Source organism: Astyanax mexicanus, chromosome 11 (genome assembly GCF_023375975.1).
Source record: "Astyanax mexicanus isolate ESR-SI-001 chromosome 11, AstMex3_surface, whole genome shotgun sequence".
NCBI classification, from domain to species: domain Eukaryota; kingdom Metazoa; phylum Chordata; class Actinopteri; order Characiformes; family Acestrorhamphidae; genus Astyanax; species Astyanax mexicanus.
The window spans coordinates 3,101,087-4,254,519 of NC_064418.1; the positions used below are offsets into that span (position 1 = coordinate 3,101,087).

The 1,153,433-nt window shown below is 38.1% G+C and overlaps 17 protein-coding genes and 1 long non-coding RNA gene across 51 annotated transcripts; 10 read left to right on the plus strand and 8 right to left on the minus strand.

Moving 5' to 3' along the window:
- The first annotated feature begins 682 nt into the window (after window positions 1–682).
- Window positions 683–69,544, plus strand: satb2 (SATB homeobox 2). Of its 4 annotated transcripts, none has more exons than XM_015603402.3 (13): window positions 683–1,440; window positions 15,416–15,622; window positions 23,864–24,049; window positions 39,572–39,698; window positions 40,877–41,000; window positions 42,642–42,744; window positions 44,169–44,219; window positions 45,121–45,704; window positions 47,873–48,085; window positions 48,875–48,958; window positions 50,423–50,575; window positions 54,434–54,628; window positions 63,727–69,544. In XM_015603402.3, exons 2-13 carry the CDS (start codon window positions 15,454–15,456, stop codon window positions 64,345–64,347), a joined length of 2,610 nt encoding a protein of 869 aa, XP_015458888.1. In that variant the 5' UTR covers window positions 683–1,440; window positions 15,416–15,453; the 3' UTR covers window positions 64,348–69,544. The 4 variants fall into 4 exon arrangements, with proteins under 4 accessions (XP_015458888.1, XP_007227823.1, XP_007227821.1 ...); XM_007227759.4 differs by having other exon boundaries at window positions 687–1,440; window positions 48,872–48,958; XM_007227760.4 differs by having other exon boundaries at window positions 689–1,440; window positions 23,867–24,049; window positions 48,872–48,958.
- Window positions 69,545–153,789: 84,245 nt separating this feature from the next.
- Window positions 153,790–268,630, minus strand: plcl1 (phospholipase C like 1). The gene is made up of 8 exons (XM_022680644.2): window positions 267,767–268,630; window positions 180,675–181,298; window positions 176,938–178,632; window positions 168,892–169,254; window positions 165,903–166,106; window positions 164,753–164,828; window positions 161,553–161,662; window positions 153,790–160,667 (listed from the first exon to the last, which is right to left on the minus strand). Exons 1-8 carry the CDS (start codon window positions 267,944–267,946, stop codon window positions 160,500–160,502), a joined length of 3,420 nt encoding a protein of 1,139 aa, XP_022536365.2. The 5' UTR covers window positions 267,947–268,630; the 3' UTR covers window positions 153,790–160,499.
- An 18,704-nt stretch (window positions 268,631–287,334) lies between these two features.
- rftn2 (raftlin family member 2) lies at window positions 287,335–312,561 on the plus strand. The gene is made up of 9 exons (XM_049485001.1): window positions 287,335–287,927; window positions 299,391–299,571; window positions 301,746–301,854; window positions 302,332–302,509; window positions 304,247–304,465; window positions 307,005–307,111; window positions 307,609–307,712; window positions 307,799–307,877; window positions 310,292–312,561. The coding sequence occupies exons 1-9, from the start codon at window positions 287,789–287,791 to the stop codon at window positions 310,493–310,495; spliced, it is 1,320 nt and encodes a 439-aa protein (XP_049340958.1). The 5' UTR covers window positions 287,335–287,788; the 3' UTR covers window positions 310,496–312,561.
- Window positions 312,562–313,594: 1,033 nt separating this feature from the next.
- Window positions 313,595–319,515, minus strand: mob4 (MOB family member 4, phocein). Its single transcript, XM_007227762.3, has 8 exons — window positions 319,409–319,515; window positions 317,992–318,054; window positions 317,674–317,774; window positions 317,288–317,330; window positions 317,019–317,105; window positions 315,720–315,799; window positions 315,506–315,617; window positions 313,595–314,059 (listed from the first exon to the last, which is right to left on the minus strand). The coding sequence occupies exons 1-8, from the start codon at window positions 319,466–319,468 to the stop codon at window positions 313,907–313,909; spliced, it is 699 nt and encodes a 232-aa protein (XP_007227824.1). The 5' UTR covers window positions 319,469–319,515; the 3' UTR covers window positions 313,595–313,906.
- A 2,078-nt stretch (window positions 319,516–321,593) lies between these two features.
- Window positions 321,594–324,761, minus strand: hspe1 (heat shock 10 protein 1). The gene is made up of 4 exons (XM_015603537.3): window positions 324,428–324,761; window positions 322,182–322,343; window positions 322,001–322,090; window positions 321,594–321,772 (listed from the first exon to the last, which is right to left on the minus strand). The coding sequence occupies exons 1-4, from the start codon at window positions 324,428–324,430 to the stop codon at window positions 321,722–321,724; spliced, it is 306 nt and encodes a 101-aa protein (XP_015459023.3). The 5' UTR covers window positions 324,431–324,761; the 3' UTR covers window positions 321,594–321,721.
- Window positions 324,762–324,981: 220 nt separating this feature from the next.
- Window positions 324,982–334,437, plus strand: hspd1 (heat shock 60 protein 1). Its single transcript, XM_007227764.4, has 11 exons — window positions 324,982–325,137; window positions 327,499–327,674; window positions 328,301–328,636; window positions 329,339–329,434; window positions 329,544–329,637; window positions 329,891–330,059; window positions 330,853–330,952; window positions 331,061–331,306; window positions 332,130–332,304; window positions 333,257–333,435; window positions 333,569–334,437. The coding sequence occupies exons 2-11, from the start codon at window positions 327,501–327,503 to the stop codon at window positions 333,722–333,724; spliced, it is 1,725 nt and encodes a 574-aa protein (XP_007227826.2). The 5' UTR covers window positions 324,982–325,137; window positions 327,499–327,500; the 3' UTR covers window positions 333,725–334,437.
- Window positions 334,438–336,829: 2,392 nt separating this feature from the next.
- Window positions 336,830–347,072, minus strand: coq10b (coenzyme Q10B). Of its 2 annotated transcripts, XM_022680641.2 has the most exons (6): window positions 346,923–347,072; window positions 341,665–341,817; window positions 340,054–340,246; window positions 339,865–339,966; window positions 338,543–338,675; window positions 336,830–337,603 (listed from the first exon to the last, which is right to left on the minus strand). In XM_022680641.2, the coding sequence occupies exons 1-6, from the start codon at window positions 347,021–347,023 to the stop codon at window positions 337,503–337,505; spliced, it is 783 nt and encodes a 260-aa protein (XP_022536362.2). In that variant the 5' UTR covers window positions 347,024–347,072; the 3' UTR covers window positions 336,830–337,502. The 2 variants fall into 2 exon arrangements, with proteins under 2 accessions (XP_022536362.2, XP_022536363.2); XM_022680642.2 differs by having other exon boundaries at window positions 336,830–338,675.
- A 5,851-nt stretch (window positions 347,073–352,923) lies between these two features.
- On the plus strand, window positions 352,924–368,691 carry sf3b1 (splicing factor 3b, subunit 1). 5 transcript variants are annotated; one of them, XM_007227766.4, is made up of 25 exons: window positions 352,924–353,028; window positions 355,126–355,298; window positions 355,443–355,544; window positions 355,656–355,770; window positions 358,208–358,287; window positions 358,385–358,570; window positions 359,033–359,285; window positions 360,033–360,245; window positions 360,343–360,464; window positions 360,555–360,752; window positions 361,739–361,840; window positions 361,925–362,104; window positions 362,209–362,295; window positions 362,417–362,687; window positions 363,229–363,374; window positions 363,505–363,651; window positions 364,499–364,624; window positions 364,744–364,965; window positions 365,059–365,241; window positions 365,376–365,487; window positions 365,626–365,746; window positions 365,855–365,986; window positions 366,807–367,079; window positions 367,787–368,003; window positions 368,120–368,691. In XM_007227766.4, exons 1-25 carry the CDS (start codon window positions 353,001–353,003, stop codon window positions 368,276–368,278), a joined length of 3,948 nt encoding a protein of 1,315 aa, XP_007227828.1. In that variant the 5' UTR covers window positions 352,924–353,000; the 3' UTR covers window positions 368,279–368,691. The 5 variants fall into 5 exon arrangements, 4 of the variants coding, with proteins under 4 accessions (XP_007227828.1, XP_007227830.1, XP_022536361.1 ...); XM_007227767.3 differs by lacking the exons at window positions 352,924–353,028; window positions 355,126–355,298; window positions 355,443–355,544; window positions 355,656–355,770 and adding an exon at window positions 355,920–357,904; XR_007441177.1 differs by lacking the exons at window positions 359,033–359,285; window positions 360,033–360,245; window positions 360,343–360,464; ... (14 more) ...; window positions 367,787–368,003; window positions 368,120–368,691 and adding an exon at window positions 357,850–357,904 and having other exon boundaries at window positions 358,385–358,493.
- A 2,148-nt stretch (window positions 368,692–370,839) lies between these two features.
- ankrd44 (ankyrin repeat domain 44) lies at window positions 370,840–412,625 on the plus strand. 3 transcript variants are annotated; one of them, XM_022680637.2, is made up of 28 exons: window positions 370,840–371,343; window positions 382,189–382,272; window positions 383,862–383,940; window positions 384,831–384,901; window positions 385,730–385,930; window positions 387,401–387,488; window positions 388,213–388,355; window positions 389,028–389,240; window positions 390,345–390,423; window positions 390,585–390,699; window positions 390,925–391,007; window positions 393,507–393,624; window positions 395,016–395,084; window positions 395,346–395,486; window positions 397,396–397,461; window positions 398,602–398,713; window positions 399,587–399,658; window positions 400,032–400,233; window positions 400,355–400,442; window positions 400,641–400,758; window positions 402,203–402,422; window positions 402,525–402,612; window positions 402,703–402,786; window positions 403,864–404,009; window positions 404,163–404,245; window positions 405,020–405,102; window positions 406,162–406,253; window positions 406,690–412,625. In XM_022680637.2, the coding sequence occupies exons 1-28, from the start codon at window positions 371,317–371,319 to the stop codon at window positions 406,917–406,919; spliced, it is 3,195 nt and encodes a 1,064-aa protein (XP_022536358.2). In that variant the 5' UTR covers window positions 370,840–371,316; the 3' UTR covers window positions 406,920–412,625. The 3 variants fall into 3 exon arrangements, with proteins under 3 accessions (XP_022536358.2, XP_022536359.2, XP_022536360.2); XM_022680638.2 differs by having other exon boundaries at window positions 393,561–393,624; XM_022680639.2 differs by having other exon boundaries at window positions 406,787–406,940.
- Window positions 412,626–413,940: 1,315 nt separating this feature from the next.
- On the minus strand, window positions 413,941–459,217 carry pikfyve (phosphoinositide kinase, FYVE finger containing). Of its 8 annotated transcripts, none has more exons than XM_049485317.1 (43): window positions 458,950–459,217; window positions 455,175–455,365; window positions 454,374–454,412; window positions 454,011–454,175; window positions 452,509–452,618; window positions 451,018–451,189; window positions 449,342–449,549; window positions 448,815–448,841; window positions 447,813–447,902; window positions 447,575–447,710; window positions 446,631–446,788; window positions 446,099–446,210; window positions 445,860–446,007; window positions 444,413–444,631; window positions 443,872–443,934; window positions 442,632–442,761; window positions 441,322–441,502; window positions 441,133–441,207; window positions 440,921–441,028; window positions 440,082–440,222; window positions 439,723–439,849; window positions 438,025–439,253; window positions 424,654–424,754; window positions 424,470–424,541; window positions 424,207–424,378; window positions 423,899–424,077; window positions 423,170–423,283; window positions 422,840–422,948; window positions 422,495–422,649; window positions 421,526–421,625; window positions 421,321–421,381; window positions 421,086–421,232; window positions 420,177–420,297; window positions 419,964–420,059; window positions 419,483–419,566; window positions 419,261–419,355; window positions 419,094–419,153; window positions 418,349–418,525; window positions 417,577–417,680; window positions 417,332–417,460; window positions 416,133–416,394; window positions 415,972–416,046; window positions 413,941–414,515 (listed from the first exon to the last, which is right to left on the minus strand). In XM_049485317.1, exons 2-43 carry the CDS (start codon window positions 455,353–455,355, stop codon window positions 414,400–414,402), a joined length of 6,348 nt encoding a protein of 2,115 aa, XP_049341274.1. In that variant the 5' UTR covers window positions 455,356–455,365; window positions 458,950–459,217; the 3' UTR covers window positions 413,941–414,399. The 8 variants fall into 8 exon arrangements, with proteins under 8 accessions (XP_049341274.1, XP_049341270.1, XP_049341273.1 ...); XM_049485313.1 differs by lacking the exon at window positions 458,950–459,217 and adding an exon at window positions 456,333–456,783; XM_049485316.1 differs by lacking the exon at window positions 458,950–459,217 and adding an exon at window positions 456,333–456,782 and having other exon boundaries at window positions 444,464–444,631.
- Window positions 426,103–437,476, plus strand: LOC111194948 (TOG array regulator of axonemal microtubules protein 1). 6 transcript variants are annotated; one of them, XM_049485324.1, is made up of 7 exons: window positions 426,127–426,403; window positions 426,528–426,810; window positions 426,972–427,077; window positions 427,208–427,443; window positions 427,579–427,734; window positions 427,833–427,855; window positions 436,911–437,475. In XM_049485324.1, exons 1-7 carry the CDS (start codon window positions 426,160–426,162, stop codon window positions 437,003–437,005), a joined length of 1,143 nt encoding a protein of 380 aa, XP_049341281.1. In that variant the 5' UTR covers window positions 426,127–426,159; the 3' UTR covers window positions 437,006–437,475. The 6 variants fall into 6 exon arrangements, with proteins under 6 accessions (XP_049341279.1, XP_049341280.1, XP_049341278.1 ...); XM_049485322.1 differs by lacking the exons at window positions 427,579–427,734; window positions 427,833–427,855; window positions 436,911–437,475 and adding exons at window positions 432,107–432,262; window positions 432,361–433,021 and having other exon boundaries at window positions 426,103–426,403; XM_049485323.1 differs by lacking the exons at window positions 427,833–427,855; window positions 436,911–437,475 and adding an exon at window positions 432,361–433,020 and having other exon boundaries at window positions 426,103–426,403.
- A 3,353-nt stretch (window positions 459,218–462,570) lies between the features above and the next one.
- cfap97d2 (CFAP97 domain containing 2) lies at window positions 462,571–466,079 on the minus strand. Its single transcript, XM_007227772.4, has 5 exons — window positions 465,914–466,079; window positions 465,675–465,755; window positions 465,298–465,416; window positions 464,465–464,645; window positions 462,571–463,504 (listed from the first exon to the last, which is right to left on the minus strand). The coding sequence occupies exons 1-5, from the start codon at window positions 466,007–466,009 to the stop codon at window positions 463,349–463,351; spliced, it is 633 nt and encodes a 210-aa protein (XP_007227834.2). The 5' UTR covers window positions 466,010–466,079; the 3' UTR covers window positions 462,571–463,348.
- Window positions 466,080–486,213: 20,134 nt separating this feature from the next.
- On the plus strand, window positions 486,214–689,147 carry fgf14 (fibroblast growth factor 14). 3 transcript variants are annotated; one of them, XM_022680632.2, is made up of 5 exons: window positions 486,214–487,024; window positions 630,527–630,637; window positions 637,504–637,607; window positions 680,399–680,597; window positions 684,060–689,147. In XM_022680632.2, exons 1-5 carry the CDS (start codon window positions 486,934–486,936, stop codon window positions 684,203–684,205), a joined length of 651 nt encoding a protein of 216 aa, XP_022536353.1. In that variant the 5' UTR covers window positions 486,214–486,933; the 3' UTR covers window positions 684,206–689,147. The 3 variants fall into 3 exon arrangements, with proteins under 3 accessions (XP_022536353.1, XP_022536354.1, XP_022536352.1); XM_022680633.2 differs by lacking the exon at window positions 486,214–487,024 and adding an exon at window positions 517,755–518,010; XM_022680631.2 differs by lacking the exon at window positions 486,214–487,024 and adding an exon at window positions 613,193–614,825.
- On the plus strand, window positions 578,068–580,308 carry LOC125805026 (uncharacterized). 2 transcript variants are annotated; one of them, XR_007441300.1, is made up of 4 exons: window positions 578,068–579,501; window positions 579,982–580,041; window positions 580,082–580,110; window positions 580,193–580,308. It is a non-coding gene; the product is annotated as an uncharacterized LOC125805026 (long non-coding RNA). The 2 variants fall into 2 exon arrangements; XR_007441301.1 differs by lacking the exons at window positions 578,068–579,501; window positions 579,982–580,041 and adding an exon at window positions 579,828–579,901.
- Window positions 689,148–690,264: 1,117 nt separating the features above from the next.
- itgbl1 (integrin, beta-like 1) lies at window positions 690,265–780,782 on the minus strand. The gene is made up of 11 exons (XM_022680630.2): window positions 780,478–780,782; window positions 774,908–775,110; window positions 754,513–754,659; window positions 750,601–750,723; window positions 748,097–748,237; window positions 738,615–738,755; window positions 736,765–736,911; window positions 715,802–715,918; window positions 698,401–698,547; window positions 695,185–695,298; window positions 690,265–690,734 (listed from the first exon to the last, which is right to left on the minus strand). The coding sequence occupies exons 1-11, from the start codon at window positions 780,567–780,569 to the stop codon at window positions 690,646–690,648; spliced, it is 1,461 nt and encodes a 486-aa protein (XP_022536351.2). The 5' UTR covers window positions 780,570–780,782; the 3' UTR covers window positions 690,265–690,645.
- A 1,836-nt stretch (window positions 780,783–782,618) lies between these two features.
- On the plus strand, window positions 782,619–901,437 carry nalcn (sodium leak channel, non-selective). 5 transcript variants are annotated; one of them, XM_049484687.1, is made up of 45 exons: window positions 782,619–782,789; window positions 785,511–785,610; window positions 787,215–787,355; window positions 788,768–788,950; window positions 790,573–790,656; window positions 790,788–790,927; window positions 794,743–794,871; window positions 798,686–798,837; window positions 803,533–803,675; window positions 805,134–805,238; window positions 811,716–811,802; window positions 824,910–825,041; window positions 827,713–827,880; window positions 833,987–834,178; window positions 837,399–837,536; window positions 839,493–839,567; window positions 866,152–866,288; window positions 867,075–867,216; window positions 867,441–867,514; window positions 872,616–872,717; window positions 874,577–874,646; window positions 874,737–874,828; window positions 876,263–876,385; window positions 876,525–876,581; window positions 877,479–877,599; window positions 880,344–880,475; window positions 882,010–882,177; window positions 883,255–883,359; window positions 883,452–883,558; window positions 885,258–885,378; window positions 885,470–885,568; window positions 887,010–887,103; window positions 888,888–888,994; window positions 889,087–889,161; window positions 889,290–889,409; window positions 889,513–889,581; window positions 891,600–891,748; window positions 892,671–892,764; window positions 893,054–893,186; window positions 894,514–894,629; window positions 896,159–896,316; window positions 897,449–897,599; window positions 898,784–898,933; window positions 899,027–899,141; window positions 900,270–901,437. In XM_049484687.1, exons 2-45 carry the CDS (start codon window positions 785,584–785,586, stop codon window positions 900,410–900,412), a joined length of 5,220 nt encoding a protein of 1,739 aa, XP_049340644.1. In that variant the 5' UTR covers window positions 782,619–782,789; window positions 785,511–785,583; the 3' UTR covers window positions 900,413–901,437. The 5 variants fall into 5 exon arrangements, with proteins under 5 accessions (XP_049340644.1, XP_049340642.1, XP_049340643.1 ...); XM_049484685.1 differs by lacking the exon at window positions 782,619–782,789 and adding an exon at window positions 785,770–785,831; XM_049484686.1 differs by lacking the exon at window positions 782,619–782,789 and adding an exon at window positions 785,770–785,831 and having other exon boundaries at window positions 899,030–899,141.
- Window positions 901,438–901,878: 441 nt separating this feature from the next.
- On the minus strand, window positions 901,879–948,363 carry si:ch211-168k14.2 (phospholipase D1). 2 transcript variants are annotated; one of them, XM_022680628.2, is made up of 27 exons: window positions 948,140–948,363; window positions 942,989–943,181; window positions 939,957–940,087; window positions 939,681–939,826; window positions 937,002–937,119; window positions 936,746–936,811; window positions 935,081–935,139; window positions 934,148–934,240; window positions 932,791–932,943; window positions 931,799–931,948; window positions 931,386–931,469; window positions 930,857–930,938; window positions 929,679–929,789; window positions 927,570–927,779; window positions 921,337–921,517; window positions 920,549–920,680; window positions 920,202–920,327; window positions 919,212–919,330; window positions 913,866–913,979; window positions 912,563–912,673; window positions 912,061–912,146; window positions 910,963–911,076; window positions 909,134–909,183; window positions 908,152–908,286; window positions 905,380–905,533; window positions 904,232–904,349; window positions 901,879–902,684 (listed from the first exon to the last, which is right to left on the minus strand). In XM_022680628.2, the coding sequence occupies exons 2-27, from the start codon at window positions 943,122–943,124 to the stop codon at window positions 902,460–902,462; spliced, it is 3,204 nt and encodes a 1,067-aa protein (XP_022536349.2). In that variant the 5' UTR covers window positions 943,125–943,181; window positions 948,140–948,363; the 3' UTR covers window positions 901,879–902,459. The 2 variants fall into 2 exon arrangements, with proteins under 2 accessions (XP_022536349.2, XP_022536348.2); XM_022680627.2 differs by having other exon boundaries at window positions 921,337–921,520.
- Window positions 948,364–950,003: 1,640 nt separating this feature from the next.
- On the plus strand, window positions 950,004–968,631 carry tmtc4 (transmembrane O-mannosyltransferase targeting cadherins 4). Of its 4 annotated transcripts, XM_049484690.1 has the most exons (19): window positions 950,018–950,038; window positions 950,309–950,487; window positions 951,904–952,127; window positions 952,319–952,434; window positions 954,050–954,266; window positions 955,868–955,952; window positions 956,086–956,186; window positions 957,038–957,130; window positions 957,215–957,376; window positions 959,007–959,209; window positions 960,555–960,729; window positions 960,891–961,022; window positions 961,702–961,781; window positions 962,542–962,649; window positions 962,761–962,902; window positions 963,081–963,195; window positions 967,764–967,876; window positions 968,089–968,158; window positions 968,379–968,631. In XM_049484690.1, the coding sequence occupies exons 3-19, from the start codon at window positions 951,966–951,968 to the stop codon at window positions 968,525–968,527; spliced, it is 2,223 nt and encodes a 740-aa protein (XP_049340647.1). In that variant the 5' UTR covers window positions 950,018–950,038; window positions 950,309–950,487; window positions 951,904–951,965; the 3' UTR covers window positions 968,528–968,631. The 4 variants fall into 4 exon arrangements, with proteins under 4 accessions (XP_049340650.1, XP_049340648.1, XP_049340649.1 ...); XM_049484693.1 differs by having other exon boundaries at window positions 950,004–950,487; window positions 960,894–961,022; XM_049484691.1 differs by having other exon boundaries at window positions 950,004–950,487; window positions 951,912–952,127.
- The last annotated feature ends 184,802 nt before the right edge of the window (window positions 968,632–1,153,433 follow it).

Genomic DNA, 1,153,433 nt, shown 5'->3' on the forward strand with positions numbered 1-1,153,433 from the left:
GGAATTGAGGAAGATGGAATTGGGAATAAGGGATGAGCTTTATTAGAGGCAGGTGGGAAAATGCCCTCATGAAATTTTCCTTATTTAGTAACACATACAGAAGTGTATTAACACCTACTGAATTACTTTTTTATACACTTCGGGTTGAATTAACATTAATATCTTAACCTGGAATCATTCATGGAACATTGCAGGTGTTCCATCAACTGTACAGCAAATTACTGTTAAACTAACACGGTGTCAAAAATTAACACTTGGAAAATGTCCATTGCGTGCTGGATCTTTTTAATGTGGATTATTTTTTAAATAGTGCACTCTGTCACGTGATCAGATTTATAATTTTCTTGTTTTTAAAGCTCTTTATTTTTTCTGTTATTTTAAGTATATCTTCATGTTTCTGTTACTCTTTACGGCTTTAATATCCAGAATGTTTTGATTCTGCCTTTATCTCTCCTCAATCTCAGACATGGGAAACTAATACAAACAAAACGTTTCTAATTTATGTAATGTTTTAATATTAATACGAGCGAAAGAATAGAACAAATAAATTGATAATGGTCATTGTTTGAGCTTTATTATCTATACGGGAGGACAATGCAATGGAGGAATTAATAAACGGACTCTATCTTTCTCTCCTCCCTCTCGCTTTCTCTCCCTCCCTCCCTCTTTCCCTCTTCCACGTTTGCTCTGTGTTCCTCCCTCTCTCTCACCTCCCTCCCTCTCTCTCTCTTTCTCCACTCCCCCTCTCTGTCAGTCAGAGCGGTGCTGCGCGCGGACAGATAGAAAGTGACACACTCTCACCGTCGCTCGCGCTCTCTTTCTCTTTTACCTCCGCGGTGTTTATCCTTTTATTCCTCTCTCTCTCTCTCTCTCTCTTTCTTTTTCTCTCGTGTTTTGACTGGTTACGTCTCGTGCGCGCGCGCGAATGAGAACCTCTCTCCTTTACTTTGTCTTTTTTTTTTCCAGTGACGTTTTGATCGCCGGCGCGAGGCTGAAGAGCTCGAGCTGAGACCGGCGAAACACCGCTGACTTTAAGACTGACACACACAGACACACACACATAACGTTGCACACACCCGCACACCATCCCGCACACACTCGCCATCCCGCGCACACACACACCGTCCCGCACACACTCTCGGACGCACTGAACCATCGATGCCGGGAACTAGTGGCATTCTTGGCACTTTTGCGCACTAAAGCGTCTTTCTCTATCCCCCTCTCTCTCACACACACACACGCACGCACGAACACACACACGCGCACGCACACACACACGCTCTGCTGTGTTGTCGTCTCCAGTCTTCTCCACACACACCGCCTCTCAGTCGCAGTGCAGAGCGCTCCGCAGCTGACCCAGTCCAGCCCTGGATTCTCTACTTTTACTCAATGGACAAAGTCCTGTCGACGGCCAGCCCCGGTACCAGCACTCCATAAGCAGTAAGTTCTCCTCCAACCTCTCCAATTCTCTACTTCTTATTCTAAACACACTTACACTCACACACAAAACACACTAATCGTTGAATAGCCTACGGCAGTGTTTTTCTCAACGCTGCTCCTGGAGGCACCCTGCTCTGCACATATAGCGATTTTCCTGCTTTAAAATCCTGATTTGCCTCCAGGATCAGGGCTGAAAATGACTGGTAAATAATAGAGCTGCTGCATGCTGCTGAGAGTGTGTACGCTGCAAACGTGCTTTCAGGCGAATAAGAAAAAATCAAACAAACAAAAATCCTGGCTAAATTCAACACGAGTCCTAATGCTCATTAAAGTGACTCCAGGCGAACCGATTCTTTGCTGCACGTTTATACACTCTATATTATAAATATATTTGAATACACTCCACGTTAAAGCGCTGTCATTCGCTTTTATTTACTCCAGTTGTTCAGACCGGGAGTTATAACGCCAGCACTGTGATTTTACGATGGATTTCTGTTCCAGTTCACGAAGCTTCTAATAACTAAAAGAGAGTGTAAATGGCACACTGAAGCTCTGATGGAGCGAGATGGAGCTCACTGCCTCCTGTATTACTCTTGGCTCGCTGTGTGAGCGTCAGTGAAGTGGAAAACAACTTTTATCGCTGTAATTTTACTTTTGATTTCTAAAATTTTCAGTTATCACGGATATTTTTTCTTGTACTCGCTCACACTTTTATCTTAGAAAGGCAGCTCCAATAGTTTATTGCTTTTAGATACTATTGTGTGATGTTTAAATGTATTTATTGTCGTATAAACACTGTACTGAAGTATTTGTTTGACTATTTGAAAAGCATAAGAGAATAATAGATAGATATATGTCGGTTATTATTATTATTATTATTATTATTATTATTATTATTATTATTATTATTATTATTATTATTATTTACAACAACAGAAATAATTTCTAATCATTCTAATAGTACTTAATAAGTTAATTATTTAATTTAATTGATTCTTTATAAAGCTTATTTTTTATTTAACATATTAACATATTTTATGTAGGTGTTTCCTACTAAAATAATTGACCAACAACAGAAAGATTATAAAAAAAAGTTAATTAACAATGTTTAACTACGAACGTGCTTCTTAAATATTAACCATGTAGGTCATAGACGTTTGGTTGACTTTTTATTAATTAGTTTATTTAAAGAAAACTTCATATTAAATATTAGTGAATTAATACAATAGAATTACACACTTTTCTTATAGTTTTTATGTTTTTTTAATTGCGCTTTTTTTAAAAACCCAATACGCCTCGCTCAGTAGTGTTGAAAATTTATACTATTGATAAAATCAGTGTTGGGAAATATTTATATTGTTATTCATATCAATACTGTAGAATATTGACATGTAACCGCCTGGTCCAGGGGTGATGTGGTTTAAGGTTTCTGAGGCCGGAGTAGAGTTCACTTACTAACCCCACATGCACAAATGAAGCCCACTGACACAACACACACTCAATGTGTTTGTGTGTGTGTGTGTGAGTGTGTGTCTATGATACTGATCTGTCGTATTCATCATTATACCTGCTACACTTGTAGCTTGCAGGAACAGAAAAAAAGCTGTGTTCTCTCTCCATCCAATCCGCTGTTTATAAGCAGTCAATGTATTTCTATTGCATGTGGTGGAAATACCCTTTTTAAAAGTTTCAGCAGTTTTCGCAACGTTAAAATCGTTAACATTACTAGTTTTTCTTCCATCCATTAAAAGAGGGAGAGTTAAAATTATTTCCGAACAATCAAATTCATGTCTGATTTGGGCCTTTTATATAAAATCTGGACTTCACACATCATATTTAGTGTAAATGGGCATTTTATGCTTTAAGGCGCAGTCAGAAACAAGTTATACTACCTAATGAATCAAATCTGTGTTTTCTGCAGATTTGATGGAGTAGTCGACGTTCTGTGCATGTAATGACATAGTTCTTAATCAGTCTATCCCAACTTTGCATGTTTGAAAAAAAAAAATATATATATATATATGTATATATATATATATATATATATATATATATATATATATATATATATATATATATATATATATATGAATTGAAGCTTAAATTATGATATTTATTTTTTAGTGAAGAACACGATTTTTTTTCAACAGCGAAGATTATGTCTTTAAATTTGTTATATAAAAGTGTTTTATTGTATTTTTCTTACAGTTCAACAGGAAAAAAATAACTTTTTTGATAACGCTTAATCTCTCTGTTAAAAAAAGTTAAAAGCTAAAAAAGTAGATAAAAAGTATGCAAAATACAAATTAAATTATATTCATAGTTGATTTCATTTTAAATGTTAACGCGCACAACCGAGAAGACAACTTTTAGACTACTAAAACATTAAAGGCGCGTTACAAGAAGGGATTTAATTCTTATTGCCAGTAGTTACCAGTATCTTATTCCCAGTGTAACTGATACGTGTTAGGTGCTAGTCTACTTTTTTTTTTTAATGGAGTTTCTCTGAAATAAAATATTTCTTTTCTTTAAACGTTTAAAAAATACAAATCATATACAAGCATTTTAGAAGTATAAAAAAAAACACCGAAAAGCAAACATAACTACATATAGTTATTCACTTCTACTTATCAGTGGACCAAACTCTCAAGCAGCCAAAATAAATCAAATAAAAAAGCGAAAGCACATGGAGAGAGTCAGATTTGGTGTCCTGTTACCTCTGAAATTTTTGTCCTGTCAGTTCAGGTCCCGGTTCATGGAAGTAAACTGTATATGAGAAGGCACTCCTGCAACTTAATCCTGGGGAAAAAGAGAGACAGGCATGTTTAAGGCACCGTATCCATCAGAGTATATGTGCCACTCTTTCATCCATTACCTGTTTTAAAGCTGTATTGTGTCAGAATTGATTTGGGTAAACTCAGCTTCATATTGGGTTGCTCTTTTTTCTTTTTTCTTCTTCTTGGACTTCAATGAAGAAAAATACTAAAACATTCATTCCAGCAGCAGAGTTTTAGTGTTTTTAGGGTTTATCTGATGTGAATCTTTAAGTACTTCACTTCTTCTGCCGTCCAGCTCCGGATTTAGAACATCTCCAGGTCAAGTTTGCGTAATGTTTTTTTTTGTTTCAATACATCTGGTAGTCAGGCTGTGTAGTAAAACCAAATCCAAAATCATACTTTTAAGCGTTTTCTAGTTTTAAGACCTCAATCATAATTGCTGAAGGGCCTTCAGTACTTCTACATACAATCATACAAAAAAGTGATATTTTGAGATGTTTGGTGTTTACATTTTTTAAAGCTCTTGTCAATGATGCACAGCGACATCAAAATTATATTTAAGATGGAATGCACCTTTGAATGATATTTAAAATCGACTTTTGCTGATTATTTAGTATTTAGTGTACACCTGAAGAGCAGAATGAAGAAGTGACGCTTATTTAGTTGCATTTTATGATTTTGAGTACTTTTGTAATCTTCTCCAAATGAGTGACCCTAAATACACGTTTCCATTTTGTTTGTGATTTTTATTTAATCATTTGAAAGCAGTCATAATCCAAGCAAAAGTTGCGTTTTATTTTTTATGATGAATAGACCATATAAGAGCTTCAAATGGCACAGAATAAAATCTAGTTGGATTCGATTAAAATTAATAATGTTTTTTATCCTTGCCGTGAAAATAATGCTTGTGAAGTTCCGATACGGTATTTATTTATCTGCTTATTTATTTAAGACATACATACAATACTAAGTTTTACTGTAGCAGGAATCCAGATGAATCTATCCAGATCCCGAATTTCTACATTTTCTTAATTTTTATGTACTCGTATCTTTTGAAGTGAACATAAGATTTTTTTTGCCTAATCGGTGTTTTTTAATCTAACCAGTGTGTCTCAAGTTCCAAGCTTAATATAAATGAGTCGCATATGATAAATCCCACTCTCTCAGTACTTGTGTGTCTCTCAGCCTGTGTGTTAAATTAACTGAGTGGTAAATAGAGTTGATACTCTCGTGTTGAATTTGTTGCGGTTGTTATTGACTGTTATTTTCTGTCTACTTTCTGTGCACCAAAATGCTTCACAGTGCAGAATATACAGAAGAAACACACTGCTATGAAGCTCGAGGCGCGTGTGTATGTGTTGTTTGTGGCTCGTGAATGTGTGTGTATGTCTATGTGTGTATTTTGCAGTTCTCTGTCCTGCTCAGTGTGCTTGTCTACCATGTGTGACAACTGTGAGAGTTATTCCTATGAGTCAGTGTGTGGTCCTTGGAAGTGTCAGAGCAACGAGACTGCTCTGTGGTTAGTGTGTGTGTGCGCGCGCGCATAAGTTCTTGCCAGTGTGTGTGTGTGTGTGTGTGTGTGTACGCACAGAATTGAGGGAGTGCATAATAAAGTCTTGCCTCCAACTCTTTATCTTTTGCTATTAAATTAGATGTTTATGATGGAGCTAAACGTGTTCTCCAGCGGGGCCGCCGCCAGCACCCCTTTAGCTTGTGCCACTGATTGTGTTTCCCTGGTGCACTGGTGCACAGCATACAACACACCACGTGTGGCCATGCCGACATATATATATATATATATATATATATATATATATATATATATATATATATATATATATATATATATATATATATATATATATTCTACATATACAGTACTGCGCACATGTTGTAATCACCTGTGGGATTGTTAGCAAGAAGATGTTTTAGCTTTTCATCTGTAAAGTAAGTGTTTATTGGCTCAGTAAAACATTAGCATTTACAATAAATACAAACAGCAGTTTTACAAAAAAGCATTTAAAACATCATTAAAACATATCATAATCTCTCCTCATCTGAGTTTAATACAGTTATTTCTAGTTCACTTCATATCAACACCTGGTTTGGTAAATTGGTAAATGTTGTAAATCAGGTGAGCTGCTGACTGGACAATCTGGAACTACACTTTGTTCTTCAGCTTGGCTCACAGGATATAATATACTTATAGTTAAAAATGAGAATTCCTTGTTGCGTTTTACTGTATGTATGTTTATTTGCATCTGTTCAAAATCATATATGTTGCTTTTTTAGGCAAAAACACTTATATTGCTAAAATAAATGGATTAGTGTAACTTTCTTTGGTGCTTAAAACTTTTGCACAGTATTGTATTTTAGCTTCGTCTTTTCATCTATTTTATTTTCCCGACTCAACTTAAAATGTATTGTTGCTTAGACTTTTGTTACGCAACTTTGCGGAATCGACATAATAATAAAATGACAACTCAAACTTAACAAAGTTTGAATAGTCAATTTTTACAGAGTACCAAACATAAACAAACGACTCACTCCTTACCAAGTTTGACTTATACCCTCTCAGAAACATGTGCGCACATGGACTTTATTTCTCCATTATTACAGGCTAATATACTGTAATTGAATCTCTTCCTTGCTGTTGTCTTGTTATATGTAAACCCGTTTGATTATCTCTTCTGGTTTACGCCGTGATCTGAAACGCTGATAAGTTGTTATCTGTCTTTCCTCGTCCTTCCTAACACACACCTGTGCAGAAGAGACACCACAGGGGCCTTCAGTGACGTTCCTCCAACCCTCTACGCATCCTTTATCAGTGCTCCAACTGGGCCCATGTTTTAATAACCCTGCAATAAATGACTATCATTCAACTATTCCCTGGTCAGCGAGGGTAACGCCTTCACACGTCGCCAGCATGTAGATATGGACTAATATTGCAGAAGCAGGACAAGCAGGGCTTTATCTCAGCCTTCATTCACGGCTCTGTCTATTAATCGTTATTAGGACCCGGGTAAAGGGTCATTTTTATCATTTGGCTCGAGGAAGAGTCGATGAGCAACGAGTTCAGTGTTATTCTTGTTTCCACACATCCTTTTTTCCTTTTCTTCACTTATTATCAATGTTTTTTTTTGTATTATTTTGTTTAAGCCCTTGTTCTCTAGGTGAATTATTACTTTATTAATACTTTAATTTCATATAACCGCCTTATAATCAGCGTATATACAGCAATACTTCTAATATACATTCTTTTTTTTACACCTAAAAGGTACACCTAAAAGTGTAGCTGTGGATTCAGAATAAGTACCGCTATTCTTTTACGCTTTCGCTACTCTGGAATAAAATCACCATGTAAATTAGTTATGAGAGGATGTATTGAAAGCAAAAGTCTGCACAAAGACCACTAAAATTGGGATTTCCAATACGAATATTAATATCTAAAAAGATAAAAGGCAACAATCAATAATGTCTATGGAATTAATTTATATGCTTGAATTGCCTTATAGTCTTATGAACGTTATGAAAAACCCTGATTTATAACCATGGGTAAAACTTGTAAAATAAGTTTTAATAATAAATTTACTCAGACTCTCAATAAAACTAAAATAGACTTTTTTGTTAATCCACAAGTTTGCTTTGTTAGCTATGCGACTATGCTAAACCAATCAACAAAGTCACTTTATGACATCTAATGTTTTATTTATTATTTAAAAAAAATAAAGATAAAAAGCACACCAATCGATGTCACATATGGAATTGATTGATAGAATCGAATTGCCTCAGGGTCTTACGTGTTCTATAAATGGTCCTGCTTTTTTTTTTTTCTTAGTCAATCATGTGACTGTGTTATGCTAGACCAGCCAACAAACTCGACTTAATTTAATGATTAGTTTTTTTTATATGAAATCTCTCACGACCTAAATTTGAAGGACGGAAAATAATATCAAAACCAATGTTCTTAGGGCAGTACCACTGCAGCCCATTGGTTGAAAACCACTGCTCTAGAGTATCTGTCCTTTTAAATAATTCATCTTGTAATTTACCCTTGTTGTTTATTTAAGTAGCATTACAAGTGAATTGGTATTTCTTGCTCCTGTGCTCCCCCTGTAGAAGGGAAGTGTAATTCACCTTTTAACCAGCATGGATTGAGGGAGTAGAGTAATATTACTGGATCTACACAAATATAACTCAGGTTACACATACATACACACACATACATTTAGAAACATACTTCCTACTTCACCAAAGTTACATTGTGCAGTGCAGTTAGCAGCATGCCCAAGTTTAGCAAAAGACATAAAGCTAATGCAGCTAATACGTAATGACAGCTTAAACCCCAAAAAATAACACTAATTGTGACTAAATTGCACCAGACAGAGCATGTTGTTTTAGTCTAATTAGTCTACATCTAAGTTTACCTTTGAAACTTGCATTGTAAGTGTTATAGGGAACATCATAAACAACTATTTTTAACGTGTTAATGTTTGATTTTAGCTTACTTTGATTTACACAGACAGTGTTAACGCATTGTGATTCCAGCACGTAGTGTAGAGTTTACTACCCTCCGTTTCCTGTGTGTGGCAGGCCATTCTCTCTCTCTTTGCCAGAAGAACGAGAGGTAAAAGGATAGAGGAGTGCTAGAGAGAAATAGAGAGAGGTAGGGAAGCAGACTGTACCGTGTGGTCGTTGCAGTTTGGAAACCGATGCCTCTCGGGATGTGAATTCTGTTCCACTCCCAAGCCTGGCTTCTCTCAGCCAGCACCAAACATAACAGCCGCTGGGCAAAGCTCTAATGTGTAGCTGCACTCAGTTCTTCAGATGAACTTAGAGTTCTAGGAAATACCTTTAATTAGTGTATAAACTCTGCATTATAGCAGAACTTCTTAAAACGTTTTACAAAAAAAAGGAATTTATCACACACTTAAAAAGTTCTAAAAAGTTCAAAAAGTTATTTTCAACTTCTCTTTCACCATCCTCCCCCAATGACCGTTCACACACTTATCACAAAAATACTCAAATTATTTAGTAGCCTTTTATTCGTCTGAAGATTCCCTTTAATCGTTTATTAAGATTTAACTTTTATCTTCCTGACAACTTATCATATGGTCTGTCTATTATTGTAGAAGATAACGCACAGTGATTGCAATTTTATCTGTAAGGCTTAATCTATTGAACTGATATCAACCTGTTAAAAGGTGTGTGTGTGTGTGTGTGTGTGTGTGTCATGAACGTAATCAATAAATTTATATAAGCATTGTGTTATGGCAACTGTTTCCCAGTATTAGACATTGTTGAAAGTGTTGATAATAGTGCTGTTAGTTATTGATTGTTAATAAGTACAGTAAATGTACAGTACTTTTAGCCCTGGGCGTGTCATTATCATGTCTTTGAGACAAAACTTTATTTTTTACCTCCATTTTTGTCCTTTTTTTCAGACAGATCATGCAGATCATACAGATTATGCTTTATTGTGTGATATAGCCATTCACTATGTATACTGTGATCTTTTTATCACCATTTGTGAAATATGTTTAACATGCAATATTTGTATTTTATTTATTTGCTATTTATCCACTGTTTGTCCTTGTGCATTAATACTGGTCACAACATACCATAATCATATCTCCTCTGGCCTTATCTTAGATGCACTAGATGTATATATTTTTCCTTTATTATATTTTTAGGATTTTTATATATTTTCTGTAATATTTTGTATATATAGATGTATTATTATTTATTTATGTATTCTGTCCTTGCCTCTGTGCTGTTGTAACATTGAAAATTACTGACAATTATCTTGTCTTATCTCATCTTATCTTATAATATAACATAACATAACATAAAATAACATATACTATAACTATTAAAAGTTAAAAACTTTAAAAAGCAATTCTTAATTATGATGGAAAGCATGTTTTGTCTTTATTTGACATCTATTTCCAACTGAACAGTTGTAAAGAAATATATTTATTTAGTTTTTGCTCTTTTTATTTGTATTTTATTAATGAGAACAAGATTTTACAACTGTAGAGCTTGTTTTTATATGAATACGTATAAAGCAGTCTCAGTAGTTTTTTTTTTTGTAATGTTGGAATTTGCAAGTATTTTAACATCACTACAAGCAGTCTGCCTTTTTTCATGTGTTCTTAACAGTGATAGCGATATTCAATTAAAGTTAAATTCTTTAACTGAGCTTCTATGAAGAGTGTGTATAAGTACTGTATTTGCAGATTATCTTACTTAAGAAGAAAAGTGAGTTAAAAGGCAGAAAATAAATCATGTATATTGTCGCTGTCCAATGAAAAAAAAAGTATCTCCATTTCTGTTGATTTTTAGTTATTATTACATAATTTGAACACAGAAACAGTCCCTTACACTGAGCCAACATTTCTTGATGAATGGACCAATAAATAAATACTTTTTTTACACATTGACTTCCATTGAAAGTTTAGAAGGTTTTTTCTATCTCCTCTAAAGTTGCTATTTTGGAGATTTTTGGAGTTTTTCATTGGACAGCGACAATATACAGCGTTTTCCCATTTCTGTACTGTCCAGATATAACCTCAAGAATGGAGAATAAATATCTGAATAATTCCTCAGCAATATTAGAGATACAGGAACTGAAATACTCTGCTAAATATTTGCAGCTTAAAAAAAAGTGAATTGGAGAAAGAAAGAAATACAGAGAGAGTGAGACAGAGAGAGTGAGACAGAGAGAGGGAGAGAGAGACCAGCACACTGATGGAAGTTGAGATCCAGACGAGTTCTTGATTGGGATCAGTGGCCTCATTAGGCTCAGACAGGTCAGGACCTGTGCTGTTCTGAACAGGAACAGAGAAGGAACACGAGGATCAGCTTCAAATCAGCTGATAAATACATGAAAGAAGCTGAGAAAACGTGCAGGAGGATGAGGATAATGGCCGATGAGAGCGTGAGATAGAGAGGAAATAAGATTTCATCACCTTAGCATCATTAAATCTGTTTTCTTTTACTGTAATGTTCTGATTAATATACTGTAAACTGTAAAACAACACTTGTTTGTATGTCTAAATGTATTTATATTGAATTGCATTTCATTTGTATGCATTTTGTGTTTTTACAACAAAACAAACATAAAACACACACACACACACACACACACACTTACTGCACCACTAAATAATTTCAAACAATCGACACAAGACCTCCTACTGGCCTTCAAAACATTCCTTTTCTCCCTCAGATCCAATAAAGCCTCTTAAAGATGTAGAGCTTCTTCTTACTAAGTATTTATGGAGGCTCTTTATGAGGCATCTGGGATCTCTATAGTCTCTATAGCACGCATAGACAAACAAGCATGAGCACTCTGATTATTCAGAGCATATTTTTGACATACTAAATGTGTCTTTAAAAAAAAAAATCCCTCAAATGCTGCTGATTGACTCTGTAAATACAGTACCAGTTATTCTATATAATCTTTAAAAAGTGTTAAACAAAGCAAAAGCCACCCAAAATCCACACAAGGTGGGATCCAATCTGGGGTGCCGTTAACTTTGCGCTTTCTGAGACTGGTAACTCTGATGAACTCTGATTGCTCGTCCTTTCCTGGGTCGCCCTGATGAGTGCCAGTTTCAGCATTATAATGTTTCTGATGGTCTTTGCATTGACTGCACAAATTCTTTTTTCCGATTGACTGATCTTCATTTTTTAAAGTATATTTTTTCTTTATGTAGTTGAGTATTTCTTGCTTCTAATAATCTGAATTAGAGCATTACTCAAATTACATTACTCTTCACTACTTTACTTTAACTGATGCTCTCAAACACTTTATTACTTTATTGAAGAGAAATTCAAGTAATCAACTCTTGATGAGTTCAGCACAGCTGTTAACTGAAAGCCTGAATTTCAGGTGACTCCACCTCATAAAAATGGCTGAGACAATCCAGGCAAGATGTGGGACCTGTCCAGGGTAGACTAGATTACACTAGATTTTGGAGCATTGCTGTGAAAATTTGATTGTATTCAGTGACAAGAGCATTAGTGAGATCAGGATATTGGGTGAGTACACTTAACCTCATCCCCAACTCCTTGACTCATCCTAAAAATACTGAATGAATCACCATTATTTCAGAAAATAGAAGATTCACTGTTTCACGGCTCAATTCTTGAGGGCTTTACACCCCTGTAGCCCATGTCTGACATTAAGCATGATGCAGAGGGCTTTGTCCTATTTTATTTTGTAATAACTCATAATAATTTATCTGTGCATAAAGTAACTTTAAGTCTCAGAATGCATTCATTAGAATAGTTTGTGGACACCTGCTCATCTAATGTTACTCTAGTGTGATACTTTTTATTCTAAAGTCATTTTAAAGCATTTCTATGTCACTCATTAAGACATCTAACATCATGTAAATAACAACTGTCAGATTAGCATGATATCAGAAAGTGAGAAGCGAATTGAGATACTGAGATACTACTTGAGAAGGGTTTTGGCAGGATGTCAACGAAATGCAAAATACAAAGTGAGCAGTTGCTGCTTTGAAAGAATGCTGTTGTACTGTAGCTGTTAATTCACTGCGCTGAGAGTCACTGCTGTCTTTATGTCTACAGTAGTTTTAGCCAATGAGAACAGGGTATAGTGGTGCTGTTAACCCTAGAACACTGACGTTAAAATGATAATAAAATAAAATAACCTTTACTGTTACAACATACCACATAACATCACATAAAATATGTGTGTGAAAACATCTGTGTGAGTGCATGTTGGTGCAGTGTGTGTTGGTATCTAGAGCCTTGGAATGACACTGGATCTTAACCCTCCTGTTTTGTTCCGGTTCAATTTGACCCGTTTTACAGTTTGAAGATTTAGGAAAAATAGTTGAAAGTAGTTTTTCAGGATGAAACTTCTTCTTCTTGCCTTAATTCATGTAATTAACTTATAATATGAAAATTGTTCATCTCACATATTTGCAATCACTCCCTTTAAAAAACTAAAAACTAAAACTAAAACAAAATTGCAATGTTATGTTTTAATGTTATATAAAACTAGTGTTGTTTTTTATATGTTGGTCTTTTCAAAGTAATAAAGTAGTGAAACAGTAAACAAGTTTGAACATGTATTTTATTGTTTTTAAATGAAAAAAAAAAACAAGTGAATTATCCTAATTGAAGCTTTACCTGTTAGAGATAAGGAACACCATTGCCCTAAATATTGATAGAATAATTAGTAATGGAGTTAGTAAAAATATTTACACTGCTTTTAAGGATTTTTTTGGATAATTAAAGATGCACTGGGTCAAATTAACCCTGGAGCATCATTGCTGTTCCTGACAAATGAACATAATAGGAGGGTTAAATACGTTTATGTATTTCCCTCCTTTATCTGGCCACTCATTTTTTCCTGGCATTGTTGGTGTTGTAATCAGAGCAATAATATAAGCAGAGGCTTATGTTTTTTATGTTTTTAATTTGTTATACTGCATATTTTGCCTAAAACATCATTCTTCTTCAGTGTTTTATTCTGTTGTTGGTGTTTTCACCTTTTGGCTGCAAAGATGGAAAAATGATTCTGAGCGAGTGCGAGGAGAAGGAGGTACTATTAACAAAAGATAGAGTTACAGTGAAAGGTTTGTTCCACTCTCTTGCTCTCTTGTTTTTCCTCAGTATGGAGATGGAGGGAGTGATATGTAAATTTGGCTCCTCCCCCTGTTGGCCGGTGTGCCGCTCAGCCTCTCACAGTTGGCCGGAGATCCTGGCTTTCACTGTGATGGGCATTACCAATATTAAAGGTTTGGCTGGTAAACAAGGACCTTTGGAAGGAAGCCCAATGGAACAATCACTTACACACACACACAGAAAAACACACACACACTTATACACACACACACACACTTATACACACACTTTTGTGGAGCACATACAGCCTACCATACACATGTACCCATTTTTTTTTTTTTACTACTGATGCCCACAGGGCCAGAGCCAGGGTGGTATCGGTGCCAGTGGGACATGGTAAACTCTAAACACACACATTACCACACACACACACACACTTACACACGCACACACTCACACATACACACAGCTTTGAGTTGACTAAACTCAAAACTTTTTAAGAAATTTTAGGTTTTTATAATGTCATTTTTAGTACAGTGAATATAACAAATGCATATACATATTTATATATATATAAAAAAAAGATTTTCCTGAACTTATATTCTTTATTTATTCAAGTACTGTATACTACATTGTAGTATTTTATTAAGAATTACATAATTGATATAATTTCTGCCAACTTAACCAGAACACAATATATATATGATAGTATATCAATTGCTTGCATAATGATTCTACTTTAAATTTCTTTTTTATTTCATTCAACAATTTCTTTTTCATCAATACTCATAGAATAAAGTAGATGACGAAAGAAAAAAAAACAGAGTAAAGAAATAAAAGTACTGAGAGCACAGCCAACACAGAGTTGCAGCAGCAGCTCACAAAATGAAGCTTGTTCTTAAAGCCTACAACACAGAGGCCAAGCAGTTATTTATCATAATATATGAGCTTCAAGTTTACCTAAGATAGCTCGGGGAGGGGGATGACTACACACTGATGGTGAGTGCATCCAGTATGTAAATAGATTATGCCAGAAGAAGCCAATGGAAAAGAAGCTGCCAATGACAACAGACCAATGACAATTCAGTTATTATGAATTGGTTCTCAAAGATCCATTTATAATATTATATTTATTTGAGTTCAAAGGACTTCTGGGTTTACAGTGATAGTTTACATTCTCAGTAGACGCTGGTGCAGAACGAAGCAGTGGGCCTCAGCCTGAGTGTTTGTTGATAGCACTGATGATAAGCTAGCAGTGCTGTGGGTTGGAGGACGATGCCCTCAGCCTCAGCCTCATCTCTCTCTCTACACTTTACCTGCTCTGAATGTCCAAACTAAAGAAAAGAAAAGATGCTAAACTGTAATTGGGATATTTTAGATCTTCTGGCGCCTTCCTTGATGATAAGCCGTGATGCAGAGCTTGTTGTGGAACTTCTGTTATCAGAATGACGCCAGTTGCACGCTAGTGAAGGTTTATATTGTATTATGATGAAGGTAGATACTCACAAAGCAACCATAGATAATAACAGCTTTTTCTCTCTTTCTCTCTCTCTTTTTCTCTCTTTTTTACTCTCTCTCTCTCCGTCTCTCAGCTCCATACTCTCTGGCCGGTGTTCCAGTGTGGAGGGCGATGGAGAGATCGGAGAGCCCTCGTCTGCGGGACAGTCCTGAACGCCGTCCCTCCTCCAGCCCGGACCTCAGCGGTCCCCCGCCGGGGAAGATGAGCCGCCTGGAGCTAAACGGAAGCCCAACCGGGCCCCGCATTCGCCACAACGGAGCCCCACACAGACCCCTCGGAGGTAAGAAAAAACCCAAATGGACCCAAATGGACTACAGTTCTGTCTATAACTTTTATCATTAATATATTTATAACTAATGATCAGTAGATGTGAACAAAGTTAAAAAAAAAAAAAATTGTATATTAACAAGTGCTCACATATAACACTGATAACTCATCAGAATTTGAACATTAATAAATCGCTAGTAAATACAAATTTTAAACAAGGCAAATGTTTATCAATTGCATGCAGTTCATGTTGCCAATGCGTTCAATAGTATTAAGTTTCATAAAATGTGAAAAATAACAGTTATTAATCATTAGTTAATGGTATATTAATAAAAGTTATTATAAAGGGTTACCAGCTTTTGATTAATTTTTTTTACATTCCAAAATGTTTTTTTTTTGCAGTCCAAGAGTATAAATATATATATTTTAAACTTCAGTTTTGTTTTGTATATCCTCTTAAAACCCAGACTTTTGCTTATTGTGTATTTTTAAATTATTTAGCTATTTGTGATCTATTTGAGATTAGCAGAACCTACCAAATATTAAAAAAAACTTCGTCTTTATACAGGAAATCGTTTTTGCAAAAAAAAAAAAAACAAAAAAAATGTCCTTATATGGGGAGAGAAGTAAAACAATAAAAAATTATCCTTGCCATTTGGGATCAGAAGGACCCAAATCACAAATTCAAACATTACTTTAAATAAAATTCAATGAGAATTTTTACCTGGAATATTTATCTGCCTAGACTGGCTGTAAAAACGTTTGATTGGGATTCCCTTTTTTTTCTTTTCTTTTTTTTAATCAACTGAGTATAATGTTGTTATGTGAACACTAGTTGTCATGGGCAGTATCACTATTTGAAGCCAAAGGGTCAATGTTTAAAAAAAAAAAAATATAATTATTTATGATCATGGTGCAGAGAAGCAGAAATTTAATGTCCACTTATGAGGACGTAGGGTCTCATAAGTATATAGTATGTTACATTCTAAAAGGATATAGAATAAAATCTGACTGTTTTTCTGCGTGAATCCACCAAAGCTCATAATGTGACTTTTGGCAAAACTGCAGGACAAATTTAAAATATCATTTTTGAAGAAGCTGTGTTCGTTTTTTTTAAAGAACCTTCTTGTAGCATATCATGAAGAAATGTCTTGGCTGTAGGTGGATGTTTACAGAGCTTTCTTTGGTAGAAAATAAAACAATAAGACAGTAAAACTGCTAAAAAGTGTTGAGAGCCGTGCTAAACAGCAGTCCAGGCTTTCACATCTGCTGTGTGCCATGGCTCCCCAGCCACTTTATACACTTCCCTCTAAAGGCCGCCAGGTCTATTTGAGTATTTTATTAGACTAGATTAAAAGGCGAAGCACAGCCCAGCATACAATATCAATCAATTCCATCCTATACACTAATGTGGCCCCAGTAGTGTCGTGGGAACTATATAACACCAAGCGTACTTAATAAAGCGGCACTGCTGGAGCCTGATTTATTCGCCTGGGTCAGTTATTGATCACGCACACACACACACACACGCACTCAGACGAACACACACACACACACAAACACGAACACACGCACACACACACAAACACACGCAATGTAGTTGCAGAAATAGAATTGAAATATTGGGTGTGGTCATGACTGTTACTGGCAGCTATTATTCCATCACCCATATTTTTCTTTTCTTTTCCAAAAGGAAAACACACACACACACACACACACACACACAGTGTCAATCCTCAATCCTAACACATTGATTGTATCTGCACTTCATTCCCTGCCATTTCACTGGGAGTTTATTTAATTTGATGCACTTGATGTTATTTATTGAGGCAAACTGTCATCAATATCAATTAGCTGCCTGCCATGACAGTAAGTAAGCTAACCATAAAGAGTGACATGACATAGCTTACCACTTCTTCAAGATGTGTGTGTGTGTGTGTGTGTGTGAGTATGTTTTCATGCTTTTTCAGTAAAAAAAAAACTTTGAAAAGAATGTCTGCAAATACAGAACTGTACTGATTTATTTATGTATTTATTTATTTATTTATTTATTTTGTTTGTTTTTATGCCTGCTAAGAATTAAAGTTCATTCCTACAAACACAAATAAGCATAAATACTGAATAGTCGATAACTATAATGACTATATAAATGTGATTATAAATGTTTCCTGTTAGAAGAGCACTGTTAAAAAAGCTATTTGGGTTGGTTTATAGATACAAAACATATCATCGCTATCCAGAGAATTTTTTTTTTACACTTTCAATAGAAGTCAATGGAAAAGGGTTTACCCACTCAGAGAGAGCAAGGCCAACTGTGCTCTCTCGGGGCTCTGGTAGCTGATGGCAAGCTGCTTGAACAGGATTCAAACCAAAGATCTCCTGATCACAGTGGCAGCACTTTAGCCTGCTGACCACTCAGATCCTCTAGTATATTAACATTAATTTTTCATATTAACATGTGGCTAAAACTACTGCACAGCTCTTTCTTGAAGAGAAATAGAAAGAGATAAAATTAGAAACTAAAATAGAAAAGCGCTGTTAGAAAAACAGTTTGAATTGGTTTGTAGATACCAAACATCGCTGTCCAAGAGAAAAAAAAACTTCTAAACTTTCAATAGAAATCAGTGTAAAAGAGTTTATTTCTGGAGTGATGAGGGGAAAGAGCACCATCTGCCCACTCAAAGCAAGCTGCATGAACAGGATTCAAATCGACGATCTCCTGATCATAGTGGCAGCGCTTTATATTAGCATTAATTTTAATATTAACACGTGGCTAAAACTTTATTTTAGCAACATCTGAAGAGAAATTAGAGAAATAAGAATTAAAATGAGAAACTTTCTGAAAGGTGAAAGTATGCGCTTCTCTGTACAAGTGTGTGAGTGTGTGTGTGTGTGTGAGTGTGTGTGAGTGTGTGCATGGTTTGAGAGGAAGAGAGGGAGAGGGCCTTTTCCTGTGCCCTGGCAGCCGGGGTCGATGGTTAGTCCTAATGAGAGGTTGTCTTTGAACAGAGGAAACTCAATGTGTCTCCTCCAAACCACAGGAGAGCACTAAGGAGAGGGCCACACACACACACACACACACACATATACTGACACACACACCCCCACACACACACACACATATACAGTATACACACACATGCATCTCTATACATTATATGTACCAGTATACACCTAATATTACCTTACTATTACTAATTACTAGACTTTCCTTGTTAAAGAAAAGTGCATTTAAGTATATTTAACATGGAAAAGTGCAAAAAAAAGTTAAACGTACTTAAATACATACCAAATTTACCATATTTGAAAGTATATGAAGGTATATTTAAATTGTAAAGCTATATTTAAATACAACATAAAAGCTTTAGATTAGATTGTGCCTTTGAGTGCAAACTTAAGTTTGCAGATATTTAAGTATGTGTTTTTTTAAAACATCATTTTAAATATACTTGAAATATATTGTAAATGTACTACTTTGCGTATTAATGCATATGTTGTGTATATGGTAATGCTACTGGGAAAAAAAAACTACACTAAAGTGCACTTTAAGCAGTATTTATTGATTTTTAATTTGAATCATATTACTTAGAAATACAGTTTATAAAATATACAGAGAAAGTATATTTAATGTTTTAAATATGTTTTTATAAAGTATATTAAATTGCAAATGTACTTTTGGTATTCTTTACCTAATTTAAACCTACTTTTAATACTCTTGAGTATACTTCCTTTTCACAAGGGTTAACCTCTACATTTTCCATTAAACTCAATATATACACACAATATATTACTATATTATCCACAACATTACACATTCACACACAAACACATACAGTGTGTTCATATTCACTCATCTTCAACTACTAAAAATTGTTGCACCCAGAAGGAATAAAGGGGTAAAAGTGACCAGGAATAATAAATTATTAAATATTGAGACTGATATGAGCAATATTTACTGGGCTACAGAACATACAGGACATACAGGACATGCAGGACATTTAGAATATGGGTTGCCATGTTCATTAACACAAAACGCCAGACGTCTCAGCATGCAGTTGTACAGCTGCCTAATGGTGTCCTGCAATGAATCTGGCAGCACACCATTGCAGTCTTTGGAGACATTGACGTGGTGTTAAGGGCAGTCGCCGCAATTGTCTGCGTGCATATATTCCTGCGTCATGCAGCCGTCTGCCAATAGTGCTGGTAATAACAGGATGATTTATGAAGGGTCTGTTGCCTGTTGGTTCATTCAGCATATGTTGGACAATCTGTCAGTTCTCCCGCTCTGTGGTTTATGTAGGACCCCCAGATCCTTTATGTCAGTGGTACATGCCTTCTTCTATTTTCTATCAATAACCACTAGCAGTTAGCCTCTAATGCTAATGCTCCAGTTTTAGTGGAAATCTGGAAATTTACGCTAACTGTGCATAAACAGAAGCACTTTACTCACTCAATTAAACCTGTACTTACAATTTGCATCATTTTGAATAGTTACCATATTTTGCGCACTATAAGGTGCGCTCAAAATATTTTAATTTCCTCATAAATCATCAGTGAGCCTTATAATCTCGTGCACCTTATGTATAAAATTTAATAAATACCAGTCAGGTATTAAGGAGCAGTAAAGCCACTCCATTGAAGTACAGCAGTATTAGCTTTAGATGATGAACATGCCAAGCGCTAGCTCTTTTGCTATTCAGAGGTGAGTATCATCTGCCTGTAGCCTGCTGCTAACCTCGGCTAGCACTGCTGGAACAGCATTAGCATTACCCGCAATCTGTGCTATGCGCTAGCTCTTCTGCCATTCATAGACGAGTATATCGGACTGTGAACTGTGTGTTTACTGTGTTAAAACAAGATATATGGGACAAACCGCTAGCTGATATCAGCCTGGCTTACCCTGGTTTATCACTCAAGGTTCCTCAGTATAGCGCTGTTGGGCGGCATTAACCGCTAGCGGGTAGCCGCTAATGCTTCAGCTTTAGTGGAAATCTGGAAATCTAAGCTTATAATAAAAAGAAGTGCTTTACTCTCTTAAATAAACAGTTTTTAGGAGGAAATCTGTGTATATAAGCATTCAGCACTCTTTTGACTTGTCTGAGTCATCTAAAATGTTTTTTTAAAGAATTACAGTTTTGTTTACTTAACTTACCTTAGCTTTACTTAGCTTTTACCCCTGTTCCTTACTAGTGTTGCATAAAATACGCCTTATAATCGAGTTAACCTTATGTATAAAGATATAATCCGGTGCGCCTTATAGTACGGAAAATACAAAAACACACTTACTCCTTACTTACTATATTGGAATCATTCGCATGTATCACAATGTCAGACCTACACACCAAGATTCGTTCCTGATGGTTGATTCTTTCGGGTGCGTCTATTCTTTCTTTCTTTTCTTTTTTTTTTCTTTCTTTCTGATGATGAGTGTATATACTGACACATATAGAGAGAGATAGTGACACAACTCAGCATTTTCACACAAACACTACAGCTATTCCCACACACATACTGCACACAGATGTCGGAACAATGTATTGTGACGAAACAAGACTGATGAACCTTGGGGACAGAAGAGGGAAAGAGAGAGGGCAAGAGAGAGAATGAGAGAGAGAGAGAGAGAGAGAGAGAGAGAGAGAGAGAGAGAGAGAGAGAGCTGCTGGGAGCTGTGTGTTGACAGTTATATTTCCCTGTTGGGGTAAATTCACTTACTTGAATTGGCACAGGCCCATAGTGTGTAATTCACTCCATAAGAGCATTCACCATTCTGAACTGGGAGCTGGGATGATTAATGGGGAGGAAATAGAAATATAGGAATTGACTGATTAAAACAAGAGGCTTTTGGGGGGTGTATGTATATGCATGTATGTATATATGTGTGTATATATGGTGTGAAAGACAAAAAAATGGAACAGAGCTATTGTGTGTTTAGAGTATATATATAGACATATAGACTATATATACACACACATATGCTTGTACTGTTTGTTCCTGTGTGTGTGTATGTGTGTGTGTGTGTGTGTGTGTATGTGTGTGTGTGTGTGTGTGTGGTTATTATTAGTGGCTGGGGTTTAGCTAATGCTTTCAGTCCCTCTGTTCTTTAGAGACTTTTAATTAAGAAAGCTTTGGCTCTGTGCATAAAGAATGAAAAATAAGAGAAGGCCATTTCAGCCTGATGGAAATATGCACATTTACTGCACACATCCAGTAAGTGCTAAAAATATTGGCTTAATATTCGCTTATTAATTTTGAGGCCTATTATGAATTACTTTAGACACTTTAGCTGAAAGTATTACATTAAACACAGAACGATTCCTTTACAAAACCCTATTTATCTTGAGAAACTTAGAAATAAAGACAACCAGGCAACTAAAAGAACCTTAATACCCTTTACAAAGGCTTATAAATATCTTTAAATGCTTATGTTACTTAATCATCCCTTTGCAGTTTAAAGTGTATGCCATAAAATAAACTAAAAATGCAATATAATACAACGCGATACAATGCCCTTTTACATGTGTAGGAATATTAATATGAAACATGTAGGTTGATGTAGATTAGAACAATAATTAGAACAATAGTTGGCAGTCAGAAGTCCTCATTGGAAATTCCTACTTACTGTAGGTTGGAGGTCAGGTAATTACGACCTGACATGTGTTCGATTGTCTTTTTGTTTATAATTTTGTTCTATTATCCTAAAAAACAGGAGGTTTATTTCTCCTTATATTTTTATCCTATTAGAACCGTGAATCATACTAAACTTTTACGCTAAAAACATGTTTTTTTTTTTTTTTTGTTTAAACCTGTACAGCTTAAAACTGTTGCTTACAAGCTCAAAGTTTTTTTTTATCATTTAATGTATGAGCTGGATCCATACTGGAAGCCACCATGACCTCTTGTTACTGACACACCCCCAACTGAGAAACTCGGGGCTTATCTAAAAACGTATTAATTAATATGTATTAATGAGTATATATATGCTATAGAATTTTCTAAACATTTTTCTCAGGTGAGTTTTTTCAACTAACACTGAAAAAAGAACCATTATCTGGGTTGTTGTTTGGATGCAGGTAGGATATTAACTCCTCTAGTCTTGCACTGTTAAAATTACTCAAAAAAATTAGAAAACACATTCATTAATTAGAGCAATTAGGGTAGAAAAAAAGAGAAAATATTAAACAGTATTAGTTAACAACACCTGAGAAAACTGATTAGAAAATATGTTTTGTATAGTATACATACTCAATGCTATGTATTATTTAATAGGTGAAAATAATTAGAAAAGTCAGTTAAAAACAACTTTACAAAATTAATTTTTTTTCTAAAGTGTTTTTTTTTGTTTTTCTCCTTTCCACCCAACTGCTGTAAAGAATGTGTTTAATCATATTGTGGGGTAATTTCTACAGTGCTAAAAAAATACCTGTGCTAAAAGATTGAGCTCAGCAGGCCACCGTAGTTTATCAAAACTAAGCAGAAGACATTTGATAGGAGATTATGGATAGTTAATTAGTTATTAGTTATTAGCAACCGTAAAAATGAATTTGATGTAAGTAACACATTAAAGTCTGAGCCTGCCAGTCTTTAACATGAGTTTAAAGTGTTAAATTACCCAGAGCGAGACAGTGAGGAGAGATCGTGGAGAAGGGCAGCGATCCACAACTGTGTTGGATGGAAGTTTGCATATCCGTTGCCACTTCCAACTAATTCCACTAAGTGTCTTAACCGTTAGCTCTTAGAGCTGTATCTTGAGGAGATATCAGCCCAGCTTGTAAAACAGAGGGAGCAGCAGTGGCTAGGCTGGGGCACCTGCTGATAAATACTCAAGGGGTTGGTTTGATAGAGCATTAAGGCAGTTTGCTTAACTCTGGATATTTGCATGAGCAGACTGCACCGTTACAGGTGACCAGCCCTGAGTTTCTCATTCAAAATTACAAGCGATTATTCTATTAATAATTAATCGTGAATCATTTCTAATACAGTGTTCCCAAAGATCAGAACTAAATAATACTCTCTCTCTCTCTCTCTTTTTTGTTCTTTTTTGTTCTTTTTTCTTTCTCTCTCTTTCTCTCTCTCTCTCACTTAATCTATTTTATCTATTTTACTGTTTTTTCTTCGTCTGTTCCCCTTTCTTCCTCTTTTCACACTATTTTCTCTTTTTCTTTTCTCTTTTTCTTTTTAACTCTCTCTCTCTGCAACTATCTCTCTCTTCCTCACCCCTCCACCCTCCTTCTCTCTCTCTCTCTCTTTCTCTCAGCAGGTCTGATGATCCCCGTGTTTTGCGTGGTGGAGCAGATGGATGGAGGGATGGTGGTGGATGGAGAGGGTCGTGAGGAGCATGCAGAGTTTGTTCTGGTCAGGAAAGATATCTTGTTCACTCAGCTGGTGGAGACGGCACTGCTGGCCCTCGGTTACTCCCACAGCTCTGCAGCCCAGGCTCAGGGTGAGTCTGAATTCTGAATTGCATCTGCATATCGTCGCTGTCCAATCAAAAACAAGTGTCATTATTTTTGTCGATTTTTAGTTTACTGCATAATTTGATCAAACAAACTGTCTCTTATACTCTGCCAAAATTTCTTAAAGAACAGACCAATAGAAACTCTTCAAAATGACCTGAAATGAACTCTTTTTACATTGACTTCCATTGAAAGTTTAGACGTTTTGTTCTCTCTCCTGTAAAGTTGCTGTTTTGGAGATACTTGTTTTTCATTGGACAGCGACGATATGTAAATTAAAAACATATAAAAAAGGTTTATTAAATTATTTTGATTATTTGATTATTTCTACACACTGAAGTTATGAAAAGTGTTGAGAACTGAGAACTGTGTTTTGAATAAGGCACAGTAGAGAGTAGCCATTTAAAACAGGGGGAATTTGCATATGCAGGTCTTAAAGGCAGAGTAACAAAAACAGTCTCCGATATTTTTCCAGAAAGCAAAAAATATATATGTATAACCAATTACTTATTTCAACAAATTAACAGTTTAATCAGTTATGAAAGCAGCATTTATTATTAATATGCATTATATTTTTGTTATTCAGACAGACTTTATAACACTACAATACTTCTATTTCTATGAAACGTGCAATGTTTTTTGTTCCTGAGTTGGAAAAGAAAAACTGCAAATAATAATCATCTCAATCAACAGAAGACATAAAGAAAAACAATTATATCACTAAAAACCGTGAAATCAAATTCAGATTTGTTTCTATTTATATAGACATTGTCACAAAGGAGCTTTACAGAGATCTGAGTCAGAACCCCAAGTGAGCAAATGAGAGGAATAAATCTTTCAAGAAAAATTAACAAATGTGTGAAATACAGAAATAACTAATAGACACACAGTATTAAAGAAGTGATATTAATGTTGCATAGAATTACTGAAATTTACTTAAAAAATTATGCCAGATGTCAGAAATCTAGCAGGGTCCTTTTCTTCATTCAGTGTAAAAAAACCTTGACTAATTCTCTCAAAAACTCTTTTTGAATGAAATATGCTTTTGATTAGTGTTCTTTATGTTCTGAAATCAAGCACTTTTAGGTTTAGTTTCTGGCTCTTTTCTCCCTATTGGTTTAACTTAAAAACAAACTTGTACAGTTTGCATTGCTTTGAGTGTAGTTATCTAAAATATGAGTATCAGCATATGCGTATATATATTTATATGGCCACCCCTATGTTCAGTGGATTAAAGTTCAGGCAAGGCACTATAAGGTGCACCTAAAATCCTTTAATTTTCCAAAAAATCTTATAATTTAGTGTGCCTAATGTATAAATTCTATGAGTCAGGTATTATAAGGAGAAGTAAAGCCATTCTTCTGAAGTAAAGAGTTACAAGGATGAGTTTTCAGTAAAGTTTCTCCAGCACTAAGGCTGGGTGCAGCAGCATTAGCATTAGCATTAGCCGCTAACTGCACCACTAGCTCTTTTGCCATTAAGAGCTGAGTATATCGGACTGTAGTCTGCATGTTTAGCATGTTAAAACATGCTAAATGAGATGAACACTCAAGGTTTTTTTTTAGTCTACCGCTATTGAACGACATTTACTACCGTTAAACACTGCTGTTAAAAATTTTGTTTGCATCTTATTTATTAAAATAGACCAGATAATAGATGTTCATTGATAGCGTGCCTTATTATACTGTTGTAAAATATGTTAACTAAATAAGAAATGCATATTTCCCACTACTAGCCTGCGTTTCAGGCTGGTTCAGTCAGTGTGTAAGGAGTAACAGAGCTGCAGCAGCAGGCCGGAGTGTGAGCGAGCTGCTGACAGGAGCGAGGCTTTGATAAACTGTTTGTAAGAACTGTCGCGAGAAGAAAAAGAGAAAGGCCATTTGTTCAGAGCAACAGAATCACAGCCTGAAAACTCATTAAAAGACAACAAAGGAGACAGAGAGGGAAAGAATGTGCTGTGTGTGTGTGTGTGTGTGTGTACTGTATGTGTGTGTGTAAGACATTTATATTGGAATTTATGTTTGTGTCTACATGATGTCTTTGTAGTGCTCTTCTGTGTCTGTCCACATCTCAGTGTTACTGTGTGTGTGTGTGTGTGTGTGTGTGTGTTAGTGTGTGTGTGTGTGTGTGAAATACTAAGATTGTTTATGAGTGTGTGAGCCAACGAAGGAACATAATAACACTTTAATTTATTGTTGTGCACATGGTTGTCATCTCCTGGAAGGCTGAAAAGTTTACTTGTATTCTGTAAAGTATGCAGAAAATTTAAAACAGAAATTGCGCAGAGTTTAGCTACGCTAACAATAGACATCAGCAAGTATCTGAGGAGCGAGCCCGAACTTAAACACAGATAAACACATTCTGATCTCATTATTTTCTCAAAGGTAGGGTATCCAGTTAATTAGATAATTCTGCCTTTTCCCAGTTCAGAAAATATTTATCATCTGGTGAGATGAATGAGCTACGGGTTCGTAATTAAGGCCTGTGTGACGAAGTGTTTGGTAATTTAACTAGGTTTAAGTAATTCTACAGAAATAACAGACTTCTACAACTGAAAACATGTGCTTTGGCTGCACGTTTTAAATACATTATAATCTTATTTTCCGTAAAAAAAAAAGAAGTTGAGCTCGTTTCAGTGCTCCCTGTTGGTTTGATGAATCGAATTTGAACTACAGGGTGAAGATTTACGATTTGATACATATAAAAGGATGTTTTATAGCTTTCTCAAGTGAATTCCATGTAGACAATTAATTTGTAGAAACAGGTAAAGTCACCGCTGTCATATACAGTAAATACCTTGTCTGTCTGTTTTTACGATGTTTTTGTACAGTTTAACAAAACGGGAATTGTTATTTAACATTATGTCCAAAAGAAATGCTTTAAAAAACATATTTACATCGAAACATTTGTATTTTTCCTTTTCTTCCATAAAGTTACAGGGTTTTTAATATGACACCCTTTTAAAATATGCAAGGTTCCTTTCTCTAATGCTTCTCTAGTAAAATAGAGACTAAAAGTTAAAATTAACAAAATTGAATACTTCAGTGATTCATTGTCTGTTTAAATAGTTCTGGTTTAAATTGGTTATGTATTTTAAAAGGAAGGATTTCACTGCTGTTATGTGTCAACGATCCTTGTCATTTGCTTTGAGTGCTTCAGCATTTTCTCAAAACATACAAAAAATGCCTGTAAACTAAATCAAATAATCAAATAAAGAAGTGTGCTAACACAGTGGTAGCACAATAGTTTTACTGTACAATTGAACTACTTTACTACTGTATGAAAATGAGATATAGCATGATTAGTAGTACAGGTATTTGTTGTATTGTAAAGCAGGATTACGGAGGAAGGAAAATGATTTAAAAAATTATAATTTACCTCTGAAACAGCATTAAAAACAAGAGAGAGACTAAAAAGACTAAATGAGTCAAACAGTTTACAGACAACACGATCCACTCCACACCTACCTTCAACACCATCAACTCATCAGCCCAAAGAAAAGATAAAGAGAAGGAGAAGAGTCTATTATATAGTATATAGTGTAGTTAATATAGTAATTTATAATTTATTACAGTAATGTATTGTACTCTCTCTCTTTATGCTCTCTTTATATATTCATCTGTTTGTCTTCTATTGTCTTATTTATCCAAATACAGCTTTACTTTACTAACTGAAGAGTCATCTTCTAATGAGAGGGAAAGAAAGAGAGAAAAGAGAGGGAGGAGCAAGATAGAGAGAGAGAGAGAGAGAGAGAGAGAGAAGGAGAGAGAGAAAGAGAGAGAGACCTCATCTCAAATGAATACTTTTTGTTTTTTAAAATAAGCGTTTATGTTAAATGAATAATTTCTGGCTTAAATTATACATTTTTTCCTCTGCGGTTCACGACCAAAATTACACAGAGTCCCGGCTATTTTCTCCCTGTTTGAATTGTGTCCTGCATAGCTCCCTTCCAGCAGTGTATTTAAGCTCCTCTCCCAGCACCGCGGCCTTTCTTTAATTAGCCTGGCCAGTAATTAACTGGGAGATATTGTTTATTTCAATTATAAGGGTCTGAGGATTTTTATAGAAATGCGCGGACAGACCTGTAGTTTAGGGCTTCAGACAATTAACAGTGGTGATGGCTTACAGAACCGGCGCATTGTTGCCCTGCCACGTTTGACATGCGGCCACTGAGGGTCAAACCACCATCTGGGTCAGTTTGATGAAAATATGCACTATTGCTTGATATGGAACCAGCAGGCATTATTTCAGCGCTTTGAACTCGGAGCAGATGGCTTGTTTTTTAGTGTGTGTGTTTGCTTTTTTCTATGGTTTTTAGGCATTTTCCTTCTTACTTTGCAAAGTATTGGGACACCTGCTCACTCATTGTTTATTCAAAAATCAAGGATTTTTAAAAAGAGCTTATCCTGCTCTACTGGATTAACTTCTCTATTTCGGTACCACTTTAAAATAAGACTACCTTTATAAAGGCTTTATAAATGGTTTACAGTTAGTTTATTAATGATTACTAATTAGGTTGTAAATGCCTTAAAAATCATTAATAATCAGTTATAACACATACGTAGAAAGGGCAACAATGACCTGTTGTTTGCCACATAGTAAACCCACAGCCATCTATATTGTTGCCCTTTCTACGTATGTATTATAACCAATTATTAATGATTTTTAAGGCATTTACAACCTAATTAGTAACCATTAATAAACTAATTGTAAACCATTTATAAACCCTTTATAAAGGTAGTCTTATTTTTATGTGGTACCATTTTCTCTACTATCCAGAAAAAGGCATTCTTCTCAATTATGGAGCATTTTTGTGAGGATTTGCTTGGTGTTAGATGATCACCACCCCAACTCATTCCCAATATTCTGCTCTACAGCTTAATGCTGAAGGTCTGTAGACCACACATGTGAAAAAAAAGCTTTATGGGTTTCTTCCACAGAGAGTACTTCTGTTTATACAGTATTGTGCAAATGTTTTAGGCACCTGTAGGACTTTTTGTAAAGAAAAAGCTTCTTATCCGTGCAGTAAGTGTTTATTAGCTCAGTAAAACAATTTTACAAAAAGCAGAGCTTTTACAGCCCTGTTTTCCTTAAAACATCTCCTAATCTCCCCTCATCATCTGAGTTTAATAGAGTTATTTCTAGTTCTCATCATATTAATCAATACCTGGTTTGGTAAATTGGTAAATTTGGTAATTCAGTTGAGCTGCTGATGGAACTGAGCATAATAATATAAACATGCTAGCTGAGGAGCATCCAGGAGAAATCGGCTTGGCTCACAGGATATATAAACATACTTATAGTTAAAAATGAGAAATCCTTGTTGCGTTTTACTGTATGTATGTTTAATTGCCTCTGTTCAAATCATATGTGCTGCTTTTTTCAGGTAAAACACTCATATTGCTGAGATAAATGTATTAATGGAACTTTTGCACAGTACTCTATATACACTGCTTGGCCAGAAAAAAAATTGCCACCAAAAAAAAGATCACTCATTCTATATTTTTAATATTTCATTGGACCGTCTTTAGCTTTGAATGCAGCATGCATTCACTGTGGCATTGTTTTGATAAGCTTCTGCATCTTTCATAACCAACACACACTGAATGTATAATATATACATATATAAATAAAAAGTTTGAAGTAAGATTAATAGGTGAAATATAACATCAACATAATTTGTAAGATTAATCACTCCACAAACTTAACTAAGACTAAACACATGTAAATTGGTTTATTGTTTATATTTGCCCCGTTTATTTCATGCGTGTGTGTTAATGCTATTAAAATAAGTCAGTTATCTGTATTACAGTGTAAAGAGAATTCAGTTATACTGTAGAATTGAGATAAATCTACCGGACAGAAACACTTACAGTTGTGGTCAAAAGTTTACATACACTTGTAAAAAAACATAATGTTATGGCTGTCTTGAGTTTTCAATAAGTTCTACAACTCTTATTTTTCTGTGATAGAGTGATCGGAACACATACATGTTTGTCACAAAAAACAGTCATAAAATTTGGTTCTTTCATAAATTTATTATGGGTCTGCTGAAAATGTCACCAAATCTGCTGGGTCAAAAATATACATACAGCAACAAAATTTGTCAATTTTGGTGATGTAGCGAGTTGTGTCAATCAAATTAGCTTCATGTCATGGCCTCTTCACTTCTTGTAAGTGATTCTGATTGACTACAGCTGTTGACTTCTCATGAGCCCATTTAAATAGGGCTCATTTGACCCAGTGATTAGACTCAGCTACAAAAGCTACAATGGGAAAGTCAAAGGAACTCACTGTGGATCTGAAAAAGCGAATTATTGACTTGAACAAGTCAGGGAAGTCACTTGGAGCCATTTCAAAGCAGCTACAGGTCCCAAGAGCAACTGTGCAGACAATTATACGCAAGTATAAAGTGCATGGAACAGTTGTGTCACTGCCACGATCAGGAAGAAAACGCAAGCTATCACATGCTGCCGAGAGGAGATTGGTCAGGATGGTCAAGAGTCAACCAAGAATCACCAAGAAGCAGGTCTGCAAGGATTTGGAAGCTGATGGAACACAGGTGTCAGTCTCCATAGTCAAGCGTGTTTTACATCGCCATGGACTGAGAGGCTGCCGTGCAAGAAAGAAGCCCTTGCTCCAGAAAAGGCACCTTAAGACTCGGCTGAAGTTTGCTGCTGATCACATGGACAAAGATAAAACCTTCTGGAGGAAAGTTCTCTGGTCAGACGAAACAAAAATTGAGCTGTTTGGCCACAACACCCAGCAATATGTTTGGAGGAGAAAAGGTGAGGCCTTTAATCCCAGGAACACCATGCCTACTGTCAAGCATGGTGGTGGTAGTATTATGCTCTGGGGATGTTTTGCTGCCAGTGGAACTGGTTCTTTGCAGAAAGTAAATGGGATAATGAAGAAGGAGGATTACCTCCAAATTCTGCAGGAAAACTTAAAACCATCAGCCCGAAGGTTGGGTCTTGGGCGCAGTTGGGTGTTCCAACAAGACAATGACCCAAAACACACATCAAAAGTGGTAAAGGAATGTCTAAACCAGGCTAGAATTAAGGTTTTAGAATGGCCTTCCCAAAGTCCTGACTTAAACCCCATTGAGAACATGTGGACAGTGCTAAAGAAACGGGTTCATGCAAGAAAACCATCACATTTAGCTGAACTGCACCAATTCTGTCAAGAAGAGTGGTCAAACATTCGACCTGAAGCTTGCCAGGAGCTTGTGGATGGCTACCAAAAGCGCCTAGTTGCCGTGAAAATGGCCAAGGGACATGTAACCAAATACTAATGTTGCTGTATGTATATTTTTGACCCAGCAGATTTGGTGACATTTTCAGCAGACCCATAATAAATTTATGAAAGAACCAAATTTTATGACTGTTTTTTGTGCCAAACATGTATGTGTTCCGATCACTCTATCACAGAAAAATAAGAGTTGTAGAACTTATTGAAAACTCAAGACAGCCATAACATTATGTTTTTTTACAAGTGTATGTAAACTTTTGACCACAACTGTATCTGTTAAACCTGCCGCTATAGGCTGAACTGAGAGCGTAATCTCTCCTCTTCTACCTCACTGATTTGGATACAGTTTGAGACGTAACGCTGCGCTGTAGTGATTGACAGTGACGGTATGTGTGTATCTGTGGTGTCTGTGACTCATACACACACACACACACACACACACACGTTGGGGCTTTCCCCTTAGCACAGCCATGCCACTGAGAGCCAGTCAGGCGTGTGCAGCCAGCAGCATCTATCACAGCTCATTCTGTTTAACAGAGTGTGTGATTGCGTGTGTGTGTGTGTGTGTGTGTGTGTGTGTGTGTGTGTGTGTGTGTGTGTGTGTGTATGGAGAAACAGAGAGATAGAGATACAGAGAGACAGAGAGAGAGAGAGAGAGAGAGAGAGAGAAAGAGAGAGAGAGAGATCATTTTTAAAACTGTGTGTGTGTGTGTCTATGTGTGTGTGTGTGTGTGTGTGTGTGTGTGTCTTTGTGTCTTTGACTGTATATGGATGGGTACACATAAGCTTAAGCCAAGCCACCACTGTGCCACATGAAAAGCCATCACTAGGAGCAGGAATTTTAATGTGGCAATGGGAACAATGGTTTGAAGTGGAGAAAAAAAAAAACGACAAAGTCTAAAGGCTTTTCCAACTTAAAAATGATTCATTAATGACCTTACCACAGGCTCTCTCTGTGTGTGCGTGTGTGTGTGTGTGTGTGTGTGTGTGTCTGTTTGTGCAACGTTAGCGCATACTGTAAATGAAAGTCGACTTGCCCACAGCTCTTGTCTTTTTCTCAGCAAAGTTGTTGAACCTTCCCAGAACAAGGCGGTTTTACCAGCTTATTTTTAATGGGGTTAATAATGGAATTGGTGAATGTGGGTGCACATTATTCATTATTTTATCACATTTTATCACATAATCTTATTCTTATCAATATAAATTAGATATTAGTCTAGTAGACGTTCAATAATATGTAAAAGTATTTCATTGCTAAAGTTTTGAAGGTCTCATTCTGCTAAAATCCACTTTTTGCCTGCAGTAGCTAGTAAAAGAAAATCCTCAGAAATACGAGTTGATCAGAGAGATGTTAGGGTGTCGACTTCAACCAGTGAGTTTATGAGTTCACCTCGCACACCTCGGCCTGAGGACCGCCCACAGGCGGAGCTTGCAACTTTTGTTTATAACTAAAGCTGTATCTCTGAAAACATTTTGTCCTTTTTGAGTTTTAGAGCTTCAGTGCTGTTAGCCAGTCAGAGGCAATATATATTTTCATGTATGAATATTCATGAGCAAGAGCCAAAATGTGTCTTTCTGTCTTTCTTCAGAGACCTCTAATTCAGTGATCTAAAGCAGAGCTACATAGAAACACCTGAGCACATTTTTTCACTACACTTCATCAATCGCTTTATTCCTGGAGGAATTACATTCCTTTAGGATCATGATGCAACAAGGAACTAACAGTCTGATACGGACAACACGAAGTGCAGACATAAAGAAAGAAAATACAATAAAAATATTAAATATGGCAGACATTAGACAATTAATAAAAAGGAAAGTGAAGTGCCGACACTGCTCTATAAGGTATATAAAGTTCAGAGACGTCAGGATTCAAGCGTATCACAAACATGAACACATTAGTTACTGAGGTAGAGAGTATATAGTGCTTCACTAGAACATTAGTAGCAGCAAGGCTTAAATAAAAGTAATGATGTAAATAGTTCATTAAATACAAAGTTAGTTACAAGATTAGCCAAATCTACAGGTTATTTTCTCCTGGTTATTTCAATAGTTATTGAAACTATTGCAAGAGTCAGCAATGCTGTATTAATTCAAAATGAAGCTACCCATTGAAAAAAGTACTGTAACCTTGTTTTTTAGGTTCACTGTTAGCTTCAGTAAGAATAGCTGGGTGGCTCGAGCAGCGTTGCACAACGAGACAATGAGCAAAACAGACTCGTCCCACAGAAATCAAAGCACCACAGTAATATAAACACAGTCTGGAGAGAGAAAGAGAGCGAGAGGAGATCAGAAGGGGGAGTGGCACCACGCAAATTGTCTTCATCTGTTTCGCTTAGTCCTCTAATTCAGTATCTGGGGAATACATCTCTGCAGATACCTTTAGAGGAACGAAAGGAAAACACAAGACTTCCCGAAGGCCTGTTAGTTTGTAAGGGAGAAGAGCGTGAGTTAAGTGAACTCAGAGAGGTGGCCAGCCCTGTGCTGAGGATGCACAGTCCCAGCGGGAAAGATCGCGCCAAGAGGAATAAACTGGGGGGAGGAACAGCTCGCACACTGTGTGGCATGTTAGTTTGTTTCTACCAGTCAAAACATCAAACCAGTGACACAGAAGAGAGTGTAGCTTCTGGCTCTTAACAAAGACTCAGCAATACTCCATCATCATTTTTAAAACTAATCTGTATCTGCTGTGAATATGGTTAATTATTATTTTTTGCTTTACATATTTGCTACACCACTCCCATGATTTCCTTTAGTACTTACTTAATTCTTTATCCCATTTTCTTTACAATTTACAAGGCCAATTACCCAACCCACTTATTAGAACTAGATGTGCCCCAACACCAGGAGAGTGAAGACTAGCACATTCATCCACCAACACATATAAAGTCAACCACCGCCTCTTTCGAGCTGTTGCTGAACTGCCGAATTGTATCACAGTGCCTTTGGAGAAAAGCGCAGCAACTCGGTTCTGATACATCAGCTCACAGATGCATTGAGCCTTGTGCTGACCCACATCACCCTTTGGAGTGATGTAGAGAGAGTGAGAAAGAGAGTGGTATCTACTGTACTCACCCAGAGAGAGCAAGGCCGACTGTGCTCTCTGAGGGCTCTGGCTGCTGATGCCAAGCTGCATGACCTGGATTCGAACCAGCAAGCTCACGATCATAGTGGCAGCGTCTTAGTCCGGAGCTGCTGTACTGTGTATAAGAGTGTTAAAAACGTGTTATAAAAGGGTTTTTCATAAAAATTAAAACAGAGGTAAAAACCTCGAAAAATACGTTCTCTATAATTTGTAATCAGCTGCAGATATAGAGAAATGTAGCAAATAGAGGCTGGAAAAACAGTGGAGTATTCTTCTAACTTCCCAGCGCTAACTAGTGTTGGCAGACAATGGAGGCTGTGGTGTGTTGACTGGAATAAGCCAGTCAATCTGTGTGCACTTGAGCCACTTCTGCAACTGGAGCTTTTCAACTTACAGAAACAGCCCGAAGGCCGAGAGAGAGAGAGAGAGAGAGAGAGAGAGAAAGAGAAAGAGAAAGAGATAGAGAGAGGGCTGGTCCATTCTGCATCTGGCTCTCATTTACTAAACAGTAATGTGATTTGCGTTGTTTAGTTTTCACAGGTTCAGCCTGTCTCTAATAAGACTTGGAGAAGCCATACCACCGCCTCCCCCCACCACCACCCTCATGGGCTTTCTGTTTTTTTTCTACAGTACATCTGATCACGCTACGCATGCGCTTGCTGCACATATCCAGAGTATACAGTACAGGCCAAAAGTTTGGACACACCTTCTCTTTTTCAATGCATTTTCCTTATTTTTTTAATGACTATTTACATTGTAGATTCTCACTGAAGCATGAATGAACACATGTGGAGTTTTATGTACTTAACAAAAAAAGGTGAAATAACTAAAACAAAAATTTAAATTCTAGTTTCTTCAAAAATAGCCACCCTTTGCTCTGATTACTGCTTTACACACTCTTGGCATCATTCTCTCAATGAGCTTCTTCAAGAGGTGGCCACCTGAAATGAAACGTTTCCCAACAGTCTTAAAGGAAGGAAGGAGTTCCCAGAGGTGTTTATTAGCACTTGTTGCTCCTTTGCCTTCTTCACTCTGTGCTCCAGCTCACCCCAAACCTCAAATCTGGATTGGGTTCAGGTCTGGTAACTGTAGAGGCTGTGGAGGTCATTTTTTGTTAAGTACATAAAACTCCACATGTGTTCATTCATAGTTTTGATGCTTCAGTGAGACTCTACAATGTAAATAGTCATGAAAAAATAAAGAAAACACATTGAAAAAGAGAAGGTGTGTCCAAACTTTTGGCCTGTACTGTAGGTAGAGCAGCATATGTACGAAACAGAGGAGATCTTCTGTGTGAAGATCGTGAAGAGATGCAAGACGTACGATGCAAGACGCCTCTTTTTTAAAATACGTATAAAAAACAGTTAGGTAAATAATGCAACGTGCAGAGGGTCCGGTTTCCATGTGCGGCACCTCCCAACGAAGCTCGTGACATCTGGAAATAAATAGAGCAGAGTCAATGATAGATCCAGCTCATGTATTTTTAATGGCTCGGCGTGGTTCTTAAAAAATAAATAAATAAAAAAATAAACTGCAGGAAGGGCATTATGAGAGGTGTATAGCTGATGCTTCTGCGAAATCAGAACAGAAATATTTATATATATATCATCGCTATCCAATGAAAAACTCCAAATCTCCAAAACAGCAACTTTACAGGAGAGAGAAAAAACCTTCTAAACTTTAAATAGAAGTCAATGTAAAAAGAGTTTATTTTAGGTCATTTTTTAGTATTTAAGTATTTTTATTGGTCCATTCAACAAGAAATTTTGGCACAGCATGAGGGACAGTTTGGTAACACTTTAAAATAAGACTACCTTCATAAAGGGTTTATAAATGATTTATAAATGAGTTTATTAATGGTTATTAATTAGGTTGCAAAAAATGTTTAAAACCCATTAATAAAACCCATTAGTAAGCAGTTAATATATGACATACGTAGAAATAGCAACAGTGAGCTGAAAATTAGCAAAGTAGTGATTCCACACTCGTTCCACATAATGTCAAACCTCAAATCTTTCTATATACTGATCTTACTTTGTGTTTTCCATAAGTCAGCATTAAACTTGCCATATTAATATATTTATAAGTATTTTAACTATTTAAAATACATTAAATAATAAAAATAAAAAGTTGCCACTGTTGCTTTTTTTAAGTGATGTGTTTTAACTGCTTTTCAATATTCAACTGCTTTATATATATATATATATATATATATATATATATATTTATTTTTTTTTTTTTTTTTTTTTTTTTACATATTCCAGTAAAAGCAGAGATGTAGAAGCGCTAATCACTGAACACTAAGCCCATATACTGGATGTACTAAAGAGATAAGATAGACTAATCATGTGAGCATCATCACAAAAAGGCATGAGAAAGTTCAAAAGTGCTAGAGGAGATGAGCTTTATTGCTTTTTTTTATTATTATTGATCTGATTGACCTGTGGTGGGAGCAACCTTTTTTTCTAATATGGCGACAAATGACATTTGATGATTTCCCCAAATCATCAAATCATTACGGCTATCCAAGATAGTGGGCATCTATCTCCCTATACGCTCAATCTACGTTCAACCAAATGAGGAATCTCAGGGAAGCTCAGGGAAGCTCAAGGTCGCTCAGGGACAGCCTCCAAACATTTGTAAGAGACAATCAGATGACACTGGGATGACAAACATGGCCGCCACTCGTGTCTATCATGGGCAGCAAGCATATACAGGCCTTTATGGACTGCTCCTCGGCCATAAACGGCTGTCCCATCCTTTGCACAGCGAGAGGCATTTATAACGGTCAATTTGGGTTAATCAAACAATCATTGACCGGTGTTTATGGCGGGGCCATTAATGGAGGGGGGGCGGCGTGGGTGTCCGTGTGGAGCGTTGCCGCAGGCGCGTTAGCCGCTCCCTGCACGTCTTTGCCGGCTGTAAAAAAAAAAAAAGGCGGCAGCGGCGCCCCAGGGAGCTGCGCTTAATGGGGCGGCCACCAACCAGCGTGTCAGATGCCTCTTCCCTGCCTGATAAGACTTTAATAGATAAGGCCTTATCATTACTGCCATTGTTCCCCGCTGTCTGCTTTTATAGCCTGGGATGAACTGTTTCATAGGGACAGAGCGACATAGAGACAGAATAAGAGAGAAAATAAAAGAGAGAGAGAGAGAGAGCCCTCTATACAGTTTCCCATATTCATGATGCAATGCCCAGAGACAACAGGCACATTCATAAAACATAAATAGTGACTCATCTTCCAGTATCCAGTATCATGGTATCATCTCATCTATCTATCACTCTAATACGGCATGTAAAAACATGCAGCAAAAATTGCTGTCCGCAATAAATACAAGGCGTTTACACGGGCAATGGGGCAATGTTTATATGTCAGTTTTAGTTTGTATGTCAGCTTCAAGTGTCTTCAAGTCTTTTTTTCTTTTATCAGCTTTATCTGTTGATGGCATCCCTCATGTCATCACTGCTTCTCTCGACTGAGATCTTGAGTGTAACGCATTAATGCTTAATGCTTAATTTTATTTTTTGTACTGCCAACTTTGTTTTACATGTTTGTAATAGAAATAATAGTAATAATAATGGTAATAATTACAACAAAAATAACAAAAACAATAATAATGATAACAAAAACAACACAAAAACAATAACTAAACCAAAAAATATATGATTAATGATGGTGGTTTGATAGAGTGGGGTGGCAGATTTTCTGTATGGGTGGACATACTGTATCCAGAATGCATGAAAATAAGTATCAGGTACAGTACAGGTCAAAGGTTTGGAGACACCTTCTCATTCAATGCATTTTCTTTATTTTCATGACTATTTACATTGTAGATTCTCACTGAAGCATCAAAACTATGAATGAACACATGTGGAGTTTAATGTACTTAACAAAAAAAAAAAAATCCAATTCAATTATCCAAATTATCCAAAAGCAGTGTGTAAGACTGGTGGAGGAGAACATGATGACAAGATACATGAAAACTGTGATTAAAAAACAGGGTTATTCTACCAAATATTGATTTCTGGGAAGTAAAATGGTCAGGACAAGCTTAAAAGGAGTGGGTCCCAAAAACAGGTGGAAAGCAAAATAAAAGTCCACACCTATTGTGTGGAATTTGGTGGGAAAACAACAAAGGATGCCAGGGAGGAAGCTAGCTTCCAAAGAAAATATGAAAATAGAAAAACAAAATAAAATGATTCCTCCAACAAAAAAAAGGAAAAACTAAAAACTAAATTGTTCCTTCGTTCCACAGTTAAATGTAAGTTTTTAGCTGATGTTCTTTTTTTGTTACTTTAGTTAAACGAGCTTAAAAGACAGGAAAAAAATTCTAAAGACGCGAGTGCTCAAGGGAAGTGAGAATATCAGCCACTCGGCTGTTCACACACATTTACACAGACATAAAGACAGTGGAAACGCTTCCCTCTTTTAAATCCAATCCACTATATATATATATATATATTAGTTTCTTCAAAACAGCCCCCCTTTGCTCTGATTACTGCTTTGCACACTCTTGGCATCAATCTCTCAATGAGCTTCAAGAGGTGGCCACCTGAAATGGTTTTCCAACAGTCTTGAAGGAAGGAGTTCCCAGAGGTGTTTATTAGCACTTGTTGCTCCTTTGTCTTCTTCACTCTGTGCTCCAGCTCACCCCAAACCATCTGGATTGGGTTCAGGTCCGGTGACTGTGGAGGTTCAGCTCATTTTTTATTAAGTTCATAAAACTCCACATGTGTTCATTCATAGTTTTGATGCTTCAGTGAGAATCTACAATGTAAATAGTCATGAAAATAAAGAAAACGCATTGAATGAGAAGGTGTGTCCAAACCTTTGGCCTGTGCTGTATGTCTAGGGTGCAGTATGTGCATATGTCTATGTCCATTTGTGCCATTTGATATAATTTATGTTGTGTCATATGCAATCTGTGTATTACTTTATATTGAATCAGCTGGAGATTAGAATTTTTTTTTATCTGTGATAATAATGTAATATAACCCACAGTCTGCATATAGTCCCCGGCTTTGGGCAGAGCTCGAACTTGATTTCATTACAGCCATTTACTAACAGTGGAGGTGAAGCTGGTCATCAGCTCTGATGACGTAATGGGAGCTACAAATGAGATCAAATCTGGTTAATGAAGTCTCTTTGTCTCTTTGTTTCTCTCTTTTACAGGAATCATTAAGGTTGGCCGCTGGAACCCGTTACCCATCCACTGCCTGACAGACGCCCCAGAGGCCACGGTGGCCGACATGTTACTGGATGTTTACCACATGGTCACACTCCGCATCCAGTTGCAGAGGTCAGACATCCTAATACACAACAGAGCAGTACACTACACTGTGTGTCTGGTATGAGTGTGCACAGCATCAACTCTGCACATTCATTTGTAGACAGTGATTAGTTTATGTTATTTAATTTGTGTGCTCAGTCTGGAAAAATATATATATATTTTTCAAAACAGAAAGTTTGTCCCTGTATTTTTAAAAATATTTTATATTTTTTGAGTCACAAAATCTGAACGGAACATTAAATGTTTGTATCAGAACAGAATTTACGTCGTCACCCTTTAATAAAAAATGAGTATTTCCAAAACAGCAAATTTACAGGAGAAATAAAAAAAACTTCTAAACTTTCAATGGAAGTCAATGTACAAAAAATATGTTTTATAAGTTAACTTCTTCAAACTTCTTCCACATTTTGGTGAGGATTTTAATCCCATTGTCTTCATGAGGAAGAGTCAGCTGGAATAGTTTTCTCAGCCTCTTGAAGGAAGGAGTTCTTGGAGGTGCTGAACTATAGTTGCTGCTTTTCACTTTTCATCCAAGTGTTTGAGGTCAAAATTTAGAATTACAGATCATTGCTGAGTTTTATGTTTGTAGTTTTGTCATAGTTTCTATGATCCGGATCAAGTGATGAGTTCAGTTATTTGGAGCTTTTCTTCCTTTGTTTGGTTTGGTTTCACACAGGCACCAAAAAAATCCCCAATAGAAAAGCACCAATAAATCATGTGAGCACGTTGTCTCCTCTGATTGGTCAGAGCTGTTTGGTGCAGGAGCAGGAAAGTAAATGTAAGAGATGTGTGGCTGCAAGCAGTGAATGCAGCACATACTGCGCTCATTGTGTAAACAACATGGAGCAGCAGAGACAGTGTTTATTCATAGCTGTGGTAATTAGCATTAATAAACTGCACCTAATCAGCAGTTAATAAAGCTTAAAGACTGGATCATGCTCTCTCCACATCTGCTCTGTTTTACACCTGATTGTTTCTTAAAGGACATTAAAGCAGAAAGAAAGAGCTGAAACTTTTATCTTCTTCTCTACTCCGAGAGGTCCGGGTATATGACTGTGTTGTTGTGCACTATCCCAGTGTGTTTCCGTGTGTCTCCATGGCAACGGCCGCTGTTTCTCTGTATCGATCAGCTGACAGGGAGCTGTAATGTATAGAGAAACAGGAAGTGATTGTTTCTATGGTTACAGCTTCGCCAAGCTGGAGGATCTGCCCTCGGAGCAGTGGAACCACGCGACAGTGCGCAACGCTCTCAAAGAGCTGCTGAAGGAGATGAACCAGAGCACTCTGGCCAAAGAGTGCCCACTGTCCCAGGTACTGTAACCTACTGACCTCCAGCATTCAAGGTTTAATGTCTGAAAGATATAGACAAAATGTGTGAAATACACATTTATAATATGCCATACAGTTTAATAACATGAAGAGAAACAAATGATGAGATCAATACTTTCATTGTGAGGTAATATCTGAACTTTTTGGAATTAATTGTAAAATAAAACCATTATATCAATGTTTAGGTAGAACCTATTCATCATACCTAGAAAACAGTGTGATTAAATGATAAACTTTCTGTTATATTTCAGTTTTCAGTTATCTGTGATTTATTGTAGCATACTATAAAGGTTGAGACATATATGTAATTGAACAGATAATTAATAATAAGATCAGGCTACCAGTATGTACCTATAAATGTTCCTGAAATTAATTTAGAATTTTTAAAAAGACCTAAGAAAAAAAAAATAAATCAATATCAGATGTTTTAAATTTCTTTAAATGTCTGAATCATTGCAATAAAAGGGACTGGGATTTAAAAAGAAATATTTCTTTTTTTTGTTTTTGTGGGGTTTTTTTTTGGAGGGAGGGGGAATTAAGCCTTTATACATACTAATCTTTATTTTTAATAAGATTTATGACAGTAATAAGCACAAAGCTGTTAAGTAATGTATCTGAACTAATCATTTATTGACACTATATACAACTTTATTGAACATTACAAAATTTTAATGCTTGAGAATGTTGTAAATACTGTAGAAAAAGAATTATGAGACATTAGTTAAACATTTGGTAGTGACTAATAGTGTCTTTACTAGTGACAATTAATAATTACTTGAGTTATTCTGTCGTACTGTTAATCAATGAACCCTCACTATATAGTTTTATCAAATATAGTTAAAATGTGACAGAAATTGTTTTGTTTAATAATTGCTTAATACACTAATGACAAGATTGATATAACCCCAGTGATTTGTACCATTTGTACCATTTTTCTAAGAGTGAAGAGGATGGAATGCACAAAGAATGGCTTTATTACAAATAGTGCTACTATTAAACTAAACAGTTTATTATTGAATAGTTTAATATTTGCTCTTTACTCTCCTCAACTTACCCCTTTAAACCCCTCTGCTTTTTACTAAGTGTTATCAATCTGCTTTGAGTTTGTAATACAGAATTGATCAAACTTTTGAATAAAGTCTTCCATATAAACACGTTTCATACTGCTTTGTGCTCGGGCTGAATTTATGAGTCATTTCTAACGCCGCAGAAATTACTTTAATAGTTCCACAGCAGTTATGTGCGTGTGTGAGCCTAGCGTTGCATGTTCACTTCCATGCAAAAGAGCAATCAGTGAGATTTATGTATCTGTGCATGCTGTGTTTAAGTGGAGCGCTCTGTGTGGGTGTTGATCCTCATATCAATTGCTTGCATATGTGTGTGGCTTTCTGTCTCTCACTGCTCTGTGTCACTAAGTCTAGGAACATGTCGCAGTGCTAAAACTCAGCCATGCTCAGGTGTTTTGGGTATTTTCACAGTAATGCACTTTATAGAATCGCTTATCGTCTGGGTTTTAACAGCTTGGCTATTCACATGTTATATTATGTCAGTTATTCTATAGATATAGTGTGTATATATCTCTCTGTATTGCCGTCATTTTTCTTTTCTCTTTTAATTCTGCAGAGTATGATCTCCTCTATAGTGAACAGTTCCTACTACGCTAATGTCTCCACTGCTAAGTGCCAAGAGTTTGGACGCTGGTATAAGAAGTACAAGAAGATTAAAGGTAAGATCTGAGCTGCTCTATATCTTTATTTTTGAACTACTTCACTGACTTTATACTTGATAATAAAACACAGTGGATCAACATCAGCAGATGACAGACATGTCTCTCCAAACCATCACTGATCATCAGTAAATTTTATTTTACATTTCATTTGTAAATGAAGGGATCAGAGTCTGGAGGAAGAGTGGAGAGACACACAGTCCAAACTGCTCGAGGTCTAGTGTGAAGTTTCCACCAATCAGTGATGGTTTGTAGAGTCATGTCTGTCATCTGCTGGTGTTGATCCCCTATAAATGAATGCATATAAATGCATTCATTTATAGTCTCCAAATGACAGGTACTATCATTTTTAGGGTTTAGTGATTTACAAATGTATCATACTGTTCAATGTGACCATGCTATTTTTTTAACGCAGCAAAAATAAAAAAGGCTAAAAAGTTGCTTTATATAAATGTGTTAAATTTTTTTAAGATCATAATATTTTTAATTAAAAGCTGTGCCAGTTTTTTTGAAAAATGAGTAAATTGTGCTAATTGACCCATTACCTGTTAGAGGTAAGGAACACCATTGCACTAAATATTGATAGAATAATTAGTAATGGAGTTAATAATGAAATATTCACAATGATTGTTGGGATTTTTTTGGTTTTAGACATTTTTTAGATAATTAAACATGAACCAGTTCAAATTAATCCTGGAACACATTTCTGTTCCTGACAAATGAACATAATAGGAGGGTTAATCTATTAATCAGCAGAGTTTCCTAACGTGACCCCACTCATCCAGTTCAGTTGGGGTTTTGGAGGCTGTGGGTGATCCAAAAAAAAACACCACCACCACCAATACATTTACAATATAGGTTCTCTCTTAATGCCCACTCTCCTCTTACCCTGGACGGCAGAAACACAATCCCCCACGCAGTGTAATGGAAAGCACTCCGCCCCCTCCCCGAGGCTGCAGGAGGTCTCACTACCAGGACGTCTTCACCGCTGGATCGGTTAAGCCTCTTAGCATCAAAATGCCTATGACAATTTTCCTCCTGCCCTCCTGCCCCCTCAAAAAGCGCCATAATTACACAGAGAGACAGATCAAAGTGTCGCCCAAACCCCGAGCGCAGTGAGACAGAGAGAGAGAGACACGGTGGAGAATAAAGAGGTCTTCAGCGCACTGACAGAGCCAGCAGTGTTGGGTTACACTGTGCCTCCACTATTAGTTCTGCTCACTGCTTCCCAGAACCAAACACACGGCCTCGCTGCTCCAGATGTGAGCGGCATCATGGAGGCCATCCTACTGGTAGACGCAGTTATCTATCATAGGCTTCATTGGACGATAGTAAAGACTGTAACTTTGGCATGTGTGCTTCAGTTGTTGTCAAAAATGGGTCCATAGTTGCTTTGTTTCACTTTCTTCTTCTCTGGCTCTCAGGTGACTACTTTGAGAAGATGTGGCCAGCCCGAGAGAATTCAGAAATTAAAGGTAAGGGATCAGTTTAGGCAGGGGCAATGCCTGGGTATGTAAAGATACAGGGCTCAGCCCATTTAATTATATTAATTGATATGATATGTAATGTTAAACATGTTTATTAGCTGATCAGTTGGATCTGGTGGAAAACATACAATTTTAGGGCAGAGACCAGGGTTAAGAAACTCATTTAAACCAAGTATAGTACTAAATTCTGGCTATCCACAACATTCAGCTTCTAGCTAACTGGTTATTTTCGTTAATTATAGCTTACAGTAAGTCATGCAATCCTAAATTAATAAAATAATTAGGGCAATTAGGGCAAGTTAAAAATATATAGTTTTTTTTCTCAAACCTTGACTATCTATCTATCATTCAGAGATGAGTCTTTTTAACCAGCTATCAGAAACAATCTCATCACAGTTTACATGGTTAGCTCTGTTACCTTTCTTTTAGAAAAATCGCCGTATATCCATATATGTTTTAACATCAGCGCTGCAACCCACTACAAGAACTCAAAAACCCTCAAATATCCTCCCAGCGAGGCTTCCTTCCTAGCCCATCGCGTTCCGCAAAACCAGCAAGGTGATTGGCTGTTTCTCCTGAAAGGCGGAACTGTTACATTCAATAGAAAATCATTTACTTTTAACTTTTAGTTCAATTGCATTTAGTAGACATGCAGTTAAAGGTTAGTTAAATGATTAAAGTTGAGCATCAACGAGGCAATCAAATGGACCATCCAGGTAAAGTGTTACCTAGTTTTCCATTCTGACACTTAAAATCCAATCTGGGGGTAACTGCATTTTTACGAAAAGTGTATAACCATGGTTTTGGTCCTTTAATCTTTACTTTTTGGTATTTTTATAGATATGTTTACCAAATAGCCTCTTAAATCAAATTTCTTCTTTCCTCACAGTGGAAAGAGACAACCTAGTGGACTTCTGTGTGTTAGGACAGCGTCCTCCCCCTCATCTAGCTGGCCTGGCTCAGATGGGGCAGCTGGGCAGTGCAGGATCCCTTGTTAAGGCTTCTTCTGGTGAACCTCAGAACACTTCTCAGTCTCAGCCTCCATCCCAAGGGCAACCGCAGCCACCCTCCTCCCACGCTGGGCAGCTTCACCACAGCCCACCACTGCGTGCCCAGGTGGCTCCTCCACCTCCTCCAGCAGCTTTGCAGCCTCTCCTCGGCCCCGGAGGCCTCCTCTCGCCTCAGCTCAGTCCGCAGCTCGTGCGGCAGCAGCTCGCCATGGCTCACCTCATCAACCAGCAACTGGCCGTCAGCCGCCTGTTAGCCCACCAGCACCCGCAGGCTCTCAACCAGCAGTTCCTCAATCACCCACCCATCCCAAGACCTGGCAAGTCTGGAGGACCTGTGGAGCCTGGATCCAACCCTTCAGCTGCGGAGGTCTCTTCTGACATCTACCAGCTGGTCCGCGATGAGCTCAAGAGAGCCAGCGTCTCACAAGCTGTGTTCGCTAGGGTGGCTTTCAACCGCACACAGGTACGGAGATTTCAGCTTCAATTCAACTGAAATCAATAAAGAAATTAATTTTCAATTAATCAACAAAAAAACTTTATTTTTTTAACATTTTGTCACTGTTGATCCTTGTAAATCTGTACAATGTAAAAAATGTCATCTATTCATAAGTAATTTTAAAGAATTTCTAGTGGTCCATTAATTATTAAATAATTTTTGACACAAAGTAACAAATACTGTAACTGTCTGATTCAAATTTATCAAAAAAGTAAAAAAAAAATGAAGAAACAAGTTTTCTGTCCAACAGCAATGATTAAAAAGTCATCATTAGTGGTCAACAGTGCTTCTGACAATGCTACACTAAAAACAAAATATACTTTGGACTAACCTAAAAAAATTACTCTAATTTGTTACACCCAAATGTATTAGTTTTTTCAAGTTTTTTCAACTTTCAACATGATTTAATAAGAATCTAAAAATTTAATTAAAAATCAACACATATGTTATTTAACCCACGTATCAAAAAGTTATTTGAAACAAAGAAAAAAATGATTTATATTAATACCCTTTTTTACACAATTTTTTAATCTAGAAAAATCAATTATTTCTATTACAGCCATGTATAGTTTCAGCTTTGATTACACTAATTAAAATGTTTAAACTCTGTTAGTTAATTTTTTATAAATTGTCTGTAATTTCCTTTTAAGCCAAAAATAAAACCTATTAAATTGCTATAGTAACTCAATATGATTTGCTATTCTAATATTAAATAACAATTGAAGCTGGACAAACTTTTTAAAATTTCAAATTAGGCTTTTATTCTTTAATTCACCACACAAAGACAGCATAACTGTGCAATAACACAACTACGAAAACAGCAACTTGCTCCTACAGCCTACAACACTGCATACAAGCATTTATGTAAAGCATTATATAAAACTTCCCTCAGCAGCTAAGAGAAGATAATCTGAGGGGAACAACTTCACAATGATGGTGAGGGAGGTCACACCTTCGTTTAGGTGTGACCTTAATAGTGGTGACGGGAACCAATGGGAAGAGTGTGAGGCTGACTGACTGAAATATATTATTTATTTGAAGTTGTTTTAATAAGGAATTGATTTGCTTTCAGGCAAACTGAGAAAAACAGTGACATGGTTGTTACACTTTTTTTTCAGTGTAATAAATACATAGACTGATCATTTATTAAGCTCTATCTCTACAAACACCACACGCCGCACTCAGCTCAGCTATTTGCAGAAATACAGTGACACGCTTGTGCTTAATTCATCCAAGTCAGTCAACATTTAACATGGAACTCAAATATTACAGTAGCTGTAGTTGAGAAGTCAGGCCAGAGTTTCCAGATCCACAGGCCACAGCACTAAAGCCCAGCGTGGTGGCTCCAGCCCCTGGGACACTTCCAGTCTCTTCTCCCGCCCTCCCAGCAGCCCACACACCTGGCACATTGAGCATCCGCAGGCCAGAATTACGCCCCATTAGAGCCCAGCCACTGAGTGGGCGGTAGATGATGTGATGCAGGTGAAGACCAAGTGGGATTAAGTGTGTATTTTCTTGCCTAAACTTTTTTTTGGGGGGTGTATGTTGATATGTGTATAAGTATATATGCATACAGTAACGTGTTATTACTGTTAAAACATGCTGACACAAATTAATGCAAAGGCCACTTTTTTATTTTTTATCCCATTTTCTCCCCAATTTACAAGACCAATTTCCCAACCCACTTATCAGGTCTCCTCCTATCACTAGTGATGCCCCAACACACCAGGAGGTTAAGGACTAGCACATGCCTCCTCCGATACATGTGAAGTCTGACTCCGCCTCTTTTGCAATTGCTGCTGATGCAGCATTGCTGAATCACGCCACTCTTGGAGGACAGCGCAGCGACTCAGTTGTGATATAACAAATGCCAAATTTAATGGGGTTAAATTAGATGCCAACAATAAAAATTATTTCTGAGATGATGCAAAACCTGTAATTCAGGCTCAATAGAATATTTAGAAATGTCTATATATCTCTCAGAATTTGCCAAATCCAATTTGACAAAGCAAATTTGAGATCATTAATTTATTATTATTTTTTTTTATAATAATGTAAAACAGCAGTAATATGTGGATATATTAAAGGTTTGCTGTGACCTAATAAAAAGCTATAAATATATTTATAACTAACAGGGTCTGCTGTCTGAGATCCTGCGGAAAGAGGAGGACCCTAGAACAGCCTCTCAGTCTCTGCTGGTCAACCTCAAAGCCATGCAGAATTTCCTCAACCTGCCCGAGGCCGAGCGAGACCGGATCTACCAGGAGGAGCGTGAGCGCAGCATGAACCCCCCTGTAGGCCTGCCCCCAACCCCAAACTCCGGCTCTGGGCCTAACCGCCTCTCTCAGGTACCCTATTAAATACTACTCCCATCAAATTTAGCAACTCACTCCCCTCTCACACTTCCTGTCTTCCTATGTGACCAAATATAGCAGAACCCGCGCTGAACTTTAGTGTTGTGTCTGAGTTTCCATTGTTTATCTCTATGCTTTTGAGACGGCTGTGGTTTCCATCTAGATGAGTGTTTTCTGTTTAGCTTTTTATTTGGGTTTACATCATTATTGTTGTTTTAAACTATACCAGACTTTTATGAAGTAAGGATCCATTTAAGCCAAAGCAGAAGTTCAGCAAGTTCAGTTGTATAGATAACTTATCAAAGGACAAAATGCTTTCGATGGGTTTGTTTAGTTAAAAACTCGCAAAAAATGCATTTTAACATCTTCATATCATGTTCATTGCTTTATTTGCATCAGTGATTAAGTTAAATTGTAAATAATGATCTGAAAACACTTCTTGCTTTTTTTAACAATGTCATTTATAGGGTCTTCTCATAGTATCTACATATAAAGACGTGTGTCTAAGAAACTTTTAATCAATAATATATATATATAATTTTTTTCTTCTAAGTTTTTGCTTTTAAAAATTCAGATCACATTAAAACAGACAGAGGATGAAACATAAATAAAGTACAAAGTGACACATTTTTTAATCTTATTTAAAAGAGGGTAAAAAAAACACTTCCTGATTAAATAAAAAAAAAAAATTGCATTTCAGTAAAATGAAAATTCTTTTTAAAAATGTATTGTGTTAAAAGTTTGCCATTTCTAATTCTCCCCCCATGCTACTCTGTGCAGAAGGTGTGGGAGCGCAGCATGGACGAACAGTTAACCCCTGATGCCTGGGCATCAATTTGGAAGAATAAGGCCAAAATCACTAACTCGGTGAGAATTACATCATCTCTCTGCACATTTGCTCAGTGAAATATATATATATATATATATATATATATATATATATATATATATATATATATATATATATATATATATATATATATATATATATATATATATATATATATATATATATTTGTATATGTTTTTGTGTTTAAAGCAGATGGAATAATCTTTCATTGACACATTGTTCTGACTTCAATTGAAATAGGATAAAACATCAATGCTAATGGGTTGTATTTGGAATATTAACCTTTTTAACAAGCAGCTGTTATCTGTATCCTGTGAAAATGGATAGCTTTAAGTTATAAGGAAACGTACTGTATTATGTGGTTTCTTTAAATTAAGTGAGCTTAAGGCCTCTTAAGGACTCTTACATTACATAGTTTCCCACAAAATAAACACTGACAATGATATCGCAATTTAAAAAAAAATGTCCATATCCTAAACATAACATTAGAGGGCCCAGTATAAAAAAGTTTAAATCTATGCTCCTAAAATGAAGGTTCTTAAACTGGTCTAAACTGGCTTTAATAGTATCTACATATAAATATCTGTGTAAATCTATATAAATAATATTTAAAAAAAAAAATCAGATTACATTAAAACAGACAGGGGCAAATATAAATAAATGCAGTACAAAGTGACACAATTTCTTCATAAAGATAGTAAAGAACAAATATTGCTCTTAGATGCCTCCTGATTAAATAACCAGTTACTACACGTATTTTTAATAGTAATAATCACAGGTAGGCACTGGATTGTAATGCTTTTCAAAAGAAGTGTGTTTTTTTTTTTTTTTTTAGTGTTTCAGAAAAGACCACATAATGTGCCAGAAGTCCTATAAATATAAATTAACAGCAAATCAGCTCATGGCTCAGCTCATGTCTCAACCTGTTTATATTAAGTAAATGACCTGTGATGAACTGTATTTTTTTTCTGCACCACCTTTGTATCATATTGCATCACTGAAAAAAGGACTGTTTGCAAACCTAAAGCTTCCATCAATAAAACAAGGGCAGATAACAGCATCTCTCTGATATGAGAAGACAGAGTCCTCCTTCTTTATTCTGCAGGAATGCAGTTGTGTATTATTATTATTATTATTATGTCTGTATACAGTTATCTGCTTATCGTTTGTGTTGGGGAATGTGAGATTAGCTTGCCTGTGCCTGCAGAGCAACTTCAAACACTGCATGAGAAAAACACGCCCCCCTGAAATCAATACAACATAATTCAAACATAAACCACAAAGCAGATACAAGAGAAGGCCTTAATAACTTATCTGCCGAGCGTCTTACTGTCTTCCTCTGCTCATCATCAGCTCTCAGCTTTTTGATATGTATATTTGAGGAATATTGAGCTTTACATTTGTCCGAAAATATTTCTAAAAGATTTTTTTGTATGTTTGTTTTGTGAATTTAAAATTTCCCAACTCATGGCTTCCTGTAGCCCAAGCCCTCTGGTCCAAACCCTGATCTTCCCCTGAAGCTGGAGTCACTGGTCAACATCACCTCGTCCATCTATGATGAGATCCAGCAGGAGATGAAGAGGGCCAAGGTGTCTCAAGCGCTGTTTGCCAAGGTTGCAGCCAATAAGAGCCAGGTAACCCCCGTGTACACACTGAAAAAAAAAAAAAAAAAAAAAGTAAAAAAAGTTTAATTTAATTTCAGATACTTAAAATATTTAAGAAACTTGAACTCGGTTTCAGGACTAAAATGTTACATAGAGTAAATAAGTCAACTGAACTTCAGCCAATACTGTCTTTTAGTAATTTATAATATATTATAAATCCTGAAATTTAAATATTTTTAGTTAAAACCAATATATTACACTGTCTCAACACATGGAAGGCATGTAATACATTCTTTTAAAGAATGTAATGTATTTTGATTGTTTTCTATTGTTAATAAAAAAACTTTGTGCATTAAAGCTTCCAACGGTATAGGATTATAAAAGTATACAGAACAGGCCAAAAGTTTAGACACACCTTCTCTTTTTCAATGCATTTTATTTATTTCTGTGACTATTTACATTGTATATTCTCACTGTAGCATCAAAACTATGAATGAACACATTCAAAGAGTTTTATGTACTTAACAAATAAAGGTGAAATAAGTAAAAAAAATAATTATATTCTAGTTTCTTCAAAATAGCCCCCTTTGCTCTGATTACTGCTTTGCACACTCTTGTCATCATTCTCTCAATGAGCTTTAAGAGGTGGCCACCTGAAATGAAAAGTTTTCCAACAGTCTTGAAGGAAGGAAGGAAGGAGTTCCCAGAGGTGTTTATTAGCACTTGTTGCTCCTTTGTCTTCTTCACTCTGTGCTCCAGCTCACCCCAAACCCTAAATCTGGATTGGGTTTAGGTCCGGTGACTGTGGAGGACAGCTCATTTTTTGTTAAGTACATAAGCACTGAATGAGAAGGTGTGTCCAAATTTTTGGCCTGTACTGTAAAGCTGAGAGTAATCTACATAAAACATAAAACTAAGCCATGCTTTGCATGCGTTACTTTAAGCTTTATATGAAACATGAAGTTAAGCAATGGCTGTTCTTCAGTAGGCGTGAGTCTTGGTATCTGATCAAAGCACATCTTTGCAGTTGGTAAACAACAGCAGTGGCAGATAGACGTGGTTTATATTGCAGATGGCCATCTCAATGCTTTCCATACGCCCCACCATCACCAACTCGTCATGTAGATCCATCCCAAAGATCTCGTCCTTGGTGACTCACTCGTAATCTGATTGCCCCCCCACCCCCCACCCCACGCCACTGAGATAGTCGTGATTACTGGCGACATACCTCTGCTCTTCACACTCGACTATGTGTGCAGAGATATACAATTCCGTTCTGATTCTGATTAGATTGCAGGCAGTGAGAAAGAGTTGCATTTTTGGGAGAAGATTTCATAGCTACACTATTAGGACAAAGCTTTGGGACTCATTTAGAATTTATTTATTGTTTCTTTTAAAATTAAGTGCATTAAAGGGGATATACCATATTATACCCTTGGTTTGAATAAGTTAGGATAGCGTAGGTCTATGGTCTATACAAAACATGTTCATCAAACACACAGTTTTTTAATAAAGGGGCTAGGCATACAGGAGTAGTAGGGGACAGGCAGGGTCAATAATAGGGCGTAGTCGGGCAAAACAAGTACGAGTAGTCGAAAATATACAAAAATAGTCGGCAACAGGAGCAAACAATAAAGAGTGCAAGGCAAGAATCAGTAATATTAAACAAAAACAGGTCAGTAACCAAGGCAATAAACAAAGCAAACGCTTTGTAGAAGAAATAGATAACTAGATTAAAAACTCAGCAAGGGACAGGGAAAACAGAGGGGTATAAACAATATATACATGACAGACCAGGTGAAAACAATCAGTAACCGGGAGAGTAGGAACTCCGTAGCTTCACAATGCTCAGCTGAGTCATGAAAAGTCCAGCGTGAGTGCGTGCTGGGAATTGAAGTCTATTTGCTGTGTAGTTAAGAGTCTAGAGCATCACAGACTGACCGCATCAAGCATTAAGACGTTGCTGACCACTCCTCATGACAGTTTACATATGCTAAATGTATGAATATTGTATGAACATCAGGTTTATTGCAAGAATTAGGCTGCAGAAATCATAATGAAATGAAATGAAATCAAATGAAAAGTATTTAACATTTAACAGTTTAGCAGATCAAACTTTTTGTTGTGTGAAAACCTACACCAGGATCTCACTACCGCATCATTCCTGATGGTGTATAGTCTTTGAACAGTGGTATTTATCTGTGAGTGTTGATTAGGAATATTTTGGAGAAAAAAAATGATCTGCTGGACCGTTTACAGATCCCCTTCCCATTTGAGAGCAAAGGGAGTTAATTGATTTAGTCAAATCTGATCCCGAGCCCAGCTGCGCCCAATTCTTCCCATGAAATAGAGTGTGGGTGCGTGTGGCCCATTCACAAAAGCACTGCAAACACTGTGTATGTGTGTGTGTGTGTGTGTGTGTGTGTCTGTGTGCATTTGCAGGTGTTACTTGGTTCAAAGGTGTTTGTAACATGCATGTACAGTAGTATTGTAAGAATGCGTGTTTGTGTGTTTGCGCATGTGTGTGTGTGTGTTTTGTGTAAGTGTGTGTGTGTGTGTGTGTGGGGGGCAGATGCAGTTGGGTCTCCTAGGTACAGGGTTGGGTGGGGGGTCATGGCTGAACGCACCCATCTGCTGCAGCTAGAGAGACTAAGACAGAGAGAGGAAGAGAGAGAGGAATAGAGAAAGAGAGAGACAGAGAGAGAGAGACGGGGAGAAAGAGCTCTATGACTAGGTTATTAACACTGGATGCTGGAGGAGGTTGACTGCACACAACAGCTGGTGTCAAAGACTGGCCCAGTCTAGCAAAGATAATCGAATCTTCCTCTCCTCTCTTCTCTCTCTCCATTTCACTCTCTCATTCACTTTAGATAAAGAGCCACGAGGCTAAAGCTTTAGCATAGCTAACAAAACATCTGTTGAAAGTTTGACAAGAAAGTGCTCATTATACTTTATAGACATGTAATACATATATAAGCACTAATGTACCAACTAGTATCATGTCGTATTTTTATTTATTTTTTATGTCCCATTGAGACTAAGCAGGATATATATATGGGATCTCCTGCATTGAATGGGGATGTGATTTCAGCCAGAATTTTAGAGGACAAACACATTTAGAGGATCAAGGAATTATAAATACCAATATAATGCAATCTCCCATCCATCTGACGTCCACTTCAAGATCTTGCTCAGACTCCAATAATTCATGTCACCTTGCCATGAGCATACTGGCCAGTTTTTAACCCTACTCACAAGATAACACCTCACAACGTATACTTGTATGGGAAATTCCAATCCATCCCCTAATGTAACACTTCAAGATTAGTTCACATATGGCACTAGGTCCAAGGATTTTTGAATGTCAGAGCAGCAAATCCAACAGATAAAGTGCAAGGCAAAAGAGTAGTCAAAAATACAAAAAAAAAAAAAAATAGGTTGGTAATGGAAACAAAAAATATTGTGGGCAAGGCGAGAGATTGGTAGTCGGAAACAAAAAAAAAACAGGTTGGTAACAAAAGCAATAAACAAAGGAAATGCACTGTATAATCGCTAGATAACTAGATTTAATACTCTGCAAGGAACAAAGCAAACTGAGAGGTACTTATACTAGTCCAGCCAGGTGAAAGCAATCAGTAACTGGGAGAGCGGGAACACCGAAGTGTCACGTGATCAGCAGAATCAGGGAAGTCCTAAATGAGTGTAAGCTGGGAATTGAAGTCTTTGAGTAGTTCAGAGTCCAGACTGAAAGCGTCAGGACTAACATTTTTAAAGAAACATCTTTTTTTAATCTTTTTTTTGATTATGGTAAACAGTTTATATATATATATATATTGTTAACCTCTCTCTCTGTCTCTCTCTGTCTCTCTCTTTCTCTCTCTTTTACAGGGCTGGCTCTGTGAGTTACTACGCTGGAAAGAAAGCCCCAGTCCTGAGAACAGGACCTTATGGGAGAATCTGTGTACGATTCGTCGATTTCTCGCTCTCCCCCAGGGCGATCGGGACATGGTGTACGAGGAAGAATCCCGCCATCACCACAGCGAACGCCTTCACACCGTCCTCCACCTTCCCGCAGAACCTCAGGTCAGCACAGGTCACCTCTCACCACCTTCACGCCTGCTGGAGTCTGAGTTTATGAGGGTTTAAAGAGGGTTTGGGGGTATTTTAACTGTGGGGTATTGAGCTTATTAGCATATCATAGTGAACACTCAAGAAAGCCCAAGAAAAGAGCTTTTTTGTGTAAATTTGCTTTATATGGTTTTGCCCCATTTTGTGGTTTCTGATATTTTTCCATATTTCTAATGGTGCTGTGGAGAAAGAAATGAAGGCCAGAGATTGTGTTACACCGTGTGACACACACACACACACACGTCTTTGGAGCTTTTGTTTTAATATCAAGGCCTCTAATGCAGGGCCACTGCCAACCTCTAATAACCTAATACACCCAGCCCTCTTTAATCATACACACACACACACACACACACACACACACACAAATCCAAATAACAGAGTACTGATTAAATGGACTTTCCCTTTCGCCAGCCAGGGTCATTACAGTATACACTAAAGACACATACAATCCAGACCCCCCTCACACACACACACACACACACACACACACACACACACACACAGACGCACACACACATTCATGTATGTAAATGCATGCACTCCATACCAAATGGTAACCCCATAAATCTCCTTTTTTTTCTCCAAACACTTTAGATATTCAGATCAATGCTTTCAGATCTGCTCTATAAGCTTCATTGGGTACCTAAACTTTATATAACATATACAGGCTATATTTCTGTTTATATTTAGGGTTTTATTACCATGCAAAGAGAAGCATAATAAGAATGATCAATATGTGTCAAAAAAAAAATATATATATATTATTTACTTATTTGCGCTTTCTCTTCTCATCCCCCTCACTCTGTTTCTCTTTCTCTGAGACTTGCTCTCTTTTATGTTAGCGCTATAAATGCTGTTTAAATCTGTGTGTGTGTGTGTGTGTGTGTGTGTGTGTGTGTGTGTGTGTGTGTGTGTGTTTGGTTGTACTTATTTATGTGATTTGGGCGCAGTAGGAAATGCCCCATTAGGACACACCCTGACAGTCAGTGCCACCACAGCCCTGATATTATTAATGACGGGAAGAGCCGCAGTGGAACACACACACGCACACAGACACAGACACACACACACACACACACACACACACACACACACACACACACACACACACACAAATAAACTGTCTCTCTCTCTCTCTCTCTCTCTCTCTCTCTCTCCTTCTCTCGCATGCTGTGTGACTCATGGGAATACTTTGTAGTATGGCCTATGGTTACTCTACAGTGGCTTTGGCCCTGAACTATTGCACAATATTATTGACCATAAAGACATTGACACATCTGGGAAGCAATGTTGCTGCCCTGTAGCTAAAAGTAGCACGTTGCTCAAGGCGAATGGCATTACTATTGGTTTTTCTCTGCTATTTCACTGAAAAAAAAAAAATTATTGGCTAAACCTAACTCTAGTCTAGTCATCATTTAATTTTTTTTTTTTTTAATCTGAAAAAGTTGTACAAATTTCAATTTTAAGTTCATTCAACTTAACTCAGTAAAGTTATTAGTTTGTCAAGTATCATGGGCTTAGAAACTTTAGTTTGTTTGATATAAATATATTAATATATATCAAATAATTTAGCATCTTTTTTTAATAAAAACTGCCAATACTGACAGCATAACACACTCTGTAAAGAATAAACTCTATAGTTCCAAGCCAACTTACTCTGACAACTAGGAATACAGACTAAAGGTAACTTGCTCTTACAGCCTACAACACTGAGGACTGGCAATTAACATATATAGGAACCTATGGGAAAGCTGTATGAACCAACACTATAGAAAGAGCATTGACAATTAAATAATGACAAATCGCTGAATTTAAGGTGTGTGAAGACTTTTGATTGCACGGTGTCCCTAATTGAAGTTTTCAGTCACTTGAAGGCTTACTCTACCAGTCTTTTCTTCAGCCATTCTTTCTTCTACTCTCTCTCTCTCTCCCTCGTTCTCTCCCTCTTTATGTATCTGCGTGGTATTAAATGCTCATCGCAGGAAGGAAACTGTGGTTGCTCCATTAACACATTCCAGGGCTCCTCTGACATTAGGCCCAGACGAGCCACCACACAGAGGACAGAGACAGCTATATATAAAACTCACAGCAATCAAACGGTTGATCCCAGAGCATTTACTTTGGGAAAAGTGGGAAACGAGACCTAACTCTTTAAATAGGACAGTAAAAAAAGAGGAATACAAAAATGACTTGGAGATGACTGAGTGATTTTATGTTCAGAGTAGACACCGCAAATGAGTTGTTTTACTCGTCAAACTGCACTTATATACGGTTCCACAAATCAAATCTGAACTCTTTTAACTGCATATAAATTACATAGTGATTACTGAGTAATACATTGTAGTTACTGAATATATGAGTCTTAATATAATAGCTGAATAACAAGCCTGCAGTTTAACGATTAAAGGCTCGGGTAAACTGTCAGTGTTCAGCATGTAGAGACAAAACTTTCAGAGCAGAATCAAGTGTAGGTCTCTCTTGTCAGTGTTTGTGTGTGTGTATGTGTGTGTCAATGAGTGTGTGTGTGTGTCAATGAGTGTGTGTGTGTGGGAGTGTGTTTGTGGGTGTCCCCATTGCTGTTGTTGTTTTCTTGACACTGTAATGAGGGCCCCTCCCCAGATCAAACTACCCAGCATCCCTCAGGCTCCAGCCAGCCTGCCACCACAGACCACACATGTGTCCCAGCTGCTAATGCACACACACACACACACACACACACACTTAAGCACATACATACATTGAGACATACACCATGGCACCCTGAAAATGAGGCACATGTTTCTGACATATACACTATGCAATATTATTCAGTTAATTCATTCACCTATCTATCTATCTATCTATCTATCTATCTATCTATCTATCTATCTATCTATCTATCTATCTATCTATCTATCTATCTATCTATCTATCTATCTATCTATCTATCTATCTGTCTGTCTTTCTGTCTGTCTGTCTGTCTGTCTGTCTGTCTGTCTGTCTGTCTGTCTGGCTGGCTGGCTGGCTAGCTAGCTATCTCCACCCATACACCCACCGACAAACCTATCCACCTACCCACCCATCTGTTTTGTTTGTCTGTCTGTCTGTCTGTCTGTCTATGTATCTATCTATCTATCTATCTATCTGGCTAGCTAGCTCCACCCATACACCCACCAACAAACCTATCCACCCACCCACCTATCTATATTGTCTGTCTGTCTGTCTGTCTGTCTACCTATCTAGCTAGCTAGCTATCTTCACCCATACACCCACCAGCAAGCCCATTCACCACCCACCCACCTATCTGTCTGTCTGTCTGACTGTCTACCTATCTAGCTAGCTAGCTATCTTCACCCATACACCCACCAGCAAGCCCATTCACCACCCACCCACCTATCTGTCTGTCTGTCTGACTGTTTGTCTGTCTGTCTATCTATTTATCTATCTATCTAAACCAATTGTAAAATCAATCGATTTTTCTAGTGTATGATGTCAGGCACAATGCTGGAACTGTCACAGCATTAAGCCCCAAACCCCCCCCCCCCCACCCCACACACACACACACATGCATACACACACACACACACATGCACAAACCTGTAAGAGTGACCCAGGTCTGTGCCCTAGCTTCCTCAGCACTATTTGTGCCGCGCTCGTGGCCGTAAGTGCCTCCCGCTGCTCATTTGGCAGAACTCTCCTTATGAATAATTTCTCTTTTGTTTTTGCTAAATTGGATGCTGCTGTGTGCCGGGCACTGCCCCCCCGGACCCTGCCATGTGCCCTGCGACCCCCACCGAGTGCTGGATTAGAGAGGGAGCTGATAGTGTGCTCACATCTTAGCGCAAATATAGACACGCCTAAAAAAGGAAGACCTTGAATGCGCGGTCGAAGGAATGTTTGTGATTTGTGAGTGAAACGTCTATATAAATATATACTGTCGATATTTCCTATAACCTCAACTTTAAAAGCAGTTAAAGGTTCTTTAACAAATGCTTCACTTTACATTTTACCCACAAGGTAACGATGGACTGCAATGCTACAGTATTTGGATGGAAAATAAAGGTTACTAGTAACAATAAATCGTAATAGCATCCCATCAGATTTTTAGTTGATGCTGTCAATCCAGCTGCAAGGTCTTTAAGGCAATTTCTTGAAATGGCAGCAGTATGTGGATGAGCATTGTCCTGTTGAAATGGCACTCCAGAGAGGTAGAGTCACCAGTTGGTTGCGAGATGCATGAACATAACTTTAGCCTCTTAAAGACCAAAGGTGATCTGACATCATACACCTCATACAATGTCATTCGTTGGGGGACTTTTTAATGAAAGATTACTTTGTTTGTACAAAGTTTAACTTATAAAGTGCCTTTCTAGATACCCAAAGATGCTTTACAGTTTACACATATTACAAACAACCATTCATACTCAGCCCTCATCCACACACTGGTGAAAAGCGGCAGCCAATAGCGCACAGCGTACTCTCAACCGGAAACAACCGTCCACCTGGACGACTGCATCGGGCACTACAGCATTTACATTACACCACACATACCACAGACTTTACACATAGCCTACACACCAGATCAATTTAGTGTATTTTCATTACTGTTTGTTTCATTCTTTTGTTGCAACTATTTTTTTTAAAGATGAGTTTATAGCACTTTTATAAATATTGACATGTACAGAGAGACACAGTGGAATACACACATACTCACAGTGACTCATCCGCTCCCTAGGTATTCCAACGAGGCCAAAGGAAGGCGAAGGAAAATTAGTATGCACGCCGATAATTGAGGAAGGTGAAGTCATGCAAAAGAAAACCCAACAGAAAAGTGTCTTTATCATCATTACATATTTATCTGTGTGTTAATGGCGTCTCTGGTGGCAACAAAAGCCCCCCTTCAGCTCAGGTCTGCATCCTCTCAGGAGGACCAGCCCTCATTAAGAATCAACTGAATCTTTTATGTTCTATAATTCTTTCATACTTCTGCGCTGAAATTCGCCCTGATTAAAGAAAAAAAAAAGAAAGAAAGAACGAACCAAAGTGAACTTTTTCATCTTAATGCAATGAACTCACCATCCCGTCCCTGGTCGGAATTAAAAAAAAAAAAAAAAACGCAGGGAATGCTTGGGGTTCAATATTGAATTATGTCGTAAGTGCGTGAGGGCAGAAAGTCTGTGTCCAAACAGACGCTGTGGTTAAGCAGACATGGGGGGGAGCGGTAAACGAAGTGGACGAAGGGAGAGCAGAGGAACGAGGGGGGGGGGGGGTGACTTCATAGCTTTAGCAGCGATGGAGCTGATTTGGAGATGGAGTCATTCTTCTGGCTTAGCGTAGAGTCTTTTCATTAGCGTCCTTCTCCATTAAAGCACTTTGCTGTGGACGGTCTGTTGGACCAGAGCCGCACTCTATGGTTCCTGCTTGGCCTGTGCCACCACTCATGGGCATGGGCATGATTATTAGTGAGAAAGAGAGAGAGAGAGAGATTAGCATTGTCCACAAGCAATTTAGTATAAAGTGTGTGTGTGTGTTTAAGTGTGTGTGTGTATGCAGCTGAAGTACAGAACTTAAATGAGTCATAGTATTAGGCTTTAATGTGAGCTGAATGTGAGTAGAAACCAAGTCAAAACCAGGAATATTGATGAAAGTCAGAAACATCTTAACTTGTGGAAACCAGAGAGAAACAGAGCTAAAACACAGTCCAACAAAATGCCCAAAAGAGTTATTTGCACAATGCTGTATAAGACCTCTAGTTTAGTTTCACTAAAAATTCCTTTGGTTCCTTTTAGAATAAAAAAAAAACAATAATACCACTTTAAAATAAGGGTTTATAAATAGTTTATAAATGAGTTTATTAATGGTTATTAATTAGGTCATAAACCATTAATTAAGAGACAGAGCTAAAACACAGTCCAACAAAATACCTAAAAGAGTTATTTGCACGATGCTGTATAAGAACACTTTTGATTCACTAAAAATCCCTTTGGTTCATTTTAGGAAAAAAGTATATATTGGTACCACTATAAATTAAGGCTCCTTTAAAAAGGGCTTATGGATAGTTTATAAAGGAGTTTATTAATGGTATTAATGGATATTTATTAGGTCATACACCATTAATTAAGAAACAGAGCTAAAACACAGTCCAACAAAATACCCAAAATATTTATTTGCACAATGATGTATAAGAATTCTAGTTTTGTTTCACTAAAAATACCTTTAGTTCCTTTTAGAATAAAAAAACAAAATGGTACCACTCTAAATTAAGGCTCCTTTATAAAGGGTTCATGAATAGTTTATACAGGAGTTTATTAATGGTTATTAATTAGGTCATAAACCATTAATTAAGAAACAGAGCTAAAACACACAATCCAACAAAATACCTAAAAGAGTTATTTGCACAGTGATGTATAAGAACACTTTTGTTTCACTAAAAATTCCTTTGGTTCCTTTTAGAATAAAAAAAACAATAATACCACTTTAAAATAAGGGTTTATAAATAGTTTATAAAGGAGTTTATTAATGGTTATTAATTAGGTCATAAACCATTAATTAAGAGACAGAGCTAAAACACAGTCCAACAAAATACCTAAAAGAGTTATTTCCACAATGATGTATAAGAACACTTTTGTTTCACAAAAAAATCCCTTTGGTTCATTTTAGAATAAAATTGTCGCTGTTGTCCTTTCTATTTAAGTGCTTATTAATCTTTTTTAAAGTATTTACAACTTAATTTTTATAAGCATTAAAAAACTCCTTTATAAACTATTTATAAACCCTTTATAAAGAAAGCCTTATTTAAAGTATTTAAAGTGGTACCAAAACAATTATATATTAAGAACACTTTAAATATATATATATATATATATATATATATATATATATATATATATATATATATATATATATATATATATATATATATATATATATATATATAAGGAGCCTCCAAATAATGCCATGATTGGCCATTTCAAGTGGTTCTTTTAAAGCATTCCTCAACAAAAACAGGCACACTTTTAAACAGTGCACAACAATGTTAGGATCAACAAAACTAAAGCTAAATGTATATGTTTTTTATAGTGCTTTTAAGAAAATTATATGTTTCTTAGTAAGGCAGTTTAAGCCTTTAAAGTCTTTAAACCTTATATGTAGGACCACATTTTACACTTTACTAGTATAATTTTCAAATAATTTAATAGGCCAGAGAATAAAACCCTGTGGCACTAAATACTGCAAATGTTAGTACATTACATTACAAAGTCTTTGCATTGGGGATTCATCTTTAAAACTTTATTTTGGCTACTGAATTTAATATTTGGGTTTAGTTTAGGTGCCAAAAACAAGGTTCAACTCATAAGGCATCACTTATAAAGTTTTATAAGCATATACAGATTTACATAACATAGTGTATATTGACTTAAATTGTACATACGTAATATATGCCATAATGCAAACACACATACACAATCAAATAATTATTATTTTTCTAATGAGTTGAATGGGAGTCTGTACTGTTCAATACATATGTAGTTAAGTATGTATAACACATGTATAACACCTATGGCAATGGTACTGTATGACAGTCTCAACCCAAAAATATTTTTAGTATATATCAGTGTGTTTATGTAATGCTCTGTACGCTGTAGTTTTGAGTTCTGTTCTGTGTGTGGTCTCTGTGTGTGTGTGTGTGTGTGTGTGTAGGCCATCAGATAATCAGATACCGAGTGCTGATCCATGTGGCCAGTTTTAAAATCCATGTTTCTAAAATTCTCTCCAGTCCCAGCTTCCCAATTCTTTTTTTATTTTGTGGCCCCTGTTTGTTTTTCTCAGAAACATCAAAAATAATACAAAAAGAAGCAAGAGAAAGAAAAAGCCTACACACTTCCTATAAAGCACCAAGCCCCAGAAAGCCCCCACAAGTGAAATCGGAGCAATTTCATGGTCTGGCCTGCCCTCAATATTATAAAAAAAATACCCTATTATTATTGAGTGGAGAGAGCAAGAGAGAGAGCAAGAGAGAAAGAGAGAAAGAAAGAGAGAGCGAATGAATGACTATTATCTTTATGCAGGTCCTTTAATTTTAATGCACCGCAGATTTATAGCTTAGCATTCCATTGCGGAGGCATTGGGCACCCCACCCTGGTCATAAACCCAGCGGGACAGCGCCACAGACTCCGATAGCTCTGCTGTGACACGCTGCACCTTCCACAGCTACAGAAACACTAATTCCCTTTCCTGCCACCCACCTTTTTACTATTTACACCATTATCGCTATTTACCACACACTTTCTGCCTTCGTCTTGCCTTCCCCGTCCCCTGTTTAGACTCTAGTCATGCCCAAATGGCCAAAACATTCGAGGGAATGGCTGATTTATAAAGACGAACTGTGCCAACGCCTCCTCTAAAACAGTAATGCTGAGTGTTTGGTGAATGCTAATTTGTATTGTTGTATTTGTATTTTTTAACAGAACAGCAGCATGTGTTTACACTTCCATGAAGATGTCTGTATTTTGAAGCCCCTTTATTGTTCAACTCAGTGGTCAATTATAAGTAGAACACGATTTTGATGATTTTGAAGATTTTAAAGAAATTTAAATGATGGGATTCTGCTCTCTCTGAACTTGACAGATTTAAAGCTCTCTTGTCATTGGACAAGTTAAACGGTCATGAAATACTGTATGTTTTACTCATAACAGACTCCCTTTCCCATGTGTTTTATTTCGGGTATTGTGTATATTTATCCAGTGTTCGCCTCCTGTGGATTTTTTCGTCTGGCTTCCCTTTGTACTCTTCTGAACATATGGTTGCACATACTGTAGAGTCCTGATGCTGTTAATGATCTCAGTGTCAATATTGCCTTAGGAATGACAAGAAAAAAACATTCCTGTGGCGTTTGTGTAATATTCTTGGTTAAACAGTCAGAGATTTGGGCAGTGTGGTTGGAATTTTACTAGAGGTGATTGGACATTCTGGTCAAGTGTAGGAATATTTGTTAAAGAAAACCTTTGTTTAATGAGTGGTTTTGCAGTTATGACTCATTTAAATTTTTTTTTCTTCTTTTTTTTCTTCAGGTACTCCACAGACAGCCCATTGCACCACTGAAGGACCACTCGCCCATGCGTGAGGAACCAGTTCCCAACTCTGGGATAGAAGAGACCCCTCAAACAGGTGTTTGTAGCGGCAACAATGGAGGAAATGGTAATGTCGCCAAAAAGCCACGCTCCCGCACCAAGATCTCACTGGAAGCTCTTGGCATCCTGCAGAGTTTTATCCAAGACGTTGGGCTGTACCCCGACCAGGAGGCCATCCACACTCTCTCAGCCCAGCTGGACCTACCCAAGCACACCATCGTTAAGTTCTTCCAAAACCAGCGCTACCACGTGAAGCACCATGGCCGGCTGAAGGAGCTGGGAGCTGAGGGTAGCGTAGTGGATGTCGCAGAGTATCGAGACGAAGAGCTGCTCTCTGGATCAGAGGACGCAGAATCGAGTGAAGACGGCCACGAGGAGATCTACAGTGGACAAGACGGTGTCTCAGCAGGAGCCACCCTCTCCGCCTCAACGCCATCCTCCACCTCAGGCCAAGAAGAGAGCAAGGACAAGAGTGGGTCTCTAGGGTCCAGCCGACCCAGCTCCCTGCCCCCCTCCAGTTCATCCCCCAGTCCCCGAGACCAGGCTGAGTACCAGAGATAAAGCATTTCGACCTGTGGAGAAGAGGGGGAAGGTTTGGAAAGAGGAAGAGAGAGAGGACATTCTGCTTGAACATCTGGAACAGAAAAAAATCTAAAAACTATAAATATCACTGAGACGGTTCACTGCATTCTGGCAGCGGTTCAAAGACTACATGAGAAAAAAAAGACACAGGGTCGAATGCAGACTTGTTAAAGGGAAGCCAAAAAAGAACTCTAGAATTGTATTTAGAAACCGATCATTGTGGAAACCAAACATGCTGCCACAAAAGAACGCCCAAGGTGAGGGTTGACAGAATTTAGAAACAGAATTTAGAGAATTGCCCTAGCAATGCAATGAAGTAACCTGATGCTATCAGTCAGGAATCATTCATTATTTGTTAGCTACAATAAGAAAGAGTCAGACCCAGATTCTGAAGAAAGTGGAAGCATATTTCTTGGTCTAAAACTCTGGCGAACACCACCTTTAACTGAGGATTTCTCAAGCTAAGATGGCAGTAAGCCATGTTACGCAAAGTTTAAAGAAAGCTTAGTCAGGCAAGATTCCCAACAACAAGTCCCCAACATACCCAAGCATCCAACCCAGGGGGTCTGTCATTAGAGACCACTAGAGACCACTGTACCGTCCCACCCTCCCTCCTCCATCTCCACAGCGTTCAGAGTAATGAGTAATGACAGAGACTGAGCTTTAGACGAGTTTTTTAGATGAGCCGTGGAGCTCCGCAGGAACCCACGTATATCTCTACTCCTGCCTGATCAAGGAGCCTGGTGGGTGGCTGTGGCTTCCTCCCTCTTCCTCCCCTCTGTGATGGGGCATTCTTTGTGTCTCCAAGAGGTGGCTGTGCTTGGCTATTTAAGCGGTTGGTTGGTTGGTTGGATGGATGGGTGGGTGGGTTGGAGGTAGTGATGAAGGCTGTGGTGTATACATCAGCCTAACCCAGCACCCACTCTAAACACATGTGGTCTACTGAAAGGTCCACAGTTAGCCCAGTAGACCCTTTGAAGATAGAGCCATCCCTCCCACAAACAACCACATCATTCCATCATTCCAAATAGTATTCGTATATGTATGTGGCTGGACGAACTGCCGCTCTACCCTGGTACCCAGGCACGCCTTACGTACTGGACTCTCCTCGACACTGCTGTCTGTCAATCAGAAAAAAATAAATAAAAATACTAATAATATCCAGAGCGCTTACTTTGTACAAAATATATGTGTACATTAGATCTTGTCACAGTCTTGTCACAGAATCATTTTGTACTTTCTTTGCACTTAGAAAGGCTAGTGAGTGTTAAATAAATGGAAATAAGTGGAAATTACAGTCAGACTGCCTCAATCTGCCTTCGACCAAGTGGAGGAAAAGTATAGGAATCATAGTCCAACAGCTTGTTGTCATAAGTCATTCGTCGCTTTATGTGCGGTAGCCCCACCCCCCTCCCTCCCATTCCCACCCATTCATCCCTTCATCCCTTCATCTCTTCTTCTTACTGGCACCCACAGTGTCCTGGTTTCAAACCAACGACCCACACTTTCCTATTCCACATCTCTATTTATTGCTATCTTTATCCACAATTATTATTATTATTGTTATTATTATTATTATTATTGTTATTATGGTTGTTCTTGCTGTCATTGCTGTTATTTTTGGCTGTTTTTTTTGTTGTTGTTTTTTTTCATGGTCTAATATCAGCTTTTGGCTCGAAGCTGTTGTTTTGGTGATGAGAGACTTTATATATATATAAAAAAAAAACAGGAGGGGAACACTGCCAAAACAGAGACGAGAGAGAGAGAATTAGAAGCAGTTACTGAAGTTAAAATGAATGAAATTTTGGAGTGAACCCTGTGATACTTGTTGTATACTGCCAGTTCTATATACTGTACACACAAATACTACATACTGTCCCAAAGAGAACGGAGATTGGAGATTGGACATTGGAGAACGGCGACAACATGCGGACCTGGAGTGGAATCCAAATAAAATAATAATGATTTTAAAAAAATTAAAAAATAGAAAATGTACTTTTTTATTTTTTTTCTACAAATGTTGACAATCCATTTTTTTGAGCCAATCGAAACTCTGTATCCAAAATGGCAAAATGGAAGCGTGTGTTGATCCGCATCTCTGGGAATGGACAGAGCATGAGCGACATGGCTTCTCTGTTGCAAAGCTGATGTGAATATATCATAGCAACACTCGGGTCCGGGGTCCTGATTTGCTTTTTTATTTTATTTTTTTTATTTTTTAGAATCGGCTGCTACCTTTTCATTCTGGATAACAGAGCAATTCATTGTCATTGTTAACCATACACTGACCTTTAAACTGATTTCTTTCTGTGTTCATTAAGTGATGTTTATGGTCTATGTGGATGTGTCGTCTATTGCGAATGGAAAGATTTACTTTATATGTCTTTGATCGCCAAACACAATCCAAACACGCGTTATAGTTTGGTTTCTGGGGTTATCAACTAAACTCAACGGAACGAGAACTTCTTCTTTTACTCAGCAACTTTCAAAGGACATTTCAAACACAAGAAGACATTAAAAGTAAGACTATGATAAACATTTCACTTTGCTGTTTGTAGCATTATACTGTGTGGTCCTTCTCCTGCTCTCTTTAGGTTTTTTAGGTTCTCGGGTACGAAGCCCCTGCTTCTCTGAGCTGCCAATGCAATGCAAAGCAATGCAGCTGCGGCTGGCCTGCGTTTCTGAGTCCTATTCAATTAGAGGCCTGGGTAAAGCCGCCAGGACTGTGGCTCTCTAATAAGACGTATGTAGAAGTGACAATAATTCACATGGAAGTGCTGGAGCTCACAGAACGGTCCTGCCGTCCCGCAGGGAGCCCACCGCATTTCACACCGAACAAGCTGTGACACAGAGGAGCCTCCACTACACCGTTAGTTGTGGAGTTTTGAAGCTGCCTGTGCTCTTTAATAGGCGATCTGTAACCACAAATCATTATTCAACCATCATTAATGAGGCCTATTTCTGCTTAAAAATATACTAGTCGTTAGATTTGGATTTAGATCTGTTCCTGTTTGATCTAATGCAACTGATCAAACTTAGAGTAAGTGGCTCAACCGATAATTAATTGAGGAATTTAAATCTTAATAATGTACTAAGAAACTGTTCCTGGTAACCTTTTTTTATTTATCTTCCTCCCAAATATCATTGCGATTCAATTCTTTACTCTCCATTTCTTTAAAGATGAGTGTACATGTAGCTAGGACATATCGCCGCTGTCCAATGAAAAACACTTACAGTATCTCCAAAACAGCAACTTTACAGGAGAGAGAAAAAAAACTTTAAACTTTCAATTGAAGTCAATGTAAAAAAAAGTTTATTTCAGGTCATTTTGAAGAGTTCCTATTGGTCGGTTCATCAAGAAATTTTGGTACAGTACAGTTTGTCTGTTCAAATTATGTGGTGAACTAAAAATCGACATAAATGGAGACAAGCATTTTTCTAAGGACAGCGACAATATGCACCATATGTTCCTAAATGTGTCAGCTCTCATTTACAGTATTTACTATAGTAATTTACCCCATGGTCCCCACTGGCAAAGGTGCTAAGAAGAAGTCTCTAGAACTCCATATATCCAAGCAGGGAATGTTAAACTCGTGAAATTTTTGTTAAGGATGCACATCAATAATTGTTAATAAAAGTTTCAGATTATAGAATAATATCTTTGGACACAAGAAAAGTACAAACGGTTAAAAGTTGATACTATTATCTACTCAAGGTATGAGATATGACTGATGAAGTTTCTCATACGACTAAATTTCAGTGGCAAGATGTTCAATGTTTTGCTTGAAATTCCTGCTTTAAATGTCAGATATTTGCAGGCTTTGATAAAAGTGTGTAATAACACACTGCTGATTGTTCGCTGGATCTAAACCTTACTTAAGCTTGTCAGTCACACGTCGCCCTGGGAGGCCAAGGCCCGCCTCTGCCATTACCATCCCCTCATGCCTTCCTGGCCCCGCCCCCTGCAGCGTCCACATCAGCCTGAGACAAGCGGCTCTGATGAGTCTGTCCGTGCCATCCTCCCAAATTATCCGCAGTCCTGGTGAGACGAGTGAACGCGTACGCTAGACTGGTGTTTAACCTGCCGCAGGGGTGGCCTCCCACACGTTCGCCTCCTCCGTCGCCTCCTCCTCTTCTCCTCCATCCTGCACAGAGTTTAGCGCTGAAACGAGACGGAGGAGAAAACAATGAAAATCCGCCAAGTCCCTGATGAGCGGATAGGTCAGGGTCACTGGCCAATTATCTGTCGTTTTCTTCTTTTTTTTTTGTCGTCTCTGCCTTTTCAATTTTGCGCACTATGTCTCATTTTCTCCTTCGCCAGGCAGGAAGACAATCACTCTCGCTCACGCTGTGCTGCCAGGGTTAATTGGAAGTGATCACGTCCCCTTGTGGGGAAACAAGTGGTTCCTAGAGAGCAGGCCAACTCCTAGAGTGAAGATGCCCCAGGGCTCCTCAGCTCTCGCTCACCACACCACTGATTTAGGCAAAGTTCTGTGGAATTTCTCAAAAGATCAGAACTCATCACTATTGGGTCTTTAAAATTGAGATGGAGCGAAACAATTTGATTCATTCGTATTACAATGATACCTCTCACTTTTCACTTTTCACTTTTTTCACTTTTCTATCATACAGTAACTATTTACAGTCAGACACAGACCAACACACTCATAGATAATTTCCTCATTTTCCTCATTTCTGTTCAATTCTGCTGTAACTTAGCACTTAAAAACCCTTTTTTTTTATTTCACACAAGGCAAAAAAGACAAACCCATCAGTAAATATATTACATTTGTCTGCGTTCTAAACAAACGGTTTTATTGCTGGGGTTATATCTTCTATCTTCATCATTTCTCTTCTTTTGTTCTTTCTCTTTTTGTAATCTTGCAGTGCCTCTTAACTAAGCACAATGCTCTGCCTGCTTGCTTTGGAGATGAAATATTTATCCTCATCAACACCTACAATGTGAATCAGGATTGCCACTCCAGGATTGGTACTTTTCCTTGTCAATCAAATGGATTATCATTATCACTAAGTGATAATAAGTTATGTGCATTATTTGGCTTTTTGTTTTTGGTTTATGTGTCTTAAAATGTTCTTTTATTTTTTGTTCGTTCGTTGTTTTGTTTTTTCTCAAATTGCTGTCATTTAAATAAAGTGCATCAATGGAAAAGCAGAACAGTTGTGAGCTTCTCTACTTGATTTCTACTTGTTTTACTCCACACCAACAAAGCTTCAAATCACAGATTCATTCTAAATACTGATGAAATGAAACGACTAGAGCGACTGACGCTCCAGCATGACTGCCTTGACTCAAAAAAAGCTCAGCGGTCGTCTTCAGAACAATGCGATGTTGTCTTTAGCAGAGGGACCAGAGCTCGGGGACAGAGAGTGGTACGGCCACATGAACTAAACACTCTTTCATTTCTGCATAAAAAGCAATCAAAACAAACCATAATAGGAAAAAAAGAGAAATGGCCACAGGGCAGCCTCTCGAACGATGTTACTGGAAATGATCAGTGACAGGGTCATCCTTCCCTTTTCATCCTTTGAGGAGGACCTTTAAATATACACATGGGCACGTCTGGGTGCCTGTTCATCATCTGATCTATTTGAATCTGAATCGCCTTTATTGTCATTATAATTTGCATTACAATGAAATTGGATTTGCTTCTCCAAAATGCCTTTGTTGTATAAATTAAACAATAAAAATAAAAAATAAAATAAAAATACTAATTAAATTAAAAGCAACTAATTTAAACTAATTTAAAATAGACAGAATTAAATGTAATAAAAACAAGATATACACTGTACAATCTATCTACAAAATATTGCACTTCAAATATATTACACACGTTATATTACTCCTGGGGTTTAAAATTGTACGTTTTTGTTTGCCATTGTTTTTTTATTGTTCAGTGCAGTGATGGCTCTTGGGAAAAAACTGTCCCTGAGCCTACTTGTCCGAATTTTATGTGACCTGTACCGCCGGCCTGAGGGTAGCAGGTCAAACAAATAGTTGCTGGGGTGGGATGTGTCCTTGGTGATACTGTCAGCTCTGCTAATGTAACGAGAGGTGGCAATATCCTCAAGGCTGGGCAGGGAACAGCCAGTGATCCACTGGGCCGTTCTGATCACCCTCTGCACCAATCACCAAATCACCAAAAAACAATGGCTGCCTCTTAATTATGCAATAAAATACAGAGAATACTTTTTTAAGGTGTATACTAGTGGTGAAATAACACCAAATCCAAAACTACAACCTTGAGTGCCTGTTGGAATCCATATCAGCCATACGGTAGGATGATGTTTTCAAATCAACAGCATTTGAATGCTAAAAAAAGCATTTAGCACTGTTTCGAATCCCAGTCATGCAGCTTGCCTTCAGCTCTGGCCTTGCTCTCTCTTTCTGGGTGGATAAATGGCACTTTTTCCCCCTCATCACTCCTAGGGTGATGTCAATCAGCACAAGGCTGCATCTGTGAGCTGATGTATCAGTGCCGAGTCGCTGCGCTTTCCTCCGAGCGTTAGCGCTGCGATGCTACTCGGTAATGCTGCATCAGCAGCAGTTCAAATCAAAAAGAGGCGGAGTCTGACTTTGCATGTGTCGTAGGAGGCATGTGCTAGTCTTCACCCTCCTTGTGTTTGGGCAATGACTGTGTGTTGGGTAATTGGCCTTGTTAATTGGGGAGAAATTGGGATTAAAAATGTCAATGAATGTTAAAAAAAAGGCATTTAAGAAAGCAAAAGCTGTATTTTTGTCCCTATTATCGCTTTAGTAGCAGAATACCATGCTTCTTACTCAACCACTGATAATTCCAGAGCGTTTTATTGTATTTGTGTAATATTGTTTCATCATGGTGTGGAAGTGTTATTGCATGCACCTCCACGTTTCCCTCTTGGGTTCTTCTTTCTCATCTGCAAATGCCAAAGCCTCGCCTCTCACTGACGTCCTCAAACCTCCACAGCTCATAACACACATTGAGTATTATGATGTGAGCTTCAGAAATGCGTTTAGTTGGATTACCCCAATGCACATAGCCCGGGTCTATTGGTTTTGTGTTGGCAAATTGCATTGATTTGGTTGGTGAGGACCATAAAATCCAAGTGCTTGTGTGTCTCTCTCTTTCTCTCTCCCTCTTTCTTTCTTTCTTTTCTGTCTCTCATGGTCCTCCGCAGTCACCCAGCCTGGGGTGCCGTCTCCCTCACACCGAGTCCCGTCCCTGGCCTCCTGCCAGGCCTCCCTCCCTCCTCTCCACGAGCAGCTTGCAGCGGTGTCCTCTGGTTTTCATTCAGCGCCAGTCCTCCAATCTCCTAATTGAACTTATTATTCGCTCAATTGGCTTGCTTTAACCCTTTCTTCCCTCCAGGTCTGTGGCTGGATGTCATTAAGTGGAGGATTTTTCAGCGGCGGCGAGGGTGTTAGGAGAGCTGGAGGGGTTTCGATATGAAACCGTAGCACTGGCATGGAGCTCCGCTGCATCCGCTACTCGCTGGATGCGAGTCAGGCTTCGTTCTGCCACTGTGGCGGGACTCGGACCACCCAGAGAGGAGCGCAGGCCAGTTTGTTTTCTGGCTGATGAGTTTCTGATCTCGGCTGACGGCTCGGGTGACCTAGCGTGGGTCTCTCTCTCTCTCTCTTTCTCTTGCTCTCTCTTTCTGTTTCTATTAACAGCCGGTACATTCTGTGATTGCACATGAACTGAGAAAGCCAAGCTGGCAAACAACACACCAATAGGCCATATATAGTACTGCACAGAGTACTATACTGTATAGTACTGTACAGAGCTATAATGACACATCTATTTCTATATTTTAGTATTTGTAGGGAGTAGGCAGGACATCAAGTAAGTTATTAAGCAATATTTCTTCCAAAAGTTGTGTATAACAAGTGTTCCTGAATTGGTTTGGAAGGAATTGAGACTGAACTGAGACAATAGGAGTCTTCCAGACAATAGAATTCTATTCTCTTCGATAGACAGAAAAGAGCCTGCATGTATCGAACGTACCTCTTGTTAAATTGAATTAAGTCTCAACCCCTATATCAGCCATAAAGTAGTAGTTAATAGTAGTAATTTTCTGAAGAGGTAGAGTCACCTGGTATTGCTTTCAGTTAACAGCTGTGCTGAACTCATCAAGAGGTAATCACTTGAGTTTATTGCCCGCTTAATATGTTTAAGCACAGTCAAGAAGCACCATCAAACATGGTGATGAAACTGGCTTTCATCAGGACCTCCCCAGGAGAGGATGAATAAGAGTGGATTTGGATTGTTTCAAATGTACTTTTACTACATGACTTACTTTATTGTCTATATTAATTTAAAATGTAGAAAAAATACCATAACTTTCCTGACTAAACTAATAATATTCAGCTCTAGCTGCAAAACTAGTATTCTACTTCCATATTAAACCTATAATACTGGCATATAAGCGCTAAAGTGTAAAAGTAGACTAATGAATATTGAATTGTTTGTTTTTTGCTTTTGTACCAAACTCATTTTAGACGAAGAAGACAATAGGAGTCATCCAGACAATAGAGTTCCACACTTCATTGGCTGTAAGCCATAATCAACAAGATGCACCTGTATATCTATAGTATTTGTGGAATTTATTGAGGTTAATATATCTCTTTTGCAATCTTGTCTCAATAATCATTCATTAGAATGTATAAAATAGGGCTTTAAAGCAATTTCCTTTCCTTTCCTTTCTATTCTTTAACCCCCACAACACCCCCAGAGCTCCTGCTCTGAATATCTACACACTATAGACATAGTCTGAGTGTGACATCCTACAAGCCATCTGTGTGGCACACTCTCTCTTTCTTTCTTCTTCTGAACAGAAAGTGCTTCTTACATGTCCTCTCTGATGCCATGTGGATGTGATTCACAAAAGCAGCAGCGATGGGATGCGACACTTCCTCTGACCTACAGCTCTTTAATCAGATAAATCCAGAATGACTGGGATAGTTTTCCAGCAACAGTTTGAGTTTCTATTGCCTGAGCAACTGGCCCGTGTGCTGGCTAACTTTCCTGACATATTTATATATATATATATATATATTTTTGTACAATAGATTTATTACAGCGACATTCATGCAGAGAGTAGCAAAACAATGTTCATTTCTCTTGTAATTTAGCTCTAATAACATCCATGCCGTACCTTTGAGGGCTTTTGTCGTCCTTCGCAGAGAATGAATATTTGCCTGTGACACTGTGTTGTCTGTTTATAATTATCAGACCACAGAAAAGTGCGTGTAAGGAAGCTCAAGGGGCCCATGTGGCTGAGGGCTTTAAGGGGACACAATAAAAGACATTGTTGCTGAAGGAAGGGTTTAATGTCACACTGTGCTTAGCAGAGAGCTGTGTGGCCGGCGCTATTTTCTGAATACTGTCTTCTTCCATCTGTTTACATCTTTCTCTATGTGTGTGTGTGTGTGTGTGTGTGTGTGTGTGTCTTTTCTTTGGATAAAAAAAAAATGTCTAGCTCTGTTTGTCAATCACATCTTCCAGTTTCACTGCTTTGATCACTGATTATTAAAACATTTAGAGCCTGAAACTCCTAATAAATCTTGGATGATTTAATGTTTTATTTTGATGTAGTTTAGATTTATTCATTTAATTTAAACTGTAAATGTCTGATTTCTTAATCTGATGACAGAGGAGTTGTGGAGCATGTTCTTCTTAGTTCCTACTTTTGTTTAAGTGATATTATAGTGCAGAATTATGGTGTCAAGCTTTTCTTGTTTATATTAATGTAAAGGTTCATGGGAGTTCTTTTAGAGTCTTCAGAGTCTTTTAGAGTTTTCAATAGAGCTTCAAATGTTCATGACATACATTCTACAAAATGTGGGAAACATTTCTAGTGGGTGTACTTGGAAATTAATGCATCAAAAGCAGAATAAACCCATTGAACAAACCAGTGGTTTTCAAACTGTGGTACCCGCCCAGAGAGAGCAAGCCTGATTGCGCTTTCTCAGGGCTCTGGCAGGTGATGGCAAGCTGCATGACCTGGATTCAAACCAGCGATCTCCCAACTAGAACTTTTTTTACGTGGTTCAGAATAAATAGAATAAACAGCATAATAAACCTACTGAATGAACCAGTGGTTCTCAAACTGTGGTACCCACCCAGAGAGAGTAAGGCTGATTGCGCTCTCTCAGGGCTCTGGCAGGTGATGGCAAGCTGCATGACCTGGATTCGAACCAGCGATCTCCCAACTAGAATTAGTTTTTACGTGGTTCAGAATAAACAGAATAAACAGCAGAATAAACCTACTGAATAAACCAGTGGTTTTCAAACTGTGGTACCCATTCAGAGAGAGCAAGACCGATTGCGCTCTCTCAGGGCTCCGGCAGGTGTTGGCAAGCTGCATGACCTGGATTCAAACCAGCGATCTCCCAACTAGAAAGTTTTTTTTACGTGGTTCAGAATAAATAGAATAAACAGCATATTAAACCTACTGAATGAACCAGTGGTTCTCAAACTGTGGTACCCACCCAGAGAGAGTAAGCCTGATTGCGCTCTCTCAGGGCTCTGGCAAGTGATGGCAAGCTGCATGACCTGGATTCGAACCAGCGATCTCCCAACTAAAATTAGTTTTTACGTGGTTCAGAATAAACAGAATAAACAGCAGAATAAACCTACTGAATAAACCAGTGGTTTTCAAACTGTGGTACCCATTCAGAGAGAGCAAGACTGATTGCGCTCTCTCAGGGCTCCGGCAGGTGTTGGCAAGCTGCATGACCTGGATTCAAACCAGCGATCTCCCAACTAGAAAGTTTTTTTTACGTGGTTCAGAATAAGCAGAATAAACAGCATAATAAACCTACTGAATGAACCAGTGGTTTTCAAACTGTGGTACCCGCCCAGAGAGAGCAAGCCTGATTGCGCTCTCTCAGGGCTCCGGTAGGTGATGGCAAGCTGCATGACTGGGATTCGAACCAGCGATCTCCCAACTAGAATTAGTTTTTATGTGGTTCAGAATAAACAGAATAAACAGCAGAATAAACCTACTGAAGAAAGCAGTGGTTCTCAAACTGTGGTACTGTACCTATCCAGAGAGAGCAAGCCCATTTGTGCTCTCTCAGGGCTTCAGCAGGTGATGGCAAGCTGCATGACCGGGATTCGGACCAGCGCTCTCCCAACTAGAACGTTTTTATGTTTTTATGTTTTTATGTTGTTCCTTGTACCAGGTGGCTAAATAGTCACAACTGTTTTAGCTAGGTGGTTGCTATGACATCCCAGGTGGTTAGAAGGTTTCTAGAGGTGATGCTGAAGTATTCCAAGTCATTGCTATAGTGTTACTAGGTCATTGCTATTAAGTTGCTATATGCAATCTCAGTGTGAAAGTGTAGATATTTCAAAATGTCATGTTTCTTCACAAAAAATACATATTAAAAGGAAAAAAATGGAAAAAAACATGAATGGGATTTGGTGTGTATGTGATGGACAGAGAGCAGGAAGGGTGATTGACAGCTTTCTGGCGGCAGAGCTGGGGCAGCTGCCAGGGCACTGCTGCTGGGGTATTAGGGCCTGATGGCAGCACGATTAGGGGCCATTAGAGGTGAGAGCAAGGGGGCGGCAAAGGACGCAGGTGCACCAATGCCAGCTATTACCCAGAATTCAGTGGGGTGAAGCGCAAACACACACCTGTGGTCTCCCGTTGGCACGCTGTCTCATTACACCCCCCCTCTATCTCTCCCACACATTAATACACACACTGATAAACACACTAATACCCAGAGCACTCTCTCTCTCTTTCAGTCTCTCTTTCTCTCTAATGTGTGCTTTTCTCCTCTTCCTGCTGCCAATTTACTCTTTTTTCTCTGCTTTTTCTCTCTCTTCATCTTTCACTTTCTCTATCGCTCTGTCTCTTAATTTAGTACGATCTGAAACTCACATATTTTATTTTACTCAGATTTTTATTTTATTTTTAGGAAGCATTGATTTAAAGCATCATTGGTCAGGGGTTTAGAACTGTGGGATCATACAGATGACTGATCTCAAACTGCATGGAACAAGAACACAAAGCCTAATTACCTCATCTGTAACCTGCATTTTTACTCATGCGTGAAAATCAGTGTCAAACTGTGACTGTTATACAGTACCTAGGACGTTTATGGTTTGGATCATAAATGTTAAAATGTATTTAATAAAAAAAGAGATAAAATATATTTTAATAAAGTGGACTAAGATGCTGCCACTATGATCCAAGGGGCTTTGGGTCGAATTCTGCTCAATTATGTTGTTTGCCATCAGCAGCCAGAGTCTGAGAGAGCATAACTGGCCTTGCACTTTCAGGAAGTTAGCTGATGTATCAGAGCTGGGTTGCTGTGCTGGGTTGAGTGCACTGGTTACCCAATGGTGCTGCATCTGCAGCAGTTTAAAAAGGGGGGGTCGCTGACTTTAAATGTATTGAAAGGGAAGGAGCACCTAGTGACCTGTTTATATGAACAAAGATTGGGTAATTCGTCTTTCGAATTGGGGACAATATTAGAATAAAATAAACTATACTCTATGTAAAAGGCTTGATTCTAGCTTGCTTCATTCCTTAATTTCACAACCACCACTTTTTTGTATGTTTAGAGTCATTGTGCTTTTGCAACACTCAAATGTGTCAACTGTCTGACTGACTATTTAAGGTCATGCTAAAGAATTCACTTTACGCAGTGTGCAAGATGCTTCCATCACCAAAACGCTACTCCTGATGGCCATTTTTGTGTCTTTTCTTCTCTTAAAAATGAGAAAAAAGGTAACACTTTACTTGGATGGTCCATTTGATGGCCTCGTTGATGCTCAACTGACATTCAACTAACATTCAACTGAATGTCTATTAACTGCAACTTAACCCTAACCCTAACCTTAACCCTTAATCAACCCAAAAATCTTACCCTAACCTTAACCCTTAATCAACCCTAAAATCTAACCCTACACCTAACCCTAACCCTCACCTAAACTTTAAATCTAACTCTAAACCCAACGTAATAATAATTATAAGTAAGTTCTTAGTTAAATTATTAAAGTTTAAATTATAAGGCTTTTTTCTAAAGGCGAAGATATCCTTGCTTGTGCTTCTGCAAGCCCAAAAATGAAGTATGCCAGTAAATCAGCAACATGAATCTCACATTCTGGCATAAGTACTTTAGACAGTGCACTCAATTAAGGCCATTGCCCCGGTACAGTAACGGAGGGAAACGGAGGGAAACGTGAGCCGTGATGATGACCTCCCGCGGGACACCAGGCTAAAGCAGGGCATCTGTCACTGGCCTGTATCAGAGCGTCGTACGCCAGCGTTAATGCACCAAACAACAACACTCACATGAGCACACACCCAATCAACACTCATGAGCAAACATTCAATTACGCCAACCGAGCATGAACATCAAAACTGTCTCCGTTTGATGAGCGCCCTCAATTACTGTGACGGCACAAGTAGAAATAGCTTTTGGCGAACATGAGAAGACTTTTTACTCCACATTTCCCAAAGTGAGAGGATACGTCTCATATTCACAGGCTTGCAGGAGAATAGCTGTCTAATGGGTTTGAAGATTTCATCTTAAAAATAAATCTATTGCCATGTTATTACGATTTTTTTTTCTTATAAAGCTCCCCAACCCCAAATAATTGCATAGTGAATTAAAATAACAAGTAAGTGTACCACAAAAATGAGACTTCTTTATAAAGGATTTATAAATAGTGATGAGGGAGTTTATTAATGGTTATTAATTAGGTCAACATGTAATATTTTTTTCCCATTGGACAGTATTAACATATCTGATAAAATAATAAAGAAATAGAATTAAGAATGTAATGTTTTTCAGGGTGCCTCCGTGTCTATGTTACCTTCTGGCTCTCTCCTCCTTTAGCTAGGCTGTTTTATTCAGATCTTCCATTAGAGTCATTAGAAAGATCATTTATATTCTCTGTTTTACATAAATCCAGTTAAAATTAATTCCTTATCTCTGCTTTTCTGTGTTTTCTCTATCTATCTCTTTTACATGTATCAAGGTGCCCTGTTCCTGATGTTGCCTGTTCCAGCCTGGTAGGTAGTCTTATTTTAAAATTGTACCCAAAACTGAATAAAGGAAGGGGCACGGACACGGTGGCTCCACTTTCAGGGAACAGGTAAGCAGCAAACAAATTATTTACAGTAAAAATAGCAACTTGCTGCTCTGTGTTCGATTTGTCTGATGGAATCAGCATCAAGTGTGGAGCGTAATATTCAATATAAGAGACCAAACAGCTGCTGCGATTAAAAATATATTACTCGCCGCATTTCTCTAAATCCCAGAATAACTAATCGACTCTGGAATATGAAACATGCATGAGGGGAAATGTAATGATTTCATCCATCAAAAACGTGAACAAACACACCAACTCCAACATCAGACACTCGCACACGTCTTTTTCAAACAGAGCGTGAATTTAGTGGACTTTCTTATGAGCAAATATTCAAATAATGTGGTGTGTCTCAAATGGAAAAATACAGGTATTTATAATATATGTAACATAATAAACATTTTTGTCGGTAGTATAACATACTATCATATAAGGAAATATGTGGATATAACAATAAACTTTAGATTTGCAGAAATCTGTGCTCCTTATGGATTACACATGTAAATATATATATATATATATATATATATATATATATATATATATATATATATATATATATATATATATATATATATATATATATATATATATGTTTTTTTCTATTGAGAGTTTCCTTTATTCCAACTTATCACTGGAATTAATCAGAAAAACGAGAAACCAAGAGAAGTCATGCATATAAGTTAATTTTGGGAGATTGATCCACGCCCCTTCACTCCTCCCACTCTTTGCCCTATATATAATACATCACTTCCTCTCTACCTACCTGACGAACAACTTTGCAACCACCTAAATAAACCACATAACCACAAAACCACATATTTCTTTTTTTTTCTTTTGTATACAATGGAAATGTACTTAGAGTATGTTTTCTTTTTCTTTTTCTGTGTATCTAAAATGTTTGCATGTTTTATTTCTGATGGACCCCAGGAAGAATAACTGCAATCATTATAGGAGCTAATAGTAATCTAAATAAAATAAATAAATACAAATAAACAGCCTATAATTAAAAATCACAGTGGAATTTAAACTGGACGCTACACTAAGATGCCACCACTGCCTTCCACACCCTCCACCCTCCCTTTAGCCCTTTAGCCAGTGGTGGTATGGTGACAGGTGTGTGGAGCCAGGAAGCCTGAGGGGGTCCCGAGGTGTCCCACTGCCCTGATGTCTTCAGCTGATGTCTTCTGACAGCTGTGGACTGCTAGGAGGACAAAGCTGCAAAATTCATACGGGTCAAAACATGGTACTTTTTACTTTTAGCCATTTCTTGAGACATCAATTAATAAAAAAATAAATAAAATATCCACTTACAGAGGCATTGCGATGTTTATTACCTAGTTATATTAACAAAGACTTGTTAATATAATACATTGCGAGTAGTTTTAATATTTAAAAAAATAAAGCACACACCTGCTCGCCAATATTGAGCCATGTGTTCTGATTTTAAAAACTTAAAAATTGGGAATTTAGACACAAAGCAATAGGCCATGTAAAATACAGGACAGAGCAACAGTTCTACAGTTAAAAACACACAATAAATGGAACTGTCACAACTAAGCCCATGTCTGTTTTGTGTTTTTCTTTTTTTCTGGTCCTTTCTATTCCTCTGTTCTCCTGTCTTGTGTTCTTAGCTATGTGCTCTGTAAGCACATGGCCCTGTTTCTTTATTGTCCTGTCTCCGCCCTAGCCCCACCCTTTCATTAGTGTTTTCATCTGTTTTGTTTGTTTCCCCGCCCCCTCGTTACCAGTCCCAGGTGTTCCTCATCCTCTGCATGTATACAAGCCCCTTTGTGTCTGTGTTCTTTGTCGAGTCTATTGTAAATCCTTTGTATGCTTTGGATTCCTTGTAAGCTGTTTGTTCTTGTGTCAGATTTGTTTTGTTTTAGATCTCAGTGTTATTTCAGCTTTTCTGTTTCTTTGTTTTATGTAATTTCTTAGTTTTCTTTAGTCTTTATTCTGGTCTTTTGTTATTTAGCTATCCTAGTCTGGTTTTCAGTTTAGTTTCTTTTGCTTTCCTAGCGTTTGTTTTCTGTTTTCTGTTTTTGCTTTTAGTTATCCTTTATTTTGTTCAATTAAATTATACCTACATTTATGTCCGTCCTTTCATCTTCTGTCCTTGACAGTAACTTTAACTGTGTTTTAGGACTTCACTGCTCATACAGCCCAGTGTTATTCATTCTGTATATGTCACTTCACATCAGTCGTAATGTTATGCTTGACTGATGTATGGTTCTTGGCATGACTATATTTTTTCTCAGCGGGTATTCATTATTTTTAATGTTTCTGTTTTCACAATTTTTAGAACAAAATCACACTTATTAATGATAAACAAGCAGAGATACTCACAGGGTCACAGGGTCTGACGAAGTAATGCAAAACTAGTTCCAGAGAAGTCAGACATAATGTTATTCAGATGTCAGTATGTTGCTATTGCATCATATAATGATTTGATCTACTGCAGTGATCTGGGTTTTATTTGAGTTTTGTGCGCTATCATTTTAACTCTTAAAGAAATTCTGTCATTACTGTAAACTATGTTGGAATTGACGTGATTTACGTTATTTAGCACTGTTTATAGCAGCTGAAAAAATTAAAAGATGATTAACTACCATATTGGTTCCATTAATACTCTCATTATTAGTTGTTACTATTAGTTTATTACAATTATAATATAAGCTAAAGTTGGGAAAGTACTCTATATAGAATATATATTATTAAAATAAGAGATAAAAGTAAATGAGTGCAGGTCTAAATGACAGTGTATTTGCTGAAAAAATTATATTGTTGCTGTCCAATGAAAAAATAGTGTCTACATCTTTAATTTTTTTAGTTTTAGTTTTGATAATTTAAACAAGCAAACTGTCCCCTACAATGTATCAACATTTCTTGATGAATGAACCAATAGAAATACTACACAAATGTCAGTATGCCTGCTTTGGACTCTGATTCACATTCTCCCAGCTTCTGATTGCTCACACCTGGTCTGTTTAGTATAAATAACCCTCAGCTTCCTTCGTTCAATGCAGAGTATTGAATCTAGTTAGCTAGCTCTTCTGTTGCAGCATTTAAGGTGGAATGGGAAATTAGCTAGCTAGCCAGCTAGCTACTGAGACAAACGCGATGAGCGATCTTTTTTTTTAAATGCTTGTTATGAATAATTCGGCCATAAAACATTGAAACGACACATTAAACTATGGTAATACAGTGCTAATCATCAGTTATAACAAGGTAAATTTTCACGTACATTTTTTGGGTTTCTTACCAGAGATTCTCACACCCCTCGGTTGAAAGTGTGCTTCTGAAAAATCTCTGTATGAAGGGCAAACAAGCCCTATCTCTTCCCCTAACCTATCCCTCCAGCCTAACAAGAATCGTAACAGGTAAGGGGTTTGTGTTTTTTTTTTTTTTTTTATAAATTTTTGTATGCTCTCTGTTTTCTCAAACTTTTCTGTGTGATTGATCTTTTCATGTTGTATATGTGTTCTATTATAATGCAGATTTTTAATTGTAAAATCAATAAAAAAAGATGTTAACTAAAGAAAAACGCAATAGAATTTTTTCTCATGTCTCTTTCAGTAAACTAAAGTAATGCATTATTGTTCGATTCCAGGCGAATGTCTGTCACTGCTAATCCCCCCTCAAACATGCAGCGACACAGTTTTAATAAATGATTGACCTGCTCAGACGTGACAGCGGCTCCTCTCTGGCATTAATCGGGCTGCGGGACGTGACTATAGGGACGGCAGGCCATCACTTATTGGCCGTGCGCTGTTTATCTTATTAAAAACTCACAGGTCGCTCACACTCTCTCACCCATCAGATCCTGTCTTTCTCAGGCTGATATTAAACTGGAAGCTAAAGTAAACATCAGCTTTTAAAGATTCACCATGCGGACAGAAACGTCTGTGTAAATAAATCACTGAAAATAATTCCCAATTAAACCAGTGGTGAGGAGTCTCGTGTCCTGAGTCCTGTGAAGCACATTCTTGTGTCTCGTACATCAGGCCTCTGTGGCCAAACCAGGGAGTTGCCTTTACACTGCGTTCGTGCTTCTACAACATACCATGCAAACCCTCATCACACACACATAAACACACACACACACATGCTCACGCCCTCTGCACAACCAGCCACGCTCTCAACCTCTAATGCGGCAGAACACGCAATATTCAATATTCATCAGCAAGCTGTCACATAATAGGCCTCTTCCGCCAAGACGATCATTCTGCTGCACTGGTTAACAGCTGACGGTGCACAGCAGCCCCAGACACAGATCTCACAACTCCACAGCTTCCAGCCACCCTAACCCAACCCAACCAAGCCACTGCGGAATGGAGGTTTCGGGGGCTTTTGGGTCGTCCGTCTAAGTTTAGCCTGCGTATAACTCTCGAACATCGCCTGAGAAAGCCACGTACTGCGGACAGTCGTGGCCGACAGTGCCTTTAACAAACCGTGGGCCACAGTGATTGTTGGTCACTAGCAACTGTGCAAAAATAGAGAATAATGATGGCCTTGGAGCTCATTGTGCCTCTTCATGGTATTAAAGGTTTGCGCTGCAGTGCGGGGCAAGAGACGAAGCACTCATAAAACAAAAAAAATGGAAAAAAGAAAGAAAAAATAAAATACGGGCCGGGAATAGTCCGCGCTCTTCTGGTCAACTCAACAATGCTCACCCTGTTCTAAAGTAAGAGCTTTTACACGAACCGGGTGTGAATTTGAGCTCTTTTAGGATTAAATTGTGCGAATTAGACAACGTCAACAAAGTGAAAGCTAAAAAAAAAAGACCTCATTAAGGTACCTTTTTTATAATTGGGCAGAGCTCTGGTTTTTGGTTCCTCTTTTTCTCAGGATAGCTACTGTACGTTCATTTGCACCATTTTTGTCTCGGCAGACGGCAGAGAGAAAGACAGAGATTTAGAATTATTGTAAGAGATTGTGTGATGTTTGAGTTTCTATGCTTAACTTCTTTAAGAGTCGCATTAAAACTTGGCTGTTTTAATTTTGGATTTTTGCCTGATGAGTGGAGACAGTGACGGCACAGAGGCACAATAGGTAGAGGTGGTACCTCACAGTAAGAAGGCCTGGGTTCGATTCTTGAATTAGGTGATTAGGCACTGTAGTGATGGCTGCCCACTGCTCCAGACATGTGTGTTCACTCTATGTCACTGTATGTGTGTGCTCAGTGGTGTGTATGGGTATGGAAGTGTGATCACTTTATAGGTGGGTTAGAGGCTATACATTCCACCTGTAGGTCCAGCACAAATATATGGATATCTTAGCAGTAAAAACATGATTAACTTAAGGTTTTTTACAGCTTTTTCTGACTTGTACTGTCTGAAATGTACATCAATTTGTGCAAGAAAAGACTCCTGACCCATTTTTAAACACTGACGACCAGTCTGGACATATTTGAGGCACTATATTTTGAGTTTTTTCATTATTTGCCTAATTAATTATGACTCATTGTTTGAGATTAAGCTGAAAAGCATTTACTTGATTACGTTGAGAAAGGTCATATTAATGCATTCTTCCTGACCATTAATTGCAGATTCAGATCATTCTATTCAATTAATAAACATAAGAGTAAAATAATCAATGCTAAACAGTTCATGGCTTGGACTAATAGGTTCAGAAAAAAACTGTAACATGTACAAAACCTTTGCAATACAATTTTTTAATGGAAACTCTGATGTTAGGCAGCGTGTTGTCGTCTCAGTAGTGCTCTAAACAGTAGTGTCTTTCCATCCTTTCATTTTCCCAGCTATTCTTGCTGTCTTTCCAACAGAGATTAATGTGTGACACATTGCGGTCAGCAGCCTGGGCAGTGTGTGTGTGTGTGTTTAAATGCCACTGCTCTCTGACCCTGTAGTGGTTAATGGTAAGTGGTTAAAAGTGTCAGTCATTAGAATAGCCAGTGCCATCAATATTAACTTTCTTTATTCAGAGGGGAGGTAAGTCGGGTCAGAGACAAGACAGACAAGGACAAAGATGAAGGTGCATTTTGCATGCACAATAAAAAAAAAAATTATTAATTGAATAATACAATTAATAGTTCTCAGAATATTTTATATGGTGCTTTTTGCAACTGGAAACTCATTGATTTTTGATCTGGGCATCAGAGGGGTGTAAAGCAGTCAGCATTCATTCATTGTCAGGCCAAATGGGCACCCATTAATTCAGAAAAGAGTAAAGAAATGGATTTAGCTCTGATTTGATTTGTGGAGTACAGAGAATGTGAACATTATGGTAGATTTGACTGTAACAACTAAAAGGAAAGAGCCAGAATGTAACATAGACATGAGAGCACCCAAAAACACTGGTCTCCAAACATGATAAAATGCTTAATTTAACTTAAAGTAAGTTTTGAGCATAGACTTAAACATGGAGACTGTATAGACTGTATTACAGCTCCTTCAGAAATAATAATAATATTAATAATTATTTATTTGTAAGAGTAGAGAACAATGTCACTGAGGTTGAGGTTTGAAGCAAATGTTCACCTTCTTTAACTGTAAGTTTATTATTCAGTTATTAATTTTTTAGGCTTGTTATTCAGTACCTGCTGTGAATTATTCACTGACTGTTACGAAACTGTACGCTACAGTTATCTAGTTATGAGAGTGGGAAATTGAAGTGTTGGCCCATGTTGGCAGGGATTAGAGTTTAATGGGTTTAACCCAGTACATTATTTACTGTACAGGGTTTGGACAATGAAACTGAAACACCTGTCATTATTGTAGTGTGGGATTTTAGGTTTCATGACTAAATTGGAACAGCCTGGTGGCCAATCTTCATTAATTGCACATTGCACCAGTAAGAGCAGAGTGTGAAGGTTCAATTATCAGAGTAAGAGAACAGTTCTGCTCTAAATATTACAATGCACACAACATTATGGGTGACATACCAGAGTTCAAAAGAGGACAAATTGTTGGTGCACGTCTTGCTGGAGCATCTGTGACCAATACAGCTCAACAAGTCTTTGTGATGCATCAAGAGCCACGGTATCCAGGGTAATGTCAGCATACCACCAAGAAGGACCAACCACATCCAACAGGATTAACTGTGGACGCTGTAAGAGGAAGCTGTCTGAAAGGGATGTTCAGGTGCTAACCCAGATTGTATCCAAAAAACATAAAACCACGGCTGATCAAATCACGCAGAATTCAATGTGCACCTCAACTCTCCTGTTTCCACCAGAACTGTCCATCACCACTATAATTTATTGTCGTCTAAATTTTATTTTAAAGTGTTTCTATTGGTTCCTTTATCGAGAAATTTCAGCACAATGTGAGAGACAGTTTGTCTGTTCCAATTATGTAGTAAACCATAAATCAACAAAAACGGAGATGCTTGTTTTTCATTGGACAGCGACGATATAAACTTTATAAAACATTCCCAATAAAATGCATGTGACTCTCTCTGTCTCTCTCTCTATTACTCTCTCTTTTTCTCTCTGTACGTGTTGAGTGTGTTGTTTGTTGTTTTAACATAACCATGTGTGGGCAACTGGGCTGTATTAGCTCACCTGTGTGGCTCAATGCGTCTCATCCCCTCCGTCACGCTCAATTAGCCTCCACTGAGCGCGTGCTGCGCTGCCTCCTCTGCTGGCTGCGATTGGCCGATGCCCGTGGCGATAGCATTGAGCCGCTGTCTCCTCCGCAGCCCCAACATGCTGCGCTCTGTCTGCAGATGGACAGACTGATAGCATTCACAGCTACACCACCGTTCTTTCATCTGCTGCACATCTCCCTGCCACACGGCAGCCGCGGGCAAGAGCGGGCACGTACCGGACCCTGCCACCCACTGCCAGGGCACCAGGGCCTGCCACGCGGACACTGGCACACACTGGATGACTCAGTGGGTGAAGATACAGTATCCTGATGACCCCTTTTCTAAACTCTAGTGACTGGTCTGAATGAAGCTGAATTCACTTACAATTATTTAACATATTATTTGGGATTAACGTAAAATAAAAGTCAAATTATGTATTCTAAACATTCATGTGCACACTCCTTTTACACCCTCCCCCCTTTTTATTTCATTTCTTTTATTCATTTCATCCTTTAATTTGTTTTATTAGTGTTTTTATTTCTTCCATAATTTTTTTATATTTGTTTAATTTTTTTATATGTGTTTATTTTATTTCTTTATTTCATTGTGTTTATATTTTATTATTATACTTATTTATCTTTGTGTTATTGCTTTAAATTTTAGCCTGTCTGCATATCCTTTTATTCTGAATTATTATTTTATTTCTTCTAAGTTAAATCTTACATTGTTTGAAATATAGGTTGATTGATTGATTGATTGATTGATTGATTGATTGATTGATTGACATTCATAAATATATTTTTTTTAATTAAAAGTTTCTAAATGGTTCTTAGCTTGAATAAACAATCACAATATTTCTTGAAATTAAAATACTTATGTACAGACCCATTAAAGTATACTTTTTTTTAATTGATGCCACAATTGAGGTATTTAGAGCTCTCTTAAGAGCTTAAGGCCTATTTTCAATGTTTTTGTTTTAAATCTGCAAATCTGGAGTTTCTTACATTTTTAATAATTTTGCTTCACACTCATTTTGTCATATAAGTTTCCTGTAAAGAATATATTATGCAATAGCACAATAATCTGCTTCAAAAAAAGGTCCTATACCAAAAAAGGTACAATGTTGTATAGAATCAAACTGACACAATTTGTTCAATTTTTTTTTTCTTTATTGTGGTAAATACAGGTTAAAATGCTATTATAGCATATTTGCCTAGACAATTTTATTACATTCCTTTAAGTATGATATCATGGTATCATTTTGTTCACTATGAGTTTATAAGGGTCAATGAAAAGAATCTTTTTCTCATTCCCATCACATCAGTGCCTTCTGTGTATTTGTTTCCAGTGCTTACAAGTTGTCCGCTGTCCAGTTTTATAAGGGTATCATTTATCCACCACAAAGTTCAGACTGTTTTGCTCTTGGTTGTCCATGGTTGTGTTTTGCCTCCCTTGGACATTTTGATTGTGAAAGACTGCAATTTGGGCTTTGCGCTGCACCATGCATCGTTTTCGCTGTTTATATTAAAAGGCTCAGAAACTACCACTAAACTACAGTCCAACTTTCTATTTAAATTCTGGAATTGACATTTCATTTGATTAGATGTTTGTGATGCATTTGTCTTAGTGGTTCCCTTTGTCAACTGTTTAAGCGTAAGTGTGCACAAGCGAGCGTTAATGATGAATCAGTTTCCACACTTGAGAAGCAGTGGTCCAGAACGGGTTTTTGACCGTTGACCTCTGCCTAATAGATGACCACTGAAGTAGTGACTGTTCACCCAAACATGCATCATTATCTGTGAATGAATCATTGGATCATTTATTCATAACACCTTGACTGGGGAAGAGGTTAAAGCCTGGGATTTATTCAGTAATGCTTTATAATACAGCCTGCGTTTTAGAGGGTAATTACTGTGTACTTACAGAGTATGAACGGTAAAACACTGTACACTACACAATACAGCCCAACGTTCCCTGTTGTTTCTGAGTACTTACTGAGTAAGTACTGTGTACTTAGTAAGAAGAGTAAGAACAGTAAAAATGATGTGAGGTGAGGTGTGGGTTTATTAACTATCAATAAATAAATAAAAACCTTGTGGCTTCTGTGTGTTAATTAATACATTTAGATTTTTTTAAATCTCAGCATTCCTGATTGTGTTATTGAAGATGACACAATAAATATTATTATTTTGTTTTAGTCTTGACATTACAAACTATACATTTTATTCCTACTCCACACTTGACAATTTTAAAGCATTAATCAAATTCTTAAAATCTTCTTTTTCAAACTCATATAAAATATATTACAATAATAATTCTGTGGAGTGTGACTGGAATGAAGCCTTTAGGGAAGTTTAGGGAAATAGCAGGTTCTCATGTGCTTTATTTATACCTACAGTACATTTTAGTATGAGTAGGACCTCATGAGTGTTTAATATTTACTGATTCATAGAGAACAGTTATCAAATCAAATCAAGTTACACTGTTAAGTGTTGGGAAAGTACAAGGTTTACAAGTACAAGTTTAAGAAAGTTACCTAGTTTTTACACTCTTATTACTGGTTGTACTTTATTTAAACGTAGAGTTAAAGTACCTGGAGGACCAGGTAAGTATTCTGAATGTACTGTACTGGTTCATCTAGAGAAGCTACGCTATGAGTAAAAGGAACTTAACCTCTAAAACGTGGGCTGTATTATAAAGAGTTACTATTTATTCTTGTGTTCTTCAAGCTCTTTCTAACTAACTTAAGTTTCCAAGCATATAGTAATTGTTTAATTTACATTGTATGTTCTCTTAACAGTCTTACGCTGCTTATCTCTCATCATCTGGGTTATGGTTTGAAGGTTCCATCATGTGTCCTCCTCATGCCCGTGAACCTTCCCCTTACTTTGCAGGCTGATAACACCTTATCAAGCACATCAGTACGCTACTTATCAGGCTGTGGATGGTTCTTTAGCCCCACGGGGTTGGGATGCCCACCCTCCAGGGCCAGCGCTCTCTCCTTTCCCTCCCCAGAGGTCCCCCTCTCCCTGTCCAAATCTGTAATTGTGGTCTAATGGCTGCGTTTGAAGCTGATCTGGTGCATAAACAGGGGGAGGAAGTCTTTAGAGCCATAATCACTCGATCCCTCCCTCCCTTCTTTTCTCTTTTCTCTCTCTCTCTCCTTTTCCCTCTCTCTCGCTCGCTCGCTCGCTTGCTCACCCTCCCTCCCCTTCCTTTTCCAGTTCGGCCCGATCAGGCCCCTGCCTCCCAGACAACTGCAAACAATTAGGCAAATTAGTGGCTCCACCATCACCATCAAGAGGCCTGCTTGTTTATAATTTAATCGAAGCGAATGTCAAAACAGTCAAGGCTTGAGAGAAACAAGATGCGTCCGTGAGATGAAATTTAAACTGCCAGCCAGTCCAAAATATTAAGAGTGTTTGTTTAATAGCATGCAACCAACTGGGCAAGGAGAGGGGGAAAAGGAAAAAGAGAGAGAGAGAGAGAGAATGATGGTGGGATTATTTCTTTTACTTCTAGCATTATTGTATAACTCTCATATAACACTCATACAAAGACACAGAGTCATATATATGTCTCTTTTTTATTTAATCTCCCTCTCTTTCTCTTCTCATTTTCTCTTCATACTAGGCCAGGATGTTTGTTTTGCATTGTCTGCCTGACATTACGCCACTAAATCTTGAGGATTTCTATTCAATTAAAGCATTACATAAAAAAGCTTTCCTGTTTGATGATCTATAAGGAATATTTCTAAAAAAAAGCATAATTGTAATTGTAATAGAAAATATATATAAAAACAATATTTAAGTAAATCTGTCAAAATATAATTAAGAAAGTCATAAAACTGGCTCTTTCTTGAACTTCATTTTAAAATCAATGTTTTCCTAAATATGCAAATTAAACAATTAAACATGTCCTCCAAACCTTTAGTTTCTGTTATGTTTGTCTAGTTTTTTTTTTTTATGTCTATGTTCAAACAATGTGCAGAATTTGGGTTGATTCCTGATTGATTGTTACTGATCTGGAATTATTAAATGGAGTAAAGAGAGAAAACAGACAGCTTCTCTAAGTGTCCTGTAGGAGATTTTTTTTAAAATCTGAATTTTTCAGAATGTAAATAAGTTATTTTGCTGCAGAAAAAAGGTTTTTTTTTGTATCACCTACACCTGTAGGAATCCTGTTTCTTTGCTGTACTTTTGCAACACACACTACTATACTCACTACTACCTACAATGAAATGTGCCAATGTGTTAATCTGGCTACTCAAGCAGCCGTTGTAAATAAGCGAGAGTGATCTGATGGAAATGTAAAAAGGGACTCGGCTCAGGGAGCCATCCGTTAGAGTGATGAATTAACAGCAGTGCTCTCAGCAGCTCTCAGTTCTCTGCCAGCACAGTGCAAGCTATACATCTATACACATACCGTCCACTTTATTAGAAACACTTACCACTTACCTTGTACTTACAATCACCAGCCACTTTATTAGTGAACATATCTTACATAGCTCCACTACATACACAAATTTACAGGGGTTGGACAGTGAAACTAAAACACCTTTCATCATTTTAGTGCGGGATTTTAGGTTTCATGGCTAAATTGGAGCAGCCTGATGTTCAATCTTCATTAATTGCACATTACACCAGTAAGAGCAGAGTGTGAAGGTTCAATTAGCAGGGCAAGAGCACAGTTCTGCTCTAAATATTGCAATGCACATAACGTTATGGGTGACATACCAGAGTTCAAAAGAGGACAAATTGTTGGTGCACGTCTTGCTGGAGCATCTGTGACCAAGACAGCAAGTCTTTGTGATGCATCAAGAGCCACGGTATCCAGGGTAATGTCAGCATACCACCAAGAAGAACCAACCACATCCAACAGGATTAACTGTGGACGCTGTAAGAGGAAGCTGTCTGAAAGGGATGTTCGGGTGCTAACCCGGATTGTATCTAAAAAACATAAAACCACGGCTGATCAAATCACGGCAGAGTTCAATGTGCACCTCAACTCTCCTGTTTCCACCAGAACTGTCCGTCACCACAATAAATTATTGTGGTCTTAAACAGCAGATATATACTCCAAATCACTCCAAGTCTTTGTCTCAGAAGGGAAAAAACACATACAAACAAAGGAATAAAAACATCTTAGTAGTCCAATAAAATATAAGCAGTTACTTTAATATTAAAATAGTATTTCCTCTATTGTGTAGTGATATAACAGGAAGTATTTTCCTGTGTTTGTGTAATAGGTAGATGGATGGGCGCAGGGCAGGTGAGTCGAGAGGTCGGCTCCAGAGCTAACGGCCCAGACAGACTCACAGGCTCTACCTATCAGCCGCCAGTCTGCACAGGGCCCGCAACTATCAGCCCTCTAATTGGATCAGCGGCACGAATGTGATTACCGCCGGCGTATTTATTTACATAATAATTATTACTGCCAGTCCCGTGGTGCCAGAGGAGAGAGGGGGGTCTAAAGAGACGGTCAAACTGTGTGTGTGTGTGTGAGGAGTTGTGAGACGTGCCTCCCCCCTCAGTGCAGAGCTGATCTGATGGTATTATTCTATTAGTGCTGCAGTGTGAAGTTTGAAATGAGCTCTGATTGAATTAGTTAACGGCGAGGACTAGATAGTGCAGAATGAGGTTAGCGCTCGCTCGCTCGCACGTGCAGCTCGGGCAGTCGTAATTAGGCATCTGTCCAGGGAGCGCCGGCTGGACAGGTGCCAGCGCCCACCGATGGCTCCGCCTACCCACCAATCATAGAGGCGCCTAACCGCATTCAGCACTTTCCTCGTATGTAGTGAATTCGAGGCTCTGGCGGCTGATGCTTTCGATTCTGGTTTTCTTGCTTTATCTTGGCATTTCCCTACAATGATGCTCCAAAAGTCAAAGGATGGCAATATATTAGTTGATCGTGATGGCTTGGCAAAACCAACACCTGTATAATTGTAGGTTGTGAGGTATTATCTTGTGAGTTTAGTTGAACATTGCACAGAGTGCTCACAGCTCACAAGAAATGTGAATTATTACCAGAGTTCAAGCAAGGACTGATAGTGGGTTTCAGATGAATGGCACGTTTCATTTATAGCAGGCATTACTACCCACAGTTGACAGTGCAGTGGGTGGTATTTAGAGATTTACTGTAGATGATTTGTGGGCGTTTTCGGGGCCAGTAACAAGCATCAGTCATTTTGGTCATGGTTAATATGGTCTGATGATGACATTTGTTAGCCCTGTTCTTTTCTGAGTCATGTACTCTCAAGAGGGGAATCTGGTTATTGGTGTTAAATGTCTTTGCTCTTCTTCCTCCAAATGGCAGAGCCGCCATGAGCAAGATCTGCTCTTCCATCCCTTTCCAACAGATGAACAAGGTCAATGTAATCCCTTACTTGCAAACATGATCTAAGGATTTCAGGACATCTTTTAGGATTAGGTAACTAAAAATATATCAACCACTTACTTTTTGCTTATTTTGACACTTGACTGATTTTTTCCAATTTTAGTGGCAATGATTGTGACAAGCAGTATCTGTCTAGAACTGTCCATCAGACTAGCAAAAAAAGCAAAAAAAGCATGCACATAAAAATTGTGCTTACAGTATGTATCAGTAAAGAGCTTTTTAGCTTCCATGAAACATGGCAAAAGTCGTAGAAGACAATATAAACCCCCTATGGCATGGTATTCCCCTTAGGCAACAAACCATTTGTTTCTGTAAATAATGCTAAAGCAGTTTTGGTTATTATCCCTCCCTATCTTCCTTAAAACAAGAAAAAACATTCATGCAATGGAGGGTTTGTTAATTCCTGCAACATGAATTTGACACATATTGCAATGCATTTTTTAATGTTTGGTTTTCATGATCATACCAATTTTTATTTTCTTTTTATTTTTTTCTTATCTCTCTCTCTCTCTCTCTCATTCTCATTGGCTGGAAGCAAACTGCTGATGCTCTGCTGGACAGGAGTTTGGTAGCGGTGTAATGGTGCTTAATCACTACATGCCTAAAACAGGCCATTATAGGAGCAGTGAGCTCTGGCATTACATGGCGCCTGCAGGGTCTGAACAAACCACCTCTTGTTAATAAGCCCCCATTAATCAGGTCCATTACGGAAGCCACGAGACCAGTGGGCCACACCATGCCTGATAAATACCCTCCAAACAAAAACAGTTTACTCACCCAGTCTAAACCTACCTCCCCTGCATGTGTGTGTGTGTGTGTGTGTGTGTGTGTGTGTGTTTTCTTGTGTATTTGTTTTTATATCTCTCTGGATGCACTATAAGCCCGAATAAGTTGAATTTACTTTAAAAAAAATTGAGGAAACCGGTTGCCTTAAAAAAGTTAAGTAATGGGTAATGAAAACTTAAGTTAGCATAGCTTAGAACATCAAGTTATTACAACTAAAGGGGAAGTTGATTTAATTTTTGTTATACTGTAAAAACGGATCAGAAAATTGAGTTTACTTAACTTCATTTAAGTCAACCAGTTTGCTCAATTTTTTTTAAGTAATGGGGTATAAAAACTTGAGTTAGCATAAATTAAAACATTAAGTTTTTCACTGGAAATTAATTTTTTTTAACTCAAATTACAACTACAGGGGAAGTTGATTTATTTCTAAGGTAGCCCTTAGAAATAATCACTACACACTGATGATGAGTGTTAGTCAGAAACTGTTGGACACACCCAGTATGCAAATAGATTGTGACAGAAGCCAATGGAAAAGAAGCTGTCAATAACAACAGACTAAACTCTTTATATTTATTTTAAGTTGATTCAACTCAAAGATCTGTTTGAATAGTACATACAGTAAATGTGCCCACAAATTCAGCTCAACTAACTCAATATAGTTGAGTTTTGTTTAGAAATATCCAATTTTATATAAAACAGACTTAAATCATTTGAGATCAAGCAGCGTATGGGTTTACAGTGTATCAGAACATGCATTAACAGTAGATAAATACGATTTTTTTGTCAGTGTTTGGTTGCTCGGTGTATGTGTTTGTATATATGTGCGTGTGTACACACAGTGGTCGGGCAGGGCGGAACAGGAACCACGCTCTTTGACTAAAGTGACCCAGAGGAGCAGTTGAGGTCGAGCGCTGGAGTTGCGCCTGTGGGTCGACGTGTCTGCAGACGGGTGTGTTTCCCCCCCTGTCAGCGCTGTGGCTCCTCCATACACACCCTTACGTAGACTAATCAATTATCTGGCAACCAGGCTGTGCTTAATGGGCCTTGCTTATTGCATCTAAATAAACCTTGACCACTGCAGGGAAGCAGGCCTAGTCCATTTATCAATCTATACATCTAAAATGTAACTTGCTTTATATTTACAAAAACAAAACAAAACATGAACCAATATTAAGGAATAATAATAATAATAATAGAGTTGGGCCTAAGACTGAGCTTTGAGGAACACCAGCTTTCAAAATTAAAAGACTATTAAAAGGCAAACTAAATACAAACAGCAATTGAGCTGCTGTATAAGAGTAGGAAAATACATTTTATAAGTACCACATTAATTTCACTATTAGGTTCAATTAAAATCTTAAAATTTTCCCAAAAATCATCAGGGCTCCTTATAATCTGGTGCACCTTATGCGTGAATTCTACCATTCAGATATTAAGTAGCAGTAAAGCCATAACGCTAGCTAAATTACAGAGATATACAGGAGTTTCAGTTTAGTTCTCCAGCACCGAGACTCGAGACTGAAGCAGTATTAGCATTAGCCGCTAAATGAGCTAAGACCTAGCTTTTTCGCCATTCAGAAGTGAGTGTTATTGACCTGTAACCTGCTGCTAACCCCCAGCTAGCACTGCTGAAGCAGCATTAACATTACTCAGTAACTGCACTAAGCAATAGCTCTTTTGTCATTCAGAGGTGAGTATTATTGACCTGTAGCCTACTGCTAACCCTCAGCTAGTACTGCTGGAGCAGAATTAGCATTACCCGCTAACCACGCTAAGCCCTAGCTCTTCAGAGGTGAGTATATCGGACTGTAGTCTGCATGTTTACCGTGTTAAAACAAGCTACATGGAACGAACCACTAGCTAATATTGCTCTGGCTTAACAGAACACTCAGTGTTCCTCAGTGTAGCGCTAACGGATGTTAGCCTTAGTTAAAATCTGGAAATCTAAGCTTACTGTAGATAAACAGAGGCTGTGTAGATTAACATCCAGCACTCATTTGACTTTAATAGAAGTTTTTTTTTTGTTTTAGGAATTAGAGATATGCTAAATTAGAAGGAAAACATGACTACACCCCTGTTCCTTACTATTGTGGCATAATGGGCCTTATAATCTAGTGCGCTTTATGTATGAAAATAGACCAAAAAATAGAAATTTATTAATAGTTCGCCCTATAATCTGGTGCGCCTTATAATGCAAAAAATACGCTATGATATAAAGCTTGAGTTGTCCCTAATACTGAACCTTGAGGAACTGCAGGTTCGACAGAATAATATGTTTTTATGTCATTGTTTTCTATACCTTTAACTAAAGGTATAACTAACTGAAATCAATTTGTTCTCCAGGTTTAACTCTTGGATGTTTGTCCTTCCCTACCTTGACACCGTCTCATTTGTTCCAGCATCTCCTTTTTTTTTCTTCCAACCCTTTTGCTCATTAGCAGCATTCTGTTCACTTTGTGATCCCACATTTGCACAGCCCCCCCTCCCCGCCACTTTCTCTCCTCCTTCAGTGTCTCTGGAGCGCCTGATGCCAGTGCTGGGATCTTCACAACAGATAACAACACTAATTTCATTAATTATAAACCAATATGTTACTGGAAGCCTCCAGAGACACTGGGCCCAACTCTGGCATCTGTGCACATTGTGTGGGGGGAGGGTTGGAGTAATGGAGGGGTTTGGGGAGAGATGGGTATAAACTCCCCTGTCTGTCCTTGCCATTAGCAGATAAGAGAGGGGTAGCAGTGGTTCTGGGAGGGGGGCAGGTCATATGATATGTTACTTGCTTGATTTGAGGATGTCACAAGCCCAATCCTCCATTATCTATAGATTATATATTATTGAGCTCAAAAAATGTAATAAATCACATATTTTTAAAGTCATGCAAGCCTGTATCAGTTTTCTCCAGTTTCTAAGAGTCTTTATTTGAAGCTGTAGGAAGCAGTTCTCACAGCTCTCTGTCTTCATCTGTAATTTCTCTAAAGAAAAGACTTCTCAGAGTTCTCTGTGTTTCTGTGTCTTTTTCTAGTTATTATGATGAAAATGTGAAAGTGATGTGTGTAAGCGTGTAAATGCTGCAGTAGAGAGTAACAGCAGTAACTGTTCCAGTATCTGTTTCAATACTGTTTTACAATAGACAAAGACTTTATAAATTGACATTATTGACTTTAATTGACTATAAAATGTCAATCAATTAATTGTTTCCTAAAAATCACTCCCTATTTTTTAAAGCATATATGATTTTTTGGTTGTTTTTCTTTACAATATACAATACAATAGTATTTCCCAAGCCTTTAGATTGAAAGGAAAAAAGAGGTGGGGAGACTTAAAAGATGGGAAGCATAAAGATGAAGCCCCCATTCAAGACAAGATACAAGAAGAGAAGAAAGAGAAAGGGGTGGTGAGTGTGAAGTTGATCAACACACAGGTAGAGAGGAAGCGAGGGTTTATATATATATAGGGGGAGTGGAAGGAGTAAAAAATTAAATTATTTTCCTCCCATATTACTCCACTTTTTAGTTTTTTGTTCATTTTCAAAATTTTATACACTAGATTTTGTACCATTTCTAGTTATCGACTGGGCCTGAAGAGCTTAAATGCCGAAAAAAAAAGGGAAAAGGAATGGGGGTTCTCTTAAACTTTAGACCAATAGTGTATGTCATCATTAATTACAGACAATCCAAGTCTTAACTCATTTTTGTGTCTTTTGTTTGTTTGTTTCATTTGTTTCATTAGTGTCTTATTAGTGATCATTCACACGGATAAGGTTTTACAGTAGTTAGAATAGCAGTAGAATAACATTTTTTTACAGCCTCACAATTTGCTTGTGGCATGCTAATAGCTGAATATATAAATATATATTTCTTTTTTTATACTACCCAGCGAATCCAAGATTTGATCAGTCCACTTTCCACCACACAAATTTGAATGGGCTGGTTCTTATTTCTTGATGCACTCTAAGTAACCATGACTAAAGGGGGGGCTGGTCAATCAGCTTTACTGGAAAATGTACGATTTGATTTTGTCTTCATAATCATTTTCGTCTTTGCAATTCGTTGCCAAATAGCCTTCATGTGACCGATGTCAAAACTGGCTCGGAAACTTCGGGAGCCTGCCAAGTGCTGTTATTCTCATAAACACATTTAAAACCCTGATGTGACGGCGCGTCAGACTTTACTGCGCTCTGGGCTTCTGCTCAGGGCATTAACTGCAGTGTTTTAACATACTACTGTATATGTAGAGCACTTTGTATTCTAATGTATATAAATATATACACGGAGGGTTGGACAATGAAACTGAAACACCTGTTATCATTTTAGTGCGGGATTTTAGGTTTAATGGCTAAACTGGAGCAGCCTGGTGGCCAATCTTCATTAATTGCACATTGCACCAGTAAGAGCAGAGTGTGAAGGTTCAGTTAGCAGGGTAAGAGCACAGTTCTGCTCTAAATATTGCAATGCACACAACATTATAGGTGTTCAAACATACCAGAGTTCAAAAGAGGAGAAATTGTTGGTGCACGTCTTGCTGGAGCATCTGTGACCAAGACAGCTCAACAAGTCTTTGCTATGTATCAAGAGCCACGGTATCCAGGGTAATGTCAGCATTCCACCAAGAAGGACCAACCACATCCAACAGGATTAACTGTGCACGCTGTAAGAGGAAGCTGTCTGAAAGGGATGTTTGGGTGCTAACCCGGATTGTATCCAAAAAAACATAAAACCACGAATTCAATGTGCACCTCAACTCTCCGGTTTTCACCAGAACTGTTCGTCACCACAATAAATTATTGTGGTCTAAAACCAGGTGTTTCAGTTTCATTGACCAACCCCTGTATATATACGTACTGTATGTACTTATGAGAGTAACTTGTTTTTCTGTCTTTTAGGGGGAATCTAAAGGACGTGGAGCTGCCATGGCAGGATGCTGGGTAGGCTAACAGGTGTGTCCCTCACGGTACGTTGCCTCCCAGTACACACAACAGCACCCAATCAGTCGCGCTTCACGTCCACACAACAGCATTGTGGGAGATAAATAAATAAAGGAGGCCCCTGTGTCTCAGGCATTAATAGTAATTGTGTGTGTAAACTGTTTCACATCGTCCTCCTCACTCACAGCTGCCCCATAATCAGTACCGAGCCAAGCAGCTGATGAGATGTGTGTGTGTATGAGTGTGTGTATGAGTGTGTGTGTGATGGAGAAAAGACACTAGGGGGAGGGGGTCTCTTGTTAGTTGGTGAAGTTGAATAACACAGGGAAAAAAAAATCATTGCGAATCTGACAACATCATGGGAGCAGCACATCTGGCCCACTTGCAGCTAAATGATTTTCCCACCTGCTTTCAGTTAGGTGAATTATGATACAGCACAATGAGAGAAAGAGGAGTGAAAGAGGAGCGAGAGACGGAGAGACGGAGAGAGGGATGAGAAGAGTCCAACACAGAGAAATAACTATCAGAGAAGAAAAAGAGAAATGGAAGTTCTGAGGTGGGAAAGTGCACAGACGAAAAATGCAGGGAGCAGAGACATGGTAAGCTCTCAGGGTGGAGATGATGATACAGGCCTGCAGCCACAACAAGCCACTAACGAGCAGTGTGATCCACGCCGAGCGCCAGAGTGACTGTCAGCGGCGCTTACAGCGCACCATCACTACCTGTCAAACCACCACTCTCACTGCAGTCACTGCGTCTCACTTTAATCTGCTTAAATCACATGAAAAATAATAAATAATAATAAATATCTCTGTGTAAGAGATGATGCCTTCCCCTAATTTACAAGCCAAATTATCCAATTCCTCCTATCACTAGTGATGCCCCCCAACACCAGGAGGAAGTGAAGACCAGCACATGCCTCCTTTAACACATGTGAAGTCAGACTCCGCCTCTTTTTGAACTGCTGCACTGTTGAGTAGCATCACAGCGCTAACGCTCGGAGGAAAGCGCAGCGACTCGGTTCTGATACATCAGCTCACAGACGCAGCCTTGTGCTGATCAACATCACCCTAGGAGTGATGAGAGCATCATGAGAGAGCATCAACTACCCACCCAGAAAGAGAGAGCAAGGCCAGTTGTGCTCTCCCAGGGCTCCTGCAGCTGATGGCAAGCTGCATAAACAGGATTCAAATCAGCGATCTCTTGATCATAATGTCAGCGCTTAGCCCGCTGCAACATCCTCATTTGTGCATCCTTAAGTTTGGTGTTAGGGTCTGTTTTTGCTGCCATTGATGTACAGTAGCAAGCCTTACACTTTATTCATTACAATTAGCAATACAAGTTTAGAATATGTTTCTGTGTTTCTGTAATGTCTTTAATATATATTTTGCAATGTCTATAATTTATAAAAAGAAAGAAAACACTTTTGACTGGTGGTGTATGTGAAATGTTGCTATTAATTTTCTACTAGCAGATTACAGATGTATTATTAATCTAATCTAATGCAATCAAATCGAATTATTTTTCATATGTTTACTGCAATAAAGGTTTCCAAAGTCATGATAAAGTGAAGTGAAGGCAGTAGAGTGCGGGAGTGTTTGCCAGGTGGATGGAGTTGATGGGTGTTATCAGAAAAGTAATAGCAGGTCATCTGTGCCCACACTGCCCCCTGTGCCATGAGTGAAATAACAGAGTCAAAGACAAATAATTTTACAAATTATTATATTAAAGACTGAATAAATCTCTTTACGATGTTAATAAATGGGTAATTGTCCTGAAAACGTGCAGGAATTTTAACAAATCAAAGAATTCTGCAAAATTGCATGAGTTGCATTTGCTTTTTGATGAGAAAGGGACAGAAACACAAAGGCAGAAATACAGTAAAAGTGCCCTTTGGACTTAGGGTTAATCCTTCCTCATAAACATGCTCATCTCATCCACACCCATAGAAAGACACACTTAGACACACACACACACACACACACACACACACATATATATGCAGTTGTGTGTGTGTAAACACAAAGAATCACACAGGGCACATAAATGTTTACAGAGGTTTTAGAGAGCCAGCATCTCATTGGATAATCTAACCCTTAATCGGACTTGGAAATCTCTGGCAAATTCAATGAAAGATCACTTTGGAGACTTTTTAGTGGAAACCAACTCACAACAAAGGCAGAGAAAAGGCATAAATGTATCAGCGGCAGACACAAAATGTTTCAATTTGGGTTTTTTTTTCGCAAACATGCCTGTTTAGTAATGAGAGGCTGGAGTAAAGAACAGCAGGACTGACAGGCCGGTTTAGTGTTTCATGGGATACCACGGCTTTCCACATTTGTTTGTGTAAGCCCGGCTCTGTGTTTTTTCCAAAGGTACCACATGTCATTAGGTTGTTGTGCAGTGTGTGTGATAGTTACCGCTGGAATCACGTCGCTCTATAATCAGACAGGTCACAAAAGGCCAGGTTTTTTAGATGTAGTTTAAACTGCGCTGTAGCTAAACCTCCTTTCATACAAGTGCATTAAAGAACAGACAAGAGACACACATACGGATGTAAACTTGAACAAACACAGAGACTGTGTGAGACTGTCTCTCAGCAAGGTTATAGAGCTAATCACAGGCTACACACAATGTCTGCCTGCTTATACAGTACAAATAGAGTATAACCCCTGTGGAAAGGCATTTATACAGCTGTGATTGTAGCTATATGCAGCTAATTTTATGTATATCATTGCTGTATCTCCATTTTTTTTCAGTTTTTTTATTACTGTCCCTTACATTGTGTCGAAATCTTCTTTAATATGATCTGAAATAAACAGTTTTACATTGGTTTCCATTAAAAGTTAACAAGGTTTTTTGTTCTCCCTTCTGTAAAAAGTTGCTGTTTTGGAAATACTTGTTTTTTTATTGGACAGCGACAATATAAAGGACAATGAAATCTAATTTTTTTGCTTCAGATTGTGTATAAATTAAGCAAAAGTGTTGTACTGTATATGGAGTTCAGGGTTTTGCTTAACTGTGATACTCTTGAGTATAACTGAGGGCTATACTGAGGCTAACAGGCTCCTCCAAAAATATAACTGTGATTTACTGTGAAGAAAATCAAACTTAAATATCTCTTATAGGATTCAAATGACTGTGTTACAGTATAGAGCTGAATTATTTATTGAACATTTATGGCATTTGGTTGATGTTCTTATTCTCAGCAACTTATATTTCAAACATGCTTCACAAATAGCCGGATGTAGTATTTAATTTGACTAGAATGGTTGCTTGCCTGACTGGTAAATCAAATATGCAGCACTTTTACCTCAAAAAAGTTGCTTTAAAATCACTTTTGGATCTACAGCTCTGAAAACAAATTAGATACCACTTCATTTTCTGAATCAGTTTCTCTGATTTTGCTATTTATAGGTTTTTGTTTGAGTAAAATGAACATTGTTGTTTTGTTCTATAAACTACGGACAACATTTCTCCCAAATTCCTAATAAAAATATTTTAGTCATTTAGAGAATTTATTTGCAGACAATGAGAAATAATGCAAAGAAAACAAGTTTAAATTAATTCAAAAATGAAATTAACATCTCGGTTATAAGACTTATGATGCTCAGTATGAAAGTGGTCTGCTGGGATTGGCTGTACTAGTGCACTGACCAGTTCTGAGGTTTAATTTGATGTGAACACACCCCCACCACACACACACACACAAACACACACACACACACTCCCCACCCAGAGCTGGGTTCTGGTGTCCTCTGTATAGTGCTTTGTTTGTGTGCCTCTGTGCAGAAATATTTAGCTGATCATGCGTGATTGTAACGTAGGGCAGCAACACCCAATTATTACCCCAAGAGGAGCCTTCTATTTAGGCTTATTCTATGGCTGCTATATTTACCCAGGCATGCCTTGATGCCGGCCGCGCCAAGGGCCTGACTCTCACATTCCTCTCTGCCCATAATGGAGGACTCAGTCTGGCCCAGAGATCCACCGACTCCCACAATCAGAGGCAGACACAGACTCGGAGAGAGCAGCAGGGCTGTACACCTATCCTGACCACATGCTGAACTTTGGTTGATCAGGTTAAAGAAGCAGCTGCCTTATTTTTAGCCAACAGTTTTCTTCTGTTAGTTAAGCAAATGTGTGTTAAGTGTGATCACACTGTAAAAACTGTCCTTTCAAAAATAAAGTAATTCACTTTTTTTAGTGTATATTTATATGTACAGTGCCTCCACTATGAAATATCTTGCAATTAACTGTTTTATAGAAAATCAGCATGCAAAAAATGCAACAAAATGCTACAGAATCGAATCAACCACTTCTGCAATAAAACTTTACAGCTATAAAATAAATCAGAACTTATGATGATGTACAACACCGTGATCAGGCAGCCAACAATTATATAATACATGGTGTTGATGGTTCCCCAAGAAAAGGTATCCCTGGTGGGCACAACTACACACTGATGGTGTGTGAGGGTTGTGAGGAGATTCGACATCATTATAAAAGAAAAATCATTTAAGTATATATTTTTAAGTATACTTAACATGGAAAAGGACATACTTTTAGCATTCAATTTAACACCTACTGAAATACATACTAAAAGTACTATTTTGGAACAACTTCAGGCAACTTAAGGATGTTTCAGTTGTAATTAAACTATATTTAAATAGAACATAAAGTGTTGGGTTTATTAAACATAATTTAATTTAATTTTATTTTTACTAAGCCACTTACCCAACTCACTCTTTACGACTCCCCGTATTACTAGTGATGCCCCAAGACTAGCACATGCCCCCTCCGATACATGTGAAGTCAGATTTTGTCTCTTTTTGAACTGCTACAGATGCTTAGCTTTGTCGAGTAGCATCACAACGCTAACGCTCAGAGGAAAGCGCAGCAACTCGGTTCTGATACATCAGCTCACAGACGCAGCCTTGTGCTGATCCACATCACCCTAGGAGTGATGAGGGGAAAGAGAGAGAGCGCCATCTACACCACCCACATCTACTGTACTGTGCTCTCTCAGGGCTCTGGCAGCTGATGGCAAATGGCTTAATGGCTTACCTAAAATAAATTGGTTCTTTCTATCATCGAAAAAGGGTTTTTTTGTGGTGCTATACAGAACCAGTTATAGACTTTATAAATGTATTTAAGCATTCATGGTTCTATAGATGAGCTAAACATACACAAAAGTACAAAATAAAGATTAAATGTGATAGTATAATAAAACTACCAGCTCATACATTGAATTCGATTTAACTTTATAACAAGTTAGTTCTGTTTTACGCTGAACTTCTGCTTCTATTGTAAGCGCAGCCCACTTAGGTAAAACACAGGCTTTTTTTTTTAAGTCGCCCACATCACAATTCTCACATACAAAACGCTTAATTCTGCAGTCAGTGACCTGACTGAGTTTTGGCAGAGTCTGCAGCAGGAGAGCGGAGCGGCCCTGCGGAGAAAGACTCGACACATGCAGCCAAACAGCCTGACGCAGCCCGAGCAGATAAAGCCCTATTTACTGATGTTCCTGCAGGCGCCGCTGCGCTAAATAATGCAGAGGCACCTTGATAAGTGAGGATTGGTGGTGGAAAGAGAGAGAAAAGAACATCAACACACACACACACACACATACACACACACACATACTTACACACACACTTACACACACAGAGTAAAAAAAAGCAGAGGAAAGAAGAGAGGTGAATCAAGTAATTTATCATTTGAGCCTAAAATGCACTCGTTCTTGGCTCATGAATAATTTGGCAACACAACACTAATTTTGCATTAGACTAACGATTCACAGTTCAGAAATACTTCTCAACTCTCCTGGGCTGTTGGGCCGAGTGTAGTGCCTCTCTGCCGTGGAAGTTGTGATGAATATAGGTCAGAGCGAGGGGCGCTGGGTGGTCTCCCGGCGGCCGCGCATGCAGACAGCGGGCCTTCACTATTAACACAGCCTCCGCCCGCTTAATATTTAATTGCGCTGATGGACTGCATCTGCGCTGCTCCGTGATGCAAACATTATTATACATACTAAGTGGTTTAATTGTAATTAGAGCTGAAAATTTAATTAAAGCCAACAATAAAGCAGATTGCAGTGAGTTTTTCATCTGCTCCCTGATGGCCCCGCGTTAACTCTTTGTCCTCTCTGTTCAGTGCATTTGTCCTATTTTTCAGAAATCGTCAAGGCAATTAAAATATGTCATATATAAAATCATTTACAATTTACTCAAACAGCACTTGTGCTTTTATCCTGTGATACAGCAAGAAAGGTGAAACTACATTTTAGACCACATGTGATTAGATCATAGGTGAAACTATGTTTTGGACCATTTATGATTGAATCGTTGGCAACAAATGTGCAAATACATTGTAGACCACATGTGATTAGATCGTAAAATACCAAGGTGCGACTACATTGCAGACCACATGTGATTAAGTCATAGCCAACAAAGACAAAACTACATTTTAGACCACATGTGATTAGAGCATAGGTGAAACTAAATTTTTGACCATATTTGATCAAATCGTAGGCAACAAATGTGCAACTACATTTTAGACCATATGTGATTAAAGCATAGGTTCAAATACATTTTAGGCCACATGTGATTAGATCATATGTGAAACTACATTCTCTGTGATTAGGCAACAAAGGTGCAACTAGATTTTAGACCACGTGGTTTAATCATAGGTGAAACTACATTTTGGACCACATGTGATTAGGTCATAGGTACAAATGTGCAACTATACTTTATACTACATGTGATTTGATTGAAAAATATTTGAAACTATTTTTTTCCGTGATAAGGCAACAAAGGTGCAAAAAGATTTAGAACATCTGTGATTAGACCATAGAAGGTGAAACTACATTTAGGACCACATGTGATTAGATCATAGACAACAGAGGTGCAATTACATTTTAGACCACATGTGGTTAGATCATAAACTACAAAGGTGCGACTACATTTTAGACCACATGTGATAATATCTTATATCTGGCTTCTCACCTGAATGCCCTTCTAAACTGCCCTATGAAACCACTCTATGTGAAACTTGTTATGAAATTGAATGATTGTGACAGTGACACTCGAAAAAAATATTTTAAACTTTTAGTTGCCAGATATCGAACCTCATCTTAGATCACACATAAGATGCTGGTGTGGAATAGATGAAGGAGGCAAACATTATTCTGTTAGAAAGGCCTTTTAGGAGTTCTGACCTCAACCCTTTGAAAACACCTAATTTAGACTGTGATTAAAACAAACCAACAAGAAACCAACAAATGTTACTCTAAAAATTACTCTTTTATAAAAAGTGATCAAGAGTGCTGAAACTTTAAAGCAGAACTCTACCAGAAGCTTGAAGTTAATGGCCACCAAAAGCACAATTCTATCAAAATACCTATAAAAAAAATGAAGGGTGGATGAAGAGCAACAAACAAGCTGTCTGCTGGTATTTGAGAAGCATCTCACATCAGTCCTCTTTATTTGCACACACATAAATACACACAACTCTCCCTCCCCCGGCACACCCCCTGCCCGTCTGTTGCTGTGTATTATTTATTGGTTGTGATGCTGTTGCTGGCCTGGGCGGTAAACAGCGGCGTTGGGCCGACATGCTTTTGCACTCTGTGTGCGGAGGCTGCGAGGCTAATCAGATCAGGGCCCCAAACACCCGCCTTCCACCTTACAGCCTCAAAAAAAGCTATGAAACAAGAACACAGGCACTTCCTGTCAGTCTGTGATGATCAGAGGCAGATAGAATAGCTTAGAGATGTGGCCCAAAAGCGTGAAACGTCTGGCCTGTGAGCTTATTTGCTCTATAATAAACGTTAATTAAGAAAATAAATAAATAAAATGCTTCTCTGGTGAGCTTTTGTTTACCAGCCTCCCCTGTCTCTCTCTGTTGCGCTCGAGTAAACTAGGCGTTCTCATTTTTCCGCCCGTTCTTGGGCTCTCTATCTCCTTATAAGGATGTTCTTTCCCGGCCATGTCCCAATTTGTGCATTGAGCCATGCCTTAAACCTAGAGCACTAACATTAAAATTAGTAACATCATCACTTTATAATGTTGGGTTTACACTGTATGACAAGTTTTGGAACATTTCTTTAATTTTACAACATATCATAACATCAGATACAATAAAATAAAATAAAAAAGGTACCATGGATGACCCTATAAAAAAGAAGAAAAATGATTGGAAAATCAGGTAATCCTTAACAGGTCATTTCTTAACAAAAAAAATAAATAAATAATGCTGCTGGGAACTTACTGGTATTTGGTCCACCCATTCCTTGGACATGAGAGTGCCTGATTTAAACACACAAACACTTTAAAAACATCAGGCAAAATTGCACCCATAAATATACTGTATATCACTCTCTATCACTAATGTCGGATGAAAATCACCTGAACACATTCCTCTTGAAAATAAGATTAAATTAACCACAAAAGTGAATTAGAAGCTGAGGAAAAATAGGTATTTATTGGCATTCTTGACATTTTGACACGTTAAACTAATACTAACTATAGAAGCACAAATTCAGCAAAGGCTATTTAAGTAAACTTAAGTCAAAAGTACTTAAAGCAGAAAATGTGTGTTTTTTTTTTTTTTTTTTGAAGGCATCGAACGAGAAATACCTCTAAGCTTTTTACTTGTCACTTAAATGAATATAGAAACTGCACCCAGGTAGGGACTTGAACCCAAGAGTACAGTTCTAAGAGGTGAACATGCTAACCACCAAGCTGCTGTGCTGCACAAAGGTTTTGTGTTCGTTTTTGTTCAGAGTAACAGAGATATGCGCTGAAGTGGAGTACAGTCCTTCTCAGACTTTCTCAAAATAGTATTTCTTAATGCACATCAACATATTAAATTAACAGTACTGAGACATTATATAATTAACAGAGAAGAGTAGATTAAATAGCAGAAATACTGTATTCTTTTCGCTATTGAGGTCAATGCTCCAGAATGATCACCCTGAAATATTGAAGTAATAGTAGGATAGTAGATTCCCTAAGCTATTAAAGCTCATCCTTCTGCTGCCTGTGAGAGCGTCTCTAATGCAGCTAGACCTGGGCACCCACTGTGAGTACTTAGGCAACAACAGGACAACAAGCGGATGTCTAAGAAACAAATAATGAATAAATAAAGAGCAAAGACATGTTCAGACCTTTCCATTGTCTCCCTGTTCAAAATGCATCAAGTAAACCAGGCGCAAAAGAACAGAGCGGCCCTCTTCACGCCGAGTGGAGCTTCAGAAACACCTCAGTGTGTCTACATTTACTGTAGCAAGACCTGCGGGAATTCCTCTACAGCATGTCAATCAAATCTCTCTCCTCACCCTAAATCTTCTCACTTACATAACCCTTGCACAACTGCAAGATTCAGCTGTGTGGAGTCATTATTCTCAGCTGAATGATGGACTTGTCAAGCAATCTGAATGAATAGCAACGTGCAGGATCAACTAGGAGTTTCCTAAATAACATTATGTCCAAAAGTCATGTTCTATTTGAGCCTTTCCATCGAAAATCATTTATTCTCCTCAAAATGTTTTCTCACATTGGGAAAAATCATTTATTCAGTTATAAGTCTTGGTTCGAAATTAATTCACGTACAGTACATAGTCATAACTAGCACCGAAATTGTTTGATTGGTGTGTCTGATCACACAAAACAAATATACAATACCTGTTCATATGTTGTGAATATGACACACCTTCAGATTCAGTGTTTTTTTTTTTTATTATTTTACAATTTTCTCCATTGTAAATCAATCCAAAAATAAATAAAGAAATGAAGAATGAAGAAAAACATATGTAATTATTTAGCAAACAAAAAGTGTAGATTAGTAGTCTATACTGTATATCAATAAATATATACAGCTCTGGAAAAAAATAAAATTTCAAAAATCAAAAATGTTTGAATCAGTTTATCAGATTTTGCTATTTATAGGTTTATGTTTGAGTAAATGAACATTGTTGTTTTATTCTATAAACTACAGACAACATTTCTCCCACATTTCAAATAGAAATATTGTCATTTAGAGCATTTATTTACAGAAAATGAGAAATGGCTAAAATAACAAAAAAGATGCAGAGCTTTCAGACCTTGAATAATGCAAAGAAAACAAGTTCATATTCATAAAGTTTTAGGAGTTCAGAAATCAATATTTGGTGGAATAACCCTGGTTTTTAATCACAGTTGTCATGCTTGGCATCATGTTCTCCTCCACCAGTCTTACACACTGCTTTTGGATAACTTTATGCTGCTTTACTCCTGGTGCAAAATTTCAAGCAGTTCAGTTTGGTGGTTTGATGGTTTGTGATCATCCATCTTCCTCTTGATTATATTCCAGAGGTTTTCAATTTGGTAAAATCAAAGACACTCATGGTTTTTAAGTACTCTCTTTTGGTACTGGTGTTTTTGGTGTCATGGTTTTTGAGGGTCTAACAGCTTCTCTTAACATCAGTGAGAGGAGGATGAGGGTCTGGAAAACAGTCGGAGTTAAGCATGAGGCTGATGAAGCTGGAAGCAGCGAAAGTGGGAGTGAAAGTGAATTGAATGTGACCTGGACCCTGTGTGTGAACAGTGTGTGTGTGTGTGTGTGTGTGTGTGTGTGAGGAAGCTGTGTGAAGAACTGCATGTGGTCTGGGCGGCGCAGGGCAGCAGGGCACAGGACTGCACATCTGCCACTATCTGGGGTGAATGCTTCTGCCCCACTGAGCTGCCCACAACACAGAGCAAGTGTGTGTGTGTGTGTGTGTGTGTGTGTGTGTGTGTGTGTGTGTGTGTCTGTGTGTGTGTGTGTGTGTGTGTGTTAGAGAGAGAGAGAGAGAGAGAGAGAGAGAGAGAGAGAGAGAGAGATAAACACTTACCTTGACTCACCAGCAGTGGTTAGTTCCCCTTGACTGCTGGCACACTGGTGATGATTAATGCTTCACTTGAATCTCTCTCTCTCTCTCTCTCTCTCTCTCTCTCTTTCTCTCTCTAAGGCTGTAAGACTCTAAGTCATTAGGCTTTCAGGATAAATAAAAAGCCTATAAAATGTTTGTTTATCATGACTGTTTAGAGTATTAACAGAGATGAAAATCAATCAAAAATACAGTTGTTTTGTCCTGTCTTGATCATTATTATTAGAAACAGATCATTCTTAAAATATCTACATTAACTTATAACAGATAGCCAAGCAATGAAACAATGCAACACACTGCAATACAGTAAAATACCCATTTTATATTCCAACAAATTAGGGTTGGAATGAACAAAAATACAAGAATTTCTTGCGTATATGTCTGCATCTCTCTGCTTGTCCAGAAAGGCATGGGTAAACCTTGCCCTTACATTTAGTACCACATTTCTTGGATGTAGCAGCAGAAGTTGAGAGTCAGATTTAACTCCAGCAACCCAAGGATCACATCACGACTTGGAAAAAGCCAAAACAGAGCTAAAAAAAAAGATCAGAAGTTCCATCCAAAAAACACTATCACAAACATGTAGCATGAGGGTGGAAACATCAAATATTTTAGGGATGTTTTTCTGCAAAGTGGACAGGATGACGGCATTGTATTAAAGGAAGGATGGATGGGGTCATGTATCGCAAGATTTTGGCCAACAACTTCCTTTCCTCAGTAGAAGCATTGAAGATGTGTCATGGTTGGGTCTTCCAGCATGACAATGACCCTAACACACAGCCAGGGAGAGTAAGGAATGTATCCATAAGAAGCATTTCAAGCTCCTGGAGTGGCTTAGCAGGTCTCCAGAGCTGAACCTTTTTTATATATATATATTCTGTCTCTCACAGTTGAAGTGTACTTACTTACTTATTCTTTTTGGGTAGAAAACTTGTACATCAAATATTTATTTCCCCCACTATAACTTATACTAACTGTAAAGAGACAATGTGTGTAAAATACATTAAATATGGACATTTATTTATGGCAGCTGAAGAACACTTAAAGCTAAATTGGCCAGGGACACCCCTGACATTTGTCTGTCTCACTGACTCTCTCTCTCTCTCTCTTTCTCTTTCTCTCTTTCTTTCTCTATCAGGCCATCTGTCTTCCTTTCATCCCCTTTAAATGTCTCTGTGGTAAAAACCACAGAGGTCTGAAGCTTAGATGCAACAGTAGGTTATTGTTTATCTCTCTGTGCTGCATGGCTTCAGCATAAATGTGCACGCAACCATAATTATTACCATCATCATCATCATTACTATCATCATCATCGTCATCATCATCATCATCATCATCACCACCATCAACACCGTCCTCATCCCAAGCATCCCAGGGCCATCGTACGGCCAAACTGGGGGACGGCCATGCTGCACCAATCACAACGCTCGCATAGACACACACGGTGGAAGATGTGGGGGGTCTGACACCCACACAGTGTGTGTGTGTGTGTGAGGGTGGAGGATGCGGTTGAGTGTCACCAGGTTGTCATTAGTTCAGCATCTGCTCCCATCACACATTCCATTATGCGACTGACTTGCTGTGAGGTACTCGTGTATTTATTGGACCCTTAATTAAACCATGCGGGCAATCAGCGCAGCCGCCTCACCCGCCTCACCCAAGTCTGCATCAGGACCCCCACGACCTCACCTCATCCTGAAGGCCTTTCATCATCACATCAGTGTCTCGTCAATAGCGTAAAGTAAAGCGTTTCCACTTCCCTTACAGGGCTTTTATACCTCCTGTTATCTTTGGGGTCAATTTGATCAAATTCAATGTTTAAAGGCTTTGAGAAATGGTTGATTAGTTTTGTGATTCATATTTATTGTCTTTTCTCAATTTGATACGACAATACATAAAAAATAATTTTCAATGTTCCAATGTCAATGTTTGTTTTATTGAGGCTGTTCTATAATCATAAAACATAAGAAATATCAATATTTTACACATTTTTGTGTGGTAATAATGTCACTGTAATATTTCATTTTATAATCTTTCTATAAAATGTCCCTACTTCACTTTAGGCCCTAACTAACAACATGTCACGCTTTTGCCCTGTTTTCTCTGTGTTTCACGTCTCCCCATGTGCTCCCCTGTAGTTTTCCATTCACGTGTACCCTTCCTTGTGTCTAATTTGTAGCTCCGCCCCCTCGTTACCTGTTTCCCCAGGTGTCTCCCATTTCTGTTTACTTTCTTGTCTATTTATACCCTTGTGTTCCCGCCTACCCTTGTCGGTCCTTGTATCTTCTCCCATTTACGTTCTCGTTTCTCCTAGTTTATTGTCCTTTGTTATTTCTAGTTCCTTGTTTATTTTCTTTGTCCTGTTTTGTTTATTCAGTATTGTTTTAGTTCCTTGTTTCTTTTCGTTTTTTTTTCTCATTAACCCTTCCCTTATGTTATTATTGTCTCTCATTTTTATGGTTTGTTTGTTTGTTTTCTTGCTTGTTTATTTGTTTCTTTATTAAAACTAAAATGAAAACTTCCCTTACCTGCACTTATGTCCGCCTCCACGTCTCCCTGCCTGGGCCTCCCTTGAAGAAAGACTGACGAGGATAGGCGGGAACACAGGCATATAAATACACAAGAAAGTAAAACAGAAATGGGAGACACCTGGGGAAACAGGTAACGAGAGGGCGGAGCTAGAAATTAGACACGAGGAGGGTACACGTGAATAGAAAACTACAGGAGAGGTCATGGGGAGATGGGAAACACAGGGAAAACAGTGCAAGGGCGTGACACATCACTTATAATACTTATTTAAGACTAATAAAGCATTAGAATAATGCCAGAACTGCTGATAATATCATCAAATAAACATGACATAACATAACTGGTAAATAAACTTGTTTATTTAAATTTAATTATAATTGTTTTATGGGGGTTTAAATTGCTGTGATCATATTGATCCAGAGAATTTTGAGGAAATGGTAAATTTGAGGATGGTTTGTAGGAGGGTTAATATCACATTTATTCTGGTATTAGAGGCTTGTTTAATTGCCAGCGTCCTCCAGTGCAGTAAACATACTTTATAGAACCCAGTGGAGATACACAGCTGGGAAGAATGACAGAGGACAATCGTGCCAGCAAAATGCGGTTTCAGATTGTTGAATGAGGCCTTTTTGGAGATAAATTGATTTTGACTGAATTATCATGGTTTATCTGATGACTAACAGATTCCAGCCTCAGTGTATTTTTAGACTACTTACTCTATTTCATTTAATGTATTTATTATTTTTACTTTTTAAGCATTCAAGCATTTCAAGCACAATATTAAATGTTTTGCACAGATAATCAGAGAATAGCTAATAAGTACTATAAGAGTTTGGTGTTTAAATTGTTTCTACTCCCCACATTAAACCTCTTTTTAAAAGTTAGATCCATAGCTTCTCTCTCTCCAACAAAACCAATTCATTACAAGATTACAAGATCCAAACGTTGGTGTGGTTTGCTACAGTTTTGCCAGCAGAAAAGCTAAAATGGTACCACCCTAAATGTGATTTCCCAATACATAAAATAGAGCTTAATTGGTTTTGTTGATGTATATTTAGTTTCTCTCTCTCTCTCTGTGGTTTTAATGCTGTGTTTTTTCTTCTTCTTTAAATTGTGCTCTATTTTACTCCAGTAGGGGAAAACCTACTGACTGTTTCCCATTAATTTAGAATGGCTGTAATGAATAGCTGTGAGTGGTACGATGTTTATGCTGTGGTCACTAATTTGCAATTGCACTGATGAGGGTGGGTCATTTCAGCCTATGGTCTTGTGTGAAGTCTTGTGTGAAAATTTGTGCACCCCTAGGCATATTTAACAACTTTTGTAGGCTTTTTAAGACATTAAGACATTATAAAAACATAAAACACTCATAAGTTACTCTGTATTTCAATTTGAGATAAATAAATACATTTTGGCCTCTGTAAATGTTTGGAAACCCTACATTTTGGAAAGGCATGCAACCAAATGTGTTCACCAACTGACTCCTTGAGTCTTATACTGCTAATTAACACTTATCAAACATAAGCTCTAAGCTCTGAGCAACTGTCTAAATATCTAAAAATGGAATTAATGGATTTAATAGCAACTTTTTTGGCTTAAACTTTCTAAAGTCTGAAATAGCTTTAAAAATGGCAGTTCAGGGGAACTGTGGAAGTCACATTAAGATCCACAAAACCAAGAAAAACTCTCAGAAAGAACTGCTTGTATGTTTGTAAAAAAATAATATATATATGAGAATTTAAGAGCTTATAAATCAAGATAAAGGTAAAACATGTAAAAAAAAGCACAATCAGCTCAAATTATAAAGAATTGGATTGGATTTCATGAAAAGAAAACCAACTATGCCAACTATGAAGCATGAGGCTTTAGAGGGTGTTGTGCTGCTGCCAGTGGCACTGGCAATCTTGCAAGACTGGATAAATTCTATAGAATACTGAAAAATCTGATTTTAATGCTCTCAATAAAGACTCTACTTCCCAGGATGCACCTGCGCACAATCTTCTAGACATGCCGAATTACGTAGCGCTTCAGCGTTACGGCTGTCCATGCTTCTGAGATTGCTCTCACCTGGTTTTCCCAGTATAAATAGCCCCTGCTCTCTTGCCCGATATTGAAATATTGTCTTCATAACTCTTCTACCTTGCGATTCTTTTCTTGTTTTGATTGTTTGTTATTGACAATTTTTGCTTATCTGACTACAATTTTGCCTGTTATTTTTTGTTAACCATCTTGTTGGTATGTTGTTTGTTTATGCTGCCCTTGAATCTTGGTTATTGACCCTGCCTGTCCCTGACTATTCTTTATATAAGCCTGATCCCTTATTATTTAATAAAATGCCTTGTGTTCGGCCACCATGACACCACCATTCAGTCATTGTGGTCGTGGTTTTCTGACCTAAACATAGATTGTACTACAGATATTTACATGCTGTGATTTGTGAACTCCAACATCTCCCGAATCGAAGGTGCCCAAAAGTTTAGATTGGGTAGATTGAAGTCGTAAAAACGTAATTTAGCGTAAGATTTTTTTCCAGATTTTGCAGTACTGCAAATTTGCAGACATTAGGACAGAGTTCTTTGATTCTTTTACATTTAAAAGATGGATATTCATAGATGAAGGATTCATTAAGAGAAAGAAAGTATGGTCTGAAGCATTTTAAACACCTTGATCTTTATGTCCAGACAAAGATACACCTACAGTAATAATAGACATAATTCATACAACGATTAAGAGCTGAAGCAGTTGTCCTATATACCCACTGAAATATTGCTCGACTTTATGAATCATGAACATAACCCTGTGTGCCGAATGTCTGGAAACCACAATGCTGGCAGAGGTACACAGCGAGTCTCTTTTTTCCCAGCAGGATTCTGTATTTACTTAAATACAACTTAGTGATGAGTGAAGATGTTATTTTCTCTAGTTTTGTCTGAAATAAACCCCAAAACTATACAGGGAGGCCTCCCGGGCTGTTTATGCAAACCGACAGCGTCCAACCCTCAAATACAAACAACACAAATAATACGTCTAAATTGAATGGCAGCATTTAACAACAGGCTGGATTAGCCAGTAATGTGATTTCAGAAGCCAATACAGCGTATGCTCTGGTTCTGGGTTGTATATTACAGTAAATAAATGCATTATCTTACAAGCCATATTATTTTTAATGAGCAAAAGAGAGAGACATACATTGAATCTGTGAATCTCTGCAGCGACGATACCCCTGAAAAGAGTCTCTGTTCACGGACTGGAAGTTACTCTGGTGACATTATCCAGGCGTTTGGCACCGATCGAACCAAAACTTCCCTTGGCCTTCCACTCTGAAGCAGTGAGAGAAGCCAGTGCAGTCCAGTGGAGCCACTGTACCACAGTTCCTGACTAACCCCTGCATACATACACACACACACACACAGATATATTCACACACATATATATACATATATACACACACACAGATTCAGCGTAATCCACTCCACATTCATGGCATTTGACTGATGCTCTTATCCACAGCGACTTACACATGGATTATGTTGCACAAATAGATGAATGTAGAATTTGGACTCTTACCCAAAGTGTGGTACCCCAGCCAGGAAATCGAACCCCAGTCTGCCACCTATATGTGAAACGGGAATCCAACCAACATCCCTCATAATTCTGCACTGACAGGAATTCCTCTTGGATTCACTGCAGTTCCTGTGTTTGAGGTGTTAGACCTTATATTATATATATATATTAGCATTTGAAGCAATGTCCTACAGTATTTAAGCACAATGTGAAGGCACTAGTGTAGATTTAAAGTAAAGTAGCACCTTTAGATTGTGCACCTGCCAGGTGTAACATGGAGTCGTAACTATCACAGGATAACACAGAAAAAAAAACCTGGTATATATAGTTTAGTTTAATAGCCTTGTTTCTGCAGGGCCAGCGTTGGCTGCATAGAGTTGTCAAAGTCGACAAATGCATTTCAACAATAGGGCTTTATTTTGGGAAAAAAAAAAAGAAAAAAAAAAGGTATTATTTTGTTTAATGTATCATTTCATGTGATTCTACCTGGTACTCAAGCCCAGCTCTACGAGCTTTATAGCTAAATAGACCAATTAACCTGTATTGACTTGTGTTTAGATGTAAAGGCCCTTCATAAGCATGACTTAGAGCAGCAATTTTTAACTCAACTGGTGGGTCAAAACCCAAAAGCTTACATACAAAATACATTTTTTTAATTAAATATAATTAATGCTCATCTGATTTTGAACTTGTCTTTTATATTAGGTAAAAAAGAGACAGAGAGAGTTTTTTACTAATGTACTCTGAATCCAGAAATATGCAGAGAAGTGAAATATCTCATTTTGTGGCCTTTTTCTGCAGTTTTGATATTTCATTTTACTGTAGTCATTTTTATACATGTAATTTTTTCATAATAAAATGCTCTAAAAATTTCCTTTGCATGCATACAGTATATTTGTTTAAATTGTTTTTTCAAGGCTAATTTTTCTAAAATAAATTTGCTTGGTTTGTACTCTATAAAAGTGCGTCGTGGCATAATAACTTAATGACTTAATGAGAAAATATGGGTCCCAGGATGAGACCAGTTGAGCTGGAACCACTGGCTTAGAGAGTATGAGAACAATGCTCAAAACATCATGTTTGAGATGCTAACACTTCTGTAGTGATGTTGGGTGAGTTAATGCTGTAGTAGTGAGTCTAATATCCCAGTTCTGATGTAGGCAATGTAATTAGCAATGCTAAAGGCATGGTGGCAATGCTAACGATGATGCTAATGGCATAGTAGTTATGCTGGGTGTACTGTAATGGTTTGTAAAGAATACATGTGTCATTACACCCCTACATTTTAATAAAGTTTGTACCGTTTGTTGCTTAATACCTCAAAGTTAGATTTTATTATATCATGTAATATTGTTTTAACCGTCCAACCTAGTTTCACTTAAAGTAGATGAGAAGCTCGTTTAACCAGGCCTGTCGATGTTTATTAGCTGCGTCGAGAGGAAAATCTTGTAAAAACAGCCCTGCAGATACCATTTGTGTAATGCCTCTCTGTTTATGAGCTTTTCAAGGTTTGTAATAAGTGCCATGTCAGTGTGTTTTGCCTTTTATTACTGTAGGAGTAAAGCACTGGTGAAGCACTCTTCACTTAATAAACGTCCTGCTTTATGGGAGCTTGTCATTACTCACCGTGTCACTGACTGGCATTTTGACCCCTGCCATTGCGAAAGATAAGAGAGTCACATGGTCACAAAGTCTTTATAATGTGTTTATACATATATATACATTATTTAGCCAGCGTTCTACAACTGATTAACACACATAAATATCATCAGCCTTCAGAATCGAACACCAGTCCTTCTAAAAATAAATAAAAATGCAAATTAACCAAGTGAAGTTGATTCAGTGTTTATTTTTAAGTCCATTTGAATATTCTTATGCAAAAATTGACTGTACCTACAAAATGTCCTATCGTATTTGTGACTTCAAGGCAGCATGTGGATGAGCATTGTTCTGCAGGAATAAGGCCACTAATTGCAGGACCTTAATAAAGAGCCCCTAAATCCTAAACCATATATATAAATACTAGCTGAAATGTGTTGATTGGAAGTAATGAAACATACCAGTCTAAACATTTCCTAATTAAAGAAAAAAAAACTTTTTTTAGCGTAATTTCTGCCTCTGCTGCGCCCTCTAAAGTTCAACTGTGCTTTAGGCGAGGATGATGTTCCTGTGTACTTTGGTACGCAAACGCATCTCAATATACAGATCAGTCAATCAATAATATCGCCCCCTATCAAAGCACTCCTCCTCTAAACCCATACATCACCCAGTGCCCCTCCCAACATACTTTAAATTTGACCTGAGGGTGAAAAAAGCCACAATCAGGGGTTTTAGTGCCTCTTTAATGTAACATTGGACATCATCTGAAATTTTGTGGGAGTGACTACCTACCAAGTTTCATTCCTGTCAGTTGATTACTTCTGGGTGCAACAATTTTTTGTAGACATTTGCATATCATCAGTGTACTCTTTACGTTTGGACATAATGAATCTGGCATTTGATTTTATGGGATTTTTTTTTTCTATCTTGTAAAGTTTGCGTTTTCATGGGAGCAATTATATGTACAGTAAGTACATCTCATACAGTATCTAGCTGCAGTATCTGTGATTTTTTACAATTATTACAATTAAATAGCACCTTTTTGCCAATCAAGAAACTCAAGAATGCCTACAATCACATTTCAAACACACTCAACACACACCAGGGGGAAGCATCAGCCAACTGCACACAGCGTACTCTCAACCGGAAACCACCGTCCATCTGGAGGACTGCATCAGGTACTGAAGAGTTGACTCACTATAGAGTGCCAATCCATATCTGGGCAAACAGTCACACACATATTCAACACACCAGGGTATTAAAACTCATCTCTTCACAACTTTAAAACTGATGCTCTCAAATACAATAAGAGACAAGAAATTCAAGTAGTTAACTCTTGATGAGTTCAGCACAGCTGTTAACTAAAAGCCTGAATTCCAGGTGACTCTAACTCATAAAGCTGACTGAAAAAATAGAGACATGTGCAGGCTGTCTTCTACCCTATATTTCAGAAGAGTATCCAAATGACCTGATCTCCATATTTTTGGACTGTGGGAGGAAACCCACACAGACACAGGTAGGGACTTGAACCCAGGACCTCAACACTGGGAGGAGGTCTTAAATTCTTAAATTCTCCAGTCAAAATGCAGCCTAATGTAGATGTAGTTATCATCATTACATTACACAGCCATATTGACCATACAGGCCTGTACATTCCCCATATGCATATTCATTTGTCCACATAGTCAAATTAACCCTGTCAAATTAAGCACGTCTCTGACTACATAGCTATTTTGGTCCAGCTATAGAAGCGGCTGATGATGCATCGTAATCGTTAAGCACATTATTAAGACATCCCATGTTAGCTGTTATTACACTGCGTACGTGTAATCAGATCTCCAGTGGCCAGACCTCCTCTCTAGCCCTTCATTAACCATTCATTTCAGAGTGGAAGTCAATGGAGGAGGCAGGCAATGAGAATCGATGAGGTCATTGGCGATGTCTGCCGGCCTGCTCGACTATCTGCTGTCGTTTAATTCCCTATTAAAGTCGTAATGTGTGGGAGAACATCATGTGCTCCGTCCTCTCACCCTAATGATGACAGTCATATGCTTCTTCACTGTAAAACAGCAGCGTCATTAAGACAGAGACACCACAGTCCCGGGCATTTCAGCCTTTTTTTCTTTTTTTTTTTTACAGCAACCGTAAACTAAGCGCGCTCTTTATAGCATTATTGTTTTTAAACAGCCACTAAAACAGTAATGATAAAGGTGAGCGCAGTATTTTATGGGCATCATTTTTGAGAATAAGGAGGCTGATTCTCACGCTAGGGCTGTCCAAAAGCTGCAGCTCCTTCAGTGCTTTTAATGATTTTAACGAGGCCTTTAAGCAGCCAAGGCCATGCTACACAACCCACACGAGGAACGGCAATTAAAGTCACATTTAACCCACCTGCATCATGCAAAGAGCTCAGCAAACATTAACATTAACAGGGAGCTGCTGACCTTCACTTTTCCCCCCTTTGGAACTTGTTTCTAATGCTTATGAAATAAAGAAATTGATGAGACGGTAACTGTTAAAGTGTGCCAAGTGTCAATGACAGTTTAAAACAACTTATCAACTTATCAGCAACTGAAATTTAAATCTGTATACAGTAACAATCAATGTTTGAACATACCTTCTCAATTAATGTTGTATTTTTTTTGTACATTATAAATGAACAGTGAAGTGATCCAGACTATGAAGGAACACATAAGGAATCAAGCTCTTTTCTGAGTTTCTGAATATGGTAACTCTGATGCAGCAGAGATAACCCTTGGTCTTCCTTTCCTTTTCTCCTGGGGTGGTCCTGATGAGTGCCAGTTTCATCAAAATGTCTTTGATGGTCTTTGCAACTGCACTTCATTTCTTAAAGACAAGTATACCAAGTCTACTCCTTCACAACTTTACAACTGATGCTCTTAAACACATTAAGACATTAAGAAACAAGGAATTCAAGTAATTAACTCTTGATGAGTTCAGCACAGCTGTTAACTGAAAGCCTGAATTCCAGGTGACTCTACCTCATAAAGCTGACTGAGGAAATCCAGCAGAGATGTGTAAAACTTATCATCTAAGCAAGAGGTGCTACTTTGAAGAATCTAAAATATAAAACATATTCTGGTTTGTAAAATATTGGTACTTGATGTTTTAATTAAAGCTAAAATTTCAGGTAAAATCTTCTCTTTTTTGTTTAATTTATTTTTAATTTGTATCCCATTTTCTCCCTAATTTACAAGGACAATTACCCAACCCACTCATTAGGACTCCCCCATCACTGGTGATTCCACAACACCAGGAGGGTGAAGACTAGCACACGCCTCCTCTGATACATGTGAAGTCAGACTCCGCCTCTTTTTGAACTGCTGCTGATGCTGTAGCATTACCGAGTAGCTTCACAGAGCTAACGCTCGGAGGAAAGCGCAGCGACTCGGTTCTGATACATCAGCTCACAGACGCAGCCTTATGCTGATCAACATCACCCTTTGGAGTGATGTGGGGAATGAGCGCCATCTACTGTACTGTACCCACCCAGAGAGAGCAATACCAATTGTTGCTTGCACATGGCTTGCAAGCTGCATGACCGGGATTCAAACCAGCCTTAGTTCGCTGGACCACTTAGAGCCCCTGTAAGAGGAGGCATGGTTACCAAGTGAGTGAGCTTAGCTCCCCCACCATATTTAAACACCTGCTTTAAAAAAAGCTTAAGTAAACTAGTGCAATAATGCATTCAAAGCAACTTTTTTTTAGCTTGTTGGAGTTGGTTTATTGGTATCATTTTCAAATCATAGATAGAATAATGTATCAGCACTTAGTATTAATACATGCACACTACTAAATATAAGGCTATATTTATTAGACTTCTATCTGATGTTGCCACTTTAAGTGCGTCCACACTGTAAGTGATTGACCGGTCGGATATTCAAAAGGAATCAGAAAGCAGGGTGTTGATGACATTAATATTTGTGTGTGTGTGTGTGTGTGTGAGTGCTTTTAGATTACATTCATCGTAAATAAGTGCTTGTTTAAAATCCACATGAATAAATTACCAGTGCGGTTTATCAAAAGTTAATTTCAAAAGGAATTCATTAATTGGCATTAACTAATTTATATATTTTATTTATTTATAATCATTGGGAAAGACAAATTGGGAGATGTGTACAAATCTGCAAGCGTCAATCTTACACAGAATGAGTAGAATAGTAATTAGGCAGGTGCAGATGAACAGGTGTCTGCATGAAAGCAGTGGAAAAAAACATGAACTGAATGGAAGATCAGGTAATGGTTAAATAAAAATCATGGTTCAGAGGTATAAAGTACATACACACACACACACACACACACACACACACACACTCAGAGCCTCTCCTATAACAGTGTGCACAAAGGCCAGCATCATTAATCAGAGATGGTTATCTCCATCAGCCTTTTACTCCTCATCCTCCTGCACCTGCTTATCTGAACCCATCAGAACGAGTATTTATGACAGTGTCATAAAGTAAAGGCCGCACATCAACACCCCTACACACGTACAAACACACACAAACACACACAAACACACACAGAAAGTTGTTTTTACATAAATGTTCCATGTGCACGATATAGAATTAATTTACTTACTTCCGATAAGCAGGTGTAAGTTGGGCAGAATACAAAACCTACTTAAAACTACTGAAAAGTTTATATAACTCATGTTAGAAATATGATTTTCAGGCTGTTATTGGCTCACCTACTCTCTCTTTCATGTGTTTGCCTAAAGGTGAATCCAGAATTTCACAGTTTCCCACGAGTAGGTCAATGTAAAAAAACACATCATGACATGTCTCACTGTGTGCAATCCACATATGTAAGTTAAAGCTGTATCATGCAAAAAACAAGCCAACTTGTTTAACTTGTTCCAGAAACTGTGATAGAAGCAAAAAAAATCATAATTTGAAATTAAAACTCATTATTTGAAAGGATTTATTTATCTCTCTCATCTGCTTACTTGCCACAGAAAAGGTACAGTAGATACAGATGCCTCAGTCAGACAAAGTCTGCTGGTTAATACAGCTGTGCTTCAAAGTGGTTCTATGCCCATTTCCTTATTGTGACATCATAATAAGGGAGCCAACCAAATAGCTTATAAAAGCATATGATTCCTGACACCAACATCTTTTTGCTGATTCACAGAAAATGTGAATGATTAAATGGATTTTTCATCGCTTAGGATGTTTATAGGCGCAGTTGAGACCCAATTTAAAATTAAAAATACAAAACCACACAAAAAAAGGCAGTTTTGTTAAATATTTTCCCATTAAAATAAACTGAGGAACATGGAAAAGTGTTCTGTCATCAGATAAACAGGTTTTTCAGTACTGAATCAGTCTTCTTTACTGTTTTTGTTCATCCTTTGCACAGAGATTTCTCCAGGTTCTCTGAAACTTTTGATGATGTTGTATAGTGTAGATGGTGGATATCCAAAGCTTTTTTAAATTGAGCAATATATTTCTGAAACTAGTCCTCCACACACACATACAGCTCATCCACAATGATCAATCTAATGTTGCTTGTCCCTCAAAGGTCACAAAGACATTTACACACACAATTGCAGGAATATTCATCATTAAACGTCCCCTAAAAAGCACTTTAGCCACAGCACTGATCACAGTAAAAGGTGGGAGTTATGAAACATATCCATAGAAACCCAACAGATCACCTGACCTCCTCACACATCCCATAATGCTCTTACGGACAGGTGCTCTCGCCCCTGCAAATATCAAATCTCCCATTTTGCAGTGTGTTTATGACTGCAGTCCCACACACACACACACACACACACACAGCTCCACCAGTGCACATGCATTTCCCTCTGCAAACCAGACACTAACCTTTAAAACTGATTTAGAGCCACACAAGCATTGCTGTCACCATTGCATTAATTACAGTGTGATATAAAGCTCGCAGTTCTGACTGCGCCGAGCAGCAGCACCAAACCAGCCGTGAGAGCTGAGTGTAACGCATCATTTACACTCAGAGGATTCAGAACCATCTGCCATGAAGACCAGTGACCACATGATTCTATTCAGACTCGCCATTACTGTTATAGGTAGAGGTTTCCTGTATTAATATCTGACACGCAACAACAATAACAACCTAAAAAAAAGAAAACATACTGTACATTATAGAGAGTGCAGTACATACTGCTGGAAAATAACATGTAATATACATTTTTGGTACATGCTCCTTTATAAAGGCTTTATAAATAGTTTATAAAGGAGTTTATTAATGTTATTAACTGATTAAAAAATTTAACATATTTATAAACCATTAATAAGCAGCTACAACATCACATACATGTAACATGCCATAGAAAGGACAACAGTGGCCAGTCATTTATAATATTAATTATTTTAAAATTGAAAAATCAAAATAACATTACATAACAATAATTAAACTGACTTTTTATATGATAAAATGTATATGATAAAAAAACTAATTAATAACTTGTTAATGATTTATATAGTATTTAAAACCTAATTATTAACTATTAATAAACTCCCTCATAGACTTTTTTTTATAAACCCTTAATAAAGGAGCCTTATTTTAAAGTGGTACCCAATGTTTAGTTACATCACTTTACATTACATTATATTTGGCAGATGTTTTTATCCAAAGCGACTTACAAATAATGATGTACAGCAGGATCAAGCAACTGTGGCAACAAGTTTAGTAATAGTTTAGTAATATTTTATTTTAAAGGCTTATTAAAATGCTTTATTGATTCAAGTTCAACTGATTCAACAATTATTTTGATGTTTCTTTTTCTCCCTAGGGCAGTGCAGTGCAGTAGGAAGGCCTACAAAGCCAAGATTTTTTTTTGTTGAGTATATTATTTTATTAGATAGGTTTTAAGGGAAATAATGAAAAAAAATAATAAATAAATAATATTACACGTTTTATGCGTTGTAGCTATTTATTAATGTTTTATCAAGCATTTAAGTATTTACAACCTAATTACTAACCATTAATAAACTCCCTCATACATAGGGTATTTATAAGCCCTTTATAAAGGATCCTTATTCCAAAGTGCTACTAAAAATAATAATAATAATAATAATAATAATAATGTGTAATAAAAATACAATGTTGGTACCACTTTAAAATAAGACTACCTTTATAAAGGGTTTATAAATGGTTTACGATGAGTTTATTAATGGTTACTAATAAGGTTATAAATGCCTTAAAAAATCATTAATAATCAGTTATAACACATACAGAGAAAGGGCAACAATGCTCTGTTGTTTGCCAAATAGTGAACCCACAGCCTTCTATATTGTTGCCCTTTCTACGTATTTATGTGTTATAACTGATTATCAATGATTTTTAAGGCATTTACAAACTAATTAGTAACCATTAATAAACTAATTGTAAATCATTTATAAACCCTTTATAAAGGTAGTCTTATTTTAAAGTGGTACCACAATGTTTTAAATCATGCTGTGTGGAATCTAGCTGAAGCATTGACAGTTGAGTCAAATATGTCTATATTTATATATATATATATATACCCCTGCCAGTGCAGAGTAAATATGTGTAGCTAGAGGTCATTTCCATGTGGGCACATGAAGAAACCCGACTCCTGCTTTATGTGGTCAGCTCTGTTTCAGGAAAGGCAGTGTGCGGGTCACTCTCTGGCTCAGCACTGTCCGGCATTTTTGACCCAGGCTGGCCATGAGAGCAGGCGCCTGTGTGGGGCCACCTAGGGCCACTGTGGGCCCAGCGGAGAGACCACGGACGGCCCCGCCCGCTCGGACCAGACAATCAGGGGCCGCTGGTCACTGTCGCCGTGGCGAGGAGACTGCTGGAGACTCCACCGCCATCGTTTATTTGTGTCCTCTCTCGCACTCCTCCCTGCATTCCTCTCGTTTTTTCGCCAAGACTGGGTTTTACGCATTTCTTTTGATATCTCGCAGCTCTTGAAGCACCACAGCGTGTCTTTCTGCCCGTACGCCAGCAGAGCACGCGACCTCAGCCTCGTCATCGTCCTCGCCTGCTGGATAAAGGGATTTCTGTCATTATTTTTTATTGTCTATAGGCTACATTACATTGGGTTTTATGCATTTGTTGCAGTGTCTGTAGTGGTCTGCCTATAGCTTTCCCTGCAGATGTTTTCTGATATGCGTTTCTCTCTGAACAGAATGTAACATAAAGGACAGGACAGAGGAGAGACAGGCTGCAATCAGAGTGAGTGGCTGTTTTCAGGTTAAGACAAATCTGAGTTCATGAAACAGGCAAGGGTCAAAGAACAGGCAGGCACGCGTAACAAAGGCTGATCCGAAATGCACAAAACTGGAATAGAAAACAAGATAAAAAAAAAAAATCCAGACACCAGACAGCAAAAATCAAGCAGGAATCAAGATATCGAGGGCTTACAAACTTTTTATTATCAGGTGTGCACCTAAAAATAGGTCTGGTAAAAAAAAAACAAAGCAAAACCCAGGCGCTTATTTCCAGTCATGCAAGATTGTTCCATGTTCCATCTGTTTGAATGGGGAAAGATCAAAATACTGGGAAACAAACATTGAATTACCATTTCCAAAATATATTTTAAATCTGATAAAACCTTATAAATAGTTTACAATGTTCGACTCATTAATACACGTCTTGTTATGGCTACTGCACCTGTTTTTAATACTATTGTCCATGCTTAAAGTAGCTCCACACTTCATTGGTAGAATCTGGAGAGTCCTGAAATTTAAAATATTACCATATAAAACTCAGTTAATTTACACAAGCTTAAGATGTGTAAGGACATTTAAAGGTAAAGTTAATGAAACATTGTCTAGTGTTAAGGACATTGCTGTTAAAGCTGGTGTGCATGGATACTGCTGAACATGTTCCAGTCTGGTTGTATTCTTTGAGCGGGATTTTGAAGACTGCTGTTGTACTTTCTTGCGTTGATTGTTACAGAATTTAAAGACGGCCTCTAACACAGTTTATCGATGCAATCAATTCTTAACCAGTTGTTGTCTGGGGGAAATCAATTGCTTGATTTCCCTGTCTTGTTGCAATGGGCACTTTCTCTTTCTTTTACCATACCTTTAATAGCTTAGTAGCTAAAACCTGTTTTTCATGCTCTCTCTCTCTGTCCCTCTTTCTCTCTTGCCTTCTCCCTCCAGCAGTAATTCATAGGGATTTTATTGTTTACGTTGAGGCAGAGGTTGTTGGATGAGTCTACGGTATGCTCGCCCACGTCTGCAATGGAGTGGAACTGGAAAAGCCAGGCTGGAGATTAGAGAGGCTGAAGGTTTTTGGGGCTGGACCACCAGTCCCACACCACAGACCCCAGTTCAGTACGTACCACTGCAGTTCCAGCCTCAGGAACAACACTCTCTGGAGGGGAACTGATCTGAGGTCAGGGCCTCAGGTGGGGGTTTGGTGTAGGTCAGCTCGGTTTCTGAGGCGTTCCACTTCTGGACACGAAAGTGTCACCTTCATTACTTTATTGCCCTGCCCACTTTCTCCCCGAACACACACATGCAACACGCCTTCTCGACACACTCGCTCATAAAAAACTGAGCCCAAAAATCCCTCCCTATACTTAGGGTGGTAATTACTGGTGCTATTTTACAGGGATATATATTTTGATTAGTCTATAATTTGGATGCTTGTCGTCGTCTCTGTGTGAACGCTCCAAGAGGCATCAACAGAAAACAACAGCGAGAGCACAGCTTCACCTAATGTTGATCTGAGACGTTTAAGTGTTTTTCAGTCCTGGTTCTGGGTCGTTCTTCAGTATTAGGGGTGATAATCACAGGGCATCTCATGATACAATATTATTTTCATGATAATGATGAAACCTGTGATGATCAATATATCGCAAGACAATGGGTTCTGTATATTTGGTTGGGTGTGAATGCGGATTTTGAGCCTGGGAGTGATCCAGATCCATCTGATCTCTGGTTCTCCACATGTGTGGGGTTGTGTGATTGGTTCATTTCGTAATGTGACTGCTTGATGGTGCAACTGACAACATTAGTGGTTGGTGGTTGACGTAGTGTAGTGGATAACACCACTACCTGCTGGTGAGCTAACTACCACATTGCGTAAGAAGACTGCAGTTTAATGCCGCGCTACACCAATAAGAGTCCTTGGGCAAGACTCCTCCAACACTTCATTGGTCCTCATCTTAGAATAGAAATAACCTTTTAAGTCGTTCTGGATAAGAGCATCAGCTAAACATCATAAATGCAAATGTAAATGCAATAAACATGTATCTCACACTGTCCTTTACAACTTTACAACTGATGCTCTCAAACACATTCATTAAGAGACAAGAAATTCAACTAATTAACTCTTGATGCGTTCACCACAGCTGTTAACTGAAAGCCTGAATTCCAGGAGACCCTACCTCATAAAGCTGACTGAAAAAATACAGCAGAGATGTGCAAAAGTGTCGTTTAAGCATGAGATGATACTTTGAAGAATCTAAAATATAAAACATATTCTGGGTGTTCAACACTTTTTATATATAGTTAGGTATTAATCTACAAGCTGATTTTTTTTTTTTTTAATAATGAGTGTACTTTCCTTTGAAAATGCTTCATAATATGGAGTGTATATTGGGAAAAATCAAATCAAGATGTCTGTAACTTAAATTAAATTATTAAATTACTTTCAACACAAGACCACCTGGACCAATGTTGCTAATTTCTTTATTTTTGTAAGCATTATTACTATAAATTAATATAATGGTTCTCATACCAGTGGACTGCAAAGAAGTCCTAGAGGGCCAAAAATATTAGATAGAGATTAGATCTCTTCTATATTTAATTTTCAGTTTTGTCCATTTATTATTATCTGGTGTGTCCATATGTAAAAATATGATATTAATACAATCACAGAAAAACAATACAAAAACCAAACTAAGTTTTTTTCTTTTCTTGTCACAGTAGAACTCACTATCCATAAATTGGGCCCTAAATAAAAAAAAGTGTAATAAATTGACCACATGGTAAAAGTGGACAATGCCTTATGACACTAGAGTGCAACAAAATTTCACAAGTTTAGCTTCCAACATCCAGACTTCAATTCCTTATTGACTCTACCAGGATGGTCTATCGACAATAAGCGTAGAGGTTCATTTATGTAGAAGCTTTAATCTAATTTGTCAAAATTTAATCCCAGACAGATTAAATTTAAATAAGATCAGCTGCTTAAAAAAACTAATTATTCCAAACATTAAAATGCTTGTGTAAAAATCTTTCGTTCTTATCCAGAGTTACTTAAAAGGTTGTTACTATTACAGAGTTGGGCCACTCCTACAGTGTTAGGAGTCTTGCCCAAGGACCCTTGTTGGTGTATCACAATATACTCACCCAGACCAGGAATTGAACCCCAGTCTCCCACATGATGTGGGAGCTCATAAGCACCACTGTATTATAACTGTCTTATAACTGTGTATTCACTCATTAAACAACAGGTCATGTTATAACACTGTAACTACTGGTACTGATAGTGGTATTCACTGTTTTATATGGATTCCAGTAGAATAGTTTACATAAATACACATGAGCGTATCAACTCAAGTTTTAAATGATATAATTCCTGTGCTACCACAATGAAGTATGAAATGAAAGAGTGACTCCATCACCAGTAGTTACACTGTTATGACTTGGACTGTTAATGTGTAACTACACAGTAATTACAGACACAGTATAAAGTGAGACCAAATGCTCTATACTTCAGTAACCTATTGAGGTTTTACAGTGGTGGCAATGGGAAGCAGACATCTGAACAAATGAACAGCCTCTAAAAGCTAAATCACAAACAGCAGATGAACACAAACACAGTGCACGAGACCAGAGACACTGTTTTATTCCAGTTTATAAAAGTAAAAGTAAAAGTATCAATATTTTAAAAAAAAATTAACAAAAATATAAATAAATTAAAAGTAAATAAAATAAGTCAGCATTATTGGAACACATGTTTTTTATTTGGATGAGACTGAAATACATTCTTGATGGAAAGTTGTTAGTGCAGATTGTTGCCAGGCAATATAGTTATATAGTAGAGAAAAACTTTTTGTGTGTGTGAAATTCATCACACATATATTGCAATATGGTAATTTTGTATAGTAAATAAATTGGCTATTTTTGCAACCATTTTTTCCTGACAGCACCTCTGCATAATCTGTATATTAACTTAATTGTGTCAGAATTGGAAAAAAAATAAATAAATGATGAAACTTTCTTTTTATGCCCATGCATACTATAAAAATAATCTCTTCATATTTATAGCTACTGTCATATTTGCTGTAGCCTTATATTTTATATTTAGCCTTATATACAGCTCTGGAAAATAAAAAAAAATAAAAGACCACTTAAAATTATTTATTTGATTTTACCAAATTGAAAACCTCTGGAATATAATCAAGAGAAAGATGGATGATCACAAGCCATCAAATCAAGCTGAACTGCTTGAATTTTTGTACCAGGAGTAAAGCAGCATAAAGTTATCCAAAAGCAGTGTGTAAGACTGGTGGAGGAGAACATGATGCCAAGATGCATGAAAAGTGTGATTGAAAATCAGGATTATTCCACCAAATATTGATTTCTGAACTCTTAAAACTTTATTTCTTTGCAATATTTGAGGTCTGAAAGCTCTGCATCTTTTTTGTTATTTCAGTCATTTCTCATTTTCTGCAAATAAATGCTCTTTTTTATTTGGAATTTGGGAGAAATGCTGTCTGTAGTTTATAGAATAAAACAACAATGTTCATTTTACTCAAACATGAACCTATAACTAGCTAAATCAGAGAAACTGATTCAAAAACTAAAGTTCTCTCTTTATTTTTTTCCAGAGCTATATTAGTGTCTAGAAGTGGAAATCATGAAGCTTGTGTGAGCTTTTTATCACATTCACCAATACCAGCAATTAGACTGGAATTCTAGAAGCTGACAGAAATAATTAAAACCTATTTTTACTGAATAATGCATGATTAGGTGAGCCTTAATACAGCTGCCAATGCATATAATGGTACACAGACATATAAACACACACTGTTTCAGTGTTTACGCTGCTCTATCAGTGGAGTGTGTCCGTCAGGGAGAGTTTCCTGTGTGGCTCACTCTGCTGATGATGGATCCTTCACAGCACAACACCTCAGTCTTTGCCAATAAAAACACCCCTCATATCTATACATATGACTTATATACATATACTCAGATACACACAGATATATAGAAGTGAGAAATGGCTGAAATAACAAAAAAGATGCAGAGCTTTCAGACCTCAAATAATGCAAAGAAAACAAGTTCATATTCATAAAGTTTTAAGAGTTCAGAAATCAATATTTGGTGGAATAACCCTGGGTTTTAATCACAGTTTTCATGCATCTTGGCATCGTGTTCTCCTCCACCAGTCTTACACACTGCTTTTGGATAACTTTATGCTGCTTTACTCCTGGTGTAAAAATTCAAGCAGTTCAGTTTGGTGGTTTGATGGTTTGTGATCATCCATCTTCCTCTTGATTATATTCCAGAGGTTTTTAAGTTGGTAAAATCAAAGAAACTCATCATTTTTAAGTCTCTTATTTTTTCAGATCTGTAGATTTTATTTTTTACGAATTCAGCAGATAGTCAGCAGAACTTACAAAGCACATTTAATAGAACCTAAATGAGGCCAACTAACAACACCAAGTGAATTTTTAAGTTGGTAATCTTAATAATAAAGTTTTTATCAATTAATAAACCTTTACCAAGAATTTACAAAATGAAAGGGACTGACAAATAAGTTTAAATTATGAAAACAAGCGAACAATATAAGATTTAATTAAGAAGAAATAAAAAAAAATCAGAATTAAAGATTAAGTAAGGCAAGGTAAAGCAATAAACCATAGAGATAAATAATTAGAATAATAAAACATAAACACAATTAGAAATAGAGGACTAAAAAATATTTTAAAAAAGGTAAATGATGGAACTAAAATAAATAACAATAATAAGTTAACATATGCATATATGCATATATAAAATAATTAAATGAACTAAAGATTTTTAGTAGGGATAACTGTCTGTTCTTTTTTTTTTTGTTTGTTTTTTACTCAAAACTCAACAATTTAATGCAGTTGCATTGAAATTTTGAGCCTTCTCAACTTTTTTGCCGTTTTAATCTTCCGTTATTATTCTATGCTCAGTAATTAAGTAATTTAATTTCATTGCTGTAAAATGTTCTGTATGAGGAAATGATCACACTTGTTCACACTTGTGTTATAGTGCTTTTTTTTACTGTGCATTTATATCAGACCCCAGCTCAGATCCTACAGTATATTTTACTATACTGAGAATGCTTTCAATTCAGTCAAATCAGAGCTTTAAACCCACAGTGAGGCCTGTTATTAAGTCTCTAGCTCCCTCTAGAGGTCAAAATCAAGCCTGTATCCAACCCCAACACCTAATGACAGTCTGCCTGCGCAGGAAAACTGCTTGTTTGCGTCTCAGGTTTTAGGATAAACTCAGACAGAGCCTCTCCTCTGTTTGCTGTTTAGATTGTGGTCCTTTCAGTGGGTTCACAGAATATAACAGTCTTCCTCCACCCAAAAGGGCCTGCTCAAAAACACTCCTCACCTCACACAAATACGCAGCCGCATTGTTCCGACTCAAGCCGAGCCGTTTGAAGTGAATGAGGCCATTGTCCAAATCTGTGTTTATCTTATAAAGAGGGTTTGCGCTGAGCGGAAGTTTCTGAACAGGATCAAATGAGAGTTTCAGAGTTTCAGAGTTTAATGAGTGATCTAGTGATGGAGCAGATACTGAGTGCATGCTTTATTCTGCAGAAAAAAGGACTTAATACATGTTTACACATGTAAAATGCAAAGGTTTACACATGAAAATGCTCATAAGGAGGCTGTCTCTGGAAGAAATAATGCATTTCTTATGATTTGTACTGCTGATAATGAGTGAGATATTAAATATGAACTTATTACTACTCACATCCTCAATAGATATGATAACAATATGACAACACAACCTGAAATACTAGTTTATCTAAAAAAAAAATCTGTAATATTTTAAGCATATATTTTATTTAATTGTTGATGATCTCAGAATATAATAGAATATTATATAAGATCAATTGGTACTTTTGGCAGTACTGTGGGCAGTGTTTCAAGTCCTGCTGGAAAAGGAAATCCACATCTCCATAAAAGTTGTCAGCAGCAGAGGGAAGTGCAGTAAGTGAAGTGCTGTAAGATTTTGCGGGAAAACAAAACTGCACTGACTTTAGACTTGATAATATAACACAGTGGATCAACACCAGCAGATGACAGACATGACTCTCCAAACCATCACTGATTGGTGGAAACTTTACACTAGACCTCGAGCAGTTTGGACTGTGTGTCTCTCCACTCTTCCTCCAGACTCTGATCCCTTGATTTCCTTTAAATGAAATGTAAAATTTACTGATGATCAGTGATGGTTTGGAGAGACATGTCTGTCATCTGCTGGTGTTGATCCACTGTGTTTTATTATCAAGTCAATCTTACAGCACTTCATGCTTCCCTTTGCTACTGACAACTTTTATGGAGATGTGGATTTCATTTTCCAGCAGGATTTGGCACACTGACCACACTGCCAAAAGTACCAATTGGTCTTATATAATATAAAAATTTTCTGAGACACTTATTTTTGGGTTTTCATTGGCTGTAAGCCATAATACATCTATATAATATACGAGTTTCACATGATATTCTAATTATTTTGGGATGCACAAGTATGTGTGATAAACTGTTTAATTTAATACTTTATTCCAGTGGACATTATGCATTTGAATCAAGTCTGTTTAATTAATAATTTTTATTCAGTGCATGAAAAAGTAATCCTAAAGTTAAAATTTCAAGTGTTCTTTATGCAAAACAATCTAAAAAACAAACACACACACACACATTCATGCACACCCCAGTTGATTTCAGCTCCATCTTTAATCAGACTGGGCCAGTGGTTCAGTGCTGGTTGGCTGGTGTTTACTGTTTCTTTCTCTGATTTAAATCAGGTCAGTTTTATTAGCGTGACTCCAGCGCCAGTAAAGTGAGCTCACCTTAAAACAGTCCATACTCTACAGAACAGACCCTCACACAAACAAATGCACTCATATCCACATGCTCACATAGCTTACCAGAACTGACCTGTGAACAGCACTCCTCTACACACGGAGCAAAACAGCAGAACTGCTTCATACAGTTAAACTAACGCAGGTCAAAACAGAAGCACACTGACTAATTAAGTGTTGGGAATACCAAGCTTTTAAATAGTTAGAATAAATATGTTTACTGTGTAGAGCGAACTTTCTGTTGGATGTTTATAACCTGATTAATAACCATTTATAAACTATTTATAAACCCTTTATAAAGGAGCCTTATTTTAAAGTGGTACCAACGTTAAACATTTGCTGCTGTGGTTTGAGTTGGACATTAATTCTATTTAAAATTGCAAATTGCAAATTCTCACTCATTGTCCACTGAAATGCATTGTCAAATTTAATACAAAGTCTTTTAACAGGCCTTTAAAAGGCCTGAAAACCTTTAAACATTTGCTGCTTTGGTTTGCTGATTTGGACTTTACAATACAACTTATTATGTAAACAATGATGTGAGGAATTATGCAATACTTAATTACATTAACTACATTACTTATTCTATTATTTATCTAATACAAAAAGGGTTAAGGGTGAAAATCCCTCATCTTTATATTAATAAAGTTCATTTCATGTTCAACGATATGATGAGCAGTGCAGTTATATAAAAACAAATGAGATGTTCTCATTGTTCACTGAGATTCACTGAAGTTCTTTGATTTTAATTGAAATTTTAAATTTGTTGTCAAATTGGATACAAAGACTTTAAACAGGCCTTTAAAAAGCCTAAAAACCTTTAAACATGAGCTGCTTTGGTTGATTGGGACTTAATTCTATTTAAAATTGCAAATTGAACATGAATTTAATTCATCACATAAACAATGATGTAAGAAATTATTTAAATATTTAATACGTCCACATCAGTTAACACATTGTTTAACTAATACAAATAAAGGGTTAAGTGTGAAAACACCTAGCCATTATGTTAAGAAAGTTCAATTTGTTCAAATTTATGATGAACAGTTATATAAGTTATATAATCCAAATGAGACGTTCCCAGCTTCCCCAGTCCTGAGTGTGTCAGTATTAACTATGTCCTGGAGCAGTGAGGCTCTGCAGGGCTGTGTGTGGGGGGTAAGGGGTTAAACTGCTCTTTGTGAATGAGCAGGACGGGGCTGCGCTGATTACAGCAGTGTGGCATGCACTCCTCCACAAACATCAGAGCCTTATCTCTCATTCTATCTCTGTGATCAGCAGAGAGATGGAGAGAGAGAGAGAGAAAGAGAGAGAGAAAGAGAAAGACAGAGAGAGAAAGAGAGGGAGTGAGATGGAACAAATGACACATACCCCACTCAGCCCTCTAACACAGGGTTCTGTTACCAATGAGAAGAAGCACGAGATGGCAAGTCAAAACTGTATATATGTATGTATGTGTGTGTGTGTGTGTGTGTGTGTTGGGGGGTGGGGGGGTTGCTGGGGCTTTACCAGGTGCTAACATTACCCCCTGTCTCCTTCTATTACAGCTCATGTCTGTGTTTTGCTATGGTCCGCTTCTAAGTTACCAAGCGATAATCTGTGTGAATGGATCTACAGCGTCTGCATGTGTGTGGTATCTTGTGGTCTGCAGTTAGTCTCTGTATAGTGTGTGTGTGTGTGTGTGTGTGTGTGTGGTTGTGTGTGTGTGTGTGTGTGTGTGTGTGTGTGCCTGCCTGCATGCAAAGAAACAAATACCTGATACCCAAAATGTACTTAATGTACTCGTGTTCATCTTTAAAGCATAAACAAAATAAATTGCATATGTTATATAATATATGTTACACATGTTGCATACATTACATCTGCAAAATGATCTCTTTTAGTTTCCCTTTCAGTGACGTAATAATATACACATTAAATTAAGTTGATTAAGTTTAAAATGATGCACATAATTGAAGTCAGTGCACTACTTTACAAGCTTGACTAACACAACTAACTTTATTTAAACTATTTTTTGTATATTTATATAATAGTAGCTAGGATATATTGTAAAAAATTCATGCATGTTATATTTACAACATTTTAAATAAATGCATACACTGTAATTACAGAATTGCACTATAAATATTTGTTGATAAGTTGATTAAGAGCATTAGCATTAACTACTTAAGCTCTGTACACAAACCTACACCTCACTTCTTTTATCATCATCAATGCACTTCATCTAAAATTAACCTCAATTAAATTTACCATACATTATAACCATGTGAGACTCTACAAAATGTGTTAACTCATCATTGTTTTAGCATTGAAAACATGAGCAATACCAAAATTATAAACTAAGGGTTGAAAAGAATTGATCAAAAAGGCAAAAATAAGCTTTGATATTTGTGAAAATGTGGTACGCACAATAATATTTTACACAAGATATTTTTATGAAAACAGTGCAAGAGTATTTAAATAATATTTTAGCTTATATATAGTAAATATTTTTCAATAAGTTCAGCCTTTTACTGTCATGATTTGACAGTTTTACACTGCCAATTATATATTTAATTTTTAAAGTACACTTCAGTAAAATAGTAGAAAGAAAGAAAGAAAGAAAGAAAGAAAGAAAGAAAGAAAGAAAGAAAGAAAGAAGGAAAGAAAGAAAGAAAACTGAAAACAAGATTTAGCAACATTTTAAGAAGTTTCCATAAACGTTGTTCCAGAAACATAAATAATGTTCCAGAAACATTCTGAGGACATGTGACATAATAATATTTTTAATCACAAAATTATAGAAAGTTTCTCACTTACAGTAACATTTTCAACTAAAAAAAAAATACTAACATTATGGAAATGTTAAAAGCAACATTTGAAAAAATGTTACCAGAATGTTTCAAATCATAAGTAAAGTTCAGAAAATGTCCATCCATAAGTGCTTTTACCCCTCAAACAGGAGAAGTGTGAGACTGACAGAGAGAAAAAGAGAAAGAGCAATAGTGAATGGATGCTGAGAGAGAGAGAGAGAGAGAGGTAGAGAGAGAGGTAGAGAGAGAAACAGAGAGAGAGGGGTAGAGAGAGAAAGAGAGAGAGAGAGAGAGAGAGGTAGAGAGAGAGAGGTAGAGGGAGAAAGAGAGAGAGAGGTAGAGAGAGAGAGAGAGAGAGGTAGAGAGAGAGAGGTAGAGAGAGAGAGGTAGAGAGAGAGAGGTAGAGGGAGGAAGGAAGAGACACATATGTTATTTATTTCTCTGGTAAACAGAATGGGAGGCAGACATAATCAATAGGAAACTCCAGATTGTAAATAGGCCGCTCTAATAGCCTAAACACAGAGCGCTATGGTTACAGCGGCCCAGAGAGCAGCGGCTCGGCCTTATTTACCAATAAAGAGCCTGATGATAAGATAAACACATCGGAGACAGAGCGGGGGGGCGGGGGGAGGGGAGAGAGAGGGAGGGGGGGGGGGGGGGCCTGAGCTTTCATCCTCCATTTACTGCTGCAGGACTGCGGCAGCGGAGAGCAAGACGGCCGGTGTCAGAAAGCATCAGAGTGACGCTGAGCCGTGACCCGACGACCCTGTGAGAACACACACACACACACACGCAATTACACGAAAACACACACACATGCAGTTACACAAACACATACACACACATACTGGCTGACAGACGTTTGGGAAAACTACACCTTGATTTGAAAAATTTCAATTATCCATTTGAACCCCTGGTTTATAATTGTGTTATTATTAATTATTTATAACCCTGTTTTTATTATTTGCAGAACTTTAATAAATTTACTGGTAACAGACGAGCAGAATATGTGGAGGATTCTATTGCACAATCAATACAATTGATGGTAATTATGAGAAAAATATAGTAATTCCGCTAAAGAACTGAGGTGTAGACTTTTGTGCAAAGTTTAAAAAGTATTAATAATATATCTTTTGTTCTATATCTTAAATCATATTTAATTAAACCCTAATGCTATGAAACTAGTTTATGGCGCTCTTTTTTCCCCTCATCACTCCTAGGGTGATGTCGATCAGAGATCCCAAGGCTGCGTCTGTGAGCTGATATATCAGAACCGAGTCGCTGTGCTTTCCTCCGAGCGTTAGCAGTGTGATTCTACTCAGCAATGCTACAACAAATAGCAGCAGTTCAAAAAGAGGCGGAGTCTGACTTCGGATGATCCCTTATTATGATGTCACAATAAAAAAATTGTGCATAGAACCACCCTGGCTCCACCCCTCACTGATCAATCCTCACCAGATCCCCACCTACTAGATCAGTTGAAGAAACACCATGTAGGTCTGCTGGTTGAGAACCTCAGACAGTACACAGCAGGATTAGCCAGCAGACTTCTTCTGACTGAGGGAGCTATACCCACTGTCCATTGGGAGAGGAGATTTAAGTACTTTAAACAATGAGTTTTGTGCTTCTATCACAGTTAAGCATGAACTAGCTTGTTTGTGTTTTGCTTAAACATTGGGCGTGGCCATAAACAGCTCATTTGCATAAAAATGACAGGGCCATTAAACATCGTTTTGAAAGGCACTGAAACTGGGCAAAGAACTTCATGAACATCTTCTAATTAGTGTAAAAAGAGTTATAATATGTATATAAAGTTCTTGTTACTCAACTAATAAAACTAAGTATATGTTTTAAAAGCTTTGATACTTAGTGTATGATCTCATGCATGCACACATACACACACACACACACACACACATTTGCAGAGGTGCCTGACTGTGGCTAGTTGAATGTTTATGATGCTGACTGTGGCGTTGTGGTGAGAGTGATTAAGGCGCAGACTCTGACAGTGTTGGTGGTCCTATTGTTGGAGTATTGAGTCTGCGGTGTGAAGCGTATCTCTGCACGACTACCACCTCAGGGATCACACATACAGCATGCAATCATTCAGAACATACAGCAGGAAAGGCGAGTGTAAAGTGGCCATGTGGTAGAAACTTCACTAAACAGGAGAAAGCATTTGTGAAAGAAAATGAAAGCAAAATGCTAACAACTCATTTATTCTTTAATTAGTGCATTATCTTCAGAAACGAATTTATTACCTCCCATTACTGCACATTGTGAGCTCCATTACTCAAGAATTAACTGTCTACAAGAAATACTGAATCAGTCAAAGTTTTTAGTTAGTTTTTTTTTTTTTTTTTAGTTATGAAAAGTAATGAAAGTGATGAAACCTTCAGGATAAATCTGAATAAATATTTGGAAAAACACCTGATATGGTGATACAAGTAAAATGAGTTTATTTCTCACAATCATGTCTCTTCTCTTCTACATTGTCTTATTATTTTCTAGGAGACACCTGTAGCATTTGAGGTAAAAAAAATTATGTAAAAAAAAAAAAAAATATATATATATATATATATATATATATATATATATATATATATATATATATATATATATATATATATATATATATAGAGAGAGAGAGAGAGAGAGAGAGAGAGAGGGAGAGAGAGAGATAATTTTTTTAATAAATGTAATAAAAATGTACAGCATGTTGGTATAGACACAGTGATATAGAGTCAGTATTATTATATGCATCACACAGCCAGTTGGAAAAAAACAGACTTTAGAAAAAAGTGAGTGAGAGAAAAGAAAAGAGAAGAAGAGAAAAGAGAAGAAAAGAAAGGGATGGGATGGGATGGAAGGGGAGGAGGTCCACGCCGCCCGTCTCCGCTCCGCTCTGCTCTCCACTCGCTGATTGTTGAATGTAACCATTAATTGCTGGTGTTTTGTTTGTTCAAGCCGGCGCTTATTTTGTCGCAGGAATGCAGGGCTGGGCAGCCGGAGAGAGGGATGCAGCACGGAACGGAGAACAGGACACGAGAGACAGAACGGATGGAGGGATAAAGAGAGAGAAGAAGAAGAAGAAGAGAAAGAGAGAGAGTGAGGGAGCATGGTGGAGGGGGGTAATAACAGGGCGGAGAGAAGCCAGTGTTTAGCCGGCTGACCGCGCAGGCCAGCACTCCTCAGCCACCAGACGCCCCGGCTCTGCCTGACCGCACCGCCTGTGGTCACACTACACACACTCACACACACAGACACTCACACTACACACACACACACTCACACACACACTCACACACACTCGGCAGTGTGTGAAGAGAGCGGCGCTGGACAGTGGAGATTGTTGGAATTTCAATTTTGCACTTTCTCATAAAATTGGCTCTTTTCTAAATTCATTTTAAAATCAGTATTTTCTTAAATTACAAATCAAACAGTTCATGTCTCCAAATCTTTAGTTTCGTTATGTTTGTCAAATTTTTACGTCTATTTTTAAACCTGAAGAATTTGGATTGATTCCTGTTACTGATCTGGAATTATTACAGTTTTTTCCAAATGTTTAAACGCATTTCTAGAAACTTGTTCTAGAAAATTCTAGAAACTCTAGCTGTTCTGTACAAATTCAAAGGCATACAAGTCCATGGAAATATGTTGGCTTTCTGTTCTTTATATTTATTTGGTCCCCCCCCCATATAGCATTACGTTAATACATGTATATGCGACACAAATGTTAGCTGTTTTTACTGTATGTAGTACATTGAAAAAACTGTAATTTTCACTTATGTAAGTACAATGAGCAAAATCACCAGGAAAATCAGTTCACATACAAAGAGGTGACAAAAAATATATTTATTATTATATTATATTATTATATATATATTATTATTTGAAGGTCAGTGATTCTCAGGTGATCAAACTCTAATAAATGATGCAGTTTGTGTTTAGTGATTTGTAAAGCTGTGATTTAGAATGATATCTAAGTGAGAACATGTGGAATTATGTTTAGAGTTTAGCAGTTTGGAGTCCCAATGTGAAGAAGAGCTTCGTGTTTTTGGATTTGTGTGCTTAGTTCTATATTTTGTGTTTAAACAATGTGGAAAAACTGTAAGTGGAGTAGAGAGAAAACAGGCAGCTTGTCCAGGTGCAAAAAAAGTAGCCCATATATGGGATTAAAGGGGTTGATTAAAGGCCTGTAAAGGGGTTAATGGTACGGCTTGACCTCAGTAAGCTTATGATCAGCTCCTGGCTTTCAGATACTGTGGGAGCAAAGCACCTCCAACCAGCCGACATTGCATTGCATGCACAATGCAGCAATGCATGAGTGAGTGACATCACTGTTCACTTCAGTTCATACTTTACACAGAATATTTACTTCCATCTGTTTTTTTCTTATATTATTATACAATTCTACACAGTCTCTCTTGTTTTTATAGTTACCATCATACATTACTTTTCTATGGGCTTTTATCAGGCATTGTGCTTTTTCTTCACTATTCCTATCTCTCTCTCTCTCTCTCTCTCTCTCTCTCTCTCTCTCTCTCTCTCTCTCTCTCTCTCTCTCTCTCTCTCTCTCTCTGTTATGTCTCTGTATTCACCTCCAAGTGTAATGGAGATATGGATCTAAAGACTCGGTGGGGAAAGACTGATCTGAGCAATTCTCCACTGCGGGACACAGCAGGAGGCAGCTGTCACTCACTTTATGCACGTCTATGTGTGCGTGTGCCTTTGTGTGTGTGTGTGTGTGTGTGTGTGTGTGTCTGTGTGAGAGGTAAAATGAGAACAAGGGAAGTCTTACCTGAACTGTCATTTAAAGTCATTAAAACATCCATTAACAACCTTTTTAAAGGTTTAAAGTACAGAATATATATATATATATATATATATATATATATATATATATATATATATATATATATATATATATATTCAACAAATACCTTAAAATACCCTGTATACCATCCATAATCATTATTTGTAAATAATCTTTGCCCACCTCTATCTTTAACCCATAATTATCAACAATCTTCATATCAGTCTTTCACGACTTTTTCTTTCTGTCTCATAGATAAATATTTAATAGATAAACAGGGTCTTTTGCAATGAAAGCATATCAGTCATTGTTAGTCTGCCATGATGGTTTTGTTGGATTTTTTCAGATGGTGTGTGGCCAAAAAATGGCTTTGAAGTCACTATAAAGAACTCTGTTCCACCATATATTTCCTTACAATAGTCAGTGTTTTTATAGTCAGTGTGTTTTTTTTATATATATGCTTTTTTGTCTTGTTCTGCCACTGTCATGATGCTCATTTATTTAAGCTGTAAGCACTACAATGAAACTTTGATTGGTTGTTCTGATTGCAACTCATTTCTAAAACTAGGAAACTAGAAAATAGGGAATAGCATGTAAACTCTGACATGCATTTTCTTTTTTTTTTCTTTTTTTTGTAAAAATCATATTAGTAAAGGCTCTAATGTGGTTATGTGGGTGTGGGTAGGTTTATGCACAAGTTTTTTTTAAAGGAGATAAATACTTTTTAACTCTTACCATTATTAGAAACACATCTCTATCTTAGCATCATGTGCAGCGTTCACCTTTACTCTGAGGGGGGAATTTGTAATGTTCTTTCACTTTTTCTAATTGCTGCGAGAAATGCCAAAGGCATGCAGTAAGCCCTCTCAATTAGCCAAGCTCGACTCCTGCTTCTCTTAAAGCCCTCTGTGTTTAGAGTGAAAGGCACTGGCTAGCCTCTCGCACGCTGATTTAGGCCAAGGCTCTCTCAGCGAAATCATACACATACAAACATTCATATTTCCCTTATGTAAGGCATCCGCACACACACACGTGCACACACATATAAACAAGAACACACACACACACAGGTTCGGCAGTTATATTTGGGCGCTTCACATTGTCCAGACGGCGCACTGTCAGAGGCTGAAATGAATGGCTGTTTATATTAGAGCTCTGGTTTAATGAATTAACCAGCTGCCTGCCCATGTCAAATACAGACTCGCAGAAAGCAGAAGGCCTTCTACTCACTCTGCTTCTCTCTCTCTCGCTCTCTCTCTTTTAGTCTCTCTCTCTCTTTTAGTCTCTCTCTCTCTTTTAGTCTCTCTCTCAGTCTCAGATGTGCAATCTTGTTTTATACAATGTCAGCGCATAATGTCATACACATGTATGTCATAAATGTAAGTACTTATATGTAAGTATGTATAATGTGCTCCATCTGTACTATACAGTATGTATGTATGTATGTATGTATGTATGTATGAATGTATGCACAGTATCTACACAGAAACATCTACACTGTTAAAATCGTCTACAGTGCAAAGATGTCTTATATGTGTAAATGTAGGTAAATGGGATTTACACTACTTGTGGTGGTTTCCCTGGTGGAGAAAATGGCTATAAAGTCACTTTAAAGAACTTTCTGTCATTCCACAGCCATTTCCCAGCCTCTGTTCCACCATATACTTCCTTTAAAATAGGCAGTGTTTTTTATACGCAGTGTGTTTTCTGATATATAAGATTTTTTACTTGTCTTCTGCCACTGTTCTGAACAGCTGATGCTCATTTAAAGCTTATTTGAACTGTAAGCATGACAATGGAACTCTGATTGTTTTTTCATATATATATATATATATATATATATATATATATATATATATACAGTTATTTTAGGCCCTTTTTGCCCACCTCTATCTTTAACCCATAATTATCAACAATCTTCATATCAGTCTTTCACGACTTTTTCTTTCTGTCTCATAGATAAATATTTAATAGATAAACAGGGTCTTTTGCAATGAAATCATATCAGTCATTGTTAGTCTGGCATGATGGTTTTGTTGGATTTTTTCAGATGGTGTGTGGCCAAAAAAATGGCTATGAAGTCACTATAAAGAACTCTGTTCCACCATATATTTCCTTACAATAGTCAGTGTTTTTATAGTCAGTGTGTTTTTTTTATATATATGCTTTTTTGTCTTGTTCTGCCACTGTCATGATGCTCATTTATTTAAGCTGTAAGCATGACAATGAAACTTTGATTGGTTGTTCTGATTGCAACTCATTTCTAAAACTAGGAAACTAGAAAATAGGGAATAGCATGTAAACTCTGACATTGCAAAGATGCGTCTACAGTGCAAAGATGTCTTATATGTGTAAATGTAGGTAAATGGGATTCACACTACTTGTGGTGGTTTCCCTGGTGGAGCGTCATTCACCCTCTTGGTGTTGGGTTGGATGATGGATAAGGGTCTCCACCCAAACGTTTTGTTGTGCTATAGGAGAGCCACTGCTTTTTTTTCTCTCTTGTTCTAAATAGAGCTTAGATAGGATTTAAAAAAAAATAATAATTTATTTTGTGGTTTAGCTCATATTTTATATGAGAGTTACATAGAGTTAATATATGACTCCATACGGTGTTATATTAACTCTTGTGGTAGAGTTATTTTAACACTATAGTGAGTGGGAGCATATGGCATCTAGGACAGTGTTTTAATTTTAACTCTGTCCTAGATAACAGAGTTAAACAGTTTTTACACTGTCAATTTTGGTGTGAATAATAACCATATAGTGTGCTGTATATGGAACAATAAAAACAAATGTTTCCCATATAAATTACATACAGTCCTGTTTAAAACGAGCAGTGTTAAACTGTGCACAATTATTATGCATTTCATAGCACAAATAAAAAAATTATCATAATGGTATCAGAGGACAAAAAGTTATGTTATATTTGAGCCACATATTATCTATAATATTTACATCAGCGGAATGTGAATGAGTGTTGACCTTATTCATCATAATAATTAGAAAAAGACACAGAAACACAGAAACTCTGTAACTATTTAAAGTAGAAGTTCTTTTCTTTAGAGAAATTACAGATGAAGCCAGAGAGCGGTGAGTAAGTACTGTTTCCTACACCTTTAAAAGACTCTGACCTTTAAAAAGACCTTTAAAAAGATGTCTGGCTGACCCACATGGAAACAGCTTTAGCCTTTAGCCCAGTCTCAGTTTTAGCAGTGAAGAGAAGAATTGGAGGTTAAACTGGTGAAGTGTAGTAATAAAGTAATTAATAAGATGTATGAATATGAAATGAAAAAGCAGCTTGTCTGAGCCATGAAGCACTGCTATTGACTATTAGTGTAAGATAAAAAATAATTCTAACCATAAACCCTAAATAACAGATGATAACTATATCTACAAATCTTCACAAAGGCCATATTATTTAGTAGGTTCTAGAGGTTGACTCTCTTTTTATCTGGCTTTTCTACAAAATCAGGACATTTCTATCCTGAAAATGTGAGAAAATAAACACACACACACACACACACAGTGGCACGGCGTGATTGCGTCCTGTGGGAGCAGGAAGGTGAAATGCCCAAAGTCTCTCCAAGGATCCACACTCATTTCGCAGAGGGCATCTGGCAAAAGGGCTACCAATCTCATTCACTCTGCCTTCCTCACTCACTCACACACACCATCTCTCTCTCTCTTTCTCTCTCTCTCTCTCTCTCTCTCTCTCTCTCTCTCTCTCTCTCTCTCTCTCTCTCTCTCTCTGCTGGTCTCGGTCTGCTTGTGTGGTTGCGTCCATTTTTCATAAATTGGCATATGTTTAAACAAATGGCAAAAATATGTATACAAGCGGTGGGCTCCACCATGTCTCGAGGCAGGCCCTGCTTTTTAACCCAAATTCTTTCATTTCTTTTCCTCTCTTTCATTCTCTTTCCACCCCTTTCTGCTTTATTGCCCCCTTCACTCTGGTATGACTTTGACCCAATGCTCCAATGCTGGTGTACCTGCTGTTTCTCCATCACCTACTACCAGCCTGTTTCTACATCACTGATAGAATCTTTTTTTTTCATATGCTTTAAAGATATAGTAATATAGTAATAGTAATATAGTAATATATAGTAATATAATAATGCTGTATAATATTTAATTGTTACAATAAGCTTCTGCAATGTTACATGATTTATTTAAATCCAGTGTTGCATTAATCCATTTTTCACCAAGATCTTGCAGCAGCATTGATGATGGTAGAGTCTGACCACTGCACAAAGCAGCTCTTCTCCATCCAGCACTCTATCCCAAAGATTCTCAATGAGGTTAAGATCTGGACTCTGTGGTGAACTCTCTCTCAATCCATGTGTGAAAATGATAAATGATGATCTCATGCTCCCTGAACCCTGAACTCTTTCACAATTCCAGACCCATGAATCCTGAATTACAACTAGAAGAACAACAGACTTGTTTTAATCCCCCCTCCCTTCTCTTATAGTTCTCTCTATCTTTCTCTCTGTCTTTCTAGCTTCGGAAATGAAAATGGTACTTGCTGTCACATCAGCTTCATGCACCCTTTATTCAACCTTTTTTTTTTCTCCCTAAATCCTCAATATTAAATGTATTAGTGATAGAATTAAAAATATATATTTGTGTGTGTGTGTGAGTGTGTGTGTGTTGATATGTGTTACCACCCGCTTCTACAGTGTTAGAGAATATATGTCATCTCAGACCTCCACCAACAGCCTTGAGGGAACAGAACTCCACTCATCGCCTCAGGAAAGACATGAACTAGCAGATGGAGGGAGACAGAAAGAGGGGAGATCAAATGAAATAGAGGGATAAAGAATGAATGACAGGATGCTCTTATCACACTGGAATCTAACTTGAAAGAAAAGTTCTGGATTTAACCATGACACATGAGCTTTGCATTTGAGCAACTCACAAACTCATCAATCAAAATGAAAAATAATTATTATAATAATGTAATTATTCATCATTTTTATGTTTTTTTTTTTTTGGCCTAAATATAATAATTTTTCCACTGTTTAAAAAAATCAGATTTAGGCACATTGTGATCATTTAACATATGTAAATGTAATATAATTCATGATTTTTTATGAATTTTATAATTGAGGGCATTAATTGGACAATTCACACCTTTGTTATACTTCTTATTAACAGTTCAACAAATAGTTGAGCATTTACCTGTTGTAGATTGTTGTAGATTGCCAATCCAAAACCCCATTAAACTGCATAGAAACTAACGCTATTTTTATTTAATTTTAATTAAATTGATGATCTAGTTATTTTTTGTTTGTTATTTGTTTCACCCAAAACTCCAGATAATCCAGAGCAATTTACATTTGTAATTAGTAAATTACACAGGTAGACAAATATGTAGAAATAAAACTTCCCTATACAGCCCAAGGACTTTTATTTTGCATATATGCCTATTGAAAATGAATGTATTAGTAGAATGTACATATATTAAAGAAGCTTAGGTGGCCATTTGGCTCGAAGTCTCTTGAGTCTATTGGCATGACTGTTACATCTATCACTAGTTTATTAAAATACCCTGTGTAAATGTCTGATATTTTAAAATCAAAATGTGACAACTTAGTGCTTTTTTTTATATAAAACTTTTATTTTGAAATAAATGTATGTCGAATATATGTCAATCACCAGCTGTAGCCTATTTATAGTAGACCAAGCACTATTTAAATAAAATGATAAAAACTTAAGTGCTAAGTGTTGCATAGTTGTGTACATTTTATATAGTTTTATATATTTTCCTAATTCAACTTAATTTAGAAACTTTGCCAAAAAAATTGTAGCATCAAGATAAATCATAAAGGAAGTATCTGTCATTTTTTTCTCCTTGATAAATCTTGATGAACCCACGGCCTCCTGCGAAGACGTTGGTGTTTTATCTGTGCCGTAAACACACCCGCGCGCTCGGCATGCCGCTCCCACATTAAATGACCAATAATAGCCAGTTATTACAGTTAAATCTCTCTCCTCAGCCGCCTTTGTTTTCCCCTGCAGCTTCTCCCTCTCCCTCCGGCCTCCTCCTTCAGCTTCTGCAGACTCCTGCAGGGCCTGGGCTCCTTTTAGGCTTTGTGTGGTCCAGGCCAGTGTGTGTGTGTGCATAGAAGAGTGTGTGTATGTGTGTGTGCGTAGATGAGTGTGTGTGTGTGTGTGTGTGTGTGTGCGTGTAGGGGGGGCTAAGATTGCAGTAATTACCCAGTCGTACCTGTTCATTAAGCGCACAGTTGGATCCTCGCTCATAAGCGGTTAGAAACCAATTAAAGCAGCGCACGCCATTAACAACTGCAGCCTGGCTCCACGGTACAAGAGGGAGAGATGGAAGAACGAGGGAGAAAAAAGAGAGAGAGAGAAGAGTCATCATAAAGAGCAGAGATAAAAAGCAGGGAAGACATTGTGTGCTAATGACAAGGCCCTCGTGTTTAGCACAGCAAGCCATGTTTGGGCGACTTGTAGAAGCGTAGAATCGACCATGTTGGATGAAGAGCAGTGGAATGATGACGAGTCCGGAAAAGAAGAGAACAGGACAGAAAAGAACAGAAAAGAAAGCAAAAAAAAAAAGAAGGCGGAGTCTCCGAATGCAAGAACTAGCACAACAAGTGCAGCTACGAGAACTCCAAGAAGTAACGCAGCGCCCAAATTAGGGGGTAAAAAAAGGAAGCCTGTCTAAATGGCTCATGAGATGGAGGATAATGAATCTCGCCGTGTAAAAGCTGAAGAGTGTGAATTGGAGTGATTATGATACAATAGTTCTTGGTGTGGAGTCTGATTGCAGAGGTATCCTCTCATCAGTAGGAGGTAGCGTTCAGTCCTCAGGGCCAGCGGAGGGGGCTAACTCTCACCAGCATCGATACAGTGAGACAATTACGCTCTCTCTCCCAAACAACTCTCTCCCCAACTCTACCTCATGCTTAAACAATGGGAAATGATTTAAGATTGACACGGAGAACCACGGAGGAACTGCCTTCCTCATTTAGAGTCGTCTTCCTCATTTACAGACTTCTCACATGCCCCTGCTGTTTCTCCTTTCTTTAAAGGCCTCGACTCTCAGGCTCTCAATCAGTGATCGACTTCTAGACTGGAGATGGATTAGAAATTTAAGATTTAGTGCAGTTGGTTGCCTTCATATACTTTATACCATATACTTAGTTAAACCTTAGCTAAACGATCCTATGCGGTACGATACCTGTACTCAATGTCCACAATGGCGACAGAACCTGAACTTAAGCTTGAACTGCAGGCCTGCAACAAATTCCCAAAAAGGTTGGAAAAGTTAATACTTTACTCTACCACTTTGTAATATTTCCATTCCTTCTCACAACACAAAATACAGTAGATCATATGGAATTGATGACACTGTTTTCACACTATAGAGGCACCAGATTATAAGGCGCATTGTGCAACACTAGTAAGGAACAGGGGTGTCGCCTTGTTTTTCTTCTAATTTAGCAGATCTCAAGCTAAGTAAAGAAAACTGAACATTTCAAGTCAAGTCAAACAATCGCTGGATGTTAATCTACACAGATTTCTCTCCTGAAACATGTTTATTTGGGTTTTGGGTTTACTTTGCTTCCTTTTATTTACAGTAAGCTTAGATTTCCAGATTTTCACTAAGGCTGGGTGCAGCAGCATTAGCATTAGTGTTAACGGTTAGTGCTAGTAAATGCAACCCAACAGTGCTACACTTAGGAACCCTGAGTGTTCTGATAAACCAGGCTGATTTATTATTTACTATTTGTTCGTCCAACATAGCTTGTTTTAACACAGTAAACTCACAGGCAATAGTCCGATAATACTCACCTCTGAACGAGTAAAGAGCTAGCACTTAGCGTGATTAGCGGCTAATTCTAATTTTGCTCCAGCAGTGCTAGCTGGGGTTAGCAGCAATCTATAGGCCAATAATAATAGTCACCTCTGAATGGCGAAAGAGCTAACACTTAGCAAACTTAACAGCTAATAATAATAATGATAATCATGCTCCAGCCTTGGTGCTGGAAAAACTTCACTGAAACTCCACAGGTGCACTAAAACTCCACCTGGTGTCCTGGTATCATTCAGTGTAGAGAGAAAAAATCTGCAAATTTCTTCCAATATTTTTAATATAATGCATTTTCCCAAATTTTTTAAATCATAATTTTTAACCTCACACATGTTTCTTTTTTTTTTAATTAAAGGTCTTTCAATTAAAGGCTCATCTATTCTTTTCAAACATGCAGCTTTTTATGGATACTGCTTTTGTAGCAGATTATACATATACTACAGTTACCTGTTGACATTACCTTTTTGAAATCACATCATTATTTACTTGGATTTTACCTCCTTTTTCTCCCTAAACTGCCCTCTTCCAAACTTTTTTGAAACGTGTTAGAGGCCTGAAATTCAAGAAACAAGAGTTATAAAGGAGTATTAATTAATGGAATGAAAATGGCCAGATAAACATGCTATCTGCAATCAATTAAATGTAAGATATATTTGAAAAAACACTGGGGCAGTTTTTTCAAACTTTCTGTCTTAACGTATTCTGATTTAGGGTTGTAATTTCATGTTAATATAGTAGTTGATTATGACAATTTTGCACACAATATGATGCTTTATTAGAATTTACTTTGAATCGAGTCTTTTCTAAACTTGTGGATAATACTGTATGTAGAGTAAAGTAAGTAAAGTAGAACCGTGAAAAGTTTACATGGCAAACTTTTCAATCTCAGCTCATCAGTCATCCTGCGCCACTTTTAATAGAGCCCAGCTAATGGCGCTGCTAATGGGTCACCACGCACCGTTAGCGAGGAGGAAACACGCCGCGCTATTGTCGACATGCCTTTTGTTGTGCTTAAAAAGAGGGGAAAATAAGATGCAATTTAGACACTTTTAAGAGGTGATCTTTTCTCGCTTCTTTCTTTCCCCTCCTCTCCTCCTCAATCACGGTGAAATTGCCGCTGGAGTAAGACTGTAATTAAAGCCAAAGTGGCTCTCTGCGGAGCGGAGCGGCGCGGCAGGCTGAAATTAACAGGCCCTATTTAGGCGGAAGTGCGCCGAGCTAGCGCCGCGGCTAAGCGTCTTCCCAACATGCCTGCTAAGGCTAACCAAGCACGAGGGGGGGGGGCTCCAGCTGCTAATGGCCCTGCTCACATAGGCCCCACCGACTGCTCTCATCAACCATGACGCTTTTTCCTGCGCGAGAGACAAAATAACTGCTTTGTTTAAGACACTTTAATGTTCTGAGCATTAGCCCATCAACCTGCTGCTTTCCTCTGAGGTGGACTTTTCAACGTCTCAGATACATTAACAACCTTTTATTGCTGTTACTTTAGAGGCAGACAAAAAATTGCTAAACTTACTACTACTTACTAAAATGAGAAAATGATATTAATACTAATAATACTGTTAACTGTTCATCTGAGAAGTAAGTGGTTATTTGTTTAAAAGACATTTAAATACATAGAGTACTATTCCTTTAATACGTTTTCTAAGAAGCTGCCGGTGGAACTGGAAACAAATCCATACAATAAATGCTTAGGAACACTTGAATGCCAGGGAACAGCTTGAAAACACCCACACTTATAGTACAGTATACGATTGTGAGATGTTATCTAGTGAGTGGGCAACATGCTCATGGCAAGGTTGTGTGGATTACTGTATCAGAGTTAGATGAATGGGAAATTCCATTCTTAAAGATCTTCGAAATTGTGATGGAATTTAACATCAACCAAAAAACATACAGTATTACATGTGTGAATCGGGAATATATATTATAGAAGACATTACCACCCACAGTGGACAGTGCTGTGAGTGGTAATAATTGGGACTGTCTAGAACAGTCTTTGGGAACAGACAACAGACTCATATCCACAATTAATCGTGTATTCTATTCCTTAATGCACAATATTCATTTCTGTCCCTTTAGTTGTATTTATGTTTGTTTTTACCCTTTTATTTCTATTTACTCTAGTTATTGTAGGGTTATTTTTAAAGCTGAAGTAATTCTTAGAGTTAAAACACATTAACTGTTGCTGCAAACAATCGTTGCAGTTTATGTTCTTATCAGCTTTTTTCAGTGCATGGGTTTATGGTGGGTCTAGAGCCTATCTGGAAGGTAGAAATATTTCTCTGATCAGTCTATAGGAAAGCACACAGTAGAGTAGACCTGGATACAGCAGTACCTGAAGATCAGGGAAGGTTAAAGATGGTTAAGACTGTTGTGAACAGTTTGGTGAACCTGAGTATTGAACCTACAACTACAACCCTTTTCACCCATAACCCAGTGCTCTAACCACTGAGCCTCTACTGTCCTAGGTAGCAAGAACACACTCCAAACTCCTCACAGATCAGAAGATATAAGATATAAGATATAAGATGAAAGCATGGTCCAAACCTACAGCCTCATACCCCTGGAGCTGTAATCTCCACGTCCACTCAGGACAAGTTCTAACATTCCTTAATAGTGAGTCTAAACTCTAATCGAATTACAGTCCCAGTCATTATGACTAAAGTAAATACAATTAGACCCTGGCTCTTGATTAAATATTTGAGATGATTTATTGCAATAAGAGTATCAGTTTCACGCTCCTCTGAAGTTCCAGGAAGTTCCTCTCGATGTGAAAGCAATCTTTAGAAGGTCAGAGTAAACCTGAGGTATATCGACCACCTCAGAAAGATTTGCAAAGATAACAATCTTCTAAACTTCGAATAACCAAACAATTAACCAGCGTGCGTCCAGCTGTTTCCAAACGTTCCCTTCATTCTTTGCCAGATGTGTCAGTTTGTATCGATATTGTTGAAAAGAGTAAAATCTCAGTAACCAAACATGAAAAAAATGGCGCTCAAACAACTTTTCAACAGACGTTTTCCTTAAAATAAAAATGAAAACAGCAGCAGACTTTTAAAACCTTTTTCTAAGACTTTTTTGGTTTTCTGAGATCTTTCCATGTCCAGTTTTACATGCACTGTAAAAATTGAGAAAACAGGTTGCCCTAAAAAAGTTAAGTAATGGGTAATAAAAACTAAAAAGTTAGCATAACTAAGAACATCAAGTTATTACAACTAAAGTGGAAGTTGGGAAAAAAGCGGATAAGTTGAGTTTACTTTTTTAAGGCAGCCGGTTTTCTAATTTTATAAAGTAATGGGGAATGAAAACTTGAGTTAGCATAAATTAAAACATCAAGTTATTACAACTAAAGGGGAAGTTGATTTATTTCTAAGGTAGCCCAGGGGGAATCACTACACACTGATGGTGAGTGTTAATCAGAAACTGTTGGACACACCCAGCACCCAGTATGCAAATAGATTGTGACCAATGAAAAAGCCAATGAAAAAGAAGCTGCCAATGGCAACAGACTAAACTCAGTTATTATTATTATTATTATTTAGTTGGTTCAACTCAAAGATCTCAGTTTGAATAGTACAGTATATGTGTTCACAAATTCATTTGTTCATCTAACTCAATATACTTAGTTGAGTATTGTTTAGAAATCTCCAATTTTATGTAAAACAGATTTCAAAAACTGTATTTGTTTACAGTGTGCAGCTCAGTGAAGACTAAACATAGGTTTCATAAGTGGTGAAATGACAGAACAGAGTAAAGCAGAGCGTAGAGGAAGAATAGTGGCCCCTCTCTTCTTACCCCCTCCAGACCCTGAGGGACCTCTGCAGGCGCCCTGCGAGCAGCATGGCCCCGGGCGACGCCATCACAGCGCCGGGGTCTGACACACGCCAGCAGCGGCCAGATGTTCCCTACATTAAGATGTGGCTTCCTGTCATGTCACCTGTGTAGCTACCACAGTGTCCCATCTCCTCACATCTGCTCCAGCAGGACCCGGGAGACTGGCGACCCCATGCAGGATCATCAGTGAGTGTCAGTGAGAGAGGCTGTGTGGTTCGGGGAAATTTTATGACATCCTAAAGGCACCCTATTATTAGATAGAGTGATATTTCTTGAATTAATACACACACACACACACTCTCTCCAATACACACACACACACTCTAATACACACAGCATCAAACATCATCAGGACAACTCCAGGGCCACTCCAGGAATTCAGCTGCCCATGTCCAAAACATTTCATCCCATCCGTCTTTCTCCTGTTCATCACACCAGCCATCAAAAAAATAAAAAAATAAAATCATCCTGGAGATACAAATTTTTAGGATCCAAAACTCAATTAAGCTTCTTTATGTTGGGGAATAAAAATGTTTGACCCGTAGGAATAAAAAAAAATACTTTAATTTATTTTTTGATCTCCATACGTGCCAGACATATAGTTTATTGCACTGCAAAGTGCTCTTTAAAGTTCACTTTATCGCAGAGATGCGAAGATAGCAGCATTTTTTTCCCAGTCGAAGTCCCCAGCTGATCATATGTTCATATATTCTGGGCTTGCCCTCAGCTCACTAATCTTTGTAATAGGCATAAAATTTCCAACGTCCTTAAGGAAGCCCTTTGAACTGCACTGAAAAAAAGTATTTATTGGCTTAACTTGACTCAGTCAAGTTATCATTTTGCTTTGACTCAGTTAAGTTGTAAATATATACAATTTTAAGTAAATATATACAATTTTAATTCTTAAGTGTGTTCAAAATATTATGCCAAAAATAAGTAATGATAAAAATTAGATTTAACTAAATATTGCTTAAAAATGTATAATAATGAAATTAACAGTAACTGTTTTTTTATTCTTAGGAAAGAAGCCTGATGTTCTGTTTTCATCACTGTGTTTTAAATCATTTCTTAACCTGCAGAATAAATGTATAAATGTATGGCAATGTCTCCATCCAGAGGAGATCCTGTTAATAACAGCTTCCACCGAGTCAGAAGCAGTGCTGCTCATCCCTATACAGCTTCTCAGTTAAATATGACATATATCTCACAGAAATCAGTGGAGAAAAGATAATCCATGTGTGAAAATGATGGATGATCTCATGATCTCATTCTCTCTGAACCATTGTCATCTTGGAATATGGCCGTGTGTATCATCAGGGAATAAAAAATAAATCCATTGATGGAATAAGCTGGTCTATATTCAGTATATTCAGGTAGTCAGCTGACCTCATTCTTTCAGCACATACTGTTGCTGAACCTAAACCTGCAGAACAACTGCAGCATCAACCAACCCCACATCATTTACTTACTTACAGTAAATCCAGGTAAAGACTTTTATTTTAGTGTATTTATCAATACACATCATGTTAAACAACGCCACCTGGTGGTTTAACACTGAAACTCATTATAGCAGCACAGAGAATTACAGTAAATAAAAAAAGAGCATGCATGTTAAGATCACATGGAAAAAACACTAAAAAGTAGACTAATTAAACACAGATTAAACACAGAACCAGTGGAGTAGTCAGTAAAAGATAGCTTTATTTAGTCTGGACACACCTGTGTTACATTACGTATGTTAATCTTTTAGAATACAAACTGGCTTTTCAAAATAAAAGCAAGGTCGCTTTAAAGTTTTTATTTGTTTAAAACACACTTTTAATAAATACTTTATTTATACAAGGACAACTAATGATAACAGTTAGACAAAACAAGAAGAGTTTTGTTGTTTAGTTAAAGGTCAGAGGAAAGGCAGACACGACAAAGCACTGAGAGAGAGAGAGAGAGAGAGAGAGAGAGAGAGAGAGAGAGAGAGAGAGAGAGAGAGAGAGATTAACGATAAACTATATAATCTGGACTCTATCGCTTCTCATTTAGAGAAATCACTTCTCAGAAGCATCATCTGAGAAGATCACCTTCACTTAATACTGCAGGGTCATCCGGCTAATCCAGAGATCAAAGTCAAATTAAACGATACGGTACATTTTTCGAAATGATTTACATGCAAAAAAGATCATAATCCTGCTTCCAGAAAACGAGCTGAAGATCAGCCACTCGTAGCATTAGCAGACTTTCGTGCTGAATTAGTTCATTAACGGTACTGATTAACCCTTTCAGACCCTAAATCAATTACAATAAACATAATTTATTAGTTTCTTTTTTCTAATGTTTTGTTGCACAAACTAGAGCACTAATTGAGACCTGTTGCTGTCTGTCAGAACAGATCATCATAAACCAGCCAATGAAACACGAGTTTAGCCCCGCCCACTGCACTGGACAAAAATAAATAAATCAGCAACTCAGTCATTAGAGCATGTCGGCACTACAGAACGGATACAGCAAAGTAATACAGCAAAGCTCATTTTTACTAATTCTTTGTGATTTAGAACACCTTTTATTATGTTTTTTTTAGAGAGATTTTATATTGGGATAGAAGTATCGTATTTTGTGTTCATTACTCACGAAAAAAAAAGCATTCTCATATTTGTCCATCACTGGAACTCAGGAATTCAGGTCTGAAAGGATTAATGTCTCACAGTAATGAAACACACGTCTAATTCTAAAAAAAAAAAAAAAAAAAAAAAAAAAAAAAGGACCCAAACACTAAGCGTGATTTTAACTCTTTAAAGCTTTTCACCGTTTTTGAAGCATCAGTACACTCCTAATATATTTCTAATTTCTAATCAATACAGGCCAATTATAATTTAATAAGTAACCCAGAAAAAAAGGTGTGCTAAGCTGCTCTTATAACTTGTATAACTCTAATAATTCTAATCTAATCAATTCAGATTTAAAGACAACATGTGGGTCATTTTTCATCCTTATTTTTAAATGTAAAAAAGTGGCATTTAAAACTTTGGAAAACTCAAATATCTGTTACTGTGAACAGCTATTCACAGTAGTTTAAGCTAGTATATGAAATTTTGTTTTGAATCATTTTAGCTGTAAAAATTACTGTATTTTCATATTCAAGCCTTTTTACAGACTGTTTGATAGTTGCTTCCAAAAAGACACCACTTAAAAAAATGCAATATAATCAAGAGGAAGATGGATGATCACAGGCCATCAAACCACCAAACTGAACTGCTTGAATTCTTGCACCAGGAGTAAAGCAGCATAAAGTTATCCAAAAGCAGTGTGTAAGACTGGTGGAGGAGAACATGATGACAAGATGCATGAAAACTGTGATTGAAAAACAGGGTTATTCCACCAAATATTGATTTCTGAAACATTTTCTTTCCATTATTTGAGGTCTGAAAACTCTGCAACTGTTTTGTTATTTCAGCCATTTCTCATTTTCGGCAAATAAATGCTCCAAATGACAATATTTTTATTTGGAATTTGGAAGAAATATTGTCAGAGAAACTGACTCAGAAACTGAAGTGGTCTGTGAATTCCTCTAAACCACAACTCACGGATATGATCAAGGCTCTGTGCTGAATATATTACTGCCCTCCTGACCTACGTTGATTTGGTGTCAAGGTGAGGGCCATGTAAACTGAAACAGAAAGCTAATACTGTGGTTGGGCATTCATTATTCAGCCTACCATTCATTACTGGTCCCGTTTACAGGTAAACAGATCCTGCGTAGGACAGGCTTCCTGACCAGGTCATGAATACAGACCATGTCGGGAAGCCTCAGGGCTCTACTCTTGGTCCACAACTGATTTGCAAACTGTACAGCAGGGGTCGGCAAAAAATGGGAAATGCTACAGAGTAGTAGCTCTCCAGCCCAGAGGATTGTTGAACCCAATTGCAGAACAGATGATCTCAAAGCAGGTAAACCCAAGAAGAAAGGTTAAAAAATGAATAAATTAACAAACACACTGCTCCTCATGCGGGATTGAACCCAGGTCGTCAGGGTCGCGATCCAATACACTACCACTGCCCTGGCTAGTGAATTGGGACACAGCTGGGAAAAAAACGTCCTTATAAGGAAATAGGGAGCCCAAGAACGGGTGGAAAAAACAAGAATGGGTGGAAACTAAAGTCACGCTAAGCGCGAAAGAGAGAGACAGGGGAGGAGTGTAAACAAAAGCTCACCAGAGAAGCATTTTACTATTATTTATTTTTTTTTTATCATCATTCATTATAGATCAAACAACCTCAAGAGCCAGATGTTTCACGCTTGCGGGCCACATCTGGCCTATTGCGACCCCTACTGTATAATATGTATAGTATTATTCGCGATGGGGCTAAGGAGGTTCAACCAAATCCTTCATACATAAAATAAATAACCATGGCTACTGCTAAGATACACATTTTAGCTTTGGGTACTTTGGGTACTTTTGCTGAAGGTGACGTATTCCAAGAAATCAAATAAAACAAAAATTTGCTCATATACTGTACCTTATACGCTACGTTACTCAATGGATTTGCTTCATAGTATCCAGAATTGGTCCCTCGCTCCAGGAATGTGTGAAAAATAGAACAAGGTCAATGGATTCAAACACAGGAAATGCTTTGGCAATGGGCACCACCGGTGAAATCTCACCCAGGCAAGGGTGAGAGAGGAGGTGTCTACCGTATAAACAATTAATGGAGTGTGGCAAGTGTAGAGTGAGAGGAAACAAAAGAAGCTGCTGTGTGGCGTAAGGAAAGGCAAGTCGACTGCAAGGCCTAAGACTAATCAGATTTCCCTTAAACTTTTATATTACTTTTATGCACATTCTTATGGAGGACCAAAACTGCCAAAATCAAAAATAAATAAATAAATAAAAAAGTAAGTAAATCGCTGAATAAATGTAATTTGGTGATTCAAACGTTAAAGAATAATTATAATTAATATAAAAAATAAATACATATACATAAAAAAAATAAATGTCTTAATTTGTTATTTATGGAATTGTCTGTATATGTATTTATTTTCATACTAATTATTATTATTCTTTACTGTTTTAATCACCATGTTACTTTTATTGAGTGATTTAGATACGTTTTAATTATTATTATTATTTTTTTTTTTTAATTTTGCCAGTTTTGGTCCTCTATACATTCTTGCTTCGAGAATGCAATGCCCCTTTGGTTTCTTAATGGTAAATCCAATGAGTCTGTTTCCCAGACAGAGATTACATTAATTTGTACACTATATTTTCTGTTAAATGGAGAAAAAAATCAAAACTTTAAAATGCAGTTTAGTCCACAACTAGACATAATAATCCCAATAATCCCAGTCTGGGAAACAAAACCCCATAGTCCCCTCAATCGATGTAGATAGAGTCCCCTCAATCAAAAACAATCAAAAACAATCAAAAACTATTAAATCCTTCAGGCAGCAGAAAAGAAGTTCTTCACATTCAGAATATGTATATATATATATACTTTTTTCCCTTTATAATCTACAACTCGCATACCTCCAACCTACACACACCTAGCTATTAGCTACCTATTAGCTACCAGCTATTAGCTATAGGTAGGTAAACTGTTCAGACACACACACACACATACTCATTGACGAACCTACTTGTCATTAATATTACAAAAAAAAGAAACAAAAAATTATATTTATCTTTATATACGAAAAGTCACATGATCTCTTCTTTTTTATATTACTTTTATGTGTTACAAAAAAAAATAAAGATGAATTCATGAAAATACATGAAAATGCATGAAAATACATGAAAATACATGAAAATACAGTCCTTCTGTGAGTGTTCTGTTTGAAAGCATTTGATAAAATACTGCACAACGTTTCCCTTCTCGATATCACAACATTGTTAATAAGTGTTAAACTACGTAAAACACCCCAGCGTTATCCTCGACGCCATTGGTTAATGCTCCAGTGTTCTTCAGCTTTCATGGGAGGGTTTTAGATGGTTATTTGGTGTTTTTTGTTGTAGCGCTGCTGAGATTTTATCCTTGTTCTCTGAATTGTTAGATGACATTCATATACAGCAATCGCCATCCATAGGCAAAAAATCTGTACATCTTTCCATCGTACTACATTTTCTCCAATCTTCTCTCATCTCTTGTTGGACTCACTGATCTTTTAGCCAGTCTGCAGACTCTGGAAACATGGTGGCCACAGGTCAAAAGGGGCATAAAGGGCTTGATCTGAAGGCTCGTTTGATGCTCTACACTAAAAAAAATGCTGAGTAAAATTTACTTTAAAAAGTTTCGCAAATTTCTGCATTTGCTTTTTTTTTAAGTAAATTTAATTTCAGATAAATTTAAGTAACTTCAACAAGTTTTAAGACTTAAATGTTACACAGAGTAAATAAGTGAACTGAACTTCAGTCAATCCTTTCTTTTAGTAAACTTTACTTCATTTATTTTTACTGAATCAATCCTTTCTTTTAGTAAACTTTACTTAATTTCTGCATACAGTATTACCTAATTACAATTACATAATTTATACAATATTACTTAAAATAATTGATACATTATATTATAATTCCTGAAATTCAAATATTTTTACTTAAAACAGACATATTACACTGTCTAAACACATGGATGACATGTATACTACATGGATTCTTTATACTAGTATACTAAAAAGAATGTATTACATGCCATGTGTTGAGACAGTGAGACTTGTTTGTCTGTTTACGAAAAAAATATTTGAGATAATGTGAGAATAATATTTGAATGTGTGTTTTAACCAAAATTATATATAATAATATTGTATAAATAAAGGAATAGTAATTAGGTAATATTGTATGCAGAAATGAAGTAAAGTTTACTAAAAGAAAGGATTGATGGCGCCAAGTGATCCAGCGGTCTAAAGCGCTGCCACTATGAGCGGGAGGTCGCAGGTTCGAACCCCTGCTCATGCAGCAGAGGGAGTACAATTGGCCCTGCTCCCTCCGGGTGGGTAGATGGCGCTCTCTCCCCACATCACTCCTAGGGTGATGTCTGCAGCACAGGGCGTCTGTGAGCTGATGTATCAGAACCGAGTAGCTGCGCTTTCCTCCGAGCGTTAGCACTGTGATGATGCTCAGGAATGCTACAGCTTCAGCAGCAGCTCAAGAAGAAGCGTTGGCTGGCTTCACATGTATCGGAGGAAGCATGTGTTAGTCTTCACCCTCCTGGTGTGTTGGGGCATCACTAGTGACAGGGGGAGTCCTAATGAGTGGGTTGGGTAATTGGCCGTGTAAATTTTGGAGAAAATGGGAAATATTTTAAATAAAATGATAAAAAAAAGAAAGGATCAGCAAAAATAAAAAAGTAAAGTTTACTAAAAGAAAGGATTGACTGAAGTTCAGTTCACTTATTTACCTTATCTAACACTTAAGTCTTGAAACAGTTTAAATTACTTAAATTAACATGAAATTCGATTTACTTTAAAAACAACAAACGCAGAAAGTTGCGAAACTTTTTTTTAAATTAAATTTTACGCATCATTTTTTTCAGTGTAACACTGGGAACTCATGTCCGCTCTCTGTAACTTTAATGAGACATGAAGCAGCTCTTCTTACATCCCCTCAGGTACGCTGAGGATCCCCAATCCACAGATGAGCAAAGGAATGTATGAGATGTTCCAGCGGGTGGTAGATGAGACTGAATGTGACGGAGCAAGCCATCTGAGAATATCACTGAAAGCAGACAGATGTGTCTGTCTGTCTGTCTCTCTGTCTGTCTGTCTGTGTTTCCTCCTGGCGGGCACCGGCTGTCAGTCAAACTGTGAAAGACAGCTCAGGAGGTGGAGCCCTGAGGTTGCAGCAGACACTGAGCATCTATCTAAAATCAGAAGCTGCATCATGTCAGCTGGTAAATAACGGCAGGATGATTCAGGAGCTCGCTGTGTGAAATTGCTGAAGCCCTGGGGATAAAAGGATAAAAGGCAGCTCACAGCTTTAGTATATGATCTGAATTCTTTGCTTTGTTCAACAGGGTTGCAGGAATGTTACAGATTAGACTCTTCTTCTTCTCCTTTTTCTTCTTCTTGTTTTTCTTCTTGTATTTCTTCTTCTTCTTCTCAGAAACTGTTAAAACATACATTTTGAGCTTTGAGTTGAGTTAGTTAAGGAATTCTCTCTTCATCTGAATCTTCTTCTGATCTTTACATTCACAGGCCTACAGTCTCGGCCCTTCAGCCAATCACACTTCACCTCAGCTCAGCTCAGCTGGTATGAGAAGATCTCATCTATTGCACTAAATGAAAAGATTCCCGCCTTTGGTGTCTATCCATTCATCCATCCTTGCTTCCATCCTTCTATCCATCCATCTCTCTGTATATCTTCATTAATCTCTCAGTCAGTAACCCCCAGTGTTGCCAGAAGGACTCAGCACTCAGATGCGGCCATTGCCGTGGCTGCTGCCCCGCCTGGGGGTCAGACTATGAGGTGTGTACTGGAGGTCAGAGGTCACAGTCAGGCCACAGGCCTCGCAAGCCAACACCAGCTGCCTCAGAGCGTCCAGAGCGTCCACTTTAGCAGTGCGCAGGAGGTCACACTGACCCTGAGAAAGAGAAAGAGAGAGAGAGTGAGAGAGTCAGAGAGAAACAGTACGAGCGCCTAACCCTGCGTTCTATACGTTATAACAAAGCTACTGTCACAAGATTTAAGTTCTTACGAAGTTGAGTTATGGGCTTATGGTAGAACATTATAGACCATAGACCATTAAAATCACTACTGTGAGTATTAGATAAACTGTTGCCTACATCAATTTTCAAAGGAAAATTTTCAGATTTTATTTATCCCAATGTTTTTTTATTTTTATTTTCTCCCCACTGTACAAGGCCAATAACCCAACTCCTGATACCACTAGTGATGCCCCAACACCAGGAGGGTGAAGACTAGCACATGCCTCCTCCATCATTGCTGAGTAGCATCACAGCGCTAACGTTTGGAGAAAAGCACAGCGACTCAGTTCTGATACATCAGCTCACAGACGCAGCCTTGTGCTGATCTACATCACCCTTTGGAGTAATGAGGGGAAAGAGTGCCATCTACTGTATCCACCCAGAGAGAGCAAGCCTAATTGTGCTTTCTCGGGGCTCTGGCAGCTGACAGCAAGCTATATGAACAGGATTCGAACCAGAAATCTATCGATCATAGTAACAGCTGTTTAAAATTAAAAATTAAACAGTCTAATGGAATGTAAAGACATCTATTCAGTGTACAGTAGCTTTAGCTTACAGGTAGTAGTAATTATCCAAATTACAACTCTTCTACATCTCTTAAATGGTCTCATAATTCAAAGGATACAGTGATGTACCCAAGAAAAATTCACAAAGTTCTGAACATATTTATTTACTACATAACTTAACAGAGGCAATAAAAAAAATAACGCTTTAGATTGAGAGATTATTAAAAAAGAAATCAAGCATGCAGAGCTTCAGACCTTTAGCACAGTGATGTTCCAGGTGAAGCTCTCCACAGCTTTGCTCTGCTTTCTCCCCTTCAGATTCTCCTTTTCCCCCAGTTTGGGCAGATCCTCATGGTAGACCATGCCTAGGAGAGCAGGATGAAGCACATTAAACCGAGCATTAAACAGAACCAAAAAACACAATAATCAGTTAGAATGTAATGGCAATATTTCAGTGACTGTTCTTATTATGGGGCAGAATGAGCAAATTTTTATACACATTTAACAGAAAAATAATGAGAATTATTAATAGGGATGCACTAAATATTCTGCAACCAAATGCACACAAATCTCACCATCATTCCATCTCCCCCAACCCCCAGCAGTATGTATACAGAACAGGAAGTGAGGGACAGAGCAAACAGAGGGAATCGACAGAGAGAGTTGACAAACGGCAGGTTTAAGTTCATTTTTACCCTGTATTCGTACTAAATAATAATCAAATAAATACAGCTTTCAGCACCACTTATGATGCTTGTATGTTTTTTTCAGCTGAAAGATAAAAGCTAGCCTTAGCTAGAATTAGTTTGTAAACCAAAAGACTAGCTCTTATTTCTCTGTGTAAATTGAACTAATGTGATTTAACCTTAACAGTCTATAAATTGTCAATTTTCTGCCTGACATTACACCACTGAATTTTGAGGATTTCTATTCAAGCGTTACATAAAAAGCTTTCATGTTTGATAAGGAACATTACTGAAAAGCATAATTGTAATTGTAATCGAATATATAACATTGGCTCTTTCCTGGACTTTTAGAACATTTTAAAATCAATATTTCCATGAATATAAAAAACAGTTCAGGTCCTCCAAACCTTTAGTTTGGATATGTTTGTCTAGTTTTTATATCTTTTTTTAAACCTGCAGAATTTGGGTTGATTCCTGTTACTGATCTGGAATTATTAAGTGGAGTAGAGAGAAAACAGGCAGCTTCTCTAAGTGTCCTGTAGGAGATTTCAAACCCTCACATTTTCAGAACGTCAAAAAGTTATTTTACTGCAGAAAAAAAAAAATATTTTGTATCACCCACACCTGTAGCTTGTATATGGGACAAGGCATTTTAAGGGGTTAAGTAGCACTGCAAAAATACATTTATGATTGGAATTGCACTACTGAGCATAATCTATGATAAAAATAGCACCACTGAGGTTAGTAAAACAGGTAAATAATTCAAAAAGTATTTTAAAAACGTAATAAAACATATTTTTGACATTCATGACCACTCAATTACTAATCTAAGTAAGCGTATGTATTTTTTTTACCCAGACATTTCTGATATTGGGCCACCTACTGAGAAAACACCATCTATAGTCACATTTTTGTAGGAAGTAATGACTGATATGTGTTTTGGCGGGTTAGAAAACACTGTGTTACTTTTGACAAATTCCCTCATTTTGTGACTCTTCTAATCTGGCCGCTTGCCTCCTCTATTCTCTCTTGTGCTCCACTTTAGTATTTCACCCGCATAAGGACATGGACACACACACACACACACAACACACACACACACACACACACACACACACACACACACACACACACACACACATACATTCCAGCTCCCTTCAGCTGTTTTTGACAAGGTTCATTTGTACACAAAGATACAAAGGAGATAAGTCCAGCTTAATGAGAAATTCCATCAAATGTGTGTGTGTGTGTGTGTGTGTTAGTGTGTGGAGAGAGAAAGAACATGATGATGTCCCAAAGTTTATCTCCATCTGCTTGTTAAGGATAAGCCTTTTCAGTGATAGCAGATGGGGGCATGTTGCACATCAGTTCTGAACATGAGCACAGTGTACCTTTTTATCTCATCTTTCCTGTGATAACACTCACAGTTATCTACTCTCATTAATAATACATCATATTTCAAAAGATTGGGCTCAGAGGTAAAAAATAAAAACAGTTTAATTGTGGATAAATATAGAGAATTATCACAATATACTACTCCTGTGAAAGCACACAAGGATCTAGTAATTGGAACAAAACTGCAATAAAATATTTTTTATGCCTTTGTTTGTTGTGTGTTTTACTTTTTAAATATATATACAGCACTGGAAAAAATAAGAGACCGCTTAAAAATGATGAGTTTCTTTGATTTTACCAAATTGAAAACCTCTGGAATATAATCAAGAGGAAGATGAATGATCACAAACCATCAAACCACCAAACTGAACTGCTTGAATTTTTGCACCAGGAGTAAAGCAGCATAAAGTTATCCAAAAGCAGTGTGTAAGACTGGTGGAGGAGAACATGATACCAAGATTCATGAAAACTGTGATTAAAAACCAGGGTTATTCCACCAAATATTGATTTCTGAACTCTTAAAACTTTATTTTTCGGTGCACTATATTTCTTTGCTATATGTCTTTGCAGATAAATGCCCTAAATTACAATATTTTTATTTGGAATTTGGAAGAAATGTTGTCTGTAGTTTATAGAATAAAACAACAATGTTAATTTTACTTAAACATAAACCTATAAATAGCAAAATCAGAGAAACTGATTCAGAAACTGAAGTGTTCTCTTAATTTATTTAACCGTATATATCATATTTTTCGGACTATAAGGCACACTTAAATTTTGTACATTTTCCCAAAAATCAACAGTGCTCCTTATGTATGAATTCTACCAGTCAGGTATTAAGGAGCAGTAAAGCCACTCCACTGAAGTGCAGAGTTATAAGGGTGAGTTTTTAGTGAAGTTTCTCCAGCACTAAGGCTGGAGCAGTATTAGCATTAGCCGCTAACCACAGCGCTATCTCTTCTGGCTTACTGGAACACTCAGGATTCCTCAGTGTAGCGCTATCGTGCGGCGTTTACTAGCGCTAAGTGCTGCTGCTAACCACGCTGTTGAAAATACAGTTTTGAGGAGATAAATCTACGTAGATTACTGTGCGACACCATTGTTCCTTACTATTGTTGCTTAAAATGTGCCTTAAAATACGGTGCCTAAAATACAGTATATAATATCAAATCTATATACTGTATATAGTATTTATTTAATTATGCAGGCACTTTGGGTTAGTGAAATGTATTAAAAATACACTGTAAATGTTCACAAAATCCAGTATAATTCTAATAATTGGAAGTATAAAGCAGAGTGATGAGGCTGTATCACCCTCCATTGTCTTTCCAATCCAATATCCGTCTTTCTTTTTTTTTTTTATCCTTGACCCACCTTCTCTCTGCACCTGAGCGATCCTCTCCTGCACGCCGTCCGCGTTCTCTATTAGCTGCTTATTGGCCGAGATCATCTGCGAAGGACACAAACACACCAACCACAAGATTATTACTCTCACACACACACACACACACACACATACACACGCACTTGCTGATACACACTGTGTTCTCGTCTCACAGTGAGCCCAGGCCCTGTCTGCTCTCTCCCACAGTGAAGATATTTATAACACTCACCCCGACCAGACAGCCAGGCCAAACTCTGTCTGTCTCCCTGTCTCAGAAACACCACGAGAAGCTGAGCCAACAGTCCACCAGGGAGAGAGAGAGACGTGGGCACAAGCTGGTAGAACAAATTTCCACTGCAGAGACGACGATAAAGCTAATAAAGCTTATAAAAATTATAAAAATGATTCTGTTTATAAACAGACAGGCCTGTGAAAAAGATCTAATGTACAAATTGTCTAGTATATACATTATTTATTATTATTTATTATATAAGTTTGTAAAGGGATCATCATTTCCACAGTTTCACTGCTCCACAGCTCAGTGCTGGGGGCTCCTCAAATATACCTCATATACTCATTAGGACTCCCCCACTATCACTAGTTATGCCCCCCAACGTCAGGAGGGTGAAAACTAACTAGAACACGCCTCCTCAAATACATGTGAAGTCAGACTCCGCCTCTTTTTGAACTGCTGCTGATGCAGCATTACTGAGTAGTGACTCGGTTCTGATACATCAGCTCACAGACGCAGCCTTGTGCTGATCCACATCACCCTAGGAGTGATGAGGGGAGAGAGCACCATCTACTGTACCCACCCAGAGAGAGCAAGGCAAACAGTTGTGCTCTCTCAGGGCTCTGGCAGCTGATGGCAAGCTGCATGACTGGGATTCGAACCAGCGATCTCCCTATCATGAAGCTTTGACTCATGTGTGTTGTCTTCTGTCTCCAGACTATGATTGTAAATTAAAACTGATACTTTTTATACAGTTTATACATTTTATCTAATAATAATAATAATAATAATAATAATAATAATAATAATAATATTAGAACAGCATTTAAAAACAGCACTTGATTAGCTTGCTTTTGATAATGTGGAAATCATGGTAATCTGTGTGTGAGTGTGTGTGTGTTATTCACCGTATCATATGCATTCAGGAGCTTGCGTGTGGTGTCGTTCAGATTGCCCTGAGGCTCCAGGCAGGGGTAACCATCCTTCAGAATCAGCGTGGCCCCCGGGGGCCCGTCAGAACCCTGAAGCCTGGTGGCCAGGCTCTGGATGCACTGCTTGAGTTTGGCCACCGGGGGGAGCCCACACTGCTCCTTAAAAGCCACTGTAGCGCTCTGCAGAAACGCACACAGAAATACAATACAGATGTTCAGAGTCTCAGCAGCTTAGAGATATACTGTATTAGTGCAACAGCAGACTATAACAAAGCAACAGAGCACTTAAAAATGATGAGTTTCTTTGCTTTGACAAAATTGAAAACCTCTGGAATATAATCAAGAGGAGGATTGATGATCACAAGCCATAAAACCACCAAACTGAACTGCTTGATTTTTTTTTGCACCAGGAGTAAAGCAGCATAAAGTTATCCAAAAGCAGTGTGTAAGACTGGTGGAGGAGAACATGATGCAAAGATGCATGAAAACTGTGATTAAAAACCAGGGTTATTCCACCAAATATTGATTTCTGAACTCTTAAAACTAGCTTTATGAATATGAACTTGTTTTTTTTTTTTTTTTTTGCATTATTTCAGGTCTAAAAGCTCTGCATTGTTTTTTTTGCTGTTACAGACATTTCTCATTTTCTGCAAATAAATGCTCTAAATGACAATATTTTTATTTGAAATGTTGTCTGTAGTTTATAGAATAAAACAACAATGTTCATTTTACTCAAATATATACCTATAAATAGCAAAATCAGAGAAACTCAGATTCAGAAATCGAAGTGAGCTGTAGAACTATGTTGGTGTTTGCTCTGATAAATAAAGCTGTCCATTTTTCAGTGCTGTTCAGTGATTGGCTAGCCTAGTTTTGGCCTGATCAGATTTGTAGATTTTATGACGTTTCATCAGAGTGTGACACACACAAAAGCCATTTCCCATTTTCCACCTGGCAGAGTCGAACACCTACTGCTGCTATTACCATAACCCACCTGGGGGACTGCATGTGTGTGTGTGTGTGTGTGTGTGTGCCTCAGATAAGCAGTTCTGTGGCATGGGAGGTATTTATAGATATGGAGCAATGCTCCTCTCCCTTGCGCAATTTACCTGCCCTCACAGTACACCTAGGTGGCATCTGATCCCACAAATACTACACACACACACACACACACACACACTGAGCATCACTACTATTTCAAATGCTCACCACATACCCAGGGACCAAGTACAAAGGAGCAGGGCTTACAGTATATATCTCATCAGTCTCTCAACAAGAATCTATAAATTATTTTTAATATTTAGGTCATAATAAATTCCATCCTTAAACCCTAAAATACATTTCTTTATCAATATCAGGAAAATATTAAACACTATAAATTAGGAAAGTTGGACAGAACACAGATTATTTTTTATAAAAAAAGCTGCAGTAGAGGTGTAATGAGACGAGACACAGTATTGGGTTAATGAGACAAGATTTTATCAATATTATATAATTATAATTATTATATAATATATAATTATCAAAATGCAAAACTGCACGTGATTTTTTTTTTAAATATTTTGTATTAAAAGTACCAGATTTTTCGCACTATAAAGCGCACTGAATTATAAGACACAGTATGTGACACTAGTAAGGCACAATGGTGTCGCCATGTTTTCCTTCTAATTCTATTCAGGTCTCACTGCTGGGTGGAGAGACCTGTAAAGCTAAGCTCTTCATTTAAAGTCAAACTAGCGCTGGATGTTAATCTACGCAGATTTCTCTTCTAAAACTGTTTATTTGGGTGAGTAAAGCGCTTCCGTTTATGTACGGTAAGCTTAGATTTCCAGATTTTCAGTAAGGCTAGGTGCAGCAGCACTGATTTCCCTCTTGAACTGTTTATTTTTGAGTAAAAAGCTTCTATTTATTTACAGTAGGCTTAGATTTCCAGATTTGTACTAAGGCTGGGTGCAGCAGCACTGTCAATTTTTGGGAAAAATAAAGGATTTAAAGTGCGATTGAGGATGAAAATGCTGAAAATAACAAAAGAAAATCACTTTTAAACATTTTTAATACTAAATTTAAAGTTTAATTGTCTTTTCTGACTCTGATGTTGCATGAAAGTGTTGGAGAGTCACAGCCAAGTGTATATTTACATTGCACACACCATTATTGTGTTATTGAATAATAATAAAACTTTTTTTATCCAATTAATAATCGACAGATTAATCGATTATCAAAGTAATTGATCATTGCAGCTCTACACTGAAAACATGATGCGTAAAATTTACTTAAAAAAGTTTCACAACTGCATTTTTTTTAAAGTAAATTTATTTTAATGTAAATTTGAGTAACTTCAACTCGGTTTCAAGACTTAAATGTTACACAGAGTAAATAAGTGAACTGAACTTCAGTCAATCCTTTCTTTTAATAAACTTTACTTAATTTTGCATACAATATTACCTAATTACAATGACTTAATTTATACAATATTATTATATATAATCGTAGTTAAAACACACATTCAAATATTTACATAATCTTAAAGATTTAGTGAGATCAAGTCTCACTGTCTCAACACATGGATGGAATATAATACATTATTTTTTGTTTAGTAGTATAAAGAATGTATTACATGCCCTCCATGTGTTATGACAGTGTAATATGTGTGTTTTAACTAAAAATATTGATATTTCAGGAATTATCATATATTATGTATCATAAATTATTTGAGTAATATTGTATAAATTAAGTAATTGTAATTAGGTAATATTGTATGCAGAAATGAAGTAAAGTTTACTAAAATAAAGGATTGACTGAAGTTCAGTTCACTTATTTACTCTGTGTAACATTTAAGTCTTGAAACCGAGTTGAAGTTACTTAAATTAATTTAAAAATTAAATTTAAATGCAGAAAGTGGCAAAACTTTTTAAGTAAATTTTACGCATCATTTTTTTCACCCACCACACCCTCTATAACTCACCAGAGCATCTTCTCTGAGGTCAGCAGCCTCTCTGAGTGGAGCGCTGGCCGGGCGGAAGGTGTCCTCCAGCACTTTAATGCCCGTGTGTCTGAGGGTGACGTACTCTCTCCCGCGCCGCGCTCCTCTCCTCACAGACAGACCTCGTCTCTGAGCCTTTCCTCCACCGCGCCGGTTAGTGATCGCCACGTGCACGAACAGGCTGGCGTGAGCTAAGGGCTCTCCGGTCAGACCTAACAGCGGCACGTTCCGGTATCCGGGCTGGAGGCACTCGAAGGCGATGCTGTACTGACCGATGAAGTCGTCTCCGATGTAATCGTCATCCAGAACCACGAACCTCAGCAGAGCCAGCTCCGGCATGTTCACCTACAGCGTACAGAGCATTTAAAATAAACATTTATAAAAATTATAGTTCAGGCCAGTTATAATCAGAAACTGCAAACGAAAAAAAGGGCTGATCAGAAGAGCTAAAGTTCATGTAAAAGTGTTTGCTACGGTGCTGATAGGTGGTATCTATGGTATCATAGGTGCTTGTGGTGGTGTTTTTAGGTGGTTGCTGGGGAATCCCAGGTGTTTGATACTTTGTTTCAAGGTGGTAACTCAGCTTTATGAGGTAGAGTCACCTGGAATTCAGGCTTTCAGTTAACAGCTGCGCTGAACTCATTTTCACACAATGAAAATCTCTATTGGAGTAATGTTCTAATTCATATTACAAAAATACTTTAAGAAATTAAGAGAATCAAGAACTTTGAAAGTATCCATATGTGCATTCGCGAAGACCATCAAAAACATTGTAATGATGAAACTGGTGCTTATCAGGATCACTCTAGGAAAGGAAGACCAAGAGTTACCTCTGTTGCACAGGGTAAGCTCAGCGTCAGAAGAAATGGCAACTTAACTTTTTAGAAGGTGTTAAAGATCTCAAATACATTCATTTATAATAACAAAATACAAAATATCTTAGGTTGATTTTGTCTGCAATCGAATAAAAGTCAAAGTAATTGTAAAAAACACTTATAATATATAAAATAAAATAGGTTCGGCCATAAAGTTTAAACACATATCAACACAGACACTAAAGAAATAAGGACACACACTAAGATACTGAGAAACTGGTTGCATTAGGGTCATCCAGTCTCTCTGTGATGAATGTTCTCAAGCAAAAGCACAAGAAAGAGGCAATAATCATCTATCATACTGTACCAGGGGCATGTTCTTCTATACTGTAGGCTGCTCCATATATGTGTGTCTGTGTATGTATGGATATATATATGTTTTACAGTCTTAGTCAATTGTAATATCAATTGTCTTTCACCCTGAGATGTACGACTGTAAAGAAGCTTCATCAACAGGTGTTATTTGTTCCTCAGTAAGGAAAACAGTTTAGAGTGTGGTGTATGTGAGAGTGTTAATGTAGTAAAGAGAGTATGAGTAAAGAACACCAGAAGAGCTCAGAAAAGGGTCACGTTCCATTCTGCTCACTGTTAAAACACTGAAATATTTGAATGTGTGTTTTAACTAAAAATATTAGAATTTTAGGATTTATAATATATTATGTATTATAAACTATTTGAGTAATATTGTACAAATTAAGTAATTGTAATTAGGTAATATTGTATGCAGAAATTAAGTAAAGTTTACTAAAAGAAAGGATTGACTGAAGTTCAGTTCACTTATTTACTCTATGTAACATTTAATCATGAAACCGAGTTACTTAAATTTATCTGAAATTAAATTTACTTAAAAAAAGCAAATGCAGAAAGTTGAAAAACTTTTTTAACATAAATTTTACTCCTCATTTTTATCAGAGCAGTCAGGTAAAGCAGGTCCCTCTAAATCAGCAGCAGGGCGAGGCGGACCTCATCTGCATCTCTCTTAATTACAGCGACTGAATCTGGAGCGCTATCATCATTAGATCTTCCTAAAAGAAAGGTCAGGGCTGCTGAAAAAAGGTTGGGGTAAATTGGCGCCCCGTGAGAAGAGCGTGCTGACGAGTGATCTCGACCGCAGGCTTGAGCTGTGATCTGAGGGTGCAGTGCCAGCAAGAGCAGCCATTACAGATCTAGGAAGAGATGTGTTGAGTTGCAGCACATCTGCGTCATTATCCTGAATCCTTAATGACGGGTCCTCTCAATTAACCACACTGCTTTTACAACACAGGTCAGCTGAAGCCTTAATTACACAGAGCTAACGTCCTCACATACTGTAGTATACAAAATACTAGTATCTGCAGGTAGGAGAAAAATAAATGTTTTTTTTTACTTGTTAAAAAAGTATTTTGATTTGTTTTTTAGTTAATTTAGGCCCAGATTGTGAAACTATATCTAATACACAACCACCTAAAACACATACACAACATATCAGATGTCTTACACTTTACATATGAACAAAGCGAACACTTCACCCAATACATTTCCATCCAAACACACAGCAACTCAACAGCTATTTCCCCACCACTACACTACACACCACTCTATTTTAAGCATTTTAGGCTTTTATTGTTGATGATCATGGCTTACAGCCAATGAAAACCCAAAAAATCAGTGTCTCAAGAAATTAGAATATTATATATTAAGACCAATTGGTACTTTTGGTGGAGAGTGTGGGCAGTGTGCCAAGTCCTACTGGAAAATGAAAACTGCATCTCTATAAAAGTTGTTGTCAGTAGCAGAGGGAAGCTGTAAGATATGAAGTGCTGTAAGATTTTGTGGGAAAACAAAACTGCACTGACTTTAGACTTGATAATAAAACACAGTGGATCAACAGCAGCAGATGACATGTTTCTCCAAACCAAATATATATATATATATATATATATTTGGTTACTATTCATCCGGTTAGTTTTGGTTTTACAGTAAGGATGTGCAGATGCCTCGCATAACAGAGATGGGCAGTATTGCCCTAAAATAATATCAAATATTTAAGTTTATGATATTTTTTCTGTATAAGTATTTTTGGCAACACTCTAAGAAATATAAGTACAGATTTGTACTTAAAAGAGTACAAAGCTTGTCGCTGGGGCTGTACCTTATATTGAGGCACAAAAAAGTACCTTTCAGTGAAAAAGTCCTTTTTTGTACCCATGGTTTTTGTGCCAGTAAAGATTATAAAGATTATAAACATTATCATCAACTGAATATGGCTCAAAAACTTGATGATACAAAATTGTCTGGCTTTCAAATAAAAAATGTGCAATGTAAATATATATTGTTCATTAGTACAGTGATGCAGAATACTGAATGTACCCTTTGGCTGGTTAAATGGTACAAATTTGTACTTATTGCTGTTAGAAATTACTTTGTACTTCAGAGGGAACAAATCTGACCCCGTAAAGACCAATATTGTACCTTTGAGAGTACAATTATAAAGAGTGTACCTTCGAGTACAAAAAAGTACTCATATCGTACCTCTGTTTTTTAGAGTGAATATGACAACCTTTTTTTTTTTCTAATACATTTTAAGAATATACTACAGCAAACAAAATAATAGTACAGTTTATTAAATATAAATATAAGATAAATAGATAGATACTTTTGATCCTGGAGGGGAAATTCAATAAAAAGGTTCATAAGTATCAGTAGAAACAAAAAAATGTGTCTATTTTTTTAAAGAGAATGCACTAAGACTTTGATTTTGTATAAAATTATAATAAGCTCCAAATAAACAATTCAGTAAGTAAATACAGCAAATATTAAAACAAATACAAAATATACAAGACTTTTTTACTGTGTTAAATTTTTTTATATTACTGCATTACAATTTTCTCTCTATTTCCTGTTACATGCAGTAAGAATCTACAATATCATCACAGTCCTGCATTTAACAGTAAATAGACAGAAAATAGACAGAAATACAAGAAAATGACTCAACCTCTCCAACATAACGTGAGTGGTGTCATAATGGACCAATTCAAATTGAATTCAACCTATTAGTATAACAATTCACATACGTGTGGGGATGCAGTGCAGAGCAGGCAGTGTTATATTAATAATGTATGGCAGTCAGGGTGTGTAAATTATAGGGGAAAATATTGCACAACCTAATGGTGACAAAATAGTATGTCATTTTAGGTACTTGTGTCGAAATAGAAACAGATTCAAGTGAAATGAAGTTGCCTTAGAAACACTACTAACAGATTCTGACAGCACCAGACAAAAGCCTTTAAATATTATAAACGTAGCTATTTTCATCACAAGTGTTTTTTGATTATAGTGTATAGGTCTCACAATTTCTATCAATATGATTAAACTCTCCCTCTTGTGAACCGCATGTTAACAGCTCATAAATGGGATTGAGCCAGGTCAAAGTACAGCCTATAAACGTTTCCTTTTCGGTGTATTTACGCACATATTCATCAAAATGTACAAAAGTTAGAATATAATATGTCCTGCAAATAAAAAAAAAAGATCTTCTTTATTCGTTTAATTTTACCTTATTGTTATTCATAAATATATCTATATATGTTTTTGTGCTGCTATTATCTATTCTAATTTGAGGTCAAACATAATTTTGATGCTGCTGTTTTTAATAATATTTATTTTTGATGCATTTGTTTTTATTATCAAGTTTGTGCAGGTTCTTAAAATTTATTTTTTGTTGTTTGAAAGAATTTCTACACAAAATCATCCAAACTATGAAGAAAAACATCTGAAATTATTTACTAAATCCAATTTCTCTTGCTTAGATTAGACAGTTTGGCACATCTCTGCATATCTCTGCTGGATTTTCTCAGTCAGTTTTATGAGGTAGAGTCACCTGGAATTCAGGGCTTTCAGTTAACAGCTGTGCTGAACTCATCAAGAGTTAATTACTTGAATTTCTTGTCTCTTAATAAATTTTTGAGAGCATCAGTTAAAGTAAAGTAGTGAAGAGGTAGAGTTACAGGTATACAGTGAATAGTGAATATTTGAGTAATGTTCGAATCCAGGTTATGAGAAGCAACAACTACTCAACCAAGTAAAGAAAAAAAAAAACCCACAAAAAAAAGTCACAAAGCCCATTAAAAACCTTATGATGAAACTGGCTCTCATCAGGACCAACCCAGGACAAGTATTTTATTTTGTTTTTTTTTTCACACTTTTAAGTTACTACATGAATCCTTATGTGTTCCTTTATAGCCTGGATTACTTCACTATTCATTTATAATGTAGGAAAAAAAAGAAAAGCTGTATTTTATTTACCAAATAATCAGTACTATAGTTTTTACTATATTCCATCAGAAATAAGCCTGTAGGTTATGCGGCCGTATCATGATAACATTAATTCTTATAGACCAAACATGTAATAAATGTGCTTCATGCCTTTCTATGCCAAACATACACCAGCAAAAAAACGATATAATCATATTTACATCTGTCTGATTATTTCTTCATTTACATTAAGTTCCAGTACAGTGATGTTCTGCATTTAGTCTCAGAGGAGTGTATGGCAGGGGGCTCAGGAGATGGATAGTTGGCAACAGTTTTCGAGCTCCGGTCGATGTCTGCGTCTCGTCAGAACTCAGAGCTGCTTTGGCCTCCAGCCACAGTGTGGTGCTCACTCAGATCTTCTTTAATTGTTTATGCCAAGGCCAGGCTGAGCAATAATATTTGTGTTATTGTCACACTTTAACACGACACCACCTCAGCTACAGGCCGTGTTTTTAGACTTTGTCAGAGCTGAGATGGTGGAATTTGTGCTGAGATGTGTGGTGCCTCGTTATAATAAAGCGTGAAAAAAGGGAATAATCAATGGGTAAGATTAGTGCTGTGCGATATGATGATAAATATTGTGGGGACGATATTGTGAAAAGTGTTTATCGTGCTACTTACCTTCTATTGTCTCTATCGTTTCTACAGTAATTTCATCAATTATTCATGCAAATATATGAAGTAGGCTACGATGAAATGTATTGACATGGTCACTTTGCATAAACTCAGTTTATATAAGTGATAATAAAGTAATCTTCGCAAAAAAAAGCTTCATAATGTGGTTTTGCGACGTGACGCTGCTTTACGTTATTAAACTCATGAGAGCTGAACGATGGAGACGCATTGTTCTTTTGAAAAAAATTGCTATTGCATCTACCTCATCTGTTTTCATTTGATACATATATATTGCTGCACTAAAAGGTAGTAATTCTCATTTTGTGAAAGTTGGGTTTAATGTCACTTTGAAATAAAGTTGGAAAAAAGTGAGCAATGCTATTATTTTGTCATGTATTTCGAAGAATAACTGAAAACATGCTTAAATGTGGTATATCATGATATATATATATATATTGTTATCGTGATATAAAAAAAATTCCATATTGTGATATATGATTTTTCCCACATCGCCCAGCACTAGGTAAGACATTCGAGTGTATACGGGTCTGTGAGGAGAGCTGCTGAGAGCAGGCAGCGCTACGTTAATAATGTATACTGTAGTGTCAGTGTGTGTACTGTATTGTAAAGTGTATTGTAAAGTGGCTCAATTGCCAGGTTCTCTCGTGGACTGAACTTCACAGATTAGGAAACGTGAGAGTGTTTGGTGAGAGATGCTGACGGTACGGTTAAAGACAGCAGACAACTTTACACTATTAGATCACCTCACTACATGTACATTTTTAACCACTTAATTCTTTACACTAACATTTCCCCAACCTCACTTACATTCAAGTACTTTTTTAACCATGATTGGGTATTTAAATATTCACAAATTCACTTTACAGAACTATATTTGTTATATATGCATATTAATACTTCTATGGCACATCAGTCACTTTTATAACTAATGTCATTGCACCTTTCACCCTTATATATTTTCTATTCTTCTGCGTTTAATTTATGTTGAATATATTTCTTATTGTATTGTGTTATTGCTGCTGGATGCCTAAATTTCCTTCGGTATAAATAAAGCATCCATCCATCCATCTATCAAAATATACTTTTTCGAAATTCTAACCAAAAAATACAAAAAGTGATAATTATTCTCAGAAAACGTATTTATTTAACAGCAGACATGAGTAATATCGTTCTCATACTGTCACCATAGGAGGCTACAATACTTTTAAATCTTGATGGCTTTATCCTCTAGTCCTGTATCAAGTGGTCACAAGATGCTGTCCACAGACAGCTGTGACTGATCCACTCATAGCAACCAGTTCATTAATAAAGGAATTAATGAATGAAGTTACACTTATATAGTGACTTTCTAGAAACCCAAGGGGGCTTTACAATCACATTTTTACACACAACCATTTATTTATACTCAGCAATCATCCAGTGAGAAGTGGCAGCCAATAGCGAACAGCGTACTCTCAACCGGAAACAACCGTCTACCTGGACAGAGTATTAGAGTATGATTTTTTTTCTGGGTAATTTTAGAGCATCCAATATATCTGAGATACATGTTTTTGGGGTCCCCAGAGGAAACCCACACAGACAGAGGGAGACACTCCACCCAGATAGGGACTTGAACCCAAGACCTCAATGCTGGGAGGCAAACATGCTACCCGCTAAGCCTCCATGCCGCCAATACACAATAACACACCACCACCATAATGAGAATAATGACCCACCACCCACATAACTGCTGCTCTGTGATGGCCTTGTGGGATTCTGACCATTAAAAAAATGGTAAAGGAGGATAATAAAGTATTTAGGGAAACATGGTTGAAACAGTAGTTGCAAAGAAACAGTTGGCGGCGGAAAACTCTGTACATCACACTACCCTTGCCTTTCAAATGACATTATTAAAGCAGATCCACAAAATAATTCAAAGCTTTCCAAATGCTGGGACATATTATTTCAGAGACCAGCCCATAATTAAAAAGTATTTTGAAAGAAATCAGTTTTCTAAAGCCTTCAGCAATCAATATGGAAATGAACCTGCGGTGATCTAATTCCTCTCTGCTGGTGCTTTTTTGTCTCTTAATAATTACAAGCCTGTCTGATTCCTAATCCCACTTGAAAAACAGCTTCACTGCAAAATCCCTCTTGTCAGGATTGGCTTTCAAACAAGGAATGTGTTTCTGAAGCAATATGTTATATTTAGGATGCGCCGAGGATTCAATCGTTCATCTCTTACCTGAAACTCAAACGTCTCGTCGAATAGAGGGTTGTCCTGGTTCTGGGCAGCAGTGCGGGTTCTCTGCTCTGCACAGTCCGCAGGTACTCCGTGCAGTTCCAGCACCACATATGGATCAATGACCTCGCCTTTGGCGCCGGATCCCTGGGGTTTGGGCAGGCTGTGGGCGCTAATCACCTTCACCCTGAGAGTCTGAGCTGGCACCCCGGGCACACAGCCCTGCGACTGGGCACTGAAGTAGGAGACCTCGTCTCTCATGACGGCAGGTCTGAGAACATAGCCGCTGCCACCGTTCTGGGAAAAGCGGCCTCGGTTCAGGTCCAGCATGGCACCGGGCGTCTGCTGGTTAAGTGCTACCAGCTGCACACCTCCTTTCCAGTAGCCTTGCGGGTTGGGGTTGCTTGAGTCCAAGCGGACAGAGCTGGGTCGGACTCTTGTCAGAAAGCGTTTGGTAAAGGTCACAAGCTCCTCTGGGCTCTCGCTGGCAACTCTGCCTGCCTCGCCCTCACCCAGAGAGCACAGAGTCCAGTAAGGTGATTCTGGGGAAACTGGGGTATTAGGAGTGGAAGGGGTGGAAGGCGGAGAAGGCTGTTGGGATTGCTGGGCATTGGTGCGATGAGCATAAAAACTACGACTCCCCGTTCGAGCCACTGCCACCAAGTCAGACAATTCCCGACGCAGGCGTAGTCTTCTTGGCTGAGGAGGTGGAGGAACAACCAAGACAACCCCAAGCTCCTCCTCTCCAGGAATGGTCATTCGTCGACCAGCCAGTGGACCTCCGCCACCAATCTCCTCATCTTCCTCTGAAACCTCTCCTTCAGATCCTTCCTCTTCCTGAAGCAGCTTCTTTCCCACTACCAGCACCCTTCCTTTCAGCTGCTCAGGAGATGGAAGGGTGGTGGCACGACCACCCAGACTGACTGGCACGGCTTCAGGTTTGTACAGCTTTGTGCCGAACACCTTCTTGAGATGATGAGCCAGAGTCCTCTGCTGGCCAGGGGAGCATCGCTGACACAAGTACAACATCAGGGGGTACTGGGAGGTTAGGAAGGCATACTTGTTGACCACTTCCAGGGCACTCCTCAAAGTCACCGGGCTATGATGGTGATGGTGATGATGGTGGTGGTGATGCAGGTGTTTACCATCTGTTCCATGGTCAACCCCGAGAAGAGGTTCCCCGTCCGGACCATCTGTCACGCCGAGCTCCAAACATCGGCATCCAGCCTGCAGCGCCCGTATGAGCCCCCCCAAATCAGCCCTGCCGTGCACCTGATCATCCAGCAGGTAGGAGCGGTATGAGGCATTGATGTAGTAGTGGCACAGGGGCAAGTTCATGTCCTGACAGACAAACTGATGCTCAGAGTCAAACAGCTGGCACTCGGCCGACTGTAGGTAATGCGTGAAGCCGTCGAGACCCAGGAGGCCTTTTTCGCGTCCGGCTGCAGAGGGTTCGAAGCGCCGCAGAAGCTCTAGACAGCCCTCGGCGGTGGCCAGCGGCAGCCCCTGCTCAGTCTCCAGGAAGAGTCTCAGATCCTGAGTGTCCAGGCACTCTCGGTCTTTCGATAGCTGCACTAAAAGGAAGTAGACATCGGGCCGAGTGCACAGCTCGCAGTAAGCCTCCTGAAACTCTTCTAACGTCACGTGGGATGTCAGCTTCTCCTTGCTGCGCTGGATCTCCTTGAACCGTAGTCGTACCTGAAAGAAGAATGTGGAAAGCAAAGGAGTAAGAACTTTTTTTTTCTAAATCAAAGCTTTTGTAATGTGTTAAATCTGACATATATTGTAATATACAGAGCTAGTTTAAACCAAAAATAAGGAGTATATAAATATCAATTTACTCAAATTATTGTGCATTGTGTTTTCTTATCTATCTGCCACTAAATCAAGCCACAGCAAATCATTTTCAAAAATCAGTCTCAATCTGTAACAACAGATTTCCATTGAAATATGACATTGCCATGCATATCCCAGATCAGAGTATAGCCTAGAGTGGGGACAATCAAATACAACTAGCAGGCCGAACTTTTCTGCCCTTTCAATTTGACCTCTTTGTCTTTGCTTGTCTCTCTTCTCCTGCCACATGAAGCAGATGCCTCACACCCCCTGTCACAAAGACTTGGAAACACAGCCCTGTGGCTCTTGCCTGTCCTCTTCCTGTCCTCAGCTGTCCACACACACACACACAGACGCACAAACACAGACACACAAACACACTCAGCATCCCTGCAGCTGCTAGATTCGCCCCCCTCCCCGGTCACTGTGAAGCTCAGCAGGGTTGGTTAATAAGCCTGGGTGAACTGTGATGCAGAGAGACGGGGCCTGGAATAACCCATTTGATTGGCTCTATTTAGGTCCAAGGCCCACCTGCTGCTTTCTTATTTCATCCCTCACACCTCAAATAATATAATAATATTTTACTCTCGGTTATGTAATGAGCAGAACCAACACGTTTTTCGTTTTTTTTTTCAGCTGTCTCTTTGGTTTCCCCATGTGGTCTTCTGAGCTGTAATGACACGTTCACATTTAAACACACTTTTAGGGAGAGAAATATGAAGAAATATAGGGCAGACAAAAGCAAGATTCTGGACTTATATGACCATAGTAATGAAAGAAATTTGCTTGTAGATTTCACTGACATGGCACATATCATTGGACAGTGTGACAACGCCCCTGGGGATAAGGACATGGCAACCGGCTTGGCATTCGAGAATCAGCAGTGACAGACACAGTTTTATAGACTATAAGGCGCACCATATTATAAGGCCTACTATCAATGAATGTCTGTTTTCTGGTTAATGGTCACCGGATTATAAGTCACATTTTAAAAAATGTTTATTTGGGTGAGTAAAGGGCTTCTGTTTATTTACAGTAAGCTTAGATTTCCAATATTCTCAACAGCGCACTTTGCAGTAGCACTAGCGATGGTTAGCAGTGCTTAGCGCTAATAAATCCCACCTGACAGCGCTACACTGAGGAACCCTAAGTGTTTCGGTAAGCCAAGGCGCTATCATCTAGCAGTTCTTCTTGTGTTTTAACACAGCAAACAAGCAGACTACAGTCTGGTTTTGTAGATTCTGAACAGTTAAACAACTAGAGCTGCAGTTAGCGGCTAATGCTAATGCTGCTCCAGCTTGAGTCCTGGAGAAACATCACTGAAAGTGTACCCTTAATAATGCTGTACAGCAGAGTGGCTTTACTGCTTCTTAATGCCTTACGGGTAGAATTCATACATAAGGTGCATAGGATTATAAGGCACACTGTCAATTTTTGGAAAAATGTAAGTATTTATATGCGCCTTATTGTGCAAAAAATATGGTTAATTAAGAAAACCTGCCCTCCAATGACTGCCAGGCCAGAGGCTATGGTCCTATCCCCAGGGGCATTGTCACTTTGGTGGAGAATACGGACACTGCTGGTGAGGCGCCTTACTCCATGACAACATGAATTAGTGTTGTGTGCCATTTCCCAATGAAGCTTAAGACTGTTGCACTGACCTATGGGATTATGCATGTGTGGCCTACTGCATTCTGCATGCGGATGTGATTTCTACATCCATTAAATTTCTCCACTTGTCTCTTTACATGGAGATTTCTGGAGAATATTCCAAGTGCATATGTTACAATGTAGATTAAGGAATAAAAAAGCCATCAAAACTTGAATGAATTCACATTGCCTTGCCATGAACACACTGGCCAGCTATCATACAACTATCGCATATCTTTTGCCATATCTCTTACTTTTGCTTCCTTGATTCCAGGGCAGAGTTTACAGATGGTGGCCACTGCTGTATCCTCAGAAACAATTCCATGTCCATCTTCATCCCCCTGAGCGAACTCTGCTGCCAGCCAGTCCCTCCTCATCCGGCTCCCAATGCTTCCCTCTCCAACACCACCCTCACCTCCACCTCCTCCAGCCAGGGCACCCGGGTGAGACACCAAATACCGCAGACCCGTCACCCAGATGTTGGCTACATCGGCTGAGAGAGCCACCAGGTCCAGCGACTGGTACTCATCCCCGTGGATGATGGAGAATGCCGCTTCTTCAGCCAGGTGTTCTGAGGGGCCGTTGTGGAGGAAGGTTTCCGTGCTTTTTCCTGTACGAACCTCCCGGATGGCAGAAATGTCCAGTCGAGCACGTTCCCCGTCCTTTTTCGAGGGCTCCCAGCGTAGGCAGGCCTGCTCTTGGTCCAGGGTGTAGAAGCGGCAGTAGACACGTGAGTTGGGACGCACCTTTTTCAGTTCACAGCCACCTTGCATGAAGGCCAGGCAGTCGGCAGCGCTGCTCACCTTCTTTTCTGAAGGCATGCTGCTGAAGGAGACGGTTTTCTTCCGCCCACCACTGACCTTGGCCACTGACGGATCCTGAAAGACAGATAATCCAGTGGTGAGTTACGATTCAGGAGACGTGCTTTAGTCAACAGAGATTACAGCAAGAAAGTTTTTCTTGCACTTGTGATGTTTTTAAGGTTTTTGTATGTGAAGGAATATGTCAAAACATGTGAGATAATAGTGGAACACAACAAGAAATATATTAATTTCTTTTAGATCTTTTAGACGCAAAAAAATAAATCGGTAACAAAGGAAATAAATAAAGTAAACACGTTGTAGAAGATCTAGATAACTAGATTCAAAACTCTGCGATGAACAGAGGAGACAGAGGGGTATATACAGTATACAACACAGACCAGATGTAGACAGTTAGAAGCTGGGGGAGCGGGAACATGTTTAGCAGAGTCAGGAAAGTCCAGAGTGAGTGCATGCTGGGAATTTGAGTTTTTGTTGTGTGGCAGGTAGACTGACAGTGTTACATGGTGATGGAAAACAAAGAATTAGATATTATCCACAGAATTTGCTCAAATGCTAAAAAAGCGTTTAAGATGACTAACATGGGCGTAAGCGTCTTTATCTCTTGGGTCCTGTACCGGGTTCACAGAGTGAGTATTCTCTTTCTGAGTGCACAAACGTTTGAAATGTAGGTGTTAGCCCTGCTTCAGCTGCCACACATGTACATAATTTAGGTGCCCTGAGTCTCCTGAAAGGAACACAACAGCCACACAGTGATATGAGCTTGAGGATAACTTTATCTGGCATCTGAGGTAGACTACCTAAATAGAAAACGGTAGTACGTAAATGATGACATATTCAGGACAGTGAACTTATCCACTCTTGTCTTGGAGGCGTTGGTGAAGGTTTGTTCCTGTCAGGACTGTGTGACTAGCTTTAAAATGTCAGCTCTCAGTACGGCACTATTTATATCACAAAGAAATCTTCTGTAAAAAATCCAAAAACAAACACATTATGTCACTGTTGCACTATTTAACACTGTTCTTTATGACATAATTGGACCTACATAGTAACACAGGCAATACAGGAGGTACAGACCAAGCTTTACTGTATGCCTGACCAGATTTCTCATTTCCCACTATATACAGATCTGTAAAAAAAATAAGAGACCAGTAAAAATGATGAGTTTCTTTGATTTTACCAAATTAAAAAAAACTCTGGAATATAATCAAGAGGAAGATGGATGATCACAAGCCATCAAACCACCAAACTGAACTGCTTGATTTTGCACCAGGAGTAAAGCAGCATAAAGTTATCCAAAAGCAGTGTGTAAGACTGGTGGAGGAAAACATGATGCCAAAATGCATGAAAACTGTGTTGATCAAAAACCAGGGTTATTCCACTAAATACTGATTTCTGAACTCTCTTTCTTTGCATTATTTGAGGTTTGAAAGCTCTGCATCTTTTTTGTTATTTCAGCCATTTCTCATTTTCTGCAAAAAAAAAACATCTAAATTACAATATTTGTATTTGGAATTCCGGAGAAATGTTGTCTGTAGTTTATAGAATAAAACAACAATGTTCATTTTACTCAAACATAAAACTATTAATAGCAAAATCAGAGAAACTAGATGCATTATATCAGCATAATTAATTTTACTTTATTCCTAGATATATGGAGATATTTGGAGTGCATTATTAGTATCATGACATTCTGGATCATTGACATTGTATGCAATAATAAAATAGAATTTTCATTTTGTTGCAGTAGTGTATTGCGTCTTGCAATATTCTTTTTATTCAATGTTTTTTTCATATCGCCAAGAATATCGTTAAATACCATGACGATATATTGTGATATTAGGGGATTTCAGGGCCATATCGCCTACCCCTAGTGTGTACATGTGTGTAGGTAGGAACTGTGCTACTATGTGCTTGTATGAGGGTAAGGTTGCGTAAATGATTAAGTACAGAAGTGGCGTAACCTGACAAGCCCGTACCCTTGTCTGATCAATAATACAGGCACTAGAATGGAACCTGAGCTTCCGGATGCTTCCTGAAGCGCAGGAGCAACAAGATCTAGGTGGATTTGGGTTTTACAATGATCTGGGAGACGACAGGGGAAACCTTCAGGCCCCTTCTTAAAGCTTTCTGAAGAGCAGCATTAGAAAAAGCAGGCAGGTCAAGATTGACAGGAATTGAGAGTCGCTTGCAGAAACGTGAGACTCTACGTTATCATTTGTCCATCAGATTGCCCTGCTCTTTACTCCACAGGCAGATGCCATTCCTCAAAAAGCATCAGGGACTTGTCTGGCTGATGAGCCGGAACCTGCAGCAGTGGAATCAGGTCAGCAGGTGGCTGGGAAGCATGTCCAGGAAGAAGTCAGACAGGTAGTGCAGCCTGTCTGTGGTGAGCTGGGACTGGTGACCGTGGCCTGGCCGGGCTCAGGGGAGCAGAAGCATTTAGCGCCGTCGCTCCCGAGAGCACCACAGAGGGAACAGGAAAGCAGGTCGCCTGCATCCTCACAAACAGCGGCCGGTCAGTATTCACCAGGAAACCATGGCGACCGTTCTGAAAAGCTCTTAATGCACCACACTAGTCTAAAAGCTGAAAGGTCATCTGCAAGGCTTAATCCTCCTAAGCTTTCTACTTTTAGTTTGTTTTTGTTTGTTGTTTTAAATATATATTCAATTAAATATATAGTAATTCAATATTTTCTCTATGCCCATATTTTGCAATTATTCAGCTCTTGCCAACAAGTGAACATTCCAAGGACCATTAGATAATGATAAGAGAAGAAGAGAAAAAGTGGGAATGACGTCTTGCTATAGGAAGTGGCAATACCTAACCCTGCTTTCACACTGGTAGCCGACAATTACTATTGTCTCAAATTTCTCTTTTGTGGGTTTGTTTAAAGCAGATTGCGTGAAAATGGGTGTCGGCATGGCCAGTTAGCATGCTGGCTAATCTAGCAAGCAATCTATTGAGCTATCCACTACCAAAGCCTTTACAAGCAAGTAATTTCACTTGGCAGTCTTCTCTGCAAGCCATAGTCCAGAGTTCCATCTCTTTGAATGGAGAGAATCCAAAATACTCAATACCAAATGTCTAATTACAATTTAAACAATCATCTTTTAAATCACTGATAAAATCTGACAAAAACATCATAAATAATTAGTAGCATTTGACTCGGGTCTGTATGGCTACTGCGCTTACACAGATCTCCTTAATTCTCCTCCTATTAGTTGAAGGGCATGACTTTATCCATATGGAGGGTGGATTATGTGTTACGAGCACTCCCATGCATATTTTAATCAGTGGAGCATAATAGTACAAATTACTTGAGCCATTTCTAGGCTCAATACCCTACACTGAGATTGAGTTACTCATTCTGATCCAAATGCTCAGCTTTTATCTAGACCAAGTGCCACGTACGTCAACATCTTCAATTATAATATGGTAATAAGCCCAAGCTGCTTTTGCCAATACCCCGGATGCTGAGTATAATGTGGAAATAGGCCCACACCACTTTTGCCAATTATATAGGTGCCGAGCACACAAGTCTCAGCCGATGCTACGATACATCAGTCAAGCTCAAGCCAATTCTTAATGCTATTGGGGCACTTTCTCGACTTTCCTAATTTTCCTCCAAATTGTCATATTATACAGAAAAAGAAATGTCAGTTATGAGCCACTCCTCCATATTTAGAACCAAAATACTTTAGTGAACAGCATACTGCAATACCCCATGTCTGCAATTCACACAAAGAATTAGTTTGACCAATCAGTTTAGAAAATTGCCTTACCACGCCATAATTGCTTTGCATACAGTTACGAAAATCTTAAATCGATTTGTTGCCATGTCTTTAGCTGCAACACATTGTAGACTCACATAGAAAACGACTGGTTGCTTGTAACCACTTTATCTGCCAGTGTGAACACAGGGTAAAGGAGCGCACAAAGGAAAGATATGCAATCTTGGTTATTAATTAGATAAATGAGTGAAAATTGCAGGTGAGCAGAAGAGTCTGTTCTCTTCATAATATAAATTACAGCAACATCACAACCCAACCCTCGTTTCATAAATATAAGAGGGATACCAAAGCAACAAGCACAGTGGAGCTGTACTGGGAGATGAAGTGTGGTTAAATATAGTCCTGTTCTTCCCATCTTCAGCTAATCAGGAGAAAGGAGGAGAGGAGGGGGGGGGGGCAGATGGAGAAGAATACCAGGAGGACAGAAGAAAAGCAGAGATAATGGTCAGTTAGGAGGGAGGTGGGCTTAAGAAAAGAGTGGAGAAGAGAAGAAAGGGGAAGAGAGGAAAAGTCTGACAGTGAGAGATATACAGACATACAGGGGTTGGACAATGAAACTGAAACACCTGTCATCATTTTAGTGTGGGAGGTTTCATGGTTAAATTGGAGCAGCCTGGTGTCCAATCTTCATTAATTGCACATTATTTCACCAGTAAGAGCAGAGTGTGAAGGTTCAAGTAGCAGGGTAAGAGCACAGTTCTGCTCTAAATACTGCAATGCACACAACATTATAGGTGTTCAAACATACCAGAGTTCAAAAGAGGACAAATTGTTGGTGCACGTCTTGCTGGAGCATCTGTGACCAAGACAGCAAGTCTTTGTGATGCATCAAGAGCCACGGTATCCAGGGTAATGTCAGCATACCACCAAGAAGGACCAACCACATCCAACAGGATTAACTGTGGACGCTGTAAGAGGAAGCTGTCTGAAAGGAATGTTCGGGTGCTAACCCGGATTGTATCCAAAAAACATAAAACCACGGCTGATCAAATCACGCAGAATTCAATGTGCACCTCAACTCTCCTGTTTCCACCTGAACTGTCCGTCACCACAATCAATTATTGTGCTCTAAAAGCAGGTGTTTCAGTTTCATTCTCCAACCCCTGTACAGAGATACAGTGCCTCTTAGAATAGAGCAGAACAGAACAGAAAGAAACAGCACAGCAGCAGTCAGAGTTGTTTTAGTTTGGTTTCAGCTCGAGAAGAACCGGCTCTGGCTGTTTTTAATAAGCGCTGGATCCCGGTCCTTAAGGAGGATCCCATTCTAAACTATTCCGACTCATCAGCTGTTTGGCAGGGAAAGGCTGCAGTGACATCAGTCCTTCCCTGGTTCCGAGTCCTTACTGAATCCTCCCAGCGCTCCTCCAGGCAATATTAATTCTCACATTCACACATCACACTCGTTAGAGCTAACATCTGCTCTGAGTCCACACGAGGGACGGTGTAGAAAGGCAGATATTACAGCGGATTTATGAGCTGAATACTCAGAGAGAACATTCTGTGTGAAAACGGAGATAAATGCGGCCTCGCGTGTCACGATGGACTTCACAGAGAGAATAATAATCTCAATGAAAAGGCTAAATGTCTGCTGGACGTGGGCAAGTGGGAGAAGATTTCAGCCTACACACACTGACAGTGGAAAGGCCAGTTTATATACAGTGATATTTCAAAGTTTGTAAATCCTTTTATCTTATTTTTCGATATTTCTACATAAATATGACCTAAAGGATCATCAATTTTTTAACCCAGTTAAACAAATGAGACAAACAAATATTATACTTGATTCAGTTAAAAGGTTTTGGAAGGACCTAAAACAAGTTAATGTTAGAAAACCCAGAAACATCCCAGTGTTGAAGCTGTTCTGCACAGTGAAAGTTTCTATTTTTAACTAAATAAATCTTATATTCTTCTCTGATAGGACTTTTTGTCTTACTAAGCATTGTGTAAGTGTTAGATTTTTTAGCTCATTTTAGAAAGAATTATCTTAATCAGTCTTACTTACTTTATTTTCACCTTATGTTCCTTATTAAACCTTATTTTACATCATTTGAACTCAAAATAAGCACAGTCAGCTCTTAAGTTATTCTGCAGGAAAATCTGTGATTTTTGAATGATTTAAGTTTTACTTGATTAATTTTGAAACTTTTTGGTACACTGTTTTTTTATCTTAGAAACTAAGCCCCTTTGGCATATTTGTTTTGCTTAAAATAAGCATATATGTCTTAATTTACATATATATTTGCCTAGTTTTTGCCAGTGGATTTTTTGCAGTGTGTACCGAGAAAATTCCTGAGCAACAGTTACGGAACAATATTGGAGACTTTCCAACTAACTTTCGTTCTTTCGAAAATCTGATGATGTTTTTGTTATATTTATATACAGGAGTTTTAGTTAAGTTTCTCCAACATCATTAGCATTAGCTGCTAAGCACAGCGCTAGCTCTTTCGCTGTTCAGAGGTGAGAATATTAGACTGTAGCCTGTGTGTTTACTGTGTTAAAACAAGCTACGTGGGACAAACCGCTAGCTGATAGCTTCCTGGCTAACTGGAACACTCAGGGTTCCTCAGTTTAGCACAGTTGGGCAGCATTTACTAGCCCTAAGTGCTGCTAATAACCCACCTAAATAAACAGTTTTCAGGTGAGAAATCTGTGTAGATCAACATCCAGTGCTCTTTTGACTTGTTCTTTACTATTGTCACTTAAAATGCATTTTATAATGCGGTGCTCTTTATGTATAAAAACAGACCAGAAAATGTGTTCATTGATAGAGCAATAATCTGGTGTGCTTTATAGTCTGTAAAATACGATAATTTAATCTGCTATTTAATCTGTGATCATAGTTACATTTTTGTCTATCCATTCATTAACCTACTTATTACTAACCCCCAAACTACAACCATCCCTATCCACACTGCACCCGCCCCCAGCCTTTACAACACCTGGTCCTGCACGTAATCTGTCCTGCATGCAGGGCAGAACAAAGCTCCAATCCAGCTTATGATCCAGCCTCTGGAAAAGCACCAGATTAGCGCTGCCCGACCCCCATCCCACCACTCCGGCAATGGCTAATCCGAGTCGGACGGATCGCCGGCGTCTTTAGGGGGTTACGAGGGAGTGGATGAGGATTAGCCCACAATTAGTTTAGTCGTCCAGCGATCCGAGCGTCCGACTAATTGAAAACGTTGACGTCCTGCTAGAAGGGGAATGGGAGGCAGTGCTGATCTCCTGAAACTGAGCTTATCTATAAACAGCCTCATATGCCATGATGATGATGCTGATGTGATAGAAAACAAGTGAACAGGAGCTGAAGATTATCATGCACCTGTTTGCCCAACAGTGATCTCAAACAGAGGTAAAGAGAATTTCAGAGACTTTAATGGTGAGTGTCTGTCAGAAACTGTTGGACACGCCCAGTATGCAAATAGATTGTAAGCCAATGGAAAAGAAGCTGCCAATGGCAACAGACTAAACATCTAAAGATCTCAGTTTGAATAGTACAGTATATGTGCACACAAATGTTCAACTAACTTGAAATAGTTGAGTATTGTTTAGAAAAATCTCCAATTTTATGTAAAACAGACTTAATTTATTTGAGTTCAAACAACTTCTGGGTTTAAAGTGAAGCAAAAAGAACTGCTCGAACTTCCAGGAACTACTAAGTCTTCAATGTTCTCTCTTAATTTTTAATTTCCTCTGAGAACTCCTTGATCAGATAATTTAATAATGCATGTAGCATTGGCGTGGTGTAAATCTTTATGTTTTTCTTCATGTTTTTGTCATATTTATGCAGAAATAAAAACATTTTTTAAAGGTTTCACAAACTTTCAAACACCACTGTATATATTATATTAACATAATTACACGTTAAATGATGTTATGTAATAACAAAAGTTTGGGAGAAGGACCACGCCCGAACTCTACGTTCTAACTCCACCCCGTATCAATCAACCGTCCTATAAATACCTCCCCTAACTAACTATCTCTCGTGACGAAAGTTCGCAACCCACCTCCTCCCCAACAACCCCCTTTTTCTACTCTTCCACTTCTCATTAAATAAAAGGGGGGGATATAACTGCACGCTTCTTCAAGCACGCAGTTCAGAACTCCAGCCCAAATTTCCCTGAGTTCCCTCCCCTTTTTTCCTTCTTCTTTCTCTACTTCTTTAGGCGTGGTCCGCACTTAGCAAACAATTCCATGTTTAAACTAACCTCATCTTTGAGCTAATGGTTTTATGCTATTTAAGAAAAATATCATAAAACAGCACCTTCTGGCCCATCCTTATGGACAAGACGACAAGACTCATAGAGTTTTAAACGCATGTGAATTTTTCAAACTATACTTTTTCCAAATTTTGACAGAGTGTCTTTTAATCCGGTGCGCCTTATGTATGAATTCTATCAGTCAGGTATTAAGGAGCAGTAAAGCCACACCGCTTAAGCACAGAGTTATACAGTTACAAGTTTCAGTGAAGTTTCTCCAGCACTAAGGCTGGAGCAGTATTAGCATTAGCCGCTAACTGCAGCACTAGATCTTTCGCCGTTCAGAGTTGAGGATATTGGACTGTAGTCTGCGTGTTATAAAAATTAAATCGCCTTCTCTAATCATCAACTGCCTTGTGAACAATATTTACATTTTTGTAAATATCCGCATTCGTGTGGACGGGGCTCAAAACGCTGAGAAGACAGTGTGGTAAAGTGAACTCCATCTGATTGAACAGTATTTAAAGAGCAGAATTACTTGCTAGCTTTAATCGTCCACAGAAGTCCCACCTTCCTTTTCTTTTCCTCAGGTTTTTGTATAATTTAGTAAATCTTTACTTGAACCATTAGATTCAAGAAAATTGTGTACTGCTCGCAGCAGACTGTCAGTATCAGTATCCTTGGATGTTCCAAGTATATGACTAAGCACTTTGGTAAGCCGCTCTGGATAAGAGCTTCTGCTAAATGCCTTTAATGTAAATGTATCAGGAGGTTAATCTACTGCAGAGTTAAACAGCTGAAGGCTTTAGGTCAGTAGTGTTTGTGCGCAGACCACCCAAGTGCACAAATTAGTAAGAACAGTTCAGGAATGTGGACTAATTAAAGAAAATACTATAGAACATTATGAAAATAATCAACTGCAGAGAAAATAACCTGGATCCAAATCATTTGGGTCTTCAGTTCCACGGGTCCAATTTGGAAAGTCAACAGAGGAGATTTGTAGACTCTGATTCCTCACTGTGTCTTAAATTGGTTTATAATGAATTTGTAGCTGCAGGGCTTTAGCATAGCTTTGAGATTTGAGGCCAGAGTTGTGGAGAGTCTCGTTAGGCAAGTTTCTTTAATGAAATCAGACGGGAAATCTTGGCACTAAAGTAATAGCAGCAGTGCCTTAAGAACAGATGTATGTATGAACGTGTTCTTGTTTTTTTTTACTCTAGAATATAGAGTTTTCTAAAGTATAAAAATCGGAATTACTAACTACTAGGGGTGTAACAGTACAGAAAATTCATGGTTCAGTTCACACCTCGGTATAAGCTCCACGGTTCGGTATTTTTTCGATATGTTTGCTGGAAAATATAAAGAGGCTGGTCATTCTGTATCCCCTCACCTTTATTAACTTCATAATAATAATGAATCTTCATATTAATCATGTTTTGTTTTTGGGATGAAATGTTGTAAAGGGGCTGGAGCTCTTTTATTAAATATTAAAAACCAGGGTTCTCTCCTACTGTCATCATGAGAGGATCCATCTTTTAGATCTTGTTGGAACAAACAAACAATGAGCCTGATTGTGGCACTTTACAAAGCATTTTTTTTTTCCTAAGCATATTACTGGATACATTTCAGCATTCTGTTTTAAGAAATATCAGCATTAGATTGTCAAAATTAAATTATAGTAGTGGTGTCATTTAATTAAAAATTAACTAAAATCATGAATATTTTTGAATGCTGGAATTTCCCAGTATTATTGTAATATTGTAACAATAGTGTAGTGTGGTTTAGGTCTGGCAGACCTAGAGAGAGAGAGAGAAGCGAGAGAGAGAGAGAGAGAGAGAGAGAGAGAGAGAGAGAGAGAGAAAGAGACAAAGGCACGTTGTGGAAGAAAGAGAGAGAGACAGACATGGCGTAAAAGAGAGAGAGAGAAAGACAGACAGAGACAGTGTAAAAGAAACAGAGAGAGACAAAGACACGACATGAAAGAAAGAGAGAGAGAGACAGAGACAGTGTAAAAGAAAGAGAAAGAGAGAAAGAGAGAGAGAGACAGAGACACAGCGAGAAAGAGTGAGAGAGAGAGACAGAGCCAGTGTGAAAGAAAGAGAGAGAGAGAGAGAGAGAGAGAGAGAGAGAGAGAGACACGGCGTGAAAGAAAGAGAGAGGGAGAAAGAGAGATACAGACACGGTGTAAGAGAGAGAGAAAGGAGGGGGTGAGCGAGTGAGAGACAGTACGAGCGCCTAACCCTGCGTTCACACTGGAAGGCAACAGGTGACAATTCATTTTCTTATGGCAGGGTGCAATTTCAGCACAGCTCCAGTTGTGGACAATTTAAATTATCTGCATTTCTGCTCACACTCTTTTTACACTAGTTCTGCATTATTTTCATTGGTTCCACAAGTCTTGTATTGTGTATTTTCCGTGCGTTTGCACGAACCAAACCGTGACCCCCGGACCATGACGGTTTGTAAAGACCGTAAAGAATACACGTACCGTTACACCCCTACTAACTAGAGTTTTTTTCATAATATTACTAAATATCTTTGGTGTGTTTTCAACATATATACTTACAAAACAAAACATATTATATTCATATCATTATTGCCTTTTTATTTGTTATATTAAGTTTGTATTGACATTCATTTTTACAGCTTGACTTTTTTTTAAGTTCTACATGATATGGGGTTTGGATTGTTGTGTGTGGACTCACACTTAAAACACACACTCAAATATACAGTACATCATGCTGAAGGTTAATAATAAGGCAATAACAAGTGCTGTATACACATCTATCTAGACACCACTACATGAACACGCCTATTCTGACAGTGAAAAACATTTTTGTCATCAGTGCTGCACATGACACGACTGGCCTTACCCTGGTAAAAATGCAGGATTTGGAGTAATTGTTGACGATTTTCACAATCAGCCTCTTATCGCATACTCTGTATGCAGCCTACATAACCTACACAGCTTCCACCAGCCTACACGGAGCTTCCACTCTGAAAACAATCGCCCACAGCCCCGGGCACTCGTCCAAGCAGCCCTCACTAAGAACAGAGCGAAGGCTCTGATGTGCCGCTCGCTCCAGAAACTGCTCACCAAGCCCTGTGTGCCAAGTGTGGATTTCCAAGCACTGTTTGTTTTGTACAAAAAGAGATTTTTTTACACTCTCTTCGAGAGCTGCCTGCGCCCTGCATCTCCTGCTTCACCAAAAAGACACATGAGCCTAAGAGAGGGTTAGAGACGAGACTTGGCTTCTGGTCATCGTCTTCACATCTCATCAGCATGATGAACAAGATGCTCTGTCATGCTTTGATGCATGAAGTCAAACAGAGAATACACGGTATGCAGAAAGCTATAGACCAAGCTAAAACACGAGGAGGACTAGACTAAATAAACGTAATGCATAAACAAAATTCGTAAGTGCAAGTTATACTCAGAAACTTTGGAAGCAGTAAGCTGTTAGCAAGTAAAGCAGGCGGTACCACTTTAAAATAAGACTACCTTTATAAAGGGTTTATGAATGGTTTACAATTAGTTTATTAATAGTTACTAATTAGGTTGTAAATGTAAATTAGGTTGCCCTTTCTACGTATGTGTTATAACTGATAATTAAGGATTTTTAAGGCATTTACAGCCTAATTAGTAATCATTAATGAACTAATTGTAAACCATTTATAAACCCTTTATAAAGGTAGTCTTATTTTAAAGTGTTACCAAGCAGGCTAACACAAGCAAAATTAATGACAGGAAAACAAAAAAAGTTTCATGTATGTATTTGAACTAGTGCTGTCAATGTAAAAGCGTTAACATTTTGGATTTATTTGGAATCAGTAACACATTATAATTTTTTAACGATAATTAATTACGTCACCCAGTTTGACCCCAACTTTTGCCATAAACTTTTGCACGCCCCCGCCCAATGCCCGGATACACAGACACAGAGTCTTTTTAAAGGGACAGTGTATACATTACTGAATACTGTAATAAATACTTATAATAATACATAATTTCCCCCTAAGCCATTTAAATGGTCATCCCCACCCATTGTGAGCATGTGTGCTATACTCAGCAAATTAAGTTTGATTCTAATTCAGATCCTCAAATCCTTACAACCAAGCTAAGATGTTTACACAAATAAACATTAAAAGTAAAACTAAAAATGAACACATGTGGAGTTTTACGTACTTAACTAAAAAAAAGGTGAAATAACTAAAAATTATATTTTAGTTTCTTCAAAATATCCCTCCTTTGCTCTGATTACTGCTTTGCGCACTCTTGGCATCATTCTCTCAATGAGCTTCTTCAAGAGGTGGCCACCTGAAATGAAAAGTTTTCCAACAGTCTTGAAGGAAGGAAGGAGTTCCCAGAGGTGTTTATTAGCACTTGTTGCTCCTTTGTCTTCTTCACTCTGTGCTCCAGCTCACCCCAAACCCTAAATCTGGATTGGGTTCAGGTCCGGTGACTGTGGAGGTTCAGCTCAGTTTTTGTTAAGTAGATAAAACTCCACATGTGTTCATTCATAGTTTTGATGCTTCAGTGAGAATAATCTACAATGGAAATAGTAGTTTCTTTATGAAAATAAAGAAAATGCATTAAAAAAGAGAAGGTGTGTCCAAACGTTTGGCCTGTACTGTACACTGTAAGTGTGTGAGATTCTCTCAGCTTCAGCTTCAGCTCGAGTCTGCCCAGATTTTAAGCTCTGCATGTCTTTTTATTTTGATAAACTCTGAAATATTAATGCTTATCTTGGACTGGATGCTAATATATATTTTGTTTGAACGTCATTTGGGACGTCAATCAAAATATTAGTTTCCAGAGTCTTTCAAATATCATTCATCAAAGGGTCTCTCGGCGCATCGCTAAGCCCAGAGGCTTTGTAGCTTCTCCTTGGCTTCTTGGCTTTGAAGGGCTGCAGGACACATCCTGGTTCCTCCAGGGGATCCTTATCCACAGCGAGACTGCTCTGAGGGAATCAGCAGAGCAGAGTAATTACGCCCAGGGAAAAGAGCTACGCTGTCAGGCTTTAACTTAACCGAGAAAATCACAACAGAGACAACAGAGGACAACGCAGGCATGAGAACATGCTTTAGAGAAGTGAAACTGAATTTTTGGCCCAATTGTTCTTTATAGATCATGTGTTTTCCCAGCATTTTACTTCAAAAATCACGTCAAATCAGAAGTGTTCTAAATACGTCAATAAGAAAAAAGTCTCTACCTGGATTTAACTGGGGTTGCTACCGGAATATACTGAATATTATAGACCCAGGTTATTCCTGGATCAATGGATTTAATATTTCTTCCCTGATGATACACACGGCCATATTCCAAGATGACTAGAATATCAGGATTCATGGAGCTGGAATTGTGAAAGAGTTCAGGGTTCAGGGAGCATGAGATCATCATTTATCATTTTCACACATGGATTGAGAGAGAGTTCCCCACAGAGTCCAGACCTTAACCTCATTGAGAACAACACTATAAACTGTTCTTTCCTAAAAATAACAGGCTGTCCTGATCTGGAACCTCTAAAATTGAGTTACTCCAAACGGACACACCCTTAAAAGATCTCAGCTTATTTTTTATCATGATGGTGAAACATAAAACTACCCAAAAACATCTCTTACTCCTCTTACAACCAAACAAATTACATTTTAATAATCAATTACAATTATCACAATACTTAAAAAAGTAATTACAAAATATAACATAGATAAAAAATGCAAAAATTACAAAAACTGTTCCTAAATTTTTTGTACCAAAAACGTTTTATTTCAGATTTAGTTTGCTTACAATTGCCAAAATTGCCTGATGTTGCTACAAAACAGTCAGTTCAAGATTATTTTCTGGAGACAAAAAAATCATTTGCAGGAAAAATACTGTAAAATGTACTGGTAAAAGCCTGTAAAAATGTTTTTTTCGTTGTTGTTTTTACAGTGCATCTTCTTTGAGGATGGTTCTCTAGCTTGATCCTCCTGAGGTTAAGGTGAGTGATGGAGATAAAGGAGGAGAATGGGTGGAGGTGGGTGTGAGGTTGTTAGTCACATAGCTAAGGTGGAACTGGAAGGTAATTGAGGAGCATCTCAAAAAAAAGTGTTATTACTTAACAACACTTTAAAAAGAAGCCTAAATGTAAAGAAGATACATTTTTAAAATCTTTTTTAAAACTCGCCACCCCAAAAAAACAAAAAAAAGTGCAATATTGTTTGGTATATATTATTATATGAGTCACTCATTTTCACTCATTCGGATGAAGACTGAATATGCCTTTTTTTTAACCATTTTCAGCTACATATTTTCTGCACCCATAGTTTTAGTGGAAAGTTTTCCACCAAAAAAAAAAACAATGTCAGCTGATTCTGTGGATACAAAAGAAGTTATGAAGTTAAAGTAGAATGGAAAAACTGTAAAAATCGAATTATTTTTATTGCCTGTCAAAAAGGACGTGATGAAATAACGCACGAAAGTAGAAGTAGGTGTTTCCAGGCACAAAGACTTGATTGAACCCAAGAACCCGAGCGATGCAATTAAACACACGAGTGTGAGGGTGACATTTAAAAGACTTGGCAGAACATCGCTTCCAAATGATTGGCAATTGTTCTATTGCCCTGCTGCCTAGCAACCCCGGGTGAAGAGCACATGCCCGGGCAATAAAACAGTAATGGCTGTATTTCAGTGGGTATTATCTTTAAAGGAAAAGATCTCTTCCAAGACTTATTCTCAATATATCAGCACAGAGAATCTGTTTATTTAAGATTAAGCGTCTCTGGTTTGACATTGGTGGTGTCTTCTTTTTTTAGCTGGTAAAGACGGCCAAGGACTCGCTGTCAGAAGTTTGCGGGGACACAGTAAAGCCCGAGCACAGTGACTAAGCTCCAGTCCTAAGGGTTCCTCGGTCCCTGAGGAGTTTCTCCTGGCCGTTAATTAGCAGAGCTCCATCCTGCCCTTGTGTTAATTACTGTAGACAAGAGGAGTCAAAGCACACATGGTGAATCCGAGCCACCGTCACAAAAGGAGCTTTAAAAGCAGGTCTCTAATGAACACTCCAAAGACAAACATGCTCAGGAGGGTCACTCTGGACTGCACAGGAATGTGAATAGAAACTTAATTCACAAAATGTACAACAGCAAAACACCAACATATTGGGACATTATTAAAAAAAAGGAATTTTCTAACCCGCAAATATGCCTTTGATACATGTGCAGCCTATGGTTTTGCATTGTCTTGTTGAAAAATGTATGAACACCCTTTCGAAAATCTCATCCTATAGGCAGCATTAGCTATTTAAAAACGTGCTATCAGGGGAAAGAACTCGGATACGCAACTGTCAACACCATTAGCTCAGCACACTGTAATTCCTGAAGTACCCTGTAAGAAACTGTGGTCCGTTGGGCTAAGTTAATTAAAGCTAAGCTAAGTAAACAAAACTGTGATTCTTAAAAAAAACTAACATTTCCTTTTAAAGTCAAATGAAAGCTGGATGTTAATCTACACAGAATTCTCCCCTGAAAACTGTTTATTTGAGTAAATAAGCTTATTTACAGTAAGCTTTGATTTACAGATTTCCACTATGGCTGGGTGCAGCAGCACTCGCCACAGTTACCACTAGTAAATTATAGGGTGCACTGATGATTTTGGGGGAAAAGTCGATTGAATAGAACATATGTCTATTTGTTATTTAAATATATATATATATATATATATATATATATATATATATTGTCAGGAATGACCCAAGCAGGGTGACGAGGAAAGCAGACACAAGTGCAGGTAAGGACTAAATAAATAATAATTTAATACATAAATAACAAATAAGCAAAGAAACAAGGAACGAGTAACACTAAACAAAGAAACACAAATAACCAATAACCAAAACAAACGAGCAATAATAATAAACAAACCAAACAGGGCAGGGAAATATAAACAAGGGAATAAACTAATAAACACAAAGCAGGGATATATACAAAACATAAAACTAGAGATAAACACAGAGACTAAGGCGTGAGGAACAAAGGCAATGAAACACAGAGAAAGACGAACGACAGGGGAAGGTGCAAAGACCGACGGAGACAAAGTGGTAGACGAGGGCTATTTAAAGAAACAGGAAACACTAAAATTGGAAACACCTGGGGAAGGGGCGGAGCTACAAATGAGAAACACATGGTGGAAATCTACTGACAGGAGACACAGAGAGGCACAGGTCACGTGGGGAAGACACACAGAGACATGAGACAGGGCTAAGACGTGACATATATATATATATATATATATATATATATATATATATATATATATATATATATATATATATATATATATATTTTTTTTTTTTTATATGCTTGTTTGAAAAAAATAAAAATGAAAATAGTAAAATAATATGTTATATAATCTTACAACAAAGTTTAAGATTAACAAATTGTGCTATTTTGCACTAATTACTACACTATTACACAATGATTGCTACAATCTTGATTGCTTAATTGTCAGGAGTTATCACATCTATGAGTTATGGCATCTATGAGTGCAGCCACAAGCTAAACACTGTCTGTATGAAACCCTGCATTTTCACTGTATCAAATGCCAAATACAATGTAAAAAAACTATGTTTTTTATAGCATTTTTTATACTGTTACAACCTTTTTTTGATTTGAGGTTGATTATTTGCAGGCCATGGTTTTAATACTCTGAGGGGTGTGTGTGTGTTTCTGTGTGTGTGAATCACGACTGGCTTTATTGCCGTTCACACACTAAAAACCCCCACCCAAAAATAACAAGCTTGACGCGATATCGTGTCACACCTGATTCCTGTTTGGGGAGATTTATTCATCCCTGTCAGGGAGCCAGATTTGACTGAAAACAAAACGCTGTGCTGTGCTGGAGGTGTGAGAGAGGGCACGGGGCTGAGGAAGGTGCTGGTATGTCTGGAGCAGACTGAGATAAAATATACCAAACAAGGCGGCGAGTCTGGAGCCATGGAGCCATGCAGCAATGCGTCTCCACCAGGCCTGGAGGCATAAAGAGTGGACGGGAGTGAACTGCTGGCTGGCTGGCACTAACTCACGCGTCGACAGCATGCTCTGCTCCATGCCTTCCCCGTGAAAACCGTGACCGCGAGTGTGACATGAGAAAGGGCAGGAGAAGGAAGGAGGGAGGGAGGGGGTGAAGCTGAGAGAAGAGACAGAGAGAAGGACACAGGGTGACTTCAGCACTTGCTCCTGCTCTTCCCCAGAAGTTTAATGGATAAACAGACCCGGGGGCTTTGGGAACGGATGGTCCGGCTCTGAGAACAGGCCTGGAGAAGCTAAAGGAACGAAGCAGGAAATCAGACACGCTCCTGAGTCCTGCCGCCACTGCCTGAACCATTACAACCTCCCTGCAGAACAGGCTTTCTGAGGGCAGCTCAGAGGAACCTTATCAGAAACTGACACTAACGTCACCCGATTTGCCTGAGGAACGTTACAGGAAGAGCAGAACAAGAAAGGAAAGTTGTATAAGTGCTTGACGGGGCTAAATCTGGATTTTATTCTTTAAAGTTTAATTCACTAAGGTCACAGTGTTCACTGTGTTGTAGCCTACTGAATGTGACTCACACAGCAGTGTGTACTGTAATCGCACCCGTATAAATATATACACAGCATCCCTGCAAACCTCCAGAACATGCCTGATTACGTGACACCTAAGCGATCTAACTCACCGTCCTTCTAATCATGTTTACCTGATCCCTCTAGCATAAATAGCCCCCATTTCTGTTCTGTTGCCTGGAATTGAATCTATATATTTGACTAATCCTTTTGCCTAGCAATTTGTTTGTTTGTTTTTGTTAGCTTTCTTGTTGCTGACCTATTTCTAATTTCTATTTTTTACTACACTTTTACCGCACCCTTCTACTCATTTTTTTTATATCCTGTGTATGACCTCCTTGCCTGCCCACTCTGGTGTGTTGCTTTTTTCTGTTGCCCTTTCGTTTCTGACCTTGCCTGTCCCTGACCATTCTTATATGTTTAGCCCATTACTTAATAAACTGTTGCTTGTTTGGCCCCCGTGACATCTGCCTAAAACATTACATTACATTTGTTAAAGAGTGTGTATTATCTTTTGAGAATCTTATATGAGGAGATGCTAAGTGTAAAAAAGATGAATTCTTCAAGTAAGTAAAAATCAAAATGACAAATTTGACTATTTACAGATAACGTGTAACAGAAAGAAAAATTGTGTCAAAACAAAAGTCCCTAAAGCAATCATTGCATTAACAGCAAAAAAGTTATAAAATAAAGACTAAAATTAGCGTTACATTTTAATGTTTTGAGAGTTTTGTTTAGCTTTTCAATCAGGCTAAAACAGGACATACTGAAGTGCTTCTTCTTGTGCACATGACTGCCTACTGTTACAAGCTTTTTATAAGTGAAGTGATAATTGTGAAGTGTTAAAATAACTGTGATGTTTCAGAAAAGTGCAACAATGTAAGTGTAAAGCCCTATTATTAGTTGAGTTTAAGAGGTCTAGAGCTACAGTATCTGTCTTAATAAGCTTTTAAAGGTTTTATCTTTACCGGTTTTTGAGGCACTTTACAAAAACGCTTCTTTTGTGTTTTCTCAGTACCATTTAACCCTAAAACTGCATATTTAAGATAACAGTCCACAGTCTATTTACTGTTTAACTAAAATAAAAGTAACATTGTAACTTTAACATTGTCCTACAATCATTGTCCTGGTTTCTCTCAGTGTTTCTTCTTCTTGATCAAAGACCATCAAAAACATGATACTGATGAAACTGGCTCTCATCAGGACCAGGAAAGGAAGAGCAAGAGTGTCTTCTTTTGTACAGATTAAGTTCGTTACAGTTACCAGCCTCAGAAACCTCAAGTTAAGTATTTTAGTTTGTTTAACACTGTTTTTAAGTTACTACATGATTCCTTATGTGTTCCTTCATAGTCTGATAGATCACTTCAATATTAATTTACTATATAGAAAAAATAATAACATTGTATGAGATGGTGTGTTCAAATTTTGACTGGTACTGTATATATATCTAATATTCTTGTATATGTTAAGATACATAAAATTATAATATTTGCAGGCAGAGATCATTAACAGCTATGGGAAACAGGTTAAAAGGTTATTTTAAGCAGAAAATCAGCTTTAATTAAATTTTTTAGGGTTATTTTTTTAGATAATGCTGATATTCTGCTTGTTAACTTATTTAAACAATATTTCCAGAGCTGTTTATAATCTTTCCAGAACCCACCAAAACATATGAATATGTTAAAAATTAGGGGTGTGCCATATCGTATCGTAGGCGATAATATCGCCAAAAATTTTGAATATCGTGAATGATATTATACCCTAAAATATCGCGACATATCACTCACCACTAATTATCACATCAGGGTAATACTTTTTTGCCGTTTTTAGCAAAATAAAAAATCACACTGTTCTCATTTCCTATTATATATCTACTAGAGACAGATTATATCTGTCCAATATCATTTATTTGACTTAAATCCTGAATATATGGAGATATTTGGAGTGCATTACTAGTATCATGACATTCTGGATTATTGACTTACAATACCTCAGTAAGCCATATCATATTGCATGCGATAATAAAATTCTAAATATTTTTTCTAATTTAGTGTTTTGTCATATCGCCAAAAGTATCATTATCGTGAAAATACCATGAAATATCGTGATATTATTTTAGAGCCATATCGCCCACCCCTATTAAAAATGATCAATTAAATCCCTGTATCTGTAGGAAAAGGATGTATCCACTCTCTTCACCACTTTCCCCCTTAGTCCCTTATCAGCTCTATTTTAGTAACTCTAGCAAATCTGTTATGCTGCTTTTGACAAGCTGATAATAAGCACTGAGCCAGACCCAACCACATTACAATACAGAGAGACAGTTATCTATAGAAACACCGCTGTGAATCCGGCTCTGGACCAAGGTTACAGAATCTTCAAATAAAAGTCTCCTCCACTCAGATCTGATACCATCCCGCCGGTCTCGTAACATCACAGAACATCATGTCTGAAATCCCGTACATGTAATGATCCAAGGCTTCTCACAGTCTGTTCTGTTCTGTTCTGGATCAAAACGTTCAGGCATTGTGCATCAGAGAGCTTCTCCTCCAGCTGCCGTGATGGAAAAAAAAAACCTTATCCAAGATTAGATATAATTTATGTTTACTACAACCCCAAATAAAAAAAGAAAGGGATGGAGAGAAAATGCAGGTCACACTTTATCCTGTCTCTGTCTTGTGTTTTTTTTCCTCTTTTGTTTCTATGTGCTGCTTCTGCCCTCTGTTTTCCTGTCTTGTGTTTCCAGCCATGTGCTCTTTTAAGCACATGGTCTTTGTATTGTTATAAACCTGTCCCCGCCCCAGCCATTAGTGTTGTTACCTTGTGTCTTGTTTATAACCCCGCCCCCTTGTTTACCGGTCCCAGGTGCTCCACACCTTCCTCGTGTATTTAAGCCCCAAGTATAGGTATTAAACTGGCCTGCCTGCAGCCCTCAGAATGAGTGGAGAACATGTTTTCAGAAATAATGGGATAAAATACCACTTTAGTAACACCTTAATAACACTTTAATAACACTTCATCGCTTGGTTTCCTCAGTGCCAAACATCTTTGGCTTTAGTGTTGTGAGAAGGAATGGCAACATTACAAGGATGTAAAATCTATATCGTTTAAGCATAATCACAATGCAGGACGTGCAAAGAGTAAACACAAGGTAACCACATGGCCTTCATCCACATGGTTGGGCACATGCTTGTAAACGTGAGCACATGTTAAAAGCTGTGCACCTCAGTCCAGCACAGTTTTGCAGCACAGATATTTCCAGTTACAGCTGAATTCACACTTTTAATCCCAGAAAAACAAACGCTCATATTTACCTTTTAAAAAGCCATTTAAATGCTGATTAAAGGGCCGATCACTGTTGTTTTGCTGTTTTCCTCGGGTTTTGAGTTGAACTCCGCGCTGACTCAGCTCTTTATCGGTCTGACGTGAGACAGCGCGGGTGGGGGCGGGGCTGGTGATGTCATGGGTCTTGCATTGTTTATTACCACAATATAGATATATATATACATGAAAAAAGGACATTTGCACTGTAATTTTTTTCAATATCATGCAGACCTGCATTATACTAATATTTGAAATGATAAAACATGACATTTCCTGTGTAAGCACTGTCTGCATTGTTTAATCAAGTCAATAACATGTTTGTGATTCTGAGTCTAAGTGTCCATTGTCCCACATTAGTCTCAGTTAGGCTCTCTGCTCCTTTTCTAACTGATCCACTGAATCACTGCAGCTCTCTAAGGACAATTTAACAAAAGGACTTAAAAATTTCCCAGCTTACAGATCCACTTACAGCAGGAATAGCTGAGGATACGTCCCTCATGCAGTTAATGCAGGGGGATTTGGGCCCACTTCCCACAGGCAAAGCCAGAGTCAGTGAATGCTGGATTGGACGTGACTCTGCGTGACACTGCGTTCAAGTGTGCGGCAAATTTAGGGTGTAAAATGAAACGCTGAACCACATTCCATCACTCTGATGATTCCAAACAGCTGTGAAATTCAGATGGAAAAAAGAAAAAGATTTTGTCCTCATATAACAAAGACACCAATTAACACAGGTTAATAACGAGCGGCGAAGCTCCAAATCCCCTTATCCATATTCTCTACAGTTAAATGAAGAGAGAGAATGACAGGGAAGAGATAAAAATGAGGGAATAGAGAGAGAGAGAGAGAAAAAGCACCAGGAGAGGGACAGAGAGTGACCATATCAAACTAAATATCACATTAACACACACTATAGACACACACTGTACACACAATTTTGAACAATTTTGGTTCATTTGTCTCATTACTTACAACAGTAACACTTTATTTTAAGAAACACAAATTATGCGCTTATTAATGTCTCATTATTTGCTTAATAAGGCCTTAATTACACATTTGTATATGATTTATTCACTACTTATTTGGCTTTATTCTGTGTAAGAGTTATTGATGCTTAATAAGCTGGTTTGTTATGTGGAAATATATATAATATATTAATAATGGCACAATAGACAGTTATGTTACATCTAACAAAAAATAAAACTGCTTAAATTTAATAGAGAATAGAAGTGCTAAAATGTGTTTTCTGTTATTTCATTAGGACAAATGCATTTTTAACATTCAACTTCTGCATTCTCTCTAATTCATCTCTAATTAGTGATGAACAGAACCTCACTTTAGAATATGGTGCACTTCTTGGTCTATTAGTGATTTATTAACCCCTTATTAACTCAATAAACTTACATAGATCAAACTGCTGCCAATTTCACACTAATAACATGTAAAATTAGCTAATAGTTAATGCTTAATAATCTGCTCAACAGGGCGCTGACATCTGACAACTGTTTATTGTGCACTATAAGGACTAATACAGCCATTTTTAATCATCATGTCCACATAACAGACTGCTAAATAAGCATTAATAACACTTATAACACAGAATAAAGCCTAATAAGTAGAGAATTAATAATTTACAAATGTCTAATTAAGGCTTTAATAGGCAAATAATAAATAATAAAACATTAATACGCGCCTAATTTGTGTTTCTTAAAATAAAGTGTTACCCTCACAATTATTATTGATTTTTGCACTATTTTAACAAGTAGAATCTGTTGTATTATGTTCTATTCCTACACTCTAGAAATTGTTAATCATTGAATCAGTTCACTTTACTGTTAAAATTGTATAACTCAGGATTTGGCAACACAAATGTATACTATTCGTCATGCTAATAAAGTACCTTGAATTAAACTGAATTGAATTGAGAGAGAGAGAGAGAGAGAGAGAGAGAGAGAGAGAGAGAGATGAGTAAATAAGTAAGTGAAGGACTGAAAGAACATGAAAGCTATAAAGTAAGGTCATTAAGAACAGGGAACGCTGGTCCCTGATGACACTGTCTCCACGTCTCCTCCGCCTGTGGGGCCGCAGACATAAAGCTTTTAAGCATCGTAATTGATCTTTTGCTCATCTGTATAAAGAGGAATAAACAAACAGAACGCAAATAAACAGCAGCAGAGGAAGAAGCAGCGGCCACTGAGGAATTACTGAGGAAGAATCATGAGAGAGAGAGAGAGAGAGAGAGAGAGACCAAAGCAGCCCTTATCTCTAACAGAGAGAGAGATAGAGAGAAATAGAGAGACAGTGTGTGTGTGAGAGAGAGAGAGAGAGAGAGATAAAAATACAGAGAGAGAGAAAGACAGTGTGTGTGTGTGTGTGTGAGAGAGAGAGAGAAATACAGAGAGAGATAGATAAAGAGAAAAAGAGAGAGAGTCTGTGAAAGAGAGAGAGAGAGAGAGAAAAGGAGAGATAGAGATAGAAATACAGAGAGAGAGAGACAGTGTATGTGTGAGAGAGAGAGAGAAATACAGAGAAAGATAGAGAAAGAGAAAAAGAGAGAGACAGTGAAAGAGAGAGAGAGACAGTGTATGTGTGAGAGAGAGAAATACAGAGAAAGATAGAGAAAGAGAAAAAGAGAGAGAGTCTGTGAAAGAGAGAGAGAGAGAGAAAAGGAGAGATAGAGATAGAAATACAGAGAGAGAGAGACAGTATGTGTGTGAGAGAGAGAGATATAAAAATACAGAGAGAGAGAAAGACAGTGTGTGTGTGTGAGAGAGAGAGAGAAATACAGAGAGAGAGATAAAGAGAAAAAGAGAGAGAGTCTGTGAAAGAGAGAGAGAGAGAGAAAAGGAGAGATAGAGATAGAAATACAGAGAGAGAGAGACAGTGTATGTGTGAGAGAGAGAGAGAAATACAGAGAAAGATAGAGAAAGAGAAAAAGAGAGAGAGTCTGTGAAAGAGAGAGAGAGACAGTGTATGTGTGAGAGAGAGAGAAATACAGAGAAAGATAGAGAAAGAGAAAAAGAGAGAGAGTCTGTGAAAGAGAGAGAGAGAGAGAAAAAAGAGAGAGAGACAGAAATACAGAGAGAGATAGAGAGAGAGAGAGGAATAGAGAGAGAGACAGTGTGTGTGTGTGTGAGAGAGAGATAGAAATAGAGAGAGAGAGAGAGAGAGAGAGAGAGAGAGAGAGACAGGTCCAGAGGGAATATAAGGGGACAGTGTGTGTGTGTGTGTGTGTGTGTGTGTGTGTGTTTGTATAGGTTGTGGCCAAAAGCACAAAGCAACAAATTGGGGGAGACATATTTGATAAATCTCCAGCCAAACTCTATCCATTACATACAGATTTGGACCACAGCCTCCCTTTATTTAGAGCACTGTCCTAATTTCTGCTATTTTTCCATTTTTGTCACATTTAAATTATCATGCAACTAATAACTAAATTTGAACCTCTTAACCACTAAATCCACCAGTGAACCAAATACAGTTGACAGTTTGGTTAATTTTCACTAACCTCGTGACTTTAAAAAATCGATTCTTAAACTTAAATCCATGATCGTTTAAAAGGTCTTCATATAAACTCAAAATTAGGGCTGCACAATATTGCGAAAATGTACATATTTTGTGCGATATTTAAAAATATAGAAATTTTACCAAATTTTGTCAGAAGTCAATAATCCAACATGTCATTATTATAATAATAAAGCAATCTGTGTGTCAATGATGGGAGTAAAATAAATGCTTTTAGGTAGATATTATCGATAAATTGGTTGATAATAATTTAAAATAGTTTTGAATATTAAGAAGAGCATGTGTATGTAACTATATTGAAGGAAAAACAATATATACATATATATATAGTATAAATAGTATAGAATAACCATGGTTTTTAATCACAGTTTTCATGCATCTTGGCATCATGTTCTCCTCCACCAGTCTTACACACTGCTTTTGGATAACTTTATGCTTTACACTAATGGTGCAAAAATTAAAGCAGTTCAGTTTGGTGGTTTGATGGCTTGTGATCATCCATCTTCCTCTTGATTATATTCCAGAGGTTTTCAATTTGGTAAAATCAGAGAAACTCATCATTTTTAAGTGCTCTCAGTTTTTTTTGTATAAGCCTTTTTTCTTACAACAGTAGCACATTTTCATGTGTTTCAGCTTTTCTATATATGTGTGTGTGTGTGTGTATCCACTGGCAGCTGTTTGTGAATGGCGCGGCTGAGTGCAGTGGGTTGTTGTGAGCGGCCCACAGGGAGTCCACCCCCAGGCCAGAGCGAGTCTCAGCCGGGCAGCAGGGAGCAGCCAGGAGCAGCCAGGAGCTTCCACACAGCAGGGGCTCTCGCACGGGGGGCACAAATGCCAAGAGCATGACTCACAGCCCACACACAAACAACCCACACACTCACTACACACACTCTACACACTGTGGACAAATACACACACAAGTCAGTACTGTGTTTTAAGTTGGGCAGCTGTGTGCCCCACCATTCACTATAGAATTCCTAGAAAGCAAATAAGGTCCATGTGTTTATTGATGGGTTTGGAGTTCCCTCCATTACCGACATCTACACCACACACTGCATCCGCAAAGCCACCAGCATTGTGGACGACTCCACCCATCCCTCACACAGACACTTCACACTGATGAGAAGAAAATGGCAGAAGATATCGGCGCATCCAAGAATCCAGTAACAGATTCTGCAACAGCTTCTTCCCACAGGCCATCAGACTCCCCAACACACAGAGACGGAACTGCATCCTCCTCACCACACAAACACACACACAGAAACATGTGCTGCCGATATGGCCAAAATTTATATCACGATATATTTCATGATTTAGCTCGATACAATATAAATCCAATATCGACATGAACAGTATAAAAGTAATGTAAACTAGAGGTTCCAAGTCGTCTAGCATGCTAAGCACTGCCACTATGATCAGGAGATTGCAGGTTCGAATCCTGTTCATGTAGCATGCCTTTGGCTACCGGAGCCCCGAGAGAGCACAACTGGCCTTGCTCTCTCTTGGTGGGTACAGTAGATCTCTCTCTCTTTCCCCTCATCACTCCTAGGGTGATGTGGATCAGCACAAGGCTGCATCTGTGAGCTGATGTATCAGAACCGAGTAGCTAGCACTGTGATGCTACTCGGTAATGCTGCATCTGCAGCAGTAGCAGTTCTAAAAGAGGCGGAGTCTGACTTCAGATGTGTCAAAGGAGGCGTGTGCTAGTCTTCACACTCCTTGTATTGGGGAATCACTAGTGATAGGGGTCAGAAAAAGTGGGTTGGTTAATTGGATGTGTAAATTTGGGAGAAATGGGGCAAAAAAATAAATAAAATAATTTTAAAAAGTTATGCAAACACGCACTGATAATGATGGGCAATATGGCAAAATGTTATATCATGGTCTTTGAAGATAATCCTATAAAACAAAATATTTTCCATGTTTTGACTCGCAGACAAAATAAACCAGGAATGGCAGATTTTTAAAAAGTTACTGTTTGTTTTCTCTTCAGGAGGAACAGAAAAAGCCTTTTCTCTTCAGCAGTGGGATTCTCCTGTGTTCTGCTGTTAGAAATGTCCGGGCTTTGGTACAGCAGACTCATCTCAAGGTCGCTGATGTCTGTTTCATTTTGCTATGTTTTGCAAACAATTGTAAAATATTAATAACATATTAATGTGCTCTCCTCCAGCAGTGAAACAGGCTGATGTAGCTGTTCTTGGCGCAGGAAACAAGGCCTTTTTTCTTCTTCAGGTTTTTGTGTTCAGAAAGCTGTTGAATGATTCGTCCTTCTCTAGTTAACCTTGTTCTTTTAGTTTTTAAAGAACAGTCAGTTTTCAGTGAGTCACTAAAGACCAGTTTATTTATACTTCATCATGACATTTTGCAAAGATAACTCCAGCTACATAAAATAGAAACTTTTCCTCTTTATTTTTTGCACTTCTACTAAAAAAGTAGAAGTGCAAAAAAGTCTCTTTAGAGAAATTACAGATGAATCCAGAGAGAGGTGAGTACTGTTTCCTACACCTTTAAAAGACTCTTGGAAACTGGAGAAAACTGATACAGGAAGAGTCACGTCTGGCTGACCCACATGGCAACAACAGCTTTAGCCTTTAGCTCAGATTTACATTGGATTTAGGGTGTAGTCACACTAGGCAATCCATGCCATGCCCGGGCACGGGTTTATCCCTTTAAAGCACAGCTTGATTGACTAGGTTGAGCCGAACGATTCATTCAGAATCGGGGACGGTACACATGCAGGGTGAGCACGGAACAAGATGACGTTAGTGATGCTCCTGCGATGTTCCTGTAAACAAACATGGGGGTTTTGGGTTGATTTCCCACCAGGAAAAGCACCCCTATGTATGTAACTGTGACTAAGATAACCGTGACTTTTTGACCAATACCCATACTAAGTAAATTAAAGCAGATTATCTGTGCTTTTATCAAGAAGATGCACTCCCGAGAGAGGGTGCTTTTCATGGCGGGGGTGCATTTGGCACAGCACAGGCTAGCGAAAGGGGCAGAACCGTGCTCCAGCACCATTCAACCAAATCGTGCTTAGCGTTTTTTAGCAGTAAAGAGAAGAATTAGAGGTCTGACAGTTGAAGAACTGGAGTAATGAAGTCATTACTAAGATGAAAAAATAAAAAAGCAGCTTGTCTGGACCATATAGCATTATAGCTACTGGACTACTAAACACTAGGGGTGTTCTAAAACTTGTGACCGGTAGTGTATTGCAAAATGTTTGTGGGGTAGATAAACATTAACTCACTGACTATATGCCTAATGCCAGGCATTGACTAGAGGGGTATAAAGACCTCCAGGATTGAGCTATGGAGCAGTGGAACTGTGTTCTCTGGAATTATGCTGATGGTGCTCCATCCAATATATTTGAGATATGTTTTGTAGTTGAGGATGAACTGGAATGGTGGTCAGCCTACATTTTGACTCTTGACTCCTGAAAATTGTAATATACTGTATTATCTCACTGAAAGCAATCAAATCCTCACAGCCTAGAAAGCCTAGAAATTCTTCGCTGAATAGTAGAGAAAGTCTTTCCAACAAAAGTAGGAACAACTCTTTTGAGGATACAGGTGATGCCAGAGTGGTGCTTCACATCAGTGACACTGCGTGTTCTTATTAATAAACAAATATTGGTTGAATTTAACCATTAGTTGTTGAGTGGTTTCATTGTCAAGGTGGTGGGGGTTTGTTGTTACCTAGATATCACTAGATATCGCTGGGGAAAAACCCTTTTACCTTATTTTTGCAAAGTTATCTATGTATAAATGGTCATATTACAGCTAATTAAAGTGGATACGAGGAGATATCATCAGAGAACATCTTTCTTGTGTAAACGCTTGATGTCATTTCCTGTTGTTCGTATAGCATTGATTGTTATGATTCAGACTCCTCTTAAAAATGAATGTTCCTCTGTTTCAGTGTTGATCTGCTATTGATCCTGATGCATCCGGTGCCTCTTTCATCAGGCTTCTGAGAGCTGCTGAAGAAACGGCTTCAAATGAAGTACGCAATCACATTTCAACTTCTGCTGCAAGATAAAAAACCAAATTAAATGAACGAGGACGGTTTCTATGACCACTTCAACTAGGAAATAAAACAGAAAGCCACAGAAAGGAACAGAGAAAGCTGATGGGATGCAAGTGGTGGTCTAAGTTTTTCTTTATTATCACCTTCCTGATGGCAATTTATAAATCCTCTTGAGACCCTGCAATCTTTATATGGGGCATTATAATTCCGCTTCTTTACACCATGATACTTTTTACATGTTTTTTTTTTTATGTTGAGTCTTTGGCCTTATATGGAGACACTGCATGTACCATCTAGTGGTCACATGACAACATTACACTTAACAGATTAATATAGAGAGCGGGAATCCCAGTCAAGTTTCTACAGCCGGTCCAGACAGAAACATGGGAAAGGTAAAAAAAAATTCTCATCAAATTTTATGTTTAAAACTTTTGTTTTTGGACTAATTGCGTGTTTCTGATTCCAAAAAGCAGGAATCCCACCTATTCACCTGCTATTCGGCCACGACACAAGGATGCTGGTGATGCCTTCTCCAGTCATTTCTTACACATTTTGAACTGCTGCTGATGCAGCTTTGGCAAGTATCATTTTTTATCTGAGCGCTCGGAGGAAAGCGCAGCGACTCGGTTCCGATACATCAGCTCACAGACGCAGCCTTGTGCTGATCCACATCACCCTAAGAGTGATGAGAGGAACGAGCGCCATTTACTGTACCCACCCAGAGAGAGAGCAAGGCCAACGGTGCTCTCCCAGGGCTCCGGCAGCTGATGGCAAGCTGCATGACTGGCATTCAAACTGGTGATCTTCCAATCATATTAAACCGCTGGACCATTGACGCACCAAGGATCATGTTTAATTGTTAAAATAAATAAAGACTTTCTGTACAAAGACAAAGTTTAGTTTCGATACTTGTTAGCTTTTACTAATCCCACATTAAAAATGAGAAATTAAAAATGCACAAAAAGTAAAAGTCTGGGTCACAGGAGGCTAAAGCATCACTCTGATACACAACACTTTGATTCAGTGTTTATCTGTTGCGGATGATACTGCTGAAAGTAATCCTAGAGGAAAAGCTGCCTTGAATTAAAGCTGACAGTCTTCACTTCAATCGGGTATTGATTGCTCTATTTCAAATTCACCAAGGTGGTGTAAACAGACATAATTACAAGAACTGTGTCACAGTCCATATCACAGTCCATATGTCCAATGAAAAACACTTATCTCCAAAACAGCAACTTTACAGGAGAGAGAAAAAAACGTGTAAGCTTTCAATGGAAGCCAATGTAAAAAGAGTTAATTTTAGGTCATTTCGAAGAGTTTCTATTGGTCTGTTCATCAAGAAATTTTGGCAGTTTGGGCGGGGGACAGTTTGTCTGTTCAAATTATATAGTAAACTAAAAATCGACAAAAAATGGAGATAAGTGTTTTTCTTTGGACAGCGACGATATATATATATATATTTTATTATCATTTTTTTAATAATAATTTTATTTCTAACTATTCCCATTTTCTCCCCTATTTACACAGCCAATTACCCAACCCATTGTTAGGACTCTCCCTATTACTAGTGATGCCCCAACACACCAGGAGGGTGAAGACTAACACATGCTTCTTCCGATACAGCATTGGCGAGCAGCATCCCAGCGCTCTTGGAGGAAAGCACAGCGACTCGGTTCCAGTACATCAGCTCACAGACGCACTGTGCTGTGGACATCACCCACGGAGTGATGTGGGGAGAGAGCGCCATCCACCCACCCGGAGGGAGCAGGGCCAATTTTTGCTCCCTCTGAGCGCCAGCAGCTTGATGGCAAAGCTGCATGAGCGGGGGTTTAAACCTGCGACCTTCCGCTTATAGTGCCAGCGCTTTAGACCGCTGGACCACTCGGCGATGATATATTTGTTTTTAACCTGACTGTATACTGCAATGACCAGACGAAAAATGGAAAGATCACGTTGTCTGAATTTGTAGCAATTTTAGACTAGTAAACTCGGTGGTTATGCAGTGAGTATTATCACTAGTCTACTACTAGGCCTGTGGTAATTTTGGCCACAACAGCTAAATCAGCAGGCAGGCATTAAGTGATTAATCTACTCATCATTCAGCACAGCTCTATTCATCTCCCAATCAGAGCTGTCCACACAGCAGCATGCAGCTGCAGACCAGAACGAAAGGTGAGGAGCCTGGACCAGCGAGACTGTCCACTGATTAATATGCAGATAAACAGAAAGACAGGTGGAGCTACGGGGGGGGGGGGGGGGGAGGCAGCAGCAGGGAGAGATAGATAGATAGAGAGAGAAAGAGAGAGAGAGATTATGACGGATGTCATTATACTCCCGCTTTGGCAGGCATCAGGAGGAGAATTGAGGGCAGATAGAGGAGAGGTCAGTGTGGAGCCGGCTGTGGTTTGAGTGACGCTAAAGCATCAGGAGACTCTGCTCTCCTGAACTCGGTGTTTAAAAGCTGTCATTCAGTTAGAGGTGAGCAGTTCTGGTTTAGGGCGGCACGATATATCGTTTAAGCATTGCCATTGCAATGCAGGAAGTGCGAATCCAAATGTCACATAAGGCAATTAAATCAAACCATAGACTGTGTATAGCTGGCAGAGCATCGTCTCTCAAAAGTGAAACCACCACAGGTCGGGCGCCCCCTGCTGTTCGGTTGCAGAAAGCTGTGTAACCCCACCCATCCCCATAGGTTTTAATGGCAAAACAGACAACTTTCAATCACGTTTTTTTCCCAATATACTGTAATTCTACCTCCATTATTTAAATGCAGCAGCTAGTGTAACCTCTGCTTATATTGTTAAATTTTTATATCCCCACAGAATTCGTTTTTAAAACGTTATTCAGCTCTATTCAAAAAGGTGTGGTTATTGGTGTGTAAAAGGGCCGGGGTGGGACCAATGACTGTATGGGTGGGACCATAGACTGTGTGAGCTCTGTGGAGGCAGCCCTCAGGGGCGGGGTTATTTAAATGAGTAGGCTGTCTCTCCACAGTCTCTCTCCCTCCTCTGGTCTCTACTGCGACTCAGACTCGGGTTTCAGGATCGCCGAACATGGCAGAAGATTTTGGCTTCATTTTCATTGAATGAATGGGAACAGCGACACAACGTCCATCTTTTTTACAGTCTCTGAATCAAACATGTCAGTCATGTTGCAATGGTTTGATTCTTGACACAAGAAATAGATACACAGCGCTGTCTCTGTGTCTATGTGAGTGACAGGCTGCTGCTGCCTGAGAAGTGTGAGAGGGATGAGGAGTGCGAAAGAGGTGGGCATCCACATGGCAGGGCACGTGCTTCTAAACGTGAGCACGTGTCGAAAGCTGTGCACCTCAGTCCAGCACAGTTTTGCAGCGCAGATATTTCCAGTTACAGCTGAATTCACACTTTTAATCCCCAAAAAATAATCGTATTTACCTTTTAAATCCATATAAATGCCTGATTAAAGGGCAGATTACTGTTGTTTTGCTGTTTTCCTCTGGTTTTGAGAGCTCGGCGCTGATTCACCTCTTGATTGGGGCTGGTGACGTCATGGTGATGCCCTGCAGTGTTTAATATCGCGATATATATAACATCGTCAAAAGAACATTTGCAATGTAATTTTTTTCAATACAGTTTCAGCCCTAGTTCTGTTCTGTTTATTTTATTTTTCTCATATCAGGCAGTCAGTCATCACCACGGCTGGATTTAGCGTTTGATTACAGCGTTTTAAACCACTTCAGACACATCAGCACACAATGGCTGGCAGTGTCTTTCATTTCCCTCATTGATCGGAAGAAAAACACAGTGATGAGTCTACTTGTGGAGACAATGAGACAATATTGATGTTGAAGGCTGAACTACCCATATCATTTCAGGCTGTTAGGCTCGGCACAATGCTATTGATTAAGTGGCAGATACATCTTGATGCAGGACAATGGAAGGGCAGGACAGGAGTTCATGTTATGAGACAGATCTATTGATTTCTGCTCAGGACACTAACAGCCTGATTTAGTCATATCAGATAAAAGCGCTAATTTGCATGTACAGGGTGTAAAACTGCATGTATATTTATTGGTCTTTTGGGTGTTTTAAATACAAGAACTGCCTGAGTTTAGCATACACTGAGTTATATTATACCCTTAAATATTGTATCATATCACCCACCACTAATTATCACTAATTATCAGGGTTCTACTTTTTTACTGTTTTTTAACAAAAGAAAAAATTCACACTGTTCTCATTTCCCACTATATATCTACTAGCAACAGATTATATCTTTCCAGTATCATTAATTTTACTTTAATCCTGGATATATAGAGATATGTGCATTATTAATATCATGACATTGTGAATAATTGACTTCTGTTACAAATCTGATAAATTCTTGTATTTTTTATCTTTGTTAGGGGTGTGCCATATCATATTTTATTTTTATTTTTTTGCAGTAGTAGTGTTTTTTGTCATATCGCTAAGAGTACTGTTATCGCAAAAAATATCGCAAAATTAAATATCGTACTATTATTTTAGGGCCATATCGCCCACCCCTACTGAGTAAATTGTGCAAATAAAAAAGAAGTTGTGTAGAATTTGCTTTACTCCTTATTTGGCAGCCAAAAACAAGCATTTGATCATTTAGGCTATTTTTATTTGCATTTAGAGGCAGTTTATCAAACTGGGATTAAACCTAGGTCAGAGCTTCCGAAATTAGGACATTTAAAGCTATTTAGGGTATTTACGGTACTTAGGAGATACTAAGTACTTTCAGAGCTGGTGAGATCTCCTTATTCAAGAGTGATTCAAAAGTATTGAATACGTGCTAAAAAAGTGTTCAGTTATTGTCCAGTAGATTCATTTTGTTATATCGTGGTTTCAGCCAAAACGCCAAGAACAGAAAGCTGAGGCTGCAGTAGGAACAGACTTTTTAAAATTTAGACAGCTGAAGACTGGAGAAACGAAAGCATGCTCTGAATGATTCTGATTTCACAAATGTACACAAATGATGAGAGGTCAACATTTGGTGCAAAAAAACTGAATTCTAGGACCCAACCTACAGGGGTTGGACAATGAAACTGAAATACCTGGTTTTAGAGCACAATAATTTATTGTGGTGACGGACAGTTCTGGTGGAAACAGGAGAGTTGAGGTGCACATTGAATTCTGCCGTGGTTTTATGTTTTTTGGATACAATCCGGGTTAGCACCCGAACATCCCTTTTAGACAGCTTCCTCTTACAGCGTCCACAGTTAATCCTGTTGGATGTGGTTGGTCCTTCTTGGTGGTATGCTGACATTACCCTGGATACCGTGGCTCTTGATGCATCACAAAGACTTGCTGTCTTGGTCACAGATGCGCCAGCAAGACGTGCACCAACAATTTGTCCTCTTTTGAACTCTGGTATGTCACCCATAATGTTGTGTGCATTGCAATATTTGGAGCAGAACTGTGCTCTTACCCTGCTAATTGAACCTTCACACTCTGCTCTTACTGGTGCAATGTGCAATTAATGAAGATTGGCCACCAGGCTGCTCCAATTTAGCCATGAAACCTAAAATCCCACACTAAAATGATGACAGGTGTTTCAGTTTCATTGTCCAACCCCTGTAGCTTGTGTCAACAATCCAGTAGAAGAATTAATGTTTACCAGTCTTTACTGACTTTACTTTAGCCCCGAGTTGAAGAACAACAACCAGAAGCAAATGCCAAACAGTGCTGGACCTTTTGCTGAACTTGTTCTCAGAGACACAGCGAGAGAGAGAGTCAGTGTGTGTATATGTGTGTGTGTATATATGTGTGTGTATATGTGTGTGTGTGTGTGTATATGTGTGCGTTCGTGTGGGTGTTGTGCGTGAGAAGTAGCACCCAGCTGTGGAAAGTATCCTAACTTTCAGCTGTCTGAATACACAGGGGCAGCCAGGCTCTCTCACACACACACACACACATGTTGTGTTAGGACTACAGCGAGTGTGGGGTAGAAAAGCTGCAGAAAGAGCTCAAGCTCAACCCAAGCAGCACTGTTTGTTTCCCTCCTTGAAAAAAAAAAAAAGCTCTTACATAATATAATCTGCTTATGCAACGTACAGCAGCCTCAGCTACCGCTGCACTCTCTCCCCTACTGCCTCTCTCTCCTCAGGGAAATGACCTATTCTGTACACACACACACACACACACACACACACACTACTACCACATACAGTGTGAGTAGACACATACAATGAAATTCACCAGATGAACTCAGGCGTTATTTCTGTACGAATTTACAGAAACAGAAACCCAAATACACACAGATGAAGGCAGGTTGGGTTAAACATTGGGTTTATCTGAACCCGGGTGATGCACAGCCATACACGTGCCCTTTCTGAGTGGGTACGACGCCCTCCCTCGACCCCCATCACTAAGTGAGATGCTTGCCAGGCCAGCGTGGGCTTCTGTTTGCTGTCGTAAGAGAGGCCAAGTTCAGCCGTCCAATGACATTGCATTTAAATGGTTATTTGCAATAAGAAATGTACATTTCATCTTGAGAGACAAAGCAGAACATTGCAGAAGCCCTGCACGATGACGCATTACCACCTTAAGTAATCGTTGTATAATAAAAGGTTAATAAAACCTTGAACACAATTGAATTTTACAGCACAACACAGAACAATTAGCTAATCATCACTTGAGCTACAGAATCATTCAGTAGACTGGCCTAAAGACTAAGGGTTAGGGTTAGGGTTAGGTTGGGGTTAGGGTTAGGGTTAGTCTATTGGCTAGCTAGGCCATGCTAATAGCAGTGTGGTAGCAAAGTCATACCTTAGTATAAGGTAGTAGCTGGCTTGCTAATGCCACTTTAGCAAATTGTGACAAGTCCTGTCACCAGTGTGCTAATGCTGCGGAAGTGATGTCAGATTAGCCTGGTCACAGTGTATAAGTGGATAAGCCTGGTCATTAGCATGCTAACGCCACTAAAGTGATGTCGGACAAGGCCCTAAATATTTAACTTATGGGCAAATTGCCCCTAAATATTTGTGCAAAACTGGATAATTTAAAGGAGAATGTAAAATAGCTACAGCCGGTCATTTTCAAAACACCACAGAGAGTTGTCTGCCCCGCCCACCCCTTCTCAGACACGAAGCTCACTCGGGTTGCCAAGTTGGGGAGGCTGAATCAACACAATCCAGTGCAAGACAAGTTCATAAACTTCTACCATGGCAAGAAATGATGAGTCATACTCTGTAAGGTAATCAGCTAATGAATACATTTGGATTGTTTTTTTTTTATTGTTTGCACATTATAAACCGGCTTATGTGAACTTTATCCGTAGTTAGCTAACCTAGCTTTGTGCAACAGCTAGATGCATTAGCCTAAACCAAGCGTAATATACCGGAAAAATCCCACTGCTCCAAAAATACACAGCCTAGAGTTGGAGTTACTACTACAGGTCCTAGTATAAACACTAGGCTTAGGCTGTTTAGCAGCTAAGGTTTCGGCTGAACCAGCCTGCTTGTTAGCTTCCATGCTGCAGCACCGCTCACTCGCTTTTGTGTATTGGCAACATCGGGGGTGGAGTTAGTGTTGGGGAATGAACAGCAGGCGAAAACAGAGGCCAAAAGTTATGGTTCTGTTTTTCTGTCTTTAATACATATTACACACATTATATTTGCACATACACATACATACATAGAGTAGGTAGATCTATGAAATATACTCACAACCTTTTGTTTAAGCACTCCAACCTTTCAATAAACAAACACACACACTCACACACACACACAGTCGATCCACCTGACACAAACACACAATGACACTTTAATAAACTCTCACACTCTAACATAAACACACTCGCATCCAGTGCAATTGATTGAACTTTGTCATACACATATATACACACACACACACACACACACATGAACACTAACATACACAACACACACACACACACACATTCCATAATGTGCCATAGATTACAGGAGTCGCCAGTGTGTACAGATTTAGAAGGAGGCTGTGTATGGTGAGGAATGCTGTGTATAGGAAGCTTTACACCAAGTCTATCTACTGCCGACCCTGACGAGCGCTGACTCCACCATTCACTCGCTGTCGCGCAGCCTCTCACTCCCACACGCAAACACACACTGTGTGAAGCAGCCACTCAAACACCCCCGCGCACACACACACAGAAAACAGGAGGACAGATAAGCACGCGGTGAGAGGTAGCCGGTGATGTGAGCCACACTGACACACAGAGTAATGCTACCCAAATACCAATGCCTCCTCACGCCCACATGACACGCTCAATAATCTAACTCTCACACACTCACACACTCTCACACACTCACACACTACCCTCTGCTCAGCTGGATCTGAGGCCAACTGTGTGCCAATGTGTGTGTCTGTGTGAAAGTGTTATTTTTTTTATATTTTTAGGACAAAATTTTGCAGTATGTAAAATGATCAACTGAGGTGTTAACTCTTTAGATAGCTTGGGAACACGCACACCTGTAACAAATTGCTAGGTGGTATCTTGTAATTGAGGTTGAACATATAAACTATAAACTACGGATGACATTTCTCCCAAATTCCAAATAAAAATATTGTCAATTAGAACATTTATTTGCAGATAATAAAAAGATGCAGAGCTTTCAGACCTCAAATAATGCAAAGAAAACAAGTTCATATTTATAAAGTTTTAAGAGTTCAGAAATAATCAATATTTGGTGGAATAACCCTGGTGGTTTTTAATCACAGTTTTAAACATGCATCGTAGCATCATGTTCTCCTCCACCAGTCTTACACACTGCTTTTGGATAACTTTATGCTGCTTTACTCCTGGTGCAAAATGTCAAGCATTTGTGATCATCCATCTTCCTCTTGATTATATTCCAGATGTTTTCAATTTGGTAAAATCAGAGAAAATCATGATTTTTAAAGTGCTCTTTATTAATGTTAATATTAGCTGTGCTACAACTTATATACTTCTACTATACATGCCCAAGGAATTCCTCCAGATTCTTTGATATATCTTTTGATGATATTATGTAATGTAGATATTAGGATATCCGAAGTCTCCTGTAGACAATTGAACTTATCTTTACTCAGATAATCACAAAAACATGACCTCACATCCTGACGTCGCCTAAAAACAAACCTACATTTGTGTGCGTATGTGTGTGTGTCTGTGTGTGTGTGTCTGTGTGTGTGTGCTTGTCTGTCTGGGGTTCAGAGTCAGAGCGCAACGTGGGAACGGGAGCAGAGGCTCTGTATTCAGTTCCCACAGCATGTCTCTTACACTACGGAAACCCGGAGGGCTCATTAGGCAAAGTCAGAAAGACTCAGACTGGTTTCAGGTGCTGCCAGATTACAGATCTGTCTTACAGTAACATATATCTGCATGCTTTTTCTTTCTGTTTCACCTTTTAATTTGGAATTATGTCTAATCAAATTTGGCTTTTCAATATATATATATATATATATATATATATATATATATATATATATATATTTTTTTTTTTTTACATTCAATTGGCATAATTTAAGTGAGCAACCGCATTAAGAGTCATACTCATATAAGCGATATTTTCAAATGCTTAAAAAATATATAGTTATTTAAGCATTATTTTCAAACGGTTATTTTTTTTTAAAAGATATTGTATGCATATGATGCATAATATTTGAGTTTCCAACTTATATAATATATAAAGACAGGCAGTACATGTGTACACGTTGTTTTTTATTGGGTAAATTCGGCAAACGTCTTAAAAAAGCCTTATTTGGACAATAAAGTCATATATCATGTGTTTAAGAACATAACCAGCAACAGTTACAGCCAGAAGCTAGACTGAAGCTAACGCCCACTTCCAGTTACATACAGGTACTATATTTGGAGCACAGTACAGCGAACCACAGACAGCCTGGAGTTCTCTGCATGGTCCTTCTCTGCGTTTACCTGCTGGAGCATCCTTGGACATGGACATTACATATCGTGCATATATACACACCGATACACACACTGCCCTCTAGCTCTATCCGCCATAGCCCTGATTATCTCAGCAGTGATATAAAGCCTCTCCTGCGTGTCTGACTGTAAGGGTAAATAATCCACTGCTCCGTTGGTCCTGGTTGTCCTGTTGATTACTGGCTCAGCGTGAGGTCATCACCAGGACCCCTCAGCCTATCGACTGGCCTGATGAGAGCCACAGCTCAGGGAGCACGGCTAGCTAATGAAGCGGCGTCCCTGTAGTGATGAAACAAGCGTCATTATAACATAATCAGCTGCAGCGCTAATTTGTGTTGTGACAGGTTTGATGGATGAGTGGAAAGTGGTGATTGTTGTTGGCTTTGTAAAAAAGATTCATTAGTCTTCTGCTTGTTTGCTGCTGGGTGGAAGTGAAAGCTTTCTTCACGGTAATGAAATTATTACCAAGCATTTAATTCACACGCATGGACACATAAATAAATAATAAATCTGTAAACATCACACCGGACACCCAAGCTCTGATTTTACATGGTGAGTAAGGCATGTACAAAACTGCCTGACCAAAAAAAAAGATCACAGACTCTAATATTTGGTTGGACTGCTGGGGGTTCGCCTCTGATTGGCGAAAGAGCTAGCGCTTAGCAGAGTTCGAGGCTAATGCTAATACTGCTCCAGCAGTGCTAACCTTAACCAGGGTTAGCAGCAGGCTGATAACTACAGGCTGATAATACTAAACTCTGACTCGTGAAAGAGCTAGCACTTAGCACAGTTAGCAGCTAATGCTAATACTGCTCCAGCAGTGCTAACCATAACCAGAGCTAAACTGAACAACTTCTATATAACACTGTACTTTAGCGGAGTAGCTTTACTGCTTCCTACAACATGACTGGTAGAATTTATACATAAGGGGCACTGATGATTTTGGGGAAAATTAATGGATTATAAGTGTGCCTTACACTGAAAAAAATTATGCGTAAAATTGACTTAAAAAAAGTTTCGCAACTTTCTGCATTTGCTTTTTTTAAAGAAAATATAAAGTAACTTCAACTTAATTTATACAATATTACTAAAAGCCTTACAATAATAGTGATAGGGGCAAAGCGTTAAGTACTGCAAAGAAATCACTGTTTTTACACCATTAACAAGCTCACAGTATCTCCACCCTTTTATTATTATTATTACACATTTATTATCTGATCAGAAACAGAAACGTTAGGGGTTGGATCTTTTCATAATCTCATATTTTTATGCTGCTAACTCAATCGTTATGTTTAGAATCTTGTTCTTTTAGTGTATTTAAATGCATTATGTAGAGAATAGTGGAAGGGAATGGGCTGGGCCATGTTAAATAATAATAATACTAATATAAAACTGTGTATATACATAAAACCTGTGTGAGTATGTAACAATACTGCTTATTGCAAAGCTCTCAGTTTTTTTAGCTTGAAGCAGATTTGCCTAATCAAGTCTAGAGTGCTCAATTCTTTAATAGTAGAGCCGCCGCATGAAACTCCTTCAGATCACAGCTTGCAAGCAGCAATTTCTCCACCGCTCTCAGAGACCTTAAAGTGTTTCCACACAGGAGACGCTTTAATCACGGCACAGGTTCAGAAAGCGCAGCGGCTGCTGGTTCAGCTTCTTATTGACAAAACAATCAGTTCCAACAATGTGAGGTTTTCCAGCAACAGTGCCGTTTTGATTTTTTACTCAGCTGATAACAATTAATGGATAATTTAATCAGGCAGTGTTAATTGTTACTGATTAAAATGGATTTAGAGGTAAACAGCAGCTTTTAAGCTTTTAAACCCTGTTAAAAATCAGTGTATCAGTTGTCATTCCCTTTAAGAGGCAGGTGAGCTCTGACTTTGGCGCGTTCGTATCTTTACAGCGCAGTGCTTTTACGCGTCTCAGCAGATACAGATACTGACCTGTGTGTTCACACTGTGAAGATACACCAGCAGCTCATTTAAGGGAACAGTAATGATATTTTATTCTTTATTCTGTTTATTGTTGAGGTAAAAGTCAGGGCCAAAATCTCTTGATAAACAGAACAATACAAATATTTAAAAATGACCTGAAATAAACTTTTACTTTCACTGAAAGTTAAGAAGTTTTTTTTCTCTCTCTCTCTTGTAAAGTTGCTGTTTTGGAGATACTTGTTTTCATTGGACACCAAAAACATACTCTCTTATTAAGCAGGCATAGAACAACATACAGCTCTGTAAAAAATGAAGAGAGCACTTCAGTTTCTGAATCAGTTTCTCTGATTTTGCTATTTATAGGTTTATGTTTGAGTAAAATGAACATTGTTGTTTTATTTTATAAACTACAGACAACATTTCTCCCAAACTCCAAATAAAAATATTGTCATTAAGAGCATTTATTTGCAGAAAATGAGAAATAGATGAAATAACAAAAGAGTTCACAAATCAATATTTGGTGGAATAACCCTGGTGGTTTTTAATCACAGTTTTTTTTTCATGCATCTTGGCATCATGTTCTCCTCCACCAGTCTTACACACTGCTTTTGGATAACTTTATGCTGCTTTACTCCTGGTGCAAAAAATCAAGCAGTTCAGCTTGGTTTGATGGCTTCCTCTTGATTATATTTCTTTTTTTTTATTTAGTAAAATTAAAGAAAATCATAATTTTTAAGTTTTTTGTTTGTTTTATTTTTATTACTGAGTCTAAACATTGGACTATTTTACAGTACAGAAACAGACAGACAGACAAATAGGGAACTAGCAAACTATGAAAAAACATAAATTTATCTGAATTGAAATCGTACACAGCACCTTTAACACCGTGTTAAAAATGAGTCAGATTAGACAAAATATTAAAACCACTGACAGAAGAAGTGCACAACATTAACTCTCATTACAAAGAGACAAATTGTGACGGCTAGATGCCCAAACACCTGAGCATCTCCAAAACATCAATCAGCTTGTCGTGTTGCTCTGTAAGGGTTACTAACACAGGTACAAACACAGCCAATCAGAATCCAGAACAGACTTATAAAGCTCTATTTATTTCACCAGGCACCGACTACCAGCTTCACTTCCCCACTGAGGCTATAAAAGCCGGTGGCATCATTTCCTCCTGCCCATCACTCAGATGCAGCTCAGGCCTCTCTGTCACTTCCACGCCCGCGCTCTGTCACCCGTAAAGACACACGCGCCTCAGCACACCGTAAATCCCTCCATCACTCCCTCCTGCTATAAAACCTGTACAGCGTGAAGCTTGTTCTCTTTTCAGACGCACTGCAAACTGCTCCCGGCCGCAAAAGCGGAACACTGCTTACGGGCTCCGAGATACCGAACCATTAATGACACTTTTACACAGACGGGGCTGTCAGAGAGAGGCTGTGAACGTCTAGAGGTCAAAGGTCAAGCACGGAACTGTGAGTAACTGTTATAATTAATTTATTAATTACGGAATATGATTTTTTTATACCTCTATTAAATACAAATGGCATGGTGAGTGTGTAAAACTTCAAACGCATGGGTAACAATATATAACAACTTTCATTGGTATCACTTTAAAATAAGACTAACTTTAAAAATGATTTATAAATGGTTTGTAAATTAGATTATTACTTATTATTGATTAGGTTGTAAATGCCTTAAAAACAATAGATAAGCAGTTAAAACTCATCAATTAAAAAAGCAACAGTGACAACTTAGTCATTTGATTTATGGTAAATAGTTAAACTAAAATACTTATAAATATATTAATATGGCAGGTTTAATGCTGATTGATTGGAAAACACAAAGTAAGATCAGTATCTAGAAAGATCTGAGGTTCGACATTATGTGGAACGAGTGTGGAATCACTACTTTGCTAATTTCAGCTCACTGTTGTTCCTCATTTCTATTTATGTTATATATTAACTGCTTTTAAATGGATTTTAAAGTATTTCCAACCTAATTAATAACCATTAATAAACTCCTTTATAAACCATTCATAAACCCTTTATAAAGGTAGTCTTATTTTAAAGTGTTTCCCTTTCATTAATATATTTTAACTAGTGATCAGTAGATGTGAACAAAGCATTAGTTCATCAGAACTGCATTGAATATTAACAAATGCTCACATATGCCCCTTTTTATCAGCATTGATATTTAAATAAAAATGTTAGCAAATCTTTCATTAGCTCATCAGAATTTGAACATTAATAAATCGCTAGTAAATACGAATTTTAAACCGGGTAAATGTTTATCAATTGCATGCAGTTCATGTTGCAATCAATGAGTTCATTAGTATTTACAAATGTGATAGCAACTTTTTAGCTTCTTACAATGTGAAAAATAACAGTTATTAATCATTAGTTAATGGTATATTAATGATTATGAATTATTATTAAGTGTTACAAACTTATGAACTGCAGAATTTCACCAAAAGGAGAAGACTTTATGTTTATAATTTATGTAATGATTCTTGTTCTGTAAGGGTGATGAAAATTATAATTTTCTGCCTGTTATTCCAAGCAGAAACGTTAAGATCATCCTGGTTTCTGCTGCACCTAAACCTTATCCCTTATTGACTTATCCCTATCAGGTGATGTTCAGTGCTGTTTAAGCACATTTCATTGTAAATGGTAGAGGTGAGTAATATATACCATATTTTTCGGACTGGATTATAAGGTGCATGATCAATAAACATATATTTTCTGGTCTATTTTAATATATAACGTGCACCAGATTTTAAGGCACATTATGTGACACTAGTAAGGAACAGGGGCGTCGCCATGTTTTTCTTAAAATTCAACAGGTCTCACCGTTGGGTGGTGGGGGATGGGATTAACTAATATAAGTAAAGTCAAGCTAAGTAAACAAAACCGTAATTCTTAAAAAACACTTTCTTTTAAAGTAAAACGAGCGCTTCTTTATGTGTCAGAATGTACAGTATTTTATTGCACCTCATTTCAACATTGTGTTTTTGAATGTGCAGCTCTAGTAAACACTATGAAATGCAGAAATGTAAGTTATGCACTGATACTCTCTGAAGTGTGAACCCATATATGAAGGCTTTTGCTGCGTTTACACATACTGGCACTGAAAAAAGTGCCTCACAGCACCTCGACGGTGAGTTACGTTGCTGATGGTGCCACGAGCAGCTGTGTAAATGTTGTCATGGTGACAGCATTAGCATTTATTCTTTGTATACATTTATTCTATGTATTATTTTAAATATATTTTAATACACATTTACTTCAACGCTCAGGTTTTACTGAGTATGACTGAGTTAAATATACAGTAACCATTCTTTCTGGTGGATGCACAATATTCCTGTTGCTGCTCTATGGAAAAATATAGTATATTGGATTTTATGTCATCTTTCTACATGTATAGCATGAAATAAAAACATCAGCTAAAAGCTCTGTATTTTAGAATATTAGGGTTGAGGTTTTTTACTCCTTATCATGTTTCACTTCACCTCAAGTGCATTTCACACTAGATTTATCTTTTAATTTTGAAGACATTAACTATAACAAAACACAATCATGATATTTATTTTTGTGAAGTTGGATCTGACTAGATTTAATGACCAAAAGACAGCAAAGGCATATTAAAATATGCTTTAACTATATTATAAATTGTCACACTTTTTGTGTGAACAATTATAGCTAGCTAGTGTTCTCAAACCACTGTTATTATCCCACAATATTCCCAAAACCTCTACTATTTCCATGGAAGTCAAAGTAAAAAGTTTGTTATTCCAAGTACATTGGTGCAGGTTATGACCAGGTTATTTCATCAATGGATTTTATATTTCTTCCCTGATGGCACGGTCACATTTTCCAAGATGACTAGAATATCAGGATTCATGGAGCTGGAATTGTGAAAGAGTTCAGGGTTCAGGGAGCACGAGATCATCATTTATCATTTTCACACATGGATTGAGAGAGAGTTCACCACAGAGTCCAGATCTTAACCTCATTGAGAATCTTTGGGATAGAGTGCTGGATGGAGAAGAGCTGCTTTGTGCAGTGGTCAGACTCTACCATCATCAATGCTGCTGCAAGATCTTGGTGAAAAGTGAATTAATGCAACACTGGATTGAAATAAATCTTGTGACACTGCAGAAGAAGCTTATTGAAACAATGCCACAGTGAAACATTAGAGTGTTTGACCTTTTGTTTGGCCAGGCAGTGTATTACAGTGGAGTACTCCAATGTTAAATGGAAAAAAGCTAACGTCTCACGCGTTTCTCTCTGCAAGCGCTGATGAAACGAGGTGTTGAAAGAACAGGAAGTAGCCTTCAGGTTGAAGGAACAGCAGACAAAAGAGAAGACTCAAGTGCCGCTGTGTGAGTATGAACAGGATCCCGGAGACTTTCTATATAAGGCCACAGTGCCGTCACTAATTGTTTTTTGCGAAGAGCTGAAAATGCCCAGGCGCCCCTTCACCCACCTCTCTAATGACTGACGGAGAAATAATTGGAGGAAACGCAATACAACATCTAAACAGAGAGAAAAATAATAATCCTAATGGAAGAGAAATGTCACGGTGCTGCAGCCGGAGGCGTGTAAATACACTGTAATACCAGAGCAGCTCATTACCTCACCTTTAAACCAACCAAACTAATTCACCTTCACCTTTCCTGTCTCGCACGTACATGTACACACACATATATACACACATATACAGTACAGGTCAAAAGTTTGGACACACCTTCTCTTTTTCAATGCGTTTTCTTTATTTTTATGACTATTTACATTGTAGATTCTCACTGAAGCATCAAAACTATGAATGAACACATGTGGTGTTTTATGTACTTTATATATATATATATATATATATATATATATATATATATATATATATATATTCTAGTTTCTTCAAAATAGCCCTCCTTTGCTCTGATTACTGCTTTGCACACTCTTGGCATCATTCTCTCAATGAGCTTCAAGAGGTGGCCACCTGAAATGAAAAGTTTTCCAACAGTCTTGAAGAAAGGAGTTCCCAGAGGTGTTTGTAGCACTTGTTGGCCCCTTTGCCTTGTTGTAGCGCTTGATGGTTTTTGCGACTCCACTTTCTTAAAGTAATGATGGCCACTCGTTTTTCTTTAGTTAGCTGATTGGTTCTTGCCATAATATGAATTATAACAGTTGTCCAATTGGGCTGTGGGCTGTGTAGTAACCTGACTTCTGCACTGCACAACTGATGGTCCCAACCCCTTATTGATAAAGCAAGAAATTCCAATAATTAACCCTGATAAGGCTGAACTGAAAATCACATTCACATTTCAGGTGGTCACCTCTTGAAGCTCATTGAGAGAATGCCTAAAGAGTGTGCAAAGCAGTAATCAGAGCAAAGGGGGGCTTTTTGTATTTTGTATTTTGTATTTTGAAGAAACTAGAATCAAATGTTTTAAAGTATAAAACTCCACATGTGTTCATTCATAGTTTTGATGCTTCAGTGAGAATCTACAACGTAAATAGTTATAAAAAAATAAAGAAAACGCATTGAAAAAGAGAAGGTGTGTCCAAACTTTTGGCCTATATTGTATATACACACATATACACATATGTACACAAACACACACAAACGCTGCTGGTGACAGACGCACACGGCGAGGTAATGAGGGCCCGTGGTTAAACCTGCAGGAGACGCGCTTTCATCAGTGCGGCTGGGTAATTGTTGCCATGGCGATAGGGGCCACTGTGCGCGAGCACGCAGATGCTGCCGCCCGCCTCAGGAAGTGCACCGCGCACCTTCGCCTCGGTCCAAGTGCTTATTAACTCCCGATTAAGCATCTCTGTCCTGCCCATTTGTCCACAACAAACCATACAAATGTCCAATTACAGGACTGTGACAGCAGGAGATTCAGACTCTCGTCCTGAGAGCTAGAAGAATCCATGTCATGTTCAAGTGGCGTCTTGCAAAGACGTGTTCTGACGTTTCGATATTCAATAGAAGCGGTCTGTCAATCAGTCCCACTGAGCTACCAGATTCTGATCTTGTGTTTTATTTGATGTTCTAGAACAGTTTCAGTTTCAGTGTTTCATTTTCTTTCTGACTATTCTATCTAAAGCCCTATCTGGACGGGATTACTGTAGTTTTTCAGGGGGTTCTGGGGTCATTTGTAATTCTTTCTTTTATAGGGGGTCCTCTGTGATTTTATTTCCGTCCAGAACGAACATGTACGTGTTTTTCTCAGACGTCTTCTGAGAAAATTACAGGCTGAACTATCTATTGTTTTTCTCTGAACTCCGTGGTCCTCCGGTAATTTTATTCTTTTATTTTATATAGAGTTTCTGTGACATCTCTTGTGTTTAATAAAACAACTATTTGTCCACTGCCACGCACCGTAATTACACTTTGGGCGCTTGGGCGTTTCCATGGAGAGCCACGTTAAAACCACAACAGCGTGTGGAAATGGAGGAGCTACTGAACGCGATGTCATGTGACCGAGAAAGCCTAAAAACTCACTGGGTAGAAGTGTGAAATATTTTTCACAGAAACTAATCCCATCCAAATTTCCAGGCTAGCGAGCTAACAGGCTAAAACTAGCATTCAGGCTAAACACACACACACACACTCACTCAAACACACACCCAATGCTCTTTCCACCTCACACAAACACACACACACACACACACACACACAATCAGCGAGCCTCCCTTCTTCTGCTCCACACACAAACACACTCACTCACTCACACTCTCTTTTTAGCTTCCAGTAAAGTGAGTTTTCGCAAAACTGTTATATTAAGGCGGCAGTAATTTAAAAGTAACTTAGAAGTAACTCATAAAGTTACTAAGTTACTTTTAAAAGGGCTAATCAGTTACCAGTATAAGTATAAGTACCAGTATTCAAAGTAACTATGCCATCACTGGTGTTGGCAAAAAATAAGTAATAGAATCATAATACCATCATGATACAGGGCTTACAGTTCAATATATTAAATATATTAATAAATATATTAAAAACACACACATGTTAAGTTTAAGTGGTGCATTGCATAGACATGTGCTGATATTCAGCAGCAACACTCTGAATGCTAAGTACGCTAAATATGCTTCAATAATGACAATAATATTGTTTATCGCAATAATTTCTGGTTTGATATATTGTTCACAAATATATATATATATATGGTGACAGGCCTATGCACTGTAGCCAAAAGCAGATCTTCCTGGTCCAGTAAAAACTCTAGGAATCTGACAGGTAATCCAGTCAGTACATTTAATGTCAGGCAACTTTTCTCTGCTGAGAAAAAACAACAGTAATGCTGCAGAAACATCTAGGAAAGTAGGCTACTTATGTCTAGGGGCAAAGTCTATGTTAAGAATAATGCGGTACCCCACACTGTTCATCCACTTGTTGTGATGTCGGCACTCACAGCACTGCACAGCACTGTTTAATCCACCTTTAGGGAATGTTCTTAAATGTGCTTTACAACAACTGTATTAAAAAAAAACTCTTTCAACCAAGGAAATAATATACCAAATATGTGGTGCATCTTTAATACAGAGTTTACCCAACATCTACCCAAGGAAATCTCTGTTATAAAACAGATAACGTCTCTAAAAGCGAACAGACTGAGCAAGCTGTTCAATCTTTAAACCACGCTAAGAGATTCAGTACCTGCAGCAGGCAGGTGTGATTTTTCACCCCTGATTTCCATCAGAACTCCAACGGTTCTGAGCGAACCTCTGCTCGGGCCTGCTGCTCATGTGTGAAGGTCAGCAGACCACCTCACTATGAGAAGAAATAGGCTTCTCTGTCGGCGTGAGGAACTGGTGAGAAAAAGGCTTGAGGAGATTAAACTAACCTCACTCAAACGTGGACTGGTAGAAGGAGAAGATGAAGAACAGTGAGGGAAAGAAAGAAAGAAAGAAAGAAAGAGATGGAAGGATTATTTGGCAGAGAGAGGCAGAATGACAGGAGAGAACAATACATGCGAGAACAGAATGAAAGAAGAGTAGCTGAAGAAGAGAAGCAGGTGATCCAGACAGCTGTGGATACTGATGGGAGAGATGGAGCAGCAGGGGGTTCATCAGAGAGTGACACTGAAGAGAGAAGATGGACATTTACAGCATCTATTAGCTTTGCTCTATGTATCATTTACTTGTCACATGTCATTTTCAGATGACCATGTTCCTACCCCTCTCTTTATCCTGTATCCTATAGAACTGAATCAACTGTTTATAAACAGGTCTTTAAGACATGCATATGGAAACGACAGCTGTAGTGACTGAAACACTCATTTTTAACCCTATATGACATTGATTCTTTTTTTTTGTCGCACTTACCTGCCAAAATTACTAAAAAGGGCATGGACAACTCATCCAGGAGGTCACAAAATAACCCAGAAGAAAGAACAGCAGATCACACCCGCCTTTGTTAAAGTCAGTGTTCATGATTCAGTAAAGAGAAAGAGATTTCATGGGAGAGCCCCAAGGCAAAAAACACTGCTGACCAAAAAGAACAGAAAAAGCCTGTCTCACATTTTCCAACAAATTGGGCTATGCAGCAGGACAATGATCCAAATCACAACAGCATGCCCACCTCTGAATGAGCCACCTCTCAGAAATAACAAAATGAAGATGAGATGAAAACCACAGTTTTAGCATAATTAGCCTAATAAAAATGGTCTGCTGCAACACAAAAAAAATAAATAAAATGTCTTTATATTGCTATTTATTTAATTTATTATTAGACCATTATCTCCCCAATTTGCAAGGTCAATTACCCAACCTAACGCTCGGAGGAAAGTGCAGCGACTCGGTTCCGATATATCAGCTCACAGATGCAGCCTTGTGCTGATCCACATCACCCTAGAAGAGATGAGGGGAAACAGTGATGAGGAGAGCGAGGCAAATTGTGCTCTCTCAGGGCTCCAGCAGCTGATGGCAAGCTGCACACTTTAGAGAATGAGGGATTGAGGTGTTGCATCATAAAAAAAAGACCCCAATTTACCTTTATAGTGTAAAGTCAAGGTCAGTAGAGTCTTCAGAAATATTATCATTTTTGAGTCAAGGTTAGGCTGCTTTCTGTACAGAGTCAGGTGACGCGACAACAGGAAAAGCGTGAAGAAATGCTTTATTTGCATAAAAAAACTGGTTTCTCGTTGCTGTCACATGAAAGTCCTGTATCTGGCATTGTTATATACTGTTGAGAAAACAGAATTTTACATTGTGTAAAAATGTCAGGATATATGATGAATGCACCAGTAAAAATGCTCCAAAATCACTTGAATTTGAATGAATAAAATCTTTAGCTGACTTTTCTATTAAAAGTTAAGGCACTTTTTTTTAAGATGGCAGTTTGGAGATGTGAGGTTTTGGGTTAAAGTGACTCAACACCTGGCATTTTTTATTTGTAAAATTGGTAATTTTACTGAATGAGATCATCTCTCTATAAAAGCAATATAAAGAAACAGAAGTTTGGGCACATCTTAAATTCAGTGTTATTTTCAGTATTTTCTCATTTTCTGCATTGTATTATATATTAATAAAGTCTTGCAAAATATGAAGATAAACATATATAATTATTTAGTAAACAAAACATATAAAACATTCTTTAAATTAGCACTTCTTTTTTAGATGATCAGTTTGTCTCTGCTGGATTTTCTCAGTCAGTTTTATGAAGTAGAGTCACCTGAAATTCTGATTTTCAGTTAACAGCTGTGCTGAACTCATCAAGAGTTAATTACTAATTTCTTGCCTCTTAATGTTATTTTGAGAGCATTAGTTGTAAAGTTGTGAAGAGGTAGAGTTACAGGTATACAGTGAATAGCTCTATTTTGTTCTAATCCTAATATTATGGCAAGAATTACTAGTAAAGAAAAATGTTATGATGAAACTGGCTCTCATCAGGACTGCCCCAGGAAAGGAAGGAAAGTGAATAGCCCTATTTGAGTAATGTTCTAATCTATATTATTGCAAAAATAATAAGCAAGGAAACAAAGAGCAAAAATCACTTCATGAAATGAAGAACAGTCAATATGAAGAATTTCAATAATAAAATAGTTAAATTATCATCAAGTGCAGTCATGAAAAACTTCAGTTATGATGAAACTGGCCCTCATCAGAAGTTTATCAGAGTTACCAGCTTTAAAAACAACCAGTTAACAGCTACCCAGATAAGAGTTTTGGTTACTTCATGATTCCTGGATCACTTCACTATTCATTTACTATGTAGAAAGACAATTTAATGGGAAGTTTTGTCCAAACTTTTGACTTAACATTTTAAATTAACATTGACATGAATTAACTAAATCTGTGCTAAACCTCTGCAGCATCTTGTCTCAAATGTTAAAAATGAGACGTAATTAACATCAAATCACATGTTCAAATCAAAGTTCATTAGTGGCAGCAGTATCTGCGATTTCAAAGTCACACCGCAGGACGAGCTTCGGGACGACACCAGAGGACAGTAGTGAAGGTGACACTGCAGATGGGGGCTGGAGTAGTGGGCGAGTAGCAGCTCTGAGTTAATCGTCAGCCTTTTACGCTCTGTGCTGTGAGCTTACACGCTCTGCGGTGCATGAAATGCGCGCGGCAATATCGCAGCAGAAGCATTTGGGCAATGTTGTGCATGCAAATCATACAGAGGTAAGCAGAAGACAGGAGAGGCAGCGTGTGAGGGCAGTGTGGCGTGGAGACGGGCGGTGGAGGAGGAGGAGTGCATCGTCATGCTCCAGTCAGCCAGCGCTCACAGATAAGAGGAAATAAATAAATAAACCCAGCAGCCTTCCGGACTTAAACACACACTTACACACACACACACACACACACAATCTCACACACACACACACACACACACACACACACACACAATGGCTGTTCAAGACAAAAACATCAATAAAATATTAATACTCCTATTAGCAGTGTTTCAAACAATGTCTTAATGTAACTTCATACACACACACACACACACACACACTGAACACAACACACTCAGACATATTCCATACTGTTGTTTACTGAGCATGTTTCCGATGTTGCTTAACAACACCATAGCAACCACTTCGGATTCCATGACAACCACCAACCCAAAAAAAAATTTAACACAAGGCTCTGAGTGGTCCAGTGGTCTAAAGCGCTGCCACTATGATTAGAAGATCGCTGGTTTCAAATTCCGATCATGCAGCTCGCCATCAGCTGCCAGAGCCCTGAGAGAGAGTACAATTGCTCTCAGCCTTGCTCTCTCTCTGGGGGGGTACAGTAGATGGCGCTCTTCTTTCCCCTCATCACTCCTAGGGTGATGTGGATCAGCAGAAGGCTGCATCTGTGAGCTGATGTATCAGAACCGAGTCTCTGCGCTTTCCTCCGAGCGTTAGCACTGTGCTGTGATGCTACTCGGCAATGCTAAAGCATCAGTCAGAGTCTGATTTCACATGTATCGGAGGAGGCGTGTGCTAGTCTTCACCCTCCTGGTGTTGGGGGGCATCACTAGTGATAGGGGGAGTCCTAAAGGGTGGTGTTGGTAAATTGGCCTTGTCAATTGGGGAGAAAATGTGATAAATAAATAGAAAGAAAAAAAAAAAAAAAAAAAATTGTACACGATGATAGTGATTATAGCGATATTCCTGAAAGTCTATTTTGTGTTTGTTTTGCTTTTGACTGTATTTATTACAGTTTATATGCATACACTAAATTTGCTGGTAGGATACATTGTTTTTTGTACTAAAATGTAGATTAAATATGAATAAGTCTCTCTCTCTCTCTCTCTCTCTCTCTCGCTCTTGTACAAAAGTCTCACTATTTAACCCTATTAATCCAACCAGATTGTATTCTGCACGTTGTTGTTTGACTGATATTTTATGGTGTAATTGTGAACTGTCTGTTTTAATGTTGAAACTGATGTTTAGGCTGCTGTTTTGACCAGACTTCCCTTAAAAAGAGATCATTGTGTCTCAATGCGAATAACCTGGATAAAAAGGTTATTTAACAAGCAACCACCTTATTTTTCAGATTTTAAATTATTTTTTAAAATTCAGCTGGTACTTAAACATCCAAAGTTAAAAAGATACAATTAAACTAACATATTTGAATATAAATAAACCCCCATTCTCTTAAATAGCCATTATTAAAAGTTTCAGTCGCAGAAAATGTGATTAATTGTGTGATCAATTTGTAATTTTTGCCCTAATGTATGCATTAAATATTCAGCATTCTCAATCAAACTATTTTCGAGTTACATTTCTCCTAAATGTTTGAACCCAGTGGATTAATTCACAAGCAGTTAAACTAAGTGTCAGTAAGTCATGTTTTGACTGGACGATTCTAGCTCAAGTAATGCTGATTTATGAAACACACTCCAGCTCTCTGTAGTATCGGCTGGCACAGCCTGGCACACACACACACACACACACACGCACACAGTACGCTGCACAATCAAATTGACTTTAATAAGAAGTCTAGACACAGAGACAGGATTCAGTAGAGGGGAGGAGGAGGATAGATGAAACTGGCCTCTTCATTTCTGATATTACCTCAGATACTCAGGGAGGTGATATAAATATTTCCATACGGTCAGAGCAGTATTACAGTGAACAATAACACACAGACTCTTCAATTCCTTATGACAACACTGACTTTGTCATCCACCTTCAGCAGACAGAGCGGATAATATGAGATCAAGAGCTCAGGAACGACAGCAGGGACAGAGAAAGAGAGAGAGAGAGAGAGAGAGCGATAGATACTATTATTATTACTATTATATTGATATTCATATATTGATAATTAATGTTACGATTATACAGCTCTGCAACATTTTTTGAGACAACTTGAGTTTCTTTGATTTTACCTAATTGAAAACCTCTGGAATATAATCAAGAGGAAGATGGAATTTTTCCACCAGAAGTAAAGGCATAAAAGTATCCAAAAGCAGTGTGTAAGACTGGTGGAGGAGAACAGTAACCACTGAACTGAACTGATAGAAAGAGAGGGAAAGAGAGAGAGTGAGAGAGGGAACGGGGAGGGAACAGCAACTAAATGAAAGTAGGAAGTGGTGTGAGGAGGAACGAAGGACGTATGAAAGCGAGCGAGAGACAGTGACAGATGAGTGGACATGCCTGGAGACGCAGATGAGTGAGCGCGAAGAGGGTGAGAGAAGGTGAAAGAGAGAGAGAGTGAGGGAATGGTAAGATGCCTGGGACATGTGAAAGAAAGTGAGAGAAAGAGAGAGTGACGTGGAGAGATAGAGAGAGAGAGAGGGAGGGAAAGAGAGATGGAGAGAGGGATGGAGGGAGGAGACACATTAAGTGAGGTAGAGTGACAGGCAGAGATGGAGAGGGACGATTAGAGGCCAGGCAGACACGCTGGACCACTAAATAAATCAACCTGCACTCAGATCAGAATAACTGTGACTGAAATGTTTACGCTGAAGCACGTGCTGAGATAAAGAGAGAGAGAGAGAGGGAAAGGAGAAAGAGGGGGACAGGAGAGACAGAGAAAGAGAAGGTCAGAAAGAGAAAAGAAGCTAAAGAGAAAGGGAATAGATGCTGTACAGAGAGAATGAGAGTCGAGGACAGAATAAGAAAAGGATAGCGGGTGAGAGAGACAGCGAGAGAAAAGAAAAGGAAAGAGAGAGGGAGGTGGGAGGTAAAGAAAGAATAAGAGCCACAAACAGAAGACAGAGAGAGACAAACAGAATGGCAGAAGGCAGAAAAAGATAGAGAGAAGGAATACGAGTAGGAGGAAGGAGTGTAAGAGAGAATGAAAAAGAGGGAGTAAAGAGGGAGACAAAGAGAGAACAAGAAAAGAGGAGTGGGTGAGAGATAAGTAAAAATAAATAGAGACACAATAATAAAAGAGAGGGAACAGAAAATCTCTCAACCTGAATTCAATTATTTTGAACTGAAAGATGAAAGAAGGAGGAAGGCACAAAATGAAAGAGAGCAAGAGAAACATTAAAATGAGAGGCAGCAGATGAGAAAAGATGATGGGAAAGCGAATAAAAAAGTCAAGGACAGGGGAAAGAGAGAGATTGGTCAAAAAAGAGAGCAAGAAAAAATCAATAAATGGGATATAGAGAGAGAGTGAAAAGAAACAGAATAAAAGGTCAAAACACTCTAATATTTGATTGGAATATTTGAATATTTGATTGGCTTTGGTTTTTTTACCGGTTAGCCTCAATGATAAGCGGTTTTCTTAAAATTACACATGATTTAATCTCAATTCCTTGAGTTCCAATCACACTGCAAATGTGGAAATGCTCTTACTTTCACTATTAAACATATTCCAGATTTCTAGTGCTGACTTAACCACATGTTTAAGGAATTGCATTCCTACCTCAAAGATAATGTCCACCACTGTCTTTCCACTTTTTAATAATGTGTTGGACAATCAGTTTTTCACCTGATTTTAGTAGTTATCCTTTAGCAGTCTTCTTGTTTTCTCTACTTGATGCATGCTAATAATTGGACCATTCTAAAATAAAATAACTTGATTTTCACAACTGCAGGATGTTTCTTTACACAGGTTTACACAGCTTCACAGCTTTCCACAGGTTGTCAACCCCTGCATTTACAAGCACATGCCCAGCCATGTGGAAGCTTCTCAGGCAGCAGCAGCCTGTCACTCACACAGAGACAGAGACAGCGCTGTTCACTTAGAAAATTAAAACACTGTATATCTACTTCTTGTGTCCAGAACGTGACGTGTTTGATTTAATTGCCTTAGGTGACATTGCACAATCTCGTATCGTGATGACGATGCTTAAACGATATACAGCGCATCCCTAATATCCCCAATATAAGTATTATATTATTATTTTTACTTATGATTTATTACAATGCTTTGGCAACATTGAGTTAAACACAGTCTCATTAATTATTACAGCTCTGTTAAACTGAGCTGAACAAGAGAAAAGCACAGACTGCCTGTCTAAGAGCGAGAGACAGAGAGAGCGAGGGATGGAAGTGTGAGAGCTGAAGGAGCAGAAAAGTGTGAATGAAAGAGAGAAACAGTCACACAGCAGCAGAACGCGACAGGCGGTGTGTGGATGACGGAGATGAGGACAGAAGTGAAAAGAACATGAGCTACAGTGTAATATGAATATATGTGTGCGTATCTGTGTGTGTGTGTGTGTGTGTGTGTTTATGCGTGTGTGTGTGTATCTGATCTACTTTGGCTGCGTGGCTCAGCATGATGATCAGCTTTAAGTGGCTTAGCGGAGCGGGGGCTCCTTCTGTATCGCAACAGCTCTGTCTAAATACACTAATGAAAGAGGTGACAATCATTAAAGCGTTAACCTATCCGCCTGTGTGTGTGTGTGTGTTCCTCCTATACACACACACACACATACACATACACAAAAGCACTAACACCTTGAAAAAGTGCATAAATACACATAAAAATACACATAAAGCCATGATTATTAATGCACACAAGGCCATGCAATTTAAAATCCTATTCAAGCCTCCACACTATTTTTACACAGGCACAACCAGCAACCATCAGCCAATAAAAACTGACATCTTATTAAAGCTCATGCATACTAATTACCGGCACAGCACCTGCTTGGTAGCCAACATAGACTGAATGTCTGAGCTAATTAAGGGATTATAACAGAAGAAGAGGAAGCAGAAGAAGAAGAAGAAGAAGAAGCATTATTTAATCCAAAAACAGCAAGAAATAACATTATACAGTACCATCTACATTGTAAATTATTACTGAAGTCATTCAGACTATAAAGGAGTCATGTAGTAACAAACCAAAATACTCTGTGAAGCATTTAGACAGAGAGACCTCTTGCTCTTCCTTTCCTGGTATTGGGACACCTATTAAATCACTGTAATTTTTTATATTATAAATTATAAATACCAATCCTGCTTTTGTTGAAGTAACTATCTCTACTGTCCAGGGAGGAATTTCTACTCGATTTTGAAGCATTATTGTGAGGAATTGATTAGATTCACCAACACCAACAGCATCTCCATCAATCTTTGATCAAGTTACACAATGCTATCCCATGACTTTTGTCTATCCCCTGACTCAGGAGGTAACTAAAAACCTTTTACCCAAAACTACACAATAGTAAAATCAATCAAATACAGTAGATATACAGTAAAAAGCAACCAAAGCTGAACAAATAAAAAAAAAGCTTTTTAGTTCTGATAAAAAAGTATCGACACCAAATAGGTCTTGGACCATCAATCTTCTATGGAGTAAAGGAAAAAAAGAGTAGCTGTGATTACCAGTAAATCAAGCATTACTCAGAAGAACTGAAAATGACTGAATAAGCACCAACATTTTTGGATGTATGATTTTCTCAAAAACATCCAGAAGTAATTGCCCACCCAGGAGAAGCTGTTCTGCTGCTGCTGCTGAGATTAAGGCTCTGCCAGGCTCCAGGAGAACTCCACAATCCCAGCCAGTGAGCTTATTATCCAGCTACTCTGCAGTGAGGAGATCTCTGACCCTGAAACTGTAAACCAGACCACCTACAATCTGACTGAGACCCCAAATTCTCTGGATGCTGCACCTTTTCAGAAGTGCAAAGAAGTGGGGCTGCTGCTGCCTTACTCTTCCAGCCTTTAAGTGCACTTACCTACTGCAGTTTAATTTACACATATTGCCAGGTACAGTCATGTAAGGTAAGGGTATTGTGGGCCAAAACTAGTGATGCTCGTTTCTTTTTTTCTATGGATGTACAAGTCTGAAAAAATTAAGAAATTCAGTTTCTCTGATTTTGCTATTTATAGGTTTATGTTTGGGTAAAATCAACATTGTTGTTTTATTCTATAAACTACAGACAACATTTCTCCCAAAATCTTTCAAATAATGCATAGAAAACAAGTTCATATTATAAAGTTCAGAAATCAATATTTGGTGGAATAACCCTGGTTTTTATTTACAGTTTCTTTTAATGCATCTTGGCATCATGTTCTCCTCCACCAGTCTTACACATTGCTTTTGGATAACTTTCCGCCTTTACTCCTGGTGCAAAAAAAATTCAAGCAGTTCAGTTTATATTCTGGAGGTTTTCAATTTGTTAAAATCAAAGAAACTCATCATTTTTAAGTGGAAAAAATTGCCTCCCACTGCTGGGGTCTTGGGTTCAAGTCCCTTACTGGGTGGAGTTTCTATGTTCTCCTGTGTCTGTGTGAGTTTTTTCTGTGTTTTTGTATGTATGTGAATGTGTACACTTACTCTACTTTCAAAAACAACAGAACAATTAAGAAAATATGACTAGGGTTACATTCACAAAGCCGAAAAAAGTGACCCAAATCCTAATTTCTTACCTAATCTAATATAAAACAATGCAGAAAAATACAATAGTCAGATAATGATCTGTTTTTTTAATAAACTCAGAGAATAAGACATGAATGCAGCGGCTGTTTCCATGACTACTGTAGTAGTAATTCAATTATAAACAGATTTTTGAGTGCTTGTAAAAGTTGTAAAATTACTAATAAGAAAGATATAATAATGTAAAATGCAGAGACATAATTGTGACTGGTGATTTAAAAATGAGGTACCACTTTAAAATAAGACTATCTTTATAAAATGTTTATAAATGGTTTATTAATGGTTACTAATTAGGTTGTAAATGCATTAAAAAAATCATTAATAATCAGTTATAACACATACGTAGAAAGGGCAACAGTATAGACGGCTGTGGGTTCACTATTTGACAAACAACAGGTCATTGTTGCCCTTTCTACGTATGTGTTATAACTGATTATTAATGATTTTTAATGCATTTACAACCTAAATAGTAACCATTAATAAACTAATTGTAAAACATTTATAAACCCTTTATAAAGGTAGTCTTATTTTAAAGTGGTACCGAAAATGATAATAATGATTTCTCGTGAATTAAGGCAAATTTGACTCAATCCTTTTGCTAATTGTATTTCTATGTTTAACTGAATCTCAAACTGCTATAAAGACTTTTACACTTTACCAAGTTCAAACAAGCTTCCCAGCGGTTTCCTGGCAGGAAGAGCACACATATATTTAACGTAATTGTCAGAAATGTGAGTAAATTGCTACGTGCCAAAATTTCTCAGCAAGCAGCTCTACAGAAGAATCAGATTGGCTGTTAACCCGTCTCAGATAGAGCTGCAGTGACAGGTTAGTCTAGACCTGTTCACACAAAGCAGAAGAGAAAGAGCAGCAGGGGCGGATCAGTCACTTCAGAAGAAGAGATTTTAGAAGAACAGATGAGTATTTTTAACACTTTTAACACTGTGTGAAGGTGTGAGAAGATTACACACTCAATTACAGGATATCCTGCTTTATATCTGTTACCCACTATCTCTCCCCGCATCAGTATCATGATTTTACTGTCTGAGGTAAGCTGAATTAACTGTGTTGATCTGATTAAAATGTGATGAGAAGCCCTTACTCCTTACAGAAGGTTTAAAATGAAAATTCAAACTAATTATTACTGTCACATATGTAACACCTCTGCCCCTGGTACATTTTTACATATGTTTTGGGAGTGTCCTGTAATTGTTCAATTTTGGAGATATGTAAACACAGTGTTGTCTGATATTCTTGAAATAGAATATAATTTTGATCCATGCTTGTGTCTCCTGAATGATAACTCCAACTTGGAATTGAAGATGACACAGGATTACACCTGGTCTTCATATGAAATCATTTTGGGTGGTTAATCTACTCAATATAGCAAAACTTGAATGTACTGCTGCTCGACTTCACCATGCTAAGCCCATAACTGTTGAAACATGGCAGACCTTTGTGTTGAGTATTTTGGATTTTCTGCAAAGTATGCGTTGAATTTAAACACTTCCTCCTGTTTATTTCTGTAAGGATGATTGTACCCATGGAAATTGTAACGTATGCTCCTTTTTTTTTTCCTCTCTCTTTTGCATTCACTCTTTGTGCCTGTCTGCTGCTCCCCCTCCCCTTGTTGTTGTTTGGAAATTGTATGAAAAATAAAAATTCTTGATCACAAAAAAAATGTGATGAGAAGCTATAAATTGAAAGTAAATCTGCAGTGTTAATCTGGTTTGTGGTCAGTGCACAACATGTGAGTGTAATAAGCAATACAGTATTTTTATAAATACATTATAACACTTTAAATAAACTACTTAATGATTATCACACAGTGTCATGAAAAAGTAAGTAGAATTTGAATCCCCAAAAAGCATGAAAAAAGCAAAAAATGAAAGCCATGCACCATGCAAAAGTCTAGGTCTCCCGAATAGATCTGAGCTCTCAGAAAACATTTACCAAGATTAATTAGATGGGGTGCACAATCATAATTAGGACAAAAAAATTATATGAAAAATAAATAAATATAAAAGAAATTATATGCAATGATAAATTAATTTTGCCCCAATATATTTATATATTTTTAATATTGTACATTAAAGTTGGTATTGAAAATCGTAAAAACAAACAGAAAAAACAAATTTCTGGTATTGTGAAATAAATCCCTAATAAAAAGACAGCAAAGACTGATGGAGCTCAAAATCTTTTAAGGTACATTAGAGAAGGTTTGTAAGTTTTGTAAATGAGTTCCACTGCAGTGCAGAATCAACTAAAACAAATGCAAATTTCATTTCAGTGCAGCTGTGAAAAGTCTAATTTGCAGTGTTAATCTGATTTGTGGTCAATGCACAGCAGGCAAGTTTAAAAAGCAATATGGTCTTTTTAGAAATACATTATAATACTTTAAATAAACTATTTATTGATTATCACACAGTGAAATGCAAAATGTTTGTTTAATTTACTGTAAAAAAAAAAGTAAGTAGAAGTTGAATCTCCAGAAAGCATTTTAGATCAGATTAGAGAGAGATGTTTTTTTATGTAAAGTCAAGAGCAGCAAAAACGAAAGTTGTGCTCCATGCAAAAGTCTAGGTCCCCCCAATAGATCTAAGCTCTCAGATAACATTTACCAAGGTTAATTAGAAGGGGTGCACAAGCATAATTAGGAAACAAAAACAAAAACAAACAAACAAAAAAATATATATATATAAAAAGAAAGAAATGATATTTAATGATAAAGTTGATTTGTTTTTACTTATTTATTTTTGGCCCAATATATTTAAATGAATAAAATATTTTTATTTCAAGTTGGTATTGAAAATTATAAAAAAAATCTGTGGTATTGAAACCAAATACTTACTGTCTGGTATTGTAAAATCTCTAATAAATCCCTTATAAAAAGTCAGCAAAGAGCACAGAATATATCATGATACATTAGAGAAGGTTTGTATGTTTGGTAAATAAGTGCCAATGCAGTGAAGTTTCAACTGAAACAAATGCAAATTTCATGCATAATGGTTTGCATCACATTGTTTTTAGAGCATTTCTTATGTTAAAAGTAAAAGTGACACACTGATGTTACCAGACTGTTCTATTAGAAAATGTTCTACAAGCCTAAAGATTGTATTGGGATTATATTTTATTCTATTTTTCTTACATTCAATTGCAATTGCAATTTTTCTGTATTAAGTACAATCTGTTTAATCAAGGCACAACTTTCTAAATAATTTTCTAATAAAAAACTTAGAATACACACTGAGAGCATTCCTAAAACACTAAAATCACCTCTGATTAATAATAATACCTTCACACAGACTCTACAGTTCCTCTACAGTGTACTATTGAGCTTATTTGGAATTAGCCTGTATTGTGCTTTTCTGTTGCTGAAACATCTGAAGTAAAATGATCCTGAATAACAAGCGATCGGAGGATGAAAAGGAAGGGTGTGGTTACCTCACTATTATTCTGTGTTTCAATGAAACCCTGTTTGGTCTTTTTCCAGGTAATGCTAACATCAATAACCAAGTGACCCACATTGCAGAGAGAGAGAAGGAGAAGAAGAGGACCTGCGGCTAAAAGCACACATTCAGACCACATTTCCCCCACTGATGGACTTAAATTATAGCCGGCAGCAGTCAGCTGTAAAAGAGCCTTTCTTTGTAGCAGCACTTATGGACGTGTATCTTAGTTCAGTCACCGTGGCCTATTGATGTTCTCTTTATTGAAATCATTTGTGAACACGAGCTTCCACAGTCTGCTATTTGACTACATTATTATTTCAGCTTTGTTTTGGTGCACTGAGGCTCGGGGTAACTGAAGCTCGGGGTATTATGAAAAGTTTAATATTCATAATAAAGAAATATATACCTTATTAGGAGTGTGCTGTTTCATATTGTACACAATATAGTGTCCTCATTTTTGAAACAATAAAAAATTCATATAGTGTCTTGAAAGTCAGTTTTTTTAACTATTTAGTATGATGCTTTAAGGGCATATTATATTAGTATAATCGTTTATGTTTATGCAGTTTATATGCATGCACTAATTATTCTGCACTTTAATATTGTATTACTTGTTACATTATATTATTTTGTAACATATTTTGTATCATTATTACAAAAACAACCTGAAATATATTTGTAGGCCTATATTTCCCACCCCTAAATTACATATTAATATAAATATTTAAACATAATATATATCATTGTGACCGTCCCATTAGGACTGGTCTTCTCTATGGAAATGGTAAGTTCTGTTCTTTCCATATTTTGGGTCATAATTATGTCATTTTGAGTAAGTAAGTTATGTTTCAGACTTGCTGTTGTTAAATTGAGTTGATTATTTTCTGTATAATCTATAGTACGAGAATGAATGAGAGAAAGAGAGAGAAAGAGAGAGAGAGAGAGAGAGAGAGAGAGAGAGAGAGAGAGAGAGATGGATTAAAGTAGAGAGAGAGGAGGGGATTGGGAGAGAGAGATGGGGAAAGAATGGGCAAATGAGAGAGAAAGGATTGGGAATGAGAGAGAGAGAGAGGGAGAGAGAGAAAGGGATTGAGAGATAGATGAACAGAACAAGGAACTGAGAGAGAAAGAGAGAGAGAGAAGGAGAGAGAAAGAAGGAGAGAGAGATACAGGACAGAACGAGAGAGAGAGAGAGAAAAAGGGATTGGGAGAGAGAGACAGAGAGAGACAGAGAGAGAGAGAAAGAGAGAGAAAGTTAAAGAACGAGCGAGCATGAGAGAAAGGGATTGGAAGAGAGAGTGAGAGAGAGGGCAAAGAATGAGCGAGTAAGAGAGAAAAGGATTGGGAGAGAGAGTGAGAGAGAGGGCAAAGAATGAGCGAGTAAGAGAGAAAAGGATTGGGAGAGAGAGGGAGAGAGAGAGAAAGGGACTGAAAACAGAACAAGCGAGCGAGAGAGAAAGGGTTGGGAGAAAAAGGGAGAGAGAGAGAGAGAGAGAGAGAGAGGAACAGACCGAGTGAGCGAGAGAGAAAGGGACTGGGAGAGAGAGGGATTGAGATAGAGAGAGGGAGAGAGAGATGTCAGCTGGTGTGTAACATTTTTAATAAAGCCAACTAAAGCCAGTGTCTGTCTAGTATCGTCTCAACAGCCTTCAGGCACAGGGATAAATCCTGACAACTGACAATTCAGCCTGAGCCAAATCATAACGAGACATCCTGCGCACTGACCTTCATATTCAGGATAATGCACATGTTTCAGCACACTACCCTTTTCAAAATTCAGTTTTTCATATTGAGAAGTAGAAAATACAGCCAGAAAATCCTCAATCAATCCTCATTCTGATTTATTCTTGCATGACATAAAATACAAAGAAATATATAAAAAATGTGGTCTGTACACAGAATATCGAGATACAGATCCCAAAAGCATGGAGAGAGTGTGCTCAGTTTTAAAGCCTACGTGACTGTCTAAAGCCCTATCTGGACTGGATTCGTTTCTCAGGGGGTTCTGGGGTAATTTTCTCTTTTACAGGGGTCCTCTTTGATTTAATTCTCATCCAAAACGACCATGTATGGGTTTCTCTCAGAAAATTACAGGCTGAATTATCTACTGTTTTTCTCTGAACTCCGTGCTCCTCCAGTAATTTTAGTCCCGTCCGGACTCACATCTCTGAGTTTCGTCTCCTCGCCTTTAATAAAATAGCTATTTGTCCAATCCTGCATACCATGATTACACTTTGGGCGCTTGTGCGTTTCCACGGAGATCCACGTTAAAAACACAGTAGCAAGTGGAAATGGAGGAGCTACTGAACGCGATGTCATGTGACCAAAAAATAAAAAATAAAACTCACTGGTCCGGATGCAAGAGTTTTATCACTGAGTAGAAGTGTGAAATATTTTTCACAGACGTCCCCCTGAGAAAATAATCCCATCTAGATAGTAGACGTAAACGTACCCCAGTATCATATTGATAGTAGGTGATGAAGCATTGCTATTCCAGTAATCTTAGCTCTGTTGCTGTGCTTGCATCAGTTTTATCTAAACTCTCGGTTGGTCTGGCTCTCTGCTGTGAGACAACGCGGGTGGGTGGGGGCGGGGCTGGTGCTGTTATGGGTTCTGTATTGTTTAATATTGCAACAATATCGCCAAAAACAAATACAATGCGATGTCAATTTTTTTCCAGTATCGTGCAGCCCTAGTGGTGGAGGACAGAGCAGCTATTTAAGGCTGAACGGCTTCTAATGAAGACTGAAATCCTGCAGCAAGAGAAAAGTCTGCGGGCCGGAGTCGCTCCCGCCACGCTCCAAAACCACTAATTATTTTAATGAGCCTCTTGTTTGCACTTGAATGGCAGCCCAAAGCGCTTTAGAGTAACGCTGCGCGTGCGCGGCTTCTGTCAGCGGTACACTCCAACATAAAGCGTAAAATGCGTTTGGCCACCAGCGCGCTGAAAAAGCGTGAGGAGCAGGAGAGCATCACCACCTCGACCTGCAAGGCCTTTCCTGATCACTGCTGTAGATAAACCACATACAGAAATACAAATAAAGATTCACACGCCTTCAAATTAAACCACAAACCCACAAACCTCAGCCGCCCGGGGGAAGAACATGTGGTCAGAACGGCTCAGCTTCAGCTTCACATCTTTCTGCATCATTTACGTCAACCATAAAGCGGAGTGACGTTCTGAAGCCTCTCTGTGTGAGACGATAATAGAACATATACAGATGCTCACAGGTGGACGTCATCATCTGATCATTACCTGATAGACCAACCACAGCACTGACTGACTGCCTCAGATGCAGTTATATTTCTGAATATAATGATATTAATATGTTTTGTTTTGCTGTGCAGTATATAAAATAATATTTTACACGGATTTTACACGATTAATGAAGAATTATTTAATATTTTCTACAAATGATGGGCAATATGACCTTAAATAAATGTTATGGTTAATTGCATATATATTATTTTGTTAAATACAAAAAATTAATATTTTTAGCTAATTTTTAGCTTAATTAATGAACAACTTACAGATGATTTGTAGAAATTGAAATAAACACACACACACACACACACACACAGATTGCAGTTTCTGTAAACCTGTTTCCTTTTACAGTCTGTTTTTCCTCACATTTATCTCCTTAAGGAGATTCCTTCTTCATTTTTCATATTTTGCATTAATGTTGTAAATTTTGTATTTGAAACTGACATTTATCTGTGTGAAAATATAAATTAAATAATTTAACCAACATATTCAAATTAAATAAAATCCCATTGTAATGATTGTACGTTGATTTGTTTATTTTATGTTTAACTATCCATTATAAAAGTCTTAATTTACTTGATATAATCGACAGACAGCCCTACAATAAATAAAAAAAAATATTTTAAAATGTCGGTTAATACTGCGTGATATGATCTTAAATCAGCATCATGGTTAATTGAAAACTTTTCCTTGATTACGATTAATGAACAATTATTTAAATGTCTCTATTAATGCTGGGTGATATGGTCTCAAATCTATATCTCTGTTAGCAGAACATTTTACTTTGATTACGATTAATGAACAGCTATATTTTCCACCCAATTTTGGTCAAAAGAAGTCCACTGATACAATATAAGCATTGTCTGATATTGAAATATATATATATGCAAAACATGTTGATTATAAATCAAATTACTACCACTACAAATCATTTCATTCTATTGAAGTCTCATTGAGCTGTTATCTTTCTGCTGGTCTGTGAGACACAGCCAGTACAGCTTTCAGCTCCTGTTCAATGTGACCCATTATCTGTCCAGACCATTTAAACTGTAATCAGTGATCTACTAATGTTCCCAACCACAGCAGCAACCATCTCCACACAGTCCAGTTTTATCAGCCGCTGGCAGCGGCCCCTGCCCCTGATGGATATCCATCACAAAATAAAGAGACTACTCCGTTTTCATCAAAAGAGAAATCTAATAGTTGTTCTGCACATTTTACTATGGAGCAAGGATGAGCCAGTGTCAGATTTCCGAAATGAGAAATAGTTAGTTACTATTAGTTGCCTTAGTAATGGTGGATATTGTCTGGTATCAATAAGTGATCAAATTTGTTCCACTATAATCTGTATATGAAGTGCAACGAGAGTGAGACCTAGTTCCAATGAGAGTGAGACCAAGTTACTATTAGAGTGAGAACAAGATCATGTCCAGATGAAAGTGAGACCAAGTTCCTATGAGAGTGAGACCAAGTTCCTACAATAGTGAGACCAAGTTTCTATTAGAGTGAGACCAAGTTCCTATGAGAGTGAGACCAAGTTCCTACAATAGTGAGACCAAGTTTCTATTAGAGTGAGACCAAGTTCCTATGAGAGTGAAACCAAGTTCCAAAGAGAGTGAGATCAACTTCCAATGAGAGTGAGACCAAGTTCCTATGAGAGTGAGACCAAGTTCCAATGAGAGTGAGACCAAGTTCGAACGAGAATGAGACCAAGTTCCTATTAGAGTGAGACGAAGTTCCAATGAGGGTCACATCAAGTTCCAAAGAGAGTTAGACCAAGTTACAATGAAAGTGAGACCAAGTTCAAATGAGAGTGAGACCAAGCTCCAAAGAGAGTGAGACCAAGTTCCAATGAGAGTGAGACCAAGCTCCAATGAGAGTGAGACCAAGCTCCAATGAGAGTGAGACCAAGTTCCTATTAAAGTGAGAAGAAGATCATGTCCAAATGACAGTGAGACCAAGTTCCATTAAGAGTGAGACCAAGCTCCAAAGAATGTGAGACCATATTCCTATTAGAGTGAGACCAAGTTAGAATGAGCATTAGACCAAGTTCCAATGAGAGTGAGAACAAGATCATGTCCAAATGAAAGTGAGACAAAGTTTCTATGAGAGTAAGAATGAGCATTAGACCAAGTTCATATAAGAGTGAGATCACATTCCTATGAGAGTGAGACCAAGTCAACACTAAGTTCAAATGAAACATATTCTAAATCAAGGCTTAATTAATCGAGTTCAAATGAGCCCTTAACCCCTACTAATTCACTTAGAATAAAATAATGAACATTTGCACTACTAGTTCTGTAATTGAGTAATATAATTCAGTATGTAATTGTAATGGTATTCTGTGCAGCTCGGATGGAAACAGTGTCATCTGTGAGTTGGAGAGCCAGAGGGTGTTCTATTAATTTGTCAGTTTTAATGTGGTAATTTGGGATGTTTGTCATCTCTCGTCTCATCAGCTTTATTTCACTGTCCGCCGCCTGCTGCTGCCACAGTGTGTGTGTGTGCGTGTGTGTGTGTGTGTGTGTGTGTGTGTGTGTCTGCGCCGCATCTGCCCTCCTGTCCGCTCGCTGGTCATCAGCGTGTCCGCGGCTGACTGGCTGTTGTGAGACGTCAGCAGGGGGAACAGATAAAGAGCAGGAGGATGAGGGGAGCGAGGGAGGGAGAAAGAGAGAGAGAGAGGGTGAGATTAATAGAGATAAAGCTCTGTGTTTATCTGTGCTTTAGTGATTTATAACATGTCTATTAGAAACTTCAGCAGCTCCCAGGAGAGTTTTCACACACGCACACACTGAGACAAGAAAGAAAGAAAGAAAGAAAGAAAGAAAGAAAGAAAGAAAGAAAGAAAGAAAGAAAGAAAGAAAGAGGGAGAGAGGCAAGATAAAGATAAAGAATTATAGATTTAATTTGAGAAAAAGGAAGAAAAAAGAAATAAAGAGTGAAAAAGGGTGAAAGATAAAACTTGCAAAAGAGAAAAAGGAAAGAGAAGAAGAACAAGAAAAAAATAGAAAAAGAAAAAGTGAGTGTGAGAAGGAGAGAGAAAACAATTGAAACGAAACAAAAAGCTGAGGAGAAAGAGATAAATCGAAAGAACAAAAATGGAGTGACAAAAGTGCATCAAAATGAAAAGAGAGAAAGTGAGAGGGAGAGGGAGAAGAAAAAAAGAAAGTAAGAGAGGGTAAGAGAGAGGGGGAACACGAGAAAAAGAGAACAAAAGAGCGAGAGTGTGAGAAAGAGAGAAGAAACAAGTGAAAAGAAAAGAGAGGAGAAAGAGAAAAAGGGACACAACAAAAATGGGGTAAAAAAAGTGGAACCAAATAAAAAGAGAGAAAAAGTGTAAGAAAGAGAGGGAGAACAAGAAAATAAAGTGAGACAGGGTAAGAGAGAAGGGGAGCAAGAGAAAAACAGAGAACGAAAGAGCGAGAGAGTGTGAGAAAGAGTGAGGAAACAAGTGAAAAGAAAAAAGAGTAGGAGAAAGAGAAAATGAGAAAGAACAAAAATGGGGTAACAAAAGTGGAACAAAATTAAAAAGGGAGAGAGAATGAGAGGAAAAACAAGAAAGGAAAGTGAGAGAGGGTGAGAGAATAGGGGGAGCAAGAGAAAAGAGAAAGAAAGAAAAAAGAACAAAAAAGTATGAGGAAGCGAAAGAAGACAAGCAAAAAGAAAAAAGATTGGAGAAGAAAGATAGAAAAGGAACAGAACAAAAATGGGGTGACAAAGTGGATAAAATAAAAATAGAGGGAAAAACGACAAAAGAAAGTGAGAGAGGGTAAGAGAGGGTGAACAAGAGTAAAAGAGAAAGAAAGAGAGCGAGTGAGATTAAGAGTGGGTCTGATAGAGAGAGAGAGAGAATTGGAAACTAGCCGAACAGGGTGAAAGGTCACAGGGTCACAGGGTCACAGGCACTCTGGCTCCCTGTGCTGCACAGGAAATGCCTACTACGTGTGAGCGGCAGACAGAGAGAGCGCTGTGAGGAAAAGGAGGAAAATAGGGGAGGAAAAAGAGAGAGAGCAGCGTCTGAGAGGAAAGTGAAAGATGTCAGTTTGAACACAGAGAGCTGGAATGCTGAGCAGCTCTCTCTCCCAGCAGAGCTAAATCCCTGTGCACTGGTTACTGTGGGAGTTCTCCCAGTCAACAGTCAACACTGTGCTGTTATGGACAGCGGTGGGCTTTAGAGTCGGGGAGGTCCGGCCGGGGGTCTGAGTCTGAACACGGCCGGGCAGACGGAAGTAATTACAGCTGTATAAAGAGTGATAACCGGCACAGAGCTCCTCACTGACTCCTTCTTCTTCTTCTTCTTCCCTGCGTCTGTCTGCTCTACTGTCTCTAACTGCACCTCCCGGCCTGTTCCGTCTCAGCCGTGCTGAGCTCCACTGAGTCCAAAGCTCCTGGAGTGATTCCTGATTTACTGGGTTTGGCTGATGCACATCTGGGAACATTTAGTGACAAAACTACATTCCATAATGACTGCTGTCAGATTCTGTTTAAAGACCTTTTTTAATGCTATATTACATTTTTTTTGGAGGAAAAAACAACGTATTGTGACCTATACAATTTTTTATCAGAGCCTGTTCAGTTTTCTGTAGTGACAGATGCGTCAAAATCAGGCTAACCAATCAGAGCTGATTGGATTCGTCAAGGCTGCAGACCAAACAAATGAGCCTGAAGATAGCAGCAAAACAATACAATAGCTTATATGATGAACAACATGCTAAATATAGCAGGGTTCATTCACCTTTTCCTAGATCAAATTCAAGCACTTTTCAAGTGTAGCTTCAAGTTTCATTTTTGAGCTTTTCCAGCAGCTTATATTGGCAGTGGTAAATCATATATAGTATATAAAAAAGTAAGGCTTTAAATTCTAATTTAACAGGATTTTGGAATTCAGGCTTTCAGTTAACAGCTGTGCTGAACTCGTCAGGAGTTAGTTAATTGAAATTCTTGTCTCTTAATGTGTTTAAGTCAGTTGTAAACTTGTAAAGAGGTAGAGTTGGTATACAGTGAAAAGCTCTATTTTAGTAATGTTTTAATATATATATATATATATATATATATATATATATATATATTATGAGAAGCAAAAACTACTCAAATAAATAAAGAAAATATGACTTTAAGGAATGAAGGTCAGTCAATCTGAAACATTTCAAAAACTTTGAAATTATCTTTAAGTGCAGTCAAAAAACAACATGAAAACATGGTGAAACTGGCACTCATCAGGACTGCCACAGAAAAGGAAGGCCAAGAGTTTTCTCTGTTGTATAGGATAAGTTTTTTTAGAGTTACCAGCCACAGAAACTGCCAGTTAACAGCTTTTTCACAGAGTATATTGGTTTGTTTAACACTTTTAAGTTACTACATGATTTCTTATGTGTTCCTTCATTGTCTGGATGGCTTAAGTATGGATTCATTAAAACGCATTAAATAAGAAGGTGTGTCTGAATGTTTAACTTACTGACTATAAAATATCCTCATATTGCTCAGCTCTAAATTATGCACTTATTGCAGTCTACTATAAATTAAAAAAAAAAAAAACTTTAAAAATCTGAAATGTCAGCTCTACAGGAGACAGAAAAAACTTTTTTAAATTTATTCAATTCCTACAAACCCTTTTCTACCTCATTATGTCACTCTTCCTCTCTCTCATCCTCTAATTCTCCCTCTTTCTCTCTGCCGTGTCAGAAGTCGTTTCAGAGGTTGAACGGCGGAGGGGACGCAGAGGCGATTAGGAGTGTAATCCTGTTACACACACTGCTTCCAAGAATCTCCACTCACTGCAGGTCTCTTTCTGTGTCTGACAGCCTCTGCATTAAAGCGATAGCAGGAGAAAAGGAGCTAATTAACAACCAAAACTTCCCTCCTGCCCAAAATCAGTCAACAGGCCAGCACAGGTCTGCAGTCTGACATTGGGTTCTTTAGCTCTGCTCTGAGGTCAGTGGCGTAACCAGTCATCCCCTGGCCGGCACGCAAAGCTCTTGAACAGGGTCCCCCTTAATCCCAGACACAAACACTCGCAATGCCAGACCAACAAGACCTGATGATGTCATGCAAAATCCTCACAGAGCCAATGTTCTAACGGTGGAAAACAGAGAAAATCTACTACACATTTCAGCAGAGGTTTCAGGCATTAGTGTAAATCAGTATGATGGAGCCTCGTAATAACAGAACAATTCTACAACCAAACAACTTCACTGTGCTCACACACAATGTTCCTCAATAAACCATAACAGCCACATCATCACCATTACTGCCAAAATAACAGAAAGTCAAACGAGCACTGTCCGTTAATCAACACAAATTTGTCTCATGAAAACTGTTTATCTGGGTGAGAAAAGAGCTTATGTTTATTTACAGTGAGCTTAGATATGACAGGGTGCGCACTAGCCACGGTTAGCAAGAGCTTATCCAGCCCCAGTTAGCAGTGCTAGTCACCCGCGGAATCCTGAGTGTTCAGGTAACCCAGGACACTACAATCTAGCGTTTTGTCTCATGTAGCTTGTTGTAACACTGTAAACATGCAGATTACAATCTGATATACTTGTCTCTACAGGGCGAAAGAGCTAGCGCTGCGGTTAGCGGCTAATACTAATGCTGCTGCATTAACTTCACGGAAACTACTGGGAAATTAAAGGATTTTAAGTGCGCCTTATTTGCCAAATGGCTACTTAAAGTAGATTCATGGATTCATCGCAAGGCTTGTCCACAAAAACAAAAATTGACATATAAGGTTTTCTTTTTAATCTAAGATGAACTTATCAAGGCAGCATTATGTGAGAGTTGGTATTTCTTGCTCCTGAGGTCCCTCTACAGTTGGGAGTTGACTCTGGTTCTTGAACCAGCTCCATTCGGGCTTATAAGAACCATAGTGATTTTCAGCGAATCAGCCTGCGTTTCCACCAGTTTTAGAGGAATCGTCAAAACGTCACATCATACGTCATCAACAGAGGGCGCTGCACAGCGGTTGTGCTCCTGTACAAACAGACATGCTCACAGATGTCGTCATGGTTCGTGCTTAAGATCCTCTTAATCATCGGTTCACACTTTAAATTACTGTTCCTGGTTCCGGAACCTACTTTTGTTGTAAAAGTGGCAAACTGGTTCAAACTTAGGTTCATAAACCAGAACAGTGCCGATTCCATGTTGGTGGAAAAGTGCTATCAGAGTGTGTGAGAGTGCAGGTGTGTAGTTTTTGAGGTCCATTGATGTGCTGCAGATGTGTGAAGTGTTAAAGTGCTGAATAGTTCCTGTCGTAACTCATCCCAAACTAAACCTCCTGTTCCTGCAGACATCTGCTGCACTCGGAGCGAGCTCAGAGCACACGCAGACGCAGACGCAGACGCAGATGCAGACGCAGATGCAGACGCAGTCAGAGCACGACCTGTTGAGCTGATCCCCGAGCTGAACTTTTGGGCGGGGGGTTACAAGCCGGTTGCCATGGCAGCCTGTTGCCGAGCCAGGGATTTCCATGGCGAGCCGCAGTGATGTCACCGCACTCAGACAGCGAGATTACATTCCTCCCTCCATGCGAGAGACTCCGACTTGCTATGTACATCCATAAATCACTTAAAGTGAGAGTTTGGCACCAAATCAAATACATAACAATGTTCCCCCTCACCACAAATACAGTGGATCAGAGCGGACACGTCTGCAGTCTGAGCGCCGGCTTCTCCAGGCCGAAATCATCACACTCGCCTTAAAAACCCTCAAATAAACTTACTTATGCAGTTTCTGACACTGCATGACCCAGTGTGCTCTATAAACACAGACAACAGCACTGATAAAACTCAGCCTTAAAAGGCTGCTAATACTGTACTAATACTTCAGCTAAACAGCATAGCCTGCATTTGTCCATTTTAAGCAGGGCTCTTAGACTGGCACAAATTTACCTCAGACTAAACACAGCTTGAGGAGAGTATGTGAAGGCTTTACATGCAGATTACATTACATTGTTGATAACGGGTTCTATATAAACTTATATTACTTCTTAGAAGCAAGAAGCTATCATGCAAAACAATAGAAGCAAACTGCTGATTGCAAATGTATTGTCTGATTGGTTACAATATGGCACAGACAGAACAATACATTTATTATACAATGTGAAATTTGTTGATCTTTACACTGTGTCAAACTTTTGTAAATAAACTGGATCAATAGAAATGCTATAAAATAATCTCTGTCCCATTTTCTCCACAAATTTGAGGGCTGATTACCCCACCCACCCACTCATTAAGCCTCCACATCCATCACTAACAATGCCCTCAACACATTTAAAACTGATGCTGATGCAGAATCAATGGGTACTAGACAGTGAAATCAGAGGAAAGCGCAGCACCTCAGCTCTAATACATCAGCTAATAGATGCCTGTGCTGTAAAAAAAAAAACACGCCTGTACAAAAATAGGTTTGGCAACAGTAAACAAACGATAGAAAGAGCAAGGCAAAAAGAGTCGTCAAAAAACACAAAACCAAATCAGTACTGAAATGCTTTGTAGAAGAGTTAGAAAACTAGATTCAATACCTGGCGAGGGAACAACAAAAACAGGGGGTATTTATACAAAGAAAGACAGGTGTGTGCAGTCAGAAGCCTGGGGAGAGGGAACGCCATAGTGTCGCGTGATCAACAGAGTAGAGTAAGGGAAGTCCAGAAGTCAAGTGCATGCTGGGAGTTGGAGCCTTTGTTGTTGACAGACCTTTATTGTTTTCATGTCTTCAATATTAATCTAATCTAATGTAGAAAATGTATTAAATAAAGAAATGAAGTAAAACATTTAATGAGAAGGTGGGCCCAAACTTTCCACTGGTGGTCTTTGAAAGTTAATTGGAGTTTTTTTTAACACTTGTAAACCATAAAGTGTTGCTTATTGATTATTGGGGTCTTAGAAACCTCAGAAAGGTTCAGCACCCACAGCTGTAGATATGAAACTATGCAGTTTCTCAGACTGAGAGGAACCGGACTGGTGTCTCTGTGTGCCAGGCCTGGCAGTGTTGGGAAAAGCTCTGACAAACTGCAGGCCGGAGAATCCAAGCCCAGCAGACTTAGGAGATGACAGCTTAATCCCAGCGATCGTTACTCTGGAGTTCAGGAAGAGCTGCTGACTTACTCAAAGATGTTTTCAGCAGGCGGCCATGCAGAGACAGAGTGAAGCAGAATGAAACAACGCAAACAGAATGGATTAGATTTTAATGTGCGGGTGGTTTAGGGCTAACCGTGTGTGTCTGTGTGTGTGTGTGTGTGTGTGTGGTCACTTCCCTGCTGGCCACTCTGCACCAGAGGTGCGGTTCATCTGGGTCGTTCTTACATTGAAAAAATGATGTGTAAAATTTACTTTCAAAAAGTTTTTGCAACTTTCTGCATTTGCTTTTTTTAAGTAAATTTAATTTCAGATAAATTTAAGTAGCTTTAACTTGGTTTCAAGACTTGATAATGTTACATAGAGTAAATGAAAAAGGGAACTGAACTTCAGTCAATCCTTTCTTTTAGTAAACTTTACTTAATTTTGCATACAATATTACCTAATTACAATTACTTAATTCATACAAAACTACTCAAATAATGTATGATACATTATATAATTCCTGAAATTTAAATATTTTTAGTTAAACACACATATTACACTGCTTCAACACATGGATGGCATGTAATAATTTTTTTATACTAGTATTTATTATACTAAAAATAATGTATTACATGCCATCCATGTGTTGAGACAGTGTAATATGTGTGTTTTAACTAAAAATATTTAAATTTCAGGAATCATAATATAGTATGCATCATAAATTATTTGAGTAATATTGTATAAATTAAGTAATTGTGATTAGGTAATATTGTATGCAAATTAAGTAAACGTTACTAAAAAAAGGATTGATTCAGCTAAAATAAAGTAAGTAAAGTTTACTAAAAGAAAGGATTGACTAAAGTTCAGTTCACTTATTTACTCTATGTAACATTTAAGTCCTGAAACCGAGTTGAAGTTACTTACAATTATCTGAAATTAAATTTACTTAAAAAAAGCAAATGCAGAAATTTTACTCATCATTGTAAAAACCCTTCATCTTCACACTCCTTCATCAACCCCAATCAAGGCCATCTGCACCTCATTCTTTCACCTTCACGCTTTTTCTTTCATTTTCCCCCAGTCTAACATCTCTGCTGCACTTCCTGTCCCCTTTCCATATCCTACTATAAACCTTCTCCACTAAACTGCTGATAGTTGTGCATCATTTGCATTGTATTCCGACGCTCTCTAACCCTCTCTGATTGGACGAGAGTTCCTTGTGGTGACCCTGGAAGAGCCTTTACAGTAACGTATTCTTACAGATACGTTACGCAGCGGCGCAGCAGCCAGCGTGAGTGAGAGCTCACACCAAACACGCTGTTCATCAGCGGCGGGTAGGGTGTTACTAAACAGGAAGCTGTAGATAACACTCAGATAACACCCCACCACACCCCTCGACCTCTGTTCCAGCATCTCTTTTTCTCTGTTACCATCTTTAAATAAATCCTAAAGTGTAACTTTTACAATACAGGCTATGACTATGTTATAACAGACACAAAACAACCACAAAACCAGTGGTGTTAACAGGCCTGTCACAATATTTAGGCCTCTAATAACTATTTTTTATTTCATTTTGGTCAAGATATTGGTTTTATGAGCATGGTCACACTTCAGAACACTTCAGATGATGTGGATGGGGTTAATACACTGGTGGAAGCAGGGAAAGATAGTGACATTGATCCAACTATAGATATTTACTGAAAAAAATGATGTAATGTTGTAATGTTGTAATCAATGTTTTTGCAGAATGATTTTGTGTAAGACTATAATCACTTTAATGCTTCTGGGAAGGCTTGTGTTTATGGGATATTTTTAACAAACCCACACCATGATCCCCCCTCTACCAAACTTTTCACCATGCACCATGATCCCCCCTCTACCAATCTTTTCACCATGCATCATGATCCCGCTATTATACCCCGAAGTATTATGCCATATCCAGGGGCGTAGCAGCAAATTCTGGGCCCTGTACACTCTCAATGTCAGTGGGCCCCTGTCCATGCCAGTACACAATGAACGTGGATTTTCATGGGCCCCTCTTTTTACTCGGGCCCTGTGTAGTCAGGTCCACTTTTCCCCCCACTACCACGCCCATGGCCATATCACCCACCCCTAATTATCACATCAGGGTTATACTTTTTGGCTGTTTTTAGCAAAAGAAAAATTCACACTTTTCACATTTCCCAATATATATCTACTACAGATATATACAAAGATATTTGAAGTGCATTACTACTATTATTAGTATCATGAAATTCTGGATCATTGATTTATCATTCTGTTACAAATCTGATGAAATTATTGTATTTTTAATATCTTTAAGTTTAGGGTGTGCCATATTATATCACATGCAACAATAAAATTTTATTTTCATTTTGTTGCAGTGGTGTATTCTTGAAATATTTTAAAATATCGTTAAATATTGTATTAAATACTATTTTAGGGCCATATCACTCACACCTAATTACAGTGTCACTGTTGAAACCCATGATGCACTATAATCTCATGATATAATATATAATATTGTGCAGTATTTATAAGGTTAATGTTACTGTGTTGTAAGCTCACGTGCAGTGATATATTTCCTCTCTCATTTCTCAGATGTTCCTCAAACACTAAATTCTCATGCATAAGAAAGCTAAGCGTGGGAAAAAATGTGAAAAATCTCAATAAAACAGAAATCATATAATACTGTCACAACCTTTTGAACGACTGCTGCCGTTAAAGTGACAGATCAAATGGATAAAAACGGATAAAAATCCCTCCAGAAGTCGGGTTCACTGTAGCGTCAGGCCGAGCTGAGCTCCCTGGCCTACTGGCTGTGTGTGTGTGTGTGTGTGTGTGTTTTTGCGTGAGTGTGAGAAATTTGGTCTGGGCTCCGTTCCTCACTAAAAGTTTCGGCACAAACAGTTCTAAAACACAACGCTAAACTTTGATCCAGATTACAAAAGGCACTGGAGAACATGGCCAAGCAGAGAAAGAAAGAGAAAAATAAAGAAAAGTAGCCAGATTTAAACAGCACTAACGAGGTAAAGCTAAAAGACTGCAGGAACCACGGTGGGAAAGTCTGAGCCACAGGTCAAACTCAGCGAGAGAAAACTCTGAAAACATCAACATTTGCATCTTCTGGTGCAAGCCTGGTTCCACTTCCTCTTCACGAGCGTGTGCAGGTTCACGTTTCTGAACTGCCATCTGCTGCAGGGAGCTCAACAGTGACGTCCTGCACGCATAATTCCGCTCTTTCTCTCGAACCCGTGCGACATCAGCGTGGGCAGCGTGGCTGAGGGGAGAGGAGTGAGTCAGAGAGTGATCGTGTGAGTAACCAAGGAAGGACATCACAACTCGGTACGCTGTGGCACCAGTAGCTGCGTGACACTGGAGGACAGAAGTGTTACTCTGCCCCCTGCCAACGTCCAGCCTGCAGCACACTGGCCCTAACACACACTTACACACACTTACACACACACTCACAAACACACACACACTCTCACACACACACACACACAATCCACAATACAAAAGCTCCCGTAACTGCGAGCCTGCACAAGCCGCCACAGTAGTTACATTGTCATTATTCTTGACCTGAAGCCAGGAGCACTCTGTAAACAGTCATTGTCCACAGCTGAGAACAGAGTGTGAAAACAACAAGATAAAGCAGACGGAGGAGATCACACTATTCTTCACTTCTCCTTTTTCTGAACTGAGTGATAAAACAAGATAAAGTGGGGTAAAGGTGGGTAGGGGTGAAACTATTACTCGAGTAATTCAAATTACTTAATTGAAAAAAAATTGATCGAGTAATTTTCTGTGCCTCGAGTAAAAAACTCACGCTTTAATAAAATAATAAAATAATTCACGCTTTTAATGTGACAACGCGCTTAGGTTTTAGTTGAGAAGAGGGTATTTTGTAGCGGCGAGGGGAAAAGAGCAACAACTTACGAGGAAAAAGGGCCAATAATAATGCAGTATATTAGGCTGGACAGCGTGTATTCGCTCTTGCCTCCCACAACAGCACTTCTTTAATGCTGCACCGTCTCAACCGCGTTCAGGACACGTTAGCGGTGGAGCGGAGAGAAGTTTAATATAACATAACAAAACAATAAGATTAACTAATACATTAATATACCTTAATAACATAAAGACAGCGCTGTAGAGTGATGACTATTAGGAATAATGTCTAATATGTGTGGTTAGTTTATAAAAACAGACAATTCTGGGCTTAATACAGGCTTTATGTAATCAGGAGTTTATAAACTAATACACATCACCGGCTCGGTGAGACGAACTGCAACATCTCTGCTGTTCAGACGCTCAGATACACAACATAATGCAAATGTTTATGCCTTTTTTATTGATTAATTCCCTATAGTTTTGATACTTACAAGAAATACTTGTTGAAAATAATTTAACATAATTTATTAAAGTACTAATTATTAAATTATTATTATTCCTTTATTCATTTCTATTTGTGTTTTTGAAGTTTGGAAATGTATGTTGTGAATTTAAAAATATAACTTATCTAAAAAAGGAAATCAAATGGTCATTCATTATTACGTGAAATGTCTTGTTTTCTCTTTAAGCAATCAAAATCCGATTACTCGATTAATCGAATCGATTTTTCAATAGAGTACTCGATTACTAAAATAATTGATAGCTGCAGCCCTAAAGGTGGGGTAACTCTACCACTATAATTCCATCATTTTTCTCACCATTATTTGCATTGTTTTAATAAGCAACAAAGTCACGTCACTGCAGAGAAACCCCTGAGCCTGTTACATCAAATGTTTTCAAACATGTTTTATCTCTTCCTGATAGAAATCAATGTGTGCTGTAATCCAGACCTCTTTACTCTGACCTCTCTTCAATTTTGTTTAGACTAAAATTAGATTCGCTGATTGATGTTTGTTCTTTTTTCTAATACGAAACAACAACAGGAGGAAGAGAGAGAAACAGGCAGTTGTCTGTCTGTCTGTGTGTCTCTCTCTCTCTCTCTCTCTCTCTTTCTCTCTCTCTCTTTTCTGTATGTGTGTGTGTGTGTGTGTGTGTGTGTGTGTGTGTGCTGGGAAGAGGAAATGTGTGTGTTTACAGAGAGAAAGAGAAAGATTTTACAGAAAACAGAGGAGACAGAGGAAAGGTTAGAAAGAAACAAATGACCCTCAATTACACTAAAGCACCAGCGACTAAACAAGGCTAGATTATAAATACATGCTACACTGTAGCAGTTAGAGAGAACTGACTGAGAGGTGAATTTCTTCGCTGTCTTATGAAAGGCACTTATTTCCATTTTTGTCGATTTTTAGTTTACTACATCATCTGAACAGACAAACTGTCCCTTACACTGTGCCAAAATTTATTGATGAACAGACCAATAGAAACTCTTCAAAATGACCGGAAATAAACTCTTTTTACATTGACTTCCATTGAAAGTTTACAAGGTTTTTTCTATCTTCTGTAAAGTTGCTGTTTTGGAGATTGGAGAGTGTTTTTCATTGGACAGCGACGATTTGTATTTGGAAATGAAAATGATAGTGAAGGTGTCCCTCAGGGCTCCATTCTTAGCTCCCTCCTATTTGTTTTCTTATCATTTTTTTACATTTTGATAGAATGAGAATCTAAATGTTCTTTATATCATATCGTACAGAATAATATCAAGGTACTACTTTTTTGTTGATTTTGGCAAAAGAAGAATTCACACTGTCCAGTATCATATATTTTACTTTAATCCTGGATATATGGTGATATATGGAGATATATGGAGTGCATTACTAATATAATTAGTATCATGACATTCTGTATCATTGACTTCTGTTACAAATCTGATAAAATTCTTGTATTTTTTATATCTCAGTAAGGGGTGTGCAATATGCATGCAATAATAAAATATACATAGACATATACATAGGTTCTAATGACAAAACTGCATGCCTTTACAATTCCGACAGTTTTTGTGCACATTTTTTATTCTCTTCTAAAAATCAGTTTTCACAACATTATTCTGCTATATTGTAAAAAGACAGAGTTACACTTATATAGTAAAATAAAGTGATTGACAGCCTTGAATGAAAAAGACCATCAATCTAAAAAAAATCAAGTTATCTCTGTGCTGTAAACTCAATGAAGGCAGTCTGAGACAAACTGAGTCTGGGAGAGGGGTGGAGGTCTTTCAAATGAGTTTAGTTTGACCTTTTTTAAACAGTCTCTAACAACACAGCAGATCAGTTTGGCTTCATTTCTATAAAACAGTAGAAAACAGAACTACAGCGATCATCTTTTTATATAGTCACTGAATGAGCTAGCTTTCTAAAAGTTGCTTATTCTGACAATGTTAGCTTTAGCTAGCCAGTTAGCTTTTGCTTGCTATGTTTGTTAGCTAAAGGCTAAATGATGAAGTACACATAGGGGAAGTTTCCCAGACAGGGATTTAGGCTATTCCCAGATTATATTTCCTGTTCAATGGAAAATCTCCAATCTAAATACACTAAGAGAAATTAAATATTTTAGTGATTTATTGGTTATTGGAACGCTACACATACAGAGAAACTTGTACATGTATTTCGCAGGCAAGACCAGCCTACTTAGAAAGAAAACATGGGTTTAGGCTCTCTGGAGCTTTTAATTTGTTAGCTAATTAAGTAATTATTAGCATGTTAGCTCTAAGTAACCTATATAGCAAAGATTTGCAGCAACCAAATGTTCTGTTTAGACCCTCAGGGGGGAATTTAATTGGATCCAGACTCATTTGCTGTTCTTCATTACTTGAGTGAAACCACTTTAATATAAGACACTCAGAGTCTGAGGTTTTGATGCTTATTTTAAACACAGTCAAAGACATATTGGGGTATATTTTCCCAGACAGGGATTAAGCCTAGTCTTGGACTACAGAGCATTTAGAATGGAGATTTATTTCCCACAGTTTATGATTAGGCTCAGGAAACAGATCCATTCAAACATGTATTAAGATCCACAGTGAAAACCTGCAGTACACTGGAATAAAAGTAGGATTTATAGGAATCATTAATACTACAGAGTTTATATATATTTGTTTACTACACAGCAGATTCAGATAACAGAACCTAAGGCTATGTTCACATTATCAGGCTGAAGTGACTCAAATTAGATTTTTTGCTCAATGTGGCTCAGATCTGATTTTTTCATGGCTGTGTGAACGTGCTAAATCAGTTTTTTTTTTTTTCAAATAAGATTTGAGTCACTTTGTATCCGATCCATGGACATGAGACATGAATGTGAATGGACAAATCCTGTGGAATTCATTCAGCTTTTTGCTTTTACGCATTAGCATTAGTGCTACATGCTTCTCTCTTGTATACACACATCTCCTGGTGCAGCTGTTCAGCTATAGCTGCAAAAAACAGCAAAAGCAAACCACCTGGCCTTTTTTCTTTCTTTTTTCACCTCCTTGACCTGAGCATGAACTTCAGACCAGCTGTTTGCTGTTTCTCCACTCCAGCAAAATATGTTCCACAAATGAGACTCTCAAATATAAGGTTTTTTTGTTGATGGTAAAGAAGGAAGACTATAAGTTTATACAGGTATAAGTGTGCGCATGTGAGGCGTTTTAGGGACAGATTTGTTTACATTACACTCAGATACAGATCACTTACATTTGTTACATTTTGATCTGAGCAACAAATCAGATTTAAGCAATGTGGATTGTAATGTGAACAAGTTAACGGCTAAGCAACAATTATCACAGTCTTCATTTTTAAGATTAGCAAACAGGTGATTTAGAGAAGTGGGCGGTGCCGAAACAGTGGACAATCTACTGTAGTGATATAAGGGGCCACAATGACCCTTAAATCAAGGCACTAAAGCTAAGGCCACATTAGAGTTCAGAGCAGATATACGGCTCTTTAATCCTGGTGACTTTGGCCCACCTCAGCCAAGGGCGCAGGGAGCACAAATCAATTGGTTGTTATTATCCATTCGGTGCTCGCAGGACATCTCTTGCTTTTCTAGGGCAACATTCAATTACACCTTTGCGCAACTGTGACTCAGACCGAAGCCGTTCAGTCAAATTACTGTTCTCAAGGATACGAGGAGGACAACATATCCTGGTGGTCACAGTCAAAACACGGGACATGCTGACTGCGATCGTAGTCTTGTTTGCTCAACAGCATATTTGGTGAATATGCTGGAGAGTCGAGAACTCACTGGTGACTCCATCAGCTGAAGCACGAAGCCTAAGTGTAGTAATGGATGACCAGTTATTATTCTCAAGTCATGTCGCAAATCTGACTCGGTCATGCCGATTTCTCCAGTATAACATCCGAATAATTTGACTTTTTCTCTGTCAGAAAGCCACTCAAGTGCTTGTGCAGTCTCTCTCTTGTCATCTCAAGACTTGAGGACTACAACTCTACTGGCTGGTCTTCCACTGCGAGCCACAAAAACCCTGCAACTAGTTCAGAAATCAATGTGTGCTATAATCCAGACCTCTTTACTCTGACCTCTCTCCAGTTTTGTTTAGACTAAATTGATTAGATTCACGGATTGATGTTTGTTCTTTTTTCTAATAAAAAACAACAGGAGGAAAAGAGAGAGAAACAGTCAGTTGTCTGTCTGTCTGTGTGTGGAGGACCAGTTATCATTCTCAAACCATGTTGCAAATATTTGGTCATGCAGATTTCTCCAGTATAACATTTGTAAAACATTGAATTCTGTCGTGATTTTATGTTTTTTGGATTAGCACCCGAACATCCCTTTCAGACACCTTCCTCTTACAGCATCCACAGTTAATCCTGTTGGATGTGGTTGGTCCTTCTTGGTGGTATGCTGACGTTACCCTGGATACTGTGGCTCTTGATGCATCACAAAGACTTGCTTTTTTGGTCACAGATGCTCCAGCAAGACGTGCACCAACAATTTGTCCTTTTTTGAACTCTGGTATGTCTCCCATAATGTTGTGTGCATTGCAATATTTGGAGCAGAACTGTGCTCTTACCCTGCTAATTGAACCTTCACACTCTGCTCTTACTGGTGCAATGTGCAATTAATGAAGATTGGCCACCAGGCTGCTCCAATTTAGCCATGAAACCTAAAATCCCACACTACAATAATGACAGGTGTTTCAGTTTCATTTTCCATGAGTCAATCAGGCAACAGGTCAAGACACCTACAGCTCTGGAGTTTAAAAAAAACGCCTTTAAATGGAGTATACATTAGAAAAGAGCTTTTGCCCGTGCTCCTATTTGCTACGGCAGCATCCCTAACGACTCTGAAACAATGCTGCCTCTGGATGCCATCTGAGAAGGGCTGGGCTCGTTGGCTTTGGCTGGGCATTACTCACACACTGGATCTAGAACAGCACAAACCCGTGGCCCAGGCAGGGAACAGTCACATGAACACCGCCCTCCCTTCTCAGCTTCCTTGTGCCTGTCACTGACATCATCATCCTCTTTGCCATCTGTCAATTACCCAGTGCCGCTTCCTGCCTGCCCCTGGTCTCGTACAAACCCTGTCAGCTACGTGAAGTCCTAGCTTCTGATTGGAAGACAGAAACGACGGGATGAGGTCCTCTGAAGCTGGACACCAGTCTTCACAGAGTTCACTTTGGCAGGACTGAAATCAAGCCAATCAATTAGCAGCAGATTCAACAGTTTATGTCACTATGTCAGTTACTTTCATTCTACTACCAAGCACAAACTAGCTGAAAAACTGTAATATTAATCAGCACATGTACTGCAAAGGTAGTTTACAAACACATTTACCTATGCCTACCAAATTCAGTTCACAACAGTAAAGTTAGTAAAGAGTGTTTTAACTCTGATTGCCTTTTAAAGGGAGCACATAACAGCACAACCAATAATAATAAAATATTTATAAATTTGATATATCAGCCTTAAAGGGAAAGAAACTAACACCACAGAAAGTTGTCTGCCTCGCCCACCTTCCCCAGCCACAAAGCTCACTCGGGTTGCCGAGTTGATGAGGCTGAATCTACACAATCCAGTGCAAGGCGAGTTCAGTAACTTCTACCACGGCAAGCAACGACGAGTCATACTCGTATTGTAAGTTAATCAGGTAATGAATACATTTGGAGGATTTTTATTGTTTGCACATTATAATCCGGCTCGTGTGAACTTTATCTGTAGTTAGCTAACCTAACCTGGCAACCTCGGGGGTGGAGTTAATGTTGGGGGATTAGCAGCAGGTGTAGTCAGAGACTAAAACAAACACAGATGGACAATGACACACTGCATGTTTCCTTAATATCGGTTGATACATACTGAAAATGTTATCATTTACTACTGAAAATATTCTTATTCGTCCTTTAAAATAATGAAATTGCGTTATTACATTATCATTATAACAAAGCCATTACATGACAATAAAACAATTGATGATGGGACAATTGGGACAAAACATCATCTGAAAAAGTGGTAATTAGAACAGGCTTATTTATTAACTGGGGTTTCAGAGCTTTCCTCTAACCAATAAAATGCTCAATGCGTAGTTAATGCTGCGCTGGTGGAAGTTGGAAAAGAGACAGTGTTGGGAGCATTGCTAGTGATAGGGGGAGCCCTGGTGAGTGGGTGGGTTAACTGGCAAAGATAAACTGAGGAGAACAAGTGGGAATATATTTTAAAAAGCACAGGATAAAAAAAAACTTTAAGAGAGGGTGGAAAATGTTCAGGTAAAAATAAATGCTGACTCTTTTTGTTACATAAACCCATAAACATCATAAGTGTACCTGGGGGGAATAAATAAAATATAGGAAAGAATGTAGGATACTGGACCTTTAATATGTGAATCATAACAGCCTTACACTTTTATGAGTCAGTGTGGACGGGGAGTTATGCAAAGTGCATTCAAATAGTCCAAAAAGCTATTTTTGAATGGTTGCAAATGAAATGTTAACTTTACAAATGAGGTAAAAAAAAAAAAAGAAAACAGATTCATTATTAATTGAGTATACACAGTATTCTATATTAATGCAGTGAATATTAAACATATATTAACATTAATATCTTACTATGGAGGTTTTAAAAAATTAAACTGAAAATGTTCTTGATATGAGAGAAGCAGTATGCAAAACGTATTAAAATAAAAATAACAATGAAACTAGAGTGGCTGATATTTTGTAATTATATATGTATATGTATATGTATATATGTATATGTATATATATATTGTATTGTATTGATATGTGGTGTCAAACATCAATATTTCTATTGCCCTAAAGTACCATAGAAAATTGTCTTGCAATATATTAAATATCACTGAATTGCAGTATTGTAATATCAGCGTTACAATTGGCAAAGTATAGTGATAATATTGTATTGTATCGTACCCTTATATATTATCAATATTTTTTCTAATACATTATAAGTTAAGATATTTATTTATTCATTTATTTGTATCCATCCCTACAAGAGGAATTGATAATAATATATTACAACCTGTATGGAATATGACTCTAACATGTTTTCTGTCAAATAAAGTGTAATTATGTATGACACAGATACCAGGTCTTATACTCAGGCACGCCTCATTAACTACTGTATAATTTTTCTCAAGAGCTGCAACAGAAACACTGAAACACTGTCCAATCAGACAGAGCATCAAACTTTTCCTCCATGGTAACTTTAAGATCCCACAACACAAGCACAGCTGCTGTTTTAGTCATTAGTGTAATCCTATCTTACGATGTTGCTCAAATGTTAGTCATTTGATGAAGTAAAATGTGCTTTCCTGAAGAATTCACTTAGTCATCACATAGTTTAGTCTTAGGTAACAGGACACAACAGGCAGTCAGCCTGCACCCTGAGCACAAAGAGATCTGTATATAATCGAGAAATGTTTCTTTAACGCTTGATACCAATGAAACAATCTACAAACTTTGATTGTTTTGGTCTGCAATGCAAAGTTTAATAGACCATCAGGTGATTCAGGTCAGTGTGTTGGATACGGGCGTGAGTGTCAGGCATGGAAACATTGAGTTGAGGTAAAACAGTGGGTTAAGACAGGTGTGTTAGATATGAAATCGTGTGTTTTAGGTATTGAACAAGTGTGTTGAAATGAAACAGTGTGTTAGATATGAAACAGTGTTATATCTATGAAACAGTGTGTTAGATATGAAACAGTGTTATATCTATGAAACAGTGTGTTAGATATGAAACAGTGTGTTAGACACTGAACAGGTGTGTTACAGTTAAACAGTCTTATATCTATGAAACAGTGTGTTAGATATGAAACAGTGTGTTAGATATGAAACAGTGTGTTAGATATGAAACATTGTGTTAGATATGAAACAGTGTGTGTTAAGGTGAAACAGTGTGCTAAGCATTGAACAGGTGTGTTAAAGTGAAACAGTGCAATAGATATGAAACAGTGTTGAAACAGCATTGATCAGGTGTGTTGCAGTAAAACAGTGTTTTAGACACGTACTGGGTTAGATATGAAAAAGTGTGAACAGGTGTGTTGCAGTGAAACAGTGTCTTAGATATGAAACAGTGTGTTAAACACTGAACAGGTGTGTTGCAGTGAAACAGTGTCTTAGATATGAAACAGTGCGCTAGAGTGGAACAGTATATTACCGGTAGGTACTAAAGAGTGGTTTAGTATGATGCTGTAATGTATGTAGGTGAACAGTAGCTAGGAAAAGTGATTTAGATATAAGGCATTGTTTTAAGGTATGAAACTTTGTACTGTTTCAAATATGGAAGACTTTTAGTTAGGTATGATATGAAACAGTATAAGGTATGTAGAAGTGTGTTGCCTATGCAAGACTTTTAAGAATAGGACTCAAGTGTTTTGGGTATGCAACAGTGCATAAGTTATAGAACTGATATAGGTACAAGACAATGTGTTGGGTGTAACAGTGGTGAAAGTGTAATATACAGCAATCTGCCTCCTCAGTCTGAATGAACACACTGATAAACCTGCAGTTCTGAAAGAAGGCAAAGAGTTCAATAGTCAAGAAGTCTATATCCACTTCCCCACTTGGAAGGAAGGATGGATGCTGTGAATGGATGAGTGTGAATGAGAGCTCATACTGTGTAGATCGAGCATTAATATTAACATTCACAACATTAATATTTACCATCACTATTAATATTTACTTCTCCAGAGGCTCCACCCTAAACCACCCATCCTCCCCACCCACCTCCATCTCTCCCTCCTCGCCTGTACCTTGATGATGCTGCTCCTCCGGGGCGCTGCCTTGGCTGCCTCCAGCAGCGCGGTGTCTGAGTCTCGCTCCCCGTGGAGGACCACTCCGCTCCGGCGTCCTGCGCGGCTCGCTCTGGGCGGCATCAGGTCCGGAGCTCCGTCCCCGCACACCCCGTCCCCAACACACTCCTTGTCGGACATCACGGCCGGCCACAGCGCCTTCACTTCACTTCAGATTAAAATCTTCTTCAGGGGAGAACTTTTTTTTTTGCTTTTATATTTGTGTATGTTTATGTGTTTTTATGTGGGTTTTAAGGAAACCCAAAGCTCCGATTCATCCCAATGTTTTTTTCTTAAGTTATTTGTTATATTTTTTAATCTGAGCTGACATTAATTTACTAACTAAAACTAACTTCAATAGTCCAAACATGTCGTTAAAGCGATATAATTGAGTTTAAAGCTCTTTAAAACCAGGTTAAAGCCTTTCAAAGTCTCCCTGAAAGAAGTCCACACACTCCGCCGAGCAACAAGTCTACTCTCCGGCAGCCGGAGCGAGCGAACCCCGCGACCCAGCGACCCAGCGACCCAGCAGCCGAGCAGCCGGTCTCAGACCAGCGGGTAAAATAACCACCGTAACCGCTAGTTAACTAGCTGGCTCTCAAATACGGGCGGCAAAGTTGAAGAAGACCGTCTCCGCCCGTTTCCACCGCGAGACTATTCACCAGAGCCCCGCAAAGCCCTCCAAACCGCCCGTCTCTCATTCACAGCCCGCGTACCGAAGCCCCGCGCCGGGTGTAGAGTCTGACCATCGGTCAGAAGCGCCGCCGATACGGGCTGAGTTTCACAACACGCGCCGGAGCCGCCGAGAAACGGCCAAACACAACACTGACACTGGCCCCGCCTCCAACCACAAACACGCCCCGCCCACCTCCACGCGATAGACGTCTCAGTCCACCAATCGGATGCTCGGATTGATTTCCAGTCGCCACACATGTAAATCTTCTGTCTGGCGTGCTGAGGGGCGTGTCTTAAATAAAAGCGTCCTCGAAAATGAGGATTGAAAACGCTGATTTTAAAGGAGAATTGAACGTCCTGACTCTAAATATGAGCATATTTAAGACCAGAGACTAAAAGAGTTGGCTGTGGCAGTTAGATAAGATCATTTTATTGTCAGTGCACAACGAAATTAAGCAACAAACCAAAGGCACTCCAGTTTAAAATGGACTTTTGTTAAAGTAAAACATGATAAAAAAGTTCTTACCTTTGATGAATAGCACACCTCCGTTCTCCCACAGCGTTCAGAGATCCAGAAATTTTAACAGTTTGTCCAAACACCCTTCAGACTGGGTGATACAGGGCATAATTTGCCCTGATAAATCACTTTTTCCACCGTTATCCAGCTCAAAGTAGCTCCACACATTGTTACTTGAATCCAGAGAGCCCTGACATTTAAAACGAGGCATTCATAACTTAAAAAGTGCACAAGAAGCTTATAAAGTGTCTATGTATATATATGTCTATGTTATTATCAGTTCCGTAATGGCGGCGCTCGGAGCTAAAGCTAGCATTATAGGATGTAAATATTGTTTTTTAATATGTTTCCGTGTACTTTGGTACGCAGACACATCAGAATATGCAGATCAGTCAATCAATTATACTATATCGTCCCCCTGCTGACGTCCAACTTTCTGCGTCTCACTTCTATTAGAGGCATACTGCTGCTGTTGCAACTCAGCCAATCTGCTCTCCCTCCTGCCCTGCCTCTAAACCCATACATCACCCAAACAGGCCCCTCCCAAACTACACCTCCCATTTAAAACTGCTCTCTCGAGTGTTTTAGAGAGAAAGGGTAGTAGTGAGACCGGTCTGTAGTTATCAACCTGGGCGGGGTTGAGAGAAGGCTTTTTAAGCAGTGGTGTCACATGTGCTTGTTTGAAAGCAGTTGGGAAAACACCAGAAGTTAAAGAGGCATTGATCGTGTGAGTGATAGCCAGAATGATTGCAGGTGCGATGGTTTGTAGTAAGTTTGAGGGAATTGGGTCAAGCGGACACGTAGTAGGACGGCTACGTGTTAGGAGAGCCAGTGTCTCGTTCTCAGTGAGAGAAGTGAACGAGGAGAGCGCAACGCCTTCGGTGGAGGGACACCGGGCTGCAGAGCATGTAGTAGGACTGCTACATGTTACATCAGTAAACTGGTTGCTGATAGATTATATTATATAAATATATTATAGAAATTATATAAATTATACATAGATTATATAAAAAATGTAATATTCTAAACAGACCATAGACAATGGAAGAGTAAGGTATCAATTTAGAGAGTTCACTAAACTATAAAATTACAGATTGTTTAAAAGCATGTGCTTGACTAAAACAGTTATTAGTTTACTTTTAACTTTTTTTTTTTAATTTTGCTCAGAAATCTCACAAAACCAGACGTCACATCCCAGAAGTAAAGTGAGGGCTTGTTTATGACGGTGTCTGAATCCACAGGGAATGCCCAGTCAGTGTATTATGGAAACACTGTAGAAGTCCTAGCTTGTGCTTGTTGAATAGATTAGTTCTATAGCCAGGATATTCATGCCAAATTGATTTTACAAGAGAATCTCTTTTCTCTTTCTTCATACTGGAAACCAGTCTTCCACTAATCATAGTTTTCTAGATGCCAAAAATGTTTTTTGTACATATCATTTTTATACAGTACATGCTTTAAATTATTTAGATTTGTTTCTGCATTGTAGATTAATACTTAAGTCAAAATATGTTTTAGATATATTTTAGATTCTTCAAACTAGGCACCTCTTGATTAGATGATCAGCTTTGCACAGCTTGGCTGGATTTTCTCAGTCAGCTTTATGAGGTAGAGTCACCTGGAATTAAGGCTTTAAGTTAACAGCTGTGCTGAACTCATCAAGAGTTAATTACTTGAGTTTCTTCTCTCTTAATGTTAGTTTGAGAGCATCAGTTGTAAAGTAGTGAAGAGGTAGAGTTACAGGTATACAGTGAATAGTGAATATTTGAGTAATGTTCTAATCCAGATTATGAGAAGCAAGAACTACTCAACTAAGTAAGATTAAAAAAATACTTTAAGAAATGAAGGTCAATTAATCTGCTCTCATCAGGACCGCCCTCGGGAAAGGAAGACAGAGTGTTCCCTCTGTTTCACAGGATAAGCTAATCAAAGTTACCAGCCTCAGAAACTGCGAGTTAACAGCTCCCCAGATAAGAGCAGCTACATGTTTTACAGAGTATTTTGGTTTGTTTGAACACTTTTAAGTTTCTACATGATTCCTTATGTGTTCCTTCATAGTCTAGGTCACTTTACTATTCATTTACACTGTAGGAAAACAAAGAAAAACATTGAATGAGAATGTGTGTCCAAAATTTTGACTGGTACTGTATATTGTTTGCATATTTCCTGAAACTTCAGTTTTGTCCTCTGTGCTGCTGTAACATTGCACATTTCCCTGCTTTGGGATTAATAAAGGATTATCTTATTTTATCTTATAAAGAGATACTGTATATGTTTGCTAATATTAGCCCAACTGGGATGAGAGAAGGGGCAGCAGTTTGATAAAGGAAATATTTTTTGTTTTTTATTTATATATTTATTTAGTTTGTTAGTTAGTAAGTACTAATTTTTGTTTTACTGGTTGTCCGTCCACATGAAACATTGAAACAAAAGAAACAACAGAGTACATACAGTATATCAATCAATTAATCAATCAATCAATTAATCAACCTTTATTTTAACATGGAAATATATTGAGGGCAACCCTCATTTTCAGTGTAGCCATTTTTTTTTTACAAATACAGGGATTGACATATTTAAGCAAATAATAACGACATTTAATTATTTTAAAATAACAGTAAATAAAAGATAAAAAAAAAAACAATAGCTACAAATAAAAAAATTGAATAAGAACAAAAATATAAAATAAAATATAGGTTAATTAATAAATTAATATCAAAAGATGATAAGATTAATACAAAATAGTTCAAATTAAGCTAAAACTAATTCTACATAGTACAACAAAAATACAAATAAATAAATAAAAAAATAGTAATAATATAATAATATAGTAGTAATAATAGTAATAAAAGAAACTAATCAAAATAAGACACAGTAAAAAGCAATACAAAACTATTAAAAAAAATAAAGCAATGATGAAATAAAAAGGAAATAAAGAACTAAGTGAGGAACAAAAAACAAGAAATAAAAGCTAAGAATAATTAAGATTAAGTAAAACTATATAATCATATAATTATGAAGGAATTGTTTACAGTAAAGTGTAAAGTCCTGTGTGTGTGCGCTGTGTGTTTGTGTGTGAGGTATACTGTGAGATACAATCCGGGTTTAAAACCTGAATAGCTTGAGATAAAAAGGCTCCACCCCTTCCTCTATGTGTTTGCCTGTTGCCTTGACCACAATGGAGAATAATAGTCCATTATTGGGATGCCTGATGTTCTTTACAATCTTCCAGACCTTGATATGAAAGCACTGAAAGCTGTAGATCGTCTTTAGATCCTACCTGGCCTGTTTGGTGCTGTTCCCAAACCAGCCTGAGATGTTCTCCAAGACATCACCTTGGAGGGCAGTCTGATGTCCCTCAGCATCAGAGGTGGTAGAGATGCTGACAGGCTTCTTTTCTGTTGGGAATTAATGTGGCAGGCCCATTACAGGTCCTACGAGATCTGAGCTCCAAGGGATTTGAAGCTCTAAACTTTCCATTGTACTCCCATTTAAGAACATAATAATAAAGCAATCAGGGTTTCATCCAGATGCATGCACTGTAGATACGATAAAGCATTGTCATATTGCCCAGCTGTACTATAAATCTATACAGCTCTGGGAAAAAATAAGCACCTACTTAAAAATGATGAGTTTCTTTGATTTTACCAAATTGAAAACCTCTAGAATATAATCAAGAGGAAGATGGATGATCACAATCCATCAAACCAAGCTGGACTGTTTGAATTTTGCACCAAGTTATCCAAAAGCAGTGTGTAAGACTGGTGGAGGAGAACATGTCAAGATACATGAAACATGAAAACTGTGATTAAAAAACAGGGTTATTCCACCAAATATTGATTTCTGAACTCCAGCCATTTCTCATTTTCTGAAAATAAATGCTATAAATGACAAATTAAATTTAATTTTTATTTGGAATTTGGGAGAAATGTTGTCCGTAGTTTTTAAAATAAAACAACAATGTTTATTAAATTCAAACATATACCTAGAAATAGTAAAATCATGGAAACTGAAGTGGTCTCTTAATTTTTTCCAACGCTGTATTTTTCAAACTTATCTGAATCAGGTGTGTTACAGAAAGCTCTACTCTACTGGAAGCTCAGCAGAAGAGGTGAGAGCAGGTGAAGGTTTAGGCCGAATGCGGAATGTAGGCACAGCATGAAGGTTATTAGCGTGGTTCGCTCAACTCTCACACCTTTCTGTGGCTGGTCTCTAGCATCTCAGTGCTACTGTTATACTGAGAGGTGTGTGGCGTGGATATTTTGAATATATGCAACATACTTGGTCTGGTGCTCCAATTTTCACCTAGCTCTGTCAGAGCTGCAATGTGATGTGGGTCATGAACATTAGCCCACAGGGGTCACTGAGGTCAGGCTCGGCGCAGAAATATGCAAAAAGGCCTTGGACGAGCGCTACAGCGGCGGCAGCGGGTGGAGGAGGAGGAGGAGGAGGAGGAGGGAGTGTGTTCGAGGCAGAATGTCTTCTTTGATCTGCAGGCTGGGCAAAAGTAGTGGCCTGGTGTGAAGTGGTGCTTGTGTGTGAACTGCTTAGGGAGGATTGAAATATGCTCACAGAATATATGACAGAATATCACATGCCTGACCACAAACAGAGAGAGAGAGACTTCTGGCCCTGTTTTAGAGTTGTATAGCACACCAGTCAATTGCAGATCGTGCAGCTTGATTTAAGGTGCATCGCTGTGTCTTAGTTAACATGAGAGCGCAAAAAATACGGCTTGCACAGCTCAAAACGTGCAAAAGGCATGTAGTAATTCTCTTAAATAATCATGGTTATGATCAAATTTGGGCGTAATGTGAAATAAACCAATCAGTGTGTCACTTCTCATTCCCTTTAAGAGCCAGGTAAGCTCTGACTTTGGCGCGTTTGTATCTTAACAGTGCGGCGCTTTTGCACGTCTCAGCAGAGGACGTTGACCTGCGCGTAAAGATACACCAGCAGCTCATTTAAGAGAACAGCAATGTTATTTCATTCTTTATTCTGTTTATTGTTAAGTTAAGCTGAGTTAAGTTGCATGGCGCTCCTGTAGGAATGGACTCTGACTGTGGACAGGGTTTTAATCAGTCAGTGGAGCACCTGCGCTTTGTTTTTTTTTGCCACCAAAATAGAAACACACAAAAAATTCACTTCTAGACCCCCACGGCCATTAGTGTAGATATTGTATATTTCTGAACTCCAGCTCTATTTTAACAGCGTGGGCGCAAGGTGTGAAAATAGACTGTAGACGGGGTGTGAGAGAGCAAAAAGCATCACAACGCACCCCTTCATGTACGAGGTCATAAGGTGAAAGTACATTTACCTGTCTTTTGTGTTCTCATGCCTGATTCATATCTATGGCCTCACTTAACTTTTTATGATCTCTGTTATCTATTATCTTTTTTTTCTGTCAACAAGCTCAGCCAGTTTTAGCTCAATCATTTCACTGCAGTCTGTGGCCTCTTTAGTGAGTGAATGGCCTTCTCTGTTTGTTCCCACCATTGTCGCACATTGTCATCCTTTTTTTTTTTTAAGAAATAACTGCTGCATTTCAATCACTGTACTGTACATACTGTACGTACTAACCCTGAGCGTTTTTACAGTGCAGGTGAGAGGTGAGAACTAGATAGGATATGAAACATCCATCATGCATCATGTCGTAGAGCTGTAATATAGCATTTATAGCATGCTTATGACATAGTATATATTCATCAATATGTCAGACAGATGAACATTTATACATTTATTACCCTGAGACCATGGGACGATGAGAAACTGGAAACAGTGACCTCAGCTGGTCCGCAGGGATATTACAGAGATAATGATAATAGTGTTTTTTTCTTTTTTCATTTATTTAAGCTTTCATGCTTTAATACTTCAAAAGTGTGTCATTGCCCGGCCATCCAACGTCTGGCCTTTCATACAAAATCTCTCTGAAAAAAATGGGGTTTTATTTCAGACTATATCTGCATTATTCTGCAAACATATGACCGGTAATTCTCAGATCCAGCTTACGTAATCTCATATCCAGACCCATATTTGTAGAGTTTCAGTGCTGACCTTGAGCTTCCTTTTAAAATAAGCCCAAAGCCCTGACCCTACACACCTTACATTAAAAGCAAAAGCTGCCTCTCCTCCAAGTAGAGCAATTCCAAGAATTCTGAATATCTGAGAATATCATTTAAAAACACTGGATTCAAAGAACTGACAGTGTGTGAACGTGTGTGCCCATCAGGGCTGTGCTGTGTTGTGTATTAACTGTAAATATTTAAACACAACACGACTTAAAACACGACCGAAAAAATATCCAGCATGTATTTTAACCCTTTTAGACCTGTTTTATTTCCAGTGCTAAAAAAAAACATAAAAAAATGTCTGCAATGCATTTAAAAAAATTCGGTCTGCAATGCATTTAAAAACAAGATTCAGTAAAGTAATAAATAGAATGATACATAAATAAATTGTTATTTGTATTTTTTATGTTTTCCTGCAGTAAATGAGTTTTTAAAGATTGTATTTTTATTCTCTGTACCTTTTATACAGTACAGGCCAAAAGTTTGGACACCTTCTCTTTTTCAATGCGTTTTCTTTATTTTCATGACTATTTACATTGTAGATTCTCACTGAAGCACCAAAACTATAAATGTACACATGTGGAGTTTTATGTACTTAACAAAAAAAGGTGAAATAACTAAAAATGCATTTTTTATATTCTAGTTTCTTCAAAATAGCCACCCTTTGCTCTGATTGCTACTGCTTTGCACACTCTTGGCATCATTCTCTCAATGAGCTTTAAGAGGTGACCACCTGAAATGAAAAGTTTTCCAACAGTCTTGAAGGAAGGAAGGAAGGAAGGAGTTCCCAGAGGTGTTTATTAGCACTTGTTGCTCCTTTGTCTTCTTCACTCTGTGCTCCAGCTCACCCCAAACCCTAAATCTGGATTGGGTTCAGGTCCGGTGACTGTGGAGGTTCAGCTCTTTTTTTTTTTTTTTGTTAAGTACATAAAACTCCACATGTGTTCATTCAAAGTTTTGATGCTTCAGTGAGAATCTCATGAAAATAAAGAAAATGCATTGAAAAAGAGAAGGTGTGTTTTGGCTTTTGGCCTGTACTGTATATTTTTTTTGTTTCACAAATCACTCCTAAGTGGTAAAATAAACTCTAAAATAAACATGCCTACATGGTGCCTCATTAGGCTCATGAGGATACTGCCATGCTTTACTTCAGTGTGGAGATTTTGATTGGCTGATAAATGTATCTTTTGATAGACAGCAGTTCTCAATCTGAGTTATGTAAAATAATTTCGTCGCTGTCCTATGAAAAACACTTATCTCTATTTTTGTCGATTTTTAATTTACTACTTAATTTGAACAGACAAACTGTCTCTAACACTGTGCCAAAATTTCTTGATGAACGGACCAATAGAAACTCTTCAAAATGACCTGAAATAAACTCTTTTTACATTGACTTCCATTGAAAGTTTACAAGGTTTTTTCTCTCTCCTCTAAAGTTGCTGTCTTAGAAATAAGTGTTTTTCATTGGACAGCAACAATATGCAATAAAAAAAAAATATATATATATATATATATAAAACATAATGTCTGAAAGGGTTAAAGTTGTTATGGGTCTGATAACTGAAGGATCTGGAATGTTTTGTGTTTAAGCTGCATCATGTCCACCAGCAGCTGCTCCCCAAACCACAACAACAGAGGCGTGGAGGGAGAGGTGTCAGATATGTGTCAGGGCCATGCTGTTTTTTATCCTTCCATCCTTCACTCCTCCACTCCTCCTCCCCTCCTCTCCTGCTGTTTTGGTGAGAAACGGAGAGATGAGCAGGTGCAAGGCCCTCAACATCCTCACGCTTCCTCCTCTGTGCAGCGTCTGAAAACGTGGGAGTTAAAGCTACAGTACACAGCTTCTTATTAAGCAACACTGTAGTAGAAACCTTTACGGGCTAGACTGTAAAAAGTTTTTGAGTAAGTTTTTAGAGCAAGTTTTGTCATAGAAAATACATAATAATACTGTAATTATTCTCTAAAATAAACACATGTACTTTAAATATGTACTACACACTAAGAAAAGTAAGTACAGATTTGTACTTAAAAGAGTACAAAGCTTGTCGCTGGGGCTGTATCTTATATTGAGATACAAAAAAGAACCTTTCAGTGAAAGTCCTTTTTTTGTACCCATGGTTTTTGTGCCTGTAAAGATTATAAAGATTATAAACATTATCATCAACTGAATATGGCTCAAAAACTTGATGATCCAAAATTGTCTGGCTTTCAAATAAAAACTTGTGCAAATAAAATATATATTGTTTGTTATTACAGTGGAACAGAATACTGAATGTACCTTTTGGCTTGTTAAATGGTACAAATTTGTCCTTATTGCTGTTAGGAATGACTTTGTACTTCAGAGGGAACAAATCTGACCCTGTAAAGACCAATATTGTACCTTTGAGGGTACAATTATGAAGAGTGTACCTTTGAGTACAAAAAAGTACTCATATCGTACCTCTGTTTTTTAGAGTGTAGGGGTATTTAGTTGTCAGTGAAGTACTGTAAAAATTAAAGCTAGCCACTGTAACACTGTAAATTAACAGTAAAATACTGCCAGTAGAAACATTGCAAAGTTACTGCATTGCAGTTCTCTGTCAGTCAGTCAACAGAAATTTGTGAGTGATGGGGATTTAGGGTTGGTGGGACATGCCCAGTTTACAATATAGGCCGATAGGAAAGATGTACCTTTTACACTAAGATATGTTTTTTGTATATTTATATATATATATATATATATATATATATATATATATATATATATATATATATATATATATATATATATATATATAATTTATATAAAAAATATATATATATATATATATATATCATTTTATATATCTGTTACTTTAGGTAATATTAATTAAAATATGGAATTAACTTTACCCAAACAAAGTGAGAGCAAATTGTTGTTTCACATTTATTAAGTAAATATCATATTTTACTTTTTACAGTCTATTATTGGGTAAAATGTAGGAGGTTTTCCATATTATAAAAGAAAATGATATTCCCACCAAAATGAATGCATTGCAGTAATGTTTTATTATATTTATTAAATACTATTACTAAATACTAATATATTTTATACTAATTTATACTAATACTATACTAAAATTATGTATCAGACTAGAAAAAAATGCAAACTTGCATATATATATATATATATATATATATATATATATATATATATATATATATATATTGCATATAACATATTGCATATATTGCAACTGTGTGCAGTGTAGCAGGGATCCTAAATTCAAGGAAATCAAATGATTATTTGGCTTTAATACTGTTTAAAACTATATAAAACTGATTTGAGTTGAGGCAGATATGTTAGAGCAGGCTATGTCCTTCTGGTAATATAAAGTGTAAGAAGGACGGATATTTTAGAGTGAATATCTGAAACGAGAGTTACTTGCAGTTATGTCTTGTTTAAAACAAGTTATAAATAAAAATATATAAAATGTATAAATTGCTGAAGGTTAACATTCCTTTATAAGTGTAATGATGTGTTCATTCAGAGACAATCTTGTATTGTATTGTATATCTGCGACACAAAAGGCCCGTTACTGTATATTGACCCGAGTCTAAGCCTGGCTTTGTGTTTATAGATCAGGGTAAGACAGGTTAAGACGTCTTAGTTAGGTGTAGATTTGTGACTCTGTGAAGTCCTTGACCCTGCAGTGCTCTCCTCAGCTGCCACTGCCATTATCACTTCCCCACACTGCGCTATAAACATAACCCAGAGTGTTAACTGCAGCAGCGTACACTCAGCACCAGTGTTTTGGTTAGAAATACCAGTGTGAGGCAGTGTGAGGTTCACTACTCAGAGCAGACCACTCGTGCACTTGTGCACAGTGTCCAGCAGCTACTGCAGCTTTCCAGTGTAAATCAGCAGGAGCACAGAGTGAACTCTCAGCACTGTGGTGAGAAATCGAACGCAGGTGTGAGTACCTGGGTCACAGTGACCACACCAACACGGATTACAGGCAGGTAGTAGAGAAAATAACAGCTGAGGTTTGTTGAGAGAGTGTAAGATTTTTTGAGGTGTTCTCTGGTGGACAGATAAAGCAGCTTTGAAACGTATCACAGTATGTTTCCATCTGCTGAATCTGTATTACACCGTCAAAACCACAGTGCACAGTGGTTTTAACACGTTCACTTGAGATTAATAAGGATTTGCTTCAGCCGTTTGAAGTTATATGTAGCAACATGTAGCATTTTCGTTATCAACAACAGTCCTTAAAATATTTTACTTTCAATTTTTTTTTAAAATTAATTATTCATATGAAACCAATTCCTGCCAACTAAAAAATCCAATATATATATTTTTTTCATTATTCCATAATTGTTTGTTTTATTTCTAAGTTTTATCCCTTTTACAAGGCCAACTACCCAACCCACTCATTAGGACTGCCCCTATCACTAGTACACGTCTCCTCTGACACATGTGAAGTCAGACTCCGCCTCTTTTTGAACTGCTACTGATGCAGCATTGCCGAGTAGCATCACAGTGCACTCGGAGGAAAGCGTAACAATTCGGTTCAGATACATCAGCTCACAGAATCAGTCTTGTGCTGATCCACATCACCCTAGGAGTGATGAGGGGAAAGTGCATCTACTGTACCCACCCAGAGAGAGCAAGACCAATTGTGCTCTCTCTCTTAGGGCTCCGGCAGCTGATGGCAAGCTGCATGACCAGGATTCGAATCAGATATCTCCCGGTCATAGTGGCAGTGCTTTAGTCCACTGTACCACTCAGAGCCCCCTTATTACGTAGAATTACTGTGAATTTCATGATGTCAAATAAGAAGACTCAAGAATTGTATAAAATTAAAACCTTTTGCAAGAAAGTTCCAAACAAGAGCTGAAACTACATGAATAAAAAAAGTAAATTTGCTTAAAAAAATAGATAAAAGGTCATTTTTATCTTCATGCCTTTGGAAAATCAGTTTATATTTTATTCACAGTAGCTATTCACAATAACACATACTATATTTTTATTTAGGGTTGCCACATTGTTTATGTAGTAGACTAAACATCAACAAAAACTGGAGATATTTGTTGTATATGTATATGAATGTATGTGTAATTATTAGAGTTGCTGAGTATGATTGCCTATTCAAAAGAATTCTGGCTGACACATTTTCCACATGATAAAATGACTGTTGTCTTATTATGGCCACAAGATGGAGCTGCTTTACCTGGATTAGAAATGTGTTTGGGCTTTGCTCTGTCTGTTCATATGAAAGGCTTTAAGGGATTACAGACTGTATTAGTCAAACAGCAGGACTTCAGAAAGCTAATCCCTCATGTGGAAAATAGGTAGAACCTGATATCTGACTTGTTCACTGTCAGAACCAGACTTTACACAGCAGACTAGATCTTCTCATATCAGACTACTGAATCTCATAGACTAGATCATCTACTCACACTGGATTAAATTCTACTCACGACAGACTAGGGGCCCTATTTTATACCCAGTGCTTACACCTCGTTGATTGTTCACATCCTGCTAAGATCTAGACTAGTTCTTTTCATAGTGGACGTGATCTTCTAGTAGACTAGATCCTGCCATAGCAGACTAGCTAAACTCATAGCAGTCTAGATCTTTTCACAGCAGATTAGATCTTCTCATAGTAGACTATATCTTCACATAGCTAACTAGATCCCCTCATAGCAACCTAGATCTTCTCATAATATATTGGATCATCTCACAGTAGACAAGATCTTCTTCTATTAGACTAGATCCTCTCTTAGCAGACTAGATCTGCTCATAATAGACTAGATCTGCTCATAGTAGACTAGATCTTCTTTTAGTAGACTAGATCCTCTCTTAGCAGACTAGATCTGCTCATAATAGACTAGATTCTCTCATAGTAGATTAGATCTGCTCATAGTAGATTAGATCTGCTCATAATAGACTAGATTCTCTCATAGTAGACTAGATCTTCTTCTAGTAGACAAGATCCTTTCACAGCAGACTAGATCTGCTCATAGCTAACTAGATCTTCTAATAGCAGACTTGATCTTCTCCTAGCAGACTAGATCTGCTCATAGTAGACTAGATCTGCTCATAGTAGACTAGATCTTCTTCTATTAGACTAGATCCTCTCTTAGCAGACTAGATCTGCTCATAATAGACTAGATCTGCTCATAGTAGACTAGATCTTCTTTTAGTAGACTAGATCTTCTCATAGCAGACTAGATCTGCTCATAATAGACTAGATCTTCTTTTAGTAGACTAGATCTTCTCATAGCAGACTAGATCTGCTCATAATAGACTAGATCCTCTCATAGTAGACTAGATCCTCTCATAGTAGACTAGATCTGCTCATAGTAGACTAGATCTTCTTTTAGTAGACTAGATCTTCTCATAGCAGACTAGATCTGCTCATAATAGACTAGATCTTCTTTTAGTAGACTAGATCTGCTCATAGCAGACTAGATCTGCTCATAATAGACTAGATCTTCTTTTAGTAGACTAGATCTTCTCATAGCAGACTAGATCTGCTCATAATAGACTAGATCTTCTTTTAGTAGGCTAGATCCTCTCATAGTAGACTAGATCCTCTCATAGTAGACTAGATCTGCTCATAGTAGACTAGATCTTCTTTTAGTAGGCTAGATCTTCTCATAGCAGACTAGATCTTCTTCTAGCAGACTAGATCTGCTCATAATAGACTAGATTCTCTCATAGTAGATTAGATCTGCTCATAGTAGATTAGATCTGCTCATAATAGACTAGATTCTCTCATAGTAGACTAGATCTTCTTCTAGTAGACAAGATCCTTTCACAGCAGACTAGATCTGCTCATAGCTAACTAGATCTTCTAATAGCAGACTTGATCTTCTCCTAGCAGACTAGATCTGCTCATAGTAGACTAGATCTATTATAACAGACTAGATCTTTAGCTTATAGCCTCTAGTTGCAGTCTAGATCTTCTCTTAATAGCAGTGTATGGGGCAGTTTCCCAGACATGGGTGGAGCCCAGTCTTGAACTACAGCATTTTTATGGAGAATTTCCATTCATAGGAAAATATAGAATATGGCTAGGCTTTATCCCTGTCTGGAAAACTGAGCGAAAACCTTCTAAAAGCAGACAATATCTTCTTATGTCTGACTAGATCTACTAATAGACTAGATCTCCTAATAGATCAGATCTTCTCATAGCAGTTTGAGTCTTGATCTTGATCATTAAATGCATTTTCCCTGTTCAGTCATCCAGGGCTCTGTTTCTACCCCAGCTGCTGGTTTACAGAGGGCATGGGTTTCCTTCCCAGTGTCCTCTGGGTGTGGCTCCAGAATGACAGTGGTTTCCTGTGGCGGCAAAGACCTGTTTTAGCGAAGCAGTTATTTTTGAGTACCAGCCTCACCCACACTGGCAGATACACAACAAGCACGGCTTTAGTGATCCACACCAGAAAGTCATAGCTATGAATGTGCTTAACCTATTTACTGTAGACAGAAGATATAAAGAAGATGCTTTAATTAGGCATCTAAAATAAATGAAATTCTCACATTTTCTGGAAGACTGGAAAGTGGTTCTGTTAGGTCTGTCACAATAATTACTTGACTGACAAAATACAATATACAATATATGAACATAACCTCAAACATTTCTCTATTTCAATCCTAATGTCCTAATATTCTCCATAATTAAAGTAATGTGGGAATTTAATATTTTATTATAAGTATCAGTGGAATAAACAGGTCTGAATATAACAATAATATACAGGCTCTGGAAAAAATAAGAGACTACTTATGAGTTTCTTTGATTTTTACCAGATTGAAAACCTCTGGAATATAATAATCAAGAGGAAGATGGATGATCACAAACCATCAAACCACCAAACTGAACTGCTTGATTTTGTTTGCACCAGGAGTAAAGCAGCATAAAGTTATCCAAAAGCAGTGTGTAAGACTGGTGGAGGAGAACATGATGCCAAGATGCATGAAAACTGTGATTATTCAAAAACAGGGTTATTCCACCAAATATTGATTTCTGAACTCTTAAAACTTTATGAATATGAACTTTTTTTATTTGCATTATTTGAGGTCTAAAAGCCCTGCATCTTTTTTGTTGTTATTTCAGTCATTTCTCATTTTCTGCAAATAAATGCTCTAAATTATGCTATTTTGATTTGGAATTTGGGAGAAATGTTGTCTGTAGTTTATAGAATAAAACAACAATGTTCATTTTACTCAAACGTAAACCTAAAAAAAGCAAAATCAGAGAAACTGATTCAGAAACTGAAGTGCTCTCTAAATTTTTTCCAGAGCTGTAGTTTATTGCAATAATTTCTGGGACACCAGCGCTGCATTATGCATAAAACAACAACAGGAAATCAAACACAAAGATGTTTTGGAAGGACGAATTTGACCCGAAGTGAAAACAAAGTTCTTATCAGCTCTGTTAAAACTGAAACATGTGCAGCGGCCTCTGGCTCATAAAGCAATTTACTGTAAAACACAGTCCGAGAAGTCAAACACTTCATCACCCGAGACGTTTCGGACAGGCTTCGGTCTGGTGGAAGGTTACAGTACTTTGTTTTTTCCATGCCATGCTGGACCCAGCAGGTGGGCATTGTGTGCAGCTGTGTGTCTGACAGGTGAAACAGTGACCAGCACTTCCATCAGCTCTGTGTTTTCTTCCTTCTCTTTCCGCCTGGACCTGCTGTGGGTCTGCTGTGGGCCTGACTCACCAACCAAAAGAGTATTAATAGATCTACACCCCAGCGCTCCTGTTGGGAGGGGAGGTGGACTCTTAACTGTGTCTCTTAACTTTCCTCCTCTGAGCTCCTTCCCTCTATACTGAGGCCTCTTTCCTTCCTTTCCTCCGGTGGGGTTTGTTTGTGTTAAAGCTTCAGGCAGGCATGACTGCAGCGGGCAGTGCTGGATTCAGGGCTACGAGAACAGAGGCTTTCAGTGTAGAACTATTGAAGATGTAGAAGATCATGATAGATAATGATGCCCAGTAATTTTAACTTTTATCATGGTGTTTCTTACATTTACTTTTATTTACAGTATATTTCATTGCAGACAGTATGAACCCAAGACATTTGATTGAATTTTTTGTCTACCTCCAATTTTTTTCTTTAAAAAAGTTGGGCTGGTACAGTATTTACCATTTTTTATTTCATTTTCATATATCATTTAAAAGATGTTTGGGCAGTACCCATAACTTTGGCAGCCATGACCAATGTCTTATTGAAAAATGAATTATCATCACTGGTAAAGAGTGGTAAAAAGTCGTCCTAAAGGCAGTTTGTTGCTTTAGGCAAGGCAAGGCAAGTTTATTTATATAGCACCTTTCATACACAACGGTCATTCAAAGTGCTTTATAAATTAAATAAAAAACATGTAAAAGAATAACAGTAAAAATGGAAATAAAAACGAAAATAAGAATAAAGCATGATTGATTTAAACATGATTAAAACAAAGAGAAGTAAAATTAAACACATGTAAAAAAAACAACAAAGAATTGGAAATAAAAATTAAATAAGAATAAAGCATGAAAAAAACATGACAAAAGTGCCGTTACAGAATAAAAGTGGGCGGAGCTGCAGTGTTTTAAGATAAGCTGAGGGCCTAATCAAACATGTAGGTTTTCAATCTGGATTTAAACATGTTTAGTGTTGGTGCTCTTCTAACACTTTCAGTCAACTGGTTCCATTATAGACCTTTAAGATGTTAAATGTCTCCATGAATAATGGCTTCAGAAAGTATTCTGACAGAATTTCCCACCATGACAGACTCTGAATTTTGCATGTGTTACTAAAAGCAGTATAACAGTCTATATTGTATTTTTTGTCCCAGAGAAAACAGTGTTTTTCTGATTTGGGTCTGGAAATAAAACACTAAAAGAGATGAAGAAACACTTGACAGACTCTCTTCCAGACGCTTATGTGTGTACATTCCCTCTGACCTTTCTTATTTGTATCCATTCATTCTTTCTACATCCTGTGTTAAAGGACAGTGTGTGTGTGTGTGTGTTTCAGGAGTGTGTGTTGGTGTAAGTCCTCATGTGCTGCTTATTGCCTAAGTTATAGAAACGAGACCCAGATGCTGTTTGAGTTATCAGCCTTGGCACGGCCCCTCATTACAGCATTATACTCTTTACAGCCCAACAAACACCCAGCAAAACCAGCCCAAAACCCACCAGACTGTGACCTAACCAACCAGATCTGCTATAAAAACCCGCTGTATCCCTCACTGACTCACATCATTTCACTAACCGAATGATTACTACTAATTAAACCACTCTACTCATCTGAACTCCCTCTCAGACAGTGGCTGTTAAGTAATAAATAAGTGTTGTGCTGCAGGATTTGCGTAGATCAGGGAGTAACTCTGAAGTTTATGTCATAACATATAAAGCAACTGTCGGCCTGAACATGTTTACGCCGTAAACAAGGAACACCCTCGTATAAATTCTCAGCTACAAACAAATTTAGAAACCACTCAGTCAGTCAGAGCAGATGTCTGTAGCGTTTCCATCTTCATATTCCCATCATGTGGTTTTGAGTCATGAATACAGAACAGATTTTAGCTTTTCCACTGTATGCTGGTCTGTTAGAAAAGGAGAAATGCCAGAAAAAAAGCCTTTATTTTTTACTCTAGCACATGATTTGTCATTTGTTCAGATTTGTACTCAGTTGGGCCACAGCAAGTCATAAGCTCCTCAAGCTCAAGCAGGGTTTTGCAGTAATGTCATGCATAAACTTTAAGTGTTGACAGAAATAATTAATAAATACTTTGTTTCCAATCATTTTTTCCCAATTTTCCTGTAGCTTTTTTTTTTTCCCCTTCTTGCACTGGACGTGCATTGTGAATTGTGCCAAACCGAGAATTGCAAAGGATACATCAGTTGCGGCCTTCAAATCAGCCAAGCCAAGTGTGTGTTCTCTATGAGGGCTAACCCAAAATAATTATCTTGCATTTCCTGGAGCACAATGAACTAGTGAACTTTAAACTACATTATTTTTCTGAGCTAAATTTGAGATAATTGTCCACTTAAAATGATGCTTGAGCCATTTCCAGCCACTAGAGATTTTACATTATGTTAATTTGTACAGGCCAATCATTATGCTTTACAGTATATTACCCTAGTATATACTGTATTTACAGTACCAATCAAAAGTTTGGACATACCTTAAATTCACATTTTCTCTAGTGTAGATTAGTCTACAAAAGTCTTTTGTACTCAATCTGATTTTATCAAGGTCATTGTTGCACTTTACTGCCTCTATCTAGTCTTGCGGTGTGTATTTGGGACGTAATGTATAGTGTCAACAGCACAGTTAACCGAGCAACTGTCAGCAAGAGCAGAGCTCACACGCTGTGTCCCAATTCTTTGCATTATGGCCTGTTAGTAGACGACTCCCAGTAGACGGGATTAAACTATTTGCAGGCTGCAAGCCCATATATGGAATCTTATATAACACTCAGTATGTGCAGAATATTCAGTGGTCAGCGGTCAATCTCAAAATAACGACTTACTATCATAATAAAACACTTGCTATCTTAAAATAATGCCTTACTGTCACAAAAAATGACTTACTATCTCAAAATTATTAATTAGATGATGGGAATGTGTTTCCATATAAAGCAACATTGCTTTCAGGTTTATTTAGATTTATTTTTTTTAATAAACAGAATGATTTGACTGTTTAATACACAGAGCCTTGGATCCTGATGTGCTGTGTATATTTACAGCTCTGGGAAAAATTGAGAGACCACTTCAGTTGCTATTTATATATACTCAGATACACACAGATACATAGAAATGAGAAATGGCTGAAATATCAAAAAGATGCAGAGCTTTCAGACCTCAAATAATGCAAAGAAAACAAGTTCATATTCATAAAGTTTGAAGAGTCCAGAAATCAATATTTGATGGAAAAACCCTGGTTTTTAATAACCACAGTTTTCATGCATATTGGCATCATGTTGTCCTCCACTAGTCTTACACACTGCTTTTGGAAAACTTTATGCTGCTTTACTCCTGGTGCAAAAGTTCAAGCAGTATAGCTTGGTTTGATGGCTTGTGATCATTCATCTTTCTTTTGATTATATTCCAGGGGGTTTTAGTTTGGTAAAATGAAAGAAACACATCATTTTTAAGTGGTCTTTTATTTTTTTTTCCCAGAGCTGTCTGCCTGTGGAAAATGATTAAACCAGGGTGGGCGGAGTCTGTGGGCTGGCTGTTTTAGCCCCGCCCACCCATTCATTTCTCCGCTCCTCCTCCTCCAGCCTCCAGCTTTTTAGGTCACTTTTCTTTTTTCTACTCTTTTTCTTAAAGCTGCAGATTCAGACTGAAGGCGTTTTATTTCAGCACAGGTTTTATAGAAGTTAAAATAATTAAATAATGCTGGATATTATATACAGCTGGATACTGTTTATTTAACGTTAGGGTTTATAATGTTTGATCAGAGTCTGGGTTAGATAGTTTAGGTTAGTTTGCTGGAACTTCTGGGATTTTCCCCCAAAACTGTGAGCACTGCTGCTTCAGGACGTCGTGAGGTTTATTTTTACCCCTCTGTTTTTTTTATTGGAGTCTGTAAACTTCCCCCGGTCCGTCTCTCCGTCTCTCCGTCGCCCTGTTTACCCGGATTACTGCTGCAGAAGTAGAGGATGCAGCTCCAGCAGCAGCAGCGGGCGCGCTAAGATCTTCCCGCCGGACTCGGAGCTCTTCCCGCGGTTACCTCCTCCCGCTCCCCCCGCTCCTCGCCATGGGCTGCGGGCTGCGGAAACTGGAGGACCCTGAGGACAGCAGCCCGGGGAAGATCTACTCCACGCTGAGGAGACCACAGGTCGAAACCAAGACCGACACCGTGTACGAGTACGTGCTGCTGGACTTCAGCTTAGAAGGTACAAATAGAGTTTACAAACTTTTATAAGGCTTTTGTTACTGTTAATGAGTTTAACAGAGACACAGGCACACAGGCATGTTCAAAAAAGCAGAAAAAAACAGCATGAATAAGCTGCTCAAGCTGGTTAAGTGCTTTAAACTGGTTGATTAGTTTACATTTGTACAAGTATGTGGATTTGTTTTTTATATGAAATTAATGGCTTAGCTCATTTACAAGCATGGCAAGACCAAGCTGGTTGGCTTGACCATCAAGACCAAGCTTTTTGTCCAATAAGACCAAGTTTCTTGGTAGTAAGACAAAGCTGGTTGACTTGACCATCAAGACCGAGCTTTTCAACCAGTAAGACCAAGTTGGTTGTCTGTACCATCACAACCAAGCTTTTTGACCAGTAAGACCAAGTTTTTTGACTTGACCATCAAGATCAAGTTTTTTGACCAGTAAGACCAAGCTGGTTGACTTGACCAGCTCCCAAACTTTTTGACCAGTAGGACCAAGTTGGTTGGCTTGACCGACAAGATCAAGCTTGTTGACTTGATCATCGAAACCAAGCTGGTTGACTTGACCATCAAGACCAAGCTTTTCGACCAGAAGACCAGGCTGGTTGACTTGACCATCAAGACCATGCTTGTTGACCAGTAAGACCAAGTTGGTTGTCTAGACCATCAAGATCAAGCTTTTTGACCAGTAAGACAGAGTTGGTTGACTTGATCATCAAGACCAAGCTTTTTGACCTGCAAGACCAAGTTGCTGGAATTGACTAGCAAGACCAAGTTGCTGGTTGACTTGCCTACCGAGAGCAAGCTGGTTGACCAGCAAGACCGAGCTGGGTGACCAGCATGACCAAGTTGCTTGACTTGACTAGCAAGACCAAATTGTTTGACCTGCAAGTCCAAGCATGACCAAAATCAAATGCATCAAAAACTATGCTGGTAAATTGCTGGTTTACCAGCATGCTTACCTGTATGGAGTATGTTTACATCTGGATGACTAGCTTTAGACCCATCTTCTTTATTCCCCACAGACTAGCTGAAAATGTGTGTAACCAACTACCAGCAAAAAACAGTCCAGTTAAGCTGGATATTTTTTTTAGCAGTTCACCTTGAACAACGCATGCTTTGTGTCTTTCCCACTGAAATTATGCTGAAATATTTATCCAGTAGACTTTTTTTTTCTTGTTTTTTAATATGTCAATGTGTCCCACACATTACCGTCTTCAGGTTGATGGATCAGATGGATTCAAAATTACACTCTGCTTCATCAAACACAGAAATAGGTCAGGAGTGCTTTTCTCCTTGTGTGACCTCAAGTGGAAAACCTGAACTGATTGTTTTGTTTTCAAACTTTTGAACTTTGAGGCCTGAGTCTTAAACGTGTCTTAAATAGTGAGAAGGTTTAAGTGTGTTAAGTTTGATTAGAAGCTTTAGGCTCTTAGACCTTCTGTTGTGTTTGTACAGTCCAGCCACGTGTTCAGTCTTTTTCACAATCAACATTAGAATTGACCATAAGAGAGAGAGAATCAACCAGACACCTCGACTCACTTTCTGGTGAAAACTTGAGGTAAAATCTTCCTCCCAGAGAGAATAACAAAGTTTTTTGGAGTGATCTGGTATGAAATGGTTAATTATAGAGAAAATTAAGATTTCAACAAATGCCGTCTGTACTGCTATTGTATGTTAAACTGTACAGAAATCTGCACTTATCCAGAGCATAGCACCTTCTTCCTGTATTTACTTTTTTTTTGCTACTGCTCCAAACAGGTCTGACCAACATTGTTTTTTGTGTCACGTTTTGGTGCTTCTTAACTATTCCCCTGTGTGAAAACAGACCAAACCAAGAAGAAAGAAATGAATTCATACGCTTGTTAACTGATTCAGACCAGAGCAAACCAATTATAGGTGTGAAAATACCCTTAATCTCTTTTACAATCAGGAATTTTACATTTAATGACTTGTGTATGTATGCATTAAATGTAGATTGGACCATGAGCTGTCTGTCACAGTTACAGTTAGCAGTCTTGTTATGGTAATACGGGAAATATGGGATGCATGTTAAAGATTTTAGGCATCTAAGCATATTATTTAAAACTATTTATCTCAGACTTATCTATCTTTGCCTGGAAAAACACCATGTATTATTTGAACAGATACAAATAAACATGTAAAATCTTTACTTTCTGTATAAATGTCATTGGTATTTAATATTAGTTAGTGTTTCACTGAGCTAATAAACACTTACTGCCAACATAAGAAAAAAAACGTTTTAATGTAATATTCACACGTTTACACAGAACAGTAGCACTGGAGAGCTAGAATGTTGAACTGATGTTAGAATAAACATGAGCTTCTTAAAGTATTTCTGTTACCTAATGGCTCTGAATCCACGTCCTATTAATTATAGATGAATATGAACACAAAGTGCCAGGTTGTTTTAATCATTAATTGGTAACAGTACTAAGAGTAGTTTTGGGGGAAAAAACGGTGCAAATATTGTATATTTTAACGTCACATTAGAGCTAATCTAGAATACATATTTAGGTAGAATGTGTTAAAAAAAAAACAAAAAAACACATGGAGCATAAATCACATCAACACATGTCTGTAGCTCCTCATTCCTGAGACACACCTGGAGTACAGATGCCTGAAGCTGTTGGATGCTGCTTGATTTTTGACAGGTTTGCATGACAGAATATCAGCCTGGAGTTTTCAGAGAAATCTTACACTTGCTCTGATTTATAAAGAATCTTTTAGGATGCACTGATATGGAAATTGTGGGCTGATTAGGATATCGGACATTTTTAATGTATATCTGTAAGTGCTATGCATGTCCTGTTCCAGTTCTTTGTTGTGATATGATTTTAGTTTATTTTCATGCTGAAAATCAGTCAATGTGATATGGTAATTGCTCTGTTGGATCTATGTCACATTTAAAAAGATGAAATAAATATTGGATTGGATGAGAAAATTAGATTTGGCCCACTTGATTAAAAGTGAATCAAGATAAAATAGAAAATAATCAATGTCTTTTAACATATACCTGGGTTTATAATGATTCGGCCAATTGACAAAAATGGAAAAAAACGTTATAATTTAATATTGGTATATTAAACATGCAAGGAAATATAATGGACATATGTAAATTTATTGTATGAAAAGTTGCTAACTTAATTATAATCACAGGCCTGATTAGAGGGACATTTTACATGAATCTACAATTTATACATTTCGATTATGGTTGCACAATATATTGTTTAATAATTGTCATTGCATGTGCTTTATCATTGATTTACCTCATATCTTCAATACACAGAGTGCATTATTAATATTGTGACATTGGATTATTCACTTTTGGTGATTCTGATCTTTTTTTTTTAGTATTGCTATTTATTGCAAAAAAGAAAACTATTCAGATTCTGACTATTCTGTCAGATTTCTTCCCCCAATATCACAGATAGATACTTATTTAGTGCTTAAATGTTCTGCATTTCTGGAGAACAGTGTATTAACAAGAACCAATATATTTACTACAAATCAACAGATTTTCTTCACAAGAGTTTCACTATCAGCAAGTATTGTAGTCAAGTTTGATCACCTAATCTTCACTGTTTGAATGATATCAGAGGCCAAAGCTATTGGCGCTATCAAAGACCATTACAGGCTTTAGATCAGTGTGTGACAGGATTAGGAGTGTTGTTCAAACAGTGCTTGAGAATGTGAGAAGAATATCACCCAACCTTTAAACAGTTCACATGACTGATTTGTAGATAAATAGAACAATTGGAACGAGCCCCGAGTCATCAGACTGGGGTCTGAGTGTACGCTCAGTTTCTGATGCTGATAAGAGAATGCTGGGATCCAGCTGAAGAGGCCTGAGGAGCAGTTCAACCCAGATTAAAAAAAAATACTGTACTCAATAAACCACACACGTATCAGCCAAAACGTTTTCATTTCATTTGTAAATCAGAGAGCAGAGTCCAAACTGCTTGTCTAGTGTGAAGTTTCCACCAATCAGTGATGGTTTGGGGAAACGTGTCATCTGCTGGTGTTGATCCACTGTGTTTTATTATCAAGTCTAAAGTCAGTGCAGTTTTGTTTTCCCACAAAATCTTACAGCACTCCCCTCTGCTGACAACTTTTATGGAGTTGGCAATCTTATATACTATTCAATTTTACATTTTATGTTTTTGATCTTACATATTTGAAAACGCTACTCATTTCTGAAGTGTTTACTGTCTTACCTTGGTTACCGTCGCCTCCCACAGACTAATGCGCACATATTTTCTTATATATATATATATATTTTTTTTTTACAGGTAAAGCTGGTTTTGAACCATTTCTTTGTCATCTGTAGTTTGATTTTTAGTATAGGGGGATTTTTTTTAGGCCATAATCACCCAGCACGGTGATATATTTGCGGTGATATTCAAATTTCTTTGAGATGCACTTGTATAGCCGTCAAAATTTTACCCTGGACAAAGTGGTTTAGATCCTTTGTAAATGTTTTTTTATTTTGCATGTTAGTGGTCTTAATGTTGTGGCACATTGGTTTATAGTAAAGTCTGTTGATCTATTATGGATCTATTACCAGGATTAGGCCTATAATTGTTCACTTTTTAATGCAGCCACAAAATTAACATTCTTTTTTACCCTCGACTCTAGAACACATGGTGCCCAACTAAAGGGCACCCAGGCAAGTTGAAACTTGACCCCATGTTTCATCTAAAAACACTTAACTCCAAACCTGAATTCATGCTGCAGGGCTTACCTTTACCTACACTGTATGCCTTTGCTTTTATCAGGACCAGCAGTCTGTGACCTAAATTCAGCACTTTAGTCAAAGGGGGAAAATGGGCCAGATACCATTTTTTTTCTATATCATGATATGACTGGTATTAAATCTCTGAATATTGCATAGTGAATCCAAGGCCCAGTAGCATTGGATTCTGTGGAATGCCAGATGTTGCTGTGTTGCAGAGCCAACAGACAGATTAAAACCGATTGGCCTTAATCATCTACCTTGGATCTGTTCCTGCTGAACAGCTGTGAACCCAAGGATTAGACCAACCAATGAGTTCAGTGACGTTGGATCGGAGTCGGTGCTAAAACTGGAGACTGACTTCCAGAGCTGCTCACGATCTGCAGTGTAAACGATCATCTGCCCTGAAATGACCGAAAACATGTCAGTGTTTAATGTTGAATCCCAAAACTGAATCCCATTGGCTCTCAGCTCTGCTCTGTATGTTCTTTAAGATAATACAATATGGCTTTGAACCCCAATGGTGCAGGAATCTAAATCTGCATGGATTCATATAGCATTTGACATGTGTATATATAATTGATTGTATAATTGATTGTATAATTGACTAATCACAACAATATTCTGTGATTACCCGTGATTAATTGCATTAATTAATTAATTCTTAAGACGCAAGGTTTCATAGTGGATATTTTTAAATGTAACTAAAAGAATGAATGTAAAAAATGTTAAATGCAATTATATTTATATTACTGGTGTTGTGTTGAATAAAAAATTAGTATATACTTGTATGTGTGAGGGGAAATAAAGCCAACGTGTGGCGCTGGAATAAAGAAAGCATGATAAATTGAATAGAGGAAACTTTTTAACTTTATTTTAAACATCTCAGCTTGGTTGTAAGTATTTTTGAATTAGATCTTAATTTGGTGAGTATAAAAGATCGTTTTCACACCTGTAGTTGTAAAAGTTTCTATGATCAATAGTCAGTTGATGAGTTTGTTTATTTGGAGCGTTTCTCCCTCTGTTTGGTTTGGTTTCACACAGGCATAAAAACCTAAACGCACCAAAATGTGCACCAATAAACCACGCAAGCACATCGTCTCCTTTGATTGGTCAGAGCTGTCTGGCACGGGAGCAAAAAAGTTAAAATATAGTGAGAAGATTCTGTGTTCCAGTGTGGAGATCTGTATCTATAGCAGTGTAAAGCTGCTTTAACACCGAACACTGAAAATATGCTCTTTTAAACACCAGTGTTTTAAATGAGAGGTGCATCGCAGAGTCGTGCAGCTGCGAGCAGTGAACGCTGCACAAACCACCCTTAGTGTGTAAACAGCATGGAGCAGCAGAGACAGCTTTTTTTGCATAGCAGTATATTATCTGACGAATATAAATCCGATTAAACTGCACCTTATCAGCAATGGATCGAGAGGAGATCACATTTTCACCACAAGCAAAGTGCGCTGGGAGGGGCGGGGCAGATTACAGTGGAAGTTGGGGTCAAACTTGGTGATGTAATTTAAATTAAATTAAATTTAAACATAATTACAAAGCTTTAAGGCAGAATAGTGTTTTGTGTATATTAATGCTTGTGCTGCATTTACTTGCAAGTTTACAAGTTAAATTGAGTATTAAAATTATATTTAATAAATCAAATATTAAAAATGATGCTCTATTTAATACATTTGGGTTGAGATGAAGATAAGAAGAGATTGGAGATCATCCAACATTCTGACCACACTGTGAACTTTCTGAAAAATCAGTAATATCAGAATAATAAGATTAAATAAAACCGTTTATAAAGATATGAAAGGTTAGGAGTGGTTAATAAGTTTATGAGAGGAATGCACTGAACTGATGATCTGATAAACAGCATGACATCGCTGTGCTCATCTTTCTCCTTGTGATTATTTCCTAGAAGCTCTACATGCTGCACCAATAATAATGGTGTTGTTCTGACCCTGCCCCACCTGGTTAGTCTGGCTAGAAATCTCAGAATGCACAGTGGGGGCTGACGGTCCACAGTCCCTCAATCTGGTGTAATCTCTCTCCTTGTTAATCTGAACGGGATACGGGAGCTGGTGGATTAAGAGAGATTGGGTTTGAGTGTGTTTTTCTGGTGTTGGTATTTGGAGAGAAATAGTGCTGGATGTAAAGCATCTCAAGAATACAAGTAGACGTGTTTTTTTGCGTAGGAACGGTGCATACACACCGAAAGTGACAAAAAAAATTACACTGTAGCTTCAAAATTGACACTGCATAAAGATGCAGCTCTGATCTCTGCTCAATTTTATGCAAATAAACAGTGATTTGTGGTGCAACTATCAATCAGAAAGCAGGTTTGCACATTTAAGGGTTTTTTACGGTCATGAAAAACCTGGAAATATCTTGGAATTTAAAAATAGCGATTTCCAGGTCTGGATAAGTCTGGAAAAATAAAAATACCCAGAAATGTTGGTCTACAAATCTTTGTGTTTCAGTTTATCGATGGCTAAAAAAAAATGTCCGCTTAGAGTTAATTCAGTAATTTAGCTCTACACAATGGAGCTCTCAGGATCTGACACTCATTTTATTATTAAAGATTGTGTGTCAGATTCATTTTAGGCCTACTATAATCAATTTTATTATAGTTTTAGTTTTTTAGGTTTTTGGTTTTATTGTCCATGTCTGCACTGATGTTTTAAAAATCGTATAATCATGAAAAAGTCATGGAAAATAAACGTTTAAATGGAATTTATTGGTTAAGAAGTGTATAAAACCTCATATTCCTTTGGAACTGCATCACTGACTTTAGTGCCTACTGAAGTTTTTTTCCACTCATTAAATGGAGTTAATGTGTTTTCGATGCTTGTAAACACATCAGCAGTCAGCAAGACAAGACAATCTCTCTTGTTGAGATTATCTAAAATAAAAACACTTTTATTAACCAGTTAACAATATTTAAATCTGTATTTTTATAGTATTCTTTTCTTTTTTCAAAAAAAAGATGCAGGAAGTTAGTTAACATGTAGCCAAATAGGAAACCTTTAGTGAATAAATAAAGCCCAATATATTATAATAATATTTATATATACCCTTTTGCTTGACGACACATTGATTGATTGTCATTGGTTCAGAATGTAGCCTGTCTGCCAGTAAAGAGCAATTTTATTGATTGTAATGTAAATGCAGGGTAACATGGATAAATAGCATCAAAATAGCATCATGCACATTTGGTAAATATCCTTAATAAAGGAAACTTATAAAATACAAAGAGGTTTAAAACATTTATATGGTAATAGGCTCTCCCCACGGACTTAATCTGTTAGAAACAAATTGTATCTTAAAACAAGTAATGTCTCTTAATACAGCAGGACAAATCAATTTCATACAGCCGTTTGTAGATTTGTTGAGGTTGCCTTTGACTGACGTGATTTGCCGTGACTGATGAGATTAGACTGCAGTGTAATCCGATTTATATTATGTTTGTATCCATCGTCTTTTATTGAGTAAATCATGTTAAAGCAGGTCATGTTTGTGTTTCAGAATCTTTATATTCACTCAGGTTCTAAAACAAGAACAGCTGTAGGTTTGTCACTCTCTGTACGTCTTTCGGCTTCATCATCCCCACACTATTTCTCTTTCTCACCCTTTTAAACGCTTCCTTTCATTACTCATGAACTCTCTTCCCTTAAACTGGGTCATAAAATCTGCTCATAAATTCTTTCTCCTCTTTCTCCTGCCTCTTTTTCTCTCCCTCTATCCTCAAACTGTCACACTGTTGCCCTTCCATCTTTATATTCTTTCTGTAAAATTGTAGCATTGTATTACTAACAATTCGTAATTTAATTATTAAAATCTGCGAGATATATGGAATGAAATATATATTAGCCTGCCATGAATTGGATGTGGTCGTTTCAGAGCATCTCCTGGGTTTTCACATGAGGTGAAATGTGGAAAGCGGTAAGTCATTCTCAGCACCACAGGGATACTGACATTCAGGCACATTTTAAAACATTTGGGGGCCTTAAGATAAAAAGATTACTAGCATTTACTCTACCAGACAGGTAGATAACATATCCAAAAAACATATATTTAGTTGTTATATTTAGTTGTCGTTTCTGTATAGACCTGCTTTATTTCACCGAATTAATGGTCTCTGAAGAAGGACAGGATTTCGACTCAGTATTCTCAATATGAATGTATGAATATTCATATATATACATGCAAACATATCTCCTCTGATTGGCTAACAGCACTGCAGCAGAGAACGCCTACCTGCCTTCCCCCACAGTCAATTTTACAGCTCTTAAACGCAAAGGACAAAATGTTTTCAGAGATACAGCCTCCCCTTTTTATCATAAAATGTGACACGAATGGCGCCCAAATGGACCGGTGTTCTGTCGACTTGTGCTATCTTGTCAAACTGTACTTCCCTAATGTATATTTAAGGTCTTGGTGAAACGCGAAATCAACTGGAGATCCGATGTTAACCTATAGTAATTTACACAAGATAGCTACTGCTAATATTAACTAGCTGGTGTGAACAGAGCTGTAAGCTGTAAGCTCTGCTGCAGCCCGGCTTCAGCTCTGTCTGTAGGCGGTCCCAAGGTAGGCGAGGCCATGAATACTAATTCGTGGGTTGACGTAGACGCGGTGCTTTTCCTGTTTGACTTTTTTTTTTTTTATTATTTCCTTTTCTTAGCTACTGCAGACAATGGAGTTTGACAAACAGTTTCATATGCAGCATCATAAACAACTCAGAGAGACCTACTGTATTTCACAAAGAACAAGAAAAAATGGTGATTTTAGTGGAAGGAGACCTTTAAAAACTTCAGCAGCACTGCTTTGTCTGATTCACTCCTGCCACTTTTATGTCAGGTGTCAGACACTGCATGATCCACCACCAAAATAATAGCTTTGTGGGGTCTTATGGGGTCCTGAATTTTCTATAACAGGGTGAATAAAGGTGATAAAAAAGTGTGCAGGGAAATAGATACAGGACTGTATAGTCTGTACCATTAATTATAGAACTAAAACATTAAAACATGCTCCTATGTGGACGGTGGGACTACAAAAAATGGTAAAAGTGGTAAAAAAAAACTGTGTATAAATTTATACACCTTTCTAGAACTTCCCCCCAGTTCTCTCTCTCTCTTTTTCTCTCTCCCTTCTTCCCTCTGTGTTTCTCTCTCCTGGGAACAGAGGGCTCAGTGTGTGAGCTGAGTGTGAGAGGGATGCAGGGAGAAGGGGAGGGAGGGATGGAGGGATGGATGGTGGGAGCGTGTTTGGGGAATAAAGGCTCTGGCCTCTCTGGGGTTGGTGTCATGCTTTGTGGTTCAGTGAATGCCAGCACTTTTCATTTCTCTTGGACTACAGACTCTACAGACTCAGTGTTTTGACTGTCTGGTGGTTGAGGTGAGCTGCTGTACACATGCAGCGCCTGAATGATGACGATACACCCAGAGAAAACCTTCCCATAACCACTCACTCATGCTCAAGTCTGGTCACTTGTCTGGAAAGAGTTGCTGTGCCAAAGCTGTTTTGTGTCCCACAGTTGCCAAGTGAGACCAGTCTTCTGATACAATCGCATGAAAAGGTCTGGTACCAAAGCTGTTTACCATTTAAGGGGTGTTTCAGAAGTGTGTGTGTGTGTGTGTGTGTGTGTGTGTGTATTTGGGGGTGGAGGAAAATGGGGTGAATATGGGTAAAAAAACTGAAAGACTGAATGTTTGCGTGGAAGTATGTTTGTGTTGTGTGTGTGTGTGTGTGTGTGTGACTTGTGGAATGTGCTCAGATTGGTGTGTGTGTGTGTGTGTGTGTGTGTGTGTACGGTGAACAGCAGCTCTTTGTGGACACAGGAAGTGTGTTTGAGGGCAGAGTGAGTGTAGAGGGGGGTCAGTGGGGATCCTCTGCCAAAGAAATACAGGCAGAAAGTCCAGAAATATATAAACTACAGACAACATTTTTTATCATTTCAAATAAAAATATTTAGTCATTTAAAGCATTGATTTGCAGAAAATGAGAAATGGCTGAAATAACCAGAAATAGCGGAGCTTTCAAACCTCAAATAATGCAAAGAAAACAAGTTTATATTATAAAGTTTATATTATAAAGTCCAGAAATCAATATTTGGTGGAATAACTGTTTTTTTAATCACAGTTTTCATGCATATTGGCATCATGTTCTCCTCCACCAGTTTTACACACTGCTTTTGGAAAACTTTATGCTGCTTTACTCCTGGTGCAAAAAAAAAATCAAGCAGTTCAGCTTGGTGGTTTGATGGCTTGTGATCATCCGTCTTCCTCTTGATTATATTCCAGAGGTTTTCAATTTGGTAAAATCAAAGAAACATAATTTTTAAGTGGTCTCTTATTTTTTCCAGGGTTGTATTACGAGTGTAACGATACATGTAATCGTACCGAACAATCAAGGAACACGGTCCCAATTTAGTTTTTTGTTCATTTTGCATTACCTGTATTTTTCACACTATTAGGCACACCAGACTATGAGGCGCACTATCAATAATTGTTTATTTTTTTGCTCTATTTTCATACATAAAGTGCACTGAATTATAAGGTGCATTTTATGCGACACTAGTAAGGAACAGGGGGGGTCACCATGTTTTTCTTTTAATTCAGCAGGTGGGTTTCTCATGTTCCCCGTCCAGATAGGGCTTTATTGCGAACAGTACAGTACTTTAATGTCTCCTGCATGTTCTCTTATTCCACAGGAAGTCGACCCACTGTGCAGTACTTGTCCTCTCTGTGTGATCTGCCTCAGGCCCTGCAGCCCTACTACACTCAGGGCTATGTGCTCGCCGCCCTGCATCCCATCATCCTCTCCGTGGGCCGCACACGCTCACTGGCCTGCAGCCTTCTCTACCGCGCCATCCTGGCAAGGCCACGACCGAGGTGAGACAGATACACCTTACACTCCCTTCTGTGTGTCTCAGCAGCTTCTAAAAAATTAATAAACTACTTTTATACAGCAGTTACAGGGGTTAGACAATGAAACTGAAACACCCGGTTTTAGAGCACAATAATTTATTGTGGTGACGGACAGTTCTGGTGGAAAGAGGAGAGTTGAGGGGCACATTGAATTCTACGTGATTTGATCAGCCGTGGTTTTATGTTTTTTGGATACAATCCGGGTTAGCACCCGAACATCCCTTTCAGACAGCTTCCTCTTACAGCGTCCACAGTTAATCCTGTTGGATGTGGTTGGTCCTTCTTGGTGGTATGCTGACATTACCCTGGATATCGTGGCTCTTGATGCATCACAAAGACTTGCTGTCTTGGTCACAGATGCTCCAGCAAGACGTGCACCAACAATTTGTCCTCTTTTGAACTCTGGAATGTCACTCATAATGTTGTGTGCATTGCAATATTTAGAGCAGAACTGTGCTCTTACCCTGCTAATTGAACCTTCACACTCTGCTCTTACTGGTGCAATAATGTGCAATTAATGAAGATTGGCCACCAGGCTGCTCCAATTTAGACATGAAACCTAAAATCCCACACTAAAATGATGACAGGTGTTTCAGTTTCATCAGTTTCAAAAGCGATCAGCAGGTGTTTGCTGACTGATTTGACCTCAGAGATGCTATCAGAAGAAATGTGTGTTTATCAATATGATCCAGTTACATGATCCAGTTATACTCTGCATATATCGCAATATATTAAATACTGTATATAGAGGTGTGTATCATACACGCCTGGTCAATACCCAGGCCTACCCTGATCCTGTATCCAGGGCAGAGTAGAGAGAGGGTGGTCTCAGCCAGTCCACACCACCGAGTAAATAATTAATTATTAATAAGGTGGTTTGCATTTTTAAACAGGCACTTACTAGGAGGTCAGACAGACATGAGGGAAAAGTAGGAGGCAGGTCTGGAGTGCCAGACTGTAAAAACTACACTGGAGGTGCAGATATGTGTTTACCCTGACAACAAAGTAAAAGCCTGAGCCAATGAGATAAAGAGGAGCAGCTTCAGTGCGCGGGAATGGCTGCTGGATCGTGACGCAGATGTAGTGGATTTTGCTGCATAATTAAAAAGGAAGTGTGTGATAAGCCATTGACTGAACCTGGAGAGATGTTTGTTCTTTGGAGATATACGTAGGTTAGACTCTGGGTAGGAAACACTTAGTAATGTCATACAAGGCCATTGAGAATTTTATGAGCTCTGGGTGCAGACATGCTGACCAGAACAAATCGAGTATGAGGTCCAGCTGGATTCCTCACGGCCCTCAAGGTCACAGATTATCGTACACAGACTGAGAACTGTAGAAGTGTAGTATGTCAAAGGAGACCTTTCTTTCTAGAAACATGTTTTATATTATCCCAACACTCCCAGTTTATTAGTACTAAACGTTAAGTTTGAATTAAAGATGGGATGTTTTATAGCAATCGTTGCTATATAGCTATCTCCTTTACAGAAGAAATAAGGATTTACCAAAATGAGCAGTATTGGCCAAAATCATACACAATTAAACATTTGTCCAGTTTTTTTTAAGGTTTTTATTCAGTCTGCCAATATTAAGTTTGATAAATGGTGTTAAATGCTTTATTTTATTTGCTTCATGGAAGTAGAAGGTAAAAGTAAAATTGAACCTGGTGTTTTGTTTTCTCTCGGCCAGCTCTCTCTCTCCCTCACTCCCTGCCTGCAAAATGACTTTAAATAAATTAGTTATTGTTCAGTATAAATTATTTGGACCTTTTAATTTTACTTCGACCAAACAACATTTGATTTTTTTTTTATAATTTGAGGTGCCAAATATTCGGTGCATCCCTATTAATTAATATTTTTAATTCATTATGTGAAAGTGCTGCTGGCTGTTGTGAAAGTGGGATGTGGTAAAATGCAACAGCTATGTTTGTATTATTTATAGTGAGTTTTTTTTTTTTTAAGAATTTACCACAAAGAGCAGCATTTCTCTGCTAGGCACTGCCAGATATCTGCAAACGGGTTGGTGCTTCAACTAGGCCTTTAGGCCCGACCTGGTAAAAGCATGGCATGTTTAGTAGGATAAAAGCTAATACCGAACACTTCAGTAAGAGTGTGTGTTTGTGTCCCTGTGTGTTTCAGTAAGCATGCTGTAGCCATGGTCCACAGTGTTCCGGTGCTGAGGGTAGAGGAATGGCCGCTGCCTGGAGATTCACTGACCAGCGATACAGTGAGAGTCCTCGTAGACCGGGTTAGTGTCTGTACACTGTACACATCACAGAGGAAGTTTACAAAGCTGAACATCATCACTTCAGGGTTCGTACGGTCATGAAAAACCTGGAAAGGTCATCTGAAAATAGCAATTTCCAGGACTCGATAAATTTTGGATAGAAAGTCATAGAAATTTGGTCTACAAATGTTTGTTTCCGTTTGTCCACTGAGAAAATCTATATTGAGCTTACAAATAAATTTTATTGTTAAAGATTATGTGTCCGATTCATTTTAGGCCTACTATAATCAATTTTAATTAGTTTCAGAAATGAACAAAAATCGGAATGAATTTATTCGGATTGGAGGAAAGCTTTGCATGTAAACACAGCCAATCTTAATGGTGTTGCTGACGAACCAGGCTGGCTTATTCACACCACTGAGGTCGGCAGGTGTGTTCTCTGATCTGATTAAGCTGAAATGTGTGTGTGTGTCTCTGTGTGTGTGTGTGTGTGTGTAGGTGAACAGCATTGCTCGGGGAGGTGTGAGGTTTGTAGGCTCGGTGCTCCAGCAGGCCGGAGGAGGAGGAGGGGGGATAATATGTAACGGCAGGATGGCGAGTCCCAGACGAGGCTACCGCTCCCCACCACGCACCCCACCAGACGACCGAGAGGTGGAGGATGGAGGATACAGTCCAGGTCACTTTCTACTCACAATTCCACACCATCAATACCTCCTCATTCATATCATATTATATCATATATCATCTCTATAAAATTTTTATGTGAAAACGAGTGTTTAGCTCGTTACATTCTCCAAACAAATATGATCATTTTACAGGAGCTTACAGTAACTTTAAATGGGATTAATGTAAAGTATATTCCAAGTTTGCACATGCAGCTCTACCACATATCAGGTGATCTACAGCTGGGGCAGCATTGTAAAATATTGTGCTGTGGATGAAACTTAGTTTCTCTACTTTTCTAAAAAGATATTTAACTATGTATTCTTTCTGTGTATGTGTTTTACATACATGTGAGGCTAGTTGCTTTGTTTAGTTGTGTATTTGATTTGATTGCTCTTCATTGCACTTATTTGCTGCACTATCTATCTATCTATCTATCTATCTATCTAAAAACAAAAACATGACTATTGCATGAAATTTATTATTAAAGTGACTTTAATTCAGATCTATGATACTTGAAAATAAGGGACCTCTTCACGTGTGCTTCATATCTTTGGTAGACAAAGCTAATCTAGAGCTCCTGCATTTTAATCTTTAGTCCCACTGTTTTATCCCCTCACCCGTAGTGAACTCAGTCTGTCTGGCCCCTCCCTGGAGTGTCACTTCAGTTCACTGTAACCCTCTCCTGCCTGCCCCCTCTCGCTCGTCTCTGCCCCCTCCCGCTCGTCTCTGCCCCCTCTCGCTCGTCTCTGCCCCCTCTCGCTCGTCTCTGCCCCCTCTCGCTCGTCTCTGCCCCCTCTCGCTCGTCTCTGCCCCCTCTCGCTCGTCTCTGCCCCCTTTGCGTGGTAGAAGAGCCGGCTGAGCCTCAGGGCTCAGGGCTGTAGCACGCCACAGTTTACAGGAGGCTGTTGGAGTTCTGTCCTGTTAATGTTGCAGGAGTTTACTGCGTATCAATAACGGCTCCCTTACGCCCACAAGGGGGGGTCCAAGTCTAGGTCTGGGGAAAATTACCTGAAAAAATGTTTCCAACTTGGGATATCTGTGAAAGTCATGGAAATAAAGGACTAGCTGTTCTATTTCTGGCTGCAGAATGAGGTAACAGACATTTTGAACAGGAAAAAAAATCGATTCTAATGGCAGTCCAAGAGCATGATGCAACCACCACCATGCTTAACAGCTGGGAGTGTTTTTAGTTTTTAGCTTTCCAGATTTCCAGATTCCCACTAAGATTCCAATCCCAGATTCCCATCCCGCTGAATGCCACCTGATGGCACTACACTAAGGAAGAGCTAGCTAGCGCTTTGCATGGTTAGTGGCTAATGCTAATATTGCTCCAGCAGTGCTAGTCGGAGTTAGCAGCAGGCTACAGGTCGATAATACTCAGTTCTGAATGGTGAAAGATGCTAACTCTTAGTGGGTAATGCTAATGCTGCTCCAGCAGTGCTAGCCAGGGTTAGCAGCGGCCTATAGGCCGATAATACTCACCTCTGGAGGTGCATTGCAAGTGAAAGAAAATGTTATAACTGTACTGTGCTAAATTGCAGAGATGATACTTTTCTCCTGATTTTACCTCACTGTGTCCATATTTGCCTCATCAGACGATATTATTTTCCTCCAGCACATCTTTTCCTTGTAGCAACTTGAACTTGACATCAGAGTCATCCTATTGTATGCTGTATGCACCAGTTTTATTTATATTTAAAGCAGCAGTAAATAGTAATTCCAGTTTTATTTGCCTTTTCATTTTCAGACCTGAGGTTGCTGGTGCTGTTTCATTCCTGGGCTCCAGGCTGTGCTCCGCTGGACACGCTGGCCTGCTGCTACCACCAGGGGGCGCTGTCCATGCGCGTCTCCCGAAAGGGCCAAGTTGTGAGCGGATTGGAGGCAGATTGGCTGGAGCTGACTGCAGCGTACTACCGCAAGGGCTGGTCGTTAGTGGACTCGTTTGTGTACTGGGACACACCCAAAGGTACTGTACTTTAATCTATTCTAGATTCTGCTTTTCAATGAAAGGGGAACTCCACACACTCCACACAACAAACACAGACATTGTTTTGTTTGTTTGTCTCGATTGTTTGACCTTAAAATAGGGGTTAAGTGTGAATGAAGTGGGAGAGGAAAAGCTCAGCATCCTCCAGGCTTTCTTCCTAAAGGAAACGGAAGAGATTAAAGGAGTCTTCATTCATGTGGTTAAAAGCACTTCTCTATTCTTAAGGAAAGTCAAGAGGCTTTTATTGTTATTGCATTTGAGTACAAGTACAGTACTTACTACACTCGAAAAAACAGTAAAAATAAGGCTCTGAGTGGTCAAGCAGTCTAAAGTGCTGCCACTATAATCAGAAGATCACTGGTTCGAATCCCGGCCATGCAGCTTGCCATCAGCTGCCGAATCCCTGAGAGAGCACAATTGGCCTCGCTCTCTCTGGGTGGGTACAGTAGATGGTGTTCTTCCTTTCTTTTCCTAGGGTGATGTGGATCAGGACAAGGCTGCGTCTGTGAGCTGATGTATCAGAACCGAGTCGCTGCGCTTTCCTCCGAGCGTTAGCGCTGTATTGCTACTTGGCAATGCTGCATCAGCAGCAGTTCAAAAAGAGGCGGAGTCTGACTTCACATGTGTCGAAGGAGGCATGTGCTAGTCTTTACCCTCCTGGTGTTGGGGTATATTTAGTGCTAGTGAGTGGGTTGAGTAATTGACCTTGTACATTAGGGAGAAAATGTGATAAAAAAATAGAAAAAAAACGTAGTACTCACTACTGAATGTATGTGGTGAGTATAAGGTTTAGAAGTTTGGAACATTTGTAATACAAAAATATATTGTCGATTTTAAGTTTACTACATAATTTGAACCATTAGAAAATCTACAAAATTACCTGAAATAAACTCTTTTTACATTGACTTCAGTTGAAAGTTAAGAAGGTTTTATGTCTCTCTGTAAAGTTGCTGTTTTGGAGATACACGTTTTTATTGAACGTATATATATGTTTTTATTGGATACAGCTTTTTGATAACAGGGTTGTGTGTTCAATTCCTAGGTTTGTGTGTGTGTGTGTGTATTAGTGGAAAAGTGATGAGGGGTTTCAATTTAGTTTCTCTGTGTGTTGAGGAGTCTGATGGTCTGTGGGAAGAAGCTGTTGTAGAAGCTCGAGTTCTGGCAGTGATTGCTCAGATGCTCTGGTATATTCTGCCAGTTGGCATCAGTAAAAAGAGTCTTTGTGAGGGATGGGCTGGATTATCGACAGCGCTGGTGTCTTTGTGAATATGCAGCGTGTGGTGTCCACATTAACATAGTGACTACACTGGTTGCATTTATTCCTTTTTTTCTGTCTCTATTAATGCAAACCCCCTCCTTCAGTCCTCTGCTTCTGGTTTATTTCCTTTCTTTCCCAGTCTCGTCTGTCTTCTCCCACCAGAGCTATATTTAGAGCTTAAATCCCGACCCCACGACCTCACTTCCTCTTTCACACCAGACTATTAAGAGCTAAATCTGTGTGTGTATGCGTGTGCATACAGACATCTGGGGGCTGAGAATGTAGAGCACATGCAGAAATCTCTTGTCTGTTATCTCGTCTTTTCTGTTCTCTCTCTCGCTCTCTCTCTCTCGTCCTCTCTCTCGCTCTAAAAATTACAGCACACTGATTTGTCTTGTAAGTAGTTCAGTGTCGAGTTTTGTAGGTCACTGACACATTTTCAGCCCTGGTGGGAATGAGACCCAGTGAATGTTACACCATAGTAGCATGGCAGACAAATCACATCTCTCACACTGCAGTGTGTTTTTGTTATTCTGGCATCAGTAGCAAATGTATTTCATGAGTACGTAGCAATAGCTATTTTAAAAGTCTAACTACCACAATAATAATCAATTTATGAAGTGATCACAAAATTTGGAAATTGTGAATGAATTAAGAACAAACACACTGACTGCTCTTTGACTGGCCTCAGACCTCAGATTGAACAGATATAGCATTAGGTAAAGGTGCACTAAAATATATATATCGTATTTCACAGACTATAAGGCGTGTGTTTTAAGTATTATAAGGCGCAATATCAAGGTATGTCTATTTTCTGGTCTATGGTGTCGCACAATCATCTACACAGATTTTTCCCCAGAAAAATCCTAAAACTGATTATTTGGGTGAATAAAGTGGTTCCATTTATTAACAATAAGTTTAGATTTCCAATATTGTCAACAGTGCAGTTAGCAGCAATGCTAGCCGTGTGTAGCATCAATGCTAGTCATGGTTAGCAGCACTTAGCGCTAATAAGCAGTAGCTTGTTTTGACATGGTAAACATGCAGGCTACAGACCAATATATTTATATATATAAGATGTATTTTTTAAAACATATATTTTTAGCGCGCCTTATATAAAGCATGGTCGCATAGGGTGGTTTGCTCTAATAACAAACTCTTTTTGTTTTGACTTAATATAAAGGATGAAAGATGTGTTCTGGTTCTGAATATGAGTTCTAATAAGTGATTTTTTCTTGTTGGTCTTGTTTTTTTCTACAGGTGAACCAGTGCCCAGATCTTTAGAGGGTCTGTTTGTGTATGAGGAGAGGAGCACTGCACCACCAGCCAACGACACCATCGTAGTGGAGCAGTGGACAGTGATTGAGGTCAGCTGTAAAAAAAAAAAAAAAAAATATATATATATATATATATATATATATAGTAAAAAACATTTTAGTTTAATGTTTAAAGAGTGCTAGATTTTAATCTACACATATTTCTCTCCTCAAAACTGTTCATTTAGGTGAGTAAAGATAGCTGCTAACCGCTAAGCAATACACTGAGGAACCCTGAGTGTTCCAGTAAGCCAGAGTGATATTAGGTAGCAGTTTGTCTCACGCAGCTTGTTTTAACACGGTAAACACTCAGACTACAGTCTGATATACTCACCTCTGAACGGCGAAAGAGCTAGCGCTTAGTGTGGTTAGCGGCTAATGCTAATGCTGCTCTAGCAGTGCTAGCCAGGGTTAGCAGCAGGCTACAGGCTGATAATACTTACCTCTGAATAGCAAAAGAGTTAGCACTTAGCGCGGTTAGCGGCTACGACAAAGAAATAATCTACCAAAAAACACAAATGTTTAATGTGCTTTTCTGTTTTTCTCAGGGCTCGGATGTAAAGACGGATTACGGGCCACTCCTTCATACTCTGGCTGAGTTCGGCTGGTTACTCACCTGTGTGCTCCCTACGCCCATCATTCGTCATGACAGGTAACACACACCCCTCCTCACCTCACCTCACACTTCTTTACCCCTCTACCCCAAATTCTGTGTGTCTAACTTAAGCTTTTTTACAGTGAGGGAAATCTCGCCACCAAACAAGTGGTGTTCCTGCAGAGGCCTGTTAAATCCCAGACACTGCGGCAGCAACACGAGGTAAAGTACAGCTTTATCAGAATATGAGCTTAAAGCTTAGATTAAATAAGTATGTAACTTAATGCACAAATACAAAACAGCATTTAGCCAGGATGTGAATATCGCACCTTTATAAGCAGATAGTTACCTGTCGTGAATTGTGGCATCAGTATATGAATGTCTTTGCTAGAGATGCACAGAAACTTTTGTCCTGAACACCATTTTCTTTTTGAAATGTTAAAATTTTACTGTATAGAAATATTGCAGTGTACTATTTTGTACTACTGTATAGGGTTGTCACGATACCAAAATTTTGACTTCGATACCGATACCAACTGTAGTATCATGATTCTCGATACCAAAACGATACTTGGAAGAAAAAAAAACAATAAAAATATCTGAACATAAAATGTTTATTTTTGACTGAACTGGATTGAACACTGAACAATCTGTGCAAACGTTTTTATTCTAAAATGAAACATTTGTACAAAAAACAAGTTTCGTTATTATAACCTTAACTATAACATAATTATCTAAACACTTCCTAAAAACTAAAACTAAAACCATAGGTAATGGTAGCCTGACTATGTGAACCTGACGGGCGGGCAGAAGTTAAGTTCTGAATAAGGAAAATAAAGAGACAGAAGAACATTACAATGTTATGTTCATTTTAACACTCACTGCTCCGTTTTATTAATCAACCGTTTACCGTTTTTAATAAGCCCATGTTCAGTGTAACGATCAAGCAGGCTACGTGCCTGACCACAGATTTGCGAACCACGGGTCCAAAACAAAACTCCTGCACACTCCTCTCCGTGTTAACGTGATTTATTGGCAGTCGCTAGTAAATCTTAGTAAAGCTACAGACAGAGTGTATCTTGACTAACTCCACTAACCTGTCGACTTCTCAGCTCTTTGTAGAGATCAGGGTGCTTGTCTGCTAAATGAATGAGCGAAATATGATCAGAATTATGTTAAATAACACTGTAACATAGAAGCATAGAACTATTATTTAATTAAAATGATTTTTAAGAACAGCTAAACACAGTGCTGCAGGTCAAACGCGGAGGCGTTCACGTGCGAGAGAGAGACACAGAGAAAGAGTGAGAGAGCGAGAGTGAGAGAGAGAAAGATTTGCGTGTTCTGATGTGAGCTACTCACAGGTAAAGGTTCTCTTTGATCTCCTCGTGCTCATATTCTAGTCCCACACATAAGTCTGCAGCTCCCTCAGTGTTTTCTGTCGTATTTTGCGGTTAGCGCGAGCGCTTACAACTAACACCGCGGAGCGCGAGGTGCCGAATCCGCTACTGAATCCGACTCCCGCTTCGCGGACAGAATCGGCACAACACCCCCCGCTGTACAACTGCGGGAGTGAAAACAGCGCTTATAAATAAAGTAGTTTAGTTTCACTTTCAGTTTTCGTTATTTTCGTTATTTTATTTACAAATAAAAATATAAATAAAAAACAGATGCCTACATCTCAGACTATTTTCCCACACTTCACTCCTCGCGCCCGTTTTGTCCACAAGTCGCGGACGAGAGACATCTGTTATTTTAGCCGTCGCCATTCTACACTCGCTGCTGCTCTGCTGGCTTGCGCGTGAATCGATTCATTTGTTCAGAACACTAAGTTTATCTGAATCCTGCCACACCGACTGCTGCGGTGTGAATCAGTTTTCTTATGAACTGAATCAAATCGCGCCTACTAATTTGACTCATTTGAAGCTAGTGACTGGGCTATATACAGTATCGAAAGCATCGAACGCTAAAGAACCGAATCGTTTGTGATGACGTAGTATCGAAAAAGAATCGAACCTTCGGTACACCGTGCAACTCTACTACTGTATCAGTTTTAAAAAATGTATTGATTTTAGTTTACATGTCAGACAGTGGTTTATTTTGTGTGTTTTTTTTAACATACAAACAGAATTTCAAATTTTGTTATAGTAACATAATATGTTTATTATTATAGCACAGTTAGTTCCGACCATGCAATGTGATTGGCTGAGAGGCGTTTTATGAGTGCCATTATCAGCTGGTAATGCACTGTAATGTATTACTCTGCCTCATACAGGTAACCTCGCAAACGATGCAGCGCTTACAAGCCAAACAGAAGAGAGCGCAGCTACAAACAGAGCAGCAATGGAACTGTTTCAACTAGATAGATCATATTTTCTCGTCCTCTTTAACTTCTTTAAAATCTTTCAATAAACAGCGATAATGGAACTGTGGTATAATAATAATAATATGCAATAATACACTCGAGGTTCGTGCTATAATGTGTAATATTGCCGCTGCTGTGCTTGTCTATGGTATACAATATTATTGCTTAATCGTTGTTGTTTTATTATTTATAAATGCTTATAAATGTCTATTTTTGTGTCAAAGCAAGTGAATGTTAGTAATCAGTTTTTTTTTTTTTTTTTTAATCTCAGGTGGGCTCCTCAGTGAGAAGAGATGTGGTCAGTCACTCGGTCAGTCGAGGAGTGGCAGTCCCTCACGGGGAGGAGCTTTCCCCGTGCTCGGGGGGTATCGGGGGGTTCCCTGTGTTTGGAGGGGGCTACCCCAGTGCCCTGTCCCATCTGGAGGAGGGGGGCTTTGAGCAGGATGACGGGGCAGCCGAGGTTACCTGTATGTGACCAGCCTCGACCGAGCAAATCTGCTTAAACAGAGACATTTCTGATCTGCAATCAAGATTTTTTAATGGGATTTTATAAGCTTAAATATTAAGAGTCAAGTTTTTTTCACTCTGTCCCTTTGGAAATGAGGTTTTGTGCTCCTTTATTGGAGGCAAACTTTTTAGCACTTTTAAAAAAATGTTTTTTAAGAAGCCGTAAGGTTCAATTTTTAATACTTTCTCACACACACTGAGGTTTCATAGTTTCTGGGTTCAAACAGAGCTGTAATTTTACACTTTATGGTCCCAATGCACTCACACACACATGCATACATCACCATGCACCAACATCTCCCTCTACACTTACTGTTTTAGATACATTTAATCTCCCCCACACAGACAGACACACACACACTCTGGAGAACATCAAACATCACAATCACTCCATCCATTTCTGCTAGTCTTTAGGGAAACTTCACTCTAAACTTCACTGTTTCACTGTAAATTTATCTTTCTGGCGCAAAACAAAACCATCTGACTCTTACGGCTTCTCTGCTGCTCCACAGGTTTCAGCTCAGTGGGTTTTAGTTTTAAAGCAGTTAGTTGTTCATTAATCTTCTGTGAAATTCCATTGGAAAGATTTGCCTGTACAGTGTTTTAATCTCACAGTTAAAAAGGGAAAAAAGCAAGGGCACCATCAGTACTCTCACACAAACTCACTAATGGAGACAGACTGGGTTTTACTTCTTTGTTTTTTTTTTTTTGCCCTGGTCCTGAAGGCTCACTGCCTTCCCATTAAACCCTTTCAAAATGTATATACAGCTCTGGAAAAAAATAAGTTTCTTCAGTTTCTGAATCAGTTTCTCTGATTTTGCTATTTATAGGTTTTTGTTTGAATAAAATGAACATTGTTGTTTTATTCTATAAACTACAGACAACATTTCTCCCAAATAAAAATATTGTCATTAATAGCATTTATTTGCAGAAGATGAATGAAAAATGGCTTTCAGACCTTAAATAATGCAAAGAAAACAAGTTCATATTCATAAAGTTTAAAGAGTTCAGAAATCAATATTTGGTGGAAAAACCCTGGTGGTTTTTGATCACAGTTTTTTTCATGCATCTTGGCATCTTGTTCTCCTCCACCAGTCTTACACACTGCTTTTGGATAACTTTATGCTGCTTTACTCCTGGTGCAAAAATTCAAGCAGTTCAGTTTGGTTTGATGGTTTGTGATCATCCATCTTCCTCTTGATTATATTCCAGAGGTTTTCAATTTGATAAAATCAAAGAAACTCATCATTTTTAAGAGGTATCTTTTTTTTCTAGAGCTGTAAATATTATTTGTATTTCTATGTTATCAGGCCTAAATCTGTGTTCTAAAGGCAACAAAACACAAAAAGACGAAAACAGATGTTGTCCATTGCAGTGGATGCAGGCTCTGAAAGGGTTAAGTGTTTTTCCTGCTTTAACACACCAATTTTAACTCAATATTACAGTCTGTTAATCAGCTGATTAGTTAGATCAGGTGTGTTGGATGAATCAGATGTAGAGAAACACTAATAAGTACAGAGCAGCGGGTCTCCAGGACCAGGGCTGAGTAACACTTATTCAGTTCACTAATAGGATGAATTAGGATGAACAGAACTGAGTACTGTTAACTGTTTCAGATCTCACCATTTTTTTTTCTTGGTGATCAGATTTGGTCAAAATATTTGAGCACGAGTTCAGCAGTGGTGCAACTCAGAATCTCACAACTAATCAGTCACAACATATTTGTATTCAAACCCTCTTAAAGCATGTTAACCTTGTACTTTTGTACTTTCGTCAGTTTTAATAATGTTTTCTATTGACAGTGTTTATCGTCAGTCTTTACATTACTCTAAGCCGAACAGTAAAAACATACTATGCTGCTGTATATAGGATTAATAAGCCATAGAGTATTTCAGTCCATTTGTGTAATTATGCCAAGTGTATTAAGCCAGTGTTATTCACCAACTGCAGTATTTGAATATCTGGACATTATAACTTGATTATTGTTGCTTATTGTTGGTGTTAATATTCTATTAAAGCAGTTATTCCATCTTATTTTCCTCTTGTTTGTATATTTTGTATAGATGTGTATATTTTGAAGATGTGAACAGTTAAATGCTGATTTAATCTGCTAAAGGCCTGTGTTTTCTAATTCTGTACAGTAACTACAATTTTAACACTTGAAATATAACATATTTGCATTTTGGATCATTTCAATTGGTCCAACGGATTCAAACAACAAAGTTCAGTATTATATAATAATTAATAATATAGTTGACTCCAACACCATACACCACTGATTACAATATATAATGGTTTAACAGAATGTAACGTAATGTATTCTGCTGTATCTTTACAGTTGAATAAGGTAAGCTTTCTACTAAATTTGGAGCACTGCTGTGAGGATTTCATAATAAAATATTAATAAGAGTTAGGATGTTGAAATACTAATTTATAGAATAATTACAAAAAACTTTTTATATAGTTGTTTAAGGTTAGGTAAGGATAGACTATACAAGATGAAGCTAGGCTAGACTTGGTTAGCCTAGGTATATCAAGGCTAGACTAGTGTTAGCTTAAGTAAAACAAGGCTATATTTGACTAGGAATACTGAGGCTAGACTGGACTAGGTTAGCCTAGATATTCTGAGGCTAGACTGTACTAGACTAGGTATATCTAGGCTAGGTTGGACTAGGTTATACTATGTTAAACAAGGCTAGACTAAACTAGGTTAGCCAAGGTATATTTAGGCTAGGCTGGACTAGGTTAGCCTACGTAAAATGAGGATAGACTAAACTAGATTACCCTAGGTATTATTTAGGCTAGGCTGGAATAGTTTAGCCTAGGTAAGACAAGGCTAGACTAGACTAGGTTAGCCTAGGTATATTGAGTCTAGATTAGATTAGTGTTAACCTAGGTAAAACGAAGCCATCCTTAACTCAAGGATAAACAAACAGCTAAATTACTGTAGTCTATGGCACCTTTAAAAATGGGGTCAGTTTAAATTAGGCTGTGCTAATATTGCATAACACAAAACATCAGAGCCAGCTCTTGGTAGATTTTTTTTTTAATATTAACACCGACCATATCCAAAATATTACTTTAGTTTATTTAAAAAATAAATACAGTTAACTGGATAAGACCCCTCCGTCCACACATTTACTTTTGTAAGTAAGAAAGGGTTAAATATCACCACACTCTTTAAATAAAGAAAGAGAAGAAGAAGAAAGAAGAGAGCATGGCATGATTCGTTACGCTGGAACGCTACACTAGCAAAAACTATGCACACAGAAGACGTGCTGCAGTTTGGAGCTGAAGCAAGAGGCTAATGAAGAAGCGAAGAGTGTGATAGAGTTCCAGTTGTTTGTGCTTCTGCTTTGGGACGACAGTAATCCACTTCTCAAGCCTCGCTCTCTCCAGTGCTGGGATTCTGGCCCCCCTCCTCCTCCTCCTCTTCCTCCTCCTCCAGGATGGGAACGATCAGGTTGTCTTTAGACATCAGGTTGTACTTCATCACGAAGCGCGTGAAGCGGTGACACAAGAACGTCTCGTTCTGCAGGTTAGAAACACGCATACAGGTGAGATTCAGCCACAAAATATAAAAGCAAAGCCGAGCCACAATGTAATGTGATGTTTTTACCATATACATACAGTCAAATACGCTATGGGGCATTTTCTAGTCCAAGATCAGTCCAAGCCTGATCTTGGACTATACAGCATTTTGAATGGGAATTTCCATTAAAAGGAAAATATAGGCCTCTCCAATATAGGCCTCTCAAAAACTGCCAGGTGTGGGATTGAGGGAGCATTAAGTCCTTCAGCATTGAGCTGTGAGGGGGTGGAACTGTGTTCTCTAAAATAATGGTTCTATTAGTGCATCTAAAAAAAAAAAAAAAAAAAAGAATATCATTAAAAGGTTATTATATTTCAGAAATTCAGTTAATTTATTTTAAGCATTTATTTATTTTATTGTTGATTAGTGATTATGGATTACAGACAATGAAAAGCCAAAAATCAAGTCCTGCTGGAAAATGAAATCCACATCTCCATAAAAGTTGTCAGTAGCAGAGGGAAGCTGTAAGATATGAAGTGCTGTAAGATTTTTTGGGAAAACAAAACTGCACTGACTTTAGACTTGATAATAAAACACAGTGGATCAATACCAGCAGATGACTTGGCTCTCATAACTTTGACAACTTTTATGAAGATGCTGATTTCATTTTCCAGCAGGACATTTTCCTTGGCACAATGCCCACACTGCCAAAAGTACCAGTTGGTCTTGGATAATATTCTAATTTTCTGAGACACTGATTTTTAGGTTTTCATTGGCTGTAAGCCATAATCATTATTCAACAATAAAAAAAATAAACGCTTAAAATAGACCACTCTGTTTAATACATCTATATAATATATGGGTTTCACATTTTGAACTGAATTACTAAAATAACATAACTTTTCAGTGATATTCTAATTTTTTGAAACTCAATACATTCAAGCAGCCACTTAGAAAAATAGTCTCAAGCTGCCACCTGCTGGTGTGTTAAGAAAACAACTCATTTCTACACCCTAATACTCTATTTTCAGCTCTATCTACTAATGCACATGGTCAGAAATGGAATGTGGAATATGGTATTTTTCCAGAGCTATATATGGTCAGTGGAGTAGATTAACTGAACAGTGCAGAAATAAGAAGGTGGTTTTAATCTTATGGTAGATCAGTGTATATGCTGTAACATTGAAAAGCTACCTTCCTTCAGACTTGGGACTCAACTGTAATCCTTCAACCCACCACTCCTAACTGATCCAAGTAATTAGTGCGTTCAGAAGTCCTTGATTGGCTGAATGTGTGGGTGGAGTGGCCAATGATAGATTTGGGTTAAAGTTGAAACAGACAGAAAGGTATCTGTCCAGGAGCATCTTCTTCATCAGAATGATATCTTCTTTCTTTGCGTAGTGCAGATAAACTTACAAAAAAAAAACAAACGATATGTTAACTGACCTCATACGTGTCAAATATTTGCCGGTGGTGAAAGTAAGCATGAGAGAAGATCCTGTAAATGCGACGACAAACGGAGCCCAGCTTCGCCACGGAGGACTCCTTAATGCTGACACTGTACAGAGAGCATGTGTTAATAACACAGTGAGCACATGGTCGATGTGATACTGAGATATTGTGACACTTTTATAGTAGTAATGATTGTGGTAAGACTCACCGACTGGGGAAATATTTATTGCTGTTTAGGAGGCATGCAGCTCCATCCAAGGTGTGTCTTGTGTAATCAATGGCTGGACACTGAACGGACAACAGAAAATAAATACAGCTGTGTCATCCTGTGCTGTCAGAAACTAGTTTTGAGGCTTTCACCTGTCAATTTTAGAGACTTGAATAGTAAGTGGGATCTATATATGCAGCATTAAATAATAAATAATAATTGGCACTAGTTAAGATATTATTCATCATTACAGTTTTTAAACTGTCTCAATTATGTATTATTCAGTACTGTTATGACTAAATCCTAGATATCTAGATCATTACTATACTTAAGCATAGGGGTGAGCAATATGGCCCTAAAATAACATCACAGTATTTCAAGGTACTTTCACGATAACAATACTCTGGCGATATGAAATTGAATTACAAAAATTATTTCAAGCATATACTACTGTAACAAAATGAAAATGACATTTTCTTCACACAATATGATACATCACACTCCTAACTGAGATATGAAAAAAAATATAAGAATTGTGTCAGATTTGTACAATATGGCCCTACTTAAGCATAATTTAAGATTATCTGGACTTTACTCAATATGTATATTTTTCTATTTTAAATAAGTCTTTGCTTATGAAATAAATTCTAATAAAAATATATATATAAATATATATCCAACCAAATTCCCATCAGATTAACCTGCATTTTCTATTCTAATTAGATTTTGTGTTACTACTAAAATTACTTCACATGCATCAAAAATCATTTAGTTTTTCCACTTTAATACACTTCAGTGTGCTTAAATTGATATTTTGACTTTCATGCCACAAGTTTAATCTTAAATGCAATCCACAGACATCTTTATGCTTTATATTTTTATACTTACTGGCACCTAACACAGCAAAGAAATAAGGCACGTTTCTCTCTAAAGACTGAAAGCTTTAAAAAGTGTGAGCATATCGTTAAGAAAACATAAATTAAACACTTAATAAATGTAAACAGATTTTTTGCTTTAAAAATTTATTTTTTTCTTCAGAAACAGGAAACATTTTATGAATAAACTGAATTCTTCCCGAATATGTGGAGCTGGACCAAGTGGAATGCATGTAAAGTAACACTCCCACTTTTTAGACACAAAAAAAAAAAAAAAAACTAACATCTGGATACTCAAATCTGCCACCACCTCTGATTCTGATAGGGGAAACTACTAGACACAAATTTGTATGATATATTGACACAATTTGTGCAGAAAATTTAAGGAAACTCAATCTGTGGAGAATCACACATTAGTACTTGCCTCTTTAGGAGTCTTGTGAGCAGCACAGAGAAAAATCCACTGCTCTGTGGCCGTCATCTGTGTGCATGTGTCTGGGTGGCACTCAGTCTGTGAACACAAAAGAAACATGAATAAACCATTAACACTGACAGAAACACACATTTAATGAGGACGTAAAAGCAAAGCCTCATATCTTAAACACTAAATTAGGTCAACAGGGGTGGTGCCACCAGTTTATAAAAGTAAATTAAGAATCTCTTAAACACCTACAGAAATAAAACACAACCTACCTGAAGTTTAACAGCCAGGCCATTGAGTTCCAAACAAAACTGCCTACAAAACAATAAGAAAAAAAGAAAGACCTGAAGGAGAGCTGAATCTGAACACTGTGTATATGGAGATACTGTTATATGGAGATAATCTCAATGTTTGCTGACCTCAATATTACCCACTGTGTTTACATACCTAGTTATTTAGAATATTTAAACATTTTTCGATTCTAAATATTGGTATTAATTGGTTAATTGGTATTTGCTCTTTAAAAGCAATATGATGGCAAATAGACTCTTAAAATGTTGTTTGTTACAATAATTTCTGGAATAATATATAATTTAAAAGATTATCTATTTATAAAGATTACATCATTTCATGCTTACTGTTGATCAGTAATATTTACCTCAGATGCTCGTACTTCCACACTCCTTCATCCTGTCCCTCTGGAGGCTCCATGATCTTCTCTATGTTGGAGCAGTCAGAGCGGATATTTTGCTGGATATACTAAAAACAGAGCAAAATAGTAAAAGTTTAAATAGGGTAAATGTAACCTAACAAGTATTTTAACTGGGTTTATTTCTAAAATTAATTCTTAAATTAAATAATGCTAGTTAAAAATGAAAACTTGAATAGCCCCAGCTTAAAAGCCAGCAAATGGCAAGTATCATTTTTATACAGCAGCAGAGTTTTCCTAAATTTGATTTCTACAGCTCTCTCTCACCTGTTGCACTGCCAGAGTGCTATCCATCTCCTCAAACGATTCATCAGGCCAGTTGTAAAAGTCCTGCCAAAGAGGGAAGAAAAAAGGCAGATTTAGACAAAGGTCTCAAATCTTGGCATTAAAACTGACTTTAAATAAAGCATTACAAATAAAACTGAATTTGACGATTTATGTAGATACCCTGGTAGTGCGCGTGTTTGAAATCATGTGGCTGCACTATTTTACAGTAAGACATAAAGCCTAATCAACACACATATCTGCTAAAAAAAAAAAGTTCAGATTCCTAGTATAAGCTTGTCTTTGATGGTTAAGGTGGTTAAAAGGCATGTCATCCAGGAAAAGTCATGCTGGAACACGCTCTTTTATACTCAGCAAAGTAAGTTCTAATTCAGAAGTCCTTATAGCCAAGCTGAGATGTTTACAATTAGGTAAAAAAATAAGTTTCCTCTATCCAATTTATTTTGAATTTTTTATTTCAGCACCCCAAACTGGTTTTATTTCCCCTCAAACATACAAAAATATGCCAGTATTTTAATTGACTATATAAATATAATTGCTTTTACATATTTTTACCTTCATTATTCATTGAATATTGTGATAATCAAATTAAATGTTTTATTCGATTGACTAGTAAAAATGCAAAAATGGAACATGAAACCCTAGGTAGGATATTTGGATAGACTAAATTATTGTATCAGGTAAATTTATGTTCATATATTGCCATTTACAGTTTTGTAACATTTAAAACACATTAAAAATATTTTAGAAATATGGGGCGACGCATGCGCAGTGGTGTTGATAAGCACATATCAATGGGTGGCATAATTTGACAGAATACCTGCGATAATGGGAAGCCTAAAATATTTATTAATTCACTCTTTTTTTCATAGTTTATTTTCGCCTGATTTTGCCTTTTACTGGGTCCCAGCTAGCTAGTAGAAGTGTGAGATTTACAGCTAACTAGCTAACTAGTTAACCAACCTTCCAGTGTCTAGTTATATCAGTTAACTTATATCCCAGTCATTTGGTTATCTGCTGTCATTCACACGACGACTGGGGGTGGTGACTATATAGTTTAGCTCCATATTCCACATATATATTCCACATATATTTAAGTTAGCTCTGCTCGGTGTTGTACACCACAGCTGGGTTACCCACCTCTACAGCTGTTCAACACAACACGACGGTTAAGCTAAGCTACATACACAGACACACAGGTTAACCTATCTAAACTATGCTAAGCTAGGCTAAACTAAGCTAAGCTAACTAACGTTAGCTCCTCTACAGCTAAACTCCCCGATCCTCTCAGGAATCCAGGTAGATATATTTAGCGGCGGTTCCGCGGACTGGACTCACACACACTCCGTTAAAACCTCCGTTTTTAAAGCTTTTCCGCTAAATCTCGGTCTGTGTTTACCTTCGCCGTGGTGCCTGGTCTGTTCCTCCTCACAACGGTAGCGCCCTCCGCCATGACCATCTCGACCGGCTATGAGCGCAGACTGAGAGACACAGCGCCCCCAGCGGAGACTTCAGGAGCCAGCGGACTCTGTTCAATAGCTCTGACCCAGAGATCACCCTCCATAAAGGTCTTGTGATAAATTTACCAAGAAAAGTAAACGTTATTATACTTCAGTATTTTTTTTATTCGTGAATATTATACATAAGTTTAAGTATTTTTAAAAGGACCTTAACTCAACTCATTTTATTTCTAATTTTTATCCCATTTTCTACTTTACACGGCCTATTACCCAACCCACTGATTAGGACTCCCCCTATCACTAGTGATGTCCCAACACACCAGGAGGGTAAAGACTAGATCATGCCTCCTATATATATGTAAAGTCAGACTCCTCGTCTTTTCCAACTGCTGCTGGTGCAGCATTGCCGAGTAGCCTCACAATGCACTCGAAGGAAAGCACAGCGATTTGGTTCTGATACATCAGCTCACAGACGCAGTCTTGTGCTGATCAACATCACCCTTTTGGACCACTCACATTTTTTCGATTAGTCAGTGATTATTTCTGCCATGTCCTCCATCTCCAAAAACGATAGAATTTGCTGAACATAATATGTAAAAGGCATTTAAATGTCTGGATGTTGTTTAAAAGTACTGATATTTAGTGATTAAATATGTAACGTTGATCTGTTGTGTTTAGGCACTTTTGGAGACACAGACTAAGAGTGTAAACTGTTTAAGTGATCCATTTACCCATCTCCTATGGCGCTTTTGTCTCCAGCAGTTTGTGTAATGCGATACTGTTAAAAAATAATGATAAGTTAACAATAACATTTGTAGTTGGCAAACTTAAATAATCCACATTGTCGACTATATTGACTAATCGTTGCAGCCCTACTAAAGACAAGTCACAGACTTTTTGTTCACAGACAAGCCACAGGCTAAGATTTTGCAAAGACCAAGGATCCTGCAGGGTCACTAATTGCAAGACTGCAACTAGATTATTTCTGAGATTATTTCCCTTTATGATTCTGGTGGAGTTTAACTGGAAGAGCTGTTTAACAATCGAACAGAAACAGAAGCACCTATTGGCCACAGCTGCCTGAGACTCTTTGCCCCGTTAAACAGTTTATTTATTTTTTTGTCACAGTCTTAGTTCTTGATATTTTTTAATAGAATACATTTTGTTCAACTCTGCCTATACGTTCCTTTCCACCTTTTTTTTTTTGCTAAAACCTTGTATAGAACATCATTCTTGCAAAATGTGCATTTATTAAACTTGTTTGTATGTGGAGGTCTAAACAGATGTCTAACTAAAGTAATACTTTGTGTTGGGTATCTTTCCTTTACCTAAATACCTAATATCCCTACCTGTTTTTTTATGGTATCATTATTTCAGTTCTATTTCTAACATATTCTTTCTCTTGGTTGACATTGGTATTTCATTGGAAAACAGTGGAGGTTTAAAAGATGGTCAAAAACCTGCCATATGCTGTTTTTTAAGGTGGCTAAACTCATTTTAAAGCTTAACCATCTTATTGCAGTATAATCAGCTTTTAAAGCATTTAAGCACCTCCTGAGCAACGGAGTGTGTTTCAATTTTAATGAAATTAGTTTAATTAAGCTGGCCATACTGGTGTACTAGTCCGGTGAGGCTGGTTGCAGTAGTAGACCAGCAAAACCAACAAACAAAAGTTTTTCAGAAGAGAAGGAGGCCACAAAAAGTCACCAAAAGATTTTTTTTATATATATTAGGTCTAAACATATAATTTGATGCATGATTTAAAAGTTTTCACCATATAGTTTATGGTTTCTTTTTATTTAACTTAGTTTCCAGTGTGATGTAACCTCTCTGATCACATTACATACAACACAAATCATATAATAGACATTATGCAGCTAAACTAATATGCAAGTTATGCACTTAAGAAGTTCAGTTGAGCTTTATTAATGCAGGAAAAGCCAGATGAACATGGTGATTACACTGTTTAGTATGAACATTGAGGCTCACAAATTCACAAATTATCAAGGCTGATGGCCTGGTAAAAATCAAGCGCAGGGCACACATGATCGTACCCTCATGACATTGGGTAGAATCTTTCGAGTGTAAGAAATAAACATTTACAGTCAGAAAAAAACACCAATATCCCCCAAGTTCAGTTTATTAATGTAACAAAACATTATAATTATTTACAGTTGAATGACATAGAAAAGAAAAACGTGGAACAACCATTTTCTTCACTCATCAAGGACGACAAAAAGCTCCAACAGACATTAGTCCACATATTTTCCTAGAATATCTGCATCCCGGAACAGGAAATAGTCCTGGTAAAACAAAGAAAAAACAGAAGTGTTAAAACATACTAAACCATAGTTAATCATTTAATCCTTACACAAGAAAAAGGTCCATAAATGATGAAAAAAGGCATATGTGCAACTTCACATGTAGAACGAGCAGAAGCTGAAATATTAATTGCTAATTTTATTAAGTTTGAATGTAGTGTATACATACACATTATTCAGATATGCATTTTTGAGGGCAGAAGAATTTACCTTATCTTCAAGAATGACTTTAGTGCCTCCATATTCTGGAAGTAGGACCTTCTCTCCTACTTTAACACTGACCGGCGTCACATCTCCACTCTGAAACAGAACACAATTTTATTATAAAACAATTACATTAAACAAACATTACAAAAATATATTGATTATTTAAACTCTATACACAAGTGACCTTGTTGAGAGCTCCGGGTCCCACTGCCACCACTGTGGCCTGCAGCACTTTTCCTTGTGACTTTTCTGGAAGCATGATTCCTCCTTTAGTCACAGACTCTGCAGCTAACCGCTCCACCAGCACACGGTCGAACATTGGGAGAAATTTCCGGAAAGCTTTGGCCTGCAGAGGGTGCAAAGATTAGGACTCGGGTGAGGAAAAATGGGAATTGTGTAACTGTATGAATGAACCTTTGAGCTTTAAATTGTTACAGCCAGGAGGGCGTATATACACATCATGAAAGAGAATCAGTCAATTTTTAAAGCCTTTTGTTAACATTCTCTGGACCTCAATAAATCAGCACAGAATAACATTTGGAAATGCCACATTCTTCCTTGGCTGAAGAGCTAAAAAGCTTTTCTTATACATCTTAATTAGAAGCGACCCCTCTGTAATCAGATTAAATGCCTGAGCTAGAAAGAAACATTTGTATTCGCAGGAAATGCTCAGGCTACCAGTGGGAGAAGGTTCTGGAAAGTTCCAGTGGGGATCTAACTTATCCAAACTGCCTCAGACAAAAATTTGGCAACACCAGGTGCAGGTCTGCTAGCTAGCAGATGTGTTCATGTCCTTGAGTGAAGGTCATGTGTGAGGGAGGACTAGACAAAAGGCACTGATCTCTGGACTGTGAGGGGGTGAAGGATGAGGGAGTTTGGGAGGTTGGAATTTGGAGGTCTTGTAAATGTTTACCAGTCAGGTAAAGGACAAAAGAACACAGACACTAAGATAAACACTTAGATCTGACCCACACTGGACTTTAAGCCTTTGATGAATGATGAAACCTAACAATGCCTTAAATCCTATCACAGATAAAAAAAAAGAAAAATGTGTAGTAGCTATTACATTAACACATCTGATTTTCACTTGATTTAATAATTACTGTCCGTGTTAATTAAATAAGCACCACTATTTCATAATGTAACTAAAATCTGCCAGATTTAGACAAAATTCCAATTTTTATTTGAACCCCCTGTAAATTAAATATGTAAAAACTAAAACATATTAGAAACTAGTCAATTATCTACATTTTAACCTATCACATTGTCTGTTCTTGTCAGCTTAGTCCTGATATTCATTCAGTATGAGGTTAATTAAGATATACATAAAAAAAGGCTTCACACGTGTTGAGGGACTTCCCACGCCTCTTCCATTCAAAATAACCCGGGCGTCTCCTTTGACCGGTGTTCTGACGAATTGAGCTACCCTGTTAAATCGCAGTGTATGTATATCTATAACTATATATCTATATATCTATATATATATCTATATATCTATATATATATCTATATATCTATATATATATATATATATATATATATATATATATATATATATATATCTATATATCTATATCTATATCTATATATATATATATATATATATATATTTTTTTTTTTTTTCTTTTTCTTTTTTTCTTTATGCCAGATAAAGCATTGTATTGCAAAATGCTTCCATCAGAAGTCGTCGTAGGATATTTGGATACAGTTAAGGGGACATTAAATGTGTGATTAGAAGCCAATTAATATTAATTTTGTCATTTATTTGTATTTGAACATTTTTGCATCATTGACTGACATTTACTCATTTGTCAAACTCAGACAAATAAAGAATGTTTAAGTAATATATAATTTCTATAGAAAGAATACGAAAATATATATTTAAAAAATGTGTTAGCGCAAGCGCACTAGTAGTAAGAAGCACATATCGACGGGTGGTACAAATCGATAGAACACCAACCTGGATACATCTTCAGTGATAGCTAAACTAGCAAGGTTAACTAAGCAATATAAACTGATGCAATTCCTACAGTGAACACGAAATATTGGCTAAATAAAAAGACAACGTTTGTAGAGCTTCTAAAGTAGCTAACTATTTTTTAATGCATAATCTTATTTAGCTAGTTAGCTAACTACATCTGATCTTAAGAATTCAGCACATCAGACAGTAAGGCTAGTGATTTATATCTAACATATGTAGTTATAGAAAACGTGTTTGAAGCACAAAATATTTAAGATCCAGAGCACCAACGTTACAAAAGTCTAACCGTGACCTTGCGATAGCTAACCCAGCTATATGGAGATATGCACTAGTCTGTTCACATAGCTAGCAATACTGACAATATAGAGAAACACGTGACTAACTATAAACCAGTTCTAAACACATTATAAACACACGCTTTAAAACTAAATACACACCAAAATCCTTACCATGTCTGCGGTTGATGTGTTAGGTAGAGCTGTTACCGGCTTAAAGCAGCGAGTGGGCCACACGGACTGACTAACTGAGCACACAGAGGGGGAACACGTGAAGAAATATCTAGAAGTCAAACGCGCATGCGCGATGCACCCTGTCTTACTAAACTGCGCTTTTCTATGTTTTAGAGCTGTTTCACAACAAAGTGAATGAACAGCACGAAGACGTTTATTAATACTGATCTCTACGTCTGAAACACAGGGATAAATAATGCGTTTTTCGCCCAAAAAAGACGTTTTCTTTCGTGCAGCGTGATTTCGCAACACCCACCCCTGACCTCGCTTTTTTTCTCCAATAGCTGCTGAGAAAATTCTGGAAGTTGACGCCCCGGAGCGAGCATAGAAATAATTTTCATGATTAAAGCGCATTATTAGTGCGATTTTCGTGCGTATACTTTTGGTTGTAGGAACAGAAACTTGTGTCAAATGTGCATAAGTATATGAATACAGTTCATTGAGTCAATATGCACAAGGAATTAGTTTAAAAAAATGTTATAATTATAGGTGATTCTGGTTAAGGGGCGGGCCGGTGTGTTACCCGGATGAAGAAGCCCACGTGTGTGGTGCAGTGGGTTTTAGTTGAGCTGTGGAAGCCTCGCTTTAACAGTCCTGCTCCTCCAGCGCTTTGCAGACTTCTGTTCCCAGCGACTTTAAGGTCATATTCAGTAAGTTGGCATGTGTTTTATTGCACCACATGTTAGCATTGCATGTTTGTAGCGTAGCTAGCTTGCAAAGGTAATGTTACTAAAAATTCTGAAGTTAGATTTGTCACTTATAGTTAATAAGAGAGCTTAGATTAAAGGTTTTATCTGATATAGCTCATTTGATCTAGTGTATGGTTAACTGGTCGTTACACGGCTATACCTTGAGGTGGGAGGAAATCCAGGTACAGAAAGTAACAAAAAAAAAAAAATCCATCCCATAATTTTGACTTTCTGGAGCTGAATCTGGATTGCCCTTCTCTTTGTAACGTTAAGTAGCTAAAGGCACAACGAAATAAACTGTTTGCTATCTATGTAATGTTAGCTAGCTAGCTAAATGAATATATCAGATGTGTAGTTAGCTAACATAGCTAGCTTTAGGTAAGCAAGAGATCACATTCAATCAGTCACGTGGCGACTAAGAAATGTACGCTAGGTTTGCTAACATAGCTAGGTTAGGTTATCAAACTAGAAATAATTTTTTATTCATTTATTGAGAGAACTGTGTTTTAGCTTAGTTGGTTGGCTAAGAAGGTCCGCTCGTTTCTGGAATCTTCACTGAGAGCTGAAGCGCCTCCTCCTCTCTCTTCCAGCTCTAAACCTGTCAATGTCAGAGTCCCCCAAATCCCCTCAGTGGGCTCTGGTGTTCACCGCAGCCATGCTGAAGCAGAGACTGAGATTTATTTATCAGATTTATTCTCTTTATTTTTAAATACAGTGTTGTATAAAGCTGTAGCTGTACTGTATGTAACGTGTGTGGACAGCGTGGGTCAGAGCGGTGCTTTTACTATGAGGTGCTGCCGGTTCGGGATGACGCCGCGAGAGTTTGACCTTGTGACGCGTGACCCTGAGCACACGTGGGCCTTAGAAGGAGGGGCGGCTTGTAGTTTTTACACAACCAACCGGATATTAATTTTTAAATTATTATTTATTTTAAGAATTCGTTTTAAATTCGTTTTAAACTTTTTAAATAATAGTCTGTGTAAAAAAAAAAAAAAAAATTGTTGCTGTGGACACGACTCTGAAAAGACTTTAAACAGACTAAAGTCTGACACCCTCGCACATTTAAAGATGAGTCACAGACTTTTTACTCACAGAATAAGATTTTAGAAAGACTGGGGATCACTAACTGCAAGATTGCTACCAGATTCTTTCTGAGATTATTTCCCCATCATGCTTCTAGTGGAGTTTACATACAATACATATTACATAGTAAATTACAAAAAATGTGTATATCATTACTGTGATCTATCAGAGACTTACAACGTTTATCCCCATTAACAGCTTATTTTTCTGCCACACTGTTAGTACTTGATATTTTTTTGCTATAGGATACATTTTTTTGTTCAACTCTGCCTATAAGCTTCTTTACTTCTTTTTTAAGAATCACACTTTCACTGCTATACATCTGCCTTTGAATTATATTGTGACTAAAGTTCTACCTGTGTTTTAAAATACTGTTCATATTAAAGTAAGAACCATATAAGGCATGTTAACTGCAAAATTCTGTACAATTGAAAAAAATATGCAAATGTGCAAAAAGACTATACATATTTTTTCCAACACCATTTCTGGCTAAAAGCTGAAAAATATTAATATTAAAAGAAACATTGTGATATTATTTCAGCAAATGGTAATTCTATTAGTTTTTTTTCCCCATTTTTTTTTTTTAAACACTTCACCTAAGAGTAAAGATGTGTTGAATGTGAAAGAGAAACATACAGCTAGAATAACATCACACCATTTGAATGCGTTCAGATTTAAACAAGATTTGTTACAGAATTGGATTGGCTGATATTTATTCTTTCATCCCAAAAGCTGGTATTGGATTAGTGCAGTCTAATCTGGCACTAAGCATTGCTTTCTGGTTGTAGGTGATTACATTGTGGATGTATAGAATTCTTTAGTTTTCACATTTGAGACACTTAACTGTTTGTGTATATATATACTGTGTGTATATATTGACAACTTAAAGACAGTTGGCCCCCTTTTATTGTATTAAACAACACTTTATCTTGACAGATAGTGTTTCTTTGTTGCTTTGGAGGTAAGTCTTTGAGCAGCATTGTTCCAAGGCAGTGTGCATTTCATTGAAAGACCAGTAGGATCAGTAGAACAGTAATACACTAGCACTGCCAGTGGGGGCACAGTTGTTCTCATGTGACTGAAGTGTGAGTTTAATAGAGTGATGAAATTCACATGGGCTATTTCAACTGCTGCTGATGAAACCTCCATCCCTGCCAATGAAACACCACTTTCATTGGCCATTAAAAAAAAATACTAACAATTGGAACAGCTCTTAATCACTGTCTGCTCTTATTTCAGAGATGCTGCGCTTGCCCAGTGTAATGAGACAGATGAGGCCAGTGTGCAGGGCATTGGCCCCACACCTCACTCGCTCCTACGCAAAGGATGTGAAGTTTGGAGCAGATGCCCGTGCCCTCATGCTCCAGGGTGTGGACCTGCTGGCAGATGCAGTGGCTGTTACCATGGGACCAAAGGTAAGTCCTGGCCTGAACCTCTGTTGAGTTTCCAACTAACATCTAAAGCAGGGGTCGCATGAAACGTTTGGCCTGTGAGGTTTTTGGAACTATAATGAAGATAAATTAAATAAAATGCTTCTCGTGCTCGGCGTGACTTTAGTTTCCACTCGTTCTTGGGCTCCCTATCTTCTTATGAGGGTGGTTTTTTTTTTTCCCGGCCATGTCCCAATTCACTAGCCGGGGCAGTGATAGTGTATTGGACCGCGACCCTGACGACACGGGTTCGATTCCGCGCGAGGAGCGGTGTGTTAATTTATTTTCTTTTTTTTTTTCTTTTTCTTTCTTCTTGGGTTTACCTGCTTTGAGATCAACTGTTCTGCAATTGGGTTCAACAACCCTCTGGGCTGGAGAGCTACTACTCTGTAGCACTCCATCCCAATACACTTCATTTTCCAAAACAGATTTTTTTAAATTATTTTTTTGTGGCCCACCACATAATGGCTTGGAAAATATCTGCCCCACGGCCAAACTTTTTTGCCGATCCCTGCTCTAAAGAGTTTTAAGTATATTTAGGTGTTTTTTTAAGCATGATTCTGCAAGAATATACCAGTAGTTTAACTTAGGCTGCAATGTTTGCTCCACAGGGTCGCACAGTCATCATTGAGCAGAGCTGGGGCAGCCCCAAGGTCACCAAAGATGGAGTCACAGTGGCCAAAAGTATTGACCTGAAGGACAAGTACAAGAACATCGGAGCCAAGCTGGTGCAGGACGTGGCCAACAATACCAACGAGGAGGCCGGCGACGGCACCACCACTGCCACTGTGCTGGCACGCGCCATCGCCAAAGAGGGCTTTGACACAATCAGCAAAGGCGCCAACCCTGTGGAGATCCGCCGTGGAGTCATGCTGGCTGTAGAAACCATCATCGAGGAGCTGAAGAAGCTGTCTAAGCCAGTCACCACACCTGAGGAAATTGCCCAGGTATATAAGGAGAATATTCTTTGAGCAATATTTGTTAAATACAATTTCTACAGTTTTCCTTAAGGTCAGTATTCAGCCAAAAATTTTGTTTAATATTAGTGTCTAATATTTGGTTAATCCGAGTGAATGTAGCTACCATTGTCACAGATTTTTGGATGAGGTTAAAGGTCTCATTCCATCTATTCAATTTTTTTATTCATTTTAAAATATCTGGTTGTGGTCTCTAGTATGAATGCCATGTGAGCAAGTGCTCTGGTGTTTCTGTTTAGCCCTGCTTTAGTTAACTGAATTAGTGGTCTCTGAAGAGAGGCAGGATTTCGGCTCTTGTTCATGAATATTCATACATGCAAACATATCGCCTCTGATTGGCTAACAACCCTGCAGCATGCATAAACAACTCAGAGAGACCTTTAGTATTTAACAAAGGACAAGAAAAAGTGGATTTTAGCAGAAGGAGACCTTTTAAGGCTCAGTATGACTTTTTAATTGATCTGTAAAAAAAAAAAAGGCAATGTTTGAAACTATGACATGTTTATTGATTTTTATAGTTTTATAAACCACAAATCTGTTCACCCATAACTAAAGCTTAGGTATGAGATCAATTTGGAAATGAATTGTTTTTGCTCAACCACTCCTCTTTAGAGCATGAGGTTTAAGCCTGTATTGAGTTTTGCTTTAACCTGTTTCCCCTCACTGATGTAGGTGGCCACTATTTCTGCCAATGGAGACACTGAGGTTGGCACAATCATCTCCAACGCCATGAAGAAAGTGGGACGTAAAGGAGTCATCACTGTAAAGGTCTGTGTTTTCATGCATGTTTTATTTAGAACAGGAAATTACATAAATTCTCCCATATTTTCTGTTCTTAATAATCCTGCTGATTGACTGATCTAATCTGTATCAACAGGATGGCAAAACTCTGCATGATGAGCTGGAGATCATTGAAGGCCTGAAGTTTGACCGTGGATACATCTCCCCCTACTTTATCAACACAACCAAAGGTTTGTATTGGAGCTGGGTTAAAGGGGCTGTGCCACACACTAAATAGTGTGTAGGTGTGAGTTTGGGAAGCAGGCATGTGATTTTCTGCAGAGCAAACTGGGCTATAACTTCTTTTAGGGGTGGGTGATATAGCTCTAAAATAGTATCATGATATTTCATGGTATTTTTGCGATAACTGTACTGTTGGTGATCTAACAAAAGACTGAAGGATTTTCTATTTACACAGACTTTTGCCACCTATTCCTTTTATAGGTCAGAAATGTGAGTTCCAGGATGCTTATATTCTCCTGAGTGAGAAGAAGATTTCCAGTGTTCAGAGCATCGTGCCAGCCTTGGAGATCGCCAACCAGCACCGCAAGCCCCTCGTCATTGTGGCTGAAGATGTTGATGGAGAGGCCCTCAGTACTCTGGTCCTCAACAGGTTTGTGTTTTCTCTGTTTTACCACATAAGTTTCAGTAAATGTCTTAAAGGAGGACTCCTGTGTAAAATTGACTTTTGGTGTAGTGAAACATGGTAAAAAGTACTAACCTTTTGTGGAATAGCACACCTCCGCTCTCCTGCAGCTTTATTTTATTCCATTTGTCCAAACATGCTTTAGAATGGATGATATGTGGCATATTTTGCCCCTGAAGATAAACTGCTTTTTACACCGCTATCCAGCCTTAAAGTACCTCCACACATCATTGGTAGAATCCGAAGAGCTCTGACATTTAAAAACAAGGCATTCTTAATTTTAAAAGTGTTTTTAAGTAAGCTTCTTGTGCACTTTTAAAATCATTAATGCCTTGTTTTTTATTTCACGGCTCTCCGGATTCTACCAATGTGGTGTGGAGCTACTTTGAGTCAGAATAACAGTGTAAAAAGCGGTTTATCTGCAGGGGCAAGAATATGCCCCATATCATCCATTCTTAAGCATGTTTGGACCAATGGAATAAAATAGCTGGATCTTGAAAAGCTGCGAGACAACAGAGGTGTGCAATTTTAACAAACATTAGTACTCTTTATCAAAAAAGTCAACTTTAAATGCATATGGCTGCACTTTCAACAGACAGTTAAGCTTAATTATAGCAGAGAGCAGACTATTTCTTTGTGTAATAACTATTTCCATGCCATTTCTATTCCTGTTTGTGACAGTGTAATGTCTCTGTTATAAGTTATGGCTGCTGGATGTGGGTGAAAGTTCATGGCTGTAACCTACATTTAACTCCCACAGGTTAAAGGTTGGGCTGCAGGTTGTGGCGGTGAAGGCTCCAGGCTTTGGAGACAACAGGAAGAACCAGCTGCAAGATATGGCCATTGCTGCTGGAGGCGCTGTACGTATTCCAGCCAAAGACTTCTCTTAACTTTCCTTGAATAAGTCGGATGTTTTTGTGTTCTGCTATTTTAACTAAAGAAGCTCTTCTATAATTCTGTGTATTCAGGTGTTTGGTGATGAGGCTACAGGTCTTGCTCTCGAGGACATCCAGGCTCATGACTTCGGCCGTGTGGGTGAAGTGGTGGTGACCAAGGATGACACCATGCTCCTGAAGGGCCGTGGAGACCCAGCCGCCATTGAGAAGCGTGTGGCTGAGATAGCCGAGCAGCTGGAGTCCACCACCAGCGACTATGAGAAGGAGAAGCTGAACGAACGTCTGGCCAAGCTCTCTGATGGCGTGGCTGTGCTGAAGGTAATGGAGACATTAGCAGGATTCAAACCACGTTGTGTACAAACCACATTGCTCTAATCCGATTTTTTATTTTTTATTTTTTTTGCTCGCATCAGATTTTCTGATCTTGATGGTTCACATTCACAAATGTAAATGATCTGTATCTGTGTGTAATGTGAACATATCTGTCCCTGAATCGTCTCACATGATGCACATTGATACCTGTATAAACGTCTCCTTCACCACTAAAAAAAAAAACCATCATATTAGAGAGACGAGAGACTCTTTAAGGGAAATGGATGAGTTAGCAGCTCATATGTGGAGCATCTTTTTCCAAGAAACAGCTGCTCTGAAGTTCATGCTCAGGTCCAGGAGGTGAAAAAAGGCCAGGTGGTTTGCTTTTGCTGTTTTTTTCTGCAGCTATAGCTGCACCAAGAGATGTGTTGTGGGTATGAGAGAGAAGCACGTAGCACTAATGCTAATGCGTAAAAGCAAAAAGATGCATGAATTCCGATTTGACCGTTTAAAACTATAAAATGTATTGTATCCGATTTAGGACTACATATGAAAGTGACTCAGATTTGGCACGTTCACACAGCCATTAAGAAAAAAATAATCTGAGACACATTGAGCAAAAAAAACAGATTTGAGTTGTTCAAGTAGCCTTAAACATATGTAGGCTTGATCGGCACATCATGGTTCTCAAGTAGCCAGATGTGTCTGGCGTATGAAGTATGAGGTCACTTTTAAACTTGTTCTGTACACTGCACCAAAACACATGTTCAATACATAAACAATACATTGTTGGTTTGATTTATTTTGTACATTTTATAAATATTATCAGGTTGGAGGGACGAGTGATGTGGAGGTGAATGAGAAGAAAGACAGAGTGACCGATGCTCTGAACGCCACCCGGGCTGCTGTTGAAGAGGGCATTGTTCCAGGAGGCGGCCTCGCCCTCCTGCGCTGCATCCCTGCCCTGGATACCATCAAACCCATCAACGATGACCAGAAAATTGGTAAGGAACTATTTGACAGACTATATGTTTTTTAAAATAAATCTATTAGCTTCCTTTTTAATTACATCTCTGGCGCAAATGAACATGAACCTACTGTATCAACACCATGGATGGTTCTTCATCCAGGCCTACTGGAATGAGTAGGTGAGATCCAATATCCTGACCTCACTACAGCTGTTTCTGCTCCATGCAATCCTCACTGCAATTCTTCACAATGTAGTAGAAGACTTGGTGGTTATCTCCAATCACACCCTTCACTTACCCTACAATAGCAAAAATGGGAAAAAAATGGACTTTTGTTTGTAAGGTGTTGCTGTGTTGAAAGTAATGGAGACATTAGTAGGAGTGGTCACATCATGGCCACATTACAACTTGAGAACATCTAGAGCAGTGGTTTTAAACCATTCTTCTAGACTACGTTCACATTACAAGTCACATTGCTCAGATCAGATTTGGCTACCTTGACGGTTCACATTCACAAATGTTGGGGGTTTATAGGTGTAAATATAACTTCTGATGGCTCCAAAATTCTGAGAATTGGGTCAGGATCCAATACTTAGGCAGTGACCGAAATGGCTCCCTATTCCCTTATTATGTTTGCACTATATAGGGAGACACTATTTAGTTCACTAAGTAGTGGTAAAAACAGGAGTGAATTCAGACACTATCTTGTCATTTATCATGCACCCGCTCTAGTCGCATAACACACACACACACACACACGTGAGTGGTTGTTTAACACTTCTTAAACGCACAAGCTAAGCTCTGAATTAAAGTCACGTCACAATTCAGACAGTCTAAATATTAAATTGGGAGCTATTTTACTCAGAGCTTGTCTAAGACTATAAAAAAGTGTCTTGAGTATTTCAAGCCAAAATTTGTATTGAGTTCTATGTTTAACACTTCATTTATTATTATTATTATTATTTTTTTTTCCTCCCCCCCCTCTCAGGTATCGACATCATTCGCAGAGCACTACGGATCCCTGCCATGACCATTGCTAAGAACGCTGGAGTGGAGGGCTCTCTGGTGGTGGAGAAGATCCTCCAGAGCAATGCTGAAATCGGTTATGATGCTCTTAATGGGGAATATGTCAACATGGTAGAGAGAGGCATCATTGACCCTACCAAGGTACGGATTTTAGCTTCCTTGCACATCAAGAAAATAGTCTAATCACAGTGTCTATTCACTCATGTGCTGTGAATTTAGGAATATAGGAATTTATAAATGTGTAAATAACCTCTCTCCGGTTCTCTTTCTGCAGGTGGTGAGGACAGCACTGCTGGACGCCGCTGGTGTCGCCTCACTGCTGTCGACCGCCGAGGCTGTGGTTACAGAGATCCCGAAGGAAGAGAAGGAGATGCCGGCAGGAATGGGTGGAATGGGAGGAATGGGAGGCATGGGCGGTATGGGATTCTAAACACCACTACCAGAAGTGCTCTATAGACTTAAAGGTAGGAGGCTGAGGGCAGGAGACATGACTAGCTCCTTCCCTTAGCAGCCTCCTCACCTGCTGGCTTGTTGGCTGGCTATCTGACTGACTGACTGCCAATAAGTGAGTGTAACATGCAGCAAAGAAACTGAAGACCCCCGTCCTTTGTCCTTCTTTGCGGGAGGCAGAGTAAAAACATCTTAGGAAAACATCTTGAAAACGTCTCGGATCTTGCCTCTCTCCATTCTGGACTGAAGAAGACCTTTCCTCGTCGTTCTAAAGAAACACAGTAATCTGACCAGACTCCGACTCTCTGATTTGCCCAAGCTCAGCGTACTCCTACTGTTCACCGAGTGGTAAAATTGAAAATTCAACACGATTGAATTTTGAAACTTGTGAGAATTGGCACATTTCTGCACTGAATAAATACATGATGATATTTAATAGCATCAGTTGGGACTGGAGCAACACACGAGTTGAAATCTGCCTTTTTTTAAATGGGGAAACAAGGACTTTGTAACAAGGAACTCTGAGGTAGATGTTGGCTAATTCCATTCTTATTTGTGTTTGTTCTGTGTTTTTCATTTTGTATTCTTGTCCTGTTGTCGTGTTTTTTGTTTAGGCCTCCGCTGTTCTGGAGGAAAAAGCTCAAATCTTGAATCCTCAGTTGAGGCGATTAAACCATCTCACTGGAGAATAAACCTGCTTGACTTGTTTCTGACCTTGTACAATGCTAAATACCACAAACTGAGTCATTTGGGATAAATGACTGGCTATGTTCAGACAGCCAGGGTAAATCTGATTTCTGACATCTAGATCTACATCTGTATATAGAGGAGAATTTTGAGTCTGAACATGCAGAAACCACATGAAATCAGTTTATTTCTAAACAGATACAAACCACTTTTGGAGCAGATTTGCTTGTGATGTCCAGACTCACCTGCAAATAATAATAATACAAATCTGATTTGCCTACAGTCTAAACATCCAGCTCTGGAAAAAATGAGGAGAGCACTTCAGTTTCTGAATAAGTTTCTCTGATTTTCCTATTTATAGGTTTATATTTAAGCAAAAAATTGCAGAAAATGAGAAATGGCTCAAATAACAAAAATGATGCAGAGCTTTAAAACCTCAAATACTGCAAAGAAAACAAGTTCATATTCAGTTTCATAGAATTCAGAACCCAATATATATTTTTTTATGCATCTTGGCATGTTCTCCTCCACCAGTCTTACACACTGCTTTTGGATAACTTTGTCTTTACTCCTGGTGCAAAAATTTCAAGCAGATTCAGCTTGTGATCATCCATCTTCCTCTTGATTATATTACAGAGGTTTTCAATTTGGTAAAATCAAACAAACTCATTTTTAAGTGATCTCCAGAGCTGTACATTACTTATAAGCTTGAAGTTCATATGGAATTTTCAGTCAGTATGTGTGTAGGGTCTTAGTCATTCACTATTATCTGGTGGGGGTTAAGAGTCTCTTCAGTTGAGGGTGGAGTTTGGCAGAGGTCTTATTGAAAAAAGGATGAGGGAGGGGTGAAACTGTTTCAGAGAAGCAGCAGCAGCAGCACATGAGCATGCCATCCTATGCCATTAGTGAAAGTTTATCCATATACTTACATACATGTGATGAAGAAATGATAAAAAAAACACTGATGTTCAGCAAATATTTAAATATCAGATCTTTTTTTGTTTTGTTTTTCATTAACAGAGCTAGTGTCTATTTCCAGATGTACATCATTTGATCATACAAGTTTTGTACCGTTTAGTCATTGATAATTGTTGTGATTTTGTTTTTTTTTTATTTAATAAAATGAATTGTTCTCTAACCCAATTGTGTCAATCTAAATAAGGGTGATTTAGGGTTTGTCTCTTACCATTCCTTAATCAACAGTGTTGGCAAATTTACATGGACTTGCTAACATATTTGAATATGGTGAACAATATTATACCCTGAAATATGGTACTTTATTGCCGTTTTAAGGAAAATTCACACTGTTCTCATTTCCTATTATATGTCTACTAGAGACAGATTATATTTGTCCAGTATCATTTATTTTACTTTAATCCTGGATATATGGAGATATTTGGAGCGCATTAATATTATTAGTAGTACCATGACATTCTGGATCATTAACTTCTGTTGCAAATCTGATAATTCTTGTATTTTTTATATCTCAGTATATATATATATAAACATATGTGAAATAATAGAATTTAATTTTCATTTTGTTGCACTAGTGTATTCTTGAATTTATTTTTTTATTCTGTGTTTTGTCATATCGAGTATCATCACAAAAATATCATGAAATATTGTGATATTTTAGGGCCATAACCCATCAAATGATTTAGCCACTTTAAGGATGTTACCATTGTATAATTTTAGCAGGGCTTATGGATAGCATACTCTCAATGTCCAAATGTTTGTTGGATAAGTCAGGAATGAAGTGCGCTGTTGGGCATCCAACATTCAGACCTTACCAATGCTTTTGTCATTATATATGTAAAATCCCTTCCCTTGGCAGTAGAGACAGTTATTCCAACAAAAGCTGGATAAGCTCTTTAATTTCCTTGATTTTGGATGAAACAAATAATTAAGTTTTTTATAATATAATTTCTGTTCATATAGAAGTACTATAAAAATTTAATTTAATTTAATATCACTGAATCTGCAAATTTATTGCAAACAGATTTAACTTTCTCAAAGTAAAAAATGCTGCAAAGAAATGTACTTTTTTACTTTTAAACAACTCAAATTCAACTGTGCTCATTCTGTTTTTTTGTGTGAAACCCTGTACAGTTAATCTATTTCATATCCATGTTGCTTGAGTATCTTTAAATGTACATTATATATATATGTATATATATATATTTTTTAAACCAATAATTAGCCTCTATATTTATCTAGCACACCACACTGCACTGAATTTAACTCCATCCCCTAGCTGTTGTGAAGCATAACCTACAGTTGGATTCCTGCTAATATTATCCCTCACATGATCCATCTATTTTGAAGGAGTGAAACTATTCTGAACTAGATTTTGACAAACAGCAGCACGCCAGACAGAAACCACACCAGACACCAGGGCTGATTTTTAAATATAAAAATAGTTTATAAACCATGCAGGCAGGATACATACTCTTCACCTCACACTCACTAAAACCCCCAATCAATCAATACTAAAACAAAACAAAAAAAAAAACATATCTATTTGTACATTGTTGTCCATACACTAGTTTGTGGTCTTACATCAGTTTATGTACACGTGGTTTTCCCCACAACCAAAATAAATACTTTATATGACGTCAAAGCATACATATTTTATTAATGATAAATAATATGTAACTCGCTAGTTTAAAAAAAGCAGTAAGGGCGTGGGGTGTTGAAATGGAATCTTTGCGGTCTAATGTGGCAGATACCTCACCACTACAGCAAATCTCAGGAGAGCAGTCAGGGAACTTTTTTTTATTATTTTTTTCCCCCTCCCGTCTTTTCTCCCAGAGTTTGGGCCCTTAAAGAAGCAGTGGATATCATAACTTGCAAGGAACTATGTGTGTTAAAAATCAACCTTTACAAATATATTGCACGCTTTTACAATAAAAACAGTCCTTGGTTTTGGACACTTACTGAGACACACCAAAAGATGTTACGTATTGTGCTCCCGTTGCGTCGATGAAAAGGCAGCAAATTAAATAAGGCACCTTACGTTCCTCTTCCAGACACTAGACACAGGTAAAATTATTGCTATACGAAAGTTTTGTTCAGACTTCAAGTAGCACTTGAGTGACAGAAAGCCTGTGTGATGCTGGTATGGAAGACCGCCACCTGCTGGTGATTCCTTGACTTGACAATGTGCACCCGGCTGCAGAATAAATCAATCAGTCAGTCAGTCAACACAGAAATACACTGTACCCTCTCTCTCCTTATGCCTCTCTGCTTATGTCTTATCCCTTTAAAAAGATCCCACATTATTGAACATCCATTCACAGGCTGTTCAATAAACGCAGGTTGTGTTTACACATGATGATCATGGTGTAAAACAAACATCCCTCCTTTCCTGGACTATCCAGTTCTGCTCCGCTTGAAAGATTTTAATGTTTATGTTCATTTACTTAAAAAAAAAAAATACCCAATGACATGAGGGAAAAGTTAGAGACCCAGTGTTATGCACACTTCTGTGTTTTTTTTTTTCTTCTAAGAATATGAAGAGCTTGTTCATTAACTAGCAGTTGAATTAGATATGCTAGATGCACTCAAAACACAGAAATGTGCATATATTTTTTTTTGGGGGGTCCTCAGGCTAACTGTTCAGAATCTCCTCTCCTGAAAAGCCATTTCTGTCTCGTTCCCACCGAAGCTCGAATGTGCTTAGCCTAAATAACACAGGCTCCATCTATCTCCATGTCCTTCGCCCTGTGCATCATCCCCAAAACCAAAATTGGTTCACTCGCTCCTTCAACAGCTGCCATTAAAAGCATTATGGCTCAAGTGTACTTTGAACACAGTATGTTACCCACAGAAGCAGGAGTGAGGCAGATTGGCAGGGCTCAGCAGCCCAGAAGTTAGATCCAGCCACAGAAAATATAATAAAAACATAAAAATCAAATGTTTCGTTTGGACCAGGCACTGTAGTTACTGAGGCACGTGAACTTGTCACCATAAGGCTCGACCCTCGCCCTCCCTCCAACAGCCCCCTTTCCCAGAATCCCCCTCCCCGCCAAAGAACGCCCTCTCGCCCCGCTGGCCTTGGAGTGCACAGAGAGAGGCTACGTGTGGTGGACCTCGTGGAACATTAGCTCACGTGGTATCTGCGTCTCAGGGCCGTACAGTTTGCAGGCCCGTCGCTCAAACGCAGACACCATCTGCTTAACCACTTCGTCGAAGAACACGGTGGCCAGCTGAGAATGCAGGAGTGAGCGGAACTCAAAGGAAATCTGCAGCAGAAAAAGAGAAAGAGGAAGAGAAAGGTAGGAACGAGAAGAATGAGACATAATTTAACTGAAAAATAAAATAAATCATGTAACAATGAGAATGTGTGTGTGTTTCTTTTGAACTTATAGATTGAATCTTTAAATTGGGAATATGCAATATCAGTATAAGCAGAACAGACAATAAACCAAAGCATTTATAGCATTTCATAGAACGATTAAGGTGACAAAGTGCCACTGTCCTACTAGTTACACCTCCCTCCAAAAACATTGAAACAGTGACATCAATATTTTTATTTCTGCAGCAGAACGAAATCTGAATTTAATAAATTATTAACAATATTAACATTAAAAGATGAATTAGACAAGAACATTTCAGCTCCTATTTAATTTATATCCGGATTTATACCCGCACCAGATTTAAACCCGATTTTTTTTTTAGTAAGTAGTCTGTAGTTAAAACTGTTCAGAATGATGTTAATTAACGTTGCAACACTTAAGAAGACCTATTTTTTAAGAAAAAAATGTTTATTATTAAGAACAGATCTCTGAAACATTAAAACACAAACATGTTCCACAGGCCTAAACATGGGTAAATTAGGCTACATGAATCTAATTTAATTTAACAAGGTTTAAGAATAGAACATTTCTAATCAATTATTTTTATATTGAGCTTATAGTCTATTGTGATTATCACAACATAGCTTTATAAAAAAAATAGCATTAAAAAATAGAAGCCTACATCACATACTATTTTCTCGAGCCTGACCCGACACAGCCTGGCCCGAGGAACGTGGGGGGGAAATCTTGGCCTGGCCAGGTCTGAGTTTGGGTCGGGTTCAGGCAAAGAATCTAAGCTCTAAAAGATAGCACATTTTCGCTGAACCTATTAATTTAAACAGTATTTAAACAGAAACTTATAGTTAGTTGCAAATGCTTTGCTTGCAACAATTGGATAAAGCCTGTGACCCACAGTCATTATTACTCACTGGTAAAACTTAATTCAGGGCACCTTTCATGTTCCTCACTTACAGGGTTCACAAAAATGTATATCAAAGTATGACCTTATGATCATTTAAGCCTGAACTGCCCAGTCATCGCCACAGGCTCATACATTTACATATTCCATGCAGTCAGGGGGCAGAGTCCAACGTAAAAAATTAACCATTAATGTATACGAGTCTGTGTTACTTACAGCAAAGTCCAGGGTGCACGTTCGAGGGTAGCCAGGTAGTCCAGGACTGAAACGCCAGACTGTCTCCAGATGATTAAAGAGTTTACCATCAGAGCATGAGGCCTGCAAATCAGAGGAGAATCATCACCACCACTGATTTTGCATACAGTCCAAGTATGTCCAAAACAAAATGCTTAAAAAGGTCTTAACCTTGACCATATGAGGGCGCACTGTCGTAATAAGAGATGTGTAGTTCTCCACCACCGGAGGAAAGCCAACAGTCAGCTTGGCCTTACAGAACCCAGAGCGCCGGAAGACCACATCTGAGCGCTTGCACCATGGAACAAAATGAAGATAGTCCTCCACCTTGGCAACAACCTCATACATCTCCTGCATGGAATACCTAAAAACAGCAAGAACAAGAGAGAACATGAGTAACGGCCTCCAGAGTCAAATGGGTCACACATTACAATCATGCATACCTCTGAATGGAAACAACTGAGAGATTTGGGAGGAGACGTCATGACACAGAAACTATCAATAGAATAAAAGTGCACAGGGTCACAAGTACAGGACCATAACCCCCTCACCTCAGAAGGTATTAGACTGGAGGAGTTTTGTAAAGATCCAATGCTGCCTATTAGCAATTTGCCTTTTTTATGTAGTTTTTTATGTAGTTTTAAATATACTTAAATATTTTAAAACAGTGTTTTAAAAAGGTCTCTTTACATTTTTTTTTCATTTTATTTTAAAATGTCTATTTTTGGTCTCTAATATAAATGAATACCATGCAAGCCATTTTTTGTGTTTCTGTTTAACCCTGTTTTAGTTCACTGAATTAGCGGTCTGTGAAGAAAGACAGGATTTCAGCTCTTGCTCATGAATACACGCAAACATATCGCCTCTGATTGGCTAACCGCACTGCAGCAGAGAATGCAATCAGCGTGGGTTCAGCTCTGCCTTGAAGTTACAGCGAGGCCATGAACTTACAAGTAGCCCTAGACACTATGCTTTTCCTGAACAAATCGTTTTTCTAAAAATTTCTTTTTACTAGCTACTGCAGACAATGGGGATTAAAGAACAGTTTAATGTGCAACATGCATATACAAATTTTAGAGAGACCTATTATGCATATTTCACAAAAAAACAAGAAAAAGTGGATTTTAGCAGAAGGAGATCATTACAGTCTTTAAATCATTGAAGGGGAGGGGGGCACCTGGAGCAGGATTGAAAAAAAAACTGCTTTAAAAGGATGATTTTTGCAGTTTTTATGCACAGTCATCATGATGCAAAGACATGTTCAACAGGAAAAGCACAGCAGGTGATCGCTGGTGTCAAGCAGGTAATTCTTTCTAAAAGCTGATTTAGAAATTCACTAATGATGACGAATAAATGATTCACTAAATGCTGTTTCCTCAACATGCCTTATGCAGACGGTCTGGAGCTTCAGAGGAATGCTCCAAGTGCTCAGCTGTTTGTATGTAAACTATGGTGGCAAAGGCATTTGCAATGTGACACTTATGAGAGTGGTCTTGCTTATATAATATCTTGTCCAGTGTACACTGGCTTCAAACTTGAACTGCCAACAGAAGCTCTATTGCAGAAGTATTTAAAAAAAATGGAATTAAGTTTTGTTAAACCTTTGTTAAAGATATCCTTTAAACTAATAGCTGCTATACTATTGATGGCCAACTGCATACAGGTATTTCCAGCCCGCTGTATTACCAATACGATGTGTGGGAACATTAGAGAGTGGGATAATTTTAGACTTGGATAAATATAACAAAACATACGATAGCAGCCACATGGGAAGCATCTTACCCAATGATGCGCCTCTCAGAATACTCCTTCCTCTTATTAAAGGAATCAGCAAGGTTGAAAAAGCTTCTGGCTGGAGCGACTACGGCACGGCCAGACACAGTCCTCAGGAGAGGCGGCACTCTGGTCATCAAAATCCCACATGATGACAAATATCTGTTGGGGGGAAAAAAAAAAGCAAAATGAAAAATCAAGCCAAAATAATCATGAGGAATTTGTGAACTTGAATTAGCCAACGAGAACAATCCCACATAGAAAACAAAGTAAAAATAAAAACTAACAAAAAAATTAAAAGACTAAAGTGATTTTAGTACAATGGGAATATCCATTTAACAGCTAAACATCATTAAAATCTTTTACAATTACTGTACTGTAAATTTGCTTTGCAGCCTATTGTCCTCTGAAAGCATTTAATACTATACGCATGCCTCTCGCCCTCTAAAACATAAGATTAAACAAAGTAAAAATAGTAGAATCTAATCTAAAGCAGTCGGGTTGACTCAGCAGCACTGTTAACATACATTTCATTTACACAAAGACCTGACAGAACATAAAACTGCCTTATCAGTCAGCAGCCATGCACTTTCAAAGGTAAGAATCTAAGTATACCCACGGTCAACATAATTAAAAGCCATTCTGTCTGCACACATTTTTTTGGACAAATTTACAAATTTTACAAACTTAAGACTTTGTGCAGTTCCGTGATTGTTACATTAAAATCATTTAGTTTAAAATGTTCTCTCTTATCTGATTTATGCAAGTCATTGTATGTAGGTGTTGACTGTAGGTGGGGTCAGCTATTTTAATTTAATTACACTAAGCTTCACTTATAGCAAACAACTGTCTAACTGCAACAGAACACACACAAAATATATATACACACACATTCTAATTCTCAGTTTCTACATGCTAGTCTAATGTATAAAAAAAACAGCATTTTTGACATTGTAAATTCCTTCATATAGCCTAGCACATTTCACAGAGGTCACTGACAGAAAGGGGGGGGGGGGGTCACAGATGTCACAGATGTCAGGGGGCACAGATGTCAGATGACAAAATGTAAGATTCTTTTTTCTGTTTTTACTATTATTATTATTGTTATTATTAATAATAATATAGAAGTAACAGCTCAACGTGCAATGTCAAAAAATAAAACCAACCGAAACCAAAGAAGCAAGTTGTAACAAGTTTTAGGCCCATGCATGAAATTATTTTAACCGCTATATTTAGGAATATTTGTGTGTAGCACAGAGGTTCTGATTCTGGACTCAACTAGCAGACCTTCTTAGATCAAATCGCTGAATGATTTAAATACAAGCTATTATATGCAATAAAATTGACAAAAAAAGCTGGAGCTCTTAATGGCGTATTCAGTTCAAATAGTGCTGCAGTCAACAACAATGCTAGAGAAAAACAAATCAATACAGTTCTTCGAAATGTCTTTGAGACATTAAACCTTTGAATCTGGACTTGTTTTTTAAGATGACATGGTCAAAGTATATTTGAACAATGAGATTACAGACTTTAGGACTGAACTCATGGCATGCAAAAATAGTGTATTTACTGTTTTCAAGCTTCCTCAAGCAGCTTATACAATAATGTTCTAATTACATATGCTATTAATATTAAGCTTTTATTCCTTGAGGATTTTACATGTTTTTACATCCACCAAGTTAAATCTACTTTGGACAGCATCCCTGTCTGTAATTAGAATATTCAAATAAATTGTTTATCAAATAAAATGTACTAACAATTTGGGTTTTGCATCAATCCCTTGATGTTTTCCCAACGTCTTCCCATTTTGACATTACTGCTGATTACATTATCAATCCCTTACAGGTATGTCACCAATCTCATGGAGTAAATAAAAGGTTTTTACCAAATTGAAAACCTCTGGAATATAATCAAGAGAAAGATGGATGATCACAAGCCATCAAACCACCAAACTGAACTGCTTGAATTTCTGCACCAGGAGTGGTATAAAGTTATCCAAAAGCAGTGTGTAAGACTCGTGGAGGAAAACATGCAAAGATGCATAAAACTATGATTAAAATCCAGGGTTATTCCACCAAATACTGATTTCTGAACTCTTAAAACTTTATGAATATAAACTTGTTTTCTTTGCATTATTTGAGGTCGGAAAGCTCTGCATCTTTTTTGTTATTTCAGCCATTTCTAATTTTTTGTAAATAAATGCTCTAAATAACAATATTTTTATTTGGAATTTGGGAGAAATGTTGTCTGTAGTAGGGGTGGGCAATATTATATCGTATACAATATATCGTGACACAGAAATATCATGATATTAAAAGTCCATATCGTGATAATAGGGATGTTCTGTCTTAAAAGTAGTCTATTATTTACTGTGAAGCTTTAGGTGTATTTATTGTATTAAATTATTTAATTGGTTTAGTTTGCAGTTTATATGCATGCACTAAATATTCTGCAATATTATTTGCTGCATTATATTATTTTATGCTATATTATATATTTTGCCACATTATGATTATACTGTTATACTATTAAACTATATTCCTGAAATGAATTAATTATTTTAGTTTTCCTATATCGCCAAGTATATCATTATCGCAAAAATACCCTGAAATATCGTGATATTATTTTAGAGCCATATCGCCCACCCCTAGTCTGTAGTTTATAGAATAAAACAACAATGTTCGTTTTACTCAAACATAAACCTATAAATAGCAAAATCAGAGAAACGGATTCAGAAACTAAAGAGCTGTATTTACGCATTGTGTAGCTACAACCAGAAGCAGCTCAGTATATTTGGAACGGGTATCTCAATCTGATTGCTCATGAACACCATGTCTAATTTTAACCTCAGCCAAGGAAAAATTAAAACTTGACCAGCTGTGAACCCTTGGGACGGAATACAAACATTGCATAAAGCTGTAGGTGACACTAACAGCCAACTATGACGAAGGAGACGCTAAAGCAGTAGTATGTATTCTGGCCAGCAGCCCAGTGTAGTGTAGTGTAGGGGCCTGGCTGCCAGAAGTCGTCGTTTTCCATGGGTACAGAGTGTCCCTGGCAGCAGAGAGGAAGGGCAGCAGGTTTGCCTCACTCACAAACACTTGCATTTAGCTCGGGTATCACTGGACTGACGTCAGAGCAGGGTTTAATCACGTCACTGTTTAGGGTTTCACCTGGAGCTTTAACTATAGCGATGTGAAAGAGCAAAAAATAGCACAGATTTCCAGGAACGGCCATTACTTAGCAAGTCAACTTAACTAAGGGCAAATAGTGAGGAGTTTACTGCAGGAAACTATAGCTTAGCTCTATAGTTAACTTAACTACATTGCTCACTAATCTCAGAAACACAGGTAAATATATTCTACATTTTTCAGGCATTAAGGAGAGACTCTGGGTCCCTTAAATAATTCTGAGTTTATGCAACACTTTAGGAAAAGCTTTAAAGAAACATCTACACCTAATGGTTAAGAGTTAATGGCGGTTTCCTTTAAGAAAGCTTTAAAATAACAGTTAATAGGTTTTGTCTGCATGCATTTATCTTTAACGGCTTGTTATCTATCTATACTCAAACAGACAAAACAGAAAAACCTGTGCTGTAGAACTGTTATTTAGCTAGTTAGCATGACAAGTTATTCTGTCCACACACTACACGACCTTGAAAAGACTCAATACATATATATTAAGTTACAAATAATGTGTATGTCCATGCTGTGATTTATCAGAGACTGTTAGTTCTTGATTAATAGAATGCATTTTGTGTTCAACTCTGCCTATATGCTTCTTTCCCCCTCTTTTTTGCTACACCCTTTTATACAAAAGAATCCTAATATGACTGCTATACATTTGCCTTTGTTTTAGATAGAATTAATGCATTACAGAGCATAATTCTTGCAAAACGTGTATTAATTAAACTTGTTTGTATTAAAACTAAAACTGATTGTAGCATCAGTTATCTATCTATCCATCTACCTATCTATTCTAGTTTATAATAATTACAAGAGTTACTGAATAGTATTTCACTTAAACAAACAAACACAAAAGTAAAGCGAAAACTGCGCTGTGGAACTGCTAGCTAGTGCTAGCTAGCTAACTAGCTAAGCAACTGTAGCTTAGTCAGTGTAAAAACAGATGTTTGCACAGAACAGGCGGATAATAGAAACAACGTTTAAGCAACGTTTATTTCTTGTGTCAATGACAACACTATATTTAGTTAATGCATATTAAGGTATCCAATAGTCTGGTAGCTAGCTTATTAAACACTGGCCTCAATTATTCTCGTAATGTAGCTAGGTTAGCTAGCTACTTAAGCTAACTAAATTTTACCGGTTACATAAAACAACGCTAGCTAGCTAAGCTAACACCGGTAACAGCTGGTTACAGTTAGGTGAGTTAGCTTAGCTGACTAACAGCGCTAGCCCCAGTTTCACTTTCTAAGCTCTGCTTGTTGTAGCCTGTTATTAGTTAAATTAATTAATTAAGCTAACTAGTTAGGTTAGTTAACTAATTAACCATTAAACAGCAAAGTTAAACATGTCCCTGGGTTACTGTTAGCGTTAACTGGCTGACTGCCATTAGAATCTGTACACTGCCGGTGTCCTGTCGAGTTTTGCCCCCCATCTATACGTGCTTCTCTACGGCACTGCGCATGCGCCGACTAACATTTTCTAATGTTATATTGTTTTTATGATTAAAAATATATATTTTTGGAGCACTGAAAAATCTGCTTGCATGTTAAAAAACACAGTAAATAACAGTTAAAAGTAATCAACTATAAAACAAAAAAAACGGCTTCTAATCACTCAGGGTATATGACATTAATTTTAAGTGTAACGTTAACCCGATACAGAAGGTACGATATCCACATATCGTACCTTCTAACTTATAATATGGTGCTTTTTTTTGTTTTACATTTTTAACCTTTTAACATGATATACTACTAAGGTAGCACGGTTCGACAAGGTAGCATAACTCGACAGAGCACCTGTTAACGTTACCTATCCTACTTAGGCTTATGCTGAGAGTATTTTCAAATAATGTTTCAAATATGCTGTTTCTTGCTATTTTTAACCTTTTTTAAAGTTGTATAGTACTAGGGTAGCAAGGTATGACAAGGTAGCACAACTCGACACAACACCTCCAGCTAATATATATCTGTACATCAGCCAAGCTAACACAGGTTAGCATAAGCTTCCTTAAAGCTGCTGTAGCTAGTTACAGACACTGTAAGCCGCAGTGACCAGCTGTTAGCATATGTAGCTTTATTTTACCTCACTCCATTCCTCCCAGGAGTTTCCCGAGTTGCTGTGGAGGGTAACTGTTTAATACATTCTGCTACCGCTCTCCGCAAACACCGGGACCCTCTCGCCATCTTCACTTCAGCTCCTTTTCACCTTCCCCCTCTCTAACTACTCTACAAGCGCCCAAGCCCCGCCCTCTCCACTACGCGCCCCGCGAACCAGAGAGCGCCATTGGACAGAAGCAGACAGGAGCAGTTCCCTGGTTGCTGCTGATTGGTGGAACTCCCTGTCAGTCACCGTGTCTCCTGACGTGCCGCTCCGCGGTGTGGGAGGGTTGCGTGCGCAGAAGAGTCACGGGATGTGGGATAGAGTTGCCCGGACTGGGCGAGCCCGCAGCGCATAGCTACAAAAGGTTACAGCTAAATTTGTTGAGGACACATTGTAAAAAAAGCTCTTGTTATATATTAACATAATACATTACCCATACATGATAAAACCATCAATGTACGAAATGCACAAAAACAAAACAGAAAATGGTGTAAAAACTATATATATGCTGTCTTATAGTAGTTATTACATAAGTGCATTTAAAATTAGGGGGTAGTCCAGGTCTAGAAAGTAAAAATCCATCCCAGGATTTTGTTTCACCTGCCCAGGAGGCTTTGCTGCAGCTCAAATGGATTTTTACTTTCTGGACCTGGATTTCACACTTCTAAACACTGTAAATAACACTGTGATTTAACCTTAGCTTTAGTAATAAGGAAATTTCATTTCAGTGTTATTCTGATTCCTATTCTGATAGGAATGATTTATTCATTTAACGGCTTTAAATGGGAGCTCTTCTACACTCCAAATTGTTATAGGTGAAAGGTGTTCCTATTAGATAATAATAATAATAATAATAATAATAATAAGAAGAAGAAGAAGAAGAAGAATAGTAAAATTACAATACAAACAATGCACATAAAACCAAGACATTAAATCAATGATAAATCAATGCACACAAATAAATATATTCTAATTTTAGAAATAAAAAAAATCCAAAGACGATCCCGCTCTGTTATTTTACATTGACAGAGACAGTTTGGAATATTTAGTAGTGAGAAAATTTCATGACTGGAGTTCACTGAACTCCTGAGATGCCTAAGTATTTGGTTTTATACACCTGTGGCCATGGAAGTGATTGGAACCTGAGTTCAATTATGGGTGGATAAAATCTTTTGGCTTTATATATCATTATATTATCATCACACTGTCCATATTCTAATGCTGTTACTCAAAGGTCCCTAATGACAACTTTACAGGGGAAGGAGTATACCTAGTATAGCAACTTAGTAACTTTCAATGAAAGATTTGTACTGATCCAGCCATTTCAATTATTTAAATAATGTCTAAATATGCTGGGAAAATTCACATCCAGAACCACTGTAACTTCTTTGTTACTATAAATAAGTCTAAAGGTCCTGCAAAAAGTAACTAGCATTGCTCAGTTTGTTTACATGACACATGTGATGCTGGTTACAGCCTGATCCACATCACCTTACAGAACTCCTTTAATATGCACAATATTTCAATATTCCAATCTCTGGTCTACTATAATTTACTACAAGCATTGTAACATAACTGCACTGACACACTGGCAATTAAATATATATATGTAATATATTTAAGGCTGCAAAGTATACATCTACGTTGCTTTCACAAATCTGCAAGATAAAAGCACCTTAGCAGGCAGCATTTTTATACAACATTCAATTAATAAACGACTAGGGGCCTGATTAGCCAACATTTAATCCATCTCAGACAGCAGAAGCAATGGCCCCAGTTGAAATCTGATTGAAATCTGATTTTGTCACTTATTAAAGTGACAAAAAAAGCAAAAACAAAATAAGCAAAAACAAAATAAGCAGAAGCAAACAAGACAAGCAGTAAATACAGAAAAAAACACAAAATACACATAAAAGAAGCAAAGACGTATAAATTATATGATTAATATGTTTTTTGTTTTGAAGTTGCCAACTACACTTTTTAGGGTTCAAGCACCGAAGGTGCGTAGAACCCTATTGTTATTGCTAAGATTTTTAGGGTTCAAGCACCGAAGGTGCGTAGAACCCTATTGTTTTTGCTAAGATTTTTCTTATTATTATTATTATTATTATTATTATTATTATTATTCTTTTTCTCCTGTAAAAACAGTTGTGCAGCCTAAACCGTAAGTCATAGAGAAATGAAACTTGGTAGGTAGATGTAGGATCAGTGCATCTCGGTGGACAACAAAAATGGCACCGATTGGTCAAGTGGTGGCGCTATAAACAAGGAAATTCATTTTTCACAATTTTCTCAATAACTCAAAAACCATAAGACCTACATTCAAAATTCTTTTTTTGCTGGATTCCTTGGGTCAATACCAACAACTTTCCAATTTGGACCATGCACTTCCGTCTATATAGATTTTGTGCTAATTTGCATAATATGCAAAACCTACTTTTGCAAACTAGTCCTAGGATTTTTGACCAATCCTGGCATGTTTGGTATCAAAACACTCGTGAGAGCATGCGCTTCAATATTCATTAAGAAAAAGTTGAAATATGTAAACAATATGGCCGCCATATGCAAATTAGTCCTTCCGGATATATGCCCCATTCACTTCAAGAGGTAAATTTGGAGCACTGTTTCTCAGCAACCGTGCAACCTAGCAAGTTGAAACTTTGCATGCAGAATCTAACATACAGCCTCTAAAGGATGTTCAAAGGGCAACTTAATCAATCAACATGGCTGAACACCATCAGCCAATCAGCATTCAGCAGACATTTTGGCAGGCTGAACGTTGCCCAATCTGGATGATATTTGGCAGTTATGTTCAGGTGGAGACACTGTAGTGACCTGCAAAGTGCTGAAACAATCCGCCCACTGGGGGGCGCTGTTCCAAAAAAACGAGTATATGTCAATCATGCTGTACTATTTTGACATCTAATTGTTTTTGCCATATTTAGTACAGTGGGTCTGACAAATTTCTCAATACAACTATGTTTAAAAAGTGCTTTGTTCATTCATAATTGCTAATTGTTTGAAAATAGCTATATTGAAACTACTCTCTGGATATTTGGCCTATCACCTCCATTTCAGTCTTGCTGCACACTGTAGAGTCTCTAGGTAAATGTTCATTAAAAACATTTGTGAAAATTTCACATACAATACTCTCCAGGCATCAAGCAATCTGTGCGTCCTTGGAATTTCTAACCTAAATTGCTGTAACTCTGCAGTATTTGCTGTAATCTCACAATGTTAAAGACCTCTGTACAATATCACTTTGATGAAGCACCATTTAATACAGAACTAGATTAAGAATAACTTGACATTACATGTCATATCAGAACATTCACTCCTTTGTGCCTCTTCTCAACATTAATAACAGGTGAAAGACTTTTGATCATTTTAAATGTGACAGAATGTCTCCAATTGTGTTAGACCTTCTTACACATCACCATCCTATGCTCTAGTAGGCACCATTGTGCTAGTTGGTGCTTGATGAAGCGCCATTTAATTCAGAACTAGATTTATAATAACTTCGTAATTACATGTCATATCAGAACATTCACTCCTTTGTGTTAATTTAAACTTGTTTGGTCAAACATTTCAGCTTGTTCTGCAAAGGTTCAAAGGTCAATCTGAATACCACTTTGTGAACATTCTGGTTGAAGCCACCTGATCAATACCAATAACATGTAGACACCTTTTGACTAGTTCTAACTCACTTAATGAATATCCTACAAAGTTCACTAGATTTACATGTGAATTTAAGCACTGATCAGGTTGAAAGGCCTCTGCTCAACATTAATAACAGGTGAAAAACTTGATAATTTCTAAATGTGACAGGGCATCTCCAATCATATTAGACCTTCTTACACATCACCATTCAATGCTCCAGTAGGCACCATTGTGCAAGTTGGTGCTTGAACCCGATGATTGCCGCTTGCGGCTATATTTCTTCTTATTATTATTATTCTTTTTCTCCTGTAAAAACAGTTGTGCAGCCTAAACCGTAAGTCATAGAGAAATGAAACTTGGTAGGTAGATGTAGGATCAGTGCATCTCGGTGGACAACAAAAATGGCACCGATTGGTCAAGTGGTGGCGCTATAAACAAGGAAATTCATTTTTCACAATTTTCTCAATAACTCAAAAACCATAAGACCTACATTCAAAATTCTTTGTTTGATGGATTCCTTGGGTCAATACCTACAACTTTCCAATTTGGACCATGCACTTCCGTCTATATAGATTTTTTGCTAATTTGCATAATATGCAAAACATACTTTTGCGAACTAGTCCTAGGAATTTTGATCAATCCTGGCATGTTTGGTATCAAAACACTCGTGAGAGCATGGCCTTCAATATTCATTAAGAAAAAGTTGAAATTTGTAAACAATATGGCCACCATATGCAAATTAGTCCTTCCGGATATATGCCCCATTCACTTCAATTGTTAAATTTGGAACACTGTTTCTCAGCAACCGTGCAACCTAGCAAGCTGAAACTTTGCATGCAGAATCTGTCATACAGCCTCTAAAGGATGTTCAAAGGGCAACTTAATCAATCAACATGGCTGAACACCATCAGCCAATCAGCATTCAGCAGACATTTTGGCAGGCTGAATGTTGCCCAATCTGGATGACACTTGGCAGTTATGTTCAGGTGGAGACGCTGTAGTGACCTGCAAATTGCTGAAACAATCCGACCACTGGGGGGCGCTGTTCCAACAAATCGAATACATGTCAATCATACTATACTATTTTGACATCTAAATGTTTGTGCCATATTTAGTACAGTGGCTCTGACAAATTTGTCAATACAACTATGTTTAAAAAGTGCTTTGTTTATTCAGAACTGCTAATTGTTTGAAAATAGCAATATTGATACTAGTCTCTGGATATTTGGCCTATCACCGCCATTTCAGACTTGTTGCACACTGTAGAGTCTCTAGGTTAAGATTCAATAAAAACATTTGTGAAAATTTCACATACAATAGTGTCCAGGCATCAAGCAGTCTGAGCGTCCTTGAAATTTTCAACCTAAATTGCTGTAACTCTGCAGTATTTGCTGTAATCTCACAATGTCAAAGACCTCTGTACAATATCACTCTGATGAAGCGCCATTTAATACAGAACTAGATTTAGAATATATTTGTAATTACATGTCATATCAGAACATGCACTCCTTTGTGCCTCTTCTCAACATTAATAACAGGTGAAAGACTTGATAATTTCTCAATGTGACAGAGTGTCTCCAATTGTGTTACACCTTCTTACACATCACCATCCTATGCTCTAGTAGGCACCATTGTGCCAGTTGCTGTTTGATGAAGCGCCATTTAATTCAGAACTAGATTTAGAATAACTTTGTAATTACATGTCATGTCAGACAATGAACTCATTTGTGTTAATGTAAACTTGTTTGGTAAAACATTTCAGCTTGTTTTGCAAAGGTCAAAAGGTCAATCTGAACACCACTTTGTAAACATTCTGGTTGAAACCACCTGATCAATACCAATAACATGTAGACACATTTTGACTAGATCTAACTCACTTGATGAATATCCTACAAACTTCACTAGATTGACATTACAATTACAATTTACAATTTAAGCACTGATCACGTTGAAAGGCTTCTGCTCAACATTAATAACAGGTGAAAATTTTTTAATAATCTCTAAATGTGACAGGGCATCTCCAATCATATTAGCCCTTTTTACACATCACCATTCAGTTCTCTAGTATGCACCATTGTGCCAGTTGGTGCTTGAACCCGATGATTGCCGCTTGCGGCTATATTTTATACTTATTTCCCCCACTGTATATAACTACCAGGAGGTATATGTATATACGTTTTTTAATGTATTTAATGTCTCAATTTTGTTTAAGGTGTATACAAAAAGTACCTCTGTACATTAACTGCCCAAATAAGTTAAATTAATTTAAAATAAAAGCTTCTGTAAGTGATTCTGCCTCTGAGCGTGTTTATGTCTACGCCCATTGTGGGTACTGCGCATGCGCCGCTGAGCATAGTCTGAGTAGTGAGGCCTTCCGGGCGCTTTCACACAGACGCAACGATGGCGAAGATCGCCAAAACACATGAAGGTAAGCGCGTATATTACATATATTCAGTACAGGCGGTGTGAACAGGCTACATATACGTTTTCTTAACGGTTTGCTGGCTGGTTCTCGTGGCATGACTGGAGAAATTAGCTGCTGCTGCTGCTGCGAAGTGAACCATCGTAGTGCGAACGAGGCGCAGAAGAGAACATGGCGACTGAGCGCTTTATTAACTAAAGCCGCCAATGAACCGCAGATACAGGCGGTTTAAATCATTGTAGACTCGCTCTGTATCTTTTTATACATGCGGAAAAATGTGTAAAAGAATACCTTAGCATTATTTGAGGGAAATTATAGTCGGACAGCCTGTGGTGATTAAAAACAGAACCCTCACGCAGGATCCAGCGCTGCTGTGCGCGGCCTGTTAGTGGCCCTGCTCAAAATGGCGCTCTGTGAGCTAACCCAGCTAAAGCTAACTGCTCCCATTACACAAAATACAGCGTGATTCCCTTCGTTTTAGCGGTTTAATACTGATTTAGTGTAAGCTTTATATTTTGTGTGGCTCAAAATAGCGTTAGCAGAAGGCTCACTTAATTAGTAACAAGAAAATTAGCGAGTTAGATAGTTTAGTACGTAGCCCGTTGGTGCAGATTAGTTAGCTAAGCTAACTACTTTTGACTAGCTAAGATGCTAACAAAACATGGGCAGCATGTCTGAAGTCATTCAGCGGTTTGACTACATTATTAGTGGTTTCTTTGGGTTATATATATATTTTCTTTTTATATTATGGCTATATTGGTTGGTATCAAACATGTTAGTAACGTTACCTAAATAGCTAACGTCGAATAATTTGTAGCTTAATGGCATTGCAATAAGAACACGATTTCCTAAGTATTAACGTAATCCTCTCAGACCCTGCATCCGTTAAGCTACAATAAACACCATGTAACTTAATTTTCTTTATTTTTCAAAATGTTTTGTTGCACATAACACTATTCAAGAGCTCTTGTCCTTCAGAATAGTTCATGAACCAGCTATTGAATACGTTTATAAACACATGAAACCTTTGGCCCCGCCTACTGCACTGGAAAAACAAGTTCTAGAGCCATTGAGGCTATATAACAGCTAATTCTTACAATTTTAACGTGATCTAGAACACTGTTTCGCGATGGTTTATACAATAAAAATGTCCATATAAAATATAAAAGTCTTCAACCGGCAGAGTCTGCTAATACTGCTTCATTTTGTCTGCTTGTCACAAAAACGTGTGTGCGGAAAATAATATTTTTATTATATTAACCAGGTGGGTGATTGACATACGCCACAGGTTTTGAGTTTTACATTGCTAAAAATGTTTTTTATTGGTTTATTAGTTATATTAGTATTATATCGTATTGACCAAAATTAACATATATTCATTTCATACATAAAATAGGTTGGTATAAATTTTGACTGTATTCTGTACCCCTAGTAAATAACAGGCTGGTTGTTAGAGGTGTCACTTGATTAAAAGAAATATTGAATAAATCACTACAGTCTTTTGTGATTTAATCATGGTTGATCATGTGGTGAAGTGACAAAAAAAGCAAAAACAAAATAAGCAGAAGCAAACAAGACAAGCAGCAAATACAGAAAAAAAACACAAAATACACATAAAAGAAGCAAAGACGTATAAATTATATGATTAATATGTTTTTTGTTTTGAAGTTTGAAGTTGGTTATTAGAGGTGTCACTTGATTAAAAGAAATATTGAATAAATCACTACAGTCTTTTGTGATTTAATCATGGTTGATCATGTAGTGTTCTTAAGATTAAGCTTTTAATAGTGTATATGTAAATGTAAATAAGAGAATGAATACAATATTAGCAAAACTAAGTTACATTTATTTTAGTTGTCAATTGCTTAAAAAGATTGTGTTGCTGTAATATTCTGTGATCAGACATAATTAATAAAGTTCAAATCATGGACTGTTTTGAAAACTATCTGATTAGTTTTAATGCTTTAATGCTGTGTATGTGCACTCTTGGTGTCCAGATTAATTGCATGCCCTACTGTGTATACCTGTGTACATTTCTGGTGTGTGGGTCTGAACAGATGTCATGTTTTCAACATACGGTATTTCCCTGTTTTCTATTTTCAGACATTGAGGCGCAGATCCTGGAAATCCAGGGGATGAAGGCAGCTCTGCTGGAGGAAGGAGAGCAGGGTGTCGGCCTTGATTCCACTGGATATTACGACCAGGAGATTTACGGAGGCAGCGACAGCCGCTTTGCCGGATATGTCACCTCTATTGCAGCAAACGAGCAGGAGGAAGTAAGTTGTACAAATAGTTAATTTGATATGCTTATAAGATGAGTCATGGAGAAGCAACACATACATTTTCTAAATCATATGTGCTTAAAATATGACAAAACCTTTACAGACTGTATCTTACCAACATTTTTATTTTTTCTTAAGGATGATGAAGAGGACTCTTCCACGAGTTTACTTGGGCAGAAGAAGCCGGGGTACAATGCTCCAGTGGCAATACTCAATGCCATTCCTCAGTCAGATGAGCAGGTAATTTAATGCAACTCTTTGTTACACTTCCTATTTATAGATGTTTTAAAATATGCAACATTAGGTGAGTTTAATTATCTTTAACTTGTTTTTTCTCTCCTTTTTTTGCAGTATGATCCTTTTGCTGAGCACAGACCGCAGAAGATTTCGGACCGTGAAGATGAGTACAAGAAACGCAGACAAAAGATGATCATCTCTCCTGAGCGCCATGACCCCTTTGCAGACGGTAAATGTCACACAGCTGTTCCCTTTCATACTCCCATCCATGTCCATGCTGAGGAGTATGCAGTGTCTATACATAATCCTGCTCTATATCACTGTGTTGGTGGTTAACCCTTCAAGCACTTGACGACAACTTGCTTCCCAGATTTAGACTAAGCATTGATTATTGATTTTGCTGTGTAAGATTTATAGTAAAATATTTTTAGACTTTTTAGATTTTAATTATTTTCTAGATTTCTTGACTTCTAGATTCTTTGATTTTATGATTTTCAAGACTTACCGTCGCAAATTGCTAGATGGGTGGTGTATATTATTAAATCGAATATAAGCAAATGAATATAAACAGAATGTGGGTTGCTTGTGGTTGTTTGTGTCTCGAAGGGTTAATGGATTATTGTGTATGCTTAAGTGCTTCTGGGATAAAGCAGTTAAAATAAAGCTAGACAAAAACTGTAGTTAACTCTAAAGGCCTGCTCATCAAGAGAGAGGTTATTGACATTTAAGTTTTTTTTGTAGAATGATTCTTAACTAACATAGCTGTGCATCAAGTAGAGCATAGATGCAGTGTTACATAGTAAAGCCTAAATGCTCTTCTGAAATAAAACAGTGCTGCTGCTCTAATAATAGCAGTTTTTGCAATTCATTTGCTTGAGTCTTTCTACCAGTCTCTCAAACTGGATCAATGCAAATGTGCACACTCATACTGCGTTCTAGGTTAGTATAGTAGCACAAAAAGCTGTAGGGTTAATATGCTAAACTTCCACATTATTAAGGGATGAGGTGAATTTTGTTTGGCAAATGTCAATGCTAATGAGATGGGGTGAGTTTCCATAAAGATTCATAGAAACAATCTCTCCTAAATTTCCTAGAAATTAAGCTTCTCCTAAAACTCCCCAAAAAATAAGTAACAGTCTAATCTGTTTATTATTGTGGGTGCTCCTTGGTTGGGACTACGCTGGACTACAGTTCAGCATTAAAAGCAACTTTTCAATGTTTAAAGTTTTTAATATAGTAGGTTTTATAGGTTACATAAGGCTTTTTGCCTTCCTTCACTATTTAATTCCATGTCACTAATCGATTTTAGTTTCTCAGCCAGTACGACAGTATTGTTCAAATATTGTTCTTTTTAAATGCAGTATTAAAACAACAAAATGCTGTATTTATATATAATTGAGTGGAATTTGTGGTTTAAGTTTCTGCTGGTCCATTTGCCAAGATAGATTTTTCTGGAAACTCAGCCCAATCACATACATAAAACCACTTGCTGTTAAATTCAATACTTTTAGTCTGTTCAAATACTTTTAGCTGTAAAATACTGATGAGGCCAAATTAGTTTGCATGTAGTTAATCCCAGACAGGGACATCCTCTATATATAAGTGTTGTGTAAATATATTTCTATTTTAATTCTAAAATAGAGATATATATATATATCTATATATCTTAAAGAATCTGTGTACCAAGATTCCACGGGCCCATACTAACTGTCCTTAATTTCTCTCCTACAGCAGTACTGCTTTGCCAGTCCTGTCTGCACTCTCTTAAGGGTGCAGCACCTCATCCTGTGTAGGTTATGGTGAACAAAGAGAAGCGAGTTAATCGGATATAGCAGACATTTGTGGGGTGGGATTGGATGGAATGGGAAGGGAACTGGGGGCACCATGATCTCAGCAATTAAGTTCTGATACAGTAGCCATACAACTTTCCTCAACTTCATCCCTCCCAGCCATTTTTATGTTGACATTTCAGTTTTTTTGATCAGTTCATCCTGTAGATTGAATTGCTTTTCTTAAAGATGTAAGGCTCCAGCTATTACAGCTATTACAGTTTTATTGCATACTTTGTTATTCCCTTCAAGGGTACACAGTGTCACAGCGTCTATGTCTGAGACACAGCAATCTAGACTTTCACTTCATAAGTATTTATTCTGTAATCTTGATTAGATCTGTAGTCCTATTTTATAAGGTTTCAATACACTTGAAGCATTTTTGAGTGACGTGAGTGAACATTACAGGTGGTATGCTGTTGTGTGTGAGTTCAAACCCTTTTCCAAAGTGTTACTAATGGTAAAGAGAAATTTTCTAGGCTTCTTTTCTGCCGGTTGAAGTCTGACTGCAGAAGGACCCTTGGCACTGAAAGTGTACGTATTCTGGAGAGCACAGCCCAGGACCCTGCAAAAATGATGGATATATCCTCTCCTTATCTGTTAAAAGAATCAATCTTCTATGCACTTGCCTGTTCTTAATCTATGAATGCTAGGAGTGTTTAGTGTTAGGTTGTTTTGTGATGCAGCTTTTTGTCTAAAAGGACTTTTTTAAAGTAAAATCTTTTAAGGAATATATTGAGGGCCAGTTGAATGTAGTGTTTTCTGTGTGTGGCAATGCTGGTTGTGGCTCTTGCTTGGCTAACCGCCTCGCATCCTTGTTGGTGCTCTTTCGCGCAGGGGGCAAAACGCCAGATCCCAAGATGCAGGTCCGGACGTATATGGACGTGATGAAGGAGCAACAACTGGGCAAAGAAGAGGTATGCAGTGTTTGCTTGCATTATACAGATGTTGAGATATTTTAAAATGTTTGTTTATTAGAGATTGCTGTTTTCTCATCACCACTTTTCTTTACAGAGAGAAATCAGGCTGCAGATGGCAGAAAAGGCCAAATCAGGGGACCTGAAAGCAGTTAATGGCTCTGCGGCGTCTCAGGCTGCTGCCACCAAACGCAAGCGTCGTTGGGACCAGACTGCTGACCAGACCCCAAGTGCTACACCAAAAAAAGTGTCCAGCTGGGATCAGGCAGATTCTGCAGCAGAAGTTAGTAAACCTAAGATTTTTGTTTTATGGTGGAAAAGTTGTCTTAACTAATTTAAGACAATGCCTTAACAAGGGCTGTACCATTTTGCTGCAAATCTGATAAAATTGACTCAAAGATTCAAAAATTAACAGTGTGCAGGTGTTCCAATTAGTAGGAAATAAGCATAGCTCCCTTTTGACTGTCAGATTTTAAAAGGAGAAGCACTGGAAATTACCTGGGCAAGCAAGCTGACCCTCAGTACCTTCTTGGGGACAGTAGGTTCAGTGGAAGCACTGGCAACTAGAAAGCTGTGCCCTATGCCCTTTGTCCCTCATGTTATTAAAAGATCCCTTAATCCCTGTGTATAGGTGAGGAAATGTAACTGTGCCTCACTCTTTGATAACTTGATGAAGTTAAAGTCTACAGAGTTACTATTAATCCCTCGCTTTTCCCAATAAAATTGTCTTCTATTTTGTCCTCAGACTCCAGGACACACACCTGGGCACACACCTTCCAACAGCCGCTGGGATGAAACTCCCGGTCGCCCTAAAGGAAGCGAGACTCCAGGAGCAACACCGAGCTCCCGTATGTGGGACCCCACCCCCAGCCACACCCCTGCTGGAGCTGCCACACCTGGTCGAGGTGACACCCCCGGGCATGCTACACCTGGCCACGGAGGAGCCACGTCCAGTGTGCGCAAGAACCGCTGGGATGAAACACCAAAAACAGAAAGAGGTCTGTACTTCAAAAAATTATTAAAGTATATGCCACAAAACAATCTAATACGATTTTATATAAAATCCAAACATATAAATAAAATTGATTAATTTTCCATCAAGAGGCCTCTTGGATATGAGTGTAACTGCATTTAATATATACAGACTTCGTACGGTCATGAAAAAAAAACAAAAAACAGGAAACATCGTTGAATTTAAACATAGCAATTTCCAGACCTGGATAAGTTTTGGAAAAATTAAAATTTGGAAATCATGGTCATGGAAATTTGAAACCAGTGTTTCCTTTTATCAACCGAGAAAAGCTGTTTTGGTTTTAAAATTAATGTAATGTTTGTGTAAATCAATCACATGACTTTGCATTTTTAGCTAGCCTATAACTGTAACTTTACTCAGTAAGAAAAAAAAATGCTGATTTAATGCTGTCTGGCTTAATTAAGACAAATATAAGGCATTGACATACTAATTATGCAGAAATGATATTTAGCTAGTAAAATGTCATATTTCAATTTTTTTAATTAATTATAATTTTAGATAAGATATAGCTGTACTATAATAATTTTTACATGGATATTTAGTTTTATTGTCCATGTCTGTACTGCTGTTTTAAATATTGTTTGGTCATGAAAATTTGCTGTGAAGGCATGAAAAAGGCATGAAAAAGTCATGCAAATGTGTAGGTTAAGTACAGATTAATAAAAGCTTTTTTTAAAAGAAAATTTAATTTCCCCTCTATCCCAATACATAGAGACCCCTGGCCATGGCAGTGGCTGGGCTGAGACCCCTCGCACTGACAGGGGAGATGAATCGGTGGGTGAGACTCCAACCCCTGGAGCAAGCAAAAGAAAGTCAAGATGGGACGAGACTCCTGCCAGTCAGATGGGCTCCTCTACTCCTCTGCTCACTCCTGGAAAGACCCCTATCGGCACACCTGCGATGAATATGGCCACACCTACTCCAGGTACTGCTTCAAAACAGATTGACATTCATTTATTCAGTAGTATTATTGTGTGTGCACGATTTGCAGGTTGTTAAATTATAATGGTTTATATTTTCAGGTCATCTGATGAGTATGACTCCTGAGCAGCTTCAGGCATGGCGCTGGGAGAGGGAGATTGATGAGAGGAACCGTCCACTGACTGACGAGGAGCTGGACGCCATGTTTCCTGAAGGCTACAAGGTGCTGCTTAATGCTTATATTAAATTGATTTCTCCTAATAAGCAGTTCTGCTGTAGATCATCGCTAACCAGTTATTAATTTTCTCACCAGGTGTTGCCTCCACCAGCAGGCTATGTACCAATCCGCACCCCTGCCCGTAAGTTAACGGCTACACCAACACCAATCGGGGGCATGACTGGCTTCCATATGCAGACCGAGGACCGAACCACGAAACAGATGAACGACCAGCCGTCTGGCAACCTTCCGTTCCTGAAGCCAGATGACATCCAGTACTTTGACAAACTTCTGGTAAGTCAGATTTTTTTTTTTTTTTTTTTTTGATAATAGGATTATTCTGTTAAGAATTGGTTAATTTGGGTAAAATTTGTGATTTGAAGTTTTCTTCATGATTGATTGATACAGCTGGTTTAGATGCACCCCCCCCCCCCCCCCCCCCCCCCCCGAAAGATTTTTTTTTTTGATGACTAAATATCAAGGTAAAAGCAGACCAGCATACAGTCAAAATACCTGTGGAGGAGTCATCCATTTGGATATTTAACATAGAAATATACACGTAACAAAAGAATGTGACAATCTAGAAGTAAAAACACACACAAAAAAATAGTAAAAATATATAATAATAAAACGATTAGTCCTCATTCCCCTCAACCCCCTCAATTGTTAACTCAGTCTTAAAAAGGTAATGAAAGGTTGCCATCTCTAAAAAAAAAAAAATAATAATAATAATAATAATTAAAAAAAAAAAAACATGTGGTGTTTAGATGCATTTTCTTTTTCCCCAAATGAGTTTTATTGATGATTTAAAGAGGAGTCATCCATTTTCATGTTTAACAAGAATATATACATGTAACATACCGGTACAATAAAATGATAAAACCCAAAATAAGGATGAAAGACTGATTATGTAGAAGTAGAAAAAAACATGGAAATAAATAAAAAAATAAATAATCAAAACATAATAATTAACCCTCGTCCTCCTCGAAACCCATCAATTGTTCAGTGAGTTTTTAAAAAGGTAATGAAAGTTTGCCATTTCTTTAAAAAAAAAAAAAAAAAAAAGAATAAATAGCCAAATATATAATAATAATTAACCCTCAACCCCCTCAATTGTTAACTTAGTAAGAGTCTTAAAAAAGGTAACGAAGGTAATCAAAAAAACGTATTGTTTAGATGCATTTTTGTTGAATTAGCTGTATTTTTCTTTTTCATTGTATACACCCTTCTTAAGTTTCCCTGTGCCTGATCTCCTGCACCCTTTGTTGTTTCCCTTTTAGGTGGAGGTGGATGAGTCGACTCTAAGCCCAGAAGAGCAGAAAGAGCGCAAGATCATGAAGCTGCTCCTGAAGATCAAAAACGGCACCCCTCCAATGAGAAAGGTATGGCGTTACCTACAGTTTTCCTTTTAAATTAACTCCTCATCTGCTGTTGAACTTTTCTGACTGTTTATCCTCTTTCCTCAGGCTGCTCTCAGACAAATCACAGACAAAGCCAGGGAATTCGGAGCTGGGCCACTCTTTAATCAGATCCTACCTCTGCTCATGTCTCCTACACTCGAAGACCAGGAGCGCCATCTGTTGGTGAAGGTTATCGACCGCATCCTCTACAAACTGGACGACTTGGTTCGTCCCTATGTCCACAAGGTAAGTAAAGCATATGGCATCTGTTGCCAAATACTAGCTTTATATAATTATATACTTTTATAATATAGTCTGTTTTTGCTGAATTTTGCCATTTTTTCCTGCAGATTCTTGTGGTGATCGAGCCCTTGCTGATTGATGAGGATTATTATGCTAGAGTGGAGGGCAGAGAGATTATTTCCAACTTGGCAAAGGTAAGATAAAAGTCTTGCATGTTGTCATGCACTTTCTGGTTATAATTTAAAAGTGTTCTGTCCTTGTTCATATGCTGCCAAATATTGATCAGATTTGTGAAATAATTGTTTGCCTAAACAGGCTGCTGGTCTGGCCACGATGATCTCCACAATGAGGCCTGATATCGACAACATGGACGAGTACGTGAGAAACACGACAGCTCGTGCCTTTGCTGTCGTAGCTTCTGCTTTGGGCATTCCTTCACTCTTGCCTTTCCTAAAGGCTGTGTGCAAAAGCAAGAAGTCCTGGCAGGCTCGGCACACAGGCATCAAGATTGTGCAGCAGATCGCTATTCTCATGGGCTGCGCCATCCTGCCCCATCTCCGCAGCTTGGTGGAGATTATTGAACATGGTTAGTATCAAACATCTGTGAAATTGTCTGTAAAATAATGAAATTTCTGATATGTATTTAATGTACAGTAGTGCTGGGCCATTTTCACGATAAATTTGGTTAATTCGAAATACAGTTTTAATGCAAAATTTTCAATATGGAGTAATCACAATTTTACATACAGACATTTTGTCCTTTTAATCTAAAATATCCGAAAACGCTACTCATTTCTAAAGTGTTTATCCATCTCATCTTGGATATTAAAGTTCCAGCACTGTTCCATATATATATAAAAAAGAAAAATAACAGGTTAACCTAATTTAAAACCTTTTCTTCGTCATCTGTAGTTTGCTTTTTAGTAGGGAGGAAAAAATCAATTATAATCGAAAATCTTTTTTTGTTTTGTTTTGTTTTTTGTGAAAAAAATCGAAGGTTATTTTTTGGGGCATAATCGCCCAGCACTAATGTACAGCATTGGTGTAGTTTTTTTTATTTATCGCTATTAGGTTGTGGTTGGCTATGCTGTTTTTATAATAAAACCTGTTTTTTTTCCTCCTCCCAGGTCTTGTGGATGAACAGCAGAAGGTGCGAACCATCAGTGCTTTGGCTATTGCTGCTCTTGCAGAGGCTGCCACGCCCTACGGTATCGAGTCTTTTGACTCTGTGCTAAAGCCCCTTTGGAAGGGTATCCGACAACACAGAGGAAAGGTAAGAAGCACCTTTTATTTTACTTAAAGTGTAATAGAAGTGTAAATACCAAAGATTTTTAGTCTGAGCTGGGAAATAAATTAAATCAATAATATTAATGTTTAATATTATTTTTTGCTTTGTTGTTCAGGGTCTGGCTGCCTTCTTAAAAGCTATTGGATACTTGATTCCACTTATGGATGCTGAGTATGCCAACTACTACACAAGGGAAGTGATGCTTATCCTCATCAGAGAGTTCCAGTCTCCAGATGAGGAAATGAAGAAGATTGTGCTGAAGGTAATATCAGAATGAACACTGACAACCCTATTCTTGCGTAATTATGTCTAGTTATGTCTTTCAAATATGTAAGATTCAGTGATGCCCAACATTTAAATACCAAAATGGAACAATAGGCCTTTCTTTTTCTGGGAGGGTAGATGGCACCCTTCCCCCTCATGAATTCCACTGTGATTGTCTTGGCGGATGTCAAAGCTTTACATCAGCGTATTATACAATTTAAACAAATTCTCAGCTTTAAAATGCCACATATTTTTGGAGCGATAAAGAGAAATCAGACAGTTACTGCGAGCTGCAGTCAGGGTTGCCAGGTCCAGCAAAAACTCCTGCCCAAAGTCTGTCTAAAACCGGTTTGTCAGCAGCTTAAACTAGCCCAATATCTAAGATTGCCACAGACGTTTACAACACAGTGTATTTTTAATTTAGAAATATATAAATAAGAATAGAAGGCATTGACTTTTTTTTTTTTTTTTTTTTTTTTTTTTTTAGCAAATCATGGTCAAATGCAAAGTAATATTGTCTGTTAATATTTACATCTCAATTGTAAAAAAGTACTGAAGTAGAATTATATAAAAATAACATCTGCCCTGTGTGAATGTCTCCTATAATATGTTTGGCAATGGTTGTAGTTAGGTCAACTATCAAAATGTCCTGCAAAACCTGTCTAGAGCCCTAAAAGTTAAGCATCATACACAAACGGAGGGATTGATAAACAATAATCCTGCCTAATGACCATTTTAGCAGTGGACCTAATCAATTAGTTGTAGTCTAATCAGCTACTTCACAATGGTGAAATATGAACTCTCGCTATATAGTCAGTCAAACTTGTTTTGTACTTTTTTTTCAGGTGGTGAAGCAGTGTTGTGGCACAGATGGTGTGGAGGCCAACTACATCAAAACCGAGATCCTGCCCCCTTTCTTTAAGCACTTCTGGCAGCACCGTATGGCCTTGGACAGACGCAATTACAGACAGGTAGATTTCACAAACATGCATTTTAAAACAAGGGCTGCAGTATTTTCAGTTGTTGACAGTAATGTGTAACTTATGCTATTCTTATTAGTCTTACATAAATGTTTTGTTTATTCCTCTAGTTGGTGGACACTACAGTAGAGCTGGCTAACAAAGTCGGAGCAGCGGAAATCATTTCGCGCATCGTGGACGACTTGAAGGATGAAGCTGAGCAGTACAGAAAGATGGTGATGGAGACCATTGAGAAAATCATGGGCAATCTGGGTGCAGCAGACATTGACCACAAACTGGAGGAGCAGCTTATTGATGGCATCTTGTACGCCTTCCAGGAACAGACCACGGAGGTGAGTTTGCTGAAAAATAGCTGAAGCATTGAAAAGTGACTTTGTTAATTATTTATATCTTAAACTAATGTACATGTTGCTTCGTTTTACCAGGACTCTGTGATGCTGAATGGTTTTGGCACAGTGGTGAATGCTCTGGGCAAGCGAGTGAAGCCTTACCTGCCTCAGATCTGCGGTACAGTTCTGTGGCGTCTCAATAACAAGTCTGCTAAAGTCCGTCAGCAGGCTGCTGACCTCATCTCCCGCACAGCCGTAGTTATGAAGACCTGTCAGGAGGTGAGGGAGGAAGAGGGACACTAAATCTTCCTAACTTTTTTCTATGCTATATTTCTCAAATTTGCACTGTCTGTGTTGTCTGTTCACACATTTAAGCTTTTTTTTTGTCTGTTTGTTTGATTAATTTTCCTCAGGAAAAACTGATGGGGCATTTGGGCGTTGTACTGTACGAGTATTTGGGAGAAGAATACCCGGAAGTGCTCGGAAGCATCCTCGGAGCCCTTAAAGCTATTGTTAACGTGATCGGTACGTAGTTGTGAATTTAGTCAGTGTCAGAAAAAATTCCAATGATTCCATGCAGGTTACAGGCCACGCCTAGGCTAGGCTTTTCTCTGTAATAAGCAGGCTAGTGTTTAATTTGTTTGATTATACCCTTTCTCTCAGGTATGCACAAAATGACGCCGCCAATCAAAGACCTGCTTCCTCGGTTAACGCCAATCCTAAAGAACAGGCACGAGAAAGTACAGGAGAACTGTATTGATCTTGTGGGCAGAATTGCTGACAGGTTAGTGCTGACCTGTATCAAGTTTTAGTTTTTAAGTTTTTTCCTTCATGACATGATTTTTGAAAGCTTAAAACTGATTTATAAACTGTTCTGTTTTTGTTTCAACAGGGGTGCAGAGTATGTGTCTGCCAGGGAGTGGATGCGAATCTGTTTTGAGCTGCTAGAGTTGCTAAAAGCTCATAAGAAGGCCATCCGGAGAGCCACTGTAAACACTTTTGGCTATATTGCGAAGGCAATTGGGTAAAAACTGCTTTTTAAAAATGTATTTTATTTGTTTTTAATAATGTAGGGCTGCATAGATTAGTTGACACATAATTTAAGTGTTGACGAATCAGTACTGTGTGATGGACCGAGCGAGAAAGGGGAAGACATACAAGCACATAATGAGAAATAGAGCATGCTGATTGGCCTCTCCTAATGTTTAGTTTTTTTAACTCAACACTCTGCCCTGCACTAATAATGTTTATAGGGTTACAAATATGAAAGAACTGTTGAAAAAGATTCTACCAGCTAAAATACTTAATTTTCTGGGAGTCCTTAATATGAAAAAATGATGTAAGTCTGTGATGCACGAGTCACAAACATTGTTGATGCCATAAAATAGCCAATATGTTGCAGATATGGCACAAAACACAAACTGAGTACTCCCGTCTGTCTTTGCTTAATGTGATAAAAATAAACGACAGGTAGTTTGAACACTGACTTCTATATTAGCTGTGGTGGGTTAAACTACTGCAGAAAGCATGATAATGTGAGTTTAAACAGGGTTAACTCACACATTACCATAAATAACATTAGTTAAAGTAGTAAAACAAAACAAAATGCATTAAAAATATGCATTAGATCAGGGACCTTACCAGTAGAAAGTACAAATGGCATGACAAAAAATATATATATAATAATAATTGTGACTAATTGGTAAAATAATAATCAGATTAGTTGACTACTAAAACAGTCATTAGTTGCAGCCCTATTTTAATATATATTATAAAAAAAAAAATATATATATATATATAATAAGCTGTTCTGGTAATACTAATGCATGCTTTTCTTTCTCCAGGCCTCACGATGTGCTTGCTACACTACTCAACAACTTAAAAGTGCAGGAACGGCAGAACCGTGTGTGTACAACAGTCGCCATTGCCATTGTGGCAGAGACGTGTTCACCGTTCACGGTTCTTCCGGCACTGATGAATGAATACCGTGTCCCAGAGCTCAACGTTCAGAACGGTGTTCTCAAGTCCCTCTCCTTCTTATTTGAATATATTGGTGAAATGGGAAAGGACTATATCTATGCCGTCACGCCGTTATTGGAGGATGCACTGATGGACAGGTGAGCCCAGCACAAAGAGTACTGTTTTACAGTGTTGATGTAGACCAGAAGTTCTGGTCTTGGAAAATCAAAGTCTTTCAAAGGTTTTTTGTTAGGAATTCATGCTAAGTAATTGGTCTTTCTGCAATATATATTACAATATAAAAAATATAGAAATTCTTTAAATTTGATTGTTGGATATAATCTGCCTGCAAACATTCCTTAAGAAGCAAGCAGCGTAAGGTTCAACATACATCAACATGTGTTGGATATAATTTGACATTGTATTTTGTCATTGTGCAATGAAAAACGATTATCTTCAAACCAGCAACTTTACAGGAGAGAGAGATTTGTTTTATTATTATTATTATTATTATTATATATATATTTTTTTTTTACTTTCAAAGGAAGTCAATGTAAAGTGAGTTTATTTCAGGTAATCCTATGTGACTCTTGCACATGTGAACATTGGCAGTGCTGAAATAATGTGTTGTGCAGCCCTAATTTCTACAAATCCTGTATATAATTAATTTATAATGTATTTACTACTGACAGGAAACGTACTGTTAAAGGTATAGGTAGTGTACATTTAAGTGGTTTCATTAAGGTTTATTTGGTGGTTTTGGTTAAAAAAAAAAAAAAATAATAATAATAATCCAAATAATCCTAATCCATATTAAATTTGTGCTTGTTCTCTCCTTTTAATACGCTTTCCATGTCCTTCACAGAGACCTTGTGCATAGGCAGACGGCGAGCGCTGTAGTGCAGCACATGTCCCTGGGTGTGTATGGATTTGGCTGTGAGGACTCTCTGAACCACTTACTCAACTACGTTTGGCCTAACGTCTTTGAGACGTCGCCTCACGTTATTCAGGCTGTGATGGGAGCTCTGGAGGGTCTCCGCGTGGCTATCGGGCCGTGCCGTATGCTGCAGTACTGCTTACAGGTATGACTCTGTTCTCTGCTCTTTTTTTACTGTAGATTTTTATTTGTAATTTCCTGTTAAGCGAATCCACTGATCGTCTTCAGATAACTGATATCTTTATTATTTCCCCACATTAGGGTTTGTTCCATCCTGCGCGGAAGGTACGTGATGTCTACTGGAAGATCTATAATTCCATCTACATCGGCTCCCAGGATGCGTTGATTGCACATTATCCCCTCGTCTACAACGATGAGAAGAATCCCTTCGTCCGCTATGAGCTGGAGTACTTCTTATAAATACCTGTACACACCTTTTTCATGTACACTCTTTCGTTTCCCTGCATCTTTGTCTCCCATAAGCCATGATTTGTAGAAATAAGTCAGACTATTTTTAGTTCTGTTGCTTTGCAGCTACATTCATCACACATGCTGAGGTCAGAATAATTTTTAATAAACAACTGAAAGTGGGAAAAGCGTGAAACGTATAAGAACTTTATTATTTTGGTTTTTAAAAAACACCTAACTATTGGCAGTGAAACGTAGTGGCACATTCACTAAAATGTGAAGCCTTTAGCAGGAATGTCTGGACAAATTGTAAAGTTGTGATTTTCCTGTAGCGATCTGTCCTGCTTCTTTTCATCATCCCTCATCTGTTCTTATTTGGATGTTGCTTACTTTGGCTGAATAAACATTTGTGTATTAAAAGTCAATTTGTGGTTCAGTCTTGTGCTTTTGAATGTGATTGTCTTATTGTTTTGAAAGTGCATATATGCTGGTAAACCAGTGTTTTGTATTTTGGACACTGATGAGTTGATCAACCCTTTATTCATCAGCTTGTGCTTTAAACACATATACAGCTCTGGAAAAAAATAAGAGACCACTTCAGTTTCTGAATCAGTTGCTCTAATTTTGCAATTTATAGGTATGTTTGAGTAAAATGAACATTGATGTCTTATTCTGTAAACTACAGACAAGGTTTCTTCCAAATTACAAAAAGATAGTGTAATTTAGAGCATTTATTTGAAGAAAATGAGAAATGGCTGAAATAACAAAAAAGATCAGAGCAGTTTTAAGAGTTCAAATCAATATTTGGTGGAATAACCCTGGTTTTTAATACAGTTTTCATGCATCTTGGCATCATGTTCTCCTCCACCAGTCTTACACTCTGCTTTTGGATAACTATTCCTTTACTCCTGGTTTGATGGCTTGTGATCATTCATCTTCCTCTTGATTATATTCCAGAGGTTTTCAATTAGGTAAAATCAAAGAAACTCATCATTTTTAAGTGATCTCATTTTGTCCCCAGAGATGTATATATTGGTCAACCAGCAGCACACCAGCACTGGGCCAACTTAAATAGCGAGTTTCGCACAGTGTCACGTAGTTAGTGAAAGGAAACGGTTTTAAATGGGGTCGCAAAACATTTACAGTGACCTGACCCAGACTGCTGTATGGTAAAAGAGGAAGAGAAGAGATTAAGTTTCATTAGTTTTTCCAAATATACAAACATTGCTCCAAAAGCAGAAAGAGGATGACTGCTGGCCTACTGCTGCACAGGCATTTCTGCCTTGTGGCTATTCTGTGCACTTCCTCTTATTTATTTTTTAAGTTTAAGATTATTTTTAATGACACGTGTTCTGAGCAGTGCTCTAAACTTGGGGAACACTCTTTAGTGTTAGAAATGTAGAAAATGTAGCTAAAAAGTTTGCTTTTCTGTTTGTGTTTTTTTGTACTATTCCTGAAATTCGAATTGTGGGGGACAAAAATGGAAAAAAAAGAAAATTGAAAAGAAATTGCCCTCACTTGATTAAATGGAGCACAACTAACAATATAAAAGTCTTAAGCACCCAAGTGAGAAATAAAGTGATTAATTGATACAGAAAAACTGGTCAGTGTATCGATTAGCAGTTTAATTCCCTCACTGTATCAAGCTAAATTCCAAAATAGAAAATTGGGAATAAAACTTTTTACATTTTATTTTCCATTCAGGAGAGTAAAGAAGAAATTAGTTTTCATCCAATTTTTAAATTATGGAGTTTTTCATTTCAGCCTTTTGCAAACAGAATTAAAAAAATGAAAATGTAAATCTTTTCTTAATATTTGTATTTCTTTTGTATTTTTGTTTTGTTGTGACACAAATCTGATGTTATAATCCAACTCGCAAAATGCAAAACTGGAAAAATCAGAAAATAAAGAATTTTTTTTTTTTCATTTTTCCTGATATTGCGATTGTGAGGAGTGGAAATGAAAAAAATTAAATTTGAAAAAAAAAAATGGATGAAAACTTATTTCTTGTACCCTGCATTACATACAAATTATGAGTTTGCATTTAGTTTTAAAAGGTCAGAAAATTAAATGAATAAACGTTACAGTAATCACACTGACCCATCAGTGAGGCAAAGCTCCTTTAGCATGCTAGTGCTATCATTGTGTGTGTGAGTGTGTGTGTGTTTCTGCGTGTTTTTGTACACTTTCGGGACGTGATGTCCTCCTTACAATGCAGAAAACTGAAGAACTGGAAGAGTAGCGTATAATATCAGAGCTGAGATGATTGATCTTGAATTAAAAAGGCTAAAATAGCAGATTTGCACATTTTAAGGTTGGGATTTTCAGTAGTAGATGTGTAAATAGAAAAATAGCTAAACATATGACAGGAATGGGACCCAGTGTCCCGACAGTGTATAACAACGAACATGTGTGTGTGTGAGTGCGTGTTTTTGTCTACTATGCAAAGATCTGGAGACCTGGGAGAGTAGTGTGTGTGTGTGTGTGTGTGTGTGTGTGTGTGTGTGTGAGCTGAGCAGAGGGAGGGCCCTCAGTCTGAGGACTTCCTGTTTTCTGAGAGCATCTGAACACACACACACACAGGCAGCAGCAGGAGAATGCGTGTGTTGAGTGTGTGTGTGTGTGTGTGTGTGTGTGTGTGTGTGGTGAGCTGAACACACCCGAAGTGTGAGCTGAGTGTGCCCTGATGCTGCTGCTGTAAATGCGGATTAATTCCGGCATCGCCCGCCTCCATCCCTCCAGCCCCGGCTCGTCTCCAGCTGCAGCGGCTCGCCCCGCTCTCGCTGGACGAAGATAGCGCCCGTGGAGCGGCCATCTAGCCCCCGGGGCCGCGAGCTGAAGCAGAGCCTAGCGGTTACCGCTGCTGTACCGCCGCCGCCGCTGCTGCTGGATACTGCGGGTCTCTCTGCTGCACTGAGCGGAGCGGAGGATCAGCAGCTGCTCCTTTCTTTCATTCTTTCTTTTCTTCCTCTTCTTTTCCTCCAAATCTCCAGCCTTCACACTCAGGGCTCGGGGGAGGCTCGGATGTACCGGTTCAGGTGACCCTCGATATGGCTGTTCTGAAGCTCGTCGATCAGGTTGGTCACTTTTACTGAAATCTGTCTGAATATTTACACTGTTTTACTCTGTTTTAGAGGCTGAAACCTGCAGAAGTGCTCAGAGTTACCCAATAGGAAATGACCTGCAGCTCATTCCGCCATTCTCTACACAAAACTCACTTCTAAAATCTCATTTTTTTTTACCCTAAAATTGGCCCTGCGTGTTTAAAAAGCTCAATATCACCATATTTATGTGCAGAGAAAATGTTCAGTGAGTCACTTTTCCGACTCTGAGTCGAGTCTCGAGTCGTTTGCGAGTCCTGATTCGAGTCTTTGATTCGAGTCCGAGTCGTGACTCTATCTCAAGTTCTTGGTCTCTAATCATGAACACTCAAAAAAAAAGCTTTAGCATTCTGTGTTATTTTTACAGAATGCATTGAATCCAGAGTCTCTGATTCAAGTCTCTAAATTGAGTCTCTGATTCGAGTCTCTGATTCGAGTCTGAGTCGTGACTCTGTGTCAAGTTCTTGGTCATTAATCATAAACACTCAAAATTAAGCCTTAAACTAGAAATTGTGTTAGTTTTTACAGAATGCATTAAATGCACAGCACACAGTACTATCATTAAATATTATACAATTATAAGTGTAATACTTGCTTCAGTCTAGGGTCCAAATTTTTATACTATTTTATGCTAATCTGAGTCGAGTCTTGAGTCTCTGATTCGAGTCTCTGATTCAAGTCAGGTTCTTGTTCTCTAATCATAAACACTCAAAATTAAGCCTTAAAATAGAAATTGTGTTAGTTTTTACAAAATGCATTGAATACCCAGTACACAGTACTATTATTAAATGTTATGCACTTATAAGTGTGGTTAATACTTATTATCCTACTTAATAACCTATCTCTGTTAGTTATAACATATTCTTTATAATGCGTGCACACGTTTGCACACATTTTGACCTTTCACAGTCTGAGTTAGTGCCCTTGTTGCTCAAGTCCAACTTCAGTCCAAATCCTACATCAGGTTTGCAGCAGCGATGTCACAATACTTTAAAAATCTTTCCCAAGCTTTAAAAAGCAGTTTTACTTTTTAATAATAATTTTATATTAATTATATTGTCAAAAGGCTTCAAGGTTTTTGGTCTCAGAATTAGGCCTGGATTGTAATGCTCTAATGCTGTAATGCTCTATTGTAACTCTACATGAAACACTACATCATATATCATGACTTCAGTTATAATGTGCAGTCTGGGATGGGATGCTGACGCAGTCTGACGTTTCTCAAGGATTTAGACTTCAGTCTAGAGTACAAATTAGTGCCGTTGTTGCTCAAGTTCAACATTGGGTTTTCAGCAGAGTTGTCACAATACTTTACTAATCTTTACTGAGCTTTGAAAATAAGTGCTCCAAACAAAAATGGTGCAGACTGTTATATATTATATTTTATATTCTTCCAAATTCTTATATTTTGGATTTCCTTTTTCCTATTTAGATTTAGTTTTTTGTTGTATTTTTGTCTTTATGCAAACCTCCTTTGCACCTCCTTTGCTGTAATGGAACCATGCTCATCTAATTTCCATTAGGCTCTTCCTCTGTTCTTTTAATAAGGTGTTATGTTGTTGGTATGGATGATTTCAGTGGGCATGTATAGATGTTGTGACTCCAAACACTGGAGGCTAAAGGTTATGTTTTCAGCTAAAAGCAGTGTGTCATGCAGGTTGACAAATACATAGCGTCTAGGAGGCTGTTTTGCTTTACAGAGCAGAGTATAATTATAGTAGCCTAATAGTAAAAAGCAGAGACATTACAAATGATCTATAACAAAAAACAGAACAGCTGTTATTGAGGGTAAGGCATTATCTACACACTGTTTTATTACTGAGCTTAATTAAGTTACTACTAGAGCTGGTCAGTACATTGAAAACATTGATAGGATGCTTGTAAAAAAAGACGGTCCAATCGATGAACCCTAGTGGACATTGAACACCTATAATTCACCATGTAGTTTTAGTTTAAAGATTCAGTTTCTTGAGATTCTACAGTTTCTTAGAGGAAAACCAATTTTCTATCTGTTAATTTGACATGTATGATATTACAGACATTACAGTGTAAGGAAATTTAATTAACTACTTTGTTGAATTCTGTTCTCTATAACAACTACTGTATAAAGTGATCTGGATTTTTGCACGTATTGGAGAGTGAATAGGGAGGGCACAGCTTCAGACACAGCTCTGGACTTCTGAAGGCAGTAGTTAGATGCATCAGGTGGGGTGAATTAGGATTGGATCCAAAGTCTGCAGGAGGGAAGTCTTGAGGAGGACGATGCATTCCAGCTCTCCAGGCTCACAAACTGAGATTCCTTTCTACACAGATGTGTAGATGTGTGGATGGTGCTTATATATGTGGTAGTGGTTGAAGGGTTGTAGATCTTGTGTTTGTAGGCCATCGTGTTGTTTCCCCTTTCCTTAAGGATCTGGGGGAAGCCCCCCCCTTGCTGTGGAGATGTGCGCAAGCGCAGTAGACATAATATGCCGAAAATCGTTTCCTTTTTTGTGCATTTTCAAGCTAAATGTTACAAATGTTCATGAGAGATTTATCAGATTTTTTCAGCGATATAAAATATGTTGTTTGACTGTAATTAGACCTTTGGTTTTAAGTGTTTTGGTCTCTATCCATTCAAACAATTGTATGGCTGGTTTTGCGTGAGGGAGTATACAGTGCGTTCCCAGCCACGTTGCCACTTTATAGCCACTGACCTGCCTCTAAAGACTCAGGGTGTAAGGAGGGCAATAAAGGACAATTCAGTGTGCCATGACCATTGACTGGAAAGTGCAAATGGGTGGTTTGTGGTATTTGTGTCTTTTCATTAAGTATTTCTAGCTGTAACTCCACTTAAAAAACACGCTGTAAACTTGCATTTTTGGACAAACTAAGATATACAAATTGTAAAAAAAAAAGGCTTGTGCACTGAGGCAGTAGAACACTACATTATTATTTTTAAATTTTCATTATTATTTTTTATTCCATCATTTTCTCCCCAATTTACATGGCCAATTACCCAACCCACTCATTAGGACTCCCCTTATCACTAGCAATGCCACAACACAGGACTAGCACAAACCTGCAAAGTCAGCCACCACCTCTTTTTGAACTGCTGCTGGTGTAGCATCACAGTGCATCACAGTGCACTCGGAGGAAAGCAGCGCAGCGACTCGATTCCGATACATCAGCTCACAGACACCTTGTGCTGATCCACATCACCCTAGGAGTGGTGAGAGAGCGCCTTCAACCCACCCAGAGAGAGCAAGGCCAGTTGTGATCTCTCAGGGCTCCGGCAGCTGATGGCAAGCTGCATGACCGAGATTCGATCCAGCGCTTAGCCTGCTGGACCACTCAGAGCCCAACATTACATTATTTTGCACAAATAATGACTCACATAGTTGTCACAAAAGGTCTGGTGCAGCTTCCACAAAGTTACATAATACAGTATCTTGCATGCTGAACCTGGAGTGTCATTGACAGGGATACCATTCCCTCTGTTACGAGCCAGTATGCCCTCAAAATGATTTAGAAGTTGGTATTTTAAGGTGAAAATGCAACAAACTGTGATTTAATTGCCTGTTTTTTTATTTAGTTTGGGCCCTTCTCTGCTCTTACAATGCTTTGTCATATTTTCATGTTTATTTAAATGGAGCTGAATGAATTTCCACACTTTCACATTTGATGAGCAGTTTGGTCTTTTTCATTGTCTTCTTGGTATAGCAAGTCATTTTGTGTGGTTAGCTACCAAAAATAAGGGCTAGAGCCCAACAGACACAGACAAAACTGTTGGTAAACATCAGTGCGATGTCAGTGGGCACCAATGGGAAGGAATCAGACTTAAAAATTTGACATAAGGCGTACGTGCTTTTGTTTTTTTTGTTTTTAAGAGAAACCCTGAACATTGTAAATCCTCCAGACTCTGCCTTTAAGGATGTAGGGGGTGATGGCGGTGTAACAGCGCACATGCTGTGTAGGCGGCCTTAAACATCTCCCTGTTAATTGGGGCATGACTTATCTAGGCCTGAGGCTCTTCACACTTTAGGCCTGTTTAATCCCGTCTGATTAAAAGATGCCAGTCAGATTTATTATTTAATACTTAATGCTTTTATATTTAGATTTGCTGCTTGCATATACCTTATTATACCGCAATGCTGAATATTGCAACTTGGATAATGGTGGTTTGGAGGTAATAAGTAGCCTTAATACCAGGCTTTAGTGCAAAGTTGGACAAAGGAGTCCTTATTTAACCCTTACAAACATTGGGCTCCAAAATATTATGAGCCAAAAATGATAATTGACTGTAGTCTTTATCAAATTAAAAACACAGTTTAGCAAATACGGTTGCATTTGTATGATATTTCCACAATATTGGTATGATAACCTGTAAAAATGTACAAAATCATAGTATACAGAATTTCACCATTCTTTCTTTTACTGGCCTTTTTTATATTATTATACAATGATCCTTTAAGGGCCACACATTTGATCAAAGAAAACGTTAATCAAGCCTGATGATAGGGGTGTCTCATATCATATCGTACCCAATTATATCGCCAACATTTGTGAATAACATAATTATCACATTAGGGTCCTACTTTTTTGCTGTTTTTAACAAAAAAAAGAAAAAAATTAAAACTTTTTGAATTTCCCATTTTATAACAGATTATATCTGTTCAGTATCATTTATTTTTACATTAATTGTGGATAAATGGAGATATTTTGAGTGCATTAATAACATTATTAGAATCATGACATTCTGGATTATTGACTTCTACTGTAACAAATCTGATAAAATTCAATAATACAATTTAATTTTCATTTTGTTGCAGTAATGTGTTAATGTGTTTTTTTTAATGTGTGTATTTTTTTAATTAATTTGTCGATTATATCGACTAATCGTTGCAGCCCTACAGCTAAGTTTTTAAAATAATTTAAATAATTAATTTCAATCATTTTATTGGGACTTTCTTTGTTGTAGTTGCATATCTAAAAACCCTCAGCTTTCCCTGCTTTTGCTCCTTGGATGTCAGACCCTGACTGTAATAAGGAGAAAAACAGGAGGATCACGAGGAGCTGCATTTAAATCTTGCGAGTGATTCACAGCTGCAGATCAGCAGCTTCTCATTGCTGAGGCCTCGCTCTCCAGCCGCGCTGACTTTATTCAGCCCTTCAGACTCTGGAAGTGGAATAAGAGAGGAGGTCTGCGGTGCTGGAGTTGTCAAAAGCAGAGGAACGCCGCTCCCCCCCACCTCCGTCTCCCTGTTTAGTAATGGCAAAGTTGCAGAACACTCATTGGCCCTTGAGAGGAGCGAGGGAGGGAGCGAGGGAGGAGGAGGGGTGTAGCGTATGTCAACAAAGGCCTCAGTGTTTGGAGTTCTGGGCTTTACCCGGGAGGAGAGCTGGGAGCTCAGGGAATGTCCTCATTTGTGATGGTCCACGTCCAGCCTGCTCCTGTTCCCATCGGCCTGCAGCACTGTCCCTCCTCCTTAGCCTCTCTCTCTCTCACACACACTCTTACACACACACACAGCAGCACAGTCACGCTCCAGCACAGCCAACAGCTGTTCACCACTGTTGTGACTGAATGAGTTAAACTGTGTGTTTGAGAGCAAGTGAGGTAATCTTGTAATAAAAAGTGATTGACCCAGCTTTTTTTTTTTTTTTTTTTACTGTAAACTAGGGTTGTGCCATATCATATTGAACGCATTAATATCGCCATTTTTTAAAATATTGTTAACGATATTATACCCTGAAATATATTGCCATAACACCCACCTACTTTGCTGTTTTTAGCAAAAGAAAAAATCACACCGTTCTCATTTCCCATGAAATATCTAATAGAACGTCAAACAGTACAAAGCAGGATTAGCCAGCAGACTTCGTCTGACTGAGGAATCTGTAACTAAGCTTTGTAACAAGTCAGCAGAGGAGGGATATGTAAATACTTTCAAGTACTGTAAACTTCTATTGGATTTGGTTTTTGTCATTTTTACTAGAGATACACCAAAATGAATACATAACTAACACAAAACAAGTTTTTCACCACTGCATAATAAAAAAAAATGTATAAATGTGTATTTATCTTGCTGTGCACTGTGTGTGCACGTATTATGCAAAACTTACCAGTTTCTGTGAATCAGCTGAAAGTTTTTGTTGAAGATCTGCTGATTTTGATCATTGTGTTTCACAAGTTTAAACAGTACACAGCAGGATTAGCCAGCAGACTTCGTCTGACAGAGGGATCTGTAACTACGGTTTGTATCAAGTCAGCAGAGGAGGGATATGTAAATACTTTCATTCACTTTCATTCTTGCTCTAGCTAATAAAACAACTCTGGCTGCTTTTATTACATTACTTTTATATGCATTCCTATTATATGGATAAATAGAGTTGGAAAAAAGCATGCACATGTTCACCAGACTAGATATCTGAAAACAAGTGCTGCTCTCAGGTTGCTGTATGAACCAGGCCTCGTGCCTCTGTCTGCAGAAGAGGAACTATAAAGTGGTGCATGAGGAAGCAGAAGCCAGAGTAGAAAATTTATATGCGTGCTTAGCTAAAAAAAAACTAGATTAAAGGTGAAGGTAGATTGAGAGAATGGTTTTGATGCTGTCCTGCTATAGATAAGAACATGTCATTCATTTCCTGCATATGTTTGTGTGGATAGGTTATCTTGCATCATGTTCTGGAGAATAGAGCACATACATGTGAATTAGGCGGAAGTGATGCACGTGCTAAATGAGTATTTCTGCTCTGTTTGTGGTGGAGCCTTACCACAGAGTGTCTTGCCAGAGAGACTAATTTTGGGGTAGTGTACCTCTTGGTGAGAGATCATTAACTAATATAAAGTACTAGTCTTTTTTTGCATTGTACTCTGCAGGTTTCCTTATTTTGATGTCCAAACAGCTCAAAGAAGTATATGATTCCTGACACAAAACTCTTTAAGCTGATTCTTTCAGCTGATTATGGAGCAGTCCCAAGTAGAAATAAAGGGACCATAGAAACTTCATCCCGTCTGTGAAACATGGGGGTGGTGGTATCATGATTTGGGGCTGCTTTGCTGCCTTGGGAACATGACAACGTGCTATTATGGATAGATGTGTGAATTCTGGAATATAGCAACGAAAAGAGAAGAATTTTATGCAAAAAACATGCAAAAAGTGACTTTTGCATATCGTCACTCCATTTTTGATGATTTTTAGTTTGCAACATAATTTGAAAAAAAAAATGGTCTTGTATAATTTATCATAATTTTTTTATGAATAAAGCAACAGAAATTCGACTTTTATTGAAAGTTAAGGAGGTTTTATTTGTCTCCTATAAAGTTGCTAAATTGGAAACACATGGTTTTTCATTGGACAGTGATGATATGTACCCTATAAACCCTATTTGACACATAGGGACAAGATCTAAAATGAATTTCACTCAAAACAAAGCAGATGGATCTCAACATGTCTACTACATCTTGTTAACGCTTCTACATGGGAAGGCTGTGTGTGTGTGAGTGAGAGTGTGTGTGTGTGTGTGTGTGATAGTGAGTGATGGTGAGAGAAGGCGGTGGATAAATGAGAAGGAGAGGCTTACTTGTGAATTTCTTCTGTAGTCAAGCTCGTTTGCTCACTTTAAAATATGACAAAATGTCATCAACAACGCTGCATTAAAATCACACACGCTGTTCATCGGAACTGCACCATATTCTGCTTTTTTCCCTGCGGCTGTTGGTTGCTAAGTGGCTGTCTGCATTAGTGTGTGTGTGTGTCTGTGTGTGTGTGTGTGTCTGTGTGTGTGTTTGCACAATGGGGTGCACGCTCGTCCTGCAGCGGAACTGAAAATGCTTTCAGAACTTCCTCTCGATCTTTTCTGAGAAGGCGAAAGAAAGCAACAGGAAGTGTGGTCTGAGGGGGGCGGTGGCAGAGGAGAAGAAGTCACAGGAAGTGAAGATACCGCCAGGTTTATCGCAACAGTGCTGTATCTCTGACCGTCGTCAAGGACAGCTCTGAACTGGATTATCTTTCTAGATTATTCTGCTTTTCTGCTAGATTTTGGATTTAATTGCATTCACCATCAAGAGCTTTAGTGAGGATAATCAGAGGTGTCAAGTAATTAGTACTTAAAGGAGAACTCCAGTGTGAAATGGACTTTGGGTGTTTTAAATTGTGATACTTACCTGCGTTGATTAGCTCACCTCCGCTCTCCCCCAGCTATCTGAGATCCAGTATTTTGTGCACTTATCCCAAACAGGCTTTTAGAATGATATGGGGCATATTTTAACCCTGCAGATAAATTACTTTTTCCACCGTTATTCAGGCTCAAAGTAGCTCCACACTTCACTTGTAGAATCCAGGGAGTCCTGACATATAAAACGAGGCATTAAGAGCTTATTAAGAACTGCATAAGAAGTTTATTAAAAGCCACTGTTTACATCCTATAGTTAAGGTAAATCTCCGGGCACTGCCACCTTAAATTTAAGTCCCAATAAGTCAACCGTTGAGCATGAGAACGAATAGGCAGGATAGTTAACCAGATTGCAAAATTAATTCCTTGGAAATACATTCCAGGAATTTCAGATGTTGCTGAGAATATGTGGTTACTGTCGATATTAGAAGGCAAAGAACCACGAACACATTACATAAACATTGTGACTTAAAGTTACATGGTGACGCCTGATTACTGCATGAAAAGCAGATTTGCATTTTCCTTCCCACACAGCAATCAAATTTTATTTCACATAATCAAAAACTCTTTTGACTATGATGTGTGATTGCATGTTGTTGAAATCGTATCAGGATACAATCCATATACTTTGCTAACTTACAAATCATTTACAATCACTAAACCACTGCATAACCTTTATCAAGCACGGGGCCCATCCATAGGTTTTGGCATTGTCCCAGTTAATTTATTAAGATGTTTAAAGAGAAGATGATTCCAAAATCTACATTTATAATTTTGCATGAAAATATTTGGTGAAACACATAAATGCTGCATTCCAACATAAAAACTTAATCACATCTGTGAAACATGGGGGTGGTGGTATCGTGATTTGGGGCTGCTTTGCTACCCTAGGACCAAGACAACTAGCTATTACTGATAGATGTGTGAATTCTGGAATATAACAACAATCCCTACAGATAAATTTAATTGTGTTTGTTCATAATTAGAAGCTTAATCTAGAATTAATAATGAAGCATAAAAAAAAAAAACATAAGCACAGACGTATATCAGCAAATAAATGTTTAAAGCAAGAAAAGAATAATCATCTTAGAATGGGCAAAATTAAATTCTAGAGCTTAAATCAACAGAAAAAAAAAATATTTGAAGGAGCTGAAATGGACAGGTCATATAAGGAGGTCTATCATTGCTTTTTCCGACAAAAAATTTAGTTCCTCTGTATTTCATGGACGAAAGGAAGCTCTGTTCACATTTTGTGACAAATTAAATTCAGAACATTGTAAAGGATTCATAATTTCTAGGGACACTTTAAAAATATGATGTGGGGCTGTGTCCCAATTGCATATTAAACAATAAACTAATACGCTAAAGTATATACTATAATGTAATCTTCTGTAAGGGTTTCTCTATAAGGTTTCCCACAGCACTATATAGGTAAGGCGACCACCTTAACCATAATGGAAATTTCATGCTGAAATAATAATTAGTATTGGTAATTTGTTTGCATATGGGATGAATGCGCAGAGCTCTGGTTTCAGTTTACCGATGCTAACTGCAGTTCTAGATAAGGGTGTGTATGATCTAGCAGTTCCAGCAGCTGTAAGTTTAGGTTTGGCTTCCTGTTAAAGACGTCGTCTTGTGACACAGTGATGTTTCCTAGAGATGCAGTTTCACAGACTGATGATTATCACCCTCATGCTGGTGTTCTCTGCCTGATCTGAAGATAAATAGCTGCTGTTTGAGTTAGCTAGGCATGTTCAATGTGATCAGTCCTTTTCTAGGCTGAGAGGAGGGTTTCCCACCGGTCTGGAGAGGCTGAGTGGAGGTTTTGTGGTGGGGGAGGGTATTTATGTAAATCAGGTATTGGATAAGGGAATAAGAAACTTTGCATGTGTTTAGTTTCCAGATGTGAAGCACATTTAAGTGAGGCCTCAAGATGACTGCTAGTATGGCTGATGCTAAAGCTAATTGATTGGTTTCAGTGTTAGAAGTGGGTAAAAATTGCTTGAATATCTTTTATTTGTATGTTGACCCCTCTTAATAAGCACATTATAACATTGACATTACAATAATAATAATAATAATAATAACATTGACATTACAGTTTATAACAGTGACATAAGTATATATATATATATATATATATATATATAATATTACCTCAGTTGGTTCTTCTGAAGATCATGGGAAGACCAAAATGAATTTTCCTCATTATTGTTTCTGTATATTTGATCTTATTGTAACTATAACTGAGGAGCTCAATCTCAACACTCAGTCCTGTTACCTGAATTAATTCTTTTTCTTTTTTTGTGCAACAAATTTATATCATAGTATTTTGAGGGACAAAATTTACAAACAGTGCCTGATTTTAAACTTGCTTAGCACACTTATTTGCACATAATTTCCTGCCATAAATTCATTTAAACACCAATACTTATATGTTATTTTGTAATGACATACGCAGTTTGTCCATCTTCTTTTAAGAACTAATGCTAAAATGCATATTTCCCAAAAGACTAAATATGACAGAAGCTTTTAAAATACAAACACCCACAAGTGCTTTCTACTCTGTCTGTTCTGCTAATAAAATGTCTGTGGTGATTTAAATGTTATTAAATGTTATTAAGTCCTTGTTTCTGTCCTGAATTGCTCTCTGTTTGTCCGCAGCCGCCTCTTCTTCAGGCCATCTTCAATGGAGACCCTGAGGAGATACGCATGCTCATCTTCAAATCCGAGGACATCAATGCGCTGGTATGCAGCTCTTCCCTGCAGCCTCCACTACCCACATTCGGCTGCTTTGTTTCGGTGGTGTGCCGTGGAGATGGTTTGGGAAGCCTGTAGACAATGAGCCAAACAGAAATCTATTTACCCGAGGGCTGAGGAGACAGGACACAAACTTGTTTTCTCCGCTGTTCTCCTCCTCCCGTATTTAGTCTGCCCTGCTGGAAACAGCCTCTATCACGACTCCAGTCAGAGTCAGCTCATTGTCCTGCCCTGCTCTGTTCCAAAGGCCCAGAATCGCCTGTCTGTGGGCTGTGGCTGATGATTTGAGTAGAAATGCACAAGAATTAACATTTTTTTAAAAATCTAAATAAATGCAAACATTTTTGCAGGTTTTTATTAATTTTGCTAATTTTTCACAGCTGAAAAACGGAAACAGCCTGAAAGTATTTTTGCCTTATTATAAACTCACTCTAGTTGTACTAATATTTTTATTATGAATTCACTTATGAATTCACTGCAGTGCAATTTCTGGTCATACATTTACCTAATTGTCACTACTGAATAACTACAAAGGCCTTAATGTAGTTTTGGCTTACTTTATAAAGAAGAAGCGTTTTAAAAACTTCCAAATAATACTATTTATTGAACACATAATCTTTTTAATGCCCCAGTAAAAAAATAAAATAAATAATAATACCTTTACATCAGCAGTACTGTTTTTATCACAACATTTACCACAAGTCTTATTTTAACGTTAATTTACTTCTGCAGTTTAAATTGAGTAATAGATTTAACCCAGGAGTGCTATTCTAATCATACATTTACTACAGCAGTCAGTGCAATTTCAATCATAGATTTTCCTCAGTAGTGCTATTCTAGTCCTAAATTTACTTCTGCAGTGCAATTTGAGTAACAGATCACGAATTTGAGTCATAAATTTACCTCAGTAGTCCAATTTTGATCACAAATTTACTTTTGCATTGCAATTTATATCATTAATTTACCTTCGTAGTTCTATTTTAACAATAAATACTTCTGCAGGGCAATTTGAGTCAAAGATTTACCTCAGAAATGCTACTCAAAAAATGCTAAGGCAAAGTCTTTTAGTGGAAAGCTGGTTCAGGGTGGCATGGCAACCTCTGAGCAGTGGGAGAGTAAACACTGAGATCCTGCACTGTGTGCAGAGTGAGAGAGAGAGAACAGCTGATCCACACTGTAGTAAAGATTACACACCACTGTACTGATATCCAGCACACTCGGATTTGATTACCAAATGTGTCCCTTATCCCTGTCTCACCACCCTGTCTGACTGTCTCACTCTCTCTCACGCTCTTGCTTTCTCTATTACTCTCCATTTTTCTGTCTCTCTCTGAATCTCATTCTCTGACTCTGTTGAAAAGAGTCAAATGTGTAAACGCTGCCTTCGACTCTATATCAGTATCCCTCTGTAACCTTTCTCTCTTTTTTTGTTCTCTGATTTTTTGACTTTTTCATACTCTCTGCTGCTCTCTATCCATCACTTTCTATCACTTTTTGTCATTTTCTTGGTGTTTTGCTCTCTCTCTGACTATATTCTCTGTGTTCTCCTCCTCTACCCCCTGCTCTGTTTCTCTCAGGATGCAGAAAAGCGTACTCCCCTCCACGCTGCAGCGTTTCTGGGGGATGCTGAGATTATTGAGCTGCTCATCCTCTCTGGTACAGTTCCTTTTTTTCCCTCTTTGTTTTATACTGTTACCATTTTTTTCTCACTATAAGGCGCACTGAATTATAAGGCGCACTTTCAATGAACGTCTGTTTTCTGGTCTATTTTCATACATAAGACGCACTGGATTATAAGGTGCATTTTGAGCAACACTAGTAAGGAACAGAGGTGGGTGAACAAAACTGTGATTCTTAAAAAAAAAAAAAAGATTTGAAAAATCTTTTAAAATCAGATGAGCTCTGGATGTTAATCTACACAATCTTTCATGAAAACTGTTTATTTGGGTGAGTAAAGCGCTTCTATTTATTTACAGTAAGCTTACATTTCCAGATTTTTTCCCCCTAAGCAGCAGCATTAGCATTAATGCTGCTTGATAGCGCAGAATACAGTCCAATATACTCTCTCTCTGAGCGGTGAAAGAGCTAGCGCTTAGTGTGGTTATTGAGTAATGCTAATGCTGCTCCAGCAGTGCTAGTCAGGGTTAGCAGCAGGCTGCAGGCTGATAGTACTCACCTTAGTTAGTGGCTAATGCTAATACTGATGCAGAACTAAACTGAAACTCCTGTATTACGCTGCACTTTAGCAGAGTGGCTTTACTGCTGCTTAATACCGGACTGATAAAATTCATACATTAAAGGAAAATTAAAGGATTTTAAGTGTGCCTTATAGTGCGAAAAATATGGTTTATTTCATTTATCAGGTTTCAGATTTAGAATGTTATATGAAAGTATCCACTGTGATTTTGACACTGTCTTCTGTTTTGTGCTGTTTTATAGTGTATTTATTGTAGAGATACAGGAACTCATACAGCATTGTTTCTGAGGCGCTTATTTCTGTATCTTCTCATCTTCCCGTTTCTATTGTGCGTCGTCCCTTTGTTTAGGGGCTCGGGTCAATGCCAAAGACAACATGTGGCTCACCCCTCTGCACAGGGCTGTGGCTTCCAGGAGTGAGGTGGGTTAAAGCACCGGACACACAATATACACACCATAAACACACCATAACAATAAATATGTTTATATTCCGGTGGAGAGTCATGCTGGCGCACAGGTGTCAAGTAACTTTGCGTCTCGAGACAGAGAGAGATAGTACGCGCCCTGCAGAGCTACAGAACACAGACGAGATCAGGGCTTATCTGGCTAGCTGAGTGAAACTGCACTGGAAATGAGTGTTTAAAACTGGGACAACTGGAACTACCATCAGATGTTTTAGATAGCAGAGCTTGACTCACTGTGTAGCACAGGAACATCAACAAAGCCAGTAACAGCAAGTATAAGAATACACAGCTAAGCACATGCTTTACAGATTTAAAACTCCAAAATTCCTTATTGGCCACATTAAAATATATGTATATATCATATTTTTTGCACTTCAAATCCTTTCATTTTCCCCAAAAAAGCAGTGTCAGTGTCAGTTGAAAGATTTTGAGATAAAGAAGAGGAGAAAATAGGATCTGTTTGGTTATAAAAACTCCGCCAGTTAAAATACTTTCATTGCTGCTCTGTTTGTTGCTGCACTGTTTGGTTTGTAAGCGCTGCATCATTGCTAGGTTACCTGTATGTGGCGGAGTAATACTGTACATGGAGAGCTTCGGTTACAGTGCATTACCGGTTGATAATGGCACTCATAGAACGCCTCTCAGCCAATCACATTGCAGGTTTGGAAGTAACTGTGGTATAATAAATGTTATTTAAATGGAATTTTGTTAAATTTTAAAATGACAGTAATTGTTATGATATGCACAATTTTATATTTTTACTGTCTCATTCCGCCGCTTTGCAGGAGGCGGTGCGTGTGCTGATCCGTCACTCGGCCGACGTGAACGCTCGTGATAAGAACTGGCAGACTCCTCTGCACGTGGCGGCGGCTAACAAAGCTCTGCGCTGCGCTGAGGTCATCATCCCGCTCCTCAGCAGTGTGAACGTCTCGGACCGCGGGGGACGCACTGCTCTGCACCATGCTGCCCTCAACGGACACACTGAGGTAGAGTGGTCCGTGCACACTGTCGGGGTCCGGGGTCTTTAAATTAACTGCAATTGCACCAGTAAGAGCAGAGTGTGAAGGTTCAATTAGCAGGGTAAGAGCACAGTTTTGCACTAAATATTGCAATGCAAACAACATTATGGGGGACATACCAGAGTTCAAAAGAGGACAAATTGTTGGTGAACGTCTTGCTGGAGCATCTGTGACCAAGACAGCAAGTCTTTGTCATGCATCAAGAGCCACGGTATCCAGCGTAATGTCAGCATACCACCAAGAAGAACCAACCACATCCAACAGGATTAACTGTGGACGCTGTAAGAGGAAGCTGTCTGAAAGGGATGTTCGGGTGCTAACCCGGATTGTATCCAAAAAAATATAAAACCACGGCTGATCAAATCACGGCAGAATTCAATGTGCACCTCAACTCTCCTGTTTCCACCTGAACTGTCCGTCACCACAATAAATTATTGTGGTCTAAAACCAGGTGTTTCAGTTTCATTGTCCAACCCCTGTATTTTAAGTGTTTATTTATTTTATTGTGGATGATTATGGTCACAGACAATGAAAACCCAAAAATCAGTGTCTCAGAAAATTAGAATATTATATATATAAGACCAATAGGTACTTTTGACTTTTGGCAGTGTGGGCAGTGTGCCAAGTCCTGCTGGAAAATGAAATCCCAAATCTCCATAAAAGTAGTCAACAGAGCAAATGTAAAATTTACTGATGATCAGTGATGGTTTGCAGAGTCATGTCATCTGCTGGTGTTGATCCACTGTGTTTTATTATCAAGTCAATGTCAAAATCAGTGCAGTTTTCAGTTTTTCTGCAAAATCTTACAGCACTTCATGCTTCCCTCTGCTACTGACAACTTCATTTCATTTTCTAGCAGGATTTGGCACACTGCCCATTCTGCCAAAAGTACCAATTGGTCTTATAATATAATATTCTAATTTTCTGAGATTTCTGTTTTTTTTTATTGGCTGTAATCATCAACAATAAAATAAACTCTCATAAATAAAATAAAAGAGTGCAGCTGCCTCTTAATCTTTAGTATTAAGTGAGCTGTAGATTCTGGGCTGTCTGTTGCCCCTGGGCTATCTGAGATGCTGCATTAACACACACACACACACACACACACACACATCCGTGGGTTGAGGCACACGTACCGGCTCACATCTTTTATGCACACTTAACGTGGGCCCGTGGAACCCTCCCACAGACACTCTTTCATTCTGGGTTCCTAATCCATCTGCAGGCACTAGTTTTGGTGGAGCCGTCATGCTGTCGAGTGATATTTAAAGTGATGTTATATAAAATGAGACACATACTAGCTGACGCATAACTGACTCACAACCTGTTACCCGCTGTGACCGACATACTCATTCTCCTCTCCTCTCATCTTTCCATTTCTCTGCCTGTCTCTCTGTCTGTCTGTCTCTCTGTTTCTTGTGTCTCTCTGCTGTTCAGATGGTCAGTTTGCTGCTGTCTAAAGGTGCTAACATCAATGCCTTTGATAAAAAGGATGGCCGTGCTCTCCACTGGGCTGCCTATATGGGTAAGATGAGCAATCCACTCATGAGTCAACACTCAACTCAACTCAAACACTACCATCATTTCTTTTACACATTTCCCAGTTCATTAATGACAATTATACTGTTTTAACTTTTTTATACCAGCTGTAATTATACTTTCTTTAACAAAGCACATTAGTATGAAGTCAAAAGTGATGTCATGGTAGAAATAGAGATGAAGGGGGCTAAGGAATAAGGCACTGCCACTATGATTGGGAGGTCGCTGATTCGAATCCCATTCATGCATCTTGCCATCAGCTGCCGGAGCTCTAAAAGAGCACAATTGGCCTTGCTCTCTCTCTCTGGGTGGGTACAGTAGATGTGGCTTTTTCCCCTTATCACTCCTAGGGTGATGTGGATCAGCACAAGACCGCATCTGTGAGCTGATGTATCAGAACGGAGTCGCTGCGCTTTCCTCCGAGCGTTAGCGCTGTGCTGTGATGCTACTTGGCAATGCTGCATGAGCAGCAGTTCGAAAAGAGGCAGAGTCTGACTTCACATATGTCGGAGGAGGCATGTGCTAGTCTTCACCCTCCTGATGTTGGGGCATCACTAGTGATAGGGGGACTTCTTATGAGTGGGTTGGGTAATTGTAATTGCCTTGTAAATTAAGGAGAAAATGCGATAAAATAAATAAAAATATATAGACTGAATAGATTGAAGTGTTCTCTTATTCTTGCTTTGCTTTGTTCTGTCTCTCTCCTGCAGGCCACTTAGACGTGGTGTGTCTGCTGGTGGACCAGGGAGCAGAAGTCAGTTGTAAAGACAAGCGAGGATACACACCTCTCCATGCTGCCGCCTCCAACGGACAGATCAACGTCGTCAAACACCTGCTCAACCTGTCCGTGGAGGTATTTACATACATGTTCACATGCATGTTTACTCAAACTGTAGATTTTAGTGTCTTTCTCATGATAAGGCATTCCCAGAATGCACTACTGTATATCGTTGTGTATTAAACCAATATGAACATATACAGATCTGGAAAAAAAAGAGTTTCGTTGATTTTACCAAAATCTCTGCAATATAATTAAAAGGAAGATGGATGATCACAAACCATCACACCAAACTGAACTGCTTGAATTTTTGCACCAGGAGTAAAGCAGCATAAAGTTATCCAAAAGCAGTGTGTAAGACTGGTGGAGGAGAACATGATGCCAAGATGCATGAAAAAAACTGTGATTAAAAACCAGGGTTATTCCACCAAATATTGATTTCTGAACGCTTAATCTTCTTTGTTATTTCAGCCATTTCTCATTTTCTGCAAATAAATGCTCTAAATAACAATATTTTTATTTGGAATTTGGGAGAAATGTTGTCTGTAGTTTATAGAATAAAACAACATGTTCACAATGTTCATTTTACTCAACCATCTACCTATAAATAGCGAAATGAGAGAAATTTAAGTTGTCTCTTATTTTTTTCAGAGCTGTATTTCAGGATTTCCATTCAGCATAATGTATGGAAGTATGTACACATACTTTTTTTATTTATTAATTCTGTCTCGTCTTTAAATCCCGCAGATAGATGAGGCCAATGCGTTTGGGAACACCGCTCTGCACGTGGCCTGTTTTAATGGTCAGGATGCAGTGGTCAGTGAGCTGATTGACTACGGGGCCAATGTGAGTCAGCCCAACAACAAGGGCTTCACTCCTCTCCACTTTGCTGCTGCGTCCACTCACGGAGCACTCTGCCTGGAGTTCCTGGTCAACAACGGAGCTGACGTCAACGTGCAGGTGAGACTGAAGCAGTCCCAGTTCTACTGACTTCATCTAAATATAGATTACAAGCATGCAGCAGCTCAATGTCACAGTGCACTTATCATCAAAAAGTAGTTGCAACTAAAAAAGGAAGTGCTGGATTACAATAAAAAAAGCCCAATCGCATTCCCCTCTTGTACGCCTACCCCTTTGTTTTTGAGTTGTATCCTTCAACATGGAATGGAGTTACAAAAAGAAGAGGTGAAATCCTCCCCCTAAAGGGCAATTTGCATTTTTTCGTCGAAAATAATATCATGATATTTTAGGGTATTTTTGCGATAACGATATACTTGCCAAAATAGGAAAACAGAAAAATAATTAATTAATTTCAGGAATATAGTATAATAGTATAACAGTATAATCATAATGTGGCAAAATAAATAATATAGCATAAAATAATATAATGCAGCAAAAAATATTGCAGAATCAATTATACAATAAATACACATAAAGCTTCACAGTAAAAAATGGACTACTTTTAAGACAAACCATCTCTGTTATCACGATATGGATTTTTAATATCACGATATTTCTGTGTCATGATATATTGTACACAATATAATATTGCCCACCCCTACTTCTGGGTGTGTGTATTAGCGCCTCTGAGGTGCTCTGCAGTTTAAACCACAAGACGGGAATGTGTGGGCAGGACTTCCAACGCATATTAACATGCAAATGTGAATGGAAAGTGCACCACTTGAGCTTGTGGATTTAACTCTTGTGTTTATCAGGTCAGACACAATATATTTTTTGGCCTAAACCTGGACAAGCAACACTTAATCATGTACATCATCATGTATATGAGTTGCTTGTGTTTGAGGTAAACGTTGATCAGGTTTAGATCAGGGGATTGTGGAGGACAAGCACTTTTTTATGTTTACTACATAATTCCATATGTGTCCCTTAAATGTTTTTATGTCTTTAACATTAATCTACAATGTAGAAAATATTTTAAATAAAGAACTAAAGCGCAACACTTTCAAACTTTTGACTAGTACTGTATTTCCGACATGCTTTGTATAAATGACCATACTCTATGTCACTGAGGTTACACTGACTGTGCCTCTCTCTCTCTTGCAGAGTCGGGATGGGAAGAGTCCTCTCCATATGACCGCAGTGCACGGACGCTTCACACGCTCACAGACTCTCATCCAGAACGGTAAGATCATCAGGACGATTACCAGTAATAGCAGTAAAATATACCTTCTGATTTGGATTGTAACTACTATCATAATTTACATGATGATGATGATTGCATCTTACACATTCGTGTATGATTTAACAAAATGTGTGTGTGTGTGGGTGTGTTTGAAATAATAGGTGGAGAGATTGACTCTGTTGATAAGGATGGAAACACTCCGTTACACATCGCCGCTCGTTATGGTCATGAGCTCCTCATTAACACCTTAATCACCAGTGGAGCCGACTGCACCAGGTGTGTGTGTGTGTGTGTGCATATACGCTTTTACACTTCACTATTTGAGTGTCATTTTCATTGAGAGGCTCATAAAAATAACATTCTCTCTCTCTCTCTCTCTCTCTCTCTCTCTCTCCCCCTCTCTCTCTCTCTCTCTCTCTCTCTCCCCCTCTCTCTCTCTCTCTTTCTCTCCCCCTCTCTCTCTCTCTCTCTCTCTCTCTCCCTCTCTCTCTCTCTGTGCAGGAGAGGAGTTCATGGAATGTTCCCGCTGCACTTGGCTGCTCTGAATGCTCATGCTGACTGCTGCCGGAAGCTTCTCTCCTCAGGTACCTCTGCGTGTCCTGATTTAAAGAGTCACTTTGACTTAAAAATTCTCCTGTACGTTAGAATTGGGTTACAATACATTTGGCACCATTCTGAAAACTTTCTGAAACTGTTTGCAGCTGAGAGCTTACAGTGTTGTCTCTAGTTAGCGCTTTTCCACCAAAAGAACTCTTACAAGGACCTTATAATGCTTAAAAGAACCGTGGTGCTTTTCAGTTTCCACCAGTTTTAGTGGAACCGTCAAAATGTCACATCATACGTCATCAACAGAGGGCGCTGCACAGTGGCGGTGAACAGAAGCAGTCACGGTTTGTGCTGAAGAACATAGTATTCTTCGGGTTCCGCTGCGAACAAACGTTCTTGGTTTCAGAACCTACTTTTGTTGGTGGAAACGGTGCTGGTTTCACATTTCTACACTGTAAATAAATAGTGTAGTGATCCAGACTATGAAGGAACACATAAGGAATCATGTAGTAACTTAAAAGTGTTAAACAAACCAAAATACTGTGGTTCTGTTAACTTGCGGGTTATTTAGGCTGCTAACTCTGATGAACTTATCCTGTACAACAGAGAAAACTCTTGTTCTTCCTTTCCTGGGCTAGTCCTGATGAGAGCCAGTTTCATCATAATGTTTTTGATTGTCTTTACGGTGACTGCACTTGAGGATACTTACAAAGTTCTTCAAATTTTTCTGATTGACTGACCTTAATATGACATAATTAACATTACTCAAATATTCACTATTCACTGTATACCTGTAACTCTACCTCTTCCCTACTTTACTTTAACTGATGCTCTCAAACACTTTATTAAGAGACAAGAAATTCAAGTAATTAACTCTTGATGAGTTCAGCACAGCTGTTAACTGAAAGCCTGAATTCCAGGTGACTCTACCTCATAAAGCTGACTGAGAAAATCCAGCAGAGATGTGCAAAACTGTCTAATCTAAGCAAATATAAAACATGTTCTGATTCGTTTAACAGCTTTTTTGTTTATCAAATAATTCAATATGTTTTCATATTTCATAGTTTAGATGACTTTAGTATCAATCTACAATGCAGAACATTTTAAAATTATAAAAAACGCTGAATTTAATTGGTACTGTATATTAAAAAATTATTGACCATCCTCAGTTGGCATAAAAAAAAAAAACAAAAAAAACAAAAACTCACTTATCTCTGCTCCCTAATCACACTTTTAATGCATACAGGCTGTGCAGCCCCGATCATAGTTTGCATAGTTGTGATCTTCTACATGATGTTTGATGTGATCTGGAAGCTGTGTGAGCAGTAGACTCAGTGTCACAGCATGACGTTTGTGTTTCTGCATGCTGCTCTGCCGCTCTGCCGCTCTGCTGCTCGGGATTGAGCTGCTCAGCTTTTGCAGGATTCTTAGTTTATAGTTTGAAACCTTGAAGAGAGGCTTTGATTAACTGCTGGAGGAGCTCTTCCTGCTGAAAACTGAATTCCCTCTGTTCGTGCTTCTGTCTGTGTCTCTCACGCATGCCTGATCACTTATAATCTTAAAGCAGTAGTCCTGAGAAAAATCTCAATCTGACAATTTACCTCAGAAATAATTCAGGTGTCCAAGGTTTGCTTGGTTAGTTTGTTGATTAATAGCTTTAAAGCTAATGTAACTAATATTTATAATGGTTTTTAAGGGTTCGAGTCCAAACACTTCGTTTTTTGATGAACATCAAGAAAAATCTTCTTTGTTTGTGCCATAATAAACTTTCACAAACCTGTTGTGAAGAGCAGACATTCATAGATCCCTTCTAATTTATTAAAAAAAATAAAAAACACCTGACTCTTATTTCACCTTTAAAAGAACTGCTAATCCTAGAGGGTCACATACTTTTGCCACTCACTATTACAAATATGTAATATTGGATTGTTTCTCCATAAATAAACAAGTATAATATTTTTGTCTCATGTGTTTAACTGGGTTCTCTTTATCTAGATTTTATATTTATGCAAAAAATATAAAAAAAGATTTAGAGGGTTTACAAACTTTAAAACACCACTGTATTTTTGTTTATTTTTTTTAATTTTGGGGGTTTTTGACTTAAGCTATGACATTCTGTTGTCTTTAAAATGGACAAAAATGCTTTAAGATGCAGCTCCTGCTGCTCTTTTTAGCTTTGAGATCATGCAGTTAGCATGATGCTAATTGGTCTGAATAAGCATTCACTATTTAGCCACATTAGCTTTGTAGCTCATGTGGACAAATATATAAACAGGCATACTGTGGACCAGAAGTGTTAAAGGATAATTATGTAAGTTTGATTATTTTTCATTAAACTATCGCTTTAAGGCTGGGTCTGTGGATATTCTACACTCTAACACCCGTCTCTTCCTCTCTTTCTTTTTCTCTTTCTCTCTCCCTCATTCCCTCTATTCCTTTATTTCTCTTCCCCTGGGTCTGCTGGTGTTGCTGCCTCTGTCTGTCTCCTCCGTGCCCTTCTTCTTCTTCTTCTTCTTCATCCCTCCATCCACCCTCAGGACGGAGGTATAGCATAATCTGCCCGCTCAGTAACGACTCGGTCCTGTGTGCAGGCTTCCAGATCGACACCCCGGACAGCCTGGGGCGGACCTGTCTGCACGCCGCCGCTGCTGGAGGGTGAGTGCGTCTGGGTCAGGCTGGTTCTGCTGACTGGGTCTGACAGAGAGCAGCACCGGCATTACGCTCTGTCTGAGACAGTGACTGTAGGACATATTGACTAGGGGTGGGCAATATTATATCGTATACAACATATCGTGACACAGAAATATCATGATATTAAAAATCCATATTGTGATAATAGGGATGTTCTGTCTTAAAAGTACCGGTAGTCTATTATTTACTGTGAAGCTTTAGGTGTATTTATTGTATAATTGTTTTAGTTTGCAGTTTATATGCATGCACTAAATATTCTGCAATATTATTTGCTGCATTATATTATTTTATGCTATATTATTTATTTTGCCACATTATGATTATACTGTTATACTCTTATACTATATTCCTGAAATGAATGAATTATTTTAGTTTTCCTATATCGCCAAGTATATCGTTTTCGCAAAAATACCCTGAAATATCGTGGTATTATTTTAGAGCCATATCGCCCACCCCTAGTGTTGACAGAAACATGATAAATTACTAGTGGTGTCAATCATTTAAAAATGATTTAATGAATCTCAGTAGAATTCTGTGATTAATTGCGATGATTCACACTTTTTCTTTCCTAAGACTAAGATTTTGATAATGGGTGTTTAAATGTGAAAAAAAAATCAGTGTTGGAAACACTTAGATTTGTTTTATTGGTGCCAAACCCTTATAAAAATAATTGTATTAATCACAAAAATATTCTGTGACTAAATTATGGATAAAATCAATGCTTAACTGTATTTGAGAAGGGGACAAAATAATAGTGTAAAATGGTTTAGTTCTGGTAGACTAGATCCTTTATTTACTGTATTGTAATATCTTAGGGTTGTTTTGATGCTTTTAAAACTAGAATAGAATTTATTGTGAGTTGCTGAGTTTAACTGAGAGTTTTAATGTAGAAAATAAATGCTAGTCTAGCTCCATATTCCACATCTAACAGATTAAAGAAAAGAGAGCGCCTAAACTTCAATTAAATTAAATCTACCTTATGAATTTAACAGTAAGCGTTGATGTGTTACATCACTAAACAAAACTGCTTATGTGTCACCAGGCAATCCAAAAAGTTTCCAGATTATCTGCATTCATTTTGACAGCCCTATAAACTGTATAACATATGATAAACAAATAAAGCTTTAGGAAATAAGCAGTTGATCATTTTTAAATGTGGTTCTATAATTATGTTTTTTGTTTCAGTACGGCTTTATTTGGATAGCTTACTTAATTTTTTGGCTTGCATTTAACTTGCATTCATATTTATATCAATTTAGCATTATGGCAACCTTTGTAGTTCTATAATTACAGATTGTAGTCCTGTATCTATTACTCTGCATGCTTCATGGTCCTCTTTTCTTTTTCTCTGGAAGAAATGTGGAGTGTGTGAAGCTGCTGCTCAGCAGTGGATCAGATCACAACCGGACGGATAAACACGGCAGGTCAGATTATACACACATGCAACACACATCGTCACCTTTTTTCCTAAATTTGTGTTTAAATCATGTGTTTGATTGATTGATTATTCAATCATTAACCTGATGTGTAATACTTGAGATCTAATGTAATGTAGTGTAAAGTAGATAACTAATTCTAATAACTGATCCATAACATACAACTCTCCGGTCTAATCCAGTTACTGTGCGTGTGTGTGTGTGTGTGTGTGTATGTATGGGTGTGTGTGCATATATACATGATTACAGGACTCCTCTCCACTATGCAGCTGCCAGTCGTCATTTTCAGTGCCTGGAGACTCTGGTGTCATGCGGTACCTGCATTAATGCCACTGACCAGTGGGGGCGCTCTGCCCTGCACTATGCTGCTGCCTCTGACCTGGACAGAAGGTGCACCTAAATGAATATGTTTGTTTATGCAAGTAAATGTGTTTCTATGCTGTCCGATAACTGCAATACATATAGCAGTGTGAAGCTGCTTGAACACTGAACGCTGAAAATTTGTCACTGCGCATTTTAACACAGTGTTTTTAATGGGATGTGCAGCGCAGATGTGAGCAGTGAACGCTGCACATAACATGCTCTTAGTGTGTAAACAGCATGGAGCAGCAGAGACTGCGTTTGTTCATAGCAGTATATTATATTATTATATTATTATATTAAATATATATTATACAGTATATTAAATTATTATATTATTATATACACATTTCTCATTAAATGTCTTACACACTGCAGAGAACAACAGATTTGCATGATGTCAAAATGTGGAAAACAAATGTGCAAAAATTCTCATTTTTAAGTGTTTAAGGTAGTTATTGTGAATAAAGTACATAACAAAATTTCAGAATACATTATTCTACAAACTATGAGAAAAGTTGAGAATCGAATGATTGCATGCAGCCCTTCATTTACTTTATTTATTTCAACTATTATTCTTTTTTTTAAATGTGCATTAAGAAGAGTCAGCTAATAGCTATAGGCAATTACTGATTAAGGGCAACATGAGTGAGCTAGCTATGATCAGTATCATTTATTAGTCAGTGCCAGCTTCCTCATCCTCAGTCATTCCTCATTCACCCCTGATACACAGCTCATCTCTGCACTACTACAGTCATATACCCGTTTCCATGGCAACCTTGGGGTATTTTTAATCCCTGTTAGTGTGTGCCCAGGCGCAGGCAGCGCTGACGTCAGACGGTACCTACTCTACTGTTCTGATCACCTACAATTATTAAAGTAAATGGGTCGGCTACTTTAGAATTAGCAGGTCTGAATGGACAGGGCTACTCTGTGCTCATCTCTACACATGTTTTTTGGTCACTGATTACTGCTGTTGGTCAAATATTAGCAGATTTGTGTGAGCAGGTGCCATCCATTTATTTCCTATACTGATTAACGATGAAACACATCCTCATCGACTGTCCTGCGTATTACCATATAAGACAATCAAACTAACCAGAAAAGAACGAAAAAAAGACCTTTTTTGGAAAAATAAACAACGTGGAAGATCTTAAGATACTTAAGATACATAAGTATATAATACAGTTGCAAGAAAAAATATGTGAACCCTTTGGGATCCTTTACTTGGATTTCTGCATAAATTGGTCATTAAATGTGTTCTAATCTTCATCTAAGTCACAACAGTAGACAAACACAGTCTATTTAAACTAATACCACACAGAAAACCATATTTTTGCATGGTTTTATTGAACACAACATGTTAATATTCACAAGGAGAAGGAAAAAGTATGTGAATCTTTGGATTTAATAACTGGTTGATCCTCTTTTGGCAGCAAAAATCTCAACCAATCATTTCCTGTAGTTAGAGATCAGACCTGCAGAACGGTCAGGAGGAATTCTGAATCATTCCTCTTCACTAAACTGTTTCAGTTCAGCTATAATATTATGGGATATCTGGTGTGAATTGATCACTCTCTTGAGGTCATGATGCCACAACATCTCAGTTGGGTTCAGGAGGTCAGGACTCTCCAGAAGGCCCAGTATTTATTTTCTTCTGTTGAATCCGTTCATTCGGTTGTTGATTTACTTCTATGTTTTGGGTCGTTGTCCTGTTGCATCATCCATCCTCTGTTGAGCTTCAGTCGGCACATTTACACATTAACACATTTAATGACCAATTTATGCAGAAATCCATATAGTTCAAAGGGTTCACATCTACTTTTTCTTGCAATTGTAAGTGCTGAAGTGGCAATAAAACCCCAACAACCAAGCAATCTTATACTGATTTGATGATTTACTCTGTGCGTGTGTGTGTGTGTGTGTGTGTTTTGTAAAGGCGACGTGTAGCCCTGGAGCCGGAGAGTCCTGGAGTGCAGGCGGAGAAGGAGAAAGAGGCAGCTCTGTGAGTGCACTGAGATGGATGGAGCTCGGCCTTCAGGCTGCTCTGCTTTCTGTCCTTTTAACTGATGACGCTTTTTGGTCTGACGAGTCCTATTTGTTCTAACATTGCAGTGTAGTCTGTGTTTACACACTCGCACACTCGTATCAGTGTGTGTGTGTGTCTCTGTTTGCATTTGGACATTTTTTTTCTAGGACAAATCCAAAGTCCTGACTGTAGGGAAAAAAGGCAGAGAAACCAGGATGTAAAATCCATAAAATCAAAATTAACGAGTTTGAGGAAAATATCACTATATGTCATGCTATTTTATATATATGTCAAGAAAACGACTGCAGAAAAATTAAAAAAAAAATGTATTATTGCATACGATATGATTTGGCACACTCCTAACCGAGTCAGTGATCCAGAAAGTCATGATACTAATAATAATGCACTCCATATATATCCATATATCCTGTGATAAAGTAAATAATAATTAATACTGGACAGATATAATCTGTCTCTAGTAGATATATAATAGAAAAGAGAATAATATTAGTTTTTATTTTGCTAAAAACAGCAAAAAAAAGTAATACCCTGATGCGATAATTATCGATCACAATTTTCTTTTATATGTAGGCAATATTATTGCGTACGAAACAATATGTCACACCCCTAGTTTGAGCTTAGGGGACTCCTCTCTAAAATATGTGATTTATTTTTTTATGTAGCCATTTGTTTAAGTAATGAATGTTTATTTGTATTTGTTCTAATATTATTTGCTGTACTGTTAATAAGAAAACACACATACTGTAGAAATAAATCCTGTATAAAACTAATAGGACTTGTGCATGACCCTATGCTTTCTCTTTACATGCAGGTATGGTGTGTATGTGTACTCAGCATTCAGCAAAATGAAAACACTTGCCACGTTGCACTCCTTTTATCAGTTTTAGGGCTGTATTTGAATAAGTGGTGAACTCTGGAGACTATCAGTTACTGTTTGCATATTGAGGCCTTCCCCTCGCTGTCTCTGTCCTGCTTTCACGCCATGCCAGCATCTGATGTCTTTGTTCCTTGTCTGCACTCCTGCTTCCCCTAATGTGTTGGTTTTAGCTGACTGTGCTGAGTCTACTGTGTGTGTGTGTGTGTGTGTGTGTGTAGGTGCCTTGAGTTCCTGCTGAAGAGTGGAGCCACTGCCTCACTGAAGGACAAGCAGGGCTATAGTGCTGTTCACTATGCTGCTGCCTATGGCCACAGACACTGCCTGGAGCTGGTGAGACATAAATACTAATACTGAAGTAATATTTTGTTATATCAAAATTGTGATAATTGTAGCGCCAAGTGGTCCAGTGGTCAAAAGCGCTGCCACTATGTTCGGGAGATCGCTGGTTCGAATACAGTTCATGCAGCTTGCCATCAGCTGTCGGAGCCCTGAGAGAGCATAATTGGCCTTGCCCTCTCTGGGTGGGTAGATGGCGCTACAGTAGATGGCGCTCTTTCCCCTCATCACTCCTAGGGTGATGTGGATCAGCACAAGGCTGCATCTGTGAGCTGATGTATCAGAACCGAGTCGCTGCGCTTTCCTCCGAGCGTTAGCGCTGTGATGCTACTCGGCAATGCTGCATGAGCAGCAGTTCAAAAATAGAGTCTGACTTCACATGTGCTAGTCCTCACCCTTTTGGTGTTGTGGCATCACCAATAGTGGGACAATTGGCCTCGCTAAATTGGGAGAAAGGGGAAAAAAAATAGAAATAAGTAAATAAAATTGTGATTATTGTGATTGTGAGGCACAATATACTTTTCTAACCATACTGTGGATATCAATAATGTTTAAATAAATGTTTGATTAATCCTGTTTAATTGGACGGTGTACATGTATAGGAAAAGCATTCATTTCAAGTCTTCATCGTCTGGTTCATTTTGTCAAAATATTGCAATAAATATGACAATATATATATATATATATATATATATATATATATATATATATATGTTGTGTACATTACTGACAGCAACAGTGTTAAACTGCTCCCTTTGCTGGTGATTTCTTTAAACACTTTTAGTCTTTTAGTATTTCTCTGCGTTTAGAATTTAGATTTTGTGTTAATTTTGTTGATTTTGTTGATTTTGTTTGCTGATGATAAAGCTCTTGGAAAGAGAGGAGAACCATCAGGATGAGATGGAGAGTTCCAGCACTAGGAGTCCCCTTCATCTAGCCGTGAGTAATAAAAGTGCACATCACACACATGCACACACTCCACTCCTCATTTTAGCATAGTTTTTAGCATAAGATTTCAGCAGTGGACTGTGAAGGGGATCGTCAAATTTTAGCTTTTCTGCCCGAATGAAAGTACATCGTTTTTACTGCGGAGCTGATGAAAAAAAGAGTGGAATCAAGGAGGACACCCAAATTTCAGACTTTTTTCAGAGAAATTACTACATCACCACTGTCAAAGAGAGAGGGGGAGTTTGATTAAGGATTGACTTAGTGCCAATCAGAATGAGATCAGTCTTATTACTGTTTAGCATTAGAATAATCATTGTGTGTGTGTGTGTGTGTGTGTGTGTTGTTGTATGTTTATGTGCTGTAGGCGTATCATGGTCATGCCCAGGCTCTGGAGGTCTTGCTGCAGGGTCACTGTGAGGTGGATCAGGGGGATGAGGTGGGCCGCACTGCTCTGGCCCTGGCTGCCCTCAGGGGCCACACTGACTGTGCCCTGACCCTGCTGAACCACGGGGCCTCGCCACGCAGCAGAGACTCCGGCCGAGGGCGCACTCCCATCCACCTCGCAGGTAAAACACAGCGCTGTGTGTGTGAGTGAGTGTATGAGGGGCATTGTATATGAAGGGCACAGGTTACAGCAGGTAACAGAGTGGATCTCTCTCTCTTTCTCTCTCTCTCTTTCTGTCTCAGTGATGAACGGTCATACGTCGTGTGTGCGCCTTCTTCTGGAGGACTCTGACTGTGCAGACCTGGTGGAAGCAGCTGATTCTCAGGGACAGTGAGTAACCTCTCATTAACTATTCTCATTAATTATTCACAGGAGCAGTGTGTGTGTGTGTGTGTGTGTGTACAGTCTGTTAAAGGGTGTTAAAGCACATGTGCCTAAATATGTGATAGTGATAGTATTAGTGGTGGTCTGTGTAAGAGTGGGACTGTGTAAGAAAAGCTTTGTTGTATGTGTGTGTGTTTTTGTCAGGACCCCCCTGATGCTGGCGGTGGTGGGGGGTCATGTGGATGCTGTATCTCTGCTGCTGGAGCGAGAGGCCAGTGTGGACACAGCTGACCATCAGGGACTGACCGCCCTTCACTTAGGAGTGAGTGTAATGGAAATGTGTCTGTATCTCTCTCTCTGTGTATCACTCTGTATTCCTCTGTATTCTTTGTATGTCTCTCTCTCTCTCTGTAGCTCTCTATTTGTGTATCTCTCTCTCTCTCTCTCTCTCTCTCTCTCGTGCGCACTGTCTCTCTGTCTGTCTCTCTCTGACTTTATCCCTCTGTATCTGTATTTCTTTCTCTGTCTCTCTCTATTGCTCTCTTTTTATCTCTCTCTGTCTCTCTCTCTGTCTCTCTCTGACTGTATTCCTCTGTATCTCTGTATTTCTTCCTCTGTCCCTCACTATCTCTCCTTTTATCTCTCTCTCTGTATCTCATTCTCTCTCTCTCGCTTTCTCTCTCTCGCTGTCTCTCTTTGTCTGTCTCTCTCTGTCTGTCTGACTGGATCCCTCTGTATCTCTGTATTTTTTCCTCTGTCTCTCTCTATCTCTCCTTTTATCTCTCTCTCTGTATCTCATTCTCTCTCTCTCTCTCTCTCTCTCTCTCTCTCTCTCTCTCTCTCGCTGTCTCTCTCTGACTGTATCCCTCTGTATCTCTGTATTTCTGTCTCTCTCTCTATCTGTCTGTCTCTTTATCTCTTTGTCTCTCTCTCTGTCTCTCTCTGTATCTCTCTCTCTCTGTATCTCTCTCTCTATCTGACTGTATCCCTCTCTCTCTCTCTCTGTCTCTCTGAATCTTTGTGTCTGTCTCTGTATCTCTCCATATCCCTCTGTATCTCTCTTTCTTACTGTCTCTCTCTCTCTCTCTCTCTCTCTCTCTCTCTCTCTCTCTGTCTGTCTGACTGTATCCCTCTGTATCTCTGTATTTCTTCCTCTGTCTCTCTCTATCTCTCCTTTTATCTCTCTCTGTATCTCATTCTCTCTCTCTCTCTTGCTGTCTCTCTCTCATTGTCTCTCTCTGACTGTATCCCTCTGTATCTCTGTATTTCTGTCTCTCTCTGTATCTCTCTCTGTATCTCTCTCTCTCTATCTGACTGTATCCCTCTCTCTCTCTCTATGTCTGTCTCTGAATCTTTGTGTCTGTCTGTATCTCTCCATATCCCTCTGTATCTCTCTTGTTCTCTGTATCTCTCTTTCTTACTGTCTCTCTCTCTCTCTCTCTGTATTTTCTTTCTCTCTGTATCTCTGTCTTTCTCTCTTGGTCCTTTTCTCTCTCTGTGTATCTCTGTGTATCTGTTTATTCTGTTTTATCTGTGTATTCTGTCTCCCTCTGTATCTGTATCTCTCTTTCTCCCTCTCTGTCTCTCCTTGTCTCTCTCTATCTCTCTCTCTTTTTGTATCTCTCTGTGTCTCTTTCTGTTACTTCCTCTGTCTCTAGATATTGGTGATATAACAAAAGCTGTCTTCTCTTTAGAATTATTGACTTTTTAACCATCTCTCTCTCTCTCTCTCTCTCTCTCTCTCTCTCTCTCTCTCTCTCCTCTAGTTGCTGTGTGGGCAGGAGGAGTGTGTGCAGTGTTTGCTGGAGCAGGAAGCCTCAGTGTTGCTGGGGGACTCTAAGGGCCGCACAGCTCTTCACCTGGCTGCAGCGAGGGGCCACGCATCCTGGCTGAGTGAACTGCTGAGTATAGCCTGTTCTGAGCCCCCGACGCCTCCACTACGAGATAACCAGGGCTACACACCCCTACACTGGGCCTGCTATAACGGTCAGTAATAAACACTCTGCAGTTAAAGTTATATAAAATGCAGTAGAAGCAGTTATTGCAGTTAAGCGTGACCCACACTAATACTAAGTGTGTGTTTTGTAGGTCACGAGGGCTGTGTGGAGGTTCTACTAGAACAGAAAGGCTGCAGATGTTTCGATGGAAACCCCTTCACCCCTCTGCACTGTGCTGTGTATGTTTTTGCCCTTTTTAAAGAACAAAAACTCTTCTCTATTCTTTTAAGTCTTTAGTTTTAACAATATGTCTCTCTGTATTCTAATAGAGTGAATGATCACGAGTCCTGTGCCACGCTTCTGCTGGAAGCCATGGGCTCAGAGATAGTGACCTGTAAGGACTCCAGGGACAGGTGAGTGTGCTGTAAAGAGTATTTGATGGGTTGATATATGTTGCTTAAGTTAACTTTTACATTTAGATTTTGTATACATCCCTATCCAGAACATCTTATTTTTTGAACAAACAAGGAGTGAAAAAGTAAAGATATAAATAAACAAAAAAGGAACATGTGAAGTTCTGAATTGACAGCAGCCATACTTGAGGAAGTAAGGGGAAAAATACCATAGAATTATGAAGTATTAATGTAATAAAGGGTCTTAAGGGAAGTTTAACAAGGATAAATTCTCAAAAAAAAAAACCTCTAGATTCTATAAAATCTTAGTGTACAGTTAGACTTAACAGATAGATTGATGGATAGGTGGATAGATAGATAGATGGATGGATGGATGGGTATATAGATGGATGGATGGTATATAGATGGATTGATGAGTATATGGATGGATGGATGGTATATAGATGGATTGATGGGTATATGGATGGATGGATGGATGTATGGGTATATAGATAGATGAATGGATAAATAGATGGATGGATAGGTATATAGATGGATGAATGAATGGATATATAGATGAATGGATGGGTATATCTATGGATGGATGGTATATAGATGGATGGATGGGTATATAGATGGATGGATGGATGGATATATAGATGGGTGGATATATAGATGGATGGATGGATGGATACATAGATGGATATATAGATGGGTGGATATATAGATGGATGGATGGATGGATGGATATATAGATGGATGGATATATAGATGGATGGATGGATATATAGATGGATGGATAGATGGATATATAGATGGATGGATGGATATATAGATGGATGGATGGATGGATATATAGATGGGTGGATATATAGATGGATGGATGGATGGATGGATATATAGATGGATGGATGGATATATAGATGGATAGATGGATGGATAGATCATTTATTGGGAATTCTATAATAATGCATGTGATCCTCTTCCATTTCACAACACTGCACAATTCCTGGATCCATATAAAATGTGAATTCTGTGTGAATTTGAAGTTTTCTGTTGAGACGGTGGTAAAATGAACACAGATGTAATCTTTTGTAGGGCGCCTCTTCATGCCGCTGCGTTTGCCGGCCATGTGGACTGTGTTCAGCTGCTCTTGGCCCATGATGCTCCTGTGGATGCTGTGGACCAATCAGGGCGCAGTGCGCTCATGATGGCAGCTGAGAGAGGAGCAGTCGGAGTTGTAGGTATGAAGCAGGTTTTTCTTCATTATTCTAATCTTGTTCTCACTGATTATAGAACAGCTGTGAGATAATGTGTGATAATGTGAGATAATGTGAGATAATGTGAGATAATGTGAGATAATGTGAGATAATGTGTGATTTGTCCACTGTGAACAGAGGCTCTTCTCACCAGCGCCAGCGCAGACCTGAGTCTCACAGACCAAAAAGGAAACACTGCTCTACACCTCGCTTGCAGTAAAGTGAGTGTCCATCAGACTCATTTGTGAATGTATTTTACTTACCGTATATTTTGCAGTATAAGACAAACTTAAAATCCTTTAATTTTCACAAAAATAATCTGGTGCCTTATGTATGAATTTTACCAGTCAGGTTGTAATGAGCAGTAAAGTCACTCTGCTGTAGTACAGCGTTATACAGTTAGTTCTCCAGTAACGAGGCTGGAGCAGTATTAGCATTAGCCGCTAACCATGCTAAGCTCTAGTTCTTTTGTCATTCAGAGGTGAGTATTATCGGCCTGTAGTCTCCATGTTTACCGTGTTAAAACAAGCTACATGGAACGAACCACTAGCTAATATTGACCTGGCTTACCAAAACGCTCAGGGTTCCTCAGTCTTTAGCTGCTAATGCTAATGCTGCTGCACCCAGCCTTAGTGGAAATCTGGATATCTAAGCTTACTATAAATAAACGTAAACACTTTACTCACTTAGTTTTGTTTACCTAACTTGACTTAGCCTTAATTAGAGGAAAAACATGGCGACACCCCTGTTCCTTACTAGTGTCCCATAATGCGCTTTATAATCCGGTGCGCCTTATAGTGTGAAAAATAATTTACTTTACTGTAACTAGAAATAGCTTGTAGCTGATGTTTGCTTTTTTAGTTTTAATGACTGGAGGCCATCCAAACTCATTTTTGGAGACATGACTTTCTGCTGTATTTTAAATATATATAATCTTGTAGATTCCAGTGCCTGTCAAGCTTAATGTCTACTTACCTACCTACCTTTTTTAACAGGGAAAGGAGGACTGTGCTTTGTTAATTTTGGAGAAACTTCCAGATACCACAATAGTAAAGGCCACAAATTCTGCACTCCAGACGTAAGTGTTTTTATTGAATACGAGGATTTAAGGATTATTGGTTTATTCGTTAGTTTAGATGTAAAGATTGTGTGAGACAGTGGTTTTGTGTTGTGTTTAAATCTCAACCACTAGAGAGCAGTGTTGTACTATACCGCTGTTCTGATTACATTAAAAAGTAAATTCCTATTTTATTCAGATTTTATAAATATGGGTTTTTATACTATAACAGTTTATTTTATTTATCTAAAGTGTTTATTAAGGTTTAAACAATTGCAATGTATTGTGTTGCTTACAGTGTACCAATATATATTGCAATATATGGAATCTTAACCCCTGTATCGAGATGTGTATCGTATCACTAGGCATTTGCCGATACACAGCCCTAATACTGACCCACATTCATCTATTTGCTATTAGTTTACCTCTCACTTCTATCGTTCACCTGTTCCACCGTTCTGTTTTACCTTTAAGAAGTGCTTACACACTGCCTGGCCAAGATAAAAAGTCACACACTCTAATATTTGGTTGAACCTCATTTAGCTCAGATTGCAGCTTTACACATTCACTGTGGCATTGTTTCAATAAGCATCTGCAATGTCACAAGATTTATCCAAGATTAAATCCAGTGTTGCATTAATTCATTTTTCACCAAGATCTTGCAGCAGCATTGATGATGGTAGAGTCTGACCACTGCACAAAGCAGCTCTTCTCCATCCAGCACTCTATCCCAAAGATTCTCAATGAGGTTAAGATCTGGATCCATGTGTGAAAATGATAAATGATGATCTCGTGCTCCCTGAACCCTGAACTCTTTCACAATTCCAGCACAAAGAATCCTGATATTGTCTTATCTTGGAGAATAAAAAAAATCCATTGATCCAGGAATAACCTGGTCTATATTCAGTATATTCAGGTAGTCAGCTGACCTCATTCTTTCAGCACATACTGTTGCTGAACCTAAACCTGCAGACCAACTGCAGCATCAACCAACCAACCCCACATCATTTACTTACTTACAGTAAATCCAGGTGGAGAAAGTTGTATTTTAAAAAGTTTTGTTATGTTTATTTATTTCAGTCCTCTCCACCTGGCTGCACACAGTGGTCTGAAGCAGACGGTGAAGGAGCTGCTGTCCCGCGGTGCCAGTGTGCAGGTTCTGGACGAGAACGGTGTGTGTCCAGCGCCGTAGCTGCATGCGGCCTGCTTCTCTGTAGGGATTTAGACTCTTAGACTGTAGGATGAGGTTTTCTACAGCTTGTGTCTGCCTCTATCTGTTCCCTTAAAACAAACAAACCAAAAAAAAGAAGTTTCCTCCTCTTTTGTTTGGAGCATTTGTGCTCTTTTGTGCAGTTTTTTGCGATGCTTTTATGTTTGCGTCTCCTTTTGCGTCCTGACCCTGTCTTGTTCGTCTCGTTGGCTGTGTAATAATGGAATGCTTGCTCTCTCCCACCCACCCAATCACCCACCCACCCACCCACCTCCCTGCACCTTTTTTTTTGTCTTTTGTCCCATGTCCCTTGTCCCTCTGTCCGGCTTCTTCTTCTCCTCCCTCTCTCCCTCTCTCTCTCTCTCTCTCTCGCTGTCTCTCCCTGTCTTTCGCCCCAGGTTTCACTCCCGCTCTGGCTTGTGCTCCTAGCAAAGAAGTGGCAAACTGCCTGGCTCTCATTCTGGCTACCATGATGCCTTTCTGCTCCCCTTGCAGCTCTGGAGCGCCCTCCCCAGGGGCCCTGTTGAGGTCCCTGCCCCGACAAGCCCCCAAAGGCTCCCAGGGGCCACGGGGCCCTTCCAGCGAGGGCACCACCACGGAAAACGACTCAGATTCGGAGACCTTTTGACCTCCGCCTTCTCATGAGCCCTTCCTGTACAAGTTCTCAAAGCACTTAGCCTAGCGAACCTCACAGCAACTGTACAGAACCTCCTCTGAGTCCCTGTACAGAACGGAGATCTTATATAAGAGATTATATTATTATTATAACACGTGAAGTCTCGTTTATGCTTCTCGCAACTACTCGGGTATAAAGCCTCTTGCATATCGGCACTGTCCAACAAAAAATAATATATATATAAGAAATAAAACAAGTATCTCTAAAACAGCAACATCTAAACTTTCAATTGAAGTCAATTGATGTAAAAACAGTTTATTTCAGGTAATTTTGTTGGACCATTTCTATTGGTTCATATATATATATATAGATGTTTTGAAACAGTGTAGGAGACAATTAATGTGCTCAAATTATGTAGTAAACCCAAAATCCACAAAAAATGGAGAAACTTGTTTTAATTGGACAGTGATGCTATATGGGAAATTTACAGCAGACACCAATATTGCTGATTGGTGGTATTATGCTGCATTCCATTTCAAATTGTGCAATGTAATTGCACTAGACATCCCCAGTTATAAACTTTATTTATATTTATCAAATTCCAAGATTTTTATTTTTTTTCATGAGGAAAAATCACAGGTTTTAATTGGTAATTGGTAAAATTTATTGGCTTATTAAAATTAGCAATAGCTTCTATATTAAGTATAGAATTTATGATCTCAAGGTCCAGGATTTACTTTTATTTATTCACATCTATTTCATTTACTTCTAATCGCATCAGAAAAGATTATGGGGGGTTTCATTTTTTTTTTAGCAAGTATGAATTAATTAAAAGAGTTATTGAATTAACTTAATTTTGTAGGTACAATTATGTGCTTAACAACCTGTTAAAATTGTATTGAAATCTTGGCCTGAACATGTTCTTCGTATTCCTGTAATATAATTTAATATGGTTAATATGAATGTGGGTTCATATTAGAATTATTGAACAGTATCAGAGCATAATGGAATGCAGCATTACTGCCATTAAACCATTAAAAATACTTCTGACTGCAGTTTTAGAGTAGTAAGACTTCCTGCTACACTGAAAGCAAAAAGCCACAACAGCTTTTAGTGGCTCCCACTGGTGCGAAAAGCATAAATCAGCTTTATAAAGAGAGTCGGTACACTTTCTCTGCGCCCTGCTGTCGACGCAGAGATTTTTTTAAAAAGCCATTTTATAAATCCTTTCACTTAACCTGAACCGTCAGTGGTGTAGATAGTGTGTGTTTTTTTTATTATTATTTCTGTTTGAAAGTTGAAGTTGCCAAATATTGACTCAGCATAACCACACTTAGGGTACACTGTATATAGTGTGGGTTCCAGTGTCTTAGCCTGTGGACGGTTTGTAAGCACAAACCCATGAGAAAAAAAAAAAAAAAGCACAATGTTTAGTCTAACGTTTGTTGTTACTGAACAGCAGATGCCTCACACTTCCTCACGTCTGTAGTCACTCCAGGTTGGATCAGGGACCAAATAATGTTTGACAAGCGACAACAAGAGATAGGGACATTGATTTAATGCATGTTACTGCCATAGACTGAGGTTAAATGTATTATATATGTGTTTATAAAGTATTTATATGCAGAAATAGAACCTTACGTGATCGGAAAGTCAATGCAAATACTCTACATTACATTAAATTACATTACAATTATACTTTATGTCCAAAAGTATTCAGACTCAGACTTTATGGTGCACCCATTGTTGAGAAGTATTATTTCCTGTTGAATTGAACACTTTAGTTCAGCCTCAGCTGAGCCTGAGGTCACCATAGCAATATATCCTTATTAATCCTTATTAAGCCCTTATTAAGCACTTGGCTGTGGTGTTTGTGAAACAGAGCTAATAATGAAACAACATTACCAAAATCTAATGCAATCTTACATTTATATACAGCTCTGGAAAACATTGACATCACTCTTAACACAGTTTCTGAATCAGTTTCTCTGATTTTGCTATTTATAGGTTAATGTTTGAGTAAAATATAAATTCTATAAACTATGAACATTTCTCCCAAATTCTAAATTAAAATTTTGCAGAATTTGCAGAAAATGGGAAATGGCTGAAATAACAAAAAAAAGTTGCAGAGCTTTCAGACCTCAAATAATGCAAATAATGCAAAAGTTCATATTCATAAAGTTTTAAGAGTTCAGAAATCAATATTTGGTGGAATAACCCTGGTTTTTAACCACAGTTTTCATGCATCTTGGCATCATGTTCCCCTCCACCAGTCTTACACACTGCTTTTGGATAACTTTAAAATTAAAGCAGTTCAGTTTGGTGGTTTGATGGCTTGTGATCATCCATCTTCCTCTTGATTATATTCCAGAGGTTTTTAATTTGGTAAAATCAAAGAAACTCATCATTTCTCATTTTTAAATGGTCTCTTATTTTTTTCCAGAGCTGTATAAATAAAACAGTTGAGGCTTTTAGATGACTGTAGCACAAGAGGACAAGCGTCTTAATGATACCTTTAATTTCAAGGGAACATAGAGGATGAGTGTCTTCAAACTTTTGGACATAGAGTGTATTTGTACCGGTAGTTAAAATTACAAACCATTTACTTTAAATGAAACCTCAGTAGGATCGCATCCTACTACCTTCAATTTAATGTAGTAATAATTTAATAAGTCATTCTAGGTTAACTGTATTGTGTTACATGAGGGGAAAAGGGTTGGTAAATATATGTGATTTATAGAGACAGATGGTAAAGCACTGCTTATCCATAACTAATGAAATATGAAATAACATTTATATAAGTTATGTTAATTTTTTGTTTTTTAGTCCCCCCCCCCCCCAAAAAAAAACAAATAAATTGATGGGCTTCTGTGGTCAGGAGTCTGAAGATGTGTCTGATACTGTGTTCTATTCCCTATGTAGTGAACTACTTCTCTCCAAACCATCACTGATTGGTGGAAACTTCACACTAGACCTCGAGCAGTTTGGACTGTGTGTCTCTCCACTCTTCCTCCAGACTCTGCTCCCTTAATTTACTTTAAATGAAATGTAAAATTTACTGATGATCAGTGATGGTTTGGAGAGACATGTCTGTCATCTGCTGGTGTTGATCCACTGTGTTTTATTATCAAGTCTAAAGTCAGTGCAGTTTTGTTTTCCCGCAAAATCTTACAGCACTTCACTTACTGCACTTCCCTCTGCTGACTTTTAACAGCAGGATTTGGCACACTGCCCACACTGCCAAAAGTACCATTTGGTCTTGTATAATATAATATTATTATTTTTTGCTTTAAGATACTGATTTTTGACTTAAAATAGATCACTCCGTGTGTAATACATCAATATAATATGCGATTATTTCTGAAATAAAGTAACTTTTCATTGATATTCTATTTTTTTTCGAATGCACTTGTTTTATAAAGACCTGGATTTTCACATGTAGAGAATAGGACACAGTTTCAGACTCAGCAGAGAGCTCTCTGCTTTCTGGTTAGTGTTCTCCTCTGAGCGTGTTCAGCTCTGAAGTAGCTGCAGTAGCGATTAGCTTCACCAGTATTAAGGGAAGCATGATGTAGTTAGTAGCTATGGTACGAAATGATTTGTCTGCACTCAAATTTGTGTGATGGAGAAGTTCTATGTAGGAGTAAAGAGTAAAGGACTCAACTCTTAGTCTTTTGACTGTCCTTAAGAGACGATTTTAGGATTTTAAGATTTTTTTATCATGATTTTTCTGATGGTTTGCATTGGGTTACAGTTTATTTCTGTCTACTACAGCTGTGCTTCTCAAATCCAGCTGTGCAGGAAACACCTCAGCACCCCTCCCAGTGTAGAACTGAGAGTAAAGATTTGAGGATTTGAATATTAAGGCGTTGAAAGACAGCCGGCCTGTCCAGCAGTTGTAGTTGTAGAGTTACAGTCTGTAGTGTTCTGGAGCCGTGTTACATTTATTCACCCCGAGTCGAGAATTTTATAAACTAGTTATTTAGATAAAATGAAACAGATGGTACTAAATTTGTGGCCTTCAGCTGCAGAAGCTGACAGAACTAAGATTATCTGACCAAAAGAAGCTCTTCTGCGAGTCCTGATCCTCCTCTCTGTCCACGATGTGCCAGTCAGTCTCTCAAGCTTTGTCCAGTGCCTTGTTCTGTCTTACGTTTTTTGTTCATTTTTGTTTTTAAAAAGTGCGACTGTGTGTTGAATGCTTAAGAATAATGTGAATAGAGGCTTTTAAAGCCTTTTGAGTGGATTCTGTCTGCTTACTGTACTCCAGTGTTTTCACCTTGTTTGAGGTGTGTGTGTATGTGTGTGTGTGTATGTGCAAAATACATCTGCAGATGTAAGCCATTTGTAGCACGTACTGTATTCTGGCTCGTGAGCGTTTTTGTCATCAGCACAGAGAAATTGCACACAGATGTCAACTAAGGAAAGCACATGATTAACCTGTGTATGTTTATGTTAAAACCTTGTATCTCCAATTTTGTTTCGGTTTTACAGCAAAATGTAAATTTAGCATTTTTTTTGTTTTGTTTTACATTAAATGTTAAAATTAACTTGATCTGTAATTGGCTTGGAATACAATATATTTGAAACAGTTTTTTTTTTTTTTTTTTTTTTTTTTTAGAAAAGTTGCTGTTTTTGGAGATACAAGGTTTTATGTGACATATCAAATATACGGGTGTGAAATACAGGCGTTTCTCGGGGTCCAAGACTTTCTGAATAACTCTTATGTCTCCTAGAAAGCCTAAAAAAAATTAATTCTTTGGGGTCCCTAAAATACTAAAAAACTGTTAGTATTATATTTATTATATTTATATAATAATCTAAAGCCCTATCTGGATGGGATTAGTTTCTCAGAGAGTCTTGGGGTAAATTTCTCTTTTGTAAGGGGTCCTCTGTGATTTTATTCCTGTCTGGAACGACCATGTACGTGTTTTTCTCAGACGTCCTCTGGAAAAAAAATTACAGTCTGAATTATTATTATTATTATTTTTTTTTTTTTGCTAAACTCTGTGGTCCTCCAGTAATTTTTGTCCCGTCTGGATCCACAATTCTAAGTTCCGTCTCCTCACGTTTATTAAGATAGTTATTTGTCCACTGCCGCGCAACGTAATTACACTTTGTGCACGCGCTTCCATGGAGATCCACGTAAAAACACAACAGCGAGTGGAAATGGAGGAGCTACTGAACGTGATGTTGTGTGGACGAGAAAGCCTAAAAACTCACTGGTGGTCCTTTTTATATATATGTATATATATATATATATATATATATATATATATATATATATATCATTCCAAATGCAAGAGTTTTTTTTTTTTTTTCCACTGAGTAGAAGGGAGAAATATTTTTCACAGACGTTCCCCTAAAAAACTAATCCCGTCCGGATAGGGCTGTAGTATATCTTTGCAACAGTGTTCCAATAATAAGCCTGATTTCAGCTGAATCAGCTTTCTAATTCTTACCCCTGGACGCCGTGGGTTATTTCGCACTCTGGACTGTAGTATATGGATGAATTGGGTATTAATTTAATTGAGAATTTGAGGAGCAGTGAATTGTATCAGTATTATTATGCCAGATTATAATTGATAAGCTTTGCCAGTTGTGACAATCTTATCGTGCCACACGTTCCTCATGCAGTATGAGATGCTGAAGGCTGTTTGTCAGCTAAACGTTCTTTTATATAAATTGTATAATTATAATATAAAATGTTTTAACAAACTAATGTCTCCTTTGCTTTTTTTCCTGACATTTCCGTAATTATATATATATATATATACACACACACAAAGGCTTCCTCTTGATTAGATTCCAAAGGTTTTCAAGTTTTAGATCATTATATGTACATGTATGAATATTATGATTTTAATAATAAGGCAGCAGGAAAGTAGAGCTTTCAGGAAAACATTAATTGAGCATTATTCATTTGAATGAAACAGAAAAATCTCCTTGCATTTTTTAATACCAAAATTGACAAAATAGATAAGACTATAGTCTTACCTTCATAAGCATTTTAAAGAGTCTTTAATTATTAGACAAAATCACTTATTTCTTTTTAAAGTGCCTCATGATAGTATATCATCTTCAATTTTCTAATTTTGATTAAAAAAATGACCAGTTCCAGTCATATTTGTTAAAATAATACTAAAATGTTTAGAAAATCAGTTTAAAACATTTTAAAAGAGCTTAGTGGAGCATTACTCATCTGAATAAAACAGAAAAATCACCTTGCAATTTTATTAAAAATTAGACTAAAGTCTTACCTTCATAAGCATTTTTGTACAATTTTAAAATCTCTGTCTTTAAATATTGAAAATAATTAATTAACTCTGATTAAAAATGTCTCCTCCATTTTATCATCTTCAATATGATCTGCCTTTTATTGGTATGACAAAAAAATGCAGTTCCAGTAATTAAGTCATATTTGTTAAAATAATGCTAAAATATCTGTAAAATCAGGTTAAAACATCCTAAAACGTCTTAAAGGAGCTTTATTCACCTGGATAAAACAGAAAAATCACCTTGCACCTTGCTTCTCGTGCAGAGACTGAGAATTGGAAAGAAACTGTTTTGAGTTTTACAGCTCAAAAAACATAATTTAACCAGGTCTAGTGAAAAACAATATACACTAGAAAAACAACCACCTATATCTGTAGAAGTGTGCAGTTTTGAAAAGAAAGAAAAAACACTTTGAATGAGTAGAAGTGTCCAAACTTGACAAGTATTTCACATAAAAATAATTTTCATATTAATTTTAATCATGGCAGAAGGTGCACAATTATATTTGCTTGAGTTTTAGATTTGATTAGCCACAGAGGCTGCGTTTTGTACAAAAAGGGTGCCCAAACTTTTGCATAAGACTTTAATTGTAATTGTCATAACTGTGTATTGGGTGGAAAAAATGATACTGTAACAGTGTAAAAAAAAAGAGAATTATGGGTCTTCTTAAATTTTGCAGTAAGTGCATGCAAAAAAACAGTTTTAATGACCAAAAGCTGCGAAAAAAGAAACAAAATCCCCAAAAACAGACAAAAAAAAGTGTTAATAATCTTTAATTACATAATCTCTGTACATTTCTGAGAAACTTTTACATTGCCAGATTATTAATATACATATATAAATACGTAAACACAGTTAATCATAGGGATCTAGCATTTTATAGCGATTTGTTTCAGTGCGATAATCCTTATGGGTCGTACTAAAACCCAGTGACCTTTTGTCTTGGCACTTCAAGTAATGTGAAAAGTGCACAGCGTGGCAGGTGGAGGTCACCTGCTGTGTTTGCGTGTGCCTGTGGATTAAAATCTCTCTACTGGAAGAGTGGAATGTACACTGGAGGAGCTCCTCAGAAGGCCTGAACGCATCCAGTGTGCTTTTATATCTTCTGTTGACTGAAGCAGGATGTGCTGTTAAAAGCTTTTTGTAGTCCGTGTGGATGATTATGGTCTTTAACAGTAGCAGCTAGTGTAGGTCCAGCTCTCCTCAGGAGCAGAGCTCAGCAGTTCACCCCCAGTGCTGTCCAGTGGTCAGGAACCATGAGGAAGTATTTGTCCATGGCCTCACAGAAGCGAGCGCGGTACAGCTCTGGAGACACCACCGTGGGCATTTTACCTGCAGGAAGTACAAGTCTATTAGACACTCTTCTGGATTGTAATTTAAAAAAACATCCAGTTTCTCTCATTTCTCCATTAAAAAGCATCACTAAAATGTTAAGATGTTCAAGAGCATTCCCACACAAGCATAAATTCAACAAACCTAATGCAGAGCATCAGCTGAAGGGGTGAAAATAAGAAAAAAGACTAATAATTCTCTTCATCATTAATCACCGAGGGGTGGAATTAGCTTCCTGAAAGAGCAGAAGATGCTGCTGGCCTAAACTTCAGCCCAAAGTTCTCAGATTTCTCTCCCATATTTTAGCCTCCTCTCGATGAATCAAAAGTTGGTGGCAATTTCTGAACTAGCAAAACTACAGCTTTGTAATTGATTTTCCTTTTAAAAAGAAAGACAAAAATAGAATATCTAGAATATTTAAATTACTTAAAGGTGAAAAACTTTTTTTAGACCAAAAAAAATTAAAGAAATAAAGAAAGAAAAAAGATTTGTCTCTACTGTCTGAGGAATGCTTTCTACAAAATTTTGGAGCATTGCTGTGAAAATTTGATTTAACTTCATTTAACATCCAGACCTCAGTAAAGCTCTTGATCACAACCAGGGGCATGTCTAGCCATTTTTTTTACCAGCACCACTAAAAGGCGTCCCATCACCCCTAAAAGGCGTCCCATTACCCTTAAGATGAGTCCCAGTACCCTTAAGATGAGTCCCATTACCCTTAAGATGAGTCCCAGTACCCTTAAGATGAGTCCCAGTACCCTTAAGATGAGTCCCATTACCCTTAAGATGAGTCCCAGTACCCTTAAGATGAGTCCCAGTACCACTAAAAGGAGTCTTAGCACCCATAAAAGGAGTCCCAGCACCCTTAAAAAGAGTCCCAGCACACCTAAAAAGAGGTCCCAGCACCCCTAAAAAGAGGTCCCAGCACCCTTAAAAGAGGTCCCAGCACCCCTAAAAGGAGTCCCAGCACCCCTAAAAGGAGTCCCAGCACCCCTAAAAGGAGTCCCAGCACCCCTAAAAGGAGTCCCAGCACCCCTAAAAGAAGTCCCAGCACCCCTAAAAGAAGTCCCAGCACCCCTAAAAGAAGTCCCAGCACCCCTAAAAGAAGTCCCAGCACCCCTAAAAGGAGTCCCAGCTCCCTTAAAAGGAGTCCCAGCTCCCTTAAAAGGAGTCCCAGCACCACTACAAGTGAAAGCAGCAAGTTTAAGTAGAAGTTTGTCTCTGATGAGCTAAAAAGGTTCATCTGCTCCAGGGAGTCATATTTTACTGGAAATACTTTCTTTATGGGGACTTAACATGCTATACATATATTTTTGCACATCTGTTTCAGCAATGGATGCAACTTTTTTTGTAGCTGAATGCGATAATTAGAAGGGGTTTCCACAAACATTTGGACATAAACTTATAAAGCATAATGTAAATTCCGCAGATAATAGAGATTGTATTTTATATTTACCTTGTCCGCCGAGTATCCCCGTGGACTTCACCACCATCTCCAGTTTTTTGTCCCATGTAAACGTTCGAATGTAATCTGGAAAAACAAAGATTTTTTTACAAGCTTATTTAGTGGAAAACAATAATAATAAAAAAATAATCTCTGCATTTCCAACTGCTCACCAATTATCCCCACAACCAGCTGATCAGTGGAGTCATCTCGGCCCACCAGCAGCGAGTAGTCGATAATGAGGTGACTGGAGAGGAAATAAGCGTCGCTGTGAATAGCAGCTCTCAGGATGGCCTTGCAGTGGGAGCGGATGTAGAGCGGGTTATCATGCACCAGTTTCAGGAGGTTCTCATCCAGCAGCACCACCTCACAGCTCTCCTTACCCTGATCCGTCTTTACATTCCGGTTCCTCAGAGAGCCCTTCAGGTCAAACACCTGCAACATTATACAAAAAAAAGCAGAGAACACATGAGGCTTCTCAGAATAATGATTGATATAAATGAACATTTATATGATTTGATGAATATGACTGTATGACATGGACTTTAAGCTGAGAAATTTGATGAATAAAGACTATTACTGTAAACATATATCAATCTTATGATTGTTTTTTTTTCAAATCTTTTGATGATGACCAATTCAGGAAACTGACACAGGCAAAAATGATGAATTTAATTCAATTATGACGTTTCTGCCCATGCTCCATTGATTTTGTCAGATAATTCAGATTGTCTGACAAAGGTCTTGATGCATGAGTCGAAACGTCATGTTTTTAATAAAAAAAAAAAAAAAAAAATGTTCCCCTTTTTTTTTTTAAATAAAAGAATGAATATTTTTTGATTGCGTCTGCTTCTTGAATGGGCCATTAAAAAAAATAATAATAATACAAAAATAAAAAGAGCCAAGCAAAAAGAGTGAAGCAAATTTTCCTTGCTTTTGATTAAAAATACAAATTAAATAAAATTATATGAAAATGTATTTAATACTTCCACACATTTTGCCACTAATGACGATAACTGTTTAATTAATATTAATTTATAAATTGTTGATTGTTAATTTTGGAGAATCAGGGATGGTTAAAAAAAGTAGAAGGAGTTTTTGTTTGCATTTGCAAATTACCTTTTATGTTAATTTAGCCACACCCTGTTAAAGCAGGTGTATAAAATAAACCAAGCACATATTGATGCAGTCTACACTGAGCTTAGTGCCATTTCTATTAGTTACAGTCATAAAAGGCCACCTTAATTATAGGCAAGTCAAAACTTCTAGCCTGCAGCACCTCCCCCCAGTCTAGGTCCCTGTCCAAAAATCATGATTTAAAAAAATGTCCTCACATATTAAAGTGCTAAAGGCTAAGAGTAATCTGACAGACCTGAGCCATCTTTCGTCCGTAGAAGAGATTCTCCATTACTAGCAGGTCTAGTTTCTTCTCTGTGTTGTTCTGAGAGTTCTTGTAGCCGATTCGGTAGACTCCCAGAATCTTGGCCAGTGCTGTAGGTCTCTGGAGAACAGAGTATATAAAAATAGACAGTCACCATAATTATATAATCGACTTATTGTACAATATTTAGACTGTAACAGACTTTTTTTTTTTGATGTACTGCAAGTGTAATCTACCTTCTGCTGGACAGCCCCAGTGATGTATGTAAAATAGTTTGGGGCGAAGTCCAGGAAAGACTGCACCTCTAACCTGGGCATCTGCTTCAGGATAAACCGGTCATCTGAGGAGAGAGACAATTCAATTTATTATTAAATAAATTAATAGATAAATGTTGGACATGAGAAGGAGATACAGAATAAAGTAATAAATAAAGTAATAGATAACAGATTTCCACTGAATTTAATGCACTAGAGCAGCTGTAACATACTTAAGTTATAAAATAGTGATAAAATAGTGGTATAAAATAATGCTTAAACAATACAAATATCCATATTTATCAGTATTTCCTTTTTTATTTTTCAATATTGTTCTTTATCCCAGCCCTAATGAAAACTGGCTCATTTTGAACATTATGGTGCATTTCTGAGATTATTCTTGAGGAAAACAAATTTCACAGAATTTTGAATATGAATTTTATAGAGCACACCTCATCTTGAGTGGTCTAAAAGATGGCTACAGACTTGCCACCATTGTAATGTGTATACAGAGCTGGTTCTAATGTTGTGGCTGATCTGTTTTTGCACAATACTTTATTCATAAGCAGATCAAAGTATTTAAACAGAAGGGTACACATAAAAAAATGCAAATATCCATATTTATCAGTATTTCCTTTTTTTTTCAATATTGCTCCTCAATTCCAACATTACAGTAGCATTTCTGAAATTATTCTTAAGGAAAAAAACAAACAAAACATAATTTAGTCTATGTATTTTATAGAGCACACCTCACCTTCAGTGGCGTAAAAGACGGCTCCAGACTTGCCGCCTCGTGCCTGCCAGTTCACACAGTGAGAGAGTGAACGAACAAAGTCTTCCTCTGTGCTCTCCATCACCTCCTCCCGCATCTTATGGAATTCCTCTGCGTAGTAAATGCGGCAGTAGAACTTAGCACTGGCGTCTGAGAACTCTGCATCAAAAACAAGAAAAAGAAAAACCTAATTGGATCAAGTCAGATTATAGATAATATCAGTTTAATCCTAAATGCTGATTAGGGAGACGAGATGAGACCAACTGTCTGTAGTACTTTTATCTAACATTGAGCTAACTTTTTTTTTTAGGAATCTACACATAGGAATAGGTTAAGAAAAATGGCAACATAGTCAAAATAAATTAAAGGTCGCATTACATCGTTTTTTCTTTTATGTTAAAATGTCTAGTTTTTCGTGGGAGGGGAAAAAAAATTGTGGTAGTGATTGATAGTGGATTTTTAGTGGTAGGAGACCATTAATGCCTAAACCAATTTTGAATAAATCTATTTTTGCTATTATTATAGTCCAGCATGTTTACTCTTACATGTAAAATGTTGGAGAATGTTTTTGTGGTGAAAAAAATATTATTTTTTAATTATTTATACATTTTCTTATATAGCAATATAAAATACTGTATAATGTATTCTATAGCATCTTTAAAACCTCTATTATTATGCATTTAAAAATCACAACAGTATTTCTGGCTGAACTATTAAAAATACTCACGCAGTTCAATGTGTGGGTTGCCAGACTGCTTTTTCTGTTTGTCACCAGTCTCAGGCTCCTCTGTAGGAAGAAAAAAGGCATGAAACCAAGACTCCTCATACTTCCTAATAGAAATAGGAAATGTACTGAACTGTACTGGTTTTACTAAGGAAGATTGAGTGACTTACTGAGAGGGTCTGCATCTACACTGCCGCGGCCCAGCTGAGACGTGCTGACCTCGCCGGCTTTAGCTGGACTGTTTCTCACCCTGCTCTCTCCAGAACTACAAACAGGAGAAAAGCACAGGCCAATAAACTGTTATAAACACTCATAACACACATCCACAGCCACACAGTGCCATGAATCAGTGTGAAATGTGTAAAAAAGTGTGAATACAGTGATGTGCAGACCTGATTGTTTGTGAACTGTCCTCCCCAGAAGCTTTAAGCGTAGTCTTTGAAAGCTCTTCAAGAGCATTTTTGTATTCTTTACAGCTGGAAGGCAATAAAAAACAGCATTTACGAAGGAACTAAAGAAAGTACAGTGTGTGGCTGCACCCAACAATTATTTTTTTCCACATAATCTATTATGTGTTTTTTTTTATTAATCTAACTACTAATTTATCAATTATTATAGAGTGCTTTGCGTGAGCACACTCTATTTAAATTATTTCAGAATATTTCATTAAAAAACAATGCATAAAAAAACCCACATAACTTATAAACACTTAAAAAAACAAACATTTAAACACACAGGATCCTACAGCATAACAGCAGATGTGCAGAAATGGCTTAACATAGAAGACAATAACGTTTCTAGATAATTACTGGTGGGTGATCTTGCATGTTACGCAAATCTATGCATTTCTGTAACAGCTGAAATGTAACACACCTGAGAGCAAAGGCAATGATGGAGCTGGGCTCCCGCTCACACACCGCAATAGGAACTCGTTCATGCTCATACATCAGATAGTGCTTGTCTGGGTCACTAAAATAAAACAAAACAAACAAAAAAAATAAACGGCAGATTAACATTTCCCTATACAATAAAGAGCCTTGATATGACATTAACACAATTCAAATGATGTAAGAATGTGATACTTACAAAGGTAGAGGAATGGGGTTGTAACTGTTTCCTGGTAACAGATTGGCCAGAATGGTTTTCATGGTGGTCTTCTCCTTCACTTGACTGTCATTGGAGCCCAATAGGTGTCCATCAAACACATCTGAGAGAGACAGAGAAGCAGGGTGTTATTGACCATTTCATTCTATGAATAAAGATGAGGAACGTGTGCAACTCCACTACACTCCACTAAACTGAAATTTAGTTAATATTAATAATCTACTCTATATATACTATAACTAATCTACCAGATATACAGCTGAGAAGCAGCTGAATGGTGGGACAAGCGGCCTAGCTAAAATTGGGTTGGAAAAATGAGAGAAAATTTGTTTAAATTTAAAATGTTTAAATTTATATAAAAAATGAGAACTGTGAACTTTGAAAGAGCCTTGTTAAAGGTGTCATTTTGCTAGAAAGCAGTTAGTGTGAAATTCAATAGGTCACTCGGAGCTGCATATGCAAGCTGCACGTGAAACGTGAACTCTCTTTAATTCCTTATGCTCTTAAATTGTTTCTTAAGTGACAAATTTGCTTATTTTATGATAATTGCTTTGAAGTAAATTGTTTCTGTTTTTGATACGGATTATTGAATGTTTAATGAATGTTCATTTCAGCTCTCACTGCTTAAAAAATGTTTTATGCTCAAATTGTCAAATTTAATAAATAAGACTGATATTTACCTCCATTGCCTGCATTAGCAAATAAATAAAACAGACAGAATCTGAAAAAAAATTGAACTTGCGACTCCTGGGCCACAGTGTCAGCATCTTAGTCTATTGAGATATCTGGAGCCACATGGAAAGTTCAAACTAATAAGCGTCTGAAGGAGTGAGAGACCAGAAAAACACAGTCTACAGTGTCTACAGGTCTCAAGTCTACATGTCCAATTACCTTCAGGGATGCTGATCGAGTCCTGATCAGGGAATGAAGGTCCAGGGGTTAGAGGCTCAGAACCCTGCTCTGCTGGGGACGGAAGCTGCAGTAGGGAGGAGGATCCAGAGCCTGAAGGCAGTGTGTTGAGGTGGCGGTCCTCTGGCACTGCAAAAAAAGAGCTGTCAGTCATCTACTCAACCCAGTCAAAATGCGATGATACTTTCTACAGGTCTCCAGCTCTGCATCAACTCACCTTTCTCACCGTTCTGTACCACGGGGGAGGGATTGCGAGGGGAGGACTCCAGAACACTTGTCTGTTAATAAATCATACAGAACATACAGTTTTGGTCTGCAACTTATAGCATCTTCTTCAAAATCCATTTTTGCCCTTAATATGAGTCTCGGGTTTATTACAAGAAGCAGAGACTAAAGTATAAATAGCATGCTATGTTGCTAACCTTGCTGTCATCACTGATGGTCTGTCTATGTGGTCTGCCAGGGCTGGGTGGAACAGACATGCGCTTTCTGCCTTTCTCCAACTGGAACAGATCCTGCAATCTAAAAGACAGACAGACTTTATGATAATGGTTACTTTCATTTGTTCACAGAAAAAAATGCCACCAAAAGATTTCTGTAATGTTGGGTTCCCTTTTCTGCACTTTTTGGTTATGTTAAAATAATTGATAGTTGTCCTCAAATCGACATTATCAGTATGTTTAAGAAATATATGGACTAGTGCTGGGCGATACAGGAAAATCATATATCATGATATGGAATTTTTTATATCACGATAACGATATATATATCATGATATACCACATTTAAGTATGTTTTTAGTTATAAAAAATATGACAAAAATATAATTGCTTACTTTTTTCCAACTTTATTTCAAAGTGACATTAAACCCAACTTTCACAAATGAGAATTACTACCCTTTAGTGCAGCAATATATATGTATTAAATACAAACAAAAGAAAACTAGTCTCCATTGTTCAGCTCTCATGAGTTTAATAATAACGTAAAGCAGCGCCATGTCGCAAAATAACATTATGAAGCTTTTTTTTTTTTTGCAAAGATTAAGTTTTTATCACTTATATAAACCAAGTTTGTGCAAAGTGACGACGCCAATACATTAAACCATAGCCTACTTTATATATTTGCATGAATAACTGATGAAATTACTGTAGACACGATACGGACAATAAAAGGTAAGTAGAACGATAGACACTTTTCTATCGTCCCCACAATATTTATTGGCATAACGCACAGCACTAATATGGACATGATATAAAATTAATCCAGTACCCTGAACTACGAATAAACAAACACCACACAACAGCAGTTGGTGTAGCAAAGTGAGTAACATCACTGTTCCCTTCAGATATGATATTTTAACTGCACAATCTAGAAGGCGTCTATATGCTTACTTGCTGTTCCAACACTGCAGTGTCTCACACAGGCCCTGCTTTCTCACCACCACAGACTCCAGAAGAGCCTGCAGCTGCTGAGGAGTTTCCACCCCACTGCCCTGCAGTCGCACCTGCAGTTTCTCTATACAGTTGCGCAACTCTGCCTCCTCCATCTAATAACACAAAAAAACAAAGACCAATATTTAAAGACTCATCATGTGACCAAAACCCAGCCTTAACTGGTGAGGATTAATCTTCAAACTTCAATCATATGTTAGCTTTGGTTAAAACTGATCAAGTATCTGAACCATCACTTTAGACGAGCATGCGGAAGAAGCACTGGAAAGATCACTGCAAACTTACATCCTTCTGTGCAAACAGGTCCTCCATTTTCTCCTCGCGGGTTTTGCTAAACGTGTCTGTCTTTAGGGAGGTGAGGCGGTCATCTATTGCTGCGTAAACCTGGCTCACCCTGAAAAAAAGAGAGAGATCCGAACCCATTCGTTTAATACACTTTTTTTTTTGCACTATAAGGCACACTTTACATACTTTATTTTAATAAAAATCATCAGTGCGACTAAACCAGTGCATCTTATGTTTGAATTTTATCAGTTTACCAGTTATAGTTACAGTTGACAGTTGATGCGCCTTAATAAAAAGGTAAAAAAGGTCAAATCAAGTGAAAAGTCTTACTTCTGAGAGAAATCTTTGAGGTCCTGTTGTAGACTGGTCTTGCAGGGGCCTTGGTTTCTGATCAAGATTTTAGGAGGAGGCAGGCATATCTCAAACAGCCTCACTGGAATATGACTGCAGAAAAGAACAAGTAGAACGGTAAAGTTTGAGGTTTTAGTGTTGGTGTATAGTGTTATTTTTTCCCTCTCAAAATTTTTATTTTAATTTAGTTTTAAATTTGTGTTAAAATATTTCCCTTTTAAACATCTTTTAGAAGCACAACTTGAGATGGTTTACTTAGATTGTGTTTGTCTATAATTTTGACTAGAGGCGGACGATATGGCCGTAAAATAATATCATGACTTTGAATGGTATTTTTGCAATAACGATACTAAAAAGTAAAATTATTTATACTGGACAGATATAATCTGTCTTTATAAGATATATAATGGGAAATGAGAACAGTGTGAATTTTTCTTTTGCTGAAAACGAAGTACCCTGATATGGCATGATATTTCAGGGTATAAAATCGTTTATGATATTTAAAAATGTTGGGGATATTATTGCTATGATACGATATGGCACACTACTAATAGTGACTTACAATGATTAGACCAAATTTGACAAAATAATAGGTGAATGTATGAAAAGTGTGAAACAAGTAAAGACTGTTATGGTAAAAATAATTAGCTGCTAAAATACAAACAGAAAAACGACACAGTTTCTGCAAGATGGACTACAGATGTTCACCTGAATGAGGCTACCATCTGGTTGTAGGAGAAATACTGGTGGTAGTCTTTGTGAATGGAGTGGCCGCAGGGCTCAGCGTTGGCACGGCGAGTGTACTGGTGGCCGTAGAAGCGCAGCTCCAGATACTTGGCGAAGGACATCGACCACGAGTCATTAGACAAGGGGACCACTGGAGTCACCTGCCATTAAAGAGGGGTAGAACACTGTAAGACACTTAAGTAAACAGGATTTCTGTCAAAATCTTTGTTTTTTGGCTGATATAAAAGTAAAATATAGTATAAAAGTAACTTCTCTCAAGATCCAGCTACCTGCTTGCAGATTCGGCACCAGGAATAATTGAGGATAGTGTGCTGGTATCCAGGCACAGGTGAATCCAACTCCTTTAGAACGATTTGGACACAACCGTTTCCGTGCACAAAACGCCGGACATGGTGGACCATAGGAGTCTCGCAATACATGCTGGGGCATTGGTAAGAAGGCCTGCATCAAACACAACATGCAACATCAAGTATCACAAAAACAGAAACCACACAAAGAAGAGAATAAAATTCAGGTCGTAGCAAATCCTCACCTAAAACAGTATCTTTCCAGAAATATGCCAAGCGTCAAGTCATTCTTTCCATAAAACTCCATCGTCACAATCCTAAATACAGAGAGAAGATACCATTATTACTTTCAGCTGTCTTCAGAACTACTGAAATCAGAGAAATATCAAATCTCATGAGATTCAATCTGTAGAAAATAAATGCACTTACCACGGACTGACGCAGTGATTCGGAGCATTGTTAGACTGTGTAGAGGAGCTGCTGAACAGCACACACAGTCGCTGATGATTTATTGGATTTAGGCAATCCAGCTGTATAAAACAAAAAACAAATATAATTTAACATAAATTCTCTTAATTGTATTATTCTGTTTTCTTTTTCAAAACCCTTCTGCTTTAAAACTGCACTTATCTTTCTCCACAGACCTTTAGTACTCAAAATACCAGTATCTGTATTGAGATTTTTAACCAAAAATGTACATTGACTAAACCTGAAGTTTGCTTTTAACATTTAACTTTACAGTATTTTAATTTAAATGAACAGCTGATGGGAAGAATAACATCCCTATGGTTTAGGCATTTTACTAGCTACACTACGTAACTCTGCTGAGGAGAGCAGGATACCGCTTCCAAGAACAGCTCAACCCTGCATAATTTATTGACTGTTCTGTAGCTCTTAGCTTGTCCAGAAATGCATGTACTTCAGGAGTGGTCACGTCTCTTTAGAATATTATTATTTTAAAAATGTTACAGAACAACAAACTAGCCTTATTTACAAAAGGTAAAAACTAGGGCTGTGATTAATGACTATTTTAGAAGTTGACTAATCTGCCGATTACATATTCAATTAGACGTGATTATTTTTGTCATGCCTCCATTTCTAATTCTTACTGATGAGGACAGCTAAACATTTAGGCATCAATACCATTTTTGCAGTATCAATCAACCAATCACGGGATTGAAAAAAATGTTTAAATAAAATAAATAAATAAATAACAAGAAAAGAGCATTTTAATAAGATATATAATATTTTATACAAATTGAAGAGTAGGAATCATAAAATTATAGGTAAAAAAAAATTAAGGTAATAAAACCAATAAAAATGAGAGTTGTACTTAGATAAAACTTAACTTCTTTTAATCACATTTTACAAATAAGTGTTTTTATACAATCACCATTTTTGTAAAATCTAATTTTAAAAATAATAATATATTGACTTGCTCAGAAAACTGCAATATACTGAAATATATATTACAACAAACTGCTTAAAAAAGGGAAAAATGTAATGCTATGCTAACTACAGTGGGTGCCAGGTAACTAGTGCTAAGCTAAATGCTAACCTGCTAAACAGCTGCAATCCTATTCAAAACTGAATGTTTGAACTAAAAATGTAATGATAATTATCTATAAAAAATGTGTTATTTAACCACTTCATCATCCACCTTAACCAGGCAGTACTGTGAATAATGCTAAAAGCCTAAAATATACATAATATAATGTATATTTATATATTATATATTATTTATATATGATTATTATTACTACATTATTGTGCTAACATTTTAAATGTAAACAAATTGCACTGGGCAAGTCACCAAGGATACGGTGGTGACATCACCAAGCCACTGTACATAAGGACTTGTGTCCCTTATTATTCCATCAGTAGGTGACTATACACCTACTGTATTGGACGTCTGAGGCTTTTCTCCATTTAAAGATGGATTTTCGTGAGAACTTTGAGCCCTTTTTTCCACCGCTGCCGCCCTCTGGACCTCGTCCCATCAGGCCCAAGAGTCGCAGGAGTCTGAAGGTGCTGAAACCGGAATGGCTGGAGGACTCCTTCACATATGAGGAGTTCCTTTCCAGACCATTTCCTCAGCACCCCGCTCCTCCACCTGTACCTCCGCCTGTCACTACCCAGCCAGACATGGTGAATAAAGAGCCGGCCTACTATTCACCGGGTAAGTTCCAGTTTTGAGTGTCCCTAACTAATCTCTTACTAATTTATTCCTTACTAACTAATTCCTTACTAATTAATCCCTTACTTGACCTTACTTCTTCCATTTATCGTTTAAATAATAACAGGTAGCAGGATCCCGATCCTAGACAGGCGGAGGAAGCAGAGGCCAGTCCTCGATGTGGAGCAGCCTACAATCAATATGGCTGCCCACAGCATCCAGGACAAAGCTGCACAGGTGGAGAGATCCCGCAGGAAGCCCAAAATCGTCAGGGCAGCTCCTCAGGCTGTTGAGAGAGGTCAGGGACTGGAGCAGCCACCGGTGCTACCAGCCCTGACCCGGGAGGAGCCCCTCAACAGGCCTGGGGAAGCTCTCGGCCAGGCTCTGTGCTTGCTGCAGGATGAGGAATGGTAAGATCTTTACTAGTTCTTTAATTCTAACCGAGCAGAGATATGTTTCAGAGTAGAGCTCAGACTAGAGTTATAAGAGCTGAAGATTACTGAATAAATTAGCCACCATCTTCCAGATGTGTTTAATCTATAATTCTCTGCATGTTTTGGTTGTAAAACAGGGAACGAAAAACCGAGGGACTGCGGCTTGTGCGAGCTCTGGCTCAACACCATGTTGATGTGGTGCTGCCGGAGCTCCACAGCGTCAGCACAGCCGTCATTGAGGAGGTAAGAGTTTATAACACACTACACAAACACTCTACAGCAGCTTCTTCTGTAATGATATGATTCAGAAACTGATTCAGAGTTCAATAGACCGAGGCTTAGTGTGCTGCTTCTGTTGTCTCCACTTTCTCAGATAAAAAACCTCAGGACATTAGTCTCTCGGGACGCCATTTACACCATGGCACACCTGTTCCATCACCTGCAGCACAGTATGGACAGCGAGGTCGAGGGCGCCGCTCGCACCCTCCTGCACAAGGCTGGTGAGGCCAGTCTGTTTATTAAGGAGGGTGTGGAGCTCGCCCTCAGCATGATGGTGCACTCCTGTTCGCCTGGCCGAGTCCTGCGCGGGCTGCTGGCCGGTGGATTCAGGTAAATATATATTCACGTTACTTATTCATTACTAGAGTTGAAATTAAATTCTGAAAACTAAATCAAGCAAGTACCACCAGGTCATGTGATCATGTGTATCTATGTGACTGAGCTCGTTCACTCTCTTCTGTCCAGACACAGAAACCCTGCCACCAGGGCAGCCACTGCACTTTGCCTAAATAGGCTAGTGCATGTGATGGGGGCATCCCGTGTGCTGAAGGGCAGGACATTTACCAGCAAAATCCTTCCTGCCATCAGCACACTGGCGTTCGACGCTGCCCAGGAAGTGAGGTAAGCAACTGTCTGCTTTAATCAACATAAAGTAACCACAATCATCTGATGACGGAACCAGAACTAAATCCACTAACTTTTGCTATCTTTCTCTACAGGACTCCTGCTCGAGCCGCCTTACGTTTTTTGGGCGGGCACAGAGAGGCTGCGGCAGCGGTGGAAAAAATTATTTCCATCAGAGATCAGGCCTCAGTCAAGAAACTACTTTTAAATTAATCAAATCAAATGAATCAGTTGTACAGTTTTTGTATATAGTTTAGATGTATTCGGTGTTCAGCTGTTCAGAGTGGGTTTGGGGTGAAATCTCTGTTCTAGAGAAGCTTACAGAGTCAGAGCTGTTCACAGTGGTGGAGACAGGAACCACATCTGAAGAGGTGGTCAAGGCAGGGACTCCACTTTCTTACCAGAGGTGGGGTCTCTGCTTGGCGGGAAACGCACCGGCCCTGTGGCATCAGGGCATCCCAGTCAACCAGCTGGGAATGTCCTGCCCCAAAACAAGCCCTACAAAGCTTGTGAGGGGTTCGCCCAGGGCCGGCCGGCGCCCCCCAGCCACTCTTTTAGAGCCAGTCCACCCTTCAGACATATGGGTCCTGTCTCCATCACTCTGACCAGTTCTGACTCGGTCAGCTTCTCTGGAACAGAGAACACCTGAACACCGAATACATCTCATCCATTTGTATTTGTATCATTGCAAAATAAAAATCATTAAAAAAAATAATTGTCTCTGTCATTATTCAAATAAGTAGAAACTATTCAGACAGACAGATAGACAGTAAAGGTCTGTAGGGATAAATAAATAATAACCATATGCATAGACAGTAATAAACAGACAGACAGGTAGAAAGTGAAGGTCTGAAGGAATACAGATATAATAACCATAGACAGATGCATAGACTGAATTATAACACTAGCCAGTTAGCTCTTTTAAATTTATGAATACTGCAACTTGAAGGATAATATTAATGCACACTGAACTCAATGTATTTATTAACTGAAGAAACAAGGAAAAGTTATAAACTGATAAACAGCTGCTTAAAATACTTTAATGCCTCTAATGGCTTCAATAACATCATATTGTAATTTGACATTAAACTTGTGTCTTACTTGTTCAATAGAGCTTTTGAGAAATCTCTCTTTTGAATACTTACACACTGAGCATTTTAGGTCCATTTTTAGTGTTTATAGATCTATTTACCTCTCCTGTTATGTTACGGGTCAAATTGACCTGTTTTAAAGTTTAAAGATGTAAAAACAAATGTTGAAAGTATTTTTTAAGTATGAAACTTTTTCTGCTTGCCTTAATTAGTGTAATCAACATATAATATGATACGTATTCAGTGGTGATTCAAAGCACACATGGTTTTTTCCAGGGGAAAAGCATAAACCTGCTTCGAGCTCCATTTTACAAGCTTACATGATAAAAGAAATAAATCTTACATCAAGCTGCTTTAAGCCCCATCTCATTAGAATAATATGATTTTAAAAGTGTCAAGAACAAAAAAACTAGCCCTATTTAAAAAAGGTAGGAACACAGCATTAGATGCAAACCAGCAAGACTATGTGTGAGAAAGAGTTGCCAGATAGAAAACAACCTTTACGGTAAAAGAATAAAAAAACACTAATATACATGCTTTAACTTAAATATATACTGTAGTCCTGAAACAACAATCATTTTCTTTTAGTCACATTTCATAAATAAGTGTTTTTATACAATTACCATTTTTGTAAAATCTGTAAAAAAAAAAAAAAAAAGAAAATAATAAATTGCCTTGCTTACAGTACTGCAATATACTGAAATATATATTGAATCGAAACTGCTAAAAAAAAAGGGGGGGACAAAAAGCTAATGCTATACCAACTGGAGTGGGTGCCATGTAATTAGTGCTAAGCTAAATGCTAACCTGCTAAACAGCTGCAACACTATTTAAAACTGAATGTTTTAATTAAAAAAGTAATAATAATCATCATTTAAAAAATGTGTTATGTAACCACTTTATCACCCACCTTAACCAGGCAGTACTGTGTATAATGCAAAAAGGCGCCCCGCCCCCCCACACACCACAGAAAACTGTATAAAATGTACAGAAAGTTCTTTAAAGTGAAAATTAAATTTCTTTATATGTGTAATAAAGTGTTAAACAGGGTAGATCTTGAATTTTGCAGTATCAATCAACCAATCACGGGATTGACAAAAAAGTTTAAATAAAATAAATAAATAATAAGAAAACAGCATTTTAATAAGATATATAAGATATTATAAAAAATTAAGAGTAGGAATCATAAAATTATAGGTAAAAAAAATTGAGGTAATAAAACTAATAAAAATGAGAGTTGTACTTAGATAAAACTTAACGTCTTTTGATCACATTTTATAAATAAGTGTTTTTATACAATCAACATTTTTGTAAAATCTAATTTTAAAAATAATAATATATTGCCTTGCTCAGAAAACTGCAACATACTGAAATATATATATTGAAACAAACTGCTTAAAAAAGGGCAAAAATGTAATGCTATGCTAACTACAGTGGGTGCCAGGTAACTAGTGCTAAGCTAAATGCTAACCTGCTAAACAGCTGCAATCCTATTCAAAACTGAATGTTTGAACTAAAAATGTAATGATAATTATCTATAAAAAAATATGTTATTTAACCACTTCATCATCCACCTTAACCAGGCAGTACTGTGAATAATGCTAAAAGCCTAAAATATACATAATATTATGTATATTTATATATTATATATTATTATATATGATTATTATTACTACATTATTGTGCTAACATTGGGCTAACATTTTAAATGTAAACAAATTGCACTGGGCAAGTTACCTAGGATACGGTGGTGACATCACCAAGCCACTGTACATAAGGACTTGTGTCCCTTATTATTCCATCAGTAGGTGAATCTACACCTACTGTATTGGACGTCTGAGGCTTTTCTCCATTTAAAGATGGATTTTCGTGAGAACTTTGAGCCCTTTTTTCCACCGCTGCCGCCCTCTGGACCTCGTCCCATCAGGCCCAAGAGTCGCAGGAGTCTGAAGGTGCTGAAACCAGAATGGCTGGAGGACTCCTTCACATATGAGGAGTTCCTTTCCAGACCATTTCCTCAGCACCCCGCTCCTCCACCTGTACCTCCGCCTGTCACTACCCAGCCAGACATGGTGAATAAAGAGCCGGCCTACTATTCACCGGGTAAGTTCCAGTTTTGAGTGTCCCTAACTAATCTCTTACTAATTTATTCCTTACTAACTAATTCCTTACTAATTAATCCCTTACTTGACCTTACTTCTTCCATTTATCGTTTAAATAATAACAGGTAGCAGGATCCCGATCCTAGACAGGCGGAGAAGGCAGAGGCCAGTCCTCGCTGTGGAGCAGCCTACAATCAATATGGCTGCCCACAGCATCCAGGACAAAGCTGCACAGGTGGAGAGAGCCCGCAGGAAGCCCAAAATCGTCAGGGCAGCTCCTCAGGCTGTTGAGAGAGGTCAGGGACTGGAGCAGCCACCGGTGCTACCAGCCCTGACCCGGGAGGAGCCCCTCAACAGGCCTGGGGAAGCTCTCGGCCAGGCTCTGTGCTTGCTGCAGGATGAGGAATGGTAAGATCTTTACTAGTTCTTTAATTCTAACCGAGCAGAGATATGTTTCAGAGTAGAGCTCAGACTAGAGTTATAAGAGCTGAAGATTACTGAATAAATTAGCCACCATCTTCCAGATGTGTTTAATCTATAATTCTCTGCATGTTTTGGTTGTAAAACAGGGAACGAAAAACCGAGGGACTGCGGCTTGTGCGAGCTCTGGCTCAACACCATGTTGATGTGGTGCTGCCGGAGCTCCACAGCGTCAGCACAGCCGTCATTGAGGAGGTAAGAGTTTATAACACACTACACAAACACTCTACAGCAGCTTCTTCTGTAATGATATGATTCAGAAACTGATTCAGAGTTCAATAGACCGAGGCTTAGTGTGCTGCTTCTGTTGTCTCCACTGTCTCAGATAAAAAACCTCAGGACATTAGTCTCTCGGGACGCCATTTACACCATGGCACACCTGTTCCATCACCTGCAGCACAGTATGGACAGCGAGGTCGAGGGCGCCGCTCGCACCCTCCTGCACAAGGCTGGTGAGGCCAGTCTGTTTATTAAGGAGGGTGTGGAGCTCGCCCTCAGCATGATGGTGCACTCCTGTTCGCCTGGCCGAGTCCTGCGCGGGCTGCTGGCCGGTGGATTCAGGTAAATATATATTCACGTTACTTATTCATTACTAGAGTTGAAATTAAATTCTGAAAACTAAATCAAGCAAGTACCACCAGGTCATGTGATCACGTGTATCTATGTGACTGAGCTCGTTCACTCTCTTCTGTCCAGACACAGAAACCCTGCCACCAGGGCAGCCACTGCACTTTGCCTAAATAGGCTAGTGCATGTGATGGGGGCATCCCGTGTGCTGAAGGGCAGGACATTTACCAGCAAAATCCTTCCTGCCATCAGCACACTGGCGTTCGACGCTGCCCAGGAAGTGAGGTAAGCAACTGTCTGCTTTAATCAACATAAAGTAACCACAATCATCTGATGACGGAACCAGAACTAAATCCACTAACTTTTGCTATCTTTCTCTACAGGACTCCTGCTCGAGCCGCCTTACGTTTTTTGGGCGGGCACAGAGAGGCTGCGGCAGCGGTGGAAAAATTTATTTCCATCAGAGATCAGGCCTCAGTCAAGAAACTACTTTTAAATTAATCAAATCAAATGAATCAGTTGTACAGTTTTTGTATATAGTTTAGATGTATTCGGTGTTCAGAGTGGGTTTGGGGTGAAATCTCTGTTCTAGAGAAGCTTAGAGAGTCAGAGCTGTTCACAGTGGTGGAGACAGGAACCACATCTGAAGAGGTGGTCAAGGCAGGGACTCCACTTTCTTACCAGAGGTGGGGTCTCTGCTTGGCGGGAAACGCACCTGCCCTGTGGCATCAGGGCATCCCAGTCAACCAGCTGGGAATGTCCTGCCCCAAAACAAGCCCTACAAAGCTTGTGAGGGGTTCGCCCAGGGTCGGCCGGCGTCCCCCAGCCACTCTTTTAGAGCCAGTCCACCCTTCAGACATATGGGTCCTGTCTCCATCACTCTGACCAGTTCTGACTCGGTCAGCTTCTCTGGAACAGAGTACACCTGAACACCGAATACATCTCATCCATCTGTATTTTTATCATTGCAAAATAAAAATCATTAAAAAAAATAATTGTCTCTGTCATTATTCAAATAAGTAGAAACTAGTCAGACAGACAGATAGACAGTAAAGGTCTGTAGGGATAAATAAATAATAACCATATGCATAGACAGTAATAAACAGACAGACAGGTAGAAAGTGAAGGTCTGAAGGAATACAGATATAATAAATACAGACAGATGCATAGACTGAATTTTAACACTAGCCAGTTAGCTCTTTTAAATTTATGAATACTGCAACTTGAAGGATAATATTAATGCACACTGAACTCAATGTATTTATTAACTGAAGAAACAAGGAAAAGTTATAAACTGATAAACAGCTGCTTAAAATACTTTAATGCCTCTAATGGCTTCAATAACATCATATTGTAATTTGACATTAAACTTGTGTCTTACTTGTTCAATAGAGCTTTTGAGAATTCTCTCTTTTGAATACTTACACACTGAGCATTTTAGGTCCATTTTTAGTGTTTATAGATCTATTTACCTCTCCTGTTATGTTACGGGTCAAATTGACCTGTTTTAAAGTTTAAAGATGTAAAAAAAAAAACGTTGAAAGTATTTTTTAAGTATGAAACTTTTTCTGCTTGCCTTAATTAGTGTAATCAACATATAATATGATACGTATTCAGTGGTGATTCAAAGCACACATGGTTTTTTCCAGGGGAAAAGCATAAACCTGCTTCGAGCTCCATTTTACAAGCTTACATGATAAAAGAAATAAATCTTACATCAAGCTGCTTTAAGCCCCATCTCATTAGAATAATATGATTTTAAAAGTGTCAAGAACAAAAAAACTAGCCCTATTTAAGAAAGGTAGGAACACAGCATTAGATGCAAACCAGCAAGACTATGTGTGAGAAAGAGTTGCCAGATAGAAAACAACCTTTACGGTAAAAGAATAAAAAAACACTAATATACATGCTTTAACTTAAATATATACTGTAGTCCTGAAACAACAATCATTTTCTTTTAGTCACATTTCATAAATAAGTGTTTTTATACAATTACCATTTTTGTAAAATCTGTAAAAAAAAAAAAAAAAGAAAATAATAAATTGCCTTGCTTACAGTACTGCAATATACTGAAATATATATTGAATCGAAACTGCTAAAAAAAAAAAGGGGGGGGGGGGCAAAAAGCTAATGCTATACCAACTGGAGTGGGTGCCATGTAATTAGTGCTAAGCTAAATGCTAACCTGCTAAACAGCTGCAACACTACTTAAAACTGAATGTTTTAATTAAAAAAGTAATAATAATCATCATTTAAAAAATGTGTTATGTAACTACTTTATCACCCACCTTAACCAGGCAGTACTGTGTATAATGCAAAAAGGCGCCCCACCCCCCACACACCACAGAAAACTGTATAAAATGTACAGAAAGTTCTTTAAAGTGAGAATTAAATTTCTTTATATGTGTAATAAAGTGTTAAACAGGGTAGATCTTGAATTTTGCAGTATCAATCAACCAATCACGGGATTGACAAAAAAGTTTAAATAAAATAAATAAATAATAAGAAAACAGCATTTTAATAAGATATATAAGATATTATAAAAAATTAAGAGTAGGAATCATAAAATTATAGGTAAAAAAAATTGAGGTAATAAAACTAATAAAAATGAGAGTTGTACTTAGATAAAACTTAACGTCTTTTGATCACATTTTATAAATAAGTGTTTTTATACAATCAACATTTTTGTAAAATCTAATTTTAAAAATAATAATATATTGCCTTGCTCAGAAAACTGCAACATACTGAAATATATATATTGAAACAAACTGCTTAAAAAAGGGCAAAAATGTAATGCTATGCTAACTACAGTGGGTGCCAGGTAACTAGTGCTAAGCTAAATGCTAACCTGCTAAACAGCTGCAATCCTATTCAAAACTGAATGTTTGAACTAAAAATGTAATGATAATTATCTATAAAAAATGTGTTATTTAACCACTTCATCATCCACCTTAACCAGGCAGTACTGTGAATAATGCTAAAAGCCTAAAATACACATAATATTATGTATATTTATATATTATATATTATTATATATGATTATTATTACTACATTATTGTGCTAACATTGGGCTAACATTTTAAATGTAAACAAATTGCACTGGGCAAGTTACCTAGGATACGGTGGTGACATCACCAAGCCACTGTACATAAGGACTTGTGTCCCTTATTATTCCATCAGTAGGTGAATCTACACCTACTGTATTGGACGTCTGAGGCTTTTCTCCATTTAAAGATGGATTTTCGTGAGAACTTTGAGCCCTTTTTTCCACCGCTGCCGCCCTCTGGACCTCGTCCCATCAGGCCCAAGAGTCGCAGGAGTCTGAAGGTGCTGAAACCGGAATGGCTGGAGGACTCCTTCACATATGAGGAGTTCCTTTCCAGACCATTTCCTCAGCACCCCGCTCCTCCACCTGTACCTCCGCCTGTCACTACCCAGCCAGACATGGTGAATAAAGAGCCGGCCTACTATTCACCGGGTAAGTTCCAGTTTTGAGTGTCCCTAACTAATCTCGTACTAATTTATTCCTTACTAACTAATTCCTTACTAATTAATCCCTTACTTGACCTTACTTCTTCCATTTATCGTTTAAATAACAACAGGTAGCAGGATCCCGATCCTAGACAGGCGGAGAAGGCAGAGGCCAGTCCTCGCTGTGGAGCAGCCTACAATCAATATGGCTGCCCACAGCATCCAGGACAAAGCTGCACAGGTGGAGAGAGCCCGCAGGAAGCCCAAAATCGTCAGGGCAGCTCCTCAGGCTGTTGAGAGAGGTCAGGGACTGGAGCAGCCACCGGTGCTACCAGCCCTGACCCGGGAGGAGCCCCTCAACAGGCCTGGGGAAGCTCTCGGCCAGGCTCTGTGCTTGCTGCAGGACGAGGAATGGTAAGATCTTTACTAGTTCTTTAATTCTAACCGAGCAGAGATATGTTTCAGAGTAGAGCTCAGACTAGAGTTATAAGAGCTGAAGATTACTGAATAAATTAGCCACCATCTTCCAGATGTGTTTAATCTATAATTCTCTGCATGTTTTTGTTGTAAAACAGGGAACGAAAAACCGAGGGACTGCGGCTTGTGCGAGCTCTGGCTCAACACCATGTTGATGTGGTGCTGCCGGAGCTCCACAGCGTCAGCACAGCCGTCATTGAGGAGGTAAGAGTTTATAACACACTACACAAACACTCTACAGCAGCTTCTTCTGTAATGATATGATTCAGAAACTGATTCAGAGTTCAATAGACCGAGGCTTAGTGTGCTGCTTCTGTTGTCTCCACTTTCTCAGATAAAAAACCTCAGGACATTAGTCTCTCGGGACGCCATTTACACCATGGCACACCTGTTCCATCACCTGCAGCACAGTATGGACAGCGAGGTCGAGGGCGCCGCTCGCACCCTCCTGCACAAGGCTGGTGAGGCCAGTCTGTTTATTAAGGAGGGTGTGGAGCTCGCCCTCAGCATGATGGTGCACTCCTGTTCGCCTGGCCGAGTCCTGCGCGGGCTGCTGGCCGGTGGATTCAGGTAAATATATGTATTCACGTTACTTATTCATTACTAGAGTTGAAATGAAATTCTGAAAACTAAATCAAGCAAGTACCACCAGGTCATGTGATCATGTGTATCTATGTGACTGAGCTCGTTCACTCTCTTCTGTCCAGACACAGAAACCCTGCCACCAGGGCAGCCACTGCACTTTGCCTAAATAGGCTAGTGCATGTGATGGGGGCATCCCGTGTGCTGAAGGGCAGGACATTTACCAGCAAAATCCTTCCTGCCATCAGCACACTGGCGTTCGACGCTGCCCAGGAAGTGAGGTAAGCAACTGTCTGCTTTAATCAACATAAAGTAACCACAATCATCTGATGACGGAACCAGAACTAAATCCACTAACTTTTGCTATCTTTCTCTACAGGACTCCTGCACGAGCCGCCTTAGGTTTTTTGGGCGGGCACAGAGAGGCTGCGGCAGCGGTGGAAAAATTTATTTCCATCAGAGATCAGGCCTCAGTCAAGAAACTACTTTTAAATTAATCAAATCAAATGAATCAGTTGTACAGTTTTTGTATATAGTTTAGATGTATTCGGTGTTCAGAGTGGGTTTGGGGTGAAATCTCTGTTCTAGAGAAGCTTACAGAGTCAGAGCTGTTCACAGTGGTGGAGACAGGAACCACATCTGAAGAGGTGGTCGAGGCAGGGACTCCACTTTCTTACCAGAGGTGGGGTCTCTGCTTGGCGGGAAACGCACCGGCCCTGTGGCATCAGGGCATCCCAGTCAACCAGCTGGGAATGTCCTGCCCCAAAACAAGCCCTACAAAGCTTGTGAGGGGTTCGCCCAGGGCCGGCCGGCGTCCCCCAGCCACTCTTTTAGAGCCAGTCCACCCTTCAGACATATGGGTCCTGTCTCCATCACTCTGACCAGTTCTGACTCGGTCAGCTTCTCTGGAACAGAGAACACCTGAACACCGAATACATCTCATCCATTTGAATTTTTATCATTGCAAAATAAAAATCATTAAAAAAAATAATTGTCTCTGTCATTATTCAAATAAGTAGAAACTAGTCAGACAGACAGATAGACAGTAAAGGTCTGTAGGGATGTATAAATAATAACCATATGCATAAACAGTAATAAACAGACAGACAGGTAGAAAGTGAAGGTCTGAAGGAATACAGATATAATAACCATAGACAGATGCATAGACTGAATTATAACACTAGCCAGTTAGCTCTTTTAAATATATGAATACTGTAACTTGAGGATAATATTAATGCACACTGAACTGACTGTATTTATTAACTGGAGAAACAAGCGAATTGTGAAAACCTCATATAAAGCTGCTTTAAGACACATCTTGTTAGATTAATATGATTTTAAAAATAACAAACTAGCCCTATTTAAAAAAGGTAGGAATATAGCATTAGATGCAAACCAGCAAGAGCATATGTGAGAAAGAGTTGCCAGATAAGATTTTACGGTAAAAGAACATAAAAACTAATAGAGCTGCTTTAACTAAAATGTACTGTAGGGTTGCCAGATGAGAACAACTTACCTTGGTGGCCCAGGCCATTTCACTCTGTCCTGGTCCCTTCTCCTCCTCACTGTCTGCTTTAACGGGTGCTTTTGTTGGTGGGGGACTGGCGAAGGGGTCCACGTCTCGCTGCCGGATACGTCCTCCTTGGGCGCGGTAGTCGGCCAGCATGCGAGCCAGATCATTACTACAGGCCAAGGGCTCCACAATGCAGGCTGTGGTGAGCATGTGAGAGGGCAGCACCTGGGTATGCCGTTGCTGGGATGCCATCCCATTGGTCAGAGACCCGGTGGGTGGAGCGGTCTCTTTTAGGAGGAGCTTCTTGCGGCGGCCATCCAACTCCTTGAATTCCTTGTTGAGGAGTGGCGACAGGTAGATGTTCTCTGGGAAATAATCACGACTGGGACAACGCAGGCCGGCTGGAGTCAGAAGAAATGGTTCACGGAAGGTCACAAAAGGTGAGATGCACAAGATGATGTCCTTCAGCTCCTGCTTGAAGCAGGCTGAGATTGACTTTAAGTGATCGTCTGCTGAGGTCACCTGCTCAGCCACAAAGAGGCCAGTGTCATCCTGAAGTGGGTCTCTGAAGAGCCGCGCTGGAGGAAGTGATATCTCAGAACCAGCGCTCTCCTCCTGCATTGTACCTTCATCATCTCCATTTTCTTCAGCATGCAATGGTTCCTTCACCTCCTCTTCTGCAATCTCCTCCAGGTCAGAGATAAGATAAGGTGGGGATACGGGTGGTGGTTGGTTTGTGGAACAGGATACGGGGGTGGAGGTCTTGATCTCCTCAGTCACTCCTCCAAGTGGTGATTCACATGGATCGCTTCTACTCACTTTAGGGCTTTCTCCATCCTTCAGTGAGGATTCAGAGATAGACGTTTGCCTACTGTGGCTTTTCATAATATTCTGAAGCCCAGGTTCAATGTCAGTGTCTGATAGGAAACGTCCACGATCCTCTCCCAGTCCAGATCCAGTACCTTGTAAGTCTCGCTCTGCCTCATTCTCCTCTTCCCCCGCAGCGCTCTCCAGCAGGCAGGGGAAGGAGGTGCTCTTAGACAGGCTGGGGGGCATGGCAAATTCATCCATAAGGAAGGAGATTTCTAACTGGGAGTGATAAGCCACACACACCATCATCGTTATGATCTCTTTCACTCGGGCCAGTTCGTACTCTGATGCACCACGGAGCTTGATGGTACAGCCCAGCTGAGGAGGACATCCCTCGAAGAACATCAGGGTCTTCAGCTCATCTGAGAGAAAGTAAGAAAAATTAAAGAAATAGACTGGCAAAAATGGGCAATAGTCCAAATAGAGCAAACAATAAATAAATAAATAAATAAATATATTGATGCCAAGCTGCATGACTGGGATTCTAACAGGTGCTTTAACAGTGGAGCAATTGTAACTTAAAACATAAAAAATTGCATACTGCAATCTCATGAGGTTTTTTTTTATGTCAGTGTATATTACACAGAAATAAATAACAACAACAACTGCCTTAAAGTCTATAATTTTCCCCAGATATGTAATAAATGTAATAAATCAGACAAGCAAGCTATGTGTAATTATGTAAATCACACAAGCAAGATATTATGTTAGAAAATTAAATAATAAGAAAAAAATGTCATTAAATGTCTCAAAAGGCATTTAAACCTATGAAAATATGAAAAATTCAACATAACTACACAGATAAGTGTAAAAAAAAAATGAAACACTCACTGTTAGGCAGCTGGAAGGAGTGAAGGTAGAACTTGTGGCAGGTACCCAGGCGAGGTTTGGTCAGAAGCTGATCCATAGACATGACCAAATCACCTTGAGTCATTCGACTCACTCGATCCAGCACTTGCTACAAAATCAGAGAAATACGAAAATATTTTTATAACTCGCTGTAATGTTCCTTAGTCTACACGTTCTTCAGTGAGCATATCAAAAGGAAGCATGAGGAAACTGAACCTTGGCTCACCTCATGGCTACAGAGATCAAAGCTGACATTTTAAATACACAACAAGGAAAAAACATCTCACGGACAAAACATGATTACAGTCAGTCAAAACAGCGGTTACTAGTAGTGTACTTACAGGTTTGACATTGATAACCAGTGTGATGCCATGTTCCAGCAGCATGTCCTGAGCAATGCGGGACACAGTCTTCTCCACCAGCACTAGGTTGGGCCGTACGTCTACAATCCGCTGCACATAGTTCTTCAGAAACTCCCGTTCCTGGAGAGAGAAAGCATCCACAAATACTGTAATGTTTGTTCAAGAAGGGAGACTAAGGCCCAATCCCATTTCACCCCTTGGTCCTACCCCTTACCCCTACCACGTGCACACTAAGGGGTAGATTTTTCAGATGCACACTTCAAACCGAGGGTTAAGAGAATGACTGGTAAGATGGCAAAACAAGCGATCAAAGAAAGTCACAAATGTATTTTCCTACTTAAAAGTGACGATTAGCACAATATTACCAATATGTGTAGTTTTAATGTTTTATGGCTGAATTTTATTGCATAAAAAAGACCGCTAGCTAACTCTCCCGTTCTCCCTTCGAAGTTGCAACAGATGGCAGGGGCTGCAGCAAGGTGGAACAAAAAATAAAATAAAATAAAAGCTAATTAAAGTTAATTTCATCCACCCCTTCACTAAGAAATTAAGGAATGGACAATAATAAATAATTTCTGCACCATCTTCCCCCTTTTCTAAAGACATACAATAAAATACCCCCTAAAGTTTACTAGTTAATCAGCAGCTAGGTTAATGAACGTGAGCGCTCCTGATGACGTTTCAGGTGCTTGAAGGATTGTTCCACTCTGTTCCAAGGGAAAGGGTTACACTCGAAAAGAAGGAGTAGGGGTAAGTGGTAGGGAAAATAATCAGAAGGGATGCATGATAAGAACATATGTCATGTGATGATCCAGTACCTGCAGCACTATTGGGTCAATACAAGTGAACTTGGTCTCTTCTCTATAAAGATACTCAATGGAACACTTGAGCAGGAGGATCTTGGGGTTCTTGATGTAAGAATTCATCTGTAAAACATTATTTTAAAAAATAAAAAATAAAACATTGTACAAAGTGTAATACATATTTACACATGCAGTATACCCAAGTATGAACAAATAACTATGCAAACCTTTTTGTGGGCAATGTTTTTAGTGCAAACAAATCCATTGACCACAACAGAGTCAAACTTCTTTCCTCCTGGAATCTACAAAAAAAAAACAAAAAAAAAAGATAAATGAACAACACTGTCATGATTCACTAAAAGACAACAATAGAAGTGATTAAACACTGAAAACAGAGCGGAGTGCCGTTCACACACCTTTTTGATGTGGACGAGCTGGCGAATGTCCATGTCGTCATCACAGCTGCGAACATCTGGCCGCACCGTCTGAACCACCTGCCGAACCACGGGTACGATAATGTCCCGCCAAGAGAGAGACAGCGACTCACTGTAGAGCAGCTGCTGCAGAAGAGCCATCATATGGCTGTGGTTGGCAGAGCTGAAGAACAATGAAAAAAGAGCCTCAAAAAATATGTTGAAGTGAATGTCTGGCATGTCTAAACAGCTGTAATTCAGAATTTAAGGACACACAATTTTAATTTACACAGCTTTCCCTGTTCCCTACAGCTGTGTTCAGACAGCACTGTATACTAATATGACAGGATGCAGACATTGCAAAATGAATTCCTTCAAATATTGTGTTTAACATCAAGGACAGATTTAAAAACAAATTTAAATTAAACTTGCCAAGTAATGTATTATTGGGTATAACGCCCATTTTCAAGTTTTGTGTTATTTTCAACCGCACCCCACATTCTATTTAATATTTGGTTGTTCTCATACTTCTGTTTATTTTCTTATTTCTTAATTTTTTTTATCTTGGCTTTGACTGTTGTATACAAATGTAAAAGATTAAATCACATAGTAATGTAATCCACAATGCTCTAACGTAAAAATAAAAACTGCTGCCATATGGATGTGATTGAAAATAAGGAAAATAATAAAATAAATAAAAATAAATAAATTTGTCCAAAAAAGATGAACACAACAAAATATGTGGTGCTTTCTTAACTTCAATTTTATTACATTTTTTGTGACCATAACTTTAGAAAGAAGTTCATTATGTCTTCCTTCCAATACTTAAGCTTAAGCTTGTGTCACTGTGAGTCTACTTTCACAAAGTAAAAAACGTTTGTAATTGATAACTCTTTAATTACTAATTAGAAGTTATTTAACCTAAACCAACCTTTCAAAAATATTTTCTATTACAGAAAATACGAGTCATGTATTAGCTACACTTACGGCTCATAGACTACAGGAAATAAACAGGATAAAATTAATCAGATGTGAGCAGGAAAATAACGAAACTATGCTAAACAGCAGCCTCAAGGGCTGCAACTTAACTTGCCAGTGTATTCATACTGTTTTTAAAATTTTTGAACAACTTAACACTGTGGAAAATCTGTACTAAATTAGGCATGTCATTTGTAGGGTGATAATTAATGCAGTATTCTATTACTTAAATAACAACATTAGCCTTCAAGCAAACAAAACATAACACACAAGGCAAGCTAAAAACACTATAAAATTACACATCAAACTGACTAATCATCATATACAGCACTCACAGAAGTCTCTCCATGGCTTTCTTCTCTCCATTCTCCTCTCTCAGCTGGTCGAGGGAGCTGTGGTGCCATCCCAATGGAGTGAAGAGCATCTCTTTAGGCTTCTCCTCTACACGCCGATTAAACAGAGACTCTGCCAAAACAAATAGGTTGAATAGATGTCTCTAATAAGTACAATAACAGAATGATTTAAAATATATTTATAATGCTTCAACCCTGACATAGTTTTAACCCAAAATCACGCAATCCCTTAGTCCACTACATGTACAGCACATCATCTTCATGAACCACTACTCGCATGTGGAAGAAGAGCTGCCTGAATGCTTTTAAACAAGAGAACTAATAACTGAAATAGCTGTGCATGTGATCTAACAATCACATAACATCACTCTGACTCAACAATGAGAGAGGAACCAAGTCCTTCCCAATTTACTCTTGTAGATTCCCAGCACTGGATGGCTGTGGCATCACTGTGGTCAAACTCTGTTCTATTAAAGAAAACATCTGGTGTAAAATTGACTTGTGGTATAGTAAAATATAATAACGAGTACAAACTTTTTTCAAATAGCTCACCTTATTTCACCCTTAGCATTCTGAAATACAGTGCTTTTAGCCGATGCTCCAAACAGGCTTACAATGCTAATGATAGGGGCATAGGGTTGCTCATGCAAACAACTATTACACCATTTACAAGCTCAAAGTAGCTTCACACTTGATTGGTAGAATTCTAAGGGCCCTGTCATTTAAAATGATTCACTGAGATCTTCAAAAGTGCATGTATAGTTTATTACACACAGTACCTTCTGGTAGTTCTCTGGAAGCTGTTATCTTAAAACGAAGTCACGATAAGTCAACTGACCAGCATGAATGAATAGGTAGGATAAGCAACTGAATGCAAAAATTTATTTAGAAGAAATGAAGGAATTTAAGCTGTTGCTGAAAATATCTGATGACTGTCTACGTGAGAATGAAGAGCACCATACATCAAATGTCTTGAACCTGATGTATTCACACCAGTTGAATTATCGTGACTTAATTTTAGGATGGCATACATTGTGTATATAAACAGTGTTTGTAATTAACTACCTGTGCACTTTCAAGGCTCTCAGTGCCTCTTTTATATATCAGGGCTCTCAGAATACTACCAATGATGTTTGGAGCTTTTTGAGCTTGTTAATTTCGTTAAAACAGCTATTTCTTTGCATGGGCAAGCAAAGAAGCAATACAGAATATTAACACTTACCTTTAATGAAGGCATCACTGATGGATATATGCTGACCTCCATCCTCTGTGACCAGGAACTCAGCTATAAAATAAGACATAAAAAAGATAGAAACATCTAAATAGCATGCCAGAGATAAGAAGAAGACGTGGAATTGAATTAACACTGAATTAATTAGTGGGGGTTGCCACGGATCAGTCAGTAGTACCATGCCATACTGTGCATTAATTAGTCTTGCATTTTAATGCTTTAATTTTTTTATTATAGTATGGGAACTTTTTTATTATAGTGTGAGTCATGCTTCGAACAGTGTAGCACACACTAAACTTTATATTATTAGTTCAGATTATTAGAAGGGGGCGTCATGCATTTGTTGTTGTGCAAGGCATAATGCACGAAGCACAAAGGGGGCAGGGAGTGTAGGGGATCTTTCTTTTGTTTGTTTCAGGCAAACCATAGGTGAATCATAACTCAAGGCAAAACAGGACAGTGAGTTAGCTCTGCTTCTGAAGCAGCAGGAGGCAAACACAGAGGGCCACCGGGCCACTCAGCCTCTTCTCACTTGGTGCCTGGAAGTCGGGGTCGGGGGCAAACGGGTCAGGGTGCTCCATACTTTTCTGTTCGGCTGGGTGGGGAGGCACGTGAGGGTACTTGGGCTGCTTCTTGATGTGGTAGTTGACATTGTCCTGTTCCATATTCAGGTTGATGGAAGCAGCAGAGTCGCTGTCCACCGCAGACTGGAAACTGCTGACCGATGTTCTTTTACTGGGGCTGGCTGAATCTGGATAACAGAAAGGAGAAAAAGACAAAAATCACAATTATAAAAGAAAGAATCAACATTTTATAACAATCTTATCGGCAAAAAAATGTTATGTCTTTGCCAAAAAAAAAAAAATGTCTGAGGGCCTAAAGATCACAAGAATCCAATATCTCTGAATCTTTTGGTGATTTAATACTTTAAATTAAATAATGGTATGTTCACACTGTGTATTTGTGTTGAATAAACCCATTTTATGTAGTTCTTGCCGCATGCCACAATTCTTTTTTTTTAGGTTTAACCGATTAACCCTTTTTTATTGCAGCTCCTTTTATTATTGAACATCAATGAACGTCTTCTTAAAAAAAAAAAAAAACAGTTTATTTGGGTGAGTAAAGCACTTCCGTTTACTCACAGTAAGCTTATACTTACAGATTTCCACTAAGGCTGGGTGCAGCAGCACTAGTAAATGCCGCTCAACAGCGCACTGAGGAGCTACACTGAGTGCTCTGGTAAACCAGGGCAATATTAGCTAGCAGTTCATCCCATGTAGCTTGTTTTAACACGGTAAATACAGTCTAATAAATTTGCCTCTGAACGGCAAAAGTGTCAGCGCTTAGCTTTGTTAGTGGCTAATGCTAATGCTGCTCCAGCAGTGCTAGCTGGGGTTAGCAGCAGGCTACAGTGTTACTACTTACTTTTCCAGCCTTCTGCTGCCCTGATCCAACTTTTAAAAAAAATGTGTTGCTGCCATCAAGCTCTAAATGATGATGGTTTTAAAAAAATTGTAAAATTTCCAACATCTGATGCATTCTGTCTTTCACTGTGTACAAACTATGGATCTATAATATTTATTTAAAATATACACAGTGTCCCAACTTTTTTTGGAATTAGGGTTGCAAATAAAAAAAAATCAAAAATCAAGAAAGAGTCAATGTACAATGGATGCCTAAATTTTGATATATTAGTATAGGGCCAGTATAAAAGTGTACAACACATTAAACTTTATATTAGTTATCATTACAAGAAGGATTTATTGTTGTACAGGGCACAGTGGGATGTAGGGGATTTTTTTCAGGCAAACTGGGGTGAATAATAATGGTTAAACTGAGTTAGCTCTGCTTCTGAAGCAGCAGAAGGCACAAACAGAGGGATGTTGAGGCCTCTACTGAGTCTTATCTCTTAAAAAGGTCATAATATTAAGATGCTCTTCTATAAACTACATAACCTAAAATAACAGTGGTTTTCTTACTTGGTGTTATGTAGTCATTATCATCAGCCAGCTGCTCGGTGTCACTATCATCAAATTTGATGTCTTTGAACCACGATGGTTCAGAGTGGCCCTCCAGTGAGTTCACACTGTCACTGTCTGGAGATGGAGTCTCAGAGAACTCTGTGCTCTATAGAGAAGACAAACAATCTGCTGTAAACTAATAAAAATCACTGTACTCAAGTCAGATCACATTTTAACTTTCATTCACAACACCTCACCTGAAGAGGGCGATATAGAGCGTACTCATCCCGGAAAAACTGATCATGATGAGTAACACAGTCCAGCCAGCGGCCATCAACCAGAGCCTGTCCGATAGCTATGGCCTGAGCCCTGTGGAAAAGACAGACAAAAAGATTGTAAAACACATTCTGTTGCTTCCAATCAGGGATCTGATATTTCACTCATTTGTGTTTATACTAGAGAGGGACTGATTAGGTCTTTTAGGGCCAATACTGGTTTTCTTTCAGCACTTTTAAGAGGGGTATCCAGTTAGCCTTTACTCAGCTGCCGCCATGGGGTATGATAGTTGTTACACATTACAAATATTTGAGTTAGACGGGGAAAAAAATAACACTGACATTTTGACTCCACAAGAAGCTGGGATTTAATAAAGCTCTGGCTTTATTGGGTTCAACAATGTGTAAAACTGACATTAATTTTCGTATGAAAGGGAATATAAATGAGCCTCAACTTAACAGCTGTTCTTAAACTGGGACATCTTGTTCCATGATTAAATCATAAGGAGATTACCTTGTAGAGATTGTACCATTCCTCAAGAGCCAGTTAACTAGCTCTTTACCCACAATGCAGTTGGGGTAGGTACGTAACCAGTAACGGTGGTCCTGGAACTCCATCCCAGTGTTGCTGTGGCAGATTTTCTTCCATAGGTCTTTTAACTGAGATGAATCCTACATTACCAATAGAAACACATAATGCAGAGAGTAAATTTTGACTAAAAATGACTGAAAAGTGAAATAAAAAAAAATATACAAGCACGACTGTGCAAAGGTTTCAGGCACAACTAAGCACATTTTTAAAATGAAAACAATTCATCTATACAAGAGCGTTGCCAGCACATCAGCAAAAAGTAACAAAAACTCCCCATTTTGCAAAAAGTAGTTCAGATCTTGTGAGCTAATTGGTACAAAACCAAGTGTAAAGCTTGTTCCGGATTTCTCATGGATTTATGAAATTCCATCACTGACTCACCTGATTTAACATCCAAACAAAATTTTTGGATGATGACTATAAATAATACGAGACCCTGGAAAAGCTTTTTTTACATTTGTATTTAACCTTGTGCATAAAAGAGCCTTTCAGTAATTTTAGACAATAATTTAAAGATCACCATAATCCTACATTTTATCTAATTTAATGATATACATACAGATTATGTACAACAGCAGTCATAATTACCTTTAATATGTAGCTTCACAGCCATATGTATTACTTACAATTATCATGGGTTTGTACCTGTTTACTTAAACCAGACTGGCTGCTTTATAATGTGACTTAAATTATGTATATATATATATATATATATATATATATATATATATATATATATATATATATATATATATATATATATATATATATATACGTATATATATACACATGTGTATGTATATATATATGCCCTGCCCTGAATTCTCTTTAGCATGTGCATGGTTTTAATTTTAAAGGCTTTGTACCAGAAGGATCTTGCGCTCCTCTTCGCTGTGGTCAGGCTTGGGCACAACTCTGCTGGTCTGGGGGCTCACAGAATTCTCGTAGGGGGGAACCATGGAGCCAGAACGGTCCAGAGACAAGTTGGTCACACTAGCTGACCTAAATATGACAAAAAGAAAATATATGATCCCATTTTAATGCGTAATCATTAAAAAATAATAATTAAAAACACTGCATAATGCCATAATAAGTATAGCCCACCTCTTTCTTGCAGGTGATTTGCCCAAATCCTCCTGCACAGCAGACAGTCTTGAGCTGAGGCCACTATTTTGAGACTCCTGATGGATCAAACTGCAGCAATTACACAGACAAAACAAGGAAACTAAAATAAGCAAAGTGACCAAAACCTGACTAACTAGGCCTGTCACAATAATCACACGTTTTTGGACGATATGTATGTTATTACTATTTATTGCTATGTTAATACCATATATTATTTTATGTCACATTTGTACTTTAAAGAGCAATGAACTTTTAATTAAAAAGAATATTTAGACTTAAAGAATGTAGGACTTAAAATATAAAAATGTCTATATATACAGCTCTGGACAAAAATAAGAGTCCACTTAAAAATGATACCTTTCTTTAAATGTTTGCACCAGGAGTAAAGGCATAAAGTTATCCAAAAGCAGTGCGTAAGACTGGTGGAGGAGAACATGCCAAGATGCATGAAAACTGTGATTAAAAATTCCACCAAATATTGATTTCTTATTTTCTGCAAATAAATGCTTTAAATTACAATATTTTTATTTGGAATTTGGGAGAGGTCCGTAGTTTATAGAATAAAACAATTTACTCAAACATTTACCTATAAATAGTAAAATCAGAGAAACTTTGAATTTTTTTCCAGAGCTGTATATATCAAACAAACAAAAAACTCTAAAAGCTGTTTTTAGACAATTATGATCAATTATACCAACTAATTCATGTTAATGGACTCTTCTTGCTAATTGATCCAAATGACAATATTAAAATTCAAATGATTGCGGTTATGTCCACATTTTGTATGATAGGTCAATCCCGTAATTACTGTAATTATTGTGAAAGGCCTATCAATAACCACTCTCAACATATTCTAAGAAAGATTTGGTTAGTATAAGACATGCACATCATGCCAGGAAAGTCACATGTACTAGATCTAGAGCAATTGAAGCTTCTTGAGACATCAACTAAAGCTGTGAAATGAAAACACCAGAGACTCACTTCTTCCTCATCCCAATGGGAGTTTTTCTACGCATGAAGAGAAAGAAGACAAAAAAAAGTGCTTTGAAAAAAGACTTGACAGAAAATTAGCAATCGAAGCATGGCTGCTTGGCTATGAGCAGAGGAAGCAGCTGTTGCAAAGGAAACATCAACTGGTTTCATACACAAAAACCCAAATCATGAGCAGCCGAAAGCCTCTTGGAGGAGTCAGGAGACCCAGGTTTAACTTTAACCAACCACTTCTGCTTTTTAGACTATTTAAGAAAATAAAATTTATAAAAAAAAAAGACAAAACTAAACAGACAAAACAAAACAAAAAGATAAGATAAAGTACAGGAGTGAAGTGATAGACGATGAAACAGTGAAAGTGCAAAAGGAGTGATGGCAAACCTGGAAGAACAAAAGAGAAACAGCACAAGCACGAGATGAAGTTTTAAATACAAGCAATGAATGAATGAAATTTATATAACATCAATAACATTATCGTTCCTGTTTCTCTCCAGCTCTCCTTCTCTCTCTCTTTTTACCTTTGCCAGGTGATGTCCTCTTCCAGGAAGATGTTGCGGCTGGCCTTGCGTCCGCCCACAGGCGTCCGTGGCTCGGTGGGCTCCAGTAAACACACAGAGCAGGGCGAGTCAGACAGAGCAGTCAGATCTTCTCCAATACTGCCCGAGTCTGCTGAGTGAGCGTAGCTCAGAGCGATCTTACGACAGTACGTACACGCCCGCAAATCACCTACAGCCCACAGAGAGAGGAAGAGAGAGAGAGAGAGAGAGAGAGAGGGAGAGACAACAAAAAAAGAAAAAGAGAGAGACAGAGAAAGAGAGATATGAGAGAGAGTGAGAGGAAGAGAGAAACACATTATAGAGAAGTACAATTATTTTTAACATGCGTGTTTTTTGCCCCCCAGTGGTGCAGTCTGTCAAAAAACAGTAAAGGCTTTCATCACTGTGGGTTTAGGAACCCAAAGCACGTTTACCACCTTAGTTTCTTTGATTTTACCAAATTAAAAACTTCTGGAATATAATCAAGAGGAAGATGGATGATCACACGCCATCAAACCACCAAACTGAACTGCTTGAATTTTTGCATCAGGAGTAAAGCAGCATAAAGTTATCCAAAAGCAGTGTGTAAGACTGGTGGAGGAGAACATGATGCCAAGATGCATTAAAAAACAGGGCTATTTCAACAAATATTGATTTCTGAACTGTTAAAACATAATGAATATAAACTTGTTCTCTTTGCATTAAAAGCTTTGCATCTTTTTTTATTATTTCAGCCATTTGTCATTTTCATTTTAATATATAAATATATTATGTAAATTATATAAATATATATATAATAAATGCTCTAAATGACAATATTTTAAGTTGGAATTTGGGAGAAATGTCTGTAGTTTATAGAATAAAACATCAATGTTCATTTTACTCAAACAATTACCTATAAATAGCAAAATCAGAGAAACTGTTTTAGAAACCGGAGTGGTCTCTTAATTTCTCAAATATTCATAAAATTATTTAAAAAAAGCCTTTTTCTAACATTAAACATAACAAATATTAATCATGACCTCAGCTTTCCTCAAGAATAATTTATTAAGAAACATTTATTTTATGAAAAAAGGAATTCATTAATTAACTAATTGAGTAAAATAAAAAATTGTCAATAAAATGGCCAATGTGTTGAAGTACCAAAAACATTTTAAGCATTTTTATTTTAAGCCTATTGATTTTAATCACCAAGCCTATTAGCTAACTGGTTTAGGCTATGGGACAAGTAATATAAAGTATGATGCTGTGATCCAAATGATGGAAGATGATGTGGAGCACCCTGTGGAAGCACAGATAGTTCTGATGCATGCGAGAGCCATCCCACTAATTTTGGGAGTTACACAGGGAGTTAAACAGGGAGTTACACACTTATGAACATGCACATTTATGCATAGTCTAATTACTGCTTATGCAGAACCAGTCTATCTGTATAAACACACTCCAAAACGTGCATGCTTACAAAATAATTCAAGCAATTACTCCACACACACACTCCATGCTGGAGGTGTCCTTACATCATACGCAGAATGAACAGCTGTGGCCCTTAGACCTTTCCATTCCTCTCTAAACATGATGTCGTGATGTTCTCTCCGTCTACATCAGACCAAAAGGCTGTGTAGAGACTGTGTGCAGCCCCCTTGCCTTTCAACACTCACCCGTGTAGCCCATGAACTTGCCAGGGATCTCCTGGTTACAGCAGCGGCTGCAGAAGATCTGGCCACACAGGCGGCAGTGGTGGCGCCGGCGGAAGGTGGTGAACTTCTCGTTGCAGTCGTAGCATTCCTTACACTGGCTGTCCGGCATCCAGTACTGCTTTAAATCGCTGTCCTGTGGGAATAATTTATAGTGGTTTAGAGAGAGCAGAGCTTTTCCTGCTTTAACACAATCCCTTTAACTCAATCACAGGCTGTTAATAAGTTGATTAGTTGGATCAGATGTGTTGGGGAGGGGAAAAAGGACTGCATTTACTACTTATACTTGTGTACACTTTCTGTACAGGCCAGACAAGTTCCTCCACACCAAACTTGCTCATTCATATCGTTTTATCTTTATAGATCTTGCTTTGTGCACATAAAGGAGTTTCCCAGACTGTTCCTGTAAAGTTGGGAGCATAAAATTATCCAAAATGTCTTTGCATGTTAAAGCATTAGACGTTCCTTTGCCTGGAAGTAAAGGCAGAGGTTATGCACTTTTTAACCAATACATTTCTGTTATTTTTTTATGACTTCATGGCAAATGTTAATGACCATAAAATCTTTAAAACAGACATGGACAATACATCTAAAAATAAAAAACTGATTGAAAAATTGATTATAGTAGGCCTAGATCTTACCTACAATTAATAATAAAAATAATTCAATGTCAGCTCAGGCACATTCTATATACTAATAAGCATTTTTGGCAGATATCGGACTATTGGGAAACATGTTGGATGTTTTGTTTTTTTTATCATTCCTAAAAACATTTTTTAAAGCTTTGAAATGCATCTGTTAAAATCTATCACTCTCATTTGAATATACAGTGGTGTAAAAAAGTGTTTGCCCCCTTTTGCATGTTTATCACTCTTGTCTCCACGTTTCAGATCATCAAACAAATTTAAATATTAGTCAAAGACAACACAAGTGAAGACTTTAAATATAATATAATAATAAAGTCTTTAAAATAAGGGAGAAAAAAATTAAACCTACATGGCCCTGTGTGAAAAAGTGTTTATCTCCTAAATCTAATAACTGGTTTGGGCACCCTTAGCAGCAACAACTGCAGCCAAGAGTCTTTCAAATAGCTGTGGAGGAATTTTAAAACCACACTTCACAGCATCTGAACTGAGAGCTGAATGTGTTACTGTATCCGAGATATCTGTAGAATGTGTAAGACTAACACACCTCCGGAAGAAAGCAGAGTAAAACATATCACTAAACAATTATATCACTTTATCCAGTACAGTGAGTAATGGTGCAAATTCTGCAGCTGATTAAAGTGCGGTTGATCCAAAAAAGCAAAGTACATTTAAACTTGAGAAACAATGCAAGGTACATCACTGAAGCCATGCATAAAGAATGCCTTACAAATTGCCTGGAAAGGTTATTGTGGCATCCAGCCCTGGTATTTAAGTTGTTATGACTCTTATGATGATCACAAATTCATACCTGGCTCTTTCCCTCCATTATCTCCTTCAATCTCTTGAGTGCAGTACGAAGCTGGACTGCAGTGCGAGGGTCGTGGCTACCAAGAGGAGTTTCTGATTTCCGTCGTCCCTCTGGAAACACGCATGCAAAAAAAATAAAACAAAAACATTAGTGACAGGCAAATTATGGTTTATGAATCACACATGCAATTCATGATATGCATATCGCTCATGCTAATTTTGCATTAAATAAATTGCAATTCAATTTGGTCAAACACACTGGCTTGTGCCCCAAGTGAAAATCAAACAAAACATACAAAAAGCCCAAACAGAAACAATGATAGCTTATGCAATTTATCATAAGCTCATGAGTATTCTTCTGAATACAGAGTGTGTGAAATCACAAGATTTCTAAGAAAACAAAGTTGAAAAAAAAAGGAATGTGCCGTTGTGCAGCTGATGCATGTCTCATGTTCAGCATACAATGGCGAAAATGTCCATGAAAAGGTTTCAGGCAAATACAGGAAACCAATGGTTGAGTATTAAATTACTGCTCAGTATTAATGAACACAATTAAATCAAGCATGAAACCATTTCAGAGTGTCAGCAGACAAACAATTCACACTTTTAAAAGAAGACCTCACCTTCCCAATCCACTGTGCAAAGAAAAGAACATGGGAAAAAAGCTATAAATATCATTTTGTGCTTTTCCTTTACAGCATCCTTTAAAGCATCTGACAGAAACCAGCCACTACCAAGCCTAAACCAAGCAAAAGCTACAGATCTTCTTATCCTAGTCAATCTTTTATGTCTATACATCCAAACAAATCTCTATGTGAAAAAGCAGACCATAGTGAGAGCTTTTATTCAGAAATGGAGAAAACATAAAACAGTGGCGAACCATCCCTGGAGTAATTACTCCAAAAGGGCACGGACAACTCATCCTGAAGGTCACAAAATAATCCAGAACATTGTCTAAAGAACTGCAAAATTGCACATTTCTTTCAGAGAATTATTAAATATGCATCATATATGTATCACATATGTATTTAACATGTAATAATGAGGGAACAGGCAACACCAGTCCATAAAACGGTCAAATGAGCCTACAAATATGTAGTATGTATGCAAAAAAGGTATGTATTTCATAAACAGTGCAATGCAATATTTTTGTTAAACTCTTAATTGCTTTATTTCAAATCCACTGTGGTGGTGTACCAAGGCAACATAACAAAATATATGTTGCTGTCCAAATACTTATGGACCTGACTGTACAAAAGGTGTATAACAACAAATCAGCTGTACTGAGCACCAAGATACCAATATCAGACTAAGACATTCATATCAATATATATTAAGACTGTGTGGACATTTAACTTTCCTCTATGCAGAGTCAAGTGTGTACCTTGTGCGCAAAACCTCACACACAAAAAAACATGTCACTTTCACTCAAATGAGAGATGAAAAACCTGACAATGTAAAGTTTTAAATACTGCATTTGACTGAAGATAAGCTCTGTGGTACCTGAGGCAGTAGATGTTCGTCTGACCATGTCTGAATGTTTCCTGTGTGTTGTAGAGCTGTGAGGAGCAGAGAGGGAAGGGCTGGACCAGTTCCTGCGCTCCCCTTGTGGTGAAGCTGCAGCAGATGCGCTCTTTTCAGTTGTAGAAGATGAAGGCCGCCCATCATCTGGTCATAGATCAACAAAAAAACAAGAGAGCTGAACCTCAGCCTCAGACACAACCACAGAACATTAAAGCTGGGATACTGATTAGCTGTTTTAGTGGAATCACAGTCCCTCCACCAGTGTCTGTCATTTTCTTGATTTGTTTTTTTGGCCCCCCTCCCAAGCTGCCTGTATTTTTGTGTAACAAGGGCCAGACTTACCAAGCTTTTTTGCTGGTGCATTGATTGCACCTGACTTTTCTAAAAAGAATAAAAGGCACACATTAGAGATTTAATCACTATAGGTCAGTTTCTCAGACAGGAATTAAGCGTAGTCTCGAACAACAACATTTTAAATAGAGAGAAATTAGATTTTCTACTGAAAGAAATCTAAAATGGTCTCTTCATTTTTTCCAGAGCTGAAGTTTCATGACAATGTAATATAAATTAAATTATATCTACTTTCAGTTAATCACATTTTTCTTTACAGATTTGCACTTTTTAACTAGCTTATTTATCATCTTCCAAAACAACAGCTTAATCAAATCCCCAGTCAACAAAACTTAAAAATATATATTTTGCCAAGACTTTCAGATTTTATTAGGCGCTTTTACAGCCATTCCCTGAGGAGGAGAAGGAAGAGATGATATGAGTGAGAGAGTGCAACCACATGATAGTGTGCGAATGGAAAGCCCACTCTGTCCTCGGCCCTGTTCCAATCATATCACATGACTTCCACATCACAAAACTCCTGGCTGCATCCCAGTTATCTACCCAGTTATCATGGTAGTGCCTTGATAATATAATGGACATAACCTAAAAGATACACAGAAACTAAAAAGAAAAAAGCCCCAGACAAACAAAACCAAGCTTTCTGTTCTTCCAGGAAACATCACACATCACTAAAAGAGTATATTATATTATGTCATATGACCTCAAGTTAATATTTAAAACTGTCCAGTCCAGTCAAAATGTTATAAAAGTAGAGAGTCGTGTGAAGATAAAGTGTGCAATCATTGTTACCTTTGCTGAAGCGAAAGAGGCTGACCAATGAGCTGTAGGCAGAGCGTAGAGGGGGCTCCTCCTGATCGGGAGTGAGGGGTTTAAAATGCGTCAGGTGGGAGGGACTGGCAGGTGACAGGGGCGGCTTGGTGCTCCAGTCCTGCAAGGACGAGGAGGAGGTGGACTTGTCATCAGCAGCCATGTCACTGCCCCTGTGAGACATAAAAAATTAAATAAAATCAGTTCATTTTATTTTATTAGTATATAGTTCTTATAAACCAATCCGTAGAACCATACACCCATAGCTAAGAACCACCTGTATTGCCAGAGAGTGCAGGAACAACAAAGCCACAGCACATGATCCAGCTACATTTCATTACAGCAGCTCAATTTCATATCATAGAAGCGGCTTCAACAAGCATATGTCTATAAATGAGGAACAGGGTGACGAGGGCTTAGTTTGCACTTCCTCATATTATGACAACAAACAGCTCTTTATGTCGTCTCCCGTAGATCCCTTCATTTTTGGTTTATAAAAGAGAAACTAATGGTTTCAGTGAATAAACTACTCTTTATATTTTAAAATCAGATTCATAGGTTTTAACAATAGACTGTAATTCATAATTATTTACATACATAACAGTTTGGGGTACCTAATAAAGATTATGTAATAATAATGATGATAATAATGATCATCAAATTCTAAACTTTTGTGCCCAAAGAGTTTATCCAGCTAAAAATTACAAAGCTAAATTGTAGCTATAATAGCTTGTAGACCTAACTCACATTATCTGGCCTAACTAAAGCTTAAATGCACAGTTTAGTAACCAAAACATCACTAGTTGTTTTTTAAGCAGCATGAAAGCTGGAGTAGGTTACACAATAAGCATTAACTGGAGCTATTATTGTTGGCATTAGCTAGCAGAGATATTATAAAACTAAGCTCTGCAAAGTTTCTGGGTAAAGTTAGCTAGCTGCTTTTTTGTTTTGTTTAAAACCTACAGCAAGATCAACCAAAGTCTAAAAGAACAATGTCGTAACCTGCCAAATTTACACAAAAGCAGCTCAGCAGTTTAATCAAAAGCAGAGACAAATTTCTTCAACCACTGGTTGATTTAAAATTTCAGTAATAACCTAATAAATAATCTACCCTGCAGTCAGGAAGGAAGATCATCTTACCGCTTAGTAAAAGCCACTGAATCCAGTCGTAGTGAGCATGTCATACTGATCATATAGTTACTAGTGCAGTGTTACCACTTTTAAGTTTAATATATCAGCTTAATTTATACAAAATGCAGAAGGTAAATGACACAGAACCAGTCCTGTGTCTCTGGTTTAGCTCAGTAACCAACGGAACCAGAAGAAACAATGTACAGAAGCAGCCTGACACCACAGGAACACACACACCAAAACCAGCAGTAGCAGCACGCATTTCAGCCTGTCATGTGATAGAGTTAGCTAAGAGCCCAAACACTAGGTAAAAGAGCTTATAAGTTTGGCATCACAACTCTGGTTTATGGGTCTGGTTTATTATAAACCCAGAGATGTGATGTTGTGTAGCTACAGAGCTGACGTTATCCCAAACAGGAGATTATCCTGAAGCAAGGAAGTAAAAAAAACCTGACATGCCAGGAAAAGCTCCCCTCCAGGAAGCATGCACACACCGTCTTCTTGGCTTTACCTTTACTTAGAAATATGCGCCAAAATCATGGTTGTCTCAGTCATAGTTATGAAGTTAAGAAAGTTACAGGGGTGTGCTTCTGAAGACAGCCCACTTGACAGAATAAGCACTCCATTTTATATATATATATATGGCTACATTAGGGTTACATACACGCCACTTGCACAAGTAATACATACTGGTGTCACACAAGTATTACTGAAAACATTTAGATTATGAATCAGCGTAGCTTAGAACAGCATCTTGGGTATTTCCATTTTTGGTGCAAATTTCTAAGTAAAGTTAAAGCCAAAAAGATGATGTGTGCATGCTCCCTAGAGAAGGTGCTTTTCCTGGCAGGGGTGATGAATTTAGCACAGCACCTGTGTTTGCTACCCTTGCTAGTTAACCTAGGTTTGCATATCCATGTATGTATTTGATGCCTCTATTAGCTAACTAGCCAGCTAACTGACCCTAGGTTATGTTAGTTAGCTAGATAGGTTAGCAAAAGCTGAGAATAAACCAGACATTTTACTAATCTAGTGTATTTTCAAGGGAGAACAATACCAGTAATTTAATTTTGTATCTAGGTAGATTAGCTAGACTAATGGCTAATGGCCAGCTGAACTGTCAACAACTGTCAAATGTGACACCTGTGCAATTCTTAATTTACAAAGCTAAAGCTAGGTAACGCTAGTGGCTAACTAGTGAACATGCTAGCTAACTAGCTGTAAATTTACTAGCTACGTTAGCTAGGTTAGCTAGTTAACCTAGATTTGCATATTCACCTGATGCATGTATGTTATTAGTTAAATAGCTAGCCAGCTAACCTAGCTAACTAAGTTAGGTTATGTAAGGTCGCATAGCAACAGCATTTACTACCTAGGTAGGATTACTAGCTAGGTAACGTTAGCTAGCTATTAGGAAGACCAGAACTAATAGCAGTATTTTTTAGCTAGCTAGGTTAGCTAGGCTAATAGCTAATACTGCCAAGTGAACTGTCGATACCTGCCAAATGTGACACCTGACCAATTCATAATTTACAAAGCTAAAGCTGGGTTAACCTAGCCAGTTAACATGTAGCTAGCTAGCTAACTACATGTAATATGGCTCCAGCCCAATAACGTTTAGCTAGCTAACTAACTAACTGACTAGCTAGCTAACAAGCTAGTTAACCTTGGTTTGCATATCCACGTACGCACCTGATGCCTGCACTTAGTTTAACTATGTAACTAACGTTATTAAGAAAACTAATACCAGTAACGTTACTTTTGTAGCTAGCTAGCCAATACTGTCAGGCAAACTGTCAACAACTGTCAACTGTGACACCCGATTAATTCTTAATTTACAAAGCTAAAGCTAGGTTAAGCTAGCTAGCTAACAAGCTAACTTAGTTAACCTAGGCTTACATATCCACATACGCACCTGATGCCTGTATTATAGCTAACAAGCTAACTAACCTAGATTAACCTAGTTATATTAATTAAAGTATGTTAGGTCGGATATCAACAGCTGAGAAATCAACCAGAGACGCGTCAAAAGTTAATTTAGTTAACCTACTAGAGTCTAATTATATTTAAGGGCTTAATGTGTAGAAAAAAAATATTAACTTACCTAACGCTAGCGCTAACTAAGCTAGGATAACTAGTTAACGTTAGCTATGTAACGTTAGCTAGCTATTAAAGAAAAGCACTAATAACATCACTTTTGTAGCTAGCTAGGTTAGCTAAGCTAATAGCTAACTAATAGCGTCAGGTGAACAGTCAAAACAACGGATGGAAACTGTAAGCTACTAACATTAATACATCACATCACATCATAACACAGAGGTAAAGCTAGGTTAAGCTAGTTAGCTAGCTAACACGTAACGTTACCCCACTTGTAAAATGTGTTCAGTCAACAACGTAGGTTATAGTTAGCTAAGACAGCTATGAGAAAATGAAATGCTGCGTTTGACACGATAACGTTAAATAATAACTGAGCTAAGCCTAAGCCTGCCAGTCTCAGCTCAATTCAGCTCAGCTCGTCTCGCTAACGTTACTTCTGAGGATGCTCGTGACTAGCTAGCTAGCTAACAGGTAGCTATAATTAAATAACTGACGTTACTAAATTTAAACACAAACAGCTGCTACATACCTGTGTATTAATCCTTCTACAGCATAACTAGGTTAGCTAGCTAAACGCTAGCTAGCTATATGACCCAGGAGAAGACGTCCTGCATGCCGGGTCTCCGCTCAGTGCGATGTTTTAATCCATTTCACATGACCCGGTTTGTTAGCCCGCTAGCTTAGAGAAAACAGCAGCGTCTCACTTCAGCAGACATGAGCAACACACCGCAGACTCATAGATCTTTGTTTTTATCACGAGACCTGGCATTATTCATCTATTTTCAAAGCGTAGTCTGTTTAATCATAGACGGTATACATAGATGGCGCATCGACAGAAGCTGTCTAATATAGCTGGCGTATCAGCCGGCCGCCATATTGGAGGGGTCAACCACGCGCCTCCCAGTGCATTCAATGTATTAATACAGAGGAAGGTTTTTAATACACCTTTAATAATCACAACTCTACCAATTTCTACCTGATTTACACATGATTTGGTTCATTTATACACTAATTAATATGCTATACCATATGTCTGTCTTTGTGAAAGAGCATAATGCAAAGTATTTTAGCACGGAAGCACGTATTTGTAATGTGAGACAGCGTCCTGTATCATAACTACATCTCTCTACCGTTTGCAACAAACCAAACCGTGTGAAAATTGGGTAAAAATAGGTAGAGTTGTGAATATTATAGTTAATCATATTATTATAATTATAAAACCTTCCTCAGTACTAATAAATGAACTGGGGGCACATGGTTGACTCCTCCAATATGGCGGCCGGCTGATACGCAAGGAAGCAGGCTATGCGGCGCCTATGTATATAGTTAACCGCTAGAGGGAGCCAGAGAGGGAGTCCAAAATGAATGGGGGTGAATGGAGCTAAATAGCTAAAAACACAAATTAAAAATAGTGCCAAAGTACTTTACTGATATATTTCTTTAACTTAAGCACGTATAATATTATATCGTTCTAAAAAAGCAAACAAAACGCACCTATATCTGTTATCCTTTTGACTACAAACGAGTTGTATGCGGTAAAGGCGCTAGCATTACTGCTAATGTGTGTTGACAGGACGTACAGCAAGAGAGAGCACTGACTGTAAAAGGTTTATTACTGGAGTTTAGTAACTTTAAAATGAAATCTGTGGTAGTGAAGCGTTAAAGATTATACCATATTGAGGAAATGTGTACAATGTGACAGTATAAAACTGAATGATCAAACTTTGTAAACTATGATTGTGTATAATTGCTTTATTTTAGACTTACTCTGGAGCGCCCTCTGGTGGTGTAATAAATCCGCGAGAGATTCTTCAGTGGGTTTTCTCTGACCAGGCATTACTAATCCGTTTTTACTAATCTGTTATGTACTTTTCAAACCTTTAATAATGGATATTTATAAGTAAGAAAAATCAGTGTAAGATAATCACATTTCGATTTAATCTATATTGAAATATGTTTGTTTAGTTTTATCTTTTAACTTTGAACACAGATTGTCCTTTGTGAACTTGTGAATCTTTAAATACCAGTTGAAATTCCATGCTAAATGCCTGCAAATAGCTGCTAAAACCTACTAATACACCATTCTTTGTGCAAAAAAGTGAAATACAGCAAGATATTGGTGTTAAACTGGGTATAAAAATATAATTTGTGCATTAGAATATAAGGTTTTCAGATTGATAACGTGTGTTGCCCACACCCATACTGTATAGTTAATTTATTCTGAATTTATTAAGGACATTTTTTTATTAAAATCCTGATAGACTAGTTCGCAGCTCTGTGAGAATTTTTTTTTTTTTTTTTTTTTTACAAATTTTTCAACTGCAAGTTCACGTTCTACTGCATTACAGTTGAATTTTCATTTTCAATGTTTCAGCATTGAAGTTATACTGACCTCTACTGGTTATCTGATGAACATGCAAAATGAATTAGAATTACAATACATAGTTCTGTTTTCATAGATTGACGTCTTATTTTGTATTAATCACAAAATATTTATTAATGTCTAGCCTACAGTCTTGAAAAAAGGAAAATACATTATTATTTAGGAACTGTTTGAATTATTAAATTGCCCTTTTTTTTAGAGACATTAGAGACTAAAACATTAGAGAACATTTGCTATTTGGTCTATATGACACTAAAGAGGGTTTAAGAAACACTTCAGCGTGAGATGTAGAGCCATATTGTGTATATATTCAATCTTGAATTCTGTCTCATAGGCTAAGTTCTAGCCAACAGTGGACCAGTGACATGTCTAACTAAAATAAAAGTGAAAAACTGCTTCTGATTAGCTAAATAACCTTTCAATGTATCAAATACATTATCTTACTTTGTCCAAATACGAATGTGAAAATAACAATTGGAGGTTTGTTAAAATCTATGTGGGTCATTCTGAGCCCAATCTTAATTTATATGTCAGTTTGCTCTTTTTTAGCGAGGAACATTTAATCTGACATTTAAAAGACAAGTGCCTGTTGAGATTTTGGCTCATGATACAAGTGGACCTGGTCAATTTTAGTGCATTTGAGTGTATTTATAACATCTGTGGATTTATTCCACAGGATACAAGTCTAGATATGGCAATGTTTTCAGTTTGTTAAATGTGAAAGAAAAAAAATGTTTAAATAAAAAAGATCAGCAAATCAAGAGTTTTGTTATAAGTTTATAAGCAGGAGACACAACCTCACATTGACAGATTTCGTTAATATAAGAAAAAAGGGCACATGTCACCCCGCTGCTCATTGAGCTCCATTGGCTACCAGTTGATGCTCGCATCAAATTCAAAACTCTTACAATCGCCTAAAGGGTGATGTCAGAACAGCTCCTTCCTACCTGCACTCGCTCCTGAAGGCTTACGCTACCTCCCGGCCGCTGTGCTCCTCCAATGAACGTCGCCTCGCTTTGCCAAACAAACATTCACACAAAGCAATCCAGACTGTTCTCATACAGAGTTCCCCAATGGTGGAACAAACTACCTTCCACTACCAGATCAGGAGAATCTCTCGCTATCTTTAAGAAACTCCTGAAGACAGAGCTCTTCAAAGAGCACTTACTCTCCTAACACCTCTAACTAACTACCTTCTACTACCAGATCAGGAGAATCTCTCACTTTCTTTAATAAACTCCTGAAGACAGAGCTCTTCAAAGAGCACTTACTCTCCTAACACCTCTAACTAACTACCTTCCACTACCAGATCAGGAGAATCTCTCACTATCTTTAATAAACTCCTGAAGACAGAGCTCTTCAAAGAGCACTTACTCTCCTAACACCTCTAACTAACTACCTTCCACTACCAGATCAGGAGAATCTCTCACTTTCTTTAATAAACTCCTGAAGACAGAGCTCTTCAAAGAGCACTTACTCTCCTAACACCTCTAACACACTAACTACTTCTAACCTCATTTCCTTCTTCCTCTCCTTCACTCCTCTATCCTATTATTCCCCTTTGACCTCCTTTTATCCCTATCCAAAGATGTTTTACCTTTAAACTTATTTTACATTGTACTTGACTATTGTAAGTCGCTTTGGACAAAAGCGTCTGCCAAATGTAATGTAATGTGATGTGAGTTTACACAGAGATCTCTTATAAGCAATATGTGAGAAACAACAAAAAAAGGTATTTAACTGACTTTTGAAAATAATTAGCTCATGTTTAGTAACATGACTTTATTTCCCAGTATTCACATGATACAAACACTGTAAAGTCACACATCTCTGGAAGTTTAAATCACAAGATTTTAACCATAAAAAAAACATTTAGACACTCAGTGTGATTCACTGCAGAGTCAGTGTAATCCTCAGAATGTGGAAGTGGTTTGTTGTAGAATCCAGCAGTTGCCCTGGAGTGGAAGATTGTCTTTATCTTGGCATTTATGAAATGTAAGAAGTTAATAAGAAGTTAGTACATGTGATACAAGTGATATGTTGTGGATTTCAAACACGGTTTTCTCTTCATTGAAAGAAAAACCTAACAAAACCAAAATATTTGCGTCTGATAATGATACTCATGGTGATATGACAAACACTGAATAAAAAAAAAATCGAGAATACACTACTGCAACAAAAGGAAAATAATATAATAATTGTATTATTGCATAAATGGTATTATATGGCACACCCCTAACTGAGATATTAAAAAATACAATAATTTTATATCTTAATATTTTCAGTATTAACGTAAAATAAATGATACTGGACAGATATAATCTGTGTCTTTCTAGTAGATATATAATGGGAAATGAGAACAGTGTGAATTTTTCTTCTGTTAAAAACAGTAAAAAAGTGGTACCCTGATGTGATAATTAGGGGTGGATGATATGGCACCATATTTCAGGCTATAATAATCCTTCACCATATTAAAAAATGTTGGTGATATTATTGCATATGATACAGTATAGCACACCCATAACATCAGCATAATTGTAATCAGTTACTCATTAGATTCTGATGATTTATGTTCTGATTGAGGCTTGTCCTTTTCCTCCTCTTCATGTTTGCCTGTCTTCTTGTCCTTGCTCAGGGAATCAGCTTGAATTGACTTCTTGGATGTTTTAGAGGTCTTCTTAGATGAAGCACTTGAAGATGGCTTTAAATTGAGAAAAATATGATAGAATAATTTTCTATTTCAGAACTCAAATAATGCAAAGAAAACAAGTTCATATTCATAAAGTTTTAAGAGTTCAGAAATCAATATTTGGTGGAATAATCCTGGTTTTTAATCACAGTTTTTTTCATGCATCTTGGCATCATGTTCTCCTCCACCAGTCTTACACACTGCTTTTGGATAACTTTATGCTGCTTTACTCCTGGTGCAAAAATTCAAGCAGTTCAGTTTGGTGGTTTGATGGCTTGTGATCATCCATCTTCCTCTTGATTATAGGGCTGCAATGATTAGTTGATATAATCGACAATGTCAAATGTCAAATTTTATTGTCGACTAATCGTTAATTTGTAACAGTGTGCTGGTGACAGAAGAAACTTGGTCTGTAACTCCAAAAGTGCCCAAACACAGCAGATTACATATTTATTCACTCAATATCAGTACTCTTCACGTTTAAACAACATTTAAATGCCTTTTAAATCTCATGTTCAGCTGTTTTTCTGTTGTTTTTAGAGATGGAGGACATGGCAGAAATAATCGTTGACTAATCGACTAATTGAAAAAATGAACATCAGATGAGTCGACTACCAAAATAATCATTAGTTGCAGCCCTACTTGATTATATTCCATTGGTTTTCAATTTGGTAAAACCAAAGAAAATTATAATTTTAAATGACCTTTACAACCAGAGCTGTATCTCAATTTCAGTTGCTAATCATTGACCATGATTTAATTTACACTTAATGCTGCATTTAGTCAAAAACAGGTTAACTTGCTGACTAAAGTCAACATTAATAGAGGTATTGGGGTGAAATAAATAATACAGGGCAGCCAACCATAGAAGAAGTAATTTACATAATTCTGTTTCAAAAACAAACACATAGGAGAGCAAAATATGGAGCCATTAACACTTAACGTAGCGCCCTACTATTTCGTATTCCTCACCTGAGTGCTGTTTGTGCTCGGGAAGCGTCCGATGTTCTCCATGAGGTTGAGGTTTTCTAGCCACTGATTCCTCCACAGCTCTGCACTGTAGGTCGCTCTGCACTGTGATAAACGCTGGAACATTAACTGGTTTTCTTTGACTATTTGCAGCAGGTCCTGTTGCCTTTTACCTGAAATAAGACTTAATACAGGGGAGATATATGTTTAACATTCGGTTTGCTGGTTTCTGTGCAGTTATCAAAAAAGCTTAATGGAAAAGCTTTATAGATCTGTGCTTAAAAACGTACATTTTATGACACTGAAATATATTTGAAGTTAAGTATATATTGTAATGTAATTGTAGCATACGTAATTGCGCATCCGTGCAGAGACTCAAGAGAACTCCAGACAAACTCCAGTCCAACTAAGCTTCTTTAATACTGTATATTTACATTCTACTAAATAAAATACATTCATTTACAATGGGACATATATGCAGCTGAAACACTAGAGAAAAGCCTAGTGCAAAATCCCAAATTATATTATCAACATTAACATTTTAATATTTTAACATTATAGTCAATATGGCTTTAAGATTTAAAATGTGTTTTGGGGAGGGGGCGTGGCCTAAGCTTTTGTTCTTAATGGCTTTATTTTTTCTCCTTACATTACTTTTACTTTTATACTTTAAAAACTATACTTTAAAAGCTTGAGTTGATACTTTAACTTCTACAGAAGTATATTAAAAAACTAGTTACTTCACATGGAAATCAGGATAAATAAATAAATAAATGGTCATTTCTGATCCAACAATCCCCTCCAGATTCATGATATAAAACATGCTTATGACGTACCTTTTTTGCACATAATCATTTTTACAGTCAGTCCTTCCTGTGGTCTTCATTATATGGTTTATTTTATCAAGTAACATGTGATTTTCTCTTTGGATGGTTGATAGTCGGTCTTCTTCAAGCTGAAATGAAAATAAAGCCTTTTTTGATCTGTGAGGATTCTGATTTATATTTATATTAGACATATATTTTTAACACTACACATTATATGTATGTGAGTTTATTTTGTAGTATTAATATGAATAATTTTATATATTTACACTTTTAAAACAGTAAACTCAGATATCTTTGTTTTTCTCTAAACGGACATATACAAAATTTGGCCTGACAGGTTAGATATTGTATAATTTTGATTTAAAAAGACTTTTATTATCTCTTACCTTTTGTTTTTTTCCTTTGACGAGAAGGTGACTGTAGACCTTTGGTGGAGTTGTGTTTATAGTTGCCTTCGCAGTCTGAACCTTTAAATACAACACAGTAAAAACAGGATTAGAGCTTTAATTTACTTTAAATTAAATTTTTAGCATTTTTAACTTTCCCTCTACTTTTATTTTACTGTTACAGGTCTTCTGAGTGATTAAAGTTAAAATCTCTTTTCCTTCAGTGCTGCATGTCTTACCCGGTTCCTGTGAGTTTCATAGCAGCTTTTATCCCATTTGTACTGCAGGTATTTGTTGGCGCAGGGCAGCAGGGGTTGGTAAGCTTGGTGTTGCATGGTGTTGTGTTGTAGCTCTGAACACAGACACCAGGGTTTAGACTAGGGATTGTCCATTCCGTTGTCATGAGAGCCACAGAGACTCAACTGTCAACTGGCTTTGAAACCTGTGCATCTAAATCTGTTATTAACACACAGCACAGCCAACATTTACATCTTTATTCACAGTGGAATAAACGTCATTTTAGGGTTGAATCAATGAAACAATGAATAACATTTTAATTTTGAAAGATTAATCAATATTGATATTGCTTTATCGTCTCGCTTTTCTTTTTTTATATATTTTTATTGCATTTTTGAGTATCCAACTTTAAGTTTTAGTATCCAACTAGCAGTTTGAAAAAAGGAAGAGTGTGACTTCACATGTGTCGGAGGAGGCATGTGCTAGTCTTCATCTTCCTGGTGTTGGGGCATCACTACTGAGTGGGTTGGGTAATTGGCCTTGTAAATAAGAGGGGGGGAAATGTGATAAAAATTAGAAAAAAAAAACTATAGATCACATTCCATTTTCATTCTATATTGTTACGTATGGTTTACACTTCAATTGCATCTTATTTCAAGTTTCATTTTGAGTTCAATGTGTTGCATGCAGAGCCCAAATCAAGAAGATTATTGATTAACTACAGACAGCATTTCTCTCAAATTTCAAATAAAATATTGTCATTTAGAGCATTTATTTGCAGAAAATGAAAAATGGCTGAAATAACAAAAAACATGCAGAGCCTTCAGACATCAAATAATGCAAAGAAAACAAGTTCATATGCATAAAGTTTTAAGAGTTCAGAAATCAATATTTGGTGGAATAACCCTGGTGGTTTTTAATCACAGTTTTTAATTCATGCATCTTGGCATCATGTTCTCCTCCACCAGTCTTACACACGGCTTTTGGATAACTTTATGCTGCTTTACTCCTGTTGCAAAAATTCATTTCTGATAATTGGAACATCTGTGGGTAATCTGCAGAGCTCTGCACATATCAGGATCAACACTTACAGTATTTTAAAGAAAACCTGAAGATAACTTTGAGATATTCCTCTGAGGGTGCCCCCACACCCATATTAAGCTTGTCCTACTTAATGTCCCTGTCCAATCTGAATATTTGGTGTCCTGCAAGGGCGCCGGTGCAGAACTAGCAAGATGCCGGAGCAGCGCAGTGTAACGTGGATAAACTGGAGCGCAGGAGCCGTACAGGATTTGGCCTTGATGTGTCAGACGGATGGCGCGTCACCTGAAGCTGTTGGGCTGAAGTTATTGGGCTAGGTCTGTTTTTAGGCACACTCACACACAAACCGTGGACTAATATGTGACTTCTGATATATTTATATATATATTCTTCATTCCAAGGACGCAGGGAGTGGAGAGCTAAGCTTGCGTTGCCTCTGGTCTGTTTCTACTAACACTTATAGCTGGACAGCACCTGAGATTTGGAATAAGATGTAGCTGATGGTGAGTATATTATTTTCTTTATATATTTAAAAAAATACTATTTATTACTCCTTGATTAGTCCATAGAGAATAGCATTTATATTTGACAGTATTTATAAGCATCTGTTAAAATAATATGTAGAACAAAAGGCTAAACAAAAGCAAAGTCAAAGTTTTAAAAGCAAAACCCAGGTTGAATACTGTATGTCTTTTAAATATGTTTTTAAAGGGAGTATATATATATATATATATATATATATATATATATATATATATATATATTTTGTCTGTCATTTTTTCAGAAGGTACAGAGCACAGTGCTGCTCTTTGTAATTAGCTCATAATAATGTAATTACCTAGTAATAAGTATTAAATATGAAAAAAATGCAATGTAAATCGAGCACAAATGCCCAGACTACCTTAATACCATTTAAATACGTGCTTTATTCTGCAGAATGCAGTTTCATAGAATGCCTAAATCCTCCTAACAAAGTAAAGGCTGTTATTTCTGACTGGTTCCTGAGGGATCTGGAAGCGAAAATGCACAGCTCTGCCCAGAATGTTCTCAAGCATGCTAGCAGAGTTCATCTCACATTTTCTGCTGCACAGAATTACAAAGAGCTGAGGGAATCATTACGGTTACATTCGGAGCAACTGACTCGCCTGTTTCTAAATTAATATGAATGAGGCTTTAAGGAAATGGCTTCTAAATAAGCCAGTCCTGATGTAAATAAGCTCTCCTTCAAAGGACTTATCCCACCGTGAGTGTGGTAATTAAGACTCTGGCCTATGGAGACAGTTACCTAGACACTGGTGTTGTGCCAACCCTAAAAAAAAACAGAAACATGCAAACGAAGGTTAAACTGGATCAGTCAGGATTACTCTTCAGGTGCTTCAAAGCTCCTGAAATCTGATGATACATAATAATAATAATAATAATAATAATAATAATAATAATAATAATAATGCTTTTAGATAAACAGGGTAATAGTAAGATTAGAATGGGAGGACAAGCTTTAATGCATCAACACAAAAAAGATGCAGAGCTTTCAGACCTCAAAAAATGCAAAGAAAACAAGTTCATATTTATAAAGTTTTAAGAGTTTAGAAATCAATATTTGGTGGAATAACCCTGGTTTTTAATCACAGTTTTCATACATCTTGGCATAATGTTCTCCTCCACCAGTCTTACACACTGCTTTTGGATAACTTTATGCCTTTAGTCCTGGTGTAAAAAATCAAGCAGTTTTAACAAATTGAAAACCTCTGGAATATAATCAAGAGGAAGATGGATGATCACAAGCCATCAAACCAAACTGAACTGCTTGAATTTTTGCATCAGGAGTAAATGCATGAAGTTATCCAAAAGCAGTCTGTAAGACTGGTGGAGGAGAACATGATGCCAAGATGCATGAACAAACAAATGTGATTTAAAACCAGGGTTATTCCACCATATACTGATTTCTGAACTCTTAAAATTTTACGAATATTCGCTTGTTTTTATACAGTGACCCTATATGCCCTGTGGAGCTTTAAAGATTTATAATGGGTGTAGAAACCATGATTTCAGTACATTATGTGTCTATTTTTTTTTACCTTATATTGGGTTTTTCAGTGAGTTGATGAGTTGGGTCAGGTGTATTAGAGCAGGAGATACAGCACTATACGCTATAAGAGCTTTTTCTACATTAGATGCTTACAAACCCAAAAACAGGCAAAATGCAGCAACACCTCTCCCTGCTGGCCGGATTAGAACTCTACACACACCAGAAATGGCATTAGGCAAGGAGATGATCATTATACTCTATAATACAGTAATTAAATAGTAGGTTACCTGTGCATGGTTTGTATAATAATAATATAATTCAGACTAGAGCATTTTTAATGAAATTAGTCTATTTCAAAGCCTCCATTATTGCACTGTGGTGCTCCTTTCCTTTTTTCCCCCTTTTCCAACCTCTGGCTCACAACTGTGTGAAATCAACCCTTTTTGTGTTAAGTCAATACCTGCAGTGTTAAATTAATTCAAATATGTTCAAAAATGTTTATTTAGCACTGGCAGATTTACTGTGATTGCACAAATGCTGGGTTGATTTTTACTTTTAACTAGTGTAAACAGAACTGTTCTAAACATACACCTACCTACTTTATCTCAATTGTACTTGGCTGGTGGTGTTCCTCCATAGACTAGTTCTAACCATTTGTTTCTTAGCTCTGAATTACTGGGAAAAGCATATATATAACACTGATGTGTTATTCACACAAATAACACAGGAATGAACTGCCATGCTGTTCCTAGCGCTGTTATTTAGCTCCTATCTGACGAGACGGCGTCGCTGCCCAGCTTCAGCTCTGCCTGTGGGCGGTCTCTAGCCGAGGTGGGCGGGGCCATGAATACTAATTCACGGGTTGACGTAGACACGGTGCTTTTCCTGATCGACTTGTTTTGTTTTTCTGAATATTTTATTTTACTAGCTGCTGCAGACAATGAAGGCTGAGGATGAGTTTCATGTTCAGCATCATATACAACTCAGAGAGACCTACTGTATTTCACAAATAACAAAAAAAATGGGAATATAGCAGAAGGAGACCTTCAAGAATGAGCCATTTAAGAGCTCTGTCACATTTATGCAAATAACGTTACCACAAGTTAGTTTTAGTTTGTGCTAAGCCAGTTCATGCTTAACTGCGATAGAAGCACAAAACTCATTATTTTAAGGTAGTTACATCTACTATACATCTGCTGACTTGCCATGAACAGTAGGTACAGATTCCCCCTGATTTCCAGGATTTCGTACATGACTTGCAGGCATTAAGGAGCCAATATCAATATGTGTGAAAGTCCCGTGACTCACAAGAGAAGTGAGATGTCTGCACATAATGGCAGTTAGATTGAGACTAGATTAAAATAAAACAAACATATTGAACTTGTCAAATTGCTGCCTTTCACTTTCAGCTACTTTTTTAAATTGTCTTCTGTAAGCAGACTGTAAAGTGCACTTCTGTGGCTTCACACCGGCACCATTTAGATCCGTTCTTAACACCAGCACAACCTGCTAAGTGGCATTTTTCCCCCTAGATGAGATGCACGGCTGGTGGCTTCTTTTCATCAGTGTGGTCTTATGCCTCCAGTGTGTGGAGGGAATGAAAGGCGAGGCTGAAAACTCTCAATGGCGGCAGTGTTCCAGTAAATTACATCAGGGGAGAGTCTCTGAAGAGCGCAGGAAGAAGCAGCATCATTAGCACAGAGCGTGTTTGCTAAGCCCCAGTCCCTGAATATGAAGCACATGTGGTCTAAATCCCTATTGTGCAGTTTTTTACCTGTTGGTGTCTAATTATCCGGCAGTGTCTGATCTATTCATGGCCTTTGGTGAACTTTCAATACCAAATGAACATCGGATACACCATCCTGAGACTCTTACTGACGTACGGTCTGGGCTTTCACCACTAAAACGTATAAAAGCTCTTTGCAAGGCAATATAAAAAAACTATTTTGGTTGTCTAAAACATTTTAGTATACAGCTCTGGAAGAAAATATGAAAATAAGAAAACCTCTGGTATATATTTAAGAGGAAGATGGATGATCACAAGCCATCAAACCAAGCTAAACTGATTGAATGTTTGCACCAAGAGTGGCATAAAGTTATCCAAAAGCAGTGTGTAAGACTGGTGGAGGAGAACATGACAAGGTGCATGAAAACTGAAATCCAGGGTTAAAGATTAAAATCCAGGGTTATTCCACCAAATATTACTTTCTGAACTCTGAAAACTATGTCTTAAAACTACAATATAAATATGAATTCACAGCACTATTTGAGGTCTAAAAGCTTTGCTTCTTTTTTGTCATTTCAGTCATTTCTAATTTTCTTATTATAGAATAAAACCCCAATGCCCATTTTACTCAAGCATATACATAGCTAAATTAAAGAAACAGGTTCAGAAATTAAAGTGGTCTCTTAATTAACTCTTATTTACCCAAATAAACTTAGGTTCTTCTATTGCACCTCTAAAAATCATGTATTTAATTGTATTTAATACCAAATTGTTTAATTTTTAGACATAATTTAGAACAATCCATAACTATTGATTTCATTAATTAATAAATAAAGCCCTATTTTTATTGGCTTTCTTTTTATATCGTCACACAAATATGAATTTCTACCAGCTGGGAATTGGTTCATCCCTCCCTCCTTCTGCTGGTTGTTCTGTACATCACTGGCTGAGACAAATACCCAGAGTTCCCTCTTGTTTTGCTTGGGAGTGCTGGTCTCTACTGAGGGGAAGAGGCAGGCTCTTTCCCCCAAGAGAGCGGGAGATGTTTTTCTCTCCCTGTGATGGAAAATGACCAAGGCAACGGCCCTCAAGGGAAAACACCGATGTGATCATGTCTTCATCAGGATCTCTCTGTGCTGAAGAGGAAGACGCCTGAACTTTGCTTCTGACAGTCTCATAGACTATTCAGTGCCCTCTCTCTCTCTCTTAGACTGATGTATTTGATTTGTTGATACCTGTTGCCAGGATTCTCCTCCCTGCAACAGCCCAGCACCTGTCATACACAAAGGTTACACATTAATGTTAGAGTTTGTACACACGGTAACAGAAAACACAGTGTATAAAAGCTGTGCATCAAGAATACTTCTTGAGGGTATCTACTGTCAAGAAGTATTTTAAGGTCATTAGTAACTTTCAACATTGGAAAATTATGAAAAAAGTATGATTAAAACAGTTGTTCCCATTCTGATCTAAGAAAAGATCCACCACCCCGCACGGATAAATGTACACAGCATTAACTGGAGAGACAAATTTTCAGTGTTAAATAGTCAAAATCTTAAAGTATATTTTTAACTACTTCATACAGAGACTGTAAAAAAAGATGGACGTCTTGTCTCCGTTCCCATTCATTCAATGAAAATGAAGCCAAAATCTTCCGCCATGTTTGCGATCCTGATACCCGAGTCTGCACAGTAGAGACCAGAGGAGAGAGAAAGACTGTTGAGAGACGCCTACTCATTTAAATATCCCCGCCCATGAGGGCTGCCTCGAGGTCACAGGCTGCAGAGCGGAGCGGAGCGGAGCTGACGGTCTTTTATTGGTCCCGCCCATAACCAGCCCTTTTACAATAACCACACCTTTTTTGAATAGAGCTGAATAACGTTTTAAAAAAACGAATTCTGTGGGGATATAAAAATGTAACAATATAAGCAGAGGCTACACTAGCTGTTACATTTAAATAAAGGAGGTAGAATTACAGTATATTAGAAAAAAACGTGATTGAAATTTGTCTGTTTTGCCATTGAAACCTATGGGGATGGGTGGAGTTACACAGCTTTCTGAAACCGAACAGCAGGAGGCGTGCGACCTGTGGTGGCTTCACTTTTGAGAGACGATGCTCTGTCCAGCTATACACAGTCTATGACTTCAGATTCAGTTTTGGAGACATTGAAAAGCCCCCATGCCCCCGCTCGGTGCCTTAGGTCAGCTGATCAGCTGCTCCTGGAAGTGCCGAGGTCAAAGCGCAAGCTTAGAGAGGATAGAGCTTTTTCAATTGCGGCCCTTAAACTGTGGAATTGCCTACCACTATATGTCAGTCAAGTCCCGTCACTGTCCACGTTTAAAACCAGGCTAAAGACTCATTTTTATTCCTTGGCTTTTAATCAAATTTAAGACTTTGTTCTTGTTTTATTTATTTTGTTTAACTTTTACTTTACTTAGCTCATAGATTTATCTAAAACTATTTTTTATTGATACCTATATTTTAATTTGTCTTATTGTTTCTAGTATTTTGTTTTTATCCTATAATTTGCTATGTACAGCACTTTGTTGCAGCTGTTGTTGTTTTTAAAGTGCTCTATAAATAAAGTTGAGAAGTTGAGTTAAGTATTAACTCAAATAAACCCAATACTCAACTCCACAGAGATTAAATTAAACTCCACTCACGTATTTTACTTATTTGGTCAGAAAGAATAAGACTTCAACATTATGCTTTCATTCTTTTTTATCTAATATTTTGTTTTTTTTAGTTTCCAGTACAGTCCAGTACAGGCCACACACTGCAGACTGCACACTCTCTTTAAAAGACACATTCTTATGTACATTCTCACATAATGTGTACATATAAAAACCCTAGTTCTTCGTTTTTGGTTTGACTAATATATAAAAAAAAAAAAACAGTGAATTAAGACGTTACATAACTGCCTGCGCTGGTGGGCAGTAATCGTTTGAAAAAGAGAGAAAAGGGGACTTTTAATTAAGGGATTTGGGACTTCTTCTTATTTAACTCAGTAGAACACATGGATCAGTGCATGAGGTCATTAAATAATTACTTAAAACAGAGGACCATTATCTCATCCTTTATTTTTAGCCTCCTATTCCTTCATTGCTTAGATATACACTCTTAAAATACGGGTTCTTCAGGTGTCTATTAGTAAAGGATCTGGTTCTAGAAGGGTGAATGAGATTGTCAAAAATTTTATTTAAATATTGTAATTGGTTCTTTAATTACAAGATAAACCTATTTTAGGTTTGATTGATTACTGTGACTCTACATAGCACTAAAAGGGTTCCAGTAGTAGTTATATACTGTTTTTTACTCTAAAAGTACAGAAATTGGGTAAGGATACAAAATATTTTTCATGTAAGATTAAATGATTCTCAATGTAGAGTCTAGAAAAATGAAAAAAAAAAAAAAAAAGCCCTCGGAAATATGTCCAGTTTTTACATTTGCACTCTATTTTTATAATAATTGACTTGTGACTAGAAATAAGATTTGTTTTGTAGGAAATATAAGTATAAGTTTGACTATTCTAAGACATTCTCATACACACCATTTAGCTAAAAAAAACATATACTGTATACAGTACTGTGCAAAAGTTGTAGTTCCAGATTTCTCCTGGATGCTCCTCAGCCAGCATGTGTATATTATTATGTTCAGTTCCATCAGCAGCTCACCTGATTTACCACATTTACCAGTAATTTACCAAACCAGGTGTTAATTAATATGATGAGAACTAGAAATAAATAACTCTATTAAACTCAGATGAGGAGGAGAGATTAGGAGATGTTTTAAGGTAAACAGGGCTGAAAAAGCTGCACTGCTTTTTGTAAAATTGCTGTTTATATTTACTGTAATGCTGTAATAGTGTTTTACTGAGATAGTAAACACTGACTGCACAGATAAGAAGCTTTTTCTTTACTGAAATTCCCACAGGTGCCTAAAACATTTGCACAATACTGTATATATATAGACTATAGACATTCTGTCATGTATATGGACCTTTAGCTCCTTTAGCACTTCATGACCTCATGCTAACAGTCTGTCCGCTCTTCCAGCTCTGCTCGAAGTGTGTTCACGGAAGACGAGCGGAGCTACAGGTGGCCACTGCTAACAAGGGTAAGTTCAGAGGTGCTGTGAAAGTGTACTTAATGTTAAAAAAGTTTAAAGGCTGTGGCGTAATTTCATTTTTCCTCCATTCATTCCATTCATACCCTTTCAAACAGGCCTGTTGTGTAATATCTGAATATCTGAATATCTGAATATATATAATGAATGAACTAAGAAATGAAAGGGCTTTTGTCAACGACTTGATTTCGTCTCGCTGCTTGTTAAAGTGTGTTTCTTTTCCTCATAATGATAAAATTGCTAAGAAGAAAATACACTGTGCCCTGTGCATGTTATTGAGCAGCTAGGTTCAGTGCTGGAATTCCCTGTGTTAGTAGCCCTTTCTAACCCCATTACCACTAAAAGAAAAATAGTTCTCTCTGTGCCGCCTATGTATCTTTATTATTTTAGCACCAAGATAACTGTGGTGCATTTTAATACATTTATAATAAGCTCAACCTCACAGGTATCAACTCATTTTTAAGGTACCAGGACATTTTACATGCAGTCTAATATTAATTGCTTATCTTGGATGCTTATCTTGGAGAATGCTGCATTCTCTATGACATTTTTGCTTGCAATTTTTTTGTTGAATAAAAAAATGACATATGAAGAGTGTAGTTGTGAGGCAGTGTCTAACAGACAACTGGCAAAATAATTTAAAAATAATAAAATAGTGGGACAGGGGAGGAAAAGAGCGGAAGAAGAAAATGGGGTTAAAAGTAGAGTAAGTGCTCTTTGAAGAGCTTAAAGAGCTTGGTCTTCAAGAGTTTATAAAAGTTTATTAAAATCTGCACTACTGATGTACATTTATGATTAGAGTGGTACTACCGGGAAAAATATCTGACTAAAATTGCTCTGCTCAGGTACATTCATGAATAGAATAGCACTTTTCAGGTACATTTATAACTAGAGTGGCACTACTAAGTTACATATCTGACTAAAATTGCTCTACTGAGGTACATTTATGATTAGAATAGCACTGCTCAGGTAAATGTATGATTGGATTGACACTACTGAGGTAAATATCTGACTAAAATTGCTCTTCTGAGGTACATTTATGATTTTGCTTTGTGTGAATGTTTGGTAAAGCTGGCCGACGTTTACTAGAGGAGCGCAGTGGCCGGGAGGTAACATAGACCTTTAGGAGTGAATGTCATCACCTTGTAGGCAATCATAAGGGCTTTGAATTTAATACAAGCAGCAACTGGTAGCTGTAAATTATCCTGTAGCGTCCCTATATATGGTGAAGTAGTTTTGTATAGACCCCTTTTCCATATCCTTGATTTATTATTTACTGTACATACCAATACCATCATTAGAATCTGGAGTAACCCACTTCCTCAAGAGTAGGGAGCTAAAACATGAGTATAGCAGGAATAAGGATAAACATTTAGAGCTATAAGATGTACCATGGTTGACTTTTTAACATGGTCAAGACACTCCCTGGGAGATGCTAATCACAAACCATGAGCAGTGTCTTTATTTTTGGAGCCTGCATCATTAAGACACTGCCACTGCCAGACTGTGGAGGGCTGAAGAAAGCCAAATATGTGCAGCTGATGGAAGGAGCACATGCATTAGCATCTCCAATAACTTATCCACCCACTGCCTTCTTCACTGAGGCGAAATCAGTGCCATGCTCTTAAAGTACTGATGGACGTCCCTCAGTGAAAGGTCCACTTTGCCTTAAGCTCTACTGAGAGAGAGAGCGTTTTAAACCATCTCTCATCACTGAGTTTTGCATTAGTCTCTTATTCTTAAGTACTTGCAGAACTACAGTATTTGGCCTAGAACAGAGCAGTTTTAGGTTTTATGGATACCATGATTTGATACTAACCTGATAATTAGCATGCAGTAGATAGTATATAAGGTATATAGTGAGCTAATTAGCTTTAGCTTCTTTTATGGACTGACATCCTCTTTGTGAGTTACAGGTTAGCTTGACAGCTATGTATATGCAAACTGAATAGCACTGCTTAAGTAAATGTATTATTAGAATGGCACTACTGTAGTAAAAATCTGACTAAAATTGTTTTGCTCTGCTGAGGTACATTCATGAATAGAATAGTACTGCTCAGGTAAATGTATTTTTAGAATGGCACTACTGAGATAAAAGTCTAACTAAAATTGTTTTGCTCTGCTGAGGTACATTCATGAATAGAATAGCACTGCTCAGGTAAATGTTTGACTAGAATGGCCCTACTGAGCTAAATATCTGATTAAAATTGTTTTGCTCTGCTGAGGTACATTCATGCATAGAATAGCACTGCTCAGGTACATTTATTTTTAGAATGGCACTACTGAGCTACAAATCTGACTAAAATTGTTTTGCTCTGCCGAGGCACATTCATGATTAGAATAGCACTGCTCAGGTAAATTTATGATTAGGATGGCACTACTGAGGTAAAACTCTGACTAACATTGTTTTGCTCTGCTGAGGTACATTCATGAATAGAATAGCACTGCCCAGGTAAATTTAATTTTAGAATGGCACTACTGAGCTAAAAATCTGACTAAAATTGTTTTGCTCTGCTGAGGTACATTTATGATTCGAATAGCACTGCTCAGGTAAATTTATTATTAGAATGGCACTACTGAGGTAAATATCTGACTAAAATTGCTCTGCTGAGGTACATTTATAATTAAAATAGCAATGCTCAGGTAAATTTATGAATAGAATGGCAACACAGAGATAAATATACAAATAAAGTTTCACTGCCGAGGTACATTTATGATTAGTATAGCACAAGTAAATATATTATTAGAATGGCACTACTGAGGTGAATATCCAACTAAAATTGAACTTCTATTTACTTTTATGGCTAGAGTAGTACTAGTGTGGTAAATGTATTGTTCTTTTTTTGGTATGCCTGCTGAGATATTAGTGTTTTAATAAAGTAATAACATTTTAAATTATAATAAATTATCATAATTGTTTTTGTTTGAAAAGCAAGACAAAAATACACGCCAAAAAAGTGTAACTTTGGTGCATCCCACAATGGTACTCTATGGATCCTGAAAGAAATATCCTGAAGCAATATTGACCCAATGGCTTGTATAGTGTACAGTAATGCTGTATGTATCTGTATATATGTATTACACAGTATTTACTGATCTTTCTTAAGCATAGTGTTAGACTCTGGTTAGAGGCTGAGAGTAATGGGAAATAAATGTGAAAGAAAGGACCATTATGAACAGTCTGTACTCTGGGCTTTCTTCCATATGCCACCTATTAGTGAGACACTCACACTATTAAAAGTAAACGTGAGCTGAAAAAGTGGCTCATCACAATTCCTAATTTTAGTTGACTTTTTTGGCAAGAATTGTGTTGTTGTAATTTTTTTTCACATACAACCAATTTACTTACTTCGATCTAGTCTGTTCAAACCACTGTGTTTTGTTCAGTATGCCAAAAATAGGATTTTGTTTGATTTGGTCCTTTAGAAAGCTATTTTTGTAAATGAAACCTTTAACATCACGGAAGAAAAATGTTTTTTTACCAGTTTAAAGTGCACTTGTCATCATTATACTATATATACTGGGGAATATACAACTCTGGAAAAAAAATTAAAAGAGCACTTACTCTGATTTTGCTATTTATAGATATATATTTGAGTAAAATGAACATTGGTGTTTTATTCTTTAAACTACAGACAACATTTCTCCCAAATCCCCCCCATCCCCCCCCCCCCCCCCAAAATATTGTAGTTTAGAGCATTTATTTGCAGAAAATGTGAAATGGCTGAAAAAACATATTTGAGGTCTGAAAATGCAGAGCTCAAATAATGCAAAGAAAAAAAGTTCATATTCATAAAGTTTTAAGAGTTCAGAAATCAATATTTGGTGAAATAACCCTGCTTTTTAATCTCAGTTTTCATGCATCTTGGCATCATGTTCTCCTCCACCAGTCTTACACACTGCTTTTGGATAACTTTATGCTGCTTTACTCCTGGTGCAAAAATTCAAGCAGTTCAGCTTGGTTTGATGGTTTGTGATCATCCATCTTCCTCTTGATTATATTTCAGATGTTTTCAATTGGTTAAAATCAAAGAAACATATTTTTTAGAGTGGTCTCTTATCATTGTATCATTGAATACATTGAATATAGGTGAAGAGAATGGGCGGGGCCATATGGACAGTATAATCTCAGTTTTTAGGTACATGATTTTGTCATCTTCCTGTATTATGTTACTCAGATCAAGGATCATTTATTTAGAAATAATAATTAATGATATATTTGGCAGTTTAAGACAGGATGGATCTTACATAAACAGATATTACATGTTATCTAAGCCCCTGCTCAAGACCAAACAATGGCTATGTATCGTTTATTCTATATTTACTAATTAAACATGCTAATATATTCATTGGAAACATTAACACATGCACACACAAGTGCATTTTTTTCTATGTCTCTTCTCAATATGTTTTCCAGAGGTTCCAGTATCATGAAATCCAGGTGCAGATTTATTTAAATGCATGTTTGTTAAAGCCACAGACATACAGCATGATTCAGACTGAAACATTAGCCTACAATAACTTAATTTATGCAATGACACACTACTTTAACCTCTCTGGGGTTTTATATGGCATTTTGATTTTGTTAGGCCTTTAAGTCCCCTGTGTGAAGAGCAAATGCATGTTGTTTTATTTCGAGATGTGGCCAACGTCGGCCCAGATGGAGACTCCCACTATGATGATTATCACATGAAAGTGGGCATGTTGGTGCAGAGAAAAGAGGACCCTAAAGAATACAGAGCCGGTTTAGTGCCAACGACACTGTGCTGTGCAATTCTGATAATAGAGAATGAAAATTATGCAGTAATTGGTAATAAACAAATTCGTCATGCATATGTGAGATTTATCAATTTATATTTTTTTGTTGACTGGTCGTGTTTTGGATTCATCTTCTCTGTTTTTTTACTAGTCTTAGAGCCAATTCTCAGAGCATTATCAGATATGGTACTAGGTGGAGGCAATGCTTGCCATCTGCATAATGTGTATTCTATGTAACCTGCTGTTGCACAGCACTGCCAACCACCTGAAATTAAATAAGAGCTCTGAAGATGCTTAAAAAAAATAAATAAATAAATTGTGTGGGAGGTTTCATGGCTAAACTGGAGCAGCCTGGTGGCCAATCTTCATTAATTGCATATTGCACCAGTAAGAGCAGAGTGTGAAGGTTCAATTAGCAGGGTAAGAGCAAGAACAGTTTTGCTCAAAATATTGCAATGCACACAACATTATAGGTGACATACCAGAGTTCAAAAGAGGACAAATTGTTGGTGCACGTCTTGCTGGAGCATCTGTGACCAAGACAGCAAGTCTTTGTGATGCATCAAGAGCCACGGTATCCAGGGTAATGTCAGCATACCACCAAGAAGGACCAACCACATCCAACAGGATTAACTGTGGACGCTGTAAGAGGAAGCTGTCTGAAAGGGATGTTCGGGTGCTAACCCGGATTGTATCCAAAAAACATAAAACCACGGCTGATCAAATCACGCAGAATTCAATGTGCTCCTCAACTCTCCTGTTTCCACCAGAACTGTCCGTCACCATAATCAATTACTGTGCTCTAAAACCAGGTGTTTCAGTTTCATTGTCCATCCCCTGTACAAGCACATGCATTTAATTAAGCTTTTATCCACAAATCTGACATATGAAGCTTGTAAATAGGCTCATTTTATTTAGTTATTTTACAGTTTTATATGATACTGCCTGTTTGTTTTCCTTCTGTCACACTGTAATTGTGTGATTGTTGGCCATCAGCTGCAGGCTGTTTGGTGTGTTCGAATGGTGCGAATGTCACAGGAGGCGAGAGGTGACAGTAAACTAATGGTAGGCCATTATCATTATAGGCGTTAGTGGGTGCTAGTTCATCTTTGTCAGCTTGGTGTGTCTGGGACCTCAGGTGCAGCATGAATGGGCCTTTAATGTTGTAGTCATTATTATTCAACCATGATTCTGAAATGTATGTATACCAGACTATAAAAGGACTGTATAATTCACTATTGTGCGCACATTGCATGTAAATTTATAGTGTAACCAGGGTTTTTACCAAGGCTAGTGTGTTTGTGTAGCTGGAACAATAGTTACGATAATATCTTTGCAGGTGAAATGAAACCTTGTATTTACAAAACTTGGAAAATGGAACTTTAATAGAAGATATTAAAATCTTCTTACATTTTAATGGAATCAGTGGAAAACAATTTGAAGCATTTCTATTGCAGTTGTAGAGGTTCCTAACGGTGTCCTGTGATAATTAATTCCATGCAGCTTCAATACAGCACCTACAGTATGTGTCCACTGACACTTAAGCCTTGACACTTAAGGTTGGTGGTGTTGAATGCAGCCCCGCCCTTTGATGAAAAAGTTCAGCATAGCTCAAATTTATTCAAATTAATCTAGCCACCACATTGTGCCCAGCCAATCAGAGAAGAGCAAACACCATGCAATCACAGAAGAGAAGCTGAAAATGGTGAAATATGGATATATAGAACTAGATTAATTACAGTTATACAGTATATTATACAATAACTTGAAGAAGGTCATCTTTTTAGTAACTCCAGTCTGTTATAGTGTGTTACAGTCATGGTCCTTCCACTGGCCAGGCATCAGCGGATGTGTTGGGGAAAGCCTGGAGGAGGGGATGCTGTACAGTTGGATGGACGTTGGCCATCGGACGCAGTCCTCACTGCGCATGACTGACTCGTATCAGCGCTTCATCTGCGAGCCAGTCTTGCTGCCAGCTCTCTCTGCCTCGCAGGCCTTTTCTATTCCAGGACAAGCTTTGCCACAGGCACTGTAGACTCACTGGATGAAGAAAAGCTCAGATTTGTGGACGTCATGCACGCTGCAGGCTCAGCACTGTATGAATCGTCTCGTGTTGTGGACGTCAAAGACGTGTTCGTTTAGTTTCAGCGCCTTGATGCTGATTAAGGCACAATCAGCACAGTGCAAATAAAAAAATAAAGTTTTAATTAGTTTGTTCTAAAAGTTGGAAAATCCAACAACAGGTCATGAGAGGACATCCCTTACAGTCATTTTATCATGAGACACATGCAGATACACTTTACAAAGTTTATTAGATTTTTTTGCATCTAATTCGTCACAACATATGTGTGTGTGCATTGCAAGCATTTTATTGTGGCTTTAAAAGCGGCCGAAACGTTGAGCGCAAACAGAGGGTATATATACACAGGAGGTGGGAATAATCAGAAACTTGGAGAGAGGGAACACTAGAACTAGAATTATCTATTTTATAAACTATCTATTTTATAAAATCTATATCTATTTCATAAAATGATATAGAACGTTGTAATTTGTTTAAAACAAAGACATAAACAATATATTACGTTGATAATTATAAATTTGCACCTTCAATAGCTTTACTCAAAGCTCTCTGCTTGCATCGTGACCACACATACACATTCCTAAATTTCCTTCGGGATGAATAAAGTATCTATCTATCTATCTATCTATCTATCTATCTATCTATCTATCTATCTATCTATCTATCTATCTATCTATCTATCTATCTATCTATCTATCTATCTATCTATCTATCTATCTATCTATCTATCTACACACACACACTTACACACACACAAAATAAGAATTTTAACGGTGTTTGACAATATGGTCAGGTGATATTCCCCAGGGTGCAATGATACTTTACATTACATGAAACAGATCAATACAGACTGACATGGAACTCCTGTGTGGAGCACTATACACTTCACTCTCACTCTCCTCTCTCACACACACACACACACATTTAGGCCAGAGTTAGGCTGCTGGTAACACTGTCTTTTGGAGATGTGCTGAAAATGTCCCAGACAGTGTGTATGAATGGATTAAAGGGGCACTAAACCCCCTGATTGTGGCTGACTCCACCCTCAGCTCAAATCTGAAAAACTGATGTATGGGTTTAGAGGTGGGGCAGGAGGCAGAGCTGATTGGCTGAAATGCAGCAGCAGCAGTGTGCCTCTGATAGCGGTGAGACGGACGCAGATGATTGATTGGACTTCAGCAGGGGGTGGTATCATTTAATGATCTGCATATTGTGAGTATTTCCATTTTTGTGGATTTTTAGTTTAGTGCCTAATTTAACCTTAGAAACTGTCCCTTACACTGTTTCATATTTTATTGATGAATGGACCAATAGAAATTCTCCGAAATGACCTGAAAACATTTTTACATTTTTACACTTTTATTGAAATTTATGTAGGTTTTATAATACCTCTCTCCTGTAAAGTTGCCATTTTGGAGGTACTTGTTTTTAATTGGACAGCAATGTACATATACATTATACATGAACATAAAAATTAGTAATTTGTGATATTATAAAAGACACATTAGAACATTGTCTTTCATTGCAGTCTGATCCAGAACAAAGACTGTTATATACTGGTTTATAGACCTCGCCCATATGCTAGTATCAGAGGTGAGGTACGTATTGTATATTAAATGGAGAGTGATATACAGACTACTGTTGCTTTAATCACAGTAAAGGGTCTCTTCTGCTGACTCAGACGTTTGTGCTGGGTCATGGCCACACTCTGCCTGATTCGGCTGTGTCAGTCTTTGAGCACTTCTGTGGGGAATTTAGGCAGGAAGTGTAGCTTTTTGTTTTAAAGTGGCCCACCTCCCTGTAGGCCCAGTAATCACAGACGGGCGACAAGACCTGGACTTGACAAAAGTAGGTCATTAAAGTGGATTAATGCTGTAATTCGAAGAGCGAAGCACATCCCTTTAATTAAATCTACTGCCTTTTTCAGCTCTGTCGGGACTATTTGTGTTTCTTGCTCTTTAGGCCCAATCCCATTTCAGCTCCTGGCCCTACCATTTACCCATACCCCTTCTTTTCTTGTGTAACACTTCCTCCCCTGGAAATCCTCCCCCTAAGATTTGAGAAAATCCTTGAAGCACCTGATACATCATCAGGATTGCTAAAGTTCAGTAACCTAGCTGCTGCTGGCTAACTACTTAATTTCAGGGTTTTATTTTATTGTATGTCTTCAGAAAGTGGAGAGATGGTACACAAATTAATTATTACTATCTATTCCTTAATTCCTCTGTGATGGAAAGCTAAAATTAGCTTTGATTAGCTTTTATTTTATTTTATTTTTCCATTTCACCTTAAATGCTGTAGCCCCTGCCTCTGTTGCATCATTTAAGGTGGTACGGGAAAGTTAGCTAGCTAGCTAGCTACTGAGATTATCTTTTTTATGCTTGTTATGAAGAATTCTACACATTAATCGATAGTAATATAGTGCTAATCGTCACTTTTAAAAAGGAAAATACTTGTTAGCAATGTTAGCATTTTCAAACTGTTTTAAACTCTTACTGTTAAATTGTGTGGAAGCTTGGATCTTGGAATCTGCGACAGCTTTATGGATTTATGGGAGTTTTCCAGCTGAAATATTCTACTTGGAAATTCAAAAATCTAACATCCGAGTTAATGCAGCATAAAAATATAAAACAAGACACCAACACCAGCACATGAGACTGGGAAAACATACTGCACCAATAGAAGGACACAGAAAAGGGCAAAGTCAGTACAGGGAAACCTTGACAATTAATTAGCTGACAAGTTGAACCAGCCATGTTGGGCACAGGGAAAACACTATAATGTGCAATGCAGGCATTTATTCCAGTACAGGAAAATTAGCAACCATGGAATACAGTATTTTAGCATTCTAATTACTACATAAACAAACCCATACAGCTAAAACAAACAGATGATCATTAAAAGGATATATGAGCAGGAGACATTGAGGAGATAAATCATGGCAGCATGTCAATGTCACAGCCATGTATAATCCTGTTTATACAACACTGTGTCTGTCCAAATGAGGAGATTATGCTGAAAGACTGAATCGCGTACAGCATTTCTCTGCAGCCATGTGCTTAGACCTGCTGCAAAAACCTGCCTGACTGCATTAGGTAGGCATTAGCAGAACGTGTGTGTTTTTTATGAGCTAATGGGCTAACTGTTAACACTTGCCATATGAAAACTGTTGTTTTTTCTCAGCAGCCAGCTTTATCTACAAACTTCCTGTTCTAGTCCTATTGTATATGAACTCAACTTGATTAATTCATTTTACCCACCAGGTCACACACTACAGATCAGAGCTGTGTTAATACTGTCACTGCATCACTGAGTTTATTTTTTGAAGGGCTAGTTATGTTGATTTTTAAGGAATTTTGTGTTATATTTGTTTATATTTATTAACCTCTCAACAGGCCAGGATGTTTGTTACTAAATCTAAAGGGATTTCTATTCTAGCATTACATTAAAAGCTTTTATATTTGAAGAAACTGCCAAATCTGCCAAGATATGTCAAGATATAATGAATAAAATCATTAAATTACCTCTTTCCTGAACTTTATTTTATCAATATATATAAAAAGGCGTTTTGCATCACCTACACCTGTAGCTTATATACAGGACAAGGCATTTTAAGGGTTAATGGGATTTGGCTGTGTCAGTTCAGATAGTTGTGTGTTTTTTCACCCTCTTCTTCTGGTGTTGGTTTACAGGGTGGATAAGGGTCTCCACTGATATGCCTGTATATAAAGAGAACTACTGCTTGTTTGGAGGTCTTGTCATTTACACTCTCTCCTGTTCTAAACACTGCATCTGCCAGCAGTGCCCTGTCTTGTTTTGTGTCTGTTGGTTTAAAAAAGTCTTAACTTTATTGTTGTTAATATATAAGAAGCATGCAATATATGGGTGAAACGTCATTAAAAAAGTCATATTGGCCAGCCCTGTAGTTCTATCTCCCTCTTTTTCCTCTTTTTCTTTTTTCACTTAGTCAATCTTTCTATTTCTCTCTCTCTCTCTCTCTCTCTCTCTCTCTCTCTCTCTCTCTCTCTCTCTCTCTCTCTCTTTCACACACACATACACACCCTCTCACACCTTTAAAGGAAGGAAGCAAAGCTCTGGATCCCTGGTCTGAAAACACAGCACTGCTGCAGTGAGGTAGTGTGTGTGTCGGGGGTGTTGGGGGATACTGTATGTGACATCCACCTTTACAGGCTGTTTGCAGGAATAAGGAAGACTCCTTTGAGAAGGAGTGGTGGAGTTGCCAGCTGCACGTGGGGAGAGGTTGTGGATAGTTAGTGCTGCTGGTTATGAGGGGATGCTTGAGATGATGATGCTGATGCTGAACTCAGAGACATACAGGGGATAGCCAGCTAGGCATCCAAGCATCCAGGCTTGCTTGCACGTCCATCTCTCTCACTCTCTCTCTCTCCACCCCCCCTCCTCCTCCTCCTCCTCCTCCTCTTCCCCATGCACCTACCTCCTCGTGCAACACATGCAACACATTTCTATCACAGAGTATCTCCTCACAACAACACCACCACCACCACCACCACGGACTACTACTACTATACCACCAGCATCAGCACCAGCATCACCAGCAGCAGCAGCATCAGCACGATCAGCATCAGAGCATCCCACCTTTCTTCTTTTCCTCCCCTCCCTTTTTTCTTTCTTTCTTTTTTCTTTCTTTCTCTCTTTCTTTCTCTCTCTATTTCTCTGTTTTTTTTTCCTTGTTTAATTTCTTCATTCCTTTTTTTCTTTTTCTTCTTTTTTAATGTTGTTGCTGCTGTTGCTGCTGCTGCGCGAGCCACCACGAGCGTCCTGAAACCGATCGAGAGTGAGTGAATAATAAGTGAGTGTGTGTGCGTGTGTGTATGTGCGTGTGTATACAGCCAGCCCGGTGTAGAGAGAGAAAGAGCCACGTGAGCGCGTGAGGAGAGCACCGCGGACGGAGGGACGGACCGGGCGCACGCTTTTCCGTCGGCTGGCTCGCTCGACGCGCGCGCCTTCGCGCTCTTCTATGACTCTCTCGCGTCCGCTGACCGGAGAACACGGAGCCGCCGCCGCAGCCGCAGCCGCAGCTCGCGCAGCCAGCTTTGGTCGGGGTCTGCGTTCCCGCTGCCGCCGCAGCTTTGATCCCCATCACTATTTTTATTGTTATTATTACTATTATTATGCAACCGAGAGGGTCTCCTCGGCTCTAGCAGGGTCTCTAAGAGAGAACAGACAAGAAGCTGCCGCCGCCGGACCTTGCCGCTCCTCCTCCTCCTCGCCCCAAATCAAATGTGGTTTCTGTGGAACATCTTCAGCAAAGGAACGCATATGCTGCAGTGTCTTTGTGGCAAGAGTCTCAAGAAAAGCAAGAACCCCAGTGGTGAGCCCCCCGCCTTCTTCTTTCTTTCCTTTTGCTCTTGTTTTGTGTTTGGTGGATGGTGGCACCATCCAGAATCCGCAGTCAAAAGCTCTCTATGTGGCGTGTGTATGTGTGTGTGTGTGTTTGTATATATGTGTGTGTGTGTGTGCAGAGGTAGAGGCAAAGAAAAAAAAAGAATGACAGAAGGATAGAAGGAAGGAAAAGCCAACAAGCAAGCAGCAGTAACTTACAGTTAGACCTATACTGCAACAAATAGAATTACTGCTGTTTGTACTGGTGATGTTGGGTAGGTATTTATGTTGCTACTGGCATTGCCACACTGCTGCTGCTGCTGATGTTGCAGTGCTATGCTAGTAAACCAGAGCTAACGCTAAGCCCAACTTTCTCCCAATGAAGCCCAATCTCACAGGTCTATGCGGTGCTTTTGCTCCCGGCTGGCTGAGGCTGGCCAGCAAAGGTGATGTATGAAGTAGGGTTTTACAGTACTGGTATGAAGTATGGTTGCATGATACTGGACTGACTAAAGTAGGAGTTTCATGACACTTGAACATGATACTAATCTGATACTGGACGGAAGTAGGGTTTCTTGATACTAGTAGGAGTATCAAGTAGAAGTATGGTTTCACAATACTGTACGGAAGTATGGTTTCACAGTACTTGAATGAGGTATGGTTTCACGATACTAGAATGAAGAATGGTTTTATGACACTTGTATAAAGTATGGTTTCACAATACTAGTATGATGTAGGGTTTCATGACACTTGAAAAAAGTAGGGTTATTCTATACTAATCTGATACTAGACTGAAGGAGGGTTTTACGATACTAGTATAACCTATGGTTTCACAATACTAGAATAAATTAGGCTTTTATTACACTGGTATAAAGTAGGGTTATACAATACTAGTCTAATACTAGAAGTAGGGTTTCACGATAGTGGACTAAAGTGGGGTTTTATGAGACTTGAAGGGTTATACAATACTGATCTGATACTAGACTGAAGTATGGTTTCACGATACTTATCTGAGGTATGGTTCCATGATACTGGTATGAACTAGGGTTTTACGATACTAATCTTATACTAGAAGTAGGGTTTCAAGAAACTAGTATGAAGTAGGATTTCACAATACTAGTATAAATTAAATTTTATTCATATTTATATATATTTTACAGGCCTAAAATAAACAATAATAGGCAGATATAATCATTCTCTTGTAGATTTGCCATTACAAAAAGAGAACATTTTCTCATATCTGCCCCCCAATCCGCCAAATAGTTGTCACAATGTGAATATTGCACTTGAATAGTGCATATTACAATGCCAATGCTAGATCAATATATTGTATATTGTGCAGCCCTTGTATAAGACAGTAAGCGTTAGAGGTGTGCCAAAAAATCGATTCACATAAGAATCTTGATTCTCATTTACTACGATTCAGAATCGATTTAAAATGTCCCAAAATCGATTCTAAGGTCCAATCCCATTTCTTCCCTTGGCCCTACCCCTCACGGTAAGTTCACACTGCAGCGGCACGAAGCGTTTTTCGCTCCGCCTCCCACTGCCCAAAGCGACCGTGGCCGCTGCAGTTTGAACTTACCGTCAGACCCACACAGAGCGTAGGTGTATGAGAATCACCGGTAAGATGGCAGAACAAGCACTATATTACCTTAGATTAACGTGTAGTTTTAATGTTTTATGGCAGAATGCTTCATAACAAGCATAAAAAAGATCGCTAGTAGTTAGTTTCAGTTTCTGTTAGCTAGCTAACTAGCTAACTTTCCAGTTCCACCTTAAATAACGCTACAGGTGTCAGCGGGCTGCAGCATTTAAGGCGGAACGGAAAAATAACAATAAGCTAATCAGAGCTAATTTCAGCTCCCCATCACAGAGGAATTAAGGAATGGACCATATGAATTAATTTCTCCACCTCCTGCCCCCTTTCTGAAGAAATACAACGGCCTAAAATTAACTAGTTAATCAGCAGCTGCTCCTGAACTTTAGCGCTTCACTGCTATCATCACATCAGCCCAGCAGCGTCACCTACACACCACCGCTAGTAGCCTGGTAATAAAGCAGTGTTATTTATTATTTATTTATTGTTCATTAACGTCATTGTGATATCCCAGTGATTCCTCTGTCACTGAAGACCCACATTCCTGCACATTTTATTGTTTTTGTAACACATTACCTGCTCCAGGACCAGTGTATATTTTGGAGGCTTTTTTTTCAATAAGTTTTCAATAAATTTTTATAAATCAAATCGTTTTGAATCAAAAATCGATTTTGAATCGAATCGTGGCCCCCAAAATCGGAATCGAATCGAATCGTGAGATAGTAAAAGATTCCCACCCCTAGTAAGCGTATCCTACTCTCTAGCTGGAAGGCTGTGTGTGTTTAGAACTCTGTGCTCTGATAGTGGTGTTTTTATTTTTAAAGTAATAGAATTGGATTACTGCAGTTTCTGAGCTCTGTCTGCATCACTCTCCCAACTCAGCCTACTAGCCTTTGCTGTTATTGTGATTATGATAATTGATAAATGATGATAGTGGCTCATGCGTACTTCCTGCTACTTACGTGCAAATGAGAAGAAAATGACATAACAAGCCTAAAACAAGCTTTTCCATCTTGAGCCACTTTATTCTTTATACCTGCAGTTGTAGCTCGCTACTTCAGTCGTGCGTATACAGCACTGTTGCAGTTGCCCTGCTGCACACACACACACACACACACACACACACAGAGGCACGCAGGAAGAGAGTATTATGGTGAATAAATGCAACGCCTGCGCATCGCTGTGTTCCAACAGGCTGTTTGCTGTTGATGGAGTTGATGATTGGATGTGTTTTCCGCTCAGAAAGAAGTTGATGTGCCTGATAGCATGATAGCTCATTACAGGCTTCTTCCATACACACACACACATACACACACACACACACACACACAGGCACACATGCTCTATGCACTGCAGTGTTTGGAGATGGGCTGCCGGTTTCTCCCTTTTGCTGACACTGCATGAATCATGGCAGGACTCTTTCCGTTTCTCTTCCTCACTCATTGCATTGCTTTCAGTGCACTTGCCCACATTTCTTGCCCCTTTTCTATCTTCTCTTGACTCTTAGCTCTTGACTCTTGATTCTAGACTGTGTTTTATCCTTTTAGCTGCAGCTTTGTTTGGTTGGAGATTGTTGTAAAAATTAGCTGCAGTAACTTCAGAAAGTGGTCTGACACTTTGAGGATGATTGTGTTTGATAGGCAGAGGTTGGAAAGGGCAGCATGCCCAAGGAAAGCATGATGTCTCATAGTACAGTAGCACTTATAGAATTGTTGCATCAGCAAAACGTTGACTTAAAGGGCCCATACTCTGCATTCTTCTTTGTGTATATGTATGAGGTTTGTGTAGGTTTTAGTAGCATCCATCATCACTTTATTGCTTATTAAACATCAACAGGCTACTGTTGTTACTGTGCTTTAAACACTAGAGTATATATGTGTAGCACTGTGTTGGAATGGTGTTTGATATAGAAGCTGAGATATACCATTCAATAGCCAGTAATATGTGTATTCACAAATAAAAATAACTCAGATTTATAGATGTGAATGAGTTTTTAATATTATTTTTATGTAATGAAACTTCAGTGCTTAGCTGAGTAAAAGTAATTCGCTTAATTCCTTAATTATTACAGACTTTTGTGCTGAATGCATAGTCTGATTAGGTAACAAGTCAACTATTATTTGTGCCATGCCCTCTATCTAGGCTTCCTCCAGGTACATGCTTCCTTCTGTTCTTAGCTTTCTCAATCGGTTCAAAACAATAGCAACAGCTGAACATGTGATTAAATGTGAAATGTTCTGATATTAAGTGAGAAAATAGGTAATCTGTAAAAAGTAGATCACTTTTGGTGACCCTCCCCGTTGCCTTTCTGTTCCCAGCTGCAGTTACAAATTAATTTTTTTTTTATAATCCACATTTTTGATTATGTCGACTAAATGTAGCTGCTCTGTTTGCACGTGGATCTTCTTACATGGACCCAAACTAGTTAACCATATGGTACATATGGTATATACAGCCAGATAAATTGCGTGAGTTCTGATTGTCTGGCATTGTGCCACTTTTCCAAAAAGTAACAAAAATAGCCCAGGCTGACACACTTTATAACTTCAGTTTGAGTAGGTGGAGCTAAACCGCTGTAGTCTGGATATGCCCTAGATGTAACAATGACTTTTTTAATATGGCGTGTTTGTGCGCTTTAAGCACATGTTTCCTTATATATTAAGGAATTGATATATATAATTTATATAATGTCTCCCAGTATTTTAAAAAGAAAGCAAAGTTTACATAGTGCATCACAGTATTTTATATTAAAAAAAGGGGGAAATTTTAAATAATGAGTAGCGCAAAAGTTTTGTTCATTGGTTATACATTTGCCTTATTACATATGGATGTCAGTGATGGGCCCTATCAGGGTCAATAATGGGACCTGTTGGGGTTTGGAACTATCTGATTTGTATTCTGCACATGGAGTCTAAATGAGACCCATGTAAGATTATGGTGCACTTTTAAATGCCCACCTAAAACCCACCTGAAACCCACCAAGCCCACGTTCCACCCATGTGAGCATGTTGGCAGGGGAGCTCTTTATAACAGCAACACATTGTTATTAATTAAAGAGAATTTTATCAAGTGGTAGCCCAGACAACAGAATCTAAAATAAACACTATGCCTCTGTTTTGTCGCCTGATATGTGTTTTAAGTACCAAGCCGAACGTGTGATTCATCACAGGATTCACACAAAACAAGGACTCATTGTATATTCAGGACAATAGATGTTCTCACGTCTCTTTTTGAGTTGTAATAACGTGTCACGGCCTACGTTAACACGTTCTGTTGATTGCTGCCAGAACGAAAGCAGCAGTGAGGCTGTACCATAATGCCAGGACTACTGTATAGGCCTATGAGAGATGGCAGAGTAGGAGTGCTGATTTAGGAACAGTTCTAAGATCAGGTCTGGGTTTCCAAAAAACTCATAGTACAAAGACCACAGTAAACAATAGAGTGAGGAGCTTACTGAACACTGTCTTATCCAGATAAGGTGATCTTAACACTAACTTGCTGTCAAATTGCTGTTGATTATGATATTTTTGTGCCCTGATATGATTTCTAGTCTTTTAATACTGAGTATCAACTGATACTGATCCAATCCTATCTTTGTGTTTCCAGTAATCCAGTCTGACTCTCTTCCATGACCATTTAGCTCCCAGTTCCTCCAAAAAGTTGGATACATGTGCTATGATTTGGGTGGTAACACTTTCTATAAACCCTATAAACATACTTAAAACACATTGTAAGATGTAAGAAATATGGCTACAAATATTTATATATGCATAACACATTATAGACATGTTAATTATGCACTATGAATTGTGATATTAATGCATCATCAGCTGTGTTTATAAGATGTTATGTCACCAAGAGCCTCAACAGAGCTCAACAAACCACCTCTTTTTAAAATGCTGCTGATGCAGCATTGCTGAGTAGCATCATGACATCACTCTCGGAGGAAAGCGCAGCGATTCTGTTCTGATACATCAGCTCACAGATGCAGCCTTGTGCTGATCCACATCACCCTTTTGGAGTGATGAGGGAAAAAAAGGCGCCATCTACTGTACCCACCCAGAAAGAGCAAGGTCATTTGTGCTCTCTCAGGGCTCCGGCAGCTGATGCTACAATGATGCTACAAGCTGCATGACTGGGATTCGTTGCTCTACCACCTAGAAGAACAATTTTGTTCAAATATACCGACTTTAGCATTAGTGCTTTTGTGCTATGTAACCCAGTTTTTGGTAGTGGGTACCTCAGAATCAGGGTATATCAGCAATTAAAATCTAATGCAGTGTCCTAATGCAGTTATACAGTGAGATAGATCCTGGATCAGCACTGTAAGTAATCCAAGCCTGATGGATAAATTGTGGCCCTTGAACTTTAATTCTCAGACAGAGAGCTCATATTCAGTCTGACACATATACTTGTAAATATAACCATCATCTCCTCTATTCTGACAGTGATTAGAAGTAGCAAAGCATGAGCCTTTTTTGATTACTTTGCCACGGCAATTACGAGCCCTCGCAGCTTGGCATTAATGAAGTGAGTAGAAAGCTGTACGGGCTCGCTGGATGCAGTCTACAGCTCCCGACCTGTATTTTTAGAAACAGGAACCAGGGGTAGCGCAGCGGCCGAGGCCTTAGCGTTAGCGTTAGCGTGCTCGCTCTGCCTTCCCTCTCTGTAGGGTTGGGCATTATATAACGATGTTTCTCAACTCCAAACCCTGTCAGTGCTCCCGTTCTCTTCATACTTGCCTTGTTTGTCTTCATGCTTTGAAAGCAGTGCATTCTGAAGAGTTTTAGAAGTGCACTTTCTGTGGATGCCTTCTGCTCCAGCAGATGGCACTTTCAGATAGCCCCTGCGTTGGCGATCGTTCACCTGGCAGGGACAAAGTCTTGCGCTTGGCAGTGCTGGGAGTGCAACTGTGTGAAGGCCTGTGTTTGCTGACGCTATAGACATGGGGTAAACACAGGTTTGTTGTTTTATTGTTTTATTTGTTTGATTTCTCTGCAGGGTATCTGATATCTGCTCCACTAGGAGATCTAGGAGGTCACTTAACTGGGTGGTGCTTAGCATCCACTGAAAAAAAAGAGTAGAAAATCTACTGGTATGCTGGTACAACACAGAACAATCCATAGCGTTTCTTTACATTACTTAATAATTGTATGTTGTAGAAATAACATAATTATTTTGTGTTCAAACTTCTGCACACAAGGTATGACCTGAATTCACAAACTAATTTAATTGTCCACTGGCATTTTTTGGTGTTTGAGATTGTCTTTCCAGGCTGTGGTTATAGGTTTGCATGCCTTCTCTTGTGTCATGTCTTATATTTAGGCAGTGCAATTTTGGTGAGTAAATCTCAGAACTTTACAATTGGCTCATAGCACTGTCCAATTCACAGTATTTGCTTACTGTAGATGTGTGTTCCCTCACTTATTATCATTGTATAGTCTTTCCCTCAAACTACATTTTCAATTTCTTTTTAATTAAAGGCTTAGCTACTAAAATATAAGATTGTGCTTGCCCAAGAACAGGCAGAAAAATGAAAACGGGCAGAAACTAAAGTCACTCTGTCAGGAATGACCCAGGCAGGGAGACGAGGAGACGGACGCAAGTGCAGGTAGGGACGAAACGAATAATTTAATAAATATATATATAAATAAATAACAAAGATAAACAAATAACAAAGAACACGTAATAATAAAGTAAACCAAAACAAACGTGAGGAACTAGTGAACATAAACTAAACAAACAAGAAGTACTAAAGATATAAACAAACAGGGAGTAAATAAACAAATAAACAAACAAAGCTAAGAACATAAACAAGGAATAAACAAGAAACTAGAAACTACCAAAAATAACCAAGAAATAAACAAAACTAAACAGGGCAGGGATATATATACACGGCAAAAAAACAACAAGAAGCAAAACACTAAGCAGGGAACTAGGGAGCGACAAATGACACAAGAATAACCAGGAGAGACAAAACAACAGAGGAAGGTGCAAAGACTGACGGAGACAAAGTGGCAGAGGAGGGCTAATATACTAACATAAAACACACTAGAATTGGAAACACCTGGGGAAGGGGCGGAGCTACAAATGAGAAACACGTGGTGGAAATCTACTGACAAGAGACACAAAAGAGCACAGGTCACGTGGGAACAACACAGAGACAAGACCAGGATATGACACACTCCGAGCGCGACAGAGAGAGAGATGGGGGATGAACGTAAACAAAAGCTCACCAGAGAAGCATTTTATTTATTTATTTATTTATTTATTTTTCATTATCGTTCATTATAGTTCAAACAACCTCACGGGTCAGATGTTTCATGCTTGCCTACTGCCAACCCCTGCAATACAGCATTCAGTGCCATAGAACAACTATCCATCTTTAAATTAAGTTTAAAGTTTAATTTGTTTGTGAATATTAATATCACATTTCATTTTGCTTTTTTTCCTGTCACAGAAAGCTTTTAACACATTTACATGCTTGCTGGTTTTCTAGTTTTTGGAATATGGTTATTTTTTTATGCACAGCTTGCTCCTGAGATATAAAGGGATTGCTTCAAAGCAGTGCTGTTTATGGAAACGCAGGCCTCCACTCAGATCACAGAATCACTGCTCTTTACAACAGTGATGGTTTACTTTGCGGCTGTAAGATCGAACCTGCCTCGGCACAACGTGAGGCCAATACAGTGTGTTAGCGAGGCGGTGTGGTGTGTGTGGTGTGTGTGTGTAGTGGCACACAGCCCTCTACCAAGCGGCAGCCTCTGTGGTCTCTGTGGTAGCGCATCAGTTCTGCCTCGCATTGTGTTCACATCACACTGTGACAGTGCACTCTGATGCTGATTCTCAAAGCGAGCCTGAGATCTGCAGGCAGATATTGTGCTGACTGTGTGTGTGTGTGTGTGTGTGAGAGAGTGTGTGAGTGCAGTGATTCTCAAGCCTGACCTGAACTGTGTTTTGTTTGCCTGCTGTAAAAGACATTGAGCTTATTTATTTAGTTAGAGTTAATTTGATTAAGTATAAATACAGGGGTTGGACAATGAAACTGAAACACCTGGTTTTAGACCACAATAATTGATTGTGGTGACGGACAGTTCTGGTGGAAACAGGAGAGTTGAGGTGCACATTGAATTCTGCCGTGATTTGATCAGCCGTGGTTTTATGTTTTTTGGATACAATCCGGGTTAGCACCCGAACATCCCTTTCAGACAGCTTCCTCTTACAGCGTCCACAGTTAATCCTGTTGGATGTGGTCGGTCCTTCTTGGTGGTATGCTGACATTACCCTGGATACCGTGGCTCTTGATACATCACAAAGACTTGCTGTCTTGGTCACAGATGCTCCAGCAAGACGTTCACCAACAATTTGTCCTCTTTTGAACTCTGGTATGTTTGAACACCTATAATGTTGTGTGCATTGCAGTATTTAGAGCAGAACTGTGCTCTTACCCTGCTAATTGAACCTTCACACTCTGCTCTTACTGGTGCAATGTGCAATTAATGAAGATTGGACACCAGGCTGCTCCAATTTAGCCATGAAACCTGAAATCCCACATTAAAATTACAGGTGTTTCAGTTTCATTGTCCAACCCCTGTATATCGTCTCAGACATTTTAATAAATAATATTATTGTAATTTTAAGATCATTTCAATGCCACTAACATTGTGTGGCAATGACCAAATAATTACATAGTAAAGCATTCATACCTTTTTAAAGACAACAAATGTGTAAGTAATCATACTTACTCATAGGGAAATATATAAAAAAATACTTAAACAGGTGTGTTGGAGTTTTGTGAACAAAAAGTCATACAGAGGCTAGAAGTTTTTGCACTTCCTGGCAAACTGCAGGTTTCAAAGGGCCTCTTCTTTTCCCCACTCAGGGCTCAGAGCTGTTGTTTATAGCATCTACTCTGATTAGTGCTGCCACTTTCCTTAATTGTAATCTGTTCAAAATGTTCCTCATAATGGCCTGAAAGATTGCTGTGTAAATATTGTCCTATCTGTCAAAGCTTTCCACACAGTGCATGAATTTACAGTGAATCTGATTTATAAACACATGCATATGCCCTTTTAGATTTTGTGCAATGAATGATTTATTAATTATTAATATTCATGCATTGCATTTGGAATAGAAAAATGGGTAACACTTTCTATGAATGTCATCTTTATAAGACTCTATAAACATACTCATAACACATTATGATGCATTCATAAGGCATTATAAACATGGCTATACATATTTATAAAAATGTATAACTCATTATAGCCGTGTTTATTATGCATCATGAACTGTGATTATAATGCATTAATAGCTGTGTTTATAACATGTTTTACATCAATAGCAAAAAAACTCAGTCCCTGCTTGCAGATTTTATCATGACTAAAAAAGCTTCCAACTTATAAACACACCCTCAATAATTCTATAAATATATTCTTGTCTTGAATATAGTATTATTCATAGTCAATTATGATGCATTATAACAGGTATTTGTGTGCTCTAAGTAAAGTGCCAGACTTTCATTGTAGCACTAGATTATTAATGATAGATATCCTATTTTAGCATATATATATTATAAGCACAGCTTATAATGTATTATGCTCACAGGTCATGATGCTTAAGAAACATGGCTATAATGGGTTATGCATTTTTATAAATATTTATAGCCATGTTTATAATGCCTTATGAATGCATTATAATATGTTATGAATCTGGTTATAGCGTCTAATAAAGATGACATTCATAGAAGTGTTACTGAAAAATGTTTAAATATCAGTCATGTTAATAGGCATTCCTGGCTAGGTAAACACAATGGGCAAAATTAAGATCTGGAAAAATATTTATGTCAATGTCCATATATTGTATTATAAGATTATAGCATTGTGCTCCATTTAACACATTTTTAGGATTGCTTATTTTACACTTTATACTTTATACACGTTATACATTAAATCCAAGAAATTCAGTCCCAACATGCAGAATTATGCATTGTGACTAAAAAACTTCTAACTTGCCAAATATACAATAATACTCAGTAATACTCAAATTATTTTGAATCACTCATGAATTATACTTTTCTTGAATATAATATTAGTTATAATCACTTATAATCACATGCATTATAACAGTTGTGCACTTCATGTTGGACAAGATTATTCATGATAAATATATAATAATGTAACATACATATTATGAGTACAGCTTATAATATATCATGATCACAATTCAATGCATGATATACTAATAAGTTATGCATTTTTATAAGTATATATAGCCATGTGTATAATGCCTTATGAATGTATTATAATATCTTATGAATGTGGTTATAGAGTCTAATAGAGATGGCATTCATTGAAAGTGCTGCCCAAAATACAATATGATTCAATACCAATATTTTCAGATAACAGATAAAATAATTTTCAGAGCAAGTGCTTTATGTCTAATTAAACTCCAGTCATTGTGTTTGTAGTGAGATTTAATTCTCTTTAGCTTTTAGTTTTATGAGTTTTATGATTATGTTTATTCTTCATAGTTAATCTGCAGTTAAGGTCTGCATGTGTGTATACAGTGCTATAGGAGCAGTGCAGCAGTGACGCTGACCTTGCATAACTGGCCTCTGAAGTAGAGCACTCTGCCTCAGAGTTAAGGTTTAGCGAAGGGTTAAGTAAGTCTGAGCGAGGACATAATTAATTCAATTACATAGGCTAATTAAGCAGTAGGAGGTGGTGCTATGCATCCTGCAGCAACTGTACTGTAGCGTGTGCTCTTCAGCAGAGTGGCTCTAGTTACACAACACTGAGAAAAAGAGAGAGACGTTAACCTTTATCTGGATATTTATCGCAGTAGTAGCTATCCGTAAACAAGAGTTTCATGTTCAAACTGTGTGATGTATTTATCCCTCTCTTTCTGTATTTATCCCTCTCTTCTGCTTCATTCGAGGGTTGTAGCATTGCTGGAGATCGCTCTCGAAATGACGATCCTCCAGCGCGGACCTGCTATCTTACTCTCGCTGTAATTACAGCCAAAGAGTAGATGGTGCTTTATGAGCTCTTCTCTTAGGCATTAAAGCCCACGTGGGTCTCTCTGCGATATTTTTATGACTCATGAAAGATGCACAGATGCATTTCAGGATAAAAGCAGGGTTAATGTTAACATTGTTTTAAAGATATAAACAGAAATACAACCCTAAATCAATACAAAAAGGAAAGAAAATTGACCAAATATATATATCTTATTTTTGGCAGCAATATATTTGTAATGTGTATTGTGTATTGTTGGAAAATGCATTGATTTCTTAGAATAGATTTGGTCTTAAAGACAGGATTTGTAGCTTGAAGATAAATGATAACACCCCCATACCTCGACATATCCTGGATTTTGGACTTGATGCTGATAACAGTCTGGATGGTCCTTTTGTGTTTGTATAAGCAAGTTTACTTACCTGACAGTAAAATTCAAGGCAAAATTATTATGCAAAGTAATTGATAAAATGCAAAAACATCAGTTAAAGTAACTTAACGTTAACAATTTATGCATATAAAAGACATATTAGGGCATAATAGATCTTGCTCTTCCTCCTTTTTTTATCACTCAACATGGGTGTATATATATGCTGATGTACATTTCTTTTTGTACAATGTATTTAGACATAAAGCAAATATTCCTCATTTTAGTATTGGGGTTTTTGATATCACTATTATTGGTGTAATTATTATTATGATTAATATTATTATTAATATTTCTTTAATTACATTTTAAGTCTTTGTAAGGTGCTGTTGTTTACAAAGTTTTGTTTTTACTTAATGTTTAATACTATTGCAATATAAAAAATGTATTTTTTTTTTTTGGTTGCAGTAGTATATTCTTAAAATTGATTAATTATTATTATTAGTGTTCTAATAATAATAGATCCCAGTGCTGATTTATAAGTCTTGGAGGAAGCATGGTCCAGCATTAACTCTATTGGTGGCATTATATAGTTTCTATCACCTAAAAAAAATGCCAATTTAAAAAAAGTCCTATTTATTTGTGAGCGTTTCTATTGGTCCATTTCTCATTAGTTTGTTACAAAATGAAAAGAGAAGCTGCCAGATTTAAATGATTTTGTCTGATTTTTGCAAGGTTAGAAGGTTAGTAAGCTGCTCAAATACATGTGGGGTACAGTGCCGAGTGTGAGGGTGAGCTCACTCCACACACTGCAGCCCCTCTCCTGTGTGTGTGTGTGTGTGTGTGTGTGTGTGTGTGTGTATGTGTGTACAGTCTGAATGTCTCTGTATTGTCTGAGCTCAGGGTCAGTGTAGCCGAAATCTGTGGAGGCATCACCCTGCAGGAGACCAGACGCCTGCTTCTCCTTCACACAAAGAGCACGCTATATCCCACAGCCTCTACTAAACAGCTTTTACTGAGACGTCATTGAGTTCATGTCTGAATTAGAGTTTCAAAACTTACTAATATTATGCTAACCATACACTACATGACTTTGAAAAGACTCTGAAAAGACTTTTAACACACTAAAGATTTAGCAAAGACTGGGGATCTTGCAGGATCACAATTTGCAACTAGATTCATTTTAAGATTATTTCCCATCATGCTTTTGTTGAAGTTTACCTGGAAAAGAGAAGCTGTTTAGCAATGAAGCAGAAACACCTTGCATCACCTTTTGGCCACAGCTGCCTTTGTGTATCAATACACTGTGATTCATCAGAGACTCACAAGTTTTGTCCCCACTTTGCCCTTTGCCACAACTTACAAATAAAATGTTACCGTGCTTAAAATACTGTACATATTAGAAAGAACCATATAAGGCATACTGTATTAACTGCAAAATGTGTTAGATGTTAGATAATGGATTATATACACTACCAGTCAAAAGTTTTGAAACCCAATTTTTTTCTTAATTTTTGCCATTTAAGCTCTTCAGGTCCAGTACATTAATATATTATTATTGTAAAAAACGTGAAAACAAATCATATATTGTTTAAAAATAGGAGGTGATTTTTAGCTAACAAATAATTAGTTAATAGCTTACAGCTGGTACCAATGGAAATACCAATGGAAATACCAATGGAGTTTTGGAAGTGGATTTTAAAAAGTCTCCAAAGTCTTTGTCTGTAGTAAAGCAGTGCTGGAATATATGGAGTTACTTTACTCTCTACTGCAGCATTTACACACTTACACACAGTGCATTCATACGTAATATCAGCATAATAACTAGAAAAAGTAAATGACAATATTTTTATTTGGAATTTTGGAGAAATGCTGTCTGTAGTTTATAGAATAAAACAACAATGTTCGTTTTACTCAAACATAAACCTATAAATAGCAAAATCAGAGAAACTGATTCAGAAACCTGAATGTGAAGTGACCTCTTACTTTTTGCCAGAGCTGTACATCACAGAATTGATTTCTGGTTTTAGGCTTCTGGCTTTGTCTGGTGTTTTTGTCATTTCTAGAGCTCATAATTTTTTTATTTTAGTTTTTCTGAAGTAATAAAGTTTCTACGTTGTGCAATGCTGATGAATGTTTATTTACCCAGCCTTTTCTGGGAGATAAATCTACTGTTTTAGCAGCAGCTACGCTGCAGAAACAGACCTTTTATGATTTCCCAGTGGGAATTGGTCAAGAGCTAGCTCATTTAAAACTGGCTTACAGTAGTTCTGTTTCAGAGGCGTTGCTATAAAACTTAAAGGTTTTCTCAATGAATGGATAATAAAACATTACATTTAAGTTCTATAAGATTTTCTCTGTGCAGTTCGTATAAAGAATTAAATCAGACAATTGTGGTTATTATAGTAACAATGAATAATGGCTTGGCATGACTGATTTTTAGTATTCGCTCACCCGTCCAAATCACTGAACTCAGGTTCCAGTCACTTCCATCACCACAGGTGAAAAAAAGCAAACACTTAATCATTCACACTCCAATTCCCAGCATGCACTCACACTGGACTCCCCTGACTCTGTGACGCTACAGCATTCCCACTCCCCCAGTTACTGATTGTTTGCACCTGGCCTTTGTACCTCTCTGAGTATTGAATCTAGTTAACTAACTTTTCTACAACGCATTTCCTTCGTTCATTGCCGTTGTTACCTGTTTTTGTTTCCATCTACCGATTTCTGCCTTGCCCTCTTTATTGTTTGTTTCCGTTGCCGACCTATTCCTGTATTTATGACTACTCTTTTGCCTTGTCTCTTATCTGCTGGATTTTTTGTTTATGACCCTGTTTTGCCCGACTATGCTCTGGTATGTTTATTACATTTGCAGCCATACTGTTATAGACCCTGCCTGTCCCATACTACTCTTGTGAGCCTAGCCCCTTTACTAAAAAACTGTGTGTTTGGTATTCGCTTATGTCTGTTGTGTGTCTGGCCTGTGTGACAATATAACATATACATGAAAAAAACAAAAACAAATAAGAGACCACTTAAAAATACTAGTTAGAAAACCTCTGGAATATAATCAAGAGGAAGATGGATGATCGTAAGCCATCAAACCACCAAACTGAACTGCTTGAATTTATGCAACAGGAGTGTAAAGCATAAAGTTATCCAAAAGCAGTGTGTAAGACTGGTGGAGGAGAACATTCCATTACCATTAGGCAGCCGTCAGGTACGTGGTGCTGTTCCACTGCAGCCCAGCTCGGTGCAGCCTGGGTGGGAGAGTGCTCTTGGCTGACTGCCCTGGCGAATGGCATCGGCCTTGACTTCCTCAGAGGACGAAGTGGGGTCTCTTAACTGCACCCTGTGCTCCTGATATCACCCACCACTTCAGCAGACTGGAAACAGTCAGAGTAAGAAAGAGGGAGGGCGATTATAATGAGTTTCAACAGGCTTCTATCTTAGGCTTAATGAATTAACAGAGTCTGCTTGTGTGTGTGTAAGTGTTAGTGTTGCCAACTCCTCAGTACAGAAAGTAGCTATTGGGTGTCCTAAAAGTCAATCGAAGTCACTAAATTACGTCATCACCTAATTTGCATAATGCTTGTTTTTGAGGCTGTAAAGAAATAACATTGTGAGTAAAAAACACCATAAATATGTTGGAAATGTTACAAATGAACTCTGAACAAATGAACAACTTCGGTTTAGTCACTTCTTAAAATAACTTTTCTTAAAATGACTTTAGTGATTTGTATGAATAATTTTTGTGTAAATTACATGAATCACCTTTTTGCCGTGTTGTGAAACGTTAGCATAAAAGTAGCAGTTAGCAGGAACTGCTTTTCTACGCTCAACCCTGCTCCATAATTCGGGCTTGGGACCGGCAAAGTGACCTTAAAAGAGGCATTTTGGCAGAGTTACTTTTGTATTTTCTTTTGTTTCTTTTGTTTAGTTTTCTAAAGTTGTCTTTAGTTTCAAACCTATTGTACACAAATTGTTGAGTGATGACCTAGCTAGATGTTTAGCTTTCCACAAAGATGCACACACTGTGGATGAGGTGAATTACAGGCAATGTAGTAAATTGAGTTACATGAGTTACATGAGTTAGACTGTGTTAAATGAGTTAAATGCAGTGACTGAAGAGCATGATGAGTGTGTTTATCTCAGTGTCTCCAGAAGTCTCCAAAAACACCACAAATAGTTGCTTGATTTGTCGCTTTAAAAAAAAAGTCACTAAAGGGGCTGAAAAGTCACTCAATAAAGCGTGAATGTCACTAAGTTGGCAACACTGGTGAGTGTGTGTGAGTGTGTATTTTCATGTGACCTGTAAAACAAACTCTCTCGTCACAGTGTGAGGATGGGAGCATTTATATATTGAAAGGAGAACTCTATCATTTACAGTCTCAGAAATGATGCCTCTTCCACTTGATTTCATATCAAGATTTGTTCCCACAGATCTGCGGTTAATAATCTGTGGCCTGAAGAAACGCTGTAGATCTAGTCTCCAGTATACTTTAATCTCTGCTGTTGATTCTGGAAGGGTAGAAGCTTTATTTTTGGGACTACAAGATGACACTTGGGGTGTTATTAGATAACAATGTCAGGATTGAATGTTGATTTTTCACAATTTTCTGTACTTATTAAATAGTCGCTAGTTTGCTAGCCATTATACTGTATGGCTGAAGCAGTTTATTTAACTGCTATTTATCTAAACCTGTCTTGGTCTGTGTTTCTACTGTTTGCTGGTCTCTATTGTCATTTTAATCAGACTGGTGTTTTCCTGAGCAGGCTTCGTATCTGGACTGTCGTTTTTGCTGTGTCTCAGAATTTGTTCATAATGAAGCTCTCAAAGCGTTTTTTGGGGTTCCTGCTTGTTTCTGTTCCTTTGAAGTTAAGTACCTGTACAAGCCAGTGACAGATTCCATTACAGACGCTACACTCAGACTTTCTCTCCTGCAGCTCCTCGGGTCTGAGAGAGCTATATTTAGAAATAAGTGCACAAGCAGCACGAAAAGTAGTATAAAAGTATGAAAAGAAATTGCATAAAAGCTAAGAAATTTCTCTGTGAATAATGATAAAAAAATTACAATTTACACTTACACTTTGGGTGCTTGGGCGTTTCCATGGAGATCCACGTAAACACTACAGCGAGTGGAAAAGGAGGAGCTACTGAACGCGATGTCATGTGGAACTTTGCTTGTTTGTATGGCTGAGTTGGCAATACTTCGCAAATTTACACTAATACAAACAAGGGAGTAATTTGGCACAGGTGAAATGAATCAGTAATCAGGAGAACATCTGTGAGAAAATAATTGGGTCCTTGGAAACAGGGGATCATGGGAATTGTATTTTGAAATGACAAAGGCTGGAGTAAAACCAGTTAGTGTGTCAAAAAATCTTAATCTTGCCTATGCCAGTTATTTGAATTTAGTTTTTAATGTGTTCATATATATTTTAATATGTATTCCACTTTTTATATACTGTCCCCTTGTGTATATTCACGTGACTTATCCCTGTCTTGAGTTCAAATTAATCACATTAAATCGAAATCAAATATATTAATTGATAAAACACTAATATAAAATGTAAGAACATAAATACATGTTGCTCTATGACCAAGTGCCTGTTAGCACGATAGTATCTATTTTACATTACATTACATTACATTTGGCAGACGCTTTTGTCCAAAGCGACTTACAATAGTCAAGTACAATGTAAAATAAGTTTAAAGGTAAAACATCTTTGGATAGGGATAAAAGGAGGTCAAAGGGGAATAATAGGATAGAGGAGTGAAGGAGGGGAAGAAGGAAATGAGGTTAGAAGTAGTTAGTGTGTTAGAGGTGTTAAGAGAGTAAGTGCTCTTTGAAGAGCTCTGTCTTCAGGAGTTTATTAAAGATAGTGAGAGATTCTCCTGATCTGGTAGTGGAAGGTAGTTTGTTCCACCATTGGGGAACTCTGTATGAGAACAGTCTGGATTGCTTTGTGTGAATGTTTGGTAAAGCGAGGCGACGTTCATTGGAGGAGCGCAGCAGCCGGGAGGTAGCGTAAGCCTTCAGGAGCGAGTGCAGGTAGGAAGGAGCCTGTTCTGTCATCACCTTGTAGGCGATAGTAAGAGCTTTGAATTTGATGCGAGCATCAACTGGTAGCCAATGGAGCTCAATGAGCAGCGGGGTGACATGTGCCCGTTTTGGTTTTACTCGAGTATTTATCAAGACTCGAGTAAAAACACTTATTACAGTGTGCGACAACGCAATGCATTAAGCTCTGCTCAGCATATTGTGTCCATGACTGTCATCTGAAAGGTTAGCTCTTAATGCAGAAGGGTTATTATGCAACAGCTCCTTGTACTGAGTCTGTGTAACTGTTCTAAAAGACATAATAGGGTTCCAGCTATAAAAGCAGTAATGAGGACAAAGGTGCATCACTCAGAAGAGCTGTTTTTTATTATTACTGTTATTAAACTGAATGTACGTCTGGTCTCAGTTTAGAAATGTGTGTAAATATGACTCCTGCTCATGCCTTGCTATGATATCATGCACTGAAGAGATAAAAGGGAAAAAAGTGAGAGGAAAGAGAGGAAGTCAGTATCAAAATGGGATCATATACAATTATCAGGGGCTGATTATCTCACAGGCTACCCTAGGCTGCAGGCTTGCGACCCATGCAATGATTAGGGCCCACTGATTGGCCATGTTTTTTTTTTATTTATTCATATTTTACTCATTTTCACTTCAGTCAGAGACCTTATTAACCTTATTAATGATACAGTAAGTATGCCTGTGCTCATGGCGCTGTTTATCACATCCCCGGTTAGCAATAACGCTTATTCAGCAAGGTAACTATGGACCTATGTCACTGTGCTGAAGACTCTCAGATGCTAGCTCTTTATCTCTCTCTCTCTCTCTCTCTCTCTCTCTCTCTCTCTTTCTTACAACTGATGCCACGTTTCCATATTGCTGAAGGTAGAATATGCAGCAAAATACACTAGCTTTTCTTTTCTCTATTTCAGCTCTCAGTTAAACTCAGCGTATTAACATTTTGATTAACAGAAATCAAAACTAATACTTTTAAGTGATTGACATCATTAATATAAATAGCATTATTATTTTTTTTGTTTGTAGAAGTTTTCAGGATGGGAGGCCAATTCAAAGTGTAGCCTAGGGGCCCCGATCACCGGGCGCCACGGTGGCTTAGTGGTTAGCATGTTTGCCTCCCAGCACTGGGGTCTTGGGTTCAAGTCCCTATCTGGGTGGAGTTTCCTTGTTTGACTGTTCGACAGTTTTCTCCCACAGTCAAAAAACATGAAAATCAGGTAAATTGTGTACTCTAAATTGGCCATAAAAGTTGAATAGTTTAATCTGATCTGGTGTGTATGTGGTGTGTGGTATGTATGTAAGTTTGTGTGTGTGTGTGTAAATGTATGCATGACTGTGCCCAGATACTAATCGGCACTCTGTCCTAGGTAAATGCTGTACTTCCCAGTGCAGTCCTCCAGATGGACGGTTGTTTCCGGTTGAGAGTATGCTGTGCGCTATTGGCTGAGTATGAATGGTTGTGTGTAAAACGTGTAAATTGTAAAGTGTCCTTGGGTTTCTAGGAGGGGTGTGCCATATTGTATCATACGCGATAATATCGGCGACATTTTTTAATATCGTGAACGATATTATACCCTGAAATATCGTGTCATATCACTCACACCTAATTATCATATCTGGGTACTAATTTTTTACAGTTTTTATCAAAAGACAAATTCAGGCTGTTCTCATTTATCATTATATATCTACAAGAGAGAGATTAGAGACAGATATCTGTCCAGTGTCATTTATTTTACTTTAATCCTGGACATATGGAGATATTTGGAAAGCATTATTAGTATCATGACATTCTTGATCTCTGTTACAAATCAGATATTTTTCTTTATTTTTTAAAATCTCAGTAAGTGGTGTGCCATATCATATTGTATACAATAATAAAATTAAATTTCGATTTTGTTGCAGTAGTGTTTTCTAGATTTTTTTTTTGTAATTCAGTGTTATTCACTGTTATATCGTTAAGAATATCGTTATCGCCAAAATTCCATGAAATATTGTGATATTATTTTAGGCCCATATCACCCACCCCTAGTGTCTAGAAAGGCGTTATATAAGTTAAACTTCATTCATTTATTAATCCTCCACTGACAATAACCAAGAAAAGACACTTGTAAAGCGCTTTACATACAATGGCAGGGTTGGCAATACTTCGCAAAGTTTTACTGATTTTTGAATGAAGTTCTTTTTACTCAAGGGATTAATTAGACAAAGGTAAAAAAATAGTGAGAAAATAAAAGGGTCACATGGGTCATGTAAGTCCTCAGGAACAGGACGCCAGCTATGACTGATGATGAAGATAATATGAGGCGCGCTCCAACAACCACCACTGTTCATAGAAAAGACATAGTAGCAATCCGCTGAGCAAAGTGGACCAATCTCACGTGGCTTGTAGCAGCATGTTTCACGCTGCCTCAATAAATCATCTGGAAATGATCCCATGTTCCTAATAGAAGCATGCGAGCGACCCCTCTCTCCCTCTCGCTCTGCCTCTTCGCTCTGCTCTGCAGACTGCAGCTTAACGAGGCTCCCGTCCGAACGCGACACACGCAACACACACCTCACGTGACGCCCCCGAGATCCGCAGTAATTTTCTGAAGCCACAAAAGCTGTGTGATTTCTGCACAGCGAGCATCTTTCCCTGCCTTCCAGTGGGCCCAGTGTCCGGCGACACTGATTAATGCGCGCTGATGGACTTCCAGAGAAAGTAACCTTGTGTCGTTGGGAGGATAGACAGAGAATCTGCTCTAATGATGAAGGATGGGCTCCTGCTGGACTTGATTCTGCGCTGATATGATTTTGATCCTGCTTAGCTTGGGTTCTGTAGAAGGCTGCCCTCCGCCTGCAGAACAGAGGAAACACTACAGTATTGTACTTGTAGATTGCTTCACGTGAAAAAGCAAAAGCAGAAAAAGAAAGAAAGAAAAGCAATACTTTAGATAGATATTAAAGTATTGCAGTTTGCAGTGAACTGGAAAAATCTGCTTTTTAAAATTCTGTACAAGAAAGGTTGTAGCTCAGCTCGCTGGGATCATGCACTCTAAGAAATATAAGTACAGATTTGTACTTAAAAGAGTATAAAGCTTGTTGCTGGGGCTGTATCTTATATTGAGGTACAAAAAAGTACCTTTCAGTGAAAGTCCTTTTTTGTACCCATGGCTTTTGTGCCATTAAAGATTATAAAGATTATAAACATTATCATCAACTGAATATGGCTCAAAAACTTGATGATCCAAAATTGTCTGGCTTTCAAATGAAAAATGTCCAATTAAAATATATATTGTTTATTGGTACAGTGATACAGAATACTGAATGTACCTTTTGGCTGGTTAAATAGTACAAATTTGTACTTATTGCTAGAGGTGTGCCAAAAAATCGATTCACATAAGAATCTTGATTCTCATTTACTACGATTCAAAATCGATTTAAAATGTCCCAAAATCGATTCTGAGGGGCGGGTTTTAGACTGATTTTGGGCTGGGTATTTTTGTTGGACCTGGCAACCCTGGGGATAGCGCTTGTCCTTTCAAACGGAGATCTTCCAGACACACACAGAGCGTAGGTGTTTGAGAATCACCGGTAAGATGGCAGAACAAGCACTATATTACATTAGATTAACGTGTAGTTTCAATGTTTTATGGCAGAATGCTTCATAACAAGCATAAAAAAGATCGCTAGTAGTTAGTTTCAGTAACTGTTAGCTAGCTAACTAGCTAACTTTCCAGTTCCACCTTAAATAACGCTACAGGTGGCAGCGGGCTGCAGCATTTAAGGCGGAACGGAAAAATACAATAAGCTAATCAGAGCTAATTTCAGCTCCTCATCACAGAGGAATTAAGGAATGGACAATATGAATTAATTTCTCCACCTCCTGCCCCCTTTCTGAAGAAATACAACGACCTTAAATTAACTAGTTAATCAGCAGCTGCTCCTGAACTTTAGCGCTCCACTGCTATCATCACATCAGCCCAGCAGCGTCACCTACACACCACCGCTAGTAGCCTGGTAATAAAGCAGTGTTATTTATTATTTATTTATTGTTCATTAACGTCATTGTGATATCCCAGTGATTCCTCTGTCACTGAGGACCCACATTCCTGCACATTTTATTGTTTTTGTAACACATTACCTGCTCCAGGACCAGTGTATATTATGGAGGGTTTTTTTTCAATAAGATTCATAAGCCAGAAGCAGAAATTTTTATAATTCAAATCGTTTTGAATCAAAAATCGATTTTGAATCGAATCGTGGCCCCCAAAATCGGAATCGAATCGAATCGTGAGATAGTAAACGATTCCCACCCCTACTTATTGCTGTTAGGAATGACTTTGTACTTCAGAGGGAACAAATCTGACCCCATAAAGACCAATGTTGTACCTTTCAGGGTACAATTATGAAGAGTGTACCTTCGAGTACAAAAAAGTACTCATATCGTACCTCTGTTTTTTAGAGTGTTGAGTCATTTAAAATCTTTAGTTTTAAACGTTTCTAGTCACCATCAAAAAGGCTTTTATTGCTCTAAAAAAGTTTTTTTATTAGTTTAGTTAATTCTTTTTATTTTTTTTAATGTTTTATTTATTTTTATTTAATGATTGAATTATTTGTTCACTTAGTACTTGTTCACTTTGCCAGCCTTAAGCTTCATACCACTATATTTGCACTACTGTTATACAGGTTCTGTTTTTTTTTTTTTCTTCCTGTTTTTACCTGTAGGCCTGCTGTCATTCCCTGGTTAATCTCCCCTCATCACTAGTGCACTATTGTCTTGTGTCTTTTTGCCTCACATATGTCTATATCTGTATTTGTGTCCTAGTTGTATTGTACATATAGTGTCTCCAATTCTGTTATATGTATAATCATATTTTTCTGTACTTGCTGTAGCTTTGGGAAGGAGAGTAACGTATTGCGGTGTTTATAATCCCTGCTGCTGATTCAGAAATCCCTTGGTGCAACTTGTGTGGAATGCATGGAAACAACACATCTCAGGTCTTGGGGGACGTTTCTAAAATCAAAATGGAAAATTATCATTTATTAAACTCGACCTGTGTATCATTAGTAAGGAATGCTGAGTTGTGATGACTGTGTTTAGCCAGTTACCTGTATTAACTAATTAAGGTAGTTTGGCAGTAAAAGTGCTGTAATAATCCAGTCCAATCAAAAAAAAATCTGTTTTGGAGATACTTGTTTTTCATTGGACAGCGATGATATAGAAAGAATATAAGAGAGCTCTTAAAAATTATGAGTTTCTTTGTTTTCACCAATTTCAAAACCTGTGGAGCAGGGCGAGTCAGACAGAGCAGTCAGATCTTCTCCAATACTGCCCGAGTCTGCTGAGTGAGCGTAGCTCAGAGCGATCTTACGACAGTACGTACACGCCCGCAAATCACCTACAGCCCACAGAGAGAGGAAGAGAGAGAGAGAGAGAGGGAGAGACAACAAAAAAGAAAAAGAGAGAGACAGAGAAAGAGAGATATGAGAGAGAGTGAGAGGAAGAGAGAAACACATTATAGAGAAGAACAATTATTTTTAACATGCATGTTTTTTGCCCCCCAGTGGTGCAGTCTGTCAAAAAACAGTAAAGGCTTTCATCACTGTGGGTTTAGGAACCCAAAGCACGTTTACCACCTTAGTTTCTTTGATTTTACCAAATTAAAACGTCTGGAATATAATCAAGAGGAAGATGGATGATCGTAAGCCATAAAACAAACTGAACTGCTTGAATTTTTGCACCAGGAGTGTTATAAAGTTATCCAAAAGCAGCGTGTAAGACTGGTGGAGGAGGTCAGGTCAGGTCAGGTTAGTCGAGTTTAACGCCACATCAGCTCATCAGCTATTTCGTGGCAGGATAGGTAACGTCTATTCACAAGGTTCTATGATCTCAGCCTCAGAAGAGGACTCGTAGGTTGGTAACAGTACAGACACACACTCACACCTAAGGGGCAATTTCCAACCAAGTTCCAATTAGCCTGAACGTGCCGTCTTTGGACTGTGGGGGGAAACCGGAGAACCCGGAGGAAACCCACGCAGACACGGGGAGAACGTGCAAACTCCGCACAGAAAGACCCGGGTCGCCCCAGCCGGGAATCGAACCCAGGCCGTCTTGCTGGGAGGCGGAAGTGCTACCCACTGCGCCACTGTGCCGCCCGACTGGTGGAGGAGAACATGATGCCAAGATGCATGAAAACCATTGATCCATTAAAGATTAAAAACCAGGGTCATTCCACCAATTATTGATTTCTGAAATCTTAAAACTTCATGAATATGAACGTGTTTTCTTTGCATTATTTCAGCCATTTGAGGCCTTTGCATTATTTCAGTCATATTTTTATTAGGAATTTGGGAGAAATGTTGTCTGTAGTTTATATAATAAAAAACAATGTTCATTTTACTCAAACATAAACCTATAAATAGCAAAATCAGAGAAACTGATTCAGAAATTGAAGTGGTCTCTTAATTTTTTCCAGAGCTGTATACAGCATAAGAGAGTTTTATTTATTTATTTATTTTTATTTAATGGAGGTTGTCTTTTTAAGGAATATATTTTATATATAGGAGTTTATATACTGTATATTCTAAATTTTTGGGGTGTAATGCGTGTGTACCCGTATCTCGTGCCGCCTTCATTTAACCTCGGTTGCTTTGGGTTGGGATGCTCGCTGCACCCTGTTAGGATCTAATAGCTGCTCGGCACAAGCCTGCTCCTTTCATCTGTCAGAAGCGTTTACTGTGTTTCCTGCTCCTCGCCAACCCGCCCGAGTTCGCTTTATGTAGTCATCTCCACTCTCCGCTCCTGCCCCGGGGCTGCTCGCTGGCGATTCCGAACCGCCCGTCTCTCCTCTCTTGACACAGACGGTGTGGATGTGGATGTTGGAATCGGCCCAGTCGCTTTGTTCTGCCTGCTGTTTGTTCTAGCCGGCGCTGAGCTGGTGTTATAAATATCTGTATGTTTACTCCATGGCAACACTTCACACAGCACTGAGTGAGGAATATTGGGCAGTAGGCTAGGCTAAGAGCAGTGCTACAGGAAAGCAGTCAAAAAAACACTGAGTAGTCAAAGTTAATACAGGCTAGCCTTATAAAAATTATACATAAATGAGTTTAGGTTCTTAAAGGAGAACTCTGATGTAAAAATTGACTTTTGTTGTAGTAAAACATGATAAAAAGTTCTTACCTTTGATGAATAGCGCACCTCCGCACTCCCACATCGTTCAGAGATCCAGAAATCCCTTCAAACTGGGCGACATGGGGCATAATTTGCCCTGATAAATCATTTTTTACACCATTATCCAGCAGCTCAAAGTAGCTCCACACCTCCTTGCTAGATTCCTGAGAGACCTGACATTTAAAACAAGGCATTAATAACTTAAAAAGTGCACAGGAAGCATATTAAAAATCACTGTTTAATCGTATAACGCTAGCTTTAGCTCCGAGCGCCACTATCACTGTACTGAAAATTACATAGACATATATATATCAGTCATGGAAGTGTCTGTCTGTCTGCAACAGTTCCTAGTTCACAAACCAAAGACTCCAATTCCCAGAATTCACCAGCGTCCAACCTCCTGGACATGCTGCATCACGTGACGCTTCGGCATTCCGGCTCACCTGATTTCTGAGATTGCTATCACCTGTCTTCTTCTGTATAAATACCCTCTAAATATTCCTCTATTTCAGTGCCTGATATTGAATCGGTTTTTCATAGCTGTTCCAGCCCGTGTTACTTTTGTGTTTGCTTCTTTGTTTACCGACATATTTCTGTATTTTTTACCATACTTTTACCTTGCATTTCTACTCATTTTTTTTTCGATATTCTGTGTATGACCTCCTTGCTGCCCTTTTGTTTCTGACCTTGCCTGTCCCTGAACTTTTTTATAAATATAGCGCATTACTTATTAGCTGTTTAGCCTAGACCTAGTGAAACTGGCGGACAATTTGGGTTTATTAAGCAATCATGATACCCCTTATAAAAAATAAGTCCATTTGTAATTAAGAACTAGTGTAACTAGTGCAGCTTAGGGAAAGCATTGGCTCTTCTCTTCCAAAGGTTTAGCTACTGGGTATCACACTAGCAGTCTTGCTATATTTTGAGCTGAAATCTAGATCTGGGACATGTGCAGTATCAGTGGCTCTGCATGCATCATCAAAGCCAACACTAGTATGTCATAAATAGATGATAAAGTACTTCTCTGTCTGCGTTTGAATACAGGGTTGTTTTCTGTATGGCTTCCTGGCCTGTCGCTCTGGAGCTGGAGCGATCGCGTGGATGAAGTCTGTACGGTATTCTTCATCCTCTCTAACAGCAGAACTTCTGTGCGGGAAAAAGTACAGCGGTTCTTTTCAGCTTGGGCGAGGCTTCTGTGCCAAAAACATCTCTGAATCTGAATCTTTAATACAACGACTATAAGCCTCACGTCTGCAGAACTCATGCTCTACAGTTACGATTTTCTACATCTTATTTTTCCCAGTCCATCTGCGTCTGTGTGTGTGGGTGTATGTACCATTTTTTAACATGACCATTTTCCAGCTTTTCTTTATCTCGTTAAATTGATATTGTTATTATTCATGTCTTTAAGACTGATATATGTATATATAGGCTTCTGTTCTCAATGGCTGGACTGTAACTCTTAAAAAATAAAGATGGCTTCCAAGCATCCAAGTTAATTGACTTCAAATTGCAGGTTTATGCTGGTCAACCATTTTAATCAAACTTGATTTTACTGGTTTTTAAGCTCAAACGAAGTCTAAGGGTCCTATTTTAGGGATCTATAGCATACCGTTCAATTGGGAATCGTGCAGCTGGATTTTTGGTATCAGGACAACACAAAAAATATGCCTTTTGGTTCGAAACACGCAAAAGACATGTACTAATTCTCCTAATTATTCATGGGTGTGGTTAATTTTGGGCGTAACGTGAAATAAACCAATCAGTGTGCCAGTCATCATTGCCTTTAAGAGCCAGGTGAGCTCTGACTTTGGTGCAATCGTATCTTAACAGCTAAACTGGTCATTATATAGCATTTTCTTTCTCCATCTATTTTTCTATGAGTAGTTTAAATCTATATTTTAGTTGAATTAAATCAAAAAGAAAGCTAAATACAAATCTGTCTACTTAAAGTTTTTTTAGAAATATTGCTTAAACATTGTAAGGGAACCAATTTCCTCATCCAGTGTTCCAGTTATCATGCCTAAGCTAAGTCAAACTCAAATGATACTAGCTTGTTTTTTATTCAGCAGGGTTTGTAATGGTTTTTAGCAGCAGTCATAATACTAACCTCTGCTGTTGTGTCTGTGAGAGCGTTAGCTTTGGACTGTTAGCACCAAGCTAATGGTGTGTTCCTTACTTAGTTAGGAGTAGCCTATTAGCAGTTTAGCCTAGACCTGGTGGAACAGATTTCTTTGGTTTTCATGCAAAATGTACTTGTGCATACCTGAAAAAAAAATATAAACAACATAATTACATGATGTAGTTTATAGTAAAGGTCTAGTGGTTGTAGACATGGCAGTTCAATGTTTTTAAAACAGTTTTAACTGCAGTTTTTTAAACAAATTATTTAAAAATGATGAAAATCTGGAATTTATTACGTTTTCATGATAACCCTAATAAAAGTTAACTTGTTATCAACAACTAGTGTAACTAGTGCAGCTGTGGGACAACAAGGACTATTGTATTTGTATTGTATTGTATTTATCTTGTATTGTATTCAAATTTCCTCAAAGGATTGAAGTAAAATAAACTCATGCACCTTTCCAGTGTTTATGCCTCTGGTCCTAAAAGTAAAAATGTGTCACATGTAGACCTGTAGAGTTTTATTAAGGGGTAATAAAACATGTTCGCTAGGTTCCAGGTCTCGGAGGCTAGCCGTTTCATTTCACTTATCAGCCTGCTCTCCTGTGCTGCTTGCTAGCAGAGACAGCTTTACAGTATCAGCCTGTGTTTGGACTGCACACGGCTCTAATACGAATCTTATTTGGTATTTTATGAGCTCCAGCCTGTAGCTGATGTCAGAAGTTGAGTTAGCTAGCTATCGCACCATTGAGAGCACTGTAGAGTGTTTGCTTTGTAAACAGCATAAATAAACCTGTGAAGCCGGTGGTGTGCTCTCTCTCTCTCTCTCTCTGTCTCTCTCTCTCTTTATTCTCTCTCTCTCTCTCTCTCTCTCTCTCTCAGTCTGCTGAGGGATGTGAGCTGCTGGAGGTTGTGCAGTATGCTGTGTAAATTTTTGGTGCAGTGCAGCAGGCAGTATTGTAACGCCGCCTCTCGCAGTGTGTGTTTGCCTCTTTTGCAGCGCTCCTCAGGAGCTGTGGATCACTTCCAGACACTTTTGTTTTTTTTTCCTGTCTTTCTTTTTGTAAAATTGAATTAGTTTGCGAGTTTCCTATTCATCCATCATCACTGGCACCCCTGGTGCTTTGTAGCCTTCCGATTTCACTCGGACACTTAGATAGCTTTGTCAACATTTTATGCTGACCTTTGGGAAGTTCTTGTTTTTTTTCCCCTTATTATTGGCGACTTACCTTATGAGTCTGCATTTCTGCCTGCGAGCGAATCTCGTTAATAGTACTGTAAGATCCCAGGGTGCTTTTTTTTATCGCTAATGATAGCATTGCGCATAATTGCCACAGCAATGCTAATTGTCGGTTTGTGCTTAATTGCTATTATTTTCGGGGCTCCATTGCTGTTTACTTTTCTCCACCACCTCTGAGTAAATGTATATGTTTGTGATTAACTCTCAAAGAGGAATTAATTCAGGAATTGATGTTCTTAACCCTTTAAAGCCTGGGCAATTTTATTTTGTTTTAAATGCAATGGTATTGCAAGCTATCAAATTAGTCAAGCCTTTATCATTATTGCAAGAAAAAAAGCTCTAATTTAATTATTTATTACAAGAGCTGGACGATTAGGGCCAAAAAAAATATTCTTCGTTTTTTTTTCAACACAAAAAACAGATTTTCGATCATAATCGATTTTTCCACCTTACTAAAAATCATAAGAAATTATTTAAAACTAGGTTCACCTATAAAAATATATATATGTATATATGTCGTGAGTTTGTCACTGATAATTGAGAAATAATGCACTAAACAAGTCACAGAAGAAACTTTGAAGGAGCCATTATTATTGTTTTCCACAGTTAATCCCTCCACAATTTCCACAGTTATCCTCACTGGAGTCTGAGAACACTGCAGTTTTTATAAAAAATAGGATTTATTTCTGTCTAAATATATGCTTTATTCAGTACGAGCTCAGTCCTCAGAGCTGAATGTTTAGAAAATTTGCGTTGCGTGTTGGTCTGTGGGAGGCGCCGGTAACCAAGATAAGATGAATAAACACTTCAGAAATGAGGAGCGTTTTACTCCATTTTAAAAATCGCATTAAAACTGTAATTCGAATAAACCAAATTAATCATGAAAATTGCCCAGCACTATTTAATACTGTCAGTCTCGGTGTTGTCTGTCTGCCTGCCATGGACTCTAGCTCTCACAATAAAAACTCTATTTCCCAGGATGCACCTGTGTCTAGCTTCCCAGACATGCCGGATCACATGCCGCTTCAGCGTTCCGGCTCACCTGATTACTGAGATTACACACACCTGTCTTCCCCTGTATAAATACCCCCGGTATTCCCCAGTTCAGTGCCCAGTATTGAATCTATTTTTCATAGCTCTTCTACCCCGCATTTCTTTTGTGCTCGCTTCTTTGTGCTTCACCTCTGTGTTGTAGGCTGCAAGAACATGCATCATTTTCTGAGCTACTAACTTTATGTTAGCTATACTGTTTGTCATATAGTATTATCTTTCTCTATTTAATTTTCTGTAAGTATTATCTATGAGTCTAAGTCAAGATTAAGACTTTTAGCAGTCAATTCTGAGCTCATATGTTATGATTAGCAAACTGGCCTCTGTGTTGTAGGCTGTTAGAACAAGCATCAATTTCTGAGATACTAACTCTGTACTGGCTATAGTGGTCACCATATAGCATTTTCTTTCTTTATCTAATTTCTATGAGTATTTTCTATGAGTCCAGGTCAAGATCAAGACTTCAAGCAGTCAATTCAAGATCAAATCAGTCAAAAATCAAGACTAGGAGTGTCAGAGAATAAGACAAGAGCAAGACAAGATCACACTTGTGTTAACCTTTACCGTAGATGTAAAAGCTTGTACTCAGTCCAGAGTGTTATTTAAGCTCAAATGAATTAAGTTAATAAAACTAAAAGATGGTTCAGGGTAATTACTTCCCTCAAATCATTAATGTACACCTAAAACTCAGACTTTCCAAGGGTTAAAAGCCCTGAAGACAGTACAAAACCAGCACACAGACTACGGACACAGAAAGCAGCTCTGAAGAAAAAGCAGCTCTGCTCTGTCAGAGAGAAGCATCAGGATAAACCCTAACCCAGAACTGCAGGATCACATTCAGAGGAGCAGCTCAGTGTAGTCTACACACAGTACTGGGGGGCTGCTGTCACTGGGAATAATGCTACGTTGCTACACGAGGTATGTAGCTTCTGTTTTATGCCACTGCTGCTGCACATCAGTTCTGCAGTTGTGAGTTGTGACTGCTTCAGCAGCAGCTGCTGGTCAAAGACCAGGTTCGTCCAGGCCTGTGACAACCAAACCAGCAACAATAGAACGTGTGCTTAAGCACTTGACATTTCTGGGAGGCTATCATTATCCAGTAGCGCACTGGCGCTCGCCGAAGGGCACCGGCGCTGCTGTAAGAGGTGGGCTTTTCAAGAGGCTCTGAAGGGCTTCTTAAGGGTGGCCAAGCTCTGAGAGCTGGCAGTCCAGCGCCCGTGGTGGAGGTTAGCGGGGAGGGTCCATGAAAAAGGTCGGACTATGGAGCACACTGGCTTCGTAAAGATTGTAGAGCGGCATTTACGCACCGCAATCAAAAACACTGACCGAGAGGGTGAGTATGGATTGGCGTGATAACCAATATCGAGTGTTCCTTTAGGTTAACAACACTAACAACACAGTTCACAGAAAATAGACGTCAATATCAGAGAATTTTGTAAGGTGACACTTTATTATTGATATAGGGTTGTCCCCTATATAATTTCTTTTCTTTATTTTTTAAATACTTTATTTCACTCTACAATAATGCATTATTCTCAAGGGAGGACATATATAAAAAAAAAAAATCAACAGACAGAGAAAGTGAGAGAGAAAGTAATTTATATAAATAAATAATTTATTAATATTATTTGGGGTTATGTCTTTTAAGTACTATGCTCAAGTTTTAGCTAAATAACTGTGGCATCAGTTCCCTTACACTACTACAGATTTCACAATGGGGCTCCAAATAATACTGAGCTGCTGCTGACTGCGTTCAGTGTGCGAAACTATTTTTTCTAAGAAGATGTAGTCTATTAAGAGATTGTATTGTAACCACCTATATAATTTCTATATACTCTCTAAGTTGTCATCTTCATTCCTGTCACTGACAAAAGTGTGTATTATACTGTATATTGTCGCTGTCCAATGAAAAACAAGTATCTCCAAAACAGCAAATTTACAGTAAACTAAAAATCAACACAAAAATGGAAATACTTATTTTTTGTTGAACATCGACGATATATAAATATATTCTCTCCACTGCAACAGATCAGTCAGTGCAGTATTTTCCTGCAAAATCTTACATGCTTCCATCTGCTGCCAACTTTAATAGAGATGCAGATTTCATTTTCCAGCAGGACTTGGCACACTGCCCACCCTGCCAAAATGCTCTTGGTCTAATTGGTCTTCATTGGCAGTAAGCCATAATCATCAACAATAAATAAAGAAATAAACTCTTAAAATAGATCACTCTGTGTTTAATACATCTATATAATACATGAGTTTTACAGTTTGAACTGAATTACTGAAATAAAGTAACTTTTCAACGATAGTCTATTTTTTTTAAGATGCACTAGTAAATAAGCTAGTGTGGCTTGGCTCTCCCTGTTTAACAAAGGTCAAAGTACATAGCAGAGGAATATTGAAGCGGTAGAAAGCTTTAAAACCGGAACCCAGGAGAGAGTCTCCAGAGCTGCAGACCTCTGAAACGGTCTGAAACGGTCTGATGAAGACTCAGTGGGGGTTAAGTGGCACCGAGGCTCCTCTCTTTGACGTGCGGACGCTCGGGTTGGCAGAGTATGGATGCTGAATATCATTGACCACAGCAGATGTGCTGATGCCTGCAGAAAGGCTAGATTAGAGGAGCACCGGTCTCCTTTCCCCCTTCTCTCTGCCGATGCTGTGCTGTAAACACGGCGTGTATCAGAGGCCCAATCAGCCGCAGTCGCAGGTAACTCCGCTTTGATTTTCTGCGGATGGTGCCAGACAGATAAAAGTAATCGCTGCATTGCAGATGATAAAAACCTGAAGGTCACTGTTGTTTGGGTTGTGTTTGTGTTGAAGTCTCTCTTTTTTATTGCCACCAGACAGGGAAGGATTTGATTATGCATGCACTGCGACCGGGGTGGGCTTTTTTCTTTTTTTTTTTTTTTACCCCTCCCGGCTGTTTGTCCTGAGTGTGAGAGGATGCAGTGGTGGGGGAGTCATAATTAAGGGGACAGAAAGACAGAAAAAGAGAGAGAGATAGAGAGAGAGAGAGAGAGAGAGAGAGGAAAAGAGGGGAAAAGAGAGAGAGAGAGGTATGGGCCCAGGTGCTGCAGGGCCGCATGGCTGCATGGCTGCCAGCTCTCTAGACAAACACTCGAACGCCATCAGGGGCTCGTTTGGGTGCTTTGGCTCACAATTGCTTCACTTAGTTAACACTTTCTCTGAACTTTGCTTAACCCTTAAAAACGTGCACACAAAAAGACACTATCCAATAAAAAACATGCATCTCTAAAACAGCAACTTTACAGGAGAGACATGAAAAAAGTTCTTCGCTTTTGAAGTCAATGTAAAAAAAAAGAGTGTAGGGTGAAGATGACTAGCACACGCCTCCTTTAAAAACATGTGAAGTCAGACTCCGCCTCTTTTTGAACTGCTGCTGCACTGATGCAGCATTACCGAGTAACATCACAGCGAGCTTGGGGGGAAAGCGCAGCGACTCTGTTCTGATACATCAGCTCACAGACGCAGACTTGTGCTGATCAACATCACCCTAGGAGTGATGAGGGGAAAAAGTGCAATCTACTGTACCCATCCAGAGAGAGCAAGGCGAATTGCGCTCTCGCTGGGCTCTGGCAGCTGATGGCAAGCTGCATGAACGGGATTCAAACCAGTGATCTCCTTACCTTACCTGCCTTACAACAGTTGTTTAAACCAGAGTGAAGAATGAAGCTAATTAAGGCTTTTGGGCATTTTCTACAGTAGTCCTTTCACTAAATCACATTGAATAATTCACAGTTGTACTCGACTCTTCGACTCAACTTGATACATATTTGTGAAATATATTTTAACCCCAAAAAGGGGTCGCACAGTAAAAAAGGTTCAAAACCCTTATTTAAAAGTCAATGTATTCATAGTGTTGTAACCTAATGATCACAAAATGGTAAATAGTTCTCATACAAAACCTTTTTTTTTTTTCTTAATGAATGTGTGTGTATTTGTGCGTACGTGTGTTTCCCTCTCGAGCGTAAGACCCAGGTTAAAACAGCCTCTGAGAACTGTTCGGACACTCGGCTGCGTAATCCTCGATTGACAGTGTGATAGACATAAGACAGGTCATGGCTACACCTCCTCCCTCTATCTCTGTGGTGATGTGTGAAAAGCCACATAATAATGGCCATCTAAATATAGTCAGCTTCTCTATAGCTGGCATAGCAACTGAGTTGGGTTTAGCTGATGGGAAGAGCTGAACTTCAGATCTGCCTTTTGAAATGGTTGTGAAAAGCACGGTCTTGACTCAAATCTCCTTTGCCTTATTTATTTATCGAGGCCTGGGTTGAAAGATGGGGGATAATAGAGATGCGGTTTCTGTTCGGAAGCATCAATGCGGTGGTATGCGGGGGTATGCTGCGATATGCGGTGGTATGCTGCGAGCGCGGCCTTGGCGAGGGATCGGGAAGCGTGTGATTTTTCTGTTTTTTCGTGTTATGAAAGCGTACCTTTCTGAATGGACGGTCTTCACCTACGTCAATGAGTTCAGTTTTCTCTCTCTCTCTCAGCATCACGGCTCTATTGCTCCATTGATGAGGTTTGTGCAGTGAGCTCTCACTGAGCCCAAACAGCCCAAACTCAATTAACAGACGTGAGATTTATATCAGCGGAGCAAGGGCGCTGCTAGAACGTCATAATTATCATCCACTTCACAGGAGTGTTTCAGGACAGGGCCACTATTACACCCTACTGATGGTGCACTGATGGGAACCGGCGAGAAGATCCTGAGGGCTGTACATGAAATAAGTGAGAACGCATTAACCCCTTGAACCGCAGGCTTGTTATTAGGCCATTAATCTTTTATTAAGGCTTATAAATTATTTGAGAGCAATATAAAGACCACGACAATAAAAAATTATGAGACAGTGAGGAACAAAGGTGTAAGAAGAGTTAAGTAACCCATTACCCCCTTTATCTTACTTTACTTTTCTTACCTTATTTATATACTAATTTTGTGCATCTGATATAATAATAACACAATCATCACTATTATAATAGTGTAATTACATTGTTTAAATGATCAAAGAAGTTTAACTTTATGAGTATATTGTCACAGATTGTTTAATTCAACTGGATAAACAACCAGAAACAAAGAACATTAATAGGACGAAGACCTCTAAAAAAATATTTAAGCGTCTTTGGGTCCTTGATAAAGCGCTATATAAAAATAAATAATAATAATTATTATTATTATTAAATACTGTATGTAAAAACAGAAATGAGCAGGAGTCCAACACAGAATGTCAATCAGAAAAAATAATGCTCTTGTTATGCAACATCAAGTGTGTGTTGGCAATACTTTGCAAAGAAAGACTGAAAACAGAGTGTATATACAGTACAGTATTCACATGTAAATTAGTGCTAACAGGTGAATATATGAGAAAAGAGAGAGAGAGAGGTATGTCATAGCATATGGAGATTCTAGAATTAGTGGAGAATAAGAGGATGCCTGAAAGCTTGACATATTTTTAATATGTAACTTATATATCATACAGATGTTTTACACACAGAATGATCTATTTTAAGTGTTTAATTTTTTGGTAGCACTTTAAAATAAGACTACCTTAATAAAGGGTTTATAAATGGTTTATTAATGGTTACTAATTAGTTTGTAAGTGCCTTAAAAATCATTAATAATCAGTTATAACACACATACGTAGAAAGGGCAACAATATAGGTCATTACAGGTCATTATAGGTCATTGCAGGTCATGTACAGGCCATTGTTGCCATTGTCTTTCTACGTATGTGTTATAACTGATTATTAATGATTTTTAAGGCATTTACAACCTAATTAGTAACCATTAAGAAACAAATTGTAAACCATTTATAAACCCTTTATAAAGGTAGTCTTATTTTAAAGTGGTACCATTTTTTTTATTGTTGATGATTATATGGCTTACAGCCGATAAAAACCCAAAAATCAGTGTCTCAGAAAATTAGAATATTATATTCTGAGACCAATTGGTACTTCTGGCAGTGTGGGCAGTGTGCCAAGTCCTGCTGGAAAATGAAATCGGCATCTCCCTAAAAGTTGTCAGCAGAGGGAAGCATGAAGTGCTGTAAGATTTTCCGGGTAAACACTGCACTGACTTTGGACTGTATTGGCCATTGTTTGGAGATATTATAATATATGTAAAATACTATTTATTAGTGTTATACTACCCAACCCTACAGAAAAAAAAGACAGGTGTCCAGGTGTAAGTGGGATATTCAACCCATCATGTTCGCATGATAATTGATTAATTTACTTAATTGACACCCCTAATTCAGGCCTAATTGTAGAAAATAGAGTCTGTTAGCTCAGTTTCATGGTTTTTGCACTTTACTCACCTTCCGTTGGCAAGAGCATTAGTTTATTTGAGCAGTAAGCATGTATGCTATACTTTACTTCTGGCATCATGGCAGACACTCACTCATTCACTGCTCCTTTCCCCCCTCCCTCACTTTCTCTCTCTCTCAGTCTCTCTCTCTCTCTCTCTCTCTCTCTCTCTCTCTCCATCTCTTTGATGTAGTTATCATAGCCTCATTCTCCCGTAATGCTGTCATGTCAGCAGCAGCCAGCACTGCACATCTCTCATACGCCTGTGTGTTTATCATCGAGAGAGAGACAGAGAGAGAGAGAGATAGATAGACAGAGAGAGAGAGAGAGAGAGGGATCTACAGTAGGTGTAGAGATGCAGGGAGATGAGAGCTGTACATCTCTTCTGGCTCCTCCAGGTAACCCCTGGTGGGTGTTAAGGTTACAGAAGCTGCTGAAGTCAGAGAGAAACAAGACCACAGCAGCTGAGAGATTCTGTAGCTATTCAGGAACTCACACTGGAAGCATATGAAGTAGGATTGTTGTTCTAATCAGCATGATAAACTTCATTGTGTGGAAAAGTCCAGCTGTCATTTCTGAGCTTTTAATTATTTGTTTACAGACATCCCATACGTCGCCACACCAAAGAATAACAGAACTTAACTTTTTGGCCTTTTGACAATTTTATATATGTGCTGCAATGCTAAAATCACTATTAAAAATTGTACAACGGGCAAAACTTACTTACTTTTACCAGACATGAATATACTTTAGAGAATTTAGAGGCGAATCGAGTTTTGATGGGAGCCATGAAGCTCCTGAACGCATCCCACCTGGCTCACTCACAGACTCTTTGCAGAGAAAAGTCAGAACCCCCTCTGTTTTGCATGCGATTTATGAATATGCACATAAGGGGAGCACCTTTCTCTCCTTCTGTTTCACAAACGCGATTGGGGAAAAGGTCTGTGTCGCCTGTGTCCACATTTGTGGCTCGTTCTAGATTCCTGGAGATTTTATCTGACTTGTGGGTCGTTATTGATATGCGGTAGAATCCCGCAACTTTCAGGAGACTTGCGAAGTCTGTGTTTATTTGTAACGTATCATCAGCTTGTGATTATTTAGGAGTAGATTTTGGATTTTGGGTTTGTAGTTCGAGCTGTTTTTGCTTGTTGTAGGAAGTCAGTCCCCTGTCCTCTAATAAGTGAAGTCAGGAAGGAGAGATAATAGATTTAAAGGAAGGAGATTTGATGTAACTGTTGTGAAAATTCGAATTAGATATTAGAGATTGTGTTTATAGTTTACAGATATATTATTTTTGCTAATCAAATTAGCTTCTATATAGACTTATATTTTCTTAGATTTTGAACCAGGAGAGGTCCGAACTTTTCAAACAGGTTGGTTCCTAAATAAATGAATGTATTTTTCACACTATAAAGCACACTTAAAATTCTTAACATTTTCAAAAAAATCACCTTATAGTGCGAAAATTACAGTATATAAAATGCTGTTTAATCATGTTTCACACTCTTAGTACTCATCCAAACACACCTGTGAGAAGCAGCAACCAATCGTACACAGCATACTCTCAACCGGAAACCACCGCCCACCTCGAGTTGCAACTGAATTGCACACTGAGGAGCTTACCCAATCCTTCCACACTGAGAACATGAAAAATCCACCCAGATAGGGACTTTGAACCGGAGTTACTGAGTTTATCACTATTCACCTTGCCACTAGAAGATTCACATCCTTTACATTCATGATTTATCTAATGGAATTCGACCAAAGGGTGTTCCAAATGAATGGAATTAAAACTTTTTACCCTTCCTAGTTTTTCACATTAATTTCACAACAGTATAAGAATGAAAGCAGGGCTGAAAGCACTTCATATTTAATACATGTTACTATTCTATAGCTATACTGGTTCAATCTCTGTTCTGGTAGCAAGGTTAACAGGGTCTACAGAGGGTCTTCTGACCCCAGCACCTCTCGTCTGGCTGCAGGTTCAGCTTTCTCTGGAGGTTTTTCAGTGCAGGTCAACCCAGACCTGCTGAGCTTTAATCAGTCACATGGCAAAGGCATGTTCCCAGATGTGCTGCGGAGCCCCATTATTGTACCACAGTGAATTCAGTGTCACCTAATCCTGCACTCGCTGCCTCCCCCGGAGCCTGTAGAGGAATCTGTATGCATTTAGTTGTAACATTTGAATACATTTAATAACTTCTGACCTTTGCTGTCTCTTCTACAGCAGAGCGCTCTCTTAAATGGAGCAGCAGCAGTTAATGAGACATCACTGCGGCCTGGCGGGGGGGCCGTTTCTCTGACAGGAAAAGGTGTTGCGGCGGAGAAACAAAAACCTTCCTCCCCTCTCGCTCTTGTCTAAAGTTTCTCAAGGTCCCCTGTCTCCAGTGAGAGCGGTTACAGACTGTTATGAGAGGAGTAATTACCATCTTTGACGTGCTCTAGAGCAGACGTTTAGCCTGTTGCTCTGACTCCGTTACCCACAGGGCCGCATTCACGGAGGGGACGCCGGTTCCCCAAGCAGCTGCTTCAGGCGTCATTGGAACTCGAGAGCGATGGCTGATTTGTTGAGTTGTTGATGTTGATTGCAGGCCTGCCACTATAGATTATATTGGTTATAATGGTTCCATTAGCTGACTGGGAAGTAAACATATCTGAAACTTGAGGGGTAATTTGACTGACATTTAGGGGTAGACATCCATCAAAATGGCACTACAGTACAGAAACGCATGTAATTTTGGTAAAATTTGATTTAAAAATTATGAATTTCTTTGATTTTACCAAATGGAAAACTCTGGAATATAATCAAAAGGAAGATGGATGATCACAAGCCATCAAACCACCAAACTGAACTGCTTGAATCTTCGCACCAGGATTAAAGCAGCATAAAGTTATCCAAAAGCAGTGTGTAAGACTGATGAAGGAGAACACGATGCCAAGATGCATGAGATGCATGTTTTCTTTGCATTGTTTGAAGTCTAAACGCATTTTTCAGCTATTTCTCATTTTCTGCAAATAAATGGTCTAAATGACAATATTTTTATTTGGAATTTGGGAGAAATGTTGTCTGTAGTTTATAGAATAAATCAACAACGTTCATTTTACTCAAACATATACCTATAAATAGCAAAATCACAGAAACTGATTGTGAACATAAATTGAAGTGGTCTCTTATTTTTTTTTTATTGATATTGTAGATTCTTTAAAGTTGCCTCTTGCCTCTCAGTCAGCTTTATGAGGTAGAGTCTCCTGGAATTCAGGCTTTCAGTTAACAGATGTGCCTCAGCTACTGTTCCCATATCCTGTGTCACTTGTTTTAACAGTCCTATATACTCTCCTCTGAACGTCAAAAGTCCTAGCGCTCTTGCTAATGCTAATGCTAATGCTGCTCCACCCTTGATGCTGGAGAAACTTCACTAAAAACTCACCCACGTAATGCTGTACTTCAGTAGAGTGGCTTTACTGCTCCTTACAACCTGACTGGTCACATTCATACCTAAGGTTTACCGGACTAGGCGCACTGTTGAATTTTGGGAAAATGAAAGAATTTTAATTTGTATCTTATAGTGCGAAAAATACGGTAATCATTTTGTCAAACCTCTACTTTTGTATTAAACCTCTAATATTGGATTCATTTTGGATTAAGTCTTGGATTTCATAAAGCAACACTGTGTTTTATGTACAGAATCAAAATCAATGACAAGCATTGCATCAAAAGTCCAAATACTTACAGACTTCCATCACTGTATTCCACCACGGGTGGTTGATTTATCTGACCCCGCTCTCTGCTAGTCAGTCTGTTACATTCAAGATGTGTTTTACTCTGAGATCAATGGCAGCTTGATGGATGCACTGTTAGTTTGACCCAGGTGAACGTGTTGAGGACAAAGTGAGCCCAACACTGATGGCAACTTGATAGTCAGAGCGAATTGCCACACACACCTTTGCTCTGTATCTCTTCGTACGGTGTGCTAAATATAGCTCTGAGAGACGCACTCACAGAGAGAGGGAGAGAGGGAGAGAGAGAGAAGGAGAGAGAGAGAGGGAGAGTTTTATAGACAGTGATGTTGAAGGTTGAGCTACACGGCTAAACGGAATGAAATGCCACGCTGAAGATACCTGAGTCGAGGCTTTGTTAAAACCCTTCAGATCATTGAAGCAAAAAGCCAAATTTTGACTCCAGGTATCTTCACGGCTCAGGGAGCTAATAGCCCTAGGTGTATGCGGCTGGAAAGTGCCATTGATACAAGCCAAGAACAGACTGCGTTTAGTAATCCTGGCTCAACCCGAGTCTCTTACGCAACTCTCAGTGAGCGGTGACGAAATGAAAGCGAGAGAGCACTCATTTGTGAAATGACAGAGGCTAATAAATTACCTCTATAGGTAATCAATCATTATTAATGTAATCCAGTGATTTCATTCACACACAGAAGGCCACTGGGTCCCATGTGACCATGCAAAGTGCTCAGCATCGCTTACATGCATTATTCATCTATGGAAATGACTAATGAAATAGTCTATTTAGAGGTAGTCGTTACGCTAACAAAGATGCCTTTTTAAACAGGTTCTTTTGAATTAGAACAAGTGAGGATGCTGGAAATAGCATTTTGGCTCTTGCAAATAATGTATAGAAGGGGTCAGCAGTTGAGTTTGGCCACGCGCCAGATATATTCCAAGCCATAAAAAAATCTGTTTTGTAAAATGAAGTGTAATGGGATGGAGTGCTACATACTAATAGCTCTCCAGCCCAGAGGGTTGTTGAACCCAATCGCAGAACAGTTGATCTCAAAGCAGGTAAATCCAAGAAAAAAGGAAAAAATAAATATATAAACACACCGCTCCTCATGCTAGATTGAACCCGGGTTTTCAGGGTCGCGTTCCAATACACTATCGCTGCCCTGGCTAGTGAATTGGGACATGGACGAAAAAAAAAAAAACGCCCTTAGAAGGACATATGAAGCCCAAAACAGGCAGAAAAAATGAGAACAGGCAGAAACTAAAGTCTAAAATCATGCAGAGTGCAACAAAGAGAGACAGGGGAGCAATGTAAACAAAAGCTCTCCAGAGAAGCATTTTTTTTTCACTTGTTTATAGTTCAAACAACCTCAAGAGCCAGATGTTTCATGTTTTCACCCCTATTGCCGACCCCTGATGTATAGAATATGCATGACTACTCAAAATGCTAATAATCATGTACGACTATACAAAATGCAAGGATTGTACCCATAAATCCAAGTAGCTAATGTTCTTTGACCGTTCATAGATAGGTTGAGTGCTCCTGGCTTGTCTGGGTTGTGAGATTGAGATTGGTTGAGCTTCACTTTGATCCTTCAAAGCTCCAAGCTCCAGAGCTACAAGAGCGGCATCACAGAACCCAAGGAATTAGTGAATTAGTGAATTAGCGCTTACTATCACAAAGACTTGTATGGATGAAGTTAAAGACCTCATTAACTAAGCTGCCTCACATTTGAACTGCATATTTGTATTTCATTAGAAATATCATTTCAGTCTTATTTCAATTCAAGCTTTAGAAAAAGTGGCTTAGCATTGGTATTGTTTTCTTCCAAGGTCATTATAGCAGCGGATTTAGATAAGGTGGTTAAATGGACACCTGCAGAGACATGATGAAGTATCTTATATCTTGTATCATTGTGGCTAGAATTGTCCATGGGAAGAGACAGCTTTCATAGGACTTGGCAGAAGTCATGGGACACAATACTTGTTCCTGTCTCAGTTGTGACAGTTGGCATAGAAGTGTACTGTATTGTAGTGTGTATGTTTTTGTGAATCCCATACCTGTATAATCCAAAGGCTTGTTTTTGTGCATTAGTTTTAATTTTTAGAGTGACAGCCGCAGTGGCCAATGACATGTTAGCAAGAAACGGCAGAGCCAGTCCTTGAGCTTGTGGGTGGTCCAAAGGGAAACTGGCTTCCATTTGAGTGGTCGTTTTCTGCTTGGTCCTAGCACTTGATCTGTCTCTATTTAATATAGCGTGACATTGGTTTGTAACCGTAAAAACTGCAGGGGACCAAAACTGGCTTTTGAAAAAGTGCAACGGGACAAGTCCCCAAGCCCCCCCCCATATTATGTCCATGCTGCAGAATGGTGTAAACTGCTAAATGCTAAGTGCAGTGTGTGCAGTTACTGTTCTACACATCATATTCTTTAACAGTTACTGTTAGAGACATTTCTTTGGTTTGGTTAAAGTTGTATTTTGTAGATGTGGATTTAATACTTAACAGTTAATACTATTTGTAGATTTTGCAATTGCTTTAATGTTATGCTGTAATCTGACTGACTACTACTTCCACTATAAAAGCATGATGACGCATAGAAGACTCCATAAGCCTCGAGCCAGGAGCATCACAGTCTTTCGACCATCATGTAACTGTAACAAAAATAAACTTTATTTAGTTAGTATTGTATATAGTGATTGTATTTTGTTTTATAAGTTCATAGTAAAGATAAAACAACCAAGAAAAGTTTTGGATCCAAGACGTCTTATTTTTGATACGTGTCACGTGTGAAGGAAACTTCGAGGTTCAAGGCTAGTGAGCAGCACAGGGCACTCACAGTTACTTTAATGGAGTCTGACGTATAGGTCCGTATAAAAGGATGTACTGCAATGCTACATGCTGTGCAGTCAAAATGAACCAAAAAAAAAATCGCAAACACACCACTTTACACATGAACGTGTGTATGTCATTGACAGCTGATATCTCATATTGTACACTAAAGGCAAAACATGCAGGAAGTGACAGCGAAAAGTTGTGGTGAAACGTATCCGTGTCAGATTGCCGCGTGTTCACTGCGGAAACCTCTGCTGTCATTAAAGGAAGGGAAATCTGTTTGCCACCCAGTATCCTTTTTCCCTGCGAGGGCAGCATTCTGAACACTGGACCTGAGCGAAAAGGCCGCGGTCAGGAGAACCTGATCTCCTCCGGGAGTACAGGCCTGTCCCTTTGTGCGCTGAACTCCTGTAGATTCCTCCCTCCGACCTCCCGCCGTCCTTCAGGACCTTTCGGAGCAGGCAGAAAAGGGGAAAAAGGGAGGAAAAAAGAAACCCTCTTATCTTCCAGAAACCGAATAGTCTGATGACTCTGACAAAAGGACGTGAAAGAGGAAGAGTGTTATTTCCGGCAAACCAAATCACCCCTCTTCTGAGCTGTTAGGGGAAAAAAAAGGCGAAGAGTCGGAGTTTGGAGTGCTTGACGCACTAGATCAATGTCGGTGGAGAGCGGCAGCGGCAGTGGCGGGGGGGGGGGGGGGGGGGTGTTGGGGGGGTGGTAGTGTGGTGTGTGGATATTGCGGATCAGAGGAGTTGTAATAGAATGAACATTGACAACGGGGCTGCGTCTCTGGTGGCGTGCCAGAGAGCACTGAATCAGAAAAACAAAAAAAAAAAGAAGAGGGAATCATCGCTTCATGACTCAGTCTGCCTGAGCCCAGAGTCGCGTCGATACAGAGGGAAATAAAAAACGCTATCAACGTGACTAATTCCACACTTGCTGCATTTCGTCTCCATTACCGTGCCGTAGGTTGCCCGTAATAGGCGAGCTACCAAAGCACGATGCTGCTGGGTGATTACAGAGCAGGCCAGGGCTTTCCTGGGACCAGACTAATGCTGAGGCAGCGTCACTTTATCAGATGCAGTGTTGACTCCTGGGCCGTTTCTACTCTGCTCAGGTAGATCCAGGGGAAATTCATAGGACTCCTTCTTCAATTCCAGTGGCTCTTCTTATGTGATTACTCTCGGAGTAGTTGGCAGTAGTGTTGATGGTGCAAAAAGTAACAAGACTAGGGCCTTCAGTAAAGAGAGACACAGGCTTCTGCTACATAGGCCTAAATGTGGGCCAAGCTGCTCAGTTTGCTGAAATTATTTACTATGGGTTTAACGATATGTGTGTTGATTGTGAATTGTCCATGGCTGCAAGCCATTAGAGATGGCTGCAGAGAGTTGAGGTGCACATTGAATTTTGCCGTGATTTGATCAGGCGTGGTTTTATGTTTTTTGGATACAATCCGTGTTAGCACCCGAACATCCCTTTCAGACAGCTTCCTCTTACAGCGTCCACAGTTAATCCTGTTGGATGTGGTCGGTCCTTCTTGGTGGTATGCTGACATTACCCTGGATACCGTGGCTCTTGATGCATCACAAAGACTTGCTGTCTTGGTCACAGATGCTCCAGCAAGATGTGCACCAACAATTTGTCCTCTTTTGAACTCCGGTATGTCACCCATAATATTGTGTGCATTGCAATATTTAGAGAAGAACTGTGCTCTTACCCTGCTAATTGAACCTTCACACTCTGCTCTTACTGGTGCAATGTGCAACTAATGAAGATTGAACACCAGGCTGCTCCAATTTAGCCATGAAACCTCCCACACTAAAATGACAGGTGTTTCAGTTTTATTGTCCAACCCCTGGATGTACATCATATACAAACTATAAGTATTATGAATGTTAGTAAAAAACTACAAAACTATACTTGTGTACATTAATATTAACATCTCTGGCTTCTCTTTCACTAAAATAAGTTTTTCTTAATTTCATGTTGAGAATTGAACTATTTTTATATAAAAGAGAGAGTCTGGGTCAGTCTAGGTAATGTCTTTTGTTTTTAAGGAATGTTCTTAATGAATCTGTCTGACAGGAAACATCCGGTTTTACTTTTAGCTTCTTGTACTTCTTCATCCCCTGAAACAGTAACTGTGTATTTGGGTCGTGACGCCATACCATGAAAACTTCCTGTAGAAAGACTGATATAGTGCTGAACATTAACAATTCATTACTTAGCAAAAGTAAAAAAAAAAAAAAAAACTTAAATATTTATGCTGGATTTGCTGGAGCGCAAATGGCTTTATTTATTCATATTTAGGATGTTATGTAAATTCTCTTTGTGACTTTCTGTTAGATTTCATACATTGCAAAAACTTTCACTACATACACTTGAAAACAATAAAAGACTGTGACCTGAGAAATCACACAAAATTAATTTGAACGAGAATAATGACTTCACATTACTGATAAAAACAAAAACAATATTTATTCATTTATTTATTTAATCAATAAACAAAATATGTGTACAAATGTACAAAAACAGTCATTACACAGTCTCTCCCACATTTAGCTCTGCCTGTAATCTCCACACGGCACCTCCAGAAAGCCAATCACCAGAATATTGATTACACCTTTTCACACCCATATAAATACACCCTCATTCCACACAAACACCCTCCTACGCTTATTGACAAGCTAAGAGATACAGAACCTGTACTGTATACTGCCTGTGTAGTAAGGCTGTACAGAGTTTTACACAGGTATGACAGGAGGATGCAAATATGACATTTTTCACAAGTGTTGTCCTGCCTGCTTCACCAAAGTTGCATAGTGAAGTTTTTAAAGCATGTTGATGAGTTCGGAACAGCAATAATGAAGATATTACTCTAACTTTTATAGTCAGTAAAGTATCACTATGATTTTGAAGCTATTATTTTAGTGATGCTGCATCAGTGGCAGTTTGTAAAGAGGAGGCACCTGACTTCACATGTGTCGGAGGAGGCATGTGCTGGCCTTCACCCTCATAGTGTTTGGACATTACACGTAATGGGGGAGATTTTATGAATAGGCTTTTAGGGGTAAATTACCTTCGAAACTGGGTACAAAATACAACTATTTTAAAATTGTTTAACTTTAATATTCTATACCAGCTCTCTGGTTGCATCACTGAATCACAGTTGGCAGTAAGTGGTGATTTTAGAGCCGATCTGTCTGTGTGACAGTAGTGTTCAGTTGAGAAGAAAAAGGACAAGCCTCCCCAGGTGTGTCATCTGTCGCAGCTTCACCGGTTACTCATTTATGTCTGATGTGCCTCGGAGCTGTGCGGCGGTGGCGACCTCCAGAAGACGACTCCATTCGTCGTGTTTTAGACACGGCGTGAATACAGAGCTGCAGTGTCCTGAGTGTATCTGTTTAAAGCAGGCAGACGTCTGCAGTATGAGATGCAAACACGGCACAGTAGAGCACAATGACTGTTTTAAATACCTGGCAGGGAGGATTTACTGAAATCAGTAGTAGAAGGACTGGTGGACGGCATCCACCTGGAGTGGAAGTGCTTCACCACTGGCACATGCCTCCTCTGATACATGTGAAGTCATATTCCGCCTCTTTTTGAACTGCTGCTGATGTAGCATTGCTGAGTAGCATCACAGCGCTAACGCTCGGTGGAAAGCACAGCGACGCGGTTCCCATACATCAGCTCACAGATGCAGCCTTGTGCTGATCGACATCACCCTAGGAGTGATGAGGGAAAAGAGCGCCATCTAGTGTGCCGACTCAGAGAGAGAGCAAGGCCAGTTGTGCTCTTTCAGGGCTCTGGCAGCTGATGGCAAGCTGCATGACCGGGATTCAAACCAGCGATCTTCCATCATAGTAGCAGCGCTTTAGTTCGCTTGACCACTAGGACATCTGAATAATTACACAACCTCTACAATAAACACCTGAAGACAAAGCTCTTCAAAGAGCACTTACTCTCCTAACACCTCTAACTAACTACCTTCTACTACCAGATCAGGAGAATCTCTCACTATCTTTAATAAACTCATGAAGACTGAGCTCTTCAAAGAGCACATACTCTCCTAACACCTCTAACTAACTACCTTCTACTACCAGATCAGGAGAATCTCTCACTATCTTTAATAAACTCCTGAAGACAGAGCTCTTCAAAGAGCACATACTCTCCTAACACCTCTAACTAACTACCTTCTACTACCAGATCAGTAGAATCTCTCACTATCTTTAATATTAAACTCCTGAAGACAGAGCTCTTCAAAGAGCACCTACTCTCCTAACACCTCTAACTAACTAACTACTTCTAACCTCATTTTCCTTCTTCCCCTCCTTCACTCTTCTTCCCTTTGACCTCCTTTAGGCCCTATCTAAAGATGTTTTTACCTTTAACTTCTGTTACTTGTACTTCACTGTTGTAAGTCGCTTTGGACAAAAGCGTCTGCCAAATGTAATGTAATGTAATGAATATAAAACACACCTGAATCATCAGGTGAAGTGAGTCAGGTGTGCAGTGTTCTCTGTATGATTGAAAATAACTATTTTGGGGAAACGCTGGTGAAACAGAGTCGATCTCCTCACCTCTCACACCTCTGACTGGCACTTTCCACCTTAGCCCGCACTCTGTGCCACTCTGGCACTTTTAAATAAACTCAAGTTCAGCTGTTTTTTTTTTTTTTCAAGGCCGAACTGACAAGCCTGGACTTGTGAACAAGGTGGAACACAATTACCGAGCCAATTAGCAGCGTGTTAGAGAAGCGCAGGGCGTGCAGCTGGGAGTCTGTGCCGGCCTGTGCGGTGGGTGGCGGAGGCGGGGATATAAGCGCTCTCTCAGGAATCCAGCCGGCACACAGAGGAGCGCTCAGCCCCACACACACAGCCATCGGTCACTGTCCCACACTTCTGCAGAGTCAGCATTTGCAGCACGGCCACACACACACTTACACACACTCACACACACACACTCGCAATCACAAGAGCGGGCATCCTGGGCATCCTGCTCTAAACGTTAGCCATTGACTACAGAAAGAGAGAATTAAACACCAGGGGGGACACATTCGGGTTATGGACACATTGGAGACATTAAACTACTATTACTAGAGACGTCATGATTAAGTGTTTTTATTTTTTTTAACCCTCCTGTCATGTTCTGGGTCAATTTGACCTGTTTTAATGTTTGAAGATCTAGGAAAAAGTATTTTTTTCAGTCTGAAACGTCTTCTACTTCTTCTTGCCTTAATTAGTGTAATCGACATAAAATACAAAAATGGTTCATCTCAAATATTTGCAAAAACCACCCCCTGCAAAAACTAAAACTAAAACTAAATTATGTTATGTTTCAATATTATTTAAAAAAAAAAACAACTTTTTTATATGTTGGTCTTTTAAAAGTAATAAATTCATATATTTTTTTAAAATGAAAAATGAGTGTATTTTCCTAATTGAATCATTACTTGTTAGAGGGAGAGAACGCCATTGCACTAAATATTGATTAAATAATTACGAATGGAGTTAGTAATTAAATTAAATATTCACACTGCTTGTTAGGATTTTTTTTTGCTTTTAGACATCTTTTGGATAATCATAAAAAAACGCACCAGGTTGTTTCTGACAAACAAACATAACAGGAGGGTTTTTTTTTACCGACTGTATTTATATGCAGATTTATTCAATATCAAAACTTTATATCAAAGCGTATTTTTTTAACACCTGGAAGTCCCGAGCACAGTCCACACCAAGGTTCACGTATTGTTTAATAGTGTGTAATAGTGTATTAGGTTCATTAGTTCAGTGAGTTGCTTTTAGACAGGTGTTGTGATAAATGCTTATTCTCTTTTCAGTGTAAAAAATTCTACCCAGATTCCTTTTTTATTTCTGTTCATAAATATAAAATATAAATTTAGGCTACAGTAAGTAAATTAATTCCGAGTCTAAGAGAGTTTGTATTTATCTTGCTTCCTGACCCACCTGTACTTCACCAAGGAGAGATGGATTTGGGGTTTTTATGCTACATACCCAAGGCTTGAAGAGCTAAGGCAAAAAGAAAGTGGACCAGTGAAAGGGAAATCTCCGCGGGTCAGGTCAGTTAGTCACTGTTGGAAGGTGTCAGCAGAATTTGACCCAGAAAGCTTTTCTCCACTTTGATTCTGCCACACATCAAAGCAATTTAGCCCTCTGACCCTCAAGTGTCACTACATATTAACAATGATCAAGTGAAACCGTCTGCTCAATAAAGTGCCACAGTCCAGAGCAACTGAGAACAATGAATATTAACATAACAAAGGACTTTATTAAAAGGTTTGTTTCTGTGTTTTTTACACTACTAAATAAATCACATTTATTAGAATACCATATTAGATTAGAACCCATATATACAGACATAATGTAGCTGGAATACATGCTAAATAAATAAGGAATCATATAGTAAACTTAAAGGTGCTAAACAAACCAAATGTAAGGTACTGGTTACTTGCGGGAGGTACTTCTTGCTTTTTTTTCTGGGGTGGACCTGATGAGAGCCAGTTTCATCATAGTTGATGGTATTTGCGGTGACTGCACTTGAGGATAGTTTCAAAGTTCTTGAAAGTCTTTGTTTTTTTTCTTTATTTAGTTGAGTAGTTCTTGCTTCTCATAATCTGGATTAGAACATTACTCAAATATTCACTATTCACTGTATACCTGTAACTCTACCTCTTCACTACTTTACTTTAACTGATGCTCTCAAACACTTTATTAAGAGACAAGAAATTCTAGTTATTAACTCTTGATGAGTTTAGCACAGCTGTTAACTGAAAGCCTGAATTCCAGGTGACTCTACCTCATAAACCTGACTGAGTAAATGCAGCAGAGATGTGCAAAACTGATCTATCCAAAACCCAAAACATATTCTGGTTTGTTTAATACTTTTTTGTTCACTAAATAATTCCATGTTGTTCATCATAGTTTTTCTTATTTTTTTTAATAAAGAACAAAAAACAAAATTCAAGATGTGCATTAGAAAAGTGTTTAAAGTTGCAGATTTATTCACATTTGTAGCTGGATACCTGCTGTTCCTAACTGTATTTTTTTCTAGCTAAAATCTACTTGTCACAGTGTATTCTGCTTGATTTGGCCTTGCTATTGGGCAATATTAGTTGTAGACTTTATTGAAACTCATACTTTCTCCTCTTTAAAATCTACCAAACCTTATTTTATTCCTGGTCTAATACTAATAATAAACAAAACCGCACTCTGTTAAAGTGTTTTAGAAGCCCTTTTTGTCCGAGTGCATAAACCTGCAGTAACTCTAAAGCTCTGTGTGATCAGTAAGGGCTGAACTGCAGGCCCTCCAGTCATGATAGAAACTGTAGAATCCGGAGATCTACACTACTTCATTACTGTGCTCACTGAGGCCTGCATTACTCACAAGTCTGCCTTTGGAAGCAGAGCACAGAGAGCAGCACAGAGAGTATTCCTCTCTCTTATATTCTCCACGTTTTATTAGCTTTCTGAACCACCACACGCTGCATTCCACCAAAACTCCAGCACAGTAATTATCTTTTGATTAATCTGCTTTAGGATTCTCTCTGGGGATTGTGTTCATGTTATCTCACACACTGTTTCATGTGTAGATCTCGCCACGCCTCCTTTACTGATGTGTTTATTTGAGATCTTTTTGTATCAGAGGTCAGAAAATTGGATCGTTCAACTGGTGATGATTGGGAAATATAAGGATGGGCTGATACATGATACTGTTACAAAACGTCACGTATTATCACAATCAATACAGTCCATTTCTAGCACATGCATGCAGAAGTGCATGTATATTCAATAATGCCTGTTTTTTTTTCTGATGCATTCCTCTATGCTGCAATCTTATTCTAATGTGCCCCCGTCACAACTCAACCCATCATGCACCATAGCATGCATCAGCTTTCTCCATTTAACCTCTTAGTACCCGGCATCCACATGTGTGGACATCACATTTTGGGTTGTCTTTTCTCAATGCATAAATAATCAAGTCAGCTGCTTTTATTTCTGCTTAATCAAAAGACCATTTGGAAAAAGAGCTTATTTTGTTAGTTTTTAGAAAATCAAAAGTGGTTCTTGTATGGCAGTGGTCTTTAAATCTAGAACTTGAATCCAGTTTCTGTTTTTGGACTTGGACTGTGATTATTGAAAACCTGGAGAACTACCTCAGGGTGCTGGGTGTATAAACAGTGTTTTTAATAAACTACCGGTGCACTTTTATTTTTAAAGTTCCTAGTGCCTTATTTTTAGTGCCAGGATCCTCAGAATTCTACCAATAAAGAGTGAATCTACATTGAGCTTGTTAATGGTGTAAAAATAGTGATTTCTTTGCATGAACAACTCTATGCCCGTACCACTAGCGTTAAGTAAGCTGTTGGGAGCTATTGGCTAAAAGCTCTGTATTTCAGAATACGAGGTAAAAATGGATGTGGGCTATTTGACAAAAGTTTGAACTCTCTATAATGTTTCACTACAACCCAAGTCCATTTTACACTGGATTTCTCAGATTTTAAGTGATTTATCTCTGATGATGAGGTAACTGCTGTGTCTATTTCTTTAAGTAACCTTTAAAAGAGAGTTCAGTATAGCAGCTGTTGGTTTCTGGAGGTGACATAATATGCTGATACATCCTCAGTCTTAGGGAAAACAGGTGAGATGTGTAGTGCAGTGCACAAGTGGCCGTTCCAACACTCCTAATGGGAAGAAAATGCAGTTTCAGTGGAAATGCTTGCAGGTCTCGTGAAACAGTGCATGTGTGGAGTGTGTTTATGTGATTAATGACGCTGACAGGAAAGCACTTCTACCGGATACATATGGCGCGCTTCCAGCTCTTCGCTCTGCTGCCGCGATGAGCATGTTTTAGAGCGAACAGTCTTCCCTACAACCACCCGCTCTGCTCCCAGCAGCATATGGAGCCTGTGTCACTACAGTTAATCCAGCTCATTTTCTCTGTGGTCATGCACGTCACTCTCAGACAGAGCAGATCGATGAGCGTGAGTTAGGTGAGTCTGGTTTACATTTACACATTAAAGAAATCTGTACTGTAGATCAGAGAGATCTGCCATTGATGACCACCTTAACTACTTTGTTATACTATCGTAATTCTGTAAGTTAATTTCTTCCTGCACTTCCTGTCTATGCTGCTGTCTAATCTATAATAGAAGCGCACCAATTCACTAACATGCACATGTTATGTCATATGATGCAGACATTTCACATATTAACCTCTTTGTAAAGTCCTTATAAAGGGGGTTCTGACCCCCAAGCTGCAAGATAAACTCGTCTTAGATGGAAAGAGTCTAAAACCAGTTTTAGACAGTAGATGGATGGATGGATAAATGGATGGATAGAGAAATTACAGTAGCTGCAAGATAAACCAATCTTAGATGGAAAGAGTCTTATACCAGTTTAAGATTTTTCAGTTTTAGGTTTAGATAGAGTTTTCGATTTATATAGAGTTTCAGATTAGAGATAGAGTTTCAGTTTTAGATAGAGTTTTAGATTAGTTTTAGTTTAAGAACTGACAAAAGAAGGATACGATGGAATGGTACACATAAAAATACAATAAAATATCAGAACGTAATTTGAACACACGCTGTGCCAAAATTGATGAATGAATAGTAGAAATTCTCCAAAATTACGTAAAATAAACTGAATAAAATAAAAAAAATTGATTCAATTAAAAGTTTACCATGTTTATCTCAGTTTATAACATGTTTATAACAGTTGCTGTTCTTTTGGTAATACATTTTCATTGGACAGTGACAATATAATATCTTGGTTTAGTTTTAGATAATTGTTTGATATTTAAGCACCATATTAAACATCTGGCCAAGAAACTGAAGATGAAATTGTGGTATTATTTAATAAATAGATCTTGTTAATATATTAAAATTAGATTTTACCAGTGTTTGTACTGTTAACATTACAGATTAGGCATTATCATAAACTAATGAAATAAAGAGCAGTGTACCTGAAGCCTGTGTCTAAGAGTAACGTCTAATAGTATATGTATGAGAATATGTAGTTTAGGCTGTGCGTTGATGCTGAATGATGCAGATGAGAGAATCGTGATGCTGCAGCTCAGAATCAGAATATTTTTCCCAGTGCGAACAGGTATTTCAGGAATGTGGGTTCGATAGAGGACAGAGTGTGAAGAGTGTGAAGAGAGAGAGAGAGAAAGAGAGAGAGAGAGAGAGAGAGAGAGAGAGAGAAAGAGAGAGAGAGAGAGAGAGAGAGAGAGAGAGAGTCAGGCTGAGTCAGGCATGGTCCTCAGGAGAAACCCTCGATTGTGTGTACAGTAAACAGAGAGCGAGAGAGAGAGGGGGAGTCAGTGAGTTTTACCTCACACACACACACACACAGGCATGAGCCCACTGGAGAATAACCTCACTCTTTTAGAGGAGGGGTCTCTGGTTAATTCTGAGAGAATAAGAGAGATAAATGATACAACGTGACAAACAGAAAAAGAGAGAGAGAGAGAGAGAGAGAGAGAGAGAGAGAGAGAGAGAGAGAGAGAGAGAGAAATGTGAGGATGACAATGAGCAAGAGGAAAAAGTGAGAGTAGGGGCGTGAATAAAAGAAGAAGAGAGAAAAATGTGAAAAGAGGGCAAGAATGAAGGACAGAAAGTGAGATAGAGAATGACAATGAAAAGGAGAGAAGAGAGAGAGAGAGAGAGAGAGAGACATAAAAAGTGAAATAATGACAGAGTGAGATACTGTGTATAAAGTGAGAAAGTTAGATGAGAGTGAAAGAATAAGTGAATAGAAGGAGTGAAAGACATAAATAGACAAAGAGAGAAAGTGGAAAAAATGGAGGGAATGATAGCAAGAGAGGTAGATGGAGGGAAAAGCATGAGAGAGAGAGAGAGAAAATAGGAGAATGAGAATGAGCGAGAGGAAAAAAGAGAGAATGAGTGAGAATAAGTGTCTAAGAGATAAAAAGGTAAAAAAAGAGGGCAAGAATGAGAGACAGAGAGTGAGAGAAAGTGAGTGAAAAATGAAAAGGAGAGACAGAAGGAGGATGAGAGAAAGTGAAAATAAGAAGAAGTGGCAAAGATGCAGGTCAAATTCGAGTATGTGAATGAGAGACAGAAAAAGTGAGAGAAGGAGTGAGAATGAGTCAGAGAGAAAGAGAGAGAAAGGGAGAGAGAGAAAGTTAAAAAGAGGGCAAGAATGAGAGCGGAAGAGAGCGAGATAAAGTGAAAATGAGAGAGAGAGAGAGAGAGAGAGTGTGAAAGAGAGAGAAAGCGGCTCAGGTGACAGTAATGCTACTGAGACTGAACTCAGGAGAGAGGAGTTCATGGCCTTATCAACAGCCAGCTGTTCCAAACACACACACACACACACACACACACATCGGAGGCAAAAAAAAACACACACACACACCCCAACTCATACACTCACCCAACTGTGTGGTGTATGTGCGCCTGTATCCTGCCCTGTAAGTGTGTGTGTGTGTATGTGATTCATCAGTCCATCTCCATCAGCACATTCAGTACTGTGTGTGTGTGTGTGTATATATGTGTGTGTGCAGTGCTGATGATCAGCTGTACAGTGCTCCAGGCTCTTTCTCTGCTCCAGGTGGGCTTGGGTTCTAAGAATAGCCGCGTCACCATCAGCCTGATAAGACCTTGCTGATGGCTGGCTGGTGCTGAGTGAGAGACTTCGGCACCAGGCCTGGTGTTCCTGATCCCCGCTCTGCCCTGTTCACACTGTCCAATCAGCTTCACTAAAACCTGTTTTTAACAAGAGCCAGACTGCTTTCACTAGCCTATCACAGTACAGATACAGACCCCCTCACACACAGCACGGTGCATAACATTTTAGAACCTAAGTGTGGTAGGTGTTGCTTTAATGGTATTTCCAATAAAGAATTTAACTTTTAGAAAACTTTTAGAAAAAAGTTGACTTTAACCCTAACTTTAATGTATTTTCTTTATGTTTTTATGTTTTGTTGCACAAAACACTTATTTAGAGCTGTTGTCTATCAGAATAGATCATGAACCAGCCAATGAACAAGTTTATAAACAAGTTTTTTATGAAACAGTAACTTGGCCTACTGCACTGAAAAAAGAACAACAAAAACAAAAACAAGAACAGTAGTACCAGTACTAGAGCCATTAAGGCAAAGTAAAAGCTAATTTTTATTATTATCTAATTTAATGTAATTTTAGAACACATTTTAATTATGTAAAAGGTCTATATGAAATATAAAATATTACACACAGGCTCCCAATACAATGGAAATGAGAAAAAAAGCGATTAAATATTGTAGTTATGTGGATTCATTTGCTTATCAAAATCTATTTTTTATAGTAGAATATTAGAGTCTTCTTCTCTGCGTATTACAGACAGAAAACAGCATTCTTAATTTTTTTTCCATCACTGGAGCTAATTCAGGTCTGAAAGGGTTAAAGGGTTAATCGTGTTAAACAGTACTAAAGCAGAAAACTGTGAATTTAAATGCATAGATGTAGTAGACTATAGGCATCCTGAGCAGATCTGTGTGTGTTGTTCTCTGGTCTTTATAGCTGGTCCACACACCCGAAAATAAAGAATTGGATTTTAGACAAAATGTTTGCAATTTACACTTGGAAATTGTTAGAAATTGCTAGAAATAAAGTCTTCAGCGTAGGCCCTGTCATCAACTTAGGTCTTGTAACATCTGGTCCCCTGCAGATTCTGACATAATTGGAAGAGCCAGGCTGGACCAAACTGATGGTAATGGAGAGGACAGAGGGAAAATAAGCTTGTGATTGGTTGAGGCAAAGATGACATAGCATTAGAGTCCTCAAGTAGAACGTTATTTATACTAAACAGAGCAGGTGAGAACAATCAGAAGCTGGCAGAGCGTGAACACTGTAGCGTCATGTGATCAGCAAGTCCGTAAGGTCTGGTGTAAGTGCATGCTGGGAGTTGTAGTCTTTATTGTTTGAATTATGAGTTCAGATCAGGCAGACTGACGACGTCAGAACTGACATGTACATTTTAGTTTACATATCGGCGCTGTCCTATGAAAAACACTTATCTCCATTTTTGTCAATTTTTAGTTTACTACATAATTTAAACAGATAAACTGTGCCTCACACTGTGCCAAAATTTCTTGATGAATGGACCAATAGAAACTCTTCAAAATGACCTGAAATAAACTCTTTTTACATTGACTTCTATTGAAAGTTTACAAGGTTTTTTCTCTCTCCTCTAAAGTTGCTGTTTTGGAGAAAAGTGTTTTTCTTTGGACAGTGACGATATGATCTTCTTTGTCCACCTCTGCTGAGCTTTTTTGTAATTGCGATTTGTATTACTAATTTTAATTTAATTCTGAATAAATCTCACAGAATTGCTGCAGAAATCCTGCAAAAAATATCAGGCCTTTTTTTTTTTTGAAGAACGCTTGTGTTGCAGTTGGTGTATCGTGAGCTACTTCACTTGATGCAAGATAATGAGGTAATCATTCATTTGGTAATAACATCATTTACTGAACCAGGTGTTTTATATTCTCTCTCTTTTCCCACTGTATTCCCTCTCTGTGCTCCTCTTGAGTCAGGTGCTCCATTATCCTGATGTGCTCTGTGCAGGTTCCAGGGAGAGTTCATCTCCTAAATGTTGTTAATCCAAAGAGGGGAACATTTGTCATGGTTAATCCAGAGCTATTAGGAGAGTGGCGTGCTTTCTGACTGAGGCTTTAGCATGCACACAGGTCTCATCCTCTCTGTTCTCTGTTCAGGAGGTCAGAAACATTGTCTGAAAGCTTTTTTTATTTATTTATTTGTTTTTTTATTCTTCCATAGATGTTCATAGCCATATAGGAAGCTGATCACCGCTTAGTCCAGAATGCTGTGTGGCTGACCAAGAGCCTTCAGATTGAGAGCGGAGCTAAAACGCATGCAGAATCCAATTACAGATGTCATTATCACCGCTCCTCAGCTGTCTGCTCCTCTCAGGGCAATGGCCGTCTCTAAAAGCCTTTGGGCGTGTCTTAAATAAATCACCAGATCCGTCTGCGGCGGTTTACTCCTACCTTTTATGACTGTATCATTATTACAAAAAAATGAAAGTGCGTGGCAAGGTTAGGTGATAAAAGGCAGTCAATTATGGAATCACCTTCTATATATACAGCTCTGAAAAAAATGAGACCACTTAAAAATTATAAGTTTCCTTAATTTTACCAAATGAAAAACGTCTGGAATATAATCAAGAGGAAGATGGATGATCACAAGCCATCAAATCAAGCTGAACTGTTAGAATTTTTGCACCAGGAGTAAAGCAGCATAAAGTTATCCAAAAGCAGTGTGTAAGACTGGTGGAGGAGAACATGCATGAAAGATGCATGAAAACTGCGATTAAAAACCTGGGTTATACCACTAAATAATGATTTTTATCTTTGAGGTCTAAAAGCTCTGCACCTTTTTTGTTATTTTAGCCATTTCTCATTTTCTGCAAATAAATGCTCTAAATGACAATATTTTATTTGGACTTTGGGAGAAATGTTGTCTGCAGTTTATAGAATAAAACAACAATGTTCATTTTACTCAAACATAAACCTATAAATAGCAAAATCAGAGAAACTCTTAAGGTCTCTTATTTTTTTCCAGAGGTGTACATATATATAAGAAAAAAATGTGACATCCCTTGTAAAGAAACTTTGTGCTCAACTTAAATGGCATTGAGGTAATCTTACTGGAAACCTCAGCCTATAAATGAGCAACCTTCAGTATGTTACAGACTGTGGAATGTTAATAAGGGCTGAATGTTCCTGGTAACATTTTCTGCACTGGCTGAATCTCCATTTTCTTCAGTAAGTGCTGGTGAAAAGGTCACGCTAGCGTCAAAAAGACAACAGTGTAGAGGCTGGATGTAAAGGTTTTATTAAAACAAAGATCTGACAAGAAAAATCACAGCATGGTAAAACAACAATAAACACAATAGAGAGTAGCCGCAGCACCAGACAAAAGAATGCTGAAACAAAGGGACTACTCATACACACTCTTCAGAATATAGGAAAATAAAGAGCTTTAGATGGTTCTCTGTGCAATGCCATAGAAGCATTATTTCTCAATCCTGCTTCCCTGAAGAAACGCAGTCCTGCACATTTTATTGGATACGCTGATTAAGCACACCCCCTGCAACTCTGAAAGGACTTATTCTGCATTTCATTTGCTGTGTAATTTCTTAGTTTCAACTTAAACATCCACCAGTTTGGATTTCCACGTCCGAAAGTTTGGTGCACAAAATACTGGATAATAAACTTTCAATTGGCATCACTTACCAGGGTTGGACAATGAAACTGAAACACCTGGTTTTAGAGCACAATAATTGATTGTGGTGACGGACAGTTCTGGTGGAAACAGGAGAGTTGAGGTGCACATTGAATTCTGCGTGATTTGATCAGCCGTGGTTTTATGTTTTTTGGATACAATCCGGGTTAGCACCCGAACATCCCTTTCAGACAGCTTCCTCTTACAGCGTCCACAGTTAATCCTGTTGGATGTGGTCGGTCCTTCTTGGTGGTATGCTGACATTACTCTGGATACCGTGGCTCTTGATGCATCACAAAGACTTGCTCTCTTGGTCACAGATGCTCCAGCAAGACGTGCACCAACAATTTGTCCTCTTTTGAACTCTGGTATGTCACCCATAATGTTGTGTGCATTGCAATATTTTGAGCGAAACTGTGCTCTTACCCTGCTAATTGAACCTTCACACACATTTTGTTTGCAATTTTTTTGCTACAAAGCTTCCTGGAGGTGCTGAGTGCAAAGTCATGTGATTGTTAGAGTGTGTGATGTCACGGTAAGGTGCGTTCTGGGTAATGTAGTCTGGAGACTGAAAATAATGAACAATGAACCAAAATTCAATTCAGTTTAATTCATTTTTATTTATTTAGTGCTTTTTACACAAAATGCTATCACAAAACAGTTTTACAGAGAAAAAGGGTCCAAAACTCTTATGAATAACACCGCAGTGATAAACCATAGTACAACATATTTAGTTAATGTGTATAAACTGTAAAGGAACCATTTAAAACAAATACAGTAAATAGCAAAAACAATACAAAATTGATTGCTAGATGCAAGAATATTAATAATAATACTTTTATCACTATAGGTTCTTTATTGCGTCGGGTTTTGTGATATTATGGTGTACGATATGTTACAAGCACAACCGTAGTTCAGTCCGAATCAGACCTGCAGAATAAAGTGACGGAGTACAGCCTGTGCTTGTTTACAGTACAGCCTGTTAGCTTGGTTGGAGTGATGGACTTGTTTAGTGGTGTGTTATTGTTACGTCCTTCTTGCCTCATAGATAAGATAATACACCATCGCTGGCGTTCCTGACACAAAATGCCACCTGCCACATGTGTTTAGCGGTGCTGAGCCGGGCTAATTGCAGGCTGGCGCAGCGCTAGCCTCCAGCTCCCTAATGATAAGTGACTGGGGCGATATTACACGGCTGTTAGCGTACACATCATGACTTATTCATGACAGCTGAACACGAAGACTGCATGGAGGTGAGCTGAGCTTGTTTTAGCAAGGGCTACAGGGGGAAGAACAGGGCAGCTGTTTGTGCTGCGATCAGCAGATAAAACCGCCACCTCGCGTTAAAGCCCCGGCACTCGAAAGCATTCTTCCCGTCTTTGTTAGCTCAGATTATGGCATCTTGCAACAACAATGACTCCACATAGCCTGTGAGTCAGATGTAATTCATGATTATTCAGGACATTTTAAACAGAGACTGCTGGGGAAGTGGCAGACAGCACGTAGGCTGCTGCGTGATGCTGTTTTAGAAGGACGAGGACTCCCATTTATCAAAGACAGCGTTACTTTAAGTCTTTTTTTTTTTATTTTCACCCAATTTCTCCCAGATTTAGCTATAAGTGATTGTCCCACCCATTTAACTGTTAGTCAGCTGTAGATCCCTCATCACAGGTGATGCCACAAAACATGTGAAGTCAGATTCTGCCTCTCTTTGAACTGCTGCTGATGCAGCATTGTCGAGTAGCATCACAGCGCTAACGCTCGGAGAAAAGCGCAGCGACTCGGTTCTGATACATCAGCTCACAGATGCAGCCTTGTGCTGATCCAAATCACCCTTGGAGTGATGAGGGGAAAGATCGCCATCTACTGTACCCACCCAGAGAGAGTAAGGCCAGTTGTGTGTCTCTCTGGGAGCTGATGGCAAGCTGCATAACCGGGATTCGAACCAGCAATCATCCCAATCTCCTGGCTCAAATTCTTCTGTTTTAGTATTTTTTTTTGCTTCAGTCTAGGGATGCACCAAAAATTTTAGGTCTATATAAAACTAAATAAAACATTTGGGGCCCAATTTTATCAATCTTTAGGAAAGTCATCAACCATGCAGCTTGATTTAGAGCGTGGATGTTTAATAGATATTCAGATTGCAATTAATTTCATTGAGTGGGATTTTGAACTCTGCAATTAAAAACCTAAAAAAAAAAATCTGTTTCCTCTTAAAATCTGTACGATGCTAATAAAAATAAAATAGAACATTAATACTAATAAAGATCCAATGATTTAAAAAATGGCTCCATTTATAGCTTAAAAATGATCACTTTCTGTACGAGAGGAACAAAGTTACCACTGTACTGTAAAATAACCATTTAAAGAGAAAAATCATGAGAAAATTATGGATCCCTGGATTTCAGAATTGTTTACTAATAAAATGTCACATTTAAGTCACAATTATGGACAATAGAGTTGTAGTGTTCCTGTTTTTTTTTTTGAGCATATTGAGTGAACATATGCAGTGCAGGCTAGAAAAAGTAAGTGAACCTCTGCCTCTGACTTTTTCTTATGAAGTAATTGGTAAAAGATGTTTCTTCAGTGAAGCAGATGCGCTTGTAATTGTGGCTTTTGTAGATGTTTTGACCATTTAACTTGTCCTTTCTTGTATTCTTTCCACCATTCCTCTTCTATCCCATCAGTATTTTCCTCAGTACTTTCATTCTCTTTTGCAGAAGTTGAATGTGAAAACACGCTGTTTCGCTCCTCCTGCATCAGAATTAATAGCAGGAAGCGCTTGCAGCACAGTGACTAAAGGAGGTCTAATGTGCAGGTGTTATTTTGCCTGTGTTCTTCTGACGCAGCGCGTGTTTGTCATGTTCCCAGAGGTGAGAAGGAACCCCCGCAGGACACGTTCACACCTCACAGGCCCCCTCCCCAAACGCCCGCACTGCTTTTAGACACCGGTGCTGAGAATGACTGACGGATGTTGAACTTCCCTCTTCCACCCTCCCTCCTCTTACGCACACTGAAAAAATGATGTGTAAATTGATATTATGTATGATAAAATATTTGAGTAATATTGTATAAATTAAGTAATTGTAATTAGGTAATATTGTATGCAGAAATTAAGTAAAGGTTACTAAAAGAAAGGATTGATTCAGCAAAAATAAATGAAGTAAAGTTTACTAAAAGAAAGGATTGACTGAAGTTCAGTTCACTTATTTACTCTATGTAATATTTAAGTCTTGAAACCGAGTTAAAGTTACTTAAATTTATCTGAAATTAAATTTACTTAAAAAAGCAAATACAGAAAGTTGCGAAACTTTTTTTTACGTAAATTTTACTCCTCATTTTTTTCAGTGTAAAAGCTTGTGTGGTGCTTGGTACAAATCTTATTTAGCAATGATGGAGATAAATAATAATAATACAAGTGTACATTTTGTCCAGTGAGTATTATATGGTCCACAGAGACAGTGAATGTGTTCTTCTCTTTTGATGAGTTCATATACTGAATGTTTGCCAAGAATAAAGGCAAACATATAGATGATGCATTTTCTCTGACGGGTTTCTCTTGCTTGTCCCACTCCCACACATGAACATGTGCCCACCAGCTTATAGTTTCCCCATTTGCTGGAGCTCAGATGAGTTTGAAGTGCCTTCCTCGCCTGGGCATACAAGCTGTGGGCCCACTGCATGCCCACCCACTCAGCTACCCACCCTCTCAGCTACCCAGCTACCCACCCACTCAGCTACCCACCCTCTCAGCTACCCACCCTCTCAGTTACCCACCCTCTCAGTTACAGTTACCCACCAGCTCAGCTACCCATCCTCTCAGCTACCCATCCACTCAGCTACCCACCCTCTCAGCTACCCACCCTCTCAACTACCCACCCTCTCAGCTACCCACCCACTCAGCTACCCACCCTCTCAGCTACCCACCCTCTCAGCTACACACTCACTCAGCTACCCACCCACTCAGATACCCACCCACTCAGCTACACACTCACTCAGCTACCCACCTCTCAGCTACCCACCTCTCAGCTACCCACCCACTCAGCTACCCACCCTCTCAGCTACCCACCCTCTCCACTACCCACCCACTCAGCTACCCACCCTCTCAGCTACCCACTCAGCTACCCACCCACTTAGCTACCCACCCTCTCAGCTACCCACCCTCTCAGCTACCCACCCACTCAGCTACCCACCCACTCAGCTACCCACCCTCTCAGCTACCCACCCACTCAGCTACCCACCCTCTCAGCTACCCACCCTCTCAGTTACCCACCCACTAAGATACCCACCCACTCAGCTACACACTCACTCAGCTACCCACCCTCTCAGCTACCGATCCTCACAGCTACCCACCCTCTCAGCTACCCACCCTCTCAGCTACCCATCCTCTCAGCTACCGATCCTCACAGCTACCCACCCTCTCAGCTACCCACCCTCTCAGATACCCACCCACTCAGCTACACACTCACTCAGCTACCCACCCTCTCAGCTACCCACCCACTCAGTTACCCACCCACTCAGCTACCGATCCTCACAGCTACCCACCCTCTCAGCTACCTACCCACTCAGATACCCACCCACTCAGCTACACACTCACTCAGCTACCCACCCACTCAGCTACCCACCTCTCAGCTACCCACCCACTCAGCTACCCACCCTCTCAGCTACCCACCCTCTCCACTACCCACCCACTCAGCTACCCACCCTCTCAGCTACCCACTCAGCTACCCACCCACTTAGCTACCCACCCTCTCAGCTACCCACCCTCTCAGCTACCCACCCACTCAGATACCCACCCTCTCAGCTACCCACTCAGCTACTCACCCACTTAGCTACCCACCCTCTCAGCTACCCATCCTCTCAGCTACCCACCCACTCAGCTACCCACCCTCTCAGCTACCGATCCTCACAGCTACCCACCCACTCAGCTACCCATCCTCTCAGCTACCGATCCTCACAGCTACCCACCCTCTCAGCTACCCACCCTTTCAGCTACCCACCCTCTCAGCTATCCACCCTCTCAGTAATAACGAGAGCCCGTAGCCAAACGTAAAAAGCGTACGGCCAGAGGAAGACCCACTTTCAGAAGCAGAGCAGTTGGCTATGTGGACTGACCTGGATACACTGACCAGAATATAGGTCAGTGTCTCTGGCTTCCTGTAGACGAGCTGCTCCCTCGTTTGGCGTGCTGTGATTTCATCATCTTTGGAACAGGGTCTGCTATTAATTAATGTTGTATTATAGGAGTAGCTGCGTAATTAGAGATGTTAAATCCCACAGTTGGAGACAAAGCCACCAGCAGGACCGCTTACTCAACAGCCTCTCCACGTCCAGCTCCCAGTGATGAGTTATAATATCCTGCGTTTGGAGAACGTACAGTAACTCAGTCCAGGCTGACAGAAAGAGATTTTAATCATTTTTTTAAATTGTGCTTTTTCATTCAGCTGCAATCACAATCACAAAAACCAATTGTACTATTAAGCTGTACTCACACTGTGTTAGAAAGGCATAAAAAGGCTTTTTAAAAGGCTTTGAAGGTTAATTTGCTCTCAAACCTCCTGGCTGAATGCACTGTGGAGTGCGGAGCACGGTTGCGGTGGGTGACGGATATTGAGGAGTTACAGACTCTCACTCTGCTTTTAATCTTTATTCCACTCTGCTCTCTAACGGCTCATTACTCCCTAGCGCGCTACACGGCTGCTAGATAGTGAACAATACATAGTGATCAACAGAGATGCTCAACTGTCTTAATGATATGTATGGTGGGCGGATCTGAAACGTGGTGGGCGATTTGACGATTAGTTATTGTTGTAGTGCATTTTCCAGAGCGTGGTACTGTGCACAATCAAGTTACCACCACTATTCTTCTTCCTCCTTCATACTCCTCGCCATAATACCTCCTTTTGTTTGTCTAGTGTGTGGGTTCTTAGCCTTTTTATCTCTGTGACCCCCTTGTAGGCTCCAGAAAATACCAAGACCACCCCAATCCCCCATCAATGAAACTTAAACTCCTGTCATTTTAGTGTGGGAGTTTTCATGGCTAAATTGGAGCAGCCTGGTGGCCAATATTCATTAATTGCACATTGCACCAGTAAGAGCAGAGTGTGAAGGTTCAATTAGCAGGGTAAGAGCACAGTTCTGCTCAAAATATTGCAATGCACACAACATTATGGGGGACATACCAGAGTTCAAAAGAGGACAAATTGTTGGTGCACGTCTTGCTGGCGCATCTGTGACCAAGAGAGCAAGTCTTTGTGATGCATCAAGAGCCACGGTATCCAGGGTAATGTCAGCATACCACCAAGAAGGACCAACCACATGCAACAGGATTAACTGTGGATGCTGTAAGAGGAAGCTGTCTGAAAGGGATGTTCGGGTGCTAACCCGGATTGTATCCAAAAAACATAAAACCAACTCTCCTATTTTCACCAGAACTGTCCGTCAGGACAATAAATGATTGTGGTTTAAAACCAGGTGTTTCAGTTTCATTGTCAAACCCCTGTACTTGTGTGTAATGTGATGGTTGGGCCTGCATTGAAGCACAAAAATGTTCCATGCGTTGCCTCGTAGGGCTCAGAAACAGTTGCAACAGTTTTTCTGTATTTGTAAGTGCAGAAAGTCTAGATAAAAAGAGAAACGTTGATCAAAAAGGGAGGAGTTTTTTTTTTTACTCTATTGAACTCAATGCTGGGAACTCTGTTAACAGTGAAATTCAGAAATTAGGTAGAGAGCATTCTGTGAACCCCTGCGTCAGAGCCACGAAAATCCATATTCCAAGTACTTTTAATCATATTTTCTCGCTACTGTGCTTTTAAAGATGAACTGGTGAATTGTTGTGGTCCTGTAGACTTGCGTATATCATCGCTGTTAAATAAAAAAACAAGTATTTCCAAAACAGCAGCTTTACATGAAGGAGATAAAACCTTCTTAACTTTCAATGAAAGTCAATGAAAAAATATATATATTTTAGATAATTTTGGAGAATTTCTATTGTCCATTCCTGTCCATTCTAGACATTTTCATACAGTGTAAGGGACAGTAAGGGACATGAAGATATGTTTGACTGACCTGTAATATGTGTGTGATGTGAATAAGTGTGTAGATAATCTCCTGCACAAGTACAGTTTATTAAAAGAAAGGATTGATTCAGCAAAAATAAATGAAGTAAAGTTTACTAAAAGAAAGGATTGACTGAAGTTCAGTTCACTTATTTACTCTATGATATATTAAAGTCTTGAAAACGAGTTGACGTTACATAAATTTATCTGAAATTAAATTTACTTAAAAAAAGCTAAATCTAAAAACTTTTTTAAAGTAAATTTTACTCATCATATTTTTAGTGTACTTCATCGTAAAACTCACAAGTGTCCTCAATATAATGATAAAGTACTTATAATATGTATATTTTAGTATTTTCAACGATTGTAGTGTGGCATATATTTCCACACATAGCACCTTAATCAGAAATGGACCATCATTCTCTGAACAGTGTTCCACACTTACAGCGCACTTCAGCAACCTGTCACAGAGGCCTGTATCTGGAACCCTAGCGAGATAATGGGTGTATAAGTGGCGGGCTGATGGGAGTTATATTGGGATGCGGCCTACTGCTGTCTCTGCACCACCCCTCGTGCCCTCTGATCCCTCCTAGGCGTCATGACTTCATGGGCGGCTCAGCGGTGGCAGCATTGCGGCTAGCTGCTGATTGATGAGGCGCCGGGCCTCTGGCTGTCTGATCTCCTGAACCCATCGATCCTCGGTCTAATCAGCTCCAACACTGGCCCAGTGCGGCCGCTATGGTCCAGCCTACGCCAACCACACACACACTACGCCAACCCCCACCCAGCCAACCAACCAAGAGTGTCAAAGAAGAGTCTTCCATCCCCATATACTGGGGTCTGTCCATAATATTGATTGGTAAACTGTGGTTTTATCAATGTTGGCTGCAGCGCTGGTGGGTCTGCACTTGAAATCTACTGACTAAGGGTGTTTTTTTGCACCTGAAAGTCCAGACCATAGTCCAAATGAAGGTTCTCTTTAAGCCTGGATAAGTTGAATTTACTTTAAAAACTTAAGGAAACCAGTTGCTTTAAAAAAAAAAAAAGTTATGTAATGGGTCATAAAAACTTAATTTAGCACTACTAAGAACATCAAGTTATTACAACTAAAGGGGAAGTTGATTTTACTTTTTTATTTTTGTCATACTGTAAGACTGGATAAGTTGAGTTTACTTAACTTTGTTAAGGCAGCCAGTTTGCTCAATTTTTGCCTCAATTTTTTTGCTCAAAGTAATGGAGAATAAAAACTTGAGTTAGCATAATTTAAAACATCAAGTTATTACAACTAAAGAGAAACTTGATTTATTTCTAAGGTAGCCTAGGGACAATCACTACACACTGATAGTGAGTGTTAATGTGTCAGAAACTGTTGGACACACCCAGTATGCAAATAGATTGCGACAGAGGCCAATGGAAAAGAAGCTGTTAATGGCAAAAGACTAAACTCAGTTATTTACTTTGACACTAATTTTTTTGTAAAATGTCAGTTTTGTGAGTTTCCTACATCTAGTTTCAAAGGACACATTTTACACATGCATTTTTGGACAAGCTGAAAGATATGAGGAATAAAGAACTGTAGTCTGAAATGATAGAAGCAGGTGGATATAGAGTAATTTTACTAAATTTAATTTAGGAATGCACCAATACCATTTTTTATAACATGTATTTTTTTCATATTTACTTACCTATACTAAAACTGATATCTATTTAAAATTAAGCAATCAGGAACATTTTGCAATAGTGTACTTGTTAGTGTAAAGTAGTAAAGTAGTATTTTTTCCCTTTTTTTAAAACAAGCATATTTAAAATAAATTAAGAAATTATGCTTATAAATAAGATAAAAACAATTATTAGATAAGAAGTAGAGATTAGTTTTTCTCTATTGACATATTATAATTTACCCAGCATCGTTATGTGACCTCATCCACATTAGCCAATAAAAAAATTAATCTGATCTTGTTTTCTTTGCATTATTTGAGGTCTGAAAGCTCTGCATCTTTTTTGTTATTTCAGCCATTTCTCATTTTCTGCAAATACATAGCACAATCAGGTCAGTGCAGTATCAACATGATTTTGAAGATGTTATTAAATAATACAAATGCTAAATAATGTTGCTTTAAGTGGTCCTCTAAAGCCCCACAACAGGCAGACAGTAAAATTACAGCAGATATATTTTTATTCCCTCTTTTCAGACTTTAACCAGTGACCTGGAATCACTATAGTACTCTCCCCCAGATTTTAGGGTTCGATATTGCTTTTCTTGTAGTAATTTATTTGTGTTAATTGTGATGTTGCCATTCTGATCTAAAACACGGCTTTAATGGAACACGCTGTTGAAGAAGCAATTAGCACAAACATACACTTCTGCAGCATTTTAAACACAGAAGATGAATAGAGCTTATTCTGTTCGTTTTATCTTTAGATGTTTAGATATGCCCTTGCCTTTGTTTGCCAGGGTTGTGTTTTGCTATGTGGTTTGATTACAAATCAGTTAATTTGAGTCAAGTTATTAAACTCACCCGGTGGCGCTTTTGAAACGTATGCGCTGATTAATATTTCACGCCCTGTGACTAAAATAGACATTAACAAGCCTTGTTCCTGGAGCCTGCTTAAAGATGCAGATATTGCCAACATATGCAAAGTGATTCATAGTGTAATTTGGTTTAAGGAAACACAGCACTCTTTGTTACCAGCTGACCAGGTGAAAAGGACTTTAAAATGTATAATTCATGTTTTATTTCTAATAATTGCTCATTAATTGACTAAATAAGAGTTATCCAAACCTCCAGAATCCTGTGTATGTACTAGTGTTGTGGAACTTGAGTCCGAGACCGGTCTCGATACCATAAACGAGCGGTCTCAGCCTCGGCCTCGGTCTTTGTCTCTGTCTCGGTCTCCACCTTGTTTAGAATGGGTCTTGTCTCGATTTTAAGGGGAGGTGGACTCGAAGACTGTGGACAAGGCCGGCCAACCAGAGTCCTCTGTCTAAGATAAAGTTTATTAGAAACTGAACCTTTTTTCTATCGTTACTGAACATCAACAATTCATTCAAACAGATTTTTTGTGTGCCTAAAACTTTAGCGATGAGCTAGCTAAAATATTAATGTTACCAGAGAGAGAACTAACCTTAGCTAAAAGCTAAAGCTAGCTTGTCACCTAACAATGGTCTAACTTAACGAAGGGCTAGCTAAAATACGACGAGCTAGCTGACCTTCATGATGAACTAACTAATCTTAGCGACAAGCTAGCTAACCCTAGCAATGAGCTACCTAACCTTAGCAATAAGCTCGCTACCCTTAGCCATATGCTAGCTAAAATATTAATATTACCAGAGAGACAAGTAACCTAAGCCATGAGCTAGCTAACTTTAGCGACGAGGTAGCTAACCTTAGCAATAAGGTAGCTAACTTTAGCGATGAGCTAGCTAAAATACTAATGTTACCAGGGAAAGAATAACCATTACTAATGAGCTAGCTAGCCTTAGTGATGAGCTAGCTAACCTTCGCGATTAGCTAGCTAACCTTATTGACAAGCTAGCTAACACATTAATATTACTACAGAGAGAACTAAAGCTAGCAACGAGCTTGCTAACCTTAGGGACGAGCTAGCTAATATACTAATGTTACCAGGGCTAACCTTAGAGATGAGCTAACTATCTTTAGTGACAAGGTAGCTAAAATACTAATGTTACTAGGGAAAGAACTATAGTTAGCGATGAGCTTGCTAGTCTTAGTGACGAGCTAACTAGCCTTCATGATAAGCTAGCTAACCTTAGTGATGAGCTAACTAACACATTAATGTTACCGGGGAGAGAACTGAAGCTAACGACAAGCTAGCAAAACCTTAGCAACGAGCTCAGAAATGTGTTTGCTGTTGGTTGTGAATTGAAATGTTCCTTTCCATTATATTTTTTATAGTTTTTGTTTGAGGACAAATTGGGATTGTTTTCAGTTTTTATTTTAAAATCTTAATCTGGTCTCAGTCTTGGTCTCGATCTTCTTTTTTCTTGACTCAGCTTGACTACTAAAAAGTCTTGGCCTTGACTCTGACTCGGCTTGACTACAACATTATTACATACAAAAATATGCAGTTAAATCATGCTCTTGTTATCAGAACTGTTCTGTAGATTTTCTTGTTCTTCGTCTGACGCTCTCTGTGTGAGCTCGGGCTCCACACGCAGGCCTACAGTCTGTTTAGCCCTGGAAAAAAAACATAATGAAGTCTATAAATCTTGTCATTTATTGGTGACAGAAGGCACAGTGAGTAATACTGTGACTACAGCGTGTAACAGTGTGAGAGTGAGAGGCAGGGCCAGTTTAAAGACCCGTGCTCTATAGAGCAGCATAGACATTCCTTACACTGTACATGTTCTTTATTTTCACCTTCATTTGGCTATGCTATCATGCATGCCTCACAAAGGAAAGTATTTGACCTGTTAAATGAACTGGAAATGGTTCTGGTAAACTGTACATTTAGAAAATAAATATAAATCCCATTCCCTGTGGTGGTTCCCTAAACACTGTTCACGATAACAAAAATCTAAAAATATAAATAAATAAATAGTCTGCTTGCTTTTGAGTAAAAAAAAAAAAGAAAAAGGATTAGTCACAAACTTTCACATTTTTACGTGAAAAAATATTTAAATTATTTAGGAAAGAAACACCAGTAATTTCTCTTTTCTTAATTTCTTTAGTTAAGGGTGACATATGCAAAACTCTTGGTCCACACTGGGCTTTGGAAAGAAAGTTATTGCTCTAAAGTGTGTTTGAAACAAAGATTGTTGGGCTACAGAGAGGTTTGGAAAGGGACGTGTTGGGTTCTTTGTCTACAGTGGGCTTTGGAAAGAATTGTATCGGTCCACACTGGGCTTTGGAAAGAAGGTTCTTGCTTTACAGTGGCCTTTGAAAAGTTGATCAGTTGAAGAAACAGCATTTTGGTCTCTCAGACAGTACACAGCAGGATTAGCTAGCAGACTTTTTCTGAGGGAGGGATCTGTACCTACTGTCCGTGGCAAATCAGCAGATATGTGACTTTAAAATAATGAGTTTCTTTGTAAGACTCCCTGGAACACACTCTGTTTCGATCCAGACTGTTTATTCTATTGCTCTATACCTGTACATTTACTATCTTATTTAAAACTTGTAAAATGTATAAATATGCAGATTTTTTCAAAATTACATCTATTTTGTTTTGTTATACATTGTTTTTTTTTCCAAAAAATTCTCAGACATTTTGTAGATAAATTCACAAGTAAACTCTTAGTTTGCTGTAACTTAGCAATAATTATCGTGATGTGACATTTTTTGACAGTGGAGGTTGTGTTTTAGCTTGCTTTCCATTGAAGAATGGGTGGAGCTGTCCGAGGTGCTGAAATCTACTAAAGGAAGGATTTAAAAGAATAGGATTCAAGAAGACTTTATTATCATTCACATCACATGTGGTACAAAAATAACGAATAGAGGCAATAGTGTCATTTTGATATGATCAGTTGTCACAATTAATCATGAACATTGTAGTGTTCGTGTAAAGTTTAGCTTCCAGTGAGGATAAGCCTGTTGTCCTTTCTCATGTCACCTCTTACATAAGAACAACAAACCTCTAATACATCAAGTATTTGGATCAGGTGGGGTGGATTAGGGTTGAAAGGCATGGAAATGGGCCATATTTGAACATCTGTTTTGTGTCATCTGACTAGTTTGCACTTTTGCCTTGTTTAAAGCACATACAATTTGCATGATTATTGTAGAAACTCATACTGTGTTTTTTTTTAATATATTTTTTGGTTTAGACCCCAACCAACTGTCTAAGTAGTTGACTGCTGCATTGTGGATAAAGGGCAAAGCTAAAGTGGATAAAGCTTTAAGGATAAACGTTCCTTTGTATTTGTATTTCTCAAAACTGTGTTAAATCAACACTTTAGGACCATATAGAACAATAGATCTCTAGTATAGGGGTGTGAAACACAATTCAGCAACATACTGTACATTTACCATTAGTGGATACAAAATCCATAATTCCTGGAAATTAAAAAAAATATTTTAAGTTGCGTAATTGAATATGTCTGCCCTCCGAGGCTGACCACAAGTTGTAAAAAGCCCGTGAGCTTTGCAGCCTCGGAGTAAAGGGTGAGAGATAGATACACTCAGAGGTACAAACAGAGGTACAATACGAGTACTTTTTTGTACTCGAAGGTACACTCTTCATAATTGTACCCTCAAAGGTACAATATTGGTCTTTACAGGCTCAGGTTTGTTCCCTCTGAAGTACAAAGTAATTTCTAACAGCAATAAGTACAGATTTGTACCATTTAACCAGACAAAGGGTACATTCAGTATTCTGTATCACTGTACCAATAAACAATATATATTTTATTTGCACATTTTTTATTTGAAAGCCAGACAATTTAGGATCATCAAGTTTTTGAGCCATATTCAGTTGATAATAATGTTTATAGTCTTTATAATCGTTACTGGCACAAAAAACATGGGTACAAAAAAAGGACTTTCACTGAAAAGTACTTTTTTGTACCTCAATATAAGGTACAGCCCCAGCGACAAGCTTTGTACTCTTTTAGGTACAAATCTGTACTTACTTTTCTTAGTGTGTAGAGAAAAAGAGAAAGAGTGAGAGAGAGAGAGAGAGAGAGAGAGAGAGAGAGAGAGAGAAAAGTGCCGAGGTCAGCAAATTGCTGGCCCACTTTGATCTGCTCTCTGCCCTGCCCTGGATATTACTGCTTCCCCGGGTGGGCATACTTTACACACACTCAGCGAAGTGCCCCATGCCCAGTGAAAGAGGCAGTGTGTTTGTGTGTGTGTGTATATGTGTATGTGTGTGTGCAATGTGTGTGTATGTGTGTGTTTTAGCATGAATTGTCTCGCCCAACGCCGAAAGCAGTCATGAATGAGCTCGCAGACACAGTCTGTCAAAAGGATCGCATTTTCCAACACTCCTCATCAAAAAGACGCAGCGAATCGTATTATGCGCTCCACAATGCTGAAGACTTTCTGACAGTGAGTGGGAAGCATGTGTCTGTTATGTGGAATGTGTGAGGCGGCGTGGTAGACTGCAAAAGTGTGTCTGACGCTGCCTCGGTTTCCCTGCCCGACGGTGCTGCCTTGACTCAAACAGTCACCCTGAAGCTGCTGTGACAGGACCAGCTGTCAGCCACCTATCAGTGAATGTCCTGTACCCTGGTGCATTCACTCTCTTTCTATGTTTCCATCTGTGATTTAAACTCTGCTCCAGAGATTGAAGTACTGTTTTGAACATGACAGAGCTGAGCTTTATTTAGTCAAAATAATTAAATTACTGGAAGAGGTACAGTAGAGTCTGAATAGACCATTGTCAGGCTACAGTGAGGTTTGAAAAGGTGGTTGTTGGGCTACAGAGAGGTTTGGAAAAAGGGACATGTTGGGTTCTTTGTCCACACTGGGCTTTGGAAAGAAGGTTCTTGGTCCACACTGGGCTTTGGAAAGAAAGTTATTGCTCTACACTGGGCTTTGGAAAGAAAGTTTTTGCTCTACAGTGTGTTTGAAACGAAAATTGTTGGGCTACAGAGAGGTTTGTAAAGGGACGTGTTGGGTTCTTTGTCTACAGTGGGCTTTGGAAAGAAGGTTCTTGGTCCACACTGGGCTTTGGAAAGAAAGTTATTGCTCTACAGTGTGTTTGAAATGAAGATTGTTGGGCTACAGAGAGGTTTGGAAAGGGACGTGTTGGGTTCTTTGTCTACATTGGGCTTTGGAAAGAAATGTATTGGTACACACTGGGCTTTAGAAAGAAGGTTCTTGCTTTACAGTGGCCTTTGAAAAGAAAGTTTCTTGGTTTACAGTGGGATTTGGAAAGAAGATACTTGTTGGGTAGGAGAGATGATTATTGATTATATGATTATCCTGTTCTAGAGCGGGCTTGGAAAAGAAGATTCTTGCTTTACAGTTGGTATGGGAAAGAAGGTTCTTGTTTCACAGTGGGCTTTGGAAAGAAGGTTCTTGGTTCATAGTGGGCTTTGGAAAGAAGGTTCTTGGTTCATGGTGGGCTTTGGAAAGAAGGTTCTTGCTGTACAATTGACTTTGGAAGGAAGGTTCTTGAGCTTTAGTAAGGTCTGAAAAGAAGTATGCTGGCATGCCGTGAGGTTTGGAAAAGAGGTAGTTAGGTTTACAGATCACTTTGTGAAGAAGGTTGTTGGATACACTGAGGTTTAAAAAGAAGATTTTTGGCTGACACTGGGCTTTGGAAAGAAGGCTCTTGGTTGACAGTGGGCATTGAAAAGAAGGCTCTAAAGCTACAGTAAAGTTTGGAAAGGAGGTTCGTAGTCTACAGTGATGTTAGGAAAGGAGATTATTAAGTTGCAAAAGGGTTTGTGAAGTAGGTTGTTGGCTATAGTAATGTCTGAAAAGAAGGTTGTTGGTTAACAGTCGTCTTTGAAAAGAAGGCTCCTGAGGAAAAGAGGTTGTTGATGTACAGAGGGAGTTGGGAAGGAGGTGTTTATTCCCAAAGGGGTTAGGAAGGATATTTTTTTGGTCTACAGTGGAATTTGGAAAGAAGATTGTTGAGCTAATGTAAGGTTTTCAAAAAAAGTGTTTGGGCTACAAGGAAGTTTGGGGAAAAAAGGATTTTTCCTAAAGTAGGCTTTGAAAAGGAGAGTCTAAGGCTACCATGAGGTTTGGAAAGAAAGTTCAGTGAAGTTTTAATACACTTTTTATAAGTAATAGTGCTTCTTAAACTGAAGGTAATCAGTGTACAGTGGGGTTTTTCCATTTGTGCTGATGTTTTTTGTTCAGCCTACCTGTCTAAATCACCTTTACATTCTGTCTCACCTTGCTCTAGGCTTCCACATGAATGGCAATCTCAGGTGATCATCACTCTCCTGGGAGGCCATCAGAGCAGGGTTCTCATTACACCGTTCCCTGCCCATGTCACACTGCGCTCTCTGACGCTGGTGGAAAGCCACGTGGAGTGCATGCAGAAATGCTTCTGCTGGTGAATCAGAATGGGGAACCTTGGGAACGGATGCTGTGGGACCTGCTAGTGAGCCACTTTTTAGTATCTTGCTGTTTTATTCTTCTTCACTGTCTTTCTTTCCCTGGTTTCTTCAGTGCTACCGTGGCAGAGGTGCGGTAGCGCCAAGTTTCTTATAGTGGTGATTTCCAGCAAAATTTGGTAGTTACCACGCTGGAAAACACTTGCTTTGACTGGTAACTAATTGAAGTGTTAAATCAACTAACACAGCTCCTTGATTAACCCTTTTTCAGATCCATTGAGCATAGAGAGCAACAAATGTTTTCAGACACTGGAATTAAAGAGGAATGTTTAATAGTAAGTGGTATATTTGTTAAATATCCTAAATACATAAAACATTAATAAAATAAAACCACTATTTTGAAACAATAAAGTCAACATACTGTCAGTCCTGACACTGTCATTCTGCCTGCTCAAGACTCTAAACGACTCAACTTCCCATCCCTGACTCCACTGATTATTTGACTCTTCGGCGTTCCTGCTCCCCGAGTTACTAATTGGCTTCGCCTGCCCTCCTTAGAATATATACACCCCTTAGTTTGCTCAGTTCATTGCTCATTGAGTATTGAATCTAGTTTTCCTAGCTCTTTCCTAGCTGACCCTTTTTTTGTATCACTGTTTATCGTCTTTTGTCATGCCTTCCTCATTTTTACCTGTGTTGAATGTCTCTCACAAGTCTTGTAAGCCTATTCTCTTCTGTAATCAACTGTAATTCTGTAATTTTTATCTGCGAGTGTCTGTTCTTAGTCTGGCCTACGTGAGACATGCTCATTCATGTCATTGCACGGCATATCGGGCAATATCTAGCTCAGCCATATATTGTATAATAATTTGATAAAGTATTTATTGTGACAGTACAGTTCTAGGCCCAGGTCAGCCCACCTGTTCCAGGTGGGTAATGGTGCCTAGCAAACCCTTTCTGACCTCTTGTGTGAAGTGAAGCAGACTTAACTGAAAATGTCATTGAGAACATCACAGGCTTATTGTTACTACATACCGCTTGCCTACACAGGGCCAGCCTACCCTGCTGAAGCCTACTCAGCAGTACCTACTCACTGCTAGCCTACTCTCCCCCAGGCTCTCTCACAGTGGGCCGCGCCGCTCGGGCTCCACTTCAGCCACTGCTGCCAGTACACTCGGGCTGCGTTGGCTATTAAGTGGAGAGGTTCCAAAAACGCTTTGCCCAGAGCTCTTTTTTTATTATTCTTTCACTGACATGTTTTCATATCCCATTCACTCCACGTGTAGCATCTTTTTAATGCAATTGAGAGGGGAAGCGAGGGCCTGCTCCAGTTAATGGCAGATCTAACTCATGAATAATTGAAATAACAATGCAATGCTTTTTCTAGAACAGAGCCCGACAAAAGGAAACTTCAGGTCTTGCATGTATGTTAGCGTTCCACCACTGACAGGTATTTTTCTAGTTTTCACTAGTTCACAAGACTCTCACGTATGTGCTTTTCAAGCAGTTTGCACACTCATACACCACACCTTGTGTATCTCTCACGACCAGAAAATACTTGAAAAATGTAGCTACCAACAGCCAATAAATACTGTAAATTGCATTGTTGTATACAGGTACAATTGACATGATCCTGCCAATAACTTTCCAAACAAGATGATCACTACACTGACTTGGACTTGGACTTTAAGACTTGACACTCAACAAATTTCAACATTATTTATTTCTACTGTTAAATAAATAAATAACATGCATGCTGTTTTAACATTAAGTTAAGAAGGTTTAGTTCGTTAGACATAAGCTACAGAGCTTATGTTTTTAATTTTGTGATATTGTTCCAGTTTTAATTGAATATAATAATGTAAAATCCTGAGTGGTGCACAGATCATGTAACTAATATAATCTTTAGTTTATTTATGTTTTAATAAATACAAACTTTATGAAGATTTATAGCTAATTATGAGCTTAAAAATTGTTCATTTGTTCAGCTCAGTTCAGAAAGGTTAATATGTTAATATGTTGATTAGTTGGTTCAGGGATGCTGGGAGTAGTGGGGCTTTTATTGTGGAAATATTGTGCATTGGCAGTACATTTGGTTTCATTAGTTTTTAGTCCGAGTGTTGCATACTTTAATGATTTTTTAATCTCTTCTTTTACTGGATAGTAAAATACATAGACATAGTAGTAGTGTTACATATTATACGTTTGGTCTGGTTAGTTTTAGTTTCATACTGCAGTTTAGTGAGTGGCGAAAAGTACTTTACTACATCTTGTCATCTTCGTAACAATGATATGATTGTAGAATGATGTCAGGTTGGTACTGTAAGTTGGGCTTTGGTCGGTGTTGTGCCGAATTTTGCCTCCCTGCCAGAGTCTGTCTCCCCTAAGGGTGCATGCATCCTTTAATTTCTGTTTTTAAATAAGGGTTAATCTACAGTTAGAGTGGATACAGTAATTTAGGGATAACACCAACTGGTTTTATTCTTCTGTAGCTGAATGGGTGACTAGAGCTTGCCTCAACTGATCTCAAGTCAGCCCTAAAGGGCAGCTTCTCTAAATGCAGGTAAAATAGCTATGAGTTCTGAGGTTAGATGTATAGGAGCTCTTGTCCTGGCCTGTGTTGGTACTGTGCTGCAGGTACGCTGTGCGTGGATCAGTGTGGGCTCTGGCAGTTTAGTGCTTGTTGTGCCACCCACCAGAACACTTAGCCAACCTGCTGCCTACCTCCAGCTCACTACAGCTCACAGTGCAGAGTACTGCCTGCCCGGCCTCAGAAGCGGTGGGCAGGCAGCAGAAGAAGAGAGGAGCAGGCCTGGTCTCAGGAGAGCATGCTGTGAGGTTAGCTGAGGTGACTGGAGCAAGCCTCGCTGTGTTTACTTTTCTCTCCTCTCTGCTTATCTTTTGCATCTCTGTGTGAGATCTCCGTTTCACCAAGGAATATTTTTTATAACTTTGACAATATCTTACCTTTTCTGTGAAAGCTTTACATGATCGATGTTGTACTTACAACAGTATTAAACATTGTTAAATGGTAAAGTGATGTTTCAATTAATTATTAATGGACACTATTTATGACATTGTTAAACATTACTTAATTTTAATGTTTAGCAAGGTTGTTAATAATAATGAATTAAAACATATTAGTTAATAAATATATAATGATTAATAACAGTGCTGTTAAGTTACTTTCTTTCTTTTTGTATTTATTTTCCACTGTTTATATATTTGCAATTTCTATCTATCTATCTATCTATCTATCTATCTATCTATCTATCTATCTATCTATCTGTCTGTCTGTCTGTCTGTCTGTCTGTCTGTCTGTCTGTCTGTCTGTCTGTCTGTCTGTGTATGTATGTATGTATGAATGTATTTATGAATGTATTTATGAATGTACTGTATGTATTTATGTCTGTCTGTCTGTCTGCCTGCCTGCATGCCTGCCTATCTGTATGTCTGTCTTTCTATCTGTTTGTCTGTCTGTCTGCCTGTCTGTCTGTCTGTATGTATGTATGCATGCCTGTATGTGTTTGTATGTATGTTTGTATGTATGTTTGCATGTTTCTATCTATCTATCTATCTATCTATCTATCTATCTATCTATCTATCTATCTATCTATCTATCTATCTATCTATCTATCTATCTATCTATCTATCTATCTATCTATCTATCTATCTGTATGAATGTATTTATGTATGTATGTATTTATGTATTTGTCTGTCTGTCTGTCAGTTGGTAAGTTGGTTGATCGATTACTTGGTTGTTCTGCCTGCATGTCTGTCTATATGTCTGTCTGTCTGTCTATCCATCTATCTATCTATGTATATATGTATGTACGTGTCTGTCTGTCTGTTGATTGGTCAGTTGGTTGGTCTGCCTGCCTGTCTGTCTATATGTCTGTCTGTCTGTCCCTTATTGCAAACTCTTATCATGCATTTAGGTATTTTTTTTATAGTTTTCTATGATATGATAGCTTTAAAACGCTCCAGTGTAGCTCCAGCAGAGCAGCTGGGTTATCAGATGCAGTATTTTTTTCTGCAGTATGTGTCGCTGCATTGTGGGTAAATGGGCCCCCGGCCTGCGCTGCGCTGTAGATTGTTCTGAACCTGGCTGTGGAGATACAGTTACAGGCTCATATATCAGCCTGCTTGCAGAGGAAAGAGGCAGGTCTCTTAACTGCAGCCTCACGGGACTTGTGGCTCCTCGGAAGAGTCGGGGAGAAAAGCTGACGATTGCGCTGGAGCCTCTGAGTGTGCTGCTGAAGCCTGCTTCTCACCGCGAAGTGGTTGCTTCATCTTCCTACTGTATCTTTAACAGGGCCTCTGGGACCTTAACAGAGCAGTCGGTGAATAATTGAGGCAGCTCGATAAAGACTAACTTAATTTATTGTTTATTGCCATCTCCACTTCAACTCTGCATTGATTTCTCTTTGTCTGGATGTCGAGCAGTTTCACATTTCCATATGAAATAAGCTGACTGGATGGGTAAGTGAGAGGATTACTCACCAGTCTCTTTACTCATCCTGACCCGTCCTCCAGATCCAGATTTATTCACATTTACACCATCAGCTACGTCCAGAAAGATTGCATCTAGGGGTTGGTGATCTGACAGTATTTTACTGTATTGTGATAATCATTTTTTATTGCGATACACAATAAAAATAGGCTTTTATGAGTAAATATTGGTAATAAAAAAACACTGAGCAAAGGCACTTTTTTATTGCAAACGCTGTAATTAGTGTAATAAAGTTTTTTTTTAAATAAAATAATAAGTATAGTAGAGTATTTAGATAGCTTAGATTGTTTTTAAAACCTTCAGTATTTAGAAAAAACTGTCTGTATTTAGATTTAGGTTTTTAAAACCTTTTGCTACTGGTGCATTTTGTTTGTGTATCGTGAAAATGTCATGAATATCATGATATAATATTTTTTACCATATCGCTTAACCCGGCTTGCTTTAAGTAAATGTCACGCCTGGCGTTAAAGCACCTGCTATCTCCAGTCTCCGGACTACGATACCCAGGATGCACCACACACTGACTCACACGATTACATGACACTGCACACGGCACCTCCAGGAAGCCAATCACCTGAATTCTAAACACCTGCTCACTGGCCTATATAAACCCCTCACTCAACTTCAGCCGTTGCTGAGTATTTCCGGTTTATTCACTCTACAATGCATTTATGTAAATAAATATGAATGTTTCCTCAAGTTTAATCCACAATATTGCTTTAATATATTTTCTGAATGGAGTTTCCAGACTTTAGCACTGGCCTGGCTCTCCTCCAGCTCTGGTCACTAGGTGCTCCTCATTAAGGAGGCAGCTTTAGCAGGGGTCTGTGATTGGACCCTCCAGTGCTTGTGTTCATTAAATGCATGGGGAGTGAGCGGCTGGGAGATAGATAGCAGCAGTCTGCTGATAATCTTCTCCAAAAGCAGCATGGAACAGGCCTGACACCATCACTGACTGTTTACAGGCAGAGAACATGGCATGATACCATGACTATGAATCCAGTAGAGAGAGGGAGTGTGTGTATTTGTATTTATGTGTGTGTGTGTGTGTGTTTGTGTGTATGAGTGTGTTTTTTAGTCATTTGTTGGCATTTTGGGTTATTGTGGATGTCAGATGTTTTTAAATATCCCTTTCAGACCCATATATTCTTCATGTATCATTCATATATTTCCTGTTTTGTTGCACATAACATTAATTAAGGCCTGTTGTCCATCAGAATAGATCATGAACCAGCCAATGAAAAAGTTCACCAGCCAATTAAACAGTAGCTTAGCCCCGCCTACTGCACTGGAAAACACAGCAGCTTAGACTTTAGGGCATGGCAGTATTAGAGCCATTGAGAGAAATTAAAAGCTAATTTTTACTAATTTTATGTGGTTTAGAAGACTTTTTATAAAGTTTATTTTTACTGTTTAAGGATGGTCAATATCAAATCTAAAATAAAATTCTAAACAATGGAATGGACATTAAAAAACAAGTTATTTGGAATTCCTTTTTATATAGAATTTATATTTAAATATTACAGTTATTATATAGGCCTGGAAGGGATATACTGTATACATGTGTAAAATGTACTCTTGAGTAAAAAATATATATATTTTTTTTATTTTTTGTTTATTAAATAAAAATTGTGTATTGGTAATTTTCTTTGAGTTACAAATGCATTAGCATTTGGCTATTAGACTAGTATCTGCATTGTAAATGTATATGATTTTAAACAAGAAATCTGACTACCAATGACTGACTACCAGTGGTTAAGTAATGCTACTGTCATTACTAAATATATAGTGATATGGGAATAATAATATGGGAGTAATGTATATTTCCACACCAATCTAATCACATATCTATTTAAACAGAGTTCCTATTTTTCTTTTCAGGTTAAATTAAAAAAATTAAAAATATTTTACTGTTGGTAATTTCTCATACTTTTTATGCTGCTAATTCTACTACAGTTCTTGTGTGATTATTGACCTCGAGTCAGAATATTTATACTGATTTATATTAATACTGGGCTCAGACCACTGAACCCACTGTACCTGAACCCTCCTCTGATCATGTCGTTGTGAATATCCGTGAACATGATGTCTACGCATAATTGCATGGGTCATGTATTGAGTGTGTGTTTGTATCAGCATGCATGCTGGCTGATGTATCCAGTGTCCACATGCATCTCAGTGTCGGGAGGAAGTGCAGAGTTGGACTTATCGATCGTTGGCCACCAGGGATCTGCAACCCTGCCCCCAATCAGATGTGATCATTAGTGAGAAAGCCTGCTGCAATATGTGTGTGTGTGTGTGTGTGTGTGTCATTTGAGTTGTGTATCATTTCCTTGAACCAAGGTTCCTTGAAATGCCCAAAGATGAGCAGTGTTGCACAATTTTAAAATATTTAAACTGTCCATTTTATAAAACACTCCTATTTAGCTGCTCCAGATAGATAGATGTAGATAGATGTAAAGTGGGGGTTGGGATGTAATATGAAATAAACCAATCAGCGTGTCACTTGTCATTTCCTTTAAGAACCAGGTGCAGTCTGACTTTGGCGGATTGCTATTTTAATGGCACAGCTACCTTTTATTTGGTATTCTGTTCATTGTTGATGTAAAAGTTATATATTGCATAGCTGCTAACAGGCACATGCTATGGGTTTGTGCACTGCTGTATGTCCATAGGTGCGTAACAAGCAGGAGTCTACATTCTTTGAGCAAGCGCTTGTGCTAATAATTCACTGCCAAGATAGCAATAAACGTCTGACTGTTGACTGACTGTATGCCTAGGTTAAGGTTGAGTTCATTCAGTGGTGCACATGTATTTTCTGTTGCCAAGATAGCAATACGCCAGAAATTTACCTGAACTCACCTAACGCCCATCAGTGTAGATACATTCACACAACATTAGCATTAGCTGCTAACCACAATGCTAGCTTTTTTGCCATTCAGAGGTGATTATATCGGATTGTAGTCTACATGTTTTCCATTTTAAAACAAGCTACGTGGTACGAACCGCTAGCTGATAGTGCCCTGGGGTACTGGAACTCTCAGAGTTCTTCAGTTTAGCGCTATCGGGCGACATTTACTAGCGCTAATTGCTGCTAACCTCGGCTAAAGCTGCGGCTAACCGTAGCTAGAGCTGCTTCTAACTGCACTGTTGAAAAATTTGAAAATCTAAGCTTACTGTAAGTAAACGGAAGCGCTTTACTCACCCAAATAAACAGGTTTTCAGGAGAGAACAACATGGCGACTCCCTTGTTCCTTACTATTGTTCATTGAAATGCACCTTATAATCTGGTGTGCCTTATGTAGGAAAATACACCAGAAAATAGACGTTTATTGATAGTGCACCTTATAATCTGGTGCCCCTTATAATACATAAAATGCAATAAATACATGTATATGTAGACTTAAACATACACCTTTATATCTGTAAAAATGTGTACACAGCATGAGTGGCTTCTGTAATCAATATGAACTCCCTGAAAGTCTCACAATCTTTTATTCCCATCCCTTCTCGCTTACCTGCTCCTCCTCTCTCACGAGAGGTCACCTCTTTCTCTCCAGAGTCTTTTCTACAAGTTTCCAATTACTGCTGCATTTAAAGCTTATTTAAAGCTGATGAGCTGCACAGGTGAAGCGCAGGCAGGCGGCGCAGGCAGGCGGCTCAGGCTGTGATGGAGCGCCCGGCGCTTCTATAAGGTAAAAGTAGGTTGCGTGTAATTTGGGACAGAAGGTTAATTTAGAGGAGTGGCAGGTATTTTTGTGCAGGTAGCCCCGTTAGTGTGAGGACGCTGGTGAACGCCCTCAATGTGTCCTTTCTGATTTATGCTATTGTATTTGCTTTATAGCGCCTCTTAACTTCTCTTGACACTCAGGGTTTAATTCTGTTTGTGCTGCAGGAGTGAAAGAGCATGTATCGGACCCCCGAGGTGCTGTACGCTGCTGTCACACACCGGTACATTATGACTGGTGTGGCACATAAAGAGCGCTGGGAATGCACAAAAACACACACATGCACACATTCTCACATACAGCAGGTTTGTAGGTTTGAATTTAATCAAAATCCGGTCATTGGTCGACACATATAGTCAGTGTTATAGAGTACCAGTCAAAAAAAAAAAAGTTTGGACACCTCATTCAGTTCAATTTTCCTTCTTCATTTATTTATTTATTCATTTATTTAATATATTTTCTACATTTTAGGTTAATTTTTAAAGACATGAAAACAATTAAAGGACACATCTTTATAAAACTACATAGTAAACAGTAAAAAAAAAGTGTTTGTCCTTCACCTGACCCAATCCCCAAACCTAAACCTGTTCAACTGAGATGGTGATTTAAGTGGTTTGGGATGAGCTGGAGCTTCACAGCGTGAAGGAAAAGCAGCAGGTTGGGAATGAATGGCTTAGAAGAAGAGCTAGAGAACTAGATTTAAAACCCAGCGAAGGAACAACGGAAACAGGGTGGTATTCATACGAAGACAGACAGGTGTGTGCAGTTAGAAGCTCGGGGAGCGAGAACGCCGGAACGCTGTATCGTCACGTGATCAGCAGAGTCAGGGAAGGCTGGTGTGAGTGCATGCTGGGAAATGGAGTCCAGAGTTTAACACGTTTTGTTAACAGAATAATTCAGCGTGTTTTCCTGTATAGCTTTAAAATTGTCTTCTATATTCAGTTTACAATGTAAAAAAATTATATTAAAGGAAAGAAAACTCATTTAATAATTATGATTATAAATTATGAATTTAAATGATTACATTTATGGGCTGTATGGATTATAAATCATTTTTAAGTAAATTTAATTTCAGATAAATTTAAGTAACTTCAACTCAGTTTTAAGACTTAAATGTTACATAGAGTAAATAAGTGAAGTGAACTTCAGTCAATCCTTTCTTTTAGTGAACTTTTCTTAAGTTCTGCATACAATATTACCTAATTACAATACTTAATTTATACAATATTACTCAAATTCAAATATTTTTAGTTAAACCACACAATTAAATATTTACTTAATCTGAAAGATTTATTTTGTAAACAGATCAAGTCTCACTGTCTCAACACACGGATGGCATGTAATACATTATTTTAAGTATACTAGTATAAAGAATGTATTACATGCCCTCCATGTGTTATGACAGTGTATGTGTGTTTTAACAAAAAATAGTTAAATTTTAGTAATATTGTATAAATGAAGTAATTGTAATTAGGTAATATTGTATGCAGAAATTTAGTAAAGTTTGTTAAAAGATAGGACTGACTGAAGTTCAGTTCACTTATTTACTCTATGTAACCATTAAGACTTAAAACCAAGTTAAAGTTACTTAAATTTATCTGAAATAAATACAGCAAATACAGAAAGTTATGAAACTTTTTTAAAGCAAATTTTACTCATCATTTTTTTCAGTGTAGCGCTCTAGCATCACCGCATCTCTATTCGTATTATAAATAAGTGGAGCAGTTATAAAAATAGCATGTTACTTAAAGCAGAAGCAAGAGCTTTCCAAATTAGCACTCTGGGACAGTGGCCAAACTCTCCATCCTCTCTTCTCTTTACCGCAAATGAGAAGAAGCAGAGTTTTTGGGCTGTTGGACCGTGTTTTAGTAACCGCTTCTCGACAGTGCGCTCAGCGAGTGAGGATTTCAGCCGTTTGTTTAATTCCCTTAATTGGCCATGCACTTGAACCGGGAAACACCCAGAGAGACAGATTCATTATACAACTCATCACGTCCGCTGGCCTCTGCTGCTTATTTAGCCTTTATTGGCAGAGAAAGAGAGAGAGAGAGAGAGAGCAGAATCCGTTCATCTGATGCCCTCATTCATTTAGCTGTTAGCCAGAATGCTGGCGCTACACACTCTTAATCACTGGGGGCATGTATACGAGTGCGATGATGCTACAGGCTGGAGCGGGCTGTTGGCGGTGCTGTAAGGCCTCATGGATGTGCTGTATCTCAGTGTTAGAGGGAGGGAAAGTTTACGGTGTTTAATCATCTAATGGCAGGTCAGCTTGAGCTGTCCTTATTAAGCAATCTGAGCAAAAATATTGAATCTGGTGCTGCTGATTCGCAGAATTTGGGAGAAGAGAACGGGTATAGTGGAATGGGGCTTCAGCTGAACTGGGAAGTGTCTGAGAGCTAATTAATGAGGACTGTGTTTGTGTGTACGTGAGGGTGGAAAAAGTGTACGTAAGACCTCCTGCTGTATGAAAAACAGGCCCCAAAAACACACACAAGCATAAGTTTCAGCAGTTTTATTTTAGATTGGGCTGAGAGCAATGATGAATACTTGGCAACCGAAGCTATGAAACTGAAACTGAAACCAAATCAGAAACAGTGAACGCTGCACAGACCATGTTCTTAGTGTGTAAACAGCATGGAGCAGCAGAGAAAGGGTTTGTTCATAGCAGTATATTATAGTATGGCTAATATATCAGATTAAACTGTGCCTTTTGAGCACAATTAAAAAAATTAAAAAGAAGTACATTTGATAGATGGGTTGGATCGAGACCAGATCATGTTATCAGCACAAGCAACCGCTCCAGACAAAAAATGGGGCTTCAGCTGAATTGGGAAGTGTCTGAGGGCTAATTAATGAGGGCTGTGTGTGTGTGTATGTGAGGGTGAGAAAGTGTATGTAAGACCTCCTGCTGTATGAAAAACAGGCCCCAAAAACACACACACAAGCATTGCTTTCAGATGCTTTATTTTAGATTGTGCTGAGAGCATGGATGAAGACTTGGCAACCGAAGCTATGCAACTTGCACAGTTAATCAGAAACAGTAAACGCTGCACAGACCATGTTTTTAGTGTGTAAACAGCATGGAGCAGCAGAGAAAGGGTTTGTTCATAGCAGTATATTATAGTATGGCTAATATATATATATTAGATTAAACTGTGCCTTTTGAGAAGTTTAGCTCAATTAAAATAATTAAAAAGAAGTATATTTGATAGCTGTGTCGGATCGAGACCAGATCATGTTCTCACCACAAGCAACCGCTCCAGACAAAAAAAATCTGTATTGTGCAGATTAACGTAGAGGGCTGTGTGTGTACGTGAGGGTGAAAAAGTGTACATAAGACCTCCTGCAGTACGAACACCAGGCCCCAAAAACACACACACATGCATTACTTTCAGATGCTTTATTTTAGATTGTGCTGAGAGCAATGATGAAGACTTGGCAACCGAAGCGATGAAACTTGCACAGTCAATCAGAAACCGATTTATGGTTTGTTACTATAATGCTATGGTTGTAATTGTAAATAATGCACACCAATATGGAATTTCTGGGACATATGCCAGACTAGGGGCTGAGAGCAATACTTACAGACAATTATTTTACATACAGTTTAAACTATAATCCAAGTGTAGTGAACTGGGTAAAGCTCGATAGGTGCAATGTTGATTATTTGGACACAATCATAATGAAGGAAGGGTATCAGCAACCAATTATATATAACAGTTCTTAGGACTGTCTATATTGAAGCGTTGACACACGCCTTCCAGCACTGTGGTCTTGGGTTCAAGTCCCTATCTGGGTGGAGTTTCCATGTTCTCCCTGTGTTTGCGTGGGTTTCCGCCGGGGACTTTGTTTTTCTCCCACAGTCCAAAAAACTTGGAGATCATGTGAATTGGATACTCTAACTTGAACTAGTGTGTATGTGTAAGTGTGTGGTATTTTTGCTAAGTTTGTATAAGTGTGTAAATGTATGTATGACTGTGCCCAGATATGTATTGACATATCTGTCCTGGGTAAATTCTGTAGTGCTGGATGCTGTCCTCCAGGTGGACGTTGTTTCCGGTTGAGAGTACGCTGTACTCTATTGGCTGCCGCTTCTCACTGGTGTGTGGATGAGTGCTAAGTATGAATGGTTGTGTGTGTCACACCTTAGCCCATGTCTGTCTTGTGTTTTTCCCTCAATTGGTCCCTTGTGCTCATGTCATGTGTTCCTAGCCATGTGCTATTGTTGTGTTTTGGTCCCTGTCTCCGCCCTGGCCCAGCCCTAGCACTGCCCTAGCCATTATTCTTGTTTCCTGTATATGCGTTTACCAGTTTGGGATTTTGTGGTCTTTTGTATCTCTGTTTTTTCAGTCCAGGTATGTTTTGTTAAGTGTCCCAAGATTGTTCATTTAGTATTATTAGTGTTGTTCTAGTTATTCAGTTTCTTGTTTGTTTAGTTAAGCTTAGTTTTGTTCTAGTCTTTGTTTATATACTTCCAAGTGTTTTTTTCCTTATTTTTTTGTGTTACACGTGTTTGTTTTCTGTTTTGTTTTCTTTCATCTTGTTTATTTTATAAATTTGTAAATTATCTGCACTTACGTCCACACTCTACATACGTGACAGTGTGTGTGTAAAACGTGTAAATTGTAAAGCGTCCTTGGGTTTCTAGAGTTGAATTTCTTTCATTCATTCATTCATTCATTCATTCATTCATAATTATAAAGCCCACCAGCATTGTGCTGTGGAACAGGGGAGATATGTTCTCAGGAATAGTGGTGATGGTTTATCCAATTCCCTTTTTTCTGCTATACTACTGAACAGCTTTTTTAAGACCTTAATATCCTTTTAACACTTACCGCTTGGTGTAAAATAAACTAATGTTCTCTGTGTGTAAAAGGCCTAAATTGTGCTGGATTGTGTCTATGCACACACATTCACATTCACATACAAACCTACATGAACTTACAGTATACTTTCCAGGAGTCCAGCTGGTGAATAGGCTGGATTATTGTAATCGCTGGCCACGAGACGTTTGCCAGTTCACAGCACTGGAGAGCATTCAAGTTCTGAATGGCTTCATGCGGAGTCACTGCGCTCCCCTTCGAGCCTTCGGCTAAATCTAGGTGGAACATTTAGACACTCTCCCACGCAGCTGAGGTGAATGGGCTCAGATCAACTTCAAGCCTCCTGCTGTATGAGCCTATTGACTCATTCTATCTGCTGATTCTATATCAAGCTATTTCTATTGTTCACATGTCTCCACTGATATGAACACAAGTTTGAGGAACAAAGCGCTTTTCAATCAGTCTGTTTCCCCCCTGCTTACAGTACAGCTTCTGTGTTTGGTACTGCTTGTGAAGTTGGCACCAACAATAACCAGACTGTTTTTGTTAACATCTAAAAGCCTCCTAAACTGTGACTTGTAGTGTGTGGCTAGAAACAAAAAGAATTAGAACATAATGTTTTATAACATCTACATCCATTACATTATTCTTAATGGAGCCAAAAGTGGAGCATATTGTCGCTGTCCAATGAAAAGCACTTATCTCCAAAACAGCAACTTTACAGGAGAGAAAAAACCTTGTAAACTTTCAATGAAAGTCAATGTAAAAAGAGTTTATTTAAGGTAATTTTGAAGAGTTTCTATTGGTCCATTCATCAAGAAATTTTAGGACAGTGTAAGGAACAGTTGTGTGTTCAGAATCAGATTATGTAGTAAACTAAAAATTTACAAAAATGAAGATAAGTGTTTTTCATAGGACAGTGATGATATGTAGAAAACATTTCTCTCTTTTCTTCTCTCACTCTTTTTCTTATTCTCTTCCACAAGAGGTTGGGGATATACAGTGCCCTCCATCCTTCTGTGCATGGTCGTAAGATACACTTGCACTTTCCTCTTCTAGTCTTGTTTGTCACTGTTCCAGATGTTTTAAACGTTTTAATGATGCTCTGACTGTAAGATAAGGGCATCTGCAAGGGGCCATTTTTGTAGCCATTGCCTGATTTATGAAGGTCAACACCCATCTGCCTCACTTGAATAGTGTGTTCTCTTGTCTTTCCCATGTTTAAGAGTGAGTAAGAGAAATAGGCCTCTGTGTAACACCATATTTATACCCCAGGGAAACAGGAAGTGATGAATTACTAATTAAAGGTTCCTAGTTACTTTGATCGACTTGGTTTAAATACATTTATTTCCAAGAAATTGTTAAAGGTGCCAATAATTGTGGAACAGGTCATTTTATAAAAAATAAAAAAAACAATTTCTTATTCAGGATTTTTTTTTTTATTCATTTGAGTTGATGCTTTTTTTCTTTTTTTCCGAGTGAAATTATGCTTATGCAATTAAAATGTAAATTTGTTTTAAGGCTTTTAACACAATTAAACTATGGGTGCAAATAATAAGGGCTCTATAGAACTAGGTGTTGAAGACTGGGTTGTGCTTCTTCATGGCTACACTTTCTGTATTTGTAGTTTCAAAAAGTGTTGGAATTGTGATTTGATGATATTTCATTAGATTCTAAAGCAGTGACGGCTTATACTGCAACATACGCTGCTCTTTAAAATGTTAAAACCAGTTTAAAAATTGCAATACTTTGCATTGTGCACTATTGAATATTAAGAAGGTTCTATGTAGAGCTTCACAAAACCTAAAGAAGAAATAGGAGCAAGAGACTCGAAAGATTTTGAGCAGCCAATTTAACTGAAATAGGCTGTTTATCAGCTGAAAAAAATGTTTGAGTGTAAATGTAGTTGTCAATATATTGGTTTCTTAAAAGTTTTGTCTCTTTCATTAATTTCTTCTTCTAGTATTGTGAAGCTCTAGCATAAAACCTTTTTAAGACCCAATAGTGCAAAATGAAAATTCTTGCAATGTTTTAACTGATCATAAGATTTTGATCAGGAGTGTAGTATAACATCGCTGTCCAATGAAAAACACTTATCTCCAAAACAGCAACTTTACAGGAGATAGAAAAAAAATTGTAAACTTTCAATGGAAGTCAATGTAAAAAGAGTTTATTTCAGGTCATTTTGAAGAGTTTCTATTGGTCTGTTCATCGAAAAAATCTTTGTCACAGTGTATGGTACAGTTTGTCTGTTCAAATTATGTAGTAAACTAAAAATCGACAAAAATGGACATAAGTGTTTTTCATTGGACAGTGACGATATGCACTGACCCGGATGGAGAACCGCTCTCTAAAAGAAGCTTATTTGGCTCCTTTATTTATATTTTTTAAGAGTGTCATGTGGTTCTTCTCTCCAGTCTTTGTTGGGCCTCGGGTTTCTCTAAGCTTTCTGTGTACTGGATTGCTTCATTTGCATTACAATACACCCTCTGTAAAAGTGTGCTCATTTAGCCCTATTCAGTATCCAGTGAGTGTGCAGCAACACTTACTGCACTAACAAAGCTTCTGTCATGTCTAACATCTCTGGAAGAAGGTACCCTGCTGTAATTGTTTCCTGAAGCAGTTTCTCCTCCACTCTGTCATGATCGCAGTGTTGAGTTTATATGGATTCAGCAGAGAGTTTTTTTTATGAGAGGTTTTATGAAAACATATATGCAAATATTCTTGTTTACAGCATCTGTCAAAGGCATACGGCTAAAATCCTATCAGGAAACACATTTTTTTAGGGGGCAGTAGACCATAATGGGTGTGCATGCTGATAGTCATATTCTTAAAACCAGAGCTAATGATAAAGCTGGCTACATTAAAGTATGAAGTAAAGAAATAATTTAAAAAATGGTGCACGTGTCTTCAACAGAAAAATGATGTACAGTATTATTGGGTTTCCTACAGTATATATTTATTGAATGAACAAGTAATTAAATACATACGCAGGGGTGTGACATTAAGCCTGTTTTAGAAGAGATTAGCATGTACTAACCACCAAGTTAGTAGCTTGCTAACAGCTAGCTGCTAATACTACAAGCCAAGCTACAACATAATAATTACAAGCAAGTAACACAGAGCAACAAATCACCACAGTTTTGCAAACGTTACTTTGTGAAAGTCAGTTTAAACTGGAGGTACTGTGCAAACGTTTTAGGCACCAAAGCAAATGACACTAATCCATTTATATAAAATAGTAAAAATATAATACAAAAATAAAAGAAGTACTAATTTTAAATCAACATTTAATAAAAATATATATGTAAAACACAAAATTCTAAAATACCATAAAAAAAACAAATTTGACACATAAAAAGTAAAAAATTTATGAAATATAAATTAAGTAAAAAGATAATAGTAAAAGTAAAGTAAAATGTTACAAATGATAAGAAGTGATTAAATGAATAACAGAACTAAGAACAAGAATGAAAATATAAAACATTAAAATAAAAAATAGAAAATTAAAGTAATAATGAAGAAACAAAAATAAATAAAATAAATTAAAAATTAAAATAAGAAAAAAAAGATAAACTAATGAAAAAAAAGTCATTTAAAAATTAGAGGGGCAAAAAATAAAATAAAATGGGGGGTAGGCAATGCTCCCTTCAATGCCACCTCCCCCAGAACAGGACTGATTAAGCTTACAGTTTTTCCCAAATGTTTACACACAAAATATGGAACTATGCACACAAATCCAAAAACATGAAGCTCATGTGTCAACATTGTGACTCCAAACTCTAAACACAATTCTATATGTTCTCACTCAAATATCATTCTAAATCACAGCTTTGCAAATCGCTAAACACAAATTGCATCATTTAGAACACCTTGCTCACCTGAGAATCACTGACTTCCAAATACAAAACTCTAATTACCAAGTATTCTCATACAAGTTGCACCTGTTCAGACTTAATTAGCAGAACGTTTCAATCATTTGTCAGAGTATAAAAGAGGCCTCACGTGACTGATACAGCCATACTATGTTGTCATCTGGGACAATGTAAGTTTCCACTGGGCAGCTCTGGTCAATGATTGGTTCTCTAAATCCACAGTTTATTGTGCTGCACCTTCCACCATATTCCCCATTTCTCAATCCAATAGAGTGATTCTTTTCTGCATGGAGGTGGAAAGTGTACAAAGGCAGACCCCACGAGCGTGTGGCTCTACTTCATGTAATGGGGGAGGCATGATGACATCCACGCAGATGATTGCCAAAGATGGATTTGCCATGCGTGGCGTTTTTCCCACACTGTTTGGCGAGGGAGAATACTGCAGCTGATGTAGATGAGGTCTTCTGGCCTGACCGAGATCAGGGGTCTGAAGAACAGTGATCTGTTTCTTTGCATTTTGCAATAAATAAATTTATGTGTCCTCTTTGTATGTGAATTTTCCTTATCATGTTTCTCATTGTGAAAATAGGTGAAAATTACAGTTTTGGAACATATTGCATACAGTAAATATAGCGTACATTTGTGTAGTACTGTAAATGGGGGGGTCCCACACCACAACAAATAAATAAAAACAACAGAAAGCCAACATATTTCCATGGACTTGTCTGCATTTGAATTTGTACAGTGGCCTCATGAAGTCAAAAACACAACCAAATACTTCTGATAACAGTGCTCTGAATTGATCTTGTCAGTGTTTATTTGATGCTCTGTAAGAGATAAGCATAAAATATCTGTGTGTGTTGTTTTGGTGGAAGGAATCAGTTTTGCTGGAGATTTGTGGCGTTTCAACAAAGGAGTTAATAATTTTCAGTTTGTGTTTAGAGTTTTGAGAAACTGAGCCAAGTTTTTAGAAAAGCGTTTAAACATTTGGGAAAAACTGTAATGAAGGGAGACAAAGAAGAAGAAGAAGCTTCCCTTTAACCAAATTACAAAGAACACAAAGAGTCTGATCTGAATCAGCACACTCAACAAAACAGACAGCAGCCATCAGAAAGGCCGGGGGTGAGCCGGGGGGGACGAGCCCACTGCAGTGAGCAGCTGCAGCACAAACGCTGGCGGTGTAATATACGAACGGCCATATTCATAAAACATGAATCTGCTCTCCATTCAATCATTTGGCCGCGCTGAGCGCCGGCTTATTGGACAGACCACTGAAGGGTCCCTCTCGCCAGCCTAAATCAGAGCTGACACTGAAAATACTGTACCAGAACACACACAAACACAAGTGCTGCCGGCCTGAGGAGACTGACACAGAGTGACTGCTGATCCAACTCTGTGTGTGTGTGTGTGTGTGTGTGTGTGTGTGTCTTTAACACTGCTGGCTAAAGCACCAGCAAGCGCTCCAGAGCTGATCTGTAAATAAAAGACAATAATCTGAAGTGCTTTAGAGCTTAGAGATACACAATGTAACAATGGCTGTTTATTGTATAAATCAATAAATAGGAAAATACAGATGTGTGAGGTGTAAAGCAGGTGTGTGAGGTGTAAAGCAGATGTGTAAGGTGTAAAGTAGATGTTTGTGGTGTAAAGCAGGTGTGTGAGGTGTAAAGCAGGTGTGTGAGGTATAAAGCAGGTGTGTGAGGTGTAAAGCAGATGTTTGAGGTGTAAAGCAGATGTGTGAGGTGTAAAGCAGATGTGTGAGGTGTAAAGCAGATGTGTGAGGTGTAAAGCAGGTGTGTGAGGTGTAAAGCAGATGTGTGAGGTGTAAAGCAGATGTGTGAGGTGTAAAGCAGATGTGTGAGGTATAAAGCAGGTGTGTGAGGTGTAAAGCAGATGTTTGAGGTGTAAAGCAGATGTGTGAGGTGTAAAGCAGATGTGTGAGGTGTAAAGCAGATGTGTGAGGTGTAAAGCAGGTGTGTGAGGTGTAAAGCAGATGTGTGAGGTGTAAAGCAGATGTGTGAGGTGTAAAGCAGATGTGTGAGGTGTAAAGCAGATGTGTGAGGTGTAAAGTAGGTGTTTATGGTCTAAAGCAGATGTGTGAGGTCTAAAGCAGATGTGTGAGGTGTAAAGCAGATGTGTGAGGTGTAAAGTAGGTGTGTGAGGTGTAAAGCAGATGTGTGAGGTGTAAAGCAGATGTGTGAGGTGTAAAGTAGGTGTGTGAGGTGTAAAGTAGGTGTTTATGGTCTAAAGCAGATGTTTGAGGTGTAAAGCAGATGTGTGAGGTGTAAAGTAGGTGTTTATGGTCTAAAGCAGATGTTTGAGGTGTAAAGCAGATGTGTGAGGTGTAAAGCAGATGTGTGTGAGGTGTAAAGCAGATGTGTGAGGTGTAAAGCAGATGTGTCTCCAGATGTTGTAGATGATGTGAGCAGTCAGTGAGCTGCAGAGGAGAAGAATGGAGTGATGCTCTGTGTGGGGATGGGTGATAGATGGGTGCAGGCAATCTCATTTAGGCTTGTCAATAGGCGGCGATTCTCTGCGCAGGAATCGAGTGCATGTCAACGCAGCCTGACGGAGAGAGAGAGAGAGAGAGACAGAGACTGAAAACGAGTGCAGCACCAGCCCTCTCTCTTTTCTCTTCTCTTTTTTCTCCTGTCACTCGCTCCCAGCCTATTTATAGCTGGTGCCGAAAGGTCACTTCCCGTACAGGACGGAAAACACTGCTCTCTCGCTTTGTTTTTTTCTTCCTGACTTCCTCATTCTTTCTCATGCTCTCTCTCTAATTTTCTCTATTTATTGAATCTCTTTTTCTCATTCATTCTTTCTCTTTTTCATTTTCTCTTTTTTCTCTTACACTGTTTCTCTCTCTTTCACTCACTGTTTCATTCATACTATTTTTACACACACATCTCTCTCTCTCTCTCTCTCTCTCTCATTGTCTCACACTCTCTCTATGTTCTGTTATCTCTTTTTATCTCACTCTTTCATTCGGTTTTCTCTCCATTCTCTCTCTCCATCTCTCTTTCCCCCTCTCTATCACTCTGTTTCTCTTTTTTTTCATCTCTTTCTCTCATTCATTAGTTTAATTCTTCTTCTCATTCTTTCTCTCATTTACAATCTTTCACTCTCTTTCACTGACTAGTTCATTCATACTATGTCACACATCTCTCTCTCTCTTTATCTCTCTTTAATTCTCTCCTTTACTGGTTGCACTCTTTCACTCTCTCCCTCTTTTACTCCATCACTCTCCCAATATCTTTTTTATTCTCTCTCTCGCTTACTTTTATTTTTTTGTTTCATTTTTTCCCTTTCTTTTCCTGTCTCTCTTTTTCATACACACTGTTAAACTATTTTTTATTCTCTTGTTTTTCTCATGCTCTCTTCCACTGTTCAGTTCTTTCACCCATTTTTTCTTTCTCTCCCTTGATCACTCTCTTCTTTATTCTGTCTTACTGACATTCATTCTTGTCTTCTTTCATGCTGTTGTTCGTTCTCTCACTCCCACTTTCTCTGCCCTTGCCTCTCTTGTTGTCTTTGTTTCATTGTCTCTATTTCCATCCTTTTTTAAACTGTTTGCTCACCCTGTCTCCTCTCTCTCTCTCTCTCTCTCTCTCTCTCTCTCTCTCTCTCGTGGGGATAGAGATGCATCCTGTCACATTGTATTACGTCCCTCTGAGTGATGTTTGCCTGTAATCTGTAAACTGGGCTTTAAGGATGTGTGGGCCTGTGGTTTAATCTTAGCCGGGTGCTGCTCGGTTCTATCAGTTCTACAGTGTAAGAGCGGCTCTCAGGAAGCTGCGTGTGATCGGTGGTGGACTGCAGTGTTGATGTGCTTTCAGAGGTTTGTGTAACAAAGTTTTAGAGGGCTTTTATTGTAACATATATACAATAACATATATGTAACCTGTAAGGGGGACCCACTATGATCCTGACCAGGAAGAATAAGAAGATAAGAAGAAGAACGATTGGATGTATATGTGTATAGTGATGGGTGATGGATCTATTATTTATTATTCATCAGAGTTTGTGTCATGTAGCTTTCTTTGCTGGATGCTGGTGGACAACGCAGTGAGAGAGAGATAGAGAAAGAGAGAGAGAGAGAGAGAGTAAGAGAGAGAGAGAGAGACGCTGTGTACTATAGAATCCCTGAAGGACTGTTGCATCACAAGACTCTTCCATTACCTCCTACAGATGAACTTGTGTGTTGCTGGTTCAGTAACTGCAGTAAATACCACCACCATATCTTTATTTCCTTTATGCTGGTCTTTCCTTTTAATCAGTGCTCCAAGTATTTCATTTTGGTTGTGATTGAAGTTTACATTCTCTGCCCGAGCCCGACCTGATTCCCGAGATTTCCCATCATTTTCCACAGGCCGGGTTGGGTCAGGCTCGAGAAAATGGTCTTTGACGTAAGCATGTGTTTTTTTTATGCTTTTTAAATTTTGTATAAAGATATGGCGTGGGAATTACAATATAGCCAAGTAACAAATCAATCTGTGTTTTTTTTTTCTTTTAAAAGGTGCACAAGTTAAAGCTCCGCATTACACACTTGACTTAATAGGTCTATGCTTCTTCAGTGTTGCAATTCTAATTAACATTATTCTGAACAGATTTTGCACATTTAAACAGCCTTAAAAATGTTTAAATTGGGCTTGGGCTCATAATGACGGTTTATGGGGTGAGTTAAGTGGGGCTCGGGCAGAATGTGCACGGGCTCGGCCCGGGTCGGAGAGGATTTTTTGGGTCTGAGCTAAGCTCTAGTTGTGATTAACATTTATTTAATCAATTAATGAATTAGAAAAAAATATATAAAAAAATAAAGAAAAACACTGAAAGAGAAGGTGTGTCCAACATTTTACTGGTACTGTATCTTTAGCTGGAGTCCAGGAGAAGATCTATATGACAGAGTTTAAAGGGAGGAGCTGGGGTAGGAGATATAAAGACTGTATCTATAGGATGTTGTATTAGATTTTATACACTTGTTCCTAAATGTTTGCCTCTGATTTTATTGCCTTTTACGCTGTAGCACTTTGAGATTCTTTGAAATGTAAATTGCATTACAAATAAAATGTACTATTATTATTATTATTATTATTATTATTATTATTAAGAGGAGGGGCTTTAGGCATGTTGTAACTGTATTTTATAACTTCACCCCTCCAGCTGTTTTTGTGTAGTAATATTTTTATATCCCTTGCAGCTCTAATGTTTGGTGTAAACCCCCTACAACTCTACTATTTATGATCCAGCCTGTGATATATACAGTACACTCAAATTAAACTCCACTCAATCATATTAACTCACTACGCTCTTCTGTTTTACAGCAAGCAAACCCAGTCCTCTTACTGACGAGTGATTACTAAATTTCTCACTCAGGCTGAGGGACTGACAGGTTATTTTAAGGTAGCGCCGTGCTGCAAGGTTCATTCGGAGTAAGTGCTTCTCAAAGACACATTTTCGTATTAATAAGGTAATCCTGTGCACAATTATGCGGCTGCGGCAGGCTAATTTGCATATCGCCTAATGAGCGCCGTGGGCACGGGGAGGTAGAGCGGGAACGAGGCTGCTTTGATTTGTGCATTGTTAAGCGCTCGTTCCTAATGACATTCACTCGGACGAGCGCGGATGCATGCCTCTATTGTGCTGAAGGTGCACCATGACAGAACAGATGTGTGTCAGTGCATTATGGATGTGTTCAGACTGCAGGCGAATCTGATTTGTTTCTTGAATTTTGCAGGTGATGAGCTTGGATTTGCATTTCTGGACATCACAAGCATATCTCAATGGGTTGCTGTGGTGGTAACTTACCTAACTTACCTAAAAAGTACTTCGAAATCTGATTTGAGAAACCTGAGCATCCAGATGTGCTTTGGTTTGATTAGCAAAAGGCAGATGTCATGTGAGTTCTGGCTTTACAAACTACCAAAAAAATCAATCTGGGGATTTCGGTTTGAATCCTGGGTCATGCTGCGTGCCATCAGCAGCCAGAGTCAGAGATAGAGAACAATTGGCCTTGCTCTCTCTTGGTGGGTACATGGCATTCTTTCCTCACATCACTCCCAAGGATGATGTTGGTCAGCAGAGGTTGTATGATGTTAGGTGTATGATGTTAGCTGTTAGCCGTTAGCTGATGTATCAGAGCTGGGGATCTGGTGCTTTCCTCTTAGTATGTTGCTTTCTCTGTAATGCTACATTGGTGGCATCTGGAAAAGAGGAAGTGGCTGACATCACATGTATCGGAGGAGGCATGTACTAGTCTTCACATCCCTGGTGTCCGGAACATTGATATTGATTGGGGTCCTAATTAGCGGGATGAGTAATTGGCCTTTCGAATTGAGTAGAAAGTAGAATAAAATAATAAAAAATAAACTAATAATAAGAAGAAACATCAATCTGGATGCAATCTAGATATGCCAAAAATCTGATTTGATCTGGCATTCTGAACGGAGACTAATTTGTTTTGTTAAAAGATATGCATTTTTTTGTTGGTTTGCATCAACAACATTTTTTTTTTGTTTGGAACTCCAACACCAAAAATCAAAAGGCTATTAAAAAGAGTTTATCCGGCTTACCTTATTCCTTTTTGCTTACCTCAACACCCGAATCTCACCCCAAAACATTGGATAGAGACCAATCATTCCAGAGAACACAGTTCCATTGCTGTGCTGTGCTTTTAATGCTGGGGACTTTTACACCACTTTTTGTGCCCTCTAGCCCATGCACAATGGTTCATGCTTGGTCCAGGCCAATAGGTTCATGCTTAACTTCCCCAAGATTACATTTTATTGATAGATTATTGTACAAGTAAGACAAGCCAAGCTATATAAGTGTGTGCATTTGCGCATCTCTGTCAGCAAGGGATGCAACTAACAGTAGTTAAATGCGTTCATTAGAAGGGGTGTCGACAAACATTTAGACATTAGATCTTAATGCGCTTCATGGAAGAGCAGAGCTCAGTGCATCTCAATTTTAAACCAGATGGGGAAATCACTCCACTTCACTTCACTGCACCACTGCCACGTCCAAAGCACTCCTGTGTCAGCAATTCGGTCTTTCACAAATTATGCGTGAGAGGAGCAACAGGTGTCGCAGGAACAGCAACAGAAGGAGCACATGCTGCAGTTTCTGCAGTCCAAATATCTTGTTGTGAATTCCAGATAGAGACAATTACTGCTGCATGTTGTGAGCAGCCTCCCTCCACAATCATGGAAACAGACTCTGAACAGACTTTTCTAATATACTGTAAAACCTAAAACCTCCTTTATTTAAATGCAACAGCTAGTGTAACCTCTGCTTATATTGTCAATTTTTTTATATCCCAAAAGAATTCTTTTTTTTTCAAATGTTATTCAGCTCTATTCAAAAAGGTGTGGTTATTGTAAAAGGGCTGGTTATGGGTGGGACCAATAACAGATCGTCAGCTCTGTCCTGCTCCGCTCTGCAGCCTGTGACCTCGAGGCAGCCCTCAGAGGCGGGTTTATTCAAATGAGTAGGCTGTCTCTCCACAGTCTTTCTCCCTCCTCTGGTCTCTACTGCGCAGACTCGGGTAACAGGATCGCCAACATGGTGGAAGATTTTGGCTTTAATTTCATTAAATGAATTGGAAGGGTGACACGGCGTACATCTTTTTTACAGTCTCTGATACAGACGTTAACCTCATTGAGAATCTTTGGGATAGAGTGCTGGATGGAGAAGAGCTGCTTTGTGCAGTGGTCAGACTCTACAATCATCAATGCTGCTGCAAGATCTTGGTGAAAAATTAATTAACGCAACACTGGATTGAAATAAATCTTTTGACATTGTAGAAGCTTATAAGCTTATAGAAACAATGCCACAGTGAATGCGTAAAGCTGCAATCAAAGATTAGTGTGTGTTATTGTTTCCCAACCTCTCTTTAGCCCATAATAGTAATAAACAGGCTGTATTGATGGCTGTGTCTTTAAGTGAACAGTTGGATTACAGCACTCTGTATTACCTCATGTCAGCTCAGACCAGACCACTAGCTTTCTGCTACTACTAGCGTGTGACTGATTAGCGCATATGAGATTCAAGCTGTCGCTCTCACCTTGAGTCCTAATAACGTATTCAGTCCTTTTGCACAATTACAGACCCCTGACTGTACAGCCAGTGTGTGATAATTAGGGCTGTGCCAGATGTTACACATGCTACACATTCACACAAACACACACACACTTTTCTCTCTCCTATCGAGCCGGAAAGCCACAGCCTCGGGCTGCAATCCATGTGGTGGGATTGGGTAGCGCAGCATGCAGAGAGAGATTACGTAACACTCAGAAACAGAAAGGACCAGACCCCCCCAACACCCCTAACCACCCCCCCCACCCCTCTTCCCCCTCCTTCCCCTCTTCCGCGTCCCGCTTTGAAAGATCCACAGTTAATAATGTCATAGTGAGGTCACCGCAGGAGACAGTCAGTACAGTTATCTAATAGCTCTGGGTCACAGTTAAGCACCACTTGAAAAGTTTGAAGTGTGTGGCGTCCTAAACGACAGCAGCTGTGTGTGTGTGTGTGTGTGTGTGTGTTGTGTGTGTGTTCCTGAGTATTTAAGATTTAAGGTCTCATAAATAAGGCATTGTACTCAATAACTGAAATGATCTTTATTTATTAGTACATTTGTGTACAGTATTAGCAGTATTAGCAGTATAAGAAAATATTGATTTATCACAGGATTTATATGTTTATTATGTTGCAATACTGTATTGATTCTCAAAACCACATTATCGTTTTTTTTTTTTTTTATTATTATTTTGCTGATAGATTCACGCCCAATCTCTTTTCACCCCAAGGCCCGACCACTTAGTCCTGTGTAATCCATGTTTAATTAGTTGTGTATGAACCTGTTTCCCAAACATCTTTTGTCTCTTACATAATTCGAGCTATGATTGTTTTTGATTACTAAAATTCATAATTTACATTTTGTTATAGAAAAAAAGGGGAAATATTCAATGTCTAACTGACTCTTTAATAGTTAGAGTTCTCTGTGTTTCTGTGTCACAGATAAATTTTCTAAAATATATATAACATATAACATTATATTAACATATAAATTATGATGATATTAAGTATGAATGTGATGTGTGTAAGTGTGTGTAAATGCTGCAGTAGGGAGTGCAGTAACTCCACCTGTTCCAGCACTGCTTTAATACACTTTATAAATGTATTTTTTTCAGAAATCCATTTTCAAAATCACTCCCTATTTTTTAACAATATACTTTCTTCAAAAACCTTTTTTCAGTTTTATTTTTTTTTTCCTTAAATGCCATGACTGGATTTTTTTTATCATTTCCAGTTATTGACAGGACTTGAGAAGTTTAAATGATCTAAAACTTTTGCCTGGTAGTATATATACATATATACATATATTACACATATATATATATATATATATATAATTATCCTTTCTTGTATGGAGCTTGAAAGCTGACATAAGTATTTGAATCTTATTTGAATTTTATTAATGATTTTTAGTGAGCTTTTTTCAATTTTTTTTTTATGAACATCTTGCAATTTTCAGCTTAAAAAAACAGATTTATACATTTTCAGGTTTAAGTAATTTGGGCAAATGTCACCAGCTTGCATGTTTAAAACACAAAAGGCATTGCTAAAATTCACTTTTATGAATAATGCCATTCAATATTTCAAGTTGATCAAAAGTCAGGTCAGTTTAATTCAAATATTTAAACTTCAGATTCATATAGTTATCTCAGTTTTTATGCTCCATACTTGTGTCTTTATATTGTATAGAGTTGTGTGCATCTTTTTTGCATCTTGTATTGCTGCATGTCTCTTTCTCTCTCTCTCTCTCTCTCTCTCTCTCTCTCTCTCTCTCGCTCTCTCTCTTCTTTATCGTAGTTGTAGCATGAAGTAGCCTGGTGTGACCACTTGAGGGCATCTTTGTTGTCCTAAGCAAATACTGCACCATTTCTTCAAAACCTGACAGGTGTTTTTCTTTCTCTCTGTCTTTTTTTACCTCAGTTTTTTTATTCTTCCTAGAGCTCCATAATCCCTGCATCCGACTCCTACAGCCTGCAGTCTGGATTCAGTTCACACAGGCTTTAAAAAACCTCACAGACTAAAATACCTAAAAAATATTCTCTTCTTTCTTCAGTCAGGTCCTGCTTATCTGTCCTACAGGTCCTGAATGCAGTGTATGTGTGCACTGCTCTGATGCTCACTGATGCTGTTTAAAAGACCATGGAGGCTCTGATAGTATGATCTAGCTGTGCATTTACCCACAGAGCACTGAGAAAAATCAGCTAAAGCTAATGATCAGCTGTGGTTTTGTGCATCAAACACACACACACACACACACACACTTTTACTGCCATGTTTCTGGAGCACAAAGAGGCATGAGGATGAGGCACTAAATCAGCAGTGCTCTTCATCTCCCTCTTGTGGTTTTATTACCGTATTGCATCAAAAAAAAAAAAAAAAAACAGCACATCATCAGTGTGCAGGGATGTTTTGTGCTCGCGTGCTTCGAGTGCACTCAGCTGAACATCAATCAGGATGCCGAGTCCACTAGAAGTGTGCAAATATGGAGATACAAAAACAGCACATATGCATCTTTCAGAAGTAATTCACACTGAATTGATGCTTAGATTTGTAAACTGAGTGAAAACAGGCAGAACAGCAGAGCTAAGAGTGTAGAGACTCTACTCTGAACTGACACACACTGAATTTAAGGAATTTTTCTTTATTTATTTGTATTTATTTATTACTTAATAGTACATAAAACTCCACATGTGTTCATTCATAGTTTTGATGCCTTCAGTGAGAATCTACAATGGAAATAGTCATGAAAATAAAGAAAACGCATTGAATGTGAATGTGTGTCCAAACTTTTGACCTGTACTGTATATATATATATATATATATATATATATATATATATATATATATATATATATATATATATATATATATATATATGATTGATATTTATATAAAATCATGATGTGAAACAGCACAAGGCTGCGTCTGTGAGCTGATGTATCAGAACCGAGTCGCTACTTGGCAATGCTACATCAGCAGCAGCTCGAAAAGAGGCAGAATCTGACTTCACATGTATCGGAGGAGGCATGTGCTAATCTTCACTGTCCTGGTGTCCAGGCGAGAGAACTGAAACAATGTGCTGCTTTACCTGCTGCTGTAATCCTGGGCAGCAGAAAGACGCTGTCGTCTCTGATCTGGGGGAGATTATATCTGATAAAAACCTTTTATTTAAACCTTTTATGTAATTTGTGGAGTTGTCCTGCCATGTCATTGTTATTCAGGCCAGAGCTTAAAAACTGGCTTCAGTCCACCAATCAGATCCCTCCTCCTCCACTTCCATTACAACTGGCAGTAATACACAATCCACGATCCAGTGCGTGTGTGTGTGCCTGTGTGTGTGTGCCTGTGTGTGTGTGCCTGCGTGTGCCTGTGTGTGTTGTGTTTATTAGGGTTGCACCAGAGTAAACAGAGTAAACAGATTACTGAATACTGAATACTGATAACTGATTACTGAATACTGAATACTGATTACTGAATACTGATTACTGAATACTGATTACTGATTACTGAATACTGATTACTGATTACTGAATACTGATTACTGAATACTGATTACTGATTACTGAATACTGATTACTGATTACTGAATACTGATTACTGATTACTGAATACTGATTACTGATTACTGAATACTGAATACTGAATACTGATTACTGAATACTGAATACTGATTACTGAATACTGATTACTGAATACTGATTACTGAATACTGAATACTGATTACTGATTACTGAATACTGGACACTGATTATGGAACACTGAATACTGAATACTGAACACTGATTACTGAATACTGAACACTGAATACTGAACACTGATTACTGAATAGTAATGACTGAATACTGAATACTGAACACTGATTACTGAATACTGAACACTGAACACTGATTACTGAATACTGAACACTGATTACTGAATAGTAATGACTGAATACTGAAAACTGAACACTGATTCCTGAATAGTGATGACTTAATACTGAACACTGAACACGGATTACTGAATACTGGACACTGATTACTGAATACTGAACACTGATTACTGAATAGTAATGACTGAATACTAAACACTGAACACGGATTACTGAATACTGGACACTGATTACTGAATACTGCACACGGATTACTGAATACTGGACACTGAATAGTGATGACTGAATACTGAACACTGATTACTGAATAGTGATGACTGAATACTGAACACTGAGTACTGAACACTGAATACTGAACACTGATTACTGAATAGTGATGACTGAATACTGAACACTGAATACTGAACACTGATTACTGAATAGTGATGACTGAATACTGAACACTGATTACTGAATAGTGATGACTGAATCCTGAACACTGAATACTGAACACTGATTACTGAATAGTGATGACTGAATCCTGAACACTGAATACTGAACACTGATTACTGAATAGTGATGACTGAATCCTGAACACTGAATACTGAACACTGATTACTGAATAGTGATGACTGAATCCTGAACACTGAATACTGAACACTGAATACTGAACACTGATTACTTATTACTGAATACTGAACAGTGAATATGGTTTCTAGAAATTTTCTCAAAGTATTATTTGTATCTGCTTCTTACTACATAGTGTCTGGTGCTCACCACTTAGTTGGTGCTTCATACATAATGTCTATGCAGACATACCAACAAATTGTCCAGTATAAAATATCAACCAAATATTTTGTGCATCCCTGGTGTTTATTTGATTTGACTGTATCTAGGTTAATAAAATATTACAATCCTTCCTTTAGTTTATATACATTTTACAACAAGTATTCATTTATATTGGGTTTTATTGTTGTGGAAATTATATTTACATTTAAATCAAGTCAAATAATTACATACTTATTTAGCAGTACACTCTAAAGTTCACATACAGTTAAAGCAAGCCTCTGTTAGGCCTAATCCAATCTCTCTCTCTCTCTCTATACTGTATTTATATGCAGGCGTTGTGTTCTCCCTCCTGCAGAATAAGCCCTGTTGTCAGTCAGTATGGAAAATATTCATGCCCTGTTCTGTCAGACGCATCTGAAAGCTGCCAGTGTTAAACATGCAGGAGCTTCAGCGCTCATAAAGCAGCTCTATCAGCTGCAGTACACGACCTGGAGGAGCCGAGCTTTACCCCTTTCACCCCACCAGACCCTGCAGGCAGGGATAGGGAGTGTTAGAGCTGCATTACAGGTTTATCTACATCTCCCTTCCTCCAGACTCAATCCATTTCTGCTTAAAATATGAATGGAAGAGGCCAGAATAAGACTACAGATGTGTCTTAAAATGGAGATGTGCATAAGACTAGAAGAAATAGAGCAGCCAGTCATCTTTACGATGCCTGATGTTTCTTTAATTACACTTTTATTAACAAAGATTTCCAAATAGGTTTAGTAAAGAACTTTTCAGTGTTTTTTTGTTTCTTTTTCACAATTTTTCTAGTCTTCAAGTGCCTCAGATGCCCCATTTTTTTCTTGTTCTCTGTGTTATGAGATGAGATTTGAGATTCACTGTTAAATGGCATCACAAGAACTATATTTATCTTGTTTACGTTACATTTACTTTTACATACATTTGTGTCATTATAAGAGCAATGTGCTGGAAATAGAAAAGTTGGAGGTTTAAGTCCTATGACTGACTGGGTAGATTTGATAGCCCTTGAGCAAAATGACAAATTTCTCTGGTCAATAAGTGGGTCAATAAACTTAATTTTTTAATTTGTTGTTGTAAAATAAACAACATAGAATCTGTGTTCACTGTCAGGCGACTTCTTAATCATTTTTTGTTCCAAGGAACAATCAGTAATATCTGTGAGTTAGTGTGTGAAATGGCTAGAAGGGTCCAAACTCTGTCCAAACAGGGTTCTTAACACTGCATAGTTTTAGAGTTTTCTGCCATGGGTTGCCAGATTGACACATCGTAATAAGCGACGATGAGTATTATTCTGTAGCTGATTAGAGAATATATATAGATTTTAATGTCCGACAAAAAATGCCTAACTTTACTACACTAGTGGTGGTTGTAACTTACCCAGCAACCTTACTGAAGCTCAGTGATTACCTGTTCAGCAGAAAAATAGCCAGATCTCTGGTTTGCATGCTCTATGTAATATGTGGGATCTAGTACTATGACCTTGTACTTAGTCTGATAGCAAAATGTAGTAACTGTGCTCTTAGCTGGTAAGTGTAGTAAGTGTAACACTGTGGAAGTGTTGACACAGTGGTTGTGTTTGCACTGTGTGTATGTGTGTGTGTTTATGTGTGTGTCCTGCTTCACACCTGTGCCAACTCTGGCTAATAGCATTATCAGTGCATCTGCACCGCCAGCCAGGCCTGACTAATCTCCTGCAGAACCGTTGTCTGCCTTGCTTGGTCTTGCAGGATGCGGATCTGGTTTCCCCTTCTTCTGCTGACCTCCTCAACTCTGCACTTTTTTTAATGCGAAAGGAAGCACATTGTAACCTGACCTTACTGTTCTTCAGGCTTAGCAGGGGTTTGCATGTTCGGGTAAAACCTGAGATCATGCTAGTCTGCTGTTTTCTTTATGCCAGTCTTTGACATATCTGCGCCTGGAGCTTTCATCTTATACTAAAGCTGCTGAAGAGTGTTTTATTTAAGATTAACTTGATTAAAAGTGCTTGTGGGTCCTGTTTTTTACCCACTGCTGTATAATAGAAGGAACACAGATAATTATCATTTCATTTTGCATTATTTATGTGAAATGACTGTCATAAGAGCAAAAAATAAATTGGCCAACAATTTGAATTTAAAATGTACTTTGTATTTTAACTCAATTACATTAGAGGGACATTTTTTTAAAACCCAAACCCACAGTTGCAATGTGGCGATCTCTCCTGCAGGGTCCTGAACATTGAAAAACAGGGTGAAAGGAGGATAATAATAATAAAGTATATAGAGAAACAGACACAGGACTACAGTCTGTAATTTAAGAACTACAAACTACTTCTATATGCTCAGTCAGAAGTGTAATTCAGTCACTAAGCCACTGCCTAAAGGACACTCTTTTCACATGCATTTCTGGACAAGCTCAGAGATACAAAAGCAGCATCTAAAGCAAAAGAATACTGTGAATAATATGGGCTAAAGGAAAAATACATAATTTTACACAAATATGACAGCATTAAGCAGTTTGCTGTTACATATTCACAAGTTACAGTACATAGTATAATTCCTTGCATGCTAATAGTATATAGTAGCAATAATAGTGATTGCTGGTTTGTACCTCTACTGCTCACGTAGGTTGCAAACAAACGACTAGGTGCATACCACTCAAAAACTCCATAGATTCAATATTTTCATTTAACTTCATAGAAAAAACAAAGATCTTAACAAGCAAAGGACCTTCGGGTCTTATATACATAACTTTGAACCTGTATAATAGCTAGAAGCTGTTTATTTGGATGAGTATAGTGCTGTGGTTTATTTACAGTAAGCTTAGATTTCCAGATTTCCACTAAGGCTGGGCTGATGCAGCAGCATTAGCATTAGCGGCTAACCCCAAGTGCTAGCTATGGTTCACGCTAGCGGTTCATCCCATGTAGCTTGTTTTAACATGGTAAACGTGCAGACTACAGTCTGCGGTACATGGTTAGCGGCTAATGCTAATACTGCTCCAGCTTCGGTGCTGGAGAAACTTCACTGGAACTCCTGTATAACGCTGCTCTTCAGCTGAGTGACTTTACTGCTCCTTAATGCCTGACTGGTAGAATTTATACATAAGGAGCACCAGATTATAAGGAGCACTGATGATTTTTTTAAGTGCACCCTATAGTGCAAAAAATACGGTATCTGGTCATAATGTTATGCTTGATTGGTGTATATAGTGTAAGTGTGTGTATGTGTGTGTGTGTGAACTGCAACCCCTCAACACCTAACACCCCAGTGCAGCTATGGTGAAAATGCTTAGTGTGTTGATGTGTCGGGCTGATGTGGTCTGATGAGTCTGGCAGTGATGAGGCCTGAATCCCTGTACACTGCTCTCCATTTCACTCTGATCAGCACTTTTCTTTCCTCTTTTCTTTCCTCTTTCTTGTCTTTTTTTTTCTTTGAGTGCTCTTCAGTTTCAGCACAGCCCTGCACATGTTAATGTAATGCTTGAGATTTGGATTTTGCACCTGTCTCATGTTCAGGCTCATATTCAGAGGTCACTGCTGTGAAAGCCACCAACCACTTGCTGCCTAAACTGAATTGAGATTGCCTTTTTTGTATGAGAATCCCACAGCAGATTCTCATTATTATTTTTTACGTGTGAGCGCTTCAAGGTGAGAGAGTTATTATTGTGGTTGCATTGATTTTTCAGCAGCTTATCCTTGATAACCACCTCAGACTATTGCTGTCTCACTCTCAGAAATGGAACCATAGATAACTACAGCTCTGAAAAAAAGAGACCACTTAAAATGATGAATTTCTTTGATTTTACCAAATTGAAAACCTCTGGAATATAATCGAGAGGGAGATGGATGATCACAAACCATCAAACCAAGCTGAACTGCTTGAAGCTATCCAAAAGCAGTGTGTAAGACTGGTGGAGGGTTATTCCACCAAATATTGTTTTCTGAACTCTTAAAACTTTATGAATATGAACTTGTTGAAGTCATGCCCATTCATTGTATGATAAATCGACAATATAATTATTGTGACAGGGATAACTTATTTAAGAAGACAATTCATAAATAAGGACATTTCAAAGTACAGTCCTCTTGGTCTGCACCACAACGTCTCTTGCGATCTTACAATTCTGAGCACTCAAAAGTGCGATCCATCTTTATAATGCAGGGTTTATTCAATGCCACCCTGCTGAAATGCCCCTCTCTATGTATCTGTGAATGAACAGTTCCTGTCTACAGTCTGATCACGTCCTGTATCGATGTTCTCAGTCACCTGAGGAACATCTGCTCCTCTGTTTTTCATTACCCATAACAGTAATGCAGGAGCATCACTCTTACACACTGTGAACCTTCAGTCACAATTTCCAGCCCTATTTACTGATGTGTAATAGACCAAATCACAGATGTCACACTATACACACACACACACAATCTCTCCTCCATCATCACTCCTCCACAGCCCACTGGGTTTTTGGTCAGAGCTTGCTTAGAGTTAATGGGGTCACCTGTAATCAGTTCTGTCCCCATCATCTCATTACCTTTTAATAAGCACTGAGAAATCTGCTCACGCTGATCACACGCTGCTATTCGGAATGCTTGGCCTACTCTACTCTAGACTCTATTAGATTGTTTTCACCAGTATCTGGTTCATATTGCATCTTTTTTGGAGTATAACAGGCAGTCACTTTTAATCAGGTTAATTTTGGACCAAATCCAAAAGTAAAGCTGTTTTAATTTACTTGATTAATGTGCATGTGTCACTACTTGTCATTCCTATATGTCTTTTTAAATAATCAATTTTCTATTGACCACATTTTCTTCTCAATTTGAAAGTAGAAGTACCCAATCCCAATGTTTTCAAAAGAAGGAGAATAAAGGCTTGCCATCACCTCTTTCTAAACTTTTGAACTGGGTAGCCAGCAAGCTCAGAGGAAAGCGCAGCGCTCCAGCTCCAATACAACTGCTATCAGAAGCCTGTGCTAACCAGCATTACAACCCAACCCTCACTGCTCAAAGGGCACCGGACTAATGGGTACCCACTGCTCTAATAGTGTACTCACTAGTATTGCCGCTGTCCAATGAAAAACAAGTATCTCCATTTTTGTTGATTTTAAGTTTAACACATAATTTGAACACACAAACAGACCCTTTATTGTGCCAAATTTCTTGAAGAATGGACCAAAATAAATACTTTAAAATGACAGGAAATAAACTCTTTTTACATTCACTTCAACTGAAAATTTAGAAGGTTTTTTTTTACTCTCCTGTAAAGTTGCTGTTACAGAGATGCTTTTTTTTTTTTTTTACTGGACAGAGATGATATATATTTGTTTTGTCTTGTTGTGTCTTGTCTTGAGACAGAATTCAAAGCAGCGATGCTCAGAACACACTGACAGCTCCATAGTCCATAGGACCAGCTGAAGCCTTTTTATATACACAATTCAGCTATGTAATTTGTAACTGTAAAAAATATACCTCACTAAAAAAAAAACATGTAATTTTAGATTGTTTTATAGTATATTTAAAAGTGATTGTAATCAAGTTTGACTGATCTAATCATTTTAATATCAGTATTAAGTTGAACATATTTTTTACACTATGATCAGCCAAAACATTAAAATCACCCACCTTATACTGTGTAGGTGTCCCATGTGTCACTAATATGGCTCTGACTTCTGGCCTATGAAGACTCAACAAGACCCTTGAAGCTGCCCTGTGGTAGTTTGTGAGGTCAGACCATCATTTACTCCATTGACTGTTTAGGCTTTGGACATCCATGACCCCCCAGTTATTAATACATTGCAGTTTGGCCCTTAATTCTTAATAGCTTCCCAAAATACTCAACTTCTTGACTAATGCTGTTGTTAAAAGATAGCCAATGTTGTTTTCTTCACCTGCCTGTGGTTTTAATGTTATGCCAGATGGGTGTGAACATCAACTGAAGCTGGTTTTGAAACAGAAGCAGCATTTGACAGGTATTTGTTTTATGCTTTTAACATGTAGGTGTTGTTGTAGTAAAGCAGCTTTTTAAAAACTGAAGTTTGAGCCTGTTGGCAGTGGGAGAGAACAGCTGACAGTGGGAGAGAAAACCTCTCTCAGAGCGAGAGGAAATAACCTCTGGCTGCCACAAGATAAGAGCAGCCACCAGCCCAGACAGAGTCTAGTGGAAGATTAATGGAAGGAGTGATGAGACTCATATTGCTAATTACTAAGGTCCATATGGCATCCAGTGGAGACTGTAGCATGCAGGTGAGGCCTACTACTTTTTTCAGGCACTGCAGAGGGGTCGGTGGCACATGCAGGTGACACCTTAATGGCAAAAATGCATCTGGACATCGAGCAAGCATCGGTTTGGGTGAAGTTTGGATAGTTTGCACACATTTTAATTGTGACCTATATCCTATATTTGACTAAACTACTTCATACAGAACCTTTATTATTATCACTATGAAGGAACACATAAGAAATCATGTAGTAACTCAAAAGTGTTAAACAAACCAAAATACTCTTTGCTCTTATCTGGGGAGCTACGTTTTAGCAGTTTTTGAGGCTGGTAACTCTAATAAATTTATCCTGTACAACAGATGGAACTCTTGCTATTCCTGTCCTAGGGTGGTCCTGATGAGTGCCAGTTTTATCATAATTTTTCTTTTCAGGTCTGCGTGACTGCACTTGAGGATACTTTAAAAGTTCTTGAAATATTTAGGATTGACTGATTAAGTAATTCTTGCTTCTCATAATATGAGATATTAGAACATTACTCAAATATTCACTATTCACTGTATACCTGTAACTCTACCTCTTCACTACTTTACTTTAACTGATGCTCTCAAACTCAAATTAAGAGAGAAGAAACTCAAGTAATTAACTCTTGATGAGTTCAGCACAGCTGTTAACTGAAAGCCTGAATTCCAGGTGACTCTACCTCATAAAACTGACTGAGAAAAAACAGCAAAGATGTGCAATTCTTTCATCTAAGCAAGCATATTCTGGTTTGTTTAGCAGTTTAGCAGTAGTTTAGTGTTAATCTACAATGCAGGACATTTTAAAATAATGAAAATTATGTATGTAAAACTGAATTCATGGTTTGTTTAAACTGTATACCATGTGTATATGACGTGTGTCATGATTTATAAAAATAAGCCCAGATCATGCCCAGTTCTTATCTTGTGGATTACATTGTGTCATTAATAGTGCACATTAGTGTGAAGGTGTAGATGATAACACAGAGAGATGAACAGATCACACTGTGACAGAATTGCCAGATTAGGAAGGAATTGACTGGGAGGATTTTTTCCTACAGCTGCTGAAACACACAGTCCTGTAAAAAGGGCTGAATTTAATACAATTCAGTGCAGCAGCTCAGGACCACGCAGTAAAGTAAGCAGCTTTTGGGTGGTATTAGCATTAAATGGCAGAACCTAATGGGAATCCTCCTTATCTCGGACTGTAGCGTGCAGCGGTGTTAAGCTGCATCACTCTCTCTCTCTGTACAATTCATTGTCTGCTGCGTGTGTTTAGGTGGCTTGATGTAATGTGTGTGTGTGTGTGTGTGTGTGTGTGGATGTGTAAGTCCTGCGGTGATTCTGTTATCTGAGGATATTTGATTTGAGCTGGTGCAGGAGGCAGGCTGCGGTTCACACTGTGGGTCATGTGTGGAGGCTAATCCAATAGAAAGGACACACAGGCTCTGTCCTCAGCGTCTCACTCAGCACAGCGGCTCACGAGTACAGTATGTGCACATGTGACATCTGTATGAAATGCCTGGTCAAAACTTAAAAAATTACAGTATTTACCACAGAAAAAATGTTCTGGAGCTCACAACTTTGACACATTACAGCTTTTACATAGTTTTACATAGCATTGACACAGTTAGTCAATTAGCTCGGGATAAGCTACTTAAATAATATAGTTTATTAAAAAAAGTTAATAGACATTTTTTGGTACCACTTTATAAATGGTTTACAATTAGTTTATTAATGATTACTAATTAGGTTGTAAATGCATTAAATAATGCATTAATAATCAGTTATAACACATACGTAGAAAGGGCAACAATATAGATGGCTGTGGGTTTACTATGTGGCAAACAACAGGTCATTGTTGCCATTGTCTTTCTACGTATGTGTTATAACTGATTATGAATGATTTTTTAAGGCATTTACAAACTAATTAGTAACCATTAATAAACTAATTGTAAACCATTTATAAACCCTTTATAAAGGTAGTCTTATTTTAAAGTGGTACCCATTTTTCTTGTTTTAAACATTGTATTTAAAGATGTTGTATTCAGATTGTTTGCAGATAAATTAAACTGATTAAAGCATTATTTATTGAAAAACACACATTTATTTGTGTTCTTATTATGTTTAATTTTTGTATCTTGTTCATGTTTAATTTTGCAATAAAAAAATGTTGTATAAAAATCTTAAATATATCATCATTACTTTGGTTCAATGGTGCTTGTCAATGGATGGGATTTTTTTATTAGGTAGCATGTAATCACATAGTTTAGCATAGCATAAAATAGCCTAGCCTGACCCACCATAGCTAAATACTGTAGGTGTGTATGTAAGTTAGACTGATTAAAGCATTATTTATTGAAAAACGCAAATTTATGCATAATATTTATAATACAATTTTTACAAATAAAACCAATACAAATGTCTAGAAAAAAATATCAATCAACATTTGTATTTGTATATAAATCTTAAATATAACATCATTATTTGGTTCAGTGGTGCTTGTGAAGTGGTGGGATTTTTTTTATTAGGTTGCATGTAATCATATAGTTTAGCGTAGCATAACCTAGCCTAGCCTGACCCATCATAACTAAACACTGTACGTTTTTAAGCTAGACTGACTTAAGCATTATTTATTAAAAAAACGTAAATTTATTTGTGTTCTTATATTCTTTAAAATACACTTTTTAGACTATCTTGTTCATGTTTAATAATTTTACACCTTGCCTGTATCATTCTTCTGATCACCAGTAGAGAATATAAACTTTATAGGCAGTTAAAGAAAATTATATTTAAAAAAAAAACTGACTGACTGGCTAGATCATAGCTATGTTGTGCACTATGACCACCTGTCATAGTGCACAGTTCTCTCATTTTCTATTAGGAGCTATTACACACAGCAGAACTGCTCTCTGTGCTGAGTAGTGCACGCTGAGAGCACGCTACACTCCTGCCTGTGGACACTAATTGAAATGATAATGTGTGGTAACGGTCAGAGAGCACAGAAGTACATTAAACTCATTCAGAACTCAATTGCTATGCCAGAAAAATGGAGCCTGCAGTTATACCAGCATTCAGAATTCCCTCATATAGACAGACATATTTCAGTAGTGAAAAACTTTGATTTTTGTGGAGATATTGATGAGATAACATGATATGCCGAATAGGGCCTTTGTCATTTGTCTGTTAGCATGGACAATGCTAGTCAGACACTGCTGGGTGGGAATGCCTTATTTTTTTTTGTAGTATTTATTTTACAATTTTATCCCATTTTATCCCCAATTTACAAGGTCAATTACCCAACACACTCATCAGAAGGGGAAAGACTAGCACACATCTCCTCCAGTACATGTTAAGTAAGCCGCCTCCTCTTTTACAACTCCTAAGAAACATCACAGCGCACTCGGAGGAAAGCGCAGCGACTCGGTTCTGATACATCAGCTCACAGACGCAGCCTTGTGCTGATCCACATCATCCTTTCGAGTGATGAGGAGAAAGAGTGCCATCTACTGTACCCACCCAGAGAGAAAGAGCAAGGCAAATTGTGCTCTCTCAGGGCTCTGGTAACTTATGGCAAGCTGCATGACCGGGATTCGAACCAGTGAAATTATAACTGTGTGTTAGTGTACCTAAATTAAAAGCCAAACAGTACCTAAATTGCATTGATTGAGAGTATGCTTAGCCTGTGGGAAGAAGCTATTCCTCATCCTCTCTGTTTTATCTTTTGGAGAGACAAGATCGCCAGCAGCTCATCACAAAATAGAAAAATTACCTTATTTAATTACAGTATGTGTCCTTATTTATCTTGCACTCTCTGCAGTGTGTGTTTGTCTGAGCCCAGAGCTGAGAATAAGCAGAAGTGAGATGAACGGTTTGTTTTGGTGTGATTCGTTTGAAGAGAAACAGCATCAGCGAGCGCTGTGTTGTCGCTCTCCAGGCGTCTCTGTGAGTCTTATGAACGTTTTACTGCAGTGAATGATCTGCTTACTATGCATTAGAGATTTTTAAAGGGAATGTGTGACATTATGACGCTCTGTTACACTGCCTCCAGCTCGTTCAGATGAGCTGTGGAGTCTGAACTCCACTCGGCCGGCAGCTCCAACACTAGAAATGAACCGATATGAACTTCATTCCTATTCCAGGGGTTTCTCCAGGCTGGACTCTTTTGGCTCAGTGTGTTTGGAAGTCCCCTGGGCTTCACACAGAGATTAGACTTCCCTCAGCCTCTCTCTCTCCCTCTCTCTCTCTCTCTCTAAAGCAGAAGTGAAGGGGGCTTCACCAGGAGGACGATCAGCTAGTTGATATTCATGGACTTTGCTCAGGGCTCCTCAGATGAGGATCTTTTTGCTCCAGTGCTGACGGGACACTTTTGGATGTTGCATACTTAAAATAGGATCAAAGCACGGTAGTGATGCGCTCTGAATTCATAATGCACTTATTCTCCCACGGCTGAGTTTATAGCCAGAGTCATTTCCTCTTTCAGTCTTTTCTGTCTCTCTCCCTTTTTCTCTCTTTCTGTCTTTTGTCACTCTTTCTGGCAGCCTTTGACTCTCTCTTTCTATGTCTTTTATCACTCTTTCTTAATGTTTCTGATTCTTTCTCTCTCTCTGTCTGTCACTCTGTCTTTTATCACTCTTTCTTACTGTCTCTGACTCTTTTTCTCTCTTTTGTTTCTTTCTGTCTTTTATCACTCTTTCTCAATGTCTCTGACTCTTTCTCTTTCTATGTCTTTTATCACTTTTTCTATCTGTCTCTGACTCTCTCGCTGTCTCTTTCTATGTCTTATATCACTCTTTCTTGCTCTCTGACTCTCTTTTTGTCTCTCTCTCTTTCTCTGTCTTTTATCACTCTTTATGGCTGTCTCTGGTTCTCTTTCTCTCTCTCCCTCTTTCTCTCTTTCTATGTCCTTTATCATGTTTTCTATTAGTCTTTGAATCTCTGTTTCTCTCTTTCTCTTTTGCTAAGGTCTTTTGTAATTCTTTCTGACTGTCTCCTACTCTCAATTTCTCTTTCTATGTCTTTTATCACTTTTTTCTCAATGTCTCTGACTCTTTCTTTATCTCTCTCTTTCTTGCTGTCTCTGACTCTTTCTCTCTCTTGATTTCTCTGTCTATGTCTTTTTTCACTCTTTCTGTCTGACTCTCTCTCCCTCTTTCCCTCTGTCTGTCTTTTATCACTCTTTCTGTCTTTCTCTGACTCTTTCTCTCTTTCTGTCTTTTATCACTCTTTCTGGCTTTCTCTGACTCTCTCTCTCTTTCTCTCTCTTTCTATGTATTGTATCACTCTTTCAGGATGCCTCTGTCTTTTTTATCTCTTTCTTTGTCTTTTATTACACTCCATTTGGCACATTTATGTGCCAGTTAGGCATTACGCAAATTTAGATGTGTTGTTTTGGGTTTATTTACACAGTTTTATAAGAATGAGTTTAGTGTTTTTGTCAGAAAACCTGAATAAAGCTGGACCTTGGTGAGTTTGTGTCTGGTGTGCACGCTTTTATTAAAAATGATAGTTTCACATTCATGGATGCTGCCGTTCAAGACACGCCAAGTGTGCAGCAGCCTTCGGTTTTGTGTCACGTATATTATAATGTGATATTCCAGCTGTTGAAATGAGAATAAATAATAATTCATTATTCAGTGTAATGTTCAGATTAATCATCAGGATGACTAGAGCAGAGACGTCCAAACATGTGAATCACTTTTGTGAAGAAGGATGAGTAAATTATAACATTTTTATTATAAAAGAGATGCACTTCAGTATGAACTGGTTTTCTTTTAAACACAAACTCTTTAAACTTTTGCATTTTTGCAGTACAGCTGCATACAGTAAGTATGCATAAGAAATGGTCATGTGTCATCAAATCAATCACCAATATCTTGTCTCTTGCGTCTGCTTCAACCATCTAACACTGTTGGATTTCTGTGAATTTCTCTCAGCTGTAAAACTCTCTGGTTTAATGTGGTTTCATGCAAAACCTGTTTACCTCTAAGAGCTACAATGAATGAATGTAATTCCCTTTAGGATGCTAATTGGGTGTTGTTTTTTCCTTATAATGATGTAGAAAAGCAGTGACTCTGTTTCAGTGCTATAATGTGAAAATGGATGTTTTGGTCTAGTGTTGTCGGATCACTTTAAAGAAAGGTTCTTCCATTCATTAGCTTCCATTAGGACAAATTTGCTATTTTCACCTGTTTAATAAGACGTGATGATATTTAAATGTCAGGTGAAATGGCAAAGCCCTGCAGTCAGAGAGGTTTATTGATCAGCTCCCTTAGTTTCATTAAAGCCCACACAGACAACAAACAGGTGCCGGACGAGGGTCACTGCGTCTCTTATCTTCTAATCTTCACATTATCACTGCAGATGTGCTGCTTTTTAAAGGTTTCTACACATGATTTTACTGTTGCAGCTTTAAAGATATTGTCAGGTTTGCAAAGCAAGGGAGACAAGGAGGTGGACGCAAATGCAAGTAAACTTAATGAACAAAGAATCCAAATAAAAACAAAGGAAGATGAAGAAACATACAAAAAAAAAACCGAGCAAAACAAGAAATAAACCCAATAAATGACAAGGGAACACAGAAACAAAGGGGCTATATATACTGTAGATGGAAGTAGACAAGAAATAGGAAACACCTAGGGACAGGTAACAAGGGGGTAAGAGTTACAATTGAACACAAGTGGGAGCACTGAAGACAGAGGTGGAAAACAAAAGAGAACACAGAGTCACGTGCAAGAAAGCACATGGCTAGGAAAACAGACAGAAACACAATGATAGAGATAGACCAGGAAAGACACTGAACAGGACGAGAACATGACAGATATGTATGTAGTTATATACAGCATACCTGTGCATGTTTATTAACAATGGCAAGACAGTATCCTATAATATAAAGGCTATTTTGTTTTGTTTTGTTTTGTTTTTATTTAAGAGGATTTAATAATTTTCCAGCACTTATGTATATTATAATGTGGTATTCCAGCTGTTAAAATGTAATGTTCAGCTTATTCAGCATAATGTCTGCAGCACACATGTTTATATATATGAATCATTCTTGATTAGAGGCTGAGTACGGTATATTTTATTCTGCTTAATGCAACAGAGAATGTATTTCTGTACAAACTTGTTGGCTTTTTTTCAAATTCTGAATCAACTACACTTGGTCCGGACTTTTGGGTTTTTAAGTTTGGTCCGAACCAAAGTAGCAGGTGTGAAAGCGCTTTTCTGGATGGTTTGAACTTTCGGACCACTTACAGGAAGCTGAGCAGGCGTTCCACAACAACGGCAGCAGATAAGGTAGATGGTAGATGCATAAGTAGAAAGTAGATGGCTTCACTGCTACTCAACTTGGGGGAGAACATATAAAACTACTTTTTTATATTTAATTGTTTAACTGAACATTCACATTGATCATTTAACATGACCTGTGGTTCATTTTGAGACATATAACAAAAGAATAAGGTTTTAGCAAAATATACTGTCTGTGAAGACACGACGTTCACTATCAATCACTATCCTACTATCACTATCTACTGCACTGTCCAATAGGGGTGATAATGCCTTCTATGATGTATTTTTGGTACATGTGACACTGTGGATAGAGGAATGATACAGTAAATGCCTGCAGTGCTTTGGAGGTTGAATATCCAATCAATCTGCCATCTACTGTCAAGACTCAAGGGATTCAAGTTGCCTTGACATGAGCTCACTGGCCAGGGATCAGTCTCACTCACAAGATAACACCTCACAACATGTTCCCTAAAGTAACATATTACATGATGAACAGTTTGCATTCTTTTAGCATATCAGTCCCACAATGTCTACTGTTACACCTTTCTAGAATGACTATAACTATAAATAGCAAAGTTACGACAAACAACCCAACAATACTGTTCTCCCCAATGGCAACTTCTTTCATTTCAGTCAAATTTACAACCTATATTAATGAGCAGCACTTAAATTCATAGCTTTAATTCTGCTTTAATTCCGCTCACACATTCACAGTATTTAAAGGTCCAACTGGCAGTTCTGAAGTTCCTCCCAGAGCGGAGTACTCAACAGAAAATGAGCACTGATCAGTTCCATTATCTCTTGTCTTTAATATCGTATTTGATAACTCACTCTGAATATAAGCGAGCCATTTCAACGCTGCTTAAGCAGAGCGCTCAATTCTTCCCCTCTTAAGCCTTTAATGTGTCACTGATTAATCTTGTCAGCCTTATTAGCTTAAGCTATTACAGTAAATGGAGGAGTTTCACTGCAGAAGCTTTAAGGTCTTACTCAGTGTCAATAAGTACCTGCTCTATGTTTATACAATCAGTGGGATGTAAAGTGTGCAGAAATGATACAGTATAGTTTATTAGGAATGTTGACATGAGTGTGTCGCACAAAACATGTGTACAGACACACTTTCTTGCTGTGAATATTATATTGTACATCATCTCAATGTGTTTCATTGGACTTAATGGGGACAAAATAGGGCTTTGTCTTGCAGCGTTTTTTAACTAGTGGATTGGGATCAAAGATTGAGTTGTAGACATGTTCTGGGCAGGTTAAAAATAAAAACATAAAAAAACAATGAATGCTCATCTGATTTGTACTTGTCTTTTATATTAGGAAAAAAAAGGAACAGAGAGAGCTTGGAGGAAAGCACAGCGACTCGGTTCTGATACATCAGCTCACAGATGCAGCCTTGTGCTGATCGACATCACCCTAGTAGTGATGAGGAGAAAGAGCGCCATCTACTGTACCCACCCAGAGAGAGCAAGGCCAATTGTGGTCTCGGGAGTCTGGCAGCTGATGGCAAGCTGCATGACCAGGATTTGGCAGTGCTTTAGTCCTCTGGACAACTCAGAGGCTACGGGTATGGAGCCTAGGGGCCCGTGGTCACCTGGCATTAACATGCATTTTGTATTTGGATAGAATCTGGATTTAGTTTGACCAGATTCTGTTTACACTTGTGAGAAATGTTTAACAATTCCTGTAAAATGTAAAAAGCACACCATCTAAACAGAATTTTGTTAACAGCGGTTTCTACAATCACCTGGAATTTTTATTTGCGGACAAGTAAAAACAATATATGGTTCAACAGGTTCAAGAGGTCTTTTGCAATTGGAACCCATCTACCTCTATTTTCAAACCTGCAGGATTTGGGTTGATTCCTGTTACTGATCTGGAATTATTAAGTGGAGTAGAGAGAGAACAGGCAGCTTCTCTAAGTATCCTGTAGGAAATTTCAAAGCCCTCAAATTTTCAGAACGTAAAAAAAAAATTTTACTGCTGAAAAAAGTTTTTTTTTTTTTTTATCACCTACACCTGTAGACTGTATACGAGACAAGGCATTTTAAGGGGTTTTTATGCCGTCAAGTTTTGTGATTGTATAGAGCGATTGGTGATATATATTATATCTATATACTATCTATTTAATCTTTCTCCATGAACTCTACAGAATGTTGTGTTCCCAGGAGTTTAGCAGTCCTAGAAATACTCAAACCAGCCCTTCTGACACCAACAATTTGCACCAGCCTCAAAATCACTGAGATCATATTTCCTTCAATATTATGGTTAATGTGAGATTTGCCTGAAGCTGTTGGTCCATATCCGCACTACCGCATACACATACTACTGCCTCAAAATTAGCTGATTAGATCATTTGCATTAATGAGTAGATGTGCAGGTCAGAAGAATCTGCTGACATTTCAAAAAGTCGAATTTAGCCCCAAAGCTTTCCAGATGGAACAAACATGGAGCAAAATCATTACCATTACCATTAATTCGCTTATGGTGAATCTTATCGTCCTGACCTCATGATTTGATTTAAGAAACCAAACGGTAGACAACCTTCTGTCCTTCCTTACTTTATCTTTAAGTACCTTTTCTGTAAAAAGCATGTTACCCTGGTTTACTCTCGCTGCCCCTATAGTGCCTGATTGAAGCCAGGAGACCTTAAAGTGGCCTAAAGCAATAGACCAAATGGTGCACAGTGGGTGGTGTGTGTGTGCATCCTCCCTAAGCTGGCATTTGAGTTTTCTTTGGCAGAGCGACATTTCTGAAAAGAAAATGTAATTCAGTGGATCTGATTTGCTTGCTGACCCTCAGTTGAGGTGGATGATTTTTTTCCTTCTGCCCTTTTGTTTGTGGTTTTTATTTTTATTTTTTTTGCTTATAATCTTCCAGATCACTCATATAAACTCATATTAGTGCAGCTTTTATTGTTTCTTTGGTCTATAAAAGGAATGAGATGTTTCTGCTGAAAATCCACTACAGCAGAGTTTATTAATAGTAATATAATAGTAATATAAATAGTAATATAATAGTTCCTTCATGCTGTTGTTTTCATTGCATTGAGTTGGGGAGGTGTCTATAAAAGCCTATAGCATTTGAATCCTTAAATCATTCATGCATCTCATTTTGGAACCCAACCTCTGGATATGATGCTGAACACATTCTTTGATTAACCCTGGAAAGGCCTTGGCCACCATGCTGTAGTTCAGTTTCAGGATGTTAGCAATCTTCTTTTAGCCTAGGTCATTTTTGTGTTATTATCCTTAGAGAGTTCTTTGCCATGAGGTGCCATGTTGAATATCCAGTGACCAGTGTGAGAGAACACGTGGAACCATTAAATTCTTAATAAGTCACATGAGACCTAGAAAGGATAACATCACTAGATGATATTCTGTCATAGAAATTATTGCCATAAATTATATTGTTGTAATTTTAAGATTTTTTTGCAATTAACTAAATTAGATCATAATAGAGTAATAAAGCAATTACATTATTTTAAAAAGCACTTCACTTAATTATTAATAGAGAGATGGAACAGTGGGAGATGGCCTGTCAAATGTTTGCAGTATGTTTTCAATTATACCACAGTTAGTCCCGACCCTGCAATGTGATTGGCTGAGAGGCATTCTATGAGTGCCGTTATCAGCCGGTAATGCACTGTAACCGAAGCTCTCCATGTATTACTCCACCACATACAGGTAACCTAGCAGTGATGCAGCACTTACAAACCAAACAGCGCAGCTACAAACAGAGCAGCAATGGAACTATTTTAACTCACAGAGTTTTTATAACTTAGCAGATTATATTTTCTTGTCCTCTTTAACTCAGCATGTGGCCTCATGCTTACGACGTGTATTATTGCTTTAATGCTATTTCATTTAGCCAACGTAACTGACTAAAAATATTGCTGACATTCACTTGTAGATAAACTAACGCACAAGTAAAAACTACGGACACTTTTTATATCCGCAAAATTATTTAGGCAACTATCATGACAGGCAATATATATATCATTAACCATTTCTCCAAAAATATAATCATTTTATCCCAAGTCATTTTGCATCATGTTATCTATTCATCATCAATAAAAATCACAATTACAGGATTCTGAACATCACAGTGATGATATATGAGCTTACATATTTAATTTCATGCACTTTTACAGGCAGGGGATGGTTCGACTTCCAGTCTGACCCCTTTAGTGTTGGTTTCTCGCGCTCCACTTCTAAAGCTTTGGACATGTTGGACAGATCTTAGCTGAATTAATCTGAATGGGTTGGGGCGGACTGTCAGCTCTCACTAACGATGTTAACTCTAAGCATAGACCCCTATAAATGGAGACGTGCCATTGGCTGTCAGGCTGGCAAGGCACTGTTGCCTCTGCTGAATTTGCAATGGGTTTGCTATGGAGACGCACAGTTTCAGGAGGAAAAAGCATGAAGGTACGGAAGAGAGTTTTCAGTGCATTTTATTCTTTATATGAATCATTGTTGCTTCTATGACCTTTAAGAAGCGGGAGGCTTTGAGTTATTTTCTGTTTGTCTCTGTCAATAACATGATCTTGTCTTTTATTATTACCTTTTTTTGGTGACCTTTTTCCTGTGTTTGTTTGGTGGGCGGCTGGGGTTTCTACTTTCTGAGCAGAATCTTATATATGTCTTATGGGTTCAAAAACGCAAAGAACAGAGAAGAGTTTTGAATTTTCCTGATATTCCTTCTGTGCTAAAATGCTGTTACTTAATGTTTTTGCAATATGTAAAATTATACTAAACATTAATTATGCATTAAAACAGCTAGACATGTGTCTCTGTAAATGATGCATCAATAAATATTATATTATATTTTCTTAGAAATGGGGATGCCCACATTTGTGTACATGCTGGGGTTGTGAAGCGAAATCGTCCTGATAATCATCACTATTTTTATCCCTATTTTTAGTGTTAACATAACATTATACAGTTTTAAATATATGAAAAATATATCTTCTGCCACCTCTGGTTTGTGTTACCAGTCATAAATTATTCAGAAGTTGGGTGAAATCAGTGAACTGCCCCTTTAAGCTGTAGGAGTAAGGAATGCTTCTCTGGAGCTGTGGGGATTAGAGGGCTGTATGTACTGTGTGTGTGTGTGTGTGTGTGTATATGTGTGTGTGTGTGTGTGTGTGAGTGTGTGTGTATGTGTGTGAATCTCCTATAGACTTGAATGTCTGTATTGTACTGGTGTCTGCACTGTGCTGTATTGTTTCATGAGGATTCAATACAGACTTTCTCTCTCTCTCTTCTATATTTTCCTCTCTTTATCTCTCTCTCCTTTTCTCTCCTCTCCTCTGTTTCTTTCTCTCTTTTTCCTTTTTTCTGTCTCTCTCTTCTTTTAAACACTCTTCTCTTTCTCCCTTTCTGTCTCTCTCTTTTCTTTATCTTTCTTTCTTTCTTTCTTTCTTTCTTTTTTTTCCCTTTCTCTCACTTCTCTTCATCACGTTTCTCTCTCTCCCTGTCTGTCTCTTTCTTCTTTTGAACATTCTTTGTTCTCTTTCTCTGTTGTCTCTCTCTTCTCATCACCTTTTCTCACTCTCTTCTCTTCATCACCTTTTCTCTGTCTCTCTCCTCTTTTGAACTCTCTCCCTTTCTCTGTCTCTCTCTTCTATCACTTTTCTCTCTCTCTCCCTTTCTCTGTCTCTCTCTTCTATCACTTTTTTCTCTCTCTCCCTTTCTCTGTCTTTCTTCTCTTCATCACTTTTTCTCTCTCCCTTTCTGTCTCTCTCTTCTCTTGAACATTTTTTGTTCTCTTTCTCTGTCGCTCTCTCTCTCCTCTTCTTTCTCCTTTCTATCTTTTTCTCTTTCTCTCTCTCTGTTCTTCTCTTCACCTCTTGGTCTCTCTCTGTATTTCTCTTCTGTTTTTGTTGCTTTTTCTCGATCTCTCTTTTATCTTTCTGTCACTCACGCTCTTTGTCCCTCAGTTTCACTTCTGTCTTTGTTGTGCTCTGTCTCTCTTTTCTTTCTGTATCTCTCTCTCTCTCTCTCTCTCTCTCTCTCTCTCTCTCTCTCTCTCTCTCTCTGTGTTGTTCTGTAAGCGCTATTGGTGAGCTGACAGTGTCCGCTGCTGGCAGGAGCGCAAACTGCAGTGTTTAGCGCGCGCTCCTGAAATCACACTTCAGACTCGTGCACTGCGCTGCGGGCGCGCTCGCGCTGCGTTTACTCATTCAGCAGAGAAAAGAGGCGGCACGTGAGGGTCGTCGGTACGCCGCGCGCTTAATACGGACACGCGGCTGTTTTAAATGAGTGTATGAGTGGTCTTGGAGGTGGTCTCTGAAGCCGCGCGCTCACTGGGGGCGTTAAGATTAACTGTGGTTGGAGGGGCACGCGCAATGTGTTTCTCTGTTCCGGAGCAGATAAGACTGGTTTAAACTAACCTGAAACACACACACACTGTACAGATGCCTCACTAGGGGACTAAGAGCTGTGAATATATTTAACATTAGAAACACACAACAGTTTGCATTACATTACAGATAATATATGACTATATATTCCCCCCACAGGTTCAGATAAAGCAACTATAGAACTATAGATGCAGTGCTAGCAGATACTTAGGGCTTGGCGATATTCTTTTAGTAAGAATGATTCCTGATTTCGAATGCTTTCGATTTTTTAGTTCTTGCATTTATTTTCAAATAAATCAAATAAAGTCAAAACTGTGTAAGCACAATAAAACGTCGCAAGCTAACCAAAAAAATTAGTAAAAAAAGCAAACAGCTTTTATTGAACAAGGTACAAATAATAAGGTGTCTTTTTATATAGCATTTTAAAAACAGTTTTAAACAGTATCTCAACATTTGAAATCTATTTCTAAAGAGTTTAACCCATGACAACCCAGAGCTCAGATAATTTTTTTTCTTCCAATGGGTATATGACTAAATATTTTAAGATCAAAATCTCGTTACAACCTAAGTAATGCAAAAACAATTGCACAACTTGTGTACTACTATAGAACTAGTTTTTTTGAAATACAAACATTTTCATTAAAGCGTTTAAATTATTGGCATGGTTGGAACAGAATAGAACAGAGCTGTAGAAGCAGAAAACACACCTTTAAATGAGCTAGTTTGTCACCAGGACTAATCCAACACACTGTCCTGTAGTGATGGTCTCAGGATGATCACTTTTAGACCTGATTAATAAAAATAAAAGACAGAATGTTTTAAGAATCTTTACAATGGGCTCTTTTGGGTTAAACACACTTTTAAAATATGAAATAAAACAACAAAAAATCACATTAATTCCCACAGGCTACATGTTTATTGGTGTGTGAGTGTGTGCATGCGTTGGAGGTTATGGGTTAACGTCCATGCACACTCAGGCGCGCGCTGGTCTAGTGTTCAGACCTATTGAGGCATGTTGTCCAGACTGTTCAGAGGAGTCAGAAAGCAGGAGCTCGCGCTGAAACAGGAGGCTGTGACTGTGATATATTTCATGTCTGCGCAGACAGCAGATGGCTCTGTTGAGTCTGGATTCCTCCTGTTCCCGGGCTTCTCTCTGATTCTCATCTAAATTAGAAAATACTCGCTGTTATCCAGGGCGTCTCCATCCTAATTCTCCACTTCCGCTCTTATCAACGCCTTCATTAACGCGCCTCAGGTGAGCGTGAGCGTGTGCACGCGCCGTGTTGCTCTGGTGCGTGTGCACGCCGTAGGTCTGGGTGGGGCTGAAGGTGTGTGAAGAGTGAAAAATATATTGATATGTGTGTGTTAATACATGGCACCAAAGCATAACATAACATAAACATGAAAATTGTAAATTCCGAATGTTTTAATTGCAATTTATTCATTTGCAAACATAATGTATAATGAAATAGAAATGTTTGGTTCCAATATTGGCCAATAAACACTATAAGAGTTAACATATCACTATATGTTATGTTGACACCTACAATGTTTAATTTCCCTATTTATAGTATTGTACATTTAATATAACACTTTATGCAAAAAGTCACAAATACATCACTGTAGATATAAATCTATTCTGTTTTCTACTTGTTGACCATTGACCAAAGAAACCTGTTCTCATTTTCTCTTCTGTCTAAAATGTGACAAAACTATCTGATTAATTAGCTATTAACTATTTATGTTCATATTAGTATGTGTCTTATTAGTATAAGAGAAGGTATTTAGTCTTACTCAAATAGTTTTATCTATCATAGACAAATAGTAAAAATAAAGAAAGGTCTTGACGCAATTTAAGCCTTCCCAGGTAATACTCTAGAAATCTGTAACTGCTTATACAACATTGTAACTGCTAATTTAATACTGCATGTTTAAATTAATGGAGTTGTTAAATTAAACCCTAGCTTTGATTCAGCCACCATATCAGTGTTAATAAACACTGTAATTGTTTATGCAACACTCTTGGAGTTAATTCAACACTTTGGGACAAAGCCCACACTACATCTTGAATTTAGATTTCGATTCAAAGGACAAAATAGTCCAAGATTAGGCTTAATACATCTTTAATACAACTCTTTGTGTGCTAATGCAACACATTTAGTGTTTATATAGGTCTTAATTTAAGTCTTTTTACGGAACTATAGGTGTGAATACAACATCTACAGTATAGGCTACTATAGACGTTAATGCATTGCTACAAGTAATATAGGTAAATTTGAAACCTGTTTGTTGTGTGATTGAAATAATTGCTGATCATTTAATAAACGTCCCTTTGATGAATGTTCAATGGTTGGAGTGGCAGTCCATACCACATCTTGCTCGTAAAAAAGGTGACATCTCTCTATTTGTCTCTCTGTTGCTTGAATATTAAAGCTGTGCACGAGCTGAACCTCATTATCATCTCACAACCAACGGTCTGTTGAACAAAAGAAGCGAGCAGTGCCCACTTCCTTTAAGATTCTCTCTCTCTCTGTCTCTCTCCATCCGTCCCTCTCTCTCTCTCTCTCTCTCTCTCTCCATCTTCCACCCCTCTCCCGCCCCCCTCCGGTTTGAAACGATCGCAAAGGAGGAGTTCGGCGTTGAGACTTGTTGATGCCGGAGATGAATTGATTTGTGGGTCGAGACGGAGAAGCTCGTGCCTTTTTTACCCCAACCACCCACCCACAAACCCTCCCCTCTCTCATAGCACCCCCACCCCCGCCCACCCCTCACACACGCACGCACACACACACTTCTGTGAGCGCGCGAGTTACAGATGCAAACTAGTCTCGTGCACAGAGGTCGAGCTTTTGTTTTTTTTAAAGAGCTTTCTTGAACCTGAGCGGTTCTGTTTTGTGTTTTGACAAACAAAGCCGACAGTGATCATCGCGCGCGGATGCGCAGGTCGCGATTCGCTTTTTTTTGGACGATTTTTTGGACGAGTGGCGGCAGCTCGGAGTTTATGCATTTGTTTTCTAACACCAGACGGACGTCGGCTTCTTTTCTCGCTACCGATCGCTCCTATTTACTTAATTTCTTGATTTCTTGATCTCTTTATTTCATCGGCTGGTATGCGCTTGGGATTGGCGAACGTCAAGAAGAGAAAAATAATGAAATAATGCAAGTCGTTTGTGAAAGTCAGGCTGAGAGCAGTCATGAAGGTTTACGGAGGACCGCTTGAACGTACGCACGGGGAAGAGTGTGGGTATACAGAAGAAGACAGCGCAAGCCCTTCGTTAAAACTTCACGCATCGGCGCGTTGGGGTCGCATTTGTGGTTGTGGTCGCGCCTAGCGATCATCAGCGATCATCACAATATTCATCACCTATCATCACCACTCATCACCGTCAAACTGTGGATAACTACCTGTGTGGGATACGCTTTCTTCTGTTCTGTTCTGTTTTTCTTTTAAGAACGCGATGCAGCTGAACTATATGAAATATGTGAAAGAGAAAGAGATAGAAAGAGAGATAGAAGGAGAGATAGACTCGTCTTCGCAGACGTGGCAAAGCTCCACCTGAGCGAAGGTGGACAGGTTTTTTTTTCCACCCGCGGGAAAAAAACTAATAAATAAATAAAACGCGAAAACGCGAAGTGAACGGCGTGGTCGCAGCCGCTATCCGCGGTTCTGAAAATCAATCCGACATCTGAGCCGCCGCTGTTCGCTATCCGCGGTTCTGAAACAACCATCGGCAACACCAGCAAAACACCAGAACAGGAAAGTTCCCGACACATCAGACAGACGTGGGTGAATCCACCAACTGACACCACACCAGTGCCATCAATCCAATAAGGGATTTAGCCTGGGAAAAAAAGGCAAAAAAAACACGAATGCAGGTATGATAAGCCAACCAACCCACCAACCCGCATGAATTGCAGAGCAGATGTTTTGGAATCAGGCTGAGCCCTGAGGACAGCATGATGAATCCCTAACCTCTCAGCTGTATCTGTGCATTAATTATGTCCATCCTGTGTCTTCTGCTACCGATTGTCACATCTGGACGCTGTTCTTGAATAGCATCAATTTAAGACAGCAGAACGGAGGCAAATATGGGACAGTGACCGAGGCTGAAGGAGGTGGTGGTTGTCGCCTTTGCTTGGCGTAAGACGTAAAAACAGTCCTTCGCTCTCTTCTCGATATTTGGGAGACATGGCAGCTGCGATTGCCAGCGGTTTGATCCGACAGAAGAGGCAGGCGAGGGAGCAGCACTTAGACAGACCCTCCACCAACCGCAGGAGGAAAAGTCCGAACAAGAACAAAGGTCTTTGCAATGGCAATCTAGTGGACATCTTCTCCAAAGTGCGAATCTTCGGCCTTAGGAAGAGGAGACTTCGGAGACAAGGTGTGAGAAGTTCCACTCTAGCCAAGTTCAGTTCACACAGTGCTTATAGAGGATATATATATATATATATATATATATATATATATAGTATTATGCAAATGTTTTAGGCACCTGTGGGAAATTCAGTAAAGAAAAAGCTTTTTATCTGTGAAGTAAGTGTTTATTAGCTCAGTAAAACACCAACATTACAATAAATAAATAAATAAATAAATACAAACAGCATTTAAAAAAAAAAGTTTTTTACCTTAAAGCATCTCCTAATCTCTCCTCATCTGAGTTTAATAGAATTATTTCTAGTTCTCATCATATTAACACCTGGTTTGGTAAATTGGTTAATTTGGTAAATCAGGTGAGCTGCTGATATAATATACACATGCTGGCTGTGGGCACCCAGGAGAACTGGTTTTGGATCTGGAACTACACTTTGTTTTTCAGCTTGGCTCACAGGATATAACATACTTAGTTAAAAATGAGAATTCCTTGTTGCGTTTTACTGTATGTATGTTTATTTGCATGTGTTCAAATCATATATGGTGCTTCTTTCAGATAAAAAACACTTATATTGCTGAGATAAATGGATTAGTGTAATTTGCTTTGGTGCCTTAAACTTTTACACAGTACTGTAAATGTATATATATATATATATATAGTCTCTGTATCTGTACCTACATTATATTCAGTGTAATCTACAAATCTATAGGTGCTATACGTGAATCTTGTGTTCAGTCTTGTGCATCCGCTCTGTTGTCTGAAACTGAATGTAAGTGACAGTATACAGAGAAGTTCCCTGTGATGTTTCCGACAGCATGCAGAACTGTCACTTCCTCCTGGCAGAAGCAGTTTGAAGAGTATTAAGCTCATGTGTTCGAGTGCATACTCATCAGTGGCCTGTCGACCGAAATTTACTCCCACACAACCTAAAATGTCAATATTGCGACTGGGAGGCTCGTCTCTCTGTGTGTGTAGGCCGCACATGTTCTTCTCTGGCCTATAGGAGTTCTGGAAGATGTTCTGCAGTTTATTTAATATGTTGTTATATTTTTAAATACACTCTGTGAGTTGTTAATGATGAATCAGTAGTCTCAGTGGACTGAGAGCTGAGCAGGTGTTCAACTTGTTGCAGTGAGGATGCTTTCAGTGAGCCTGTAGACAGCAGTCTGTAGCCTCCTGTTGCTGTTATTTCATATATCAATGTCAAAACAGTATTTATTGTCATTCTTTTCATCTACAGATGACATGTATAGATATTCACTGGTGAGGATGAACATTTCTGACCACCAGTATTTGTTTGGAGTGAGGTATATTATTAAGTTCTTTGTTTAGTTCTATTTGTGTTAGTCAGTTTCCTGTGGTTATGTCAGGTTTTGGTATTGATTTGAGTTTAAAACCCTTCCATATAAAGAATCAGTATTTACAGAACAACAGTATCAGGTTTTGGTATTGGTTTCAGTTATTAGTTTGAGTTTAAAAGCTTTAAACATAAAGAATCAGTGTTTACAGAACAACAATATCAGGTTTTGGTATTGGGTTTGGTTTGAAAAAGCCTTCCATATAAAGTCTTTCATATAAAGAATCAGTATTTACAAAACAACAGTGACATTGTAAGCATTAGAGCTGCACAATATCATATTTCAGCATTGCCATCACAATAGGCACAAGCGCATATCGATCATATTGGGCAATTGCAAAGTTGTGTAATATCAACTAAAATCGAATTGATATTATAAATGACATGTTGCAACAGATAAATAACTTATTTATCCTGAGCAATCTTTATTAAAACACGAGATAACAATGAAAGACTATTAATCAAGCACTGATTTCCTATTAATACACCAACTCTCCAGTGGAGACCCTTATCCAACTTGAACCCAACAAAGAGGGTGAATAACAATCTACCAGTGGAACCACAACCAAATTAGACCTCTTTTTTTTTTTTTTTTAAATGTTGAAAAACCCAATACATTTCGTTCCACTTCACAATTGTGTCCCACTTGTTGTTGATTCTTCACAAAAAAAATTACAATTTCATATCTTTATGTTTGAAGCCTGAAATGTGGCAAAGGTTGAAAAGTACAAGGGGGCTGAAAACCTTTGCAAGGCACTGTATATATAAGGAGCCCAAGAACGGTCGGAAAAACAAGAACACTGTATGCATTCGAGAGAGACAGGGGAGGAATGTAAACAAAAGCTTATTAGAGATGCATTTTATCTTTTTTTTTTCATTATCGTTCATTATAGTTCAAACAACGTCACAGGCCAGATGTTTCATGCTTTTGGGCCACATGGCCCGCCTATTGCCGACCCCTGAAATACAGTTAATATGATATCGCAGAAAAACTTTTAGTAGTGTAATATATTTTTTTAAGAAGCATTTCATTGGTTAAAAGGTCCTAAAGACAGTCAAGCCATAGGAGAGATGAGCCTCAGACTGATAAAAGCGTAACAGAGGCTACAGGTTGTTGCTGTGTGGTATATCTCTCTGTGCCTGTCACAAACGTCCAAGGGGGGAATCTCTCGTCCAAATAAACAGTGAGTAACGGATGTGCCTGTTGCCAGGAGATGGTGTGATGGCGTGATGAATTGTCCCTGGAACGCCTAGGCATCCTCGCACCTGAGACGGCCATTTTATTCATTTTATAACAGCTGGACTGGACAGCACCTCATGGCTGCCCCATGCTCCTTATTGCTCCTGAGTTTTGGCTTCTACTGTAGCTCATTAGAACAAACCAAGATCAGTTTTGTGAGCTCTTAACCCTTGTTCTCTATAGCAGTTCTTCATTTTTTTAATGTGATTTTCATGGTGTTGCTTTGGGGACTTTGGGAAGCTTCAGGGCTCATTGATGTCATTAATGTTATGGTTGATTCCCTCCTACTATCTATGGTTTTTTGAAGAGTAACTTATTTAATGAGTGTAATTAGTGCTGGGCGGTACTGCCAAAAATGCATATCATGGTATTTTGCAAGATTCTGAGGGTTTTACGGTATATCACGGTATTTTTCTTTCTTTCTTTCTTTTATTGTTGTTATTTTTTGCCTAACTGGGCTTTAATATACGCTTGTGAGTTACTGTACTTTTAGGAGTACATATAATATCAAACACTAAGGCTTTAAATTAAGGCTTTGATTACTATTGGGTTTACTTTGTCTCATAAAATTACACAAGATATGAAGAAATCCGTCTTTATTAAAAGAAAAACAGCTGAAGAATTTAAACAATAGACTTTAAAAAGAGATACGCCAACAACTTTAACAAATTTACCATGGCTCCCTTTACAAAACTAAACATCTTAAATAGTTCCATAAATACTATAAATTAACCTAAAATACTCAATGTTTAAGTATTCAAAGAAATATTTCTCAAAAGCTTTATTGCACAAGTAAGACACAAGTTTAATATAAATGTACTATATGTTATACCTGAAGTCACTAGAGGCATTACAGTATTAAAATCAGCTACAATTCATTTCTTTCTCCAGTCAAAAAATACATTCAAATTATTCTTCAAGCTACAGTATTAATATATTCAAAAGAACTGTAATAACTGCTCTGTTTTACAGGGATAAAAACACTCATACAGTAGAAACAGAAGCAGGAGGTGTTCTGATTTCTCTCCAGGCAGGACGGAGCTAGAACAGTCCACAGAGCTGTGTGTGCTTCTTTGACGGTAACTAGCGATATGAGAGAAACGCATTTCTAGTTCCCAGTTCTAGTTCCCACCACACTTTTAACCACTTAGCACTAGTGTATACCAAACATTTGTGATGGTGCTACTGATTTTAATGTTAGTGTTCTAGGGTTAAAGGTTAAGAAACCCACAGACAAAGACCCCAACCTCATCCAGCCAAGGAACACCAAACCAAATGATAGCACTTTTTTTTTGGTCTTTTTGTCTTTCGCTTCTCCGGCTGATGACTGGTCTGGTGCACAGCTGGGAAAGAGAGGCTCTTGTGAGTCTCACCGCGTCCTTTGCCTGCATTATTTGTGATGGAGGACCCTCTGGGAGTTACCTCATTAATTTCCCATTGCTGTGAGATTTGGAAAATCTTTAGTGAGCGTTTTTCTGAGCTCAGCCATGAGGGCTCACTGGGGGCTGCTTACAGGGAGCTGGTCTTTTCTCTCCCTTTCTCCTCCTTTTTTCTTTCTCTCTCTCTCCTTCACATGTAGTCTGTGCACTAAGGAAGACTAATGGTTTGTTTGGTGGGGCTTAATTCAATTGCTGCCACAGGAAGGACATTTCCTGCAAATAAACCTGAGCACGGCCACCCATCATAAGGAGCCCCGAGACGCAACTGCTGTCTTCATTTTCAGGCTGAATGCGGTTTTGAAATGGGAGTCCCCCCCTGGAGTGTGGGCAAGAGCTGCTTCGCCTTTAGCATGTAGAACTAGATCTGCGCTGTAAAAAAGAACATCACTTTTTTATTAAAATAACAGTAGAGAACTTTTAATATATTTCATAATATCCTAATGCTTTAAATCAGTAGTAAAGTTAGGAAAGTTCTAATTTCGTATAAAAAGAGGTGTATGACTGAATACAAATGTGTAATCTATACTTAGACCTTTCTTATTTAAGTTCTTATTTCAATAAGGTAGCACCATATTAATCCATGGATGCATCTTCCCTATTGGTTCCTTTCCATCAGTGTGCAGTATTGCAATTCAGGGCTACTTTTCTATGGGTTTTCGGTTATATTTCATGTAATGGTTGTGTTGTAGCAGTGTCGTAGGCTATAAGAGCAAGTAACACTTTTCTTTACTGGTAACTGTGATTTGTGGCTTGTTTCATTTTTAGGAAGACTGCATTTAGTTTCAGCAAGGCCTGAAATAGTACATGGTAAAACTTGACGTAGATTTTATTTCAGAGATTTTGGGAAGCTGATTGCCCTGACAAAGTTGTATCTAAGTCGTACTGACTTTAAATAGTAACGTTAACGTGACAAGTTAATATCCATAATTATTGGTTCCTGGCATCATTTATTTGCATAATGGTTGTGCCCTCCACCAATAACTAATTAACTAACTAACTAATTAACTAACTAATTAACTAACTAACTAACTAACTAACTAACTAACTAACTAACTAACTAACTATCTAACTAATTAACTAACTAACTAACTAACTAACTATCTAACTAATTAACTAACTAACTAACTAACTAACTAACTCACCATCAGTCTGCAGTATTGACCATCAGGGGTACTTTCCCATGGGTTTTCGGTTATGTTTCGTGTAATGGTCATGTTGTAGCAGTGTTGTAGGCTATAAGAGCAAGTAACATTTTTCTTTAACTGTTTTCTGGTAACTTTGATTTGTGGCTTGGTTCAGTTTCAGGAAGACTGCATTTTGAGTCCGTCTTATAGTGTTGATGTTCCAGCGAGGCCTGAAATAGTACATGGTAAAATTTTACGTAGATTTTACTTCAGAGAATTTGGGAAGCTGATTGCCCTGAAAAAGTAGTTTTTGAGTACTGACTTACTTAAATAGATTAGTAACTTTAACATGAAAAGTTAATATACATAAGTATTGGTTCCTGGCATTTGCATAATAGGTGTGCCAGGTCTTTTCTTCAGGCACTTAGTTAACACCTAAAAAGAATAAGTGGATTGTCAGTATATTTTTTACTGGCCCCTATATGTCTCATACTTCCAATTATATGGTGAAATTAATCCAGCTCAGAGTTTGTTCATGGCAGCTCAAGTCAAGCATGAAGTCACACTTCCCAGTAAAGCAGTAAAGAAAGTGGTTACTTGCTCTTATAGCCTACAACATTGTGGCCAGGCAGTCTAGCATTAGATAAACCATAGCTGCTTACCTAAGGGAAGGTAGCTCTGATGGGCACGATGGGGACATGTCCGTTATGCAAACAGATAATGCCAGGAACCAATAGAAAAGATGCATGGTTTACCAAAAGACAGTTTACTTCAAAGTGAAAGTTTAATATGTGAAAGGCTCCTCATCGCTGCTCTGCACAGTCTCACTTGAAAGAAGAAATGAGTAGATATAGAAGTATTTCATGCAAAACGTCATATTTACCAAAATTGCATGAGTTAAATGAGTTAAATGAAGTGAATTTGGTACAAGAAAGTATGAAAAGAAAGCTGGCAGTGTCAGCATGGGACTGCCCCCTCCTCTAGGAGGCTGATTTAGGAAGTTCTCCCACTAAACACTACACACAGTATGGGACATTGTCGTAATTGACTCCCTGGACCCCTAAACTCCCAAAGTCAGTCTGATTCCAGGCAGCTCCTTGGCTAGAGTATGCCATTATAAAGATATGTTTTCTTCCCTTATGGCGCAACTTCACAAAAATCTGTATTTTCCTTTTTCATCACCTTTGAAAGACCCCCCTAGACCACCCTGGCTGCTGTAATTGTGCATTTGCTTTAGAAACCTTCCCTCACGTGAATTCCCAACGTGAATTTTTGAAATATAGAAAGAACTCTGGAGCCGTTTGTCCACGGCTGCCTCGTTTTAACCCGGCTCAGATCTGGACGCTGCGTCCGCAGCCCCCGACTTTACTCTACGTTCTTTACTCTGTAATTGACTGTAGAAAGGCAGGGGGCCGGGCTGTATGTTAATGTCTTGGAGAGCCCCTGGAACACGCTACCAAACAGCTTCACACATGAAAGACCTTTGGAGGCCAAGCGAAGGCGAGAACAGCTTTCTTTTATTTAACGTCTCTTTTGTGCGGCCATTCACTTCTGCTCTGCAGATTAAAGGAGGGATATTCCTTTGATTGCCTCTCAGATCTGTAACCTGGTACACTTTGTACCTTTTCTCGTTTTTATATTTCGTGGGATATACCTTTGCTCAGATTCATTAAAAAAACATGATCAGGGTTTTAATCAAATCTGTGGTTTGTGCTGAGTGTCTTCTGTAGGAAAACTGGGTTTCTGGATTATTATTGAAAGAAGGTTGATATTCTGCTGCTGCTGCACTTGTGAAGTTCTTTTGTATTTCTTCTGTATTTTTTTAGGGCTGCAATTAATGTTTATATTAGAAGTTGACTAATCTCTTTATATTTTTTTTGGTCAGTAATGTACACTTAAATATTAATTACACCACAGTTAGTTGCGACCCTGCAATGTGATGGTTGAGGCTGAGAGGCGTTCTATCTATGAGTGCCATTCTCAGCCGGTAATGCACTGTAACTGAAGCTCTCCATGTATTACTCCACCACATATCGGTAACCTAGCAATGATGCAGCGCTTACAAGCCAAACAGAAATGAAAGTGCAGCTACAAACAGAGCAGCAATGGAACTATTTTAACCAACAGAGTGTTTATAACCTAACAGATCCTGTTTTCTCATCTCCTCTACTCAAAATCTTTCAATACATAGCGAGAATGGAACTGTTTTATAATCGCAATAGTACACTTGAGGGTCGTGTTAAAAAAGGTAATATTATACAATAATAATATCCCTCCTGTTTATTATTGCTTAAATATTAATATCTTCAGTTAAGTTATTTTTTTTATAACTATTGAGCCTTAATGAGTAATGTAGTATTGTAGTAATGGGTAATGCTTGTAATATAAATTTAGCCTTTGGTGTCCATAGACAGGAGCTTTTCATTATTATTAATAAAGGGATAAGGGTTACAGTATATTTAAACAGATAAAGGGTGAAGCAGAAAGAGTTATCTAAATACACAAAAAGGTTTGGCAACGGTAAACGAGCGATGAAAAGTGTAAGGCAAAAAAGTTGTCAAAAAGTACCAAAATGGATTGGTAACAATAAAATAAACGAACAAAAGAAAAGCCTAGTAGAAGAGCTAGAAAACTAAATTCAATGCCCAGCGAGGGAACAATAGTTGTATATATGGTATATATACAAGACAAAGCAGGTGTGGGCAATCAGAAGCTCGGGGAGCGGGAACACCATAGCATTTAGAGTTAGGGAAGTCCTGTGAGAGTGCATGCTGGGAATTGGAGTCTTTTGACAGCTGTTCCTTAGGTGTGGTTTCATAATAGATGTGTGGATACGTGTTGCGTCCAATTATAACGTTTAATTGGGTGGAAGACCTCCACTGGAGAACAGCTTTTTAATCTCTCTCATTATTTTGTTATATGAATCCTGAATTCAGTTCAGCCGCTCCGTTTGGAGCTTCCTCTGGACTCCAGTGGAATGTGCGGAAGTGATGGTACAGTGTGGTTTGCAGAGTGAGCTAAATGAAGTGCTGCTCTCATGCTGTAATGAATCGACATTCCCTCTGGTGTCATATCTGTAGTTTCATCCATCGATAAGCTCCATTGATCAGGTCAGGTCGTGCTATTGGGCCGAGCTAAATTTGATCAGCGTTCACTTTGCCTCATCGCGGGATCAAATATGTTTTTTTTCCACATTTAAAGCAAGAACGAATTTGATTGCACTTACAGAACTGCAGAAATCCCATTTTCTCGAATGTAAGAACTCCTGTCTGCCGCATGCCCACACGCCGTTCTGAACATCTCCACGATCTGCGCCGGAGCCAGGGCTGTTCTGCTCAGGCTGAGGAGCAGAAACGTGATATCCACACTGTGCCTGTGCTTCCTGAAGCTTTACCATGACAACAGCGATGTGGCTTTGTGTGGATGTAGGCTGGAAAAGCCCCTCTCCTTTCCAGAAGCTTCTAAAGTGGGTCAGGCACACCGTGTGGATAAGTGTGCAGCTGCCGCTGTGTGCAGCCGAGCCTGTTCCCCCCCACTGTCTGATGGTGGCTACCTTCCTACCTCTCCACCTCTTCTCTTCTCTTCTCTTCTCTTCTCTTCTCTTCTCTTCTCTTCTCCTGTTTTCTTTCCTCTTAGTTCCTTCTGTTCAGTCCTTTTCTCTGCATTTCTCATTCCTCTCTTATTGGCTCATATTCTACTGTGTCTTCTCTTCTCTACTCTTCTCTTCTTGTCTCTTCTCTTCTCTTCTCTTCTCTTCTCTTCTCTTCTTTGCAAATCAGCAATAAGTGTTATGGGTTTAAGGGTTTCTCATCTCTTCTCTTCTTTTCTCTTCTCTTCTCTTCTTTTCTCTTCTCTTCTAATCTAGCATTCTCTTCTCTTCTAATCTAGCCTTCTCTTCTCTTCTAATCTAGCCTTCTCTTCTCTTCTCTTCTAATCTAGCCTTCTCTTCTCTTCTAATCTAGCCTTCTCTTCTCTTCTCTTCTAATCTAGCATTCTCTTCTCTTCTAATCTAGCCTTCTCTTCTCTTCTCTTCTAATCTAGCCTTCTCTTCTCTTCTGTCCTTTTCTCTCAATTTCTCTTCTCTTCTCTTCTATTTCTTCCATCTTTTTCTCTCAATTTCACTCCTATTGGCTGATCTTTTCTTCTCTTCTCTTCTCTTCTCTTCTAATCTAGCCTTCTCTTCTCCTCTCTTCTCTTCTGTCCTTTTCTCTTAATTTCTCTTCTCTTCTCTTCTCTTCTCTTCTCTTCTCCTGTTTTCTTTCCTCTTAATTCCTTCTGTTGAGTCCTTTTCTCTGGATTTCTCATTCCTCTCTTATTGGCTCATATTCTATTGTGTCTTCTCTTCTCTACTCTTCTCGTCTCTTCTCTTCTCTTCTTTGCAAATCAGCAACAAGTGTTATGGGTTTAAGGGTTTCTCATCTCTTCTCTTCTTTTCTCTTCTCTTCTTTTCTCTTCTCTTCTCTTCTCTTCTAATCTAGCCTTCTCTTCTCTTCTAATCTAGCCTTCTCTTCTCTTCTCTTCTAATCTAGCATTCTCATCTCTTCTGTCCTTTTCTCTCAATTTTTCTTCTCTTCTCTTCTCTTCTCTTCTCTTCTCTTCTATTTCTTCCATCTTTTTCTCTCAATTTCACTCCTATTGGCTAATCTTTTCTTCTCTTCTCTTCTCTTCTTTTCTAATCTAGCCTTCTCTTCTCCTCTCTTCTCTTCTTTCCTTTTCTCTCAATTTCTCTTCTCTTCTCTTCTCTTCTCTTCTCTTCTCTTCTCTTCTCTTCTATTTCTTCCGTCTTTTTCTCTCAATTTCACTCCTATTGGCTCATCTTCTCTTCTCTTCTCCTTTTTGTGCTTCTCATCTTTTCTTCATGTCACTTCTCTTTCAGTATCTTTTTACCCCACCTCTTCAGTCTTTTTTTGCCTTTCTTTGCTCATTGTCTCTTCTCTTTTCTACTCTTCTCTTCATTCCTGACTCCTCTTTTCTTTCTGTTCTCCTCTGTCTCTGTGAATATTGAGAATAATCTCAGAGCATTGTCAGCTCTCAGAATGACTCTTTTATCGGTGTCTAGATTGTCATAACACTTATTGCTGATTTGCAATCACACGCTATTCACTCCTGTATTCCTATCAATCTACAGTGGATTGTTGTAGAAAAGGCTCGTGATGGGGTCTTGTATTTTCATTTTCTCCTCTACTCTTGGTTGTAATCAGCCACATCCTTAAGAATGGCTTTTTGACTGTCTTCCAAGTGTTCCCCACATATTACCATGAGAATGTTCCTGTCAGTGGTTGGCTTCAGTTGAATTTCTATTGGATTGCTTTTTGTGTCTGTGCACTTCTGAAAAATGTCCAATGATTTAAAATCACATAAGAGCATATTGGTTGCAGATAAGTGCGGATAATGGTTATAATTTTCTTGTGCTATGCAGTTTTAAGTTTGGAGGACTTTAGTATTAATCCACAATGCAGAATATTTAAAAATAATAAAAAAAAGAAACATGAATTTAAGGTATGTCCAAACTCAACTTAACTGCTAAAAAAGTATTTTTTTTCTGTACAATGATGTTAAAATTGTTCAAATTACAAGTAAATGATACAGCACATGCAGCTCTGGAAAAAAAAAATAAGAGACCACTTAAAATGATGTGTTTCTTTGATTTTACCAAATTGAAAAACTCTGGAATATAATAATCAAGAGGAAGATGGATGATCACGAGCCATCAAACCAAACTGAACTGCTTAAATTTGTGCACCAGGAGTAAAAGCATAAAGTTATCCAAAAGCAGTGTGTAAGACTGGTGGAGGAGAACATGATGCCAATATGCATGAAAACTGAGATTAAAAATTAGGGTTATTCCTTTTTTGTTATTTCAGGCATTTCTCATTTTCTGCAAATAAATGCTCTAAATGACGATATTTTTATTTGGAATGTTGTCTGTAGTTTATAGAATAAAACAACAATGTTCATTTTATTCAGACGTAAACCTTTAAATAGCAAAATCAGAGAAACAGATTCAGAAATGGACGTGGTCTCTAAACCGTGTAAAGCTCTCAGTTTATTTTACCTAAACGTTTCTCAGCGTAGGGTTGTGTAAGTGTTGCTGAATAATGCCCTGTCAGATGCTGGAGGGGGTGTTCTTCTGTGTTATTCTCGCTCCACCGTGGGACTCTGTGATCGCTGCGCCTGTGGGGACTCGGGTCTTGATTGCATTTCAGAGCAGTGTGCACTGTTCAGTCTGGAAGTGTCCTCCTCTGTGTACTTTTAAAGGCGGAAACGAACCTCTAATGATACCCTGTCTCCTTTCTCCTCTCTGTGTGGGTGTGTGTGATGCAGGATTGTGTGTGTGTGTGTGTGTTCCTCATTCCACCCCCGCCTGTCTAGCCACTCATGCATCACACTAACGCCTCCCCATCACACATGTATGATTTTTGTTGGATTGGAGCACACCTTTACTGCAGTTTAGGGTGTGACTCTGTCTGATATCATGGTACCATTTCCTATAAACCCTGTACTCGTAATGCCTTATGAATGCATTTATAATGCATTATATGACACACATATACCTTATAATGACTTTAAAAAGGCTGTATTATAGCGGCATTATACATTTAGAACACATTATAAACTACACGTATATGGGTTTATATAGAAATGGCTTATAATGCCTTATAATATCTGTATATAACAATAATATACAATGTAGTGTTGTACCAAAATATACCAAATCTGTGTTATAGCGAATAACTGGTGCAGCATTACTGAGTATCATCACAGCGCTAACACTCGGAGGAAAGCGCAGCGACTTGGTTCTGATACATCAGCTCACAGACGCAGCCTTGTGCTGATCAGCCTCACCCTTTGGAGTGATGAGTGGAAAGAGCGCCATCTACTGTACCCACCCAGAGACAGCAAGTCCAATTGTGCTCCCTCAGGGCTCCGGCAGCTAATGGCAAGCTGCATGACCGGGATTCGAACTAGCGATGATTTTGGTCAGTTTTGAAACAATAGCAATACTGAGTATTGGATCAACATACAACTACCCAGGGCTATAAAAATTGTGCTATATTGTGATATTGGCATAATATGGCAAATAAACACCATCAGTTTGAAAAATATCTGAAATAAAGAAAAATAGATACATATATAAAAAGCTTTTATTTTTTTCTCTTGTTGGCTGTTTTGTTTTCTAGTTATAAAGGGATTAGACCGTGGGGTAGATAAAGTAAAGAAGCTCAGCTTTAGCAGTATTAAGGTGCTGTCTCAGCAGAGCAGGAGTAGGAGGCATCTGTAGAGTTAGAGTCAGATGACATAAAGTGCTTCTGTGATTAGCATGCTCTCTCTTTCTCTCTCTCTCTTTCTCTCTCTCTCTTTCTCTCTCTCTCTCTCTCTCTCTAGAGTACTCCTCTGTCAGGCTTTGATGTCTCCATTTCGACAGTGCTGTTCTAATGCTGTGTGTAGGGTAAAGGGCAGTAGGCCAGTCTGAAAAAGGAACAGTAGGACTCTTCTAACGTCAGCAGTGAAAACACGAGGACACAACACAGATGTTTTAGACCCTCAGAACCAAACCCACTTCAGTTCTCTCTCCCTCTTTTCCATCCAGTTTCTCAAGATATGATGCACTGTGCACTAGGCTGACATAATATTAGCAAATACACATTACACAAGTGTCCTTTTTACACTAGAACACTACAGGCCCTATCTTACAACCTGCACAATGCTTGGAGGGTGTAACAATGCTCATTGCTATCTTACACCCTGCCAACTGTATATTTCCATGCCTTGTGCTTGCATCGTTTAAATAGCAACAGTGCTTCTGAATATATCTATGCTGATGGGTATGTTAGTATGGGTATGTTGTTCAGGTACATTTCTGGTATATTGCCATCTTAGCAATGGAAAACACAGGTGCACCACTGACTGAAAACAGCCTAGACAGACGTATTGTCTCTTCTCTTCTCTTCTCTTCTCTTCTCTTCTCTTCTCTTCTCTGGTTCAGAAGGGCTGAGGCTGTGTGGGGAAGGGAGTGAGTTTGTGCTTCTACAGCAAGCTTGGAGGGGGGTGGGTCTGGGACGCCAGACTTCACTGTTGAGCCTTCTGGAGGTGTCGTGGGCCTAATTCAGCGAAACACTGACGAAGGAAGGTGCCTGCCTGATGACCCCTGAGAAGAGCTTGCACTGAAGTTTGTGTTAGAGTTTGGATGAAGGGGATTGGTGTGGTCCTGCTCTTGTAATAATTTGTCTCATGAGTTTTTGTAGACGTCTGAGTACTTGGCAGTTGAGGCACGGACCATGAACATAGTTCGCTATGCTTCTGGATTCTTGTCGAGCCAGTATCAGATGGTAGTGGTTGCTGTGTTCTGCTCACGCAACTTATAATGTGATTTATTGTGTGTGATTGTGCTTAGGTAGGTGTGTTGTTGCCATAGTTAAAGGAAGTGAGCTTAGATTAAGGAGGGATTCTGTGTGTTCATAGGTTATTTTTTTGGTAGGTCTGTTACTTGGCAGTTGAGGCAATGGACCATGAACATAGTGTTAGGCTGTGCTTCTGGATTCTTGTCGAGCCAGTATCAGATTGTGGTGGTTTTGCTATTGTTGTTAGTTGAGTGAGTAGTAGATCCTGGCTGAGCCCTATGCATAACCCCAGCTGTTAGGTGCAGGATTTGTCAATTTCCTGTATTATATTACTTACTCTTGTTTCTCTGTTTTTCTTTCCTCCGCTTTCCTTCTGTTCAGTCCTTTTCTCTCGATTCCTCTCCTAATATTGGCTCATCTTCTCTTATGCTGTTCATTGCTATCTTGGCAGTGAATTGTCAACACAGACACAGGTACATTTTTATGTAAATTCCTCCCATATTGCCATCTTAGCAAATGGAAAACACAGGTGCGCCACTGACTGAATACAACCAAGACAAACGTTTCTCACTGTCTCTTCTCTTCTCTTCTCTTGTCTCTTGAATTGTCAACACAGACACGGATATATTTTTGGGTACATTTCTGGCATATTGCTATCTTAGCAATGGAAATCACAGGTGCACCACTGACTGAATAAAACCAAGACAGATGTTGCTTCTCTTCTCTTCTCTTCTCTTCTGATTTTTTCTTGTATTTGCTCCCTTTCTTTCTGTTCAGTCATTTTCTCTCGATTCCTCTCCTATTGGCTCATCTTCTCTATATCATTTATTGCTATCTTGGCAGTGAATTGTCAACACAGACACATTCCCACACTGCATCATTGAAATAGCAATCTGCCAAAGTCAAATTGCACCTTAGCTTTTGTTCTGCTACCTCTGCTTGACAAACTCTTATTTACCTTGTAAACCTTCTGGCTCTTTCCATTTCACTAAAAAAAACAAATTTTTACATTTTAGTTTTCTTTAGTCTAGATAAAAACACTGCATTTACACAGTCAGATAGATGCAGGCTGTTGCTGTTTCTGGGGACCTGCAGAGTTAATAAGTGATTAATAATAATGTCACAATACAGCAAATATACAGTGTATCATATATGCATTTTTTTAGTATAGAGAAGCTTTGTACATCTTTAGAGTTAAAGTATTTAAAAAGAGAAAAAGTTTACATGATGATACTAGATTTATATCTGTAACGGCAGAAATAAAACATTATTTCTCTATAATTCTCTGTAGATAAAGGTACATTTAGTATATCTGAATCGACATTCATGAACGTCATATTCGAAAGTTTGGACACCCATGTTTAGGTATATTCTACAGAAAAGTAAATGTAATAAGCACATTTTTCTGCTATTTTACAGAATAGCTTCTGTTTATTTCCTGAAAATAATATTTTATAGTATTTTAAAACCTACCGTTAAATAAAAATCACAAAATACAAAAAAATATACTGTGTTATATGTTATCTTCCTAATATTTGAAATTGAACATTAACAAAATTGCATTACAATATGCAGAACAGTGTTCCCTGTAGAGCGTTTAGTTTTGAATAAGATTATATATTAGGAAAATTGGATTTTGGCACCAATTTTGTATATTATTTATAATATTGTATCATTATTTCCCCTCACAATTAGCATAACTGGGACATTTAGAAATTTATATTTATTTAAATCAATTTTTTTATGTTAACAATTGTTACAGGTCATTGGAGTCTCTGGAATTTTGTGATCTGTTTTGAGTGCTACGTAGGTTAAGACTAGAATTCGGGATTGTTGCAAATAAAAAACATATTTATTTATTTATTTATTATTATTTTTTTAATATTATTTATTTATTTTTTTTAATAAGTGAAAACCTCACCCATCAGAACAGTCTGTTATACAGAAAACCTAGAGATGGTGCTACTGAGTCTCACTGCACAGAGCCTGAACAGAACAGAGCCTCAGGAGTTAATGTCTGGGTCTGGACTGAATGTGAAGAAATGTTTGACCTTGTAAAGAGATTAAGGTCAAAACATCAGCCAGACATTTACACTGCTCATGATCTCTCCATGTACTGTAAATCCATATTTTCATGCATTTGTTATATATATTATATATTTCTGTGTTTAAAAAATCTATTTCTCTCTCTCTCTCTCTTTCCCACAGATCCCCAGCTCAAGGGTATAGTGACCAGGTTATATTGCAGGCAGGGATACTACTTGCAAATGAACCCAGATGGATCTCTTGATGGGACCAAGGATGACAGCAGTAATTCCTGTGAGTTCATTTTAATGTCATTTCATTATGATTTCATCATAAAATCACATTAAAGCATTGGATCAAAAAGTTATTATGGTTAAAATTAAAAGCTGAAAAGATTTTCGAATGTATTTTTTTAATTTTTTTCGTTTTTCCTACAATGTAAATTAATACTAAAGTGATCAGATTATGAAGGAACACATAAGGAATCATGCAGTAACTTTTAAAAAAGTGTTAAACAAAAACAAACAAAAAAAAACTCTGTAAAGAAGCATTTAGATGCTCTTATCTAGGGAGCTGTGCAGCAGTGGAACTCTTGCTCTTCCATTCCTGGGGCGGTCCTGATAAGGGCCAGTTTCATCATAATGTTTTTGATGATTCGTGAATTTCTTCTGATAATCTGGATTAGAACATTATTCAAATATTCACTATTCACTGTATACCTGTAACTCTACCTCTTCACTACTTTACTTTAACTGATGCTCTCAAACTTTACATTAAGAGACAAGAAATTCAAGTAATTAACTCTTGATGAGTTCAGCACAGCTGTTAACTGAAAGTCTGAACTCCAGATTGCACTACTTCATAAAGTTGACTGAGAAAATAAATCCAAGATGTGCAAAAATGTAATCTAAGCAAGAGGTGTTACTTTGAAGAATGTAAAATATAAAACATATTCTGCTTTGTTTAACCCATTTTTGTTTACTAAATAATTTCAAAGGTTTTTGTCATAGTTTAGAGAACTTCAGTATTAATTTATAATGCAAAAAAATTAAATAAATTTAAGGTGTGTCCAAACTTTAAACTTTTTACTGTAAACTGTATATTGTATTCCAGCAGTAATTTAGATTCTCTGTACGCTGTGAAATATTTCAACTCTCAACTCTTTCTGAAGACTTCTATCAGTCCTCATTTGTCATTTATGATGCAATGTGAATGCATTAATATTTGAGTGGAAACAATAATAAAAGGAAAAGCTCACCTGAAAACCTTCTCATATTGGGCTGCGGCATTTTCCCTGTTTTATAAATATGTAAATATAGGAAATAGCCCTTTCTTTTAAAGTTTTTTATTTTATTCTCTCTGCAAAATAGTAACATAATTTCTTCTTAAATTCTGCTGGATAATTAGATGAATCAGAAGCTTTATCTATTGTTCGATCACGTCTATTAATATGACAGATTCAGATATTAGAATAAAACATCGATAAATGCATTTGTTGAAATGAATATAAAGATTAACCCCTTCAGACCTGAATTATCTCTAGTGATTTAAGAATGCTGTTTTCTGTCTGTAATGCACAGAAAAGAAGACTTAAATATTACACTATAACATCTATACAGCAAATAAATACATACAATCCACTAATATGTATTATTTATTAGTTTTTTTTTATTTTTTGTAATATTTTATTTTTTATATTGACATTCGTATTTTTTAAACCATCCCTAAACAGTACAAAAAATAATGATTATATTAGTATTAGTAAAAATTTACTTTGCCTCAATGGCACTAGTATTACTGTGTTTTTCCAGTGTTTTTTTTGGCAGTGGGCGGGGCCAAGCTACTGTTTAATTGGTTAATAAACTTGTTCTTTGTCTGGTTCATGGTCTATTCTGATGGACAACACCCCTTAAATAGTGATACATGCAACAGATATTTTAAAATAAAGAAAATACATGATGTCCTTTGATATGGATGCAGATAATAAAAGGGTTAATAAATACGTTTTTTTTTTTTTGTAGCTGTCTTATGTTTGGACGGTATGTTTGACTGGTTAATTTAAATAATATTTTTGGTGTCATATTGGTTTTGGAAGTTGTTTCGATGTGGCTGATTTTTCTACAAGAAATAAAAAGGAATAATATTTTTTTTTCTATAATGTTTTTTAGATATGGCTAGATTAATTTTTACATTGCAGTATGTTTTAATGTATTTATATATTTATATGTTTGCAGGTTAAACACACTTTAACACACCCATTTAAATGGAAGAGGGGTTTTTTTTATAACTGATGCATGTGAGAATTCACCACTGGTGTTATTCAGTAATAAACTGTAGTTGGTGTTGATAATATGGGGTAGCAAGATCATCCCCAAGGAGAAGCATGCATGTGTGTGGTGTGTGTGTGTGTGTGTGTGGTGTGTGGTGTGTGTGTGTGTGTGTAGAAGTGGCACAGGAGGAAGGAGTGGAGTATTATTAGCATGTACAGAGCCTGCTTTTCTACTGCTTCAGGCGAGCCACTTAATTTGATTTCAGTTTGCAGCTATAACTGAAGAGTGACATGCAGAGCTTATTGTGTCACACACACACTTAAACACACACACACTCACACACACTCACTCACTCACACACTTACACACATATGCACACACGCGTGTGGATGCATAGATGGCTGCTTAACACATTTAGCTCATCAAAGGCTTGGTAATGAGGTGATGAGCAGAGCGGTGTGTGTTTTAGGCAGGGCTCAGTATAAAAGGGAATGCAGGAAATGCAATATCCCCCACCAAAACATCACAAATGACAAAACATGGCAAAACATCTATCTGAAACCTCAAAAAAAAACTGAATTTGAGATTTCTTACTAATGATATTATTCTGGCTCACATGACTTCCAATGTAAATGTACAAAGGATTTAATTCCTTATTAAAATCTTCCAAGTTAATGTCTAATAAACAATAAATAAATAATTAGTTCACCAGTATCGCTCTCCTCTCCATGGTAGAATGGGTGGTCTTAAAACATAATAAAACAGAGCCAAGACTATATCAGCATTCACCTGGCCAATCACAATGCTGCTTGACTCCACCCCCTCTTCGAGTCTGAGCAACCCAGCATTAAAGCTAAAGCAAAACCTGGAGAGCTAAAGTTCGAGTTGTGACTGGGTGACTAAAAATTTAGCTTTTCTCAATTTTTAGTAGTGTTTTATGTATATTTAAACGTTTCTAAGCACTTAATATAATAGCCAAGTTTAGTTTTATTAAGAAAATATCAATATTTAAAAATGTGTACACAGAGGCTTTAAGATTCCTACTAGCTAACATCTTTATTCCACCCATTTATTCAATAATTTGGCTTGTATAGAGACATTATAATGTTGATTATGTGCAATAAACTTTGCTAATGCAGTGGAGGAACATTAAAAAACAATCACTAAAAATGCTGTGACTGTCAAAAATGTCTTGAAACTGAAAAAAATATATTAAGGATTTAATAATAGGATGTTAATAAATGCAAGCAGTGAAACTGAGAGAGAGATAATATTTAACAGTTATATATTAACATTTCATTGAACAAAAAAAAAAAAAAAACATAATAAAGAGACACTGTCCTTGAATTTACTATTTACTGACAGATATTACTGCCAGCAGTGTTTCTACAGCTACAGTGATGGGTGTGAACATCCTGCCGAATATTCTAAATGTTGTCATTGTTGTGAGAGTTTAGCTCAGGGGGGATAAAGGCTGATTAAATGAAGTAACATGTTGCTCAGCACCAATAAATTACAAGGCACTGCAAGTAGTAGTGTAGATTCATGAGCAGCTTATGCGTATGTACATTTTTTCTTGAGGAAGGAAGACAAATACATGAGATTAGCATCATAACAGTGTAATAATACAGCTTTATTTTAAAAATTCATCATGGACATGAATGTCAAGGCTGAATATTGGGCTATTAGTGATTTATTTTATTTTTTTTATATAGGACAGAATGCATTCACAGAATGCATATCTTATGTACGTTTCAAGGAATTATATTGTAAGAATTTATATTAATGGGATGGCGAGTTTGGAGACCTATAAAACATGAAAATCAAAGGGTTATCATAACACACCACTAAATTTGTAAATATCTCATTCTCATTTATTTAAGGTATATGTTTCAAGTGATATTACTGTAGCATTTTGGACTAAAGGCAAGTCAAACTTAGGAAAAATTTCAATTAATGTATATTTGCATAAACCAAATTTGGATTCCTATAAAAGCAGCTATTCTATTCAAATTCTATTCAGTTTTCCATAAACCAGAATTTAGAGTCCCATAAAACCAACAAATCAAACTGTAATCAAATAACACCATTAAATGCACAAATAACATATTCCATACTATTTATCATAAAAGTTATACATGATCTTACTGTAGCATTTAGGAGTAATGGGAGGTCAAACCTGGAAGTAGTGTCCATTTGGTTTGGCATAAACCAGAATCTGGAGTCCTTATAAAACCAACAAATCAAACTGTTATCAAATTACCTCTTGAAATCCTTTAAGAAGCCTTTCATCTCATCGTCAACCGCTTTATCCGTGAAGGGTCGCGGGGGGAGCTGGAGCCTATCCCAGCAGGCATCGGGCGCACGCACGCACGCGCGCACACGCGCACACGCACACACGCACACACGCACACACGCACACACCTAAGGGGCAATTTCAATCAAGTTCCAATTAGCCTGAACGTGCCGTCTTTGGACTGTGGGGGGAAACCGGAGAACCCGGAGGAAACCCACGCAGACACGGGGAGAACGTGCAAACTCCACACAGAAAGACCAGGGTCGCCCCAGCCGGGAATCGAACCCAGGCCGTCTTGCTGTGAGGCGGAAGTGCTACCCACTGCGCCACCGTGCCGCCCTTTTAAGAAGCCTTTTTATATTTTATTAATGAGATAAGCATCACATTATATTACTGTAGCATATTTGAGCAATGGGAGGTCAAGCTTGGGAAGAAAGGCACCACAAAACTTTTGTACTTAGGGCACCCAAATCAATCAATGAGTCAGTGTCTCATTGATGTCTCTAAGCTGATTTGGAGGCACAGGACAATATTATACATATTATAATAATAAGTGGTTTTAATGTTATGGCTGATGTGTTTTTAAGCACAATTCAGAATTGATTCTTTATTTCTTTCAGTCAGTCAGATTTTACACTCTCCCAGGGTCCACTTGCGTTCTGCCACAGCAGCACCGCAGTGCTCCCGGCCGGGCTTTCCTGACATCATTCAGTCATTTGAGCCGGTAGCCGACAGCAATTACCCGTGAGTTCAGTCCACTGTAAGTTTGATTAAGCTGTATAGACACGCTCACTCCCGCTGCCAGGCCTGCCATTCTTCAGCAGCACAAACAATAGCCGTTACCTAACGAGCCCGGAGAGCACGCCTGGGCAACAAAGGATTCTTTAAATCTGCCATGCGCCACTGCTGCTTCCAATTACTTCCCCGAAACAGCCCACCCGCTGCTCCAGCGCTCCAGGATCCGTGGGGCTACAGGAGCTGCCCACTGGGGGATGCAGGCGGTGAATCAGCAGTGCGCCGCGGCCGAGCACGGTTAGAGTGCACTGGTGTTCGGGGCGTTGCTGACAGTTCAGGCATGCTGCAGAGATATGGATCGCGAGTGGCTGGCAGTGGGAGAACAGCATGTGTGAAAAGAGCAGGTTTGTCAGATAGGTAAATAATTATAATGCTGTTGTAAAGCTGCCCGTTTTTTCAGTTGAAAATATGTATCACGGTAGCCGCCTTCACAGCGGGGCTGGGGGAAAAGCTGCTCACGCTCCTCCTGAAGAGACTTTTATAGTTATAAGTGATTTTACTGTAGTATTGTGGACCAATGAGAAGTCAAACCTAGTAAAAATGTCAATTCATCTATATTTGCATTTCCATTGGTTTTGCATAAACCAGATTTTGAAGTTCTATAAAACCAGTAAATCAAACTGTTATCAAATATTAGCATTAAATCCACAAAGAACATATTCTATACTATTAATCATAAACGTTATATGCGATTTTACTGTAGTATTTTGGAGTAATGGTAGGTAAAACCTGGGACAAATGTGGATTTAATTGGTGCCGAGATTCATTATGTATGTTTCGAGTAGTAATATTATAAGAATTTAAATTAATGGGATGGCGAGTTTGGAGTTCAATAAAACTTGAAAAAATATATAGATTGCGACTGGCTGGCAGTGAAAAAGTGCCAGCATGTGTGAAAAGAGCAGGTTTGTCAGATAGGTCAATAATTATAATGCTGTAGCGAAGCTGCTTGTTTTTTTGTGTGTTCTTTGAGTTGAAAATGCTCTGAGCCGGTGTGTGTTAGTAATAAAAACTCTAGGATGCCATACTTACAAGAAAGGCCAAAGTGCTCATTTTGTCTCATTTCATGCCAGTTTATAATATATTAAATTATGTCCTAAGAAATAATACAACATCATTTCCATTCCAAAAAAGTTAAGCGTGCTGTGTTCAAAAAGTTTAAAACAGCAATCTATAGGCAAGCAATGGGGCAATCCATGGTACAGCTTGATTCAGGGCGCGTCAATGTGTCTTTGCTATCGTAACGATGGGAAAAGTATGACTTGCGCAGCTCAAAACATGCAAAAGGCATGCACTAATTCTCTTAATTAATTAGAAATGGATGTGCTTTTGGGTCTAATGTCCCTTTCATTGTCATTCCCTTTAAGATTTAGGTGCGCTCTGAATTTGGCACATTGCTAATTCAGGGGTGCAGCTACCTGGGCATATCCCAACGCTTCTTAGCAGAGGAAACTGCCTGCTCGTTCTGCTCGTTCTGTAACTAAAAATGAATTGTTCCTTAATGTAAAACTGTGAAGGTTATCCTATCATATGCAGTACATGCTATCATCAAAAGATACAGAGGATCTGGAGAAAACCCTATACTTAGGGACAAGGCTAATGGTCAATATTAGATACTGGTGCTTTCTAGGACTCCCAGCTACAGGCAGCTTTGGCATCATTAGGAATTGAAACAGTGATCACCCTGTAAAATGAACCAACACTTAGACAGTTGCGCCACTCAGAAGCATACGCTTGTCTAACCATTAATCAACCACAGTCTACGTAATGACTTATCGTATATCTGCTTTTTCTTGCAGCATTGTTCAATCTCATCCCTGTGGGCCTCCGAGTTGTTGCTATTCAGTCCGTGAAGACAGGGTTATACATCGCCATGAATGGAGAAGGCCATCTGTACACATCAGTGAGTATCCAGCAGCATTAACACTTACGCAGCATGGCCTCTGACTAATTTCACAGCATCTGAGTTATCTCTGATTGGGTCTCTTTACTTTGAGCTTCCTTTTTCTCGTCTTTGAGCTTCCTTTTCTGTCTGAGTCTGAGGTCGGATCGGCAACTCAGATGCCAGCTTTGTTGTTATCTGTTCTAAAATGATGCTTTATTTCATTTGTCTTTCTGTCTTTCATGTGCAGATTCAGATTCAGCAGGTGATTCTTTTTATTTTATTTTATTTTGATTCATGAAGACCTATGAATGTGTGATAATGTGAAAGAGCTGAATCACATTCACACTTTTTTAAATGTCGCAGGCCTGTTAAGGCCACAGCTGAGATGATTATTACAGACATGTGAGCTCACATTCAGAACTCTCTCTTCTTTTTAATGTCAGTGGTTTCCAATCTTGGTTGTCTGGAAATGAGCAATTTGCGGATGTTCTTACTAGGCTGCAAGTAAGGAAAAACTGGTCCTCTGACAAGGCTTCATGTTCACAATGTGATATGAAATCTATGTGCTTTTTCATTTGTTCACAGAAATATTTTTCTTAATTCTAAATTTTCGCCAAGTTTTGTATGCTTTCAGTGAATTGTGTTTAACCAAGGGATTGGAAGGATACATCAGTTGCGTCCTTCAAGTTGCTCTGAATATCAGTAAGTTGTATCAATAAGTTGTCTGTATTTTTCGACTGTATACAAAGAGTTATTTCGTTGGAACAGCCTTTTTTTGACATAGTGGTCAAAAAAATGCAGCCCACCCTAACTACAGCCTAGGAACACAGTTACTAAATGTAAAGTTTAACCTTTTACTAGACTAAATCCTCTGATTTTAGCCGACTCCACCCTCAGCTCAAATTTAAAAATGCTAAAAAATGAGAGAGGTAGTGTGGGAGGGGCTCTGGGTGATGTATGGGTTTAGAGGCAGCGCAGTAAGGGTAGGGAGAGCTGATTGGCTGAGCTAGAGCAACAGCAGTGTGCCTCTGATATCGATGAGACCCAGATGATTGGAGGTCAGCGGTATTATTGATTGATTGATCTGAATATTGTCTAAATACACCTCATCGTATAGCACAGTGGAACCTGTGAGGGTGCATTTTTTCAAGATTGGGAAATTTTATGCAGGTATTTAAGCTGGTATGTTTTATGTTTTATTACTTCTAATGAACACATTTTAGCTATTAATGAAAAAAAAAGTGTTAGGGTTTAGAGGCTAGGGTTTAGTGTTAAGCATCTATGAGGAGTCTATAAGTCTATAATGGACCATCCAAATAAAGTGTTACACAGTACTTTAGTATATTAATATATTATTACACCTCTAGTGAATGTTACCTTCATTTCCTATAGAAACTAGAGGATCTAAACTGCAATTAATCCAAAATCTTTCCCAAGAGAGTGTCTCACAGCTGTCTCTCTGTGTTTTAAAGGCCTCGCTAATCAACACTGAAGCTGTGCCCCCGCATTCTCTCTCTCTCTTTCTCTTTCTCTTTCTCTCTCTCTCTTTCCCTCTCTCTGTTCCCTGCTATGTGAATGAGTCAACTAATGGCTGAGAATTCTCACCTCCTTTATTCTCCGCCCTGCACTGTCCGTTCTCAGCGTCTTCCTTCAAGAATGTGCTGCTGTCGTTTGATCCCAGCATCCATTAGGCGCCCATCACTCATTATACGCAATTTTACTGCACTTACCCAGCAGTAATGCCTCGAGCATCTTATATATTTTGAAGGTGCAATCATGTCACGCATGAATTCAGCCCTTTAATTTACGTCATCTGCCATGTTTTCACGTGTGCACTTAAAGATTTCTGAATGTGCTCTGCTGAAGTCTAAAATATACACATTTCACCTTTCTCTAGCAGTGCAAAGGAATTGCTCCTGTCATATTCTGAGGTGCAGAAGCTGAAGTTTTGGGTGACTCGCTTCTGATACATCAGCTCACAGATGCAGCCTTGTGCTGATCCACATCACCCTAGAAGTGATGAGGGGAGAGAAAGAGCGACATCTACTGTACCCACCCAGAGAGAGCAAGGCAAGCAATTGTACTCTCTCAGGGCTCCGGCAGCTGATGGCGAGCTGCATGACCACTGCAACATTAGGTGCCCCCAAATTTCTACTTAAATAAGATAACAATATATTTGTACTACATTACTTGACACCTGTATATCTCTGATATTAAGGATTTTTTTTATTTAATAGTATTTTTTATTATTTTGTATTGTTTCTCATATAAAATTTGTCATTATTATTCAAAGAGTTGGCTGGAAATCTAGGCTGTCCAGTTGAGCCAGCGATAGAAACGAGACTCTCTCCAAATTCTGTCACTTTCTCTGTTTTATTTGGCCGTAAAATTAATGACGTTTGATAGTGTAGGATCAATTGTGGTTTCTTAGCCACAATCAGTCAAACGCAAATGAAGCCAGTTGAATGGTCCACTTTGATTTGTGGCGCTCTTTTCTTTTTCGCAGTCGTGAATGAGAGAGAGGGTGATGGTCTGTTAGAATAGAGTGCAGAATTCCATTAAACAGCCCTGCTTAGCCTTCCCTTCTTTTGTCTGAGAAGCCTTCCATTCGTTTTTCCGCACGGCGCAGTTCTACGAGTGACCCGGTGAGATCAAAAATGAGACTTTGCACAAAGGACTGCTGCCAGAGAATAGGAGAGTTCAGCTTTCACAATCCAGGCTTTTGTTGGAAGGCCACAAGCTTCAGTGTTATTTCCCTCCACCCTGTAGTGCTCACAGGATGTTTCACCAAGTGGAATAATAATCAAGGTCGTTTTCTGGATGACTGCAGGTGTGACAGTCATGTAATTATACAAATTACATGCATATATACAAATGATATGCAGAGCTCTGGATTTTTTTTTTATTGCAGTTTCTCTCTGCAACTGTGCTCTGTGACGAATGTACTGAGGTCCACTTTGTGGATCAGTTTGATAGCAGTATGTAATATGTGCAAATATACTGTTAACATTATGCAACTCAATGATTTCATATATGGTTTTTCTCTTCTGAAATTTATGTTTGGCTTAATATGACTGTGGCTAATTACATGAACTGTGCAGAGGAACACCTACTGATTGCTCATGGCTAGAATGCTCATGGCTATCTTACACCTTGCCGATAATATTACCAATAGGACTAGTATTTTTGTGCCCTTTAAAATAGCAACAGAACTTACAATTAAATCTACATTGATGGGGGTGGTGGTCAGAAAAAAAATGTATGGTGCATTGCTATCTTGGCAACAGAAAACACAGGTGCACCACTGACTGATTAGAACCCTGACAACAGTCAACATTTATTTCTTTCTTTTGGCAATGCATGTGCAATATATGGGCTCAACGTGCATACACCCTGCTTGTTACACACATGAGAACATGCAACAGTGCACAAACCCAACTTTTAAATTATAATAACTCATATTATTTAATTTATTTTAATACTTTTATACACTGACATACATTGTCTTTAGTCAATTAATCAATCAATTAATCAGGCAACCTTTATTTTCACTCAGGATTAGATTGAGTGTGACCTCATTTATAATATAGCTGACAGTCCTGATGCTGTCAGTCTGTCTGCTCAGGACTCAGCATTCACGCTCGCCGAGCTTCTGATTGCTCACACCTGGACTGCCTTGTATATATACCCCCGTGTTTCTTTTGTCCCCTCGCCACATATTAAATCTAGTTCTTCTACTAAGCATTTCTTTGGATTGTTTTTGGATTCTTTGAGTACTCTTTTGCCTCGCTTTTCCTATCCTTTATTTTCCATTGCAGACCCATTTTTGTACTTTGATACTGACCCTGCCTGTCTCTGACTACCCCTATAAGCTTTTCCACTTTGTTAAAAAATTGTTTCATTGGTATCTGCAATTATCTGTCCTTGAAAAATTACCGTAAAAATATATTTTACTGTTATATCAATCACTACTTACTATATGAACATGCTTACTCCTTGTGAGAACATGAAATGTTCAAAATAAATGTTTTAAAATTGCATAATAACATATGTTACATGATTAATGTTGAAGTTATGAATATTTACATTGTATAAATGTTAGGTTTAATGCCAGAAGTATCATTTTGCTGTGTGTTTAGTTCAGTATTAGTACTCATAGGGTGTTTTTATCAGGCTTCTTCAGAGTCGTAGTGTCATAGTGTCCTGTGCTGAGTGCTCAGGTTCTTCATGGCCTGCTGGTCCTCTTTAAAGCTGCTCATGCTCCTTTCTGAGGTGGCGTGTGCGGCACGGCTGGCTTTATCGCTTACCACACTTGTTAGTGCAAGCTTTCACGAGTGTCAAATTGACTCTCCACCTCAATAGATGAGCGCTGTAGCTGCACTACTCCTGCACACTCCAGAGAGAGAAGCTTTTCTGCAGCCTGTGCAGTTCAGAACGCGGCGTCCCATGTTTACCTACCAGACTAAATTGAATCTCTGGAGCAAATCTGGTTTTATTAGGCATTAGGCCATTTTTTTTAAGGCTCAGAATAAACAGCAGCTGCTGAAGCGTGCATATTTGGGTTGAAAACCTGTAGGCAGCTTATCTTTATCATACGAGTCACACTTGAGTCACTGTTCTCAGATCAGATTAGTGCTGGTTTGTAATTTAAAGTTTCAGGTCAGATTTCAGTATTAGCATGAATGGGTATAGAACTGAGCAGCCTTATCTTCATTTGTTATCAATATAGGATGTTAGGTATTAGTGCAGGTATGTGAAATTTAATTCTAAGTCTTTTTTAAGACTTTTTAAGACTTTTTAGTGGTGCTCAGATACAAAATTAAGACCAATGTGATGCTAATACTATGGGTAAATGCACACAACATTATAATTAACATAGTATATATAGTGTATAGTATATATAGTGTATCAAACCACACACACAGTGCAAAATATTCCAATTTAGGAACCCTGCACTGTTTAAAAGGGCTTCTTATAGTGAAAGTGATGGATGTATGTAGATAAATATATATAGAACAGTGACATTTCAATGGTGTGTATCTTTGTATGGACAAATTGTTTTTTTTTCTCTAAGATAACTAAGACTAATAACACTCTATATACAGTATATTTGGTTTGTTCACCTTTAGCTTTGATTGAGGCTTTATGCATTCATACAGATTTATTTTAATCCTGTGCTGCATTTGCAATTTTTCACCAAGATCTTGCAGCAGTATTGATGATGGTAGAGTCTGACAGCTGCACAAGGCCTCTCTTCTCCATCCAGCACTCTATCCCAAAGATTCTCAATGAGGTTAAGGTCTGGACTCTGTGGTGAACTCTCTCTCAATCCATGTATGAAAATGATGATGATGATGATCTCACGGTCCCTGAACCACAGTTTTTTACAGAACACTTCATTTTCTCTGGATTTCTGGATTGCTTAGAATAGAGAATTGTAGATAACGGAGGAAATGGAAGGTCTAGTGAAAAGTGCCACTATCCCTCTGCAGTCTTATTCCACAGTTTGAACAGATGGCGTTAAAGTGTGAACACGTTTTTTTTATGGTGCTGATTGTGCGCATAATGCACTCTTGTCCAATATCTGCCCACACTTATTTATTGTTGTGAAAATCCAATCAAAATCTCTTCCAAAAAACAAACAAAAAAAAGAAAATAGGAGAAACCCAACCTGGCAGGGAAGGCGATTGCAATGGAAAACAGTTGTCAAGTTGTTGAGTTGTCAAGTATGCTTTATCAAGTATCAATTATCTATATTTGTTTGTAGGCCCTTACTTAACCTTGGCATCTAATTGTGTTACATGTGAACATGTAAACATGTGAAGCCAGGAAATCCTATGCTACGGACAAATGGTGCTAAATTTATTATCATCCAGACCATCGATGCTACCAGTCGTTACTGTCCGGTCATGCAGCGTCATTTTCCACATAATTAGACAGACATATAGAAGAGAAGAACAGCTCTGATCTGTTAGATAAGCTTAGATAAGCTTCATTATGCTAAGAGCCCTCACATGTCTCTCTAATGTGAAGCCTCTGTCACCGTGGATTGCACTTCTGAGGACCACTGGGAAAGCTGCTTCATGCATTAATGAACAACAAGGTCGAAGCTCCTCGTCAGGTCTGGCTCGGCAAATGGAAGAGGGAGACAAGCCGTCTATAAATAGGCTTGTTCTTTTCAGCTACATCATGGCACAATTAATGTTTGGCCTTGTTTTTGTAGTCAGTCATTAGCTCTCTGGGTGCCGGGTCGCGTGGAGTGTTTTCCCAAAGACGGTATTATAAAACCTAGTGCGTCATTACGCTGCTTTGTCTTTTGCTGTAAACACGAAAGAAGTGCCCAGTTTTATCCATTTTTTTCCTGATTAGTAAGAGCCGTTGCATCATTGGCTTGTCATTTCCCATTGTTTCGAGATGAATAGCGGCCTGTCCAATTTGCATGAAGTCCCACACCCTCATTTTCTTAATAGTGTTCTATGGACCTCATTAGAAGTAAAATCTGACTCCAAGGGCACTTAAGCTATTCGCGCGAGCCAACAGCACAAAAGGCGGAGCGCAAATGGATATAAAATCATACGGTGCTGGGGCCCTTCATCTAGGAGCAAAGCAATCATTTAAAAAGCAACTGCAGTGCTGGGCTGAGGAGGATATCCAGTGGAAGCCCAATTTCAGAGTAAATGGAACACCACCGGTGAGATAGAGTTGGGCTCCCTGATAAAGTCTGCCCGTGCCTGTGTGTGCTGTGGAAAAAGGCCCCGGTTTGGAATATATGAGAAAAAAACAAGGTCAGGGATAGTAATGGAAGCAAAAGCAATTTATCTGTCAGGTGAAACAGCTAAATGCAAACCTGTGGACACTCCCTAACTCCCTAACTCAGATTTTATTTTATAGTTGGTTGGTTTAAACATGTTTTCAAGCTAGTTTGGCTTTGTTTTGCCGTAGAAAGGGCAACAATGACCTGTCGTTTGCCAAATATTGTTGCCCTTTCTACTATGTGTCATAACTTATTATTAATGATTTTATGGCATTTACAACCTAATTAGTAACCATTAATAAACTAATTGTAACCCATTTATAAACCCTTTATAAAGGTAGTCTTATTTTAAAGTGGTACCAAGTTTGCTTTACTACATAATTCCTTAGGTCTTCTTGCATAGTAATCAGAACGAATTCCATATTAATTTACAGTTTAGTAAAAAACAAAAATGCACAATTCAAACAGATCCTGTTCATATTTAGGGCTGTAAAATGCCGCACGCAATATAACAATCTTTTACATGCCAGGAGTAAAAACGCTAAGTCACAGTATCAATAAAATGGAAAAAAAACAGGCCAATCTCTCAGCTTAAATACTGCACAGACCAGACATTGACATTTGATCAAATAGCTCTTGAGCACCACATGGGATCTTGCCCAGCCAAACTTGAAAGAAGCAGTTTCTGTACAGGCATATGCTTTAGCCTTACAGTAAATCTCCTGCCTGTATCTTCACAGATCAAAGGATGTAGCGAGGAAAAAATGTTCAGTGCGGAGAATGGAGAATGGAGAATGGAGGTAGAACCTACGGATCCATGAATTATGTGTACCTGACAGATAATCAGAGAGCGGGAGTGGAAAGACTAAGGTATCGATTAGAATGCAAGAGAGAACGGTACACTGTGGAAGATCCCCTGATGCTGCTGGAGGAAAAGCCCCAGCGTGTGTAGGCGGAGTGTTATAGAGTGATCGGACACTTCCTCCCAGGCTGCGATGACCTTCCCGTCTCCCATGCATGCTCACTCTGAGCCGAGCGGGGCGACGGAAAGATTGCAGGGAGAGGAGAACAGCTGCACACTGAAAACAGAGTAACAGCCATGTCATTGATTTAAAGAGCCTTTTAATGTTGGTCTAATGAAAAATTATGATTTCTGGTTCAAACCTGTTTTTTTACAGCCTAAAATAGCAAATCCATTCCCTATTAAAAAACAACTTCAAATAAATATTTTTCATTTTCATTTCAGAGGTTATGACATTATAACATCAGATCACTCCTCCTGGAGTTTTCCTCTCACTCAGTTCTGTCACTCTCTTCCCATTGATTTCTGTCACCGCTATTACACGTAAAAGAAGCCGTGGCCTCCCTCACCATCATTGTGAAGTTGTTCCCCTCAGGGTATCTTCCCTTAGCTACTGAGGGAAGATTTATATAATGGCTGAATGCTTGTATGCAGTGTTGTAGGCTGTAAGAGCAAGTTGCCATTTATGTTATTACACAGTTATACTGCCTCTTTGTGGTGAATAAAGGAATGAAAGCCTGATTTGAAAAGTTATTTAATATAAGAATATTAAGTCATATTGAGTTATTCTAACAATTTATTAGGTTTTATTTATTTTGGCTAAAAAGAAAATAACAGAACGTTTATAAATTTAACTAACAGAATAAAATATAGTACAAAAAAGGGTATTAATTATAAATCTTTTTTTTTTTTCTTAAAGAAATTTTTGAATACTTGGGTTAAATTATATATTGATTGATTTTAAATCAAAATGTTAGATTCTAATTAAATCATAAATATAAGTTGAAAAAAAAACTAATACATTTGGATGTCACAAATTAGAGTAATTTTTTTTAGGTTGGTCCAAAATATATTTTTTTTCAGTGCAGGAAGGAACTTCTAAACCCAGCAGGGAATATTTACAGTACACATTTCTTCAGAGCAGAGTATCGACAGAACTTGCTCTACTTGACTCTGTGTTTATTAGATTGAAATTGTCCAAATGACAGGCCAGGCTCCTCAGGTTGTCTAAATGCAGCTTGAGTGTCATCCTCACTGATTAATACTCTCGGGCTCCAATAAATGTCCTTATTTTTGCACAGTAAAATACACATAGCATCCAAGGCATGGCTCCCCCCTGTACAGAGCCTTTAGCTAATCTGTACCCATACTACCCACACATCCCAGCGGCTGAACTCACTCAACCCAGCGCAACTGATTCTTCAGCACGGCTGCAGCCGGCACCCAGCCACCCGCCGCCACACCTCGCCTGATTGATTATCGATCCCATCATCCCCGTGACTCCTTTTTAAAGGAGCACATCCTCATTTCCATGAGCACTACCAATCAATCAATTTCAAAAGGTTCCATTTTGGCAAGTGCTTAAACACCGGGCAGGCTGTTAGCTGCCTGATTGGTTTACTAATACGCTGAGATTGTAGCATTGGTGCCTTAGCATCCATGCATCAAACTACGATGCCAGCAATGCCAACAATGCCCACTGACCACATTCTGTCCACAGCAATGTCCAGTCCAGGCTGTCAAATAATTCCAGTATTTTTTATTATTAGACTATTTTACTGCTCATCTGCTGCACTACAATTCCCAGCATTCACTCCAAGCATTCCAGCATTCCCTAGTGTGGTTACATCCAGTGTTGCCAACTATGCATTTTTTTTTTGATGGATTTTATTGACTTTTCAGACCCATCTAGTAGGTTATTTCCAAAATAGACAATTCTACAGCTACTTTCCACAGTGGAGAATCACCCAAACTGCCCATGAGTGAGAGACCCAGCTCCTTCTCTATCTATCTCTGTCTCTATCTCTTTCTCTCTCTTTCTCTCTCTCTCTCTCTCTCTCTACATATCCTGTGCTCCAAGTGACAGTAAGGCATATTTAAGCACATTTAGAAAACAAGAATAGATTTACTTCTTCAAGCAGATATAGTATTAAAGTATTTTTAAAAGACCTCCTGAGCACATTCAACGATTATCTGTAGATATTGGAGACTGTGCTCACAGACATATATATTTTTTATTGTTTAAAAATATATAGTTTCAATGTATAAACAATGGATAGCTTGAAGGTCTATAGCAACATGTTCTTTTGACCTATATGTGTTTAGGTTTGACATGCCTGAGTGGGTGTGTTCTTCTAGCTCTGCTAGTATGTTAATTAGGGCTACATATCTCTTGATATCAGAAATGCTGTGTATCTAGATCTAAGAAGATCTGACCAGTGGCAAAAAAATAAGAAATAAAAATCCTCTATTTTTGCTAAAGCAAATGAACTACAGTTGTGAAAACTCCCTAAAATTTGCAATTGGAGTCACGCTCATGCATTTAGCTGGCACTTTTACACAGATTGACCTTCAAATTTTAATTGGAGCAGTTCTGTGCTTAGTATTTTGCTCAAGGGCGTAATGTCAGGAGCAGCTGTTATCAAACCGATGACCTCGGAGCTGGGCTTCCACCTCAAGGCTGCTGAAGGTCATACTGGCCAACAGTGCCCTGCAGTAATGGAGGAAGCCGGTGGTTTACGTGCCAGCCATGAAGGGTTCCTGATATCATTAAGACCTCCTTAAATCCTGTGGAGTCAGCACAGATGGGACTTCATGTTGAGAAAGCTGATTATAGCTTATATACTGAAAAGTAAAGTATGAAACTAATGTATTATATAGATGTATTACACACACAGTGATCTATTTTAAGCGTTTATTTATTTTATTGTTGATTATGGCTTATAGCCAATGAAAACCCAAAAATCAGGCTCTCAGAAAATTTGAATATTATTGGCAGTGTGAGTATTTGTGGCAAGTCCTGCTGGAAAATGAAATCTGTATCTCCATAAAAGTTATCAGCAGAGGGAAGCATAAAGTGCTGTAAGATTTTGTGGGAAAACAAAACTGCACTTACTTGATTGGGCTTTATAGAACACAGTGGATCAACACCAGCAGATGACATGTCTCTCCAAACCATCACTGATTGGTGGAAACTTTACACTAGACCTCGAGCAGTTTGGACCGTGTGTCTCTCCACTCTTCCTCCAGACTCTGCTCCCTTGATTTACAAATGAAATGTAAAATTTACTGATGGTCAGTGATGGTTTGGAGAGACATGTCTGTCATCTGCTGGTGTTGATCCACTGTGTTTTATTATCAAGTCTAAAGTCAGTGCAGTTTTGTTTTCCCACAAAATATTACAGCACTTCATGCTTTCCTCTGCTGCTGACAACTTTTATGGAGATGCAGATTTCATTTTCTAGCAGGATTTAGCACACGGCCCATGCTGCCAAAAGTAGCAATTGGTCTGATTTTCTGAGACACTGATTTTGGGGTTTTAATTGGCTGTAAGCCATAATAATCATCACAAAAAGTTTACAATTTTGGACTGAATTACTGAAATAAAGGAACTTTTCAAATGATATTGTAATTTGTTGAGATGCACTAGTATATATGAAATAACTTTATATCATGTATGTTGTAATTGTGTTAGAGCCCGTGCTGTCCCAAAACTCCCAAGACACACTGTGCACAATGGCTATTGTCTTCAGTTAGACCATCAATACATATTATACTGTCCAGAAACACGCGAGAAGAAGAAGCCCAGCTCTTAAAGGAATGCCCTCTTTGCTGCAGTGCTCCAGGGTCATTAGGTAACATGGAAATGAATAAGCAGAGGATCCAAGCTGAACTATAAGAGGCTCTGCTGTTGCTGTTGAGATACTGACCGCAGTATAATGTGATGAGATGTAATTAGTGAAATCTTACCGGAACGTTCTGATGACACTAATTTGTGTACAGGCTTGTTAACTGTCTTTTTGGACTTACTGGACCAGTAATTAGTTTATCCTCTGTGTTTTTTTCCTTTTTCTGTGAAGGGGTGTTGATGGCAAGTCGGTGATACATATGCATGTGTGTGTTCTGAATTGTAGATTTATACTAAAATCATCCAAACTGTGAAGAAAAACATATGAAAAAAATTAATAAACAAAAAGGTGTTAAACAAACCAGAATATGTTTTATATTTTAGATTCTTCTTGCTTAGATTAAACAGTTTTGCACATCTCTGCTGGATTTTCTCAGTCAGCTTTATGAGGCAGAGTCACCTGGAATTCAGGCTTTCAGTTAACAGCTGTGCTGAACTCATCAAGAGTTAATTACTTGAATTTCTTGCCTCTTAATAAAGTGTTTGAGAGCATCAGTTAAAGTAAAGTAGTGAAGAGGTAGAGTTACAGGTATACAGTGAATAGTGAATATTTAATTAATGTTCTAATCCAGATTATGAGAAGAAACAACTACTCAACTAAATGAAGAAAAAAAAAATCATGAAATGATCCTGAAGAGCAGTTGCAAAGGTCATCAAAAATGTTGAATGATGAAACTGTCTCTCATCAGGACCACCCCAGAAATAGAAAAGCAGTTAATTACAGTTACTCATAGATAAGAGACCACCAAAATGCTTTCCTTTTAAGTTACTACTTAATTGATTCCTTATGTATTCCTTAATAAAATAAGAGAGTACTTAAAATTGATGTTTCTTGAATCAAAATTTGCACCAGGAGTGCAGGCATAAAGTTATCCAAAAGCAGTGTGTAAGACTGGTGGAGGAGAACTTGCCATGATGCATGAAAACTGTGATTGAAAACCAGGGATTTCTGAACTCTTAAAATTTTATGAATATGAACTTGTTTTTTTCTTTGCATTATTTGAGGTCTGAAAGCTCTGCATCTTTTTTGTAATTTCAGACATTTCTCATTTTCTGTAAATAAATGCTCTAAATGACAAAGTTTTTATTTGAAATTTGGGAGAAATGTTGTCTGTAGTTTATAGAATAAAACAACAATGTTCATTTTACTCTTAATATTTTCCAGAGCTGTATACAGTGTGAACAAAAAAGCTTACAGTTTTCAGCGAATAGCCCAGCCTCATTTGGTTACAGCAATAAACAGTGTGATGCTACTGTCAGGCAAACAGCCAACATGCTAATTACCCGGAAAAAAAAACACTACGTGAACATGGAATATGTTGTTTAATAATTCAGTAATGATGTGTTTGTCAAAACACTGGAGGATTTTATTGTAATAATCTCCCTTTGGCTATTTAAAAAAAAAAAAAGAAACCACTGCGGTTGACAGTGCCCTGGTCTTATCTGAGGCTGATTAGTCATGCACAGAGTAAATATTTCACCCGGCTGCTTCTGTGTCCATTGCTTTGTGAAAGCTTGTGTATTTTATTTCATTTTTTACCTCCAGGGGTTAAAAGATCATTAAATGGTGTCCACTAACTAAATCCCTGCTGGGCATGGCAGTCACTGCTGTTAAATCTGAAGTGGGCATTAGAAGCAATAGAATCCATTCCACTTGATTGACAGGAGAAATCCACACACCACTGAAAGTTTTTACTGAGTAAAGATGCTGGCTGTTGGAACCTGGAGGAGGCCACGTCAGCCCCATTACCATCTTAGAGTGTCCAGCTTTTGCTATTATTGTTCTTTTCTCTTATTCTTTATATGCCCTCAAAATGATCCCTAGGCCATGTTAAATGAATGTTGGTGTTGTTGGTGTCCAATTTTTTAAAGACATATATTTAGATTTAGATTAAAATGGTCTTATGAACGAATAGGTAATAACATTCTAATAAAAAATGATATTTTGATTTTATTTGATATTTCGTTAACCTTTTTTAACCATTTAACATAAAACATTTTAACATTTTCAATATTAAAATCACAACTGACATTGTTTTAACCACATTTAAATGTTAAAAATTAGTAATGTGTCAACTGGGATACCAATATTTTTTTTTGTTTGTTTTTTTTATATCCCTTTTTCCTTCATTTCTTAAACTGTATTTCTGTTTTGTATCACATTTATGAAGTGCATAGAGTTTTAAAATTATGAATTAACTCTCTCATTTTTCAGTGTTGAGTATGCTGGACTGTAGTCTGTGTGTTTACTGTGTTAAAACAATATACGTGGGACATGTATACGCTAGCTGACACTCAGCTGGTTCCTCAGTCTAGCGCTATTGGGCAGCATTTGCATTCCACTAGCGCTGTAGTTAGCGGCTAATGCTAATGCTAATGCTGCTGCACCTAGCCTTAGTGCTGGAGAAACTTCACTGAAAACTCACCCTTAGACAAAATATTGGGAAGCTAAGCTTACTGTAAATAAATGAAAGCTCTTTACTCACCCAAATAAACAGTTTTCAGGAGAAAAATCTGTGTAGATTAACATCCAGCGCTCATTTGACTCGTTTGACTTTTTTATTTTTTTAAGAATTATGGTTTTGTTTACTAAGGCACTTTAGAAGTGAAACATGTCGACACTCTTGTTCACTTCAATGTAGCATCTTTACTAGTGTTTCTTAATGCGCCATATAATCTGTTGTGTCTTATAGTCTTAAAAATATGGTAATAATAGTTCCTGGCTTCACCACATCTAGATAGCGAATTTAACAAATGCAATTGTTTTTATAATGATAGATAACAGCTTTTCCCTCATCAACCCAGGTGTAGAAACTCCAACTGTGATACATTCTCGTGCACATGCACATAAAAATGTGACATTTACAGCAAACAGCCAGTTGCGTGACACATGGAGAGGAGTCAAGCAGCTTCCTTTTAAGAGGAGGAACAGTCATACTTCATAAACATGATGGAAAACGTAATTATAAGAGCAAACAGCAGCACGGTCGATACTTCCACTGTGTTGTTTTGTTTTGTGTGATTGGAACAGATCTTTCGCTGTCGGAATACAACCTTAAAAATGTTTAAAATGATAAAACGGATAGTGTTGGTTTAACACTGACCAATTTTCTATGTGGAGGTCAGTGTACAATTCTTGTATTTTAAGTCATTTTGGAGTTTTATCAATAGACCAATTCATTATGACGTTTTGATGTTTTTTTATTTGGCTTTTTCTCCACTTATCAGACTCTCAGGGACCAGTCTTACACACTGCTTTTGGATAACTTTATGCTGCTTTTCTCCTGGTGCAAACATTCAAGCAGTTCAGTTTGGTTTGATGGCTTGTGATCATTCATTTTTATCTTGATTATATTCCAGAGATTTTCAATTTGGTAAAATCAAAGAAACTCATCATTTTTTAAAATGATTATTTTTTTTTCAGAGTTGTATTTAGAAAACATGACAAACAGCCATCATTTCTTCATCCCCACAGCACACACACACACACACACACACACACACACACACACACACACACACACACAATACCCACAGTTCCCTTTCCCATTCAACCATGAGAGCAATCTTCTTTATATCCTCTTGTGTTCCTGAACAGCAGCAGCACCAGTTTGATCAGGCTTTGTTGTTCTGTCCAACAGAGAACTCAGTCTCTGAGCGGTGGGTCTGTTTGAAAGATCTTTTTAAAACTAGAATTAATTCGCCACAATCTGACCTAAACAGCCCCCATCCCTCTATCCATCCCTCTGTCCATCCCTCTATCCAGCCTCCCTCTCTCCAGAGGTTCACAGCTGGGTTGAACTCTGCTGTACGCAGTTTTTTCTCTTGTAGTAAATTTGTGTAATTCATTTCAGTGGGTGTAGCAGGAAATTAGAGCGAGGAAGCACAGGGACCTGTAAAGAGAAGAAAACACTGCATTTATTCATGACTGTCACACTTTTTTTTTTTGTTGCGATGTGCTCATCTCTGCTGTAATGCCACGTGATGTAGTCAGACATGACTGGCACAGTGCCGAGAGACAGCCCTGCTGGATGGGAAAGCCTCCTCCACACTTTCAGCTCACTGTAGACATTCCAGCCTGGTATAATCTGCAGGAGAACTTCTGCAAACAAGTGATGTGGGCCGTAATAATAATACAATATCCAGACGCAGCTCAAAACTCACATTAAATATGCAAACACAGAAATACAGAGCTGCCTCTCAAAACTTACAGTAGACAAACGGATTTGATTATTTATTAATTATTTTTATCCAATTGCTAAAACACAATTTCGTAAACTAGGCTGGTTTTATACTGGTAAAATACTTAACAAAAGTCACAAAGCTGCCCAACACACAAACTGCAAAATATATCCTCATATATCCTGCAAAATCCTACATATAGCATTAACAAAATCAAACTTTTGCACCAAATAACACACACTTTAATATTATCAGATTTTTGTCTAACCAACTACACACTATTGGCTGGTAAGACAAGTGAACATGTCTAAAGTGTGCTTATAGTATACATTTTGTGTGACCACCATTATTATCTAGCATTATACAGAATGCCTTAATCCTCTTGGGCATGGAATTCACCAGATCATTGAGCTGACTAGCTAACTAGATCAATCTAGCTAACTAGATTTAATACTCAGCCATAAACAATGGAAACTGAGGGGTATTTATACTAAACAGACCAGGTGTGGGCAATCAGAAGCTGGGGGAGCTGGAATGCTGTAGCGTCATGTGATCAGCAGGAGAGTCAGGAAAGTCTGGTGGGAGTGCATGCTGGGACTTAGAGTCTTTGTTGTGTGGTTCAGAGTCCAGAGCTGGCAGAATGACAGCGTCAGGAATGACATCTTTATAGAGTATTTTGCAGTATTTTGGTTTGTTTAACACTTTTAAGTTACTACGTGATTCCTTATGTGTTCCTTCATAGTCTGATAGATCACTTAAGTATTCATTTACAATGTAGAAAAAATGAAAACATTGAAAGGGAAATTGTATTTGTAAAAAACTCATACTAAAGTTACCTCCTTTGTAATATATTAGCAGAAGCACAACTGATAATAGCAGTAGAATGTCTTGAACATATATCAAGTTATTTATTTTGTTTTAATACACGATGAAGAAGGTTAAAACATTGGTTTGACAGAATGTTGTGCTCTTTATTCTGTTTTGCTTTTTTTGAAGCGCTTTTTCAGATGTGTACATGTGCTCACACACACACACACACACACACACACATACACACAAACACAGCACAAATAAGAGAAAACAACATCTGCTGGTGTAATGGGGAGAAGTTTAGAGAGGCCAAGCTGGCGAGCTGGGGAACAGGCTGGCAGGGCGGCGAGGTGCTGATTCAGAAAGACAAGGTTAAGTTTTTCATAGCTCCCATATAAAAGTAGACGACAGTTTAATCACATTATGGTTCTAGCAGGTCACAGTCATCAGTGACTAACGCTGAACACGTCCCTTTCTCTGCTGTCCTCTACTCTCAGATGCTCACATAGCCATGCTCACTTTCATTATATACTGCCTGAAACAAAAACAGAACCCATCTTAATTTATAAGGGTTTTGTTTAGTTAATGTCTAAATAACTGGCAACACAAGCAAACATGTCAAAAATGTTCTTATAGTGTTCTATAGTTTGTGTGTCTAACATTGTTATGTAGCATTATACAGTATGCCTTAATCCTTAATTTACTAGATCATTAAGCTGAAGGATATTTGACACTTTAAGCCCTCCCTCGCTTGAGGATGCCCCAGAGGTGCTCAATTGAGTTTAGGTCTGGACACATATGTTTGGCCATTACATCACCTCACTCCATTAGGTTATCAATCTTGAGTTTTGGTTACCACATTTCAAATATTTGATATTCAGCACATTATTGATTTATTAATGTACTTAAAAAAAAACATTATTTATTTAGGAATCTAATGTAATGTACTATTTCTACTTCCTTGTATTACTTTTTTCTCTTCACTGCTGTAATCATCTTCTCCCATAAATAAACATAAATAAAATAAAAGTTATAAACAAAACAAAAAAAATATCTGAACAAAACAAAATAATAATAATAATAATAATAATAATAATAATAATAATAATAATAATAATATTAAAATAAACATTGGGTGTCAGAATAGTTTATCAAACTGCTTTTAAGTAACAATCCCCAATAAACATTTAAAAAATAATATAAATAAAAAACTCCTCATCCAGCTTTTATTGGCATCTAAAACTGTTGTCTCATACTTACCTAAAGTTCTAAAGAAATACATAATTTGCAGCCCGCCTAAAGTACATATGCTCAGGTCGAGAAGGAGAAAAAAAAAAAAAAAGGCCAGGCGGTTGGTTTGCTTTTGCTGTTTTTGCAGCTACAGCTGCACAGCTGCACCAAGAGATGCAGTGTGGGTACGAGTGAGAAGCACGTAGCGCTAATGCTAATGCTAATGCTAATAATACGTAAAAGCAAAAAAAATGCACGAAATCTGTTTACAAGCATTTGACCGCTCCCATTCATGTCATATGTCCATGGATTGGATACCTATCTGATTTAGGAGCACATATGAAAGTGACTCAAATTTGATGTGAAAAAATTGAATTTGGCATGTTCACACAGCCATGAAAAAATCAGATCTGAGCCACACTGAGCAAAAAAATGCTAATGTGAACGTAGTCATAGAGATCGGAGCCTGGGCTTGTGTGAAACTTTCCGAATATTGTAGAATGCAATCTACCACTTTGACTTGAACCTGATGTATTTAGCCACTGTACTATTGGTTCTGGATGAATCTGAACTGAATAAATATACTGTATTTTTTTTTTTTATATTTCATTTAAGACCTATAAAAAATGAAAAATCTATTTCATTTGTGAGAATCATCTGGTGTGAGAATTATCTGTATGAATAATCTTTCGCAAAAACACATCACCATCCGGCCTGTTTTTATTTATTTTATTATTTTTTATAAATAAAAAAAAAAGCTAATTTCACCTGCATGGCTCCAGGACTGGTGTGAACTGCAGCTCATACGCTCATACGTCTCAGCAGAGGGCATGAAACGAGCCAGTGGCGTATCTAGATTTGTTTGTGTGATACAGAGGGACGTGGTGGCGGTGCTGTGAGCACCCTCAGCGAAATGAAAGGTGAGATATGCTATCGTCTCTGTCCGTTTATCAGAGCGCTCGCAGATGCCGGCGGTGGTGGCGTATCTCCGCGGCCCAGATGGCTGCATTCGGAACCGTGGAACTCCTCCACAGCTGAGCGGCGCAGACGCCTGGCCGAGCGCTGCTGCACTCACGCCATGTTTCATCCACCCTGGCAGACAGACAGGGAGAGACGAGCGACTGCTTGGGATTCCACTGCTGTCTTCTTTCTCCCTCCCTGATACACACACACACACTTACACACACACTCGCCAAACCCCAAAACAGTGAGGCTGTCAGAGCTGTCAGGACCAGTGTGTGTGTAACACAGAGAAATGTGTGACATAAGTGTATGTGTGTGTGTGTGTGTGTGTGAGGACAGAAGATCTGTTAGTGTGTGTGTGTGTGTGGTTTCTCCTGAAGCATAGATTGACCTCACGCTATGCCCTTTCACTGCCTGACCGCTTACAGACCCGCTACAAACTGGACGTCTCTCTACAAACAGCGCTGGAGAATAGAAAAGCACGGTGTTGAAGCCTCTGCTGGCTTTGCTGACTGTTAACAAATCCAGTGTTTAGATCCATGTCATCACCTCAACTCCTCAAATATTTATTCTGTGGCTCTACTGCATTTTTACTGGATTTCGTCTTCAATAACTCTAGAAAATAGTTTTAAAAAGTACATTTCTTAATTCCCTTGAGGAAATGCAGCCTAGATGCAGAGCATTTGTGCTGTCCACTCCCATACATTTGCTTGGCTGTTGAAATTTGGTTCATACAGTGTTTTCTTTGGTGGTTGCTGTGGTGCTGCTAAACTGTAAACTTACAGTCCTATGTGGTTACAATTGTGTCCAAGGTGGTTGCTATGGTGTTCCTTACTGAGTTCCATATAGCCATGATGAACTGTAGCAATAGTAGCAATAGTAAAAAGTGCATTTTCTATAGGAAACAAATAGCTGTCTAGCAGGCTGTTAATACATGTTTGATATTAAGAGGTTTTATTAAATGGTTGCTATGGTATTGTTACATGATTGATATGGTGTATGTCACACAAGGCAGTATAAGATAATTGAATAAGAAATCCAATTGCAGGTTTATTCATTTCATCAAAACACAGAAAAACACAGGGAAACAATACAGACTGGGGCAAATCTAAAGTCTTCAAACATAAGTCAAAGATACCGAAAAATAGTCAAACAATACCAGAACAAATAGGAAGAATAAACAAACAAAACGTCCAACCAGAGTACAGGTGTGATGTCCTTAATTTCTGCTACTGATTGGACAATGGAAAACAGGTGAGCACAGCTGCTAGAACTGGGGAGATATTGGTGGTCAGTTGTGATCTTGTAGGATGGTTGATATGGTGTTGTTAAATGGTTTCTTTGGTGTTGTTTAGTTATTCCTATTTGGAAGTTCCCAGGCAGTTGCTTTCCAAGTGGTTACGTCCTGTGAAATAGAATTGAAATACTCAGCAATAATGTCTAGTATGTTAAATTGGGTGGACAATTCATTATTATCATGTATTATATATAATTCCAGATCATTTTCCTTAGATTATTTAACTTTGTCAAACTAACTGCTTCTCATATTATAGAATTCAAGTCCTATGTCTGTCATCATGGAGTGTGCTCTAAAAACACAGTTTTCCCGCCATGCCTCTCATCCCAGCAGTCTCCTTCATCCCGAACGAGGTCAATTTCCATCCTTGTTTGATGGCAGGCCCATTAAAATGATCTCATGCTAATAAACAAGTCAAACAAGCCGAGCCGCTGTTGAGTGGCGGTAAACAAAGCAGTGGCTCTCCGAAGGGAGCCATAACTTCTGCATGTGTCACTCTTTCACTGTTAACCATAGATCCCAATTACGGCTCATCACACAGGCCTGTTTGTAAAAGCAGAAGGAGGCCAATGAGCCGCCTGCACCCCGGCGCCATTTGATTTAATGGGCAGCATCATTAATCTGAGTACCTGAAACAGCTGGGGCTGCAGCCTGGACTGCACAGCTTGGCTGGCCACAGTGCTCACACTCTGCAGGCACACACTCGCCTCTGTCTGCTCAGCTGGGGCGCCTGTGTGTGTGTGTGTGTGTGTGAGGGAGGGAGGGTAGTAGGGCTTGGGCTTTTGGGCTGATCTAAGTTCAGTTGGCACGTTGCTTCTGTAAGGGGGTATAGGGGGTGTGTGTGTGGAAAAAAACTGGTCTTTTAGTTTGAATAATGACGTTCTAAGTGATATTTATGGATCTAAATGGATGTACCAGCTTTGCCCTTTTACACTTTATTAGTATAGAAGAATTAGTATAACCCTTCAAGCACATGATATGTCATTGGAATGACTCTGCCAGGCTGATGTGAAAGCAGTGAAGCGCCAAAGTTCAGCAACCTAGCTGCAGGTTAACTAGTTAACTTAAAGGAGAACTCTAGTGTAAAATGGACTTTTGTTGTAGTAAAACATTATAAAAAGTACTTACCTTTAATAATAAGCTCAGCACCACTCTCCCACAGTGTTCCGAGATCCAGAAATAATTTGCCCTACGATAAATCGCTTTTTTCCACCGTTATCCAGCTCAAAGTAGATTCACACCTCCTTGCTAGAATCCGGAGAGCCCTGACATTTAAAACGAGGCATTAATGAGGCTTATTAAAAACCACTGTTTCTATACCACAGTCTATAACTCTGGCTTCAACTCCGAGGACCGCCATTACTGAACTGAAAATAACGTAGATATATATATATATATATACATAGACTCCCTGTAGAGTCCATGTATATATGTCTGTCACTATCATTACACAGTAACGACAGTGCTCGGAGCTGAAGCTAGCATTATAGAATGTAAAATTTTGAGCTAAAATTGGCTTTTATTTTATTTTTCCATTCCACCTTAAATACTGCAGCCTCTGCCATCTGTAGCACCATTTAAGGTGGAACAGTGAAACGACAACCTAACTCCTGAAAATGCTTCTCAAGCTAACTAAGCCTCAGTGTCCTCCATCCTCCAGTAAGAACACTAATGTGAACAAACATGTAGCCAGCATTAGCCACAGTTAGCGCTAGTAAATGTCACCTGACATCACCACTGAGGATCCCTGAGTGTTCCAGTAAGCCAGGGTGATATTAGCTAGTTTAGCCAGCAGTTTGCCCCACGTATGCTCGCCTCTGAGCGGTGAAAGAGCTAGCACTGTGAAAAGAGCATTAGCGGCTAATGCTAATGCCGCTCCAGCAGAGCTAGCTGAGGTTAGCAGCAGGCTACAGGCTAATAATACACAATAATACGCACCTGTGAACTGCAAAAGTGCTAGCGCTGTGGTTAGCGGCTAATGCTAATAGTAATACTGCTGCAGCCTTGGTGCTGGAGAACTAAACTAATACTAAAAAATAAGGCTGTACTTCTGTACTGTACTGGCTTTAGTGCTCCTTAATAACTGACTGGTAGAATTTATACATAAGACACAATGGATGATTAGGTACATTTAAGATTTTTGGGAAAATTAAAGGATTTTAAGTGCGCCTGAAAATGCGGAAAATACGGTAAAACAAAATCCAGAAAAATTGTATTTCCTTTTAAAACAGTGCATAGACTAGGGTGATCAGAAAGTGGTTAGTGTGTGATAAGTGTTTTTTGATGGGAGAGGGCACGTAGAGTACCTGGCCTCCATGTGTGCACTTTGTGTGTCTCTGCTCTACATTTACATTGATTTTCATTAACGGGAGCCCGTGGACATGGCTGAGACTCAAAAGCCTATTGCCTTTTGGAGGCAGGCTTTATCCCACTGTAGGTCACACAGTAAACCCTTCGTTAAGGTTAATGCATGCTTTTAATTACACTGATTCACATAAGTATAATCTCCCTGCGGACCGCGGCTAAGCGCATCCTGTCTATGAGCACACGACTACATAAAAGCTTCGAAAATAGCTCCCTTAATTCATCAGAGGCCACCGTTTCACCACGTGTCAATTCACAAAGTGCACCAACACACAAGGTCAAATAGATACGATTTGCATTGCATATGGGGAGAAATCCTGCGTTTTTTTTCGTATTCTGAGTTTGGTCAGGGGAGTAATCAGCACAGTGAGCTCTGTCCCCTCTCGTCCTTCTGCCTCTCGTCGGCCCTCGAGAGCCTTTACATTTCAAAGCCTGTGCCGAGATGTCACACTGACTGTGCTTCAGTAATTGTGGGCATTTGGCAGGGCTGCTCTCAGGCCCGCTGCTCCCGCTGCAGACGAGTGGCTGAAATTCCCACCCCGCTGCGCTCGGCGCTCGTTCTCTCTGAGTGCTCGTCAGGCTGCCGAAAGGCTGCGACGGCCTCCCTGAGATCTCACAACGCCGCTATTTGGAACAACAAAGCAATACGCGGCTTCCTTTCACAGCCACTGACTGCAGAACAGCCGGCATAACTCAAAAGGCTCCTGTGCTGCTGGGAGGACTGTGACTGCACTGTGAGAATAAGTGGTGGGATTGGTGGGAGCATTTTAAATGTATTTGTGAAAACTATATTTATATGGTACCACTTTAAAATAAGACTCCCTTGTCAAAGGGTTTATAAATAGTCTATAAGGGAGTTTATTAATGGTTAATAATTAAGTTGTAAATACTTTATAAACCATTAATAAGTAAAACACAAACACAAAGTCATTTCTTAAACATTAACATATCTAATAAAATAATATAGACAATCAGTTGAGTTATTTAATGTTATTTTATGATAATAAAACCAAGTTATGTAATCTGGGTAGTTAAAGTTAATAGCAGATATGTTATATATGTTATTAACAGATATGTTAAGGCTGACTGATAGTAAGATTTGGGGTTTAACAGTAAAAAATAATGTTTAGTTTATAAAGGAGCCTTATTTTAAAGTGGTGCCATTTATATAATACCTTTACTGTAAAAAGGAAAAAAAAAACAATTGAGTGAAAAAGATAATGAAGCATATGAGCATTGCTGACTTAAATTACTGAATAAAAAAAAAAAACTGGTCACTAAAAATGATGCTTTGTTAGCATAGACCACTTCAGTCAAAAGTTTCCACACCTCTTTTCATATTTCACTTTTTTTTTTTTGTACTTCATTATACATGAATAGTAAAGTGATCTAATAGACTATGAAGGATCACATAAGGAATCATGTAGTAACTTAAAAATGTATAAAACAAACCAAAATACTCTGTAAAGAAGCATTTAGCTGCTCTTTAACTTGAAGTTTCTGAGGCTGGTAACCCTACTATCCAACAGAGGAAACTCTTGCTCTTCATTTCCTGAGGTGGCCCTGATGAGAGCCAGTTTCATCATAACATTTTTGATGGTCTTTGTAACTGCACTTGAGGATACTGACCTTCATTACCTAAAGTAATCAAATCTAATATGTTCTAATATGTATTAGAACATGACTCAAATACGGCTATTTGTCAATTCTAGAAGTCATGATTTCTGATTTTAAATCAGTCACTTTGTAATTATATTATCATTTTATTCATTCCTATCACAACCTACTCTTTACGTTGTGTGATTGTTTGAGGATAATAATGAGGAATATGAATAGAAATAGATGTAGATATTTCAAATTGTATAGATCTAAGAATATTCAGAATTTCGTCTGAATATGTTTAAGTAAAATATTTGGATTTATGGTTTTATTCATTATGTTTAGTTTAGGGTTAACACAAATGCTACATGAGATTTTCACAGATTACCAAGATTTAGCTTCATTTTTAACAACTTACTATCAGATAATTCAGAAATTTCCTACATACGAAATTATGCATTATACAATATTAACCAGAAACCAGAAGAATTCTGCGAATTCTGAGTATGCAAAGAAACAGCATTGATTTTGTGAGGGAGTACAAAACAACATTATTCTCACACTCTTTAACACACACACACACACACACACACACACCCTCACACACACACACACACACACACACACACACCGGCTCACACATTCTCCCACACTGACACAAGCTTCAAGTGTGAGGCGGAAGGTGACTTACCAGGGTTGACTGGGATTCCCTGCTGGAAGAGAATCCTGTCAAAGACACACACACACACACACACACACACACACACACATACACACACACCCTAAAACATGCCTTGTTTATATTTAGATTCTTTGAAACGCACCACATGGTCGTCTGCACTGAACGTAGGAAGGCATCATATAAAACACTGCTGTTCATTAAAATTGTTTCATTGTTAAGAATTCAGTCTATTAGAGAAAAATATATGTCATTACTTAGTAAAGGAACCAGAATATGTATTATATTTTTGATTTTTCAAAGTGGGCACCTCTTTGCACATCATGGCTGGATTTTCTCAGTCAGTTTTATGAGGTAGAATCACCTGGAATTCAGGCTTTCAGTTAACAGCTGTGCTGAACTCATCAAGAGTTAAATACTTCGATTTCTTGCCTCTTAATGTGCTTGAGACGGATGCATGTATAGAGTTGGTGTAGCGATAAAACTGGCCCTCATCAGGACTGCCTGTTGCAGAGGTACCTCTGTTGCTCAGGAAACGTATCAGAATTACCAACCTCAGAAACTTATTTAATGTATAAAATTATTATAATACGATGTTAACAATCTATGGGACAGTATCCTGGAATTAAGTCTAGTCTTGGATAACACTAAAAGGATCATATAGTCTTGTCTAGGCCTAATTTCTGTCCGATAAACTGACCAGATAAGCAGTTGTTCTAGCCTTAAGGCTTAAAGGAGAACTCCTGTTTAAAATTGACTTTGGCGCCGGCTGCTACGCTATGTGGAGTCTATGTATATATGTCTATCATTATCAGTAGAGTGATGGCGGCACCCGGAGCTACAAAGTAGCAGTATGAGATGTAAACAGTGGCTTTTAATAAGCTTCTTGTGCACTTTTTAAGTTATAAATGCCTCGATTTAAATGTCAGGGCTCTCTGGATTCTAACAAGGAGGTGTAGAGCTACTTTGATCCTGGATAATGGTGGAAAAAGTGATTTATCTGGGCAAAATATGCCCTGATACAGTCGTTGTACAGAGTGCTGAGCAAAAAGCACAAAATTACTTTATCTCAGAAAGCTGTGGGAGAGCGGAGATGGGCTATTCAACAATTGTATTAGTATTTTTTTTATCATTTTTTTATTTTACTAAACCAAAAGTAAGTAGCTATTACACATTTTTAAACATTATCCTTTACTATGATGATGTAGAGCTGGTTTCCCAGAGCCGAATGAATGTTAAATGTAGTGAAGTTTGCTTAGTTCATTAATCATAATGATCACTGTTACAGCTGCCATAGCCTGAGGCCATATACATGGAGATCTTTAAGAAAGCCCTCCTCCTCTCCCATGAGTCTCTTTAAGAGCTGTTCTGTGCTGTCTCTCTCTCTCTTTCTCTCTCTCTCTCTCTCTCTCTCTGGTTCCTGACCGGGGCACGGTGAGCTCTGTGATTGCCGTGGCTGGCAGACCCACTGGAGTGGCGCTTGTCAGCTTGTTAGGAAACCCACAGCTCTCCTGGTGGCTCAGTAATGCTGCTGGATTGCTCAGAGCCACCATCTTTTAACACCAGGCTGGCCTCGATTTAAAGATCAGTGGCTGTTGGATGGTCAGTGCCAGACCATGAGCATTTTATCTGTGGGGAGCTCTTTCACTGACGAGCTCTGAACTTTCAGGGTTGTGCTAAAAGCTGAAACTGCTGGATCTATCTGCTCTATTCTAGTGCCGTATCATGTTTAGGTTTGGATTTATTGGTTGTTTCAGAGGAGGAATTTTTTTTTATATATATATATAATTTTATTTTTAATTTGAACCCATTTTCTCCCCAATTTACACGGCCAATTACCCAACCCACTCATTAAGACTCCCCCTATCACTAGTAATGCTCCAAAACACCATAAGGGGGAAGACTAATTCTGGTAGATTTATCCTGTACAACAGAGCTAAAGCTTTCACTTCTACTCCTGGTATGGTCCTGATGAGAGCCAGTTTCATCCTCATCAGTGTTTTTTTTAATTTTTTGTGACTGCATTTGAGGATACTTTCTTGAAATGCTTCAAATTGACTGCTGTCATTTCTTATTGGTCTCATTTCATCGTTTTTTCATTCATTTTGAAATGTCTAGTTGTGGTCTCTAGTATGAATAAATACCATTTGAGCTGCCACTTTTTTGTAAAAAAAATTGCATAGGTGTTTCTGTTTTTATTTCAATGAATTAGTGGTCTCTGAAGAAAGACAGGTTTTGGCTCTTGCTCATGAATATTCATACATGCATACATATCGCCTCTGATTGGCTAACAGCACTGCAGTAGAGACCTGCCTTCCCCCACAGTCAATTTTACAGCTCTAAAACTAAGTCCTGAAGTCCTAGATAAAGTTAACCCTTAAACTTAAACTCGCCTGTGGGCGGTACTGAGCCAAGATGGGCGAGGCCATAAACGCACTGGTTGACATAGACACCTGTCTGTGATTTGCAGCCTCCGGACTACAATACCCTACAGCACCACACACTGACATAATCCCTCACATGATCACGTCACTGTACACGGCATCTCTAGGAAGAAAATCACCGGAATTTTGATTACACCTGTTTACTACCATATATATACACCCTCACTCCACACACACCTTGCTGAATATAGTTGGTTTTTGACATATGGCACATTTATCCCACAGCCTGTGTTTATCCTGCTGTTCATGACCTTATTTTGTTTTTTCCAAACTCGATTTTGCCTAACTTCTGATACTTCCTGCTTGTGTACGACCTCTGGACTGATTCCTGTTTATGGTATGTTTACTCACTGTTGCTGCTATAGACTGGTATTAACCCTGACCCTGGACACTCTGCCTATTACTGTACTGCTATTTTTGTTTTGTCCTGTTCAGTCATGACACCCAACATCCTAAAACAATCTAACACATAATTGTGTACATAAATGATACGGAAAAATGACACTGTAACATAAAGTCCTAAATAACATAAGTCCTACTACTCTTCTCTCTATCTCACCCTTGATCCCAGACCTGCAGTAAAGGTGGGATTGTCTGTTTTTTTTTTATTTGTGTGAATGGACAGGATCAAATGGACCAGAGCCATTTAGAGAGCATTTAAGTGTCTGGAGATTTAACCTTTTCACAGCACTGATGTTAAAAATAAAAACACATCTAAACGTAACTGAAGGGTCAAAGTCCTCAGGGAGAGCTTTAGTGAGAGCTTGAAGTGCTCCTGCTCACCCTGCTCTTAGTCGGCCGTCCTTTAAACAAGTCCTCGTGCGTGTGAAATTGAGGTGGCTGGATGACGGTGGCTGATTTGCACGTTCATGCTTGATAGAACATCATCTTGTGTTAAAGACAGAGACTGACCTCCAGATTTCCTGATAAATGGCCCTACATTTACAGTACAGGCCAAAAGTTTGGAAACACCTTCTCTTTCTCAATGCGTTTTCTTTCTTTTCATGACTGTTTACGTTGTAGATTCTCACTGAAGCATCAAAACTATGAATGAACACATGTGGAGTTTTATTTACTTTATATATATATATATATATATATATATATATATATATATATATATATATATATTCTAGTTTCTTCAAAATAGCCACCCTTTGCTCTGATTACTGCTTTGCACACCCTTGGCATCATTCTCTCAATGAGCTTCAAGAGGTGGCCACCTGAAATGAAAAGTTTTCCAACAGTCTTGAAGGAAGGAGTTCCCAGAGGTGTTTATGAGCACTTGTTGCTCCTTTGCCTTCTTCACTCTGTGCTCCAGCTCACCCCAAACCCTACATCTGGATTGGGTTCAGGTCTGGTAACTGTAGAGGCTGTGGAGGTTCAGCTCATTTTTTGTTAAGTATAAAACTCCACATGTGTTCATTCATAGTTTTGATGCCTTCAGTGAGAATCTACAATGTAAATAGTCATGAAAATAAAGAAAACGCATTGAAAAAGAAAAGGTGTGTCCAAACTTTTGGCCTGTACTGTAAGTTTGGCCCATTTTGAGCAAGCTTGCTGCAACTTCGCTCTAAGCCAGGTTTGAAATTGAGCTCAAATCTTTCTGGAGGTTTGTGCCATGGATGCGAGACGTGAAGTGCTCCCTGCAGGTCAGGTTAAACAGATTTAACATGCCCCAAGTTTTAACAAGCCAGTGATTCATTTAATACGTAATTCTTTCTGCAGAGCAGATTCGGTTATATAACCCTGAGGCCAGCATGTCGGAATATCCATCTTCCACTTTCACTGAAACATGAACAATCGCAGGCTGCTGAGATACGCTTCGTCTTGCTGCCAAGTTCTGAAAATGCTGTTTTAATAGTGCTGCTGTGTTCTGCATACAGTTTTACAAAAAAATGTGTGGGCATCTTTGGCCAATGGACAAGACTGAAGGTCTAAAAAAAAAGTAAAATAAATTGATGACCACAAGACAGAGAAAGATTATAAGAAGATGAGACCCTCACTACTACTTTGACCTTGTAACAAAACACTCTACAAAACATATAGAAGAGCCAGGTCAGGTTTGTGAACATGATTTAGAGCTACAGGGGATGGACAATAAAACTGAAACACCTGGTTTTAGACCACAGTAATTTATTGTGGTGACGGACAGTTCTGGTGGAAACAGGAGAGTTGAGGTGCACATTGAATTCTGTCGTGATTTGATCAGCCGTGGTTTTATGTTTTTTGATACAATCCGGGTTAGCACCCGAACATCCCTTTCAGACAGCTTCCTCTTACAGCGTCCACAGTTAATCCTGTTGGATGTGGTTGGTCCTTCTTGATGGTATGCTGACATTACCCTGGATACCGTGGCTCTTGATGCATCACAAAGACTTGCTGTCTTGGTCACAGATGCGCCAGCAAGACGTGCACCAACAATTTGTCCTCTTTTGAACTCTGGTGTGTCACCCATAATGTTGTGTGCATTGCAATATTTTGAGCAAAACTGAATCTTCACACTCTTACTGGTGCAATGTGCAATTAATGAAGATTGACCACCAGGCTTCTCCAATTTAGCCATGAAACCTCCCACACTAAAATGACAGGTGTTTCAGTTTCATTGTCCAACCCCTGTATGAACTGATTTGGACAAAAATGACACACAACAAAGACTCCAATTCCCAGCATGCACTCACACAGGGCTTTCCTGACTTTGCTAATCACGTGACACTGTGGCTACTATTCCTGCTCCCCTAGCTTCTGATTGTTTGCACCTGGTCTGTTTTAGTATCAATACCCCTCTGCTTTCTCTGTTTATCGCCAATTATTAAATCTAGTTATTTAGCTCTTCTACAAAGTGTTTCCATCATTTTTGCTTTTGTTACTGACCGTTTTTTTTTCTACTGTATCTATTACCAATTCTTGTCTTGCCCTCTTATTTTCCCTGCTACACTCACTACACTTTGGTATGTTGTTTATACTTGCTGCCTTACTGTTACTGACCCTGCCTGTCCCTTACTACTCCTGTAAGCCAAGTTCTTTTGTAGATAAATTGTGTGTTTGGTATCTGCAGGGGTCTAAGAGAGATGGAAGGCTGGTCTCATATGCACAGAAATAACTGCCTGATGGTATTTGCAAAGATGGTCATTGAGTGAATGAATTGGCTCGCCTATAAAAACTTGAAGCATGTAGCATTTGGAAGCATGCAATGACCTCTAGGTTAAATCAGCACTACTCTTTTGTTTTGTTCTCTGACTGTCTGTTAGGAGATCTTCAGGGCTGGTCATGCTATCTGCCCTGGTGTTGATGTGCTTTTTGGTGGTGTGTGAACACAGTTCTGCCAAAAGTCGTCTAAAGATTGACCTTTTTTCCGTGGATTAATGGGATTTATGCCGACAGCATTAATAAACAATTCGGTCGGTTTCTCTGTGCTCGGTAGGGAGTGATCTGCATGCTAATGCTAAGCCTGAGTAGAGAAACAAACCCCTAGCACACACAAACACACACACACACACACACACACACATACACACATACATACACACACTTATACACACACTTATAAACACACTTATACACACAAACACACCCTCCTCTCACCTACTCTTAGCCACCGTCGGCAAACAAAAGCACACGTGTTGGTTAAAACCCTGTGCAGTCTGCCGCTACCCCTTTCTCTCTCTCTCTCTCTCTCTCTCTCTCTCTCTCTCTCTCTCTTTCTTCTGTGTTGCTCTTTATCCGTTTTCCTCCTCCAGCTCTTAGTCTGTTCTTCCTGCACTGTTTATCTGTGTGGCTTTACCCCTTACAGCTCCAATACTGCCCCACTTCTCCAATCTGCCCACCTCCTACCCATCCTCTTCATCCTTCTACCTACTTAAATCAACCTTTCTTTTCTTTTCCTTTCTTTTCACTCTCATTCTCTGAATCCCTTTCACTCATTCTCATTCTTCTCTATCCTTTTATCTCTATTTCTCTATATTCCTACAGACCTCTTGATGCTCGTCCCTTTTCCTGCCCTTTTATTTCACAATTCCTGCCATTTCTCACTCTGTTTATCCCTCTCTCCATCTGTTTTCTCATCCCTTTGTCCTGTATTTCTAGCTCTCGCACCATCCCTTATGTGTCCCTATTTCCATTTCTGCCTTTCTTTACTTGTGTTTTCTTATCCCTTTATCTCTCTCTCTCTTTTTATCTGTCTGTATCCTTCACTCTCTACACAATCTCTTTATGCTTTTCTTTTGTCATTTTCTTCCCATTCTTCTTTCTTTCTATCCCTTTTGTTAGCCTTTAATCTGTTATCTCTTCCCCATTATTTATACTCTACCTTTTCTGTTTTCTCCTCTTATCCCCTTTTTGTCTTTTTATCCCCATCTTTTTGTCTCATTCGCTTTTTTTACTATATCTTGTTGTTTTCCTAATTTTTCCTAACATTCTCTTTTTCTCCCTTCTCTCTTTTTATCTCTTTTGCTTTTATTTCTTAATGTGTTTCACTTTATCTCTTTATTTTATCCTTTAATTTCTCCTGTTGTCATTTTCTTAACCAAATGCATTTCTCTTTCTTTCCATCTTTCTTTTTATCCCTTAATTTTTTATCTTCCCCTATTCCTTACTCTGTTTCTCTCTCATTTGTCTTTTTCTGTTTCTCTCTTTCCCTCTTTTCATAAATTCATTTATTTTACATTTTCTCTTTTTCCCTTTGTTTCTTCTCTACTTTATCTCCTTTTATGTGTCTCTTCCTTTCTTTTCTGTTTTTCTTTTGTTTTTTTTTTAATCCCACTGCCTATTTCTCTCTCTTCTTTTACCATATTATACTCTCTCTATTTTTGTCATTATCTGCATTTCTCTTTCTTTCTATATTTATATCTTTTTTTCTAACCCTTCTCTTGCTTTATTTTATCTCTCCTTTCATCCTTATCTGTTTCTTCCCTTTCTTTTTTCTTGTCCTTCTTATCCTTTCATTGTCTTTGTCTTGAATTTGCATTATCGCCTTCTGCATTTCTTTTCTTATCCCTTCATTTATTACCCATCATTTTCTGTTCTACCCTTCTCTTTCTTTATTTGCTCTTTCTCTCTCTCTGTCTGTTTTTCTCCTCCTCTCTCAGCAGGATGGACTGATTATGTGTGTCTAAAGCAGGCTGCCCCTCTCCGGCGCTGGCCAAGGTCAATTATGGCCACACATTCAAAGTGGAGCGAATCTTTGGAGCGAAACCCTCATATAGGAGGGCAGCGGGATTGGGCAGAGAGGAAATGAACTGCTCTGTCTCACTGAAACCATTTGATTTTCTCCGTCCTACACCCCCCCCACCCACCCTACCATCACCACCTTCCTCCTCCTACACCACCTCCTCCACCACCACCACCAGAACCAGCTCTACCACACACACACAGACAATCTAGCTGCCATCTTTGTTCAGTGCTCCTGGGCTGAATGTATTGAAACACTGCGATGCATCACTGTATGATACTCTGTGGGTGAGGAGCTTCGCAAATAAGAAGCTGCTCGGGTGAAATGCACCATGCCAGGCTCGGAGCAGCGACAGAGCTCCTATATTTATGCGGGTGCCGTCTTGCAGCTGCTTAAATAGCTGTAATTATCTAGTCCTGTGCTTCCAAAACCCAAGTAGCTCTCAAGCGATTGTTTATATCCATGACACTAGAAATACTGTATATAGCTAGTCAGTGATACACCCGGACACACCCACAAACACTTATCCTGTATTATTACTTCTTCACCAAACTGAAAATATAAAAAATACATTTAAATCTCAGGTACAAATAGTTTACTTTGGTAATGATTTGCTTACTAGCTTATTTCATAACCTTTCCCAATGCCAGTGCAGTGTGTAGCCAGCGTTTGCTGCACTAAAATAGTTCCATTGCTGCTGTGTCTGTAGTTGTGATGCAGCGCTTACAAGCCAAACATCACAACTACAGACACAGCAGCAATGGAACTATTTTAACTGCCGGAGTGTTTAGAACCAAACAGATCATATTTTCTCCTCCTCTTTAACTCCTTTAACTATCTTTTAATATACAGCGATAATAGAACTGTGGTATTTAAATCCTGGTCATGCAGCTTGCAGCATTAGCTGCCGGAGGCCTGGGAAAGCACAATTGACCTTGCTCTCTGTGGGTGGGTTTATGGCGCTCTCTTTCCGCTCTCCACCCCCTTTTTTGTATCTTTATTTGTTTTTGGTATATTTTGGTACAATACTACATAGTATAATGTTCTGATATACAGATGCTGTAAGGCATTATAACCCCTTTCTTTATAAACCCGTGTACTTGAAGTTTATAACGTGTAATGAATGTCGCTGTAAGTACTTATTATACAGAATTATTATACAGCCTTATTACATAATACCTTATTATAAGGTATTATGTATGTCTTATAAATCATTATAAATGCATTCATAAGCCATTATGAATACAGGGTTCATAGGAAGTGTTACTGATTTTTCTTTTTTTGAAGGTTTATTCTCTGTACTGTAAAGTTGCTGTTTTGGAGATACTTGTTTTTCATTGGATGGCGACAATATACAATTATTGAGGATATACAGATGTCCGTCTCTCTGCCTGATAAATGTCTGTATTGGAAATAATAGAAAAATACCATTGGCAAAAACTTATCCTCATTTTAACTGCTAAAAAAAGAAAATAGACATGCCCTACAATTGCTGTACTTTGATTTGCAAGAGAAATTTGACCCATATGCTTTACAGATCTACAGTAACATACGTTATACATGTTCTACAGTAATAATTGGCTCATAATACAGTAGTAATGATGTAATAACTACAGAAAATTGTATATATATATATTATATAGTACGTACTGTATTTAAATGCATGAGCATTCTGTGTGTCTTTCTTTATCAAATAGTAAAAAATAAAAAAATAATACAAATTAATTGCCTTTCCGGACCCCTCAAGTGTTACCATGGTAACCCAGAGGAAAGGTAGGTGCTGTTTTAATAGGAGGCTGTGGAAATGAAGGGCTGTCAGGAAGAGAGCATCAGTGGAGAGCAGCCCTGAGCTTCTAGCTAATAAAGTTTCCAGGTCTGACGTTTGTCACCCGTCTAAACCGTTGTCAGGAACGCAGAATTTAAACAGAAGTTTCTATTAAGCTGCTGGTATCGACCAGCCACTCCCTCTGCCACTGCTGTTGCCGCCGCCGCCACCCCTGGCAGCCGCTCACACTCTCAGTGGTGTGAAGTGTAGGAGGTGTACCCATCACACCCTTTTCACAGGGAAGCCGAAGCCGTCACAGACTCACAGCACGAGAGCGCAGTGTGCACAGGCTGTGGGGAGGACACGGGCTGAGGGGTTTAAGGGAGGGCACATTCAGGGTGCAATGAAATCTTAATCTTACAGAACAGCTTCTTTTTATAAGCCAAAGTTTATGATTTATTTATTACACTAGCATACCACATGCCATGGCACAGGTCTTAGTATCGTTTCCTATGATGTTTGCCATGTCCTATGTAAGCTAAAAGCTAAGCAGTGCTAAAAAAAACAGGAACCCGCCTGATAAGCATGTTGATTTATGCTACTTTAAGTCGCTTATCTATTTAAATGGACAGGTATAGCCAGGCATAGCTGGTCACGACCATTTCCGTACACTCCAACTTTAAAAAAATCTATAATCAAGAGATTGCTGGTTCGTATCCCGGTCATGCAGCTAGCCATCAGCTGCCAGAGCCCTGAAAGAGCAGAATGGGCCTTGCTCTCTTTGGGTGAGTAGATGGCGATCTTTCCCCTCATCACTTCTAGGGTGATGACGATCAGCACAAGGCTGCGTCTGTGAGCAGATGTATCAGAACCAAGTAACATCTGAATAGGTGGGACAATTGGCCAAGCAAAATTGGAAGAAAATGGGAAAAAATTTAAATAAAATAAAAAATATAATACATGTCCAAGCCATCCTCTAGGGGGACCATTTTTTAGAATTTTTATACAAAAATTATTATTATTATTTTTTTTTTAATAACTAATAATTTTTTTGTGTTTTTCCACAATCCAACCCATGTGCACCCCTGTGTAATGATAGTAGTAACATGCTTCAAAAAGTAATTTTATATAACTCTACATAGCACTTTTTTATTTTTTGATTTGATGCTCAAGAGAAGAATTTTTAAGAGTATTTTTTTTTTTTAGTAAATCACCCTTTTTCAGAACTAAATACAAACCTGTTTCTTACAGACAAAACAAATAATGTCACTGTCCAATGAAAAATAAGTATCTCCAAAATAGAGACTTTACGTGAATGAGATAAAACCTTCTAAACTTTCGATGGAAGTCAATGTAAAAAGAGTTTATTGCAGGTCATTTATAATAATTTTTAAATGTGAATTTATCATGAAATTTTGACACAGTGTAAGGGATATTTATTTTTTTGTTCAAATTATAGTAAACTAAAAATGTACAAAAAATAATGGAGAGACTTAGTTTTAGTTTTTCATTGGACAGCAATGATGTTCTGCCTTCCAAGTAAAAAAAAAGTACAGTGGTTGAGGTATTCAGACCAATACACTTCTCCACCTTCCTGCACTTTAGAGCTAGAACTATAGAAGAAAAAGAGTAAAGAAATTCTGTTTTTCTCAAAGACTCAGGCATTATCTTTCTGAAGATATAAATAAATACACCACCCATTAATGTTTTGAGAGTTTTTAAAGAATATTGGTATCAAGAGGGATGACTGAAGTTATGAAGATACTCTCTTTGTGAGCATCTAAATGTCTAGATTGGGGGACTTGCAGCTGTCAGCTCTGACTGTTATTCTCCGTTCTGATGGATTCTGTTTCTTTGCTCTTTCATTTACCGTGACTGTGAACTGCGCCGCCTTATTTGCAAGCACCAGGCATTTCTTGTTGTGTCAAAATGACTTGTGCGTGACATCAAAGACGCTTCGACATAAGCTAAGAGACATTTCTGCACAGATCGCTCAGCATCTTCTGCGCAATCTTCACATTACAATCTACAATCATCTATAAATAAAAGGATTAGGATTTAAAACAATCAAAGAAACTTTTGAACATCAAAACGATGCATTAAGATGTGCTTTAGAAATGATCAGTAAATGCAATAAACACTTCTGTGTATCTAATAGAAAAAGAAAATTAAAAAACACATTGACAGATTTTTTTTAAATAGTGTCTCACCCACAGTGTTGTTCAGCTGAATATTTGCAATGTAAAACAGTGTAATTAGTTTTAATTGCTGGCTCTGTGTCGTGGTGCTGAGCTGAAAGTCTGGTGCCGTTGCGTTGATTTGGAAATCCGTGTTGAGTGTGCTCTATCCAAAACTATCTAACTAATTACTGTAACCAGCCATCCGGTGATACGCCTCACCTGATGAGTCCAATCTTTAATTAAGTACCTCATTGAAGTGATGCAGGCAGCCGAGGCGGTGGAGCTGTTATCTGCATCTGCCTTCAGTGATGTTTGGCTTTGTGTCATACAGACAATCGTCTCATGCAGTAACAGACCTGAAGAGAAGTTGATATGCAATACAATATGCAAATATACGAATGATGACTGACCTGAATGTTGTATATCTGCTCCATATGAGTGTAGAATATTTATTTATTTATTATTTCTGTTTCTGCATAAAGTAGAATGACATGGCTAAAGACATGCACTGAAAAAAATGGTGAGTAAAATTTACTTTAAAAAGGTTTCGCAACTTTCTGCATTTGCTTTTATTAATTAAATTAATTTCAGATAAATTTAACCCTTGTGTGGTGTTCATATTTTTGTTACTCGTTTACTTTGTTACTTGTATTTAATTCAGCAAAATTAAGCAATTTTACATTAAAATGCTTTACACATGCTTACTTCACCTAAATTGCAAGCAATATAAACAGCTTACATGGTTAATATTTGCCCTTTACCTTTCTTATGTTACATTTCTTTCAAAAAGTGCTATTTTTTTATTCGTTTTTTTAAATAAAATGTAAAAGAAAATGAATTTAACTCAAGATATGAGTAGAAAAATTGTTTAGTTTCAAATTTACAAATGAAGCAATGTTTATTAGCCCTTGTCCAAACATACTGTATGTAATATAAATGTGTATGTACAGTGTATATTGTGTACAGTGTGTGTTTATCGAAAATGTTTTTCACAAAACATGAGCCAATGCCAATGAGTTTGAGTAAGAAAAAATATTTTTTTAGTATCATTTGATGAAAAATGAAAACGGGTCCCACAGATTCCGAACACCACACAAGGGTTAAGTAACTTTAACTCGGTTTTAAGACTTAAATGTCACATAGAGTAAATAAGTGAACTGAACTTCAGCCAATCCTTTCTTTTAGTGAACTTTACTTCATTTATTTATTCTGAATCAATCCTTTCTTTTAGTAATACAATATTACCTAATATGGTACTAAGCTCTTTATCTCAAGGAATCTTACAGCACAGTCCCTGTCAACATACTAACACAAAGTCAATACATTAAGAGGCGTGACGCCAATTCCATCATGTCTGGTGATCACAGCTGATCTGTGAAAGACGGCTCAAACACAGTCATTCATTTTCAGCGCCCTCCTCCCTCCCGTCAATTCTTGTTTCCATCCATGAACGCTGTGTCCTGCGTATTGCATTACTGTGCAATTTACTGCATTGATTAAAGTTTGTTGGCTCCCTCTGTCAATTCATTAACTACACCACTTCATAAATCCGGGAATCACGACTCTCTCTGTGCTTGTTTCCAGCCCTGGAACGAGCGGATGCTTACTTACACATGCTATTAAATCCCGGAGTGTTACATAATAGGCGGCAATAACAGACCTCTTTGATTAAACAGCAGATCCATCACGACTTGACAAGCTAATGCTTGTAACGTGGCAAAGCAAATCCAAAGTGTTCCCAATGAATCTGTTGTAAACAAAACAGATATGAACCTGCTAATGCCCTGTTAAAACACGGAGAAATACAAAACACACATCAACCTTTTTATATGAGAGCTTAAAACAAGTGCAAAGCAACGTCTTAACAAGCAACCCATTACTGTATGAATTTAAAAAAGTCCATTTGCTTATTTCTTCTTCTTCTTCTTCTTCTTCTTCTTCTTTTTTTTTCTTTATTTCACACGCAGGCAATTCCCACACTCTGTTATTACTGCTTGTTAAATTGTTCCCTGTCAACTTCAGACAACCTGTAGCTACTGGAGGCTGGAGGACGAGAGGAGACAGGAACTAAATGGCACGTTGGGGAGATGTGATGGCTGACTAAATGGGATGAAATTGCATTATGTAAGGGGGCTGATCTCGGATGTGTTTTGGAGGGCCCTCCAGTCCCCTTGATTAAACACTAAAGGAAGGCTTCATTGACTGCGTGCTAACTGAGACTGAGTGCTTCAGGCTGAATGGTGAAGCACCAGGCTTTCTTCATACTATAGCAGGATGTAGCAGAGCCTGTGGATCGTCTCTAGCTTCCTGCCGAAGCCTCCTGTGCTTGCAGCTCTGCAGCACGTGCTGTGTCAGTGCTTCTTGTAAAGTTTTACTACAAAAGCTGTGCTACAGAAGATTGTTGGTTGCCACTGTTGGGTTGGGACACAATCATTAACCTAAAGACAGAAATCTTTACACTTGAAATTGTACAAACACATAAGGTGTTATTGTCTATGACAACTTCTTGTTGGTTGAAATAAATCTGTTAAAGAGCTTTGGCTCTTAAAGTCTGAATGATGTTGCTAGCTTTATGGCTTGAAGAAAAGCTTGACGGCAAGGTTGTGGGTTTAAATATGTCTAAAACCAGATTCTGAATTTTGACTTGTTTTTAAATTCAGAAGTTTCGGTACCACTTTAAAATAAGACTACCTTTATAAGGGGTTTATAAATGCTTTACAATTGGTTTATTAATGGTTACTAATTAGGTTGTAAATGCCTTAAAAATCATTAATAATCAGTTATAACACATACGTAGAAAGGCCATAATATAGATGGCAGTGTAATATAGTTCACTATTTGTCAAACAACAGGTCATTGTTGCCCTTTCCACGTATGTGTTATAACTGATTATTAATGATTTTAAGGCATTTACAACCTAATTAGTAACCATTAGTAAACTAATTGTAAACCATTTATAAACCCTTTATATAGGTAGTCTTATTTTAAAGTGGTTCCGAAGTTTCTTATGCCTAATATTTGTCTAATGCTATTTCTCCTGGGAAATTTTAGGGAAAATGTCTGTGACCAAGTGGATCTCTATAAATGATCCCTAAGTGAGATGCACAAATCCATCTCCTGAGAAATCCAACATCAAATTTGAGCAAAATATTTTTTCTAAGAGTAATAGGCAGTAATGCAAGGCAGGGCTAGGAGAGTAAGTAGGCTAAAGTAGTATAAATGACCACTTGCATATCTTTGAGCTGGAGGAACATAAATCAGTGGTATCTTTACGTCAGCATTTGAAGTAAGGACTTTAAATATATAACTAAGCTTTTAAGCAACAAAAGGGCACCTCTTATCACCTCCGTTTTCCATTAGAGCATTCATATTTAAACACTGGCTGCTACTTGCAGGTAAAAGGAATGAATGCTGATGATGAAATTACCTGTAAGTCTAGAAGTCTTGGTAAAATAATACAAAAAAAGTGGGGACTTTTTATTTAAGAGTGTCAATTTTAAGGGTTAAGACTCCTACACAAATCGAACTTAACAACCAGCCGACTTAAACCCATGCAAACTTTTAAAAAGGCTTACTCCAGCAAAGTGTCAGCTTTCCTAAAGACAGCCTCTTCAGCCTTTTCAATTCGGATGGAATTTCACCTCAGCATCCTTAAACACTACAGGGTACAGAGCCTGCCTTTGTTAAAGCAGTGACTGATTTGCTGCTCTCTACTGACAGCTTAATTTCTAATATATTGATTTTTCTATGTCTAATAGCAGCCAGCAATACTATTAGTCACAATCTTTTCATTTCTAAATTGTGTTTTGCTGGCATTACTGGCCCAGGCCTTTCTGTATTGTGGTCTTATGTTGTTGGTGATCATCATACATAACCACTGGCTCTCATAAAATGTATATAACCCCACAGAAATATACCTGATGGGATTAGCCACCCATCCCTACTGTACTTTCTGTAATAATAATATTTTAGGTACTTTTATGCATACTTTCTGGAATAAGGTAATTCAAATTCTCTCTTTTTTAACTGCTACACATTTTCCAAAAAAAACGTCTTTGCATCTTTTTTATTTGATAGTTCTACATTTCCTATGGCAAAAAGAGTACAGAAAGTTTTCTTGGCTGATCTGACAGCCACTAAAAAAATATTTTTCAACTCTGGCTTCAACCCCATTCGCTTTCTGTTACACACTGGTTACATTTCTTTTTAGATATCCTTTACTTTAATTATCTTCTAGTTATAATAATGAGTATATGATTGAACGGAATTTAAGATGTGAAGATCCTTATTTTACCAATATTATTTCCTAGTACTAGACTATGTCTATTTTATGTATATATTGTGTATACTTGTGGTGGTTGGGTGGGGAGAAATGGTTGTGGGTAAGGTGTCTATTGTCACGTTTTCATGTATTTCGTCTGTTTATTTACTCTCCTTGTGTTTATCCTGTGTCTCCTCCCCTGTGGCCTACCTGTTTTGTAGCTCCGCCCTCTCTTCCCAGGTGTTTCCTGTTTCTAGTCTGTGTCCGTTGGTATAAATAGTCCCCCTCTACTGGTTACCTTCGTCCGTGATTGTGCGTTGTTGACGTCAGTCAGGTTTCGTGATCCCCGTGTTTTCTCTGATCTGTTTCTTGTTTTTCTTTTATGTATGTTAATAAATGTAACTCGCACTTGCGTCCGCCTCTGCGTCCTCTCCCTGTTCCAGCTCCTGACATCTATAAAACTTTCAATAAAAACTTGATTAAAAAACTGGCTCTCATAATCCTGTGATAACGCTGTTAGATCTAGTATACCACAGGGATCTGTTCTTGGGCCCCTTCCTTATATATACACATCGTATAGAGTATATCATTGCTGTCCAATGAAAACTGAATATCTTTATTTTGTCGACTTTTAGTTTTCTACATAATTTGAACACACAAATTTCCCCTTACACTGTGCCCAAATTTGTTGATGAATGGACCAATGAAAAGTCTTTAAATTGACCTAAAATGAACTCTTTTTACATTGACTTCCATTGAAATTTAATACGGTTTAATCCTTCTCCTGTAAAGCTACTGTTTTAGAGATACTTGTTTGAGAGCATGGTCTTCTCCACCAGTCTTACACACTGCTTTTGGATAACTTTATTCTGCTTTACTCCTGGTGCAAATATTCAAGCAGTTCAGATTGGTTTTATGGCTTGTGGTCATCCATCTTCCTTTTGATTATATTCCAGAGGTTTTAAATTTGGTAAAATCAAGGAAAAACATCATCATTAAGTGATCTCTTATTTTTTCCAGAGTTATATATTTATATATTGGCCTTATTCTTGTTATTACCTGAAAATAAGCCTTCATAAATATCTTTAAAGGTCATGAAAGTCTTATATAAGTGACATTATCATTAATTATAATAATTTTAACATCAAGAAAGCATATAATTTCATCCTTCCGACATCTTTCTTTCTATTTTTGTGTTTAGTAGAGTCATTGAGATGTTATAAGATGTCTGAAACTCATAATTTGAGCAGGTGCTGAGCTCCTGCTGATAGGATGAGACTCCAGCTCTCGAATCTGCCGATTTAATTAAAACAAGAACATCTCTTATAGGGAGTTTTATATTTGGCTGGCAGACAAGGAGAGGATGAGTTATATCATTTCTTTTAGGGCTTAAAGATCAGCTTAATCACAGCTTTTCATATTAGCTCTTCCTTCATAAAATCTGAGACTAGCTTTTTTAACAGACAAGGAATGGAGAAAGGATATACAGGAATATAGTTACTGTTCAGCAGCATTTTAGTGCTACTTTTATTAAAAAAAAAACAAAATAATATTTTAGTTATCAGTGATTTTTAGATGATTACAATGTCAAGCAGAGTACCAGTCAAAAGTTTGGACACACCTTCTCATGTAGTGTTTTTATTTGGATTTATACTTTGTAAATTATAACAGAAGTCATCCAGATTACGCAGGAACACATGTAGAAATCATGTAGAAACTTTTCTACAAAAAAGTTGTAAACTTTTATCTGGGAAGCTGTTAACTTGTGGTTTCTAAGGCTGGTAACTCTGATTAACTTATCCTGTACAACAGAGGGAACCCTTGCTTTTTCTTTTCTGGGTCTGTCCTGCTGAGTGCCAGTTCCATCATTATGTTTTTGATGGTCTTTGCGGTGACTGCAGTTGAGAATATTTTCAAAGATCGCGAAATTCTTCTTTTCAGATTGACTGCCCTTCATTTCTTAAATAATTTTTTTTTGTTTTTACTTATTTGAGCAGTTCTTGCCATTATATGCGTAAGAACATTACTCTAATTGGGCTATTCACTGTATAATGTTCTAAAAAATGTATGAGAAATGTTTTAATATCATTGTGATGCAAAACACTATTACTTTCCACCAGGTGGTAGTTGTTTTCGGTTAAGAGTACGCTGTGCGCTATTGGCTGCTGCTTCTCACTGGTGTGTGGATGATGAATGCTCAGTATGAATGGTTGTGTGTAAAGCCTGTAAACTGTAAAGCATCCTTGGGTTTCTAGAAGGCGCTATATAATTTGAGCTTCATTCATTAATTAGTTTATTGTGAAGCAAATGAAGTGTAGTTTTCTGTAATAAAAGTATATTAAAATAATGGTTTAAAAGGAGAATTCTGACCACTGTCCTCTCTTTCTTCTCCCCTCCTGCAGGAACTCTTTACGGCGGAGTGCAAGTTTAAAGAGTCTGTATTTGAGAACTACTACGTGATCTACTCGTCCATGTTGTACAGACAGCAGGAGTCAGGGAGAGCCTGGTTTCTGGGCCTCAATAAAGAGGGCCAGGCCATGAAGGGCAACCGTGTGAAGAAAACCAAACCAGCTGCTCACTTCCTGCCCAAGCCATTAGAAGGTAATGATCGCTCTGGGTCCTGTGCTGAACTCAGGGGAGGGTTTGCTGGCAGTTCACTCATACACTGAGGAATCATAATGAGGCGCATTAGCTCACAGGAGGCAATACTTTCACTTAATGTTCTTTAAACAATGCAGAGCGTTTCTGATAATGAGCCAAAGGTTAGGTACTTTGGATTCTTCTCAGCTCACTTTAGAGGAATTTCTATCAGTGTAAGTCTCAGACTGTCACATTTGACTGATTATTCAATAGTTTTCCTCAGCAGCTAATAGATATACTGATATACTGATCGTATGTTATATATTAATAGAAATGAAGAGTTTCTTTGATTTGACCAAATTGAAAACCTCTGGAATATAATCAAGAGGAAGATGGATGATCAGAAGCCATCAAACCACCAAACTGAACTGCTTGAATTTTTGCACCAGGAGTAAAGCAGCATAAAGTTACCCAAAAGCAGTGTGTAAGACTGGTGGAGGAGAACATGATGCCAAGATGCATGAAAACTGTGATTAAAAAACAGGGTTATTCCACCAAATAATATTTTGAGGTCTAAAAGTTCTGCATCTTTTTTGTTATTTCAGCCATTTCTCATTTTCTGCAAATAAATGCTCTAAATGACAATATTATTATTTGGAATTTGGGAGAAATGTTGTCCGTAGTTTATCAAATGAAAAAACAATGTTCATTTTACTCAAACATAAACCTATAAATAGCAAAATCAGAGAAACGGATTCAGAAACCGAAGTGGTCTCTCAATTTTTTTCAGAGCTGTATATCGTTGCTGTCCAACATCTCCAAAACCGCAACTTTACAGGAGAGAGAAAAAACCTTGTAAACTTTCAATGGAAGTCAATGTAAAAAGAGTTTATTTCAGATCATTTTGGAGAAATTCTATTGGTCCGTTCATCAAGCAATTTTGTTACAGTGTAAGGGACAGTTTGTCTGTTCATATTATGTAGTAAACTAACAACTGGCCAAAATGGAGATACTTGTTTTTCATTGGACAGCGACGATATACAGTATAAAATGCCATTCTTTTCTCAGTCCATGAAGACATGCTTCTGCTCAGGCTGGTGTGTGGATCTTTATTCCCTGTCTGATATTTAATTTGTAATGATGGGTGGCTTGTACACTGCAAAAATTCCATTGGCCAAAACTAGACCAAATAAATGTATATTGATACGTAAATGCCTAAATTAAGCAAACAAATACAGTAAGCAAATCACAATCACAAAGTCCCAAAATGAGTAAAGTAAAACTCAAATCAAGCTAAAATTCCTTATTTTGTGGCTTAAATTTGAACACAAGAATCAGAGTAAATTAACTGGTGACTTTTAGTGCTTATTTTGAGTTCAAATTACTTACAATATGGTGGAAATTCTATGTAAGAATGTGTAAGTAAGAATCATACACTGCAAAAAATCCATTGGCAAAAACTAGACAAAATATCTGCAAATTAAGACAAATATATGTATATTAAGAAGAAAAAAATGTGCCAATGGGGTAAGCAAATTCTTCTTAGTAAGATTTCTTACAAAAAGCAATGGCAAAGTCTCAAAATGAGTGAAGTAACACCTAAATCAAGCAAAAATGTCCCTGTTTTTGGACACGAGAATCCGAATAACTTGATTGCTGCTTGATTGTGCTTATTTTGGGTTCAAATGACTTAAAATAAGATACAAATTCTAAGTAAGAATGATTAAGATAATTATCCCTAAAATAAGCAAAACAATCTAACACTTGCTCTAACACAATGCTTAGTAAGACAAAAAAAAAGTCTTATCACAGAAAAAAATAAAATATATTTCCTGCAAATTTAGAAAATTTCACTTGCTAAGATTGATTTTTTTGCAGTGTATAATTTACAGTGCTGGTTTGTGAGGGATCAGGAAGGACGGTTCTGTCTGGGTGTGAGAAATATCCACTCTTTATTGCTGTTCTGCAGACGGACTGCTGACTGATTTGTGTTCATTATGTGGCTTCAGACGCAGGAAGGTCTTGAGTGGGTCCTGAGATAATAAAGAGGGAGGATCTCAGGATCTCAGCAGCAGCTCGGTGTAGAACGAGGGGTTTTGGGGTTCATGGTGAAGCCGAGTTTCGGTTATATAAGCAGCCGAATGTGTCCCTGAAGAACAGGCCTCCCTTCTGTACAGAAACTTAGCATAAGCCGCAGACTCTCTGACAGCCTGCCTGAACTTTGACAAACTCACACAGGCTCTGTCTGAGCCGCCCTAATGAACGCTGTCTTCTAGCTCAAGCAGAGAGAGCGCCGGTTCGGATGTGGTGACAGCAGGCATTATTATTATTATTATTATTATTATGGGCTTTGGTTATTTACAGGCTCATTACTGCTCTATATAGCTTGCATTCGTATATTAATAACAATTATGCTAATGCTAATATCTGTGAGATTAAATATCGCTAAGAGTTTCCCCAAACTGCCACAAAATTAGCCCAGAGCGAAACAGCATTATGAGACATGAGTGCGACTTATTATTCTTAAACTAATCTTTATTATTGTTGATGCAGAGTTATTTTAGAGATATTATAATATAAGCAAAAAAAACAGGTAAAAATAAAAAAAGAAAGATTATGTTGTTGCATTACTAAAAGACCAGTTTCAACAGGATTAGTATTACTTTTATATGATGTGCTCACTTAAAACTGTAGCGTCTTGAGTTATTGAGTCACACAGATTGCAGAAGATCATTTATTTTTAAACAATTTTATTAACGATCATTGCAATCATTTAGCACTAACACAAGCTGTTCAAGAAGATCCAGTCAATATTTAGACCATACAAAAAGTTAATTATCAACCCAAATCTAAAAAACATTGTTAGGGCAGAGTGAAAAAATATACAAATAAAGCACATCTTTTCTTAGTAGATCTTGAGCTGTATATAATATAATATAACAGTAATGCTTAAATAAGTAACTTTTTGTTCCATTATTTCCCCACAATTTACACGGCCAATTACTCGGTTCTGATACATCAGCTCACAGGTGCAGCCTTGTGCTGATCCACATCACCCTATGAGTGATGAGGGGAAAGAGAGAGTGCCATCTACTGTACCCACCCAGAGAGAGCAAGACCAATTGTGCTCTCTCAGGGCTCTGGTAGCCGATGGCAAGCTACATGAACAGGATTCGAATCAGTGCTCTTCAGATCATAGTTGCAATGCCTTTGTTTTTTGAGAGAGGAACGTTAAACAAATGGTCTGTACAGTCTTTTTAGCAGCAGAGCACTGAAGCAATTAGTTGCTCAAGCCTCTCTACAGCTTTAATCTTAATCACTCCAGTGATCCTATTGGCTGAGAGCTGCACTGATTGTTAGCTACTAACTAGGAATGTCATTCTCTTAAAGGGACCCTGCCCCATTCTCTATTGTACAGGTTATGGACAACTGAATGACCGCTGAACAACTGAAAGTCCTTTTGTTCTCTTTGTTCTCTTGCAGTCGCGATGTACCGGGAGCCATCGTTGCACGACGTCGGGGAGTCAGTGCCCAAGGCCGCCGTGCCTCCGAGTAAAAGCACAAACGAGCCGGCCGTGATGAACGGAGGCAAACCAGTCAGCAAGCCCGCCAGCAAGCCCAGCACATAGCCCGGCCGCGGAGACCACGGCAGAGACCCCCCTGACCCCGGAGAGAGAGCGAGACTCTCCCTGTCTCGTCTGTGGATCCGGTCCAGACGAGCCCCTCTTCTCCTCCTCCAGCTCCTCCTCTTCCTTCTCCTTCTTCCTCTTCCTCTTCTTCTCCAGCGCCTCCTCCTCCTTCTCCTCCTCCTCTGACTCTTTTCCTCCACTCGGCAGATCGATCGCAGAAGCCGCGGCCAAGAGTAGCGCTGAGGAGGAGGATCCGACCGGACGCAGCGGCGGATCAACCCGCAACCATGGAATGAATGAATAAATAAATGAATGAATAAATGCTCTACCGGATACGGAATGCCTTTTTTCCTGCTTCCCTAGAAAACACAATAAACTCCCACCCTCTATTTTATTTTTGTTCCTTATGACTGTGACAATCTATGAAAGACTGAAAGACTTTAAGACTGAAAGACTGAAGGACTGAGAGGGACAGCAGCTGCAGGTGCATCGTGTGATGACGTCTCTATCCTTCTTCTTCTTCTTCTCCTTCTTATAATTACTATAATTCTTATTTTGTCTTTTTTTTTTAGTTGTTTGTGTTTTTTGGAGCCCTGTGATGGCGGTGTCTATTTCAGATCTATTTTCTATACACAGTGAACACCAGCTACGCTCTGGGGAAATAATGCGCACTGACTACAGACGGACTTCTGCGAGAAACTGCAAGAAAAACACAGGACTGTCGTCGCTGTCCTCAGATTTTTTTATAGGGTCTGTTTCTCCTCCAGTGTCTCCTGCTCGATCTTATCAAGCTTTCTCTCTCTATGTGTCTCTGTCTCTATCGTTCTTTCTCATTCCTTTTTGTTTTTTTGTCGAGTTGTTCTACAGCACTACAGCAGGGGATATGTGTGATTTTTTTATTTATTCATTTATTTATTTTTTAGTTAATTTGGTTCGTCTCTTTCCTTTTTCTACTACTTTCTACTACTTTCACTTTCATTTTGCATTTTGAGTGCACACATCTTAACAGTTCTTTTGGTGCACCCCTACACTTATATATACTTATATATATATATATATATATTTGTTATGATATATATATATAAGTATATAAGTATATATATATATATATATATATATATATATATCGATGTGCGTGTGTAGGGCTGAGATGCCAGGCCGGTGGCGGCTTGTTTTGCAGGGAATCATTCAGGAGGACTGGTGAGCCAAACCCTGTCACCACAGAGACACTGTGGAGCACAGATGTGGTCGCTGTCACAGGCACTGTGCCTGATCCCCGTCCTCTTTTTTACTTTAGTGCCCAAAAAAAAAGGAGACGTGGCGGTGGCTGGCCAAGCACTTGTGATTTCCACCAGCGTTCGCTCGAGCAGCGTCCGTTGTGCGTGGCGTTAAACATATCGATACTGAATAGTTTCAGAGTGAACATGTGAACAAGTGAATAAGTGAATAAGTGAACATGTGAAGATGTGAGAGCTAGCAAGCGCCTCCAGGCCCAGTCTCCAAAGTAAAGTACGAGAGGAATCCGAGTTCTATTTTTCTTCTTTACATCTTTACTCTTTTAGTTTAGAGCGCAGGCTCTAGGAACATCTATAGGCCTTGTAGGCCTCCGGTCCCTCGTGCGCCATCTCCTCTCCGAGCTACTACAGCCGGGCTACAGTCTACAGGCTGGTGATCCAGGCGGAAAACAGCCGCCTTAACGTAAAGCAACGTAACGTAACGCAACGTAACGTAATGCAACGTAACGTAACGTAGGATAAATCTGCTCTCAGAGGCAGCGTGTTAAAGTGGCCGGGTACTTTTAAAAGTAGGCGACGTTGACATTGCTGTTGGCTGCATCCTCTTTCCGTTCAGCAAAAAGCATGGGCAAGGTTAGTATTGTGTTCTGTTCTTGCAGTGTGATGCAAAGCGAGAGATGGCTTATTATTATTATATATGACAAATGTTTTCACTGTATACGATTAAAAAAAAAAAGCTTAAAAAAAATAGATTTTTAATATTGACTAGATACTACAGTTAAATAAGGAGACTTTCTTTCCTAGCTCAGCATGCAGAGTCCAGTACTGCTCATATTGGCCTATGGTGTGCCTGTGATGACCTCTAACCCAGCATGCAAAAACATGTACCCAGTCTGTGCTGGGTTAAAGGTGCCTCATGCCCTCCCCAGAGAAAACAATTTCTCTTTCTATCTCTCTATCTATCTCTCTCTCTCTCTGACACACACACACACACACACAGATACAAACACACACAGAGATACAAACACACAGAGGTGGAAAAAGTACTGAAAAATTGTAATTAAGTAAAAGTACCTTTACTTTGCTAAAATTCTACTTACAAGTAAAAGTACCCATCTAAAAATTTACTCAAGTAAAAGTAAAAGTACCCATCTAAAAATATACTCGAGTAAAAGTAAAAGTACCCATCTATAAATGTACTCGAGTAAAAGTACCCATCTATAAATGTACTCGAGTAAAAGTACCCATCTAAAACTCTACTCGAGTAAAAGTAAAAGTACCCATCTAAAATTCTACTCGAGTAAAAGTAAAAAAGTACTCAATTTAAAATGTACTTTGAGTAAAATTTACATAGTTACTTTTAATTATTTGATGTAAAAAAGTAAAACAAATCATAAATTAAATTGTTTTTAATGAACTATTATTCCACATAATAATTTGCACCTTTGAGGCAGTATTTGTTCAGACCCCCCATAAAACATTTTCAAGAGCAAGTGTTATAGGTTTCTATGATTAATTTTTTTTCTTTACTGTTAAAAAGTTATGGTCATATAGGTGACTATATACTGTATTTCTTTAGTTTAACAGACAATTGTTTTTTTTTTCCCAGCATTTTATTTTGTACTCAGTAATTGGGAGTTTTCTAATGTAGCAAAGTAAATTACTTTTGTTAACATGTACTTGAGTAAAAGTAAAATTACCTATTTTCAAAACTACTCAAAAAAATACAAATTACTCATAAAATCTACTCAATTACAGTAACTTGAGTAAATGTAATTCATTACTTTCCACCTCTGCAAACACACACACACACACACACACACACACATACAGATGCACACAGAGACAAAGATGCACAAACAGTAGCTTATACTTACAATACAATCTAATTCAATTCACTAAAACACACAATACAATACAAACTACAGTTCTACACTAATTCTCAGTCCACTCTGAGGTTAATCCTGAATTTTACCAAAGTTCCTCTCTCTCTTTCTCTCTCTCTCTCTCTCTCTCTCTCTCTATATATATATATATATATATATATATATATATATAAATATATTCTGTATGTCCAAGAATTCAGAACCACCAATTCCAACCAGTTAAGTGCAGTGGGCAGCACTTTAATACAACAAAAGCTCGCTCGTCCACTCCGCCCAGTTCAGTTTTTTCAGTTTTGCTCACTGTGACTAAAATTCATTCTCATCACTAATCAACAGCACTAATCAACAACCGATGATTGATTTTGCCTTTTTAGTACAGGAACTCCTGGATGGTTGCGACTGCAGTCGTGCAGTCATGATGAGAGTACTGTATATTGTTCTTATAAAACAAAGCAAACGAAAAAAAAAAACTTTAAAAAAATATATAAAAAATAAACTAACAAGGGTACCTATGAATTAATCACCTGCATGTTTTTTTTTTCCCTTAAGGACCAAAGTATGGTATGAGGACAGCATAATGGATATAATGGATGGATCATTAGTCTCTGTTTAGGTCAGCATCATTGAATGGGCATGATAATATAAAGTTCTCTCATACTTTCTCTTTCTATTTCTATTTATCTTACTCTGGATTGGAATCATTGCACTTGTTTTCTTTTGTTTTTTTTGGTTCTGAATCATAATCTAGTCTAATCTCCGCTTTCAATTTGCCAATTGTTATCAAGGATTATTATAATTATTATTATTATTATCCGACACTTATCAATCATCCCATCCCATTTGTTATGAAGCCTGTCTTGCTTATTACCGAATTTCCGTCGTGTTTTTCTGACGAACACGATTTCGAATGTTGTTCTGTAAGCTGAAGCTGGGCTGCTAAATCTACTGCGAATATATATTTGAGGCCTCGTTCGAAGACTTTCTATTCTATTTTCTGGAGTTTATGGGGATTATGAGCTAGTTTGTTATTAGGACGTGTTAAAGCAGTTAAAGCACATTAGTTAGTCTTACATATTTGTCTGTATAAAGCTACTTTAATGCTAGAATGACATGCAGTACAGTACTATTACAGGACAAGGAGCTTAAACCCATTTTGGAATCCAGTTGAGGGCTGGTGTCCCACTTTTACATATATATAAAAAAAAAACACTTTTAATCATCATTCTCTCCAATGAACTCTACATGCTGGGCTAACTGGCCCTGCGAGAACCAGTTGACTGGTTTATATGAAGGTTGAATTTATTTTTGTATAAGACTGGTGAGTAAATGTGTACATCTTTGTTTTTGTCTTTCTGTCTTTTAGTCTGTTTGTCTGTCTGTCTGTCTGTCTGTCTTTATTTTATATATTATTTTGTTCGTTTTCTCTTGCTGATGTTTCAGAGTCGGTCCTGTTCCATGCAGGTCGTGTGTTGTTGATTTTAATTCTCGATTCTCGATTCTTGATTCCTATTCGTCAACAGGAGCTATCATCGAACAAATCCGTTTCTTTCTGTTGTTTCTGTCGTTTCTATTTATTTCGTTTTTTATATTTGAATTTTTCCGTATCATCTTCAGTTGGACCACTGTTTCATCTGTTTCATCTGTTGCATGGGAAGAGGATGGCATTTAAGAACTGCATGTTGTAGGCTATGTGTATCAAGAAATGTTGGTATGTACTGCTAATTTTACATACATATATGCAAAGAGTTTGTCTGCACTGTACAGTTTGTGTTGGTTGTATACACAGATACAACATATTGAATAAAATATTTATATAAAGGTGTACTGTAATGTCAGTAAGAAACTTATACTAAATGCAATACTAAGTGCAGTATATTATTGCACCCCGTCCTTTTGATGTTTTCTGAGGAGCTGAACTGTCATTGGCTGATACCGAACAGCATGGGTTAGCCAACAAAGCAGAACTTCATTTTTATTTTATTATTATATATTTTTTTCTGTTTGTTTAGTGAAATTCTTTAAATGCGTGAAGGACATCCAAGGACATTTACACATGCACATTTTTCCTCACATTAATTTTTTTTCTCTACTACAATTATCAACTTACGTAATAATATCACCCATGGATATGGATAAATCATTTTCAAAGTATATTTCCAATGTATGTCACATATATATATTTTTTATTGCAAAGCATCATACATCTGCAAAAATGCACCACTCCACCTTATTTGAACAGAATTTTTTAAGAGTTACTTATAATATAATATAATATAATATAATATAATATAATATAATATATTTATATAATATTATATTATATATATAATATATATATATATATATATATATATATATATATATATATATATATATATATATATATATATATAACATTTTGACTGGTTTCCATTTGCACTGATTTCACAGATTTTCAAATCCTTGAGTCACACTTTCACACGTTTAAACTTCTATTATCTTATCTATCAAAAAGGGAATAATAAAAGCTTGTGGTTTCATTCACCTGAGTTCAAGGTTTAAATATTTTTTTATATTTCTTTATATATTGTTTTAGTTTTAATGCATTGAACTTTTACTACGACTAAAGCAAACAAAGTATTTCTTTTAAGAATCATATAACAGGGTCAAATACTCACCTCAGATCAATATTAAACACACATACAATTATATGTAATATGACATATACTCAATAATACTAAACAATGTGTCTCATATGAGTCGCATATGATATAATAATGATAATATATATATATATATATATATATATATATATATATATATATATATATATATATATATATATATTATATCATTATTATATCATATATATATATATATTTTGGATCCTGCCCATTTACTACCTGCACCTTCCTGCTGTGTGGTGTTCTCTGCAACTATTTAAGCATTCCAATAAACATTTATTTTTCATACATACTGTTTAATATAGCTGTATTAGAGAACATATATATATATATATATATATATATATATATATATATATAAATAAAGGATTACAAGATATTGTGTCTACAAACCAGCGTGTCCCGCATACAAAAAAGGGGGGAAAAAATATGGTTTTAATAAAGAAAATTTGTAACCGGTACAATGAATTCTGTTATATACTGTGAAATATATATATATATAAGTGAAACATGTTCCAGAAATATATGTTCCAGGTTCAGAGTGCTTCTCTTTGGTCGTAACATTCACATCCCCATCCCCATGAATTTGAGCAGCAGCCCCTTTTTCTGTCATGATAAAATCTTATAAAATCGTCTTTAGAAAGTGTCAGTCCACGCTAATACTCCTCTCCCTCCCAGATTTCACAGGCGTTTCCTGTCCAGCCGTCCCAGCACTCGCAGGTCCCACAGTTACAAACGCCGTTCCCTGGAATTAAGAAGAGAAATTGAGTTAATAGAAGACTGAAGACTGTGAAGGAAAACATAAGGAATCATGTAGTGACTTAAAAGTGATCTAAAAACAATCCAAATACTCTGTGAAGAAGCATTTAGGTGCTCTTATCTGTGGTTTCTGAGGCTGGTAACTCTGATGAAATTATCCAGTACAACAGAGAAAACTCTTGCTCTTCCTTTCCTGGGGCAATCCTGATGAGTGCCAGTTTCATCACTATACTGTTTTTGATGGTCTTTGCAATGACTGCACTTGAGAATACTTGAGGATAAAGTTCTTTATTTATTCAGAATCGACTGACCTTCATTTTATCTTAAAAGTTTTTTTTCTTTACTTAGTTCTTGCTTAGTTCTTGCTTCTCATAATCTGGATTAGAACATTACTCAAATATTCACTATTCACTGTATACCTGTAACTCTACCTCTTCACTACTTTACTTTAACTGATGCTCTCAAACACTTTATTAAGAGACAAGAAATTCAAGTAATTAACTCTTGATGAGTTCAGCACAGCTGTTAACTGAAAGCCTGAATTCCAGGAGACTCTACCTCATAAAGCTGAGAAAATCCAGAATGATCTAAAATATTTCCTTTTTTTACGAAATAATTCCATATGTTTTTACTTATAGTTTGGATGATGTCAGTATTAACCTACAATGCAGGATTTTTTTTATTAATAAAAAGCTATATGTTAAATGGTGCTGTAAATTAGCCAACAAAAGCAAATATATAGTTATAAATATAGTTTATTTCATTTTAAAATATGACATTTCTCTCCAAACCATCACTGATTGGTGGAAACTTCACACTAGACCTCAAGCAGTTTGGACTGTGTGTCTCTCCACTCTTCCTCCAGACTCTTGTTCCTTGATTTACTTTAAATGAAATGTAAAATGTACTGATGATCAGTGATGGTTTGGAGAGACATGTCTGTCATCTGCTGGTGTTGATCCACTGTGTTTTATTATCAAGTCTAAAGTCAGTGCAGTTTTGTTTTCCCACAAAATCTTACAGCACTTCATATCTTACAGCTTCCCTCTGCTACTGACAACTTTTATGGAGATGTGGATTTCATTTTCCAGCAGGATTTGGCACACTGCCCACACTGTCAAAAGTACCAATTGGTCTTATAATATAATATTTACATTTTCTGAGATCATCAACAATAAAAGAAATAAACACTTAAAATAGATCACTCTGTGTGTAATACATCTATAAAATATTTGAGTTTTACATTTTGAAACTGAATTACTGAAATAACTTTTTTTTTTAACTTTTTTTTTAATTGAGAGAGTAAAGCATGCTCACTCCTCACTACTATCTAAAGTTGCTGCAAACTTTTGTAAGCAAACTCTTGTTAGCATCATAATGAACCAAGAGCTTGTTAGTAAAAATAGATGTGTTTCCAGCTCCCTGGAGTTGCTGTTTTTAGCTGTGTGTGAATGAAGCTGGTAATATTGAAGAGGGGGGGGGGGGGGGGCAGGATTGTACCTCAGTAAAGATGTTTGGAGCCCTGTGTCACATCGTCACTCAAACATTTGGAATTCTAATCTGTGGCCCATGAAATTAAGCAGCAGCCATTCCTAATACATTGCATTTTGCACATCACTCATCAATTTACATGTAATGAGAATCGCTTGCCGAAGAAGCCGTTAAATTTGCCAACGCCAAATTAGCATTCGCAAGCTGCCAGACACATTTTTGCATCGTCATACTCCCTGTTAGAAAGGTCGGGAGCTTTACTGTTGCCCTGGGATGAGCCGAGCTCTGTTTGCACCTTTGTATTTGCATTTCCGTCTAGAAAAAAGAGAGAGCGTTCCCTTTGCAGCATAAGAAGATGGTTTTAATACTCCTTATGCATATGGTAATCGTGACATATGCCCTAATCACTAATATGCTAATCACTGACATTTAACCAATATTTACAAATTCTCTTTGTTAACTATGCTCAGGCCTTGTTTTTAATGAAGCTTTTTGGTTTTGTGTGGGTGGAAGAGGATAATTGGTTGATTGACACTGAAACCGACACCCGAGGCAGGAAATCAACACCCGAAAAAAAAAAAAAAAAATAAAATAAAAAAAATAAAAAACATTTAAATGCAGACTTACAAACTATTTCGAAGAATCTAAAATAACTTATTATTATTATTAATCTTCATAGTTTGGATGACGAACAGTTTTTGCCTGATGCTGTAAATTAAAAAATAAATAAGCCAATTAGCCAATAATGCAGCTTTGTGTAAAAACATGCATTTTTTTTTTGCATATTTAATGATTGATTTGCTGTTTATTTCACTTTAGCAGATAACATGTCTCTTTAAACCATCACTGATTGGTGGAAAACTATCACACTAGACCTCGAGCAGCTTTGTCAACTATGCTCAGGCCTTGTTTTTAATGAAGCTTTTTGGTTAAATAATTACATTTATTTTTCTTCATAGTTTGGATGACTGTAGTATTAATCTACAATACAGAATTTTTTTTTTTTTTTTAATAACGAAAAGTTTTTGATTGGTGCTGTAATTTAGCCAATTAGCCAATGAAGCAACTTTGTGTAAAAACATGCATTATTATTATTATTATTATTTTTAGCATAATTAATCATTGATTTGCTGTTTATTTCACTTTAGAAGATGACATGTCTCTCCAGACCATCACTGATTGTGGAAACTCCACACTAGACCTCAAGCAGCTTTGTCAACTATGCTCAGGCCTTGTTTTTTTAATTAAGCTTATCGGTTTTGTGTGGGTGGAAAAGGATAATTGGTTGATTGACACTGAAACCTAAACCCGACAAAAAAAACAAACAGTAAAAACGTTTAAATGCAGATTTACAAACTTCAAATTTAAAAAAATCTACAATAAATTATTTTTGTTTTACAAAATAATTCCATATATTTTTCTTCATAGTTTAGATGACTGTAGTATTAATCTACAATGTGGATTTTTTTTAAATAATAAAAAGCTTTTGACTGATGCTGTAAATGAGCCAAATAGCCAATAAAGCATTTTTGTGTAAAACCATGCATTATTTAATTTTTTTTTTTGCATATTTAATCATTGATTTGCTGTTTATTTCACTTATTTCATGGTCTCTCCAGACCATCACTGATTGAATAATCACTGAATTATTGAAACAATGCCACAGTGAAGGTTTAAAGCCACAATTAAGGCTAAATGTGATCCAATGAAATATTAGAGTGTGTGAGAGTGTTGGGTTTGTTTTGGGTTAGTGTTGGTTGAACATGTCCTCAGGTGTGTTGAGGAGGATATCTACACTCTCTGCAGAGGCTACAGAGCTCCTCAGGTGTTGAAACCCAGCCAAGGATATTAGGAGGTAGGGAATGAAGCAGCAGGGGCTTCACTGATTGGACAGCTCAGTGTAAGCCTGGCACTGGGTTATCTAATCCACCAATCAAATTGGAGTCACATCAAAGCAACTCAGGAAAACCCTTCAGAAAGAACAGGCACCAGTGGAGCTGGGAGAACCGAGCGTGGGTGTGTGTGTGTGTGTGTGTGTGTGTGTGTGTGTGTGTGTGTGTGTGTGTGTGTGTGTGTGTGTGCCAGATTAACCCTTTCATGCAGGCAGGCAGAGAATTTTTTTTTTTTTCAAAATGTCAGTTATAGACATATTACCAAAAAAACGTTGTTTTATTCCAATAATTTAATTATATAGTAACAATGTCTCAGTAATATGAGATGTATATATAGATGGATGTTATCCAAAAGCAGTGTGTAAGACTGGTGGAGGAAAACATGATGCCAAGATGCATGAAAAAACTGTGATTAAAAAACAGGGTTATTCCATATTCCAAATATTGATTTCTGAACTCTTAAAACTTTATGAATATGAACTTGTTTTCTTTGCATTATTCAAGGTCTGAAAGCTCTGCATCTTTTTTGTTATTTCAGCCATTTCTCATTTTCTACAAATAAATGCTCTAAATGAGAATATTTTTATTTGGAATTTGGGAGCAATTTTGTCTGTAGTTTATAGAGAATAAAACAACAAAGTTTATTTTACTTAAATCTATATCTATAACAAGCAAAATCAGAGAAACTGATTCAGAAACCAAAGTGTTCTCTTAATTGTTATCCAGAGCTGTATAATCAAGCAAATCACTAAATTGTATTGTTTGGTAATATAAAACAAGAAAGAGACACACAAGAAAGAAACTGTGAGACGTGATCCTCCATGTTTGATCTAAATGGCTTTGCAGGTGCAGTTTATCTGATTTATTACCCAGTTATCTTTGTTTCATGCTAAATTGAGCTAAATACGCACTACTCCAGAACACTGTACCTTCTTCCTGTATTTACTTTTCTGCTCTCACCTCAGAACAATCAGTTGCTCTTTTTTTTTTCTTGTAAAAAAAAGGCTTAAGAGGGATTATGAAGGTGTTAAATGGAGTATATGAACTCTGTACCTGTACAGATCAAGCCATCATGCTGGTCGCACTCCCGGTCGTCACATTCGCAGAAATCGCCTGAAATGTACCACTCCTGCGGTGAACAGATGCACCTCCCGCAGTGACAAGAGCCTGGAAGCATATGAATGGGTGTTGAGACTCGACACAATCACTGGCCTGTCACAGCTTTCTTACACACTTTAAGTAATGGGTATATTTCATTTCACATAGTTATAATATGGACATATTTACTGTAATATGTCTGTAGTGGTAGTGTACACTGATTGCAGTATGTAAATTGAACGTGATGTGTTACCTCAGGGGACGGCTTGGGAATGGTTACAAAATAGGGAAACACATAAGAACTATAAGAGCTACAGGATAGTGAAATGGCTTATTCCATGTGCCATTTCTGTCCCCAGGAAATTACAGTGTTACAATGTTATGTATAACATGTATAACAGTGAGTTCCAGTAACAGGATTGAGTGCCGTCAACAGGAGTGTTTTTTTTTTTTGGTCATAAATATCAATTATTTGAACATGCAATCAACAATTGCTTTGAAATAAAATCTTTCTTGGATAGAAAATCAAAGGAACATTTTTAAATGTCACGTGAGAGTTAAAAAAAGATACTAAAAAAGAAGTTTAATTTGAAAGATGTATACCAAGCAAATGGCACCCATTCGTTGAAATGGCCTAACAACAAATACATAAGAACAATACCCAACCTCCCCCATCAGATCCTCACCCACTAGAGTTAAAGATTCATCAGTTTGATCTGTTGGTTTTACGAGCACTGTGCATCGTCTGAGGGAGGGATCTATACTTACTGTATGTGGCAAGTTAGCAGATGAGGGAGACGTAAGTATTTTCTAATAATGAGTTTTGTGCTTCTATCGCAGTTAAGCATAAACTAGCTTGTTCGTGTTTTGCCACAGTAAACGCTCAGTGTTTACATTTTCTGTGGCCACCAACAGCTTATTGCATAAAAGTGACAGAGCCCTTAAATGGCTCATTTTGAAAGGGGCTTACACTGGCAAGAATGGAGCTGGTGAGATCTCTTTATCTTTATGTGAGAGTGATGTTGTGTGCAAAGCACATGTTTTGTATAGCCCATAGACCTAATCTAACTGGTTTAAAAGACATATACTATGTCAACTTTAGTGTATTTTTTTCCAAAGGAGAACATTTACAGGGGAAATCCTGTAAAATGTACTGTGGAAAACTTGTAAAACGCAGTGAATGCAGTGAATGCAGTGTGTGAATGCCACAGTAATTCGGTCATGGATTTTAGAGAGTTAGAGAGTGGCTCTTAAGCATAAACTAGCTTGTTCGTGTTTTCCCACAGTAAACGCTCAGTGTTTACATTTTCTGTGGCCACCAACAGCTTATTTGCATAAAAGTGACAGAGCCCTTAAATGTCTCATTTTGAAAGGGGCTTGCACTGGCAAGAATGGAGCTGGTGAGATCTCTTTATCTTTATGTGAGAGTGATGTTGTGTGCAAAGAACATGTTTTGTATAGCCCATAGACCTAATCTAACTGGTGTAAAAGACCATTTTTTTTTTACAGAGAAGAACATTTACAGGGGAAATCCTGTAAAATGCACTGAGGAAAACTTGTAAAACGCAGTGAATGCAGTGAATGCAGTGTGTGAATGCCATAGTAATTCGGTCATAGATTTTAGAGGGTTAGATAGTGGCTCTTAATAGAGAAAGCACTGCAGGGATGCTCATTAAATATGAATTCAATTGGCATTTGAGCTGCACTTTATAGAGTATTTCTCCAGCACTACCAGGTTAGAGACTGATAATAAAAGCACGGCCTCTCCTGACTCGGCCTCGTAGAATCCTGACACTCCGCATCCTTTAGCTGTTCAAGGGCAAGCGGTCAAGCTTAGAGAAGGATAATAAGGTGTTAAGGTTTCGGCGCAGGCGGCGAGCAAATACACACTTCCCTGTGTCTCCCCTGATTTTCAAAGCCCACAGCGGAACGCCGCGGCTCCCCCGTCTCTGCTATTTATACCTGTATACAGGGTTTGAAGTATAGACTTTGAAAAAACGCTGCGCCGCTCGTGTTTGCGATCCGCCTCGTGAGAGTGTCGGTATGTGTGACAAAGAAAGAGAGAGAGAGAGAGCGAAAGAGTGAGAGAGAGAGAGAGAGAGAGAGAAAAAAGAGAGACGGAAAGAGAGGGAGACGCTGATCTTTTTCTCCGATCTGTGTTAGAGGGAGATAAATGTGCTCATCTTCATTTAGATGTGGCTGGAGGAACACTAATCTCGCTGACACCTCGTTCACTGTCTGGACGCTTGCTTTCCTGCTTTAGCAGATCAGTGTTCCTGGCAAGTTCACTTTAAATTAGACCTCTTTAAAGAAACTTGCGTAATGAAAGCAGTAAATGTGGAGGTAGGCTGTGGGAGCACAGCATGGTAAGTGCCACGCTGTGTTGGCTCGGCTGACATGCTGTTGCTTTGCAGCAGTTCTCTTCAACTAGAGAGTGAAATGTTATGTTATGTTACAAAAATATTAGGGAACTTAGGAAAGTCCTAATAAAGGTTGTATTATGTCCAATTCAATCCAATCCAATCTGAGTCTCTTAATAGTGAATATAAGACAATACCAGTCTGATCCAATCTTTTTGTCTGCTTGAATAATAATATAATATATATATATATATATATATATATATATATATATATATATATATATATATATATATGTATATATATATATGTATATATATATATATACATATATATATATATATATGGTAATTTCACCATTATAACACTGTAATAACCCTAGTACCTGTTTGAGAATTAAACCTCACACTCTCAACAAAGAGAGCCAATCAGCTTGCTGCTTATGTTGAGAGTGAAGAAGAGTCAGTTTGCTAGTGGGTAAAGCTGGTGTGGCACAGTGGATAACACCACTGCCTGCTTGTGAGCTACCACATCATGTCGAAGACTGGGGTTCGATTCCCTGTTTTTGGGTGGCTATACTGTGATACACCAATAATAGGCGTCCTTGGGCAAGATTCCCAACACTACATAGGCCAAACTTTGTAATAGGAACAACCTTGTAAGTGGATTGTCTTTAAACAATAAATCATGACAGGCCTAATTTCCTTCTGTCCTTTGACTTCATCATGACAGGTAAAGTGGACCCCCTGAGTTGATCTCTCCCACCTTTACTGTCACATATAAACGCAGCTGAAGGAAAGCTCAATTTTACCTTTTCCGGAGCACATGCCGCCATTGGCTGTCTCACACTGGCTCTTGCCCTGATCGTCAGTCATGTTGCAGCTGCGGGGGAACTGGCAGTGCTTCCCAAACCATCCATCACCGCAGATGCAGCGGCCGCAGGAGCAAAAGCCGTGGTCTGGGGAGCGCAAGACAGACAGAGACACAGACAAAGTCACTAGTGCCGCACGAGAAAACAGCTTATTTTCCTGGCAACCGTGCAACAGATCCAGACACATTACACTGGTTCAAACTGAGAGGAGCTAGACTCTGAATGAGTGCCAACAACGTTGCCTGATAATGAGGTACCACAGGGTTATCGGAATTATGCAAAATAAAATCTGATATAGCATCAATATTAAGCATATTTCTCTTCTGATTTATTTGAGGTTTCTGTGTTTGTTTTTTTTATAGAAATTGCACTATTAACATTCACCAAAAACTGATCATTATAAACGCCAAAAAAGAGTGTTTAAAAACCCCAACAAAAATAGGTCGGCAACAGAAATAAACAATAGAAAGGGCTAGAAAAAAATGGAAAAATGTCGGTAACCAAGGCATAACACAAACAAAGGAAATGCACTATAGAAGAGCTAGCTAACTAAATTTAACTTTCAGCAACTTGCAGAGCAAACTGAAGGGTATTTATACAACACAGACCAGGTGCTAACAATCAGTAACAGGGAGAGCAGGAACAAACACACATGGCGTCACATGCCCACCAGAGTCAGGGAAGTCCAGTGTGAGTGCATGCTCTCAGCCAATCACACGGCAGGGTCATAACTAACTGTGGTATACTAAACATTACTCAAATCATGGTTATTTTTTGTAATGCCACAGTTAATTTTGACCCTGCAATGTGATTGGGTGAGAGGCATTCTTTGAGTGCCGTAAAGTCCAAGTATTACTTCACCACATACAGGTAACCTAGCAATAAGGCAGCGCTTACAAGCCAAAGAGTGCAGCGAAAAACAGAGCAGCAATGCTCTGAACTACTTTAACTTGCAGAGTTTTAATAACCAAACAGATTGTATTTTCTCCTCCTCTTTAACTCAAAATCAAAATCGCAAAACAGCGATTGTGGTATAATCACAATAATACACTTGAGGTTTGTGCAACAGTGCCAATATTATATGTTATAGCACTCCCTCTCGTGTATTATTGCTTAAATCATTTAGTGTTCCTGATAACCGTTAATTTCCTTATTATTTCCTTAATAAATGGGCTCTTCTCCAGAAGAATCGTTAATAGTGCCATGGTGTTCATTACACAATTATTACAGTCAAGCAGTCTGAGCCATTGGTCATCCCTGGCTTGCACTAACACTACCTTGCTTTGCGCTTTTAATAGTGCTATAGGAACTCTCCCTGGGTTTACTGCCATCAGAATGAAGCATGGTGAGGTGATTACATTATCTATTGATCGCTCGCTCCTCCTTTTAGGCTTGTTACATGGATTTCTTTGAGGGGATAATCAAGTCACAGCAGCACTAAGGTTTTTACAGCTAAAGGCCGAAAGCCAATATGTATTTGTCTTCCTGACTGTTTATTTAAGAAGGTGTTTAAACATGCTTTAAAGATGCTTTTGGAAAGTAGGTATTTCTCCCCAATTACTGGTACATACAGTGGTTGGACGATGAAACTGAAACATCTGGTTTTAAACTACACCCATCCCTCACACGAACTGTTCTCCCTCCTGCCTTCGGGAAGAAGGTACCGCAGCATCCGGTCCAGCACGACCAGATTCTGCAACAGCTTCTACCCCCAAGCCATCAGACTCCTCAACTGCAGAGACTGAACTGATGGTTTTCTGTACATGCACACACACTCTTACCACACTTACCCCAGAAAATGGAAGCACTAAAAACCCTACTACCTCACTGGACTCTATTGCACACTGTGTAATAGAGTAATTACTACCTCACTGGTCTTTTTTGCACACTGCATAATTTGCACACTGTCTTGTTATTTATTATTCTTTGTCTGTATTGTGTTGTATTGTCTGTCTGCACTTTTGTACTGTTGCACTTATTGTTCTGTCTACACTGTGTTTATGTGCACCATGGTCCCTGGAGGAACGTTGTTTCGTTTCACTGTGTACTCTGTATATAGCTGAAATGACAATAAAAAACACTTTGACTTTGACTAATTTATTGTGGTGACGGACAGTTCAGGTGGAAACCTGCCGTGGTTTTATGTTTTTTTGGATACAATCCGGGTTAGCACCCGAACATCCCTTTCAGACAGCTTCCTCTTACAGCGTCCACAGTTAATCCTGTTGGATGTGGTTGGTCCTTCTTGGTGGTATGCTGACATTACCCTGGATACCGTGGCTCTTGATGCATCACAAAGACTTGCTGTCTTGGTCACAGATGCTCCAGCAAGACGTGCACCAACAATTTGTCCTCTTTTGAACTTTGGTATGTCACCCATAATGTTATAGTGTGCATTGCAATATTTTGAGCAGAACTGTGCTCTTACCCTGCTAATTGAACCTTCACACTCTGCTCTTACTTGTGCAATAATGTGCAATTAATGAAGATTGGCCACCAGGCTGCTCCAATTTAGCCATAAAACTTCCCACATTAAAATAATGACAGGTGTTTCAGTTTCATTGTCCAACCCCTGTAACTGGTACATTTTGGATAACTCTGTCTGTTCCGGACTTTTTGTAGTGTGGATCTCTGTAGGATTCACTATAAGCAGGATGGTGGAATCCTGTGTGAAGGAGCTGTGAGGGTTTCAGCAGGGAGGAAATGAAACTTTTCAAATATCTAAAGACTAGAGTTTCTCTGTTGTTCATGGAAAAGTCTGTGACTGAGTGGAAAAAAATGAAGAGTGAATAATAACCGAGCTCCTCCTGCAGCTCCTGCTTCCTCTCTCATACAATTTCAAGGATTCCCCGCAAGACTAGACCGGACAGAGGAGTCATACAGGCTATATTGGCCTAGATATTAAATTCCAGCAAGGAAACACAGAGGCATCCTGTTCGAAATGAAAAGACAAGACAAACAGAGGAGACAGAGGAGTGCAATCCTTCACATTTTCTTATTTGGCACCTGTTGTAGATGCTTGGAGGCGATGGGGTCAGACGTTCAGGGATTTCTACATCAAGAACTAGATACATTCTTACTAACAAGGCCGTGTGTTACGTATAAAATGCTGTATGAGCTTAAAAATGTACGGAGACCATGAAAAAAAATGATGTCTTTTTTTTCAGGTAAAAAAAAGTGGTGAGCACTGGATACTAGTTGGTGAACACTAGATACTATCAGATAATATGAATCAGGTACCCAGCAGACACGATTACAAGAGCAGTATATATCAGGTGCCCACTACTTGCCAGATAATATCATGTGTGCCCAAGATACTACTAGATCCTATCAGGTGCCCAGCAGACACTGTCATGTGAGCATTAGATACCCATCAGATGCCCATTGATTACAAGATACTATCATGTGTGCCCTAGATACTATCAGGTGCTGAGCTGGCATGATTATGTGAGCATTAGATATTATCAGGTGCCCACTACTTACCATATACCACCAGATGCTATCAGGTGCCCAGCAGGCAGGATCGCTTGAGCATTATTATTAGGTGCCCACTACCAGATACTTACTAGATACTGTCATGTGTGCACCAGCTACTATCAAATGTGCACCAGATACTAACCGGTAACCTAGATAGTATCAGGTGAGCACTAGTTACTATCAAGTGCATACTAAATACTACAAGGTGAGCACTAAATACTATCAAGTGCACATCAGATACTATTAAGTGTGTACTCAATACAATCAGGCAAGCAATAGTTACTATCAAGTCTATACTATATATTATAAGGTAAACACCAAATTGTATCAAATGCATAATAAATACTATAGGGTAAGCATTAAATACTATCAAGTGCATACCAGACACTATAAGGTGAGCACTAAATACTAAAGTGTTATACTAAATATAAGTGTGCTTCAGATACTATCAAGTGTGTACTCAAAATAATCAGGTGAGCAATAGTTTTAATAAGATACTCTCAGGTGCTCACCAGATACTACAAGGTAAGTATTAGTTACTATTGAGTGTGCAGTAATTACTATCAGGGGAGCACCAGATACAATCATGTGAGCACTAAATACTTTCAAGTGTGCAGTAAGTATTATCTGGGGAGCACCAGATACAATCCTGTGAGCACTGAATACTTTCAAGTGTGCAGTGATTACTATCTGGGGAGCACCAGATACAATCATGTGAGCACTAAATACTTTCAAGTGTGCAGTAAGTATTATCTGGGGAGCACCAGATACAATCATGTGAGTACTAAATACTTTCAAGTGTGCAGTGATTACTATCTGGGGAGCACCAGATACAATCATGTGAGCACCAAATACTATCAAGTGTGCAGTGATTACTATCTGGGGAGCACCAGATACAATCCTGTGAGCACTGAATACTTTCAAGTGTGCAGTGATTACTATCTGGGGAGCACCAGATACAATCATGTGAGCACTAAATACTTTCAAGTGTGCAGTAAGTACTATTAGGGGAGCACCAGATAAATTCATGTGAGCACCCAATACTATCAAGTTTGCAGTAATTACTATCAGAGGAGCACCAGATACAATCATGTGAGCACTAAATACTTTCAAGTGTGCAGTAAGTATTATCTGGGGAGCACCAGATACAATCATGTGAGTACTAAATACTTTCAAGTGTGCAGTGATTACTATCTGGGGAGCACCAGATACAATCATGTGAGCACCAAATACTATCAAGTGTGCAGTGATTACTATCTGGGGAGCACCAGATACAATCCTGTGAGCACTGAATACTTTCAAGTGTGCAGTGATTACTATCTGGGGAGCACCAGATACAATCATGTGAGCACTAAATACTTTCAAGTGTGCAGTAAGTACTATTAGGGGAGCACCAGATAAATTCATGTGAGCACCAAATACTATCAAGTTTGCAGTAATTACTATCAGAGGAGCACCAGATACAATCATGTGAGCACTAAATACTTTCAAGTGTGCAGTAAGTATTATCTGGGGAGCACCAGATACAATCATGTGAGTACTAAATACTTTCAAGTGTGCAGTGATTACTATCTGGGGAGCACCAGATACAATCATGTGAGCACCATATACTATCAAGTGTGCAGTGATTACTATCTGGGGAGCACCAGATACAATCCTGTGAGCACTGAATACTTTCAAGTGTGCAGTAATTATTATCTGGGGAGCACCAGATACAATCTTGTGAGCACTAAATACTTTCAAGTGTGCAGTGATTACTATCTGGGGAGCACCAGATACAATCCTGTGAGCACTGAATACTTTCAAGTGTGCAGTAATTATTATCTGGGGAGCACCAGATACAACCCTGTGAGCACTAAATACTTTCAAGTGTGCAGTGATTACTATCTGGGGAGCACCAGATACAATCCTGTGAGCACTGAATACTTTCAAGTGTGCAGTAATTATTATCTGGGGAGCACCACTTAATTCTATCAAAAGTGTGCCATGGATGGTTGTTGAAAAAAAAGTTCTATTTTTGAGATTTTTACATTTTAAGTCTAAGTTACTCCATTCAAATAATCAGAAATAAATATCAAAATAATCAAAATAATTATGGCTGATTGAGTAACTAAGGAACCAAATCAGAACACATATTATATGTTTAACCGTTTAACTACAGATGACCTGTCAAGCCCTTCTCTTCTGTAGCTTTTGGAGGTTTGGAGTCACAGTTATTAAACTGCACCTGTGATTCCCCATTACAGAGGCTGGAGACGCAATTTGCATGCGCGTGTGCGAGACTCACATTCTCCGAGAATTTCATGTTGGTCTTTGGAGGAACGCTTTCTGAGAAGAGGAATAGGAATAGCTGTGGGCGGGGCTAGCTGTTGACTTGTGCTAAATTCTATTTCTCATTTCTACCCCTAGCCCTTGCTTTTGAGTGTCACCCTTCCCCTTGGAATTCCCTTGGAATTAGAGTGATTGATATGTTTCAATAAAAAATGGGACAGCCCTTTAAGAAAGCAATATGGAGTCAAAATAAATAAATAAATAAAGAACACTACTTTTTCCCTGTCTTGGTCTTGACCCAGACTAGACTACTAAAAACTCTTGGTCTTGACTCAGACTCAACTACTAAAAAGTCTTAGTCTTGACTCATACTTGACTACTAAAAGTCTTGGTCTTGATTTGGACTCGACATGTCCCGGTCTTGGTCTTGACTCTGACTCCAATACTAAAAAGTCTTGGTCTTGACTCGGACTCAACATGTCTTGGTCTTGACTCAGACTCGATATATCTTGGTCTTGACTCAGACTCGACATATCTTGGTCTTGACTCAGACTCGACTACAAAAAAGTATTGATCTTGACCCGGACTCGACATGTCTCGGTCTTGGTCTCAGTTTTTTCCAGTCTTGGTCTTGACTTGGACTCAACATGTTCCAGTTTTGGTCTTGACACGCACTCGACTACTAAAAAGTCTGAGTCTTGACTCAGACTCAACTACACAAAGTATTGGTCTTGACCCGGACTCGACATGTCTCGGACTTGGTCTCAGTTTTTCCCAGTCTTGGTCTTGGTCTTGACATGGACTCGACTACTAAAAAGTCTTGGTCTTGACTCGGACTTGTCATGTCCCAGTCTTGGTCTTGACTTGGACTCGACATGTTCCAGTTTTGGTCTTGACTCGAACTCGACTACTAAAAAGTCTTGGTCTTGACTCGGACTCGTCATGTCCCAGTCTTGGTCTTGACTTGGACTCGACATGTCCCGGTCTTGGTCTTGACTCGAACTTGATTACTGAACAGTCTTGGTCTTGACTGAGACTCAATGTGTCTTGGTCTTGGTCTCAGTTTTTCCCGGTCTTGGTCTTGACACGGACTCGACTACTAAAAAATCTTGGTCTTGACTCGGACTCAACATGTCTTGGTCTTGGTCTTGACTCAGACTGGGCTCTAGTGGTCTTGACTACACCACTTGACTGTACATTGTAAAATCCCACCTTTCTGGGAAGGCAAACCACCTTTGAGTGCAATCGTCTTCTGAATGCTAAACCACTCCAACTAGATCAGCCAGGCAATTAGCTGACATTAACTTTTTATCAGCGAGTGAGGGAGAGCCGTGTCTGAGAACGGCGAATGGAGAAAGAGAGGGAGAGAGAGAGAGTGTTCCCCAGCTCTCCTCTGTTAACATGTTCTAATCTGCTTCAGTGTGGCAGTGCAGCAGCAGCGGGGACTCCATACATATTTAAAACCCATCTCTGAGGCTATCCCAGACAGGCCAGTGGGTCGAGTGTGCCCACCGGGCCTCTGTGCCACTGTCACTTAGCGGCACAACACAATGAGCCTCCGGAATGCATGAGGCATTAATATTGCATCCACTGCCAACAAGGGGAAATCTCATCCTCGGATGCTGCGACGGACGTGTCAGGGTGGCCCCGTCATCCACGTCCAAAATAACAAGTGAGGCTGCATTCTTTATATGACCTCTAACGAGGGCAAAGGATAGCATATGCTTCCTCTGAGACATGTAAAACCAGCCAACCAGATATTTTCATACTGCCACTAATGCAACACCACTTGTGTTTGGAGGAGAATTCCAAATACCAGTTGTGCTACACCAGGTGACAGGTGTCTGTGTTGGCTACACACTAAAAAACAGAGGTAAGATATGAGGTACACTTTTTTATAATTATACACACAAAGGTATAATATCAGTCTTTAGAGGGTCAGATGTGTTTCCTCTGAAGTGCAAAATCATTCCTAACAGCAGGAAGTACAGATTTGTACTATTTAACCAGCAAATATATATTTTAATTATACTTTTTTCATTTGAAAGCCAGACAATTTCAGATCTTTAAGTCTTCGACACATATTCAGTTCATGATAATTTTCAAAATCTTTATCATTTTTACTGGTACAAAAAAAAAGGGAACAAAAAAAGACTGTGTTTGCTTGTGCCAAGTGATGGAAGAGAAGCATGATCAACCTATACAGTACTGGTAGATGCTCTCTTGGAATCCATTACAAATAAAAGTATTGAATTACTTAAAACATGAATCAAAACATGCTATCACTAACACTTTCTGTGTACTTTAGACAGTGGATGAAAGCCATTACATGTGTTTTTGCATCGGCTTAATTTGTGTCGACCTTTTCTTTTTATCAAAGTTCAGTTTCTTTTATCAAAGGAACATTATCTACTAAATGACAGTGAGCTGCCACAGATATGCCACAGTCCTTCCCAGACATATAGCTCAGTCAGGTTGCCAGGTTGAGGACAACGAGCCTACACAAAAAGAAAATGGGTTCAAGAACTTTTAAGTCAAACTTTCGATATATTTCTGTCACTCTGGTTGCTGCCAAAGTACTAAATAGCTATGTCTAATCTTCTACTTTGTTGTGACTGACAGTTTTTATATTAAGTTTATATTAGCATGTTGTAGCAGGATGAACTTTTCTTTTCTTTTCTAGTACTTTTCTGATCAATGACCTAGAAAAATAATTTAACCTTGACTTAAACTTAGTGTTCATCTGTTAAAGAGAAAATGAGCCAGCCCAGCATCTGTCTTGTAGTCCTTCTGGGATCTGAGCTGTCTCCATCTATCACATATTGCCAATATATACTCATGTTTTACTTCATTTCTGGTCATGGAGCTTTTAAGAAGGATGCTGAAGTTGTGATTACTGTGTTATTATTGTGTTTCATATATGACAATAAAAATGGGAAATGGGGAATGGGAATCAGGGGCATGTTTTTTTTTTCTATATCTAATAACACATCCCGATTATTGTATTTCTGTTAGCACAGAAAATATATTGCATATGGGTCAATAAAAGTGTCAGTTATTGTGTCAGTGATTGCCAAATGTTTGGTTTACCCTAATATATCATGTCCATTTTGACATTTACATTTACAGTGAATACTAATGAGAGATGCTGATGTATATTTTAATTTGCTTTTCCAGAAGACATACATATATACCATACCATATCTGTGATTTTATGAATAGGACTTCATCACTGTTCTGCCCATTTTGCAATGAGTCTGGAACAGATTGTTCAAGAGCTGTAGTGAAGTAGACACTTGATCATCCATTAGTTCTTCTGAAACTGGGAGTCCTTTTCCCTTTTTGCTGCAGTAATAGCCTCGACTCTTGTGGGAAGATTTCACATTAGGGGGAGGAACATTTTACTAGGCTGTTATTAGCAGTTGTGAGGTCAGGTTATGATGTTAGATGATCAGTTCTCAATCAGCACTTCAACTCCGAATAGAGACTGGATGGATTAAAAAAGTACTGGATGGACTGAGGTGTTATGTTGTTTTTAAAAGTTCTTTATTTTCTCTTTCTTTTTGTATTCCATTACATAATGCAAAATCTATAAAAGCACATATTTATGTGTATAATGACCAGGCTATACAAAAATATTAAGTTAATTTGTTGCACTTTTTCTAAAGTTAATTATACCAACTTGGTTCTACATAAAAGTAATTGTTTTAATTGTAGTGTTTGGTGTTTATACCCATTTTAATAGATATAAGTGTCCATTTATTTAATTATTTTATGTAAAATGTTGCATTAAAATATTGGTTCATTATAGATGCCCAATAGATGCTCAACTGACAATCACAACTAACATTCAACTGAATTTCTATTAAATGCAACTTACCTCTTAGTTGAATCATCATACAATTAAACCATTACTCAACCCTAAAACCTAAACCTAAGCCAAACATGAATCTAAAACAAAATTTTAACCCTAAAACTAGCATTAGAATGTTAAGATTAGGCTTAAAATGAGAGTAAGGTTTTCTTTTACTTTCTTTTACTTAATAGACATGCAGTTGAATGTTAGTTGAATATCAGTTAAACATGTATGAGGCATCTATGATGGACCATCCAAATAAAGTGATATCCTATATTATAATAAAACACTGGTGCATCAAGAGTGACACAAGAGTCTTTTCATTGACTTTTTGCTTTTTCACCAAAAGTACTCTGGTTCTTGAACCAGTTCTGATCAGGCGTATAAGAAATTTGGTGCTTTTCAGTGAACCAGCCCTCATTTCCCCCAGTTTTAGTGGAACCGCCAAAATGTCACATCATACGTCATCAATAGAGGGTATTGCACCATAGTGGTGAACAGACGCTGTCACAGTTCACACTGAAGAACTTAGTATTCTTTGGTTCCCACCATGAACAAACATTCCTGGTTCTGGAACCTACTTTTGTTGGTGTAAACGCGACAAACCTGATCAAAATCAGGTTAATTTACCAGTGAACTGCTGCAGTTTTCATGTTGGTGGATAAGTGCTATAAAATGAGTTGATTCTTGTTACAAAAATGATAATAGAGCGATAATTAGAGGGACAATAAATCATGGTTCTTTTACATTCAATACAGAGATTCATTGAGTAATTTATTTGAGTAATATTTTTCTTACTTTAACTCAAGTACATAGTTTGTGTACTTCGTCCACAACTGCAAAGAAAAGGGGGTTTATAATGTGGCACTCTGGTACTAACAATACATGGAATGTAGTTCCTCAGCATATTTGGCAATACTTTATAATAACTTTTATTTATTTTAATATATTTTAAACTAATAATCAGTAAATGTGAATTTGAATATTATCAAATGTTTTCACATGACAGTCATCAGCATGAATCTTTATATTTAGAATTGTTAAAAAATGATTAGCTTACCAGAATTTAAACATTAATAAATTGCTAGTTAATAAGGATTTTAAACCTGACAAACCATTATCAATTGCAGATCATGTTGCCAGTGTGTTCATTAGTATTAACAAATATGTTAGCAACTTTTCAGTTCCTTAAAATGTGAAAAATAACTGTTCATTAGTTAACTAAATCATTAGTTAATAGTATATTAATGAAAGTTATTATAAAGTGTTACCGCATTCTCAATGGAAAACTACACTGACGCATTGTCATCTGTGTTTAAGTGGCACTGAGTTACTGAGATACTGAGATGGTCATTGTGTCTCAAGAACAAGATCTTTACTGACAGATATTAAAATTGTCCTGTGTTATAAGTAAGATCCTGATGTGTTTACACTGAGACAGATTCTGCTACCATGTTCAGAAAGATTCACTTTGCAGCGATGGCCCACCTCTGCAGGTTATTGCTACAGCTGCTTCAGGATTTTATGAAATGTCATGAAATCACAATTACTAAACTCCGCAGAGAGCTTTCAATTGGAAATGACAGCTGTGGGAGGCGGAGCTGCACACAGGTGCGTCAGGACTCTGAGAACTGTAAACCATTCCTCGGCTCACCATGCAGCAGTTCAACAGCAATACATTCAATTAAATCTGTCAACACAGAACGCCATAGGAGATCACACATGACCTGATATTTACACAGAAGAGAAATACAGCCAGGCTTATTATAAACAAACAAATGCTTCGGCTAAGTTATACTGCCAAAAAATCCACTGTCAACTACAAAATATATGTACTGTATGTATGGAAATTAACACGTATATACTTATCTTAAGCAACAACAAAAAAAAATCTTCCAATGGAGTAAGTTATTTATTTTTAGTAAGATCCTTTTTTCTTCAAAATGAGTGAAGTAAGACTTAAATCAAGCAAAAATCACAGATATTTTGGCTCAAATTTAGACAAAAAAAATCATAATTATTAACTCATTTTATTTACATTATTCCTCAAATAATCAAAATAATCTTACGCTTAAAATGCTTTCTTGTCTGGGGAAAAAAACATTTATTGCACTAAACACTTTCTATAAATGTCAGTTCTACAAGATTATTTATAACACATTATAAATATTTTTTTATATTATTTATAACACATTATAATGCATTCATAAGATAAAGTACATAAGATCATAGCCAATTTTATTATTCATTATGAATATATGAAGCTATAATGCATTAATAGCTGTGTTTATAACATGTTAAACTCTACGTCAATACCAAGAAACTCAGTCCCAGCTCATAATATTAGTTATAGTCACTTATAATGTACTATAACAGGTCTTTGTGAGCTCCATATACTATTTTAATATACATATTATAGTCACAGCTTATAATGTATTATAATCACGATTTATAATGCATCATAAACATGGCTATAATGGGTTATGCATTTTTATAAATATTTATAGCCATGTTTATAATGCCTTATGAATGCATGATAATATGTTATAAATGTGTTTATAGAGTCTTATAGAGATGACATTCACAGAAAGTGTTACTCTTAGATCCTTTCTTTTGCTGAAATATATTTTTTGCAGTGTACTTCAGTAAGTATTACTATCCTAGCCATGTATACCTGTGTATATCTTTTTTTTAGCTGAAAAACAGACAGTTTAAGTATAAGTTGTGAGGTGTTATCTTGTGAGTAAGACTGTACACTTACCATCATGCAGCAGGCAAGACAAAATGTAATATCACATACAGTAATATAGTACATATATAGTGGGTGACAGATGGATGGCTTCATTTTTTTGGAAGTTGTGCACTGACATGTAACATTCCTTGATCTACAGTTTCACCAGGAACCAGGAACCAGCCAGAAACACATTATTAAGGCATTACCACCCACAGTGGACAGCGCAGTGCAAAGCCCATACATTCAGATTTACAGCAACTCAAGTAAAAAGAAAAAAAAAAAAATCACATTCAAAGCAGGAATCCCCAAAAACACATTCAGCAGGTCACTGCAATTTACTTTAGCTTGCACAGGACATTGCAAAAAGTCATTAAACACAATACTAGATAAGCATAACTCAGCAGAGATTGCTAGAGAAGCTATTAAAAAATGAAGATTACATGTGGAACAGGAACATTAGATGCATAAAAAGCTCATTCTGCTTCTGCATGAGGCAGAGGAACTGCTGGTATTGAGTCTGCTGGTAATATGTCTGAAACAGGGGCAGCAGTGGCCGGGTGATGGAGGGGAAACGGACGACAATAATCTCCTTGGCCTGAAAGTGAAAGTCATGGCAAGTGATGGCAGCCATATGGCCCAGGGCTCTATGCAGGGCAGGACCAGCACATGTGATACGCTCTCCTCAACACATACAGTCCGAGTGGTCTCTGCATGTAGCCCACATTAACCCTCCTGTTATGTTCTGGGTCAAATTGACCCGTTTTAAAGTTTAAAGGTCTTGTAAAATCAGTTAAAAGTACTTTTTTAAAGTATAAAACTTCTTCTGCTTGCCTTAATCAGTGTAATCAACATACAGTACAGGCCCAAAGTTTGGACACACCTTCTCTTTTTCAATGCGTTTTCTTTATTTTCATGAATATTTACATTGTAGATTCTCACTGAAGCATCAAAACTATGAATGAACACATGTGGAGTTTTATGTACTTAACATAAAAAAATGAGCTGAACCTCCACAGTCACCGGACCTGAACCCAATCCAGATTTAGGGTTTGGGGTGAGCTGGAGCACAGAGTGAAGAAGACAAAGGGGCAACAAGTGCTAATAAACACCTCTGGGAACTCCTTCCTTCCTTCCTTCCTTCAAGACTGTTCGAAAACTTTTTTTTCATTTCAGGTGGCCACCTCTTGAAGCTCATTGAGAGAATGATGCCAAAAGTGTGCAAAGCAGTAATCAGAGCAAAGGGGGGCTATTTTAAAGAAACTAGAATACATATATATGTATTGTTTTTTTTTTTTAGTTATTTCCCCATTTTTTGTTAAGTACATAAAACTCCACATGTGTTCATTCATAGTTTTGATGCTTCAGTGAGAATCTACAATGTAAATAGTCATGAAAATAAAGAAAATGCATTGAAAAAGAGAAGGTGTGTCCAAACTTTTGTCCTGTACTGTATAACCCCATGCAATGAACAAAGACAACTAAAACAAAATTGCAATGTTATGTTTCAATGTTACGTCATACTGCTTGTTAGGATTTTTTAAAATAATTATTATTTTGGATAATTATTATTTTGGATATTAATTGGATAATTAAACATGCACCGGGTCAAACTGACCCGGGAACACCATTGCTGCTCCTGACAGATGATCATAACAGGAGGGTTAAATCTGAGGTAAGGTTTGGACCTGACGAGTTATCTGTTTCATTGCTTCTGTGCCCCACAGCAGAGGCCAGCAGTGTTAATCTGTGCTTCTCCACTCACAGAGATCCAGCACAGAAACACCAATTAGTTCTGAACTTTTCCTACAGTCCACATTCTGCGCACTGAGGGCAAACAATCACCCAAATGTCAGTTGAAATAAAATTGCTGAAGTTTGGAGTTGTCCAATTGCGCTTTTCCTCATTTCCTCAAAGCGGCTTCGTGCCCAAGCGCTCCAATCAAGAGTGCAAACTCCTCCCGTACGAGGGAACAAACTTCAAAGGCTTTCAAATATTCACAAATTCAATTGGATTTGTCCATTGCAGAGAGTGTGTCCAATCAAACTGCATCGATCTGTTGAACCAACGTCCCAGTGCCTCTTAGAAGCTCTGTTCCTTACAGACCATTTTCAATCCATTATATCCGAGAATTAAGACGTGACATGAACATCGGCTAAAACAGGGTGGGAATATTGTATTGATGCCCTATTATGGGAAATCATTAAAGCCAGATTTATTTATAAGTGGCTCTTCTCGATATTCACACTAATATGGGTATAAACTCATTTTATATAAATATTATACGTTTATTTTTACCTCTCAAATTCTATTTTTTCTCTCATTGTCTTAGATCTTAGTCTTGTGAGTTGGAGAAAGCAGGAGGAAAAACATTGCAAAACAAGTGTGACACATGCTCTGAAAAAAATGTAGTATTTCCTTGTATTTAGTCATTTTCTGTGCAGTGCAAAGTAATGTAACGTAGTGAGTTGTCACACCTGGACTCTATCTGGGATCTCCAGCCTCTGTACTATGTTACCCAGAATGCACCACTCACTGACATCACTTTTTCACCTGATCACATGACACTGCACATGGCACTACCAGGAAGCCAATCACCTGAATACTGAACACCTGTCTACAGCCCTATTTAAACGCCTTACTATTTACACTTGTGCTGTTTCAATTTTTAAGACACCAATGTTATAGAATCAGACTCAACATTAATTCAGATCATTTTGTATATATTTTGTATATATTAGCTACTATGTAAGCATAAAACGCAGTATACAGCCTCGACTTGGACTGCATCCTCAATTTCCTTGTGCTATTAAAACCTAATTGCCTAATAATACATCATCATCATCACCATCATCATTATTATTCATCTCTGGAACATGTATTAATAACATGCAAATAAATTCAGCTTCTCTAATACATGAGAGCCCTCTTTTTTTCCTCTCACTGTATCGGACAACGAGTGAGAGGTTTATTAATGTGCACAGATCTGCCTTTTTTACCTGTAATTTGTGGCTTCACTATGACATTAACCCTTGTGTGGTTTTCATATTTTTTTAGTTACTCCTTTACTTTGTTACTTGTATTTAATTCAGCAAAATTAAGCAATTTTACATTAAAATGCTTCACACATGCTTGCTTCACCTAAATTGCAAGCAATATAAAAAACAGCTTACATGGTTAATATTTGCCCTTTACCTTTCTTATGTTACATTTCTTTTAAAAAGTGCTACTCTTTTTTTATTAGTCTTTTAATAAAATGTAAAAGAAAATGAATTAAACTCAAGATATGAGTAGAAAATTTGTTTAGTTTCAAATTTACAAATGAAGCAATGTTTATTAGCCCTCGGCCAAACATACTGTATGTAATATAAATGTGTGTGTGTGTGGGGGGGGTGTTTATCGAAAATGTGTTTTGATATATGTTTTTCACAAATAATGAGCCAATGCCAATGAGTTTGAGTTAGATTTTTTTTTTTTCGTATCATTTGATGAAAAATGAAAACCCGAACACCACACAAGGGTTAAAACAAGAAGAATAAGAATTAAATTCTAGAACATTCTTCATTTTCTTCTTCTTCTCAGCTACAGTATCTCCCTCATCTCCCACAGCTTTCCCTGAAAACAATAACAGTGTTCTGCTGTTCTGTCTCACCTGTTCAATTGCAGAGCGCTCTGAGCCTGAAGGAAGGTCACAGCCACACCAACTGCATGAACTGAGGATGATTGCACACTCATCACCCAGCACTTCCCACAATCCTTATATGCCCACTCTGCAGCGCTCAATGTGACCCCCTGGGGAAAACACATCAAGTCCCCGCAGCCACTCTGCACACTTGAAGTCATGTGACGCCTCCAAAACATGCTCTGCATATGCTATGAACGGGAGGTTTCCTCTGGGGTTTTAGAATATAGTGCTTTCCTCTGCAGAGAGCGTTATGTTGCATGTTAATAATTCTGTGACTATCATATATAGATGCCTACAGCTCATTATAAAAGACAATTAAAGAAGGTTCCTCATTATAAATGCAAATCAATGTAAAACGATTTTATTCCAAATGATTTTTGCAGCATCTGTTCACCATGAAAATCTCAAAAACAACAACGTAAAGAACAACTGCAAGATTCATGTTGAGTGAAAAGGTAAAAAAATAAACAGTGATGCATATTAAATTGATGCAAATCTGGATTTTACTAAGGTCTAGGTCAGGTTTAGGTTCAGCAACAGTATGTGCAGAAAGAATGAGGTCAGCTGACTACCTGAATATACTGAATATAGACCAGCTTATTCCATCAATGGATTTATTTTTTCTTAGTTAATGGCACGGCCATATTCCAAGATGGCTAGAATGTCAGGATTCATGGGTCTGGAATTGTGAAAGAGTTCAGGGAGCATGAAATCATCATTTTCACACATGGATTGAGAGAGAGTTCACCAGTCCATATCTTAACTTCATTGAGAATCTTTGGGATAGAGTGCTGGATGGAGAAGAGCTGCTTTGTGCAGCGGTCAGACTCTACCATCATCAATGCTGCTGCAAGATCCTGGTGAAAAATTGATTATCGCAGAAGCTTATCGAAACAATGCCACAGAGAATGTGTAAAGCCGCAATCAAAGATAAAGGCGGTCCAATGAAATATTAGAGTTGAGGAAATTATTTTTCAGTTTTTACCAGCATCTCCCATATTTTCAAATCACAGAAAATGCATAACGCAAAAAATACCTCACTTTTATTGAGAGGAATTGATGCCCCACAAATTAAACATTTTGGCAAAAGAGACGTAGTTGCACATCAAGATAAAGTAGGAAAAGAAAATTGAACCTTTTATTGGGAAACACCCAAGATGATATAAATCACTTTTAATACGGTCCAGTTTCTTTGACCTGCTCTTGGCCATAGATGGTCATTGAATGTAGTAAATGTTATATGTGAAGGACACACAAAATCCAATGTGTGTGTGTGTGTGTAAGTGTTTGAGTTGTGGGAATGTGCGTGAGGACTTCTTACCACCACAGATGCCTCCGTGCACATCTTCACACTGCCGCTCATCACACTCACAGTTCTTGCCGTGAACACGGCTGTCTCCTGGTGGATGGCATGTGCACTGGCCACACAAGCACTGACCTGAAACACACACACACACACACACATATACACACACATATACACACATGTAAAAAGGAAAGGCTTACTGACCACAGTTAACGGCATATACACACTATTATGTTCATAACATTCTAATCTTATATAATAAAGTCAAATTTGTCCATACATAAATTCTAAAATAATATCACTAGCTGTTATTCCATCCAAATGTTTAGCTAAAGTGATGCACAATCGCATAAGTAAAATAGAGGTCTGCATTTTGAAGAATCATTTTTGTCTGCAGTCTTTCTAATGTCTATAATGTTTAAAGAGAGCTGAAATCTCTGTGCAACCCCAACAATAAACACTACAACACATCTGGGAGCACAAACACACCAGACAGTTCTGGTAGAGCAGTGCAGAGACCAACCACTGCCTGAGAAAATATAGAAGGATCATCTAGAAGGACTCCTAACACCCAGGCCACTTCCTGTTCTCACAACTGCTGAGTGGAAAGAGGCAAAGAAACTTGAAGACCAGAACCAGACGGTTCCGAAATAGCTTCTTCCCCCGGGCGACCAGGCTTTGGAACAGCCAGCAGAATAGTGTCTATATGTCTATAATACCAATGTAAAGTATTGTGTACATTGTTAAAGTTAATTTAAATTTTCTATATTTTCTATTTTATTTTACTTTTTCTACTCTATGTTGTAAATACTGTTCTCTGCCTACTGTGGGAACTTGCACCCATTTTTTTCCTCTTACTAGTACACCTGTACTTTGTAAAGTTACAATAATTCTTATTTTGATTTGATTTAAATAGTGTAAACTTTAAAACTAAATATAAAATTACATTATACACTTGCAAAACTCTTCATTCATTTAAAACAAAAAAAAAACAAAAAATTAAAAAAATTCTACCTCCACTATGCTGCAATCACAATCATCAAACAAGCTTCAGCCATAACCCATCTGTGTAGTCCTAACACCACACAGTAGCTCCTCACTCTAAACTACTTAAATGGCCCCATATAACCCCGGCATGTGTGGCAGCGTGTCTGAGTGTTCACTGCGCTCCTAGCTGTATGTAATGGAGGAACTGAGAGAGTGTTTGTGTCATTAGGGAGCCTATTACAGCTGAAGAGTTCTGAGAAATCCGCAATGATCCAGTGCTGTTAAATGCATTATCACGAGTGTGTATCGTAAGTGTGTGTTCAGACGCTCACGCTCGCATTTACGCTCCTGCTTCAGCCATGCTTTCCTCAGTTCATGTGTGAGAAATTTACATTTAGGTGAGTTGTGGCTCATCACAAACAACGTTGGTGCCGTAATTGCTTTCCATTATCTTTTTCTATCTCCTCCAATCCCAGACTCAAGCTGAATCATTTCCATTTATGTTGAGCGTGTGGTGGAAGAGAAACGATCATATTACATTAAAGCCAGAAGCGTCATGACAAAGAAATCATCTGTTTTTAAAGTATCATAAAATATGCATGCATTTAGAAGCAACTTTCCTTTGTTATTATGCTGCTACCTCACCAATAATGACTGATAAGAGAACAGATGAAAACATCACGATGAATTCCACATATACTCCACATATATTCCACGATAAGTGGACACTGTTCTGGAGACCAAATAGAACAAACCAAGAGTCTACCCTGATATGAATGATAACATAAATAAAATATATAAAAATATATAATATATAAAAATATATAAAAAATGTATAAAATGAAAAATAATCAGGAGCTAGCTGTCCATACTTCAATTAATAGTATAAATGTTCCATAACCTGGATCATTTGAGCTAGAAATCATGAGGGTTTTCACTTACACACTAGCATGCTAAACATCATGTAAAGTAGTCGGTAAATTGAAAATCTGAGCGTGTTTCCTTCAGGGGATGGCTTAGGAATGCCCACACCTGTATAAGTTGTGAGGTGCTATTTTGTGAGTGAGTCTAAACAAGTGACCATTTTACATTCTTTGATCCACAGTATTGCTGTATGTGTGAACAGTGAACAGCTCAGTGTGTAGAAATAAACATGACCGGCAGAATCTGGATTAAAATTTTTAAATTAGTTACTCTGGCAGAAATTATATCCATACAATACCATTCCAAACCATACCAAAGTGTGTACAAACCTCCACATTCAATGTTTTTCTTTATTTCATGTACTTTCTACATTGTAGATTAATATTAAAGACATGAAAACTACTATGGGACACATATAGAATTACATAGTAAACAGTAAAAAAAATAGTGTTTGTCCTCCACCTGACCCAATCCCCTAATCTAAACCTGATGAACTGAGACGGTGATTTGAGGTGATTTAATTGGGATGAGCTGGAGCTTCACAACATGAAGGAAAAGCAGCAGCTATTTTTCAGCACCTCCAGAAACTCCTTCAAGACGCTGTTAGGGTTATGACTTGTTCACAACCATTGTTAGGAAAGGCCAGGTGATAAAAAAATTCAAAGCTTGATAAATACCCAGACTCCTCTAACCTAAAAAAAACTCTAAAAAAAACAGCAGCTATGGGTTCCTGTAAGCAGGAACTAACCATGCCGGGTACCCAAACTCTTGCTTCAGGACTTTTTCCTTTTTTGTTACTTTGATAAATCTTAACTTAATGACTTTTGGAGATCAATTCATCTTCAACTTGCTTAATATTGAACAGTAAATTTGAGCAAAAAAGAATTTCTTCGCAAAGGAATTTTGATGAATTTTGCAGATTTTTTTTTTTTATTATCCCATTTTCTCCCTAATTTACACGGCCAATTACCCAACCCACTCATTAGACGCCTTGTGCTAATCTACATGGAGAGAGCGCCAATTGTTCTCTCTCAGGGCTCCAGCAGCTGATGGCAGGCTGCATGGCCGGGATTCTAACCTTGAGCGACTTCCTGAGCATAGTGGCAGTGCTTAGCTTGCTGGACCACTCGAAGCCCTAAGTTTGCAATTTTTTTTCCATATTTTAAAGGATCTGTCTTTGATACGGTATCAAATGATAAAACACATGGCATTGGACCAGACAGAGCTGGATCATCAGGATCAGAACCCACAGTTTAGTTGCCCTTGAGCAACTGTTTCTGTTCTTCTGTTTCTGTTCTTTGGGGTGATCTTTGGGAAAGTGCATCCATTGTGATTCGTCACTGTTACTGTTAAATACCCAGGATATTGTATTAATTAATCACTTTTGATTAATCTTTGTTATTTGGCAACCCTTCTAGATATAGAAATTATAGAATTTTTCCTGGAATTGGATGAAAGGGCAGAGGTCCTCGGCCTCATGTAGCCGATGGTTACCAGCGTTCACGTCAGGCCGCTAGCATGGGCGCTAAAATCTGTCCGACACTGACAGCTGTGGCTACTGTGGCTTCAGGCAGACGCAGAGAACAACAAGCAACGCCCTGTCTGACAACCTCTCAGCCTGCCAAGCAGATAAGCGCCGTCTGCGTGCCGGCGTTACCACGGCAACCGATGATGTCATAACCCCCCTGCCTTATTGATTAGGTTTTGCAACGTCACGGAGAGCCAACCGGATGGCTGGTGTGTTTACCCCACGCTGAACCGCCATGTGACTCACATACCCAGCACTGGACTCACAACCAGAGTGAGCTGGAGAACGTTTAGGTCTAAACACAGAACTGATCAAACAAACGTGAACGTGAAAGCACCACGGCTTTGAGCATCCAGATTGCTCAAGGATTGCAGACAAGGATACAGCACTGTTAACCTCAGTTTCAGCCATTCATCAGCAAGATTGATTAAATTATTAGTTGGTTTGCATCCCTTCCACTTCTCTTTCACAATTAGATATTTTGCATCAAGTCAAGTCATTTTAATATACAGGGGTTGGACAATGAAACTGAAACACCTGTTGTCATTTTAGTGTGGGAGGCTTCATGGCTAAACTGGAGCAGCCTGGTGGTCAATCTTCATTAATTGCATATTGCACCAGTAAGAGCAGAGTGTGAAGGTTCAATTAGCAGGGTAAGAGCACAGTTCTGCTCTAAATATTGCAATGCACACAACATTATGGGTGACATACCAGAGTTCAAAAGAGGACAAATTGTTGGTGCACGTCTTGCTGGAGCATCTGTGACCAAGACAGCAAGTCTTTGTGATGCATCAAGAGCCACGGTATCCAGGGTAATGTCAGCATACCACCAAGAAGGACCAACCACATCCAACAGGATTAACTGTGGACGCTGTAAGAGGAAGCTGTCTGAAAGGAATGTTCGGGTGCTAACCCGGATTGTATCCAAAAAACATAAAACCACGGCTGATCAAATCACGGGAGAATTCAATGTGCACCTCAACTCTCCTGTTTCCACCAGAACTGTCCGTCACCACAATAAATTACTGTGCTCTAAAACCAGGTGTTTCAGTTTCATTCTCCAATCCCTTTACATATTTTGGCCACATTGAAGACAAAAAAAACACCACTCCAGTACCTTAAAATGTTTCTTACAGAGCCACTCCTTAGTTGAACTGGCTCTGTGTTTCGGGTCATTGTCATGCTGGAAGACCCAGCAATGACCTATTCATTTTCAATGCTTTTACTGAGGGAAGGAGGTCGTTGACTAAATTCTCGTGATATATGACGATGATTCAATATGATGCAGTCGTTCTGTCTCTATTTGCAGAAAAGAACATTCCAAATGATCCAATGATGTTTCCAACCTCATGCTTCACAGTTGGAACAGCATTCTTAGGGTTGTACACATCTTTTATTGGAATCAATATGTTTTTTGAAATCGTCAGTATGAAATGCATATTTTCCTCACAGTAAAAATATTTTATGCAATATACTGTATTTTATCTCTTCACTGCTCACAAGGTTGATATAAGGTTGATGATAAGCTGATGCTCAAAGGTTATGCTAAATTCATGAAGTCAGAGCCGCACTGACAACAGGGATTGGTTGCAGGAATAGCTTCTATCTTTGACACTAAATGACAGCGGCGTTCAACCACCCCGACATGGTGCGCCGGAATCTTGCTGCGTGTATTCTGATGCGTCTCATCATGCGTGAATTCAGCAAAGAGAATACAGAAACTCATGCAAATCAGGTTTCCATGGCACCAAAGAAAGGAAAACTGCTCTCGATCACTCACTGATTTAACATTTAAAAAAACTAAATTCACTGTATTACCAAATTTACCACCCATGTGCTTACTGAGATTTGATGCAGGGGACATGGACAACATTAAAACCTCATTAATATTAAACATTAATGTATAGCAAAATCACTTTACAAACAAATAAGATGTACATATAATTTATTTCCTAATACATATCTATATGTTTCTTAATGACAGTAGAACTTTGACTGCCACAAAAGACCTATGTCTTTTTCGTCTGACTCTCCCTCTCAGATCACAGTCATGTGCACTCTTCAACCAATCATAGACAGTTGCCATGCTTACTGTCACCTGAGTATTGAATCTGCCTGGCTGTGATTCACCTGTGACTGAATAAAACACTTTTTTTTACAGTTTTTAACCTCTGTTTTGTACTAGTTTAACTTTGCAAAGTATTGCCAACATTTCTTTTTTGGGGCTAGAGTGCTCAAGCTTGCATTGCAGCATATATAAGCCCTGTTGATTATATCTTAAAAAGTTCAGCTTGGCTCTCATTGGCTGACTGTCTATCCACCACACACTATAAGATATTGAGTCAAAAGTCTTAAACATGTTTTATATGTACAATTCACAATTTAATCAGCAATGACTGTACTGGATGTAAATCTGAGGATAAAGAATTGGATTATAGGTTTGATTTACAACACAATATCAAACTACAATCAGAAGCCTTTTGTCAATTGTTGGAAGAAGCAAAACAGCCTCAAATTAGGACCAATAATCCTGCAGTGTGAGGCAAGAAATCAGATTATTAAAAGTCTTCCATACACTTTGTACCAGACCTCAACACTCCCACATACCAAGATGACATAACCGTTTTTTTTTTTTTTGTTTGTTTGTTGTTTGTTGGAGAGAGAGCTTAATAAACACAGTGCTCATCTACTGTAATTACAAGAGATAAAGCACTTTTTTAAAATCAAAACCTGCCTGTAAGAGCTCCTTCGAAAATGGCAAGTCTATAATACAGTCAATAAAGCAGAAAGCATGGACACAGTGTTAATCCACACAGGCAGCAGCGTATCAACATCTTAATCCTCAGCAGCTTTCTGTGGCTTTTGAGACTAACGTTTACTTAAAAACGAATCTGGGTAGAGGTTCAGGTATTGGATAAACATTAACGTAAGATATTACAGCCACAAAATCCAGCCCTGATCTAATTACAACAGTTTTAGCAATATGCCATCAAACCTGACTCATTGTAAATTGCTCCTTCGGAAATGGCAAGTTCACAAAGCAGTCAATACCTGTGGATCTCTGGCTGCAACTGAAGAATTCACAAACGCAGGTGTTTAATTCCATTGTTTTGCAATAAACTTTGTATTATTAAATCATTAATATTGATTTAAACAGTCATTCAGAGTGCATACCTGTCTGGATACCGTATTTTTCAGATTACGATGCACTTAAAATCTCTTAATTTACCCAAAAATCGACAGTATGACTTATAGTCTGGTGCTCCTTATGTATATATTCTACCAGTCAGGTATTAAGGATTATATAGAAGTTTTTCCAGCAATAAGGCCGGAGCATTATTAGCTCTATCCGCTAAATGTTCTAAGCTCTAGCTCCTTTGCTGCTCAGAAGTGAGTATTATTGCCCTGTAGCCTGTAGCTGCTCACCCTGGCTAGCACTGCTGGAACAACATTAGCATTAGCTGCTTAATGCGCTAACCGCTAGCTCTTTTGCCATACAGAGGCGAGTATATCAGACTGTAGTTTGCGTGTTTACCGTGTTGAAAAAATCTACATGGGACAAACTGCAACCTGATATCACACTGGCTTATTGCCGAAACACACAGGGTTCCTAAATATAGCGTTATTGGGTGGCATTAGCTGCTAACTGCTAGCACAAGCAATTAGCTGCTAATGCTAATGTTGCAGCACCCAGCCTTAGTGGAAAACTCAAAGTCTTAGCTTACTGTAAATAAACGGAAGCACTTTACTTACCCAATAAAAAAAAAAAAACAGTTTTTTCAAAATGTTGAATATTGATAGTGCCCTTTAATCTGCTGTGCCTCATAGTGCAAAAAATATGGTATATAGACCATATTGACCAGACACATCGTTTATTAACAGTTTTATTTTTTATTCAGCTAAGCTACATTTTTTCATATTGTATTTTTACATTTTATTCCTTACTATCTTTACAAATGATGATTGCATAATCATATATTTGTGCAGGAGTGATCACCGTAGGATTTAGCCAACATAAAGCCGCTCTCAGCAGCAGAGAAATAACTTGCTGTAGTATGTATGTAGTAAACTAAAAATCGTCAAAAATGATACTTGTTTTTAATTGGACATCGACCATATGTGTTTTCTTTATGTTTTAAACCAATAGCCATTAAAACTATTTTATTGAAAGCAGTTTGTCAGAAATGTTCACAGAGTTGATAATAAAGCGAAAAGCAATCTGTCTGAAGAGTTTTATTTGAAAGGTGTGTCAAAGAAAGCTATTACATTAAATGGTTGTGAATATGCTGCCTGGAGTCTGAGACACTGTTTATTATTTATTTATATAAATGTTTATTTAAATTAAAAAAAAACATTTATTTATTTCGTTCTAGAGAAAAAAAAGCCGTAATAAAAACACATTCTTTTTTTTACTATTTTTATTATTATTATTATCAAATCTTTCATGCAAAATGGAAAAAGCATATTTGAGTTGCATTTATGACCTTTAACTATTTCAATAATACATTTTATCTACTATAGTAGAGTATATAGAGGGATATAAAAGACCAACATGTGGAAATGTGCTTTTTTTGTACGCAGTGTGAATATTATTTGGCTGTGAACAGACTGGTCTGAACTGCACTGCAAGCTTTCCAAACTTCTCTGTTCACTTTTCTTGGCCTTTTTTCAGGCATAGAATTTGGAAGGCCTTATTCAGAGGAGGAAATGAAAGGTCAGGCAGGACAGAGTCGTGTTTAGATGAGGCATCTGGAGACATCCTCTAATCAGACTGCCATTCAAGTGCTGCCCACTGTCAGCGGCCACGTGAGCGTCACAATGGCAGGGAGCTGTTTGCTGTACATAGAAATAAAAACCCCTTCACAGCCTAAAACTCAACAATATATCAACTCAATGTGATTTTAAACTCCTTAGGCCATTTATATCACAATTATTCACTTAAAAAACTACATTACTGTCATTATTAGCACTTGTTTCATAGGGCTTAACACTGAACTCTGTGGGACTTTACAAGATTTTATAAAAGTTTTTTAAAAAGTTTTTTTTAAGTTTCTATAACTAAACAACTATATTTTAAAGGGTTTGATCTCCTCCAATCAATTCAATCAATTCAATTCAAGACCATTATTACCCTACCAGGTATGGACGACCAAGGAAGATCACGCCAAGAGCAAGAGGTGTAAAAGTCTGCGATGTCACGAAAGCTCCCAGCGTAACTTCTAAGCAACTAAAGGCCTTTTTCGCATTTGCTAATGTCTTAATGTTTGTGGTCCACCATCAACAAGAATGTCTCTTTAAGAACAAAGAACATTGTTTCTGAGCATTGTTGAACTTTGTTTAACATTGTCTGCACTTTGCTAAAGCTCACATGTACAAGCTAGAAAGGTACTGAAAAAAAATAGCTTTAGGGTCTGTGAAACATGGTGGTGGTTGCATCTAAGATAGGAAGGACTGCTTGCATTATTGATAGACCAATGCATTCTGAATGAATTCAGCAAATTCTAGAGGAGAAAAATATCAGGAAATCTGTTTTCAAGCTGAATTTTAACAGAATGTGGGTCATGCAACAAGACAATGACCAAGAGAAATCAAGTCATTCTACCAGAAAAAGGTTAAAAAGGAAGAAAATGAATATTCTGATAATACAATAGCATAACATAACAAAGCTGAAGCTGTTTTTAACAAAAGTGAAGGGTCACATATTTCCCCACTTATAGATACTGTATGTAACATTGAATTATTTCCTCGTTTAATACATGATACAGTATTTTTTTGTCGCATTTGATTTAGGCAGCAATATGCGGAAATATGGTATGATAAATATAACCACAGCCTAAACATTACCATGACAAAAGCCTATTGTGAACAATAAAGGTTTATTGTTTAGCTTGTTATGTTTATTGTTGGAGACGTTGCATTTTTCTGGAGTCAGTGCAGTTTTTTATTGTGAAACTCCGCCTTGTCTTTGCTCACAAAGAAAAGCACCATCATGCAATGCTCCGAGAGTGATTGCAATCAGCGCTAATTCAGGACACCAGTCAACATCTGGGTGCCAAATTGAAGTCCTTTCTCTTACTTACTCTCCCCTGAACAACTGCGTTCAAGAGCGTTTGTTCCCGTGATTGCTGCTGGGCATATTCATATTCATAATCAGCCTGTATTCTTTACAGATGCAGCGTATATATATGTATATATATATATATATATATATATATATATACATATATATAGAATACATTAGTGGGCTAATGACTGGCATAAGCATCGACATCTTAGTCACCTCCGCTGCTGCAATCAGTCGTTTATCGCCTTGCTAGCGCATAATTAGCATTTTGGCAAAACTCTAGCTAGTTTTTAGCGTAGCTCATATGTTCATGCATAACTTCAAAACCAAAAAAGGCTCTGGAGCCTCAAATACAGAGAAAAAAGGAGAATCTCTGTGAGAATAGTGGACAGGTTTTCCAGACTGTGGAAAGCTCATCAAAGTAGGTGTTTCCTTGAGGAAATTCCAGACGTCTGCGAGCTTTTGACAGCTGCTTTTTTTAGCAGGAAAAACTGCTTGACCAGCAACTTTTACTAAAATAGTCTGCTCTCAGAGACTTTTACTAGCTTTGTAACATTGCATCTGTAGTCTTGCTTAGCTTTTCTATAACTATATTCACAATAAAAGTCTGATTGTCTGATGTAAGTATAAAAATCTAATGGAAAAAGGGGGCTATGTTTGGTCCAGCAGACTAAGGAATTGCCACTATGATCAGGGGATCGCTGGTTCGAATCCAGTTCATGCAGCTTGTCATCACCTGCCAAAGCCCTGAGAGAGCACAATTGGCTTTACTCGCTCTCTGGGTAGGTAGATTCGCTCTTTCCCCTCTTCACTCCTAGGGTGATGTGGATCAGCACAAGGCGGCGTCTGTGAGCTGATGTATCAGAACCGAGTCGCTGCGTTTTCCTCCAAATTCACTGTGATACTATTCGGCAGTTCAAAAAGAGGTGGAGACTGACCTCATATGTATCAGAGAAGGCATGTGTTAGTCTACACTCTCCTAGGCGGAATCCAAATAAGTGGGTTAATAATAATAATAATAATAATAATAATAATAATACATTTTATTTATATAGCGCTTATCAAAATTCTCAAAGACGCTTTACATACAAAGATAAGGCACAAAGTAAAAAAGAAAATTAATAAAATCAATAAAAAGGGACACAGTCATCAAATTGAACTCAAAAATAATACAGACAGTTTTGCCAATGACAATTTATATATATATATATATATATATATATATATATATATATATATATATATATATATAAAATAACAAAAAAAAATATATAGTTTCTACAGGTTTTTTGGGTTGGGTAATTGACCTGCTAACTTGTGGAGAAATTTTGATGAAATTTTGAAATATCTTTAAAATACAAAAATAAAGAAAAAATGTAGAAAATAAAATGTAGGGATAATAAAATAATAAATAATATAATATACCTATCTATCCATTCATTTTAGCATTTAAAGGTATTGTAGCATCACTAGGGGTGGAGGTACGAGACTAAGCCATAATCCTGTTCAGCAACTTTGTTAAAATGGAAAAATTGCTGATAGAGACCCTTATTCACCCTCCATACTAACACCAGGAGATCACATAATTCTATACTGCCACAGGTAGAACTGCCACAACTAAATTAAATAAACACAAACACATAAACACACATACATGTATGCATAAAATCCCCAAAAGAACTCCAAGAATTTAAAAAAGATGGAGGATGCTTTGCATTCAGAGAGTTATTTAGCTTCCTCCTTAAACCCAGGACTACAACAGTATGTTTCATCCCCCATATCTAATACAGCTGTTATCATGTGTATCTAAATACTCTGGATACTTTTTTATATATTCATAATAACACATATTCAAAGGCTTTTGAATAAATCATGACTAATGTTTCCTTTCTTCAGGCTGTTTTCACACCAGGGTTTTGTTTTTTAGTGACATTTCAGTGTTTTGTTCTTTTCCTTCTCCTCTGTTGGTTTCGCACTCGAGTGGCTAATGCATGCCAAGGTACACACGTGGGTGTTTCTCAATTAATCTGTTACTGTCATGTTTACCTCCATTCATTTTAACTTTCAGCGTACACACATCCAGATTGAGTCTACACCTCTGGAAAAAAAAAAATTAAGAGAGCACTTCAGTTTCTGAATCAGTTTCTCTGATTTTGCTATTTATAAGTAAATGTTTGAGGAAAATGAACATGTTTCTTTTATTCTATAAACTACAGACAACATTCCTCCCAAATTCTAAATAGGAATATTGTCATTTAGAGAATTTATTTGCAGAAAATGAGAAATGGCTGAAATATCAAAAAAGATGCAGAGCTTTTAGACCTCAAATAATGCATGAACTATAGTGTTTATAACCAAACAGATCGTATTTTCTCCTCCTCTTTTAACTCTAAATCATTCAGTAAACAGCGATAATGGAACTGCGGTATAATTGCAGTTTCTCTGATTTTGCTATTTATAGGTGTGTGTTTGAGTAAAATGAACATTGTTTTATTCCACTACTACAAACTACAGACAATATTTCTCCTAAATTCCAAATAAAAATATTGTAATTTATAGCATTTATAATTTGTAGAAAATGAGAAATATCTGTAATAACAAAAAAAGATGCAGAGCTTTCAGACCTCAAATAATGCAAAGAAAACAAAAAGTTTATATTCATAAAGTTTTAAGAGTTCAGAAATCAATATTTGGTGGAATAACCCTGGTTGGTTTTTTAATCACAGATTTTCCTGCATCTTGGCATCATGTTCTCCTCCACCAGTCTTACACACTGCTTTTGGGTAACTTTATGCTGCTTTACTCCTGATGCAAAAATTCAAGCAGTTCAGTTTGGTGGTTTGATGGTTTGTGATCATCCATCTTCCTCTTGATTATATTCCAGAGGTTTTCAATTTGCTAAAATCAAAGAAACTCATCATATTGTCAAATATACAGAGAATTTTGAGGTTTGGGTGTGCTGTTTCCATGATTTTAAAGTAAAACTAATGCCAGTTAGTGATGTCAGTGTTTGAATAGCTCATTGACCCTTGACCTACATTCACACAGGTCAATCCAATGATGAGAAAGGGTTAAAGGGACCAATTGCATGTTTTTTCTTCTCCGAACAACCAATGATTTATAAAGGAAAATCATAAAAAATGACTGTATTTGCATACTGAATTCTTATTTTCATCAGTCCTTCACATGGGTGGTATCTAATTCAGTGGTAAGGGCTGTGGTTTTGTGTTTGGCTGTAGTGTTTGGCTGGGGAATTCCTCAGTTAGGGCCCGATTGCAGCAGCGCTGGAATATTTGCATTGACTCGGCTGGGCTGACAGCCACCGTAATTGTGGGAGTGAAATTCAGAGTGGAGGAAACTTGTGTAATTACCTGCTGTCAGGCTAATGGATGCGAGCTAGCAGACCTATAGCTCCAATCATGGGTGAAATTCTATGTAAACAGATGTATAAATCATCATTTGGGAGCCTCTCTCCCCACTGCTCCTCAAACACCACAATGCAAATGAGGAGGGACACGGAATCCATGGGTTTACTGGAGCTGTATGTGGGGAAATCCACACAGGAGGAATAGCAGGGTGACTGTGGAACAGGAAAAGCCCTTTACTGTGTTAATATTCCAAAGCAGAAGGTAAAAAAATAATTAAGGAACTCTACCTGACTGAATTCTGTTTTTATAATAATTGTTTGATTAACATTAATCACATTAATGAGCACAAATATCACAGATAAAGCTCTGGGAAAAAAGTAAGATATCACTTCAGTTTCTGAATCAGTTTCTCTGATTTTGCTATTTATAGGTTTATGTTTGAGTAAAATGAACATTGTTGTTTTATTCTATAAACTACAGACAACATTTCTCACAAATTCCAAATAAAAATATTGTCATTAAGAGCATTAATTTGCAGAAAATGAGAAACGGCTGAAATATGTGCATGAAAAAAGATGTAGAGCTTCCAGACCTCAGATAATGCAAACAAGAAAACGTTAAGAGTTAAGAGTTCATAAATCAATATTTAGTGGAATAATTCTGGTTGTTTTTAATCACAGTTTTTTTATGCATCTTGGCATCATGTTCTTCTCCACCAGTCTTACACACTGCTTTTGGGTAACTTTATGCTGCTTTACTCCTGGTGCAAAAATTCAAGCAGCTCAGTTTGGTGGTTTGATGGCTTGTGATCATCCATCTTCCTCAGTATTATATTCCAGAAGTTTTCAATTTTGTAAAATTAAAGAAACGGGTCATTTTTAAGTGCAAGCACTGCAACAATTTTTACGCATTTGCATGTGTTATACTATGCATTTTAAATATTTAGGTTTGCTAAAACTGCCTTGAGTAAAAGATTTAAAGTCATTAAAAGTCCTAATTTACGTGAAATTAAACCTCAATTATCTTTTAAATCTTTGGCTGTTTGGAAACCTATGAAAACTTCCCAATTTAGCTAAAATGGCTTTTTTTTTTATCAAGTTCGCACTCTCATCAAAGTAAAATAGACTAATATTAACACCGGCTATATAATAATTGGCCCATTTAGACCCTGGTATTTCGTTATCTAATTACTTAACTATATCAATTATTGTTGGAAAATCTAGTTTGTTGCAGTGTGCTGATATTTAATATACTAAAAATATGCAGTATATATTTTTTAATTTGAGCAAATTTGAACAAGAATAGAACAATGTTAATTTGGTACCACTTTACTTGGATGGTCCATTTGATGCTCAACTGACATTCAACTAAATGTCTATTAACTGCAACTTAACCATATGTTGAATGTAAATTATCCAAAATAGAACATAACCCTACACCTAACCCTAATCTTAACCCCTAATCAACCCTAAAATCTAACCCTAACCTTAACCCTAACCTTAACCCTAACCCTAACCCTAACTCTTAACCTAATTCTAAAATGTTAAGATTAGAGTTTGGGTTAGAGTTGGATGTTGGGTTACATTCAATAGAGAATCATTCACTTTTACCTTTTAGTTCAAATGCATTTAATAGACATTCAGTTGAATGTTAGTTGAATGTCAAATGAGCATCATCAAATGAACCATCCAAGTAAAGTGGCACGGTTAATTTCTACAGAAATTGTTTTTAACAGTCATATAACAATAGTAAATGTGACTATTTATGGCTACAGAACTGAAGCAATACATCCAGTAAGAATAAAACCATAATATGCATTTTTTAAATTGATCTCTTTCATAGGGGCAATTTTTTGATCTGCCACTTTGTTGCAGCAATTTAAGATCATGTAAAGGTACTGCTGGAAAAATTAGACCTAATTAAATCTCCTCATGCTACTTCCTCATTTCTTTTTTCCCCATTACGTTGGAAGAACTGATGAACCCTCCTCTCTCTCTCTCTCTCCTCCTGAACTCCATCTGCTAGCCAGCACTTCTCTATTACAGGAGGTGGTTGGTTGGCTTGGCACATATCTGCAGCTCAGGATTCCTGAACAAATGTTGGCACCGGAGTGCAGGACAGTACGGAGAGTTGATTGGCTGTGTCCTGCAGTACATTAGAAACTGTGCCAGTGATCCCGTTCATGGTCCGGTGCCAGAGGCAGTATTATTTCAGGTGCTGCTGTGGGAATTTCAGACCCAAACACTCCAGAGATCAAACACAGGCCAATATAGAAATAACTTTATTCATAAAGCCTGTTGGGTCATTTGTGCTGTTTTGGCATGTTGTGTTGTAATTTACATTAATTCTATCTTGAATTCTCTTAATTAGACAACATAAAAAATCAATGGCTTCATCATCATTTGATAATCAAGAGCCGTGCTGAATTCACTCTAAAATCTCTACACTGTAAAAGCATATGTTGTTTGAACTCAAATGATTTAAGTCTGTTTTACATAAAAGTACATAAAAATGATAATTCTAAACAATACTCACCTATTTTGAGTTAGTTGAACATTTGAACAAACTGAGATCTTTGAGTTGAACCAACTTAAATAACTAAAAAAAGCAGCTTCTTTTTCATTGGCTTCTGTCACAATCTATTTGCATACTGGGTGTGTCCAACAGTTTCTGACTAACACTCACCATCAGTGTGTGGTGATTCCTGCTGGGCTACCTTACTAAAAATACCTTACTAAAAATAGTCACTACTGCATCTTGTTTAGAGGATGTGCCGGAGATATTCTGCTCTTTTACGAACATTTACGAACAGATGCATAATGGACAATAACCCAAAAAAATACGCTTTTAAAGGGGAATTCTGCTTATTTTCTATACTAAAGTGGTTTGATGTGAAATGTGCTATTTCAAAGAAATGTAAAGACAAAATTACACTTTTTTCCAGTGGCACAGTGATAATGATAAAATAGTAGTGAATACAACTTTCTCTTTCTTGAGATAATGTTTTCTAATAATTTAGGGATTAGCTTATAGTCTGTATTTATTTTCTTGAAATTTTATGGGCCCTATCTTACACCCTGCACAAGGTGCGAATCAATAGCAAAGACGTTTGTGAATATATCGATGGGCTGGTGGTCTGTATATGAGGTGTATTCAGGTACATTTCTGTGGTGGTCCAGTGGTCTAAAGCACTGTCACTATGTTGTTTGAGATCGCTGGTTCGAATCCCAGTCATGCAGCTTGCCATGAGCTGCCGGAACCCTGAGGGAGCACAATTAGCCTTAATTCCTCTCTCTCTGGGTGGGTACATCAGCGTCTGTGAGCTGATGTATCAGAACAAAGTCGCTGCGCTTTCCTTCAAGCGTTAGCGCTGTTCTGTGATTGTACTCAGCAATGCTGCATTGGCAGCAGCAGTTCAAAAAGAGGCGGAGTCTGACTTCACATGTATCAGAAGAGGCGTGTGCCTCTTCAGCCTCCTGGTGTTGGAGCATCACTAGTGATAGTGATATATACAGCTGAGTAGCAGCTGAATGGGTTACAATAGGACAATTAGCCTAGCTAAGTTTGGAGAAAAATGGGAGAACATTTGACATGGACATGGTGGTCTCTCTCTATTTTCGAGGAAGTTCTGTGCTATATCTTATAATTAGTATATTTGTTAGGTTTTTTGAGCTAAAGATATTCTACGTTTGCTTATTACATAGACGTTTTAATTCATTATCCGTATATCAGGGCAGAGGTTGTGGAGAACTGGAAAGTAAAAGGACCTGAATGGTGAATAGAGCCACGAAAGTGCAATGATGGTTCTTTTATTTTATAAATAAGCCCATAGGAAGGCAGACTCCATTAAAGCGCAATTACCCCTGCCTGTCTTTGGTGGAGCAAGACCATTACTACTGCACCTTGCTATTCTTAGTTGGGAACAAAGGCAATAACGCTCTTTTTTAGAACATCCGTGCGAGCTCTGACTCATCTAATGAGGGACTGTTCTTCTTTTGCTCTCAAGCTGAGACACCATTTGGAGGTTTTTATAGGCCAGCATCACTACACACTTCACATACAAAACTCCCAGTGTTTTATTAAGAACACGATAAAGCTGGAAACCAATGAAATAATGAGCGCAACTAATATAAAACAACAGATTAATAATAAAAAAAAAAAACTCACTGTAACCTCTTTGTGCTAACAGTGGCAGTGATCTTGTTTAATGAGCCTAAAGCTATAATCACTACATGCTGTGGAAGTGCTTTGCAAACCACAATGACCATCTTCGTGGAATTTGCTTACAAACTGCACTGTAAGAGGCGATAATGTGAAACACAAACCACAGACCATCATCACCAGAGAGGCTGTGCTGCACTCAAGCTGTGTAGGAGGCTCTCTAGCCGTGAGGCTGTTGGCATCAAAACACTGACCAGCAGATTAAAAAAAACACTGTTGCCCTGAAGCTCTGTGCATCAGAAAACAGATACAAACACTTCAACACAAAACACCAGACACAATCTCATTCTTAACTGCTGCACATTCATAACTGTTACTGCTGAATCCTGCTGCAAGCATGCCATAACATTCTCAATTGCGTACTGTACATTTATAATAGCATTCCTTGTAGCGGCGTTTTTTATATTCATACATATGTAGCATTCCTTTATAACCTAAAAACACTTTTTAATCTACATAATATATTTGTTTTCTGCTCAATGCAAGGCCAATTACCCAACTCATTCATTAAGACTCCCCCTATCACTAGTACATATCATACACACCGAGTCTGCTCGGAGGAAAGCGCAGCGACTCGGTTCTGATACATCAGCTCACAGATGCAGCCTTGTGCTGATCCACATCACCCTTTGGAGTGATGAGGGGAAAGAGCATCATCTACTGTACCCACCCAGAGAGAGAGAGAGCAAGGCCAATTGTGCTCTCTCAGGACTCATGGCAAGCTGATGGCAAGCTGCATGACCAGGATTTAAACTAGTGACCTCCCAGTCATAGTGGCAGCACTTTAGACCACTGGAACACTCAGAGCCCCAACTAATTCAATGTATTTAAAGTTTTCTTTCTTTTTAATACAATGATTTTTTACATTGTAAATCTAATATTGAAGACTAAATTTAAAATAGGAAAAAAAATCCAACTCATTATTATAAGGTGGAAAACAAGTGGAGAAACACCATCTTTGAGAAAGGAATATGATCTGGATGATTGTGAATTTTAAATGATTGTGATCAACAATTATTTAAGCGTTTGTTTAACTCAAATCTTAGAAAAACAACACTAGAATTAAGGGATATTTGTTTAATAGTGAAAGTAAGAGCATGGCCACATGCAAAATGCAAAGAGAACTCAAGGAATTGGGACTAAACGGCTGTGCAGCTTTAAGAAAACCAATTATTAGTGAGGCTTACTGATTACTGAAACAGCTTCAATTTGCTTGGAAGCATAAAGATTGAGTATGTTTATTTACTTATTCACTCACTTACTTGTGTTTAGCAGGTTAAATCCATATATTTTTTTTGCTTTGCCTCAGTCACATTGTGTGCATTGTTTTGTTTTGTTTTGTCTTCATTGTGTTTGTTTGAGCTGCATGCATGCATTGGTGGTATAAGAAGGACATATTGCTAATTTGCTAATTGCTTACTGGTTGGCCACTAGCACGCATTTTTGGTCAGTTGTGTTTTCGTGCCCAGAAATGGCTCCGTCTGCTCTGGTGTGGATGAAGTTGCATAACAGTGAAATGTGGTTTTCATAATACAGAACAGAGCAATATTTTCCAACCAGTTTCACATAACGGTGGTGAAGTTACTACAAGTTTTTTTTTTGTTCTATCAAATGTATTTTTATAGATGTTCTTTTTACCTTGTTTGAACCCAGTGATCACACAAATATCGGTCCCACCCCAAAAGAGTGAAACTGTATCCTTGAACCTAATTTGAGGTCTTTTGAAGTAGCGCTAAAGAAAATTTCACTTTTTTAAAAGGTGAACTCAGAGACTCTGTTCTGCATATGGTGTTAACAGAGGCCATTCCAATGGGCGCTCTGACGGCGAGGAGCACTCACTCATATCCGGCCGGGGTGGAACATTCATCATGCTCCATTAAATCCAGGGCTTGAGGAATTCAGGGTGATTCTGTTCCAAAGTCCGCATGTGTGCAGGGAACACCAGCGGCTTCGTTGCGCAGCAAATTGCTCGCTGTAACTCGATATACGTAATATCTTTGCTCTATTAAATTTTCCAGCTTCTACTGTAAACGTCAACAGCACTGATCATTGCTTTCCATTTTCAGCTATAAGAAGAGAATCTTATATTACATTGTCTTATTTGGAAACACCTGAAAAACTACACCTCTCTCTCCGCCACTTATTGAAGAACACAATCCTCTGCAATATAACACTGCTGTTCTACCCAAACCATGTAAACTCATTTTTATATATATATATTTTTTTTGTTTTATTTATAACTTTTTATATTATTTGATAACACCAGCTGGGCTTGATACTGTGTGAACATTCTATGACGAATTGCTCAATAGAAATGTTATAAAATCTAATTACACTCAGCTCCAAAGAAAATGAGGATTCCCCACAGTGTAAAGCTTAATATAGAGCTTAAATATTATAAAGAGCCTGATGTTCAAACACACATTCAAAAAAAAAAAAAAAAACTTATAAACTTATAACGATGCTGCTTCAAATGTTTTTTTTTTTTTTAAATATGCCAAATAAGAATTCAGTTTCAGACATTTTTCACCATTATTTCTTAATAAAAAGAAATGTATCCTTTAACCTCCTTTACACAAAATTCGGTACCACTTTAAAATAAGACTACCTTTATAAAGGGTTTATAAATGGTTTACAAATAGTTTATTAATGGTTAATAATTAGGTTGTAAATGCCTTAAAATCATTAATAATCAGTTATAACACATACGTAGAAAAGGCAACAATATAGCACTATTTGACAAACAACAGGTCATTGTATCCCTTTCTATGTATGTGTTATAACTGATTATTAATGATTTTAAGGCATTTACAATCTATTTAGTAACCATTAATAAACTAATTGTAAACCATTTATGAACCCTTTATAAAGGTAGTCTTATTTTAAAGTGGTACCCAAAATTCTTTCTGACATTTAGAAAACTGACCAAACTTTTAACTCTAATGAGTCACATGACATCAGGGAGCAAAAATAGCTATTATAATGGCTGTGTGTTGAGTTATTTTAAGGCCACAGCAAATGTACACTTTTATACTGTAGCTGTACACTGAATACATTACATTATAGCAAAGTGTCATATCTTCAGTGTTGTCCCATAAAAAGAAGCAATAAAATATTTACAAAATGAAAGGGGTGTACTCTCTCTTGTGAGACATTTAATGTATTTTTGTTGTATCAATTATGTATATGAATTAAGTCATTCTGTATTATGCTGGATTTTAGTAAGTAAATGATGTGGGGTTGGTTGATGCTGCAGTTGTTCTGCAGGTTTAGGTTCAGCAACAGTATGTGCTGAAAGAATGAGGTCAGCTGACTACCTGAATATACTGAATATTATAGACCAGGTTATTCCATCAACGGATTTATTTTTTCTTCCCTGATGATACACACAACCATATTCCAAAATGACAAGAATGTCAGGAATCATGGTGCTGGAATTGTGAAAGAGTTCAGAGTTCAGGGAGCATGAGATCATCATTTATCATTTTCACACATGGATTGAGAGAGAGTTCACCACAGAGTCCAGATCTTAACCTCATTGAGAATCTTTGGGATGAGCTGGATGGAGAAGAGCTGCTTTGTGCAGTGGTCAGACTCTACCATCATCAATGCTGCTGCAAGATCCTGGTGAATTTTGGTGAAATTAATGCGACACTGGATTGAAATAAATCTTATAACATTGCAGAAGATTATCGAAACAATGCCACAGTGAATGGTGAATGTCTAAAGCCGCAATTAAAGCTAAAGTTGGTCCAACCAAATATTAGGGTGTGTGGCCAGACCCTCCCCACACAAACTCTCTGCCAATCAAAAAGTGCTGAAAGATGTAATAAAAAAGGTCTAATTTATCATGACCCATTAAAAATTCAGCTGTCAATCAGTGTACCTCTTCCAAAGCAGGGCAGGTTGGAGCTGCCCCTGCACTTCCTCAGGCTGGCGTCCGCAGAGAGCGGGCAGGAGACAGGATGCTCACATTTCTTACCCGTCCAGCCCTCTTTACAGTCACACCTCCCACAGTTACACTGACCGTGACCTTCAGAAACGCACAGAAAAAAGACAGAAGCAACACAGAGCAGGATTTAGTGTCCTCAGAGGCTGAAGGAGAAGCTTAAACTGTGCCTGAAGCTGCTGTAGAGACCAGCACAGATAGTCCCGCTGTGTGTGGGTGGGCGTGTGTTTGTGTCTCGGTTCGCGTTGGTGTTCTTGTGTTTTTTTAGAAAAACACAACTCGTGGGGCGAGCTCAGCGCTAATGCTAAGCTAAAGCGGTCTGCGAGTAAAGAGAGAAGCGAGCTCTGAAAGCGCTGCTCTTTGGCTCCAACTAAATTCCATTCCAATAAGAACACAGTCCTGACCGCTGTCTTTTCCTTCATATGAGAAACAGATGTTCGCGCGTGTTTCGTGTTAGCCGTATGCTCGTGAGCTCAGGCTAATCTCGCAGGTCTGTGTTTACTAAAGGAGGAATATGGGTGGATGGTTCCGTGAGGACAGCACACAGCTCCACCCAGAGTGCTTCATCCAAGTCAGCACTTTCAATGCATATCTAACTCTAACTACTTAAAAAAAGAGAGCGGGTCATGTTTAGGGCTTTGCCAGTTTTAAGCAAGTCATTATAATGCTTAATAATGCTTAATAAGTCACTTTTGCTACATTCACACAGCAGGAAACATGGCTTAATGTGAGTCCTGTCACTGACTCTGGTTCTCTTGAAAAAGACTCCATTCCCCAAGATGCACCTGCGCTCAACCCTCCGGCTCGCCGTGCTATTGATTGCTCACACCTAGACTCAGTAGTATAAATAGCCCCTGCTCTTACTTACTCCTTGCCCAGGATTAAATCTATTTTTATAGTTCTTCTACCTCATGTTTCCTTTGTTGATTGAACTTTTATTTTCAACCATTTTCACTCTCTTAACTACTCTTTTGCTTAGCCCTTTGTTGTTCATTAGATATTTCAATATTGACCTATTTTTGTATTTTTGACCATGGCTTTGCCTCGCCCATTTTCCCCTGTTTTGGATTTCCTGTGTATGACCTCATTACCTGCTCATTCTGGTATGTTGTTTGCATATGCTGGCATTTTGTTATTGACCCTGCCTGTCCCTGACCATTCTTATAAGCCAGATCCCTTATTAAACAAATTATGTTTTGTGTTCATGCTTTCTGTCCATTGTTTTTAGCTCCTGTATCACTCAAATTTAAATTAAATAAAATTTATTTCTGTACCTACATTTGTCTGAACATTTCATTGATGCACATGCACAAAAAGAGCAATGCTTCACATGAAGTTTCGGTTTCATCTTTCATTTTCAGCATCACAGGAACTGTCAAGGAGTTAGAGTAGCTGGCAGCTGGACTTACAATTGAAAATGTGTTTGATTGCTTACAGTATTAATCTACCATGGCCAGTTATTTGATTTCTGTTTTTTTGCTTTCTTCAAACTTCGGTTTAAGTTTTTTATTATTTTGCTTTAAAACTGCAGCCACTTCTTGTTGTAGCAAAAAACATTTAAACCTTGAACAGATATATTTCCCTAAATATTTATGTGGTCTGTCACCTCAATATCCTGTCTGAAAACTAGTGTTTGGCATCGGTTTCCCTTCTCCTTAGCAAGTCTTAACCTGGTCAAATGTACAGTAAATATTGAATGAATAAACTCAAGTTTTTGAAACATTTTCTAAAACAAAAATCTCTTTAAAATCAGATATAAGGAAGGAATAGTAATATAAGAATTTTACCAGAGCAGAAATCATCTGAATATCTGTCATATGTTGAGTGGCAGCTCCTCTCGTCACACTCGCAGCTGTCTCCATGGATGTCCCCCCAGTCTCCTGATGGGTCCACGTCATAGCATGTACATTCTCCACATACACATGTCCCTATCAGGGCAGAGGGTACAGGACACACAGATTTAGTCAGTGTTGGTGCTTCTTTACTAACAAAAACAAGATGCTGCAAGCCTGGAGCTTGTGGAGCTTTACTTTCCCCCACAATGAATAATAATGAATACATTTCAATCACAAAGCTCATTGATTTTCAAGAGGAAACTGCTGAACAAAGCGATAAAACAGACAGTGGCTAAATCATATTCACTACCTCGACACATTAGGGCTAACATGCTATGATTCAGAAAGAGCTAGCTTACCAGCATGCTGTATATTTTTGTGAAGACTACCTTAACTCAACCACCTTAAATATCAAATAAATATCAAATTTAAGATAGGATGGTAGGATAGGATGGTAAACTCAATTATCCACCATTTGAAATACAGGCATGGGTAAATGCCATTTTGTATTTCCTTTATTTGACCTAAACTGAACTAAATTGAACTGATGCACTATGAAAGATAAAGGTTGAGTGCAAGTTCAACCCACAGACAACACTGACAGATCCAGTGAGCACAAATTTACCTTTCTGGAATATTGTATATGACATGGTTTAGCAGTCTAAAGTGCTGCCATTATGATCAGAAGATTACTGGTTTCGAATCCCGGTCATGCAGCTTGCCATCAGCTGCCGGAGCCTTGAGACAGAGCACAGTTGGCCTTACTCTCTCTCTCTGGGTGGGTACAGTAGATGGTGCTCTTTCCCCTCATCACTCCTAGGGTGATGTGGATCAGCACAAGGCTGCATCTGTGAGCTGATGTATTGGTACTGAGTTGCTGCGCTTTTCTTCCGAGCTTTAGCGCTGTGCTGTGATGCTACTCAGCAATGATGCATCACTGCAATGCTGACTTCATATGTGATAGTCGTCCCCCTCTTTGTGTTGAGGCATCACTAGTGATAGGGGATGTTCAGCTGATTAGCACCTAAATAGGTGTGACAATTGGCCTAACTAAATTGGGAGAAAAATGGAGAAAGGACCATAGAAGTAAAGCATGGCCCCTTTAAGTGCTTTAAAGCTCGCTGACTGAAAGATGCATCCAGCTCGGCAGCTTCCCCCATGTTCTGGATCCCCTGGAGCCGCTCCAGCTAACAGTCAACACCAACACAAGCTCTAAACATGGAAAGGCCCTGACAGGAGCAGCTCGTCTCGGGCTGAGCTGCTGGGTTGCAGTGCTGGGGACGGAGCCAAGGGAAGCACCTCCACTCCGACACACTCGAGCCAGGCCAGCAGCAGCTGAGCAGCCACGCTTGTGGAAATCCCATTTTCTCTTATCTGCTGCAGTACGGGGAGAGCAAACCTGCACAAACCTGCAAACCTGCCGCAGAGCTGACCTGCACGGAGCCTGGAGGCTATATGTATGTTTGTACGCTTGCAGAGTTGTTTTTCTTTCTTGTAAAATGTAAAATTTACTGATGATCAGTGATGGTTTGGAGAGACATGTCATCTGCTGGTGTTGATCCACTGTGTTTTATTATCAAGTCTAAAGTCAGTGCAGTTTTGTTTTCTCACAAAATCTTACAGCACTTTACTTACTGCGCTTCCATCTGCTAACAACTTCTATGAAGATGTGGATTTCATTTTCCAGCAGGACTTGGCACACTGCCCACACGGCCAAAAGTACCAATGGGTCTTGGGGTTTTATTGGCTGTAAGCCATAATCACCATCAACAACAACAAAAAAAAATGCTTAAAATAGATCAGTCTGTGTGTAATATGTCTATGTAATATATGAGCAAAATTAACAATTTTGTGCTATATAAAGTGTGAATAAAGTTGAATAAACATTGCTAAAGTGTTTTTCCACTAATCTTGTATATTTTTTGTCATTTTTATGTCTTTTTTAAGTTTAAGTTGGACAGTTTATAAGTAGTTAAAGCTTGAAAACAAAGTTTGAGCAGAATTCTTTCGTTTTTTTAAGCAATCTTAAAGCTCGAAACAATGTGTTAGCTTGTGTCTTGCTCTCCCCTAGATCAAGAGTAATTACCTAATTGTAATTGTACCTATAGTTGTTACAAAACACTTGACATGTAATTCATTTTAATAAAATTATATAAAATGTTTCAGAGCTTTTTTGGACAGTGCACTGTATCATCATTACATTTTGTATTTTTTCCGTCTTTTTTTTCATTAAAGCTTTTACATTGTCTGACATCCAACATTGTGTGATTGTTTAAAATTGGTAATAATCTGAAGCCTTGGACACTTATGTTTCCCGTTTGAAGGGCGAGCTATTTGTGAGATTGAGAGGGTGACTGGCTAAATGTGAAAGTGATGTTGGCATTTAACAAGATAGCAGTGATCCACTGAGAGCAGTCAATTGCAGAGCAGAGCAGGGTAACTGAAGGCTGGAAATGGAAGACGGAATACAGAAGAGGCTGGAGCGTAGTGAAACGCTTGGGTTTTGCGGCGCACGTGGGAACAAACAAACGTGAGCTCTCTTTGTAGAGTGACGACACAGTCATCTTCTCTTTCTTTTGTCTGCTTTGAGCACTGCAGTGGTTCCAAACGTTTTTATAAAAGCTCCGGTCTTTTAAAGCAGGCAGCTTCTACTCTACATCTCAGATCAGATCTGAGTGTACCTGAGTTTGAGTTGCATTCATGTAGACCTGGATAAGAAATAAAAGTTTCAACAGCTCTTTTTGTGCTGAAATATTTTGGTGGCAAACTTTCATTTCAGTACATTCTGTTCAGACTGCAATAAGTACAATATTTGCTCAGAAATTCTATCTAATGAATAGAATCAGCTATTTTAAGATGTCCCCAAAACTGAGAAAGTCATTAACCTGCATGCACACAGGTTGTACAACCTACACTGGATATACAGGGGTTGGACAATAAAACTGAAACACCTGGTTTTAGACCACAAAAATGTATTGTGGTGACGGACAGTTCTGGTGGAAACAGGAGAGTTGAGGTGCACATTGAATTCTGCGTGATTTGATCAGCTGTGGTTTTATGTTTTTTTGGATACAATCCAGGTTAGCACCCGAACATCCCTTTCAGACAGCTTCCTCTTACAGCGTCCACAGTTAATCCTGTTGGATGTGGTTGGACCTTCTTGGTGGTATGCTGACGTTACCCTGGATACCGTGGCCTTTGATGCATCACAAAGACTTGCTGTCTTGGTCACAGATGCTCCAGCAAGACGTGCACCAACAATTTGTCCTCTTTTGAACTCTGGTATGTTTGAACACCAATAATGTTGTGTGCATTGCAATATTTTGAGCAAACTGTGCTCTTACCCTGCTAATTGAAGATTGACCACCAGGCTGCTCCAACTTAGCTATGAAACCTCCCACACTAAAATGACAGGTGTTTCCGTTTTATTGTCCAACCCCTGTATATTAAGAAAAGTCACTGCCGATAGGACAGAACACTCTGGATCTGCACATGGGCCTAAGTTACTATAAATCAAACCAAGCATCGGTTAGCAGGGTATAAAAGCCACATAACTGGGCAGTAGAGTGATGGAGATTTAGTTGGAGAGATTCTGATTTCGATCCAAAGAGCTGATATCCCTAATGCTCTTGTGGATGAATGCAATCAAATCCTTTTTTAAGGTTTAAAGTGTCTTTAAAGTGTCTTAAGTCTTATTTAATCACAATTATTTTATAAATGGAATAAACAGTATTAGCAGGTATAAAGCCGACTGAGATAATGATGCCATCTTCATATAAGATGTAGAAAATAAGAAGGAGGTGTCCAAACTTTTGACTGGTAATCCATATTTAGATTATTCTCAGCACGATTGCGATATTCCCTCTCTAGTGGTGCAGCTGGCAAAAAGGCATGCCTCCCATTGCCAGAACAAGAGCCTGAATCTTGACACTTCCAAATCCAACCATGGCTGAAGCTCCAAGAGAGCTATTGGCTGTGTTCTCTGGATGGAAAGTATGGCTTCGTTGTACAGTGGTCCAGGCCAAATCCCAGACATCTACAAGCTCATGTTTACATAATCAGGCAGACAATCAGGCTCTTGTTTTTTTTGGGAGCAAAGACATTGGAGAACCAATACTGGTTCCCTATAGAACAAAGAACTTTCCCATTGATGCATCTTTATAGAACCATCAATGTAAGTGAGATGTCCTATTCTGAAAACAGTGTAAGTTATAAGTTAAATGACTATTGAGACCTGTAAGCATCAATAAAATTACATGTAACATGACTTTTTTTTCATGTTGTCCATGACGTTTGCCAAAGTTTCTTATCTGTTTGCACGGTCAGTTCTAGCCAGACACTGCCAGTCACCATCATTACCACCCACTCCACTGTCCACTGTGGGTGGTAATGCTTTCTAAAATGTATGCCTAGTCGTATTCTCCATCCATCTGGCAACCACTAGTAGATCTCAACTACTAGACTTCAACTTAACCTCACTCAAAAGATAACACCTCACAACTTTTAACACATTTTATAGAATATAAGGTGCACCGGATTATAAGGCGCACTATCAATGAACGTCTATTTTCTGGTCTATTTTTATAGACAAAGGGGGAGCACTAAGTAAACAAAACTGTAATTCTTTAAAAAAAACATGCATTTAATCTACATAGATTTCTCTGCTAAAAATTGTTTATTTGGGTGAGTAAAGCACTTCTGTTTTATTGACAGTAAGCTTAGATTTCCAGTACATTTCAACAGCATGGTTAGCAGCAGCGCTAGCTAGCCATAGTTAGCAGTGCTTAGCGTTAGTGCTAAATGCTGCCCGACAGCGCTATACTGAGGAACACTGAGGGTTCGGGTAAGCCAGGGCGCTATCAGTTAGCAGTTCATCCCAGTTAGCTTGTTTTAACACGGAAAACACACAGGCTACAGTCTGATAATACTCATCTCTGAACTGCAAAAGAGCTAGCATTGAGGTTAGCAGCTAATGCTAATGCTGCTGCACCTAGCCTTAATGCTGGAGAAACTATACTGAAAAGTCACCCTGTATAACGCTTTACTTCAGCAAAGTACCTTTTTTACTGCTCCTTAATACCTGACTGATAAAATTCATACATAAGGTGCACTGGAATATAAGTATACAGATGTGGTCATGTCATAATTTAATTTATAATTTACATACTGCTGTGCCATGACTTTTTACATGTTCGTGTATGGTCTGAAAATTATTAAAACATCCAAGAAAACTGCTAATAAAGAGTTTCCTTTTTTATACTGCATAGAAACTTTGCTGTCTCTCTTGTCCACAACGCAGGGGAATATATCTCATTTATCTCACATATATCATTCAGAACTTCCTGCATGCAGTACCATTCAAATATTTCTCAGAGCCAAGAACCATTTAGGCCTGTTATATTTAAGAGAGCATGACCCTCGCTCAACACTGTTTGAAAAGATGTGTTCTTGGAGGGAGCTTCTCGTTCTCAGATTGGTTGGCACCGTACCATAAAGGAAATTCAGACAGTGAGTGGGAACAGGCAATGACTAATGCTGAGGAGATAGCTGGGCAAGAATCCAAGGAAGAATTACAGTAGTTGTTACACTTCAGTGGGTCGGCATATATATTTTAGATTCTCCAGCTCAGTGGAAGCGTTCACTGAAGCTTTAGTCCCAGCTGGGCCTTCCCCGAACCTTTAAAAAGTTTTTAAGGGGTCATGATCTTTACAAAAAAAATGCTTGCATGCAGCAAGAAGCCATTATTGCTAACATGAATAAAGCAACCATTCTCACTTTCGTCTCTTAGACTGACAAAGTAAAAAAATTAATTACCGTATTTTTTCACACTATTATACGCCTTATTATAAGGCGCATTATGCAACACTAGTAAGGAACAGGGGTGTCGCCGTATTTCTACACAGATTTCTCTCATGAAGACTTGCTGTTTATTTGGTCTGTTTAAGTGGTTCTGTTTAATGACAGGAAGCTTAGATTTCCAGATTTCCACTTAAGCTGGGTGCAGCAGCATTAGCATTAGCAATTAGCGGCTAATCACTAATGCTAGCCAAGGTTAGCACTAGTAAATGCGGCCCAACAACATTACACTGAGGAACCCTACGTGTGGGTTATATTAGCTAGCGGTTCGTCCCACGTAGCTTGTTTTATCACAGAAAAGGTGTTAACCATGTAAAAGAGCTAGCACTTAGCACAGTTAGCAGCTAATGCTAATACTGCTTCAGCCTTAGTGCTGGAGAAACTTTACTGAAACTCTGTACTTCAGTGGAGTGGCTTTACTGCTCCTTAAATGATTTTAAGTGCCATCCGTTATGTTTAGAATAAAGACATATTTTCGTTAATACCCTCTTAATAGTTCTACTAACCAATAAGACATTAATGGTTAAGTCCACAATTATGACATTTCGCCAATTTCCAGACATTTCAGTCTTACTGATTTTAAAACACATTTTTAAATTATCCCTCTAATTTTTGGGCACCAAAATATTTGGGACACAGAAATGAAGGGAACACAAAGGTATTTATGTTTAGTTTTATCTCTTGTGTACAGTGTCTGCTTTAAGCCTGTGATTCATAGTCATCACCAGGTGCTGCGTATCTTCACTGGCGATGCCAACCTTTTTGCCAGCCTTCGATTTGAGCCATCTTCAGCTCTCACCCACCTCTTAAAGACAGACATTTAAGGATTTTTCTTAATGTTCTTGAAGTGAACATCTTTATGCCGTAAGCAGTGGGAACTTCCTTTGCTGACCAGTCCTTTCGCTATTTCTATGAGCTCACAAGTGCATTCTTTCTTCTCAAGGTTTGATCAATGTTTTAATGTTTTTTTGGGCTTTTTTTGTCCTTTAGTTTCACAGCAGCATTTTCAGACTTTTATTTGAACTGCTCTTGTCTTGTTCTTGCTGTTCATGTTGAACAAAAATGTTTTAAATGCTGTGAGGAAAAAATGTAACTATTATCCTCATATAAAACAATTTATTTTGCCGAACATTTTTTGTAAGATTCATATATTTTACTGCGCTCAAACCAAAAGTACGTATGACAACATGATGATTTTCAGATACTTCCTCTAGTTTGCAGTATCCTGCATGATCATAAGATGCACTTCTCTGTTCCAGACATATTTCTTAAGTTTGTTTCACTTTTAAAGGTTTTCACTCTTTTAAAAGGACAGGAAACACTAGATTTTTTGGAAAATAACCTCAACCTTTTGGTTAGGTTTTGCAAGCAGAAATAGGGAGATCATGTATCATGTATAGATTGTTCTAGAACGTTTTGTACCACCCAGAAAGAGGTATAAATATGGTTGTAAGAGAGGTGAGAGTCTATCCTTTGTATTTGTCTTTTAAACTGTATGTACTATTGCTTTATGCTTTATTTGAAAGAATCCTAATTCTTTATGTATGTCTTTGTCTTTTCCAATAAATGCATTTTCTTATTACAATAACTAGTTGGCTCGACTGGTGTATTTTTCATTGCAACTCTTCAACGCCTAAAAATTGTATTTCTGCATTAATAAAACAATGGAACACACCATTCTTTATGATGGAGTCATCATAAACACTTATTAAAAAATACAAATGTCCCAAACATTATGGTATCTTGAAATTAGAGGAGCTGTGTAATACTTTTTTTTTTTTTTTTTTTTTTTTTTTTTATATTTCGTCTGATTAATTCCCTTAATATTACTGTAGAAGATCATTTTTACAGTACGGCATATTAAAGAAAATATGTCTTTATCCCAACATTACTGATGGTGCTACAACTTTATAGCCTTGAATACTATTACAGAAAGAGGGACTACCTTATGACACTTACCAGTCAGTCATGATCTGGATATATGTGGTAAAATGTAAAAAAACAAAATGTATAAGTATTATAAATGAGAAAAACGTATCATTTTCTGAGAAGATAAAAAACACTGATAGCCTTCCTGGAGAGTAGTATCGTGTTTACTGTATTCTCAAAGGATGTTTCGCAGCATCACCTTTAAGAAAGAAGTTTTGAAATAAGTGTGAAATAAATCTGAATTAACACGGATCTGAACTTGATCTCACAATCTGAACAAGCTGGCCTCCCTCCCACTGCTCTGATCTGTTTACTTAAGTCTGGCCATTTCAGCTGGCAGCGATACCTGCAGCTCTAAAATAGAAAGAGAGAGAGAGAGAGAGAGAGAAAGATGGAGAGAGAGAATCTCACTGATTAGTAAAGCACCACAGGCGTTACATAAATCCTGCTCATAAGATTTAGCAGAAGAATGAGTGTCAGAATCCATTTGGAATGGCTGTCAGAATCCAGAATACTCCAGAGGTGAACCAAAGCGTCTGTAGAGAGGAGTGAAGAACAGGTGGGAGGGTGGGTTGGTGGCGGAGGGGTTGGTGTGTATCACTATCTACAGTGTGATTATTTGTATAAGATTCTATGATGCACCATATTATATCATATTGCAGCAAACTAGGGATGCAGCAAATATTTGCATTGTGAAAACGACAAGTACAGTGGTGCTTGAAAGTGTTTGAACCCCTTAGAATTCTCTATATTTCTGCGTACATTTAAAAAAATAATAATTGTATTTCTTATTTTTTCCATTTTCTCTCCAATTTACACAGCCAATAATCCGACCCACTCATTAGGACTCCCCCTATCACTAGTGATGCCCCAACACACCAGGAGGGTGAAGACCAGCACATGCCTCCTCCGATTCATGTGAAGTCAGACTCCACCTCTTTTTGAACTGCTGCTGATGCAGCATTGCCTAGTAGCATCAGAGCACGTTTGGAGGAAAGCGCAGCAATTCAGTTCTGATACATCAGCTCACAGCTGATACATCCACATCACTCTAGGAGTGATGAAAGGAAAGAGCGCCATCTACTGTAACCTCCCAGAGAGAGCAAGTCAGCAAGTAGCAAATGGCAAGCTACATAAACAGGATTCGAACCGTCATCAGATTTTCAGATATGTCCTAAAAGTAGAAGAGAACCCAGTTAAACAAACGAGACAAAAATATTTTACTTGGTAATTTATTTATTGAGGAAATTGATCCAATATTATATTATATAAACTTAGAACTTTTTGGTTTAAATGAGAAACATGGTGGTGGTAGTATCATGCTTTGGGCCTGTTTTGCTGCATCTGCCAGCCAGGATGGCTTGCCATTATTGGTGGAACAATTAATCCTGAATTATATCAGAGAATTATATCTAAATAAAAATGTCAGGACATCTTGGACCAAACAAGGTAGGTGTAAAAGCAGTGAACCTCTGCCTCAGCTACTGAACATCTGGAAGTGATAAGTCAATTAATAATAGGATAATTAATATTTTGCATTGTTGACCAAAATTAAGGGTTTTAAATATCATAATATCATAATCAGCATGGTGGAAGAATCAGAAATGATGCTGGAGGAAAGAACATACAAAAAAACAACACAAACACACCTCTGTTGCTGCAGATTTTGCCGTCTGGAGATGTGCATCTCCGCTTGCTTTCCCATGGGCTGATGTCACACTGGAATTCACATTTATCTCCATGCCAACCGGCCGAGCAGTAACAGTTTCCACAGTAACACTTTCCATGGCCTGCAACCAAAAACGGCGGGAGAGAGAACAGACGACAGTCAGTGGAGCGGTAGAGGTAGAGGTAGTGGTACAGGTAGAGGTAGTGGTACAGGTAGAGGTAGTGGTAGTGGTAGAAGTAGTGGTAGAGGTAGTGGTAGTGGTAGAGGTAGTGGTAGAGGTAGTGGTAGAGGTAGTGGTAGAGGTAGTGGTAGAGGTAGAGGTAGTGGTAGAGGTAGTGGTAGAAGTAGAAGTAGTGGTAGAGGTAGTGGTATTGGTAGAGGTAGAGGTAGTGGTAGAGGTAGAGGTAGTGGTAGAGCTAGCGGTACAGGTAGAGGGAGAGGTAGAGGTAGTGGTAGAGGTAGAGGTGGTGGTAGAGGTAGTGGTAGAGGTAGTGGTAGAAGTAGAAGTAGTGGTAGAGGTAGTGGTATAGGTAGTGGTAGAGGTAGAGGTAGTGGTAGAGCTAGTGGTACAGGTAGAGGGAGAGGTAGAGGTAGTGGTAGAGGTAGAGGTAGTGGTAGAGGTAGAGGTAAAGGTAAAGGTAGAGGTAGTGATAGAGGTAGAGGTAGTGGTAGAGGTAGAGGTAGTGGTAGAGGTAGTGGTAAAGGTAGAGGTAGTGGTAGAGGTAGAGGTAGTGGTAGTGGTAGAGGTAGTGGTAGAAGTAGTGGTAGAGGTAGTGGTATAGGTAGAGGTAGAGGTAGAGGTAGTGGTAGAGGTAGTGGTAGAGCTAGTGGTACAGGTAGAGGGAGAGGTAGAGGTAGTGGTAGAGGTAGAGGTAGAAGTAGTGGTAGAGGTAGTGGTATAGGTAGAGGTAGAGGTAGTGGTAGAGGTAGTGGTAGAGCTAGTGGTACAGGTAGAGGGAGAGGTAGAGGTAGTGGTAGAGGTAGAGGTGGTGGTAGAGGTAGTGGTAGAGGTAGTGGTAGAGGTAGTGGTAGAGGTAGAGGTAATGGTACAGGTAGAGGTAATGGTACAGGTAGAGGTAAAGGTAGAGGTAGTGGTAGAGAAAGAGGTAGTGGTAGAGGTAGAGGTAGAGGTAGAGTCGCCCGGCTCTCCTCCATTATCTCTCACAGACACTAAGCAAATATGGCCGCTGCCTTCTCTGAGAAAACCGGTCATTTAAATGCAGTTATAGGAGACACACTTAAGCTCTATTAATTGAAACCTTCAGAGCAATTTAATGACTTTATTTCCTATAAATCCCTCCTAGCACCAGATACAACCTGCCTTTCTCAAATAAAATGAAAGCCTGGTTAATTAAAGTGGTCTGGCTGGGGACGCAGCTCCTCTGGGGGGTGCTGTAGAAGTTGGCCGCCACCTTGATGTGAGGAAGTTGCAGTATGTTAATCTCTAAACGTAACAATTAACCTTCACGAAAAGAACAGGAACATCCTCTTATAACACTGTTTTTTTACTGCAACATAACACATTATTGTTATTTTGCTATGTTCTATAATGTAAATGTATGTATGACTGTGCGCAGATGTGAATTAACACTCTGTGCTGGGTAAATGCTGTAATGCCCGATGCAGTCCTCCAGGTGGACGGTTGTTGTTTCCGCTTGAGAGTACGCTGTGTGCTATTGGCTGCCGCTTTTCACCGGTGTGTAAATGAGTGCTGGGTATAAATGGTTGTATGAATACATGTAAATTGTAAAGCGTCCTTGGGTTTCTAGAAAGGCGCTGTATAAATTCATATCACAGACTATACAATATTTACAGGATATATTTTATTATAGCTTCTACTATATAACAGGAAACATAGGATACACCATTTTGCAAGAGGATTTGACTTGCTATTCTCACATACTGTGCAGTTTATGTCCTTGTGGACATAAGTAATTTACACATTTTTGTGTGTTCCCTCATCCAGCACTGCACTAATAATTTAACTAATTAACATTACTACAGGACATTACCACATATAGAGTACAATATGCATTACTGAAATTCGTTTATATTCTTTTTACCAGAGCCTATGTTATGCTTAAAAGTATTTATGCTGCCATTATCATTGAAGCTGTTTGATGCTTAGGCTCCCTGTGAAACTTTAACTCACCTCATTAAAAGACTAAAAGACTTTTTAAAATGTAGAATAAAATATTCATATAATAATGAATAAAAAAATGCCAGACACACTATATTACATAATTGTTTGTCTCCCTTCCAAAATACATGGAGGTACCAGTATTTACATTTAATTGCAATTAGTCACATGTAGTACAATTAATTATGTTAGAAGTATGCACATAATTCCGTTTTTGCCTATTTTTATTCCTATTTAAATTCACAAATTTAAATGCCTTAAAATTTTAAGAAGAAGAAAACGTACGATTAATTGTGATTAACTGTAGTAGTTAATTTTGCAGTCTATGATGTGCAACAGCGTACCTCCACACACCTCTCCCGAGTCCTCGTCCAGGCACTGGCTGTCGTCACACTCGCAGTGGCGCCCACTGATGAGGCCTTTGCCGTCGGGGTTGTGGCACATGCAGCTGCCACAGTGACACGTTCCTGTTGGCGTACATACACACACACACACACACACACACATACACAAAAAAAAAAAAAAACACCAGTTACTGAGATGCAAGCTCACACACACTCAGCACACATCCTACAGGATTATATTCTCTTAAGACCCAGCGTCCTCATGAGGACATGAGGACATTACATTTCTGCTACTATGCAGCATAATACTTTTTTTTTAAGGTTGACCCTTAATTGACTCTAATTCAAAGACACCGCCTGTACTATCTAGTGGTTACATTACAACATTATAGTTAAGTGATTGAAAACAAGATGGCAGGAATCCCAGTCAAAAGTTTCTACATCCAGTCCAGACAGAAACATGGGACAGGTAAAAAAATATCACCAAATTTTATGTTTGAAACTAGGTTACTTTCTGTAGAAAGCAAAAATTTAGTTTTTGGAGTAATTGTTTTTTTCAAACTGCATTATTTAATTGAATTTGATGAAAATGTATTTTATACATTTTTTTTTGAAAGAATAAGTTTTAGACAAACTCATATCTCTCCTCTTTCTAGCTTTAAAATGTTATCAGAGAGAGTGGCACTTCCTTGCTCTTGTTAAGTTTTAAGAGTAAATTTCTGACCTTTCAGTAAAAAAAAAATATTTTTAATTTCCTAGTGTTTTTTTAATTGTTTCATTTAAAAGTGAAAATGATGTGATGCAGTACTTAGTTTCAGTTCTTTCCAATTTTTTTGGATGATGCTAAGGCTCCCTGCTAATCTTTAACTCACTGCATTAAAAGTCTCCAATAAAAAAAAGCATCAGCCGGCGCTCAGAGGGAGCAAAATTGGCCTTGCTCCCTCCGGGTGGGTAGATGACGCTCTCTCCCCACATCACATAAGGGTGATGTCCGCAGCACAGGGCGTCTGTGAGCTGATGTATCAGAACCGAGCCCCTGTGCTTTCCTCCGAGTGCGCTGTGATACTACTCGGCAATACTGCATCAGCAGCAGCTCGAAAAGAAGCGGAGTCTGACTTCACATGTATCAGAGGAAGCATGTGTTAGTCTTCTCCCTCCTGGTGTTGGGGCATCACTAGTGATAGGGGGAGTCCTAATGAGTGGGTTGGGTAATTGGCCGTGTAAATTGGGGAGAAAATGGGAAAAATGAGAAATAAAATTATTTTAAAAAATAATAATACAATAATTAAAATCATCTACACAGATCATAGTAAATAAAAAAGGAATGTGTTTATTATAAAATATTTATATAATAAAATAAAAAATAAAAAATCCAGGCACACTATATTACATAATTATTTGTCTCCCTTCCAAAATACATGGAGGTACCAGTATTTAAATGATGTGATGCAGTACTTAGTTTTAGTTTTAGTTCTTCGCAAATTTGTTCCAAATTCTTTTTTATATATACTCTGTAAGATTATTTAAACTCACCTCACAGGCATGAAATCATACAAGCAGACAGGCTGACATAAATAAAGCGCAGACAGGGACTCCAGCACAGAGCACATGTGTTAACCAGCTGTGGCCTCGCCCGCTGCTGCACATCACAGTCACATCCCTACAGCCTCGTGGCTTTAGAGGGGGTGAGGGTTAAGAGTGGTGGACAAGGTCAGTCTGATTACACTCAGGAGATCAGTGGGCTTGTCAGTTTCTTGCAGCATTAATGCGAAAACATCTAAAAAAAACCTTGCACACTCATTGCTGGTGAGTTTTAAACTTAAAAAAGTAAAGATTCTGGATTCCAAGTGGTTCTGGTGCTTCCAATATTATCAGGAGATTGCTGGTTCCAATCCCGGTCATGCAGCTTGCCATCAGCTGCCGGAGCCCTGAGAGGGCACAATTGGCCTCGCTCTCTCTGGGTGGGTACAGTAGATGGCGCTCTTTCCCCTCATGAAGCCCTTCTTTATAACCTCTTAGCATCCTATAAATATGATCTCTAGCTTGTTTATGTAGACACGACGAGTCTTGTGCACCATCCACCACCCATTTTTAACGCCTTTAACACTCTTATCTCTATTTCTTGGCTCCACTTATCAAAGAGGGGGGACTTCCTGCCCTTTTTCTCTGTGTAATGTCTTCCTGAAAGCTGTGACCTTTCAGTAATACAAGAGACTTTTGTCTTTTTCTCATAGACGTTCTTTTTTTATTGAAAAGTATGATTGTATATTGTATATTGAGATGATATTCTCAATATTCTTATTGTCAATACTAACACTAACACAGAACACTGAGCAAAATGTAAATTTCAATACAGAGAGTGTAAAACTCCAGTTTAATTGAATGATGTGCAGAAAAAAATATATATATATATTTTTGTACTATTCATGAAAGACCATTTGAATAGCAGAATATCAGAACCTGACATTGTTGATGCTGATGCATTTTGTCTGCATTTGGAAAAATATGAAAATACAGTCTATAGTGAAAATGTCTTTAAAAATATTGTGATATAATATATATATATATATATATATATATATATATATATATTTATTTATTTTTTTCATATCACTCAGCTCTATCAGTGCGTGATTATGTACACCAAGGGTGATGGCTTTTATACTGTTCATATTGATATCAGAATAGTGCATTAAAAAGTATATATTGTGGTACAGATTTTTGCAATATGGTTCAGCCCTGTTTAAAAGTATAAATGATGTGGTGCAGCACTTAGTTTTCATTTTTTTTAGCTCAATGTTTGAAATTCCAAATAATTTCCATGTTTTACATAATGTAAAAATTTATACATCAAATGTTTTTCTTAGAAACTACAGTTTAGATTTGAGATTAATAAAGCATTCCCAAAAAAATCAATATTTGAAAGATCTAAGGGAACTAAATTTTAATGTTCTGTTGTTCTCCATCCTCAGCTCAAATTTAAATAAGACAAAGAAATGGGAGGGGTAGTTAGGAAGGAGCACTGGGTGATGTATGGGTTTAGAGGCAGGGCAGGTGAGAGAGAGCTGATTGGCTGGGCTGCAGAAGAGCAGTGTGCCTCTGATAGCGTCAGTGAGACACAGATGATTGGACGTCAGCAGGGGGTGGTATTATTGATTGACTGATCTGCATATTGTGGTTATCCTTACCTATAGAACAGCTGAATCTGAGTGGGCGCTGCAGAGGCAGAAATTACCGCAATAAAAGTGTTTTTTATAAGTTAGGAAAGGTCTATAATGTCATTTTTAAGCAGGACTGGTAATTTTTATTACTTCTAAGGAGCGTAATTCAGCTATTAATGGAAAAAATATGGTTTAGGGTTTAGTTTTCCTTTAACTCTTGTGTGGTGTTCGGGTCTGTGGGACACGTTTTCATTTTTCATCAAATGATACTAAAAATATATTTTTTCTAACTCAAACTCATTGGCATTGGCTCATTTATTGGTGAGAAACATATATCAAAACACATTTTCGATAAACACACATTGTACACCCCGCCCCCCCCCACACACACATTTATATTACATACAGTATGTTTGGCCAAGGGCTAATAAACATTGCTTCATTTGTAAATTTGAAACTAAACAAATTTTCTACTCATATCTTGAGTTTAATTCATTTTCTTTTACATTTTATTAAAAAAAGGAATAAAAAAAGAGTAGCACTTTTTGAAAGAAATGTAACATAAGAAAGGTAAAGGGCAAATATTAACCATGTAAGCTGTTTTTTATATTGCTTGCAATTTAGGTGAAGCAAGCATGTGTAAAGCATTTTAATGTAAAATTGCTTAATTTTGCTGAATTAAATACAAGTAACAAAGTAAACGAGTAACAAAAATATGAACACCAAGGGTTAAAAAAGGAGGAAATCTCACCTGCGTTGGAGCACACCACTCCCTGAGCGTTGCGGCACAGGTCCTTGCTCTTTCGGCTGGAGAGCTTGCAGTTCTGCTGGTACTGACAGGCCTCTCCAAACCAGCCCTTATCACACTCGCACTTACCACAGTCACACACGCCATGACCTGCAATTACACACAACACACAAACCCCACACAAACACATTTTACACTTATCGATTGTTTTGAATGGAAAGTTAATTCCTAAAATGAAAGTACGACACGGTCACCCGGTGCTAAAACCAGAGTGGCTGAATGGCAAATGAAATTACAGCGTGCACACCCTGGCTCAATAACTAATCGATTTTATGATTAGTTTCAGATTTGTGGGGTATTTATTTGGTGGAGAAGGGGTGAAGGGCAGGGTGATGCACAAGCCATTAACAACCTACCCCTGCATGCTTCACTGGGGAAGCCCCATTACACTGTGTGGCTTTGGGTGTGTGTATGTGTGCAGCCTTTTTTTTTAAACTAATACATAGGACTAGTGACTAAGACTAGTAATATTCCTTTAATATAAGAAGCTCTTTTTTGATTATTTTTATAGTAATTAGTAGATTAACTAGTAGTCTGATTAACTATGGGGAAGGAATAAACCACCTCTCCTGTCAAAGGCTCCACACTTTGCCCAACCAAAGAGAGTTCCTACGTTCCCACTCACCTGACTACTCATTTGTGTCGCCTTAGTCTGTGTATAAATACCCCTTTGTTCCTCAGTCACCTCAGCGAAATATTGCCAACATATCTATTAGTGCATCTCAAAAAATGTAGAATATCATTGAAAAGTTACTATATTTTACTATATTTATTATATATTTTCTATTTTATTTCTATTCTAGATCTATTTAATTATAAATTTATATTTATATAAATTTATATTCTAGATTAAGGGTTAATTTATTTTATTGTTGATGATTATGGCCTACAGCCAATGAAACCCAAAAAAATCAGTGTTTTCACACACCAAAAAATAAAAAGTTTGGCAGTGTGGGCAGTGTGCCAAGTCCTGCTGGAAAATGAAATCTCCGCATCTGTATAAAAGTTGTCAGCAGAGGGAAGCATGAAGTGCTGTAAGATTTTGTGGGAAAACACTACCTTTTATTTGGACTCAAAGTTTTGAGACCCTCAATACAAGCACTGAAAATGGAGCAGAGGTGGACCCTGCAACATGACAACAACCCAAACCCAGTAAAATCCACCAAAAACTGGCTCATAAGATACAAAAGTCAAAGCCTTGATCTTAATCCTATTGCTTAAATGAAGCTTAAATATCCATACGCTATTAAATATGTTTAAAAAGACAAAGGTTTTAATGGTGTGTTCATTTTTTTCACATGACTGTAGCCTGTAAACCTTTGAATTTTAAATTGAATAGTTTTTTAGTTAAACGTTAAGGTGGAATGAGATGGTACAGAAGTCATGTGAATGCAAATTCATCTGCGCTATTTACCTATCTTACAATACTCTCTGCCTGCATAATAGAGTAAACTACAGTAATACTTTTTATACTATAATAAAACAATTATTCCACCCAAATTCCACTTACATTTTGCATTTTGTTAATAGTTTTGAATAGACTGGATTCATGCAAAGTCATTTTATTTAAGTTTCAGAGTTTCTAATGAGAAAAAGTGAGGGAATTACCTGCTTTTTCTGAATATAAGTCTCACTGTGTTGCTCATAATGATGATTTTTAACATTCTGCATTTCTGTCTGTTTTTTTTTTTGTTTTTTCTTTCTGTTGAATAGCGAGCCGAGGTCACTGGGTTTTCTCTCCTGGTGATAAACAGCACTCTCTCTTTTTTAGTTGTTTTTTTGTGCCAGGCTTTATTGCTTCATCAATAGATTGTGACACAAATTATATAACCATGTCGCTGAAATGAATGCCTACTGAAACGCATTGCTTTTCACACCGTTTTTTAGGTTATTCAAAAGACGAAAAACAAAAAGAAGCCATTAAAGCTTGGGTGGCACGTCTGAAAGGGGGCTCAGGTCGAGTTTTCTTGTATAGCCTGCAGGCTTGCGTAACTGCACCATCAGAGCCACGGTAATGTGCTTTAACGCCGGATAGCATAAAACACTTCAGGAACAGACTGAACCGAATTTAATCCCGTGTAGCCAAAAGCCTCCTGAAAATGCACAATCCAGTCCACAGTCCATTACGCAATCCAGCACTGCTTAAGCCATATACTGTGTACATAACTGTAGTCCATTGACTTGTAGTTTACAGGTTGTGTCTAAGTTCTTGCAAGTTTTACCATCTACAAATCAAACATGATTTTTTTTTACATATTTCATCATATGTACAATTTTTTAAAGATTTATTTCTTATTTTCTCTAATGTCAAATTCCGTCTCTTTTCGAGCTGCTGCTGATGCAGCCATGTGCTGAGCTTTATGACCGGGCAAGCTGTATGACCAGGATTCGAACCAATGATTTGAACCAAGGTGGTCTTGGCTCCGGATGTTTTAAGCCGCACCCGAGTGCAATTACTGTTTTCCAATCTGCTCGATTAAATAGTACTTAAAGTACAAACAAACCAGATTCCACTTTAACTGGATCAAATAGTGCTGGTGTAACAAAAAAAAACACCCTAAATGTTTTCAAATTATCTTCGCAAGGAACATCAGTGAACTCTGTACATGCATTGTTTGCATCTTATGCATTATAGATTTGTCTTTAGTCAGAGCCCAGTGTGCCATCTTCAATCTCTCTGCCTTCTAATCCATCAGTAAATCTGATGTCCTTTTCAAGGGCTATCCATCAGTCTTTAACAACAGCCTTGCTCTGTCGCTGTACTCATTACCGGAGTGCTCTAGCTGCTTGTCACAATCATTCAGTGTTTTATGGCTAATCTTAGAGTAAAGGCAAGAATTATGCTAATACAGATCAGGGACTCATCTGTCTTCAACCTTATGAATATAAAAACAAATTGCTTTTCAAAATGTTAAGATATAAAAGATCGAGAAAAATGATTTTGTTTTTGTTTAAAGACTTAGATCCAAAACTGTACCATTGACAACAATTAGGTTTAATATTAGTTAAGTTTAATTTTGAGAGATATGAGAGGAAGAGTGAGAGGTACGGGGAAAGAGGAAGAGGTAGAGGAGGAAGAGTGAGAGGTACGGGGAAAGAGTAAGAGGTAGAGGAGGAAGAGTGAGAGGTACAGGAGGAAGAGTGAGAGGTACGGGGAAAGAGTAAGAGGTAGAGGAGGAAGAATGAGAGGTACAGGAGGAAGAGTAAGAGTTAGGGGAGGAAGAGTAAGAGTTAGGGGAGGAAGAGTGAGAGGTACAGGAGGAAAAGTGAGAGGTACAGGAGGAAGAGTGACAGGTAGGGGAGGAAGAGTGAGAGTTAGGGGAGGAAGAGTGAGAGGTACAGGAGGAAGAGTGAGAGGTACGGGGAAAGAGTAAGAGGTAGAGGAGAAAGAATGAGAGGTACAGGAGGAAGAGTGAGAGTTAGGGGAGGAAGAGTGAGAGGTACAGGAGGAAGAGTGAGAGGTACAGGAGGAAGAGTGACAGTTAGGGGAGGAAGAGTGAGAGTTAGGGGAGGGAGAGTGAGAGTTAGGGGAGGGAGAGTGAGAGGTAGGGGAGGAAGAGTGAGAGGTACAGGAGGAAGAGTGACAGTTAGGGGAGGAAGAGAGAGAGTTAGGGGAGGGAGAGTGAGAGTTAGGGGAGGGAGAGTGAGAGGTAGGGGAAGAAGAGTGAGAGGTAGAGGAGGAAGAGTGAGAGGTACAGGAGGAAGAGTGAGAGGTACGGGGAAAGAGTAAGAGGTAGAGGAGGAAGAGTGAGAGGTACAGGAGGAAGAGTGAGAGGTACGGGGAAAGAGTAAGAGGTAGAGGAGGAAGAATGAAAGGTACAGGAGGAAGAGTAAGAGTTAGGGGAGGAAGAGTAAGAGTTAGGGGAGGAAGAGTCTGAGGTACAGGAGGAAAAGTGAGAGGTACAGGAGGAAGAGTGACAGGTAGGGGAGGAAGAGTGAGAGTTAGGGGAGGAAGAGTGAGAGGTACAGGAGGAAGAGTGAGAGGTACAGGAGGAAGAGTGACAGTTAGGGGAGGAAGAGTGAGAGTTAGGGGAGGGAGAGTGAGAGTTAGGGGAGGGAGAGTGAGAGGTAGGGGAAGAAGAGTGAGAGGTACGGAAGGAAGAGTAGGAGGTATTGGAGGAAGACTGAGAGGAAGGGGAGGAAGAGTAAAAGAGGGAGAGGCAAGGGTGGAAATTAGAGGTATGGGAGGAAGAGTGAGAGGTATGGGAGGAAGAGTGAGAGGTATGGGAGGAAGAGTGAGAGGTAGGGGAGGAAGAGTGAGAGGTAGGGGAGGAAGAGTGAGAGAGGGAGATAGATTGAGAGGGGAAAAAGAGTGAGAAGTAAGGGTAGAGTAAGAGTGAGAGGAAGAGTGGGAGGTAGGGGTAGATATTACAATATCTATAAAAAAAAATTCCCTATCAATACTACAATATATACAACTCATATTTAAGCTTGGTGTGGCGCAGTGGATAACACCATTACCTGCCAGTGAGCTACCATATCATATGGGAGGCTGGGGTTCAATTCCTGCTCTGGGTGACTGAATGCTGCGCTACACCAATAGTCCAGTAATAGAGTCCTTGGGAAAGACTCCTAACACTATGTTGGCGGTGTCTCAGTAACAGGAGTGACCCTGTAAGTCAATCTGGATAAGAGCATCAGATAAAATGCTGTAAATGAATAAATAAACTAAAACAGCATCGACACAGAAAACAGCGCCTCCCACACAGCTCCTGAGATTTAACATCTCCTGCGTTTTGTTGTTTAGGCATCATTCATGCCAGTTGCTGGTCCTACAAGCAGAGCCAATAGCCTTGACATATTAATTGGCACCCACTCACTGCTTGAAGGAAGAGTGTGGGCTGTGTCGCTGTCCGCCGTGTCCACACTCGCGCCTCGGGGGCTGTAATTTAGCTACGAGCCCCCGGGGAGGCCGGCCTGTCTGAGACAGCGGCGCTACGCCCCTGGACCGGATGACTCACCCCGAACAGCTGAGAACAGTATTAATAGGCCGTGCATCCTCCTCAGATAAATTGTAGATCAGTGAGTCATTGTAGATGCTAATGGCTGTTTTGCCATTGTGTCGACCGCTCTCCTTTATAACTCGCTGTATTTGTTTAACCCTTAGAACCCTATGGACGAATTTTACGTCCAAAATCGCACCTTGTGTTCTCAGCTTAATTACTCAGGAATCCCTTCATACTAGGGGTGGGCAATATTACATCGTATACAATATATCGTGACACAGAAATATCATGATATTAAAAATCCATATTGTGATAATAGGGCTGTTCTGTCTAAAAAGTAGTCTATTATTTACTGTGAAGCTTTAGGTGTATTTATTGTATAATTGTTTTAGTTTGCAGTTTATATGCATACACTAAATATTCTGCAATATAATTTGCTGCATTATATTATTTAATGCTATATTATTTATTTTGCCACATTATGATTATACTGTTATACTCTTATACTATATTCCTGAAATGAATGAATTATTTTAGTTTTCCTATATCGCCAAGTATATCGTTTTCGCAAAAATACCCTGAAATATCGTGATATTATTTTAGAGCCATATCGCCCACCCCTACTTCACACATAAACATAATCCATATATGCTTGGAAAGGGCGGAACTTACTCTTTCTAAAAATAGTGATGACATCCCAGTGTGGTAAAGCTAAATCTACAAGAAACCCATTGAAAAAGTGAATCTCTTCCCCAACCAATATTATTTACCTTTAGTGCTTCAAACACAATATTTATATGATGTTTCAAACCAAATACTATCAGTAAATATCAGACTCAAAAGTGTCCAAAGAAAAAAAAAAGTGTGAAACTACCTGCTTTACTCAAACTAAAGCTAGGTATGGTGTGCGCACTACTTTATATAGTTTTTATTTTGCTTGCACATTTTTACTAAGTAGTTATTTTGCACTAAACATTTTTATTTATTTAGACTAAAAAAAGTTTACATTTTTGTATATAGTTAGTTTTCTTTGTGTGTCCTGAAGGATTAAAATACTGAAAGGCATAGGCTGCTCTGTGTGTCAGAATTTTAATAATCTACATGTATCCTAGAGGTGTGATTATCAAGAAAACTAAGCCTTGTAATAAACTATCATCAATATTCTTATGCTTTAAACTCATAAACACTCTAGTCTAACCATTTTTGAAAAGGTATCTCAGGTGTGAATATATTAAAGGTCTATACATAAAAAAAAGTGAAAAAAAAAACAAAAAAAAAAACAGGTGCTTGGTAAAATTTTGACGAAAACATGATCAGTTCCAGGAAAATATAACAATTCTGCTTCCTTTTACATTATAAATGATTATATTTTTGAGCAGCCGTATGTCTTCTGGAGTAAAAGAGATCAGGGCATGTGTCTGTCTGATATAATTACTGTGTTATAGGACCTGAAAGAGGAACTGAAAAAAGATAGAAAAGAAAGAAAAAACACACCAAAACAGCCTAGAGTTTAAAGGGTTAAGTGTGAGGAAATCAGAGGAAGGCTTCATTGGCGCTTTAGTTAAGAGAACTGATGCGCAGGAATATTAGCACCAAGCGCTTGACAAGAAAACAAGAATAGATAACAGGATCTGGCCACCGGCAGGGCTGTCTCTGGAGATTTCTGTGGTGTCTTTTGATGTAAGGTAGTGCTGTTGACTGGAAAAGCTGATCTATAGACCTACAGTTCTGTAGAAATGATGAAAATTGCCCCTCCTCTGCTTGTCTCACTCATTACCTTCAGCCAAACATCTGCTCTCGTATCAGAAACTGGAGGGGAAATGAAATGAATTGCAGTCATTATGCATTAAGAAGGATATGCATACTGTTGTCCATATAATATAGTGATGTCTAACAGTATAGTTTATGAACAGTGGTACAATATAAATTAGTTTTGCTTCTGCACACCAACATTTAAAGCAGTCAGGAAGTGATTGAAGTGCCGGTTTTTATTTTTAACTAAAAGAGATTTAGTTAAACATGACTGCATTTAGTCTGTTTACTTACAGTCTTTTTTAAGGAAGATTTATTAAGTACTAACATTGTATGTGTTGTATGTAAGGGGTTGAATAATTTTGCCAATGAGGAAATCACAAAAAGGACATTTGTTGGCATTTTAGAAAAAATATTGTTGTAATTTAAGTTGAATTTGTTTATAATACTACAAGTCTTTATTTGATCTGTTTGTGTCAGTCCTGATGCTGTCAGTCTGCCTGCTCTGGACTCCAATTCCCAGCATGCACCTCACACTGGACCTTCTTGGATGCATTCACACTCCCCCAGCTTCTGATTGCTCTCACCTGGTCTGTTTAGTATAAATGCCACTCTGTTTCCTTAGCTCCTCACTGAGCTTTCAATCTAGATACATGTTCCTTTTGCAGATTTCCTTTGTTACCAGCCCATTGACTTCCCTCTTGCCTTGCTCTTTGTATCTTTTTTTACTGTTGCTGAGCTTATCGTTCTATTTTGACTATTCTTTTGCTTTGCCCTTTTTCATTCTGGATTACCTTTGGATGACCTAATTTTGTCCTTCCACACTCCATTACTGTTGCTTTTACTGACCCTGCCTGTCCCTAACTACCTCTGTAAGCCTAGTCCCTGTGATAATAAATTGTATATTTGGTATCTGTGAGTGTCTGTCTTTGGTTTGGTGCAAGATAAAAAGAATAAAGGTAAAATCTGATAAACACTCTATTTAAGTGGGTGTTGAATAAATTTGAACACAACTGCATATTGACATTTAGATTGTAAATGTAACATTAATTTTTGTAGGAATACAAAAGAGCTAAATGCATGTTTTTTTGTAGAACATTAGCTAAATTGACACAGTAAAACACAATTTTGCCTCTTCAGAAAAACAAAGAATAAATGTCAAATACATGACGCATGATTGCATGCATGGATTGTGGGATGACACTCGCAGTGGTGTTTGAACCTGACCTGACTAATGCTAATAACTCATTCTCCTGGCTGAATGTAATCAAACCCTCACATCTAGTTCCAACATCTAATGCAGGGTTGCCAAACATGCAGGCCAGGTCTGACCCCATAAAAGTTCTACAGAAAGTCCAACACAGCTGAATTCCTTTAAAGTCTCTGTTTCATCTGAAAGCGGAACACTTTCCAGACAGTAAAACTCGCCCATGTTTGGGTTCAGTGAGCTCTGGACTCAACCCAATTCCACAATCTGATTATAAAAGTTTTTTACTGCGATGCATAAACCGATTTTCTTGCACTGGTTCACAGTTTTCACGTCTAGAGTGAAAACACACTATGTTCATGAAATGGCTTATTAAGACTAAAATAAAGCTACAATAAAGCTTTAATAGGTCAGTGACCCAGCTTTATTTTGTTTGTCAGAGAAAGCTGTGATAGCCAAAAATGATATGGTCTCAAATTTACATTTACTTTGAGTTATTTCATTGTATTTCACTGCAAACCCAAGTCTGGTCAGCTTTTTTTCATTTGTAAATATACATACTTTTTTTTTTATTTCAAGCCTGAAACACAGACAAAAAGGACCATCCAGACTGTTATCAGCAACAAGTCCAAAAGCCTGTTTCTGTCAGTTCTGGTTGTATCAGTACACTCCTTAATGATGGCTGCATTATTATGAAAAAAAAAAATACATTTTTGAGATCTCAGAGCAACATACAGTATGCTGCCTTCAAGAAAACATGCTTTTCTTGAGAGGTCCTTGCATTTTGTAACATGAAAAAAGGTTACAGGTATGATATAGAACTGGCATGTCTACAGTCCTGTGTGACTGTGTATTGTTCTACTCCTTAAGACATGTACGCAGGAAGAATAAGACAAAATCTCATATAAAACATATAATAAGAAGGAATGTTAACATCACAAAGGGATAAATACATGTATTTTACTGTCCCACCTTTTTTCCATGGGTATTGTACTGTTTTGCCATATCCACACAAACTGTCTGCAATGAACTTGAAGAAGAATTGAGAAAACAGTGTCTCTACAGCCACATTATGTTGCTTCAGTCTTTTTTGTTGCTTTTAAAAAGGTGTTTTTGGATAGAAATTTGAACAGAAACTGTAAAAATGACATTCTACTAAGATCAGTAATTAAGGGTTATTGAGAAAAGGGTTTTGGGTTTAATACCCATGTTTGCTAAGATAAAGCCACCACTGTTGGGCCCTTAAGCAAGGCCCTTAACTCTCAGTGCTCCCCAAGCACTGCAGCAAATCCTGCCCACCACTCCAGGCACATGTGCTCACTAATGTATATGTGTATGATCAATGCACCAATGGGTTAAAAGCATAAGCCACACAAGTATGGTGAATAAGGTTGAATATCTTGTCTTGTCCTAACTAATTTTAAATGAGACCTAACAGGCAAGAGTTGAATGGCCTGTTTTACATTAGTCTAGATATGTTTTACCCAATTACCGTCACAAAATCATTCCCAGACCTTAATACACTTAATACATTAGAAATTTGCACATGGCACTGACTCCAGACACAGCAATTATGTCCATGATTGGACTGTGCAGTAAAATAGATGGTTCTGATTAGCTACCTACACAAATAATGATTAAACATAGGCCCGTTTTCTACATCACTGAGATTAATGTCATTAATATCATATTCATTTACAGCTTTTTCTATTCAAATCGCTGCACTGTTAACATGCAGTCCCCTTTCCTGACTCTCTAATAAGTAAAAAGAGGGAAACGGTAGAAAATCGTCTTTGTTGTAATTTGTCGGCCGGTGCTGGAGTTCGTTCTTTGATGAATGCTAGTTGAACTGTGGTTATAAAACAAGGCAAATTTTACCCAGGCAATTATTCTGCTCTTGTTCTTCTCTTACTTTGTGTGGTGGAGCGTGAAATGATTGCAGTTGGGCTGGGCTGTGCTGTGAATGAGGGGGAGACACCTGTCCAGGGTAATAACTCAGCCCAGCTCCACTAGACCTGCACCGTGCCCAAGCCAAAACACACACTCATAATGAGGGAGGTTAGGGATGCTGCTGTGTAGATGTAACTGCAAGATCTCACAGCATTGCTTTACTATGCAGCACATTCAGACTAAGAACTCTATCTTACACACTGTGTAAAGCATGTTGCGATGCTCAATGCTATCTTGCACCTTGAAAACAGTCTATTTTCACACCTTCACCTTCGTCAATTTAATACATTTTACCTTGTTTTTAGTAAGTAAATGATGTGGGGTTGATGCTGATTGCAGAAGCTTATTGAAACGATGCCACAGTGAATGCGTAAAGCAGCAATTAAAGCTAAATGTGGTCTAACGAAATATTAGTATTTCTTTTTTTTTTTTTTGGTGGCATGTGTTCAGGTAAATTTCTGGCGTATTGCTATCTTGGCAGTGGAAAACACAGGTAACCAATTACGAGATATGAATACCCAGCTAACAGACACTGTTATAAGTAAGTTAAGCAACATTTTTGAAAAGGTTTTAGAAAGGTTAGCCTTACAGGAACATTCTGCAAAAATGTGACATAATTAAGCAATAATACATGCAGATTTTGAGTTAAAGAGCATGAGAAAATACGATCTGTTTGGTTGTAAAAACCATTGCTGCTCTGTTTGGCTTGTAAGCGCTGCATTGTTGCTAGGTTACCTGTATGTGGCGGAGTAATACATAGAGAGCTTCGATTACAGTGCATTACTGGCTGATAACGGTACTCATAGAATGCCTCTCAGCCATTGCTCGCATTGCAGGGTCGGAACTAACTGTGGTATAATAAAGGTTTTCATCACAACTATTAGACTTTTTCTCAAAGTAACATCCTCAAAACTAACAATTTAAACATTGCAACTGTTTCTACTAACCAAATATTGTATAGCTGGGTAAATTTAGTAGTAAAATCAGAGAAACTGTGGTGAGTATATTGGATCAGTAGTATCTAGTGGATTTATGTGTTGACTCTTTAGAGGATTTCTGCTTGCCTTCACAATAAAGAACCAGGCAGGATGCTTCCAGGGTCTTGACACTACAGTACAACTCCCATAAATAATCAATAAAAGACAGGATGAGTCCTAGAGGAAACAGAGTAATGCTTATTAGAGAACTGCTTTACTTACTGAACTACTTTTTTTTATTAACATAAGCTTTTCTGCCCCTCAAAAGTTCCTCCCTGTATCTGTGTGTGGTTGTGTGTTTTCTGAAACGCTGGAATGTGAACTTCAAAAGACCTTTTTCACACCTACTGCATGTACATCTGTTTGGCTGGAGAAGCCTCCAGTAAGGACACAGTTTCATTGTGCTCTATTCACCAGAGCAGATATTTCGCCGGAGGGCTTCTGACCTTTCACTGCAATTCACAGAGCGGCTCTGTCCTGCTGCTTCAGCTGCCCACATTATAAACTTCCCTCCCAGAATCCACCGGGTCAACATATGCTAACTCACCTATAGCATAAACACTGCTGTTACCCCTACAGCTCAGCACCGCCTCATAATACCACCAGCTGCATTTACACCCCTGTCATGTATGAAATGCCACTCCAGCAGAGCTGTGAAAAGGACACCATCCATCAACACAGCGCTAACATGAAGCTATTCTGAAAATAAATATACTAGTGCATCTCAAACACATAGAATATAATTGAAATTTATTTCAGTAACTCATACTGACCTATTAAAGCTTTATTGTAGCTTTATTTTAGTCTTAATAAGCCATTTCATGAACATAGTGTGTTTTCACTCTACACGTGAAAACTGTGAACTCAAAAATGAGAAACTCATACTATTATATATCTGTATTAAACACAGAGTGATCTATTTTAAGTGTTTATTTATTTTTATTATTGTTGATCATTATGGCTTTTATCCAATGGAAAACCCCAAATCAGTGTATCAGAAAATCAGAATATTATATAAGACCAATTGGTACTTTTGGCAGTGTGGGCAGGGTGCCAAGTCCTGCTGGAAAATGAAATCCACATCTCCATAAAAGTTGTCAGTAGCAGAGGGAAGCATGACTTGCTGTAAGATTTTGTGGGAAAACTAAACTGCACTGACTTTAAACTTGATAATAAAACACAGTGGATCAACACCAGCAGATGACATGTCTCTCCAAACCATCACTGACCATCAGTAAATTTTATATTTCATTTAGAAATCAAGGGAATCGAGCAGAGTCTGGAGGAAGAGTGGAGAGACACACAGTCCAAACTGCTCGAGGTCTAGTGTGAAGTTTCCACCAATCAGTGATGGGTTAGAGAGACATGTCTGTCATCTGCTGGTGTTGATCCACTTATTATCAAGTCTAAAGTCAGTGCAGTTTTGTTTTCCCACAAAATCTTACAGCACTTCACTTACTGTGCTTCCCTCTGATAACAACTTTTATGGAGATGCAGATTTCATTTTCCAGCAGGACTTGGCACACTGCCAAAAGGCAAAAAGTACCACTTGGTCTTCTATAATATATAAATGAAGCAGGCACAAGGCATGAAAACTGGCTTTTGGTGAGGTGTAAGATAGCAATGAGCAACACAATCAAACTTGTCCAGGGTATAAGGTACTGCCTTTAGAGTTGAACAGTGTTTTAGCTAGGTAGGCTCTCTTGAATGCATTAGAGTGATCATACAGAAATATTTAACAGCACTTTCCTGATTCCAGTAATACATAATTAATTGTAAATGCTCCATTTCTATCACTCAGTGTTAGAGTTTTACTGTACTAAAGCTAAAGTGTATAACAGTTAATTGGCAGTAAAACAGTTTCCACTCCGTACCACCGATTACAATTTCAGTCAAGTCTCCTCACACACCCAACATCTCCTGCAGGCCAGACCTGACGCTGCCGCCGGGTGTTATGTAACGCAGATCTCTGATGTTGGCCTTTCTGAAACTCTCACAGAGCATTCATGAGTGGAACTATTGAACCCTAGCTTTTAGTGAAAAAAATATACAGCAAAAGCCTGAAAGAACTCCCTGAGGAGCAGGAAACATGGAGCATTTATATTTATGTCTGACATTCTGACATTTCCAAAAGAACAAAGTGGCATTAAGGCATATGTACAACAAAAACACGGTATAAACACGGTAATTCTGTGTTTATTACATTCTTATTCTACCAATAGTTCTTCCCTAATTTTACTAATAAATGTATTTATTTTTGACACAATCAATAAGGGAAATACAGCTAGAAAGAAAGATAGACATCTTTATTTCTTTTTTAAATCCCAAATAAAATAATGGAATTTTTTTATGTTTTACAAATTAAAATATAAAAACAAAAAGTTCCAAGGAAAACATGTATTCGGTCATAATATATTTTCACATAAATTGATTGAATGCCAGACAGATTCACATATCAATTACTGACTCCATCAGTAATTCAGTAAGAAATCAGCAACTTCAATTATTTGGAAGTATAAATACTATGGTTCCCCTTTGTAAAAAAAAAAGAGGAAGTATACCGAATACTGAAAAGCATTAAAAGTCTGTCAAAACCGGTAAATAATACTAAAAGTACATTTCTAATTTAATATGCTTTAGTTTTTTTTTGTGTGTGTATTTTTTTTCCCCAGTAGCATTAAGCTACAGATTGTACACACTAAGTGCATCAATACGTAAAGTAGTACAGTAAAAATTATGTTTAAAAATACACATAGTTAAATTTACAGAGATTTACAGAAGTCATATGAAAAAAGCTATCAAAAGCACAACCTAACGCTTTTATGTTGTATTTAAATATAGCTTAAATACAGTTGAAATATAATTGCGTAATTAAGTTGTCATGAGTGGTTCTAAAATAGTACATTTGGTATGTATTTTAGTACGTATTAATGTTAAAAGTATGTTTTTAAAAAGTATATTTAAATGCACTTTTTTTGTTTACAAAGGTCTAATATAAAAAAAGAACATGGTATAGCATTATATAAACAAATCAAGAAGTGTTACCTCAGGGATGGCTTGGGAATACCCATACCTGTACCTGTATAAGTTGTAAGGTGTTATCTTGTGAGTGATGCTTTGGAGTGAGGCCTGGTAGTGTTTTTTTTTTTTTTTTTTTTTACATATCTGTAGTTCAGCATGTATTTAACATATCTCGATCCACAGTTATCCATTGTTAATCACAGAACATCATAGAAGGCCAATTACAGCATCACATCACAAAATGACTGATGGCAGGTTTTAAAAGCAAGATGTGAGATTTTGAAGATAATATAACCTCATCACACATCCTTAATAAAATTACTGTAGCTTTAATAAGGAAGATTGATCATTGAATATATTTAACAGGCAATAAATCAGCCTCAACACAGCGACTGTTAAATCAACAGTTAGCCAACATATTTGAGTGATTAGGGGTAAGTAGCGCTTAGCTCAGCAATAATGAAGATCTGACAGGAATCCTGGACAGTACTAATTTGCATGGGGGAATAGATTAGTGGGTAATGTAGTCTCTTGGGTCTTTTATGGGTTATGGGTCTGTACTGTATGTGTGGGATTTAGTGGATGAAGCGAAGCAGTATCTGAGATTGTAAACTCTCTATTCTGTACATACAAATGTCTTTAAATCTTCCATTATGACACACTGAAACTGATTTAAACCTACACTAATCAGGATGAAAGATGATGATTGTGATTCTGTTCATAGAAGGGAAATAATAAACATAATGTATGGGAATAAAGAAAATCAACTGCAGCTTAATACTGAGAGCAAAACCAAACCGTAAATTGTAAATTATACAAGAGAAGAAGAATAGAATGATTTGAAATGCTTGGAATGTGCTGAAAAGTGTAAGTTTAGATTAGATTCCCGGCTTCTCTGTGTTTCTTCCCTGGTGTTTTTCCACTCACCTGTGTCCATGTGTAGCTCCGCCCCTCGTTAGTCAGTCCCCAGGTGTTACCTGTTCTCTTTCCCGCCTTGTGTGTGTATTTAAGCGTCTCTGTCAGTAGTGTTTTGGTCGGTTCTTCTGTAACGCTGTGTTGAAGGACGGGACGAGGAGAGCGGACGCTAATGCAAGTAATATTTATTGAAAAACAGAAAACAAAACATAAACCAAACAGAAACTCAGACACATGGAGACCAACTAACAGACGGGATTAACACAGCCGTGACAGACGTGAAAACGCACAAGAACCGACAAAAACACTACTGACAGAGACGCTTAAATACACACACAAGGCGGGAAAGAGAACAGGTAACACCTGGGGACTGACTAACGAGGGGCGGAGCTACACATGGACACAGGTGAGTGGAAAAACACCAGGGAAGAAACACAGAGAAGCCGGGACACGTGAGAATAACAGACATGAGAAAAGACAGAAAACAGGCAAAAGATGTGACAGTACTGTATAATAGCTTATAGTTAGGGTTTTTTACATTGTTTGATGTAAAACTGATGCTAAAAAAAAGACGCCTTGAAAAAAGAGTTTATAAAAGTGCACTAATTTTCTCTATTACACCATAGTATGGGAGTTTAACCTACTAGAAAAAAAATATGAGACACAAAATGTTACTTAATATTTGTAACTTAATATTGAACTCACCCAGACAATGAAGGAACACATACGAAATCATGTATTAAACTTAAAAGGTGTTAAACAACCAAAACTCAAAATATGTGCAGCATTTAGGTGCTCTTATCTGGGGAGCTGGTAACTCTGATGAATTTATCATAATGTTTGATGGTCTTTGCGACTGCACTTGATGATACTTTAACAATTCTTTAATTTGTTCTGTATTATTTTTTTGATCATAGAGGAGTTCAGTTGGCTTGTTTAATCCTCGCCAAGATATTTTTTTATTGATGCTCTTTTTCTAGCGCTTTATTCCTTTTAATTATTCTTTGTTCTTGTCTGTATATAATGAATAAAGGCAAAGAAAATTAAATCATATTTGAAACTCAAAATAAAGGAACCTTCCACACGTTACGTGCAAAACTTTACACAATATTACATTTGACAACTAGAGTCCATTTACTGAAGCTCTTTCCAGGTTATACAGGTAAGCTCTTCAGATGACAGCACTTAGTGTGCCCTTGCTGGAGCAGGCAATGCGTCACATAACAGGGCCAGCTGAGGGTCAGACCAAGTATGAGAGAGAGAGAAAGAGAGAGAGAGAGAGAGAGAGAGAGAGAGAGAGAGAGAGAGAGGGAAAACTACAACAGGCTGTGCAGATGGAAAAGAGCTGCAGAGGGGAAAGATCGCAGTCAGAAGGAGCCAAGCTATTCACATGGCTGCGTCAAAACCCAGTTAACTTGCGCAGAGCAGAGGGGGGGGAATTGCCACGTTGAAAGTCTTCCCCATAAAGCAGAAGAACAGAACCGATTCAAAGCGAAACCAGGTCATGTAAAAAAGGGAGTAAAACAAGAGTTTGTGTAGCCTCAGACAATTGGGGCGCAATTAAATGGAGGCATATAAAATGTTATTGTAGGTTTTGTGGTCTTGCTCGTCCCAGCCTGTTCCCTCACTTTTCATTTTTAATGCGCTGCGTTCTCTGGAACAAACAATAAAAGACGCACTGAAACTGTCTGATGTTGTGCTGGAAGACTTTGAGTACCTTGGGGAAAAGTAACAGGTGGTGAACAGCTTTCACTCAAGATTTGAGCGACATTTGCTCAGTGTACCTGAATGTTCATGCCTGGAATGTCACACAGCTGCATTTCAGGTCTAAAACACAATCCAAAAAATATGGGATGGGGGAAATTTAGAGCTAATAAAGAGATAAAACATGAAAAAAACTGGTGATGTCAACAGGTGATTATAATCAAGATTTGGTCCAAATGCAGTTTTTTACAAATGGCATCAAATGAGTCTTTGAGGAGCAAAGATGAGCAGAAGATCTTCAGCTTGGTGAAAAATGGTTGAGACTTAAGAAAAGGACTCTGCACCTGGTGTGTACAGTAGCCCATATACCATAGTTGCATTTGATTGGTCAAACAAAGTCACATGATGTTTTTTTATTTGGTGAACGGTCTTGTGCAAGGTCCTTTCGATTGGTGAGGAAAGCTATCGAAGATGCATATGAATAAAGCAACGTAAATGTGCAATAAATTAAAAATCGCTTACAAATGCAGCTGCACAAATGAAAATAAGAGTAGTAATTGCAATTGTGACATCACAAATGTGCTCAAGTAAAAGTGCAAAGTACCTTTTTTTTAAGAAGCACTAAACAATATATATATTTTTTTTCATTAAACATTAAAAGCAACCCTCAAAAAACACTTTTATTGTGGAAATTTCCATCTCCGTAGTGCCCTCTCAGCTTCACAATATGCAGATTAGCCAATCAATAATAATGCCGCCCCCTACTGATGTCCAATCATTTGCATCTCACATCTCGCTGTCAGAGGCACACTGCTGCTGCTGCAGCTCAGCAAATCAGCTCTCTCTTTCCTGCCTGCCTCTAAACCCATACATCACCCAAACATGCCCCATTCCAAACTATCCCTCAAATTTTTTTGGCTTTTTCAAATTTGAGCTGAGGGTGGAGTCATCAAAAATCAGGGGGTTTAGTTGCCACTTTAAAACTCTTAAACTATTATTCAAAAAGTTACTTAAGTAAAGGTAACAGAGTAAATACACCGCTTTATTACCCATCTTTGGCCCGCAACATTCTTAATATAAGCAGATTTACTTGCTTTCTTACTTTAACTCAAGAAATGATTTATATGATTACTTTTACTTTTACCCTACTTAAGTAATTATGAAGTAACAGTACTTGTATTTGAGTATAATCTTTGCATACTCTAAGCAAAATCCCACATCTAGTTGGTAATAGCTCATGCTATATACTGATACCGAGAGCTCAGAGCAGCAAAGGTAAAAACTGAAACAAAAAATGCCGTTTCCAGCTGTTCTCTCCGTTCTCTCACAACATTAATATACTCTTCACAGCTTTTAAGCTCTTCAAGAGCTCTAACTTTGTGTACGAGCATCAAAACAAATGCATAGCCATTCAAAGTCCTTATATGCTGATAGAAGCTCACAATTTAGCAGCTAATGGCAGCCATCTGCTTAGAAAAATGGGACGTGTAATGTTTTTCCCAAAACAGTTACTGATTAGCCTTGACGTTAGTACATAGAAAGTCCTGGTCCATATGTGGCCTCCATTTGCAGTGCGCACAACTGTGAATGAAACCCTATTATCAGCCAGCCGCCGAAGCTCGCTTTCAGGGCCAGGCAAAGCTAATGAGCTCTTCACTGGCTCACAACCTGTCTCCACAAATAAATCACTCTCTCTGTCTCCACATATCTCCATGTTCTTCAGCACCTATACTGTCCCAGCGAGCACAAAAAAAAAAAAAAACGAGTGGAGAGTTTTTTTTCCAGAAATCCATCAGATGGACTGCTATTTTCAAGGGCACAGAACTCAAGGGCAGTCTGGCTTTTTGTTTATCTATATGAGAATCCTTGATTTGTATTCAGTTTAATCTTAGAGCAAAGGTTTGGATTGTTTTTCACCTGTAGCTGCGTTTTTTTCCACTGCTGGTGCAAATGGTTAATACTAATACCAACAACCAGATTTGGACAATGGCACTAATGCTCGGCCAACGTTGCTAACACCTCAACAGAAATACCAGCAACCAGGCTCAGCCAATGATGCTAATGCCACATTAGCACTGCTGAAATCCAAGCTCGACCAATGACGCTAATGTAGCATTAGCAATGGCGAAAACCAAGCACGGTCAACGATGCTAATGGTGTATTAGCAATACTGACAGCCAGGCTCGGCCAATGGTGCTAATGCTGCATTAGCAATACAGAAAAAACTACCTTGTCCAACGCTGCTTATGCTGCATTAGAAATGCTAACAAACAGGCAAACAGTCAACGGCGCTAACGCTTTAGTAGCAATGTTAAACACCAAGCTCAACCAATGATGCTAATGCCACATTAGCACTGCTGAAGACCATGCCTGGCCAATGACCCTAGTGCTGAATTAGCAATAACAACAATCAGGATCAAAAAAAAGCCACTAATGCAGCGTTAGCAAGGCTGAAAACCAGGCTCGGCCAACGCTGCTAATGCTGCATTAGCAATACAGACAACCAGGCTCGGCTAACAATGCTAATAATGCATTAACATTGGCAAAAACCAAGCTTGACCAATAGTGCTAATGCTGCATTATCAATACCGACGACTAGGCTTGGCCAATGATGCTAATGCCTTATATGTATGCTGAAAAGCAAGTTTAGCCAACAATGCTAATGCTGCATTAGAAATACTAAAAAACAGGCTCAGCCAACGCCGCTAATGCCACATTAGCATTGCCAACAACCAAGCTCGGCCAATGACACCAACGTTATGTAGTCAAAAACAATACAGAAATAATTGAAAATATACATAAAATAACATACTTTGTGTAATTCATTCTTACAAAATAATTAACATTATATTAATCTTTGCCAAAACAGATAATGACATAGGGAGTACATAAGGAAAACTAGCGAACTGAATAACGCTAATATTATTAGCCGAAACTGGCTTTAACACTAACTAACACTGACAAGGAGAGGTTCGCTTCCAGTGACTTAAGGTCCTTGATCATGAAATGATCTGTGATGTATTGTGAACATGCCTTTTGGCAAGTGTGCTTTCTTAAAAGCATATTTACAAAAGCCTCGAGTCAAAGGGGTTAAAAATAGCACACCACCCAATGAGGAATTGATTTGAGAAAATATCCCTTTTTTACACATTTTGACAGAAAAAAAAAAAAAAAAAACTGCACTTACACTATACTGCACCTAAAGCTCATGTGAGACCATGTCAATAATATCCTTTTAGCAGAGTCTAGGCAAATCTAGTGAGTCAGAAAGCAGCAGTGGCAGGCCTCTGAGCGCTCTGCAGACGAGTGTCAATAAACGACAGGAATGTCTGGAGAATTAAAAGCTGTGTTTTGGAGTTTTGGAGAGACGCATTCATGCTCATGAACCAAATGGAGGTCTCAGTTTTGCTCGTATATTTTTTTAAAAGACAATTTTTGAAATGGAATCCAGGTTCAAGGCCTCACTATCCGGTGGAAACAATATTGAGCACAAGGACTCTGAGTGAAAATGCCTTTTTGAAGAGGCGGCTTCTGTTCTGTCTTCTTGGAAATGTCAATGCAACAGCTCTCCTGCCGAAAAGAAGCGCCACGTCCAAAAGAGCTCTTTGAAAGGGATAGTGTTTGACTGAATGAATGAAAACTCTGTGAAATACAAACGAGGTCCCCGTGGCTAATAACATAGTCAAGGTTGGGACATAAAAAGCCTCCATCAAAGCTGGTCAAAAGCTTGCACTACTCTATAACACTATTCTGTATTTTTGCTATACCTGGCAACGCATCCCAACAACAGTTCACAACAGGCCTTAACAACAGTGAAGGCTGAAATGACGCCACATGTTAGCCATTTGGAAGGGCTGTGTACTTACCTCCACAGGTCTTCCCGTCATATGTTGTGCAGACCCAGTCGTGGCATTCGCACCGCGGCCCGTAGTACTTCCCAGGGTCAGTGACTTGGCATATGCAAACCCCGCATTCACACTCTCCCCTCCCACTGCAGATCAGGCCGTCAGAGGTCTGGCAGCGTCTCTGCGAGGACTCGGTGGAGAGCTTGCATACTCCACCCACCTGCCTGAGAAATACACAACATTCATTCACCTCTTTAACTTGTGGACATTTGCACTCTCACTCATTCAATTCAATCCTGTATTTAAGAGTCTCGTTGTGCAAAATGCTACCAGTCTTGAGGATCTTTAAAAAACAAAAAACAAAAACTCAAATTAATGACTCTGTCCCCTTGGCAGTAAATTTTTTCTTTTGGCTGCAGACAATGGCTCTTGTTGGAAACTTGGAAACTCAAAATTCACAGCCAGTTTTCTCACCTTGTGTACAGTATGTACTAGGGCTGCACGACATTGGAAATAATTGACATTGCAAATGTTATTTTTTGACTATATATATATATATATATATATATATATATATATATATATATATATATATATACACAGTATATAGCGATATTAAACAATGCAGGGCCCATCATATCACCAGCCCCGCCCCCACGCGTGCTGCAAACAGCAAAACAACAGTAATCGGCCCTTTAATCAGGCTGCCGCTCACTTCTTAGGCAGCAGCAGTCTGTCACTCCCACAGTCACAGAGACAGCGCTGTGTATCTACGTCTTGTGTCATAAATAGAAACATTGAGACATAACTGACGTGTGTGATTTAATTGCACATCCTGCAATGTGAAATATTGCACATGCGCACATCGCGATGACGATGCTTAAACTATATATCGTGCAGTCCTGGTACGTATCACATTTATCAGTGTATTTGTACCATTAGTACCAATCATTAGCAATTAGTCCTCTCACAATTATTACATTATCATCATATCATTACCATTGTGTTATGTTACTAGGATTGGCTGTTTAGTTGTTAGTTTGGTTTTGATTCTTGTTTTATATCTAAGCACTAGTTAGTGATTGTTGCCATCTTGGTTTTGTACAGTAGAATCATGAACTCTAACCTGATTTGTGTTCTTTAGTTACTGTCTGGATGAATGGTGGATGTGCAAATGGAGAAATTTTGGTAGGTTGGAAAATTCTGGGAAGACTCTTCAGTGTATCTGGGGATAATGGCTCTCACAGCGAGAGAAACAAGAACCTTATGGCTTTGTAACCCTTTCCAAAAAGTGTTATAACTTTTGTTTATTCTGTATGGTTATTGGGTTTGAATGTGTGCAAAAAAGACAATCAATAAATCTTTTAACAAAAAGCTGCTACATTTACCATCCAGATTGTTTTCCATTAAACTATAGGACAAAAAAAGTATATATATGCTTTCAGAGAAGTGGTGGTCTGTGCTGGAAAAAGAGACGTTGTGGAAAGAACAGTGAACAACTGCACTCTAAATCAAAGAAAATATAAACTCAGCAGCAAGAAAAAGCTGTCGGCTCCCCACCAAGCCACAAAAGACTCTTTCAAACAACAGCACTGCAGAGCAGAAATATTAGATTTAAGTCTAGATTAGATTAGATGGTCCAGATAGAAAAGCTCCACACAACAACTAATACCATGTAAACCCCCGTCTCAGAAGACATAACAAAACACATCCAAACCACAGCCATGCACTTCTAGCTTAAAAATACAAGTACTACAACAACTACTGTACAACAGCAAGCAGAGAACTCACTGATACTGTAATACTGCAGGGTAGGGGAAGAGTATTTACAGAATGAATGGCATAGGGGTATAAATGCTGTTTCATGCTTTTTTATGGATTTATTAGTGTTATCTGTTGTATAAGACTTTTATTTTGAAATTTGAGTTTTGTGAGCAACCCCCTTAAATAAACCAATCAGCATGTCACTTGCCGTTCTCTTTAAGAGCCAGTTGCGCTCTGACTTCGGCGGATTGCTATTTTATTGGCGCAGCTTTCTGGATGTGTGCAACGCTTCAGAAAAGAGGAAAAGGTCATTTAAATAATATAACAATGACCTTTTGGTGCCGACGTATCAGTTCTTGTGATATCACTAGTGCAAAGGGAAGGAAAGAAAACAGAAAAAACATATTGGGAAGTGTCCTGGCAATATCAGGAAGTGGCAACAATTGAGCAACTGAGCCCACATTTGAGTCTTCATTATTGTCTACCTTATTGCTTAGAAGATGCAGAAGAGAAGCATGCACTGAGTTAAAGTTGGAAATCCATAATGTTATCAGTTGGCTTTTGGTTCTTGGGGCCCTATTTTACGAATCTATAGGTGACTTGTGAACCGTGCAGCTTGATTTAGGGCGTGTAACTGTGTCTTTGCTATTGTAACGACAGGAAAAGTACATATTGTGCAGTTTGAAACTTGAAAACGGCATGTACTAATTACCTTTTAAATAATCATGGGTGAGTTTTGGGCATAAAGTAAAATAAACCAATCAGTGTGTCACTTGCTCATCATTCCCTTTCACGAGCCAGGTATGCTCTGACTTTGGCGGATTGCTATTTTAAAGGCGCAGCTTTCTGGACGTGTCCAACACTCCTCAGTAGAGGAAATGGTCACTTTTTGTACCAAAGTATCAGTTCTTGTGACATCACTGGTGCAAAGGGAAGGAAAGCAAAGAAACAACATCTTCCAGTGACAGAAATCTATGTATCTTATATAAAGGGGGAAATATTATAGCAATATAAGGAGAGACAGCAATTGGGCCAACATTTAAGTCTTCATTATGTACCTTATTGCTTAGAACAGTCAAAGTTAAAAATCCATTATGTTATCAGGTGGTATTTGAAGCGGAAACAGCCCATCAGTCTTTAAGAGTCCCCTTGGAAGAAATCTGTAATCAGTTTATATTGGAAAACAATGTCCAACCTCATTAGCACTTATTACAGTATTGTTGTGGAGTGTTTAAAAAGCAGGTGAACATTTTGTAACTCCAGGGGTATATACGATTCCTGCTGATGCTGCTGCCAAATCGGTGCCTCCTCGCTGACAGAAATGGGTCAGCTGTGACCCCCATCCTGTGAGAGGAGATCGATCTCAGTAGCAGCTGAAAATATTTCCCTCTCCAGGACACCAGGACTGCCACACAACTATCACCGTGATTTGTCTGTGTTTACTGGATCCAGGTGTAAGCTGTGCAGCCACATCTGGATCCAATGAAACTGCAGTATGTCCTAAAGAATGACCTCTGAAGCTGCAGTCTCTCTGCTCAATAAACACAGGAGTGTGAGGAATGTCAAGAGGTTGTACAGACCAATATGGGAAAGGAGGCCTAGAATCTCTCAGGCATGTGTAGGTATCAGAGGGGTCATCACAGGGCATAGAGTCCAGAGGTGGGTCTGTGACCTCTTTGGTTTAATCAAGCTATAAGGTGTACCAGACTGTAAGGCACACTACCAATGAACGTCTATTTTCTGGTCTACTTAATACATAAGGTACACCGGATTATAAGGTGCATTAAGCAACACTAGTAAGGATGCCTACGTTGAAGTGAGCAAGGGTGTCGCCATGTTTCCCTTCTAGTGGGGAAGCACCTAAGTAAACAAAACTGTAATTCTTCTAAAAACTGTTTATTTGGGTGAGTAAAGCACTTCACATATTTCCCATATTTTGTCTAAGGGTGAGTTTTCAGTGAAGTTTCTCCATCACTAAGGCTGGGTGAAGCAGCATTAGCATTAGTCGCTAACCACAGTGCTGGCAGGACGTAAATGCCGTCCGATAGTGACTACAGGCCAATGTACTCACTGTGAGCTAGGAAAGAGCTATGCACATGATAAACTAAGTATCACAACCATGAGGTTGATGAAACATAAACAGTGCAACCTCTGGAAGATGTTTACTGCAAAACATCCATTGGCAAAAACTAGAAAAAATATATGCAAATTAAGACAAATATATTTATATTAGGCAAAAATATCTACCAATGGCTTAAGCAAAAATTTCTAAGTAAGATTTCTCACAAAAAGCAATGGCAAAGTTTCAAAATGAGTGAAGTAACACCTAAATCAAGCTAAAAAGTCACTGTTTTTGGAAACAAGAATCAGAATTACTTGATTGCTGCTTGATTGTGCCATTTTTGAGTTCAAATGACTTAAAACAAGCTACAAATTCTAAGTAAGAATGATTAAGATAATTATCCCTAAAATAAGCAAAATAATCTAACACTTACACAATGCTTAGTAAGACAAAAAGTCTTATCAGAGAAGAAAATATAGAAAAAATAGATTTATTGCCTTAAATTAAAAAAAAAATCACTTGCTAAGATTTAGTTTTTTGCAGTGTTGTAACAACATTGTTATTGTTGAAACATTAGATGTAGTACTGGACAAACTGGTTTTCCAGGAATGTAAGCTCAATGAAGGCAGTCTGAGACACACTTGGTTTGGTAAAGGGGCAGGTTTACTAAGTTTACTAAGTAGCTGATTTTAACCCTGCCTTGGGCCTTTATTGTACAGAATCTGATTTAAAATTGACTTAATTTCTATAAAACGGAAGACAATGGAAACCCCATCAGTGGTTCACAGCAGTGGAGTCAATTCATCATTTTTCAAATAACTCCATGATTGATTAGTCTTGCAGACCTAGAGATATCAGAAAGAGTATCACATTATCGTTGTTTTTTTCTCCTCTAAACAGGCGTATTAGCACAATACAGAATCATGACTCTTTTCTACCCATGATTTTTAGATATTAGATTTAGACTATCATCTGGATCTTAATAATAAGAAGCAATATTGTAAATTTTGATGAACATTTGCTCATACATTCAACTTCTCAATCCCTGTTAAGAACGATTTTGAATTAAATCAGTGCACTAGTGAAGTATTGGTTGATTATCACTGAAGGAGTTGTGACATTAGTGCCACTGTGCACCTGTCATGAATAAACTGCCGAAGGCAATCTGCTGCTCTCCTTTCTACCAGCTTTTATCTATCATGTCTCTGAGGCTGCTTGTTTAAGTGCATAAAGTTAACAGTACAAAACTCATCTTTCCACGCAGTTCATTTGGAAATGGTCCATTAGTTCCTCTGAGACAGTCTAAAGTGTTAAAATGTTACTGGTTCTGCTTCTAAATAGCAATGCTTATTCAATTTGTGAAGAAAGAAAAACACTATGTACCATCTGTAGCAGGAATGAAAAAATGCGAATGTGGAATTTTCCCAAACCACAAAGGAAGTGCTTAAAAAGGTTTGATAAGTGCAAGTCCTTTCTGTGGCACATTTAACTGCAGCTTAAAGACAAACGTTTATACACTGTGGTACAAAACCCAAACCCACAAACTAGACTAAAGTATTTTTTCTGCGTTTGACAGGTTTAAACTCTTTAAAAAACTAAATTAAACAGATCAAGAATGATGGAAACTAAGTATACGCCTCTGTATGATATGCTTCAACTTCACCAATCCATTTTCCACTTTTCCAAAACCTTACATCTCAGCAACATTCAGAGAAATGAAGAAAAAAAGTCACACTGATGAGAAAAACAAAGCACCTTAACTCACCTCAGTGACTGCAGCAAACTTTCCTCAGCAGCTGAGAGCAAAATCAGAAGTAAAGAAACTAAGACGGAGTTCACCAAAGCCTCTGCATTCATGTTTAGATCCCCGCACGAAACTTGAAGTCAAATGCCTTCAGGAATTTCCACTTTCCCAAACAGAGGGAGAGCGGGCTGGCCAAAACCGGCTCCAACTCTTCTGAGGCCAATAGCGCTCTACAGGCAAGTGCCTTTGATTAGTTCTGACTCCTGCTGCAAAGCAAGGAGCGGGACAGAGAGGGAGCTGCTAAAAAAAAAAGTAAAAAAAACTCAGCCACTAGTGAAAGACATAATTCAAAACAGTTGTTAATAAAGATGATCTAATAATACACATTTTTTTTCGTAGTGTACAGTGTGTACTTTGTGATTTAGCTAGCATACGCTCATAAAGCATATTAAATAAACATTTTATGTGAATTAATATTTTAGTTCCTTCCATCAATTTTATAATTATTATTTCAATGCATATAGACCTACAATGTACAATAGCAATGTAACACATATATAGGAACATATACTAAGTATACAATGTAAATTAATTATATTATATATAGTAGTAGAAAACTCTTGCCATTTAGCATAAGCATGTACTATAATATAGCATTTGATTTATAGTGAACTGACTAGGAAACTACCAAACAACAAACAATTTTAATTTGTGCCCCTTTGAGTACGTCTGGCACACCACCCCCACATTGCATTATGGTATACATTGGAAATTCTAGTGTACATTGTCTAAACACTACATTTTGTGATGCATTATAGGTGTTTAATATAATCGTGTATTTTTAAGACTTCTAAAAGCAATAGAAATTGGCTGACGCATCATATAGTGCATTATTTCTGCAGTAGGAAGCAATTCTGAATGCAGCACAAGTGTTTCCTGTCAAAAGCATGCAGGATAAATGTTTTATTCGTTTTACAGATTTTTTTCGTTTTACCCTTAAACATGAACAGCCAATCAGCTAGCTGCTCACGCTGTGAAATGAGGAGGGTCAGCCTGATATTGGGGAAAGCACCCCTGGATGAGGAGATCTGAGTAAGCGCAGAAGCTATAACAAGATGGATTAATCACATTTGCTTTTGCATCATTGTACATCATGATGCCAAAAGTTACTAGCTGTTAATGGCATTTTTGTCGGACTATATCAGTGATTTAATATATATTGTTAAAATTGTTAAAACCCTTGGTTTAAAGTATTTGGGTATTTGCTCATTCAAACAGATGGAAGGCTGCTCTTGTATGAGTGGATATAACTAGGTAAAGGTGGAATCTGTCCACATATTAGGAATGTTAGGATGCATTTGTTGCCTTTGATTTGGATACAGAGCCATATGTGGTTTTATTACATAGTAATAAAAAGTAAAAAATGTTCCATGGGTGGAACGAAATTGTGATCTCATGATCCAGTTTACACCTGGCCTAAAACACACTACACTATTATTACTGCCCTCTCACAATAATACAGGGAACTACAATAATGCATGATTGAATTTGATTTTTTTAAGTGAATGCCGTCACTGATATAAATATCATTCAATTTAGCCAATCAAATGATATTTAAAAAAAAAGGATGATCTAGAAAAAGTCACTCACACAGTTTGCACTCAACTTAGTCTGTGTCTCCAAAAGTGCCCAAACATTTACAACAAATTACACATTCACTCACTAAATCTCAGTACTTACCACATTTAATCAACATCTAGACATTTAAATACCTTGTAAATCTCATGTTCAGCTGTTTCTATTGTTTTTAGAGCTGGAGGAGGTGGCAGGAAAAAACGTTGACTAATCGACTAATCGAAATAAATAATCATCCGATTATTTTACTACTTGTTATCAAAGTAAAAAGTAAAAAAAAATGTCCCATAGGAAAAACAAACTCCCCAATAAGTGTTGTGATTTATTTCCTTACTAAAAATATAATCTATGCCACAGAGAGTTAATTATTCTATAATGACCTATAGGTTCAAAGAGTTTAACAGGTGTTTCTTCCTAAATCCTCCATAAATATTAGATTTATACCTGAATGAACGTGTGTGTGTGTGTGTGTTATAGTTGTAGTCCTGGCTGTGTGCATTGATTGTATCTGGTGCTGGAGGGCCTGTGTGTGTCTCGTGCTGCTGCTGCTGCTGAGGACAGGGCGCGTGCCCGACGCTGCCGCTGCTGCAGTAGCCCCTCCGCCGCCGCTGCTTCTGTAACCGGAGCTCCATCATAACCGGCGTTCAGCGGGAAACATGGACCCAGCGGACCAGTGAGGCGCGCAGACCGACCCACAGGTGAGCGGCGCGGCGCTGTGAGGTGATGTTTAGCCCTGTGGACCCGTGGTTTCGCTGTGAGGGCCGTATAGAGGGATTTGACTGGGCTGTTTACCTGTAGATGTTAGCGTTAGCATTAGCTTTAGCAGGAAGTGCTACACAGGCTATAGCTAAAGGCCTTGGGTAAAATAAACGCGTATTTAGAACGAAAGAAGCGACGTTTTAACAACGTGTAGGTGCTGAAAACGAAGACAGGCAGTTTTTAAGCGTGTAAATGTGTTTTGTTTGTATGTATCTTTAATAATAAGACGATTTATCCTTTTTTTTCCTGAGCCAGTGGCAGCCCTGCTCTCATCTGTTACCATGGCAACCGGCTCAGAGTGTGTGTTTCTGTGTGTGTGTGTGTGTGTGTTGGCTCAGGGAAAGAGGGAGGGAGGAGGGGGGATGGGGTCTCCATGTACATATACACTTTTGGTATACAAACACATTTTCCTACTTTTGCTAGAATTATCTACTCTGAGTAGTTTTATAGCTTTTTTTAATATAAAATCAAGACAATCAAGACTATAGAGGACAGGCATGGCCTATAATGTGTGAAATTAATGTTAGCTAGCTATAGTCACGTGTTCCTCCAATTTAAAGTCCACTGTTAGTCAATGAAGGTGGTCCATACTGTTATACTGATGATCTAGGTGTACGTTTTCCTCCAATACAGATTATGTATATTATGCTGAGGGGCTGTTGCTGCTCTAGTCTGAAATAGGAAACCCACACGCCTCTTCTTATATACCCATTACACCTAGTAACACTTAACCTGTTTGTTATAGCTTAGCTATAACTTTAGCTATAGCTTTCCAGTATGCATTATGTGCCCATCACATTTTTACATTCATAATTCAGTTCCTGTTTCCGCAGTAGCTATAGCTCTCCAGTAGGGGTGGGGGATGTGGCCCTAAAATAATATTTCAATGTTTCATGGTATTTTCGTAATAACGATACTCTTGGCATTATATTTCAAGAACACACTACATATTTGTATCAGAAGTCAATAATCCAGAATGTCATGATACTAATAATGCACTCCAAATATCTCCATACATCCAGGAATAAAGTAATATAAATTGTAAAATAAATAACTGATACTGGACAGATAACTGATAATATAAATAAATATAAATTATATAAATTTCTCTTTTTAACTGTTCATGTAGCTTGCCATCAGCTGCCAGAGCCCTGAAAGAGCACAGAGGGCTTTGCTCTCTCTGGTGGGTTGATGGCGCTCTCTCTCCCCACATCACTCCAAAGGGTGATGTCGATCAGCACAAGGTGTCTGTGAGCTGATGTATCAGAACCAAGTCTGTGCGCTGTCCTCCGAGCATGCTGGCTGCGCAGTAATGCTACATCAGCAGCAGTATCGGAGGAGGCATGTGCTAATCTTTACCCTCCTGGTTATTATTCAGAACTACTACAGGCTACACAATTTTTGCAATAATTTGACTTTTCAGTTAAAGCCTTTCAAATAATTTGTCACAAAATGCTTTTAGTTTGCTTTAAACCACATTGTTATAACATTCTGATTACATCTTTACTGTGCAAATAACCCTGGATGATACTCTTTACATATTTAAAACAGTTTCATACTACTTTGTGATACTAGGGGGCACCCACAGCTATCATTAATATGCCCAGTGATTGCATCCTGCCTCTGGCGAGAAGGTCCTTTCTCCAGAAGTGAAACTAATTGCAGTTCTCTCCAACCTACTCCCACATTACAGCACACCCACCCTGTAATTTTGTTTTCACTCATCCATAAATCCTTACCAACATATGCTAAGTGTAGCAATTAAGGCCTATTTTGCAGATTGCTTTTGACAATATAGAGCTTTTTGAGTAAGTTGTTCTCACTTGATGGAAAAGTTCTCACTTAAGTAGCTTAAGATAAAAACAAAGGCCTGAGTGAGGGTACATCTTTATTTTTCAAGTGTGTGCTATTGGTGGTTTGTCAGGTTATTAGAGACCCCTGGCTGTTCCTGTGTTTCTGTGGTTGGCATAAGGCCTTTGTTAAATCAGATGTTTATATGGGAAGCATATTTAACATAACAATGTTATGTAAACATGTCACAAATGTGTATAAACGTCACACATGTATAGTGAAGCCTACTGAATATACAGTTTCTAAAGACATAGTTAGATAGTTGGTGTGTGTTATATTATATACAGCTTAACGGGAGCTTTGGGAGGTTTTGACATTGGCATTACAGTATTCTTGACATTTTTTAATGTTTTCAGTGTTTTGTCATATCGTCAACTATATTGTTATCGCAGAAATACCATGCAATATCGTGATATTATTTTAGGACCAAATCGCCCACCCCTAGTTGGGAGCACAGCTTAATGTGAGCTTTGAGAGGTTTTCAGCAGTGCTAGATGAATGTTTTAAATGTGAAGAGGCTTTGTTTTGTTCATATATTGTTCATATATTGTAACATGCCAAATAAACTAGTATCCCATGACTTTTGCCATAAACCATGTATGATAAAGAACACTGCATTGACTTGTGATATATGAATATGAGAGCATATGGGTCCACATGCTGCTGATAACAATTATTACCCTCCAATGCTCTGTCCACTGTAGGCCCCCTGCTTATGTTATAATTAGAAAGGTCTATATATTTTCTTTAGAACAAAAAATAAATCCTAATTTGAGTTTTTCTTTCTTGCTTCATTTTCTTTCCTACAGCCGCACAAGAAAAGTCACAGCTCTGCTGCCCATTTATCTTTCGTACTGGTTTCCACCCCTCTGTGTTCTGGGGATGAATGCACCAATGAGGAGCCTGACCGTGAGTCACATGACCCAGCAACCCCATCTGTCCAGAACACCCCATGTCGCATATATGCCTTGTCTGATTGTGGTGGACATTATCTGTTGATATAATCGTACTGTACACGTTGGTACACCATATATGCCATGTTGACTAACTGTTGTGTGTTATTTACAGGGTATGCCTGATCGCATGTTATGTGCAGTGCTGGAGCAATTTCAGCTTTACTTTTCCCGTTGGTATGTGCGCTTTGTTTCAGTTAGTGTGTGATATCCATGTATATTATTGTCCACTGTGAGAATGGCCTTTACTTCGTAGTTTTAAGCGAAACTCGGTATTGACTGCCTGTAGGTGTGTTTATATTGCTGAAGATCGAGCATGATCTTTGCAGCAGGTAAGTCAGTATATATATTGGTGTGAAGTGAACCGTGTTCTGTGTGTTTCCATGCGCTTGATTGTGCTCCACCTATGCCATGCAACAATACAATGCATACTGTCTGGTGCGGAGACGTGTTCTTATGTTGTAATGCGCAGCTCCCGTGGAGAGATATCTCAGATTTGAGACTTTGACCTTTGTTCTGTTCGTTCTGCATGTCAGTGTAGGCATACCTGTATTAGACTCTTCCTTCTCCTTTTGTAGCAAAACTGTATAAAATACTTATAGAAATAGTGCTAAACTTTGAGCTTGCTATACGCTTGCTTGTCATACAGTACCAGTCAAAAGTTTGGACATGCCTTAAATTGATTAATACTAATGTCATCCAATCTATTAAGAAAAATATGACACTAATTTAAAAAAATGTGTTAAACAAACCAGAATTTGTTTTAAATTTTAGATTCTTCAAAGTAGCACCTCTTGCTTGCTTAGATGACAGCTTCCTCAGTCAGCTTTATGAGGTAGAGTCACCTGGAATTCAGGCTTTCAGTTAACAGCTGTGCTGAACTCGTCAAGAGTTAATTACTTGAATTTCTTGCCTCTTAATGTGTTTGAGATCATCAGTTAAAGTAAAGTTGTGAAAAGGTAGAGTTGGTATACAGTGAATAACCCTATTTGAGTAATGTTCTAATCCAGATTATGAGAAGAACTACTCAACTAAATAAAGAAAAAAAAATACTTTAAGAAATGAAGGTCGGTCAATCCAAACAATTTCAAAAACTTTGAAAGTATCCTCAAGTGCTGTTGCAAAGACCATCAAAAACGTAATGATGAAACTGGCTCTCATTAGGACTGCCCCAGGAAAGAAAGAGCAAGAGTTTCCTCTGTTGCACAGGATAAGTTCATCAGAGTTACCAGTCTCAGAAACACTTTTAATTTACTACATGATTTCTTATGTGTGGATGACTTCAGCATTATTAACTTACAGTGTAGTAAAAAAAAAAGAAAATAATTTAAACATTGAATGAGAAGGTGTGTACAGGCTTTTGATTGGTACTGTTTATTACTGGATTATTATTATAGTCCATTGTAGAGCTTTTAATGCCATAGTTTAGTAGTGCATGGACAGCAGCTATTAGCATTAATTGCGACATTAGCTTTTAACACAAGCGGCTAGGAACATCGTAGCCCAGTGCTAACTGCGTTTGGAGTCAGTTTTGGTACTGTGTGTGGCTGTGTCTTTCAGATTCACTCCCTTTATAGCACGGCTAGTCCCAGCATGCTGAAGAGGAAGCAGAGCTCGCGCGTCGAGGCGCAGCCCATGACGGATTTTGGGCCTGATGAAACGCTCACCGACAGTGCTGACATCCTCTGGATCAACAAACCAGTGAGTCATTCAAATGAGATTGTGCCACATATCTGGCATTTCCATCCCTAGAAGTGGCAGCTAATAGACTGTGCCCTGATTATCCCTGATGGCTGGTGTCTCAGTGACATATCAGGACTGTGCGCTTACTTTTTTTTTTAGCTAGTAGCACTGGCTATTTTTTAAATCTAGCAGCTTATTTCCATTTCAGACTTTTATAGGATACAAACAATTTACATAATGAAATTATGTTTTTCTCTGGAGACGTTTTAACAACCTTTTGATGTTCTGCAAATCTTTCTTTGTATGTGTAAGAGCCGGCATTCCTTTTAAAAATACCTTTTCTCCACAATAAAAGGTGCTTTGCTATGTCCTTGGATTTACTTACTACACTATTAAGCTAGGAATGCTGTAGAATATTTGTCAACTGTGTTTCCTGATAACACTGCATATTTAATTTCATATTTTCTAAGATGTAATTGGCATCTTGCACTAACTAATAATATATAGATCTCTGGAAAAATAAAAGTTTCTTTGATTTTACCAAATTACTACAGGAATATAATCAAGAGGAATATGGATGGTCACAAGCTCTCAAACCAAGCTGAACTGCTTGAACTTTTGCACCAGGAGTAAAGCAGCATAAAGTTATCCAAAAGCAGTGTGTAAGACTGGTGGAGGAGAACATGCTAAAATGAACTCTCTTTGCTCATCAGGCATCTGTTGGATGCCCCACTGTATCATAGCTGGGAATCTGCACTTTCCTCTGAGCAATTTGGTTGCATAGTAAGGATGCAGTGGTAGCAATGGTTGCAAAATTGGGAAGAATATTGGGTAAACAACAAAAATGAATTGAACTAAAAATATTTTAACACATTATAGGGCTCCAAATTGTCCAGTGGTCTAAAGTGCTCCCACTATGATTGGTTGTCAATTGGCCTTGCTCTCTCTGGGTGGGTAGATGGTGCTCTTTCCCCACATAATTTCAATGAATGATGTCGATCAGCACAAAGCGTCTGTGAGCTGATGTATCGGAACCGAGTCGCTGCGCTGTCCTCCGAGCGCGCAGTGATGCTACTCGGCAATATTGCATCAGCAGCAGTTGGAGTTCTGGTGTTGGGGCATCACTAGTGGTAGTAGTAGGGGGAGTCCTAATGAGTGGGTTGGATAATTGGTCTTGTAAATTGGGGAGAAAATGGAATAAAAAGCTCATACATCATAACTGACATATATAGAGATATAACTGTTGCATTACATTGTATTACATTACATTAACTTATCATAGCAGGGTTTTCATTGATTCTAGATAACTTCTTGCTGGCCTAGCTACTGTTTCTTGTTATAATGTTCCCATATTTAGATGACACTGTACAACCCTACATATAAACACATGGTTTTACATCATACATCTACATTGTTGTGTTTCTCCACAGTGGGTGCACTCCTTGTTGCGGGCCTGTGCTATAATCAGCGTCATCTCTGTGTGCATGAACACGCCCAAGACATTCGAGCACTACCCACCCCTGGAGTACGTCACCTTCACCCTGGACACTCTGCTCATGTTCCTCTACACAGCCGAGATGATCGCCAAGATGCACATCAGAGGCATCATCAAGGTACCAAACCCTGTGTGGTGGTGTCACAATTCTATAAAAAAAAGAAAAAGAAAAGAACAGCAATAATAGAACCAGAGTTTTAAGGGTGTGAACGGGCAGCTGGTTGATGAAAGGACCTTAATTACTGATAAGGAACGTGTGGACAGCTTAATTGGCAGTTGAAGGATAACAAGCACGTGTAGAGACATTGAGCAGTGAATCACTTACAGTGTGACTACTTAAGGGTGATTAGTCAAGCCTATGTCAGAGGTCTGGTCTTGGCAGTATCTACACATGACCTTTCATTTTGAACCTAGTTATTTTGTTGAAACAGGGTCTACATTGAAAAGTCATTGTTGGAAGAGTTCAATTCAGATCAGTTGTGTCGTGATACTTTTGTGTAGCCATGTTTTAGCCAATACGAAGCCCTGCAAGCAATGGGAATTTTGAGAATAAGACTTAGTGTGGATGGTACATGCCCTGTTTTATAGTAAAATGAGAGGGGATGAAAAGAGTGGTAATTTTTGTAGCAAGACTAAACAAGATAGCAATGACCATCTCCAAACACGGGAAAGAGAAAAGAAAAATAGGATAAAATGAATAGTTTTCAGAGATATGGTTAATACAAGTGAATTCATATGTTAAGAAACTGGCCCAGGGAACATGCAAGACAGGCAACAGCTTAGCAACAGTTTAGTTTAGGAGGGAAAAATATCAGCATTACATTAAGTATATTAATGAACAGATAATATCAATAATTAACAGAAACCTCTAAAAGCCTCACAAAGCTTGTGTAAAAAGGTAAGCTTGTCAATGTAAAAAAAAAAGAAAAAACACATAAAAATGCACTTTAATCGGAATTTTATACCACTACATATATTTGCTTAACATACATTTTAAAGAAATACAGAGAAAGTATATTAAATGTGTATTTTCATAAAGTATATTAAATAGAAAATGTAATTTATGTAAAGTATTTTTTACCTAATTTGAACACACTTTTGATGCTCTTAAGTATACTTTCTTAGATATGAAACTTTAAATATTAATGTTTTGGCTGATTGGCTGCACCTATGTTAATTGATTAATCAGGCTCATTAAATGTTCTTGGATGAGATTTGGGGACCAAAAAATGAAATTTGGAATCACTATGTAATATTATACCACAGTTAATTCGGCCCTTGCAATGTGATTGGATGAAAGGTGTTCTATGAGTGCCGTTATCAGCTGGTAATGACCTATAACCGAAGCTCTCCATGTATTATTCAGCCACATACAGGTAACCTAGCAATGATGCAGCACAACTATGACCGACCGTGCCAATATTACACACTATAGCACTCCGTCTCATTTATTATTGCTTTATTATACACCATGTTCACTTTTTACTGGGACTGTTTAGTGAATTATTGTTGTAGCCATATCTTTTGACTGTTATTCAGGTAATCGTACATAAACTTCCACCATGTGTCATTTATTAGTTCAGCGTATAGGATAAACCAGGTTGGACACCTGCATGGGCCGAATGTTACCGGCTCCTTTGTTTCCAGCTGCCCCAGCCTTTCATTTGCCTTTCAGCCCAGCTGCTTCTCACCTGTGGACTCTCATTAAAACCTGCCTCTTATTGCTCTGTCTGTTTCCAGGGAGATAACTCTTATGTTAAGGACCGCTGGTGCATGTTTGATGGCTTCATGGTGGTCTTCCTCTGGGTCTCTCTCGTGCTTCAGGTACAGAAATTAGGATTGTTTTTTCCTAACGGCACGTCCTTGGTGGTGTGTTTTAGTTACCTTTCTTAAATTAAAATGCGTGCCACATGTTGATTCACTCCACCTGTCATCCTTTCTTTGATTTTCTGTAGGTGTTTGAAATAGCGGAGCTCGTGGATCAGATGTCACCGTGGGGAATGCTGCGTATACCCAGGGCCCTCATAATGATCCGAGCCTTTCGGATCTATTTTAGATTTGAGCTGCCTCGCTCTCGCATAACCAACATCCTGAAGTAAGTGTCTCTTTATTATGTGAAACCAAAATCAAAGTATTGATGTTTAAACCAAATTTGCTAAATCACTCATTGATGATTTACAAACTTACAAAAGTAAGTGTTTTAAGATATTTTCCAGATTATTACTTGTTAATTTAGTGTTAATTGTCATGTATTTCTGTATTGTTTTGTACAATTTTATGTTTATTCACTACAATACCAAACATAAATTATTAAAACAGTGTTAAAACATCCTAATTATTAGCCACTAATATAGATGTTAATAAATAAAGACATAGTGGTGCTTGAAAGTTTGCGAAACCTTTAGAATTTTCTATATTTCTGCAAAATCTGACCAAAAAAAAAAAAAAAAATTCACACAAATCCCAAGGTAGATAAAAAGAACTGAGTTAAACAAATAAGACAAAAATGTTATACTTGGCCATTAATTTATGGAGGAAAATTCAATCCAATATTACAAATTTGTGAGTGACAAGGATTAGCAGTAAATTTGAAGGTGAAATTAGAGTCAATACAATTTGCAATATTTTTTCTTCTACTATATAAATTGCTTTATTAAACATTACAGCAATTTTTACCAGATTTGACCAGAAATCAATGATCCTATATGAAATTATATCAATAAAGCCCCTTTGTGTATCCAAAATTTTAGTAGTTCAGTTGTCACTTGGCATATTTAATCTATCTCTGGTAAATATGTGTAAAAAAAAAAATGTTGCTCCGTGCAAGTTGTAGCATGAAGTATACTATAGTTAAATTGGCCTTACATGACTATTGCACAGGCCTACATTGTGATGTTGATGCTAAAACGATATACTGTGCAGCCCTACTCCACAGCTAACGTAACAATATAGCTTAGAATGGCCTTTCAGATCACACCAGGACTGCTGAACATGTCTGTCTACTTCTGAGATCTTCATGCTGTCTTCAAGTGCTGTTATTTACTGATAAATCACTCAGCAACTCGGAACAGCTGTGCTTAGGAATACTGATCTAGTCTATTTGATCTGTGGGAACATGCTAGAGTTGTGTCCAGAATCAGAAGCAAACACATTAAAGCAGCATTACACTGTTCTAGTGCTGCCGAGTCTGGATCTCCCATAACTTTAGCTGCCTTTATATAGCTTTTTTACATTGTTCACGTCACTATTTGCATGAGCCAAGTCTTATAAGAATTGTAATAATAGACATGTTTATCCTTCAAACCTTTAACCACCACGACCACAACTCGACTCTAGCAATACATGATTTTATCCCGACACGAAATTAATCTGTTACGGTGAAATCGCTTGAAAATGGTTTGGTGTAAAGCCTTATATATATCTTATATATACCTTATATTGAGGTACAAAAAAGTACCTTTCAGTGAAAGTCCTTTTTTGTACCCATGGTTTTTGTGCCAGTAAAGATTATAAAGATTATAAACATTATCATCAACTGAATATGGCTCAAAAACTTGATGATCCAAAATTGTCTGGCTTTCAAATAAAAAATGTGCAATTATTATATATATACAGTTGTGGTCAAAAGTTTACATACACTTGTAAAAAAACATAATGTTATGGCTGTTTTGAGTTTTCAATAAGTTCTACAACTCTTATTTTTCTGTGATAGAGTGATCGGAACACATACATGTTTGTCACAAAAAACAGTCATAAAATTTGGTTCTTTCATAAATTTATTATGGGTCTGCTGAAAATGTCACCAAATCTGCTGGGTCAAAAATATACATACAGCAACAAAATTTGTCAATTTTGGTGATGTAGCGAGTTGTGTCAATCAAATTAGCTTCATGTCATGGCCTCTTCACTTCTTGTAAGTGATTCTGATTGACTACAGCTGTTGACTTCTCATGAGCCCATTTAAATAGGGCTCATTTGACCCAGTGATTAGACTCAGCTACAAAAGCTACAATGGGAAAGTCAAAGGAACTCAGTGTGGATCTGAAAAAGCGAATTATTGACTTGAACAAGTCAGGGAAGTCACTTGGAGCCATTTCAAAGCAGCTACAGGTCCCAAGGGCAACTGTGCAGACAATTATACGCAAGTATAAAGTGCATGGAACAGTTGTGTCACTGCCACGATCAGGAAGAAAACGCAAGCTATCACATGCTGCCGAGAGGAGATTGGTCAGGATGGTCAAGAGTCAACCAAGAATCACCAAGAAGCAGGTCTGCAAGGATTTGGAAGCTGATGGAACACAGGTGTCAGTCTCCACAGTCAAGCGTGTTTTACATCGCCATGGACTGAGAGGCTGCCGTGCAAGAAAGAAGCCCTTGCTCCAGAAAAGGCACCTTAAGACTCGGCTGAAGTTTGCTGCTGATCACATGGACAAAGATAAAACCTTCTGGAGGAAAGTTCTCTGGTCAGACGAAACAAAAATTGAGCTGTTTGGCCACAACACCCAGCAATATGTTTGGAGGAGAAAAGGTGAGGCCTTTAATCCCAGGAACACCATGCCTACTGTCAAGCATGGTGGTGGTAGTATTATGCTCTGGGGATGTTTTGCTGCCAGTGGAACTGGTTCTTTGCAGAAAGTAAATGGGATAATGAAGAAGGAGGATTACCTCCAAATTCTGCAGGAAAACTTAAAACCATCAGCCCGAAGGTTGGGTCTTGGGCGCAGTTGGGTGTTCCAACAAGACAATGACCCAAAACACACATCAAAAGTGGTAAAGGAATGGCTAAACCAGGCTAGAATTAAGGTTTTAGAATGGCCTTCCCAAAGTCCTGACTTAAACCCCATTGAGAACATGTGGACAGTGCTAAAGAAACAGGTTCATGCAAGAAAACCATCACATTTAGCTGAACTGCACCAATTCTGTCAAGAAGAGTGGTCAAACATTCGACCTGAAGCTTGCCAGGAGCTTGTGGATGGCTACCAAAAGCGCCTAGTTGCCGTGAAAATGGCCAAGGGACATGTAACCAAATACTAATGTTGCTGTATGTATATTTTTGACCCAGCAGATTTGGTGACATTTTCAGCAGACCCATAATAAATTTATGAAAGAACCAAATTTTATGACTGTTTTTTGTGACAAACATGTATGTGTTCCGATCACTCTATCACAGAAAAATAAGAGTTGTAGAACTTATTGAAAACTCAAAACAGCCATAACATTATGTTTTTTTACAAGTGTATGTAAACTTTTGACCACAACTGTATATATATATATATATATATATATATATATATATATATATATATATATATATATATATATATATTGTTTATTGGTACAGTGATACAGAATACTGAATGTACCTTTTGGCTGCAGGTTAAATGGTACAAATTTGTACTTATAGCTGTTACAAATGACTTTGTACTTCAGAGGGAACAAATCTGACCCTGTGAAGACCAATATTGTACCTTTGAGGGTACAATTATGAAAAGTGTACCTTTGAGTACTAAAAAGAGTTTTTTAGAGTATACCGTCTTTCTGAGGATGCCCCAAAGATGCTCAATTGGGTTTAGGTCTAGAGACATCCTTGGCCAGTCCATCACCTTTATCTTTAGCTTCCTGTTCCTTCCTGTAAGATACGTTGTTGTGAGCACTTAAAATTAATGCATTGATGCATCATAAAAAACACAGTTACTGTTATCCTGCCAAACCCTACTTTAGACCTATGTTAATGACTGAATGAATTGTGTTAGATATGGGTTGGGTTAAAACCTCTGTAAGGTGTCTCTCCAGGATAAGGCTTGAATCACACTATAAACTACATATAAACTACATAAATAAGCCTGTTCTGCATTGAGCACTGCTAAATTCATTCATTACATAATATTCCCTCGACTTCTTCCATTACAGGCGATCCGGAGAGCAAATCTGGAGTGTGTCCATATTTTTACTCTTTTTCCTTCTACTTTATGGAATCCTTGGCGTTCAGATGTTTGGCACCTTCAATTTCCATTGTGTCACCAATGAGACGGAGAGAGAGTAAGTGTTTACACGTGTGGTTATGGCACTATTTTTACCTTAGCATGACTGTGTTGATTATCTGTTATGCAAGGTGCCTTTTCTGACATCGAAAATCTTTTTTTTTTTGGTCATAATTGCTGTTTGTTCCTTCTCTCTAAATACTGAAGGGCCGAGTGCTATTAATATGCATTTCTTTGGCAAACAAAAGGGTTTGCAGGCACTACACCGCCCACACACATCTGTCTTCATGAACACAAACCCTATCAGCTGCTGTATTTATCATCATTTTCATCTGACACAGCAGATTAAAGTACACATCTACAAGTATATCTACAACACACATTGCTATGCTTAATGCATAACTGCATCTCATTGCTGTTTTGTATTTTCCTTGGTGTGTTTTCAGTATTTGTTATGTATATGTGTATAAACATGGATGGCAGTTAATATTAAACCCCTGCGATTCTTATAGTGACTGTAAAGTCAGAAACATCTAGTGGAAACTAGATAATAGAATAATTAGGGGTGGGCAATATTATATCGTATACAATATATCGTGACACAGAAACATCATGATATTAAAAATCCACATCGTGATAATAGGGATGTTCTGTCTTAAAAGTAGTCTATTATTTAATGTGAAGCTTTAGGTGTATTTATTGTATAATTGTTTTAGTTTAGTTTATATGCATGCACTAAATATTCTGCAATATTATTTGCTGCATTATATTATTTTATGCTATATTATTTATTTTGCCACATTATGATTATTCTGTTATACTATTATACTATATTCCTGAAATGAATGAATTATTTTAGTTTTCCTATATCGCCAAGTATATCGTTATCACAAAAATACCCTGAAATATCGTGATATTATTTTAGAGCCATATCGCCCACCCCTACTCATAATGCCTCCCATTGTAAAGGCGTTAAGAATCCGGTGTGTAGAAAATATTCACATATACTGTAGATAAGTGAAACAAAGCTCCTCAGTCATCAGTGTTCAGCAGAGTTGTGTTTTGCAGGAGAATCATAATAATTAGCGATTCTTGCGTTGTCTAAAAAGGGCTTGAAAAGGGCTCTGAAAGCGTTCATCCATCTCTCAACTTTATGGCCTCGATCTGTCTAATCTATCACCATGACCGACAAGCGCGCTCCTGGCCCTGAGGGTACTGTATCTCCTACTGAACGTGTTCTGATATCTTTCCTCTTTTAAAAACCTGTTATATACATTTGGGATTTATATATGTACAAGTACGGCTTGTAAAAGTGGTGACCGTATTTTTTGCACTTTAAGTCACACCGAATTATAAGGTGCACAATCAATAAAAGTCTATTTTCTGGTCTATTTTCATACATAAGGCACACTGGATTTAAAGGCACATTTTTTTTTGAGACACTATAAGGTACTTCTAATACAGCAGGAGCATGAGCATAAGTCGCTAACTGCTACACTGAGAAACCCTGAGTGTTCCAGTAAGCCAGGGTGAGCGGCTAACGCTAATGCTGCTCCAGCAGTGCTAGCTGTGGTTAGCAACAACAGGCTACAGGCCGATAATACTTACCTCTGAACGGCTAAAGAGTTAGAGCTTTGCACAGGTAGTGGGTAATGCTAATGCTGCTCCAGCAGTGCTAGCCCACACTGACATTTTTAAGGAAAATTAAAGGATTTTGAGTGCACCTTATTGTGTGAAAAATACTAATGATTGGAACATAGGAGTGAATAGCTAGCGATATTCATATCATTTGGAAATGCATTTGCGTATGCAACTGGTTGCATTGTGAACATATCTTGCATATTCTTGCATACTAAGGGTGTAACGTATTGTGGGATGAAAAAAACAAAACAAAACATACTTTTACAATATACTAATATACACTACCGGTCAAAAGTTTTAGAACACCACATTTTTTCCCTTTATTTTTGCTATCTGAGCTCTTCGGGTCGAGTCAATAATTGTGAAAAAAACAGAAAAAAATCATAAATTTTGATTTCTAGCAAAAAAATAATTAGTTAGTAGCAATAGAAATAAACTAAACTTTGGAAATTGATTACTTTTTATTATTAAATGTAGAAAGCCTTCATCTGTAGTAAAGCAGTGCTGGAACACAGAAACTCAGAGAACTCTGTGACTATTAAAAGTAAAAGTCTTTTCTTTAGAAAAATTACAGATGAAGCCAGAGAGCGGTGAGTACTCTTTACTACACCTTCAAATAAAGACTCTTAGAAACTGGAAAAAAAAAACTGCTACAGGAAGAGTCATGTCTGGCTGACCCACATGGAAACAGCAGCTTTAGCCTTTAGTTCACTTTTCAGTTTCAGTAATGAAGAGAAAAAATCGAAGAAAAAATATATATGGTAAAAATAAAGGGGATAAAATGAGGGTGTTCTAAAACTACGCACTAATGTAGGTTAACATTCTCTCCACCGTACACTTGACATTTGCCTTTGCTGTACTAAAATGAACAGGATATATTTTAGATTTTTTAGTTTTTTTTTGCCCTCATGAAAGTAGGCTTCTGAAGTGTTCAGTATCGATGCTTGTCTCTAATCTATCCGGAGCACATGTCCTTGGCACAAAGTCGCAGGGATTTGATGGGGGTGGTGGATGAAATAGCATGGGGGGGAGCTCTCTACAGGTTTCTTTTTTTAATGGAGATGAATTTTTGGATTTGATGACAAAGCCGCATTTCTTTTCTATCCCTTGTATTATGTCTTAGATTACTGTTTGCGACCTTGCCAATCACACACAGACGCTGGTGAATATTTCAGGCTAAGATCTTTGGGATTTACCGGTCTATTCCCTGCTGTGACAGGTGGCGATGATAACATGATCCAGGCGTTCCGTGAAATCATTAGGTTAATGCTTAGGATTGAAATAGACTCATGGAGTATTGAGATATTGAGTTGCCCTATTTCTCTCTTTAGCTTCCAATAACAAGAAAAATAAAGCAAGAAACAAGAGGCATATACTGTTCATACAAGCTCATCTTCAGCATTTTGATATGTTTTAGATGGTAGGTTATAAACATGTTAATGACATTGGTGTAATTGTTTTAGTTTTCTTTGTTCATATAAAGTGGGGGCAATCTGTTAGCATATTATTAGAGCTATTTTCATTCAGCACTGTGTCTCTGATGATGGCCTCTGTGTGATACTGCAGTAAATTATCCCTTCTCATTTCAGACTCCTAATAAACTGTTTGAAAGAATGTCTGGCTTGCCAATTTGATAGCATTAATTTTCATTAGCCACATCAAATGGCTTCTAAAGCAACACCTGTGGCCCAGATTGCGATCTGTGTGACTGTGACGAAGGGCTGTGTGTGTGTGTTTGTGTGAGTGTGTTATATTAGTTCCATATATTTCAAAGAGAGTATATGTTTAAGTAAAATGAACATAAGTGTTTTATTCTATAAACTACGGACAACATTTCTCCCAAATTCTAAATAAAAATATTGTAATTTAGAGCATTTATTTACAGAAAATGAGAAATGGCTGAAATAACAAAAAAAAGATGATGCAAAGAATGCAAAGAAACAACAAGTTCATATTCATAAAGTTTTAAGAGTCTAGCAATCAATATTTGGTGGAATAACCCTGGTTTTTAATCAGTTTTCATGCATCTTGGCATATTGGCATGTTCTCCTCCACCAGTCTTACACACTGCTTTTGGATAACTTTATGTCTTTACTCCTGGTGCAAAAATTCAAGCAGTTCAGTTTGGTTTGATGCCTTTAACCATTCATCTTCCTCTTGATTATATTCAAGGTTTTTAATTTGTTAAAATTAAAGAAACATAATTTTTAAGTGGTCTCTTATTTTTTCAGTAATGTGACATGGAACAGCCTCGCCATTCCTGACACACACTGCTCGCCAGATGGGGAGGGCTACCAGTGCCCCATGGGATTCAAGTGTGTGGACCTGGAGGACCTGGGTCTCAGCAGACAGGAGCTGGGATACAGTGGTTTTAACGAGCTTGGTGAGCGAGAGAACATTTCATTTATTATTTCTATCTGACAGTTTCACTCTATACTGAGTTTTGTGTCATTGACTGTACTGCCGTTCTAAAAAGTCAGGAGGTTATGGTATCATTAACCATACATGTAAGCATGTCATCTGTTTACTTTGACAGAGAATGAAATGTTCTTACTTAAACATTGTGCTAACACTGAGAAACCTGTGCTCATCTGCGCTGCTGGATGAGAATATACAAATTAAGCTAACTACTGTATTTTTCACACTGTAAGGCACACTTAAAATCCTTTAATTTCAGGTTGTAAGGAGCAGTAAAGCCACAAACAGGAGTGTCAGTTTAGTTCTCCAGCATCAAGGATGGAACTGTATTAGCATTTACCACTAACCACACTAAGTACTAACTCTTTCACCATTCAGATATGAGTATATCGGACTGTAACCTGCTGCTAACCCTGGCTAACACTGCTGGAGCAGTTAACCATTAGTGCAAGCCCTGAGTGTTCAGGTAAGACAAGGCAATATTAGGTAGCTGTTCATCCCATGTAGCTTGTTTTAACACGGTAAACGCGCAGGCTACAGTCCGATATACTTACCTCCGAATGGCAAAAGAGCTAGTGCGGTTAGTGGCTAATGCTAATGCTGCTGCACCCAGCCTTAGTGGAAATCTGGAAATCTAAGCTTACTGTAAATAAATGACAGTGATGTACTCACCCAAATAAACAGTTTTCAGTAGAGAAATCTGTGTTTCTCTATGTTTACTTAGCTTAGCTTTACTTAAGGTAGTTACACAACCACCACGGCCCCCTCCCAGCAGCGAGACTTGCTGAATTAGAAGGAAAACATGACGATATTTAGGGCTGCAACTAATGATTATTTTTGTAGTCGACATATCTGATGATTATTTTTTCGATTAGTTGATTAGTCAACGATTATTCCTGCCATCTCCTCCATCTCTAGAAATGTTAGAAACAGCTGAAGATGACACATTTAAAAGGCATTTAAATGTCTAGATATTGTCTAAAAGTGGAAAGTGCTGATTTTTTATAAGTAAATATGTAATCTGTTGTGTTTGGGCTTTTTCTGGGACACAGACTAAGTTGAGTATAAACTGTGTGAGAGACGTTTACCCATCACCCATTGCGCTTCTGTCCCCAGCACTTATGTTTAATGTGGTACTGTTACAAACTAACAATTAGTCGACAATGAAATTTGCAGTCGACAAATTTAAATAATCAACATTATTGATTTATATCGATTAATCGTTGCAGCCCTAGCTATACTCCTGTTCCTTACTAGTGTCACATAATGAGTCTTATATAATGTATAAAAGCTCCTTGATTTGTGTTGCTGTTTTAGTAAACCAAGCCGCCTGGTGCATTTTTATCACTTGGCTTTGACAGGAATCCACTGTAACAGGGCACAGAGCACTGGCACTAATCTTCAAACAGGCAAAAAAATAGGGGAGCTTTGCGTCTCACAAACCTTAGTTGTGACTTTGAAATGCTGGTCAGTCACAGGATGGAGGAGAGAGGAGAGAGACCTGCTGAAAGCCAAACATGTTGCATCTTAAACCTCGTCTGATAGTAATAGAACAGGATTCACTGACACTGATCCTTCAATGGACTGTCACCATTGACTGTGTGTTGTCCTGGACTGTTTTTTTTTTTTTTTTTCTGGAACCGCCTGTGCCGTTTGTGAAGCCATTGTGAGAGTAGTGTGGTGGCTTCTGTTTTGACAGTAGTCTTGTAATTCCTTGTACATCTCTGTAGTGATTCCGGAAAGCATTAAAAGGGATTAAAAGGAATGTTGGTTTTTGGGTCCAGACTTGGGGAATCTCTTTCCTTCATAGTTTCCCTGCCCCAGCACACCTGATACAGCACATAAAAAGCTTGATCGCTAGAAAGAGAACTGAATCATATGTTTTGGGGGCACAAGAAAATTGAGATATTACAACCTTTCATAAAATTCATAATCATCGGAAGCAATGGTTTTGTATTGGTGACTTGTGTGATTTGTGTACCGGAGTCACTGATGCTTTTATTGCAGTAACTGAGACTTCTAAGAGCTTGTTTGAATAATCTCTGTAATTGGTTTTATTGTTTAAATGCTTCGTCTTGTGATGTTTTATTTGCAAAGAAAAATAATTTACATTCTTTCATTTACAAAGAAATAATTTTCTACAGCTCTAATTTAGTTACAGTGTTTGAGTTTTGCAGTATGTACGTTCTGTGTACCGAACTCTTATTATTAAATTATGATATGAAAAATTGAGGTGAATACACTTATGAACTATTAAAAACAGGAATGGCACTATAGTTTCAATAGTATTATTCAGTAGTATAACTAGTTTTACTCATCAGAATTATATCCTGAGGCATATTACCATTAACATTATGATATAATAAAATATTTGCCCAGTTTTTCTATCACAATAATTAAATCTGAGCGAGTCTTTTTTTCTGATGTATGACTCTTAGTGATTTATCAGTTCATATGTAAATTTATTTGTAATGGGGATTTTATTGTATTTTACTTTTGCAGTACAGCCTTTCTCTTTGAGTCACCAGTATGATGTCTATAAAACTAGGGCTGCAACGATTATTCGATATAATCGACAATGTTGATTATTTAAAATGATCAACAACTTAAATGCTTTTTAAATATAATGTTTACCTGTTTCTGTTGATTTTAGAGATGGAGGAGATGGCAGAAATAACCGTTGACTAATCAACTAATCGAAAAAATAATCAGCAGATTAGTCGACTACCAAAATGATCATTAGTGGTAGCCCTATATGAAAGGCCTGATTGTTAGAAGTAAGTACTGTGTGGGTGAATTTGTTAGGGGTGTCTTTGTGATAAAGGTAACTTTAACAGAGCTGGAGAGCGTCCTTGGCTAAATCTGTCCTGGGGCCTGGTGGGAAAATAGTGGACAGCAGAACTGTGTAGATGAGTTCATGCTGGCCTATGACAGCCGACACACAGTATGCTAACATGAGGTCATGCTGAAAGAGCACAAAGCTAACACAGCCCAGAACTGTAGTCCAGAGATGACCTTACAGTACTCAGGGAAAGTGGTTTAAACCTACTGCCATGTTAAACACAGTTTTTTGTGAGATGGTGGCGATACTGAATTTCTGGGCTGATATTATAACATCTAACATTTTTTTTTATGTTAAAGTATGGATTATGTGCTTTAATCACATCTGATTTGTTTGCTTTGAACTGTCGTATGGGAAAGGGCAATATATGTCCCAAACATAATATTTGTCCCATTTCATGGTGGCAGTTGTATCTCTTTATTACTGGGACAATAGAATGGCTGATCTATAATTGCCCTGAGATTTTTTTCAACAATCAAGAGCAAACCAAACTAAAGCCATGTTCTATTTAAACTCTGATGTCAGTATGTCTGATTTCAAAGTAGGGAAAGCCCTCATTCATTTCCTGGTCTCATTTTTCATATATGCATATTAATTTTGCATGCATATTAATCCAATCCATAAAACAAACACTGCATTATTCACATCATGACATGTTGGATCATCGATACCTTATCTACCTCAAATCAGCAATAATAACAGCAGTACGATATTGCTATGCATGCCAAAAATATGCATTGATTTTTTTTTTCATCTGCAATTACATACTGCAATATTTTATTTATTTTTTACTAGATTTTATCAACAGCTAATGATCCAGCATGTAATGACACTAGTAGTGCTTTCCATATTATATATGCCTGTTATAATTATAGTCTCTCATAGATATTTATTGAGAAAAATAAAGTGTGAATTGGCTTCCAAATGGCCAAACTCTTTCAATTTGCTCTATGTTACATTGTACATCAATCAATGTAACTATTGCCTAAACCCATATTGCAGTGAACCTAGTAACCTAGCAACGATGCAGCGCTTACAAGCCAAACAGTGCAGCTACAAACAGAGCAGCAATGCTCTGAACTATTTTAAAGGGCGAAATGTTTATAACCAAACCGATCATATTTTCTCGTCCTCTTTAACTCAGCATCTCTCAATAAACAGTTATAATGAAATGATAATGGAACTGTGGTATAATCACAATAATACACTCGAGGTACGTGCTATAACGTGTAAGACTGGCACTAATATTACACGTTATAACACTCCCTCTCGTGTATTATTGCTTAATTAACAAATCTGTCTATTTGTGTTTCCTTTAATCAGTTGTGCACATAGTACTTGTATGTGTTTATATGTGTTCATGACCTTTAAAATACTGCACAGTGCATCTTTAGTACATATATTGGTTTGAACTAGTTGTGGTTTGAAAATCTACAGAAACTCTACAAAAAGCACAAAGGTGTTCTAAGGTTTTCATGAAAAAAGTAAAATAATAGTCTTTATTGAGTAACACAACCTGGTATTTTCAGAATGCAGCACTGCTGTACTGTTAAATCTTATTGTAGAGAGGCATGTTATTCCGGTAGATGGACTCTTTGTAGCTTCGTAATGAAGAACACCTGACTGGGTGCAGCAATGCCAAAGCTTTGTTTATGTCTGCATTTTTGTGTCTGTGCACCCGCCGGCCTAGTTTAGGGGCACTGGAGTGATCTCACATGTGGGCTTCTCTTCTTCTTTCTCTCTCTCTCTCTCTCTCTCTTTCTTTCTCTCTCTCTCTCTCTCTCTCTCTCTCTCTCTCTCTCTCTCTGTTTCTCGCAGGTACCAGCATATTCACTGTGTATGAGGCTGCCTCTCAGGAGGGCTGGGTCTTCATCATGTACCGAGCCATCGACAGCTTCCCACGCTGGCGCTCCTACTTCTACTTCATCACACTCATCTTCTTCCTCGCTTGGCTGGTCAAGGTGGGGCATCCTTCGCGTTTTTCCCCTTCAAATGAACTTCCACGTCTACCCACCATCCTCACCTGTTTCACCTCTATTTATAGCTACAGTATGTGGACGCCAGCGCAATGGTTATATAGACCATCTATCTAGACAATACAGGACTCACTGAAAGTGACAGCTGTCATTGATATAGTGATATACTTTTTATTCCATTTCCTCTGACTCTGTCTGTGCTGGAGAGGAGAAATAGTGTGGTAAGATGAGGCAACTTTATCTACAGCAGGAGAATGTGAAAGCAAGGCATATTATTCCCTGCGCTGTTCAGTACAGGATCCCACTTTCAGAAAATGGCAAAACATGCCAAATGATTTGGAACATACATGCTTATTTGATACTTAAATTATTGTTTCAAAGTACATATGCTAGTCATATATGGTATAAGTAGGAGTAAAATGTTTTGATGACTGCCTAAATTGCATAAAAATAAATAAGAAATAACAAATATGTTAAATAATAAAAAATATATAAATAAAGCATGCATAAAAAAATAAATGTAGAATGTAGATATATGATAAAGTATAATATAATATGTAATATATAAAATATAAGCAGAAACAAAGATTATTAAGCATACATTTTTTTATCTTCAACGAACCAACCAACCAAAAAATAAATAAATAAAGTAAAATCAACAGATGTGCCAGTAATTGACACATACTATATATTGCCAAAAGTATTCGCTTACCCATTCATTCGCATACCCCATTGGACTCACTGGGTTCTGTGGTGGTCCTTTGGGGTCCTGACTATTAAATAACAGTGAAAGGACTGAATCTGTAATTATAGAACTACAAGATTCTCCTATATGATAAAATAATCAACAAATATAAAAACGAGGAGGTAATTTTAATGTTATGGCTGATCAATGTTTTAAATCTTATTCAAAAAAGCCATAGTTGTTATAACACTGTCGCTAAATATTTATGTAGGTTTGTCAATTGCCAATAAAGGCTTATTTATTACTTATTTATTACTGCTTTTGGTCTCTCCTTGCAGTGAAGTCAAATCACGCTTTGAGCCTCTTCCACCTGTTTTCACGCATATAATTTACAAGCTCAGAGATACACAACTGATGTCTGATGACCTAAAGTAATTTTAAAGTATTGTATGCTAACATATTTTCAGCTATTCATACTTACATAGTTCTTGCCAGCGTTTTTCTGTACACTTCACCAAAGTTACATGGTGCAGTTAGCAGCATGCTGAGCGCAGAGTAGCAACGATAGACGTTCTGCCCTTCCTATAACCAATCGAAGCTGTTTAAGCTGTTTATTATTTAGGTTAAGATGCTGCACAAAGGTAGCTTTGCGACATTACAGCACACCATAACTGGTTAAAAAAACATCATTCGGGTCTTAAAAGGAGTCAGAAAAGGATTCTTCTTGTCTCCTAATGAGTCTCTGCTTGTGTTCTCAGAATGTTTTCATCGCTGTGATCATTGAGACGTTTGCTGAGATCAGAGTGCAGTTCCAGCAGATGTGGGGTTCCCGAAGCAGCACTACATCTACAGCCACTACACAGGTACAGTGCAGAGTCTTTCATTTACCCTCTTTCTCACAACAAAGTAATAACTGTATATGTATTTACTAGGCGGATTCCTAGACAGAGATTAAGCCTAATCCTGGACGAAACAATATTTTGAATGAAGTTTCCTTTTAAAAGGAAAATATAGCCTGTAACTAGGCTCAACCCCTATCTGGAATACTGTACTGTATAATGATATGTCCAAAAATGTATACACATCTGCTCATCCAACTTCCCATGTGTTAAAATTATAAAACAGCCTCAGAACTTTCTGTCCATTTCCACGGTTACATTTTAAATGTTAATTATTAAACTGAAATTGTTTTTCTATATTGTAAGAACAAAGAGTGTTAACCAGTTAAAAGTAGTGTTTTGAGACATGCTGGACTTGGTAGTATTTGTACCTGGTCTCGGCCTGTGCTACCAAATATCATATTTTTTTCTGCTTTTATTCACCACTGGTATTTGCTGACTCTCTTGACCTGAGAGAGCTAGATAGGTTAGCGAGTTTAGCTAAAATGATATGGACTATGCTGGCTAACGCAGTCATGCTACTGCACATGCTAACGTGAGCTACAGTCAATCACAGAGGAGCAGGTGTGTCACATCTGATTATTCACCTGGCCTCTTCAACTTGGCAACCTGAGTGAGCTTCTCATCTGGGGAGAGGTGGGGGTTGCAGACAACTCTCTGTGGTGTTTTGAAATTTAACTCCTGTAGTTATTTCACATGCTCACTCTCATTTGCTACTTAATGCTGTTTTTGGGTAACTTGGGAGCGCCCCCTAGTGTGTGGCAAACCCAGAACACAGTTTTAAAAGGGTATTATTCTCTTCTATCTAGTTCTGTGTAACTGTGTAACTATTATGTGTATAACTGGTTAACGAGCTTAATGCTGCAGGCTGTGTGCAGTAAAATTTATTGGGCGAGTTACTGCCTTGAAAAATAGTTGCCCCAATAAAGTGTCCCAATTTTTGGTGCTCCCGTGCACACATACACACACACTAGCTACACTAGCTACACTAGCACACCTTCAAGCCAGTTAAAGGAATTTTCATCAGATAAGTCTCAGCAGGCCATCAGAGTCTGGCTTCCCTGACCCTCAGCAGGCAAAAGGCATCTGAAGGCAGACTGCTTTTTAAATAAATTTGCCTGCTTGTCAGGTCAGGGTCCCCAGCATCGCGGAGACGAGCCTGGGCAGCTAGCAGACTGTGTGGTGAGTCATGGTGGAGTGAGGCGCTTCAGAGAGTGTGGAAGTGGGGGATGTGTTGTGTATGTGTGTGTGTGTGTGTGTGTGTGTGGGAGTGTGCAGGTGTGTTTGGGTATGTGTTTGATGCTGGCAGCCAGTCTGAGTGTAATGTGTCTAACACCTGTCCAGAGCTGTGTCATTCCCTCTGGACGTCTGTCTGACTCTGCTGAGGGACAAAGGGAATTAATTAACCCTTAACTTTCATTGCTTTAGGGAACAATTGTTCATTTTTGGGCTGCTTTTGCACTGTTTGCCCTAGATCTATTTTCAGACTGAGCTGTAGATCCCTGGCACTGCAGCGCAGGCTTTCCCGACCGGGGGATTCTGAAATATGAGGATTGCAACCAAACAGAACAGAAAACAAATCTAAATGCAATGCCCTCTGACCTTTACTGAGAGCTGTGAAGGTGCTTCCACATAAAATACATCATAGAAACCACCATTATATGCTATGTACCAACACAAAAACATGATGAATGGGATTTACTAGTCATATTATGATTTATTTTTTTGTTTTGTCGCCAGCTGCATATTTTGGTTGATTTATGAGTAACATAGGCCTGGGCTGATAATGATGTAATTGCAATCTAAAAGTAATGCTTTGATGGATGATGAAATGAGAGATTTGTCATTAAAAGATATTGATTTAAAGATATGTATATGCAGAAAATACAAAAATAACAAAAAAAGATGCAGAGCACTCAGACCCTTAAAAAATGCAAAGAAAGGAAGTTCATATTCATAAAGTTTTAAGAGTTCAGAAATCAATATTTGGTGGTATAACCCTGTTTTTAAATCACAGTTTTCATGCATCTTGGCATATTCTCCTCCACCAGTCTTACACACTGCTTTTGGATAACTTAATTCCACTCCTGGTGCAACAATTCAAATAAATCAAACCAGTTCAGTTTGGTGGTTTGATGGCTTGTGATCATCCATCTTCCTCTTAATTATATTTCAAAGGTTTTCAATTTGGTAAAATCAAAGAAATTCCTAATTTTTAAGTGGTTATTAAGTGGTAATTAAATCTGCAATTTAAAAAAATGATGATGAAAAAATGATGGTGAATGTACCAACACTTCCAAATAGAAAAATCTACTAATTATTTTTGATGGTCACCCATTTGTAGACTAGTCTTTATTTAGTTACAGTTTTAACTAGATCCCTATTAAATGCTAACTATTGTATTTATTCCTTCACCCACACTGAATTTAGTAACACCTACAGCAACTTTAGCCTGTTGGTTTTACCTGCTGGCAAATGCACACTGACTGAGTGATCATGGTAAATGTGCCACAAATCTAAAGAGGAGGCTCGGGGTGAAAAACTTGAGTGCAATTGTGTGAACTGAAGCATAATGGGTTTCTGATGGCGCGAGTCCTGCTGCCAGGGCCGTGCTGGAGTGACACCGTAGGGGCTGGCAAAGGTGGACTTGGCAGCAAAACAGTGGCCAGACTTGGCACTATGAGTTATTGTGGTTCTGGAGGTGCTCTAATGGAAATAAATGGAAACCTCTGTGTCTCCAGCACTATTCAGACCTGAGCAGAGAGTTTATTTAGAAGCAGGCTTCAGAAAGAGAAAGAAAGAGATTTGATGTTAGTTTCTTTCTGTGTTTGTACTTATACTCTCTTGTAGTTTGACAGAGCACAGATTTGTGGGTTAGGGTTGTGGGTTGTGGGTCTTTCTCTCATGTATTTCTGATTGACTTTTGAGAGGGGTATCTGGTTAGTGTTACTGATATTCATTCTATGTTCAGTAGTTGGGCTCGATTCCTTACTTTCAGTTAAAGGAACTCCTAATACTTCAGCTTATCAAGAGATTTTAGACAATTTCCTGTTCCTAACTTTGGAAACTGATTAAGGACGGCCCCTTTCTGTTCCAACATGACATAAAAGCATAAAAGTGTATAAAGCAAGATCCATAAAGAGTGCTAAACTTTACCCAATAGAACACCTTTGGGATGAATTAGAGCGGAGACTGCGAGCCAGACATTCTCATCCAACATCAGTGTTTGAACTCACAAATGTGCTTATGGAAGAATAACCAACAAATCTTTATAAACACACTCCTAAACCTTGTGGAAAGCCTTCCAAGAAGAGTTGAAGTCATTATAGGGTACTGGCCTCTCTGTCATACCTTTACTGTTATATAACTACATAACTATAGCTAACTGATAGTGTTCTGACGTTAACAAGAAGGAGCTGAATATCTTTTAGATCCCAAAATTTCAGTCATTGTAGTGTTAAGAGAGAAAAGAGGAGTTTATTATACATATCAGATGCCAATAGTAGAGTTCAGAGAATAGATCATTCTGTGGATATAGAGCCACATTGTCCTTAGAGTAACTTCTGACTTCAGACCTTTACCATCCTGAAACTTTGAATTGCTTCCTTATCTTTAATGGGCGTCTGATAAATAGTATAATGTGGTTAAGCCTTTTAAGATCTCTCTAAATGTAATGTATCTTTTGAGGTCAAGCGATTCTATGGGGCACAAGAGGAAAAAGGAAACAAAAGGAATGGATGGAGTCCAACTTGGGCAAAAAAAATCTGCTGTGGCCCAAAAGGTTTTCTGTACTTTTTTAAGCGTATTTCCTCCTCAAAAGAGTATTTAAGCTCAATTTCAAAATGAAAATTTAAGTCATATTAGCTAGGACTAATTTCATAATGAAAAATAATGCAGGCTTTATGCAGCCAGTGATTTGATATCCTGATAATTTTTCCCCCAGAATGAGACTGAGCTACGACCTTGAAAACAATTAGCCTTTCTGCATCTATTAAACTCATCTTTAATTACAGAAGCGATTCAGTCTTCTGTTAGGAGAAAAGAAAAAGTAATTAGCTCGAGGGGAACACAAAGCTGTCATTTACTGGGTGTTAAACAATCAGGCATGGGTCGGCAACTTTAATCCCAGAGAAATAAAATGAATATAAGATGGACCTGAGAGACTGAGGTATTTAATGTCAAGATCTCCTTCATATATACTGATTTAATTAGGTCCCTTAAGAAGATTAATGTTTGAATAGCTTTTGAATAGGGTTGTGCTTTCGTGCTTTAAGACAATCTGTAAAACCTTTTTTTTAAGATTTATTTTAGAATAGATGACTCTTCTAATCATTTAAAGCTTGAGAGGAGAGGAAGTGGAAGTAATGACACTGATGTTTTTAAATCTGTATTTCTGATTTTGTTTCCATATTTCTGAATATCTGTGAAATTATACACAGGTACTGTGTATAACAGGTATACAAAAATACTCTTATTGACTTAAACAAATAGCACATTAAAAAGGAATGATTGAAAATCTCTGGAATATAATCAAGAGGAAGATGGATGATCACAAGCCATCAAACCAAACTGAACTGCTTGAATTTGTGCACCAGGAGTAAAGCAGCATAAAGTTATCCAAAAGCAGTGTGTAAGACTGGTGGAGGAGAACATGATGCCAAGATGCATGAAAACTGTGATTAAAAACCAGAGTTATTCCACCAAATATTGATTTCTGAACTCTTAAAACTTTATAATTATGAACTTGTTTTCGCTGTATCTTTTTTGTTATTTCAGCCATTTCTCATTTTCTGCAAATAAATGCTCTAAATAACGATATTTTTATTTGGAATTTGAGAGAAATGGCATTTGTAGTTTATAGAATAAAACAAAAATGTTCATTTTACTCAAACATATACCTATAAATAGCATAATCAAATAATTTAACATTTAAATGAGTTATTTTTCAATTTAAGCACAAAAAAAAATGTCTAGAGCAAGCAAAAGTAGCACCTCTGTTTTGGCTGCTTTGGCAAAAACAAACTCAGACAATATTACCTCATTTAAAAAAAAAATGAATTACATTGTGAGCACATGGATATATGTAATATATTGACACAATTCTTGAGAAAAGTAAAACTGGAGAAAATGTCTTCCTTTACTAAAAAATCTGCCTTCTTTCTTCCATGGTCTGAATTTGTACTTGAGTGCAGAGATGAATGGCCTTTTTCATAGCTGTCAAATTCAACTATAGAAATCTCCAGTGGGGTCTCTCACTCCTGTCCCTGATGGCTTCCTCAGTCCTTTCTAATCTCTCCTGGTAGACTTTTCTGTTCAGTTCTGAATCATATGAATAGGTATTCACTAAATAATAACACCAAAAGCACTTGGCAGGGTTTCCACAGTTAGCTGTTTTTTACTAGAAAATATATGAGCACGAACTTAAAATGATCATTGATATTCCCTGCTGTTCCTTATTCTCCCTGTCAGTCAGAGGATATAGCATTTAGAATGGTGCTTGAACTTATGAGAAGGCTTTAAAATAGTCTGTTTTCTTTGTAAATGTAAGAAAATGTTATCAGTTTTTCACACACGTTCTAAAAAGGAGTTTTAGTAACTAAAAAGTTACTAATGTAAAGAGTCACATTTTTTTCCACTCACTGGTACGCAACATGGGATCTTTTATTTTTCTAAAAGATTATTTTTTTCTCGCATTGTATTATATGTATTGCGTTTTATGTATTGTGTTGTTTTTTAAAATTCTCATTTTTATTATTTGCTTCTCCTTATCCACTTCTTATCCAGGACTTATGTGTGTATTACATATTAGAAAACCGAAATATAATATCGCAATGCAGATATACATGGGTTGGACAATGAAACTGAAACACCTGTCATTTTAGGGTGGGAGGTTTCATGGCTAAATTGGAGCAGCCTGGTGGCCAATCTTCATTAATTGCACATTTCACCAGTAAGAGCAGAGTTTTAAGGTTTAATTAGCAGGGTAAGAGCACAGTTCTGCTCAAAATATTGCAATGCACACAACATTATGGGTGACATACCAGAGTTCAAAAGAGGACAAATTGTTAGTGCACGTCTTGCTGGAGTATATGTAACCAAGACAGCAAGTCTTTGTGATGTATGAAGAGCCACAGTATCCAGGGTAATGTCAGCATACCACCAAGAAGGACCAACCACATCCAACAGGATTAACTGTGGACGCTGTAAGAGGAAGCTGTCTGAAAGGGATGTTCGGGTGCTAACCCGGATTGTATCCAAAAAAAACATAAAACCACGCCTGATCAAATCACGCAGAATTCAATGTGCACCTCAACTCTCCTGTTTCCACCAGAATTACCTGTCATTAATACCATTTTGTCTGTAACCCATCAACTGTTTTTTGCATGTGTCTAATAACTGTCTCTCTCTCTTTTTCTCTCCTCTTTTTCTCCTGGATGGCAGATGTTTCATGAGGATGCGTCTGGAGGATGGCAGCTTGTAGCGGTGGATGTGAATAAGCCACATGGCCGTGCGCCCGCCTGCCTCCAGGTACCAGACATCTGAGTTAATGGCACTGACGCCCCCAAACGTCAGCACGCGCTCAGTGTGGTCCTGCTGCCACATCTAATGCCACGCCACGCTGTGGGAGTGTAAGAAATGTGCCGAGGGCCACCACAACACAATGGCTACATTTAGATTGAGCTGGAACCAGCTGGAATCTTGTTGACAGAGCATGAATACAGCGCAGAATGAACACAGTAACCATTCCTTTCTGTCTCCTTATGAGCTTTTATTCAGCACGTGCATTAATTACGTTGTCGAGTCTTATTAATACGTGTTATTGCGGTTCTAAAATGTGAGCATATTTCAATTTAGCTGCTGAGCTTAGAGTCTTAGAGCACCCTTTCACTTTGGATCAAACAGCAGCTTTAATGGTGATGTTTATTAGTGTGTTCGTGTAATTGTGTCTGACGTGACAATGCCGTGCTGTTTGTCTCTGTGCCTCTTGTCGTTATAGTGGTGATGGGAAACGATGAATAATGTGGGCATGACATTTACATGAGAATAGCTGTGTGATGGTTTATTGTTCTGGAGAGTATGAGTGGAACAGATAGAGCTGACTAACCCGAGCTGCAGCAGAAACCATTGCACTTTTATTTGACGGCCAGTTCTGCCTACATCGTTGACTCACTCCCAAAAAAATAGCCACTAATCACTAATCACTAATCACACTGTTGACGATAGACCACAACCAAGGTCACTGCAAGAACTTTGTAATTGATTAATCACAGGTAATATACACTTTATACAGTAGGGGTGGGTGATATGGCGCTAAAATAACATCAAGATATTTCATGGTATTTTTGCGATAACGATACTCCAGGCGATATGATAAAACTACTGCAACAAAATTACGATAAAAATGCATATTTATTATTGAATATGATATGACATGGCACACCCCTATCTGAGATATTTAACAAATACAATAATTTTATCAGATTGTAACAATAGTAAATAATCCAGAATATCATGATACTAATAAACCGCTCCATATATGTCCATATATCCAGAATTAAAGATAAATAAATTATACTGGACAGATATAATCTGTCTCTAGTAGATATATAACGAGAAATGAGAACAGTGTAAATTTATCTGTTTCTAAAAACAGCAAAAAAGAAGTACCCTGATGTTATAACTAGAGGTGGGTGATATGGCACCATATTTTAGGTCATATGGTTGTAAACACTAGGATTGCAGTAAGTTTTAGTAATTACTTGCTATTTAAGAATATATTGATATATTGAAGCATTATACAGGACTAGTCAAACATTTGTAGACCACTTAAATCCAGTGGTTTATGATTATTTCTACATTTTGTGCTTTGTAGATATAGATTTAGCCGCTAACAGTGCTAAGCGCTAGCTCTTTTGCTGTTCAGAGGAGAGTATATTGAACTGTAGCCTGCGTTTTTAACATGTTAAGACAACCTACGAGGGCTAGCACTGCTGGAGCAGCATTAATATTAGCCATTAACCGTGCTAAGCGCTAGCTCTTTCGCAGTTCATAGGTGAATATTATCAGCTCTATCAGCTAGTCCTAACGGTTAGCTGCTAATGCTAATGCTAATGTTGTTGCACCCAGCCTTAGTTAAAATCTGGAAATCTAAGCTTACTGTAAATAAACAAAAGTAGGAGAGAAATCTGTGGAGATTAACATCCAGCACTCATTTGAAAGTAAATATATTTTATAAATTACAGTTTTGTTTACGTAGCTTAGCTTTACTTAACTTAGTTGCCCCCACACCCCTGCGGCGAGACCTGCTGAATTAAAAGGAAAACGTGGAGCGACACCCCTGTTCCTTACTTGTGCCCCATAATGAGGCTTATAATCTGGTTCGCCTTATAGCACAAAAATCCAAGAAAAAAAACAAAAAGATCCAAAAAAGTGCAGTCACCAATACCATTAAAAATGTTGTGATGGAACTGGCTCTCATCAGGACCACCCCAGGAAGAGGGAAGGCCAAGAGTTCTCTCTATTCTCTTTCTGCACAGGATAAGTTCATCATACTCATCAGCCTCAGAAACTGCAAGACAGAGACGCTATTCTTTTTATTATTATTACTTTACTTTTTAGAGAATTACAGTGATTTTTAAGCTTTATTATTTTTTTTTCTGTCCTCAAAGCACTGGAAGAATTTTTAAGAAAAAAAAAAAAAAAAGAAAAAAAAAGATTTCTGGTGCTCTGGTGCTGAAGAATGACATTTAATGACATTTCTGGATCCAGGTGACTTTGAAGAGATGCCATTACCAAAGGGAAAGCTATTGTGTGTTCTCAAAAGACTCGGGGTAGATGGATGGGAGGGAGGGGAGGAGGGAAGCAGAGCACTCTCTTCGAGTGGGGAAAGGTGTAGCGCGTGTCACAGTTCAAGCACAGTGGCTTTCAGCACGACCCAGTGGTCTGTGAACTTTGATTGAAGAGTCTTGTCAGGAACAGGGAATGAACACTAGTTCATGTCTGGGTGGAAAGAAACAGAACTAAGCACTCGATTTGGCTCGACTCCCCTCTTGTGAAATGAGGCGAAAGTCTCAAGTCAGAGTCAGTGTTTACTTTATTGCCGTATATGCTTTACGCCTGGGCGACAGAAATGAAATAGAGTTTGCTTGGATGAAGTTGTGGTACATTTACAATTATTAAAAAGAAACAGAATGACCCACAATGTACAGGATTTTATCTTTAGCAGTGCAATTATAATCATAACCTTACTATATATATAATAACATTGCTATTACAGTCATAAATGTACCTCAGTAGTGCTGCTTAAGTAGCGAAAACAATAACAACAGTAAGGAAGTCATCGTTCACTATAAATGATTCTGTCTTTTCACTAAACTATGCCAAACACCAGAAGAATTTAAAGAAAGAAATATTTATTTTGCCCAATGTATAGAGTCATTTAATTTAAAACTCAAATCTAGATAAACACCCAAATACCTCCTTGACCTTGACTTATTTGGTAGCTTTAAGTGCTGAAAGTCACTGTGTAGTGAAGCCTATAGCCAACATACCTCTTGTTTTTTTCTAACAGGGTAAACGCGCAATAAACAGTCAAATATACTCACCTCTGAACAGCGAAAGAGCTAGCGCTGTGGTTAGCAGCTAATGATAATGCTGCTCCAGCAGTGCTATCCCGGGTTAGCAGCAGGGTTCAGGCTGATAATACTCACTTCTAGATGGCCAAAGAGCTACTAGTGCTTCGCTCGGCTAGCAGCTAATGCTAATACTGCTGGAGAACTACACTGAAATGCATTCATAATGCTGTACTTAAGCGGAGTAAAGCGGCTTTACTACTTCTTAATACCTGACTGGTAAAATTCATACCTAAAGCACACCGGACTAAAAAGTGCACTGTTAATTTTTGTGAAAATTAAAGGATTAGTAATCTGAAATAAGATTATTACTATAAGTAGGTTATAAGATTCATTATCACAGTTTTAGATGTGTGATGGTTGTGTGTAAATCGAGTAGCCGCTCCCATCTCAGTCATTTATGGTGGGATTGCTTATGCTTTGCCTTTTTCCACATCCCCATGAAAAACTAGTCCCAACTAAATAGGACTTCAGATAAAAATCTGATCAATATGGTGCAGTTTTTACAGTAGAATATATAGGTGACCTGTGGGACAATTAAAGGATTAATAATCTAAAATAAGATTATTACTATAAGTAGATTATAAGATTCATTTTCACAGTTTTAGATGTGTGATGGTTGTGTGTAATTCGAGTAGCCGCTCCCATCTCCCATGTGCAGTTTATACAGTAAAATATATAAGTGATCTGTTTTTTTTTTTGTTGTTTTTTTGGATAAAGTTGTGGTAAATGTACAATTATTAAACAGAAACAGAAATAACTACAGCAGCATAAATTCTCCTATATGCTCAGTGAACTACACCCAAGTAGGAAACACTGTTTGTTACCTCTGGAAATAACAGTTCTTCCTCATGTTGTGGTGATTTATTTAAAATACCACACTCATCCTCAACCCCTGATCTCACCACCTTCCATTATTACCCCCAAGGTTGGTTCACACCAGCAGCCATGTGTGTCCCTCCGTCCAGCAGCAAGCGTCTGTCTGCTCTAAGCACGAGTCCCTCACCTGGCAGCGGCAGCCAGGAGAGCAGACAGGGAATTCCAGAGGACAGTCAGCTTTAATTAACCGGCCTAGCCCAACCCTAGCATGAATCATGCTGTTTCAGTAATGGCACTGATAAGCAGAGGGATTTGGACCCTGCTAGCCTCCCACAGGCTATTTATAGTCTGTTTGCTTAATTAAACAGTCGAGTGGAGGCACGGGGACTTACCTGCTGAATTGTGCCCGAGCTGAAATTGTGTTCTCTTGTTTCAGTAAACAGAGTGTCGGGTTATGTGCTTGTACTTTTCGTGCTCAGAGTTTGGCAACTTAAAAGAACATTGTGTGACTCACACTGGTTTCTAGAAACAAAACATTGGCCACTATTATAAGCTAACCTGAGCACAGCAACAGTCAGTGAGCTTTTTTTGGCGGATAAATGTAAAATGTTCTTGAGTGAACGTGTCTAGTAGATTAATCAAACCTTATATGATATGTATATAAACAATTGCAGAGTAAGATGGGTTTCTTTATGTATTAAAGTGGCAGTTCATATAAGCATAAGCATATAAGCAGCATTTCTGAGTGGAGGAATAAAGGAATAAAATATTGTGTTTAATGGTACCAGTGCACTGGAACGACCATTCCTGCTAAGCCTAATACGCTATATTCATTCTGAAAACTGGGGTGTTGACTAGCTTTTCGCAGGAGCAGTCACGCCTGTTTATGTTCTTACGTCACACGTACAGCCTCTAAAAGAGGATCAGGCTCAGTTTTATTGGAGCAATGGAGACTTCAGAAGAGGAAACTCAGAGCTCAGTAGCTCCTCCATTCATAGTAAAACCAAAGAAACGAAGGAGTGAAGTTCTGACTGAGCTCGTTTTTAGCACTATGACCTATCAGAACAGTTTGTGGTAGTGACATTCAGTCTTAGGGGTTTGATGAATGATGAGAAAGTGAAATAGCAAATTCAGCCCATATTTAATTACACTGATAACATCTAAAAACTGTTCAAAAGCTTTTACTGTATGCACATTGGACAATAGAGATGCACCAAATATTTGTTTTTTACTGGAATCTTAACCAAATTAAACATTTGGCCAATTTAAGAGATTTTATGTATTTTGCCACTCTTTTTGTATAGACAATTTAAATAGGATTAATGTCTAAAAGCAAATCAACTTTAGCATTGCAATTGCAGTAATAAATGTGCCAAAAATGTTATGCATCCTTAATTAATAGTGACAGAGAAACTAGTTTCAGTCCATGTGGTGCAAAATCGTGCTTCATTTTTCTCACAGTGAAACTGAATTAGTTACATCATCTGCCATCATTTTTTAGGTGATGGATGTGTGTAAATCAAGTAGCCACTGCCATTTATTCAGTCATTTATGGTGAGATTCTTATGCTCAGGTTTTGTTTGTTTTGTACAGTAGAGTATATAGGTGTTCTGCTTTTTTATACAGTTACATAAGCATACTTCTCTAGCATTTCCTACCCCATATAACTTGGCTTATTTAATCTACCATTTGATGCTCCATTTGTCTTGCCTGGCAGTCATAGACAGCAGAAGGAACAGCGGCGCTCCTTTGAATGTGTGATGCTACAGTGGTCAGTTTCCAGACTCCGTCTGGAAGCGAATATGCACAATGTGCTGCACACAATCTTCATCATTCTGTCAAAACTGGAGTTTGGGGAATTATGAATATGGTGATGGAGAGGGTGGATTCAGTTTGTTTTTAACACTTCTGGGACTGACTTGGAGTGTAGTAGAAATGTATTTGTTTATTTATTTACTTATTTATCTTGCTTGGCTCTTTTAGCTGGAATGTACAGTGGCACAGCATTTTGTTTTAGAAAGATTGTTTCGTATTAAACAGAAAACGACAACATGCAGCTTAGTGTCTAGACTAAGGATGCCACGGTATCAGAAAACTGGTAGTTTGTAACCCTTTGAATGAATTGGTATTCATAATACTTTGTAAATGCATTTATAATGCTTTATAGAGCATACATAATAACTCATAATGAATGCCATAAGCTTGTTTAATAAATCATAATTTATTATAATACACATATTGTCACAATTGGGCAAGGAAAGCCCAGGCAGGATGATACAGGTGTGGTATCAAAAAAGGTGATTAATTTAATAAACAAAACAAACTAAGGTGTAATGCAAAAACATGGTAAAAACAGGCAGGGTTAAAACACAGCAAGACAGTATCAGAGGGAAAGACAACATAATGGGATAGGAAATTTATTATCTTTATATAGACATAGATATATAGATATACATATAGATATATAGAACCAAATCTAATACTCGGCCATTTAAGAGAAGTGCAGGAGTATATATAGTGAGGTGAACAGGTGAACTCAATACTCAGGTGATTGTGGTCTGGGTCTGGGCCTGCTGGGAACTGTCTTTCTTTAACAATTATTCAGTGTCAGAGGTTAATTCTGGCCTCATGGCAGTGTTATATGTCCCATAGCCGTGTTATATTTCATAATGTTCAAGTTATAAAGTGCAAGTATGTCTCTTTATAAAGTGAGGTTTCATAGTGCCTCATAATATGTGTTCATAAGAACTTTGTACAAAATATTATAAGGCATTATGAAACTTGTCTTTATGTAGAGACATACTTGTACTTTATACCATGTTATGTATGTAGTTATAAGTACTTTTATACAAGTTATTATACAAGCTTATGACAATTCTTATACTTATTATGTATACTATATAACGCATTGTAGATTCATTCATAATGCATTATGAATACAGAAATACAGTGTTTCTTTTTTTTTTTTTTTCTTATTTCAGCTGGAACGTGGCTAATGTTATCGAATGTCAGCAAATCTGGATTGCTTGTTTTATTTAGTCATTGTTTTCTATAGAGTTTTGCAGTGTAGCAGTAGCAGTGTAGTTGTTAGATATATGTAGTGTGAGGAAAAAGAGGAAGGGATAGTGAAGGTCCAGCTCTAAAGAATGAGTGGACAGCAGAGTGGCCTCCAGATAGAAGGCTGACCAGTGACACATCCATCACTTTCATTTCACACAACGAGCAGACAGCGCCTTTTTCCCAGTTACTCTGATAATAGGCTGACAGGAGAGTTCTCTTGGCATTTATCTCGCATCTTCCTCACTCTCGGCCCTTAAAGCGATAACTTGGCAAATAGTTATATTTACACAGTTTCAGTCACTGTAGACATGCTTAGTGTTCGACGATTACTTGTTAGATTTGTGTTGGAATCATTAAGCTAATATACACTGATATGCCACATATCATAGAACAGGAACTAGTGTTGTGTTTCATGATTTTATAATAAGACATACAATACCAGGCAAAAGTTTGGACACTCTTTCTTAGGCTGTTTATCGAAATTCGATACTAAAGACGATACTAAAGACACTGACCAAAATGTCTCGGTACTACTGAGTACCAAAGGGTCTAAAAATAGGCCTGTTTTCAGTGTTTTGCATCGCTTTTTGTATTTTTTGGTTAGAATTTAGGAAAGGGTACCAAAAAAATCTTGTTTCGGTATCGGTACCGAATTTAAAGTATTGAAAACGTAATTTTTTCCTACATTGTAAGCAAGTAGTAAAGTAATCCAGATTATAAAGAAACACATAAAGAATCATGTATGAACTTATAAGTGTTAAACAAACCAAAAAGCTCAAGAAGTAACTTTTTTATCTTACTTATTTTGGAAGGTCCTGATGAGAGCCAGTTTCATCATTATAATGTTTTTGATGGTCTTTGTGGTGACTGCACTTGAAAATACTTTCAAAGTTCTTGATATTTTCCAACATTTGTCTGTTAAAGAACTTTTTTTCTTTACTTAGTTGAATAGTTCTTGCCATAATATGGATTAGAACATTACTCAAATAGGCCTATTTACTATAAACCAGGGATATTTACTGTTTAACACTTTTAAGTTAACTAAATAAATTGTTGATTTTCAATGTTCCTCAATGTTTTTCTTCACAGTTTGGATGACTTTAGTATTAATCTACAAGAAAAAAAATATTGCTCAAAATTAGACATCTTGTTTAACTGCTCTAGCAGGCTCTAGGGACTTTGCGTGACAAAAAATAGAATTAACTTTTAGATTTTAACCATGCATCTATTATTTTTTTTCACGGCTAGTCATTAAGAACAAGTTCTTATTTACAATAACGGCCTGGCAAGCAGCAGAAACCACTCTCCTTCACTCATGGCTCCATGACTTACGTATGTGTACAATATAATAGACCCAAATAAATGACCATTAAATTAGAGTCCAACTATTTTACAGCCCTACTTTTCTCTGTCCTTTTAATTAACTTTTTATTTTAGTTATTTTTGCACATTATGGAGAATCTGGGGTATTCTGAGCTAACTGTTTAAGGGCTATAACAACATTACCAAGGAAACTAAAGAAGGGATCCAACTATCAAAAAGAAGATGTAGCTATCTTGAGTATCATAGAACAGTGCTGTTGTTTACTTTGCAGTATTGCCTTCTGATAGGCTGTTTCATGGCTATGATGCTGACAGTACTGTGCGTTCACCCTGTCAGAGAGAACACTAATTGCATGTCAGCTGATGGAAGCAGCACCTGATGTTTCAAGCACACAGAGGCAGTGATAATGTCACGCCCTTGCTTTAGAAAAAAAAAATCTGAGCGTACAAATTGGTCTGCATCAAACGCTAGCACAGAGAGAGGGAGCGAGCCATCTCGTCTCACAGTAGTATCTATTAAATTGATTTTGACATCCTCTTGCGCGTGTGCCACCAGCAGAATCAGAGAAAGTAGGCCAGCACACCTTAGGTTGCATCAACGGCGCTGTCTTTATAAACGGTCGGCGGTTCTAGTCAGCGGGATTGAATGTGAGAGTGAAAAGCTTGGAGACCACAGGGGACAGCACGACGAGCAGAGACGACGACGAGACGAAGAGGCTACAGTACCATGCTTTCAGTCTCCCAGCCCCCCCGGATACTGTGTGAATAGCGCAACATCCAGATGAACCGAGGGTGTGTGGAGGTGAAGTCAAGTCCCTGAAAAAATGGAGTCATCTGTCAGTGACCCCCCTCAGCCAAAACATCCTTGGGGAACCTGAGCGTACAGAAGCTGGAAATGTCAAACTGCTTTGTCATGGCCCATCTTAAGAAAGAAGAAACCTGGAGAAAGCAGAAAAAAATTAAAATTCAGATCAGACAGAAGCTCTGTTTTTCTTACCTGAAGCTCTGCTAAGCTTAACATTAAAGGAGCAGAAGATTAATTTGGAGTGATGCTGTAAAAGAACCACTTTTGGTTACTTAAAGAGTCATTAACTGTATGTTTGAAAGGGTCAATCCCATCTCACACAACATTATGGGTGACATACCAGAGTTCAAAAGAGGACAAATTGTTGGTGCATGTCTTGCTGGCGCATCTGTGACCAAGACAGCAAGTCTTTGTGATGTATCAAGAGCCACGGTATCCAGGGTAATGTCAGCATACCACCAAGAAGGACCAACCACATCCAACAGGATTAACTGTGGACGCTGTAAGAGGAAGCTGTCTGAAAGGGATGTTCGGGTGCTAACACGGATTGTATCTAAAAAACATAAAACCACGGCTGAACAAATCACGCAGAATTCAATGTGCATCTCAACTCTCCTGTTTGAGGTCTTAAAAAGGTCTTAAAAAGGTCTGAAAAACCATTAAATTTGGGGTAGGTTTCCCAAATGTTGGAAGGGTAGAGGTGTAGGTTAGGAAAAGTTGTGGGGCTACATGGCCCTTCAAACTGATTTCTTCAGAGGCACTATAGCTATATCTGTATCTGGTCCTTGCACTTGTATGACAAAAGTCACTTTAGTAAACTGCATGTAAAACCCAACATTTATATCTAGCTTTACTCATTAGCTTTTGTTAATAGCATGTAAGGGTCTGTGCAGTTTATGACTATAAACCCCATGCTTCACAGAGCATCATTTATCTTTAAATGATGAGGCGAAACTAATGAATCATGCATTGACTTTACTGATCAATGTACGTCTAATATCCTGTATGTTATCTTTAAACAGTGTAAAAAATTAAACTACTCTTATATTAGTGAGCCTAAAAATGATGCAGATTTTTCAACAGGACTGAGCAGAAGCTGGGAAGATTAATTTGCTATTATAAAAGGAATTACATCTTATCTAGAACATAAAGAGGAATGAGAGACCTTATGTTTAAAATGTGGTCAGGTGGATGAAGGAGGTGAAACACACTGAAAAGAGTGAGAATCATCTTAGATTAGGGCTTAGATTATCTGTGCCGTGTCCCTTGCTTCAGCAGGGGCTTATCACAGGCTGTGTGTGTGTGTGTGTGTGTGTGTGAAACCCTCAGGCTGTAGAGCTCCACATGTGGCTCCACAGTCTGGCTGCCTCACCCAGAGGGAGAGTGTCTCTTCTATTTGTCTGAGTTTGTGGAACTTAACCCTGTGATGGCAGCTGGTTTTACTCTGGTTGCTTTCTGTCTGTATTTTATTGTATATATTTTAAATGTTCATGGCTTAAATTAGGAATGTACCTATGTGGAAATATATGCACCAATGTATATACAGCTCTGGAAAAAATTAAGAGTAAAACGAACATTGTTGTTTTATTCTATAAACTACGGACAACATTTCTTCCAAATTCCAAATATAAATTCCCAAAAAAAGATGCAGAGCTTTTGTAGACCTCAAATAGTGCAAAGAAAACAAGTTCATATTCATAGTTTTAAGAGTTCATAAATCAATATTTGGTGGAATAACCCTGGTTTTTAATCACAGTTTTCATGCATCTTGGCATCATGTTCTCCTCCACCAGTCTTACACACTGCTTTTGGATAACTTTATGCTGCTTTACTCCTGGTGCAAAAATTCAATCAGTTCAGCTTGGTTTAATTTCTTGTGATCATCCATCTTCCTCTTGATTGTATTCCAGAGGTTTTCAATTTGGTCAAATCAAAGAAACTCATCATTTTTAAGTGGTGTCTTATTTTTTCCAGAGTTGTATATAGGTATAGGTACCACTGTAAACTAAGACTACCTTTATAAAGGGTTTATAAATGGTTCACAATTGGTTTATTAATGGTTACTAATTAGGTTGTAAATGCCTTAAAAATCATTAATAATCAGTTATAACACATACGTAGAAAGGGCAACAATATAGACGGCTGTGGGTTCACTACTTGGCAAACAACAGAGCAATGTTGCCTTTTCTACAAATGTGTTCTAACTGATTATTAATGATTTTTAAGGCATTTACAACCTAATTATTAACCATAAATAAATTTATTGTAAACCATTTATAAACCCTTTATAAAGGTAGTCTTATTTTAAAGTGGTACCTGGGTATAAATAATATAACCACACCCATCTCTGTAATTTACCTGTATTTGAATAGTATTTGTGAAAGTTACATACATCTGTAAATTCTGTAATCTAGAGTATATACTCATGTATACTCATAAATCATCTACAGTTTACAACTATAAATATATTATATAACGTTTAGAAATGTCCCTGAAGATTTATGACATATTAATATTAACTAATAAAGATAATGGAGTTCCCCTTTGAGCTGAAGACGGGCAGTCTACTCTCCGCTGTGAAGACCAGATGGGTGACGGTAGATTTGCATAATGTCTCTGCTTGTGACTGCTCTCACTCTTCCCAGAGAGTTAGAGTTCTGTGTGGCGATAAAACAACCCATCTCTCTTTCTCTCTCTCTCTCTCCTTTTCTTCAAATCTTGTCAATTAATCCACCCACCCACAAGCTGTGGGGCTGCATTTGGACTGCGATGCACAAGTGTTGCACTACATAAACATTTCAAAGCAAAGTGTGCTCTCCTCTCTTTTATAACGCATAAATGTTATGGGATTCAGTCTGCGATCACTTAGATGCTGAAAAGCTCTGCAGGCCCTCTCATAACCAGGGTGTGTGTGGTGATATAATGATGTCATATCTTTATCACTATCATTTACATGGGCTTCGAGTGGTCCAGAGGATTAAGGCTTCCAGTATGATTTGGTTTGAATCCTGGGTCTTGCTGTTTGCCTTCAGCAGCTGGAGTCAGAGAGAGCATGGTTAAATGGCCTTGATGTTGGTCAGCACTGTGTTTTATTATCAAGTCTAAAGTCAGTGCAGTGTTTTCCCGAAAAATCTTACAGCACTTCATGCTTCTTCCCTCTGCTGACAACTTTTATGGAGAGGCGGATTTCATTTTCCAGCAGGATTTGGCACACTGCCCACATTGCCGAAAGTACCAATTGATTGTATATAGTATTCTAATTTTCTGAGACATTGATTTTTGCCATAATCGGTCATCAACAATAAAAGAAATAAAAGCTTAAAATAGATCACTCTGTGTGTAATACATCTATATAATAATACTGTATATTTCTGAAATAAAGTAACTTTTCAATAATATTCCAATTTTTTGAGATGCACTAGTACTAGCTCTGCTGGAGTGTCATTTCTTACATGATGTGGTGTAAGTGCAGCTGGTGGTATTATGAGGCGGCACTGAACTGTAAGGGGTATCAGCAACTGTTAAATTATATTATTTTTATATAATTAACAATGTGTTCTTCAAAGAATTCATATTAAAAAAGTGACCGAAATACAGTTTACTGTGTAGCTCTAATCAGAAGTTAACTCCGTACTGAGGCCAGTCCCGTGGTGGCCCTGGTGGCCAGGCGTGATCCTGGCCGTGTCCCTGCCTGTCTGTGGCACCGTGTGCATTCTGGGGAGTCTGGGACAGAGAGTTGCATTTGGCCTGGCAGTGTGCGCTCAGTCCTGCCCTGCCAGTCCTCTCTGTGATTAATAGGCTCTATTATAAACCAGCACAAAATGATGGATCTGCTTCAACAGGGCTTTCTTTTGTTCTTACTGAGGAATGGATCCAGATCCAGCAAGTGTGTGCACTGCTGAAGTGTTTTGCTTTAGTGTTTACTAAAAGGTCCTGATCTTTAATGTTTTTTAAGTTTTCTCAGATTCTCAGTTCCTTTATTTCCATGTTTCCACAGAAACTGATGCGCTCCTCCGTGTTCCACATGTTCATTCTGAGTATGGTGGCTGTGGATGTGATTGTGGCTTCCAGCAACTACTACAAAGGAAAGAACCACAAGAAGGACTACGATGAGTTCTACCTGGCCGAGGTGAGATATCTAGTTTCACCTTTCCATCTGATCCTTATATCAGTCACTGTTAGAACTGAAAGGTCCAGTCAAGTCTTCTTCTTGTATGAACCTGGTTTAAAATTATCTCAGTTAGTGTGATTTTAGGTATACATTCTCTAACATTAAAGCAATTACATGTAAATAATTGGTTTCATCCATCCATCCATCCATCCATCCATCCATCCATCCTTACAGTTTCAGTAATCCTTCTCTGTCTGCTCTTCTTTCCAATCATCCATCTGTTTATCCAATTTAACCACCCATCCACTTCTGTGCCTTTGTTAAATCCATCCATCCATCCATCCATCCATCCTTTGTCCGTCTATTAGTTAATCATTTATCTTAACCTTGTCTATCCATTCATCCATTCATCCATCCATCCATCCATCCATCCTTTGTCTGTCCATTAGTTAATTATTCTTTTCAACCTTGTCTATCCATTCATCCATCCATCCTTTGTTTGTCCACCAGTTAATCATTCTTTCCAAACTTGTCCATCCATCCATCCATCCATCCATCCATCCATCCATCCATCCATCCATCCATCCATCCAACCATCCATCTTTTGCTATCCATCTATCATCCATCCACCCATCGTTCCATCTTTGTTTTCCCATCCATCCATCAATCCATCCATCTATATCTCTGATGTCCATCTATCATCTGTCCATCTGTTATTCCATCTTTGTCTGTCTATCCATCCATCCATCCAATTCATCCATCCACCCATCCATCATTAATACATCTGTCCATCTGTCATCTGTCCACCCATTCTTCCGTATTTGTCTGTCCGTCGATCCGTTTGTCTGTCTCTCAATTCAGTTTAAGTATGTAGGCATGAAATTATGTATCGCAATGCACCTATATGAAGGTACTGATTCAAGTGCATCAAGTTTGGAATGTCAGGTATAAAAACTATGCATTTTTACGACACACCTACAAAAAGTATGCATGCACTTATGAGATACAACAATACTCTTGGTGTCAATGTACAGATCTAAATAAAAATGAATGTAATGAAAGTTTTGAGGTGCAGTGTTGTTTCCTGAATACTCTTGATAATGTATGTAGTAGATGTATGTGTCCGTGTGTTGTGTGTTTACCTGTATGTTTATCCACCAGTTAATTCTGAGTTGTGACAGCAGCAACCGAATCCCTTGTTTGAGTGAGCTGCTGCTGCTGCTGCTGCTGATCATATCAGATTAGATCTTACTGAAACCTATCCTCATCACATTCTGCCATCTTCAACTGGGAGATTAAATGAGGGATGACAGTGTGGGTGCAGCCTGTAGGCACACTCCCAGCTCCAGGCACGCGCGTGTGTGTTTACGGGCACGTGTGCTGTCTGCCACGCTCTGTCTGTGCAATCAGTATGCAGGTGGCACGGCGGGAACAAAGACAGATAGAAGAGTGTGGCCACCCGCCCACTCCCAGCTGAAAGGCAGAGATAAGGGGAGGAATGCACACTGCATATTCACAGCCCAGCTCCCAGTCCATATCAGCATTAATCCAGTTCACATTTCCATGTGGATCTGCTGAATTTGTGGAGGCTCTAGATAGTTTTCTCCTCTCTCGTTTCTTGTAGTCTGTGAACGTGTTCCCTCGTGCGTTCCGTAGCTACAGGCATGTTCCTACTCTGTTCTCCACTTGCATGAAACAAATAAATTGAGTTGGTGAAAAGAGTAGCTGATGATTTGGTAGCTGTGCTAGAACGTTCTGGACTGTAGATCTAGTGATTTTATTATTCCTGTAGAATACTCATATTAACCCCTTTAACTGTTTAACACTCTGCATGTATGTTTTTTGCACTATAAGGCGCATATGGATTATAATGTTCACGATTAATAAACATCTGTTTTATTGTAAAGAACAGGGGACATATTTTCCTTCTAATTCAGTAGGTATCACCGCTGGGTGTCAAGAAGATTTATTTCTTAGTAAATAAGTGCTTCCGTTTATTTATAATAAGCTTAGATTTCCAGATTTCCAATAAGGCTTGGTGCAGCAGCATTAGCATTAGCAGCTAACAGTAAATGCTGCCTGACAGCGCTATACTGAGGAACCCTGAGTGTTCCAGTAAGCCTGGGTGATATTAGTTGGCTTGTTTTAACTCGATAAATGTGCAGGCTACAGGCCGATAGTGCTTAGAGTGGTTAGCAGGCAATGCTAAAGCTGCTCCAGCAGTGCTAGCAGGGGGTAGCAGCAGCAGGCTGCAGGTTAGTGGCTAATGCTAATACTGCTCCAGTCTCTGTGCTGGGGAACTAACCTAAAACTCCTGTATAACTCTGTACTTCAGTGGAGTGGCTTTACTGCTCCTTAATACCTGACTGATAGAATTCATACATAAGGTGCACTGGATTATAAAGCTTACTGGTGATTTTTGGAAAAATGAAAGGATTTTAAGTTCACTTTGTAGTGTAAAAAATACGGTACTTCAAAACTGGTATGAATTGCATCAATACAATAAGTATAAAGAGCCTTAAAATAGAACCTTGTGGGACTCCATTAAACATTATGAAGTCTGAGCACCCCTTTTTTAATGGGGTAAGAACTATGTTATCAGTCCATGTTTGTGTATCCAGGTTTCTCTCTCTCTCTCTCTCTCTCTCTCTCTCATTTCTCTCTCTTTCTCTGTTCTCTGGACCTACAGGTTGCCTTCACGGTGCTCTTTGATCTGGAGGCTCTTCTGAAGATCTGGTGCCTGGGCTTTACTGGCTACATCAGTTCATCTCTACATAAGTTTGAGTCTCTCCTGGTTGTGGGCACCACCCTGCACATCTACCCGGACCTCTACCACTCTCAGTTAACCTACTTTCAGGTAGGCACTCTAACTTACACATCCTACAATTCTACATATTGTCGCTGTCGGAAGCTGTCCAAACTTTGTATCTTCGAAACAGAAACTGTACAGGAAAAGGAAAACCCTTTTTTAACTTAAAAAAAGAGGTTTTTTTTAATTATTTTTCAAATAGTCTGCATTGTAGATTAATACAAAAGTCCTGCAAACTATAAAGAATAACATGTGGAAAATTCATTCATTAGAGTCATTTGAACTTCATATAATTGTCATTTGAACGTATATAGTGTAGTGTAACTTAGTTTGAACACATTTAAAATGTTTTTTTTTTTGTTGGTAGTAAATATGAGTTTAATGTATTTCAAGTGTTTTACTTAATGAAGCTACACAAATATTCTAAACTCTGTAATTGTTCTCATATCTTATTTAAAATGTTTAAGGGTTTTACATAAATGGAAAATATTATATTCAGAGACTTGCTCTAAAGTTCTAAAGCCCTTGAAGGAGATAAGGGAAGGTATACCTTGTTTAAAAGGACGTTTCATCCTCTGTCTGGCGCCATTTAAAGATAACTTGGGATTTATCATATTGAGATTTCTCTCTTTACTTTCTTTTTTAAAAGAATGTAGGAGTAATTGAAGAGTTATTTGCGTAGCATCAGTGACCTTGAGATGAGGGTGTTACGTGTTAAAACTATGAGCCTCTACATTTGTGTCTGTTATATAAGTTGAATGATAGCCTTCAAACTATGTCTTGGAGCTCCTCTTTATTTCCTCATTGATAACTATAAAACAGATATTTAGATATTGACAGATACTGATGTCAGTTTTAGGAGGTTAATAATGTTATTGCTGTGTATTAACCCTAGCTAATCATATTGGATGAGTTTTATAGTTTGGTCTGAATCATAATAGCAGATACGAAAGTTGCCTCAGACCACAGTACACTCTAAAAAACAGAGGTAAGATATGAGTACTTTTTTGTACTCGAAGGTACACTCTTCATAATTGTACCCTCAAAGGTACAATATTGGTCTTTACAGGGTCAGATGTGTTCCCTCTGAAGTACAAAGTCATTTCTAACAGCAGTAAGTACAAATTTGTACCATTTAACCAGAAAAAAAAGGTACGTTCAGTATTCTGTATCACTGTACTAATGAACAGTATATATTTAAATTGCACATTTTTTATTTGAAAGCCGGACAATTTTGCATCATCAAGTTTTTGAGCCATATTCAGTTGATGATAATGTTTATAATCTTTATAATCTTTACTGGCACAAAAGCCATGGGTACAAAAAAGGACTTTCACTGAAAGGTACTTTTTTGTACCTCAATATAAGATACAGCCCCAGCGACAAGCTTTGTACTCTTTTAAGTACAAATCTTTACTTATATTTCTTAGAGTGTATGTGTCTCAAAAAAAAACAATATCTGTGATCTATGTGACTATATCAGTTGGCCTTAGTCCAGATCAACTGAACCATAGACTGCTTCATTTGCATTTTTTTTTTGGATGATTAGGACTTTTAAATCGATTACAGCAAGTTGAGATAGGTCATTATCCTTCTATTAATAAAAGAAGAGAAAAAGAACAATGACAAAAGAACAAAATCTGACCCTCCATCCTGTGTTTGTGCACCAGTTAGCATTATGAGTGCAACAGTGCAGTATTAGCTAGCGCTTTGTCCCACGTAGATTGTTTTAACACAGTAAACACGCAGACTACAGGCCGATATACTCACCTCTGAACGGTAAATGAGCTAGCGCTTAGCGACTAATGCTAATACTGCTCCAGCAGTGCTAGTCGGGGGTTCGCAGCAGACTACAGGCTGGTAAACTCACCTCTGAACATTAGCAGCTAATGCTAATACTAATACTAATTAGCTAATGCTAATACTGCTCCAGTCGTGCTGGAGAAACTTCACTGAAACTCCTGGTTGGATTTACTGCTCCTTACTAACTGACTGGTAACATTTATACATAAGGAGCACTGGATTATAAGGTGTACTGATGATTTTGGGGAAAATTTAAGGATTTTGTGTTTTTTTTTTTATACATAATGGTCTAAAATCAAACTAATAAATCTAACAAAGAGATCTGAACTATAGCTCAGTAATCTATGTATTTATGTATTTTTTTAGTCCATATATACTCTTGACTAAAATGTTTTTGGTTTTCTACCAGTCAAAAGTTTGGACACACAGTCTCTTTTAATGAGTTTTCTGTCATCCCTTCCAAACTATAGGTGACTGGATGTATTTCCTGTACATTTCAGTTATGGTCTATATTGTGGTCTGATTGATTCGGGCATTGTAAAAGGAAAACTGCTGCAGCCACTGCCACAGTTTTTTAAGAGCTTAGCAGGTAAAAAACAGACTCTGCAGGAGAATGGCTGCCTGTGGGGCTGTGTGATTTCACAAGAAACAGGAGCTGTACAGATAAAACAACATGCTGCCACCACAGCACCAGTATTACAGTGATTTTATCTTGATTAAAGGGTGATGCGAGGCCCACCATGACTCACAGTTAAACACCCCCCCCCCCCCCCCCCCATACCACAGTGCTGCACAGCTTAGAGTTTCTACAGAACTTTTTAAAAACACTGTTATATACACTAGGAGTGTGCCATATCATATCGTTCACAATAATATCGCTAACATTTTTTAATATTGGGAACGATATTATACCCTGAAATATCGTGCCATATCACCCATCCCTATTTATTACATCAGAGTACTAGTTTTTTTGCTGTTTTGCTGTTTTTTTTTAGTTAAAGAAAAATTAACACAGTTCTCATTTCCCATTATATATCTACTAGAGACAGATTATTTTACTTCAATCCTGGATATATTCTGGATCATTAACTTCTGTTACAAATCTGATACAATTCTTGTATTTTTAATATCTCAGTTAGGGGTGTGCCATATCATATTGTATGCAATAATAAAATGTAGTTTTCATTTTGTTGCAGAAATGTATTCTTAGAACATTTTTTTTTTAATTCAGTGTTTTGTCATATCGCCAAGAGTATTATTATTACGAAAGTTCCATGAAATATTGTGATATTATTTTGAGGGCAATATCGCCCAACCCTAATATACATGTCTGGAAAAAAAAGAGACCACTTAAAATGAAAACCTTTTAAATAGAATCAAGAGGAAGATGGATGATCACAAGCCTTCAAACCAAACTGAACTGCTTGAAGTTATCCAAAAGCAGTGTGTAAGACTGGTGGAGGAGAACATGATGCCAAGATGCATAAAAAACTGTGAATAAAAACCAGGGTTATTCCACCAAATATTGATTTTGGAATTCTTAAAACTTTATGAATATGAACTTGTTTTCTTTGCATTATTTGAGGTCTGAAAGCTAATTTCAGCCATTTCTCATTTTCTGCAAACAAATGCTCTAAATGACAATATTCTATATATATTTGGAATTTGGGAGAAATTCTTTCTGTAGTTTATAGAATAAAACAACAATGTTTATTTTACTCAAACATAAACCTATAAATAGCAAAATCTGATTCAGAAACTTGAAAATACCATAAAATATCATGATAATAATTTAGGGCCATATCGATCGCCCACCCCTAGTGGAAATGGACGCCCTGCGATATATATTTTTTCAGAATCCCATGTCTTAGTCTCAATGTTACAGGATTTCAGAGGTGCTGCAGCGGCCAAAACCCTTTTTTTTGTCCTGAGTAACCTTTTTTTTTTTTTTTTGAAAAACATGGAAATGTCTTTTAGAATAGATCTACAATTATCAGAGCACTGCACAGAGTTCAGTGAAAGTCAATCTGGTAATTCAGTAGGTAATTCAGTCTGTAATTTTCTCAGAGGACGAGGGAGAAAATTGTATTACTGGACGATAATAAAATCAGAGCGGTGCTTTTGTGAAAAAGAGAATTACCCCTGGACTCCATGTCAATTTAATCCTGTCGTAATAGGAACTGAAAGCTTTTTTTTTTTTTTTTGCTTCATCATAGCTTCAGTTTGGTTTGCTTATAGAAATGTACAGCAGCTCCATCAGTGTATTCACTAGTGTTTGTTGAACTCGGTGTGTGGAGGCAGCAGCACCTGCTAGGTGGTCCAATGCTAATCATGTGCTAATGGGGGGTAATAATGCATTAGTGCATGCTGCTGGTTGCTGCGGTGGAGCTAGCCGAGGACGGCTCCAGGCAGCTGGAGGAAAACGGGAAAGGGGATTAAAGCAGTTTTTTTGTTGACAGGCCTCATTAAAGACACAACCTGCGCTCCACTCAGTCCTCCCCTCTCTCCACAGGAGGGGTGGGGCGCCGGCCGCATGCCGCCATGCTTTATGAGCTAAATATTCTTAGCTTCTTAGCGCCCAACTATTCTACACATGCACAGAGAACAGCTTGTCTGATGATTCACCTTCCGTTTTCAACTAGGAAATGAGTCACTGGAATTATTAAGCCTATTTCTGGTTTTGGTCACATGGGTTATGTGATTACAAACAATTGAATCGTCCAGTTTCTTTAAATTATTTATATTTATGATCGGAAAAAGCACTCCAGTCAGTGTTCTCAACTTTCCATTTGTCCAAAGTGAAGGCAGAGGTCATTTTTTGGTGATTTAAAAATGATCGATTCCAGGCTGTGCAACACATTTATTATCCTACAATAAGATAAACTATCTGGGTCATCATTCCATAATCACAAGTGAGCACACATACTTATTAAATAATTATTCCGTTGCTGAAAGTTCTTATTAAAGACAATATTATACTAATAATACAGTTCAAGATTTCTCTCTCTCCCCAGAGAAAAGCAGAAAAGCCTGCTAATTCATTCTGTGCTCCGCTGCTAAAGGTCAAACTAAACCTGTGTCATCTAATTTGTTTAAAAAAAGGACACAGGACAGGAAGAGGAAGAGAACATAATAATGAATAATCTCAAATAACTCATCAATAATCTCATTACTTTTGCTCCTCTTCATATTAGAATTATACTATTTTCAGAGTACGAATTAGTTGCCACTGACAAAAAAAAAAGAGAAACACTCTTTGAGAAATAGTTGTTGGAATATAATGAAACTAATGTGTAAATGCATTCATGGTATATACTGTATGTACAGTACTAGTCAAAAGTTTGGACACATCTTTTAATTGTATTTTTCTTTTGTCACGAATGCCAGACATGGGTGAGACAAACATGCGGATTAGAATCAGAGAATTTATTAAAGAGAGTAACAAGAAACTACAAGGAAAACCAAGCACAGGTATAGCTAACAACAGTAAGGCAGCATTAACCAACAACATATCAGAGTGTTTGAAGCCAAGGGTCATCTTTACACAGAAGATAAACAACATAAACCATGGGCAAGGCTATATGGAACTAGATTCAAAACCGAGCACAGAGAACAGGAAATGAGGGGTATTTATACAGGGTGGAACAGGTGAGAACAAAGAGGATTTTCATTAATATGATGGAGAGTTCATGAGACGCAGTGGCACGTGACTGGAAGAGTCTGGAGGAGAGAGCACATGGGAATTCTGGGAAGTGTAGTTCTTAGTCACTAAATTAGAATCCATGGCAGGCAGACATGAAGTGGCTTGCCTGACATCATTCTTATGTTGTAAATTAATAATGAATTTAGTCAGTAACAGTAGTAAACTGTTAGTAAAGTGTTAGTAAATTGTTAAACAAACCAAAATACTCTGTGAAGCATTTATGTGGGCTCTCATCTGATCTGTGCTGGTAACTTTCTATCAAGAGCTTAAGAGTTGGCCTTATCCTGGGACTTGATGGAGGATCTCAGTTTTAGGCTCTTTAGGCTCAGAGAGGAAGTCAATTTAAAGAATTTCAGTGGAAAAAAAGCAACTGAGTGCAACACCTGGATCAATAGCTATTCCCTACTCTTGATCAACGTTTGACCGTGATGCATTGCTCACAGATTTGTTGTCACCCAGAGCAATTTGGGAACTGCTCTCTCAACTAAAGAACATATAATAATGTTATATTTTATAGGAAACTATGTTTTTTACATGTAGTATGCAAAGAATAATTAGATAGATGAAGAATTGTATTTCCAAAGAAAAGAAAGCTGTTTAAAATTTAGAATTTGACTGACGAAAGCTGAATGCCTTCTTTTTCTACAGGTGCTGAGAGTGGTGCGTCTAATAAAGATCTCGCCTGCGCTGGAGGATTTTGTGTATAAGATATTTGGTCCAGGGAAGAAGCTGGGCAGTCTCGTCGTGTTCACAGCCAGTCTGCTTATAGTCATGTCTGCCATCAGTCTTCAGATGTTCTGCTTTGTGGAGGAATTGGACCGTTTCACCACCTTTCCCAGGGTAAACCTTTCCCATATTTTTTAAGTTAAAAGTGTTACTGTGTTACTGCAGCGTTTACACACCACTGCACATTCATGCTTTCATTTTGGACTTGATAATAAAACACAGTGGATCAACACCAGCAGATGACAGACATGTCTCTCCAAACCATCACTGATCATCAGTAAATTTTACATTTCATTTAAAGTAAATCAAGGGATCAGAGTGCGGAGGAAAAGTGGAGAGACACACAGTCCAAACTGCTCGAGGTCTTGTTTAAAGTTTCCACCAATCAGTGATGGTTTGGAGAGACATGTCATCTGCTGGTGTTGATCCACTGTGTTTTATTATCAAGTCTAAAGTCAGTGCAGTTTTGTTTTCCTGCTAAATCTTACAGCACTTCATGCTTCACTCTGCTACTGACAACTTTTTTGGAGATGCAGATTTTATTTTCCAGCAGGACTTGGCACACTGCCCACACTGCCAAAGGTACCAGCTGGTCTTAAAATATAATATTCAAATTTTCTGCAAAACTGATTTTTAGGTGTGTATTTTATCTGGTTAGTCATAGTAATGCAGTAAAATAACCTCTATCTGCCTCTACTCGGAATTTAGAGGAAATGTCTGAATATAATAAGATTAAATGGAAACTAAGATCTTATTAGCAGAAAAAAACATACACTGAGAACCCTATATGCATCTAACCAATAAAATCTGACAAATGTGTGCACTAATAATCGATCATTCAACCAAGAGTGCCTTGGACAGTATAGCAGCTATTTTCTCAGACATTCAAGACATATCATCATCAGTGGCAGGAGGTATTTCTACTCTTTAAACCTGAACATCTTCCTCCTGAGACTGTTGTGGCTCTGCTGTAGGAGGTGCGTAGGCATCTGAAGTCTCTGACTGTCTTAATAAATGTGCTATATAAGACAGGATTAAACAGCAACAGGTAAAAAAAAAATAGAGCTTTTGCGTTTTAGACACATCCGACATCTTTAAAATTCATATATTTTAGTTTCCAGAAAAGCCTTTTGGAATAGCTTTGCTTGGAAATATTTTTCAACAAAAAAATCAGCCTAAAACACCTTCCAGCAGCATCACAGTGTTTAATTTGTTAGCAGATGCAAGACCCCACGCCAAGTTCTTTGATACCAAGTGCTCGTGATTCGGGCTCTCATTAGCCAAATCTTTTTATCCACTGTTATTAGCAGGAATCTACAGATCCCTGTTTGTGCTGGGACTCTGAAGGGCCTGGATAAACAGATGCTGCTTATTTTTCTTAGGCTCCTCTTTCCGGTTGGCACAAAAAAAAAGAAAAAATAAATAACATTGAACATAATGATGTTTACCCTGTTTCTCCGGGAATAGACCTGTTGCAGTATCTCTGAATGTTCTTGTAGCTGCCGCAATGCAAGTGTGGCCGGGCTTTTTAATGGCTTGTTCAGGCCAGACCTAGCAAAACTATGCAAAGAAAAAAAGTTTTTCAAGAGTTATTTAAGAGTTCTTTAGTAAAGATTGTGGTTCTGTATGGAAGTATGGTACAGAACTTTGGCTATGTTCACGTTACAAGCCACATTGCTTAAATTAGAATTTTTGCTCAGATCAGATTTGGCTTTCTTGATGTTTCACATTTACAAATGTAAGTGATCTGTATCTGTGTGTAATGTGAACACAAAATCTGTCCCTGAAATGCCTCACATGCGCACATTGATACCTGTATAAACGTCTCCTTCCTCAACAACAACAGCAAAAAAACTTATATTTGAGAGACGATAGACTCGTAGCTTTATAAAGGGAAATGGAGTTAGCAGCTGTTACGGCCTGGAAAGCCAGACCAGTAACATATGCTAGGACGACACCCGCTCACGCATTTTTAGCCCAGACCAAAGATGATACCAACCACAGAAATACAAGCCAAAATGATTTATTTATAATAATCAGTAGCATTTACGTCAGGGATAAGAAATGCCTAAAATAACAAACAAACAAAACTAACTTAGAAATTTAGAGCTCACTTACCTAACAAAAAAAAGAAAGGAAATAAAAATACATAAATCTTCCCTCCCTCCCTAACTAACAAAACACAGGAGAAAAGAAACCCCCTCCCAAAGAAACAGGCCTTATCCCCTACAGTGCTACCTTGGCTTTTAGTATTATTTGAAGTGTATTTACAGAAGTAGTATAACAAAGTTAAGTAACATATTTTAGTTATCTAAACAGCTCCGTTTTGACTCACGACAGCACAAACAATCAGAATAGTACGATAGGTGGTTTGGTCTGGGCGGCGTGGTGGTTGAATGGGTCGGGTGTCGCGCTGCACTCCACATCGGCCAGCGCTTTATAGTGACGCAGGACCAGGATCAATCAATCAGCTCCTCCCTCTCACAGGTAACCTGCAGGACTGATAGAAAGAGTGAAGGAGAGCGCAAGAATGAGGTAGCTTAGAAAAGGGAAGGCAACAAAGAAAAATATAAACATCTCCCTCCGTAACAGCAGCTCATATATGGAGCATCTTTTGCTGGAGTGGAGAGTAGACAGCTGCTCTGAAGTTCATGCTCAGGTCCAGGAGATGAAAAAAGAAAAAAGGCCAGGTGGTTTGCTTTTGCTGTTTTTTTTGCAGCTATAGCTGCACAGCTGCACCAAGAGATGTGTGGGTGAGACGAGAGAGAAGCACATAGCACTAATGCTAATGCGTAAAAGCAAAAAGATGCATGAATACCAGTTTGACCGAAAGTGTATCAAATCTTATTTGAAAAAATCAGATTTGGCACGTTCACACAGCCGTAAAAAAATCAGATCTGAGCCACATTGAGCAAATAACTAGATTTGAGTCGCTTCAGCCTGGTAATGTGAATGTAACCTTTGTGCAGAACTAAAAAATATAATAATAATAATTAACGTTGTACGTTATTATTAAACTGACAGTCTGTAGTTTTTGGTGAGAGTGTGTTATTGGATGGAGCGTGCTTTTAAAATATACAGTATATTTTAGTGCAGTCTCTTTCTCTTTTTAAAGTGAATGAATCTGGTCATTTTATTTCTTAGTAGCTCTTGTGTCAGTATCATTAGCAGCTCCAGTTAACTCAGGTAACCAGCAAAAGCTGTTGAGAAAAGAAAAGATAAGAAAAAGATCTAGGGACCTATCAGACACCCTGTTTTTAGGATAAATATAAAAAGCAAAGTATTATTAAAGGATTGCTGATTGACGGTTGCTGTGTTTTTTTTTTTCCCGCAGGCCTTCATGTCCATGTTTCAGATTCTGACTCAGGAAGGCTGGGTGGATGTTATGGACCAAACCCTGGTAGCAGTTGGACACATGTGGGCTCCAGTGGTGGCTATCTACTTCATCCTCTACCACCTGTTTGCTACTCTGGTATGTATGCACAAATGTATTCATCTATGTATTGAGAAAATACTCTAGCACCGGGAGATGACCATCAATCACAGATCTCAGCAAACACGACTAAACATAACAGCTTTAATGCATCCATCACTACTGTGTCTTAAACATTATGGTGCTTTGCAAGAAGAAAAATATATATATATATATGTGTGTGTGTGTGTGTGTGTGTGTGTTTATGTAGTGTGTATTTCTGTATATCTCAACAGCTTTTAAACATATTTTAATTTAATTTAAATTTAATTGATTAATTTTTACACAGTGTATGGGTCAAAGTATGCCATATCGTATTGTGTGCAATAATATCACCAACATTTTTACAATTTTGTGATCGATATTATACTCTAAAATACAGTATCACCCACCCCTAATTATCATATCAGGGTTTTTTTGCTGTTTTACTTATTAAACAAAAATTCACTCTGTTCTTATTTCTCATTAAATATCTACTAGAGTCTACTAGAGATTATATTTGTCCAGTATCATTTATTTTACTTTAATCCTGGATATATTAGGATATTTGGAGTGCATTATTAATATTATTAGTAGCGTGATATTCTGGATCATTGACTTTTGTTACAAATCTTATAAAATTCCTGTATTTTTTATTATCTCAGTTAGGGGTGTGCCATATCATATCGTATGCAATAATACAATTAAAATACAATTTTCATTTTGTTGCAGTAGTGTATTCTTGATTTTTATTTATTTATTTATTTGTTTGTGTTTTTTTTTTTTTTTTTTTTTTTTAGCAGAGATTATCGTTTTCGCAAAAATACCATGAAATATCCAGATATAATTTTAGGGCCATATCGCTCACTACTAGTCTATAATTTTAAATGCCTTTAGGTATATGTTCTATATTATGAAGAGAGAAAAAAAACAAGGCTGATTTAGTGGTATGGCAGCAAACATAACCAGAGAAGATACTGAAGCACCTGGAGATCAAGTCCATCAATCACAGACCTCAACAAACATGACTAAACCTAACTGCTTTAATGCATCCATCACTACTGTAAGAAATATATGTGTGTGCGTCTGTGTGTGTGTGTGTGTGTGCTGCTGCATATCTCAACAGCTTGACTAGTTGTCTACAGATCCTGCATAATCATTCTTCATCAGTCATTTTTGTCTTCGGTTACCAGTTCCCTGTGGTTATAATTGACCATCACCGCGGTTGGGATGCCCGTTCCCGTGTTTGACATTTGATGCGCTGAAATGAGTGAAGAACTGCTGTTTAAATCTGACATTTCAACACGAGCCTAACAGTAATGAGAGAGCAGCCGGAGCATGTAATCAAGAAACGACTGAATCGCTTATTCATCCCCCCTTCAAACAATACAAAAAAAAAAGAAAGCAGAAAAAATTCAGAGAAAAATGAATATGGAATATGTGCAAAATGCTTTTTTGTTATAAAGACATTTGCAAGCGTGTTGTGTCTCCAAGTCTCATTTATTTTCAAAGGATTGCATTTTGTGTTCTTGCACAAAGCTCATTTGTCTGTGTTAATCAGACAGTGGGAGCTCAAAGCATGCTGATTTCATTTTTCTCTGAGGAAATGAAGAATGGAGTAAAATGAAGCTCCTGTTATTGATAAACTGTATTTTATTATAGCGTCTGTATGGCTGTGGTTAATTGCATTTGTTTTGAATTGGACAGGATGTCTGTGGTGAGCTTTCAAGCTATTTAAGTGTCTTGTTGCTGGTCAGAATAACTGGTCTGGGCTAGCAATGCTGCTGAAAACAGTGCTGTGCTTCTGTACATCACCTGACTCCATTCTCCTTTATGTAGTGCACTAAAAAAAGATGCTAAAATTATGACTTATTGCTGTTCATTTCTACCTATATATAAAGGCAAAATTCATTGTATCATTAAATAATTTAGAAACTATTTGTTACTAAGCAAATTGGTTTCTCTGATGTGTTTCAGATCTTGCTGAGTCTTTTTGTGGCTGTTATTCTGGACAATCTTGAGCTTGATGAAGACCTGAAAAAACTGAAACAGGTAAGACTTTGGATTTTAGAAAATGGTATACTTCAGTTTGCTACTATTGTATGTATAAACGCTGTAATGTAATTAAGAGGAAGATGAATGATCTGATGAATTGCTTGAATTGTTGCACCAGCAGTGGCATAAAGTTATTCAAAAGCAGTGTGTAAGACTGGTGGAGGAGAACATGCCAAGCTGCATTAAAAAACAGGGTTATTCAACCAAATATTGATTTCTGAACTCTTAAAACTTTATGAATATGAACTTGTTTTCTTTGCATTATTTGAGGTCTTAAAGCTCTGCATCTTTTTTGCTATTTTAGCCATTTTTTGTTTTCTGCAAATAAATACTCTAAATTATGATATTTTTATTTGGAATTTTGGAAAATTGTGGTTTGTAGATTATAGAATAAAACAACAAAGGGCGATGTCGATCAGCCCAAGGCTGGGTCTGTAAGCTGATGGATCGGAACCGAGTCGCTGTGCTTTCCTCCGAGCGCACTGTGATGCTACTCTGCAATGCTGCAGTTCGAAAAAAGAGGCGGAGTCTGACTTCACATGTATCAGAGGACTCATCTGCTAGCCTTCACTCTCCTGATGTTAAGGGGCATTACTATTGATAGGGGGAGTCATAATGAGTGAGTTGGGTAATTGGCCTTGTAGATTGGGGAGAAAATGGGATAAAAATTAGAAATAACTAAAAAAAAATAGAGATACTTGTTTTTCATTGGACAGCAACGATCTGTTGACTATGCATTTTTCTAAAATGATGAGGGACATACACATTAAAGCAAAAATTGGGGTGACTGAGCAGTGTATGAAAAGAATAGCCCAGTTTGACCAGTCACTACTTGAAAACTAGAAAACCTGAAGCTCTTTGTGCTGCAGGAAAGAAATGATGTATAATGGTTGGCCATGAAGAATTAATTATAAGGCCTTCTAAAGCCATGTGCAGGACACAACTGTCAGGACAGTGGCGGGATGATGGCACTTGAAGTATTTTTATCTGTCCATTCACAAAGACCCTACTGCATCAGAACCACTCAGCTCAGGACAGGAGCCTGGAAAATTGGTGCCAGCTAGCAAACAACTGACAGAAAGAAATGACCCATCGAACAGGGACCCTCAAACTGTGCTTCACAGCGGCCATCAAGAGCCTCTCCTCGGTAGGATGGTCAAAGCATGTGAAAATCCTGTCAGCAACAAGATGTTGTGAAGTTTTCTTGAAGAAAATAGTTTTTCATCCTTTTTAGCAGTACAGGGATGAGGGTGTTGGTGGTGGTGGTGGTGAGAAAATGGTGACTGGGATGAGGGTTTAGACCCTGTGGAGAAGGTGAGGCTGCAAGCCTCTGTGGAGTTTAAGTGACAGGACATTTAGCAAATGGCAATCTTGGCATGCAAGCTCTACTTTTGGAAACTAGCAGAACCGGCTCTTCCCCTAACAAACCATAGCGGGCCAGATCGCAGTAATTTTTCAACCAACCCATTAATAAAACTTTTATAGTGGTCTTCTGAACCCAAAAAAGGACACGGTTACATAACCTATATTACCAATAGTATTTGCTTACCCATCCAATCACTTCCATGTGCACAGGTGTAAAAAAGGCAGCAGCTGGGCATGCAGACTTCCTCTACAATCGTTAGTGAAAGAATGGGTCTCAGGCTCTCAGGAGCTCAGTGAACTCCAGGACTGTGGTACCGTGATAGGATGCAGCACCTGTGCAGCAACAAGTCCAGTTGTAAAATTTCACTACTCACTATTAAATATTCCACAGCCAACTGTCAGTGATATTATAACACAGTGCAAGAGACTGGGAACGATGGACACGTTTTGCTACTAAAGGCCTATTAGAACACATTTAATAATGCTCTAATACATGTTCTCTATAACATACTATTCCAGTCTTGAGCCCATTTCTACATATGGTAAATTACATAGTAAATTTACTACAAGTCATACAGTTGTTTGTTGTGAAATGTTTTACAGTATATATAAATTTATTTAAAATTTGTATCCCATTTTCTCCCCAATCATCCAACCCACTCATTAGGACTCCCCCTATCACTAGTGATGCCCCAACATAAGGGTTAGGGCGAAGACCTACACCCACCTCCTCTGACAGACTCCGCAGACTCCTGTGAAGTCAGACTCCGCCTCTTTTCCAACTGCTGCTGATGCAGCATTGCTGAGTAGCATCATAGTGCTAACGCTCAAAGAAAAGCGCAATGACTCAGTTCTGATACATCAGCTCACAGACGCAGCCTTGTGCTAATCCACATCACCCAAAGCAAGGCCAGTTGTGCTCTCTCAGAGCTCTGGCTGCTGATGGCAAGCTACATTTAGTCTAAGTTAAGTATTTATTTCCTGTCATAACCACTGTTAAAGTTGAAAGCTCAGCATTTGTCTTAAAATGGCAAATGGCAATCTAAGGGTCCGAGCGCTATATATCATTTTGGAACCAGCAGAGCATAAAAATGATGGACATGTTCTCAGACTGGCAGATTGGAGATTTTTGGATACGATTCGTTCATCTTCGTTCATTTAGAGAACACCAAGGTATCGTGGAGAGAGAGAGCAGCACACTGATCACGGCCACTCATTTATAAACAGGATTTTCATCACTCTGCCGCATATTTTGCATGGCATAGAATGGTTACTGCTGAGTTTTTGGAATCCGGCCCCATTTCTTCCTGCCAAAAGCTTATAGTTGTCATGGTTTGTGGAGCAGGCGAACGTGTGCTCGCAGAAGTTTGTTTTGAACTGAATAAAACTGGTGTACGGAAGTGAGCGCCGTTACATAACCAGCGAGAGTGCAACTCTTGCAGAAGTTACAGTTGCAGAAGGTCCGTGCACCTCTGCGGCTGAGCGTTTAGACTCTGGGGAGAAGGTGAGTCTGTCAGCCCTCAGGGTTTGACTGACAAAAGTTTCAGTGGATAAGAAATGAAGAGAGCACATCCACGACAGGAAAAAAAAACAAAAAACAGCATGTTCAATATGTCTAAATCTCGCACGTCTCGTTTTAAATATGTACAAAAGGTGGGTAATCATGACTCATCAGATGATTAGCATGAGAAAGCCTGACATGGCAGTGTTCTGTGATTACAGGTAGTCAGTTCCTGGCAGTGTTCCCTGTCTTCTGAGCATTAATAAGGTACCTCCATCATCAGATGCAAATGAGCTACTTTTACCACGAACAAACACGGAGGAAGCAGCTTTGAATTCTACTGTTTTTATGCATATTGGTGTGCAGCACTCCTTTTTTCTCTAATGTAGAAGAAGTCTTCTATAAGTATATCTGATGAGTGGCGTGGCGTTTGGCCAGTGGGAACCCTCACTACCCTCACAAACCATTTTTCTCTGTGGTTTATAGATGATATATTTTATATAAATATATAATCTATAATTACGTTGGTGATTAATGTAATATCATCTTCAGTCCAGCTCCGAGCAAATATGTGAGATACTGGCACTCATAGACTAGCTCTCTGCCAATCGCATTTGCAAGGTTAGAACTATCTGTGCTGCATTTTACAGTGGCTTCAATTGTGGCTCAGCCACTCATATACAACAAACAAGCAATCAGTCAATCAAAGAAATAATAGTCAGTTAATATCAGCTCAGCAAAGTCATGCAGCTTTTTGAAAAGCTGTGGTACTTTCAATAAAATCTGGATGTTCTTTTCTTTTCTTGCCACCACTGTTAACCTTGTTTATTGTCGCAATCTTGCAAAAATATTGTATCCCTAAAATCGCAACTTTATAAATAGAGGAAAGACTTTCACGTTCAGCGGAAGTCAAAGTTAAAAAAAGATTGTATTGTACACAGAGATGTTTAGTAAGGATGTATAACTACTTTACTACTGTTCTTAAGTACTAAAGTGCTGTATCTGTACTCTACACAATAACTTTTGTTTTATGAACTAAGGACAACATTTCTCCCAAATTACAAATAAAAATATTGTCATTTAGAGAATGTATGTGCAGAAAATGGGAAATGGCTGAAATAACAAAACAAAAACAACATGCAGAGCTTTCAAACCTCAAATAATGCAAAGAAAACAAGTTCATATTCATAACATTTTTCAGAGTTCAGAAATAATCAATATTTGGTGGAATAATCCTGGTTTTTAATCACAGTTTTCATGCATCTTGGCATCATGTTCTCCTCCACCAGTCTTACACACTGCTTTTGGATAACTTTATGCTGCTTTACTCCTGGTGCAAAAATTCAAGCAGTTCAGTTTGGTGGTTTGATGGCTTGTGATCGCCCATCTTCCTCTTGATTATATTCCAGAGGTTTCAATTTGTTAAAATCAATGAAACTCTTTATTTTTAAGTTTCTTCCAGACCTTAACCCCATTTGAGAATCTTTGGGATATACTGGAGAAGGCAGTTGCGCATTTGTCCAAAACTCCCATCATCAATACAAGATCAATACAAGCAACTCTAGGCAGAAATGAATGTTGAGACATTGCAGAATCTTGTGGAAATGGTGTCATAGTGAATGTGTGCCACAATCAAATGTGTTCCAACCAAATATTAGAGAGCGTTTTTTTTTTTTTTTTTTTGCCAGGAAATTTTAGAAACATTGCACTTCTAAAATATTTTTTTTGTGCATACTGTCCCAACTATTTTTTTAGAGTTGGAGTAATATTAGGAAATCCTAGAATTCTTGAGGAATTGTTGATATCCACTGGTGTTGTGTCTCTCTGTTCTCGTTCTCCTGGAATGCTTCCAAATCCAGACATGCCTGGATCAGTTCTCGCTTAGCCACAGCTGACTGATCAGCTGTTCAGCCTGTAAAATTGCCTATTTTACAGGTGCTTCCAGCACAGATGGGGGCCAACCAAAAATAGACTACTGGATTATGATTGCGCTCCAAGAACACAGAGGAAAGGGGAGTTTTTGTAAACAGCTGGCTCCCAAGCAATTCAGAGGCTGACCTTGAACGTAGCAGGACTAGTTCAGACTGATGTGGAACAAATAAGGACTAGATTGGCCTTTGTCCTTTTGTATCCTGGTGTTGATTTGGTGGCTGTGTGACGGCTCTAAGGGTTTTTTGTGAAGGTTGTTTTTGTTGCTCTCGCTGAACAGATTGCTCTCCGCTGTGATAATGCCATCAGTAACTGCCTTTAAAGGGGTTTGGCCCCCTGCTCTCCCAACTGTGAAGCTCTTGCCGTCACAAACGGAACGGGAAGTATGTCTTTGGGTTCATGAGTCATGGGTTTGCTGTGAGAGGCCACACATATTCTGTAAAGCTGCACAAATAATGCAGATTGTATCATTATCTAGGCCTGAGCTATATCTAAAAATAATTAGCACAATATATCTGTTATAAAATTAGAAGTATTGATGTTAACTCACCGGCCCTGTGGAAACAACAACACCCACACACTCGAACACGCTATAGGTGCCTGTGGGAAATCACGGAGTAGTATATTTTGATTATTCTGCAACGTTTTCCTTTTTCTCCCCCATTCTTTCTCCTTAGCTTAGTCATTGCCAACTCCCACCCACTACCTAGGACTCGTGCTATCACGATTCTACAATCACTGAGAGGGCGAAGGCTTTTTTGCAAGATGCTTTAATAGTTTTATGCATCTTTTAAATCTTTTATGCAAAATTTGACATTTATATAAATATGACAACATTTTGATTGTACTTAAATGTACCTGTTTTTCAGACTTTGCTATTTATAAGCATATGTTATGATATAAAAATTAAAATTGTTGTTTTATTCTGTAAACTACAGACAGCAGTTCTCCCAAATCCAGAAAATGAGAAATGGCTGAAATAACAAAAAAAGATGCAGAGCTTTCAGAAAACAAATTCATATTCATAAAGTTTTAAGAGTTTAGAAAATAATATTTGGTGGAATAACCCTGTTTTTTAATCACCGTTTTTTATGCATCTTGGCAGCATGTTCTCCTCCACCAGTCTTACACACTGCTTTTGGATAACTTTATGCTGCTTTACTCCTGGTGCAGAAAAAAATGAAGCAGTTCAGCCTGGTGGTTTGATGGCTTGTGATCATCCATCTTCCTCTTGATTATATTCCAGAGGATTTCAATTTGTTAAATCCAAAGAAACTCGTCATTTTAAAATGTCTCTTTTTTTTGTTAATTTTTATGGAACCTTTTTGAGTTTTTCACTGCTGCATTGTTGATGTACAGTTTTGTGTTTTCTCTGCTTCAGCATATGCTATTCAATTAGCATGCTAATAAGCTAATGATGTGACTCGTAGGTGCTAAACCTGACAAGAAATGATAATGCTAAATTGGCTAACCAACAAAAAGATAAGCCAAAATACATCCGGCCAACACTGTTGCAAATTGACGCCGCTGCTGGCACATGAAAGGGAAAAGACCTGCAACAAAAGGATACTGGCAAACTGAAAAAGAACTCGTGAAAATAAACATAAAAAATGCTTCCAGGAAAATGACCGACCATCTGTCACCCAAACATTCTGCAGAAGCTCACGTCTATAGAAGACTTGACCTTCAGTCCAGCCTCAGAAGACTTCAGCCAGGAAGGGCCACAATGAAGGAGGCTGTCCTGCCCAGAAACGGCCAGATGGAAGTCGTGATTGCCCCCTGTTTTTGCATCCACTGCAAATCGAGCTTTATATTTGGGAAACAGATGATATCACAGGAGAATGCTGTATCAGGGTTCTGTAGTTTTGGGTCTGGAGTTTCCTCTGCTCAAACACTGCTTTAAATACACTATTATTAGTTCATTACGTAGTTTCAGTAGTTTAGTAGTTTTAGTGTTTCAGGAGGAAAAGAACCACATTGTACTGCGCTAAATACATCCAGCAATCAACCAGAATGAATGTATTCATTATTTAGATGAGCATTGTCTTATTTTAATAGAGCAACAGAATGTACATACAGAAAACGTAGTGCCACTTGTAGGCCTGTCACAATAATTGCAATATCAATTAATCGTACAATAATTGAACATGACCTCAAAATTTTTTAATAATTGTGATATCATCTATTATGTTCATTTGTATGTTTGTGTACATGTATAACAGTAAACAGTATTTTATCCAGTCATGCTTCTATAACTGTGACTCCATAACATACACACAGTGTGGACTAAAGTAGGTGAAGAAATAAGTATATAATTCCCAAACTAATTATAATAAATGATGCATTCAAACTTAGTTGTAAACTAAATTAAAACGCGTATAATAGCTTATTTATGCTATTCTGTTTTCATTATGTCACTGGCATTTAATAGTTATAAAGTTACAAAAATATATTGCGTTTCGCAATCATTTATGAGACAATATATCGTCCACAAAAAAAAAAAAAAAATCTTATTGTGACAGGCCTAGCCAACAAAACAGTGGCTTTAATGGTGGATTATTATCCTTTTTTATATAAATACACAGCAACTCATTTAATAACCTCAAATATAATAGTTTTGAAAAAAATATATTTATTTGAATGACACAGACTTTACGTCATAAGCCTGGCAGTGAAGTGCTGCTACAGACAGAGCAGAGCAGAGCTGGGCTGATGTCCTGCCCTCTGCTCCTCACTGAAAGACAGACAGTGTGTTTGGATGTAAGGCGTGTGGGAATACTGGTCCCAGCCTGCTCCCATTTCATGAACATTACAAGCAAAACCTGTCAACTATCACAGAACTCAGGGGAGACGATTGTATTTCAGTGTGATTGATGGCCAGACCTCGGGAAAGCTGCGAGAATTGATCAGGCGGGCTGTTTTAGGGTTGTTTCACGCGAACGGTTGATATAGACTCCACAAATAGAATTGACATTTCCATTTCAGTGGGATGGTTCATTGCAGGATAGGGTAGCGGGAGTGTAGTAGTGTTGGGATCGCCTGGCGTAACCTCCCGTTCTCTGATATGACTGATTTACTGATGCTCTGATTGCGTAAACAGGCAGAGCAGAACATACAATAAGTTAAAGAGAAACGTGGGAATAGCAAGCAGACACAGAGAAAACACACAGAGGTCCAAAAGTTGGTGGACAGTTTTTCAGATTACTGATTTCACCATTCAAATGTTTAAATAAACACATATATGGTGTAATTTATATAGAAGGCATTGCCAATAGAATGAGCCAGTCTGCCAATCTGAAGGGTACATATAACATAGTAATAATTTAGAATTTAAATTCCAGTATGTTACTTTTGTATTGTAAAAAATGTCTGATTTAACAGCCCTGTTATTTTGCCTCAGAGTAAAACATGCTGAAGGCAATGTAGCAATTTGGCTGTGTTAGCTTTTAGCCTAACACCCACTCACTTCACTGCCTTTATAAGCTTGTAGCATTTGTAGCCTTTTCAAAAAAATGCTGTTGTGTTTAGTCTTGGAACTTTCCTTCTCTTTCCTTTTCTCTGTTGTCCCTCTATATCAGTCTATTTCTTACTCACACTTTTGGTCTTACTTTTTCATCCCCTACTCTCTCTATCCCTGATTTTTGTCTCCCTCTCTCTAGATCTCACTCTCATACTATCCTTCTTTTTATCTCCCTATTTATCTCTTCTCTGTCTCTCTTAACCTTTCACAACCTCTGTCACTTTCTCTCCCCCTTTTCTTACTATCTCTCCGTACCCAGCTCTTTCTCTCTCTCTATCTTTCTTTCTATCCTTATCCTACCTGTGATCCACTCTGTTTCTTTATTTCCTTCTCTCTCCCCCTCACACTCTTTCTTTCTGTTTATCTCTCTCTCTCTTATTTCCCCTCTCCCACACTCTCTACATCTCCCCCTTTCTCCGTCTCACTCTCTCTTTTTATCCACCACTCTCGTTCTAAAAGAAATAAGCCTTTTCTTACTCTTTCTCTCTCTCTCTCTCTCTCTGTTGTGTCCCCTCTTTCACAATCTCTATATCTCCCCTTCTCTCCCTCCAACTCTCACTTTTTGTCCATCTCTCTCACTCTCTCTCTCTCTCTCTCTCTCTCTCTCTCTCTCTCGTGTCCCCTCTCCCACACTCTCTATATCTTCCCCTCTCTCCCTCCAACTTTCATTTTTGTCCATTTCTCTCTCTTCTCTCTCTCTCTCTCTCTCTCTCTCTCTCTCTCTCTCTCTCTCTCTCCTCTCTCTCTTTCTCCCTCTCTCTGTGTGTAACAGTGCTCTCAAATCCCCTCACAGAATGGGGCTGCTTTCAAACATCAAGCGAGTCTCAGTGGAGAGAGAGAAACAAAGAGCTCTCAGCTCGTGCTCTCAGGCCAGACATGTTTGTGCTGAGTGTGAATGGCCAAGTTGCTCTCGCTGGGTTTATTTTGCGCCGCGGTGCTCTGAGGGCGGCTGAGATCCATTCCAGACACTTACTGCCGCTCGCACTGCTCTCATAACGCAGCTTTTTTTTTGGTGCACTTTGTTTGGAAGCTGCGCGTGACCCACATAGCTCTGTGGTGTGTTCTATTATGTGTTCATTGATACTGACTGACTTTAGCGCATCTCTGTGGAATTGGTGGCTGTGGAGCGTGTTGCATTAGCGCGTTATGCTAATTTTGGAGATTCCGTTTTTAGCTGTTTATTTTTAGAGCCTGTATGTCCAGCAGTGAGATTTTATATTCTATAGAGAGATAAAGAGGCTGATGACTCACAGCAGGAGAGTGATAGTGTTAGTGATAATAGTAGTTTAATAATAGTAGTTTAATATGAAACAGAGAGGATAGTGTTCTAAAAGTTCAAGTCACGTAAAGGTGTTGGCTAGACACATCTGTGGGCTGTTATTCTGAAGAGTGAAAGATTTTAACAGAGAATCCCTCAATAAAGTTTTAGTGTGACTCATTAATTCAGTTTTATTGAATATTGAATTCGTCTAGTAGGAATAAGAGGCCACAGTTGTATATTAATCCGGCTTTCACAGCTATAGTCACATAATTAATTCAAAGATCTGTAGTGATGTGGAGGCCCTGGAAGCCATTTCCTTAGGTCTGGAGCTCATATAAATATCTTTAATATCGTCCGTGTGGATTATAAAGTTTCTAATGTGGCGGAGCAGAGCTTGCTTTTATTCCTGAGAGCCCGCAAAAGTTGAGTGTGGAAGTGTGGAGCCCTACAGAAATCTTCCTCATTTTGATGAGACTTCTTTGAGCGCGTGCAATAGCCTTTTAGCTGACTCATTAGAGGGTATATTTGGGTTTGCTCTGATTACTTCAAACAGCCCAGGTGTTTATAGCAAGAGCACAAACTCTCCCACAATGCAGCAGCGGAGGGGTTGTTTACTGCATGTTGACGTGATCAGTCTCACCGGCGCCTCACCATTCATCATTGTTTGCGGACTGTAACGCAGGCCTTCATGGAAATGACTTGCATCTGTCAGAGCAGACAGCTGATTTTTCTCGATGTGAAACTCATTTCAAATACACAGACACAAACGAGAAAGGCGTCTCAGGCTTGTTCTGCTCTGATGGATTAGCTCTGATCCATGGATCTGATGCTCTCTTTATGGTATCTGGTAGCCCGGCTTGGCAATATATAACGATATATCATTGTTATTGTGATAAATTACCTTACAGTTCACTTCTCTGTGTCTGTCACTGTTAGCATCGACACTCTGAATAATAAAATATTGAATAATTTCATTATCGGTGCATAAAGAATAAAAAAACAGTTCATAGTAAGAAGTAGCTTTTCTTTTAAACGTAAAATATTAAGAAAAACTCACTTCTTGCATGCTTTTGCATTTCCACTTGGGTCTCGTCTGCCCCAATTAAAAACACTTCAAACAGAAAAAAACAAATATCCGTTCATCTGTTTTTTTTGCGAATCAGTTAAAAGAGTTGAAGGTGTCAGGAACTTCTATGAGTCCCCCTACTACATCAGTTGAAGAAACACTGTTTCAATCATTTTGGTTGAGAACCCATATATAGTACACAGCAGGATTATCCAGCAGACTTTGTCTGAAGGTGGAATCTGTACCGTGTCAACTGTCCGTGGCAAGTCAGCAGATGAGATAGATTTAAGTACTTCCACTAATGTGTTTTTTAAGCATGAACTAGATTGGTCTATGGTTTGCCTCTAGAATCTAAAATATAAAACACATTCTGGTTTGTTTAACACTTTTTTGTTTACTAAATACTTTTTTTCTGAACTATAAGACACAGTATCGAACGTCTATTGTTTTTTTTGGTCTATTTTCATATATAAGGCACACCAAATTATAAGGAGCATTTTAAGCAACAATAGTAAGGAACAAGGGTGTCGCACAGAAATCTACACAGATTTCTCTCCTAAATTTTTTTAAATTTTTTTAATTGGGTCAGTAAAGCACTTACGTTTATTTACAGTAATGCCTTGAACAGCATGGTTAGCAGCATAGCTATGTACTCATCACTGTACGGCAAAAGAGCTAGTGCTGCGATTAGCGGCTAATGCTAATACTGCCCCAGCCTTAATGTTGGAGAAACTTCACTGAAACTTCTTCAAATGCTGTACTTTAGTGGAGTGGCTTTACTGCTCTTTAATAACTGACTGGTAGAGTTCATACATAAGCTGCTCGGACTATAAGGTGCACTAAATATTTTTGGGAAAAAACTTAAGGGATTTAAGTGAGCCTTATAGTTCAATATGTATTTCTTTATAGCTTAGATTATTTTAGTATTAATTTACAATGCAGAAAAATGCAATGAGTGTCCAGACTGATACTGTATATATGTAATATATATGACCATTTACAGCCATTTTAATAGATATTTCACATCATGATACGCATTATAATGTTGCTCAGAACTGTAGAACACAAAATTAGTAAGTATAAAGTTAGTGAATGAATGAAGTGACCAGACTCAAAGCCAGAGTTACCAGTGACCAGAAGAAATGAGCCATTAATGAACGACAAGACTCATCTCAGAAATGACCTGTTCCTTCATTAAGCGCACCTTTTTTTAGGAAGTGTAATCTCAGAGTGTGGATTGAATTTGTCAGACAGCGCGGATGGCACCTGCGCGCATTAGCAATTAGAGCCGACAGGATAAGCGGAGGTAGAGCTAATAAATACCCGGTGTGTTCCACATGCTGCGGATCAGCCCTGATAACAGGAAGTGTTTAATGAGCTCCCTCTTAGACTCCGTCAGGATTGACTGTGTGTGTGCTCCGACGCCGTGCATCCCTCTCATCACCACTGATTGGAATATTGCATTTATTGCGTGAAATTAGGTATGGAAATTTTAATGAACTTGCGTCGCTGGTGTGCCTATGAGGTGGCTGGAGTTGATTGAAGAATGCACCAAGGAAAAGAGATATGAGCATTGTGCTGGTGAGCTGTGTCTGTAAAGAAGGCGAGTGGAACTGTTTGTGACGAGATGTGTTACACATGCTGTGGAGTGAACGTGAAGAGTATATGCTATTATAACTTCTTTTATATACATTTTATTAAAGTTTTTCTAAACATTGTACAGACACAAATAAGTACAAAAAAATTAGCCGTGTTTCTCCACAAGATATTTTTGTTACATACAATAAAAATTAAAGTGAAACAAACATATTGCATTCACATAATCATTTTAAATACAAAATTCAAAGCATTTAAGATAAACAGGTGTATTACCAACATCTTTTAGATATTTTTCAAAGCTGCTTTTTTATTTTCTTATCTTATCAGTGACTTTATTACTGCACTTCACCTCCATAGACATAGAAATAAACATAAACTATAGACTAAATATAGTATATAAGAGTCGGCTGAGTTTAACACTCATACAGTGAGGAACAGCAGCAGGAGCTCCTCAGAGAAAACGCTGTTCTCAGTTTGCGCTGTACTACACAGCGCTCTGCAGTGTCTATGTCAGTATGTATTAAAAAATTCATTTTTAATGCAGTTTTAATTTCCCCCCAGGTATGCAAGATAAACTGGTATACTGCCCATCACTTTCTAAGCACAAACAAGATGGCAGCTCTCATTTTGCCCATCTTTTGACCCATCTCTATGGTCAGTCTATGGTCACAGATAGTTTTAGCTCTATTTTAACAAACTTTTGTATTCAAAAAATAATAAAAGCAGAAAAAACATTTCATTTTCATTTTTTTTTTGTTTCTGTGATTCGGGTCTTTTGATGAAACAGGTCACCCCCATCACAACCTGTTCCATTTATTTATTTATTTATTTCTTTTCATCTCACATTGTGTTTCATATCTGTTAATGCGGTCTATTCATCTGGCCGGTCATGGACTGTTTCCCCTCCTGATTGGTGAGATTGATGGTTGATAGCGGCTCAACAAATCATTACCTCCCTCCAGCTAAATGGCAGCGAGGAGCAGCTTGCAGTGTTGGTGGGGTGGAGGGGTGGGATGTTTATCTTTTCACTGACAGAAATCAAATGGGAGAGTTTCCCTTCGGGTGGTGTGTGTGCGCTTCTGTGTGTGTGTGTGTGTGTGTGTTTGTGCGCACTTGTGTGTTCGCGTGGACAAACGTTCCTGATATCAGACGCCTCTCCGGTCGAGCCGGGCTGTGCGCTGCTGTGGAACAGGTTGGGGGCGGCTGTTCGGGGGAGGAGGAAATCAAAGGGCTGGGAGAGGAAGGCGCTGCAGTACATTCATTACAGCTCAGTTTGCAGAGCCTGTCTCATAAAGTGCCATCTCTCCAGGTGAATAATGAAAAAGACAATGTAGGACTCTCTTTCTCTTTCTTAAAGGCTGCCTTTCCCGGCTCACAGTGGTAAATAATGAGGTCTGAGGACTGTGCTCTTATTCGTTTTATTCTTCTTCTCTTTCGCTGTGTCCTTTTCTCCCTTTTTTTTCCTTCTGTATCTTTCATTTTTTTAGATATGTGCGTGTGTGGCCAGAGAATCAGCGAAAGGATAAGGTGTCATCATTAGCGTGGCCACTCCAGGCGGTGTCAGTAATTACATCTTCGTTTTTTTTTTTTTTTTCATTTTCGTTTTCATGCTGTGTCTCACTGTGTGTCTGTCTGTCTCTCTCTTTGTCTCTTTGTCTGCGATTCTACATCTTCCTGTCTGTCTCTCTTTTTTTCTCTCTCTCTCAGTTTTTTTTTTTTTTTACTTCACTTTCTAAACTCACGAGTAATCACTCAGTCATGCATACATACATACATGCACGCATGGGTGGCCTCTATAACAAGGTCAAATTGTGCCTTCTTTTTGACATCTAAAGATTGAACTTCAAAACGTGTCGTTTTTTTTTTTTTTAATAGATTTTTTTGTTGTTCTTCTTCTTACCCAGGCGTTTTATGTCTAACCACACTGCCATCTAGTGCAGAATCTGCACTCGCAGTGCTCTATCTGTAGCTCTATCTGTTTGTACTCCTTGTGCAACAGGGAGGCGTGAGGCTGCCCTGCTGATATTGCAGCTCACAAGCCCCCTCAATCCCTCACACAGTGTGTGAAAAAGAAGCCCGGCTGGGACCATAGTTTCCCCGCTTGGCATAAAAACACTCGGCTTGTATAGCTTACCAACACAGCTGTGAAATTAGCCAAGATTTTTTGTTTTTTTTAGTGCGAATAGAAGCCAAAAATGGAAGAGAAATTGAGACGTATTCCCTCTTCTCCTGCTTCTGAGGGTATTGAGCTTGTTGTTTGCAGTTGCTGAGGAATGTATCGGTTGGCACACGATGAAGAAGAGACTAAGAGCCTAAATTTGATCTGATGAGGGTGAATGTTTGGTTTCATGTCTCCTACCTCTTATTGGGATGAAAAACATCTGCTCTTCACAAGACCAGAGAAGACCATGTCATCCCTCACACACTTCCCACCCATGCTTGGTCAGCATTGGTCTGTTTTGTAACTCTGGCCATATGTTTAGGGTCATTGTCTTGCCGGAAGGTGAATGTCCCTTTCTTCCAGGATTGCCCTGTATTTAGCTCCATTTATCTTCTCCTCATCCACCTGAGCTGTGAATCTCTCTGCAGCTCCTCCAGAGTGACCATGGGCCTCTTGGCTGGTTCTCTGACCAGTGCCCTCCTTGCTGGATCTGTCAGTTTGGGTGGACCATGGCCCTGTCTTGGTAGATTTGTAGAAACAGTTGTAGAATACTTTTCAGGTTCTGTTTTTGGATGATGGATTGGGGAAACTTAACCCTGTATCAAAACCATAACTTTATCAAACCATTGCAGCCTTTACAGAACAGATGTATTTATACTAAGACTAAATTACACACAGCTAGACTTAATTAGTGAATTTAATGACTTCTGATGGCAATTGATTGCACTGTAGTTTATTTAGAGGTTTCAGAGTCTATTACTTAAAACAAACAAACAAAAAAAATAATAATAAATAAATAGATAAAATAATAAATAAATTTAGGTTTGTGGTTGTAAGGTGACAAAATGTCTAAAAGATCAAGCGGTATGAATACTTTGGATAAACACACACACACACACACACACACAGCTAAAACCATAAAACTTTAAAACTTGCCTGTTTAAGTCTCTGTCTGTCCCACTTGTGCACCCAGAAGTCTGTTGAATTTGACAGGCCTGTCCCTCCTACCTCCCACAGTGACAGAGCTGTCCATCAAACGAAACGCTTAGGCTGGAACGCTCGTCTCTGACCTCGAAAAGTTCCACCTTTTTTATCCCACCCCTCCTCCTTGCTCCACACACAGCACCTGATCCAGATGTCTGCTGCCCCAGACAGTCTGTGTGTGTGAGTGTGTGTGTGTGTGTGTGCACGTGTGTGTGTGTGTGTGCACACTCTCCCGTCTCACCTTTTACCTTGACCCACTTTCTTGTCCCCCCACTGCGACTCTATTCGTTTTAACTATCCGTTTTCGCATGAAAGGATTCGCTTGACCAGATGAGCCCTAACTATCATGACATCTCTCCTTATCTCAGTCCCGCCTTTCCCAGCACCGGGACGTTAAATAAAAGCCACGATCCGCTCTGCCGAAGGGACCCTCCGTCCGCCGGCAGCCGTGAACATGGTGCCGCACAGGGGACACACGTGGCGGCGCAAATGGCTTCAATGTCACCTTCCGTTTTCCTCAGAGGAGCCGTGGAGAGGAGCTGCAGCCACGGTCTGACGCTCTCCTGCCGCACTAAGCAGCCTGCCAGCCGGCCTCCCGGGTGCCAGAGGTGCGGCTCTAAGTGGTCTGGGAGTTTATAGCCTATGCAGCACCAGCACGCCTCATTAGAGGCTAAATGAGAGGGAAGGAATGACCCCTCTTCCCCCATGCTTCTTATGGAACTCCTACGAGTCTGGAGAGCAGGGCTGGAGCACATATAACCCAAACTTGTTGAGACAGACCGACAGATATACCTCAAGTTTGGGGAAAAAACGACGTATGTATGTGTCAGATTTATATAATCATTATAAGCATCACAGCTACAGCACAGATAAAGTTTTAGTTCTTTATGTCAGCTTAGACAATAAGTAATAAATCCACTAGAGGGCAGTTTATGGTCAAACTGACCAATTCTGACCAAAATCTCTAGATTTTTCGACTCATGTCTGCTACGCTTGCGCAGATCTCCACATCGATGGCGGGATTTCCCTGCTGGCTGCTAATTTTCACCATTTTTTAGCACAAGCAGCAAGCTGATTGGCTCTTTTTATTAAAGGGTGTGACTTTATCCACAAACAGGCACCAAGATTAGCTTTACAAAGAGTCCTGTTCATATTGCAAAATTTCAATCAGTGGCTTCTTTTGTCATTAGTAACATATCAATGTATTGCAATACAAAAGAAACACTAAACCAAAGAAAAACATACAGTATCTACATTTGCAAACAGAAAAGTGAATTTTTTAACCCTTAATGAAAGAAGTTCTCACAGATGGAAGCATGTAAGCAGCATTTCTCACAGACTCCAGCTATGTTCAAAGATTAAACTGAAAGAAGATTAAACTCCAATTAAACTGAAAGAAAGAAAAAAAAGAAACTTGAACCGTATAAATCACATGTCAAGTTGATGGATTATGTGTTTATGTGAAAGCTGTTTTACCTGGGGACGCAACATGCCGTGCAAAGTTTAATGCAGAACCATACAGCATTCTTCTGAGGGTTATAAAACCTTGATGACATTCAGAAAGCCTTCACCTAGCCGTCCTCCTGCTCCTCCTGATGAATGTCCTCATCATCTCATTTGATCTGAGATCAGTGCCGGAGCTCTTCTTTCTATTTTCCCTCTCCTTCATCCCACCATCCGCACGTTCCTCTGTCCTTTCAGACATCGGCCGGCTGATCGATAAACACTGCACGGCTTGGGCTGTGATGGATTACATGGGATGCATGGCTCCTGCCCATTAACAGCTTTCCAAATGAGGGCAAGCTCGCACTGTAGCGGCACAGGGAGCGACGCTAGCAGAATGCCAGGTTCTGATACTCTCCATAGAAAAATCAGGATGTAGTGTGTAGACACTCCTAAACTAATCTGATTTATGTCTTTGATGTGTGCTGCTGATTCAGTTTAAAGATCTTCACAATTTAGGTTTTCATGATATATTAAATGTCTCTGCAAAAATCAAGGTATCACGGCATGGCAGTATTTTACAATTTCATAAGTATTAACAGAATAATTATAATTATTATTAGATTTGTAATTTCTGTAAATAGCATCACAGCACGCTCGGAGGAAAGCACAGTGACTCGGTTCCGATACATCAGCTCACAGACGCCTTGTGCTGATCCACATCACCATGGGAGTGATGAGAGGAGAGAGCGCCATCTACCAGGGCTCCGGCAGCTGATGGCAAGCTACATAAATGGGATTCAAACCAGCAATCTTCTGATCATAGTGGCAGCACTCTAATATGTGTATAATTTCTATAGATTATTCTGAATTTACATTATGAAACCTAGAATAAGCCTGGGCTAGACTACACAGTTTGTGCCTTGATTTCAGAGTCTTTGCTAGTTTGCTTTGCTACATTTTTCGTTCTTTGGAGTCAACAGTTGGAGAGAGAATTAAGTGGTGTATGAAGGCCTAGATTCTAATTTATGACCTTCCAATCATGATTTAGACTACTCTTAAACTAACAGTGTTATTCTGGTTTTAATTTCCAGTCTGGTATGCATTTTAATGACAGCTGTTTTTCTGAGCTGCATTATTCGCTGATAGTTGGTGACTGTGTTGAATCACGTTTTCGTTTAGGTAGCATCCAAACTAATCTCATCAGGCTGATGCAGATTTTCTTGCTAACCTTGCATATTTTCATACCATTAAAGTAGATATTGCTGCAAGTTGTATCTTATTTTCATTCCCTTGCTGTAAGGATCCTGACAGTTGATACGCTATTGTTCAGATATTTTCCCTGGAGAATATTCATGGCCCACCAAACTGGATGCTGCATGCTGAAGACAGAAGTGAGATCTGAAGCAGTGATCAAAGCTAATGCTAACACGCCCCCATTTTGTTCCTGTGAGATTTAGAAGAAGACTTCTGGCTCCCAGCAACTCTGAAAGCACTTGTCATCTCCTTCAGATACAGAGCTCACTCACTCCGACATCACTGTTAAAGCCTACAGATATTTGAATTGCTTTATTTTTGAAGGACAAAGGGTCCTGAGGTTAGATTTTAGAATTGTCTCTTAATAAAGAACACTGGCTTTTTATCAAGGAGGTCAGAAGAGCTTGGACTTTAAACAAACTTTTTTTTTTTTCTGAGAACATGGATTTGGTTCATGTTAGCAGTAGTTCATCCTACTCTGTTGTGATGTTAAGGTCCTGGTGCATAAGGATTCAGCATCCATCTCTGGGTCTGTTATCACTTCTGTTAGCATCCATTCTTTTTCTCCCATCTTTCCACTTGTTTTCTTCCTCTTGCTCATCTATCTCTGTATCTGATAAGGTTCCTGCCATATTGGTAGCATGAGGAAATTGTACAACCCCCATGAACAAGACAGAGAGCGCCCATGCTACATGACGCACATCCATGAGCTGAGACAATGCATTATGGCACAGCAGCACTGGTTTATTTTCTTATTTTATTGTTAAATAGCTGATGATAGCTTGCCTCAATTCCCTGTAAATTCCAAAATATTGAAAGCAAAACATTGCAAATGGTTTAGCTGATGTGGACCTAGATGTTGGTTGCACAAACAAAAAATCTGCAGTTTTTAACTTAATTGTATTTAGCAATTAACATCCTTTCCCTCATTTCATTGTTTCAGTTAATTTACTCTCTTTTCACCCTCTTTGTCTTCCCAATTTGGAAGGTCATTTACTCCACTCACCTCTTAGTCCTCCACTCAGCTCTAGCAATGTCTCAAACATATGAAGAATTGTACATGCCTCCTCCGACACAAGTGAAGTCAGCCACACCCCTTTTTCCAGATGCCAGATAAAAATATTGTCATTTAGAGCATTTATTTGCAAAAAATGAGAAATGGCTTTCAGACCTCAAATAATACAAAGAAAAAAGTTCATATTCATAAAGGTTTAAGGCCTCAGAAATCAATATTTGGTGGAATAACAGTGGTTTTAAATCACAGTTTTCATACATCTTGGTATGTTCTCCTCCACCATTCTTACACACTGCTTTTGGGCTTTTAGATAACTTTATGCCTTTACTCCTGGTGCAAAAATTCAAGCAGTTCAGTTTGGTTTGATGGCTTCTGATCATCCCTCTTCCTTTTGATTATATTCCGGAGGTTTTCAATTTAGGTCAAATCTAAGAAACTAATTTTTCATTTTTAGGTGGTCTCTTATTTTATTTATCCAGAGCTCATTCATAGTAGTACTGCTGTGTAGTAACTCACTTCTACACCCAGACAAAGTACCGAGCGTTGTTTTACCTGTGCTTACATTAGCTCTGTTCTGTTTATACTTGCTGAAGTGGAGCGTTAAAGTGGTTAGTGGTCTGTGGAGTAGATTTGGGCAATAGATTCATGTTGGTGAGTAGCAGAGTAGCAGAGTGGCGATTTGCGAAGCTCGTCTACCTCCCCGTGACTCCAGTAGCACAGTATCCATCCGTCATGTTTTTTGTGAATGTGCTGTAAAGCATGAAGTGATTGATCAATAATAAGAGCACAGTCTTTCACAGAGGTGGAGGACGTGCAGAAGAAAAGCCTAATGCGCCGATCACCCAAGCCTGAAATTGGAAAGAATGTGTGAAAAGAGTGAATGGATCACCCTAATATGTCTGAAGGCCACTGTAGTCATTTTAGCCTCTCCGCTAGCACTGCACTGATTTATGAAAAAAGCTGTTTCTGATTCCTCATTATGCGGAGCAAAGGCTTTGCTCTGGTCTCTTACACGAAACACAGACACACATACACACTTCATTAGCCTGCAGAACCCTGCGTTAATGCAAAAATAAGCAGACCACAGCAGCACTGACCTGTGATTCTTTCAATTAGCACCCAAACGAAAGAAAAAAGTTGTTTATGCTTTTATTCATGTAAAAACAGCAGTCAGTGTGGCAGAGTTTGCCTTATTTTTGCTGTTGAATGCCTATAGCAGGGGTCGGCAATAGGCGGCACATGAAACAAATAAAATAAAAAAAATAAATAAAATGCTTCTCTGGTGAGCTTTTGTTTACAGTCCTCCCCTGTCCTTTACAATCCTCGTTCTTGTTTTTCTGCCCGTTCTTAGGCTCCCTATCTCCTTATAAGGGCGTTTTTTCCCCGGCCTTGTCCCAATTTACTAGCCGTCACTAGAACTGTCAATACTCATCAATGACTTTAGAAGAGCAAATGAGGCCAATTTATAGCTACAGTAAATGGCTAAACCGTGTGGCTAGTACTCAGGTGATCTGCTCATGTGCTGTGTCATGTAATCGGGATTGGGTATATTGGTGTCGGTGTGTGGTGCATCCTGGGCAATGTAGTCCAGAGGCTGCAGATCGCAGGCAGAGCTGAGTGTGGGAGAGATAGGAGCATTATAGAGTATTACAGAAAGAGATTATCCATCCTGCTTTTATTGGAGTAACTGTATCATCGAGCAAACATTTGTACTAGATGATTTAATTCCATTTTATTGCATTTCACTGATCAAAAATGCTGTATTAATTGCAAGTCTACAGGGTTTGAACAATGAATCTGAAACACCTGGTTTTAGAGCACAATAATTGATTGTGGTGTCGGACAGTTCTGGTGAAAACAGGAGAGTTGAGGTGATTCGAATGATTTGGGCAGCGGTGGTTTTATGTTTTTTGGATACAATCCGGGTTAGTACCCGAACATCCCTTTCAGACAGCTTCCTCTTACAGCGTCCACAGTTAATCCTGTTGGATGTGGTTGGTCCTTCTTGGTGGTATGCTGACATTACCCTGGATACCGTGGCTCTTGATGCATCACAAAGACTTGCTGTCTTGGTCACAGATGCTCCAGCAAGGCGTGCATCAACAATTTGTCCTGTTTTGAACTCTGGATGTCACCCATAATGTTGTGTGCACTGCAATATTTTGAGCAAAACTGTGCTCTTACCCTGCTAATTGAACCTTCACACTCTTCATGCTCTTACTGGCACAATGTGCAATTAATGTAACAACTGTAACCAACTGTAGCTTTGTATGCAAAAATTTTGTGCAAAACATGTTGCCAGAAAACATTCTGTATGCTCCTGAAACTGCTACGAAAGGCTTAATATTCTGGCTCGCAGCCTTATTTTAGCTTCCATTTTAAACAATAAGGCTCAAACCCAGAATAGACAAGCAGGCGAGACGCAGTGTAGCGAAGCTGCACGGCTTCTGTTGGGTTGTTTATATGGGGGGATGTAAATAGTGGGGAAGCGTGTGTTCTCTCCACAGTAGGCCATGTTTCTGAGCAGCGCAGGGTGAGAGCTAATAAGAGGCTGCTGCTGAGCAGAGCGTTCGCGTACAACAGTCCCGCCGAGCGCAGAGCCATTGATTGGGGCCTTAGGGACTGGTTAAGGTTTCAAACTCTTATGCTTAAACAATACATTCATCTCAAAACAAATGTAGAGGCGCTGTTTCTGTTTCTTATCTTGGGGAAATCCACCTTTGCTCCAGAGTGAGACTAGAAGGCTCCAGGCTCCGAGACTAGAACAGATGACTGTAGCAGTTTTCAAAGTTTCTCAGCAGCGGCTGCATTAAGTAAGAATACAGTGAAAGGTCAAGAGTGCAGGCCGCTCGTCTCCTCTGGGCTTTGCTGTACACTGCAGTCGGAGAGATGAGAGGAGATGCACAGCATTATCTTGTCTCAGGTAAGGAGGGGGTTGAGTGCACAACACAGGTACACGTGTCTCACTGTGGCATTTGCATCAGTCCTCAGTCCCAAAACAAGGTGCCAGGACATGAATATCCTATTGCCCAGGTGTTGCTTTCTGCAGTATCTCTAGATCTACCAGTCCCGGGCCATTTAAACTGTATTTAGAAATTCTTCTGAAGTGTGTGCACCTGTGGTGCTCTTTAGGAGGGCTGTAGTGCTTCAGAATCTTAGATTTTTTTGGGCTGAATCTAGTGTACTTGGAAACTACCTTCCACTACCAGATCAGGAGAATCTCTCACTATCTTTAATAAACTCCTGAAGACAGAGCTCTTCAAAGAGCACTTACTCTCCTAACACCTCTAACTAACTACCTTCTACTACCAGATCAGGAGAATCTCTCACTATCTTTAAGAAACTCCTGAAGACAGAGCTCTTCAAACAGCACCTACTCTCCTAACACCTCTAACTAACTAACTAACTACATCTAACCCAATCTAACCTCATTCTTCCCCTACTTCACTCCTCTATCCCATTATTTCCCTTTGACCTCCTTTAGGCCCTATATAAAGATGTTTTTACCTTTAAACTTCTATTACTTTTGTACTTCACTATTGTAAGTCGCTTTGGACAAAAGCGTCTGCCAAATGTAATGTAATGTGATGTAATTTCTGCATGATCGCAAAACGTGTTGTATTTTTTTAAATTGTTTTATCTAGATTGACATGTCCTGACTTTTTGACTTGTTGCTGATAACAGTCTGAATGGTCTGTTTTGCTCTTAATTTTGAGCACATCACACCCATTGCTTTCTCAAAAAGATCTGGAACACTGATTTTTTTTTTTTTAAACATTGAATATCTCCATGGTGTGAAAGTCCATGGCAGGTTCCTCAGACACCAGATAAGTTGATGCCGCTACTGAATATACTTAACGTAAGGTTTTTATTTATGTTTCTCTAGAAGAGAAAATTTTGCACCAAACCTGTGAGATCCTAACCAATCAGAAATGTTCCTCTGGTTATTTGTGTTTGTTGACTTGAGTTTAAATGCATCAAAGACATCTAGTTATGTAACCAACTTTTTTTTTTTTTGATAAACCAAAAGTGTAGGCCAATATAATATATTCATTTACAATGTGACTTTTAAATACTGCAATATACAGCACTGGAAAAAAAGCTCTTGGCTCCAAATGACAGAAGCCACTATGAGCTTCTTGTGGAGCGGGTCAAGCACTGCACCCTCTCAACCCATATGCCCAGCGCCCTGGTGCCATCCTTCCTCCTCACTGTACTGTAGGCTCTCAACAGCAATAACACAACAATGCCATGTCAGTGCATTACTCAGAACAGTGCTTCCTCCATGACTCTTAGTGTCTTTCAGCTTCAAAACCAGCTACAGACCTATAGGCACCTAACTGATGCTTGCGAACACTTTCACTGGGTGGTGAAAGAATGGCTTTGCATGCGGAGCCCTCTGGCTGAAGGCAATAAACAGATTAGCATTTCTCCTTTTCATTCTGTTCCCTCCATCACCTCTCACTCAACAAACCCCCCGTTTTCATTTCCGGAAGGGTCTTTCGGTGGCCTCGTGAAGTCAGGCAGAATCGCTCAGGCTGCCAGCTTGTTTCCAACGATAAGCATTCATCAGAGCACTCCATCCCGGGTGCCACTCGCCCCCAATCAGAAATGCATCAGATTTATCTGCTGTCTCGCAGACAGAGTGTGCCAGTCAAGGAATTTCAATAGGATGCTTTCATAGGTAATTAAATTTATATAATTGGCTACCCCCAAAATCGAGTCGTTCTCCTTTTGTCTGACCGGTTTGCCCGCGTGCATGACTGTTCTGCAGCACGGCTGTTCTGACTGAGGCCGTCTCGTGAAAATGGAATTTGTGCTGTTAATTTGCTTTGATGTTATTTTTCCTGATGTATGGTGTGGGGGCTGATTGTGTCTGGTTGGCTTGTTTCAGGCTGTGCGCTGCTGCCATCTTTGGATGGGTTTTGAGAACAGCATCGTGGTCCAACTCTAAACCAAGCTTTGCTTTAGAGCTGTGGTTCTGAAACTGTGGTACACCAGGTAGCACTGGTGGTACTCCAATCATCTCAAAGTGGTACACTAGATGACCTCAGAAAAAATTCTGCTTTTATTAAAATGTTAATAGATAGATAGATAGACAGACAGACATTCATTGATCCCAAAGGAAATTTAGGCAGCAACAACACAATACAATAAGAAATATATTCAACATGAATTAAACACAGAAGAACAGAAAATATATAAGCATATAAAAATCCTTCTATACAAGGTAAATAACTGTAACTGTAAACGGAGCAGTGCAGTAGATGTTGCTAACAGCCAATAAATAATCAACAGAGCAATGTGCAAGGTGCTATACCATTGATTATAAAAGTGACTGGTGAGCCATAGAAGTATTAATATGTGTTAATATGTATATGTAACAAATATAGTTCTGTACAGTAGAATAATGTTTCCAACCTGTATGTAATCCTAGACTTTAGACTCTTACACTCAGAGCTACAGTTATACTTATTATCATATTATTATTATGCTATTATCATTATCATATATAATTATTAATATCAGTTTTATTGGCCCTAGAGTAAAAAACCCTATGGAACAGGATATGCTGTGTCAACCAACCGTCACCAACAGTTCACAATAGTTTCTTACTATTAGCATTACAATTAATAGCTTAATAAGGTAGTAAACATAAATTGTTGTTTTCCTATGTAGTAGATAACTAGAAACAATAACCAAACAACTTACTTTACTAACTTACAGACTGTAAAAGAAAGCAAGTTCCTCACTACAGGTGAAAAACAATTGTGTGTGGATTACACTTCTAGCTTACAGTGTAAAAATAAACATGTGAAATGTTTTCTGGGTGGTCATTGGAGGGGCGTGGTCTAAAAATTCTAAAACTTCTTTAGAGAATGCTTTGTACATTTTGTAACATACGAAAATACTATAAAAATGGGTTTTATATATATGTTTCTAAGATACAAGTCCGTCTGTTAAGCTTGTTTGACATACAGTTTGCTGTATTTGCATCTGCTTTCACCCAATAGCACACAAGAGAAATGATTGGTCCATTCAGTTCCTTCTATTGCACACAAGGAATCCCTGACCTCTCTCTCTCTTTGATGAAACAACAAAGCTTCAATTACGTGTTTATTATCTTGTTTGGGTTATTGTTGCTCACAGGCAGTGCTCCACACTGACTCCATTCAGGCTTGTCTTCGCTCTCCAGTCGAGTGATTGCCTGACAGTCGAAGGGTGAGCCACTCAAGTGCACAGTGCTAATCACCCACAGCTTTTGTATTGCATAATAGAGCTGGGGAATGATAAAAAGGTATGACACATTGCACCAGAGCGCCTGAGGACCTGTCTGAATTCTAGCTTAGCTCGTCCTCCCCCACTGACAAAGAGGACGATGGTTCCATCAGAACCATCAGAGTGGAAATAGTAAGAACTTGAAAATTGACATGATGGCAGGACTGCCATGAAATGGGTTAAATAATGTTGCATTGCATTTCTTTATTAATAGCATTATTAAACAGACACTTTAACGACTGATGGTGCTGATATTTTTTCCCAAGCAATTATAACAACTAGTAACAATGATAACTATTACCAATTTATTTATTTTTTTTGTGGCAATTTTAGTCTCTCCAGCGCCCTCACAGGTTCAACTGCGCTATAGGCGTGAATTATGTTTTTGTGTACTTTGCTACACAGACACATCACAATATGCAAATCAGACAATCAATAATACCGCCCCCCTGCTGACATCCAACCATTTCAGCCACATCAGCTCTACCTCCTGTCCTGCCTCTAAACCCATACATCACCCAGTGCCCCTCCCAAACTACCACTCCTATTTTTTTTAGCCTTTTTCAAATTTGAGCTGAGGGTGGAGTAACTCTCTTACTCTCTTTCTCTACAGACCAAAAAAAAGATTCCTACTAGATTCTGCAGCATTGCTGTGAGGATTTGATTGCATTCAGCAACAAAAGTGAGCTTAGGGTTTTAAAAGATCACCCCCTCACCTCACCCCCAATTCCTGATCTTATTTCAACTTCAAGTACTGGATTGGGCACCATCGACAGCCAGCTCCACAGATCAATACCGAGGGATTTTACACTTGGTATGATGCCAACAGGTTCATGCTTACCAGCTCCAGAGAGTCCGATTCCATTCAAAATACTTCACTACATCACTAGAGCGTTCATGCATGGCTGTGACATCAGTAGAAATAAAATATATATATATAAAAATTAGATGATAGGGCCAATGCTTGGATAGAAATTAAATAATGAGCACCACCTGTTTAATTGTAAGTGATGAAGACAGATGTAAATTGGTAATGTAGAAAACCTGAACCATTCTGTATGTGATTTTGAGTTTTTGCTCATTGTATCTCTGTGCTGAACCAACATAATTATCTCTGTTGATTTAAAAGAAGATGCTTAATCAATGTCTGCTGGTGCTGTTCTTTATGAAATGTTTTTTTTTGTGTGTTTTCTCTCTTTAGCTGAAGCAGAGTGAAGCCAATGCAGATACAAAAGAGAAGCTTCCCCTGCGTTTACGCATCTTTGAGAAGTTCCCCAACAGACCACAGATGGTGAAGATATCCAAGCTGCCGTCCGACTTCACTGTGCCCAGGATTAGGTATCGAACGAACTCGTCTGTTCCAACCGTCTGATTACTGCGGTGCATTAAATACCACTCAAACCTACTCCAGTTTCCAGTTTTAGTTTTCTTATATCAGTGGTCTGTTTGCATTTTGATGGACAACTTGGGAACACCCAGCTAGTCTTTGGTCTCAACCTGGTTAAATAAGCCAGGGAAGTGAGGGAGTGGGAGGTCTAGTGTAGTATAACTGGACTCCAGATGCAGTGCCATAATAAAAGTATTTATTTTGTTTTTACTTTTATATCATCCTTTTAAGATGATCATTTTCATTATCAAACAAATTTTAATAACAGACCTAAATAACCTGAGTAGATACAGAACCATGAATTAACTGTGATTAATTGCATTATTTAGAAAGCTCAATTCAGAGTTCAATTTCGCTAAACACATCCAGGCCTGTTTACTACCAAACCTGTGGAATCAAGTGACTCCAGTGAACCACAGTAAGAGCTATTATTTATAAAAAAAAATAAAAATAAAAAAAAAACATTAAACATATGTGTACATCCCCAGGAGTGACCAGCCTATCAAAATTACTCCACAAGGGCATGGACAACTCATCTAAGAGGTTCCAAAAGAACCCAGAACAACATCTAAAGAACTGCAGGCCTCACTATTACCAGCTAAAACTCAACTTGGGCTGAACTTTTTTTTTGCAGAAAGTAATGGGCTATTATAAAAACCAAACACATGTTAGTTGCAGCTGTAATGTAAGGTTATGTATTGCATGTTTATGTGTGTGTGTGTGTGTGTGTGTTACAGGGAAAGCTTTATGAAGCAGTTTATTGACCGGCAGCAGCAGGACCCCAGCTGTCTATTTCGTAGACTCCCCTCCGCCTCGTCTTCCTCCTGCGATCACTCCAAACGCTCTGCTATTGAGGATAATAAATACATTGATCAGAAGGTAAGGAGCACACCACCATTACCACTATTACTGGAATCCTGCATTTTCACCTTATGTTCCATATTTATCTGCTTTAACTAGCCGTTATCTGTTTGCGGATACAGTTTATCACCATTATTACATGTTTATCACCAGCAGTAATTGCGCTTCACTCTGACCTCTGTGAGAGTGGGGTCTGTTCTCTGTGGCTTAAAGTTGAATGTTTTTTTTTTCATCCACTCTAGCTAAGAAGATCAATATTCAGCATCCGTGCTCGCAACCTGCTAGAAAAGGAAACAACAGTCAATAAAATTCTACGGTAAGTTCCAAAACCTTTTTTTCTTCTTTAGTCAGGAGTCTATTTTAAAAGATGATGCGTTTAGCAGTGGTTAAGCTAAACAGCGCTAGTTAGCCAGCAGCTAGTTAGCCAGCAGCGCTAGTAAATGCCGCCTGATAGCGCTACACTGAGGAACCCTGAATATTCTGTTAAGCCAGGGTCCAATTAGCTAGCGGTTCGTCTCACGTAGCTTATTTTAACACAGTTAACACACAAACTACAATCCCGTTTACTTATCTCTGAACTTTGAGCTAGCGCTGTGGTTAGCAGCTAATGCTAATGCTGCTCCAGCACTCCAGCCTCAGTGCTGGAGAAACTTTACCCAAACTCCCTTTTAACACTGTATTTTAGCAGAGATGCTTTAGTGCTCCTTAATACCTGACTGGTAGAATTCATACATAAGGTGCACCGGATTATAAGGCCCACTGCCTATATACGATAATAGTCAATTAGCTGAGATCCTTGGTGAAAAACAGCCTGTGTCAAAATAAAAGTCACTAACATAAAGGAAGCATTAACACAAAATACTTCCTAAATCTGAAAGTTAATATCTAATATCTATATTAATGTTATTAAACCGTGTTTAGTAATTAAGTGATTTAGACTTTGTAAATTATTGAAAGCAGATTTTTTTAAATACTGTCTCTCTAAAATTGATTTAATAACCTGAAAGCTGTGGTTGCTGACATCATAGCAAGAGGTTGTCATTTTTGAGTGATGTTTTGCTATTTAGGACTGTAATACTTAGTGGATTGTACTGTAAATGAACTGGGTTATTCTTCTGTTTTCTACAAAGTACAATGATTTGTATCAATGATTTTGTTTAAAGTAGTGAACAAGCTCATTTATATTAAAAACCATTAAAAAATCTAGCTGTTTCTGGATGGTTGGCAGTGTATTAGCTCTCATTTTCCATCCAAAAAGCCAGTCTCATTAATTAATTAAGCACAGATGTTGGCCAAAATATAGATTAGCCAAAGATGTATTGGCAGAGATGTAATGCGATGGTCTGGTTTTCAGATTAAAAGCATTGGGGCAGTGTTGTGGCAGTTTGATACTGAGTGGTTTAATTCAATTACAGGGAAAAATGTGTTTGTGTTTTTGATTCCCTCAGGCTGTCGGGTAGCGCTTGCTGTCTGGCTGATCCAGCGTTAGGACAGATAGTGGTGCTTCTGTCTCTGATCTCGTTGTGGGGAGCCTATCAGCGTGAATAAACTAATTAATAATTAAAAGTTTAGCACTGGGCTGGGCTTGGCCGTGAAGCTGCGTGAAGCTGCGTGAGGCTGCTCGAGACTGCGTGAGGCTGCGTGGCCCAGTCTGTTTCACACTGGGCTTGTGCACCTTGTGCTGTGCCATCAGCTTTCAGAGCACGTCTGCAGCGTCCCAAATCCCTGCCTACCTGCCATTATCGTATCCGCTCGCATAACACACACACACACACACACACACACGCACAAACACTCGCTCCTCCCCTCCTCCTCCTCCTGCCAGACAGCACATCAGTAGCCATCCCACGTCGTCTGCTTGTGCCGTCTGGGCTTTCGGTCTGTCTGTGTGTGCAGACACAAGCACACACACACACGCACACACACACACCCGGGCAGCCACTCATCACACTGAGTGGCCATAAATAAGGCTGACACATTCTCCTGAAGCCCAGATTGTCATTAGTTGTGTTCTGGTACATGACTTTGCAATTAATGGGCAACAAAGCAGCAGCGGCGGCGGCCAGCAGCAGGCTAACGGGCTGAATGATGATAGGGAGATGTCTGCGTGTGTATTCATCCACAGCCTGTTGGGCTTTAATGGATGAAACAACAGAGATGTGAAAAGCACATTAATAGCAGACCATTTGGTCGAGCGGGACAGTGACAGAGACCAATGACACAGCACTGCAGTTTGTCAGCATAGTCATTTTTAGGGCATAAGTACACTGCCTGGACAAAAAAAAAAAAGGTCACACTCTAATATTTAGTAGTACCGCCTTTATTTACGTTTTTGATTGCGTCACACATTCACTGTGGCATTGTTTCAATAAGCTTTTTCTGCAATGTCACAAGATTTACAGTATTTCAATCCACTGTTGCTGGATTATTTTTTCACCAAGATCTTGCAGCAGCATTGATGATGGTAGAGTCTGACCACTGCACAAAATAGCTCTTCTCCATCCAGCTCATCCCAAAGATTCTCAATGAGGTTAAGATCTGGACTCTGTGGTGAACTCTCTCAGTCCATGTGTGAAAATGATAAATGATGATCTCATGCTCCCTGAACCCTGAACTCTTTCACAATTCCAGCCCCATCAATCCTGACATTGTAGTCATCTTGGAATATGGCCGTGTGTATCATCAGGGAAGAAATAATAAATCCATTAATCCAGGAATAACCTGGTCTATATTCAGTATATTCAGGTAGTCAGCTGACCTCATTCTTTCAGCACATACTGTTGCTGAACCTAAACCTGCAGACCAACTTTTCTTTGGCCAGGCAGTGTATTCGGACAGAAACCCAATTTGTACATATATCATCTTAGTGGGTTTTAAGAGTCAGAACAGTTGACTTTTTTAATCAAAGTCTTAAAAATCTGAAACTTTTATTAATCACACACATTTATTGTTCTACCTCTTCTTTGTTTGTACAGGCTAAGATGTACAGGTGCAACTTAAAAAAAAAAACTGAATATAATCAAAAAGTTAATTTATTTCAGTAAATTAATTCAAAAAGTGAAACATATTTTATATACAGTGCTGTCAGAAACTATTTGCCCCTCTTACAGATTTCTTGAGTTCAGTCACTGCTGAGCAAAAAGGACAAGCAGGCCCATCTTACAGTATATCTTACCATCTTGGAATGACAAAATAAATTTTTTGGAGTGGCGTAGTCAAAATCTGATTGAGATAAACATGCTGTTCATAATGGAAAACCCTCCAATGTGGCTGAAATAAAACAATTCTGTAATAAATTATATATAAAAACTGCCTTTTATATTTACTCAGATTATATTTGTCTAATACTAACATGTTTGTTAATCTAAAAATGTCGATTTGATTAAAAAAAGAGGCAAAAACAATGGAAATCTTTCTCTGCAAATACTTTTTCACAGCAGTGTACATTAATGATTGGTTCTATTTGGCAGAAACATACTTCCCTTAGGAAAGAACCTGTTCTACTGTAGCACAGACTTTGATGAAAGACCTGCACAAACCTTTAAAAAACCTCAAGTTCATAAATTAAAAGGCATTATATTTACCCTTTGTTATATTTTCTCAGGTCATGCTTGTGATTTTATGCTCTATAATTGACTGTGCTAAAAAGAGATTAATTAGTTTTCTTCTCAGCAGTGGCTCAGCTCCTCAGACCTGCCTCCTACCTGTGCTAACTTCCTGTATGCTAGTAAGTGCCATCTGCCATGCAGTGTATGCGCACAGTGCTGCAGGATGGTCGTGAGCAGCAGCTTTCCTCTGGGACGGCTCTGGTGATCTCTGAATGAGAGGCTAATGTGCAGGTCGCAGTGCTTCTTAAGGAGCTTATAAATCAGCACTTAATCTACACATTTTCTGCATTTAGATCATAAAAGATGGTGCCGTTTGTATTGAAACAGAGGTTAAGTAGTTTTATGATGGTTTGTAAAGGATTGTTTGAGCGAGGGTTCATCTTCTCTGTTCTATTAATCAGTTTATTAGCGAGTAAAAGGGGATAACCATATTGATAACTATCAATATACCCCAAACTAAGAGGCTGAAAACTAGCACTTACTGCATACAACAGGTTTTAAAGGAGAACTCCAGTGTGAAATGGACTTTGGTTGTAGTGAAGCATGATAACAAGTACAAACTTTTTTTTTTTTTTTTAATAGCCCTCCTTCATTCACTCCCAGCATTTTTTAGCCAGTGCTCCCAACAGGCTTACAATGCTAACGATAGGGGCATAGGGAAGAGACCCATGCAAAGAAATCACTATTTTCACACCATTAACAAGCTCAAAGTAGCTCCACACTTCATTGGTAAGAGGCCTTGAAATTCTACCAATGAATTGTTACTTTAACCTGGTGATTGTGTAAAAAAGTTTTTTTTTTTTTTTTTTTTTTTTTTTTTTGCATTGTAACGCTATACCTCTATCATTTGCAATGTAAGCCTGTTGGAAGCATTGTCTTAAAACATCATATTTGGAAATGCTGGGGGTGAATAAAGGTATACTATTCACTAAATGTTCACACGTGCTATCATGTGTCTCTACTACACTCTAAGTCCATTTCATATTGTTTTTTTTTTTTGTTTTTTTTTTTGTTTAAGTCAGCCACTGCATACCTGTCAAGTCTCCCGTTTTGGCTGCGAAACTAATGTATTTGTATGTATGATGATACATACTCATACATACTATGAACATATATTAACATATATTAATATAACAATATTAATTACTACATACTATATCATGATGCTATAATACATCTCGAAGCGGGTGGTGGAAATGTTCCCCTTATTTTTTCATTAAAAACTTGACAGGTACGAGCCACTGCTTCTTTTCAAACCTGACTCTTATACAGCATCACCTGGTAGCCAACGCTCTTGGAAGGAAGCGTCAGATCCCCTGCTTTAAAAAACAGCTAACAGATGCCTGTGCTGATCAACAAATGTGACCCGTTAAGCCGGTTGCACTCTCTCTGACTCTGGCTGCTGATGGCGAACAGCATGATCTGTGATTTAAACCAACATAGAATCCTCTGATCATAGAGAACAGTGTCTTAGTCTGCTTTTCTAAAAAAAAAAAAACTCTATAAATGTTGTTTTAAAATGTTTTAAAAGTTACCACCCACTGCAGAGTCCACTAAAATGGCATAACCAGCCCCTTTTAAATTCTTCTTGGTTGTAATGTCACCACCATGAACACATACACATAGGACCACATATTCATATCAATGCAATAAGAAGTCTTGATGATTCAGGCAGTGTGGTACAGGTTAGCCAAAGCTAAAGTACTTTTGATACTCATAAGCAAACGCAGATGAAAGTAGAAATAAATAATAAAATGTGTGTATCAGTGAGGAGTGTTTGCTAAAGCTGTTGCCTGGTTGTGGTTTCAGGGCTTGCACCAGACAGCGCATGCTGAGCGGCTCCTTTGAGGGCCAGCCAACCAAAGAGCGCTCCATCCTCAGTGTGCAGCACCACATCCGCCAGGAGCGCAGGTGAGCTCAAAGCATACACACACTCACTGCCTCTCTCTCTCTCTCTCTCTCTCTCTCTCTCTCTCTCTCTCTCATACACACACAGAAACACACACTCACTGCCTCTCTCTCTCTCTCTCTCTCTCTCTCTCTCTCTCTCATACACACACAGAAACACACACTCACTGCCTCTCTCTCTCTTTTACACACACAGAAACACACACTCACTGCCTCTCTCTCTCTCTCTCTCTCTCTCTCTCTCTCTCTTTTACACACACAGAAACACACACTCACTGCCTCTCTCTCTCTCTCTCTCTCTCTCTCTCTCTCTCTCTCTCATACACACACAGAAACACACACTCACTGCCTCTCTCTCTCTCTCTCTCTCTCTCTCTCTCATACACACACAGAAACACACACTCACTGCCTCTCTCTCTCTCTCTCTCTCTCATACACACACAGAAACACACACTCACTGCCTCTCTCTCTCTCATACACACACAGAAACACACACTCACTGCCTCTCTCTCTTTTACACACACAGAACAGGGTTTGTACGATCATTAAAAACCTGGAAAAGTCATGAAATTTAAAAAATAGCAATTATTAGGTCTGGATAAGTTTTGGAAAAATAAAAATACCCAGAAAGTTTTGGAGTATTGGTCTACAAATCTTTGTGTTCCAGTTTATTGATGGAGAAAATCTATTATGAGCTACAAATACATCAGCTCAGAGTTAATTCAGTAATTTACACAAACACAATGGAGCTCTCAGAATCTGACACACATTTTATTATTGATGATTTAATATTTCAGGCTTACTATAATCAATTTGGATTATAGTTTTAGTTGATTTAGGTTTTATTGTCCATGTCTGCACTGATTTATTTAAAAATCGTATAGTCATGAAAATTTGTCTCGAAGACATGCAAAAGTCATGAAAAAAACATGAAAATTATTCGTTTAAAAGTGTATGAACCCTGACAAAAACACACACACACATACATTATATAACTTGAACACTAAAAACACATTCAACAAAAGTTATATATGTCCAATACTATGATCTTTATTCTTGGCACTTATCATAAGATTCTTACAACAACACTAATATTAGAATACATACTGTACAAGATGGCAAGATGCATGACATTTAGAAACATTTTAAAATGAAGACATTTTTACGCTAATATCAGTCTTTGCAATGTCATATGTTACTTTACAGCAGTGCAGTTCAGCCACTGACCTAGTCTTAGAATCTCTGTAAAACGCAAAATCCACCGGAGATCCTATTTAAACGTATAGTTACACACAGAGAAAGTAAAAGTAAAAATCCACCCTGGGTAGAATTTTTACTTTCTGGACATGGATTTCCCATGTGCAGCATGCATATAGCTTCTAACTCAGAGACATATAACTATTGTATTCCACAAAGAACAAGAAAAAGTGCATTTTAGGACAACTAAAATCGCTTTAAGGCAGCATTAGCCAATAGAAAGTACAGATCCTCTTGAGAATCACTGTACCACTGTTGCAAAGACTTGTACAGACTGCACAAGTAGAAACAAGAGACTACAACAGAATATATAATATTTCTGGCTGAGAAAGCTTGTGTAAAGTCAGGAGATTTCACTTCTAAAAAATGTATGAAAAGCGTTTTCATGTGGTTCTAAAATCTTACCAGCTCAAATCAGCTCTCTCCTCTATTGATATGATACTACTAAAGCTTATTGTTACATTATAAGTTTCCCTGCAAACACAGAGAATAGGTTGAAGTGCAGTAAGTAAAAAAAAAAAACACATTGAAAAACATTTTAAATAAAAGTTATTCTACTGCTGTTTATGCTGAGAAGTGACTCTGAATCTGATCATTGCCCCCAGGTCCCTCAGACACGGCTCCACCAGCCAGAGAATCAGCAGAGGCAAATCTCTGGAGACTCTTACCCAAGATGTAAGTACAAACACAGACACAGGCAGACGCAGGCACGACACATATATAGAATTCCTATTTCTGAATCGTGCTGTGTGTGATTACGTGCAGCACACTAACACTGTGCGCTATCGGAACGCTCAGAGAGAGGACAGCGAGATCAAGATGATCCAGGAGAAGAAGGAACAGGCTGAGATGAAACGGTAAAGAAGAAGCTTCTACAAGCATGCTCCAGTTTTATATCAGCATCACACACACACACACACACACACACACACACACTCCACCACACACTGCCTGCTCACACACAGCTTGATCTTTATCATCCCCGCTCAGTACCATTATCACACGGCATGTTTTACCCGCAGCCATCTCTTCTTTCATCCATACATATACAGCTCTTAAATAAAAACTTAAGAGAGCACTTCATTTTCTGAATCAGTTTCTCTGATTTTGCTATTTATAGGTTTATGTTTGAGTAAAATGAACACCGTTGTTTTAGTCTGTAAACTACAGACAACATTTCTCCCAAATTCCAAATACAAAATATTGTCATTTACAGCATTTATTTGCAGAAAAAATGCAGAGAAATGTCAGAAATAACAAAAAAAGATGCAGAGCTTTTAGACCTCAAAGAATGCAAAGAAAACAAGTTCATGTTCATCAATATTTGGTGGAATAGCCCTGGTTTTAAATCACAGTTTTCATGCATCTTGGCATGTTCTCCTCCTCCAGTCTTACACACTGCTTTTGCATAACTTTATGCTGCTTTACTCCTGGTGCAAAAAATTCAAGCAGTTCAGTTTGGTTCCTCTTGATTATATTCCAGAGGTTTTCAATTTGGTAAAATCAAAGAAACTCATCATTTTTAAGTGCTCTCTTATTTTTTTTTTTCCAGAGCTGTACAGTGCTGTTTTTTTTTTTTTTTTTGTCATCCATAACATTTTAGATCTTCAAACAGTAACATCAAAAGATTCAAAGATTACCTGAAATTACCTGAGTAAATACTAAAAAACTTCAACGACGCCTGCCCCTATGTGAAAAAGTAATTGCCCCCATGAATTAACTATGATTGACTAGATTTTTTTAAGTTCAATTTTAATAACCACAACCAGACCTGATTACTGCCAGACCTATATAATGAAGCAGTCACTTAAATATAATCTGTTTGACAACATGAATAGGCTAAAAGAGCTGTTATTCGCAAATGGAGAAAACATGGAACAGTGGTGCACCTTCCCAGGAGTGACTGGCCTATCATAATTACACAGAAAGGGCATGGACAACTCATCCAGGAAGTCTAACGCATCCAAAAGAACTGCCTTCTTCAGCATACATGGACTGGCTGATACATCTTTGGCCAATAGATTTTTTAACCCATCCCAAAAGGCAACAGCACCAGTTTTGCCAACATATGCCAGCCGCAAATTTGGCACGGCAGAAGAATTAGCTAGCTACCTTTAGAGAAACATACATTTTTGAATCCATTGTTTCGAAGTGTTTGTTCAAAACAATTGTGAATTAATCATAAACAAAACAAATTCCATGGTTTCTGTCATTTCTTCTACTCCTACATCCATTTAAACATATAGTGCTGTTTGTTTGTTTTTTTTTCTTTGTATTTTATTTTTTAACAGGAAAGTTCAAGAAGAGGAGCTGAGAGAGAACCATCCTTACTTTGACAAGCCTCTGTTTATCGTCGGGAGAGAGCACCGCTTCCGAAACTTCTGCCGGATGATCGTGCGAGCCCGATTTAATGCGTACGACTCAAAAAAGCTTTTTATCTCTTCTATTAATTCACAGTTTTTTCACATTATTTTTACTCAGTAAGTAATAGCAAAGCTGTAATCTGTGTTTTTTAAGACTGTAATATTTACCAGCTTGTCTTTTGACTAATAGGTTGAAAACAGATCCCATAACAGGAGCAGTAAAGAGCACAAAGTATCATCAGTTATAGTAAGTTTTATCATTTATGTAACTTTTATGGTCGTTTCACAGCACCCAGTCTTAATTCATAGAATGCTGCATGCTATGTTTATGACTGTCGTAAATACTTTCAAATTGATAATGTTATATTTTTTTGTATAGCCATAAAAAAAATTAAGAAAAATCAATAGCATTTAGCATTGTGTTCTTTTTAGTTTCACATCCCCATCATTTAAAAGGAAAAACCTTGTTATATAAAAAAATTAACGTAATACCACTTTAAAATAAGGCTCCTTTTATAAAGGGTTAATAAATCGTTTATACAGTAGTTTATTAATGGTTATAAATTAAGTTGTAAATACTTTAAAAACATTAATTAACACAACAGAACACAACACATAAATAAAAGTATGTTATGTCAGTTTAGTCATTTTATATGTTATTATAGTTGAATGAAGGAATGAAAGTTATTTACAGAAATTAGGTTAATGATGACTAATGGAAAAGACAAAGTAAGATAATCATCTAGTAAGATCTGATCTGAGGTTTAACATTATTATTTAATGTGGAATCACTATTTGGTACACTACAGGCCACTGTTTCCCTTTCTATGTATGTGTTGTAACTGCTTATTAAGGGTTTATAACCTAATTTCAACCATTAATAATCATCCATTCTTATTTTAAAGTGCCACCGAAAAAACTTGGACATAGAACTGGTTGGTGTTATAGATTAGCAATATAATACAATTTTACTATTTGATGTTGCAGTGTCTTCTAATGATCTTGGCGGTTCTCGCACTCATCAGTTGCATAAGAGCACTTATTCCAGATCAGTTGTACAAAATGTGCTGTTCTCTTGCTGAATTTATTCTGTGTGAACTATGTGTGTATCTTGTGTGTGTGTGTGTGTGTGTGTGTGTTGTAGTGATCTGCTGGGATTGGTGACGTATCTGGACTGGGTGATGATCGTGGTCACTATCTGCTCTTGCATCTCCATGATGTTTGAGTCTCCTTTCACCAGAGTTATGCATGCCCCCACACTGCAGGTATTGACAATTACATTGCATTACATTACATTTGAAAGACGCTTTTTTCCAAAAAGACAAAAATGATGTATATTTAGCAATAGAGGAGACAGAAGTTCATTGTAAAAAACATTTTAGGCAAGGTCTAAAGGAGACCAAAAGGGAAATAGTGGGATAAAGGACAAAAGAAGGGGAAGAAGGAAATTAGGATAGAAGTAGTTTAATTGTTAGAGGTGTTAGGAGAGCATTGTTGTTTTATTCTACAAACTACAGACAACATTTCTCACAAATTCTGAATAAAAATATTGTCATTAAGAGCGTTTATTTGGAGAAAATGAGAAATGACAAAAAAAGATGCAGAGCTTTCAGACCCAAATAATGTAAAGAATATTCATAAACTTTTATAATCAGTTCGGAACTCAATATTTGCTGCAATAATCCTTTTTTTATCACAGTTTTTATGCATCTTGGCATGTTCTTCTCCACTAGTCTTACACACTGCTTTTGGATAACTTTATGTCTCTCCTGGTGCAAAAATCCATCTTCCTCTTCATCACAAAACTTGAATTTTTACTTTTCTTCTGAATCAGAAAACTAGAAAAACAGTCAAGTTCAACCCATTTTAAAATACATCCCCATTTACTTAGAAATCTAGTTATGATCTCAATATATATATATATATATATATATATATATATATATATATATATATATATATATATATTTTTTTTTTTTTTCTGTAAGCAATTAGACTCAAACTGATCAATAGAATTCCAGTATGTCCCCCTGTCTTATGATCGCCTATGAAAACAGCAACATCTAAGGGTTAAATAATACATTTAGCTTCTGATTTGAATGACACTGAGTCCTGTCCAGCACTTCAGAAGCACTGTTAGAAGTCATTGTTATTAGCGAGGCTTCAAAGCCCACATGCTCTTGATGAGAAGACAGAAAGATTGAGGAGATGAAAGTGATTTTCACAGATTCAGCTCTCTCTCTGAGACTTTTATAAAACAGCGTTTTACACAGCACTTCAGACAGTGTGGACGTAGCTGTATTTAGCATGATAAGAGAGAGCTTGCGTTTTGAGAGCCACTCTACTCCCAGTCTGCCGCTGCTCTTTAGCAGTGTGACCTCTCAGTGTAAAGCCTGATTTGACTATAGCTGTTATCAAAAGCGTGCAGTCGAGCACAGTTCTGCATGCTATTTACAGATGTACCAAGAAAATAGGAAGAAGAAACAGAGAGCACTAAAATGTGTAGGCAGTAAATGTGTGAAATTTGATTTGGAATATATTTTAATATTTGAATTTTACAGCTATAATCAATTACCATTTATTTTCTGATCTATTTTTATACATAAGGCGCACCGGATTATAAAGCATATTATTTTGCGACACTAATAAGGAACAGGGGTGTTGCCATGTTTTTCTTTGGATTCAGCATCTTAACTTTACAAGTTAAGTAAAGCTAAGATGTACCAAGAAAATAAGAAGAAAAAACAGAGAGCACTAAAATGTGTAGGCAGTAAATGTGTGAAATATGTTTTAAAATATGTTTGGATTTGAATATTACAGCTATAATTTATGAGACACTATCAAATAACTTTTTTTTTCTAGTCTATTTTCATGCATAAGGTGCACCGGATAATAAAGTGCATTATTTGGTGACACTAGTAAGGAACAGAGGTGTTGCCATGTTTTTTTGTAATTCTGCAGATCTCGCCACTGGGTGGTGGCTGGATGGTGGTGGTTAATAAAAAACAGTTAAGTAAAGCTTAGCTGAGTACACAAAACTGTAATTAAAAAAAAGAAAATATTTTAAAGTCAAACAAGCGCTGGATGTTAATCTACACAGATTTCTCTCCTGAAAAAAAAAATGTTTATTTTGCTGAGCAAAGCATTTCCGTTTATTTACCTAAAGTTTAGATTTCCAAATTTCCTCTAAGGCTGGGTGCAGCAGCACTAGCATTAGCAGCTAACTGCTAACCACTAACACTAGCCTGAGTGTTGCGATAAGCTTAGTTAGCTTAGCGTGGTTATTGGCTAATACTATCACTGCTCTAGCAGTGCTACAAGCTGATAATACTGACCTCTGAACAGCAAAAGAGCTAGTGCTTATCACTGTTAGCGTCTAATGCTAATGCTGCTAATTCTTTAGTGCTTCTTAATACCTGACTGGTAGAATTCATACTTAAGATTTTTGTGAAAATTAAAGTTTTTTAGGTGTGCCTTATAGTGCAAAAATTATATTAAATGAAACTTTGTACGGTCATGAAAAACTGGAAAAGTCATGGAATTTAAAAAATAATAATTTCAAGGCCTGTATAAGTTTTGGAAAAATAAAAATACCTAGACAGAAAGTTAAGGAAAATTAATGGAAATTTGCAATCTATAAATCATTGTGTTTTTTCTATCGACGGAGAAAAGCTCCAAATACATCACCTCACAGTTAATTCAGTACTTTATCCCTACTTAATAGCGCTCTCATGATCTGACAAACATTTTATTGTTAAAGATTGTGTCAACATTGCTAAAATAAATGTTTTTTAATCAAATTAATTTTAGGCCTACTATAATCAATTTTGATTATAGTTTTAGTTGATTTTTATTTTTATTGTCCTTATCTGCACTGATGTTTTAACAATAGCGTGGTCATGAAATGTTTTTGCTTTAAAGGCATGGATAATTAATGGATAAGTCATGTAAATTTCTTGGTTAGAAACTGTATGATCCCTGTTATAACCCTTGCGTGTCTTGTGTGCAGATTGCCGAGTACGTGTTTGTGATATTCATGAGCATTGAGCTGAATCTGAAGATCATGGCGGACGGCCTCTTCTTCACACCTACTGCAGTGATCCGAGACTTCGGCGGCGTCATGGACATTTTCATCTACTTAGTAAGACTTCGTTCCTCTCCTCCGCTCTGTGAAGCTCATTCCAGTGCTAATTTATGGGAACACCAGTCTTCTCTCTGATTAGAGGCTCCTCTAATGAGTTGGATCATGCCTGTGACTAAACTTCTGAAGACAGCTCCTTAATGACTGTAAACATCATTTGATTTGAATGCCCCAGTATCATAAATTGCCTCCTGCTTTCTTTTGAATTCTGATTTGCCTTAATTACTAAATAGTGTTCCTGTTCTTGTGCAAACATCATTTACATTTTGATTACATAAGCCTGAACAGCCTGATATTTAATCTATTCAGCACATCTTCGACTGTACTTGTCAGAGTGATATAATTTCATTTTCGCAGATGGCACAGAGTAAATCATAAAGCAGCAGCTGTAGACTTTTTGGGTAAATTGATGTGGAATAAAAAAAAAAGTTTAGGTTCTCCTGCTAAAAGAGGCAAGCTTGACTAAAATATTGTATTCTCTATTTTATACCCTTTAACAAAGGAACAAAATAGTCATTGAACAGGCGATGGAGAGAGAGACAGTAAACCTAAACATCAGAGCCAAATTCGAGTTGAAAAATACGAAAGAGCACAGAATAAACAAAGCAAAAAGGGTGAGACAAAAAAATGTAGACAAAAACGAGAAAAAAACGGGTCAAACACTGAGATACAAACAGGAATGGAATGCTTAGTCTGTAGCTGGATAAAAATGGCAATACTTCGCATAAAACATATTTACAATATAGACAGGCTTTGATACACAAAGTTGATTGCTCACACCTGGAAAAACTCTATTTACTTTTTGGGTAAATTGATGCATTTGTGGAATTAAAAAAAAAAAAGGTTAGATTTTCCTGCTAAAAGAAGTAAACTTGGCTTAAATATTGTAATCTCTCTTTTATACCCTTTAATATAAGGAACAAAATCTGAGAGCATAGTCATTAAACAGGCGATGGAGAGAGAGAAAGTAAACCTAAACATCAGAGCCAAATTTCCTGAAAAAAAAAACATAAAAAAACAAAGCAGAAAGGATGAGACAAAAAAATGTAGCCAAAAACGAGAGAAAAAACGGGTCAAACATGGAGATACAAACAGGAATGGATTGCTTAGTGTGTAGCTGGATAAAAAAAGGCAATACTTCGCAAAAACATACAAAATAGACAGGCTTTGATACACAAAGACATTTGCTCACACCTAAAAAAAAACTATGATCTGATTGGTTGAGTCCGGACACGTGATAGAGGCTGATGCATGATGGGGGTTTGAGTCCTGCGGCGTCCTGCGTAGATTGTCTATTTACAAGAACGGAGGCCACTCATCATTCCAAATATCAATGGCTTGTTGTCACATGACACAGAAGCCAGAACATTACACTAGTCCAACACACTATTCCAACAAGACAATGCTCACCCACACAGTGCTGCCCTTTTATGAGCTTATCTTCTTTTTGAGTAGAATTTCAATATATGTTTGCAACCATTTCTTTGACAATAAGTATATACGTTTCTCTCTTCTTCCATCTCTCTCTCTACAGGTCAGTCTGATTTTCCTGTGTTGGCTTCCCACGGATGTTCCCCCAGAATCAGGTGCTCAGCTACTGATGATGCTGCGCTGTCTGCGTCCTCTGCGCATCTTTAAGCTGGTGCCTCAGATGAGGAAGGTGGTGCGGGAGGTCCTTAAGGGCTTTAAAGAAATCTTCCTGGTGAGAAGGACCATTTCACTGTGCTTTTACAGCATTTAGAATAGTAGCACATACAATAAATGATGCTAATCAATGGTAATAGTTCCTAATTTAATCATTACTTGATTTTTGCTTAAATTCAGCAAGATAATTTCAGCAATTGGCTATTTTTTATTTAACTGCACTTTTATTTTTTTATTTTTATCCAATTTTATTCTCAATTTACAAGTCCAATTGCCCAACCCACTCATTAGGACTCTCCTTATTACTAGTAATGCCCCCCAACACCAGGATGGTGAAGACTAGCATATGCCTCCTCCAATACATGTGAAATCAGGCGCTCTGAGAAAAGCGCAGGAACTCGGTTCTGATACATCAGCTCACAGAAGCAGCCTTGTGCTGATCAACATCACCCTAGGAGTGATGAGGGGAAAGAGCACCATCTACTGTACCCACCCAGAGAGAGAGCAAGACCAATTGTGCTCTCTCAAGGCTCTGGCATCTGATGACAAGCTACATAAACAGGATTCGAACAAGCAATCTCCTGATCTTCTAATCATAGTGGCAGCACCTTAGTCCACTGGACCACCCTGAGCCCTCCTCTGCACATTTAATTTGTTCTTAGAAATTATTATTGTAAATTTGCTATTCATTTGGGCAAAGATTGTCAAGCCGGAGGGCAGCCACTCTAACTATAAAGCACTGCAGGAAACCCTGGACTCATCAATCAAAAAGAGATGGAAATGTGGTAAATATGACATAATTGATAGATGAATAAAACCCGTAAGAATGTGTTTCTCTTCATATAAAAGGTAGTTTACAGTACGGGTTAACTAACTGATATTGACAGGGTTTATTCTTTTAATCAGTCTCTTGGATTTTTGCAAAAATACAAACTATCCTCCCATTATTAGTAGATTCTCTAGCAGTATCACCCTGTAATTATATAGAAAGATGTTCTTTACTGAAACTTTCCCATTGTGAGCTGTTTAAAATTCACTATACAGCTCTGCTGCTCTATATGGGAGAAGCGTGATGATCGGATTCCGTGGGAATGCCATCCTGCTCTAAAGTAGAGTATTGATTTTCTTCACGCAGGTCTCTATTCTTCTTCTGACATTAATGCTGGTGTTTGCAAGCTTCGGGGTGCAGCTCTTTGCTGGGAAACTTGCCAAGTGTAACGATCCTACCATTATTCATGAGGTAGGAGTGCTTCCTTCTTTTAACTCTCCTTGGGAAGGTGCTATTCTGGACTTAAACTACTGTCTCTCTGTTTTACTCTCTCACTCCTAAAGGAGGACTGCCATGGAATCTTCAGAATCAACGTCAGCATCTCCAAAAACCTCAACCTAAAGCTCAAACCCGACGAGAAAAAACCTGGATTTTGGGTGCCAAGAGTGTGGTATGGATAATAGTTTTCCACTGACAAACAATCATGTGAAATCATTATGGTAAAATCCCATCATAAACATCTCTGTAAAAATTAAGAGACCACTTAAAAATGATGAGTTTCTTTGATTTTACCAAATTGAAAACCTCTGGAATATAATCAAGAGGAAGATGGATGATCACAAGCATCACATCAAACCACCAAACTGAACTGCTTGAATTTCTGCACCAGGAGTAAAGCAGCATAAAGTTATCCAAAAGCAGTGTGTAAGACTGGTGGAGGAGAACATGATGCCAAGATGCATGAAAAAGGTTATTCCACCAAATAATGATTTCTGAACTCTTAAAACTTTATAAATATAATTTTTTCTTTCATTATTTGAGGTTGTTTCAACCATTTCTCATTTTCTGTAAATAAATGCTCTAAATGACAATATTTTTATTTGGAATTTGAGAGAATTGTTGTCTGTAGTTTATAGAATAAAACAACAATGTTCATTTAACTCAAACATAAACCTATAAATAGCAAAATCAGCTAAACTGATTCAGAAACTGATTCAGAAACTGAAGTGGTCTCTTATTTATTTTTCAGAGCTGTATATATATATTTTTTTTTAGTACAGTAATATTACTGTACTTACTCAGTCTGTATGCTTAATTCACTTTCAGTAACTTTCCAGAGAAAAAAAATACCAATTCAAATATAGTCAGATGTTGTTGGCAGTCAGTGGTCTGTTCCGAAATATAACATAATAAATAATATAAATTAGCTTTAATTTAAGTATCTTTTTGCTATGTAATCAATAAGCCAACGCTACAACCACAGAGATGCCACTGTCCCACAATATCCATTTTTATTTTTTATTACACTTACACCATGTCCACTTCCAGTTTTTTTCTGAATAATAAATAATAAAGATACAGATATTTGTGACTCTAAACACATACAGATAATAGCACTGCATTAAATCCCAGTGTGTGCTGAAATAAATTACAGAATAGTAAATAAGTGATGAGTAACAGATTGCCTGTCACAGAGCGTCTCCTCTGAGTCTAGTGTCGGCGTCCCGAGTACTGTATCTCCTCTCTGACACCTGGAGCCACATGATGGATGAGGCCTTTACACAAATCAGCAAAACCAGAAGCTTTAATATGCATGACTCCTTATATCTGAAGTCATAAAATGCTGCAGTGTCTCTGAGAGACGTGTTAATAATGCATCCGAGCTTAATAGCTATGAAATCAGAATGCAAAAACATGACAAAAATGTGCTTTAAAGCTAATGCAGCTTTGCGTTATCTAAACACAAAAGTTCCTACGCAAACAGATATGGTAGGTTATGTTTGTTAATTTATATATTAAGAATTTCATACTGTACAGCTGCTTATAAAATACTTTGGTAAATATTAAAAGTAGTTTGTAGTTTGCGGCTGTGGTCCAAATCACGTAAAGCTAAGCTAAGTAACTCTACTGTAAAAAAAAAAAAACGAGCACTTAATCTACACAGATTTCTCTCCTGAAAACTGTTTATTTGGGTGAGCAAAGTGCTTCTGTGTATTTACAGTAAGCTTTGATTTACAGATTTCTACTAAGGCTGGGTGCAGCAGCATTAGAATTAGCTAAATGCGGTTAACAGCTAATGCTAATTTTGCTCCAGCCTTGGGTTTTGTACCCGCTGTGCACTGCTAAGACATTTGCACTGTTGTTTCCAGGGCAAACCCTCGCAACTTCAACTTTGACAACGTTGGCAACGCCATGCTGGCTCTGTTTGAGGTGCTGTCTCTGAAAGGCTGGGTGGAAGTGAGAGATGTCATCATACACAGAGTGGATCCAGTAAGTAACACAGTGTGAATAGTCCTCTTACTACAGGACACTGACGAAAGCAATGCCTGATCTGTAATCGATTAATCTTCCCTAACTGCAGACCCACGGCATCTACATCCACGTCTTCGTATTCCTGGGCTGCATGATTGGGCTCACTCTGTTTGTAGGCGTGGTCATAGCTAACTTCAATGAAAACAAGGTAAGCTGCCTTTCCGTTTTAGAGTCAGGTACGATTTGGGCGTGTTGGTCACATGCCTCTTTTCACAATTCACTTCTAAGATATCGATGATTGTATGCCTAGGTTGTATTCAGTCAGTGGTGCACCTATGTTTTCTGTGGCTAATGTAGCAATATGCCGTAAATTTAAGGGGTTTTAACACCTGTAGTTCGTTTCTCTGGTCCGAATCATGAATTGATGAGTTTGTTTACTAAAAGCATTTTCTCCCTCTGTTTGGTTTGGTTTCACACAGGCATAAACCTAAACGCACCAAAGCGTGCACCAATAAACCATGCGAGCAGGCTGTCCCCTCTGATTGGTCAGAGCTGTTTGGCATGAAAGTAAATATAAATATACGAAAAAAAGTAAATATAACAAGAAGATTCTGTGTTCCAGCGCGTATATCTGTGCTTTAACACTGAAAAACGCTACGCCATGCTTTCAAACACAGTGTTTGGTGTTTTGTCATGCAGCGCAGATGTATAACTACATTGTAAACCATAGAGTCACGCAGCTGTGAGCAATGAACACAGTGAACGCAGCACAGACTGTGCGTGTAAACAGCATGGACACAGAGTTTGTTATTAGCTGTGGTATTTAGCGTAATCTGGCTAATATATCAGTTTAAAATTCACCTTATCCGCAGTTTAGCTCAAATAAATGGACTATATGTAATAGCTGGGTCAGATCGAGACCGGATCACGTTCTCTCCACAAGTGAACCACTCCACATGTGAGTTCGCTTGGGACCGGATCGAGACCCACTCCTCTAGGTGGTCTCAATCCGGTTCTTTTGATCCGCCCCCGAGTGTGATTACTGTTTTCACACCTGCTTAATTAAACTGCACTAAAGTTGAAAAAGGGACCAGAGTTTGTTTTAACTGCACCAAGTAGAGCTGGTGTGAAAACGCCCTTAGATATAGACATAATGGTACCACTTTAAAATAAGACTGTCTTCATAAAGGGTTTATAAATTGTTTAAATTAGTTTATTAATGGTTACCAATTATGTTGTAAATGCCTTAAAAATCATTCATAACCAGTTATAACACATAATTAGAACGGGCAACAATATAGATGGCTGTGGGTTCACTATTCGGCAAACAACAGGTCACTGTTGCCCTTTCTACGTATGTGTTATAACTGATTATTAATGACTTTTAAGGCATTTACAACCTAATTAGTTACCATTAATAAACTAATTGTAAACCATTTATAAACCCTTTATAAAGGTAGTCTTATTTTAAAGTTGTACCAATATAATCTTAAATACTGTTGCTATTTAAACAGTGCAGACACAAGGTGTGAAAATAGGCTGTTGGTGTGGTGCCCTATGAACACTGAACACTTTCTCAGTATTAGTGTACCTTGTATTTAATTAAGGTCTAAAATTGAGCTCTGTGTTTGTTGGGTTTGGTTTTCTAGGGCACAGCTCTGCTGACGGTGGACCAGAGGAGATGGGAGGATCTGAAGAGCAGGCTGAAGATCGCTCAGCCACTGCATCTCCCCCCGAGACCAGGTCAATCTCTCTCTCTCTTTATCTCTCTCTCTCTCTCTCTCTCTCTCTCTCTCAAAGCTCTGCTCTCTTAATACATACTGGCAGTACAGCAGCAGCAAAAGGCAAACAGAAAGAGAGAGACGGAGAGTCGTTCTGACAGAAAGACAAAGAACATTCAGATAGATGGCTTGTTTGCTCTTTCTTTCCGACCTCCTAGTCTAGCCTCACTTTTCTTTCTCTCTCTCTCTCTCTTTTTTCCTGTTAATGAGTCCACCCTGTGCTCTGAATGAGAGCACAGAGCGCATGTTAATCTGCTCTCCCTCACGCTCTGCCAGCAGCTGAATAAAGTCAAGAACTCCTCGTGCCATTTTGAGGGCACAGCCCTGAAGACAATGTCACAGTGATGAGGAAAAACCCCATAAACCCCATTTAGCTCCGGTGAGGAAGTTGCAGAACGTGTGTCCACGCTCCCAGTGGGTGCCCTGTAGCTACGGAGAGAAAAGCATATTAGCGCTGCATCTGCTGCTCCTGCTAGATTACTGCCGGCACACTCTGTGTGTCGATAGACTGGGGAATCAAACCCTTTCAGACGTCAAATAATACAAAGAAAACAAGTTCATATTTATAAAGTTTTGGTGGAATAACCCTGTTTTTTAATCACATTTTTTTTCATGCATCTTGGCATCATGTTCTGCTCCACCAGTCTTACACACTGCTTTTGGATAACTTTATGCTGCTTTACTCCTGGTGTAAAAAATTCAAGCAGTTCAGTTTGGTGGTTTGATGTGATGCTTGTGATCATCCATCTTCCTCTTGATTATATTCCAGAGGTTTTTAATTTGGTAAAATCAAGGAAACTCATCATTTTTAAGTGGCCTCTTATTATTATTTTTTTACAGCTGTATGTTAGTACTGACTGAGGGGAAAAAACAAAGATTAACAGTATTAATGAATGTGTAACTAACTGCTTATTAATGATCTAAAAGTATTTACAATGCAATTAATAATTATTTATAGACGCCTTTATAAACTATTTATAATCCCTTTATAAAAGAACCTTTTTTTAAAGTGGTTCGGGAAATGCCATTGCTATTTGGCCAAAGGAGTTTAAATATCTAAAGAGTTTGTGTTACGTCTGGACACTGAGGTAAAATTATGATTAGAATAGCACTACTGAAGTATATTAATGATTAGAATTGCACTGCTAAGGTACATTTTTGACTAACATATCACTGCTGAGGTAAATTTATGATCAGAATATCACTACTAAGATAAATGTATAATTAGAATATCACTTCTGAGATATATGAGTAGCACTATTTATGTAAATTAATGAATAAACTAGCACTACTAAGGTAACATTATGATTAAAATCTAAAAGCAGCTCTGAGAATAAACTGCACTGTGCTATAGGCCAGTTAGCCTCCTCCTGTAGAAAAATCAATAACCTCAATAAATGCTGCTAGACACTCAAGCAACATCAATTCAAACCTGCTTCAGATGAGCCACTCTGCTCTCAGTGCGTCCGCCTGTTGGAATTACCTGGTGGCTTCATCCGCTGATGAATTCTTCTCACAGCTTGTGCCTTTTTAGCACTGAGACCCTTAGCTGAAATGATGACTTGGCACATTTTTTTTCAGAACAATCATTGAGATCTTTTTATGTGAAAGTGCTGCATGAACATGTTTTTTTTTATTTTTTTTATGTAGCACACAGACCTACTGAATTCTAACTTGTGTTAAAAAGAGGTTTAATATGTCCCTTTAAAAAAAAAAAAATCTTTTTTTTTTTTTTTTTGTATATAGAAAACGGTGGCTTCCGTGCCAAGATGTATGACATCACCCAGCACCCTTTCTTCAAGCGAGGCATAGCAGTGCTGGTTCTAGCCCAGTCCGTTTTGCTGTCTGTTAAGGTGGGAGAAGCACAGCCAGCACCTAAATAATGAAACATTAATTCAGGGCATCTGGACTTTAACTTAACATGCTTCTGTGCTGTGTGTTTCAGTGGGATGTTGGTGCCCCATTGACATTTCCTCTGGCAACAATGTCTGTGGTGTTTACCTTCATCTTTGTATTGGAGGTAAAGATAATTTTCTTTATTTTTCTGAATTATAGTCTGATTTTTTTTTTTTAATTATGCTTAGAAAAGCTTTTTGGTTCCAAAGACATTAAATGCTGTGTTAATTTTATTGGTACCTCTACTATCAGGTGACGATGAAGCTGATAGCCATGTCACCAGCTGGATACTGGCAGAGCAGGAGGAACAGATATGACCTCCTGGTTACATCTCTCGGGGTCATATGGATCATTTTACACTTCGCTTTACTGGTATTATATATATTTTTTTAATCAATTTCTGTATTCCTCATATAAATAAATCTATATATAGTCTTATTTAATGTACATTGCTGTCTGTTATTCATTTCTTTAGAATGCCTATACCTACATGATGGGAACCTGCGTGATAGTGTTGAGGTTTTTCACAATATGTGGAAAGCATGTAAGTAAAAAAACAGCTAAACAATACATGAAAAATATGTGTTATTAATCTTATTTTAGATACAAGTTTGGACACTGTTATTGTAGGTTTTGTGCGAAATTATATAGAAAAAATACATAGATTCACATGCTATATTTTATATTTTGTATATAAAGTGGGCTTATATTTTATAAGTATGTACTCTATTGAAGAAAGCAATCTGATGAAGCATCTCTAAGAAAACCTTTGTGAAAAACACCCAAATAAAAGGCATGAACAAAAAAAAAATCACACAGATATTTAAATTCTGTTACTATCTCAATTGAAGACGCATTTAGTACAATAGGATTTCTTAAAGGTCACCTTCCGCGAAAATCCAATTTTTCTTGTTTTTTGTGGAATACAGTAGGTCTCTCCGAGTTGAATGTGTACACCTGCACATTAAACTGTTTTGCAGCCCCCATTGTCTGCAGGAGCTAAGCAAAGAAATCCCCCCTCCCCCCCTCCGAAAAACGGGTGAATTTTGAATTATCTTTCTGCCTACGTAGGCAGAAACTCACAGACCAGCCCACCTTGGCTCGAGAAACTCCCAGAGGCGGAGCTGAAGCGACGCAACATCACCGCTCATCAGTTAGGAGGTGGGAGACAGTGAGCGGCAGAGCGGTGGAGGGGCGTCGCAGTGCTCCTAGCCAATCAGAGGAGAGATATTTGCATGCTGTTTGCATGTATGAATATTCATGAGCAAAGCTGGAATCCGGTCATTTTGGACACACCCCTAAAACAGTCCAAAGAGCTATACAGAGACACCTGAGCACTTTTTTTTTTACAAAAACGGCTCACATGTCATTCATTCATACTAGAGACCACAACTAGACATTTTAAAATGAAAGAAAAAACGACGGAAGGTGACCTTTAAAAAATAACATTATCTGACGTGTGGCTGTCTCTTATACTGATAAATACTTAAATATTTAAATTTTTAAATGTCTTTCTTTAGTAAACAAACTAAAACCGAAACAAAACGGAGCACATTATTACACAGGACATTTATTTATACTAGAGACGACTGCAACATTTATATTTATTATCTAGACTAAAGGTAGTTCAAACTGTCAAAAATGGGCTGGGGATCTTCCTCACATTTGATGCTTAAAATGCTTCAAATCACTGGATATCCTGAGTCTAATCAGTTTTCCTTTTCTTTAACCCTTGTGTGGTGTTCATATTTTTGTTACTCGTTTACTTTGTTACTTGTATTTAATTCAGCAAAATTAAGCAATTCTACATTAAAATGCCTTACACATGCTCGCTTCACCTAAATTGCAAGCAATATAAAAAACAGCTTACATGGTTAATATTTGCCTTTTACCTTTCTTATGTTACATTTCTTTAAAAAAAGTGCTACTCTTTTTTTATTAGTTTTTTTAATAAAATGTAAAAGAAAATGAATTAAACTCAAGATATGAGTAGAACATTTGTTTAGTTTCAAATTTACAAATGAAGCAATGTTTATTATCCCTTGGCCGAACATACTGTATGTAATATAAATGTGTAGGGGGGGGGGGTGTACAGTGTGTGTTTATCGAAAATGTGTTTTGATATATGTTTTTCACAAAAAATGAGCCAATGCCAATGAGTTTGAGTTAGAAAAAATATTTTTTTAAGTATCATTTGATGAAAAATGAAAACGAGTCCCACAGACCCGAACACCACACAAGGGTTAAGGTCTTATATTGGTCATACAGATTATATTATTTATTATAACACTGTCAACAGTTAAGTAATATAGTGTGTGCCATTTTTTATTCTGATTTTATATTTTTGCGTATAAAATGTATAATATATAAAAATATTATTATTAAAAGTGGGCAGAATCTTCCTGAGTTGGTCGGTCTTGTACCACTTTTTACTGGTACTGTTTGTCACTCTAAGGAACAGTATGTTTTTTTCAGAATCAGCAGAACCCTGTAATGATTGTATGTAAGCCTACATTGTGCATCCCTCCTCCGCCATGCTTAAAGCAATGTGTGTGTGTGCAGGTGACACTGAAAATGCTGCTGCTGACGGTGGTGGTGAGCATGTATAAGAGTTTCTTCATCATCGTGGGAATGTTTCTGCTGCTGCTGTGCTACGCCTTCGCCGGCGTGGTTCTCTTCGGCACCGTCAAATACGGCGAGAACATTAACAGGTAGTGTGGAGGTGTGGATTAGGCTGTGTCAGCGCGCCTCGGGCCGAGTGTGTAACACACTAACAGGCTCCCGGGGCGTTGTGGGAAATGGTAGGAGTTTTGCAAGTTTCTCAATTGGGGCTTGTGGGAAAAGTCAAAAAGGGTTGCTAAAAGTGTTTTTGTTTTTTGGCGGCATGTAGTTGAGAAACAGCCTTAGTTCAGAATTACTGCGGTAGATATGCACTTAAATAAACTTTTTGAATAAAAACCTAAACGGAAGAGAATGCTGCAATTGGCTAAAAGCAGAATACCAAACACGGTTTTCATTAATTCGATAATTAGTTTTTTTAAAAGCAATTACAAATGTGCAAGAAAAAAAAATACTAAACACTGATCATTAATCTACCTTAGTAGTGTACCGCTTATCACATACAGTATTTATCACATATTTATCTCACTGATCATTAATAAACCTTAGTAGAGCTATTCTAATCATAACTTTACCTCTGTTCTTTATAAGTTCTATTGTAATTATAAAGCTATCTCAGTAGTGCTATTCTAATTATATATTCATCTCAGTAGTGCTATTCTAGTCACAAATATACCTCAGTAGTGCTATTCTCATCATAAATTTACCTCAGTAGTGCTTTTCTAATTATAAATTTACCTCAGCAGTGCTATTCTAATCACATGTGTACATCAGTAGGGCTTGTCTAATTATGAATTGACCTCAGGAGTTCTGTTCTAGTTATACATTTTCTTCAGCAGTGCTCTAGTCATATGTGCTCCCTCTTCCACTCTCTCTCTCTCTCTCTCTCTCTCTCTCTCTCTCTCTCTGTCTCTCGTTTTCTCTTTCTCTCTCTCTCTCTCTCTCTTCTCTCTCTCTCTCTCTCTCTCTCTCTCTCTCTCTCTCTCTCTCTCTCTCTCTCTCTCTCTCTCACAGGCATGCAAACTTCTCCACCGCAGGGAAGGCCATCACTGTGCTGTTCCGTATCGTCACGGGTGAAGACTGGAATAAGATTATGCATGACTGCATGGTAGGCCGACTTTTTTATTTTTATTTTTTTTCTCTTTCCAGGGTCAGACCCTTGAGATTTTAGACACTGTCTCATAGAACAATGCACTTGATTATGTGTATCATTTATCATGCACATAAATATCAGAGAAAACCATCTGTCTGTGTCTCATATGACACATTTACTGATTATCCTGCGACGATCACAGACCCAGGGGCTCAAGTCCTTCACTATTTCCCACTTGTTCACTCTGTCCTGCTTTTTCGAGCCCCATGTGTTCAGTGTTTTGTTTGCTGGTCCCGGTCCCCAGGTGCAGCCTCCATCTTGCACGCCAGACAAGCACCGCTACTGGGAGACGGACTGCGGCAACTACGCCGGCGCCCTCATCTACTTCTGCTCCTTCTACGTCATCATCGCCTACATCATGCTCAACCTGCTCGTGGGTACGCTCCACTCCCCCACCTCCAGACTCAATTTCCTGTCTCATTTCCTCCTCCGCCTGGCATTAGCCCAACTAGCTAATGAAATGCAATAACACGCCTTAGCCTTCCACCCCTGAAACCTTGAGAGTATTATTAGCGCCTTTTGTCCTCGCAGTGATTAAGCTTCCTTCTCTTACAGATAGAATAATCTGTAAAGATTAGTTTTGTGAGGAAGTCCCTGCAGAATGTGATCCAGCAGCTGAATAGATTCTATTTTTCTTCATATCTGGGTTTATGAATCATGTTTTTTGTTCATAATAATATCTGTTAAAATAAGATATTAATAACAAAGGAGAACACATGCTATAAGGTGCCAATATTACACGTTATAGCACGAAGCTGTATAAGAGTGTATTATTGCAATAATACCACAGTTCCATTATCGCTGTTTATTGAAAGATTTTAAAGAGTTAAAGAAGAGGAGAAAATATGATCTGTTTGGTTATAAACACCCCACAAGTTAAAATAGTTACATTGCTGCTCTGTTTGTAGATGCACTGTTTGGCTTGTAAGCGCTGCAAAATTGCTAGGTTACCTGTATGCGGCGGAGTAATACCTCTAAAAAACTACAGGGGTTGGACAATGAAACTGAAACGCCTGTCATTTTAGTGTGGGAGGTTTCATGGCTAAATTGGAGCAGCCTGGTGGCCAATCTTAATGAGAATTTTTAATCTTCATTAATTGCACATTGCACCAGTAAGAGCAGACAGAGTGAGAAGGTTCAATTATCAGGGTAAGAGCACAGTTTTGCTCTTATATCTAAATATTGCAATGCACACAACATTATGGGTGACGTACCAGAGTTCAAAAGAGGACAAATTGTTGGTGCACGTCTTGCTGGAGCATCTGTGACCAAGACAGCAAGTCTTTGTGATGCATCAAGAGCCACGGTATCCAGGGTAATGTCAGCATACCACCAAGAAGGACCAACCACATCCAACAGGATTAACTGTGGACGCTGTAAGAGGAAGCTGTCTGAAAGGGATGTTCAGGTGCTATCGCGGATTGTATTAAAAAAAACATAAAACCACGGCTGATCAAATCACGGCAGAATTTAATGGACAATTATTAACAAATTATTGTGGTCTAAAACCAGGTGTTTCAGTTTCATTGTCCAACCCTTGTACATCCAGTGTTTGGAAATTGGACCACTGTATATTTCACACACTCGCTCGCATTTTCCTAGTTTTCCTTTAAAGGTAAACTAGTACACTTAAAAGCTGATATAACTTTCTGAGAGATAACTGTCTAAACATTTATTGCAACTTCCTCTCCTGTCTTCCCCCAGCCATCATTGTGGAGAACTTCTCTTTGTTCTACTCTACGGAGGAGGATCAGTTGCTAAGCTACAACGACCTGCGTCACTTCCAGATCATTTGGAACATGGTGGATGACAAGCGAGAGGTAGGCGGACGGCGGAGGTGTCCCATTGATCCGGGCAGGGGTGTGTCGATGTTGGCGCGTTCGCACGCTCTCTGAGGCGGCGCTTCAGCAGCAAATGAGGCAGTTGTAGGCATCACGTTCTCACCTTCAGACTAATGGGGGTTATTACTGTCTGTCACAGATAGACAGAGGAGGAGATGGCATCTTCATTAGCAGCCTTATTGAGAGCAGGAGTGAGAGAGGTGTCGACAGAGTGTCATGCACGGAGCAGCAGCTGCAGCACTCGGCTGTCTTGCCTGGAGGTTTATGCTGGTTAAGCGAGGTGTTGCAGTATTTCCTCTGAACTAATGAATGAGCCAACTGTTCTGCAGTGACCTGAACTATTAGAATAGGTAGATTTGCCTGTGTAATAAATTCTTGTTCACTCTTCATTTTATCAGCACTTTGTAGTTCTATAATCACAGCCTATAGTGCCGTATCTATTTCTCTGCATTCTTTATTATTATTCTCCTTTCTCTGTGCTCTTCAATGGACAGGACCCCACAGGATAGACCACCACAGAAATAGGATTAGGCCTTAGTGTGTGTTGTGCACTTAAAACTGGATCAGACAGTGCTGCTGGAGTTTTTAAACACTGTGTCACTCACTGTCCACTCTAATAGACACGCCTACCTAGCTGCTCCTCTTTGTGACGGTCCTGTGGGATTCCTGACCGTTAAAACAGAGGAGAATAAAGTATGCACTAAAATAATATCACGATATTTCATGGTATTTTTGTGATAATGATACTCTTGGGGACATGACAAAACACTGAGTTAGAGTAAATAGAATAAATTGTATTATTGCATACGATATATGGTACACCGTATTAGATTTGTATTTTATTAGATTTGTAACAGAAGTCAATGATCCAGAATGTCATGATACTAATAATAAAGCACTCCAAATATCTCCATACATCCAGGATTAAATTAAAGTAAACTATACTGGACAGATACAGATCATCTCTAGTCTCTAGAAGATATATAATGAAAGGAAATGAGAACAGTGTGAATTTTTCTTTTGCTAAAAAAAAACAAAAACAGCAAAAAAGTAGTACCCTGATGTGATAAATAGGGGTGGGTGATATGGCACCATATTTCAGTGTTTAATATCAATCGATATTAATATCAATATTAATATTCAAAAATGTTGGCGATATTATTGCGTATGATAAGATGATACAATGATAATACACCCCTAATGCAGAGAAACAGAGAAGGAAAAAGCAACCAAATAGTCTCGCCCTCCAATTTAAGTTAAAGAACACAGATTATATCACCATCCTCTGGCCTACAGGTGTAAAAAAATAAAAATAAATAAATAAATAAATAAAAAAGCCTCGCTCAGGATTCAGGATGTGTTAGACTGAGACACATCGTTTGCTGAATGAAATGCAGCAGGCCGTTTGAGAGCTGATGTAGGATAAGTGTGTCTTTTCTTCTCCTGGTGGTTTTGAATGTAAATGAGACGTGTTTGAATGAGATGAATGCTGTGCTGCTGGTGTGCAGGGTGTGATCCCCACCTCGCGGGTGAAGTTCTTGCTGCGGCTGCTGAGAGGCCGGCTGGAGGTGGACCTGGACAAAGACAAGCTGCTCTTCAAACACATGTGCTACGAGATGGAGCGGCTGCACAGCGGAGGCGATGTCACTTTCCATGATGTGCTGAGGTGATCATGCCCCACAGAATTGAGTCATATCTGCAAATATGTGTAATATATTTGTAGCGTTGCACTGTCATGGGTAGAGAGATGTTACACAAGCATCATACAAAAAGCAGTTAATATCTGTTTATTGCAATGTATTTGACTTTGAACATTGGAAATGTAGCCTCTTGGATCATTAACTTCTAGCAAAATCAGTGGAAAATTCATATATTTTTTATAATGCACTATGCAGCTCTGGAAAAAAATTAAGAGACAACTTAAAGAGACAGTTTCTGAATCAGTTTATCTGATTTTGCTATTTATAGGTTTATGTTTGAGTAAAATGAACATTGTTGTTTTATTCTATAAATTATGGACAACATTTCTCCCAAATTCCAAATAAAATATTGTCATTTAGAGCATTTATTTGCAGAAAATGAGAAATGGCTGAAATAACAAAAAAGATGAAGAGCTTTCAGACATTATCTTTGCATTATCTCAAATAATGCAAAGAAAACACGTTCATATTCATAAAGTTTTAAGAGTTCAGAAATCAATATCTGTTGGAATAACCCTGGTTTTTATTCACATGTTCTCCACCACCAGTCTTTTGGATAACTTTATGCTACTTTACTCCTGGTGCAAAAATTTAAGCAGCTCGGTTTTGTTTCATGGCTTGTGATCATCCATCTTCCTCTTGATTATATTCCAGAGGTTTTTAATTTGGTAAAATCAAAGAAACTCATCATTTTAAAGTGTCTGTATATTGCAGTGCATGTTTTAGTTTTAAGTTATCATTGGTTTTAGAAGAATTTTGTGTATTGATAGTAGTTATAGAGGTTTAATCTATTATCTGACCATCTTCTTTCTTTCATTTTACTTAGACTGTCAAAAGCCTGAAGCTGTGATGGATTTCAGTGTTTTTCCACTTGCACCTTCTGTATGAAGTCTAATTCTCCACTTCAAGTCTCAGCAGACTTTAACACTGCACAGTTTAATGTTTTCTCTGCACCAGTAAATCTGATTGAATTAGGAGATTTGTGCAGTGGTGCAGACTCCCAGAACCTAAAGTTTAAGAAAACGCCTGTAAGTTTTTTTGTTTGATGATTGGCTGTGTATGTGTATGTGTGTGTGTGTGTGTGTGTGTGTGTCTCAGCATGCTATCATACCGCTCAGTGGACATCAGGAAGAGTCTGCAGCTGGAGGAGTTGCTGGCTCGGGAGCAGCTGGAATACACCATCGAGGAGGAGGTAGCCAAGCAGACCATCCGCATGTGGCTGAAGAAGTGCCTGAAACGCATTCGAGCTGTGAGTCCTCATAAACACACATATACACACACACCATAATCCTCATACAGTATGTTCACCATTCTCAATTTTCAAAGCCCAGGTCAGAAAATGCTGCATGTGTTTAAAAATGAAACACAGCATAAACTCACAAAATTATATAGTTATAAGCAGAAAAATAAGAAAACTTAGTAAATTGACTATTTATTTCTAAACCAGTGCATCCCTTGTAGGTGTTCCATGTATACTAGTGCATCTCAAAAATGTAAACTATCAGTGAAAAGATACTTTATTTTAGTAATTCCGTTCAAATTGTGAAACTCATATATGATATAATATAGATGTATTACATATCACAGAGTCATCTATTTTTTTAAGTGTTTATTTATTTTATTGTCAATGATTAAAAATCAGCGTTTAAGAATGTTAGAATATTATGTAAGACCAAATGATACTTTTGGCAGTGTTGGCAGTGTGCCAAGTCCTGCTGGAAAATGAAATCCGCATCTCCGCAAATTCTCTCCATCTCACTGACCATCAGTAAATTTTACATTTCATTTTAAAATCAAGAGACCTGGAGAGTGTGGAGGAAGAGTGGAGAGACACACAGTCCAAACTGCTTGAGGCCTAGTGTGAAGTTTCCACCAATCAGTGATGGTTTGGAGAGACATGTCATCTGCTCATGTTGATCCACTGTGTTTTATTATCAAGTCTAAAGTCAGTGCAGTTTTGTTTTCCCACAAAATTTTACAGCACTTCATGCTTCCCTCTGCTACTGACAACTTTTATGGTGATGTGGATTTTATTTTCCAGCAGGACTTGGCACACTGCCCACACTGCCAAAAGTACCAATTGGTCTTAGATATTATTCTCATGTTTTGAGACACTGACACAGACGCACATTTCATATTACTGAAATAAAGTAACTTTTCAATACTAAATGTTTTTTTTCAGATGCACTTGTAGTTTTACGATTTTTCACACAGTTTTTTTCTTATGCCAAATAATAAACTATAATAAACTTATTGCTGCCACACACATACACAGCTTGTCCAGTCCAAACTACAGGTGTAACTGTACAATTATGTTTAGGTATATTAAGATATAATTCTGAGTTCTACAATACAAACAGTGTGAATATAATATTATTTATATTAGTATTAAAAAAACAGGCTGAAAAAACTGTTGCTCACACTGTCTTTCAGAAGCAGCAGCAGTCGTGCAGTATCATCCTGAGTCTGCGCGAGAGCCAGCAGCAGGAAATGCGTCGCCTCCTTAATCCCCCCAGCATCGAGACCACCGTCCCAAGCGACGACGCCAACGCTAACAACCAGGACAACCCCACGCAGCCCGAGGTGCTCAATATACTCACACACACATCCAGCAGACCTGCCTGAGCTCTGTAGTGAAAAGTGAGAGATTTAATGTTTTTCTGTGCTTCTGTCCAGCAGAACAGCGGCCTGCAGACCCTGCTGAGCCCCACGCTGTCGGACCGCAGCGGATACAGGCAGGACTCTGCTGACCGGCCGCAGAGGAAGCTGGGCCAGTGGAGGCTGCCCACAGGTACAACACACACACACACACACACACACACTAATGCACTTCTCTGCAGATTTAGAGACAAGAGATCGATCTGCAAATCCTCCTTTTATAGATCTTTTTACTGGTGTCCACAATTAAATTAAGTACATCCTTTTTTTTATTTTAATGAACAAATACTGATTATGTCCATGTGTTAACCCTCCTATTATGTTCATTTGTCAGAACCAGCAGTGGTGTTTCCGGATCACATTGACCCGTCGCATGTTTAATTATGCAAAAGATATCTGAAAAAAATCCTAACAAGCAGTGTGAATATTTAATTACTAACTCCATTACTAATTATTATCAATATAATTAATATTTAGTGCAATTTTGTACCTTACCTGTAACAGGTAATTGAAATTTGGAGAATTCACTATTTTTTCTTAAAAAAATACATGTTCTTCCTTTTTTTTTTAAGTTTTCCAACTTTATTACTTTTGAAAGACCAACATATAAAACAGTAGTTTTACAGAACATTAAAACATAACATTACAAGTTTCATACTGACAAAATACTTTTAACTATTTTTTTTCTGATATTCAATCTTCAAGACGGGTCAACTTAATCTGTAACATAATAGGAGGGGGCATACTTTTTTGTTTATTTTGCTTTTATATATTATTATCTTTCAATTATATGCACAAGGACCACAGAAACTCTGTATAGCTCTGTATAAACTCTAATAAAGCTTAATTAGTCCTCCTGTTTTATGTTATATAAAACATAAAAAAATGCCTTCAAAACATAGACATAGGGCTCCAAGTGGAGATTGCTGATTCAAATCCCGGTCATGCAGCTTGCCATCAGCTGCAGGAGCACTGAGAGAGCAAAATTGGTCTTGCTCTCTCTCTGGATGGTACAGTAGTTGGTGCTCTTTCTCTTCCCTAATCACTCTAAGGGTGATGTGGATCAGCACAAGGCTGCATCTGTGAGCTGATGTATAGAATCCGAGTGCGCTGTGAGGCTACTTTACACCCTCCTGGTGTTGGGTCATGACTAGTCATAGAAGGAGTCCTTTTGAGTGGATTGTGAATTTTGCTGTGTATATTGGGGAGAAAATGGGATACAAATTAGTAAAATTTCTGTACTTATCTTCGTCCTCCTCAGGTCGCACTAGTGTGAAGTCCATGGTGTGCAAGATGAACCCGGTGAGTGACGAAGCCTCCTCAGGATCAGAAGTGAAGAAGTGGTGGACTCGGCAGCTGACGGTGGAGAGCGACGAGAGTGGCGACGACCTCATTGATCTCTGAGGTTGTGTAGCATCACGCGTACATGTGCACAAACACTGAATACACTGTACACACACACAGCTGAGAGCCACAGAGCCGCTGCTGCTGCTGCTGCTGCTGCTGCTGTACAGCTCTGGTCTGGGGCAGGGGTAGGATGTATTATCTATCCTACGGTATTATGCTCTACCTTGTTAAGGAATGTGATAAACACTTCAGATGTTCAGATGTGTTTACCGTGCATAATAATATGCATAAGTGAAGTATGCAAATTGTAGAGGAAATTATGAAATTGCATTTGGGAGTGCTGCTGCCAAAACCTATAGAAAGTGATCTCCATTGAAATGTCATTAGCATCACATACTGCTTCCAAAGCCCTTTTCAAAGCAATCCGCCATCTGTGTTTTAAAAGCACTCCATAAAGGATCTCATTCACCTTTATGAATTATGGAAATCATTTCCATCTATGATTAATTAATGTCTGAATTAAGTGGATCAGTTTATACTGGACACCGTTAAGAACTGGACCGACCGTCGTGAGCTCGAGCATCATTCTTCATCTTAGGGTTTTGCTTCTGAGAGAAGATCTTTACAAACTTCTTTATCAATAATGTAAAGAGCAGCTGCTGTACGCCCCTCAGGATGTTAAGAATGTGACAGAACAGACTCAGACTGAGCTCAGAGACAGATGCGGAGGCTATGAGAGCATGGCTATACAGAGCTTTAGTGCCGCCAGATGTTCTGCCGTGTCAAAACCGAGTCAACATGAAAGCCATAAGGACTTCTTCTGTTCTTCTGTTTGCTTTGTCTTTGTGCCAGCGTCTTACCTCCCTACATAATCCCTGATAATAATAATAATAGATTTATAAATACATTTTTAAATCATATTCACTGTTACCTTGGAGGGGGTTGTGATTGGTTGGATGGACCTACAGTGTTTAAACTGAACATCTGTGTGGAAGAGACATTCAGTGTACCTCTGCTCTGTTTCTCTATGTGTGTTAACGTGACTGTGTTAAATCTTCACCTTTATCTTCATCTTAAGAGTATTCAAATAAACAGAATTTATTTAATTTATAAAGTAGACATATTAAAATGAAGCTATTTTGTAAAAGGAATTGCAGTTTATATGTATCCTGTGATTTTAAAGGAATATTAAAAGATAAATAATATTACTTGTGGTCTATTGTGTTTTTGTTTTTTTTTTCATTGCATATCATCACTGTTCTAAAAAAAAAAAAAAAAATTTTTTGTGGATTTTTAGTTTACTAGATAATTTTAACACACAAACTGTCTATTACACTTCACACGCACCAATAGAAATTCTTCAAAATGACCTGAAGTAAACTCTTTTTACATTGACTTCCATTGAAAGTTCACAAGGTTTTTTTCTCTCTCCTGTAAAGCTGCTTTTTTGGAGATACTAATACAAATTTTTCATTGGACAGCGACGATATACTGTATGAATGTTTTATTCTTAAATAATCAGTAACAAAGGTTTTTTTTTTTTTTTTCTAAAAAATATCTTTATTCATGGTAAATTTGTAGTTAGTTTATGAAAGGTTTCCCATGTCTGATATATTAAAATTGATATTTCATTTTGTTAATTGTTGCATGTATTTTTTTTAACAGGGCCAAAATTAGACAGAAAAGAAAGATAAGGGCAAAGAAGTGACTGGAACTCAAATTTTCCAAATTTCTGCATATTTATATGGTTAAGATGTAAGGCAGTGTTTTCTGTGTTATCTGTATTGCTTCAGAATTGTTATGAAATATCAGGACTTTTAATTTTAAACGAGATCAGCGCACAGATTCTGGGCACTATTTGATTCCTTAAGGCGCCACAATGTATCACACAGCATTTTGACAGACATACATTAAGTTAGAAAGAAAGAAAGAAAGAAAGAAAGAAAGAAAGAAAAAGAGAAAGAAAGAAAGAAAGAAAAAGAGAAAGACAGTATTTTGTCAAACAAACAAATGCTAAGACTAAAATTGCGTAAGCGTAACCTTACTATCCTAGTCCTGTACAGCTCACATCTGAACGAGTTCCCCAGATACGCTTCCCATAAGGCTATGTCCACAGTTCCATGGGCATGATGCCCTCTTTAGAGTTTAAAGAAGGAAAGAGGTTCTCCTCAGACAGGAAGTAGAAGGGGAATTGGACCAGGAATCCATGAACCTTGCGGAGTTCAGCGCAGGCCTGGATGGGGTCTTCAGTGGCCATGCAGGAGCGAGACATATACTCCCTTAAGAGCTTATAGTTCAGCACTGCGTCAGTGGGTAAGCAGCGGAACACCTGCACACAGAGCAACAGGACTTATTACCAGGGCTGGGAATAATTTTAAAAAATGTTATACCGGTAGGATACTTTAAATTCGGTACCAATACCCAAATGATACTTTTATCGATACTTTTTTTTCTAATTTGTAACCAAAAAATCCGACAAACTATAATTATTATTAGGGCTGGGTATCGTTTTAAAATTTTCCATACCGGTACGTTACCTTGAATTTGGTACTCATACCCAAACGATACTTTTTTCGATACCTTTTTCTAAATTGTAACCAAAAAATCCAAAGAACGATAATTATTCTCACACAACAAATGTATTTAACCAACAGCTGACGTGAATTATCTCATTCTCTCATACTGTCACCATGAGAGACTCCATCTTTCTGAATCTGGTAGAGAGAGCAAGAAACAGCGTGAATGTTATAGTCAGAGTAAGAAAGAGAGGAAGAGACGCGAGTAAGTGTGAGAAAGAGCAAGAGACAGAGCGAGTGAGTAAAAGAGAGGTAGACAGGGCGAGTGAGGTGTAGACAGAGACAGCGCGAGTGTGAAAGACAGAGCGTGCAAGACAGAGAGAGCATAAGACCGCAAGTGTGTGTAAGAGACAGAGCAAGTGGGAGAGAGCGAAAGACAGCAGAGAGAGTGTGAGAACGAGTGTATAAGACAGCGCAATTAAGTGAGATACAGAGTGAGAGAGAAAGCGAGAGTCAGAGCAAATGAGTGTGAGACAGCAAGAGAGAGAGAGAGAGAGACAGCGCGAGTGAGTGTAAGAGTGAGCAAGTGAGAGAGAGCGAGAGACAGTGCGAGAGACAGCATGAGTGAGTTTAAGAGACAGATCTACAGAGAAAGAGAAGGAGAGTGAGTGAGAAAGACTGAGAGAGCGCTACTGAGAGAGAGAGAGAGAGAGACAGCGCGAGTGAATGTGAGAGGCAGAGGCAGAGAGAATGAGTGTGAGAGACAGCGCGAGTGAGTATAAGAGACTGCAAGCGAGTGAGAGAGAGCGAAAGACTGCATGAGTGTAAGAGACAGCACTAGTGAGTTTTTTTTCGCATTTTATGTATCGAAAGTACTGAAAACAGGCACCAAATTTTATTTAGACCTACTACTACTTGGTACTCAGTAGTATCGAGACATTTTAATTGATTTTTGGATGGAATTTCGATACGCAACTATTTTTACAGTAAAATTCACACTCAGCCTTTAACTGCACTGACAGAGAGAACTCACTGAATGTGTGTCAGTTACATAATATGTATCACAGCATGTGAGAGAGTAATTTGAATGTTAATTAATAAGTGAATCGAGCGATTATAAATGCATAAGCCTGTCCTTTCATGTGTCCTCTTGACGGCACTGAAACAAACACAGATGGCTTTTGCAGAGCAGTGTGTATCTTGGAGCAAGTCCAGGTAAAGACTCTACTGTATCGATTAACTAATCCTATTTTTTAGCTCAGTGATGAAAGGGTTGATGCTCTGAGAAGCAGCTGAGGGGTTTAGTCAGCTGGAGCGTGTTGAAAGTGTTTTCCTCCGTTCTGTAAAACGGATTATTTACCTTGTCGTAAACGCTGGCGTTCTTCGCTGCCGTCACCATCCAGACCTCCTTGTAGAAGCGGTCGCTCATGGGGTCACTGATGTCCACACTGCTGTCTCCCATCAGGCCGAGCACAATCCTGAGATACATATAAAAGAGACAGTACCAATCAGAAATTATGTTTTTTTTTTTTCGTTTTTTTTTTAATGATCTTCATTGTAGATTAAATACTAAAGTCATCCAAACTGTGAACTAAGAAAAACATATGCAATTATTTATTAAACAAAAAAAAGTGTTGTGTTTTATATGTTTCATATGTTAGATTTTTCAAAGTTAAGCACCGTTGCTACTTTTCAATCTAAAAAATAAAAATAATAATTCAGAATACAAACGCTATAAATGTGAATGTACTAGTGGATCTCACAAAAAAAAAAATTATATAAATGAAAAGTTACTTTATTTCAGTATTATAGTTCAAAATGTGAAACTCAAATATTATATTATATTATATTATAGATGTATTACACACATAGTGATCTATTTTAAGTGTGTATTTCTTTTATTGTTGATGATTATGGCTTACAGCCAATTAAACCCCAAAAATTAGTGTTTCAGAAAATCAGAATATTATATATTCATATTTAAATTGCATGATGGCACTGCAGCAAATTAACCCCATAAAAGTATTTTTCTGTGTTCATTCTGTGTTGACAGATTAATTATTTTTATATTAAAAAGCTTACTTTACTGTAGGAGAACTAGTGCATCTCAAAATCTGAGTATCATTAAAAAGTTATTTTAATTTATTTATTTTATTACTTTCAGTAATTCAGTACAAAATGTTAAAATCATATATTATATAGATGTATTACACATTGATTTATTTATTTATTTATTTGGAGAGCCATGTCATCTGCTCATGTCCACTGTAAAAAACATTATTATTATTATTATTTTTTTTTTATTATTTATAGAGTTATATAGAGTGAGTATTCTAGTGATAAGTGATACAGGCTGAGGAATAGAGAAGGGTTCTCCTGGTTGTGCCCTGGGCTGAAACACTTAACTTCTCTCTTTAATGTCTGGCTGCTCTGTGGATGTAATGTGGATCAGTATATTGTGCAGCCGTGGTTGAGTGCAGTTGGAGATTAAGTTGGAGTTAAACCCACCTGAAACACTCCTCTCTCAGAGACAGGGCGAACCTGCCAGCCTGGTAAATCTCTCCATCCATCAGCGAGTCCTGGAACTCTGTGTCCTCCACCACCACCGCCATCTCACTGTCTCTCTTACCCAGCATGCTCCTGTCATTGATGTTGGCAGATCCTGCATAAAACCAGCACACCATGCTCGCTCAGCACGAACACAGAAAACAGCACACTTTAACCCCTTAAATTCCTTTTAAAGAATTGTTTAGATTTACACTCATTTCGATTTGATCTTAGATATAGCTAATTAGCCATATTTTGTGTCCAAATTTAGGTTTTCAGCTATAAGGCTAATGCTGCTGCTAACAAATGCTGTTACCATTTTTTCTCACCATAAGGCGCACTTAAAAATATTCTTTAAATTTCCCAAAAATCGCCAGTGTGCCTTTTAATCTGATGCTCCTTATCTATGATGAATTTTACCAGTCATGTATTAAGGAGCAGTAAAGACACTCTAGCACTGCTAAGCGCTAGTTAGCTCTTTTGCTGTTCAGAGGTGAGTATATCGGACCGTAGCCTGCGCATTTACCATGTTTAAACAAGCTACATGGGAGAAACTGCTAATTAAAACAGGGTTCCTTAGTGTAGCACTGTCAGGGGGCATTTCCTAGCGCTAACCACAGCTAGCGGTTATCCACTAATACTAATGCTGCTGCACCCAGCCTTAGTGAAAATCTGGAAATTTGAGCTCACTGTAAATAAACAGAAGTGCTTTACTCACCCAAATAAACAGCTTTCAGGAGATAAATCTTTTTTTTTTTTTTTGAGAATTACAGTTTTGTTTACTTAACTTAGCTTTACTTTAGTTATTTTAGTGGCGAGACTTGCTCAATTAGAAGGAAACATGGCAACACCTCTGTTCCTTACTAGTGTCACATAATGTGCCTTATAACCCGGTTAATTTTGTTTCTGTAAATACCAGGGAATCATATTTAGCCAAAAATTGTTAACATTAATTATCACTTTTACATATTTACAATATCTTGCTGTTTTCCAGATGAAAGATACAAGCTGTACATGGTTAGCCTAACTAGCTTCTAGCATTTATTTATTTTCCAAAAGTCTGACTGCATTTCTCATATATAGCTCTGTGTTAGATGAGTAGCACTGCTGTGGTAAATGTATGATTAAATAGCACTGCTGAGGTAGCTACACAAATGTGTGACCAGGTAAACACAGCTGTTAAACAGTAAATGTATGTTAACTGGAACATTTTTGATTTTCTACAGTGTCTGAAAAATAAATACTGTATTTGAATAAATAAAACTTCACATTATTCATATTTTATCTTAACTTGCTGTATATATTTTGTTAAAAGGAATACTAAATTCACTAAAATATGGTGCTCTAAATGGATGTTGAGGACAAATGATGTTGACGTATCTTTTTTTTTTATGTGCACCCATTTGACACATTTGAATTATGTAAATTCAATTTACCATTTGTTCCAATGAAGTGTGAAATTAATATGCAAGTCATTTAGTTATGGGAGTGAGGTTATTGAAGTGTGGGAGCACATGGACTCCCTCACAGCTTAATAACACACAATACATTACAGTGAATGAGAAGAGTGGATGTATTGTCATTTCATATGTAAAATATATGAGAGTGTCATTAGTGACATGTCCAGAATGATGCACCAGGAATAACAACATAGCATGGCTATGACTCTACTGCCCTCTAGTGTCCTGCCTGTATATTACAGTGCGGTCCATTTGAGCCGAGCCCTCTGGCTGTTTGCTTTTGCTTGAGTTCAGTGCACTGATTATAATTGTGAACTGGTTTGAATAATTAGCTGATTGGCTGATGGAGGGATAGCTGGAAAAAAAAACTCTACAAATAAGCAAGGTTAAATGCATTCATGCATTATTTATGCCTTACATTTATGTGTGTTCATGTGCAGTATGTGTACATCCGTTTATGTACAGGTGCATCTGAAAAAAATATTATTGAAGCATTACTTCATAGATGTATTACAGACAGAGTGGTCTATTTTAAGTTTTTATTTCTTTTATTGTTGATTAATGATAATGGCTCACAGCCAATTAAAACCTAAAAATCAGTGTCTCAGAAAGTTAGAATATTATATAAAACCAATTGATACTATTAGCAGTGTGGGCAGTGTGCCAAGTCCTGCTGGAAAATGAAATTCACATCTCCATAAAAGTTGTCAGTAGCAGAGGGAAGCATGAAGACTTGATAATAAAACACAGTGGATCAACACCAGCAGATATCAGACATGTCTCTCCAAACCATCACTGATCATCAGTAAATTTTACATTTCATTTAAAGTAAATTAAGGGAGCAGAGTCTGGAGGAAGAGTGGAGAGACACACAGTCCAAACTGCTCGAGGTCTAGTGTGAAGTTTCCACCAATCAGTGATGGTTTGGAGAGACACGTCTGTCATCTGCTGGTGTTGATCCACTATGTGTTATAAGTCCAAAGTCTTATGGCACTTCATGCTTCCCTCTGCTGACAACTTTTACGAAGATGCAGAGATTTCATTTTCCAGCATGACTTGTTGGCACACTGCCCAATAACATCACTCTGTGTGTAATACATCTATGTAATATACGAGTTTCACATTTTGAAATGAATTACTGAATTAAAATAAATTTTCAATGATATTCTGACATTTTTTTCTGACATGCACCTGTATATACAGTATGTTAGTAGGTATGTATGTATGTATGTAGATACTGTACGTGTGTCTGTCTGACAGCAGTGGAACTGACCAATGATGACAGTGCAGTCGTCCACAATCATGAGTTTGCTGTGGACGTATATGAGCTCGGTGACGAGACGGCCGTCCAGGTCAGCGTGAGTGCGCAGACCACAGAATGAAATGTAGTTGATCCAGCAATCTGACACTGCGTTCACACACAGAAACAAATAAACACAGCTATAAGATTGTATATACATGCTTGTGCACCTTTTTTCTGCAAACGTTAATGCACAGTTACTAGAGCTGCACAATATTGGGGAATTTCATTTTTACCATATTAAAAAATAAAATTAATCCAAGAAATTTCCAAGATATAATCTGCTTCTCATATACTTGTCTTGGAAAATTGGAAAATAAGAATATATCAAATAGTTTACAGCTCTGGAAAAAATAAGAGACCCCTTAAAAATTATGAGGTTTTTTTTATTTCCTTCAATGTAGTGAAGCCGGACTGGGTTTGGGTTGATCAGTTATGCCAATAAAATGAACATTGTTTTTTTATTCTATAAACTACGGACAAAATTTCTCCCAAATACCAAATAAAAATATTGTCATTTAGAGCATTTATTTGCATATTTACAGAAAATGAGAAATGGCTGAAAAAACAAAAAAGATGCAGAGCTTTCATACCTCAAATAATGCAAAGAAAACAACAAGTTCATATTCATAAAGATTTAAGAGTTCAGAAATCAATATTTGGTGGAATAACCCTGATTTTTAATCACATGCATCTTGGCATCATGTTCTCCTCCACCAGTCTTACACACTGCTTTTGGATAACTTTATGCTGCTTTACTCCTGATGCAAAAATTCAAGCAGTTCAGTTTGGTGGTTTGATGGTTTGTGATCATCCATCTTCCTCTTGATTATATTCCAGAGGTTTTTAATTTAGTAAAATCAAAGAAACTCATCATTTTTAAGTGCTCTCTTATTTTTTTCTACAGCTGTATAGAGTAAAAAAAATGATGGATGGCTGAAGGAGTTTTACTTACTCACACGTTTGAGTCTCTCTATGATGGAGTGATCTCCTCTGCACATGGTCCTGAAGATACAGAGAGATCATTCTCCTCACATGAGCTCTGTCCTGTTCACAACCTGACCTACCCCTGATCTGAATAATCTGACTGAATGATTCATGGATTAGAAAACACACGGGAGAAGTGTGCTGGACATCTGACTACAGAATTACAGAAGATTGTATATGGTGTGTAGCTACATGCACTGAGATTGCTGGTATTTGCAAAATAACATGAATTAAAATAGTAAAACCATAAAACTACATGACAAATTACTAAACTACATATTTTCTAAATGAAATTAGCTTAAGATAAAATAAAACATTTTTAGTTTTCATAAACTAAAACTAGACTGAAACTAAAAATAACAAAATTACTAAAAAAAGTGTCTAAAAAAAACTATTATACATTTTAGTCAAAAGACAAAACCTAAATCGGTACAGTTTATAGGCTCTGCTAAGTAACTGTGTTGGGCAGTGTACATTTTGATACATTTATGCTTAAAAACAATATCACAATGTCACAACAACTATAAGGCAAATATGATGCACTATAAACTATATATATCATCACTGTCCAATTAACAAAAAACACTTGTCTCCAAAACAGCAACTTTACAGGAGAGAGAAAAAACCTTGTAAACTTTCAATGGAAGTCAATGTAAGAAGAGTTTATTTCAGGTCATTTTGAAGACTTTCTATTGGTCCGTTCATCAATAAATTTTGGCACATTGTAAGAGACAGTTTGCCTGTTCAAATTCTATTGTCACGCCCTTGCCCTGTTTTCCCTGTTTCTGGTCTCCCAGTGTGTTCCCCAGTAATTTTCTAGTCACGTGTGTCTATTTGTAGCTCCACCCCCTCGTTACCTGTTTCTCCAGGTGTTTGTAGTTTCGTGTGTTCCCTGTGTGTATATAGCCCTAGTGTTTCAGTCTGCTTTCACCTTTCCCTGTCGTTTGTTACTCCCGCGTTTCCGCTCCTTCTTAGACCTTGTGTTTTGCTATCTCTTGTTTATCCTTTGTTTGTTTTCCTTTGGTAGCCTCCCAGTTTGTTTATGTCTTTGTTTCTTTGTTTTAGTTAGTTTTATAATAAAACTTCCTTTACATCCACCTCCTCGTATCCCTGCCTGCTCCACCGTGCCATATATTACTAAAGAAAAAATCTACAAAAATGGTGATGTGTTTTTCATTGGACAGCGACAATATACTTTTTTTATTAATAATTCTCTTCTTTCAGCTTTTCCCTTTTTTTAGGGGTTGCCACAGTGAGTCATCTTCCTCCATCTCCCTCTGTCTTCTATGTCCTCTGTCCTCACACCAGCTACCTCCATGTCCTCTCTAATTGCGTCCATATATCTCCTCTTTGGTCTTCCTCTTTGTCTTTTTCCTGGCAGCTGCATGTCTAAGATATACACACTGTCCCTCATCTGGACATGTCCAAACCATCTCAGTTTTGTATCAATAATTGTAATTTAATAAATATTCCTGTTTCTAATTAGAGAGTTGAATGGGATTGTCATCAAAATTCTGTAAATCGTGTTCAACCTCACAATAGTACCTAAAATAAAAATAAATAAATAAAAAAAACATTAAGCATTTGGGTGGATCATTCATTGGTCAATTACATGTCTTATATTTTTTATCTTAGCTTAATCTCATCCAAAACCACTGATCGCCCTCCCAATTCAGCCAGTAATGGCCTGTATGAGTCCTGCGTCGTTCCTGCAGTTTCCACATATAATTTGCAGAGAGTCCAGCCTTTAATTGAGGCAATTAGGCGTTTCCAGATGAAGCATGTGCTGCTGATTACCTGTAATTAAAGTACATGATTGCCTTGATGGCTTGGCCCCCTCCGGAGGAGATGTCGCCCTCAAAGCCGGGCAGCAGAGGCATCACTACATACACCCGGAACTTCTTCTTCTCCCTGCGGAGCATCCAGAAACCACACACAAGCTCGGAATAATACTAATATACCCTGCTGAAAAAAAAAAAAAAAATATATATATATATATATATATATATATATATATATATATACTTAATTGTACTTAAATTAAAACATATTGGGAAATGTCTAAGCATGCTGTAAATATACTATATATAACAGATGGATGTACTTACTTAAAAATGTATTAAAAGTACATTAATATTATGCTTTCATCCAATGTTAAAAAAAAACATTTAAGTACAATTAAGTATATATATTTTTCTTCACCAGGCTATATTAGTATTATTCTAATACTTTAATTGTATAAAAAAATCTTACTTAAACTGGGGAAATTCATTTTTACTATATAAAGAAAAAAAAAAATATATATATATATATATGAAAATATATATATGAAAAAGTAGATTATTAGAAGTATACTAATATACATATATGTATTTGTATATATATATATGTATATAAACATATATATATATATATATATATATATATATATATGTATATATACAAATACATATATGTATATTAGTATACTTCTAATAATCTACTTTTTCATATATATATTTTCATATATATATATATATATATATTTTTTTTTTCTTTATATAGTAAAAATGAATTTCCCCAGTTTAAGTAAGATTTTTTTATACAATTAAAGTATTAGAATAATACTAATATAGCCTGGTGAAGAAAAATATATATACTTAATTGTACTTAAATGTTTTTTTTTAACATTGGATGAAAGCATAATATTAATGTACTTTTAATACATTTTTAAGTAAGTACATCCATCTGTTATATATAGTATATTTACAGCATGCTTAGACATTTCCCAATATGTTTTAATTTAAGTACAATTAAGTATATATATATATATATATATATATATATATATATATTTTTTTTTTTTTTTTTTTCAGCAGGGTTAATCATGAACACACAGAGGAAGTGTGTCTGTACCTGTACGCTCGCAGGATTCTCTCTGTTAGAGCATCTCCAATGCTGTTGTGGATGGACTTGTCGGCACAGCTAATGAAGAACTGGTTCTACAGTGCAACACAAAATAGTGATTTAGTTGTAATTTGTTTAATTTGACTTGATTGATTGATTGATTGATATGGTGAGCAGCTAAAACAACCATTTGTGGATCCGACAGGACACCCCTATTCTAGAAACCTTTTGATCAGGACCTTTAGAAACTATGGAGCCCCATCGTGAATAAAAAGACATCATGTAAAAAATATATATATTCATGATCACACCTTATTATCACGAGTGGAAATGAGATAATTAAGGTGTGGGAATGAGATCACTCTCACCAGAGAGGGCTCTAAATTGCAAAACTTTCGGACATCAGCTTTAATTTAAAGTAATATAAGAAGTCTTATTTTACAGTTTTTTTTTACGAAGCCCCTAAAGTGACATTATGTAAAGAAAAAAATTATGCGTGCCCATGCTTTACCTCTATGTAGATGAAGTGTTTGCTGTTCTGTATGGCTGAGATGTAGGCCAGATGAATGGACTCCTCATGTACCTTTGTTCCTATTGACCACTGGCACACAGACCGCAGAACCTGCCAATTAAAACCAAATCAAATCAATACAGTTACAGTTACTTATGCAACCAGAGCCCTATAATATACTGGATATAGAAATCAATATGTTTTCAGTGTGATTTACAACATATTTATTGCATAATAGGGGTTGAAAACCAGCACATGCCTCCTCCAATACATGTGAAGTTAGACTTCGCCTCTTTTTGAACTTCTGCTGAGTAGCATCACAGCGCTAACGCTCGGAGGAAAGCACAGCGACTCGTTTCTGATACATCGGCTCACAGACGCAGCCTTGTGCTGATCAACATCACCCTAGTAGTGATGAGGGGAAAGAGCGCCATCTACTGTACCCACCCAGAGAGAGCAAGGCCAATTGTGCTCTCCCAGGGCTCCGGCAGCTTATGGCAAACGGCATAACCAGGATTTGAACCATTACATTACATTACATTACATTTGGCAGACGCTTTTGTCCAAAGCGACTTACAATAGTCAAGAACCAGCAATCTCCCGATTATAGTGGCGACGCTTTTGACCGCTGGACCACTGACCTGCTTGCTCTCATGACCAGTCTCCAATTGAGAATGTTAGTGTTATGTGTTGTAAGAAGGAACGGGAATTTTACATAGTGGTAAATGCTTTACTGTTCCAGTTTATTTTGAAATGTGCAGGTCTGAATTACTGATTGCTGATTCCTTCTTTAAAAAATAAACTAAGTTACTTTATGAATTACTTGGTTTTAAAAGTAACTAAGTTACTTTCAAGTTACTTTCAGCATTTGCCAACAACTGTGCTTTTTATCCTAATTGCTGCCTCTCAACCATGGTCACGATGCTCAGGAGAACTAGTTTCCACCGTAACTCCGTGGGTCAGATAACTGGATTGGAAATAGTATAGCGTTGGATTACACGTTACTGAAAAATATGGTTAGATTAGAGTAACGTGTTACTTAGTGACACATTACTGACATTACTGGATTTATATTAATAAACGAACGTTGAACCACACAAAATTTAAGAATTTAAGACAAAGTACAAGCAAGAAACAACATCATTAATCCATTTGGTATCATAAGATGCTAAGGACACTGCTAATCCTGGTTAATGAAAGAAAATGAAAGTGTGTAAGTGGTGTTAGTGTGAAGCTATTCGTGCTTAATGCTACAGTACATCTGGAAATGCATCTGATGAAATGATCAGGAGATGTTCCTCACCTGCACGTTGGCCTGTGTGTGTTCCCCCCTCGTCTCTGGAAGCTCGCTGGGCGTGGAGAGAGACTTGGGCATGAGGCAGGGATAACCCGTCGCCCCTGAGCGCTTCTTCACCAGCTAGAAAATAAAGGAGAGCTGATTAAAAGCAGACAGCACGCTGCTAGCTATCTCCCCAATCACACTCTTAAAAAGCGCTAATTACCCCCAGCAAGTCCAGGCTGACCATCGACCCGGCCCACTGGCTGAGCCCCTCATGAGGCCGGTAACTTGCTCGGGGCTGAATGAAAGTCACCGCAGCCCCTCTTTTTGTCCTTAACAGTACGACTGATTGCAATAAGCGCGAGGCCGTGAGGCTAAAGACGTTCTCAGACTGCGTTTCTGATGCCTATTGTCTCCCCCAGACTCCACTCAGACTGCCTTCACCTGTACCACAGTCCAGGTCAAGCTCCACCTTATTCAGTCATTTATTCTCCTGGAGCTCTGTTCTCCTGGGTTTAGAGTCATTAATGCTGTTTAATAATCATAAGCCCCATGCACACATTATATTACAGGGTATTATAATGTATACTGTATTTTATGGACTTTAAAGTTCACCGAATTATAAGACACATTATCAATAATTTTAATTGTAAATTTTCTGGCCTATTTTCACATATGAGGCACATTTTAAGTGAGGCACATTTTTTAATAGTGAGAAACAAGGTTTTCAAACGAGTGCTGGATGTTAATCTACACACATTTCTCTCCTGAAATCTGTTTATTTGGGTGAGTAAAGTGCTTCTGTTTATTTACAGTAACCATAGATTTCCAGATTAGCAGCTCCTCTAGCTGTGGTTAGAAGCAGCGCTAAGCGCTAGTAAATTTCGTCCGACAGCGCTACACTGAGGTTTCCAGTAAACCTAATAGCTAATAGCTAAACCTAATAGCTAGCGGTTTGTCCCACGTAACTTGTTTTAACATGGTAAACGTGGCAACTAGAGTATGATATATATTTGCGAAAGAGTGAAATTAACTCTATCTAGATGGGGAGATTTATCTGGATAAGGGTTCTATTGAATAATGAGAAAAAGGATAAAATCAGAGTAAAGAGGCTGTTTCTTTTAAAAATAAAGAGTAAAAAGTTTAGATAATTGAGTGAAAACGTATGAAGATGGAGGTAAAATGTAGTCTAAAAAATAAATACTCAAGTAAAGTATAGAGATACATTCCTACTCAAGTAAGGTAATAAAGTATTTGTACTTTGCACAATGTTATACAGTGCCAGACAACTTTTGGTCTTCATTACAGGCACTTTAACCTCCCAGCGATACGTTAATAAGGTCTTGCACACTTTTCTAGTGAGTTATTTCAGTAAAACAATGCCCATCCACCTACTGCTGTCTTCTCAAGAGCCATGGCCAGATCTATCCCCAATTAAAAATGTGTGTGATGCTATCAGATGCATCAACATTCAACACTCCTCTACCTCAGAATCTGCAAGGATTGTGTAAAAATATAAAATTTGAATGGAATGGATTATCCTAAGACACCATTAGGAACCTCTACAACATTGCACAATCATTGTTACTGGTTTCCAAACTTTCATTCCGAAAACCATTGCAATCAGACAAGTTTCTTATGGGGAAAAACATAATCTAACAACAGATATACAGTTAGAATAGAATTTAGTTATCTCTCCTACCAAACCACACTCTCAACCTTGCACTAAAAAGCTGAATTCATTTTTTTTTTATTATCTCTCCGACGCTTCCTTCACTCTGCATTTCACACTCCAGTGTTCTCTCCCCTCTCGAAGGAAGTGGTTGCTGTGCAAATTAGCGAGCTGTACTCCATGTCAACACTGACCGCAGGCTAAACAGTAATCTGGGCCTGGTGTTTTTAAACAGATGGTTACTAATACAATAAAAGTATTGAATTTATTTTAGCAGCAGGCAGCTCGGGCAATTAACAACTGGCATAATGTGTTGATTAAAATCTATTGAGTCCTGAAGAGAGGACTGATCTTAACTGGACTCGTGGGATGTTTGGCAAGCATCCGAGCGGCAGCCCGAACTGCCCTGACCTTGACGGTGAATAACAGCCTCAAAATCATCTCAGCTCCCGAGAAAGCCTGTATGTTTGAGACTGGGTTGCCATGCAGGGGTGTAGTGTAGGTGTTGGGGTAGGTGTTGGGCATAAAAACCTGCTGAGGGGGAGTGAAGGGCAGCGATTGCTTTACTATTATTATTTGTATATTATTATAGATGTATTACACACAAAGTGATCTGTTTTAAGTGTTTATTTATTTTATTGTTGATGATGATTATGGCTTACAACCAATAAAACCCAAAAATCAGTATTTTAGAAAATGAGAATACTATATTACAAAACATAATATTACAATTGGTACTTTTGGCAGTGTGGGCAGTGTGCCAAGTCCTGCTGGAAAATGAAATCTGCATGGGAAGCATGAAGTGCTGTAAGATTTTGAGGGAAAACAAAACTGCACTGACTTTAGACTTGATAATAAAACACAGTGGATCAACACCAGCAGATATCAGACATGTCTCTCCAAACCATCACTGATCATCAGTAAATTTTACGTTTCATTTAAAGTAAATCAAGGGAGCAGAGTCTGGAGGAAGAGTGGAGAGACACACAGTCCAAACTGCTCGAGGTCTAGTGTGAAGTTTCCACCAATCAGTGATGGTTTGGAGAGACATGTCTGTCATCTGCTGGTGTTGATCCACTGTGTTTTGTGTTCTATCAAGTCAAAATCTTACAGCACTTCATGCTTCCCTCTGCTACTGACAACTTGTATGGAGATGCAGATTTCATTTTCCAGCAGGACTTGGCACACTGCCCACAGTACTGCCAAAAGTACCAAATTTGTTTGCTTTGTATTCCGTAAAAGTGGGTCCTGACTTGACCATGAGAAAACCATCACTAGAGTGAGTACGCTCATTTTTAAAATCTGGACTGGAGTTTTTTCCTACTACTTAATAGCAGCTTTTACTGTAAATTAGACAGCAGCCTTTAAAAAAAGCAGAATATCAAACAAAAAAAAAAAAACAATGATAGGAAACCATTAATCAATCAGAAAAAGCTAAAAAGCCCTAAATGCTCAAACTGTCTCATACTCTCATTACTGATTGAACTGTTCTCACTCTGTACTGTAGATGATAAATCCTGGACGTACTGATCTGTGTAGCTATTTAAGAGTAATTTATCATTTTTTCCTAGTATTTTTTCCTGCTACTTAATAGCAGCTTTTAACTGTAAATTAGACAGCAGCCTTTAAAAAAAAGCAGAATGTCAAACAAAAAAAAACACTGATAGGAAACCATTAATCAGTCAGAAAAAAGCTAAACCACTAAAAAAGCCCTAAATGCTCTAATATAGCCATATCTCACACCGTCTCATACTCTCATTACTGATTGAACTGTTCTCACTTTGACACTCTTTCTTTCTTTGTGGCCGCGATGAATACGGAAAATAGCTGAGCGCCGTTCTCTAATCAGCACCAGTCAACTGGCACCAAAGGAAATAAATGAGAGTGCACTGTCTTTGAGCAGAGAATTCTCATTTCCCCTAAACACCTCATCAGAAGCATTCAGCCGCCTTTTGTTTGCCCTCCTGCGCTGTGCACACACCTGGCTCCCTCCACTTTAATTATTCACCAGGAGAGTGTCTGATCTGTAGCCAAGCCTGAAATATGACTGGCATATTGCAAAAGAAATCATACAGGCCTCAAACCAATTCAATTACCCAACAATCAAAGTAAAAAGGCCTCTAATTGCTTTAAAAGGGAGGCGGTGGAGCAGGCCCGCCATTGAACGCTGACGGCATTCAGAACAAGACACAATGCACAACTGCAGGGGGTGCTAAGCTCAAGCTAATAAAGATCACTTTAGAAAGACCACGAGAGGTTGGGGAGTGGGGGAGGCCAGGGTTCAGGCATGTGCTCTGATCTTTAATTCCGCACCATTTTTAATTCATAGCACTACTGAGTGAGAGGAAAACTGCCATCACGCTTTACTATAATTATTTATATATATCCATTTATTTATGTATACATATTATTTATTGAGGTTGTTTTGTGCAGTAGTGAAACATGTGACTTACTATACTTGATATAATTTACTCACAGACATATATACATATAGAGTATTGTTTAATATATATATATATATATATATATTGTTAATTATAGTGTGTATTATTAATTTAACTATATACTTTGTAAGTGTGTAATTGTATTCTTTCACTTTAATGTGATATACTGGCAAAAGCAAATTTTACATTAAAACAACCAAAATCATTCATCAATGTCTTTCTATAAAAATATTAATAATAAAAAAGTATGACTAAGTAAAGTCAGACCTCTTTTTTAACTGCTGCTGATGCAATGCAAGCATTGCCAAGTAGCATCTTCACAGCGCTAATGCTCGGAGAAAAGCGCATTGACTTGGTTCTGATACATCAGCTCACAGACGCAGCCTTGTGCTGATCCACATCACCCTAGGAGTGATGAGGGAAAAAAAGAGCCATCTACTGTACCCACCCAGAGAGAGCAAGGCCAATTGTGCTCTCTCTCTTAGGGCTCCGGCAGCTGATGGCAAGCTGCATGAACGGGATTCAAACTAGCGTGATCGTGGCAGTGCTTTAGAACGCTGGACCACATGATCATGGACCACATTGACCACGTGGTTTAATTAATCAAATCCCAAATGATAAAGAAATAAGAAATATTTAATAGTTTTAAGAATTGTGTAAGTGGGTTTAAAAGTCAATGTAATGATGAAATAGTAATTACTGGCATGTGTTATCTGATTTGTCAAATTATTTGAAGACAAAAGCTGCCTTTTAAATATTGTAAACAGTTAAGATTGTCTTTCTTTCTCTTATAGAGTTATTATTTTGGTCTCAACAGGTTTCTTTATAATAATGACACTTTACATGGATGGTTCATTTGATGATGCTCAACTGACATTCAACTAACATTCAACTACATGTCTATTAAATGCAACTGAACTGAAAGATGAATTTAAATGACACTTTATTGAATGTAACCCAATATATCCAACTTTAACCCAAACTCCAATCTTAATATTTTAGCATTGGGTTTAGAGTTAGATTTAAAGTTAAAGTTAAGGTGTAGGGTTAAATTTTAGGTTGATTAATGGTTAAGGTTAGAGTTAGGTGTAGGGTTAAGTTCTATTTTAAATCAGTTGTATTCAACATATGGTTATTATTAAGTTACAGTTAATAGACATTCAGTTGAATGTCAGTTGAGTATCAAATGGACCATCCAAGTAAAGTGTTGCCTTATGTTCTATAGATATTTGGTTAAATGTAGTATGTGTATACCTTCGTAAAGTTCCATCTCTGGATGAAATGTCGAGCGATGTCTCTGGCGGCTTTCCCGTGAACCGCCACGCCGATGTCGTGCCAGGGCATTCTGGGTGTTTTATACCTATCAATGAAATCTTGACAAGATAAAAGCACACAAACAAACAATGACCTCTGAACGACAATAGAGTTAAAAGTGAGTTCATGAAACGGAGCACGTGGTGAATTAACTCCAGACTAAGTATTTGCGCGACTCTGATCTGTGTGACACTGATCAGCATAACAAATGCGGTGCCTGGGCCCCGGCGGCGGATCAAAGCGGGGCCTTAATCTCTGCGGCTGGCATTGGCGAGGATGCGCCGCCATCTTGAAGTGAGGGAATATTGTAATGTATATATCTGTCAGGCCTGCCCATCTTCCTGCTGGGCCGTAGCCAGACATCACTGTGTGGGCACCAGACCTTGCAAAGCACAAAAGCAGAGATGCAAAAATAGAAAGAGAGGGAAGGAGAGAGAAAGAGAGAGAGAGAGAGAGAGAGAGAGAGAGAGTGGCAGTGCTGTGAACTGACAATAACCCCTACAGGCTGTAGGATGGAATAGATTGGAGGAGCTCAGGTAGTACAATAACTCCTGCTTGTTTCTTCTCCTTCTTGTCTCTGTTTGTCTGATATTGCTTCATTTCAGGAATCTGACCGGAGGTATCAGAGATACACAGAGATACATATCAAATATATACAGCAGTAGAGCTCGTCGTTTGTTGTTTAGTTTTGTCTGGGTTTGTTTGTTTGTGTCGTATGACCTGTTGGTGCTGATGGAGTTATGAAAAAAAAAATCGAGTAATAAAAATCGTGTCCTTCTGGGACGTCTGAGGGTATTTTTTGTGATTCACCAATCAAAATGCATCATCCCGAGGACTACTTTACAACCAGAGAGGACAGGGCTCTTGTTATTGTGGAGCTGTGGACAGATCTCTCAGAGTCTGATGTAAAGCGTGCATTTCGATGCGTACCATCAAATGGCTTGTTGAGCTTGACCCAGTCTTTGAGGATAAAGTTGCAGTAGTCTTTGCCGTGCCAGAAGCGCGTCTCTCCACACAGCTCAGTGCTGCTTATGTGGCTTCTGAGGGAGCTGGTGTCTGAAATAAGAAGAGACTTCTTAAAAAACTTCCCTGAAAAAGAGAAATCTATAAGATAAACAGTTTTATTCATCAACCTTTCCAATCTACAGGCTAGAAAACATGTTATGTAATCTAAAAACTGTAGAAAATCTGTAATAAAGTTTCAATAAGAAGAGGAAACATCTCTAAAAAACAGAAATCTATAAGATAAACAGATAAACAGGTTGTGTTGAACTGACCATGAGGCAGCAGGAGGGAATGGTGTAGGCCGAGTGAGTAGGAGTCACTGGAACGCAGAGATAAACTCTTAGTGTACCACTCTCGAGCCGGCAGCGTCCTGGAGCTCACACTGTTCCTACTGCTGCATTGCTCTACCAAACACACACACACACACACACACACACACACACACACACACACACACACACAACACAGCCTGGGTTATATACTGAACACATACTAGCTAAGTAGATCAGGGACCCATATTTTCACGTGGTCATTAAGTCGCAACTCACTTTTATAGAATTCAAACCAAACAGCACACCACCAAAAACCACGAACCACATCCAACAGGATTAACTGTGGACGCTGTAAGAGGAAGCTGTCTGAAAGGAATGTTCGGGTGCTAACCCGGATTGTATCCAAAAAACATAAAACCACGGCTGATCAAATCACGGCAGAATTCAATGTGCACCTCAACTCTTCTGTTTCCACCAGAACTGTCCGTCACCACAATCAATTATTGTGCTCTAAAACCAGGTGTTTCAGTTTCACTGTCCAACCCCTGTATATTACATACAATAAAATTAAATATTCCACTTTTCTGCATATCTTTGCATTCAGAGTACACTAGTAAGAAACTCTCTCTGTCTCTTTTTTATACAATATAAAATATGAGTACAAAATCAGATCAGCTTAATTCTTTTTTTTTTTTATGTATTTATTTTTTACAAGCTGTCCTCGACCCACTTATGGTTATCATTCAGGAGACACACTGTTCATGTAGTTATTTTATAATCTTTCTTACTGGACTCGGTGGTCTCTGAGCTGCGTCTGCTCTTCTCCTGCTCTGATGGTGAGGTGTGGAGTTTAGTGATGGGGAGTGTGAGGGAGGAGGAGTTCTCCCCCGGCTCCTCCACCAGCAGATCCTCCTCCACCACCACACTGAACTTCATCTCCTCATCCTCCTCCAGCACTGTAGTAGCAGACTGCTGCACACACACACACACACACCAAACACACACACACACACACCAAAAAACACACACAAAGAATCTGAATTACTCTTTTGAATGCGATATATGTGATATATATAGATTCTATTGTCCTCCTACAGATACTACAAATTCTACCATCATCTTTTTCCATTTGAAAAGCTTCAATTACAAATATTTACACATGAGATATTTTAATGTGCTAGAATAGACAGAAAAAAATGACAATTTAATGAATAAGGATTAGTATTTAGAAGACAATTTGGAAGAATTTAATACAATTTAAGTAGAGAATGTGTTAAAAAAAAAAAACCTCTGTACTGTTATTTTGTTATTCATCAATTAGCATGATAATATGATAAGAAAATTCATAATGAATTAGTTAAATACCTTCACAAGACGCAAATCAAGTGACAGCTTTAACCATGCCTATTATTAATGTTATTAATTATTTTAAACATCACTGTTTGGAAAATAATAGGCCACTGTTGCTCGTTCTACTTATGTGTTGTAACTGCTTATTAATGGTTTATAACTTAATTAATAAGCATTAATAAACACCTTTGTAAACCCTTTATATAGGATCCTTATTTTAAAGTGGTATCAACTCTATTGTAGTGATATCATCAGTCTTATTTTCTAATATTTCATAGAAAATCAATTCTGTGTTGTCTCTAATGATGAGTGATTCTGAACCGTTGAACAGTCTTGCTTGTATGTACAGAAGAAATGCTATGCTAAGCTGCTATGTCTTATCTAGCTTTAATCGTCACTCTGTCTTTATTGACTCTGGGTTCTGGGTTTTTCTTTTTTACATTACATTACATTACATTTGGCAGATGCTTTTGTCCAAAGCGACTTACAATAGTCAAGTACAAGTAATAGGAATTAAGATAAACCATTTTTAGATAGGGCTTAAAGGAGGTCAAAGGGAAATAAAGGGATAGAAAAGTGAAGGAGGGGAAGAAGGAAATGAGGTTAGAAGTAGTTAGTGTGTTAGAGGTGTTAAGAGAGTAAGTGATGTTTGAAGAGCTCAGTCTTCAGGAGTTTATTAAAGATAGTGAGAGATTCTCCTGATCTGGTAGTAGAAGGTAGTTTGTTCCACCATTGTGGAACTCTGTATGAGAACAGTCTGGATTGCTTTGTGTGAATGTTTGTTTGGCAAAGCGAGGCGACGTTCATTGGAGGAGCGCAGCGGCCGGGTGGTAGCGTAAGCCTTCAGCTTTAATCGTCACTCTGTCTTTATTGACTCTGGGTTCTGGGTTTTTCTTTAGCAATAGTTTCTCTTGAGTAAAATCCACCACCTGCTCTCTATAATAAATACAGACGCCCATAGGGAGCTGTAATCTATTTCTACCATATGTTTAATGAAGAGAAGCTTCAAAGAGTACAGCAGAAGTTCTCCTTCGCTCGGGTTTGGCTGCAGAACTGTGACAACATATCTGACGTATTAAAGGCTGCTGATGTATTGAGCCGCCTGTCGACTCGGAGGTCTCGGGGTCTGGGAATGGCCCACCTGTACTGAATCAATGGCCGGACTTTATGACATGAATTAGAGTATCAGTGAGTGTAATGTGTTACTAAAGCCGCCCTCGCCCTCGCTGTCCCCTCGTCCCCGTCCCCTCGTCCCGAAAGCACCGAGCTTCTTTCTGAGCGCGGAGGAGAAATGGCCTCTGAAGTGCGCAGGTTAATGGCTCATGGAGGATCATAGTGGTCCGGGCTTGACAAATGGCAAATGTCACAGCAGTCTCCTCCCGGTGGGCATAATTTTATTAAGTGCAAATATCACTCTGCTCCTTAGGAGACGTTTGGAAAGGTTAGACCAACAGCTGTAACAGTTTCATGTATATTAGCAAAGATTTTACAGTCGAGGAGGCGCGGGTTGATAGATACAGCCACTCATGCATGGGGAGAGAAGCCCCTAAGTACATGCAATAAACGGCTCGATTTTGGAAGGGCTGAAATCATGTTTATTTAAAAGCCCCGGCCCATATTTAATGACACAATGGCGGGCAGGTAGGCTGCGGCCTGCGAGAGGTGGCTTATAAGCCAAATCATTCTCCTCATTTAGTGGCCCCCAGTAATTTGTTGACTCACTCATCCATGCAGGCCCTTTATGTTTAATGCAACTCTCCAGGGGGAAGGAAGTACCCGGTGAGGCCAGGCAATGTTCCTCAGCGTGAGAGCCCTGGGATTAGCAACCGCCGGCCCTTCAAGGGTGCCCCAGATGCTCTGTAATTGCGATTTTACGTTCGCTGGTGGAAAAAAAAAAGGAAGAAAGAAAGAAAGAAGCGAGATCCAGACCCGCAGACACCAGCCACAAAATCAATCCACAGAAAGAAAAAACACACACACACACACAACTGACGTCAGGTTAAAACCTTGACCACAATGGGATTTGTGGTCAATATTCCTCCCTAGACAAGTTTAAAAGCTTTGAAATCATCAGTCGTTTTGTTGGAAATGAAGAAAAATAAAATCTAAACAAAAGAATAATAATAATAACTTTACAGACGAAGAAAAATAATAATTTTGACATGTTAAAGAAACATTTAATTGCTAATCTCCAAAACAGCACTTTTTTACTTTACAGGAAACAGAAGGAAGTAAATAAAAGTCAATATAATAGATTTCTATTACTGTATTTCTAAAGGTTCATTCATCATCAAATTGTGACAGAATAAAAAAAAATCTTAAAAAACAGCTTCATATTAAGTCAAAAAGTGAGAAAAAAGTCATATTTTAGCTTAATAGAACGGCAGTCATGATAAATCTTTATTCCAAAGCAATATTAAGCCATTTATCATGATGATCTCATACAAATATAGGCTTTTACCAACAGTCGTAAGAACCTTAAAAAGGCAGGTTTACTCTAAACTAAGGTATATTATATGTTTACAATGTTGGGTTGATTACAGTAATTGTAATGTAATTTGTAATTCAGTGCAGATTACAAATATTAAACCCCATATCAGAAAAAAAGTTGGGAAAGTTTGGAAAAATATTAACATTGGTTTCTTCAAAGAAGTATTGAAAGGGATTTGTATATTTCTCTCTCTACACTGCATTCATATGATTTTATTAACTAATTTATGGAATTGGGAGGAATTTAAGTGCTTAAAGTGCAAGAGTGAGGACAAGCCTAAGCTGAAAACAGGTGATTTCCGATCCCACAGACAGCACTGTCTGCATTAAAAACATCCATTAAACAATAGCTAATAGAACCACATTGGAAAACCTTTGTCCAATAGTGGCATTGCCATCTCTGGATTAGAGACATCTGGGATGGACCATCAAACAGTGAATAAACATGTACTATGGTTAAATGAATCAGTATTCTAGCTCTTTTTTAATAGAAACAGATGCAACATTATCCTCTGAACCAAAGGAAAATAGGACCATCCAGACTGTTATCAGCAACAAGTCCAAAACAAAAGGTCTGTAATAGTAATTTACTGGTGTTTAATATTTTTATTAAACAAATATTTTTGTTAAATAAAAGGTCTGCGCTTCTTCAGAGTTGGAATGTTGATTAACATAATTCTGAACTGATTTCGCTCGTTCAAATAGCCTGAAAAATGTATTTTCTAAATAAGTTTTTTTAAAAAGCTCAGTTTAAACACTCAACCTACTAAAAAAATGTTGGGTTTAAATCAGGCTCGGGCTTATAATGACAGTTAGAACATGCATGGGCTTGGGCCGGGTAGGAATGGATTTTATTTGGGCCTGATCTAAACTCTACTGGTCACAGTAAGTATATATAGAAACACTGAAATATTTTTATAATATTTTAAACTCAGTTTCACCTTTACTGATTTGGAATAGTAGTCATTAAATATATATATTTTTTATTATTATTTTAAATCTTTTAAATATTATGGTAAAATCACACAGAGCTTTATATAAGTTAGTAATATTGATGTGTTTATTACAGTTTATAATTAATGAGCTCACTCAGTAAGTTAAGAATGAACCGGTTAATAATTGTTCTGTACTCTCTAATCAAATTCAGCTTTTGTCAAGTCATCCATTGGTCTGTTGGAAATGAAGAAAACAATAAAATCTAAACAAATAAATAATAGTAACTTTACAGAAGATGAAAAATAATAATTTTGACATGTTCAAGAAATATTAAAAACAGCAATTTTACAGGAAACAGAAGAAAGAAAAGTTAATATAATAGATTAACAATTATTAACAGGTTAATAATTGTTCTGTACTCTCTAATCACTGATGTAACAGTAGTGTGATTACGCCGTTTATCAGATTATGTAATCTAGTGCGTTATTACCCAGCACTGTCTGTGTGATGGTAATTGTCTGTCTCTGCAGCTGCAGTAAACCAGCAGACAGACCTGCTGCAGACGTGAGAAGCTCATTGGTGCGTTGGTGCTGATCAGTAGCGAGTAGAGTGTGAGCTGGCAGCTGTCAGGTGCATGCTGCATTCCCCCATCGAGCTCTCTGACAGATCTCACAAACACCCAGCTGGCACTAGCGTGTCGCCGACACTGATGGGGTCAGCCCGATGTTGACAAACATTGCAGGGCCACTGTGGGCTATAGCTCTCCATGGGTCACATTTACAGCAAGTTTACTCCTGTCCAATTTACTTACAGTTCACTGGGAGAAGAACACGTCTGAACTGCCACTGATACACTGATACCTAGTCTATTTCTGCAGCTCTACTGAAGTGTCAATTTATATCTCTGAGGAGAGTAACTCAGAGTAACTTAGTACAGTATGTAGAATTTGGACTCATTGTTATTAAAAGTTAAATGTTAATTTAGTTTTTTTATTTGTTTGTTTTATAGATTTGTTAACAGTGTAAAATGTTTAAATCTTAATGCACTTCATTCTGGGTCTATTTTCCACGCATAACTGTGTAAATGCACAGTATTTTTCTTTTTCTTTTTTTTTTTTTGTCTGTAATACACAAAAAATAAGACTATAATATTCTACTATAACATCTATATAGCAAATAAATCCAATTACCTAAAATATATATTTTATCTTTTTTTTTTACTATAATTGCATTGGAAGACTGTGTTTAATATTTTATTATTATTTCATATCTACCTTTTTATTTTATAAACTATCCCTAAACAGTAAAAAAAAAAAAAAAATCATGATTAGTAAAAATTAGCTGTTACTTTGCTCTAATGGCTCTAAGACTACTGTTTTTCAGTCTGCAGTGGGTGGGGCTAAGTGACTGTTTTATCATTGGTTTATAAACTTCTTCATTGGCTGGTTCATAGTCTATTCTGATAGACATCAGCTCTCAAATAGTGTTAATAGTGTTATGTGCAACAAAACTTTTAAAAATAAAGAAAATATATTATGTCCAATGTAATACTGAAGATGCAGGTTCTGAAACAAATATAATTGTCAAGAAATTTTAAAACAGTGTAAGGGACAGTTGATGTGTTGAAACTATGTAGTAAACTAAAAATCAACAAAAATTGTGATACTTGTTTTTCATTGGACAGCGACGATAGGGTATATATGGTATATATGCACTGTGTCAGATTAAATATTTTCTAATTTAATGGGATTCTGTATCCTTACCATTACTGTCTGACACAAACCTCATATCTCCAAAATGACAACTTTACAGGAAAAATAAATTACACTTTACCATTAATATATATTATTATTAATATATTATAATATCAGAGCAATATTACATAATAGTAGTTTAATATTTTTAGGTTTATCTCAGAAAAAATGCAAGTACGTTTAAACAAACAAACAGCCTGTAAAACCCGTAGCAACAATAATATCCAATCAAATCCTTGTGTCAACAAAGTTCAGTGACCTATATTAAATTCTAAAAATCTAATAAAAAGATAATTAATCTATTCAGTTTAATAGAAAATGACATTATTTCCTGTATGAATATATAATTACTCATTCTTTTAATAAAAAAATACAATAAATAAACAATCCTGTTATTTAACAGTATGAACTGACTGCATGATGTTACTGATGATGACGATGGTGGGGTTGGTTGTAATGTTAATGATGCTGATGGAGCTGTGGTGCTCTTACTCTGGTGAGGCTGGGGGAAAGTGCAGGACTGGGCTGAGGACTCCTTCTCACACTGCCCACGTCGGTCAGTCTGTGCTGGGAGTCGTCCCATCTCCCGTAGGCGAGGTCGATCCCCCCCAGGAAGGCCAGCGACTGATCGATCACCACTGACTTCTCATGGTGAGCCCAGAGGAGGGCTGTGGAGGGAACGTGGTCAGGGTGCCGGATCACCTATCATTCAACACAGTGAGATATGGAAAGTTAATTTTTTCACCCCATGTAGCAGTGCCAATATATTCTATAAACTACTGATAACATTTCTCCCAAATTCTAAATAAAAATATTGTCATTCAGAGCATTTATTTGCAGAAAATGAGAAATGGCTGAAATAAGACCTTGAATAATGCAAAGAAAACTTTTATATTGATTCAGAAATCAATATTTGTTGTTTTTAATCACAGTTTTCATGCATCTTGGCATGTTTTCCTCCACCAGTCTTACACACTGCTTTTGGATAATTTTATGCCTTTACTCCTGTTGCAAAAATTCAAGCAGTTCAGTTTAGTTTGATGGCTTGTGATCATCCATCTTCCTCTTGATTATATTCCAAAGGTTTTCAATTTGGTAAAATCAAAGAAACTCATCATTTTTAAGAGGTCTTTTATTTTTTTCCAGAGCTGTATATATTCTTTTAAATGGAGCCACATTTTAGTAAAGAACATGCATTCGGTGGATGAGCAGTATAGATAAGTCTGTTGATGGCACCCATGAAAAATTTGCTAAGTCTTATTTGCCGTTCCCAAACAGATGTTTGAAAGGGGGCTTCTTTGCTATGTTTTATAGGTTTAAAGAAGGCAAAAAAAATAATAAATTACATTAAAATAATAATAAAGAGTTTAAGAGGGCACCGAGTGGTCCAGCAGTCTAAAGCACTACCATTATGAAGTCTTACAGCTTGCCATCAGCTGCCGGAGCCCTGGGAGAGCACAATTGGCCTTGCTCAGCATGAGGCATCTGTATCAGCATCTGTATCGGAACAGAGTCTCTGCGCTTTCCTCCAAATGCACATGATGCACATGTATCAGAGGAGGCATGTGCTAGCCCTCACCCTCCACCCTTGTGTTGTGGCATCACCAGTGACGGGGGATATACAACTGAGTAGTGGCTGAATGTGTGGAATAATTAGCCTAGCTAAATTAGGAGAGAAAAAAATCTGGGAGAAAAATAAAAATAATATACACAAAAATAAATAAATAAATAAATACATTAATGTATCTATCTAAATAATAATAATAGGTGTGAGGTTTTTAAGGTGGTTTAACTGAACGCTCTGCATCGGAAAAATCTGTACGGCAAAAAAAAAAAAAACGAAATTTCAGTCAGGACTACAGCTGGCTCTGTGCCAAAAATAGCAGAGCTCATAAGATGGTGGCGCCCGATGTGAGAAACAAGTACAGCTGCGGCTCCACCCGCTTTCGCAGAGCCTCCAGAGGATGCTGCCCCTGGCAGGTGCTTGTGCACCAGCAGGGCCCAAGAATATACCTCCACCCAGCTGCTGCGCCGGCCCGTCTCCTCGGGGTGTGGGTCCCCAGCCACTTCCCAGCATCATTCTTCTGCACAATTTCAACCAGCGCTCCAATAAGATAATATGACGGTGCGTCAATCACTCGCCAGCCCGGGGTGAGCCTGCCGCCGTGATGGACATACTGAAGAGCCGCGATACGGTGCGATACGAGACGGCTCCTCCTCAGACTCAAGGCCCCGGGCTCTTACCAACACGACCGGCGAGGAGCAACCGGGCCATCTCCAGACGCGATCCGTAGGGTTCAAAACAAAGCCACATCCCCTCTTCCTGCTGCAGAGAGGTTTTGGCGAAACCCAAACATGATCTAAGTAAGCGGCTCCTCCCTACAGCCAGGGGGCCCGAAAGAAGCTGGGCTCTCCAGCGCTGTGCGTGATATGTTTTGATAGGGGCTTTGTTCTTGGAGGGACGTGACCTGCTGCGTTACGGGAGGATCTGGAGGGGGGGAGGGGGTAAGGCTGATGCAGAGGGACAGCTCCCCTCTGTATCTCTGTCAGTGAAGGAGAGCAGCCAGCTTTTAGGAACGTCTGACATACTGTAGGACTCACCATGATGTTGGAGTGAAGGCCCATCAGAGTCTTCTTGGTGTACTCACTGTTCAGACCCAGCACCACTTCAACCTCCTTGTAGAGCAGCACGCAGATCTTGACGCCCTGCTCCTGGTGAGACCATAAGAAACAAGCAGAAAGTCAGCGCATCTGTTTTAACCTTGAACAATAAAAGAGTGTTCCATCAACTTCTTGGTCTAGACCTTATACTGTAGTCGTGCATCTTAAAAAATTAGAATATCATTGAAAAGCTACTTTATTTTAGTGGGCCATTCCACCGAATCTGCATGTTGTAACTTGTAGTTAACTGTAAGTTAATTGTCTCTCAAAAAAGTCTTTATATAAAAGACATGGTTGACTGCATCTTCAAATAATTAATATTTAAAGTATGACAAAAAAAAATAACTCCTGTTAATGGCACTCATTCCTGTTACTGGAACTCACTCCTGTTACTTTTTATGTCATGAGTGACAGGAATGATAGTAACAAGAATGAGTTTTTAGCATAGATTAGCATTAGCAAAAACATGAAAAATAGCTAAATGGTGGCTATGCTAATAGCAAGAGGACCCTGAGCACATTGTGTTGATATTCCCAAAATTTGTATTTAGGTAACAGGACAGAGTGTTGAGATTGACCTCCTCAATCATAGTTAAAATAATACATCAAATAAAATATACAGAAAAATAAATGAGGGAATGTAATCATGGTCTTCCCATGATCTTCAGAAGAACCAGCTGATGTCACTTCCTGTTGTAGATATAACTTGTTATAGAATGTTTCAGATGTATCAGATGAGGTAATGTGTTATGGTAACAGGAATTTTGAGTAATGAGTAAAACCCAGGGACACAACTTAAATGTGTATTTTAAATATAATACTTAAATATAATAGATTTATTGTGGGAAAATATTTTTAAAGCATATATGGGATTTGACGCGTTTGTTTATTGCTTTTTATGTTGATGATTATACCTTATAGCTTATAGTTTCTCAGAAAATTAGAATATTATATAAGACCAATTGGTACTTTTGGCAGTGTGGGCAGTGTGCCAAATCCTGCTGGAAAATGAAATCCACATCTCCATAAAAGTTGTCAGCAGAGGGAAGCATGAAGTGCTGCAAGACTTTTCAGGAAAAACACTGCACTCTATAAATAGAGTTAAAAATCAATACTCACTGCTTTCCGTTTTAAGACGTGGTCTAATCTCCATGTGTTTCCATCCACCACAGGTCTTTTGAGGAAGATCTCTGGACTGAGCCTAAAGACCACAGGAGAAATCTGAGTTAAGCACCACCGCAGCACCACCTTTTAACTAACCCACTTTGAATTCGCTCCAGGATATGAATAATACAACTAGTGCTAATGTGATTACATTAATAATGCATTCATATCTTTCTAAAAATCCCCAGAGGGCTTTTAAAACGGGCTCAACTCAAAACTACTGTAGAGACTTTGGTGAGCAACCAAATCTTTTTTTGCATTTTTCTCCAGAAAGGGAGACATATTCGCACGTTGTCAAAAACGTTCATAACAAATATCCCCAGGTGGAATGAGATTTGATTCTGGGGAACAAGCATGCATGCTATGGTGTGCAAAAACGAGTCCCGCATGTTCTTCTACTACATCAAGGGGTGTGAAATAAGTGCTCACAGCGTCGTCAAACCTAGGCACAAGAAGAATGATTGATGCTGAGTCTAATCTGTACCACCAGGCTGTGATGAAGATTTCCTCCTTTGCACCTTCCAGGGCATCAGCTATGGCATCAAAGTACCCAGCTGCGTTGACAAACCTTCAAAAGAGGCACAGGACGGTTCATTTAAAGCAGTACCAGGGTGCCTCACAGATATTTCTTATACAGTAATTGTACGAGGAAGTAGTGCTCACATCTAGACAGGAAGGAACAGGAAGGAGATGTTAAATGGAACTCGCAAGAAATCAAATGCAGCAGCAGCTGAACTGACCGTCAGAAGTGATTCATAATACTTGAAATGCTCAAGTTTTAGAAAAGAAAGAAACTCATTGTCGCTCTAGAGCCTGAACTTTACTTCAATCTGAAGGTGGTGTGTTATATTTGTTGTACTGTAAGAGATTACTCCTCGGTAATTTCCTGTTTCTCACCACTGCGCTGTTGTGTTTTCTCGGACTGGGGCAAAAGAGCCGTGTCGATTTTCTCTCAAAAAGTCCTGCCCGAACCTCTGAGCAAATTCATCAATGGAGTGACCCCACCATCGAGCCTGTCTGTACGTGGAACACTTAATAGTGAGTGCTCTGTAATAAAGAGAGAGAAGAAGTGCAGTGGTAGTTAAAGGGAAAAAAAACAAATAAACATATAACACAATAATACAGTCCTCTCTGAAAGTAGTGGAACAGTGGTTCCAAAAAAGGTATATACATCTGTATTTAATACACAGTTTAGAACACGGTTTAGTACCTTCTGTTTAAAGCCATCCATTTTTATTGTGGGCAAAAGTATCGAAACATGTGACTGTCATGTGTTGTGTTATGTTGGATAAGTGTGTTCAGACACATTGAGACACATTGATTTTTTTTAAACAATAAAGAGCACTGAATTTCTGAACGCTCAGTTTCAGATTCAGGTTTTGCCTGTGCAGACTGTGCGTTTATAGTTAGAGGAGTAGCCAACAGGAAAGCCAATAGGCGCTGTCTATGGGCAATTTTAAAGCTGAAAGAAAATGGGAAATTAAATCAGAGCCATTGCTCAAATATTGGCCATAGCCAGTACAACCATTTGGAATGTCCTGAAGAAGAAAGTTGTCACTGGTGTACTAAGTAACAGATGTCACATAGGTATATCAAGGAAAAAGTGCTGAAAAAGCATCACAAAAGAAGAATGCAAAGGTTTAGTGATGTCAGTGGGTCATAGATTTGATAAAGATATTGCAAGCAAAGGATTTTCAACTACATATTATTTTGTATTTGGTCTATTATCAGTAATAATCTGTATCATTTTCTCTTGATTATATTCTAGAGGTTTTCAATTTGGTAAAATCAAAGTGGTCTCTTATTATTATTATTATTTTTACCAGAGCTGTACTTTAAAATACAAATGGGTTCATAGTTGGAGTTGAATGACAGTAGAGTCAACCTGCCTGCAAAGATTCTCAATTGTCACTCCATGCCTGACTCCGGTCTCTTGTGTCCCTATTTTGATGTGGAAGCCCTTATCATAGAGAATCACCGTCCCCACTTGGCCGTCCTCGGGCCTCATGTAGAGAACAAAGGAGTCTTTCACCACCAGCCATCTGAAACATGAAGCAGATGCCCGATGAGAGTTGAGCCGTGGAGAGATTTGATCCAGCCGCTATAGGAAAACAGCCATAATAAGCAAAAATAAGTAAACGGCCGCAACAAAAGACACGGCCCGGCCCGAGTGCCCAGCTAGGGCCGCAACCCGAGGAGCGAAATTCAATTGGAGCCGAGGCGTCACTGTTTGCTTTTACGAGCTGTGTGAATTTTTCAAGCGTAACTCTAGCTGCCTGTAAAGCAGAAATAAAAACAGTGTTTCTCCACAGATGAAGAATAGTTCAACATGAGCATGTGTTATTCTGTCCTACTCGTTTCAGGGGCAGCTCTGCTCTGTTCTGTGCTGTACGGCGGTTGTGAGAGGAATAGAGTCGGGAGGTCACAGCGATGACTGTAAGCCTGTCAGCCTGGGCTGGTTCTCACGTAAAAAACAAGAGGTATCAGTTCTTGTGTTTGAAGGGAGTGGTTTAGAACAAAAACAAAAGGGGCCAGGGAAACATGACTTGACAGAAAACCATTTATTCTTCTATTCATTCCAGTGAAATTGACTGAAAGGTGGAAAAGAAAATAGATAAATAGAATTACTAAACATGTCAGTGTATTTCATTCGTTTGATTTCTAGTACAATGGCAGTAAAAAAAGCATGTGAACCCAACCATCCTATCATCTGGGTCTCACTGCTATAATCAGAGACATACAGCTGCTGCAGTTCAGCAATCAGCTCCAATCAGCTCTCCTTCCTGCCACGCCCCTAAACCCATACATCACTCAGTGCCCGTCCCAAACTACCCGGAAACATGACGTGACAGAAAACCATTTTTTCTTCTATTCATGCCAGTGAAAATCACTGAAAGGTGGAAACGAAAACAGATAAATAAAATTACTGAACATGTCAGAGTATTTCATTCGATTTGATCAGTTCTAGTACAGTCGCAGGAAAAAAAGCATGTGAACCCAACCATCCAATCATCTGGGTCTCACTGCTATCATCAGAGATATACAGCTGCTGCAGCTCAGCAATCAGCTCCAATCAGCTCTCCCTCCTGCCCTGCCCCTAAACCCATACATCACCCAGTGCCCGTCCCAAACTACCCAGAAACATGACTTGACAAAAAAACACTTTTTCTTCTATTCATTCCAGTGAAATTTACTGAAAGGTGGAAACAAAAACAGATAAATAGAATTACTGAACATTAGCCTCACCTTTTAGACCAGCGATAGCACACACTGTTGGATCCACACCAGTAACAGACTGGAAATGTGTTTCCTCCTGACTTTTTGAGGATCAAACCTTCACTTTTTCAGAGAGGAAAAGGAAATCACTCAGTAGGTCATTTTGTTTTTTTTGATTACACAACAATGAACAATTCAAACACTGACAAGCCAAAAGTCATAGGAAAGCAGTACGTAAACTGATAATTAACTGATCATGTTACCTTAGAGGACGGCTTGGGAAGTTGTGAGGTGTTATCTTGTAATGTTGTAATATTGAACACTGGCCAGTGTGCTCATGGCAAGGCGAGAGGATTTTTTTTTTTCCGGTTCTATCTGAGCGAGACCCAATAGTGGGTGATGGATGGATGGGACATTACATTTATAAAGTTAACCACAGTGGGTGGTAGTGATTGTGAGCGGCAGTGTCTGGCTAGAATTGTCCATGGAAACAGATTAGAGACTCTGGCGGAATTAATCAAATCTACATTCAATTCAAAAGCAATAATGTATTTTTTTGTGTATTTCATTCAGTTTTATTTCTATTACAGTGGCAGGAAAAAGTATGTGAACCCAACCATCCAATCATCTGTGTACACTGCTGCTGCTTCAGCTCAGCCAATCACCTCTCCTTCCTGCTCTGCCCCTAAACCCATACATGACCCATGGTAATACCCATTACCCATGACTTGGATGAAAACAGATAGAATTTCATGACAAATTTATGCAAAAAACTATTAAATTTCAAAGGGTTTACATACTTTTCCCTGGCATTGTAAATGCAAAAAAAAAAAAAAAAAAAAACTTGTACAATAATTCAGTATGAGAATATTTTTTTCTTGAACTTTTAAAACAGTGCAATAAAGAGAATTTTAAATATTATACTGTATTTCCGTTAGTAAGTGCGTCTCGATGTGTTCTTACATGCCCTTCGGTCCAAGCTCCTGGATAAACGATATTTGACTCACTTCTAAGAATTCAAGCTGAAATCAAATTGAAACACAAATGGTCTTCATTAGCATTTGAAAGCCATTGGCTGTAAGGCAAATGCATTTGAATATGCTGAACACACTGTTTTAGAATAAATACGCTTATCAATATTTCAGTCGGCTGATCTCTATTCCTGCTCTGCTGTAGAGACGGAGGTTCTGGTGAAGTTGTGTGATGTGTTCTGGCTGAAGAACTGAAGACATGCTGAACGTGGAAATGGTGGAGGACACAGGTAGTCTTTAATTAGCCTTTCAGGCAGCTGCTAATTATGAGAGTGTCGGAGTGCAATCCTGTGTGATATACTGCGGTAAGTGAGGAGTCACCTCCGCAAGGTGTGCTCTTCTGAAGGACCCGCTTTAATGAGGAAAGACACAGCAGGCACATCTCCAGAACCTTCTCTCTCCAAAATGGAGAACAGCTGGGGCTCACCATTTAAAATGCTGCAGCAGAACATGCAGTAGAACATATTCAGTAGCTTACAGTCACTCTCAGAATTTGGATTTTGGAGATGCATCAGTTTTAATTCTTTTAATGTTAAAAACTTGATAATAGAGGTGTGCCATATCGTGTTGTACTACATAATATCACCAAAATTTTTGAATATCATGAACAATATAATACCCTGAAATATCCAATATGCCATATCACCCACCCCTAATTATCACATCAGGGTACTACTTTTTTGCTGTTTTTATGTTCTCATTTCCATGATATATCTACTAGAGACAGATTATATCTGTCCAGTATCATTTATTTACTTTAATCCTGAATATATGAAGATATTTGGAGTGCATTATTATTAGTATCATGACATTCTGGATTAATTGACTTCTGTTACAAATGTTGTATTTTTTTATATCTCAATCAGGGGTGTGCCATATCATATCATATGCAATAATAAAATATAATTTTTATTTTGTTGCAGTAGTGTATTCTTGAAATATATCGCCAAGAGTATCGTTATCGCAGTGAAATACCATGAAATATTGCGATATTATTTTAGGGCGATATCGCCAACTCTTAGAGCATATGCTGTATATATAAGCATACTGTTGGATGTTTTTTGTGTATTACTTCTAAGGTACCGTATGGACATATATATATATATATAAGGCACACTGGATTATAAAGTGCATTATAAGGTGCGACACTAGTAAGGAACAAGGGTGTCGCCATGTTTTCCTTCTAATTCAGCGGGCCTGTAAAGCTAAGCTAGGATAAGTAAAAAAATATATTAAAAACAGGATGTTAATCTACACAGATTTCTCTCCTGAAAACAGTTCACTGCTATTTGGGTGAGTAAAGTGCTTCTGTTTACTTCCACTAAGGCTGGGTGCAGCAGCATTAGCATTAGCAGCTAACCGCTAGCGTTAACCACGGTTAGCAGCTAATGCCGCCCAACAGAGCGATACTGAGGAAATCTAAGAGTTTATCCCACATAGCTTGTTTTAACACAGTATACACGCAGACTACAGGCTGATATACTTTCCCTTGAACTTTGAAAGAGCTAGCACTTAGCATGGTTAGCGGCTAATGCTAATTCTGCTGGAGAATAGAAACACAGGATGCAAAATTCAGCCTGTTTGATTTTTCACTTACTGTTGCAGGATGATTCCTGTATAACGATCTTTTCAAGATATTCTTCAAATAGTCTTCAAGCTGCATCTAATGAAGCAAAATAAGGACGTAATGAACAGAAGGGTGAGGAGAAGAAGTATATGATCAGTATTCATTAGACTAACTACAGTTAGGGAGCAATAGGGGCATTGTCTTAAAAGTATTTAAGTATTATAAATTTTAAGTATTTTAACTATTTTGAGTATTTTGAGGTTGAGATGTAAAGAAAAGTTCGTACTTTTCTGCTGATCAGCTGTTCCTCTTTGACCAGAGCGTCAGGTCTGCGGGGCAGTGTGGGCATGTGTCCTCCCTGAGATCTCTTGTGACCTTTGAATGACCTTCTTTTAACAGAGTGACTGAGAAAGAGAAGTAAAGTTTAGGACCAAGTTGTAGAAACATGGCAGTACACTGTATACAGTATGTGAGAGGGTCAAAGTTCAAATATGTCTAAAATCATGCAACTTGATGACTTGATGATAAAACACAGTGGATCAACACGAGCAGATGACATGTCTCTCCAAACCATCCCTGATTGGTGGAAACTTCACACTAGACCTCAAGCAGTTTGGACTGTGTGTCTCTCCACTCTTCCTCCAGACTCTGATCCCTTGATTTACAAATGAAATGTATGTTTGTGTGGAGAGACATGTCATCTGCTGGTGTTGATCCACTGTGTTTTATTATCAAGTCCAAGATGCAGTGTTTTCTCACAAAAGTACTTCACTTACTGCGCTTCCCTCTGCTGACAACTTTTATAGTGAGGCAGATTTCATTTTCCAGCAGGACTTGGCACACTGCCCACACTGCTAAAAGTACCAACTGGTCTTATATAATGTTATAATTTTTTCAGACACTGATTATTGGGTTTTTAAACTGGCTGTAAGCCATTATAATCAACAATAAAACAAATAAAAGCTTAAAATAGATCACTCTGTAGTTAAAACATCTATTCTTTCTATCAATCGAGTTCTTTCCATATTTGTAGAGAATGGCTTAGTTCCATGTAGTCAAATTCAAAGACTGTTGCGCTATGACCCTTTAGTGGCTGGTGCAACTTCAATTAGTAATAAAATTCATAAAATTTAACATAATTAAGCAAAAATTTAACAATTAACATAACTAAATAGGCAACATTCAGTTTTATCAAATATTTCAACAAATATTAAATATTACACAATTTCAGTTATAATTTACTTATTTCCATAATAGCTCTAACAGTGTTCTTTTATTTTGTTATCTATTTATCTATCTATATTTATCTATTTTAACAACAGCTCTTGGGTGTAAACTTATCTGTTAGATCATAATTTTTTCCACCTGTACCACATGTGATGCAAATGACAATAAAATCTCCTTGAATCCTCGAATCCTTAAAAAACACAGTAAAAGTGTTAAAGAGTGATAAAAAAAAACAGATTTTAGGTTATATTAAAACATTTAACACTGACTTGTTTACTGTTCTTATGTGAGGGAATGGGGTTTATACAGGCAGGTGCCAGTCTTTAACACTGCAGCCGTTTTGCAGCAGCAGATTTTAGTCTGCGTGTCGGTGAAGCATGCTCTGATTTGTTTAACTGCAGAGTTCTGACAGGCGGCGGCGGAGCTAGCGGTGCAGCAGAGCTGAGAACAGGTTGTTTAGGAAGAAGCTGAGTGGATTCATCTGGGACTAATTGAGAACACCCAGCTGAAAAATGAAAACATCTAGTGATACAAAAAGCAGTGGGGTGGCACAGGCTTGCGAGTGTGTGTGTGTGTGTGTGTGCATGTGTTTTCACACATTTTTAGATTAAAAAAAATATGCCAAATTCCTGTATTTTCATGCACTTGCTTGCACAGGCCAAACGATTATATAAATCTATGGTAGTATATTTCTGTGAGGTACTTTACTTTATCTACTATCATTTCAAATATCCATTTACGATTGATAATATTCTTAAATTCATAATCACTTGGTATGCTGAAACCAATGGCCAACTACCCCAAACAACAGTACTCATGACAGTAAAACATAAATAAATAAATAAATAAATAAATAAATGTTTAAAAAAATTGCTAGAAATTAGGGTAACACTTTCTATGAATGTCATCTCTATGAGACTCTATAAACATACTCATAACACATTTTAATGCATTCATAAGGCATTATAATCATGGCTATACATATTTATAAAAATGTATAATTCATCATAGCCATGTTTATTATGCATCATGAACTGTGATTATAATACATTAATAGATGTATTATCATGTATCATGATTAAAAAAGCTTCCAATTTCCTTATAAACACACCCTCAATAATCCTATAAATATATATTTAACCACTGATAAATTGTGCTTGTCTTGAATATAATATTAATTATCATCAATTATAATGTATTATAACAGGTCTTTGTGCGCTCTAAGTAAAGTGCCAGACTTTTATTGTGGGACTAGATTATTAACGATAGCTATATACTATTTTAACATATATATTATAAGCACATCTTATAATGTATTATGATCACAGGTCATAATGCTTAATAAACATGGCTATAATGGGTTATGCATTTTTATAAATATTTATAGCCATGTTTATAATGCTTTATGAATGTCATTGTAAACATTTAGCAGAGATTTCTATTTTTTAAAAACACTTTTTTTAAATACCTTTTAAAAATTATATATTTTTGTTCATTAAAGTGTGAAAATGTAATGTGTGAGACAAATGTTTAAATTTGCATTCTATTCATATGTGTGTATATGCCTGAGCACAGCAGGTCCGCCGGTGTTAAATCAAAGCTGTTAGTGTTAAATTAACAAATTAAGTGTTAACATTTCACACTGATGTTATGCATATATGTATGTGTGTGTGTGTGTGTGTGTGTGTGTGTGTGTGTGTGTGTGTGTGTGTGTGTGTGTGTGTGCGTGCGTGCTTACATTCGGCTTGGCAGGGGGATCTTTAAGAGGGCCTTGAACTTGAGGAGCTCCTGATGAAGGGCTTGGAAGTGTTTGAAGCGCCGCTTGATTTTCCACGAGAAGTTCCCATGGCACAGCTCGATGGTGTACAGGTTGGGATTCAGCACCTTTCAGGGAAGCAGTTCAAAAACATCTCAAGCTCGCCAGTTAAGACCCGCAGCTGCAGTTTCTACTGGTTTCTAGCTATGAGTGTATCTATCTTAAAACAGAAAATGTAGTAAAGAAAACAGCAGTTACCCTAGTAGACGTGAAGCGCTCCACTTCGGTCACTTGCACAAGAATCGGCGAGTTCTCTAGAAACACAGCGCAGTCCACAGACTTGAATGGAACGAAGCTGTAGATCGCTTGAAAAGGGATGTTTCTGGATTCTGAGAAAAAAAGAAAAATTGTTCATTCACAGTGTCCAGGAGGTGGTGTTATCCACTGCACCACACAACCACAAACCATTAAAAAATATATATATATATATTAACAGCACTCCTTTTAATAAAAACTTATTATTATATATTACCATATTATTTAACTTCTGTTGTTTTCTTCTCTGTAAATTTTGAAACCTTTTTTTTTTCATTATTATTATTATTATTATTATTATTATTATTATTATTATTATTATTATTATTATTATTATTATTACTATTATTATTAATATTATTATTATTATTATTATTATTATTATTATTATTATTATTATTATTATTGGAAGCCTGGCAAGTATAGAGCCTCTACTACTCTTAAACCAAATTCAATCAATCAATCAATCAATCAATCAATCAATCAATCAATCAATCAATCAATCAGTAGCCGATCATTTACAAAAACAGGGATTGACATTACAGAGAAAATAATAGCTAAATTTAATTATTTTAAAATAACAGTAAATAAAATATAATAATAGATAAAAAATAGAATTAATAACTATAATAAAGTATGGTTTAATTGATAAAAAATAAGATCAAAAGAAAATAAGAGTAATACAACAAAAATGAGCTAAAATTAGATAAAACTAACTTTAACATAATACAATAAAAATACAAATACATAAATGAACTAAACAAAAATAAAATAAAAGCAGTAATAATAAAAAATTCAATTATGTAAAATTGCTGTATTTACCTATATACTTTGAACTATTTTAACTATTACAGTTGTAATGTAATATGCTGTATCATTGCCATTGAAAAAATTCATATATCCAAAACAACAGCAATTAAAAAATATATAAAATAATAATATTAATAATAATAATAATAATAATAATAATAATAATAATAATAATAATAATAATAATAAATCAACTTTTTTAAAGATTTTAAGACATTTCAATTGGTCAATGTACCTTGAAATTTCGACACAATGTAAACTAATAGATTTAAATTTTTGTATGTAAAAAAGAATATTAAAGAAGAATAAGAATTATATGGAGATACAAGGTCTTTGTCTGTCAACATATTTTACATTTAATAATTTTACACAGAACATCAGGGTGTCATAAACTGTGTGTAAGGAAAGAAGTGATCGAGATATAAAATTGTTATATCAGAAAAGCTTAACACACACACACACACACACACACACACACACACCCTTAGCACAGTGATAACCTACTGCATTGATGTTGGACCTGCAATTTTATGCCAGACCGATAGCAGCATAGCAATCTAGCAGCTCTACAGCAGTGGAAGTGATTAGATTGACTATGTAACCTTTGAAGTGGCACAATAATGGTTTGGATGGGCGACATTTGAGGTCCAGCAGGGTAGCAATTCAGAAGTCCAGCTGGAGAAGCACACTATTGGCACTTGAGGATTTCCCTGGGGGCAGCTGTGCTGTGCTGTAGCAGATAATACCAGCTCTCACAACACCCTGCTTTCAGCTGCTGCTGCAGAGACTCCTGTACCAGCAGGACGAGGACTGTGAGAGCAGCGCTTTTCAGTGAGCTTGGCTGATATGTTATTAGAAATAACTGGCTGGATCAGGGTTTCCTGGACATTTTTCTGTTTCCTTTATTCAATCACACACACAGCAGCTCAGGAAGGGCTTGGTAATTGGCTGCTTCTTTAGATCAGGTATGTTAAGGACCAGGTTGGCGTTGGATTATATCACCAAAATCGTATTGCGCTGTTACTCATGCTGTTACAGCATTTTTCGCACTATAAATTGACAGTGCACCTATAATAAGGGTGAGTTTTCAGTAAAGTTTCTCCAGCACTAAGGCAGGAGCAGTATTAGCATTAGCCACCAAGGACAGCATTAGCTCTTTCATCGCTTGAAAGGAGAGTATATCAGAATGTGGCCTGTGTTTTTACTGTGATAAAACAAACCACTAGCTAGCTGATGGCTGATTAGCACTGGCTTACCAAACAACTCAGGGTACTTGCTAGCACCAAGTACTACTTACCATAGCTAGAACTGCTGCTAACTAGGGCTAGCGCTGCTGCTAACTGCGGCTAGGGATGCTCGTAACCGTAGCTAGCACTGCTGCTAACCTCACCAAAATATTAAAAATATAAGCTTACTGTAAATAAACAGAGGTGCGTTATTCACCCAAATAAACAGTTTTCAGAAGAGTGTAGACTAACATCCAGCTCTCATTTGACCTTGATTAAAATGCGTCTTATAATCCAGCGCAAAATAGACCAGAAAATAGATGCTAATTGATAGTGCGCTTTATAATAATACGGTGTGCCTCATAGTGTGTAAAATAAGGTACGTTGTTTTTTCATGCAGTTTGCAGTTTTTTCAGGTCTCATCCCCATGGTACACATATTTAAAAAAAGAGTCTACCAAAGCTTATCTATGAATCTATGTTCAATTATGGTTGGAAACGACAGATGAAAAGAGATATTAGGGAGAGAAGTTGTGGAAAAGCACTTTTATAGGCACTTAAAGACACTCCAACCACTTTAAAAAGACATCTTTTCAACTTTAACATCGAAAGAACGTCCATACTTAAGCAGCAGCGCAGTTTTAACAAGCCTCAACAACAACATTTCACATCTTTTTAACTAAGTATTGCTTCAGGGTTTTTGTCCTATTAGAGTAAATACTTAAAAAAATAAGCACGTGTGTAATACGACACTCGGTACAGCACAAACTGTACCTTTAAAACTGTGTGAAATCTGGGTTATTCCAAAATTTGAGCTACAGGAGAGAAATGTGAATTTATACTGAATATATTTGTTATTATCAGAAACAAGTAGCTTATTAACTCCATCAGTGTATAATGAGGTGAGAGGTCAGGGATAATACAGGGGAGGTTCACTGACCCAGCTGCTTCCCATCACAGCAGTCAGGGCTGCTGCTGACGTCCAGCTCCTCAGCATCATCCTGCAGGTCATAGTGGTCCAGACTAGAGTCCAGTCGCTCCAGCCTGAGAGGCCTCTGACGGACCCTCTGAGCCATCCCACTGACCGCTCACACTCCAGATACCATCTATCCTACCAGCCTGCACAGAAACACCTATCAACACACACACACACACACACATTTAATCACCATTATACAGCTGTGGAGGTGTGGACAATTCCAGGAATTATCACAATGCATTATTGCACAATTTGTGACACAAAATCACAATGTCTATAGAATTTCACAATGACAAAAGAATGCACTGAATAGATGCAATTCTAATGCATATACAGCTCACAGAACCCTGAAAAATGATGCGATTCTTTGATTTTACCAAGTTAAAAACCTCTGGAATATAATCAAGAGGAAGACAAATCATCACAAGCCATCAATCCAAGCTGAACTTCTTGAATTTTTGCACCAGGAGTGGTGGCAGAAAGTTATCCAAAAGCAGTGTGTAAGACTGGTGGAGGAGAACATGATGCCAAGATGCATGAAAACTGTGATAAAAAAACAGGGTTCCACCAAATATTGATTTGATCTGAACTCTTAAAGCTTTATGGATATAAACTTGTTTTTTTTTGTTTTAATTATTATTTGAGGTCTGAAAGCTCTGCATATTTTTTGATATTTCAGCCATTTCTCATTTTTCTGCAAATACAGTAAATGCTCTGAATGACAATATTTCTATTCAGAATTTGGGAGAAATGTTGCCTGTGGTTTACAGAATAAAACAACAATGTTTATTTTACTTAAACATAAACCTATAAATAGCAAAATCAGAGAAACTGATTCAGAAACTGAAGTGGTCTCTTAATATAGCTCTTTTTCCAGAGCTACAGGTCTTGTTTTTGTTTCTCTTGAGGGAACATTATATTTGTACAAATTATAAATTAACATAAATACATTTTCTGTCTCAGCCAGACCCTCACCTCTTCTCAATTAGCTCCATTTCTCACTGATCTCTTTGGTAAATGCTCAGTGAACAATAAAAATAATGCGTTTCATTTTACGGTCACTGGTCATTGACCCCGCATGCAAAATGCATGACGTATGGATTTCATATCTGCCGGCTGTAGCGTTCGGCCCTCGGTTCCTCTGTTATTTGTTATTTGCATCAGTTACACTGAGGGACAGAACTGTTAATGAGGGGCACCTCTCTACACACCAGCCGCTGCGCTAGTGGCCCAAATGCAAAGTGACAGAGCAGCCATCAGAGGACATGAGGACGTGAGGTTTTCTGATCCTGTAATGGACAGTAGACATTGATTTTGCATGATTTGTCTGTGCACACAAAGAAAATGAAAAAAAAAAAGGCAAAAGTCAAATGGAGTGAGTAATATGAAATGGAAAAATATCATGCAATTCTGTGCATTAGAAAACCAGCAAAACACAGATACACTATATAAAGGGACTGAATGGTTAAATTCTGTTGTTCATGCTTCATGTTTTCTGATTGCCACAAAAGAAACATGGGTTGGGTTTCCTTAATAATCCTTTTTAAAAAAAAAACATCTTCTTTTCTGAAACCACTCCAAAGGACTTTTTTTTCTTGCAATTGTGTGTACATGCATTTTTGTGTGCGTGAGAGAATTGAGAGAGAATTGGGGTTTTTAGGATTTTGTGCTCCATTTCACCTGTCACTGCTCCACTAAGACAGAGAATCTGCCTAATGGCCACAGAGAGGCCCAATGCTGCAGGGAGAGAGAGTCAAACCTATTCATGTTATCCTCATCAAACTCGGTCTGAAGCTTCGTCAGACTGAAATGGAATATACTCATTCCAGATGGCTCAGAAAGAGAAAAAAAACAAGACAAATGATATGGCGTAGAAATTTTAAAAGCATTTTTAAAAAGGGTCAAAACATGAGCATTACATTTTTATTTATTCATTTATTTTTGTATTTATTTCTAATTTTATATCCCATTTTCTCCACAATTTACAAGACCAATTATCCAACCCACTCATTAGGACTTCCCCTTATCACTAGTGATGCCCCAACACCAGGTGTATGAAGACAGCGCTGCTGATACAGCACTGCCGAGTTGCATCACAGCGCACTCGGAGGAAATGCAGCAGCTCGGTTCCGATACATCAGCTCACAGACGCCTTGTGCTGAGCGGCATCATCCTCATAGTGATGAGGGGAGAGAGCACCATCTACCCACCCATAGAAAGAGCAAGACCTATTGTGATCTCTCTGGACTCCGACAGCTGATGGCAAGCTGCAAGACAGGGATTCGAACCAGTAATCTCTCATTCATAATGGCAGCACCTTAGTCCGCTGAACCACTCAGAGGCAGAGCATTACATTTTTTATTATCTGTAAAAAAACATATTTTTGGTTTTATTAAGAATAGAGTATTTTTAATATAGTTTTTAATAAAATAGTTAAAATATTTTTAATAATAAAAGTTTTTTTTTCTCTACTGCTTTTTAATACCTGACTGGTAGAATTAATACATAATATGCACTGGATTAAAAGGTGATTAATGCAAAGTCGATGTTTGTGAAAATGAAAGGATTTTAAGTGCGCCTTATAGTGCCTTTATTATTATGTTTGATATTTTTGCATCATGTATGTTGCCACATATACTGTCCCAGAAAATGAAAAACTCACAGAAATTATTAAAATTGACAAGACATTAATGCCCACAGGTATAGTACTAAGAAAACTAAGAAAAAAAGTTTTTTGCATCATTTATATAGCAAATGTACAATGTTACACATTCACCTCTGTGAAATATTTGTATATTTTTGTGAATGTATATGTTTAACATCAATACATTGTACATCATCTGCTGATTGGGTGTTTCATTGCATCAAGAGGTGCAAGAGCTAAATGGCTGTGTGGAAACTTATTTTTTGTAGATCTGAAAGCATGAATCTCTTTTGTTATCTGCCAGTCTGATTAACTAGTCAGGGATTGGGAGATACCAGAATAATGCTACTACAGAAGAGGATACACAACATTCCAGAGGACCTTGAAGGACACTTGACCTTCATAAAAGCCATCTAAAGTGTAAACAAGCTCATATTAGTCCCTATAGTGTTAAAACACACACAGCAACACCAATACCCAGAGAGCTCCTTCAGGCTGACTGACATTAATTTAATAACACACTGAAGTGTTTGAATATGAAATACATGATTCCTAAGGCCTGCTGAAAAGAGACCCTTAGTTGGCATAAAATGTGGTGCCCCTGTAGACCACCACTGACACACTAAGTAGATAAAAATTACACAACCAATTAAGATGTGCTGAGCTGAACATCCCTGAGCTACGAGGAAACGAGCTGGCTTGTTGCGTTCAGGCTCATTAGATGAGACAAAGTCTGAGCCTGAAACACTGTTTAGTTTGAGGAAGCAATTCATTTTTAAATTGCATGAATGCACTGCATACAGCAAATTAACCCTATAAAGTTGTATTTACTTTGTCCTGTACTAATTTACTGTATACTTTAAATCCAATAACATAATTACATAATTAATTAAATTATTTAATAAAGTAAATGAATGCCTTGCCATTCATTTATTTTGCATTTTCTGTTGACTGGTTCATTATTTTGACATTAAAGAGTTTGGTTTACTCTAGAAGTTGCCAAGAAGCCAAGCCTAAAGGTTTGGAGACCCCTTTTCAAAATATGTCACTAGCAAAAAAATGTGTGAAAATGTACTTTATTTCCTGTAATTCAGTTAAAACTAATATATTATATAGATGTATTACACACAGAGTTATCTATTTTAAGTGTTTATTTATTTTATTATTAATGATTATGGCTTGCAGCCAATGAAAACCCAAGAATCAGTATATATTAGACAAATTGGTAGTTTTTGCAGTGTGGGCAGTGTGCCAAGTCCTGCTGGAAAATGAAATCTGCATCTCCATAAAAGTTGTCAGCAGAGGGAAGAAGCATGAAGTGCTGTAAGATTTTGTGGGGAAAACAAAACTGCACTGACTTTAGACTTGATAATAAAACACAGTGGATCAACACCAGCAGATGACATGTCTCTCCAAACCATCACTGATTGGTGGAAACTTCACTCTAGACCTCGAGCAGTTTGGACTGTGTGTCTCTCCACTCTTCCTCCAGACTCTGCTCCCTTGATTTACAAATGAAATGCAACATTTACAGATGATCAGTGATGGTTTGGAGAGTCAAAAATAAAATAAACACTTAAAATAGATCACTCTGTGTGTAATACATCTACAGTATATAATATATGAATTTCACATTTTAAACTGAATTACTAAGGTAAATAACTTTTTACTGAGTAATTTATTTAATATTTTAAAGATTTTAACATTAAAATGGTCAGTGATTAGTGTGCAAAATAGTACATTTACTATGTAATTAAGTAAGTATTAATTTTATTTTGAAAAGTATATACATTTCCATGTTAAGTATACAAAAATATATAAAAGATAGGCCTGGAATTTTGCACTGATGTACAACAATGCAAATATAGAAACTTCTACTACACTTCTTTGGGTTATCATGGACTATAAAGTTTTGTTGATTTCCTCAAACAATTAGAAAGTAACTCAGGTTTACACACAACAGGATTGCTGGGGGAACATCACTCACATGTCTGCATGAGCACCAGAGAATATTCAACTAAATATTAAGCACTGTGTACATTATTCTGTACTATTATACCAGTACATTGTTCATAGTTGTGTTGTTAATATCACAATATTAATATCCACCATTACGTGTAGCTCCCTATTTTAGAAGCAGTGGGAGATTCAACATACATTAATTTGGTCTCAGATATTAAACACATCATAGTATTCATATCAGTGTGTAATGACAGTCATTCAAATCAGGATATTACCTTGCGGAATAATTAGACAGTGCGTGAGCCTCCGTGATGCAGCAGTACGAGGACAATTCATTAAGTATGCAAGAGAGCATGTTATTCCACAAGTCCCCATAATCAGTCCATAACAGATGCTACTACACTTCCACGTATTTTTTCATTATAATAAATCATAACATTAGCTAAGCGGGGAGCCAGAAACAGCAGGAAGCCGAGATCAGATAAAGAGGAAGCTTATTACTTCACCTGAGAGTCTGATGGAGCCGAGGCAGGCCTTCGTCCTATTCCACTCTGGAGCTATCGCAGATTATCGCAGTGCTGTCGCTGCTCTAGTTCTGCTCTTATTCCACCTTCTTAAAGTCAGTTCACTAGTGTATTATTATTAGCCATTGAGGTACCACAGGGCCTGCTGATATCAGGCTGTGGCGACTCTAGCCTATAGCATCGTCATTGTGAGGACCCGGTTCTATTCACAGCTCCCACAATGTATCGTTGAAGCCGAGGGGAAACAAGGGGACGGTTTCATGGGCTGGTCAAAGCCTCTATTGATGGCAGTGTTTGTGTTTGAAATGTTTGTACCAGGAATCAGGGGGCTGTAGCTAATCTCCGTGATGTCAGCCCGATTGGACTCCGAGCTCCAGAGCTGAATGCAGTCAGCGGGGACTGGCAGAGGTCCGGTCCGACTGGTATTTGTGTTGCTGGGTGGGGGGTTCTGCTGCAGCCACATATCTGATGTGTCAGCAGTTCAGAAGGGCAAACGCTGGCACAGTGAACAGCCTGGTTATGACATAGCAGTGTGGGTGCGGCTGTGCTGTGCATGTGTCTGTGCCGGGTATGGGAATTGAAGGGGAAGACAGTGGGTATGTGACCTCATACGAAATAACACAAGATAATCAACTGGAGGTGTTTATTATGGCTGCTCAATTGGTTTCCTTCGCATTGTGTTAAATATTTTTTATGAATAAATCAATAGAAATTCTCCAAAATTACATGTAATCAATTATTTGTACATTCCGGTGTTAAATGGACTTGGGATGTAATGAGTACAAATACAGCACGAATACAGCACAAATACAGCATTCCCAAATACAGCACTTTTAGCCAATGCTCCCAAAAGGCTTACAATGCTACTGATGGTGGGTGGGGGGAATCAGAAGCACAGCATAACACTATGTTTACGGCCTGTTTGTGGCCTCAAGTACCAAGTGTTCAGACCAACATAGAAAATTAACCAATACTGGGTACTCTAAGAACAAACAAAAAGCACTTCTTAGTTTGGGCTCATTTCCTTTAACCATATTAAAAACAACCAACCTCAGCACACCACTTAATTGAGTGTTTTCACTACACTTTAATCACAATAAGAGTAAACACATTGCATTGTTAGTTTTGTTTAAAATATTGGTTTGTTAAAAACTTACAGTAAAGTCTGTAAACTTAATATTGGTGTTTTAAAATTTAATTTGAAATAATTTCCACATACCTGCAACTAATTTCTCACTACTAAAGCCAAAAGATGATGAGAATATTTTTCTCTTTTTTGTTTTTTTAATTGTAGACATCTTTACATATGTATGTTTGTATATGTTTGTTACATTTTATTTACTAGTATCTTTCTGTCATATAAGCATTTCTGTAAAATGGGATACTCTAACCTATCTACCTACATATCTATCTAGCTTTTAGAAAACTATAGTTTCACGTTCACATTTTCAATTCCACCTTAAAAAGGCGTACATGTTACATCGAGCCTGTAGTGATGTTAAATACTATGCTATAAGTTTATTTTTTGTACATTTCTGTTTATGTTGTGCAGAAATTACCACATAAAACAACAACTGCTATCTTTTTCAATGCTGATTAAATGTTGAAATGCTTGAAAAGGGCTTGATGAAAAATGTTAAATAAACTTCTAGTTACTAGGCTTGTTGGAATTTTTCAATTTAATAGTTATCATTGTGGCAATTTTGTAAAGCCTTTTCTTATTTCTGGATTAAAAATATATATATTATTAACATTTTTATGAGATTGCTGCCAGTTTTTTTAGAGCCAGGTCACGTGACATGATCCTTCCAGTCTCAGTAGTACTCAGTATTGCAGACTGCGCATGCGTGGAAGACAGCGCGAGAGGCAGCGAGAGGGGGTGTGAGTTAATTTAGCCACGTATTGGAGCTGTGTTTTGTAGTTTACCTGCCTGAATGTTAAAGTAGATAAATCCTGCGTTTATTCCGCTGAACTGGACTCGCTGTTTAGGGTAAAACCCTGCGGTTCGCCCGGAGTAAGCTGCTGTGTTGTGTAGGTTATCATTAGTAGCAGCAGCTCGGCTGTGTGTGTGTGTGTGTGTGTGTGTAGACGGTGTACTCGTGTACAGTAGCGCTAGCCCCGGTCTGTAAGAGCTGTTACTCTGATTTTCAGGCTGTATGAACCGGTATGGGGATGATTTCAGATGTTCCGCTTGTTTAATGGGACCGTTAAGGATCAGCAGACTGTTAGCTACGCTAGCTAGCTGTTGCTATTGCTAGCTAGCCTACCTGTCACTTGGCTGCTGCTGCTGCTGCTGCTAGTCTACAGGGCACCAGTGCAGCTAACTCTAGGTGAGCTCTGTCACACATCACACAAAGAGGTTTACTATTGAAAGCAGTTTCAGCCTAAAATCACACAATAATACACGAAGAGACACTTATCTATCTATCTATCTATCTATCTATCTATCTATCTATCTATCTATCTATCTATCTATCTATCTATCTATCTATCTATCTAACATTCTTATGTACCTACTTATGTACCTACTTATCTATCTATCTATCTATCTATCTATCTATCTATCTATCTATCTATCTATCTATATTATCTACCTACTTATCTACCTACGTATCTACATACCTATCTACCTACTTACCTATCTATCTACCTATGTATTTACCTTGTCTTTCTATTTACCTTATCTATCTATCTATCTATCTATCTATCTATCTATCTATCTATCTATCTATCTATCTATCTATCTATCTATCATTCTTATCTACCTACTTTTCTATCTATCTATCTATCTATCTATCTATCTATCTATCTATCTATCTATCTATCTATCTATCTATCTATCTATCTATCTATCTAATCTACCTACTTATCTACCTACTTATCTACCTACTTATCTATCTATCTACCTATCTATTTACCTTGTCTGTCTATCTATCTATCTATCTATCTATCTATCTATCTATCTATCTATCTATCTATCTATCTATCTATCTATCTATCTATCTATCTATCTATCTAATTAACATTCTTATCTACCTATTTATCTACCTATCTATTTACTTGTCTGTCTGTCTGTCTATCTGTCTATTAGTTGTTTAAACCTATAAAGCAGTTATGACCTGACATATTACCTGACCGATATATCCTTAATGTAATTCTGATTAGTCATGTGAATTTCTTTCTTTCTCTTCTGTTTAATTCCACTTCTACTAGGAAAATCTACATCTACACAAAATATACAATGGCTGTTTTTCCAGTATATATTATAATTCCAGACATCTCTCCATTGTAATTCTATAGGTTCTGAATTCTTAATTTATTTTTCTTAATTTAAGTTCATTATATCTATATTTGGCTAATATTTCAAACCACTTCTTGCTGGTGTATTTATTTTATGCTGGAAAAGGACCAAGCGATGCTGGCCACACTACTACAGTTGGCCAACGCTGGCTGTGCTACTTTAAAATCCACTGATATAAGCTAATTTATTTTGTTAAATTAGTTTTAAAGTTATAAATGTGTAGAACGCCCTGGACATTTGCACTGCAGATATATACATTTGTAATGTCAGATATCGGCATTAACCCAGAGATTCCACCTCAGACAGATTCAAATCCCACATAAATCAATGGTAACATATGAGTAGTTTATATATAGAATTACTATATATAAAGGTTAATAATTTTTATTTACTTTTGATAAAAACAGTAAATGGGTATGATATTCCACTATTTCACTCTGTCCAGTTTCTCAGCATGTAAATGGAGTGAATGGAGAGGCAGCATGACCAGCGGTCCCAAAAAACACCATGATACATCCTGAACCTTCCTGGGACCATCACGTCCCTTTACCAAAGCTTGGACCGCTTTATTCACGGCTCTTGGTCGCCTTGGTTTCCCTGATCTGTTTCATAAACAGCTATGATGGGGACTTTGTCTTTGATGATTCTGAGGCAATTCTCAATAACAAGGTATTGTTTTAGTGTCCTTCTTGATTCAGTCCAGGGGCATCTTACAAATGTAATTTATTTTCCCTTTGAAGCAGTACACAAAAATATATGTAATTTTATACATATTGTTGTGTCTAACAGGCATTTTTTTTTATTAACATGTTACACTTCAAAGAAATTGAACAGATCTCTTGTTTGGTGGCACATTGTAGGATTTAAACCCAGATACTCCTCTGAGTAACATCTGGAAAAATGACTTCTGGGGAAGCAACCTGAGCAGCAACTCTAGCCACAAATCCTACAGGCCACTGACTGTTCTCACCTTTAGGTAAGCTTGTTTTCAGCCATCCTTGCCTAGAAGGAGATGCAGTAGGGTTGTTAAAATGCAATTGCCTCTGTTATTGACTGACCCAGTGATTAACATAACATTACTGTTCAACCTGCATACATCAAATATTTTTTAAATGACCTTGCATATATTAAGGGCATATGGTTGGAAATGCAATTTTACTCTCAGTTGGAAATCTGAAGCGGTGGCTCCGAGTGCTTAATTCGTGGAATGCACAATAATTGACAATAAATTGGGATGCTGCATATATTGCCTTTTTAAGACTGCTAATTTCTGCTTTGTCTTTGGCATTTGAACTCGGCCATGTTGGCTTTCTATATGAGGGTTATTTAGTCTAGGTCATGTCTCATGCTGTTAATGAGAATGACATTGTTTTGCATATATAATGGTTAAGGTCTTATTTGTCCACCCACTTATGCACAGTCCTGAGGAGCCATACAGGGGAAATTAGCCATAATGCACACAAATATGAAGCCTGGGGGCTGCATGGGCTCTCACCCAAAATGTATTTCTCTGTTGGAAAAGTGTAAACCTTCAGTTTAGCCTTGTATTTCTACACATAGTGGACAAGGACCTACTGTTGCATTGTCTTCAACATGGAGAGATATATTAAAGTGAGTGTGAGTGAGTGATTAAATTTTATTTGCAAATAAATTAATGAAGTATATAAATTTGAAACTATTTGTTCAAATGTTAAGCTGCATTCTTATAATTGTAAAGGTGCGTCTTGCAATTGGGATATTTCAGACTTCCACTCCACGGTCTCCAAGGTTCTATGGCCTTTCCCAAATCTTTTTTTTCCCCAAACCTTTTTTTTCCACAACCGTCCCATCCTGAAATACATCCTTTTTATTTTTTGCATTTATTTGTACATTTTTCTACAGACATGAAATCTAATCTGTATCAGTTGTTTGGACTTTTTTGACTATATGCCCCTCCTTCTTTGACAGCATTATCATGAATATGATAGACTCCTAGTCATATTTTAACCAGCAGGTTGTGTCCTCAAAAACTGCTTCTAACTTTTTTTTTAGCTTTTCTTTCTCCTAATTTCAACTATCTATCTATGGCTTTATCTATGATCTATAACACACAATACATTACTGCAATAAAATAAAGATAATTTTTTATTATTGCATACGATATGATATGGCACACCCCTAATTGAAGTATAAGAATTGTAACAGAAATAACAGATATAATCTGTCTCTAGTAAATATATAATGGGAAATGAGAACAGTGTGACTTTTTCTTTTCTTAAAAACAGCAAAAACAAAAGTGGTTCCCTGGTGTGATAATTAGGGATGGGGGATATGGCACAACATTTTTGGGTATATTATCGTTTACAATATTCAGAAATGTTGACAATATTATAATGTACGATACGATATGGCACACCCCTTCTACAGATCTATATAAAACTGAGATTATAGAAACAAACCTGTCGCATTGTCAGTTGAGCTTTTATTATATCTGCAACTGCATCAGAGAAAGTTTTGAAAATACTAAAACTTTATCTGATCGGGGTCCAGCTGTGTGTTCATCACTGCAGTGTGTTCTGTTTTTATTGACTCGTATAGTGTTTTGTCTGCAGGCTAAACTACCTCTTGGCTGGAGGACTGTACCCGGTTGGCTTCCACGTGCTGAACATCGGCCTCCATTGTGTTATCTCTGCGTTAATGATTGATGTTTTTGCAATATTAATTGGTGGCCTGGCCTGTGACGGCACAGCTAAAAGACTCGGCCACGTTCCGAAGGCTTCCCTCCTGGCCGCGCTCTTCTTCGCTGCACACCCGGTTCACACAGAAAGTGTAAGTAGAAGGGAAACCATGACTCAGCATGGCATCCCTTTGCAGTAAACAACAGCATACTACAATGCCCTGTACCGCCTTTCTGCTTGGATGCTGCATGAAACATACATTAAAAAGGAGCGGCGGCTAGAAAGCACCGCTCGGTAGGTGTGCGTTGAAAAGGTATGTTCTGGAGCTGCTCGGCTCTGCTAATGGCTGCAGAATAGCTGGTTTAACCTGCCGAGGATGTATCCGATAGTGATTGAACTGGAGCGCCAAGCCTGAGCTCCTCCAATGCCTGGCTTCTTTAATCAGGCACAGAGAGGCTAGCGCAGGACCTGGGGGGGTGAACTTCAGAAAGACCACTGACTTAGGCCTACCGGATTTATCAAAGGATCTCCAGCCACTGCCCCAGGACTCCAGCCAGGGCCAACCGTGGCTCTCTAATGAAGGCGGCCTCCTGCCTCCGTCATTAATTTGGCACCTCCAGAAATGCAGGCAATTTCACAGGCCAGAGCGCGGCAGCAGATATTTTAACTACCCCCCCCCATTTTTTCTTTCTTTTCTCTGTTGTACAAACAAAAAGCAACTTTGCTTGCTATAAAATGATGCTCAGATGCTGCTGAAATGAAATAAATGAATGCCCCTGGGAAATGTTTAGCAAGGCGTTTAATGACATTTAAGTTTAACTGTGTTTGTTTTCCTTTTGTAAAATGGTCATAATAGTCGAACATATATATATATATATATATATATATATATATATATATATATATATTTTTTTTTTTTTTTTTACTAATGTATTTATTATTGTATGTTAAATTCTGTGTGTGTGCTCCGTTTAAATGATTAATTATATTAATGAACAAAAAAATATCTTAATGTTTCAATATTTTCTTAATTCATTTTAAAAATCTTAAAAATTACAATTAAGTATTCACTTCAGTTCATTATTCTTCACCAAAAATGTAAATAATAGTGAGGTAATGTGTCATTAAGATAACCACTAGCAAATGTATGTTTGCATCAATGTAGTACACGTTAATGTACAAAAAAACCTAAAATAATATCATGATATTTTAATGATAAAAAAATAAGAATTTTATCAGATTTGTAACAGAATTTCATGATACTAACAATAATGCACTCCAGATATCTCCATATATCCAGGATTAAAGTAAAATAAATGATATTGGACAGATATGATCTGTCTGTAGTAGATATATAATGGGGAATGAGGACAGTGTGAATTTTTCTATTGCTAAAAACAGCAAAAGTGTTAGTTTAATGTTAGCCAGTTCTTGTGTTTAACAGCCATAGCGCAGCTTGCTGTCCAGAGAAAACACACTTTTAGCATGGTAGTGAATAATTTGGGACACAGCCTCTGTTTTCAGTGAATTTCAGTGGATTTTTTATTAGTACTGTGTGTGCTATGTCAAAAATACACTCATTGTTGATTTAATAAGAATGGGTTTTTGTATTAAACCTAGTTTAAAGTCAACACAATATAGTTAACATGTTTTTAATTCTATCTGATGTTCTTCACAGAAAGAAATAGATCTAATCAGCTTGCTTCTTTTTTCACTTAACTGTATTGTTTTGTTCTCCTCTCTTTATGTTAGGTGGCTGGTATTGTGGGCAGGGCAGACCTCTTATGTGCCCTTTTCTTCCAGCTGTCCTTCCTTTCTTACTGCAGAGCATTTCAAGGTGAGGGAATGAAAGTAATGGAAATACACCTTTTCATTTCATTTGATATCTCCCTTGATATGTGTCCGCCTGCCTCTCCGTGGCACGGTAATCAAAAATAGTATGTTCTTTTTTTTGTTTGTTTTTTGATGAGATGGGGACAAGAGTGACAAATTCTCAGTGTCCTGGATCGTGGTCAGCCTGCTGCTGTGTGCGGTTGCCATGTTGTGCAAGGAGCAAGGCATCACAGTTTTGGTATGTATAGGCAGCAATGCATTTTTTGGTCATTTTTAAACTGCATTGATTTCAGTAATAAAAAGCCAAAAAGAGTGTTTAGCTCTATAATGCACAAACATATGGCTTCTGCGCTTTCGCAGATCTCTTTACAGTGGTAGGGTTGGGAGTTCCTTTAACTTTACAGAATAATGGTGAATGGTGACAATTTGGAGTTTTTTAATCACTGAAATATTATGTAGTTAAGTTATATTCCAGTGATAGAAAAATATTTTTAAAAATATATATTTTTCTGCCTGTAATGCACAAAAATAGGAAAGAACCGAATCTAATACTTCAATATAAAGTCTATTTAAATCCTATTATCTAAAGTATTTAATGATTATAATGGTCTATAATGTCCATTAAATGTCCATTGTATTGGAAGACTGTGTTTTAAGATTTTTATTTTATATTTGATATTGAACTATTTTAATTCATATAAAATGTCCAAAAATGAGCTATATTTACTTTGCCTTGTTGGCTTTAGAGTGCTGCCACGCTCTAATGCCTGAGCTGCCATTTTCCAGTGAAGTGGGCGGGGCTAAGCTACTGTTTCATTGGCTTGTAAACGTATTCATTGTCAGTGAGTGGACAACAGTGAGTTTAATTAGTGTTTTGCGCAATACAACATTAAAGAAATTAAATATATGATGTCCATTGTAATAGACGCAGAGTTTGAAAAGGTTAAGATAACCACTAGCAAATGTATCTTTCATTAGTGTAGTGCATAGAAAATAATTAAAAATAATGTACATGCTAAAGCAAATAGATATAATGTTAGTTTAATGTTAACCAGTGTTTCCCACCCCTGTGTCCCTTTTTTTTTGCAGGGTGTGAATGGTGTGTTCGATATTCTCGTTATCTGCAATCTTGATATCTATGAGTTGACTCACAAGCTGCTGGTCCGGAGGAAGACTGCAGATGTAAGTGTCTCAGAGCTCTTAAAACGTATATTTGATTCTGAAAATGTTATCTAGACTGATGGTGGTGTTTCTAAATGTCTGAAGGTTGGAGTTTGGATCAGTAGAGGGCTGATCATCAGGCTGGCTCTCCTGCTTTTTTGCGGCTCTTTGCTTTTGTATGCGAGGTGGAGGATCATGGGTACAGGGCCGCCAGCCTTCACTGAGGTAGACAATCCAGCATCCTTTGCTGAGAACGTTTTTCTTCGGGTAAGTTGAAAGAGCTGTTTACTCATTTTTATAAGTTAACATCATGGATTTATATACTGTATAAATTGTCAATGGATTGCTTAATCAATTTTCAACCAAATCTCTATGAGCTGCTTCTTTTTTGTGTTTTATTAATTGTGATTTTATTTTATTAAAACCTTTAATTTATCCAGCCAGACAGTTTAGAACAGATTCTCATTTACAATAGTGCCCTAAACACTCAATGATTTATTTTCTTGGATTTGTTTTTATGGCACTTACTACGAAGACAGATAATCTGTTTACACATGAGATATTTGGTGGATAAAACTCTTATATGTATAGAATAGAAGCTAGTTGTTTCTAGAAAACATATTTTTTTGTCCTTAATTCAAGTGCAGAGCAATTCTGTATTGTTGCTGTTGTGCAACATCTGCTAAATCAGCAACAGTTTTACAAAAGAAAAAAGCATATATTACTCAAAATGTATTTTAAGTAGAACTGGGCAGTATTTCATTATTATATATTTTTTCATCGTACAGTAATACATTTTCTTATTGTACACTGATGTGATAATTGGTAATAATTAAAGGTGGGGGCTATGGCACGATATTTTAGGGTATACTATTGTTCAGGATACTCAAAAATGTTGGCGATATTATTGCATACGATACTATATGGCACATCCTTATCGCCAGCATTTTTGTATATTGTGAACAGTATTATACCCTGATAAAAGAAATCACTTCTAATGATCATATCAGGGTACTATGTTTTTTGCTGTTTTTAGCAAAAGAAAAATTCACACTGTTCTCATTTCCCATTATATATCTATATATCTAGACTTTCTAGAGATTATATCAGTCCAGAGATTATATCATTAATTTTACTTTAATCCTAAATATATGGAGATATTTAGAGTGCATTATTATTAGTATCATGACATTCTGGATCATTGACTTCTGTTACAAATCTGATAAAATTCTTGTATTTTTTTAATATCTCAGTTAAGGGTGTGCCATATCGTATTGTATGCAATAATAAAATGCAATTTTCATTTTGTTGCTGTAGTGTATTCTTAAAATAATTGGTAACACTTTATAATAACTCTCATTAATATACCATTAACTAATGATTAATAACTGTTATTTATCACATTTAAGAAACTAGATAGTTGCTATCACTTTTGTAAATACTATTGAATGCACTGGTAACATCAACTGCAATTGATAAACATTTACCCGGTTTAAAATTCGTATTTACTAGCGATTTATTCATGTTCAAATTCTGATGAACTAAAGATTTGTTCACATCTACTGATCATTAGTTATAAATATATTAAAGAACGTTATTATAAAGTGTTACCAAATAATTTAACTTAGTGTTTTTGCATATTGCCATATTATTGCCCACCCCTACTGAATACATTAGTATACTGTAGTGGTTATTTATATCTGTAGATTGAATTACAGTTGAGTATTGATTGTTTGTACAGTGTCATTTAGTCTTGACCATGTCCCCAGCGAGATCATATCTGGCACCCTGTTTGACTCAGACAGGTTTTCCCCGCTCAGCTCTCTGAATCATTGCATGTTCCTCTGGTTTGCTGCCTGTTTGATGTTGAACACCTCCTGTTCTCTTTGATTGGCAGATTGTGAACTATAATTACTACTACTCCTTGAATGCATGGCTGCTGCTGTGTCCCTGGTGGCTGTGTTTTGATTGGTCAATGGGCTGTGTACCTCTTATTAAATCAGCCGGTGACTGGAGAATTGTCTGGCTGCTGCTGCTCTGGGCCTGCCTGATTGGCTTGATAAAGCAAGCTCTCTGCTCCCCAGACAGCAGTAAGAGAAGGTGAGAATCACGAGAATCTCTAAATGGAGTTTTTACACTGTTTTTGGTGGATCTGTGGAATTGGACTTTTTGTGGATGTCTTGTGTAATAGGTTAAAGGTTGTTTTTGAGTGAAGATAGATGTAATGTATTATAAATTCCATAGGATACACTGTAATAATAGGAACTGTGTTTTCCTATATTGAGAAATGTATGTAGTATGACTAAACTCATGCAATTAAAGAAATTACTTTTATAATAATTTGTACAATGTTAGTAATAGAAAGGCTATTTTGTTTGTAAATTGGTTGAAACTAGAATCAAATGCTCCTACAGATGTTTAGAACATTTTTATTTCAATATTTTTTATTTGGTTTGCTCTTGTTTGATTGGGACCACTTTGGCCACATCTATAAATTAAATACATAAAATATATAATATGTAATAAAATATATACAAGCAAACCAAATCCATCAGGATTAGTGTTTAGAAAAGGTGTAATTCCAAAACATTCCTAAATATAGCCATTTTTCCTGAGGTGCACAGAATATTTGACAACTGAAAATATTCACACGAAATTATCAAAAGTACTAAGTTAAAATGAAAAGACCACATAAATTATACCAAACAATGAAAAACTTGCATCTTCCATCGATAATGATGGAAAATGATGGAAGGCCAAAAACGACAGGTTTAAGTTCATTTTATTCACTATTTTGAAGTAAAGTACTTAGTTTTACTTTCTGTTTTCCAGCTTAAAAGGTACAAGCTGTTCAAAGTTAGGTAGTATTTTTACCTAAGCTATACCTGGCTTTAGCATTTGTTCGACTGTCTGCTTCTCTTTGAGTAATTTACAAGTTTGCTAGCTAAATGTGACTTGAGTAGCCATGCTGAGGTAAATGTATGACTAAAATTGCACTTCTGAGGTAAATTTGTTGTGCTTTGTTCTTTTGCTGTTGGGATATTGTTATTTTATTTATTTTTTACATATTTTTTATGTATTTTTTAGTTTAGAAATATAATAAATAATGCCATTATTAATTTAAAATTTAGCTATGTCATTTATTCAGTGGAGAAAAGGCGACACTTCCTTATAACCCGCAGACAAACGTGTTTGGGATACGATGTTTCAGGGATCCAGTGCATCCCTGTTTTTGTTTTTTTTTTCCCATTATTTTAGTAAATATTCTTTTATTATCTTATATAAAGAGACAGAAGACAATAAGCAAATTTATTGCACTTATCATGCTTATTATATCATTTATTATATCAATTATGTAACCTGGCACATTTAAACATTGTTAGGTGATCTTAAGAAGCCGTGTGGTTACAGAAGCCATATTTGCTGTTTGTTTATTTGTTGTCAGGACTCTGACGTTCGGCCTGGTGCTGCTGGTCATCCCCTTCCTTCCAGCCAGTAACCTGTTCTTCCGCGTGGGCTTTGTGATAGCTGAACGGGTGCTGTACCTCTCCACAGCAGGCTACTGCCTCGTTCTGGCCTATGCCGGGGCCCATTGCTGCTGCCGCTGGAGAAAGCACAAGGTAGCTGTCCTCTCTGTGTCATTTATCTCACCCTTCTCCTCCTAATCTCCTCCCTCAGGCCATGCTTCATTGTAACTAATGTTTCTTTTAGTCTGGGTGTCCAGCCCTCGCTCTGCTTGTTTAATGTTCCTCTTTTAATGTGCCTGACTGATCCATTGCAGAAGCTGCTGCAGGCGGCCATGCTGGCTCTGCTGGGCATGAATGTGGTGCGATGTGCCCATCGCAGTCAACAGTGGACATCTGAGCAGAGCCTGTTCACCAGTGCCTTGTCTGTCTGCCCGCTCAATGCCAAGGTACGTCTGTGCAGATGCATTGTGGGTAGATCATTGCAGTGGGTGAGGGTTGGGGGTTGGGGGGGTGGTCTTCTGTTCTGTCTGCTTTGTTTTCATCAATTGTAAACCATTGTTTAAAGCTGATGTCCGAGAATGGGTAATTGCACCGATCATGCGGAAGAATCATTTTAAACTGGGCGGGTGTGATGCGGTCTCCTTTCAGAGCGGATGAATCTAATTCCAGGTTATGTTCAGTCAGAGAAAGGAGAGAGTGAGAGAGAGAGAGAGAGAGAGAGAGAGTGAATGCTAAGTCAGAAACTTCACTCCTTCGTTTCTACTATGAGTGAATGAGCCACTGAGCTCTGAGTTTCCCCTTCTGAAGTCTCCATTGCTCCACCGGCCGCTCGCGTTTAGTAAAACTGAGCCAGATCAAGTTTCAGAGGCTGTACGTGTGACGTAAGTATGTAAAGACGCGTGACACGTGACCAGATTTTAGAATGAATACATTATTCTGAGCAGGGATGGTCATTTTTACTGTGACCTGAATGATTTGTGTCCAAACTCATGACTGGTACTGTATATGTATGTATTTTATTTTTAAAGCAAAAAATGAAGTGGATTGACATTATTTAATATATATTTTGGACTGGAATACAGCTATGTGTAAGCAGGAACATTGTTTTTCTCCTTCCTTCTCCAGGTTCATTACAATGTTGGCAAAAACCTCGCTGACCACGGCAACCAAAGTGCTGCAATCAAGTACTACAGAGAGGCTGTGAGGTATGCAGTATAAATTCATTTTTACAGTAGCTGCTAGTCTTCATTTATTATCAGTCCATAACAAAAAATTGTCTTTAAACAGAGATGTATTTAAATTAAAAACTGTATTAATTAAGTTAGTTTATGTAGATGGACTGACAGACAGACAGATTGATTTATTAATGTATTGTTTGTACAGTATGTTATAATATTGTAATTATATATTTACACTGTATAGACTGGGTTCCTAGGCCCAGCTTAATCCTAATCATAGATTAAAAAGACTTTTTAACCCTTTCAGACCCTGCATCCATTGCAGTGGACATGTTTTTTTTTTCTTTCTTGTGTATTGTTTCACTTTACTATTATTCTATTATTATTATTCTATTATTCATCAGAATAGACGTTTATTAGCCAATCAAACAGCAGATGACCACCCACTACATTGGAAAACTAAAATTCTGCACACTGAAATAAAGCATGGTAGAATTCCAGCTATTGTGGCAGAGTAAACTCATTTCACCATCATTACATACGTTTTTTTCCCTCTATATAATTATATAAGTGCTTTGAAATAATTTGTAAAAATTTATATACTACTTACTACTTGAATATTTCACTACTTATTTTCTTTTAAAACAGTATATTAAATTATTGCCCAGCCCTTTTTTATTTTCAATTTTACATTGTTGTAAATTACTGAAGAAAACTGTTACTTCAACATTCAGGTGTAGTGAAAAAAATGGGTAAAATAACAGTGTATATGTCTTGTTTCTTATAGGTTGCACCCAAAGTATGTTCATGCCATGAATAATCTGGGCAACATATTAAAAGAGAAGAATGAGCTGCAGGAGGCAGAAGAGCTGCTCTCGACTGCTGTTCATATCCAGTGGGTGAAAAGATGTATCCTGTGGTTTATTAAAGTACCACAGTTAAATCCTGAAAAATATTGATAAAGTAGTGTAACATCTGCCTTTATAGCTTCTTAATTTTGCTGCAGGCCTGATTTTGCTGCTGCGTGGATGAATCTGGGTATTGTGCAGAACAGCCTGAAGAAATTTGACAAGGCAGAGCAAAGCTACTGGAATGCTATTAAATTCAGGAAGAAGTATCCGGATTGCTACTACAATTTGGGCAGACTGGTGAGTGTTTAAAAACACAAAGAATCCTATTCAATTCAAACTGTATTTAGTACTGGAGATATATTGATGGATCCTCACTTTTATTACAGGCAAGTGACAAAAAACAGTTCTTTACATAAAATAAGAGCAACATTTCAAGTAACTGTACAAAACCATAAATGATTGTACTTTGTTTCAGTATGCAGAACTAGATCGCCATGTAGATGCACTAAATGCTTGGAGGAACGCCACCATGTTGAAGTCTGACCACAGCCTGGCCTGGAACAACATGGTTATCCTGTTGGACAACACTGGTATGTTCAGTTAACAATGGTTATGTTAAATTAGTCTTTTATATATATATATGTGTATTTATTGTTGATAATTATGTCTTACTGCCATGTGAAACTCAAAAGTCAGTGTCTCAGAAAATTAGAATATTATATACGTTTGGCAGTGTGCCAAGTCCTGCTGGAAAATGAAGTCCACATTTCCATAAAAGTTGTCAGTAGCAGAGGGAAGCTGTAAGATATGAAGTGCTGTAAGATTTTGTGGGAAAACAAAACTGCACTGACTTTAGACTTGATAATAAAACACAGTGGATCAACACCAGCAGATGACATGTCTCTCCAAACCATCACTGATTGGTGGAGACTTCACACTAGACCTCGAGCAGTTTGGACTGTGTGTCTCTCCACTCTTCCTCCAGACTCTGCTCCCTTGATTTACAAATGAAATGTAAAATGTACTGATGATCAGTGATGGTTTGGAGAGTCATGTCTGTCATCTGCTGGTTTTGAACCACTGTGTTTTATTATTAAGTCTAAAGTCAGTGCAGTTTTGTTTTCCCACAAAATCTTACAGCAAGTCATGCTTCCCTTTGCTACTGAAAATTTTTATGGAGATGCGGATTTCATTTTCCAGCAGGACTTGGCACACTGCCCACACTGCCAATAGTACCAATTGGTCTTATATAATATTCAAATTTTCTGAGACACTAATTTTTGGGTTTTCATTGGCTGTAAACCGTAATCATCAACAATAAAATAAATAAGCAATTAAAATAGATCACTCTGTGTGTAATACATCTATATAATATACGAGTTAAACATTTTCAAAAGAATTACTGAAATAAAGTAACTTGTTAATGATATCCAATTTTTTTTAGATACTCTAGCATGTATACTTTTACATGATAACAAGTAATACCAAAAAGCTTTTGTATTTTTTTAAAAATGTCATATTTGACTCATCTGAAGTATTAAACTAAGTAATTCATTTGCTGTTCAGATCACTGTAATTGATCTGTAATGGCAACATGCATTTATTTATTTATTTTTTCTACAAATATTATAAATGTTACATGTGAAAGACTGTCCACCTATAGATACACACACGTGTGGAAGTCCGTGTGGATGGAGAGTGTCATAATCGTAACCTGAGTGAGTGTTCTCATTAGATGTGCCCTTGACCGACACCTCAGGGGGAAAGGAAATGATCTCTGCCTCCTCCCAAACCTACTCACTCATTTTTTCTCTCCTCCAACTCCCAAGTATAGCTACTGGCTGCAGCTCTGTGCGCGAGGTGCGAACCTCCATTCTGCAGATGCTGAGCATCAGGTGCACTCGAGACGCATGGGGTCCTCTCGCATAATTAGTCCACCCTTTACACCAATTAACTTTCCTTCCCCCCTTTTTTTTTTTCTCTTCTTCGGCTGATCACAGAACAGCACGAGCCGTTAACTCAAGTAACTACTCTCCAGTGCTCTTGTATAGCTTAGTGATGTCACTACAGTTATCATCTTCTGGAGTCTTGGGCTAAAATTAAAGTATATTTATATAGTATATAATAAAGTGTACTTTAATTGCAGTGCTAGATTTTAGATACTTCTTATTTCTATAGTATAAGCGAAAGTAAAGTAGGATTATGTGGAAAGAGCTTTTCCTAATTCTTATTTATTTAATTAAACTTAGTCACCACTAAAGCTAACAAGTATGAATTGTCTGAGTAGTTTGTACCTATTGTGCTACTTCCGAATATGAGTGCACTGAATGTTTGGCTGCATATATAAAACAACTGGAATACATCAGGTTTCATGCTCTATTCAACATACAATTACATCATTCACTTACAATGTAATTTGGTTATAAGATGAACATAAAATCCTTATTTTTTTCCAAGAATCACCAGTCCGCCTTAAAATCCGGTACACCTTATGAATAAATTCTACTAGTCAGGTATTAAGGAGCAATAAAGCCACTCTACTAAAGTGAAGGGTTATACAGGACAGTGAAGTTCAGTGAAGTTTCTCCAGCACTAAGGCTGGAGCAGTATTAGGATTAGCGGCTAACCACAGTGCTAGCTCTTTTGCTGTTCAGAGGTGAGTATATCAGACTGTAGTCTGTGTGTTCACTGTGTTAAAATAAGCTAGGTGCGACGAACTGCTAGCTGATAGCGCCCTGGCTCACCAGAACACTCAGGGTTCCTCAGTGTAGCGCTGTCGGGTAGCATTTACTAGCGCTAAGCAATGCTAACTGCAGCTAGCGCAGCTGCTAGATGTTCATTGATAGTGCGCCTTATAATGCATGTTTAAAATAAGATGAAAAATACTATTTAATACAATAGATTACCATTTAAATTCATATTGTTCTGTCTCTGGTTTTGGCCTAAAAAAATGTTTGTTTTTTTTGTGCATCCATACCACTGTATGTAGTGAGATATTTAGCAACTTTTTTACTCAAGTTCTTGATTTAGTCAAGTGTGGGTTTACTGTGGATTTGTGCACTGTAATTATCATGGGTAAGAAATTTAATTTTCACAATTTTAAATATTCACACACACACCAAAAAGTGAATTATACTAGTGACAATAATATTTGAGCTCAGAAACAGTGTCGTAAAACCTTCACTTTTGTAACAATGTTCAAGTCATAGGCTTTTTTCACATAAATAATATGTAAAAAATGGTTTATCTCCTGAAAGTTTGTATTTATTTTCAATCAATCACTGACAGTAGGAGATGAACCTGTCATTAGAAAATCACTGGGACCAATTTTAAGATTACGACTGGAATTTAGAAAATAAGAATTTTGTTTATATAAATAAATCTGGTCTATTAAAACAGTGTTTGTGAGCGCTCAAGCTAAAAATGGTCTTGTATGTTTGGTATTGGGATCTAATTCAAAGTATCAGTATTGAAAAATTTGAAAGATTTTCAAATGATACCCAGCCCCGAACATGATTAGACCGGAAGAGCAGGAATCAGCAATGCTTGAAATTTATGTATTAAAAGCTTTGTGTGTTGTTTTAAAGCCGGTCTTCCCCTGCCGTGTGGAGAATGCCCCGATTCCCTGACAGAAACTCTTTAAGCAGACACTTCTCCCGGCCAGGTTGCTGCTCCCCGGAGTGTCTTGGCATGCTGCATTTTCACTGCCAAAAAAAGCACACACAAAAAAAAAAAATCTTGGCACCAGTAACTTCTCCCTCAGCCTCATCTTGTCCCAAGACCGCTCAAAGTAAATTACCAAAAAATTGGAAATGAATTTCTTCCGTCCTTGTTTGCCTCTGGAGGATGGCTGGGAGACGGAGTGGCGGGCGGGGCGCGGGGCATGAGTCATGTTCAGACTCATGCCCCAGACAGGAGAATCTCTGCTGCTCATGAATTAGATAAGGGCCGGCCAGGATGATGGGACCTCTCTGACTCTGTGGTCAAAGCGAGTTTTGACACCCGAATCAATAAGTCAGCAGCCCTTGTGTTGAACCCTAATTAGGAAACTAAAGCACTCGACCGTGTGCTGAGAGGAAAAACTCGTGTGGACAATGCTGACAAATGAGCCGCTGATCCGTATGTGTAAAGAAGGCTGCTGCTACAAAACAACCAGCTTTTTGTTCTTTTTTTTTAAAAGTAAAACACTTTTTTGTTAGCATGCCTGTGTCATTGTTTGTTTTTATATTGATCTTTAGTTATGTCATTTGATATCTCTCATAGGATCATTTAAAAAAAAAGGACAACAAAAAATATTAATCTTTATATGTTTAATTATACCACACTTGTTCTGACCCTGCAATGTAATTAGCTGATGGGCGTTCTAAGAGTGCCATTATCAGCCGGTAATGCACTGTAACCAAAGCTCCTCCAAGTACAGCTAAAAAAAAATAAAATAAAAAGAGAGACCACTATAAATGAGTTTCTTTGATTTTACCAAATTTCGTAAGATAGACGATCACAACCCATCAAGCCTGCTTGAACTTTTGCACCAGGAGTAAAGGCACAAAGTTATCCAAAAGCAGTGTGCAAGACTGGTGGAGGAGAACATGATGCCAAGATGCATGAAAACAGTGATTAAAAAGATGGATGATCACAAGCCCTAAAACCAAGCTAACCTGCTTGATTTTTTGCCCCAGGAGTATTGGCATAAAGTTATCCAAAAGCAGTGTGTAAGACTGGTGGAGGAGAACATGATGCCAAGATGCATGAAAACTATGATTAAAAACCAATCAGGGTTATTCCCCCAAATATTGATTTCTAAACTCTTAAAACTTTATGAATATGAACTTGTTTTCTGCATTTTTTTTTTGTTGTTTCAGCCATTTCTCATTTTTTTGCAAATAAATGCTCTAAATAACGATATTTTTATTTGGAATTTGGGAGAAATGTTGTCCGTAGTTTATAGAATAAAACAACGTGTTCATTTTACTCAAACATAAACCTATAAATAGCAAAATCTAAAGAAAAACTGGTCTTTTAATTTCTTCTAGAGCTATATATACTAATTTGTAATCATCGTCATGTAATAAAAAAAAAAAGTGCAATAATATAAGAATGTATCTCAAATGTTGGCCCTTTTATAAGTGTTTTTTTTAAAGCGTTTGTGTAATTGCAGGCAACCTGGCTCAAGCAGAGTTAATAGGAAAAGAGGCCTTGAAGATATTACCTAAAGACCACACCATCATGTTCTCTTTAGCCAACGTGCTGGGAAAACAGCAGAAATACAAGGTATATTTCCTGCATTGCTTTTATATGTAATTATTTTGTTGCCAACCCTGTATGTACAGTTATATAACCCTGTATATAAGTAAATTGTTCAAGTCATTTCATAATAAAGAAGAAAGAAAAGCAGCTTATGTGCCTGAGTTGAAAGACTTCCACTTAAAAATAGTTGTGGAAAACATACCATTACTGTAAAGTCATGTTCATTTTCTCTTTAGGAGTCGGAAGGTTTTTTTCTAAATGCACTGAAGATCAACCCCAATGCTGCCAGTTGCCATGGCAATCTCGGTAAGTCTTTCATAAGACATGTTGTGGTATAGACAGGTTGTGGCTCTGTCTCTGTGGGCTGCTTTTAGAAGCTGTCATTAGAACTTCTGTTAAAAGTGTGACTTTTTGTTCTCTTATTGGTGTAAATTGGTGAACAAAGCTGTAAAACTCTGATCATTTTGTAGAACATGTGATTAATGATGGGTTATAATTGTCTCTTGTGGCTTCTGTGCTGTTTCAGCTGTTCTGTACCACCGCTGGGGGAAGCTGGACTTGGCTAAGAAGCATTATGAACTCTCTTTAAAACTAGACCCCAAAGCTCCAGGGACCAATGAGAACTACAACATGCTGAAACGCAAGCTTGAGCAGCGGCAGAGGACCGCTGGATAATACAGCATTTTTGATATTCCAGACGCGTGCCATGAATTCCACCTTTGTATGATGTTCACATTGAGAAAACGTGATTCAATTAAATTGTCTTAATTTATACTGTACGGATTTGAATGGGTTCTGTTTTTTTAGAGATGGATGTGGTCGTTATATAGATATTAATTACTGATTTCTGCAGTTATCTGATTTCTAGATCTGATTAAGGAATCCAATAAATAGAGCTGGAGTTATAGAGTTTTTTTTTTTTTTTCTAATCTCAGTAACAGATTTCTCAGTCCATGTACTGTTATTTCCAGGCTTTAAGCCACTACTTTTTTCACATGCTTTGAACACTGTGGCTTTTATAACGGTGCTAACAGGCTTGTATATGTCTTTTCTTATTTTATGTATTTATTTATTTATTTATTTTTTATGGGCTAAGGAGTATCATGCCCCCAAAACACGCCGGTTTAACAAGAACAAAACAAAAGTGCTTTACTCACCCAAACTGGTTTTAATAAAACAAGCGTATGTAGATTAATCCAGGGCTCGTCAGGATATCAAAGTGTTTGCAGTTACTTGACATCAGCGTGCTTTTAAAGTGGCGCTCCAACCTAAATGGTAGGATTGGATTAAAAAAATGGCAAAAAATAATTTTCCAAAAAAATAAATCTGGAAACGCTACTCCTTTCTGAAGTGTTTATCCATCTCGTGGTGGGATAAAGCATATATTTAGATAAAAATAAATCCTACCATTTCTAAAATCTGCAGCGTCATCACTCTCTGGTGAGTATACGTGATTAATTGTGAAAAACAACAATAAGAGATCCTTCAAAGTTTCTTCTGTGACTCGTTTAGTGCGTTATTTCTCAATTTTCAGTCACGAACCCGCAGTTCTGAAGTATAAATCCAGTGTCCTTCAGTGTGAGCATCCCAAAGCATCTAAACACCAAACAGATCACATGATTTTTATTTATTTATTTATTTTATTTTTTTACTGGTAAACCTAGTTTTAAACCATTTCCTTGTCATCTGTAGTTTGATTTTTAGTAGGGAGGAAAATATTTTCTTTTTTTGGTCCTTAATATTATGATATTTCATGGTATAACAATACTCTTGGCAATATGATAAACACTACTGCAACAAACTGAAAATTACATTTTATTATTGCATACAATGATATGTGTGATATGGCACACCCCTAACTAAGATCCAGAATGATCCAGAATGTCATGATACTAATAATATTAACAATGCACTTCACATATCTCCATATATCCAGAATTATAGTAAAATATATGATACTGGACAGATATAATTTGTCTCTAGTAGATATATAATGGGAAATGAGAACATGAGTGTGACTTTTTTTTCTTTTGCTAAAAACAGCAAAAAAAAAAGTAGTACCCTGATGTGATAATTAGGGGTGGATGATACGGCACCATATTTCAGGGTATAATATCAATATTCACAATATTTAAAAATGTTGCTGATATTTTTTGCATACGATACGATATGGCACCGTTTATTGGCTGGTTCCAACAAAAAAAAAGATTATTGACATACTCATGAAAACCTTGATCTGATTACTCAAGTTTGTATGAATGCTTTGATTGAATTACTGTCAAAATCTGATGTTCTACATGAAGCGCATGAAAACACTTGAACACACTTGTTATGTTGAGACATTCTCACTCACTCCAGCTCTTCTGTTACATGTGTCTCTCCGCTCGTCTGGAGGCACATGTCTGGAACATATCTTCCATCTTGTCTTTCATTCCTGTCTTTCATCTTTGACCCCATGTTTTGTCAGCTGGCCCTCTATTTATTAGTCTATTTGACTTTGTAATTGTGAAGTATGTTACAATTGGCTGTTTACCAAGAATGTGCTGCTCTAGTCATATTAACAAATTGCACTTTTATAAATGTCAGTTACTGATCAAGTTCATGATACTCCGGAGGATGAGGTTACTGCTGGATGGTTGGCTTTTGTTAGTGTGTTTGTTTAGACAGATTCCAGCGTATTAGAGTGATCTGTTGGTGAGTATGAATCACGGTCCTCCGTCGCCTGCGCTCTCTCTGTAGTTAATGTAGGAAAGGTGTTTTGCAAGTGCATGTAGTGATGTGCAGGAGCCCAAGGGTCACCCCGAGCATGAAGCCAGCGGCCGCGGCCCAAAAGAAAACAGCTCGGCACGGAGCGAAAGCTTCAAAGGAGGCTGGACGCCATCCCCAAGGGGCATCTCACACATGCTGGCTCTTCTTGAAAGTTACTGCTGAGTGAGGGCTGACCCCAGGACACAACTTCAGTCAACAAGTCTGCTCCTCGGTTGAAAGTTCAGCACGCTTCTATTTTTTCACCTGCTTCCTAACACTGCCAGGGAACGTTTGAAGAGCTGCACATACGGCAAATATGCAGCGTCGGAGGGGAGCTGGGTGTGTTTTCAGAGTGGGAAGCGCAGGTGTAAAAGGTAGGCTTAATTCCCACTAAGTAATACTATGGGATCTATTGTACACCCTAACGGTGCATTTACACTGCTCCGTCGCGTTAACGCACACGGTCGCACTGTCCCCCTCCAATTGGTCGCATGTGGCCGTGACAAAGGCGTTCCCTGCCTCGTCCAATTTAATCATTCTAATAAATTTAAATGCTTTTATACAAGTTATTATTATTTTCTATAAATTAAAAAATATATAAATGTGTATTAATAAATACGCATGTTTGATTGAGCTTTATTACAATGTCTACTAAGCAGAATAGAGGCTAACAAAAGCAAACCAATTATCATTAGCATTATCCAATTAAATTATATATTAATATTTTAAAAACCCACTAGAGACCCCAACAATCTCTGCAGTTTTTCTCCTCGCTGTATTACTGTGATCAGAGTCCCTGTAAATCAGCAGATTTTTAATATATGAAGCAGGAAAGACTGAAACTTCTCTTCCAGGCTTCTCTGGACGCTTAAAAGCGGAACTAAATGTTTTCAGACACTGCGCTGCAGACACGTATCAGGCAAACACCTGCTCTCTGATTGGATAGACGCATCACGTTGGACGGATTCATTTGCATGAAGTTCAGCTCGGCTTAACTTTTCGTCGCATCGCATCCCCCGCTCTCGACGCATCGGACCCATGATGCACCGTGCGACTGCGTCTGACCGGTGCGGCGCTTCCCATTAAAAATGAATGGTATACGTCGCTGTGCGTTGTCGCAACGGAGCAGTGTAAATGCACCGTAAGGCGTGTCTCTATACTCATCGCTACCTTACACCCCGTCAACAGTCTGTTTTCCAGTGTTGGGCACGTTACTTTGAAAAGGTAATTAGTTATAGTTACTAGTTACTTTTTACTTTTGTCCCACCTTCTCAGAGTGTGTTTCATTAGCCAGATGAATAGAGTGCATGACATCGTTTATCTCATCCTTCTCTCCCTTGTGACTCACACACACACAACGCACACACACACACTTGCGCCTTTGTCTGTATGCGCGAAGTAAAAAAAAAAGTTAATTGAGCGGCTAAACTTATGTGCAGTAATGGGGTGTAGGTAATGGTAACGGTGTTATTTGTTACTGAAAAAAGTAACGATGTTAGTTTATTTAAACGCTGTTATTCCCATCACTGCTGTTTTCACACCTTGTGCTGCTCGTGCTGTCAAAATTTTGCTGGAGTGTAGAAATCTACATGGCTTTGCTGATGGCTTGGTGTGGTGGTCTGAAAGTGAGGTGTGTTGCTATTTTGGCAAAGGAAATCACAGGTGCTCCACTGACTGAAATAAACCTGGACAACAGTTCATAATTTAATCAGTTAGTCTATTCCTGTATGTGCCCCCACTCAACTTGTTTTAACTCAACAATAAACAGAATAAAGAATACAATAACATTTTATATACTGTTCCCTTAAATGAGCTGCTGGTGTATCTTAAACCGTAAACAAGCAGGTCAGTATCTGTCTCTTCTGAGACGCACAAAAGTGCTGTACTGTTTAAATACAAATGTGCCAAAGTCAGAGCTTACCGGGCCCTTAAAGGGAACAACAACTGGCACACTGATTTGGTTTATTTCATGTTACGCCCAAATGTAAATACACCCGTGACTAATTAAGAGAATTAGTACAAAAGCTGCGCAAGACACACCCTAAATTCAGCTGCATGATCCGCAATCGCCTGGTCCACTATGGATCACTAAAATAGGTCCCAGTTATGTGTATTTGTTTGAGTCTTTATTTTATAACCTGCGGACAATATTTCTCCCAAATTCCAAAATAAAAAAACATTGTCATTTAGAGCATTTGTTTATTGCAGAAAATGTGAAATGGCTAAAAAAAAAAAAAAAAGAAAAAAAAAAGATGCAGAGCTTTCAGACCTCAAATAATGCAAAGAAAACAAGTTCATATTCATAAAGTTTTAAGAGTTCAGAAATCAATATCTAATGGAATAACTATGGTTTTTAATCACAGGTTTTTTTTTTCATGCATCTTGGCATCATGTTCTCCTCCTCCACCAGTCTTACACACTGCTTTTGGAGTTTTTTTGTAGCTACATGTAATGTACAAAAGGGTGCTGCAGATGATCAATTTATTTCTAAGTGTAACCCCCTCTTCTCTTCTTCTTACAGTATAGCAGAATAATAATGTTTTACACGGCAACAGCTCCTGCTTTATTTCTACAGTTGTATGTTGGGTCTTTTAAAATCAAGCAAATAACCAACCAAACAAAAGGGAGCAAATGCTTCATTAATGCGTATCAAAATGTACTATTTTAAGCTTTCTGTATGAACACATTATACTGTATATTTCACAAAGTAAGGCCTTAATATCTTCCAATATAAATAGGCTAAAATATCTAAAAGTGAAACATTTGAATGAATTTCTTGAGACTTAAAAAGGTAATCTGCATATAGATTACTGAATCATTTAGACAGGGTTCTTCTCTCTACCCTTCCTACAAATGAAAGAGTATCTGAGATTTACACAGCTCTAATCCTTCCTTAATAATAATTCATGCTGATTTCCCTAAATATACATTCATACATTTTACTGATGTTAGGGATGATGACAGCAGAAAATGCTGCATCAGATTTTTGAGTTTTTATTTAAAGGCCTGTAGAATCAGTTTTCAAACTTTTATAATAATGATTCAAATATTCTCTCACGCATCTGCTTGTGATTAATGCTTCACTGTCCTGACTAAACCATTTCTTCGGGACTGAGTAATTGAGTTTTAGGGTGGGAAGTCATAGCAACCAGTATGTACTGTTTTATCTGTGCAACCATCCTGCATTTTCATGCAATTTCATCAGAAAATGTACTTTTCCATGTTTATTTTTTGTATTATATATTTCTGTTACATTTTAACGATGGTTTTATTTTTTTTTTTACATTTCAGTCATTGATTATGTGATTTTTATAAAAGAATATCAGTTAAAAATACATGCAATCATATACAAAATACAGGGCAGATAATATGATATGTTTATGTTTTTTTTTTTTTTCTTTATAGGGACCACTTAACAATTATGAGTTTTTTTATTTTACCAAATTAAAAACCTCTGGAATATAATCAAGAGGAAGATGGATGATCACAAGCCATCAAACCACCAAACTGAACTGCTTGAATTTTTGCATCAGGAGTAAAGCAGCATAAAGTTATCCAAAAGCAGTGTGTAAGACTGGTGGAGGAGGAGAACGTGAACATGATTAAACATCACGGTTGTTCCACAAATATTGATTATTTCTGAACTCTTAAAACTTTATGAATATGAACTTGATTGGTTTCTTTGCATTATTTGAGGTCTGAAAGCTCTGCATCATATTTTTGTTATTTCAGCCATTTTTCTACGTTTTATTTTATTATATATTTCTGTTACTTGAGTTTTAGCAGGGCTTTCTGTTATCACTAGGATCTATGAATGATGCTCTATACCTAAAAAGTTTACTTTAGTTAGTTTAGTTTAGTGTAGGTAAATGAACTTGAACAGCTGATGCTTGTAGCAATGAGATATATTGCTTTTTTTTTTCCCCAGTTTATATATTATTACAATCCTCAAAATGAATGTGATGTTAAATCTATATTTTTTTCACACTTTTTCATATATGTTTTTAATGTTAAGTTGGACACAGCTCACACAAATAAAAAATATATTGTATATTAAATAGTAGCAAAAATAACATACGATTAGTATACTGAGTATAATTTTAGTGCAAATTTCATTTTATTTATAATTTTAATTACAAATAAGTAGTAATTAAGAACAAATTAATGTTTCCAACATAACATAAGTACAGACCTATTTCAGCATAATTTAAGTATATATATATATATATATATATATATGTATATATATATATATATATATATGTATATATATATATATATACATATATATATATACGTATATATATATATATATATATATATATATATATATATATATATATACGTATATATATATATATATATATACGTATATATATATATATATATATATACGTGTATATATATATATATATATACGTATATATATATATATATATATATATACGTATATATATATTTATTTATTTATTTATTTTATTTTTTTTATTTTTTATTTTTTCCCCACAAGGGTGGCGATATGGACCTTTCCTGAGAACGCCACCTTTTTTTTTTCTTTCTTGTAAATAGAAATCGTCCTATCAGTGATGCTCTACTGTCTGTTCCCTGTCATCTTTCAGCAACATTAGGTACCTACAATCAAAGTCTGAGGGAATGGTGTGTTCGGAGCTCCTGAATCCACTGGCTGGTTGAATTCATTTTGAAGAACAAGCTCTTTTTTTTCCAGTCAGTGATCTGAAATCGTAGTCTGTTCCCCAGTCTGACTTTACAATAAGCCCAATTCACCCTGAATCCCATTTCACAGCCGAGAGCACCCCTGACAGACGGCTAATCAATCTGACAGGAAGTTGTGAGTGCTGCGCCCTCCAAAATGTTCTGTGCTTCACTCCGCTGTCCCTTAAACAATCCTAATGTCTTGTGATGGAGCCGAGCGACTTTCTGTCTAATTGATGCACATTTTTCTCCTCCGCTGGATCAGTGCACATGTGCTGGTGTTAGAGAGCAACTCACTGTTTTTCCCTTTTTATTTATTATTCAATTAATTTATTTTTAGTTAGCTTCAAATTCAGTCCTTAAAATAATGCAGGCTTGTACAATACAGTCATTGCCACTGGAGGACACGAAAAGTAGTGGGTCAATATCATTAGAAAATGCTTACTGAGTAACTAAAAACCTTTTTTTTTTTCTCAAGATTTTCTCTGAATGAACACAATATTACATACAGTAAGGCTAAGTTGAGTAATACTTTTAAGAGGTTAAATAATTTTAAAGATGTTTTTAATTTAATTTTGACATTTCAGTCCTTGATCAAGCTGTTTTCATAGAAGAATATTAGTTAAAAATACATGAAGTTGTTTTTTTCTTAATTAATTAAATCCAACAAATATATAGCTCTGTAAAAAAATGAGAGACAACTTAAAATTAATTATGAGTTTCTTTAATTCACCAAATTGAAAACCTCTGGAATATAATCAAGAGGAAGATGGATGATCACAAGCCATCAAACCACCAAAGTGAACTGCTTGAATTTTTGAACCAGAAGTGGCATAAAGTTATCCAAAAGCAGTGTGTAAGACTGGTGGAGGAGAACATGATGCCAAGATGCATGAAAACTGTGATTAAAAACCACCAGGGTTATTCCACCAAATATTGATTTCTAAACTCTTAAAACTTTATGAATATGAACTTGTTTTCTTTGCATTATTTGAGGTCTGAAAGCTCTGCATGTTTTTTTTATTTCAACCATTTCTCATTTATTTTCTGCAAATAAATGCTCTAAATGACTATAATATTTTTATTTGGAATTTTGGAGAAATGTTGTCTGTAGTTTATAGAATAAAACAACAATGTTTATTTTACTCAAACATAAACCTATAAATAGCAAAATCAGAGATACTCATTTAGAAACAGATGTGGTCTCTTGGATTACATGTTATGGATAAATTTGGGCAGATTTTAATAGTTCTAATAAAAAACAAAAACAAAAAAAACAAAGAACAGCATGGTTTAGTTGATTGTATAAATTTGTGTACCAAATAATGTTTACTCATCGTTTGTGAGATTATTGTAAGACACAAAGATAAGCTCTCGTGTGTCGTAAATAAGGAGTAGTGATTTTGTCTGTAGGGGCAAAAAGCGTTTTTGTCAGTTTTTTTATTTATTTTTTTGGCAAAGCGAAATGAAGCTTTCTCTGGATCTTATTGAAAATATGGAGTGGCGAGACGGAAATTTATTAAGCGGCACCAGTTAATGCGTGCATTATTCATTTCTGGCGAGCATGAAGAAGTGATTTAAAGAGGTTTGAAATTGTAGCTGCAAAGCCTGGCTGCACAGCACCCAGCTCACTCTGGAGCAGTGCAGGGGTGTGATCCTCTCCCCGGACAGCCTGTACAGTAACAGCTGTGCTCCTCTCACGGAGGGTGTGTGTCTCTGTGACAGTGTGTGTGTGTGTGTGTGTGTTGAGGGGGGTTACCAACCAACCCAACAGATGGAAAAGTCCACCCGAGCTCAGCTCTCATGTTCATGTCCTCTCACTGTTTTTAAAATATACAATATCATCCATGTCTCCATATCATCATATCTTTTTTAGGTCAGGAAGGAGGTGGAGAACTGACTTAAATCAGTGCTGTGGTCTAAAACAGAGGACCAGGAGGATGCTGGGAACTTTGGAGCCTAGTAGACTTTGGTCCAACCCTTTCTACCCCTTGCCTCTAACGTTTAGCCTTACCTATCCATAGGCTGTCCCAGTTCTTGTTCATATAGAGGGGCTAGAGGCTTGTGAAAAATTACTACCAAATTAACATTCCATTGTGACAAACAACCAGAAAGATGGTGGTAGAAGCAGCTTAAAAAAAACACAAATGTAATATTTTATTTGTTAAAAATGCAGAAAAACAGCATTGTCCTAGTTTATTGTAGTTTAAATGTATTAAGGACACCAAAAAAAGCTAGCTATTTGATTTTTTCAGGTTCTGAAAGGAGATGGAGAACATTGCTTGGAAGGCTGACTATCAGTGCAGTGCTGTGGTCCAAAACATAGGACCAGGAGGATGCTGAGAACTTTGAAGCTTTGTAGACTTTGACCCTTTAGACTTGGTCTAAACTGGTATTTTTTGGAGGCACAGTCCAAATTGAGGGTTATGACAAAATTTATCAAAAGGTTGTGGTGTAAGCAATCAAAGAAACCCATATATGCAATATGTAATTTATTAAAAATGCTGAAAACTCAGTATTATCTTAGTATGTTTTAGTTTTAATGTATTATGGACACCTTCAAAGACAAACAAATCACTGTTAGCACGTCTAAGTAGCTAGCTATTATTTATTATTGTTTATTCAGGTTCTGGAAGGAGGTGGAGAACATTGCTTAAACGTCTTACTTAAATTAGTACTGTGGTCCAAAACCAAGGACCAGGAGGATGCTGGGAACTTAGGAGCTTAGTAGACTTTGGTCAAACTGGCTTTCCCAGTTCTTATTGGGATAGAGGAGATGGAGGGCAGGGTTATGACAAATTACCACAGAGATGGTGGTGCAAGCAACCAAAGAAACCCACAAATATAATATTTTATTTGTTACATCTTAGTTTATTGTAGTTTCAATGCATCATGGACACCCTTAGAGATAAAAAAAAATCACTGTTAGCACATCTTGGTAGACCAGGAGGATGCTGGGAACTTAGGATCTCAGTAGGCTTTGGTCCAATTGGCTTTCCCAATTCTTGTTGGGATAGAGGAGATAGAGGGGAGGGTTGTAACTAATTACTAGATAGATAGGGGTGCAAGCAACCAAAGAAACCCACAAATGTAATATTTTATTTGTTTAAAATGAGAAAAAAGAGAAGAAGAATGTCATTCGGAGGGCTGACTACCAGTGCTGTTGTCCAAAACCGAGGACCAGGAGGATGCTGGGAATTTTGGAGCTTTGGAGCTTAGTAGACTTTGGTCCAACCCTTTCTACCTCTTGCCTCTACCACTTAGCCTTACCTTTCCATAGGCTGTCCCAGTTCTTGTTGGGATAAAGGGGATAGAGGGATGGAGGGTTGTGACAAATTACCATAGAGATGCTGGTGCAAGCAATCAAAAAAACCCACAAATGTAATATTTTATTTGTTAAAAATGCTGAAAACTCAGCATTATCATAGTTTACTGTAGTTTCAATGTGTAATGGACACCTTTAGAGACAAAGGGTGATAGCACGCCTTGGCGCCGAGTGGTCCAGCGGTCAAAGGCGCTGCCACCATGAGCGGGAGGTGGACACCTTTACAGACAAAAAATCCCTAAGAGCACTACTTGGTAGCTAGCTATTAGTTTTTTTCAGGTTCTGGAAGGAGGTGGAGAACATTGCTTGGAAAGCTGACTTAAATTAGTGATGTAGTCCAAAACCAATGACCAGGAGGATGCTGGGAATTTAGAGCTTAGTAGTCTTTGGTCCAACCCTTTCTACCACTTGCCTCTACCACTGTTCCAGTTCTTGTTGGGATAGAGGTTTAGCAACCATGTTAGGGTCACAAGGGCGGACTCCAAAATGAGAGAAGCCAGAAAGATGCTTGTGCAAGCAACCAAAAGAAAGCCACAAATGTAATATTTTTCTTGTTGGACCAAAGTCTACAAAGCTCCAAAGTGTCCAGCATCCTCTTGGTCCTTGGTTTTGTACCAGAGCATCCAACAGTAGTACAAAGATGCACTACTTGTGATTTTTTTCATCTCTAAAATTGTATAATCCATAATGCATTGACACGACAATAAACTACGATAATGCTGTGTTTTCACCATTTCTTTGATGAGATTTCATCAACTTTATCCACCCTTGTAACTATGACACTCAAAAACAAAGGTTTTTGGAGATGTTGAAGATGTATCTGCTACTCATTTTCCTTCCAGTTCCAGCGGTCTGGTCTGGTCTGGTCTGGCAAGAGGGGAACAGTGCCAGTGGCATATGGCTCTCCACTGCACTAAACATCCATACTGCAGACAGCCCCATCCGTCATAACGCTGGCTGTAAGGAACGACTCGGCTATGAGTAGACCGCGCAGGCATCTCAGCGATGAGTCCCAGAGTTTACAGTCTCATCAATAAGCCTACGAGGCTTCCAGCCTGGTCTGAAGAGCTTGTAGCCGCCGCTGCTGCTGCTCCATCCATCCCAGCTCCAATCCGTCCAGAACTACATCTACAGACACGCCATGCAGGCGGGCGCCCACCGTGTCGGCCCAGGTTAAGGAGAATAACAAATACGCACTTTAAAGCTCTCGGTTAGGGACCCAGGGTCAGGTCTGCACAGGCCAATTAATGCACAGCATCTGGAAAAATAAAATAATAATAGTAAAAAAAACTCCAGCGAAGAGCCTCAGCAGTCGTTTAGGCAGTTCAAGGCTAAACGCTGAAACTTCCTGCCTGTTCTAAATGTCACGTCGCCAGAGCGAGCACCGAATCGAGCAGTAGACTGGGACAAATCGAGCCATTCTTCCTGAACCTCTCCTTCTTTCTATGGAGAGCGCTCCGGCTTTGTTCTTACTCAGGCTCTGTGTTTTTTCTGCCAAATTTAACAGAAGGCTCAGAGGGTAACGGGGGTTCACCCCAGCATCACCTTCTGCCGCTGAGCAACTACCCACGAAAGACAATCAGTGTGAACCCTGCTGCCTGCTCCTCAAAGTGAAAATCCTTTAATTAGGCCCTGTTTTTTTACGCCACATTTTCCTCCAGGATTGCTAGATCATAAAAAAGCAATTAGACCTTTCGGCTCAGAGATTTTCCTTTTTCTTCATCTGCCTTCACCCATCCGACTAAGCACTAAGCATCAGAGAAGATCATCTTCGAGAAAAAAAAAAAACTACAAAAATAAATACTCATACTGTAATTTAGTCTCTATTAAAAAAAAAAGAAATTATTATGATAATAATAATAAAAGGAAGAAGAATAACATGTAATGGTCTGTAGGCATTCCTATTTCTATGTTTCTATGTCTATCAACACATAATAAATATCCTCTATGATATGGTGCATATATACTGCATAAATATATATATATATATATATATCCAAATTATCGCCACCCATAAGTAAAAAAAATAAATAAATCATTCATGCTGTCAGAACAGTGGTTGTAGAAAAGCCCAACCCCTGGTTGTGTAAAACATGCAGTAAAACATGAGGAGGATGATTGTAGGTTGCAGTAGTCTGTATTAAAAATGAATTGAGCTATTAAATGTGAATAAGGGTGAGCAATATAATAGTTATACATTTTTTATTACAGCTCAGTCCCGAGCCTGCACTTCTTCAACTGGCCTGTGGGGGCAGTGCTGCCCACCAAAACACTTTAAACCTAACCCCACTATAAATCTCTTCAGAGCAGCAGCACAGGGTGATAATATTTTAATAAATATTTTGGGGAATAAAATAAAGCAAAAAGGAGATTTATTGTATGGGAAATAATAAGCCAAAGAGTGTACTTTTACCCTTTTCTCCCTGACTGTTCTTGACTGTTATTGTAATTAAAACAGAATATAAAGTGTGTAAACATGCAAAGATAAGTATCTGTGTATTAATATAAATGTATTTGTACGGATCTGATGGTGTAAAGAGTGGCTGCTGTTTTCAAATCATTTAGAAAATTAAAAATGACAAAAATAGAAATATCATTAAACACACACACACACACACACACACACACACACACACACACACACACACACACACACACACACACACACACACACACACAAGTATTTTGCTGTCATGCAAAAATCTTGTATCTTATTTTTGTTAAGCAAGATTAATTTAAGATATTAAATATTCATTTAAATAGAAGTCAGTGTTAAAAGATATTATTCCAAATCATTTTCTTTATTTTTTATTGATCCACTCACAATGAAAAATCAACTGCCAGTCATAAATCTGAAAAAAAAAAAAAAAAAAAAAAAAAAACAATGAACAAATAGCGGGGAAAAAAATAATTAAATAATATAGGCACTGTCCAATGAAACTAGTATCTCCATTTTTGTAGATTTTTAGTTTACTACATAATTTGAACATATAACATAATTTGAATTGATAACATGACATGAATGGACCAATAGAAATTTTCCAAAATTATTTAAAAAAACGTAATTTTACACTGACTTCACTCAAAAGTTAACAAGGTTTTTCTCTCACCTGGTAAAAAATGTTGTTGTTTAGGAGATACATGTTTTTTTGTTGGGCAGCGACGATATATATACAGTAGTTGCATAATACACATACAGCATATTGTAACAGCAACAATATCTTGGCCTAATTAAATTACAATTGCTTTATTTTAAAGTCAAAATGATTATGTATATAGTGGGTGTGTATGTGTTTGTGTGTGCATGTGCTTGTATGATTGTATGTGTGATTGTGTGTGTGTGTGTGTGTGTGTGTGTGTGTGTGTGTGTGCAGCATAATTAACACTCCCTAAATCAGACAAACAGCCAAACTCGGGCCAAAAAAATCCACTTTTTTTTGTAGTTTCATATTTTTTGCAGGGGGGTGTTAATGTTATTAGATATCAAAACCTTTTTTAAATGGGCCCAATTAAAGCGTGGCTTGCTGTGTTCCTATTACTAAAATGACTAATTATGCAGATGGATATCATCAGGGCCAGAGAATTTACATGTAGAATCAAAAATCCATTTACTAAATGAGCATTCTTTCCATCTGCTGGCAAAACGTTATGATGTTACAGTGGAATATTCAATTTACTGTTTAACAATCTGTCGGGAAAGACTTAGAGAGAGTATTTTGAAAACAGTTGAAATTAAAATGCCAATATAGTGGAACATAAAAAAATAAAAATAAGAGATCACTTAAAAATTATGAGTTTCTTTGATTTTACCAAATTGAAAACTTCTGGAATAAAATCAAGAGGAAGATGGATGATCACAAGCCATCAAACCACCAAACTGAACTGCTTGAATTTATCCAAAAGCAGTGTGCAAGACTGGTGGAGGAGAACATGCCAAGATGCATAAACAGGGTTATTTCAAGAAATATCGATTTCTGAACTCTTAAAACTTTTTTGTTTTCTTCACATTATTTGAGTTCTAAAATCTCTGCATTACTTTTTTGTTGTTGTTATTTAAGCCATTTCTCATTTTCTGCAAAGAAATGCTGTAAATGACAATATTTTTATTATTTTTTATTTTTTGGAATTTGGGAGAAATGTTCTCTGTAGTTTATATAATAAAACTCCAATGGTAATTTTATTGAATTATATACTTTTGCTATAAATAGCCAAATCAGATAAACTGATTCAGTTCAGAAACTGAAATGGTCTCTCTTTTTTTTTTCAGAGTTGTATAAACTGAGCTAAATTAATATTGAGAATTTGAGAACAAATGCAATTGAATCAAACGTCATTTGCTCATATCATTTAGAGAAATAATCTTCCGGATTTGCTTTGCTTTCCTTTTCTTTCTATTTCACTTCAATATGCAAACTCATTCGAGCTCCGTAACCCTGGATAATGATGCCGAGTTTATTTCCCCGCTCAGTTCACTGCATAATCTCTCCATTAATAAGTCATAATTACAGAGACGTTACAGAAGCACAACAGATTCTCCCCCAATTGAACGGCAGGCATTGTCAGCCAAGCGCTTAAGCAGCACATATCTGCGGCGGTTCCAGCCGGCGGAGTGCATGCATTGTAAATTAGGTCTGTTAATGTACTCCACTCTGACTAGGGCCCAGAGACCGGCACACACGGGGCAGGGCTGCGTATCCACCCACACGCTTCTTATGGACTTCTTTGTCCTAATCATTATGCTCACACACTTTGCATGTGTGTGTGTGTGTGTGAGAGAGAGAATGGGTGTGTGTGTGTGTGTGTGTGTGTGTGTGTGTGTGTGTGTGTGTGTGTGTGTGTGTGTGTGTGCATTTATCGCTCTCAACAAAGTGATCAAGTACCATATCACACATGACAGGATGTGAAACATTCATTTGCATGAGTGTAGAGGCTGCTTGGCTTTGCTTTATGTGTGTGACTGACCGACGACTCCATAAAATTCACTTTAGCCGCGGGGGTCCGGGGACCTCGCTAAATACTGCCACAATACTCCTGTCAAAAGACTGTCAATCATTAGAGAGCCCTGCCATTACTAAACTAGCTTCAGCTCAGTCGTCCTGATTCCATACAGTGTGACTGAAGCAGATCCTCCCCCCTTTATACCAACTTACTGCTTTACACTGCTTTACACTACTGCTTTACACTGCTTTACACTACTGCTTTACACTACTGCTTTACACTGCTTTACACTACTGCTTTACACTACTGCTTTACACTGCTTTACACTGCTTTACACTACTGCTTTACACTACTGCTTTACACTACTGCTTTACACTGCTTTACACTGCTTTACACTACTGCTTTACACTACTTTACACTGCTTTACACTACTGCTTTACACTGCTTTACACTACTGCTTTACACTGCTTTACACTACTGCTTTACACTACTTTACACTGCTTTACACTACTGCTTTACACTGCTTTACACTACTGCTTTACACTACTGCTTTACACTGCTTTACACTACTGCTTTACACTACTGCTTTACACTACTGCTTTACACTACTGCTTCACACTGCTTTACACTGCTTTACACTACTGCTTTACACTACTGCTTCACACTGCTTTACACTGCTTTACACTACTGCTTTACACTGCTTTACACTGCTTTACACTACTGCTTTACACTATTGCTTTACACTACTGCTTTACACTGCTTTATACTGCTTTACACTACTGCTTTACACTGCTTTACACTGCTTTACACTACTGCTTTACACTGTTTTACACTGCTTTATACTGCTTTACACTACTGCTTTACACTGTTTTACACTGCTTTATACTGCTTTACACTACTGCTTTACACTGTTTTACACTATTGCTTTACACTGTTTTACACTGCTTTACACTGCTTTACACTGCTTTACACTGCTTTACACTGCTTTACACTACTGCTTTACACTACTTTACACTGCTTTACACTACTGCTTTACACTGCTTTACACTACTGCTTTACACTACTGCTTTACACTGCTTTACACTACTGCTTTACACTACTGCTTTACACTACTGCTTTACACTACTGCTTCACACTGCTTTACACTGCTTTACACTACTGCTTTACACTACTGCTTCACACTGCTTTACACTGCTTTACACTACTGCTTTACACTGCTTTACACTGCTTTACACTACTGCTTTACACTATTGCTTTACACTACTGCTTTACACTGCTTTATACTGCTTTACACTACTGCTTTACACTGCTTTACACTGCTTTACACTACTGCTTTACACTGTTTTACACTGCTTTATACTGCTTTACACTACTGCTTTACACTGTTTTACACTGCTTTATACTGCTTTACACTACTGCTTTACACTGTTTTACACTATTGCTTTACACTGTTTTACACTGCTTTATACTGCTTTACACTGCTTTACACTGCTTTACACTGCTTTACACTACTGCTTTACACTGCTTTACACTACTGCTTTACACTGCTTTACACTACTGCTTTACACTACTGCTTTACACTACTTTACACTGCTTTACACTGCTGCTTTACACTGCTTTACACTACTGCTTTACACTGCTTTACACTACTGCTTTACACTACTTTACACTGCTTTACACTACTGCTTTACACGACTTTACACTACTGCTTTACACTACTGCTTTACACTGCTTTACACTACTGCTTTACACTACTTTACACTGCTTTACACTACTGCTTTACACGACTTTACACTACTGCTTTACACTGCTTTACACTACTGCTTTTTTTGAATGCAACATTAAAACTGTCCGATCATCAGATATAAGCCAGATACTGATTCTTGACACTTATATGCCTTTTACAACCATATATACTTTATAACTATATAAATATACATATTAAACTTTATTTGGCTCCACTTTAAAATAAGGCTCCTTTATAAAAGGTTTATGAATAGTTTATAAAGGAGTTCATTCATGGTTATAAATTAAGTTGTAAATACTTTACTATACTAAAACATTAATAAGCGATAAATAAACACAGACATAGAAAGTACAGCAGTGACAGTGATATAAAACAATATAAAATAAAGGTCGATTTTTAGATTTTTATTATTATTTTTTTTTTTTACAAATTGTTTAAAATTGTTGATTTTAGAATCATTTGAATGTGGCATTTGTTTGTTCTTTTTGTGTACACTGTATACAATTGTATGATAAATGCACCAATAGAAATGCTTCAAATTTACTACAATTTACACTGACTAATTTAAAGTTTAGTGTTTTTTTTCCTATGTTATAGAAGGTTTCTGTCCTCTGTGATGTTCATTTTTGGTGCTGAAAATATGAATTAATCATTGAATGAATCCATAGATTGTATAGAAACTTTACAATTGTTCATTTTTTATTTTTGAGGCAAAAAAAAAGAAAAGAAATAACAAACAATATGTAACCGTTCATATGTAAATATCAAATCATAATTTAGACCAGAAAATAAATAAATAAATAAATAAATAAATAAATAAATAAATAAATATTGGCTTCATAAATTTTACATCTCTTCTTCGCAGCACTTTTTTTAGTTTAAAGCATCACGCTGATTTTGTAATGGACTAATCCATTCACTCAAATTTTCAACTAAAAAAATGTCACTTTTTAAAGGAAAGCTTCCTTTAAAAAACTGTAGCTGAGAAAAATTAGCGTTTTTTTTTTTTTTTTTCGGCGAGGCCTGTGCTGCCTGCGTTTGGTTTGATGTGCAGTGATATGTTATAGGAATCATGTCAGAGTAAATAAGCTGCGCAGGTTTATGTTAATGCAGACTGACTCCTCAGAGCAGCAGCTTTGTTCCCCATGAATAAAGGCAGAAAGGGCTCAGTGTCACTCCGTCTTGCTTGCATTGGTTTCACACACCATTAAATTATTAACAAGAAAAGGAAAACACAAAGGTCTTTAGAGGAGAAAAGACTAGACATGGCAATCAAATCAAATAAGAAAGAGAAGTTGAGAGGCTGCGAGGGGCCGGCAGCACTCGAGCCGGACAGCTGAATTCACTTCTTACAAACCTCTCTGATGGACAAAGCCTCGCCTGAGCATTCATACAGTATCAGTTCAACACCCCCCCCAAACCCCCCCCCCCCTTCACACACACACACACACACACATCCACCCCAAAACCCACCCGGCCCAAATGATCCCACTGTGTCCGTCCGTTTTCATGCAATCGATTAAATCAAGCTTTGAAAAGTTGCAGCAAATTGTAAAACAATAAGAGAAAGAGGAGAAATAATATTAATAAAAAAATATATATTTTTTTATTCTGGAATTTTAGTTCTAAGCATCACCTGCTTATGCTCAGTGTTTTTTCTTAGAATAAAAAATGCTTTGAAAAGTTGCAGCAAATTGTAAAACAATAGGAGAAAGAGGAGAAATAATATTCATAAAAATATATATTAAAAAAAAAATCTGCCATTTTACTTCTAAACTTCATGCTCAGTGCTTATGCTCAGTGATATTTCTTAGAATAAAAAAAAAGAAAAAAAAAAGAAATCTCTGTTTTAACTTTGAAGCTTATTTAACACTACATTTACTTTTACATAATATATATATATATATATATATATATATATACACACCCAAAACCCACCCGGTCCAAACCGTCCCACTGTGTCCGTCCGTCTTCATGCATTCGATTAAATCCAGCTCTGAGCTCTGAAAAGTTTCAACTATAATGTAATGAGAGGACAAGTCATTAATGCAGCAAACTGAAAAAAATGGAGAAAGAGGAGAAATAATAATAATAATAATAATTAAAATAACAATTAGGTCTTACGTTTTTTTAACTTTTAACTTTTTTTTTACATTTTATTGATCAAAAATTTTGGGAGTGTCATCTCTTTATGCTTAGTGTTATTTCTCAGAGAAAAAAAAAAAAGAAAAACAAAATCTCTGTTTTATTTTTGAAGCTTATTTAACACTACAAAATTACCTTTTACATATCTTTCTATTATTTTCTGTTAATGTTTTATTTAATAAAATAGTATTCCGAATCTGAATTTCATAAATGATGTACATTTGTTGTATTCACTTAATCACTCTTTCACTTAATATCACATAATGTCAATTACATGTATTATAAAGTCATGATGAGCAGACCAATAGAAAAGCTGAAACAACTAGAAAAAGCAACAATTGGAATACAAGATTTTTGTGACACAGTAATAATAGAGTATATTAAAGGGTGATTGGGACACTTTATTTTATTTTTACTATTAATGTAGCAAAATAGCCAATTACATATATATATATATATTTTAAGTAAAAAAAAAGGAAAGTGAAATCTTACTGCACAGAGCGACAACAGAGAAGATAAATACATGTTTATATTTATCTAATTTCTTTAAAATTTTCATTTGCTTTTAACACTTTCAGACCTGAATTCCCTCCAGTGATGAAAACAAAAAATGTAAGAATTTCTGTCTGTAATGCACAAAATTCTACTATAAAATCTATATAGCAAATAAATCCAATTAACTGAAATATTTAATATGTATGTTTTTAACTTCCATTGCATTGGAAGCCTGTGTTTAATATTTTATATTTTTTTAATGTTGACCTTTTTATTTTATAAATTATCCTAAAACAGTACAATAACATTATTTTAAAAGTGTTCTAAATTAACACATTAAATCAGTAAAAAATTAGCTGATACTTTTCCTCAGTGGCTCTAGTCCTACTGTTTTTTCTAGTGTGCAGTTAGTGGGACCAGGTTACTGTTTTTTTTGTTTTTTTTTTTGGTTTATAAACTTGTTCATTGGCTGGTTCATAATATATTGAAAAACAACAAACAGCTCTTAAATAGTGTTAATAGTGTTGGGTGCAAAACATATATAAAAATACATGATGTCTATCGTAATGGATGCAGAGTCTGAAAGGGTTAATAAGATGAACTTTATCTGCATACATACATGATTTATTACCTAATCAAGCAAGCGATGAAACTCTTAAATGAATCTCTCTTAATTTATCTACACTTTTTAAAATAATATCAGTTTGTTTTTACTTAAACAATATAATTTATTATCTTCTCTTTTGCTCTACACTTATTGATACATATTTATACTTTTCTTATATATATTCTTTATTCATACATCAAGCACTTCAGGTAATAATTGGACATTACACTGATAAGAGTCTGTGATCACTGTACTATAAAAGCTTATTTCCTTCTCTCTAACAGAAGGAAAATAGGAGGATTTGTTGGGTTTGTCCTCCAGTTGAATAAAGTGTGCAACTGTCTTTTCTTCAGCTGAATTGTAGCAAGGCGGAGGACACAATCGGCCGGCGGCGATTGGGCGCTTTGCTGGCGAGTGAAAGAAAGGCTGAGACGGTCTTTAAAAGTTCATTTGAGCATATGTTTTGTGGGCTGAAAGGATGAATGCAGGTAAATTTGAACAAACTTGAGGAAGGCTTTAAAGGAAGCCGTTGTTCCCTCTCGACTACTCAGCCATGAAATTATAATGGATCTCTTTCCAACTGCAGGATGATTAGAGACACTGAAGGGCATTATTGTAGGAAATAAAGGAGCTGCTTCTGTCTGCAGGTGTTTACATCCTTCAGTGGCGCTGAGGACCGGACTGAACCCGTCACCCCATCACCCCCATCACATCACCCCCCCAGAACCCTCCACGCTCCCAGTCTGGCTGCTGAGACCCGGCACTGGCTCTGGTACCATCTTAAATTAGACCACTTTTATCAGAACACTTTATATATATAATATAAGAAACTTAAAAAAGAAAGAGAGAGAGCTTCATGTTCTTTTTCTTGTTTTTTTTTTCTTTTCTTTTTTATGTTTTTGTCATGTTGCACCAAAAAGGAGCTGAAGTAAAGACTCTGTGGATGATTTTCTTAAAGTGTTTTTAAATAAAATCAGAGTTAAAATCACTATAGTAAAAAGAGAGTGTTTTATCAGAAGTGTTTTAAAATAGAAGCAGAGTTAAAATCACTACAGTAAAAAAAAAGAGTTTTCTCAGAAGTGTTTTTAAAATAAAAGCTGAGTTAAAATCACTATAGTAAAAAGAGAGTGTAGTCCTTTTTTATTTTTTATGTGTTTTTGTCATGTTGCAAAAAAAATGTTAGGAACGATAAAGTAGCTGAATTTACTTTAAGAATCTGTGGACGATCGTCTAGAAGTGTTTTTAAATAGAAACTCAGTTAAAATCCCAATGGTAAAAAAAAAAGTGAGCGTCATGTCTTTTTTTTTCTTTTTCTTTCCTTTTTTCTTTTTTCTTTTTTTTTCTTTTTATGAGATGAATAAGAATTTGTGGAAGATCTTTCAGGGCTTTCTTTTTTTCATGACTAGCTGTTGTAAAGTTTATATGTTGCTTTATTGCTTTTACATATTGAGTTTAAGTTTTTAGCACTTTATTGCTTTTACTGTATATCGTTGCTGTACAATGAAAAACATGTGTCTCCAAAATAGCAACTTTACAGGAGAAGGCAACAATGCTGTGAAGCATTCTAGTGTTTTTTTTTTTTTGTTGTTGTTGTTTTTTTTTCAAATAATTTTAGACCATTTCTATTGGTCTAATCATCCAGACTTACATTTACAGAGTGGACAGCAGCAGCAATATACTCAAATATACTGACATTCAATAACTGTGAGGTCTAATTTTGGCTGTGACTAATAGCAATAGACAGTGTTCAAATGCTTAGTTAGGAATTATTTTTTTCAAGGGAGATAAGTTAGTATAGCATGAAGGAAAAAAAGATCAGGTTTTAACTTGTTTTATATATAAACTGAAAATATATGAACATTAGACAGAACGTCCATATACAGTTTTAAGCATGATTTATATATATATTAGAATCCTAAAGTTTGCAAGACCAGATTTCATTGAAACACAAACAGACTAAACTACTACCCAGAAAATTTTATTTATTTTTATATCGGTTTTACTTTATTTTTATTGCACAATAATTTAAGGCATCCTCGAATAATTTAAGGCATGCCTTATGTCGAAGGCATAACAATTGTGATAATTGTGATACAGAAGTGATAAAAAAAGGAAAAATGTACATTGTGGATGTCAATTCTTGGAAGTACACACTGGAAAAATAAAGAATCCAAAAGTTAACAGCACCACATCCTAATGCTTCAGCAATATATACTCAAATATACTCACCTTCAATACCATGGAGCCATTAATGAATAAAACATACTGTCTCTGTAGATTGGCTGTGTTTTAGCCTGTGAGGTCTATTATTGGCTGTGGCAAATAGCAATAGGCAGTGTTGTACGCATAATATATATATATATATATATATATATATTATGCGTACAACACTGCCTATTGTTTTTTTATTTATTTATTGGACAGCAGCAGCAAAATATACTCAAATATACTGAGCTTCAATACCATTGAGCCATTTGAATAAATATTAATAAAAATACTGACTATTATTGGCTCTAAGAAAAAGAAAAAAAGCTCTGGCTGACTGGTCTGGTTGTCTCAGCGTCTCACTTTGAGGGGGTCCACTTGGGCCAGAGGGGCTGTGTCCTGCTTGTTTGTCCCCTGGCTTGACAGACACCACCTCCCCATGGCATGTGGGTTGGAGAGAGAGAGAAAGAGAGAGAGAGAGAGAGAGAGAGAGAGAGAGAGAGAGAGAGAGAGAGAGAGAGAAAGAGAGAGACACGCTGTCTTCTGGCACATTCTAGGGCCTGTGCCGACTCAGCATGGCAGCCGGCTTACTCAGCTGAACACCTATGCACCACCACCCCCAACCTGCCATATACACACACACACACACACACACACACACATGCATGCATGCACAGACACACACACACAACACACACCCTAAGACCCTGGCCTGCTCCTCTCATCAATTGGCTGACGGCTGCACTCCCAGGCCCCTCCAGCATGAGCTGCGCTAATTAAAGCCCTCCTCCAGCACGTAGTGTGTGCAGCGGTGGGGTAATGAATGGAGAAGAGCCAGCGCGAGCAGCCCGAAGCTCATCCTCACTGAAATCCTGCTATTAATATCATTATTCCTACACAAATAGCAGTCTCTCGCTTGTCAAAACATCTATTAGTCTCTGGAAAAGACAGTCAGTCAGACAGACAGACAGACAGACAGAGAGACAGACAGTCGGTTCAGGTGAGGAGGAGGCGCACGAGGAGCATCATCATCCTCCGTGGGCCCGGTGTGCCGGTGATGTTTTAGCAGTAGTCCAGAAGATGGCAACCTATCGCTGATTCATGCATACCATCAATTGTTTATTTATTTATCTATCAAAGCTGTCTGTCTGATTGCAGGAGGTGTGGGTGGTGCAGGTGGATGTGAGGAAGCAGGGCTGTGAGGCTCAGGTACAGCAGTAAACATTTTAAATAATGTAGGCTGAGCTGGAGTTGACCACCGGCTCCAGAGGCAAGCAAACATGATCTTATTTCTGTTGTCCAGTACTGATACTGATGATGAAATAAGGAGTATACAATATTTTTCATTTGTTTTAAGCACTTTATACAGTAAAATATAAGCTTCTGTATACACTAAAAACAAAACAGAGGTACGATATGAGTACTTTCATGTACTCAAAGATACTCTTTTCACAAAGTCTTTCCTAACAGCAGGAAGTACAAGATTTGTACCATTTAACCAGCTAAATGGTACATTCTGTATTCTGTATCATTGTACTAAAAACAATATTTATGTATTTTAACTAAACATTTTTCTCAATTCTCAATTATTTAATTAATAATTAAGTTCTTTACACATATTCAGTTGATGATGATGTTTATAATCTTTAACATTTTTACTGGTACAAAAAAAAAAAAAACATGTGTACAAAAAAAGTACTCCTTTAAGTACAAATCTGTACTTATTTTTCCTAGTATGTAAGTAGAGTCTACTACACTTTTACTACACTTCTAACATTACATCACATCACACAGCAATTCAGCATTTTCTGCTGATATCAGCCCCAATACCGATACCCACTGTTATAACTGTTTATTATAAATAAGCATTTGACTGTTTTTTTAAGGAAGGTAAGTTAAAATAACATGAAGGAACATGATCACTTATTTTATTTTATATGAACTGAAAATCTATGAACATTAGACAGAGAATTTTGGTTGGGACATCAAAGTCCATATACAGTTATAAGCATAATTTTTATACAGCTCTGAAAAATGTAGTTTCTTTAGTTTCTTCCTATTTTCTATTTTACAAAATTGAAAACCTCTGTTAAATATAATCAAGAGGAAGATGGATGATCACAAGCCATCAACATTTTTAATGTTATGCAAAAAGTTATCCAAAAGCAGTGTGTAAGACTGGTGGAGGAGAACATGATGCCAAGATGCATGAAAACTGTGATAAAAAAACAGGGTTATTACACTAAATATTGATTGCAATATTTGGCCAACAGATAGTGATGATATATATATATATATTTTTCCCCCAGGGAGTGGAAGTGGGAGTGGCCTAAATGCTCTCTATGCCTCCATGCCATCAGAGCATTACATAAGCAACCCTTAGGCCTCCTGCACTTCCAGTGGCTCCACCACTGCTTCAAAACTCCCAGCAGCTCTTGGATAGCGAAAAATGTGCGTATGTGTGTGTCACATATTAGCCTGTCTGTCCTGTGTTTTTCCCTCTTTTGGTTTTCTGTGCTCCTGCCCTGTTTTCCTGTCTTGTGTTTCCAGCCATGTGCTTTTTTGAGCACATGGCATTGTTTTGTTATTGTTCTGTCTCCACCCTAGCCCCGCCCTAGCCCAGCCCTAGCCATTAGTGTTGTCACCTTGTGTCTTGTTTGTAACCCCGCCCCCTCATTACCTGTCTTCACCCTCCTTGTGTATAAATAGCCTCTTGTATGAGTGTTGCCTTGTGGAGTCTTTTGTATCTTTGCTGTCTGTATATCCAAGTTTTGTATTTTGTGAATCTATGTTCCCTGAATCCAGGTCTGTTGTTTTGTTAATTCAGTAAGTGTACCTATTTTATTTTGTGTCCCTAGTGTTCTAGTTATTCAGTGTTTTGTTTGTTTAGTCATACTTAGTTTTGTTCTATTCAATATTCTACTTCCAAGGGTTTTATTTCTTTATTTATGCGATACCCGTGTTTGTTTTCTGTTTGTTTTCATTCATCTTGTTTATTAAAAATACTTGTAATATATCTGCACTTACGTCCACCCTCTCATTCGTAACAGTGTGTGTGTGTATGTGTGTGTGTGTGTGTGTGTGGGGGGGGGGGGTTAAGCATAAAGTGAATGCTAAAGCAGCTTCTTCATTCATTCCCTCCCTGGCGAATCCAACACACTCCACATCCAGTCCGCCGTCGCCATGACTGTCACTTCAAAAAGCTGTGCATGCTTTGCCAAGGTAAACAACTTAATATTTGATGGCAGCAGATCGGTGCCTGTCCGATCGCTTCTCCTCCTTCTGTTGTTCTATTTTTTCTTAAACGTGAATCCGATCAGCGAGGATGCGCACACTGGCAATCAAAAAGCGCCGGTGTGCAAACGTACGCCTCCCCTGGGGGTTTACCGGACAGATTAAAGGGTCTAAACGAAGGAAGCGGAAATAGAAATAGGCATCTAACGCTGTTCAAACGAGCCATTTCTGAAAACATGCATGACGCACCTGAAAACGCACACGAGGGTAATAACTACCTAGTCTGAGGAGAGTGGGTGGGTGAAGGGGGAGCAGGGAGGTGGGTAAGTAGAGTGTGTTTGCAGCCAGTTAGACTCTAAAATACTGCAGTGATATTCCTTAAAAGTTGTATGAATTATAGTATGGAATGTGTTCTTTGTAAATGTAATGCTGTCATTTTATAACAGTTTGATTTGCTGGTTTTATAGGACTCCAAATTCTGCCTTATGTAAAACTGAATTAGATATACAGGAGTTGGACAATGAAACTGAGATACCTGTCATCATTTTAGTGTGGGATTTCAGGTTTCATGGCTAAATTGGAGCAGCCTGGTGGCCAATCTTCATTAATTGCACATTGCACCAGTAAGAGCAGTAAGAGTGTGAAGGTTCAATTAGCAGGGTAAGAGCATTAAGTTTTGCTCAAAATATTGCAATGCACACAACATTATGGGTGACACACCAGAGTTCAAAAGAGGACAAATTGTTGGTGCACGTCTTGCTGGAGCATCTGTGACCAAGACAGCAAGTCTTTGTGATGCATCAAGAGCCACGGTATCCAGGGTAATGTCAGCATACCACCAAGAAGGACCAACCACATCCAACAGGATTAACTGTGGACGCTGTAAGAGGAAGCTGTCTGAAAGGGATGTTCGGGTGCTAGCACGGATTGTATCGAAAAAACATAAAACCACAGCAGAATTCAATGTGCACCTCAACTTTCCTGTTTCCACCAGAACTGTCCGTCACCACAACAAATTATTGTGGTCTAAATCCAGGTGTTTCAGTTTCATTGTCCAACCCCTGTACGTCTGCTATGTTCTTGCTGAAGTGTGATGGCGTGACATGATGTGCAGGTGTGAAGGATCACAGTATAAAGCAGTAGGGTATCAGAATGGTATATGCTTATACTCCTCATCCAATCACAGTCAAGTCCTTGAGTTCTGGAATCCTGTTACTCAGGCAGTAGAAGATGACGGCAGGTGAGAACACGAGGATGCAAAAACACACGAGAACGCACATTGTGAAACGGCCTGTGTGTGTGAATGTGTGTTGGAGGGTGTTGATGGTGGTCTTCCGGACCAAAGCGGCGCTGGAGCGATGCCGAGCCGAGCGCAAGGCCACCGGGCTAAAGCACGCAGTCGGGACGGCAGCAATTAGATCAGCGGCTTGTGATCGCGAGCCAAGCGAACGAGCGAATCAGCGGGACGCAGCCAAATGAGAGCGGCCCGTTACGCCGCGCCGCCCTGCTGGACTCGAGCCGCGCCGGATTAAAAAAGAGGGTCCGCGAAAGAGTGCTGGCGGGACGGCGCGTCTCATTAAAATACACACGAGGGTGTGTGTGTGTGTGTGAGTGTGTGTGCAGGACGAGATTGGGGCAGGCGCTGGAGAAGAGCCCCAACGGGCTGGCATGCGGCTGCGGCTTCGGGTTTATCTGGAGGAATAATCCAGAGAGGCCTGCAACCCACTGCTCAATCACACACTGCAGAGAGAGAAAGAGAGAGAGAGAGAGAGAGAGAAAAAGAGAGAGAGAGAGTTAACCATCAGCCACAATCTCTACAGCCCTCAGGCGGAGCATGACATTAAAGCTGTAAAAACTGAACCACAACCACAAACCCAAGAGTGAACAAGCTGACACCAGAACAGCAACTTAAACTGCACTCTAAAACCCAACCTCTAAAACCAACAGGGTTATTAAAGAGTTATATATGGTTTACAAATTAAAGTGTTCAAAAAAAGCTTCTTCAAGTCAAGAGAATGTTAAAAGAACATTCAACAACATTTTTTAAAAGTTCCAGGAATGTTAACATTGTAATATAACAGTGTAATGTTATAGAAATATTGTTCCAAGAAAATTCTGGTCACATAATAATAATCTGATGAAGATGGTCTAAGCTGGTACTGGATGGTCAAGCTCGTTGAAAACTTGGTCATCCAGGAAAAACCATGCTCTATACCCGTGAGCAAATTGTTGCATTTGATTATGGTCATTCTTGAGCATGTTAGTTGAGGAGTTTGGTCATTTTGTACATGCAGGTCAACCAGTTTTGTTGCTGGTCATGCTAGCCAGCCAACAGGCGATGATGTGTGGTCATGCTGGTCAGCCATCTTGGTGATGCTGGTCATAATTGTTAAACACCTTAGTTTTGCTCGTCATGCTTAAAAAAAGTACCCTGTGCTGGTCAAGAGCTAAACTAGTCAACCAGCTGGCCAAGTTGTTTTTTTTGTTTGTTGTTTTTTAGTGGAACAAATATGCTGTAAATGTATATATGAAAGTGACTATATGCTAAAAAAAAAAAGCTCTGTTTAAGCAGAACTACTGTATTGACTTGTGGTGAACTTGGGCCCAAACCGTACCACATAAAAATTCCTTCCACAGCTCACTAGAGACAATATAAGACCCATGTACATCACTGTACATTGACAGAGTCTAGACAAGAAATTAAACTTATTCATAAACATTTAGTCCAAAAAAATCGATATTTGCTGCAATTACCTGTTTTTTTATCACAGTTTTAATGCATCTTGGCATCATGTTCTCCTCCACCAGTCTTACACACTGCTTTTGGATAACTTTTTCCACCACTCCTGATGGTTTGATGGCTTGTTGTCATTCACCTTTCTCTTGATTATATTCCAGAGGTTTTTGGTAAAATATATTGGGTAAAAAACAGGAAACTCATAATTTTTTTCCCAGAGCTGTATGAAGTAATTTTAAAAATCGGCAAAAATGGAGATACTTATTTTTCATTGGACGTTTATATATGCGTCTATATGCAATCTATTATTAGCAGTGTTTTTTTTTAACTGTAGTTTAAATATAAGCTCCCTAACTAAATGATAATGACTTATATTGTATATAACTATAAATGACAACCTACACTGCATTTTATTTTTTTATTTATTCAGATTTATCCTTTAATTTCTTACGTATCTGTACATACTGATTAACATACTGCAAAAACAATATTGGCATTCTTCTTTAAGCCACAGTAGTTTCTGTATTATCATAGCACACGTAGCAATAAGCTAAATGAGCTTCAAAACTTCAAAACTTCAGTGCAAAAGTGGCGACTGTCATTCTGACCAGAGCATCCTCCCTGTGGTCCACGAAACATACATATGAAATACATCAAAGTTACAGCGCAAACATGTGGGCTCCTGTGTTTATGTGTGTCCACAGCTGAGCGTATGTACCTCAGTTTGGTCCGCAGGCCCGGGGCAGGGCCTGACCCGCACCCCCCCCCCCCCCCGGGCACGTCCCGTTTGATGCTCCTTGGGGGTTCCATCATGTGGTTGGCAGGCTGGCTGATAAACAGGCCTTTCCCAGGGGAGCGCTGACTGCGTTGGAAGGCGGTGGGTGAGTGGTGGTGGTGGTTTGGGGGGTGGGGTGGGGGTGTTGTGCTGGGGAGACAGCGCAGCCTCTCCAGCAGCTGGCTGGAAGAGCCGGAGAGTGGCGGCGCTGCAGATGTGAGCCTGGAAGTGACAGAAGGTATCGCTGAACACCATGTTTGTTTTTCCACCTCTCCTGGAGGAAAAAGGAGGCCCTTGATCTGGCTCTGAGCAAAACAGTTAGCTTTTGTTTCAGGAGATGAAAACCAGCGTCGTCGAGAGGAGGGGAGAGAGAATGAAAGAGAAAGAGGGGGGGACAAATCCGGCGACCAAATGTGGCGTGAGGGTGGTCACTTGCAGCCTGCCATGACCTTTGACCCAGAGTGCACATGATCAAGGGAGGAAGACCGACGAGAACTTTCCCGCCAGACACTTCCAGACCTAGCCACTGGCCACCGGAACACATGGGAATATATGTATGTATGTATATATATATATATATATATATATATATATATATATATATATATATAGATATAGATATATATATATATATATATATATATAGAGTACAGGCCAAAATTTGGACACACCTTCTCTTTTTTAATGCGTTTTCTTTATTTTCATGACTATTAACATTGTAGATTCTCACTGAAGCATCAAAACTATAAATGAACACATGTGGAGTTTTGTACTTAACAAAAAAAAAATATATATATATATTCTTGTTTCTTCAAAATAGCCCCCCTTTGCTCTGATTACTGCTTTGCACACTCTTGGCATGATTCTCTCAATGAGCTTCAAGAGGTGGCCACCTGAAATGAAACGTTTTCCAACACTCTTGAAGGAAGGAGTTCCCAGAGGTGTTTATTAGCACTTGTTGCTCCTTTGCCTTCTTCACTCTGTGCTCCAGCTCACCCCAAACCATCTGGATTGGGTTCAGGTCCGGTGACTGTGGAGGTTCAGCTCATTTTTTGTTAAGAACATAAAACTCCACATGTGTTCATTCATAGTTTTGATGCCTTCAGTGAGAATCTACAATGTAAATCTTACACCCATATACAGTCCATCTTACACATCCACTTTTTTGCTGGTTTTTAGGACTGGAGTTTAAATCCAGTTTATTGTCCCATACTACATATCATCACTGTCCAATGAAAAACTTGTATCTCCAAACCAGCGACTTTACAAAAGAGAGAAAAAACCTTCTAAACTCTCAATGGAAGTCAATGTAAAAAAAGTTTATTTAAGGTCATGTTGAAGTATTTCTTTTAGTCTGTTCATCAATACATTTTAGCACAGTGTGAGGGTCAGTTTGTTTGTTCAAATTATGTAGTAAACTAAAAATTGTAAAACAAAAAAAAGATATGTAAAGGACATACAGTGGATTGAAATTACAAAATTACTCTCCTTCCCAAAGTTACAACAAGTACAGCAATATAAATATATATGTATATGTATAAATTATGAAAAGGAATCAGAGACACTAAATGTACAATAGAATAAGGTCACAGATATAGACAGGCATGAGACAAGACACACAAGACAATAGTCCAATATAAGAGTAAGAGTGTACCAGTTAGGTATGATGGGGGAATTAAGAAGGGAATAACAGCAGCAGTAAAAAAAAGATCCTGTATAAACACTATTGAAAATATAAAATAGGTATAAAAAAAGGTTTAAGGCTGGTAAAGTGAACGAGTGCATACAGTTCTTGAAAACTTAGTTACGAAGTTCCAGTACTGTGTGGATTTCAGTAAATGGACAAGAATGATCTGCATTAAAATACAGGTGTAAACACAATAAAACACATTTATATCTGGCCACTTCGACCGTAAAAATACTTCACTTCTGTAAAGAAGTGTTCAGGTGCTCTTATCTGGGATTCTGTTAACTTGCAGTTTCTGAGGCTGGTCTTTTTTGGTCTTCTTTTTCTGGGGGTTTTCAGTTTCATTATAACATTTTTAATGTTCTTTGCAACTGCACTTAAATATACTTTCAAAGTTCTTACGTTTTTTCGGATCGACTTTTCTTTACTTAGTTGAGTAGTTCTTGCTTCTCATAATATGAGAACTTTGATTTTACTTTGAAGAATCTACAATATTAAACATAATCTGGCTTCATAGTTTAGATGATCATTAAAATAATGAGGAAAAAAATACAGAATTTAAGCTGTGCCCAAATGTACTGCAGAGCGCGTTTGGTACTGTACATACAGGCAATTAAAGACATGAGAATATTAAGCAGGAAGCCCTACTACTCCCTACTTCTGAGGTCTCTGTCATATAAGAACCTTTCATTTTCAGAGTGAGTGGTTAATGTGATTAGGACATCATCAAGATACATGTCATGTACAGTATATAAGGGTCAGATCAGATGTATATGGTTCTGATTTGCTCTGATTCTAATTTGAATGTGGCTGACAGAGAGACTGAGTGACTCGAGGCTCGAGGGTGAAAGATTTCCTCTGAGTCATTAGCCTTCAGGTGTCTCCTGCGTCGCCAGCCCGCCTGTTTTACATATTCCTGTGAAATGAACACATATTCACACGTTTCAGAAGAACCTTCGTGAAGGTTACGAGATGAAAGAATGCAGTCTCTGGGGAGCCACGCTTCTGAGCAGACTTTAACATTGACCTGGTCCATCAGCAGCGAGATTTCGCTTAATTTAAAAGTCTTTTGTTTGAATAAATACGCGCTTCTGTATTCCTGCGACGCTGCCGCAAATCCCCCCGTGTTCAATACTGTTCCCGTCATTAATACCACATCTCCATAGAGGCGTTTGTGTGAAATCCACTCGGCGGTAATATCATCCTCCCCGAGCAGCACGCAGCACACTGCACATCTGAAGCAGCCCTGCATTTTCCCACAGAGATCACTGCTGCTCAGTCAGGTCACACTGTTCAACTTTAACCCCCTCCCAACTAGCAAGTTCACTAATGCACTAATGCTCAAATATTTCTGGACACGCCCTCTAATGTTTGCATTCAGCTACAGTAAGTTGCATGCATTGCTGACACAAATGTGCAAATGCACAAATAGACACAGATTGTCTAGACCATATAGAGATGATACAGTATCCGTAATCCTCTGTAGCATGAATTATATTATATATTTTTAAGTAGGAAAAATAATCTCACCACCATCTGGGAGAATTTTTCCCTTGGGAATTTTTTTTTTCCATACAATTTTTTTATGTAACAAACGGATTATTTATATCACCACAGCTTTATCATCACCCTAACAGTACTGTTATCTACATAATTTCACCCAAGGCAAGGCAACAAATTAAAAAAAGGAAAACCTTGTTTAGAATGTAAGTATATAGTAAGATTATTATAAAATGCTGAATATACAGTACTTATTTCCACAGCCTTGCACATATACATATTTTTATTTATTCTGCACATAGATACTGTATGCCTTGTAAAATCACATTTAAAATAAAATTAAATAAATGCATTAAAAAATATGTAAGTATGGTATAAAATGGTTTAATAAGCAAAAGCTGGGTTAAGTTTCAACAGGATTTTTTTGGAGCAGCTCTGGAGCATAAAACTATGGGCACCTTCGCTAATGTGGATATAAAGCTCCTCAATGTATTGAACTTTTGAGCAGTAGAACTGTCTTCTTCAGAATAGTGGTGTTCCATCCAGTACATTTGATTACCCAAAATGTAGTCAATCAGATGGACACCCCTTCTATTAAACGCATTCAGCTACTGTATGTTGCACGCCTAGCTGACACAGATATGCAAATGCACAAATAGACACAGCTTGTATAGTCCCTGTAGAGAAGTACTACCATTATGCTACCATTTTAGGACTTTTTGGAGCAGTTCTGGAGCGTGAACCTAAGAGCACCATCCATAATGTTGAGCATGTGATCTGGAATGATGGTGCTTCTTCCAATATATTCGGGACCAAACACTAGGTTTGATTACCTAAAATGTAGTCTGTAAGAAATTATATATATCTACATTTTTGTTGAGCAAATGCCCAAATACAGTATGTGTAGTCCTTGTAAAGTATCATTGCCAAAAGAATAAGACCTCTTTGAGCAGATAGACATCAACCTATTGGCACCATGCTAATGCAGGCCTAGGAAGCCAATTGCTGTATTATACTCAGCAATCGGGGTGTTGGCAGATGTAGCTTGGGCCATTTGCTGTATTATACTGAACAATTGGTGTACTAACAACCTCACAGCAGCTCTCCAAAATCTTGGAGAAACCTTCCCTGGACAGTAGAGTCATGGTAGTCAACAAAATCAAGATATATTCATATTTAATACCCTTGATTTTATTAGAAACAACAAATAGATGAGCAGACAGGACACAGCCATTCAAATACATAACCATAACCATGCGTATGCACGCATTTCCATGTATTTTCCTCAACGGAGAAGACTAAGCGGATGTGTGCGAAAGTGTGTGTGTGTGTGTGTGTGTGTATAAGTGTGTGTGTGTGTGTGAGTGTGATGCACCAGTGCACAGTGCATCTGCAGTTGGAGCGGTGGCAGCCTGTTAGCATTCTGGCTTGACAACTCCATCAGCGCGGTCTCAAGGTAGCGCTGTCAATCAGGATGCATCATTTAATCCAAGCAGCAGCACTTCCACATACTACACACCACACCGTACCCTCCTCCCCCCCCCCCCCACCCACCTACCCAACCCGCAAAAAGCCCATGACAGCGTTCACTACGACTCTATTTACCGGTGTGCACAGTTGTGTGTTTGCAGCGTGCTTGTAATTAGATAGTGGTGGAGAGAAAGAGAGAGAGAAAGAACGAGAGAGAGCGAGAGAGAGAGAGAGAGAAAGAGAGAGGTGAAGGGAAAAAAAGGCAACAAGTATGGCTGCCTACGCTCAAGGCGGTTAATTTTCAAGATTGGCATTTGAAGTGCGAGCGCGCTCCGACTGTGGCACGGCGCTAAATAACAAAGGCAGCACTTCATTCATCCTCTTTGGAGAGACTCTGCTTCATTTGCAACTCGCTCTAATTAGATTAATGGTGTTGTGGCATACAAAGTGGGCCCACTTCACATTAGAAAGCGTACGAATTAGGACAAACACTTATTTCAATTCCAGGCAGAGAACGGCGATGGCTAGGGTATTTAGCATAGCCCTTTATGGTGGAATGAGATGTTAATTGTCTGCCATTACCTCTAAACTGCTTGCTTGTTGTATTAATCATGTGCTAATTGATGCAGAGATAGAAACGTAGCCATGGGCAAGGGAGTCGAAGAGGGAGCAGGGGGAAGATGGAGGATAAAGCATTATCGTGTAAACCATATGGAGATGGCACTGCTTTGAAAGATCCTCAACATGCCCACCAGCGCCATTTCTGCTGATAAGTCCTGTGCCCACCAGTGGAAAATTAAATTCCTCTCTTTTTCCCTTTTTTTTTGTGTTTTTTTTTTGTTGCATTTTTAGATTTTAAGAGAAAGGCATTTCAAAGGGGTGGTGGAGCATGAAGGCGCACCATCCAGCTGCAGTGTGTGGGCATTCGGCACTGAAGCTATAGACGAAGCTACAGAGATAGAAGCACAGGCGACAAAAACAAGAAGGATTACTCAAAAGTGAGCTTCGGTTCGGGATTTATGCTTCCCTGACATTCTTTCTGTTTTTATTTTTCTATAATGGAGCAGATTTTTCTGTACTGTCACCAGCAAACCCCCATGCATCGCTGTGTGTCTAGCGTACTGAAGCTAGCAAGCCCTGGAACACGTCATCGGCGCTGACAACTGATAGAAGAACACAGGGAACATGAAAGAGAGCAAGAATGATGGAGGGAGGAGGCGGCAGGGCAAGGGAAGAAGAGGAAAATGTTCGTAGAGATGTATGAATGACAGCGGCAGAAAAACAAGGATCAGCACTGGGTGGAGGTAAAGAAAAGGCAGAGGACTTAGAAGGCATAGGCTATAGACTTAGCGCTAGCGGCCTTGCAGAGGCAATGCATTTCTGTGGCTCTGAGGCTGTACCATCCCCAGGGAGCACCACTGACTACCTGATACAGAGGAGGCAAGGTCCAGATCCCTGATGACTGACTTTCTCTTTCTCTCCATCTCTCTCTCTCTCTCTTTCTTATTCTTTCTTTCTCTACACTCCCCTACTGAGCTCAGCAACACCTGTCTGCTGCTCTCCACACGCTTCCTTTTATGCCAGTATGGCCGTCTTGCCGGAGCTGCACTAATGACCAGCGCTACGGAACAGGGAAAACGCGTAACACGTAATGATGTTGCATATTAATGTAAGGCGAGGTGGAAGTCTATAAGCGCAGTAATGATATGGACGACTTAAGACGAGCTAAAAATAGCTGATTCAGCACTGCTGAAGACGTTTTATTTTCAACTTCCCGTGACTTTTTCTCTTTTCTTATTTTTTTAAGGCTAACGACACTGTGCTAATGATTTCAGTAAGACATTCGTGCTGACCCAGCAAACAATGATGAACATGACATTCAGTCATAAAACCCCCTTATATTTGGATCTACATATATATCTAGACATAGCAACATAAAACATGGGCTCTGTTTTTATTCTGAGGCCAATAAAATTTCCAGTAATAACAAATATGTCAGTCCTGATGCTGTCAGTCTGCCTGCTCTGGATTATGAACTTCTCAAAGACTCCAATTCCCAGCATGCATCACACTTCCTTGAACTTCCCTGACTCAGCTTCCCTGATTCTGATCGTGTGGTGTTATGGCGTTCCTGCTCTCCCAGTTACTGATTGTTTTCACCTGTCCAGTCTAGTATTAATATACCTCTGTTTGCTCTGTTCACTGCCAAGTATTAAATCTATTTTTTTTACAATGCATCTCTTTTGGTTTACTGCTTTTTTGTTACCAATCCTTTTCTATTATTGACTTCCATTCTATTGCTTTGCTCAGTTTATTGATCGTTACATATATATCCCTGTGTTTGCATGAGTGCTCTGTTTTTCATCCATAGAAAGTTTCATAACCGGAGTTTATTTTGAAGCTTAAACAATGCTTGTATATGATAAAACTTCTTATAAATGAATGAATGAAAGTATATAGCAGAGCCAAAAGATTGGATCATTGTACTTGTTCTAAAATGACCACATATACACCAAAAGTTTTCCACTAGTATTATTGCTGTATTATTTTTAATATTATCAATGTACCTAACATGCAAAAAAAGTTATATTTTAGTTAATTAAATATAAGTTAGCTTCACACTTAAAGGTGAACACCAAGAGACCCTAACATACTGTATATTTGCTGATTAACTATGTATATTTAGAGTAAAGAGATAACTGCATTTGATTATAGGTTATATAAAGGAAATATAAATTCATGATTGTGGTTATGCAAGTAATCTAAATATTTTTTTTTATATTTTTATATTTTCTTGTATTAGACTTATTTTGCATAAATGTGATCAGGTTGCATAATCCTTTGATTACCTCTCTAATTGCAATATAAGCAGGTAATGGGTGAGGAAGCACATTTTAAATGTGACCTCCTGAACCCGGCTTGTTTGCGTAAAAGTGGACCAGACGCTGCTCTGCGGCAGTGCAGGTGGTGGGAGCTTTCCAGACCTGTCTTTCACGTTCCTTTTTGTTCCCCTCCAATCGGCCTGAATTCATGGCTGTTGATGATAATAATAGTGTTGGGTATCCATTGATTTGCTGTGGCCCCTCATTGGGAGTTCACACCAGAAGACACTCGCTGCCTCCCTTTAATTAAGCCCTGCGTCGGCGTCTCTTCACTCTTACTCTTGATGTAGCGACTCTGACACTCTGACACAGACTGCCGTCCGTCAAATAATTCCTTTGCTGGGGGGGATGAAGCTTTGGTGTCCAAAAAAGAAAAGGAAGAGAAAGATAGCCAGAAAAAAACAATACAAAACAAAAACAAAAACAGAAACAGAAACAGAAGCAGAAGCCAATCATTAGAACGTCTAGTAGCCTAACGCACCATAATGCAATATCTGGAGTTAAAACGTATTTATTTGGCTTGAATGGGAATCGTGAAGAAGTCGTCTTGACCTTGTTTATTGTTCCTCACTGTCTAAAACTCATTGGCAGTGATTTCCTCTCCTCTCCTCCTCTCCATTTGGTAAATCCCCAGGAGCCAACATCAAAAGCTCCATTTAGAGTTAGAGTAGAGTACTTAACACTGATGCTGCAAAATTAGAGCACTGTGACAGTGATTGGCAACAGAATCCACCAAAAGAGAAAAAAAAAACAACAAAAAACAACAAAAATGAAAAGAAAAAAAAGACATCAGCCTTTTAAAAAAAATGCAAAACAAAAAGCTACCTTAAAAAATGTCACAAAAGCACGGCCGACACGCACACGCAAACACACACACACCATCCAGCAAGTTGCCCCCCAATCATTTTTTCTCCTAATCCGCAGGAGCCTAATTACTAAAGCACTGCTGCCTGCTTTCAATCAGGCAGAGGGAAAATGACACACTCTTTTGTTCCTCCCTCATATCACACATGATGCACTGTCGTTCTCCCTTCCGCTGAGCAGCGAGCAGCAGCTCTCCCAGACTGCCATCTGTCCCCAGCGTGGCCCGCGGTGAGGCGGCGCAGGACGGCCGACATTATTCCCCCCTCGTCATGGTGGCTGCACATATTTCATGCCTGCTCCCGGCCTTCATTGGGGACGACTATTAGCGGGTCTGAGGACCTGGAGGAAGCTTAATGATCATTTAAGGCTTTGTTAGGCACTGACCCCTCTCATCGCCACCCAAATTGGAAAGTCATTCACCATGTCCTTCACCTAGTCTTGTCTTTTTTTCCCCCCTTTCCTCGCAAAGTGTCTCAGCTTTCAGAATACAAGCTTTATTCATTCGCTCGGCGACCGTGCGAATTACTGCCAGAGAGAGAGAGAGATGCGTGAGGGATGCGTGAGGGATGCATGAGGGATGCGTGAGGGATGCATGAGGGATGCGCATACTGCGTGATTCTCTACAGTATGTGTAAAAAATATATATATAATAATAAATTAGGCTGTAGTTAATTAGAGCTACTGTAACAGACTCAGACCTGGATTCATGAAATGCATCAGAGGAGTAGATTCCACATCAGCTTTAGATACGTGTTGTTAATATCTTAATGTTTAGTTAAAACTGAAGCAAGGTAATTGGGCTAAAGGTCAGGGGTGGAGCTCGATCTCTCTCTCTCTATTGTTGGAGATTTTGATGAGACTAAGACTGAGATTGGAGGCAGGAGGTTTACCTAATTAAGCTATTTCCAAAATATGAATAGTTGATGATTTGATGGAGAAGCTCAACCATTTGTAAATGAGGACCTCCAATAGACGTAAAGGTTATATTGACTAACTTTAATAACTAACTAACTGTTTTCTATGTTTCCTCCAGTGACCACTCATAACCAGTCAAAAGTTTGAAGGCCTTCTAATTTAATATTTATTATTTTTTTATTTCTACATTGTAAACGAATACTGAAATTATCCAGACTATGAAGAAACACATAATTATTTATGCAGTAACTTAAAAGTGTTAAACAAACCAAAATACTTGTGTTTTTCTGAAGCTGATAACTGTTAGACAGAATTTATTCTAACAGTGGTAACTCTTGGTCTTTCTTTCCTGTTTCTGATGAGTGCCAGTTTAATCATCACATCATTATGTTGATGGACTTTGCGACTGCACTTTGGAATACTTTCAACGTTCTTGAAATGTTTCACATTGACTGACCTTAATTTTTTCTTAAACTATTTCATTCTTTTTTTTTCTATTACTTGAGTACACAACTTTACAACTGATGCTCTTATACCAACATTGAGAGGGAAGAAATTTAAGTAATTAATTCTTAACAAGCACAGCACAGCTGTTAACTGAAAGCCTGAATTCCAGGACATCTATATCATGAAGCTGATAAAAATGTTCAAAGCTTTCATCTAAGCAAAATGTGCCTTTTTAGAGAATAATCTAAAATATAAAACATATTTTGGTTTGTTTAACACTTTTTTATTAATCATTAATTCATTATTTTTATTAATTTTTAATTATTTTTTTTATTAATGCACCCTCCCACATGTTCAGGTGTAAATAGAGGTGTAAAATAAGGTGTAAAAAGAGAAATAAATCCTAAAGTGGAGGCATTGCATATAGCCTATAGCCTATATTCTCAATGTGCTACTATAAACATAAACAACTGCATGTTTTCAAACTAAAATTTCATTATTGCTATAAGTGGATTGTAGGATTGGTTATCAGAGATGACGCAGTGCATAAATCGAGTAGCCGCTCCCATCTCATTTTTATCCCATTCGAATTGCTTTGTTCGAAATTTTCTACAGACATCCTGTAGTCCAAATAAATGACCCCACCTCCCCAGGTAAAAGTAATCCAATCCGAATAGTGCTTAAGAGCATGCCTAGAGGGGTGTGGGGTGTTATAACCAGCGCTCACAGGCCAGTGACTTCATCTAGCTGCAAGACAGCAGTGGCTGCTACCTGTGTGCAGGAGGCCAGGAGAGATGCTAATCACACTCTGCTGCTGCAGCTGGGAACCTGTTTGGCCTCCTGAAGGTGTGATACACACACACATGCAAACACACACACACATACATACGCAGTGCAGATCCGGAGGGGGGGGGGGGGGGGGGGGGGCTGTCAGCGGGTGGCAAGCACCGGCAAGTGACCTAAGGATAGCTCCTTTTAAGCGCGAGTGTGTGTCCGTCTGTGTGAAAGTCATTGACTCATGATCTCTCTCCATAACTCACGCTCTCCTAATACGAGGAAAGAGATGTCTCCTCGCCCGAGTCTTCATTAGATGGACCCCCTGACCTTTCGCATGCCGAACATCTTCCCACCCAGCTCCTTCACCAGCCTTACATCATCTCCTTCACTCCATCACGGGTTATATTTAGCATGAAGGACAGCCCTCGTGACAATCAGGAGAAGAGAAGCTGGAAGTTCCATCATAAAGCCAATCAGGGAAACACCACACTGGGGATCGTAAATCAGCGCAGGGTTTTTGGGGAGCACTGGGAGGTCTGGGAAGTGCACATTTCCCCCCGTATTTTTCTCAGGAAGCTCGACACCCTGCTCCTGAACCCGGGGTCGCGCCTGGTCACGACCTTGGAAAGGGCCATTGTGCGTCTGAATCCATAGCAACCGGACACGCATAAGCAACAAAACAAGACAAAACAAAACGATTCATGTAGGTCAAGCTAAACGACTGTACTTGTGATTTATAACTCGCAGTCAGAGCGCTAAAGCAGCTGCAAAAACAGACAGTACATCAGAACAATACCTATTCTACAACTCAACGTTCACGCCTTGAGACACACTGTGAGTTTTGGGTCATAATTTTATATTATAATGTGTTATATGTGTTATAAAGGCCTTTTTTAGAATTGCAGGTATGCAAATAAACACTTAATTTGACAGCTTCCTACATAGGGGCTTTATGACACATTTATAAGCATTGAATAAGGTATTTATTAAGCAGTAGTTAAATATGTACATCATTTATCCCAAATTCCAAATAAAAATATTGTCATATGTTCACAAAAAAATGAGAAATGGCTTAAATTACAAAAAAGATGCAGAGCTTTAAGACCTCAAATAATTGCAAAGACAAGTTAATATTTTTAAAGTATTTTTAAGAGTTCAGAAATCAATATTTGGTGGAATAGCCCTGTTTTTTAATCACAGTTTTCATGAATCCTGGCATGTTCTACTCCACCAGTCTTACACACTGCTTTTGAATAACTTAATGCCACTTCCGGTGCAAAAATTCAAGCAGTTCAGCTTGGTTTGATCTCTGTGATCACCTTCCTCTTAATTATGTTCCAGAGGTTTTAAATTTGGACCAAAGTGTATATATATAGTATATATACACTTTATATATATATATATATATATAGAATAAAACAAACAATGGTATAAAGCACACTACAACCTTCGTTTTACTGAAATGCTACATTGTTGTTTGATCAAGATTGAGCCAAAATGCACTGCTCCTCATCTCTTTTTTAGCATGCGGAACTGTGTAACCATATTTTATATAGAAGCATCTCAAACCCAGTCCAGTTACACAAACTTAAGATGAGTAAGGACATGTAAAGTTAATAAAATATTGTCCAATATAAAGGATTTTGAGAAAGGTTTATCAGTTCTAGTGTTAAAGATGGTGTGCATGGATACTGCTGAACATGTTCCAGTCTGGTTGTATACTTTTAGGGGGATTCTGATAACAGTGTTGTTGTACTTTCCTGTATTGACCCTTACAGAATTTAAACAGCTTCTCACACAGTTTATTGTTGCATTCAATTCATAACCAGTTGTTGTTTGGGGGGCCCAGGTCAGTTCAGGGCCCCGGGCGATTGCTTGGCTTGCCTGTTCTGTTGCAACAGCACTGCATACAGTAGCTTGTTCTGCCAGCAGCTACATGGCTGACAGTGACATCTGTACCATTTAACATTTTAGCCTCGCTACTCCCATCCGTAACCCTGTCCAGCCCAGCCACTCCAGTCCAGTCTTCAACAGCTGGGTGTGGGGTCACCACTTAGGGCCAGCCATTGTTGACAAATCTTGGCAGAGGTAGACACGCTACAACACAGCCCTCTTGAGCTCCAGGCCTGAATTAAAGGCCAGAGGAGCCACTTCAGATCCTCCAGAGAGTCCTTCAGTCAGGCCCCGGAAACCTGATCACAACAGGCTCATTAGAATGAGAAGAGGAGAGAGAGAGAGAGAGAGAGAGAGAGACAGACAGAAAGAGAGAGACACCAGGGAGCAGGCCGGTCGGGGCTTCTTCTGGAGGAGCTGGAGACTGAGGAGCCACGGGGTGGTGACAGTAATGAGCACCACACACACCAACCTTCTCCTCCTTCTTCTTTTATTAAAAAAAAAAGAAGATAAAATAATATCAAGATTTGACATGGCTATTGAATTTTTATGTGGATAGGTAACATAGCCTTCACAACTAATCCGCATCAAATCGCATTCCAATTTAAGTCTCCGAAAACAGTATTTTATTGCCCTCAAATATTACATTACTATCATAGATCATTAAAATGATTTACTAATCCCAGTAATAAATGAATGATTGTTGGTCAAAGGCACTTTAAGAAAAGAGAAGGTATTTCGTATTTGGGTCATTGTAAGAGTACTGTGCTTTCAAGCATCTTATTACCTTAATTTTAAGACTTTTCTTTTGACTATTAATCTTAATCAATTTTTAACGAAAATCTGATGAAATTTGATGAAAACATGATTGATCTTGAATTGTTCATGATGACCTTGTTCTGTTTCACAGATACATTTTACGTCTCTAAAAATCTTACTTGGCTGGTCTATTATAGATGCATTATCGATACTTAACTAACATTCAATTAATATTTAACTAAATGTCTATTAAATACAACTTAACTCTTAGATGAATGTAAATGATTAATAATAGAACCTAACCCTACACTTAACCCTAACCACTAAACCTAACCTCAACCATTAATCAACCCTAAAACCTAACCCTAACCCAACCCTTAAACTAAAACTTCAATCTAATCCTAAACCTAGCTATAAAATGTAAGGTTTAGGGTGGTGTTAGATGTAAGGCTACATTCAAAAGAGTATCATTTACTTTTACATTCAGTTTACTTTAGTTACATTTAATAGACATGCAGTCGAATGTTAGTTGAATTTCAGTTGAGCATCTGTAAAGTGATATCATTTTTTTTTTGTTTATTTTTTTTACTAATATCAATATTAATGGCTAAATATTCAATAAATGTCTTCAGTACCTTAAAAATTATTATTATATAATTAGTATTAAGGTTAAAGGGACAGTAGATAAATGTAAAAAAATGAAAACTTATCTTCGAAATGTCAAAACTGAAAAAAAAATATATATATATTCATTTAAGACACGTAGCCTTTATATGTAACCTACCCTCTCTGCAGTAAAGTGCAGTAAATCATCTGATTTCATATCTGAAATACATTTCAACTGTTTTCTTATGAGAGCTATATTTTATAAGTATATTTTTAGCATGAATAAGATTACAGGCCACATTTTAATAGAGTATTTTCTTCTATTTATCCAGCCTGAGACTGAAACTTGAAATCTTGAGAAGTTGGAAGCATATTGGTATTGGTATCTTTTTATGACTTCTGTTCCAGTTTGAGAGGCTAACACCCATGTAGGCCATGCTAAATGTGCCCAGAAATAACACCGGGCCTCCCTACTGTCTCTGAGATTGCCCACCTAGGAGCCTGGCACACGCCACGGCACACGCAAAAAGCCAGTGGATTACACTCATATAGCATATCTCACAAATGCAAAGCTTGAGCTGTCTCACCCCTTCCTCCCAGATCCATAATCTTAAATTTTTTTCTTCCATTTGTTTCCAGACAGGAGGGAGGGAGGGGGGAGGAAGGAGACAGGGGGAAGGTGAAGGCAAGACATTGATAACAATGACACAAAGCAGTTACTACACTGTAAACCCATACGCTGTTTAAACTCAAATTATTTAATGGATTTAAAAATCCCTAAAATTGGAGATTTCTAAACAATACTCAACAATTTTGAGTTAGTTGAACATTGGTGGGCACATATACTGTACTATTCAAACTGAGATCTTTAAGTTGAACCAACTTATAATAACTTTATAAGTTAAGTCTGTTGTCATTAACATCTTCTTTTCCATTGGCTTCTGTCACAATATATTTGCATACTGGGTGTGTCCAACAGTTTCTGACAGACACTCACCATCAGTGTGTAGTTATTCCCCCTTGGGCTACCTTAGAAATAAATCAACTTCCCCTTTAGCTGTAATAACTTGATGTTTTAATCTATGCTAACTCAAGTTTTCATTCCCCATTAAGTTGAGTTTACTTAACTTTTTTAAGGCAATTCCATTCTTACAGTATAACAAAAATGAAAAAAGTTAAATCAATGTACCCTTTAGTTGAAATGAATTTATGTTCTAAGTTATGCTAACTTAGGTTTTATTACCCATTACTTAAAATTTGAGCAAACCGGCTGCCTTAGAAAAGTAAAAGTAAAAGTAAACTCAACTTATCCGGTCTTACAGTATAACAAATATAAAAAATCAATTCCCAGTTAAATCAATCTACCCTTTAGTTGTAATGACTTGATGTTCTAAGTTATGCTAACTAAAGTTTTTATTAATCATTAATTAACTTTTTAAGGCTTTTCTAAGTTTTTTTAGGGCTTTCTTTAAGGTTTACTCATATTATTTAAGTAATTTCAACTTATCCGGGCTTACAGTGCACATAAACAGAGTGCTGAGAGTGGCGGGTAGTGTACCGCCACATGCCCAAATGCACCTTGGCCACTTTCCCTTTTCCTCTGTAATCAGGGAGCTTGGGGCAATTACCGGAAAGATAACCCCTAAGTTCAGCGCAAAGGGACCCGGACACAAAGTTGAAAGTGATTATGGGGAAGGGCTTGGAGAACTAGGGCAGGAGAGGGCGGTAAAGGGGCGGATATTTTTCGGCGCTGCTGAGGGGCTCCTGACAATAGTCCAGGTGTAGCCCGGCTCTCTGGACAGGGGCTTGTCTGACAGGTGACCACAAAGCTGCCTAACAAGCAGGTAATTACCCCACTATTTACTTTACAGGTAATTTACTGAACTAAGTGCTGCTTTCGCCGCCCTGTTGGTGTGACTGTGTGCAATTACACACCGAGGCCTAACAATGGCCCATGTGTCCCTTTCAGAAGGTGGGCCGGGCCAGGCCGGTGTGCACACGCATGACATTGAACAGAGACACAAAGGGCGACACTGGCACATGAACATGTCCAAAAGGCGAGGTGGTTCTCTACGCAAGTCCCCAAGGCATTACGGGCAGCGACGCCACAGGTCAGCGGTGCAGCAGGTCCATATAATGTTAAGAAGTCTGTAACGAGTTCCAATTTAATCCAAAACACTATAATTAGAGGCTGTAATGCTCCATATGCTGGGGATGTGCAGCATGCCGCACACTGAAAGACTACACGGACCCCGTGTAATTTGCAGTGCACCGTCCAAATAAATGCGTACATTTGTAAATTCGTATTTATTTAGTATTCATTATTTATTTGAACCTGCCACATTAACCCTCCTGATGTTCTGGGTCATACTGACCCGTTTTAAAGTTTAAAGATCTTAGAAAAAAACAGTTAAAAGTATTTTTTCAGTATATATATATATAACTTCGGTAACACTTCGCATTAAGTGTAAGGTAGTCATTACATGAATTAATGCATTAGTTACCATGAATAAGACATGAGGTAATACAAATAAAAATTACCAATGCTTAGGAAATGTTAATTAAACACAGAACTACAGCATTAATGTTAGAAGTAAAGCATTTGGATGATTAAGACTAACAATAAATCATACACTTCATGAATAATGTTAACTAATGCTAAGTAAACAGTTAACAACTGTTTTGCTTACAGTATATGTTGCAGCTATGCATACAGTCATTTTAAAATATTTATTAATTAAATATTAGTTATGATTTTTAATATTTGCCCTTCATAACAGTGCAATGCAGTGGCAGCCAGTTATCAGCCACTTATGTCAGTTAACTGATATAATATTATCTATTTTACATTTATACTTCTTTTGGAAAAGTTTACATCTCTACATGGATTAGAATTATTTCACTTTCACTTTACATTAAGTATATATTTATTTTTACTGAACAGAGCTGTCTGTATAAGTGCTTAGTAATGTTTAACAGATGTTAATAATGCCTAACAAAGGCATTATTGGTTAATCATGGTTTATATTTACAATTTATACATGTAAGTTGATTTCCAACAAACACTCATATATATATATATATATATATATATATATATATATATATATATATATATATATATATATGATAAAATGAAGCATTAGCAGGATCCAGAATAATATTTACTTAAATATGAATATTTAACAATTACCGTACGCATAACTGCAGTATACAAGCAAATAACATGAAGATGAACTAACACAGTTATTACTTGCTTACTTAACATTAGTAAACTATATAATAATAAAGTATATGATTTATTGTTCATATTAACAAATGATTCACTAGTTCACTTGTGAAAATAACATTAATTAATGCTGTAGTTCCGTGTTTAATTAACCTTAATTACCTAAGCATTGTTGATGTATTAATTCATGTCTTATTCATGGTAACTAACGCATTAATTCATGTTAGTTAGTCAACAATGTGTTACCGAAACTTCTTCTGCTTGCCTTAATTAGTATAATCAACATACGATATAAAAATGGTTCATCTCACATATTTGCAATCACCACCCCCTGCTACTAAAAACTAAAACTAAAATTAAAATTAGAGCTAAAACAAAAGTGCAATGTTATGTTTCAGTGTTATGTAAAACTATTGTCATTCATATGTTGGTCTTTGAAAAGTAATAAAATAATAAAATAGTGAAACATTAAAAAATATATATTTAAATGTATTTTATTTTTAATGAAAAACCAATAAATTATCCTAATTGGAGAATTACCTGTTAGAGATAAGGAACACAATTGTACAAAATATTGATAGAATAATTAGAAATAAAGTTAGTAATTAAATATTCAGACTGCTTGTTAGGATTATTTTGGTTTCTTTTGGATAATTAAATAAATATGCACCTATTTTAAACTGACCCGGGAACATCATTACTGTTCCTGACAAATAAACATAACAGAAGGGTTAAACAGTAGACCTGATCCATCCCAATTCCATCCAAAATACCTCCTTCATTTTTTTTATATCGAAATGCTCCTAAAGCCAGTGGCTCAGATACTGTAGGACATCTCTTCTGCTTTCATAAAACAGATAAAGCAAATATAAGGTACTGCTCGCCTGCCACGTAAAGAGGAATTTGAATGAGCATTAACATTTTTTCCTTCTTTTCAAGCTACAGCCTGATAAATTATTGAAGTGCTACCTGGGTAGAACAAGACAAAGAGGAACTCCTTTTGATTCCTTTGAGCATCCGCTGTGGCATTATGAAAACGGAAGAGGTGAATAATAAGGACATTCCTGGTCTCTAAACAGACAGCATTGAATAAGTAAAATTGTTCTCGCGAAGAGTGTGGAAAAATACTAAATAACCCTTGTTCACAAGGGCGTACGTTACGTAGCATTCTGAGTAGGTGAGCATCAGCATCAGCGCAGAGATTTTAATGCATTAAATTATTGTTACAGAAATGTTAGTAAAGCACTATTTCAACAGGGCTGGTATACAGTATTTATTGCTGCAAATGGCCCTGAAATGTTAATATTATGTTGATTGGCCTGAACTATTTTAGCCAGACACCTCAACCTCAACTATTTTCATCCACTGTGCTGTCCACTGTGGATGGTAATACTATGATGTATTCCGGGTACAGGAATCCAATTTAAAATCCATCTCTCACCCAAACCCGCTTAATCCCAATCCCAACAGCCATCGGGAGTAAAACAAATAAGATAAATCCTACACAGACCGCCAATCCATTGTATAATGGTGATTTATAATGTAATTCACCAATCAAAGTAACAGTCTATGACAGATAGATATATAATATTTTAACCCAGAAATACCGTATAACATATTTAACATATTATGAATATGCATCATAGCTTATGATGAGTTTATGAATGCATTATAATTATATGTTATGAGTTTGTTAGCATCTCCTATAGTTTTTATTTTTGAGTCTTATAAACATACAATAAGCCTTATTGAGTGTTATAGAGAGTGTTACCTTTTATTATATGTTTTTTACAGATCTATCCTGATACTAAAAAATAAATAACTTTATCCCAAATCTACTAAATCTACTTTGTCCCATTTTCTCCCAAATTTACAAGATCATTTACCCAACCCACTCATTTGGACCCCCCCTATTACCTATCACTAGTGGGGTAAAGACTGTCACATTCCTCCTCCAACACGTGTGAAGCCAGTCACCACCTCTTTTCCAACTGCTGCTGCTGAGAGAGCATTGCTGAGTAGCATCACAGCGAGTTTGGAGGAAAGCGCAGTGACTCGGTTCCGATACATCAGCTCACAGATGCAGCCTTGTGCTGATCGACATCACCCTAGGAGTGATATGGGGAGAGAGAGCACCATCCATGGTACCATCCAGAGAGAGCAAGGCCGATTGTGCTGTCTCAGGGCTCCGGCAGCTGATGGCAAGCTGCCCTAGTTCACTGGAACATTTAGAAACAGACAATGATATAATATATACTTGATGATATTTCTTTTTTTTTTTTCCAGGAAATGAATTTAACAAAAAAACTCTGATCTCTGATTTGTTGTTTTTTTTTTTGTGGTACTGTACGTGTATGATGCCAGCTGATGGAATTCCTATGCAAATGCAATGAAAAAAAAGCAATGACTATACCTGGATTTCTATTCTCCAGATGTAATGTACTGTATGTTTATAATACTGTGCTGTTTAGATACAATGAGAACATCTCTCTGCTGAAAGCTTTGCTAATTTAAATTTAATGCTATTCAGCTATTCTGAACGATGAATCAATCAAATCTGTTCTGACAGCCGAGGTTATCATACAGTGATGGCTGGTATGAAATAACGAAGCTTCCTGCCTATACAATCATTCCTCCAATAAAGTCATATTGAGAAATAAAAGGCTCTAATAAATGAGTTAGTGCTGTTCTCTCTCTGACGCAGCTTCCTTCCTCGTGCAGATAAGAGATCATTATGCTGATGCTGAGACAAATGAATGTGTGTGCGTGTGTGTGTATGTGTGTGGAGAGCTCGCTCAGAATTCACATCCATCTAAACGAGCACCGGCCGGATAATAAACGCTCCTCAGCCTGATGATGGCTTAATTACCAGTGTAAAGAAAGTGTTTAATCTCTGACCCGTTTCATGTTCTTGCCACTCTCTTTCTTCAGGAGAGAGAGAGAGAGAGAGAGTGTGTGTTTGAGCACATGTGTGTGTGTGTGTGTGTGTGTGTGTGTTTGTATATGTGTGTGCCAGAAAGGCTCTGCTGCTAGAGAGTGAGACCCCTGCCGTCTGCCACGGGCCTGTAGGGTGCAATTAGGAGCCCCTAAATGAAGTTGACTATACGGTTTCGTTTTTCTTCTTCTCCTGCCCCCAGCTCCTCCTCCCCTCTCCTCATCCCACGTAATTAACACAGAAGACCACAGACCGTGGCAGGCTCTGAGACGAGGAGAAGAAGAAGAAGAAGAAGAAGAAGAAGAAGAAGAAGAAGAAGGAAAAAACCCTATAGAAAATCACACATCCCATCCTTCATCCTGGAGCAAAGCAAGAAATCACAATTTCAGCACTATAACAGCTTGCGTAAACATCAAACATCAAACATCAACCCAGCAGGCCCTAGACTTGTCTTTATGATGTTATAAAGACACTGGACTCTAACGTTTGATAGATGTTGAATTATGTGTCACAAATTTGTCAAAAATTAACATTGAGTTGACATTAGCATGAATTTTGCTTGTTTTACACTACGACTTGCAACCAACAACAAATTAACATCTTACAACATTAGACTGCATTGATGTTGAAAACCAAAGTTGTAAAGATGTTGCAGTTTGGTTAGAAGTCAACCTCAAAAAAAAACAACAACATCATGCTCTAACATTAGACAAATGTTGAATTTTGTCCATTTAACACTATGACATACAATCAACAACATATCAATATATTATAATGGTAGTTTGTGTTGATGTAGACGTGTGAAGTGTTGAATAAAAACAGATGTACTAAATACTATTTTTAATGTGAAACATTAAAACACTTAATATATATACATAATGTAATAAAAATGCTAAATATGTGAAAATGTGTGGTAATTTTTTTTTTATGTATATTGTATAACATACAATTTATATAAAGGCAATATCTCGCTAAAATGTCCCAAAATTGCAACACATTTTGCCAGAATTGCAACGAATGGTTAAAACTTGTGTTTTGTTTTTTTAGGAACAATGAAAATATTTTGACATTGTTTAAAATATATAAATAATAATGCAACATGATCTATTTAAGTAACATTGTGACAGAATATCCTGATCATAGGGTTCCAGTCCTTTCATTTGGAAATATTTTTAATTTATTCTGTTTATTGTATAATATAATATTATTATCTGTCCCTTTTCAGGGTTTTACTAAAAATCAGCCAATATGAAGACCCCAAAATATCCGAAATTCATCACATCATCTAAATATGTCTCATACTTTAAATTCTTTGTATCAACCACACATTTTAAGTCAAGTTTGTCTATAATAAGCAAATGCACACAAACACTTTCCAGATTTGCAGATTTGCAGTGATGTGTGACACACTGCTAACAAGTCACCCAGGCCTGCCAACAGGACAGAAGACCATTAGGACCCCCCCGTGCTTTCAGCTACACAAACAAAGCCAGTCCACCTGAGACGGCGGGGGACAGGATGCCACGGCCGCTTATAGCAACCTGAGGCCGGCCACAAGAATAGCAGGAAAGGCCGCTCGGACCCGGCCGGCTTTGAAGTGCGCCACTTCTAAACTATTCGGATCGGCCTGGCCAGTAACTTTGAAGGCAGGTTATCCTCGGCCGCCGCGTGTCCTGTTGTGAACGAATTGTTTCCTCTTGCAGTTTGTCTTCTCGTTTTTTTGGAGAATCTGACAGTCTGCGTTTGTTCTGCGGGGCCGGGCCCGGGTCCCTGTGAAGCGGTCACCGCACGGGCCCCTGTGGATGCGGGTCAGGTGCCTCCCTCTCACATTCGGCACTCGACTATGAGCGCAGGTGGCAATGTTGTGGCTTTCCTAAGGAATCTCCTGAAGGATGACCACCCACCAACTGGCTGCTTCCTGTACCCATCAGGTCACGACCCCAATGCATCAGCGCTGCCAGACCTGGGAGGGTCAGAACAGAATCCATTAGTGAGGATGAGGTCATCGTGTGAGACAGGAAGACGTATATACATATATATATATATATATATATATATATATATATATATATATATATAAGACGTAGCACTTGTGAAATGATGGGGTAATTAAAATATTAAAAATCATTATAAATCTGAAAAAAAAACTTTGCAACAGCTTCTTCCACCAGGCAAACAGACTCCTCAACACACAGAGATAGAGCTGAACTGTACTGAACCCCAATCACTCCACACACACTGGAACTGAAATGTCTCTTTTCCTATCAGCAATATTTCCTGCATTCTATAGAATTCTATAGAACTATAAACTCTCTACCTCAGTAACTGCTGTGATCATGTCGTCGCTGTCCAAAGAAAAATGCTTATCACTAAAACAGCAACTTTTTACAGGAGAAAAAACCTTGCAAACTTTCAATGGAAGTCTATGTAAAAAGAGTTTATTTCAGGTCATTTTGAAGAGTTTCTATTGGTCCATTCATCAAGAAATTTTGGCACAGCATAAGGGACAGTTTGTCTGTTCAAATTATGTATTAAACTAAAAATCGATAAAATGGAGATAAGTGTTTTTCATTGGACAGCAGCGATGTACTGTATGTTCTACATGTTACAGTATGTTACATATATTTGCACCTTATTCTCAACATATACATTTAGACTGTACTGTATCGGTACTGCACTGTCCTGTCTGTAAAACTGTCTCGTATTGTGCTGTACTTATTGTATTTACTGTAGTGTTATAGTTTTAAGCTCTTGCACTTAATGTTTGTCCATTGTATTGTTGTTCCCTGTTGCACCATTGTTCAGGAGGAAAGTAATTTCATTACACAGTGTACCGGTACTCAGATGTAATGACATAAAAATGAATAAAAGCCTCTTGACTCTTGACTTGACCAATTACTTCTACTTTTACTTACTTTAATCTCTAATTTTAAGGTTTAAGGTTTACTTTTGCCACCATTGACCCTAAATTCCTTGGATGTGCAGTAAAACAGCGCTGAAACTTTCTCCACAGGATATGAAGCTCTTTGAGACAGGCTTGCTTCTGCGATTACAGAGCTCGAGCACGTGTGGAAGGTGTGACAGTATTGTTGCTTTTTCCATTAAAAGTAAAGGAGTCTGTGTAAAATGTGCATTTCTTCTGATAGCAGAATGCACACCGCCCCCCTTTGTGTGGGCAATCAAAACATCTCAAAAGCCCGTTTCTCTGTAATTCGGATTTTCGGCTGCTTCAGCTCGCAGGAAAAGCGCAGGAAAAGCTATGTGCCAGACATTACCGGCTTTACACACATAAACAAATCTTTTTCTCAGTTGCTGATAGGATTTGTAGCATAGAATTACCTGTGTAATCTGCAAGGAAAGAACATAAACGTTCCCAGCCAGAGAGACACTTAGCTAAATCGCCTCGAATGTCAACATTCGCCGAGCCTCAAACCTCCGGTGTTGATACAGCGCCGTGCCCCCGCTACCCTGGAACTACGCCACAGCACGCCGTTTTCTAAAGCGGCCGCTCTCCTGACAGGCAGCCGCTATGATGAATTGTCAATCACATCGAAAGCATTAACCTGCACGCATTTCCAAAATGCCACTTAATGTCTGTCATCTGATTTATGAGTTAGGAAAACATAACGAGAGCCGATTCTGGCTTGACCGTGCCGCGGAGCTTGTCACTGATAGATGTTCCTTGTCACTGCCGAGGCTCATAGTGAGGAGCCCGCTGTGTGATTGCTAATATGGAGGCACCCCTGGGAGAGTATGTTATAGCTGGTTTGGCCTTTTTCTTCCATTAAAGCTCTCTCTGACTTCCTCGCCGTGAAAAGCTCCTTTTATTCCCTCCTCCACCGTATGTGTGCTCTTTTTTCACATGGTTCCCTGAAATCTTCACCTGACGCCTTTTCTCTAAACCTTCATCGCTGTAAGCTTTAAGCTTAAAGGTTTAAAATAGGATACGACTTTACTTTGAATTAGGATTTAGTAATACATTTCTGATCATATCAATATAATATACAGTAATATAAAAAATAAATAGCATTTAAAAAGCAGCAGAAATATGAAAAAAGGTTCATATATATATATATATATATATATATATATATATATATATATATATATTAAAAAAAGGAAATTATCCTAAAATTGTCTTTATTTAATTATATTGCAATCTACTGAATCTTATTGATCTTAAAGATAAAATGAAAACTAATGTCTACAAGAAAGTTGAAAGTCAAAAGAAAAATAAAAAAAAATACAAAAACTGTGGCTCCTAACAACCATGGAAGATCTGTCCTGACAAGGATTTAGTAATACGTTTTTAATAATGTCAATATAAATTGCATTTTAAAAAGCAACAGCAAAATAAAAGAAAATGTTCTCATAGGTCTTAAAAAAAACACTTAGTCATTTATCATTCATTAATTTGTATAACAAACCATATATGCAAGTTATCTTCTACAAAAAATGGTAAATTAAAACAAATAAATTTACTTTCAAATGTCCAAAACATTGCGAAACATATCAAGCTTTTATCTTGAAGAAAAATGAAGCTTCACTCTTATTTCTGATCAGAAAAATAAAAAGCTATTCTTTCCACTGTGAGAAGATAACTCAACACTGTGGGTCTGGAAGGATCTGATCAAATGGGCTGATCAAACGCTCGTATTGAGGGAAGGAAACATCAGTCTGAAACAAAACAATGAAGCTGCTGGTTCTCTGTTCTCAGATCAGTGGGTTGACCACCCCAGAGTCCAGAGCTCAACGTCATGGAATGTATTTTAGGTCTCTTGGAGATGATTTTCAGTCAGCTTTATGAGGTACAGTCACCTGGAATGTTTAGCTTTCAGTTAACAGCTGTGCTGAACTCGTCAAGAGTTAATTACTTGAATTTCTTGCCTCTTAAAATTGATGTTTGAGAGCATCAGTTAAAGTAAAGTAGTGAAGAGGTAGAGTTACAGGTATACAGTGAATAGTGAATTTTTGAGTAATGTTCTAATCCAGATTATGAAAAGCAAGAACTACTCAACTAAATAAAGAAAAAAAAACACTTTAAGACATGAAGGTCAGTCAATTCGAGAACATTTCAAGAACTTTGAAATCCTCCTCAAATGTAGTCGTAAACGATGAAACTGGCTCTCATCAGGACTGTGCCAAACAAAGAAGACCAAGACTTACATTACACTACATGATTTCTTATTCTGGATGACTTTAGTATTCATTTACAATGTAAAAACGTTGTACATTAAATGAGAAGGTGTGTCTAAACGTTTGACTTGTACTGTATATCAACTCATATTAACCCATTAGCATGCACACCTGCCTGTCATGGTGCTTTTAACCTTTAAAAGTACAACAGCTTGGGCCACCAATCAATTAATTAAACAGAAAGCCCTGTGTGAGGACGATGGCAGCTTCTCTACAGGATTGACCTCTGAAAAGGATTGAAAAACTTTTTTCAATGAAAAACTGAATAACCTGTACTGAATAGCAGTTTGGATTGGACAATAAAATAAGGAAAATTGCACATTCACTGTAAGCCCGGATAAGTTGAATTTACTTAAAAAATGTGAGGAAACCAGTTGCCTTAAAAAAGTTAATTAATGGGTAATAATACCTTAGAACATCAAGTTATTACAACTAAAGAGGAAGTTGAATTAACTTAACCTTTTTTAAGGCAGCCGGTTTGCTCAATGTTTTTAAGTTATGGGGAATGAAAACTTAAGTTAGCATAAATTAAAACATCAAGTTATTACAACTAAAAGGAAAGTTGATTTATTTCTATGGTAGCCCAGGGGGAATCACTACACACTGATGGTGAGTGTGAGTCAGAAACTGTTGGACACACCCAGTATGCAAATAGATTGTGCCAATTGAAAGCCAATTGAAAATAAGCTGTTAATGGCAGCAGAAAAACTGCTTATTTAGTTACTATAAGTTGGTTCAATCTAAAGATCTCAGTTTGAATAGTACAGTATATGTGCCCTGAAAAATGTTCAACTAACTAATTTATTTAACTTATTTAGAAATATTCAATTTTATGTAAAAACACACTTAAATTATTTGAGTTTACAGTGTTGTTTTACTTATAATAATTGCTATGCAGCATATTAAAGCAAACAAATATATATTTTCCAGCTGCCTACAAAATAATAAAACCAGTCATTTGTTTTCGTTCATGTCTATTTTTGAACTCCAGATGAGCCTGCCGTGTTCTGCTTCTAAAAACCTCTGATTGTGTGTTTAATGAGCGCTGCAACACCCATATCCTGTTGGCGAAGAGAGGGGTCATCCCTATCTGACCAGCCCGAGCCCACGCCCCTCTCCAAATAAACGCTACAGTGTCCATTGCTGAAGCACATTAATCTCTGACCTGGGGTGGCGGAGGGGTGATGTGATATTCTTAGCTTACTGATCCTGCTCCAATCCCACTCTCAGCCTTCTCCTTCAGTGAGTGCCGAGCTGCACGTTGGCCACCTCGACAGGAAATTCCAGTCCGTTCCCCAGTTGCCGAACACAATACTACTAAAAACACTCCAGATGAAGGCACAGGGGCAGGGTTTTTCTTTTTCTCCCTCGGCAGATAGCGCTCTTTCAAGCCCTGATCATCATGCTCAGATGAGAGGCCGAATATGAATTATGTAAGTGAGACAGGAAAAGCAGGCCAAAACACACAGAAAACAAACCGTATAGAACAATTGAGCTTTGATGCAGTTTGGGAGCCAATGAACCCGCGAGCCAGCAAGTCATCTAGCCAGTGAATTGCTAAGCGAATGGCTGACTCAGCACACAGGGCCATAGTGCCGGTTTTAGCCTCTGGGTTCACCATAGTTAATAGTATTTAATGGGATTAAAGACAAAAATGATAAGATAAGATAATTCTTTATCAATCCCACAATGGGGATTGACATCCATGACCATAACTTTCCACACTTATAACTGTGCGTTCCTACCTGTTGTGGCTGCTACCAATCAATCAATCAATGAATCTGAATGCCGCAGGTGAGGCGGTTGTGAAGAGGTATACAGAGTAACAGTGAATAGCCCTATTTGAGTAATGGTCTAATCCATATTATGGCAAGGACTACTCAACTAAGTAAAGAAAAAAAATCAATCTGACACATTTTGAAACTAGCAACTTACTTTTCACAGCAACTTTAAAAGTATCCTCAAGTGTCGTCAAAATAGCAAAGACCATTGAATATGCTACGATGAAACTGGCTCTCATCAGGACCGTGCCAGAAAAAGAAGATTTACTGCTTTAGGTTCTAGAGGTTATACAGGATAAGTTCATCAGAGGTACCAGCCTCAGAAACCACAAGTTAACAGCATCGCAGATTAGAGTAACCTAATTTCTCTGGGTTCACCATAGTTAATAGTATGTAATGGGATTGAAGAAAATAATCCTAATCCCATGCATGACTATAACCTTTCCCTATCAATACATACACACACTCCTAACTGTGCATTCCTACCTGTTGTGGCGCTATTAACCTTTCAAAACACAGGCAGCCCCGGCCACCAATCACTTTCACAACTTTTCACACTCAGAATGCCCCAAGTGAGGACAAAGGCGGTTGTCAAAAGGTAAAGTTGGTATACAGTGAATAGTCCTTTTTGAAAAATGTTCTGATCCATATTATGGCAAGAACTACTCAACTTAGTAAAGAAAAAAATACTTTAAGAAATATGGGTCAGTCAATCCGACACATTTTGAAACTAGCTTTTCACGGCAACTTTAGGAGTATCCTCAGGTGCAGTTGCAAAGACCATTGAATATGCTACGATAAAACTGGCTCTCATCAGGACCATGCCAGAAAAAGAAGACCAATAATTACCTCTGTTCTACAGGATAAGTTCATCAGAGTTACCAGCCTCAGAAACCACAAGTTAACAGCACCACAGATAAGAGCACCTAAATCCTTCACAAGCTGCCAGTTTTATTCTCTGGGTTCAACGTAGTTAATAGTATTTAATGGGATTAAAGACAAAAATCATATTAATAATAACAATGATAATCCCATTCATGACTATAACCTTTCTCTATTAACACACACATTCACTCATAACTGTGAGTTCCTACCTGTTGTGGCGCTATTAACCTATCAACCTATCAAAACACAGGCAGCCCTGGCTACCAATCAATCAATTAATCAGAATGAGTTGGTATACAGTGAATAATAATGTTCTAATCCATATTATGGCAAGAACTACTCAACTAAGTAAAGAAAAAACACTTTAAGAAATGAAGGTCATTCAATCTGACACTTTTTGTTGTAGTTTTTTTTATGGCAACTTTGAATTTATCCTTAAGTGCAGTCACAAAGCCCATTGAAAATGTTATGATGAAACTGGCTCTCATCATGACCATGCCGGAAAAAGAAGACCAAGAATTTCCTCTGTTCTACAAGATAAGTTCATCAGAGCACCTAAATCCTTCACAAGCTGCCAGTTTTATCCTCTGGTTCAACATAGTTAATAGTATTTAATGGGATTAAAGACAAAAATGATAATCCCATCCATGACTATAACCTTTCCCTCTCAACACACACACTCATAACTGTGCCCTCCTACCTGTTGTGGCACTATTAACCTTTAAAACACAGGCAGAACCCGGCCACCAATCAATCAATTAATCAGAATGCCCCACGTGAGGACGAAGGCGGCTTCTCTCCAGGACTGACCTCAGAACAGGATTAGAAGACGCTCGACTCTCTTTCATTTCTGTTTCAGTAATTCGTGTTGCTGTGATGCTGTCCGAGCTAATGTGCTCTTTGACATCTAATAACGGATGAGCCGCCTGTGTGATGCTACTGAAGCCTGCTCCTCTGTATTGACCTCATTGCACAGCATGTCACAGTGGTGTGAAAAAGAGAATAGACCACTGGACAAAATGAACAGAGAGCGCTCTCTGCTTCTTGCTCTTATCAGAGAGACACTGCTGGGTTCGAGTCAATACAGAGTGCTGGAATTTGAGCTTGAGCACTTTGGGCCATTTTGGGCAGGAAAAAAAGTCATTTTCTGTCTATATTAGTGTAGTCTATTGGACAATATGTTTTTCATGTGTCTGCTTTAATGTGAAGTAATCATATAATCATCAGCAAATGCAGAAACAATAGTAATATGCTACATAAAATCACTTTTAGATACTAAAAGGTATAAATCTACAATAAATGGTCTGTAAATATTTCTTTAATTAATGAAAACTGTAAATTCAATAACGATTGTTTTTTTTTTTTCATATGGATACTTACTTTGTTGGTGGTGCAACTAAAACCTGTGAATATAGCCAATAATGAATATAGCCAATAATGTTAATGTAGGTACTTTTCAACCCCTACTGGTCCCATTACTGACATCTATATAAAGGGCCAACATGAAACCCAACAAAAAAAAAAGAAATAAATAAACACTTTCTGGTTCCCAGTTAGGCTACATGTGCAGGCCCAAAATGAACATGTTATTTGGGATAAGTTTAAGCAAATGTTTGACTCTGTAGTTGTAGATTTAGGTCACAACTTTTATAAAAACAAATCAAGAGATCACGTAAAAATGATGAGTTTCTCTGATTTTACCAAATTAAAAACCTCTGGAATATAATCAAGAGGAAGATGGATGATCACAAGCCATCAAACCACCAAACTGAACTGCTTGAATTTTTGCACCAGGAGTAAAGCAGCATAAAGTTATCCAAAAGCAGTGTGTAAGACTGGTGGAGGAGAACATGATGCCAAGATGCATGAATAAAACTGTGATTAAAAACAGGGTTATTCCACCAAATATTGATTTCTGAACACTTAAACTTTATAAATAAGAACTTGTTTTCTTTGCATTATTTGAGGTCTGAAAACTCTGCATCTCAACAATATTTTTGGGGGGGAATTTGGGAGATTTTTTTTATTTTACTCAAACAAAAAGCAAAATCAGAGAAACTGAGTCTCCTAATTTTTTTCCAGAGCTGTTTAACTCATACATTATGATACATTAAGGGTAAAATCCACGTCCCCAAAGGGAAAAAATGGGATTAATTTCTGCAGAATAACTTTATTAAACTCTGCTTGCTCAGACCCTCTGTGTCAGAGGCAATGTCAGACCCGAATGTGACATGGGTGGTTGTAGCGTGGGTGTAAGCCTTGGCAAAAACACTGCGGTTCACTTCAATGACAGAACTTAACGTGGAGAGGCGATGACTGCAGTCTCCTTCATTAGCAATGAATTTATTCATTAATCGTTAACTCTTGTGTGGCCTGTGTGGAGGAAGCAGCGGCAGGTGACACGTCTTCACGCGGTCACAGCAGCATGCAGCCGGGCCGGGGGGAATTCACCCGTAATTCCACACAAATTATTCTGCTCCTAAAAGATTGAGGCTGCCTGGTAAACATACCACAGGAAACAGGGCAGCACTTAATTAACTCCAGAAAGCCTGATGAACACACAGTACAATCCGTCATGTTAAAATGACAATATAAAGCTTTCCTTGAGTTATATTAACATTGCTGAGTGTTAAACAAACTGTTTCCTAATGTTGCCTTGACCCATCTTCTTTGTTTTGGGTTATTAGAATGTTTTATGTTGTTTGTAGGGGTTTTGAGCAAAGTATGTGTTTGTAGGTTATATGGGTACAGGTTCCACCCATCAAGCAATATCCATCCTCTTGGTGTTGGGTCCGAGGGTGGATAAGAGCCTCCACCAGTCACCTGTCATTTTATAGCGTACTACTGATGGTTTGGTGTTTTTCACACTCTTTCCTGTTCTAAATAAAGTTTGCTTTTAATAAATTTGTCATTTTATATATTTTATTTGATAGTCTGCAATTTTTTATCAAAGCCTGTACCTGCCATTTTTAGTTCTTTGATTTTTTTTTTCTTAAAATTTTTCTAGCCTTGTGCTGATTGACATCAGCACATGAGGGGAAAGAGCGCCATCTACACACCCAGAGAGAGCAAGGCCAATTGTGCTCTCTCAGGGCTCAGGCAGCTGATGGCGAGCTGCATAAACGGGATTTGAACCAGCGATTTCCCAACTATTTCAGTTGAGTTTAATGATCAGATCATTGAGTTTATTGAGTGCTGCAGTGTTACATAGAGTTAATTCAAGACTCCTTATGATGTTGATGTACTCTAAAATATTAACTCTAAATCTCTATATTTAAGTAATATCGTCGCTGTCCTATGAAAAACACTTATCTCCATTTTGTCGATTTTTAGTTTACTACATAACGGACCAATAGAAACGCTTCAAAATGACCTGAAATAAACTCTTTTTACATTGACTTCCATTGAAAGTTTACAAGGTATTTTCTCTCTCCTGTAAAGTTGCTGTTTTGGAGACAACTGTTTTTCAATGGACAGCGACACTATGTTAATCAAAATAGTTTTAAAACTAAATTTGACAAAAAAAAAATTTACAACAACTTTATAGTATAATGTGACACCATGCTTCAAGACAGTCTATATCAAATGCATCACTCTATATCAGATCAGTTCTGGGAATAGCTGCAGTGAGGAATTTGCATTGGAAATGAAATAACAGAGAGCGTCTGGTAATAAAGAGGGCTTTTCCGCTGCCTAGATGAAAGTGATAGACACTTTTATTGAATTCGGTGAGCGTTTATTCCGTGTATTCTATTGAGAAAAAAAGAAACATCAAGCGAGGAGGCCGGACCGCTGGAAAGCAGGTCACTGAGTCACTCCCATTCAAAGGGGAAGTGTGAGAGAGACTCTCCAGCGCTGATCCCCAGCAAAGACTAACAAAGTAACAAAGCCGCGGACCGGCACCCGCGCCAAACAAACGAGGGAGAAAATCCCGCATGAAAACGGGCTCTCTAATCCCACGCTGAATGGCACTGAGCGCTTCTAACACTATTAGTGACCACAGCGGAGGCCCGAGACGACTCTCGCTCGTAGGGAGGGGACGGCTTCAGCCGGTCACACTTAAAAAAGCTTCAAGCCCTGTTAGCCACCTGCTTTGCATGGGCCGACTCAAAGGCATTAGAGAAGCACCGCGGCCATGAAGAAAGACCCATTGTGGGAGGCCTCGGAGACTATTGTCCCGATCCGAAGAGACATCTGCACCGTACAAACTAGAGGAAGGTGGAAGGGGCGGGATCTTCCCATGTCCACTCACTCATGGCAGGTATGGAGTTTGGTGGTTGGAAGGAGAATCAGGAAACAAACTCTCACTTTCATCTCGATAAGCCTAAAAAAAGGCATCACAATTTGAGTTTAGATTCTTTGCCAGAGCCTGACCCGATGCTCAAGATTTCCCATCACTTTCCTCACTTTGGCTCAAGAAAAAGGTCTGTGACTTAGGCGTCTTTTACCATTTTTAATGGTATTTAACTGTATTATTTTATATGTAGCTACATATGGCTCAGGCCCAAGTCGGGCTTGTTGTTTTGGCCCTGATCTAAGCTCTAATCACAATAGAGGCAAACATAACCTCTATTGATGCAATGTTTAGCTTGTCAGAAAGTAGAAAGTTCACTAACACTATAGTGAGAGATCTACTACTGTAGAAATCATTCCATTCATCATTGCTTCCATTAGCTTCCCAAATACTGTAAATCTGAATTATGCTCTCGCTCATATTTGTTCTGTAGGTTCTACAGTGTTAGAGCTTAAGTGGGCTTTCACTCTTTCCTTGTTTGGACTGGAAATGAGCCGCCAATCATGATCTGAAACAAGGCACCAAAATTCATTCTGAGCAAAAGAGGAGCTCTTGGTCCTCTTGGTTCATGATTTGTTTTCATGATTTGACTTCGTATCAATTATAAAAAAAGAAGGCTGTCCTCAGCCTTAAAGCAGCACTAAACCTCCATGATTTTTGCTGACACCACCCTCAGCTTAAATGAAAAAAAAAGCAAAAATATGGGAGGGGCACTGGGTGATGTATGGGTTTAGGGGTGGAGCGGGAGGGAGAGCTGATTGGCTAAGCTGCAGCAGCAGCAGTCAAACGTGCCTGAGCCACAAGTACACAGAAACATAATCCACACTTGAGAGGGCGCTCCAGAGGCAGAAATTACCAAAATAAAAGCTTTTAAAAAGTTTTTGAACAGGACAAATTCTGACATTGTTAAATTTTAACATTCTGTAAGAAAATTATTTAGTCTATTCACTAAACTGCCACGTGAAACTGGACCAAATCTACAGAATATAACGCAGCAAAAAAACACAAACATAGACACACTCTGTTCTGGTCTGTAGTCAATTCAAATCAATCTGCTTATAAAAGCCTCAAAAATGGGAAAAATTGAACCTAAAGCATTAAACTGTGTACTGCACTACACTCAGTATTTTCAGCCTCAGAAAATCAACCAGATTTCACCAATAAAACAACAATTTTGTCTCAGCCTTTTCTATTGGCATAAACTGCCTTTAGCATGACTATTCTATTCTTTTTTATTACATTGTTTTATATGCTTTATAACCTTTCAGAAATGACTCCATTACCGTTACAGTGATCTACAGTTCTTCAGGAGGGATTTGGAGATGTTCATTTACATAGAATTACACTTTAGTAGCAGCATTAAGAAGGCCTGTCTGTTAAGTGGCAGGAACTGGCCCCCCTACGATTTGGGATGACAAGACGCAGGTTCCATCTCTTGGTAATTAAATGAATCAATTAAGACACTATTGTTGCCGGTGTGTAACTGATGTTCTATAGATGCAACAATGGGCCCGCTGGGAGTTCCTCCACTGCATTAAAAACATTGTCCTCCATCTAATACGGCATTAGAAACCCTTATTTGCACCTTGCTGTCATGTCAGCGGAAGCTGCGAGTTATGGAAATGTGGGCGACTGCCTCACTGTGATTGGATGGCTTCGCACGCTCTAAGGAGAACTGGCCCTATAAACTCTGACGTCCCCCAAAGGTCCCTAATAAAAGTGGATCCAGCCGCTCTAGGTAAGGGTCGCCCATTTGCATTCTCTCCCCGCTATGCAACTTCACTTTAAGTAGATCAATTACCATATTACATTTACCCTCCTCAGTTAAACCAACTGAGTTCCAAATTGTTTTAGATGGCCATCATTAATCCTTACCATAGGCTAACTGCTTTTGCCACTAATTTGATTGGGCCTCCGTATCAAGGGTCAAATTAATGGCACGCTAATGCTAAACCCCATTTAATCCGTGGTGCAGGGATTCCATATTAACATACAGCATCCAATTGCAGTGCAGGTGATGTACAATTCGAACATCTCAAGATGATAATTGGCGTCTGACACAATGACAGATGTGGGAAAACACACGCTTTCATTCCAAATGAACGGCAATTTAATACTGAATGGGATGCAATGTCACCAACACAAAGGTCCAGCAATCTAGCTTGCATTTTACAGTAATTCACAGCAAAATAAAATGCTTTATGAATGTAATTTGAGCTTCTAAAAACAGACATATTTAGCAATTATGCCTTTCTTCTTCCACAATCGGTGGAACAAAGTGGAATTGCAACATAGTCTACACAGGATCCAACTACATTTTACATTATATTCCAAGGATATTAAAAATCCAGTTGTGGAAGCTATACAATTGAAAAAAAAAACACTTCAAATGGGTTAAATGGGCTTTTTTACAGCCCAAAAATTAGCAAGATTTCATAACCAAAATTGATTTGGCTCAGTCAGTTTTGTTGCTAGTAAATGCTACTTAAAACCAGCTGCTTCTCTTGGTACCCCAATGGTTAAAAAGCTAAAATAGCTAAAGTGACCAATAAAATGTCTTTTTTATCTATAATTTACTAGGACTTTGACCAGAGGAGGATAAGTGGATCCCCATTACGAGGCTTGGTTCTTCCTAAGGTTTCTTCTTCCAGCTCTGAGGGAGTTTTTTTATGTTTATGGTTAATGTTTTATGTATTATGTGAATCTCTAGCTCTATGTCTGGATTGTTTTAGAGGTGCTTTGTGACAATGCCAGTCCTACAAATGCTATTTTATTTGAAATTATTTGACTATACTTTTCTACAAAAAAAAAACAAAAAAAGACAATAAACTACTATGGTGCCAAATTCAGCACCCCTGCCAGGAAAAGCACCCCCTCTTGGGAGTGTGATGCAGGTGACGTTTCTTCCTTTCTTTAAGTAAAGTTAAAGCCAAGAATATGTGGGTACATGCTCCTGAGAGATGGTGCTTTTCCTAGCAGGGGTGCTGAATTTGGAACTACACCGGCTTTACACACAAAGTCAGTGATGAGAGCTATGAATCGCAACAATGACAATATACTGCAATAAAACAACTTCTGGGTAATGTTTTGTTGTATTAACAGACTGGAAGGGTTTGGGTAATCCTACATTAATATTAACTGCTGCCAAAAATCCTTATGATACGTAAAGTTACATTCTTTTTCATAAAAGGACACCATCATAAGAAGTGCTTTCAGTAGAAAAAAATACAGTAAAAACACAGGACCCAATGCTATGAGTTAAAAAATAAATAATAATAATAAAAGTAAATAATAATTATAGTAATAATGACCAAATCTGTTATATTATTTTAAATATTAGCGAATAAATTATCATTTTTTTCGTAAGTGTGTTTGTTATATGTATATAGTTCAGACATTGCACGCTTAATTTTTTCTTTGCTTTTATTCATTTTAGCAAATGTAAAACCCCCAACGTCAAACCCACTCCTACGCCTTTGCATATGAAGCTTTAAACTGTGTAAACTGTGTTCCCAGTCTATTGGCTTCCCCTGCAGCAGCAGCAGCAACAGCACAGCGCTCTGTCTGAGCTCACAGTAGAGCATCAGTGTTCCTGAGCCCGAGGACGAGCCACCAGAGGCCAAAACTGCAACCTGAGCCTAAGCAAGCGCTGCAGGTCCAAAAGCACCACTGAGATCACCAGACCCCAGCATCCAGAGCACAGAGCACAAACCAGGAACAAGAAAATCACCTCTTAATTAATAACATTCACACCTCCATCTTTCTTACAGATCATTACTGTCAAATAGATTACCGAGACATCCAGTCAGATTATCTGCATCCTTAATACACATAGATAGATAGCATGCTATCCTATAATCACCAATGTGTAAAAAAAATGTTCCTGGAAAGTTAGCCTGTAATATTACAGTACAAAAAAAAAAATACATTTACATTAATTGCATTTATCTGATGCTCTCATCCAGAGCAACTAGAAATAACAAGGTTATTCCTATTAGAGAAATGGGCCAATGTAGTGTTAGGAGTCTAGCCCAAGGACTCTTATTGTTGGATCACAGCATCCAGTCACCCAGACCGGGAATTGAACCCCAGTCACCCTCCCAAATGATGTGGAAGCTCACAAGCAGGTGGTGGTGTTATCCACTACGCCACACCACCTATCACAGTGTTGTTAGAACGTTTCTGACACAATGGTCTGATTTAGACAAACACTACAGTTATAGAAACTTTTGAAAACTTTTAAAAGCATTTCTAAAGAATTTCTAAAAAAGACTCTAAATATTAAAAATATTGATACATAGTAATAATAATGTACATAGTACATAGTTATTACACATTTTACATAATAATGGGTATCTCGCATTGATACATATTGTTTAATGAATATGATTTGAATATTTTCATGCTTAAAAAATCGCAATATTTATTTTAACATAAAATAGAGTATATCAGCTGTCTGAAAAAACCCCACTAAATTTTCAATTTTTGGCATTTTTTTCTCTTTTTGACATTATCTGAATCTGGACATTTGTCTTTACGCCGTGTAGAATTGTTAGAAGAATTGACCAATAGACTTTAAACAGACTTCAACTAGAACTTATTAAGAGTTTCTTTATTTCTAAAATTTGTGCCATTTTAGAACATATTATGTTTTTTAAATTATTTAAATTATCTAATTGATGTATATGAACAACTTGATGGTAAACTACAGAATAAAATAGTCTATATTTAAATGTGATAATAATTAAATAAATGTAACTTGAATGTTAAAAAAAGCTTTAATAATCCTAAACAAGGCATTCATTCTAAAAAAGGGATTTTAAATATGTTATTTTATTAGTGCTGCCAATATTAACCTATTCATTCACATAATTAATCTAAAGTACTGGTGTTTTTTAGTTATTTTTAGCTTTTAGCTTAGTGATGTTTTATTTTTGTAACTTGTATGTTAACGCTGTTACTTTAAAGCAAAAAAAAAAAAAGAAATGCTACAAATATAAGATAAAAGCACTGCTGCACTGTTGTATAGTTATAGCCATGATAAAGGTCAGTACACCAGCACCAGTATTTCATATATAGCATGCAATAAATCAGATATTTATAGCACGAATCTCAAATGTATCCTTGCAATTATACCTCAGTTCTGTTATTACCAACTATTATTAAGTTTAAAGATACAGAGGACAGAAAAACAATCAGTATCCCACATGTAAAAGAGCTCCATTATATCAGACGCCCCACTGCTAAAGTGATTCTTATAATGGACATTCGTACTGTATTACATATGAGTACTTTAATTATTATATTTTCTCTCAGAATTCGCTTCAGTAAATTATGGTCATTCACAGTCATTACAATGCAATATAGTAGCTGCCGAGGTTGCTGTATCGTCGAGAAGGTTAAAGCAACATTATATTATAAAAAAAAAGTCAAACATAAATCGGTTTTGATTATTAGGGCTTCAGGAATACTGAAAAAGAAAAGTGTTACTAAGTAAAACTTAAATCATACAGAAATAACATTTGTATCAAATGTATCACACTCTTCTGGTATTCTTAATGCAATATATATATATATAGCAAAATTGTCTCAAATTCTAATAAATCTGTGGAATAAACATTCATAGTCATTTCAGTCGTTAGCTAAACAAGATTTGATTTTTAATAGTGGACGGATGCATTTTACACATTTTTATTGTTCAAACCATCATAGAATTTGTGTTTAGGTAGTCAAATTAATTTTTATACTTTTATAATTTTTATATTTTGTTAATTCTAATTTTTATCATGTACACTGGTGAAGGTATCAAAAGTATTATTATTCATAACTCTTTATCTCTTTAAGTATAGATACTAGAATAAAACATAAATAAATCTGTAGAAGTTGGAGCATCAACTCTTTTTAAAGCTTTTTACTCTTTAAGTAAAAGTGTAAAAGTGTAAAAGTGTAAAAGTTTCAAAACTACTTAAAGTATAAAAATAAAAGTAATGTACGGGGAAAAAATAAATCCAGTACAAAAGTTTAGGCCACGCCCATAGAGTCCTATAGAGCACTAGCCCCCCTCCCCCCTCCCGAAAAAAAAACATTTTTCTAAAAGCAATAATAACTATAATGTTCTATTAAAATGCTAATGTTGATACATTTAGGATTTTGCACCAGGCTACCTAGTGTTTCAGCTGCATATATTCCCATTGAAAAATGAATGTATTTATTTGTAGTTGAACGTAAATATATTAAAGATATTAAAGCTTAGTTGGTCGTTGGTCATCTTCATACTAGTCTACATACATCTGTTTTGTGCTGGAGTGCGGGTGGGTGGGGGGGGGGGGGGGGGGTACGTGATGTGCGGGTGTGACGGATCACAGTATAAACCAATAGGGAGTCGGAATGGTATATGTTTATACTTCTCTACATCCAACCACAATCAGATGCACGATGAAAAGCCGCTGTTGTGTCGAATTCAGCACCCCTGCCAGGAAAAGCACCCCCTCTCGGGAGAGGCTGCAGGTGACGTTTCTGTTAAAAACACGCCAAAAACACGTGGGTGCTTGCTCCCGAGAGAGGGTGCTTTTTCTGGCTGGGGTGCTGAATTCGACACAACAGCGGCTTTACACTGAAGGATAGTGATGAGAGCAATGAATTGCAACAATGACAGTATACTACAGTGAAATGAACTAATGAACACGTTCTTTTGTTCATCTTTATTGTAGCTAGAGGGGCATTGTGACATTTTTTTTGACTATATCTTTCTGCACAAAATTTTTGCAGAAGATAATTTTTTCTTCAAAAATCAAAAACAGCCAGTACACTACTATGGTGCTAAATTCAACACCCCCGCCAGGAAAAGCACCGCCTCTCGGGAGAGGCTACAGGAGACGTTTCTTTTTCTTTATTTCTTACAAGTCTACGTAGCGTAGAACAGTATTTTGGGTATTTCCATTTTTTTACGTTAAGTAAAGTTAAAAACACGTGGGTGCTCCCTCCCGAGAGAGGGTGCTTTTTCTGGCGGGGGTGCTGAATTCGATACAACAGCAGCTTTACGTGGGAGGTCAGTGATGAGAGCAATGAATCGCAACAGCGACAATATACTACAATAAAATGAAGTAATAAACACGTTCTTTTGTTCATCTTTATTGCAGCTTGCCTTCACAAACATGTGGCCTTGCACTCGGCTCCTTATGAATTCTAATTAAGCCGCACCTTCCCTATCTTAGCGAGGCGGTGCCCAGCTGTGTAGCTCTGGCTTTGGAACCGGCTCCACGTCCTTCACATAAGCTCTCTCTCTGCTCCCTGTGTAGCCTGGTGCCCACTCGTCAGATGGCGGGGCTCACCCTTGTTTCCTCACCCGCCAGCATGCGCCATCCAGTGTCAGAGAATCAAATGAACCATTTCCACCGCACTGATGCCCTCCTGACAGACAGGCTGTGCCGGCCACACTCGTCAGCTCGACTGGCTCCGGAGCTGACAGCAAGGTCAGGAGAGCCAGCGCAGTGGCTTAGCCCTGGACGCCGAGGGCTGAGCCGGGCATGAAGCTTCAGAGGAGCTTCTGACTCACCTGCGGTGGAGGAGTGCCAGGCAGGAACGCTCACACATGCATATATGAGGTCGGGGTGGAAAAATGCGTCAACACCTCGTGATGCATTGATCTGAAGGTGGTGATTCAACTGAGCTGACTTTGGAATGTTTAAATCGATCTTGTTAAACCGAAAGTTCAAGATCTAGAGCTTGATTTAGAGTCATTTCAAGTTTTTTCCATCAAGATTTACTGTAAAGTGGTGTGAGGCAAAGATTCAGACATTACACACATTCTTTACAGTGTTTTAATGACAAGCACAATGGGTTTATAATGCATATACTACTGTTTAATTCACTACCTAAAGCAATTAACAAATAAAATACATTTAAAAAGTTTTCTGAAGTTTGATAGACGTGATAAAAGCGTATAAATTTGTACTTAATGAAAAGTGTACCACAATATTCATATCTATACAATTTGAACAAAGACATTTTGATCACACTTTAAGAACTCCCCAGCTACTAATGGTGCTGTTTTGACAAATACACAAAACCAGTATAAAAGTCTGACATGTATTCGAAGAAGAATTGAGAAACCAGTAAATAAAAAAAAAAGCCACTACAGCTATATGTAATATGCTGTGATCCAAAGCCTAGGCTGCAGCCAAGATGTGATGTATTTCTCAGCTGAAATGTCGTAGAAGTCTGTTCAAAACTGAAGGATCCTTCATATACAGCTGAGAAATGCAGCCAATATTTGAAACAGTAAAGCTCTTGGGAGCATCGGCTATAAGTGCTGTATTTCAGAATGCTAGGGGTAAACAGTTGTGGGCCATTTGACAAAAGTTTGTACTCATTATCATGTTTCACAACATCCCAAGTGCATTTTACACCAGATAAGTTACCTATGAGATACAATTAAACAACCATATCTAAATATTATTAAAATATCATTGTGAAGATCTTACAGTACACGCACTGAAAAAAATAATAATTTACTGGCTCAGCTAAATTCAGTAATCATTTTGCTTTGTCTTGTACTGACCGGTAAGTTCAAGCAACTTTATTATTTGTTTTTCTGTCTAAAACACAAATGTTAATGTTAAGAATGAAAAATGCAGTGAATCACAATGAATCACATTAAATTGTTTATTTTTTTTTTCAAGATTTGTCTCAGTTTAACTGAATGCACCCTCACAGCACACAGAGACTAACAGACTGGCTGTTTTTACACAACAAACCTGATGTATCTACAAAGCCTGCTGACCCAGTGACCCAGTGACCCCAACCTCCCTCACCTCCCTTTCATCCTCCTCAGTTTTACTTCCTGTGTGTGTGCGTGTGTGTGTGTGTGTGTGGGTGTGTAAGGGCATTCAGTAATTGTATTGTTGGAGGTTACTCAATGTGTGTGTAGCTGGAATGTGCAGTGTACGGATTAATAAACAGTGTTTTTTGTGTGTGTGAGTGTGTGTGTGTGTGTGTGTGTGAGAGAGAGAGAGTGTATAAGCAAAAGAGTCTAGAACTCTCGGCCTGATTACCCCTCAGCTGCTGTACTGAGCGATTTACCTGAAAGCTGTTTGTGATTGGACTGTAATCTGATAGACGTGACTTTATGGGATAAAAACAACACACACTCTAAAAAAGTGATTTAGTGTTTTAGTCAGGAGAACTAATATTAACTATAACTTCATCCTGAAAACTTAAAAATGCTTGTTGAACCGATAAAATAAAATAAATGTGATTTGAATCAACTTTTAGTTACTACACAGGTAAATGCTATTTCCACAGTGTTGGTTCATACAGCTTTCCCATAAAGCTCCTTGCACCATATATTTGCATATTGGGTGTGGCCTCTTACTTACCATATTTGTGTTGTCTGTTACCCAAAGCATCGCAAGCAAAACTTCCGTATCCTGGGCATGCATTAGTGTAATATATGCATTGATTGCCAGGTCTCTGTGTTATAGGCTGTAAGAGCTATAGGCTGTAAGAGCCTATTGTTGTATGAACAAAATTCATTGAAGCTGAATAAACTTAACTGCTTCAAGTTATCATCTAACTTTGACTCAGTTAAGTAGAATAAACTTTAAATTGTATATATTTACAGCTTAACTGAGTCAAATCTAAATGATGGTTCGACTGAGTTAAGGTTTTTTCAGTGCAGAACTGCAGTTTTGATAACTTCCCATATTTTTCGCATAATGTCAGCATACCACCAAGAAGGACCAACCACATCCAACAGGATTAACTGTGGACGCTGTAAGAGGAAGCTGTCTGAAAGGGATGTTCGGGTGCTAACCCGGATTGTATCCAAAAAAACATAAAACCACGGCTGATCAAATCACGGCAGAATTTAATGTGCACCTCAACTCTCCTGTTTCCACCAGAACTGTCCGTCGAGACACCTAAAACCAGGTGTTTCAGTTTCATTGTCCAACCCCTGTAGTTTGTGTTCGTACAGTATGTGACTGTCTCCTGAAAGAACAGAAGCTCTCTCAGTGCTTCTTCAGCCAGGTCTCCTGTTCTGCTACAGCAGCTTTTGGAAAAGCAGGCAAGGCGTTGTGACGACAGTCGCAGCTCCTCACAGAACACAGAGCTGCTAGATTTGCCAAGTCCTGACACATTACAGCACAGCTGATTAATCAAGCTTTGAGAATGCCAAAGAAATCAATTAATGGGAGGTCTGAGTGTTAGAGGAGTGTTCTGCAGGCTATGTGTGTGTGAGCGTCTTTTTCTGTACACAAAAGAAGCAAATCCTCGCTGTTGAGTGTGAATGGGAGCAAGGCTATGGAGGAAATGATGCTGTTTTGATGTTGTTTTCTTTTAACAGGGCGTTTTTGGTCTGATGGCCAGAATAAAAGCCAACAATGTGGGGCTAGAATCACATGACCACATTATGGAGGATGTGGAGCACAGAGAAGATCTTAGCTCTCAGAAAGCCTCCTGTCTCTGCCTATAGAGCAAATAAACATCTAAAAATATGTAGATTAGAACATTTTTTTAAAACTCTATTTAAAACCAATACAAAGGGTTTCTTGAACAACGGCTTTGAAGAATGTGTCATTGTAACATTTTTCTTGATCTAAATCTTCTTTATTCACACACACCACTGTTATAAATATGTTTATTGAGCCATAATTGCCTCCTGTAGCATCTCTTAGAGCATTTTCACAAATTGAAAGTCTGAAAAGTCCAGAGTTCGCACCAAAATTCATGTGTTTCTTACATTTTTAACATGTAGTCCAGTTAGTTTTGGTTTCATACTGCAGTTTAGCAAGCACCCTAAAGCTCCCTATACTTTACCCTGATTGGTTTGTAGATCAACTCTGTTTTTAGTCCAACAAGTTCTCTTTAGCTCAATAAGGTGTTGTGCCAAATTCTGCCTTCCGGCCAGATTTTAACTCTCCTTTGCATAAATGTGCGTCACACAGCGGAATGAGCGTAACAGATTACACTAGGATAAATTTTCTGTTTCTGTTTATAAATAAGAATTAATCAAAAGTCACAGTAGAAACATGAATCACTGAAATTATCTGTTGTGCTTATACTGTTGTATGACGTACATGCATGCAGAAGGGAGTCAGATTTTGGCGCCAGTTAACACCAGTTATTTTCCTTCTACTATTGTTGAATGGATGTTGATAGCTTGACTGTGATTGATCTGAAAGTCCCAACCATCTAGAAAACTGTTTTTTTTTTACACTGCAAATTTGAACACCACTTTTGGTTGGACCAAATTTTGGTCCTTTGGTTCAGACTATGAACCAAACTGAAAGGTTCTAGGGGCAATTACTTGAGAAAGGGACTAGGCCCAGCCTTAGACTACACAATATTTTGAATTGATGGTGTGGTGCAGTGGATAACACCACTGCCTGCTTATAAGCTACCATATCATATGGGAGACTGGGGTTCATTTCCTGGTCTGAGTGACTTTACTGTGATACACCAGTAAGAGTCCTTGGGCAAGACTCCTAATTAAATTAGCCTTATCCTCTGTAATAGGAATAACATTGTTAGTTGCTTTGGATAAGATCATCAACCAAATGTCTTAAATGTATTTGTAAATGTAAATGGAGATTTCTAATTGAAAGGAAAATTTAGTCCCTTAAAGTGTGATATTTGGAAATTAAAGGTGAAATTAATTTTAATTGTAAGTACATTGGTTCACCATAAGCGTTGCAAAAGACAAGAAGTTTTTAAATGATTCTTTACCTTTTTTAAAACATGGTGCTTTAGAAAAAACATAGTGGTTCTTCTTGTTTGGCATCAAAGAACTCTTTCTGATCCTCTCATTTTTATTAGTCCACAACTTCGATTTTTTTCTGACTTGAAACTCAACAGGGAAGTGTTACTCTGCACACCGTGTGTTCCTGCTATATGGAGCAGCGCCCTGTGGGGGAGTAACAGTGGGATATTTAGACAAGGAAATGTTAAAGTGAAATCACACTGCAGTCAATAAATCTGTGAACAAACGCACATTTCTGTTAGTGAGTAGCTCACTCAACCAGATCAAGGGGTGCTTATATCTTGTGCATCTTCTTTATAAACCTATTTATACTAATTCATAATTCAGAATATGTGTGAGCATTGTGTAAATCACTTTCACCAACAGTAAAACAGTTCATCAACCAATTGCAAACTAGAGAGGTGTCACGGAACAAATTACAAATTCTTCATTATCTTACTTAAATAGAAATAGAAAAAAAGTTGGTTATCTTGATACTTTAGTATACTTTACTGGACTAATTCTTTTTCAGATGGCTTTTTGCTTCTACTTCTTACATTTTCACACAATTATCTGAACTTTCTATTCCTTACATTTAATAGTCTCATTATTCCTATTTCATTCCAGCTTTTCATCGTTCAAAATGTATTTTGGGGAGGACTCGAGACAAATGTCCAACTAAGCTTTATACTGTACCTGCCTTGTACTCAAATGCCTTAAACATAAACATAAACATATTATACTGTAAGCTACACTTTTATACTTTAAAAGTACTGCAGTTTTGAAACCAGCACTTTTACACTTTTACTTAAATAGTAAAAAGCTTGAGTTGACACTTTAGCTTCTACAGAAGTAATTTAAACTCCAGTATCTATACTTCTACCTACAGAGTAATGAATGTGAATACTTTTGACACCTTTTCTTATCTCATCACTTTCAGTAATAAGTTCATATCGTCGCTGTCCAATAAGAAACACTTATCTCCAAAACAGCAACTTTTCAGGAAAGAGAAAAAACTTTGTAAACTTTCAATGGAAGTCAATGTAAAAAGAGTTTATTTCAGGTCATTTTGAAGAGTTTCTATTGGTCCATTCATCAAGAAATTTTGGCACAGCGTAAGGGACAGTTTGTCTGTTCAAATTATGTAATAAACTAAAAATCAACAAAAATGGAGATAAGTGTTTTTCATAGGACAGCAACGACATTCAGTTACCAGTTCAGCTACCATTTAGCCATGCGTTCTGAACATATTAGAAAAAGAAAGCTACAGGTAAACCTAATGTTGGTGCTAAAGCATTCACAACTTGTTGCTGCAGTCGCAAAAATACCCACATACACTCACACACTCTCGCACACATGCAGAGACACTCTATTTACTCTGCAAGGCAATGAAGCTGTTGTAGGCCGGTCCCTCTCTGAGAGGAAGTGAGATGTTTTCTCAGGAGAAGCTGCTGTAGCTTTGAGATGTATTATAGGTTAAGTCTTTCCAAAACAATGCCTCTGGGCTGGAGCCCAGTAAGTGTAGCAAAGGTTCTCCCAAGATGTCATCGCTGTGACATAAATCTTTTAATCCCTTCAGAGCCCCACCGCTTTGCCGTGGGGACCGGGGGCGGGCCCCGGGAGCGGAGCTACGCCGCGGAGCGCGGCCACGCTTCAGGTAACCGCCTGCCGCAGCAAAGTTCTTCTGAAGGACTCTGAAGTGAAAAGAGCAAACGGGTTCGGCCGGCGAGGGGACGCGGAGGCTTACCTGAATGCATATTCATGAGGCTCCCATTCAGCCTCACGCGGCAGGGAAAAGAGGGATGGCAGGGGTGGAGTTCATTCTTATTCAATCACCCCTCTCTGCCACCGTATCTCAGCCACCGTATCCGTCCTTTACCACAGCCGGCGACAGCCGAGATCACATGATCACACGCACATCACCACACCTTTTAACCCGGTTTATGCCTCTCCTGCTTTTTCTTTTTCTCGAGCTATAAAAGCTGGGCACCTCCACGAGGGGTAAAAAAAATTATACACTCTTGTTTACAAGGTTTTATTTATAGCCGCGCACTCCAGCAAGTGTCCGGCAAGTCAAGCCCTGTTATCTTTTTTTTTTCCTCTCTCCCTGAAATAAATCCTCAACCGAGAACGGCGTTATCTCAGATGTTATCTGGGCACTGAGCCTTTGAAGGGCAGCAAGAGGAGCAGAGGATGGCTGCTTTCGATCATCTTGACTCTCTCTCTCTCTCTTTCTGTCTTTCATGGTATTTATGCCAGAGGGAACCCGGGCACATAAAGCAGAGAGAGAGAGAGAGACATAGAGCAAGTTGAAAAGCTTGGCTTCTGCCGATTTGCAACCCGCAATGACCCAAAGACTTCATTACCTTAATCCCACTATAGACCTGATGACTGCAGAGAACGACCAAGGCTGGCTTTGGTCCACTGGGGAGATAGCAGTCACTTAGTGAGTTTAGAATTAAATTTTGACTGAAGACTCAAGACCTCATTCAGTGTGCATCTAGCTTGTGATGCCTGTAGCTGATTGTTGATGTGTGATGATTAGTTGGGTTATTAAGCAGAACAATGTTTGGTTTGGTGATTTTTATCTATGCCTACAGTTACACAATGATGCTGCCATCTTTGGGAAGATGCCATAGAATGGTGCAATGGTCAAATCAGACCTGGTTTCTGACCCTGGATTTGTATCCTGTAATAGCTGAACCATGTTTGGGTGCTTTTTATCTTCATCTACAGTATTACACATAGCGGTGCCATCTTTGGGACCATTTGTGTTGCTACATGTGGATCAGACACAGCTTACTGTCTACTCTTTTAAACAGCCACTAAACCCTAAACTATTTTTTTTTTTCCCATCAATAGCTGAAATGTGTTCCTTAGAAGTAGTAACACATACCAGTCCTGCTGCTTAAAGTTTTTATAAACCTTTCCTAATCTTAAAAAAATTATTTTATTGCATCTTTGGTATGCAGAAACATCACAATATGCAGAACACTCAATCAATAATCCCTCCTGCCCGGCCTCTAAACCCATACATCACCCAGTGCCCCATGCAAACTACCCCTAACATTTTTTTAACATTTTTCAAATTTGAGCTGATGGTGAAGTCAGCAAAAATCAGGGCTTTAATGCTCCTTTAAACACACTCCTACTCCTAGCTGACAGAAGGTCATCTTATTAGGTCCTTATTAAAGGTCGCCAGACGCTGGCCACAGGACGCAGCCTATGGGCCACTGTTGGCTGGAAATTTCTGGTTGGTAGACCATTCTTAGTCCAGAGATAACACTGAGGTATTTAAAAACTCTGTCTATTGAATAACAGGGTGGAAGGTCATGGAACCTTTTTTAGAAGGATGCAGAGGCTGCAGCATGCTGAGGTTGCCTCTTTGCTGTTATGTTCTACACCTGGCAACCTGGGGTGTGGAAATAGGAGCAGGGAACAAGCATTATTTGGGATCAGAGGCAAAAACACAAACAGATTTCCACTTTTAAACATTTGCATGGTTCTTTAATATCTGATGGCACATTGTGACTATTTAGAGTACAGAAAGTATATAGTCAATGTTGGTCCTGTATGGAATCTAAGGTGTTTCTTTGATCACCTTTATCCCAAGAACCATGCTAAAACTATTATGCTAAAATTATGTGTACTATTCACTTGATTTTATCTTAAAAGATCTCATGAGACATTTATATTAGTAAATGCTTAGAATGAGGTTCTGTCTGCGGAGTCATGGAGCTTTTTTAGAAGGATGCTAAGGTTTCCTCTTTGCTGTTATGTTCTATACCTGGCAAACTAAGGTGTGGAAATAGGTCCAGGAAATGGGCAGTTGGCAGGATCATAAGCAAAAACACTCGAAAAAGTTTTCATGTTTCTTTAATATCTGATGGCACATTGTCACAATTGTATTAGTACAGAAAGTGTATTCAATTTTGGTCCTTTATGGAATCTAAGGTGTTTATTTGATTGCCATACTCCAAAGAACCCTGCTAAAACAGTTAATCTCCAGTTATGGGTAATATTCACTCGATTTAGCCAATCAAAAGTAACATTTTGCCATTTGACAGTCTGGGAATACAGTGGCTCAGCTATTGACTGGGTGATGTAGTTTGGGCATAGGAGGACAATTTTGTCTCCTTGACCCACTTCTTCAAGGCTTGCTTTAATCTCCAGCCTCCCAAGCTGAGCCTTTGATGTGATGATGCCCTTCTTTAACACACTCGATATTTGATCTCACCCTGCTATTGCTAAATCTCACCAAAGTAGTTTCGTATGTCAGCCCTCTGCATCAAACCTGTGATCACATCTCAATCAGCTGCGTAGCATCGACAGCCAAAAACAACACCGCTGCATATTACATGACGGGATACGGGCGGTGGTGCTGGGACCACTAACAGCTATTAACCAGATAAACAATTATATTTCACAGTGACTGACATATATCTGTGGGTGCTCTCGGGCAGCTGAGTTTGTATAGTAATAAAAATGCTGGCTGAAATTACTCACAGCTGCTGCAGCACAGTGTGAGCGATGAGTCCTATGATCTACATCCCTCAGACAAACTTCACGTTAGACCACGTTACACCATATGATGGAGAACTGACTTATCTGACTTAGCCAGAGTGACCCACAAACTTATTCCTGTTACAGAGGTAGGCCAAATAGATATCCCCCATGACAGGGCATCACACAGGCAGGTAGTGATGTGATCCACTGCACCACACCAACCACAGGTTGTAGGCATGTCAGCAAATTTAAGTTTAAAAAAATTTAAATGAGTGAGAATATGATATAACACCAAATATGGCACACAATACATGCAGTCAAAATTTTATATTGTTCTTTGATATCTAATATTATGTCACTTTTTTTAGAGTAGAAAATTTTTTTGGTAAAACTTTCTATGAATGCCATCTTTATAAGACTATAAACATGCCCATAACACATTATAATGCATTCATAAGACATTATAAACACGATTATACATACTTATAAACATGTATAACCCATCCTAGCCATGTTTACTATGCTATTATTATGAATTGTGATCATAATGCATCATTAGCAGCGTTTATTACATGTTTATAACACATCAATAACAAGAAACTCAGCCCCAGTTTGCAGGTTTATGCATCATGACTAAAAAAGCTGCCAACTTGCCAGATAAACACACCCTCAATAATACAATAATGGAAAATATAATAACAAGAACACAATAATATATTTTTAACCACTCATTAATTATACTTGTTTTGAATATAATATCAGTTATTGTCATTTATAATGTGTTATAACAGGTCTTTGTGCGCTTCAAGAAAAAAAGTGACAGACTAGATTATTAATGATAGAAATAAATTATAATGTATAATTTATAATGTAATAATTAGTCATAATGCATACTAAAAAATGGCTATAATTTTTTTTGCGTTTTTATAAACATTTATATCCATGTTTATAATGCCTTATGAATGCATTATATTGTTTTATGAGCATGTTTATAGAGTCTAATAGAGATGGCATTTATAGAAAGTGTTACCAAATATTTAAATGTAGTATCAGAACTAGTTGAAACTGAGAGGGCGCTGCAGAGGCAGACATGACTGTGATAAATGCTTTTTTTAAGTTTTTTGAACAGTTTATAAACATTTTAATGGAAAAAAAATATGAATTGGAGTTAATTGACCCTTTTAATTGCTCCTTTATGAGTTTAGGCGGAACTCCCAGTATGCTTGCAGATGCATTTTTCTTTGGGAGAGGTAATTTATTGGGTTTACATTGGTTTATATACTGCATGTCGTAATTCTATGACGAACAGGTTATTGCTCAGTGGCACAATGATCTGGCCTCATTATTCCACCCTGGTGTATTCTGCAGTATGTATTCCAATATAAGAGCTCTTCTTATTAAATACAATATTTACTATTAGTGATTATCAGTGATCTCCAGCTCTGCTCTCCTGGAGGACCACATTTATTCAATCCTACTACAGCATTATTTTTTTAATTACTACCTTCAAGATGAAGCTTTTGCAAAGTAGTGTAGATATATATATATATATATATATATATATATATATATATATATATATATATATATATATACAGAAAAAAAACAAGCACAAGCTGTCTGTCAAGCATGATTATTTAAACATATTTCCCCCAATATATTGTTTTTATTTATTATTTGTAGTTGGACTTCATCCAACAAAAAAAAATGAAGTAGTGACAGTTGCATGTGCTATTGCATGTTGGAATATATGACATTGTATGACATGACGAACATTTGTGCTGGCATCTCTAATTTGAAAAGTTTGAGTTTTTTTGGCTTGGTGTTGTAATGCTCGTCTTATTTTTGTCAGTGCCCTTATGTTTGTGGTGTATGCGACAACAACCAGATGGTAGAGCCTTCTGTATTGAGAGCCACTGCTTAATTAAAGCCGCACAACTGTAATGGTCCCATTCAGCACAGAAAGAACGAAGGAAATTAATCTGAAGGAAAAGACTTAAGTATTCATGACCCATGAATAAAGAGTTTCAACTTTCAGGAGGGTCAAACGATGAATATTCAGCGCTAAATTACTCCAGGACCTCTCCATGATGATTCTGACAGTGAAGGGTGGTGTAGAAACATTACACAGGTAAAGTTGGATTTACACCGCAGTCAAAACCTGGTCGTTCTGGCACGCTCAGCAAAAGTTGCTACTAAAATAAAATGAAATCAGAATCAGAGCTGTAATTGAAACGTGATTTAAGTAATATGTGCATATGCACAAACTGAACTTATCATGAAATTAAAAGTAAAGCATGCAACTTATGTTTTAATCAATGGATTAACATTTCAAAATGCATATATATCAAATAAGACATATTTCATATTTATAATATATTTATAATAATATAAGACGTATTAATTTGACCATTTGTCATACATAAACAAACAAAAAATAACATTAGAATGTTTTTTTTTTTTTTTTTTTACAAGTTTATAAAGTTGCCCTTTCAGACTAAAAAATAAAGGTTTAGGTTCAGTTGTGAAGACTTCTCAGTTATGAACTAAAAATGATGAAAATGAATGTACTTTGTCCTTCACAGTTACCAAATGTCAACTGTGTGTGATATTTCAGAACACTGTATATTTAGAAGAACTATACTAAATTCCTTTAGTACAGAGATATTTCTATGTTTATCACAATAGAGAAGTAGTTATACTTACCACTGTTGTGATGTAGCTTCATAATAAGACTATTATTATTATTACTTTGTGTTTTTTTTTAATGGCATACATTTCACAAATGCAAAATACTTGCTGTTAAAATGATAAATAAATTCAATTCATGTTACTGATGATTTAAAAAATGCAAAATACATGAATATCTACCTTGTATATCGGATCCATGAACTTAGGCTGGCAGCAGCAGTGGACTAAAATGACCCATGAGCACTGTTAAATAAATAAACAAATAAATAAATAAATACAACATTTGAATTTGTTCTAAATTATGTGCACATTTTTAATACATTTTTGATCATAGATTAGCAGTAACAAATGCATTCTAAATGTGTTTAGTATTCAACCATTATAAGGTAAGTATTTGGCTATACTGTGCACTACATCTAATGGACTAAACTTAACTTTTAAAAAAATCATAAATAAAAAATAAACTAACAAAGTTTGAATTACCGTTTTTATCAAGGCATTTGAGAAAAAAATTCTTAATGAAGATCTGACCGATAATTTTAATTTTAATATTTTTGAGAATATCTGTGGTAAGTTTCTTTCATTTGTTTTGGTCACCCTAAAAAATACAGTGTAGTCAATTGTCTAGGGCCTTATTCAAAGTTTTAAATAGACGATTTTGTTACAGCATAAATAAAATCACACGAAATACAACTAAATATTAAGTCATATAACAACAATAACCTCATTTACTATTTTATTGCATTGTTTAAAAAAAGCAATATTTTTTTTTTTTTTTAGTATGTTCTACTAAAAAAAAATAACAAGCATTTGGCTCAAACTCATCATGCTGTTAAATACAGAACAGACCAAAGCTAAAAACTCGAACACCAGGAGGTCAGTTAATGTTCGGTGAGGCACTAACTCACTACACTGCAGCATGAAAAAAGGGCAAAATTAATCTGATTAAATTAATATATATTTCCCTTGAAGGAGAGAGACATTTAGAAACAGTAGGAAAAGAAAAAGTATTAGACCTTTATAAATGCTTAATGCAAAAAATAATAATAATAATAATAAAATGCAAAGGGTGCCTTAAAAAAGCATGATCTTCTCCACCATCAAAATATTTCAAATTTTAAACTTGATGCTCTTTAGTAAGGATGATTTAGTTGTAGTTATAGAAAAGGTTATAGTAATAGAAAACTGACAGCCGCAGAACATCTCTGCGTCTCAGATGGATCTGTCAGGAATAGAAGGAAGACCTGCTCGGTTCTGTCTCTGTTACACATGTGCGTAAATTTTTTGCGAGTGCAGGCGTGCACGTGTTAGTGTGTGTATGTGTTTGTGTGATGGTGTCCACGGTGTTGATGGGCATCCAAGCAGACGCCAGGTTCCATTGGCTGGACACATTCATGCCTCTGCCGTCAAACATCCACCTGCAGAGATGCGGAGACGAGACTGTTAGCGCGGAGACAGACACAAAGCAGCTCTCAAGTTCATCTCCCTGTTACCATGCGGCAGCCATTTTAAACAGATGGTGCCCAAACAACCTGTCATGTTTACGGCTGCCGCCATAAAAGACAAGAGTCCAACAACACGGTCCTGCGAGGGCCCCCGGGGAGCGAGCGGGGACCCGCAAACAGCTGCCTGGGGGAGCGGAGGGGTCCCAGCCCCGGCAGCAGCCCTCCCTCGCCGGCCCTCAAAAACTCCTCTACCTATGCGGACATGCTACATTTACTGCAATTAAACAAGCACGGCATTTGAATACGCGGTGACACCTCACAACCTGCTCAACGGGGCCCGCATATAATCGCGTCCCCGCGGAGCCACCAAGAAATTGTCTGTGTCACTATTAATGAAGGAATTTGCATTGTGATCTTAATTAAGGAAGGGGGAGATAATGAAGCTCACTTCTGAATTAGTTAATCGACAAAAACTTGTACAAATGTGTTTGCATGGCCTATAGGTACGGCCCGCTGCTAACGTATACCCTGCCAGAGGTGGCCGGGGGGTTACGTCAACTCGAGGCTGCAGGGTCGCTAATAACCTCTTATGCTCCAAGCCTATTTTTACCATTTTCCGCCTGAAATTACATACTCACATTTGAAGGCTTATCACTCCAATATTAAATTATTTAGAGTCAATTCTATGAAGTAATATTACTTAGAAGCCTTTACACAATTCATTTAAGGCATTTTAATTATTCAATTGAACATGTAATGGCCAATATATGGTAAAAACCAGGAAAATTTTTAGGCGCTTTTCAGATTTTCTATTATTTTTTTTTTATTTTCAGACACATAAAATGAACTATTTATATGGATGAAGGGTTTTGACAACTCTATATTTTACTATAATGTGTTTACAATCATCATATAAAATTTTAAACTGCTACCTATTACTGGTTAGAAGTTATAGTGATTTGAACCAGTAATGGTCTTTTCTTTCTCCAAAGGACTGGAAACTTTATAAGAATAAAAAAGACCACTTTTATAACTCATTTTGCAGTAAACTCTGGGTTTTTGTGTGGTCTACTCATATACAAACAGAAATCCGCACTGTCTCTTTAAGAGCGGTTGTTCTGCTCAGTGGAAAATCTGTTAGAGAAAGTATCTATGGCCAAGCATCTCTCTTCCTTAGCCTCTCAGCTGGCCGAGCTCGCCACCTGATTGGCTGAGAGACCTCATTCTCATACCGTCATGTCCAGTAGGCTCCGCCCTGTCTGGCTGTGGGCCAGAATCGGAGCAGCGTCGAATAAAATGCTTTTAATTCGGAATTAAAGTTAAGATTCCGTCTCACATTATTCCTCGCGCGGGGTGGATATAACTGTGGATTATAGGAGACTGGATTGATGGATTTTCTTGCGTGTGGACTCGTTTTGAAGGTAAGAGAGTGGGGGACGCGCTGGTGGGTGTTGGGGTGGTGGGGGCAGTGACTGTAGATAACTACAGGACCAAACCTGTGCATTTTTCAACTCTGAACACGCGCTGCCACGCGCTCTTTCAGCTCTAATTCAGGGACCGTACATCCTACACTAAAACGGAGCACAGTTTCGGAATCCGGAGAGCCAGACGGTTCGAATGGTGTATAACATGTCCGCATTCGATCAAATATGGACGTCCGATAAACGGAAATATGAAAATTATGATTTAATATTTTCATAACCAAGGCATATTTCGCCCTAAATGTTTATTTTCTGAAAGGAGATACAGCTAAATAGGCTATATAACTGAAAAGCAAGGATTCTAAGCTTTAAAATGGTATATTGGGTGTCTATATTGAACCTATAACTATTCATAAACACAGCCAGATATTAAATATCATATTTTTCTGGCCCGCCGGCGGGCCAGGGCGTATTAAGAGGATAAGGCAGATGCCGCTGGGCGTTTCTCCTTCTCCTCGGGAAGGCAAGATGGTGGCCTGACCCCCAGGCAGCCGTTTGGCTCTGGCTGCCTGTCCCTTCCTGAGACGTCAAATACAAAAAAAAAAAAATTAAAGTAGCCACACACATATTGATACAGACATAACCCAGGTGTTCCACCTCCCACACTTCACCACTATGCTTGAAGCCTACGTCTACATTACTTTACATTACATTACATCGCATTTAGCAGATTTTATCATCTAAAGCGACATACAGTACAAATAATGAGGTACATTAGCAATAGAGGACATACAGGGGTTGGACAATGAAACTGAAACACCTGTCATTTTAATGTGGGAGGTTTCATTGCTAAATTGGAATTAAATTAATTGCACATTGCACCAGTAAGAGCAGAGTGTGAAGGTTCAATTAGCAGGGTAAGAGCAGTTCTGCTCAAAATATTGCAATGCACACAACATTACAGGTGACATACCAGAGTTCAAAAGAGGACAAATTGTTGGTGCACGTCTTGCTGGAGCACCTGTGACCAAGACAGCAAGTCTTTGTGATGCATCAAGAGCCACGGTATCCATGGTAATGTCAGCATACCACCAAGTAGGACCAACCACATCCAACAGGATTAACTGTGGACGCTGTAAGAGGAAGCTGTCTGAAAAAACGTAAAACCACGGCCGCTCAAATCGCGGCAGAATTCAATGTGCACCTCAACTCTCCTCTTTCCACAAGAACTGTCTGTTGGGACATTATTGTGGTCTAAAACCAGAGGTGTTTCATAGTTTCATTGTTCAACCCCTGTAGAAGTCCAAAAGGAGGCCAAGGGTCATCCATGGTACCTTTTCTTTTTATTTTATGTTATGTTGTATGTTGTAAAATTAAAGAAGGGTTCCAAAGCTTGTTAAACAGTGTATACCCAATGTTAGTGATGGTGTTACTAATTCAAACAATAGTGTTCTAGGGTTAAAGGTAGCCGAAGGTAGATGCTTCACCATTTTATGCGAATAGTCCAGATTGCTTTGTGTAAATGACTATGTTCGCTAGTTTAAAGCATAACTCCACTAGCATTTTCTACTCATAGTCTCCAGCCACACAGCACAGTCACGATCGGATCCTGCTCCTTTAGTGAGAAGTGTGTGTCGGTGTTTAATAGGCGAAGGCCAGAGTGCATTGACACGCTGAGTGTATGTGTCGGCTGTATAGGGACACTGTAAGCAACCCAAAAAGGCTTCGGCAGCTCAAGGGTCTCAAGTGGCCAATGAATTATTTATAGGCCCTAAGAGAGCCCGAGTGAGAACAGGGCAAAGAATTACGACACAATGGATTCCAAAGGAGGCCAAAGCGCCAGACAGTCATGTCCAAATGAGCCAAGAGACTCTCAAAGCCCCGGTACTTGAGGGTGGAAGAGGGAGACAAGTGAGGGGAAAAATGGAGTGAAAAGGGGCGAGAACACACCACTGGGATTTCCAAAAAACATTCGCAACAGTGACAGTGTACGCCCAGTGTTTGAGCTCAAGTCAAATAAAAGATGTTTTTACACAGCCATGCATCACCAGGGTGGCCTAAGAGGAGTGCCTTTTCAATCTGTTTGCTCACAAGAAATGACCCATAAAAATATTCAACTTCAGCTGCTGGAGGTAGAATAAAGGATAAAAGCTGGTCAATATCTGAATCAGAGTCATAATTTCACAAGATCACTAAATGTGTCATTCTCCCAGAATTGCTTTCTTTTTTATCTGCCTTAATCCCCCCTGCAGACTTCCTGTACAATTAGGATAAAATCATCCATGATTCTGTAATTCTGATTTCCACGTCATACTTGTCAGCTAATCTCCATCTAATCTCTTAAGTAACACAACTATAAGGTTAAGTTATAGGTTCAGTTCAACGAGGGCTGAAGACACTGCAAGTTCAATCCCAAGCAACAGAGAATCAAACTAAAAGCATTCATTGGAAAGTCTTTGTAAATACACGTATCAGTCACAAGATTCCTCAAATTCCTGTTGATCAAACAATTCTGTGAGAAGCAAAACTACTGAATGTTTTATAGAACCTGCATAAAAAAGTGCATATGATGTAAGTTTCTCAGTTTTTGAGTAGGACTGGTAGCATGCAGTTTGGCAAGTTGGGAGAATTTAGGATTTTAATTCACTTAACACAAAAGTTAAAAAGAGTGAAAATGTAAATTAATTAATTAAATAATTAATTATTGCACCAAATATTGATTTGAGAATATGAACTTATTTCAGCCATTTCTCAATTTCTGCAAATTAATGCTCTATTTATTATTATTTTTTATTTTATTTGGGAGAAATGTTGTCCGTGTTTTATAGAATAAAATAACAATGTTTGTTTAATGCTCACCAAATATTGATTTGAGAATATGAACTTGTTTTCTTTGCATTATTTAATGTTTGAGAGCCCTGCATCTTTTTTTTTGTTATTTCAAGCCATTTCTCTGCAATCTCTTCAAATAAATGCTCTAAATGACAATATTTTTATTTGGAATTTGGGAGAAATGTTGTCCGTAGATTATAGAATAAAAGAACGATGTTAATTTTACTCAAACATACTCAAAAATCAGAGAAAACTGATTCAGAAACTGAAGTAGAATGGTCTCTTAATTTTTTCCAGAGCTATATATATTTAGGGGGGCAAAAAAATTGGTGAGCTGAGGTATGGCAGAGATGTCACTGATCATCTGCCACAGGCCCGTGCACATCCTTTGGATTTAGACGCTCCGGCTCACACTCATTACCGTGGTCCGGGGCCAGCCGCCGAGTTACTATCAATTACCCGAGCTGTCTCTCGCCAGTGGCACCGAGCTTAGCTCCTTCTTCCACTTCTATTAGAGCTGGCCTCTGGGACCCCTGGCTAACAGAGGGATAAATGTCTCAAAACTGCATCTAAGCCCCCTGACATGTGAGGCCGGAGGGTAAAGCAGAAGGGTGTGTGTGTGTGAGCGTGTCCGTGAGCTTGTGTGTGTGTTGAGAAATCCTTAATTTTTGGCTGTTCCCCAGCATCGCAGCTTGAGGAATTACTTTGTGGAAGAGATCATGGTCTGACACCAGCCGCTAGCATTATTTACAGACGGGGCCTGGTGGCTTGGGGGAGCCGTGTTCCACACCAAGCCAGTTGTGTAAATACAAGCCTGCGCTCGGACAAAGAGGAGCTCTCACTTCAAAACAACAGTAAAACTTGTGAACCTTACGAAACCTTTGGAGACCGTGCCGTTTGAAGTCCGGGCATCTCTGGTTATGGGTGAGTGGAAAATGAATTCTGTTGCAACAAACCATCATCAGGCCCATATGATCCACTGATTGAGACCATGTGTGGGGCGGCCCACGGACAACGCTTCCTGTGGGGCAGCTTACGCAGCTGAGGCTGGTCAAAGGCACAGGGTGCATGTGTCCAAACACCACAGCGATGGGACAACGTTCACAGAGGCCAGCGAGTACAAAGAGCCTTCAAAAAGAGGCATTGAGTTCACTGTGATCTGCAGGGAGAACCATGGACAGCAAATCCTGGGAGAGTCCATCAAGGGAGGATGCTAAATGCTCCTAATGAGGCTGAATAAACACGTCAAACAATTGACAACACTGATGTCTACAGATCAGAGTAATTGATTGGATGTAACCAGACTAACAGCAGAGCAAATTACAATATTGCAGAATTCTGAGCTGCAGAAATACAGAAAACAGTTGAATGGCTAGCACTAACCAGAATAATAATTTACTGTATTGTGTACATATGAAGACAAAGCAAGGTATGGACAAAGTTGGGACTCCAAGTGGTCTGGGCTTGCTCACTCTGGTACCTCTTTTTCACCAACAAAGTGCTGGAGCTGGTGCTGGTTCCTGCAAACCTGCAAACCCGTATTTCCACGGCTTTAAGGAGAACACCCCGCCCTTTGCCCATTCGTGTCACAGGTTCGCTGGTTCCATACCAGCAAGACTGTGGGGCCAGGCCGACATGACTTTTCTGGCCGATAACCTGTCATTTACTGGCGGAAAAGCACAGAACCTTTCGGGACCTTGGCACCAGAACCTGCACCATGCTGGTGGAAAAGTTCCCTGGGTAGGTACATGGCAATTGCTCACCAAGCACAGATGAGCAATTGACATAGCTGATGTACTGGAGCTGGGTCACTGCATTTTCCTCCAAGCATTCTGGCTACATACAGATGCTGCATCAACGGTGCCTGTATCGAAAGAGGCATGTGCTAGCTTTCTCTTTTTCCAAATGTAAGTGACATTGCAAGTGAATAGGGGAGTTCATTAGAAAGGGAATTGAATAACTGGCCCTCTACATTAATGAGAAAATGGGATGAAATGTGAAATAATTTATCTTAAATATATATTTATAAAACCTACATATACAAGTTACATACAGTTGCAAAGCAAAACAGCAAAAAAGGTCAAATGAGGCAGCACAGGATCAAGTAAGCAACTTCCTTCCAACATTAAGAGCTGAAGTTTCTTTGCTATACAGTTGTATAGTAATGATACTGTTGGACATCAGCACTAGTGGAATGCACAAGTTGATTTTCTTCATGCATTTCTTCGTGGCATCTCTGAAGCAAGACTTTACATTAAAGGTCAGGCTTCGAAGTGTAGGTCAGTATAGTGGCGCTGCCGTCTAGCCAACTTCAACCGATCAGAACTCATTACTAAATCGGGGGCTCGTCCGGGATCGAGCCACTCTGCACAGCCACTCATATAGTAGCTTCTGGATACAGTAGAAAGGTTACAAGCCAGGCAATCCAGGCTTTGCTTGGTTTAAATGCCAAACAATCTCTGAAAGTTTATACTTTGAGAAGTTTCATGCGCATCCAGCGTAAATAGGAGTGAGGTGCCCCTGAAGAAAGAGATGAGGGTTCAGGTGATGCGAGCAGGGAGCAGTTGGGAGAGTTCAACAGTGGACATCATTATGTGGAGTCCATTGTTTTCAAATGCGCTGGAAATTGTGTTTTGGTGTTAATAAAGGCAGTGTCAGAGAGTGCAGGGTCACGAAGCTGGCATGATTGGAGGTAGATCAAAGGGCCGGGTGCGGGGGGCTTCTCAGGGGGGATTAGACCCCCTCTCTGTTTGCATTTTCCCGCTGTTTTGCTCGCAACCCCGCACCCGCCTCCTTGCCGAGATCAACCTTGGCTTGTTATGACAACAGCAACAACAAACAGAATAGGAGAATACAGCTAAATCCACCAGATACCGCTCCACCGTGACTTTCTAATGAACTTTTGTTCAGATGGCAGCTGATGGAGGTCCTATTAGCCAGGTACCCCGAGCCCCGGCAAAACCCTAGACAGGTGCAGTCCAGCATACTGACAAGCCAATGAAACGGAGGCAGCACAGGATGAGGCATGCTCTGATGCCTCTCGCTTCTCTTTGTTAATGTGAACTGGATGTTTGACAACTTGGGCCTCGGGGAAAATCACAGCGCAGCGCACAAACATTCACTCACCATCAAAAGTGAAATAGAGGGGAAAGTGAGAATTATCCTCTCTATAATTTAACTGCACAAACAATTAATGTGATTATCCGTCGGAAGATAATTCTGAATCTGAGAGGATCTACTGATGAGGAATACATTTGAATACATTCTAAGAGTCTGATCCCATATCCCATTCATATCTTAGACATAGCAGATCTTCCTTTTATTCTCTTTATCAAAGGCAAACAATATCTATTGTCTATTATCTATGATCTTTTGCTCATAGTAAAGTGATAGCAACTAATAGAGCTAAATGATCTCTGATGATATTTGGTTGACTGTTCTTCTAATTAATTAAGCAAGTTTTAATGAGTTTTCTAATGAGGTGTAAGGCGTGTAAAGCATGTAATGCTCTACGAACACATCCCCACACTCGTTTGCACAGAAAGGCCCTCGTTTGATTAATTCTAATCCATTTAATTAGAGGCCGAAAGATTTCCCTAAAGGATTCGATACACAAAAGCTCTCTCTGACTATTACATCCACCATTATAAGTCTTAGCTTAATCACAATTAGAAATACATTACATTTAATTTATCAACATTAAGCAACGAGGAGCAATAAATAAAACTCCGCCTCTTTCAAATCTCTAATCCGATGTTTGGGCCACATGACAGTGATTTCTCAATCAAAGACATTTTTCCTCGCTTACGTAGAGACAACTAAAAAATCAGATCACGCTGTTACACGACTGTATTCACGGGGAGAACAACAGGCTCCAGAATGCGATGTTTAAACAGCAAACACAATAAAAAGAGAGCGCGTGTGATGTCGCTCCAGCACCTTTTATTGCAGCAAGGATGTGCTCTGTGGTTGGGGCAGTAAAGTGCTGTGCATCCTGCCCTCGAACTGATCTTACTGACAGTGCGCACTGCTGGAGAAACATGGTCGCCATGGGCCCACAGCTGCACACATGCAGGTTTGAACACATTGCACCTGGTGAAAAGCTGTTGCCGCTGTGCTGTACCTTCATTGTACATTCACTGTGCTGCATCAGTGTGGTTTCATGCATTTCTTAAATTCCATTAACACAATACAGTGATTTTGAGTCGAAATACCCTGACCTCAGTCTGTCCTAGCATTAAAAACTAGGGTTTATAATTTTACATACACTTTTTTATGATGGGGATATAATTTCTCATATATCTATTGTGCTTTTTTACTCTGCATCAGTGTGGTTTCATGAATTTCTTCAATTCCATTAACAAAATACAGTGATTTTGAGTAACCTGCTTAGTTTGTATGATTCCTTTACCTTCTGAACCTTTTGGCTCTGTTGTATTTGGGGGTATTGATCAGAATTGGAGGGCCAAATTGACAGCTTCCTAAAATATTTTTTTCTGGAAATACAGAAATATATGACAGGTGTTATAGGTATTTAAAAGTGAGCAATGATTTAAGAGGAGATATTGGAGGATAATCGACCAGAAACAATCCTAATTCATGCATTTTTAAATGATTGATTGAAAAGAAGAAAACTGTAGAAATTGTAGAGCATTTATATCTAGCTTTATGGACCTAGCTATTTTGATGACTAAAATTCAGATTAAATAGAAAATAAGACTAAATAACTACAGCAATATTTACAGCCTACAGCCTTTAATAATAAGAAATAAACTTTATATTACAGTTAAAATATAATTCCTTACCAATAGGGGACAAGCCTAGGAAATTAGTTCAGTGAAGGTAGCCACTTATTGAAAAACTATTAATATTTTTTTAAAAAGTCACTTTTTTATTTCAGGAAGGTGATAAAATGAATCTCTATAAAAGATACAACATGTAAGATGTTGTAAGCCAATGCCATTGGGTGTCCAGTTGTTTTTTTTTTTTATAAAAATGAAAAAATTAATAAATAAAAAAACCCAAGGACACTTTACAATTTACACGTTTTTACACGTAACCATTCATACTGAGCTCTCAATTACACACCGGTGAGAAGCAGCAGCCAATAGTGTACAGCGTACTCTCAACCCGAAACAACCGTCCACCTGGAGTTTTGGACTGCACAACAGCATTTACCCAGGACAGAGTGCCAATCTATTTCTGGGCACAGAGTCATACATTCATTTTATACTCAATTTATACACAAACCTACAAAATACACATACCTATACATAAATATACAAATCAATTTAGAATTTAAGAGTATCTAATTTACCTAATCTCCATGTTTTTGGACTGTGGGAGGAAATTATTTACATAATTGGCACCTATCGGTAAATCACGACATGTTGGCTGTTGAAAACTAATGTAACAAATGACAGCTTGTAAAAAATAAATGCATAAACGCATAAATGTTCATACAGAAGCCGACTTAAAGGCTTTTTGACTTCAGATGGAGCGAGTGTGATGGTGTGGGGTGAGTGATGGAGATATAAGGGAGTGAATATGAATGGGAGGAATGTGTCGAGGACGGAAGAACAGAGGATGGATGGATGTGTTTGGAGCACAGGGGGCTGAGGGAGCAGGGCTGCAGGCTGGAGGCTGATGCAGACTGGGAGACAGCCACGGTCACAGCCCCCAACCTCCAAACCAACTCACTATTCCCACCACCTGCTGAGTGGCGGAGCCTCGGTGAAACAATGCTCGCATTATCCACCGTCTCTCCCCGGCCTCCTCAGCACTCACTGAGTGACTAAAGGGCCATGTGCAGTGCACTCACGTCCCAGAGCATCAGCCAATTAACACTCTCTCACACAGCACTCAGCCTCACTGACACACACACACATACACCCACACACACACACATACACACATACATTTGTTTTTATATAATATCAGGGTAAGGGGGTTATATACAGCTCTGGGGGGGAAAAATAAGAAACCACTTAAAAATGATGAGTTTTTTTTATTTTACCAAATTGAAAACCTCTGGAATATAATCAAGAGGAAGATGGATGATCACAAGCCATCAAACCAAGCTGATCCAAAAGCAGTGTGTAAGACTGGTGGAGAGGATGATTAAAAAACAGGGTTATTCCACCAAATATTGATTTCTACACTCTTAAAACTTTATGAATATGAACTTTGTTTTCTTTGCATTGTTTGAGATCTGAAAGCTCAGCATCTTTTTTTGTTATTTCAGCCATTTCTCATTTTCTGCAAATAAATGCTCTAAATGACAATATAGGCCTGGACAATAATTCGATATCGGTATTTATCGCGATAAGAAATGTTTCAATAACGGTGATATCACTTTTGTGGTATATCGATATGTATTATGTACAGAATCTGTCACGGACAGGCGTTTTTTACTGGCGTCAGCTCACCGCAGAGCCAAACACATTCAGCCCCCATAGCTGTGCTACCTCAGTGCGTGATGACGCAATCACACAGGCACGTAGCCAGATAGGCTAGGCTAGGCTAGGTTAAAATGGCTAGGCTAGGCTAGGTTAGGTTCAGGTCCGCTCCGCTACGCATCTAAAATGTCTCGAAACGGAGCCGGGACGAGCGGATCCAAGGCTAGGGTAGACTCTGTTCGGTCAGCCGCTGTTTCGCTCGCCCATTCGCGCGTCCGCTCGCTCATCCGCGGCTCCGCTCGCTCGTCCACTCGCTCATCCGCGGCTCCGCTGGCCCAGCCGCGGGTCCGCTCGCTCATCCGCGCCTCCGCTTGCTCATCCGCGCCTCCGCTCGCTCATCCGCGCCTCCGCTCGCCCAGCCGCGGGTCCGCTCGCCCAGCCGCGGGTCCGCTCGCCCAGCCGCGGGTCCGCTCGCTTGCCGCTTTGCTGCAAATTGTGCCGGTGAGTGGAGCCGACAAGCAGCGTAACGTTAATACATCTAATCTGTTCCACCACCTCAAGCATCTTCACTACATACAATATTTTCCTTATACTGACTGAAGCACTTTAATAGATTATGTTGAAACTAAGTTATTTAAAGTTTATGAATCCTTTAGGTTTGTTTATTTGACGTGGATATCATGTTGAATACCTCTTGTATTCTGACTAAAGCACTTTAATAGATTATGTTGAAACTAAGTTATTTAAAGTTTATGAATCCTTTAGGTTTGTTTATTTGCCGTTGATATCATGTTGAATACCTCTTGCATTCTGGCTGAAGCACTTTAATAGATTATGTTGTCACTAAGTTATTTATAGTTGAAAAATCCTATAGGTTTGTTTATTTGACGGGAAAATCTTGTTGCTTTTATGTATATAAAGGCTTCTTGTATTATATATCCTAGTTAAAACACTTTTGTTTTAATCTGTTAAATTTGTTTACAATGAATAAGAAGCTCTGCCTCTGTTGTCATTTAAAGTTATTTTTATTTGTAATAGTTATATAGGCTTATGTTTGACAGGGATGTCATGTTATTATTTTGCTATATGCAAATAAAATTGAGCATTGATTTATTTTGACTACTTTTATTTCTAAAGTATTAAAGTTTTTGTGAAAGGAGGTTTCAAAGACTTAAAAAACATTTTCATACAGTAGTAGGTACAGATTTCCATTAGATAGATTGATACAAAAAGTGCAAATACACAGTTAAATAATAATTTAAATTTGCAGTGCAAGCTGCAGAGATTGCAGGGATTCTTTTTCTGAGGCCTTCAAAGTATTTATCGATATCGAAATTATATCGTATCGACCGAAATTTAAGGAATATATCGTGATATAAATTTTGGCCATATCGTCCAGCACTATGACAATATTTTTATTTGAAATTTGGGAGAAATGTTGTCTGTAGTTTATAGAATAAAGCAGCAATGTTCATTTTACTCAAATATATATCTATAAAACTGAAGTGGTCTCTTATTTTTTTTTTCCAGAGCTGTATATGCTCCACATATATAAATATGAAAATCACTATAAACTTGTTCAGATTCTGAATTTTCCTAGAAGGTCTTTGCCATTACTTTTATTTTTTTAGATGTGGTTTGTTAATTGATCAATGCAGGTTTGCTCAATTCCTTGATTACAGGAGAAGAATTGACGTCTAAACCCAACTAAACCTCAAAGTGAATATAGTATGGAAAATAGTTGGGTCCCATCAGGACACACACACACACACACATGCATAAAAAAAACAGCTGAGTAGGAGCAGGGCTGTCCCTCTGTGCATCCACTCTGGACCGTCCTCCTCCTTACAGCACAAAATCTTCCACAAAATCTACTTAGCTTTCAGTGAGGATGTACCCTTCGCATGTCCCTAATTCTGAGATATTGCTTTGGCTGATTAAGGAACACAAACATGATCCATTACCGCTCCCTCCGCACCTTTCCTGCACCCACATGTGCTGGAGCAAACGCGTTAGGAATCAGCAGCCATTTATCTGCAGATATTTCACCAGCTTCTGGGAGTCTCTGCTTAGGATCGGGTTCCATCGGATCTGTAATAACTTCATGTGACCCAAACTAGGTCACAGGCAAATTTAGAGTTAAAGGAGGACAAAGCTGCGAGGAAAAATAGAAGAAAAAAAAAGAGAAAGAAAAACACTTTTGATTTACATTTCATGACCCTAAACATGATCATTTGGGTCATTTTCACTACGCTTCCCAGTAGTGCAGTTTGTCAGGGTGAGCCTTTTGAAGTCAGCTAGAATTACTCATGACACAATAAACTATAACAATGCTAACAGGACTACAAAAGACTTTAAAGGGCAAGTCAGTCAAGTGGAACACAGTCCGGTCCAACAGACAATGCTTTCGTATTAACTGTCTTACTGGTCAAAATAAGATGCAACATGGGACAGTTAGGATATGGGCAGGACGTATCTGAGGACGTTAAGCAACACTTAAGTTGGTTTCCCGGACAGGGATTAAATTTAGTCCTAGACTGTGTTTTTTTTTTTGTTCAATTGGAAATCTCCATTTACAATGCTGGTTAGTATTAAGACTAAGACTAGTCTTAATTCTTGTTAAAACTTGTTTGTGAAACTCCTAGTGGATAACACTGTTCCCTAGACCTGTCACGATAATCACAATATCGACTTATTATACAATAAATCGACATTACCTCAGTCATATTTGATAATCATGATATCATCTATTGTGTTTGTTTGTATGCTTGTTTTAACCAGTCATGCTAAATGATCAATGTTTCAATAAGAGCGAACTCATATACACAGTGTATATAAAAGTATATATTTCCCAAACCCTGATTAATAGGATTACAATTTTGTTTGAATGTTTTTTTTTTATGCTGTTCTGTTATCATTATGGCAGTTGCACTTATATGGTCTTAAAATGACAATAATATCATTTATTACAGTAGTTTCTGGGATGATACATCATCTTAATAAATTGTTATCAGGACAGGAAATAATTAAAGGTTGATGCTGTATTCTTTTGTTGGAATCAAAGGTTGGACAAGCTTTACAGACTATTAAGCAAATGCCCATTCAGCCCATTTAGTAACGGATAGTACAGTATACCTGTCACACTTTTCAGCATTTTATGAACTGACCATAAAAATTGCCCCCTAGGTGCAACTAAAATGAATGGGTGGTGAGCAATGATCAATGATGGACTGCACTGCACTGCACTGTCCAGGGAGATTTCCTTTGGGTTATGGTAAGGTTTTGGATCAACCACAACACTGTCTATGAAGAAATAGATAGAAACTTTCTATCTGAAATAAATCCTGTATAGCACATCCATACGTGCAACTTTTAATCCATGGGTTATTGCACACATAAATGCAACGTTTTTTGTCTGTAAAAATGGCAAAACATTATTTTGTATAAATTGTTTACTATCCTATGTTCGATTACACACACTAAATCAATATATAAATCATGAAAAATGATGATGACTTGTAATCAAACTAATTTTTCAGAGGTTTTCAGGATGGCTGAATTCCTGCACAGTATGCTAAAAACACATCTAATTCAACCAGTTAATGACAGATTTAATTGATATTGGTGATATATGCTGAACCCTGGCCCTTAATTCTATAACAAAAAAGTGACAACATTAGAAACTTAAAGTGACTAAAAAATCAGCATCAATAATCAACATGAATAATTATTATATTTTCATAAAAAACGAGTTGCTAGCGTGCTTTTTCTTTGGTTGAATCAGTGCTGTTGCTTTTCCTCATGCCTGCAGGAGTGAAATTCGATTTGGCCCACCTGCATATTTGTTGTGCCCATCTGAAGCAGCAGTCCTGGCACTGATTCTGGCATGAACGTGCCAAATTTTTCATTTTTATGTGTGTGTAAAGCTAACTCAACCATGTAGAAGCAACACATCTGTGGGCAGAACATGGACAAGTCAGCTTTTCGTCAATTAAAGGTTTCTCCCAAGGCTACGTTCACCTACCACTGTGAGACGCCCTGGATAAGTAGATGCATCTTTCCTGTATGTCTGTGATTCTGGAATCAACATCTTTCAGCAGCTGTTTAGTCTGAAAGCAGCCTGAAACAGCTGTAACACATTGAAAATGTGGGGATGTGGGGACTTTTTCACCAAATGTTTCTAAAGAAGATATTTTAGTGGTTGAAAAACCTTTTAAAATGTATTCACAAGACCATTCAGAAGAACAAAAATGAATATATATTTTTATAAAGACATTAGTAAAGGGTCCAATGTTAATTTTAGTGGTTCTTAAAGCTTTTAATTCATAGACCACCCATGATTCCACTGCTGGTGTTGCTATTCAACTGAATATATTAGACCTGTGTGGATGTATAGTGATTTTTAACATTCATTTAAAAGCTGTTTGACCTGTGGTAGGATGGTCTCCTCTTATATGCCCTTACTGGGGGTTCTCTGCTGTATGTTCAATGTATTGCTTGAGTCTTTGTCCTGCGTTCGCATTACTGTTAAGCTCCTTTGTGACAACATCAGTTGTAAAAAGCACTATACAAATATATTTAATTTGATTTTATCAAACTAAAACTTAGACCTACTAGACCTACATCTCAGAATGTTTGAGACAGAGGAAAACAACAGGAGTTCAAGGAGATGAGGTAAACTACAGTGTATTTATGTCACCTCTTTGAAATCTAGGTAATATTTTAACTAATAAACCAAAGGCAAAAATTTGGAAAAGTTGAGTTCCGTAGCATTCTACTGTAGGGACTATGGAATTAATATTAACCTCTTGATGCCCTCTGCCCTCATATGCGGACATTTCTGCTTCTCTGCCCATACTATCTAGTGGTCCCCTGACAACATTACACTCAATAATTGATTGAGAAGAAGATGGTGGGAATCCCAGTCGAAAGTTTCTACAGCCAGTTGAGACAAAAACATGAGCTAATTGAAAAAATAACTAATTGAATAATTCTGATCAAACTACTATTGTTTTGTGCAAAAAATGACTTCCTGTACAAAGACAAAGTTAAATTTTTATATTTGCAAGGTCAAGCTTATCAAAAATAGCTAGGAGAAATAAAAAATGCACAACAAGCTAAATTCTCAAGAGTCTCAAGAGGTTAATAATTATAGAACTGTAGATGTAAAAGTGAAAATCTGGAGAATGGGCTTGCTTACATGGTTTAACTAGTTAAGCACTGAGCACAAACAGATCTAAATATATGAAAATTACATATACTGTACATATTATAATTTACAAATTTTGTAAAGTGTGCATGCAGTACATTCCCTGAGGCCATCTTGAGTTGCACACCACCAGTAGAACACATTTAAACTGCAGTTTAAAAATCATTGCTCTAAATATTTTTTTTTTTTGCCTTTATTGTTACAAGTAGTCAGAAATAAGTCTATTTTGTTGTGCTGTCTGGATGGCCGCTGGCCAGTGGCAGTAACTGCCGGCTGGAATGGCTCCAGCTCCTTCACCCAGTCCAGCAAGCCGCCAGCGTCCTCTTCCTCAGACACAATACTGGCACTGTGACAACAGCCTCTTAGACAGGACAAATCCATCACTTACACACTGCTGCATGACTCTACATAGGAAATATACTGTACAGAAGTACAAAAGCATACTGCTTATAGCTCCTGGGTTTACCCTTCTCAGCAGATTACGCAACTCTTTCCTAGAAAGCACAGAAACAGCATGCATATAAGATATTTCATTTATATAGTAATATAATTAAACAGCTCATATTATTTGTTAGATAGTTGTCAGTGTCCATGGTTGGTCTTAATAGTTGCATTACTGTTTTTTAGACTTCCTTGGTTGTGATTGATCCACACATCATCACCTGAGTGACTTTACATGCTTTAAACAACACATAATATTGTGTAAGCTCCCCTTAATGCCACCAAAACAGCTCTGGGTCATTAATATATGGGATTAACAGAACTTTTGAAGGTGTCCCAAAGTATTTGGCACTAAAACATCAGTAGCTTATCCTTTAATACATTTGTTGTGAGGTAAAACCCTCCATAACCTTGTTCCTTTTGGTGCTGCATAGTAGGAATCCGAAAGGTCTCCCTGAGGTTTTGGAGATCTGACTGGGTCAACTAGCCATTACAATTTGATCACACATCAACTTCAAGAGTAGACTGTTCACTTGCTACCTAATATAAACTATACAGATCTACCACAAGACTGTGAACACAAATGTACAAACAAATATATCTAATTTGATAAAAAAAGATAATAAAAGTCTTTAATTTGACATAAAAGCCTGTTTTATGCCCAGTCGAGGTCTGGTAGCATCTAGATCAGTTGGACGGACGGACGGACGGACAGATAGATAGAATCTATCTATCTAAATTAAAATTACGATTCCAACAGCATCATTACTCTGAACAAGAAATGCACACAAGGAACAATGGAAAATATTATAAATTGTGTTATTGTTATTTTACTATTGTGCCATACATAGAAGCCAGGGGCAGAGCCAAATCTCCTGGTGCCAAGGGGTAATGGATGGCATGCCAATAGTAGAGTAGAGGTTGATAAGAAGACTTATAAAGGTGGAAGCTGGTGATTGGTCAAGCTAAAGGTGACTTAGGCTCTAAGCATTAGAGTCTCCTAGTATAATTTTTGTAAGAGCTTTAGTCTCTTAACTAACTAACAATTTTGTTTTTTTTTATTTAATGATTAAGCTATTTGAAACAATGCTTACTGCAGGCTTTAGTAATACTCCAGTCAGAATTCTTACTACAAAGCTGCCCTAAGACCATTTGCAGATTGGCTTTGCTGGCAGCTGCCCAGGCTATTGTGAGGGCAGGCCGTAATGCCGGGCTGCTTCGGGGCTCCATCCACAGCCTGCTTAGTGTGCAATCAGCCAGATGAGGCATTTAAGTCGGGCAGGCGCGAGGGCAGCCCCTGAAACCCACACCGCCGTGCTATCTCCCCCCAGGCGGTTCGTGTGGTGCCTCTGTTAAAATACTGACTTTGGCAGACGGCCAAAGGGCCGGGGCTGAAGCAACCTCTGTGGCGGCCGCGGGTCGTACCCGGCTTGGGGCGGGGCATTTAAAGAGCGCAAACATGCCACAGGCAGGTGGGAACGCATGAGCAGAGCGGGGAAGGCTTCTTCACTGCCTTGGTGAGTTCTTCGATCTGATTGGATGGAACTGATCAATGTGGTACCATTGTAGAACCATGCTGTACAGATACACATAAACCTGGAGAGGAGGATTGGTGTGAATAAGCTTGAAATGCATAAGTTGAGTGTGTAATATCAGAGTTTGCCTTTCACATGCTATAGGAGTAAAAAGTTCACAGTGTAAACTTCTAATATTAAAATACTGTATGTTATAATCTACAAATATACATATATGTACATATATACTAAATCAAAAAGAAGAGAGAGGAAGACAGCGAGAGATGACACATTGTCCTTGCCACGGCTTCACAGAGGAGGCCGATCACACTGCGGCCCACTCAGCAGCAACCAACGATTCAGTCAGGATTCAGTCACAGAATGAGTCATACACACACTCAGCAACAGCGACAGAATCGGTGATGAGTGTTATCAAGTGTGTGTGCGTGTGTTAGCATGTTTGCTAATTCATGAAAGAGAATCTACAATGACACATTTCCATGTGCTCAGGCAAATTCGAGGAAAAAGTGACAGAAGAAAGCCTCAGTTTATCCTCTGCACGTCTGTGCGACGTTTTGTACGAAACGTGTGGTCCTTAAAATACGGCAAGACAGACTTATTAAGAGATATGAGGCATCAGAGCCGCTATTACTGCACGTCTAATCACCTAGTCAGCGACATGTCTTAGCTGGACCCAGTCACATTAAAGACACTTAAGTGTTTTTTCTTTTCTTTTTTTTTTCTTTTTTTGTCGTTAGGGGGGAGGTAAGGTGGTGTGGTGGTTATTGAAGCCATTGAAGGGGAAAATAAAGGGGACATATTGACTTAAAACATTGTTAATAGTCAATGCATCATTAAGGGATCCTTCTTCATAACTCTCGCAGTGGGAGGGCTGAAAAATGATCAAGAATAATGTGCCGTGCTTTGTAGCCACCGCAGTCATTTCTGCATACAAATCCTCAATGAAGGGGAATGCAGAGAGATGAGAGGACGGGAGAGAAAAAAGATGGGGGAGGGACAGTGAAAGAGAAAGACTAAGAGAGAGAGAGTTAGAGAGAGAGAAAAAGAGAGAGAGAGAGAGAGTGAGAGAGACGGAAAAGGGGGGAAAAACTTCAGAAAGTCGGCCATTCATGTGAACATAGTTCAGAGAATTTGCAGGCTGAGTGAAAAAGATATTTTATGCAGGCACATAGCTGTATTCAGTGGGGGTAGACTGAAGCGGCTACACGAAGACTACAAAGCCGGACTCCCATGGCTCATGAATAAGTTGAGGAAATGATCAGAAAAAAAAGCGAAGCGATGTTTAGACAGATGGGCCACTTAAAACGCCCAGGACAGAGCAAAAAAAAAAAAAAAGGAGGGGAAAAAAAAGCCTTTAATGAAAATTCAGATTCGCCAAATAATTGATCTTTATTCTTGCTCTCTTTCGCCCAAGAAAGGTGAGAGCAAATCTGATGTGTTACAAGTGCCTTTCGAGGAGACATTAAAAGACACTGCTGCTTCCCGTCCCTCAGATTGAATTAAACTGACATCATGAGGACTGGGAGGGGGAGTCGCAGCTAGGCAGAGAATCAAATGGAGGACTTTCAAATAAATAAATAAATAACTAAATAAATAAAATAAGGAAATAAAGAAATAAATAATATTTAAAAAAAAGGGAGAAAGGAGTGCCAAGCAAAATAAATAACACAAGATTTTTTTTTCTCTCTCCTCTTTGGACGCTACTAAATCTTTGAGTGAAGCATGTTCCTTGGTATTTTCAGAAATAGCATTTGATGAGATTCTGGCAAACATTCTTTTTTTCCTCCTTCCTCTAGGCCTTTAATGTAATATCAAATGTAGCCTTGCTGTGGACAAGATGATATTATGAATTTAGAAAGCATGCATTATTAACGAGACCCTGTCTCAAATCGGATGCACGGGTAATTATTTATTATTTATCGTATATGTACATATGGTGAGTGTCATGCTAAAACCTTGTATCTTTCAATAGGCAAATTTACAAAAGCATTTTAAACTTGTTAAAAGACCCTACTGGTCTATTCACGTACAAATGTACAACAGTCAGATTTAAATGATGTTAAAACTTGAAAAATGGAAGCTTTGAGAAATTTGGCATGACAGCAACAGCAGCACACTGAAGGAACTCACAGATAGACAGGTATATAGTATATATATATATATATATATATATATATATATATATATATATATATATATATATATACCATGGTGTTGTATGTATGTCACAGACCATTTACAAGATGTGTGATGATCCGTACAGCCCTTTGTTTAAAATGTAAACTATAAAGCTATGAAGTTAAATATACTGAATATTCTGAGATCACATGTGTGTTTGTTCATCTGATCTTATTTATAGAATGCAGGAGTGCTGGGTTAATGCTTTATCAAGTTTAAAGTTCCTTTAAACAATTTAACAATTCAAATTCTTTAATTGAATGTTTTGTTTGTCATATAAAACTAGTTATGACACCATTTCTAAAACAAAATGTTAAAATACAACTCATGAAATTGTTGTATTATTTATTTTACATCAGGATTTTAACCTTAAAATATAAACAGTGATGCGTCCTATTTATTACAGTAACAAAAACAGATTTAATCATAGATTTTCTATCAATATTCCAAACAGGCTCAGAGCACTTTTGGGTTAAAACATACAAAAAAAAGGCAATTTTTCAAGGTCTTCATTACACAGGCCACACAAGCCTCAGCAAAGCACCAAATTTTATATGAATGATGATGCTTTTTTCGCCAAACCGCATTGGTTGCGTACAGTGTATTACAGAGTCTCTCTGCTGTAATCATAATCCATTTCCACAGCCATCGTTCACTGTAGCAGCGCCTCTCTCCATGGGACCAGCGAAAAGCAGAAGAGGGAAACCAGCCTACTGTAAAAGTGCTCTTCACACTGCCAACCATCACTTGAACCCTCACACCAAAACTCTACACCAATCCTACGCTCGGAATCGACCTGCTCGGAGCTGACATGGGAATGGCATTAGAAGAATAAATGCTAAGCAGCATCTCGCTATAGAATGAATTGGATTTTTGGAAGAGCGGTGGCTGAAACAGCTTGATGCGCAGTTTCTCCAGCATTCGCTATTAACCCCTTTAACATCCATCCACGGGCCCCACTCCAGTCAGCCATTACGCTCCTACTTAACCAGCAGACGTTCTGCTTGGCTAGCGGAGGGAGACGCGGAGCGGCTCCTCGGAAAATGGGTTTTTCTACGAATCAAATTAATCAGATCTTGTGTTCTTCACCACAGAGGAATGAAAACAAAATTTGGTAGACAGACTTCAAGTTCTAATCAAATTCGCCAGCAGCTGCAGCCCACTGGATCGAGCCCTGAGGTGCGAGGCAGAAAGGAAAAAATGCTAAAGAGCTGCTAACAGCTCGTAATGACAATAAGCCTGAAACATGCCAGACAAAATCTTGGAGAGATGAGGCTAATATTATTATATTGGCATGTTGTTGTAGTTATCTGTGTGCTACAAACACACTAAAATAAACTCTATATTTTTACACAGTGGATGTTTGATTAAAAAAGAAAAATATGAAAAAAATGTCTTTTTCGTGCCTGCTTAAATCACACCACTAATGTCCAATTTTAGATTTCACCATCATTTTAACCCTATGGCTTCTCTGTGCAGTATGTAACTAATAATTTAATGTCCAAACATTCAACAATGTCTATTAAATGCACATTAATGCATCTAAGGTAAAAGTAAATGATCCTGAATCAACCCTAAAATCTAAGCCTAAACCTAACCTTAACCTTAACCTTAACCTTTAAATCTTACTCTAAACCTAACTCTACAATGTTAAGATTATGCTTCAGATTAGAGTTGGACACAGAGTTACATTTCATTTAGAATTATTTTTTATTTTCATCTTAAAGTTTAGTTGCATTTAATAGACATGCAGTTGAATGTCAGTTGAGCTATGAAGTCTATGAGGCATCTCTAATGGAGCATTTATGTAAAGAGTTACCGAAAAGACCAATAGAAATGCTCTAAAAAGTAATAAAAAAGTGCCTTGACATTCAACTAACATTCAGCTGAATGTCTATTAAATGCAACTTAACCCTATGTTGAATGTAAATGATAATCCTAACCTTAACTATTAATCAACCCTAAAATCTAACCCTACACCTATCCCTAATCTTAACCTTGACTTAAACTTTAAATCTAACCCTAAACCCAATCCTAAAATGTTTATTTTAGATTAGAGTTTGGGTTAGAGTTGAATGTAGGGTTACATTCAATAGAGAATAATTTACTTTCACCTTTCAGTTCAATTGCATTTAATCGACATTAATATAGTTGAATGTCGGTTGAGCATCAATGAGACCATCAAATGGACCATCCATTTTTTAACTAAAAGTTATTTTACATAGTTATTCTCAACTTTGCCTTTTCCTGTTAAGTCATCATTTTCAATGTATAGATATGTTTTTTATTAGATAGTGATGCTATACATTATGTTTATATAACCAAAGAGGGTGATTTCACACCCACATCCATGTCTACATCCACAATGCTCCAGCACTCATTTTACTTTTTTCTAACTGACCACTCCACAACTGATTTTCGTCTCCCTCTCTTTTGCTCTCCATCCTCAAGCTAAGCCACAAAAGCAACAGCTACAGTATCCTGAGCATGAAAGAGGGAGGAGGGGGTGATAGTCTGCTAGTCTGCACATAAGATTTCACTCAGTGGCAGAGGAGCTCACTTTGAGGTAAACATGACCCTTCCTGACCTTTGGGATATTGTGCGATTGTGCTGCTCTCGCCATTAACGTAAACATCTGTGTTCCAGGCGGGGGACAGCTGTCAACATCCGCAGTCCTCGGCTCCGTAGTCCGGCATTGATTTCCATTTAAGCCCAATACAGCAGCCACACACCTCTGGCCCCACTACAGGCAATATTTATCCAGTGGCCAATAGGGGACATCCTATTGTGGGGGGCTGCGGAGGGACAAAGACGGGCTCAATGGCCAAGAATCGCCCTGCACGTTGACACCAGGACTCTGCCAAAGCCTATTCATCGCAGCTCCTCAGGGGAGCCTGCAGCTCTGTCCTACTCCTGTTTTCTTCTCTCTCTCTCTCTATCTCTCTTTCTTTCACTTGCTCTGTCTCTCTCTCTCGCCTTCTCTCTGACAACGACTTCAATAGGCAGAGAGCTACTCTCACAAACATCCTCTCGCATCAGTTTTATACCTTATATTTCAAATCCATAATGGCTGGTGCAGAAGGCATGATTGGCAGGCCTAGCTTTGAAAGCGTAAAGTAGCAGCAAAAGCAGGAAGTCCACAGCCTTTGTAGCAAGTTTCCGTTTCATCCCCAGTGTGAATCTGCTACTCAGATTTCATTTTTATCAATGAAGAATTGATATGAAGAATTTCCTGTATTACTCTTTAAACTGCTACACTGAGTCATACGAAGCTGATCTCTACATGCTCTTAAAAATAATGGTTTTAAGTCACAGATGAGTACAGCAATTCTGGGTTCTGTCGTTATGTATAGTTCTATATATACTGTATAATATAAGATATTATGTTATCCCACTGATGATAGATTGAAGATCTATCATCACCTACTTCATATCATCATAGCTTTTAAGCTCCAAGCCTATTTTTACCATTTTCCGCCTGAAATTACATACTCACATTTGAAGGCTTATCACTCCAATATTAAATTATTTAGAGTCAATTCTATGAATTAATATTACTTAGAAGCCTTTACACAATTCATTTAAGGCATTTTAATTATTCAATTGAACATGTAATGGCCAATATATGGTAAAAACCAGGAAAATTTTTAGGCGCTTTTCAGATTTTCTATTATTTTTTTTTATTTTCAGACACATAAAATGAACTATTTATATGGATGAAGGGTTTTGACAGCTCTATATTTTACTATAATGTGTTTACAATCATCATATAAAATTTTAAACTGCTACCTATTACTGGTTAGAAGTTATAGTGATTTGAACCAGTAATGGTCTTTTCTTTCTCCAAAGGACTGGAAACTTTATAAGAATAAAAAATAATACTTTTATAACTCATTTTGCAGTAAACTCTGGGTTTTTGTGTGGTCTACTCATATACAAACAGAAATCCGCAGTGTCTCTTTAAGAGCGGTTGTTCTGCTCAGTGGAAAATCTATTAGACTTAGTATCTATGGCCAAGCATCTCACTTCCTTAGCCTTTCAGCTGGCCGAGCTCGCCACCTGATTGGCTGAGAGACCTCACTCTCATACCGTCATGTCCAGTAGGCTCCGCCCTGTCTGGCTGTGGGCCAGAATCGGAGCAGCGTCGAATAAAATGCTTTTAATTCGTAATTAAAGTTAAGATTCCGTCTCACATTATTCCTCGCGCGGGGTGGATATAACTGTGGATTATAGGAGACTGGATTGATGGATTTTCTTGAGTCTGGACTCTTTTTGAAGGTAAGAGAGTGGGGGACGCGCTGGTGGGTGTTGGGGGGGGTGGGGGGAGTGACTTTAGGTAACTACAGGACCAAACCTGTGCATTTTTCAACTCTGAACACGCGCTACAACGCGCTCTTTCAGCTCTAATTCAGGGGCCGTACATCCTACACTAAAACGGAGCACAGTTTCGGAATCCGGAGAGCCAGACGGTTCGAATGGTGTATAACATGTCCGCATTCGATCAAATATGGACGTCCGATAAACGGAAATATGAAAATTATGATTTAATATTTTCATAACCAAGGCATATTTCGCCCTAAATGTTTATTTTCTGAAAGGAGATACAGCTAAATAGGCTATATAACTGAAAAGCAGAGATTCTAAGCTTTAAAATGGTATATTGGGTGTCTATATTGAACCTATAACTATTCATAAACACAGCCAGATATTAAATATCATATTTTTCTGGCCCGCCGGCGGGCCAGGGCATGTTAAGAGGTTAACATTTTCAGTAGTGGCCAATGTGGCTATGACTTATTGAGACATTATAACTGATCACCTCTGTGAACTGTTCTATTTGGCTCCATTTCTTCTTATTCTTGACTTTAACTGGTTTGTAAAACGATGCCAGTTCACCAAGTTGCCTTTCTAAATGTTACAAAGAATCTGATTCTCTTTGCATTCACATGTTTCATGCAACAGAATGAACATAACAAAGTCAAACCAATTTATACTTATGTGTCGAATCTACTGTACGGTGAAGCCTATGTATATGCTATGTGTAGCTGTGTACCCAATGCTGTAGATAAACTTGCACCTCCACAGAAATGTAACTAAGCATCACGTGAAGTGAACAGCAGAAGATGTGATTGGTCCACTGCGCCGCCAACACATTCCTGCCTTTGTGGCAAACAACGCAGACTATAATTCAATTGATCCGGACTAAGATCATGGTTCACAATACGTTTTGCATCTGGTCCTTTAAAAGGTGCTGTAAACTCAGTGAAGGCAGTCTGAGACACCTGTGTTGGGTGAAGCGGGCAGGTGTGTGTTCAAATTATAAGGTGATCATTGCTCTTTCTCTGGTCTTTACTCTGGGTTTTGCTTGTGTGGTTGCAAATTTGACAACATGGCAAATATTTTTGTCCTTATTTCTATAGAACAGTCTGTAATGGAATCATGGCATCCATGCTCTACAGTAAATACTGTATTGCATACTGTGTTTAGAAAGTTTTGACCACCTAGTAGTTATAATGTCTCAATAAGTCATAGCCACATTGGCCACTACTGAAAATGTTAATCATAAAAGCTTTAACCTTTAGGGGAAAATTTTAGATGATGTGGAAGCTTCCTAAACTTTAAAAGGTTCTTCACATTCACACATAAAGGACCTTTAAAAGAACAAAATGTGGTTCGTCTTCTATGGCTTCACTCCACTCTGGAACCCAGAGTGTACCTGCGGCCCGCAGGCCGTTCTGCAGTGTGATGAATGCACTGGCTCTCCAGGTGGGCAGTGGGAACTCACTGAACTTTGCCAAGGAATTCCAGGGTCAAAGATCAACCTGCAGGGGCGAGGTAAAGTGACGTGTGTCGGAGCTCGGCGCTAAAGATTGATGCTCTCCTCCACCATCCCGAAATGAATTTTCCAGTCCAGAAACGGCAGGGAGCACGGGGTCCACAGGAAAGCTGGCTGAAATGTAATCAATAGCAAAACAAAGATGCTAGAATTGGCGGAGTTTTTGGCTAGCAACCACCCGGACTCCGAAATGAGCTTTGAAGGGAGCCATGGCGACGGCAACAGTGGGGAGGAGAGCCGTCTTATCTGGGCCCGGCCAATGAGTGTCGGGCTTCTGTCCCACCCCCAGCACGCGAGAGGCTTAATTGAGAGGCCTCCTAAAGACAAGCAGCGCTCACATCTGCACACTGGGCTAATCAATCCAACCAGCCGGAGACACACAGCTCCACAGAGTACAGCACAGTACAAACACACACTTCACCAACACACTGCACACACCACTAACACTCTGCACACACAATCCACCAACACACTGCACACACAATACACCATCAAATGCACTCACAATACACACATAATACACTCCCAATACATTGTACATACAATTGGCCAATACACTGCACACACACACACAATCCAACAACACACAGCACACACAACCCACCAATACACTGTACACACAATCACCCAATACACTGTACATACACTTACCCAACACACTCACCAATACACTATACACACAATCAGCCAATGCATTGTACATACAATCCCCTAAACACTGTACATACAATCGCCTAATACACTATACACACAATCAGCCAATACACTGTACACACACTCACCCAGCACACTCACCAATACACTGCACACACAATCACCCAATACACTGAAAACACAATCACCCAATACACTGTACACACACTCACCCAACACACTCACCAATACACTGCACACACAATCACCCAATACACTGCAAACACAATCACCCAATACACTGTACACACAATCACCCAATACACTGCAAACACAATCACCCAATACAGTGTAAACACAATCACCCAATACACTGTACACACACTCACCCAACACACTCACCAATACACTGCACACACAATCACCCAATACACTGAAAACACAATCACCCAATACACTGTACACACAATCAGTCAATACACTGCAAACACAATCACCCAATACACTGTACACACAATCACCCAATACACTGTACACACAATCAGCCAATACACTGTACACACAATCCCCCAATACACTGTACACACAATCAGCCAACACACTCACCAATACACTGAACATACAATCACCCAATACACTGCACACAAACAAAACTTCAACACATTGCACACACACTCCACCAGCACACACAATACACACACAATAAACTCCCAATACACTGTACACACAAAATTTAATTCCTAGGTGTAACTCCACCTTGTTACTCTATATGTATGCTTTAAAAACTAGCATATAGCTAAAACTAGCATTTTTGCGATGGGTTCTAAGAGGAAATAAAACAAATGGTCAAGAAACAGCAGAGCTAAAGAGAACTAAGTGATACTGGATATGAAAAGAGAGTTTAAAGGGACAAAATAAATGAAATACTGGTTATTTTGTAATTGAAACACATCAGGATCTATGTAGAGCTATACATTATACAGCAAGCAGCCAGCAGAGGCACTAGAACTGTGGTGACTTCAGTACTAAGTACTTCAGTATCTAAAAGTATGTACAATAGGCTTTTAATCAGTGTGAAGAACCCTGTAAACATACATTATATTACTGTATACAGTGAACAATCCTTTAAAGAACACTTTTTCTATACCGAGTCTTCTTGTATTCTGTTTAGACCAAGCAAGTGGAACAGATAGCACAGGACACAACACATAACACATATAGCAAGAGCCAGCAAGCACAAAGCAGAGCCTGAATCAAAGTTGCACACTGCAGAGCTTTGGCTAAAAGCAGGAGGCCCACAGTGCTTGTAATGCATGGTTAAAGCCAAGAGTCATTGATTTAACCACTTAGCAAAGAACGAGACAGCCACAGTCTGATTCAAAAATCAATGGGACACCCCTAACATCTAATATGGAGAGTAAGGCTGATTTGTATTTGTAACAACACATGGTTGAATAAACGTGCAAAACAAACAGAAACTGAAGTACGAAGATTTTGCCAAAGAGAAAGTTTATCGTGATTAACCCTAGAATACTAACGTTAAAATTAGTAACACCATCACTAACATTGGGTTTACATTGTATGATAAGTTTGGAACCAATCTTTAATTTTACAACATACAACAGCACATATAATTTAAAAAAAAGGTACCATTGATGAAATAGTTATTGGAAAATCAGGTAATTCTTAACAGGAAAAGAAATAATGCTGGTGGGAACTTACTGGTCTTTGGTCCACCCATTCCTGGGACATTTCTGCGAGTGCCTGATCTAAACACACAAACAAAAAAACATGAGGTAAATTACACCCATAAAATATGTTACTCTCCATCACTAATGTTGGATGAAAATCACTTGCACACACCACTCTTGAAAAAAAGAAAAGGAGGGAATCAACCATAACATTAATGACATTAATGAGCCCTGAAGCTCCCCAAAGTCCCATGCAACTCAGACACCAGCAACACAATTAAAATAGCATGATAAAATTGTTAGCATTCTAGGGTTAAGCAGTTGTGATAATTGTCTGAATTTCGCTCAAGATATAGACCATATTAGATTGATAATAGACCATGCACCTACAGTAAACCGTCATGCCTAAACATACGATCATTGGCACAGAAATCAAGCACATTACGGAGGTGCTTTGTACTCAGATGGACGTCTTGGGCTTCTGTCCGATTAGCCATATTTTTCCTAATGGCAGTTCTCTTCTCTTCCATGCTGCAAAGACGCGGCTGATTGCTCCACTAAACCAATAACAGTCATGTGTACAGTGGCATCTGTGGGCTGTTACGATACGGCCATACATGGACCTCCTGGTAGGCACTTCAAAGATGTGCCACTTAAGTCTATTAACATGCCAAACAAACAAAATAAAATCACACGCCACAAGAAGAACCACCCCACCCAACCAAAAACCCTTCCCTTCCCCCCAAACACCAAAACGCCAAATGATCCCTGCACCGCTGCATCTGAGCCGCCAAGATCAAAAGACACCATCAAAATGTACTATAAGCATGCACAGAACAGACAGAAATGAGCACAGGACAGTGCAGGACAATGCAGGATAATGCAGTGTTTTTTATAGGCTGTGCTAGAATGTAGGATGTGTGTGTGTGTGTGTGTGTATATATGTGTGTGATTTCTGTTTTAAATCATTTAGCAGAGGATTACTCCCTCGATGATGCTGAGTGTCATTATCGACAGCAGACAATACTCACAATTGGAGAGATGAATGTGGATTTTACACACACAAGTGTGTAAAAAAAAGAAAGAAAAAGAAGAGAGCAACAACTGCTCAGGGATTTATTTGTCTCTGATATTACAGCCTGGTTAAAAAAAAAGAAAAGAAAAAAGAAACAGAGAAAGAGAAGCTAAAGAAGAAGAGAAAAAAAGAGAGAGCGAGCGAGTCCGATGAGAAGAATGGGAGAGCTGATTGTTATCAAAGTGGTGGGATGAGGAGGAGAAATTAAAATGTTTCATATCGAGCAATCCGAAATGAATGGGCCGGGGTTAGCCGAGAGAAGGGGAAAATCAATTGTGAGATGGCAGCGGTGAAAAGGGAGGGCGGCATGAATAGAGGTTTGCCAGTGGGGTGCAGCAGCTGCCAAATAACCTACAGCAAAAGCATTACAATAATACTGATGAAGTGCGCACAAGCTTTTAGAGGCGTCGCAGGGAAACCCGCGAACAGTAGCTCAACAATGACGCTAATTCCGAGACCCTCTCCAGCACCCTGAAAGAGCTTGACTGGATCAAACGCCAAATGACCAGTCCTATCAAAGAGCAGAGACGAGGAGAGAGAGAGAGAGAGAATAAAGAGGGAGAGAGCGACAGATTATGAGAGAAATTATGCCACAGTCTGAGAGACTGCATACCCTAATTATATTGATGTCTGTCGGCACTCTTACTATGATTCCAATGGTTTTCTATGGTTTTCTATGTAGTGTAATAGCTACAATCATTACCATTTAATTATTTAACATATATACATATGTATAATACGGACAATTATTATTATTGCTGTCATCATGCAACAACATTGTATCTAGATCTATTTCATAATGTATACAATATATACAGAGTTTTAGAGTATATACTCAGAAATCTGCTTGACCTTTAGGGCCTTGTATGGTCTTGAACCTTCTTATCTCTCTGGCAAACATCCTGTAAATCTGGTATTTTGGTCATTCCTAGATTTAGTCTTTCATCCATGGGGGTGCAGGTATTTTAGCATTGCTGCCCCAGCCAATTAAATTACTTATCTTTTGTTTGCTTGTCTCTTTTGTTTCTGAACTCAGATCATTTTTTATGTTTAATTAACTGTAAAACATTAGTGGCTTTGAGTAAAAAAAAAAAGATTATATATGCTATATAATCACTTTTTGATTATATATGCTACATATATATATATATATATATATATATACACACACACACAAACATTGAAGACTACATGACACCTATATAACCCTTCTGTTACAAGTGACATAAGCCTACTTGTACCGCATTCACAATTATTTATAAAAACTTTCAAATTAAATTCTTTTTAATTTGATTAATCTGAGCAAGTGTTTAAAAAAAACAGTAACACTCTATCTTGGGGAGAACCACCTGCATAGAGGCTTTATAATGCATTCATAAGCCAAGACTTTGCATAGAATAAATCATATTGTATTGACCCAACATACATGATTGTTGATAAACATTATGTTTAAAACTTTTAACAGTTATTCTGCTTAAAGGAAGATAAATGGAAAATATGTCTGATGGCCTTAAAACATGTCAGTAATAGCATAAGCTTTTCATAAATATCCACATAATGCTAAATAAGTACATTATTCAATGCTTATGAATGTGTTATAAAGCCAAAAGGTTGTATGTATGTAAAGGTAGCCTTCAAATAAAGTGTAACCAAAAAATGTTCTTAAATGTTTATAAAGAGGTCTATGTAGGTCTGATATGGACTTATGCATGCTATGAATGCTGCCCTACAGTACGGTGTTAACCCTTATCGTTGTCAAATTGTTGTTCAAATGCTTTGGCAATATTGTGCTCGATACTGTCATATCAATAAAGCTGTCTTGAAATGAACTGAACTGACAGACAGAGGGGGGCAGACGGAGGCAAAGAGACAGACAGAAAGAGAGAGAGAGAGAAACCATGCAGGGAAAAAGTGAGAGAGAGAGAGGGATAGAGAGAGAGGTGTCGCTTTATTTGGCTGCACTGTGAATAACATGGATTAAAATGTGGCCCCTTCATACATAATGTAGGCCTCAGCAGTGGCGCTTCACCCTGCCCGGCTACACCGGCGCTGGCACAGATGTTGGCTGCATAAAACAGCTCGAATGTGAGCTAATGCTTCCCTAAACGTGAAATTACGGGTTGCCTGCTTCACTTAACGCTACCAGTCTTCAGCACACAGTCAGGGGCAGGGAGGTGGAGGTGGGCACGGTACTCGAAAAGAAGAGAAGAGAAGAGAAGAGAAAAAAAAGAGAAGAAAAAAAAAATGAAAGAAAAGCAGAAGGAGAAAAAAATAGAAAAGAGAGAGAGAGAGAGAGAGAGAGAGCAGGCGAATGAGAGGTACATGCCCCATCATCTATTTTTATGCTGCATGTAATTTACATTTCCGTGCCCCGCCGATAGAAACGGACATGGAACACAAGGACGCTGACACCGGGCTATCTGGCGGGCGGCACAGGTCAACTTTTAACCTGTCAAAAGTGCGGTACTTATTAGAATAAATCTTCAAACTCACCAAAGGGCAGCGCTGGCCCCTGGTTCCCGCGTGACCCGGGGCTGGCTGGAGAGGAGCACAGGCCCACGCTCTGATGGGCAGGCAGGCGGCACTGCACCAGGATCTTAATAATGAGAGCCCTGCTTCACGGGAGAGAAAAAAAAAGAAGGGATAAAAAAAGAAGAAGAGGAAAGAAAAAAAAATGGGGAGAGTGGTGGAGAGGGGGTTGGGGGCGCAAGGACAGAGAAGTTACAAGAAGTAATGATAGCACAGATCATCTGCTTACATGGCTAAATGGCTAGGCAAGGGTAAGAAAAATTAAAATGTGTCTATTCAGATGCTAAGCTACGTACAGTAGAACTGCTTACGGATCATATTTTCATATTCAGCACTATTAGAACAAACAGGGCTCTGGATTTTTGGATTTTTGGATTTTTGTCAATTGTCTGCCTGACATTACATCACTAAATCTCTACGAGATTTCTATTCTACAAGCATTACTGTGCATAATAAAAAAAATCATGTTTGATTAGGAACATTACTGAAAATAGAAAATATAAAAAAATAGGTAACACTTTACTTGGATGGTCCATTTTATGGCCTTGTTGATGCTCAACTGACATTCAACTAACACTGAATTGAATGTCCATACACCTAACTCTAACCTTAACCCTTAATAAACAACAAAATCTAACCCTACACCTAAAACTAACCCTAACCTTAACCTAAGCTTAAAATCTAACCCTAAACCCAATCCTAAAATATTAAGATAAGCGTTTGGATTAGAGTTGAATGTAGGGTTATATTCAATAGAGAATCAATTACTTTCACCTTTTACTTCATTTACATTTAATAGAGATGTAGTTGAATGTCAATTGAATGCCAGTTGAGCATCCAAGAGGCCATCAAATAGCATCCAAGTAAAGTGTTAGCAAAAAGGATGTACATAAATCTGCTAATGTCAAAATATATTGAATAAAATGATAAAATTGCCTCTTTCCTGAACTTAATTTTAAAATCAATATTTTCCTGAATACAAATCAAACACTTCATGTCCTCCAAACCTTTAGTTTCGTTATGTTTGTCTAGTTTTTACATCTATTTTTAAAACATGCAAAATTTAGGTTTGGTTCTTGTTACTTATCTAGAATTATTAAGTAGATTTATTCATTTATAGTTATTTTACTGCAGAAAAAAGGGTTTTTATCACCTACACCTGTAGCCCTTATATGGGACAAGACATTTTAGGGGTTAATGGCTTAATGGTCATACATATTTAGAATGGGGGCCAACCCATGCACACTTTATTTTGTGGAGTACCTACATTGTTAGTTCTGACCCTCTCAGTCTGCCTGCTCTGGAACTTCTTAAAGACTACAATTCCCAGCATACACTTCTCTGACACTGTTGTTCAAGTGACGCTACATTGTTCTCTCTCTCTCTCGGTCACTTATTGTTTTCACCTGGTGGATCTTGTATATAAACCCCTCTGTTTGCTCTGTCCTGGCAGAGTAATGAATTTGGTAAGCTAGCTCTGGTTTGGTTTGGTTTGGTTTATGAGTTTTATGAGGAAAAACTGTTAAGATTTAAGATATGAAAGAACATTTACAATGCATAGCATGTCAAAAGTATTCTGATTTAATGAAGGTGTTATGAATGGAAAATGAAAATAAATAATGATAAATATAAGGAATATTCAAATACTGCTTAATAAGTACATAATTGAACGATTATAAATGTGTTATAAAGTCAATGTAAGTATAGAGAGGTTTACATAAATGTTTTGTTTTCATTTTTTAACCCTTATTGTTGTTCAAATGCTATGGCAACACACACACAAACACACACAAACAGAGAAGTTTTTTCAATAAGTAATGATAGCAGAGATCATCTGCTTACATGCTAGATGCTAGATGGCTAGGCAAGGGTAAGAAATAAAATGTGTCTATTCAGATGATAAGCTATAAAGTGTTTGTGGATCATATTTTCACATTCAGCACTATTAGAAAGAACAGGGCTCTTAATGGCCATGAATATTTGGGATTTTGCATAAAAACCAGGCAAAATGTAGGGAATTCAGTATGCAGTGAGGTGGGGGGGAAACAACACACGCACATACACGCAGCTAAATGTTTCTATAAAAAGTGTCAGGCTTCAAATAATGTTTTGTTTGGGATATCTGGACATTGGAAAAATATCATCAACAATGAATGAAAACACATCCGGGCCTCATAAAAAGGCGCGGGGTTATTTGAGTCGGGGCGCACACCCCTCCTGTTTAATAGCGCTGTTTGGGGAGGCTCCTCTCTATCAAATGTAAATCACTGCGCTGATAAACACTCTGATCTGGGCTGAGGGCTTGGAGGGGCCGCGACCTCCGGACCCTTTTAGAGGAGATGAAAGTTAACGCTTGTGAAGGGGGGAGGAGGGTGAGGGGGAGCGGGGGGTGAGGGGTGGTGGGAAGCATGGAAAAACGGTCAGCCTGCCAACGCAAGCAGGCGGGCCCAGGAATGGAAAGAGCTGGAGGCGATGCTGCGTCAAAAAAAAGGGATTTTACAGCGGCTCCACCTGAGGAGGAGGAGGGCCCTCACAAAAACCCCGTCTTTATAAACTAGTGACGGGAAAACAAAACCAGTGCCAGGCAATGAGGAAGTGCCCGATACCTCACACCGACCAAAAGAGACTGATGCCAGGTTGGACGTTGGCTTTAATCTTGGCACCATCTGTAGCCGAGCCTGTTTCTGGGCGTGAAGGGGCCGCGGCCGGCCGTGCCACACGACCGGTGACGCGAACGCGGGGGAAAGTAAAACAAAATCTGGGCACAGGTCAAACAATGCCAGCCCTCATCAATCTCTCCAGGACGTTTCCTGCAGGAAGCACGCTCAGCCACTGGACAGTGCAGCGCTCTGACACGGTGGCCCCATCATCAAGGTGACTCTTGACTCGGAGGTGTCATGTAAACAAAAGGTGGCACCACCCATTCGGTTCTACCTTTAGAAAAAAAAACCCTGACTCCAAAGAAGTGTTTAAAACTGTCCAACATGGCAACATGGAACTGTGTGTCCTTTTGTTGAAGGACAGAGAAGAGAAGAGTGAAGCTTACTTTCCCTTTACCTTGTGAAAGTGTTAAAAAACCTGGGAACCAAAATTTCTGAAGTTTTCTTTCTAAATCTGTTATTCTTTCTACTCAGGGCCCACAATGTAAAAGTACACAGTATTATGTATATGACTTATATACTTTATATGTCCTAAAGTTTATTATTGTGTAATGTGAAACTCATATATTATATAAATGACACAGAGTGATCTATGTTACAAGCTTAAGTTTATATTATTGCTGATGATTATGGGTTTCAGCCAATAAAACCCCCCAAAAAATCAGTGTCCCAGAAAATTAGAATATTAAATACTGTAAGACCAATCGGTACTTTTGGCAGTGTGGGCAGTGTGCCAAGTCCTGCTGAAAAATGAAATCCACATCTCCAAAAAATTCATCAGCAGAGGGAAGCATGAAGTGCTGTAAGATTTTGTGGGAAAACAAAACTGCACTGACTTTATACTTGATAATAAAACACAGTGGACCAACACCAGCAGATGACATGTCTCTCCAAACCATCACTGACCATCAGTAAATTTTACATTTAATTTGAATTATTCTATTTCTAATCATTCCTAATCATCCCTTTTCATTTTCCAGCAGGATTAAGCACACTGCCTACACTGCCAAAAGTACCGACTTGTCCTATATAAAATTTGAGTTTTCTGAGACACAGATTTTTTGAGTTTTCATTGACTGTAAGGCATCTATATAATATCTGAGTTTCACATTATGAACTGAATTACTGAAATAAAGTAATTTCCGATGATATTCTTATTTTTTGAGATGCACTGGTAGAATGGGCGACCCTAAAAGTGAGCGAGGTGTACATCAGCATACCTCTGCCAATCATTATGCTAACATGGCTCCTACTTCACTTTGAGTCACAACTGGGGACAACTGGGGGGACACATTGCCTGACCTATGGCCCTGTCTCCCTGGGCTCCAGACAAAAAATTATCTCAAGGAGCCAGTGGCACCAAAAGGTCACTGAGCAATGCAAATTCCTGTAGCCAAGAAGCTCCAAAATGTCTTTTAATTATATTTTTGTCTGTGTCTACCAATACTTCACTGGTGCTAACAGAGTCAGGTTTTGGTTAAGGTAAATGACTAGAAAATGACCCCTGAGGATTATATTCTCTATATTAACTTGATCACATAATCAAAATGCATTCAATGATTGTCCCTTTAAGGTTTTACAGAGAGATTGAGGGATAAAAACATAAAATTCAAGCATGCAGACACTTTGGTTTGGGGAAACATTTATGCAACTGGGTGCTATGGTATAGTTTTTGGTATTGCATTTATTTTACGATAGAGAAAAAGTATTAACTAAAGAAAACTAGTAAAAAAAAAGTTAAACAATAAAAAAAACATTAATACAATTTTAACATCTGTCATCGCTGATTTTAACTTATCCAGGGCTGTGTTTTGCGAGAATTGTTTAACTGAACTCTGGACCCAAGTTAAGCCTTATAATATCAATAAAATAATCTATATATAAAATGTGTTCCCATGGGCTTTAACCAACCATTTACACACATTTCACATTTCACAAAAACACAGGCTGGCATGCCAAATGTCAATAGATATCGCTGATGCCACTGCACTTCACAGTGACGTAGGTTTCCCTGTGCTCAATTGAGGAAGCCCCTGATGCTCAGGCCGCAGGTTTAAAGAGGAAGTGACCAGGGGTAGCATAACTGGGCCGTTGGGAGGCTGTGTCATCACAACAAGCTCCTGGTGCACGACACCACCCTTCACAACAGGAAACAACGACTGATCAAACAGAGACAGAAGGTTATGGACAGAACTAGCTTAGCTTATCTACTGGGTTCTAAAGATGTATGTGAGCATACCTGTACATATAGACGTAAGGCGTCATGCTGCCAGCATGTAGCGAGACAGTGTTTCCAGACGTAAGATGTAAGAAGATGTACTAGACAGACCTTGTTATGAGAACGTCTCCTCAGCACCCTTATAGTGTCTAAAGCTTTGATGTCTTCATGGTGGGAGACTTCAGGCTTCCCTCACTGGAGACAGGGGCCAATTAATGAATTCACAGGGATCTTAATAAGCAAGCCTGCATCTTTTTCTCTCTTTTTTTTGTCCTCAAGTAGGGATAGTGGCTTAAATGAGTTATCAGAGATTAGAGGCATTTCTAGTGTCTAATTAATTGGACTTGTTAAGATTCCTAGAGGACCTGTCACTTAGCAGAATAACACAATTACCTGTAATAACACCCTATGTTTGTTGGGAAGCCAGTGCCACGGTTGCGATGCCCAGTTTGCGGTTAGCGTTTGAGCGTCTAAACTCATTGAACCAGCAGAAATAATTGCAGACCGGAACACAAATAAATGTTCTTGCACGGCTTTGGGTTAATGGTAAATAAGCAACTCTGATAGAAGCACAAACTCATGATTTAAAAGTACTTAATAGTACACCTCCCTCATCTGCTGACTTGCCACAGACAGTAGGTACAGATCCCTCTGTCAGAAAAAGTCTGAAGGCTTATGCTGCTGTGTATTTGTGTGAGGTTGTCAAAGCAAAATTGCTGAAATGGCAGATATTCAACTGATGTTAACACAATTACCTGTAATAACTCCCTATGTTTGTTGGGAAGCCAGTGCCACGGTTGCGATGCCCAGTTTGCGGTTAGCGTTTGAGCGTCTAAACTCATTGAACCAGCAGAAATAATTGCAGACCGGAACACAAATAAATGTTCTTGCACAGCTTTGGGTTAATGGTAAATAAGCAACTCTGATAGAAGCACAAACTCATGATTTAAAAGTACTTAATAGTACACCTCCCTCATCTGCTGACTTGCCACAGACAGTAGGTACAGATCCCTCTGTCAGAAAAAGTCTGAAGGCTTATGCTGCTGTGTATTTGTGTGAGGTTGTCAAAGCAAAATTGCTGAAATGGGAGATCTTCAACTGATGTTAACACAATTACCTGTAAAAACACCCTCTGTTTGTTGGGAAGCCAGAACCATGGTTGTGATGCCCAGTTTGCGGTTAGCGTTTGAGCGTCTAAACTCATTGAACCAGCAGAAATAATTGCAGACCGGAACACAAATAAATGTTCTTGCACAGCTTTGGGTTAATGGTAAATAAGCAACTCTGATAGAAGCACAAACTCATGATTTAAAAGTACTTAATAGTACACCTCCCTCATCTGCTGACTTGCCACAGACAGTAGGTACAGATCCCTCTGTCAGAAAAAGTCTGAAGGCTTATGCTGCTGTGTATTTGTGTGAGGTTGTCAAAGCAAAATTGCTGAAATGGGAGATCTTCAACTGATGTTAACACAATTACCTGTAAAAACACCCTCTGTTTGTTGGGAAGCCAGAACCATGGTTGTGATGCTCAGTTTGCGGTAAGCATATTAGCATTTGAGCGTCTGAACTCTCTGAACCAGCAGAAGCAATTGCAGACTGGAACACACCTAACAAGGGTCTCATCTTCAGAGAGACGTAATCAAACACATCTGGCTTGGCCAGTATGATCACAAGTTGACTCCCACCGGAGGAGATGGGAAGAACCTTTTTCATCCTCTGACCTTAGGTTCCTCTTCAGAGGAACACCAAGTGACCTCTGCTCACCCCCACCAGCGGACACAAAGAAGGACTCCTGTCAGCATCTTCTTCTTCTTTAGCCTCATCAATCAGAGTCAGCCATCATTAGCCCACATGTCAAAACGTGGTCTTTAATTCCACACCTCTGGTGGTGGAGAACGTCAATCCTGGCACTCTCTTGCACTCTTTTGCACTGATCTACACTCTACAGGTCCTCCTGTATCTCCAGGGCCAGGAGCAATCAGGGACGTGGTACGTCACAATGGCTAATTCAATTTTGGCTCTGGTGCTGCGCTCACCAGGCCACAGAGCCATGCAACTACAAGATAGGACCTCTGAGATGTGAGCTGCTTCCAGTAGGCCCCAGGCAGCCCAACTCTAATAGACACAGTTAAAGGGATTGGGAGGGAGGAAGAGGAGGATGAGGAGCAGGTACAGCTCGCTACGGCCTTTCCGGCCGTCGGCATGACGAATGAGACGACGGACCACCCTGCCAGGAGACAGACTCCATTCCCTTCTTCGCGTCTTCTCGAGAACTGAAGTTTTATCGCAGGGTGGGAGGAAGAGGAGGAAGACGAGAAAGAGAAAGAGGAGGAGGAGTAGGAGGAAGATGTAGGGGTGCTGGCCTTGGTGCTGCCAAGCTCGCTCAAGGAGATTTGGAAGACTTACAGGGGAGGGAAGGAGGGACAACATCTGTGTGGCGCGCCATCGGCTTCGGTTCACTTAGCGGCGCTTTCTCTCCGGGCCGGATGTGACTGGGAGGTGGGTGCGAGTGGCAGCAGAGAGCGGCACGGCAGCAGGCAGGCCGCACCCGCGCACTCAGCAGCTGACAGCTGCTGACCCACAGGAGCAGGCAAATTAAAGATGTGGAGGAAAAAAAAATACTCTGACTAAAATGCATTACACTTCCTGCGGGGACACTGATAAGAGCTGTCGTTCCGTCAGGTCTGAGTGATTCTGATTTAAATTCAGACAGGTTATATTTTATTTTAGCGCTTTTTAAGGCTTAAAATTAATTTGCTAGTGCTCGATGTGGATTGAATTATCTTTGCTAATAATATTAATATTTCCAAACATGCCACATGTCCACATAGCATTACAGTCCAATAACAATAACACCTACAAAAATGAAGCTCCTACAAAAATGGTATGTTCGTAGGGAAAGCAAACACATTTGTTGATATAAGATGAGATGTTTTATTTATATATCCATTCAGTCACAGACAATTATGAAAAGGATGATGATTTACTAATATTGAAATTAATAGATTGCCATAGATTGAGACTTTAAAAACTTTAAATTTAGACTGTAGAATGGACCAAATCCATGTATGTTTATTTTAACCTCTTGAAACCCTGCATCCTTATATCCTTATATGAGGACATTACATTTCTGCTTATCTGCACCATGATACGTAATTTTTAAAAGTTGACCCTTTGGCATCATATGGAGACACTGCCTGTACCATGTAGTGGTCACATGACAACATTACACTCAATGGATTGAATCCCAGTTAAAGGTTTCTACAGTCAGTCCAGACAGTGAGCCTGGTGAAAATGGTAATTAGATTAAATGTTTAAAACTAGTTTATTCAGTAACTAGTATCTAGAAAGCTTACATTTTGCTTTTGGACTAATATGATGCGTTTTCCTTCTGATATCAATTTGAGGAAATTGGTGTTTGTTTTTGTGTTTCCTGTGACCCATAACTGACATTTGTATAAAAGAACCAAGCTTCACATAAAGTTTCGGTTTCATCTTAAGCATTATTATGTATTTCTAGTGGCTTGCAGCTGTACTTTTCTTATCAGAATGTAAAATGGGTATGCTATTCAGCTATTGACACTGCTTTGGTTTGCCCTTAGTTTCTTTAAACTTTCAATTTTATGTTTTTATTTTTCTCTTTGACACTGCAACCATGTCCTCTGCCCATATTTTGCCATTCAATTAGAAATAGTACCTGTGAAAGAAGACTTCAAATACTGTCAAAAAAGAGAGATCACACCAAATAAAATAAATTAGATAAAGTCTGTTAGAATGCTATCCTGTCACTGAAAACTTCGTCCAGTGCTATCCTTCATTTTTACTTCTCCCAACATCCATTTTCACTTATCTTTATTATCTTTTTCATTGTTCATGAACTAAAAACTTTAAAATAAAGATATATGTTCAAATAAGTTTCAAAAAGAACTTAAAGTGTACTTTTTTTTTTTTTGCTTTAAAGGATCATTATTTGAACCACTGCACATTTATTTCTTTCATGTTACCAAAATATCAACAAAAAAAGCTTATTTGTGCCCAAAATGTACATTTTCACCTATATTTACACAAACCAGTGGATACAACTGACCCCAACACCACTGGACAAATACACAAATATCACAAGAATAACAACACAGGTTTGAGGGGAAAAAAATAAATCCTGTACTGCAAAGAAATTCCATGTAGCGTCTCAGCAGGAAGGGATGCTGCCTCCTGAAGAGCGGCGTGGGTGTACAATACCCAGCACGGGGATGGACCGTGTCGCAAACACCACAGGAATCAAAAGTGGCACTGCTAGCCACCAGAGTGTCCACTATAACAACCATAACAAACACATCCTGCTTATTTACACAGGCAGGCTGAAGAATAAGGTGCTAGTTTATAAGATACAGCTCCACCACAGGGATACTGTATAGAACTGAAAGTGCACCTACTATATCACAGGTGTCTATCAGATAAAATGTACACTGACAGTAGATACAGGTTTGTAACAGAAACTGGGTACTTAGCATATATATGTATGGTGTATGGAGGTTGAATTCTACTATCAAATGTTCATTCTTTGAAAGTGCTTAAAAGTACATCTTCCTCTAATGCTGATTTGCCACAGTAGGTATAGATTCCTCTATCAGAAAAAGTCTGCTGGCTTATTTTGCTTTGTACTGTCTGAGCTAAAATCTTTCAACTGATTCACAGAAAACAAATGCATGGATTTTTTTAATGCTTGGAGTGTTTATAGAGGCAGTTGAGACACAAATGAAAATACAAAAGCATGCAAAAGGAGGGTAGTTTTTAGGTTTGAATAGTATGCATGTCCCCTTTAAGCCTTTAGAAGAAAAACAAGTGTGATCAATTCAATTCAATTCAATTCAATTTTATTAAATTTTATTAAATTTTATTTATATAGTGCATTTTACAACAGAAGTTGTCACAAAGCAGCTTTACAGAGAAATCAGGTCCAGGCCACTTATGAACAGCAACAGATGCCAATTATTGTGGAGACAACAGTGCCGAGGAAAAACTCCCTTACAGAATATTACTGCCATAAATTTGATTATTGATTTTTAATACATTTTTTATCAATTGACTTTACTAGATATATACTAGACACTGCAGTAAAACACTGGAGTCAGCCTCTAGTAGTTGTTACCAAAGCACCAGAAGAAAAGGGCGTGAGCTGAAACTTCAGTGACACGAGAGCCAGACGACAAACAGCCAGACGATCCATCAGAGGCCGGCTCACCTGAGAGCAGGCATTAGGGAGTAAATGCATGCCATCAGCAGGTGCAGCAACGCGATGCGGCGGTGAATGACATTCCACATCAGTTTCAAGGTGCATTTTGGTGAAGAGACGTGGCACGGTGGCATGGACGTCTGGATGGGCTCTGGGCATTTGGGTGGATTCTACCACCCCCTCCCACCCCAAGCTTCCAAGCTTCCATCATTCTCTCTTTTTTCCTTTGGGCCAGAAGGAGACAGAGGGAAAGTGAGACCGTGAGATAGAGAGAGAGAGAGAGAGGCTCCCTCTGTTCCACTGCGCTACTCCACTGCTGTCCAAACAAATCAGAGTAAATAATTAAAAGCGCAAAGTGCAGCTTAAGTGCACAGTTCCGCTGAGCTCCGGGACAACACTGTTAAACAATATAAACAGTGGAGGCTGAGCAGACTCGAGCCTTCTGTCCTCTCTCGCTCTGAGCGTGTTGTACTGTTTGTTTATGCTCTGGCAGAGCGACATATTACCCATGTTCTGCTGCTTCGCTTACGGCCTCACGGTACTACAACCCCCCCCACCCCACCTCTACATAGAGAATTATTCTACCTAACCAACCCAAGAGTCTAGATACAAAAGTCTTACTTTATTCAATCATTGGAGATCAGGTGGACTGGGTACTATAAATGAAACAGAAATATATATATATATATATATTCTGAATTGCCTTGTTGTGTATGTATTGAGATTTAAGTATGTAAGTATATGTAACTGGTGGTTACAGATGACAGACTCTGCGTTGTGTTTTACTGGATTTTAATCTGATAAACTGAAATAAACAGCCTTTAGCTCTGGATAGGTGGAAACCTCTTTTCTCCTCTCCACTCCTCTCTCTCTCTCTTCATTAGATATCATGTACAAAAGGGCCATATTCAATATTTACAGAGATTTACAGACTCACTGTCTAACATTTTATTTCATTTTATAATTTTATTGCAGCCTTATATAATATATATATATATATAAGTAAAAAAAAAAAAAATATATATATATATATATATATATATATAATGATTAAAATAATAATAATAATAATAATAATAATAATAATAATAATAATAACAAGAAGGAGAAGAAGAAGAAGAAGAAGAAGCAGAAGAAGAAGTTTGTCAAGTGAACTTTGGGTGAATTTAACTAAAAATAAACAGAAGTACAGAAAAAATTGTATTGTATTGTATTTGTATTTTTAGTGATTATCTCTAATTCCACAAATGTTGTTTTATAACACTGTAGAATGGGCTTTCATTCATATTAGCTAATTTAGCTACCAATATCAAACCTGCTCCTATGCCTTTGAGTGTAATTATAAATAAGTAAGAAAGTAATTAAGTAAATCAGATTGTAGTCACATGTCAAACCACCTCCAAATGTCCAAAAAAATCAGATTTCATGTGCTTTTTAGCTGCCCAGACGATTAAGTTGGGGTTATTGTACACTAATGCATCTGTTATTCAGTAACATTCAGTAACACTAACATCTCAGGTACATTAAACATCCTGCATCCCTATAACCTCAAAATAACCAACCAACCAACCAACCAACCAATCATACACAAATGCATCATCCTAGCTACACACCTACCAGTACTATGATAATATCTACCCACTGCTGGCCCTCACTCCCTTCATGAGCCTTTTTTTCTTTCAGATCCTGCTATCCTTCTGATAAAAATAGAAATAGTGAAATATATTGGCATTGGTCTTATCATTATGACCACCACCATCTCTGTGACCTACACCAAGTAGATTTTCTGCTCCGTCCACACCGCCGCTCATCAGCACCTGCTGAAGATAAACTACTGAATCACAGAGTGGGTGCTGAAGGCCACAAAGCAGAAAGCAGAGGTGTATCCGAGTAGAAAGCGTTCTGCTGAGCTCTGAATGGACGAAGCGCTGCTCTGGAGGTGGATGGTGTGAAAGTAGATAGGCTTGAGTCTCAGGGTCCAGCCCAGCCTCCCTCTGTGAGCTAACCCTTGATGACAGATGCTGGCGACTCCGCCGAGACAAATGATTAGCCTAGCAGACCCTGTATCAAACACTGGCGGGAGTTAGCCTAATGCTCTTCCAAAGCTAGATCCTCGCCCGCTACAAAGAGCCCAGAAGGCCTGCCCTTCAATGGAAGGACAGCGGCTACTTTTTTCCCTCTGAGGACGGCCTTAAATTGAGTTAGATGTTTACGGGAACATGAGGCTCTCGCATCAGATCAATGCAGCTTGTCAACAAATGGAGAAAAAAAGGAGATGTTCCCAAAAAACAGTCTTTCTTTGTTTTTTTCTCTTTCTTTTCTTTTCTAAGATGCGAGGCCGTTTTGATTATTGGGGAAAAAAAAAAGAATAAAAGAAAATTCTCCCTGGCATTGCTTAACAGATATTATTTAAGATGCCTCTCATTGAAATGTTTGTAATGGCACACCAGGGTATGTCTCATCTGCGGCGTGGTAAGATGCTACTGTTATTGTTGCCTCTGCACAGACAGTCCGGGACATAAAAGGCACATCGGACCTGTCTAGAAAGGGCTGGACACTTGCCAAAATGTCTGCCTCCAAATCCCGGCTTCTCACAAGCAGCTATGGCATTTGTCTTCAAAACCGAAGACGTGCACGCTCAGTGTGAATATGTAAATGCATTTAAATGCCTTTAAACGAAAAATACATCCAAGAAAAACATAAATATTATGTTATTTTTTGTTTTGAATTAAAATCAATAGTATTGGGAATTGTGAGTGGAGAAAAATTAAATTAAATTAAATTAATTGGTATCAGTGTCAACTTCTAAAACACTGTATATTCATTCATTCGTTCATTCAAATCAGAGAGACTGGTATGATGTCTGGTAGGTTTGTTGGCTATAATTGCTCTCTACATTTTATCTAACTGTATTTTATCAATGCACAACTTGAACAAAACAATATAAAATTAATTTATAATTTACTTTATATACATCTTGACCTTTGCATTAAACTACTGTTGCACTCTACTTCAACAGAAAACGGTGTAAGAACATTTAGCAACGTTTTAAAAAGGTTCCACAAATGTTGACATGTAACACGTAAGTTCATGTAAGTTCCAGAAATGCTCTGAAAATATGTGACACAATAATGGTTTGTGAAAAAAAAAACATTCCCAGGTAGATGACTATTAATATTACGGAAACATTAAAGGAACAATCAGCAATCGATGCTTACAAATGTGTGAAATGGCTAAAGGAGTCCACAAATTCCCAAACACTGAATAGAGTTTTCTGCCCCTCCTACTCCTCTACAGATGTGAGGCTCACGCAGTGGTGGTGATAAACTACCCAGCTATGGTCAGCAGCCTATGGTCAGCAGCCTTACTGAAGCTCAGTATAATTGCCAGCTTACCTGTTTCCATGACTAAAGCACACTGTTTGTGTGCTGTTGTCAATACCTGGCAACCCTGATTGTGGAAATGGGACTGGGAGAATGGTGGTGGGCAGAAAATACTGGCTGAAACTCTGTTGTCAGTGTTTAAACTTGTTTAGCATGTTTCCTTAATATCTGATGAAACATTGTGGTCATGTTTTGTGTTCCCAAAGAAAATATAATCCTTTATTGTTCTTTAAAACATTTAACATTCCCAAAACTGAACATCGACACAAATGACGATGCAGTGATGTTTAAAAATGTAAAACAAAAACTTGACAGATTGACCATTCTAAGAATAATACATTTATAATGTTAAAAAAAAAACTTTTCACTAACCTAAAATTATTAGATGAGCCCATGATTGGTGTAATTACACATTCTCACCAGAGAGGTCCCCAAATCCCCAAAACTCCAATACTTATAGACAGTTGCTTTAAAAAGCAATTTATTAAACAATAGCCCCCCGCCTGCCCCATGTTCCCATTCCACAATCTGCCCACCTCTTCTTTCCAACTTCCAAAGGCCCAAGTAAAACACAAATTCATGAAATATGTAATTTAGCGATGACCTCTGTCAAAGTTCACAAGGTCTCCATCTGTGGGTGAGTAACAGCCGAGACTAAAGAATGCTGACCCTCCAACAGCTTGCCTGCGACTACCTGCTGCTCCGAAAACACTGGGCCAGACGAGAGGACCCTGCTCACTCAAAGGATCAAACGGGACCAGCAAATAGTGCTTATTTCAGGGAAACGGCGGCCGCGGAGAAGACGAGCTGCTTCTCTGGTACATTAGGACCAATGATGGGCACCAAGGGAAAGAGAGCAAGAGAGAGAGAGAGAGAAAGAGAAAAAGAGAGAGAGAAAGAGAAACGGAGGGTATACAGGGGACAAGGCAAGTAAATGGCCATGCACATTTACTAGTAACCCACACCTCAGTCCTATTTAGAGCCAGTAGTAATAGCATTTGAAGCATTTGAAGTTTAATCCCTTTTATAATAATTTTAATTAGGGAACAACGGCCAAAAAGCGGCTTTGCCCGGCCGCTCCTCCAGCTATGATAAGAAGGCGCGGCGCGTTTGGAGAGCGGATCTGAGAGCGAAGACCTGCTGAGGGCCCCTGCTATCAGTTCAGACCACTCTGACACGACTGGCGCAGACTCCTTCTACTCTCCCCTCGCTCTATTCATCCACCACAGCTCCTCCTTCTGAGAGAGGGAACAACCGGGCCTGAATACCAAATCTGTTTTCCAAGAATAGAGGACATGTAATGGAATATGCATCAGACAGAAAGTGCTATAAGCAAAAGTTGAGGGCAATATGTAAGGTATGTAAGGTACTGTATATGTGCATTATATGCAGAGAGCGTGAGCGTGAAAAAAAAAGATGGAAGATCGTGCTGGAAGGCCATTTTTGGTGATGTATTCACTACCATGCAAAAACCTTTTTTAAAAGATGGAAAAAACATAGATTTTATTGGTCACAATCTATAATAAAGGATAATAAAGGATTTTGGAGTATTTCTGTTGACCAAGTGAATTTTTTTTTAGCTTCACAGATCTTATTTGAGTTTTTTTTTTTTTTTTAGCATTGCACATTAATGTTAAAGGAACGTGTTAAAAGAATTATTGTATTTAAATTAAATTCTATGATAACTACAAATATTTACAAGTATTCTCAGTTTGTGAAACATATGTAGGTAAATTGGTAATCTTATATTTTTCTACATAGTAAATGGATAGTGAAGTGATCAAGACTATGAAAGAACTCATAAGGAATCATATAGTAACTTAAAAGTGTTAAACAAACCAAAATACTCTGTGAAGTATTTAGGTGGTTTTTTTTTTATCTGGGGAGATGTGCTTTGACTTTACCAGCCAGGTAACTCTTGTTCTTCCATTCCTGAGGTGGTCCTGATGAGAGCCAGTTTCACCATTACAATGATTTTGATTGTCTTGAGGATACTTTTAAAATTCCTGAAAATGTTCTGATTAACATTTTTTTTCTTTACTTATTTGAGTAGTTTGTGCCATAATCTGGATTAGAAAATTACTCAAATAGAGCTATTCACTGTATACCTGTAACTCTACCTCTTCACTACTTTACAACTGATGCTCTCAAACTAATATTAAGAGACAAGAAATTCAAGTAATTAACTCTAGACGAGTTCAGCACAGCTGTTAACTGAAAGATATTGACGGAATAATGTAAGATACGCAAAGGAAGAGGTGCTAAAATATTAAATATATATATTTTTTGTTTTTTTTTTATAGTACAGAACATGTATCACATATCCCAACCTCTTCAAATGGGCAAGCACACAAAACCCCTACAGTTCAACTGACTAGCAGAGAAAACATTACATTCTACATTCCTTTACCCGAGAAACAAGGACTGTTCATTCCTCTCTCTCTCTCTCTCTCTCTCTCTCTCTCTCTTTCTTTCTCACACATACATCAGCAGCTACATCAGACTACCCATCCTCTCTTAATCTCCTCAAATTAACCTGACCTTCTGCAGAAATCACAAACACACACATGCACACACACACACACACACACACACACACGTAAAGCCAGCGCATCATCTGTGGAGAAACGGCCTCTGAAGGCGTGAAATGCCCAGAATAGATCCAAAGGGATAACTTCCTGCTGCACATTCATCCACCCAAACCACAGAACAGATACAAACATAGAGGTGCGGACAGAAATCCCGTCCATTACTGAATACTGCTGTGCTTCAGGACAGAGATCAGAAAATCAGAAATCAATATTTGGTGGAATAACCCTGGTAGTTTTTAATCACAGTTTTTTTCATGCATCTTGCCATTATGTTCTCCTCCACCAGTCTTACACACTGCTTTTGGATAACTTTATGCCTTTACTCCTGGTGCACAAATCCAAGCAGTTCAGTTTGGTTTGATGGCTTGTAATCATCCTTCTTCTTCAATTTGGTAAAATCAAGAAACTCCTCATTTTTAAATGCATATATTATACACATCGATAGGATTCATATTTATATGAATTCATATTTATGTTACACAGTTTATTACAATACAATCTGAGAAAGCATCTATCTAGAAACCCTTTGCTTTCATTGCCTAGCTTTTTCTGCATTTTAGCTCTTATCCAAAATGACTTTTCCAAAGACTCTTATTTGTGTAGCACAGCACAGTCATCCATGCTGGGAATTAAAACCCAGGCTCCCACATGATGTTTTTGGTCATTGTCAGGAAGTGGTCTTATCCATTGCATCATGCCAACTATGACACATTGGCCCAGGTAATACATGGAATTATTTGGGGGTATTTCAGTGTTATTTAGTTGAATCATCTTGAAACCAACCAACATGCTTTTCACAGGGATTACAACATTTTTATAAAAACAAAACCGTTCAATGACCTCTTGTACCCAGTGAATAGGAGCACAGTCATGCTGGAAAGGAAAGCTTCCATGAGGATAGAATTTCATCAAGGGAAAATATGACCAGTCAGGACTGAGAGGAAAAGTGACATGACAGCAACATTCCTTTCCCTCACTGGAGGTGTTCAGCGTACAGCTCTAGAAAAACATTTAAGAGACCACTTAAAAAATTATGAGTTTCTTTGATTTTACCAAATCAAAGAAAAAATTCAAGAATTTCCCCTCGGGGATCAATAAAGTATCTATCTATCTATCTAATTAAAAACCTCTGGAATATAATCAAGAGGAAGATGGATGATCACAAGCCATCAAACCAAACTGAACTGCTTGAATTTTTGCACCAGGAGTAAAGCAGCATAAAGTTATCCAAAAGCAGTGTGTAAGACTAGTGGAGGAGAATATGATGCCAAGATGCATACACACTGTAATTAAAAACCAGGGTTATTCCACCAAATATTGATTTCTGAACTCTTATAACTTTATGAATATGAACTTGTTTTCTTTGCATTATTTGAGGTCTGAAAGCTCTGCATCTTTTTGGTTATTTCAGCCATTTCTCATTTTCTGCAAATAAATGTGTGTTACTCAACCTCAAGTGTGTACTGTATGTGTGACTAACGAATAGACTCTAGTGTGTATTTCATCTTTCAACCCTTTTCAGTAGTTAAAATTTAAATCTTATAGGAGTTAAAACCATCCCAAAAAAATCTAATCTAGATTAAATTACCACTCTGAAATGCATTCACAGATATAAAAAAATGCCTAAAGATATTAAGTTGCAAGTTTCCCAGACAACAAGCTCAACCAGGTTGCCAGATTGAGGCCATAGTGGCAAGTGACGGTGAGACTTACTGCAAACACTACTACAAATGCTTAATTGAATTAAAAGGCCTGTAAAGCTTAATCCTTAATTGCTAGAAGAAGAGAAATTGCCAGTACAGAACCTGTTTTTTGGATTTTTCTGGGCTCTAGCTTTTTTATAGATGCAAAGGCTTTTTTAGGCTGTGTAGCACCCAATGCTGAATCACAGCTTGCCTTTTATTGTGTTCTATACCTGACAACCTGGAGAGTGGAAATGGGACTGGGTTTTTTTTTCTGGTAGGCAGGTTCAGATATAACTCTAGATTATCATAATCCAGAAAAAATGCTGTGTAGTGCTAATTATTCATTATTATTAACAATAATTGGTTAATACCTAAGAATGAGGAGGCACCAACTGGTCTCATTGTAAATTCTACACTTTCTTAGACTTCAATAAAGGCGCAAATATATCCAGTGTCACATACCAAGAAGACACTTCTCAAAACCAATCCTGGAAATAAAGATAAAAGACATTTCCTCCGAAGAAAAAAAAAGAATAATTTTAATGCCAAATTCCTCAGAGAGAACTTTTAGTGTTTGGTAACCCTGTGTGGTGTGTGGCTTTTGGGTCAGTTACAAGATGTTATCGAAAAGCAAACAGTGCGCAACCGTTCAGTCCGTCCAGGAGCGTTTTTGCACGCTCTTATCGGGTGGCCTGTTCAAAAGCTTGAGCCTCGTGTCCAGATGAAAATCTTTCTGCCAGTGGAACTCAGGGCCTTAAAAGACATTCAGTGATATTTTTACATGCTTTAACCTCATGCCAGCTCGCACCTCAAACGCCTGTCATCTGCTAATGGAAAATAAGGCTAAAAATGGACACATACTCATACATTCACATACGTATTTTGGGAAGACTGTAGAATGCTCTCATTCTAAATCATATCAACCAGAAGCACATTTGCACATATCTCTGAGGCAGGCTCATTCAGCATTCTCCTTTATTTAGTGCTTCTTAACATTGGTTTTGAAAATGCTTTGCTGTGCCTTTTTTAACAAAAAATGTGTAGCAGTCCTGAAATGCAGGAATGCATGTACAGCTCTGGAAAAAATAAGAGAGCACTTAAAAATTATGAATTTTAGTGATTTTATTTATTTAATTAAAAACCTCTGGAATATAATAATCAAGAGGAAGATGGATGATCGGAAGCCATCAAAACCAAACTGAACTGCTTACATTTTTGCACCAGGAGTAAAGGCATAAAGTTATCCAAAAGCAGTGTGCAAGACTGGTGGAGGAGAACCTGCCAAGATGCATGAATGTTTTAATTAAAAACCAGGGTTATTCCACCAGATATTGATTTCAGAACTCTTAAAACTTGAGAGTGAATATGAACTTGTTTTCTTTGCATTATTTGAGACCTGAAAGCTCTGCATCTTTTTATCATTTTCTGCAAATACAGTAAATGCTCTAAGTGACTATATTTTTATTTGGAATTTGGGAGAAATGTTCATTTTACTCAAATATATACTTATAAATAGCAAAATCAGAGAAACTGATTTAGAAACTGAAGTGGTCTGTTAAAGTTTTTTTTTTTTTTTTTTCTACTGTCTATTACCAACAGCTTCAACATCCTCAGCCTTTTTTCCTACAGAAGTCTCAGCACTGTAATACTGAGCATCTGGCACTGCTGTCTTCTCTTCCCCTGATGTTAGTGAACTCTCCTGTAAGCATCATTAAGGTAGGCTCGGCTTCACACTTGCTGGAACAGTGAGAATGACCTTTGACCCAGGCACCTGCCACTGAGCCCCAGTCCAGCCTGAAGCTCCCCGAGCTGGACCTGCCTCAGCCCAGGAAGGCCGGACCTTTTATGGTCCATTGCCGGAGCAGAGGAGGACAACTGACAACTCACCTCCCCTCGTCAGCTCCGCTAACACCCATTAGATAAGAATGAATCATTTCAGCTGACCTAAAATGTTTCCTGAGGAATCAGGTTGCCATGGCTGGCCTGTCACCGTAAATGGCTTAACAGCATAAAGGTGAAGAACAGTTGAAGATAATAATGATCACTGAAAATGTCACCATTATTATAGGACTTTGGAGGGCAGTGATAGCAATTGAGTAGGAAGAATCATAACAGCTATCAAGAAAAAAAGCCTGTAATTTGAAGAAGATATGAGTACCATGCTGAAGCTCTTCATTTTTTTTTTTTTTATCATCAGCTGTGGGAAAATCAAAGATATTGTCACTGAGACACACATGAAGCACCCCTTCTAAAGCCGTTCAGAAAATGAGATCATTCTCATTGAAGCTAATGAATCCAATCCATTTTTTTCTGCTTTAATTTGCAGCTAATATGGTAAATCATACTGAGTTTGTTAATTACAGCTCTTTCCAGCTGTTTTTCTCTCATTTCCCCCAGCCTGTCACATCACGAGGTTATGCTACTTATCTCCAATGACTATGACACAATGTTGTTTGGCTGATGACTTGCTTTAGCCAATGGAATCCAGTGGCTTTAATCCAGAGGTTTTCAATTTGATTTGAGTAAATTTGGTAAAGTAAGCCTAGTTTTGTGCATAAACAAGTCTCAAAGAGGTGCCAATTTTATCGTAAGTACATGCTTTGATTAGAATATTGTGTTTTGTCTTGTGTGAAACATCATTAAATTGTAAAAACTGAAAAAACAAGGACCCAAAAATGTGGGCATCAAATGTGACAAGATTCCCTTAAAGACAAATGTGAATTGTATTTTTACTATACAAGTGTTGAATGTTAAAATATACTGTATAATAACTTTATTTGACTGAAACTCACATGATGCAAGACTGCAGGTGATTTTTTTCTATATTTTGTAAGAAATCATTTTGTGATGTAAGTTGATTAATCATATGCGGTAAAAGACCTGTTTTTTTCCATAAACCCAACAACTTCTATCCTGGATGATTGCATATATATATAAGAGTCTCTTCAGACCTTTGAGCTATTGTCAGAATCCCCCTAGTGAGAGTTCTGTATTCAACTGGCAATTCCCCTTCAGAATTGCATACAAAACTGGCAACCTATGACTGAATCTCTAAGGTTTACACTTCTTTGTTGTGTCAGTATGTTGTCTACAATGTAGAATGCACTGGTACCCAACAAAGATGTCCGCATTTACTACATACGTCTGTGCTCGTTTCTCACTCTACAGTATACCAGACACGAGTTCAGATATTGAATGTAAGAAAAAAAAAAAAGGCCCACAGGTCTTGACTCTAGTCTGCACCAACACAAAAAAAAATGCCCAAATTCCTAAATTAATTCCAATACATTCATCCCGACAGTTGACATTAACACAGTCTGTACAGGACAAGACACAGAAATATGTGAAGAACATGATTATCATAATTTATGCTGTGAACCCTTCCAGGCTTGAAATGAGCAGATTATATAGCATCGCACTTATAGGACCACTGCTGGTTTGTTCCAAACAGAAATTTCCTGAGTGCTGTTAAGGTTTTCAGTTCTCATTACTGAAACTACAGCTGTTTCACAAAAACGTACACTTCCTGAGCGGGCTGGATCGATTCATGCCATTGTATGGAACCACCATGGACAATTAAAGCATATTATCCAGGACAATCAGAGGAGCTTTAGGAGGACGTGATGGAGCTGTCCGGTAGCGTGAAAATGCTATTGTTCTTAGACAGTCGTCTGATGCTCCATAGGGAGACACACGTGGAGTCCTCTGGTCCTCCATAATGGCTGCAATGTTCGCCTGAAAGTTCTTGGAGGGGATTCCGACGTCTCTTCGGACGGACGAGGTGTGAAAAAAGGGGGTCTCTGGAGGCGGGACTGCACCCCTGACACAGAGGTTTGAGGTAAGCAACAAGGTTTTACTTTTAATCTCTGATTTCGCCGCTGCTCCCAAAGGACGAGCTGTTGTCTCTGGGCTGTCCATCAAGCGGGGGAGGCTTTGAGGTTCACCCGAGTGTAATGGCTACACTGTAATCACCTAAAAGCGGCGCAGAGCGTCGATCCATATCCTTAGAGGAATCGCTAGCACTAAACACAATGGAGCGGAATGTGTGCCAAATCAACAATAACCCGGCACACGGCGCACTCGCGGGAGCCGACACAATATAGAATAATGCATGGGGAGCGTATGGGCTTTGAGCCTCGCGTTCCACAGAGTCCGCGAAGGCTCCCGGAGAGAGCGTGGCAACCCAGCAAAACACAGAGGCGTCATTATGGGCTGCCGGGGGAAATTATCTCTTTGATAGGCCCTTTGATACTGTATTAAAGAAAGGCAACTTGGCAAAAGCGCAGACTGCTGCTGCTGCTGCACATAGTCTCATTAGCAGTCCAGAGCACTGGCACCTAGTCCTGCCGCCTTCTGTCCACCCAGCAAACGCACAGAAGAAAGTGGTTCGAGCGACACCATCAAATGTGGGCAACAGCAGCATGGCAGAGATGACAAGCCTCATCAAGACGGCGCAGACGACAGGTCGGAAATGAAAGAACAAATGCCGCAACATGGCAGCTCTCGTTAGGGCCGCTTTCAAAGGACTCGCTTCGTTTTTGGCGTCTGAAAGTTAAAAGTGATCTTCAGTGTTGGGCTTTGGCAAGTGTAATGTGTAAATCCATACGCATAATGAAATAATATGGGTTAAAAAAACGCAGGTAACAAAGGCACAGTCAGGGAGGTTTCTTTTTTTAAGGGACCGGGACAGGAAGTTCATAAATAAGACGCTATAATTAACTCCGCTAACGGGGACCTTCTTTTCTCTTTTTTTTCTTCCTCTCGGTCAATAAACATAAATGATCAAGAAGTAAAAAAGCAACATAAACATCAACGATGCTGCTCGCTTTCATGCTTTCATCCCTCACAACATTAAAAGACACAAGGGCTCCGCGAACAAAGGTGTTTCCTGGTACAGCAGGGAGGAGTGTGTGGGTGTCAGGTCAGCATGGAGCCCCCTTCCTCTAAATATACACCTGTGAATCCTATCCTCAGCATCAGAGCACTGTTTTTTTTTTTTGTGAATCCTTCTCTCTATACTATACAGTAGGTTTGTACATTTACAGTTTGTATGCTGAGCTTGGAGATGAGACAGGTGAGGTGGTAATGCAAACAGCAATAATTGTCCTCCTAATTATTTTATATATTTAATATTTAGTGCAATGGTGTTTCTTACCTCTAACAGGTAATGGTTCAAGTAGGTTAATTCACTTTTTTTTTTTTGTATTGAAACTCTTTTAACTTTAATTCAGACCTGATTATCATATTAAATGATGAAGACTCTTAATATTCTACAATAAAATCTATATGGCAAATACATCCTGGAATTCTGTGTGTTTTATATTTTATATTTTATTTTGCCTTAAAAAAAGTTACAGTAATTAATGTGTATTGAAAACTTAAGTTAGCATAACTTAGAACATCAAGTAATTACAACTCAAAAAAATTGTTATACTGTAAAACCGGATGAGTTGAGTTTACGTAACTTTTTTAATTAAGTAATAAGCAATGAAAACCTCAGTTAGCATAACTTAAAACATCAAGTTATTACAACTAAACGGAAACTTGATTTATTTGTAAGGTAGCCTCATGGGGAATCACTACACACTGATGGTGAGTGTTAGTCAGAAACTGTTGGACACACCCAGTATGCAAATAGATTGTGACCAATGAAAAAGCCAATGAAAAAGAAGCTGCCAATGGCAACAGACTAAACTCAGTTATTATAAGTTGGTTCAACTGAAAGATCTCAGTTTGACTAACTCAAAATAGTTGAGTATTGATTAGAAATATTCAATTTTATGTAAAACAGAGTTAAATAATTTGAGTTCAAACAACGTATGGGTTTACAGTGCATGAGAAATGAAGAGACAGAGAGGGGTTGAGGAATTCTTGGGGCCGAGACAGACCAGAGACCCCCGATGTTCCACACACACACACAAAAACACACACAGACACTCATCCCCACAGTACCCCCCACACACACACACACACAAAACACTATCCCCCAGCCAGCCGCCATCTACCTGACAAGTGACAGTCCAATCTGATTAAACGGCAGAGAGGGAGGGGCCTTGCCGGCCTCCATGACAGGCCAAAAGTGATCACCATGGAGATACATAATTACAGCTGTCAACGCATCCTCCGTCCTGCTGGCACCGTCCCCATAGCTCCCAGCAATAATGATAGACAAAGCTTAGCATGCTCTCGTCTGCGTCCAATCACAGCCCCGGCCTTCCTCAACATCGGGAAGACTTTTTTTTTCATTATTATTATTTTTTTTATTTTATGTATTTATTTATTTCTTCCTTTATGACTCTCCTTCACTTCTGCACTTGCTTGTGTTTCTCTCTTTCTTTAGGCCCCTGTCTGCCCACCACCGCCGCCTCACCTCTCCGCATCCCCGCCTCACGTGGACAACCCGCAAGCGCAAGTGTTATTACACAAAACTCCCGCTGTAGCATTAATTGAAGAAAGATATGGTGGGACGAAGGCGGTGGGGGGTAGAGCATGCCCATTATCACTTGTGCCTTCAACAGGTCTCACGTTTGAAAACTGCAAATTGCAAAAACTTGCAAGGGCAAAATGTTTGACTTTATTTGATCTGCAACCATATGGTGAAAACCTCCCTCCCTGAGAAGAAGGCTGAGGCTGGGAGAGAGATAAATAAATACATTAATAAATTAACAAACAAACAAACAAACAAACAAACAAACAAACGAACAGAAAGACAGAATAGAGGAGGGGGGAGGGAGGGAGAGGAAGTTTATTTTAATATAAAAAATAAACAAATAAATCAAGGAAATAATTATTTAAATGGTTCAATTAACGTGTTTTTTTTAATATATTTAATATTCCCCTTCTGAAGGCAAATGTCAAGTCAAGCGCTCCCAGCAGCCTCCTCCTTTTTTAAACGTTTTTTTTTCTTTTGTCTTTTCCTTTTGCAAAAGGAAATGTGAATGCCCTTGCCCGCTACTCTCTATATTTAATGCTGACAACAGACACACTAAAGATGTTACACTTACCTCCTGCAGGACACTCGGGGGCAAGACAAGTTCACACTGAGAATACACGCATGCTTTTTCTCTTTCCCTCCCCCCCACCCCCGCTTCTGAAGGTTGATTTGAGTTTGCTTTTTTTGCTAATTAAGTTGGAGCCACATACATATTAGCAAATTAGCCTCTTCTTCTTCTTCTCTTCTCCTCCTTTCCTTTTTTTCCAATCCTAGAGTAATTACCCGAGCTTGGTCACCTTATGGTTGTCCTCTGGGGCAATTAACGCGACCTAATATGACAAAACGCGTCAAAAAAACGCAGTGAGGGTGGTCTGCAAACTAAAAAGAAAAAAAAGACCAAAAAAATTATACGCTACATTAGGATCAACACCTTTGTGACAGTACAGAGAAAAAAGAAAAGAAAACAAAAAAAAGAAACGAAAAGAAAATATTACTGTATAAGAACAGGTCCTGAAATCAGAAGCTTTTAAGCTTTTTAAAGAAGAAGAAGAAGAAGAAGAAGAAGAAGAAGAAGAAGAAGAAAAAAAAAACAGATGAAAGTTACACATCCCAGAGCTCATTACAACATTTTTTTTTAAATAGAAGATACTTATCAGCTCATTTTCAACTTCACACAAACGTCATGACCGGCATCTTACACAGCGTACTATTGTCTTATTTAAAACAAGAGGACAAAAATAAAAATATGTAAAAACTATCTCTGAGGAAGTGCATTCTGAAGCGCTTTCAAAAAGAGCATCTTTATGTTTGTCCTTTTGAAACATTCAATTGTACCCAAGCTCAAACTGTCTGATGGTTTAAGTTTATGATGGAAGAATCCACTTTAAATCTATCTATTTTGTGCAATTTGCCATTTCACTAGCGAGCCTAATTCCTCCACCACCATGCTTAACAGTTGGTACAAAGTTGGTTATCTTGAGGTTCAATGCCTCAACTTTTTAAATCTGACCATAAAACCTTTCACCAAAGCATCTGATTAAGGTGGATATTTAACCACAATATATACTCTCATTGGAATCTACTAATATATACAGCTCTGGAAAAAAAACATGGACCCTTCGTCCATTACAATAGACATCATGTATTTTCTTTTTTTTTTTTTTAAGTTTTGTTGAAATTAACAGTAATTGAGACCTGTTTTTAATCACAATAGACAAGAAACAAGCCAAAGGAAAAGTTCATAAGCCAACTGCACTGAAAAAAAAAAGACTAGAGACAAAGAGGCAAATCAAAAGAGCTACTTTTTACTAATAGTCTGTAATTTAGAACACTTTTATTATAAAATGTTTATTTTAGTGTTTAGGTATGGCTTGTGAACAAAAAGATCAATATCTAAAATAAGTCTAAAATAAATATGTTAAGCACAGGCCTCCAATGCAGTAGATGTAAAAAAAAAGGTTACTTATTTAATGTTAATGTAATTTAATGTTAATATAGATTATATATTATAATATTTAAGTCTTCCTGTGTGTGTGTTGTATTCTTCTTACTCTTTTCTTCTTTTGCTCATTATTATTATTATTATTATTATTATTATTATTATTATTATTATTATTATTATTAATATTTTTTCCAACACTGCCACACAATTCAGGTCTGAAAGGGTTAAGCTTTTTAAAAAAGAATGTGGCACGTCCCAGAACTCATTACATGTTTTTTTTTTTTTTGTGTTTTTTTTTAATAGAAGATACTTATCAGCTCATTTTCCACTTCACACAAACATAACCAGTATCACAGCTTACTCTTGTCTTATTAATAACAAGAGGACAAAGTAAAAAAAAAAAATATATATATATATACATATATATCTGAGGAAGCGCATTCTGAAGCGTTTTTTTTAAAGATCACAGAAAGCACATCGAATTAAGAAGTAGCAGTTTCTCAGCATGGAAAGCAGGAAAGCAGGAAAGTTGCAGAGGGAGTGGGCCAGCGTGTGGAATGAGTTAGCCATGGATGTTATTGCAGCTGATCCTAAGCTCTACAGTGAGCCCCTGCTGAACTTCTACTATTAATTACATGTTTACTTAGAGCTGTTTGAGCTGTAATAGGCTGCCTCGCCCCCCCATCGAGTTCCTCCCCTCCTTCAAACGCTCAAAAGACAAGATAAGAGAAGCGGAGGGAAGAGAGACCGTCCACTTCAGGTCACGTTATCTTGACAAGACCGGGCTTTTTTTTAGTGAGCAGAGCTGCTTTTCTTAAACTTAACCTTAACTGCTTTTGTATCAGGGAAAATTAAAGTGGAAGACGAAATCACAAGACAAAATTTTATCAGACAGAAGGAAATTAATAATTTTCCAAGCCCCTCAAGTCAGCATGGCATGATTTGAGAGCCTCAGGAGTATAATATTCTGTATAGAGTAAAAGTGATCAGATTAGAAAAGAAGTACCTCCATTTTAGTACATTTTTAGATTTCTACATAATTTTCATAACTAACCAGCCTTGATGAATAGACCAATAAAATTTCTCCAAAATTACCTAAAAAAAAACCTTTTTACATTGACTTCCACTGAAAGTTAAGACGGATTTATTTCACTCCTGTGAAGGAGATTGTTATTTTAAATAGATACATGTTTTTATCGGACAGTGATTATATATATTTATGCACACTGCCTGACCAAAAAAAGGTCACACACTCTAATATCTAATAACTTTGATTAGGGCACATATATATTGTTTCCACAAGCTTCTGCAATGTCACTGAATGTATTTTTGTCCAGTCTTGCATTCATTTTCACAAAACCTGATTTAAATGTTTTAACTGCACTGCATTCACCACCCTACTACTCTACTAAAGGCATTAGAATGTATTGACGGTGAGTGTGAGTGTGAGTGTACGGATTAGTGTAAACAGCTCAATTAATCGGCTCCTTAGGAAAACAAAAAGTTGTTTTTCTATGGCATCACCATGTTGGCACCTTGCTTTTGAAGTGTGTACTCTGGTGACACAGGCCCTTCACCCAGCCCTGCCGTTCCAGGGAGCAGGCGTATGAATTCGCGGGGGGACCCTGAGAGGAAGTGGAAACAAGAGGAAACATTAACTCTTAAATAAAACACAGGAAACAAGGTTAACTGCCACTCCTTCCACTTAAAACCATTGGCAGGGGCTATTTTTTGCCCAATTATCCTTGGTTAACAGGATTAATTACTGCACCTTCTTTTCTTTTCTCTCTCTCTCTCCCAGCCACCGGCCAATAAATCTACAGCCACAGCTCACAGACTGGGAATGCCGTGCTAATTAGCATAACAAGTCACAAAATCATTACGGCCCTAAATTGCTTACAGAGACAAACAACATCTAAGGCCTACAGGATGTAGTCTGGGATTTAGGAGGGCTGTTTAATTGAATAAAAATGTCGCTGGGGCTCACACACGAGCACGGCGCTTGTAGGAGGCGGAGTCCGCCGGCTGATTGACGGGGAGTTTTCATAGCGTTCGGTCGTCAGCCGCACCCACTTCAGACGAGAGGCTCCTTCAGTGGCAGATGGAGAGAAAGCTCTGTTTGTGTATGTGTGTGTGTGTGTGTGTGTGTGTGTGCAGATTTAAGTTTATTTGAATTTGAAAACCAAATTGAAAACCTCTGGAATATAATCAAGAGGAAGATGGATGATCACAAGTCATCAAACCAAACTGAACTGCTTGATTTTTTGCACCAGGAGTGTAAAGCATAAAGTTATCCAAAAGCAGTGTGTAAGACTGGTGGAGGAGAGAACATGATGCCAAGATGCAGGAAACTGTGATTAAAGACCAGGGTTATTCCACCAAATATTGATTTCTGAACTTTACGAATATTAACTTATTTCTATACCACTTCCACTGGCGAGCCTGATTCTACCACCACCGTGCTTAACAGTCGGTTGAAATTTTGACTTTTTGGAGTTTCAGTGACTCAACTTTTAAAAATCTGACCATAAAAACTTTCTCTATAGGCTGGTTTTTGTTGAATACTCAAATCATCTGATTAAAGTGGATATACTAAGTACTATAATAAATCCTATAAGTACAATATATTTAATCCTATCATCAGCAGGTTTTAAAAGTCAGTTTTTAAGAATAATAAATCAGGTGAGCTGCTGATAGAATTGAGCACATCCACACATTGGCTATAGAATAACACACAGGATATCACCAGATTTTCAGATTTTACCTCCATTTGCAGTAATTGTTTTTTTTTTTTTGCACCAATTCTTCTCCATACCTGGGGTAGTCATGCACATGTTCTATTGTTCTATTGGTTTTACTGTTGTGTTTTTAAGATCTGAAATGTTTAATCAGATTGGTAGTGGTGAGTACAAACATTTTTTACTACGTTGATGCACTATAAGTATATTTTTAACACTCCACTCTGTTAACCATAGGAATATCTAGTTTTAGCTACTTGTAGTAATTAAAGCTTTTTGTTTGTCCAGTTCCTACTTTTCTCAGCAATGTATATTCAGAGAGAGAGAGAATTAAAAAAATAATTGTTATTTTCATCATGGCATACAGTGTATTTTTTTTCTCTTTCATATAATTTTGAGCATCAGGAATGTAAGCTATGTTTTATTAAAGTCCCTTTTTTACAAAATCAAGACCAAATCCAATGTTGATTCAACCATAACATCAACGCTCATTGACTCAACGTTGACTCAACGTTGAAAAGCCAGCTTGGTGCATATTATATTATTAGGGGACTTTTGGTTTTTGGTGTGGGTGTTTCTGCTGGTGCTCCTCAGTGTGAGACTTGGTTAGTCTTTGGCAGAGCTCATTACGGTGGGGAGCCTGTGCCAAATTTAACATTCCAAAGTGCGGGGGTGAGAACGGCGGTGTTGGCAGCAGCCAACCAGTTTAGCCCCGGCCTCCGCCGTTTGCCTGCTTTCACTAACCTGTCCTGACAAGTAACCAGATTAGCGTAGTCTTCCATCAGTGCAGGGGAGCAGAAAGAGCAGATGGAGTGTTCGGCTCGCGCACCACACCCCCCCATCCACCCACCCAACACACCACCCCACCCCACCCCACCACAGCACACTGGCACACTGCTTAGCATGCACAATGGCTGGGGCCTGGGCCCGCTGCAATCAGTGTACTATCAGCAAATTGCTGCTAACAGCTTTGCATGATGCTGTTCAGGGAATAGCATGGCTCTGTCTTCATATGCCTGTATACTACTTCCATTCTTTCTCCGAAATGGGAGGCGGGGGATACAAGGAGTTGGGGAATATGCCAGAGCGTGTTTATCCAAACACCCACCTCCTTAAAGGATACCGGAGACGAAGCGATTAGCGAAAAGCTTGACACAAAATTTCACAATATTGCATTAAAGTCATTTGAGTGTGTTTTTGAGTGTGTGTGTGTGTATGAGAGAGACAGAGGATACACATTGTCTCATTAGGGCTACTAAACAATAAAAAAAAAGACAGAAAGAAAAGCCTCAGCTCACAAACGCAGCAAAACACCCACCCAGTCCAGCAAAGAGGAAATACAGTAATTGAACGAATAATTATAGTGTTGCAAAACACGTAAAAAAAAAAAAGAAGAAGATGAAGAAGAAGAAAAAACTGAGACGGGCTGGGAGAGATGGAGGGAGGGAGGGATGGAGGGGAAGTGGGGCAGGTGGGGGAATTGAATTGCGATTTATAACACTTGTCATCTGCCGGGCAAAACTGAGCTTGTCTTTTTTACAGTTTCTCTGCTAAATATCACTAACTTTGCTCAAAGTGAGCAGATGGGCCCGCTAATTAGCTCAGTTCATGCCGCAAGTTTGTTTATAAAGAGAGAATGGGGGATCCAGACATCTTGACACATTTTATTAACATATCATACCTTAAAGCTCTGCCTCGCAATACCCACCAGGCATTTCACTTTGCACATGTGACACACGCCCGCGCCCGCGTGCACCAACCCCGCTATACATATGCACACACATATGGAGAAATGCAAACACCTTCCATGCAGGATGTTGAATATGCATTAGAGAAGTGCACCTACTGTACCTGTGCACATGCATATGTGTGAGTGAGTGAGATATGATGATATGATATGATACGATACGAGAGATGGCTTTGAATTCTTTTATTTAACCCTTTCAGATCCTGCATCCATTACAATGGACAGAATGTATTTTCTTTATGTTTAAAAAAGAAAACATATGTTTAAATGTTTTGTAGTAAGTTTATAAAGCGATTCAAACAGTTCATTGGCCCCACCCACCACACTGAAAAAAAAGAGTAATACTAAAGCCACCAAGGTAAAGTAACAGACATATTTTACTTATTTCATCTGATTTAGAACACTTTTTAATCATGTTTTTTTTTTACTGTCAATGTAAATTTGAAATATTACACACAGGCTTCCAATGCAATGTAAACCTGCCACTATAGTCGGAAGGACGCTGGTTCGAATCCTGGTCATGCAGCTTGCCATCAGCTGCTGGAGCCCCGAGAGAGCACAATTGGCCTTGCTCTCTCTGGGTGGGTACAGTAGGTGGTGCTCTTTCCTCTCATCACTCCTAGGGTGATGTGGATCAGCACAAGGCATCTGTGAGCTGATGTAGTGGAACCGAGTCGCTGCGCTTTCCTCTGAACACACTTTGATGCTACACGGCAATGCTGTACCAGCAGCAGTTAGAAAAGAGGTGGAGTGTTGGAGTATATCATCACTGTCCTGCGAAAAACACTTATCTCCATTTTTGTCAATTTTTAGTTAACTACATAATTCGAAAAGACTAAATGTCCCTTACACTGTGCCAACATTTTTTGATTAACGGACCAATACAAACTCTTCAAAATGACCTGAAATAAAGTCTTTTTACATTGACTTCCATTGAAAGTTTACAAGGTTTTTTCTCTCTCCTGTAAAGTTGCTGTTTTGGAGATAAGTGTTTTTCATTGGACAGCGATGATATACAGCTGACTAGTAGCTAAATGGGTTGGACAAATGGTCTAGCTAAATTGGGAGAAAACTATTTTTACAAGAACAAATATAGTATTCAAACTCTATACACTTGTATCAGAGCAAACATATATTATCCAGTCCTACATTGTAAAACTGATTAATTTACCAGGCGATGGTAGAGATGCATTGAGATCTGCAGAGATGAGATGTTTACTCCATATCGTAGCTGTATCCTTGGAACATCTGTTTCAAGCTGGGTGGATGCTCTTGAATAAGCAGATTCTCAAATCTTGAGCTTTTGAAAGTTATTCCAGGAGAAATGGCAGGTTACAGCCCCACCACTCAAAAATCCACCTGAGGAGTCTTATAAATATCAATCAATCAATTAATCAATCAGTCAATCAACCTTTATTTCCACTTGGTAAAACATTGAGGGTAACTTTCATTTTCAATGCAGCCGAGCATTTACAAAATTAAAGGGACTGAAAAATACGTTTAAAATTATGAAAACAAGCACACAATATAAGATTTAATTAGGAAGCAAAACAAAGAGATAAACAATTAAAATAATAAAATATAAAGTAATAGGGGACTAAAATAACACCACAATTACAAAAAAGTAAATGACAGAACTAAAATTAATAATAATAAGTTAAAAATAAAAAAGTATGAAAAATAAAAGGTAAGAAAAAAATGAAACAAAAAAACTAAAAGGCCAAAAGTAAAACTAACTAATAAAAAAATAAAAAAGGATGAAATTAATAAAATAAAAAAGGGCTAAAAGGTAAAACATAAAATTAGATACATAAAAAAGACACAATTAAATAAAATTAAAATAAAATAAAAAATACATTCATTTTAGTAAAACTACTTTAAACCATGAGCTATCTTAAAAGTGAATAAGTTAGAAAAACAAAATATGACAGAGCAAGCTGGATTGATCTGTCGTGTCTGTGTGTGTGTGTGTGTGTGTGTACATGTGGGTGTGTGTCTTTTGATTCAGCTGTGTGACAGTGTGGGTGGGTATCACTCATGTCCGTTTTGAGGGTATGTGTGTGTATGTGTGTGTGTGTTTGTGTAAACATGTGTGTGTGATGCACAGAGAGAAAATGCCAGGGGATTCCAGAGCACCGTCAGATGTGTGTGTCACCCAGGAACCCTGCTGAGCTCCATCCAGCCCTCAGACTCTCCAGCTCTGACCACAGCGTCTCTCCGGCGGCTCGAACACAGGCCTGTAAAGGTGCTGCTCTCAGAATGAACCTGCGGAGCCGCCGAGGAGCAACAGCAGCGAGAAACCTGAGCCGTGCAGGAGATCAATCACTCAGAGCTCCAAAGAGCCTGTGCAGGAGCTCAGCCATGGACCTCATTAAACATCAACAGACCTACACCTACACCTACCGCTCCCTCTATCTCTCTCTCTCTCTCTCTTTCTCTCTCTCGCTTTGTTTTCCCTTCTCTCTCTGTTTTTATCTCGCCCATCCTCTATCACCCTAAACTTCACTTTCTTTCTTTTTTCTTCAATCTTACTTCTAGTCTCTACCTCCTTCTATCATTTACTTTTTATCACTCTATTTTTGGGCCTCCTTCAGTTTCTTACCTCTTTCCTTCGTCCTGTCTCATTCTCTATTAACTACTACTTTACTACTTTATTATTATAATAAAAGTCTATTAACTACTGTGTCTTTCTCCTGTCCTCTTTCTCTGTTTTCTGTTCTTTCCTGTCACCCTCTTGCTCATTTCCTTCTTTCCTTTTTTCTCTCTTTCTTTCTTTCTTTCTTTCTTTCTTTCTAAATTTGCCTTTTAACTCTCTTTTCATGTTCTTCTTTGTTACTTATTTTAAATTCTTTACCTCTTTCTAGCTCTTTGTTCCCTCCACCTTTTCCTTCAGCTTCTTTCTGTCCTTTTCCTCCACGTCTCAATCTCTCTCTTTTTCTTCCTCTGGTCACACTCTTTTCATTTTTATCTGTTTCTTGCTTTTATTTACTAATAGGCTTTCTCTTTTGCTGTCAAAAGTTCTCTCTCTCCCTTTTTCTCACTAACTCTCCTCTTTTTTTCTACCTTTTCCTTATCCTTTTACTTCTCAGTCTTTCTCTTCTCTCTTTTGTCTTTCCTTCTCTCTCGGCCTTTGTGTCTTCTTTTGATCTTCTGTTTTCTTCTCTTCAGCTTTTTTTATCCCCTTTTTCTTACTTTTATTATCTACTATACTATTCCACCACAGGTTCTCTCTCTCTCTCACTTTTTCTTCTTTTCTTGTCATCTATTTGTATTACTGTTTCTGGCCTGCACTGCCTGCAGCTGTACTTCCTAACTTTTGATTATTCTCTCTCTCTCTCTCTCTCTCTCTCTCTCTATCTCTCTCTCTCTATCTCTCTCTCTCTCTCTCTCTCTCTCTCTCTCTCTCTCTCTCTCTCTCTCTCTCTCTCTCTCTCTCAGCATCTGGCTGGTGTGTGTAGCAATTCACACCCTTTCCTCTCAGGGCGAGCGGTCAGAGACAGAGGCTGCTGACGTCCATGAGGCAGAAACTCACGGAACAGCTGGACCTCAGAACCATCAGACAACTCAAACACACACACACAAACACACACACACACACACCAACAGCAGCAAATGTGCAGATTAAAGAACAGAGAAGTAGGGTAAATTAGTTCACCTAAAATATAACACTAAGCAAATATCAATCACTAAAACCACAAACATTCTCACATACTGTCTCACACACACACACTTACCACATAGACACACACACACAGTTCTAAATATATACTCAAAAAAACACTGTATTAATGCACTCAACAAATGGCCATAGCCCTGACAAATAGGATTGGGATGAACGCTCTGGTTACAGCTCACAAGTGGGTGTAAAACTGTACCAAAAACACATGTTGGGATCCATCTCTCCATATCTGCTGCAGATTCCATAAAAAAACACTGCAACTAAAAATACAGCTTTACCATCAATGTTTTTTTTTTTTTTTTCATTTGACCAGATCGATACATTCACGTGTCTGTTTCCTTCCCAAGATAACACACACCAGTGGAGCTGTAAACTCAGGATTAAAGTCAGGATTATTAAATATTTCTTTATTGAAAAAAAAAACACCAGTCAATAGGCTGCCTTCCAAAACCAATCAATGGAGTCCATTCAAGAAAGACAGAAAAAAAAAACTAGTGGTTTATGAGAAATGAGGTATGAGAAATGTGTTTTCTTTTTTTTTTACTTCTTCCGGATATTGGCAGCTACCCCTGCAGCACACTGCAGAGAAAAAATACAAAACTACAGATTTATTTAGAAATAGAGAAGAAGACATTCTGCACAGTTTAAGACAATTACAGCACTCTGAGAAATAGTGCACATAGTAAACTTGGAGACACATTATAACCTGGCAAAATGTGAGAAATGCTGGACTTTCTATGCTTGTGAAAAAATCTGATCTGATTAAACACAACAATATTAATTTAAAATGCAAATATTTCCTTGTATTTTTATTTTTTCCTTGTATTTTCCTTGTAATATATGTATAGTGTGGCAAACATGGCAAACTGGCTACAAGAAACATTACCATTTACAACATAGAATATTTAATGGAGGAAATTAACCACAAATGTTTTCAAATTGCATTTATAATGCCTTATAAGGTATACATAATAGCTTATAATGCCACAATGTCAATTTTCTACATTGTAAATGATTGTAGATGTCATCCAGACGATGAAGGAACACATAAGTAATCATGTAGTAACTTAAAAACAATGAATTGATAAACAATCCAAAATACTCATTTTACTTATCTGGGGTTAAGCTGTTAACTTGCAGTTTCTGAGGCTGGTAAATCGGATGAACTTATCCTTTACAACAGAGGAACTCTTGCTCTTCCTTTCCTGGAGCTGTCCTGATGAGAGCCAGTTTCATCATTGATGATATTTTCAACTGCACTTCAGAATACTTTTAAAGTTCCTGAAATTCTTAAACATATTTTCTTTCTTTATTTAGTTGAGTAGTTGTTGCTTTTCATAATATGGATTAGACCATTACTCAAATATATTTGAGCTATTTACTGTATACCTGTAACTCTACCTCTTCACTACTTTACAATTGATGCTCTCAAACACTTTATTAAGAGGCAAGAAATTCAAGTAATTAACTCTTGATGAGTTCAGCACAGCTGTTAACTGAAAGCTTGAATTCCAGGTGACTCTACCTCATAAAGCTGACTGAGAAAATATTTGGTTATTATTATCAGGTAATGTGCAATTTGATATAGAATGAAACAATGCAATGGGTAGCTATATATATTAGTTTATATCAGTCAGAGGATTTAGTTAAGCAGAAGAAGCAGATGAAACAGTTCCTTCCCCATCTTCACGCTCCACCCTGGATTCCCAGTAGCAGCAGCAGCAGCAGCAGGGCTGAGTATGCAGGGGCTGTGGAGGGAGGTTGCTGGGGAAGGGCCAGCCACGGGCAGCCTGCAGGCATGGCCCTGTTCCAAACCCTACACCGCATAAGTGTGCACCGGGGGAAGCCTGCCAATGAAGGGGGGACTTCTGCAATTACAGCAGTACCGCAGCCAGCCCACTGAAAATGCTCACATATTCTCAATCTCTGCCATTGCCGCAGGTTACATTAGATCTTACATGGCTAAAACACACACACACACACACACTAACATACACACTCCCACACTCACTGCACATTGAGACATGTCTGATGTCATCTGAGAAAATGTCTAAATCTATGTACAAAAAAGATTCATTTGTCATCTTCATCTCATCATCAAGACAAAAGCAGGACTCATCACTGAAGATGATCCACTGTCTTTCTGCTTTTTACTTTTTGTCTTGGTGTAAACAGTCAACAATCATCCTTGGTCTTTATTATAGACACTTTGGCATCTCGACATTTTGTTAATTAGGTCCTGCAACAAGTTAATGAGGTCCTACCTTTTCTTTTGCGCACACTTCAATGTGCTTTTTTCCCAACAGGACAATGCTTGTTCACATGCTGCTGCCATCAGCAGACCTTTGCTTGACTGCAACAAATTGTATAAAAAACAACCCCCCAAAAAACACCCACCAAAAAACAAGAAAAACTTAAAAAAACACCATCGCCAAAAAACTACAAACCAGGAAAAAACAAAAAACAGAATAAATTTGTGCATTTCTATTAGACACACTATACTATCACTGTCCTGAAAAAACATATATCTCCAAAACAACAACTTTATAGGAGAGCAATAAAATATTTTTAATTTTTAATGGAGTCAATGGAAAAAAAGAGTTCATTTTTGGTCATTTTGGAAAATTTGAATTGGTCCATACATCAGCAAATTCTGGCACAGAGTTAGGAGCACTTTGTGTGTTTGAATTTAGTATTAAACAAAATTTGACAAAAATGGAGATACTGTACTAGTTTTTCTTTGAAAAGCAATGATAAACACTCCACCCCTACCACAAAATCTTCAAGGATAGCAATGGTATTTGAAGGAAAGTTAAATGATATCAAATTCGTCAGTGTATAGCATTATAACACTATAATAAAATACATGTTAACATAATGATTTTTTCTTTCATTTCTAAATGGAAAAAAAGTGCTTATTCCAACTAGGAACATAAATGCTGTGGGTTTTTTTTTTTTTCATTTTGACCTCTTATTATTTGATTATTCAATATAATTCACTAGTTATTGATTGTTAGTTAGGAATAAGCAAAATTTAATTTCTGGTTATGCACTAATAAGGGGTAACAATGCATATTCTGCTGTAATGTACATTTTAATAATTTTTGATTGACCTAAAACTAGTAATGTGTAATTCATTTATTTGTGTCCAGCATTGTAAACAGCATTGTTATTAAATATAATCCATCAATTTTCTCGCATGGTCGTAAAGTTCTGCCCAGCACTGAACTTCCACACAACGCACACTCATGTATGCAGAGAAATGGGCCTCTCGGACAGGCTCCCGCTGCGCTCCTTTCTTCAGAGCTGGGGATGTGGGGGTTTAGATTGCCCCAAAATGCCGCTCCCCCACAAAGCCCAGGCAGCGAGGAAAGGTCATCTGCAGTGGGGCAGGAAAGCACACATTGTCCAGGCTTTAGCTCTAATACCTTAAACCCAGCTCACATCCAGGCTGCAGCCACCTTTCCTCTAAAGCTCAGAGACGGTAGCGGCGACCAATCAGAGCTCAGGGATGGCGTTATCGCCGGCCTTCAGGTGATGGTGCTTTGAGGAGAGTTCGGCCACACCTCTGACCAGCAGCACTCAGCTGAAGCTCAGCCACCACACAGCGCAGTAGAGATGGGAGATTACATTTTCACAGGGAAATCAAAACCCCACGCCTGTTTGGAGGCCATTCACACATGTCACAGCTCTTAGCCTATCATTACCCATGCGGACATCCAGTGAACAGCACATATACACACATATGAACACACACAGATATACTGTACATTCACACAGTAATAACATCACTGAAACACTTCATTCTGAAATCAAGTTAAACGTCTTGTAACACAAAGCTCAAAAAGCAGAATAAAAATGTTAATGAATAAAATATGAAGATTCTAAACTTTTAAATTGACATTATGTTTGATACACTTGTAGCCCAGTTCCAAGGAGTCCAGGCATTAAATGGATTAGATCAGTTTTATGGCATAAAGCCCTGATTTAATCAGATTAGTTTTAACCAACATTGGCAAACTGCTGCAGTTTACAAATGCATGTTAATTGATGAAAATGGATATTATCATACATTCAGATTTTAGATCATGGACTATAAGCGCTATAAACATTGAAGTCAAGACTACTAGAATTGAGTGAGAGTCAAGACCAAGGGTTAAATTAGTCAAATCTGAGTCAAGACTGAGATTGGGACGGTTAAAACCAAGATCAAGACCAAGAACAAGACAAGACCTAAATAAGACCAAGAAAAGACCTAGACAAGTCCGAAACAAGACCTAGACAATACCTAGACAAGACCAAGATGAGACCTAGACAAGACCAAGACAAGACCCAGACAAGACCTAGACAAGACCTAGACAAGACCAAGATGAGACCTAGACAAGACCAAGACAAGACCCAGACAAGACCTAGACAAGACCAAGACAAGACCAAGACAAGACTTAGACAAGACCAAGACAAGACCAAGATGAGACCTAGACAAGACCAAAACAAGACCAAAACAAGACCTAGACAAGGCCAAGACGAGACCAAGACGAGACTTAGACAAGACCAAGACAAGACCAAGACAGGACCTAGACAAGACCTAGACAAGACCAAGATAAGACCTAGACAAGACCTAGACAAGACTTAAACAAGACCTAGATAAGACCAAGAGCATAAATATATAAAAAATGTATAATGTAGATCTTGTCCATTGATTCCAGGTATATTACTCATGTAGGTTCATAATCTTTGCTGGACCAGCATCACACATCACATGTGAAAACCAAACCCTCTCAGAGTGGGATCCTTAAAACAATAAATCAATACCCAATGAGGGCAAGGAGAGAAAGGGGTGGTAAAGAACAAGAAAGAGATGGAGAAAATTAAACAGAGAGAAAGAGAGAGAGAAAAAGAAAGAGAGAACAGGCAAACTGCTGCTTGACAAATATTTGGAGATGTGGTGCTGTTTTCATTGCTGACATCAACATAAATTTGTGTGGTGGGACCCAGGAGACTCAGCATGTGTTCAGCTATGAGAAAGAGTGGAATGGAGAGAATAAGAGGGAGAGAGAGAGAGAGAGAGAGAGAGAGAGGAAGATGATTGAGATCTCTGCTCTACTAAACTATTCCCTCTCTCTCTCTCTGTGTGAAGTGTGGGTTAACTACTCTATAGCCTCAGCCTTTCACACTGCAGAAAGAGTTAACTGAAGGATTCTATGGAGGCAGTAGACACTATAGCCTGTAGTTTTCTTTATACAGTAGATGTTCATCATTCACACCTGCACATGTGTACGATGATAGGAGGTATAACAGATGTCTTTCCCTTTTGGAGGAGAAGAAAAAAAAGTAATAATCCTGCAAAAAAAAAAAAGTTGCACCCAGAATTAATTGTCATATTGCAACACTATCAAAAACTATAAATGATAAAAGACAGAAGCACTATCAATCAATCAATTAATCAACCTTCATTTAAACGCAGAGTACATTGAGGTTGTCATTCATTTAAAATATAACCGAGCCAATATATAGGAAAAGGATTGTCAATGAAAATTGTTGAATAAAAATAAAATTTAAGGACGAATCATAAAATCATAGGTAAGAAAAATGATAAGAATGCAACTAAAGATGAATAAATAAAGCACATACAAGATAAAAACATATTTATATGATAAGCAATAAATACAAACAATGAAAAGAGAAAAGAAATAAAAGAAAATATAAATAAAAAGTAAAAAGACAGCTAAAACAAATAAACAAAAAAACTAAGAATTAAATACAACCAAAAACAACTAAAACACACACACACACACACACACACACATAGTTGTCAATAGACATTGGCACAACATATCAATATTTTCAGGCAACTTGACAAATGACTTTTAAGATCAGATTTGGTGAATAAATTATAAAACAAAAGCTTTCGGTCCTTTAAAGTTAATAATGTTGTATTTTGAAAAGTTATGTAACTGAAAAGCAACTATATTTTAATTAACTTTTAACTTTTGTCAAACTAATAACTTGCACTTGTTTTTTCTAGACTATTATTAACATTCTGAAGTGAATGAACTCGCCAGCCTGTCCAATTTGATGTTTCTGTCAATTTCTCAATATGACTAAATGTCAATTTTCCTAAATGACTCAATGACATGTCAATCAAGTCCATACCAAGGAGCATAACCAATAAAAAATGTTAAAACGTAGAAATGCTGATGGAAATGCAGTATATATCATTTATGTGACCTCATCTCCAGCATCCATAAGCTATTAACAGCTATTACCATACTGCCCCTGACTTTTCTACCACGAACATCCATGTAAAATATCCCCACAATCTTGACTGCAGAGCTCATTCGTTGATTTAACAATGAGTTGCCCGTTGCTCTCTCTACCCATTATATATGCGCCCATCTTGTCCAAATCCCTGGCCAGTTCCTGGGTCAGGACTTCCTGGGCAGCAGAGCTGAGTCAGCAACCAATCAGGAATCCCCGCTGGGGCTGGCTGCGTCCAGAGGCATGCTTCCTGTTTTTGTCAGTGCTTGTCAGGAGCCACCTGGCCAGAGCCGGCCGGAGGGGGTCAGTCATCTCGAGGGCCGTCCCCAAGAGGAGGTCGTAGGGTCGAGGCGAGAGGGAGACACCACCCGGAGAGACTCTGGCCATTGTGCAGATAGAGCTCAGATAGAGCATGTGAATCCACTCAGTGACAGCACAACTGAGCCAGCATCTCCAAAAGTCCAACAATACAGGGGTCAGCAGCGAGGTGAGAGAGGACACCAGCACAGGCTGGCTGGCATTGGCTGTAAACAAATGGCATTTCCCAGACATTGTGCCCAGAAAAGACATGGCAGAGGGGCAAAGTTCTGCAGCTGAGGACAGGGATACCTCTCAAATCTATAAAATTTTTCACTAGACCAAAGTGTGCTTAATTTAATGCAAAATGCAGAATCAACAAGAGTATTTCATACAATTCATACAGAGATATGGATAAGGATGCCTTCACTGGACACAACAAAGACAACGAATACTGTATAGTTCTGCTTGTTTCTGTATGGAGCCATTAAAGCCGTTCATTAACTGTTTCCATTCTTAAAGCTGTTGCTGACTTTCATTCATTACAGAAAAGAGCTTTGATTTTACCATAAAAAAACACCTAGTGAGCAAAGTGCAGTGCAGAGAGCACCAATGCAGTAAATAACACAGTAATTAGCACAGGGATAAGTAGCAGTTAAAAGGAGGGGGCAAGCTCTGGCAATGCTTCTCTGGGCATTGGTAGGGGGACTCAGGAAGACCATCACACCGCCTCCCACACCGACCCTGGCCTTTCCACTTCAGCTCCCCCAAATAGGAGAGCCACAATGGCCTTGCCTGCCAATGGGTGGCCCTCTGTGCGGATGCTAGCAAACGTGAGCAGGTGCGTCTGACGCGGCAGACACGAAGAGAATGGGAAGAGTCCCACACCCGTCCTCCCTCCAGTGTCTCCCGGATGAACGGGCAGGACACCAGCGCAGCCGTGAACTCTTTCAGCGGGCCCAGGTGAAAGCCAACGCAGCTGGCTGTGCTGAATGGAAGGCACCACACTCCAGCACCCTCTCTAATTAGCAGCCCTGGGTGCGGCCCGATAAAGATAACACACTGGCCATTATGGGTGGTTTGTGAGGAGAGGTCCAGGGGTGAGTCGAGGACATTGGACGAGTGATTCCACGAACTCCACGCCATAGTTAAAAAACACACCTTGGGTGTCTTTTTCCCAGAAAGAAAAAACGATCCTGCTCGCCTGACCTTGGAGGGAAGCCATGCATGTCTTGCCCCAGAGTTCAGAGACAATGGACCTCAATCAGCAGCTGACGTAACTATTCAAAGTAAAACTCTGACACATTCCATTCAATTAGGTTTTCGGACCGTGCTTATTTTCGAACAGTGGCTATAACAAGATGGCCATTGTGGCTCGGAAGCGGCGGTGGGCAGCAGAGGGGAAGCTTCCGAATAATGCAATTAAACACTGACCACAGGGACCTCTGGGATACATCAATACACTCAGCAGGGATGAACCGGCCAATCAGAGGCTCAAATTTGAGAGCCACATGACGGTGGGATATTCAATTAAAGCTGTTTTATCAGGAGCAAACGATGGAACAACTTTCCCTGCATGAAAGTGTTGGAGGTGCCAACTTCTCGATTTCAGCTGTTTCTGTAACTGGAGTTTATGACCCGAGGCAGTTTTTTTAGCCCTAAGTAAAACTTTCCTGAGAGAAAGAGAAACCTTTCATAGGCACTGAGCTGGGATCACCGGTGGCTACTTGACAGAGCATTTCAAGCCGAACTGAAAAAAATAAAATAAAATGGGAAGACCATCAAGTTGTCTCAGTCAAAATAGAACAGTACCAGTCAGCAGTACTGCATTCTCTCCATATATGGATAAAAAACGAGGAAACAAGGATACGAGGAAAGCGCATAGGGAAGGAAAGTTTCTAACTAACAAAGACCTCCAGAGCAGATAAGCAGTGCAAACAAACAGTGCATTAGCATTAGAAGAACACAGCCATAGACTTAGGCAACATGAAAGGCAGCAAAGCCCTGGCGAGGCGGTCCAGAGGCTTCAGCAGTCAGCAGCTTGGGGAATCGATGGGAGGCAAGCAGTCAGGGCAAGCCAGCGTGAGTCACTCCTGAGCCCTCGGCAAGGGGAGGAGAGCAGCGAGGAGGTGGACCACACTGAGTTCAGATGGGCCAACCAGCAGCATGCTAACTACTGCGAAGCTCTCTTTGCTATTTCACTACACTGAGAGATGGAAAAGGGGATGAACTCTACGTCTTGATCAAATCTGACATGGTTTTCATCAGACATAAGCTTGCAGGTTGATGTAACCCAGGGTAAAAAAAAAAAAAAGGAGAATTACCATCAGTGTCATCAGTAGCAAGAGATTTTCATTAAAATGTATACATATATACAATTCAAAAGCGATGCATGACATTTTTCTAAATAGGCTCTGGCATTAAATCATGTACACTTCTAAATTATTCTAAATTAAAATACCATAAGAGGTTCTATGGAGGCGTGCCACTGAAGAAATGTAAGGACAGATAGATAGAACATGCACAGCAAGTTAAACATTTGAGGCTTGACTTCTTAGTACATTACTGTAGATAAAAAAAAATCCTATTGACTTCTGGCAACATTATTTGCATAATTTTGCATAATCAGCCATCAGTGTGAAGTCTTGCCCAATAGGGAATACATTCCTTTGGCTTCTCAATTACTGTATATTATGGTTGTTTACCTGGCCATGTTGTTGTAGGCTATAAGAACAAGCTACTACAGTACTTGCTGTAAAACTGTAAAAGTCTGACAAACTGCTGGATTAAATTCCCCATGTAGTAGGAAAACAGAGTAGCACAGGGAATGCTGGAACATTTTTTCCAGTTTTAAGAGCCAAACCTTAAGAGTTACCCTTCCCCGAATAAGCAATTGCTAGTCATACTGCTTATTAATGGTTTATAACCTAGGGAATAACCATTAATAAACACATTTGTAAGCTATTTATAAATACTCAAGCCTTATTTTAAAGTTGTACCAATGTACTGTACATATGATTAGCATTTTTCTAGCGTAATTCCAGCCAAAAAATCTTTAATTTGACCACTAGATTCTTTTGCTTGCAGGTGGGCTTCAAGTGGCCGGTGAAAATGATTATCACTCCACCCACAAAATAGCTGGACACAGCAAGTGGAAAGAGAGCACACAAACACTGTGCTCTCTTTCCCTCTCTCTTTCTGTATTTCTCTCTCTCTATTGAAACAAGTGCACAGCATATGCATGAAGGACACCCACTGACACGCCTCGCCTTCAGCTCCACACACATTCCTCCACCTTCTCACCGTAGAGCCATCCAAAAAGTTCGCCATCCAAGCCAAACAAATGAATCAGCTCAACACGCTAACACCCAAACACTAGCGACTAGCAACCATCGTTCATGCTGCTTCCATGAGTCTGAGTCGAAGATGAGATGTGATAGTTGGGTAACATTGATAGCTCCGGCTAGGCGGGTCCCATCATTTCGGGACTCACATTTCGGCCATTTACACGGAGCGTGCGCAGAGCCGAGCTTTGATCATGGGGTGGTGAAATATTTATGAAGGCTACATGAGATGGCTGAGGCCTGGGGGTGGATCGGCGGGGGGTGGGCAGGGCAGAGGGGCAGCCGTGGGTCCTGGGGGGCTCAGAGACGTGCCCTCACATTCCACGGCGTTGCCAAGAGAGCCAAAGATCCTCCACCAAGGCTCCAGATCGCAAGCTGTGCAGGAATGACAGAAAAAAATGGCTGGTTCCGTTGTTCAAGCCTTTTCCCAACTAACGAAGACATATATTCATCTGGATTAGCTGTGACTTCACTCAAACACTGATGTACTTTCGGGGCTTAACATATGAAGCGCTTTATTCTTATGTAAGAATGAATATTGCAGACTAAGGTGACTTACTATGTTGAGGAAATCTCAACATAGTAAGTCACATTCCTACAACAACAGTAGTAAACATTCAGCAGTTCATCAAGTACAGTAAACTGAATGTTCTTATGTACACGGAAAAAAAAATCTGATGAATTAATATAAATAAATAAATAAATCGGTTTAAAGTTAAAGTTTCAGACTGAGTAGAAGGAAGGAGTAGAAAGAGAAAAAAATGGGTTATTGGAGATTTTAGGATGATGAGCAGCTCTTTCCTCCGAGGCATTCAGTTCCACTCGGTTCCACACAGATAGGATTGGAGAATTTTAACACACTCAAGCATGGGCTAATTAAAAATCTACACTCTGTGTTCTCGGCACAGGAATCAATGTGCTTAATTAATTAATCTATACATCACAGCCACACACACATACGCATATACACACATACACATACACACACTCGCATGCAAGACTTCTACCTTCACTTCAACTAATTCACTCTGCCAAAACATTTGAAAAACAAACTAAACCAAGCAAAGTTTGTTTTATAAGTCTTTTTATTCATACTCAATATGCTTAAAGAGACCAAATCACAAAGGAAACGAATGCAAAACATTCCTTGCTAATTGCCCGAAGTCTGGCCGGTTTGCTCGCACTTGAAAGTCTGCACTTTCAAGGCGCTCATTCACAAGTCACACACGAGACCTTTTCACTAATTGAATCAGGTTCAGCCGCATTAACAAGGAAATGCCATTACTCTCACTATTCCTAATACTTTGCCCTCCAGACTACTTTCACACGTCAGACTGCTTGAGAAAATCGCAGGCCTAAAGCAGCTCTGAGTCCACTGAGAAGTGCTAATTTGTAAACGTGTCAGTATAGCGAGAGTGTGGAGGGGGCGGGGGAGGGGGGGGGGTTATATTAATAATTCCCATGCCCTTGTTCCTTTCAGAATTTACAGTACGCGGCAATATTCAATTATTGATTTTCTTCGTCTGATTTAATTTAATTGGTATGCTCAGGGTGGGCAGAGCGGAAAGAGGTCTTAAGCTGACAGATGCTTTCGTGTAAGGTGACACGTTCGCGAGGAACCGAGGAACTCAATATATTCATACATTCCTTTTGATAAGTCAATGGAGGAGATTAAGAATCAAAGGAGTGATTATTTTTTTGAAGAAACCTAAAAAAAAAGGGCTGAGGCTGCTAGTTTCCACAGAATGTAATACTGGAATACAAGAATAAAAAGAGCTTAATACACAATAAATATAATATCTAGTGAGGTTAGCTTATGTTAGGTAGTGTCTAAGAGTCTTAGAGTCACTATTTGTCGTCCTTCTGTCCCTTACTTGTCCTGAGTCACTGCACTGTGCAGCTGGCTCCTCTGTTTGTTTTGACATGGTGGAAAAAAGGGGAACTTAACCATGACCGCTTTCTGTCCCTTCCTCAGCTGTGACCACAGTGCACTCCCCTTTCCATTTATCCACTTCACCTCTATAGCTGTTATCTAACCCTTCATGTTCACTGGCTTTTCTTTTTTTTACCCTCTTTTCATTTCTTTGTCTTTTTTCTTCTTCTTCTTCTTGTTCTTCTTCTTCTTCTACTACTTCTTCTTTTTCAAGAAACCAATTAGCCTTCATTTGAAGCGGCGGCCGTGTGAGAACTTCAGCCATTCATGACCAGAGATAAATAACCTAATTAAGACTAGCCTCTTTCTCTGGAGCTCCTTTGAATTTGCAAATTACAAATAGAGATGTAAGATTAGATTGGATTAGATAGGCCATGTAAATAAGGGGGGAGGACTTTATCTTTAAACGGCACTAAATTGTTTTCTGCTCACACTCACGCCAGACACTCTTATCACGGAGGAGAGGAGGAAGAAAAGTGAGAGAGAGAGACAGACAAAGAGAGCAAGAGAGAAAGAGTTTGTTAGTTTGAGTGTATATCTGAGGGACACACTGATGGCACTTATTGGTATTGGTGGGCCAGTGTGCATTGTTGTGTCTTGTGCCTTAACAGAGCAAATAGTACACTTTAGACGCTTTGTTAGATGTCTTTTAAATACTTGGATTTCACCCTAATCCTGCTTTTAATCAAAATCTCAAAATAAAAAAAATCTAAACCCGAACTATGGTCTTAAAACCTATTCATAACTGTGTTTGTTCCAGATAGTTAATTGTTAACTGATTAAAAGATCTTAATAATCCTTAAATGGGGCTAAAATATAAAGTGATTGAGACACAAGGTCGAATGCAACAGTTATACAAAGTTTATTTTTTTATCTGTAAAACCAATTCGAGATCTTTACTATTACAGAAATAGATCTTTTTTTTTGTTTATTTTGTTAATAGCAAGAAAAATACATCTGAATAATCAATATATGTGGGACCCAAAACTGTTGGTGGTTATAGATCCAGAGGTTTAAGGACATAAAGAATTTTGTTAAACAGAGACACTGGTGCTGACATCACTTGCATGTAGTTTCGCATGTTACTTTCATGTCTATGTTACCTTCTGGCTCTATCCCTGTAGTTGGTTGGTTGGTTGCTTGGTTGGTTGCTTGGTTCATTGGTTCATTGATTGGTTAGGTTGGTTGGTTGGTTGGTTCATTCATTGATTCGTTGGTTTATTGGTTGGTTGGTTAATAAATGATAAATATTTAAGGTTAGCTATAGCTTACATTCCTAATTCCTATCAGTCTTGATTGAGCTTGTTAAACCAGACCTGCTTTCCAGGGCTGAAACTTGTTTGACCTAATTGTGTGACAATCCTACAGTATGTCTTATTAGAGAATAATGATAGATATTAGTGTCCCAGGTACCTTTTGGTTTGGTTGATTTTGATTCAGGATACCAAGAAATGTCTCATACAGTAAATGTGTCATCATTTTAACACAATTAATGACATTTTTTTCACTCTTTCATATAGTGTGTATGGGATGGTTGTTATTTACATGGTCAAATTTGTTAAATTTCATTATGTATGGTACAATAAAAATGCTCAAAAGACTTTTTTTCTTTTTTGCATAAGGTTTTTGCATACATAAAGTACATATGCACATACAGTACAATCACTAGTGTCTGAGTACTAGTGATGAAGATATAAAGACAGATCTTACAAGTCCAAAAAAGAGAGAGAGAACAGGGGGCAGGGCCATCTGGACACCCTGACTGGGTGTAAAAAATGCCAAACAGCAGTGAATGGAGCTCGGGCTGATTTTCAGCAACACGTGAAGCAATGCTGGCTGTTTTCTCTAATGGCCGCCTCTCCAGCAGAGTAAACACGAACCGCAGGCCTGCTGAGCCCTGTTTACTCCAGACTGCCTCCCTCTCCGGCCCACAGGACCACCCTGCTCCCCTGTGAACCCCCTACGCAGATCACCCAGTGGTCAGCGAGACCCAGTCAGTCCTGAGAGCTGGGGGTTCGAGAGGCACACGGGACCGAATGGAATGAAAGCCTGAGAATGACAAGCCATGCCTGGACTGAGTCCAGCCTGTCCCACCACACTTACAGCAGCTTACAGCCAGAGAGAGAGAGACAGCGGTGAGACTGTGTGTGTGTGTGTGTGTGTGTGTGTGTGTGTGTGTGTGTGTGTGCAGACCGGAGGGAAAGCAGCAGTACAGTGTAAACATAGGCCGTGGTGTTAGCACAGGCATTAGTGTGAGATTAAAGACACACACTCACACAGTCACAGTCACACACAAGCCCTCCTTAGCAAACACCACTATAGCTGATCAACCCACTGATTAACCCTGGTTAGGACAAAAGCACTTAATAACTACAGCATTAATTAGCCTCAGATCTGGAGATATAACATGCGGAAAATCAACAGCCTGTACCAACAATTTTGGATAAAATGTTAAGTGAAGAGTGCCTATATAATAGGGGCTTCATAGCTAAATAATACATTTATAAAGAGATACTTACATATTTATTAATTTGCTATTACAGTATGACTCATAAAATGACATGAGACATGAGATTGTATTGATATTACATACATACATCGTCTCAAAATGTACTCAAAATGTTAAACATATGGTTTAGAGCATAATATGACATAAAACGAAAATAAAAGAGCCTTCCTGACACATAATGACACATTTCTAGGGATGAGTAAAGGTGTTATAAAAAATGTGTTATGAATAGGAATTGTGACTCCTTTAGGTAGGGGGCTACCTAAAGTAAATAACAGTAAAACAACTTTTTTTATTGTTCATAAACAGACATCTCTTTTAAAATCTCAGCATCCAATGGTAATAAAGCTTTATAACAGTGTTGTTCTAACCCTGCTTAGAACATAATCACTTACCTATATAATAGGGGCTTCAGAGCTAAATAATACATCTATAAAGAGGTACTTACTTATTCATTAATTTGCTATTTCAGTATGACTCATAAAATGACATGAGACATGAGATTTTATTGATATTCCATACATAATTGTTCTTAAAATCTGACACATAATCTTCCTAACACATAATGACACACATCCAGGGATGAGTACTTAATAAAGGTGTTATAAAAAATGTGTTATGAATAGGAATTGTGACTCCTTTAGGTAGGAGGCTGCCTAAAGTCAATATCAGTGAAACAACCGATATGCATTGCTCATAAACAGACATCTCTCTTAAAATCTCAGCATCCAATGGTAGTAAAGCTTTATAACAGTGTTGTTCTAACCCTGGTTAGAACAAAAGCACTTTATAACTACAGCATTCACTAGCCTCAGATATGGAGCTACAACATGCGGCAAATCAACAAAGACACACGGGTAGCCTGTACCTACAACTTTGAATTAAATTTTAAGTGAAGAGTGCCTATATAATAGGAGCTTAATAGCTAAACAATACGTTTATAAAGCAGTACTTACATATGCATTAATATGCTATGACAGTATGACTCATATCATGACATAAGACATGAGATTTTATTGATATTACATACATAAATGTTAAATATCATACTCAAAATGTCATATATATGGTTTGAGAGAGGGAACACAATGAAATGACATGAAACAAAAATAAAAGAGTCTTCCTGACACATAATGACACATATCTAGGGACGAGTACTTAATAAAGGTGTTATGAAAATGTGTTATGAATAGTAATTGTGTCACTCCTTTAGATAGGGGGCTACCTAATGTCAATAACAGTCAAACAACTAATGTGTATTGTTCATAAACAGAGATCACTCCTAAAATCACAGCATCCAATGGTAATAATGGTTTATAACAGTGTCGTAAATGAAGATCCACCTCTTTAGTCTGTCTACAGGCATCAAATTCATTCATGGAACCACAAATTACTGCTAATTTGATTAAACCGAGCAAATACAGCAGCAGACAAGTGGCAGATAAGTACATTTTATAATCAGCTGCAGTTGATCACCTAATTGGTGATGCTTTTGAGTAGAGATTCTACAAAATGAAAGTAAATGTGAAACATTTGGCCAAATACCAAAAACTGGGCTTTTTTTAAAATATGTGTGCCATTTTTTTTTATTGTTACATCAATTAAATAGACTAAATATATTGTTGTCTTTCTTTTTTTGCAATACAAAAATACTGAACACTGAAGAAACAAAACAAAACACAAAAAACACTTTTACTGCATTGCCATATATGTCTAAATTATTTTGTCTGCCAAAGACCTTGGCATCCTTACTTCCAGTATTTCATTTACCTTCTTAAATGATCTGACTCAGCACCAGAAATAAAGCAGCAGCAGCAACGTGACTCAACCTAAACTCAACCCTGAGACCTAAAGAAAAAGAAAGCACACAGAAGCAGGAGCTGCCCATTACTGGGGTAGTAAACCTGTAGCTTAGCTAATTTCCCCCCCTGTATCCTCCATGACCTCAGCAGCATCCTGCAGGAGCAGCTCGGATCAGACTGTCTGTAGCTGGGCCTGTGTTTGAAACTGAGCTCATACAGCGAGAAATATCCCGGCAGCTCTGAGCGGTAAACCCTGAGATCAGCTCAGCCTACCTTTACTGGCCTTTTTACAGCCCTGCTGACCCCTCTCATTTAGGCCACTGTCAAATGAATACCATCCACAGTCCTCTGGCCAAACCCCAGCCATTACACATTTACGGCACAGAGAGAAAGAGAGAGAGGGAGGGAGAGAGAGAGAGGAAGAGAGAGAGAGGAAGGATGAAGATGATGGACAGCAATCAGAAGATAGAGATAGATCAGTCCTTAATCATGTTAAACTGAGCTAAAGGCTAAAGCTGTTTCCATGTGGGTCAGCCAGACGTCTTCCTGTAGCAGTTCCCAAAAAAGAAAAGACTTACAAAAAACTATTTTTTTGTTCATTTGCTTTCCTTAAAGGCCCTGGCAGTTGACTGCACCTGAAGAGCTTAATATAGATGGCATAGATAGATAGATCCCATCCCTTCCCCAGTGGGAGGAGGTAACCCCTTAACAGGCCAGGATTTTTGTCAATAATAAAATCTAAAAAATTGGCTTTTTCCTAAGCTTTATTTTAAAATCAGTATTTTCCTGAATACAAATCGAACAGTTCATGCTACACTGTAAGCCCAGATAAGTTGCTTTGGTTAATTTACTTAAAAATTTTGAGGAAACCGGTTGCCTTAAAAAAGTTAAGTAATGGGGAATAAAAACTTAAGTTAGAATAACTTAGAACATCAAGTTATTACAACTAAAAGGGAAGTTGATTTAACTTTTTTTTTTTTTTTTTTTTGCTATACTGTAAGACCGGATAAGTTGAGTTTATTTAACTTTTTTTATGGCAGCCAGTTTGCTCAATTTTTTTTTAAGTAATTGGAAATGAAAACTTGAGTTAGCATACATTAAACATCAAGTTATTACAACTAAAGAGGAAGTTGGTTTATTTTTAAGGTAGCCCAGGGGGAATCACTACACACTGATGGTGAGTGTTAGTCAGAAACTGTTGGACACACCTAGTATGCAAATAGATTGTGACAGAAGCCAATAGAAAAGTGTTAATGGCAACAGTCTAAACACAGATATTACTCAGTTATTATTATTCAATTTTATGTAAAACAGACTTAAATCATTTGAGTTCAAACAACTTCTGGGTTTAGAGTGTATAGAGGAGAATGCTGGCCACGATTGAATGAACGACGGTGCACAGAGAAAGGTGACTTTGAGAGACAGAAAAGAAAGATTTTGATGTGTCAAGTTCACATTGAGAGGTTGGGTAAAAAACACAATTCACACATTAACATCTCTGTGCTTCATTCAGTCTTCATTTAGGGGGGAGGGTTTTGGTGTTGTAGCTGGTTTCAGTCAGCAGGGGGAGCAGCTCCTCTATTGATTGGACACAGTGCTGCTGGAGACTCCTCCAGTCATGCTGAGGGACGGTCGGTCCCTATGCAGGCCACAGAGGACAGCGGTGCTGGAAATAAACTTCTTTCTATTCCTCCGCCCCGCCATTTTCTCCAATGCCTCCACACGACACATTGGTGGGAACTTGGGAAGGGGGTAAATACAGCTGAGTGTTTGGAATAAGGGGTAATTCTATCATTCTATCATTCTATCATTCCTCCATTCACAGACGCTAACACTCCCGTCAAAGAGAAAAGAGAAAAGAGAAAAGGTTTAGGGTGAGCTTAAAAAAGAGAGAGAGAGAGAGAGAGAACTGAAAGCAAAGACAAGGATAAAGTGTGTGTGTGTGTGTGTGTGTGTGTGTGTGTTTAGAGAGGTAGTGTCTGAGGGTGGGCTGCAGCTGGTAAGTATGTCAGAAGCACCGAGGGCAGACTTACAAACATTCAAATGAAACCTGAGAGTCTTTTAAGTCTGCATGATGTCCAAGACCAGCCTGTCAGACATCAGCCGTTAGCAGCCTGTTTAGCCAACATACAAGATTTTACCTTGTTTTTTTAGCTAATACACTTTTACATTATGAAATACACAGGATTTTACATAGCTAACACTCATTCAGAGCCTCAATAGACACAACGTTAACCAACAATCCTACTGTATTGTCTAAAATATATAGGGTCTATATAATAGGGCTTTATCAAATACCTCTCTGAGATAGACTAAGAAAAACAACTGTACAATCTGATAAACATCTATAGCATCTATAGCCTCTAAAGTCTGAAATATATAGCTAACACTCTCTCATAGCCTAAATAGACACAAAGTCTAAAATATATAGGGTATATATAGGGTTTTAACAAATACCTCTCGATAGACTGAGATATACAAAATATACACAATTTTAGGTAACTTTAAACATTAACTGTACAATCTGATAAACATCTATAGCATCTATAACCTACAATATATTATTTTTTTAGATAATACTAAAAATACTCTAAAGTCTGAAATATACAGGGGTTTAGTGAATACATCTCTATTGTATATCATTTATAATTTAAACACTCTTTCTAACATCTTTCTAATCTATAATATGAAATAGAAAGGGTTTTAGATAACACTCTTCTACATTCTGAAACACAGACATCAGCGGACAGCAGCCTGTTTAGCCAACATACAATATTTTATCTAATATTAGCCAAAACACCTTTTTCTTTGTGACATACACAGGATTTCACATAGCTAACACTCTCTCATAGCCTAAATAAACACAGCGTTTACCAACAATCCTCTATATTATCTGAAATATATAGGGTCTAAACAAATACCTCTTCATAGATTAAGATATACAGCTATATTAGCTATTTTAGCGATCACTCCTGTATATATTGTATATATATTTTTTAAAAAAGAGAACACTCATTTTACAGGCTAAATAAATATATAAAAGCTTTTTTTATATACACAATTTTGACATATATACATATTTTATATATATAAGGCATCTGTAGCCTACTACAGTATATATATATATATATATATATATATATATATATATATATATATATATACAGGATTTTCATTAACACTCATCTATAGCCTACGATATATAAGATATTAGATCTGATATTTGATACATATACCTTTAAAGCCTGAAATTTACCGGGTTTTTCTGAACTCTCATATATATTTATATATGGCTACACACCTCTATATTATACAATATTATATTATACTTTCCTGTATAATCTGATGTGCATTTAAAAAAATATATAATATATCTAGAGCATCTATATTCTATATATATTCAATATATACGATTTTTAGGTAATACCTCTAAAGTCTGAAATACACAAGGGTTTAGTGAATACAGTATGAAATTCATTGTATCCAAACATCATCTATAATATGATATGTGCATAATCAGCATAATGGCAGTTCTGCATCTGACAATTATGAACACACAGGATTCCAGCTATAACATACACAGCATATAATAGGCTACAGACACGTCACAGAGGAAGTGTTGTTTTTGTTCTGAAATCTGGTGCTGGTAGAGGAAAATCGAAAAAGATAATCATTTTCTAAAAACAAAGGAAAGTATGAAAAAAAAGTGCAGACTGGGCTGGATGGGGGAGACAGAAAAGGTAATTTCCTTTCATTAACATGTCTGCTCTGGTAAGCGCTTGTTAAACTTAGGGTTCACCAGATCGCACTGAGGTGTGGGTGTGAGAGAGGCTGTGTGGGTGTGTGTGTGTGTGTGTGTGTTTTTTTTTTTTTTTACCAAAAAAAGGAAAAAAACATCTTCTAATGAAAGATTCCTGATGGAAAATTGGCAGTGAGGCAGGAGCGAGCACGACGTAAAGCTCTGAATTTCTCTGCGTGAGAGGTTACGTCTCTTGGCCTGTTCTTAGCAACTCTGTATTGATTTTGTGTTTGTGTGTGTGTGTGTGTGTGTGTGTGTGTGTGTGTGTGTGTGTGTGTGTGTGTGTGTGTGTGTGTGTGTGTGTGTGTGTGTGAGTAAGTGTGTAAGTGAGTAAGTGTGTAAGTGAGTGTGACTGTGTGCAAGCTCTGTGCTCTGTTGTGTGTGTGTGTGTGTGTGTGTGTGTGTGTGTGTTTTGTTCCCTTCTCATAGTAGAGGTGTGGAGGATACTTGTGTCCTTAACGGCCACTTGAGTCAGGAAGTGTAAAAGTTGCCAAATGCAGACAATTAAATCCTCTGGAGAGTGAGGAAAGAGCTGATGGAGTGGTTAGTGAAGGAGGAGGGGATTATTTAAACAGCCCTTTTTCTCTCCTCAGACAGCCCACACCTCACGCCCCTCCATGCTCCGTGTACACACACTCGTTTGTAGGGTGGCTCACCTCGTCATCCTCGTGCTAGCCCCTAACCTCAGCGCTTTAACAAGAGGAACACAAGGCATAAAAACGGCTGAGGCCAATTTTTCCACCGCCTGCAACCATCTTAAACCGCGTCCCCCGGAAGGGGCTTCGCCAGCGCCGGAGCATCATTACTGCTTTAATTTTTTCAGAAACATCCCTCATTAGCAGTAAACTGAGCTCACAACTCACAAACATACACCACGTAAACACACATGTGCATGCACCAGAATTACTGTATATATAATAATGTATATCAAGATTTTTTTTTCCATTTATTCGTTATGCTCAAATCGTTGCTGTCCACTGAAAAACATGAAACATATATCCATTTTTGATGGAGATATTTGATTTTTAGTTAACTACACAATTTGAACACACAAACCATCACTTACACTGTATTCATCAAAATTTCTTGATGAATAAACCAATGGAAACTCTCCAAAATTACATTGAATCATTTTTTAATATATTTATATTTGCTTTAATTCAAGAAGAGTTCTGTAAAGCTGATATACCGTGCCACTGAGATTCTAAGAGGAAATCTTTTTCATAATTTTTTATCTGATTTTAAATAGCTTTCTAAAGTTCACACTAAGTTAACACTTGAAAAAAACTTTATGTTAGCCAAATAATCAGATTAATAATAACATGATTAATCTGATTATTTGGCTAACATAAAGTTTTTTTCAAGTGTTAACTTAGTGTGAACTTTAGAAAGCTATTTAAAATCAGATACAAAATTATGAAAAAGATAATCCATCAGCAAATGTGGCTGTAAAAAATGATACAAATGATGCATCGCCTGTATTTTATAGTTTGAGAGTTTCAGAGATACCTCAAAGTTGAATACCACTGAAAATTCTCATTAGATTAAATAGTTGAGTTGAGTATGTTCAAACATGTGCAACCTGGCAACCACTGATACAACTTAAAGAACCATATCTGTAATAGAGATGTAAATGTGTGTGTAAAATCTGATCAAAAATAATAATAAAAAATAATCCATCAGCAAATTTGTCTGTAAAAATGATAGAAATGATGCATCGCCTGTAAATTGAATAAGGACTCTAAAATCATAGAAAATAAAATTCTCAAGCATGTCCAACCTGGCAACCGTTGATACAAACAAAAATACTGTAGATCAGCTGACAGCCTTTTTTTTAATACATAAATTCTTTGTATATACATTTTATAAACAAACTACATGAAACTACAGGTCATGACAGGTTTTATATAATGCCAGTCAACATGTCAACAGTTAACATGTCCTTGTGTGTGTGTGTGTCCAGTTCGATCGACACACTCCCCTCACCTTGACCACAGCCCGCTCATGCACGAGGGCACACCACTGACCTTGGGCCATTAATTTGCGCCAAATCCCGTCTCCCACGGTCAGAGTAGCGTGCGTGTCAGGGCCGACGAAGGTGACACCTTCTGCTGCCCGCCGAGATAATGAAGGCTTTAACTTTACAACTCAAGCATATCAGATGGCAGCTGAGCACGCTCGCACACTCACGCGCTCGCATGTGCCCGGGAGAGCGTAATAAACAACCTTCATTTATCCAGGCTCATTTCCCCGCTATTTTCCAGGGAGAAGGCGAATCATGCCCTAATACCCTGGACTGCCTCCTCGGCATGTGAGGGGAGTCGAGTTTGCCGGGGATTCACGATCGCGGGGAACGCGTGCCGCCGATACGTGTAGCACCAATCACGACGCGCCCCTTCATTAGCCGGCACTGTCCAACTCGGGGCCGTCGCAACAGAAGGGACGTTTAATTACAGGCTGACACCTTGAGGAGAGGAGGAGAGAGAGCCCGAGCTGAAAAGCTGAAGAGATATATAGAGTGTGTGTGCTTTTTTTGGTGGAGAGATCGGGGGGAGGTGGGTGGTGGTGGAGGGTACTGATGGTTAGGGGGGAGCCATGAGCTACAGATAACATGTTGAGAGGCCTGCCATGGGGAGCGCTGCTCAATACAGTGACCATTTACCAACACTGATAGCTCAGTCTGCAGCCTCAGCCACTATACTTAAGAAACAAATGGCACTAGATGGAGGTTAGGGGTTGGATGAGTGGACTGTTGGTGGTAAAATATTATGGAAATCAAGCAGCACACCTAGTGGTCAAGGGTGAAAGACTGAAAAAGGCCTGGCTGGCAATGACAGAATAAAAAGATAGGAAAAAAAAGAGAAAAAAATATTTATCAATGAACATGTTACACATGTATGAATGTATTCAACATATGCATTCATAAATCTGAACCATTTTTTTTTATTAGGGGAATACAATTCTTTAAATAAGACAATAAACCAGGGGTCGGCAATATTAAGATATCTTCCAAGCCATTACATGGCGTCACTGTTGCAACACCAAGAGTACTTCTAAAATGTGCATTGTGGTGCTGGCCCCTTTTAGATTGAACGAATCTCTTCATTATATAAAGGACTTATGACTGTTATCTCACTCTCTTTTTGATCTCACCAGCTCTATCGCTAATGCATTTCTAATTCTGCATTTTTTTGGTTTAACGATGCGTTAATGAACAGACAAGGTTCAAGACTGCTCTGACATCTCTATGTTCGCAGTAGCTCTTGTTTCAGCATCATTAGCAGCGCCGCACTTGCTCAGGTAACTAGCAAAAAAAAAGGAGTCATGGCCAGAAAAACCTTTTGAAAAGACCTACTAGACACACTGTTTTTAGCAGGGCTAGGGATGCAGTAGCAGAGTTACAGGAGGACATTGGTGCTAAACTTTGTTCTTCTTAGTGTGATTTGTTAAGTCAGATGAACAAAAACTATTGAATTGCACCATAAACTATAGCAAATCGATTGCCTACAAATGACAAATTATCTCCATATTGGCAGTAGCTTTGGTATTAGCATCATTAGCAGTGCCACAGTTGCTCTAAGGTAACCAGCACCAGAACTGATATGCAGTATTTGGCTTTGCATGGATGGTAGCAGAAGAACATTGGAGCAGGTTACTAGGATTTATATATATATATATATGTATATATATATATATATATATATATATATATATATATATATATATATATATATATATATATAGCTCTGGAAACAATTAAGAGACAACTTTAGTTCCTGAATTAATTTAATCTGATTTTGCTTTTTATAGGTTTATGTTTGAGCAAAATTAACATTGTTGTTTTACTATGTCAACTACAGACAACATTTCTTCCAAATTCCAAATAAAAATATTGTCATTCAGAAAGTCAGAAATAGCTGAAATAACAAGAAAGCTGCAGTTTTAAGAGTTCAGAAATCAATATTTGGTGGAATAACCCTGTTTTACACAGTTTTTATTCATGCATCTGGTCATGTTCTCCCCCACCTTACGTCTTACACACTGCTTTTGGATAACTTTATGCCACTCCTGGTGCAAGTTCAAATTCAAGCAGTTCAGTTTTATGGTTTGATGGCTTGTGATCATCCATCTTCCAACTCTTGATTATATTCCAGAGGTTTTCAATGTGGTAAAATAAAAGAAACTCATCATCATTTTTTAGTCATCTCATATTTTTTTTCCAGAGCTGCACTGTATATGCAGAAACAAATTAACAAATAAATAAGGTAGCTTTTAATTATCGCAAAATAGCACAGCTATTTTTTTTGTTTGTTTTTTTTACAAATAAACAACATAAAACAGACATCGACTTTAATTAAAAGAAACATTGAAACACGCAGCTCTTCAGGTTAACAGCTCAGATGCAAAGCCAAGCACAAAAGGGCCTCCAGCACCAGAGTGCTGTTGTGACATTTGACAAATTAAGCACAATTAAAAGTCTGGGCTCTCGCAAATGTCACTCACTTTCCCCTTGGCGGGCCTCTGTTTACCACAAACAAACAGGAGGGCGAGAGAAGGGGGCCGCCGGGGCTGCTCTCGCACTCCAAACAGGTGTTTCGCAGCCAATAGCCATGAACAAACACGCGCTTCAGTGTGCCTAAGTGCCTATGTGTGCGTGTGTGTGTGTGTACTGCATGTGTGTGTGTGTGTGTGTGTGTTGTGGTAAAAGCGATGAGATGTGTCCGATAACAGTCTGATGTATCCTTGAAGTGCTGCAGAGGAGGGAATAGAGCCCCCCCTCCCCTGATCCTCCCCTCACCTTTTCCTCCATTTCTCCATTCAGTGTGGGCTCTTACCATAAGAAAGGGAACCTGTAGAACTAATCCTTGCAAATCTGCTCTGCTTTCTTGGTCGTACCTCGGGGCCATGCAGCACGAGAGAACACTTCATTTGCATCCTTAAACTGTACAAACTGTGAATGAGCCCCTTTTAGCTGCAAATGTCATTACATCTCCATTTCCAGGGGAGAGCAGGAGGGTTAAAAGCTTCACTGACATTCATGATCAACTCTTCCCCAATAGAGACAATGGAGGAGGAGGGCTGCCCATGCCTGCGAAGAAAAGGCCTGTGTTATCAACTGGATCTAGATGGGATTTGCGCTGGAAATGGAAGATAAAGTTCTGACTCCACAAAACAAATACACACATTCACAATCACACACACACACACACACACACACACACATAGAGAGGTTTACACGACATAAACACTGGAGTACTGGAGTGCCACTGACTTAACCCTAGTTACAGTAATCCTTGCTCCCTCGCTCTAAATATATCCACACAAGTAACCGCAGAAGATTTGGTGAGCTCTGGAGAGCGTTAAGTGGCTGCTTCAGGATATTGGATCATGCTTCCCAACAGCACAAACTGTCACGCAAGCCGCCTCCTTCCTGATTATTTTGTACTGACCACTGTAGAACGCTGCTACTGACAATGTCGGTAACTCAGTCCAAGGATCTAAGAGTGTTGCACTATAAGGCAAGCGCCTGCAGAGCCTTATTCGTCTGGAGCAATGCTGAATAATTCATGACAAACACAAACACATGCATACTTAGGGGTCCGAGCACTCAAAGTGGTAGAACCCCATTGCTTTGAGTTGAGGTTTGAAGTGTTTAGGATTGTTTGGGATTTTCTTATTACTATTACTACAACTGTTACTATGTCTTAAGACCCTACGTCCTCATAAGTGGACATTAAATTTCTGTAAACTTCTCTGCACCATGATAATAAATTATTATAATATTTTTTAGAGAGACGTATAGAGATACTGCCCATAAAAACTAGTGTTCACATACCAACATTATATTCAAATTGATCCAAAAAAAAAAAGAAGATGGTGGGAATCCCACTCAAACGTTTTTTACAGCCAGTCCAGTCCAGGCAGATAAATGGTCCAGGTACCAATTCTAATTGAATTTTATGGTTTTAAAGTAGTTATTCACTGTAGAGTTGGGTCCTTCTGATCCCAAATGGCAAGGATCAATTTTAATTGTTTTACTACTGTCCCCATATATGGACATTGTTTTTTGCAAAAACGATTTCCTGTACAATGTCGAAGTTTAGTTTTTATACTTGGTAGGTTCTGCTCAAATTGCTATGATAAATTATAAATAGTAGCCCAGCAAAAGTCTGGGTCTCAGGAGGATATATAAATATTTTTTTATAATACAGATTTTTTTTTCTTTCTTTTCTATATTTTAGTTTTAGGTTTGGTCGGAAAGTAAGAAAAAGTCATTGGCATAATTCCAGGCATGTATTATTTCAGCTTAGATCACAAAACACAAATACCCACAGGCTTGGCCTGATAACCAAGATATACAGTAGGCTAAAAGCAAAAACTTTATTCTAACTTTATTCGAAAACATTATTCTCATTATTCTCATTTTCTTATTTTATTTGCTTTCTTTTTTATGTGTTTCTTTTCATGATTACATTGTACATTTCATATTGAAGTTATTAAAGCCAAAAAGCAACACAGGCAGAATTGATTTGTAATCAAAAAGTGTTGGTATCTTTTTACTTGGATAGTCCATTATAGATGCCTCATAGATGCTCAACCAACTAACATAACTCTTAGTTGAATGTAAATGATGCTCTATAGAACCTAACCCAACATAACCCTAACCCTAAGCCTAAACTCGTCCATAAATCAACCCTAAAACTCTAACTTTAATTCTAAAACTTAAATCTAACCATAAACCTAGCCTTAAAAGATTTGCTAAGATTTGAGTTATGATTACAGTTGGATGTAGGGTTACGTTTAATAGAGAATCATTAGCTTTCATCTTTCAGTACAGTTGCATTTAAAAGACATGCAGTTGGATGTTAGTTGAGGACCAGAATATGTTTTTATACTTTTATACTTTAGTAGCACATTTTGATGCTTTGAGGACAGATCTTCACACTCTTGGTATTTTAATCTCAGTGTCTTCATGAGGGAGAGTCACCTGGAATAGTTTTCTCAGTTCCTGGAGGTGCTGAACAATAGCTGCTGCTTTTCCTTCACGCTGTGAAGCTCCAGCTCATCCCAAATCACCTCAAATCACCATCTCAGTTCATCAGGATTAGATCAGGGGATTGTGGAGGACTATCAATATTTTTTTGTTTACTTCATAATAATCCAGAATCCTTAGTCTTTAAAATGAATCTATAATGTAGAAAATAAATAACATTGAATAAGCTTTTAGCTTCTTTGCATGACCTCTCAGTCCTCAGTCGTTAACACAGAGTTGAGTGAGATTTTTCACGACCGAATTCTTTACATACCGTAAATCAGTGACGAGAGAAGCTCGCGCCGATCCCACACACCGCCAAACACGAGAGTGCATGTTGTGGGAAGCCAGCACGCCCAAAGCCGGCATATGGCAGCCATTAAAGCGATCCGGCACTGGAGCCGACTCCAGCCATTAAAGAAAACCACACACAGCACCGCTGCTTCATCATGTCACTTTAGCAGATCTAATTGGCTCCTTTCCGTCCGTGTTTCACAGCAACGCCGAACCTCGCTCGGCCGCCGTTCCCTTTCATCTCAGCCGTATTACATTAGCGCAGCTGTGTTCGACACATCGCCGTGGCTAACAACACTCCCTGTGATTAGAAAAGCAATAAATCGCAGCTTTCGCGATTTCCAGCCTATGAGCGTATCGAGTTTTAATGTTTTTAGTTAGTTGTATTGTTGTATTTTTTTTTTCTCAACTCCCCACACGCAGTATAGCTGTTACTAGCGGTCAGGCAGTGATATAGCAGTATTATATTGCTTGATTTTTGAAGGTTTGTGAAGGGAGTGCTAATAGAGAGATAATAGAGAGAGAGATAGGGCTGGTTTGTTGTGGGTTGGCACTGCTAGGCTGCTGTAGATGTTGAACAGAGAACAGGCCTCATGCATTTCGTCTTCTCCGCTCCGCTCTGCTCTGTGAGTAACTCGGCCATTCACAGCTTTACTCGCTTCGCCCCGACTGCACTCACATCAAAGGCAACGTTCCTCGAAGCCCATCTGATCAAACCGCTCCTACAACCTACTACTACCACTCACTCGCGGCCACTGCACAATTTGTATTCTCGTGGCGCGCGAGAGCGAAGGAGCATGCGTTCAAAGAGCTGCATACAGTACAGTAGCAGAGCCTGCTCGTGAAAAAAAAAAAAAAAAAAAGCAAAAGCATGACTGGCACTATAGCGCGGAAGATGAAGCCTGTTCGCAGCCGCAGTGGGCGAGGCACCGCCGCGCCTGTGCCACTCACTTCAGCTCACAATGAAAGTGCGAGGAGCGTACGAGCGGCTAGCAGCTAATTATTTTGACCCGTTTCTAAGAAGCTAAACCCATTGCAGTCAGCCAGCTATTCAGCGTGTGTAGCGCTAATCCACGGCTAATTCCTCTTCCTGTCAGAGCATTCATGTTGGCTCTCGTTCTGCTTACACTGCTTACACTACTAACACTAGTGATGTGTGGAGTAGTGGTGTGGAGAAGCGAGCGAGTTGTATTTTTTACAGTATGGTGCATAAACACATATACACATTTACAAACATTTACACACATATAAACGTATATATATATATATATATATATATATATATATATATATATATATCAAGCGCACACATGCATACACAAACATCACACACACATTTTTCACTACCACTGAGTCAGGCCCCCCCCCCAAAAAAAAAAAAAAAGCTGAACGCTGAACTTATTGAGGTCTTCATTGCCATGGCAACAGGGATAGTTTTGATGATGCTCTCTCCGTTCACAGACAATGAGGTTGCAACGTATCATGGAGCAGATTGCTGTTTTGGCTTGTTACTAAGGGGGCCTATTAAGGCAGATACTGCTGAGCACTAGAGCACAGATGGCTGACTCCTCTAGCATGGGCACATCGAAGAAAGCTCCAAAGCTCCTGTCCACGTCCACGGTGTGTGTGTGTGTGTGTGTGTGGTGTGTGTGTGGTGTGTTTGTGTATGCGGTGTGTGTGTGCAATGTGTGCGGTGTGTGTGGGGCAGGTTGGTGTTGAAGGGACTGGGGTTTTGGGGGTGTGGTGTGGTGTGGTTTGGTGTTTCAGCGGGCACTTTGCAACATCGATTCGAAGCGAGGAGGTGGGGTGGAGGGTGTGATGTACAGTATTCAATAATGAACAAAAATCAACAATGCTGGAGGATAAAAAAAAAAAAAAGCCCAGTCCAGGCCTCAGCGGTTGGGTATGGCTCTGAAATGACGTGGAGGATTACAGTGCGGAGGCTGTCACAGTGTGAGGGAGGCTGAAGGACATAAAGGTTGATGCGATGATAGAGAACCTGACAAATAATTGGGTAATAAGAGTATAGCCACAATGACATTACATTATTATACAAAAGCACTATAGAGTGAATGGTAGGATTTGTTTTTTTATGGTAGGCTATATTTTTAGTGGTGAAAGGGCTGATGATAACAGCATTGTGCAGGCCTTTATCACTATTTTGGAGTTATTTCTGCCCTTAGAATAAAACCATGTAAAAATGTGAACATATAACACACATACTGATTCAGGTAATAGGTAACCATGTAGCCTATATATACAACCGAATTCTGACATTCTTCTAATTCTAAAAAGCAGGGCTAAATGGAAACACCTAGCACTTTCTTCACAAAAAAAACATCTCACATGGCATTCATTCATATTAGAGAACAAAACTAGACATTTTAAAATGAATGAAAAAGCTATGGAATGAGACATTTCCATTCCAGTTCAGGAAACAATATTTGGTGGAATAACCCTGTTTTCTAATTACAGTTTTCATGCATCTTGGCATCATTTTCTCATCCACCAGTCTTACACACTGCTTTTGGATAACTTTATGCCTTTACTCCTGGTGTAACAATTCAAGTAGTTCAGTTTGGTTTGATGGCTTGTGGTCATCCATCTTCCTCTTGATTATATTCCAGAGGTTTTTAATTTGATAAAATTTCCTAAATTGGCCTATTGTGGGGACTACACTGATCTGAACTTATCCTGTACAACAGAGGAAACTCTTGCTCTTCCTTTCCTGGGGCGGTCCTGATGAGAGCCAGTTTCATCATTACATTTTTGATGGTCTTTGCGACTGCACTTGAGGATACTTCTAAAGTTCTTGAAATGTTTGAATGCTTGAAATCTCTTGACAGAAGTATTTTTTTTTTCTTTACTTAGTTAGTAGTTTTAGTAGTTTTTGCTTCTCATAATATGGATTAGAACATTACTCAAATAAAACAAATTCTGGTTTGTTTAACACTTTTTATGTTTACTAAAGTAAACACTACTAGTACTAGTATCAATCGACAATGGTTAAGGTGTTTATGTGATTATTCCAAATAAAACAACCACTAAAAACTAGAACTAAAAACTTTTAATTGACTTATTAAAATCACAGTCATTTGCATATGAGTGGATGAACAAAATTAGTATTTCTCACCCACTGTTAATATTACTAATATTACTCCCTAGGTTGGATCGTCAGCAGTGTTTTCCATGAACAGTGACTCATGTGGAACCCTTAGAAGAACCTGTGGGATGCACTAGTGACTATTAATATTGCTACTTGCTTTTTTTGAGGATACAAGGTTTTGTCCTGGCAACAGTGGTGTGCTAGAGCCTTTATTACCACAATGCAGTGAAAATGCATCTGAAATTAAAATTCATCTGTAATGCAGGTAAAGTAAATCAGTCTAAATACAGTATTATCAAGGAGAGAAAAATAAGAAAACAATCTTCTCGTTTTTGGGTAAACATCCGACTCGTTAAGATGCTAATTGTCCCTGCAGGAATAGGAAGAGTTGCACTAAATGTGCCCAGTTTGCTGAAACTCGTCCTCTTGTCTAAATGGATTTAATTATACTTCAGAATGCACAACACTCACAGCCCACCGGTAGCACAGGGAGGCAACATACACGCACACACACACACACACACACACACACACTCAGCATGGGTAAAACCCTGCTCCTGCTAAAGCGCAACGCCGCACACCCACGTGCCGCACATGTGTGTTTGTGCGAGAGCGACCATGTTTAACATGCCTGCCGCAGTTGTTCCTACATGCGCCTGAAGATAGTGTTGACCCCGCGGCGGCGCCACCGCCCCGCTGCCGTCACACGGGCCTATCCCCTCGACGGAAAGTGCTCTCACACCTAGACGTACACAAACACACACCGCTGGCCCGGCCGATCCCCCCGACGCTGAAGGACGAGGCAGACAGGTGAGCGTAAACAATTCATCACCACCGTGACACCTTCGCATCTGCCAGTCCCAACATGGCCAGAGGAGCTGTCAGTCACCTCCACTAGGCCAGACCCCCTCAGCTGGGCTGGAGCACCGCGACCAGGGCCAGCAGATGCTGCCTTTTTACAAGAGCACTTTAATGCAGCTGTATATGGGACACATTTATATATTTCTATATTTATACATATAGTATCTGTATACAGTGCAAATGAAAAAACGATTTTTACAACCAACCCCGATATTTCTAGCTGTGAAAAACTGTATTTTCATTATTTGGAATGAAAAAACAGTTTTATGATTTTTGACCTAGGCAAATTTCTAGCCAGATTTATACATATATATAATAAAATATAATAATCCTATTTTATAGTAAGTGTCATTAATAACTATGTAGTTACACATTACCAATCATGTAATAACTAGTAATACTAGGAGAGAAGTTGTACATAATTATTACACAAAGGTTACAGTTGTATAGGTTATAGAATTACTCATGTAATTAGCATGTATTAGTCTAGTAGTTATTGGTATTATTATTATTATTATTATTATTATTATTATTATTATTATTATTATTGGAACCAAAATATGCTATGTTAAACCAAGCAAAAGTTCTAAAGTCTTTGAAACTAATTTAAAGCATTATTTGTGCCATTTCTGTAGTCAATCTTTAAATAAATGACACAATCATCCACCTTTTCCCACTTCACAAACCTTAACCTCTTAACCTCATTTATTGGTTGAAAATCCCTGAGCTTTCAGCATCTGATAATATTTCTCATTCAGTTTCTTCAATAATTTATATATTATATATAGCTTAGCTATATTATATATATTATATATATATATATTGTTTTTTCTCAAGTTTTTGTAATGTTCATGTGGGCATTTGTAAATTTGTCATTTTTATTTTTGTATCTTATGAATAAAAGACATTATGAATAAAAACAATGCTATTACTAATCTGAATGCATTGTTTACTGGATTATTTAATACTTACTACATCATATTAATTATAGTAATAATTATATGTTGTTTAATAGAGTGAGAATATACACAAGCGCAAGTGTTCTTTTGTTTTTTGTTTTTTTTTAGGTTCAATACAGTGTTGTTGAAGATAAGGCAGAATTTAAAATATTTGCCACACAAAATATTATAGTATAAATGATCAGAAAGCACAGGCTCACAAAAAAAGAATATTTTAGAAACATTGGATATAATGAATTAAATATTGTGTTCAGGCTGACATGGAGTCAATCTTTGTGTTGGGTCAACGGGAGGTCTAAAATGCCCTCTCATTGTGAAAGACATTCATCCAAGCTTGTTGAAGCCTTGTGAATGGCTCTCAATTACAAGTGTCACTAGCTGATGGCTACCATTGTCCAAATAAACACACACACAAGCGCAACGCGAAAGCACCTAGAGGGCTGGGGTTGGGCCAGGGTGCCTTTCTCATATGAGCTGAGGCCAACTAACAGGTGATGAGTGTCAGCCCCACCGGTGGCCCATTGTCACGCGGGACAAGGACAATATGAAGCAGAGATGTTCCAAGAGGCCGAATGCCCTCTCCAGCCGAGGCTGAAATCACGGACACCATCAATCACCGCAGGCCAACAGCAAAAACACAGGGTCAAAAAGCACAGCGCACTGACTTACACAAGCACCTGTACGCTCACATGCACTGACACAATACAACAATGACCTCATTTAGCTTTGCGAATACGTTTGCAGCTTTACGCATTCACTGTGGCATTGTTTCAATAAGCTTCTGCAATGTCACAAGATTTATTTCAATCCAGTGTTGCATTGATGATGGTAGAGTCTGACCACTGCACAAAGCAGCTCTTCTCCATCCAGCACTCTATCCCAAAGATTCTCAATGAGGTTAAGGTCTGGACTCTGTGGTGAACTCTCTCTCAATCCATGTGTGAAAATGATAAATGATGATCTCATGCTCCCTGAACCCTGAACCCTGAACCTGAACCTCTTTCACAATTCCAGCTCCATGAATCTGAATCCCGGCATTCTAGTCATCTTGGAATATGGCCGTGCCATCAGGGAAGAAAAAATAAATCCATTGATGGAATAACCTGGTCTATATTCAGTATATTCAGGTAGTCAGCTGACCTCATTCTTTCAGCACATACTGTTGCTGAACCTAAACCTGCAGACCAACTGCAGCATCAACCAACCCCACATCATTTACTTACTTAAATTTTGGACCGGTAGTTTATTATTTAAATAAGTAATAAGTTATTCAGTTCTAGATATTAACCTACAAGATGTTGTGTTATTGACAAAACACTTGGCACTTAAATCCAAGAAAAAAAAACAGCTTTTTTTGTATTAATTGTGACACTTGGATAGGAATAAATTGGATACTTTTTTTACTAATTGAGACACTCTGATATCTACTAGAGCCAAATGCCATACATCATACATACAGTACTTACTAAAAAGGTCTCTACACTGAAATGCCAAATGTAAATGTAGGTATGTGGCCTGGTATTGTGCCCCATGACTTTTGCCAGGTCCTATGGAAGCTAAAGCACATGGACAGTTCAAGCCAGACACTGCCGGTCACGATCATTAACACATTAAAACATTCTGTGACATGTTCCTGATACATTTTATACAAGCTGTGGCTCAAGGAATGGTAAAATATCTGCACAAATGAGAAAAAAAATAATGTTCCCTCCATATAAATGACCCACTTTCAGACCTCTCTCTAATTAAAATAAGTCAAGAAGTCCTTTCTATACAACTTACACAGTTTGAAGACAGATAGAAGTCACCAACACAAGATAAAGTAACATTTTCTTATTACAAAAACTGATTACAAAGACAAATAGATAGATAAATAACTAAATAAATAAATACAATCTTTTTAACCTTTGTCCAGTATACAACTGACTGACATACATGCATACTTGTAAATGAAAAACAGTAAATGCATTCGTAATATCTGAGAACGTACCTATTTGTCTACAACGGTGCAATCATTGTAAATAAATTATTAATTTGCACAAATTGTGTCGTTTATTTATGTTTTAGAATAACTGTCTTCCCAGGGTTGCCCCCAGGCTACATCTCAGCATCAGTAAAAAAAAATCATTATGTAGAGAATAACTTGATCAGTAAAATATACCTGATTCTGAATGATAAAACTGTGTATGACTGTAAAATATGTCTTACTCAGCTCCCATTTGCATTCTAAGCCTATAATCATGGCTGTTCTCGACATATACAGTAGTCATGGCTGTATAGTGCGTGTTATGTTTCTGCTTATGTTTCAAACACATACTACATGCAGGAAATATAAGCAATCATGCTAAACTTGTCAAGATTATCTATACTGTTCTAACAACCTGAATTAACCTAAAATTATTAACTATATTCTGGACAACATGCTGATTTACAAACAGTAAAAGACTGTAGGCTACATGTGGGCATGGTTCTGTTCTTATTAATACCAATAGGTCAGGTCCAACAAAATTCCCAAGTAACTAAATAAAAAATATTTTTTCCTTACTTATCTATACTTTACTGGAGTAATTATTCTTTTTCACACATTTTTTACTTCTACGCCTCAATATATATATAAACTATATAAAGTAGTGCGCACACCATACCTAGCTTTAGTTTGAGTAAAGCAGGTAGTTTCACACTTTTTCTGTGGACACTATTGAGTCATTTTTTTATATTATTTGGTTTGAAACATCATATAAATGTGTTTGAAGCACTGAAGGTAAATAATATTGGTTGGGGAAGGAGATCTCACATTTTAGGTGTTTTTCTCAATTTGTTTCTTGTAGATTTAGCTTAATTTTTCTAACCATATATGGATTATGATTATGTGTGAATAATAAGGGATTCCTGAGTAATTAAGCTGAGAAGACAAGATGCGATTTTGGATGGAAAATCCACCTGTAGGGTTTTAAGGGTTAAACAGTGTTAGGTGTACATTTTGGTCTATGTTTCAGAGTAGTTTTGTTTATTCAAGTCTCAAAACCAACAAGCCGCCAGTTAACACACCGAAGCCAAACATCGAAGTTACCTGTGCCACAGGAGCACAGGTCATACGACGGGGCACAGAGCAAACACTCCCGGGATCCAGATAACAATGGCGAGGTCCTGGGGAGCCACAAAGCCCAGCGGACCCTTTGTTTCTCCAGGAGGTTCTGCATGACAATCCTGGGCTGACAGGCAGCTTAGGGGGGCTGAGGAACCTGGGACAGGGGCGCATTGTTCCTCTCCGCGTGTGCAAGGTGCACCTCCTACCACCCTGACAGGAAACAGAGGCCCAGCTAAGAATAAGCTGGGCAGGCCAGAGGCTTTCTGAGCTAAATTACTGGTAAAAAAAAAAAAAGGAGCTTCTTTGAGAAGCAGAGCCAGAGCTTACCTGTTGTGGTGAGGGGGCGGAGAGTGTAGGAGGGAAAGAGAGCGAAAGAGAGAGAGAGAAACTGAGAGAGAGAGAGAGAGAGAGGGGTGGGCAAGTGAGAGAGAGAGAAAGAAAAAGAGAGAGAGAGAGAGAGAGAAAGCACTAGCGTTTGAATTAACCTGCCATTTTCATACTCTTTAAAAGGTAATAATTATGCGAGCAGCTGGAAACTTTTGGGGCTAGAATTAAAAGCTAAAAGCATAGTTCCCGTTTGATTTTTGTTTGTTCTGCTGTGAATGGCCATCAGCTGGGCAGCTGAGGTTTTTTTTTTTTTTTCTCCCTCTCTCTCTCTCTCTTTTTCTCTCTCTCTCTCTTTTTTACAATTGCTAGGGGACTTTTTTTCTTTTAGGGATTTTCTTCCCCTCCATTTCTCTTTTTTTCTCTTATCTAACACATACAAATTGAAGGAAAACCAAATGCATGTAAATGTTGTGACATACAGAAGAGGCCTGTGAGTAAACAGAAGTAGGTGAGAATTGGGAAGGGTAGGGTAAAATCCCCTCAGGTGGCAGGGGTAAATATATCCCCTCGCTCCTTCTGAGACTCGGCCCTGTTTCAGCAGGCTCGATAAAAAAAAATGTAAAAAAAAATGAAATAAATAAATAAACGAGCGATTGCGCGTACGCGAGGAGGCGGATCCGCAGCCGGACGGACGGCGAGAGTCTGATTATTACCGTAAAAGCCAGAGATAACAAGGTAACAGCGATGGGCAGGCGCACAATGGAGCCTCTATTACCTGCATGCTAGCTGTTATTTGCAGGCGCGGTGCGTCTTTTCCCCCTGCCTTTCCTCGAGGACAATGGCTGAAAATGGGCTTTTTTTTCATATGCTGAAGTGAGTGGTATAGAAGATTCATTGGCAGCATGTGAGGCCTGGTCTGCCTGGTCAGTTCAAAGATTGAGCATCAATGTATACAGCTTCATGCAGTTTCTGAAACAGTTTCTTTAATTTTGCTATTTATAGGTTTATATTTGAGTAAAATGAACATTGTTGTTGTATTCCATAAATTACGAAAAAAAAGATGCAGAGCTTTCAGACCTCAAATATTCAGAAATTAATATTTGATGGAATATTCCTGTTTTTAAATTACAGTTTTCATGCATCTTGTCATGTTCTCCTCCACCAATCTTACACACTGCTTTTGCACCAGGAGTGGCATAACGTTATCCAAAAATTCAAGCAGTTCAGCTTGGTTTGATGGCTTGTGATCACCCATCTTCCACTTGATTATATCCAGAGGCTTTCAAATTTGGTCAAATCAAATAAACTCATAATGTTTAAGTGATCAGACAAAGTTTAATAGTATAAATGAATGTGAAATCACTATTTGGCACGCAAAAAAATATATTTTTATGTATGTGTTGTAACTGATTGTTAATGGTTTATAAATATGTATAACCTAATCATTAGTAACATTTTATTTTAAAGTGGTATGAGCATTATGTATATATTTATGAATAGCTTATAAAGTCTTTGCTCACAACCTGACATATTCCTTTGTATGAAATAAATGAGATTGTATTGATACAACATTGTTCATCTTCACAGATATGGTTTATGACTTAAGGTATTTCCAATAAATCACAATGATTGTCTTATGAATTCTGCTTAATGAAGGTGTTATGAAGGTAAAATATGATTATATTCAGCACTCACAGGCTAGGTGTCAGAT

Bases quoted from the DNA above. Each gene is read 5' to 3' on its own strand.
- fgf14 (XM_022680631.2), top strand. From the start codon at position 614,633: ATGGCAGCTGCGATTGCCAGCGGTTTGATCCGACAGAAGAGGCAGGCG. The intron at 630,638-637,503 runs GTGAGTTCATTT...TTTTTCTTGCAG, and splicing joins GGATGACAGCAGTAATTCCT to CATTGTTCAATCTCATCCCT. The intron at 637,608-680,398 runs GTGAGTATCCAG...CCCCTCCTGCAG, and splicing joins AAGGCCATCTGTACACATCA to GAACTCTTTACGGCGGAGTG.
- pikfyve (XM_049485313.1), bottom strand. From the start codon at position 456,385: ATGATCAGTATGACATGCTCACTACGACTGGATTCAGTGGCTTTTACT. The intron at 439,850-440,081 runs GTAAGTACACTA...CTGATTTTGTAG, and splicing joins TGGTTATCAATGTCAAACCT to CAAGTGCTGGATCGAGTGAG. The intron at 422,650-422,839 runs GTAAGTTTGCAG...TTGTGTTATTAG, and splicing joins ACCTGTTTGCACAGAAGGAT to ATGGAGGAGGCAGAGTTGCG.
- plcl1 (XM_022680644.2), bottom strand. From the start codon at position 267,946: ATGTCCGACAAGGAGTGTGTTGGGGACGGGGTGTGCGGGGACGGAGCT. The intron at 169,255-176,937 runs GTAAGAGATGAA...TGTACGCTGTAG, and splicing joins ACGAGACGTTTGAGTTTCAG to GTGAACATGCCGGAGCTGGC. The intron at 161,663-164,752 runs GTGGGTCAAGGA...CTGCTCTCCTAG, and splicing joins CGCTCAGGTGCAGAGAGAAG to GCATGGTCTACCATGAGGAT.
- hspd1 (XM_007227764.4), top strand. From the start codon at position 327,501: ATGCTGCGCTTGCCCAGTGTAATGAGACAGATGAGGCCAGTGTGCAGG. The intron at 330,060-330,852 runs GTTTGTGTTTTC...TAACTCCCACAG, and splicing joins AGTACTCTGGTCCTCAACAG to GTTAAAGGTTGGGCTGCAGG. The intron at 331,307-332,129 runs GTAATGGAGACA...AAATATTATCAG, and splicing joins ATGGCGTGGCTGTGCTGAAG to GTTGGAGGGACGAGTGATGT.
- nalcn (XM_049484685.1), top strand. From the start codon at position 785,790: ATGTGCAGTGCTGGAGCAATTTCAGCTTTACTTTTCCCGTTG. The intron at 811,803-824,909 runs GTACCAGACATC...ATGTTTCCACAG, and splicing joins GTGCGCCCGCCTGCCTCCAG to AAACTGATGCGCTCCTCCGT. The intron at 825,042-827,712 runs GTGAGATATCTA...CTGGACCTACAG, and splicing joins ATGAGTTCTACCTGGCCGAG to GTTGCCTTCACGGTGCTCTT.
- satb2 (XM_007227759.4), top strand. From the start codon at position 15,454: ATGGAGAGATCGGAGAGCCCTCGTCTGCGGGACAGTCCTGAACGCCGT. The intron at 24,050-39,571 runs GTGAGTCTGAAT...TCTCTTTTACAG, and splicing joins CTCTGCAGCCCAGGCTCAGG to GAATCATTAAGGTTGGCCGC. The intron at 42,745-44,168 runs GTAAGATCTGAG...TCTGGCTCTCAG, and splicing joins GAAGTACAAGAAGATTAAAG to GTGACTACTTTGAGAAGATG.
- rftn2 (XM_049485001.1), top strand. From the start codon at position 287,789: ATGGGCTGCGGGCTGCGGAAACTGGAGGACCCTGAGGACAGCAGCCCG. The intron at 299,572-301,745 runs GTGAGACAGATA...TGTGTGTTTCAG, and splicing joins CTGGCAAGGCCACGACCGAG to TAAGCATGCTGTAGCCATGG. The intron at 307,112-307,608 runs GTCAGCTGTAAA...TGTTTTTCTCAG, and splicing joins AGCAGTGGACAGTGATTGAG to GGCTCGGATGTAAAGACGGA.
- sf3b1 (XM_007227766.4), top strand. From the start codon at position 353,001: ATGGCGAAGATCGCCAAAACACATGAAG. The intron at 359,286-360,032 runs GTCTGTACTTCA...CCCAATACATAG, and splicing joins AACACCAAAAACAGAAAGAG to AGACCCCTGGCCATGGCAGT. The intron at 365,987-366,806 runs GTAAAAACTGCT...TTCTTTCTCCAG, and splicing joins TATATTGCGAAGGCAATTGG to GCCTCACGATGTGCTTGCTA.
- mob4 (XM_007227762.3), bottom strand. From the start codon at position 319,468: ATGGTCATGGCGGAGGGCGCTACCGTTGTGAGGAGGAACAGACCAGGC. The intron at 317,106-317,287 runs GTAGGTTGTGTT...TTGTGTTCACAG, and splicing joins GCCTGGCTGTTAAACTTCAG to ACTGAGTGCCACCCAGACAC. The intron at 315,800-317,018 runs GCAAGTACTAAT...TTGTCCGTTCAG, and splicing joins CTCACAAGACTCCTAAAGAG to TGTCCAGCCATTGATTACAC.
- hspe1 (XM_015603537.3), bottom strand. The intron at 322,091-322,181 runs GTCACTTGTGTA...GTTCTGTTTCAG, and splicing joins GACCCGGAGCTCTCAACAAG to AGTGGAGATGTGACGCCGGT. The intron at 321,773-322,000 runs GTAAATTCTTCT...TTGTTTTACCAG, and splicing joins AAGTCATTCTTGAAGATAAG to GACTATTTCCTGTTCCGGGA.
- coq10b (XM_022680641.2), bottom strand. From the start codon at position 347,023: ATGGCGAGAGGGTCCCGGTGTTTGCGGAGAGCGGTAGCAGAATGTATT. The intron at 339,967-340,053 runs GTTAAGACCTTT...TCTGATTTGCAG, and splicing joins TGCGCCCTCATATGGTCAAG to GCCTCATGCTCTGATGGTAA. The intron at 338,676-339,864 runs GTAAGTAACACA...TTTCTGCTGCAG, and splicing joins CGTGCACCCTGGACTTTGCT to ATTTCCTTTGAGTTCCGCTC.
- LOC111194948 (XM_049485322.1), top strand. From the start codon at position 426,160: ATGGATTTTCGTGAGAACTTTGAGCCCTTTTTTCCACCGCTGCCGCCC. The intron at 426,404-426,527 runs GTAAGTTCCAGT...AAATAATAACAG, and splicing joins GCCGGCCTACTATTCACCGG to GTAGCAGGATCCCGATCCTA. The intron at 432,263-432,360 runs GTAAGCAACTGT...CTTTCTCTACAG, and splicing joins GACGCTGCCCAGGAAGTGAG to GACTCCTGCTCGAGCCGCCT.
- ankrd44 (XM_022680637.2), top strand. From the start codon at position 371,317: ATGGCTGTTCTGAAGCTCGTCGATCAG. The intron at 395,487-397,395 runs GTGCACCTAAAT...TGTTTTGTAAAG, and splicing joins GCCTCTGACCTGGACAGAAG to GCGACGTGTAGCCCTGGAGC. The intron at 400,759-402,202 runs GTGAGTGTAATG...TCTCTCCTCTAG, and splicing joins TGACCGCCCTTCACTTAGGA to TTGCTGTGTGGGCAGGAGGA.
- tmtc4 (XM_049484691.1), top strand. From the start codon at position 951,966: ATGATACATCCTGAACCTTCCTGGGACCATCACGTCCCTTTACCAAAG. The intron at 960,730-960,890 runs GTAGCTGTCCTC...GATCCATTGCAG, and splicing joins GCCGCTGGAGAAAGCACAAG to AAGCTGCTGCAGGCGGCCAT. The intron at 961,782-962,541 runs GTATGCAGTATA...TGTTTCTTATAG, and splicing joins TACTACAGAGAGGCTGTGAG to GTTGCACCCAAAGTATGTTC.
- itgbl1 (XM_022680630.2), bottom strand. From the start codon at position 780,569: ATGAATGCAGAGGCTTTGGTGAACTCCGTCTTAGTTTCTTTACTTCTG. The intron at 748,238-750,600 runs GTACGCTGTTGC...TTTTGGTTGCAG, and splicing joins CTCGGGAGAGGTGTGTGGAG to GCCATGGAAAGTGTTACTGT. The intron at 715,919-736,764 runs GTACACTGATTG...TGTGTGTTTCAG, and splicing joins CCTGCCCTGCTTTGGAAGAG to GTCAGTGCTTGTGTGGCCAG.
- cfap97d2 (XM_007227772.4), bottom strand. From the start codon at position 466,009: ATGCAACACCAAGCTTACCAACCCCTGCTGCCCTGCGCCAACAAATAC. The intron at 464,646-465,297 runs GTACGTCATAAG...CCCTGTATTAAG, and splicing joins AATGATTATGTGCAAAAAAG to TCTTATTTCAGGTAAAAGGC. The intron at 463,505-464,464 runs GTGAGGAATACG...CTCAATTTAAAG, and splicing joins CGAGCACAAACAGCACTCAG to CCATCTTCAAGTGCTTCATC.
- si:ch211-168k14.2 (XM_022680627.2), bottom strand. From the start codon at position 943,124: ATGGCTCAGAGGGTCCGTCAGAGGCCTCTCAGGCTGGAGCGACTGGAC. The intron at 912,147-912,562 runs GTAAAGCATGGG...GTTGCACTGTAG, and splicing joins AACACTTCATCTACATAGAG to AACCAGTTCTTCATTAGCTG. The intron at 911,077-912,060 runs GTACAGACACAC...GATGCTCCGCAG, and splicing joins AGAATCCTGCGAGCGTACAG to GGAGAAGAAGAAGTTCCGGG.